At 39.1% G+C, this 1153433-nt stretch overlaps 15 protein-coding genes and 5 long non-coding RNA genes across 55 annotated transcripts; 7 read left to right on the forward strand and 13 right to left on the reverse strand.

Annotated features, from left to right (window-relative positions):
* The first annotated feature begins 2865 nt into the window (after nucleotides 1-2865).
* On the forward strand, nucleotides 2866-327021 carry LOC117230969 (transcription factor SOX-6). 5 transcript variants are annotated; one of them, XM_033489084.1, is made up of 10 exons: nucleotides 2866-2980; nucleotides 182440-182534; nucleotides 276281-277000; nucleotides 284536-284746; nucleotides 318430-318714; nucleotides 319632-320007; nucleotides 321373-321597; nucleotides 321994-322041; nucleotides 322184-322336; nucleotides 322617-323110. In XM_033489084.1, exons 1-10 carry the CDS (start codon nucleotides 2975-2977, stop codon nucleotides 323108-323110), a joined length of 2613 nt encoding a protein of 870 aa, XP_033344975.1. In that variant the 5' UTR covers nucleotides 2866-2974. The 5 variants fall into 5 exon arrangements, with proteins under 5 accessions (XP_033344975.1, XP_033344892.1, XP_033345227.1 ...); XM_033489001.1 differs by lacking the exon at nucleotides 2866-2980 and adding an exon at nucleotides 120754-120795 and having other exon boundaries at nucleotides 322617-327021; XM_033489336.1 differs by lacking the exons at nucleotides 2866-2980; nucleotides 318430-318714 and adding an exon at nucleotides 120754-120795 and having other exon boundaries at nucleotides 322617-327021.
* A 1255-nt stretch (nucleotides 327022-328276) lies between these two features.
* On the reverse strand, nucleotides 328277-330380 carry LOC117236892 (DNA-directed RNA polymerase III subunit RPC3). Its single transcript, XM_033500325.1, has 8 exons — nucleotides 330234-330380; nucleotides 330049-330167; nucleotides 329818-329948; nucleotides 329472-329706; nucleotides 329201-329409; nucleotides 328960-329113; nucleotides 328511-328871; nucleotides 328277-328436 (listed from the first exon to the last, which is right to left on the reverse strand). The coding sequence occupies exons 1-8, from the start codon at nucleotides 330378-330380 to the stop codon at nucleotides 328302-328304; spliced, it is 1491 nt and encodes a 496-aa protein (XP_033356216.1). The 3' UTR covers nucleotides 328277-328301.
* Nucleotides 330381-331206: 826 nt separating this feature from the next.
* Nucleotides 331207-376511, forward strand: LOC117230364 (N-alpha-acetyltransferase 15, NatA auxiliary subunit). Its single transcript, XM_033487752.1, has 11 exons — nucleotides 331207-331399; nucleotides 331671-332018; nucleotides 332159-332293; nucleotides 332419-332563; nucleotides 332655-332912; nucleotides 332985-333295; nucleotides 333375-333656; nucleotides 333732-333945; nucleotides 374213-374406; nucleotides 374483-374591; nucleotides 374744-376511. The coding sequence occupies exons 1-11, from the start codon at nucleotides 331343-331345 to the stop codon at nucleotides 375259-375261; spliced, it is 2571 nt and encodes an 856-aa protein (XP_033343643.1). The 5' UTR covers nucleotides 331207-331342; the 3' UTR covers nucleotides 375262-376511.
* LOC117230348 (adhesive plaque matrix protein) lies at nucleotides 334127-351039 on the reverse strand. Of its 4 annotated transcripts, none has more exons than XM_033487723.1 (2): nucleotides 350508-351039; nucleotides 334127-338165 (listed from the first exon to the last, which is right to left on the reverse strand). In XM_033487723.1, exon 2 carries the CDS (start codon nucleotides 338163-338165, stop codon nucleotides 334992-334994), a length of 3174 nt encoding a protein of 1057 aa, XP_033343614.1. In that variant the 5' UTR covers nucleotides 350508-351039; the 3' UTR covers nucleotides 334127-334991. The 4 variants fall into 4 exon arrangements, with proteins under 4 accessions (XP_033343614.1, XP_033343631.1, XP_033343604.1 ...); XM_033487740.1 differs by lacking the exon at nucleotides 350508-351039 and adding an exon at nucleotides 350298-350316; XM_033487713.1 differs by lacking the exon at nucleotides 350508-351039 and adding an exon at nucleotides 348862-348880.
* Nucleotides 376512-376731: 220 nt separating the features above from the next.
* LOC117230373 (deoxycytidylate deaminase) lies at nucleotides 376732-379736 on the reverse strand. The gene is made up of 5 exons (XM_033487760.1): nucleotides 379560-379736; nucleotides 379237-379478; nucleotides 378923-379136; nucleotides 378551-378658; nucleotides 376732-378320 (listed from the first exon to the last, which is right to left on the reverse strand). Exons 1-4 carry the CDS (start codon nucleotides 379607-379609, stop codon nucleotides 378562-378564), a joined length of 603 nt encoding a protein of 200 aa, XP_033343651.1. The 5' UTR covers nucleotides 379610-379736; the 3' UTR covers nucleotides 376732-378320; nucleotides 378551-378561.
* Nucleotides 379737-382592: 2856 nt separating this feature from the next.
* Nucleotides 382593-412435, forward strand: LOC117230714 (growth arrest-specific protein 2-like). 5 transcript variants are annotated; one of them, XR_004492868.1, is made up of 9 exons: nucleotides 382593-382951; nucleotides 395519-395958; nucleotides 404310-404434; nucleotides 404657-404798; nucleotides 406960-407206; nucleotides 407678-407939; nucleotides 409062-409187; nucleotides 409516-411086; nucleotides 411520-412435. XR_004492868.1 is itself a non-coding variant. In XM_033488452.1 (8 exons), the coding sequence occupies exons 2-8, from the start codon at nucleotides 395739-395741 to the stop codon at nucleotides 409720-409722; spliced, it is 1329 nt and encodes a 442-aa protein (XP_033344343.1). In that variant the 5' UTR covers nucleotides 382593-382951; nucleotides 395519-395738; the 3' UTR covers nucleotides 409723-412435. The 5 variants fall into 5 exon arrangements, 2 of the variants coding, with proteins under 2 accessions (XP_033344343.1, XP_033344421.1); XR_004492873.1 differs by having other exon boundaries at nucleotides 409516-410848; nucleotides 410933-412435; XR_004492875.1 differs by having other exon boundaries at nucleotides 409516-410848.
* LOC117230935 lies at nucleotides 406884-407717 on the reverse strand. The gene is made up of 2 exons (XR_004492889.1): nucleotides 407588-407717; nucleotides 406884-407496 (listed from the first exon to the last, which is right to left on the reverse strand). It is a non-coding gene; the product is annotated as an uncharacterized LOC117230935 (long non-coding RNA).
* A 38-nt stretch (nucleotides 412436-412473) lies between the features above and the next one.
* Nucleotides 412474-414975, reverse strand: LOC117230866 (septin-2). Its single transcript, XM_033488788.1, has 8 exons — nucleotides 414753-414975; nucleotides 414361-414478; nucleotides 413936-414272; nucleotides 413733-413844; nucleotides 413468-413660; nucleotides 413271-413398; nucleotides 413023-413196; nucleotides 412474-412947 (listed from the first exon to the last, which is right to left on the reverse strand). The coding sequence occupies exons 1-8, from the start codon at nucleotides 414780-414782 to the stop codon at nucleotides 412774-412776; spliced, it is 1266 nt and encodes a 421-aa protein (XP_033344679.1). The 5' UTR covers nucleotides 414783-414975; the 3' UTR covers nucleotides 412474-412773.
* A 628-nt stretch (nucleotides 414976-415603) lies between these two features.
* On the forward strand, nucleotides 415604-829445 carry LOC117238402 (neurobeachin). Of its 20 annotated transcripts, none has more exons than XM_033503859.1 (53): nucleotides 415604-415974; nucleotides 681934-682038; nucleotides 724066-724192; nucleotides 724286-724386; nucleotides 724547-724642; nucleotides 726105-726226; nucleotides 726733-726859; nucleotides 727362-727481; nucleotides 727646-727792; nucleotides 728135-728242; nucleotides 729243-729383; nucleotides 729928-730073; nucleotides 730187-730400; nucleotides 732404-732656; nucleotides 732744-732886; nucleotides 733164-733354; nucleotides 733435-733543; nucleotides 733608-733689; nucleotides 733784-734100; nucleotides 734172-734393; nucleotides 734648-736472; nucleotides 736697-736862; nucleotides 737155-737308; nucleotides 737425-737604; nucleotides 738464-738604; nucleotides 738782-738889; nucleotides 739165-739336; nucleotides 741226-741597; nucleotides 742982-743112; nucleotides 744362-744475; nucleotides 745464-745671; nucleotides 746215-746562; nucleotides 747739-747865; nucleotides 747992-748100; nucleotides 748213-748388; nucleotides 748617-748891; nucleotides 749067-749203; nucleotides 806623-806740; nucleotides 810207-810309; nucleotides 813225-813340; nucleotides 817517-817629; nucleotides 817703-817843; nucleotides 819215-819334; nucleotides 819417-819569; nucleotides 819657-819729; nucleotides 820653-820837; nucleotides 821718-821937; nucleotides 822018-822098; nucleotides 822174-822341; nucleotides 822453-822716; nucleotides 822844-823040; nucleotides 823189-823340; nucleotides 823473-829445. In XM_033503859.1, the coding sequence occupies exons 1-53, from the start codon at nucleotides 415816-415818 to the stop codon at nucleotides 823561-823563; spliced, it is 10068 nt and encodes a 3355-aa protein (XP_033359750.1). In that variant the 5' UTR covers nucleotides 415604-415815; the 3' UTR covers nucleotides 823564-829445. The 20 variants fall into 20 exon arrangements, with proteins under 20 accessions (XP_033359750.1, XP_033360332.1, XP_033359515.1 ...); XM_033504441.1 differs by lacking the exon at nucleotides 415604-415974 and adding an exon at nucleotides 592472-595243 and having other exon boundaries at nucleotides 741229-741597; nucleotides 821760-821937; XM_033503624.1 differs by lacking the exon at nucleotides 415604-415974 and adding an exon at nucleotides 592472-595243 and having other exon boundaries at nucleotides 732434-732656.
* On the reverse strand, nucleotides 760652-762113 carry LOC117239423. Its single transcript, XR_004494446.1, has 2 exons — nucleotides 762026-762113; nucleotides 760652-761549 (listed from the first exon to the last, which is right to left on the reverse strand). It is a non-coding gene; the product is annotated as an uncharacterized LOC117239423 (long non-coding RNA).
* Nucleotides 790851-793117, reverse strand: LOC117239285 (protein mab-21). Its single transcript, XM_033504799.1, has one exon. It carries the CDS (start codon nucleotides 792683-792685, stop codon nucleotides 791588-791590), a length of 1098 nt encoding a protein of 365 aa, XP_033360690.1. The 5' UTR covers nucleotides 792686-793117; the 3' UTR covers nucleotides 790851-791587.
* Nucleotides 794716-797110, reverse strand: LOC117239363 (protein mab-21-like). Its single transcript, XM_033504885.1, has one exon. The coding sequence runs from the start codon at nucleotides 796716-796718 to the stop codon at nucleotides 795621-795623; it is 1098 nt and encodes a 365-aa protein (XP_033360776.1). The 5' UTR covers nucleotides 796719-797110; the 3' UTR covers nucleotides 794716-795620.
* A 4056-nt stretch (nucleotides 829446-833501) lies between the features above and the next one.
* LOC117235392 (synaptotagmin-10-like) lies at nucleotides 833502-883255 on the reverse strand. Its single transcript, XM_033497405.1, has 10 exons — nucleotides 883165-883255; nucleotides 842460-842722; nucleotides 841516-841659; nucleotides 841059-841187; nucleotides 837461-837615; nucleotides 837169-837337; nucleotides 836676-836796; nucleotides 835695-835866; nucleotides 835406-835606; nucleotides 833502-833908 (listed from the first exon to the last, which is right to left on the reverse strand). The coding sequence occupies exons 1-10, from the start codon at nucleotides 883253-883255 to the stop codon at nucleotides 833905-833907; spliced, it is 1449 nt and encodes a 482-aa protein (XP_033353296.1). The 3' UTR covers nucleotides 833502-833904.
* Nucleotides 883256-893474: 10219 nt separating this feature from the next.
* On the reverse strand, nucleotides 893475-932292 carry LOC117235455. 6 transcript variants are annotated; one of them, XM_033497530.1, is made up of 5 exons: nucleotides 932099-932292; nucleotides 929468-931303; nucleotides 905144-905377; nucleotides 897837-897902; nucleotides 893475-894105 (listed from the first exon to the last, which is right to left on the reverse strand). In XM_033497530.1, the coding sequence occupies exons 1-5, from the start codon at nucleotides 932246-932248 to the stop codon at nucleotides 893932-893934; spliced, it is 2460 nt and encodes an 819-aa protein (XP_033353421.1). In that variant the 5' UTR covers nucleotides 932249-932292; the 3' UTR covers nucleotides 893475-893931. The 6 variants fall into 6 exon arrangements, with proteins under 6 accessions (XP_033353421.1, XP_033353512.1, XP_033353601.1 ...); XM_033497621.1 differs by having other exon boundaries at nucleotides 929468-931274; nucleotides 932103-932290; XM_033497710.1 differs by having other exon boundaries at nucleotides 929468-931201; nucleotides 932099-932289.
* LOC117235733 lies at nucleotides 912304-915029 on the forward strand. Its single transcript, XR_004493728.1, has 2 exons — nucleotides 912304-913071; nucleotides 913988-915029. It is a non-coding gene; the product is annotated as an uncharacterized LOC117235733 (long non-coding RNA).
* Nucleotides 932293-938867: 6575 nt separating the features above from the next.
* LOC117243200 (guanylate cyclase soluble subunit beta-1) lies at nucleotides 938868-966087 on the reverse strand. Its single transcript, XM_033510483.1, has 14 exons — nucleotides 965954-966087; nucleotides 965621-965694; nucleotides 960363-960463; nucleotides 959218-959336; nucleotides 956653-956808; nucleotides 955957-956110; nucleotides 954988-955142; nucleotides 953138-953266; nucleotides 952788-952870; nucleotides 949261-949431; nucleotides 947744-947981; nucleotides 946273-946413; nucleotides 945284-945441; nucleotides 938868-939074 (listed from the first exon to the last, which is right to left on the reverse strand). The coding sequence occupies exons 1-14, from the start codon at nucleotides 965954-965956 to the stop codon at nucleotides 938945-938947; spliced, it is 1812 nt and encodes a 603-aa protein (XP_033366374.1). The 5' UTR covers nucleotides 965957-966087; the 3' UTR covers nucleotides 938868-938944.
* On the forward strand, nucleotides 939289-942129 carry LOC117243209. Its single transcript, XM_033510492.1, has 2 exons — nucleotides 939289-939675; nucleotides 940738-942129. The coding sequence occupies exons 1-2, from the start codon at nucleotides 939546-939548 to the stop codon at nucleotides 941640-941642; spliced, it is 1035 nt and encodes a 344-aa protein (XP_033366383.1). The 5' UTR covers nucleotides 939289-939545; the 3' UTR covers nucleotides 941643-942129.
* Nucleotides 966088-993099: 27012 nt separating the features above from the next.
* LOC117243170 (head-specific guanylate cyclase) lies at nucleotides 993100-1041394 on the forward strand. The gene is made up of 11 exons (XM_033510423.1): nucleotides 993100-994327; nucleotides 1022043-1022116; nucleotides 1023212-1023294; nucleotides 1036564-1036909; nucleotides 1037976-1038357; nucleotides 1038720-1038899; nucleotides 1039370-1039508; nucleotides 1039625-1039791; nucleotides 1039873-1040016; nucleotides 1040659-1040813; nucleotides 1040932-1041394. Exons 1-11 carry the CDS (start codon nucleotides 994088-994090, stop codon nucleotides 1041128-1041130), a joined length of 2109 nt encoding a protein of 702 aa, XP_033366314.1. The 5' UTR covers nucleotides 993100-994087; the 3' UTR covers nucleotides 1041131-1041394.
* On the reverse strand, nucleotides 1041162-1042431 carry LOC117243222. The gene is made up of 2 exons (XR_004495417.1): nucleotides 1041670-1042431; nucleotides 1041162-1041512 (listed from the first exon to the last, which is right to left on the reverse strand). It is a non-coding gene; the product is annotated as an uncharacterized LOC117243222 (long non-coding RNA).
* Nucleotides 1042432-1045622: 3191 nt separating this feature from the next.
* LOC117243218 lies at nucleotides 1045623-1049540 on the reverse strand. Its single transcript, XR_004495414.1, has 2 exons — nucleotides 1049084-1049540; nucleotides 1045623-1045755 (listed from the first exon to the last, which is right to left on the reverse strand). It is a non-coding gene; the product is annotated as an uncharacterized LOC117243218 (long non-coding RNA).
* Between the last annotated feature and the right edge of the window lie 103893 nt (nucleotides 1049541-1153433).

A 1153433-nucleotide genomic window follows, 5' to 3' on the forward strand; every position in this document is an offset into this window, starting at 1 on the left:
ACGACTGATGGGCGAGATTATAGTAGCGCGCGTAAAGCGTTTGTATCGTTTAATTTTATTTTAGCGTTTGTGGCTACATTTGCTTGAAATTGCACGATTAGTTGAGCCTACATCTTTTTAATTTCGTATTATTCAGATATATTTCAATTTAGCTAGAACGCGAAATGTAAATTTACAGTTTCATACGAAAAGTATGACTGATATGACATACATTCGTTGTAACACGATAAAATTCAATGTAATTCGATTTCTTTGGATTTTATTAAGTATTTTTTCGTTTCTCGTTAATAATGCATAAGCGTTTGTACAATTGAAAAGATAGAATACGACGTAGAAAAAAATTCTGTGATTCTGCTCTCGCGAATGAAACGTATCTGTTCATTCTTCGAAATTGAAGAATTCACAGTTCGCTGACTCGATACCTCTGTTATCTGCTGAAATGAACAGCAAGAAAGCAACGTAAAATACTAACATGTTCGACGGCAATGTTACCTAGAATAGCCATTCAACGCTATTACAGCCTTCCATAAGTCTCTAAAACAAATTCTACGCAGGCATTCCGCGTGCCCTCCCCGTTACACGAGCGATCATTAAATTAACCTAGAGATTACGCGCTAAATTTCACGGAATACGCCGAACGTTCCCGTCGCCTGGCTAATTCATAGTATTATCGCGAATGTATCATCATAAATTTGCATACGCTATTACGACAATCCACGACGTCACGCGAAACGAATTTCCATAGACCATTAAGGCCGTTCTGACACGTTTACGTCCAAAGAAACTGCACCATCTACAACGAGTATAATCTTGAATTCTCTGACACTGTAGGAAATTGCTGAATTAATTTCCATTTTAAGAGACAATGTTTTATGAATAGATTCGTTTGAGAATAAAGTATGAAAAGTTGTCAGGTTCATTAACTCTAAAATATTATTGATGATAATTGTAGAATCTAAGTGGCTACAATTTGATTACAGCACAACTCCAGTTCAAACTAATCAGACCTAAGGAAACGGTTCAGTGAAACTGTATCGTATGAACTGTGTTGCCCTAATGAGACATAATAAATGAAATTCTACTGCAAGTGATTCTACGCTAAAATTCTATAACTGTTATGGATTTCTATCCCATCATTGCGAACAGAATTCAACAATGGACATAACTTCAGTATCCTGCCCATGATATCTCGTCGAAATCATAGAAGCAGAGCCAAATTCTTTCTTTCCTTTCCTGGCTAAGTTAGCCAACTCTTTGGCGTTGTTGCACGCACGTGTGCAAAGGAATCGCCGTGAAACGCTAACGTTATAATAACGGTCGTAACAACGGGCAGAAGTCGTAATTTAAATTGAGTTTCTCGCTTGTCTGGCTGTAATAGCTCTATTGCACGCTACTTGGACGGAAACGCGAAGGAAAGAAGAACGAACAGAAGATCGAGAAGAGGACGGAAAGTGGAAGAAGGACCAGATTAAGCTGAGAAAATGAGACGCTAAAGGCGTGAGGAGGATGACGAGGAGAGAGAAGATGGATCATAGCGGGTGGGTGTGAGTGATATCTGGCGACCCAGGTTGGGGTGCGCTGATCTAATTGATGGCCGTGCTGGGGACAGAGCCAGGATATGACGCGAATCCATTGTGGCCCACATTATTATAATATATATTATATACGTATCCTCTACGATCGGACAACGAGCGAGAATCACGCCACGGGGAAAGAAAAGAGACAGAGTTACGTGGTTGCCCGGTGTAATAATCCGGCGACATTGTTCAACACGACAGTTAGGGAGAGTGGTCAGTAAGTGTCAGACAGATTGCGGGATATATCGGCGATAAGATAAATTGTGGTGTTTCTTCGTAGAGGATGTCGCGAAAATGATTTTTAAAGATTTCGAGGGTGACTGCTCGGGGACTAATAGCGTGAGGTGCTCTTTTGTAGTAAAATGGTTTGTACACTGTATTTATTAATTAAATTGGTACGCGAGATGGTGAGTGGAAAAGATTGAATTCTAAGGTTTGGTATTGCGGTTATGCACATTGCCAAGAAGATATAAAATTCAAATTTTGGATACAGTAATATAGCATCAAAGAGAGTGGTGTCACTTATGAAGATTTATTTCGTGCTGGAAAGATAACGACGACTTTGAAGACACAACGTTCGGTTACTAGCTGAAATGCACGTCTGAGAGAACTTCCAGGGAATTTTAAATTGGAAAAATAAATCGAAGCTTTCTATTAACTTGCCGGAAACTTAAAATAACGGAGTCGGAAGGTGAAATTGAAGAAAGTTCAGTTCTTCGGAACAGAGTGCCGACCCAGCCTGTAACTTTCTTTCACTGTGATACTCCGCCATTACCAAATATTTAAATTACATCAATTACAGAGATACTGTTCGGTAATTTACTTAAGGCAATCTAATCTCACTCCACCAATTTTCCACTCAACTGTAATAGCACGATCTATGAATTACGAGAAGGAGTACGTATCATCGAGACATTTCTACTCAATTTGCGGTGTTAAAACAAGTGCTCAACAAGGCTAGCAAACGAACAAACAAATCAACTACTTCCATTATATACTCGCTATTCAACAATAACATCGCGAGTTGTGAATCATTAAGAGAAAACATTGTGCCAAGATATATTTCCCTTAATCACTTTTTAGAAGAATTTCAGAAAAGGCAGTAGTTTCTGTATCAGTGTTCTCCAGACAATACTTCGGTGTTAAAACAGCAGTGCTCAAAAAGATTCAAAGACAAACAAACACGTCAAGTGCCTCCACCAGGATTCTACTCGCAACATCCGAGGTCCCAGCAGGCTGAGTTGACCCTCGCTGGCGGCAAGATCCCCGGGGGCGGCACGGCGCAGCACGGCGCAGCTGGGTTTCGCGGCGGTAAATCTGAGGACGTGGTGCGCGCCGGTGGTGCGTCTTCAAAGTGGCAACTGCCGATCCCTCGGGCCGGCGATTCGTTAAAAGACATGCCGGTAAGTCGTGCATGCCTCGCGAGCGTGAAGCGAAAATTGAAGCGCAACCACTCGAGAACGAGAGAGCGATGCGCAGTCATGGCCAACCTTTCCAGGGCGAAAGTCTTGCGAGCCACTGGTTCTCGGCAGCGTTACGCCGTTCTGAAACTTATAATGAAGAAAATCCTCGAGACGATCGAGTATAGGAGTGCGCGGTGATACACATAGAGTTACTAAAGCGAGAGCAACCGTGTGCAAGCATCATCCTCCTCGTCCTCCCCCCTTTCGAACGACGCGCACCCTTCTCCGGGTTCTCCACCCTTTTACCAGCCTTCGGATTCAAAGTGTCCTCGTTATAGCTGAGTGGATGTCGCTTGAAGCGAGACTGGCTCGCGCAACGTGCGCTACCATCTAACGTTTAATTGCATCGGACTTTGGCACCGGATATAACTTCACTGCCGGAAATTAACAGGCTTTAACTATTGCCCGTGAGCGGGGACACACGCGTGTAAATTATAGACGCGCCAGCTTCCACAGAGAGATAGAAATAGATATTTGTACCAGGTCTCTGATACGTGGATAAATGTATACATGTGTGTGTACGTATATATATATAGGTCGGTGGTGGAGGTTCACACGTGTGAAATTAGGCTATGGGAATAAGCGTGCACGCGGTGAATTGGTCGAGCTTATAAGCGTGTCCGCCTCTGGACGCCCGTTATTAGAAGATCGAGCGAAACGTCACGGCATGATAATTAATGTCCCGATACGCTAAGGCGAACCGGCCAACCGGGCCGGGGTTATTACCGATTATGCAATATGTTTGCGAACGCAGCCGGGATCGCAGCGAGTCCCGATCTTACTCCTCATCGGTTGCTCGTTTCAATTAGTTTCGCCAGCGCCGATCCCTCGTTCCAGCAATAAGATTTCGGCACCCGTGTGTTTAGTATCGAATTTTGTTGATAAAGCGTTGGTAATAACTGTTGATTTACGACTTTTGATTATTAAGCAATACTCTTGCGTTTTCTTAGATAAAATACTTTTTATTTGTTCACAAAAAGAATTTAGTTTTTGAGATATTTACTTCAACGCTTAACGACTACTATTGTTTAAACCAAATTATATACGTCCCCGCAGTACCTACCTTTTTTTATCGATTTTCAACTTCTTACAACTTCTCCCCATTCCAGTCCTTTAACACCAACTTACGAAAACACTCCTTAACTTACCTACTTTCCGTCATATTCCCTTTAACACTCCATATAGAAGCTCAAACAATCACTAATTCAACCAAATCATTGAACCGTCCAGACAAACCGGTGTATTTCCAACAATTAACAAAAATATTCACGAGTTCGAACCAAGAATAATCACATCCTCTGCGAATATTCATCGAATATCTATTCAAGCTTCACTTGGAACGTTTAATTCTTAATCCGCAACATCCAAGCGTTTCAGCAACGACTAGTCAAGACGCGAGATGAGAATTCTCCTGTAAGAGAATGAAGAATCTAGAATGGGGAGACCCGTGGTAGCACCGCGAGCGGTGGTCTCGGGTTCGAACTTATCGGACACCCGATGGGCACGGCCAGGGCCCGAAATAATTGCCCGCAGTGAAATATAAATGATACCAAGATTGTGGAGCGGTCCGAGGGGATGGGTTACGCGTTTGCCGCTCTACGGTGTCCGTGGCTCCTTGCCACGTGTGCGCGTATGCGTGCGTGGCCCGTCGACTGGCTACTTGGTACGCGAGACGTACGCGCACGTAATTGCGTGCCCGTCCTGAAATTATTCATCTCCCCGACCACGGCTGATCCCAGGCACCGCACGGACCGGCCAGCCACCACCGGAGCCAGCCCCAGCGGTATGATAATGCATAGAAGTGCCAGTCATTATACTTATACGTAGCCGGTGTATCCACTGCCCATCCTACCTACTCGCTACGTAGATTACACCACCTCGAGATCCCTCTTCTCTTTGCCTCGTCCTCCTGATCCTCCTCGATTCTCTATGTTTCTCTCTACCGTTCTTTTACATTCGCTGGTCTCTTCTTCCTTCGTTCTTTATTCTTTACTCCCTTCGTTCACCATCGACGCGCACGTAGACGCGACTATCGCGTGTTTTGCATTGCATTGCATTGACATTTGATTAGTGTGCGTATTTGTGAGAGTATGGTTGTATGGTAAAATTTATGGAAGTACGCAATAGAGAGGGATCCGAGACAAGTGTGCAAATTTTTTGAGTGATATTCGCGATAACCGACAGACGTTAAGAGGGTTTCAAAGCATTTGGGAATAGATATTTCTGGAAGAAGCAAATTGATCGATAGAAGCGGTGAAACCCCTCTATCGAGGTGGTATGTCTAGCTATTAGTCTTAGTTCTCGAAACATTACCTCCGTGAAAGCCTGTTTCACGGAAACCAAATACCAAAATTAGTTCGTCGAACGATCGAAACGACACTCAGTTCGAACCAACACGACGCAGTTAGTTTGAATAATATTTAACGCTTGCTCCCCATTAAGCGTAATTCCTCGATTCCAGGCATTCGTCCAGCGCAGCTAGTTGATCTTGTAATCTCGAGCTGCGCTGGTAACATGCAATTAGGTACACACGCGCGCGTGTGTAACGTTTACGGCGTGACGGGTTGGACGTGTCGCGTTCCGGCACAATGTATCCTCCCTCCTTTCCAGAAACTTCAATTACACGCGAGCGGCAGCGTGCAATTACGCGTGTACGCACTCTCGCGTGTGCGACAAGCGTCGCCCTGTTCTCTTGCGCTCTTCGTTCTCGTTAAGGCGGCCCGGAGAGCCGTGAACGACCCTGGACAACCGTACGATTAACCGAATTTCCGACGAAGTTTCGCGTGTTCTCCGCGGACACGGCCGCGGTGCCACGCTCTGATTTGAGTCATTAAAACTCACTTAGGATAATACCCGGGTGATTCGTTTTTAAACGGAACTCGCTCCCCCGAAGCAATTTATACCGAATTCTCGCGGTGCCCCGTGGCTCCACCGAAATGATATCGTCCGAGGTGGACGCTTCCAGACATGTAGCACCAAGAATAGCAATTTTGGGCCCTGCTCGGCATCGTAAACGAGAGAAAGAAACATTTTATCGCTGGTTCACAGGGATATTCAAACACAGTTCGAGTTAATGGCGAACTGATTGCGAACTGGCTAATCGTATTGTAACACATGGTCCCGGGGTTATTTTCCGAATTCTTCTGTGAGATTGTTTAGATAGTTACGTGGTATTCGAGGATAATGCGAATTCGAAGAAAACCCTCCAGACCTTAATTTTAGTCATCTAGGTCGGACAAAGTTCTTTACTATTTGCCGTGTCAAAGAAACGGATGTTTATCGAAACAGTAGGAATCGCATGTAGGAATCGGAAGGATAGGAAGAGCACATACGCTGCGCGTGTAGAGCGGAAGTTTCGCGGCCGATTCGCGATATCCGACGTTCTATCCCTCTCGCGGCGCCATTGCTGTTCCCCCTGTGGCGTCCTCTTTGTTTCTGGGGGCCCCGAAGATAATGAACACAATTACGGCAAGCTTTTTGTTCTAGAAATTACACAGTAGTGCTCGAATGCATCTCTGCGGCTGATTGCTATGCCCTGCCATCCTTACGGCGATACATCGACGTCCACCGTACTCCTATATACACTCTATTCCCTACGTGCATGTACTCTCGAACGCGACTACACGAACGCGTTTATCCACCAGCACCAGTGAAGAAACGAAGGATTACGGCAGGATACGAGGCTGTGTATGCGAGACTCGAACCACCTCGACGCGAGAAGACGAAGAGGACGAGAAGGGAGAGTCGCGCAAAGGGGCAGGCGGCAGGGGGACAGGGACACGGAGTAAGCTCTAATTGCATTCAATAAAGCAAATAATAGCAAGCTCATTAGAGCAGAGAGAGGAGCTGGCGAGTTGACCGCGGCTCGTATGCCAACCTGCCTACGCTCTCGGACGAAGGAAGAAGAAGAGGACGAGGATGAGGACGAGGAGGATGAGAAGAAGTAGGCTGGGGATGAGGACGACAGTGGGAGTGGAAGCGAGACAGAGATCGGAGCCAGAGAGCAGAGAAACCGGGTAGAAACTGGCGGTCGTGCCGTCGTATCGTCGCGAGAACCACGGTCCAATGTCATTTATTGTCCCTGGTGGACAAGCGCAGTTTGCCAGAGCGCACCCCCCTGGCCTGGCCACGAACAGAAGAGAGAAGCTGAGAGAGGAAAGGAGAGGAGAGACGAGGCGAGCCGATGGCCAGCCGGCCTGGTCTATATGAATGGGCAATAGCCATGCAACCATTCGCGTCCTTCGTTAGCTATTTATCCCCGTTTATTATTATTCGACCGCATCCCATATATACTCGCGATCCCACTCAACACTGTATACCGCGTAATCGATGAGTAGCTATTCCCAGGGAATGTCAGCCCGTTCCCTGGGATCCGGGCATCCACGGCAAGTCTTTTCGTCTCTTTCACAACACCAATCTTGCTCCTTCCCGTCGCTTGGTATATGTCACTTAATAGTTGCTCTTTCGTGGTAGTTGTATTTTGATTCTGCTTTTCGCTGCTTGGTGTTTTCTTGTCGTGGATGAGAAAACAATACGGCATGAGTTTGAAGTTTTGTTGGCGGATGGACTATAGTTCAATTCACTTTTAGTAAAATCTTCTTGTTCTCGTAATACAAAATGCAATTAAATTCAACGCATTCAATGTAAAGTACTAGAAGGATAAAAGTAAATCATAAATGTAGAATACGATTTTCCTGCATGGTAGTTGGCTTTCGAGTTAATTGAATTTGAACATTCGCCCAACACTCGATTAACTCCGGACTTAACCCTCTTCAATTCAATTCTTTTTCTACCTGCAGGCTTTTCAAATCCGGTTATTTTCCTGGGAGACATGCGTTATACTAACAAGCCATTTAAACGTATCATTTACGAATAAGACATCAATAATGAATATTGAAGAGTCGCGTTTATCAGCTGACAAATAGAATTATTCATGCTACGTATAGAACTCTGTATGCTACGTTGCACGGAGCTGTATAAAACACAATTTTCATTTTATTTCATAAAACGAATTGCTCTTCTTAAAATAAACAAACGTTCCTGGTCGCCAGATAATTTGGGACTGAAAGGATTAATATGTAAAATTCATTACACCTCTTCAACTCCTATTTAAACAAAACCGCAAATTGTTCAAATTTGACCAACCCACGTCCCGTATCTTCCCACGCGTCCATTCAGCGCGTAATTACTATCTCTACCCACTAGTCACGCGAACCATACGAAAAACCAAAAAAAGGAAAGTAAAATGCTAGAAAGCTAAACTTGGAGTAACGTCCATGGCGCCATTGACAACCGCGTGAATTCCAGCTCGGAGGCAAATTAATCTACTCGTTTCCCTATAGATGTAACAACGAGACGAAAGGAAGAAAGAAAGGAAGGAAAAGATGTGACGCTAACAGTCGCGCGCGCCTCGCGAACAGCGTCCGTTTTTTCGTCCTCGGCCATAAAGGACAACACCTGAACCGGATCCTATTTCAGCTTAACAGGGAGCGTACAACGAAGACCGCGGTTGTGCCGTGTCGTTCAGGGACGCGAACAATGAACCACGCATGGACAGGAAAGCTCGTTCCGAACAAATCGAAGCCGTCCTTCGTGGAACGGAGAGGCCGAACAACGGACAAAGAAAACGAAGAAGGAGAGAGCGAAAGATCGCGGGTTCCCAGTCGGTGGAACGGAGATAGATGGTAGACGAGAGCGGAGGAGAATCGGCCGCCCCCGACGCGAGTAAACGCCGGTAAGAATGGCGATTCGGCTAATGTATTCCGCGGTTCTGCGCGCTCATTATTCAGCGATAATTAATTGACGGCTATAAATAAGCGGCGCGTCCCGGCACCGCGTAAATAAATGGTTCGCGCGAACCGGAATGGTAATGGTGACTTTGACGGACCGTTTAAACTGGAATAAAGCTGGGATACCTTCGTTCTTCCCCCTGGGGTTTCCGTGCCTCTTCAACGACCCATCCGCGCACTCCACCTAACGAATATAACTCACCTGCCGAGGCACCGCTACCCTGCCTCGACCCGTCTATACGGTGTCGTTCTATACTCTCCTCGTCTAAATGCGTTTGTATACCCCACAACCTCTCGCCACTATCGCCAGGTCCAGGCGAATATTTACTCGTCCGGCCGCTCCCTTAAACGTCGACCACCCTGTCCATCCTCGCTTCGTCCGACGCGACCCTCGAGTTTGCGCGGCAGTTTCGCTCTCGGCTCGTTTTACACCTCCGCGACCTGCGATCGGGTTCCTGCCGAGGACAATGAAACCACGATGTAATCGTTCGCTGTAATTCTTGTGTAGCTTGCTATTAACTGAGGGGAGAACTGGATAGATTAATCGTAAGTGGTTAGGATGAATTATGGGTGTATCGATACTTTGTTAACGTGGGTAATTGTCATTTAAACGTTATTCGACTCCTGTTGAATCTAGAACGCTTGTTTCCAATAGACGTGGTTCTAGTCGTAACTTTAGCAGAATTTTTACATTTTTATGAGTATACTTATAATTCTTCGATTACCGAATATCTAGCTTCTATTTTCGAAACCGGAGTTGCTTAGACGATTTGATTATTTCTATAAAGACGCACACTATTGGACAAATCTAAAACAGAATAGCTCTACTTCTTCCAGAAGTATATCGTAACGAGTAATTGCCTGTTAATCCATTATTTTTTCTGTTATTTATCGTAATTACATAATTACCACTACATACATCGTGCATATTTCCTAAGAAACGAAGACGAAAATAGATAGTAATCGATAGATTTCATCGGAAATCGACGACTGTAATTAGAAACCAGAATTAAAACATTCTTTAATAGCCACATTCCTTTCGATAAATCTTGAAAATTGCTGAAGGTGCATCGAAAAAACAATAATACTTGAAAGAATCTTCCCAACATAGTTTTCTCAATCCATCGCATCGCTAGTATATTCGACGAGTCGCAATTTAGAAAATTGTAGTTATCAAGCCAGTTTCTGGCACTGCAAACAGCGGTTAATTGATCGTTATTATCAACGAATTGCCTCGGGGATGCTGATTACGCCTGGAAACGTTCCATTCAGCCACACTGTTCAGCACGCCGTTGCCTAATTCTATTTGCAACAAGAACGCCAGACAGAGACAGGAATTACGAGTAGCTCGGGGACGAAGAGAGGGACAAGGCAAGCCTCTCATGAAAGCGGTACAAGTTATTATGGCCCCGAGTTCGTAATAACCAGTGGCTTTCCTTCACTTCCTCGTTCACGCCCACTGTTCTAACGTTGGACAGTGCACAATTAATTTCCAACGCAACAGTAACTAATCGCGGCTTAATTCCTCCATCGTGTACGCGGAGAATCGTTTCTTGGCGAGAAGCAATTCAACGATCATCCTTCGTCCGTGAGCATCTGAAAGATGGAGCTTCTACTCGACATGCTTGAATTATGCGAACCGGCCAGTAACCAAATTCGACATGGCGCCTGGTTTCTGCTGAGAATCAATAACGAAGCTGAGTGTTTAGTAAGCTGATATGTAAGGAATTAAGATTTGAAATGTCCATCAAGATTAGTACGTAGTATGTATTTGATAGAATAATAAATTACGAAGCTAACAGTATCTAATTTCACCTTTTTGTTTCGTCAAAAAAATATACCTACTTTTAATATTAACTCTAGAGTAACCACAAGTTAACAAATCTTTTTAATAACTTCGAGCAAATAACGATGAATACAAAATACATTTTATTTAAAATCTCTATCTCCTGTCTGCAGAAATAATTTTCAGTAATTTTCATAAAAATCACTTACGATAATAAACCCTGATCCTTAACCAATAACTTAATTAAATTCACAAGTAAAATTCGCTAATTTAAATTCATTTACGTATCCCTACCCAATATTTTCTGTCCTTGTATCACCGTTCTGAAGACCTAACCAGTCACCTCATTCCTTCCTCCGAATTCACGGAGCAACTTCATCGGTCTACTTCTTACCAGCTTTGCAGGTCGTATCTTACGTACATTGCACGCATCCAAACGAATCGGCTTTCTTTCCAACTTGCTTCCCAGGGTTCTTCTTTATCGGTGGCAAACTGCAACCGGACAGCAACAACGTCAAGAATGTTCGGTGGTCGCTGTTTCCATGCGACTGTATCGTTCCCCAAACGCGATGGCGGACACGGTCCAGCCGCGGGGCGAAAAGGGTACACAGATGCGTATCTGTATCCGCGCGAATCGCCGAAAAAAATAATACAATGAATCGTGGGCCTCTATCGGGCGCGTAATCTCGGGAGGACGCGGAATCCCGCCTAATAACCTTTCCGTCGATCGACATTGTTATGGGCTGGTCATTAGAGCCTCTGCCCCTCGCCCAACCTCCGCTCTCACTCGCTCGATGCTGCTTCTGGCCGCTGCCCTGTTTGGCCAAAAAACGTAGTGCATCGTTTATCGGGCCCTTACGCCGTTGGGTTTCATCGGCGTGCACTTATCTCAAGGGACTTGAAAATCCGGTCGCATTAAGATATCTATCGGAACAACGGATGTGCGCCATTAAACTTTTACTTTATTTAGCGCTCGGAGCGGCGGGCACTCTCCGCGCGAGTCAACGGGAACGGAGAAAGAGACAGGTCGGACAACGGCAACCAGAAAATCGACCGGAGGATGGGAAGATGAAGAGAAGCGAAGAGAAGGATGGCGGGAAGCGAAGAAGAAGAAGATCAGAACACCTACATTATAATTTAGTATTGATATTGATAGTTATACGTTTAACGATGATATATGTAGATTAATTAGTGACACGTTGTAGGTTAGAGATTTCATAATTTTTAGAATCGACTATTTCAAGAATTTATAATTTTACACTGAGTAGGTCGAGCAATTGATTTGTAATTTGTAAGATTGACTTGTTTTATCATTGAAATTGCAATTCGGGAGGATTTACCTGTGACTTGTAAAATTTTCATTAATACTATTTCGATTTTACGTAAAGGCTCGCGTTGGAAGTTACGAAAGACGTAAGGACAAAGAGAAGAAAGGAACGAAAGACGAGCAAAGCAGTGGCGCGTTCATGAGCTTGTATTTCTTCACGTCAAGCGATTGTTCTTAGCCCTCGAACGTGTAATTATTATTTACGTTTACTCCTAATGACCAGGCCTCGCACGACACCATTTAGAATTGCTAATGACCGCGCATCTGCGCGCCTCGGCTACTGTCAATAGATACTAAAACTCATTACCTAGCCCGACAACTAATTGGATACATTTGGATTGACGGAATGCTCGCGTACGATTGGTTATTAAATCGCCAACTCGCCGGGCACCAGCCAAGAGAATCCTTATGTTAATACCACTGCTACCATTACGGAATAGGAGCATGTACACGCGTCGCTCCTGAGTTTCTTTTATGTGAAGAACGCAGAATGGTTTATTAGTCTCTGACAAACGTTTCTTCCTAGGACATCGTACGAAGAAATCATCGGTAAAGAGCAAGTAAAAAATAAGAAGAGCGAAAGAATGTAGGAAGAAAAAGAATCTACGAGAATACGTAATTCATTTCTGAAATAAAAATACTGTTTGATTTATAACTTGTCGTGCCTATCGCTGCTTTGACAAAAGAAACAATCTGCGTATGAATTTTATTAAAGTCTATGTTGTATGTTAGTCAAGTTAGCTAGTACAAAATGTTTTGAATTAAATGATAGTGCACTGGATCTGATCGTTTCATGGCTGATAGCCGCCAAACATATTAAAATTATACCTGTATTCCTTGAAGCTGAAATCTATGACTCCCTTCTACTCCCCAAGAGATCGCCATTTCCACGTCATTGAAGACATTCGGAAGATCGTGAACAATCGTGCAAATACTCAGCTAATATACAACAATTTCATAACCTGACTCCGGAGCCTCGATACTTTTATGAAACAAGTCACTCAGGTATCAAGAGACAAAGATACAATCCAATTAAAGAAATTCAAGAGAAACGAAGAAGCGTTAGAACAAATCGCGTCACAACGCCGGAATAAATTAACACGCACACGCTCAAGAACAGAAGCAGAGTTTTCCATTCGCTTCCATCGGTCACGCTCGCAACAAAACCCCTGAAAACAGAATGAAAACGAACGTCCTGCCGACGTAAACGATTGTTAACCGCTTATCTACTCCGAAGCAGTCGGTTTAACCGGAGAGTTACGAGCCTCGAACTCGTTACGCATGCATAGGCGCGAGCATAAAACACTGGAATTGCGCGCATGCTGCTTGCCTTCGTCCCTAAACAAGAGCTCTTCGTTCTCTTCATTGCCCTCTTCGTCACCCTTTTCCACTCAACAACGACTCGACCCGCGAGATTTTTCCAATTTCTTTCAACATCGAACGCCGACCATTCCGGCCACCATGGAGACTCGTCTTAAACCACGTCCTTAACCGTGCCAGCGAGACACTTAAAAGCATCCAGACGTTTCCTTCTCCGGATGTAGGGGAAAGTTTTTCGCGGAGGTTGTCTCATGGCGAGGCCTTCCGGCGATTCGCGGGCGAGAAGGATGTCGGGCAAGGGCGACGACGGGCGTCGTTACTCGCGCTGATTTAGTTGAAGGCAGCGAATTTACGGATCCACCCTTTTTGCGCGCACGCCGGAGCCGTGCGGAATGGAGCGGAGTCTGCCGCGGCGAGGCCTTTCTCGTTAGCCGCCTACATTATATTACCCATCGAGGGGCATACATCATTCCCTCTTTATGTAAGTATCTATAACAGCCCGAGAAACATTTGCAGCTCGCGCTGCCTCGCGATCCACGGGCCGCAGACGCCGGCCCATGGAGAACGCTCGCGTGGGCAGCCGCGGCTCGCTCGCGGAATTGATGTACTGCGACTCAAGAACAATGCCTCGTACCTGGACGACGGACGCGCGTTGTCTCGGTCCGAGCCCACGTGCCCCTCCCGTCCTTTTCCGCTTCGTCTTCTCGTCCGACACCGAGTCCTCGTCTGCGAGGCTTGAAATTGCTATTCTTTTTTGCCAATTCTTCTTAGGGTTGAAAGCGGTCGCGATAGTATAGAAAGTTGGTGCGATTGATTGATTTATTTAATTTTCATTTTTTTTTACTTTGTTATATAGTTTATTTAATTGTTCATTCCATACAATTCTATATTTTTCTATATTTTATGTTCTTTTACAACGAATACATATTAAAGGTATTCGAATTGGAGACCGTTGCAAAAACAGAGTTATTCGTTAATAAATAATTAAATTGAACAAAAAGAAGAAGAAGGAAAGAAGCAATGGCCAGAACAGTAAAAGAAAATCACATAAATCATTGCACAGAGAAGTGAAGCACAGCACTCTAAAACATTACAGATTCTTAGAGAGCCATAAACGAGCAGAAAATCTACACTACATTTATAAAGTTTTACAGGAAACAAAGAAAAAGATAAATGCTGAACAAATTATGTCTATAAAACCTCTCAACAACCAGTTCATAGATTTTTGTATACTACACTGAATGTATAATACAGTGTATACTACGCATGGAATGGATAATTAAGCGTTAAAGCGGACTACTCTCGCGATTACCCTTTGATTCCATCTCGCGTTGCCGCTAATCGGAAGACTCCTATACAATGTTGTTGCCCCGTGTAATTCTCGATAGAACGATACGTCTCGATGGTATCTCGACGAACGGACATTGTCGTGAATCGTACTAGTCGTCCCGCCTTTGCAGATTACGCAAGAGCTATAATTATTGCCTCACATTGGCAGAAAAAATGATAATTACTTTACATGCTTAATTACGTTCTCTCTCTCTCTTTTCCTTTCTCCTTCTCTGTTCGGAGGCGGTATGCCCAGGGACCGGTAGGCAGCGATAGCGCTTTAATGGCAGAAGAATTAATTATACACTGCACGCGATACGAAGAAAGTACCTCGACTCTTTTTACCCGCGGGAAGATGCCGCATTAGGCGCTTAATTGATCGGACATTGCGTTAACGAAGATCAATGGCAGCTACGCCATCCGCGATCGGCCAACAATCAGATCGAAAATCGAACAAATGCTTCAATTACGCGTCACTACGTATCGTCGAAGGACAAAAATATTTCAAAAATTATATTATATATCGTTCATGACGAATGAGTTTACGCTACACTGGCTCACGAAAATATTTGAACGCTCATCGTAAGAAACTTTTATGTCAAATCATTTTAAAACTTCGCCGGTGTTATAACGAGACACGATAGTCACGATTATGTTAGCTAAATTTGAAACCAATCTGAGAATTTATATAAGAATTATGATGTATTTATTGCAAACATATATCTAGCAGGAAATTTTAGTATACAGCATGAAAATCGCATTTCCCTTCGAAGAACGATCGCAGGTTCGATTTTGTCAACAATTCACCGGATTACCGTAAATTTTCCGCGACATAATAGCCGCGACAGTTGCGTGACGGAGATTTACGCTGGATGCACAGGTAAGATCAGCTTAGCCAGGTTAAGATCCGACGGTGTAGCGTACGTATACCAAATTGGGAGCAATCGTACGTCTCATTAAGTATCGAACGGTTCGGCCGATCCCGGGGGCAGAGACAATTACCGCGTGAGCGACAGCAGGCCCGAGATAATCGGCCGGATAGAAGGCGAAACGTGGACGTATATTTCACGTGGCCGTGGGTTCCTTCGATCCGTTCGTTTCCATCCGCGGCCCGCCGGTGTCTTACAATTCACGACAACGTCACCGGGCCAGATACCATCGCGGCCAGCGAGCAACAATGCACCGGTGCCGATGCATGCGACGTTCCAGCTACGGTAAATGTTTCGTCCGTGCACCTTCCCTTTGCCTTCACGGAGATTTTCTGCGATAGTCTTTTTGCCTCGTTCCTTCGTTTCTGGTTTTTGTTCAAACTGGGTGGACACTGACGAAGGTCAGTTAAGGGGTAATTGCACGAATAGAAAAGTCTTTCCAGGTTTGGGAAAATGAAGGTTTCACACAATGTTGATGTTAAGAGGTATATACTTATTTACTATTATATAGCTAGCCCAGGAATCAAATACAATAGATAAGGAATAGATACGACTTGCAATAAATTTAGACAGTCATGCCCTGGGATAGCTGGCGTGTACGTAGTTAACAAGAACAGTTACTCGCCAGATTGTACGTATTGTCTACCATCGGAAGTCTACGACATGATTCACGAGAGATGTCTATCTTTGAAGAATAATCTCTCGTTCGACTATACCACCCTCTTTCAATTTGAAATTAATTAAACAAAAAATATGAAGAATACTAATTCGCTGCAGAAAAACGTTGCTTAATTGATCACTCTTAATCAATCAACAAAGCTTCTTATGATCAACCTTACGCTAAAATAATTTTCTCCGTACTTCGTGCCATTTCCGCCGAACCAACTCAAACACATTAACCCTGTACATTGCACTGCAACTATTAATGAATATTTGTGAATCGACCAACAACATTTAAGTTGGAATAACTTCTAATTTGAGCGTCTCTAGGGGGAGAAGATATCGTAGAGGAATTCGAAACTGCCCGAAACGCGAGTCGCAAATCAGTGTTGACAGAGAAAGCTGAATATATATTCGCGAAGCGGTAATCCATCGTGAATCGATCCGCAGATATATCGGGCCGTGCGAACTGGAGAACCGTGGCTCGTCGTGTGGCCATGCCACATGCATGTGTAATACTTATATACGTTGCCCGAGTATCGATTCGAGAACCGATGCACGAACCTAGCGTATAATCTGGCGTGCTCGTGACGAGCGCGCAACTTATCTCGTTACACAATCCGAATCTTTCGTACCCGATGAACACGCGCTTGCAAATTAACACGCGTCCTAACAATCGCGAGAACTGGGGCAATGTTTCGCAAATGGGATGTCGTTTGGTTTCTAGCGCATTATTCGAGTAACATTATTCGATGGCATCTTTTGTCGATCGTTGTATTACAAACTTTTTGACAATTATCGCTTCGGTGATTAGCGAGGATTTGTGCCGAGTATTTTCTTTAATAATATTATTTTCATACTCTTTGATGAGTATTATTTAAGAGATAGCTAAGTTGAACATTTATAGTTCTTTCTGAATTATTGCATCAGACGTGTACATATTGGTTTTCGAATCGCGAGACTCGACTTGAAATATGTTACAGGGAATGAAAATTATGATTTAAAAAATGTGAACTGGCTAATAAGTTTCCCCTTTATGATTAGTTTAAAATATGCTTCCGATAGTCAATGTCTTGAGATTGACAGAGATTTAAACGAATTCCTCTAATTTTACATTCTGCAACTGGTAACAAATCGTGCATGGGATTCGTTTCGCAACACAAATTCTCATAATCTTGGTGTAGCCTCGAGCGACCGTTTAACGATTGAATTCTTTGAACAGTTTCCGGGGAAAAGTTGCAGGTAGCGAAGTAAGTCAACAAGATTCGAGTCGCATAAATGCCGATTACGTTCCGTTCTGGTGTTATCATGTTTCTGGGTGATCATCCAAGAAACCTCATTAATTACAGACTTTTTAAATTTTATAAATTCAGAGAGATGTTAAAAATGGCGCCTAGAAATGCATGATTACATTAAGAAGTAGTTTAGTTGAGTAATTTCTAGGATCTATAATAAAAGGATTACATATTTAAATTACATTCTAGAAACAAGACAATGCTCCATAGTACATAAATAATGGGTCAATTATTTTTAACATTGTAATTGTCCGACTAATTGATAGCAGAAAGTCAGTTACAATTTAGCCATTACTAATTATGAAATAGGTTCGTTACCTGTACTGAATTGCTCAATAAAGCAATCTGTCATTGTTACTCAGTTCTTTGAATGTTAAGTAGTAATGTAACTCACCGACAATGAGAAGATGGTGTTGAAATGTTACCTATGACTCACATGTCAACGTCACATTGCAAGAATAACTAAGAAATTGAACAAAAAAATGATAGCAAGTGCATTGATGAAGAAATATGAAGATGTCTGACATCTGACAGCTGATATCGCTATATGCTCGTTTTAGTCAACTAAACCTTGTATGTAGGTACCTAATTGGGTTAACACGCAACGCGCAGCATCACTTGCCGCAATTATTCATTTAAATCAATGATGTTTGCTCCGATATTAATTTATTAAAAAATTAATATTGCACCATATGCTACGCATATGATACACATGCTAGAAACATACATTTGATAGTAAGTTGGAAATTAAAAAAGTTTAATACTTGTATGTAAGTCTTTCATCGGAGAAACTCGAAAATCATACAAAAATTTTGACATTAGGAAACGCTTAAGAATCATTCACAAATAAAATAAAACTTATGTACAATTTCATGAGTACCCTCTGTTCAGAACAACTTTAAAACCATCCAACTAGCCCATAGAAGCAAAGAGATCAACAATACTGAAGGAACAGTACCAGCATACCAACCCACGACATACCACTATCTTCCAATCCCAAACAACTTAGCGCAAAGACACAGAGGAAGAACCAGAAACGCATCTCGGTCTGCATGGGATCCAGCAGAGGATGGTAAATTCCAGCGAGTGGGTCTCGCGAGGATTTTCCCTCGGTCAGGAAGTACAAATCCTGAACAACCATTCGTCGTTCCGATGAAATTAATCACTGAACACGGGACTTGTCTTACCGGGAGAGGCAGAGCCGCGGACGACGACAACAAATAGGTACTTAAGGCCAATGGGATGTTCGGCCAAGGGAACAAGCGTGGATTCTACCGGTTTTTAATAATTGTACTCGGCTCAGCCCTCGTGGAATATACACCCGGTTGCTTATCTGCCGCAAAACATTGGCGAGGGAACGAAGGCTCAAGAGATGCCTGGATAATTCTTGCATATCTTCGCGTTGACGCAATGGCGCCCGGCGGAAACGCGTGGCCGTCAGAGGCGCCGCGCTGAGCTGCGCCGCTCCGCCGCGATGCATTAGCATCGATGCACGAAGGATTCCTTCGGTCCCTTAAACGCGCCGATACCGCGGCGAGGAACCATTAAAAACGGACGTCTCGAATTATTACAAATTCCTCGCGACGCGTTTCGCGCGCTCACTCGTCGTAAATACTCGGTTTTACAGCGCGAGCGGCGCGACCGACGATCGAGCGTTGATCATAAACCGCGATCCTTAATAAACCGACGCTCGAAGCAGCTTTTAACTGGTGGATGAGCGTCAGGTGACGAAATTGTTGGGTAATTTGTATGGTAGTAATTGACCAGTCGTTTTTGTGAGTATTGCGGAGTTAAAGAATGTCCTCGCGTCTCGTTCGAGGTCACACGGGTGGTAAAGCTTGTCAGAAATTTTAGCTACTTTGTTGGTTTATTCTTTGTTCGTATGTAAAATTATGAAAAGATAACGACGAGGTTTTAATTGACCAACCGATTTTCAAAGAAGGATAAGGATTTTTCTGTATATTAACGTTCCACGACTGTCGTTGCAGCAATGTACTTTGTTGGTAATTACAGATTTCCGTAAAAGGAATTCCGCTGAATGAAAGTTCGCGAAATTTCATTCTATGAAATAAAATCCGAATTCAATGTTTTTAATTTACGAAGCTATCGATCTTCTACTTATTCGTATACGTAACGTATATGTTTGTAGACAATTTAATCTTAAGAAGCTTTCAATACTACTGCAATCTTCAACGTTTTCAACAACTTTTTTTCATAGTATAAACCAGTATAAACCAGTTACGCCGTTTTACATAAACCTTCCTAACCATTCCACTTCTTCACATCTATCCGAACTCACACCTGTATGATCGAGGATCGTCCTGCGATCATCAGCATCACAGCAACCACGCAACTGCAGGAACTCGTCCGATCTAACCTGAGAAGGATCACGGAAGAGCGTGACACCGAAAGGAACCGAAAGGAGGGAAGACAAGAGACAAGAGACGAGAGCAAAGGAGTTACGGGAGACTCGAGGTCCGCCTGACAGTGAGGTGTCGGGTGGTCGGGGTCCAGCTCGCTGTCAGCTTGTCAGCCTGTCAGCCCACGCACGTTGGCACCGCGCCAGTCAGCCCCGTGTGGATTCACACCGACTGTTCGCGCGGCGCATGCACACAACCTCACGGCTCTCCGCTCGACACGCATTGTTCCGAGCACGCCGCACGTATATACCTACGCTTAACGCGTAGAGCAGTCTGACGCGTCGGATCCGCGGCTTACACGGCCACGTCATTAGTCGCGGGACCACGGACGTCGTGTCCGTGCCTTCGATCCGCTTTAACGAGCGCTGCTCGAAAATTCCGCGCGCGGTTCTCACCCCTAAAGGTGTTCTTCTTTCGATTCTGGACACGAGCTGTCCTCGCGCGCGATGTGCCGGATTCCTCGCGCTGGACTGCACGCATCGTGCCCAGATTAGCGACCTACGAATCGAGAGGAATCTTTTTTCGAAGATTCAGGCTGATTCGGCTGGCGTTAAATCGGTATTTTACGTGGCAGATCGGTTTGGTATTTTGGGTAACGGGTAACGGTAATTAGAATAGCCTTGGAAGAATTTTTATTTTAATATCTTTGTGGAAGCTAGAATCGTGGAGAATTTATTAAAAAGGGATGAACTTCTTACAAATGTTTTTTGTAGATTGCATAACACGCAATCCTATTCCCATATCTACATCGAATCATTAAATCTACGCTGAATACCCGCTCGACAATTCTCGTCCATGTCGACATTCAGGAAGAAAAAGGAAAGACGTGCGCACGCAAGGATCGACGAAATGCGCGTAACGGATGGAAAGGCGTCCGAGACTGTGGTAATTAAATATAATCGGGATCTACGCGAGGCGGAAAGATGGCTGCTTGATTAATTAAAAGGCAGTAATTGGCTAATTAAATTTTATAGGCTACAAATGTGAACATTATCGAGGCTGGGGTTACCCGCGCGAAATCTGCTTCAATTTGCAGGATATAGGCAACCCAACCACCGATAACACGAATTTATAAACTGCTTGGGTCGTCTGAACTTTACATCGCGTACTGGACATTGTGAAATATAACATTTTAAATGGTATCATTGGAATATTCAAGTTATCGCGTAATTAAGTTCTGCAACTGTTCTTGCGAGATTCTGTAAAAGAATGAAATAACGAAGAATTACGCAGTGAAGTTCGACTGTAATAAATGATAATTAAATAAAGCCAAATAAAGAAACAAATATGTGTTTGTCGGTAACAAACGTGTGTTTTAAGGACTCCTTTCATGTTTAAAAGCATAGTCGATGAAACGCAATTAACGAATAATTTTGTAACGATGTTGTTGCATTATAATCAACAAGAAAAACTATTCGTATCATCTGATAACCAACAGCCACTCGATGGCGACCGGTGCCACGTCGGAATTAATATCACGCTGCTGACTGCGATACCAATCTACGTAACTGTTCGTTTATTGTATCCAGACCAGGTAGTCGTTCCCCTAATCTTTCCTCGTTGACGTCAGAACGCTCTTTTTCAACCAGGTCGATGCAACCGGTTCCTGACTGCTAGCAAAAGAAAAATACACATGGAGTCACGATGAAAAGAAAGAGGTGCGAAAGTAGGCAACCGCTGCGTTGTTCGTGCTACTCGCGGTTAAATTGCACTTTCATCGGAGTTACTTCGCTTGGCAGTACAAGTACGCTATTAATGTTAATTATTATGCGCCACTTTACAATTTATTGAGTCATAAGCTGGGAAATCATTTATGTAGATTAGATGGAAGATCATTTACCTTGATGTTATGGCAGAACAATGTAGAGAATAAGAAGAGTCATTTAAGGGGTTGTTAATTTGGAAAGTCGGTGAAATTTTAGGATATCGGGTTACAGATACTCTCTACGATGATCAGAGTTGCCTACAGTTTTATTCAAATAATACGTGGATATTTATAAATTTAATAATTAAAATGTTAATTTTTGTCTATCTTATTGTATCTGTTCGCTGCGTAAAGTCCAAAATTAATAAGCTACTCGAAACCACTTCCTTCATTTTATACAGTTCCTTCCACCACTTTTACACAGTTTTTAGATTATAAATTAATATACGGAAAATATATATCTGCGGACTTGTATAGCGGTTCTTACACGCTACATTATAAATGTTAATTATATACTTAGATTTCGAGTCGTTGATACATGTATTAAAATCTAATTTTTAAAAGAAATATGATACTGCTGGTTATGACTGATTTATATAGCACATTTACTTATAACGATGTACCCCCAGAATTTTTAAAACCTTCGCACATTTTCACTCTGTACGAAGCATTCAATCATTTTTGCAATATTTATCTCACACCCACTATAAATTTTATATCACGTCGTTACATTAATCGCTATTGCTAGCTCACGCGAAGACGCTCGCGCATCGATGTCACGATCGCCAATTTCGCTCGAAACAATTTGCAACGAGCATCGTAAGTAAGTCTCACCGAGTCTCACCGAGTGAAGTCGATCCGTGACAGTTGCGAAACGGCTGGCAAAAGAAGAACGCGTCCACCCGATAAGAGACCTCGATCGCCGCAGGCGTCTATCAGCTAACTATTGAATTATTTAATTTATAATATAAGAGTCCCGTTTCAAAGTGCGCCGCGACTCGGCTACGCCAATAAGTCACGGCTGGAGATGATTTACAAGCCGATCTACAATGATAATGCACGCGATAATTAATAAAATTCCTGATAATTTACGATCCTACCTCTTGCACGGACACGTCACGCGTAATATACCTATGTACCAACCTTCTCACCGATCCAGCGTCCGGCTTAGAATCGGTCATTGGTTCCGTGATCGAGGATCGTTCGAACCCCGTTGTTCCCGCACGTACTACGAGCTTCCTCAATCTCGAGAGGGCTCACCCCCGAACGTATCATTATCCGGTAAGTCATCTTAATTGACCTAACCCCGAACGATGCGTGGTTAGCTGGTAATCGGCGCGATTAAATCGGCCGATCGCCGACGCAGCCAGCGCATATGATAATTCAGTGGGTAACCAAAGGCGGCGGTCAATGGTCGCGCACCTGTTCTCTAAACTCTCTACCTTCTCTGTTTCTACCACAGCTCGGCTTCGTTCGCCTTCTCTTTTTCTCTTTCATTGCCGCTCGCTGTGGTAGTGTATGCTCTCTCTTTTTCTCTCCCGTGGGTCACGGTACGTCTAGGTTGTTGGGAGGCCGTTTACCCCTTGGCACGGTACACAACACACCCGTCCTTTTCTCTTTCTCCCTTTTTCTCCCTTTCGGTTCTCTCCCTTACCGTTCGCGTTATTTCTTTCTTTTCCTCCGCTTTTTCTACGTCTGCACCATCCCTCGATGGTTACGTTCGTGTACTAACCGCATATATCTAATAATCTCGTTCCATCGAGTCCCGTAGAACCGGGACACCGCGCCGCGCCGGTCCGATCGACGCGGGTTAGCTTTCGACCGGGTATTAAATGCCAGGATGCGTGAAACGCGCGAACACCGACTGGACGGCTCTTCCGGAGATTAATGGCGGCGCGCCGACTCGGTCGCCCCGGAATTTAAATAACTCCGAGTTGATGTTTGCTTTAAGAACTATCAGTATCTGGCTTTTTCTCGTCTTGTGTACTTGGGTACTTGGGAATTTTTTGGTTAGATGAAAATGAAATTTCGAATGAAGATTCGAGAGTGTAGGATTGAATTTCTCTGACAGATTGTTTTCTGTAATCGATATCTATAATACAAACAATTTTTCCGTTGTTCTGAACAAGTAAGTTCATAATCTCTTACTCTTTTTGTTAAGGCAATCGATCATTACTTAAGCAATGCGCGACTATCATTATTTGTTTACTTCAGTCTCGCATAAGAACTATCGCATTAATTATGATTTGCAAGCAAGTTATGATGGAATGTGCATGAAACGTCGACAAATAAAACTTTACGACTTTAACACGAATATGAAAGATACGCAGATTATCGGAGGCAGTAAATGAAACGTAAACGATTGCATCGAGTGCATGGAAAGATTAAGAGAATATATATTCGAACGTAAATAAACAATAAAAGAGAAATAGCAAGGAAACGCAGGCCGGCAAGACGAATTTTTCAAATTGTACATCTTTACGACTTAAAATTCCTTCGAGTCGATAAGACGTATAAATACAGGGGTTTACTGGAAATTTCAATGGAAAAACGTAGAAAATATTAAATACGTTTATCACGAGAACCGATACCTTTCATAAATATTCGTATTCTTACTTCGTTTCGATATTGCAATATTCATTCGATATCGCGGCGATAAATCTCGTTAACAGCACCTTTTTTGATTCAATTGATCCAACTCGGAGTGTCGATCGGATTTAGCCGCGAACGTCACGAAGGACAGCCGTAGCTGGTCGACGGGTGAAAGGTGAATCACTTCAGATGCGGAAACGTGTCGTTGGATTGCAAGGTTCCGGTGCACGATCATCGTGACACAGTCGTCTGCTATCTCCGCGACGGATACCGGTGCCTTTCACTGACCGACGTTCCCGAAGATTTAATAGACAAATAGAAAGACGTTCGCGCGCGTAATATATGATTATCGTTGGATACTTTCCTGCTAAACTGCCGTAATACATGGTTGAATGGTAAATAATTGCGGCGCGCGAATAGAGAAGACAGAAGGAAAAAATACATTGACGGAGAAACCAAGCGATGCAATGTCGCGTATAATAGTTAATAAATATCTGAGTAGGCTATCGCGACCTATCAGAAGTGCGTATCGCTTACGCGAAAGCCAATCTTGTTGTCACGGGGACTGCTCGATTAATTATCTTTGACGAAAGCTTTTCACCGACGCGTCCGACAACTGTTCAGAATTAATTACTTATTCTCTGACCGACTGGTCGACGACAAGGAGTGCAATGTCACCGATGCAAGGTCAACCGTGGACGAGGCAAGTCATCGAACGCTATCTTTCCCGTCTCTCCTCTCTCTCTTCGTCGAACACGAGAATAACGGACAATATATATTTCTCGATTATTCGCCGGTCGAAGCGCAATCGCAAGCACAACCGCGCATCGTAGAAACATAAAACCATTAAAGAGATATCGACGAAGGAAATTAATTTCCTGTGCGAGAGCGTGCTACACACCAGGCGCTGGTTTCTATCGGGCGAAAATAAAAAGGCGGTTTCCACGTTTTATCCGGGAGCCAGAATGCTGCTACGCACTACCAATTTGTAGACGCGTGCATGCGTGGCGCGGACGATTCGCTGGCAGGGGGAGAGATCAAGAAGGAGAGAAAAGAGCCAGAGAGAGAACGATGATTCGACACGGTGGTGGTGCGTACGCACGCGAGAACACCTACACGACAACGTCCGGTTGCGGGTATCCCAGCCCGTTGTAGTCCCGGTTTCTCTCCGCGGCATGCGTTATAATCTCGATATCCCATATATCCACGTACAAGACATGCCTCCCATTTTAAATATACCATCGTGTAATTCATAATAAATGACTTATAAATGCAATGTACTTTTTGTAGCGGAGCATCGCGCGCCCGTTGTGCGAGCAACCACGCCGTGGCTCCTCCTTTTCTTGCAACGCGCGGTATCGCGCATGCGCGCCAGCTTTCACGCATGCGCCTCAGACACGCTCGCAGCACGAACGCATGCGTACCCGCGTGACGCGTTGCTCCTCGCTTTTTGTTTCTCCCATTGCGACGCGCGCGTGTAGCGGCGCATTTTTACCGCCGCGCAGCGCTTCTTCTCGTCCTCTTCTTCTTCTTTTTCCACCGGTTCTTCTCTTCTTTCTCTTCTTTCTTCTGCTTCGGTGATTTAGATGAATTAAAAGTGTATCGCGTAACGCGTCTCTACCTCCGCCTTTCAGTTTTCCCATGGATATCGCGTGCCGTCGTTTCACCGTTCCGCCGGTTTGATTTCGATCCTAGAGCAAATTGAATCTCGTGCGTGGCTACGTTCCGAAGCCATGTTCAGCGTTTGCACTGCTTCTATCGTAGAATATCGTCGCGCAACGATTGCTATAGAAACTCAGACACAATCGTCGCGTTCAGCGTCGACTGTGGTGTTACGTGGGCGGACGGATTAAAACGAGTAATCAGAAACCTAGACGACCACGCGACAGACCGTGCGATTCGAAAAGACGTTGGACAAGAAACGGAACAAAACTGAAACGAAGCAAAAGAAGGGAAACACGCGACAACGGACGAAAAGCCGTCTATCGAGTGATCTATCTCCGGCCGGTTAAACGGTTGTCGCCGATACGAATTACCGAGTAGTCGAGGCCCCGGGATCTTTGTGTTTCTCGTGTATATCCACGGGATCCGAGTGGGACGAGCGGGGCTGCGTGACCGTGCCTCTGGTAAAAGACACGGCAAGATTTATCGAAACCCGATGCGGCAAATGCGCCGATATATGTATGTCGAGGGCCGTTCGAAAACGCTCGAAGAATCGTTCGATACGAAAAATAAAGGATCGTCGCGCCTCGGTCGCCGGGCACGCGGTGTCTGCGCGAGCTCGCCGTACGTACCAGCAGGGGTGCGATTAATCGTCGTAAGCAATCGCTTATATTCTGGAATTTTAATTCGCAGTCAGTTAAGCGAGCTCGTTGCCTACGGGACGAACAAAACGTCTGCGAGTATTGCGAAAAGCGGGATTCAAGCGGCGCGAGAGCGGTCGTGTATCTACTTGAGAGAGCCGTCGAACAGCACGACGCACGCTTGAAATCTAGCCGGCTCGGCTCGACACCTGCGTTGCTCCGCCGGACGAAGCGGTCGTACCGGTCGGAAATACCATCGGGAAGGTGACGATGATATGTGCCGTGTTAACTTCGCAACTACTCTGGGATGAAAATATGTACTTATCAAAGGGAAAGGAACCAATCGAATGTCTGGTAGAGCGGGATTCGATGGTGGATCTTTCGGATTGACCTCCTAACTCAGTTTGCAGGTTCCTCGAGTCTGCCTTTTCTACCTGCTTGAAATTAACTCATTGGCTGTCGTAGTTTTCATTTGGAGATCGTACAGAAAAATTTACGTCGATCGTGCTCTTCAAATTAATACAGATTTACAAAGTATTGACCATATCGATCATAACAAAAAGAATCATTGAACATATAAGGACATATCTAAAGCACCAATGACGGGTTTGAATTTTTTGCGATACTATAAAATATTACCAGCTTTGAGTAGTGTACTGATATATAAATGTTTCGTTACAGTACAGCTTCAAATTTATACGTAAATTTATTTTGATATCGCTGCATCAACTAATTAGAGTTGATCCAAAATTATATACTTTTTTCGATAGTAATCGATGATATTTGAAAAGCAGTTTAATGAAATAAAAAATTTATTACAAATATTATATCAATTACTAGCGATCCAAAAATGATATATAATCCAAAAATGAAATATGTAAGTATACGAAATAAAAGACTAAAAGGTGTACGTATTGTACCTTTAGAAACTCATTTCTAATGACGAAACAAACTACTATACGTAAAACCCCTTTTTATAAAAATGCGCATCGTCTAACATCTTCTTAGGAACTAAACACACGGAGGTCGAGAAATGTCCTCCGGTGGTCGATGGTTCAGCGTCGGATCCCTATATCATTTCGCAGTTTCCTCGTATTCCCGTGTTCGTCTGCATCGTCGGGACGGGCCATGCCTCTTTTTCGCGTGGAACGGTTGGAAAGTACGCAAGGCATGTGTATTACTTATAATAGCCAGCCATACGCCGCTGGTGTACAAAGATGTAAAACGCGAGTTGCGCGCCGGTATCCGGCCAGATTCCACGTCCCCCGCAGCAGGGCGCCGCCGCTAAATAATGCAATAACATAAGAATTATGGCAACTTAATGATACTTTATGTATAATTATACGGCTGCGTTACAGGACCGCGTCGCCTGGCTATTCTGTCTCCAATCGCGGGTGGTGGAACCGCCGCCTATTCCCGTCTTTCCAATAAATCCCGATTCGCTTTGCGTCGTGTGACTTCCCGCCTTGCGGTCATTCCGCCATTTTCGAGCTTAAGAGTCACGCTTTAATCGCCAATTAATTTACCCGTGACTATCATAAATGTATATTCGATAATAGGATGTCCAAGTATTTAATGAGAAGTGTTAAGGAAAATTGAAATCGTGGATACTTGGTATAAATTTTTCATGTCGATATTCCTCGAAGAATTACTCTTTGCAATCGACGATATTCGGTGTTATTCAAATCACTAATCAAAGACGAGACGAAGAGTGACGTAATAATACCACGAATCGAAGCTAAAATCGACGACAGAACTCTACCAAAAGGAACGCAATCTGCATCCTAAAGAAGCATTACACAATTTGCTCTGCAGCCTTTTCTCGCCGATTCCACGAACGCATTAGCATATTCGCTGAACATTCGTCGACGAGGAAAAGAGCACGAATGTCGCTTTTTACTCGTCGTACGTCGTCCTGGCGAATTATTCTCGCATAATACGAACGACATTAAGTTCGCGTTTTCGAAACAAACACTGTCGCCTCGAGTGGAGGAGAAGAAGAGGTGGCCTCATCGCCGTTAGGCACCCCGCGGCGAACATAATCGCGGCAATTTGGTAAGAATCCCTTTCTACTTTGTAAGGCGACAATGTCCGAGCAAGCTTAATGGGCCAATTGGGAAAGTTCGATCGAATATTCAATATTTTTCTCACGCCGAACTCGTGACGGCGCCTGCATTTTGTTTTTCGCTTCGATTAGCGCAAGACGATGTCACGCGAGCGCTTTGACGAGTTCTCCATCGAAGGAGACTTTGTACGGGTTTTCAGTTGGCGAGTTAAAAGCGGCACGGACGGTTCATTTAAAACACGTTATACGCGAGTGGTAATGGCCTGTCGACCATAATTGTCGATCCTCTTAAACATCTCTTCGATGCGTGTTCACGGGTTTCGAGGGAGCGCCGTTTTTTACTTGCATTATTAACTGCAGATACATCGATAAGCGTGCAGCTTCTCGGGTTTTTAGTCGTCTTAACGGAATACGAGCGAGATTCGCGAGAGATGTGCGCCAGTTCACCACCTTCCTTCCAGTCCCGATGGCGCACACCGCGTCAAGTCACTGGTATTGCTTAAAGGTTTTGTCGTCGTGTGAGTTTTTTCGCGAAACGAGATCGTTCCGTTGCTTCCGCGACAATTAGTCCAGTGTCGGAATCCTCGGCTGAGATTGGGATGTCGGTCACGATTTTAATGGTCGGACATGTTGTTCGTCTTTTATTGGATCGATACGTATAAGATATCGTTCTCTTGAATAATACTTTGACCACACGTGCGGTTTCTTCGCCGCATAACGTATTTAATTATATTTTGTACACCTTTTACAATGATTAATTGATTTATTTATTCCGTCCACTTATTTATTTTAATCGATTTATTCGAATGCTGTTTTATGGAGAGAACGATTTATTCGTTAAAGAATTTTTACGGGTACCGAGGAAAATAGACAAATGGTCGTAAGATCAAAGGCAAAATTTTGTAAGCTGATACTTAAAGACTTCCTGTGGACACTTCTCTTATATATGACGCAGGATGTTTACAACACCATCCACGTTAACAAACAACAAAAATCGGAATTACAGTATCACAGTGCAGCAGCTTCTGGGCATTTCCAATCGAACGGAAACCTCAAGGCCCTGGTGTTATCAGAAGGCGATCGAAGGCTCCCAAGATTCCGCAAAAGCGCAAAAAGAGAGGCATCGACGGCAATCAGGTTGTCCCTGGTGTAGTTTACCTAAATTACAGGTCAGCCGTTCGTAACAACACGTTGCTCCTTCTCTCTTTCACCACCGATCTGTAAACATCGATCTAATAGAACGTGGCCGATGTAAACTGCTGCCATGTTGACCGCCGGTGGTCGATCTTTCTTAACGAGGTGTTATTTTCTTAATAGATTTCCACTATTCGTAACGTGTTCGTCACGCTTCGGCGACATGAGAACGAACGACACCATATACGAACAACGCGGACACGAAACAGCAAAATAAGAAAAAGGAACACGTGGAAGAAACGCAAACATTTCCTCGTGAAACTGGTGAAATCTCTCTGATTACTCGTCTACCTGTCCACAGGTAGAACGAGTGGAGAGATAACGAGAGCCGGTACCCTTCGAAACATTTGACGAGTGCGAGCGGTTTCGTGCGGGCAACGATGAGGAGGATGCGGCCCTAAAAAATCAGCCCACGGAACGAGCGGGCACGCGGTGAGGCGCAAGGGACGCGCGAGGAACAGGGCGGGAGGGAGACAAGGAGAAAGAGGGAGAGAGAGAGAAAGACTGGTAATTTATAATGTGTAATATGTAAAGTGGTAATGGACGGCCGGTTGTAGTGGTCGCGTTCGATGCAACCTGGAACTGCAGGTTGAGAGAGTCTCGAGGCAGTCGAGCAGCCACAGCCAGCCAGGCAACTGGCCACGGAGATGTTGCAAGGGGGCACCGTGGGGCGAACGGGGGGACCCCAGGGGCGTCGTATGGGGTACCTGGCCCCGTGAGGGCAACGACGGTGGGGGATGAGGGACGAAACGGAAAGGAGATAGAGTGGAAATCGGACAGTGAGGGAAAGAGAGAGGGAAACGCGCGGCGACCACGGCGGTGGCGGCGGCGGCGGCGGTGTTGGCGGTGGCTATCGAAGGGGGGAGACCACGGGAGAAAGAGAAAGAGAACATCAACCGCCACTGCTTGCGTGTCGAGGCTTAATGAATGCAAACCACGATCCGGAGGCAGCCCGCTCGACCTGTTGTTTTCCAGTCCAGATAGCCTATAATTTTTATTGTCACGGGAGAAATAGCAGCCTGATGGAGGCACGGCTTATCTTGCTCCTCGTTTTGCGTCCCGGCAAAGCATGTTCCATGCGTTTTGTTGCCCACTCTTTAGCCCTCTCCGGCGTCCTCTCATGCTTCCTCCTTCTCTACCCGCCAACACCCTTCTCGTTCGTGCTTTCTCACCACCTTCCCACCTACCAGAACAAACCAACCCCTCGTGATGCTGCTACTCGCTTTCTCGCTTCTGTTCGTCTCGTTTTTCGAAATCGACCAACATCCCACGAAGGAGGATCGCCTCGCGATGCGATTAACTCGAAAGAGATAAACAAGGGAACGAAAGAGAAGGAAACAGAGAGAGAAAATCGAAAGCAGAGTAAAAGAGGAAGCTCTCGATAATGGTGAACCGAAGCTACGACCATCGCAACAGTGCATCACGGTGTTCTGGCCGCAAATCCGGTAACTGGCGCACGAACAATCGTCCATTATCCGAGATATCGATTTCGATGCGGCCGGTCGAAGCTCAGCACGCACGGTAGGCCCAGCTACGATCGCGGATACAGAAGAATTTCGAGCGCGGCTCGGTGCCGCAGGTGCACAGGAACGCGATGATCGCCAGAGAGACCGAGAGTTGGCCGGCAAAGATCGAAGACTCGTAATCGGCTTCGAGGAATCGCATCGGAGTGGAATCGATGAAGACACGTCGGATCGCCAATAACGATTATCCTGGCTACGAGGTATATCGTTCTACCCGCGTGGTATTCAACGAGCCTTGTTATACGCTCGTTGCGGCGGCGCATTGTCGATCGAGCTTCAATGGTTTCGTGGAATCCTACTCGCGGTGGCCGCCGATCGTAACAGCGACGACGCTACTAGCGGAATCGATCGGATACTCGTGTGTGCAACCCGCGAAATCTGTTTCTAGAACGAAGCTTAAATTTGTGGGAAATCGAGCTCTTCGATTCGATTGGGTTCGTTTAACGTTGCCATTAGCGACGATTATCCACGAGAAAGGTCTCTTTTTTAACGGTGCTGTGTAGTCTCTGGACAATAATGTTGAAGCGATTGTTGCGGTCGTTTCAAATCTCAAGAAGATCGAAACTGTTCGAAACTACGAGTAAACGTTGTTTCGATACTTGACAGAATCACATTCAAATGTGCAAAGTCAAATTTTCCTATTCCATTACTAAATTGTCAAAGCAAGAATTCGGACCTAACGTGACAATAGTATGCTACCTATTCCCCCTTTATTGGTTAAAGATTCAGATATATTTACAGTCTTCCGTATCTATTAATAACATCTCGTGTACTCAAGATTTCAACAGAGTTCGGTTAAAAAAACATCTATAGGCCATACAATCAGTACCACTGCGCTTTCTTCAGTCTTCGAAATGGCAACAATAATTTTCATCAAAATATCGTGTATCTAATTATAATTATCACACACGTTGCCCACCATCTTCTGACACACGTATTAATAGAATGTAGAACGTCATCGAAAGAACGGAACTTGTCTACGTGCGTGTAGCCGGTGCTGCGTGTGGAACGGCGTCATCATCATTATCATCGTCATCATCGGTTGAGCCGCGTCTGCAAGAAATTCCACCGGGCGAACGGTATAGCGACCGCAGGGCAATCAGCGTTAACAATGTTTTATTGTTACGTCACGGATCGGATCGGCGTGCACGTAGCAGACGAATGGACAGCCGTGCATTAAGCTTATCATAACGGTTTGCCGTTAAGTCGCCGTCAGGCCGAACTCTCTTCGCACAGGGTAAGATAAAAGAACGAAAGACAGAGGAGTAAGGGGTTGCCAGAGTAAAAAGAAAAAGCGTATCGAAACGATCGCTGCTGGGATTCGTCTGCGCACGGAAATTTCAAACGGAGAAAGTTTGCAGACCGTGAAACGCCTCGACCGAATTTTTTTCCTTCATTTGTTTCGATATGACGAAGTCGCTGAAAACGCGACCGCCCTCGCGTTCACTACCTTTATTCGATAGTATACAGCATATAGATAATCATGCATGATCTCGAATTACGGCAATAGGTATATCACCTCTATTGGTATACCAATAAATGTGATAGGAACATACGAGCTGAAGTGCACTTAATGTAATGACTCCATGAAAGGTTCGAGGTAGAATGCTCAACGATCAGTGGATTGGCCGAAGTGGAGGACTAAAATGACTAGCTCGTTCTTTAGATCCTATCTGTGCTTAGATTACACGCGATGATGCACAGCAAGAAGATCCCGTTTTGTATCAATGACAATTGATATCTGTCGACAGATATCGAGTTAGCATCGATGCTCGCCACATGTCCGTTGCTTTCCCATATTAAAAGAAAATAAAAAATATCAAATTACATACGCCTACGAAATATATTATACCGAAGTGATAAATATATTAGTTTCTCCATATACAATATTCATCGAGTATTGGCTCACGATATTTATTAAGAAGAATAAAACAATATTTAATCAACATAAATTTTAAGATTTATAATCACTAAAATGCTTCTAGTAGAGATACTTGATCAGCTTGAGTTATTTCACGTACTTGACTTATTTGATTTAACCATAATAAATAACATTGAAAATTACGATTAGTTGAAATACGACAATGAGCTCATGTATCCCAGAGAATATAGGTATCTCGAAAGCATATTTGTCGATCCATAATTTACACATGTGAATGTTATATTCGAGTGAAAGGAAGACGCATAAAACATCTCTTGTGAAAGAGGAAATAAAGTTTTATGTGTTTCTATGATTTTTTGTTGATACTAGTAATAACCTCTTGTCACGACACAATATTCTTGTCTTAGATTTCTTTCGTCAATTACGTTTAACATGCACATACGATGTAGCTACAAAATTACATTTTATTTCGGAAAAATTGACTTCGCGTTCTATGTCGGGTAAACCTGTTTTACACTGTTCACTTAGTAACACAAGCTCTTACTTCGTATCATCCTATACAATAAACTTCACAGCAAAAGCTTTACATCTTCGATACGATAAAAAGAAACACCGACGCAACATCTTCGCAAGTTCGATCGTTGCATGATATGGTGTTCCAGAGAAGCTTCGAACGATCAAAAGAAGAAAGCTTCGAAGAATGGAAAGAAAATATTTGACACCCTGTAGATGCTTTGGCGAATGCTTCGTTTCCTTTCCGCGTGCGGCGATCGCAAAAATTGCACGTTGGGGGGAAAAGAAAGTAACACCTTTGGGCGCTTAATGCAACCGAACGTTTCAGTTAACTGTACTCCTATATGATAGGTTGTTCGTTCTCTCTTAGATCGACTAATATATGGCGCATGAAATGAGCAAACCCGTGAGCCGGGATGAACGGTGGGGGAGTGGATGTCGAAGGGGGGTAAAGGTGTAACGGAACCCCGATGATCCACGTATTCATCATGCGCGACCTTAAGCGAGAAAAAAGTGACAACCAATTTATAACCGAGATAATTACAATATCAAGTGGCTGGCTTTTAATATATGCTTAATAACCAATAATGAGCGTGTCGACCAATCGATGCGACCGATCGACCCGCTCTTTCTATTTATGGATTCCCTTTACAGGATCGACGAGGAAACCGTTTCCGCGAAAATTACACCATTATCGCAATTTCTTCTTTAACGAAAATCCCCGTTACCTTCCTTTCCTGCGAAAATTTGGCATTTTTTGGAACAATTAGGAGACGCGATTGCCTCCCATAACAGTAAAGATAGAGAATTTTCGAAATATTTTGACGCAAAGCAATATTTTAAAATTATTGCTGTCTTAATAAAAGGTAATAATTATTCTCTTTCATTATACCTGACAATAGATAATTAAGGTTTCGACCTTCCATTCGTCAACCAGATGTACTGTCATTAGATTTCAATGGCTTCCTGCGATAAATCACTGAACTGTACAGCATGTTTCCAAGCGGTAAGATACAGCTTTGAAATTCGATACAAAGTGTCAGCTTAAAAAATGATTAAAAAAATGTTAACACTAAAATTTACACGATTTATCTGTTTGTTACAGTGAATTATAAAAGATACTCGTAAATTTACCCATAAAAGTATTTAGTACCTTGTTATTAGCAAATTAACGACTACTAAAGTTGTTCCTACCGTTCGTACATAGAATTGTACGCTTTCGCTATGTTAGAAACCAATCCTCCGGCTACTTAATGCTAAACAAACTACATCTACTAGTTTTTCCTAAACACAACGATTCGAAGTAGTTAGATGTAACGACAGTATACATTAGAGAGGTTCAATTGCATCATACGACAAACAACATAATATTCTACGAACACAAAGTGTCTTAGCAGTGACTTTCTAAGAAAATATTTCCAAACCCATACTTACGGTTTTTTCTCGGAATCGCATTTCCTGTCATATTCTATGCAGGCGTCTTTGCGTTTCACGTATTATGCAGCCTGAAGGACGATTATTATGCTACAACTAACATTAAGTCCGTAAAAACATTTTGTTCCCAATGAAAAGGAGATCTAAAGTAGTATATTAAGAATGAACCATGAGAATTGTAAAAAGACTTAAATGATATTCTTTCAATTATTTCTTCGCATCGTGTTCCATAAAACCAATTCTTCTACAAATATATGTAGATAAAGTGTAACTTCAATCAAAATAATATACAACGAACATTAATCAATATTAAATGGACAAAATTGCAATTGAATTACGAGCTCTTATCTTTTTCTCTAGAGGCTTGATCCATTAAAAAGAGAGATTCTTGCTTTCCCCGTCATATTCTCTATTCCAGATTGCACTCAACCTTTTTCAAACAAGCGAACACGCATCCCAAACACAGAACAAAAAGCGCCGTTTCGCGTTTGCCACACTAAATGCGAACAACAGGCAGCCGACGTTTAATGCGTGTCGCAGTACAAGTATGTCATCGAAACGAGCGAATCTCACGGCAGAGGACTAATTGACAAACATTGACGGACCGTCGGTGTAATGCCCGAAGTGGCCTTTGTTGACACGAAGACCTTTACTTCGACAACGATCGTACCGTCTCCCACAAAAGCCCTACACCTTCCAGTCCATTTGCTCGTCGCCTCGTCCACTACTCTCTTGCATCAAACCTGCAATCGCTCAAAACACGGACACGCGATATCTCTTTCCCCTCGCACATAGAAAACAATCCATTACGGAAACGTTCGTGAAATTCGTCACGGAGAAAGATTCGTCGCGTTAATTTCTAACCGCTAACATTAAACTAATGGTGGATGATATCTTGTAAAAAAATGTTCTCCCTTATATTATGCATTCTTCCCTGTACCTTCCGTTTCCATTTCCTTAGTACAAGTTCTACGTTACAGCGATCAGTAGTTTCAGTATCAAGCCTTTCATATTTAATGTCGCTTATATACAATTTTCTTTACAAAAGTATTCCAAAACGTATGTTCTATTAATAATTAGTAAAGAAAGCAATTTTCCGCACAGTCTAAAAACATCCGACCCTGAAGGGATTAAAAAGAAAAGGATCGAATTTCCTCTTGGTTGTTTCCACCTCCATTATAATTTAATCTCACCTTACACCCTGGAATTTGAGTGGAATTCGGGGACTTCCAACGCGATGGGTATCTCGTCGATCATGGGTGATTGGCTCGAGATGATGATACATTGGCGGAACGATGACAAGATAGCTCGAATCGGGTGGGAAATTTGTGGTTACATGACGATCAGATGGGACGAGAGTACCTACGATGTCACACGGAAAGATGTTTATTTGCACGAGACAGAGAAAGGGAGAGGGCAAAAGGATTCCCCGATAATCTGATGCAAATTGTTAAAGTTGAACCATTAGCGGGAACTAATGTTGTTCTCCGTGGATCCGTGCGAAGACGGGTCGAATATAATATTGATGGGTTTGACATGGGGCTTACAGCGTTCGATTGGCCCGATAGAGCGAGGGTTTGAACCCCTCATTATTTATTAAATCATCGCCGCGAAGTCGCAGGCAGCCGCGCCTCTCGGAAATTCGTTTTGCCTGAATAAGGCGAGACCGCTTTAAAGATTGGCCCCGCGTGGGGCGTGCATTATGCAAAATGATCACCACGAGAATAATGGTCGCCGCTTTTAGTCAAGCGCACCTGTCCGCCGTGCGTGCCGTTAGAACATAGGAAAGAGGAAAATAGACAGGAAAAGAAAAAATAACCTGCGTTTATGTATGTACATACATTCTACCGAAGGCATTTATTAATTAAATTTTTGAGGAAATTGCATTTTAATGTATCTTATTGTGTCCATTGTGTCTGTACGAAAAATCTTTCTATAAATATCGAATGTTACCTTTAATTTGACAGTAAGTTTTTGACTCGATATAAGAAAACAAAATTTCTATCAAATTCGATACGATAGTTCTCCAAAAAACGAGGTATTATTTGCTACTCGAATACCGATCAAATGACATGAAATGAAACGTGGAAGTCTGAGACGACCTTGATCCTTGAAACACAGGATGTCGATGCCAGCATCTTACCGATGCAGATCACGTTGTCGAAGCTTAAAAAACGAAACTTTTACAAGAGAGCCTGGCAATCAGGTAAGCATCATCTTCGACTACGCTTCAGTTACGCTTGAATCGCGTGAGCCAGTCGAGCGGTTTATTTTCACCGACTTCCTGCTCTTCTTCGTCGACGTAACCCCGTACGTCACGATGCAGATGTTATCAATCATCCGTTTTAATTGCTAGACAAATGGACGTATTAGGCTACGTCCTGGGAATATAAATAGTATCTTCGTGCAGGGTGCACTTAATATTCTATTAGCTTCGTCGCGTTCTCTATCTCTCTCCCTCCCGGTTTTCCTTCGTTCTCTATCCACCTTGGCAAGCCAGGCTGGTTGTGAGTTTGCCAGTTAGTTTAGAGCCTGAAAGCAACGCGTTCTTGCACAATCTTCGAACACAATAGTTTCGTTGAACCCGTGACGAGAGTAACGCGCCTTTCGTTCCTCCGCTCATCTCCGTTTTTTCCTTGTGTTTCTTCCGTCTCCTTCTAACCTGTACACTCTGCTCGAATCCGGGAATCTTTATGAAAGGCATAAACGGCCATCTTCCGTAACGGTACCGGACCGGGAATGGTATTCATAATTATACAGTTGCGACATACGCATTATTTGTTCAGAATTGTAATGGCCGAGGTCTTCTTTCATTGAATCAAGCCAGCGACCAGTATAAAACGTTAATCGCCGTGCCACGGCACGATGTCCTTTACGACCGATTATAAATCGTCGCTTTCTCACCGCGTTATATTCCACTCGCCTGATAGAATAATCGCATTGGCCGGGCCGGCCTCGGTTAATGGGCGTCAGTCGAATTTCGCTGATTCTTTTCACGATTCTATCGATCTTCACCAAACGAATGTATCGTAACATTCACAGCAATGTATACGATTTGCCACGTTGGAATCTTCCATTCGTACTGGAATCTTGGGTTAAGAGGTGAGGAGAATCGTGTTAATGGTAAGAGCATTCTTTCGATGAGGATGTAATTTTAGAAGATTTCTTTTTATTTTTAAATCGTCGATAATGGAAGATGATTTGATAATACGATCGATTTTCGTTGAATTAAGCGAAGAGTAACGAGAAAATTCGGGAGGATTATTTACGATTATTTACAATTTGGGGAATTGGTAGAATCGGGCAGCTCCTGTACAGCAGAAAATAATAAAGATAACTGTGTTATCGATTATCTGCATTCGAACGTTATTTATAAAATGACGAAAGAAATATTTTTCCGTGAAATTTAACGATACTCGATTCTACGTAGAATGTTTTCCATGATTTTATTCAAAATTTATTTATTCCATAGAATTGTCCATCAACAAACGATATTCAGAGTTTGGAAAGCTACTTGATGATCTCTACATGATTCAATATTATACTTAGAATATTACCTGGTTGCTTGCTGTGTCAAATATAGGCGGAGAAAGGAAAAGAGAAGTCAGCACCTGACACGCGATTCGTGCAACGATTAAAATTAATTAAAAAATCAATACTTTGGTGGTTCGTGTCACGTTTTCAATACCTATGCAGGGATAACAGCTTAACAATAAAGTGCACAAACGCAAGAACGCGGTGAAGTATTATATATACGCGTGTAAACGTTTCAAAGAAATCGCCACGGTGCATCGAAGAACTAATGACAGTGAACGGTTCGTTCCATCTTTTCATCGCCGATACCAGCAAACCAACGTCTTCTGTGTAATCGCGTGCGTGCAAAAATTCGTCCACGTAAATAAAACGAACTCTTTTGAGGCTGTTTCACTCGTGCAGACAATTTCCTTGCCAATCGAAAGCAATTTAATCGTTCCCTCCTGTCGGCCACCACGGGCGAAAACAGTCAACGCGAAACAGTCGCGCTTCTACTCTGCAAATAATGCAGGTTCGTTGGCCAGCCAGCGACGTTTTCTCTTTTCTTCTGTCGCTCGTTCGTTACACCTTCTCTGTTCGTCCATCTCTCTTTCTCTTGCATTCTGTTTCTCGTCCCGTCTCTTTCCGACACACTTCGCGACTTGACTGAAGCGGAGAAGAGCTGAGTTTTTGTCGCCCCATTGTGTTAGTCAGGGTTGCTGCCACTTCTGCTCTCCTATTGTACGCATTCATCAGCGTATTCATTCATTTCGTTCGCATTGTCTCGCCGCTGTCCTCGCCTAAGGTCCTCTCCTCTCGCTGCTTTTCCACCTCATCCTCCTCGGCTCATCGGGTCCGGCATTATGCTCCACGTTAACGATGCCCAAGTCGTGAAAGGACAGCGACGGAGGAGCGTCGAAACAAATTGCGCCGTGCGTGCAAGTTTCCCGCCGAGTGATGGTAGGGTTTCGAAGTTTAGAGAACTTGTTGTGTTCTGTCTACGTGTATATGTAAGTTAGCTTTGTGGAGGAATGCTAGTGACATTATACCGTACATAAATATTATTTCATTTTGAATAATTCTGAAAATTTATATATTTAACGCAACTTTATATTAAAGGACTTCAAAGTCAATTAAAGATCAAGAGCGAAACTACAAACTTTTATCACTCGCTGTCCATTGCAACGATCACATACACCAACTTTGTCAAAGCAACGCTTCACCCTCGACAACATATTTGTACAAGTTCCAGCTAACCCCAACCCATATCTTGACGACATTGTCGCCCGCTCGATAAACAGTTTACATCCCCTTCTTCCGGAATTCAGCTGGTTGCCGGTCGTAGGTGTGTAACAACGTCCGCCAGCGACTTCCTTGGACGAACTTGGCTCCCCCGGTTGTCGCGTTCGCGAGGGTGAAGTAACAATCGCATTTCCCTGACGAGAATTATCGAGCCCATGCAATATCGTTGCGGATATTGTTTCGACTCGGAGCAACACGGTTAGAGGCCCGGTTTGGTATAGAAAACGACAATAGCGTATACCCCATTGCATTGCCTGGTGGGTAGGACGTGGTAAAGGGGAGTTCTGGATCGAAGGCAGAGAGAACGAGACACGGAAAAGAGAAGTTGACGCGGATCGAAGTGGATTAGAGAGAACGAGGAGAAATACAAGCGGGAAACGCGTGGCGTGGGAGGACGTTCATTGTCGTGGCAGCGCGAGCCATTTTCCCATCAGTGGCAGTCAATCAGGTCTCTCTCGGTTTAGTTAGTCAGTCAGTCAGTCAGTCAGTCAGCCAGCCGTGGCTCGAGTAGTCTCTCGCTACTTGCCGACCTACCGAGCATGGAAATACAATTACCACCGGCGGGAACACTATGCCTCGCAGCTCTCCGCCATTACGAAGCGCGGCAGCCGCCTCTCTCGCGCTCCTATTCAGTCCTACCGTCCGTAATGACGTTTGATTGTGCGCCACCGACGGATATTCGATTAAACAAACAATATTAGATTCGCAGTCGGAATTCGCGACATCGTCGCGTTCTCGTTGTCCTGATCTACCGTCCTCGTTATCCCGCCGTAGCGGCTGTTTCTAAGCGCTGGGCTCTCAGCGAGCTCTAAGCCTCTTTGGAACTGAAATAATGACGTGAAAGGATGAGTGGATGGAACGCGTTTATGATGGGTTTATGAAGTGAATGTGATTGGTTTATTACTTCTAGAGATTCGTATTTCTATTCTTCGTTTGACAGTGCGTTTAAGGAACTTATATCTTTGTTCATGAATTAGGTGGATATTATAATTTTAGAGCGAAAAGAAACTTTGATGGGAATTTTAGAATATTATGTAGGAATTGTGTTGAAAAAAGATCCATAGAAATTCGTTCAAATCTTCAAAAGTGAATCGTCCGAGATCGACAACAATTTTGTGAAAAATTATGAATTGATCATTTTGATCATTCTGGTAGATCTAGTCTTAATACAGTAACCGTAATTTGTAGAACGGGGAACAGAAAACTCTGGAAACTCGGGGTCGATCGACCGTCAGGGTAGCAGAAGCTAAGTTGCTCGTTCGTTGCCAACCAGGGGATTACCAGTGGATAGCACTCATCAGTACCGTTACGCTCATTAAATATAATATCGACGTCTAAAAAATATGATGAGTTAATAGTGATGCCGGTTGCCGTGAACGAAGGAAGACTTATGCCTCCGTAGTAACAGGATGCTAGATATAATATCGATGCATGCGCGCCGTTGAAACGCAACGTTCCATCGAAAGGCAATAATTTCGCGATTTATTCGCCGTCCGGATGAAAAGTGTTCATTGTAACCTCCGTGAACGTCTCCCTTCTCGATTACGTGCGACGAGTTTCGTATACGCGATCGTTTGAGAGAAAGGCGGATTCCTCGAGCTCGCAGAGAGAAAACCAGATCGTATAAAGCGGTATAAAGTGGATTATCCATTAAAAAAGTAGTTTGTAATGTGTACCAATTGGGTGGTGGGCGCAAACAGAAAGTATTTAAGCCCGATTTCGAGGGGATCGATAGTCTCGCGCGTCACGAGCAAATTCAAGGCTCAAAGACCGATCCGTTCGACCAGAGCGTATTCGCGTTTCCATCAACTGGTTTTTTATCGCGACGTGGGTTAAATCTCCATTAAACGTATTTACAAATGTTCCTCCTCGAATCTGCCAATTTAGATTTGCAGACAGTTCGAGCGTAGAATTCGTTTAACCGATGATGAAATTAAAAAATTCTCGAGAACCCAGCACGATGATGAAATTCGTTCTAGAAAAATCCACGCGATTCGTCTATCACGTTGAACGCGTTCGTGTGGCATTTCGATAACAACGATTTATTTTCCTGGGCTGCATCGGTCGAGCTAGTTCGATCTATCGATGGAAACAGAAGAAAACTCGGAAACGAGTAATCTTAGTTGGCGAACTCAGGCTGTCCTGGCAATCCCTATGATTGAATACAGAACTCGATTTCACTGGAACGTCACAGCGTTCGCGGAAGTTGCTTCTTTGCTAGATCCACGAGTGTCTGCACGCACCAGTGTTGAACTGATAAGGACGTAAGCGAGGGTAAATTCGTTCCTGAGTCATATCCTGAGCAGAACGCCTGCAGACAAGCGGAAATCTGAAAAATTGCTCTGCCTCTCGGGCAACCACGTTTTTTCCCGGTTGACAAATGCACTTAGCTTCTATTTTTCTTACACCCGCGGTACGTGCATATATCCTATTTTACGATGGAATCGATCATGCATGTTTTTTATTTTTTTAATTTTTTTTTCTTTTTTTGATACAGATAATTGAAGCTGTGGCACACGTTGTACTTAATGCAATGTATGTGTTCACGTGTAACTTAATACTGCAGCGGAGAAAGTGCAACTACAAGTTGACGTGCTTTATTTATATATGAAATATAATTATCCTGCATTTATTTTTATGCAAATTTACTCTGTCGAATATTTTACGTATAACATGTATGCTCAAAAGATAAGCAAAAGTATAATTAATAACTTGCGCTCTTTGTTCCTGGAAATGCTTAAACGTAAGATCGCGTAACAAGCTTCGTATTCCTTATAAGCCATTCGCGTTAATAGATGGGTGCAAACACGTTTGACTTTGTCGATAACTTCGCACAAAAACGCCCCGCACATCTTAATGAGTTTTTATAATATATTCCATGCATGCACTTTACAGGTGTTCTCCTGCACTTACGAACAAAGTAAGGTTGCGCGAAGATGAACCCTGATATGCCATTCAACTTTTTTCTACCTACGATAAAACAGCTACGAATGGCCTTAGCCTCGTTATCTGTCTTCTCTGTGAAAACCCTATACATTATGTATATAATATCTCTTTTCTTTTGCGAGTTGGAAACCTTCCATTCTATATCTAAAAAGTATTTTTTCTTTTCTTCTCTTTTTAGACGAAGAGAACAATACGTTTTCTCGCACTCAGTTTTTACATAGCAATGCCAATCTACGCATTGTATAAAATATGTTATTTAGCACAAAACGTCGTTATTTAATACAAACGTCAAACCTAACTGGTGGCGTAGCTTTAATCTACGCAACTACCCAAAGTTTCCAGGAAACGCGAACGTATTTGAGAGAAGAGCTCAATGTATACCACCCCGATTCATCGATAGATATGCATCGGTATTAAAACTTGTACAATTTATAAAAACCGCTACGAGCTATCGATTTGAGTAAACAACCGAATTACCGGGCTTCGTTAAACACAAGCACGAAATGGAAATAATTTAATAGGAAAGTATTGCACACGATATCGATACGGATACACAAACATGATAGCCGGTCAATTAACATATCGGCCGCGAAAGTATTCCCTCCTTTGTATCGTGTTTACCAATCACCATGGTCTGTATTTTCGTTTAACCCGTAGCCTAAGGACTGCTACGTTATCCGTCCGATATTACCGGCATTTACCGCCGATACTAAGAAGCCCTTAATAATTCACCGTCTACAGCCGAGAGCGTATTATTTGCGCGACCACCGACAAACGTTGCGATTACATTAACTCAGAGTGCGAGAAAACGAAAATCCAGGGAACCCTAATTTACTTGTTCCTCGCGAGCAGATATCGGGCTAGATTACCGTGTGCATGCGAAAAAATTCATTAGACGACTGACTGTTTCACGAAGAGTGGAACGCTGGAACGGTGACGATGGGAGTTATTTCGCCCGAAACAGTGAAATTTGGTGTAATTGATTTTTTATTCAAATACAAATCTCCGATTCTTATTAAGTCGTAATTATTGTTGCTTCGAAAAGTTTTCTAATTTTGCGGGGAAATGAATCTCGATATACCGTAGGCAATATCTAATAATGGAACTTACTTTCGTGCAAAATTAGGAAATTTAAAAATATTTTTCGTGATAAAAAGAATAAAAAGGATTAGGTATCGAGATGGAATTATATCTTCAATGCAAGTTTAATTTGCGTGGCTAATAAAATTGTCAATTACTTTGAAGAACTTCATTCATTATTTAAACTCTGCAATGAGGTTATGATTAAATTATACTTCAGTTTGATGTACAGATTAATAATCTATTCGTACATCAAGTCTAATTACGGGATAGAGTTCCCAATAAATTGCTCAAAGATTGATATGATTGACTTGTGATTTCCGAGGTTGAATACACTGAATTATTATTTGACGAGATATCTAAGCTTAATAAGGAAACGAATCAAAAATGAACAGAGTAGAAAATCAACTAATATACTAATCAAAGATTTAAATAAAACCTAACAGGAACCTAACCCTAGCCTCTCGGTAAATCGATCTAAAATATTTATTTCAGTAAACTTTTTAAGCAATGAAATAGCTAATACAACAGAGTAGGGGTTGAACAGTACAATGAAACAATAATTTGATCGCATTACGTTGCGACCACAAATTTATATCGAATCCTACCGAGTTTTCCTCTCTCCTCCACTTCGACGCATAATTAAGGAGGAAAAGCGTCAAGCAGCGTCAGATTCGGGACAAGAGGTCTAATTATTGCCGACATTATTAGCGCTCGCGGTAACAGAAATCGTTTAGAATGAAGGCTGGCTGAATAGGTGTGTCGGAGGGTAGAAAAGCGATAGATGGGTGACTCCGAGACGCTGCGTCGGCTCGAGGAATACTTGGCGAAGGAAACCAGAAGCTACTGACTATAGAAGAGCATTATGTCTCCTTTCGCCTTGCAACGCACCGTGTGACGTGACGTGAGTGTTCCAGACAACCTAATTACATCACAACATAGCTCCACGGTATGGGCCACCCTCCTCTCCTATATTCTCGTCATTCCACACCTACAAACCGCCTTTCCCTTCAGCCTCCCCTTCCTCCTTACCCCTGCCATCGTCCAACCCTCTTCCATATTACTCGGTTACATACTTTCAGGAACAAGTGCGATATAATTCGTTCTGTCTTTGTATAGTTTGCAATATAATATATCGTATATCGGTCGATTCCTTTGATGATAGTGAGATGTAAAATCGCTGTAGATGTCGCTGATGGGGTACTGCTATTTTCCTTCTAATTTAGATGCGTGAAAGAAAAATCGGACTCTGGTTGCCGGGATTTGAACCCGGGTTCCGAACGTTCGCAACCTAAGGCGCTAACCACTGCGTTGCCGCCTTCCGACACTAGTTAGTGTCGAGTGGTGGTATTTGCTGTTGAGTACCGCCACAATAGTTACAGGCTTCATTCAAGTATGTACTTATATTTTGAAGTTGTTCCCTGATGAGACCATCGATGATCTGCATATCCTCTTTCTATCAAAACCATAGAATAAGATAAGGTTATGTGCAAGTTTTCATTGTTTTTGCAATCGAGAACAGACTATCCTACTTGTTAGTGGCATCCATAATTTATCTACAAAGATAAAATTTGAATTTTAAGATGTTGAAACTTTCCTCATAGTTGACCCAAAATAATCCACTTTACGTTAACTAAAGCAACTCTAGTTACTACAGTGTCCTATCAACAACATATTAAAAACTAGATAACCATATTAATCGATATGCAAAACCAATAATAGAAAATTGAACGCGGACTGAGTATCCACGTGATGCTGAACGCGTGAACCACCCATACAACGGTCATTCATAAAGCGGGCAACGAAAGCGTTTCAGTGTGCCCTTTCGCCGTACTTTCACCGATAGGTAGGCCGAGTCAAGGGCACTTACGGTCACGAAACAGTTAATCGGGCGCGTTCGAGTTAAACATCGTCCGGCAATCTGTCGCGGCTATCGGTCGGCTGCGCTCGACGTGAAAAGCATGGCTGCTCCCGCGGAGACTAATCGTTCGGTATCGCTATCGGCGACGTGCACGCCGCTCGTCGTTTAAACTAGCGGATCGCGACGTACCAATTAACGGACGGGACGTTTCAACAGATTGCACGGGAGGAACGATGCCGAAGTGGTCGTCCGTTAGCAATTTTTCGCGCACGCCTTCCTGCATCCGATAAATCGAAACCCTTTCGTAATCGACTGAAAGCTCGTTTCGTAGATAGCGTCGATGGCTAGAGAGTGCAATGTCGGGGATTAACGACATGTTAAGTGGAACACGACCTCGTAATAATCGACACGAGCTGGATCGCTCGATGGATATGCGTGAGGACGTGGCGCGAATACGTGATGGTTATTTTCTAGGAGCAACGCGATATCGCTCATAGTAGGTAAATTGAAGAAGATGGAAAAAGGAAATTGCATTTTATAACGATTAAAGAATCAAGTTTAGTATGATATCTTCACGATATCACGGTATGCCAAACAGTATACCAAAGATAGAGCAACCGCAAATAAAATTCAACGTATAAAGAAACATGTATCTCCTTCATTAGGAATTTGTTAAAAATACAGAATAATAGCTCACAAATAATCAATTAAGAACGAATTCCAAGTTTATACGTAGTAATTACTTTGCAAAAAACAGAAAATTTCTCATAATTACCCTCATAAGAAGTTACAAACCAACATTTGACTAATTTGATAGTTCTTTTACTGCCACCTTAATAACCATAGATACATCATCGCGCAAATCCAATGGTATCCGTTAGATTTCCCTAGATTTACGACAAGTGATCGAACGGATTTCATCGCCGGTTAATTAACGGAAACAGAGAGTCCGACGGACTTTCCCCGATACGTTTAAACGCGAAGTTGGATGCCGCAGCGATTACGTGTGGCTGAAAGATTAAACTTCCAATGATATAAAGGTTAATGATTGAAAACTGACCAGCCAAGGTGGGTATCAATCATTCGCGTCACGTACACAACGATCAGGCGGGAGTAAAATTACGAGCCGTCGTTCCGCGTGATTTTCTGCTCATTTTTCAGATTGATCCAGGTTTTTCAGGAATCCCCGTCGGCTGTGGCGGCCGAGTGCCTTCGATAGACCCAGCGATTTATCTCGACGGCGTTTAACGTTATTTATGGACTATATGTAATGGCGAATCCTATACCGAGGAATTTTCTCGCTGGGATAAACAAGTTTTATGCGCGCGGAACCGACGTCGCCTTCAAGTTGTTGCAGAAACTCGTATAAACACGTGTCAGTGATCTTCTCCCGTGTTCGTTAGCTCGAACGCACATCCGTGGGATTATTCGGATTGGCTGGAGAACGATTTTATTTGACAAATCGGTGTACGTATCGGATTTTTCAAGCGAGATTTCTCTACTCCTTTGAGAACGAAAATTACGTTAACTTTGCTTACGAGGGGTAATAATTGGTACATAAGTAGAGATGGTAATAGGTAATTTTATTAAATTCATAATAATTCAAATATTCGAAATTGAAATATTTAAAGTTCAAATTTAAACATACAATAGCTATACAACTTTTCGAACGTCCAACTCGATGACAGTCCATAGGTTACCCAAGTATTCGCAAGCATTCCACCGAGCTCGCAAATATTCAAAAATAGCGCTGAGATTCTGAGGAATTCGTTCAGAAACATAACAAGCCGAGTGTTTCTAGAAGACCATCGGCTACGAAATCAATTAAGGGCGTCCGGCTTCCTTCCCCGACGAGTACCATTAACCAATTAGATCTATGCGTACGCTACGCGAAGCATTTTGTATAATTAGAAAGGAAATGCCGGGTAACATCTACGAAGCGCAATTATATTTTCTTCGGTGCCGTACTTTTCCCAAAACGTCTTTGTCGGTAGCCATTACCGTGAAAGCATTGCTGCGGATATTCAGACGCAAAGAAAAAGTGAAGTGGATAAGTAAGGAACTGTGACTAATAATGAACGGTAGCCGCGTTATGTTCACCCGTTAGCGGCTGCCCGACTCCTTATGTAATGCAAATAAACACAACCATTTTATTACAAGCATACAGTAGCATATCTGTTACGTTAAAAAGTGTATTCCTATTACGAAGAATCACAAAGTGATCTCTTGCAATCGTTTCCTAAGCAAATTATAACGTAAGGTAATCTTCCGAAAAATCGTTCGTATACTAATTTGCATTTAAACGCACGTTCCCTGGTGTTTTGCCTACTAATGTTGCACCGTAATTGGGATATATTCTTTTGGAACGAGCCAAAATTTTTCTGTTCTTTGGCTCGATACGAACGAAAGATCCGTCAACAGTGATCGTTTTCTAACATATTCTACATTTGTTGTATACTTTTGTCGACTATTTGTCATTGATCTCTATGACTTAAATCAGATTTCATTAAGAATATCCTCCACCAAGTTCTAGCCTTCTCCTGTAATCTAACGTCTATGATAATCAAAGAGCAATTGCTAGTTATTCGACGAAAAGATAATAATTGACAAAAGGAAGGCTGTATTTTCGCTTGTATAACTTCTAGCCTGAATCATTGCTTACATCAAATAGATATGATCAGTTTCACCTGACTGCCATGAAAATGGTCATTAAAACTAGATCACCCATAAATAACGCGATCATTACGACAAACCTCGAAGGCAACCTCGAACTTCGCTTCGACGGGAAGAAAGAAACGCGAAGATGGAAGAAACCGAACTGTCGTTTCGCTTAGAAAACTCATCGTGGCATTAATATTAATTCCTTGGCGCATAATAGTGGACGGTGCTCGTTCCGCCATTAACTCCCCGTTAGAGACGTTAAACGCGCTAAAAACGATCGCGTGGGAGTGCAGCGAAGTGCAAACGCGCCGTTTCATCGGTCACTTCGACCAGTTCTTGGCACAGCTGGCCACTGACCTTCGAGTAAAAACGAGCCAGGATATACCGGCGCGCGTACTTCAACGAAGGAAGGTTGTCATTAGGCAAACGGAATGAGTCGTAGCCGTGGCTGTGACGCGCTCTCGCGATTCCGCTCGATTCGCGTGGATCTCTCGCGAGAAATTACATCTTTGTCTCGGTTCGGGGAACTGGGATGGCTCGCGGCGAGGACCCGGCAATTTCGTTTTTCCACGTTTCTCGGGACTTCAATCGGAAGGCGGCTCGTTCCCTTGTGCGCTCCGCTTTTTGCTACGTTACGAGAGGAAAGAGTCGGAAAGATGAAGACTATGCGTAAAAATTGCCCCGAGGTATTCGAAAGTAGTTTCAGATAATGTGAAATGTTACGTTAATATGTAGCGCGGTCGTGTTATATGTAAGTTGCTATTGAAAATTTTACACGTTATGAGAAAATATCCCATTGGTATTATTATATTAATCTCCAAAGTTCTTCGTTCTAAATAATATTCACATGAGAAAAAGAAAAAGGAAAATGCGTTCCAAGTACTGTTTTCATAATAATATAATCTAAAGAATAATACAGATGAAATGAAATTAAAAAAATTGATTCGGGCCATCGTAAAACTTTATCCCCTTCTATTACTCATAAATCTATCACTTACGAGGAAAACGCAGGGAACTAGCAACCTGAATATTCCACATGTAAAGGCAATATAGAAAATTTCTAAAATTCCTTGCATTTTTAAGTAAAATTAAAAATTGGAAATCAATAATTCGTCAGCGCTTATCTACTATATACATCATGAAATTCTATCAGGACAGTATAATAATTTTAATAGAGAAGCATGTGAATATAAGGAGTAACGTAGGAAGCAGAATTTAATATGACATTGAAGAAATGATAATGTATAAGCTTACACGTTTTACAGCGACGTGTCTCTGTTCATAAGTCACTGGATATTTCATAAGTTTGAGTGAGATGTTTCCTAGGTTAGGTTCTCCGTGCGATTTTAAAGAAGCGCTTAATAGTTTGATATCTCTTATAATATGAATAATTAATAAGCAATAAATAGGTTTACAATCAAGAAATTTTGCAACTAAAACACGAATATAGCCTTATTCTAGACGTAGCTACGAATCGTAAATATTCGATGAATTATGGACAGCCGTACGTACGTCTAAATCTGATCCTTTAACGTACAATTCTGAGAATACTTAATAACAAAAAAAAAAAAGAAACAAAATATAGAATACTACCCGAAAATAATACGAAGAAAAGAGCAAACGCTTCAATTCTTACATTTTCCACTGCTAATAAATCCAGTCAATTCTCCCTAAATACTCCTCACGTCAGGAAATTAAACAAATATCGTCAAGAGTGAGTTTAGGAACTTGTGAAAAGACAGTTAAGAGTCCATCAACATGACCAATAAAACTCAACGTTGCAGCGATTAGTTACGCGCTCGTCGAACCCGCACCGCATCGTAACAGCGAAACGAAACAATCGTCGGCATAGTAAGTTCGTTCGACGAACGATCGCATAATAACCGCATAAATTTCAGCGAGACGCGCGCAACATACTCGGACGAGCTTGTTCTTCGGCATCGAACTTGGTCACGCAACGGGGCCGTTTGCGTACCACGCAGACCATCGCCAGAGACACGCGAGACGGTCCACGTTCGCGTCACCGGTGTTTGCTTTCAATGGAAAATTTCGAGGGAATCGGGCCAGACGCGCGCCAACAGGCCTCCTTCAGCGTGGCGTGTCCAAAAACGGGCAAGCTGACCGCGATCGAGTGCAGGCACCGATCGATGGATCGATCGATCGCGGCTGTACGTCGCATTCCAGGAGATCCGGCGATCGGTGTGCACGGAATATAATATGTAGTCGAGCGTAGTTAGCCAAGCGAGCCGGACGGCCGCAAGAAACCGCTGCCATTCCTGAATCAGGTCGTGCGGTAGCCGCACGTCCCGACAGCTTGATTAATAGCCTTAATTAAGATATTTAATTGCTTTTATTTTTATTTGCCGTCGGTGCTGTTCGTACGGAACGGCACGACGCGACGTCGCGACAGCGCCGAGAACAGGGTGAGATCGAGGAGGAGGCTCGAGGGGATCCAGACCTCGGTGTTGTAGCTACGTGGACGATGCCAGAAGGAAATCGGGTCTGACAGAGGATAGCGATAATGCAGGTGCAGAGGAGGGTAGAATAGAGTGTTTAACGATTAAAGAAGCAAACGTATGTGAGTGATTCTGCAATTATAGCCGGTTGAATGATAGTTGTGGATTAAGAAAATATCGCGAGAAAAAAGACAGAAATTTTATAAAGGTGGAAAATTAAAAGGTGGTTTATACGCTCGTCGAAACTTTCTATTTCCTTGCGGCTGATGTCTGGATAAATAGATACGTGATATAAAAAAGTCGATCTTCGCCATCAAAGATCTCCTTGGATTTCGTGTACCGAATCGAATGTAGTAAGGACGCAATGTCCAAACAATACTTATGTTTTTATAAGGTAGACAATATAAACGAACGAAATATAAAAAAACCAAACGTTAACTCTATTATTTAACTATAGCAATTTCTCGCTAGAGTTGTTCTCCCCTTTTCGCAAAATTTTTCTCCACGCAAAATTAATCGCCGCGACCTCGATACTGAGTTCTCGTCGCGCGCGCATTGTGAGCGATCCAGCGGTGTGCTCGCGGCACGTCGTACAGAGCGGGGTGTCTTGAAAAGGGAGCGGGCGACAGCGTGATAAACCGTCGGTCCATTGTCCGCCAGCGGCGGCAGACAATACGGGCAATCACGTATGAAGGAATCGGTGATTGTTTCGTTTTCGTCTCGCGCCACGGTTGCAGAGAGGGTTGTTAGGTTAGGCGCGGTCTGCAAACTGCCACGGAAGCCGTGCTATAGACTCGCCACTTCGTGTTCTTCCCATGTATACGTACGACACACCACGGGTGTACGAATCGGACACGGATGGACGTGGTTTTCTCGATGAAGCACGGCGCGAGGCGACGCGACGCTGGTCGTACGTGTGCGCCTCGAGTGTAGAGGAGTCGGGGGATGCCTCTCAGAATGGAACAATCAGGCGAGAATCAAGCGGCCGCTTGTTCCATATGCAGGGACCGCTCGTCGCTCCTCCAAGTGGTCGAACAATACAAACCCGCGACAATTATTGCAATTATCGCCCGAAACTCTGTCAGAGAACGCGCAAGGATTCGCGTGGCGGACGTTAAGTCGCACCATTTCCATGCAAATGCCGCGCCGCGCGTTTCGGCGTAGCTTCGCTTCGTGTCGAACACGAGACGTGTTTCCGTGGTGTAATATTTCGGGAAACTTGTGCCTTTGGACAAACCATGTTGTTGTCTTAGTCGCGTAGATGCAAATTGATCCGATATACGGTCGCTGGCGTGGAACGACATTTGTGGGTACTGCATGGGTTAGAACGCGTCGAACACTCGTTCTCACGGAGAAGTTGATTGAGATTGCAAATGAAGGCGAAGGCTTTAGGTGTCTGACAGCTTGGAATGGAAGACGATTTGGAGACATGGTATCGCGTGAATAATACACAGAGTGTACAACGTATTAATGATAATTCTTCCTCTCGTAAAAATAATATATAATTTCTATTGTACTTGAAGTTGATTTAAGATTCGCCTATGTGGACAGACAAAAATGTAACGGATAAAAATTTACGAATTACACGATCAACAGAGCTCTATTTAGAAGTTACCAGTACAAGTTGAAAATCCAACACATTGGAATGCCCGTCAAAACACGAAGCAGACTCGCCACTCGAAATCTCCCGAAAGGAACGCCAAGAAGAAAGCGGGGGAGCAAAAGCGTCGAACGCCAAGAATCGTCAACGTCGAAACAATGAGCTGCGAGTACGAAAGGGCGGAAAAAGCCATGACCGAGTTCGAAAAAGAGAGTCGACAGCGATCGGTGGCAAATGAACGCGCTCGTTCGTGCGATTCCCTCTAAGCCGATGTAGCGCAGCACGAATACCGGCATTGTCGAGTCGGCATCCACCACGGTCGCCGGTGGAGGGTCACGGAGAAGAGACGACGGCAAGCGCTTTTTTCCGCGACACGCGGATTACACGTCGGCTGGTGTGCGGGGATGCGCACTAACACTGTGGTGGCACGAGGGCCACGAGAGAACCACGACGACGATGTCGACGACGAAAACGATGGCAATGACAACGGACAAAGAGAAGAAAAAGTGCACGGCCAGACAAAGAAACAAATTTCTAAAGAGGACGCCTCGTCGTAGTTGCTGGTTCGTTGCTGGCGACGCTGTCGTAATGTTGTACGCACGCGATCGCGACTAACGATGGTTAGGGATGGCCGTAGAACAACCGAGAGAGGCAGGGACACGCGAGAGACAGAGAGAGGAAAGAACGCGCCTACGGAGAGAAAAAGTCACAAAGGGCGTACACGTATCGCGCATATAAATGACAATGCCGGCTGCCGGTGGAACTGATGAGGTGTCGCGTCTGTGTTTCTCACTCGTCCACCCCTCCAAACAACCACCCACCCCCGTGAGACTTTGTCGTCGTCGAAGGGATGGTGACTTCTCATCCGTCGCCTCGCCCTCACACCTCGACGCCGAGGGTGGCGGCGCGACCCTCCACGAAGGTTATTGTTGCGGTTACCAGAGAAGCCCTCCGACGACGGAGTTAATTGAGCGACGATTGTGCTGCCGCCGTTGCTTTTCCTTTCTCTCCGTGATACACGCGCGCGTTGACCTCTCGCGCCAACGCGACCCTGACCGAAGGGGAACAAAGGTTGCGGATGGGTTTCCGCGCTTCTTTCCAGAACCGAGAAATCACGAACGCGTCGTGAGTTAAGGTTCCTGGTAACGATGCTGTTGTAAGTTGCCGTTGTTTGAGAAAGTTGGAATTTTGAGGTTGGCGAGTGTTTGGTAATGAGGTTGGAAAGGTTTTAAAGTAGTCGTGTAGCGGAAGAAGTAAAAGTCTATTGTTGGAAATCTTTGTATGGCTGGTGTTAAATTCAGATGTGAATTTTTAATGTTTCGAAGCTTTTCTATATGTAATTTTGTTATTAAGAGATTTAAGATATAAAGATTTTTACAAATTGATGTATACATTATGTAATGCAACATCGAACAAAGAGAAAAGAACAGACACTCGAGTTTCGAAACAAAGGACTGTTTTTCTTATTGTATTCCAATTTAATTGGTATAATCTCACGATTAAATAACACACCGCTATAATATTTTCCGAACAATCGAAACTCCTACGCATTGTCCTAGAATTGCAAACACCGATTTAACGACATTAACAATACCTTTTGTATTTGATACCAGCTCGATGGGAACAATATTTATATTTATAGATACATCGTCTGTCACGTAAGAACATCTTAATTAAATATAATCTGCGACTATATAAATATATAGCATTGTTGTTTATCATGAATATCTATCATGATACAAGTCACGATTAAGCTTCATGGAATTCCTATAACGTTAAATGATTCTACTCTTTTTGCGTAAATGTAAAAATGTAGAGGGAAAAGGAAGAATGAATCCCCAATATTTTAACGTGGTCGATATAATTTCCATCGTTCGTACACAGAGCATAGTGGATCGAACAGAAACGAATTGAATTTTTGTCTGACAGTGGAAGTTCTGCAACGGAACTTCTATTACGAGCCATTCAAATCCCCGATATCGCTGAGCCAATAGTCACGTCACGCCGATCAATACTACGCGCCCTTTCATTGATTTCGACGTAATTGCATTTACTTGGGCGTTTTCGCCCAGAAACCTAGTGACATTGACGTTCACCTTCGGGCTATTCATCTATCGCTCACCACGCGCTCCCCGGCACCCTTGTAAGTGAAGTCAATGAAACTGACCTTTCTCATGTAAATGCGTCATGATTGGCAGCGCGCGTCCCGCAACCAGAGAATTAAAGCTTTAAAGATAAGCGAAACGTGAACCGAATATAGCATCGCCGCTCCGGAAGAAAAGCGATGATTAAAGTCGCCATGAAATTTCTCGTTATGGAAACTGGACGGTTAAAGGAGTTTTGACAAAGGTAATAAATATTTACGCTTATAACTACTGCATTACTAAATCTGTCACTAATTCGAAAAAATTCTGTCAGTAATGTAATACGAGTAATAAATTTTAAACTTTCTACATAAATTAAAAGCTATCGCCAGAAGAAACTGTTGACTTTATGATTCAAAGATTTGCACGGTATATGGTGTAACCTAGAAGTATATATGTATAAGAGTGTGACACCAGCAATAAATTTTTTTTCGATAATGAAAACATATATTACCGAGCAACTGACATTTAACGTTGTTTCGTTGTTGTTAACGAAACGAATTATCGAGAAAACTTTTCGTTGATTGGGGTTTAAAAACATCGTACGAAATAATTAATTTAAAATTAATTACCCAACGAATCGGTGGTAGGCGAGCGTTAGCGAACAAACGAGCGCCGGCCGAGCGGTGAAAGCATCGCGCCCGATTTTTCTGCGTATTTCGCCAACGAGCAGGAAGCAATTTCAACGAGGAAATCGTTGATATAATTCCATCGGGAAAAATAATAACGCGAGACAGCCCTGAAACCGTCCGACCGGTAATCGTACAAAACGGCCGGCCGCTGCATTTCCGTAGATTCCTTAATTGCGTTTCGCATTATTCCGTTCAACGGCGAATTCAATTTGATCCGTACCGTCCTCCTTAATTATTCCAATTACAAAACCAGCCGACATGACCGAATCGAAATTATATAATCAACGATAAAACAGAAACGCGTGAGCGCGATTCGTCTTCATTAATTAAACGGACATCGTGCGCGAGTCTTGACTGACGTGACGGCAGCAGAAAAGGAAAAGAGATGGCAGAAAAGTGTTGGAAAGAAAAAGAAACAGAGATAACAACTACTTCCGTTTCGACACAATGCAATTAATCACATTCGCGCATTTACATACGATAAGGATCGGCAGATACAGTTTACTTGACAGGAAAAGAGCGGCCTATTACAGACAGACACCTGTCGCCTCGATATGGCGCGATCAAAAATTCAACCTTCCGCAGGAAAGAATTCCTTTTGTTCCATAGGGTAAGAAAACACATTTTTGGATCGTTTGCTTGGCCACCTTCCGATGGTCCGCAAGATCCTCCATCTGTGTGTATGCATCTGTGCATTCATGCACATACGATGTACATTGTGCATACATATACAATATAGGCACATATACGGTTACACAAAGGGTCGCATACGAGCATGCACAGCGGAGAGCCGATAATACCTATGCGGCACGCAACCAGCACACGGACACCATCCAACGACTGCGCATTGTTCTTCGGGGAGGCGCTCCCGCTAATTGCGCATTGTATACCATTGTTGCTCTCAGCCGGTTAACTCCTATCGACCTGCTATCTTTATATAAAGTAACACAAAACAACGTAATTAATTACCAGTCTTCCAGGCATTGTTAGACGATAAATAACGCGCGCCGGGGCCTACGTCCAATTAAAATATTCAGCAAGACAAACAACAATGGGACGAGACTCGGCCGTGTACTCTTGGCCGCCGCTTCCTCCTGCCGCGCTGGCGAGCGTACTCGTCTCCTTCTTCTTGCGTCCCTTTTTCTGCCAGCGATCGCGTACGATTCCGCTATTCAGTAGCTAGATAACGCTTCTGTGTGTTTTTCGCGGTTGTGGTTAACGGAGGAAAAACTCAGTAGACGTAGGGGTTAGAAATAAAACTGCGCTGATTGGAAAGAATCGGCTTTTCTTTAATTCAAGATTAATTATTTGGCAAGATGCAATGGTCGTCGCCGTTAACAAGTGTTCCCGTGTGTATGTAATCTTTTCACGAGCAATTAACCTCAACACTGTAGTTATGATGTTCGGCTAAGTATATGTTTGTAGAAACTTTATTAATACCAAGCGGTTTGTCACTTATACTTGGCTGATTCGTGAATTTTCATGAGGACTTCAGTTGCCTTTAAATAAATAGCGATCATTTTTTTCAAGTCATACTTTTCAGAAGAATCATTAATTTTTCCGAACTTTATACAGTTTCATATTTCATGACTTTCAACATCTCAAATGTTACTTGTCAATCAAAGTATCAAAGAGGCATAATTCATCTTTATAATTTTCAATTAATTCCAGAAATTAGTACCTTTAATGTAACTACACTACAACATTTCTAAATGCCATACATAAATTTACTAAGAACAACTTGGACTACCCTGTATATCTTATCTTCGTACACAGTCGGAGCGGCATCGAACCTGAGGCGATCGCAGAAGACCGCTTCTGGTCACTGACGATCGGCAACCGTGTTTCGCGGAATACGCGCACAAAGCGAACGCAATCGACGAAACCGATCCGATAGAAGAGATCGTTACGCGTGACTCGTAGAAAGCAATCGAACGACCATTGTGTCCTGAATGGATACAAGTGGAATGGTGGAACATCTCGTAATTTAGATTGCTGGGAACATCGAGAGAGAGAGAGAGAGAGAGACAAAGAGAGAGAGAGAGAGAATTACAGGAATAGCACACACGATGGAAGAATATTGGTACGAGTCGGTGGTGATCGAGCGGTGAGCGGAAACGCGCGAAGGAAGCTGTCTGCAATGACGTTATTGTCGATCGTGGTGATCATTTAATAATGATTGGCTGCCAACTACCGCGGCGGCCGATTCTACTGCAAGTTTATCCACAGACACTTTTCCCGCGGCTCGATATTCACGCGTTCGCGCGACTCCTAGACGTCTTGATTACAGGTTGCCCACCAGTTCCCACTTTCTAATGCAACGTATCGCTATGCTTTTTTCGTTTTCGAGTGAAACTCGTATCGACGAAGCCGATAAGCTCGCGCCCGATCGTCGTGCTTGCGTAACCCTGTTGCCTGTCGTGTTCTCTTGTTTTGATTTGACAGCTGGCACGGCACGTCGCGTTAAGTTATATCGCGCTATGCTACGCTACTTCACGCCGATTGGATCGGCTGATTTCGAGAACGAAAACATATCTTCCGCGCCTTCCGGCTACCGGAGAACGTTTCAGTCGGACGCGACACGGGCTTGGTAGCGCAGGTAGCCACGCGTCTGTCTTTCGAGAGTGACGGCGATATTTCATAACTCACCGGTGACTGATGACCCTATGGAACGCGGTGCAACGGAAATCATGATCTAGTCGAACGGGAACGGCGCGTTGGAGCTTGGCGGGCCGTTTGTAACCGGTGGTGCTTGATCGACGATGACAAATGCCTGCTCCCAAGTAGTAATCGATGGTTGCGATTTTTTCGTTGTTCTTTTTTTTTTTTTGTTTTTGCCAGACAGATGAACGAAGGTGAGAGCGGACCTAATTAAGCGTCTAATTCGTGTCGATGACAGTGAGAAAGTAATTCGGAGCTACGAATTCCTCGCGCTGTGCATCTTCGTATTAGCATACTAAGAAGGCATAGCCAAAGAACAAGTACCTACGATGAGCTCCCTTGATTTTCCCTTATCAGAGACGACCACTCGCGAATGGCCAGAGTAATTGCAGGCAATCGTTCACACGGTTGCGTGGCAATTCGTTTCCCCGGTTGTAACTGGCCGTTGGAAGGAGGAAACGATTTCTTCCAGTATATGTATTCCTTCCAGGATGACCAGGTCGTGTTTCGTACTTCCATCCATCGCGTTCTCGCTTCGGCTCGCGCATGCCGGCGACTTATCAGCAAGAAATTGCCTCGGAGAAAACAAGGCGCTGCATTCTCGCACGCTCTAACGACGCGGCTAACTTTCAGGGGCAGGAGGGAGCGGTCCAGAGAGAAAACCGTTTTCCCCGCGTGTCCAGAGAATGAGATGCCCAGAGAAAGAGGGAAGAACGAGAGAAGAGGGAAGAAAGTGGGAAGGAGTGGCCGTTGAACGTTCGCGTACCACACGTACGCCCATTATTAGACATTAGAAGAAGCTGAGACGGTTCGCGGTTTACCTGCGAATAATGTAAATTCGCTCGGCCATTGTAACGTGGTATAACGTTTACATGTTCACGCAGGCGCGAGTCCGCTTACTCTAACACGCTTCATCTCGCTCGAGCAACGAGTTGCTTCGCAAAGCTCTATCGCTGGTATAATGCGAGCCTCACCTTCATCTGCTATTTTACTTCCCTCCAAGTACAGCTCCCTGTCCGCCCCTGTTCCTCGCATCGGTTCTTCGTCTTCTTTCTCCGGAGTCTCTTCTTTTCATCTTTTCTTCCGCCTGTTCTTCTTCTTCTTCCCGTTGTCCCTCGCTCCGCCTCGTCCCCCGTTCCCCCGACTGGCCGCGTTATTTATTGCCAGCAGCGCAACGGCCGCAAAACTTAAAGCCAGTACACGCGTGTACACTTTCTGCGTACGGTTTTTACACCGTGCATTACAATGCGCGCGCATGTACGCATTATACTGTCCGCGTGATTCATTACCGGCCGATCCTCCGGCTGCTTAAGAAAATACGGAAACTATAATTGCGCGAGACTTATGATGCCCGGCTGTACACCATGGCGACCACTCTCGCTTTGCGAGCGAACGAGTGGATAACCGCCAGATAGGAGAGCGTATGAGGAGTGAAGAAAAGAGAGAGAGAGAGAGAGAGAAAGAGAGGCTCGTACAAGCAGCGAGCGTTTATGATCGCCGAGAAACTTCGCGAGATCATATCGCCGGATCTCTTCATCCGTGGAGCCCCGTTCCCTCCATTGAGTCGTCCATTGTCGCTGATTGTGACAGTGCGTAATCGTTGCTGTTTTATTGGTGGTTGTAAAGTAATCAGTCGGTTGGAATGTTTAGTATTTAATCACGTGGACGATGATGTACACAGGTGTATGACTTTACGTGCACGTGTACGTGTATATATACGTGTGTATATACGTATGTACGTATGCATGTGATGCTTCCGTGAACGTTCATAGACGCGTCGCTGGTATTTTGTAGGAAAGTTCCTGTTGCCACGGAGGATACTCGTTTGGACGGGAAGCGGTGATTATAGATAAATGTGAGTTTAATGGCCGCAATAATTGCGGTTAAACGTAGCCTGTTATTACCGGCAAGAACGTATTTCGGGGCGACAGAAAGAACAGCCGCTCATGCCGCGTCTTTTATCTTTATATGGGCTGATTGGATTTTTTATTTTTCGATCTGCTCCGTTTCTTTCTCTTCCTTTTTTTTTTCATTTTTCAAAGAGAAGAAAGGAGTCTATTAATCGGCTTTGTGGGAAAGAATGTTCGGGCTCGTGGAAACGTGATCGTTGATGGGCGAGTTTTTAATGGCAAGGTACTGGCAAAGAGCGATCTAATTTTGCTTCAATAGTATCTCTAGCGATCGACAAGAAACCAGCGGACGGTATGATCGTTACGCTGATACAGCATCCTCGCCTCGATTGGTCCCTAATGAAGCAAACTCTAACGCTTGCGAAACGTCCACGCGTAATCCTGGCTGGACACAAATCTATCCCTGGAGCCATCTTTGATAGTCGCGATCTTTCACTCTCTTGGTTGCAGTTTCTTAAGAGTCAATGTGAATGCAAGAAGCAGGGTTTGCTGGGAATATTCAACGCGAGTTTGTTCTTATTCTCATTTAATTTTCGTGGGGAAATATTAAATGTGATTTACGTGTACCAATAAGTACAGGAAAATGTTCTACTCGAAAATATATCTACACTTGAAATAGCAAAAATTCTGAAGATTTTAAACCTCGTAATTTATAGATAAGGTCGAATTCCACTGCATCGCTCGATTCTCTCACTCAGCTATTTGACCGCCGACGTGCCTCGATACAAGGACATAGTGTACATATTATTCTGAACAAGACGTAACATTGTCATTAAGAATATTCAAAAGCGTCTAGCAATTATATGACAGATGATGACAGTCCCCTTACCGTTACACAGTGTACATAATACTTAACTCTATCGTACATTTCCACGATGCGTCTATTTATCAACGAGACTCTTACGATACCGTTCGTTTACAATACCAGCGAGTATCAAATTAAGCTTCAACCTAATTGAAAACTATTCTGCGTGGTAGCAGGGGAACGGTAACAGGAGGGCATGGCGCTCGCGGGCCAAACGCGGCCCACGGTGGCGACACAGCCTCATCCGGGCACGATCTAGCCTGCGGATAAGTCGTAAGCAGAGATCTCTCTGTTCTGTTACGTGGCCACGCACACGCACAGGCGCGTATCTGCTCGGCTGTCTGCCCGATTCTTTCTTTCGCTCCATTGCTCTCTTACCATATACCTTTCGCTCGTTCTCTCCTTTTTAAACTCTTACTCCGTCTTTTGCACGCGTACGGCGGTCCCGTCGAGTCATCAGCATTGCAGTCAGGTGCCGCTACTTGCACAACCTGATGAATTCCATCTCTGGAGCCGGATGGAGGAGACCACGGGCCTGAATAGTAGCGGTTTCTATTTTCTGCCATCCCGGTGTGTTCGACCGATTTCATCGGGCCGGCCTCTAGCCTATGTCGATTTATAGTATCATGGCCCATTAGAGATAATTGTTGGGGCAATGGCTCGAGCGGACACGGACCACGCCACGCTCGTTTTTCCTCGTCATCTAGCCACCAATCCGGACTGGACCGCGTCGATGTCTGCGCTGTTCTTGCACGCGTATGGCCACCTAATACAGGTTGGTTTATTACGTGCGAAATTTTTCTTTCAACTATTTTCCACGTGCGTCTGGTGCACGCTTATTTTACGGTGGCGCCGTGGTGCGACGTCAGGTTCGCCATTAGGAATGCAGCTCCGTGCGATTAAACTATTAGAATGATACGCCGCGTCCCGTCCGTCTCGAGAGTTTCAACTTATCGACGCCGATTTCTTATGTGCGGCGGTCGATGAAAGGAATTTGTTTACAGCTCTCCCATATTCAAAGAAGATTAAGTCTTTTATGGTTTTCGATGTGAATTTTTGGGGATCTGTGACTTGGTTTGCTACTCTCCCAATGAGTACAGGATATTCTCAGAATACAGTATATTCTCTATATCTGTGTATGTATATTACAACAGTTTTAAAACTTTCTATTCATTAGATAGTCTTGTTTAATTTATAGATCATAGATCACTAAGAATCACGATAATACCGGAGTATTTGCTATCTTAATAAGCGTTAAAGCAGTTCCAAGCTTATAATGGATGGTACTATGAACGGAGAAAGCCTGGATTTTGACATTTCATTAATATCGCAGCTGGTATTACAATAAGCTCCGAGAGTACTCTAATCTTAGCGTTGCATTGTCATTAATATTTATGGATTGTCATTAATATCTCATTCTGAAATGTTGAATTTTTCCTTGTCGTTTTTAATTGAGATAGACAATTCTCATTTCCCAGCCCTATGCCTAATTGCAAAGTTATAACGGCAATGATCATTAATTTGTACTCTGTCATAAAATAAACTGTTAAATTTGCATTTTTTTCAGAGAGATTTTACATCAATGTTTGCAAGGAAAATGCATATTATGGATTAGACATGGGTAGTAGCAGACAATTAACCGCAGCACTAACCATAGTATTTCATTTTTCTTTTTATACCGCTTTTGTTCGCCAGTTCCGCATTAGGAAGGTCTGAAGAATTTTTACATTCATTATTCTAAAGTTATACTTGAACAAACGTAATGAGGATTTTCCGTAATCACTAAAATGTAATGTTGATTCATTAGACGCGAAACCGAACGCAACAGATTGGATTAATCGATCAACTGTACGTCATATCTCTGCCGACTTTTCTTCTATCCTTATCTTCCGCATTTGTTAAACGTAATAGAACGTCATCAAATGTCTCGATGACTAATTATCTACTTCCTTCTGTCCAACTACGATTCGTTTTTGCTAACATACCAATGGTAGATTTGCTCGACGAATCTTCTTCGTTGAACAATGGAACATAACGTTTAAATTCAAAAGAAATATGTAAGATGGGAACATTAAGATAATTTCAGTAGGCACTAAATTTTATTACTGTCATGCACAGATACTGCAACTATTATACGTGTCATAGCATTTACCTGTCCTAAAAACTAAACTATTTCGTCTTGATTGATGAATTTTCTCTAGTCGAAAGTACGAATGTCAAGCAACCACTTTTTTCATCTATGCAGAGAAAGTTTCCAAGGCTAATTTTCGCCATCAACACTCGCCCACATCCAGTCTCGAAACCCAGACACGCAGAACCTAATACACCAGTAATGATACACACATCTAACAATAATTGAACCTTTCTCAACCATGATGCATCCACTCGAACGAACACTTTAAAATTCAATTTTGCTACTCGATTAACTTTTATATTTTCCAAATAACGCTCTTTACGTACGATTTACTCAACAGAGAAGAAATCAACAGATCTTACATTTTAATCTCGTTTCTTGCCCCTTTTCCACTAACTTTAACTATTTAAGATAACGTCGAACCAGATTGCCAATCGGTAGTCCAGTTACGGCTCGGCTATTAATCTTACGCAATTCATCTCGTTCGGCCTGTCCGGTTTATTAATCCTAGTAACGACGAGGCGATTCGCTTTTCCGAGATTCCGTTCGAGGCTAGTTCCACAGCAGAGCAAAGAAATGACACAGTCCAACGTTCCTTCTGTCGTTCATTTTTCTCATCTTGCGGTTCGCAACGCGTGGCGTTCGTATAAATTCCAGCTGTAATTTAGATAATTTCCCCGACTGGTAATAAACTAATGCAAGGGAAAAAGGAGCACCGTGGCCACAATATTTCGCTGGTGCATATAATGAAAAGTCGGAAGGGGAACGGGCAACGAGAACATTTTATTTCTAATTGTAAGAATCGAATGTATCACACAATAGGTCATCGTTAGATTACGGATGATAACGCAATATTTTTGTTAATATAGGTAATTAAAAAAATGGAATCTAATCAAAGATTTGTATTTTACTTCGGATATTTTCTCAGTACACGTCAGAGAAATTGAAGTGGAGTCAATGAAGAGGGTGGAAGATAAAAAGAAGGAGTAAGAGATTGCAATTATCGTAAAATAAGACTCTTGTATCGCGATCGTCAACGAATTCTCGTTAATTCCGGGGAAACTGTATCGAACGGCCAAACCAATAAACGATAACGAAATAACACGCGCGTTACGACTTCCCGTTATTCACCTTTGAAACCGAAGCGACTCTTACGGGATTCCACGAAGAAGCCGAGTTTCATTGCAAATATACACGCGCGTGTACATACGCACGAAAATTTGTCTTACGTGGCTCTCGTCCAATTGTGACGTTTGCCAGAACAAAATTCGATGAAAGAAAAGAGGGAATAAAGGAAGAGGAGAGGATTATAGCATGGAATGAATTTAAACTCGTGGAAATTAGCAATGTAAACGCGAGGCAACACGTTCTACTTCTACTCTTGCTCACTTTATCGTTTATCAAAGGAATATGCAGATGATGAAAAACGCTGTGTGAAACAGGAAATTGAGACGAATAAATTTACAAATGAAAAAATGTAGAAAAGAAATAGGTAAAATATATAAATAAGTTAACTTTATATCCAATGTGCACTAATATATAATACTTTAGATTGACATTTCTATATCTTAATTTAAACAAATTGTTTCTATCACACTTATATACTAAGCCTGTTATCTTAGTACTCTGAGAAATCAAAAGACACTGTATGAGTATACGTACATCAGTATAATCACGCGCAAAACCGTAGTACGTTTCGATGAAGCAGTTGGCATTGTTGGCTGACAGTAATATTCGAGTGACCATAGAAAGTGCCAGTATGCTTTCCTATTTTCCTCCGTAGCACTTGAAAAGGCGAAACACGGAGTGCAGCTGGAGCGTGCACGCACGCGGCCATGTGGTTACATCCTACTGGTACAACAATTCTCTTAAACCGGCCAGTTTACGTTCCGCGGCAGCCAGCAGCGATGCTTGTAAAGGGGCGACGATTGATTGATATTCCTTCCACGGCTGTCTTTACCCCATACATTTTTACACAGCTTTGTAACGCGGTGCTCCTGGAACAGGGGCGGCTATCAGCCCGAAATGTGCCATCTATTCGGCCGACGAGTGATGCACTCCACGCACCCTCTTCCTCGCTCTTTCTTCCTCTTTCTTTTCTTCGCGCCCATGTGTGCCACCAGCACTTCCGTCTTTCCCTCGTGCATCATGTGACGAAGGAAGATTCTTCGTTCCACGCAGGGAACTTATCCCATCGAGACGAAAGTTCCAAACGAATTCCTCTAATCGGGCCTGGCATCTTCCAGATGACGCTCCTCTTGTCTCGTGACAGATTTAAAATCCGTTTTCGTTGTGGAGACGAGTTCTGGATGTTTCTTAAGCAGTCGTTTCTGGGTTATGGGTGGCATGGGTTTTTGTTTTGGAAATATGGATAAAAATAGAAACGAGAATAGAAGTGGTCAATTGGAGCGCCGATGAATCGACGTTCGAGTTTGAATCGGTTGTTTATCGAGTTACTGTTCTACTGTTTTACCGAATACTTTTGGATTGTTTGTTTGAACGATCAATTGTTTGAGATAATGTACAAATGTACTACAATTAAAGTAGCTCTCATATTTCAGGTTTCATAGCACAGCATTATAAGTTCTACTGTTCGTAACTGTTCGATTGGCTTCCGAAACGAATAAATGCTACCTGAATAGGTTGTATTTGATATACGTAGAGTTGCAACGAAAGATGTAATAAGAGAAGTGTTTATTTCAATGAACATATGATATCGAGAAAAGCCACGGATCATTACTCATATTCTACAATAAAGCCGAGGTAAAATGCAAAAAGCCCTATCTTTCTATTAATTACAAGCAACATCGTACATCCTCGTAAAACAGCGCACACGATCATCGTCCTCGCGAGGAATGTCCTTAGAGGCAATCCACGCGTTCGACTTCCCGCGCTCATTTCTTTTTCTCGTATCGGTTGGATAGAGAAGTTTAGCGCATTAATTACATGGAAATGATATATCGACTGAGAACTTATGCGACAGCCAGGCCAGAAAGGGTTCATTAAATCGGGTGTACCGTGGAAAAAAGCCGTAATTGATTCGCGCGTTTCCCGTGATTTATATGATTTACGCCGTTCATTAAGGAAGCGTCAAATAACTTCACGCGGCCAGTATCACGGCACTACGAACAGCCACGACCAACAAATGCAACACGATCTCTGTCGCTTGAATAGCATTCCGAACGCAACGAGAGAAAGAGAGAAGGCGAGAGTGAGAAAAAGTTTTAGGTCGTTCTGTCGCGCGAAACGTGTTCCCTCGAACGCCGGCATCGCCGCTCGTATACACGGGGATTCACATGCAACGAGGCGAACATTGCATCACCGTGGACTCGCCACGGCCTTATACGTTTCTTTGCTTCCACTGGCTTCCTACATCTCGTGATAACGTGCTTATAAGGCTCGATCTTCGAGAAACCCGGCCCCGACGTAGCGAGCGCGCCGATGCCGAGCAGAATCGAGCTCGCGGGCAAGACGTCGCGCGTCCAGCATCGCTACAATTGTAACTTCCGATTTCTTCGGCCAATAAATTATGGAAACTCAGCTCGTCGTCGAGGGACGAGCCCCAGCGCAAACGAACCGGCCACGTTCGTTCAGACTCAGCCACACGCTTTCGTAAAAGTAAACGTAAGTACTCGCAACACGCACCTGTACAAGCGACAGACGCGGGACAAACCTTAAGCGTACACACGTGCGATCGCGTTTCGCAACCGTGCGCCGTGTTCGCGGATACGGTAATGGGAAGGTGGATTCCTATTCGAATTGCCAACAGTTTCTTGTTTTCGTGTACCTTTGCTAATATTGTTGTTGACTCTAGACCTTTAAGCGTTGCGGCTTGGCAATTTTGTTTTGATGAAAATCAGAAAGATTGCAATGGAACTATTAATAAATTTGATAAATAATCGTTGTTTGATAATTGTGTCTTATAATGCGGGAAAATAGAAAGATTGCCGTGGGATTTTTTACGATTTAAATTTAAGAAATTAAATTGCAAATATGCAGCCTGAGTCGCGTAACGTGTTACGAGTTCGATTTGTTTCTCTTAATTAAATGAGACAGAAAGTATCATATCAGAAACATCGTTACTTTGCTTCATTATTTAACGAGCACACGATACACTATACGATCTCATTATCAATTGTAGAAAGTTTACGAGACCGAAACCATTCTCTAAGTCGTAAGTAGTTTTCAACACTGTGTTTCCGCTATTTAATATCTGTAATTGTTGACTTGCCTATACCGTATTTCTTCACTAATGAAGCTGCATTCTCAAGTACTACAGTTATTTCGTATTTAATTGCAATAGTTAGCATAACGCGTTTCCGTCTTGGCGACATTAGACGTACCTGTGGTACGATTATGTAAACGATTCGGCTCATAGATTTAAAATAAATCATATGCCTATATAGATGGATTATTGGATAAAAGTTTGGAACCACTACGCATTTCGTACGACCTAAGAAGTTAGGAATTAGTAACAAAAAATTTCTAGTAATGCACGTACAACGTTCGAACGACAAAACCTTCAAATCACAGTGTATTCATAAAAAAAAAAAAGAAAATATATATATTGCAATAATAAAAGTTCCACTCCATCGCTCGAAGCGGCGATCACCGGAATCGATGTTATCAGACCAAACATTGCTCATCGAACTTCCTTCGTCGAAAGGTAATAAACCGCCTGAACGCGAATGACAACGCGTTCTTTGTGGACGAAACGGCGGAAAAACGGCGAGAACAGGGAGGACTCGTAGTCACCGCGTCCTGTGGAAGGCCAGCCTTCCGGCGCGCAGAGTTATTTCACTGTCGAGGAGTCGTAAGAGAGTGCGAAGGATATCTGGCAGACACATTTCTACGGTCGGGCCGTAAAGCCGGCTAACAGTGGCGCAGCAAAGTAAATGTTATAACAAACACGGTGAGCAGAGGCCGCGACGCCCCGCTATTTAACATTATTTAGTTTGCTTTGTGGACGTTTAAACAGTGCCTGCCTACTTTTTGTATGGATATTTGATGTGGCTCGGCCGGCCTCGAACCCGGGTGTGTATATAAACGAGGATCGCGTGTTTGTTTTCTAGGAGGCACTGCTCAAGCAAGGATAGCCCTATCGTTCTCTATGCATACGTTACGCTGCGCGTGTATGCGCTACTATGGAAGTCGCGTCTTTGGCATCATCATCGTCGCGAAACGGTGTTTAACACGTTTGGCATCGAGTATGCTTTACCTGGACATTCATTTGCACTTGGCTCGGTATTTTGCATTGAGAAACACAACTTTAGTCCAATTGACATAAATATCATGGATATAACGTAACTGGCACGAATTGTATGGTTTGATTATACGGTACGATTGACATAAATTAATAAATTAATAATTTATGTCGTTAATGTCGTAGATAATCGCTATTTTCTTTCTTTTTTTTAACTAGAATATACGATATAGTTTCAAATATAAGGTGACGTATGTCGACTATGTTAAATTTGGAGTGAGTGAAATATTTCCACGTGTTTAATAAGGCGTGGTCAATACGATTTCTGATTAGATACAGACAAGATATCGATGGTTGTAAAACCGTACGAGATAATATTATCACGTTACGGAAAATTCAAATAGGAAGCGAGGTAAAATGTATTGATCTTTTGGTATATCGTTTTATTTATATTTGCTCGTACTCGATACAGCAAGCATGTTAACAACGCTCAAAGGACTGAGGGACAGAATGTATTTCTTTGTAACTTTATTTTACGTCGGACAATTTCCTTATTTATTCCCAGTTTGATTCTTTTATATTGATAAAATAAGTGTAAATATCACGCATCGACGAAGTAACATTAAGATCTTGATCTTTGAAAATTAGTTTACTGTCAGGCAAGCTATAAATCAGAACTTTCGAACAGCACATATTTTATTATAATTCGCATCGTTAGATACTGCATGTCACTTTCGAAAGTCTATGGTTAACGTGAAACAGCGAAAATCAGTTTGATACTTTCTCTGCCGGATGAAATATCAGTCGCTTTACACCCCCGTAAATACCTATCATTTCCTTTATATTTTTGTTCCTACACTGACAGAACAGATACAAAATCTAATAGTGGTATTTTACACGGCTCGAAAGATCCCTGCGAGTTTCGAAAGTCTCCTGTTCTTTGAATTGAAAGAAACAACGATTGCTAGGTAACGGGATCTTATTTCTAGGCCCACACTTTCTTTTCTTGTACCATCTTCTTCATTTCGTATCGGACAATACATCCATTCGAAGACAACTTGAGTATAATCTGTTTCAAATCAGATAACTCGATTTGTACGAACACAAACTTAAAATCAAGTTACTCGAATTCGCTTGATCGAGTCTGAATTTCACCCCTTATGAACAATTTGGCTATACGTTATCCGTATATTTTTGCATAAACAAAGGATCTCACAGTTATCTATTGAAGTTCCATTTCGTTAGTGAAAATCCAAAATTGTCAAAGAGTTAGTTATTCACCAGACATATTCGCGAACAGTGAGCGTTTGAAGAAGAATCAGAGAACTGCTGGTCTGGGAAAGTAGCGGCTCTTCCGATTCGGAACGATAGCGATATATTTTTCCCCCGATGTAAAGAACGCGGCTGGCCGTGACCGGGGGAAGATTTACACGCGTATTAAATTACCCCGCGACTTCGTGACACGCAAAGCGGCCTTTTCTGGGTGGAGCGGCACGACGAGGCGTGTTTCGTTGTAAGAGTGCCGCGGCTCGTTGTCCGGGAGAGCATAGAAATCAAGATAGAAAGCTCGTGTATACCTGGAGACGCCGGAGACAAATGGTTGTGACGTACGGCGCGGATCCTCTCTCTCTTTCTCCTTCTTTCTCCGGCTCTCCGCTTAAATCACACCCGGAATATTTACGATACGGCGTATCACGTTTCAATATATCTTATTGTAGTCGCGGCCCGCATCCCCCGGAACGAAAAAATCGTTTATGTAACGCGTCATATTCGCTGCTTCCCCCTGAGAAATTAACGGTGTCGTGTAATGATTTTTTATACGCGATTGTAGAGTTTAAAAGTTGAACTAAATAATGAACCATCATCCACCATTTACAATTAGTTTCCGATCTTAAGTTGTTTCTTGGTCGGTATCAAATTGATATGAGGGATAAATAGGAATTCATACAAATTCTCGAAATGTTGAACTACACCGCCGATTCGTAATTTTTCGGAAGAATATCAATATATTTATTTTTGACCGATCTTCGTTTCTTCACTCACTCGATTACTCGATTAACATTATCACAAAAACATTTTAGAAAACAGAAGAAATGATTTTAGAAACGTTTGCAATAACCTTCGCTTAGAAAATATTATTTTAAACAAAAATGTCCTTTTGCAATGTACCAGATAAATAATTATAACAAAGCAGAAATTATACCTGCCACTTTCGTTCACATTGTAACGAAAGCGTTAATCGCAATCGTGAACCGTATAATAAAAAGAATTGTTTATTTCCATTTAATAATACCTGTTAGTTCTGACCACCGCGGTCGGAATGAATACGCGACTAATTTCATTAATTCGATCGAAATGACCATGATATTATATTGGAACAGGGATCGGTATTCGTTATTAACGAAAGGAAAATAGAGCTCTTGTTACGAAACACATCTAAATATGGAAGTGGTGTGTCATGATAGTTGACGTTGTGCAGTACGAGAAATTAACCTTTTGTGGTACTAATTGTACGTTCTTGGGTAGGATTGATTTGGATCGAGGAATTTCAGGTTTCTTGAAATATTGGGTAATGATATAAATTTAATTTCCTTCGGAGTTTAATTGTCACCAAGTAAAAAAGGCACGAAGTTTCTTTATCTGTCATAGTATCAACGATCGATCGTTATTTCAAAATTCAGATCCAAGCAAGTACATATCTACAAAATATAAAAACCCAAGGAATATACCGACGTTACGGAAATCTTTCATAAAGCTTTCGCAACGAAGGTGTCAAATTAATAGCGATTCTAAGCACGAAATACTCGACAAAGAACGTTTCCCTTTTAATTCACCAGTTTCTCGTTACAGACGGTGCTCGTTTAAGAGCAAAACATAAATTCGTATACCCGGTTCCGAAAACGTCAAGAAACGAGCGTCCATTGAACGCAAGGATAGCAGGCGCCCGCGCTCGTTACGCGCAAAGCGTAACTGTCAGGAAAGGAGGCAACGTCTTCCGAATCGGTGAAGTTGCGAACGGCACGGCGGCAAGAAACGCAGTGCCGTCAGTCCACGTTATAGTTGGCGTTCCGCGGTGCTACCGTAACGGGGTGCAGTTCTAGAGACCATTCTCGCGTTACGCAAACCCTCATTAGACATCCTATTCTCGAGCGCGATTTAATCGAACCGCGGCTGCGTACTCGCTCACCGCGTCCGGTCCTTTTAACCTTTTCTTGTAAATGTAGTACAGATATACAGGATGAATCTTAATTTATGGTACAAATAGGATGAAAAAGATTGTCTGACTCGAAATAAGACCAAATCAGGAATAATCAAATTGCGTTGGAAGCTTCGTTTTCGTGAAAAGTGTCGCGTAATACTTGTCTGATCATTGACTACCTATTTCACTGCATGTGTCTGGCTAACAAATTCTTAATAATTTCATTGCACGGTTTTATGGGTCGCAGAAAGCTATGAATTTCTCATTCTAACGAATCTTTTATATCTAGCGTAGTGTTAGGAATTGTAGGAAAAATTGGAAAACATCATTAAATATTGATATACCATCTCAGAAAATGAACCATAAAATAGGAAAAAAAATTGCTTAACGTCTGTACCATGTATAATACATTCTCGTAACTCAACGATTGGACGTGATACATCAGGGAATAGTTAGTTTTGATTTGAGTAAAAGAGCCGAGGAGGGACCTACTTTCTATCGTAGTTAGCCTACTATAACGCTGCTCGAGTATCCGGCAGCGCCCCGGGCGATACTCTCGCTTTGAGACGAGCTCCAGAGAACTCGGACGAAAGCACGATGTTCCTTGTCTACATCGTGTCCATCCGTTGTCGGTTTCCCAATATACGTTGAGTTTACCAGTCTTGCTTTTTCTATAGGCTAGGATAACTTTATTAAGTGTGATGAATATAATTTGCAATAGGTGTGCTGCGATGTTTCTCACCGTGGAAATTTATCGACATGGTGTGAACTCACACTAATGTTCTAAACTGTAAATATTCATGTTTATCAAGATAATTTTCGAAAAGAATGGGACCATCATTTTTCAAATAGAGTTATTAATAGAATTATTCAAGGATGCAATAAATCAATACATCGAAGATCGATCTTCTGAATATACAATAGAACATGAAAAATATTTTTTAGACGTTCAGGAAAAGTAAGATGTCTTTTCATATTCAGTGCTGCGAATAATTGTACGCTCAAATACATTTTTTGTTTTATTTATTTAATATTTCGAAGGAACTGATCATGCTTTGGTATGTTAAATAAAAGTGTTTTCGTAAAGGATAAATTGAACGTTATAGGATATCAGGAGATGTTACGTGGCGAATTATGACCTTTCATTGAATTTTTCATTGAATTCATTTTTCAAAGTCATTTTTCATTGAATTGAATTGAAATGGAAGACAAAAAGACAATCTTTTCAATAAGACGATGCTCCTATTCATACAGCCGCCACTACGCACAAGTGGTTTCAAGATTTCCGAAGAGATTTATTATCATGACCAACAATGAATCCTAATTTGAATCCGATCGAGAATCTATGGTGGATTCTAACGAAAAAAAGTTTACAATCAGGAGAAGTCACCTATAGAGAGTATCGTTGAACTTAAGAAAAAAATTGAAAAAAATCCGATTCAAAACGAAATTTAAATAAGTTAGTGGATAGTATAGCTAAAAATTAATCAAAAACAAAGGAAAATTCACTAAATATTTCATGAAAACGCAACGAAATAACAATGAGTTTATATTTACCAATGGCCAAAGACACGATCTTAAGAGGAAATTTAATTATTAACAAACTTCAAAAGAAGATTTTTGTTTGTTGCACCTTCAGTTTTATTTTATATTCAATATTTCAAATATAACTCAATTTTTGTTTTAATATTATGAAAAATCTAAAAACAGGATTGAGTTTGTAATTCACAGCACTGTACATATTTCAATCGTAACTTTAAAAACCAGTCGAATTATAAGCTTCTCGAATACGGATAAATCGAACTCGATCAGCGAACAAATCACCAAAATCGAGGACGGATGACCTAACGAAGATAATGCCTAGTGGCCAGAGAAACACACGCTGGTTATTTCCGATTCACGGTGCGCACGAGCTTGCCAGTGTCAGATGGTCGCGTCGACGCTGTACCGGCGAACGAGACGGAAAGTTGCGTAACGACTGGCATCCACGTGCTGGAGATCACCGACGACGGTGGATGCCCTTCGTGGAAACCTTGCCAAGGGTTATCGCGAGTACTTCGCTGACTGAATGGTTAATTGTCGACGAATGGAGGTACACGATGCTTGGAAGCGATACGGTGTACAGATTCGGCCCCAGCCACTGTCCCGACTGCTTTTTGGATTGATGCATTTTGCTCGTGAAAGCTTTTGTTCGCACAGAGGAATGCAAACTGCGAATGGAGATGTATCATTTGTGCGGTTTTATATCTACTGTTTTGCATCTGTGTTTGTAGAATGAAGGGAAAATAAAGACAGTGATATACAGGGTGTTCTGTAACTGGCGGTACAACTCGGTAAGGGATGATTCTTCGTGAAAAAGTTAGTCGAAAATGTAGACTGAACTTTTTTCATATATCGCTTAGTTTCCGAGAAAATCGAGTTTGAAAATTTGTCGAGTACACTTAAACTTGGCTAAGTATTGACTAGGTATGAGTAAACAATCAGTAGGAGGTTATTCTACATGGGCAAATAAGTAAGAAATGTAAATTAAATTTTTTCCGTTAAAGGTCTTATGTTGAAGAAAATAAAGTTTAAACATGTTTAGTTAAGAACAAGTCTAGTGTACACGCATGGTACATTTTTAGATTTATGTTTCTCAAAGGTAAAGCGACTTACGAAGAAATTTTAGTTGACATTCTAGTGTCATCAGTGACCGAACACTCAGTATTGTCGTAGACAATGTATATTTTTATACATTGAAGACATTGAAAATTTGAAAATTTCTGATATTAGAACGATCATCCTGTAGACCTAATTGAACATCATTGAGTCATTTAGCGCCATATGTTATGCCAGAGTACACTTACGAGTAGCTGAAAAATTAATGACTTAATCAGAAAAGAAACCTACGAATCACAATACCAGTAGCAATTCCAGTTACGAAACATTCCATCGCTTTACGCAATTTTCTCTGCTAATTAAAACCAAACACCTTTGCAATAACTCCGACTACAAGTATCCTGGGTTTGACAGCTTGCGTAAATCGAAGCGTTTCCACTTGTTCTAGTTGTCTAGCGACGAGGGGAGAGGCGTTGAAAAACAAGAGAAGGGAGGGGAAGGGAAGAACGTTAGAAACGCTATTCGCGAATCGCAGCCTCGATCCGACACCGCTCGCCATTATAACCGGATCAGGCATCGTTTCGTGGCTGAAGTTAATCCAGTTGACGAAACCCGATCCACGGCGCGGCACGGCGTTCCATTTACGCGCAACACCGACAATCGATTTCTGCAACACATCCACAAATTTCAGAATCGGTCGCGTGTCCGATCCTACCTGTTTTTCTGGTTCGTGTCGTTCACTTGTTCCTTCGACTCTACGTGTGTATAAGTAGGTGCTTGTGTACTCGCGTCGTAAATACACTAAGTCTGAGTGGAATTTGCGAACCGAGAAGTATCAACGTGTACCAGGGATACATTAGCTGGATTCAAGTGAAGGGACGAGGGACGAATCCTGAAGAACACGAAGGTGTAAATGGAGTTTTAAGATTGATGTGGGTGTGAGCCACAGAGGATTTCGTCGATATGAATATGCGTATGATGGTTAAGTAGTCATAGAGAAGATTTAGAGTTAAATAGAATAGAATTTTAAAGAGCAACTTTTTTTAAAGAAAAATGATACAGCAGAAGGAGATTATCAAAGAACTAATTCAATAATTAATTTATTCGTAATGATTACATTTTAAATAATAACATAGTAGATGCAGCGTAATCTGTACATTGATTTGTTTGTAGTTATGTTCCGTCTGTGTACTTTGCAATTACGTACTTGAATGGAGTTGAACAGAAAGTCTCACGAGGTGTGTACACTACGTTAACCCTTTGATCCCTGTTCCAGCACATATGTCCCTTGAGATGTTTAGAATGCTCTTACGTAGCATTATCATGCAAATAGTCATGGTATTTAACTATAATAGTAGGTTATAATCAGATTCAAAGGGTTGTCAAAATATTGCCTGAATAGTAACGTTGCTAAATATAATCCTAACAAATACGTGTCCGTCTTCTCGTGTTAATTATTAATTAATATCTATTGATCTATCTATATCAAATTGCTCGCATTTCCTTACAAAAAATTATAGAAGATCAGATTTCTCACAATTCCTATTGAAAAATTATTCTCACTAAAATACAGAATACCGAAATTTTTGGTATTGTATATATTATTTATGTTCATTATCACGAATAAATTACTGTTACTGCTTGTCCGTGACAAAATGTGTCTTAAAATCGACTTTAACCAGAAGGTAGCACTCGTATAGTCACATTGTGCTCCGTTGCATTCCTGGAGGCACAAATGTCGGAATGTCAAGAAGAAAATCACTCGGAGGAAGCTCGGGCGAGGCAACGACAGCGGTAACGCAATGCACGCAGACATCAATGTTAACAGAGTTCAGTTGATGGAAAACCGTTGGTATGCCCGGCAGGCCACAAAAGCCATTTCAACGACCACAATGCTCAGCGCAGGCGTGCGCGAGCACAACGATACGCGTGCAGGCCCGCTCGTCTCGTTTAGATGCGCGCAATATGCGCGCCACCGCAGACTCGCGGAAAAATCCCCGAGGAAAGCAGCGGAGTAACCGCACTTATTAAGACGTCGTGCCTCGGCCGGAATTTAAAGTAGCTGCCAGTGGTCGGGCACGAGCTGATGGTCTGCCCCTAGCGACCTTTTCTACCGTTGCAACCGCGTCTCCCCGCTTTGCTGCTCGCGAAAGGGCTGGAAAACGAAGGGACCGGTTCCGATTTACGCGAAAATTAATGTTCTCATTAGAATCCCAATGATCAGTCGGATGACTCCGAATGTAAGGGGCTGTGAGATCGTTTCGAGGTGACGTTTAATGGTATCCTTTGCTAGCGTTTGCATATCAGCACAGTTGAGAAGAAAGCCTCTGAGGCGTGAGGACGCGTGAGCTCGTGTTGTAATATAGAAGCGCATAAATTTAGTGAAATGTCGACTGATTTAATGTCATTGATGTTACATATACGAAGCATTGGAAGTTACGATTTGTAAATTGTGCGCTGTCAAATTCATTTTGCGTCGTTATATTTTCGATATAACGATGGTGTGAAGGATTCAAAGAAGGAAAAGCAATTCGGAATGTAACATCCTATTCTGTTTCAAAGTATTCTACCTAATAATTGCAAGTATCATTGAAATCGCATTCTCAATTTATTAATCTACATTCAACAAACGCACTTAACTCACTTTTCAAAAAAATCAATTCCAGTCAAAGAATCAGAAAAGAAGCATCCTTCCCTTATTAAGTACACCAAGTACCAGGCAACCAAATCTTCATCAGAGCTCCACAAACTTCTCTCACCCTCTCTCATCAACCATCTCCGAGGCACGTTTACAAAATACAATATCGAAAATAAGAAAGATGCGCCGAGAAAAAATCAGGGAGCGAAAAAGGAGCGAAAGCTGAAACCCTACAAATAAGAGGAGAGAGAATTTAGGAAGCGACGTGTCCATGGCCGAAGCATCGGTGCGGCGATCGGTCAGCAAAAGGGACGAGCAACGGAGGGTCGCCGTTCACGATGGGGTGAGTCGCGAATTTCTGAATTACTGGAAACAAATAGCGGGAGGGAGTGGCGCAACGTCGAAACGATACGAAGCTACGCGTGGACCAACGAATATACACAGAGAGAAAGGGAACAAGGGAGGAAGAGGAAGGGAGAAGAACCCCTTTTTGGTCCGTAGGTGGGTACGTGTCTCGGTTCGCGTAGCCGATGGTGGGAGATTTGGGGCGGTGGAGAAGAGAACGGCTGGGAAACAGGAGGGATTCGAAGACCCGGGTGAAAGAGGGACAGCCCGTGTCGTGTCGAGGAAAGAGAGGTAGAAACCGAGGGACAGAGGGAGCAAGAAGTGCGAGAGAGGAGTACGAGGAATGGGACGGGTTGGAGGAGAGAGGCTGGGACCAAAGCGGCGTACACGGTAGCTCACATCAAAGAGTCGTCTTAATAGAAAGCCTTAGAGGCGTTTGTTCGAGTCTCCTCATCTGACTAAATATTCCTGGCTGACTGAGGAGATATCGGCGGGCCAAGATACACAGAGCGCGCCGCGCAGATCTTACGTATAGAACAAACAGCCGCGCGCGCCCGTGCCCCGGGATTACGGCTTCCGTTCCCCGTGTGCCTCCTGGGTAACGATCGCTCTCTCCCGCATAAGTTTCTCCGAGTTTCTGCAATCTGCGTGTATACATATCGGGAAGCCGGGGCTTCGACGAAATCCCCGATAGCCGTGTTTCGCCGCGGATAGAGAGAAACAGAGACCGCGGATGGGATGAATCTATACATATAAGGCAGCATGGAGCGTGCTAGCGGGAACGCGAGCACACCAACACTCGGGGGATGAGGACCGTCTTTGCTGTCTCTCCCTCCTGCGTGCGACGATATCGCGAAGAATTCAACGGACAGACGTTTCGCCAACAAGCAAACGAGCTCGATTCTCGGCTAATTGATAGCGTTCTGTAAGATCGGTAAACATTCAACGTCGAAGAGTTTGGTTCTTGGTACGGCGAAGAAAGTTTAGATTCGTTTGATATATGATTGTAGAGGAGAGGTAACTCTTGATTGTGTTATGTAGGCTGTTGGAAGGTAAGTGTCTGAGACATTAATGGCTTCTGGTATTTATCGAGGAAAGCAGAAAGTGTGAATTCTGAAATCTATCTTTACGGAGTAAAATTTAAGTTCATGTGTAAATAAATATGTGAAAGAAAATTTAAGAAAAATCGACCACAATTATTGCCAACTATGTTCAAAATGTTTAGATTAGAGAATGGATGTTTACCAAGCTAGGGGATGTTTATTTGTTCGGCTAAAAAAACAAACCAATTTATGCTTGTTGGAACTTGTAAGGTTAAAAAGAGGATAATGGTAATGATAATAATGACAGTAATAATAGTAATAACATAATTTAAACAAATATACGTGTAGTGAATAGAAATATAGTATAATAAGCAAACGTATAAAGTTTCTCCATTTTTACATAGTTAAAAACACAGTACATTTACGATTGATAATGACAGTAATTATTCAACAAATATAGCAAGATATACTCCCAGATAAAAGCAAGTGAATAGCCTTAAATTAAACGTAAAGTTGCAAGAGATGGAAACAGAAATAAAGGCGAAAGTTGTCTTCTTTTGAATGCCAATTCGAATCGACAGACTTGACCTTTCTACCTTCTTCATCGGAAAAATAATCGACTATTAATTTTAATTACACCTAATCAATCTTTGATAGAAATCTTGTAGTCACAATATGTACAATGTCAATATGTACAATTTTTCAATATGCTAATAAGTCACGGTGTATTCTATATTATACACTTAATACACGTGCTCAATTAATTTCTTTAACAAGCGAGAAAAACATTTCCTTTGCTAAAGAAATTATATATTTAAAAATCTTAATGTAGGAATTATAAAGATCTTTTTTCTTATTGTTGCGTGCCATGGTTCTTACCACGCATTAATTACTTACAATCACCTTCGTTAATTCTGTAATTCTAATTTCTAAAGACGATCCTAAAATTAATTCCATAAAAAGTCTATCTAAGCTACATACGTATATGCTAATCAGCCTTTCTCTGCCATTTATAGAGAACTGTTTCAGCGCAAAGACTTTGCCCCAAGAATATTCACATACCTTCCTCGTTCATCTTCCTATCGCCTCAATTTCACAGTACGCGTCCGCTCCCGTTGCACATTGTCGATTAATACCTGCGGATATGCGACCGCATATCCGAACGCGGAGCCGTGTTTGATTGATTTAAATAGCTCCCCTTATCCTCTGACAGATATAAATGAATCGGATGCGTCCGTTACTAAGCGCCATACAGATGTAATCCTTTAAAGGGATATTCGGCCTGTGTTTCGCTTCGGTTAAGCTGTACAAATAGACGTGGGATGTTCGCAATCAGCGTTGGCCTCTCTCCGGACCGGCGGGTTGGGTCGTCGGCTATTTATAAATGAATCGTCGCGCGGGACACACCCCTCGGCGAATCAGCATCCTTCCGTTTATTATTCGAACGGTTCAAGGACTCTTCCCCATTATATCCTTTCCGCACAAGTCTTGTTCCTTTTTCGCCGTGGTTGATACGGTCAAAGCGCGATTCGTCGAAAAGACGTCGAATCTTAACGTCAATGACGACCGATCAAACGGGAGTTGCGTGAACGACTTCGTTCGAAAGAAATTCGACAAAAACTCAATTCACCGTGAAACACCGTGGGGATGGATGAAATACATTGCAACCGAAATCACGAGACTTGTATCGATTTTAAGACAATAAGAAAAAGAGTGTATAGTACGTGTAATGGTATAGTAGTGTGTATGTAGGTCAATTTGATCAGGATACTCGGAGTAATTGTTGCACCCAGGACTAATTACACCAATCTGGCAAACAAGAAGACTCTAAGTCTTTAATTCGAGCATCCGCGGAGGCAGGAACATTACGGTTAACAATTATTCGAGCACGAGCCAAGAGGTTGGCTTGTGAATTTAACAAGATCTATCAGTGCCTTGCTCTTCGTTCGTTGCTATCCCGCCCCTCCCACAAAGCAGGGGCGCACTCCAGTTCTCGCAAAGATCTTACTGCGAATCATCGTGCCAAACGACCTCGTCGGTAACGACGAAGCTTCCGTCGCTTGTTTGTACGCTTACTTTGCTCCTCTTCTCTCTGTGTCTCTGTCTCTGTCTCTTCCTCCCTCGTTCATCTTGTCTACCCTTCCGCTTCTCTCATTCGCTCTCCCGCTTCGAATCTTCCGCCATTGTTTAAATACAATTTTGTCGTTTACTAATTAATGCGCTGTACATCAAAGAAGATGTTTATTGGTTCATGTGATACTAAAGAGACGGTAACGAAGAGGTAACTCGCTAAGGGAGCGGTTGAAGGAGTGACGAAGGGTGGCAGGGGCAGAGGAACAGGTTTGGGGTAGAGGCAAGAAGGCGGGGGGTGGTTCGAGGCAACGAGAGACGCCGTACGCCCATGAAAATATCTATATAGAATGCTGCAAGTGGTGTTCCTTCTCCCACCGGTTGCCGCTCTTGTTTGCAGCTGTCCTTCTTTCTCTCCGTTTCTGTTTCCACCCCCTTGTCCCGGTTCTCCTCTCTGTTCCTCTCTGTTGCTCCATCCTTTTATCCCCGACAAACGACGCCAGCCACCCACAGACTCATCAGCTAACTCTGTTTCAGAGTTACAGGACTTCTGCTGCTTTCCTGCCATCTCTTTCTCGTATCCCGGCCGTGTCTCGCGCTTCACGGACCTCGCCTCTCGCTCGAAACCCGGTATCGTGCCGCCGAATCAGCCGTAGTTACCTACGGTAGTTCTCTCCCACTCTTGCTCTCTCTTTCCCATCCCTTTCTATCCATCGAGTCGTCGACGTCAAACGAAAAGCAGCGAGGTACAAACATCGTCGCAGACGTAGAAGCAAACGCCCGGTAGGCGTTCGTGAGTCGGCGGACGCGGAAACCGACCAACTTGTTTAAGCGTGTAATTTGAACGCGACCTTACTCCCTCTTGTCGCTGTTCAATTCGATAATTCGTCCGCCTCGACTTTTGTTCGTCCTTTGGAATTGGTACAGGGTTGGGAATACGAAAGTAATGGATGATAGCAAAGGAGAGTAGCCAAGCTCCGTGTGAAGTTTGGTTTACAAATCGAAATTAAGGTGTGTTGTTTAAATAAAAATAATACGAACAAACATGCACGTATCAATAAAGTATGGAGCAGACAGAAATGATTACAACTCGCCATAAACGTTCGTCTGAAATTCCAGTTCACACATATTTTTCCAAGAGAATCTGTTCAGTTCGATATCCTGTATACTAGTTAAATGATTCGAACAGAAATACCAACGACCGATGAAATAATCTGTGCAAGATAATCCCTGCTCATAATCCTTCGTCCACGCTCGCGATCGGTGCGCAATGAAGCATGCGCGATCAGCAAGAAATTCCACGCGACATTGAACGTTCCTCGTCGAAGTGGATACAGCGTACTCGCAACATGTCTCGAGAAACGCTTATTAAGCCTATCGGCCCTCGCTACCAATCGACTTTCTTACACGATGATGCAGAACCCAAAGCGGATCGGTTCGCTTCGCGTTCAGATGAACTCGTTCATTGGCGCGACCACCGATCCGACGTCGTTTTTCTTTCACGGTACGCACTGGGATCGCCGTTCGATCGACTTGACGCGGAATACTCTGGAGCGTCATGTAAATTTCTCGCGTGACGGAGCAACTGGATCGTTACACCGGCGCCGCGACGTGTATGATACGTCTCTTGGTTCTTCTCCTTCTTTCTCGTCGAGGAATTCCAAATGGACGAACAGAAGCGTCTCTTTCCGCGCTCCACGCTCTTTCCCTTCCTTTTCACGCTGATCACTATCCCTCCGTTTTAATCTTTCTCTGTCTTTCTCTCTCGTCTCGTTTCGCTCATTAATTTCCCGTTCGCGCAGAGAACAGTGAACCGGGTCAACCGCACAATGCGCAACACCTTGCCTGGCATAATGCAAAGGGGTGGATTAGAAAATGCAATCTTTCCTAATGGATCAGAACGAGGGGGGAAAATGCGGACGAGCGATGATACAGGGCGGGAGGGGAGGACAGAGAGTACAGGGGGGAGGCATAATGAATGCGGGGATCATAGCGGTGGTAACGTGACGATATAAAGGAGGCTTAGAAAGCCCGATGGAACAAAAGCAGCCGGTGATTGATCAGCCCTCTAGATGCAGCCTGTTGATACTACCGTTCGAGAGCCGCCGATCCATAGAATTCCCGCCGGCCTCGAACGGGAACGAGCCGCGGACCGCCGATAAAAGAGGCCCGAAAAAAGGGTAAGAGCGCGAGGGAGGTCGAGAGGAAGAATTGAAATCGAGAGGCAAGTTCGAAGGAGTAGAGCGAAAATAGAGAAAGAAGAGAAGTAACCGAATAAAATCGCATAGTGATATGAGCGATACCTGACTTAATACTGTCTGTTCTTAATTCCATACCCATCAGGTTTACTAAAGTATTGGAAAAATATTAAGACATCTAACATCTGTGTAGAGAAATTAATTTAATAGAACTTCCCAATTGGCCGTAAACTAATTTCCTTCTGACAAAACTAAGTCATAATTTCTCCGTTTCCCACGAAAAATATATAATACAAACCAAAATCGCGCAAAATATAAGAAATATGTCTCGTGAACTGCCTCGATACGGAATAATATGGAAAATCAACGAATCCAGGAATAGCCTTCGGAAAGGAAAAAAGTAAACGGTGAAAGTAGGATGGTGAAAGGGGAAAAAAGGGAAAAGGGGACAAGTACATACGTGGACAGACGTGGCCTGTGATTTCGTGAATCCACGACGCGATAATGTTATGCTCGACGGACCGAACGAAAAACCTAGGGAGCCAGGGGATCGGGCAACGGGACCTATTATGCTGGATGGAAGAGGAGAGCAGCCCGCTGCCCGGGTCTACCCTGCCCTTCCTGTGTCAATAGGCTCGATTTCCCTTTCAAGTTGTCAACTCTTTTTGTGTGCACGGCAAATTGTCGCCGCCGGTACAGAAGCGGCGCAGAGGAGAATCAGGAGAAGCAGGAACGTCGAATGGGGTTGGGTGGGGTTAAATTAACATTATTGTTGTGACAAAGAGAGGGGGCGGCCCTGGGCCACCCAGGACGGCGCGCACCCCGGGGGACTCGTAGCTAGGTAAACAATTCCACTTGATGATCGGCTCGTTTGATGTCGCCTGATTACCCTCCGCAAACAATCGTTGATTCTCCGCGGAAAGGAAGATATCTTTTCGTTCGAACCGAGCCAGGCCCGGCCCAGCTTTCGCTCTCGACCATCTTCGCGAATTGACCGCTCGTTCTGCATCATTTCCGTTTCTTTTTTTTCCTTTTTTTCTTTGCGCTTTTCTGCGCTGCCCTCTGTGTTTTTTTTCGTTTGAAAAGAAATATCGATTCGAAGCATAAAAGGACCGCGAGAGTCAAAGGGAGCTTTTGTGAAAGTTCACCTTTGACTGTGCTCGTATCAGAGAGCGATCCTCGAGGACCAAGAAAGGCAGAAGTGGTTTCGCGTCTCGCCTTTGTTATATCAACGTGGAATTTGATATTCCAAATGTGTTGGATATTGAGATTAATATTGCGAAGTTAGTCCGAGTTAGGAGATTTTAGAATAAACTTCTGAAATTCCTCGTTTGAGTACAAGTTTTAAAAATATATTTATGTCTTTTCAAACATGTTTCTATGTTACAATATAAATTATTTTAATGCCAATTTATATATCGTAGAGTGTAATAAAAAAAAGTATTACCGTTAGAAATAAATTTGAAACATCATCTTAATCACTGACACGAATGGTGTAGTAGCTGTTGCATATTTATTCAGATTATGTATATCTGATAGTCTAAACGATACCGCAACTCGATACGCTTATATTTGAAATATAGTTATTTAACCATTACGTTATGAGTGTAGAATTTAGTAGAATTAATTCTGCGATGCAGACACGCCTAACTGGTTACTCTTGGATCTCTAGCAGACATAATTTCCATAGAATTTCATTTTGTTTTCTAACTTGAGAAAATGTATCCGGTAACATTTTATTTGCATCATAGCATGAATTTATACAATAAAACTGCGTTAATTAAGTAGAATTTACCGTAATCTTATTCATGCTTCTAATTATCTATAAAGTATTCCATTATTTTCAACCTTTCCATTACTAAAAATGCTTGTAGTTATGAAACGTCCAACGTTTACTATAATTCGCAATACTTCGCCACAGCGATAAAAGTTTATTTTTAAAATAACCAACAACATTTTCCAAACTCGGCAATGAAAGCGACACCATCAACGATACTTAACGATATTTCGTCCGACATTTGTCTCGAAGCGATAAATCACCGACATATTCACCATGCTATCTGTCCGTCAACGTTCGCAAAGAAGAGGACAGTTCGATACGACCGATCTTTCCACATTCGTTTTCGACTTGCTGAAAAAGGGTGTTCGTGCACGCTCGATCCCACACGAGACTGACCGTGACGCAAGAACAACCTCGAGGAAGATATATACACCTCCGTACGCTTAAACAGCAACCCTATCCAACGAGCCGTCGCCTACATATCGGAACCTGTTCTTACGGCGATGCTTCGTTGATCAATCTTATTAATTAACACCCGAGACCGTTCACCATCGTATGAAAGGACGCCGCTGGGAATTTCCATCGTGTCCCATCTTTCATTCGTTTGACGGGTTTTACGTGAAAGTAAAGACACACGCGACTTCGATTTTTCCGTCCCCCCATCTACTTACAAGCACAAAGAGAGAAAGAAAGAAGGGAGAGGAAGAAAAAAGGAAACCCGAATACCTTTGCTCGTATATAGGAGCCCTCCGATTGGCCAAGAACCTGAAGAAAGTCGAAGTCAGTCGATGTCGGTCAGAGGCCGCGGTGGCTCATTAATTAACCTTGGTTCGAGTCACGCCGCGCTACCCTTACGTAAGCCCTGTCATGCGGTGACAATGGGCGGCGATTGGCAATCATAAAGAGATTCGCCGTTTTGCGCGAGCGTCGCGCAATCTGAATAAAATATACGATCGAATCGATAGATAAAGGACAATGCTCTTTTCAACGGCGACTGGAAGGAGAGCACCGCGAGCTGCTGCCGGCATGGGACGAGCAGAGGGTGCACGCGCACGAAGAAACGCGGAAAAGAGAGGGAACGATCGAGTGAGGAGCACTCCGACTCTCAGCCAGTCGACAAAGAGGCTCCTTCTATGCAAATTAAATGCTGTTTCCATAACCATTCGTCCGTTCCATTGAGTGAGGTTCGGCTCGCCCGTTCGCCCGGTTCTTTGTCATCAAGGTAAAGGGAACTTTCACAAGGGGCCGCTCTCGCTCGCTCGCTCGTTCGCCCGATCAACCAGCCAACCAACCGACCCAATCCACCCACCCAAACCACCACCCATCCGCCAACTACCCTCTCTCCATTTCAATAACCGAAAACTGAGCTCTCGCTCTTCTATATGCTATTAATCAAAAGAACTTCCCCGACTTTTTTCGCTCTGTCTCCCTGCCACCCTCGCAGCTACCCTGTGTTTTCCTCCCTCGTGCGACCGTTTGTCTCTACTTTACACTACCCAGCATAACTCAGGGAAAACGAACGGCTTGTTCCTGCTTCTCGATCGTACTATCGCGAAAGTTTTGGTGTATCGTTTCAAGCTTCGCGATGAGGTAGATAAAAATTGCATCGAGATTGGACGACCGAAGAGTCGAGATTGGGTCGGTTGTCTCAGATGATCGAATATATCAAAGAATTATCAACTATAATATTGCCTGACGTAGATATTGTTTATTCAAAATTTCACGTGAGATCGGTATTACGGTATCAAATAAAATTTCCGATCCTTGTTTTATTCACCATATATCTTATCTATGGAGATACTTTCACGTATATTACATCCGCCTACCATTATTGCTCCCATTCTTCCGTTATACATTCCCTTGACAGTCGATACTTGAAACAGCAAAATACCCTATTTTTCTACATTTTTTCATATTTCTAGATAGTGTTCTTATTACTTTTAACTATCACATAAACATTGTTAGTAAACGTAATTAAGTATAAAAAGGTATCTATTTTTACCAAGCTCTTGTCGAAAACGTTTCTGTCTAATATATAAACAACATACAAGGAAATTTTTGACAAACGATTTCTGCTAACAGTAACACACATTTTGACAAGCCGTCGCTCGAGAGAAATCGATTTCGGAGCATTTTATTGGCGACATTCATAGACTGCTAGTCTATAGCCATTAAAGAAATCTACGAGCTTAACGATCCACTAAATTATCGTACGTGGTCGTTCGCCACCGTAAGTCGCCCTAGCTCATTGCCATTAAATCCAATGTCCGGATTGTTAGTGCTCATTAACGGCGGGTGTCATAACACCGAGCGCAACGGAGCGGAAGAAAAAATGGAACAGTAGTTGATACTCAAATACGGATAATCGCGCAATACATTCAGCTCTGTATAAACTTCCATGTCTGATTTGCCCCCGCATATGTTCATGTGTTTGCTGTATTCGCCACGTTTAAAATCCTATTTATTACCACGAACAGCGGGTCAACCAGACCAATCATGGACATTTAAAGTGTCACGGATAATACGCCATTTTCTCGTTTTACGACGTTTAATAAACATGAAGCAATAAAGACATGGGAATATGATATGTTATGGAATGGTTTGAGACGACGATAGTCTATGAAATCGAAATTGATGTGAACTTCAACATAAAATGTATCATTTAAATTGAAGTGAGATAAAATTATGGAATTTAATTGAAACTCTTACGAATCCTCTACGACCTAAGAATGCAAATTGAAAGCTGATATTACTCTATCTGACGTTTCAAATTGTGTCTTTCAAAAATTGATTGAAATATCGATATAAAAATTTGGGGTTAAATTTCATAAGAATAAGTAGAAAATGACACCCTGTAGAAGGAACATTCAGAAAGTAAGAAGCGCACAATTCCAGAAACAAGATCACTCAACCTTCGTTCTACCATTTTTCGAAACCTGGAATCACGCGACATGTTAATTCCTGTCACAATGGCGAACACTAACAGCGGCAAAAAAAAAATGAAAAGATTTTCCGCCGGCAGTATATCGGATCGAGACGACCCGCGCTCTTCTGTCCGAGCGAATGCACGCCGATAGCAATGAAATTACGCCCGGTACAAAGAGCGCCGCGGGCGCACCGTCCCGTAATGATGCAGCGCGTTTATGTTAAGAGCACGCCAGTTGCCTCCGAACAGAAGCAGCCACCTCTTACAGCTCATCGGCTCATATACGAGCGTCAGTTCGTAGCACGCGTGCACACACGGGCGATCGTGCGCTTTGCGTGCTAGGCCTATTCTAATTTGCAAATGTCGTGCGGACCCACAGGAAGCTACCGTCAAGATTGATACTATTAGTCTGCCAGAGAGAACTACTACCTTTTGCTTCTAGTACCACATTGTTGATTCGGATTTACCATTCAGGTTTTCCTGTTACCTATACGTTCGGTTGGTTTAGTAATAACGAGATGGGCGGTTTGTTGAGTTAGTATAGACTACGTACGTAGATGGAAAGATAAATAATTTTGCTTTGGAGAAAGGTGAAAGTAATGGAGCATGGTAAGCTTGCGTTTGTAATACGCAATTTTGTAAAAATCAAACGCACTGGAGGAAAAAAAATTTGTCGGCGAAATCATCGATATTGCTACTTAGAAAGCAGACACATTTCAATTAACATTGATTTACCTTCTAAATAATCAATTTGTATTTGTTAAAAGTATCGTGTATCTACGTAAAATATTTAAACGCGAGATAGTAAAATTATTAAAATGAAATGTTTCTTAAATAATCACGTAAATTCATAGTTGATTTAGAATTATTGAAAGCGTGAAAAGTATTTTAATGATAATGGAGATTACAAGATAACACGCGCAAGGAAACTATGTAAATGCTGTCGTAGAGAAGCCTACTCAGTTTAAGTTGCTAAAAATACAAGTATTTATTCGCTGCTTAAAGCAAAATCCACATTATGGCATTGAATAATCGCGAGATATTCTTACACGTCGGGCTCCAAGTATGCTCAGCAATTATTACTACAGTAATGGGAAACTACTAAATGAACTGTAGACTGGACTAGCAAACTGTCAGACGTTGAATTGCGCGCCAGATAAAATCCAAAAACTATTACTAGGTTATCGTAATTCTTGTACCTTTTCTTTTACACCTTGTGAATTTATTAAACGTAACTGAATATTATCAATTTCGTCGGTGATTAATTTATTACTCCTAGTGGCAGTCATAACGCGTTGACGTTGATTATCACTATGCTAATATGGCTATGTGCATTTAGAAGTTCTCCAAATAGTAATTAGATCAGTAATATATGAAATTACGTGTTGGCTGCGTAAATTAAATGGAATAGACAAATTCCCTAACTTCATGATAACCTAATCATTATTTAGGATTAAATCGAATGAAAGGGCAGGGTCTACAAACTGATTACGCAACAAATTAATGAACCATGTTCTATGATAGAAACTAGAATCATACTACAAAAATAAAGTAAGCTGAAACTTCACTGATATTTTCCAATAAGAACATTGCCATGAATTCCTTAATCCATCATCCCCTCGTTCAATTAACGGGACTCCAGTTAACAATACCGTACTGACAACACTTTCAGAAAATTCCATTCCTCTCCATCATTCTTGGCAAGCCTGTACCGAGACAAGACCCATCCGTTGCTCATCGCAAACGTCGATAGGAGACAAGTGGTCGATAATTAATGGCCGATTACCGAAAAAGGTTTGCGAGCGTGAACAAATGGGAAAATGAGAACGGGGGCGCGGGGTTGAGGGAACAGAAGGACGGCTCGTTAAGTTTCTATCAGCTGGCGGGACGGAAGGACGAGCGAGTAACGAGCGTGGAAAAGAAGGAGTAAAACAGAAGAACGCCGAGGGAATGGCGAGGCGTTGCGGAAGGTCCGAACGACGGTGAAGCCTTTAACCTATCACCTGGCACGATGCCTCTGTGATAGTATTTCCGAAGTGGTCGTCGGAGTACCGTACGTCGGTGACGAAAGGTTAACCCGTAATTGGTACGTCCGCGAGGCGAATAATTCGCACGGGCCTCGTTTCGCGCGCGTTCTACCTGCTCTCCACGCGATAAGATGGCTCCATTAAATCAGGAACGCCATGACGTGGAACACGATCGCATGGAAATCGAAGGAAATTACAGAAGCCAGCCGGCCGCGCATGATTTATATTTGTGGGATCGCTGGAGCACGACCCGGCCCATGAGCACCGTTTCCCTATCGCCGCCACTCGGCGAGAGCTTGGCTCTCGTCGTCCGGCTGAATGGCTTCTCCGCAAACTGCGACGGTAACGCGGTTCGAAACGATATTAGACACGCGCCGAGTTGTGTGCTCGTCGAATCGTGGCCGAAGCCACCCGTAACCTTCCGCCGTGACGTTATGGCCACTCAACGAGCAGAATATCGGTTAGTTGGTTCGCTGCTCCCAATCTCTTTAACGTCTAGCATTGTTATAAGCCTCTACTTCTTGTTTCCTGACTACCCCGCTAATTGCTGAGAATGTTATGGTTGATTTAACACGAGAACCAAGCCAGAACTGCTAAAGGCGGTTTTATTCCTATGTGAAATTATTCGATCGACTGATTTATTTTTTCTGTTTTCTTTAAATAATTATACAGTTTTCTTTCAACTTTACTCTCAGAACTATTTCTATAATATTTGAAATTTCATAAAAATGTCTCGTCCGAAAATTGCATAGTGTTTCGGGAACAACATATATACGAATTTTGAAGATTAATTGCTCTGCCTTTTCTTGAATGGAATATATTATATTTTCGGTTTATTAACTTAGTAAAGAAATTATAGAGAAATGAAATTCTGCGTGTAATATTTATTGAATCTTCATGACCACGACAATCCCTTGCATAATCTCTCCTTGCGTTAACCGCATTTGACTACCAGCCGTGTAACCACTAACCAGAAACCGTTTTTACATGGACACCAAATCACCAACTATATACTGCCAGTACCAACAATATATTTACCTATCTAAGCGGTAACCGCGTCTAATTTACCTTCGTTCGAGTACCAGACACGAGACGAGGCTTTCTCAAGGCAGAAACGACCTAGTCTTTTTCTACGCGTAGCCTAATCAACCGCAAATCTATCGTAATAGTGCAAAAAATCGTAACAGCTAAAACGCGTTCGGCTGAGTGATCAGGGATTGTTTCTTCGTCGATAAGAAGAAAACGAGGCCGCGGGCGAGTATGAGTCGAGTTAAAGGAAAAGGCAAAGGAGCTCGCCCGCTCTCTTCCTCGCGTGGCGATCGTCTTACAGCGAGCACACGACCTTGCGCGCAGTCGCGTTCAGCGTTTGGCATCCCTGTTTTTATCGTAGCAGAAAGCTGCTCGTCAACGGACCGCGTCATGTAAATCCAGTTGGATTTAAGACCGACTACGAACTGAAACGCGATCGACAAAAACAGCCATAACAATATCTACGTAAGGCACATATGCTACGACGAATGCTAGTTAGCAAGGCGTTTCATTAGGCAGATAAGGCAGCCAAGAGACCCGCCATCTGACTGGTTAAATTGCGCATGCGCGCCTGCAAACCGACGCGGTCGTATTTATTTCGCGTTCTTAACCTTACCGCGTGTTCTTACATGCTGTTACCATCCTAATAAGTGCACGCTTGCATCTCATATTTCGTTCACGATAATCTTTCATGCTTATTCGAGTTTTGGTTCTTATAAAATTGAGAGCAATTAATGAAATACGAATTGTCAATTGTTATTTAGAGGTTTATGCTTAGAGGATGGTAACCGATTCGCTAAGACAGTGTATAAAATAGGATCGCTAATGACTCGTTAATTAGATCGCTGATAATTCGTTGATAACTGGTTGATAACTGATCGACAACTGACTGTAACTCATTTCCTCGCGATCGCGTCTGCTTATTTATACCGCTGGGGGGAGAGTCGGAAAATTGAAATTCGTCGGAGTCTGTTTATTCTTACGTTACGTGTATCCTAACTTCTTGATACTCCGAGGCAAAACATCAACATGATTTGAATTGATTTCTAACTCATGTGTCGCTACAGTTACATGCAATCACTATGACACTCCATAAGCAATATATTAGAAATAAAACTTGACTTACGATAGGTGAATCGTAGAGCTCAAAAAGATAGATCTCTCGCTTCTCTGAACAAAACCTGAGACTGCAATCACTTTCACCCACTCTTTCTCGCAAACTTTCAAAAACACTTATTCTCACCCACGCCGCGCATTGCTACTGACGTTCGCCATTCGATTTCCTCTATCCGCGCATGCGCAGTTTCGGAACCGCTAACTTTTCTAACATGGCGATTACACTTTAACTTCGAAAAAACGTTATTCTTGCGCGAGTGAAGCAGTAGAATTTCGGTCGTTTATTTGCAGCTTGAAGTCGTATAAGGTTGTGCGAGATAAACCTGTAGAGGATGTATCTTATCAAATATCACGAATAACAGTCTATATGTTTGTGAGCAATTTATTACAGATATTACTTTGACACAAAGCACAAGTCCAGGTATAATAAGTTTTACGAAATAAATACGCGCGTGTCAAGAGACTTCGTATACACGTATGATGTGTCGGTATGCTTATGCTACGGACAGTCGGAAAGTTTGAACTCGATTGCGTTTGACGGTTGAAAGTAACGGCGGCATTGTTTTGCCGGAGTTCATTACTCCTTGTAATACCCGTGACCTAACGGTCATGGTACTCCAAAACAAAACAGCAATAAGATTTGAATCTGTCCTGCTCGCGTGCCGCTACAAACCTGCCCGGCGTTGGCAAATCGGTAGCTGGGTCGGTTATCCCAGTACACGAAGGCACCCCGCGCATCCACGATTGTCCCGATATCTTGAGGTCGGCCCACGTGCGAGACTGGGGAACCGCGGCAGCGTGTTACGCACTTCGAAACGAGCGTGAGCGCGCGCGCACTCTTATGTAGACCGGATATCTCCAACATCCTACGTGAAAAGTTCGACATGCTGTACCATTTGCTCGTACGATGTAGTATACTCGTTCGGTTCGTGCACTTCCGTGACTGTCGTGCGAATGTCCAGTTTGATATGCTGCTAGGAAATAATTAGCTTGCCAGGTTTAAGCGAATACCTATGCTTCGTCAAGGTTTGGTAAGTTAATTTGATTTCAGTACAGTGTTAATTTGATTTCTAATTTGGTAATACTTTTAAACGAATGATACCACGCACGCACACACACACATACCGTTGTTACGTTATGTTTATAAAATATCACAGAAAGTGTGAAAGGAAGAATTGAATTTATTTGAGATTTTTGGTTATCTAACAATCGATCATTTAATATCTTGATATTCTTAGACACTCGATCGTATGAATTTCAAAATTCGATTTCACATTTTAATTGCCATTATGTGAAATAACTATATTTCATTGATGCAGCAACGCTATCATTTTAAATATCTCCAGAACATTTAGTTTCACCTTCCTAACCTCAAAAATTAGAGATACTCGATGCGTTCCGATTAAAAATCAATTTTGCCTCTTACTTCTTCGAGAATCTATTCGTGTTCTTGGCCGTTGATTTACGACGAGCGTCGTAAGTCTACATTAAAATGATCGTTGCAAATACGTAGTCACATCGAATCATCAAACATGTCAATGCGGTAATTGTACCGTTTCACTACGTAACTACCAGCAATTCCGCGCGGCGTCCACCTAGCTTGCACCGACTAATTAGGAAAGTTCGTGCGATTCGAAGCACTGGTCGATCGCGTCGCCGAGTAAATCTTCCGATTGATTACCACCTGTCATTCGAGTATACGCGTCCACGCACCTGCTTCGTGCAACGTTCGATCTCACTGAAATTACTGAAACGTAGTTGAGCGTGAAACGCACCGAGAACCTAAGGTAAGACAAAAAGAAAGAAATGGATACGGAGGTAAACGCTGTTTAAATACCGTATATAGTTCGTATCTTCTTGGCATTGGTATTTTAATCGTGTAAAAACTGAACCAAAAAGAAGTCGTTGGACACAATGTATCTTTGTTAATTTTTCGATCTCGGAATTCAAGTTTTCCTTATAATGTTACTAAATCAAATGGCGTACTTTAAAGAAAGAAAACAGAAGATTACGCATTAAAATTTCAATACTACTAAAACTTAGGCGATACATATTTATAAATTACAAACACAGACGTCAGCTCGCGAGTCGCGAAGTTCAACCAGTAGTAACACGTAACATACAACGAAGTCCGCGCTGTTCAGCGAATCTTGTAACGTGTCACGTCCATTGAGATCGCTAGTCTTCGACGGGACGAGTCGTGGCATGGTCTTTCTAGACTTAATAAAGCGATTCACGCTTTCGACGCTCGTCCAGGCGTAAGGAGCTTGAGCAAACTCGAACAAGCGGCCAAGAAACTCGTACAAGCGTGCACGCACCGGTATCCTCAGCTCATTTGCGCACCGTCAAACCAATCACCTGCCTTTTTCCACGAAACTTGTATCGCGCAGGCTGTTCAGCACACGCATATAATTAGATGCCACGGTTATCATCATTTTTACAGGAAGCAGATATCTTGAACCGATCGTCCGGCTTCTCGATCTCGCGTAATTAAAGCCGCATTACCATGTAGCTCGGAGGCAAATTACGCTCTATAAATTCGGCGAATTCTCCTCCGTGAAATTTCGACACCAATCTTCAGGTTTTCGACTGATCGATTTACCGTGAAACGCGCCGCTTCCATGACTCTCGATAATTGCGGGAAATTAAATGAGTCACGTGCTCTCCCGTATGCGTAGTCTATTGTAGCAAATTCAATTAAATCAGCCGATTCGTATCGCAATCGAGTGAAAGTGTGCGGTTAAAAGGAACGTTTATACGAGATCCATCGAAGTCGGTCGTAGCACGGAACACTTTCTGATAAATTCGGAAATAATATTTTACTTTCTTTTATTATTTTACTATTTTATTAACTGTTAAATACGTAAAAATTTATATCTACCTTTGTTACACCGATACGAAAAAACCCAGGGAACGCAAAATGACAACTCTATTAATAAATTAAAGAATTGCTTTTGTTAGATACAGAAATGATTTATCAATACTTAAATCAGTCTAGCCTTACAGATCGCTATAAATCAAACTACGCTTTAACAATCTAACCCAGAAGCCACGCGCGTTCACCGAAAGCCGAACCTGTCTCGCGAAACCTCAATGCACGTATGTTTATATCCTTATCGAAGTCGTAAGCCTCCAGAAACGTACACGAATCGTACATTCTCCGTGCAGGCCGAATGGAAGGGACGAAGCCGAGCGTGGGCCGCGAAATTTCACAATTATTTCACTTGCGATTGAATCGCAGAGCGCTCGTGACTTCAACTCCGGCGCGAATAATCGCGTTTTCTTTTCGCACCTGACTGCCGTCGCTTCGATCGGTAAATCACGCCTCGCATGATACACACGTGGGCAATTAATGCATATCCATGGACGATTAGGTGCGTTCAGGATTACGAGCGCCTCCGGGAACCATTTGTGGTGGAATTGGTCGCGTGGGCGTGCAAACGAGCGGCCGTGAAGCAACGGAAAAAAACCTGTCGAACGGTGACATTTATCACCCGCGTTATCTTGCTGGATTAAATCGTGCTCCTCTTTAACATTCCGCTCCTGCGTCTTCCACGACGAGTATATTTAACTCGATTATTCTATTTTTCCAGATCGCGATTCGATCAGCTATGAAAAGCAAAGAGGCTTTTTAATCGCTTGCATTCGTAATAGAGCGGCTAGATCGTGGTATTGAAGGTTGTCCGGATTGTGTGTGGTCGAGGTTTCATATCTAAGCGTATTAAGCGAGATCGCTCTGCGATTAGTGTAGTTTTTATCGATTAGCAAGTATTATAGGAATTTCTCTTAAAGTTGCAAAAACTATTTTAAGAGTTGTGATGTTCTATAATATTATACTGCATAGAACTACAACGATATAGTGGTTATCGAAAGTTTGCGATCTTAGCGTAGTTTTATTATACAGTATTTACGTTAATATCATGTAATATAATTTATTATAAAAATTTATGTGGTGACCTATAAGCCACCCTGCATTCATGCGTAACCTGTGCTCAAGGGGTTAATTCCGAGGCTATGAAGAAACGATCAGAGTTCAAAGCTTTCTGGCGATATCGTAGACACTCTCCATGGTAATTTTTATCCATCGATTCTATCAGACAACAAGGTTCACGATCCCAGTGCTCTCCGTAATATCGGCACGTAACATGCACACAGGAACGTTTCCCTTACGTCGGATTACTTTGTCCGGGCGCGCTTCGAACGTCTTCCCGCCGCACATTCCACCGTGCCACGTTTCGTTTAACTATCCGACAAACGTACACATTCACGTGCACACATCGGTTTCGTATCCAAGAATCTCATTGCTCGTTCGCGGCCACATGGGACAGCACAAAGTAAGCGCGCGTATAAAGGCGCGACCTTCCTTCCAGACTTCGTCCCCGACAGCGAGCTCGGCCCACAGACCGCGCACAGTGGTGTGTATTGCGGGAACGCACATATATTTTCTCCTGATCTGGAAAACAATACGCTAAGCGTGGATTTATATGCACCGCGGCCCGAGGCAATAACTTGCGAGGCGAAACACTGTCTCTTCTTTGGCGTTTCCCTGCTTACCCCGGACGTGTCCCTCCTCTAAATAAGGACACGACGGAAATGGCTTCCCATTTCTTTTTCCTCCGCGTCTCCCGCGTCTCTTCGCCTGGGTACGGATAATCCACCGGCGTCGCCTCTCTTCTCGCCGTTCCTGCGGAATTAACCCTCCACGTCGTTGGCTTTTTAGGGAAGATCATCCGCTTCTACACCGAGCATATTCGTTTTAGTCCCTGCTTCCGAAATTCTTTTAAACACGAAATTGTTCGTCTTCAGCGAATAGATTCGTTGAATCTTTCGTGCGGTTTCGGAGTGATTTTTTCGTTAACGAGTTAGTAAAGTTCTTACTGTGGTTTAAAAGAAAGAAAGGGAAAGGGAACGTATCGGGGGAGTGATTTGTCGGAGTATGGATAATTGAATAATGTTAAAATTGTAGCACAATATTGGTAGAATATAAACTACGCTGATTAATACAAATTATCAATTAACAAGAAGCAATTTTTTCTCTTTCAAAAGAGTAGTACTGATGCGATATTTCTAATTTCTCGAACTATTAGTTTTTAACTTAATACTTTTATCCGAAGCAAATATACCAAAAAACGAATAACACCACAATATCAACCAGAAACTATCTCGATCAATTTCCCGGCTACTTCGCCGTATATTATGCGTGTTTCCTGAGACGTGGCATCTATAAAACATAAATTCAGATTATCGGTGATATTTGTGCGATAGATGGCCGGGCAAACGGCACGCGATAAATCGAAGAGGCGCGTGTGTTCCGGGCCACGAAGAATGGAGTTTCCCCGACAAGCGTCGATTTGTCAAGAAGGGCTTCGAATGCCTCTCAATGGCAACAAGCGGAAAGCTCACCCTCTTCGGGGCGCCCATTCCGACCGCCACAATGCCTTCAATGCGTTCTTTATCCCACCGCCAAGTGAAACGCGCGCACCCGCTCGCGGGAGAAAGCGGCGAGTCAGAAAGAAGAATAAATTCGGGCTCTCCTTTCGCCGATCGGGCCGAAGCCTACAAAATTTACTTACCTACGCGAGCCGCTCTTTTTCCTCCGGCATCGGCCCATTCAGCTCGGATAACTGTATTACGTTCCATTGTGCGCCGCGTCCATCGCCCATTGTCGACTTCCCTCGCCATTTCCACGGGAAACGTCGTTCGTTTGCATTTTTGCCAGTGACCCAGTCAGTTCGGCTTTTGCACCTACGCAACTTAGATTTTTTATGAGTGTTGTATTCCTTCGTCTTTTAATCTTTTCCTTTCTTCTCTTTTCTTTCTCTTTTGATGCAGCCTGATGGAACATAAACTTATTATTAGCATCGCGTAATCGTTGTCGAATTTAGAACACGTACGCTAAGCAAAATGAATCTAGTGTTTGCAAATATCTACGTACAGATAAGTTGTATGGGAAATGAGCCTCCAAAATGATAGATTATTTCCTGATGAATGGAAATAAAACTGTGTCGAATCTTGATAAGTCATCTCTTTTCTGGTCTGATACGCGGATAACGACAACACGACGAGGCGAGCAATTATTCAGCCAACGAGCGCGTTCATACTTCGCACATGTTTCCAGATTCCGCGTGCTCAAAAGCACCAGTAATCTCTTTTACCACTTTGTCGCTTGGTTGACACTTCGTCAGAACCTGCTGCATCGAGTCACTGTAAAACAGCAGCGACTATTTTCTCTCCCACGCGTCGCATGTGCGTGGATGTTACAGAGCTTGAACGAGAGAAAGGTGACTTTTCATTTCAAGGATTACATTTTTGTAAGTGACTACTCACCCCTATGCTATGAAGCTTTTTAAAATTCAGAATTTAAATATTTCAGTATTTAATTACCATTATCGTATTTAGTTTGTCATTTAAAAAATTCTAAAGTTTATTTTACCCTGAACTACGAGTAGTTCTATTCGCTTCCTATTTTATGCTAATCGTAACTAATAACTAAAACCTTGACAATAACTTCATCAATACAATAACATTCTTAATAAGCTTTACCTTTCACTAATCGTCTGACGAATCGCGCAACTTCGGCTCGGAGCGAAACACAGTCAATTATTCCGATTCCTGTGAACCGGACACGAAACGCGACCAAACGGATCCATTACCAAGCATTGTTTCAGTCTTAGCTGTCGCCTGACATTTCCGCGTCGATTGTCACGCCAATAGATCGATTCGCGCTCGTTCCCTTTCCCCGAGGAGATTTATATCGTATGCGCCTCGGGATCGCCTATAATAGGTTGAACGACCTCGACTTTATCTCGCCACTTGAACCTGCCAGGTCCGCGAACAATCGATCTCTCCTCCACAAGATCCTCCGCCGTGGCCGCAGAAGGACGGGGACCGTGTTTCACACACGCTTGCGCTTCGTGCGTGCGAAAGGTCACGACTGCGCTCACTGCTCGAGAGTTTTTTCCACTTTCTAATACCTTACCACTCGCTCGCCGTACGGGGTTAACGATAACCACGATTCCCTGCCGCCGTTGGCCATGGGCAACGCGACGACGTCCTCTCTTATTCGCCGCGATTACGTCGATTGCTCGATCCAAGCTACCAGCATTGGCAGCACCACGATTTCGCGGACTTTTCTCTTTGGAATACCGTCAATCACGATAGACAGAAGATGGTGGTATAAGAAGAGGTGAAAAGGGAAAGGTTCGTTATCAAACGAAGAGAATTTGAAAATTTTTAGAGTAGAGTAATCTGAAGTATAAGGAACGATTAAAGGAAGAACTACTGGTACCATGATTTTGTAAGTTTTGATGGAGCACCGTCGGTTAAAGTAGAGACGAATAGAGCGCCGATAAAAGAAGGAAAACACGCGTTTCCAAATGGTGCATTGACAATGAAGGACGTAGGCTATACTAATTAAGAACAATGAAAGACAGAAAAGCCCCGCAGTGATCGAAGTTACTGGCATCGCAATTTCGTAAATCTTTCCCTTTGGAACAGCATCGGTGAGGACAGATCCGGACAGAACGTCAATACACATAAAGGAGAGGCGCGTTATCAAAGCTTCCCTCGACGATTGAAAAGATATACTAATAAAGGACGGTGAAAAGAAGAAGAGTATCATGATACGACGAGGCGATTAATTACGTGACGTTCGCGACGCGAACCGTTCGAGGCGATTCGAATTCACGTTCGAAGGAACAAAGAACGTGGAGGAGGAAGGTGGAGAAAAGAGATGCTCCTTTGTGAACGCTAACAAGCGTCGACAATTTAATGGTATAACTTCGTTACATTGACGGGGAGGCGTTGCGCCGCGATAGAGATATAATAGGACTGGCGCTAATTAATAATTAATAACCCGGATCCGAATTAAATGGCTGTAAGGGTCGAGGGTGGCCGCTGACACGGAGCAATGAATGCCGCAGCGCGCGTGCTGTATCGGAAATGACGTATAGGGTGGTCGGAGAAGGCACGTACACACCTACAAGCATAGACAGGGGGTTGCGAGGGTTGTGAAACGAGACAGGCTGGCAACTCCGGCGTTCCAAGGGTGGCCCGCCAGCTCAGAATCGCACCGAGGGGTGTTGCATTATTTATGGCCGCCATCGATCATCGTCCGGCTAGCAGTATCGCCGCCAACACCCCACTAATCGCCATATGACAACCGTATTTATTTTAAAGTCGCCTACGTCGACCTACGATGCATTAATTCTAATTGTTTGATCCGGCCGCCCGTATACGCGGGTGCCTCCTCATTTTGGGGTGGCTCGTGTTTAAATTCTCGTTATAACCGCGAAACCACCGGCCTTTGCCTAGGGCTTAGGGGATTGTAATTTATTCTTGAGAGTGGATAGAGACAATTTATGAGAAGTAGCGTGTTTGGAATCGGGCATGTTCGGTGATGAACATTTGTCATAAGATGATCGATTCGAGTACCATGTGAAATGTAGCAGATTCTTTATATTAACTTCGTTGCGAATGTGTGTCGATACAACTTGACGTTTCCTGTAAACAGATACAAACCTGTTCGTGATTAGAAAATGTACCTAACCTGGTATCTTACTTATACGTAATTAATTTAGGAGACATTTAAATTTCAGCATTAAGAAGTAATACGGACTACTTTGTATGGAAATTTTAAAATGATATATGATATTTTTATGATATAGAGGATGATAAATGAAACTATATTTTCTAGATAATTAGCATGGCATAGGTTCAACTAAGTAATCTTCTCCTATATGACCTTTATCCGTCCAAGTTGCTAAGAACCTTCTGTAAGAAACTAACATTTTCACTTAATGTTACTTCAATTTTCTTTTATTATATAATGCTGCAAGATCGGATTAGATTTATGTGAAATCTGCTTCGTTCCAACTCTTTTATTTATTGAAATTAATTACAGATTGAATTAGACGTTAAATTTCTATTTAATCACCCTCGATCTTCCATTACTTTGTAATACTAGTTCTTCCAGCGTCTTTTTATCACACGAGAAATACTAATTTTATCCCATCTTCAAAATTAAACCTGTACTCACAGGTTCGCGCCGTGTACGACCTTTCTCAATATTTTGTCGATAGAAGCCGAATAGAATATCTTTCGTTCATCGTCTAATTAAATATTATTCATTCCCAGACAAATCTCTGTTTTTTATACTGTTACTACACTCATATGTGTATCTCCTAGTCAATATGGTTCGTAAGAACAGCCTGTACCGCATAATCAAGTGACACGCTAATGAAACGTCAATACCGATATCTGAATAGATCGTCCGACGCAGAGCGTGCGCTCTTTGACCGTAGTCAGGGTTAGGAGGTAAGACGCGAAGCGAAGGAGGTCGATGATGCGACGTACGCGATGGAGTGTGGAGAAGAGAACCGTATCGTGGGTATTGCCGTAAAATATGCATAGAGAAAGGGCTGACAGAGGGAAGGTGGAGCATGGCGAGGAACTACGAAGAAGAAGGGACGCCCGAGGACGAGAGGTGGTTGAGGTGCGAGAAACTGGATGCTCGGGGGTTGACGGGGAATTACGCTGCATTCGAATCTCAGATGGGTGGATAGGATAGACAAGGAGACTGCTGCACCTCGGCGAACATCGGCGGCTAGAATGCCTGCAACGAGGGTGCGGATGCAAGAGAGTAGAAGATGGTGCGAGCGTTGCTTCCACATGAAAAGGGAGTTGTCGTAGATGTCTGCGAAAGGAAGTAGGAGAAGGGAGGACATTTTATCCCCCCGTGTTACACATTCACGGCGTAGGTCGTCCGTTGACCCCGACCGCCTCGCGTGAACCTGTGACGCGAACTATTATCTCCTGACCGTACAACCGTGTGTTTGGCGTGTACGTCGGAATCGAGTAATAGGCTTTTGGTTAGCGTGATGGGTGTTCTGTTAATGGGTATAAATGTATCGAGGGCGACGTAGGGAGATTTGTAGGGTAGCACGGAAGGGAAGGGTTGATCGGAAAATGTATTCCGTTTTGCATGAAAGTGAGATACAGATTCCTGTATTTCTTTGATATACGGATCGGAGGATGGTAAATAATTTAGTCGAAGTCGTTGAAGATTTCTATTTATGACATCGATATTTCGTTCTGATACTGTTACTATTGTCTCTGAAATTATCTTATCTATTTGGAAGTACTTGTACCTCAGAAAGAGACACTTTCTAAACTTACGGCTACATGACATTTCCTTACGTTTCAAGTAAATTAGCGAAGGCATTTCCGAAGTCTACTTATTTCTGAAACATCTTTATACCTTAATGGTCGCTGCTCAAATTAAGAAGCGGGAACTTTCTCTCTAACTAGTTGCAAGTTGCCAACTAGTTTCCTTTTTAAACACCGTTCGCTACTTTTCCTTTCTCTGCTTCGTCTTTTAACACGGGGAAAGGTGGTTTTATCGTTTAGTAACGTAAGTAACTTAATATCGCTACTAAATTTTAATATATATTCGCCTCGAAGCTTTAAATCGTCTTTTACTTATCAATGGTACAACATTCACTTCTGTTCTTTTTACAATTAATCTGTCATGCAACTCATTAACTGAGTAGGTGAAATAAGAAAATAAGATTATAATAATATATTTAAACGATACGCAGTTCTATAAATTAAATGATATATAAACTGCTATCGTAACACACTCGGCAACTTCATTTAGTTACTGACACACTCACACACACACATATATAGATCCTATTACCAAGCAATTAAATTCTTAAATTTATTTATCCTCTCAAACCTCAAAACCATGAAAAATTCTGACCGTACTACAACCCATCGCACTCAACAGCTCCTATTCACTCATTAATATATACATACACGCAATCAATAATCATCCATCGATATCTCAACTTCATTTACCTATCCACCATAACAAATTCATAAAGGTCTTCAGGAAGTCACGTACCTCTCGCTATTTAAAAAGATAAATTGACTAACGAATCCTCAACATTTCAAGAAGCAGTAATCTAATACTTCCAGCAAGAATCAACTTCTACTACGCCACCCACTACTCGCAATCTTTTCCATTTCCCTGTACAACCTGTTTATCCACGGTGGCTGCAAAGTAGCCGGAGGACATCGGTCGCTACCAGAATGAAATCGATTTCCGTCTCCGCCGGCCGGCGTTTCACGGTCCATCGAGCTTCATCCGCGCGCGATCCTCGAGGAAACAACAAGAAGGAGAAAAGGAGAAGGGAACAACGACCGAAGGGAGACAAAATGTATCCGGCAACGAGAGTAACAAAAAGGACAAGCGAAGAGGTGGCTGTAATACGCGAGGCGAGTCGAAGACGTCCGTGTCTCGCAAGGTTGCTGGCTCGCGAAAGCATGGGTCTCGGCGACTGGCATAACTTGTTCAACACGTTTCTCGCGCGATGGGGTCACCGACGAACGAAAGATGCATCGACCAGCGGGGTCACCACAGGGTTGCGCTGCACACGTGGCAGCCTGCCGCCGGCGATTCGGTTGCCGCCAATACCATCCCGACCGGCAAGATTTTGACCACCGTGGCGTACGCCACTCTCCGTATAAATCACTCGAGATAATCGCGGCCGATGCCCGCTTAATCGTAGGATGTATCACCGGGTCGTGGGGCAATCGTGTGTTCCGCTCAAACGCGATATCGCGCGAGTGGTTCGTGTGTGACTGGCCAAAGTTTTTAAGGTGTGACGGTGACTGTTTGATGAGCTTTTGCTTAGAGTTTGCAATATTAAAACCTTATTTTAGGCCCAGACAGATTACGAAATGTTTACATTAAAGTTATGGTTCTCCTTTTTGGAATACGACATTTAGTCGAAGCTATTGTAAAATATCGGTTCGAGTTCTGTTAAAGTGATTTTTCAAAGATATTATACTTCTCGCAGATATCACTTCACTTTTTATAAATTTCTTTCGTCTGTTCACGACTAACTTTTAAATGGATATCTTTCGAAAATATAACTGTAAGATTCTGGCCAATAGAAGTGATAAACGAAGGTTTCAAGATAGGACTCGATCAGAGAAAAGATATGCGACAAGTTGCGGAAAAGTTCATGAGAGCGTTAGGTTGAGAGCAAGGACAAGATGGCCCCTATCGAACGGCAGGTGTTCGAGGTTGTAATCGGGCATCTTATCCAGCCGAAATCTCGTTAAAAGGGTAAACGATTGTGTTAAGCGAATGGCCACGCAACGGTTCCCTGGTGAATATCATCGACAGGCCCGGATGAAGATCGTACGAAATGGTGATTTATTGGTCGGCGTTGAAAGTAAACAGCCGGCCGGCTGAGAGCGCCAATGACGTTGGAATTGATTCGACGGTTTAAATGGAATTGTCGTTTACTAATGAAACGGACTGGCTCGATAGCATCGACGGCTGAAAATTCATTTATAATTCTTTGCGGCGGAATAGAAACGTTATTTCGAATTCGAGCTTTTATTAGGTAGCTGCGTTAGTTGGATTCATTGATTGAAACATGAGAATTCATTTTTCATTCAGTACGCTTCCTTTTTATTCCTCTTTTTTTTTCTCTTTTTTGATTTAACGTAATACGTAGATGAAATGCGAATGGGTGAGCGGAGTTGAATAAAAACGAAATGAAAGAATTTTCGAACAATCATACACATTTAATTATTTATAATATAAATTGCTTGGTAATACATGCAGTAATACATCCATTTTATTCGCACAATTATACGAACACTCGCCCTATCCGGTTCATGTACATACAGTTCATGTACTTTAATGGATAAATCGAATTTCTAAAAGAACCTCTGCAAAAAACCAAACTGTATACACCGACTCAACAGTATCGACGAATGATCGAACAATGCGTTTTTTCCCCAATTATCGTTCTTCTTGTATCTCGTAATTAAGTCCGGCACGGTCATCAAAGAGCGTAACAAACAGAGAAAACGAAGAAAGAAGAGAGGACAAAGATCTTGAAGCTCGGAGGTGTCAGAGTAATCGAGTTTTCGGAGTTGCTACTTCACGAAGATTCTTTCTAATTTCTCACCGTACTCTCTGTCTCTCTCTTCCCCTCTACTTTGCCCTTGCGAATCCGGATAATATGAGAGCGGCGAAGCTGGAGGGCGGCCACCTCCGTTACTTTTCTAATGACAACGGCGCCAATCGGGCGACCCGCGACAAAAGCAGGGTAATGAGAGCAGAAGTAAATCATGGGCCATTGTGAGGTAATCTCCGGGTATTGTCTGCCGCTACGCGCGTGATGTATTATGTTATTGGGGCTAGCAAAAGACCGTGCCCCGTCACAGAGACGCCACAGACTTCTCTCCGCCGTCCCTCCGTTCTTTCGTTTCTTCCGATATCGGGGTATTTATACGCCTCGTCATTTCCAAATTCATCTCTGCAACGGGACACGTCCGCTACGTGGCTGTTGTGATAGTTACATCACCGATGGTCAAACATCGTTCGATACAAATGACGATAGATGAGAAATATAAGTAAAACGAGAGATATCGTTTCGTAGATCCTACATTCCGACTTTGCTTCGCCGCATGAAGTATATAAATGATGCTTAAAGAAGCGGAAAAGAAAGCAAGAATATCGAACATATTATTATTTGCAACGAAGAATTCCAAACGCTTGTAGAGTTTTTCACAAAAAATAATCTGTATATTCATTATATCAACATTTGCTCCACTTATCTTGCAAATTTCACGCAACTTAACAATCCAACCTCGCGTCATCATAGATACAAGCTCGTTTCATGCTAATGTTATGGCCGACTGAACAGCAGTCGGTACCACATCGTTTTTTCCCCTATCAATCATTCCAACGATTATACAGTGTTCACTATGGTTGTTTTATTCCTATAAAATCAGCGGGGTGTATTCATATAAATGACGAAATCGTACGCGAATAACGCCTCAGCTGCTTTAAACGATCATCAAGGTGACAAGAAGACACGCGAAGCACCTTACACGATTCATCAACTACGACTCCGCGTACTGTACAGAAACCTTGCAGCAAAACGAGAAGCACAAAGTGAATTAGTAAATTTCTAAAGTAACCAACGGCTGTTCGAAGATTACCGGAAGTCGTTTTCTGTGCTGCATTCGGTTATGTCGAAGTTCTCAACCGTCTCGATAGCGTCTATCGATCAGCCAGAGAAACTTAACCTCGCGGCAGCCGATTCTGCTCGTCAGACACCTACGCGAGTCGCGTTTCTTTAAAGGGACGTACGTATGTTCGCACCAGCGATACTGGAGCCACTTCCGTGTCGGGCCGTGGTAAATCGAAAAGACAACGTACGGCCATTATTACCGTACAATTCCGTGCACACGCCTCACTCGAGATTCCCGCGATAAGCATCCTCAACGGCGAGGATTTTTCTGTTTGATGAACCGTGAATTGCACGGGTGAATTCGTAACGCGAGAGACGGGGAGCTTTAATCCCGGCTTTTCCAGGATCTGACTTTACTCTAGTCGCTCTTATAGACGATTGACTGTTATAACACCGCGTCCAAGATGGTCGATCGTATACACAAGAACGATCATAACGGGTTTTCGAATTAACAGGCTGGTTTTTCCGTAATCAGGACTCGCTGCCGAGAGCCTACGTAAAGTATTGGATGTACAAAGTTCTCGAAGATGGCGTGTTAGACGCCGAGTTGTTGGATAAGGATTTTCAGGTTTCCGCGGCTCGATACGGTGTCAATGCGTTCGTTGGCTTCTGAAGAAGTTAAGTGCAATGTGGGCGAAACATTGGACCGCGATTTTAGCAAGATAGGGTTTACTGTTATTGCAAACTGTTCATAGTTCTCGTTGTAAAACTTAGAATGATTCGATTGCGACATTTTAAAAATTTGAATAGGGATTGTGTCGTGTCGATCGATATGTCGGTATATCGAATCTGATTCGGCTTAAGTTGAATATGAAAGGTACGTGGAATGTAATCGAATAGTTTCTGAACGCACAGTTTCGTGGCTTACGTTATCCAGAGAACATTGACCGAAGGAGACGCGGTAGTCGGTTCGACAGTCGCGGCGGCGAGCTAATCTATTACCTCGAGATGCGTATCCCGTTTCGGCCGACTGTTTCTCGAACAATTGACAAGACCGGCATGCGTTCCCGTTAGATCGAATTCACTCGGCTTACAAGCATTATGCTTGCGATCTTTAACGACCGCGAGATAACGATGAGCAATATAACGATCTACGTTCGGGAGATCGAGCAACGCGTGCCTCGATCCCGTTACTGTCCCGGACGAGAGAAGTTTTCTCGAATGATCGGTAAATGGAATGGCACTTGTCTGTTTCTCCTTTATGTGGAACAACGCGTTTTGGTTTAACTTGTGTACATTTTATAGTCGTGGATATATCGACGAGGCGCGTCCGTTATATTTTCCTGAGTCGTCGATTTGTTGCTTTTTTAGACATTTTAGTATTTCTCATGCATGTTGTATCAGAGTTACGATATATGTAACGTCTTACGCAGCAACAATGATCAACAGAACTCCAGCATTCGCCTCGTGAATTCGTCCTATTTGTTCACTTTTCTTATATAGCTCTTCTCCAAAGAATTGAGCGAGGAATTTTTCCTCCTTATCAGGGAAAAGCGCATCGAAGGCAAGGTCGATGATTCCACGCAAATGGATCGATTCTTCGCGCTGTGTTATCCACCTGCAAGCGTGGCCTTAACGAGCCACAAGGACGTCTCGTGTTTGACGAAAAGGGATTCGAATCTTGGTAGGCGATCGAGAGGAAGCGGAACGCGAAAAAGAGGAAGAAGAGACCGACGGTAGACAGTGGAGTCTCGCTTTCCGACTACGAGAGAGAGAGAGAGAGTGAGAGAGAGAAAGAGAAAGAGAGAGAGAGAGAAAGACAGTACAAAGTGTAGGACGCGCCGTTAAAGGAAAGGCAGAAATATATCGTGTCTCATCTCCGCGCGTCCGTTCCGGCTATCTTTCGTTTCTTTATCGCACCCCGGCTCTTTATGCTCTGTGTACTTGGCTGCGTTAATCTAAAAAGTCATACAGGAAATGCAAATAACCCACGTGTCCGTCTTTCGCCCCTTTCTCTGCACCCTCGTGTCCGCTTTTTCTTCATTCGTTCTTTTCTTCCCAGTTTTTCCTTGATATACACAGAAAATGTTGGTCCGCGAGTATACGAGAGCTTATCTCCCGTCGACGTGGTCGGAAAAGGTTGTTGCGATCATCCCATATCCGTCACCAGAGAAATATACAGAGAATCTGGCATCATATATGAATAATTGTTAAATTTGATCAGATAAACAATCGATTAAACTTTCCTGGTTAATAAAACGATTCGCCAGAAGATCAACAAGTCCACTGGCAGGTTCTGGGCATAATTCTTTTGCTTTTCTCTTCAGTTTCTTTCTACCTCTCTTTCCTATCATTACAACGCCACAAGAAGGTCACGAAGGGCTGACCGGTCGAAAATCACTTTATTATATGGTAACGAGTGGCGCTCGAAGGTTTGTCTGGGCCTGACCAGGGCCCATTAATACCTTATTTACCACATGCTGGCCCCCACGGAACGGTCGGTTCATTTTCAGTGGGGAAAATCCAGCTGTGTATTTTACCGTTTATGTAAATCGAGCTGTAGAACGAAGAATGCATGCAACGATGGGAACGAGGCTTGAACGAAGGCGATGGGCCTGAATGGGTGTTTCTACTCGAGGTTTCAGGGATATTTGTGCGATAGCATAAGGGGAATGAGTGATTGAAAAGTTAACAAGCGGTATATTTATGGTGTGTACCGTTATAAACGTTTAATTGGATTTTATTTTCTTTGGAATGGGAGATAGAGATTTGGTATCTCTCGAGCAATAGAAATAAGTACTCGATAATATATCAGTCTAAAATACGGATAACCAATAAATCGATCTGCATAAAATTCCTTAAGAATGATTATCTCTTCGTTCATTTCTTACGTATCTTTAAACAAGTGCAACTATTCGACCCCTTGATTATTTCTAAAGAAACAATAAGATATACTATTCTGCTGGTTGCAGTATATATATATATTGCGTATCTATCCAATAGGCTAAACTCGAAGGAGCAAAATATCACGATTTAGACAGAACACAGTAAACATAGGAAACTATAAAAGTTCACGCCAGTTTGCCACAAGCCGATTGTTTCCGAGATACTGCCTTTCTCCATATTTGGCCAGTACGAGCAATATCCGAGGATAGGATCGTCTCGATTTTCACGAGCTCTCGACCAATGCATATTCGCGTGCGTGTGCACGCACAAACAGGCAGGTAGGAAGGCTGGCCGGTGATCGGGTAAATTTAAACCGATGCGGAGATACCGTTACCGCCACTGTACCAGCGATATAGTCGTTGCTACTGAAACCGCACTCTGTTTCACCGTAGGCTGCGTCCGCGGAGAGCTCGGCTCGCGCTCACGCAGCTTTTTTTCCAGCGGCGCGTATACAGGTCCCCGTTATCGCGCCTCGACTCCTCCGCCACGCGTAATGTTACAATTTGTCTTCGCACGACTCCGTACTCCCACTCGTTCTCGCCTCGCGCGCCCGTTCGACCGCCTCGCGGTATAATTGAGTATCGACGCCAGTTAATAAATCCTTTCAACGTGTTCTTTCAACGCTACTCGCGGGGAAGGGAACGTCCGAGATAGAAGGTTGTCAGAGGTGTTCGCCAACGAAGAGTTACATTGGGTGTCGTTCGATGACAATTGGTAAATTGGAAAATACGTATTAATTGGCGGATAGCGACTACGTTTTACTATAAGGTTACGGAGACTAGTTGAGATGGTTATGACGTTGATGTTAGATGGATACGTCGAAATAGTTTGTGTTGCGGTTATTAGATGTATAAACAGAACTATAAACGCACGCTAGCAGTGTTAACCTATAACTGAAAACCCCGATGCCATCGTCGCCTGTCTACTGTCTATGGTCTGCCTTCGTCCCAGTCTATTGTTTATACGCTGTCGATGGCTTCAGTGCTTGAGAAAACTAAAAAGACCAGATGTAGAGTTTTCTTAAAAGTGGTGACCACTTCAAGAGTTTGGTACTAGAAAGGGATTTCTGATTTTTTGTATAATTGCTGCAGATACGTAGCTACCTCTAACAAGCTTAATATTTATTTTCCTGGGTATAGATACGTGATTATTAGTTCGTTAGTTGGTGCATTGATTGTAATCATTTATATAAGATGCATCTGGGGACACGACAGAGATTGGTAATTCTAGTGCTGTAGAACAAAGTGTATAAAATGCGACAAAGAAGATATAAGAAAGAGATTATCTAAGCAAATCAAAATCATAATCGTTCGGTTTGAAACGTGATAGGGAGGCGGTAAGGGCAGTAAGCGAACGGTAACACGGGAATAGAGAGGAAAGTAGGGAGAAAAGGGAGGTGTAACGAAGATAAGGAAGAGGCGTATCGTGAAAGAGGAGCGCGGGCGAGCAAGCGGCCAGGGATAGAAAACAGCGGAGAGGGCCGAGGCAGGTCGGCAGTCAGGCAGAGGCAGAGAGGCAGGGCAGAGGCACGGCAGACTCGTAACGTGGGCTAAACTACACAGCCTCGGTGGGTATAAGTCGGGCTATTATCGGGCTATGCGCTGAGAGCCCTCCGCTTTCATCCGCTAATGGGCAGCTCTCCGCCCGTCTGCTCCTTTACTGCGTCATTAATACAAGTTGCACATGTCGAGAGTCGGTGCGCTACAATAATTTACATGAATGGAATTGAAAATTTTCTACTCCGCGGAGGAGAAAAAGACACGAAAGAGCGAGAACCGACGTCGAGAGAGAGAAAGAGAGAGAAAGGACGGACAAGAGACGGGGTGAAGGAGGAACGAATCGAGAAAGAAGGAGGAAGACAGTCAGAGAAAACGGACACAGAAGGGAAAAGGAGGAAAAGAGTGCGGGTAGAGAGAAATTCAGGGGGAAGAGAGAAGGCGATCGGAGAGACCGCGAAGTTGTAGGTGGGGAACGGAGGAAAGGAAAGGGCGAAAATCTTCTGGCATTTTATGTCAGTAATTACATGAAAGATGGTATAACCTATCCGACCGACCGACCGCCCGATCCCCTTCTCCCTTCGTTCCGTTCGGAACCAACCAACCAACACGCGACCTCCTCTTTCAGTCGTCGGCCTGAACCCCCTTTAGCCCCCGTTACTCATCTTTCCGACTATGTCTCTCTCCCGCCCTCGCTTTTCTCCCTCTCTTATACCCCCGTCCTCGACTCTCGCGGCCCCCGCAACCGGATGGCAAGGGGTTTTTTTATGCTTTAATTTGTGCATGAAGTGTGTCCGGCTGAGTGGAGGATTTATCTACGCGGTGTACGTCTGAATACCGTTTCTGCCCCTCTTTCAAGACGGAGCTCGTTTCCTACGTGCCGTGGCCGTTCATCCTCGACCCGAGTCCGATTTAACTAAAACGCAGATCGCTACAACCACTCGGCAGTCTTCGTCGACTATTGTTGACCCCGTGCACTTTATTATGCGCAGTGTCATGACTTTACCGCCGCATATAATGTCATCGTAAAGCAATCAACCAACCCTGCGCCATCCCCACGACTCCTACGCGCCAGGATTCTCAACGTCACCGCGTTCGTCGTCGAATCTTCTCTGAGGAGGTCACGCTGCCGCGTGTGCATGTAAGTATTGCCGGTACATCGACGCGGATTGCATATATTACGCATGGCGTGAATTAACACGACGATCCGACTAACCTTCCCGGAATAAATCCGCGATGGCTACGTGTCCCTCCGATTCTTCTAGCACTTAACGATCGCCTGACAAACAACTATTTGAAACCGCGTCTGGCTGGACTCGCGCCTGCTTGAAATGGCACCCAATGCTCGTTGTAGAATCTTAAATTAATTTACCATCTTCCAGTCACACTTTCTAATTGTTACGTTACAATTTCGTAATAACTTCGTGGTACGAGCAATTGGAGCCCCGAGCGTACCAGAACAATCTTTGTCTCTTTGACAAGATTCAAGGAAGTTCTCTAATCTTACTACTCGAAACAGTCTATTCCAAATGTTCGACGAATTAGTCAATAATCTCTGAGATTTCTTCGCAATTCTCACGAAACGCAGCATCAAGGTGTAACCGCGGTATCCTCGGGAAGAAGCGCGTGTCTAGAAACCATAGCTATGCGAGCGGTGCGTTAATCACGGCAGGCGATTGTTGGTTACATTGTAACACAACGACTGCAAGATTACAGAGGCGAATCGAGATCGTTGCACTTGGGTCTAATTTCGCGAAATTACATGGCGAGGCCCATACGCCGACGAATCTGAATAATAACGCGTCGGTCACTCTCTTCGGACGTTATAGAACGATCGAGGATTATTCAGTACACGTGGCCGCGGGCTGTCGAGCGGTTAAAGATCGACACGAGCGAGATCTTGAAAGAAAGAGCTGGGACACGTACTTTGCGTTCTCCCTGTATATGGAAAGTCGTTGCCAAGTACTTCTCCGGCATCAGCAGCGGGCCTCTCGGTAGCTATACCGGCCATACGTCAACGTCCATTACACTTCCACCCTGCTGCTGGCTTTAATGTTTTCGACTCGGCCACTCTTTATCCCACCTTGCAGCTAATTAGCGAGCCGGATACCGGACACGCGCTCTCTCACTGCCTCCCATCCTCTCTTGTTCGTGTGTACATACGTAGCCTGCTCGTGTGTATGCCTACAAAGTCGTCCCCGTACATTCGGTTCTCTTGCCTTACTCTCTCTTTTTCTCTTTTTCGTGCTTTGCCCCTTTTTCTCCTCCGCCTCTATCTCCAGCCCTTTTCCTTCTCCAACCCCGTGGTCACATCTCTGCGCCCGCCTGGTCATTGCGAGGCGAACCAGACTCCGCGATTATTCCAAACTCATTTTAACTCATTACACGGGTCCACTGGCACAGAATGGCGCCCGACAAGTGTGCTCCGCTGCTCACTAGTCTCCGTAAGCTCCTTCCCCCATCCTCGAGACATTGAAACGTGAACCTCGGAAATTCGCATCGCGTGGCCTGACTTGTGGCCCGTGGTTTTTCGCTTAAATTATCCACTGAGCGATTATTCGTCCGGAGAAAATGCCATCGATGAATAGAGATTACGAACCGTGCGATTCCTGGCTGGTTAACGAATAATATTTAGTCGTTCTTCTTTCACATTTCTTGGGCGTCGTTCAGGGTTATCGTTACGAATCGTTATCTATCCGTCAAGGATTCACCAACATATTCTTTCAGTGTTCGGAAGGATTTGAAGAGATCGTTTTCGCGACAGAAAAGTCGCGACGATCCAAACCGTTTAATTTCACGCTTCTGCCAGACTCCGTTAACTACTTTCGCGAAAGGATCTTGAGGAACGATTTCTACGTCAGGCTAAGAAAGGTAGAACTAGGAGAGAAAGAGAGAAATTTCTCTTAGGGGTGTACACGCGGCATCGGGATAAGTTTCGAACTGATCATTAGGTAAGTTTAGAAAAAGGGCCAATCCGAGGAGGTTTCATTAGGAAATGGATGAAACAGTGGATATAGGAGGATTGGAAAGGAGGCGGTTCTGTGTGGAAAGGGAATGAGTAGAGCTTTGAAGCTCTCGCGATGACTCGAACTGATAATCCATTAGGATCCGACTACTTAGAGTATAACATCTATTTGAATGCAAATCAATAGGGAATGGGAAAGGACGGTAGTCAGTAATTGGTCCGGCTTTATTGGAGCTCTCAGTGTCTCAAAGAGCATCTCGTTCGGTCATCTCCTCTGGCTCCGCTTCGGCCTCTCCTACTCCCTTTTCCCCTTTCTCTCTGCACAGAGTCCAGCTCCCATTCTCTCTTTCCCTCTTTCTCGCCGAGTCACTTCGTTTCCTCTTCCTTCAACTTTGCAAACCTCTGTCGTTTCCTCCGTGTTCGGCCTCCTTCTGTAAAATATATACATATAGATGTATATGTATACATAAGACTCGACAGTAATTAACCAAGAACTTGTCCTGTCTGGCCACTTCACTGAAGTGGTAGATGCGTACGAACGACTCAAGAATATTGCGGCTACCGTGATGTAGACCAACTGTGTTGCGCGTTTGTCTCGAAATCGAAAGGAACAAACAGACTGACGCGACACGTCGTAACACCGGAGTACAGCAGCCGTGGCGTACGCTCGTTTATGGCTGCAATTTTTACGCTTCTCGAGCGTAGATACGATCGATGACTTTAGAATCGGTTCTACGAAAGGAAATAATCGGAGGGAGTATAGTTGTGGACAATGGCTATTTGAGATTCTTTCTGCATCATGGATTAAATTTTGTTATTTCTATGGTCGTACTACATTTTGAATAAAACTCGTTACGCGACTGACTTGGGTCAGTTGTTAATGATTTACAAGTTCCGTTTGGTATTTACCACCGGTTGAGCAATCGGATCGCCTCTAACGATATACACCGAACGTTAACGAAGCTCTTGAACAAATTGCCGTTCCCGATGTCTGTCGCAAGAAGAAGGGGCACATGGTAGGTACAGTTTGCCCCGTTGTCTTTGCACCGAGCAATCGGTAATGACTCTTTTCTAAGCAGGTGCAGAACCATTCATCCGCTGTGGTTGCGTGAGCGCTAGCAGCGTAGCAAGAGATGAAATTAATTCCAACCACGTTCATGCCACTCAATGGCTTCTTACTTTTCCGTCTTCGTACTCTTCTAGCCATCGTCACCGTCATCGTCGACGACGCGACGCTTTGCGATCCAGCGTCACGAGTACCCGAGTTCTCGTTCGGTAATGGTTTGTAAGAGGAAACGGGCGAAGATTTATTGGTTGCCAGAACGAAAATGTATGTGAGTCAACAATACGTCGATACAATATAAGGGGCGCGGGACTCTGTGTGGCTAGTGGTGCCGGTGGTGGTACTTACATAGCACACCCGAGAACGCCGACAAAAACGCGTGCACACAATCGACCCAAGCGCGATTTCCAATGGAGTTTCTTTTTGCTCGACCGCATGATTAACGATTGAACGCACTCGACTTCCGATCCGTGCCGGCTCGACATGGCCAGAACGGTAAGGAACGCTTGGCGGTGTCCTCGATCGTGTTCGATTTTTATTTCTCCCCGCGTACCCCCTACCCTGTTCTGTTGCCACTTTTCTTCCTTCGCTCTTTGTCCGTTTCGCGCCTTCCAGTTTCTTGATTTATTGTCGCCCGATGCGATTCGACGCCGCCGCAAAATCTCGCCTTCGAGCTCCGTAAGAGCGACGCCATGACACGAGGTACGGTCGATCGCTCGAATTCTCGCGGACGATGGAAGATCGTTCGCTGTGGTCGGACCGAAGGCACCATACTAACGCAAAGAAGACAGTGAAGTATAAATCGCACGATACCAAATAGAAAAGACTTTTCTGGGGATTGCTCTTGTCTTAGCCGTAAATTAAACTATAATATATCAACGTAACGAGTACGCGACTTTTCTGCGGCGATTGCGTTCAAAGGGTGGGCTATATCGACCAGCAACAGCGCGAAATGAGCTTGAGACATCCTGTTGAGGGTGTTACGCAAGCGATATTAACGGAAGAAGAATGAGATCGCTATTAAAAGCGGCGTTCGAGACCAGGCCTAATGTCTTTATTCTTGGCGTGACGGGCGCGTTCGCCGAGTTTTGCGACGTGTAGCGTATTAGTTATGATATATTAATAGTCCTAGCGACTTCGATGCCGCGATAAAATTAGTATTCCCTTCCGATGAGGCGCACCGAGCGATTCACCGTGCGATTCATCGTGCGTGCCTCCCTGATCTATCCGCTTGTACATGGAGCCAATTCACGATCGTTGCGATCTATCCAACTACGTTTCGTCGATGAATATAGGGGTAACCGGAGAATTGTAAAATAAAATATAATCTTAACGTACGAAAGAGTTTAGAAGAGAAAGTTCAAAATTTTTTGAAGCGGGAACTATTATATATTTCCTATTCTTTCGTCACAAACAGTTGCAAATGCATCACTAAGTAATTACTTGGAGTTTACATCAAACGCTTTCCAACCGTAACAAACTCCAGTTTCACGTGTTTCGCAAGAATCGGTCAATCAGCATACGCGTATCGATCGCGACACGATTGCAGAATGTTAAATGTTTTAAGCACGAGGGGCATAGCGGAGCTTGATTTAAACGAGTAATAAGATATTAATTGGGCCAGGATTTCGATAATTCGAACAAACACGATTTACATAAATGACAGACACGCGAATATCGGCGGGTCGATCGGCGTTCCGAATCCGACGTTAATAGATTGTCAGCCAATGTTGTTTCGTCGTCGTGCAGTTAAGTTACAGCACCGAAATTCGAATCTATCAATGGCTATTGAACGAGACCCATTCGCTCGATAGATCGATCCGCGGAATTTCCGCCGGGGGCTACGCGCGCCACATCCACGCAACTACTCAATGTACAATTTAATCTAACAGTTAAGCGGCTCTTTCTTCCTCTTGCAAAATGTTAAAAAGTTGCACGAGAATCGAATCGACTTGGACGTTTGAAAGGGGAAATCGATTCGATTTGTGACTTAACGAGCGTAATCAGCAAGGAGCTTTGTGAAACAATCACGCTTTATTTGCAATTAATACGAAGAGTTCGGATATCTAAAATTTTCTAATATATAATAGCAATCACTTCTTGCCAGAATTGAATATTTTCACGTAAAATTGAGAAGGCTGGGATGAACCGAAATAATTATTAAATTAATTACTTGTTTTGCTGCATTCCGTATTAAAAACAATACTATTTTGTGTAATATTACTACCGTGTAATATAAATAATTATAATCCTCAAAAATGTAATTGAATGAAGTAACAGCGGTGCGTAATATTCTTACACGACAAAGGTTAATACGATTTCTGCTAGACCGGTGCCATTTATCGCGGTATAAATTACTTTCATAACAGCCGCACGGTTTTTAACAGAATTATTGCGGTTCTACGATCGTAGGCTGGCCAATGAATGCCGGCAAAATTGAGATATTAATTCCGCAGTTCGAGCGTGGCATTTCGCGCGGGAAAACCGACTTTGTCGTAATCTTTAAAAGGTATCGCTTAATCGGTATTCTTCACGAGTAATTAAATACGAAGGTTTCATGGAGTAAGTCATTGACCGCTCGGAAAGTCGGTAAAACATTGAAATTATTCGCCCCGTAAAATAGCATGACGTATAGCCGTGCGTTCGTACAAATGAAACGCCATTCAAATTACACGTCGAACGACAACAGCCCCGGTAAGTGTCTTTAAGGAGACTGCAAAGAGATCGTTACTTCTACCGTATAATTTGCCCGTTACGCAAGCAAACGTAACTACTTGGAAATCTTGTCATCGCCGACTGTATAAATCATTGCGATTGCGTGCCACGCACGTTTTCCTGTTTGTCAAAAAATATACCAATTCGTGTCAAAAAGAGAGAAAAAGGAATGCGGTTGCAATCTTTTGGACACTGACCTTTTCAAGTTTGTAGACCTACTTGGTATTTTATTTTCGTTGCTTTATACTTAATGGAAAATGTTAGGAATAGAATAGCAATTTCTACTGTATATAGGATCGCTCAGATGTAAGAGGTTATACACGCTTCACACACCAGTCCAACTTTGCGTGAGTCTTCCTATAGAAAAAAATAGGATGAAAATAGGTAGGTTCGAAACCATTCACTCCAAAATTGACGAAGGTGATGACATTACATGCTTGGTGATTTGCTTCGATCCGCCTTACGCTTTCAACTATCGTGTCTAAAATCAACGGTAGAAGTGCTGGAGTAAGAAAATATTCCTGATGCAAATAATGAGAAAAGGTTTCTAGTCTAAATCTTAATAAATCACTAAAGTTGAGATAAAATTACCAATAATAAAACATCTAATTTACAATAAGCTATCTACGCTTAGAATATTGAAGATTCTTTACAATTACATTTAATATATGCCTTAATCAAAACGAAATAGAAGAACAGACAAACATTCATCGATCTTATTTCCCACGTACACATTTTACAATGTACAGCAGATAAACTGCAAGTGCCTTCTTTTCCACGGAAATCAACGACAGAAAAGTGAAGGTAAACAATTGGCCAGTAAAGAATCGCGCGTTGCACTCGGACGAGGTTATCTGCTCGTCTGCACTTTGCAGCCTCTCGTAGATTTCCTCGAGCTGTACGCGCTGGTTCGCGCGCTTATTCGCCATCGAAGCCGGTGTACCGCGCGAAGTGAAAGTTCTCGTAGTCCCTCGTATAGTCCCGCGAGCGAGCTATTCTTTTTTCCCCCGATTGTCTCGTCACTGGGCGCATACGCGGCATTATCGCCGCTGACGTGAAGAAGGAAACGCCGAGAGAATGGATGCTGAAACGGCGTCGTTGATCCTGAACGATCTCCGATCCAGTCCCCGCCGAGACAAATTCTCACGCTTCGCGGCCCCCAGCGCATACACCAGTCACCATCATGCAGGTTAATAACGCCCGGCTCCGCATCGTTCGCGATATAAATTAACGCCTGACCCGGACGAAACGATCCTCCGCTCTTTTACGTGCTCTCTAACCGTGTCCTCGATGCCTCGAGCGTTACGCTTTGCATTATCGTTTTATGTTTCTTCTTCGAGGATAAGACTGGTAGATCGAGTTATTGGAATAGGAATAGGAATTCCAGCTTCGTTTAATGTCTAAGATCTGGTTTAGATGTTACTGTCACTAGATGTTTATTCAATTTAATTTATTAAACATAGAGAGGATATTTCGGATTATTCTGCAAGTTTAGTGGTATCTTTATATGTCATTCGTTCGGTAGAATCTGTAAAGGATAGTTAGGACGTGAGGTTTAAAGGAAGAGATTGCTCGCTGTTGAAACCGTCGAATGTATTTAAAATAATAAATTAATATACAGCCGTATACGTGAGTCGTTAATACAAAGTATAAATCGCAAAATAAAATCGCGGAATAAATACTCATTAATGCTCGTCGCGTAACTCGATAAATACTCGCAAGATACTCGCAAATACTCTGTCGTTCGCGATCGCGTTCGTTTATTTATACTGGTCCGTGGGAGACGGAAAATTTGAATTCGTCTTCATTCGATGGTTGCATGTAGCGGCGACATTGTTTTGTCCGAAGTTTGTTTATCATTACATTTCTGCGTCAAGGCTGAGTCAATGTCCTGAGGCAAAACAACAGCATGAATCGCTCTCGACTCGCGTCGTCCTTTGACACCTGTGCCGCTACAAATCTTTGCATGAAGTAAATTGGTAAAGTTGTAGAATTTTTTAAACTGAAAAACGTGGCGTATATACTTGACACAGAATTGTCAATAGGCTTTCTCCATTGAACTTGATCGAGACTTACTGTCAAGTGTAAGCTGTACGAACAATGGATGTGAAATATGTGGACTGGATGAGTGATCATAAATACAAATGAATAATATCGACAAACATCATAAGGTATAACCACTGATTATGGAAAGAATTTGTACACTGTTAAACGAATCTTTCTCTCTCCATCTTTTTCTCGTTTATTAAGTTAATCAATCCATATAGATAATACCTGACATTATATTTCTTACAAATAAAGTATCAAACTATATAATTAAATCAGTCAAACGTGCGTGCCGACCGTACCTAATTCCGACCTGACATTTGGAAATGGTTAGGTAAAATAAAACAAGTCGAGCGTTGATCCCGAGCGTAACCAGTTCGCTGAACGATGTTAGCTTCACTAACGCTAGTTAGTCGAGCAATGCATAATCGAAAGTCGAAAAATGGTAAGACGACGAAGGAAACGTGCGCAGGTCTGGGTCACAGCGGGGCCGATCGAACGCGGTCCGCTAACGATCCACGGCACGCCGATAGATTTTCGTCGAGCGATTTTTAGCTCAGCCGGCAGCTGAGGGGAAGCGAGAATTCTGCAAAACAAGGTTTCGCGAGAGAACAGGTCTCCTCGTTGTGCTCACGGTTCTTACGTGCTTTCTAATGTAAAGTATGCGCCCGGCTAATGGCTCGGAGGAGAACAGATATTGCATCGGGACGCCGCCGGAGCCGTGGTAAGGTGCCACGGCAGGCAATTAATTCCTCCGGCAGACTTCCGTATCGGAAAGAGATAAACGTTGGACGCTCTCGGTCGGGACCCTAGGATCGTATATTACGCCGCTGGTTTTGCGAAGAACTTTTTCCGAGGCGATCCAACCGTGTGCCGGTGAGAGCTGCAACTTCGAACCAAGAGGAAGAAGCCACAGAACTACGCGTCCTCCACCTCGTCGTCTTCGTACTGCTCTCTGGTCCTCCGTGTTCTGTCCTTTCCTTCTTCGACAACGTATAGAACGTGTCGGGATGGTACGCTTGCAGAACGAGTGGACTGGCGCCAAGTAGATGTCGCCACTACCTATTTGGCAACACAAGGACGCGATCTACACGCACGCGAGCGCTGCCCCGCCGTGTCCTCTGTTCCCTATTCCGAACTCCCCTTTAATCGGATGCCTTAGATTCCATTCGACTAATTAACCAAGCGTTATGCTAAATCTTGCTAAATTTAACTCTGGATCGGCGTGCCGGGGCCGGTGCTCGCGACGGTTCATTAATTGCATAGCCATCCTAAACGGAGACACGTCGCCGCGGAAAAATCTTCGGAACTCTTCAGAACTCGTACCGACGCCGTAATTACTCCGGCCGCGTAATATCTTACTTCGCGGTGATCTGAATTACTAATCATACCCGCACCTTGAACGAATCCTGCTCATGCAACGGACAGACGTGAATCTATTAACAACGTGTTGCAATTCCCGTCGAACTTGTAGAAATATTACAATTCTAAGCGATGCTGGAGGTGATATCAACGTTAAAATGGAAAATGCGTATCAAGTTTTTAATTTTTAGTGTGTATGCTCTGACGAAACGCTTATAGTGGATTGAAGACTCATCTTGTTTTTACAATTCGTCTTTATCTTCGGAGTCACAATGTGTCGCTATTTCTCTTATCAATTGAAAGACGTTGTATTTAAGCCTTCCGCTACTACGCCTCACATATATGTGACGCATTCTAAAAGCCGCTTGGATTGTCTACTTATCATTTTCTATTATTGTATATCTAAAGCTATTTGTCGTATTATGCAACATGTTAAAAGTTTGAAATTTTCCCTGCGAACAACGACTTTTACTTAAACTGCGGTAACGAAAGGGCCTTCATATTCTTAGTTCTTATAAATTATTGGCAAATAACATGAGCCTCTGAATTACATTTAAATATACTTCTTAGATTCGTTGCTTTGTACCCTATTAAAAGTAATTTATTCTAGTGAAGTCTATAGTTACCCAATAGAAAACTATAAAAGGCAACGGCGACTTAAGTAAAGTAAGGAAACAGTGATACATCTTTATTAAAACAGCGTAAGCCATACTCGCAATGCCAATAGCAATGATTCACTTACCCTTCTAACAAGAAATCATTTCAATTATCTCAACATCGCAGCGACGCTTGAGCGCGCACTATAATTTCGAATTTTGCCGCTAGAGAGATCGCGGCGCGTCATCTGTCAGTCAACAGACAAATATGGCTGCGTTCGAGTTGTTGCCGCGTGTAGCCGGTCGAAAAAGGTTCGTTTTTCCGTAAATAGTTGTTGTATCGAGCAGAAGTTACGTACACACGACGACCGTATTTCTGAATAACAAGTGCTGATTTACGTGATCGTTATATCGTATGTGATTCGTCGATTACATTCGTTAACAGTCGCATACGAATTTACGCATTTGACCGCGTCGCGTGTGGTTATACGGTAAACAATCGCTGTGACGCACATGCGCGACAACATATTTCTGACATCTACGCTTACATACAGTATTTACAAACTTGACATCTACGAGAGATTTTCTGGCCAATGAACGCAGTACTTCGACGGGCACCGGTAAGTTCCCACATTCTTTTCCCCTCGAATGAACGATCGTTTCAGACGTTCCATCAGATAATAAGCCCGCGGGCTGATTCGTGAAACGTGCAACAACCTCTAACAAAGAAATCAATGGTAAAGGTACGTCGTATCGTCGATATTGACGAGCTGACACGTACGACAGTAGAATGCAGCGATTGTCTCGGAGGTGAGTACGAGCCGACTTTCTATACTTTGTGCCGACTTTAACATAACTCAAGTGCCCCGGACAAAAGTCAAGGGGAATCGTAGAACGTTGGCATTCAGGGACGGCGCGTAGCTTTACCCACGGGGAAAACATTTTCGCGCGGTGCAATGCAGCATCGCGATAGACTATCGTGGCGGAGATCGCGCGATAAACGATTCGCAATGCGAGGAAAGACTGGCGCACGCGTCGATGAATTAGAGAATCGGCGCGGATTTGACGTAGAACGTTGTCGAACCGAATGTCGACTGTCGGTCGAGTCTGTGTACATACGTACATGTGTATATGCGAAAGCTTTGAAAACTCGCGGCAGCATTCGCCTGTGTGATTAACGAGTTGTACACCGCGGGCACGACTGCTTTTCAGTGGCAGTCCTGCTCGTTTCGAGGCTCGCCATTATGTAACGGGAACGGTGTACCCGATGGTGGGGAGAAAAACGGCGCGAATCGCCGCGCGCGCGCTCGAATTATCGCACCTCACCGTACTCACCGTTCGTTGTATATTACCAGATGCGGAGATAAGGGAACGCGCGTTAAATGTTTCATTACCGGCCGGGCTCGCGCAACGTACGCCGGGATTGAATGTCCGGGACGTTGATACAACTTATAGCGTGAATTTCAAGCAGCCTGCGTGTGCACGAGCGAGCTAGCTAACTCGCTGCCGGTGCACCGCGATTCTGCCTCCTTAATAAGCGTGAAAGTTTAGTGTAACCCTTAACTGGCGAGGTGTATTTAACGGGAAAATTGCGATTTTCGATTCTGACAAGTTCTCCGAAGGGGGAACCGTGGAACAGCTCGGTGCGTGTGAGATGTTAAATGAGGTTTGTTGCTTACTTATTAAAGAGAACGTCAGCGTGAAAAATGACGTCGAGTGAGTAAGTGCACCGGTAACTCGACAAAATCATTTATGGTGGCTCAAGGGTCGAATGCACTTACGCATGTTAGATTAGTTTAGTATCGACGTCTCGAAAATTGGGTATTTCGTAGCAGCTAGACATCTGTCAAGAGTTATAAGCAATCTAACGATTATTTTCGATTTATTAAACGTACTTGGTACGCGATACCTTTAACAATACGATAGTAGTTTAAACTCATTATTCTCTTAAGCAACAACCGGTATATGATCACTTCGATGTCTCATTTTTCCAAGGATATAAAGATAACATGTCAGCGTATTTTCCTAATAAACTTGTGTATCCTGTTCATATTGAAATGCATGGAATTAGCACAGGTAAACTAGAAAGAGGCGTCTTGCAACATAGAAGCGATTAATTTGAATTCCAAAGTATAACAATTAAAAGCAAATAATCTAACAACAAGATGCATAATAGGTATGCATAATAGGTATCGGTATTACAATCTATCCATAGTAACGAATTTATGACAATAAAGTATAATAGATTTATGTGCTTCTACACTGTACATTGCCATACATTCGTATAAGATTTATCGACGGTCGGAAAAATTGTCATTAATTAATTTCATTTGCTTTCCAATGAATCTGTCCCTTTTATCCAGTCTGAAAATAGAAATCAAACCTCGTCCTATAACTTGGTGTCGGTAACAATCCGGCGTTGCATAAGTACAATAATAAACACCTGTAATCGGTATGAAACCGGTTCTTTAAAAACAGTTTGAACGCTGCAACAGCGTAAAAACTGGCGGACAGGCGTTTCACGCGGTCGCGGTTAGAGCTGTTGCGCTCGAAGAAGAACGAGCCGTCCTCTCGTGCCATAGTCGATGGTATATTTCGCTTTGTCTTATCCCGCCGGGGTGTAGGGTGTAAAATGCGTGTGGAATACGTGCTAAGACAAGGGTCACCGATACACCTGCCCCGGAGCTTCTAGAGCGCGATAATATAGGATTCTGATCCGACAACTGCGACCGGTATCTTCTTCTTCTCCCCTTCGCATCGTTCCAACCCATCCAAAGAACATAATGCCGTGTAGAGCAGCCGCTCATAACGCTCGGCGAACCTGTTGAGATATAGCCCGGGTAGTGTTTCAATCGCTAGGCCACGGAACGTCGACAATGATACGTACGCGCGCGTATATACCACGTATGCAAAACGTATTACAATATTGGATAGCCGGCCCATGCATCACGATAGTCGAAATAAATCAACCGCGAACAAGCACAGACGTGGCCGGCGGAGTCTTAAATAATTTACTAATTTTTCAATGGGTCGACCCTAAAGGTCGAGTCCGCGTCGAGTACCGCGTAAATCCCTTTGGCTATGCCTCTCCCGGCGAGCCCTTGCGTCTGAGTTCAATCCCAACCCGTTCGAAACTACGCGAGAAGTCTCTACGTACTCGTACTCTCGGATACGGTACGTTCAGCCCGTTGGAAACCGAGGGAAATCGCGCGATTGGTACCGTTGAAAAATCCCTACGAAACGCGTATCCCGTGCGTACTGTACTCTACGAGCTGGCGATAAAGAGTCATAGTTCTCTCTCTGTCTCTCTTTCCTTCCTTCCTTTTCTGAGTCGCGAAATGTTTCCGCAAAGGGACCAACAAAACGACTTGAGTTCGCATCGTTGCCGTGGCTGAACATAATGTAAACATCGGAACGAGCAAAAATCCTTACTTATTACCTTCCACGAGCTTTCCTTCTGGCCCAGGGTCACGACTCTCCATTTCCAAGCAGAGCTAAGCGACATTAGGTGAATTCGTTCCTCGGGATGTTTTATCGTTCTCTGGGTATACGGGAGGCATTCGAATCGCTGGCTGGCAGCGATGCGCAAGATCTTACAAAAGCGAGGGCATCGTCGGACCGGACAATGCCACTTGATCCCTCAGCCAGTGGCTCTGCGTTTCTGGTCTATTCCTCACCCCACGTGTCCTTTTTATTCCATCCCCTTCCCGTCGTCTCTGTTGCTCCGCTTTCGACTCGTATCTCTTTCTCACTCTCGTTATAATGGGCAAACACATAATAAAGAGGGTAAGCGCGGGCCGCGTACGCGATATGTGGGGCGTTTAACAATGGAGCACACCTGAGCACGGGCCGGTGCGTTTGAGATGGCTTTAGGGAGGTGGAGAAAAAGAGAGAAAGGGAGAGAGCGAAGGTACCGCATGGTGCATCGGTATGAAGCGTAGTGGGACGAAAAACGAGCGGTCCGCGGTGTACGGTGCGAGGGGCGCGGAACAATGCTTTCGACCTCTTCTTCTTCTTCCTTCTCCTCCTCCTCTACCTCCTCATCCTCGTCTTCGTCGTTGTTTCGTCGCCGTCGCCGTTGCCGTTGCCGTCGCCGCCGTCGTCGTCGTCGTCGTCATCGTCGTCGTTGTCGTCGTCGTCGTCGTTCGTGGCGGTGTCCCTTTTCCTCCGGCATCTCCTCGCCACCGAGCCAGGGTGCCGGCACGATGCTCTCCCATTTGTTCGCGAAACACCGAACACAGGCAGTCACCTCGTACGCACGTTGTCGTAGCGCAGCTTGGCATTGTCCGCGACGCTCCCTCTGAACCGGCCGCGCATGTGTGCGTCACGTATCTCTTTCAACTGTACCGGCTAAGCTGCTGCGCTGGAAAACTGCCACCTTCGAGTGTCCGGTCTGTACTTCTTTTTTCTTTTCGTTGCTCTCCTTCGGTTTTTCTCTTTAGTTCCTTTTCACTTGTTTTTCTTTTTCTATGAAGATGTTGGCCAAGACGTTAGTACATACCTATATATACTTACGTACGTCTGTCCGGGAAACTGGTGATTCTGAATGATGAATGTTCTTTTCAATTTCTCAGTCTTAATTTTGCTTCCTTTTCCGTTTCTTTTTTGTGGAAAGAATCGGTAAATCGGTAAAGGAAAAGAAAAATTAATAATTACACGCTAATTACACGTAAGAGTAAAGTAATGTTATACGCTGAAATAAAATTATCCTATTAATTATTAATGTCTTTATTGACGTTTTCGTTGAAGTCTCGGTAAAAAAAAACAAATTATGCATATTTAATTTGAATCCAAGAAATTACAAGTAACAAAATATTCCGTACAGAGCATATCTGAGCGTTGTAAAAAAATGTTAATCTCATTCTAAAAATGATTTGCATCGTGCCTGTGCAGATAATTATAAATAAACGTAACGTATATGTAGATATATTTAAATAGCGAAGGAGGAGCAAAAACGGTCATTGCAGATTTATCGAAGTATCATAATATGCAACGCGATGGATTTAAATAAAACGATAATAGATTACCACAAAAAGTAATATCACGACTTCATGGACGAAAGAAGTAAGACAATTTATACATGTCAGAACTTAATTAATCGTTCTAGAAATAGCAAGATTTTTTCGATTAAATCCTTTTTACACGTTCTGTAATTTTTGGTGATAGAATCATATTCGCAATGAGATCTCTCTAATTAAAAGATTCGGAGTTCAGAATACAAAAATATCGCAAAGCTGTTGCAACAGAATTTAAGATTAGTAAAAAGTGAACCTATAAAGACTGAGATTAAAAATAAAATGTAATAGTGGTGGAAAATCAAAGTAGGTCGTTAATCTTTCATTCCGCTTATTGAACCTGTGTCAACAGCAGCACGAATGATCGTTATTGCAAAGCCTGGGACGATAACGCGTAGAAACTAGCGTAGCACGCTTACGTTGCGCTGTGAGCGGGTCGTTAAATACGTTCGTTTACACGACAACGTCTTATTAGTCGCATTCGTTCGTTACGTAACAATGATTCGAATCGTTGGTCGCGTTACACATTAACAGAACGGAATACATCGTCGTGTCGCTCAAAGGGGAGGAATAATGAACGGTTTCGATCTCGAGAACCCATTTTTCTCCACCGTTGCGCGAACTCTCCACCCTTTATTTGCTTTTTCCACGTAAAGTTGTGTAACCAGGTCATCGTATTACCGAAAAAGAATACGCACAATTTGGTATTTGTTGTAGATAACAATAGAACAGATTTTACATTTATCATTTAGGATTCAATTGTTTGAAGCTGTTTGTGATTACGGATAGTAGTATATATATACATATACCAAACAGTTAATCACGAGAACAAGCAACTTAAACTAATACTGTCATCTATACTCATTTTTATTCGCATTAGCGGTAAAACCCCGTTTTTGTTTTTTCCATTTTTTCTTTCGATCAAATATTATTATGCTCGCCTTAGAGAGATATTGGTCGAGAGAACGTCTTCCTTCACAACAACGAGCTGGTTTTCCATACGACTTCTCGCAGTGGTCAACAAATTTTTTTATTGTGACGTTTATTCGAGCGGGAACGCGAGCTTCTGCTCGTTCAACACGTATCTTTAACGACGGATATCGCGGCCCAGGTCGTTTCACGTTCGACAAAACCGGTGACGACGTTAACCGCGTTTTACTTTGATCTGTTGCACCACAGGCACTTTCAGCGTTAATTTTTCTCTCTTTCTCCAGCAAGGGTCCCGCTCTGTCGCGCTCTCCGCTCGTGACGAGAGATCATTAACCGGCTTGCGGACTCGCCGTGCTCGGATATTAGAATTTAAATCGTCGCTGATATAATTACGAGCAAAAGCTGAATATCTCGGCCGCGGAAGAAATTACGACGGCGATCCGCCCGGGCGAAAAATTAATAAGGAGATCCCACAGGGTATTCTACGCGGCCACACTAACGTTGTTATTAACGCGTTCGATCGTCAATCCCGATACACACTAGCTACACGTCTATTTTCAACTACAAAGCCATCTTTCTTCTTTTTCTTCGTTCCTCTGCTCGCTACGCATCTCGCGTATCAGCAGAATAATAATAATAACGATAATAAAACCACTTGCTCGTGAAACAACTCTTAAAATGATCAATCGAGCGTTCGATTTGCGGCATTATAAATCCAGGGCTAATTAAGGTGGATGGTGAAGCTCGACGGGAAGATCGAGACGCGGCTCATCGAGTCGGCAACCCGTTCCACGACCAAACGGAATGTTAACAGGCACGTAGATTCGTATTATCTCCTGGAGCCAGGATTTTCCATGACTGACATTGTATCTGGTGCGTTTAATCGTCGCGGATTCTGCATCCGCGGGTCTCTTTAGTCGTCCCGCCCGAATTACGATAAACGACCGCATAAACTCGCGTACAAACCGCAGGTAATGTCACGAAGACCGAGAGAAGTTTCTTGGCTGAGGGAATCTCGATGGCTCGAGGTATCGTTCGGAATGCGCGTAATCTAACGTCGATTCGAAAGGAGAAGAAGCTGGGCTCGCCGCTCGAGTAACCCATTATCGTGCTAATGAACAAGCTCGACCGAAGATGGAACGCTTCAGAACGGATTCGTGAGCAATGAATCCGATATCGGCTTCGCGGAATATTTCCGTGGACCGAGTATCCGGCGATAGCATCCGACGAATGGGAGAAATCGCCTAGTCATCGTTCGGAATGATCCCCGCCCCCGACTGCCCCTCTCTTCAATGTCCTCGTCGTTCGTACGAACCTCCGGGCGAAAGTATTTTTTTCACGGGAGCCGCGAGAAAGGAGCGGACCCTTAAGTACCGTTCTTTCGTTCCTCGTCGACGCACCGCTCGATTCGTGCACGCTTTCATTGCCGTTGGAATGCGATGGTTACTTCTCTCGCCCGTATGCGCGCCGTAGGATCGCTCAAGGCCGCCGTGGCTCAGGTGAACGGATGAATGGATTTGTCAGATGAATGCTCGGCATATAAGGGCGCATCTTCTTCAATTACCACTCACATGTGTCCAAATACCGTGTTTTCTTTTCGTTCCTACCCATGTTTGCTATCAATAGCAGCTGTGTTATGCTGACACTATCATCGAAAGGTGGTCGGCTACTATTGGTGGTTATTTGGTTAACGGAAGAGATATGTATAGCACTGATTAGTTATAGCATTGTGACAGGACCTTCCTTCGTACAATCTCAAAAATAAGCATAGTTTCATTATTAATTGGAATGATCAAATCTGCAAATCGAGTAATGTAGCAACGTAAGATGAGAATGAGCAAGCTGGTTGTATTCTTTGTCCCTATGCCGATTGTGTATCGGTAGTTAACTCTCCTTGTGCTCCATGTGTCGTGTCCACGTTGAAAGCGATTGTTTGCCGTTCGACGCGGCTAGATGAATCGATTCGTTTCTGCGTGTCGGATTTTTTTTTTTCGATTCGCCGTAGACACGATGAGTCGTGTTTTCCATGGCTGCTTAATAAGTCAGATTAATTCCGCGTAGATCGATATTCATGAAGTTACTCCACGTGTGTGCGCGGTCATTACATACCTTGTTAGCAGTAAATTAGATTCTTCGTGGTGAGAGATACGATGAATTTGAGATATGAGATTCTAATGATATCATGGCTGAATATTGCAATAATTCATTCTAAAGATGCACCGCATTCGTAGGTTTATCTTTCCGATGGCGTTGCTATCTTTCTCTAATTGCATATTCTAATCTAACTGTTCCTCAATCGTTCGCATGTTTTTAACGCTCTATCAAATTGCACACTGCTGCAGTTGTTTTTACGAAATTGTAACTATGGTAGTTACACACTATATCATTCACTAAATTCTGCTACAAGTGTTCTTAAATTATTAATTCTCCGAAATGTTCTAGAAAAATTTTAAAACTGATCCATCATTACAAAGATAGTTAATCTTTACACAGTGTCTATTTCATTCGATTCCCTGTAAACATTTACAATCCCACTGTCGATATGACAAGCAGAAATGTCAATTTACGATCAGCAACGATATCTACAATTACCAAGTACTTAGGTATTTATTGCACAAAGATCTCCATATCTGCGATCTACAACGAGAACGACACGTTTCTAGCAACATAAATTATCCTAATACAAACTCTACAAACATTCTCTCTCCACATTACCAATTCCTCTACATCCATCTCATTTATGCATTCTAATCACCACTTTTAACATTCATTTCAAAAAAAATTCAACTCAAAGTCCACGAAAAAGTTCCACTTGTGTCGTCGAAGGTTCGAAACGACCTCCGTAAACATCTGGTCCTGATAGTGAAAATCGTGAGCAACCTGATCCGAGGGTCGGAGCTGGCCTAGGTCCGCATAATGGAGGCAGTCCGTTAACAATCGCGTAGAAAGACGCCGCGGCGGTCGGTTTTAGATCGAGGAATATTGGGGTATTGTAGGAGCGGCACCTAGCGCGGTGTGTGCGTGTGTTGACAATGGGAAGCCTAGTGGGTGCGTTAATCCCATATGTAAGCTCGCTCTGTGGGAATATTTCGTCAGGCTGTTGGGGGTGGGTGTGCTGACGAAGGGGCGGTAAAGAGGGGAAGGGACAGAAACGGTAGAAGATGCTGGAGATCGGGAAGGCGGGTAAGAGGGACTCTGGGTCTATTGTTGCATCCTGGCGATATAATCTGGGGTACACGCGATGCCTCTGTCGGCGAACCGAGACAGACGGAGGTGACTCGCGCGCTCAAAGGATCGCGCGGTGCGTTCTTCCAGGCTCCTTCGTAATTGCCGCGAACGAACGAACGATCGTAAGAGCGAGCGAACGAACGAACAAATCGCCGGACAGATCTCCGCTCGCGAGCTTATCGGACTTCGCGGCGCGCCTTTGTTCGAAATCGATAAACACGTTGCCGAAGAATCATTTTCCATTTTCACTCGGCGATCGATCGACGGCCGCGAGTACTACGCGCGAGATACTCGAGACCCGATAAGGGTCGCGCGAGTCGAGGGGTTACGCTTAGAGGCGTTTCTCACGCGTCTTTTCTCCGCCGGATAGAAGAGAAATCAAGTGAGGAAGAATCGAATCCTGTTAGGTGAGATGGAACCGTTGTTTCTTGGTAAGGCAACGTGTTCGACGGGTTGGGCCGTGGAATTCGGGAAGTTTGCCTGTGATGTATTTCTCTTATCGTTGTGTAGGAGTGATGCATGATGCTGTCAGAGTATGGTATGTATTAATTATGGTTATTGTCTAATCGGAAAAATTTGAACTGATGGATCGAAGAATAGGAAACATTTCGCGCGAAAATCAAATGATAAATACCCTCTTCGTCTCTCCTCGTATCGTTTCTCGTTAATTTTCTGTTTAAACTGGACAGTAAAACAATTTTCCTAGTTTCTGGGAATAATTCTCTGATACAACGTAAGGCAAATAAACGACTAGATCTCGTGTAAATAAAAACCAGTACGATTATAAAGGGTGGGTTTAAGATGACGGGTTAAAAACGCATTCCGTGTTCCCGTACGTAAGAAAGAAGATGAAGAGCACGAAGACGCTGAAGAGGAAGGGTCGCGGTCCCATTCTGGTAGCAATTTCTGCTTGTCTTTTCCCGTTCTCGAAGGAGCCATGACCGTGCCGTATCTCACCTGCAATTTCATCCTTTCGGTCGAGTGGTTTCGAAATTCCAGCTGTGACGGACGGGCGACGCCAACGACGCCGTTCCGCCCGTAAGAGTTCTGGTTCTAATCTCGAGTCCGGATATCGAGCCAGTGTACGGTGTCGTCGGTGATCGGTCAGGGGATCGGTCTCTCGGAAAAGTGGCTGGCCACTTTTGTAGGCGCACTCTGGCGAACGTGGGAATGATTTTGAGAGAAGGGCAGGCCGCGGCGAGATCAGGACGAACGCTAGACGGAGAGGGAGAATCGAGGAGATAAAGAGGGACAGAGAGAGAAAGCACCTGAACGCCTCTTCGAGCCAGTTCCGTGGCGTCTTGCTTCCAAGTCTGTGTGTGATCCACAGCCTCGTGTATATACGTGTACATAGACGCCAGAAGAGAAAGAGAGAGAAGGATGGAGAGAAGGAGATGGAAGGATGCGGAGGCAACACACGTGTTGTCCCGTGTATGCGCGTTCATGCAGTTTGTAACGCGCGGAACAGGTATTCCCCCATTGAAATAAGGTAACGTCGCGAATATGAAATATACCCCCTTGTACAACTTGATAATCCGTGGTTACCATAAATCCTGAGTGATTATCCGCGTGTCTATTTATAAGCCTCGTGGCGTCGCCCTCGCCTCTCTGCCCACCCCTCGTCTTCGCGCCGTTCGTGTATACCTCCCTCCTTATCCCTCTTCCTCCTTTGTTCGGATATTCATCCACCCTCCCAACCCCCGTCCTGCCGACTCGTTCTCCATCGCTATTCTCTCCTTCTTCAACCACTGGCGAGGATGATCGCGCCCAAAGGACCTCTCGCGCGTTTCTACCTATATGCGTGTCACGGCCTTTCATCCTCCTGTGTGTCAAGCAGAGAGAGAAAGAGAATAACAGGGAGAGAATCCTTTGGAGATACGCTCGATAGGATTAATCGGCTTACGAAGACACGCTCTCTCCGCCTGCCGGTCGCCAAGAGAGAAGAATATGATTTGTTGCCGAACATTCGTCCGCACCTGCGACAAAAATGGCGTTCGCCCGATGACGGGGCTGAGAGAGCTTTCTCCTTCATCGAGGAGAGACGTACTTGTGGTAAACTGTAGATGTTCAATGATCCAAGTTGTCTTTCCAAGTTCTTACAGCAACGAATGTTTCCTGTAAAATTCAGTCTGTCCCTTAATTTTTTATCGACGTAAAAACGTTTAACATCCAATCGTTCCACATTACGAATGATAAACGCGGTAATTCGTCCATATTTCAATTGAATATCGATAACCTCCGAGAAGAAAAAAATAAGAGAGTAATAATAATAAATGACAAACTTCTGTACATAATAATCGTGGTCGTTTTGATCGAGTGGCGCAAGCACGAACGGGACGTGAACGTATACACGCGTGTGATACGTTGCTTAACGTGTGGCGTGGTCCGAGAGCCGGAAACGGTCGAAACGCGAAACACGTCTGTGCACTGTCAGATTAATTGCACCCGATTCGTTCGCCGCTGTATCTGCGCGCTCTCGGGAGGCGATCGTTCGAACCTTAATGCATGGAACGAATTAACAGTTTGCGTTTGAAAAAAAAGGTCGCGATAGCGATCTGTTTCGAGCGAGATCCACTTCTCCGATGTCAAACGGAATTCCACGAGCTCGTGTTACGGTTATGCGAGCAGATGTACGCCTTTCGACGATAACAAGTGCTCTTCCGGTTTCGCCTGGCCGCCCGGAAACCACGTTCGATCCCGTGGCGCTCGCGTCGCACGCCATTCCGTCTATCGTTTCTGTTTCTGTTTTCCTTGCAAAGCTGTTGCTGCCGCGCGCTGGAAATATCGGCGCCGTTTCTCTTTTGTCAAACAGGAAACGCGTTCCACGAGAGTGTATAAAATTATATCTGCTCTCAGACATCTAATCTTCGTATCGCATCTATAATATATCATTCCTGACAGGACCATGCCTCGTTGCGTAATTCCGGGTTTCTTGCGAATGAAATTGCTCGCGATCTTAGCAAACCAGCCCGTTTTCCTACTACCAGACGTAGTTACATACATAGGTACACAGGCTGATTTCTTCATTAACCGCCTTCCTCAAATTCCATTCGTGCTCGATACGATCCTGTAAGGATCGTCTAGATGTTGAATAATCTTATTCTTCGTATCTTCGACTCGACGCGTTAGTTTTGTCATATCGGAGGTTCATAAATTAAGAAAGAATATTATATTTATTGGTTTTGTGAATTTGAAGGTGTGAAAAATGTAGTAACTGTAGCAATAAGAAAGAAATATGTTCGATCGTGTGTATCTTTACATTTCTTTTCGGACGATAAAGCAGCACAGGTTATTTTTCATTTCTATTCTTATAGAGATTAACGGACCGAAGGAATTATAACGTCTTGACAATCTCGATAAATTTTGAAGTTAGCGATGCTCGTAAGTTCGTTTTCATCGTACACCTGGTGCAAGCGAATTAACATATAGCTCGTATCTCATTATGAGATGTATGTTTTTTGATACGACTCGTGCTTTAGTTCCTTTCAGAAGAAGATTTAACAGAATGGCATTTAATGGTACATGCATATTACCTGTCGTTGAAAGTAAGAGCATTTAATTCAAGACTCGATAAATTTTCTTTTGACGAGGGGAGATAGTATTCCATTTTTAAAACGCGATGATGCTATAATTTTAGTTAGTAATTTGTGTTATATTATTTATGTTCGCTTTATCATCTTGATAGTATCGATATCATTATTTCATACTCATCGCTATTTCATCAAACTTTCATTTCCAAAATTAAACTCGGAGAACGAATAAAAGTCGTACCTTTGATATTTCGATTAATATCTTGGGATCAGATAAAGCGTCGATTTGTGTCAGAAAAGTCGAGGAAAAGGGGTTCGTTCGAGCGTCTATGGTTCGCGTGGACTTTGCGTCTACGGGACGATATCGGGGCTATCCTCGAACATCGCCAGAGGCGCTGCGTGTTATGCTGCGGCAAGCTATTAAAAACCCAAGTTATGAATGAAAGCCGAGCTGAAATAGAATGGCACGCCGTGCTCCGCCCACAAGAACAGGTACAAACACCACGAACGATAAGCTTAGCTCAAGTCCAATGTCAGAAGATTCCCTAGAGGCTAGAAACGAATCCTTGTTCGCCAACCCGAGCTGATATTTCACGCGGAAGCGAAAATTATCGGTTTTTTGGTGTTCGGTTAGCGTGGCAAACGGTTTTCGATGATTATGATTTATGTCATTATTTTAAGCTGGAAAGTAATTTGATGAACTCGAGGGACAAGAGAAAGTCGGTTCTGAGAAGATTTTTTAAATTCTGATATTTTGGTAGAAGGCTATGAAAATTATGTATAAAAATGGGGTGCAAAAGACGTTAGATCGATAAAACAAGCTGTCATCGTTAATCGCTTCAACTTATTCGTTTAACAAGAAAAATTCGCTTCCCTTCATGCGACTTGTACAAATGAAAAATTTCTCCAATTTCGTAAACCTTAGCTCCTAATTGCTTAACTTAATTCGTCTTACGTGAACGAAAGAATTCACGGAAGTACCGACAAGGTCACGAGGAAACATCGTTCGATCGTGTAGCGTTGATTTACTCCGGTCGGCGGTGTAAGGGGTTCGCGCGTCGTAAACCCAAATCACGGCGGAGCAAATTATGCGTAAACGAGCTGGACGGAACGACGGGCAATACATCGGAATCGTACGGCGGGTCGCCGGAGGTTCCACGCGGAGGGATCGTGAAAAGGGCACGATGCCCGACTGTCTGTCACATTCTTGATGTCAGCGGGCCGGAGAAGGGCCGGTAGTCGAGCATCCTGACGATTCAATTAGGATTCAGGCATGCAGCAGAGGTCCGGATCTCTCCTCCGTGTGCTGTTCGCCTGGCCCCTCTCACCTCCTTCCTGCGTCAGCTTTCTTTACAGACCCTCCTCGGCTATAATCGATCGTCGATTTCACGAGAGATCCGGCTGGCCGTTCGCGTGGCCATTGATGTACGGGGGCTGATAGAAAAATACTGAGAATTCTCGCGTATGCCGATGAGGATCTTTATAAACATTTGCAATTTTCTCCGAAGCAATTACCGATCGAAGTCGTCTGATATTTTGAAGATCTTCCGTCACATTCGAATCGTTTTAGAAAAACTTTATCATCGAAAACACTTTTATATTCGATGAAATCTGTTTTGATTTCTGAAATAAAGTTTAATTTTATTCCGTGACTTCTTTATCCAAGCTTATCGTTGCTACTGTCAACATTGCTGAAAAGTAGATTGTTAAACGCGTCGAACAATGTCTCCTGTATCTATATCGGGAGAATTCTAGATTTCGATTCACAAATATCATCGACGTAGCTACGAACACCGGAGATTTTACGGAAGTTATCGAATCGTTGGCGGCTAGATGGTCGCGGGTGAGCTTCTTCGAAATTCAATAACTCCCGCGTCCCTGGCTCTATGATTAACGAAGGCTGCGACCGCGTCGATCGATACAGAACTATCCCTTTTACGTATGGAAATATCGTTATAATCGTGTACACAAACGAGTCCGCCGCGGTGAGACTAAGGAAGAGGAAGCAAAGCGTTGAACCAAGGGGTTGAAAGCTTGGACGAGGCCCATCGGCGAGAAGCGTCGCGGGACAATGGAGCAATCAATAGGGTAATGTGAGGACACTTTATCGAATTATCGATGCGGTCGACACTGGCGTACCTACGGTCAATGGACACGGGTACCCTGCTTTTCGAACGAACCCTTTCCCCTTCCCTCCAACACCCCCGCGCGGTCCTCTTGCACTGTCTTTCTCTCTTACTTCTGACCAACCGTTCTCTCGCCTCTGTTAACGTTCCTCCGGCGCTGCTTTCTATCTGCCTATCCGTCTCTCTTTCTCACGGTTTCCCGTCAATGTTCGTTCGCTGATAAAGTGAAGCATCCGTGCCGTAACAAGCTCAGTCGCCCTTGACACTTTGCCCAGTTAATGTCCACCGGGCACGCGATAAATCCGCCCTCGAACGCTTTAATAACCGTGTCGTGTTTGTGTGTGCGTATACGTGAGCATGTGGTAACACGCGAGTGTCTTCCCGTCGCGAAATTCATTATTCGGTTCGCGTTCCGTGACCTCGTTCCTCGATCGTAAATATCGTCTAGAACCCCCTCGAATCTCGAATCTTCCTTTGCCCGTGTCGGTCGACCGATGGAAGTCTTAACGAACTGTCCAAAGACTTGAAATTTGTAAAGTACGATGTTCTTTTCACAGCGGAAATATTAGATCTTTTTGTCGAAGTGGATCGATGGAGGATGGGCAAGAACGTGTTCTCAGATTCTTCTTTTCTCTACGCACGGAGGCGATCGCTCGCACAGGTGGCAGGGATCCTCGCGTGGAGCTCGGTTCTCGTTTCACGGATTCTCGATCCGGAGATCATTAATCACGTCGGTTCTCCCCCCGGACGAGCTGAAATCTCTTGGCTCGCGACGCAAAAGACTGCGAAACGCAGCTAGAGGAAACCCGGTCGCGAGTGGGTTTCGCGGACACTTAACAGGGACGATGGTGGGCCGATGCTTTTTACGCGGACGTGATCGCATATTTCATGTCACTTCGACTCGATCGCTTTTTCGTTTTTTTTTTTTTTTATTCTTCTGTCAGCTCCGCTCTGTTTCTATATGTCGAATATACTTATAGGGTGAGATAAAAGTAACGCAACTGGAAATATTGTATAGAAAATGCTGCGTATCGTGGTTCATTATGCATCGAGAAGTTAGTCTTTGAACAGATTTGTGTACCAAATTCTTGGCTGATTCTAAAGGAGCAAATCCGCCAGAGGTGAGGGCAAGAAATTAGGTAATGTTTTGGAGAATAACGAATTTAGCGATACGTATGAACATGGAGTAATAGTTGGATGGTAAAAATATCAAAGGGGAAGGACTAGTTATATTAAAATCATCGATGGTAAATTGCGCATTGAGTTTGTTTATTAGTCGACTGATAAGCAACTTGAAAAAAATGATAATTCAATTTCGTCGTTCGTATAATTTAGCAAACAGGATAATTGCTTCTATGAGACATAAAACAAAAATTCCCTGCTACGACTATCTCTTAAATCGTTTAACAAGGACAGATACCATAAACTTCTTTTACCATTCCTGATAGTTTCATTGTTAATCATTTTAAAGCTGTGTTACTTTCGCGTCACTCTGTATACGTACATCGTTCGAGCATGGCAAATACACACAGAAGCGTACGCAGTTGTAATTGCCGCGTTCGGTGTTCGGTGTTCTTATCTGGACGGTGTGTCCGCGGCGAGTCGCGTCGGGGCCGTGTCGCCTTGGACTCGGCGTGTCCGATTGACCGCGTGTGAGAACACGATATCGCACGAATGAGTTATGATCCTTATTCGAGGATTTGCATACCGATTCATTATGCGCCGGTAGAAGTCAAAATTGGAACGCGACGTGGCGCAACGGCCGCGCGATCGCGCCACCTCAAGGCTCGCGGAACGCGACCGAACGATAAATCAAACACCTTCCTCCCCATGGCCCGATTTTTTATTTTTGCATCGATCGGTCACCGCACGTACCATCGTCCCTCCTTCTATAATATCGCTGCTGCGTATAATATCAGGATACATAATCAAACGAGGTAAAAGGTAAGCGCTGCAGAGAAAAGACTAAGAAGGAAAGAGTAGGCATGGCGAGACGAGTGTAACGGACTTTTCGAAAACGTCCTTCGGCGGTTTGCCGCGCGGCAGGTTATTATCACGAGTGTGCCTACAAACACGGCCGGCGAAGGCCGTGCGCACAGATGTTCTAAATTGCGCGCAAACAAATCACTTTGGTACCATCGACGCACGCAAATACAGTTGTGCAATGACTCGGCCTGTTAGGTAATTCGATTTATGTAACGGTGCCGCGGCTATTGTTCACGCGTGTCGCTATTTCGCGCGTGATCCGTTCGACAGCCGCTCAGGAGAAAGAGTACTTATCTTCTGGTATTACGTTATACTCGGTTCTTGCCTAGCTGTTACCGCGAGAAATACGTATAACGAAGGAGAGATATTTATTTCCGTTGCACACGTCGCACGGGGTATCGATTCAATTAATTTCGCGGTCCTCCCTGGGTAGAACAGAGGCAAAATAAAAAGAAGAACGAAGCGAGAGCGTCTCAGCTTCTCTCTCGAGAAACAAGACGCGGAGAAACGGATGAACGGATTGTCCGAGATAAGAAGAGATGACAGGTAATTCGGCCGATGGAAACGAGACAGCCGGTTACGGTGCCCTGAACGCGAGCCGATCGCCCTCTCCGCGCGTCTTAATCCTTCTTGCGTTCGATTTGCCCGCTTTTATCGATCCTTCGCCGCGATAAGGCCGACCGGATCTGTCGGAGCTGACGGATTTTTCGCCACGACTAATTGGCCGATGCAGATGTTTCCGAAACTTGTTCGAAAATCGTATACATTACACCGGAACGATAGTCACGATATATCGTCCTCGTATAACACCGTCTGATCGGCTTGGAATCGGTTTCAAGTCGGTTTCGAGCATTTTCACCAGGCACCTGTAACCGAACCAAACTCGTCCGATCAATGAACAGAAAACAGAGGTCGATACGCGTTCTGCTCTCCGGGCTTTACCCCACTTTCATCCCTAGAACAGAAGTTCTAGAAGGTTGGCAAGTCGATGGGCGGAGGGAGGAGAGCGAGATAATACTCGCGCGACTGCCTTAAAGCGTGCGTACTCGCGGCTTAAACAGCAACAGCAGCATCAGCAGCACCGGCAGCACCAGCAACGAAGTACACCCCTCCACCAGGTCCCGCAGGCCGTTTCTTCTCCTCTCGTCTCTTCTCTCTGGTCACTCTCTTCTCTTACCTCGCTAGTGGTTAGTCTTGGCTCCCTCTTTTCTCCCTCTAGCCTTCTCGCTCTCTCCTGTCCACGTACCTTGTCTCTAGCGCTCTCTCCTTCTCCCTCCGCTCTCCCTCCCCCCATCTCACCTGGTTCAACCTGCGAGCCGCGTCTCGGCCCTCTTTCTCCGTCGCTCCGTCACCATCTCGGTTCCGCCACGGCTTCTCCCCGAGTCTCTTTAGTTTTGTGCGCTACCTGCCTGCCTTGTGGCTCGCTCGTATCGTATCGTATCGTATGTAAGTGAGGCGAGGTGCCGTTGGCGGGATGAGGCGAGGCTAGCCTGATGCTGGTCTATACCTGTGTGTGCCGCGGTATGGCGTTGTCTCCTCGCGTGTAGCCGCACACACTGCCCTCTTTCTCTCTTTTGCTTTCTTCCTCTCTCTTCTGTTGCCTTCCCTTCTCCCTTTCGCTTGCTCGCGTGCGCCTGTACGCGAACGCAGGTACGCACCGGCGCAGGTACGCAGCCACGACGACGGCCACGCACACCGGTGCCACGGTGCGAGCCAGAGCGAGAGGCCAAACACGCGAGAGCAAAGACACGCACCACAGAGGAGACGTTCCGTTCTGTTCGCGGCGCGCGTACCTACATACCGGTATGTACGTATGTATGCACGTACTTAAGTCCCACTATGCATGTAGGTAATGCGAATCGACGAATACACGTCCGATACGGTCCCGTCCGCGTGTATATACGTACAGCGAAAGCACGTTAGCCGTGGCGCGCGCGAGAGAGAGCTCACCGATTCCACCGCGAGAGAGTACGCTTCGGGCCTTGTCTGTGTATGGAGTCGAGGCACGCGATTGTGTGTGGCCGGTGCACAAGAGCGTGCTAGCTCCCCTCCCTCCGGAGCCACACTCCACCTCCTCCTACCTCTCTCAGCCTCTACCTCCTTCTTCTACCTGCCGGCCCGGCCGACACACATGTGTATGTGTACCTTGGTCTTCAGTGTAAGATCTGAACCAGCGGAGAACGCACGCTATTGTTATATCATTATCATTGTCATCGTCCGTGGCGATTCGCGCCCGTCCCCACCGTGTCTCGCGGACCGTGTTTTCGCCCGAGTGTCTCCGCGAAAACAGCCGGACCTCCCGAGGAAATTCGACAGCCCGTTCGCCGCAACCTCGCATTTTCCGGGTGCAAGCGAGCCCGCGGAAACCAGAGGAGAAACCGCGCGATCAGGAGAGATCGCGGTGCACGCGCCGCGCGACAGCCGGCGCATCTCTCACGCGCGACAGCCACGCTGCACCTCACCGCTCCTCCCGATCTGTGCACCGGGTCAAAGGATGACGGGACAGACGGCACCTTCGCCGCGCCCTCTGACAGCAAGCCGCGCACGGGGCGGCCCGCCCGTCTGAACACGTGGGAAATCGCTGCCACCGACACAACTCGCCTCCTCTGCTTCCTACTTTGCCGCCCTTTTTCGGCGCGCCGCGTGACCAACTTTCACGATCCACCTGTTCGAAAGTTCCGATTTTCCTAGTGCTTGCTTACCTTCGATCGTTTAGTGTCACGCGTTCAACCACGAAACTTACGATCGATACTCGATCGATCGCGGTCGGAGTAACGTCGTCGAGGAGTCGTCGATTGGATTGTGATTAAAAGAAAAACGTTTGGCTCGATAAAAGAGCAAAAGTGCGGGTATAAATCGACGAGAAAAGCTTGGTCGATTCGTTTCCTGCTAACTCCCGTCCCCGTCCCCGTTGCTAGCCGATTTCTCCGTCCGGGACACAGAGAAAGAAGACGTCGACTGGTCGATTAGAATCGAGGGGACCCGATGACGGGGAGGAAGAGAAGGAGGTCTCGGGACTCGACGAACGAGATGGGCAGGATTGATCGGAAAGAGGCTATGCTTGACGCCTAATTAAATCGATTAGACTTTGGGGTTAATTGTTCTGGAACGTGAGTTCCCTTGCACGCGTCTGTCGCCGCTACCGTTATCGTCGTCGTCCTCGTTATTCCGTGCTTTCAAGTGGTGGTTCGTGTGTACGCGAGACGAACGATCGGTTCGGCCATTCGGTGGACGAGAGGGAGAAATCGACGCGTCGCCGATCGTATCGAAACTATTACGGATCAGATCGGTCGGCCAGTGAGTCTAGGAAGAAATTTCGGTGCTAAGTGACGATTCGTGTTCGACCACGCCGTATATTTGGCATTCGTATCGGCCGAACCGCCGGTGTCACTGCTTTTCACCAGCGTACTCTCCCCCGTTTCTTCTCTTCTTTTTTTCCCGCTCTTCTGCTTCGTTCGTTTTTTTAACGTTGTTGCCCTCCCAATTCCGGTTCTTTTTTTACTCTCGTTTCCCCAGGCAGTTTACTCTCGTTTCTAATCGTTCCTTTTCTACGAGCCCGCCCGGTCGGATTGAACCGTCCACGACACCGGTTGTCATCGGCATGTGAGTCAAAGTGAACAACAGCGTGAACAACGACTGGTGTCCATTGTTGCATTCCGTGGTCAGTGCTCTGTGTCTTGCTATCCTTTCTCGTTGACAAACAGCACGGGTCTTCGTGGCTGTAATCGTGGTTGGCCCGAGTGACAGGCCTGCGTAGACCGGCTTCCAAGAGCCGCTAGAACGCCGCGGCTCCGACCTCGATGATTACTCAATTAGTTCAAAACTCGTGCTCCCATAGTGTAAACTGTGAAACGATTCGACTAGGTTCCAGAGTGACTGGGTGATCGCGTCAGTGTGAACGGGATAGTTCCTTGGAAGCGAAGTTTCGTGTGTCATTCGTTGCTAAATATCGTGATCCGACCTGGGAAATCCGATTATGCGGACAAACAGTCACGGTGATCGATGATCCACGCGATCCTCGACGCTTCTCACTCGCGGAAGCAGCCAGTTGGAACCGACGGTGAGTCTACTAACGAAATTTTCACGATTTTTATGCGGGACTAGCTCTTCGCGAAAACGATAACGCTACGTTAGACGCAAGAAACTTTCCAGTTTCCCCTCGAAAAGGTAACTCCTGTCCGAGGTCTGATTTAAAGTGACAAAAACGTGGCCTGACCGGGAGTGTATCTGTCGAAAGGTATCTCCTAATAAAGCAACGTAGCGATAAGTGAAGAGGAATCGGCACGCCGACACGAGAGCAACGTTCCACTGCGGTGCATCGTGTGGATGCGACGTGTAAGGAGTTCCCTCTGCTTGGATCTGCTTGGTTCGTTTCGCGAGTCGTGAGTCCCGCGAATTCGAGGCGAACGCGACCGGCAAATGGAACGATAAATCCTTCGATTGTCGAACGTCGATAATCGTTTCGCGGCGGCGCTCCGTTGTAGACACGCCGAGTGAACAAACATCGTCGGACCCGACTTGTTATCGGTCGCACGTGATCGGCCCCGGCCGATTTCAACCGGTGAAAATATTGCCCGGCTGTGCTCGGTCACGTTTATAATGTAACGCCGTCGATCGCGACACACAGTTGGGAATCTTTCGGTGAAACTTCATGGCGTGATTATCAGCCCGGAATTCGTCACAAAAATGCTTCGAAAACTTCTTACGTCTTGAGTGGATCGTCGCTTTTCAATTTGGTACTCTTGACGATGGAAGTTTGTGTGTGATTACCTGGAATGGATTACCTGGGCAAGGTTTTGTTCGCTGAATGGAACTTTATTGAGTCGAAGGGTTCGGAGGAAGTATCGTAACTCTTTTAACATGAAGAGTATTGTGAAAATCTTCTATTCGTAGGATATCCATAGAAAAGTGAATAATAGAAAATATCGTATTATGACGCGCGATATCACATAATGCAAAAATATTTATATCTATCGAAAATTCCATAGTAAAGAATTGGAAAGAAACGTAATGTTACCGTAACTGAGTTTAGTTAGAGATAATCTTAATTAAGATACGAAGTATGATTCACGAAACAATTAACAATAGCATCCCCACGTTCTTCGAGAATGAATATCGTTCTGACAACTCTTCCATTTTTATCTACGTATACGGAAGCTGAAGCTGAATCAGCCGCGTCATCATGCAATATGACGAGTAGAAAACTATGCATTTGAGAATCATCGTCGGAGAATTCACAAATATGCAAATATGTTGTGTGTTTTTCTTGACGTTCTACCGGCATTTTTCCAGAAATTTTCTTAAGTTATTGTCTACTACCGAATGTGATGCAAATATGTTATTATCAGAAGGTTAAAATGCATTGACGTTGAAGCAGAAGTTGTTAAAACTTTTTCCTATATGACGAATAGACAGCTTTACCTGTTACATTTTTTGTACTTATTGTTATGACTATTAGGAGAAGATCATAAATTTGCTTAGTATTCATTTCTTCATCAATAAACGTTCCAGTGATTTTTTTCTGAAAGTAACCTTTCGTTTCCTTTAGTTTACCAACAGTACGATGTTTTCTTTGGAAATAGGTTTCCAGCAATTTCTCCGCCTTGCTATATTGGCAATAATCTTTTTGCTTGGTTCAATCTTAAACTCTTTTTTCAATTTCGACGTAATTTGAGTCGTCATTCGTTCCTTGTGTCAATTTGACATGTTATAAACGTAAAAAAGCAATACCCTGCACATCGTTTTATTTTCTTATGGTCGATATTAGCAATCCTGTATCTGGATATGCAAGAATTTCATTCTTTTGTTTTTAATGAAAGTCTTTGCACATGTACGATATTTTACATTATTATGTAAACCTGAAATTATAAAAGACGAATTAAGTGAGAAAAATGAAGGCTAGATGAGGGTTAAAAAAGGTTTTTGTATTAGTTATCGAGAAATGCCACTCGTAATCGAAAACATCTAGCACCGTACACCAATCTAATCTCTGGCTTTTGAGCTATAATTTATACTTCCTCTATACTCTGTTTCGATTTGTATCTTTTTGTTCTCAAACAAGTTTCTTCTTGTAGCTTCGTGAAATATAACGCGACGAAGTGTTCTCGGGCAGAAAGCATTCGTTCCGCGAGACGTGCGTTCCGACCCGTGGAAGTAGTAAATTATTAATCAGTGTTGCTAATTACACGTTTCTATCCTGACTGGAAATTCCCTGATATCATTGCTGCTTGTTATTGATCTCGCAAGACACCGACCTTTTCTAATGCGTTTAATTAATCCGATTGCGTAAGTAAAACGATCGGACCGATGCGTTTTCGAAACAGAAACCCGCCGAGCATAACGATTTGATCTTCCTGCAACAACCTGTATGTTCAGGATGCGAATTAATGCTCTCGTTATTTCTGGATTTTTTGTCAACCTCCAAGGCAAGTTCCCTGTTTTTTCGAACCTAAGCAACTAGCATAAGACAGGTAAAAAAAAATTGAGTATAGTCGCTTGATATTGTCACGAATTTCCTCGAATTCTTCTTAACTTTCCATTCTTCTTGAGAAATAGGAAAATGTCACAGCAGCGTAGATCCAGCCATTTAATGCTGGCTGCGAAATTTCTGAAAGACAATCGCGTCCCATCCCCCGCGATACGAAATGATTTTTACCCGGTTGCACGGTAAACGGTGGCTACGTTTAGTGGCCATATTTCCAACTTAAAAGGAGCTGCTGTCAGCGGTGATTTGGGTGGCGAGTGAAGTGCCGCTTTTATAGTACGCACAGGAGGAGACAGTCCAATTAAGGGCACATTTGTATACTTAAGTGCACCGATATCGATGTATAAATCGGTCCGCGTTGCACGATTTATGGCCGCGCGGCGAACGTCGTAAAACGTCCGGCAGCCAGATATCGGTGAGGAGAGGCCAAGAAAGTCCTGGGGCCTCCACGTTCCTGGAACCATGAACCCACGTCTCGCGAATGTTTGAACGGACGCCACCAGAACCAACTGTCCCCCGTCCTTTCCTTTCCTCGCCTCTCTACTCCAGCCTCCTTCTTTTTCCTCGTTTTAATTGCTGAAAAAGTCCATTCTCGGCGGGCCGGTTGGCCGTCACACTCGTATCATTCCGGTCTCGAGTCGTGAATGAAATATCGAGATGAATCGGAAACGCCGGGGGACACGCGCGACGCTGGCGGCCGTTCCTCGTCGGTTCCATCAGCTCCACGTTTCTCAGCGAACTTTAGCGAGCATCGCGCGCGTTAAACTTCTCACTTTCTCAGACTTTCTCCGTTAATGGTAATATTTTAATTACAAGAAGTGACTGCCTACGTTGTACGTTGACGTTAAACCGCCTAGTGGTACGCTCTTCATTGCGAGTAACTTAATACCGTTTCATTCCTTTTTTCTTTCTCCAACTTCCTCTTCTTCGTCGTCTTCTTCTTCTTTCTTCGCCTCCTCGATCGCGTCTTCGTACTCCTTCGACAGCATTTCACTCGGTCTCCTGCGTGCACGCGCACGTTTCATGCACCTGCGAGCGTTCTAGAGGAGCCAGTCTCGCGGTTACCGTAAGCCGTACGCAACACGGTAATGAGTTTCGAGTCATTCCGGTCTCGAAGAGGCTTGAAAACGGCTCGCCGAGGCCGCCGTTAGAAACTCGCCGGCAATTTGTCGCGCGTAACGCTGAAAAGCACGAGATCCGCCAGCGAGCGGTCACCTGGATTTTCTAATCCGTTCCGTACGATGCCAGGAGAAGCGAAACACAACACTGGTGAAATCATCCTGGACGGCTACATTGTCGATACTTTCTATCTGATCCCGCCACCGGTTTATGCTTGGAAACACCGACTAGATTAAGACAGTCGATTTTAGAAATTTGAATTTTTTCTTTTTTGGTACTTCGTGCTTTAGAAAAATTCTGATTTAAAAAAATCTGGGCACCATTCGTTTTAATGCAATTGGAAGATAATTAGTTCTAGTTCCACTAATTTTTTAAGAAAAACTAAATGGTTTTGTTTATTAGTGTTTACTACTACCGTAGTTTACCTGTTAATATATCTACAAACTTTTGATCCTATACTTATACGCAAATTATTCTCGAGCATATGCATAAATCCAAATCTTTCTCTTTTACTTTCTTCTTTTGCAATTACTCCACTACGATTTACAATAAAGACATAATAATAACGTTACGCGTCCGAAATAAATCGAAAAACGCTCAGTGTTCGCAACGTTCATAATTATGCAAATTTCACAGACCTTCGATTACCACTTCGATACACAGATCCAGGAGACAGACAAAGAAATTATATCCATATTCTTGATTCCTTTCATTCCAGATATCTGAATCGGATAAACCAATGCACAAACTTGTGACGCTTTTGAATACTCGTATCAAAATTACGAACAACCACCAAGAAGTAAATGTTAGAAAAGACAGGACGAAAAGAAGAAATAGAAAAAAAGAAGTCGTGTATCCAGAGACCGTGTCGGTAAAAAGTTTGCGAAGAAGCGTCGTCTGGCGGAATTCGCCGGGTAGAATCGGAGGGTTAAACCCTTTACGCGCTACATCACAAAGGAGAGCGAGTTTGCAGCCCCTGCGACGCACCAGTCGTCCGCACCCCTCTCTCATTCTTCTGCGACGGAATTCTCTGTATGGCAGACAGGCCGGGAAGGTATATATTTCCCTTGTCGTAAATCTTCTTCGCTTGTTTCTCGCGTGCTCTTCAACGATCGCCGTTGAGTTACGCTCGTCTCGGTGACTGCACCCCACCCGGCGCGCCGCGCCGCAACTCCGTGTGTTAGCGACTCGTAAACGCTCAAAATGAAATCCTTTAAACCATGGTATATTCATTTCGTGTCTAGCAATTTGCATACAAATCTGACACGTTCGAGCGCCGGTATTGACGTTTCGCGCACCTCCGTTATCGGTACTCGCGACGTATGCTAATTGACTCCTTGGCGATTATTCTCCTTTCTTTTAACCGTATCCTTCTCTTCTCTGCGTTTAGGGTGACACCGAAGCTAGCGATTGTCCGCGGTTAGGCTGTGTGTTACGTTCCTTAAAATTTCAATACTTTAGAGGTATTGGTACACTGTGTAATATTATTGAGTGATGATTTTATGAAGTGTGGAGTACTTGAGCCTGTCAGTTACGTTTGTTAAAATATACTTCTCCCTCCGTGAATCTGTGATATCTTTTAACGAATATACGATCGATATAGTGAAGTAATTATAGCTTTGACTCTCCCAAACTTCCAGTAATAGTTAAGATTTTCTTTTAATAAGTGCGCGTGTTAATTACGTTTTGATATCTTAAATTGAGTTTGAAGAAGAAGGTTACGGTGTTGGAAAGTTATAGCAGCATATATAGTAAAGTTTCTTCTAGGGATGTAATGTTGTGAGTAAAATATGTACACTCTGTTTGCGTTATTTCTTTAAAATAGAACGCAGAAAAATGAATATTTTATTAGATATTATGAACCGCGTTATATCATCTTCCATGTTGGCAGATCGTTTTACTGAATCCAACGCTTTAATATTCAACAGCGATTGTCAGTGCAACGTATTAATGATTTCGTATTCAAACATGCTGCTTAGACTTCATGACGGAAATAAGATGCAAAAGGCACAGATATATGACTACGTAACTTGTAACAATAAGTTACATAAACAGTATTATAAAAGGTAGTATTTCACCGCTCCAGATCATCGCGTCAAAGTTCCGCGTACCCCGAAAGGATCGTAGAGCACCAATCGGGACGAATATCGACGAGTGGAATCGTCGTTTTTCACGGTGTAAAATGCAAATATTAATTATCTAAGATCGGTGAGGCGCGATCTTGAAAAACGGCCGTGTAGTACCGGGCCTGTACGTCGCGCTCGCATAACTAGTCGCGATAATCAGATCCGTGCCGACACAAAGAGAATGAAAGTTACGTTTCTCGACGAAACAGCGTGTATACGCGGTGTACACGACCGATAGAGGCCGCGCGAGCTCGGATTTGAATATGTTTACATTCTTGTTTTGTTTATCGGGCTACGATCGTCGGTGAGCGAGGCAAAATGCATCGCGGATCGCCGATGGCGTCTGACTTTTGCGAAACAGGTGGTTTTCACCATATAGACTGGACGAACACAATGAGACGTGTCTCCCCGTGGACCATAATCCATCTTGGAAGTCAATCCAGTTTGCCTTGGCATGGAAAATGCCGTGTCTTCGACGAAACTCTCTATTGTTGTTGCCGGCTGTTCGATGTAGAACAACGTACCGACAAGAGTGGGCTGGTTGCCGATCCTGTTGGTTGCGTTTCGAATCGATCGATCAATCCGCGGCTTTACAGCGATCGCAATTTAACCGATTTGGGTTGGTTGCCTCGCTGGATCTCGTTCAGGATGGTGGATCTCTTCGTAATGTTGCTTTATAGAAAGCGTTAAAAAATAAAAGAATATAAGTTTCAAGGTTTGTACGATACACGGAGAGGAATTCAAAAATGTTGGACCGATATCTGGAATGCAAAATTGAGCGTCTTGGAGTCGAATAAAATAGAATTATATCTGTAACTTATCTTCTCTCGTCAAGAATTGAAAAATACGGATTCTAAAAATTGTTAACCCACATGCAAAGCTCGCGTTTAAGCTCTCCTCGCAGTCGCTTTATAGCTTCGTAAATATCTTTTTTTCATCGTCCGATTTTTCGTTTCCTGACTCGGTTGAAAACGCGTTCACTTTTATCCGGGCAAACGCGAAGAGTCGCGCGCGCGTTTATCATTCGCGCCATATGAAACAACACGCGTGTTCCCGGAGTCATCTGACCCGTTCGCCCACTTAAGCTCATCGAATCACGCTTCTACGAAGCAAGTATAAAAGATCAAAGCGTTTCGGGTTTAATGCTCGCGGAGAGGATTCGAGCCGTAAAACGGCCAACAACTGAGAAATAAAGTAAGGCAGAGACGGTTCTGGGCTGCCCAAAGCGATTCCCGTTTTTAATTTCGAAGACAACACGCCCACTAAACTATTTACGAGTAGAAACAGATAGAATCTTGCACGTTGCGCTTTCAGCTTGGATTAAATTAAGCTTCGAATAAATTGTTACTATTAGTTTCCTTCGTTCTTTTAATCAACAGTAGATCGATTTCCATTCGCAGAAACGATATTATTTCGTTAATTATTTCGATCAATCGGAATACGAAAGAGGTTCGCAGAGAAAAAATCAAACAGGTTTATAATAATAAAATCGGAAGAAGGGACCATCGTAACGATAATATCCCAAAATTACACATCCGTGCGTAACGTTGAATCCAAAAGCTGCGGACGAGATGCGTTGCCTTGCTTTGGAATTCTTACGAATTTCCATCTAAAAGCGGAGCACCTACCTGTGAAACCGAATCGTTTACCTGCAGCTGCTTTGCTGCGTCGATGAAGCGGTCATCGACCCGAGGGCCAAACACTTTCGACTTAACAAGTTTACCTCTTAAGGTCTATGGTATGTCTACGAAGGTGTCCGAACTTCGACCGATCCTCCGTTAAGATCTCCGTAGAGAATCTTCCTCTAGGAGATCCTCTTCCTCTAGGATCATGTTCTTCCTTAATTTCCTTGTCGACATCGACAGTGTTCCGAAAATCGCGGCTTCTTCCTTTGACGTAGTTCCACGATCGTAAAAGAAGATTGGGGTAGCGGCAGCACAGAAGCGGAGAAAGAGAAAAACGCGTGGATCGTTTTCGAAAAAGGAAAGGAGGTTCCCGTTTCATCAGGTTCCCGAGTTTCGTTTGTTCGGTTAGTCCCTCGAAACGATGGCTATTCCACGGATGCAGGGCCACGAGCACGACGACAACAACAACGACAACGATTTCTTCAGGAAGAGGCGAATTCCAATGGGTGGGAGGTCGATATCATCGAAGAAGGGTGACGCGACGGTGGAAGCCAGGGGGCGACAACGCGAGAGTGGCTTGTACAGAAAGAGAGAGAAAGGCGGAGGGCAGGGCGGCGGTGGGCCTAATTAGTCAGGGATATATCTGGAATCTCATGGAGGCTGAGTTTTGTAGGCCTCCTTCAGTTTTATGTACGCAGGCGGATTTCTCCGGTGGATTAGCATACAAATCGATTTAAACTCGAGATAAATAGCCACTCAAAGGCTCCTCACACGGAGCCGACTCCGGGCATTATCTTGTCCACCGGTGAGATTAACGCTTAATGCTTTATACTTTACAGCCAACGGAGCTCTGCCTCCCCGCGCTGCCTCCTGCAGTTACCACTATATGTATGCTTAAAGTATACGTACCGTCGTTTTGTTGTTGTATCCGATCGAGAGAAAACCTTTTATCCTCCCCTTAATTCTCCCCTTCTCTCTCTCTCTCTTTTTCTTTCTTTCTTTTCCTTAACTTACCTTTCCTTCCTCGCGAAGTAGCAACGAAGAAGCACCATTCTCGTTCAAACACCGATTCTCCTCTTCCGATTAATCGAAACGTCTGGTTATCGTTGACGCAATATCGAGCCGTCGATGCCCGGATCGTTTACACTTTACACCCCCGATGAATTTCATGGGAGTAGCGTTCGCACAGTGGCGAAGGAGAATCTACTGGCTAAGCGAAAACGATAAAATCTCCATCTTCCTCTTCTGTTCGTTGTACGGCGCGATGATCCCCGAAGCATATCTCTGTCCAGGCCGCTCGTGAACACGTCACAATTAACCGGCGAATCGCCTGGTTGCGAGCTCTCCTTGTCTCCTCCGCGAGAGGGACGCTTATTAAAAGGGCGAGACTCGACGGGAACCAGTCGCGCGGACTTTTCTTTAAATACGTTTATTAGGATTTACGTGGGTTGCTCTTTTTGTGGGATGGGGCAAGCTTTTTGTTTGGCGCACGGGTGTCGTGGATGCGAGAGCTCCTTTTTAGCGTCCTGCTCGTTTACGAGCGCTGGCTCCCGCATGCCGCCGCACACCCCTTCGCGTTTCAACGAATTATTATCGCAAATTTATTCGCGCGTTGATGATCTTTCGCGATGCGATCCGCACTTGCTTCATGTGAAAAGATGCGCTTTCGTTTTTTCGTTTCTTCGAGTTTGACGAGATTGCGAAAATTTTGTGCGTGCGTACGATGGTATATTTTTCGAAGATTCGTTTTTTACGATTGGTATTATCATAAGGTTATTATCATAAGGCATATTGCTAGCGAGAGTAAGAGGAAGAAAGAAACATCATAAAATAATTTCCTCAATGAATATTTAACCTCCCAAGGACGTAATATTAAATGTAAGCATTCTTAGGTGATACGATGGTTAGATTGAGAACGATGTTTTAGTGCGAGATCGCGTGGATTTAATGGCGCCACAACGGCGCCGATAAATACGTACATACATATTTCTTATACAATTCGATAGAGACTTCTAGGAATTAAAAATAGTAGGATGGATATATTAAATAAAAACCACAAAACCGCAAGAGTATATAGAAAAGCAATCGTGAAATATTTAATATCTGTCTGTTAAGACGCTAACTACCTTTTACTATTCTGTCAGATTTTTATCTATCACCGAATATAAGTTTTATTTCCTTTTCAATATTCCAGTTTTTAAGAACGTTTTGCTTTTCGTCCGCGTCTTTCAAATTCACGGTAGCAACAAGGATATCAATTTTCGCGCGAAATCTGCATGTTTCTTACGTTCTTTCGCGGTATTTATGGAACCGTCGAGATTACGAAACATTCACGTTCTCCCGTGTCCCGAGATCCAACGAGCGAACAATTATGACGGGTTGTAAAGCGAAATTTATAGCGTATCTATTGTGTTCCGTTCTTTGAATCGCCGAATCCACCTCGAAGGTTTATGATTCCGTCGGAGCCGCTAATTTATTCTTTCTTCTTTGAATCTTACGATCTATCGCTCGATGAACGATGTCGTCTACTGAATCGCCTAGAGAAAACGAGTTTCGGACGGAGCCTCGTAAATGCACGGCTTTGGTCCCCTCTGTTTTATCGAGATATTTCGATTATTCATGATTGCTCAAGGTCTAACGGGCAGAGCTGAATCCATGGCTTCAGTCATTAAGTATTAAGCATGGAACACGTGGACAACGGGGCGTACGAGTGAAAATCATATACTCCCTTGGAGATTTGTCGTATCGTCTCATAGCGCTCGTTAATCCTCATCGTTTTTATCCTAATTTATCCCGTTATTCGTAGCTTGTCCAGTTTAATTGGCTCTTGCGCAAACATATGAATTAACCATATTGAGCAAGCCTATATTTTTCTCTCTTAATTTTTCTTTTTTTATTCTGCTTAGCTTTGTTCGTTGATATTTGCTTTTATATTCAAGATGAATCGAAAGAAATAATAGAATTATAATTGCGAGAGATGGTTGTGGTTTGGAGAGAAGAATAAAAATCGTCTTCTTGTATCCTTCGAGCGCAAAGTTTATTTGCTATTTATAAGAATTTTCCGTATTTGTAAAATGTTACGCCAATTCACTCTGTAGATAGAGCTAATTTAGAGACCTTTCGTCGAAGAAGTAAAGTTAAACACGCACGTAGTTGCATACACTTATGTTGTTCGCAAGAGAATTCAAATGACCAACGGGAAAAATTATTGACGTGGATTCTGGAGAGATGAAGTTTCGCCGAAGCACGAAACAGATAGGATGTTTGATTAGGGAACGACTATGCTGAACATCGGGCCGCGAGATTGTGTAACTTTATCGACGTGTTTCTGTTTATTGAAAATTTCCTAGATTTTTGTAGTGGAACGAACACTTTCGCTAATGATTGGATCAAATTCAATAAACTACCATTACGATCTTTCGTGTGATTTCGATGCGAGCGGCAATTGCCTTGTAAAATTTCATTGATAATTAGTTCGATTGTGCAAAAAAATACCGATATAAATTTTTAATACATTACACGAAATTTATGCCTAGATCATGCAAATAATAACGAAGAATCGTCGGTGTTTCGTGATAAAAGTATCAAGGTATTGAAAACACGTACAAAACAAAAAAAAGATAAATACAACCCACGATTAATATGAACACGTATCAGGAGTTCCCTATTTATAGGTTCCCAATAAAACGAGTTAAGTCTGTACGACGAATCGTTTGCCACGGCATCCGCGTCTCCATACTTTATCGTAATATTTCATGCAAAAAAACCAATGGAAACGTTTCAGCGCCGGTGTATATAAAGTTATTCGACTGAGGTAAAGAGCCATTAGGACAATTAAACGGCATGCCGTTAAACAAGAAGTATAAAGACACGGTACGGAGGCCATTACCAACAACGGTTCATCTAAATAAACGTTAACGATCGACGATTGTGATACTGGCCCCGACGAGGTTTCACGGGGAGATGAGCGAAGAAGCTGTTGGAACGTTCGTCGAACGAGGCTCTAAATAATTACTATTACGCGAATCGAGAGAGTCGAAGACGCTCGTTACCTTGATCGTTCTATTAAGCGGCGGATTACGTGTACGTGATAAATCGATAGAAGTCAGGCGATTCGAGCGGAAACATCGTTCGGGGACTGGATGAATGAGAATGAACGGAGCGAGGAGGCTGATCTTTTTCGGTCGTTAAAGCCTTGAAAACGCAATAAGAGTACAATGGGCAGCGATCGCGCGCGAGCCCGCTACATACTACGTACGCGTAAGCGGGCATAAAATCGTTGGTCAGATTCGAACGAGCGCGTTTATTTGATAGTTAGCGTTAAAATTGGTGTCTCGGATAATAGTGGCTTCGCTGGAAAATAAGTATGTTATACGCGGCGCGGCAATAATTGCGCGTTTGTATAATACTTCATTTACATTAAGTGAGACATGTACGATGGAACAGAGCTAAGACTCTTTCGCTACACCCCTCCATCTCTCTGGCTGTTTTAGCAATTACCATAATTTAGTTAATTAAGATGCATTATCGGAAACTGAAAAGTAGCTTAAAGGGTATCCACGAACGGAGATGGTATCGTATCACCATGCTTATCCGCCGTAACGATACCACACTCGTTATTAAGCAGTTATCACTCTAATTACGTATATGTTTAGCAAAAGAGAAATTTTCATTAGGCGATACGTGTATACGCACGCTACCGTAGCAGTGCCGCCGCCGGCGATCATCGTTCTTCATTCATTTTTATCACCTGTAATGACATACGGGGAACGTCGATGGTTGGGCCGACTGGTGAATTTGGCCATGAGAAAACACAACGTGGCTACCGGTATCGTGATATTGTTCTCATTAACGCATCCATTAAGAAACCACCGTCAGACGCTACTGCTTTTTTTCTTTTAATTTTTGCGCGCAACCGTACCGCGTCCGATCACACGCACCGCGCATGCGTGTAGCGGGAATATTTCGATTCGAGCTGATGCCATGAGCGTACGCGCTATGATTGGATTTACGTATTATCGAATGATTAAGATCATAGCTCTTTTGAACTGAAAGCTAGGTTGGTTCGAAAGAAAAACGATTCCTATATATGTATATAGTGAAAATATTATTAATCGCAACTGTCCTTATTAATGGCACGATAATTTTAATTGAAGCAAAAGCTGTATAGGAACACCGTTAGCGAAGACGTGAAACCATGAACTTTCATTCGCAATCCTAATACGCTATTCACTCTATTAATTTCGTATGCAGCATCAAGTTTCACATCGAAGGCAATCAACATGCACTTTCATTTATCAAAACTATAACATTAAACATCGTATTAAAATGCAGCGCACTTGCATAATTTGCACGCTTTCTCCTCAGCTCTATTCAAATATCCTTGACCGATGCCCATAATTTAACGAATCGTCTTTCCTTCTTAAATATTTTATTCCGGAGTTGTTTTGACGAAAGGAAAGATCTTTGTACTCGATGTTTTTATAATTCGTCCTGTTTACGCGAAGACGCGAAGATTCGTCGAAGACGCAAAAGCTTCGATTCTGTTTCAATTCCAATATCTCAATCATAAGCATATCCACGAATTCGTTCGCAACGTCGTGCTTGGTTAAGCATGCATACACGCGGCAATAAGATAATAAAGCGAAGGGCGAGATAAAATCACAGCGAAACGATATTTCCCAACAGAGTGTGAGCATAGAGAAAATAATTTGGTCCATTCGTGAGACAGATGAATAGGAGCATCAATGCCAAAACAGGAGAGAGAACAGCAAGTATGAAATGTAGAAAGTGGAAAAATTGGTGGATGAACAACAAGAGACGCAGAGAAAAGGAGGCAGAGGAGAATTCTTGAGCGTTTGGCGAGAGTCTGGACCAGCTGTTGTCGTCGATCTGCCCGGCACTCCGCCAGATCATCTTCTACGTGGCCTATGGACGCGATGAAAACGATGCCACTAAGGTTCTGAAAATTCGGCGAAACTAATTTACGAGCGGATTATTGTTATGCAACGCGGCAACCTGCTGATAGCCTGTTGAATAATTGCGAGCGAAGAAACGTGAAGCTCTGCTTCGAGAATTATGAGCCATAACTGTTCCTTTCCTTAGGCTACGTGCTTACGAAAATTGTTACGTATGGTTCAATGTTCGTAACTGTTCAACTAGGATAACTAACATACGTTAAAAACGTCCAATTTTCGTTTATTCAGCATCTCGAGAACAAATTTATGACTTTATACTCGATAGCTGCTCTTGTTAATCGCTTGTCTTTGAAAGATCCCGTACACGATATTCACGATTAAAGAATTCTCCCTTACTTAAAAATTCTTGGAAGAGGAAACGAAGATAGGGAGCATTCGAGGTTTGCGAATTAACGTTAAGAAGGGGACAGATTCAGAGCAGAGATAACGATACACCTGTCGGATAAATAATTTCGACTGGTTCCGGAGACTGGTTTGGCTCGGTTGATTTCTGGCATCGCGAATCGACTGGATCGACTGCGTATCGCCTTACTCGCGTGTCGGCCGCGGAATCGCGTGTACCAACGATCGAATCGTCGACACTGGCACCGTTGACCCCAACCACGGTGTCTCCTGCGTCCCCGAGGAAGAAGCGCACCAGCCAGACCGGCTACTTTCATACGTTAGCTGTTAGCTCGCCAGCAAACGGAGAATGAATGATCGACCAGCTCGATGTTAAATCGGTAGAAACCGTCCCGGCTAATAAATCTCCGCAGATACATTCCCAGCTGTAATACGCTCCCGGATGAGAGTTATGTACTATTGATAAGGCATCGCACAAAACTGTAATTTACGGCATCGTTTACGCGACGTGTAATTGACTATAAATGAAATCGAAGAGTAGGAGGAATGGCGCCTTTGTGACGAACTCGATGCTCGATTTTCGGGTTTGAGAACGTGAGAGAAGAGCCGAGGGAGAAAGCCTCTATGGGAAGGATTTTACTGAAAATTTCAGATTAATGTGTACAATGAAACTGTATTGACTGAAAGGAAAGTTTACGAACGAAAAATAATAAATAGTGGAGAGATTGAACTTCTATTGTTTGTCCAACGAAGATGTTAGGTAAATAAAATTCTACTGTAATGGATAATTGAAAAATTTAATCTAAAAAATATTATGTAATCTGACAGTTGAATAAAAAGCAAATAATTGGAATAAAAATGCGAGTAATAGAAGCTTGAAAAACATTATTTAGTGCGATTCAAAGTACAGTTGTAGACACGACAAAACGAGTAAGCGAGAATACACTGAAGAATATCACTCTCTGGCGCACAATGTCTAGACTCGAGAAACTGACGCTAACTGGTGTAATGTAATACCTAATCTAGACATAGCATAGACTCAACTTAGATTTATGCTAAATGAAGCGGCCCACAACGTATACGCAAGTATCGCAACGATGAAAAGTCAGCTGAAATTCAGTGCGTAATTGAACATATGTAACGTAACGTAACAATTTACATGTATATAGAGTTAGATCAAACATAGCCATAGTGTTATCTTGTTGCACGTAAAAATAATGCTATACTGTATGGACACGAGAAATTGACGCTTAACTTGTGTAATGTAATACTTGATCCAGACATAACTCAAACCAAGCAACTGATAGCGTAATCATGAGTATCACATAGTGGCGGCACTCTAACCTAGCTAATGTAACTAATAGGAAATTCAGATTCAATTTGAAGTGAAATTTGCAAACTTAAATATGTCATAATGTCGTTCGAACTTATTGTTAGTCGACAGTTATATGTGATTCGAATCGAATAAAACAGGGTAGGATTGGTACGTATATTAATATCCCACAACGTATGCTATGCAAGCTAATTTACACAATCTGATCTACGCAACAAAAATTGGAAAGAATAGTGCAACTATAAAGTACACGTGCGCCATAAAAAAATGAGAAAATATAATTCTTTTTGAATCATTTACATTTCACTCTAAAATTTCTTTCTGATTGCGATCAGGCGAGATCTACAACTCGATCCAGTTGCATGAATCACCCTATATAGCAAAAAAAAGAAACACTTATTTCGTGGATATAAATAACAACGAAGCGAGTTTCGTCAGGAGGCTCGATGCATCCTGTAATAAGTTGAGAAAGGGTTTCACCCTGCAAAGGTAGGCCTAAAAGAAACAGTTCACGAGGGATTTTATATCGAATGGCGGCCCACTCTTCGGTCGCATCTTTCGCGTGATGGAACTTAATTTTAGAATAGCCGTGTCCGAGTCTGGGTCTGCCGCGTATAGGTAATGCGTGACACCGTTGAATCGCTGCTACGCGGCAAGGTGTTGAAGCTAAAGGCTCGTATTTTTGTCGCGGCCAGCACGTCGGCTCGGCAAAATCCTTTCGGCTGTCCTGGCGATAAATCCGTATCTTTATGAAACGACGTCGAGCTTTCCTGCTTATAAGGGCTGGCTCCTTTTGTTCGGCTAAAACGCTCCACAGGACCCACTTTGCTCCCTTCCTCTTTCTCTTCCACACATTGTACTGTCAGTGGGATCAGCGATAGCGAACTCGAAAAGAGTTCCACGTACCAGGTAATTCGGTATAATCGAATTATCCTTGTATTCTTGGGATTTTTTTATCGAATTTCTTCGTGGACAACGAGACATTAATTGGAAGGCTCGTTAGTGAAAAAGTGATACAAGCATGCTTTTCATACGAAATTTTGTTCATCCAAAGAATTGTGTTGTGAATTTTTAAATCTTCGTGACAAATTTTGTCTAGTTTATCATCTATGTTATTATTAGTCTCAACAGATTCTTTCATAAATATCATTTATTAGACAGAAATCTAAAAAGGAGAACTTGTCTGCATACAGTTGTCTTTCTCATAAGAATTCCTTTATTACAACCGGTTGCTTCCAAGCTCCAAGAAGTCAAGTCGATCCACTACAACAAGACAACACCATGGAATCCTCGATGTAACGATATCGAGATTGAAATTGGAACGGGGTCCTATTAGCATCAGCTTTGGGAACCACTGATACGAACCGTTCCCCAGGGAACGGCTTCTCTCGCCAGTCTTAAAACTACATTGACACATATACACACACACGCGCATATCATCAGTATCATTGGTGGATTTGCTTTAATAGATAGGGGTCGATCGTAAATCGAATTTTGAGATACAAGGAAACGTCGACCCTGTCCAGCGAATAAGTACCTCTATTCCTTTGTGAGGCTCTGTTATCCGGTACTTAGGTATCCGGTGTATCCGTGTAAAGGCCCCTGACGATCCAATCTTATCGTGACGAAGGGCCCCGGGACTGCTGCGCGTCCTAGGCCCTCCCCACCTTTTTCGTATAAATTACCGCCACGAATTTCGAAATGCTCCACCTCCTCCGCCTCCCTTTCTTTCTCCTCGTTTTGCGGCTCATTCCCAATGTATCCTCTTAAAAGTGCCGTGGAATTCGACGCATTGTGACTACAACTCGATCGTGGTCACAGCTCAGCTGTAAGCCGAGGAGAAAGTGGGGGTATGACGATGGACAACGATGTTAGTGGTGGGAGAGAGATTGAAAAGGGCTCCTAATCAAAGAATGACGGTAATCACCGAAAGTAATGACCCGACGTTTCGTAGACCTTTAAAGCCTACGTACGCATCGTCTTGTGCAACTACGACGGCCGATGGGCAATAAATTGTTGGCTCCTACGCGCGAAACAAGATTTCCGTCTCTGTCGAGCGCGTACCAGCGAACGGGACGCATCTCCGTCTCCGTGGCCCGACTCGTTTCACTCGTTCCCTTCCGACCGATCACGTTCGAGACACCTTAAGACAATAATAAGGGGGATAGCTTCGTTGTTAATGCGTTTCCTTTCTGTGCAAGACGTTCTGGACCGTGACCAATGAGAATAAATTTATGGTGGTCGGTCGGAGCGCCGAGCGCAGACTCGTTCGCGTCGACTGATTAGGGTAATATTTTGTTTATAAACGCGAGCTACGACCATGTGAACCTCCATTGATTCCCTTCCATTTGTTTCTCCGGATCTTTTGAGGAAGCGCATTTTGTCGGCTGTATAACGTAACGAGTGGACGTTCGAACAGAGGTGTCACTCGTCTGAAAAGACCTTTTCGCGATACTTCCATGGATGGATACTTTGTGAATATTGAAATTTCTATTTGATTATAGAATATTAAGCTATGCTTAAGGATATGATGTAAAAGTTGGGACCAAAAAGTAGACGTAATAATAGTGGAAGTTTTTAAATACGACGAGTAATATACCAGTTATACGTATATTTTCGCACAAAATCTGACATGTATGTATACGATCTTTGGAATGACACCGTTGAAAGGTTCAGAATTAATTCGTGTTCTTTCGTTGACGTGGAAAAACTTGCTACGGTTAAATGAAACGTTCCATATTCGCGGCAAGAAAATTGAATGCTCTCAGCTATATGTTGGCTCCGTGTACTGCAAAGATATATGTATCTGTCAATATTTCAACGACTTTTCGCGAGGAATTTTTTTCTCCGCGACTATTTGAAAACAAGTACCTGCCTATCAGGGAATCTAATAAGATTTATAGTAAAGAAACTGAAAAATCTTACAATTACACGAATAATTCCACTTTCCAAATGTGATTTCTGTAATTATATGCGTACTATCATATTGGGGATTTAATAGATTTATTTCGCCTGTATATAAATTTGTTTCGCAACGAGTTTTTAAAATTAAGGGCATGTTCGAATCAAATATCGTGCATAATTCATTTTCCTGTTTTTACACTAATACGACGTGTAACATATATTCTTGGAGAACACGTGTGTCTGAAAGACGTTTAGTGCACCGATAAATTCGAACAAGCGTAACCTCGTTGCGCCGAACGCGTGAGTTATTGTCGCTCCTAAGCAACTTAGACAATGCGGCTAAAACAGAGTGTATGGCTAGAATTTGAATTTCAATCGGGACGTCCATGTAAAAGTTATTTGTAACTGTCACGACGTTGTTTTCAAGCCGCTCGTTCCCCCCGGTTCGAATTGAGAGCTTTTGCAAATGCCAGCAATTATTCTCGCTTGAGTTTCCGTATTTTCTAACTGACGCGTATTGCCCAATCGACTAAGGACAAAAGGATCAAAGGAGATTCTTATTGAAATAGAAGTGCCTCCTGATGTATTGATATATGTAGATGAAGAAAAGGAAACTTCTTTTCAACCGAGATGTCGTTCGTGCTTTACCTACGTCCGCGGCGTAAAAAGAAACGATGAGAATGAAAATGCTCTATTGTTCGATATTTGGAATAACTGCGTCAAAAGGAATTGAGTCGTAAGTTTTCAACGAGAACTGTTTGTTTGAACATCAAGAAAATTGATGTTGCGTTCGAATTATTACTCGGCCTGTGAAGATGAGACTATCGGTTGAAAGTGATAAATAAAAGAGTCTTTTGCTCGTTTTGTTATTCGTTTCTAAGGCCGTGGACATACAGAGATCAATATGCCGTACGCGGTAAGCGACAAAATTGGCATTTGGAGCATTGGTATTGGTTGTGCCATCACTTGTTTTGCCACCGCTCCGTATTCACACGGCATAAGATTTGTTTAATAGCCAGGTTTAGTCGTTTCATTCACACGTATGAACACGGGAGAAAAGATCGAATTGAATACCTTTTTTTTTTAAATAATACAATCACGATCTGCGTTCGATCGACGTCCATTAAACTTCCAATCGTTCATTATGCAGCGACGACCAAAAATTCTCTCAACCACGAGTTCATCACGCGAAAGCAAACATCGTTTCTCGTCTCTGTGGCTATACGGAGTAGTTTGCTCGTAACCAGGTTCTTTTTCATGGCAATTTCGCGGCAATTAAATATGCTTTACATCGACCAGCAACAGAGCTTCTTGTCATGGTTCAGTGTATATTAATATTCATCTAATACTACCTATTGACCATCCACCGACGACGAAGAGCAGAGAAACTCTTTGCCTCTCTGTTTCTTTCCCTCTTTCTTCTACCACTTTGCATCGCGACCACTTAAGACGCGCAATTATCGAACTCGTTCCCAGCCGCGTTCACCACGGTGGAATCGATAGAAGAATTCGCAAAAGGAATATGGCGAGAGGAACAGAGGGAAAAGGGGCGACGCAGATGCGACCGATACCGTTAGCGGAGCCTGTAATAAAGTAAATAAAGAGCCCGTTCGACAAGTTGACTCGCCGTTCGGTCCGGCCGCACTTTTATTTCCTTCCGCTGGAGTCTCGTGGCGGCGCGCGCACCGAAGAGAAAAAAAAGGGGCAAGATAGCACCCTGGGACCAGTTTCGAAGACGCAACGTGGCCCCGACGCTCGTTATGCACTATCATCCTTGATATCGTTTGTTGATTATGTAATTGACGTGCGCCACGGACCTTGATCTATACTAATTCAACGACACCTGCTGATTTCTTCGTCAGCCTCGCGTGGTCGATTGGATTTCTCCTTATTTCCTTTTTCTTTTCCTTTTCTTCATCTTGAACGTTTTACACGTCGCTTTCAGTCAACAACATATATATGTATATATATAATAAAAGCGATCGCATTCGCATACTTTATAGATACGTCTCCGTGATACGCGGCTTAAATGAGACGATCCAACCGGTCTGATAGTGGCAAGACACGTCCGTCCAAAGGTTGACGTTGTTCAAAATTAAGATGGACCTCGCGAACCGACTGGACGTTCTTTTCGAGCGATCGTTCGCACGCCGATGTAACGCTATCCTTTTTCTTTTTCTTCTCGCGTCCTGTTTGGTAGCCTATGTAAAAATGTCTGAATCTTAAGTGACGTGGTTAATTATAAAAGTAAATACCATCGTCCGATGATAAGGGGAATTCCTCTACGCGCTGTTTCTCAATTGGAGATGTATATGCTGTGACGTAATTAAGTCGAGGTGTCGGTAAATCACGGATGAGCTTCGTTTTCTATGGAATCGACATGTCTGCTTTTCAAATATAGAAATCTCGAAAGAAAATATTGTTCAAAGTTTTAGTGAGAATTCGATTAGGTCAGTGACGTTAAGTGACCGCCATTTGTTAAAGTTTCTATATTACTGTCATTACGGAACCAGGCCCGTAGCCAGCCTCTCCACGTACTCACGACTCGCAATTTACAACCGCGCAACGAATAGTCGCGACGGTTTCCGGGTGAATAAGTCACTCGGATAAATGTCGTTGCACGATATTACAGTCTCTGCTATCATCTTTATTCCATTCGCGTAATTCTGCTTGTTAATGGGAGAAGGTAGATGATCAGTGTTGTACCATCAGGTATATTTTATTCACAGGCAGAAACTCAGTGCTGCGCGATTTTCCAGCGTTAATTAGGACCGTTTCTTCGGTCGATCGACTATCTTTTTTATTCCTCTTTTTGCCCACGACTGTTGGAATCTAATTGGCCAACCACGGATAGAAAACGTGGTCCACGTGTGGAAAACTCGCGCAGGAAGTCGATTGTCTCGTAAACGCTGGAATCTAATTGGTCAACTAATAGATATCAATTTATCGGATGTGGATACGATCTTATTTGATACGTTTTAAAACGTTTCAGATGCTCGACTCAAGAATATCTCCTCTGTTCTGATATCTATCAGATACGACGAACCTGTTCATTACGAGCATCGGCAACGTTCGATGTTTCCGGTGAAAATAGCATCGCTGATGGGGAAACGGCTCGACGCGTTTTATTACCATTCTTTCTCCTTCTGGACTGACAACTTTTCACTCGATTAGCGACGGTTTATGTATATTAAATCTTCGTGCTTTCGCGTGCGAATCGAGCACAATCTCTGGATACGATGTTGCTGCTACGAACGGATTAAAGATTGGATCGTGTTGCTCATAAAGGCAGAAATGGCACTCGATAGCTGAGCCAATGGATACAGGTTTCATGTGCAACATCGAGAAGGTGGTTACTTATTCTGATTAAGGATTCTGATAAGATGCGTTTCCTTGGTAACATCCTATGCGTTAACGTTGGATACAATCAAATTCGTTAAAGGTATTTGCAAAGCGTAAAAATATTTTTGTAAAATGATGTAAGGTATTTGAAAGCTTGCTAAAAGTGCAAGAATTCCATTGCAAAACTTGAATAACCATACTGTACTTCATAGTGTGAATGACCACTGACCACGCATCTTGTATTTATCTTACATCGACAGTGCCACTACTATGTTCCATGTTGGTGGACGATGCGGTTGAAGCCTAATGAACAATGGCGAAACTACTACCTCACAAGTACTGTATCTCGACATAATAGGAGGAAGTTAAATTTACGTCGATGAAAAAGTTGAACTTACAATATATCGAAGAAACGAGGAATGACAACAGCATTGTCATATTATATTTCCCAAAATTAAAATTCAGGTTAATAAGAGATGCGAAGATTGTAAGAGAACTTAATTTAACGGACATACGGATGTATTCAAGTTCGCGTAACGAAAGTAGCAGCTGACTTCGTTCGAAGATGGCATCTAAAATAATTTGTCAATTTTAATTTCCTTTCGGAGTATCCATTAATATATATTATGTTCTAACTCATTACTTCGTTCTATCACATGTCTTAAAGACAAAAATAAAATTTCCTGCGTAGTGCTCGTTTTGATATTCGAGTTAATTCGATCCGTGCTAATTTTTTAGAGGAACGAAAATAATCTTAGTTTCGCTTTCCAGATGATCTCTTGTTTTATAGTTCCTAAATCCCATACATCTTCTACCGCTTCCAACCAACGGTTATAATACAACCTGCAATGACCCTCCGCTTCGTCGAAACGCATACCAAAACCCCCCATAAGTAGGTTCACATTCATCTTCTGGTTCTCAATCAAACGCCGGGTCACCGTCAAAACTCGTATCTCGATTTGCATCGCGAAATAGTCAGATCGTGGAGAATGCTGAGCAATATGTATTTCCGATTGACCAGGTGCACAGCAGCTGTCATCGTGTAATCAGTGCACCGCGTTCCCGATTATTCCCAAGTTGCCGCCACCGCATAGCACCTGTAGGCCGCGCGATGCAGAAACGCGTCCTCAAAAGCTGGCACATTGTGTTCCATTTGGAAATAGGGCACGGAACAAGTGCACGTCTCGGCACGGCCGTGATAATCAGTGGCCTCGGCTGGCCGAGGTCCGCATCTGCATACAAGCAAAGGCAGTGCGCACGGCTTTCGAGCCAGTGACAACGGGTAAGGGAATCAGTCCGTAAATGTAAAGTTGAACGAGCGGTGCAAAAACCGCGAGACACACTCGTGCATCGGGCAAGGGGCCGTTTGTTTGGCTAGAGGCCGGAACGAGCGAGCCTTCTCTCCTCTTCGACCGTGTATATACCCCTGTGTGTTCTTCTGTTACCCGGTGTGCTTTCCGCCGGTTGTGTAGTGTCTTCTCCTCCTCCTCCACCGCCTCCTTTGGCATCTCCTGCTCATCCTCCCCGTCCCGGGCAAGCTGTTCTTGCGCGTACTCTCATCTCCATTCCGTCCACGGTGCCTCTTCTCTTTTTCCTTTGGCCGCGTCCACGATCCCGGAAAACACGCTCGGCTCGGGATCGGCTCGCTTGCTCGTCCGCTCATCCACGCCGCATTATCCTCTCTCGCGTCTACCGAGACTTTCCCTCGGCATCCGCTTTTTCTACCAGCTTTTTCCTGCCCATTTTCTCTCTTATCTTTCCTCTTTCTTTTCACCATGACAAGAGAAAAAAGAAATGCGAACAACCGTATGAAAATAGAGACCTCTGGGCAAGTCGTTTCAGAATGTTTCATCCAAATGTGCATGAGTATGTTCAACGTTCTTTCTCTAGTCTGCGTTGTTGGCAATGGAATATAAAAATGGTCGAAAGAATGGCTGTGTCTTGCGAGTGCTAAGAGAGGATCGAACGTTTTGACGCGCTTCTTAAGCACGCGTGAATAATTACTCCGGATAAGGAGCGGCACTGTTGCCAGCCTTTTCTCTTTACACACTTTATTAACTCGGTAGCCTGAACGTGCGAAGGATCCGAACAGAAGAACGATTGTACGCCGCGACGCCGTTCGGCTCGCGTCGCTTTTTCTGTAGGCGGCAGTTTCCGGTTGCTGGACACGCTGCGGAACTGCGATCGATCTGTCCGACTCGTTTCTCGAGTTCCGAAGTTCCGGGCCGAATATGCTTGTTCTTTGTTAACGTTTATAGTTGTAGTATTATCAAAAAGTATGAAGATATGTAGCTTTTGGGATCGCATACGTATAAAGACCACAGGGAAACATGATAAATTATCGGACGTTTAACAGGGAAGCTACTTTAAAATTCAATTCATTGCCAATCAATCACATATTAAAACTGGTTTTCTACGCGGTTTTAAGATTAAATATCTGTTATAACATTGGGTATGCTCTTGGCTTTTTAGAAGACTTCACAGGTTTATCACTCATTTTTAAAAGACTCGCGTCTTCGACTTGCAAGATTGTTCCCTTTCCAAATATGTCACGTTAATATGCTCCTGTTTAGCTATCAAGCGAATTTACAACCTCTAGGTCAAACAATAAAATGAGATGGGCTTATCTATCATGTTCCTTGCTAATCGAGAACCTTTCCTATTTTTTTACATGTATTACTAAATATCGGAAGTTATAATTTTAACATCGAAGTATTAGCAAATTTCTAAATTTCTCACCTAGATATAATAGGATTTTAATTTTCATGAAGAATTCCAAGATCGTGCATTCTCAATGAAGCTAACTTTGTGAAATCCATTTACGTTCTAGCGCAACCTAAGCCCGTGTTTCTCGTTTATCATATTTACAATTCATTCAATTCGTTCCTCTTTCCTGCTGAATTTTAATCTCAATTCAAATGAATTCCGTTATACGATATTATTTCAAATTATCTTTGTTCTCCCTGCTTGTTAGTAAGAAGATACAAGATACACCGTATTTATACACGACTCGATTCACATTTTTTTCTATAATTGCGCGCATCCTATTCGCAGTTATGCGGAGATTCGAGCCTGCGATTCTGTCTAATTTAGACTCAACCCACACGCGCGTTACCGGGCAAACTAGCCGTAATATTCTTATATACAATTTATCGATGAACACGGTTAATTAATAATAGTGTGCGAACGTTTCGATATCTTTTGCGTTGGTTTACACGATACTGACACTTCGCTAACGAGCTATATGGATATCCTCTTTTTCTTTCGAAACTTATTTCCTGTTTTCTTTTTTTTTTTTTTTTCTTGCTATTCGTGAAGAAATTGATATCTTAGATAAAATCTTTGTACACACACACACATACACACACACACACACCAAGCTTCTTAATATTCAAATTCCCAAAAAAGGCCTTCGTCTTGCGAAAATAAAATATTGATCGAATCTTCCTAAATCGTCGTCGAAATATCTCTGAAGTATCGAAAATGGATACGCGTGCTGCAAAGAAATATTTTAGCTAAGTGAAAGCACTCGTTGTAAAACATTGCTCTTACGAAATTCCCGTTTGATATTCCAACTATGCCATGATTTATAAGCGGACCTTCCACTAAAGCGAATGAAACAAAACTATGCCACATTTTATGCCAAGCTGACCAGTGACGATTATATCTCGCAAAAGAAAGAACCCGGAAGTGTGTCCCGAACTCGACACAAACCTGTCCAAAAATTAAGAATAATATTCCAATTACCATAAACTACAGTCGTTTCATCGGCAGCTTGATATCCTTCCGATATTAATCGCAATTTAATCGAACCACGTAAGAGATCAGGGAGTAATCACCTAATCATCATAAATTGACTTCTCTCGTCGCGTCATGGCCAGTAACGTCGACGATAAATTAACCAATCCACAATCGATCTGGCATAAAATCCTTACATTATGGATTCGTTGAAAGGAGAGAAGCAAAAGTTCGTACAAACGCAAAAACGTTCACCAGGCGAATTCTTTCGCTTTATCGTGCATTGATCCTCCGGCGCGTCGGATCTTCTTCCGTCGAGGAGGCAGCAAAAGGCGATGCGCGATGGTCGGAGAAGGAAGCATTCGGTGAATTGAATTATTTAAAGGCCGCGCAAGAACAGGCGCCTTTTATGAGTGTCCCACACAATGGCGGCTTTGTGGGCTGCGCGTTGGGTACACGTGTTGCGTGCACGCGCTCACGTACAACGGTGGCGGGTGGCGGGTTGCGGTGTGCCACTGCCGCCGCCGCCACCACGTGAATGTGCTAATAATGAAGGTAAATTTGTTCCGAGGAGTCATTAATTAAAGTATTTTGTAACAGAAGGCAGAAATGGCGACGCCACCGGCCGTCACCGTCGACGCGTCCTCTCCCTGTCTGCGCACGAATTTTCCGCATCCAGCGGCGTGTCGCGCCGCGTAATAAACAGCGCCTGGGCGATGTTCGCGACCACTCTCTTTCTATACACACGGTAATCTGGTGTATACGCGTGTGTCGGTGTGCTCTCGCGTACAGAAGACGGACGAATAGAGGAAGACCTGGAGGAAGGCAACGAGCCACGCCACCGCGCCATGCCACGGCAGTCCGTATAAATAAAGGTGGCGATCATAGAATTGCTAATGTTTCAAAGAGAGATATTATTCTTTTCAGAAGATGACAGGGCATGCGACTCGGCGAGAGACCTTTCAGAGGGTCGAACAGAGGGTAGGGGGCGCAAGAAGAAGAGAAGAGGCTGGGAGGACCGAGAGATGCTCGGGGACAGGGAGAAGTTAGTGGTAGCACCGGTGGTGGTTGGTGGTGGATGATGGTTTGTCGAGCTCTGACGGTGGTGGCCGGATAACTCTGGCGCCTTCTCCCTTTCTCTCTGTCTCTCTTCTTTCTCTTCTCGTGTATACAAGCGACTTTGCCAGATTCGCGTGTATAAGTCCATACGAGCGAACCCGGCTGTCTGTCCGTCTCTCTCTTTCTCTCTCTCTCTCTCTCTCTCTCTCTCTCGCCATACTTATATATTACTCGCTGAGACGCGCTCGCCCCCTATACGAACGTCCTACACGCGTCCGTACACAGAACACCCGTGTCCAGGTCTGCGTGAATACGTATACATTATGCGTCTATACAAAACAAGCAGCCAGCAGTAATTCAAAGGCCTCCATTCAAGGCTCCGTCTCTATTCTTGCTCTCTCCTACGGTTTGTAAACCGTTTCGTTCGCCGGTTGCCCCCTGTTCCTCCCTGGCAACGATGCTTCTCCTCGCCCGAGCGAGTATACTAATAACTAATAAGGAACGCGCGGAGCCTCGGACCTTTCGAACTGTTTTCCGTTGCAGTGGCCTCGCCGCGAGAGACTCGCCAGAGTCTCTGAGAGACTGGCCTCATTATCGCGGCCTCATGCCACGCCACAGGGGAGAGAACGCGAATGCGGAAAATAACGGCTTTGATATTGTCTCTCCCGACTCGGTGGCGGAGTAATGGACAATGAAGATCGCATCAAGCGATTCAAAGAACGATCCCGAGGCCACGGCGAGAGATATCAGACGCGCGACTCCGCCGCGCCGCGCCGCACGGACAATGAGCCCGAAATGAAAGCGGAATAATCCGCACGCTGGCTGAATTAATCTTCATTCCTAGCCGCGCGACCGTATAACGCTGCTGGAATATTGGTCAGAATGGTTTCACAATTGACGTTTCCATCTTTCTTCGCTCGCTGTCGGCCTCTGATTGTTTCTTCAACCGTGTTTTCTACCGTGCTTTTCTGGGGGAAGTCGAGGATATTGAAGGGTGGTTCGTGCAAAGGGAACGTAATTTGCTCGATTTCCTTAAGAATCGTTCCTATATGGGCGAAGAAAATACCACTTTGACGTTGAAGCCGTTTCTCCCTTTGAACAAAGTTTGGAGACTTGAGATTCTTTTAATAAAAAACGTAAACGAAGATGATAGAAGTTTTAGAATTATCTAGTTTTATGATTACGATAATTCGAATCGAGGATAATTTTTCGTAGATTTTAACGATTCGCTTAAATGCCACTTTCGTCCGTTTCCTAGAGACGTCGCGCGATAGTACGGTTATCTATTAAAAGTCATCGGAGCCTTGGAAAGCTATAATCAAGCAGCGATAATCATCGACTAATGAATCCATTAGTAAATCGCAATGCCGTGAAAGGTCTTTTTTAATACTCCCTGTAATTTGTCTTGGAATAAATTCGAACCAAGTAAGACTGGGAATATTTAATGAGAAGTGGTCACGAGATTATACCTTATGTAATTTTTATTATCCTTCGTTTTTTGTAGTTTACGATCACAAGATAAGTAAACAGTTCACACGCAACAATTCAATTCGCGTTCTTCGATGATTACAGCTTTCGGTAACAAGATGTTAAAACATCTGACAAAATTTCCTCGGTATCCACGATCGAAGAACGGGGTGCGATACGATCAGTTTGCAATTTTCTTTTGCAAGATAGCAATTTTTTAACTCGAGACGATAATATTTTACGGTATTACGTGGATGGTGTTTGAAATGAAATTTTACGAAATTTTCTGTACACAATTCGTCGTTAAAATCCGCTACCTCTAAAAGTTACAAGTTAAGACACGTGATCGCTATAGCAGATATCAATGAGCAAACATCGTTTATTTCTCGTATACGCCACATGTCACAATTATAAAATCATTCTGTAATATCTGATTCCCGCGCACCATAATTAAGATTAAGTCAAACAACGTAAATCATGCGCATCCTCGCAGGAAGAACTTTTCCTGCTCTTGTTTCCATTCAAGTTCGATCCGAAAATATAAAATCTAAAAAGTTTATCTAACTTCGCAGTTGTAAAATGTGATGTACTATTTCCCTTTACGTGATATGCCTTCCTGTGCAATCAGCAACGCTTAACTGTGAAATTATACATTACGCCAACGATTACCTTAATTGCTAGCTCGATCGAGCATAAATCGCGTTCCTTTAAATTTCCTATCTACCTTAGAATCCACAATTTTCTCCAAATCGAGAAGAGACTAATCATCGACAGATCCAACCCAGTCTCGTCTTGTCTGACCGCTGACCTTACGCGTGTGAACGGAACCACTTTGAAATCAAAGTCGGTACAAACTTCGTAAGACGACAGGTATACTCGCAACTTCTCGGTGGCTGGCAAGGCCAAGGGAAGCCCATCGAGAGTTGTGATCTCTTCGGTAGTGTGAAACGAACGCGGAACAAACAAAAACGTGCACTTGGTTGGTCCCCGCGGCGGAGCAACCCTCATCAAGTTTTACGAGCCGGCGTCTCCACGCGCGGACACGAGCAACCTCGGTGTACTTACGCGTCGAGGAATAAATTTCTTTATTACTTTGTAGCAGAACCCTAATGAAATACTTAATAACAGTATTAAACCGGATCGTTAAGGCGAGTGGAAAACGATCGCGGTCTCGTGGTAAAAAGTTATACGCGCGCGAGTACGCGACCTGGTTTCACAGAACGAAGAAGACGAAAGCTCGTGGAGAAGCTGTAGAACGATCGAGCCTACACTAGCTAGAAAGAAATTAACGAGTAATTAGAGTTGTCTGTTCTGTTGCCGATAGAAGAGGGATTACGGGCCACCCTGTTGATAGTATCGAGGTAAGGATTAACGAGAATCGGTCGCGCAACGTTCGCGCGTGATACACAGGTTTGATTATCGACAGGGGATCGCTTCCACACGTTCGGTATTCGAACGTGTGCTTGATTGATCTGGATCACCGAGTAACGAAAGAAACAAAAAGCGAGAACCGTGCTTCGTTTGGTCATGATACACGGGATTGATTATCAATAGGGATCGTTCTCATTTTCACGCGTTTGATATTCGAACGTCCAAGTAAACGTGTAGTTGAGTTCGATCGATCCAGATCATCGCCTACTGGAAAAAAAAAAAATAGAAGGGGACAAAGGAAAAGAAGGAAGAAACTAGAAAAAGAAGAAAGGAAGGAGCTGAAAGAGAAAAGCACCGAATCATCGAGATAGCACGGGTTACGTCAGCCGAAGACGATCATCGATTCTCTCGAGCTAAACGAGGTGTCCTTGGTGGACACCTGTCAACGAGCCCCAGTCGACAGAACGATTACGGAGTGACGAACGAGTCGACGTTACGGCACGGTCTCGTGCAGGAAGAAGGGATCGAGGTGGCCGTGGAGGGAGAGGGAAGCTAGTCACCCTCGACTTATACACGTTGGAAGGTCGATGGAATTTCAGAGTGTCGGTCGAGAGGAGAAGATCGGCTACTAAATTGGTGAAGGGCGAGCACGCCGGAGGCTTCCATCCTGTTTCCCCCTTAACACGACCAACCCCCTTCTATCCACCCTGACACGAGGACTGCAACGAAACACGAAGCTCTCGATCGGGTTTGACGTCAGACAGAGGAAACGGTTTCGCGCGCTATAGTGATTGTCATTTTCCGGCCTGCATCCGGACCGTGTTGCTTTTTCTCCGTCGCCTCTTCTCCGCGCAGTCTACTTTCAATTATTTTTTACGATCAAGTATCCTATTCCCAGGATAGGCGTCTGTTCGACATCTGTTTTTGTGCTCGCCGTGATTGCGTCTCCTCTTTCGTCCGATCGTCCATCGACGAACAAACGATCGTCCCTAACGGATTCGTCCAGGGACTTAATCGACTTCTAACACGGAGTTTGTCTCTTTTCTTTGATGCCCGACGACGAGTACGATTATGGGCTTCTTGTTGGACTTTCCGTGAGAGTTGTCCTTTAGAATTTCATATTTTAGGGAGTGTGGGATTTCTAGTATTTGGGGTAATTAGTTACGGCGGATAAACATAATCGTGTTTTGTAATATCTATGATGTTTTAACTTAATACTATAAATGTAGGTGAATCATTTTTTATTACTCAAATTATTAGAAATTTTAAGTACTAGATACCGAGAAATCGATACTTTCAAGTGTCAGGGTTTGATATTTTACGAGCTGATTAATTTCTAATGTATCTAGAAATAAAATTTATTATTCCCTTTCTAAAACGAGTTTTGTAATTTCATGCGAAAACAACGCGTTTACGCTTCTGCACATATTCCGTATAGTCGGAGGAATTTTTACAAGACCTGACTACCCAATTCGAAAGAAGTTCACTTCTTACAATAGACGTGACTTTCATCGAGCGGCCGCTCTCTTGCCGACGAGGCGATTCGTTCTTCCTCTGATTACGAGAATGATTCGAAATATTTTCTGACGTGTCATCTTTCTCGCCTCGGTTGTCCGTGCCTCTTTTGCGTAACAGCGTAAGTAGTCAAAGAAGGTGGTCGATCACCGGCATAAACTTCGAAGAAGTACGACGCAGGCGAGTTTATGTGACGTGCATAGTTGGACGTCTCTCTCAATCCCGGTTTCAAGGCTACTTCACATCACAATGGTCACCTAACGGTTAAAACTCCAGGCAGAGCAGACTTCGAGAGCGTTGGAACGTAATAATGGCCGTACCCCTCTATCGATGAGGAAGGATCGAACGTCTCTCTGGCCTTATCGACGAGAGTTAATTATAATCGAAGACCGGTTAGTTGTTTGGTTTCGTTGAAAGCATCCGAAGACTACAAGGAACCCTCTGAACAAGGGCTAGCTCCCCCTTCGTCCGGTTCATTGTAAATTAATTACCTGGAAATGAGAAATCTCCGGTATACGTTCGCTTCCGTAAACGAACGAGCTCAATGGGAGGTAAAAAGTGTTCTTTAAGCGGCTCTTCGATGCGACTGATTGTCTTCCTCGCCCTGTTCGAGCCCTTTCATCGGTATCTCGGCTGATGTATTTATGCGCCACGAATGGGGTTGAAGACTTACTGGGGTAATAGTACGCCGCTGATGAAAGTGAGGCTGTTATCGGCGATTTGAAATAAAAGGAAGCAGTAATCGATCTACAAAGTGTTTGATGTATTAACAAAAATTATTATTATTATTCAAATAGCGCATACGCGTGTATCTATTTTTCGTATACCAGAATTGCCTTTGGGATCGAAAAATATATCTTTACGCACCTGTAACATTACGCAAGAGACAAAAATCTCAAACTCCATCTCTGACAATGTCCTCTTTACCTACGTATATTCTTCATAAAAGAATCGGCGCGACGAGTTAGGCAAACGTTCTTTAACCTATAAAAATAGCAGTCGCGAAGTGGAAAGAAAGAGTGCGGGGACGCGGGTTGGACTACGCCTGAAAGGAACCGAAAATTCGCGAATCCTATCTAATTGAATCAGAAAACAATTGTCACGCGTTCTCGCGATGACACACTCGCGCGCGTAACCCGCTCGCGTCCTCACCTACGCAACCCGTCGTAGTACACTAGAGCGAGAGAATTTTCACCTGCTCAAATAGAGCCCGGCCTCGTCGAGTTAGCCGTGTCATTGTGTTTGCATTATTATGTTAATCACAACGAAGACGGTAACAATGCGTCAACCTCGATTTAGGAAGCGACTCGAAAAAACATATAGCTGAGCAAATATTAACTAAGCAAATCGTTAGTTTGCCCCTCGGTGACTGGCCACCTCTATTCCCCTCTTGCATGTGAAGGAAACGAACAGAGGAGAAGACCTTTTTTATGCCCGGCTCTGTGTATGTATACGTGATGAGCACGACGATCTCTCGCGGTTTTGCCGAGACACGAAGCCGCAACTTGCAAATTGAGCATACCTATTTACGGCGTCACAAGTGTTCTAGCAAACGACCTCGTGATAGCTAATTCGCGGGGGACGTCACGGGATTTTCGACACTGCCGATTCAACGTGTGAATCTTTGTTCGACGCGAGACTTTACCACTTTACCGATAAATATTTGACCACAACTCGTAGATGGTCCTGGTTCCTCGAATTGATTATGTATCGGCGAACGTCGATTTCTTTTTTGATACACGGTATTTTAAGAGGAAATGGTGACAAATGTTTAATTCGCGCAGGAAGAGTCGATTCTGTGACTCGATTAACTGGTCACGGTAGTCGTCCACTAAGTGGAAGATCGAACGATAGATAGCTCTATTTGGAAACTTTGTTTTATCCAATCTTCTTTTTGTGATAGTTTAAATTATACCTATTCACAGGATACAACATCGTCGAGCTATAATTTAGCTCGATCTTCGCAAAAGAGTTTTAATGGTGACAAATTGAACAGCCTACAGGGATTTGCAAAGAATAAAAAGATTTTCAAAACACGAATCACGAAGTTACCGGATAATCGCCTAAGGTCATTCCAGTAAACGTTATTTGAAAGAATGCTAATGTCTTTAATTCCAACTCACGAGATAACGGATTATTATACACATATATTTCAGTGGTTAGCTTCCTCCCATGAAGAGATTAAGAAATTCTTCTAAATTTCACAACGAACGTTTCGAGTACATAATTCAACACAATGCAGCAACCATACAAATCTACAACAAAAACTCTGCTATCAACGCGAAAATCACCTCTCATCCAAGCAACAAGCAAAAACAACAGACTCCCTAGCAAGCGCCTGTAGCGGAGTCGTACTGTGAGAAATCAATCGACTCCGTTGGACCTATTCTTGGAGTCGCGAACAAAGCCTCGATACGAACATATTCGGCCGGGAAATAGCGGCACGCGATAAGCACGGCTCGCTCGAAAGGCGAGAGCGTGCTCGATCGAGGACGCTCGTGGCACTAATAACGTTAGCGTAGCACCGCTCGAGTAGTGGCATCGAGGAGCGGCCGAGTGCTTGGCGTAGACCACTCGTCCGAGCAACCCCCAACGTGCACGGAAGCCGCGACACGACTCTGCCAGTTCCCATCGCCCACGATGCCAGTCATTCGTTCCGGTCCCTTCCACTTACTCCTTTCCCCTCTCAGGCCGACCTGTAACGCAATTACGATTGTTGTTTGAATGAACAATCAAGCGCCCTCGAGGCGCGCGCTCCCAATCATTCAATTTCTGTTCAATCGACTTGGAGCGTCGCCTGGGCCACCCCTTTGCGTCACGACGTCGTCTATCTTTGTCACGAACCGAGAATCGTGGAATAACTCGGTCGAAGGACAAGGATGCGACATTACGAAGGTTTGGCTTGGCTATTAAGGGCGAACGGTGAAGAAACGAAGGACAGGGAAGAGAAAAGTCAACGTGGTTATTGTTGCCGGCTGACAAAGAGGTCGCGTTCGTTCTGCTCTCCTTATTCACTGCCACTGACAGGGCACGCATTACCCCGAGAAAAGAAGCTAATAACAGCCGGTTGGAACAGCCGTCTGTTTATCGGCTACCTGCTTCGACGTGCGCCCCGCAGAAGTTGAACAGCGTAGTGCGGAGGACAGCGTCGTTTTCGGCGCATGGAATCCGGCCCGCGCGGCTTTCTTCGCGCGGACGCGCGTGCACCCGGACACGCCTCGTGAAACCCGGTTATTAGTTCCCCGCGGGAGGGCTGTCCCCCTTCTCTGATTCTTCCCACCTCTCGTGGACGGGTGCCACCGCTTGGAGACGAGGGGTCGTTCACGCGGACAACCGGCCTCCTGTTACTTCACTCGTGACGTCATTCAGCGACGATGAATTTCACTGTACCGTGGAATTTGATCGGTATCCGGCTTAGCTCGTTCACAACAAATCCGTGTATACCCGCGTGAAACGCCACGAAAAACGCTTTCTAATTGGAAAGCTGGATTTCGTGACACCGAACGATGGGATCCAACGATAGCTACTTGATATTTGCATTTGCTGCTTTGTATTTGAGAAGATGAAACGCCAGTGTGGTTCTCGACGATGACGAAGATGAGTTTGCGTCTCCGTTTACGTGCATTTAAGTTTTATGGAAGCATTATCGATAATCCACAATAATCTACCTACGTAACTATCTCTTGGACTATTCGTTAATATGGAAAATGATTCTTCAAGATCTTCGGGTGAATTATTTTATTTCTTTAAATGGTACTATGTATTTGCGATTAGCAAATCATTTGTGGACGTACACATACGAAGGGATGGTTTTTTGAGTACTTTGCTTTTCTTTGAATCATTGGTCGATAGCATGTAAAAGTTCTACAGCTCAGTACCATAAAGACCTATTAATGAAAAGGATGCTCGCATTGGAGATCTGAAAAAATTAATAATGGTGGGAAATATTTCTGGAAAGATGGTGTATTGATAAATTCAAGGACTGTCATTACCTTTTACAAGGAACGCTCATTACTTTTGCTCGATAATGATTTTATTATAGGATTTGTATAGATCATATGTTATTAACAAATAGTGGCATTTAATAACAAAAGGGCAGTGAATACAACACAGATGTAGTATAGAATTAACTTTAGCCGTGGTCACGAGAAACATATGAAGATCGTTCTTTTGTTGGCGGTGAACATGAATCTTACACGGATTTTCCAAGTGTTATGTCGAAATATCTGTTTCTATCGTTGACTGGAATTCCTTTCTATTTACGTACAAACTCTTTCATAATCCACGAAGAAAAATTTTCTACACGATTCGATGAATAATGCTGAATAAAAAGTACCATACATCTAAATGTACCCGAAAGAAACCACTAATCAATGAGACGCTATAATAAAGGTACAAGTATTTCAATTCTCAAATTATCAATCATGCGGATACAACTTTTCTAAAAAGGCCTTTTCTAAGAACTTTCGAAATATTAACCGTTTCATATTTAACATCTCTTCTATCATCGATTGATGCAATATACTTTGATTCTCTCGTTATAAAATACTTTGTATTTCATAATTTTTATTAAATAAAGCACTTTCTCAGTTTCACACGTGAACTCTCTAAAGCAACATTCGATACCTAACGGTACATATAATAATAACACCGACGCTAATAATACCGATCGATCGTTCGATAGTTTCGACGTACACAATCATTGACAATAAACTAATCATCCGAATCATTGGCACTAATCCCCACCGTAGAAACGGTTAGTCGAACGAGTACCGTAGCTTGGATAATATTCATCAGGGACCGTAACACTGAAAAAAAGGCATCGCGCGCGGCCTTTTGCCGAGGCCTGAAATATGACCCGTGCAAGGATTGCCTGCGAATTACGGTGATCGTCCAGTCGCGATATATTGCTGAGAGGCCAGCGGGAAGGCTGAGGAAGCGTTAATGCAAACGAATAGTCGTAGATCGTGCGAAAAGTCTCGCGGGTCGTTATCGTTCACCTATTCGACGATTGATGTGGATTTCGGTTAACGTTTCTGACGTTTACGATCCGACTGAAATTGCCATGTGAAACCAGTTCTGATAGCAAATATCTGAATTCAGTCAGGAGACACATAAACAGAGAGTATTTATTAGCGACACGTAAAGCAATCACTGTCTAGAGGAAATGTTTCATCACACCGAGCAGTTCATGATTCCTTGATGGGGAAGGTTCTTCGGTGTCCCCCTTTGATTTTGATCTACTTTCGTAGAATGTTAGTTGTGTCATTCGCTGTTTGTGGGGTAGGGATGGATTTAGATGTGGAAATGGGAAAGTGCCTCGATCATTTGCATCTTGTCTGGTTTGTGGTGTGACGGAGTTAGTGATAGTTCCAACGGGATTTTTATTTTATTGGGATTTATTCATGGGATTTATTTATGTAATACTTTGATTTAATGTTGTGGAACGATATTTGTTTGCTTTCAAATCTCAATGACCATCGATCGCTTGATTCCCAAAGCTCCAATTCTCTTCCTCTTTACCATGGTAGAACCTGTAAACACGCCTGCAAATCGCAAATATCTCAACTAAGAAGAGGCTATCCAAACTCTACGGTCCCACGATCGAGACATAGGCGTTATCGACAGAAAAAAGATGCGAGCGCGCTTTTTCCGCGCGGCGTAACAGGCCAATTATCGTGTTAACACGAGCACGAGTGCAGCGCGTCGATTCGAGGCAAAGTAAGTACAAATACCGGTGTAACTTACTTAGTTAAGTCGGTGCTGGTGCCGTGCTCGGATCTAGAAGACAGGGAGACAGCCGCCCAATGAAACACTGTGGATGTGGATGAACAAAGAGAGAAACACTACACGAAGAACGGTAGGAGAGAGAAAGCGTGGAAGAAACAGGTGAAGGAGAGGGAAGGGGTAGCCAGGGAGAGCCAGCAGAAGAGAGTCACAAGAGCTTGTGAGAGACGAACGAAGTCGCCTGGAAGAGGTAAGAGGGCCGCGTGATTCGGACGCGAGGGAGAGAGATCCGACGAGAAAAAGAGAGGACAGAGGGAAGCAGGATCAGTGGAAGGAGGGGGAGGGGAGTGGAACGGGTGAACGGGTGAACGGCCTGCCGCGTCCTTGCGAACCACCTGACCACACCGGCCGTGCCGCCACCACTCGGCCTCTCCAGCATCCTTCCAGCGGCTCGGACTCGCCTTCCAACCGGCAAACAGCTCGCCTACCGGGCTCCTACCTGACCGATCGCCTGCCTCGCTCCGGTCCCGATTCGCTTCCTCTCGACCGATTGTTCCTGAATCTTCGAACCGCTACTCCTTTTCTCAGCCCGAGCAAATACATTCTTTAATCAGCTGTTCGTCTGCTGCCGCCGCTACCGCCGCCGCGCCACTCAGCGTGCCGCTCGTTCTGCGGACCAATTGCATGGATCGCTACTCTCGTAGACGTTCGTTCAGACGGTCGTTTTCGAGACTCGGTGGTTTGATGGAGTTTGTGAAGAGGATTCGGAGCTTTTGTTTCGTGGAACCTTTTTGGAACTAAGAAGTTCTTGATATTGACGAGGACGATTTGCTTTTATGGTAGGTTTGTGGTGAAAGAAATGGAAGGGTTCCATGGAAAAGTAGTACAAGTAATGGGAATCCACGTCCCTGATTCCGCTATGAAACTTCTGCATTGTGTACAAGAGTCGCAACAATTTTATTACCGTGTTATCTAGGAGCGCCAAGAAACTTATTGTGTTTCCAACATCCTGCTTTTAGATTGAAATTTATTCTCCAATATACAGCTATACAATGTCCTTTCACGTCCACACATTTCTATTTCTTTCAAACAAACGATACATCCGATTCTATACGATCCATATATTTCGTATCGACTCTCTCGAACATTCTTAATTTATCCAATGAAATTCCGAACGATAGGCCAACTAAAGGAGCTTTGTTACAAGACTTCGGCGAATGTTTCAAACTGGAAACAAGGCTGTTTCTGGGACATCAACCTGTGATGCATATGGTTCTACTAGAAGGTACTGTTCGCAGCAAGGTACTGTTCATAGCAAGATTTCGCGAAGTGTAATGTCACCGGTGCGTTTCGCCCACGCTCAGGAACTACAATAGGAGTAACAATGATGCTATAAATTGCTGCGTGTGTTCTTCGCGCGGTCTAGAAATCGGAGCACACCTAAATTCCTGGGTTAGCAAGCCAATCTGTTTGCCCGTAAATAATGGCGCTTTGTCTAAGCGTTCGCGGTTGCGTTATCCCGGCCATCTGGACACCGGTAACGACCGTTTCGACTGATAACGTTTGTTGCTGACGAAAAGCAAAGAGAAAACAAGGGAGGAGAAAAAATGTTCGCGAGACACGAGGCTAGAAATTTCCTGCGACTCCATCGAGAAGAAACAAGAAACAGCGAAACACTGGTCTATTACGTTTGACCAGATCCAAAAATGGCTGGGTAGGTTGCTGGTCGCACGCTTCCTTATTTCTTAAGAACACCCACGCGTTATTAGCATATTAATGCAATAGCGAAAACTCGAGGTGACCCGGTGTTTCTGGAAGACCTAAATGGCAAAGAACGTTCCTTTCGCGTGGTGTGGATGATGAAAAGAAGAGAAAGAAAGAGGTAGCCGTCTGATTTTGATGCGCCATTACGCTAGGCGTTATCCGGGAATTACAACTTCCTTCTTGTTGCACCGCGCCGGACGGCCAATAAACGCGCGATTGCTGTGCACCAAAAAAGCCGCGGCCTCCGTGAAATATGCTCAGAAAATATGATTCTTCCTGCTGGTAATGGCGCGAACGTTACATTTATCAGGAAATAAGATTCGCCGTACGGTTCTCGAGCAATACGCGGAGAAGAAGAAACGAGAAGGCGGTGCATTATCGTCGGTGCATTCGCAATCGTGCCTCCAACTACCATTACTGCCGTGAGCTTCTGTCGGCGACCCAGCGCAACCGACTCCCATGTCCGACGATTTGCGCGTAATACAAGCCGAGTTTACGTATTTTTCTGTTCGGCCGCGGTATACAGCTCGCTCCCGAACTCTATCCCCCTTTCTCTGTTACTTCGAACGGAACTAATGTTCCAACATCACTTTCTTCGCCGGTCGAAAGTGGCCATTTAGCGCCTTTATGACCGCCTCTTACTACCGCCAGGTGTCGCGCTTCTATGATCATCGATATATCGACTGCCCTATTAACGTGGTTGTACTGACTGCATTCCAAAGATGCAACGAGAATTGTCCGCGGTCCGATGCGATGTTCCTGTTGCAGGTTGTGTTGCATCGACGCGCTTTAATCGGATGTCTTAATCGTGTGCTGAAATACTGGCGAGTTCGAGTTCAAACATAAGGAAGGGAAATGTAGTGTATTAATAAATATACGTAATTCGTAGTAGTGTTTAATACGAACAGCGTCAGATTTAAATTAAAGTGACAGGTATCTTAAATAACGAGTACAAATCGACTACATACATATGCATATCATTCATATTTGTATCCTAAGGTATAGAGCGTTGTACTGTTGTAGCTTAAAAGATATGAACGCTGGAATTTATTTGACGGAACAAGCTCAAATTTAATAGACGATTATACGTTACAAACTATGTATCGTGCAAAACGTACAAGCATTTTCGATAGTAAAACAGGCCTTTTAACGCGAGACCAATGCTCCGCCACTTGGGCTGTTTGTTTTTCTACAAATCGCAGGTATGCGGTGCTCGCTGACTAGGCAGAAGTTACAGAAGGATCCCCAAGGCTAATGATCCATCATCTCCTTATTTCCAAGTCCGAAGTGGCTACTTAACGACTTTACGGCTCCCTGCTAGCCAGGAACGCCCACGTGCCACAGGTACCCCGGTCGCCTCGACTGCGAATTGATCGGTCGCTCTTTTAATAGAGCGAATCGCCACTGCCAGATCGTTGTAGTGGTCGCACGGGAACATGGGAACGCTCAGTTAGGAACGTCGTAGTCGGGACGTGGTTAATGCGCCTCGTATTTCATTGGAAAGTTTCCGTGAAATTCGATGTACGGTGAATCTTGCAAGATATGGAGCGTTTCAGTGATGAACGAATCTCTTGGCCGATTGTTTCAATTAAATTTTACTCACGAAGTACTGTTTCAAAATCGCTCATAGAAATTAATGAAATCAATCAGCATTTTGTATTCGATATCTCTCTCTTGTCCTACTACCTTCTAGACTTGAATCAAATATTTTGTTAACATACAATTAAATACAATTAAATTTCTCTTTCTTACAGCGATTGCGGGTAATCAGATTCGAAGTAGATATATTTACACTATCAGAAGTAGCCTTGTCTCTCTCTCTCTCTCTCTCTTTCTCTAACCAGTGTATCTAAATACCAAAAGAAATGAACAGCGTATACAAATACTTTCTGCATCTCCTTCGGCTGTTTTTTCAAAAAGTCTCTCCCCAAAAAACAACCTCGTCCGCATCTCGACAAAGAATCAGCATTCACCCATTACCATCCGTTTCATCCCGCCTAGTTCGTTTCTTAACAAAAGAGGGAAGAAAAGAAGGAATCCCCCGGCAGTGTGACACAAGTTAGAGAGAAGCACCTGCTGTCGGGGCATCGAGTTCCCATTCTCGTCAGCGGGCACTTTCGTCGGGGCGATCAGTCTCGTCGAGCGATTCGGGAGATTTCGGTCGGCCGTAAATTACGGAAACGGAGAAGAATGTTTAGCGGACATTATATTTCCTCGGGACGGTTCATTTAACATCGTTGGATTCCTCACGGCGGGAGGAATGCCGAGATTTCGAGTCGAAAACCACCTCGCGGCGTCCGATAGTCGGTCGCGCGCGCGCTCCAGACCAGCACAGGATGAGCAGAAGAAAAAGACAGTGACGTAGTGCCCACCTTCGGTGGAATCTCGTGTCATCTACCAGGTACTTCTCTCCTACTACCTCTGAATCATCGTCCTTTGTCTTCGCACAGGATCCTTCGTATCTGTCGGTCGCGACCGCGGGCCAAGACTCCACCGACCTCCATGCAAATCCTACGCGTTCGTCGCTGTGTCGCTGCGTTATCAATTATCGGAAGGTTGGATAATGGAGTCCTACGGGGACACGTTAGTAACGGTTTCTTTTCTTTTTATTGGAGACGATGGCGAGGCTTGGAACCTTTAATTTGTGAAACGTTTGGCGAGGTTTGTTTCTTTCGTTTTTTACCGAGTAAGTTTGCAGGGAGTGGATTCTTTTGGATTCGAACTTTTTAGAGCGGTTAAGCATGAGATACGTTTGATGCAGAAGAAGTGTTAGTGATGTTGATGCGCTATAGAAATTTGATGGATGTTCCCTTACAATTTTCGTCGTATCGTACGAAGTAAGAGAGACGACAAATTTTGTTCTAAATACTTATTTATGAAAGTGAAAGGGATGGTTATGATCTTAATCTATTTATAAAACTATCTATACTAATATGGCGTTAATACTTCTTTACGTAACGATACTTGATTAAAAACAACTATGAATGAGCGTACTACGATTTACGCCAAGCAAAATCCCGTTTCTACTCAAACATGTCTGATCCACCGCAAAATATGTACTCGCTTTGATAACCCTTATCAGCTTTCAAGATATCATAGCAAGAAGGTGTATATATAGTCTACAGCCTACGAAAAACATCTTAATTTTGCAACAATTATAACAATCAGTTTCGAGCGATAAACCTGCGTATCTATCACTTGATATTATACACGGTGACTCACTGAAACAAACTATATTCGTAAAATGATTAGAAATAGGGGAGAATGAATAAATGACAAAGCAAACTGAGAAACCAAATTTTGGAATTTACTAAATTATTTCTGTGTTTAAACACTATTATATTAGAATTATATTTCTTTTCGTAACATAGTGTGACAAACTTTCTTTTCATATTCCGTTCTTCGTGTTCAAGACATTCAACAACCCGTATAGAAACACATTGTATAGGTACACACCTAGATTCTTCTTTACAAATTCACGAATCGTTCCGTCCAACCATAACGTTAAACCGTCTATCACGGATTACTAATAAAACGATTTTCTTCTGCCCGCAGAACGGTGTGCTTCCTGATGTTCGCCGTAATTGTTCGACGGTGGATGGGGTCGTCACGGCCATAAAGCCGATCAGCTGGAAGGAGATTCGAAGCCGGTGAGTCGAGTACCAGCACCTGCTTATTGCGCTTGTTCATTCAGGATGGGCCTGCGTCGAGGCGCCGAGCTCTCTATTCACCTTGAAAAGGCGCGAACGCGTCCCTCGATCCGTGTAAATGCCGTCGTATCGCGATAAACCGAATGAATCAGGATTCTTTGTAACTTGGAGTGGAAAAATTCCCTTCGATCGAAGCTGTCCACTAAAAAATCCTCCGTTAAATCATTCGTTCTTTTACAAAATCGATAATTAAATATTCGAGTGGATAGCTCCGCCTATTCTGACAAATCGAGATTTTACACATTTTTATTTCCATTTTTTATCTTATGCTTGTACTATTTCTCGAGTCGTGGTCGCGTTTCCGCGACAACGCGGAACGGCATCACGCGTTTGATCTAGCTCGATCCTATTCGTAACTATTCATATTACAAATCCATTTTAAGCGGAAGTTCGGATGGCGAACTGTGTGGTGATTTTTCGACTTGATATGCTCGCTCTATGTCTACACTGGCAAAAGGTGAACCGCTGTGAAAAATGGACGAGGTCGCTTGCGGCCGCGTACGAACATGGCGGGGCACGCGCGGACAATTACAGCCGGCCGGACACGATTTTACAATAACTCAATTCATTTCCGAGCGTACGTAAGAACGGGCTGACAAAAAAGCGCGGCTGGATATAGTTATTGCGGCTGTGGTGCACACGTGAACAGGTCAGTCCGGTCGAGCTGCGGAACGACGCCGGGAGGGGGGAGAGGACAGGGATCGAGACAAGGGGACAGAAGGAAAGGTAAAAACGTAGACGGAGAGCGACCGGTGGAATCAGGTGGAAATGAAAGAGAGCGGGATAGATACAGAAAGAATTCTCTTGCGAGTACCACGAGCAACCTGAGCGACAAAGATCACTGTAAAGTCGGTTAAAAAGAGATAATACAGAGAATGAAAGGAGACCGCTGAAGATGACGACAAGGAACGAAGAGACGTTCGAGTGAGATTTTCTATAAACGTAGAATACGTATTGATGCAAGCGTGACAGTCGCAGATCGTTTAGAAATGTGCTTCTTTGATACATCGGAGCACAGTACAATTTCGTTTGTATGAATTTCATTTACCGGAACGAAACCTTACTTAGCGTCTAACTGCTACCGTTTGAAACTACTTATCTGAACGCGAGCTTCTATTATGTGAACGAATCCTATTATATTCTCCTATTATACGAACTGCGACAATTATAGAAATTATTTTAAACTCTCTCTAAAGATTCTTATAAATAAAATTCTACTATACAAACATCTTGTAGCGATATGTCATTTCTGTGTGTAACACTGTGTCCAACTGAAAATGTCTATATATGTAGATGCGTATGTATGTACGTTTAACGCTTATAGGAAATCCTACTTTTAGAATAATCCCACAGTGCAGCGCAGTGTGTTTGCAAAAGAGTCGATATCTAATCGGCAAAATGCTCGTCGAAAAGTAAACCCGAGAAACAGGGTGGAGCACAGGCATGCACCTCTCGTCTCGTTTCGTCGTCTCAACGTTTTCGTTGGCGCGCTCGCTGTACTCCCAAGCGTATGGGACAGTACTACGCACGAGACAGATCCTCTTCGCGGGAATACCTGACAGTACTTGCTTCGTTCCTTTCGTTTGTTTCGTTCGGTGGTTGGTTCGGTTGGTTCGGTGGACCCGGTTCGCGCGTCTACGTTTACATACTCGCGCCGTCGTCGCGTACGCGCGCAGCGTACTGCGCTCTCACACGCACGCGCACGCACACCATATTCCGTGTACACCAGTTCACTGGTATTGTATAATGCAGCCATTGATAGCCGTCCTCTCTTTCACGCACGCGATCTGTTGCAGTCGCTGCAACCCGTGTCCGGTGACAGCGTCCAGTGTCCAGTCTCCCTCCCGGTGAGTGTCCACAAGATTTATTTTCCCATGCGATATACGGGGTGACACCGCGAAAAGTGGACCTGATTCGTCGATTACGGCGAAAAATCACTCGCTATCTTTCTGTTATCATCGTAGTTACAATTGCAACAATATACGTATTAATGAACGCAGTCTTTATCCGTTTCAAGATCTTGTGTTTTACGTGTACTTTATAAACAAGAAACACGCATCCACGTGACGATACATACCATACGCGTGTACGAGTGCATTCGTGTTTGCGTATTCTATGTGTACACCAAAGAAGACGCATAGAAGTTAAAGAGAACGCTTGCTGCGCACCTTTCGCCGATCGGCGAACGCATCGTCCGTATGGATCTCATCGGGTACGTAGTCCATTCGATCGCTCGAATCGATGTCTGAGCGTGTTGCATCGTGTCGCAAACGTTCAGTTGGGACGTCGTCGATCGCGGCGAAGAGGGCTCTGGATCGCGGCCGTAGCTCTCGGATACCTTTTCCGCCATTAATTGCGACCGCGTCACGTTTTATCGTTATTTTCTCGATCTCGATCTCGATCCACGCCGGATTGCTTTCCAGCCTCGTCTCTCCGAGGAGGCTGCTGCGGTACTTAACGAGCAGATCGCTTTCAGTCGGGACGCGAGCCGCGATCAATTTACAAGCGCTTCGAGATCGTACGAAGTTAGCCGATCTCGGTCTCTGATTCCAGAAAGATTTCGAATGCCTGGCTCGAATCGAGTGGATTTTCGTCGATCTAAAATCGATCTTACGTCTGAGCTCCATTTATTAGTCGTGCGAAATATTCGCGAATGTTCGCTAATATAAATTTGCTTCGGTGAAGACGCGATGTGTAAACGAATAAAAAAAAATTGCGAAGGATTGTGGGCGTTTGGGAACGTTTAGAGTAATATTAATATACCAAAGAAAATTTATTGTTCATTGATTTCGTACACGTTCGATCAATTTTTTTATTAGTTGAATCAGCGACGAATATCTGCGATCACTTTCGCTTTCTCCAACTACATATGCGTAGCGCAAATACTCAACAAATGTTTATTATCATTTGCTAGCGCGTTTAATAGATAATCAGTTCTAGACGCGATGCGACATCGTCATGATTCATATTGCTAATGATAAAACGCGTATTGTCGTAGAAAATATAGATTCGCTGAATCGTCCAGCGTCTACGCTGTGAAATCGTAACAGTGTTGTCTTGTTTGTCTGCGTCGAGTCTTGGTTAGTGGACCGATCGCCCTCTCGCGCGGAACACCCGTTGCGTCGCGAGCTTCGCGAATGCGAAACCACGATTCGACAAAATTGCGTAAAGGGAATCGAATTACGCCTGTTCGCGAAGCCCGCAAGATTCGCCCGTTAGGGGAGAATTATCTCAGCTACGGCCACGATTTACGCGTTCTCCGAACCGGTGACTCGTGTCTGTCTGAAGCGTGGCTGCGAATAATGTGATTTTGTTCCCTCGTTCAATGTTAAACTGCGTTCTTCTACTTTAATGGAATTTCTCGATACTCGGTTCTTGGTACGTTTCTTTGATTTTTGCAATTTATTTATGCTTCCTTTATTTTAATATGTAATGTTTCGTTGACTTCATCTTTCTTGTTCTCTTGTCCGAGCTTGTTCGATGTTTGTTGTGTTTTGTTGCGCTTTATTGCATTTGTGTTGTTTTCAATTGTATTACATAATTAATTTAAAGAAACTCTTAAGAAACGATTTCATTGCACGGTTAATTAAAAAATAACAATTATTAAAGAGGCATTGAAATCTTTCAGACATCTATAACTGTCTGAAGAAAACTCGTGTGCACAAACTGTATTAAACTTTCACCACAAAAAGACTCGACATTACAATTTGACCGAACGTCCTTCGATTCCATGACAAGTTCCCAATATTTACCCGAGCTCCTAATCTCCGCGAACTTTACCGGTGGATTATGTGTCCGCAAAATGAAAGCAAACATCTGCGAGATAATTGTACAACCACCTTCAAATTCCAAGATCCAATTACACGCACATACAACTCATCGCGCCTCGGTATTTCCCTCCACAATCGATATCGACCGATCGGAATCGAAAAAAAAAAAAGAAGAATCTAAACATTACATCACTATTTCCAAAGAGGAGTCCTATTGAAATCGCACGTCCCTTTCTACGATCGAAACGTAAAGAACGAGTATTATCTAAAAGCAGATAGCGCGGCCATGAAGAAATCCGCGAACGCATCTCTGACACACGTAATCGACGATTCCCAAAAACCGAGAAAAACTATCGTCAAACTCGTGACTCTATTAGCGCCTCTACTTTGTTTGCTTCGAAGAATATTGTACGATGTGTTACCGAAGAGAAACAAGAAGCTACACTGTTTATCCTTTCAATTCGATCGTACGCTGCCCCACCTACCGGAAGTGGAGGAATGGTGATGTAACGCAAAGCGAAGGAACAGTTTGCACGGGGCTATCGTTTCGAATCGAACGTCGTTGTATTCGTAAAGATATTGACACGTTACGCTACCAACGGGACAGCGCGAGCAAATAACGCGCGGATAAGCTGCGATCCTCGCCTTCGCGCTCGCCTGTCAATAAACCGCGTATCGTTAGCGATAAAACGCGCCGCGAGAACGTGGAACGGTTTAGCGATTTTCGACGGTGGGAAAAGTTCGTACCCTTAATCTTATCTTTGCGCAAACAATCGAACGATGTTCCGCGACCGGTTACTGGTTCCCGTTGTCCGAGCCGCGTTCCATCGATTTCTTTAGAAGGAATCACGCCAGGCAATGAGCGAAAGAGTAGGTTGAAGAGACGAGGAGTTAAATTCGGAGCAAATGGCGAGGAATTGGCGTCGGGGATCCGACGACGCCGTGAAAATTGTGACAAAAGCCTTTGGTTATTTTTTACCGCGCCCGCCGCTCGTAATTCTTTTCGATTCGCGGATCTCTTTGAATATTACGGCGCTTTCGCATTGGAAAAGGGGAACAGGTGCGTAATCCTCTGTTTAACACTTTGCTCCCTGTTTTATGGTTTTCTGAGGAATGATAGAGTGATTTCGAATTTGCCGCAGTCATTGTAATATCGTAAGTTTGATACGAAGTTAACCTTTGAAAATCAACTTCCTTAGGAACAATGAATTTCGCGTTCAACTTTAATTTTTGGGAGCCGATGGAAATTTGAAAGTTATATCGCTATATGTAATATTTGAATGATATAGCAATTCTAATTAAAATTCTACTTGAATTATTAGAAATACAATTGGGAATTTTACTTAATCAAACGTTTCAATCTATTTACAAGTACAACTTGTTTATTTACGTATTTCTTTTCGAAGCACTAGCGAAATGTTTCAAATATCCTACTAAAATTCGAAGGTACTTGCGATACACTTGATCCCATCGCTAATCAGGGGATCCCGTAACGGAATCCGCGCGCGGAATGCAGTCGTAAATAAAGCGCGAGCGACGAACTCTCTCGATGCGCGGCGGCATCGAGAAAATTGAGGATCGAGAAAGAAACGTGGACGAAGAAGAAAGGAACGGGAGAGAAAGGGAGCGCGCTTTTGTCGGTACGTCATTACGACATCCGGTCACCGTACGGTCGTCGCGAACGGTATTTCAAAAATATCGGATAAAATACGAGGATCGAGAGAGAAAGAAAGAACAGAGAGGCTGGCTTCTGCTATTATACTTGGTCGATGTAGCCACGTATTTCATCTTTCGTTGAAAATATCGTTTCGAAGGGTTATTTTTGGATGATTCTATTTTTCTTGACACTTTTGACGCAGGGGAAACGCCGCTGGCAGCGCGCTCATGCTTCGCCACGAAATTCCTTTGGTACCTCGTAGCCCATTGTGGTTGAATATCTTATTGAGAGTTGATTCGTGCATATGCCTTGGTATGCGTGACGTTGAAGCGTACAGATGTTCGTTTATCAATGTTTCACCGTGGCAAGTGCAGTGTGAGATATGGGTGTAATTTTTGGTGCGATGTTTTTGTGAGAAATTCTTGGGAAATTTTTGCATTTGCTGTACAAATGTGAAAATGAGTGCTCTGCTACTTTCTTTCAGTGGAGTTCAAAATTGTAAGTGTATAAAGAAGTCTTCAAATTATATTATTTGGGATATTAGTTCAAATATATCTTGATATTATCTTGTTACTTTAGATATTTTCCATCAGGAACAAATAATGCAACTGTTAGATGTATATATACTTTGTTGCACTCTTCGTGGTCCTTTTCATCATTTTTTCCTAACACTGTTGAGAAAAGAGGAAAAACTCGTTATAAGTTGCGTGGACTACTCTGTACAATAGAAATACAACGTCAGTATAATTAGCGAAAACGTAACTATAAGTGTTTGTCAATAGATTTGTAAATTCTCTTCTGATAATGCGTGTATACTTTGCAAATCAGCATTATATTTGCATTATGTTTCAGGAAAATTGCGTAACAAGAGTCATAATAAAATGGCAAATGCAAAGAAATTACTGCAATTTATGAATATTTATCATTTCATCGTATTTTCTTTAACAATCAGTAGATGTTCTATAGCCATTGTGTTAAAACAGATTCATTTGCCCATTGATTTTTGCCGATAGATTCTGAAAACGTTTCTTTATGTGACGACCATTAACATGTCATATAAAAAAGGCTATCTTAGGAGATGTGGTACATGTAATTATTGCAAAGTAGGGAAAATCGAATACTATTTGTTAGGAATGACATCCCAAATAGCGTTGCTAATCGCTTGCTTTTGAAATCAAAATTTCACATTACAAGACGTTTGCTGGAATCATCATAAGCGCAATAGGATTAATTCAATAACACGATAATTTATACGATATTGGTAATTAATTGTGGGTTTAACGATGATTTATCGCCAATTAAAAAATGAGTTATACGACAATGGAAACGCTGTTTCCTTCAGCAGGAAAACTGTAACGTAGCTATTGTGAATTATATCAAACGAAATTCAAGTAGTTATGACTGTTCAAGAACCTACTTTGAAATTCCTATTATTTCCAAACTTTCTATTTGTAGCGTATATCATTCCAATATTCGCATTCTTATTTTTACCTCGAAACACTTATTTGGACAGATCATAAATCCAAAAATTGTAAACAAATCCAACAGCTCTAAAGTTTAATCAGAATGCGCAATCGCATAAATCACGTATGTCAGGAAGCACAATAAACAATAATTTATTCATCCAAGCGTGCACATGCGCGTGTTGTGGCACCAACAGTCAATGCCTAGCTTCGTCAAATAATCACGGATTACCTAGAGAGGCTCGGTTTCGAGGATTAAAACGGCGGGATTCTATGGATGCTAAAAGCTTGCCTATTTAATTCAAGGATCTCGATTTATGTGGAACTCGCCGGTCGTTGAATGCTGCTCCCCGGTAGGCTCGCGGCCGTGTGCGAGTCGAGAGCCGATCGTGAATCTGTCGTTGACACCGAGCAGCCAGGCTGTTTGACAAAAAAAGTAGGCAGGCATAATCGTAAAGTGCGAATGTTATTCTCTGGACGATGAGCGAACCCAGGGAGAGAAAGAACGAGGGGACACTATAGGCGCACGAACACTAACCAACGCGAATACGTATACACACATTGATACGCGTACACGCACTTGACACCGGTATTATAAGCATTTCTTTTATTCGTCTTTTATTTTGTCGGTTTTTGCTCGAAGCGTATAATGGGACGACGTAAAATAAGAATTCGTAGCGGAGACAGAATTCTTTAACGGTTCCGCGAGCGGCGAATTAGGACGGTTCAATGTTCCCGCGAAAGCGATATAATTGCGTCATTAGCGAATTTCGCCGGACATCAAACCGGTCCTCGCGCGTACTCCGATCGAAAGAACGAGAAACAGCCGGAGAAAAGAGGAATCCTCTTAAGGATCGCGAAATCGTTTTACTGTTCATTCTTAAATCGTTCCGTTGGCCGCCACCCTTTTGTTTCGCGGATATTGCTCGGAGGAATTCGAAAGCGGGACCATAGAAAGATATCGCCACCCTTCGATTTCCATCGAAATGCAAGGAGACAGAGGAGAAGACGGCAATCGCGAACGCGACCGATTCGAGGAACAGAGCAAGAAACAGAGAAGACAGGGCTGGGAGACGGACAGACAGGCAAATTCAGTGGCTCGAAATTGTACAAGCGGATTATACGTTTTCCTTCGTATTAAAATACGGCGGGTCTCAAAGGGAAAATAATGTCTCCCTGATTACTCGCTTCGGTTCAACTCGAGCCACCCCTGTGCGTCGATCTCCGTTGCCCTGTCCCGTGTTCCACCCCCTTTCTATGTCCCTTCGTTTCGCTCCGATCTCTATCTTCGTCTGGCTTAAACGCGTCGACGCGACGGTCGCCCTGTTCACGACCTCTCCATCTTCTCTGCCTACTCCCTGCTACCTTCACCGAAACGGGGATTAAAATGATGTTTGCGTGAAAGCCAAAAGCATTACCGACTTTATCTTCTGAAGTGCGTCGTATTACTCTCCCTTTTATCCGTCCTCTCTTCCACAATATTTGTTTTCTTAATTTCCAAGAACGCCACCTCCGCGATTTCCTTTCCATTTTTCTGTTTCTCTCCCTTTTCGCTTGTTCGTTCGTCGATTCGAATTTTTCCACAGAGCTTAGGAATTTTATTCTTGCTTTTCGTTCATTCCTCGTCCTTTTTTCTTGTTGACAATCGTTAGCATGGCAGAATGCACGTTACTCGTTAGATAATTTGTTTTTCGATCGTAGCTACCGTTTGGCGCAGTGTCAAACGAGTTGCAGCAGCGTTGCAAAAATGTCCGACGTAATGACTCGGGCGTATCGGTCTGCCTGGCCAATTATGATAAACCGGTTCATCGGTGAATGCGAAATGCCACTTTCTAAAGTCGTTGCGCCGCTGAAAGGAAGAAACTCTTGTTCCCTCGGTCCTTTTTGTTCCAACAAACTCGATCGGCTCGCTCGGTTACGTCGGTCTTGACTCCTTACGACTTCATTATCCGCGACGGGGGAAAATCGGTGGCGGATCGTGAATCTCGAAACTCTTGCACTTGAAAGTGCATTTGGCAGCGTGTACTTGGGTTGTGTACGGAGGTATAAAAAGCTTTTGACCTTTGCGAGAAATACAAAATCTACGAACTACTTTATTGCTTCTATCATTATTTGTTAGCAACCCTTACAATCGATCGATTAATTCGAGATTAAATTACTACACGTTAACTACGCCGTAATTATTCTCGAATCTAAGCTACAACAACCGGGAAACATTTACACGCGAAACAAACCGAGGATTGGATTAGGAAAATCAGTGATCGAAAGGGCAGTGGCATCGCGGCACTACGTGGGCGGCTGATCGAAACAGGATGTTGCGAGAAACCCGGTGGCTCCTCGTCCATAATATATGGAGGCCGCGCGAACATAAAATTCTCCAATTGCAAAATTGATGCGTCTTATGTTACTTCCTCTTTCTTTATCTCCCCTATCTATGTCTCTATCTTTCCATCGACACCTTCTTCTCTGTCTCTATCTTTGCTTCACGTTCCCTGTTCACCGGGTACATGGTGGAGCCACGGGTCTCGCGGGTCCCCTGCTCGTTTTACTGTAAAGCAACTCCTCATATTGTACAGGGACGCGTAATTCATTTTTTACCGGACTCGGCTCAATTATTTATAAATTGCTGCTCCCTCGGGTAGGACACAGGCAACCTGTCATCCTCCCTCCCCTTCGCGTCGCCGACCTCCCTCTCGATACTGCTCTCGCAGTTCTCTCTGATGGCACTGCTTCTCCGGTGCGGAATAAAAAGGAGGGAACAGCGAAAGGGAAAGAAAAGGAAAGGAAGACTGTGAAACGGAACGAAGAAGAGCGAAGAAGAGAGAGAGAGAGAATGGGAGGGAGAGAATGGGAGGGAGAGGGGGAGGATGGTAGGAAAGAGCAGCGAGTACTTGACGAGAGCGAAACGTGCACTCCGAGTACGAAGCACTTTGGACGATCGAAGCAGAGGTACAATTTACCGGTTTGCCTCGCTCTGTTTATTTTGTTAGCGTGCTAATGGAATGGTTACGATTCCGAACGGGGCAGCGCTCCCTTTTCCCGTCGATAAGGCGAATTATAAAGATTGTCCAGGAATAAAGTTTGACAGCCACTAATGGTGATTCCCCCGAAACACGTGAATCAATTAAAACGGACGAGAACTAGCAGTGGCAACGTTCGACCGGTTAACAGCGGTCGAACTCAGCTGTCGTTGCTCGTGGTTTTTCATTCGCTTATTCCTCCATCGATACGGTTCACGAAGTCGAGACCAGACGACAAAGGCCTCTGGTTGAGAACGATGATCGTTATTGCACAGTGATAATTTGTAACGAATGCGAGACGTTTCGAGAACGCGGCAAAGAAGTTTATATATGGTGGTTTTTATTGGCCGGGTTATGACGATCGTGTAGGTGATAATGAAGATGGAAGTGTTAAACGCAGATCGCTGGTAGTCAGGTTGGGAAAGGTGATCATTGTCGAGTAATTTCGGAACGACTATGAAAGAATATAAAGGTGATGGCGCGCAGCTTGGGTTGCATCATAAATTTTTTCCTTTGTCGTAATACGCGAGTTGAAGTGATTAAATGCCTGTTCCGCTTAGGTATAATTTAGGTAAATTGGTAGTTGGAAGAATAATGTATTGTGCCTTCTGTATATCCTTCCTAAGATTCTAGTTAGTAGCAGGAATTATTTCCTTCGTTAGCCAGTGTATCTGTTCAAAACCATAACCCTACCTACTCAACGTTTATTCATCGAAATGATTAAAACAGATGCATGTACCTTTATTATACGTGATCTTGCAAATTAATTACACACATCCAATTAAGTTTATCGCTCAGTCGAACCGCAAAGATCCGGTGGCGAAGTCGCGAAGTCGACGACACGCTCAACCTCACGGAAAATCTCGGCGGGTCGAAGCGCGCGAGAAAGCCGCGCGTAATCCGGCGGCGGGGAGGAGTTCGGGATCGTGCGTAATTCGCGATCTTAATGACTCGGCCGGTCTACATAAATTCGCGTGTAATTGGAAGCTTCTTCGTGGCGGCGTATAAATTTAAGGCCAGCGGGATGCGCGCAGACACGCGCGGCCGCCTCGTTTCGCCCGCGCCTCGCGTCTTTGAGGAATTAAAAAATCTCGAAATATCGCGCGACGGCTCACTGCCACGATAACCGGCCATCCGGACGTGTTTCACCTGACGCGTTAAGAGATCGCGACTGTTTTGTGCACGCATGTTATACGCGAATCCGCTTCGCAACTGCGAATGAGCATTAATAAGGGAATGGAAGCAGCAAGATAAATTCTTCTTGCACATAGTTGTATCTATCTGTTACATTTTTTAGCTAGTTTCTGTTTAAATGGGAAGGAACATATTCATTTCATTATGTTTGCTTTGCTTAAGCTAACTCTCGTAAGAAGCAAAAATTTGTACAAGAATGTAAAAAATGTAATGTAAAGAAATGTACAAGAATGGCGAAAAGAAGTAAAGAAGTATCGTTAATTATAATTGTCTTACATAAGACAGTGCGATTTGATAAGTGAAACACGATTCACATAGTTAAGTAGAATGTGTATCTGAGGAGATTCAGACAGATCGACTAGGTATTGTCATATATAGTCGATGCAAGTAGAATGTATCTATGCCCTGCTAGTCGCGAAAACGTATTGTGTTCAGGCTTTGAATAAAATGAAAAAAAAAGTAGAAAATTTGATTCGTCTTTATAACTTTCTCTAATTAATAACTTTCTTCGCTCATTACGCAGTTAATAGCAAATAAGTTTGATCCATTGATATTAAAACAATGCATGACGATAACATTCGTATAATTTTATGTCTTGATGCTCAAAAAGATTTGTATTAGAACAATTTTATGGAGGATTTGGCTTGTATTTGTATTTTTTTTTTTTTTTTTACACAGTCTTTCCCATAAAACTTTGAAATCCGATTTGCAATTATTTTTGTATCACCCTGTAGTTTAACCTTCGTGATTATACCTTTAGCGTATATGGTTAACTAACTGAGCGGTTAAAATTGCTGAACGAGATAATCTGGCGGCTAGCTATCGTGTCTTAATTAGACGTATAATGCATCCTCGATTTATGTAAGTTTTTTTCATTTTGGTTTCGATTAAAACGCGATTAGATTTTTCTGCTAGTTCGTGCAGTCTGCGCACGCAGAGTCCGATAAAACTTTGATAATTAAAGTATGGGATTTTATGGTTCTCTGGCAGAAAATTGTGTGTGTGCGTAAAGCGGGTTTATTACGTTAATTTTAACGAGAATTTGTGGGTAGGTTGAGAATTGGTAAGCGTTTAATCAAAGTTGATCGCTGTGCGTGGAGATTTGCCGGCCTGTGAAGTATTTCAGGGTGTGGATTATGTTTTATGAACTAACTGCGGGGTTTTTTAAGTAAAGTTACTGGCCAATAAAAACGAATTTGGTTCTACTTTTTATTTAAAAAGTAAATTGTTTCTTCTCTTATCTTTAATTTCTTCTTTTTCAAAATATTACTTGAAACGAACAATCAAATGTACAATGGAAGGAAGTACCATTCGTTCTTTTAATTTGTCATAATAAATTATCTATTCGTAATGCTAATAATATTATATGATATAGTATATCATTTCTACAAATAAATACCTATATACTATTCAAAAAATTATAAATAAAATGAATAAGTTCACTGTCTGTTCCCCGTTCAATTAAGATTAATCCGATGACATCGATAACGCCGTCTCTATTTACTCATTATAGCGCATATCTTCGACGACTTAACGCTTATAGTGTGTGTTATGTATGCCATGACTAAACCCATAAACAATTAAAGGTTACACGCGTAAAAATCATGATGCGTTTTATCTCATCTATGTTCAATACGATCAAAATAAAACAAAGGCTATATCCAATTCGCAAATGGCTATTGAATCCTAAAATAAGAATAATACCTATCAAATTAAAAAATTGTAATTCATCAATAATCACCATTTTTCTCGCAAAAGGCAAACAAACAAGAGAAAATCGGAGAATTCCAATTAGAGGTTTTCGGCATAAATCGCATAATTTTCTCAAAAGTCATCAAATAATAGATCAAGCGACTAACGCTTTTCCATGCTGTAGCTATTAATCGAGCTCAAGACCTTCGACCTCGGGGTTGCAGCGGAAACGTAAGCACCAGATATTAATAGGAACAACCTTCCTCCTAGACACACAGTATCCAAGATCAATCGAACGTCTCCTCTTTGTTTTCCCTTATCTAAGATCGCAATCGACGATGCTCGGTGTACTATAATACTCCGGGCCACGTCGGAGAGCATCAGTTTGTTTGATGCTACCGGATCGTCGTGACAAGGGCGACGTTACTTTGACTACTCCCCTGAGAACAAAATCTCCCTTTCCGCTTGCACGGCTGTCCCTCCCTTTCGTCAGTTTCTCTCTTCTTCGCCGTCCATCCTCGTTTTCTCCGCGCCCTTTGAGTTATTCCACTCGATACACGTTCTGGTCTTGTTTGCAAATCGCGTACAATCATCTTAGTTTTTTTCCAGGAAACCGTGTGATTTTTCATCGAAAAACGGAGCATTTTGACCGCGCTTCATGATATAGTTAAATAGTGTGTCGAAAGTTTTTTATATCTTCTGCGCAATGGTAGACAGCAAAGGCGAAGGTTTTCAAAAGCTATGCAATTAACGTGTTTAATTTTTTAATGTATTTTTGAAACGGAAAATATTTTAAAAGAAATGGATTGATGCCTCGAAATTACAGCGCAATGCAGTATTGTCGATTATTAATCCTACGTGCTACACATTCCAACACTTCTAAGCCTACTGTCTTCAAACACTGAAGATTTTATCTGGTAATTATACGGTACAAAACGTGTTAACTGATTCTACGAGCGGTGCTTTTCTCTTTACGCGATCGAACAAATCGTGGATTTTAGAGCGAGAGGTATCTATAATTGATGTCACGTCATCTACATAATTGATGTTGCTCGAGTTTCTGCATGATTACATTCTTCAACGTCTATACGAAACGTGGCTGATGTAAATTCTTCGCTCGAATTGCCATTAATTTGTTCGATAAGATATCGGGTTAAGTGAAGTATACGCCGTTTGCAAGTTACTTAAAGAGCTATGGGAGATGTCGATTAGTGAATTAGAATCAAAGGGTGTGCCGATGAGAAAGGATTTCAGACTCGAATCGAAACATCTAGAACCGTTTCCTTTTTCTTCCTCGTAACATTACCGTCGAGAAGGTTCAGATGTCGTAATTTGTTGGATGTCGTGTGATTTTCTTATACGACGCGATGGAGTTCGTTATCTTAAGTGTGGTGTTGATATATGAGCGTACTTACGCTTCTCAGATGCAATAAAGAAAATCGGAGTATATGTTTCTATTCATTAATTTACCTATTCAATAGAGAAATGGAAACTGGAAAACATTATCGTGCATTTGATATACTTTTCTCTTAAAAATACGTTCTTTAATCAATTACAGCAGAACATTCTCACGTTAGTAGATCTCTGCGTTATAAATTATATATTTCGTTCTATATTATATCAACTTCAGCTTCATGTAATACTATAATTAATATGATTACTTCTAAGCAATATATATGTTGTTATATTATAGAAACAGACAAGTAATCTTAATACCTTGATTATAATTCATCAACATAACCGTGAAAAGATTACAACTTTATTATTATCTAGTAATCCATTGAAGCATCAATGTATTCTTATACCGGCAATAACATTTAACAGAGAATTTATAGAGGCGCGCTGTCATATATGGTCTATCTATTCCTGAAAATATATCCACGCCACGAGTAGTGGCGATACAGACTAAATTTAATGCGAATAATTCATCAGAAGGTAATAAGCGCAGCTGCGGATAAGTCAGAAATAAATTGAACTCCTGACGTAACAATAATACATCTTAAGACTAAACCAATCGATCCTAGACCATCATTACCAAGTTACGTCCAATATAAGTACTGCTTAAAATAATTCAAACGGAGAAATCAATATCTCGTGCATTCAGTGAAGATTCCGTGACACAAAATGTATACTGTGTTTCCTTAATCATTTTATCTTCGAGATTTTCCAATTAGTCATTTAACCATAAGACTTTATCCGAAATTAGCAAATAAGAAAAAGTGATAGAGTCACAGTTTACTAGGTTCATCATATAGCTATTAATTAAAACTCGATTGTTTCCTAATTTAGGTTTATTTACTTAAACAATTTATAAAGTGGAATATAAGTTATCGAATTTCTCGATCGAATTTTCTTACGATAGAACATACATGCATAGATATATATATATATATATATATATATATATATATATATATATATACATATGTGACGTATATCCCTCTTTCGTTTTCATTCCATTACCTATGATAAAATGACAAAGTCGCCTGGACACGTGCAAGTATCGATGTCGAAGTCAAAATCCTTTAGTCGCGGGTTTCGCTAGTGGAGCACGATCCCGCCGACTACCCTTCAAAGAACCTTGATATTAACCAGTCGCGTAGGGGCCATTGTCGGGCCGGCACTATGGACATTGTGCTCTTTGAGCGTGCCACAAAGAGGCGCAGCTCGCACGCTCGGTGTGCGTGCGGCATTCAGCGGGAACGGGCTATCCGTGGCCAAGCCGTAGTTAAATCGCCGCCTAAGAGCCTCGCGCTACCATTGTGCTCTTCAGCCGCCTCTCTCGAAATACACGTAACCGACTAGAAATCGCTCGGGTCGTCTGTATCCGCTGGAAACAACGAAGCGAAAAAAAGGTGTCTCTCCCAACAATATAGAAATCGTAGAGAAACGGACGAGGACGGCCATTTTTCAAGCCGGTCATCCACCCACGCGCGAGGAAAGAGACGAGTGGCGACAATGGACACGAGGAATTTCCTGCGGCGGAGATTAATTGGTCACGAGGATTTCGAGTCGCTCTGAATTCGAAGAGTCGCCTTCGAAGCATCGAGCCGCGTTGAAGGAACAGGATGGAAGAAAAGGAATAGTGAAACGAAGCGAGCAGAGGAGAAGGCAATCGCGACGTTCGCACGAAGCTCGCCCTAATGCCTTAAGCTCCTTGGCCGGTGAACGCGAGCGCGCATGCGTGCAAGAGACTAATGCACCGCCGGTAGCACAATGCCGTCGTCGTGGCCCGCGATGAATGTGAGCATTAAATGATTATAGCCAGGGATTTGTACGAACAAATGGATGACAATGGTAGCGCGTCGGTGCGTGGCCGAGAGCTCGTTTGCCGACGCCGCGGCCTTGGCTTCTTCTTCGCCTTTCCGTTCGTCTTTCCGCTCGATCACTCTGGCCCGATTAAGGGTTAGGAGACGCTGGCTTTAATGATACCTCCGGATCGAGTGTCCAAGCTGAAACGCAGTCGATGAGCAGATTTCCACTTGGTGCAGCTCGAGAAATATTATAAAAAAAAAGCTAAAAAAATATTATAACAAACTGTATCGTCATTGCAACAACTAAGCCTGCGACCAATTGACAAGATATTGCTTGCTATGTTTTTTTTACTACGATTAAATAAAAGATCATCCTTGAAGATTACTGCGAAGCAGGAACAAGGATTTTTATATTCCATTCCATGCTAATATCTCTATCTACCTGAAGATTATCAGTTTAATTACTTTATCAGTTTATAGACATCTCGTCTCATATTTGCTATAAATTCAACTACACATCCTGCGCTTGAAATTAATTCAAACGCAACCAGACCATTTACTGAGATCATCGAACAAAAAGAATATTCCACTTTCCACTTCAGAACATAAGGCTCGACGAATATAGGGACAAATACAATAGATCAGAACAAAAACAGAGAATCGATATCCATACTAAGTGATGCACGTGCATCCAACGTTCGTTTCTTAACATGTACCATGTTTTTCGACCGATAACCAAACGATCGGCATTGGTACCAGGATGATCCGCGCTGGATTCCATCGTGCAAGCGCCTCCCTTCCTCGTTGCTTCCGCGAATAAACACGACGATAACGACCGGTTCGCAGGAGCAAAAGAAGTCGGGGCCCCGTTCGAAGAAAGAGCGGACGTTGGATGGAATCGGTCGGTCCGGTCGGGGCCATCTATCATGCAGCTGTTGCTTCCATTGTGTTGTTAGTCTTACGTTACGAGTCGTAAAGAGAGAAACACGGCTCTGGAGAGACAAGGCACGACGTCTTGGACTGGAGCAGAGGGACAGAGAGGCAGGCCGAGGGTTGTAGAACGAAAGAAGCCAGCAGCTTCCCCAACGACGGCCGAGTGTGCAACATGTGTTTGTCTCCTCTAGATCCATCTTTCCTCCTCCTCCACCGTCGTTCTTCCAATATCTCTCTTTGTCCCTCCCTCTCTACGCCCGTTATAATGTTATTCTTCGGACTAAGCGGCTAAGAATACGCGGTCAAAGGACGCAGAGACGTCGATACAATGGATCCGTCTGTGTTTCGTCCGGCGCGAAAACGCGCTAAAATCGTTGCCTAGCCAAACAATCCAGTCTCTTCATAGTCGTCGTTCGAAGTTAATGACCGCTGTTCCTCTTAATTTCAAGCGGCACGTGTTCTTTGTCGAGCTGTCTACAATTGTCTACGAAACAATCAACCGCGGCAAACGCTATTCACACCGGCACTCTATACATTTGGTTTCGTGATTTTTCATGGTTTTTTCTTCCCACGTTGCTTCCTCTAGTCAGCCACTTTTCAACGCTATTATACAAGAAAGCCTGGTCAAACTGGGATATCGTACGAACGGGGCACGATTTACTGGCGCGCACCCTGGCAGAATGCGCGGCTTCCGGCGGCGTTTCCATCGTCACCGCAAGTATCGTGGTCAAAGAAAGGCGGCGGCGGAGTAATTTACAAATGGTCATTTCTCGGAAGCACCAAAGCCACGCGCTGCACAGGAGGGAAGCACACGGCAAGCAAACCAGAAGGAGCAAGACGGAACGAGCGAGGGAGGAAACGCTGGTAGCCCGGAAGGGAGACGCGGATAGCCGGGTAAAAGACAGGCGAAAGAGAGAGCAAGAGAGAGAACGAGGTCCCCGTTAAAGGCCACGGGAAAGGAAGAAGGAGAGAAAGAGAGGCGAACAGGGAGAAAGATAAGTCTTTGATGTCTAGCGGAGATATGATGATAATCACGATGTAGGCTTCCGCTTGCATGGTACAGCGGAATCCGCGCCTCCTGCCACCTCCCTGGCATCGGCGAACATGCTCGCGCGCGCACGTGCTTTCATGCCAGGTATCTTGTGTTCTCGCAATCAATATAGCGGATGTACCGAGACGTTGATGTATTCGAGACTGACTTCGTGTCCAAACACAGCCGCGAGCTGGGACCGATGAGTCAATTCCGAGGAGCTGGGAAGTCACGTTTGTCGATCGAAACGTTCGTTAGAGAAGTAATCCCGATCGAAGGGAAATAGTGTTCGCGGCGACGTCCTCGTTTACGATGTTTCCTGTCAGGGAAATAAGAGAGAAGCTTCGTAAGTCCTATTATTTAAAGCGACTGGAGGATTTTGAGAAATTGCGTTAAAATGATTTTTGATTTACAAACATTTGACATGACAGAACGAATGTTATTTAATTAAATATTTGGAAAATCGGTAAGAAAGCTTCGAATATCTATAAATAAATACTGAGACCGAAGAGATCAACTTTGCACGACTAAATATTTTAAACACATACATAAAATACTAGACTCGCTACAGAAAGACGAACTTCCACTTATGGACAATCCACGCTCTTCTAAACACCAGAACCACAAACCACACAAAACTTCTGCCCTTGGGAAAGAAGATTTCAAGATTGCACTCCCTATTTCTTAATATATACATTTACCCATCTCCATTAAATATAGAAAGAAAGAGCAGAAGCTCTTGAAGTTAACGATCCCTGCGTCACAAACCACCAGACAACAGCCAGGCTCGAAAATTCGTGTCCCATTAAGAGGCTTGTTTCCGGCTAGAAAAGAAGAGACTCCCAGCTATCGTTTTCGAAGCGGGCGCACGCGATACAGCGAGAATAGAAAGAAAGAAAGACGCACGGAGAGCCGACGAGTTGGCAGCATTATACGGAAGGAGATACTACCGGGAGTCTGCTATCGTGAGCAATAAATTGATCTGTCCTTTTTTCTCATCCCTCAGGCTACTTTTTGCCCCCGTTGTCGTAACGTGGTTGTCCACGTTCACGCGAACACACTTATACGCGCCCATCTATGAACGATATGTTCAGTGGCAGACCGCGGTTGTCTGGTCTAAGATACATACAACGAGAAGCACAATAAACACCGACGATGCCGTGTGCGTGTGCGTGCGTCTGCACACGCGAACGTACGCAAGAAGAAGTGCGTCCTGCTTTCACGACAATCCAATGCGGGCACGAGAAAGTAGTCGGTCCATCCGCCTTTATACATACCAATGGAATAGAAAGCCAGATAAGTTTTATAGTTGATCGAAATCGTAAAACGGCCGGCCAACGAGTAGTTTTAACGAGCGATCCGCCGCGATGTCGCACGAATGCATTGCCATACGTCTGCCGGTTCGTCTTTCGGATGATGCCAGCAGGAATCGAATCGCAGTAGATATCGGATATCGACGTTGTTCGTCCGTGGAGAATGTTAATATATTAAGGGATGTTGGTGGCCCAACGAAGTTCAGTGAAAAAAGAAGAGTCAATTAGATTTAATGAACGCTTTTGTTGCAAACTTGGGGGATGCTTTCGAGGATCTGTTCGATTAACTTTTACATAACTTTGTGTCTTCGACGGGTTATAAGATATATTTTAAGGATATAGAAATAGGAGTGCATTTGTCGGACTCGTTCGACGACATTTTTTAATTATCTGATCGGAATAATCGAAACACTTTATTATACACAATATAATTTACAATTCGTCAGAGTTCTTTAAATGTACACGATATGCAGGTGTGATTTACAGCAAGTTTACACGCAAGGATATCTTGTAGAAAACTAATAATTAATTCTATCTCCTTTCTTCAAAATATTTGGCAAAATCTACCGTCGTAAGATGTTATCTCGTTTGAGAAAGTAACGGAGAAATCAATATCTTCGAATCGACACCACTTACGATATAAATTCTTCTTATCGTACGACGTGTCCTTGTTGTATTATGCTAAATTTACTTCGGAGTAGTTTTATTTTTCTAAATTGCTATAAATTTGGAGAGATTCGAGGTGATAATGGTCCGTATATCGCTATCGATGTTCGGTGAAACCGGCTTGTAGCTAGTGTTCTAAGTTAATAAATTGGAGATCGAGAAATCCAATTTCGTTAGCATAAGTATGTCTGTTTTTTAGCGGATTTTTATTCGTAACATGCATTATTAATCATATTGCTGTTCCTGTCGAGCATCGACCTGTAAGTACGTCGACCCGACACTATTGTCATTAAAAACCATATTTTACACGACAGTCGCTGAAGCTTATCGACGATCAAAAATCAAAAAAATTAATAGTCTATAATTTTTCCTATTGCAATTATTCTTGTGAAATCTCAAAAAATCTGTCTCTTGATCTCCATATACATATTTAGACGATTCTTTTTCTGTCGTATAAGAAACCACGAAACGTATGTCAAAGTCGTATAATTGAATTTTAGAATTCATCAATTATTTACAAAAGAAATTAAGGACCAATCGCGTATTTAACCGGAAAAATTGTCAAGAAAGCGCAGAATGTTATGCCGCAGATCCATTTATTTTAGTCACACCCTGTATAATAAAGACATTTTCCTTGGAATAGCAAACTTGGCGTTTTGAAAAGACGAAAGCAAGCGTCGAGAAGCGCGAAGAATGTCTTCGCTTCTAGGATTCGTCGACCGGTCATCGCGAGTCGCACGCTTTCATCGAATCGATGCCATGTACTCGCTCGTTTGCATATCTATAGATAATGCGTATTTTCAGGCACGAACATGCCGCAAACGCTTTCGCACGCGGGATTATTGAATCGGTTTCCGGTGATTTCACTGGCGCGCACGAGCGCGCGGATTCAGTCCTTCGACGTGTCAATTTTTACGCGCCCGACGCCGTCTCGCTTGTTTTCTCGTACTCGCGGATCTGCGAACGAATTATAGAAAGCGTACTTTCGAGTCTCGGGAGGAAAATCACACTCCGCCGGTCGTTTTCACGCGGGAAAATCTCTCCTCTCGCGAACCGTCTATCACGGTGGACGATGGCCTATCGGTAAGATTCGAGCACGTTGTAGAAAATAAAATCCGTGGAAGTTGGCGTCGATGAAAGTGTTCTTTTTATTCATTGGTCGTGAGAAGCAGTATTCTTTGTGATTGCAAAACGATAGATGAACATTTCATTGATAGCCCCTGGGTCTTTATGGAGCCAGTAATCAGCTTTCTTTTATCCATATCTTCGTTTAATTTTACATAGCGCAGAGATGAAGTTGATCAATTAACTAGTAATAAATATTCGTCTGGAGTTGCAGACTCTTGCTTACGAAACTGTACATATGCCGATAAGATTAGACGAATTGATCGAAATAAATTGTAGAAAGTCGCTTTCCAGCATCGCGAGGATGATGCTTTTGTTAGTTGTGTTCCAGTTATGGAAAAATCTGCTGTTGAATCGTGCTTATTAGCGTAGATCTCGATTGACAAGTGATAACAAATCGATGTATATAATTTCTATTAGATTAATAGAAATATAATTAACGTAACAGTATCTGCATTTAAAAAATTGTTACAATACATTTACGCAAGCAGATACCTGCATTAGCAAAGAAAGTTTCGCAGAGAACATTCCATATGCTTCCATAACAACTTCCATAGAATATAATTTATTTTTGAATAACATTCTTCTTGCCAAATCACAATTTATCGAAGAAAATTCTATCAATGTGATCTAAGAGGAATTTCAACCGTATATATCAGAAAAATAAGGTTAGTTCCACGAAGGGCGGGTACACGTGCGCTGGACGTCGTTATTAAAACATTAGGCGATGCGGATAAATGGCTGCAATAATCCGGCTGTGGGGCTCGCGTTTCGATTGTAGAGTAAAAATCGACGGAAAACGCGGCGCTGCGTCGCCCTTCCCGCCATAAATGATCGCTCTTCTTTCTTGGCAGCGTTTATACTCCACGGGCCGATAAATACGGGTCCGTTATAGGGCGAAGGCGAGACTCGACCACGAATTATAGGCGTTTTAAAAATATTGTTCCATTACTTATTCAGTAGACCGGCTAAGGTATCGCTTTCCAATAGTATCCTTCGATCACAATTTCCCAGCGTCTGTATTATTGAAGCCTGGCCACGAAACTCCGATAGGATAGACGCCGGAGGGGGTGGATCGTCTGTTTAGCTAGGGTAGCTCGACTGGATAAACGGATGAAATATGACTATTGAGAGGCAGAGGAGTCGGTGCTACCTTCGATTGTGTCGCGTTTCAAAAGTGCATTTCCCAGAGTGCATTTCTGGCTTCTTTAGAAATGTTTTCGTTAGGTTTCTGGGAATTTTCTGGTGGCTACGTAATATTTACGAAGAAAGGAAATCGTTTCGTAGAGAGATTTATGTAATCGACAAAGATAGAAGCAAGATGAAATTTATAGCTGTAGGTTATTGTTCTGTGTATCGGAAGATATTTTTGGAGCGTGAGACTATTGTAGAAGTGCACTATCGAAGTGATAAATGAAATTAAAAAATATTTAGAATTGGACAGAGATGTCAAATATGTATTGAATCGAACAAAATATTTAGTGTTTACTTTAATATTTAGTGTTAATATGTAGTATCTTGATAACAAAATTATTCTAGTTGTCTTCACTCAATTTATATGTATAACCGCATATGTAATAGGGAATATGCATATTCGAAAGTTTGAATTATTTCCTTGTACTGGAATATGTATATAATTTTAGCTTTTATTATAGTTTCCTTCTTCAATTTATTATTTCTTTTAGCTTTCAACAATTAACAAATAAAACGACATGTATTATTTATTATCTTAACGCTTCGATGGACACAGAACAAAATGTCGCGTTAAAGAACACTCACATGTCAAACGACTCGATTTTTCTAGCTTCGCATTAATATTAATTCAGCAATATTTCAACTGTAATCGTTTGCGAAACAGATGAATTATTTCTAACATAAACCGTCTGTTGAGTCAGTGCTTTTTGCAAAAGCATCAAATCCGTCATTAAATTTCAGTCCACCGTCTTCCGGCTGTGCAGCGGATTATCCGCTTCTAATCTACCGTGGAACAGGAAGTTTTGATGATTTCATCCGAACTTTGAGATCGCCTCTGAAGCATTCGTGGTCGTCCTCGCATGAGTCGTCAGAAACCACTGCGATGAAAAATTGCGAACAGGTATTAAATTTCTTTTTCCGTGATCATAAACCTGACGCGATCCTTGACGTTTATCGAGTAAAAAATGTCAGGGAAGAAATGGAAGACGATGATCTAATGTATCATTCATTAGAGCGATACGTTGTCGCAACCACGCTTTAAAAACCACTTCTGTGACAAACAGAAAAAAGACTCTTACGACGTTGCAACATTGATTTGTCTTTGTTAGACAAAACTTTCTTTAGGATTCTCTAAAGTTACCAACTAAAAGTGATGAGCATCGCTTTTCTTGAGGATAAAATAATCCGTTACGACTATCGCAAAATCTTTCCAAGTCATTGAAAAGGATTCCAAACGACGGAAGAATGTGTCACGAAACAATCCTACTACCTCTCAGTCATCTACGCTCGAAACATCAAGCAGGCTAGACGCAATTCTGCAACTACTCCAAGCTAAACCGCCTATCTGCTATAGGATTATCGAACATCGGCAGCCTGTTTTATTTGCGTGCTTAAAGAGCGCCGGTACAGGCCGAAGGACAAACCATGAGGTCTATATCGTAGTTCCCCCGGTGCGCGACAGGATCAGCGAAGAAGACCGGTCGTTCGAAGCGCAGTCGCCTCGACGAACTTACACGAACGCCGACTGAACATCCAAACGGACGATCGGTCTCCGAACATACGTACATATACATAAACTTCCATATGTATCTGCACGGAATAGCGTAGTTCGCTCTCTCGATCCAGGCGTTAATGAGCAGAGGCGGTCCGCGGCGGCATCGTGCATACATTAGAAGCACGGCGATCACGGTAACTCGATCGGATCGAGCGACGACGGAGGAGAGAGAAAGGATTGCTAGGGGAGGAAGATCGGCTTCCGTCCGGCGATCGAAGCGCCGCCACTGTCGTACGCGGTAGAGCGGTTCCGATCGTAGCGCGAAGAGCGCGCACAGCCTCTATATAGAGAAAGAGCGGTTGCAGTCGGATGAGAGTGGCTACCGGTGGCATCCGTAGCGGCAGAAGCAGCGGGAGCAGCAATAGCGGCGGCACCAGCCGTCGGGAATGGGAATGAGAAGCTCAAGCGGCGCTTTCAATTATTCCCTTCGAACAATCCCGCCGCTTGTTTCCTTCGGCGATTACATCTCCGAGTATTTATTCGCTGCCTCCCGTTCTCGGCGTCCCACACCTCTTTTCCTCTTCCATCGTTCCCTCGCTATCTATCCGCTCTTGCTCATCCCCTTTTCACCCCTCCGCGCCGCGCCGCTTCACTCGCTGCCTACCGCCGCCGCCACCGCCGTTTCTTCTTCTTCTTCGATTGTTGGCTACCTGGTCGCTACTGACGCTGGCTGCCTACTCGTTCTCGAGTCACTGATCCTTCCATGCGGCCCACGGAATACTCCGGCGAGCTTGCCATCTATCTAATCGGTCCCGAGCCACTCCGGGACTCCCTAGGGGAAACCAGCAGTCTGTCCTGTCGCGAATCAGCCAGGACCGCTTGCTCGCCATGCTACGGGACAGGGAATCGTTTCTTACCGGGCAACGATCGTTATGTTATGTTTCTAATTCTATGGTGCACTGGGGTTTCAAGAAGAATATCGAGTACAGTGGAAGATTTATTGGAACCGAAGGACAAATGATTTCTGTATAATAATAGTCGTCCGTGGTCAGTCCACTGGCAGTATGCATATATTGTCCATTAACAATCTGCAAGCAACGGAACAGAAAATCCAAGTCAAAAGAGTTTATGAACGTTCTGTCGTTAGTCTGTGAAATAGAAAACAAGTGACAGCGCGCGTTGTCACTGAAATAGAAAACAAGAGAAAGTATCTGCCGACAATTGTCTGCGAGTCAGTTGACGAGCGTCTAGGTTAATCTCCGTTAAAATACATTATTCTCGCTTCCTCAACGAGACTTTGCTTTTCGAAGCTATTTTTTGAATCCGAAAGCACTATCCTGCCAAATATATACTCAGAATTTTAATACCTCCCGATTTATCCCTCCGGAGAATGATTTACTTTTGTTGGTTTTGGACAGCGGCACAGCAGTTCGATAGCTGGATCGCGGCCGGTAATCTCGCTAGCAAATAATCAGTCTTATTTATGTAGTCGGCCAGGCAATTTATGGGGTCGTTACGCGAGATTTACGAGATTCGGTAACAATATGCAGCGAGTATTAATTGCTCAGGCTCGCGGTGGCTAACGCGGCGCAGAAACAGCTTAACGAAGTATGCATGCGGTTTGATATTGCGCGTGCAAGGAATTGATGTTCCATTAAACGGCTGGCAATAAAGCAGCTCGAAAGAAGAATACCCCCGCGTCCCGTTCACTTTCAATGCAATCGTTATTCTTTACGCGATTCATTAACGAATTACCCCATGTGTTCTGTCTGCCCACCTACCTCCTTTCTCGTCCTTCCTTGCTTCTTCTCTTCCGATCGTTCCTCGATCGTTCTCCAACAACGACGACCCGATCGCGAGATCCGAACCACCGATAACATGCACGCGAATTATTAAGAGTTAATTGCGAACTTAATTAAGGGGAAAGGTTGACGAATTTCTTAGAACGAGCAGTTTCGTATTCCGAGAAATCTGCGGTAGATCTTTAATTAGAGATTAATGTGTGATGTAGTAGGATCGCTAGTTTTTGGAATTGTTTTTGAAGATGTGTTGCCGTTTTCGCTTAAGTTTCACTTCATATCTTGTACATGCATCTGATAAATGCGATGCTAGTCGAAGATTAATATATCAAGTACCATTCAAAGATTATAAGAATTCTTTCTTGTTTTCTTATTATAGAAGTATAATTACTATATATAATTGTTTAAACAGCATCTCAATTTTTTTTATGTTGTTCTCTCCTAATTTATCACAACCTAATTTATTCAATGATCGTCTTAACTTTTTTCCATGTCATTTAATTTCCCACGCATCAACTCCCTGAAAGGATAGCAGAACGCTTCACCCCGTATGCGTTGCTCAAGGCTGCGTGGAATTCAAGTACCACGTTATTGGACTAATGTTTGCGCTAAATAAATCACAAACGCTAGTGGAAAGAAAAGAATCAAAGCAACGAAGATCGAAGAATGCAAGTGGCGGAAGTGTCGGTACGAGACTCGATTCGGTGGATGGTCGCACGCGTTGATCGAAAAATGGCTTTCACTTATACAGCGTTCGCAAGTCGAGCATTAAGACTGTAGCATAACCGAACGGTAGCTTCGGAGCTGAATCCCCGTCGCGTCTATCTATCTGCGGACCGGCTACGTACGGTCCACACGTGTCTAAATTATTATTGTCTGAAATACGCGCACTGCATGTACAGCGGTGGGCGTCCGCGTGTTGGTGTCGAACGCCGTTTAAAACTGGTTACCTTGCTTCGTGGTAGTCATCCATCTCGTGGTCCAACAACGATGTTCCATTAAATTATGACATCCTCGATTTATATTTCGCGGGAAGAACAACGGAGTGCACGGGAGAGAAAAGTAGACACGCGGTTCTACGCTCAAACCTTAATCACCGACCTCTGATTTTTACCGGAACGAAGGACTCGTCGTTGATTATCGATTAAGTATGGACGATCTTGACCGCTATCATCGTATCGTGTATTTGACTATTAGATATTTGAATTGTTAACTATTATGACGTAAATCGTGCGTATTCATTCGATTAAAGTCGATCTTCGATGGTTTGAAAATTATTTCGTTGCCTGCTGAGATTTTAAACTGAGATTTCTTATCTCAGCTTCAGCAGGGATTCTGGGATTCTCACTTTTCGGAAGGCGACCTTAACCTATCCCCAGCTACCGTGTTCTCTGCAATGCCTAATTTCAAGCAGAACACGTTCTTAGCTGGAAATAGCGAGCAGACTTTGGTAAAGGGAGGGACCTGCAGCACGTCATGGTGTAACAATTAGGCATAAGCGGTTCGTCGACGCGAAAAAGATTCCGTCTTTTGGCACGCAACGGCGGCGTCGATGCACCGGATGTCGAGTGGCCGCGAAAAGGTTCGCAGTATATTTATTGTAGCAACGCTACAACTGCGGGACTAACGCGCGTTTCACGCCGTCAAAGATGCAGACACTCGTCGCGCGTCGTGCACGCGCATCCCGTACATCAAGAACATCGATGCGTCGCATCGTTGCTGCTCTAAATTTATGTCTCTACATTGTGTTGCTGAAGATATCGGATAGTCTCGTCTGAAATTAGGCTGCTTCTCATTGTTGAAGTCCATAGAGCATGAAGTAGCATTGTGCGGACTACAAGTTGCGACAAATCTTGCTCGTTTTTTATTTGGTTCACCAGCTTTACGATGATGGTGTTGTGCCCACTGTACGAATACTCACAAGTAACAATGTCCGTTAAATATGTCATTTGTTCTTGTCGTGAATAATGAGGTGTTCGTACGTGGTAATTTATTATGTTATGTTAAAGTAAATTTAGAGAAATCTGCATACACTTTGGAGAATAATGGAGATTCTTCGAATCGTCTTGCAACCTTGTAATTCTTTTGGAAATACTGTCAGTAGACGAAACAAGAATGAATATGAAAGGAAAGTAATGGGAATGAGGAGAAAGGAGGGAAAAAGGAACAGAAAATAAAAGAGGAGAATGAAAGGGAGGAAGCAAAAAAGAGAAGGAGGAAAGGAGGAGAAGGAAGAAAGGGAAAGCAAGAATGTACATGGTGAAGTATTCAGATACTAATGTAATTCCTAAAGTATTCCATAACAAATTCCATTAACTGATAAATATTAATTAGCCGAAACTCGATCGAAAGTTGATCGGTAACGCTGCGGCGGCGTATCGATGCCGCGATTTATATCGAGGCTCGCGCATCGTTTTCACGCATCGTGCGCCGCGCATCTTAAAACACCGCGACCGAAGTCATTAATAACGAAAGCGTATTTGTATACATAGTTAATAACTCAGGCCACGGTGGTCATACATCATCCTCGTTGCGTCTCAATTGCTTTATTTGCTCATTTCTCGATACCACGGTTCGTTTATACTACCTATACCTTCTCGATATGCTGAACAGTGTGACGTCCTAATAAACATTGCTTGGAGAACAATTAAGGTGCAACTACGCTCTAGCAGTTTTCAATTTTCTTACTGAAACATGTTTTTAATCGTTTTTTCATAGCAAAATTAAATATAATACAAAAAATTGTTCCATAATGTTCATCAATGTCGTTCATAATTGCTCAATTGCTCTGCATCACGTTCTAAATATTTTTTAATTCGAATCTAAAAATTATACTTAACTTGCGTGTCATTCTAACAACTGTTCATCATATCGCTCACGCGCGTCATTAAAATCCTCATCTCTGAAACGGAAATGAAATCGTATCATTGACACTAGTAGCTTTACCGTTACCAATCTGAAAGTTATATCGGTTAATGTCGAGTGTAAACTGAACCGTTAAGCGTTTCGATGGCGCGTCAATTTCCCAATTACGCACGCACGCGTTCCACATCGCGATTATCGAACAACGGTATATATGCGGCAGCAATGAGGAAACGTTGTCCGCACCTCGCGAGCGTCGACTATTACACGGGCCACGCATCTCCGGCTAATGATTTCCGTCAGCGAAGAAATCCTCGCGGACGATTGGTCGAGTTGTGATACTCGACAACGTCTGACACGAGGAAAAACGTCCGAGCGACACGATATCGTGTTCCAGCAGCCGGCGTTCAAGCCAGGAAAGAAAAGGCCGATTGGCATCGGTCGCCTTGATGGATATTCGATCTTGCTACCTTTCCTGCGCCGGATGATTGCTGTTTAATCAATTAACATGGCTGCCAAGCTGACCGGTACTTTCACTCGAACGTTGCACTGTGGAAGGCTTTGTTGGATATCTGTATGATCATTTCCATGATTCAATAGCGTAAAGTTTTACAAAACTAAAGGGATGTATTTATGTACTTATAATTTTGAAGAATTTTCAAAATTTTCCTGGATGTTGAGGTTTGAATAAAATACAAATATCGATAAATCTAAGGATAGCTGTTCTTGAGTTAAGCTGGATTCGTTGTCCTCTTGGAGCACTAGGAGATTGGATTTTGATCGAGGCTTTTAGATCTGCAGAGGGGAAATAACGTTTAACGATTGAAATGAATTCTTCATTTTGGAACGTCAGCTATGTGGCAGGTCCGCATTTAACATGACCATTTACTTCTGAAAACACAGCAAAAATTAAACGATTTCCAAAGAATCACGTAAAACAAAGGATAAGATTTCGTTCATATTTCTCGCGAACAAATGTCCAGAGAGTCATAGTATACAGTCAGCTCTATGAGGATTTTGCTGGTCGCATTCAACGTCGCTCTCAGATTACGAAATGAACAAAAATACAAAGTTGTAAGGAGATAGTCCAAATTCTAGTACCTGAAATTCCAGTATACAAAGACGAAACTAATAGTGTTTGTATAAAATAACACGAATAATACTATAGTAACAAAATCAAGAAGCTTGTAAACCAAGTATCATGAATGCCACCTAATCCTGAAAAACGAGAAGGCTGATGAATCAGCGCGAAGGTGCGAGATTTAGTGACCGTCCCTGACGCCTGTTCACTCTAACGAGCAATCGTCGAATCGAGTGAAACGACACGCGAATCGTTAAACTAGTCGTCGGATGCGCTCCGTTAACTCGCGAACCAGCGAGCGCAGTCGAAGTTTCCGCGCTTCTAGCGCCGATCTCGCTGTCGGTCAATTAGCAACGTACCGCGAGCAACTGCTAACAAATCACGCCGATTCGTTCTACCGTCACAATCCTCCGATTCTATTAATTCAATCTTACCCGAGGAAACGTATAGCAGCTTCGACGATATTTATACGCGATAATGTCGAACGTTTGGTAGTTTGTAAACGCCAGAGAACACGCGACGACCGTTGTCGAATAATGAAGATCGTGAGTTGATTGTCTGAATATCGAAGATCAAACGCAAGCGCGTACTTGAATGCGTTAACCTTGTTCGCATGTACATAATTAGGAGAAATATAAATTTATTGCAACTAACTGACCGTATGTAAATTGACACGTTTCAGAATTCGTTGATTAAAAATTAATTAAAATTATATTTGTCATGTAGAACGTTCGCAGATGTTCGATTATAGAGACACTCTTTAAAAATACTAAAAATACGATTATTTAATTTCTCTACGAGTGCATATCAAACGCATTTAAACATAAATTAACGCATTAACCACAAATTCCGCTCGGATTTTGTACACTTTGAGTCCTCGCTCCTTCTCCCACGAGGTTTCTTTGTGGCGGCAATTAATAGTAGATTACTAGCTCGTAGGTGGCGCAAGAAAGGCAAACGAGATGCATCTAGCGAAATCGCAAATCTAACCCGAGCGGTGTTAGAAAGAGAGAAGAGTAGAATCGAGAAAGGACGACGAGTGTGACGGGGAGTTAGGGAAAGGTCGAAAAAGGGGGTTGGCAAAGGGGCATAGGGAGCAGGGCACAGGGGTAAAGCGGTGGCGGAAAGAGGGGATGAGATTACACACGCCGCCTCGGGGATTACCGCACTCTGATTCTCCGATAAGAATGTCAAAATAAGCTGCCTCTCGCTTCGCCACGTGTAATCCCTCGTGTTCCTGTTCCGCCTCCCACACCCACCCCTCGTCGCTCACGAGCCGCGTAATTACATTGTACGACAATTCCGACGATCGGTCGTCTGATCCGTCGAAACGATCATCGCCAAGTTCTGACGACCACGATGACACGGGTTCTTTCCTCGTCGATAGAGAGTGGAGCGTGCACGCGGCACAAGGAGAGGGATTAAAGCGGTCGTACCGGTGCGTAAATTACGTTTAACGCCGCTTCTGTCGTGCAAATAAGTCGGGACTTTGACCTTGTGGTACGCGCGCGGAATTCGAAATGCACAGTGAGTGAGTTTCGACGTCACCGGGGACCATAAGTGGACGAGGAATTGTGAGTATTGTAGACGATAGGACATGGATTAGGCGATTAGATCATTGGCGGATGGACCTTCTATCGAAATGTACGTACATGTTCTTTTAAGAGAAATGACTTTGGAAAAAGGGTGCGAAAGTGGAGTTTAGAAGAGGATTAAATCATAGGATTAAAAAACGCGATAGAAGCTTCTGGAAAAATTTTGTTTTCGCGTAAGTGAAAAGGGTAATCATCTTTTGTTATAGAATTAGCTTTTTTGAGGATGGTTCATCCGAATCAAGAGAATTATTATGGAGAGAACAAGATAAAAGATTCGTAATACAGAACGATAGATTTCAACATCTGCTGCAAAATCTTCCTCATGCGATCGCGTACCTCCTACACGACTACCTACACAAAAGAATACCTTCCCCTCCGAGCCTAACGACTCAATCACCGTTCTAATTGCAATTCGCGAATCGTCCCATCTCCCGCTACCATTATTCTCTCATCCCCGAAACGTTCTTTTCATGTACACGGTTGTATCTATCGAGGCCGAAGTCGCGGCCCGAACCAACCGCAATGAATACTTATAATCAGAGGACATGTGCATTATAATACCCCGACGTGTGTACGCCGATCTTCACCCCAAATCGCTCGAGGCTTTTACGAGGAAACGATACAATGCTTAGAGAATGACGATTATTCAGCTTGGGGTGGATTATGGGACGCTTATTGAGGCTAGCTGCTGTCCCCAGCGGATCCGAGCGAGCGTTCGCGCGCACACAGAACCGATACACGGACAACAAGAAGCAGGACGATGTTGACATTAGCAGATCTGCTCGCGGATTAAAGCTTTGTGTCGCACAAAGCGTTGTCATAATGGCCGGCCCGTTGGTTGCACGACCTTATGTAGCCCCAACACCCAGTCACCGCGTAATAACTCTGTCGATTTCCTATTAAGGATTCAGACGTACTCCACAACTAGATAGCTATCAATCCCTGCTCCATCGGATCTGAAACGGCTCGCGTTCCTGTCTTGCTCAGAGAATTGCCTCGTGCAAATTGTGCTCCGGGTACCGATGAAATTCTAGTTTATCGTGGCTTTGATTAGCGCTGGAAAATTTAGCAAATTTTCTCCTTATCACTAATATAAACATCGTCGTTTACAAATTTTCGAGTTCCGAATTTTCCAGCAAGTATATACAGAAAACAAATGAAATCTAATCTAAACGGTAAACGCTATTTCCTCAACCTACATTGTACCAAAGCTAAGAGACAGATCGTCCAAATATCCAGCAATCTCCCGAGCTAATTGCTTCCCTTCCACCTATCGCTGAGAGCGCTGCGCCCATTCGGCAATCCACATTATCCGAAAGTACCCAGCCAGGGAGAGTCATAACCTTCCACCCCATCGTTTGCCCGGGTCACGCGTACAAGATGCAACGATCTTTTACAGCGCGGCCGTGGCGTATCACGGCGTTAGCCTTACTTCTATAACTACTAATACTTGTCTCGCGTATCCGCAATGGCCGTTCCCTCTGTATTTTTAGTGTTCTACGAAATGAAGTTGCGAAAAGTGAGATGGTCTAACGTCTGATGCCCGCCGCTGCTAGCGGACCTGCTACGTAATATCTCCGTAAGCTCCGTCTTTTATGACAGGACTAGAGCGCCTCTCAAGGATATTGGTAATCTTCGAGCTGGCTGTAATATTGGCGGCGCAGTGATCTCTCGCCCCGAACACCTCCACAACCCTCTGCCTCCTCTGCTTCCTCTGTCCTCGACATCGTCGTCGTCGTCGTCGTCGTCGTCATCGTCGTCCTCGTCGTCGTCGTCTTCGTTGCTCGCCACCCCGTCTTCTCACGAACCCAAGTCCGTTACCCTCTCTCCCGCTGCCACCCAAGAACCACCCTCAACCAGGCGCTCCTACGCTCGCGCCTCTGCCACCCTCTCGCATCATCCCCCCTTCCCCCTCGCTGTCCCTAGCACAGGCAAGCGTATTGACGCGGCTTTGCAGCCACATTCCGGGCTAAGGACATGGAACGCGGATGTACATCGCCCAGCGCTACTTCCTCCGGATCTTCGATCTTTTATCATACTCTCTTGCAATATAGGAACTGGCGAATCTCTCATTTCCTTGAAAACAATTCCAAATTCTTTAATCTCTATCGTCAAATACCGACACTTACGAAATCTTCACGTCACGCTATTTTTCGTATTCTCCAATCTACATGTAGGGGAAATTTATGATACTTTTTTACCTCATTAAGAAAAAAAAATCTAGATTTTCCTCTTCCGTCAGATTTATTATTTTAATTGTTTGGCCAAAATTATTTCATTGACTTTTTAATCTTAAGTACCAAGTAATACTCCGTTCACGCCACTTGTGGTACGCGCACGCACTCGGCAATTCATTTCGACAAGCTTATTGTAAGCAAGAATTATAGCCTGGTCGTAACGGGGCGTCTATCGGTTCGTTATACGGCTGGCACACCGCAGAAGATAATTGGATAGTACTCGTCGAAGTGCTTGAGCAACAATGGAACCAGGCATAAGAAGACTTACGTTCGTCGTTCTGTTTTTATTATTATCTCGAGCCCAACTACCTAACCATAACGACGATCTTCACTCCGCTGGTATCTCGTGAATATTCGACGTCTGCTTTGAATCGGTCACAGAAGCTGTGAATAGAGGCATGCGCGATGAAACGTTCGAGAAAGAGCGAATAGAAACGTTTAAGAATGTTATTGACAATATATTCAACAAAATAACAGAATGCAAGAAAGAAGAGAGAGAAAGAAGCGCATAGAAATTTTCTACGTGTGAAAAACCATAAGTTAGCATTGAATCCGCGTGAGGCATTCACGGTGGTGGCGACGTTTGTCGAAAAAAATTTCAACGACCCGTATAAAGAACACTTCCTCCCCCTTTAGAATGGCAGAAACAAGTTTCACAACGATAAACGTTCCTGCATATTTGCGACTTTTAAGGCGAAGCGCGAGGAAGATCTAGTTATTCAAATAGTCTTTCGTTAAAGACTCCAGCACGGACATTTATTCGCATTAACGCGTCCTCCTCATGGTTCCGGACAGGTTATAGCGGAGTTACATTATTTAAGCCGCGATTCACCGAACAAGAGGCTTTTTCTACAGCGTCCGTTCGCGGTGACGTGCAGGAAAGCGCGCGAGAACCCGTTGCAACCCTTATTTAGCACGAGACAGGGAGCCGGCGGCCGCTTAATTGCAAAAATTAACGCCGCGCCAACGCGCGGCCACGGCCGTGCCCGCGGCCGATTGTTGAAAACTAATTAGGGCCGAGATTTTATTACACGGGAGCATATAATACGCTTTCCGTTTGATAGCCGCGCTTCATAAAGATCCAACCCGGGAACGGGTGACTGCTTCTCCCTCCCTCTCTCCCTCTCTCTCTCTCTCTCTTCCCTTATCTTCCGTCTTTGCCTCTTTTCTAGATTCGTTCCCGGACATTTTCCTTCTTGCTTCTTTCACGTTTCTCTCTCTTTTCCGCTTTCTTTTCCTCGGTTTCTCTATTTCGCTCTTCCTCGCGGTCTCTTGTGAACAGGCGACAGTGTGTGAGCCGGTAAGCCGGAGCGTAGCGTGCGCGAGATTAACACGAGAGTAAAATAAAGGCTATTGAATCCCCCACGGGTCTCTGAACAAAAATAGCCTCCAATGAGAAAAGGAACCTTACAGTTTCTTTTCAACGCTTTCATAAAAATTTCTGAAAACTAATTTTCCTCTTATACGGACGGCACAGCGGGGTGCTCGTGTATATAAGGAAAGGAAGGAACGGCCTTCGCTCGTTCAACCCCCTCTCCCGTTTTCCTTCTTCTTCGAATACTGCTGCTATTGCCTCTTCTTCTTCTTCTTCTTCTTCTTCTTCTTCTTCTACCTCCTCTTCTTCTATACCGTCTCTCCTCCCACCAAACCGATACCTCTTTGTCGATCGTCCTTTTTTCCTCTCGCTCCTTCGTTCACCCTTTCTCGCCACCTCCATCGACTCTTCTACAACCACCACCCTTCCATCGACAACGCCGCCACCTACCTCCAACCTTCACCGTGTCGCCACCTTTCCCTCGAGTTTCATTCCCGCTACAGTACTTTTATACGAGGTGCTAATCTTCCAGACAAGCCCCCAGCACCCCCTTCTCATCTCATCCTCCTCCTCTCTTTTTCACTTCGTCTCACCCCATTCCATCGTTTTCTCCTTCTCTGTCTTTCTTTGGCTATTGCTCGCTTACCTCACGAGGCAACCTCACCAACGTCGCCTCGCTTCGCCTCGTTCATCCACCCCTTCTTTTATAGCCTCCACTAAAGTCACTGTCGGGATTATAATATAATATTGCGCTTACAGGGGTGAACGCGAGCTCCACACTGGTCGCGTCCTCCGAGAACCGAGGGACCAGCCAATCTGTCGATCGTATCGGATTTGCTAACGTTTCCTTTTGTACTTTGTCACTCTCGTTCCCCTGCGTAGACAGCGCGAAAAAAATGCTCCGCGGCGCGTGAAGGTGTAAAATAAAAAGGAACAAAGCGCGATGAGATTCGCTGATAGCTTGTTACGTTTCTTTTGATGTAACATTTTTGAAAGATGTTTGAATGATTTTGTTAGATCTAGTGGTCGATATAATCTTTATCAAAGATCATCGTTATTATGGCGTTGCTATTATGACGTGCGAATGTTGAAATTTTAGGAGTTTATCTTTGGACTTATATACTTTCATTTAAATCCGATTCTTGTCCATTAGTAAAGCGTTGGCAAAAAATTTTAATCGAAATATCACGAATTGCTATCGGCTCAGAAAATACACGTTGCTGGAGAATCGTCGGAAAAGCTTTTGAATTTTAATGCAAAGAAAAGAGGACACGAACGCCACCATAGAAACGACGTTTCGTCACCCACAAGCGAAATTACACGGGAATTTGTCGGTTCCTTCTGGGCTTGGCAGCGTGACGGTGTTTCGCCGTTTATTATCGGGGTCGGGTCACATAACTCGTCATTGCTTCGACTGTCCCAGGGTCCCACGGGACCTGGCAGGATCCACGTCGGCCATGGGAACAATGTGGCTGCCTCCTGAATTATTCTCTTTGATTGCTAGCTTTCGTCTCGGTTCGCTCGACACGACTCTACGTTCCTTCTTCTCTTCGTGTCTCGTTCCAGACCCCGCGGTAAAAGAGCTTCATCGATACCTCCTGTGAGAACTCCTACATAGTTCGTGAAGTCTATTATTTAGCAAATACACGCATTATTTTTCCAACACGAACATCGTACAAATATTTTATATCAGATAGGGTGAACCAAAAATAATCTAACATCTTAAACTCGAAGTTAGCCATCTTCTATATTAATAAATATAAATTTTGATAATCTAGTGATCAATAGGAAAAAATTCTTTCCCTGCTCTTGGGACGAGTCAACTCTTTATAGATACGTATACGTACAGAGTTTTCAGATAACCACGCATACGATCAGAAATCTTGTAGTAGGTAAGGTTAGTACAATGTCCATGGAAAATTCGAAAAGAATTCTAAGAATTATATTATACTTATACCCAAATATATATTTGCAAGCTGTTCAAAATAAAATTAATATCTGCAACAAATACTTTCGTCTTCTGCACGATTGTGTACCGGTACTGTTCGCCGAACTGTAACGCGAAAGGCCACCGCATCACCAGGAGGCTGTGGCGCAAAGTACGACCTTGTGTCGTCCAGTGAAGAAGATAGGGCTTGAACGGTTGTGGATGGGCAGGATGCAGAGCGGCCATCGAGCGCCCATTAATACGACTAAGTGGACACGAACCTCCGTGCCGCGAGATTTAACCTACGTTTCATTTTTTCGCCAGCTTTTTCCCTTCCTATTTTTCAGCAGCCCGCGTGTACCATGGCTAGACGGTTGTTGCCACTTGCTTTTGATATTGAAGCCGACTTTGATGTCGCGCGCTGTACAAATTTCCTCCTGATGTTGCCGATCGTGTTTCTGCCGATTTTTTCGCTGAAGGCCAAAAGTGGAATCTCGTTGAACGCGTCCGTTGCGAAATGGGCGCACGTTAACGATTATAACTGTGTCTCAAAGGACGATATGTATAGGAGGTAAGTTCTCGTGACGAAATATATTTTCATCGAAAAATTTCGTTCGACTAAACACTGAAGTGTATCGATACGAATGTATCGTTTATTAATACGTAGCGCGTGGAGTATGAGTCGACGACATCGATTAAATCCCGACTGAAACCTGACCACTTCCGTGACGAATTCGTGTGGAACCACCGAGAATCGCGGTGCTCTATCATACCCAGCACAAAAAGACCTTTATTGCTCGACAGTGGAGCCATTATGTTACGCGTACGCGTGATCCATCTCTTCAAGACAGCCGGACAATGGCTCGATAACGCTCGAACGTTTGATCGTGTGACGTTTTAAGCCTCTGGAATTAAAAGGAGGAGGGGAGGATTGACGACGCAGGACGCTTCTCACGAAATTCGCAGGCCTCTTCGAGAAACGTAAAGAAGTAGAATGGGAAACGTGATTAAATGAGATACGATTTGTGAGCATTGCTAAGCTAAAGAATCAATTGACGTTTGAAAGTTAAGAAAGTGCAGTTATAATATACTTTTGACGCAACTTAATAAGCTTGTGTAGAAGTAAAAAATCAGGTCTACCGAGCAAAAGCGAAGCATTCAATGTACATATCCAAATAGATAAAGAAAACTGGGCCTGAAATCTTTACAAACCCACAGTGAAGTTAAGACGCTTTCCTTCGCTTCTCCTTTTCGAACTAATTAGCTGCGACTATAGGAGTCTTACCTCATAATTAACAGATTGTCGGAGATGTTCCACGGTATCGTTATTCTACTTTAATTCCTCCAAAGAATTTCGCTGTTTGCTACACTTTATTCGCGCAATTGACGCTTCAAAACGAAAGATGCTCAAGAAATTTACTTTTTACGTAACATTGCTGCATAAAGTGGAGGAGCCAGCCGAAACTTTTGAAAATGACGAGGGAAATTTTTTAAAGACCTTAACTTCCGTTAAAAAGCAGCAATATCTTATTCTTCGACGAACTTTCTTGCAAAAATTGTGCCACGAAAGGAGAGAAAAAATCGCGGGTCAGATCGAAACCTGTAGCTCGACAGATAAGAAGCTAATGAATAAAAGAGGAATGAGTAAGCTGAAACCGTGCTCGATGAGTCAGCCTTTCGTCGAGCTTCGTGGCGAACATTATTCGCGAGCGCTTCTTTCTCGTTCGTCATTCATTAAGAGAAGATCGCGTGAAATCGGATAGAAAGAAGTCATTTAGCGATTAGATGCCGGAAATGTCTTATAGATTCGACGGCGATCAATGTATCACGAATCGTTTCATACGAGTCTACTCCTAAATCTTAAAGTTTTTACCTCAACCTCATTTCACTGCGTTCTTTTGTGACCCAGATTTTGTAGGTTACGAAAACTTTCGAGTCTCCTGTGGCTCAAACGGGTAGTCGAAACCTGCATAAAAGCCGCGAACCATTGAAAAACCCATTTCTTGCCAAAAATCCCCTTAGGCTGGCCGATTATAGATCTCCCCTTTGAAGCCCGAGACACCTTTCACAATTAACAGGCAAGTCCGCCCGGGCTGAAAAGCTTTTATCCGGGACGCGTCTAATTTCGATGTTACGATAGCGATCGGTCTGAATCGGTTCAAGGGCCCGACGCTCTGAAAGCATTTACGCGATATTTATTGAACGTTGTATTGCCATAGGCGTCGTGATAGTCGGTGAATGGGAAACGAAGCCAGTGGCGCGGAGAAAGATAAAGGTGGCGAAGAACAAGAGAGTCAGAGACACGAGATAGAGGGTTGGAACGTGAACAAGCGAGAAAGAGAGTCGTGCAACGCTGGAAAGAGGGAGGGAAGGAAGGGAGTCGAGTGAAAGCACGGCTTTGGCAGAGCACGAATAGGCGAATCAATCATCCTGCGACTCATTAGCTCCGTCGGTGTGCCCACCTTCCTCACCGACACCATCTCTGTGCTGTCTGCTTCCTTCACACTGTGCCTGTTTCGCCTTTCTTCTTCTTCCTCCTCCTCCTTTTTTTCTTTTTCTCCTTTGCCCCGCTCTCTTTTCCAGGATACCTGGCTTCTTGTATCCGCCGCCTTGTTCCTTCATCGCGGATCCTTCGTGGCCTTTCAGCGACGCCCCCGTTACAGGAACTTGCTCCACGGCACTCGTTATAGCCCGTTTCTATAGTCGCTCTCTCACAATGCGGATCGTGAAGCGAGTGGCGAAACAAAACGATAACACGAACGAGTTGTCTGCGAGAAAATGGCCATTGGGAACGGAACCAGTCATGGAAAAACGAATCTGGACGTCTCGCTAGCCTCCTCGAACGGCGCTTGTTCCCTTTCAAGCGAGAAGCTCGTGCACCGCTGTCCGTAGTCCTTCGGGGGATTATTAAAACGTTAATTAAGGGAAGAGCACAGGGGACGAGAGGAAACGCGACCTTCGGTCATGCAATTAACGCCACGGTGTACGCAGAGGCGTCTGGTGGCGACGCGTTCGGATACGATCCACCTTCCGCTGCGAGAAGAAACGAGTCCCGGCAGGTGATTACACCTGCGTTACATAACACGTTCGTTAGCCACGGCCCGTTATTTGCCGGCGATTTGATCGAGCTAACCGTTTATCGCGAAACCGGTAATCTCGCCATGTTTCATCGTTTTTCACTGTACCATCTTTTGCCGCACTTCGATCGCTTACGCCTCTTTTTTCCGGCTTCCCGATTTCATCCTCGGTGCGTCTACCTTCTTCTCCTTTTCTTTTCTTCTCTCTTTCTTCCTAGATATCGATGTGACTTGAACCAAGTGCGTGGAATTATGTATTTCATGGGGAAATTGCAGTTTAATTTTTGCAAACGTTATCGACGGTCGAGGGAAGTTACGTTCAAAGGAAACGTACTTGCATATCTCTTAAAGATGGGGAAGTTACTAATACTAACAACTATCAAGATCATCATTTCCCTTATGCTCTCTACCGGTCTCTCCATTTTACCAATATCAATTTTCCTACTCTGAAATATCCTCGTAATTGTAGTAGAAGAATTCATCAATCGCGCCAAGGAGAGAACAACGATGGAAAGAATTCGAAACATTCGTTTCTTGAGAAACATCTCGGACACGGGCGGCTGCGAAATCCCGCGACATCGCTTCTCATACAAGACACAGGCTGGGGCCGTTCCATCAATGTCAACAATGACTACTAAAGCATGTCGTTGCATAATACATTCGACGTAGCGCGAGAGAACGATGGACAGAAAGAGAGAAGAGACAGGCACGCGCATCGAAGCTGTTTCTGCTCTCGCGTCGAACTTCCTGCATGGCATACAGGGACCGGACCCATTAGCAGGATATATCGAGTCCCGTAGGATTAGCCTAGTTGCCCCGCAGCGGCTCTCCTATCAACTCAAAGGACAAACATAACTACTTTAGTCCCGGCCGCAAACTCAAGGGTTAAGCGAGCCTCCGTTCCGCTTTACGCGAGTCCTCACGCACCCCTCAGGATATACGAAATCCTTCGAGCCTCGTGCCACGGCCCTCCCTTCGACCTTCGACACCCCTTCGTCCCGACTCCTTTCCTCGCTGCCGGTGTATTCTCGATAGCGTAGCTTCGTTCGTCCCGGGCCAGAGAGTCAGGGATTGATTCCGGTTGAATATTTCATAGCGAGCCGGGACCGAACTTGTTGGCCCCCTCGCAGTTCATTAAGGTCATTATTGTATGATGAATTTATCGTCCATCGGTGCCCCCCGTCGATCTCAGCCATATGGACACGCCGAACTTAACGAGCAATTACTCGCCAACGTTAATGATTGTTGGGGGACGCTTTGCTTCGGAATTCAATTCGAATGGCTGTTCCTCCTTTTTTCCCTTTGACTCGTTCGTTCTCTCTTTTACCTTCTCCTGTTTTTTTTTCTTTTTCTTTATGATTAAGTTTGTTTAAGGAATGACGAGGATAATGTGAAGTGATGGTTAAAAGGTGCGGATTAAAAGTACGTGTTACGCTTTGAAAGTTGTATAACAGAGAGTATTGGGCCAAAGGAGCGTAGGTTATCAAACAATCAACATATTCTTAGTAATAAGAAGAACAAAAAGTCCTCGTCACAATGAACGAGTGAATATTCCATTGCTCGCAATATACGCTCGCCTCAAAGTGTCCGAAGAATTCGCAAAAGCGGCAATCGAACCACGAAACACCGATAAAACGACGTTCCGAAACATAACATGTGCCATTTAACATTCAGCGTTCGGAGTTCGTCAGAAACAGCGGCATGATGGCGAGCAAAATAAACTGGTGCTCCAGGTAAATACTGATTAAATGCATCTGGCCCGACTCGATAGCAGTCGCGGTCACAACGCGAACAACAAAGCGAAACCGACCTGGAAACAAGTCGAAATTCGAATGCGACTGCGTATCGGCCGTAACTCTATGGAAAAGCTCGATTATTTGATATCTGTAAGCTTACTGAACCGTCACGCGGCAATCTAATCAATAGGACAGGAGCCGGTTGCTAGGGCAATGCGGTGCGCATCGCTGCAATATCGTAATTATAATTATTAGCTAAACACAGAGAGTAACATTTCGGTATATACCTATACGTGTGTTGGCGATAGACGTGGCGGGTCCTCTCTTTCTCTCTCTGCAATCCATACCTTTCCACGCTTAGCCGGGGGTTTTACCGTGGTGTGCGACTGCGATATATCCTAGGTATGCATTATGCACGGCATCCTCTCATTGGCTCGTACCGGTGCAGTCGATACTCTCCGCATTCAATAGCTATCTATAGATGAAACGGTCTGGCGGCGCTGTTGCGTTTTGTTGCGATCTATTAAGCGGAAATATTCGGTCCCGATTCGTAGGATTCAACCACGCGCGCTCCAGGAACTAGATTTTATTTGACGTCGATGGGTACCGCGGTTTCCACAACTATCGACCAATCGCGATGTTCTTCTCCGCGTGGGAATTACACACGACGCTTGAAATTACCACGCGACCGCGCCGTTCGTTCTGAATCGTGATCTCGCTTCTTACTGTGTAGAGTGTCTAGACGTGCTCTCGTGTCTGATCTTGTTGGATAGATGACGTTAGCTCATATTGCTAGGAAAAGGTCAAGAATAAATTTCCTTTGGATTAAATGAACTAGGATTAGCACTTCGGTAGCTTGGACGAATGAATCGATTAATAGGTGACAGTACGATTTATCTAGACTCGTCAGTTTATGATAGTTATGAGCTGAAGACGTAATTCCGATTGCGAGGCAAATATATAAGAGCGATTTATAAGAACTTTGGTTTTATAAGGTATTGAACCTTGATGAGACTTAAAAATATATTTACAGGAGAAATTTGTAAAAAAACATGTCAGGCGATTGAATATAAATAAAAAGCTCGCAATGATTAGTTCTACAGATTTTCATTCGTTTATCAGAAATGATTTTTCGATTTAATAATATAAAAACTGGTTGGAATATTTAAATGCGTTAGCATAAATTTTAATAAGAAAACATGGTGAATTAAATCTTCACGTCGTACAAAAACCAATGCTTGGTTCAGACATATTTCATGACACCAACCAGACAGATGCCATTAGTTTGATAGTTGTATATTAATCTTGGAATATATAGTCGGCAATGAAGTCTCCAACAGTGATTGAAACCTATTCTAAAAACATACAAAAAATAACCTATAAGACATTTCGTGGCTTGTTTAAAAAATGTTACAACAATCAATGGCATTCACAGACAATATTATTTTAACCATTAACCTTTAGATAATATTTTACAGATAAATTTCTGCATATGCATTTTCAAGTAAGCTGCATATCATAACTTGAAAATCTCTGAAAAAATCCTCGCTCTTTCAAGTGTCAATCACGAGAGTAGCTAGAGACGGTCAGTGCGATATTGAAACGCATAAAAACTCTTCGCAAGAGGACATTTTTCACTCAATGGTCATTAACTACCTATGCAGTATATATACGAAAACGATAATTTTGACGCATCCAACATTTAACTCGTACCAATATCTATTCGAAGTAAAGTAGAGGTACCATGAAAAAGCCAAAACCTCTAAAAAGTAGCAACTCCGCTCGAAAAACCTCACTCGATCAATCGCCGTATTCAATCAGCCGTGGGAAATTGACCCGACGCCTTGAGCCAACGTAGAATCTTGGAAAATTACAAAACGCGCCGGCAGATTGGAAAAAGGACTCGCCGGGCTGGAAACGTCGTTAAAGCCGCGGCCTCGGTCAATTTTGAAATAAGCAGTCGGTTTCTTGCCCGTCGAAGCTCGTTCGATTCTCGCCGACATCGGCTAAATAGCCGTGCAAGAGCGCCCCAGCCCACGGCCGCGTTTCTCATTAACTTTTTATTTTGAGAACACGAAAAGTCGCTTCTTCGGATGAACTTCGTCCCGGCTCCTTTTTCTTCCCCGTTTCCCCTCTCATCCTACCCTCGTCTGAGCTCTCGTCTCTTCCGCCCGCGTTCTATCCAGCGTTCGCGTCTCCAGACACAGCGATCTCCCTTGGAAAAAATTCGCGAGGTCAGAACGTCTTGCAATACCGGGAGCGTCGAAACAAACGCGCCAGCAGGAGATCAAAGTGCGCCACGGGCTCATTGGACGAAGCTGATTATTTTTATGACGTTACACGACGAGATGGCTGTCCAGAAGATGAGATGCCTCAGACCCTCGATATCTCGAAGAGCCTTTGCCGTGAGCCACCTCAGCCACCCTTCGCTCTGTCTCGTGCTGCTGACAGTGCTACCAACACGGCCTGTCCCGTGACCGGAATACATCCGCGTCTCCTGCTCTGGCTTCCGTCTTTTATTCCGCGTCTTTCTTGCGTTATTACCGACCAGACCTCCATGTCAGCCTGATGAATTAATGGACATCGGGAGCTCAGGGTGGGAACCAAGAAATTGGAAGGGGAGCATTATGTTCTTGGGATCAAAGGGGATTCGTTCACCGGGATCAGGAAAAACTCGAATTGGAATATTGTAGGCGTTGAATAAAAATTGCAAGGAGATGGTTATTGGAAATTCTGATTTTTTAATGGGGTTGCTTCCTGTAACAACTCCTATAGAATCGGTTTTAAATCGTTTCTCTTGAGTAATTACATATCTATGATCATAATCAGTATACTTCTTGTTGACAAATTGGCAAACAGCGATATCTTCGTCAACAACAAAAAGTAACTTTCTGCTTACAACTGGAGTGAGGAATCGTGCAACTTCTCAATGTCAAAATTGATCTTATCCCTCTTACAATTTCGTTGTCCTTAATGATACTCCATGCAATCTACATACATATGTTACACCCGTATAAAACGTGGACATAGAATGTTGATATCCTCTTCCTTAATTAAAACAAGGTGCCTCGACGATGAAAAATTGTTTCCCGATGCGCGAAGATGTCTGCAAGGTTTTTAAAAATGCGAGAAAATCTCCGACCGAGAGAAGCTTATATTAGTCAAGCTGTCAGCCAGTATAACGGCGGTTTTTGCGTCGATAGTATATTCGCTGGCTCGTTACATAATAACGGAACGTCGACCCGACAAAAAAAAGTGGTCGATGTAAAAATGAGGAAGCCGGGTGTATATATATGTATATTGATGAGCGCGATGCGCGCCAACGATGTCATTCCTCGTATTCTTAAGCAAATGAGAGACGACGCGCGACAAACGGAGGCGGTATCTGGTCTGACCGGTGACGGCCCCCGCCTCTGCGAGCGTATCGACGCGAAGTCACTTCAAACGATGTCGCGAGCATACGAGAATAGTGCCATACAAGGTGTTTATGCTATTGATTGCCAGCATTGTTTCCCATAAATAACGGATTTGTAAGGACAATTGAAAAAGAGTACGTTTTGCTATTTTTTTAAATACAATACCACGGTCTAAATAATTCTTGTTAATTTCTCTTACGCTATATAAAAGCGGTTGTTGCGATAAGAGCAACAGTCTGGAATCTAATAATACTCCATATCCGTGAAATAAACAAATAAACAAATTTTTTCCAATGTTTAATGAAATAATTGAACTAGTGTCGAGTGTCTAAAATAAATCGAACTTCGTACTATAAAAATGTGGAAAATATTTATTTCATATTTGTGTGTCAGTAATCTTAAGCTTTATTGTGTCGTAAATTATTAAACCTATTTTAGTACTTGCTTTGCCCTTTTATTTTTTTTTCTTTTTTACAAATCTATTCAATATTACCGATTTGTAAGAAAAACCCTGGAATATTGTTAGTTCCTACTTACTAGCTAATGCTATCGCACGAATACTTTGTATAGGTGCTACGCTGATTAGTTTCGAACAATACGGAATCTCTGAAGATTGACGGCCGTGGTTAAAAAAAAAACCGAGGCCGTCATTGTCGTCCTTTTGTAGCTTCGAACAATCACCGAGAGAATACACGTTTAGAATTTTTAAAATGACACTAAGCATTCTGAAATCAATGTGCAATTTAATACGCGATTTTTTGTTTACGTACGTCACTTTTGAATATCACCTTTAAGTACGTAACAATCATATTGTGTTATCAGCTTTTATGATTATGATAATTACTTCTTTTTATTTTAGAATTTACGATTGTATTGTTGAAATATAGCTTTGAAAACGATTGTATTTTATTACTAGGGTTTTCCCAATCAGGTGATTTTGACGCCAAACATCACTAGGTCGATTACGATACACCTCTTAAGTATTGATTATTAATTATTTTACTTGACTAGATGATTCTGGGACCATTTTCTGCTACACAACTTACAAGCGTTAAAATCAGTAGATTATGAATATTCTTAGACCATAAGTGCATTGGAAAACTGTCGAAGACCAGAACTATTTGATATATAGCTCGATTCGTAAGGTATGAACGCAATTAAAATAACATTTCTGCGTTGATTTTCTTATAAAGTGTCGCTGCGAGTTTATAAAAGCTAAGGTAATTCGTGGAGCAATGAAAAATCGCTGATAAGCAATTTTCATCGCTGCGTAATACATGAATTTCAAACGATTCTCAATCATATCAGCCAATCTCGAACGATCAGATTTTCCTTGAAGAAAAACGCGTAAATGGTGAGCGCACCCTTTCGTCGCGGCACGCTTACGGGGGCGCGCGGAAGACGCACCGAATGACAGACAGACGAACAGCGTAGGTAAAGTTATATACATTAACAAGGGTGCCGTGTCAGCGGGGGCGGAAAGAAATGAATTACGCTTCTCAGCGGTGTGTTTCCAGGCACGATGCCGAATCGCTACGGCTGAGCCGCGTTTATGCTCGAATGTCTGCCGGTATTTCTTCCACGAAAATAACGCGCGGTATTTATAGGCGGGTTTTTATGTGAAAAGCTAAGTGCTAGTCGTAAAGTTACATCAAGAGGCTGTGCACCGCGGGCTGTGTATCAAGCCTCCACGGATTTCGTTTTCTTCGACCATGCAAAATATTCGTCCTCGTCTCTCGCGCCAATTCGCTCGTGTCATTGTAACGAGGGCTCGTTTGTTAATGGAACTTGTGTTTATATACGAGTCTACGTATGCGCATATACGTGAATACCGTTAATTGATAGGATATCGACGCGAATGTCGTTTCATGGATGCAGTTTTTCGAGTTTATTTTGCAAACGCCTATTCATTAACATCTTTGTAAAACTGGTTCCCTGTTATCGTTTTTGTTCATACTGTAAACACTCTGTCATTTGGTGGCGATTTCAGATCATTTTCTCGGCGACGGCAATTAACGGTAAACGGGGAAAACGTATGCTGGACGCGGATAACGACCATCCACATTTTCTGCTCGTTCTCCGGCCGATAAGTGCAACTTCGAGAAATCGACGCGTCGCGAATTGTTATTAAGAGTACCTTGCTCTATTTAGGAAGGAGCACGTTTATCGAAGGGTGTGGCCTGAGTAATGGGCAGAAATATTTCGCGGATTATTTATTATACCGCAAACCGATAATTAAAACGACAAGAATCTTTTAGGAGGGATTTTTAATTGTTCTTGTAAAATTATGGGTATTAACTATATATGTGGCGGATACGTTTATGTCGTACATATCCACGGTACATTATTTCCTTTTTCGATACATAATTCGAAATACGTGCATTTCATTCTCATATTTGTGCATAATCTATATTTATATATTTTTTACACCTGCGGATTTATGGATTCAGTTCAGACTTAATTATTCATACGGTAATTATTCAAAATTCATTCTGAATAATTAAATATCGTTTTATGCTAAATAAATCAGTAAATCATCGCACGATCAATCACTTTAGTGCTTAGTAAAACTGAGAATTTTATCATTGTAAACAAGCCAGTCTGCTTACGATCTACATTTTATAGTAACTTATTACGATATATCATAGTAAAATATCAGACTTCATATCAAACTCGATACTTTATCCTCGCGATATCAAAACTCAATTCTATGACGTCTTATCACCCAATCCATCTGTACCATAAAGTAATTCCTCGCTCGAGCTCTCTCTTGTAAAATTTACATACATTCGGATCAAAAACAAGTCCGAACGCTATTATCACTTACCCTACGAAACGTATTCCAACTTTTACGATATTTGCCACGGATCGTTAGCCGATGCACAGAGAATGGTGCGTGCACGAATCGTAGGCGGTATAATTGAGCCTGGCCACTGGAGTCGATCAGTGTACTCGAGCCCTTTCCCGACCGTCCCATTATTCGCCGATCCCGCTAATACGGACCACGTGTTTTGAATAGCAAGGCTAGAAGACGAAGGGGACGCTTGAGAGTCGAGCACGTGCATCGTTCCAACCTTCGACATCCTTTCACCTACTCCTCCTTCTCTTTTCCTGTTTCCTCTGCCACCTACGGCTGGCCATTAGCCTTTCCACGTCAAACAACAGCCTCGTTGTGTCCGCCACGATTTACATATGCACTTGCTCGACGATTTCGTGCATGCTTGTCTCCTTATGTTCTCGTATGGGGACTTTGCGGTGGGTCTTGTTTACGATACTTCTCCAGGTACGCGTACTTCGGGAAACGGTACTTCTGCATCCTGTTGGTGGTCGTTTTGAGGAGATTCTCAGTTGCAAATGAATCGTGCATGAGTAAATATCTGCGATTGAATGGAACTTTATAACTACGTTGATTAATCATAAAAATATTTTAACAAAAATTTGCTTTTACACGAATAAAGTCAATTTTCAGGAAATTAGAGAAATTCTACTGCTGGAATACACGTACAAAAACTGGTTCGTATCAAAGTTTCTTTAATTCTCTTAGTGTTTGTTACATAATATAGTATAGTATATAGAATAAAACAGCTGGTTTCTAAAGAAAATGATTAAAGTGGGAACTCGAATGACTGAGATCCATCTGTCGAAACTTTCCGGTTGACCTTGTCCGCTTGCCAAGAAATATCGAAAGACGATGGAGCAGTGCCGATGGCGGGATATTTAGAAACCGCCCTATCGCGAACAGTCGCTATTAAACGAGGAGCGACGGCCCGCGTCGACTGGCAATTTCGCGTTTGAAAGGAGTTGAAGAACGCACCGAGGTCGGGAAAAGGGGGTTGGATCGGAGGAAGCAGAAACGGGGTAACGTTGTAACATTGAACCTGTCGGTCGATTTTACAAGAGGGATTTCACATTCGCCGGCCGAACGGCAGCGCATCCTCGACCTTTATCTACGAAAAGTCGAAGACAGCTATAAAGGGAGGGGAGGAAATCATTCCTATAGAAACGTTAATAATAATAATCATAATAATTCTCTTCTCTTTTCACGATGTCTGTTCGACGCGGCCTTTTCATCGGGCCATGAATGGGTCGAACGAGTTGAGCCACATCCTCTTCCAGCTCCCTTTTTCCAACCTCCGGCCTCGCTATCTCCACCATCATCGCCGTTCGTTGCTCCCCCGCCGCCCCTTCGCCAACCCCCTTCTACGATTCTGACAAGGAACATCTACTGTGAGACTGCGAGACCAATTGTACCTGGTCTCGGTACCACCGATCTAGGAGCTCACGTATGAAAAGAGCCACGAGTTTCTCTATGCTTCTTCTCCTTCTTCCACTTTCCACCCTTCTCTGTTTCTCGCTCCCTTTCTACGAGTACCTTCCGCTTTTCTTGGAAATTTCATGCTAGGAGAAATGCACTTTCTCTCGTTCCTTTTTGCCCGAACGCCGCGTCGATCCAATTTTATCGCGATTCCGTCCCGCGCCTTTCAAACGCCGGACTACGAGCCACAACGTTAGCTCGCGCGTGTTTGTTGGTTCTGCGTTACGATTGAAGGTAGGGCGAGGGTTGAAGTCGGGCTTTGCTTAGTGGAAATTGGATGGGAAGATGTGGTAAGATGTTTGGTGTCGTAAGTAGGATTGTTTGACGGGGTATGTAAGAAAATGGAAATGGAACAGAGAATCTGCCGATTAAGGAAACACGACTTGCGCAGTGTCGTAAACGATTTTACCAAAGCAATTCACGATATTCTTTGTACAAGCATATTTCCAAGGCGATGAATGTAATTAATAACTACTCGCGGAATTTAAGAATTTGTTATTAAACGAAAGTCATTTGAAAACTTATGCAAACACGGTGTATCGCAACTTGAGCGAAGAATGTTTGCTGATCTAGATGCATTTACGCGTTAAAAAAAAATCTCTTCAAGGAATACAACCTCCTTAGCTAACAAGTTGACACGTAACAACAGCTTAGACTTGTTTCTATCAACGAACACCGTATAACTACAATTATAGTAACGAACCTAAGGAATCTAGCAACACTACGTCATCAACAAACTCGTCACGTAAGAAAATACTTCGTTATAAAAAATAACAGATGGTTCATCGAATCCCACGTCCAATGTACGTCGAGGTCATAGACACCGAGCAAATCCAAATCCGCCACTACCCGACGAGCCAGCGAATCCAAGGAATCAATCGAATAGTAATAACGTCACCGTCGGGGAACGAAATGCGCGGCGTGGCGGTGGGCACGTGGTTTGATTCACGGCTGAGGGAAAAGAGGCTCGAAAGGGTACATAAGAGGCAGCGATGCGAGCCAGATCCGGAGGAGCGGGAAAGGAGAAAGAGAGAAAAGCCGAGAGCCGGGTATAAAAAGACTCTCTTCTCGAATTCGCCCTCCGCCGACGTTCTCCCTCTTCTCCATCACGTAGCCTCGCGCAATACCGCTGTTGGTTTAGTTGCACGCACGGCAACGCGCACGTTTCTCCTATCCGTGGATACTCACGCGAATATCTGTATCGCGGAACAGAAGAGAGCGCGGGATATCGCGGACTATTATACCAGGGAGAAGCGACTCTATGGGCCCTGGAACGCGGCGCATGCCGGTAATCCGATCAAATGGCAAAGTGGATCGGAACAAAACGAGAAGGGAGGAGAGAAAAAAATGGGGAAAAAAGAGAAAAGGAAAAAGACGATGATCTGTATCGCTGGCCCGTCGAATTTCAATATGGGCCGGCATGCCCGAATAACCACCTATCCCGCGCAGAGGTATTCGTACGTGTTATATGAAAGGCGGATCCGGGGAATCCTTTGCGCCGCGAGACGTGAATACGGTCGCGTGCGCGCGCGCTCGCGTTGCCGCGAGCACGAGCCACCGAGCAGACCTGATACACCAGCCATCCTCTCCAATTGGTCTGCTCCGTCCTATACCGATCGAGTCACATCGACGCGTATAATTATGCCTCCTGATACACCGTTACTCTTTCCACACGAAACTCGGATTTCTTTCTGTCGAGCTTCAAGAGGGACTCCTAATTGCGATCGGTAGGACCGCGATTGTTGACGTTACTACTTTCTGTGAGGCAAGGGATGGATGAATAGTGAAGCGAGGTGTTGTTGGTTGGGATGGATCGGCGTAGTTGCGTATCTGTTATTTTGCCAGCTCGACGGTCCCTTCTTTGATGCGGTTGCGTTTGTTTTGAGATAGATGAAAGATGGATTTTATGAGTGTGGTATAGGTTAGTTCTAAATAGCCTCTGCTACGCTATTTTTATATTTTCAACTTACCTATTGCTGCTAATCGGATTTATTAGAAAGGAAAGGAAAGTTGTAAATGTGTTTGCTTATTTTTAACATTTCGAAGGAAAATTACGAGTTTGTAACAAGAAAGCTTAGTAACGGTAATTATACAACGTCAAGTATTTTTCTATCCACGGCAGATATCGCTAATTAAATAAATTCCTCGTTAGACAAATGTACACGATAGCCACGAAGGCCGCAGATATCCTAAGCGCGCGGGATAACAAATTGATCGAAGAGGCGAGCAAATGAGAAACAAAATGCGTGGAACAGGGCGAGGTAAGAGAGTATTTTCATTAACGAGGCACGATCGTTCATTCTCTCTCCTTGACACCTCGAAACACTGCCCACTTTCTTCGATACGCGGGGTGAGAGAGTCGATTAGCCTGTGCTGGTGGCAATAAAGATTTCAAAGGATTTATCGGGATGTTAATAAAATCGTTACGGTATCGGTAGGATAATTAATCGCCCCGCGCAGAACCATTAATAACTCGGATTATTTCTTCTCGAACGTTTGTTCTCCCCTACCCGAGTCTCCTTCTCTCTCTCTCTTTCTCTCACTCTTGATTTTTTCTCTCACAACCTATCCATGTCTCGTATTTCCTTTAACGAACACCCGTTTCACCGGATCACCGAACGCTCTCCGTCGTATTTCACCGTAGCGGACACTTCATCGTGATAGAGCGATAGCGCGATCCGTTGCGTAACCTCGACCTCGGTCTGGCACGGGAAAACGGTATCGAAAGGTCAGTAACGCAAAGGCAATTAAGTTTCAAGCCTATTCTCCGTATCGCGGCGACCGGTGTCGATACTCTCTTTGAAAATTCTCCGGATCTGTACAGTCTTAACCATAGTAGAATCACGAAGGATTTTCTTTCCTTCGAGCAAATGTCAGTTCGTGCACCTGCTGTTAATCGTTCGAATGTTAATCGGCCAAAGTGTCTCTAGTCGCCGCTGGATTCCAACGATTTGCGCCGTCATAAACGGTCAGCCACGATTTCTCTCCGGTCGATACACGATCCTGTGTAATGTAATAGTTGTAAATGCGTTCCCCTTGATCGAACTCGATTGCACGGTTCGATATTAATCCGACACAGATGATCGCGTGTCGTTTAAGTCGATTCGGCCGATCGAAAACAAGAATCGCAACGAACAGAAGCTCCCAGGAGGTGCGAGTGATTGACACGGATCGAGATTGATAGATCGATATCCCTGTGCTCGATTCCTGGCCGCTCCTAGTGTTACATTAACATGAGAAAGCTTTAGGCGATTTTGCATTTGATTCGAAGGAAAAGCGGGTTTGTCCGCCGATAGCGTAATGTCGGCTGAAAGAGGTCTTTCGATTCAGCGAATCGAGCATTGTTTGGAGAAGGTCGTTTCGAGAGTTCCTGGGCGTATTGTCTGGTGGTGACGTGACTTAGTATGGAAAGGAATTGTCAGATTCAATGGAAATGCGAGAAGAACGTGAATATATTTCGTGTTTGTACATCTTAACGCTTGTGTTTAATGATTTACAATATTACGTGAATTAACTTCTATAAATTATGAGATCACTGTATAAGAGGAACGGTAGTTGTGTTATACACTTTGAAAACGTGTGTGATAAAATTTATACGTTGAGAACAATATTAGCACATGGGGAATCCCCTGTACATTATTACATTAGCACTTGATACAAAATGGAATTAATTTTTCTCTCACGTTTGTTAGTCAATTTTTTTTATTCGACTAAATCAAACTATCAGGTATTACATTCTAGCTAAAAAATGTATCGGAGCATTTATCAATAATTTGATATCTAGCTTATTATCACCAAGAAAACTATCTTCAAAAATATTAATCTTCTGCTTCGAACACCCGATCCTCAATTTCTCAAATCTCCCAAACTTCGCACTCTTCGATATCTCTACGAGAGCATTTATCTCAAGAAATTGTCTCCAATTTCGACGCGACCGCTAAAAGTCCAGGAGACACTTTCACCCACGCAGCGCGGCAAGCAACGACGATGAACCTTCTATTTAGAAACCAATAGCCTGCAGACTCTTCGAGTTCAAAAGATTCGTTGGTCGTTTGGTTGAAAAAAAAAAGGGGAAAGGAAAAAAGGAAACGATAAAGAGCGTCGACTGAGGCACGATAGAGGAATGGGGTGTTCGAGGTGGAAAGAAACAGAGAAAGAGGGTGGAACGGGACACGTAGCACCTTCAGAGGAGCGGGAAGATGCGTTTTTGTCGAGGTCGTTAGAGAAGGGCGAGAAGGCTGTTTTCTCCTCTCCTCTCGTCTCTCCTTTCTTTCGTCGAGGCGGCGCATTTAAGAAAGCCCACCCCTCCCTTTCCCGTTCTTTTCGATCTCTCGTCCCTTTCTTCCCTTTCATCGCGGTAGCCGCGACTTGCCTGTGTCCTCGTCGTTAACGCGATCGAGCAACGCGCGAACCAGAGCGAAGGGTGGTACACTAACGCCGGACGAGAAACGTGTTTGTCAATAGCCTGTTAATGCGTTAAGCCATTAATCATTGCGGGCGCTCGCTCCTGTCACCGCGAAACCTTAACCATCCCCCGTAGCTACCATCGGCCTGGGGAGTGAAGTAGCGTCGCCCTTCACCCCCAACCCCGTCCCAACGCCAGCATCGAACACGTCGAGAGCCGGTCGACGTGTTCTTTCTTCGCGCGAACACCCTACTTTACGACCGCGACGAGCCGCGACGCTCTTTCAAAACGTACCAAAACCAGGATTAAACGCCTCGCGGCTTCGAACCATCCGCTACTGGTAATCAATTATTGCCGGCTACTTTTTCGTGGAACTAGTGGATGCTTGAGTAGAGTTGTTGATAGTGGATGTCGAGGATGGAAGCGATGGTCTTTGTCGAAGATGACAGCTATCTTCAGGAGTGTAGATAAATACAGTGGAGACGCAAAAATGATAGTAAAAGTGTCGTCTTTCTTGAATATATTAAATATCCTATTATTTAGAATCATTTACAGGAGACTAAAAAGAGCAATGGAAATTCTCGTAGCTATGTAATCGATCGTTTAATCCATTCTACGATGGTTGTGGAAAAATCAAAAACAGTGGTGGAAATGCGCACGATAGCATAATAATATCTTGGAAGCACGGGTGCGGAAATTCGCTCTCTGAAATAACCGCGCGTTTGCGGGCGGTTTGCGCGCGCGTGTTGCTCGTGGAGATGATGATCGGACCGCATCTATGACGAGAGACAAAGAGCGAAGTACAGAGCTGTGGAGCAGAAGGGACACAGAGGAAAGTGAGGCAGAGGCACGAGAGAATGAGAGAGGATTCCGCCTATTTATAGCGTTCTATTCGTTTCGGGTGGCTTTCGGTGGCTGCAGGGATCTGGCATGATGGAAGGCATTATTATGGTAAACCAACGGACGGCGCTTCGTTTATTATCTTCGAGTTTATTGTGCTTCCGTGGCCGATTAACTCGTCTAGTCTCGAGATCGGAACCGCTCGTGATCTCGCATACACACGACCTGGCTGTGCGCGTTCTCTAGCCTTTTGATGCTGTCCAGCGTCGCGGTGCGATAGGAGCCGTTTGCCGGATGAAGACGAGATTCCGTGAAAATAATAGAAATAAACAAGTAATGAGAACGACGTCGACTGATTCTTTGGTAGTGGTAGAGTGGCAGAGAAATTAAGATAAAATATGTTTTAAAGAAATAGGAAAACTATTATATAATAGTTGGTTTAATCAGGGGATTTTTTAAAACACACGTAGAAAGTAGGTACGAAATTTAAATAACAGTTTAATAGCAAATGTTTAATAATACGAACTTGTCGTTTTGGAAAGTCATTAATTAATTCCTAATAAGAATTTTCAAGCGGATATCGATTGTTCTCTCATTCTTCCTATAAAATTTCTGTACAACAGCAAACAGACCCATCTGAAACATCTTATTTACTCTAGGTCGAAACGGTATAACAAGATCGTACGATAAATCGAACAAGACAGAAACTACAAACGTTTCGATAATAGAAACATCAACTCGAAAAATTTAGGAACGAGAGAAATAAGAAAACAACATAAATCGACAGCAATGATACTATAATTTACAACCTCACCATGTATCATCGAATTTAAGTATCACGCATTTCCTTCTTTCAAAATGCGCTTCAAACGGTAAACTCAACACTCAGATCTGATCGTGGATTACATGGCTGGTTCTTCAATTTGTCCCGGATGCGTGCAACTTTCGCGGATGGACGATACATGATCGCGAAAGGGACGAGAGCACGTTGCCATCCGTTCGACTACAAACTGCTTATTGTTTTTAAACGTCCGCGTCGGCGTAACGGCGCGCGAGGCTGCAAAGAATGACAGAGGATGAGAACGGAGACGATAATAATAGCCGCGTGCGAGAGAACGGCACAGGCATCGGGTTTGCTTTCGCGGCCGCTACTCGCTCGCGCCGTTTTCTCGGCTCGCCTTTATGAAATATCCTCGCCATTCTTTCCAGCCTGACTCACCGGCACCGGGCTTCATTCATGAACGCAGCCGCGCGGAGAACAGTGATCCGTACTGTGCGGCCACGCCGCTTTAATTGCGCGTGTACACGCGGCCACGCGCGCGTGTCAGTAACGGATACACCGTTTTTATCGTGGCAACGAACCGATCTTCTGTCTTTGTATACACTCACGCGTGGTTGCCTCGGAAAATTTTCTAGAACGATCTTTTTAATCTATTTTTTATGCTACCATACTACGAATGGCATATGAGCTGATACTTGTTGGAAAACATGTACAGTCCCGTACATAGGTATTAAGACATTTGCTGGCGTCGTACAGGACGTGACAGCTAACCTAGATTACCGGACAAATGATTAATTGAACTGAATTTTGTACTAATGCAAGATAACGATGCAATGACAGTTTGTAAAAATGACGAATCGTGAATCTTATTGTTGATTTTCGGAAAGTGCAAAGCGATTAAGAAAAGTTTCAATTTTTCGGATAATCGACTTGAAATAGAAAATACAAAGAAGACGATTATTCGTTACACGACCATTTAGTAAAGAACAAATTTTCTTCTTTTTACGATTCAATTTAATAGTCTGAATTTCGAATTTTGTGTTAAAGGACCGCAAATGTACAATTTGGCTACATACTATATTATCGTCGTCGAATATTGGATCTCGGTTCGCATGAAACATTTATATTTAAACGATGTTTGAATAGATATTGTTTAGATAGCGATACAAAAGTTACATAATTAACATCGAAATGTACTACTGTACCCGCTACTACCATTGCCGCTACCCTCACTACTAGCCTGATTCAAATCTCTTGGATTTCCCTTTGATATCGAGAGTATTGTAAATATTGTTGTAAACCTCCTGAATACAGCATTGAAACAGAATGTCAAATAATTTACAAATATACCTAGAAATTGTAACATATTCGTCATTCATCGTTACGATACACAAGCGATCGAAAAATAAATATAAATATGAGTCGAAATATCGATCGATAAGAAAATCAAATTGTATTAGTTAATTCTATCGTAATTTTCTAACTTCTATGCGTATTTTCAGATTGATTTTTAATTTTTAATTTAATTTTAATTTGCTCGATAATGATAATGATAACAGTCTCGTCAAAGCGTTAATAAAATTTCGATACGTTTCATATAACATATTCGATATTGAGATGACAATTTTCTATCGTAAGTGTTCAAATACCTTCGTGTGCCAGCGTACGAATATCGGCTGAGGAAAGTTACATTTCTCACTAACCTTTCTAGTAGTCACTGTCTCCATCCTCCTGCAAGCGTATGCCACTATCTGGGATGCACGAGCGTCACGGCCAGATAGATACAAGGTTACAAGAGAGCCGAGACTATCGAGATATTGCCGCCGCAGATTCCTTCGACATTCCCGGCCATATTCGCACGCTCAACATCCTTATCGTGATTTCGAATCAGCGCGGGCGAGACGCCATTGTCTGCTGCCACTTTAAACGAAGAACAATTAGACGCGCTCGCGGAATCGAAACCTCGAAGAAGCAGGTTCTTTATGGTCTAAGACTTCGATACCAGTCGTTTGATACAGCTCGAGTGATCGCTCTGTGCTCGAGCATGAGAACGGATGCGGACCGAACAAAGGGTCCAGTCTCCGCTCGATCTGATTTTCTGTAAGCGTTACTCTGTGCCGCTGTTCGCTTCGCGTGTCGCGATTAAACGAGCTATTGAAGAAGGGGAATGCGTGTCGGCGAAACAATGATACGCATCCACTTTACAAGAGACGAGAAAACAGAGGTTCTTTGGTGGCACGTTGCTCGCAGAGTTAGTTTCTGCTTGAACGTTCTCCGGTATCGCCTTTGCCAGCTGAATCGACAAAGAGTGGAAGCAAAGAGAAGCAACTGTATGTCTGTGAATTTGTATTTACAATGCGTTGGATTAAAACTTCGTGGAAGTATAGAAATAAAGTACACGACAGGAATTCAAGCTTACAATCATGCTGTTCTCTTGATGTAATACAATTACTTTTGCTGTGGTTAGTGATTTGGAAAAGTTCCTCGGAAAACTCTTACCAAAAATTTCTTATTCTATCGATCCAGCATCGCACGTAGTCCAATTTCCAAACAAATTCTACGCGACAGTTTATGCCAGGCTTATCTCAAACCAACGCCAAAACACATTTTCTGCGATCGTTTATTAATTTCTGTTCGAACAAATTGCCGAAAGAATGTCGCTCCTAAACCCACACACCTTCACTTCACCTCGATCGATCCACATAATCCACTAACGTGAACAAAAATCCACTGCAATATAAGAAAGAAAAAACTACAGGAAACCCGCTCTTACAAGATACGTACATTCATGTAAATACTCTCTCGCCTAATTGCCCGGACGGAACACGCGCGACACCAGTGAACCGCTTCATTTTACTCCAATTAGTCGGCTCCGCTCCAGATTCCTCGGAGACTGGCCTCGGAGCACCTGGTCAACAGGTATCTTACGAAACTCCTGTCAATCAACCGTTGATCAAATATACGCTACTTCATTTGTCGCTGCACCACGCGGATCTCTGGCGCGCTAATCGGTCATCGACCTTCTAGAGTCTCTTAAACACCTCAACCAGTCTCCTTTCCGCCGTGGATAGCAACGACAATGCGGGCGGCCGCGGTTCGCCGGTTCCCGTTATTTGCTGCGTCGCGATGCACGCCCACGCGCGCTTCCATGCATATGCACGAGGCGGCGCGTGCACTCGCCTATTATGGCCGCGCGGAATACGCTTCGATTTCGATCGCCATCGGACACCTGTCACGCGTACTCGAGCGATCGCGTGGCTTTCTATTTATACGAGCGCGCGTTTACCGATGTGTGAGTTCGGTTGGCGAACGAGTCATCCTTGTAAAAAGTCTTTCAACCTCGCGAAGACAGTGGATGTAGACGCGCGCGCGAGCGCGTAGAGGGTGGAGACAACCACGATGAAACGATAGAGGGCCAAAGAAAAGCGTCCGACAAAGGTTACTATTTATAATCAACGGGACTCGCATCACCGGATGGGCCAGGCGGGGGTGCGCGAAGAAGAACCAGGCAGAAACGGCAGAAGAAGAACACGACGACGAACACGAAGGCGAAGAAGAAGAGGAGCCAAGGTGAAAAAGGAAGATACGGAACGATGCAGAGAGAAGCGGCTGGTCACGCGCAGCAACTGCGATATATTAATAATGGGAGCAACAAAGCGACAAGGAAGAAGCATAAGGGACAGCAGGGGCAAAAGGAAGAGAAAAAGGAGAAGGGGGGCGAACACCGTAGTCGCATCCTCTTCTATTCCCTTTGCTCTCTCGGTTCCTGTTCTAAATTCGTCGCAGGCCTCGTTGCAACCGTTTGGCTTAAGGCTAACGGTCCGTTCGCTCTCTTTCTTCCTCGCTTTCTCCCTGTAGCCCTCTTCGTATCTCCGTTACTCCTGAAGATTCCTCTAAACGCGTCTCCTTCTTCGTCTTGGGGATCGCGGGAGTCGGCGACTCTCATTCATGAGAAGAGCAGCGGAGGACGCTAGAGCACCGAGAGAATCCGGCGAAGGGACGCGGCAAAGCGGTGACCGAACAACGAGACAGAGACGCTAGAGCCGCGCGAGGAGGACCCGAACAAGCGCGAAAGAGAGCGCCGGAAACGGTCGCGAGCCAATGTTCATTCACAAGCGGCCACGACTGCCGGCTGCCCGTCTTCTTGGTCCTCTTCTTCTTCTTCTACCGCTGCCACTGTCGCTTGCCTCTGCGTCCCGTATCGTTCTCCTCCATTTTTTTTTCTTCTCCTCTCTTCGTCCAACAGCGTCGTTGTCGTGCTCGTGGTCGTTGTTGGTCCTGGTCGTCGTCGTCGTCGTCGTAGTCGTCGTCGTCGTCGTCGTCGTCGTCGTCGTCGTCGACGTCCGGAGCAAAACGTGCCGACGCCGCGTCGTTGTCGTCGTCGTGCATAAATCTCGTCCTCTCTGTCACGTGGCTCGCGTCCCTTCTCGCTTCTACACCCACTACCAGAGGCCGGTAAATCCATGGAAAGGAGGATGCAATACACGTACGATACTCATTGTTCTTGTCTGCTCCCGCACTCGGGAGGCCGGTTACCGGAATAGAATGGTATCCCGCGCGGGTTAATACGGTGCAACGTATAACGATGACCCATCTCCTCCTCCGCGACGAAACGAATCGTCGTACGGACGAACATTTCAAATCCTCCGATGCATATGCAGTCTAAACACAAAACAACGAACTCACCGGTTTTGTTTCGATCGCACCGGGGAAATTTAGACCGCGTTTCCGCTTGTCTGATACTCAAGCGACAACTTTGTGTGGCATCTTGTCGCTTTATTGCGACGATAATATCGCCCCGGGGGAATGTCTTTGTCGTTGTAGGAGATGAAGAATAGCTGCTACTGAGAGGATTAAAATGGATTATGAAGGAACGCTTACTTGTTATTCCTATTGGTGGTTTGGTCGAGCGCATCTTAATTTTGAAATCTGAAAGTTTGACTGCAGTTCACGTTTAAAGTTGCTTTTAATTTAAATAATTGTTAGCTGACACGATGCGTGTATTCGTATAACATGGTATAACAAAAATTGCGATAATTTCATGCAATATAGTACTTCAATTACATAGTTCTCATAAAAAATATCAGAGAACACAAATGTCATGTTTCTTTGACTTTTAATTATAAATTTCATATAACACGATTGTAAACAACAAGAAATCATTTAATTTTGAGAAACTTATTAGAAAAACGATTGTTATACTTGGATCTATCCGCTAACGCTGGATGTCTGACTAGAAACTGTACCTAATCTACTTACGATACAGTCTACCGTAACTCTCGACTCTTTCATAAATGCAGCGTAACTTATTTTCAAAACATGAATATATTCTTGGAAAATACGTTATATAATATCCGTTATATCACGAATAGTAACAAACCAACGTTTCATAGGAAGTAAAAAGAAAATCTATTTCCAAGCGTATCGCGATGAAACAGTCCAGCGAATATTGAATATAATAAATAAGATAACCAACATAATATATATAATACATATAATTAATACTTCTTCCTATGGAAGCAACGATGATATAGATTTCCGCATGAAGCACATTCGTATCGTTCGCCAATCTTAATAAAACCTACAATTAGAAACCTTTCGTGCGTTCGAACCGAAAGACGTTCTAAGTCGTAGATCGGTTATCGTGGTATTGTTTTGTAATTAAGTTGGTACTGCTACTCGCTAAACGGCGATACTGCTGTTTTGATAATATTCCACAATAAGGAAACAGCTATGCCGCGATATAAATATAAGTGGAACAAACGGTGATTGTTCTTATGTTGCGATGCACCAGGAAACTCATATTTTCCGCAGTAAGCATGTCCACGTGGAACGATTCGCCGAACGGGACCAAATACGTTGCGAGATCGTTCGTGATTTTACGGCTCTCGCGTCAGGCGCTCAAACACAATTAAAATTTTTAATAGTTAATTAATCAGCGTTCCATGGCCGAGTCGATCTCGAAACACGGAGAAACACGTAGTATACGCGGGTAGTCGGTTCCTCTTTCATCAGAAAACGCGTGTATACGCGTCTCGAGTGCGGCGTTCAGCGTTCTGAATCGAAATAACCTTCGCAAAACGATTCGAGGACCGCATTTTGGGGAGAGGCGTGCACGTAGTGGCCCAAAGAAAAAAGCGCATCGCCGCGTTTTGTGGCCGTCGATAAAAAGGCTGCATCCGCGAAGTGGACGAACTTCGTTGCCTCGCGGTACACGTGTACGAGAGAGCGTGTACACGCGTGTAGGATGGCGCGCGCGCTCTTGAGCGTATGCGTGCACGTGTACGTGTCTGTTCTGTTTAGCTCACCGGTGGGGATGGTAAGGGGCGCAAGTCAAGGGTGCATTGGTGCGGAGGACGAGCAGCAGCCAAGAGAAGAGGGGGAGTGGGTTTTGCGGAGGACATGAAAGGGATGCGCGCCGACGCCATTCTCGTCCATTCCTCTCGCCGCGGTAGGAACAGCGAGGGTGGCACGGGGGGTGCGCGCTACGACCCTCATACAGTGCCAGCGTAAATGTGTACCTGTGCGTGCGCGATGAGGACGAGACAGGATATACTATGTGACACGGCCACGACGAAGGCAAATGCAACCGAGAGATCGAACGCGACTCGGCTGAAACTGAGCGGCGAGAACGAAGGAACCCTCGCCGGTTCGCTCGCTCTGACGCACGTAGGCTTTGAGTTGGCAGATTCTGTGGCCGCGTTTGAATCGTGGACTTCGCAGAATAGACGCGGGAACACGTAAAGTTTTTTCATTTTTTCTTCTCAGAGTAAGAAAGGATCAACTTAATGATATTGTTGATTGTCGATTTTTAGTGTAACCATAGATTTTCATAATCTTCCTTGATATTTCATTATTGTTTTCAGTATCGTCCTAAGTTGTATTAGAATCCTTTCCGCCTTTCCTACGTAGAGCAAACTAAAACTAAATCCCCACAGACTTTTTAAATAGTTTGAGGATTAAAGCGCTGTCTGGTTGCAAAACTGGATAGATTGCCAATTTTTAATTTGATATGTAAAATTTATGTTCGACCAATTAAACCATTAAAGGGTACAAAAATCGTGTTGCAATAAATATCGACGATATCTTTGAATTTCTACAATACGGTCATCCATCTTATCTCTTTAATATCGTTAACAATATCAAAAACCCTCATAGCAAAATCACATAGCGAGGCTCCAGATTCACAAAATGGAGCAATGGCGCAACCGAACACCTGCAGAGATTTCTACCTGACCGAGCTGCAGGGAGCAGAGCCGGGCGGAGGTGGAAGAAACGATCCAGGGATGTGGGCGGACAGCTCGGCGACAACAATAAGCATTGTGATTTGCGCGGGTGTGCCTCGACTCTCATTGGTCGGCTTCCACCACCTCCACGGCTCTGTCGTAGGGCCGTCGCCGGCGGCCGGGGGTTGTGCCGCGACCGCCGCCTCCGACCGAAACAATAGACAATGCGCAGCACCGCCGCCGCCGCACCTGATCCGACGGGATTCGAGCGCCAGTCGAAACGCCGGTCGCGAGCCATTTCATTCGCCAACCCGGAAAATCGAAGGGGACTCGATTAATAGTCGTTTCCCAATGTCGAACCAGCTACATTTATTGGAGGCTGGGTTCGCAATGGGGTTGGAAGAGAGAGTTCATTGTAATCGAATGTTTCGGAATATGAAAGGTTCAAGGATGCACCTTTGGTTGATTATAGAGAATTACGAGATTTAGCGAGGCAGTAAAAATTTACATTAATTTGTTTTATAATTTATGTACGATGCGCACCTACATAAATTTAAGAAGAAGCACCTAATCCTTCATACGTACAGGATATATCTGAAGTATTTGCTACAAAGCAATAACTCCTGGAGTCGCATTTAGAATCCTATCCTATAAACCACTTTGAGTACGTAAGTTACGTTTACCAAGTAGGATAAATAATGTTTGGACCTGTGTCAGGATCGCAAGCTCCGTTAAAAGACACGCGTTACGCCGCCGGCGATCACTGTCTTCGCGTGCCACGTAATACGCGTCGTTCTCTCCGCTTGCCCTATTCATTCGCCGGGAAAGGGAGGAGCGAGAGTTGCTAGGTACAAAGACGATGAAGAAAAAGATAGTCGAGAAGCTAAGAGCTGAGGCAACATCGAACACGGCAGCGCTACAGCGTACGCTGCCCATCCTCGGCGCTACTACTACGCCCAGCTTGGCGTCCGTGGCTCGTGTCCTCAGAAAGGGCTGGCAGAGGGTGGGAGATCTCGTTATACAGACTAGGGAAGGACAACGAACGGGGTAGGGGGGTCATACGGGAAAAGGGATATCGGCGGGCGTGCACAGGTGAACGGAGATCCTCGCGAAAACCCGACGACAACGAGCGTCGACGCAACACGAAGACGACAACGGCAACGACCACTACGACGACGAAGCGTACGTCGACGACAGAGTGGCAGCGCAGAGAAGCCAGAAACGAAGGCGTAGACGAGGACGAGGACGAGGACGCGAACGAGGACGACGCTGACGGGTCGTGGCTGTGCCGCGGTGGTGGTAGTCTGGCAGTGCAGTGTCGGGCAGAACGCGCGCCTTCGCGTGGGTGTCAGAGGAAGAAGGCGGGACGTACGCCCGAAAAGGGGCGTGGCGGGCAAGAGAACCCGCCGCCGCCACCGCCGCCGCGGCCGCGCGTCGGCCCGTCCGCTGCCGAGCGACCGCGATACGAAACGAACGGCCACCGGTGCGACAGAGAAAGGGAAAACCGCTGAAACGAGAAAGAACTAACGAACGTGCCACGCGACGAACAGAGACGACTTGATTCGCGTCGACTAGCGATCGTAGTAGCGTAGAAGAAGGAAGGGGCAGTAACGGCGGAGTGCGAGCAAGCGCGACGAAGAGGAGGCGAGGCGGGTAACAAAAGCAAAAGGAAGAGGGAGCGAGCGCGGGAGATCGAGAGAAAAGACGAACACAGGGAGAACAGTAGCGGGGAGGCGAGAGTGGCGCAGCGCGGGCGCCGAAGCGGCGCGGAGTGGCGCGGAGTGGCGCGGCGCGCCGCGCCGGCCGCCACCAGGCAGCGCCTCCGAATCTCATCCCGTTCGGTCCTCGGGGGCTTCAGTCAGTCAGCCGACGCTCCGAGACGCGGTGATTATTCCCATTGTATGCCCGCTGCTCGAGGGGGGGTTTCTTCCACCACTGACTCTCGTTTCCTCTCTCGCTCTCTCGCCCTCGCGGCCTACTGCTGCTACCGCTACCGCTACTGCTGTTGGCTGCTGTTCTGCTGCTCACCGTTGTCTACGTCGTCGTCGACGCGTTTCAGAGCAGCGCGTTCTCGCGCGTTGCAGGCATCCGCGATAGTGTCGAAAACCGGGAAACGGAGCGTCGGTGTCGATCGTAAATTCGCTCTCGATCCGCGACCAACAGTCGTTCTTAATCTTCTTACTTGTTCTTCTTCCGCTTCTCCTCGTCTTCTTCTGTTGAACAAGGGAAGATCCGGGCCAAAGACACGCGGATCAACCGGATTTCCAGCCGTGCGTGCGTATGTGCGCGCGCGCGCGCTCCCTCCGGAGCTACATCGATCTTCCTGTCTTCCTGCGAGTGAGAGATAGATCGGCTGTTACGTCGCGACGGTACCTCAGCCGTCACCAAGAACCATGACGTAAATACGTGTTTGGGACCAGCCGGCGTTTACGGTCGTCCGAAGACTGGAGTAATCTGCGTACGCAAGAATTCTTACCGGTTATACGTGGCCGACTAGTGAAACGATTATTCTCCGACTTCGCCGCATTGAGTGTTGTTTGACGTCCGATCTGTCGATCCGCGACACAGCCGACACATGCTCGTCTCTGCAGCCTCGGATCGTTGGTTCTCGTTCAAGTGCCGGTTCTGTGCGGGGGTGTAAAGTATACGTATATATTTTGTAATTACGTGACAAGTGCCACGAAGACGTCGAAGGGTAGTCGAAGCTACCAGCGCGCGAGCAGGATGATATGAGCACGCTTGGCAGGTGAGTGAGACGCACGAGCACGTGACCGCGTTGCGAGAACGATACCGGTGTACCGGCGACGGTGTGTATAGTCGTTGCTTCTGTCACTTCCCTTTCTCACTTTCGATACGAATTAACAACCGCCTTTTTAAAATTTATCAGATTGTCATCTACGTATACTCGCTCTCTTTGTCAGCCACTCTTCGGTTTCAAATTAATGCCACATTGCCTACGATCGTTTGGAGCATTATTTACAAATTATTCCAAATGTGTGCGTACTCTCCCTGGAGCACGCCGCTCAGCGTAATCTGTCCAATACTCGAACGATAACGGTAGTGGGGCGCGTGTGTGCGTGGCCAGCGTGTGTTCCTGCCAGACAGCCCGTGTGCACACGCAGGGCCATGTGTTCCCGGCGAAAGAGGAGATCGACAGCGAGAGAGAATTGGGAATACGAAGAAGGGTGGCCGAGAAAGAGAGGGAATCGTGCATCGCATCTGACCCAGTGACCCTCCCTTGACTGTGCCTGTTTCTACCGTTTCCCCTTAATACCGCTACCCTCTTCTTTTGGTTTCTCCGGCTCCTTCCTGCTCTCTATCGTCGTCGTCGTTGTCGTAGCCTGTATCCTACGCGACCCTCCCAAAAATCTCGAGCGATTTCGTCTTTCCTTCTCGGTCGACCACTTGACGCACTCTACAAATCCTCTGTCTCTGCGTTCAACGTGTCTGAACATCTTGTCAAAAGGGGACAGCGAATGATCCCTGGGAAATAAAGTCGACTTCTTCTCTGGAACGTGACCGGCCTTGCTTATTCTGCATCTTAGGAGAAAAACAAAGAGAAAAACGATTCTTTTGCATGGGATAGAGACACGAGTGTCGATGGAATGATTATCACGGTGACAGATATTTAAACGCATTCGAGAAGTGGAGGATTTTCACGGCAGATTTTAAGTTTGCTGTTTCTAATCGTCGAGTGTCATCTCGTGGAAAGCTTCGTTTCAATTTTCCATCTTCCGGTTCATGGATAGGCAGGCTGTAATACGCTCGAGATCGAAAGTACGCGGCCTGAAAACGTGCAACGTGCGAGCTTGCCCCGCGTCGACATCAAAGGGTAAAGTCGCTGGTTTGCATAAACAGCTAAACCGGAGCGCGAGGGGACGTCGATGGGAGCAGGATAAATCTTTCATCGTGTCCTTAATTAAAATCGGTGTAATGGTATTTTTATTGTAGAACCACTCGGGCTACCCTTTGCGTTTGATCGAGTTTCATGACAAATTCACCGTCGAATGGAAACTATTTTCCGATGTTTGATGATTTTGGTATCTTTAAACGTGTCAATGCTTTTGATACGTTAACCATGCCCGTGAATAATAATCCATGAAACAAAGTGTTTGTGAATTATTATCGAGGTTCCATAAATACCACGAAAATCCACGTAGTAATATTTTTATCGGGCTACCATTAAACTTATGTGTTGGATCACGTTTCTGAACGAGTAGATACATCCCCAATTCCGAGCGCAACTCTTTTTGTCACTTGATGATATTAATATATCGATAATCATTGTTACGAATAATAAATCGCGAAACAAGATACGCGAATTATTCCCGGGGCTCCGTAAATATCATGAAATTTCGCGTAGACAACAGACAGGCGTTTGCACAAGCACGAAACTAACATAGGATGCTACAGCGTCGCGAGGTTAGTTGGGCTGACTATCATCCCAAAATAAAACGCGACTGTCAACGTTGCATTGTGTCTACTGAACAGTTGAACACAATATCCGTGGTTGTGTCAAGTAGAGACAAAATTCCGAGAATCAAGCAACATCTCGCTACTCTATCTATCTACTCCCACAGTCTCTACGCTCGTGTGTAGTGATATTAGAATAGAGATGTGGACGAAGTATATCTCGTGCAACGTACACAACGTAAGGAAGCACGAAACAAAAAAGTTTCCAGCACCAAGAACATCCGAAACGGAGCTTCGGGGAACGAGTTATTGGACGTGTCTTACACACCGTAAAATTACTACTGTCGTGCCACTAACTCTTAGCGTTCTTCGTATGGCCCCGTGCAACAATCGCTTTCTTGCGAGAATTCGGCTATTAAAAGGTTTGTTTGGTCTTTGCGAAAGTTGAAAGAGATTAGACGCGATCCGGGATTCATGCGTAATATACATATTGTTTGGATATAAGATTGGAATAGAGGGAGAGAATTATTGTTATTGAGTCTTTGTGTTATTTGATTAGACGTGTAACAGTTGCGCAGTCTACTTATAGAGATGTCGGTTCGCTGATTTAGATATTGAACAGATGCTAGAGTATAGAGGAAGCCGATGAAATTAAGTGGAATTCGAGTTAGGTGTGGGATTTATCGATTGGAAAATTCAGGTGGGACAGTGGTTGACATGTAAAATTTGACAAGTGACAGAGATTGGTTAGCGTTTAGATGAAATCTGAAAATAGCTAGAAGTTGATGCGAATATACCTAATTAAAAAGTACGAAATAAATGTTGCTCGTTCTGCGATACTGTGATTAATTAGGAAACTTAAGGATCATAATTATTTTGATCACAATCGCCAAACTTGATACTGGTGTATTTTCGTACATTATACGATATATTAAATTATATATTTAACACACGAAGTGGTTAAACGATAAAAGTAAAAATAAATAGAATTAGTTATCTTAACGCGGGAGTGTCTTTCATCCTATGACAGTTTTTATTCAAGAACAATCATTGAACTATTCTAACATTCTAAAAACTTACCTTTTAAAATCAAAGAAGAATTTTCAAAATTAAATCTCTTCTTAATTTCTTCTTCAAACTTTCAGTTTTCTTTCACGCAAAATGTTTCTATTCCGCTGTGATTTATCGCGACACTGTACCCTCGCGTTTTACAGTCATCGTCTCTTGGCTCCAATCTGACAGCTTCGACAATCGAAACCGTACAAGACAGAACAAAGAACAAACTACAAGAGCCTCTGAATAATTGAATTCCAGCAAAATCCTGCACTATTCTACGATATTTAGTTTTATCGATCACTCTGAAGCGTCTTAATAATCAATTAGCCAGGTTTCCGAGCAAAGCTCTGTTACCCTCTCCGAGAATAATCCGCGGATTCTAGGTGCGCACTGCCGAGCGTACGCCACGGTTCACGCCAAAAATACCGAATAATCTCGAGAGGAGCGTGATAATTAACAGCGAACGCATGGTGTCGAGGAGCGTTCGTGCAAAACGCCTCGTGCACGCATTGTTGCACGCGCGTTGCATAATTAGGATGTACCGATCGATAGCCAAGCGAAAATGAAGGTGAAAATGAAAAACCCAATCTATCTATACGAATCTCCGCTTTGTCTGTATTTCTCCATTATTCATTGTATTCTACGATATCGACTTTATCGAATCTTGCAAAAGGCTCCGTAGATATCGGTTTATTAGTCCCTGACGAATGAAAGCGTCTCTGGTAGACGATCGAAGAGGTCGAAATAAATGATTTCGATTCCTAATTAGGTCAACATCGGTTTCTGTTGCACTAACTCGAACTCGCTCGAAGGAAGGGTAGCAGACGAAGGTGATGGTATCGGAGGAAGCAAAACGGAGTCATGAAAGATCAGTCCTTTTCTGCGTGCTCGTCTGCAAAGATTCGCAAAGATGCAAAGTGTCTTCAGACACGATACATCATATGTATCTGCTTTCCGATTCTGTCGTTTTTTCTATCCGTTCATCGGACTGAATGAAAAAAAATGCAGAAGGAAAAGGAAAAACAGAAGATAAAGGGAGGAGAAGAAGGCGAAAAAAAACAAAGGCCGGAAGTAAAAAAAAGTGCATGTGAAAAAAAAGAATATAGGCGCGTTTCTTTACGTAACGCCGCGTTCGCAGCAAGTGCGTTCGTTTCTGCATTTTTCCGCGTCGTTCACCAGAGTAAAAAGGCGGGAAAAAATGCGAATGGAAGAGATCAAATGACTACACAGAGACAGACTTTGTTATCGAAACGTTTCTATATCTCTATCCATATTCATCGACCGCCTTTACATTTGTATGACCTCTCAGCGCGCGCCACGCGTAATAAATGCCCGCGTTGCATGGATTATTAGGCCCGGCAGCCTCTTTCTCTCACTGGATATATTATACCTCTGATCAATGACCAGAAACAAGATACCTGTGTGCACGTACGCTTTTGCTGGCCGCGGTAAATAAAATGATGATAACGATGCTGTAAAAACCGCGACTCTAATCGGCTGCGTAATGTTGCAATGGCCACGCGTTTTAGTTTGTCGCGCTCGAAACACTTGAATATCAGTTACGAAGATACGTGAAACGTATAAAAGCCATCTCGTTCATTTTTTTAATTATTTTTCGTTTCGTTTCAAAATATTGCGTGCCTTGATAATGCTTTATAAGAACCATAATCTAATCTCCAACCGCTTACATAATATTAGAATGGCATTATCTTGCGTTCCTCTCAGATACGATTCTTCGAGACGTACACGTAATGTCGAGACTTCCAATAAATTATCGTGCCGTTTAGATTTCCTTTCGAAAACGTAGAACTGAATTTTCTTCGATTATTATTACACTATGGATGTTTATCCATATTCATATTTTCGCGAACGTTTGGCTCGTAACTTGTAAAATGTATTTGTTTTATTGTAATAAGAAACTTGTTATTATTATATTATGTTATTGTTATTATATATTGTTATAAAAGAGAATTTAATGATATTGACAGTCTGTAACAATTGTAAGCGATTTTTGTGTATCTACGTCTGAAATATAGAGCATACGTGATTGGACAATGCTTCGCAAGAAGTACGATTTAATTGACAATTAGTCTCGTGCTGTAATAATATTAATTAGTCTTGCTCTCAAGAATATGCTTATAATTCATTAACGTAACTATAGTTAGCGACTAGAATCGTCTTCGTTCTGTTTGACTTCGAGAAATAGTAGCTTCTTTCCGATTGTAATATCTACGTCTGAAGCACACAAGGGGCCGAGATAAGAACGAGACAAAGGATTTAAAGCATTTATAGCGAGGACACTGATAATTGGAAACTGGATTTGAAAATTGGCAGTACATTTGAAAATGACGAATATAGTATACTTATTTAGAAAAAATCACGATTATTCAGAGTTTCCAGAAAGAACGTAACTCGCATCTTTGTAAAATGTCGGCGTATAATTTTGGTGCTCGTATTTAGTAATACAAAATAAAATATAAGCTTAGTTTCGTTTAAGCGGTTTCATAAACTGCGCATCAAAGATCGCTGAATGCATTACGGTCGAACAAATTTGAATTGCAAAAATCATGTAGGTCATATACTTTGACTTTCGTCTGTAACTTAAAAGTACGTATTATTCTAGTTTTTTTCCTCAATGCGTAACGTAAAGAGCATAATTATACCGATAATTGACAATAATACAACAATCTAATCGCAGATTAGTTGTGTGACGCAATGATTCTGATATTTAAATCTGCTGTATAACGTTTTCAAACTTAAAACTCCATTTTCTTGTCCATTTAATTTAACATGTCATCTATCAGTATAATAACTTTGCAACCAGAGTTGCTACAATGTCCACCGATAAGATCGATTATTATTTCTTAACTTCATATTTGCGTTTAAATTATGTTGCAGCCTATGATTAGATAAATACCGTACAGTATTGTCAAATTTTCTACTATTTATCTGCGTGATAGCTCTTTAGAAGATGACAGACTAACAATCCGAAATCATATCTCTTTGACGTTTTCTTTTTTCCTTCGATATCAATACATTGTCAATTATTCGAATTGTTTGTCTTCGTATTTGTAGAAACAAGTGTAAAAAAGTTAAATAAAGTTTCATGCGTTCGGCATGAAACACGAAGACAAAGTTCATCGTATGTAACCATAAACGTTATGAAACGAAATTTCTTACAATGATATATTACTTGTTACAAACGTTACAATGTGGTAGATTACGTGGAATATCTGCGATGTTGAAGTGACGAATGTTTATTTTCAAGTAGATGATTTTTCTGTTAAAAAGATAAAACAAACTGAAGCACAGCAAATAGGAATATTTCTAAGTTTCGCATTACACGTCGTTATAACGTTATAGGACAATTAAAATCTACTATACTTCATGAAGTACCACTTAAACTATCTGCCAAAGCTTTAAAAATGTATAGTACAATTGATATCAGCAATTGACGAACTATCGATCCTTATTCCAATAAGCTCCAACACTCACGAAAAAACTTAGTTGATGAAACAAGAAGCGAAACTCGAGAAATCATTTTATTTGGCGTGAAATACGTGGACGGGTCTATAATTACGTGTGACACGTCGCGTCGGTCCATACGAATTCAGAAACGTATGCATCGTCTTCACAATGTTTCTCGCGCGGTTGCGTCACTACGAGGCGGACAAAACGTGCGCGCGCGCTATCCCCGAAGTGTCAAAACGTGCGAGCGCGGCCACACTCTTCGTGTATATCTTCGTCATTGGTGAAAGAAAAAAAGTCACGATAACGTGGTCCAGGCAGTATCAACGAAAAGAACACACGAACCGTTGTTGCGCAACCGGCGACTAACAATATGTATAAACACTATACAACGGCAGAGCGTATCTCTCGCGATGATGCTCGCGCGAGCATGAAAATATATTCATGAGATAAGAGGTATTCTTGTCGAGGGAAGAAGTTTAGGAAAATGAAAGAGATTTTATGGGTCAACGGGGGATAATTGTTGAGAATTTCTTGTCGCGTTTAATGTGTATGGTGCTCGAAAAATAGATAATTAAATTTCGAAAAAATGTTCTACTTTATTCGATTTTTTCGACTGCGTCGAACCTAATATGATCCACAGCGATGAATGCCTAATACATTGATGAACAGCGTACGGGCAATCGAAACTTTGCATTAATTCGCACGCCATTTTTTCGCAGATGCTCGTTAATGAATAACCAAGTAGATAATCGAATGATCGTTTTACGTGATATCCTTTTAATCTGAAAACGATATATGTTGGAATGAAAGAAGATACATATACGTGAATGATAATTAGATCTGATAGCGCGTTTGATATTGACATTATGTATGTATCTTGGATAATTATAGAACATATTAATTACAAATTATTTCCTATGAGTTATTGTTTGTTGCTTAAATTGGTTTCCATTTAAATAAATTGTATGCTATTAAAAATTCGAAATTCTGATTCTTGTTTAAATTACAATTTCAGACGATTTTTCTAATCTGATTTCCGTATGATATTTCTCGGCTTAATATGGAAATATAAAATGGTATAAAAATTCTCAGAATATCTATGAGATAACATTTCCAACCTTCAACTTTTCAAAGCCTTTATTTTTTCATAAAAAGTGCAACATTAGTCAAGAATAAAAATGATGTCACATAGTGCAAGCCAATCTAATATAGTCTCTTATATTAACCTGTATTTCTATTACTTCACAGACTTAATCTAGAATAATATTCTGTATTTAACTTCCTCAGACACAGAAATGAAACGTTTTTACAAAAACACGTGCGACGTAGCTTATGCATTTTAACACGAGCATGAGACATCCGTACACAAATATAACGTACAAAGCAAATCCGTCCTCACGCAACTCATGATTTTTCCGTTTTTTCGATCCGAGTTAAGCTTGATCATACCGGTGCCGACGAAAATCTGTCAGCAGTTAAAGGTCTCGTCGCGCGGCTAATTAGCCTGAAAACAACGGCAAACTTCCAAAGCAAAAGAGAAGCCGGGGAAAAGGTCTGTGCTCCAATTACGACGTTTCCATGAGATCGATGGATACGCAACGACCGCTTTTTTACCGTGATCCCAAAGGCAAAAATAAAAAAGAGAAATAAAATAAAAAAGGGGGCAAAAAGAAAGAAAATTTCCAGACTGCACTCACGTTTCCGTTTCTGCTTTCATCGACGCAACGCGTGTGTGTCCTGGTCGTGAGGGCAAATAATCGTCGATCGCTCAGCGGATACGCAATCGTTGATCTGGTTCTCTGTAAAGTTGCGCAGGTAGAGACGTTGCAACGATTTAGAGAGAGAGAGAGAGAGAGAGATCGGGATAGATTAGAGCGAGTAATGAAAATATTCGGAAGCTAAAAAGTATGAGTGAGATGCGTGTTTATTTTTAATATCTCGTGAGTTGAAAAAGAAAGAAAAACGAAACGAAGGCAGATCTTGCGTTTTGATGGATGAAATAAGGAGTTTATTAATTCAGGAGCTATGCCAAACTTTGGATGTACCAAACCGTGCAGTGGTATTTAACTCTCAATCAGTTGAGTCATTGAAGATCACAATAGTACAGGTTATATTTAAGTTGGGTTATTTAATATTAATTGGTATTCTATATCACACGATATGTTGATGCATCCTATCACGTAAAACATGGAACACAAATTAGAATCAGGTATTTTAAAAGCTTGCTCCAATTATACTAATTGAGGAACTTAAGATTAAAAGCTAGACAGGCAGCTAAAGAGAATGGGAATAGCATCGATACCAAGGAGGCTTCTAAATTGCAGAGCAACGAATGGCACGAATTTAGTAGGCAAGCCTAATACAATGATTTTGATCTCGCTTTTGATAATGCTCGTGTATGGGACAATTGCGCATGGGAGCGCAGGATTGTCATCGAGAAATCGTACGACCTTTTCTCGGAAGGTAATGAGGTAAGAGGCCGATTACTCTATAATCGACGTGCTCGTTGTGCCGTTACAACTGAGCATCCGTGGCACAATATGTTAGTGTAACAAAGAAATAGAACGAGATCTGTGTAGGATAGTGATACCATGGTATCAGTGCGCCTTCGAGTCTTTTGTAACGCCGTGGTATCAATGTGTTCTTAGTATCTTTTGTGATACCGGTTAAAGCAATGTTGACGAAATGTTAGAATTAATTTTTTGATAAGTATCATCGTATTGTTTGTGAGCTCTAAATGGTTTTGAACTTAATCTTATATCAACGGCGCAAGAAACAAAATCGTCAATACGAAACTCGTTATCAGTGCATTCATTTGCAATTAATTTTGCAGTAACCACCGTTTCGTTTTCTACATCTGCATCTATAGTTTATCCATAAAATTTGTTCAAATTCCAAGTCACAGAATACGCACATTGGATCTTCTAACTCTAATGATATCGGTACATTATTAAAATTGCAACAATATTTGGAAATTGAGAAATAGCGGCGTAGAATATACGCAAAATAAAGCGTAGAATATAAATATATAGGTATGTACGTAACTTATAGAGAGATATAGAAAATTATAAAACGAAGGTTGGTTACTAAGATAAAATGTTAAATATTAATCCTTTGATTTTGTTTTCATTGAAGTTCCGCTGATGAATCGTACTGCTATTAATAATTCTTCGTTGGAGGATATCTCTGCTCATTTCATGCATATTTAAAAGGGTCTAAATTACAATCTGCCGATACTTCGGTGTCATATTGCGCTGCCACCGCGATTGCTTTCGATTTATCGGTGTAATAACTTTCGAAGACTTCCAAGCAGATATTGATTATTCATACACATGCGATGTTGTACCGCTTCATCGAAGATTGATTTTCGTAATTAATAGAAAACACAGCAAGACTGTTTCTATTTTGCATCTACCACCATCTTCCTCCCCATTGATTTCTTTCTAATGGAAATTCATATTTTTATATAAAACGATCTACACGATCGTGTCTCTGCTTTATTGTAATTATTAATCGTTCGAATTAATAAAATTCCGATAAAAATATGACATTACTGCAATTGTGAAAGCGATAATCACAAAACCAAATGACTACGTAGTCTCTTAATACTTGCCATATTCTTGTACGCTAAATACAACAGTAAACGAAACAACGAGAATTTCCTACAGCTAGAAGTTGCTTATTCAAGTCAGAAATATTCATTCGTGATAAATACAATCTAGCTTCATGAAAAATATCTAGGATCATGTAGAAATTCGTAATAACAGATCCTATTTATTGAAAGGGTAGAAAGATTTGCAAAACCAGATGATAAATTAACCGATAAATTACACGCAACGCGTAAATATCTTTTAACGTGGCTTCTGTTAGTACGTGTCGATCCGATTAAAAGGCTAAGTGTTTCGAAGTTACGACATACCGGGCCGGTTGTGATGTGGAACAACGGATTAGGTTTAAAAATAAACGAAATAATGTACTGCAGCGGGGAAAACAGATGTCGCTTTTCAGCCACCGGAATAGTGACTTTCAAATGCAAGCGGCGAAAGCGACGCGTAAATATCATTTATCGCCGGCTGTTTTACCAAAAGTCATCTAAGACGGAGCTTTTTCACTGTCTCGAGTCCTCTCTCTCTCTCTCTCTCTCTTCTCTCTCGCGAGCAAATCGTCCGTAGCACAGAGAGTTTAAAAATTGCGCAGCCTTGTTCAAATATCGCGTGACAAAGCGTTCGAAGACGTATGCATTAATAAAAAAATATTTTACCGCTGCATTTAAGCGAGAACAGAGAAATGATTATTCGGTGATGTTTTTAGCAGAGTAGTCGAGATAAAGGGAACAGGGAAATATAGAATAAACGCGAAATATCTATTGACAAATATAAAAATTTAACGTCTCCCTCGATAATTTCCGATAATTAATCTCCCCGATTGTCATAGGTAGATATACATAATTCACTTAAACGAAAACATTTGAAAGTCCAAAAAATTCGTAGTTATTTTATCAGCGGGGACAGAATTATAGGAACTAAAACAACATATGGCTCGAAACAAAAAACGACATTCGAGTCGAGTGGAACTATTTCTTAAGATACGCGATAAACTAAAATTTTAATGAAACTAAGAAACAGGAAGTTGCATCTCAATAGCAGCTCCTGAAAAAAACGTTTGAGTCACTGTCTCCACCCCAATCCTTAGCAAGGACAAGGGTACCCACGCCAAGAAGTCCATCAAGGCACACAAGCACACAGTCGTATGTATAGCCAAAGCAGATCGCCTTTCGTATTCCCTCTACTGTAAAGTCAGCTCTATCGAATCTTACTTGGAATAGTAATTTGTGAAATTCTAAGAAACTAATGCATGTTCTAGATGTTTCAACTTCTTCGTGCTATTTAAGATACTTCCATTCAAAGCACTATCGTTCCAAGAAAGTTACTCACTTTTATGATATACGGGGTGGTTGGTAACTGGTGGTACAAGCGGAAAGGGAACGATTCTACGCGAAAAAAGAAGTCGAAAATATGGAATAAAAATTTTTCATTTGAGGCTTTGTTTTCGAGAAAATCGACTTTGAATTTTCGCTCGGTACGCGTGCACTTTATCGCGTCTCGTTATAACGGATTTCACTGTAGATCGTTGTCTCGATGGAACAATTTAAAAAGAAAAAAGAAAAATTAAAAAAAGAAAATTTTTATTCTATATTTTCGACTTCTTTTTTCGCGTAGAATCACCCCCTTTCCGCATGTTCCACCAGTTACCAACCACCCTGTATATTATACGTCTACAAAAGTTTTCAGGATCTTTTTATTCCTATACATAAAGGCACCTTACAAAACATAAAAAAAACCTTCACAAGTATAATCTTCATTTAAATTCCTTTTAATATCAAAATATCAACCTTTATCCGAATTAATTTTCTTACTATATATAAAGTTGCTTTTATGTGACAGAATTTATGACACGAGTATGCATAATATTCGTGCATGCCAACGTCACCGTACTCTCAACATCGTCTCAATTCGTACAGATTAGTTCCACATTCCTTTGACCTCGCAGCATCAACGTTCTAACATTCATCTCACGAAGATAAAAAACCGCATTCTTTGGTTCAAGTAGCGCACGCACGTGGCCGTTTTGATCCGCGACGAATTTTCGTTCCCTTGACTGCGGTCCTTGCCGGGCGGATCCGTATCCGCGCGGGCCGACACGCGCGTGTGCGTGCGACGCAGCCGAATGACGGGGGCGGCTGCCCGGAGAACACTAACGCGTTCCAGATGCTGCCCGCTTTGTTCCCATCGATGCTCTCTTTCTCTCAATGTCTAAAATTTTCTCCGTCTTGCCGTCTACCGAATCATCGACATCCTTCTCCGTTCGCCAGCATGTGCAGTCGTTTCACAACCTTAAGTATTTCCGTTCGATTGTTTTTGTATATTTACTCTCGCCAGGCATGCGCTCGGTTCTTGCCTCGCGCTTTGTTTGGTTATCCGCGCCACGAAGAAAACGTCATCTAATCCTTCTGGAAACGCGGTTCTGCGTTTCCGTGAACGATGAATCGCGACAAAAGTTTCGAGCGACGCGTGCACACGCGTTTAATATAAGCAAGAGTAGAATGAGGTTGTTCGCGGTCGTTTCGAGCGGAGTGTTTGGAGCGCGGAAAGCCGAGCGTGCGAAGCAGGACGAAGCGGAGGACCAGGCTAAGATTCGAGCAACTTGACACTGAACACATGGCCCCACTTCTCGAGCCCACACTCGGCCAGAAGACCCTCCGTTTCTTCTTGCGAGTTTCGCCCTTTGCGCCGCTGTGTCGGTATCCTTCACTTTTGTTCCAACCGATGCCGTTCCTCCTTTCTTTCACCGATTCTTTCGTGCTCTCGCATACCGATGCCCTCCTCAGTTTTTCCATCATCGAGATCTGGGCGTAGGAGAAAGGTCGAATTGAGAGTGTTAGTTTTAGTGACACAGTTTGATATGGTCTTTTTTAGAGCAGAACGAATGAATAGATTTGAAGTCGCTAGGAGATTCGATGGGAATTTGGAGCAAGAATTCTTTTGAATTAATGCGGAAAGAATAACTGTTAGACTGTAGATTTTTATACATTTATGGGGATCTTAAAGATACAGAATTGCGTAGAAAACATCGTACGATGTTTCTTATAATATTTAGCAAGTGAAAAAAATATCTGCTTATGTCCTACATTTTTATTTCTTTTCATAAAGATATAAATGTGTATCGATATTTGTCGCATAATTATTTGTAATGCCGTGTTCTTTTTTGACGTTATGAATATTTTAATAGTATAACATGAAGATCTTCATAATTTCATCGAGGTGTTCCAGTAGTGTTTTTCTAGAATAATAGAGTTGGCATAACAATTTCGGGTTGTCATTACTGATAAAAATGAAACTCCGATAAAAAGAAATTTTTTAGGAATAGTGTGAGAAGAAAATATTGTTTGAAGTTCCATTTCAGAGATGATGTTATTATGTTGCATCGCAAGCTTAGGAAAAAATGCATAGCATGGTAGAAAATTATGGCAATGACGAATCAGTTCTTGTAAACAAGATATGCTATCTGCTACTATTGAAATATCAATCTGTTTCTCGCTACAGATCAAGATCTTGTCATTAATTTTATTTCTTTTATTCACCTTGTTGACAACTATAAACTTCTCGCGACAATGTTGATTCATACCAGTGACGGGTATGATGGTCGTCATTTTTCAGCTTCCCGTTTCTAGTTTGATTCACGATGATCCTTCGTTGCTAAATAATAGCAACAATATATAAATAATAGCACTAGGTAAATTAATTTTAGACCCTTACATATTATCCTAATATACACACGCTATATACACGCGGTAAAAGAAGTCGAACTAATTTTTTAAACTTGTGATTTCCAAATTATGGACATTTACAAACTTGTAATGTTCCAGAAGTAAAAGTTATTATTACGAGAAAAGTATACCAGTGCTACACCAACTATATAAAGAAATAACGCGTTGAAAATCTACTATTTAACACTTCATTTTTATATCTGACCGGAAACACAAGAAATCTTGAGGATAAAGAAATAATTATTCATCAAGTTGTTCATTTCGCTTTCGTGGTTACTTTATTACACAATCAAAGAATGAGAAAAAGCTTCAATAATAAACAACGGAAAAACAGTATTTACATTTTCCGTATCACGTAAAAAATGTCTATTTACTAGATGTTATTGCACAAATTTTCCATGACGTTGCAACTTATCACAAATAATAGGACTATAGTTCCAGCGTATCTCGAGAGCATGTAAATGTCATGAAGCTGCAAGCATCAGCCGCATCAGTCGAGCATAGTCGGATGCCGACAACGAAATATGCTTCCTGCGTTCCGGAAAACAGAAGACAGTTGCATTTCGTTGAGACAAGGGTCGGTGAACTGGTCTTTGTAACATTTCCAAAACGGAAACGTGGATTGCATCGGACGAAATCCGGTTGCCTGTCGCTACAGAAAAGTACAATTTTACGAGAGGTCGAGTCACATGTGGCATCTTGCTATCCATACTATTGATTAGTAACTGATTAGCAACTGTCCGTCGAATTTTTTTTTGGAACGATACGAATGATACAAGTCGCTGTCACAAGCTCACGAAAGTATTCGATCTCTTGTAAACATTTTTTACGAATATGTTATGCGTGTTACAAACACTTCGAAATTCCATTAACATTATATGAGACACGGTTGTCATGATTATGTTGGTTATAACACTTATGGAGATAAAGTTATAATATGTATGGACATTTGGACGTAAGCTATGGGTATACAAATTTTCTATGGTAAGTTCACACAGTAGGTTCGAATACTTTTGTAAGCCAATGCCAGTAATCTTTAAGATTGTCAAAGAAATAAACGAGTAAATTTCAAATGATTATGCATACTTAAACATCGTATGTAGAGAGAAATGTATCCTTATGTACATTCGTAACTCACTCATAATTCACAGATAAAACGTTAAGACACTCGACAAAATGAATTATATCTGGTAAAAATATCAATCTTTAATTATAGGCTAATTATATTAATTTAAAACGATTTGCATTTCAATAATTTAGAACCGCGAAAAACCGATCGTTCAACGAAATCGCTGGACAAACAACGCTCGAAACTTGGACCATCGATCACGAAATCACCCTGCATTCGAATCAACGTTCAAACTCCCTTTCATCCCCGCGATCCTCGTTTCTGTTTGTCGAATCGAGTTAACTCCGATCGACAGTGACGCACAGTGCGACTTCTTAAATGAATAATCTCGTGTCGATGAATCGATCGAAAGGGAGGCGCCATCGTGGGGCTTTCAACGTCGAAGAGAAAACAAAAAATCGAATCAAATCGTATCGTACACTGGGTTATGAATATCCCGCCGAATCACCGCCGAGATAAGGCCGTACGTATTCGTATGTGCATGCGTTGCAACGCGCGTCGTAAAAATGATTTTTACGTAATATCAGCCGCACATGCTAAACCGAGACGCCTGCGTTCTTTCTTCTGTTTCCACCTTTCTCCGTACATTTAATTGACAGATCTTTTGGTCACGCGTTTACCTTCGTATTATTCTTCGCGTTTTCTCGACCAAATGAGGGAACGAGTACGTTGCTGGTGCTCCAATTGTTCGAGAAACAATTTCTTTCGTTTGAAAAGGAGGCGTCGATTTTACTTGTTGCGTTTTCTTCGATTTAGGTTCGGTTTTCTACGGATTCCGTAAATTGTAACTCTTTCTTAGTCTCGTTTGCTTGACGATAATATTTTGTTATAATTGTATTCGTGTGGTAATTTCGTGTATTAAGGCGAGGCAGGGTTAGCCAAAACTTATTAAGAGCTGCAAAAATCGAATCTTTTCTTGTAAATAAAGAGATAAAAATTAGTAGTAGAAATATTAAGAAATATACATACATCAATCTTTGCTTATCGCTTGGAATAAAATTTACAGATGCGATTATTTAAATGAAAGTCTTCTTCTAGTATTGGTTTCTTATAAAACTAATCATAATTCTACTGACATTAATCTATGTAAAGAAAGTTCGTCGTAAACGTGACTTCCTCAGTCGGATTGGCCATTCTTGAGCAACGTGATATATTCTCCTCTTGGCAGAGAGTATTTGTTTTTTCAGTAAGCCTGATCCCGTGCTAGATTTCGGATTTTCGGCAAAATGTAGGAATCAGGTAAAAGCAATATATCATGTAGACGTTTATATAGAACATTCATGCGATCCAGACGTAAAGATGTATGCATGTACGTGTGATTTAGCGTGTAAACATATAAATTCGTGATTGATCGACGTATTTGAGGATCTGCATCGAGTTCACGGAAATTGAAATGTATCGTGAATAAATAAGAAAAGATCTTTTTTTATTGGAATTAATCAACCAGTCACATAGTCGATTACAATTTTTGATTATAATTTCAAATGGCAATTTGGTTAATTTTTAATTGTAATCCTAAAACAATTGCCTCACATCCTTATTGACCTTGTTTTCCTCAATTCTCATTTTATCCGTTTAGTATTGCATTATTGTATTGTGTCATTATTTTAACAATTATTTTAACTATATTACCGACGAACCAAACCTCATTTCGCATATTCCGTACACACATCGTAACACAATGCACGCTTCTAAGCACCCAATTGCCTATTACAATGACAAAAGTTTCGCTCGCTGATCAGCGTAACGAGGCAGGCAAACCGGCTGGCCGCGAATATCGAGAGGCAGCGGCACAAAAGGCGCGGCATGCGTCCAAAGAACCACGACAATAATAGTTGCCGTCCGAAACGTCCAAAGGAATACATCAACTGTCTCACAGATCAACTAAACAAAGAACCCGTCTAATCTATCTAAACGTCTCCTCCAAAACCTGACAATTTTTCAAAATCAACCAACCTACGCATTCTTCTTTCTTCTTCCTTTCGATTATACCATCCGTGTGTTACAAAAAATACAAATAAAGGAAACTGAAGAATGGGAAAGGGTTCGTGCGACGATTCACGGAATTTTTACGAAAAAGCCGATCTACATGACGAAACAGGAAAGAATGACAAAAGATATAAATAAGAAATTTCAGAAGTTAACCAAAGGATCCGGATGGAGACAAAGTTAGTGGAAAATTGGATACAAGGGATGACACAAATAAGCGACTTTACAAGTTAAGAACGGTTCGTGGGAAGCTTCGTGGAATTTACATATCTGAAATTTTCCCAGAGAAAATCGTGTCAGATGCTGGAATGAAGTGGAAAGTGAGAAGAGTAGACAAATAGGAAACGAATAAGCGGAAATTAGGTAAGAGCCACCTCGAAGGGTGGCTCAAAAAGCAACGTGAAAGATATAAAAGACTAGCAAAACATATAAATAAGAAATTTCCAAACCTAGAAAAGCATCACGCATTAATTCGTAGAACTTTTGCGAAGGAGTCGCGGCAGATAACTGCTCGAAGAGTGGAAAACCGTGTGGAAAGGGCTGACGGAGCTCCGCTGATAACGTATTCTCGGTACAGAGAGAAAGACTGACGGAAGATTGCTTTTACAGTGGCCGACAGCAGGCGTGTTGTCGGTTCTCGTGAATGTGGCTGCTCTCGTCGCTTCTGCATTTCTCCGTCGTCGAGTCGTGTCGTCGTGAAAACCGACGAGGATTCGGGCTCGGGCTCGGGACAGCTTCTCGAGGTTGCCTGGCTTGGCTAGCCTCTCTCTGACGATGATAGCGTCGCGACGCGACGACGTGCCTGACGACGCTGTTCACGACGTCCGTATTTGTGTGCGTAGTTCGTGGTTCGGTGTGCGCGGGTGTGGTCCGCGCCCGCTCATACATAAACAAGAGATCGGCCGACGCGGCTTCAAAAGAAGAGACGTTAGCTGGGACTCCATTATGTAGAGCATATCCCACGGCGGTCCTATAAAGAATACTAACGATATGGCTTTCTCTCCTTGCCAAGGTTCCCCCGCTCCTTCGACTTCGGAGAGCGAGCTTGAGAACCCCTGACTTCTGTTCGAAAACACTACCCTTCCGTTAGGAAACATGCTTGTTTTTCTTTTCCTTCTTTACGCGGGTCTTTGTGGTTGATTTTCCTTTAGTTGAGTTTTATTTAAGGGTGTTTCGCCTTGTTCCTTGCGTGGTCGTGACGTATAATGTCGCGTATTAAATACATATCGAACAGTTTAAGATGGGTAAAACGATTGGGAATAGAGATCGAGGGGAGAATCAATCGACTCTCGAGGATCGGGAATGGTCACACGTATCAGACAAACCGAGACATTTCTGATATTTTGGTAGTTTCTTCGTAGAGTTCGTAGATTTATTATTTTATTTGTTAATCTCCTTTATTGAATTTGATGCATTTATCCAGAGTTCTAATCATTCGCAATATTAAAAATTTCCGAACACTCGATCATTGTATCGTATTTCACAAACAGCTTTTCATCGCTCACTCACACGATCTTCTTTACAAGCCAAAGATAAGGCGACAAAATTCGAAAGTGAGAAAAATGAAACTTGTAGTAGCTACCGATACAAGGCTGTCTCAACTTTTCCGCAATTCCCCCAATGAATAATAACTTTTCTCACGACGGAAGATTTCTCCATCGCCTGATCATTCATCATTCTTTCAACGAAGCACGTGTAAACGTTGATTCACGTCGTGTTCGTCCGTATTATTTCTCCACCGCTTCTTTTGCTGCCTTTCCCGCGAATCATCGTGGAAGCAAAAGAAGTAATTGAGATAACGAGAACAGAGAATACGAGAAATACGAGAAAGTAAATTAATGATCTCTTATCGGTATTGTACGCGCGCCTCGAAGGCCCTTGGACTCCGACACCGCGAAATTAGTCAATAGCGCATACCTTCGTTCCTCGTATATCGCGTAATCAGTGCTTGCTTGACTTAATTATAAAGCACTCGGGGTACCAGAGCCGCTTCCATCGGTCCCCGGAATATAATGAATTTAAAATTTAAACCGCGATCGCGCACCTCCGCTTCCATTCTGGAAATTAGTTTGGCGTGTCGAACAATCGCGCATTTATATATTCTTTGTTACATTCTATTGTGTACAGGGTCCGTTCCCTTTTTCTTTACTAATTCGCTAGCAACATCATTTCATGATCGCTAATTTTCTATAGCAAAATTCGCAATACGATTTAGTATAATGAATGAATCATCAAACCGTCATACTTTTGTTCTGCTTTCTTCAGAGTTCACGGTAATTAACAATGTTCATTGAACGCTTCATTCTGCAAGATTTGACTTTTTAATTAACATTTAAATTACCTATAGACGATAGCAATTGGTGTCTTGTCTGAAGTAATCACATTACACGTTGTTTTCTGAAATATAAAGACAACTAGTGATTCCGTATAATCTGTTGATCATGTGTATATCCATGCACGTCGTAAATCACAGTCGTAAAGTATCGATTTCATTTCGTACGATCCCTTAATTTTTTCCCGTGTCGCTCAATTTTCTCTGAAGCAGCTTGGGAACTTCCGTTCCCCGAAGGTCCACTTTTCAAGAAAACGTCAGTGACCGCGCCCCTTATTAGACGTCCGTGTCCCCGAGGACGTCTCGTGTGCATCGCAAGAACAGTGACGGAAGTCGACTCGAGTCACGCAGCCACGCTCGAATCTTTCTTCTCGCTGCCCCCTCTGCACCAACTGGAATACACCATCGCCACCCCTGCGCTGCTACTTGAGCCCGAACAGATGCTGCATCCCCAAAAAACCACACTTCCATTGTGCCACTAATAGAAAGTCAAGCGTCGGCTTACGGCTCTGGCTGGCGGTACGCGCGTTCGAAAAATTTCACTGCCGGTTATGCAGGCCCTTTAATTGGTCTCGACACGATCGAGGGGATCGAGAATCACCGATCGTGTAACGCGATTTTCGCGTCGATTGTTTCCGATTCGTTTTTGTCATCGAAAGAACGGCGCGTCCTTGTGGAAAATTTAGTGAATCGTTTTGTTTTATAATAATCGGTTCTTCGAAGAAACTCTTACACGGTGAATTTCGATTGGTATTCGATAGTGAAGTTTGTGAAGTGTCATCGAAGTTGAGATCGTTGAATGAACAAAGTATTTCAAGTTGTATGTGAATATTAATCTTTCCAGAACAGAAACGCGTTTTTATGGCCTATGACGATAAGAACACACGACTTCTGATAGGTGTGTCCGCAAAGTAATTTAATAAATTCAGAGGTGAATTTTAAATTTCTGAATTGGCATTTCATTCGCGGTAGTCACGAGTTTGTGACAAATGTCGTTGGGATCGAGGCTGTCGAGTAGTAATCGAGGTATTAGTTAGTTTGTAAATGTTTGATTGAATCGTAAATACGTGCGTACGAAGTGGTTTTCTTAGGCTGAAATGAGTTTGACTTATCGATGAAACAACTTTATTAATTACAGTCTTCGCTGTTCGGAGTAAGACACTTCAGCAGAGTTTACGAGGCTTTGAGTTTCGCTTGTACAGATGTCTAGCGACTTGGAAAGCTTTTGATCGTAGAAAGTAGTCTTTCGGAAAATCGTTGAAACGGCGGAAACTCAGATGGTCGATACATTAACGAATCGATGACTTTATTCTCCTTTTACATAAAATCGAACTCTTAATTGCACTTCTTAAAATTCTATTTCAATTTTTATTTTAACGATTCGTTTGTAATTAATTTCTTCACTATGGCGACTCAATTTTTTTCAACTACGCTCCAAATACTAGACAAAGCAGACTAATTCTGTTTTTTTTTCGTACAATATTAAACCGCAAAATTCAAAATTGGAATCTAATCTCAACCGTGCTTCCATTATGGAAATAACTAAAATAATTCATCAAATCGTTAATTTTTACTTTTTTTATTTCCATCCCTGCTTTATTCCATTCAACTACGTCGACCGTTAAATTGCGATTAAACAACATCGTCTCGAAATATAATATTCCAAGTATCCGCGATTCGAGAATAACTGCAACTTCCATCTCTGGAAAAAAACATATTTTCCCACTCTTCTTCTCGTTTCATCATCGATCTTTGAATACATAGAAACTACAATGCAGGGATCACGAGGGAGGCGATAACAATCACGTGTCGTCGCACTCGGAGTGGAAATAGTTAAAGACAGAAACCAAGCTCTCTCTCTCTCTCTCTCCTCTCTCTCCTTCCTTTTTTCTCTCTCTCCCTTTCCCTCTCCCTCTCTGGTGTTTTTCATCTCGAAAAACGTTAGCACAATATCAGAGTAACACTCTGATCGAATCGTACCATTTCCTCGTTCCATTTCGACCAATACAGGAAGCAATGTTCGATCCAGAGCGAACGATAATGAGGCATTACGGTCGCATCTGCCGATGATATGCAAGCACAATTTTAAATGCAGCCATAACATTGGTTCCGATGATAATTTATCTATGTAATAAATGTAACTGGGATGTTCGACCTTTCCTGATAAGTCGAGGAGCATTGTATTCGCTCGTACGTCGAGAACGTAAGATAATTGCGTCTCGATTCTCGATTTACTATACGATCTAGAACCGAGAGCAATTTCATAATGACTCGCCACGATAGTCGTAATAACGCGATTAAACCATAACGCGATCAGTCTCATTTCCAACTGTATCTTCGTCTCGTTCCTTTTTCTCCCTGTTATTTCTCCGACACAACGCGCGTGCAACCGATTCTTTCCTATTAATTACTTCACTTCCCTCCGCTATCTTTTTTTCCTTTTTTTACTTTTTTTATACTCGACTATTGAGAAACTGGGCTCGTTGTTCCGTCGATTACATAGATAACCGCTGAACTTCCAAGAATTTTATATATTGCGGTGTTCGAAAAAGGGAACGACAAAAAAGGAAGAAATAACTCGAGGGAGTAGAATCGTTCTAAGAAACCGATTTCGAGAAAGAAAAAAGAGACGAAAAAGAAGAGGGAAAGGAGAGAAGAAGAAGGTTTATTATCAGCTTTTGTGCAAGTTTCTCTTTCATTGGAACGACCGGAACGAAATAGAACGCTACTGACATTTCCATCGGTGGAATATCGCGAATCGAGAGATAGCTGTTTGACAGGGAAAAAATTACAGAGAGACACGCTGGAAGGGAGAAGCGACCTCCACGCGTGGAAGAAGGAGCAGAAAAAAAATTACTTGTGTAATTGCTCATTTCAGCAAGTTAATGAATCGGTATCTGAATGAATGAAGATTGCATGGCGGCTAGCAAATGAGAGAGAGAGAGAGAGAGGAGAGGGCACTTGTCGAACAGAAAAGGGGAGATCCGCTGATTTATCTCGCGTTCGCAACAGATGAGTCCACGGTTTATCGATGTCGGCCCACTATCAAACTCTTTGCTCTATGGAAGAGCTATGCACGTTCGAAAGCCCGAACTCTGATCTTCAAATTGTGCTTCACTAATTTCTTCGTGCCGATCGAACGAACAAGCAATGAAGTTTATTCGCTTTCGTAACGCAAAGAACACGCGCAATTTTGTCCATTCGATAATCAAATGATATGTTACGATTATTCTTGCAGATTGCGATTGTTTAGTCGTTCCCATAAAATATTCTCCATTTCCTTGCTCCTCGAATTTCAGTAGAAAAACTCTTTGCGTGTACCATTTGCGAAAATACAAACGTACACAATGGGATTCTTCGAGAAGAAGAAATTTGTATGTATTATACATTGGCGACGGGACGCCCTCCTCTTTTTCGCGATTTTCTCGCACGATTTTGGTCCTTGACAGCATCTGGCGGTTAAAAATATTTTTTCCTCGTGTTTTCGTTCCGCCTCCTAGACGGCCTAGGCTTAGATCTGCGTTTCGCGGAGTAATTACGCGGCGCGCGAGACCTCTTCCTCCTCTCGCTCTGTCCGTCCCCCGCGACAGAAATACACTTCTCTTCTATAAGGACGCTAGGCGGGCGTGCGAGCGAACAAGCGAACGAGCAAGAGCGCGTAATACGACGAAAACGTGCCGCGAGAAATCTAGAACGCGCCCTCCGTCACGTTTAGACAATGGAAATGCAGAAACGAGCCGCGGCAACGTGACAATGATAGAAGCACGGTCTCCGCGTGAAATTTATCTCGCGATTTCACGCGGTCTGCACGAGCGCGCACCACCGAGCCGGTTTCCTGCCGCGTCGACTCGCGACAGACGCTGATATTTCGTACGACGAAATTTTTATTACAAAGAACTACATACGTTGTATATTTTAGTGTTATAATAGAAAAATTTGAAGATGTTTTGATTTTATAGAATTATTAGACTTTAGGGAACGATGTTGAATTAGACGAATTTTTGATTTGAAATGTTGTTCTATTGTTCTATCGTTGTTAATTAGTATGTCGTGTCTAGTATCTTTTTATTCTCTAAGGCATGTTAAAATATTAAAAATCTTCTTTGTTTTTTGCCGTTTGAGTAATATTACAAAAATTGTTATGAAATAATGACCAAATAGCTTAAATTGAATGTGAAGAAACAAAGACGGGAGGAAAAGATAATAACGACGAAACAACGTTTCGAAATTTTAGATAGGACGTTTGAAGCAAGGACCACTATTGAACATTTATGACGAAAAATATTTGTCTGAAAGAATCTCTTTACCGAAATTTAAAATTCGATAAAAAGCTGAATAGAAAAATTGTTTCGAATTAAAAATGCTTTGAGGTTCGCAAATTCTTAATTATGTTATTTTTTCTAAAAATATAATGAACGTCAGAAATATTCCCCTTATCCAAACAGTCACATCTGTTGGTTGGAATAATAGAAATTCTATCATGTGGATGATGAAATTGCGTTGTAACATGTAAAGTATCTATTTTCCTTCTTTCAAAACGTCCGAAATAAAAGCATTTCCTGTTCTTAACGAGATAACCTACGCGATTAGAGTATTTGCCGTTGAATCGAAGCATTCTTACTAACGAGTTCATACGCCTTGACTTCTATAAATTTGTAATAGACATTTTCTGTGTATCTTGTTTTATAAAATTGTTTAGATAGTTAATGAAAGTGATAATTTATTGACGATAAGATCCTCTTCCGGCTGAAAGAGTTTTGGTGCAGGCAAAGACCGACTCGATATAAATAGAAGCATTGATTTTGCTACGCTTTCTATCTTACGTTGCATCCAATTTAAAACATTGAACAGCCTACTCGCACTTTTTAGTGCAATGAAATTTTTTTCTTTTTTCAAAGCGTCGTTGCTGGACTTTGAGCTGTTCCGCGGGTTAAAGAGTTTAGCTTTACACAAGCCTGTTCAAATTACTCGGTTTCTCCTTTTAATTAACCGACTAAAACTTGGTTGCCTCTTTTAACCAAAAGACGCAAAGTTTCTGTGTCAAAACTCTGTGCCTTTTTTCTTTTTCCATCTTATTCTTCTTCAAAGATACGGATCCTATTCTCTAGAAATTTTAGTTTCAAGAGAACAAAATTTGTACGTAAACTGTTAAGGATAAGTAATTACTCGACTCGATAAAGTAATTTCCTACTCGATGATTAATAACTTTTCGTTCGTCATCAAATAAAATTGTTAGATTTTTTTATTCAGTTATATTTTACGATTACGATCAATTAAATTGAACTCTAACACTTACCCATGAATGAACTTTTGCTAATTGACGAAGCTTTTCCCACGAATAGATGACGTCGATCAACCATTCCTTCCGTAAAAGTTGAAAGTCCCGGACGTAATAACGCGTCTTTAAATTTCGGCCAATGTCTCTGACGTAGTACTACGTCTTTTGCTACGTATCTTATCTGAAGAGGCAAAGGCTAAGACGAAGGACACTCGAGCTACGAATATGGTTGCTTACAGCTTACGCAATCGATTCTTCACTTTAAAAAGTCTGGCTCTCGACAGTACACGCTGACGAATAAGAATGGCCGTTCGGTTCGTACCGAGAATATTTAGATGTTAAACACTAAAAACGTATAATCTGCGTGAAAATAGCACCTCTCTTATGTCAAACGCCGTAAAAGTATACGAATACAAACGGAGAAGAAATTTGGCATCTGTACCGCGATTATCTCGAGTCCGGGATCAACGAGGACACCCTATGGACTTTTGACCATAGTCTGCTCATCCTAAATTCATCACGCAAGACTATTGACTTTTGGATCAAGCAATTGAAGTGAAAATTCAGAGCATAAATAATTATCCCTATTTTATACGTTTATATTATCCTACTGTGGGTATTGTCAATATTTATTGATGTTTTATATGAAAGATACTTTTTCGTAAAATTCCTCTATTTTAACAACATGCTACTCCAGCCACAATTCTTTCACGCATGGTCGATTCATCGGTGAAGAACTATACTGCTTTATTGAAATCCAGATTTTTCGGGCGAGCTACGAGCGTACCACATGCTGCTTCTCGCGAAGAAGCACGTGTTCACCGCACCCAATCATCGAAGAGACGCGCGCGTGCATTCGTGCACGTGTAGCTTACGCGTTTCTCGCGACCAGCAACGAAAAAACTAGTCTCTTACTCACATATGACGAGGAAGAAAGTTATGTGAAATTCATCGACGCGTCCAGATGTCGATGGATAGAACGTTATCGTCGTGTTGAAGAAATTGGAGAACGCTAGAGAAATAGAATCGTACAGGGGTTGTCCGAAATTGGAGAAATAAGATTTCCTCTACAAACATCGTTCTGTCGGTAATTATCGACTTGAGGATTTATCAATAATTGACAGAACTTGACAATTTGATGATTTTTACTTGGAAGATCGGTCTAACATGAGATACCCACAACGTTCAATTAATAAACGTTTACGCTTTGTTCGTCTGCACGAGGTGGGTACATATTTCTGTTTGTAAAACAGGAAAACTACTTTGTTTCCTCGTAAAAAACAATGATGGAGCACAATTAATTGTATAATTATCTAATTTGTAGTTTTTTTTTAGCTTAAGAAACTGATCCGATCTGAAGTATCATCCCATTTCCGGATTGAACAAGCTCGTAACATTTAAACCGTGACTGCTTCTCAGAATCAGATAATTGTATATTATTTCCCTGGACGAAAGATGGAAACAGCGATGTGATTCATAAGTCGATAGATATCGGTTTGTCTATTTCATAAGTGAAATTAATTCTGCTCTCAGAAACTATTCTACCTGTTAATTACCCTAGAACTAAAGTGTAATATTTTCCTTCTAAGAAGAGAATAAATATACGTTACGTATATTACCTCACGATCATTGTATTTCGATGGAATCTGATTTCAATTCGATTCATCTTTAGATTAAAGTAATACGCACTAAAAATTCTGACGTTTACAGAAATAGTTCTACGAAATATTCCTTCTGGAACTAACGTATATAATGTACGTTATTCCTTCATATTATGAAACACAAACATTCTAGTTTACCAGGAATAATAACCAGGAAAACAATGGGAATCGAAAAAATCTCTTTCTGGTGATTGCCGTGAATGATTCAATTCCTCCTCTGATTTAATTGTTCACGGTATTTATTGAATATCGTTTCTTCTACTACAAGAAAAAAGAAAGATTCCGAAAGAAATTAAATCTAATAGAATCTAATAGAACAATTTTCCTATTTCTAATTAAGTATAAGAGTGAGGAGAACTAATTTTACTGTCAAATGAGGCCTGATTCGAAGATAAAAAGAACAATTTTCTAATTATGGAAAAAATAAAAGTTGTTATCCTTAGACTAAAGATTAATTGGCGTAAAACCTGAACTTTATACTAATGACTCATTTTTCTAAGGAAACAGATAGTTTTGTCATGAAAAAAGCGCGATTCGGTCAAATATAAACATCAAGGGTGACAGTAAGAATAATCGACGGCAAATATTAAAAATATTTATCGTGTTCTGAAATCAAAATCAAGCAACAGTCGATCCGATTAAATTTCTCGAAAAGAATGATCGATTTCAATAGAAGAACACGATTTCGGAATATCGGTTCGTCGGATGATTTTGGAGCTGAAAGAAGTACCGGATCGTTGAGTTGACCTCGCAACCTTCGCTCGTCTTTACCAGAAGCCGAAGATAATCTGCCGACCATTTCCCCCGCCCGCAGGCGCGCCGATTGATGGATAGACCGTGTTACAACACGCGTACACAACAATAATCCATGCTTAATAATCACGCTCGATTATTGCGCCTTATGTTCGATTATGTAATTCTCTACGGAGCATCACGAACTCTCGGCCGGGTCCGATCGATCGCGAGATTTAGATTTAGATTTGGTAATTTGGAGACGGAAATTGGTGGACTAGTCTGGATTAGAGTCCGTTGCTAAATTAGTGACAGATAGAGTTTAGACGATGTATTCGGTGAATAGGTGTAAGGAGGCGATCTCGAGATTTCTACTGCTTGCCTGAAGTTGGTGTATATCTGTCTGTCCTTGAATTGAGTTCAGAGGATGGGTTAGAAGGATGGATTGGTAATAGGGTGCGAGATGTTGGTATAATTGTTTTTGGAACGATGATATATATTTCTTGGTTTATTCGTTAATATTTTACTATTATTTATTATTTATTCATTAATACACGAAAGGATTATTGATCCTAAAATTGTGGTTGAGACTAAGAAACGAAAGTTTGCAATGATGGATGAGAATTTGAGATTCTGTAAAATTATTTTTAAAATGATATCTTGTGTCTTCCGTTCATGGAATTAATTGTACATTTTTTGACTAATCTTTTTATACGAAAAATAAATATTGTAACCACGTATCTTTAAATTAGGTTTGAGAAATGACAGAGGAAGATGCATAGATAATTGGAGATGAAATGTTAGGGAGGTTTAAGTTAATATTCCTTAAATGACCTACGACGATCAAAGTTTCTTATTAATATTTAGAAAGAAGAGAAAGAATTTTGAGTAAAACCTCTTATGCCGCGTAATATTCTGATGACTATGAAAATTACTTGTTGACAGTCTTGCTAGCTATTTTAAGGGATATGAAACAGTGACTGGTAATGTAAAAGACGTCAGAGTAATTTTTTTGTTACTAGTTTCAACATTGTTGCTATAAGCGTGAAGACAAAGATCAATTGATTTGCAATTTAGTCGCAAAGGCAGTGTTCTTCTCCTCTCCTATTGAATCACCAATGAAGAATAGGCTCGCGATCGTCTATCGACGGCATAGTAGCATTAACCGTGACACGTGTCAACGCGTTACATTATGAATTATAATTAGATTCATGAGTACTCATTTAACGCCGACGGAGATAATTCCGATCATTGCGCGACACACTTGCTACTTTGTAGACGTTATGCAACATCATATGTGACACGAGGAAACAAAGTACTAATCGTGCCACGTGATAGAAGAAGAGACAAAAAATGAAGTGTCGATATCGTTCATACCTTTCCGTATATATAACACGTGGCAATTATGCGACACAGAAGCATCTCGAATAATGAGCAAGAAATATACAATTCCTCGTCATCGGATTAGGTTAAAAAATATATCATTTTTTTAGTTATGATACTGGATTGTTCGAGTTATTGAATATCAATGTGTTATAATATATGTATATAGCAATTAACTTGTTATTATATCGTGTGACAGAGCTAAATCCGACACAGAATTCCTATCATCGGAGAACATCGCCGTACAAGCGCATTCATCACCTGACTGCGATAGAATTCCATTTATCTAAATTCATTAGAAGATAAACGATTTATACGTAACTGGAGTTTATATATAGCAGAAGTTCACTGATTCTTCTCGCTATGATTTTCCACACAGCAGGAGTTTACATTCAGATAATTAGATTCGATCGCTTCTTCGGGGGGCTTCTTTACAAAATTACATCGATGCGAAGGATCAAAGAGCTAACCATTTGTGTTTTCGTTTTTCGTTGCAGACTGAGGATGTCCTCAAAGAGGAAGTCACCACCAACGAAGCTATCGGAGGGCGGGGGCGGTACGGGTACAGTGGCAGGCGCCAACGAGGAGGAAGAGGATACGACCTCGTCGGTGACCGGTGGTCCCGGTGGCGAGGTAGCCGTCGGTGAAGAAGGTCCTACCACCCCCGTCGATATCGAGGAGTGTTACCCTCATCAGAGGGGAGGTGACTGCGAGTCGTCCGGCTGTTCGTCGCCGGCGACTACCAGCGAGCCGGATCTCCGAGATTCGCCCTCGCCGTCGTCGAATTCCCTGCAAAGCAAACGACAAAGGATCGTTTTATCCAGCCAGGAGACTCTAGCCTCCTACCATTATCCTCACCACCATCACCATCACCATCATCACCATCACCACACGAACACATCATCGTCGTCGGGTGGTGTCGTGGAACCGGCCAGCTCCTCGGAGTGTGGCTCGCCGCCAACCCCCTTAACCGTCGACCCCTATTACCCGAGCCATCCTCACCACAACAACAACAACAATACTGTCACGCAGAATAATAACAATAACAACGGCGGTAACGCAACAACTGTTACGAGTAAGAGATCCATGGACGACGTTCTCAAGAGGTTAACCTGTAAAATGAACAGCGAGTCGCTGTCGTTGCAGGACGATACCAGTAATAACAGGCGGAACAGTCCGCCACCCTCCTCTACGCCGACCGGACACAACGCGCACTGGTTAGTGTTTTGTTCATGTTCTATTATGAACGACTTCTTGGGGATTTCAGGGGGATGAATCGGGGTGTGTGTGAGATATTTGGAAATGAAATGGTACGAACTTTGTGAATATGAAAGAATTGCTCTTGTTTTATAATATTTTTAACGTGTTTATGAAAGAAATAGCTATGGTAGAATATAATAATTACCGATATAAATAATAATTAATATGGAAAATAATAATTACCATTCGTACCATAAATTTGTGAACATCTCATACAAAGAACATTTAATTTTTCTTACTTGCTTCTAATTTCTTATCAAAGAAATTTCTTTCCATCAGATATAATATCGTAAACTTTCTAAAGCGATCTAAAGGAATCTATATAAATAGGATTTAAAGTTAGCGACAATAATCGAAATTGTCGAGGAAACAAACTTCGATAAAAATTTAAGCGAAAAATTATATTTTTCTTTACGCTCTCTCGATCTAAAAACTAAATGACAGCGAACAATTTTCGTTAAAATGTATCTGTTATCGCGCAGCTACTTTTTGTAATCATTCGGCATTTCAGATATAAAACCTGAAATAACTCTTCTTTGACTATCTTCATTATTCGCGATAACCGCACAATATTTCTCAAATCTCCGAAGAGAGAATTTTCCTTGATATCCCCTCGTGAATTATCTTCCGAAAAAAGAAAACATCATTTAAAGTTCACCATTTTGTAATATAGAATCCAAGGTATCTCGAGTAACTTTACAGACATCGGAGTGTCCATCGTTAGAAAATGGAGTAGCTCCAGCTGTCGCGTATCGGCTATTTACAGTTTTCCTTTCTGTGTTTCTACCACGATAGTGGACGACATTAATTAAACGGCGCCAGGAAGTGGCCAGTCAGCCGGGGGAAATGAGGCCGACTCCATTGGCGAGCGTTCCTTCCTGTTTCCCAGATTCACCGCGCGAGTTCTGACGAGATCCGCCACGGTTTCATGTACGTTGTCGTCCATATTACGCAATCTGTATCTCCTTTTAATTAGCAGATATTGTTTCTGTTCTAACTGCCGCTCGTGGCTGGTGGATTCGTCACGATGTTGCAATCGTCACGCTTTTAATCTGCTGTTGTCTTCCGACCAGCTATCTGCCACTTTTATACACTTTACATAATCCATAAATACAGCGGTTATAAGAAGTATATTTGCACATATAGCACAACTTCGTTTATTTGAATGGAAAAAATTAATGTAGCTTATATAGGAACGATTAAACGAACTCCAATTATACAAGCTACTCTTTTCCCGACAAGTTCGTCCTTCAAATTATACAACATTAAGGCAGAATTTTTAAAAGAAAATCGTCGTGGAACAAATTATTTTTTACATCCATAGTGATGGTAGAATTTCAAACGTTCAAACATTATTTTTCGAATAGATCGTCCAATGTACAAATATTTCAAGTATTTTTTTAGCTGTTTTTTTCAAACACGACCCTTCGAATAGATCGTCCAATATATAAACTTTCCGTTTTGTAACGACGAGCGTAGAACTATCGCTGTTCAAATATAAAAACTGTCATTGGAAACGTTCATCATTGATTTTTACTTTTCAAGCCTGCATACTACGCTAGATCTCTATACAGCTTGAAACTTCATTTCAAGAAGTTGAATAAGGGTAATTTTAAAAAATCTGAACGCGTACTTCAATTTTCTAGGTTCTATATTAACCACACAATCTTAAAATCGATCTGAATCTCAAGTTATAACTTTCTCGCCAGAATATTTAACGCTAACAGAAATATACTTGCGAATGTTCGTTCGATGTGAATTAGAATATTTCTCGAGTCGTAATTCGCGTTCTTCTCGAGACTCTCTTTCGAGATTCAACGTACGCGAGAAAAACCCTAACATCTCCGATAGCAACGTCAAGAGTTACAGCAAAAGTATCGAGCTTCTATTCTGTCCTCTCCTCTGTATCGGCCGCGGAGAATAACAACGCGAACTGCTTAAATTTGGCCCCGCAAGTGGCCCACAAAAGCGTCCATTGTTCGGGGAACGACAAGATCCACAGATTCCAGTCGTAAACTGACTCTTCGTTACCGAACGGAGATCCATCCGTGAAATACAAAGAGGAGCGAGCGTAAAGGAAGTCGTCGAAAGACGGGAGCGAGGGCCGAGGGCAAAAAAACAAAGGGTCCACAGAGAGAGAGCCTGAAAATATCCAACTTCTCGGCTCAGGGACAAAGAAACGCGTCCGAGGAGAGGACGATAAGAAATCGGACGAGTCGACATTTTATCCTGGACTATGCCTTCCTTCGTTTCCATTTCACGCGAACGTTAAAAACGTACAGGAAGATCCGCGAAGTGTTAGGTACTCGTGGATTTTGATGAAACTCCATGAATGGGCTGAAAGTTGGAAAGTGATTATGCTATTATCAATGTAGGCATTCATACTAATTACTTGGAAAATGATTAGAATATACTTATAGGTAATATTGTGTTTCGAGATTGTTAATGTATTTACATTCTTAATTCTAATTTTATGGCACTGGTTAATTTACATTAGCTTACAGTAAACACGGTTTCACAACAGAAACTAGTAACATATTGCAATATTCTAGATAAAAAGTAATATTTTTTTTATGTGCGTTTAGATATGACTTTTATAATGTTGATTCGATCGAAGTTTTATTAAAAAGTAAAGGTAACACCAATCGTGATCTATTAAGATAAAAAGTATGCAATCGACGAGCATTAAAATTTGCAATTTCAAATTGAAAACGAGTTGCAGGATAAACTTGTAAAAAAAAGTGGTTCTAGTAGTTATTCTCGTGTTAACAAGTTTCACTCGACATTGACACATGCCACTTTACGAATGTTGCAAATATTTCATCAAGTCCTGATTGATGTAGAATAAACTAAAGTCAGAGGTATTTTCAAAATCAAAATTTTCATTTTTAATATTATATTTCAGAAAGCACCGTGTTTATCTCGCGAACAGTAACGAATTCTATCTATCTATTAGCTTTCTCTTTCCGTAATCATGATAAAATCATAATAAATTCCGACAAACTCTCGTTAGTGACGAATTAAAAAAGTAACGCACACGAAGAGAAATTTACCTTATTATAAAAAAGCCTAGTGTGGAAAGACGGAAAAAAAGTAAAACGAGCGGGGTTTATCGTGGATACGATAGAGGCGCGTGTGTACGTTATCGCGAAATACGATTAGACTATATTCAAAGTCGATATCGCACGGTCACGTAATAATAATTGCTCCATGTAATCAGGCTCGTGAATGAATTGATTCTTTGTATCGGCGCGATGGGGACGCTTGGAAGTTTTTCCGTTCTCTCTGAACATCTCTCGCACAATGTACAACGTCGAGGATACAGAGTAAAGATTATCCGCACGTGGCTAATTATGGATCACCGTCTCGTTGCGAACTTCTTTTGTACAGGGTGATGAAAGAACTCGACTAATGTCCAGGAACCATACATACATTCACATGTGAGGATAATTTTCTTCTATATTTATTGGAGTATCTCGGTTTGGAACATGTTATTTTGGCTGTGTTGACAAACTACAATATGTCTTAATTTAGAACCATGTATATGTATATATATCTTTAGAAAACTGTGCATATTATTAGAAACACGAAGGTGGAATTAACCTTTGGTAGTAAAAATTGCCATTGAGTAATTTTATCGTCGTGTTATAGAATACTTTGCCTACAATTAGAATTTTAGCTGCGCCGTGCATCTCGAGCATTTTGCGATCCAATTGTCTCGTTATTTTGGTAAAGAAGTTACCTAATTCTGACGTAAGGAACACGAGAAACTTGTTATCACTGTCAGTATGGTAATCATAAAATTGTTGGAAAACAATTAAAACAAGGAGATTTCAAGTTTTATAATAAATTTAAAGAAGGTTTAAAGTTCAACGACGTTTCTAAATATTAAATAGAAAGAAAACGAAAAGCACAGAAATTGCTAAGAAAGTCATGAAAAAATTTCAACGGGATGTGCATGACCTTTCCAACCGAGAATCGGAATCATCTGCCAAATATGCCACAGTGATTCGTCCACGCGTATCTTTCGTTCTATAATTCCCTCGTTTTCCTTTCCGAATCATCGGCCACGAGAAATCTACCAAACATTCCTACCGATGATTGAAACAAAACTGTCGCGCGGAATCTTCTCTGACTGGTAACATCGAGCCTGTTCGAAAAGCAGACGGAACGTGGCAGAATGCAATCCCCGAGGCAGCGTGTAACCATTGAAAGCAAACCGGTGAACTTGGCAAGCACGAACGAGCAGACAGAATCGTGCCAGCCCGCTGCCCACACGCCGCGTGGATATCGGGGCCAAAATTCTTCCAAAATTCAGCCAACTGTACGACAACTCGCACTTACGTGACGTTCACCCGCTTTTTGGATTACATTCAATTCTGGACCCGACCCCGCTCCGATAGAAATACTTGTTTTAACGACCGATCGCGAACTCGAGCAAATTGCGTTTACTTCTGATCGATCGACGTAGGCAGATTTTTACACACATATGTTACTAACGCCGGCAAATTGTTGATATTTTGATTTATTATTTGTTATCGTGGAGATTTTACAATTTCTAACTAGCGACGTAATTTGACAAATTTTGCGCGTAGATTCGACTCAATTTCGAACAATTTTCCATAGGGATTTTGGTAAATTTTATTCCGTATGATCGAACACGTATGTCACTTATTTTCGCAGATGCTATAATTTATAATTTAGCAAGCTAGCCACTGTACACTTTGTTGTAAGAAATATATCACTAGCAATATTTATTAAAGTTCGGATGTTTAGATTTCAAGCTTGATAAAGTAGTTTTACTTCTCAAGCTGATTCAATAAAACCATCTTATTCGAAGCTCGATGACACGGTTGAGCCAAAAACTTAATAAAATCAAAAAGATTTGTCAAGCAGTTTATATCGAAAAGTGGTTTTACCCCGGTGGAAGTATCGGATAAAAATCTGACTTGATAAACAGCAGTTACGATACAGGAAATTTTCGATCAATTAAATCGAAGGTTCAGAAAGAAAATCGTGGATCGTCAATGTTCGTTTGTTCTGCAACAAGAGCGTTGCTATTTTGTAATCATTCTCTGCTTAGATATTCCGCGATGGCTTTTCAAACTAAATCAAACAACACCAGCATTATTCGCTGCTCGAAGCAGATTGCAGCTGCTATACCGTGAATCATTAAACCGTGGAAAGAAGTGGATCGCCAATAGGCAATAAATTTGCCTTATTTCCTTTACAATTTAACTTCTCTTACGCTTGATATCAAAGTCAATGGTAGAAGAAAGACAGAAAGGAAAAGTATTACCATATACAAAGCTTCAATACATAGTCTTTAAAAACCATAAATCAAGAAGGGATTCTACGTTCAGTGGAGAACGACAGAGATTTAAATGGAATAAAACTTGTTAATCGAAAGTATATTAATCCGTATGGTGATGTCTGTAAACGGAGACGCGCGTGGAATTAAAATGGGCGCGTCGCATTTAAAAATCCGTATATTATTATTACACGCTCCACTTTTGATACTAATATCTGCTTGCCAACTTCCACCATGCGTGTCACGCGTGTGCAAGCGTTTAATGATATAAACCGTCGAGTACACGCTGCAGATAAAAGTATCATCAATTTCATAATGAATGTAAGCTTCGACCAAAATTACGTTATAGCATGTCGTGCGATAAAACACATAACCAACAGAGGCGAAAAGTAAAAACAAGGGGAAAAGGAAAAGAGATAATCGAAAGCAGTCGTTATTTACGCGTAATCCAGTTTTATTTGCAAACTTATCGTACGATCGATACACAAACATTTGATGAAACGTTTGTGTCGCGAATCGTTTTATTGGATGTTCGATGATCGAAGATGGAATACCCCATCGACGAAATTAAACTAGTGCGCTTCTTATCGTTCATTCAGCTCCGTAGGTGACCTTATTTTTAACCGCGTGACCGCCGAAAATAACGGTATGTCGCAAAATTGGCGTGACAAAAGAAGCAACACGCGTGACATGGCCTATTTTTGGTCAGCCGGAAAGGCTAAGTCCTACGAACGTACGGCGTCGCCAGCGGGGATGATAATAGCGACAGAATGAGCCTTTTGTTGCCTGATACTGAGGTCAACAGGCGCGAATAGAATCTTGTAGCCGCCCACCGAGCGTTATTATCTTTCGAAAGAAAGCCACGCACAGCAAGGGTCTTTCATCGGTCGCGCAAGGATAAAGGACGTATCTTTTCTCTCGATAGGTAACGGTTTTATGAGGCGCGATTTTTGTGCCGTAGATGAGTCGCGAGGAACGTGTACGATGTGTGCTTTAGGGTCTAATTAAGCTTGCATAGCGTATAGAACTCATCCAACGACTTTCCCTTTCTTCTAAATATTTTTCTTTCTGCTATTTTTTGTAAGGATTATTACATTTGATACCTATAGCTTTCCGTAAATAATCGATACCTTTTTAAGCTACAAATTCCTTAAAAAAGTTCAAAACTATCCCGAAGCTTCGAACAAATACCATGGATCTACCATTGCGACATCGTTCCGTCAAAGAATAGGAAACTATAGCCTTTTTCTTTTGTTGCAAAGTAGATTTCGTAACCATTCGCGCATCACGCGGCAAGAACGCACACCTGAATCATCCAGCGAGGGTCGGTCTTTAAAATTCCAGCGTCCCTTTAACCGTTGACCCCGTAAGAAACGCCATACAGTTCGGGGCGGAACAGTTCCGTATATGTATATTGCCCTAGATTCCAGAAGGCGCGGTTCTTTCAATCCTCGTCCTTATCCTCTGGTTCGACGATGTCCTTCACGATTTCGTATGCTCGCCTCTCGTTGCATAGCCCATCGCGCTGCCGCTGCTCCGGCACAATGCGTCCGTATCACTTATTCGTGGTCCATTTTCCTCGGTATAAAAGAGAGAGGAACGAGAGCTCCGGGCGTAGACCAGGAGGGCACTTTAGAAGGAAGAAACCGCGGTGAAACGAGGAGAAAGGTGCGCGAGAGCGAGCGAAACGACTACTAAAGGCAGAGGAAAGGAAAGAGAGGGAGAATAGGAGGGTGGGTTGGCAGAGAGGGATGGAAGGAAAGAGCGAGGAACACCCCATCACGGGGGCAAACACTCGGGCTACCGTGATTGCGCGGCCGCGACCCTATCTATTATTCACCTGGCTCCCGGCCCTATGTACGCCAACTACTATCCCATTCCAGAGACCGGCAGAGCCACTGGAAACTCTTGCTCGCACGCGAATAGCCTCGTACGTGGCTGATCTACGTACCAGGACTGCTTGTGCAGCTTCCTCTTCTCCCTTCCTCTGTTTCTGTGTCTGTTCATCGCCTTCCCTCTCGCTCTCTTACTTTTTGTCCTTTTCTTTCATGTTGGCTCTCTCGGTTTCTCTCGCCCGTTGTGCACCGTGCCGTGCAAACTACAGGGACGAGAAACGACCTCCCTACGCGTGTACACGTACGTAAAGCGTAATTGACCGTGGTTTGATGGTGTACGTTGCAGCGGAGGCGTCGCCAGCGTGGCGAACAGCGTGCCACCCTCACCCCCGGCCTCTGGCAGGATGCAGAACACGGAAAGTCAGGTCCAGCAGGATAGCGCGTCAGCGTTCCTCTTCACGGAAAGCTTCGCAGAGAAGGAGCGCAGGCTCTCCGAGATGATCCTACAGCTGCAGCTGCTCAGGGAACAATTGCTGCAACAGCAAGATCAGTCGAAGGTAGGAGGACTTGTTGATTTTATTTCAGGTTTCACGGGTAGCTACTGGTGAGGAAGAGAGAATTGCGGATTTTTAAGTGTAAACTAGGTTTTTTGGAAGCTCAGGTTAATTGGTTTTTTGTATAAACTTGTTTCTCTCTGTGAATTTTGGATTAGCTTTTTGACCAACGTCCTTGTGACCGAGATTTTAGAGACTTTCGCAAACAGTTACAATCTACTTTACTATTATTTAGTATAAACGAGTCTCATGACGCGCGATCGTCAATCAAATCGATAATGATATCGTCGATCTGTAATTTTATGCTACCGATCAACCTCAAAATCACGATATCAACGTTATTCTTAACACCCGCGTTTCGTGCTTCCAAAAAATATAGTTTATACCGAGAGTCATTGGACCACGTTAATCACAACACTTTCTATCATGGAATTTCATGGCTTTGTGGATAAGAAAATGGTCAACTAGATCAATTATATTTGTTATCAATGGCAGGAAAGAAAGAATGTTAATAAGCGATACAAAGCACGATATACATGCGAAAGTAAATTAATCGCAAATATTTGCGATTTTCTACTTTCGAATTTTCATAAAATCATCATTGATCGTATCATTAGATGAAGCATTAGGTACCGTATTATTAGGTATCGTCGGAACCTGTTTGAATGGATCGATTTTACGCGGGTTATAGATACCGGCTTAGCTGCTACGATCTAGCAGCGGAATTATTTTCGGCTAATCGAGGCCAGCAGAGAAATTGATTGTCTGAGACACCGTGGTTGGCAAGCTAATATCGCCGATACAAAATTCGAACGTACACGCGACGTGACGAGCTAACGATGCTCGCGTATGACTCGCGAGATTTATCGATCAACCGCAGAAGAGGGACGAGGTTCTAAATTTATATATTAGCGGGCACGAATTTACCGAGATCGGAAAGCGACTATCAATAGCCGATAATTTGTCTTGTACTATTAAGCCGTTTCGTGATCCAACTTGTCTGTGTTATACCGTGACATTTATCTCAGTCTCGCGGGATACGGTAATCCGCTGATCGATCTCGCTTCCAACTTATGTTTCACTTAGCGATTCGACGTATAACTATACCCTAACGGGGATCTAATTAACGCAACTCTGGAACACTGTTATCGACGAAAGTCGAAGATACGAGATTTGTTAGATTAGATCTGCAGCTCGAATAGAGAAAGAAATGTACATAATAAAGTAGGGTTATTTGAGTTATCTCGCTAGGTAAGTCAAATGTGTAGTTCATTTTCGGGCGTAGATGACTTAAAAATTGCTCGTAACCGAATTTGACGAATTACAGGAAAGTTACTTGGCTTGAGTCAAATAACCATATTTTATTTCATCATTAAATCTCACGTATAATCGTAAGTGAAAACTTGTCAATTGTCCAATTCGTAGTTGCTATGAAACATTTGAATTTGAAGAAGACAATTTTTATGCAAGAAGATTATTGACGCGATGACGAAATAAACGAAAAAGTATTAAGGAGGATAATTGCACCTTGTCTAATTTAACTCGGTTCTGTATGAAAAAGTTACTAACTCGATATTAGCCAGCTGTGAGCTTAAACAAATATCGTTGCGTTACAACTGCTCCAATTAAATCTTGCAGCGATCGTATACACAATTAAATTTAATTATCCCCGCTTACTGTTTCGCTAAACGGGATCGTTAGTCTCGGGCGACGCGGAGGGGGTGATACGTTTCAGGGATCCGCTAACGAAAGAACAAACGATAAAGATCGGCCGTGGTATCTTCAATGCTGTTTCGCGTGCAACAATCTAGACTAATCAGCAATTATGCAAACAGTTGCAAAACCGTGGGTGCAAATTTAAACCGCTACTAGCGGACTAGAACCCGCGAGAAAAAGAAAACGAAGACGATCTGATTCTGTGCCTTAATGAATAACGTAAGAACGTTAAACGAACATTTATTATTTATTATTTGTCCTGATAAATATGATAAATATGTAAAAAATGGGAAATCAACGTAGATAGATAAATGTAAATTTAAGTTAATTCGCGATATTTGAAGAAACATTTCTTCCATCGTGTTTCCAATATTTTGAGGAATCGCTCGCATATATGTATTATCTTATTCGAGCAACATGAATGAAATTTTTCTTGTGTACACTAGACGATATTACATTTATTCCATGTGAAAAAAGGATATACTACATTACGTAAACAGACCTAGATAATTTTCATTTCTCTTTAATACCTTTGCGTAAAGTAAAATGAGCATGCAGCTACACTAAAAAGAGCTTCTTTAAATATTGGACGTAAGAGGAACATTCTAGATGCATCACTCCACAGTAAGCTCTTTAACGCGTTTAACGTTATCGATGGACACATCGATTCTTTACGAGGGACCTTATAACCTTCGAAATGTAAAAAAATTCTAAGATATTTGTCTACGTACAAGTATCGTTTTATTTATTATTCTTCGTATATCAAACCCAATTTTAGGCTAACTTATCATAATCATCGTTTAAAAATATTATAAATTCTGGTCCTACGATCGAAATATAAACTGTGGAAATACGCGAACAAACGCAAAAATATTAAGACGTATGTCTCTCGCAACTCTGCGTAACATTGAAACGAATCGAAGCCCATTACAGCATCGTGCACCAGAGAAACTCATTATCCGTGGCAATGCGTGGAAGCGGACACGGCGTTCTCCTCGATGGCACGCGTCTCTCTCGTGCAGGACGTCACGCGCGAGTTCATCGCATTCCTCTCGAATCCTCTGCACGAACCACGGCACATCTCTTACCTCTCTAATTTCCATATTTGTTAAAAGAAAACCTTTACAGGATACGAAACACGCGAACAATGCTGGATTCTCTCTTTTGATTCCTTGAGGCGAGGCGACGTCTCATAGACATGAACGATCGTATCAGCGGCATCGCGATGACTGGATACTCCGCGCGACCTGAAAAACTGCGGGTCATCGCGTGGAAGCGAGGAACGGCTTGCTCGCTCGCGGGAATCGCCGAGAAACCTGTCTGTTCGCAAAAATGCGAACGCGTGCAGATAATACCCGATGTATTACCGTTATTATGCCAGTCATTTACGTGCTGCACACGCGCAACCCCGTCGCCCCGGTCCGCCCCGCTGTCCCGCTAAATTCATCCCGCAGCGAGATTCTGCGAACGCGTTTTAAGCAAACACGCTCGTACTGGCGTGGCCCGCTATACCTGGATGCATGGTCAGCCTCGTGTGCGTCTCAACGCCGTGGGATCATCTGGTAGCTGCGAGCATGTCGGTTTTAGTCGATTGGTAGCGACTATCTCATCGGGTTTGATAGATTTTCAATTGCAGGTTATGGATGAGACGCAGAGATGGAAGGTAGAGACGAGATGCGAGGCTTGTGTGTTAGTCATCGATTATGTTAATTATACTTCATGACGTAGATCGTCTGTAAGTCGGTCTTATCTAGCTAATTTCCACTTTTTCGTTTTGCGTGTCTTATCTGATACTCGACGCATCAGTAATCTTACGTTAGAGTCAATAGTCTTGAGCATAATTGATATGTATAAGATGCGAACATATTACGAAGCAAGAATTAGAAATTCGTTCATGCACGTGGTCGTGGAGTTTCTAGAAATTGACAGATTACTGTAGCGCATTTAATTAACATACACCTTTGCTTTTCAAAATGTTTTTATCGGCAAATGGCGAGATCTTTTTTAACGATTCTTCAAAGTCGATAAAATAAGCAAAGCCATTTCTACGATAACGCGGTACAAATACATATTTCAAATCGAACTATCGCAGACAATAAGCATACAAAATTCCTCTCTAGACTAAATCGCCTTATGCCTTAAAACAAACTATTACAAACAGCATAGAAAATTTTTCTCGCAGACGAGCTACTCGTTCCTTAATAACTCCGCGAAGAAGAAACTCGATGAGACAGGAAACATTGAGGATCCTCGTCGCGAGCGCTTCTCCAGAAACCGCGTTACAAGCCGGGGCGGGTCGGCACTTTGCAATCTCTCCGCAGCGTGTGTCGCCGCTCTTGCAAGGGTGGAGAACGTTTTCTCGTCGGCCATTTCATCGGCACCAAGTGAAAACGCGTTTGTCGGCGGCGTTTGCGCGGCAGCGGCAGCCGCCTCGAGAGTTAGCCGACGTTAAAACGGAAGTGCGACCGTGAAGGAAAGAAGGACAGAGACGGATAAAGCGTTGAAGAAAGACAAGGATAAAAGAGAGAAAGAGAAAGAGAGGGAGAGAGAGAGAGATGGATAGAAGAGAGAGAACGTAGGAGGAAGGCGGTAGTCTGAACGTTCTCCTCCTCTCGGGTCCCGGAGGGCGTATAGTTATGTTCGAGTTGGCAGACTCGGGGTCGAGTGGGGATCTCCCTCTCCTCTGTTCCCCTCTCTTGCTCTCTCCCGCTCTCTTTCCGCCTGTTTCTCTTTCTTTCTTTCACCTTTCCACCTGTTATGCGACTCTGTGCCATGCTGCATTGGCACAGGTGTGCAGCCACGTACTCGTTCTCGAAAGCACACACCACCTTCGAAGGCTACACCTTCGACCTTTTTCTTCCTCCTCTCTCAACGTGCATACGCTACTCTCTTCCCCTATATCCTCTACGGCTCCTTTCCACGCTCCTTCTTTCCTTTCCTTCCGTTCCACTCCTTTTCTTTCCTTTTCCTCTACTCCGCCGTCGTCTCTTTGCTCCTTTCTCTTCCTCTCACGAAAACCCCGTCTCGCTCGTTCTTATATTCTGTCTCATTCGAGGAACGAGCAAAGCGATCGCGTGGGCGGTGAGAGCTCTCTTCGTTCCTCTTCCCTGAGGCGCCTCGGCGAACCTACCTATACCTTTGCTCGTACACCTGTGCAGGAGCATATTGTCACGCCCAGTGGCTCGAGCGTACAGACGAGATGCACCGGCCGACGCGCCGCTCCCGACCATCGCTCCTCTTTTATTTACAGCCCCGGTCCGCTCGCTCGCCAAGTAACGCGTGACCCTTTCCTACGATTGTCTATATCGGACACGACAAAGATGCGGTGAGATCGGCCGATGACAGTCGATGGTGCGCGTTTAAGTTTTCATGATAGAGCAGAAGAGCAGAAGATACGAAGAGGGTGTGACCCGGAGAAACGAAGGGTAGGTGGTTCATGCGGTTCCGTAGTAATGGGAGTAGTACGTTGACACTATTGCGAGAGTTTTCGATATAAGTATTTTGTAACTTGGGGAAGTTGGTCCTAAAATTTGGAAAGATCGTGCGAGCATCGATAAGAGACATTCCTTGATTAAGTGACGATGGAAGCTAAGAGATAAAAGATATTGTAAAGTAGAGAATTGCAATGATTAATTGAGATTTATCTTGGACATCTACTGATGTTCTAAAGGATAGGTTTATTGATCATATAATCCTGCTTAATCAGCTGTGAATATATTAACGATAAATAATGCAAATATTACGAATGTATTGTTAGATGATTTACGATGTATCTATGTTACCAGATCTACCATCGAAAATCCATAATATTACCGCAGCAAAACATTTAAATATACTACTTCTCTGAAAGACACTTGCTATTAGCATCTTGCTGATGAAAATCTTAACCAAATTAATTCAAAGAATGTATATACATTATATATGTTCGTTGTCGTTCTCGAAAATTCGCCACGTTGACTAGGAGAATATTCGATTCTGCAGAGCGCAAGAATTCGATCGATGACGTTTAGAACGCATCCTTGATACCTGGAAAGGAACCTGCGACACGCGATGCAGGTTTATTCATCGATTCTCATTCGCCGGTTTCGCGACTTATCTTCTTACCTGTTCGGACACGTATAACCTTCGTCATATAGATACCGATATTTGATGACTCTCCAGGAAACTGTGGCAGGTGAGCGTGAAATTTCTGCTTGCTATCCAAACGTCTGTGTCGCACATGTTACACCGTCAGCGATTAAAGTTGAATTCTATGAAGTAAACTGCTCCATGTCGCTAAAAATATCGAAACAAGTCTGGATATTAGATATAATTGAGAAATTTGTATTTTATCAAGAGCCACTGCTTTAATTTCGCGTATCGCTATACATATTTATGTTTGTAACTTCATAGGTAAAGTGCGTTTCTACATTTTGATATTGCTTTTAATGAAGTGGAATGATAGAGGAAGATCTGTCTGATTCGGTGCTTGACGTGAGTGTAAGTATTATATCTCGAACTGTTTCGTAATACTTTCAAGCCACTTTAATATCATCGTTTGTTATTTTCATGCTTGTGCGCCGTAATTTATTTTTGACCTAGCGCAAATATTTAGATTGTTTAATTTTATCGTAAAATTGGTAGAAACCGCTCCCAAACAAAGTGTTTTCGTACTTCAAATACAACGACGGATGAAATCGTCAAAATCTAATTTGCGTCTTCTATCTATACGATTTATATTCGTTATTTCAATTCAAAAGATCAAGCATTGAGAACGTTCAAAGACGTCGATGGGATGAATTTCAAAAATGTTTATCGGAAATCTTCCATAATCTATCATATTAATTAAAATTTCGTAACTAGCCACGTGTAACGCGATCGGCATTTTGTCAATTGTGTTGCGTAATATGCAAAGTATTCGTTGCTTCCAGGGTAAATATATCATCGTCGATAGACGTTAAACATTTCAATGCTCTTAGAAAACCTACGTTTCATCATCTTAAAACAAAACTCGAGCACAAATTCGCATTTTGATTTAAACAAAAAAGCTGGGAACCGTCGGACATCACGGCGCATTTCTGCGCGACCGTGCCGTTATTACACGCTAGCGTAATCTACAAAGGCGGGGGGCTCAAAAGCGAGAAAGAGACCCAGAACAAACGCAAAATAGAGAGAGAGAGAGAGAGAGAGAGAGAGAAAGCCTGGTCCGCGATATGCGAGCTGCGAATGCCGGGTTAGAAACGTGGAACAAGAGGGGGAGTGTATGGCGTGCGGTGTTTGGCCGGTGAGCGAGAGAGGCCAGGGGCGCTTGTGCGTATGTCCATACGTTTGTCCATTTGCGTATCGGCCGGCGCTTTATGGGAATTAGCGGCGTATTGTGGGTCGCCGGTGGGCGGTCTGTGTGCACCGGTGCACGAGAAGCGTCCACGGGAACGGCCACCACTCCCGGCCGACGGGAGCGTGAGGGAAGTTGCAGCGGCGCATACACCCGTGGGGGATGATCGGACAAGGATGGCAAGTTGCGAGACCGAGACGCGCAAGACAGGGACAGGGAACGCGTAGACGCGCAGAGAAAGGAAGACAGGGGTAACGGAAGCGTCCGGGAATGGGGATGATTCTCTGTCCCTCTCTTTCCCTGTTTCCCTTTCTCCCATTCTCTCTCTTGTCAATATACGAGCGATATGATCACCAAGTATAATCACCGGCGGACCGGAGAGCGTCGAGCTCTCTGTCAATAGAATGCTACTTTGTGATCCCCGTCCCCGCCCAATCCGACCGCTTATATATTGTATCAAACGTATCCGTGCGTTTTGCTTCTCTCTGCAGAATGCCGCCGCTCGTGAAATCCGTATCGACCGACAATACCCGCGAAACGCGTTGGTCAGCCGCGCAAAAATACTCCCGACCACCCCCTCCCGTCCCACCAACTACGACAGCTCGCCACTGTCCTGGTAATATCGAACAAAACCGCCTCCGGGAGTAGTGCGTTTTTGTTCTTCGCCGATATGGTGATTCGTCCTGCCGTCCTTTATCATCGATACTCCTGTCGGTGTGCACTATTGGCCAGCACGGTGCGCTATCTTCATATTTGCTTTGTTTTACGTTTCAGTAAATGGAGCTAGTGTGGTTCTTTGACGAGAATGCGTTGTGAGGAGAATTGTTGCGTTTGACGTGCACTGGAAACGCGGTGTGTACAATATTTGCGATGTAATGGAGTGAGAATTTACAATTAATTTTGGAAAATACTATAAAATCGCAAAGTCGATATCCGTCGAATAAATCCATACAACGATGAAAGAAATGGTAATCGATTCAAGCCAATGCGATTTATCCTATTCCTTGTCGTGATTTTAAAATATAACACCCTTCTGTAATTCACATACTTCAAACGCCACAAATCAGAAACATCCGTGTAACAAGCATTCGTTGATCGAACAAAGTGACGGTCGCGACTCTCCGGTGGTCAGCGAAGCGTGTACGAACGCGCGATTTCGTATCCTGCAGTCGTCGCAAGAGGCATGCCGCCTAAACGGGGGCTAAATGAACGCGCGCGGCTGTCTTTTTTTCTCTATGTGTGTATCATCCTCCCTTCTTGTTACTTTTTGCCCGCGCGGAACATCAACTTACGCGACCACCTCGCTTATCCGATTCACCGGGTTTTTCTCGACGGATAGGGTACGGTGCGGTGGCTGTTGGAGACGCACGCGCGCGCGCGCGGTGAGGGTGCAATCCAGCAGAGAGGGTTGGCTCGTCGGAGTGTATCTTTTCGAGCGATCAAAGAATTATCGCAGTGGAGCGACAAGCCGACGGTGTTTGTCGTTTGATCGCGAGGCAACGATGCGTGAGTTTGCGCGTTACCTGCCGCGAGAGACGAGCAAACCGCTCGGCTCGGCTCCGCTTCGTTCTGTGTCGTGCGAATGAGCGCGCAGGCACAGTGTACCAGCGTGAACGGCTAACGCGTTAACGCATTTTAGCCAAGCTACACCGTTTCTTCCGCATCTCGTGCTCTTCTTTTTTTCTCTCTTTTCTTGTCTGCTACTCACTCTGCGTATCTCTTTTTCCCCTCTTCGATCCTACCCACCAGCTAGCATCCTGTCCTCTCTTTGTATCTCCTTTACACCGCATCTCGTTCTCTCGTCACGGCTCTCTCCACTCGTCCTCCTGCTCGCGTTCCACCCTCTGGCCACCCTTTTGCCAGGCTCATACATCGAATATCTCTTGCAGAGGACCGAGGTCGGGTCCGCTGCCCTCGTCATGTCGTACTAATGCATGTAATTGCAGCTAACCTCATTAAACCCGCCGACTGATGCCACTCGCTCAAATTGCGTCCCTCTACCCCTTTGCTTCCTATATCCCGAGTCTCTGTCACTATCTCGCTCGTTCCTTTTTTTCACCCCATACTCTTCCTGGCTGTTTCTCTGTTTCGACCGACTCTTCGTTTCGTTATCCCTGTACTGCGTTCTCCACGATTCTCATCCATGTTTTCACCCCTGTCCCCCGTTTTATCCGTCTGCGTTTCAACGTTTCTGTTTGCCTCTCGCTTCGTCCCGCCTTTGGCGGATTCCTCGCCCGGTACCGAAACCCCGCACCGCTGTCCTTGGCTAGTCTCGGTTTGCCACCTATGCGATAAACCCTTCGAATCAACGGTGGTGGTTGAATTTTTTAAATTCTTTTTAGCTTTCCAAGATCAGGATTTATTGGATCGGTCGAGTCTGCATTAGTTTCGATCATTCATATACTTGTTTTAATATTTCAAGTTTTAAGTTGAAGCTATTGATACGTAAACTTTCTGTATAAACGTATTTTAACCTGTTAATCGAGTCGTCTTTTAATCAAAAATTCCATTTGGCAATAGTTTTAGTTGCGCTAGTCTTGGTCTTTGAAAGTGTAAATACGATGTAACGATGAGTTAAAACAACAAAATTCCTCGATAAAGAAATGATTAATTTTAAAATCTAGGCAAGCTGGATGACGAGTTTAATCACTCTTACAATACACATTTCTTAGCTATGATCTCGTATCGCTTACACATCGTTTCTTACGTACATTAATCATATTCAAGCAATGTCAATAACACCATTTTATACAGCCGTCCAAGATTCTAAATATAACGCTGATAACGTTTAACCCTTTTATTCATAATCTTTGGAAGTATTGTAATACAACACTTGTCAACTCCTTTTACAAAAGTGTTATATGTATATACGAAACATTTTGAAATTTCATTAGCGCTATGAACCGATGTGTATGTACGTACCGCGTGGAAGAATTAAGCAATCCTCACACCAAACATTCTACCGTATTCCTGAATGAAGAAACAGGGGTGCCAAAAATTCCAGCATCCTCCGCACCCTCGACCATCGAGGTCCTTGTTCGCCATTTATGTAAATCGAAAGAGGGTGCTCGTACGGACGTTCTGTCCCATTCCACGATTCGCCTATGAATAGCTCACTCCATTAAATAACACCGGTACATATGCCTACAAGCAAACAGTTTGTTGATGATTGAATATCGGAGTAGTATCCGGTGTATTTTAATCGAAACGATACGCGGCTGGGACCTCCTCGCGAAATACACAGTTGCTGCTTGGAAAACGCTGTTCGTATTGATCCAGCGTAAGCCGGCCGGGTATCACTTGTAAAATGCACCGAGTCAATTTCGAACATTACGAAACCCAATATATCGACCGCGATATTGAAACCGATATGTATAATGTATATTGGCCGACAGATTTCGGCCAACTCGCTGAACGCTCGAATTCTCGTCATCGTTTTCTATTCAAAAGGCTCGATCGAATTACTTTTGCGGCTCGTAACTCGTTCATTCTCTGTCCTGGATACGACAGTTCCGAGCAACGGTGCTCGTGGAAAGCTTCTTGCACGCGTGTCGCGTCGACGTTTCCGCTTGGTTCGAGGGCGCTTTGGGCTTTCGACTCACGCAAACGCCGACGTTGCAACCGATGTTCGGTCACGTAGATTCATTTCATTAGTCTCCCCTGTGGTCATTTTTCCTCCTGAATGGTAATAATCCAAGATGTGTGCAACGTGAGTGTGTAATATCTCGAGTATCTATAAGAAAAGTAGAGTTTCTTGGAGATTTTACGAGAAGCTCCGAGGAATTGGTGTCTCTTGATACGATAATTTTTGGACATGGGCAACTTGCGATGCTCTGACTTAGTACGAATTTAAATAGATTTTCTTAGAAATATGGACGACTAAGATTTATTTTGGAAATCAAAGTCTCTGTTGAATTATTTTACAAATATTTTGAGGACGGAAACTTAACTCTGCAAAGTCCTAAGAATTCTATCATAATTCGTGGCGTATCTGAGAAATACTTGAGGTTGACTTCGATCTACGATTCAGTGCCAAGTTTGCATAAAACTTGCACGAACATAGAATATGTTCTTCGAGCTCGTTGACTTAAGTATAACACACGCAACTCGCACAAAGTCCGTGAACAACTCAAATAGACGACACGAATCAACCTCCAATTTACCATTCGAATCGATAAATTCCTGTTAACCATCGCGCGATTAACCAATTTTCTACGATATATCGAGTAACCTGCGAAACGATATATTTCCGAGTGGTCGATGGAATTTCTCGTTTCCCTTTGATACGCACATATACTGTACGGAGTGTTCCTAATCGTAACACGAAGGTAGAGGAACGGTTCTGGCATTGCAGTGTCGTGCGTACGACGTTAATTACAAAACACTTATGTCGAACGGACGTCTTAACACGTAGGAGGACGAGATTTCGCTTGTATTAAGGGTGAAGGCGTCGCCAGTAGTGCATGCACGACGACGTCTGGACCACTTGGCGCTCGCATTACGGACCCCTTTCTACTTGGTACTCTTCCTTCGTTGCCGGCGGGGGCACCAGCACCTCCTTCAATCTCCGCATCCGATTTTCTGGAGGAAGAAAATGAACTCTCATATAATTATTTTCCTCATTAACATTGTGGCCCATTGTTCGCGTCGATGAGAGGCATAGTCTTGCCGCGCGGTATTTTAATTACATTCCTATGTGCAGCCAGGCCTCAACTCAAAGGCGACCGTTCACCATTGTACTCTCTCGCGTCTTTCTTTCTTACTCTCTTTCTCTTAACCAACTGCGGGATCATCCGATAATAATTTTTTGTTGTCTCCGTCAAGGGTGTTCTTGGAGACATCCTTTATTCTCCTGAAGAAAGTTTTTTTTTCTATTATTTTTTTTTTTACCTATATAAAGTATTATTTCTTATGGTGTAACACGCAGTAAACGCGTATAACAAATATGGGGATATTCATAGGGTTGACTTTAGGCTTCAAAATAATGAAACAGGTTCATGTACGAGAATATCATCAGAGCACTATTTTTCGAGTTGCAAGATATTGTATTTTACGATGGAAATATAATCAATGGATCAGCTAACGTTCTTTATATCGCCCTATGTGCACGAGGTTTACAATAATTAAAAACATCGGTTTGGATTACACGAAAGAGTAAATCGCGCCTCAAAATATAAATCATGTATAACTAGACTCGATCGCGTGGTAAAATTCGACGTGTGAAACAAGTCGACGATCAGACGATCTTTGATCAAGATTGCATACCGCCGGTAATGAATTTCTTGATACGTATTAAGCCTTGGGAGTCTGTTAATTTCGACGACTGCACATTCTTCCAAGTACTCCTTAGATCGTTAGCATTCGAACACGCGTCAAAAATAATAACACGGCCTTTAGGCTAAATTACACGTGCTTCCAATTACGAGTATTATTCACGCACGATAACCGCGTCTCTCTCGTTCTCGCTCTCTTTCAAACGAGCGCGGTCCACGAACGCGGCGCCCAAGGATTTTATAATTTTCTCCGGAAAGTATTTCGTCTGTTCCGCTAGACTTAATCATCGACCATCGTGACGAGCGATAAACAAACTATTAACCAACGACACCGGATAGAGACCGCAAGATAAAAAGAGAAGGAGGAGAATCGTCGAAGAACCCAACCTCGTCACCAATTATAGAATTTTTCACGCGCCACGTTTTCTCTCCTTCTATTCTTCTTCTTTTTCTTCGTCTTCTTGCTCTCTCTACACGCATTCTTTTTTTTTATTTCCCAAAGAAGGTCGAAGAAAAAAAAGAAAAAATGACCTCTCATGATCGTCGCATCCGCTCGATGCAAAAGAATAGTACGAAGAGAGTTGGTGAAAAATTGGTACAATGTCTCCGTGCTGCGCCATTACCGCGCCGTTTCCATTATTCTTCTTCCTCTCTCGGTGAACGAACCACCGTTCTTCCTTTTTTCTTTCCATCCGATTGAAAAGAAAAGATTCTCGAAGGGATCCGCGAACGTTGGAGTGCGAGCCTCCGCGGCGTCTCGACGGTCTTATCTAGCGTGGCGTCCCCATGCTCGCTACACGGATTGTTAACTGAATCCGGCAGCCGGCATTGTTTCACCGCCGAGAGTCCCGAGCACAACAGTGCTCCATTGTATTCCCGGTCGCGTTCATTCAGCTTTTTCTTCCTCTTCGTCGCTCGTATTTTTTCGTTGTTTTTTTGCCTCTCTGATCCATCAGTAAGCTCCGTATGCGATTCCTGGTATAGCTGTGGGCTCGAAAATGTTCTACTCTTGTTAAAGAAGAGTGGTGTCGAGTGTCTCGGGCCTTGTGACTGCTGGTCGATCCACGAAATATATCTTTGAAACTGAAACTCCCGAAACTTACCATACCGTACATTCGCCACTCTTCGTATAGCTAATCTTTCAAACTTCGTGTCCTAAACTTGGTATCTTCACAAGCATTATCTAAATTTAACATACTATGCATCTTACTACCAACTTTTCAATTTTCAAGTCTGCAGATTCGTATCCTGACGACTGTAACTTAAACTTACAAATACTAGGTACATCGTTCTTCGTTCATCTAACCATCCAAACCTCAATTTCAAAAATTAATATCCTCGTAGTTTCAAATCTACCACTACTCCACTCGAAGGTCTCCTTTTGCTTTTAAAAAATGGTAACATTTTCCCCTCGATCTGCCTTCGAATTCCTTTACTTTCGCTCAGCAAATCGACCTTGAAGTTAAATTGCCAAATTCAATGGGAGTCTGCCTGTTCACGCGACACGCAACTCTTTCGATTAAGACGAACGCCGATGGTTGTTTCCCGTCTCTTTTCACCAGTTCGGTGGATCGAGTGTTGCACGGCGGATATTTTCGTGCCTGGGCATCGTTTATCGAGGATATCAGTCGGTTTCCTTGGATGATGCGGCTGCGAGCCGCAAGTACACCGTCGTCGTGGCGGCGGCGACGGATAATGTGTGTTTCGGCCGCGGTGCCGAGAATAGTTCAAAGTAAATAGCATGCCGTGAGTGGTGCCCTCTAATCTTCTTCTTCTCCTTACCACGGGGGATATTCTGATTGCATTATGACCTACCACGGCCAGATACCACTTCTCCAAAGGGATATTCAAGCGTGGCTGATGTAACGTACACGCCGTATACTCCGACAGGCTACCAAGAACGATGGTAAGCATTGGTGGAACGAGCATTTGGATCATCTTTGTTGTGTAACAAAACGAGCTTTATGAGATATCGGTTTCGAGTATATGTAGTACAGAGCTGAAACAACCGGCCGGATCGAGATAACGCGTCGGCAAGTTTGAGTTAGTAAAAGCGTTCTTTCCTTTTATTAAAGAGTCGTATAGTTTGTATGTTAGTGATTTTATCGCTTACTCTTTTAACGTAGAGAAGAATGGGGGGTTGATTCGTAACTCTTAGAAATTTGGAATTAAACTGGTTTCGATATTCCATTTGTGTTATATTACTTTCAGTTCTTGTGTCATTTCGTGGTATCTTATCGAAGGTCTAAATATGTCTTGAAAAGGATGAAAGATATAGTTAAGGGAACTAAAAGGAAGTGTTGCTTTGCCCCAACGTTAACTCCGCTAGAATCTTACCATTTTAAAACTCGTATTCTTGGTGCTTATTTTTTGCAAGTGATCGTTCTTTGTATATGGCACAATGTTTTGCGAGGTAAGATCGTACCTACCTAAGTATGATGAAGTTGAAAGGATTTGGAATATTACATGTAGCATAGCGTATATGATAGATGCGCTAATAATAAAACGGATACGAATAGATGATGTTTCTGATGCTCGTCCATTTGCTAATGCTCTCTTTAGACTCTAGCTTGAAATTCTCTATCTAAACTCTCTCTTTAGACTCTCACTCGTCACCCACTGTTCATCCTTAAGAACCTCGCCTGTACACATGAATATTTACAGGCATAATTCACCCATATTGATAGCCCAGCTCGTTCTCGAAATTTTGAATAGATAGAAATTTTCTTATCGTTGTCTCTTGTAACGGTGCACTTTTCACTTTACTTGCTTCCTACAGCGAGAAAATACAATCTACGCGTGTGCCGATTCTGGAGATTTGGGATATCTTTGGATATCAAGCATCCTCGCAAAGTGTTGGTTCGTAAAACTTAATAGAATATTGAAAATGTTTTCGTCTTAATTTCGATAGCTTCGTTAAAAAACTGGAAACAGTTGGAGCTCTATATTTACGCGAGATTTCTAAGCCGACTTTCTAAACCTAAATTTCCAACATGACCGACACCCACGCATAGTTGTCAAGCCACACGAACCACAGAAATATTATCTTTTCGTTTCGATAATCAGGGAAACCGATCTTACCTCGTAAATTTCTTGTGAAACGAAACGAACGAAAATGAGAACCGATATGTAATTAATTATGAAAATTTCATATTCGATGTCCTTATGATTTGTGACGCGAACCGTGAACCACGAAGCTAGACAGTTGTTCACGGAAAGAGATCGAATCCTGTTTGTTAATTAATGCCGGTTGTTTCAGTGTATACAGAGAAATCCAAGTTGAATTTATCGGTTTGTTCGAAGGAAAAATCACCGGTCGACGCATAGTGCGAATACCTTTATTCGTGCGCCTCGGTTTTACAAGATCCGAAAGCAGACATTTCATACGTTACCAGCGGAATAATATATCGCGGCTGGTTGCAAGGTTAACGCGGATGCGATTAAAGTAATCGGCCGTAGAATCGATAAGGCGGGGCTTATTTAGGAAGTGATAATTGCAATATTTATGAGAGGTTGTTGCAGACAACACAGGTCGTTAACGTTGTTCGTTAAATATCACTTAGCTGCTAAACCAGCTCGAGCTTATCTCAACCGATAAGAAAATATTTCCGGCCTCACGGTGTTATTGATTGGAAGAGAAACTGAAATTCACGTTTCATGGAACTCAAACGAATGACAAGAATTGAAGAATATCGACGGAAGAGACAAAGGAACTGATATTGCCGAATACAATTCCGAGCGCAGAATGAACATAAACATATTATTCTATTTCTTGATACTTAAGAAAAACATCTGTATAATACACCTTTCTTTATAAATCCCTATCGAACGTCTGAAGTTCCAGTCTCTCCTGCGAATTAAATTCAAATTTGTACAAATAATATCGAACAAAACTCTTAACATAGAGTATACGACAGCTCACAAATCTCGTGTGAATCGAATTGAAAATTAATCGATCAACAACGATCCTTCCGGCTATTCTTACCTAGAATCTTAAGATACGATTCTCCGCAAGTTCTCTCTAAATTTCCTCCAATGTTTCGCATAGATTGATCTCTTCTCGCGTTATACCACCGATTCGAAAACAGTCTGTATAACTGTATACGCGGTTTGCAAACGTTCCAGAATGAAATGGAAGTAGGTACTGGGCGGGCATTGAGTGCGGTTATACTTGTAACTCTGACGGCGACCCCGGGGGAAACCGCGAGAGCGCGCAGCGCGGTAGTAAGAATTCCAGTGTGCGCGGATGTGAATGAGCCCCGCAGCTGCTACATTCCTGTGTGCCATCGCCGGGGCCTGTGTTTTTCTTTTATTTACGTTCCTCCTTCAATATTTTAGCCGAACGTACACCAGAAGGGTGGAGAGAGAGGCGCGCGCGCGGCCCCCGGCCCCGTCAGATTTTTCCTCGGCCCGCGTCCAAATCTTCCTTCTTCGCCCCTTACTCGTCGCCGTGCAAATTTTTCGTCGGCTTCGTTCTTCTACAACAGTCGTCATCGGGGGAACAACCTGGTAGGCGACTGCCACCACCGCCCCCGCTAATCGTTTTAAGGCCGCGGCTTTATTACGCCCTCGAAACTCTCCGTTTAATAGACGCGTGTTTATTAACGCGGGGATTAATGTCGTCGGCAGCCGGTGACCAGGTTCGAGAACTCTAGTTTCGTTCCGGCAGCAGTTTTGAATGTAGCGAAACGCTAAAATTACCTGCCGCCTTGCGGGATGCTCGTATGGGATAGCAGTTCGCGTGTACGCCACGAGCGCCGCTTTGATTATGAATCGACCAGCCAAATGGAGAAATGCTAATGGACGGCGGGATAGAGAAGCGATAATAATTAGGCAGTTAGTCGGACACTCGAGAGACTGATATGTGATTTAGTAAATAATAATATTAGGGTTTTACAGTTTTGTAATTTCTACATGAATAGAGCAGTTTAGTCAGATCGGAATTTGTAAGATTCATTCGTTTTATTAGCAAACTTGACAGTGCGGGACAATTAACGAGCACGAGTAGTATTCGATCTACGTAGTACGAATATACTGTTCTTCGGCTATTTTTTTTCGTTTATATCTGCTTGTAATTTTCATCGCGGATAGCCGGTAATTAGCCTGATATCAACTAGCCATTAGATAGTTTCTCTTGTTATCTACAACTTTTTCTACGAGTAAAAATTCTATTTTATGACGACGGAATGATCTCTCTTCCTAGGTGATGAAATCGACCTACTTTCTTATCTTTTTCTCTTTTCCGAACTTTTTCCGAAGAAACGTTTAATCAACCGAACTAGGTAGAAATCCCAAGACTACTTACGCCGTCGCCGTTTTAAAAATTTACCTTAAAATTTATTATTGTCCGTGTCATTTTCTTGCGATGGAAGTGCTTTAAAGTCACTTGTTTCTTGAGAATTGAACGTTGATCGTGCAACGAAGCTAAGAAACCGTGGGAAGGTGGACTTGATCAAGCAAGATGAAAGTCAGAAATCACAACCCCATCGAAGCGGAAACGAGGAAAGCGTGGTTAGAGGATGTTGGTTGCGCGGAGCAACGGGTGCAAAAGGTCGATCGGTCTGTTTAGATAATTGAAGTGTAATTCGAGCGGCTCGAGGGGCAATTAACAAGCGCTATTCCAAAACGAGCACGCCGCTGGCCGGTGTTCCCGCCGTTGCGTTGCCAGGATGCGAGTTTCAATTCACGCGTATTTCTGGTTTACCCCGGTTCCCGCGTGTCGTCCGAATCTTTATTTCGGTTCTCACGTTTCGCCGGCGGGACGCGCGAGTGGAGGCGCGTGCGCCGAAATAAATATTGCATATTTCTGTACAGATGCACCGCGCCGGAACGCGACTCATATCAGCTTACGATACATGGCACGCGGCGACGCGACAACTGTTCCACCCGTGGACACACAATGTGGATGAAATCGTTAACGAACCGGAGGGTCGATCTCCTTCGAATTTCTGAAGCGACTCGGCATGTTGGAACGATTTGTTGTCGGATCGTCTGAACACACGTGACGTTTTCACGGTGTTGGAAATAAATTGACGGCGAGCTGTTGGTTCGTCTTTCTCTGCTCTGAAAATATATATTTTTTGATTCAGGATTCCAATACAGGATAATGATGATTTTTCCATGCAAAAATGTTGTGAAAAAGATTGTGAGAAAAAGAGAAACGGATAAAATTTTATTAGTTACACGATGACCTAAGGTTTTAAAAAATTTGTATGACTTCCCTGCGACGAATAAACAACGGATGTTTTTCAGTATTCCGGAAATTGCTATATTAACGACGCCAGAAATATTCTGTTAAAGGTGTTTATGAAATATTCTGTAACTTTACACAATATGGTACAAAAGAAACGCATATCATTCATAATAGTTACGACTCATTTGTAATTCATTTATTCATTTGTTCTACATTCACTAGTTACAGTAAATTCTTTCAGATGTGAAATTCAAGTCTCACTCAATTATTGAAATGTCCTTATCATTTATTAAATATTCTCTTTATCCCGAGTAGGTTATTCGTTATTCATTCACAGTTGTCATTTCATGCCTACTAGCGATACTAGTAGCGATTTACTGACTAAACGGTGATGTATGACAACTAAGAATGCTGAAACACGTGTCAGGTATGCATTCTGCTATATTGTATATTTTACAACACGTTCTAATAGAATCAATCATAATTAAGCTATTGGTCCGTGAACACCATACTAGCCGTATTTAACACATTCGATGTAATCGTATCTTCAAGGGAAACTTTTCTTGTGGAAGCAATATAATTTCAGACGATCAATATCCATAAAAACGTCAATACTCGGATCTCTCGAAGAATTATGTTTATCATTTACATTCATGTTACGTGTAATCTATATGATAATAATACGGAAATATTTTCCAAGTATGAATGAAAATTAAATCGTTTAACGATAAATCTGCCATGTTAAGTCAACAGAACGTATCTGCGATATTCGCTTAGATCAAGTCGTTGCTGCAATATAGCACGAAAATAGCTTATCTATACGTACATTAAATAAGAAAGCTGTATCTGCATTGAAACCGAAGATATAATGGTTTATATTTCGAACGTTTGTGAAACCGATGCCTGGTTGTTAAATACTAAAAGTCATTTTTCTTGAAGCCATCTTTTGACCAGATACGCCTAGTTAAATTAACAAATTAGCAAAAATATTAGTAATGGCTTTGCCAAAGAAAATAATTTCGATACAAACGTTTAAGGCCGCATAAAATGAATTCCAAGACGAGCTACATAGAATTATCTTTCACTAAATCGAAGACCTGTTCATCTAACGCACTTTCACGATCACTTTTACGAGGCCCGATCTCCGCATCTCTCGACCATCATCGCAATTTCATCCTCCTCGAAGACACAACTTCGACATAAAGAAACACATAAAGAAACAATCGCCCATACAGGCTGACTCGACGAACATAGAGCCGATTAAATAAAAGAATCGAGAAAAATCCAGGGAACGCTTAGCGTATCAATTAAGATCGCGCAGCGCGATAGAATTGAGCACAGGAAGAAGCGAGCGCGCTTCTCCACAGCCGATTAACCGATCGCGCGGCTCAATCAGTCGAAGAAGCATCCAAGCTCGAGCATTCCCTCGAAGCAATGTCGCATTCCAGCCGGATGTTGGCTCCTTGCGTGCGCATAATTTCCCAGCGTCCACGAAACGTGCTCGTTCAAACAGCGATTCGATATACGTATCTTCTCTCTTGCCATTTTTCTATGCAAACAGAGCAAACCTGCCGCAATACCACGACTCGAAGGAACGAGCGATAGAAAACCCAGAATGGTCGGCCGCGAACGATTCTCCCCTGAGTTCTCGATGGTAAAAAAAAGTGGCTGGCGTACAAAGAAAAGCGCGAACGTCGCGGAACGATGAATTACAATCGCGGTTTACCAAGGGGAGAGGAAGAGAGTCCACCGTGGCACGTGCATCCTGGGTATTATTCTCCTTCTCGAGTGGCGATCCCCGGAGTTCTCTCTGTTTCTCTGCGCGAGAAACACGAGGCTCGGCTCGAACAACCAACGGAGAATTACCATGAGAGAAAGAAAGACCGTGGAAACGGAGACGCGACTATATATCGAGGGCTGCTGGGAGTTCGAGGGGGCAGAGCCAGAGAATAAAGAGGAGGAACACAGCTCGGTGGTGCCCTGTGACTTCATTCTCGCGGCCGCGTGGCCGCAACACATATAAAATTAATTAAAGTCGGCGGAACCCAAGGGGCTGTTTATTGTACCTCTCCCCTTGGCAAGGAGCTCGAACTAGGGGGAAGGAGGTTGTGGGGTAGTGGTGGTAGTAGCTAGGTGGGCGCTCCGCATTGTAGTGTTTTCTACCGTCTCTCTTTCTGTCTTTTTTCTCTTTCACTACCTTTCCTTTTTTACTCCGTCGTTCTCCACTCGTTCGTCCTTCTCCGATCTCGCGCTACCTCTCAACCCCGTGTGCCGCGGTGGTCGCTCAAGTGGCGAGAGCAAAGCTCGCCTTGTTAGGAATTAATCACTTTCTAGGCGGCGGAGACGAGAGGAAACGACATCTTCCAGCGTTGTTTTAATTGTGAGCGAATTACCAGATGTTGGGTGTCGTTGGATGACGATTTGTAAGGTCGCGCGACGAACCCAATGGTGGTAACGTTACACGATCGAATTTTCGTCGAGAATTTATTCGAAGTCGAATCTGTCGCTTGGTTACGTACTTCTAAGGTTCTAAGAATTCGAATTTACGATCTAGGAGGACGTATGCGTAGTATTCGGATACAGTCAGTGTCGCGCAAGAAAGAACGTCATTGGTCGACCATTGAATAGAACAGAGATGGGAATAGAAACTATTAATACAAAAGTGTTGGTACGATGGTTCATTACTTTTTCATTTTTAAAATACCTTCGATACCTTATAGTTTATAGCGACATTGTCAGTTATTGGAAAACAAGTTCGGTTCTGCTTCTCACGTGATTCGTTCGCAATCGACTATAGTAACACAGAGAAGACGATTGTATCATCACTGGTCGACTGATTAATCTCTTGACAATGTCTTGGTTGTTATTTAAAGAGGCATATACATACGTGATACGCGCGAGTGAAACAATCGACTTGTTCGAGTTGGACGATGAACGTCGGATGGGATGCTGTAGCATCTAAAACAGTACTGTTCGAGCTAAGCTTCGGGGCTTAAGAGGCTTCCTCTACTTTGTCTTCGTTAACGGTGGTGTTAGAACGTTAATGCCCCTTGGTTTCCCGGCTGTAAACGACGTCACGAGTGACCCAATCCGTAGCGATTTCGTTGCGTGGACAGCTGTTTTCAGATGCTATTCAAAGGTGACTGAAGTATTTACAATTAGTAGGGTAGTAGGTAAATGGAAAACAAAAGGATAAGAACTGAGTGAATAGTATTATCTAAATTAAGCTGTTCGCGTTGCGTTACGCTTAGAGATTACGTTATATCGTTAATTTAGCTTGTTCGTCATAATGTAACACGAACGATTTCGGGCTGTTGTTTGATACACGTATAGGATGAAAGAAGAAGTACGAATATGGCAGAATTAATTTATCCAAGTCAGTTTTATAATTTTAAACAACAACACATGCCAGCTTTTGCAATACTGTTACGCCTTTTGTAAAAGTTGTATTTCTACGAGCTTGCGCTTCAAACTCTTAAAACAAATGAACGTGAAAGACAACAAACGAAGCAGTGGAGTAGCCAAATAGTATCGCTAGGTATATTCCTCTTTGGCCTTGGATGATTATTTTAGATTTGAAAGATTATTTTCGACCGGAGAGTATATCACCTGAAACAGCGCTGTCTAAAACTATAGCATAATAATTCTGACTGATGCCAAATTATACGCGAACAATTCATATTCAGCGTATATAACTCTCGCAAAACGAGCAAATTTGCGAATACCTCTTTGACGAATCATCGCCCACAGATAACTCGACAGTTTCCCAACAAAAAAGGAACCAATAAGAAGAGAACCACATATACACACGTCCTCGCTTTCTCTCAGAGCCATCGTTCTCCTCTCGAATAAATATTTTTTCAAATCGAGCGTCACAACAGCGTCGACACTCTCACGAGGAATGCACTCCTCGGCGATACGTCCGTCGTAACGACAACGGAGCACGTCGCCACGTTCCCATAAACCAATCGAGGTGTCGAAGATGGCAGAGCAACGGTGTAGTGGTTGACGGTTGGAAGAAACCGCGTCGACGAGAAGGAGAATCCTCTCGAGAAGAGGCGAAACGTTGACGGCAACAGCGACGATAGGACAAAGACGAAAAAAACGCAAGCTGTGTTCGCGGCTGTCCGTTGAAAAGGGGTTGGGCGCGGAAAAAGAGTCGCTGGTAATACGCGTCTGAGATGGATCGCTGTCGGAGGGAAGAAGGCAGCAGAGCAGAGAAAGAAGCGAAAAAAGGGATCGACGGAAGAGGATAACCAGAGAAAGAAAAGAGAGAAGAGGGGAAAGACTGAGGGAGAGAAAGAGTGGCGACGACAGCGAAGAAAGGAAGAAAAGTCGTGACGAAAAGGAGGTAGCAACGATAGGACTGCTCAGTTGCTCGAAAGGTGACGGGGTTGGTTCAGTCGCGTCCCGACGTCCCCCAGTCCCAAGGGAGCCACGTCCGTCGTTTCACGTACGACGATCCTCGCAGAAAGAGCTCCCCGTCAGAGATAAGAAGCCAAAGACAATAATCCTACTGACAGTCGGGTCATCGTCGCGGCTTATTTCGACCGACGCGCGTCTCTAGCTTTCAGCCGCTAAGAGGAATATTCTCCTCGATATCCGCTGTCAACCGTGCACCATCATCGTACGATCTTTAATGCTGTTAATGCAACTCGCAGTCCCTGGACCATCGGGTATGGAAGCAACTCGATTCAGAGACGTGGCCCGATAAAATAAAAGAAGAATGCTATACGTACAGCGTGTAGAACGTCCAACAGAAATATGTATAATGTGTGTCGTTGTGAACGTGTAGGCTGACGCGCCTTGTCTGATTCTACTTGGAATTTCCTTGCGGTTTGGCGAATGAACGCGTGCTTTTAGCGAATTTGTTTTACATCTATGAGCTAAAGGGAAATCGAATGGAGATTATGAAGGATAGAATATCGAATTATTATAATATATCGTATCTATGTGCTACTTTAAAAGTATAAATAAAGCGAGCATCTGATTAAGAAGGATGAGAATAACCAAAGCAGAGTATGTCTATGGAGTATTCAATATTTTATCATAACGTCACAATTTCGTATAAGTAACCCCATTACCCCTAATTCGGACAGAAAGTTTATTCGCGTAAAAACCTTCAACGGTATACTACTCTAGCGGAGAATTCAGGCGAACTCTTGAAATTTTAATTATTTATATTCTCGTGCTTGATAAATTATCTGAATCGTTGGTAAGTCAGTCTCGTCAAAACACAATTCGACAGTTATATGGTTATGATCAAACCACTATTAAAAAGTTACACGGTTACATAGTTATTGTGGCAAAGTTATTAGACCATTGTGCTCATTGAATACATATGATCGACACGGTCGATGGTCACGTGTTTATATAAATTTGAATGATTACAAGATTATAATCTACTACTTTATTCTCTGTGATTCTGTACTGAATTTACGACTTCTAAATCTCTTTCACCGCCCACCAAAATCACATCGTTGACAAATCGTTTCCTGATCGAAAGTCAAACAGAATCATAATTTCGATTGCATAAACTCGTGTCGACAACCCGTTATCCATTGTTCCATTACACGAGTTCGATTACCACGATGAACGTTTGGTAGGATGTTTACGAGCGGCCGAGCACGCGCTGACAAACATCGTTTCGTGCGCGACGCCGATTTCGAGAGTGCGAACGCCGCTTGAACACGCTCGCTGTCGGCCACGGTATTCGTGTCAGCTCGCATGGACGAGGTGGAACGCGTGGACAGGGAATCGTAAAAGATAAGAGAACGCGGCGTTGGACAGCGAATAAAACGGAGTGCGCGGTTTAAGGCGATGAAACCGGCGCGCTTATAAAGTATTCCCGGCGCTGTTAACGTCAGCCGCGGTGTTTGCCGTACACGCTCAACAGTACTGAACACACGATAACTCTATTCGCCTTACCGTGTGGTCCGTGCTATGCTACGTTCGCGTACTCCTGAGATACGCGGGTTAAAGCGTTCTAACGAGAGCAGCGAGTGCCCCAGAGAAGAGATTTTTGGGGTGGAATTAGGATTCAAGTAACGGTAGTTGTTAAGTTGATCTATCTACTTTGACGTCTAATTCCTGAATACTCGCACACAAATCTTACGATGCGTTCGACGATACATTTACGAGCGTCGATATAACGTATAGTTGCTCGCGAAAGCGTTGGAACATTTGTAGTAATCTTTTATCAATATATATTAGTAGGTATTAATAATAAAAGGATTAAATATTAAGTCAAAATAAAATGATTATCGATTACGTATAATATTACTGTAAGTGAAATTTTTAAGTAGAATGTATGTGTTTGATCTGATTGATTCAATTTTTAAATACAATTTTACAATAAGACGAATGGCACGCTTTTTAAAGGAATTCTACGGTTCATTGATACATTCTGCCGATGAGTTATGAGCTTCGTGCCGTACAGGCGCCGTACGTTTCCGGAAGCATAAATATTATTTCATGCTATGCCGCCTCATTTAGTTCCCGCGTCACCAGTCAGGGGGTTCAGCTTTCGTTTAGAATAAATCGAAGAAAGATTTCCTCTATCCTCCTGAAACTGTTTTGCGTCCACTGTGAAAAATATATATCGATGTCGGCGTTGATGTTGATGTATGTATAATAATTGCAATAAGGAAGTATTATTCATAGAGAGAATTCTCTGAAGTCAAAACAAGCATCCAGCATGTTTTCCGAGACAAACAGTTTTATTGTTAACATTTCACACAAATACATAGTTACAATTTCACCGCATACTTATAACATTTTCTTTTTCATGACAGAGAAACATGACACGTGTATATCGATATCAACAACTCATAGTCATAATATTTATATACAGTTAGTGCACTTGACCCGTAAATCAGCATCGCAAGTTTGATATTACAATCTACTATGTTTTCGTGCCATTTATATGTATAACTAAATAAAAAGAAATTCTACTTACACACGTAGAACGTGGCAGCGTACAGTACAGTCTACAGAATACAATTTTAGAAAACCAATTAATTTATCAAACATCCGTGCGTATTTTACTTCGGTGTATCTACATACAAGAATTTTTGCATAGAACAAGTCGTTCAAGAATATCGATTAAAAGCAATCTCCTATCACATATATCTTTCATATCGAATTGCAAAAATGTTAAAACTCCTAATAAATCTCGAGTTCGTGAATTTAACAAATTGTCTATTCGCTAAGGAAATTATTTGCCAAGAAAAAGGAAGGAGTCGACATGTACAAAACGGCGAACAGACAAGTAAGAACATAGTCAGTCGATCGTACTGTTTGCACGTAACCATATCTAATCCATCCGAAAGATTGGCAAACGCGGTCTGTTCTCCAGACGCGAGCACAATCGGTGAGAAGCGACGTCGCGCCAGATGAAAACGAAACAAAGTCGTCTTTGTGACGTGGTTGAAAGGCTGGTGTGTATATTGGTTGCAGCGGTATGGAAGACGGGTCCGTTTAGTCGGATAATATTGTAGTCGATAGAGCCGCGGCGGTGCAAAGGGAATTATTAATATTACCGCTTTCGAGAAGCTGACCCCGGGAGAAGGTTTCGCAGCACGCCGCGCGGTGATCGTGCAATTTGTTTATCCGCCGATGGGGAATATCAAAAGGATTAGAGGCGGCGGAATAGATAATAAACATCGGCCAATAAAGTCGCCCGAAAATATCTTGGTTGCAGCGTATCGCCGCACTGCCTACCGTCTTCTACGTGTGTGCTTCGCTCTCTCTGTGATCTATGATTATGGATTCCGCGATGTCGATACCAAACGTATAGCCTCTGACGCGTGCTCACGCGTTTCTCGGAACCAGAAGACCGACGGGGAGCCCGCCGTTTGTAGTCAGTCGAACTCCGTTTGCGTCGTTCCTGTGATTCCGCTTAAACAAATTATTCTTTATCGTTGGATGTTGTTCCGTCAAAGGGCGTAGCAACGATGGGTTGGGGTATAGGGACGCGAAATAGCCATTTCATTTTCTGTCCTAAGGGATCTCTCGCCTATAACGAAACGTGGAAAAAAGGTAAAATTTTTGAAACGCTTAAAGTGGGAGGAAATGTCAATGACGATGATAATAGAGGCAAAGCAAGAAGCAAACTTCGTTCAAATTTGATAGAGTTATTGCAAATTGATATTACGATCTGTCGCGACGAGGCAGTTAATGTCTTTCAAACTTGACAGACAATGATATACACTGCTGGCAATCGAGAGAAACGAGAAGTGAGTTATATACGGAAGATAAAGTATAATTTCATGGTAAGAAGCAGTAATGGTAGAATAATTCACTCTGACTAATTGTTGTCTAATGTTACTTTGTACGGATGAATATTCCTGTTTCTAATTCTGAAAGCTTTATATTTTCAACACTTCGAGAATTGCTTATAAAATTGAATAGAATTTTTTCGACGATAAAACGTTGTACATTTCACGAGTATAGAAGTTTCGGTTTCTTTTATCTTATAAAAGTATTTCGGTAATCGATTAAGCTCTAAAATCGATCATATCGAAAATTCTGCCAACAAGTGACAAACTCGATATCAGAAACTTCGTTATCAACGAATCGTGATACCATCGAGTTAAAAAGAAATCCAGTAGAACAAACCCTAAAAGCCAATATAAATGTACAAATAGAATCGCGAAGAGGAATCGCGTGGAGCAAGAATCCAGCAACGATTCTCGTCCCGCGAGCGTCGCCACGGAATCGATGCACGTTGTCGAAGACTTGGATTTTTCATGGTTCCGAGGCAAAGAATCTATCAGGGTGCTGGATGGCCGGTGGGCCTTCCTGGCAAAATAACGCGCTGTTCCCCGGGTGGAAAAGCCCGGCCACGAAAATACCGCTTCCGGTTGCCCTAGATTCCGCATTCACAAGTTTCATTGCAGAAGCGGCCAGCAACGGGAGAAGCGAGCTACCGAGCGAATCCCGTTCAAAGCGGTCCATAATTTATGTATCCCCCAGGCCACCCCTGCGTGTCGTCGAATTCTAGCTTCGCTCTTTTAAAATTCCATTAAGAGTGCAGGCCAACGGCTCCTCTTTGTCGCGTCCGTTCTTTCTCTCTGTTGGCGCTCGTTTGTTTCGCGTTGCATATTTCACGAGGGAATCCGCGTTTCGTTCGAGTTTCGTTTTCCGTCTGGTTCGATCGATTCGCGTGACAGTTTCGGAGGTGGCAGGGGTAAAATGCATAGCGATATGTTTCGAATGCAAAGACAAAAAAACATACATATGTATATACATATAAAGGGATGGAAAAAAAAGATCGGTATATCGTCCGGCAAACATTGTACATATCTTCGATCCAGCTTTTGCTAGGCTTGTATTCAAGCCACTGTGTTGGCTGGCCCGTCGTAATTTTAGACAGTGCCACAGTGACAGTCTTTATAACGCACGTGAAGTATGAACCGCTTCCGGTGGATCTACGTCATCCCTGGTGTGCATGTCCCCTTGCACTCCAGTGGCTCCGATTCTAAATCTAGATTCAAATTTCGTGGCCTTTAGCCTTCGTCTTTCGTTACTAGCTGGCCGCGGCCGCGACGAAAGACCATTTCGCGAACTCCATAACACGCGTTTTTAGTTCGTCAAACTCCGCGTCGTTTGTATGGGAAAAAATTCCGAAACTGATAATGTTATCAGTGGTAAGATGAATGTCAATCCTATTGAAAGACGCGCGGTCAACACTGACCAGGTCAAGCGGCGAACGTTCGTCAAAACTGTGGTTTAAAATTACCATCCCGTTGCGTCGTTTCAATATCTGTCCTGTTCGATCGCCTCGTCTTGACGAGAAATCAAGCTCAACGCTGTCAAAGTAGAATGACACCTCGTGGTTCGACGCATCGCGAATGCATCGATAAATCGGGCGACAGCGGCTGAATACGCGTGGTCCGATCGAAAACAGCGGCGGCAGAGATAACCGGCAGAAGAGCGATTATGGGGGTAGGTATGTTTCAGTAATTGCACGGCTAAGTTTAGGCGGTGCAGTTGGCGTCAATGCGCGGATGCATATTCAGAACGGGGCTCCTCATATTCTTATACTCACTTACTGAAGCGGCGAGCGCGTCGCCTTGTGTGTGGATGTGAATGTGAATGGAACTTGCTGGCACCCCGCCTGTTTATATTTAGCCACTGTGGGCGGTATAGCTGTCATGGATACGTATCATCGGCATAACTGAACTTTGCAAATGAATAATGAAGTTCCATTGGCTGTGGTGCCGGTATGCCGATTATAGCTGAGGCCGTTAGAATGGTTCCTGAAATTGCACAGCCGTTTATTGTCCGACGTCGGGCATTGTTCGCGTTTTCGTGTCGCCGCACCAAACCACGACTAACACGACCGAGACGACGAATCTGTTAATGAACGCACGCAACCGCGTCGTTTCTTAACTCTCTACAACCAGAACTTTGTTTGCTTCCAAGGAAAATAATTATTGTTGTTCTTACTTGGGTCTGAAAAAGCATTAGTTGCTTTAAATATCGTTTGCTAACGATATAACGATGCGAAACTAAAATACGATAAGACTACGAGTTGTTCGATAACTTGTACCTTGAAAGTAATGTTCGATTCGATGTAAAATGTAATACTCTATCGAAAATGGTAATATACGTTTAGACAAAAGATAGCAAACGTAGCAGAATGTAAAATTTTATTCGAGAGTTTGCCAAAGATCGGTACCACGCATCTTCGTTAATCTTCCAGAGAGTCAAGCGTGCCTCTTCCAACTCGTTGCCAGCAAAAATGTTATCCGTTATTATTGGCAATATTGTCGTTACGATCCTGAACATCGGAAATATTCCATAAGCAACAGGACTCGAATGGAAAAAAACCGATTGTCCGGCCGGTTTTTCTCGCGATCTTCACGGTGTTGTTTTTTTACGGCGCACACAACGCGGCAATTAGCGCGGCCGCAAGAATAATTAGTGCTAACGAGTGCATTTCCATACAGAGGCTGTTTAATATGCGGATCCTACCGATAGACGTGAATATCGTACCATCGATGCAGGTAAAACAATGAAGCCTAACTCTCGAAAGATACGTCGATCGATGTACTCGATAAAAGTACCCAACGATCTGCCCAACGATCTTTGTGGGTTGAACGTTGTTTATGAGCGAATGCGGGGATATTTTTATCGTTTTCTTCTTTAATGGCGACCGTATTCGAAGGAATTTGTATCGTCTAGATTTTAAGTAGAAGTAGCAACCATTTCCTTGTTACGGTAGACGAAGATAATGGTACTAGAAAGTTAATGATACTGTAGTTAGATTTACTAGAAATGAATGGTAACGATATTGACGAGGGATTTAATGTTCATTGTTTAGAAAGTATTTCACTACGCATGTAATGTCATGTATATTTAGAATCACTTGGAAGCTTTCTATGAAGCAAATGATTTTTACGCTTAATGATAAGAAAAAGAGTAAGTATAACGAGGACAAAAAAGATTTATTAGGAAAAGACGCCTTCATCGTGACAAGAATGCGCGAATAGTGATATTTCTCGATCGTTTCGCCAGTTTTTCATGGTGGTGATATTTTTGGAGGCGCACTCCCTTATGAAGTGGCCTAGCTCGGTTCATTCAAGAACAGAGCTCGAGAAAACTGGTGACTCGTCTTTCAAGCTCTAACAAATAATCGCTATCGTTCAACACATTTACGACCACGCAACAGATAAATCGATGAATTTTTCGACATTTCGCATTGCTGTTACAAATCGTCATTACACGGAAGCCAAACTGATTTCCATTAAAATAAATCTTTTCGTTTCTGAGAACATAGTCCCCATTCACATACTGTGACATTAAAATTGAGGAATTTGTAAACAGTAAAATTGACCAATTTGACTTCTGCTTCGCTTTTATCAAATATTATAAATAACTCCACGAAACCGTTAACACTTTACATTCTTTTCCTCTCATATCTCGACAACGTGAATCATCAGGTTCCCCTGAAAAAAGTCGAAAGTCACATGGTAACGTTCTTGCAAGGAAAGGCAAACACCGAACACATTGCTCCTTTCCTCCTTCTTTTTTCATCAGAAAGAAAAAAAGAAAAACGACCCTTTGCGAAGAATACAAGCGGTTTATCCAAACGAATCCGTGTGTCCTATGGCGATCGTAAATCATGGCTCGCGATCTTCTACAATCCGCGTCGAGGATTAATAATCGCGCGTCGAAAGGCAACCAAAGAGAGAGAACGAGAAAGAGAGAGAGAGAGAGAGAGAGAAAGGAAGAGAGAGAGAAATAGAAGGATACAGAAACGAATGAAGGAGAGGGAACCTGCTCGCGCGCTTAATATCGTGCATATGTGACGTTTCAGCTGGTGCCCAGGCTGGATGAATAAACGTCTTCCTTATCGTCTAAAATAGACTTTAAACTTCAAGCATATCTGGACCACAGCCAGGTCGTAGGAAAGTACAATGATATTAGCCACGTTGAATTGTTACACCGTGGTGGAAACGGGAGCCGCGTTGAAAACCTGTCTCGTTGAATTAATAGCGGCACCTAGTCGCCTCTGACTAATGGACACCGCTGGAAAAGAAATATTCCATTCGGCCCGGTTTCTACCGGTCCAACCGCGGTCACCTTAACCCTTGGCTATCCACGATGGGCGTGTATTTACGTCCTACTTTCACAGGAAAAGGGTCAACGTTGTACACGCTTTTACTTTGTACTTCTTGAAAAGCATCGGAGGAAAATTGTACTTTCGTTGGAACGCCGAAGCAAATAATCAATTATCTAATTATCGGGTTACGTACAATATTACGTGCGTATCTGGAATATCATTACACCCCGCGGTATGGAAATTTGTACAACTGCACGGGGATGTAAATTTGGATATTGGATTTATTGTATACAATGTGCACTCAAATATTTTGTACGTAGATGATTATGATTAATATTATTTCGCCTTCCATAGAACTATAAATAATCGACTAGTTTAACTAGAAAGATATTATTTCTATTCGTAACGTTGCATTAAAATTACTAGTCTTGTTTTTAAAAATTCCGTATACTTTGAAACACATACTATTCCCAAAGATTAGTCTGCAACACGCATGTTTCGATGCTAAATTAGAACCAGATTTTCCCCAACATTCGTATAACTTTGCTTACTCGCTCCTCTACTTACACCCCCGAATGTTAATATCTCTTGTTTAACATATTAACAACCGCAACATTACGTCAACGACTCCAAATGATATTTGAAGGGAACTCTTCAAGTTGCTATGTTTGTCGTAATTACAGAAATTTGCGGTTTCCTACTTCAGGATTTCCCTAAAATTACCAGCCACGAACGCGTTAATAATAAATCCTGTCCGCATTCCTTGATATTTACATTTAACATTCCCAACGAAACGTTCGACGATTCGCGAAAACTTAAATTAACTCACGAAACACGGCTAGAAGCACGAAAACTCGAGCGTCACACCCACGCAATAAAAGCGCCGAGCAAGCGCCGATCATCCCAGTTTCCCTATTCGGATTATACAACGAATCGTTTGTGCGACAATGACGGAACAATCGAAAATATCGGCCCGATTACGTGTTCAAGATCGCTTGCTGCAGGTTTTCACGGGCATTCAATGCAAATTGCCGGAACAATGAGTCGAATCCGTTCCGAACGATCGTCGCGGCGGTGATCACCAGGGGCGCGTGAAAAAGAAAAGAATGGAAAACAGAAAAAAGATTAAGCGTGGTTACGTTACGCTCGCGAGTGAATTAATAATGCGCATAATACGAAATTTTCATAAGCATAAATAATGCGTTCCGCACTATCTACATTGCATAAGCGGAGTCGGAAGTTTCGTGGGAAATAAACCGTGAATATCACTCGAGCTTGTTATATTTTGCGGAATATTCGATGGATCATCAAACCAGCATTTGCCTGGACGATATCTCGCGATTGACATCGATGTTACACAGCTAAAGTAGGTACGTTTATGTAAGTATGGACGAGAACGATTAAGAACGTTGGTTAAAAGAGAAAATTGGCAGATTCCTTCCTGGTCGCGTTATCACTTCGAGGCAAATAACGTTCGTGTTTCTGTCGCTCTTTTCTCGCTCGAGCTAGCTTCCGTTTTACGCATTCGATAACCAATAATTAAAGTCAATGCCTCGTGTGGTGCGTCGATCGCGTCTTTTATTACGCTTTCTGGGAAAACTTGGACTGGAACTGGTTTCGTGAATCGATGCTTAGATAAAAAAAAAAAAAAAGAAAAATGGAGCTTTAGTCCCGATTTCCGTGGAAAATATAGTCGCGTAGAATAACCTGGTAAAACTAGGTTTATAACGATAGCTGAAACTTTGACGCGATGGAGATTAAATTATAGTTTGAATGTTAAAATATGTATTGCGCTTGCGTTTGCGAAAGCGTATCGACGCTGTCGTTATCGGTGTTACAGAGGAAATTATACGGTAATAAATCGCGTAGCTGCCTTGTCGACGGCAAGTTTGTGGAAAAATATTACTGTCCCTTGCGTAGCTTGTATCATGGTTTTAGATTAGTTTCGACTATATTACAATATCTATGTTTATTTTACATACGTACATGTGCAGTTATTTGTGAGAATCGATGTCAGGTCATTCCATCCAGGTCCAGGTCATCATCTATTTCCACTATCTTTCTAACGAAAAGAATAACGAAATTCGTAAATGTATAGGTATTTTTGAGATTACAAATACACTTTGTGCGATAATAATGCATTTGTAGGATTAACACATTGCGAAGTTTCCTCTTGAACGTGTAAATTGCATATGAATATACTTATGCCTGTCTTCGTTACATTTTATGCCGTGCGTAGTCGAGAAAATTTCTACGACACTCGATCGTGCTTATACGAAATTGTTTAAGAACAGAATTTAATTATCAATTTTCCATTGGAATTTCGAAACGAATCTGAAACAACATCGTTACGCTGCGAGGAAAACGGAATAAAGGGAAATATTGTCGTTCTTCCTCGAAAGATTAAACCACCCGTGAATCTAACAATTTTTCCCACGTTACATTTCCTCGTCCTTGTCGTTCCAACTGAAAAGCAGAAAATGAATACCCGAGCGTAGCGGGCTACGCTGTCTTTCGTTTTCCAGAAAGCAAAGATGGAAGGGAAATTTCATTCTCTGTTTTTTGCCCGCCACAACGTGATTCATCATCCCTCTAATTGCTCGTCCCATGGCTTTGCAGTCGTATCCTGCGCACATGACCGTCGACTCGCAGAAGCAAATCGAGATACAACGGATGCAAACGGAGCACTTGAAGCGGCAGCAAGAGCACATCATGCAGCACAACATCCAGGAGCTACAGGCTCAGATGACAAAGAGCCAGCTGAGCATGTCGGGGCCGCAATCCTTGATGTTCCTACCGTTTCTCGAACAGCTCAGAGGGTTGCCGGTGCAATCGCCTATGCCGCCACCGCCGGCTACGTCGACATCAACCACCACCAACAAACATATCAATTCGATCGCTAACGTACGTAAACCCAGCGCAATCCTAATTTCCCCGCTCATTCCTGCGTTCGACTTTGATCAACGTTTATACCAAGCCTCGTGTACGCGCACCTAACGCGTAGCACCGAGCGTTTAAACTTTAAAGGCGGTTCACCATCCGCTCGATCCGATGAAAAATTCACATAGCATCGTTGCGCGACATAGGTGGCGCCACCGACAAGGAAGTGGGTTGATAAACGGCATAAAAAAAGGAAGTTGGAAACGCGGAAATTCACGGTTCGAGGCGCGTCGATCGACGATCAGCAGGCAGCGCGGTATAAACGTCACATTAACGAGATGGTTTTCTCCCTTGGGAAAAAATTTATTACTAAAAATATGATCTTGGCGGAGGTGGCAGTGATCCGTCGTGGGTAGCAAACAAAGTTGTTCGACCGTTGCGAGAGGTAGATCCGCAAATTACATTGGCAACAGTTAGTATGCGTTTGATTTAGATCGGTATTTTAAGCATTCAGTTACAGTGCTTTGAACTATTCCTATTAATTTACAGACATACTGGGAATACCACGTGCTCTTAAAGCCGACTTTTTCAAGGGGGAGATGTTGTCCATTTTCGATTTATTTTTCCATTAAAAAATCATGTCTTGACGTCTCGATGTTACGAATGTACTTCACGTCTTGTACGATATCATTTGCACGTATTATTTACATCATCCCACAGTATTATCTAAATCGTTTGTCACAAATAAACATTATAAATCATAGCATAAGTCTAGACGCTGCTCTTACGTTATAAAAACATGTGAAAAAATGTAACTATACAGGCTGAACTTGTAGTAGTCGATGCGACGTATAAAACGAGAAAAGAGAGAAAAGGCACAGAAATATTGACATATTGTCAAGATCTTCGTAGAAATAAACGATAGACGATGATTGTTACAGATGATCAGCAGTCACCGGGAAGGACCGAGCTGGGCGACGGCGCATCTCGCGCAAATGACCACGCAGATGGAGAAGGAAGCGTCGCCGACGCCGATCTCGTCCGCCGTAGCACCAACCGCACCTCCTCTGCAGGATCTCGACGCACCTCTCAACCTCACCAAGCCGAAATCCTCGTCGTCGGGAGCCACGGCATCTTCCTCGTCACCTGGTAGCGACTCGCACTCGACAGGGGCCGGAAGTAGCGGTCAACAGGAGCAACCAGTCGCGGCGACCGCGCCGAAACTCTTTCCGCCTGGTCTACCGATGCCACGGAATTATCTCACAACCCTTCCTTATGCAGGTCTGCCACCTCATCTGAGCACCCTCTCCTCGCCAAGTAAGTAACATCTTCCGTTAAATTGAAATAGTTCATCCATACACCGTGAAAAATACAAAATAGACATCTTTTACACACTCGACGTAACTCCCTTAACAATAAAGAGGTCTACTATGTACAAAAATGTGAATCAGAATTACAAACTTATTTTTTCGTACGTCGCGATTTAATTAATAAAAAAATGGTTACTATTACGATGGAAGAACAACTAGCGAAACCATGATAGAATAGCATCCAGTTACGTTCGAAACATCTGTTGCTTTAATCGGATGGCTGCTTTAACGAGGTTCGTATAGATATCACGATGAATTTCATCATTAAAAGTACAAGCGAGTCTGATAGAAATTCCGATCGACCGCACGAAAGTAGAATATCGATGTATCGATTCTCGTCCGATCGGTAAACGCAATTCACTGGTCGTTGGCGTTTATAAACGCGACAAAGTGTACCCTTTTCGGGGGACAGGCGAGGCCGTGGGGGACCAACCGGAAAAAATTCGATCAATACCCCATAGAATACGCGGCGGGATCAGAAACGTACGGTTAATTATCTTCGGGTATGCGCGCGCGTTTACCTGATTGTTCGCGATCGGCTTTTTCTTTTCTTTTGCCCTCAAGTAAACCTGTTCCCTTTCGCGGCCGGTTTTTGCTTTCGGTTTAAAGCACAATCAACGACGCGTAACGCGATTCTAAGATAAGGCTCGGTGCACCGCGTATCCTCGAGGAAAAAGACACGGGCAGGGGAAAACGATGGGATAAAAAGCAGAAGAAGAAACGAGCCTGCGGATTCCACGAGCTGTCACTCGGATATTAGATTGCTGCGTAAATTCTCCTCGTCGGCTTCCTGGTTTGAAAAAACCATCGATATCATATATAGTTTTTGCAACATAGAAATGTTGTTTGAAAGAAGGATCGATATAGTGTATAGTTTTTGCGGCATAAAAATGTTGTTTACCTTTAGTAATTAGCAAAAAGAGCAAGTAAATTAGTATAAAGTACGAAGTATAAATAGCACAGGAACTAGTATGAAACATAAAGAGGAAGCAATATTATTTTAATAATTGGTATAAAAAAGAAAGCTTGAGAGAGATATTTTTCAATTCAGCTAATCAGTTCGTCGCTTGTTTCGATAACTTGAAAATAAACTTTTCCTTTGATATAATCTTACGATATCGAATGTCTCACCCAGTAAAGACCTAACCCAACATCTTAACATCAGAGGAACGGTCGATGGTGCAATCCTCGCGGTATATCGTTGCTTGTTTGTACAATGAGACAAGACGATGACGTTAGCGTGATACGTTGATTTTGCCATAAATGTTTTCCCTCTATCTTTTCTTATCTGGCTTATGACATATCATTACAGTGGGCAAGGTAATGGCCAAAGACGAAGCGGCTGGACCAGGAGGTGCCGTGACTGCCGCCGCGGTTGCCGCCGTCGAAAAGCATTTCGCTATGCGTGGCATTTACGGGATACCACCGAGTGCTGGTGCAATGCCTCCGTCGCCGCAGACTCAACGACCGATCAAGCACTCCGGTTCCCGGGAGGAGGCTGCGCAGGAGGAACAGGATTATCTGTCCACGCCCCACAGTAAATACATTTTCTCATCCTTTGCGCTATATTACTTTCATTATTCTGCTAATTCGAAATAGTATTATTGGTACTGCCTTATCGCCGACCCGAAAAAGTAATGACACAGCTGTGAAATTAAAAGAATTTGAGAGGATATTGTAAATACATCGTTGGTATTTGAAATATTAGATTGTTGGAAAATACGACAAAATGACGTTAAACTATTAGACGTTCTAAATTTTATTAAAATCCGGATTAAAAATAATTTATTTGTAACGATATGATAAATAAACCGTAAAAAGGGATACCCATTCGATGAACGATGTTGCATTCGGATCGCTCCGATGATTTCTCATAATCTGCTCGGAGTTGCTGTTGCAAATTATAACATGCTGCGATATTCTGAAATTACAGTGTGGCGGGAGCCGGGTTACAAGGTACCGGAAGACATAACGGAAAAAGGTAAGCAGTCTTTTGACGAGCCACGAGGCTGACGTTACGCTTTTGTTTCGAGAGCGCCAGGTGATGCTCACGAAATCAGATTCGCTTCTCACGGGAGGAAGCCAAGCGACGTTGACATCTAACACGTCTTCTCTCTGTTCAGCTAAAATGGTGAGACAGCAGAAGAGGGAGGGTGAGAACAAGCCACATATCAAGCGGCCTATGAACGCGTTCATGGTGTGGGCCAAGGACGAGCGTAGGAAAATTTTGAAAGCCTGCCCGGACATGCATAATTCCAACATATCGAAAATACTCGGTAAGAAATTTTCAATCATGATTTTCTTAAATTAAAGATCTCATCGCTTCTGTCGTATTTTTCCCGTGCCCCTCAAATGTGATATAACGCAAACATTGGGATCGATCCTGTGATTCTCGAAATTTTCAATTTCCCAACATTACCATCCCTCGCAGAAACGCTTTTTTAAAACTCCCTTTTATATATAGATATAATAAATAGAATAGACTTTTCTTCCTACATTAGAAAGCCAGTGTCGCTTTCACGATCATCTTCAACGATATTCCTTTTACTTGCACAGGTGCTCGATGGAAAGCGATGTCGAACTCTGAGAAACAACCATATTACGAGGAACAATCACGGCTGTCGAAGTTGCACATGGAGAAACACCCCGACTACAGGTACAGGCCGCGACCAAAGCGCACCTGCATCGTTGATGGGAAGAAGATGCGCATATCCGAGTATAAGTCGCTGATGCGGCAACGACGGCAGGAAATGAGGCAGCTCTGGTGTCGTGACAGCGGGCCAGAGATGAGCTTCCTGTCTCCGGTGGGCTCGGACCTTAGCACGCAACATCATCCGGGAACGGGGGCGGCCGGACCATCGGCAAGGCCTAGCGTGTCGCCGCCGGCTACCATGTTGAACGGCGGTGCGGCTGGTCCCAGTTCCGATCATCCATCGTTCTACTATACGCAAGACAGTTTATCGCCGTCGGATATGATGAACTTCTCGCCGGAGAACTCGGGCTCGATCGGTGGCTACGACGCCAGTCCGCGACATCACGACGAAGATTGAACCGCAGCTCCGGGTCAGCCGCCATGGCCGCCCGGAGCATCATCTTCAGCAGCAGCAGCAGCAGCAGCAGCAGCGTCAACGTCGAGACTCGGCCACGAGTTGTTCTGGTAAAACTTCTGGTGGTTCGCGTGAAAGGAATATATACGCATGAACGCGTGTATCGTCGCGTGAACAGGAACGTGGGAACGATATATGTAGTCGATTGTCGGGGGATAGAAAAACGTTCTCGAAGAGTGACTGAGCGTTTCGAAGCCTCGCTCGAGAGGTTGTGATATATAACGATTCTGTGCCATCGTACGACGCGTGGAGGCCCTCCCGCGGATTCGAGCGGCGATGTGTCCTGCTTCCTTGGATCCGCCGTCGTCGCGTCATCGTATCGCCCAATATGTCGCGCGATTCGTTATGAGATACGTTGCTCGTGCACACATGGCTGAAAGATCGTGCGTAACTCGGACATATGCATCACGACTCGAATCTTTGGGACAGAGTGTCATGATGTAGAGTCACGTGACCGATATCGGCCAACCAACCCTTTCTCGCTATGCGCTACGTATACATGTACGTCGAACGATTCACGGGACACCGGTGAACGTGAGCTCGACGTGGATAACGGCATCGTGCGGAGCTCTGATGGTTTCCTGCTTGCTTATGCTATTACTAAGAGGAATGGGGTGGGGAAAGCAGGCGCGACGGTTGATCCATGCCGACGGGACAATGAACACGACGGCGGCACGAGAGTTTACCAATGGTATATTCCGTTGGTGTAATCAAAACCGCGACCAAGGCGGCGCAAATCTGCGAACGATAAGGTCTAATCGTCGTTAGGTAACGTTCTAGGTAACGAGATATGCGCGTGAGTAGAATTCTCGATCAGGTAACGAACGTCGATTCGCGTGTCAACGTATGTCGGTATCCATCTCGCGGGTGTTTTCCGTACGCGGGAGCGCAGAGTAACATGAACGCTAGAATTATACATAAAAAATAAATGAGGTAAATAAATACAAATATAAAACGATATATATATACACACACATTTTATATATATATATATATATATACACACATACCTGATTTTTCGTAAGACTGCCATGTGTCACATGTGTGCGCGCGCGCCAGAAGGATCGATCCGATGCACTCTCCCGCCGATGCTCGATCGAATTCGTTTCTATCGTGTTTCGTATGAGCCGCGTTTCAACACACCGCGAGACGATCGCGACACGTATTTCTGTGTGTACGTGCGTGAGTGTGTGTACGAAAATACGATGAGCGGCCAAAAAAGTCTTGTTCCTATTCCTTCTAGTGTGTGTGTGTGTGTGTGTGTGTCTGTCTGTCTGTCTGCGTGTGTATGCGCGTGTGCGTGTGCGTGCGCGTCTATAGCGATACGCCATTCCGGTCGGCCGTGTCAATACGTGAGAAACGAAGATAAATAGAAACGACAGAAATAAAAATGAACAAAAGATAAAATGTAAGAAATTGAACGTAAAAAAGAGAAGTAAAAAAGAAAGAGAAAAAAGAAAAAGCTGTGGTCCGTTAGTATCCTGCAGCATCACGCGTTTTCCGAGTATACGCGGCAACACGCGTTATTAGATCGTATAGTTATCCCACGTTCACGGCGGACGGTCCTTTTTTTCATATTCACATGCAATCACTGATATCCGGTGTATCGCACGAGGACCGGGACAGAGGACGAGAAGAAAATGTGGAATTCCACATTCCGTCACGCGATATGAACCCGCTCGAGTCACAGGGGTGTGTGGCCACTTCGTTTCGCGTCTAAAAACACACTTATAGTACTTATAGTATTTTTCGCGATTAATTTATGGACCTAACGTTAAGCGGAGATAGCGTTAAGCGGAGGCAAGATGAAGAGAATTTTTTTTTCTAAATAAAAAAAAACCAAAATCTAAGGAGAAGTAATCGAAGTGTATTATTAGAAGGAAAGGAAGTGTGTATGTATAGGAAGAATGAATAGAGAGAAAGTGAGAGAGGGACACGCGCGGCGTCAATTTTAGTACAATGTTATTGCGTAAAATTACGGACGGGGAAATTAGCGTTATTTATTGTAAACGATGTAAACGAACGAATAATCAAATTCTAATACGACGTTGTGTGTTTTGTTTTTCGATGTTTTCCGGACACACGTTGTTACATTTTTTCTCCGTTTTTCATTTCCTTCGAGTTGTGCGAATTCGTGAAAGCACGATCAACCTGATGGGAGCCGATCGAGAGAATCTAGAGACCGTTGTTTACCGTGATGTTAGTGGATATCATAGAAAAAAAAGGAAGGAAAGGAGGAAAAAACGAGCACCGTCTCGTAACGAGAAAAAACAATATAGAACTATAGGGCGTAAAGTCTCGTATGTAATTCGGGAAAACGAATTGTACCGAAACTGGAAAAATCGGGAGCTCGATGTGATAATACTTATGTGCCAAATAGCGTTTTCGCGGACCGGAGGTTTGTGGCGATATGACGTCCCTTCCGGTTCCCGGGTCGGCAGAGTTGGCTCGACGTGAAAAACTCGATAACTTCTACATCTCTTTTTTCACCGTTTTTTCTTTTCTCTTTTTTTTTTTTTTTTTGTTATTTATAATCAGTGCAATTCTATACAAGGTACCTAATATAATTTTATAAAGAGAGCCAGTATCCTCGATATATCTGTGCCCGCGTTTCGTCGGGTGCTTTTCGAATACCGCGGCCGGCGGCAGATAGGATAGCTTAATGTTGATAATAATTTATTTTATGTATATACATGAATTTGTACAACTGCGTCGGCGGTGTGTTCGTCGATCGAGAAAGAAAGCACGAGAGTGTGAACGGTATTGAGAGGATGAAAAAGAGAGAGAGGGAGAAATCGACCGACGCAAAAAAAGTGTCAATACTATTGAATGTACAGTGTAACTATATTGTGATGTATCTTGCATAGCGCCACATATATGTAATTTACTCGAGAACACGTAGACTTAACGAAATGTTAAAAATGCGATGCATATTCTTATTTTCATTTGGTCATTATTATCTCTATTATTATCCTTAATATTATTATTGTCACATCAGTTTTATTTAGTACTATTATTATTATTGACTATTATTATGATTATTATTAATATTATTATATTATTTCTCTCTCTTTTTTTTTTAAATAATTATCCTTATTACGCATAGCAATAGAAGTTGTACGTGCCAGTTCAGATGACAACGACGACGACAACGGGCGACATGAAGCTCGTCGATCATTTGCGTGCTCGAATACTCAAAAATTTTCGATGTCGTATCGCTCACGCAACAATTAGATGTTTTTTTTACATTTACACTGAAACGTTTTTTTTTTCTTTCTCTTATCACGTCCTGGAAAACCGAAAGGTGCACTTTCGTTAGACATTTCTACGTTTCCTTCGAGCAATTGCATTTCCTCCTTTCTTACTTTTCCATTTCCTTCTTCTTCACCAATTTGACCTCCAAATAACAATAATTTAACCCTATTCATTCTACAAATAACCAATCATTCAATAAATCAATTGATATGTGGAGGATATAAACGCACCCATTGCATGTTATTTCCTATTGTGCCATATATTCGTAATCTTTCAAAATAATTCGCTCTTCTCATTTTTCTACCTTCTTCCGCGATTTCTTCCGCCCTTTTACATTCAAGAACGCATTTTCGGATAGCGTACGTACAATTAAGCTGTTAAGAAATTTTCATCGAATTTGATTATCGCCAGCACGTTGTTTTCTTTATAAAGTTCAATTCTGCATTTCATGGACAGATCAGTTTGTCAGGAACGACACATGCTAAGTACACAATTTTTTCCTCCTTTTATTTTTCTTTCTTTTCGTTTGTATACCTAGAAACGAACGTTTTCACGATAATCTCAATGCACTCGCTGTAAATTCATCGGATTTCAAAAGAAAAAAAAAAAAAAGAAAAGAAATGCAACCAGTGCGAATGCAAACTGTAAGAATAGTAAATTGTAAAACGAATACATTACTAATACTATAGTATATCTAACGTAACGAAGAAAAAAAAGTGAACACTAACATCCAATCTCAATATTCCAAGAATTCACTTCATTTACATGTACGTTGTTGTTAATGGTATGAAAAAAATATAATAAAATAACGCTTTACCGAAATTCAACCTTAGTTTTAGGTATACAACGTTATTTCTAGAAGAAACTTGTATGTACGTGCAATGTACATAGTCTATGCAATACCGTCTAAATGAGAGAAGAACATGAGAGGGGAGAGAGAAAGAAATAGAGAGAGAGAGAGAGAGAGAGGGAGAGAGAGAGAGAGGGTGTGAGTATGTATGCGTGTGTGTATATGTGTCATATGTGTGTGTAAAAGGGAAAAAGGAAAAAGTATAAAATCAGTCAGATGCATGTTTGAATGCGATTACACGTTCACGATCATCTTATCACTACTCGCGACAGATGTAGTACACGTTATTAATTGGTGTCAATAGCGTACAATCAAAATATATATATATTTAAGATCGGTGAATCTCCACTGTTAACACTATCTACTTTGAATTTTTATGATTAATAAATATTTACAACGGAAGAGTCCGTTTTCATCGCGGTAGTGTTGAGATGAACGTATAAAGTATATAATAGGAATTAAGGGAAAATTATACTTGGAAGTAAAACGTACGGTAGTAATGACACACCAAACATAATGGTCTCCAGTCTTTACATACATACCGTAATGGAATTACGTTTTAGCTAATTATAAATAGCATTTGCAGCGTTCGACTTATTTACTGATCCATAAGGCACCTTGAGCTGGCTGTGATTCATAACTCTAATAATTTGTTTCTAATCAACTAACATACATTCATATCGCATAGATGAAAAGGTATAATTACACGAAGTGTTTGTCAATGGTAGAACATTTAACGGTGTGTACTCCAAGATCATTTTCCCTAACAGATAGTGACATCAAATGCACTGTATCACATAGAGAGCAGCACTATTATAAACATAGATATATGATTATATTTATTACAATAATTTGAAAGTTAGGTATTCTTTGTTGTTTGTATTTTACAAGCGTAACCATTATTATACATAAATAAATAACTATATAAATGAATGAAATTTTATGTACTTGTTCCTTCATGAATAGTGAAAATGAGTAGCATCGTTAACATTTATCACAGTTTCACATATTTAAAAAACATGTCTTTATTTAATGGTAACGTAAATACATTGTCAATAGGAACAAAGTATCGTCAATCTGCAATTCGGTAATACCTAATTTCTTAATCCTATTTTGAACTTTTTCTAATTGTTGTTTCTCAGACGGTGTCATCATTTCTGCAATCTGTGAACAATTTGAATGGAGTTAATCTGTTACTGAACAATTACAAAGAATATAATAATGAAAATTATATGCACCTCTGCTAATTGCTCTTCGCTAGCACCGTGTTCTTTCAAATTAGTCGTAAGGGTTTGCATTCGCAATTGTTTATCGATCATCCGCTTATTGCTGCTTGCTTCATACTCTCGTCTTTGCATAATATTGTACAGTGCATGATAACAGTGCTCCACTTCCATATGAACAACCAAATTTAAATCAATATGAAATAGGAAAAATGTTTTTATTGGTGCAGCTGATACTCCAGATTTCTTTATTTCCTGTATTTGTAAATAATTCTCTTGCAAGAGAGTATACGTCAAATGCTTCGCTTCTTTTGCCGGAATCATCGCCAGTTGTTGAATTTGCTCCTGTTCAATGTACTTTCTATTACGCACTAATCTGTATAGTAAAATGAAGATACTTAAGTTAATCAATGTTAAAATCCCAAAATTCCTACCTAAAGTATAATGTTAAAATCCTGAAGTACCTAAAAATTCTGGCTGCTTTTGAACCAAATCGCTCCATTACAATATTTTCTAATGTGGTCCATGTTAATTGTTTAAACGCCTCTTTCATATTAACGCTATATTGACCACCTCCCGAATCCCCAACTCGTTTTAAAAATTGACTAGAATCTTCCTCTGAAACAATACATTTAGCTAAGTATTATGCAATGTTCTTCGGAATATTTAGGCAGTTTAAAAGTACACTTTTTACAATGTTTGTACCAATTAGACGTAAATATTGATCAAGATATTGTATAAGTAATGGACAATCGACTTTTCTAACTGCTTCTTTTATTTCTGTAAGAGGTATTGGATTGGATGTGTCTTCCCATGATGCTGTCCGTAAATACATAAGAATCAATAACTGTCTCATCAACACTCCTGCATTTTCGTCAAGTCGTCTGCTTATAGCTGATATAATAATTTGATCCCTATAGATTACATTGCAAATTTCTCATGTGTTTTATGTACACAATAGTTTTGCAGCTCTTACCTAAAGTCCTGAGTAAAACGATCAAAATTAACTTTCCAATAAATTTTACTATCTCCACAATCAATATCATTTCCTTCTATTCTTTTAGTAATAGCAGCCAAATTCAAATCTGGTAATGTAAAATTACATTTTTCATTTCTCTCTTCAATTGTACCTAAACTGCGCATTAAAAACTGGTTTTTGACAAGTAATTCAAATTTCTCTTTTAAAACTGGAACTGATGGTTGCAGATCAGCTAAAAATACAAGTACATAGTTAATAGAACAAAATTTTTTATCAAAATTATTGTAATATAATATATACAATTATTTTTTAAGTTAAAATTTAAAACTATAAATTTACATACAAGGTGATTGTTCAATCTTTTTATATGTCTTTGCGATTGCTTCTGAAGCTGTCATATATCCATTCATTAATACTTCTTCGAGAATCATCTCGCACTCATTTCCACACATTGATTTTACAAAGAATATATACCTATTAAAATTAAAACATTTAAGTTATATGAATCTTTCTTATTTTCATTTATTTGTAAATTGAAAGCAACAAAATTCGTGTTATATAAATTACATATTACCTTGGGTAACGAAGAATGAGTAAAACATTTTCTACAATTAAAGAATATTCCATCCCCTTTTCTGCTTGATTGTACGTAACAAGACCATGTTTTATTAAAACGCATAATGATTCTTTAATCTAAAAACAACATTAAACATATGTCATAAATGAGAAATAAATTAATTAAAATAAATTAATGTATACCTTTGTTATAGGAAGATGTGTTGTATGACGAATTAATCCTATTGGTCTTGCACCATGTTTAAATAAATCTTCAGCTACAGATTGCACAATCTGACCAAAGTGCTCAAATAAAATAGAAAAGCACAACTTTCTACACATTAATGACATGTCGTTATTCTTTTTATACAAATTTTGCTAACCAAACATTTATAAGCATAAATTACTGTACATAAATCATTTAATTCTAAAAGATATAAAGCCGAGGACATATGTTTTATGAATTAACATCTTTTGTTAAAAGTTCGGCCATATTGTTTTCATAACCTCTTACGAAATTATAATTACGAAATAAACGCGCAACTACAATTCAAATCTACAAAATCAAATCTACAAAAATTATTATCTCCATATATATTTTTTTACAACTATATAGAAATTTTAATACAAATTATACATTTGATTCTTTATGTACAGTACACTAACTAAAGTACACTACATTAGTTCGAACAATTTAAAAGCCTTCTGTTTTGAAGACCATGTGCTTATACAAAATATAAGGTTAATTTCTAAAAGTAGACCAATCATGGAGTAAACAACTTGTAAATTGCACTTAATGTTATAGAAGATTCCAAGGAGTATAAATAATGTTTTTATAACATATTTATAATATATTTACATAATTCATATAGGATGTATTTAAAAAACAACCTTGTTATATGTATACATTAGAAAGCTAAATTTTTCTTTGCGTACGATTCAAACGATATCATATCCTTCATAACCTTTGTAATTTCATAGAAATGCTTCTTAAGTATCATTGGTTATCATTACTTAGAAATTCGTATTTCATGCAATTCCGAAAAAGGTAAAATCACCGAAAGCATTAAAGATAGCGAAATATAAACGCGAACGTACACAAAGAACGTATTATTCTTGTTAATAAATTTCTAAAAGCTATATAATATATTAAAGTGTGCGGCACCGTGGATGTAGAACTTCCGGCGGAACAGCATTGTCGCAGATGATCACGTGATCGAAGATCGACTTCTTCGTTTGTGGCCACGAGGTTTTGTGGTGAAAATTAAGTTTACCGGGTGGAAAAGGCCCTATATTTTTGTATTTATACAAAAATGCCCTCCAGCAATCCCTTGCCACCCAAAGAAAATGCCTTGTTTAAACGAATTCTGGTGAGTAATATGTAATCAAAACGCTCTGTTTTGGACCCCACTCTCCGGTTAATAAGAGTATTCATCATGCTGTAATGATGAAGCACTCTTCGAAAAATTGTGAAAAATTCACTGGCAATCATGGGTCATAAAAATTTTACCGATCTTATGAATGAAAACATGATTTTTTGTTTATCTTTTACGATACTTTATAATGCCAGTTTATTGAAGTACATAGTATTGAAATCATGAAAACGTTTTATCCTATGAAACGTATTTATGTTTCTTGCAGAGGTGTTACGAACACAAACAGTATAAAAATGGGATAAAGTTTGCAAAGCAAATTTTATCAAACCCTAAATTTAGTGAACATGGAGAGACCTTGGCAATGAAAGGTCTCACTCTGAACTGCTTAGGTCGCAAAGAAGAAGCATACGATCATGTCCGGAGAGGTCTTAGGAATGATTTGCAATCTCATGTTTGTTGGCACGTTTATGGACTTTTACAACGCTCGGATAAGAAATACGATGAAGCCATTAAGTGTTATAGAAATGCCCTTAAATGGGACAAGGATAACATTCAAATTCTTAGGGACTTATCGCTGCTTCAAATTCAGATGAGGGATCTGGAGGGCTATAAGGTAAATCCTTTATATGAAGGACCTTATTTCTATTTATTGTATATGTATAATTTGTTTTATTCTTGTTTCTTTTTCATTAATGGCATTATCAACGTAATTTTTATTTAATAGTAGTATTTATTTCCATATTTTTTTTTTAGGACACAAGGTACCAGTTATTTATGTTACGTCCTACACAGCGTGCTTCATGGATTGGTTTCGCTATATCATATCATTTATTAAAGGACTATGAAACAGCACTTAAAATTTTGGACACATTTCGAAATTCCCCAATGGTATGTATTCTAATATTATGTAAAAAGAAAAAATGTTGTATTAAATAATGCAATATCGAATTTATTTTTTTTTAATATTGATAATATTATAATATGTAATATTGAGATATTTTTAATATTTGCAGATTTGTTATGATTATGAGCACAGTGAGTTGCTATTGTACCAAAATATGGTTATCCAGGAATCAGGGGAATGTGAACAAGCATTGAAACATCTTGACAAGTATAGTGATCAAATTTGTGATAAAGTTACTGTAAAAGAAACATATGGTATGTTATAAATTTTTACAACTAAATTATGAAAACTAATTGTAAGTGTTTTACAATAATTTTTTTTAAACTAATTTCCTGTTTTTTGTAGGTAAATTAAGATTACAATTAAAACAATATGCAGAAGCAGCACAGGTTTATAAAGAACTTTTAAATATAAATCCTGAAAATACAACTTATTATGCTAGGCTAGCAGAGGCTGAAAGACACACAAAACCTGAAGAAACATTAGCTATGCTCCAAAGATACGAAGAATTGTTTCCTCGAGCGTTAGCGCCGCGTCGCTTACAACTAAATTATGCATTAGGGGATGAATTTAAATCATTAGTAGATCGGTACTTACGAAGAGGTACGATTTGTTTATTGAAAATATTTTTACAAAGAGTCTAAGTTACTTATTGATATTTTATTTACACCATAGGCCTTCATAAAGGTGTACCACCCCTATTTGTAAATCTTCGTTCTCTATATAACGATCAACAGAAGGTTGATACTATACAGTCTTTGGTTTTGGAATACAAGGAAGCATTAAAAGCTCATGGGCATTTTAGCGACCAAGAGAAAGACAATGCGCGAGAGCCAGCTTCAGCACTGTTATGGACTTATTATTATTTAGCACAACATTACGACCATCTTGGACTTACAGAAAAAGCGCTAAATGAAATTGATGCTGCCATAGAACACACACCTACACTTATAGAACTTTTTGTTACCAAAGGCCGCATTTATAAGGTAAATTCCGTGTTCGGTTTTTGTAATATATATTTATATTTCTTTAATAATGTAATTAATTGTGCATGTACATTCTTAGCATGCTGGTAATGTTCAAGAGGCTTATAAGTGGTTAGACGAAGCGCAAGGATTAGACACAGCAGATCGATATATTAATTCTAAATGTGCCAAGTATATGTTGCGTGCAAATCTCATCAAAGAAGCGGAAGAAACGTGTGGCAAGTTTACTAGGGAAGGGGTTTTAGCCATGGAGAATCTAAATGAAATGCAGTGTATGTGGATTCAGACAGAAGCAGCTAACGCTTACAAACGCCTTGGAAAGTATGGGGAGGCATTAAAGAAATGTCACGAAGTTGACAGGGTAGGTTTTAACATCCTATATTTGCAAGTAATAATTTATTATTAGCCGCTCTCAAACGATTTCTATCAATTATAGCACTTTTCTGAAATCATAGAGGATCAATTCGACTTTCATACCTACTGTATGAGAAAGATGACCTTGAGGTCTTACGTGGGTCTTCTAAGGTTAGAAGACGTGCTACGAGCTCATCCATTTTATTTTAAAGCAGCAAAATGTGCAATGGAGGTTTATTTACGACTACACGATGAACCATTGCCCGATCCGACACAGACGCAAGAAATCGACACCGGTAAGTCTACATTCTTTGCATTGTTTATTTTTATCAATCAGCTACTAACTATCGCCGAGTCGTTTATATTTACTACATATTCGTGAACAATGATCAAGGGTATAGTGCTCATGTGGTTTTACTTATTTTTGCCATGGCTTCTAAGGAAGGGCTCATGAATTTGTGTTTGGAATTTTTTAGATTTAAATATGTATTTATTTTTATGCAACTTTAAACGATCGATTTCTTAAAAATCATTTGTCATTACATTGGAAGTCACGTATTGTTTAAAAAAGATAGTTTACAACCTATTTTAATCCTACAATAATAATATCATCTATTAAGAACGTCACTTATATTCATCGCATATATATTTACAATAAATTCCTCGAATAATACAAAATTCGTAGAGTATCATACAAGAATTAACATAAAATAATACCGATATTATAATCGAATGTGAGCACCATATATGTGATTTTTCTAATAATATGTCATGCTTTTATCAATATTTTGCTTACAAGGAAGGAAACTTTGTCTTTCTAAGCAATGTTTATTTCATGCATGTTCGAATATAATATATTTCGTGTAACACGGTTTATGAAAAATGCACTCGGAGCTCTATAATTGAATCTCTACATCGTCAATCATAACTATATGTACACGGTATGCGTTTACTATCGATCATTAATCACAGACAACGCGCGAGTACATGACGGTCATTCAAAGTACTCGCGCATACCTATCGTCGCACACAAGCGGCGTTACACACAATATCGCATCTGTATCAATCTAAAGCAGGGTTGGGGAGAAGGGGAGAAGTTAGGTCACATAAATTAAGCATTTTATATAGCGTAACTGAGGCGTCGATAACCATCTAACTTAATTGTACATTACGCATACAAGATATATCCGTATATATATTTACACATAGAATAAATATCCTAATAACGGTACACAACGTTCTGACGTTGATTTCCGCGTCGCGTTCCATATGACACGCATTTCCATCGTGCGTCCCCGATGATTGGTATGGCATTGTGCGGCTGCCTCGTCGTGTACCCGTATCACACGTTGTCTGGCCTCCGTCGACGTCTTAGTAGCCTCGTTCCTCTCGACTTTGAGTAGAGGTGACCGGCGTTCTGCTCCGGCCTCTGCGTGATCGCCTGCGGCGTTAGGAAGTAAAAGTGACCCCCATCGCCTGGCAATCTGTACGCGAAATAGGCCTTTGGCTTCTCCGGCTGGTTCTCTTGCACTGGAATCGGGTCGATGAATTCGGCGTCTGGATTTATAGTAGGTCGTGGGTGGCGGTAGTTCACTTTGATATCGTCTTCCAACGATATGGGTAGCTGGGGATACGTGTCGTCTAGCTCTTCCGGAGATTCTACGACCGGTACGTAGTTGGTGGGTGGACCGTTTCTTGGACTCACAAGTGGCTGCGGTGGATAAGCGCGGATCGCTGCCAAGGGTTGGTCATCCCTGTTGGGTATTCTATAATTGGGTGGCTGTTGTTGGTTTGGATCGACCACCGTGATGAATTCACTGTCGGGATTAATAGGAGGCAGAGGTCGCCTGTAGTTGACAAGAATGTCGTCTTTGAGGGAGTATGGTCTCTGAGACTGGTCTCCGTAATGCACTTTAACCTTAGGTGTCTTATACACAGGCGATTCGGGGGTGTCGTAATTCTCCACATAGGTATTCACGTAATCCGGTCTTTCGGTAATACTGTTCGTCTTGGAGTACATGGGAGTCGTGCTCGGTATACCCTTATGCGGTATCTTCTTGCCAAAGATGGTGAAATACTCCTTCGTGACATCATCCAGGAACTTCTCGTCCTGTTGAGTATAATAAGCATGTTGAGGATTGTCCGTGGTACTTATCGCTGAATGCGCTGTCGTCGAAGGATAGATCGGCTGTTGATTCTTATACGGTTGCGGCCTGACTCTCTTCTGAGGCAATGATTCATTCTCATAATCGTATCGATGATTATTATACCTTCCATTGACTTTAACGTTCTGATACTCGTTGAATGCGTTAGTTTGCTCTTGCTCGTACTGCTGCCTTTGATTTCCATGCTTCGAGTAGTCCGCTGCTTCGAAACTGTACTGATAAATCGGCTTTGATTTCGCCTCTTGCCTGTAATAAGCCTGCGGCTTTGAGGTGGTGTAATAGGGCTGCACAGAGACGGCTGGACGAGCAGATATGGCTTGATAGTAAAGAGGCGCGTGATCAAGTAACATTCGTTGACCCTGAGTTCTCGTCGAGCCGCTCTCGTACTTCGGTGAGCTTTGCGTGACTGTCGTGTCACTGTAGCGAATGGGCGCGGAATTTTTCACCGGAGAGCCGATAAACTTGATACTGTAGTCCTTCGATGTTTCTCGCGACGGAATTGCCTCCACGTTGTAATACTGCTTTTTCTTTTCCTCGGCTCGTGGTTGCGTCACAGTTTCATAAAAAGGCGATTCGGTGGTAGTCTTGTAATAAATCGAATTTGGAGTGGTATGAAAAGGTGGTTCGTGAGATTCTTCGTAAAAGTAGTAAGAAGCCTGACTGGGCGATCGTTCCGGGTTGCTAGTGGTAATAATACTCTTTATCGAGGCCGGCGTTACTTCCACAGGTCTTTCCAAGGTGGACTGCGTGGACGTGTAGTACGTCACTATCGGAATCGTTTTACTGGTCACTAGACGCGACCACGCTTCATTCTTCTCCTGTATATTCTCTTGATTGGTTACGTGATTTTGTGCTAACGAACCGATGTTGTAGAATTCTGGGTTATCAAGCGTAGTCGATTTATCCGGCGTCGATGTCGTAATTTCTATATAAGGGACTGTCCTTACGTTGGGCTTGGCGGTAAAATTTTTGTCTGTAAAATTTTTATACCTTGTTCGACCGTACGTCTTTGTAACACCTGACATACCAATGGACGTCCTGGATTTTGTGGTTTGCGTTAGGTTTGGCACTGTAGTGGAACTCTTGTATTGCTTCGTAGTTAATTTCCTAGGTGGTAGATAGGTAGGTCTGGGTCTTGGTACGGGAGTAGTTTCTGGTCGCTTCGTGTACTTCTTCGTCGTGGTCTTCTTGTCCTCGAGAGCAGAGAAGAAGTCCGGCGGTGGTGGGAGTATAATTCCTGGAACCAGAGGACCCGGTGGCACAGCTGTCGTATTATCTTGCTGATATTGAAAACTGTATGGCGGTGGATAGTAAATAGACTGATCTTCTTCGTCATACTCCGACTGATTATTCGGCGGTGGCACGAATACTGCACCAGGTGGAATTGCGTGATAGAAGGGTGGAAAACTGCCAGGTGGTACGGTATCTGTCTTATCGTCCTTACTCTTTATGCTTGAATTTTCTTCCTCCGAAGATGCGTTCTTTGAATTCATATCGGACATTACGATAGTCCCGTTGGCTATAACAGCGAAGAGTGGACCATCCTCCGATAGTAATCCCTTGGTAAATAAAGGATCCTTTCTGTAGTCAACGGTGGCATTGGCGATCTCCTTGGTGCCATTCGGCCCGATGATCTGTATCGGGCCGCCCTCTGTGAGTTGAATGGGAAAGGGCGGCGGTACCTTTGGCTTGGATGGTATCTTGACCTGTCTCCTGGGTGCTTTGTAATTGTCGATCGGTGGCCAGGTCGGCGTGCTGTCTCCGTTGGCTTGCGGCGTCTCATGGCCAGGAAATTTCCCTCCTCTCAACACTAATACGTGATTCTCAGCCAACCAAATTTCATCCTCATCGAGACCACCCAAATTGTCGATCGTGTCCTTTGGTACTTCCGGATTGCCTAAGTAACTGATTATTCCTGGTCGTTTAGGTTGACTTCCGTAGATTTCGTTCTGTATCAGACCGTATTTCCCTTCTTTCACTTGCTGAGAGAGAGTTTTCTTCTCGTCATCCTCGTCTTTACGATTAGCCTTCGTCTCCCTCCCGTTTCCAGCAGACGATAAGAGGATACCGTCATCCCAGAACGTTTCTTGCTTCGCATCCGCTCGCAAGTGGCCTCCAATCAGTTTGTGCGACACTTTCCTTCCGGCTTCCGTAGTTATCTCGTTGTCTCTGCTGGTCGATGACTTGAAACTACGGCCGGCTGGTGTGTGCGTCCTGTCTGCTCCATGACTAGGTTCGTCCGCACCGACATTCCGTCTCTCCCTGCTCGATGATGATGTCACGATTGACAAGCAGGTCGCTAACACTGCTACCAGGAGGAGCTTTCGCACAGGAAATCTTCTCGGCATCATCTGCAACGGAAATTAAGCAACTCTTGACGTTTCGTTCAATATGATGTAAATGGTATTCATTATTTTTACTTCAATATCTATGAAACAGTATCTTCGGTATCTTAATATCTAAATGTTTTCATTTGGCATATTCATATAGCATCGGTATCTTTTTTTCTTAGGATTTATATTTTATTGCATAAATACGATATATTTATGCCTCCCAAGAAAAATCAAAGCGACTGTTTTGGTGTGAATTACTTAATGAGGTTTGACTACGATCACGTGAATTATATCCACAGTCGCGATGTATATCGTACGGTAATTTTGATAATACCGTTCAATCTTGTAATCACATCATGTGTCTTTTAGAGCAGTTCGAGTTGTTCGTCGCAAGGCATACGGTGACTGCCACCTGGCGCAACGAAAGTATAAGTTTATTCTGTGGAGGTGTTTCCGTTCCACGGGAGTAACTTTGCTTTCCCCATTGAAACGGCAACATTTTCTCAACTATTGCATGGAAATAATAATTCCTGTTATTAGAAACTGATATTAAAATACGCGGGAGACTCTTCGGACTGAATGACGAGCTTGAACGAGAATCTACATGTACGAACTTTCGATTTTACATTATACTTCTCCTATACAGTTCCACGAAATCAGTAAAATGATGTAAATTTCGTAAATTTAAAGAATAAGCAACTTTCCCCTAGGATCATCGATAGAATTTCTGAAGAAGAGTTCGATGAAATTAGGAAGATAATATTCTTCGAATCGTGACTAGGATCTCAGTGGAAGAATCGACATTTCTTCCTATCGTTAACGGAATCTCCCCGTCAATTTTCACTTTTCTATTTTCTAAATGTATTTCGATAAAATCAGCAGAATGGAACGCGAGAAATTGAGTAAAGGTTCCCTCATCGAACAGTTACTAAATTTCCGAAGAACGTTGAGACCGCACGGTTGAAATTGGCGAATTCGTCAGGCCCATTTACGTGAATTGCAATAATATGGGAATGTGGGACCGGAGGGGACCACGCCTTTCCCTCGTGAACAGTCGGTGAGCGGTCGACAAACATTCACGGGTCACTGGAGTACTAGCGCTCGTAATCACTTGCAACCGAATAACAAACCTAAACTCACGTTTCTGCATTCGCCCAGCGCACGTTGCATTAGCCACGGCCAACGTCAGAGTCGTCGATATCGCGGAAGTAACTTTGTCGTACCAAGTTTCCGACAAGAAACTGAATTTACTGCCTTTTATTTTTATCCATATCCCTGCGGATCTTTGAATGCGTTCGCGGTAAGCAAAGTCGAAGGATGTTTGAAACGAAGTTAATTGAGCTTTGTGATTTATTGCCATCGGTAAAAAGGATAATGAAGCTGCAGTTTTTGTTCTTATTACGATGAATGATAATGGCAATGTTGGCAATTAGCTGTTTACGGTCCTTTGTAAATGGAATGACGACGATAGTCCTTGAATGAGGTATTAGGAGAGTAATTGATGGCTTGGACATTGTTTGAGGAACGAGTTAGAGAGAAGTTAGTGAGTGTTGAAGAGTTTCGTAATTGGAAAATGTTAATATGGTTGAACATCGACGAAAATAATTTATCTTTTCAAACTGATCCAAGGGAGGAAGAAAGACATTTGGTTTTAAGAAAATCCTTAAGACTATTAAAAAACGTTCGATATCAAAAAATTTGCGACTTATAAAAAATATTTATAAAACGTGTTAAAAAGACACTTGTCTATTAGAAAATATTGAAAAAATACCACCGTCGGTTCAAGATTTCACTGTTCTCCGCGAGACTGTTGTATCGGAAACGTCTTTTTAAACTATCAAATACACTGATAGCATGTTGCGGGGACTAAAAGAGTACCTTTCTCTCGGTTTCCGGAGCGGTCGCGAATCTGGACGATAATCGTTCAGCAGGACGTCGTGAATGGTGTGTAATCGAGTTGCCACACGCAATAATGCGCTTCTTCCGAGGGGAACGTAGGTTTTTCAAACGAAGAACGAGCACACACGCACACGCGATGATACTTTACCACGAGTGCCAGCGATTTCTCTCGGCGAGCGGCTTTTTAATCGAAACGGAACGAAAACGTGACGGAATCGAGGAATTCCTCCGCATGGAAATCGGCTTTGTTTGATTCCGTCTCTGTCTTTAAATCATCTTCTTCGGGAAGCTATTTGACGCTCGAACAGATAACGATTAATCTAATCCGCATGCCGACGATTGCTCGCTTAACGCGTCCCGATCGAGAGCTAACCATCGCGTGTATTTTGCTTTCTCCACCTCGGAAGCAATGACTTTGAGATCGGCTGTCCGGCACGAATGCAGCAGTCCGCTAATTTAAAACGCATTTGCTGTTCTCGCGTCAGCTGTTCGCTTTCCTCGCGACCGCAAGACCTGCTTCTACCACGAGGAAGACTCCTGTCGCCAGAACGCGTCTTTCGAAGGTCAGTCACGTCCCTGGAGACACGATCGTCTAACTTTTCCTTGGGAAACACTTTCAAACGTCTCACCAACTAATACACGACCACTGACAATATTCGTTTCACTCTCCTTTGAGAAAAAAAAGCACGAACGAAGACGTACGTCTGAACCATCTAACGCATTCACGGTATTCTAGGTGTAAAAGTCGAGTAAAACGTTTTCTAATCCTTCTATCGAGCGTTCTGATGTGTTGTCCCGGTTCATAGACACTTTAACAGGACAAACATCGATCAGAAAATCAATGGAACGTGCGACAAGAAGGCGAAGCTGGCGAACAACCGCTCGCGCCGGCATGGTACACGTGACTGGCCGGTTTTCATCACCTTTCCCGGTGCACTGGTTCGCTCAAGGACGTTTGTTCCGAAAGGTGGAGCCATTTCCAAGCGATACGTCTAGCTGGAAAGGAGGAAGTCGTTGCCAGTTAAGATTCGTACGGTTCACGCGATCGCGATCGCCGCCTCTTTGCTGGATGGCGATACCGTCTTGTTCGTCGAACGTTCGCCTCGATCGGGCGGCAGGTAGCATGAATCCACTTGGCTCAGATCGCTATACGAAAAACGATTTCGAAACGTAGGCTTTCACTTTCGTGCACCACGCATTGTCAGCCTTTTTACTCGATAAGGGATTTAAATGACGCAAATCGGGCTACGGGATCAAGCTTTCTTTAGTTCAGGCAACGATGTCTCCGATCGTAGATAAGGCACTCTGATAGTTTCATTCTGATAGATTTACTTAATGTTCTGATTTTTAAATCAGTTTCAATCGAAATGCAAGATGCTTTGTTAAGTGTTTCTTGGAACGTTTTAATCGATGCACGCGGTTTTCACCTTTCAGCGAATTGGACTAAGGAACGTTTTAATACAGTTGTGGCATTAACGAGAAGGGGTTAACTCGTTGTAAGCAGATCTGATTTCTTAATTGGATTCTAAATTAATTTCCTACAGACTTGAGAAATTGCCAGTGGCCGTGTGGACGCTATTCGTTGATATTAATAATTCACTACCTTTGAATAAAATGAGATTCTAAGAACAGAGCGATGAGTTTAATTTCTTGATAGTTTTGCATAGGTCTTTTACATTCTTCTTATGTAATAGATTCGTTCTTAGCAATTTACTTCTCATCTAATTTAATCAGGAATTTCCAGCTGAATTCAAAACACGCTGCTCTGCAAGAACAATGCACAAAATTTAGATTCTTCTCGACTTTAATAATAAATCATAGATTAAACGTGAAGGCTAACTTACTCATATTTTATCTGGAGTTCGGCAACAGGTTAAGCGCAACGTATACGAAATTTCAAACAAATAATTAGCATAACCGCTCAGATACGACATTTCAAATTCACCGTAGAGGTGATTTTAATTTCATCCTACTAGTCACGGACTGAAAGCCCTTCGAGTCAGAAAGAAAAAGTTTCGTTTCTCCCGGTGCTCCATTTCTGGGTGTTCGCAAAGGGCCGACCGATTTGACGAACTATCGTAAAACTGACGAACGTCGTATGCCGGGCGGTTCTACGCGTTCCGCAACGCGGATTGTCGATTTTTCGCGACGTGATGTAAGAAGAACGATCTCTGTGGCGTGGTAAGTGCGGTTACGCTATCGTTGCGACCGAACCTGCTGTAATATCGTTTCTCGAAGCCAGATTTTCTAGTCCTGCCACTGTGCAATTCTTGATCCGAGCGATTTCGTTTCGAATAGCTCGAGGAAAGTCGCGTACTCGGCTAGTAGTAAAGTCACGTTTGTAATTCAGTGTCTAGAGTAACCATAGTATATCATGGTCTTTGTAGATGTAAATAGGTATGGGAATGAATAGCCGAATGTACGTAGTTAATTTTTTTAGTTTGTTTCAATTCTGCGCAGTACTACAGCGCATTTGAAACGATACTGTTATCACAATATTTAGATTGTTAACACATTATTTCACATTGTGTATGGGATCAAGTTCGCGTATAAAACAGCGTATTTATTGAAAATGTTTGGGAAGACTGGGAAATGTAACTCGAATGCACGATGTGTTAATCATTTCGATACGATCACTGACTTTACTCGACAGTCACCGGTTGCTTACGTACTGTCGTGCATTGACTTCGGTGTTATGGCGATTCACGTAAATTCTTGATAAGATATTCGTATAACTTCCTTGGTAGCTTCGATATAACATTCGACGAAGTATAGCGACAACGTCATTATATTTGGAAATGAACCTTGATACGAAAAAATTATACGTGTCCGACTTACGTTTCCAATTTGACCTCATTGAAAATTATGCCGTTAGTTCGATGACATTCTATAGAAATTTTACAGTCAGAAAAATATAAATTTATGAAATTGGATAGGTTCACACTATCGATCTCGTTTTTGGTCGCGGTTTGACGGCGCGCGCTAGCACGTGGCCTTGAATGCAGGTCATCAAAAGCGTGTGCAACGATATGGCATTGAATCGCGGTGAGGGAACGACGCGGCGGCGGTTCGTCAGAGGCGGTGAAAGGCTGTGTGCGGTTCAGGAGCCGATTCCAACAGCGATTTATCCATCAAATATCGTTCGATTGAAACCTCGGAAACGCCATGAGGAGTGAGAAGCCGAGGAATAGAGAAAGAAAGAGCCATACCGAGGCAACACGTTGCATAGCTCGTGTGACGAGCGCGCGTGCCTCGCGTAAGGCTCCCGCGCGCGCGTTATCCAATTCGATTTACGCTTTCAGCTACTTTCCTTTTTGTTTCGCGTCGTGCTCGCTGAGCAGCATTAATTCCTTAACGCCGTGCTAACACCTGCGAGCAACTTTCGGCGCGTCGCTCGTTTAACTATGCTTCCTGTTATGACAGAATGACTTTACCCTCCTTCGTCCACTTTATCACGGAATTAAGCTTGTTAAATTATAGTTATTTTGTACGAGTATTTTGAAGAACTGTTACTCTGATGAATATTTTAGAGCAATCAAACGCGAAGAACACAGAAAAGATAGGATAAAAGTCTATTCTTTCTGATATTCTGCCTATTATGTTACTTGGTGGTTAAAAATATTTCGATATAAGATAAATGAAAAAGTAAATAACCTGATGATGGTAGATTTAAGTTTCGTTTTTTTTATCGTTGTTTCTCAGTGTAAATAATTGGAATTGAAATTAGAGTTTAAGCTAAACTTGGCCACAGACGTAACTTGCTTTTATCGAATCGGAACTACATAATGGTTACAACATGTGTGATTCAATGTTACGCCAACTATTAACATATTACTTATCTATGGTTTCTAAGTCATTGACCCATAAATATATTGTCTGTTACATTGCACTGTCGCACTGATCAAGAACCAGTCTATCACGCCATAAGACAAGATTTGTGATTTCTTTCGTCATCTACCTGTCGATTCTTTTTATGTCATAATTTCTTGACAATCTCACGCCTTTGACATAGAACGTGTTCTCTTTCCTTGCACCAAAGAAACAAAGGTTGTTTTCTTCATTTTGCGATTTTGTTTAGAATTTATTCTCGTTTGGTTTATTTTCATGCTTTTTGTTCTCGAAGCGCACAAGTCACGTATTTTACGATGTACGTTGGACAGAAAGCTTTTTATAATTTTCTTTTTCAACATCGACGTTCGAAGAAATAGGATAACTGTAGGAAATTTCGCAAATTTCCAAATTTTCACACTATTCGCATTATTCGCGACTTTGCATTTATGTAACGAAACGGTGAAAGCTGAATCCAGCGTCGACTTTGACTTATTTTTGTCACGATGTTTAACAGTAAAGTGGAGTATCTGTCTCTCAAATGGATGAATTTAATTTTAGAAAAGAAAAGGGCTTTTTGCAGAAAAACTGTTGCAGATAACCGAATTTTTTTTTTTAAAGATATTTCGATAATTGCGTAATATCTATTTAATGTAAATAATCATCAGGTTTTTGTTTCATGATTTTAGTTTCTTGTAAAAATTGAAAACCCTCCGTGTAAACCGACGTCATTCGCCTTTCGAAATATTTATAGACGTCTCGAAGAATTCCAGATATTTGGCTAATGAGTTTGTATCGCGTATGTATTAAAATTTCTGGAATTAATTACTCGGAAAGAATGTGAACAATTTCAAAAATATTGGTCTGCAGGTACACACGTCGAATCTTCTTCCAAGTTCGATTAATATTCTGCGAAATTACAAATTCAAACCTCCATTCATTTTCTGAAACTTTTTTATGCAAGTTCTGCATCTTTTCTTAATGCTCTTTTCCAAATGCTTAATGCTCGGAGTTTCTTTTCGTTTCGAACTCAATTATTTGACTCCAAGTCGGTCGTTGCTTTGTTTCGAAATTTTCTTGTTATGTAGTCTCTCGAAAAATTTACTATCCTTACACGTCAAGTTGCTTTATCTTCAACTCGAGCGGCTAGCTGGCATACTGCCTCGTTAATTCGCCTTCGCGCGATCCAGACGATCAGTGATTCAAGAACTTATTCGAGGTTGATTTTCGCTTCGAAGTTATCGGTGATGAGGTTGCCGGCTTGAGACTAACAGAGACGAGTATCAGCGACCGTAGTTGTACACCTTGGCATTGACCGGCTTGCACTGCAAGGCAACTCGCTTGCATAATATGCTCGTCTCGTTCATCCCGCGGCTCTACTGGATTATTCTCTTCTCTCCTCGGCACCCGTGGCTCCTTTAACGGTAGTGTGTATTGCACGCGAGAACGCGATGTATCTGCCGCATCTCCGTTTCGATGAACACAGCTATTCGGATATAATGTGTACGTGACTCATCATGTATATAGCATTCTGTTGTTTAGGACTGTAGATTCTGACGAACAGGATTTGCTCGAGGCGCTATTACGGTTGTAAAAAAACAATCAATTTCGATGATTTTTTTGTCGTCGAATATCTTCTATTCTATTGATTGTAAAATATGAAATATGGAAATTAGACAACGTTTATTTCAACACTATCATAGCTTTAATTTATGAATCATTATTTTATATCACAAAATATCTTTAATTTTTTCACATAAACGCTGCAGGATATTTATAAGGAAAGAATTGATTTACCCCCTTTTTTTTTATTTTTCTTCCATAATTACGATGTTTGCATTTTAATGGAGCTTTAATAATATGCGGAATCTTTAATTTACATTCCGCAATTTGTCGTCAGAAAGGAGAGAAATGTTTATGACCGATTTTCTCCATAATATGATTAACCAAAAGGGAGAAATGTCGTTTTTATTAAAGATATTCCGACGCGCATTATACGGAGGCTTATCAGGATGCATATAGCGTATGCGACCAATACCGGTTTACGTTTTTGTTGCGACTGTAAAAGCTGTAGGTACCGGTCAGACAAGGTTAACGGCCCAATTTTTCCACCGCGCGAACATCGTCATTTTTCGTTTTCATTTTTATCCCCCTTTTTGGATTTATTATTGCAAACAAATGACGAAATTTTTCACGGCGCAAGGATATGCAGATTTCTCCTGCCTTGAATTATTCCTGCGATACCTATTCCGATCGTCGATAGAAACGGTGTATTGTTCCAAGTAATTTAAGGAAAGCATTCATACTTTGAAAATTACTCGCGCCATCACGCAGCTATATTTATTCTCCAACTTTTTATCGAAACGAAATAATAATTTGCACATTGTCAATGTCCAATGACATCAAAGCGTCGATTGTAACGTAAAGAGTTGAATTATTTTTAACGTGACTTGGCTTGAGAATAATTTTCGCGCGAATCTCTGCTACTGACAATGAGCCAAGCAATGACAAACTATGGACCTCTGTGACAGTAATTCGTACGATAAACACGGCTTCGCTAATTTCATCAGCACGTACGTGAACAATTTCGCTCTTCGTTCGCTCACCTGTTCGCCTTCGAAATAAACGCAGGGACCGCGAATCGGTACCGTATTTCGAGAAAATAGTCGACTCTGGTGTATGACCTTTCGTCACGTATGAGGTAGATGTCCCGGTTAAAGCGTCCGTTTTAGGCAAAAATCGATCCCAAGGACTGTTATATCCACCAATTAGCCGTTAGTTTCCAATTAGTCACCGATTAGTCGGACTTTCAGTGATTTTTAACATTTAATAAACCTCGTTTCGACCAAGGTCTTCATGCTGCGTAAGTTGAAACGTCCTGTCAATGAGCGTTATAATTCAACTGGTTACGGCTGGAAAACGCAATTATTCGTCACCTGGCCTGTTAACAACTGCGTGGTGCCTAGTAATATATTTTATGCGATCCGACCATAACGTTGCCCATCGTAACAAATCTCTTGACCCAATAAAACAACGCGATAAACCTTGCAAAATTTGCTTACGTAATTTCGATATCTTCTTCATCTTCTTTCGCTTACATAAGTTTTATGGTTGTCGTATAATAATTTGAAATAAATTTTTTAAATGTTTCTTCCCATAGCTTTGCTCTATCGTTATACGCAGTTCATGAAATTTGACTATTCAAAAATTTGATAATAATACAAACGGTTAGTAATATCTTTTAGTCATTAGTTTCTCACTAACTTATAAATTTTAATAACGTTCTTCTATGAATCACAGCCAGATGACGGCGGCTGGGAATCGTTTCTCTGTGATGTGTTCGATCTGTGTTCCGTTTTGCGCGCATTCCCACGTTTCCTCTCGACCCTGTCGAGCTTGTCGTCATATCACGCCCGCGACTCTGATAGCCGCAATTAGGGACCAAGAGGGAAAGCGCGCGACGAAGGTTACGCCAAGGTTCGTGTCACATATTTTTACTCGTCGCGTCTCTCTTTTGCGTTTCTCGTGCTCTCGTACTCCAGATCGCAAGAATTTATCGTCGGCTCGATGCGCTCGTGGTCATTCGCTCTGCAATTTATTACCCAGTCGACTTTTATTCTAGGCATTTTTATCAGATAACACAGTTCTCGCTCGAGTAAAACGCAACACGTAATTTCTTGGAAGAACAGGCTCATTTTATCAAAGCTGTCGTTGTCAAAAGTTGTCAAAGTCAAAGTTGACGTTAATAGAATCGCTTCGAGGTAATTCATCGAAGGGCTTGCTCGCGTTTGTTCCTTCCCAGAAAAGCAAAAGAATTTCATCTTTAACGTCTTTAACGTCAATTATTTTCAATAGAATGTTCATCGTATTATACAATGGCCGTGAATGTATCTGGAATTTTACCTGAAAGGGCTGTATCCGATTAAACATTAAATCGATTTCTCAGTCTAACTTTGAATTCGTTGGGAGACACGTTTCCATCTTATTCCTTGTGATAAACCGTTTAAATCGTGAAACATAATTTACTAAACGCTTTGTCGCTTTCTCTCTGCGGATAGCATTTTTCTTTTACTCGACAGAAAGGGAAATTACGCAAGTTTGATAAATAGTTGCGGTTCCGGTGCTCCGATCAGCGATTCTATTTCATGACGCGTGCACGAGTCTGTCGATCGTCGAACGTAAATAACACTTTTCTTGATCCGGTGGTCTCGGTCTAAATGCGATAACTCGGAGGAACACTCGAAGGAAATTAGATTCCTAGATCGTAATTTGCTCCGCCCCTGTCTAGCGCGAGGCGATCTTAGACCTGCTGAAGAAACAAGGACGCGTTGCTCAACCGATGTTGCTGGAGTTCACGATGCTAATAATCGCGAAACGAGCACGATCGTTTGTTACAATTCTATTTAATTGCTGAACGATAGGCGAATGGACATTGGCTGACACGCTTAATTCGAGGGTACCGAGACGAACGAGCTCCCAATTGAATCCGTGCTACGCCCTCTGATCCGTATTTAGCGATGAATATCGTGTTGGTCACCAGAGGCGATCTTCATTGTTCAATTATTTATTATTAATATATTTCGTAAATGGTTTGGTGATAAAAAACAAATTTATTTCGTTTTCGAATTATCTTTTATCCTGGCAAAGATTTGGGTATTCTGTATTAGCGAATCTGATCTCTATGTTAATCGCTGTTTTATAGCATTCTATGAATTATTTAGGAACTTTTTTTAGAAATACACACACACAGAGTCGAGAAGTACCTAATCGTTTAGAAATAATTTCGTATTATGTAGCACGAATTGTAGCAGGTCTTGTTTTGAAATTAAATAGTCAATTATTTATTTCTTATAATAGAAACGCTATTATAATCCGATAAAAATCTCGTAGAAGGTACATTTACATAAATTCTCTTAATCATTCTTTCAAGCTGAATCTAATCTTGGAGCAAAGTATGCATCCTCCGAATACTTTGTAGCCAACTTACCATTCATCCATGATCCGCCTACTCGCGGTTATAGCTACGTGGTATATTATGCCTTCACAATTTCTCAATAGGACCATCAATCCTTCGATGTGACAAGAAAACAAGAGCGAGCGATAAAAATTTTCACACGTACCAAAGTACGATACAATAGCATTGTAAGTACGTGTCAAAAGATACATTTGGAAAACCATCGAGGAAGAGAGGTGTAACGAAAGTTATAGAAAAATTTAATACAAGGTATCGCGTTACAAATCGCTAAATGTTCCCATATATCTCTCCGTATTATATCCCCAGTCAATTTTTACGCGATCTAGACACGATTTGTCCGCTAGTCCCTCAAAAATATGTCGCCGGTTTTTGCCTTCGTTTTCGTCGTTGCAGTTATGTCAAAGTGAAAGCTACCGGTTAACGGCGAATAGGAAGCACGTCGATCTCCGCTGTGTTAATGACGAATCTACGTTGTAATTAAGCGGACACGTGACGAGGGCCTCGCCGTATACGCGGATCGATCTGCCGGAAATCTTAACTTTCGCGGTGCGTGGAACTGACCGGATACTGTGGACGTCTAATGCGACGTGACTACGTGAGAATCGTTGCAAGCGGAACGAATCGTTTTCCTTTTCTTCGATTTTCCATAGGTGTCGCTATAGATTTTCATGATGAACGATTTCTTTCTCCAGACTGGTCGACAGTCTTCCGCGTTGGGAGATCGGAGAAACGTTTCCCCCTTCTATGAGTCTGCCCTCTTCCAACGAACAATAATAATCCACATCCCGTCGAGCATAATTCCACGCGTTCGAGCGAACCTGTTTCTCGGAAGTGTCACGACATTTTCGTTCGTCCGATAAGAAGAAAGGTACAATAAATTCGATCAACCGGTAGTCGGCGATCGGTAGCCACGGTTTGTTATCGCGCGTGTCTAAATGTCACAAGTTGTACGGGAATATTTTCCGTCGTCGATTTGTGAAAGCACCCCGGCCTGTTTGGAATAATATTAGTCACAGCATCGATCATTCATTACACGCGAGTCTCACGATCCGGTTCTCTCTATCGTCCGTCGTTTCTACGCGTCCGGTCATGCCGACAAACCGATCGCCAACGACTTCGTTCCTCCGGCATGATATTTATCCCCCGCTGACTAACAATTATCGTGTACGTCCGTTCGATAAAACGAAGAAAAAAATGTTGTCGATAAATATTCATGCCGGAAAATGCAAGGACTCCGATCTTTTACCTGACTCGTTGTAGGCTCGCGACACGTGAACCGCTATTCGACGATGATTCACGAGAAGCTATGCCGATCGTGCCCGTTATATAAATTTCCTGAGCAGTATGCAGTCGCAAAGACGCGCCAATTCGAGTACCAGAAGACAGACGCGCGTGTCTTCGTTAGCCTTTCTTTATCGTAATTGTCGTAATATCCGAAGTGCACTTACTTCGAAACGATATTACGTCGTTCTGATTCTCTCGATCGATACCAAAATGCGCGTCAACGATTCTACGTACTTTTATTACGTTGCTTCACAGAAATCTAAACGTTATAAATCAACGATTAAGACGATCAAAGATAACTTTATTTCACTGAGACCTCACACAGTTGTCGCACGAAGTTGACGATGAATTTGAAGGGAAAAAAGCGGACTCACGATCTTCTTCTAAGCTCCGATCCACTGTTCCAGTATATCTCCCTCGATTCGACGCTACTCAGCGCTCATCTACGCGAACCAGTTACACACGCGATATGATATAGTCTTTCCAACTAATTTCAATCGATTAATTTCAACAAATACGAACGAAACGAATAGAATAGAACCGATGTATAGGACTTGTTATCACGGAGATGAGCCCATAACACGGGAAAGCAGCTCGCGGCCGCGCTGTACCACTCACTGTCCTGCTGCACTTGGACGACGATGAAGAAACGAGTAACCTCCCGGCTCGTGTGACCGTAGATCTTTATATCGGTGGATCCTACTGGCCCTGCGCCAGTGTCCCACTCTCCAACGCGCGACACGAGACAACCGGAGGAGGCCCAACGCCGTGTACACCGTGTATATGTGTATATAGTTGTGATACGATCCGCGAATCAGCAAGAGAACGACCGTGTTACTCGCGGCAAAAGGGATACACCAAGTGGATCGTGTGTGTCACGAGGCTCTCCTACGACTGCCGCGCCAGACGCGATCACGTTGTTCCGCTTGCACGCCTCTTCCACCCTTCCTTTTTGCGCCCGATACGCGCCTCTCCCCACGTTCACCACGCTGGAATTGGTCCACGCGGCGGGAATAAACCGCGATCATAGGAAAATCGCCGCGCTTTCCACCTCCTCATCGTCGATGAGTGATTAGAAATTACTCCTACACCGAGGTGGATTTTATGGTTTCAGTGTTCCCGATGATTTGGAAGTGGGACCTTCTATGTTGTTGCGAATGGTAATATAGTAACGTAAGGTTATTTGAAGCAGCTTCGATTTTGAATTTTCTACGGAATAATTAAATTTGTTGCAGATATATTAGGAGAGATCATTAGTCTGGAATGTTGTAACGAAGGAAGGAGAAAATATGGCGTAGCTTAGATCCGACAACAGAAGATATAAGAAACGCGGAAATGATTCGCGTAATTCTATATTAGGATTATTTGAGTCAGGGAAGAGGTATGATATAAACAACAAAATAACTTGCAGGAATAAAGTAATATCGAAGTTTCCTCGAAGAAAAGTCGTAGGATATTGTATTACGTCTAAAGGATTCAGCTGGTGCGTTTTATTTTTGAAAGGACACAAGTTTTGAAGAAAAGTTTAAGAATTAGAGTGACGTATCGTTTTGTTTCAGCTTCGCTGACACTTGGCAGGTAGTCTACGGAATTCGTATTTTTACGTGACAGCCACGATATGTGTTAATAATATTCGAGGTTCTCGAGTGTAAACTGTGTTCTTTTTCACCATGTTTCGTCAACATTGTGATTAGGTTTCCTCCAAGCATGTGAACGCGCCGTTACCAAACTAGATCTTCTATTTACAATTGTAGTTATTCTGATCGCTAATGAAGCTAATTCGTGTTAATGGAACGTTAGAAACTGCTTTCGTAAAGAAACCAGGACACATTTGCCAATTTCAGGATCGTCAAATATTAGAATTTAACATTCTTTCTAGTTTTTTATAAATTATGTAAGCCATCCAGAAGCTTTGACTTATAATTGCGTAAAGTGTAAAAACCAGTTTCACAAATATTTAAGTTCGTCATCGAAGATCTCGAATTTAATCCAGTGATTTCATACGGTCACCAGAATGGAAGGCTTTGTCAATGTTCCGTATCGTACGATCTACTGACAAAAGGTACTAATTGATTATAGAAGAGATTCCTTGATCGACGAAGATGAGTAAGCAATTTACCTTTGAAGAATCGGCACATTAACGATATGACTCTTAATCCTCGATTATCAGTGTTGCCAAACACATTTAATGTTATTCACCTAGGAAATCACGTTCTCAAATTAACTCTTTCACAATCCCTTGATACTCTATGATCGAGCAATATTGTCATACATCGTATCTATCCAATATTTGACAATTTGTCGTGTCTTGATATAATAAATGCTTACGACATTCTCTGTATAGATCTATTCACAATAGCAATGTTAGATCGTAGAGGTTAATCATTAGTAACAATACGACAGAAGTTACTTGGAACAGGATTCTAATCCATTTGAGGCAAGAATTCTCCCGTCGTCGACCAATATTTCCATCAAGTTGTCCAATTAAATAATTTTTTCGTAATACCACTGATGCAACGCGATACGATCGCTTGTTCGCAGTCGTAAACGGAAACGAGCTTGGGAAAACCTGCTTTTTACCGATCGATTCCGCGGTGACTCTATGAAATAGGTATTCGCAACTGGTCTTCTCGTTCGCGTGGCCGTCGAGACGGCGCGCGAGATTTTTGTTCGCGATTCGCGAGTTCGGAAATAACTCTGTTACGTCGCGAGACGCGTGCTGCGCTCCTTTACGTAAATCCTTACGTGTGTCTCGTTAGGCTCTCGCGTTCCTTCGCCCGTGGCGGGTTAATGTCTCAATCGAGCAGCCACGATCTGTCAAAGGACCACGTCGAGATACATAGAATCGCCCAACATTCCACAGTGGACGCTTATTAGGCGACCGATCGTGTCACCGCGGTAACGAGCACGGAAACAGACACTTCGGGTCTATCGACGATCGTGCCACTCAGGAATCACCTCGCGTGAATTGTAAGTCGCGCGTCGGTTGCATGTTAATTGACGTGGCCACTGATCTCGGCTAATAACTGTCGCGTGTTTATTCCCCTTTCTTTCGCTTTTTCTTTTTCCTCCGCGTTTTATTGCCAGGTCTTTTTATAGTGCGAACGTGAAAGCACGGTAACGAGACACAGCAAAGTTGTTGAAGCGTCTCGTACCCTGCAATCGCTGCTTTTGATAATGCCCGAGGTTTCCAGGTCATCGTGTACTTTTTTGGCATAAAGATTATCAAGAAACTTCTGTCGCGGTGTGTGAAAGATGTTTGTACAAAGTAGACGTACGGAACGAAATAATACTCTACCGTATGTAGTAATCATTTCTATACATGATAACCGAGTAATTCGACAATGAATGACGGGTTCTTGCCGGAGCATCAACCAAATATGTCTGACGTGGCAGTCATTACGTTAAAGATTCTCAGGATTGTAAACTCTAAAACTCATAAAAATGTCAAGAAGGGATTGAAAAAATGAATCTTTATTTAGATCGCTAGAAAGGTTAATTTACATTCCGACGAAAACACGCCAACCTTTTTTTAGCACTATCAACACCAAGTGTAAATAATTTCCGTTTACATATAACTCCTGCAACTTCAGATAAATTGTTTTATAATTAGTGATTAAGAGCGACGTGCTTGCAATTCGCGTGACAGTGCAAATTTTCTTTTTTATGGCACGTGCGTGAGTCTATATCAGCGCGCGAAAGAGCGCGCAAAAATGTTCCGTGATGCCGGTCACGTGCAATAAACACGATCGTGCGCGGAAGTTTGGCCCACTTGTCCAATACGCGTCAACGAAATTTCATCGTCATCTTTGATAAGCATCGGCCATGCCGAGTCACGAGCACGATCGATCTATGTATATTATTCCACAAGGTCGGTTCCTTTTTCGTTCGGTCGAATTTCGAGTTTCTCAAATTTATTGTTTCTACATTGTACGGCACGTTTGTATTCTCTTAGGACTCTTTCCCCTAGAAATAAATGATACGAGTAGGAAGAAGAGGAGGAGAAAGTTTAATCTGTTTTTATTACGTTCGTTTAAATAAAAAGTAAATGTGAAAAGAAGCGTCGCAGACGTGAACTTGAAGATCAAACGTATCACGCAAAGTGCGATCTCTGATGATGTTGCAAGTGATTTATCCACTTCCGTTCGTCACATTGTGTAAGGACTAGGAATTATCATTAACGACATGGAATTGTTTTTTTCCTTCTTACCTTCGTTTGTGTGAAACGCGTTTTAGACCCAAGAACAATTTGAGTTTCTTCATATATATTTGCTTTGTATTTCTTAAATTTATTAATACTTTTCGATCTAACATTCTCCGTCTGTTTGTGACTTATATTTTAAATATCTGCAGGAGGAAAATTTTCGAGAGTATTTAAATCGGTGGACTTCTCCGTTTTATTCGTACTTTGTCGTAAATTTGATATAAACCTCGACGATCCAAGTTTAGAACGTTTTTATCGCAAAATTAACTCTGAGAGATAATTCTTTTGATAAATATTCGGCATTTTTATTTATTTACTTAAAATGAATGCTTTTGGTATTGATAGAAGCCTTTCTTTGAAATCTACCGAGTTTTAATATTAAAGAAGTTTTTTTGAGATTATTATGTAAAAATCTTCACTAAATAATTTTTACTATCGATATTCCGATATCTAAGATAATTTACCAGAGTTTTAATATTTCCATAGACAATGAAGCACAAATTTTCGGCATGTTTTCGACACAGTTCCAACAATCTCTTGCTCACGAAGATCGTGAAATTTACGATCATAACAAAGTAAGGCATGCTTTTTTTTTATACTGTTTTGACACGTCGCGAGCAAAATCAAAGGAGAAAAAACTCATTTCTCATGCAACGACCAAAAACTGCATCCCAATCAAACAGACCAGACTTTCGATCCTACGCTCGTACATTTGCATTTCTACTCGCCTCGGATAATTCAGTAACACGAGGATTCGCATTCCCCAATGCCTTATTTAGTATATGCCCGTGCATCGTCCCCAAATAGGATCGAACCAGTCGAATTTCTGCAGCAATCGATCTATCCAAAATTCCAAGCTCCGCTTGTCAGAACCGCTGCATCATTATCGATCTTAGGATCCGATCTCGCTGACCATATTTGGTGGAACGCACGCTGCTCCACTCGATGATCCATCAATTCCTCTCGTGTCGTCACGTCCTGTATGCAATCTTCTATGCCGACGTCGATGACATAGTATTCTCGGTCTCTGACGGCATCGTCGAGCCGCGGATTATGACGAACAATCGAGTGACGCACATCCTGAAACAGTAGCTAGCCAGACTGCAACGGTCAGGAGGTTATTTTTAAGACTTGATCGTTCATTCACGTTTTTCCCAGGAACCTCTTGAGTCAGCACACACGAAACTAAGGACGTTCCGAAGTCGGTTCGATTCCCGCGAGAAGATCGCCGGCCGCATGAGGATGCGTGTTTATTTCGAAGCGGTGTGTCTAGCGTGCGTGAGTCATCGGAAGAGATTCTTGGTATCAAGGTCGCCGATGGTCGTGACCTTCCTCGGCCACGCCGCCGTTACCGATATTCTGGCGCCATGCTGTGCCACCCGAAATATTTCCCAAAATTTTTTTCGTGGTAGAGATAGTATCAAAGATGAACATAGTGGTTGGGAAGGTCGTGGTTTGGAATTTTTGCGATGATCGAGAGAGAACAGACGATACGTTTATTCGGTTGTCAGATTTTTGATAACGTTTATTCGGGACGCCATTAATACAGTCTGCATTAAGGATAGCTATTGCGTTAACACGACCTTTCATTTTCAATTCTTTTTCGGTCTATTTACATTATCGAATTCTGTTTTTTCAACGTTCTGGCTACGAAAATGAATTTCAAAGATTCCCTTGATATTTCCTTTTTCTACTATTTTTTCTACCTATATACTACAATTTTATGAAATTGAAAAAAAAACTGAAGTATTTGTAACGTTACGATAGCCTTAGTCTTTAATGGGTTAAACGGAGTTTCATTGCTTCATTCAGGATACGACCGAACTATTATACAATAATTAAACGTCGCTTAAACGATCCAGATATATCCAATACGGAAGCAGGAAGCTTACCTCGTGTACCTTATCAATTTACTACATTTACTTGTCGCGATCGATCCGCGAATAGCTCTACGTCTACGAATCAACAACACGACCAATATCTCGACGTTATTAAGATTCATATCAGCCTCTCTAATTATGTTTAATTAGTCACTGTGCGTCTCGGAAACGCAGTCAGCGCGCACGAACCGAGAGAGACCAATTTTCAGCATGAATAATACGACACTTCCTGATTTTCTTCTCTCGTCTGAATAATACCCAGGGAAACTCGAGAAATTTTCTTCGTTGTAATTTCATAAGAAACGACCGTGCACCTCGAATCTCTCATTAACACGATCTCGCGCGGTGCTTGATCTACCAGCTTCTGACAAACAGTTGCCGCGATGATTTCGAGACGAGCGGTCCTAACAATGGAACGCGATAAATGTCGACGTTCGCGAGCTCTTAATTAAACCTGTCCAGTATTCCCGTCGTTTCGATAGTTCTTTCTTTTCCCCACGACACGCGCCCATTGTCGTCCAACTCACGAGGTGTCTACGCGCCAGCGTATTTTCCCGCAATTTCGCACAAAAGCCGAGAATGCTGTTTCTCACAGGTGACTTATCGTGGCGTATCTTGAGAACCGGGACGGGCTGGTTAATTTCAAGATCACGGCGAAAAGGTTGTTCCCCGGTGCGTAGCTTGATGTCACGGCCTTTAATCCTGTAGTGGTACGCTCAGCTACAATATACGCCGACGCTTTTGAAAATAATGTTACTTTGTTATTAGACATATTAAACGGTTACTCTTCAGTATCTTCCTATTGTACGCTTCTTGTTTCAAAGCAAACGCTTTTATCGCGCAGCTGAGATTATGAGAGAAATTTGTGTTTAATTCCAGCTCGGGTAAAATTTGTTTCGAAAATAAGTATGAGTAACAATACGATATAATATCTCCTTGGATCTATAGTAATATAATTTCTGAAAAAATTGGTCGCGAGATGTAACAATTCACTGCATAAGTCTCAGCCTTCTTTTTCTCGCCATAAAGTCACCAAGTTAACTGCGTTATCCCTGTTTTTGCTTTTCTCTGTCAATCTGTGACGTAGAAATCTGGGGAGATACCCTGTCGCTTTGTTTTTCCTTTTTCTTTTTTTATTTTTTCGCTTTCTGGAACAGTGTACCGGTGCTTGTACAATCATTCAACACGAACGTGACCGAAATAGGGATGAGCAGTTGCATTCTTTTTCTTGGAATTCTGCTCGTTCGTTCCGGTGATTTGAACGATGGGACAGAAGAGATTCCGAGGTTCTCGTGCTGTTTCTCGCGACAGCAGCGATTGTGTTGCGTAGAATCGTATACAATAACATGTAAACTCCATTAAAGCCCATCTTAGTAGTGGGAATAAGAACAATTTCAGAATTGATTTTTTCTATTTTTGATATACTTATTCGGTTTGGATAAGTGGGAAAGCTATAGATGTAAATTGATCGGTGAAATTGATCGATGTAATCTAACGTGTGCGAATGGTTAGAACGAAAAAATCTTCAGCACAGTAGTCGTTAGGGCGTAGGTTCGTCGAGACGATGATTGTTAGTAGTTGAATAATAACTATGAAACTCGTGGTTCGTTAGTTTGCGATTAGAACTAATCATTTAACGTGACCGTAATTGAGTCAACGACAATGGGACGGCATGGAAGATCTCGATGCGAGCGTAATTTTCTGATTGCGTGCAGTTGAATACACTGTTTCTCTTTAATAATATCTAGCAGTTCTTTTCTCAAACGTTATAAATAAGCCGTATAAAATTTTTATGCGAAGAACGAAGAGCTTCATTCACTTGTGGCGAATAAATCTTCGGAGAACATTGTGATAAAATACGGCTGCTATAAAAACTAGGCTTACAAACACGCGAGTTCGATAACAGAATGATTAAAGCAAACGGATCTCAGCGCAAACGAGAATCTACGAAAACAGTTTTATAGTGTTTGTCCAGTCGTGTTAATGCAAATTTGGAAATTCTTGCGTAAAACAAGCTATAACGAGATAGATCGATACGTCTCATACGTTTAGTGGAACGTGACGTAGAATCTGAATAAAGAAAGGCAACTTGGATACTCGTAAGCTTTTAAAAAATCAAACGGCATTACATACGCCTTGCTGACTTCTCTTTGCCTCAAGTTAACGAAGCAAGGACATTTACTTAATGAATTAGTGTTCACGAGCCGTGCACTGATGAAGGATATAAATTGTATTTGCCATGTATACAAAGCTTACAAAATTGTTCCATCATTGAATAAGTACAGATATTTATTAACGCGTGTCATGTACGGTATAAAAAAGAAAAGTTACAACAGAACGTTCAGATCAAATACAAAAATCATATTGATTAACATTTGATATATGTGTCCGTTGCATACGTCTTGGATCAAAACTGATATAGATATATATATTTTTTTATTACACGACTTTCATTGAATTTAATTTAAAGCAAAAGGGAAATTAGAAAATGTAACTGGTCTTAAAACTATTTAATGTACAGGTAATCGATATTTCGATGCAATACGCGATGCTTCATATACAAGCAATCAATAAGAATTATCATCTGATTTTCTTGTAACTAGGTCACGATTTAATTAAACATCACAAGGAACTATGCGAATCATTCGGTCAAGGCAATATTCTCGATAACTTGAGAACAAATCTCATCTACTCTGATCTGAATGTGCGTGAAAAAGGACGATGCGACGTGTGTCTGCTTTGCGATTCATCGGCATTGCCGGCGGAACTTTCCTCCGACCGATTTTCCCTTTCGCTCGCGGAATTAGAAATTCTACTTAAACGCGGCCGCTCTTGTTCCATCGCTCATTACGAATTCCGTCAGCGTGTTGTCTGTATTTTTACACGTACAATGACCTTCTATAGAAGAAGAAGAGCGACTAGCGAAAGTGTCATTGCTCGCCGCTGCATATTACCGTTAACATCCGTCGCTTTCGCCGCGATTTCGTTGAGATTCGACTCGCGTCCTTTCCTTTTCGGTGTTTTCCGCGCTTGTTCGCACTCGATCTTTACGCTCGAACCGCCCTATTGTCTTCTTGCGAGAGTTGACAAGCTTTCAGGTCTTGTCGCCTGGAAAAGTATCGGAGAAAGGGCTACCTACATTATTAACGCGTATCTTGCTATACGTGTGATCATTGTGAAACCGTTGTCGTTCGGTTGGAGGTTCTTGGAAAATTTGAAGACGCAGGGAGGTTGGAAATGGTAGGAAATTCTCCAAAATGCAGGAAAATCTCTGAAGTTACATGAAATTTTCCAGAGAAAGAATGCAATAGCATCAAGTATTTCATACTATATACATAGGAATTTCTTTTATCTTATAGTTGAGAAACGGACGACATCATTGAGGAACATTTCCCGTGACTAATAATTAAAAATAGAATGTGCATAATTGTGAGAGGAAATATTTTACAGCGAAAATAAATTTATGAAAATAATATTTATAATTCTCACTTTTCTATGCATTTAAATTTATGAAGTTGATAAGTATAGCTTCTGAGAATATTATTTCATATCTCTGTAATATCTGTACAAAGGCCTCTTTCACTTTAAATTCACGACGCTGCAATACCTAAAATAATTTCCAATACTTCGAGCCAATTACCAGTCATCGGATATCGAAATCGTTCGTATCCTATAAAGGTAAATCGTTGTGCTTTCCACGGTAAAAACTTGAATTTATACGAATGCATTTCTTTATGAGAAACGCGAGATATCGGATGCACGTCATAGCTGCATTCGAAGTAAATGTAGAATGAAGGAAGAGAAAAATGTACAACGGCGGCGATTATCGGTGAACGTAACCTTAATTGTTCGTGCGTTTTATGCGTAAAATCTCCGTATTCGTGCGTTCTCATTCGTAGAATTTGCCTATTCACGTCTAGGTATCTATACGTTTTCCATATTAGTCAACCGAAAGAAATCGCGTATTTGCAGTTCGTTCGAATAGCAGGCAACGCCATTAATGCTGTAAAGAGGGAAAAATATCAAGACTTACGAGTCTATACGAGTCGATAAAAAACAGGATATTTAAAGGGATGCAAAATGTGACAATTTTTTAAACAAATGCTATTGAATTTCACGGAAATATAACGCGAAGAATTATCGTTACGGTGAAAGTTTACAAGAAAGCAAAGACCTACTGGAGAAGATTTAAGGCCATTTTCTTTCCCTATTTGCGGTTCTTTCGCGAATTGTAACGCGAATAAGTTTATTTCGTTGTGCTCTCGTAACATACGCGAAATCCTCCACCATTGTTTGACGAGTGAAGAATCGAAGAAACATTACGTCGCTGTTTCTCTGAAATTCACCGTATCCTAAGAATAGCATCGACAGATCGAACCTAGTTCTTACTTCTCGTCAAGAGGAGGAGATTATGAATTAGCGGTATTCGTTCGTATCGTTTCGTAAGGAATTTTATCGCGACGGGACTTTTCGTTCGTGAAACGCTGGAAATAGTTCGGACGAAATGTGTTTTGCATTCTCGTCTGGATTATAATGCATGTTGAGCCACGGGCAATGAACATTAATATTCAGGCGCTGTTTCGTCATTCAATTTCTCGTATTCGCGTTCCTTTGTAGCGAAAATGCCTAAGGAACTGTTACGTGGCGGTAATTCATGGCGCGAGCCATGAATATCGCGATTATATCGCTCGGGACGACTCGTCCGTTTCATGAAGCATTTTCGTTGAGACTTTTGACAAGACCTTCCAAGCTGCTTACTGGGAAATTCAATTCCATTGCTCCCGTAATAAAGGAGTAATATTGGAAGATCTTGGTAATAATGGAAATCATAGTTAGTCACTTATGTTGTAGTTATAACACTCTTCCAGTACAATATACGGTCTACAACAGTTTTATTAAGAATACAGCGGCATTCAGACATATGAGGTGAAAATTGTAGGAAAGAAAGTGTAATACTAAGATTATGCATATTTTATAGCTGCACAGTTAGAAATAGTTTCCACTTATTTTTAAGTAGACTTAAAGGATAGAGATAAATTAATGACTACTTGTCAATTGCTTGTTGCACAATCGCCGGATTGCGGTGATTAACTTATTTCTCTACCGAAACACCACCGATTCGATAAACACGCGTAACCAACGCGATCGTTCTCCAAACGGTTACTTTAGCCAATTCAATTACAAATTTCCTTTTTTTTTGATACTTCTCTCGAGCGTATACAGTATACTTAGAAATAATTGCTGAATAAACGATTAGTATCGTAACATCTCAAGAAACTAAGGATTTACCTCTATAACTTCATTTATTGCAAGGGAATAACATAAACAATCGTAAATTTTCCCATTACAGTATTTAACACATTCTTCTTTATTCCCTGATTATTCACGTAGTCGATCAATTTAGTTTCTGAGCGATTCGTATCTGCTTCTGCGCTGTTCTCAGCCGAAAAAGTTGGATACAATGGAAATGATGGCCAAGTCTGACGCATGATATTCAAACGGACGTAAAGAAAAAGAAAGCAAGGAGGCAGGACAAAGCGCAGGGAAGATCGTCGAAGAACATCCTGCTGATAGAATTTGAAAAAAGGCTTGTCGATGCACTCTCTCAACATGGTCGGGGATCACGACCTTGCCACGGCGAATCCGGGATTCGATCACGCTCGCCTTGCCGCGAGAGACCCGGTCGAAACTGGCCTTTTCTTTTCGTGCGTCGATCACGAAACCCACCATGGGAAGTTAACATTCCGGTGGCGTCGCTCCAGCGGTAACGTTAAGGCCTTTCCAGTCGATATTGCCACGAGAGAGAAAGAGAGAGACCACGGATCCCTTTCTTATTTCTCCTCTATGAGCCACGCCTAGCACTTGCTCCGTGTAAGCATTTGCACACACCCTTCACTACATATAGAACACGAGTGGGAAACGTGGGCGAGTCGTCGGCCACGATATATCTCGGCCGATGATATCGCTGGCAGGTTATCGGGCAAAATCCGCCGATCCCGAAACGAGAGGAAAGCTCTGAAGAAAAATTTCCGATGGAACGCTGGTGAGATCGTTTGCCGAGGTTTCAATCGAAGTTGTAGTTGCGCTATGGTCAGGGGAGGAAAGGTCACGGTGCGGTGGGATTTACTTACTGACTATGGTAGAGATGGAAGGTGAGCTTGATACGGATCATAAATTCGATCGATTGTTAAATCGTAACACGTTTTAGCAATTGATGCTTCGGGCAAAACGGGATCCAAGCGTCAGCGTATTGCAATTGCAGATAAGAATGTGATACGGTTGCGTTTAATTTAAAAGCGGATGGGCTATTCTGACGTACAAGATAGACAAATTTCACTGATTGCACGTTTTAGTTAATAGGTATTTTACTTATTAACGCGCGTGTAGTTTTAAGACAATACTCAATCGCTTAAATTATTATAATAATACATAATATTATTATGTATTATTATAATACATAAATTATTATAATACATCGTTAACTTGTGAAGAGTGAAGATAATAAGAAGTATCGTACTACCTGTTATTTGCCGAGGATATTGCAGTTTGATGACAAGGCTAGCTCAGTGTTTGCGTTCATTCGACAACGATCCTTATATGTATTTTCATCTTACGTCATAACGGCCAAGAATAGAGTAAAAGTAAAACAATTTCAAACAGTCTCAAACAACTCGGAGAGACGAAGACCGATCGATCCACGAAACAGGCATTTCCTCTATGGACCTTGTTCTACTCACTATATCTGGACTTATTGCTTGCTGCTATTTGCAAAATTTGATGCAACGCGCAGACGAGACCGAGGCACTGAAATCACGTTTCGCGTGAAATCTATTTTTCACCGGTTTCGCGCTCGTTATGAAACAAGAGTGGCAGGTCGAAGTGAATCAGTGAGAATCGATGAAGAAAAAGGCGAACGAATCCAGCTCCGATTTGCGTCACAGACCGAAAGGGGATAGTCTACGAGCGGATTGATGCACTTTGATCGCTTCGTGGAAGACGGTACGAAGACAATCCAGTTGATGTTCATGGAAAGGTTCCACTTTTCGCTTCTAAACATGGATCGTCTCCATTAAAAATTTCATGCCAGAAAATAGATCAGCCTGAGAGATTCTATTCTTAAGTGTTTCTCATGCTTAATGGATAGGACGTATAGTAATAAATGGCACAGCTGAGAATGGGGTGAATAGTTTCTGTATCTTCTGAGAATAGATCCTCCATGCGCAATCAAATAGAATGTCTGGAATAAAAGTTTCGATAAATTTCTCAATTTGGCGTACTCTTTATTACGTTTTTATAAATTTTGAATATTTATATGGAGAGCTTTTTAAAGTTCTCGATCGAAACCGGGAACTTTAAAATTGTAAGATCGCTGGCTACGTGTTCTAACTGTTCCAAGTCGACGGAATCGCTTATGGCTATTTGTTCGAGGACAAGCGAACAATTGGCCAGAATGAAAATCACAATAGCACCGAGCCATTGTTGAAATTTGCCTAGCGTTTCTTACATACGTTTCATTCATCTTACGTTCCGAACGTACTTCCTTCTTATTTCGAACAATGTTTCTTATAACGATTTCCTGTATATTTATAAACTATTCCCTGCCATTAGAAAAATCATGTTTCGAATCGTTATATAAACGGAGCAACGACGTCTCTCCTCAAATTTCAATTAAGGACAATAGTATCGCTGTTCCACTCGATGTTTATAGTTAAAGATCGATCGACAGTTATCGAGCTCACAGTGGCTTCTACATCAATTATAAATCATTTAACATCATTGCACCATGATATATCGTATCGAAGCGCGTCGAACGATCGAGCAAAGTCGACGGGAAGGCGCGTGTACGCAAAAACATCGGGAACTGTCCGGATCGATGATGAATCACGGTTCTTGACCGACCCGCGAATGTGAATAATCGATCGCAGCTTTCTCATGGAAGCGAACGAAGCTACGATCGTTTGGGCGTTCGAATGCTCGATACGCTTTGATCGGTCGTTGCTTCGGTTGACAATGCATTCGTCAGTGGTGCGTTCGAATTGTTCACCGTCTCATACACGCCATTACGGTCACGATACTCTTCGAATACGTAATATACCACTGAACCCACTGAATACCAGTCGTGTTCTTCGATCTGCATACAATGACCCGACGAGATACGAAGAACATTGTCGCAATTATTATCAGAACGCGTGCATCGGTTTTGATTTTTAAATATTTCATATCTAGTCGTTCTCTTTCTTCTTTTTTTCTTCTACTTTTTATATACGTACGTTGGCTACACACGCCCGTGGTTCTAGGAGGAATTTAACCTTTCTCCCATTCTTCTCACGAACGTTCGACTTCGTAAAAACGGGGGCATTGGTAACGTATTACGGCGATAAACGAGAATCGTGATTTAGTATAGAAGAGAATCGACACCACGAATTTTAAAATCGAACGAGTTTACTTTTTCATATCGCGCTATTTATTGCTGTTACGATATTCTGGATAATATCTGTAAAAGCACGGTAAAATGGCGATGCCTTTGGTGGTATCGGCAAAAGCGTCAGATACCCTTTTGAAGTTACGTCAACGCGGTAGATCGAATATAAATCTTTGAACGTCATCACGATTATCATCAGACTTTCAGGGGTTAGACTCTTCAGTTACCTGTTTCGGCGTTCATTGTTCCTTTGTGCTTCCCATGGCTTATGTCCTTTTTGTATGCACTGCCATCGCTCTTTTCGAATTCGTTTATATCGTTACGAACATTCTTTTCACTAAAAATCGCGTGGTACTCGTGTATCACTAAAAATATCATGTTTGAATAATTTCTGCAAAAATCTACGTAAAAATTGTCGAATCGGCATGAGTGGAAACATTCGATATTTACACTTGGGAATATTTTCTACCTTTTATATATTTTTATTTAAACGATTGCTTAAGCGTTGCAGTAATCGAGAAAAAACGTTGATATACTCGCAACAACTCTAATAATCCTCAAATTGCAAACTAATACAGTGAGAAACGTTAAGAAATAACATAAAATGACTCACTACGTAAAATATTCGCTTTCAAGTACGAAAAAATTTTCTCTTAAAAATCGTACGAGCCACTGAATGTTTCTAGATATACAAAATTCACTAGCTTTCTACGACCATACAAATCGGTGGAGCATAAAATTGACCTATTCTTTAACCAAGCTGAGCACCAATTAATTTATTTGCACGATAAAAAGATTTACCGATGACAAGCAACATTTGTAAATACCACTTGCGCGAACGTATCGACTCGAGAATTGAGTTAACCCACGATCAGCAGATTAGGATCGCTTATCCCAGCCGGAGAACCGCCTCCCCTAAACGCTTTACATTTCACGTTCTTCGAATAATTCCGTCAGAGACGATCGGACAGTCTCGTAACTCGTAAATATCTACCAACACGGATGAGATAGTACACGAATACCAGAAATGTACTGTTGCCGCTTACATAATGGACATGCGCATAAACAACAAATCTCGCGATTACTCACGGTCGAGCATTTGATTGAAAACGCATCTCTATTCATCTAATAACTCAATAAAGTCGCGACATTGGATAACGTTAATTGAAATTACAAGCGATCCATTTACGTTCCAGCAACTTCGCACGGCGAAAAAGAAACGACGTCATCGAATACACGGTTTTTCCTTCGAGTTTGATTCTCTCTGTAAACGCGTGTTAACGAATCCTCGCTAATTTACACGAATATTTCTGGATGATAATTTGTCCAACGTAACCCCTGCGTGATCCTTTGACATCGATATTTTTTGTTTTTCAGATGAATACGGATAATCATGTTTCAATGATTATTTCTTCAGATTCGTTGAGAAAATGTTCCTATGAGCATCACGTCTATAAATATTAACGTTAGACTGTGAATATTTATGCAATTCGAAAACAAAGGAATAGAAAGATTTTGCATGAATGAATGAACTATGGAACTAGGAGAGGCTCGCGCTATTAAAGACGAACGGCGCTGGTAATTTCATCATAATTTGTCAGACCTTGTAACTACGCTCTACTACGACAAAATGAATAGTCTATATCCATGGTAATGGATTACGAAATGGAAAAAAACATGAGGCGGCACGCGTCGCAACGACGATCATAGGAGACGCGACTTTTTCTTAGCGATTACCGTCATTTTCATGGAGGAGCATTATCGTTCCTCGTTGCGTTCCTTATAATCGTGAAACACACTCGTATAATCGACAATTTCTGCATCGTCTGTTAATGGTGTACTACTTGCTGTCACCGTTTCTTAGTATCGTTCAAGTACTTGGTAGAGAAGAGACATCGATGAGAGTTGTTTCTAGGACGATGTCGTGTGATCTGGAAGATTCTTCTGTAGTCTCTAACCGTCGAGTAATTTTTATTTCAGTTTAACATAACGTTATTGATAGAGATTCATGATGATTCGAGACTGAAGAATTGTCGTATTGCGATTAGGGTTTTTTTGTTAACTGTTTTATTATTTAGTTGAGGCTGATCAATCGCTCGTATATTCTACGATTATATATAGAGCATCGTGATTGTTAAGTTTCTGGATATCGTGTATCATAGAAAGAATGTGATGACGTTGAGGGCGTTGCTTCTAAAATAACATTGCGTAAGCTGAAGAATTCAGTCGTGTGGTTGCCTTTTTTTCTCATTTAAGCGATCTTATGTCAAGTTATAATCTGAACTTCTACATTGATACATTTTTTATTACAAAGTCGTTATTTTAATTTTGAATTTCTATCCCCTTTCGTACCTTCAACTATCCATAGTCGATATGTATTGTCAATTAATGACAATCAACGTAACGTCACGTACTGTTGTCACTACATTTCCTAGTAGCACATGTCATTGAAATCGTATGGAAATGTCTGTGGCTATTGTATCTGACATGGTATTGTGCAGTTCGGGGAACCATTATTATGTCTAATCTTCGACCATTTTTGCTTTCTCCTTGAATTTTAGTCGAACGTACACGTGACCACACATGAGCGATATTTATTTAAAAAATCATTAAAATCTAGATACTACTTTTAAATTTAAATAACATTCTCTTTTGAGTTCAACATTAGGTAATCGATGGTTCTGCTCGTACGTAACGCCTTCCAAGTATTGCAGTTGTATTTATTGTTAAATATTGTACGACAACAATTGTCCAATTTATGTCTAAGATACAATCAGCGTTGTGCAACATAATGGATCTCAAAGTTACATTGTTGTTAGTTTTTTCCTGAATCTGTATTCTTGTGTGATCGATATTGTTTACGATTTTTACAGACACACATTGTTGCGTACCACGATTACGTAGTTCCAATAACTTTCGTTGTTAAGTTTTGTTTTACACCTTTCTCCGCTTTCAATTTCATATAACCGATAATCCTGGTATTGTCTCGTAACGTACAGTAATAAATAATCGGTTCCATTAGATTTCGAGGCGTTGATAACGTTCGAAACACAGGAAATCGCAATGGTCAGTTTGTTCTTGAGTCAAAGAGGTCCAATGCAATTTTATCTGCTCGTATAATAGATTTCTCGTTTTATCTAGAGGCCGTATTTTTCTATTCTAAAGTAAGTTTCAGTAATGTAAGATACGCTTGTTCTCTGGAAAATTCGAAGAAACCAAGTTCGTTCGAAATAAACGTCAACCCGGAACAAAGCTCGATTGTTTCGATGCAAAGTGGTAAAAGTCGCTACGTACAGTTACGAAATCTTTTCATTTTGAATTCACCTGGATTTCTGTCAACCGATTCCCCTCGACACTGACAAGCCTGCCGCATCGTTGCGTGCATTCCGATTGTTGACCGTATGTGCGTTCTTGAACTTCCGCTTGTACCCGTATTCACCACGAAAGTATCCGCACGACTCTACTTAGTGCTGCAGTAGAAATTACGCAACTCGAAACCCCGCATAACTTCAAATTAATAATCTTCTTTTATGTTTTTCAATACTCGATAGAAATATCTCGCGTTCCTACCAAGACAGAGTTATGAATAGCTGAAAGAAAAACTACGCGGCCATTAACCATTGAACGGCAAAGCAAAGTACTTCTTACGTAACGTATTACCTCGATAAATTTAACGTTATTGGACAAGTGGATGAAATGTGTAGTTTGTATGGCGTTAAGTATAGAACTAATTAAGCGCGGATGAGAACAAAGCTTTTCACTGGCCTCCCTTAGATTTAGCTTCCTCTTCTCTTTATAAAAGATATTCTTTATTCGTTTCAGATAAGCTTTCTTCGATATTCATTCAAAATTTCAACGTAGAATGCAATTAAAAAAATAAAAAAAAAAAAGAAATAAATTTAGACTGATATCAATCAGTCTTCAAGGCTATCTCTACTCTCTCTAATATACACAATGTCTGGAAACGATACTTCACGATACTGTTAATTGCCTTTACTCTATGACATCAATTAAAGCTTTATTCTTCGCTCACTCGTTGTAACTTCATCAACGTTATTCCTTTATCGAGTATTGAGCAACAGATTACCAGTATCGTTTATCCATTTCCGCGTTCGACTTTCACCGAACGAAGGAAAACTTCATTGCGACATGATGCGATTATATGCGTGCAAAGGGCGCGAGGAAACGAAGGAAGGCAGCAGCGCGTCTCCCCGCGGCAAAAATCTAATTATTTATTGCCTTCGTTGTCCGTTAGATTGACTGAATACATCGAGGCTAGCGGTACCGCATACTAGACAACGTGCGAATTAATATTCAATGGCCAATACATTTGCGTGGATTTCTTGGAAGCGCAACGATCGATTTCAATCGCTATTAAATTTATTCCTCCGTTTGACATGTTGATATATGTCGATATATTCTATCGTTATTTGATATGCTATTGATCTATTGGTATGTCGGTATCGAACAATTTAATACGAAAGTGTTAAAAATCGAGTCATCTTCTAATCAAAAACTTCTATAACTGTCAAATTTCGAACACTCTAATACGTTCATTAAGAGTGTTCGGATAGAATATACGAAAAGAATAACGTGTCTAAAAGGAAAACGTGTATAACTTCATTGAAAAAGAACTGCAACTAGAGAGTTATATATAGAGTGCATCGTTGCATTAAAAAATAACAAACTACTGCAAATATGGACATTTCGAAACCATTCGACTTTTCTCTTTATTCCGGATACAGTTGAATTTATTGAGTTTTATCGCGGTCCCCTGCAACGTCGATTAGCAAAAGTCGATTCGCACGATAAGCTAGGAAACCGCAGGAAGAAACAAAAATGGCTCGTTGAGGACGCTCGTGGGCGCATGTTTGCGACAGCGTGTGGCTAGTTAAATCGAAATAACAGCTACACTTCTGCGTACTCGATTACGAAGATAAAAGCGTCATTTGAACATTTTTATTCGCCGTTCTCTCGTTGTTTCTCTCCCAGCGTTTTAATGACGGCGATTTAAGCGAGACGCACTGCCTTTTTGTATCCACCAACCTTGCCGCCCCCGTCATTTGCACTACTTGCTTGCAGCGTCTTACCTAACCGTAATTATTTCACCTAGCAAAACTGGATCCGTTGCACGCGTCAGATGCGTTTTATGCAAAACGAAATTCCGACGTCGGTGCACGTATTTTTAAAACGCTGACGAGGACGTTTCGTACGGACGACAAATGGGGGACGTTGAGTTTTGGACAGCGCGTGCCGTTTGGGTTGATCGGTGACCTATTTCTAAGATGGGATTCAGGTTTATCGCTTTATCGAAGTGACCTGATTTAAAAATAATCCAGATACTTGAAGATGGAACTTGTAAAGCGAGGAAGAAAGAAGCGTTGAGATTTTAATTTGCGACGAAAAATAGAGATTATTTTCATTTTGAACTCACATTGGGTAATTGTACTATATATAATTTCAGGTTCAGGTAGAGCTTTTGTACGTATACATATTGCGTGTATTTCTCGCTTGTTCCTGAGTATTTCTCAATATCTTCGCGAAAGGTATAAATAAATATTTCTTTATGAAACTCAACCTGAAAGTTTTGAAAAATATGTAAATATTTTTTATTTGATAAAATGTTTTAAAGAAACAATGTTCGACAAGGATTTTATCGAAATTGATTGTCATTCCTACACTTACTGTAGATATAGAGAATTTTTTAAAGGAAGTTGCAAAACGGAAAAGATGAAAAGTAATGTTAAAGGCTAGGATAAAAATACTCGGCATAGCGCTAAAAATACAAAATACGATCACGTAGGAAACAAAGGGTGTGACGATCCTACACAAGCAAACTCGAAAGAAATTGCCGAACACGAGTTTACTCGCGCTTACTTTCTACCGCTACCAGAATCGTGTGAAATTCGTCAGACGCGATCCAAATAGAAATCATCGATCGTCGAACCGCGAGGGCCAGCATGCGCCATTTGCGTCGGAATTCGACGCGCAATTACGATGCTCCTCTACAACGTCACCACTTTCGTAATGGAAAGAGGGCCTCGTCGATAAAATCGAATTTTCGAGGCGTTGCCCATAGCAGGAAATCGCGATTCGGATCGATTTCCTCGATTAACAAGGCCGTGTCAACGCATATATTTATGAGCCTGTAGGAAGATTAAAAAGTGCAAAGCATTCGTACGCAGAAACGTATGAAATGTCCAAGGTATTGGTTATAATTTAATCGCAGATATCTATGCAAATTGAAATATCTTTACCAATGTAATTTAAAAAATGTAATTTAAGAAAAGAATCTAAGATCTATTTCGCCTACCAAATATTTTAACGAATATTCTTCTTTATAGTTTCGAGTTATTAAATGTGCATTCTATACATTTTTGTACCTTCAAATTTGTATAAATGAATAAAAATCCGCGGTTTATTTTGGAGTTAAGCGAAAATGATTTAGGGTAGCATTTCTTTAGTTGCGTTTGCAAAAATAGGAATTTGCATAAAAATCCACGATCTAATGATCACACTGTGGTAATCGATGGGGATGAGATTTGCATAAACGTCGTTGCGTGCGGGTACCGCCTGTTGCTCCACATTCCGCAACGCGGTCGTAATGCACGCTGGCAAGGTCCCCCTTTGTCAAGGATGAAAAATTCTTCGCCTGTCAGCCGCATACCGGTCCCTAATTGCCGACGATATTTTCCCGCGCCACTCAGACCAATTAAAATCGCTGACCGCTCGATACTAGTCTTTTGAAACGAGTTAGATCTATTGTAGGTATAAGATGATTGATTGTTTGGAATAGAAGTCCGAGGGATAGCCCTTGCGGCGCATTTATGGAATTGCGTAAATCAAATTTGACGCGTGAAGACTTTTTATGTACAGTCTTTATTCTTTGAAGTGATTGATTCGAAGTGATAATATATCGAAGATACAGACAACGATACATGCGAAAGTAATTTTTCTTCTTGTCATTGAAAACCAATGAAAAATGTAAACCTATATGTGTGTATATATATACACATACAAAAATACACATGGAAATGTTGTATATTGTTATAAACATACTCGTTGGAAGAGAATAAAAAATGAGACACGAGTAGAAAATAGTGAGAAAAGAGGGTTAAATTGAGATTTTGTAAGACAGCAATACCACGAATGATGTCCAAACACTAAGAATGACACGCGCTAAGATTTATTCGTCGACTATTTTATGAAGACGAGAGAGAAAAAGAGAGATAAGCACTGATTACGTCAAAGTCTCTAATTATCCTCTGTGTCTCCGTTTTTACCATTGTTTGCACAAATTACGTTATCATTTTGCGTGGTTGTGCAACCTAAGGCTGGAGACGTGATACGTTTCGGATACATTCAATACATCGTCAATGACAACCTTTATTTTTTCACGCTCGATAAATGTGAAATAGGAAATCGAATTACATCCTCAAGATTGAACGGAACAAGATCGAAGAGATCGAACAAAGATGAACAAACCAAACTTCTATCGTGCACGATTATGATCGATCATAACTTCGAGCTCATTTTGATTTTTTTCTCGATTATCTCGTAATATTCGCGTGTTGTCGTGTTCTCGTTGGACGTCATCATCACTGTTTTAACCATTGTTTTCGTAGAATATGTTATCACGGTGTGTGATTGTACAATCTGACGGTGGTGTAATATGTGTGTTTTAAAAACACAGTCAATGATAATCTTTATTTTTACACGCTTAATGAATATAAGGAAGGAAGCCAAATTACATCTTCAAGGTGAAATCGAACAAAATCGTGGAGATCGAGCAAAGGTGAATAAATCAAACATCTATGTATTGTGTACAATTAAGATCGATCGTATACTCTAATTCATCGATTTCTTCCTCGTCTATCTCATAATAATCGCTTGTTATCATGCTCAAAAGACATTAAAAAAAAAAAAAAAAAGAATCAAACGACACATCGTCCCAGAGACAACTGCATAACATATTGTGTAAATATTATTATTTCTATTTTATCACGCGATTGAACTATCGAATATTCTTCGTTTCTACTTGCTTCCAAAATTTCTTTCGTTTCGATATCGTTTGCAAATATAATCAGACCTCGTGATGAAGATGGTTCGATGGCTACAGGAAAAGAACAAGAAATCATACGTGCGTAGTCACGAATTTACGAAGCATAGAGCCAGTCTCTCTTTCTACCGCGTCCAAATAACGCATTGACTGTTCCTTACATAATTGGAAAGCGCGCAAGTGATTTTCGTGTTATAAAACTGCATTAATAGGACGGTAATTAAGCCGTTAATGCCCACTGAGCAAGTTAAGTGTAGGGGAATTAGCGCAATAAACTCGAACCTCCTCGACCGCTTCGAACAGTACTTTCCACGATTAATTATAAATCAGAGTGATCGATGCCGGGACTCGTTGCAAATTTTCATCTAATTAGAAAAGAAAAGTTTTCGTCAGAAGCCTGGCTGTTACGAAGCGCCGATCCTATCGATAAACACGATGTTGCAACCACCTCTTCTAGCATCCTTGTTTGAATATTTTTATTAAAATTATACGTTGCTTGCGTAATTACCTTTCTTTCTTTTTTTTTCACGGAAAAATCGATCTCGAAAAAAGCTTCCTGACACGGGGTCCGTCTTACTCAATTCTTGCACGGTCTGACAAAATTTTACAAGGCACGGTCGCCAACTAATATTTCGTTTTTATAAATGGAGCACTCCTATACTATAAAGTTGAAACTATAAAATCTATTCGGGAAGTTGATCGTGATCACGATCGCGATAGGGACAGGTTCCACCTTTCCCTCCGGTAAGTTACGATCTCTCACGGGTAGTGTCGGCGGGACTGCACGTGACTGCGGTGCACGCGTGACACGTGCACGCATGCCAGACCTACAAACAGCTGTCAGTAGGTCTGACCACGACCAGAGGCGAGGAAAAGTTAGAAAACGTTTTGCGAAACCGACCGGAATCGCTTTTGCCGCGCGACGGAACCGCTTGACCTTGGTTCGACACAGCTCGGGCGAGCTCGCGCCGGTAAAAGTGGTGTGCGTGTCGAAACCGCGTCGAGGACAGTTTCAGCGTTCACGTATTTATCATTGCTGCAATTACGATGATATTACGGTACTTGAAAATTCAGGACAACAGGGGAATTTCTGCTGTTAGACGCAATTTACGTGCGCTCGCTGGAAAAAAGGTACAAGGCGGCTCGTAAACTAGTTATTGAATAAACCGTTGAATAAACGCGTGTTTCCAGCCTTAGGGCAATTGAATGAGTTTAGATCTTTCAATTAGGGTACGATGAATTGGCATTTTGATTCTTTGCCTATGGACAGCAGTGTTGAATTAAGGGAATTCCTAATGAGTGTAATTTCTAAGAATTGATGAAATTCTCTCCAAATGAATTTCCAATGACAAGAATAGTCTTCGACATCGTTGATGTATCATGTAATGACGGCTGCTTATCGAGTTTATCACTGGATTTATATTTCGTTCAATCATAGCAACTCAATTTATCGATAATATTATTACCATCGTAATCGTGCATGTTAATAACTTGTTTTCGTTTTCATTTTATAGAAAATCTAGCGCCATCAGAATTGAAGAAATTGAGAAACAAGCAAAGAAAACAACGTAGAAAGGCTGAACTGGAACGACAACAGGCTGCCCAAGCCCAAGAAAAGAGGGAACAGCACAATAAGTCGCGGCAACAGACCGATCCCGATTTAGAACAGCCTACGCTAGATGAACTTATACCAGAGAAATTGGAAAGGGTCAGTAAATCGCGTAAATCCGACGAGTTAATGTCCTCGAGATGATATGAAATTTGATTCGAGCTATTATTTTCAGGTTGAGGATCCTCTCGAGCAAGCAATCAAATTTTTACAACCACTGCAAGACTTGGCATCGAACAGAATAGAGACGCACCTTATGGCATTTGAAATATACATTCGTAAAGGTACGTAGCAGTATAGCATTGGCGACACAAATCATTTGTAACATTCTTGTTAAAGAAAAAGATTAATAATTATAGTTGCAAATAATCATTCATTTTTAAGGCAATGTATTTTACTATTAGATTTCATTTAGAAAATTAAACGCCTTTTGCAGGTCGTACGTTGTTAATGTTAAGGTCGATAAAACGTGCGCATGATCTAGATCCTAACAATCCGGACCTCCACACGTGCCTGGTACGTTTCATGTTGCATACTAACCGCTCGCCGTCTGAAGGACCAGTAGGCGAGGTAGTAAAGCGACAAACTGCAGGAATCTACTCGACTTCAACGCCCACTCAATTGAACGCGGAATTCCTAAAAAAGAATCGAAACTCACTGCCGCATTTGCTTCAGGGTGCGAGGATGTTGTACGTCCTGGACCCGTCCGCTCAAACAAAAGCTCTCTCCCTCGCCACAAACATTGATGATCTCGAAGGTGTAACACTACAGAATTGTACAAAAGTATTGGAATCGTTGCGCAATGGTGACTTTGGCCATTGCGACTCTACAATCGCCGACTATATGGCGAAATGTCACAAATACTTCCCATACGCGACCGCTTTTCGACCGCCGGAGACAAAGCTGACGGTGACGATCAAGCATCAAGAGAAAGAGAATTCCATCAAGAACTGATCCAGGCACGCGCTATCCAGCGTTAGCGAATCATTGCGTAGTTAGACGACGAGGCAATGGAGGAGGAGTGTGCTGAGATTCGCTCTGATCTACGTTTAAGAAAAAGAACAAAAAAAAAAGAGCAAAGAAACTAACGTTGAATGTAAAAGGCACGCGGACGAATGAACATATGTAGTGAAAGAAGAAGCGAAATTGGCGGATTTAATATTGATAATTATTAAACATGTATTATATACGAACTGTTCCTGGGAAGATTCATGTAGTGTGAACAGTGCTGGGACAGTGCTGAATAAATAATCTTTAATAATAAATTATAACACGATGGGACGCGAGACAAGCGCCTCTGGCACGGTCCCGAATTTTAGGTGAACGAAGAAAAGGATGGCTTTAGCTAAATATTAATTAACAATTGGAACAGAACGAATTAAACGAGCACTCTATCAACAGAGCGGTCACGTTGAAAAGAAGGATTGACAAAGTGTGAAAATGTTTAGTGCATAGATGGGATTGGGGCAGGGCAGGGAGGGATGGGGTGAAGTACAGTGTGTAAAATATATGACGTGCGTAAACTAACACATTGGTACAAAATACAAGACTTGTATACATTCGTATGCGCGTTCTATGAATATTTCTACTTGATGTTAAGGTGTACTATTTTCAGCGATGTCTACATAAATACTCTACTGTGTAGAGTTGAGAAACTAGACGATCATCGAGCACCGATAATTGTACCACGCATGTTCGTCGCTACTTTTTGAGAATAGACTTTGTTCCAAGTCATATACTAACTTCTCCAGTTCACTTCATTCGCAAAAACCGTTCAAACTTGTCAAGTGAACGATCTAATGTTTTTCTTCTAGAAACACGATTTTATTCCTGTGTTTAAAGCCAGGGTAATAATCTACGTTTGGATTGGAGCCCTGATATTCCATCGAGATAGCAGTCAATATGGAAATAGCATCCATTTGCGAAAGTCTCTGTGAAAGTTATTATAAGAACAATAAAAGTGCATATATTGTGTACGCAGATTACCAAAGTATATGATAAATCGAAAACAATAAGTGTCAATAGCAAAACAAGCAAACGAAAAAAATATCATACATCTGTATGTCAACGGATTACAGAAATTTTAATAAAAGGTAATGTTCAAATTTACCGATACAAATCGAACGATGTTATGATTGCCTCGTTTATTTTTTGAAATACCAGTACATACTTATAAGTCGTGAGTTTCCTTGAATGAAAAAAAAGTAAAAGAATTCAATAAGATACAGATACTAAAAACTAGTGATAATGTTTGTATATATTTCACCTACTACTTTAACGATATATATGTATAAATACATATACACACACATTTCCTATCTTATTTAAGTCATAGAGTATAATTTTGCGATTAGTTAATATTATGCCAATGTTGAAAGCTCATTCAAAGTCGACTTAATGGTAATCATAAAAATAAGATATTTGCATCAAGTCATAGTAATGTATATTTAACATTTCAATTCATTCGTAACATACAATGGACAAAAACTCAATACGTACATCCAAAGTTAATCGATGGAATAATCTTCTATCAAAATATAATGAACATAATTGTATTGATTAAACTGATACCTTCTGTAAATGCATGGAATGTTTCTCAGGGCTACATAAATAATGTCGTAACATAAGCGATAATGTAGAAGTTTTACTCATTCACTTTACCATTAGTCATTTAATTATTGTACAATGCAAAGGAAATATGATATGACCACCATGCTAGTCTATCGATATACGAAGTGTTTCTTCTTGTAAAAGACTATCATTAGAAAAATTAATGCATATTATCATACACCATTCGCGTCATACTCAACTTTTCGACCATGCATCTACCGAAGTGTTGCTATCTTTTAATACTATTTTTTTTTATAATACATTATTTACAGTACGCTTAAACTCCTGCATAATTATTACATTTCGAAAAAAAAGATATATATATATACATTATATATATATTAATTGCTCCAATCTTTATCGGAGGTTGTTACCTCAGTATAAAAATTTCTACTCCGCTCATAACTAATTATTAAATCTTTAAGAAATAAACAATGTTGATTAAGGATGGTACATTAATTTTTAGAAGATTCAGTTTAGATTTGCCTTTGAGTCCTTGATTTAATCGTACGAGCAAACGATAAGCATGGGTACCTCAACCCATATCCTCTTCCATCTCCTCATGTAAATGAATTCATCATATAGGCTTCATGCAAAATTTTTCAACGTATACGATTACGAAAGGACATAAAACAGAAAAGAATAAAAATTGGAAAATGAAGTCAATGATTATTTAAATGTGGTTATTACTTTAATCATTGTATTAGTAATATACTGCCATTTGCAATAAGCTGTTATTATATTTTCTGCAACCGCTATTTACAGATTGAATAGTTTATGATTTGTGCAAAAATTGCCCAAATTTTATGGTATTAAAGGATAACGTTTATAGCCAAGTACGCTTTTTACAAATGTTAATATCTGTGTTTATATATAAAATACCCATACATTTTTACAATATTAAATATTTTTCTATATGATGAATTCAATCATCACGTATAATTACTTTCTTTATGTAACTTTTCTTCATTATAGCGGTGTTTACAAACGTGAAGTAATATTTTAAAGACAAGAACATGGATATGTATAGTATGTATATAAACGTATCATTATCGTATGCATCAAAACTCTGTGTTCAATTCCTGTTTGTTGTTACATTAATAACAAGTCAACATGAAAATATTATATCACGTATCAACAATCGCCTCTCCTTCAGTCGTTTTGTAAAAAATGATATTGAAATATTATTTTATCATGGAAATGATACACACTTGTTACATGCCATATTTGATCATACTACTATTTACACTTGTACAGTACATCGTTTGCAATACTGTTGCAGATAATATTACATCTTGATAAAAGTATAGTATCTTTGTATTATTGCTAAATTCTTTCATTTTCTGTACATTGTTTTATTTATTTTCCATATTATATGGATAATGTTAAAACTACAAATAGACCTGTAAAAATTTAAAATAGGGGTATTTCTATTTTCCATTTGTACCTAATTTAGTTTTGCATGTAAATAATGGTAATCAGTCTTTTTACAGTAAAACTGTAATTCATGTTTATGTTAAAGAATTAATATTACAGATTTAAATCTGCAAAATGTCATTAAAAAATGAAATAAATCATGAATATATACACTGGAAAGCTTTTCATTACAGACATTGTCATCTTTGTCACTTACATTATTTTTGTTCAACTACTTCCATTTTCAATATTTATTTCCTTATCTTCAGTAGAGTCAATCTCATCAAAATCAATAATTAACTTTTTGTGCTTAGGAATATATTTGCTAGAAAAAAAGATTTACAATGTTATTAAATAATACTACAACAATAGCGTAATATTATAAATGAATTAATATTAATACAGTTTAGACGTACATTCTGCACATATTGAAACGCATGTATTAAATACTAGAAATTTGAATTTTAATTAATAATTTTAAGGAAATAAATCACGTCAAGTAATACAAGTCTTATGGTTTCTTGCCATAATCTGACACTTATACAAATTTAATAAGAATAAATATATGCAATCTGCATAATTCAAATACCTGTATGTAACGCCTACGGCATCAAACATTCTTTTTGCAGCTTGAATTTTTTTCTTCTTTGCATATTTATCTGACACATATTTGACTGTTTTTATTCCAGACTGTATTATTACTTTAGCACATTCATTACATGGAAATAGAGAAACATATATGGTACAATTTTTAATATTTTTACAGCCCGTATTTAAAATAGCATTAACTTCTGCGTGACATACTGCAAATTCATTATTATCATTGTTACAATACAATATTACATTATATTATATAATACAAATATAATTATGTTGAAAATTAATGAGATGTTATTAGCTCACCATATAAAGTCTTTGTTTCCAATGGATCGACAGACTCTTTAGTCCAAGGAAAGACATCATCGCTACAACCATTGGGCATTCCATTATATCCAATACCTACAACTTGCTTCTGTTCATTTACTATACATGCCCCAACTTGAGTACGAGGATCTTTGCTACGTTTTGCACTTAAAAAGGCGAGAGCCATAAAATAATCCTCCCAATCTATATAGCTTTTTCTTTTATTGCTACTAGGCTGCTCACTATAAAGATACAAAATTCAGGTTACATCAATTAAGTAACTATTTATTTTATTAAAGGTTAGAATATCGTATGTAATATACCTTTCGGAGTTGATTTTTTCGATAATTTTGTTGTCATTTTTTGATGTCATTTTTGTTAAATTTTATAATTATATAACTTTTATAAAGAATTTCTACTTGTAGTTTAATTCAAACTACTTAGTTAATAAATAACAACACGGCATGCTACTGTACACGTTAGAAATTAAGACTAAAATAATATTTTACCAAGGTAGGAAATACACCCTTGAAATAGTCATTAACAAGAAAGGCGTGTTCAAAATTCCGTCATCCAGTTAAACTATTACAAAAGACCGGTTTCATGTTGCAAGCATATATAGAAAACAAAAATCATTGCATCATTTCAATATATACTTAGGATTCAATAACTAATTATTTAAAGTGCCTATATAGTTATTTAAAACACAATTATTCTATTATTTTGGAACTTTGAAATTAAAATTTTAAACTTGTAGTTGCGCTATCTACAGAGTAATAGGTGAACTACAGTAAAGGTGGCGCTATCTACAGAGGAACAGGTGAAATACAGTAAAGGTTGCGCTCTACAAACTGTACAGGGTATATATTTTCAGATATGAGAAAGATTTCTTTACAGCCGGATTATTCATGATAAAGTGTCAAACATATATATAATATCTTATAAAAAATAAAATGACATACCATACAGCATTATTTTAATTTTCTTAAATCTATTGAATTACATTAATGTCAGTTTGGAAGGAAACAATAAATAAAATTAATTTATCAAGATTGCAGAATAATTGATCTTGAAAATAGTAAATCAACAATTACTTTTAAAGTATGATTCATACATGTAATAATCGGTGCATGGTAGAGCTTAGGGCAAGTTTCTTAGACACGACAATGGTAGTTCCTGGTACCGATAAATCATTGTTTTCATTTTAAATTTATTCTTATACTCATCTTCAGCACATTATAAATTAGTACATAGTATATGTTTTAATTTTCTATCTATTATACTTGTATATTATTTTATATTGAAATCGATTTAAAGTATTTATAGATAGTTTCGTCGGAAATAATATTGTATGATATATATACATATTACCATTACAAATTGAACAAGTGGAATACAGATAATAAACAGAGGAGTTACATGCGAATCGCGAAATCGGAAAAAGTGCCAATATTTCATGATATGTTTCGTGAGCCTCGCAATTGAATTTGTGAGATAATGCTTGGTGAGTGGCTTATCGAAACATACATTTACTGATAATTTGTCAGTTTATTATGATAAATTTAAAGAGTGTAATATTTCTTAATTATTCTACTTAATATTAAATGTTAGTTATTGGGGAAGATATTTGTTTTTTATATTTCTATTCTCTTTTTTTTACAATTAAATCACTATGCTTTAAAGATGTATATCTGTATCTAAGTGAGGATATTTGTTTACCATCGATAATAAATGATAAACGAGCTAAATCGTTCGGAATCCCAAGCTGCTGAGGCTTTTTTAAACGCCTGCTACACAAATGAGTATACTTGGGCGCGGCACTGTAGACACGTTTTTCAGGCCTCAAGTATACTTAGCGCTCCCTATAAAAAGGGCTAATAATTCGTGGATTACAACGCCCTTTACATAATCAGGAGGTTGTAATTAGTTTCCGCGTTAAATGAAATTACTTTCTTATAATTGTATGAATTTTAACTAGTAAGTAATCACGAACAATGTGATCTGGTACTTCCCAATATAACTTTCTAATGCTTTACGTATTAAAAGAATAATATTTTTCAATAATAAATAGTTTTATTGAAAACAGTATCTAATATGTAAATCTAAATTTCAACGAGAACTTATACATTATATGCTAAAATATTCTAACTGTACTTTACATCATGAGCAATGAAAATACTGTTTTCAATGCATGCTTATTCTAGTCTCGAACACGCTATAATATTTTACGATACGTCAGTACGAGTAAGAGTGCAGCTACTGAATGAAAAGAGGTTTCTTCCGCCAGGTAACGCGGCTAATAAAGTAATTTGCAGGATCGTGACGCTATTCTTTGGGGAACCATCACACCCTCGGAACTTTCTTCACGCACGTGTATTACCGTTTAATTGTTCCTCACATCCCTGTTGTGCATATTACATCTCCTCTCCTTTATTCACTTTATATTAAATTAATAACCACGCAATCATAATAAAACTCAATTAATCACAGAACTTTCAACTCATTATATTTCTTCCTGCAACTGTATAAATAGAAGAAAACGTTAAAATTATCCATCGATCTTCTAATGCTTTCTTCCATATATTTTCTGTTAATATTTCTTATTTCTCTAGAAGGTAAACAAATAAAGTACTGAAAGCATCGAACTTGAACAACGTACGCACACACGCAAAGAATCGAATTTCTCGGCAGCACGAAGTGATAAGGGGTAGCTCGACGATGCCGAAAGTTGGTCCAGGGAGGAGGATACGAAGGATAGTATTCCTGGCCGGCAGAGAACGGCGAGTATTGATTAAGGGGTTCGTAGGGAGGTATCCTCGTAGTCGAGGGGATTTGCTCTGTGAATGCGCGCGGGGTTAAATGGAGGGGGTAGTCATGGGGTTGAAGAACACCGACACGAGCCGACGGGGGTGTTTGGCCGATGTACTTGTTCGGGGGATTGCACCCAGTGGGTGCGTGTAAAACGCATGCGCGTCGTAACTCCGCTTTCGTACGCATGCACATTTCTGCGTGTATTTACAGTGCACGGTTGCCGAGCCGGTACGCATTGGCGGTTTGCACGTGGCATTCCCGGTGATTGACGGACAAAAGAAAGGGGGTTCGAGCTGCAAAAACTACGAAAGTAAAAAAGAGAAAAGGCAGTCAAAAGAAAGGTAGCTTGTCTCTCGGGCCGTATATATATATATATAATCTTTCGAGCAAGACGTATACATCTTCGTAGCGAGACTCGCGTGTGAACGATCGCCTATCTCTCTTCGACTCACAGTCCGAGAGTAACGAGAGTGATCTCTGTCAAAGTCGCGTCTCGCGTGGCGTTTAGTGTACGCCGGTACATACGTGAAATACGCAATATAGTGGCCGTCAGTTCGGAGCGTGGTCGGTTGGTGAAACAGCGGGAGGTTCGTCCGTCTCGATAACACCTCCTTCTCGCTCTCCTTTTTTTTCGCATCCGTTCGTCTCGCTCTTTCGCCGTCGCTTCCCTCCCTCTTACTCTCACAGCGGCAACAGAACCGGCACTGGCACACCGAAGGGCTGCAGTTGCGATCGGATGATCGACGAGTACGCGTCTGTTGTGCGCACTGTTGTGTGTTCGTCCGGAATGTCAGGTGTCCTCTCGATTCTTCGAGTCTCCTATCCTCGGTGAATTGGAGCGACAGCAGAGCTGAAGCTTTGAATCAAACAACGAGTATGAGCGATGTTCACGAGGATCCGTGAGGTAAGGGAACTCATGTACTTACGTATTTTCCATTCGCGAATTGTAGGTTATACACGATGGTTCCTATAGTGGTTACACCGGTTTAGTCGCTATACAGATTTGTTTCACAGAATTGTTCGATGCGTGCCGAAATGTGCTATTAGTTTACGTTTGTTTCCAAGAAAAGACTCGAACGAGCGAAAATGAGTCAGTAATCGGAGAATGTTATCGAGCTCTTATTGATTATTTTCTTGCTATACCTTCGGCTCTTCTTTTCCGTGTAATCGTGGTCAACGTGATTTAACGTTTTGGACGAGTCTAAAAGTCCTCTCTCGAGGACTATCATGCGTATCAAAGAAGGAATCTGAAGAGAAGAAGTCGGAGCTAAACTGTTGCTTAATATAATTAAAAGTAATGATATCTATAGTAGATTTCGTAGAACGTCAGAACAGGGTCCTTGGGAGAAACTAATAAGTGTCACATACTCGATGTAACAATTAGTCGACGAACTGCGAGATACTCTCGCAATTCTTTCCGACTCGATCGATATTCGCGTCTGAGTAGTGAGTAATTAATCGACTAGTGGTATGATAGCACGAGGTACTTGACGTAGCGAAAGTGGCAGCAATAAGTAAGAGTTATCCCGGCGGTGATAACCCTTTCTATTTGCGCGATAAAATGTTTAGACGCAAATTGAATGCAATTGAGACGAATTGCGAAGAGTTACCAACTGAACGGGGACTAGTGAAAAACCGTTTATACACATATACCACGTTGACCATCTGTATATTTTAATTGACACGATGAACATCGTTGTTCGTGCTTCGCGTTAGTTTATTTATCGTGACTGTTCGACAGTGGTTATACGGGAGCCGAAGCTGTAATCTTGTCCCCACGTGTTTATCCATTATTTCAGTTGAAGCCTCGCTTACACTTTATTAACACTCATTGTTGCCAAGTGTTTACCTCTTTAGATACGAGAATACGCATTGATTGGTAGTAATTGTCATCGACTTGATGCTTATTATCTTCCTTTGTACGACCTGTCGACTTTAAGCAACATAGTAACTACGTTAGATTAACAAAAAAAAAAGCACAATGAACATATGCGATTTAAGATTCAGACAGAAGTTACGGTATGTATATGTTCTAATTTTTTAATCTTTCTGTCCATGGACAGCGAATTTTTATTTATTTACGTGAAAGTACGAAATATCCAAAGAACGATACTTGTCATAATATGTAGTGGATAAAACAAATCGTTGCCTGGACTCTGCTCTTTTGGCATTCGCATAAATATCCACAGCCTACTGGTAATTGGACGTCTACGATTTTTCGTTTATACATATAATAGGAGTTCGTGTTGAAATTCAATCGGTAGGTGTTCATTTAATCAAATACAAAGAAATAATATAAAGAAAATTCTTGGTGTAAAGTAAAATTGGAGAGTGAGGGGTCCAGAAGAAGATTCTCCGAGATACAGATGCGGGATCAAGTTTGTAATTGGAAGGTAACATCCGGTCCGGTTCTCACAGCAGGACGATCGGCTTTCGTTCGGCCGTGAACACGCCGTGGTGGAGGCGACGCAGGATCGTGAAAAGACGCCAGGCGAGAATACGGCCGCGACGAAGCTTAAACGTCGTTTGCTCGTGTGTGCCGCGCACATAAAGTCATTAAAGAATTTCTAAGGCGTCGGACAACGGCCTGCCTCCGCGAGCTTCGTTACACGCCATTGGCGAGCGTACGGTGGACGATGTAACATTTACGCGTATTTCGTCTCCTCCTGGTGATTAGTGGTCGACTTTAACACTCATCCGTTTCTCGTGTCTAATTGACAGGTTGCGACAAACCAGCGAATCGCAGCTAGGGGATTCAGCTCCGTTTGCTTTCCAGCGATCTGAGTAAATCAAAAACAGACCATTCAAAAATCAAGTGTTGGAATACTTTCGTGAATGTGTATATAGGTCAACCTGTGTATATAAGTCGAATCTGGTTTTCGTGACGATGAAAAATTTGATACTGCGTTTGGTTATTCCTTCGCAACCGAATTTTCATTTGCTTACGAGTAAGTAATTGCAGGTGATTATAGTTTTTTATTCTGACGCGAGATGCAAGGATTAATAATTGGTATAGGTAGACTGTTTAATGGCGGAATAAACACACGAGGATAATATAACGAAACAAAAACCCGAAACACGTACATATTACGGTTATAAAAATTTCAAAATACGTATTATGGATACGTCTGCTGTGTTTAATGGTTAAAGGTAAAGGGTTTATAGATAAAACACGTAAAAAAAGAGGTAACGATACTACGAAACTGTTTAAGATTACTGGGTCGATCGGAGAATTTACACGCTAATAGACATCGCGTTTAATAGACATAACTTTCCTGTTGAAATATAGTCGTTGTTACGATAATCAATAGACTGTAAGTCGTGATTCCAGGATATTTTTTACGTTCTTTTGTATTCTCAAATATTTCGATTACTGACATAAGTGAAAAAAAGGAACAAGAGCTCCGAAGAGATTGCCGTGGCAAACTTTTTCTTCTTTCTGTCCACTCATTTAACTCTTTCTTCGTATCTTTCGAAAGCTATTCAGTGGTATTGCATATGCATACAATTGCAGGTTTCGATGATTCACAGCAGTTACATTTTCCTCGACGATAGCGTGTCAACTAAACACAAGATCTTTTGAAATCGATGTTCTCGGAATCGATGTAATTACTCAATCCGAAGCTTTCGATTAATCGATTGCATAATATGTTCCCTGAATCCGTTGACTTTGCCATATAAGCGCAAATCTACGCGGGTGCATCTAAATTGCAAACCAGTCTGGTGAAAGAAATTTTCTCTTTTCCTTCTTGTTTTAAAATATGAACGTGGTTGAAATTTTAGAGGCAAAACGTGTGTTTACAACGAAACTACCATGGTGTAAGTTTAACGAAGTCACGACTTCGAAACCTACGTGTTCCGCGAATGCCTACTGCATACAAAGCACTGTAAATAATAACAAAAACGTTTACGGTGAAAATCGATAAAGCGTTCGATTGTCGAGAATACGGTTTGGTCTTTGTTTAACAGGGAACAATGAAGAAGAAGGCTATTTTCAGATATTTTTAGAGATTCTTAAGGTATTATATACGATAGTTCTAGTTCTGTTTCTTTCATTAACTAGAATGATTCATCGAGCAGAGTAATTAGGATATCATCTACTTAAATCTAATCTTTAGCGAAGTTTAGCAAAGAAAAGTTGGAACGTATTTGTAAGGGTCGGAGTAAAATGGAAGGTAGAGTACAAATGGATATAGTACATACGCTGCACGAGATCTTTGGTATAACAATGGGTACTTATGAGCCTTACGGGTCAATTTTTAACCTCTGAATCACAGGGTTCATATTTAATTGACCTTTCTCTTTCAATTTATAATCACATTTACCTTTGATAAGTACATTGACTTTGATAAAGTTAAATAGGTGTAGGAATGTTGCGCCGTTGATTAATATTATTTCTCTAAAGTTGTATATATCGTATAATTTATATTTCATTTTTTACGATATCACGATCGGTGATTTCATTTTTTTTTTTTTTTTTTTACTTGAAGATGACAAATAAGACACAAATTCTCGTAATAACTCCATGTGCACCGACTTTCTGATTAGTAGAACGTTCTGTAGCACATCGCACGGACATACTTACACGCGCTCACTATGGTCACGCTCCAAAACTGTTACTTATTACTTCAATCTTATTACCGCTAACGGAGCATTACCGCGTTTTAGAATCATATCTCCTCAGGTCCTCTCCAATCTTAGCCAACAGAAAATTTCCTATTCACGAGAAACGTTATTTCTTAATTTTCTCGTTTTGTCTCTACGTTATTTCCCGAATTACTTTCTACCAAATATAAATGATTTCCATTTCCACCATGACGGTTGCGCTTCACAATCAGAATGTTACAAGACGACCTGTTAGACAAAGATTGATAGAACTAATTACGATCAAACGGGTTAAAAGATTTTAATCGACCAACCGGTCTGGTTCTTAACTATAATTTTCTGCCGGTCTGTTTTCTTTGTCCCTTGTCAGGATCGTTGGATGGCGGGTTAAAAGGGCGTCCCATCCCATCTGTTTTATTTCCGCGCAGCATATTCCCGTCAGCGACGAGGTATTCTCGTTCTTCCTCGTCTTTTTTTTCGACAGTATACAGGGACAATCCCAATAACTCGTCAAACGACCAGGAAGAGGCAACACGGTACCTCAAACCACGCAGAAACGTATGGCCTCGTGGAACGGTAATTGGATAGGCACGCTCTGTTTATGCGATTTAATTAGACCCACAGAGCTACGGCGTTTGTAAATGGAATCCTGCGCACGGATTCCTTCCATATCTTTTCTCATTGACTGACATTGAAATAAAAAGTGCACCATGTACGTGTTCTGGAGCGGCGCCGGTAATCACGATGGCTTTCTACGCTCCTGAAATCGAACTCGATCGGAAGTCGATGGCGTGCCTCGGTGAATACGTTCCTCCACTTGGATCGATCAGTCGCCACGCTCGAGAATGATGATTAATTGCTTCGTTCTATCACAGTTATTTAATTTGATGATTTCAATAAGTGAATTTTTAAACCTTCAGAAATTAATATATTCGGTTAGTTTGGTTGATTTAGTTGGACTATCTTAGTAAACGTCACGCTTTACGATTTTATTTGATTTTCATTTCTCGGATATTCCACGATTTCTTCTTCTGTGCCGTGAACAGATTCCCTAGATCTTTAGAAGATGAATATATTAAGAATCGAGCCAGCAACCACTCAATGCGTTTGAAACTCGTACGATCGGATCTTTTATAGGTAATTTTTTTATTATTCAAATCAGAGGCTTTCTCGGGGTTTTTATCACACGCTATGGAGCCGACACATCTCGCTGTCTTGTTATAATTTAGAAAAGTATGTGTCTCGAATTATTTTTAACAATAAACGATCATTGGAATATCGTCGTATGAGAAATAGTAACGAACGTTGTTACCATTCTTGGTCTGCGAAATATTTACAAATTCGAAACGAAGACGTAACTTTTGTACTCGTCTTCGCGTAAGTTTACTTTGTATCGTTCGACGCCTATGCACACGGATTTTCCTGTATGAAAGTCTACACAAAGTCAAGAGAAGTTGTGCGAGGAAACGTTCACGTTGACGCGGTCCAGTTCGCCCGTTGCATTCAACATTCAACGTGTATCTTTTCGCTACCCTTGCGGAGGAGGAAAACCCTTAATTAGAGCAGCCATGTAATTATTCAAGAAGCTTGGCTTTTTAGCCGACAAAAAAGACCGTGTGTAACAAACGATGGAATGAATAAAACTGCGTGTTTGCAGGTTTGTCGGAACTTTGAACGATAATACGTGCCGTGCAACGTTTCCGTTTTCATCATCTGATTCATTTCCCTGGGATCGAAAGTGTCGTTTTTGGATATTGCTATTGGAAATTCGAAAATTCAAATTTAAAATTTAAAACGTTAAAGATCAAGAAGTTTGAATATTTAAAAATTTAGAAATTGAATTCGTATAGTTTATAGTTTGTAGATTTGTACAGTTGAAAATTTACGGAATTCAAGATTTGAATATTTGAAAGTGTGAAAATTTAAAAGTTCGAGAAATTATGTAGATTCGAAGTAAAGATTTCTCTTAGAAGTTCCACGATAAGGATCGTTTTCTCTCTCCTTTTGCTTGGTGCTTCTACCGCGGCAAAGGCTGTTATTATATTCAACCTGACGAAGTTCATCCGGCATCGGAACTATAGCAAAATGCGTCGAGCATGTTTCGACGTTGAAATTCATTCAAAAGGCAAATGGAGTCGCAACGAAATATCCGATGTGGGACGCGGAATAAGATAAATTACATACAGCAGTTTATATTCGCATTTCAAATGAAAATATTCATCACTGCTTGGTAATTGAGGAAAAAATGATCATATAAAACCGAAAATAGCATTACATCGTTACGTAGCAGTCTCATAGTATACAGTCGTTCATTTAAGATACCACTGTTCACGTTACAGACCATTGACCACCCTCAACGAGCTCTTCTAATTGCCTGACCGGTCAATCTCAACAACCGCAACACTTGAGATAGCAAGCATCTCGGATCATTATCGTGTCATTATGCTAAACTAAATGACATCGAAGCGAAAGATTTTTCAGCGCTTCCAGGAACAAACTCTGTGTATTTTAATGACACATAAATCAAGTCGCGTTCAACGATGTACACATAACGACGTGCAAAATTTTATCAAATCGTACTATATTCAAGATTTCTGTCTTCATTCGTTAAAATTTCATTCGCGAGTTCCACTGTTTCTCAAATTTTTCATCTGCCAACAAAGATCCTCAAATTTGTTAGTAACATTCCTCGTAGTTTCCTCGAACAGAACCAGCCAACTCGAACTTTTTCGTTTTATCGTTCGAAACAAAGCTTGACACTTGACCAAAGTCTTTTCCATCAAAAGACTGGCTGAACAAAAAGTTGGTTGTTTTTTGCCCCTGTTTATTCCCAGGCATCTTCCAACTCGACTTGTTTCCCCCCGCGCTCACAGATTGTCTGAATGGAGAACAACAGAAGAAGAAGCGGCGCGCTTCCGGCGGATCCAGTCGTATCGCTTTCATCGCGTTTCTACCGGGGGCCGGGCACGCGACTTTGTCGGCGCCTTTTACGGATCACAACGACGGTATCTTCCAGCGTAATCCGCCACCCACGTGTCCGAGTATTTGCCGCGCGAACGTAAACATCGATCGTGCACACGTGAACGTGTATCCTATCGATTCGATTCGCCTCGTAGTTCCATTGCCTCCGTTCACCACGACGCCTTCGGTTTTCGTTAAAATACACGTGACCTTGTTCTTCGAAATTACGACTCTTGTCCGGATAAAGCGACACGTGGGTCAAATCTCTCGCGGATACTGTTGACGCAGAGTACGCAATGTGCGTCATCGTGAAGCTGCTCTTTCGAAAAACGCACCCGCTACGGGGTTAATGGCGCAGAATTGTCAACACGGTGTCAGTGTGTTACACACGTGGTCTCAAAACGTGGCGTGGCGGATGATCGCTCACGCGTGAGTCTCGTGTACTTACTTACTACGTACCGGACGTGCACACGCCGGCATGGATGAGATTGTTGGTACGGTGTCGTGCGTTTTCGCCGGTTGAACGAGCAGTCGAGTTTTCTGGGAAGCGTCCGGGAAGCCCGACGACCGATCGACGATCCAATTCAGCGATTATCCGAGCCGCGGGTACGATTGTTAGCCGGTCGTTGCTCTCTTCGTACACGCGTGCTTCGATGTGGCTTTCCTACGACTAGCTTATCAGCTGATGAATATCGTTATCAAGGAATAAATGTGTAAAGAATATACTATGCTAATAATGGTGGAGAACGTTGGTGAAAATTAGCAAGTGTTCCTCAACATATGGCGTAATATTTACATAGCAGGCAGTGGTATTTGTCCATGAAGTGGTATTCGCAAGAGAAGGGGAGAGTAAAAATGAATTTGATGAAGTTGCTAATTTTCCATTAACGGGGACTATACTGCGATTTTTCTGTCTGCTGGCAAACAAGCGCATACATGTCGAATCTCATTTTTTCGTGGAAAGAAAGTTGAGTCGCGATGTTATTTGAAATGTTGGTATTAGAGGGCACGGAGAAGTTTAATTTCGAATTCTACTTGAAAGTGATTTTCAACTGCGCGTGCACGATTCGGTGCTTTCGAATGGCGGACTAACATGACCAAAGCATCTGAAACGTATCGCGTTGGAAGTAATTAGGACTAATTTGTCTAAGTACATGCTAAACCGTGTAGCAATTACACGTTAAATTTCATATTTGCTATTAATTGAATTTCTGGTTATTTGTTAAAACACGGTACATCGCAATCACGAGTTATTCAGAGTAATTAGCAGAGAAAAGTTCAAGGATGGAGCTTGTATATCGAAGCAATTTTTATGCACGGAATTTTGCAATCAATCTGTGTATCAATCTGTGAAGCGAATTGAAGTTTTAATTAACGTTTTCCAAACATCAAATTTTTGCCACTTCGATGTATAAAAAGTATCCTCGGTAATCCAATGACAGGTAATTTAAGCATTCCTATCGTTATTTAATTACGAGCTAAAAGAAATTCTTCACCTTCCGAGGAATGTTACTTTTGCGGTTATATCGTACTTATTTGTATTCGTGAAAAGAGCACGTTAGAGGAACTAATGAAGTTAAACTTCATTAATCCTCTTGCATCTTATAAAGACTGGAAAGCAACCGATATGCACTTCGATAAGTTAATTGAAAGAACGCAACCGTAACTTTCTAAAGGATGAACCCCGCTACAAGTTCTTTCACCAAAACAATCTCACGAGAATTTCTACGTAATCATAATATTTACCCGTTTCGTTACATCATTCGCGCGAACGATAGAAAAAGCAAAAAAGCAAAACGAAAAAAGCAAAAGTAAAGCGATGAAACGCCAGTGGAGGAACGCTTGCAGAAACTTTTCCACTTTCCAATACACATGGTGGTACGAGAAAAAACGTTGGATTAGCGTGGTTTTCTTTTTCGATTGAGCGCCACGATTACGTCCGTTCGTGGAATACTTAGGCACGGCAAGCCGCGTTTACAATCGAACACAATTTCGCGCGTGGCGACGTCGCGTTTCGCGCCTGGAGACTTAATTAAAATCGGCATAATTTATTGGGTGCGTGGGTGCCACCACGCTCGCGACGCTGTTCGACGATCGACTCGAATCGAATACCGCGATTATCCCGCGAAACTTGCCATTCGTAAATATACGTTACCACGAGTCGGACAGCTTGTGTCATTCTGTGGGCGATGATCACGTGTTCCGTGTTAAATTGATTGACCACGTCGTAGAAACAAATTGCATCGGGTAATCGGTACGTTTTCATGGACTTCAAATTGCGAGCGATAACATTTCGCGATTATTTTCCTGATCGAATTCACGAATAAGCACTTCAGATGGGCGTTCGATGAGTGTGATCGTGGGTGTCGTGTATTGCGTGTACAAGTACATAGAAACGTAGCGAATGAAAGGATATGTACATAGTTCCGTATGAGATAAGAGTCCCTGTTCTACCGTGATTTTTAAGAAGGTAAGGGAAATTGGAATTACGTGGAATTTGTTAGATTCGAGAAATTATGGATGTGCATTGTAAGAGTATAGAGTATATGCTTTGTTATTGGCGAATTTTTTTAATAAGTAATGTATTTTGGTATTTATATTTATGCATCCACGTATTTATGATATACACGTACGTTTATCATTTTTTAAAAAACATATTGTATCAATGACGGAACGTCTGGTATCTTTGAAATTACTCTTTCGATAGTAATTGCTCGGATCGCGCTATCAAACGACTGACGTCTTCGAAATGTAGTGTATAGGTAAAGCTATATATCAATGACCTTCGAATGGAAGTTAACTGTGAATCGCTTAGAGCGACAATAACACGCAAATTCGTATAACTTCAGAAATAGCTACTATCTTATAGTAATTAGAGAATGCATTTGGTGTCACCATGAACACTAACACTACTTCGCCATATCGAAATTAAAACACTTTTGAACCGTATAATGACTTTCTCAAGTATCTCTGATATCATCAACTATTTCAAAGATTTTATTTAAATGGTACATCCTGTCTCGTTTACACCTTTCATCAGCGTTGCCAGCAGCACGACCGTTGCTCCAGTTACAAAACACAAAACGACGGATGTCCAATTTTCAATTTCTCCAAAGGAACACATAGATACACACGACAGCGAGCGTATGTACGCATAATTAAGAGATATCGGTGGAAAAGCAAACAAGAGCTCGCTCGCTATCTTGGCTCGATTAGGTTGCATCGACGCTTCACCTTGAGGCTAACACACTTGCTTCTCTGCTCCATTTGTCACGATAACGCGAAAATGCTATTAATTGGCCAGCTGTCGCCGGTAATAATCGATCACCAGGGTCGGTTGATTTACGAAAAACCCTATAACGCTCACCCACCGAATATCTGGTAATTACTCAAGAATTCCCTATTTCTCTAAAATAACGACACACGTCGAAACGAGTCGGTTATCCGAACACATATTATCATTTATATTACTTTCCGTTTGTATCTGATTTAGTTTTGTATGCAAAATAATGATAATCGATTCTTGAGTAAATGAATATCCAGTAAAACGGTGAGTCACGTTCATATAAAAAGAAAAAAAAATTGAAGTTAATTACAGACTCGAAAAGAATAAAATACCATTAAAAATGCAACAGATCATCGATATACAATATACATGCATATATGGAAAATCTTTTCACTACAGATATTGTGATTACAGCTGCTTACATTATTTTAGTGCTAATAACTCTGTATTTACTCTTTTAATTCGAAGAAATTAACGCGCCTCCATATCTTAGTTAGAAGAATCGAACTATGAATAACTAATTCTGACCTCGAACCTGTTAACACATTAATAATCGCTAATGTATCATTGCACTTTTCCACGATTAAAGCAAGTCCGTGAGGATCAATTATCAGAAATTTGGAAAAAAAGCGTTTCGATTTCTTATTTTAATTTTTCGCGGTTCTTGTGTTTGAAGATTTCGGTAAAATTCAAATTACCAGTCTCTCGAACATAATAATATGATAATATATGAGATATCGAGATTACACGATCGTTTCTATAACTCTACACTTTGCTATTTGCAATTATCGTGCGACGCACGAAACACCACGTGATCTATCCGCAATTGCGTTAACAAATCATATTTCCAGGCATAAATAGGGGAAAAAAGGAGCGAAAAAAGAAAAGATTAATGTTGCTTGCTCGCATGGTCGAGGGTCCTCACCTGTTTACGACGGATTGCATTACATCGAGCAAATATAGCGACAGCAAGTTAATAGATCGATGTCGAAGGACATACGTAGGTTTGCTCGTCGATCACGAGAATATCATCTGGATTTTCATTTCATCGATTCGAATAGATTCGACTTGATTTTCCTACTTTCAGGATTTTTACCTACATAGACATGTATATGTAAGTTCAAAAACGCAAGACGCGAAAATATCGTTTTACAATTATTTCTCTTTAGAAATATAAACTTTGCCAATCTGCTCCGAAGCAATGAGAAGACCAAGTTTTTACAAAATTGAAATTTGAAATTTTTATTTTAAAGCAAACTACACGTATCCACGTGTGCTAACTCGAACTTCTAAGCGATTTTATAATCTTTCTGTATCTCTTTCGCTAATAGTAAAGCGTATTGAACGCTTACATCAGACAGCGTTCGCCACTAGATTTACGTCACGCGAAGGCGATAGCGTTCTCCGTGGAAGCTTAGAAGGATTTATGAAGATTTCATTTTTTTCACCCATTTATTCTCTTCTGTCCTGCTTTTTTTCCCATTCCCCTCGTTCGATCGTTCGATCGTTCGAATCCCACGCAACGATTCAGTAAAATCGCGAGGTTTCTGCGTGAGACGTCTCGCGTTCCCCGGGGGCTGTCGATGAATGCTAATGGCGTCGAATGTCGTTTAAATACAGAGGCGTTTGTGGACATTGTGAACGCGAGCCTCGTGGAAATTTATGTTCATTCCTTGAACCGCGATCTACCAACGACACGTCGGTGACTATATTTATTATCAGGCTGCGAATATTTATGCAGATTGAAATTTTGTGAACAGAATTGAAGAGATGAAACCTAAACAGAGATTTATTTCATGCATTGGATATTAATCATGACTGAGCCCCTGCATAATAAACCGTGTAACAAGTTTGCAGTATCCACCTCGAGGTCGAGAAGTCTCATTCTGCAGTCTCATCCCTCTCAGGGCTATTACGAAAGATTGTCGACCGGGATATTATAAACAGCTCCGCGTAACATAAAACCCATTCATTCCCGAAAACGCCACTCGAGGCTCGTTTTCCTTGCTGCCAGTCATTCGTGTCAGACTCATCTCTTGGCCAGCGGCCTCTTCATCTCTTGGCCCGTTTATGGTTAACTTATGCCCGTGTCTTCCGGCATGGATCTTGCGTCGTTTATCTATCACATTAACAAGGAAGTTAGAGAACCCGAAAACGAAAAAATATTTAAAACTCCGTAAATACAGCCTTCCGCATTAAAATTAAAACAAGAAAAAGAGAAAGGCAGTTCCACGAAACAGATAGTTTTCGAAATAAAAATCCGTAGATGTATCGCGATTCCATAAAAGTCGGTCGAAATTGCAACATTCAGAGGTCCGTGTTTCTCAACTAAATTCGACCAAAAAGATGACTTATACCTTAAACTCTATAAATTTCACGTGCACCGCAACGTATACCACTTGAAAAATGGCTCTGGTAACTGGTTAGATAAAGCGAATAGATAAAACCCATAACCAGTTAGCGAAGCACTGTTGTATCTCAGCTGGTTGAATCGCGGACGGCTTTTCTGGTATTCGGATCATCAAGATCGCTTCCTTCCTTGCTCGATGGCAAGAAGAAATCGAGGCAACATGATCACGTTAAGACGCTCGATAAGACAGAGAGGGTTTTGGTTTTCAGGCTCGCGTAATCGACAGACGTGCCGCATTGCACGGCGTCGCCGGGACTCTTTAGCAGTCGAGAGGAACCGGTGAGAAATCGGTGGTGCATCCGAAGGAAACCTGCAGACACCAGACGGGCGAAAAGAGGAGGGAAATATTAAATCTGGTCTGGTGGAGGACAAGAGGAAGTGGGGCCGGTGCGGGCCACCGGGACGCTTCTCGGTCCTTTCCGCCTCAGGATGTCGTACGCCAATCGATTCCCGTCTTCGCAGCACACCCGTTATCGTAGCAGCTGGGGACCCTCTTCAGTGACTGTGTTCAATCGCGCCGACGTGCCCAGGCCCTCGCCGGAAGAGGAAGAGTACGCAGAGTTCTATCACGAGCGTCTGCACTCGGCACAAAGCAGACAGTTGCTGCCGCTGCAGGAGGACCTCGCCGATTGGATCAATAAAACGTTGAGTGAGTAGCTGTCTCATTTTATATTGCGAGATTTCGAAGGGAAGTAAGGGGAGGCAGGGTGGAACAGGAATGTGCAAGCTTGCGGGGTTGAGACGTGTTGGCATTGCTGGATGGTAACCAGAGAAACATGTGGGATCAGTGGTAGTACCGATGACATAACATGCTTGTCAGGTGGAATTGTTGTATTGGAGGAATTAGGCGAAGCTAGGATTAGACGTTGATGTGGCTCACAGAGTAATCGCTTGATAAGGAACAGCGAAACCTTTGAAAGGGACTGTTCTTTCTTTGTTTTTGCTTCTTATGGAGGTTTGTTCGCAAACCGTGAATCTTTGCAATTACGTTCCCGGACCGTGAAGAATTAAAAGTAGGAAATACTACTTCAGGATTTGAAGTAATTTTATTCTACTTAAAATGCATACTTTTTATAATTCGATATATAGGGTAGTCTGAATAATTCCTGATTATATCAATTCTTGAATAACATAGTAAATAAGAATTAGATTACCCTATGCATGCCGCTGTGAAATTTTTCGATCGATGAACTAAATTCGTTCATCGTCTTGATTTGCGAGAGGTGACTGGCGCGGAAACTCGTCGTATCCGCTTCCCGTAATCCAAATATATACACTTTTATCTATCGATCGATGTTTCAATCGGTTTGTGAAAGCCTCTCATAAATTCACGTAATATTTATCACGAGTAAAGGATATTTGTCTTTTTAGAAAGAAATCACAACGTGTGAATTTTGTTTACATCCAACGTTTAAAATTTCTATATTTAGAAAAAGCTCTTCGTACTCGAAATCTCATAGTGATTTTCATGGACATTTAGCAAAAGTAAATGTTGAATATTCCAGACCGTGGAAGCATTTTCTTATCGTAACAAGTAAGCTTCTATTTTTACGTGCTTGTGAAAGTTACGAGGTGCAGAAAGGAATCGACATGACGTAACGAGGATCGCAGTTCCGTGCGTGTACTCGGCTGCTTTTTTTCCGTGACCGCGTGTTTTCTTCGCGATGTGGGTTCGCCTTAAAGGGACGGAGGAAAGAGCTCGTCGCTCGGCGGTATACAAGGCGTGCGTACACGGCTTTCGTAGCACACAAAAGGTTCGCATCTGGCGCGACGTGGGAAAGGATATTCGTAACATTTGGCCTTTCGTTCCGTCGCGTTTTTGGCGGATGGTTTCGCGAACGAGAACGTATCCGTATTTCCCGATACGAAGATTTTTCCAATTTAACGATTTGATAGTCGACAATTTTAATAGATCGTTTTGAATGTACAGCAAGAAATGTGGTAAATGCGAATAATAATTGATCGATCAATTTACCGTGCTTTGGAGTTATTAGAAGTAAAGATAATCGGAATATGTTATGCAGAATCGTAGAGGTAATTAATGAAAGCGATGAGATCATAGGAACAAAGATGAGAATAAGAATAATAAGTATGTGGAACATTTATGTAACGTGTATATTGTTAATATAATAAAATGTATACCGGATGATGAACAAAGATGGGGCAAAGTGTTAGAAATATACAGAGGAAATCGAGGCTGCGATTTCCAGACTTTGTAAAAACAAAGCAAGCGATCGTAATTAACAAGGGATTGAAAAATAATTCCATTTTGGATTCGTTGATTATAAATGAATTAATATCGTTGAATTTGATTAATTAATAATGGATGAAATGTGCATCGGTTAACCGGCGTGGATTTATTGCCGAATAATTTGCATCCGTAAAATGGAATCCATTATGACGATGCAAATCCGGCTGCATTGGTTAAGATCCCTGAGCCCATGCATGATTCAAGAAATCCTATAAGGATCGACGATCGATGTCGCATCTTGTAACAGATTTATGTGTTTTGCACAGTGGAACGATAGAGTGATATTTGAGGAATTTTTGAATTGTTAGATATATTAATACGCATGTCTGAGATATTCCTGTAGGATGTATCTTAGTTCCTGATGGATTCTTATTGGGACATTCGACAGAAGTTTGCCTATGATATCGTATAAAGATCAAAGTATTTTCTCGGTTTTAGTGTTGGAATATCGGTACAAAAATGTACAAAAAGTACCGTAAACGATGATTATTATTATTATTAATGCAAATAAAATTCTATTCGTTAGAAATTCAAATAGAACTGGTTTAATTCGCTGTAACTGCCTAATTTAAATGAAGAATTTAAATAGAAATAGGATAATTGATACCTATAATCGTCTAATTTGAATAAAAAGTCTATTTTAGACAGAGGCATGTTCCGATATCTTCGTCTCAGATTCGTTTTTTTCTTCTGGATAGCTTCGTAGATCAAACAGCAACATGGACTAGCCGTCGCATCGACTAAGATAATCCGCGAGATCTCTGGCGCGATACATTAACGAACTTCAAAGTGGGTGAAAGTTCTCTTCATTGACTGGATTACACGCAAAGATCACGAAACGCGCGTTCTCAGAGGCAACGTATAGCTAATACTACGAGAATCTTAAACCCTTTCCGCTCCATTCCATCCGAGAAAACAATTGGTGGGTGAATTCGTAGAATACGTATTCGTTTTCTCGTTCGATCCATTTACCTAGCGTTCGCTTGAAATTGTTACAGTTCCTAATTTCTCTGACGCTTCATACTTTGCCATTGCTTTTACTAAATTACAGAAGAATTGGTTTTTATTTGTAAAAAGATACGGAAGAATTTTTAAGAAGTACGTGAAACGTTGAAAAGGTGGATAAAACAGATACTCTTTCTCTACCACAGAAATGGATGTTCCTGCTTTCTTAGAAACTAATCAGTTCACGGAGAGTCTAGCGCTTTTTTCGTCTCAGGTACCAGTGTGACCGCCTTTCTGAACTACTACTTTCCTAATACGGCGATAATACGAGCCGTTGCGTAAAAGAACCGCCCCGATTCATCGAACATCGCACAAAGTCACCATTCTGAACTTATACTACTTTAAGTAAATAACTTTACCTATTTGATAGCCTACTTTTGCGTTGCAGTTAATAATCTGCCTAGAGGCATCCTCCAAGACTCGTAATTCACAAGACTCGCTTACGTAGAGCTTCTTTTATCGGCGAACTTATTACAAAACTTGATCGATAATCCGCATTCGAGTATTCATCCTGCCGAAGGACTCGATGTCTCGAACTGAAATGGAACAAGCTGCCGTTTCGTTGTTCTTTTTTTTATCTGGTTTACCGGCAACGTTGTTATCGATGTCAAGGAAGGTTGTTTCCGTACGAAATGTCTGTAACATGTTGCCATATATTTTGGTGAACGGAGCGTTCGGACGATCGCGGTTTCATGCGACCTCGAAGAATCCAGCCGCAAGATCTGGACCACCATGAAGGATTACGACACGAGCGGTCTCTCGAAGAAAAACGACTAATACGCGCGCCGACTGGTACCGTGTCGTCTTTCGGGATGCGAACAGATTGCTTTGAATTACGCGAAACGCGGTTGCACGGAATTTATTAACGAAACGACTCGCTGTTACTTTATTAGCTCGCTATGGCGGACGCTTTCGATCTACAAAGTACATTTTGAACGTGGAACGTGGATCTTTCGATTTTATTTCTTATCCGTTTGATAATCTTTCTCTATCTGATTCTATTATCGAAAAGATTTAGAAAGCATCGAATCGATACAATGTGTAGGAAATCGGCACTGATATCGAAAGTAGCTTGATAAATATCTTCGTTCTTACGCGTACATAATACGCTTGTGCACTTATAAGACGTGAAGTACTTTTGAATGCAGACGATAAGAGATATTATTATAAACACGAGAGAAGAATAAATAAAACTAACGCAGAATTAGAAAAGATTAAAAAGAAACTTTCTTTTTCAAACTATCTACTTTGGTAGATACGTGTCGTTTTGAAATTCATACTCTTAATTATCACACGGCCGCATATCGAATGACCAAAACTGCGATAATTAGTACAATAATCTTTCGTTATATCGACGTTGAGCAGTACTTGCGTATCTAATTATATCGCGTGGTAATATCACGTTGGTTTCTCATCGCAGCTTCAAAGCTGCAGCATTCTAGAGAGAAAAAAGAGGAACAACGAGAGAGAAAGATAGGTCGGCAGCCTTTGCTCGCGGAATCGTGTGTGGGTACCTCTGCCGTGTCGTTACTATTCTCGTTCCGCCGGTGCGGTGTACGATTGAAGCGTGCATACCCACACCCACGCCAGCGTTAACGGAGGAGGAGACCGTTTGAAATGCAGCGTGGCGGTCAACTCTCCCGTCTGCATTCAATCGAGGGGGAACTTAATGCGCGAGGGTGAGCCACACGCGGGGTGTTTACGCGGGGAAAGATAACCAGGGGCTTGACGACGTTTCGCTGTTTGAACTGAATTATTTCGAGTGTGTCCACGACTGTCGCTCCAATTAGCGTTTCGCGTGCACAAGGTAAATGAACGCGCAACGCGACTACGCTTCGAAACAGCTTCAATGATTAACGATTATTGACGGTGATATGAATTCTGTAAAACAAAAAAAAAAAAAAACAAAAAAAAGAAAGACTAATCCTCTTGTGGGATATAGATAATATTTTGCCGCGTTGGTTGGATTCTTCGTACTGTGGAACGAATTAGTTCTCTATAAACGAATGCCTTTTTGTTTATGTAATTACAGAGAAGCTTATTTATTTATTGGTTTATTTTTAGAGAAAATAAAATATAAATTAGTAATTGTTATCAATAAGAGATTAAAATATGGATAGTTTATAAGAGGAAATAGAATCGTTGTACACCCACATGTATCCCTAATTCTTTGATTAAATTACATCCTGTCAAAAACGAGCTAGTGTCCAGATACTTGTATGAGGTAGTGCATGTCACGAGGAGTGTCGTAATTGGATGATTGGTGGGGATTGTAGTTTGTTGGAAGGTTGGTGATTTATGGTGATAAAGTGGGTTTGATTAGTGACATTGTCTCTCTTTGTCTAAAATCTAGTTGATTGTCATTTATACAGTAACTTTAACATTTTCTTTTACCACGTGATTAGAAGAGAATTTTCGACCAAAAACGTTGGAAGATTCTAACTTTATTACTTCAATGAAAATCGTGTTTGAAAACATGAATCCGTCACGACTAAAAAATCGATTTCCTATTTGTAGCCTTATTGATAGCGACGACCGCACATATTATAATTGGATTTGTTCAACTAAATCCGGACATCTAAGCCTTCGATGCGGCTCTCGATTTGGTTGTTCAAGGTTAACAACGTGAAAGATTAACAACGTCATTGCAACGAAGGAAGAACTACGTTTTCCATTGGTTCAGGATCTCTACTATACTGTAATATTAACGCGTTTAAATTGCTGGAAACAACCATCGTATTAAACCCACCAATTGGAAATAAGTTATCTTGGAAACAATCAATGTTTATCCCACACGATCTCGCCGACCGAAGTGCCTATTTTCAATCATCTACCGTTTAACACGTGTCAGCCTTCCAGTGAATCATCAAAGACTCATTAAATTCTTGCAAAAAACTTGGCAACTGTGTCACCCACGTCTTCGAATCCGGATTCCAAATGTTTCACTTGTCAAAATGCGTAAGCTTAAAATTGTCTACACTTCTGAAGGATAGTTGAAGAAATGAAATTCACAGGAAATAAAAATCAAAATTCTAAAGTTGAAAGTCCGCCATGACGAATATTTAGAAATAAGGAGAGAAGGATTATACTTACCCATCATCGAATGCCTATTATCATAATCGAAGGAAGGGCTGTCCAGTTTAGGGCAAAACGAAAAATCAGCGAATTTCCTGTGGCGATTATTAAAATAATACGAAAGGACGGGACCTTTCGACCCACACCCTGCGTCTGCGCCGGCTGCAGCAGCGTCTGACTCAACCGGAAGTCTGCCGGGCACCCCTCTTCCTTCGTGCCACTTCTTCTCCCTGCATCGTGGCTACCTGAAGCCGCATTACGCATAATGGGCGTACATACGCATAGCCGACACGCTTACGCGTGTAAAAGGGGCTCGATGGATCGTGGATTTAAAAAGCAGGGGACGTTCGCGAATAGGTTGCTTATTCCGCATGGGTCATGGAGGGCTACCGAACCGTGAATCGCACCGGTGTAGTGAGACCTTCGACCCTGGTGCCGATGGTGTTGCACGAATTCAGTACGAAACCATTATAATCTATCCTTCCAAAAAATCCTTCACAAGTGCGAAATTACGAATAACTTTGTAGACTTTTCCTTCGTACTGTATATTTTGGGGACAAACTGTGTGAGGTCCACGCGATGACGAAATAAAAGCTGTCGTGTTGCCGCGTGTTTTATGGTAACTGGTTATTGCAGTAATGTATCGTACTCGAATTAATGCATCGATCGAACAATGCCAAGGACGATATCGGCGGGATACTCTGAAAAAGGCTCGAGCCGCTGTTTAAAGAGGTCAGACGAACGTTAAAATCGAAGGGTAGCGTACCAAGGATAGTAAGAAAATGGGGGTCACGGTGTACGGTTGTTATCGGCACACGTAATACCACGCTATTAACCCAGTAGAAATTATACTTGTAAAAATTCTGTCATAGATTGCCCGATGTCTCTGAGGGATACAATTATACGAATACTCAAGAAAAAATAGGTAAAGTTACATACTGAAAATGTAGAACGTAATAATCTTACGTTAGACAAATACTAGCTCGGTCGTGCAAAAGATTCGCACGAAAATTCATCGTTTAATTATCGAATACTTGGACTTCGCCCTTTCCCTTAAACGGCGTCGCGTTATCAACTCGCATAGTGTCGAACATAACTACCGCAGTCGGTTCCGGATGACCGAGTTGCTGTTGATCGTCGCGCGGTTCGCACTCAAATACGTTCACGCCCGTGATCTTTCGTAAGATCGAGCAAGGGTTATACATCCTATGAACACAAGTATGAGAGCAGTCGTTATCACGAGCTCGTTGCACTCGGTTTGCCATTGTGTGTCTCCAGGCCATATGCGAACGATACTCGCGTACCAGATCTGACGACGACGTCCGTATGCACGCCGTGTTACCTGTACACGTGTGCGCACACGTACACGTTGCATACACATTGGGCCCACGTGTGTGTCCCACGAAACAACATGTGATGGACTTTACTCCATAAGCCTGCCCGTTAACAATTTTTTTCTCGTTCTGCCCCGGGTGCAACCCTATTGTTAGCAGGTCGAGTCACGAGCCACGACGCTGGTTCTCATTACCATCCGTATCTACGAGGCTTTATCGTTCCGTCAGCCCAACCTAGTTCCCATTTCCCATCGTATCCTGGCTATATCTATATACATGGCACGGATCGTGTCGTGGCCCATCGGGTTTTCCTTAGATTCTCGACCGTCTCCATCTATCCCAGCAGCGTGGGAGAACCGTGGGTGCCTCTGTATTATTTCTTTCCCTCTACGTAGCGTAACTCTGCACGTGTGCGTCCGTAACGCTGCATCGCGATGTCTGCTTCTGGTACAGAACGCGAGGCGTTCGAAAAATCTCGGCCTTGATCCTGTTTACAAGCCAACGAAGCCGGCAAACGAAATTGAAATGATTTCGCGTAGTCACGCACGAATTGGCCTATCGTGAGAGTGTCCTAGCTAGATCGTTTTTCGCTTGACCGAGCACGCCACCGTGAAACGGTTCTGGCGTTCCTAGCAATCAATTTTTCATAGGCTGAGAAATTGACTATCGTGTACTAAATACAAGCGAGGGTGGATGTGGATGTGCGACGAGTTGAGAAGATCGAAGGAAGAGTATGTACGAGGATTGATTCGAACGGAGATTCCTTTAGTAGGTAGAGGTTCTATAGATGAATCTGAAGCAATCCGTTGAATGGTTTCTCACGTTCTCTGGCGGTCGTGTCATCTTAGAGACCTTTGTCGCCTTTGATGAGCCGCGATAGCGCGTCCTATGCATTCGCCAGGGTTAATTCGCTTTCTCCTTCGCGCGATAGCGAAGCGCAGTTGAATAGTTCAACACTCCGATCGATTATGAACTTTTCGCTCTTCAATGTACGAATTTTTGAAGATTTTGTAATTGAAAAGGATCGACAAGATGTGTTATAGTAGAAAGTTGCAAAAGAGCGTAATTACATTTTTATCAACCCCTCGAAAACTCTGAGAAGCTGTAAAGCGAAAGTCACCCTGCTATTGCCGGGAAGAATTTGACTACGATGGAGAGCCCGAGGAGAACTGCCCCATTGTTTCCAACAATGACGCCACTTCGTCGATGCTCTTGGCTGCTTTCGAGAGGCCATTTGCGTAATACGTTGAATCGACACAAAGATGAATCGTCGGCTTGTTAGTAGACTAAAAAGAATAAATTTTATAAGTGGACCGCATTTTTTTTTTATCTCAGACTCGGAAATCGTATCGGGAGACAACTTCTTCGACGCCTTGGACAATGGCGTGGTGGTGTGTCGATTGGCGAGGGTTATCCAGGAAAAGGCGAGGACAGCGATTGATGCTGGAAAAGCGAAAGGGGTGAGTAATCACGCTGTTGAGAGCCTACCCTTAACATTCGTGTAAGATGGACTGTGCGAGCAGTATCGATCAGTTCGCGTATTTCTTGTCAAATGTTTCATTTCCGATTGCTTTTCGTATGTTAATAAAATATAGATCCTGTAGATAAGTCATTTATCGATCTCCTCGTCTTCGCGTAATAAGCATTTTTTCAATGATCGATTCCTCGCGATTCTTTTTCAGCCTATGCCGGTGATAAAGGGCCGCTGCTGGGAAAACGCAGCGCGTCGCAGTTTCTTTTCTCGGGACAACATGGAGAACTTCATACAGTTCTGCAGACGACTAGGCGTACACGAGAATCTTCTGTTCGAGAGCGACGATCTCGGTAAGAAAGTCAAGAGCTAATCAATCTTAATTCGTTGTAATCGACTTGCCTCGTTTATTAGCCGCATTTCACTCGCTATAGCTGCAACTCGACCATAACTGAGCCGATTAAAAGCGAAATCCCGCCAATTATGCCGCGTAGCCGGCTGTGCGTGGCTATGCAAATGCAGAGCTACCACGAAAGGAAGAATAATCGCCGCGAATTAACCGCGTCTCGCGGTGGTAACGATGAAAAAGAGTTGTTTTTCCCTCGTAGCCGACTGACTTTCAATGCAACGACGAAAAACAATGAGCGCTCGTAGCTGATGTAATCTCAGAAGCGAAGAAGCTTCAGAGTTGCGAAAAAGTGATCCACTGGGTCATGCGTTATGGGGATGGTTGTCGTGCAAAATGGCGCTGTCTATTTTTACTTTCGTATAGATACGTACGTATACTGGAATCTTGAAGTACGATAACGGTGAAAGAACAATGGGTCCATAAAGAATAAGTTCCGAAGTTTACTTTCCCCTAACTTTGCCTTTCAGTAACTTCGAACTTCTGTCGTTACTGACCTCTATCCTCCTTTATACTTTGTCTTCCTTTTACGATCGTTTGGTACACATAGCTCTGATATACTGCCGATTCAGAAGTTAAGGGAATGAAAATAATATTGAAAGATCTCGTATCAAAGACGATTGTATTGATCTCAATTACTACTGCAACATCCAATCAGTATCTAATAAAATAACATATGTATTTTTCAAGAATGTTTCGAAAATTGTGTCTGTTATTATTTCATGGTCTAATTGCAGCAGTAATTATTTTTTTAATTCTTTCACTTTTCATTCTCATGTGAGAAGAAAAATCCGATTATAGAAGATTAATATACTTACGTTTCTATTAATAACACGCGTTTCTCAAATATAACACTTTCATCGAATATAACGCGTCACTCTGCTTTGCTTTTGCTACAATATTTCAAATGGAGTGCCACAGACTTTAGATTTAACTTGGATAGGACCGATGTAGACGTTGAAATACTGCTGGCGTTCGAAGCTCGATACAGTGGAACGAAATATAATGGCGGGACTTTTCCTTTTTCCTTTTGTTTCGTTTCACGGTGCTCGTCCCGTTTGAAATTCTTTTTCGTTGGAACGGAAACCTGTGAATGTGGATTTTCGTGTCATGCTCGTCCTCGTGCTACAAAAGTAAAATCATCAGGCACGTAGATTTAACGCGGAACAAAGCTTTTGTCTCTTTACGAATCCGCCGACCATAGGAGAAACGAATAGCTCGAGGAAGCAATTGGCGTAGATTAAAAAGCTCATCTATTATCTAAACAAGGATAAATTTTGTATATTCTTCCGTTGAGAATAGTTATCTTAGTATATGAGGAATTTTTTTTAGTTTGATCGAAGATGCGATATTTTTTTCTGAATTAAGAAGTAGCTACTATTTTATTGCGAATAATATGATGATCATTTCGTTTGGTTAAGACGATCTATTTTAATGAATAAATGAGATGTACCGCGAAATGTAGGCTAAATTGGTCAATTACAATGGTAGTTGAAGAAGGTCGAGGGTGTCATCGCTTACGTTCTGTAAATAGAATCTACATTTTTTTTTTTTTTTTTTTTTTGGTAGCGTGGATGAGACGGTCGTAAAGAGACTGGTTTCTAGGTTGTCTTGTAATTTTCACCATGTGGACTGCGATGTATCACGTAGCCCGATATAGCAATCGGAGAAACTAAAATATCGGAAAGCTTCGAAGCACCTGATAAATTATGAACGTATAAAATCTTCTCATATGTTGTATAAATTCAAGATAGAAAGTTTTCATTAAAATGCAAATCCTTTTAACGTATGTTTCACTTGGCCTTGTCTGAATTCTAACGATTTTTTTGCTCCAATTATTTTTTTCATTATTTATGAATAAATATGTAGTCGGCCACTGTATAAACCATTCTACGGTAAATTGTAAATTAATGTAAACTTGCACGTACGTAATTATGGAACGACCATTTCCAGCGTTTTCTCTGCAACTAGATAAACATGTAACGCAATAAAAAATTGCTAGAGTCTATCGTAATACATACGTATTGGTTTCCTTCAAATTATCTGTATTTCTACTACGTATACATACGACAAATTTTTCATTTTCTTTAATATTTTTAATTTTACAGTCCTACACGGACAGCCACGGAACGTGGTGTTGTGTCTGTTGGAAGTGGCACGATTGGCGTCAAGGTATTCGGTCGAACCGCCGGGACTCGTGCAGCTCGAGAGGGAAATCGCTGCCGAACAAGAGCGAGATCTTCACTGTCTGTCCGATAGTGGCATATCCCATAGCAGCTTGGTTTCTTGGCAGTTTCAATCACCGTCCCCGACCGCAACACCCAGACCTCCGACAGAGAAGATCAAACACAGCAGGTATTGTGCCTTTTGATTTCTCCATTCCCATTTACATCTCCGCTTTTGACGACATCGCTGTCGTACAATTGGTATTTCAAGAAGATATTCTGTTTATAATTAACAACAATTTTCAATTCTTAACAATTCTGTAATCGGTTTGTGTTTGTTGAATCAAACATCAGGGAAGTTTATAATTTTCAAGTGAAGACGCATACTATTGATATTAACTCGAATAAATTTTGATGATCTATATCTTAATGAAAATTTAATGGCGATGAGAAGCACGTGACGCGAATGCAATACAGTATCTGAAAAATCGAAAAATTGGTGATGAAAAAGTTTCTCAAGAATGTCATCGATGTTCTCGATTTGAGAGCATTTAAAGCTTCTAGTACCTACCCACTTAAAATTTAGGTAACAGGACAAAAGAATCCTCTTTTATGTTGAATTTCAATGGCATTTCGACCCAATTTGCACCATATTTTGCAGTTCAGCATCGGAAGTCGCGTTGACGGCGACGCGATGGCTGGATCCAACCACCGGTGTGACGCACGAGCCCGAAATGAGAAGATCGGTGAGCGACAATGGGCCAACGGGTAGCGACGGAGTACCCAGCGATACGACGGAGGACGATTGGTCACGAGGAAGCGCGGAGGACCCGGACGAGCTTCCATCGCCATCGAGTTCACCTTTGCCCTCGCCAGCCGAGCCGCCGGAACACACGGGTCCCATAACGGAACTCGATCGTAAGGTACGCTGATCAAACCGTTTCTACGTCCGATATAAAATTAAATGCTTGGTATTCAAGTTTCTCATTCCCATGCTTTAGACACTTCTCTGACAGAAATTTCTGATCGTTAAATAATTCGGAAGCGAAACCTTGGAAAGTAAGCTTTCGTCGTTTTAATATACATATTTTCTAAAACAGATCTAATTATAAATTGAAACACGGGAATATCTAAAAAAAATATCTTAAGCACTTAATCGTAAATTTAAATTAGAACTTTTCATTTATCGATTTCTCGGCTTATCGGCTAAGCTATTTGGGTCATCACCAATTACTTTACTTTGATTCTGGTATCGGAAGCTACAAATAAAGCAATTTAATTCATCATACGCGCCCCAATTTCAACGATCTCGAAATAAATTTAAACACGGCTTGCTTCATAAATAAAATCAAATGAAAACACACGTTCAACGTTAAAATCATCTACAACATTTTTTTTCTATTTCACTTACGTGCATCCTACAGTAACAAGCATATAAAAGGTATAATGTTGCATTCATCATGAACTCTGAAGTCTACTCAAAAGCTAGTCGCGGAACAAGTGCAAAATTAGAACTGCTTATTATTCAACGAACAATGCGCGTTATTACCTTTTTCTCTTGTTCTCGTTTCATTAACATACGCTACCAATTGCGCCAGAAACAATTTATCTCGTTTCACGAGGGCTCAAGTTGACGCTTCAAGTTTTTTGAAAGATTAATTCCGCTTTTATCCGTAATAAATGCAAGTAATACTGACTAGGAGCGTGCAATTTGCTCGGTAAGTTGCATCGTGTCACGTTCACCACGAACGCGCCCGTTCACGTGGAAGGGAGAAGAAAGAAACAATAGGTACGAACGGGACGCTTTAAGCTTTTTCACGTATGCGTTTACACGTTCGTGGATCCTCGCGTGTCGGATTCCTGCATGCCGCAGAGCGGATGTTCCGAGAGGCCGCTGTAGCAACTTTCCCCGCGACACGTCGAACCGATTTATCTCACGATGAAGGTCGATCACTCTTTGTCCGTCTGAGCATCGTCTGTCATAATGTTATTTGGATTCCGTGGCCAACTTTTACATCGCGATGTGGCCTGTTTACTGCTTTTAGGTGAGAAGAGCCACAGAGGCCGTGCAGAGACTCTGCCAGTGCCCATCCGAAAGATGCTCCAAACTGAAGGTGCGTAAAGTTGGCGAAGGACGGTACCATATCGCTGGACGAAATGTCTTCATCAGAGTATGTATTATCTATCTGATCCTTTATCTCGAATTAAAATTTGAACTATATGTGCGTATAGTATTATTTCGTATCATTGATCTACCTTTCATTATGCGGTAATCAAAACTCGTAAAATTGGGCTTCGTTACAACATCGTTGCGACTTCATATCGGTGGTTCTGTACATTTCTAGAAACGCAATGCAGACATCTTATTATTAGAAACACACCTGCATCAAACAATCCTGGCAGCCTTCAAAAAAAGCTTTTTTACATTGTTAACCTGCCGGGTACAGTTGGAAGTACATCTTCCGTTACTAATGACAATATTACTCGACGTGTTCGCAGCTTTTGAAGGGAAGACACATGATGGTCAGAGTGGGCGGGGGCTGGGACACCTTGGAGCATTTCTTGGCGAGGCACGATCCCTGTCAGGTGAGGACCCTCAACCGCGAGAGCACGCCGCCTTCTCCTCACGGCAACAAGCACACCAACTTTCTTCCTATTCGCGCCAAGTATCGCAGTCCTCCACCGGAATCCGTCTCGGCCCGTTAGCCTAAAAGCACAGTGCCTGTTTACAAGTCCACGCTACTTCACGTTCATGCTGTTGTTGGTCCGTTTCGTACAAGTCAAGAGACAATTCGATAGGGTGGCTTCTTCTGAAAAAGGATGAAACTTCTGTTTCGTCTTTTCATTCGGATCAGACTTTTATTCGATAGAAGCACGAGAAGTTACGAGAGTATCACGCTGATAGATGAACGGCGGGAACGTTACATACTTGAATCTTTATAAAATACACAAAGATCAGTAACGTCCCCGAGAAACGACGTCTTCCTTCTTTCCAACCGCTGTCTATGGCGCGTTGACGATATCGAGGGATTGGATAATTCTATCTCTGTGCTATTCTCGTGATCAAATATAGTAGAACTTGTATTAAATGCACCACTGTCTCTCATATACATATGCATATGTTATACAGGGGATGGCACTATTTTTCTTACATGTCATGTAATATGGCTGGGGAGCACTAATATTACACGTATATCCTGACAAGCGTGTTAATATGCCATCTTACTCTTGAGTAGACTCCCGCGATATTCGCTGATTCTTACCATTTTTACATCCGTACGAATTTTTGACGAATATATTGTATAGATCTATAATATACATTCGCTCGTTATTTTTGTACATTCACATCGAATTATACGTTGTGTTCATGCTACAATGTATGTACTATATGTATATGTATGTACGTATAGAAATGCGACTTGTATTTATTTGTACTTTCCTACATGTTCGCGTAAGTTGTTCGTTTAGAAGAACAAGGACTTGCCTTTCGTATATAGGTATCAACGATTCCATCGGTTTCGATTTACGACCCGTAAACGGTTAAGTGTCACACATTCCACAGATGACAGGCATATTAACGCTTGATTTGGAAATTGTCTAACAGAAATAGACGGGAGGGTAATGCACCTGGTAGAGGTAGTCGTAAGACCGCAATGACCAAAGTTCGTAATGGTGTACGTATGTTGAAACGACCACGGGCAATAAAGGCTTATCGGAATGTCGTTTACATCGAAGATAACGACCAACACAGTGTATCCGCTGCGAACGAGCTGCCTCGGCTTCGAAGTTGACCCATGCGTGTAATTAGAAGAAAGTGCAATTAAGGACTCAGGTAACATTTTAAATCGAGCTTGTCGGGATAAATAGAGCTACAGGAAATTGAACTTACCGATCGAACGACTCCGTCTTTTTGTAGAAATGCAAGCTTTAAAGGTTAGGTAACCGGTTACAAGAGTGCGGGATTATTATTCTGAAAAGGGGATGAAGCAATTAATTATTACTTATTTATACTTGGTCATTGCTGCGGCCCGCACGGGCGAATCTCGTAGTGCACTTAAATATTTCTCGCGGTAAGCAATGTAAGGCACATAGATTGTAACAAATAACAGGGTCGGTTAAATCGATTAATTCTATTTGAAATATTAGATTATTTATTGTTAGATTATTGTATAACAGTGTTAAACGATTGACACGAATGATTATTATTTTCATGCTTCACGTTCAAAGGATATCTTTGAACCTTTCTTATCATTGAGAAGAAAATCTATCTTCTTATATCGTTCTTAGACACATACATGTGTATCTACCGACACCGACCCTGACGATAATTCTTACACTTTGGCACATAATCGATACGTACTAAATTTGCTAACACGCAAAATGCTTCACGATAATTGCCATAATATATGTTTTGTACTTTTATAATAAATACATAGGATAAGGTGTAACAAAGGACGTATCGTAGCGAAATTACAAGGCGACATGTGTTTATTCGGTTCACAGAAATGCAAGGACACAGTGTGCAAAGGAATACCAAAGCAAAGAAATATACGACGAGCAATGTCGGCACGTTGAGGCTATTAACGTTGCCGTTCAAAGCTTTCCTTTTTGTTAGACTTTTTCCTTTCTATCATCTAAATTGATTTTGTATGATAGCGTTGTACGTTTCGTAAATTAGTATTCGACACATAGTACGTAATCTATTTCGTTTTAGATATTTCGCTCGTATACGCAGAATGTATTTATTTGTAAATTATAACGCAATCAGTTCTAAACGTAGTGATCGAAACAGATTTATTTCACGAGTATGTTGAGTGTCATTATTGCTACGCGCGAATGAAATGATTCCGCCATATTATATTATTATCGTAAACGCGTTACAGAATAAGTATGTCTATAGTACGGTTAAGTTGTACGTACCTGCTTAATTAAACGCAGAGTATTCTAGAGTATTTTTCGTTAAACGAAATTTTATAATTGAGAATGATTTCACGCGTTTCGTTTATGTTTGTTCTCGTGTAAATTTATCGTGTGCAATGCTATTTATTCTAGCATCAAATGGATTTTTGTCCTGCAGATTTTTGTTAAGAACTGAAATATCGAATTTATGAGATTTACGAATCAGTTTATAAGTATTCCATTGCACGATGAACATCGTGATATCATTGCAAACATAGTCTGTTTATTTTCTCATGATTTGTAATGTGATATGATTGTGTTGCACATCCTACTTTCATTTTTTACTTAACGTTAGTAATCAAAACATGCTTCTATAAAAGTAGCTCGTAATCAGTTCGTGTATTTCATATAACGTATAAAATATGCCGCTAATAACGTTAGTTTTATTTAAGTACGATACTATTGTGTTAATTGTTATATTTTGTTGAACAATAAAATATTTAATTATAAATCTCTTAGACATCTGTATAGTAATTATAATTGATTGCTAAACGGATGTATTTGTAAGTAACAAATATATCTTTATTTTTCTCAAAGTGCATATGTTAATACAAAAAGTAAGTTAAATTTGGTAAACATCACTTTTTTCATGATAGTCAGTCTGGTATAAAATAACATCTACGAGTAAAGAAATATATAAGAATGCAATATAAATTATAACGTTCGAAAACGTTTGATAATTTAATTTTAATCTCAGTGATCAAATATTATGTGATTAAAGTAACAATATTTATACGTGTATAGAGATATAAAATGGAGCATCGTATTTATTTATTGCAGCATCAATGGTGGACATTTTTACTTCTTTTTACTTTTACCTAGTGTTAACGTATGATGTTGAGGTTGTTGAGCGAATTGAGTTTTTCGCCTATTGAATTCCAAAATATCGTCTTCGAGCTTCTTTCTACTTTCTTCCAACTTTTTCTTTTCCTCTGTGTGATCTTTTTTCAGTTTATCGAATTTGTTATGAAGCTAGATAATACATACAAAAATGAAATTATTATATGGATCTTCTACAGAAACATTAAAAATTATAAATACTATTACCTCTTTCTCTGCCTCCTTCAATTCAGCCTCTTTCTCCTTTACTCGTGCCACGAACATCTGTCGCATTTCATCCTCCTTCTGTTGGAGCTCTTGCAGGTGAATGGATCTTTTCGCTTCGCAGGTTTGTTGGAAACTAACTGGTTTATTTTCACTATCAACATCGCTAAATCCCATCTGAAAATTATAATTATAAATAATTGGATTATGTAAGCCAGATTCAGAAATTTTTATTTTGTGCAATAAACTACCTGTTCTAGTCGCTTCCTACGATATAGCTCATAATGACGACAATGTGTCTTTTCTCTCATGTCTTCCATATTCGTCCTTATTAACATTTCACGTAATTTAACAAAGTCACAATGCGATTCATTCTCCACTATAAAAAGAACAGCATGGTTCAGGATAATTCACATATTTTAATAATAGCAAATAATTGTAATTTTACCTTGTACTGTGCCCCATGGATATTGACGAGAGCGCATCATTTTATTACCAACTCGAACAAAGTCTGTGCTACCAACTACTGCAAAAGGTACATGGGCATTCATACTAGTATTTACTTCTGCAACATTTTCGTCGTCCGTAGGAAATTGATAAATATGAACTCCATTATTTTGTAGTTCAGATATAATTTTAGTCTGGAACAGACAAGAAAGAAAAAAGCTGCAATAGATTAATATATCTATAGATGACTGTAACTTCTGCTATACCTTAAACTTCTGTAATTCCGTTTTAGATATTGTATCAGCTTTGGCAATAATTGGAATAATATTGACTTTCGTATCCAGTTTTTTCATACAGACTAGATCAATTGATTTTAATCTATAATTATACATTTAAATATTAATAAAGACAATGTCAGAATAAAAATGATAAATTTTTCCATAAGAAATATTTTACACCATATATTTACCCATGTCCTGTTGGACAAATAAAATATAGGCAAACATGAATACGACTGTCATGATAAGTTGGCAAAGATCGTTTTATCTTCAATTCCTCTTGTAAATATGCTTCAAATTGGGCATCTATGTAATCAACAACAGCTTTGAAGCTGTCCTCCTTATTAATTTGATCTCCATAACCAACCGTATCGACAATAGTGAGCTTTAACCTAACGTTACTTTCTTGCAATTCATAGGTATGTGCTTTAAGCTTTACAGCAGGGAGATTATGTGGACTTGGCATAGACTCAAAACTTGTATTAAATAAAGAATCCATAAGAGTCGACTTTCCAAGTCCAGTTTCACCTATTAAAAGTACAATTATAAATGTTAACAATCATAAATATTTATAGTACACATATGTATTAAAAACTAACAAACATATTTGTCTTACCGATACAAAGAATATTGAATACAAATCCATTTTGAACGGATTTATTTACCAATTGATCTGGAAGACTGTCGAATCCAACATGACCAGACAATTTTAAATTACGTAGGGTAGATTCCATCTGAAAATATGAAAAGGCCATGATTATTAACAGTTACTAAGTCGGCCGGAAACTAGCAGTACTATCCATATACGGAGAGCTTTATCAAGAATACTGTTGTTATGACAGAATAGAGAACCAACGCCCTTCAAATTATAAATATTACGCGTATAAATCAAGGACTGAATATGTGTTTATACATGAAAACAAAAATTTGTACACGTGGTTCTTCCCAATAGGAATAATCGCTAGGTGTAGCGTAATATAGGTGGAAAATTTAAAAAATGACACTTACCTTAGCACGTTCAACATCCGCCGACGCCATTTTTACTACTAGTGACGCATGTGTTACTCATACCAGTTCATACTCATACCGTAGTTCTCTGTAATACCGTATACATACACATCGTAATTTATTACAATCTATAATATTTATTCATTAAAGGTAAAATCGAGTGAAATCCGTATATATGTCGGATATCTCTGCAGTTATTTCGGTTTGAATAAAAGTGATTCTATAAGCATGTCATATAAATATTCATACATTTTGTATATCTTATCGGTATTAATCGAGATTATCGGGAATAAATCAATAGTATTATTGCCAGAAGTTCATATGTAAGCAGCAAATCAAACAATGCATACGACCAGACATCATTTACAGGTTAATTTAACAAAAATAATTCATAATTATATCGAGTTAAAATTTGTATTTCGCCTTTACGTATGTTATCATCGTGATTATTAACACATTGATTACTGGATGAATTTCGTAATTTCGTATACCTTATTCATTGCTTATTTCACATGCATTGTTATATACATATATGCATGATATATATTCTACTAAAGGAACAAAATTGTTATTATACATTTAGTACGTTATATTGTTATTTCTATGATAAAAATATTACAAATTTTACGAATATAATTTTTCTTTCATTTAAATACATCAATTAATTCCATGGCACAGCGTAGGCATGTTATTGGAACTTTAATATCGAAAAGGTAAATTTAAATTACGAATAAACAAAGCAGCGTGTAATATTTACTGATTCATATGGGTATATAAGCGGTTCGTAAGCCGCGCCCTCCCCCCACCACAGCGGCGTACGCCGCTCAGGTAGGAATTTACGGGCTCAGTTAGTGTTGGTATTGCGACCGCGTCGCTAGGGTGTTTCGCGTTGCCGTACTGGCAGGCTCCTCATAACAGTGTCTACTTTCTAACATGGAAGATCAATTTGTGTTGTATTATCATGTGACGGGGAAAAGCTCTCGTTCATAAGACGGTCTCTGTGTAAACTATCGTATATTTTCCTCGCGAGGGAAACGTGTTACCAGGTTAAATAACCGTCGCGATGGCGGACATGAAAAGTCCACCGTTCAGTGACATTAAACGGCCCGAGGAGGTGGTGGCGATGGCGATGAACGACAGCCTGAAATTCGCCGTGCTGATCGGGCTGATCGAAGTGGGACAGGTGTCGAATCGGGAAGTTGTCAACACCGTGCTTCATCTGGTGAGTAACATTGAAATTCCATAGATTTATCCGGCGTGCCGGCTATCTATTTCACGGTCATTCCCGCCGATTTTGCGACATCCGACCAAATCTGTCAGCCGGAGCTGTCAAACCGTGTTCGCGACAATCGACACGGTGTGCACGACCTTGCATACTGTGAAATATCTCGTCGTTTAATCGAAATTGAAAGTAATACAGCGCGCGTCGTTTCAGAGAGTATACGATACGAAACAATCGCGCTTCTTTCCGTTACGATCACATTCAATGTTTGCCTAAAAATCATCATCAAACGTCATGCTAACTTTATGGTAAACAAGTCCCTGTTCGCACGTTTTTCAGTGAAAACAATTTCCAAAATCGAGCCATATGTCTCGTTATCTTTTATCGTTATTTTTAAGATTCGAATAGATTCTTAGATTAAAATATTAATACTTTTATCGTTTGTTTGCTTAAAGCCATTTATTGATATTTCTTACCGCAATTACGTTCTTAACTCCAGTTTTGTTTTGATTTACTCCTGTAACGACCAATTATTTTTCCGAGGACACAAACAAGGAAAAAAATATATGAAACGCGGCAATCGAAACGTAGTGTAGCCACAAAAAGTTTACGGTCGTGTTTTTATTGCGTTAAATCACGCGTTTCGTAGTCGACATTGCGCTACGAAGCGCTGTTTACTCGTCAACGTGTCGCGTTCACGATATTGTTCTTATTTCCCCGGGGAATTCGGCTCGCGTTTAGGTGTCCGCGCGCCACGTAGAAAAACATGCTTATCAGAGCGATCTTGTCGCGCACACCGTTCCCGCGTGGGATGCGAGTTAAAATTTCCGTCGATCGTGCGCTCCAAACGATCGAATATCATTTTATTTGTCAACTGTCGATCGTATGATTAAACGTTTAGGAAATATTCGTGTTGTATAAATTTCAGGATAATTATGGAAATTTTTTGGCTGGAATTTTAGATTCAGCAATGGAAGCTAATTTTTGCAAACACAAAATTTGTTTACGAAGGTGATAAAAAATGATGATACACATGAAATTTCCAATTAACGTTTGGTCAATGTTGAGAAATACAAAAACAAATGGAATATTTTAAAATTCTTTCGACACGCAATTGTCAACGGAGAACCTTTCTTGTTCTAAATTGGTCAGAAATCGTGATACAGATAAAACTAAGATTTAGATAGGACCGAGAAAGAATTTTATGATATTTAAAATACGATATATCAGATAAAATCCACAAATTCTTTCGTCACGCAAATGTCAGCGAACATTTTAAAATCTTGAAAATTCCTCGGAATAGCTGGAACTCGAATACCGCGTAAAGATTTCGTTCTAACAACCAGGAACCATAGGAACATGTATAGACGGTGGAACGTGGCCGGTTCTCGAACTGGCGAAGACAAATAGGTAGCACGTGGCAGCGATTAATGTCGGCCGTCACGGTTACACGGAGTTACGATCGCGCCGCTTTTCCGATTCTGTCCGTCTCTTCGTTGTTGTTCAAAGAATTAGCCAGGGCTCCGATTTCTGCCGTTTTCCATTGATCTTCTCTCGGAGGTTGCACAATCTAGAGATTCACGAACTCGCCAACATACCGATTGTACGGTTTACTTTGACCCTGAATCGGTTAGCGTCATCGACGATCACGACAGCATCACGATCAATGTACGTACTCATTAGTTGGCTGCTATGATAGATAATGCTGGGACTCTGGAACAGACAGAGTTTTTGCATTCATCTAACAATAAGCGCGAAGGAGGATGGCGTGTGGTTAATTTTCTGGAGAACGATGTTGTAACGGATAGTGAAAGTATGCGTAGGGAGGTGGCTGTGCGTGGCAAGATGAATGGTTATAACGAGGAGTTTTTATGTGGTTTTCGTGATGTAGGAGATTGATTTCGATGATGCGCGAGGTAATTTTCCCATGGTGTGTATAAAAACGAGAGTGGTAGAAAATGGAAAAAGAATGAGGATAGCACAGATATCTAAAATTATTTTTAATATATCAACGAGAGATTTTTTTCTATTCCTTTTTCTCAGAATCCTTCGATTGTGTTATCTTTAAGCACGTAGAAATTCCTTTCCTGAAAAGAAAAGTGTTTCTTATGTTAGAATTGAAAAGGAAAGTGTTTTACCTTTAGACTAGATGTATATGGCTTCAAATTCTTACCTTTGTACTTATTTATCGATTTTGAAGAATATTCGTACATTTTATGTCTTTGTTTCATGAATGGAAGTCTAAATTAGATCCATGACTAAATTCCATTTCGATAGGAACAAGCGTTTATCGTGTTTGGACCGTAGTCCGAATCGCGTGTAATTCATATTATGTGGCTAGGAGCGAAGGTATTCAACATTTTGATTGTGGTTAAAGAGGCTTTGTTAATGGTCACATTTGTGTCAATATATTGTTAATAAATAGTCGCGATTATTAACTCCACTTGTGCGACGATTTAAAATAGCGAAATTTCAAAAATCCGTACAAGATTCTTTTTTCTTGACATCGTTATCATTTGTATTAAGTTCTTTCCATGTTATACGTAACCGTGCTATCTTTAACGGTTAAGAGAAATTTATGGAAACTGTAACTAACTGAATTTAAAAATAAAGCGATATATAAGTATAACCGTCAATTAGTAAAATACGAGAGTATAAGTAAAGTATAAAGTGGCAGTAAAATTAACTATATGCACGCGAAGTTATTTGTAACTAAACGTCAAATATAATTTGATTTTCGAAGGTTCGCTTTTGTGTTGCGAAATGAGGTGAAAAACTTCACTGGTGACGTTATTATCTCGCTCCGTATAGAACATTCAAACCATATAGTAATAAATTCAATCTTAAATTTCACTAAAAATATTCCACCGTGAAAGCGGTTTCAGTTTTCTGTCAGATTTTAATTTAAATTTTATATTATTTCGCGAAGTTAATAAAATATTCCTACACAATTGAGAGAAAAATAGGATAATTTAGGAATATACATTGATAGGAAAAACAGCATTCTGTTGGTAGCAAGCAAAATTGTAAAATCGTCGAATCACAAAATGTGAAAAATTTAAAATAAACGACTAAAAATTAAGAATGTTTAAACGGTATATTATCTCGCTCTTCTAACTTCTACTATTCTACTATTTCTGGTTAGCATAAGTTTGAATTACGTCAGTAATAATGAAGCTTCATGCGCAATAAGTGAGCGGGAAACACAATATTCGATTATTGATAGAACGACTGGATATTTCATCTTTTGGTAATAATAGAAATGACGTCCTTTTAATTCTTTCTCGCTATTCTACGGCGTGAAACTTAAAAAAATTGAGACAATTTAAAAGAGTCATCTTTTCGCATATCTTTTCTCACTATTGTTTTTTTCGAGTTACAAATTTAAACTGGTCGAACCCAGTTTCATCATTGATGGATCAAAGTATCAGAAATTGGTTCTTGCAATAAATATATTTTGCGATATTCTTTCTTCTATTTTTTAATTTTGAATTACACCTATAATTCCTATAGTCTTAATGACTCTAGTTTAAATATTTTCGTAAATCACTGTACAACTTCTACAACTGTCTCGCAGATAAATTTGTTCAAGTAGCTCTCTTATTGTTTAATTATTCTGAAGTGGCGTATTTATACGCAAATAGTAACGCATTAAAAATATTCTTATCCTTGAGCCAACGTGGCCGGAAGCGTCCAATAAGAAATTTTCGCGACATTACGCGTCGTCGACGACTTTATCGACTACGCAGGAACGCGTCGCATTTCGGAGGTGAAGGTCGTACCAACCTTGTTCTGAATGCATGTGTACACCATTTGATGGGCAAATTTGCATAAGTAACTGATAAAGTGGTAGCGGTTTCGAGTTTCTCCGTACCAGGAATTATCCGTTTACTTTTCCTATACGTGACGCAATGAAATTGGCTAATTAGTCCGCCGACTTTTTCGCCTCTTTTTCTCCACACTTTCTGGTTCTTTCTATGCTGCTGTTCTGATTATCGAACCGGGAGTCAGAGGCACCGATGACGCGTTTTCCAAGCGTCCCGAGGTGTCGGAACGAAACGCGTTTTCGTTGGTTGCTAGATATCTGAAGAAGTTTGTCGAGATTAGATTAGATTCTTTGGCTGCCTCGAAGATAATTCGGTTTTCTCTTCGTAGAGTTGTAATCTTGTGCATATTGTCTGTGCACTTGCTACGGCTTTATTGTTTCTCTTTAGAAGGAAGTTTTATTTGAGTTCTGTTTTTGTAGAAAGTAACTTGCGTCTCGTAAGTTTAGTTTAGAGAAGGGAAATGGAAATGCAAGAGTGAAAAAAGTGTCAAAGCACATAGCTTAATTAAAAATCGCAGATAGAAATGGCGATGCTGATCTCGATGTAAGATAACGCGTATTTCTAAAGATTAGATTGTAGATGTAAGGAAGAAAACTGTATTTGCGTAGAAAAATATTAAGAAATATTTAATTTAATTCGAAATTGTCAAATTAGCAATAATTTCATTTTTTATTATTACTGTAGCAATAGGTATATCGTAGAATATCGTTCCACGATAATATTTATTCCCAAAAATTGAAACCGGTAGGTTCATCGATCAATTGAAATATGTATACGTACATAGATGCAACGACTACAGCTGCGCAATACCTTTCGTGATATAATATATCAGTATGTCGTTATGACATACTAATGATACAATTATTGTTAACGAACTGCTAGACGTAGAGATATAATGATAGCATTAGAATCGATAGTTGCTCTTTTACTATGCTAACTTTTTTTATGGTACGTTACACATTTATATTATTAATGTAGACAACACGTTGCGGGTATATTGTAGTATTCTCGTATTAGTAATAGCGTATTATTACTTGTATGTCACCAGTGTTACGTACTAGTTAGCATCATTAAGCTCTAATAGACGTTTTTATTTTGAAACATCTGTATTCATACCTGTATCCCATCGCACTGGTATAGGTATCTTCTGCAGAATTAACTTCCGCGATATCTATTTTGGAATTTTATAAATACGTTTACGAGTAAAAATAATGTTTATTGACGTCAGTATATTTTACCCGCGCTACTTTCCAACGTCACGGTAAATAACATTTTCTTTTAACCCTTTTATGCCAGTAAAAAATCTAAAATTGAGCGCTTAGAAACTTCTACATGTTGTGTAAAATGTATAATGCAGTTACGCTCGTATACCTCTACGGTAGAATAGATATTGAACAATGTTACACATTCGTGTCACTATATCGGTAGAATTACTACACACGTTATACTAAATCCTACACGTTAAACATACATGACCCATTGTACACCATAGTATTTAACACACGATGATGTGCTTTATTCTAAAAGCTAACTGCACAATACGGTAATTTATGCCAATTGTGCTTGGTAAGTCACTCATTAACCTCGTATCACCGTTTGAGTAATCTGGAATAATGGAAAATAAATTGCTAGCGCATTGAAAATTTTAATGTACGATTAGAAAATGCAACATTTATCGAACGTTGTAAAGTAAAGAGTAAACTTTCTATCGGAATGATCTCTATCGAAGTTTATTCAGCTTGGCATTCTCGCGCAATCGTTAGACGAATAAACCTATTTCGATCATTTTATCCGGACCATCGACACCTCCTTTCTTCGTTCGAATTTCGTATCTTTGGAAAAGCATCGTCCATCCAGTTCACACGTATAACACAGGTTGTCATCCATTGCACAGCGCTCGCTTATGCTACCAAGTCGTGCGCCGTTGAATCGGCTTTTGTTACGTCCACGCACAATTAATCATGCGGACAATGCACGTCGAGCGGAGCCGCGGCGATAGAAATGGAGGTAGACGGGGGCTTTTTAGCAATTGATAATTAATGTAAGCGAGAAACACGTTCCTTCGATCTACCCACGCGTATTCGCGTGATAATATCTTTCAACGTGTTCTCGCGTGTAATGCGGCCAATTCTTTTGGTTTCTAGTAGAGCAAAGGCTTGTTCTTTCATATTCTACCAATCGAATTCATTCGCAAAAGACAGAAGACCTTTTAAAAGTCCAAAAGATTCGATAGTTTAATATTTAAAAGAATAGGAATTTTAAATGACCAAAACAATTGAAATTCTTGTAAAAAGTAGGTATGTACCTACTTCTTCTTTTGATCGAAATAGTGCTGTTAACAAAGTTACGGACATTTTATCGTACTCTATGAACTTAACCTACATATATCTATATAATAGAACCCATATTCTATAAAATCGATAGCCGTATTATATGAACCTCTCAGAAGCCAAATTGATCAATTCTACTTTTTATCAAGTTATCAATTTCACATTATCTATGTAGGTACGTAATTAGTATTCAACATGTGAAGAAAGAAATCTTATAATATAGAAGGATGTTCTTTATATTGTAGCGCAATTAGTTTTCATTCAGAAGACGTCATTATTTCTCCAATTTACAATATTACGAAAATCGATCTATGAACCATCGTTCGTTTTTATTTCTCTGTGCCGTGTTCAATACAGCTGATTTTGCAGCCGATATCTATCAGTGAAACGTGTTTCTCGTCGTGTCTCACGATCGTAATTCTTCCTGAATGGGATATTGTTCCTGGATGGAAGTGCAGTCTCGGTGACCGGTCGAACGTGCATTTTAATCAATTTTTCGAAAGGCACCCGTCGAGTTTTATGTTTAGCCGCGATATCGCGAGTTGAAATCTTGAAGTTATTGCGTTACAGTACATGAAAGTTCGCTGTATTTGTAAACTGCCAGGTGATTTTGTGTAGCGACTTGTTTTTGGGACAAGTTTGATTTAACTCCTGTACATTTGGGAACGTGATATTTCCCAGCGCGATGTCATTCGTGCAACGCTTTGGTCGTGATATCTCGCCTCTCTATTTTTCAGTATTTATTATTACATTGTTGTAAGTGTTATAACTATACATTGCACATGTCGTTTCAAAAAAAAAAAAAAAAAAAGAGGATGGAAAAGTTTGCTTTTGGAAGAAGAATGATGTTTAATATTGCGCTCGCTCATTCGCACGAGATGAATGAGATGTCTCGCGAACTGATTTTTCTTTCGAACCTTTGGATGAGATGTCTCACGGTTGAATGAAATAACAGGCGTGATGTCTTGTACGAATGACACAACGCGCGACGTCACGTCTACGAAATGATCGAGTCTGTTGTGAAATTTGGTTTCTAGCTCGAAGAAAAATATCGTTAGAAATAGGATTTTTGTTTGTTAAAAATTTTCGTTGATACAGTATCTTAGAAAAAAATGTATTACCCGGAAATCTGGAACAACAAATAGAATTCTTTCTCTCTTTTTTGATAATTGTGTTACTCTTCCTCGTACTTTTTTCCCTATTCTAGTGTTCTGTGTTTTTATTTTCATTGTTGAACACATTCTTGGCGGTGCCATTGAAATGGTAATCTTGTTTGCCTTTCTGCGACAAGAAGAATCTATTTTAGAACTATCGCCGTGATGTCCGACCTTGTTTAAATGTTTTCATTTTTTAAGGATAATATATGTACAGTTAAAATCAAACATCGAACTAGTTTTCGTTACAAATGCTGAATTTTGGGAGAAGGATTATTAAAAGTATAGACAGAAAGTACAGCCGTATTAATCGTAGAATATACAGTAAAATCAGTACCACGAGTTGGGTATCGTTGTTCAAATAAAGGTCATGAACATTTCAGTGTTCGTTAAATACAATGTAACAGATAGTTTTTAAGCTACGCTGTTGGTATACGGAATTCGTATTGCCAGTTTATATCTAGACAAACTGCATAGAAATAAACAGGCATTGCTTGCTCAGAAGCTTATTGTTATAACTAAAAATACAATTGGAATTTTGCACATGTTTGTACATTTCTGTCTGACCAGAGATTTTATTCGTTAATTCTCTTATTTATTATAACTTTTTCGGAATTTAGTATGATTAGATTTTACAATGGCTCTAAATTAGCCGACTTAGAGTAAGAATAACAAGTTTTACACCACATTAAGTATGTCATATTAAAATTCAATCTGTTAAACATTAAATAACACGAAAAGCATCTTTCTCCTATAATCTTCAGTCATAATTGATCGATCGTTATTTCTTAGTCTTTCTCTCTCTAGTTGATACATAGTATTTAATATGTATTATCCCGATAATTAAATACCATGAATTTTCGATCCAATACTTTCTAAAGAGCATCGTATTTTCTTAGCGCGGCCCCTCTAACTTTGCAAAACTATACACTTGAAATCTCCCTCATTTTGTAACCAGTGAAAATTTTTCTTCATCCACCTTCTCGAAGCGGAAGAAAACTACTCGTTCGAAAGTTGGTCAGTTTCGAAACTAATTTTCAAAGTGCGATTCGTTACATCTGTCGGCCTGACGACTTTACTCTTCCGGCTCACCTGATATCGGAGAATTCCTTATTGCTCTCGGCGTCTTCGTGACAAAACCAGTCAACGAATTCTTGTCGATCTCATCGGGCTCTATAAATAACGTCCACTGTCTCCTTCGTAGAGATCGATCGCCGCTAATTGATTGGACAAACGTGTGATTCCGTAATTTCCATATAAATGGGAATGCAGATTCGGCGTGTTGCAAGATCGACCAGCGGAATTCATGGCCTATTGTCATCGTTCGTTTCTATTCGGCAGGCGTGCTCATCGATCGTCTGGCCGAGCGCTACTGTGAATCGATTGTTTGTCATATTGCTTGGCCACGAAATTTTTAAATTCACGCGACGGTCACGTGAAAAAATACCAAGTTGGAATTTTGCGCGGTTGTTCGGAAACTTTCAAGGTTCGACGAGAGCGTCGGTTAATTGAGAACGCTGTTTTTCTTTCCGTATTTTTGCTTGGAAAATATCTACAAAAGAGCTCGGGATTCTAGAGAATTTCTACTGTGTTCGTTGTTAGAGATTTTGTCCAGAAAATTTTTTTGGATAAAACGATACAATGAAAATTAGGTCTGGAGAAATACAAAGCTTTTTTTGTGTCTTAACGATGTTTCACGAGATGTTGGATGGTATAAGCGTGATTTTGATAAAACTTCGTTAACTAAAAGTACTTAGAAAATGTAATATACATGTTATTAAATAGATGTGATTTCTAGTGACTAAATTACCAGTTTATCGAATTTTCTGCGGACTTTCACCCTGTTAACCTTTACATTTGTATCTTGACACTGTCATGTCTGACTTGCAGATTTGAATATGTCACGGTCTCGAAAATTTAATTTGAATGTGTTAGTCAGTGCTTTATATTTATTTCCTCCAGCCGTAAAAGTGATTCGTTCGGAGATATCTTATCGCACAAGCATATCTTACACGACTAATATTGTTCGAAAATGTATCGGTAAATTATCGATAATTCCAATGGTCGAATCTATAGAACAAACGGATGCTTTCTAGAAAATGTTCTTTTCTCAATAATATCGTTGTCGAAGATCCGATATCTCTAGATTGAAATTTCATGTTAGATAAAAATTCACTTATCACGATTCAATCGAATAGGAATCGAATCGGATAGGAACGAAAATAACAAAAAAGACGGTATTGATTCGAGAGCCCGAATTGGCGCCAGTCAAGGATTTGTCAGTGGTTTAAACTGTCGCTCACGGTATTGACACGTTTTGGCGCGTAATTAGTCAGCGCAATTTCCGTAACTCGAACGACTATCGCGTTGACTGTCATTCGGATCGGTGGAACAATTTTATGGCCGCAACGAGAACAGCAGAGTGGCCAGTAATTAATTCGGCGATCGGATTCGTATTATTTGCTGTTCGTGGCGAAACGAATGGCATTGGTACACGATGGAACGCTGACGAGATCGTTTCGAATGGACGAGGTATTCGGTCAGCGTTCAAGATAATTGTTGCAGGTTGGCAAGACTGATAGCTTGAAGATTGCGTTCTCTTCCGTAATTGTCATGGTAGTTGGTGGAAAAGCGAACGGTGTAATCTGTCTTATCGTTGATTGGACAAATTATTTCACGAAATGCACGGTTTTGAAAGAGCTCAGCCCCTCTGCTGTGCGCATTTCAGAGTAAAGATTTCTTGCTTGTTAAATCGATTTTTAGTATCGTAAATGAAAGTGCCCTAAATATCCATAATATGTCCCTCCTAATCACCGTGTAATCTACCAAATTGATCGTCAATTTCATTAAAAAAATTATAATCACTCTATCCAAATATAAAATATTCAACCACTCGACGACAAGTTCCAACATTTCCGCTTAAAATCAAAGCTACTAATTAAGATCTAACGAGAGATCGCTCTACATTCCGCTGTCAGTCCTGTAACTAATTGGTGATATAAAATTGTCGAGGAAGCTTAGCAGTACGAGTAATCCTCGTAATTGGTTACAACATATCGATTTTCATCCGCACGAACACTGATTTGAAAAAAAAAAAGGAGAGAAAAGGAGGAAGGAAAAAAGAAAGGTAAAGCAAGTCATCTAGTAATATTTTTTTTTAGCTAAATTTACTCCTATATTTATAGGCTTGGTACACGTGGGGGTGTGTACGAGCGTGTTTTTCGCGCACAACACCGCTTCCGATAAGCTGTCAGTCCTTGTGTATTTGATCATCAGGTTTCGGATTCGGCGTTCGTTTCAAAGCATCGAACGCGTGCGTGCCAGTAGGAGTGTTAGGAAAATATTTGCGAATTGTAACACGTGTCGCGAGTCGGGAAAAAAGTAACCAGGTAAATAGAAGTGGAAACGCGGAACGCTTGTCGATTCGGGTTACCATTTACGTTTTATTTTACTCGCGCGATCATTTTTTATCCTTCCTTCTTTCCGTCTCTTTCAATTCTTTTTTATCTCGATCAGAGTAAGGTAGCGAAACTAGATTAGTATACGGAATGGTTTTCAATTTTTCTTACACGGGACGTCTCTATCAGAATAGAACACCGGTAGCTTTAAAAAAAGTAGGCAAAAATTTCATTACTCGTGCAATAAAGTGTGACATTGACGAGAATTTGTATATTAGAAATACTTGGAAATTCGATTTCAACGCGTGGTTGTATTCGAGCGATCGTTAGCACCATGTCGCATAATAAACGATGATTAATTACCGGGCACGTTGTAATAACAATCGTATACCTTAATTCCACCTACTACTAATTAGTCCTCATTGTAATAGCAGCGTGCTTTCATTGTTTGTAACGCAGCGATTCGAATTAAACGGAGGCTGACTGCGGGAATCTTGTTACGTTATACACGTGAAAGTAATTATTATGTGACTGGCTGAAAGACCAAATGAATCGAATACTCTAAAACTAAAGTTCATTTCATTGATATCAGAAAAACGATGAATCGCGGCTCGTTGTCCGCTTGGCTTCTATTTCAGAACGATTTCCGTTAATAGACAATGGGAAATATTTCTAGATTTGGATCTCCAATACACGCAAATGTAATTTACGTTCTAACGAATTCAATCATCACGGTTACTTAGGATCAGTTAATGGTATAAATAAAGAGAAAACGGTAAAATAATCACTTGAAATTTCCATTCATTTCTCGCAATTCAACCTAGTTAACTTCGTATTGAATCAAGATGATGTAATCTATATATAAGCAAGAGTAGGTAAAAAACGTAGATAAAATTTCCTTCTTCAACGCTTCGTTTTCGAGAAAATTGTGTTTGAAATATTTGTCGACGACACTTCGTCGATAGTCAAACATAAAGTTACCTAAGTGCATGTGTACCCAGCAAATCTTCAACCTCGATTTTCTCGAAAAAGCGAGATGTCCAGCCGAAAGCTTTACTCTTTCTTCTCTACATATTTTTGAGCGTAAAAGAACCTGCTGACTTTTCGGATAACCATCCATCCTGAAACACTCTGTATTCATTGCTAATAGGGTTAAGAACTGCAAACAAATTACAAATTCTATCGAACGTTATATCTCTTTCTTCGTGGTCGTACAGTCTCTGTTTCCTTTTTCAATTAGAAAATTATTATCCTCGACTCGTGACGCGACCGTACCGGCTAGACAAGCGAAACGCGGGACGTTTCGTATTTGGTTGAATGTCTGCGACAGCGATGACATAACTGTGTCTTAACTCGATAAATTGGTTGTGGTTGTACAGTAATAGGTTAGAGGAGATTCGCCGATGTTCACTGGTAGAGCATTGATTACACACGCGCACGTACAGCCGGTCGCGTTATCAAATCATATTCGAAGCAATTTAGAGGTCAGCTAGCTTATCAAGATAATATCGCGGCTGGAAACCACGGACAGGATCTGAACGGAAATATACTCTGCTCGCGAATACTCGGGATGGGAGCTATGACACACTGTTTGATAAAGTTTGCGATTTTCCGATGAACGCAAATGGAAATACGACGAAATAAGATGAAACAGGGAAGATCGTGTTTGGCGATAATTAGGAACAGTGGCTGCATAAAGAATTCGACGCTACTATATTTATTATGGCATTTACATGTTAGTTAATTAGGGCCAAGTAAATTTCAATTTAAATTTTGTATCGTATAGTGATACTTTCATAGGTTACTTAAATTTGACATTATGAAAATGAAATGTATAGAATCAGAGAAGAAAATGCATCATTGCAATAAATAAGGATACGTGGCAATAATTTTTCTAGCTATTTGAACATGAAAGGTAAGGTGAAAATCTTTTTGCGCTAGTTTTTTCATCGATACAATTTATTTGACAGTAACTACGTTAAGTTCAATTATGTCGGAGTAATTTTATTAAAGCAATAAAGATTCTGTGCTCGTTCCTACCTTCCATGCGAAATTAATCTACTTGAGTTATTCATAATCGATAATCGACTAAAGAATAGCTTTCGTATGAGTATTTCTTTCTCAATCTACGGAATTCTTAATGAGTTTACCGAACAACTTAAACTAAACTTCTGTGTATAAACAGAAGACAGACACGCAATAGTTAATCAGTGGTTAGAAACTTGGTTGGTAAACACGTTTTTAGACGTGCCTGATTACATCGTATAGAGACATGATGAATACGCTCCGTAGTTTTCGCTTCTTAAATCTCGATCCATCATTATTCCTTATTGTTACTCGACTCGTCATTATCCTGTATTTATTAAAACTTTTTTACACCGACTTTATTGAAATGTCTACTTTTCCGCGCCCGATACGAGCATCGTTTCTGAAGAAAAGCGATATAACAATACGTTAAACTTATCGAAATCCTCATTGAAACGCTATTACATATCTACCTTTATACCTTATTACAATTTCAAACAGAACTTGGCGAACAAAAGCACGGCGATAATAAGCTCCGTTATTGATCGACTAGAATGAATTCTTTTTCGCTTTCCGGTTTTTATATTTCACTCACCGTGGGGTTTCTGATTTTATTTTATTTTTTCTCATTTTTCCACTTTTAATGGAGCTGGCGCTCGCGAAGCGTAGCCTGGCGTTCTCGTATCTTGCGAAGGAAAAAGTTGCCACGATAAGCGAATTTGCTATCGATACGACATGCTTAATCGCGTTAATCTCCTTGTGCAAATAGTACGGTATCTCTTGATTTGTTGCATAGTTAGCTCGCGTTCGAGCCTGATCTCATTAGGCCGTGAATTTTGTCGTACAAGGTTATTCACAGTCATACGCGCGTTTGTGCATCAGCCTGCATCATTCGATTTCTTACATTTTCGTTTTGCTTCTTTTAGTACAAAAATCCTTGGAAAAAGTGAGAATATCCATGGAGCATTCTGACGGGAAGCTTCGCTATATCGTGGGATCACATAGTAACGGAGAATATTCGATATTCTCGCGAAAAATGGTAGTTGAAAGCCAGGAACTTTTTACTGTAAATTATCGCGAAAGTTTCAAAGAACTCCCTGAGGTCTGAGTAAGATACGTCACTGTTGTTTGAAGACATAGGAAAATTGTTGCGACGTAGAAAAGTGCGGAACGATGTAAATAGTTACTTATCGTCAATGTGATACGATCTAACTGACGATAGTGAGTGAGCGGATTGTAATGCAAGCCGTAGAAAAATCCAGTAATTTTATATTACGTGATTGCTTCCATCTTGTAATTAATGAATGTAAAGATGTATATATCTGATAAAATAGTGATAACGAGAAGATGGTGTGAATATTTACAAGGAAAACTGAGAGTCCAGCCGTTTCACTCGTATTGAACTTGATGTTTTAGAATCGACCTGAATATACTTACTCATTTAGAAAGAACGAAGGAGAGAAGAAAATTAAGGAAATGAATATTTCTCTATGGATTTCAGTGATCGAAATGACTGGGTGGAATTGTATATGGTGACAGGTACGCGGAGCAGGTCCGTGGCCGCGAAATTCTTTTTCCAGTTGGCTCGCTGGAGAAGCACCTTGAGTAATAGCGCTATAACGATCGAAATTTTTGGCAACAGTCCACGTGTACTCGGTCCGCGCCCGGGGAATTTTTCTGTCGCTTAAGGGCAACGACTCGGGAGACAAATTTTTCCACCGCATTTTACACCGGTACCAGGATGCACGCTAGAAATACCACTCGAATCCCCGGGAACCGGCTTTATTCCAGCCCCCGAGACTCTCTCCTAGATGAAATTACCTGTTTATATTCGACTGTTCCGCGCGACTTATTGGGGAGTTGTTCGAGGGGCGATGCGCGTTACGCTTTTATTACGAGCACAGAGGTCGATATCGGTGCATCGATAAAAGTAGCTGGCTTTGATCCAACTCAGTGTATACCGCGTGAATGTTTTCTTTTTCCTTTGATAAAATAGCGCAGGAACCTCGCCCTTTGAGATTCCGTCGATTGAAGATTCTTTCCTCTTTTCTTTCTCTTGCTTTTTCGTCGACTTTCTGTAAGTTAGTTGTTGGGGAAGAATTATGTGATCGAGGAAAAGTATAAATGAACCAATAAATGAACTAGCTAGCTATTAAAATTATGTTCGGTTGGTTGCATCTAGTTTAATCTTTTGGATTAATGATAATAATTACACGTTAGCGCGTTTCGAATAGAGGTAGTGGTAATGGATCGAATTAGAAGAGGATTGAGATGTTCTATCGGATAACGTCGTTGGAATTTGTGGAACGAGTTATTCGTTTGTAACACCTCTAGGAGGAAAGAGAAGGAAACAAGGGAAGTTTTATGAGAGATACAGTTGGATAGATTGATGTAATGGTAGTAGACGTAGAACAGGTATTTTAGGTGGAAATTTCCAAGTGTTGAAAAGTTCTTGCACGCTTCTACGCTCGCTAAATGCCGAAAGTGGCAGACTCGACTTTTAAACCACCTGAGACCAGTTCAAAAAGTAATTCCGTTTTCGATACCTTCTGCTTTCAATTTAATCGCATCCTCCTTCACAGAAATAAACGTTAATTCATTATGTCTTATACAAACCTAAAGATCTTACTATATATTTTCTATTCTAATTCTTAATTAAATCCACTAGAACGCTTTCTACGCATCTAAACGAAAAATATTCCCAGTGAGTAATTTCACTGCATGCTCCGATACGTCAACCTGCATCGAGCGAATGTATGAGTCAGCGCGGTTTGTAAGCGCCGCATGTCTAAAATCGATAAGCGCATCGCGGTCGTTAAATTTGATTAAAACTATCGTCGACGTTTATTCCTCGTCGAAACAGTGTTCGCTTGAGAAATTCGCTCGTCGAATTATCGAAGCAGCGGCACAAATTCTCGCCTGTTCCTGTCCCTGTTCTCGGTCTGCCCGCCAAACATTCGTTCCTGGTTGCGTAGATTTTTCTGTCCGGCTGTGCTTTCGGTACACGTTAGAAAAACTCGTTAACTCGAGCAGCATATACGGAGGAGCAAGAGAGAGAGAGAGAGAGAGAGAGAGAGAGAGAGAAAAGAGAGAGAAAGAGATGAAGAGAAGAGAAGGGTTCGTCGTATTAGCGAGAGCTGCAGTGGCTCGGTCAATAGGAGCCGACTCCACTTGTACTGGACTTGTGCTGATGCAGCTTCTCCCCGTCTATATTTTCGTCGCGCATCTTGCGTCGAAAATTCGCTAGCATATGATACGATTTTGTCAAACGTAGAGCCATTACGTCGTCGATTATAGACATTTAAGTTTGTTAATGAGACGCGAAATTCGTTTGTACGAAGCTCGTTGCTAGGCAAGATTCGATGCAGACGAGGGACGCAACGTTGTTGAAATCATAGAATTTGTATCTTCGAGGTGATATCACAGCGCTTTATATCGAGTGTTTTATTTTTTGCGATATAATGCAGACGAGTTTACGGCCCCATTATAAGAGGGCCCTGTGTCGACCAAGAATGTAACGCCGCGTCGCGTCATTGCAATTTATATTTCTGAAATTTTATGACGCGGCGCACTGGAATATGGGGAGATCGTAAGCTTCATATCACCGTGGTGATATCACGGCATTTGCATCAGACCTTATACTTCTATACAACGATGTAATATACATCAGCGGACGACATCATTATCCAAAATATAAGGCCCACTGTAGAACAACGATGCGACCTCGCTGCGATTTGGCACCGGTGTCCCTTTCCGAGTCGACTATTTTGTATTTCTGAAGTTTTACGATGCAGTACATGCGAATACAATTTGATTAAGTGCATCGAATTAACGATAAGATAATAATTAGAAGCAGCAGCTTTTGTCAAGTAACAAAATAGCTCTATCAGATTGGACAATTATTATTGCACATTGCTTTTTAAAAACCAATTCAATTGTGCCGCAATATTCTGTTGTGCGTAATTATGATGGTCGCAAGTAATAAAATTGTTGCAGTATGATTTATCTAATGAAAATACATAGCGTAAAGAATAATCAAGTATCCGGCTACTTTCCAACGCCGATGTACAAAAGATAACAATTTACGTTGCTAATGCAAAGTGACAATGACGTCACAGCGCTATTCTGAACCAGGTTTTGTATCTCTAAAAGTGGGATCGTACCACTCGTACATTGTTAGAAATATATAAACGACATTGTTCCGATTTCCCTGTGACGTTATGCAGTTCGGAAGCTTTATACTTCTAACGATGCAGTGCACACGGACGTGTGATTCCGTTATTGGAGATATAAAGCGATGGAATCGTTGCGCGATTGCGATGGCGTGAAATTACAACGTCGCGTAGCTTGGTTGCACCGGGTCTAATACACAGCTGAAGGGTTTCTATATATGTATGTAGATGTTGGATGTGTCTGCGTTTTTAGCACGCGGATTTGTCTGGAACTTTTAAAACGCGGTCACACGACCGTTGAAATGATGGATGCCTCTATGGACATCGTAACGTTGTAACACGTACGAACAGCTACTAGAACGATGTTCGTCAATTTTGACGTCTGTGCAATGCAACGATGGACAACGCTACGACGTCGACCTAGCAGCATCAGAGTTTCACGTATTCATCTGGCCACATGTACGATCAGTTGTGGTTCGGTCTCGGTGAAATAATTTTTACACGTTCCCGTTTTGAGTTGTCGACTAATTCATCAAACGATGACTAAGATTAATGTGACACTTAGCTCTACGCGATAAGTTATGCAATAAATCTCCATGTAGGAGATTATCCTGATTCCATTTATGTACTTTAGCATTTGATCTTTAGGACTAGATTTGGTCGCGAAATATATCAGAGAACTGCATTTTCTATGTTTACGTATCTTCATCGGTGGGTGGTAATTTTTCAGGTAGCGAATGTGACAGTAATTGCTTAGAAAATACGGATTCTGATAGCGCAGAGCGCTCGTGTAACGATCGTACAGGTACAGGTGGGAAATCTGTTGTTAAGGGTGATTGGAGACTGCACGTTAGGTAGGCTATAGTGAATGTAACGACTGGCGAGGCCATCGAATGCTTTTAGAGCAGACGTTTAAGGCAAGTGTAACGAGGGTGTTCTCGAAAATATTTAGGTCTAAAGAGAGTAATAATTCTATTTAATATTTCACCGTAATCGCATTGTCTGCTCATGTTTGGTACACGTTACGTTAAAAGTAGGAAAATTTGTTACTAGTTTGATTCAAAATCGTTAGCTAATCGCGAAAAATATTAGTAGAATAATATACAAAGAGAATCTCAATATGTACTATGTTTTTTAAATTAATCTTAAGTTCTTGAATAATACCATTTCTCGTTTTCTTATCTTCATCATCCTCATCTTTGGCTGTAATATATATAATCTGAGAATTTTCATTGTCTAAAGATAAATGCAATTTCCTATGATGCTGACCTACATTACACATACCTATGTTCAGTTGAATGAACAAAGATTCAAGTAAAACAAGAGCTGCACATACTGACATTCTTACCTTGTTCTGCAATCTTAAATAATTTATAGAGCAAGATTACCATTTTGTTAGGCAAATATTTAATCCTAAAGCACTTTAAACCGACCGTTGAGCAAACGAAGTACGGTCGTTACAAATAAAAATTTCTATAAAGGGCTACACTGTCTCACAAAGGTATTTGAACACTCACCATAGGAAACTTGCCTGTACAATTTCGAGATATATCGTATATCAACATTATTGTATTCCGCTTATTTATAATATTCAATACATAATTCACAACAGTTTAAAAAAGAAAGAAAAATATATCGGCGCGTTGAACATCACAGCGCGCGAAAATAGACGACACAATTCTCTCTCGAAGCGTGCCATGAATACGACAAATAAACACGTAAAGAGCCGACGTATCACCGCGAATGATAAAGCAGCTTCAGCTGTACGCTTACCGCGGCCAGGGGCAAGTTTTGTTAACAGATAACGAGAGGCTTTCAAACGGCGCACACAGACAACAAGAGGTATGTACACAGGTAGCGAAAGGCGTTATCTAATTTATTCCCGTCACTGCGTGTAATTTTCGGCGAAATTAAAATTCGCAACGTAGCCGTCTTTGTCGCGAAGAGTTTGCAAAGCGATCGTCAAACATTTACCGCCTTTTGTCATGTGCGTCGTTGGGTAGCGACGGTATTACTAATGTAATGCTAAATGAAAGAGGAAGACCTCGAAATTGAATTGCTGAGAATGATTGAAAAGGATTGGTTGTTTCGATTCGTTGTGGATAAAATTTTGTTTCTCTAGCCTCTTTGTAATAATAGTTTACTAAGTAGCCATATTAGCGAATCGACAAGCGACGAGTTGTAAATACACTGCGGAGTTTTATGTATGTAAATTTATATTTTTATGAATACGTCTAAAGAAGTGAAATTTAAATAGCGATGCATTTAGGTATTTTATTTGATAAACGTTCGCGATCTAGTTATAGAAAATCGAAAAAAATACACAGGTACTTTGTTACGTTAATGAGTATAGTCGTTGCAACGCGATCGTTATAATGCCTGTTACACGACGTTCAGATATAGCGATTTTTAATCGTGATCAAAAAATTGCTGGCTCGGCGAGGTAAATGGCATGTACGTTTTATCTAGTTAAGCATGCTGTTTAAACTAATTAGAGGATCGATCAACTATTTAAATAGCTTTATCGCTTGATAAGGTGCTTAAATGCTTTAAAAATTTCCGCTTACCGTATAAATTGAAAGAGATTAGTGTTATGTCATACCACACTGTGATATATAAAAATGCTGTAAAAATTTTCCACCAAATTTCGTTTTGTTCTTTAACACTTCTCCGTTGAGATTTATAAATCTCTAGAAAATATATTTTTCATATGCTTTTCAAATGCTAAAGTCCTCTAGGTATTAAACAATATCGCGATTTAAAAGAAATCCAAGATTAAAGCAGATTCTTTCGTGAAAATCGCGGACGATCGATTTATACTCTTGTATTACGTCTTTCAAACTTCATCGTTTCAATCGCCATAATAAAAGCAAGCATACATTAATCGTTATTGAATTTCAAATCGTCAGTCGATACGTTCTTTGCGAGGTACAGAAAATATTTTCAATCGAAGCATTTCCACCTCTCGCGCGCGCTATTCTCTCGCAAACATTTTTTTCTGTTTTTTTTTAAATAAGCTTCGCTTCGTTTCAATGAACCCTGGTTAATTTTCCACGATATTCAGAACGAACTGTCTGTAACTCGCAGTAGCTTTTTCCATTCATCGGTAAGACAATTCAGAGTTAATTATTGATCGTAGCTGCGAGTAACGTCGGAAGCGAAAGTTGCAGAGAGCCTGTTGTAGTTCCGGCTTTATGCACTTTGGGGAAAGACAGAGAACGAGAGAGAGAGAGAGAGAGAGAGAAACGAAAAAAAAAAATAAAGAAACTTCTTCGCGAGTAATTTATCGTGCGTTGATGACAGGCTGCAACTTTTCCACGCCGATCAACTAAAAATAGGATTACGGTGATTTACGGCGACTCGTAAAACCAATATTTCATACGCTTGTCCAGAACCTAACTTTGACTCGAGCCGGACCGGATATCGAGGATGATCGATTCCTGCGAATGAAAATATATTCCACGTTCTGCGTTCCGCGCGGCGCCGCACGGAACAATTTACATGCGCACAGTGATCCGATAAAAATGGATTACCTTCGCGTTTTCTGTCGCTGGAACGTTGCGAAAGGAGACAGAGAAATTAATAGAGAAGGAGAAGATTACGTCGTTTCCTTGCGTATCGAAGCGTTGATTCTTGTTTTTTAATGCTTTTCCTCTGTTACTGTATTGGAAGTTTATTTCAATATGTACAATGTTTGATCCTATGTACAATTCTGTTAACATTATATTGGAGGACTGTAAGTAATTAATTCCCCCAATGTAATGTGTATAATTTAAACGATAATCTTTCTAAAAATTGATCAATTTTGTAAATTAAGAAGCACAGGAAAGTGACGACCGACATAATTAATTAATGGAACGTGGGGTTTATCTGTTGGACTTCCGAGAGGCTTATATGTAACGTAGTTCGTATAACTTTTGCACTCGCATGTTCAAAAAGGAAGGAAACAAAAACACTTTTAAAGTCTTCATGCATGGTTGAAAATTTAATTAACTTTCGCAATTGGTTCCGGGTTATTAAAGCGTGAATGGAGTAGTGCTATATAAAATGAGTAAAAGATTCAATTTTTCCTAGACTTTTAATTTTACTCACTTTTATAATTATTAAGCTCGATATAAATAGGCAGTGGAATCTTTCAAATAATAGAATTTTTCAATTGAAATTGAGCAGAATTTTCATTCTCGTAACCTTGTTTAATTGAAGACCGCGTCGCGTCGCGTCGTTTGAAATTTTTCACATGTTCGTGTTAATTGATTCGTTTCCCTTGAACGTCCTATCATCAATTTCCCAACAAACGTTCGGAATACGTCTGACGAAACGTGTTTTATCTATGACATCGTTTATTAGCCATTCGTTTTCTGCTAATGACTTTTTTTATAATGCTGGTATATCAGCGAAAGCGCTATCGGCATTGGTACATGGCCAGTCGGCAGTGAATAATTCACTATATTTTTCATACGCGTTCAAACATCAATAGTGAACTATCGGGCGTGCTATATTCACACGGCATAATTACGTACCGTTGTCAAAACTTCCGAAATAATACTTTACAAATAGCACATTATCGAATGTTCACTCCTGTGGGATGATGTGTTTACCGGTAAATTAATAAATTCATGCTGTTATGTCATGCGATGAATAATGCAGAATTTTCCGAAGATAGAAAATATCGACTAATATGTTTGTAAAATGACATAAATTAGTCACGCTATAAGTATGTTTGACAACTATACGTAGAACGTTGGGAAAGAAAATAGCAATTTTTAAGCTTGAATATTTCCGTGGTAGATATTTTTAATTTATTTTATTGCGAATTTAGAAAAAATGATTTTAATGCAAGGTATATCAGGTTGTGACAGGCAAATTTCGCATAGAAATAAAATAAAAGAATTCCAAACATACATTATTTGCTAGCGCTTCGTTTTCCAGATATAACGATGTGGAGTTGTGCGCGATTGTCAAAGAGCGTTGCTCGAAAATTAAACGAATTGGAGCGGTCGTAGGTTTTCAAAGCAAGAGCGACATTTTTGTGTAACAATTATCAAATTATTACGAACGGCCAGTTCAACAAATTTCCCTTGTGAAATCCATTATACCGTATATATAACGCGCAACATTTTTTTTTATCAAAAATATATACTAGTTATGATTTTAAATCGGTAACACGAACCTCACTAAGGACGTTCTATTTTCTTAGTTGTGTCGAGAGCAACGTCGTACATCATCCCCTTAACGTACTAGTAAGTCGTGGGAATGGGTCGTCTGGCTTGTTGACGCGATACGTCGTGGAATGTTTCGCGAAGGAAACGATCACGGAAGCGAACAACATGCGCTTCGCCAGGACGAAACGCAGAGAGTAAGCCGAGCATAAAATTATTGACACACCTGTCGATAACATCGTGTGATAAGGGCAGACTTACCCTCTCTCTATCTATCTGTCTCGTTTCCAAGTCCCTTGGACCTCGTTTAACAACGGCGAGGAAGGGAATTTCGCTTGCGAGATCTCGCGGCTTTAAAGTTTGTCCGAGAAGCAGCCAGCTTGGGATTTAATTTGAGAGGCACGAAGAAGAAGCTGCTGGACGGAGAAGCAGATAAGCTCACCGCGAACTTGGCGCGAACACTATAACGTTTCGAGTCGTGGTCTCTTAATAAGTTCCACCGTATCTGACTAAACTCGATGTAATGTCGAGGCAGGAGCTTAACGAACGAGCACCGTCCCTGTATAATGCACTCGTTCTCCTCTGTTCTTCGTGGTTCGGAAGGCGTTCGTAGGGAAATTGGTTACGTTAGATTTTCAGGATTTTCGCATGTTTAACCTCTTCGAACTTATGCGCTCTTGTTGACAAGGTGAATTAGGGAACTTGGAAATTTAAAAAATTCAAAGGATAAGAAAATTCAAAGCGATGAGGTAGACAAGAAAGGAAGGGAGAAAGAAACGGGAAGGAAGAAAAGGAAAGGTAGGGTTGATTCAACGATTCGATCGTTTATGACTTTATGAGTTTTATAGGGTGGATTATTTCCTGTACTTTCGGCGTGAATGAAGTTCAGATGCTTCGACTATGAATGGGAAAGTTTGAGGAAGAGCGGGAGAGATCGAATAGCTGTTCGGAATATGAAGTTCGATTTTGTGCAAGATATGCGTCTGAATAGTTTCTAGGAATGCTCATAAAGTTTCCTATGTTCCTAAGGACGCTTATATAAATGTATACAAAAAGAATTAATCTTTTAGAATAATTTTAATGATTTTCATTTAGCTAGGTACTTCGATTAAACGTGCAGCTTGCTTTTACCCTTCCTTTTAACGTTATCATTTTCAACGGTTTTCCGTATTACGTAGCTGGTCACGTAACAAGCAAAAACGTGTTACCAAGCAAGAATTCGAACTAGGATTCTTCCCTTGCAATTAATTTAACCAATTACGCTATCCAGCTCGTCCATGAGTTCTTCGTTCCTGAAGCTAATATCCGAAATGGCCGCTAACCACAGACCATAAAGACTGCTATCAATTAGTAGAAATCTCTAACAATACGTCCACTTGGAGTTCCTTTATATCATGCCTCGATCATCGTAGCAGCTACATAAATCATTGTCCCTTTACTTCAACACAAGTGCACTGCTTTCAGATATCGCATTGGAACGTCGATTCTCGGAGACATAGACACACTCTTTCGTAGAATGAAATTGTTCTTTATCTAGAGTTAATGAAATTTTATATAAAGAAAAAAATTGAAACAGCGTTATGAGTTGTTCGTTTAAAGTTTCAATATCTTTTACTCTATAAATATGAATAGAGCGGTAGATTGCGAATAAAAAAAAGTCCATATTATTTCAATCAATGCAATTTGTTACCATTCACGTTTCTGAATAACAGATACAGAGCTTGTTTGCAATTCTATTCTCTTTTAAAATCCACGGTTAAATCATCAAATCCGAACCATTCAATTGTAGTAAAATTTCCTTTGACGTGTTTCTATCTACGCAGACACGAGTTTCATAGAAATTAAACTTTCGCCAAGTCAATTTCTTCGTTGGTTTATTATTCAAGGTTTAATTTTCAATTACATTCTGTATCCGATGTAATCAGATAGAGGTCTTTTTACTTTGAATATCGTCTCAACTTGTCAAACTCTCGATCAATAAGGGAAATCATCCCTCGAAGCGTAAAGCAAAATTGGAAACTGGTATTCGTCGATGAAATATTCACCGGAAATTTAAAGTTTAAGGGTTAACGTAGACAGAACCAAAGTGTCGGAGGGATTAATATCGCATGAAACGTAAGTTCGACGAACGTCATTGTTCGAACTTGAAACTTGGTGAAAAACGAATGTTACGATCTATAGGGTAACGTCGATTATTTTCCAATGTTTCATCGATAACAAAAGAAATATTTGTATCTTAACAGAGGAAGCAATCGGCAGATTCTTCCGAATAGGCGCGTCAATTATAACAGTATCGTCAATTGGTTTCCCAGGAAAACGAACAATTTTGCTGTGTTTTTGATTGATGGACCAGAATCACGAATTAAACGTATCGTTTTTCATCCGACGGAAATGCTACGCAGACAAGAATGCCGGCTGTTTTCAACGAAGGATATTGAGTATTTAAAAACTGCCGGATAGCTCCAGAACTATTAGTTGTAGGCTGTGTGGTTGTCAGATGCCCCGACGAACGAATCCATGATTCAAATTGACGAAGATTTATTTCGATCGTAATAGTCGATTCAACTGTGGTTGCCCGACTTTTCAATGGATCGGATATTTTGAATTGGTAGGATGAACGACTACAGTGAAATCAGTGGCAGAACGTGTCTCGAGAATACTAATTGATGGCACGTATAAACATTTTGTCATATTTCTTAGAAATAAATGGAAAGTAATTGGATTTTATTTGCTTAGAGAACCAAAATGAAATATAAGAACCATTATGTCAAATACAAGAATTTTGTACGTATAGAATATATATACTTATTATTAATACTTTATTAAAAATTCATCGATGAACGAAATTACGTCAGGAGAAGCTTATAAACGAGCGCTCGTTTCGAACGTTTGCGACGAAAGCTTACATTTGTTTGAATAATAAAAATACCTGCAATTTTACATACGTTGTAACGTAACAGAAATGTATTACGCTACACAAGAAATATCGCGAGGTAACATAACGGATAGTTAACAAATTTGAAATGTCTATATGTCAAATCATTCAGAAACAAAGATCAGGTGCAACAATTTACACAAGTGCAAACGCCCATGTTTATTCGGTATCCAGACTCTTTTTTTATCGTCAGGCCACGAAACTCCCACCCGCAATTTGCAACGAACGCTTACTCACGTGTCGTACACACCCAGTGCGCTCGAAAATAAAATTACCACCGCATGAGTCAGAGGAGGGTAAATACGGCGTAACGCGCGCCCTTTCGCTCGCGGAACGTTCGATCGATCGGCGTACTTATACGCGAGCACGTAGCTGCACACGTTCGACACTGGGTTAATGACTCGAATGGTGAATGACAAGACGCGCGCTCCGATCGAGTCATTGTCATGCGGCCGGCCGGGGACACGCCGTTCGAGTCTTTTCACAAGCGGAAACTTCAATTTCACGCCGAGGGAGCACGAATCGCGCGCTATCGTTCTGGAGATCGGCGCCGACCCCGTGTCGTCCCATCTGCGATTTTAAACGACGCCCGATAAAAAGATGTCACTTCGTCGAGACGATTCCAAAAGTTGAACGAGGTTCTCGCTGGCTGTCGAAGGGTCGCTCGATCGTCGTAATAGCGATTGCAGGACAGATTTTAGAAGAAATGGACATTCGTAAGATGGCATTGGACGATCGTGTTAGTGGTCGTTGAATAAATTTTATGGAGAAACGAAGATCTTTTACGATCTTGTTGGATTCTTATGACAGTAATTGTTATATAGGTTTTGGGAAAAAATGAATATTTATACGATGGTGTTGAATAATCGTAGCAACGATTGTTGAACGGATACTGATGGGAAATATATATATATAGAAGGGAAAGCAGTATTGCATTAGACTAGAAACACGAATTGTTTGATAAAAAGACAGATATTTTGTAAATAAATTGCTTAACACGTTTTGCAGAAGATGATCAGGACGATACCAACAAATATTAAAGCATCGAGAGATTAGAATCTTTTAGAATCTTTACAGTATACGTACCGACACTTGCCACTATGCTAACGAAGAAAAAAGATTGGATCACAGTCGCTTAGAAAATCTCGCGTAATTTCTTTCAATAATGTTGGCTGGATTCATCGGAAAAAGGAAAACGCGGAAAAACCATCCGTCATGGAGAATCGAAAAAATTCCGTGCACGTCCGTGTGGAGCACCTTGCCACGGTAGTTCGGTGAAAATAAAGGGACATCACAGCAGCCCGATATGCATATCGAAGAGGCGGTTCGTACGAACGTAATTGTGGCCCGGCTATCGGAAAACGAACTGGTTCGCTTTTTAACAGGGTCCGGTAGTCGCGGCGGAGAGTAGACATTCCAACTGTGCACCAGATGCGCCTTCTGGCAAAAAGCGACCCGCATAATGCGAGGGAACTCGAGGATTTCATTCGAATGAGAAACGCGTGCGTTCTCGCTTCTCGCATTGCGCCCACGATTGCGAAAATATTTTTCCCGCCATCCAACGCTATTCAGATTCTAGACGAACGGTGAATCTTTTTTCATTGCCGTGATCCTTTCCTTTTAGCAGGGTGAATCAGCATCGCTACGATTTTTCCAGGAAATCGGACTTAAACCATCTAGAGCTCAACATTTTAAGGGATAAGTCTATCAAATGATGATTTTATTATAGTGTTTAGAATTTTTTTTAACCGATTGTTTACAGTCGAATCGATTATTAGGTGTAGACTATTAACAATTGGCGATTTAGGATCATAAATCGAGATTTATAATTTTCGGAAAAGATTTAAAAATTTTCGCATTTCTAATTAAAACGTGTACAGCGCGATAAAACTCGTCTGGACTACTTTTTTCAAAGAGAATTGCGTTTTGTTAGTGACGTAGCATATTTAACGCAAAATTTTAACGAATGTAAAGAATTCATTCGACGTATCGTTCTTTGTACCATTTTTAAAATAATTTTTATCTTCGCCCTCCTTTTGATTCTGTATTTTTATCGATATGGCTGCCGGTTTAATCATTTCGTGATAGAATTTCGGTACGCGCGTGATGAAACGCCTCTCCACGGTGGTACATTCCAATTTTGGTTTTGAGGGGGGTAGGCGAATTGGATGCTTTCTATGATTGATAGAAGAGGAAAATGAAAAAAATTATTGCGTATAGATAATGAATAAAAAATATTTTGCAAATTAATATCGAATATTTTCTATTTTAATATTTGTCATTGTCATTGATGTTAAATGTTGAATACTTTTAATGGTAGCAAAAGAGAATGCCAATGAGGAATTTTCTTTATCCCTTCTGTGAAATCCTGCATACACGGTAGGTATATAAGTTTGCTGCATAGGATATGCAGGTGTGCAATGCGGAAACGGTGCACACGTCCCTAAGCTATACAGGAAACCTTTGCAAAGAAGTCAGTCACGTGCTTTGGAAATCTGGCGTCCTCGTGGATTGGCGATACGTCAGTCGCTATTGAGAGCCGAATAGAACCACCAAATTTTCTGCATCTGAGTCAGGGTTTTGAAATTTCTGCAACTAACGCAAACATACGAAGTAAGCTAAAATAAAAGAAGAATTTATAATTTTGTAGCGTATATCCGTAGTATGTTTACTATACGCAATCCTCCTTACGTGTTTTCGTTTCCTTTTTAAGCAATTACAGGATAGAATCTTGTCTATCCGCATTTCGTTTATATAAACAAGTCCTGAGAATCATTTTCTATCGTAGTTGTTAGAAATGCACAATTAGAAGACAATAAATTAGAATGAAAGACTGACCGACAATTTGATTCCATTTGATACATGTATTCATTTGCTTTATAAATGTATATGAATTTTGTAATCGAATGGCTGCATGAACGAGCTTATTATTTAGATTGTGGGTAGATTTCGACGTGTTCTGCGTATTAAACGACGTAATATAGGCAGCTGGGTGGCAGGGAGCGCCGCAAGCCTCTATTGATTTTGTCCGAAACTGGTCAATCAGCGGCGATATATTTCTTCTCAGCCGCGAAATGAACCTTTTTGCTCCTAGCGAGCAGCCCCGTCTGGAGCTGTGATTTCGCTCGAAATTGAAACGAGGCTGCGTATCACGCAAAAATATGGCCACATTTAGGAAGAACACGTATGCGTGTTCGTTGCAATGTGTCGTGCAAGTAAAATATGCGATTGATGCATAGAAATGATTGCTTTTCGGACACATTTCATAGATAGATAAATTTCATGCTATAAATTTCGGTTGCAGAGTTTTGCTTGAAATTTTGATTTTGGAATTGTTAGCAGAATAGAAAGAATGGATAATAAGAACGGGTATCTCTTAAAGTCTTTCACGATCGTTATAGCAGATGCACTTTAAAACTCTTATCTATATCCAATCTTGTTTGACGTTTCACATATCATACAACAAGAAGAAATACTCATTAATTTTAATTACGTCTGTAATAACGATCTTTCTATTATCGAATAACCTTCAGTTTCATAAAATTTGAACAATTCCGCCTGTATATGGTAAATTGCAAGATACTGACGATAGCATAGATGTACGCGGAGATTGGTCGAGTCAAGTGGATACTTACGCAAAATCGTATCCTGTGGCACAGCGTCATAAATTTAAACGTGACATTCTGAAGAAATCGATCCCCAGTATAACCAAGGTGAAGCGTAAGAGGTTACTTCGTCTCTTTATTAGCTGACATTTCATACTTTTATTCGTCGCTATTTTTACGGATCACGCGGGTCAGCGAATTAAACGGACATGTTTCACTGATTTCTCAAGGAACTCGACTGTAGAACTTACTTTTCGTTCATTCCAGTAAATTTTTGATTCAGGTCAAGCTTATGCTGATTCGGATAAATCGAAAAAATCTCGCGGGCCATACATATTGAATGAACAAAACAGGCAAAAGATGAAACATAAATCAGCTTTATTCAGAAGAATGTATAGTTAGTTACGAAATTGATTGAACAGTCGTAGAAATCCTTTATGAATAGGTATATTACGTATACTATATTTCGAAATTGCATTAGCGCAGTAACGAGATTCGACTATGATTTGTATCATTGTGACGAGATTCATGATTTGTATTGCTGTTATCTTTTAACAAATTTGAAAATGTTTGTAAAAACTACAAGATATTTAGTGCAAGTATATATTTCGTAAAGATCACAAAACTTATAGCACGATATACATGTAAAAGATTCCTATGGCAAGTGTCCAAATATTTTCTCGAGCCACCGTATATCAACCATAAAGTTCCATTTTTTAGATTCTTCCTAGATTTTAGATTTCTTCGCGAAAATTCTTACTGTACTTTTCTTTGAAATTCTCGATTTCCTCCAGAGAATTCTTATCTCCACGTAGAAACACACGCTCGTGACTATATTGCTTGGTTAGACTTGTGAGACGTGTTCTTAAGACATTTATTTCTTAACACCACAGTCACATTTCACCTTTACATGGAAGCTCCAACGTGATTGACTATCTTCGTACGAACTTAGGAAAACTTCTTAACTTTACAGTTCCCGATAAGAAGTTCGAATCGTGGAACTTCTTACTCTTTTAACACATTAGTAACAATATCTTGTATTCGTTTCGAAAAGTGGCGGGAATATCATTGGTCAAATTGATGTAACCGTTTAGCATGTAATTAACGAGATATGTATTGTGTGCTCTCCTATTATCCATTTACGCTTGATTTGAAACGTAATTTGTTCTCGTTTAACAAATTACGTTCTATGAATTTGTCAAATAATTTTCTGCTTATTTAACATGTTGTTTCAAAAAGGAGAAGGATAATTTGAAAAGGGTAAAATGATTCCATGAAGCAGTAAATGAAGAATTATGCAAATTTCTTGCCTACATATTTCTGCAAGAAATTATTTCCTAAATTTATGATAAACTCGGTTTAACTCCTTAATTCGAGAATTCTTGCAACTTCGAAGAATTATCTTCCTTTCTAATTTTTCTGTCTTTCAAAAATTCTACCAAATCGAATTTCACGGATTTCCAATAAGCTCGCGAAGAAAAATATCCAGGAAATATCGCGCAAACTCGAGAAAATGAAGGTGCGTCGAGAAACTCGGCAGAGTCGCTTTTCTTTTATGTTCTCGTTGCAGCGTTCAACGAAAAAATAAAAAAAATTGTTTGTCGCTACTATTCTCAACGAGATTAAGGAAAATCTAGAGACTTGGCGCGACACGGTTGGTCCGCGTTTCACGCGAGCCGAAAGATCCGCGGAGCAATGAATGGCTGAATGAATGTGGGTCAGGTCAGGAAATGGTGAATACTAACTCGACCGCATCATCCAAGGTGCCGGGAGGAAAAGGGAATCCAACGAGAAGAATCCGGAGAACAACATCCACGTTTCTCATTTGTTCTCTCTGGTCGTATTACGAATGCATCGCCGATAAAATCTCGATCTCCGTGAAAAGAACAGTTTCTGAACGTTTAAAAGAGCTTCGTCCGGCTCGATCGATTTTTTAACACATCGCAGTTCTAGTAGAACTATCTCATGTTTTATTCCTCCAAAAAAAAAGTAACAATTGCGAGTAATCGTGGATTTTTTAAAAAAATCATCCTCGTGGAGATGGAAAGAAGTCGTGTAAATTGTTGCGAAAGTGTAAATTCATCGTACAACAAATATTAGCACATCGCACTATAGCATTTACAAACTAATTAATTAAGTTTTAGTACATTGGATTTTAGTATATATATAGTAAGTATATCGTTCAGTAGTAACAGCAGATCTACGACAATTTACTATTATGCAAATAAAATGAACCTGATTAAAAAATGCAGGAGGTAAAGGTACCTGCAAATATTCTTTCTAACCTCTATAGATCTGTAAAAGTCCGCATAGTTTTGTGTAGAAACATTTTTTATTTGCATGGGAATTTCGCATGAGTTGCTACACTGGTCAAATGTTTGAATAGAGACTGATTTACTGCGACATGAGTTAGCTTCAATGTCAGAACGATTTGCTCGGCCAGTATAAGTAGTATAATTGTTTGAAGAGAAAATAGAAACTGATAACTATCGCTGTATTTTAAGTACGATCGCGTTCCTGCGAAATTTCAATGCAGGTAAGAACTATTTTAATTTTAAAAAGAAAAATTTTCTGCGGTTAAAGGATTTACAACCAATACAGACATTTAAAGCGAATATATTGTATATTAAACCGAATCGGAAAAATACGTAGTAAATGTTGCATCGTCGATTGCGTATATGTTAATGAAGTTTATTCAGTTAATAACTTTGAATTTCATTATACGTGACAATCTTAAGAATTGTGTACACTTAATTACAGGCAGAAATTGTCGAATTAATGGGGACTTGATTGGTAACTTTTTTAAGTGGTATCATAAAGTGAATTATAATTTTGCGATTAAAATGGCGATAATATCTCTACAACTTTTCTTGGGACAATTTCATGACGTGCTAGGGAAATTCTCGTTAAATTTGCAAAACCGTCCGGTGCGCAATTAACAGGAGTCTGCCGCATTATGCTAATACTACATCGTGCATATTGTATGTGTATTATATCGTAGCATACTGCTATTCAATCGATCATACAGCAAACTTGATTTCTTGCACTGTAATATTGAGTTACATTTGTGACACAGATTAGAGAGCCAATGAAACAAACGCAGGGATTATATTCCCCCTGAAGCTTAATTTCAATTCTAACAAATATGAACAATATTCCTGGCGGAGCTTGACTTTAATCCCAAATTAAATTGTAATTAAATCAAATACAGGATTACCTAGCGCGAGATGCAATATTTCGACGCTTTTCATCTGTCATAATGTTTGAACAGAAAATAGTAGAATCCAGCTCTATGTAAAGTTATTAAAAAAGTTTTGTATTACATAACGAATGAAAATTTAAATTATCTAATTTCAAAGCATTCTCAAAAAACAAATCAGATAATTCAACGACAGCTTTATGATAAATTATATTTAATATGTGTTTTATGTTTAATAATTTATTCAGATATTCCTTCTTCCTAACAAAGAGTCAAGAAATTTGACTCACCGATTTAATTGATGTTTTGAACGCTGATAGATTTTATCATTTTTATCAGTCTTTTTATAAAAGAGCTCCACTACAGATTGGTTGACTGCGGATGTTTCATAATGTAAATTTGTACACATTCATAAAAATATAAAATTGCACAAATATCCGTAGCTTATGGATATAGTTACTCACTCGATACAGTTACTCACTCGATAGCTTAAAAATATTTTGCTAGATATTTTTTCATTCCACAAACATCAATGTATGTTTATGCAGCAATGAAATTTTCATCACGGATATCGATAAAAATATTGCGTATCTGATCCTACAAAGGGTAAACAAAAAGATGTTAGTAAACAAAATAGCAAAATGTAGTAGCGTTTAAATTTCAACCAAGTTGATTATCCAAATCTCTCGTATCGTCCTTGTTTTGCAATTGCGCAGTAGATATCGAATGGCTATCTAGGATGTGAGGTTGGACCTATTTTAGGGGGAACGCGTGTTTGAATAGTTCCTAGGAATGTAAATGGAATTTCGGGCGTAAGGAGGTGCGTGTGGTATGACCTGCGAATATACATACATATAGTGGCTGCGCAACGAGGTTCCCGGGGGGCAGGGGAAGCAAGTTTAGTTGAATTTAGTTCAAGCTGGAATAGAGATGGAATTCAAATACACGTACAATGAAAAGAATTAGAGGGGAAAATTAAGAGTTGAAGAGATAGTACACAATACGTGAAACGCAATGGAAAAAAAACAAACAAGAAAACGTTAATACATGGTAATCCCTAGTGTTCCTAACTCTCGTTCGTTCGTTTGAAGTAGCTCTACCTTCTACGGTTATCCGTTTTTGTAATGCTGCTGCAATAAGGGTACTTACGTTCGTTGTAATATATTTTTGAGGAAAGTTGAGCACTGAAACGAATATTTTAATGCAACGTACGTAACTTTAATGAAGGAGAGAGAGTATTCTAATATAATTTTCAAAGGTCTGCGTAATATATAAAAGTCCATAGAATTATTAGAGTTGTATGTATTATAGAATTTTTAATGCATAGTTGTATATTTTTTGTACATTATACGTAGCGAAAAATATTGATTATGTTTGATTATTTACACTTTAATTTGCCTTTACGTCTGCCTTGCTTAAGCAATGAATTAGAAGGTGTGTTCTCAATTAACGCGAAGCACGGGAGTTACACGCTGCACGAAACGTGTCAACCCAATCTGTCGTGAGGATGCACACTAATTCGAAAATTAGAGCGTCTCTGTACTTTATCAGTATGCGTAGATGCACTTAAGCACATCACTCGAAGGTTGATGAGCCTGCTGGATTGACTCGTAGATCAGTGTTCGCGCGACAGAAATAATGGACGAAGCCTGTCGTTCAACGTGTCAGTTTTAGTAACTTGATTGCATGATCGCGTATCGAAGTTTCCGAGAACGAGTTCACGAGTTTCAGCTCAGCCCGCGGCTTGACTTGGCACCGGTTACGACTCCGACGAAAGGAAGTAAATGGGAAGACCGCTATCATTGTTTAATTCACTTACCTTATCGCTTCATTAATTCTGCGGACACGCCTCTGCGATAGCGACTGTGAAATTTATTGTTGGCGTAACTAGATGAGCAAATTTTAAGATATACCAGGGAATTTTCAAATCCGGATCAAAGCTTTGATTTCGTGGTTCACGAAGGTATTTGAGTCATTGTGTTTACAAGTCACAGAATATTTAGCGAGACCATTACTTTAGCACTACTTTTATGTTTAAGACCACTGTTCTTATTGTTTATTATTTTTTATTATATATGTATATGTGTGTGTGTGTGTGTGTGAACAAATAGTTTCAAATTTTATCAATAAAATGATGACAGTCGTGTCTCATTACAGTATTAATGAGATTTCAAAAAGTTTCGTATAACGCACACGATGTATTCAGACAAATTTTCCATGATGAGCCATTGTGTCCTGTTCGAAAATATAAATTTTAAAGCTCCGTGATCATGCGCTTCAACATTCGCAAAATCCTTCGCTTCCTCTAAAAGATATTTCGCCATGAGACGATGTCATCATGAGTCGTACATGTACATCGTTTTCTGGAAAACTTCGCTGAAGTTTTATCCGGCATGAATGATCTTCTATCGAAAAATTTCAATGTATCCAACTGATTCAATCTCTTAGACCGAAGATATGTTATTCATCCACGTGGGACGTTGTTGCGCGCTAAGATATTTAGTTGACGGGCACCGCGTCCTTGCAACGACGCTATAAATTTCATGAAGCCGACCCGGGGCTCGTAAAGTGGGCTTCTGGGTGACGGTTTCGTTGGTAAATCGAAGAAAACGCAGCACGGCAATCTGCTCGTCGATATTCGCGCCGCTCTCGCCTCCTTCCGATACGATCCTACTACCGGCGGCAACCGAGATTTAAATGGCGACTGGTAATTGCGTTCGGGAACGAGATAGCGCTCGAGCTTTATCGATGAACTTCTCTATGGTTTTAATAACGATCCGAGTGCATCCCCGTGGTTTCCTTCTACGAGTCGGCTCGAGTGTCGTCTTTGCATGTTAACGCGTTCACAGGTAAATGAATTTACGAAGGGACTACTCTGTACGTGATTTGTTCGCTGTGAAAAGATCTCGTGATTTTGAGAGAGAATTTAGAATTTGCTTGATATACCGTAGATACTCTTTTGAATGAGAATACGGCGAAACATTGAGTTAGAAAACGTTAGAATATTAGATAGGATAAAATATAGCTATTCGAGTATCATGAGTTATTATAACTTGTTGATTAATTACTATCATCTGTATAATATATCATATATACGTAATATAATTATATAATATATAAAAAATATTTTTCTTGGTTTAATGCTGATGTTTATCGTATTAAGAGGGCATTTTCCTGTGAATGTTGAATTTGTTTTAAAGTGGCGGTACGTCTAACGTTGTAATTTTTTTTTTTTAGTTCATTTAGTTACTTTTTATACATAATAATTTTGTATACGGTCTTAATAGTTTCTTGGTTTTGTTTTGCCTACAATGAACGCGTGTTTGAAGATCTTATCTCGCTGACGTAGATAACTGGAGTTTTCAGGATGAATTAAGACAATAAAATCAAGAAGATTCTTCATCAGTATGTCTATCGTTCTTTTTTTGTTTATTTAACAATTACCATGAAAGAATGAAATTTCGGAATTTGTAATTTAAGCATTCGCTATTTTGTCATTTTTCAACATGAGCTGTTTAGTTTGGTACGGATGATAACGATAAACATACTGATTAAGTATCTTCTCGATCTTCTTTTGATTTCAGTCTATCCTGAGGGTTTCAGTTGCCTGGCCAGCGGGATACCATTTCTAAACATGCGTTTATCGCGGACGAGATAAAATCCAGAAACAATTAAAGTCCTATAAAAAATTGTTACGTGTAACGAAAAGATAATTAAACGAACTACAGAAAAGATTATTACGTTAGATGTATCATCGCTTGAAACGAAATATCTTATAAAATTTCCACTGTATTACTTTTACTTTGGAATAAACATATTTTGTTTCATATTATTCGAAAAATACAATTTGTGCTTGTTAATTCTATAGTTTTTACGATTACAGACGTGGAAACGATAACATGGTAGCGGATGCTTCCGAGTTCGAACGCGAAAAATATATATCTATAGAATTGGCAGTTTAGCGATATTTCAAAGGCTTAATTTGTGTATGAATTTTCGCAATTTTCAGAGTACCGAAGCACTCAGTGCGTTAATTTACGGTGTGTTGGAATTGGAATTTACAAATTTTTTATTCGTCGAATAGCTACTGTGCAGGACAAAAGGGAATTCGAAAAATTTGTATATTTTCGAGGATTAACATTTAAAAATAATGTCTAGAAAATACTGTCTAAAAATAACGGCGAAGGAAAAATGTATTTTTAAATTTCTAAATGGAGTACTCTCGTATTTTTACATCGTACGTAAGCAACGCTGGATAAAAGCTATTCGACAACAGTCGTTTGACGCAAGAGTGGTTGTCATAAAGCATAAAAAAGGAAAGCGATAAAGAGAAGATTTGCGAATATTACTGTACATCATTCAAAGAAACAAAACAATATTAACGACCTTTCGAAACAGGTATTTTATTAAACACCCAACTTGTTTTTTACAAGTTCTTGGACCGTTATCAGCAACGTATACTTCTCTCATCTTCGTGCAATAGAAAAAACAGATAGTCTGTTATTCAAACGGATATAAAACCATATCTTTATCTCCAAACACTTTATATTTATACTTATATTTTTATAAAATGAATTTATGTAGCATTTATTCACCATGTCGTTTCGATACGTACTCATTGTTCACGCGGAGGTTTGTGAAACACAAGCAGTGTAAAGCTAGGCGTTTGCGTGAACATTGTGGTGAACGCTACTCGGTTATTAAGCAGGAAGGAACACCTGTAGTAACAACGAAGCCGTCGCAGTGCCGCTGGATTTATTACGTTTGTTCATTAGGGATTTCGATGAATTTCGAGTAAATAATTAGAGACGAAGTCGTTGTAAAACTCATGGTGCACGCGTGCGTTCCGCATTGTAACGTAATTATCGCGAATGTTGTTCGTTTGCATCGAAATATTCACGACAGGCACGGAATTGTTCCGTCGCCGAAAATAAACGCTCGCCAACATCTGCGTCCTGCCGTCAATGTTGTTGCTGCGAGTAACGAGATTTTTTCATTTCGTTGCTGAAAGGCTAACATCACAGTGGTTTATGAATGCATGAATCACGAATAAAGGGGCGATTACCTTACGCGCCAAACAACACGTTAATTCGAGGAATATTTCACTTTCCTTAAAGCTCTTTTAATACAGCATTATATAATATAGCAATATACGTTACTTGAGTTTTGTTACTTTCGGTCGTGATGACGACTTGAAACGTGTTTCACGATATTTTAGTTTTCGTATAGTTATAATCGTAAAATTAGAGTTGAAAATAGGAGCAGAGTAATAATTAATTTTAAACCTATTGTAACGGATAACGTGTGAGGTATCCTGCAAAAGTGTGAAATTGGTTCTAATCTAAAACAATTTTTAAGTCTGGAAGGTTAAAGCGGCCGAGAAGGAATCAATTCGTAAGGAATGCTAACTTGTTGAGTTCAGACGAGTAGCACGGGTTCTAGAATTAGAATCGAATCGATTCGAAGAAAGAGTAAACAGTTTAAAGATACTATGCGAGAGATCGTTCAGAGGGAAAGAAGTAGGTTGAAGAAGAAATTAGCACGAAATGGTAAAAGCAGATAGAAGCATATCTGCAATTCGCTGACCAGTAATATTATTCGAAAAATTTAATTAAGGAACCGAGGCCGGGCATAATATTGCAAACCTCGACTCTTCCATCAAATATATCGAATATAATTTCACAAATTCAGAGAGCTCGTGAAAATGTTCGTCCTAAATTCTCCTTCGGAACCGTTCGAAACTCGGTGACATAATCAAGCCGACACGACGATAATTTCGAGCGAAATAAACTCCCTGGAGATCGAGCGAATTCACGAGTGGATTCGTACACTGTTCGATTCGCTTTGGTTATTGCCAGCCTAACGCATCGTCGATCAAACAATACGTCGCGCGCAGAAATGACAGAGTCGGGCAACTAGACCGAACGAAAACGTGATAAGCGGCCATGATGTCCATGTGTTTTTTGTTACTTTTAATCGTCGGCATGTAATCGAGCGTGTACGACCATCGGTGACTGGATCACCGCGGTTAGCGCAAAAGATAGAGCGAAGGACAGTGACAAAGGGGTGAAAAGGAAACGCGAACCGGGGCTGGTTCACTGCGGTTATTTTGTTCGGAGGAGTAGCTTCTCTCCGTCCCTTACACGACATTTCCATTTTCGTTAATGCTAACGGACTACGTAATTCCACGGTTCATCTCGGTGGCTGGCGCGCGTCTGCTTTTTTCCTATTTTTCGGCGAATCGCAACACGACTTCGTTTTGTTCCCAGAAATTAATTCAACCGGATTCACCTGCGGCGCTTAACCACCGACGATTTACGATTCCGTGTGGCAGCTATCCGTGAATATTTCCCTCGTGCATACACCCCACGCACGTCGTATTTTTGCTCGTTCTACTAGAACGCCAGTCGCCCTTTGCCGAGTATGGTAAACGATGTAAGAAAAGTCGAGCGTCTAACGAGGGACACCAGGGGTGATTGTCATTCGTGCTGTGAAATTCAGGCACCGATTTTGTTTTAATGATATGGCCTGTTATATTTGCACGGTGGTTTATGGAAATTTCATTGGGGGAGGGGGGAGGGGGAGATACGTAGCGCCAGAGGACGCTTCGAATTGGAAATTTATGGTTTAATGCGTGCTTTCTTCGTTAGTGTAGTGGGCTTAATCTATTAAGAATCAGACAGTGAAATATTACGCGATAGTTACGTAAACGCGACGTTATTACAGAAACGCAAATCAAGTAAGTTGTTTCGTTAGAAATTTTTGTTGAATTTAGAATTTGGAAAAATTGGTATCGTGATAAATATCGAGTGATTCGGTAATGAAATTTATTCGATAGTGGTAAAGATTCAAAGACAGAAACATTCGACAAATTCGTGTGCCGGTGTCTGCAGGCTATAATAGCCAGCGATTGGTGCGGCTCCATGATAGCCGTACTGGTATTCGTTTCAACAATGTTCGCTCGTAAAATCCTGGAGATAACACTTTCCGACTATTGGTCACTTTTATAACTCTGACAAATGTTATCGTCCAATTTTTCCCAGACAAAGTGGATTTTTTCCAAGTTGCAGCGAATGCGGAAAATCTCCACGTTACGTGATCGTCGATTTTACAACACTATTTTTGGCTGCACTTTTTTTTATAGTCAGAACGTAAAATCTATACTACAACTTGTAAGCCGTTGTAAGCTCTATAAGAAAACGTGTTTCGAAAAGTTTACCAAGTCAAAAGTCACGTATTATTCATTGAGAATTTAACCATTCTTTTTACTTTCTTTGGTATTCTTTTTTACTTTGGCAGATCACGTAGTTTAGAGTTTCGAGACCTGGCCCTTAAACCCACAAACTTGGATTTGAAGTTTAGGTTACGAAACTTTGGATGCTGAGCTTGAGTGGATTTGTTCTGTATTTGTAGGGTTGAGGCTTGGATTCGTGTTTCGAGTTTTGTGATCTAAACTGTGAGATTTATAGCTTACGCTTGACGTCTAAAGTCTGCGAGCTTGTGATCCCATAGTTACTGATTGAAGTAGTTCTGAGAGGATACAGCCTATAGCTCACTTTGGTACATTTTTGATATTCCATATCAAAATCATGGTATTTAATATCTCATCTCTTAGGATAATCTTAGTCTGAGATGCTAATTCTCAATATTCCGCAATTTATTACCGTAAGTAAGCGCTAAGAATTCTCATTGAACTTTGCTTTCATTCTCAACTTTTCGAAATTTGCATGCTACGAATTCTTCCAGCTACTATAATTTTACTTTAGATGATGTACTACAACTTTACTTTAATTGCTAAGTACTTTTAATTATCCACTTTCTATCGCGATTCTGTCATTCCATTACAACGCAGGAAATTTTTGTAAACTCGTTACGTTTCGAAATATCATTGTGATCTCAGCTCTCAGCCACGCTAACTCGGTATCATTGTCCACGCGTTTTGTAATCAGGCTGCGCAACGTGACTGGTTTTCCAGCGGTTACTGCCTCAGCGAGGTTACCACTGCATTGTTTCAACTTATTTTTCTCGCTGGCTCCTTTTGTGTCTTCATCGGCCAGCAAGCGGGATATGACACTTAATTTCGTCCGCGTTCGTTCTTTATCCTTATGGGTCGTTGAAACACACGAGAAGGAACAGCAAGGAAGAGTAAATTCACGCGACTTGACTCGACAAGTTTTTAATAAAAGTCCGACGCGCGAAATACGATCGCAGCTGTGTCGCAAACTGTGTTTGTCTATCGTAGATACTACTTCGATCCTTGCGCTCTGAATCCTCCCCGTGCAAAATTGTTTTTCAATCTACGCTTTTTTCTATTTCGTTACATTGTCCTGTTTATTTTCGATACTGGCTATGTTCGCGCCGAGCTATTCGGATGGAAGAATTGAATAAATGAAAAGTGACGTGTCTCCACGTGCTATACAGTATTGGAGTATTTGAACTATTTTAGGACGCGCAGGCGATTCGAGATTCGTTGGTTTCACCTGCGATTCGATACTTGTTTCTACGAAAATACGAGGAAGAAGCGAAAGATTCGTTTACTGCAGCAAATGGATCGAAAGATCTTTGTTGCTTCCGGAGATGTGGACAAATTTTTGGAAGAGAAATCTGTTGGAGTAGCAAAGTGTTGGTAAGGATATTGAGGAAATCTTATACACGTGTGGTTTTTTAGTGCAAAAATTGAAATGGTTCTTTCTGATGAGAACCTCGTTTCGTGTTACTTACTAGTCTGAGGTTTTTTAATTGCATTTATGTAAATGAAATCACCGAATAAGTTCTTTCCCGGACACTTGATTGCACCATGAGTGGTAATAAAAGCCCCTTGTGTCGCAACGTTAAGTGCTTACTCAGTGAGATGATTATATAATACGTAGCATTAAACGATATATGCACATACTGATTAAGCTAATATTCATCCTTGCACTTTAGTTATACGTTACGTGTGAGTTGCTATCAGTGATCTGCAATGTTTCATACTGCGGTTTATCTTTTAGACTCAACTTAGTGCTATTATTCGACGCTTCATTATTTTACAACGATTTTTCGACTCATTCTCAAAATTATATTAAGAATTCAAATTATTCCATGCTACATTCACTAAATACGTACTTAGATGAAAAAGATATCTATTTATAGCTTTGTTAATGTACAGATATTGAAACTGTCTTGCAATCTAATCTTTCTCTGTCAACATTATATTTGATGTACTACCGGCTTATGAGTAGTCAGATACTTTCAAAGACTATTGCATGCTATTTACATAGTAACAGTGTATGAACATACAAATGAATAAACCAATATTCTATAAACATAAATTACTTATGATATGATATTGTACTACGTACAATTATACTGAAAAGAGATTGTAAACATCTCAAATCCATCCACTCGTTATTCTGGAATTAAATTATATAGTCTACATGATCAATGATATTGATATTCTGTAAATGTTTAAATGACTGAGAAAGGCACATTTAGTCCCAAAATCAAATGCAAAATCGAATTATTTAAGAACGTATTGAACTTTAACAGTTGCTCTTCTAAAAAAAAAAAAAAAAAAAAAGAAAAGGGGGAAAAAAGTGAAGTGCGATTTATTATGTAATCTTCATATAGAATCACTTAGTTTTTTCGCCGAGTTTTATCCCAGGATAACTTTTTTTACGCTTAAACAGCCTCTTAAATCTTCTTCTTCTTTCTTACGTTGAAGCAGCGCCTAAAAGACGTAAGAACGCAGCGGATAAAAATGTATCGTGTCGGTCACTCGAACGATGGCTCCAGCAGGTTCTCGAGCTGCCTCTTTTCTGGAATGAGCAGCACAGGCAGAAGCAAAAACAATATCCGTGAAGCGGCCAGCACGCCGGTAAATGGCGAACGGTCTCGAGTTCCACGGATATCGAGGATAATATAAGATCTCGAAACGTCTCTTGACTGTACGCTCCGTTTGCTCGTCTTGTCTGTTCGTGATTAATAGTTTTGTGTCAGACGATTCCTTGTATCCCGGATTTCCGAGCCGCTTCACAATCTCGATTCGTGCCGTCATGATACAATTAATTCGAACGCCAGAACCTTGCTATGATTGTTTTCATCGATGAAACATAGTTCGCCACAGAAATCAAGGGCTCGTGATTTTCTTTTCAATGGTAAATGGTACGATACGAGTGCCTTTTCATTTTGTTTGCCTTCATTTTATTATATATTTAAGAAAATCATTGTTTTATTTGGGCGATTCTTTAATGACAGATTTTAAACTATAATTGATGAAAATCGCCGTGAGTTATATTAGAAATGCCAAGTTGAAATAATTTTTCTATGCGAAGCATTTGTGGTTTGTTCCACAGAGGTGGATAAAGAGATATGGTTTTTTATTTAGAGACATTGAAAAATTCTGCGCAATGAAACATATTGCTTCTCTTTTTGAGAAGTGAAAGACACAGGGACATAGCACGCTTCTGTTTTTGTTTAGAAGTTTTTCAAATGCGCAGCCAAATATAAATTGCATCTGGTTTGATAATTTTCCATTTATTTTAATTTTCTGATTCTTTTTCTCGGAAAATTTCTCTTTTGCTTGTAATATAAACCGCTGCGCTTTCGCTACCAGTAATCTCTTTGCTCAATGGCAGAGAATCGCTAGTAGATATTGTTTTATTTTCTCGCCATCCGTTTGCTAACGAAATGTATATCTATTAAGAAGACAGACATTTTAGGTTAATAATATATTTTTAAGTTAATAATAAATTAAATCGTATCTCGAACCCTTTCGTGATTCAAGCAGGGAGATTGGAAATACGAATACTCATTAAACCTCGTTACCGTGGATTATTTGAATACTGAATAAATTTATTGCTTTCGGTACTTTTATATTAACGCACTCAGATTAAGCCAGGTTTAATTCAGATTCAAATACAAAAGAGCAATCAACGTTAATTTTGAAGATTAATCTAGTATTACTCCAAAGATATTCCATTTCTCTTTTATATCATTTTTAAACGAAGACACAGACGACGTTTCTTTTCAAGTTACCTACAATTCCTTAAGCTTGCACGTTAAAAGTTGGATAGAAAACAGTACAAGTTTCTACGTAAGTCCCAATTAAACTTCAACTTTTTCTTGACCCGATGCGGGTTCGGCAAAATAAGAGAAGAGAGGGAAATCCGAATGAAAGATCATTGCAAAGGTCATGTCACCAATTTTAATAATTTACAGTTTTATGCGCTTACGTGAGACATTGTTAAATGTCACAGTGAATTTTTCATATTACCATCTTGAAATCTTATACGCTTTCGTGACAAATTGTTCAACACAAAAATGAATTTTTAACCAAACGCCAATCATACTAGGACTTCCTTTTCTAATATAGTTTGTTCTACATATTCTAGGAAATATTTATCAGCTTTTATATTTCATTTTCACTATCAAATTTTTATAATTATACGAAGATACTAATAAATGCAACGAAATTAAATAAACTCGGAACTCATAAACCGGTATGTGAGTGTTGTAACACTGTAATATATACAACGATGTACTATTTATAACCACTGTAGTTTGATCAACAACGACCTATGATATTACCGCAAACACCGGATGAAATTTCCGTTACATTGCTCGAAACTCGAGCGGAATCTCGTATTATCATAAAACAATTTCAACTGATTTTCTTTCATCTTAGAACGAGCCATTCCAAGACCGAAAGCTTTTTATGCAGTGAAAATTTGTTCCCGCGTCGTGTGTATTAAAGCGAGTCCGTGAAAACGTCTGGCCGGAAGATTTATTCTGCTTCTTTCAAGCGAGATGCCGACGAAACTCGCGATGGATTCCATATGAATTTAAATGGATTTGATTCAAGGGGTTGGCTAGCGTGCTCTCCGTCAAATCCTTTGACAGAAACTAAATTTGCTTCGAAGTTTTGAAATCTTTTGCGCACGCTAGCGCGCTTGTGTCACCATGGAAAAAAGGAAAGCGAAGCACGAGATCGAAGCTCTTCTATATTCGAAGCGATAGCCGTAGAAAGCAGGAGAAAAATAACGGTTAAAATGCGGCCTTATGGAACCTGGAAAGTATTGCCTTAGGGTTAGGGAAAGCGTAAAGTATATGCGGAAGGTATACAGAGGCCAGACGGAAGGGTAGCGTTGCGTACGTCAACCCTTACAAGTGGTTCCCGGATATATGTCAGACACCTTATTCTCTCGTATTTCTGATTTTTTTGTTAGTCACGGTTAGTCGCGATTCAATACCATACTCGTGATTATTATTCAAAAATTGCTGCTAGGAATTACCACTGATTAGCCGTTCTTTGAAACGTTTTCAAGTTTATTTGTTTTTCTGACATCAAAAACGTCTTAAATTCGAAAAGAATATGAACGAATCGTTAGGTGCATAGCTTGAACACTTGTAGACGTTACTTATGAATATATGCGTAAGACGGCTATTCACGCTTGTATTAATTTTTACTGCCTGTATATTAATTTTTTACCATTAACAATTTATACCTATGCTTGTATAAAATTTCTTTCTTTATAACAAAATTTCTAGATCCTTTGCGTAAAATTTTTGTCTTTGTAACAAAATTTCTAAATTTTCAATAGAGTTACCGAGAAGAAAGAACGCAACGAACTCGCTAATTGCAGAAAATCATTTTCTTTCACCGATATTCAAGACGTTACTCAGTGTGATACAACGTTATGTAACAAAAAGAACTAATAGAAGTGGCATCCTATGAAATGGCGTTCGGTTTTTCTATCTTAGGATCAAGTTCGTCGTGTAAACTCATTGAACTTGTCGACAGGTTAGACGAAGAAACGTGATATATGATTCGAGCGAGTGTCAAGCATTTTGCAGGCGAGTAGCAAAAACGGATGCCTTAGCTTGGATGTTTTAGTCTTTTTTATAACCGAGTCTAGTAAATCAGAAAGGAAAAAGTGAAAATGATAAACGATTCCGCTCTGGATGCTCGAATATTTTTGTAACCAAAAGAGAAATTCACATTGATAGAAGTTTTTTCAAATAAACATTCGATTTGTTGTTTAATTTCACGTTTGTTACGTGAAAATCGTAATATTGCCTTCGTTAATTAGGTTGTTATCTGATTAGGGAATGTCACCCGTATTTGGAATACACAATAATCGAAATTAATCGATAGTATAGCAAGTTCGGATATTATATTAATTTATTCTCAATACATATGTTACGATAATTATATCATTAAATACGCTGGAATCGTTTATTTACGCGAACAAGATACTTGTACTGTTATAATTATAGAGATGCATCTTTATTTTACGATTTACAAGAAAACAGATAGAAACAGGAAATAAAGATGAGTTTGCTCGTGGAAAGCTAATAGAAATAAAACGTAGAATTCTACACGAACGAATGCTGCGTATTAAATATACGTACAATTTTTGAATTTAAAACGTTACAAATCCCCCCATCTTTTCATTAATATCACTTTATATATATTTTACGAACAAGTGAAAATATGAACAAAGAGGAAATGAAAGAATATAAAGAAGAGAGCGATATCTTCATGTTAAAGCCATATTTTCTTTCCATCATAGCTTCATGTTTCTACCATAATTTCTTCAGAAAATTGCAAAACCTTTATAACTCTTATGGGTTTAAAAATTACAGTAATTTATATAAAATGACGATATTATCGGTTCAATCGCTCGTATACTTCTCTCTGTAAGTCGAACTCCGATACACGATGATGCATCAAACAAAGCACAACACGGTTCAGCGCTTTGTAAACGTCTTAACACATTGTGGAAACGCGTTACTCGTCCGTGTTCGAGGAGACATCGATCGACATAAGGGGTATGTTTTATCAGAGTCCACGCGGATATTTCGCGTTGCATAGAGGCGATTTTGCGCTGAATTATATCTATTCATCTTTGTAAAGATAAAGGGGCTTCCGTTCTTCCCGAGGTAGGTATTTTCTTGTTTGCGTCGTGTTTGTCGTACAGCTTCATCGGAACTCCTCTCAAAACTCCTCTGTATACTCGACCAAAGAAAGATTTTCGGGGAAACACACAAAACCTTTTTCAATTCTTCGCTTTAGTACAATTTTCCACGCTTATTGAGTTTCGGTCGACATGATGGCTTTCACAACGTGTCAGAAATGTCGCATTCGGTTCTTTTTGAAGGGAAAACGTAGCTATCGGAATTTGTTGATTATAAAATTTCGGAAGCTGTGTGTTCAAAAAAGGGAATGTTCGTCAGAGGAATTTTATACGAGCTGTAATGTTGTAAATTGTTGGAAAATCCTGTTGAAAAATTTGTAGGTATATTCCATGAAGTGTTCCGCTTACCTTATGTGCTACTTCACCTTCGTTATGATTAATAGCGTAGAATAGTATGCGAGGAAAGATATTTTAGGTCATCAATTTCATATATTTCAAAGTCTTAAAGTCCACTCCCTTATGACATCGTACAAAGTGCTTGTTTGATATTGAAATATATTTTTGTTATTTTTAAAGGTAGTGGAGTTTAGACTATTACAAGATACAATAGGATTATTAGGTTTGTGGAAACTTATTGACGTCAGGGTATTTTAGTATTCCAAGATCATCTTATATTAGTATATTGTAGTTATCGATAGTAACTTCTTGAGACAAGTTATATTTACGCAGAGTATCTTCCCGTTAAGGAAACTATAATTCAATTAGTATCTACTTGGAGGTCATTGAATGTCCTTGATCTATTCTACTTCGGTAGAAACTTGCGAGAAATTGCAGGAATGCATAAGCAATGTGGGTGATTCAGTTAGAAGGCTTTTAATGGAGGCTATCTCGAACATTTGCCATAAAATCAGTCACTTAAAGTAGTTATACCCCTAAATCAGGATATTCGTGGGACCATATTTTCTTCGAACTTCTTGTTTTTGTATCTGAGTTATAAGGTAGAAGCTGTATAATCTGATCAAAATAATATAATCAAGATAATCAGAGCACAGCTAATATGTTTTCCAATTTGGTTTGTGTTCTTTTAGTCTGTTTTTCACGCTAAACTGTTTTGTTTCAAGAGACGAGAAGATAAAGTTTATCATAGGTCGTTCGGTTCGCATTGATATTGCTGTCTTCTTAGTAATTCATTGATCGAGTTCTAAATAAAATTTATAGCTTGATCGGCGCCATTAACATCAGCCAATGTTGTACACAGCCCCTGCACATTCGTCTAATTGTGTGTCTCTAATTGGCCATTGAATACTTTTCAAGGATGATGACACGAGTTACCAACAAGGGCTTTTTAGTAACAATAGCTTAATTTAATTTGATTCGTACAATCCTTTCAATAGGACAACTCATAACGATATGTAGCACTATTCGAATTTTTTTAATCGCTAATCGAACTTTTTGTATCTTAGATTTTCTTCTTACGATAAGACAGGTTAGCTCTTTTTATCTCCGCATGAATCATTTCACGCTTCATTTCAAAGATTACACATGTACGTAGATGTATAATTAACGACATCAGCCATTAATTACAAGCAATTTGTTGCACATTAAAACTAGACTGGAGCAAATTATCTTTTCACATTTTTCTTTTATTTTTCTATTGTTCTTTCTTCACAAGAGTTAAAACAGTTTGTCTCGAGAGGAGGAGAAAGTAACAGAATTAACCATGCTACACTTTGTGCAAATTTTCTACAATTAAGAACATGTTCAACGTTTCCGTGTTATTACATATATTCTTATGACTCGCATGACAGTTTCTTCCGAGATGTATGCAAAATTCAGGAAACTACAGAAAATATCCCTCGTTAGCGTCTTCGCATCTCCGCTTATGTCTTTCAAGGGTGTCTCGGAAGGAAGGAATTAAGGGATCACGCTCAACGCGCAACAGTAGTTTTTAGAGTGAGAATTATTTAGACTCTGGAATAGGGTTATCTTGAATTGTACTCCATGTCGAGCTTCTATTCGAATTAAGCTCTAGTAGAAGCATGTGATTTAATGAAATATTTAAGATTAAAATGTTGGAACTTTGTCACTGAAATATTTAGGAAGCCTTACTTTGTTTCAATTTCAATAAACATTTTATATTTTAATGGAAATAGTACAACATTGTGCAACAGAGATTTACACTGATTCAGAAAAAACATTGAACATTTTAAATTATGCAGTAATAAGTAACGATATTCACGCGAAGGCTAGAAATAATAAAAATGGCGAACTTACATAACAGGCTGTTTTACCAATCTCTATTCGTCAACACTTGCTGTAACGTATCGTACGTTTTTCAAACTCGTTATCAAACCTATATCACACGAACCTGTCATTCGAGCACGTTGGTATTCCGTTGCAACGTGTCAGTTACATAATTTTCAATGCTGTACGGGTTATATATACGGGTTATATATAGTTTTTTCAGAACTGCCACTGTTAAGTATTCTATACTCTTTCCATGCTATCTAAATATTTAATATTTATAATATTTATAATTTTAATAAGGTATCTTGGCTTTCCATTTTTAATTTTAGAATAAAATCTCGTATAATTTTAATTTAGTTAGTCATAACGCAGAAAACAAACAGAAATCAGAAAATTAATTCTGACATAAACCTGTTAAAAAGTACATCCAGAAAAGGTTCTTCACATTTTTGTAATTTCGTGAGTGAGATTCCTGCAATTACTATACCTCACGCTAGCAAGCTCGACACGTAACAAAAAGGAACGAGAGAAACGCATGACACGAAGAAAACGCAACTCGTTCCCACAGCGAATGTACACACAGTGTACACTTTCTTCGGGAGGCGGGAACAAATCCATGACGCGCCGCGGAAATTCAACATGCATCGCGTGTTGGCTGTTCGAGGCAAGAAATCTTGAGGCGATGTTGGTCGATGGCTCTCCGGCAGCTTCTGCACCCGTGTACCGGAGTGGTAACTATTTGTCGCGCGATTTCGAGTCGTCCCTCCGAGTGGCACGCCACTTATCCGAAAGAAGATAGTATTATAGCGCAGAAGGACGTCTGTGCCTAAAGTTCTCGTCGACGCGACGGAGAAGACGTTTAAGTCGCGAGACGACGTTGATTCGAACGGTGCTTCCCATCCTAACGCGGAAGTCTGCGAAACACTTAGGCCATCGATGTTGTTCCGAGCGAGAACAAACGATAGTTCAAAACCAAAACTATCTCCGACGAACCCGCTCCGTTTTGAAGAACTTTATCCGATTAAAGTCGCATCCCCGCGATGTCATTCCCCTTCGTTCGATGCTCCAGGGTTTTTGATACGGGTTCTCAGCCGGAGATTCCGATGTCGAGAGGCTATGGATCGCTAGATAGCTTCTTGAGTTGTTTTCTGCCGTTTCATGGCTCAAAGTTTCCGTCCTACCGGCGTACGTACTAGATTATTCCGTGTTAAGAAGATTACATAAGATGTAATTTAGCAAGGGAAACGTGTATAAAGTGTTACGGTATAGAAGCATAAAGCTGTATACAGCTACCTACTTACATTTTTAATTGTGTTCTTCTTACTTGCTTTATAAAGCGAGGGAAAGCTTCACGATACTTCGATTATTTGGTTAAAAAATACATTCGATGCCCGTATATTCATCTTAGATCTGTAGATTGTTTTTTCAGAGAGCTCCTCGATTATTGCCGAAATTAAAGTCGTTCTATATTTTATGTTGCTTGAAGATGAAAAAAAAAAATTGTATTTTAAGGTACTATATCACAGAATACAATAGAAATAAAGATTTTCACAATAGAATTAGTAGAATTTACGAGGAAGCGTATCTCTGTTTATACGCTTGTCACTTTTGGGTTGTAGGATGTGTCTGACCCAACACGGTTCGGCGCTTATTCTACTTAAACTCGCGTAACTCGAAGTCACATTGTTTCTTTTGAGAAGTGTACCTTTGTTTGCATATTCTACTATCGTTGTAAGAACGTACATTCTCTATGTTTCTTTTTATCATAATTGGAAAAATTAAGCTATCTGACTAGGAAATAACCTCGACACTATAATACCCCACGAAAGATCGATTTGTACGAGACAGATTTACAACGTAATTTGCGTAAACGCACTCACGAAATCACGTGTTCGCTTATGCTTATGAATTACAAATCGTACGTTGAATTGCCGGTGGATGTTGATGTAACGTTGGTGGAACGCCAAGTTCCGAGGTCAGGGCCGAAAGTATTTCCGTCCAGACGCAGCCGCGAACGCACAAGCTCATCCAGTCGGCACATCAATTATTGCTTCTACCCAGGTGAATTAGCGACGGCTTAATTAAGCCTGCGTATAGAATACCGGTGCGAGACAGCTATTCCTTGCTATGCGATCGCATTGTACTAGCCGTCCAGTTTCACGTAATGGGTTATGTAACGCTTGTCAGATCGACCGGCATACTAGTGTAACATTCGGAATGGATATGCTTGTGGAATGAGTAGCGGTATTTGCGTTGGGTTTTCCCATTGTGTAATTTTTAGCAGACTATGTTGGGGAATTTTTACAAATGAAATGTGGGGAGGGGGAGCGGAAAGGATGATTGGGATGGGAATTTGTTTGGCTCGCTTTTGAAGCATTTGTAACGTAGTGAGATATCTCGTTAAAAATTATTTCTACTTCAAATCATATTCCCAGTTAAATTTGGTCTCGAAACCAATTTCGTAGCATTTTCTTCGGTTAAATTTTGGAGAGACTAGATTACAGAAATTTTGCGAATGAAATGATTTTCTTAGTGGAAGGAGGAATTTGAGTATTTTACGATGACAATTCGCTCAAACACAGATGCAAAGTTCCACGATTGAATGAATTTCAAGTAACTACTAAATCTAGAATTCGAATATTTCTCGTCCTAGTACTTACAATAATGTGTGTTATTCGAATCTTACGGCTGCTCGGAAATAAGTCTAAGAATTCGATATTCCGAATTTCGAAGTACCCTTTTATTAAATCCGATATGCATTACTTTAGAGCTATCAACTTTTATATGACTCACGTTACTGAGCTATCAATGTCATGTCACAGAAAATTGTGTTTCTGTATGTTACGTCGTAAAGTAGGTAAAATGTTGTGGCTTTAATATTATCAAATTACCGAAGTAATAGGGAACCGCGTGAGTATTCACGAACGCGATCGTTGTAGACTCGGTTAGTGTAATTGACGTTGATCGAAGAATTTGGAAATTCAATCTAATGTTCGATGGAACTTTCGATCTCAGATGCTTACGTATATTGGGATTCTTCGGTGGTTTCTGTTTAATTAATTGATGAAGCGAGAGTTTTATATTACCTAGAGTTGGAAACTTTGCAAGTTTGTAACTTTTCAGATTTAACTATTGAACGAGTTGAACAAAAACGTTCGATAGATAATACGAGTCAAACGACGACATTTTGTCTATTTTTATTGTAAAAGTAAAAGATTATAGAAATTCTACACATATACTATTAAATCTGTTTTACACTTTCATTATAAGAATTTCTTTCGAAAGACGCAACATCGCAGAGTAATAACGATCAATAAAAGCTAAGTTACATTATATAAATTTCCACGTCTGTTCGCTTCAAATACAAACATCTTATGATGTTTCATGAAAAAAACCACTTCTTTCTCAATATTTATCCTACAAATCGAGATGCTAATTCACATCCAAACAGCGTTACGAAACCGATCACGACACAACGATAAAATCATTTTAAAAGAGAAAAAGAAGATACCGTTAAAGGGAGACGACCGTATAAAGGCAACGTGGAACGAAACGTAAAACGAAACGTTCACGGGGATCCGCCACTTTTTCCCTCGTTTCTCGCCTTTCGAATGAAGCTAATTACGCCACACGGCACGTTAATTTCTCGGTCGCCCACGCATCGTTTCAAATTAAAGACCGTCAAAGAATATCAGCCTACGGGCGAAAAAAGTTCTGCTTTAGACGTTCCATCTGGAGAATGTTGAGAAAGGATGGAAAAGAAAGAAAAGGAAAATGTTAGAATACGACGAAAGTTCGGAGTTAAAGTTTCGTTGACGAAGATGAAGATTCTCAGACCGTCTCCAATTAGCGTCCCATAATTACGATCCTCGCGAGACACGAGGACCCGGTTGCAATTCTGTCGACAAAGAATTATTTGTTTTCCTCCCGTCTTTTCTCTTCTTTTTTCTAACACACATATATATATACACATGTTTCTCATTGAGAGCGTACATAATTGTTCTATTTTTCTTTCTTTTTCTGTAAATATGTCAATTGTGCTCTCTGAATTTTTCCTCTTTTTTTGCACTTTGTGCAACTCGTTTCATCGATCATTTCGTTTCGGCAATTTTAATTTTGAAAGTTTATTCATCATTTGATCCTTTTGTGTTTGTTTCAGAGTATAGATTTAGATTAAGTTGAATTAGTCGCTTGTTAATGACACGTCCTGTATAGGAGATGTTGGCTGAAAAACAGAGGATATTGTAAAGTAAATCTTTCAGTGTATTTTTTACCGATTGATAGCATTTAATTCACACGGTAATCGATTAAATCCAAAAACATGTTTCATCGCTATGCTATAATTGTCATCGATGCTTCCGACTTTAACAATTTGTCAAGTATAATGATATTCTCTCTGTATTTTGAAAAGTACAGAAAATGTCGTTTCTGTGAAAATTGTAAGTACTCAGCAGATTTTAACCTTCCGAACAGATACAAAGATTTTAATTGGAAAAGTTTTTAAACTGAGAAAGATTTGAAAATAGTTCGTATTGGAAACCCGACGATTGTAAAGCAACGTGCACGGTTAAAATATTCGACTTTTCAAAAACACCAGATGTTTCGCTCATATTGTAGATTTGGTACAGCCCGCTATCCTTGATACACATCCCCGAGAAACCGCGCTTGTTTAATTCTTCCTTCCGTTTTGTATAAAGAGTTAAACGAGCGCATCTTACAACGCTTGTCGAGCTACGCTACGTGAACTTGTCTTCTTAAAACCTTCCTCCAACGTTCATTCGTTACATGTAAGCGCGTGGTATATACCTATAGGGAGAGAAAGAGTATCACAGAAACCGGGAGAGAACCAGAAAGAGATAGGGAAAGAGAGGGAGAGAGAGCGAGAGGGAGGAACAAGACCGCGCGTCCGCGAAATGAACTCGCGAAGTGAATACGCCGCGTCGCGCGTCGGCGCGCGGTTTAATAAATAAACAGCATGACAGTCGATATACTGACTCGAATGCGGCCGACGGAAATCAAGTTGGATGCGTTTCCTGTGAAATGTCAGTAAACGCTTACTACTCTGAAGCGTATAGATTCTATAAAATCAGCAACTGTCCACGGCATCGTGTGTTGCACGCTTGCTACAGATGCGCGCAACTCTGTACGTAATTCCAAGGAAGTTTCGAACACGATTTTGTAGAAATAGCAGCGAAATAATAGCTGCACTCGCTCTTGAGCATTTAAAACATTTCTTGGAAATGAGAATGTTCTGATATCTGCTGATATGTGTATCTGATATATGATCGTTTGAACGTTGTAAAGGGATTAAACGTTATTGGTATAAGCTTTTAGTATGTTACAACGAAATATCGACGATTTACGAGATCCCAATTTTTCGCGCCATAATTTTTCCTTTATGTTAACCTTTGGGAGGAACATGGGTGGAAATATTCCATCGCTCCGAAATTCCATTTTTTATAAATTATGGTTCAGCAGAAATGTGTTCGGTTGGGTATTGAGTTTACCGATATCGATGGAAAAGGAAGGTACACATGGATGCAGAACAATTTCGGGAGAGAGAGAGAGAGAGAAATTTACTGAACCGGGGTGAGAGCGTCGCAGTCAAAGAGTTTCAGTTAGAGTACTACCCATTGGGAAATCAAAATGGCCGGAGATTTACTGGTTGGTCGGTATCAATGAAAAATGACGAACATCTAGATCTTTGTCTCATCACAGTTCGCTGCCCTTCCGTACCGATATTTCCATAAGATTAAATCCATTCCATCGCGATCGATCGGCAAAGGATAAAAATGACGCTTCTCTGTCCTATGCAAATAAGGTTACCCGATACTGATAAGGTCCGATAAACCCGATGTCCCAGATACGATACGTCTGCCATCTGCACTGATAAAAATTGAGATGTTCGACAACCTACATTGCATCACTCGTTCGCTGCATTTAACTTTTTATTTTCTTCTCTCACATTCTTCTCGTAGCCACGTTTTCACACCACCATGTTCCACTCGCTATGTTTTATATTTTCTTTCCAAGCTCAATCTTTTCTTGGTATCTACAATTTCTTGCCATTGTACTCCCCAGTATTTTGTTTCATGCTACTCGGAAGAAGAAGACGACTGTTTATTTAAAAAATGTTTAATATTTTTGGGAGAGAAGATGATTCGTTTGATAAAGTCAACAAAATATTAACAGACTAATATTTTTATTCTCGAGTTATTTTTGTTTAGATATGACAGACTGTTTAAAATAAAATATCTATTCCAAGATAGTGAAAAATTAAATATAATTAGGTATATGATTTAGTTACCTTGTTACTTTATATTTTCACTTCACGTTTGCCCGGTTCTATTGTCTCGGGACCAAGGTACTCTATTTTCCTCTTCCTTTCCTCCTTTTTCCGTTTTCATCTTCTTTACCACTTCCTTCCCTTTATTTTTTCTTGTGTGTATTACATTCGTGAATATACCATGCAGCAATTGTTTGCAGTAGAATAGCTGTGAATAGTTCTGAACCAAAATGAATCATAATTAACATATGTATACTATTTGATGTAAGGCATAACAATAATTTCAATATTCACGCTCGAAACATTTTTCAAGCAGACTTCGCCTCGTCTCACACATTTGATTCCCGTATTGTCCAGAAACCCAGTTTCGTAATTGTTTCGAGCGGTTTATCTCCGGCCGTTTCCCATCCCGGCTTCAACAACATAAACTACAACGAAGCATACGCTCGAACGACGCAATTGCACCGGGCGATATGCATCACCGACGAATTTCCTAGTCCGTTTAACCGGCTAGTAAAAGCCATATTAATCGTGTGTCGCGCGAACGGTTGCTCGCCATTTCGCGCTCGCCATTTCGTGCCGCGTATAAACGATGGACGCGATAGAATCTCAAGGCGGTCTATTCGAATTGCTTCGTTCGAATCACTTGGTTCAGGCACCTCTAATTCATCCTATATCGATACTTTGCCGCGAAATAACCCGTTTCCACTCGCTAGAAAACTTTATACATTCCGTCGCTACTTGATATCGCGAAACTGCATGAGCGGTGCGCTTCTACGATCATTCCACGACGCTAACGTCCTTTTTACGAGTTCTCGATTTCTTTATTGCTTCTTGCACGCGTATTCCCAGACCTGCAAAATGAATATTTATCGGGAACATAGGCGGACGGCCTACATTAGAAAAGAAATAGGAAATTCACGACCCTCCAGCCACGACTTACTAGATATAAACTTACGAATTTACAGTATGACCGACTCACCCTCTACAGGATGGTAGTGTATTGCGAACGAAACCGGAGAGCAGATACCACGAACGTGTTCCGTGTGTGTACGAACCTCGCGTTTCTACCTGAGAAAAACCCATAGCCACATATATCGCCTTCTCTTTTACCGTCCCAGCAGTAGTTTTGCAGTATCTCGAGAGTTCAGCGAATCTGCTATCTGTTTTTCGAGTTACAACGTTCTGGTATCAGCAGACGAACTTCCTTCCTATCTAGAAAGTGACTCGGACGGTTGGTCGGACTGTTATTAATAACTGTAATTTATTTGCCTCGTAAGAGTTGTAATTACGCAGCATATGGAAACGGTGCTGATCACGTTGTCGCGGTTAACCATCTCGTTTAGCGAATATTATTCATTTTCAGTGGATTTTGTGGATTCGAACGACCGCGAGAATCGCACTTTATCGGATTTACGTAAATTATAATGAAACATTTAGGAACCCTAGATGCAGGTAAAATAGTTTTTAGGTTAAGATTATCCAATCGAATACTGATTTTAATCAACGCGTTTCGAGAAATAAGTTGGTCGAGCAGCTGTATCATAAAATTCTCTTCCAAAGGAATGTGTTTTATAGACTGGCAGAAAAGAAAGAGGCAGAGTCGTGTAAAGGTATCACCTGTGAACAGCATTAGTCTACAGGAGTACAAAAGCTTCTTTAGACTTGCTCTGGAGGCTACAATACTATTGTCAACGTAGGAGTGAAGTCTTACGTGGCATTGTCCACTTCTACGCGCTGTGGGTAAATCTGTGGAGAATCGACACTTCTTTCCAGGAAGAAATAATATTTGCTGAATAGTACACTTCTTTCTTGTTTAATATTGCGTCAGTGCCTTCATTCTACGGCACTCGTACACATTTGCAGATCATTTAAACCTGAATCCTTTATCGTTTCCCTTTTCACTTGAATTCTTAAATTCATTCACGTGCACATTCTTAAACTTAATGTTTTAAAATCAATCTTTATCAGAGCCTTTCATCGCTTGGTTGGCGCAATAAAATCTTTTTTCACATCTTATCCAATTTTACAAAACTATACAAAAAAATTCTACTCCCATTTGCTTTATAGACAAATATTTCCATAATCCGCTAACGAATTAATCAAGTGACTTTAAGCGAATGCTCGTGTACAAAACTGCAAAGTTTAAAAAAGCGAAGTGAGCGATGCTGGAACTCGCAGCGTTCAACGATCAATGCTAAAAGGGAACACTTTGGAAAATTACATCATCAAACTTTAGTCTAAAACCGTTTTATGTAGAATGTAAAACGAACTTCCGTTCCGGCTGAAAAATAACTAGATCGTTACGCCGTTAAATTATCCACCTTCGTAGGATTATTTTTCGCTGCCAGAGTCGTCTTCTAAAAGCATCTCTCCGCGAATGCTTTTCCGGATCGGATATTCTTCCGGCACACGAACGTGCCAATGTTTTCCTTACAAGTTTTCCCGGGACAGCCGGGATTTACTTTGCTGTTGGTAGTGCATGCATTTTGCCACGAGCCCTCTCGATGCACCGTCGGCTTTTAATACTTCGCTCTTCAAAGGGCGAGGAGAAATACGATTCCCCTTTACGCTGCCATGCTCTAAGAGGCATTGAACGGCTCCGCTTATACCAATAAGTGGTAGTCCGTTATCAGCCTCCATCTAGAAGCAAGTATATTCCCCATTTTTCGATGAAGAATCGTTACATCAAAGTTCCGTAAAGTTTTCTTTAAGCTAGAATACTTCTTCAAATTCAATCTGCTTTAAGTCAACTGAGAAAGAAATATATTTGCGGGAAAGTATGGTAGTTTGGAATGTATGGGATAGTTTCGTGTTTTATTAGTCGTCCGTGATATTTGGCGAGGGTTGAAGAATTATAGATACATTCTTCGTTGATCGATTATTGCTTCATGAATTGTACATATGCTTTACGTCAGAATACAGAGCTTATAGGCCCAAGGTTTGTTATATTTCTTTCGTAGATCTATTCAGTTCTTGTCAGACCATTATTTAATCCTATTACGGTCTGTGAATTTTTATGCTGAAAACAGGAAGTTAGGAAATTTTGTAGCAATGGAAAAACAGTAATAATAGCGTTATATAAATGTCATTCGACAAATTGGTAGACAAGAGAAGAAGATTGTAAATCTGTAAACAAGTTACTTCGTTATATTTCTTCCGAGAAAAGAAATACATTCGCATTAGGTAGAGGACGAATCGATAGATTTTTGGCGAAGTACTCTTCGTAGAAGTTTACGACTTTCAGAACAATAGACCCGGGATTGGACAGTGTACGGAAAATAGTAGACTCTTCTGAAATCATTTGAACGCGATCAGGAAAATATTGATCAACTCTTTTTTTCTTCGAATGTCTTTCAAGCACGAAGTATATACGCTTGAGAGACTTCAAAATTCTACGCGTTACTACTTTCGCAATAAAAAACCCCAAACATCCTCTTCGCTTCTTACACTCGAACTTTTATTCAGTTATAAAAATGATCTTTCTTCTCTCTGCTAAATTTGAACAGACCCTAGTCAAAAGAAATATCATTAATAAGAAATGTATATATTATTCAATAAAATGTGAATTCTATAAAAATACATTTTCTTCAAATCCGATCTACTCACGTACAAATGTTACTTCATTACAAACTTTTCGAATAATCTGATATGTATTTTTCTTCTCATCCTCTTTCATCCCGCGTCTTAAATCTTGTGTCCAATTTGCGCGAGGATCCACCGCACCCTCGTGAAGTTTTACATCCACCATCAACCCTCTATAAAGTATAAAATCCACTTTTACTGTTTATACTGAAAAATTCCAGCGCCCCTCTCGAAGAGAGAAGTCGAAAGTCGGTATTTATTCCTAACTTATTTCACTACAAATTACCGGCAGCCCGGCGTATTCCGTGTCGACTGGTTCCTGCGGGAGTTCTCCGCGAGAAAGTTTCACAGTTCTCTCCGTCGATGGAGCTCGTTCGTCAGTTATTAGCGCGGACAAACAGACGGCAACGCGACGCAACGACGGGACGAGGTCTGAGCGGAAACGCGTGGCGGTGCGTGCGGCGGCGCATTCTGCGCCAAATTTCCGACAACGACGCGACGGCCAGGCCTTGTGGCCGGAAACCACTGTCTCTGTTTCCCGAGCCGAGAAGCCGGGTTTGGATCAACAGTGGACTCGCAGCATAGAAGGGGTGGTTCGTGGGTCATTTGCACTTGCGTTGGTAGCGAGTATCGATGCACGACGAGATGTTCCGATTGGACCCTCATGCGGTTTCAGCGATGTTGCGGAGGATGGAGTTAAAAGAAGGAAGAACGGACAGGATAGGATAATGGGAAATAAAAGAGTGAGAGAGAAATATATGAGAGAAATTGAAAGGAGATTGTGATGCGAGAATGTCGAGTAAGAGAAAGGAGAATTGAATGCGTATTTTTATGTTTCAAGGGTTGAAATTGGTTTTTTTTAAGCGTATGTATAACATTGAAAAAATAGATGGCTGTTTTCGTATAAGTTAAGAAATTTTTTGAGCAAAAATGATATAATGGTGAAAAATGTATATAACGAAAAGATGAACTTTAGCGAAATCGTTTTATTCGCAGAAAGCAAAGCAGTGTACAAGGCAGTTCTTTTAATTGCAACGTATCGAATTGTCACAAGGATTAAGTTTGAAAATGTTCGCCTGTCGCAGTAAATTTCATTTTGTCAATGCGAACAATATTCAAATAGTTTATTCGTTTTATGCTTGCTGTGACCGTTTCGTTAATGAGGGACGCGATACCTTGAAAATCATATTTCCCAGTTGTTTTCAAATATTGTAGCATTATTTATTACGTAGCCCCTTTTTCATATAAAATCAAGCAAGTATTCCGAAATATTCAAAGGGGCCTTTGAAAGATATAATTTATTCGAGACTTTATTGATTAAATATAATTTTCTTCTCTCTTTTGTATCAACTATAATCAACAATTTTTTTCCTTCTACGTATCATACGAGTCTCGCAGCCGTTTCAAATGACACAGAGAAAGTACATCGAATATCTGAACGAGAAAGCTGGAATACATCACGATTATTAAATATCTTAAATATAAAACGCGAGACAAGGGCGAACACAAACGATAAAGAGGCAAGAATGTTGCAGTTGAAAAAGAGAACACGTAGAAAGGAGTATGAAAAAGGAAAGACAGGAAACTAACTGGAAAATGAAAGCTAGAGAGCAGATGAGATCAGCGGAGAAAGATAAAGCATCAAAAGGAGGACTGATTAAAAAAGAGGAAAGAAAAGGAAAGAGTAGAACGACAGAGAAAAACAAATGAATAAGGACGAAAAATAGAGCATGAAATAGTAAGGGACAGAAAAATGGGAGTGAAAGCGAAAGTGAAAGAAAGAAGAGTAAGCGTACATACAATGATAGAGTCAGGAAGGAAAAGAGAAGATCGGAGATGGAACGGGATAAACAAGAGAAAGAAAGACACGAATAGGAAGGATGAGCAAAGGGGTGGGTGGCCTGTAATAGTATCGCTACTGTGTGCCCGTACTGTTGGTACGTATGAACGGTGGGACAGACAGAGGGTGGCAGAGGGGCTGACAGTACGAGTCGGTCGATACGCGCCCCTTTGGCGACGTAGCGTGGCCCATCCTCATGCTCCCTTCGCCGGGTACAACACCCTCCGAGCATTCTTCCTCTGCTGCATCATCGTCCTCGTCGTTGTCGTCGCCTTTGTCGTCGTCGTCGATGTCATCTTGTTGTTGCCATGAGCATCTACGTGGACACCGTTGTTGTATTCGCTTCCATATTCGCTTCTGTTCCTATCGTTTCCGATTATAGTCATCGAACGAGACACGTCGAAAACGACTTGGTTGTCTAACCGAGTTCACGTGTTTATTTGCATGGGTTTCACAGAGAATTTTATGCTCCAAGAAACTTGGCTAACGAACGAGCAAAGGAAACTACCATTTATTCTGTGGCCACCTAAGAGCCACGCGTATGTTTTGTTGTGGTCGTTTTGACGGATACAACGGAAGTTTGCCTGGTTGTTTGGGATTGTTTCTTTGCGTTGAATGCTGCAACTTACGTAGCGGGGTTGTTATGTAATTGATCAAGCAGAATTTAGGGTTTCGGACGCGTTTAAAGAGGGAGGCGCGGTGGAAGTTTTTAAATTTAACGTCATATTAAATGATATTTTTAATCTTTAACGTTAATCATCTTTTTACCCAGTTGAACGATACAATTCTAATTTTTCAGTCGTTACAATCACGCGCGTCTACGTATTTCTGTCGTATCGATCTGTTGAAATAACTCGTCGAAAAACCAGCGCGGAAATTTTCGCTCGACGATAATCGAACTTTTTTCCCATTTCGTGTAAAACTCGATGGGCGAGTTTCACGTGGAGCATGGCAAGTTTCAAGTAACCGACTGCAATAACCAATTGGTCGTTCTGAAACAGAACACTACGCGTTTCGTATTAACTTGCCCCTGCTCCAAACACTCGGAGCTATAGCGATTACTGTTTCGTAAAAGTATTTTTATTTATACAAGAAAATGTTAATTACGTTGGTCTTCGTGCGAGAAAAGTGTAAAGACAGACGCTGCGTTTCGTAAGTACTTTGAAATCAGTTTGAAATGCGTAGATAAATTTTACTAAAATGGATAAGTTAATAGCAAGGAAATAACTATGAATACCAATATCATTTTTAATTTTCTAGTTAAATTATATTCTGTCGAAGATACTTTTGAGAGATATTATATATCCGCCCACATTTCTGTGTCGTTCTCCGCAATTCCTTCATATCACAGGTGAATGAGAAATGCCATTTACGTTATGCGATGCAGACGCTCATTATTGGTCGACCAATTACTGTGACGGTCTACGTGCAGCAACCTCACTATCGTCTAATAAATTTGAGGAATGTCGTTGTGTACGTGGTTGATAATGAGTAGGATGTCGAATGAATTGAACGTTCAAGATTGCCGGAATTAAGATAGTGTATCGAGTGATATTGTAATAATATAGCACTTGTTAGTGCAAGTGTGAGTTTCCTATTTCACATTTATCTATTCTTTTATTTTCGTATTTTGGTTTGTACTTTAAATTAGAAATGTGTCTACTGTTTGAGTAACGAAGGGTATATTTTTGTCAAATTTTCGCAGAACATTTCACAGACGAATCTGTAACTATAAAAGTTCAGGAAGGCGTGAAAAGTCAATCACTCGTAATTCAGTATCTGAAATCGTAACCAGAAAGCTCGAGTCTTCAAAACTATTCTCCATCTCAAAGTCTGCGTTCGCACAAAATTGAACTGACTCGCTTAGCGGCCAAGAGTTAATCACTTCGCTTTCCAAATCTTCTAATTTACACTTTAGACGAAACGAAGTTTTACCCCGTTGCCGGTAGTGTTTCGTATCGCTAATTCTTGAACTGGATCCAATCTTTAAACTTCCTATCTATCTCCGAGCAAGCAACTACTTTCGAAGTACATTTATCGGCGTAATAAACCTGATTTTCGAGTATCTTATCCAGTCCGTAAAAACATCGGTTTCTCGTTGCTTTCGAGTTTTAGAGACCACTTTTCGTTCAACAGGATCCTATTAAAATACACGACAAATTAGTACGCTGTTAGATTTCGTTTTTAAACAACCGCTGAAAATTATTATCACGGTGTTACAGAATCAATTAATTAAAAATGTGTGGTAAGTACTAGTTCGACGAGCTTGTTCATATTCTTGAGCGACTCCAGATGTTGATACCATTTACATAACCTGTTACATGCAACTGTCTTTTCACGTTGAAATTTATACCGTATTCGTGAAATATTTCGCGCGGCAAATTCACTCTACACGGACGCGACGAAGCCTCGCGATTCCATCATGAAATCGATCGACCGATCGATCCTGACCTTCGTGGTTTCGTCACTGAACCATTGACGATTAACGAGGGCTTTGTTTCGGTGATTGTGCCAGTTTACCGCTCGATGGATTTTAACGCATGATTTTATGGAATCGTTGTGTTTAAACATTGCTATGTTTCATGGGTGGCTAGTTACATGGAGGATATACTGGGTGTTGAGAAAGGAGAGATAAAAATTTATGATTCTTTTTTTTATCACGTGGGATACCCTTGCTATAATTAAAATTTTATAATATTCAAATATTTCTATAATAAACATGTTTCACATAAAAGTTTATAGTATCGCGGATACTATCTCGTGGTAATGTTACTTTCATCCTTTCAAGAAATATCAATAAGATAGTTTCTTATCAAAACTTATACGAATAAAATCTTCTATCTTATTTTGGCTACCATAGAAATTGATATGCTAAAAAATGTAAAAAATAGAAAATGTGACATATAATATTCTTCACATATGTATATTTGTCATTCAGTTCGACGAGTATCATGACTTTTGCAAAAAGTGGATAGATTTCTATTGCCACCATGTATATTATCAAGAAAATTAAGTTCATGTGCTTTGGTGTCCTCCTGAGGCGATAGCGTGGCGTGTATCGATCGTTATCTCGATATGTACTTAACACGATTTCTCCACCTTATCCTCCGAATGGCTTCCTAAATCTTAAGAGATGACGACGCGGGAACGAGATGCGATTTTTATGATATTCGCGGCCACCTTATCCTTTGGAGAGCACGGGAGTTACGAAATGATGATAATAAGACAATGAACGAGGGGCTATCGCGCGATGATTTGCATTTAAAGGATGTCGACTAAGTTTGCGCTGTTCGCGTAACTCTCGCCGTTAAATCTTTTCATTTACGTTTAACGAGATGTGCGACGTATTAACAGTTCATATTTCACTCGTCGCGTTATACAGCGTCTTACCTTCTAAGATAACGATAAAAGCGATAAAAAGAAAAGTAAAATTTTTGCTCGGAAGTACTTTAGGAAGGAATAAAAAATGAACGAATTATTAATTTAATTAATTAATTTCAATTGTGTAATAAATACTATAACATATATACGTAACACATTTTTATGCATTTTTGCACGTCCTAATTTTCTATTGATAAATGCATAAAAATCTGCAGTCTTATGATCTTCCGAATAAAAAGGTTGCTCGATTTGTAAAGATTTGGAAAAGGAGACAAATTCTTTTCTCTTTTATTAATTAACCATCTTAAACGTCGCGTTAAATTTGTATATGTCTGTCATTTAGGACTAGTGAAAATTGAATGAGATGGTAATGGGAAGAATAGAGAAAGGAGATAAAAGAAAAGGGAGGAGTAAAAAGAGAGCAGAAAGGAAAAAAAGGGAAGGAAGTTAATTATTAATTCCATCGTTATAGGGCATAAGAACGTGAATCTTCATCCATCTTTCCTTCAATGTCAGACGATCGACAGTTAGGAATAATGGACAGGCAAGAGAACCGATAAGTTCCTCTTATTTCCTGTCCCCCTATTTACAAAGAATACACTGCCGTCATAAATACACTTACGCGAAAGAATACTCAAATGTTGTTGACTGTTTGCGCAATCAGACTTGTGTAAATTCCAGCTTGAGCGATGGAGTTGATTCGACCTTAGAAGACGAAAGTTGATTGTCAATTGCCTATAATCTGTGTTGGAAACTTCTTCTTAATCGATCGATTCTTCTCGTTGACTAGTCTATAATATTCAAACAGATCAGGAGATATACCAGCAATTAAAGTCCCTTCGATATTCTTATCTAACTTTTTCTAACTAATTTCTTGGAAAAGAAAATTCATTTTAAGATGGAACAGTGATAAATTAAATTAATAGAAACGTTAAAGTCTATATCAGTACTACTCAGGTTAAGCGTCTTAATTTCTTCTTGTAAAATGTCTGGAAAATTTCACGACGACCAATCAAATTATTTCCATTGTCGCGATCGCATAAAGAGCGGATCACGTTCCGAATCCTCGTTCTTGTGTCTCGTACGTATGCAAGTGATATGCGGTTTTACGATGTAATAATACGATGCGAACCGACAAGAAAGAGGAACGTACAAAGGATACAAAAGACACAGTGAGACAGGACACAGGATTCATGCTACTTGCTCATTATAAATGGGAAGCATAATCTTCCTTGAGCGTGCAATAAGATCGCTCGCAGCTGTGCAGGACGACACTCAAACGCGTTTATACTGCTTTCAGCGATGCGTGATTACTAATTAACCACAAACAAGGGACAAACAGTATCTGGTGCTCTCGTTGAAAGAAGAAGAATTAATTCTTCTACAGAATGCTGAATTATTTTGTTGCATTATTTATTATTTTGCATCATGTTCGTTGAGATTTATCGAGATCATTGTCTCCAAACCATGTTTAGAAGCCATGTTAATTAGCTCCAGGAATTAAAATGCAGAGAAAACTGATGAATTCGGCACAAATGACGTTTTGTTATGATATTGATTTTTCGAGAGCAATCGTGTAGCTATTGCATTTATATTTCGTACTCGCACTTTGCACTTGCACTTGGCACTTGCACTTTGCACTTGCACTTTGTGCCAACGTTTCGTAGACATTGCAGGGCAGATCTGAAACTGAAGCTTTCAGGCTTGGCTTTCAGGCACATTTTCTTCGTGTATACGAAACGTTGACGCAAAGTGCAAAGTGCAAGTGCGAAGTATACACGAAGACTGAAGCCAAGACGAAAGCCAAGCCTGACAGCTTCAGTTTCAGGTCTGCCCTGCAATGTCTACGAAACGTTGGCATAAAGTGCAAGTGCAACAGCTATACGATTGATCATCGATCAACATCGATCATCGATTGACATCTTCTTTATTTGCACGAAATAAACAAGAAGTGGTCATTCGTCCAAACTTCATCTACATTCCTGAACTCAGGCAGAACTCATTTGTCTCCTTTCTTTACCCTAATTTCAGTCATGTGACGAATAATTGTAGAATTGCATAGTTTCATTTGAAACGCTATTTCTCTTGCTGTTTCTCGCGGATTAGTTTCAGTAACGTTTCGTGAAACACTATGTCTATGTCATCTTCCGTTCTTGCTGTTCATTCATTTCCTAATGAAAAATTACTAGTCTTGAATTTCTCCAATTACCATTTGACTGTCTTAAATTTTACTTTTTCGAATATTAAATGTACCTAGTAACTTTACTGGTACTTTTCCAATTCCAAACTTAAGTAAGTAAAGCGAAGAAAATTTGAAAATTTTTCCAGAGCACAGTTCGACGAATCGACTGAATTAATCGTGTGATGTATAATCGTTTGCTATTTTCAGTTTCCACGAAGATTCTAGGAGTTGGAAGAAATAGTACGAGATTAAGAGAGGTGAAGCGACCACTGAGCGGCTCTGTGGAAATTCTATTTTATATTCAGATTGCTTGTTTATCTAGCTCTCCTACGGTTGACTTTTAAATAGATTCCGGGTGACCGTAACTTCGTATCGATTCCTTCCTCCACTCTCGTGGCTCTGACGCCCACTTTACTTTCGTCTCGGATTTTTTGTAGCAGCGTCGTCTCCTCTTTCTTAGGTGTAACAGTACAGATTAGAGCCGATCGGTCGATTACTGTATCGAGGGGTTGGGAGCTTCGGCACCCTATAATATCACACACAGCTTAGAGACCAAGTAGACCAGGCTAGTGGCAAGTGTTTAACGTAACGAAGTGATGTAAAGTGTGTATCATCGTATAATTTATCAGTGTGTAACTTTGCTATTACGGCGCTAATGCAGTTAGGGAACTTTCGAGAAATTTCAAAATCGCTTCATCGTAAACCGAAATTATTCTGACGGATTATTTATTCTTTTCCTCATTTTATTGAATAAATTCTTTGTAAATTGTACTTTACATTTATAAGCTTCGTTGTATCTTTCTACTTCATAAATTAAACTTTGCATTTATGTAAGTACACTTTGCTAGTTATTATTTTTCAATAAACTTCATATTTTCAATTATATCGCTATAAAGGATCTCGTTATATTTTCATCTAATAGCTACGTTTCCTTCAAACACGAAAGTAGTTATTAATAAAGACAAATTGATTCACTCTAGTCTTTGAAAATATTACAGTATAATACTTTCATAAAAGCCGGAAGCCGAAGTAAATAAATAATAAGGTGCACAATAATGTAAAAGCGCAAATATCAGCGATACGAAGTTAATTGGCGAGTAACTACTAAATAATTCCATTTGTAATTTCCTGTACGTTTTACCCGTAGCTTACTACATCCCGGCGTCGTCGTACAAAAATCAGCTCTCGTTAAGGATCATTGTTTAACTCTGACTTTCTAGCGAGACACAAGGGATTTTTCTCGGTGACCAGGCTGGTTCGTTAAGCCGTTCGATTCCTTTTATCCAGCATAAATATTTACCCAGCTCTATTCCCGTAGCTCGTTACTTCGTTAACGGGACATCTGTCTCAGACCTCGATCCTCTCTCATACCGTAGCGCAGCTAACGTTTCGACAGCTTCCTTTATCCTTCCTCTTTCCTCTCCCATTAAAACGACGTTGGTAAACGAGTTTTCATGGACGGCGTATCTTCAAATGGATGATAAATTATATTCAGAAAAGATAATGGTTCGTGGATGGTGTCGAAGCGTCGAAGAACTGCGTTTCTCGAGTATCCACTCCGACCATCGGTCTCTTTACCTTCACTAACCCCTTCTGTCATATTGAAACGGGGAAAAAAATTAATTAGTCGAAGCTGGACCGATCGTTACGGTACCAGCTGACATTTTCCCTTTCGATTCTTCGTTTCCCACCGTCTTAACGTCTTTATTTATTCTGTCTCGTGCTTCTTAACGATCTGTTCCCAACCCCCACACCCTCAACTTCGATATTCAACGCGTTCTTCGAGCGAACTTTCCGCCCAGTTATTGCTATATTATGCGCGATACTCGAGCGATAGGTAATCGGCGAGTTAATTAAAAGATTCGAAGCTTTTCGGTGCATTGGTTCGGGTAATCCGATCAACTTTCCGCTCTCGGGATATTCGATCACGGTGACTGCAGCGTTTCATCCTGATGGACCTTTGAAACGGTTTGTAGTCGTACGTGTAATTTTATGTGGTCTATGTTTGGTGTTTAAAGTGGCACTGGGTATTGTCGGATTTGTGTTTTTAATTTCGTGCTTTTAATTTTGAGTTGTAATATTCAAGTGGTAGAGAAGAAGGTAGAAAAGAGAAGGATAGAACGCGTGTGTCGTTCTAGGGATAAATATTTTGTATCTAATAATATTAATATTTGAATATTTTTTATCTTACAAAGAGGTAGAAAACGTTGGTTAATTTGTTAACGAAAGGAAATAGCAAATATGAAGAGGTATTCAGAATATAATGGATACGCCAAGTGGAATAATTAATCGGACATTGAACAAAATGTTTATCAGGCTGCTTATATAATATATGAAGTTATTAATAGGGTTATCATGAAGTTAAGTACTGCAGTGAAGTGGAATTCATTAAGACCTTTGTCAATGTTATATCAGAATAAATCCAAGTTTAAGCGACATTGTAATTTGCGAATTCAAATTTGTTTCCAACTGTATGTTATAAAATATATATTCCAAATACTTCCCTTTATATATATTCGCAATAGATGGCTGCTAAATTATTGGTTTGCTATCCAGCACTATAACGTATAACGCAGTAAATATCACAAAATTTATCGTTACATATATCCATTTGACATTTTTATTCAAATGTTATCCCCTTTCTTCCAACATCTGTCGGCATTCAAATGCTTTTAACAACGATTTAAAGAATTTCGAGGATCTAGATAATAAAAGAACATTTGTTACAAAAGCTTTCATATTTTATAAGCAGAAAATAAAAAGAAAGATAATTTTAAGATTAAAAGAACATTTCGAGGGAAGCATAACGACCTTTTAGTTTCAGGATTTTAATGTAATTACCGGTGCTCAGTAAACAACGTAACAAAGTTACACAATGAAAAGGGCATTGTCCATGTAAAATTTCTTGTGGTAAAGAATATCCTCCGCTTCGTGCAACTCATTAACGCACCATCTGGCTGTTTAAAACTCGAAAACGATCGTCGATTCTCACGGAGGTTTTCCTCGTGGCGGTGAAATTTTCAGTGCCAAAACCTTATATTTTCTGTGTCCTGGGCAGAAATTGAAATTACACCGACGAGAACGCCGTCTGTTTTGTCCGTTACTACGTTTACATTCATTAGTTAAGCGACGACTGTGTCGGTTTTCGCCAGGCAGGCACACCGGAGAACCTTTTATACGACGCATCGCAAGCCGTTTAACGAACAACGAAAAGAACACGAGCCATTACTGCCACGTCTGCCGATTCTTTCTGGTGATGTATTTTTTCCCTCGAATCTCTGAAACGTCCACGTTCGTCCGTCGAAGCGTACATTTAATTCGAATAAAGAATGGAAGGCTTTTTCCTTGCTGCTGTGCGAATCAATGATCGATCGGTGGAACCGAGTAAGAATGGTTTTGTAGATCGTGATTTGTTAAGGTAAATGGACGCGTAGAATGTTTACGCGGAAGCCGTCGGCTTCTATAATAGAACTGCTTTTTTACTTTCGAAGATATGGAGAAAATAAATCTCATATCGGTGAATGTTTTACTCTTCCCGTTTTTCATTTGGTGTGCTTTCTTACTGATTTTTCTATGCGTTTCCTGTGCCTTATTGCGTTCTGATTATGTTGCGTTTACGGAAATATTGATAGAGGTAAGGTCAAAGGTTGATTAATTAATGATCTTGTTTAGTGACATGTTTGAGTAGTTTTGTGTGATATTTAAAAGTCATTCGCGATTACTTAAGATATTTCTGTATCAATTTAAAGTGATTCGAATGGCATTTGAAGACACCTTTGTTATTTGTCAAACGATTCATAGGCACGGGACACGTCTTAGAATTTTTGGATATCAGTTTTCCTTTGTTTAAAATATCAAAGAAATTCTTAGGTATGTAGGTATATCCGTGGAAGTACAAATGTTCCGCGACTTATGGCTTTGTATAGTCTTGTTTGCCTGGCACGATTTATGTTTTAGGCGAATTTATACAACGCTCCGAAGCAAATTCTCTGACTGTGAATACCGGACGTGTAAAAGTAGGTCGATCGATGAAGTATAAGATCTTGATAGGTTTAAGACTTCCGCTGCTTCCGGCCTATAGATTGAGAAATTCTGAAAAGTCTGTTCTTTCAATTTTCGAAAAAGTTATTAGAATCCGTGAGTATCTTTGGCAACCTTGATTTATATTATTCATGCAATTGAAAAGTGTTGTAAGAGACAGAAGTTCATATCCAATGCAAAGATTGATTATCGAACATTTGCAAATTTCAATATTTGATCATTTGACGAAATGGCAGCTATTTAAAAGTCGCACACCAAGCTTTATATCGTAAATATAAAAAATTCATTACGAGCTATTATAATCGTTTATTCAAACTACAATTTTTTATGCAATTTGCTCGAGAAATTATTCTATCCTATATGTCCTTTTTCCTACAAAAACTGCTCGATTTAAATATGTAGTAATTTAATTATACAACATACTACTAATTCAAAGAGAAAGGAATTTTATTCTTTTGAAAATATACTCACGTATATCTCGTACGTCTATTTACCCTTGAAACAACGCCAGAAGGTCTATCGAAATTGTCGCAGAATGGAATGCTTGATCGAATCATCAATAATTTCGAAATTTCTAAATCCGTGTATCAAGGTCTTGAATCTCGGAAAATCCATGAATAATTGAGGAAAATGGTATGGTCAAAGATGGAAACTCGGTAGACGTAGGAACTGTCCGAAAACCACTATTCTACAGCATTGTAAAGGTCATTATTATGTAGAGACCCATCCACATTAATCCTTTCTGCTAAGCTTCTTCATACATCGTGTACGTTACAAAGGTTATTCGTGAATAATTATTTCGCGAGGAACAGACGTTGCCTGACGATAAACTAATTTCACGTATCTCGACGATTTCGCGGGAATTGATCGGTTAATTCGCGTGCAGTCTTACGCAACGATTGTACGAATTGGATGGCAATCGGCAGTGACGTCGGTGAAAAAATGGTAAAGGACCTCGAAAAACGTGGAGATTGGAAGGGTTGAGGGGACTTTGCGGGTGGCACGGTGGTTGGTTTTGATGGAATAAATTGTACAGCACCGACGACTTTTCCATTTCCTTCGCCGCAGGAAATCGAAGAGTTCGGTTAAATGCTATCGATGTGTATCGAATTGCTTGAATATTACGACACCAGTTTTCATGTGGTTCACGATGTCGCGCCGTCTCGACCCCGCTCCTTTTTTCCACCGTGTCCTGAACGAACTGTACGGCTGCCATCATTGTTGAATCGATCTGGAACCTCTCGGACTCGATTATGCGATAGATAAAATAAAACCACTTGATTCGTGTATCGGTATGTATGATTAAAACAAACACAGATTACGTCTGTCGTAGAAGCGACTCTGCTACTGTAGCTTCGATGAAAGAAATAAGAAACTATTTTATGAACTTTAATTTGCAAACTGCAAAAATTTCTCCCGTTCTTGCTACTCTTTTCTTTCCTACGATATAAATCAAGTTCATTATAATCAAGAAATATTTCAATTTTCGCGTTAACATCAAACGAAATGTCTCGATTTTCCAACCAGTTCCGAAGTACATTTTAAAGTTGGATGATGTTTTCGTCTCAACATTTGTCTTTCCTTGAAGAAGAATCCTCGGAGAATTCACCGTCGTATAAAATATTCAATGCAACACCGAGACACTTCTTCATTACGTATTTCTTATTCCGTAAAATATCGTTACATTCATTTTACGACAATTGCACGAAGAAGAATTCTAATAACAAGTTCGTGTTTTCACCAATGCATATACGTGACTATAATTCGAAAACTAAATTATATAATAACGTTCTGGTTTTATCTTCCTATTCTAGGCACAATTATTCATTTCTAATGATTATGAGCAATATGATCCCTTGAGACGTATCATCAATTCCGAATTGACCCTATCTTGCGAATGAAATGCACATAGAAAACGGGCTACATATTCTTTCGACTTCTTCGTACGCCGTTTGCCTATGTAGTAGCGTGCATAGTGGCGTTAGTTTCGCAAGCGATTCGGACAATCGTTGTTTCATGTAAATTTATTGTCTTCGCAAATGGCGAAAATGGCCGAGTTGCTAGATAAAATGGAAAAAGATCAAATTTTCTTTCGTATACAGAGTTATTCGCCAAAGATCTGTGTTTACGATTATTTCTCTTTTTATAGCGTTATTTTATGGAAAATGTTTCAAGCACCGCCAAGAAAATATCGTCGCACTGAGATATAATGGCGTTTCAAATTTCGGTTTTCTAGTAGAGACAAGAGCTATAATGTGATGGTTTCATGTACACGTTATTCCCCTATCGTAAACTACATACGACATCCTGTAATTTGATAATAACGATAAAACAGTGACCGTGCCGGCAGCGTGTGGTTGCCATTAACGAAATGATCACGGGACATGTGTATTTGCTATATTATCTTCGGACAATGATAAAATTTAGAAATCGCGCGCAATTCGTAGTTTATTGTAATCGAATGATTATAGCTTAACTTTCGTATCTTTCTTCTCCTTTTAATCTCTTGAAAGATATTCAGAATTCTCCATGTGAAATGTCTTTTTGTTTTACACTCTTTAGGAAAGTATAATAATTATAATTTCAATCTCTTTAATAGATAAACGAGACTTATTTCCATCCGATGACCTCGAATCGACGATAATATTTCCAAAACTTTATTCTCTCCTTAGAATTCCCCAAAAGATCTCCGAAACAAAGGTTATGAATATTCATAATTAATGTCCACTATGCTTCAGAAATCTACTTACGTTGATGGAAAGTTCCGCTATGTTGTAATTTTCATTCACAGGGAACGAAACACATCGTCTAGGAGGCTTTGTGCGGGCAAAGCGGTTAAGTATACAAGAAACACGGGCACGTGCGCGAATTTCATGAATCCTCTTGGCAAACAGCGCCCTTAGCTCAAATTCAAACAAACGTGGTCGCGGAAACGAGGTTCAACGCGTCATCTTCGTCTGACCGATAGATAGTTTCCAGTTGGCGTTAACGCTCGTAAAAAGTTTATTAAGGCAAAATGAACTCACGATTTTTCTCTGCTCCTTCAACGACGTAAATTATGCATAGCCAGGGCGCGAGATCTTGAATTTCCTGCTTTGTGGGATAAACTCGATGCAAATATGGAGCAAGGGTAGGTTCTTTGCTCCTTTCGGGTTCTGTAATATAGCGGGCAGCTCGTTCGATGCACGCTTCACAGCTGGGAAATGTGATTCTTCGGAGGCCGATAAAATCTCCCCGACATGACGCGGGGAGAGCATGAAAATATTTGCGGGATTTTATCGGACGTCTGGGATCGAGAATCTGTTCGGTGAATTGCGAACCTTCTGCTAGTTTCTTGTTTGTTCCGGGTGAGAATTTTCTGTTACGAAAATTGTGATTTTTAAGTTGCTTATTTGTAAATTAGTGGATAGATATTTTAATGAGTATTTTCTGCATGTTATGTTCTATATTTACGAAATTATAATACGAAAATGTCGTTTAATGCATTATTTCATAGCTATTTTAATGTTTAAAATAATCAAAGAGAAACTTCATACACACGTTAAGTTGGTGAAAGTCTCCTAAAATGTATCATGGAACTAACTTTGCTTCCGAAATTCATAGCGATGATGTATTGTAAAATTTATTTACATTTGTACCAAGTGATGTAGGAAGATGAAATTTGCAAGAATTACGTTATATCTACTTTGACAATGATAGATTAGAAATTCTAACAACCAAGCCATTAATATGTGGCGAGTGATACAGCAAAAGTTAGGGGGTTAAAGTTGGGAACAGTACTTAATATCAGTCGGGATAGTTATCAGTCGGTTCTTATGCCGCTTAATTAATTGGCGGGTACCATTTCGGATACCCGAACTAATTAGTTAGAATTTGCCTCAATTAGAAATAATCAGGATAGCTCAAGAAATGATCAGATTTTACCATTGTGTTCCTGAACTTCAGTGATTGTGCAATGCTTCAAGGAGACAAAGCAATAAATCTTTGTGATATATCGCAGTTTCAACAACTTTATTGTGACATTTATCAAATATACAATGATCTATAATTAATTTAAATGTAACTGATTGCATTTTAATTTATATTTGAAGTATTAATAATATGTGACAATAATTCACAAGTTCTTTCATCGATCACATAACAATGAATCTACATTCAATCATTTCTTCTAATCACATTTCCTTTAAATCCATGTCAGAAACTAAAGGTATATATAAATCAAAGGAATAAGCGATTGAAATGGCAGGAAGTACTTTAACTTTAACTTCAATCTTCCTCGTTTCTTCTGCGAGTTACGCCAGAAATTACATACACTCACTCTAAAGCAACCGTAATACTGGAAACTTGGTCTTTGAAGAATTAGCACTTTCCAAGTACCCGTTCCGTTCGACGCAGTCCGACGATTCCAAAGCGATACAGAATTTCTCATAGTACTTCGAGGCTGTACTAAATTCACCAATCCGCAGGACTTACGATCCGCCAATTTTCTTCCTGTTCGCTACTGCCGCAAACTCCATAATTCCTCTCGATAAAGCCCTCCGAAACAGTTCAAGTAGAATTTCTCTTCAATCTTTAAGAAATTATTCAAGTGTCCCTTTCTCCGAAATTGCCAAGTGACTTCAAATACCATGGCCGTGGCATAAACCGTGTTAACGTGATCGTCGACAGATGGCTTTCATTCAGCGATTCAGAATCGCGGTTGAAGGTTGTCCAGGCCGTGGCAATTTCCCTCGACTTGAGTCGAATTTCTGCCTTCGTAACTTCCTAGGCGAGATTAATGAAAGTTTCCCATTAAAAGAATGCCCTCTGTTCCGGGTAAAAAGCCGGTCCCGGTTATATGGCAGCATTAACGTTGGAAGAGTAATGCGGCAACTCTGAAAAGTCTGCGAGCTTACATTGAATGGCTAGACGGCCGGCACGAGGGTGCTCTTGAACTCTATTCATGCATTTCGCTCTTTTCACCGGCCTTCTCTTCCCTTCCTGACCCTTTCTCTTGCTCTCTTCCTTTCTCTCTAGCCACGTTTACGCGGTTCGTTTCTTTTTGTCTTCCTTCCACGTTTCCTCTGACCCTTATCCATTTCTGGTTATCATAACGCTGCCACCGCGGGGGCGCAAACGTGGTCCGTCTGCGGCCAAGTATCGTAGCGGAGCAGGATTAGCGTGGCTTGATTATTCATAGCCGACGAACAGTAGAACACGTCACGCTGGTCAACCTTGGACCGCGTGTATTCGACGACAGAATTATGCACGATGCGCATTTTTTGGTGCAACACGTTGCTCATCCACCGTTTTGAATCTTGTATGGGACAGAGTCCGTGACCGTGACAATCCTGTGGTTGCTCGCGGGATCCTCCAAGTTTGACCGGATGTGGGAATTTATGGCTCATACAGAGATGTACGTGGTTCCACCTCGATAAGTTAAGAGCGAAACTATGTTGCTAGTTGTATTCAAGTTTTAGAAGGTTTCATTCCAGTTGGTCCGAAATATTCTTTTCCCTATGTTATGTTCCTATGCAAATCTATGTTAGGTTTGGAAATGATGATTTATTATGAACGATAAGGATTGTGACTTTTGTTCTGCAATTTTTGGATAACTATTGTAGCTATGTGGTTACTATTATTTTTCATCTTTCACTCATGAAACATTCAGCGATTTTTGCTTTTAATTATAATATGCTCTTTATAAAACTGCCCAAAGATGGCAGGAAATTGGGTAATTAAAATTTTGAAGAGAACGAAGACTGCCAATATTTTCGTAACCGGTAATTTCTTCGCTTCTTTATAATTAAAAGAGAAGTAAATTTAAGGAATCCTTCTTTAACGAGATATAAATTACAAAATTTGTTTGAAGATATCGTCAGAAGCTTTCGAATAAAATTTTAACCTTTTCCTTACATCTTCATATCTTCATGCTGCTTTCTTACGTCTTTCTGTTACTTCGTAAACTTACGTAATTTATGAGCTACGAACCGGTTGCAAATGTTTGAAATTCGCTTATAATATAGATGCTCGTGTAGGTTTCGAAGAATATTCGACAGAAAAGTTCATGAATTGATTGAGCAATGTTTATAGCGAAAAGAAAGTCAAGGCCTTGGAAGTTACTTTATTCCCACAGAATTTCCACGTTTTCATCGAGCATCGAGTCTCTGTCCTCAATAGCAATTGATGCGAAGCAAAAGCTCCAAAGTACAACATGGGGTAGCATTCAGCAATCCCAAAGGACTTTACTACAATGAGAAACATGAGTGCAATGGTGAATGCTTCGTTCATTAATTTGACTGTTTTATTTCTCTGTTTCTCGAGATGCATCTTCCATTTAGACACACAAATATAAATACTGCAATAATCTAAAATTATTTTTATGTACATCTATACAAGCATAACTCTGCTACTCTTCGAATTTTTACATTTTATATTTGTATTTTCTCGTTGTCATTTTAGCAAACAAAATGAAACCGAATATAAAATTGAAATGAGATAATTTTTTCGTATTTTCTTTCAACTTCAAATACCTTTTAGCATTAAAAAGATACAGTCAAAGCATGAACCCCAGCAGGGTTGAACACTTAACACGCACTCTTTCTATTCAAACAAATAGCTCCTTATCTGAAGTGATAGAGACTCTGATCTATAGACATTCTCGAATACCCGAAAACAAAGACTTCGTACTTATAAATTCTGGCAATTCGAGCAGCAGTAATTACAACGCAATTGATCGGGAACACCTCTAGGATCTTATCGAGCAAACGGCCATCGTCTGCCGAGTGCCTGGCCAGCAAGTTTCTCCATTTCTCGATTCTCCGCCAAAGACTCCCCGTAGTGCTCTTTGGAAAGCGTTGTCCAGCTCGGAAACCGATGCATGATAACTGGAGCCTGTTTGCATTCGCAGATGGTATCGATAACTTCCTTGGAGCCGGGGGTAGAATCGTTCTGGTCGGCTGGAAATTAGCGTGTACATGCCCTGGTCGATAAATTTTCGGCAATCCCTGGCTATTAGCTGGAAACGTTCATCGATATTTGCCTTTCTCGTTCCCTACATCGAGATAATTTTCCTACGTTGTTACTGGACTAAGCGGGATGTAAATAAATCGGGGAAATTCGCGGAGAAAGGGGTGAGATGGAAATTGAAAGAAGACAGAACGAACAAACGAATGCATGAGTGGAAGAAAGAAAGGGAACGGCGCAGAAAGGAAACAGGATGGAAAGAAAAGAAGAAAAGTTGGAACGAAGGGTTGCGTAGTCACTCGGTGGCACCGCCAAAAGCCAATACGATTTCCTGGGTTACAACGGAATGGAAAGCGGCCAAAAAAGGAGATAAAGAGCGAGGGGTGCTAAGTAATCCAGGGTGTTGCCACGGAAAAGGGAGAGAGAGAGAGAGAGAGAGAGAGAGATAAAAAAGACGCGAAGAAACAGTAGCCCTGGCCAAGAGTGAATGGCTGGTCGTATTTAGGATCACAATTGAGTGGAGTCGTGCTGCACCCGTTGTTCGTCAGCCTCGTCACAGTCCACGGGATGAAAACTCTCGTGGCTTAACGTTTTCTAATTCCTTCGGTGTTTTTCAACGGCGTTCTAACGGCACGTCGCGTCGGGGCCAACAATGGCGCCGCTCGCCAACGGGATCTCTAATTGCCACCGGACGAATTATTCCGCCCACGAGTAGCTTAATCGTCCACGTTATTTCACCTGTGAAGGTTAATTGGCCTGATCGCGAAGGAGGGATTTACGTGATGGTTACAAAGAATGCACTGTTGCTTTCACGTGTACGCGACATCGAGTATGGGATGAAAGGACGTCCGGGAATCGAACTCGATGGAATTTTCCTGGGACAGTTGAGTGGTCGAATGAAGTGTTTCGCGAATATAGGTCAAAGAAGAGTTATTGAGTTCTTCTTTTAATTCGTTGCTAGCGCACACGCTGTCGGTAAAATGTATAATTTATACGAAATGCGAGTTTAATGATCGAAATTATTTTCGCGTTATGGACCGTTTCGTAATCGATCTGCAATTTTGCAATCAAGTCGTATTTAGTTAAAGACTTACCGAAAGCTACTTTTAAACGGCAGTGTACTAGCTATGTATGGGATTAAAGAATAAACAAATAGGATTATCTGTTAAAAATAGTTTACAATGGGACAATCTGGTATTACTACCGTATAAATTTTTATCTTGTAGAGAGATTTGTGAAGTGTCGATGAATTGTAAAAATTGGTGATTGAAATAAAAATTGTATATTTATAACGAAAATTCAACAAATTCGATATTGAGTGTGAAGAGTGATTACTTTAATTTTTCAACGATTTGAAGCGTATAGTAACGAGGATGGCCTACATTTTCCGCTGCCAAATCGAACGTAACGTTGTATAGTACATAAAGAGATTTTTACTATTCACTAGATCCGTTTGGTTATTAGTTCAATTGTGAAAGTCCAGGAGCGAACACCACAGTTTTTTACCATCCGTACATTAACTCTGATTTTTCGATCATGCCAATAATCCTTCGAGTTTTTGTTAGCATGTTCATCATAAACAACGCGGATGTGATTCGAATCGCGTGGCCACGTGACGAACGGTCGGTTGAAAAAGCGTTTTGATTGATTCGTTGGCGTTTTTACGAAGAACGTGTATCGTTGGGAACGAAATGAAGCGCTTCATGGACAATGCGCCAGCGTTCGTTTCATTAATCAATGCATTCCCCTGCAGCGCGATAGTTTTGCGGTGAGTTATCAGCCAGCGGGATCTCTGGTCGCGGCAGATTAACTTTCCCGATCCTACGGGCCCCAACTTGACGTGGACCCGTGGCCGTTTTCATCGTTCCAGTCGCGCGTGCAACATTTTGTTATTCACGTTCCGTTGCCTCGATATTGTCGACCATATTCTGTCGTTCTTCGCTGCCTCTATGTACTGTTCTGTCTATCGATGCGCGGATGACATATGCTTTGCTTCCACATTATTTTCTGGCCAATCAGGATGTTTTTTGGGATCACAGAAAAACGTATGCGGATTTTAATCTTTGCTATTTGTTTTTGGCTAAAATTTTCGACCAACAGAGAGACGAATCGTGTTTTTCTATTGTTAAAATTCTCTTTAAGATTGAAGTTCTTTTTCTAAAACGTTAAGAGTATTTTTCTTTAGCGAAACAAAAATGAGATTGAGATAGAAAAATTCAAGGACCATAGCAGCACCGAGTTTATACGAATAGAAGTTTTATATATTTAACACCTTACGTAACCGACTTATGTTGTTGAATGAGCTGTGTTGCTCGCTCATGTCACGTTTCAAAAAGATGGTAAAGCCAGAAGAATAAGAGTAGAAGCGTAGAAGAAACAAACGAAAGTCCAAGATATGCATTTACTTTGCAAGAAAGTCTTACGACACAATTCTAATTTAATATTTCCCAACAAACTAAGCACTTAGCGCATGTTAATAGATAAAGCACCTCTATACGAATTTCTCAGCGGCGCACCATAATCTGGAATGCATTTCCCTAAAGTCCGCCCGTTCTAATTGGTTTGCCGCGTTTCGTTGGTGTTTACTTATTTATCGCGTGTCAAGCCCTCGTCAAGATGGGGTTGTACGAGAGTAGACAGTTCTCCTGGCTCGTAGCCAGTCAAGAAATGACGAGGTTACACCCAAGATAAGCGTGTTCGTGAATTAATCGCGACACAGAAGATACTTTCCCTGGTTGCTGAACATTATTTTCTTGTCCTTATCTTCGATATTTAATTCTAGCTCTATTTTTAGCCGGGTGTTAACGACGTACAGTGACTGAAAAAAGTGTTCCAACACTAGGAACGTTCTATGAATACACCGTGCGAAATATTTAGTAGACATACGATACGGACATAAAAGTTTTTTGTAGTAAATGTTTAACTCGATAACTTTCGTTAACTAGTTTACAACGAGGACATTGAAAATAGAGAAGGAAATTTTCGTGCTACGAACCAGTTTGCTTTCTACGCTTTCCAGTAAGGATAATTTTCACGATGTTGCTTACTTGCGTACGCGATATGAAAAAATTTTCAAAGGCAAAGATGATACGTTTTACTATTATCGTTTCTTCACCTCGCGTTCAGTGCATAAAAGAATTTCGCTGTCGTTACTTTTAATTAGAGGATTCGGTACACCCTCTTTCCTAAACGTTGTTCCAACCGCGAAGTAGAAAATCGCCAGCCATGAATATTAACATCCGCATGAACATTAAACGTCGCACAATGAATTAACTTCGTCGCGGATTGAATTAATTGAATTACGGAGATTAAAATGCAGAAACGTTACTATGGAAATCCGACGAACGAGGATGATGGTCTTTTGGTTGATATACCTCGATGAGCGCTTGTATGTTGCACGGTTAGAACTAAATATTGTCGAGATTAAGTATACGAAGTGTTCGGTTGAAAGATCACCGTGATTCTTTTGCCACTTGTAAGACTTGAGTGGTGAAATGTTATTGAATTGAAGACCTGTGTCGATCGAGTAACATAGAATGATAATTTTTCCCAATACAATGATATTGCTTTTTACGATTAAATATGGAAACGACAGAAGCTAATAATACGGATAGCTTTTCACGCTACTTTCATCGGAAATGTAATTGTAAATCGCCGTATGCTGTCACCGGTGGTATTCTTTTCGTGCTAAACGATATCCATCAATTGACAAACGTTCTCGTGTTCGTGGAGTTGCTAATGTTGCGTCAGATTATAATCAGCTACCATTAGCGGATTATCAGGCTGAACATTAACTCAGCAACACCGATAAATCGATGGGTAATCCTGCCTACGCTTGTAACATCTAGTGTCATATCGAGCCCAATTTTCTGCTGTTTGCACGAAATCCAGTAACGGCTGATCCGCGAATTTTCGTTGCAATTCTGGTGTTTATATTAGACTAAGAAATTTCATAAAATAATTTGTTTTTTGACTAAAAAAATGTACTCGACATTTACAGATCTACAGGTCTTTTTCTCAAACTTTAAACAACTCTTCTACCTTATTACAAAAATTGCTGAATACCTCAACCAAAAATCTTCCCTGCGTAATAATTTGTGGACTAACTAACCAGAATCTATCGTCTCATTTAAAGATCGCCCCTTAATGATTACCCCTATAAATGACTTCAATTCCAGCAAAAGTGGAGCATAAAATCCTTCATATTGTGGCTAACGCCACACGGATGGATATCAATGTCCCAGTTCAATTTTCCTTGCACGGGTGTTAAACCACGGGTAGCTTAATTAATCTCGCCGCTGTACCAATGCCGTTACTAATTGACCGATTGTTTGGCGTCCGGTGGAGGGTTCGTATTGAATCTTAAATGCGAGTTCATGCACTTTCCAACAATAAGATCGATCCTAGCCGCCGTGGCCGTTTCACCGTGGCGGGATTTTCGAATAAAATTGCCGTCAGCCCACAGTGCTAGTTAAAAGCAACAACGCATTGTTTGCATCTCCCCCTTGGTTCTTTTACCGGTCTCTCCGCGAATTACTTGCTGCGAATCGAAAATAGACTATCCGCCGCATGCAAACAGCCGCGTTTCCGTGACATAGTACGCGGAAGGTTGTACCTGCCGGCTGAATTGCAGGGTGAAATTGAATAGCGTTCAATGGTGTAAGGATATCCATTTCTGATATTGAATTTTAAAGGATGGAAATTTTGTGGGTTTCGTGAAGTTTTATTAATTAAAAAGGCAAAACCGTAACTTTTTATTATCACAAAGGTCGAGGGTAGATCTTTAAGTTGATTAAAGTGTTTTTGCTAATTTATATAGTAAGGAAGGATTAAACGCGTTGGGAGGCGTTTTATGGATTCGAAGAACGAAGAATTTTATAGCGGTAGTTCTGTTGTGAAGTGTGACTTTTGTATTTTGGATGTACATTGACTCGAGAAAGTATTCGAATATTTGTAATAGGGAAAAATTGCTAAATGTTAATAAATATTGTGTGTTGCGTAGAACATTTTAAATTTCATTAGCGTCTGTAACGAGGCACGACTATCCTGATAAAGAAATTTTACTAAATATCATTGAAAAAAGAAACGAAAGAAGAAGGATTTTGAAGTTAAAAGTTCTTAAGAATCTTCGTCATAAGTCCCCTCAATCCCCGAGCGTCCGACATTTTATTTCTAAAGGGACGCTTTTGATACTTTCATTCAAGAAAAAGGAAGAAAAGAAGGTCTTTTTATACAAGTACCAAAGAAGAGAATGCCTCAAAGTGACTGAAAAATGTAGCGAAAGAAAATTACAAATCGAGAAAGTAGAAAGTAGAAATTTTCACGAGATAAAGTATTGTAGAATCGGAGGGACCTCGGTGAAGCTACGTTTTAATTCAACTCGGGTAGGTGAGCTAATTGTTAAACTATTTTTCTCGGACGCGATTAAAGTTGGTCGTTGCACGCTGGGAAGATGTTCTCGTAACTCGTTTTATACCAAGTTGCTGCGAGGCTTCTGTGTAATCAGGTTCATTTAAATCTAGTTTACGATAAGGCTAGTTAACACTTAATGCGCCGTATAATGAAAGGCCATTCTTTATTGTAAACGCATTAAGAGTGTTGCCGTTTAGAGAATAAAAGGCGTGGCAGCTTAAATTTTCATTGGGAAAGTGGTTTCGGTAGCTCGAGTATCTTTGTGCTTCGAAGTTGTATCAGAATTATGAAATACGCCATCTCGATTATATTTGTTCGCTGACACATTTTTTTTTTACATTAAATAGCAATGGATTATCGTGTTCAATAAGTAAAACGACTTTGATTTGTTAATATACCAAACAATTATTTAACATATCACACAGTTATCTAATTTACGAACTAATTAGCTTATTTTGAGGAGCAATGAATCGTAAATGTTATCCTAGTTGCCGCGCCTCGTTTGATTGGAAGTTCATATGCACTCAATTATTTCATTAAAGGTAATAATCTATAACATATGTACGTTTTTTTCGATCATTTATACACAAAGGATGTCTTATATGCGCGTTGATGTTAACTTTAAAACGTTCGTAAAATTGGCGAAACTTTCCATACTTTTTCTTCCTTTTTTTTTTTTTTTTGTAGTATGTTATTGTACATTTTACCTTTGTTTATATGTTATTTAATTAATCAATAATGAATTTGTGGCCATGAAAATTAACATTTAAATTGCATGTTTGCAATTTACTGCAGTGTATCGCAGTAATGAATATTTATTTATTAATATATGAGTTAGTAAAAAGTTGTTTTCTTGCTCTTGAACTGTGAAAAAAAAGCTGTGCATAGTTCGACGAGTCCGTTGATGGAAGTGACGAAAACGATCATGAAGCGTCAAACAGCAACTGGAACAAAGTTTAACCGATTGACTTGATCAGTGCAGAACGCAAAAAGCCTGACTCAGTTAAATACTGTCGAGTAGCCGCGTAACTATAGATGTTCTCTGTTCGTCGGTGATTTAATATCATCTAAAAGATACCTTCTGCGCTAGTCCAGCGTACAAAGTTGCAGAGAAAAATGAAAGTAAGCGAACTCTCCGGGGAAACATCGATCGTAGTTGTCCCTCAAGAGAGCTCTAAACCCATAACGCACGCGATAAATTCTCTTAGTGATAAATTTCCACTACATCGACAGTATATAAGTGCTCTACTACAATTAAAAACTCATACACATTCTTCGTTCTTACATACGGAAACTATTATTTTATAATATATTAACTAGCTTTAAGAGGATGCAATTAAGTATTAATAGTTAGCATAAAATTCTAGAATTTCACGAACCATTTTCTTTCAAACCACTGTAGAAATTTCCATGAAATTTTGGCCGAGTATGTCGAGTGAAAATAAAATTTGATAAAACATTTTGTCATGTCGTATAAAAGATGCGTACTATCAATCATACGAATTAGGGCACCTGCTACTATTTCGTATAAATTGAAAGCTTTTCATTATTTTTCTTCTCCGGTTATTTTACTGTATCTGTTATTTCATTTCCATCGTGTCAGAATCTAAACTGATCGACTGATCTACTTTTTGTCCATTTCTCGATTTCATTACGTAAGTACAAACGAATAATCATGATAACCGAGACTCATTATAGTGCTAATGAAATTCCAAAATGTTTCATACGAAATTTCTGTAGGTTTTCGTACATACATTCGTACATATTTCGTTTCATACATCACTCAAGGGTTCGATAAACCATACCGTTACTCAACAACGAACTTCAGAACTTAATCCAAGCCTTGCTACTGCGTCTCACAACCAGCCTTCATAAATATGGCACCATCGTAAAATTTGACTCTCTGCAGACATGTTACAGTTGTCTTCCTTGATAAAATTCAAAACAACAGGTTCCGCGTGTTTTACACGATAACGCGATAACGTTTGCGAGGTCCGATTCAGGCTATCCGTCAGGCCATTTGAAAAAGTCATGCACAGCCGGCGGACTTTTAGAGGTTTGAAAAAGCGGCTTCGAGCCGTTCGCGTTTGTCGTGCTCGCGAGAGATTAGGTTGGCTCGTCTGATGAGAGCAACTCAAACACGTACTTTTTAATGAGGGCCTCGGCTGCGATGCAGCGTGTTCGACGAGAGCGGAAATGGGATCATGCGGAGGATGTTTGATACTTTCGTTTTCCATCCTCCTCCTCCTCCTTCCGTCTTTTCGGTCTTTGCTTTTTGAGCGGAATTACATGGCCGCGCTTTAACAGTTCTACGGCCTCGGTTAAGTTGCGTTCTCGATATTCGACGCGCGAACAGAACAATTCCTCCAAAAGTTATTTCGCGTAATCTATCGAAATACCGAAATGCATCGAATTTCTACGATGCTCATGAACTCCGTCCAATTTCGACAGCGTCGAACATTTCGAATGACTGATCAGGCAATATTCAACGTTTAAAAATTATTTGCTCGCAGTTCGGCGTACTCTTGATCACACCATTAAGCGTTAACGAGTCTTATTGCTCGTTGATTTAACGCGATACATCGCGTTTGTACCGGTACGAGTACACATGGGTGCTTGATACGAAATAAATTGCCGCTTAAAATGCGTATTCTGTGATTTGTATACATACGTTATTGCGGTGATATTTGTATCGATAATTATCGATCATTATTGTTGTCTGCGGAGTAGTTAGATTTTAGGCAATTATTGGTCAGCATATTAATTTTTAAAATTGGTCTTCTATAAAAAGTGGGGAATATGATTTGTCCTGTTTTTCACCTGCGGCCTTCATCCGTTAATAGTAACAAGGAATTTTTATTTATAGTAGCTTTTACAATGGAAATCATGTATTAAATTGGTTCTGTATATTTGAAGCTGAGCCGAATATTTTCACATTTCGATTGGCACAGAAAATAGCGAGTTTAATATTGTTCGTTAGCAGTTAAATTGACAATTTATTGACTTGCGTATTTTCCCAATCAGTGTTAGTTAGTTAAATTCCTGATTTGCGAAATAACCTGTTGTTACAGTAGGCAAATTGTTTGGGCTCCTAAATGTGTAAATGGTAATCTCTGGGATGAAGGGTCTTGGAATAAAGTGAACTAGTAGGAGCTTTGCAGCTGGAGCGCCGTTCCTGTCGGTATCTTTGTCGTTAGGCAGTTGTATTATTCATTAAAAGTACTTAAACTGCGGAAAATCTTTGGTACACGATATCTTTTTTTCTATCGCAATACTATTTATCTTTCATAACATTCTAATTGTCGTTTTGCAACTGTATTTACATGACGAACTAGTCATGTTAATTTATTGTACTTTATCTCAGGAAATGTATCGTTAATAAAACAACGAATGCGTATTCACGAGCGATTTTTTTCTTTTTCATTAAACGAGCGAACTTAAACGTATCACATTTATAATTCTAACGAATCGTAATTCGCAATGATTAAATAGAGAAAATGTGTAGCTTCAATAGACTTCTGTAACTCACAGGAGAACTTTAAAATAGTAAGAAGAAAGTCGGAATCCAAGACATGAAATCTACACTTGAAAATCTGAATGTAAATTTGAATTTTAAGATTCCCCCATATACATAAGTAGATTTCCTCAAAATAGCGGAAGTAACGCGAATATCAACAAAGACAGCATGTTAAGATTGTAGAAGGTGTATGTAAAATTCAGGAAACCATAAAAATATGTTTTATATTAGCGATACCACACTTTTACTTCTGTGATTCTTCATGAATATCCTAAATTGAGTAAATCGGGGTTCGAAAATACTTTTGCTAGAATACCTTGATTTCTCGAATTGACGTATATTATGAATTTCGGTGATACTGTGTAACTATTGAATTTTTACATTTTTTATTATATACAGTTTAGAATTTGAACGTCGTGTTTTAATCAGTCATAGAATTGTACACTTCCTGCATTCACTTTGTGAAGTTGTAATCAATTCAAGTGCCTCAAGTGCTGCAACAAGTATTCGCGAAGCAATAGTCGAATCTTCTGTGCGTATCTTGCGCAGCTAGCTAACTTTGCGCGTATAATTGAGAGGTAATGAATGGACTTATCGTAGCGTAAAGGAGAAAGTTACTTTCATTGTAAAGTTGAAGAAATGTAGAATCTTGGAACTATGTAGAACGAAGAAACAATGGCGTTCGCTACTTCGGTGTCAACTTCGAAACTTGCCTGTTTGCTCGAGCAATGTTATGATTTTAATACTTAAACAAGTTTATAAATAGGGTGGATGAATAATATCAGATACCAGATTTTCTTTAATACTTTAAAAGCTTCTATGAAAAGACAATCTATAATTCCTCCATGAATATTTTCCATTGATTAATAATTTTCACAATTAATTTAACAGCTGATATTCAAAAATAAATTCATTCAATATAGTCGAAGGCGAATTCAAACGTGAAAAAATCAATTTATAAATTAAAACTTTCTCCTAATTTTATTTTATTAATAAAGACTAAAGCTGTTACTATTATACAAGAAAAGTATGGTAACTTATAATATGGTAATTGTAAAATATTTGTCTTAGTAATATTCAACTATATCCAATTGGCCATGAGGGATCTTGAATTGTAATTTTGTGCAAACACAAAGGTATTCGAGAATCCCTGCCGCAAACCAACAGAAGGTTAAATATAAACGCAGACCTTGTTAGCGTAAAATATTCAGAAATTCTTTTCGTGTAGCACATTTATACAAAGACACGTATATCTACATCCTTTCTCCATAGACGATCCTATTTTGAGAACCGGGGAGTCCCTTGCCTCACGGAATCATCGCGCCTTACGAAACACTTTTGCACGCACACTCGCAGGATAATTAAACTGCTACTCGCAGCCAGCATTGTAGAGGGACAAATTAATTAAGTCGAGAAGTTTCCGTCATACCCGGACAATTTAATCCCGTCGTCGAGGGCTGTGGACGATTCACGTTTGTCGCGGTCTCCATCTGCAGGTCGACATTTCTGTGGGCTAATCCTTGGGAAATGTAAAATCGATGCTCGCGCGCCTTGAATAACAATGCGTTGAATCGCGTTTATTACACCGCTATAATTACGATTCGATTCCAATTGAAAATTCGTTCTGCGGCTACCAGTCTGCTTTTTCAATCTTTTTAGCAGGCGGTTTTACTTCTCGTTTCGTTGCATAGTTTACAAGTACATATAGTCTAATGTTGGTTTAGGATAAATTTTTCCTTCGAGAACAACGAATAAAAAACAGTTTTTTATTCGAATGTTTTATCTGTGTGTGTGTATGTTATAGCGATTTAAACTCCTGTTTGTTTATTAGTTATTTGAAAAGGGAATTTATTTATTTATTAGACTATTTACTAGACGTAATTAATATCTTTAATATATGTATTCATATCTTTATATATGTATTCATGAAAACTGTCAAATTGTAAAAGAATTAAAAAGAAAAATAATGTTCCTAACGCCATCACATTTCTTGTACTTCCCAATTTTTGGAGTTGATCAGTGACTTCAGTGTATCACGTTCGATTTTTATCGCAGAGGCAAATAAATTTTTTCAGTATTTTGATTAAAATCGAATGAACAGGTATACTGCGGCGTTCACTATAGTCAAACCTTATAGCTTTGTGTGCAAGCATTATGTTAAATAGACCCTTTAACGAACCCTAAATAGTATGTATGTTCCATAAGCTCAGTTTGGGAGACGTAGGAGATTCATAAATTTCGATTTCACCGTCGGAGAACGTCCATGGGTACACGTGTCTTCAAAGTCACACGCGTAATAGACCCATGAAGTTCGTAATAGCTTCTAGATTGTTACTATCTACGAAATTTCTGCTCGTACAGCATGCACTTAACTAACAAGGTGAAGAACAACTAAAGGCCAAACTTTGCATTTTCAGATGTAGTTAAGGGAAATTTCTACTTCCCAATATCGTTACTCGAACAAAAATGTCACTAAGAGAGGAACGCTTGGTTTCTGTACCTTTCGTGTCCACAAATTTCGAGTATATCGCACACATTTAACACCAAAAGTACTAGACATTTCGAAATGTAAGAAACATAATTATACCATTTTATATCACCATAATAATCTTTATCTCGTTTTACGCTATTACAAATGTACAAAGATATTCCCGGGTTAATATTTTTCCCGGAAAACTATCTGGGCGGTTAAGGGAATCCAGCAAAGAGCCGTATAAACGAGCGTTCTTAAGAATCATTCCATCACGTTCCAAGAAAATCTCCTAAGTGGCACCGTGCAATTCGTTATACCGTGTGACTAGCGATTGTAGCGAGGAACGATCATAGAGACTACCTTCGGCCATCGGAGCAAAAATTAGATGATAAATTTCATTGTCCGAAGTATCGCGACTTGGTGCAAATCGTTTCTATCGATTCCCCTCCAAGTGTCCTGCTGCTTTGCTCGTCTACTATCCGCTTTTAACCATTAAAACGTTGAAATCGGGTCACCGCTCGACCGATATCTCTTTCCCCCTGTTATTTTAATCTCGTGAATTACCTATGTTTTTTTCTTTCTTTTTTCACGTGAAAATATAGATTCGATTTTTAATAATTTAAGCGTGCATGAGAACACCAGTTTGGGATTAGAAAACTTTACCTATTTTCAAGTTGTACGAACAATATCCTACGACTAGCTATACCAGAAATGAATTGTTTTACGAAAGAATGTGTAGGAGTTAACAGCCAATAGCGTAGCATTCAAGTCGTATATTACGTTGATAGAACTGCTTATACCATAGACGTATGTAGTCATGATATAACCTTTATTAATTTTTTAATTATACTTTCTCCAAGTTTTGCTCACATTTCGTCTAAAAGCTTTCGATCGTTGTTGCACAAGAAGTTTTCTAATATTTTATTAAAGTATGTCGTTAGTTCAAAAACAAAACAAAAAAAAAAAAAAAAAGAAAAGGTTCAAAAAGGGAATAAGACATAAAATATCCTCTAATATCTGGAAAAGCTTCAAAGTTGAACCAAATAAACAAAGAAAACTAAATAAGGTGAATAGTATGACAGTAAAGAGCTCGAGATGTGACATTTAATTCGGCGGGGGATGGCGTCTTAAAGAACCGGAAGTCGTTCGTAAATCACCGCCGTTTCATTACCGTCCTCGCCGGTAGCGGAGACAGCGCTTTATTTCAGAGATACCGCGCCAGGTGGAAAATAATTCTATCACTACTGAACAATATCTGGTTGTTGAACTTGTAGTCTGGTTTTGACTTTCAAGTATGTATAGTGCAAGTCGTTATGCAGAAACGTTCCCATGCATTGGCGATACCAACATCCTTCTCTTTTTCTTCCTTCCTTTTTCTTGGTCCTTGGTCTTTTCCTCAACCACTCATCCTTCTATCTTTATCGTACTACGTGACTAACCCTGGAAAATGTTCTTCAATTTTAGCCGCGGCGCGGTTAACAGCGAGAAAAGATAAATAGCCCCTTACGCGGCACGTTCTTTCCAATTCGAAAGAATGATCTATCCCTGTCGTCTTGACGAATGTTAAATATTTCTGATGAATATAATCTTGGAGAAAGGGTGGGTAGAATGTTGTAGTCACGTAGAATATAACGATTGGTATTGTAAAGAGTAATTTTATTTCTTGTGTTACAGTTTATTGCTAAGTTGCTCAAATTTTTGAGACATGTTTCATATTATAATTAGACTGCGAATATTTGTATAGATTTATATTTTTATCAACACGATTAATTTTATCTGTCAAAGTATTATAACTTGTGTTCTACTACTTCTACTTTTTAAATCATATTCGTTATTCAACCGTAACGTTTTTTGACATGTTTCAGGTAAGTCGAAACCAAAGTTTTGCAACGAGGTCATTTGCAGAAGCTCCTACTGCGGTGGTAAGTGCACTTGCATAAAGTTTCAATCGGACGAGAGTTACGAGAGGTATTGTGTCTGTATGGCTATTTAGAATGTTGACCAAGGCTGTTTATTCATGTAGACGAGGCTATTGACATATTGAGATCCTCGATACGTATCCTATTGAGATTCTCGAGCTCATATATAAATTTCATTGTATTGTGAAGCCTGTTACTTGTACTTCAATAAACTGATGACACGAACAGTTAATTAGGAAACATAATTACAAGTTTGGTCGGTTAATTAATGGACAGAGGATTCGGTATTAAAGAGCTTCAATGTTCTGCGCAAATTAAATATTCGGTAGAAATTACCGGTGCACTGGTTATATTAAACATAAATTTGCATTTGTTCCTGTCATCTTGTTCATTTTTATAAACCGTCCGTTCGTAAATGTTTCCTTCTTCTTTGAATTTTTATAACGATCGCACATTTTATGATTTTTGCACAAAGTTTTTAAGATGCGTTCAGTTTCATTTCTATTAACGCGTTTTGTATTAAATTCTTCCTCAGAGGATTTCAAACGAGTTTGTCCAAATTTTTACGATATTTTAAATTCTCTTTTTACGTTCATTTAATTTAATCAATTTTAACAATTTCCAAATTATAATGGATTTTAGCTTGTTACTGATTTTTTCACAAACCGAAAACGCGACAAACGAGAGCGCGACTTCACTGTCTTCAATACTGTCTAAATGCAGGCCATTTGATCACGTGTCGTTACTTTCATTAGTTGACTGAGTGAACGTCATTGCGGATAAACGAGATCATTCAACAGTAAAGTATTGATTATGCTCCACTTAGTTTCATCGTGTTTCAGGTGTCTTTCTCTTTCTATTCTCATTTTTCTCCTTTTTTCGTCCTCGTGTTTCGCCATCAACATAAATCGTCTCGTCGCCGTGTTTCGCGTGCGTTCACATTTTCCCTCGCGGAGAAGTGCATTAATTATTAATTGTACCGCGTGAATTATAAGATTGGCATTAAATGATCGCACGCCAGACACGGGACTGGTCTCGAGCCGGAAAAATCTTTTACTTCGCGACTATTTACAGCGGCCGCAGGACAAGCGAATGAATAAGTGAATCCTGTGAATTAGAATTTTTTGGAATGGCACGATGAAGCCACGGAATTAGCTTTCTTATGATTGTAGTACATTTTAGAAGTATTTTAATTTTGTTAACTGCGAATTTGATCGCTATGCGTTGCGATAGTAGAATGTTGGATGAATTATTAAATAAAATTGAAATTTTGTTCTGATTCTATCAACCTCCAACCTTATTTTAGCTCTTCTACCTTATTTTATTTTGCAGATTTATTTTCCCTGATTATTCGATATCTGTAAATTAGATTTATATGCATATAGTATTAGGAAAGTATGAGCTTTTTAAAATAAAATTCAAATTTTATTTAGTTACCCGCGTATTCAAAATTTTTTTTGATTTAATTATTCGAGAATTTTTTCTGTAATTTTATTGTACACTGAAAATTGTATTAGAAGTATCATACAATCATATTGTACGGCCGTGTAGGAGAAAAATCTTATATGCATTCGTTTTGTTGTCGATTTATAAGTAGCCGTTCTACCTCTTGAACGCCACAGGAAATACTTGTTATGCGTACTTGGCGAGAAATGCATTCATAGTCCATATTCGAAAAGTTCATTCGCTCCTGTACGCTTAACTTGAATACTTCTCCCTTAAATGAGAAATTTGCCCTGGATCATGCAGCGGCGGCTAACTAAAGAGGGCTTCTAGTTTTGTAGTTACTAGATTATTATAGCTGCTTGCCGTTATATGTATGTTGCCTTACAAAAAGACAAGGAGTTTTAAAGCTACACTGTTAATCCTGTTGCAGCCTTTGCCCCGTTTTTAATGCAACGCTATCTTTTCGTCGAAAATATCTTTTTATTAAAGAACATATGCACAAATGGTTGTTAATATATACGTTTTCTCGTGTCTTAATATCTTGTTTGAATTTGTGTTTTTTTTAAAGAAACGATTTTTAAATAAATAAATTTTTAATACATTTTTAAATAATAGAAGGGCGTTATTGTGACAAAAATATTATCAAAATAGTGGCTGGGTTAAATTCATCTAAATTACAGCAACATGTAATGTAAACATTGTTAATATTTAGTAATCAGTTAAAGCAAATCCCTGCTACAACTGTTTTTTAAATAAAAAGAAATCTCGTGCATACATATATTACAAAATTCCATTAAAAAGGTCATCCTCGGGGAATCTCATTTAATTCCTCTAGTACTGTACGGTAGTATCCTGCTGAAGAAATATTATACAATATTCTGGGAATATTACACCACGCAGTTACATTAAAAAGCTCCGCTACTTAGTAATTCACTGTACATTACCTGTTTCACAAACACGTGACCTTAAAACAACAGAACGAAGCTCACGTACCTTTTTAATAGTGCATTAAATATTATAAAATTCTGTCTGCAGAAAATATTATTACGCTTCTATTTCCAACATTGAATATTATAGAAATTTAAACTAAAAGCGCATAACGCTATTACAAATTGCCGAGCTCGAGGTTCGCCATCCTAGTAGATACTGGAAATTCACTAAAAAGAAATCGATCGAGATCAACCGTCGAGGACTGGCGAAAGCTCTCCTCGCGAGCAGTGTAAATATTAGAGCATCCGATGTGGAGAGTACTTCGAGCCGGCAAATCGAGTACCTGGCTCGATTGATATTCGACAATTATCGTCGAACGACTTCGATTCTAGATACGATCGTGCGCGCATTGCCTTCAATTATTGCGATTAGCAGCATATCGCTATTATTCCCTGATGATGCGAATGCTCAGTGAATCTTGTCGATCAGACCCCATGGGTAATTTGGAGGGTTGAGCCGAGACGAATGTCAGGCTGAAATGAATCAACTATGTTAAGGTTACGACGCGACGTGTCTCCGTGTCTCTTGACGCTTGAAACGTGACACGAAATGTACATACAAGATGCTGCAAAATCCTAAAATTTATAGGCGAATATCGTAGCTTCGAATTGAAAATTACAAATTTGACACGTTCATTATCGCCGATGTAAAGTTACGTCTTCCTACTACGCAAGGTGAAATTGTGTTGTTTTACGAGATGGCAAGTTGGATGAAAAAATAAATTCTCTGAAATATCGTCTCGTAAATCATGGCCATTTGGAACGTTTAACAAGCCACATCACTAAACGCTCTAATTAACTGCGCCTAATGTTCCCGTCAATGGTGCGTGATTAATCGTTCCTTCAGAATTTCCCCGTCTCTCCTCGTACAGTTATTGCGTCTGAATAACATCCGCGAGTAAGTTTCCGTTGCCGCGAATCGTCAATTGAAAACACGTCAATGCTCAGTAGGGATTCGTGAAATTGGCTCGCAAATGTGCTCGTGGTTCGCATATTACAGGGGAGCACCCGCGATTTCATTTTCGGCGTATCGGTGATGCGTAGCCATCGGGATTTCCCTCTGGACCAACTTAATACTGCCTCATCGGTATCAACCGCAAGCCATTAAATAGAAATAAAGCTCTCTTACAAGATACCAGTCACTCGACTCAATGTCGGAACACGCTGTTCGTTAATGTATTTCTATATACGCTGCTTTGAGTTGTGCAGTCGTTTGACACAGTGGAATTCTTGTATTTATCTGAATTTCATTTACTACGACGAAATTTTAGTTAGTACGTATTTGATTTAACGTTTTCGTTGCTAGATATGCTTTACCTTGCTTCAATTATTTAAATGGACACAGTGCATGAATATTAAAACAAAAGAGGTGCCTTTTGATGCAACGATACACTTTCATTCGACTATTTTATCGTTCAGGCCAGTCATATATTTATAATTCGCTATGTTATATCTGCTTGTTTTCGATTCGTCGGATGATATTGAAAATGTAGCCAACGAATTTACCGTGCCATTAAATTATTTTGACTTTGAGGTAAAAGTTGTGAATAAAATGGGACGAATTGGGCGAGCGCAGAAGGTAGAAATCGTGGAAATTACCAGAAGCATAATTGGTGTTTGCGCTTGGGCGGTGATCGTTGAAAAGTTCACCGATGTTTCCGATATTACGTTAAACCCGTTTTATTTGCATGTTGCAGTTGTATTCTGTTTCTGCCGCGTAATTAGATATTAAACCGACATTGAAATATTCGCAGAGAACATCGCCGAAAGCTCGTGAAACAAGGGAATCGCGGCAATTTTAATCGTTCCGTGGAACTCGTACATCGTGAATTAACTATTGCTGCGTTCGCGAGATTTTTCCCCATAACTGAAATATCTCCTCTCGTTTTCGTTCGAACTCATCACCTGTGTCTGGAATAATTCGTTTAATTTTGATTACCATATGCCTACGAACTATTCGTTTTTCTAAGAATATTTAATTTTCCCTTCGTTTCTTTTTTTTGTTTTTACGTATTTAAACTATGTCTCTTTCAATTCGTCTTTATAGAATTCGATATACAATTTGTATAGATTCGATAATCGTGTAATTGTTTCTCTATCATCGTTTATTGTCAAAAATGAATGTAACTGAGACGATGAATTGGAAGTATCTATGGACCTATCCGTAACGGCGATTCGAAATTATTAGCTTTGTCAATACGCGATTGATAGCAGAAATCTGGGACACTATTTTTGAATGCCAAATATCGATTAATGTAAACTAGTGTTAAGTGAAGTATAGAAATACTGTAGTCTATATTTAGAACTGGAAGTGAAATAAAACAGGGTCGGTGTCCCGGATCCTCAAAATCAAGTGACTTACCAAATTTGGTTACGAGCAAGATTTAAACGATCTACATATTTTTTTTTGCTGGATCTAACGTACACAATACTTTCCTATTTTTTCGTTATTATATCGGAGATTAATGTCGTCCAGTGTCTCTTAATACGTATACAAGTTTGATTATTTCAAGTGTGCAAAATTTAAGATTGAATATTCAGCTTAACTGGCTCAAACAATTCCACCTTTCTACATTTATATGACATCAAACAAAATATACACGCACACATAAAGGACAAAAATAAAACAGGAAACTTTTATCTTTGCCTAAAGTCACAGTTCACCGGACAACTGACAGCTCAATCAGAGAATGCGACAACATCGAGTGAAAAGCACACTGTGGCGGAAAACAGGTTGAGCCATAGAGACTAACGTTTGTAGCCGTTTGATCTTCGACTCGACAGAACGAGATACACTTCCGGCTGACCTGTCGTCGTTTCATGCGCCATCCACCGTATCATTTCTACTAGCAACCCCTTGCTCTTTGCTCTTCTGAGTTTTTGCGAACGATACAAACGAGGGAATTAACATCGTCGTTGCGGCGTTTCCAATACGAATCGTTTCACGCGATATTGGTTCAGAGTTGGGAGCGCGCGAGTTAAGGGCGAGACGAGCGCGCGAACGAGAGACTCGCAAAAGCCAGGCTTGTTCGTGAGAAACGATGCGAAGTAATTAAAAGTCGATAGAACCTAGTGCCCTGCTCCGCGCACTTTCTTTCACTCCGTCTCCCATTCACTCAGGCCTGTTTCTCGTTGCCTAGTCGCGTGCACGCGCGTGCATTCACGCCCAAATCGTGTCGGATATTCGCGTCTTAAAGAGCATTCGAACTTTCGTGTCGCTTCCTCTGATGTATGGCCATGTGTGTTTTCCAGGTATTAAGTTTATAAGTACGTTTTCAATGGCTGCTTTGTGGGGAATCTGTTGGGTATGATGTTTGTTCGAGAACGATGTTCTGAGCAGAGACGCGTGTTAACACAAATACCGCTGACTAACGTAAGCTAAGCAAGTTTTTCTAGTATAGATAGTAGGATGGTTTCATATAGTTAATAGTAAAAGACAGACTGCGCTATAACGTATTAACGCACCCGTTTTCCTAACTTAAAGTGAAAGAAGAAAGCTAAAGTTCTATCACTTTCGTTCTGCCATCTTCGTTTCACTGCCTTGTTCATTGCGTGCTTTTCATTACTTTCAGCGTCTCGTTATTTTATTTTTTATAAGTCCGTTACTTCACTCACGTCATTCTGCTCTATAATATAAAATACAGAATAGAATAGCACTTATTAAAGCCAACAACCGCGTAACGAGTAGCTGTCTGAATGAACCTATGGCCCGCATTATACATTCGGAACAGCCAATATAAACGAAACTCTCGAATACACAACGATGCGTCTCTCCCTCTCTGTTACCAGTGATTCCTGCAACGCGGAAAATCCTACAAAATTAACTCGTTCCGAATTCTGAAAAATCAACGCGGCTAAAGTGCAACCCCGTAAAAGGACGTCTTTTTTTTTTATTCGTCTCATATTAATAAAAGTTGGCGTGTGGAATGTAGAACAACCGCCACAGTAGCACGGGCTCTATATTTCTGCTTTATTTGTGGCATAAAACGGACAATGGTAGTTCTCTAGCGACGCTAGCGCTGGCCCCTAGCTACCTAGTGAGTTGTCGTTATAAAAAGCGTTCTTCTGCCGCCGCAAAATCGATACTGGCCTGTTTTATATACTTGAATGCTGACTTGCTGTGCCGGAAAACACGAGGGAAACCCGTTGATTCCGGTTATTTTCGTTATTAGAAGGTGGGCCACCGAGTTTTAGCGATCGTTGCAACGTTGCGGGGGGTTGTTTTGGGGCGAGGAGAAACACGGCAGTGTCACGCCCGTCACGTGCATTAATGGATAGGAAAAACGAGGGAGCTGGAGTTTTGGTTTATCAAACGACTAGAACAATTCCATCGAAACTTAAAAGAACATGTCAGTCAGCCGAGTTTCTAGAGATTTTCCTTTTTTATAATATTTTGGTATACATTTTGTGATATTTGATATTTATTTTACTGTATTTATTAGAAGAGAGAAAAAAAGCGTAGATTTCATATTGAAAAGCGCAAAGGCTTTTTTTTTTTATTACGAATATTATTTGACTGTGAATTTATAGCACGTTTCAAAAATTGATTTGGTTTTCATTGGTTTTGAATTGTTTTTTGTTGGCTTTCTCAGATTACTGCAGCTGCCAGCTTTGTCTTCCTAGAAGAAAATTGTTAAAAAGAGTAGAATTAAAAAATGAAGATACAGTTTTAGATAACTTAAAATGTTTCGATATTTTTTTCGTGTTACATACGTGTCTTTACATAGTCTTTGTTATCGTTGTTCAGGATAACGTCTCTCGGATTAAGCTCGGAAGCTTAAAGAGTTGTTCGTATTCTAGGTTAGCTATCATGGAGTACAAATTCTCACTGACGTCACGTTGCACGAGATATGTGTTAGTGAATATGAATACGGTCCCGCGAGTATGTGTTCATTTCGTTCTTTCCGACCGACAACGAGGGGACGAAATCGTACATCAAGGGGCACCAACTACGAATAATATTAGTTTTGATCGTCGTGTCGGACGAAATTTGTTATTTGTAACAACCAAATGCGATATCTGTATAAGCCTAAACTAAACGGCTTGAAATACGAATTTATAATTTGCAGAAATTCGAAGGTCTTCAATTGATATTCGGAAATTATAATTTGGGTAGAAATATAATTTTCAGAAATTGGAGTTGATCGCTTCTTCTTCTGAGTGATACAATTATCCTCCACTGTCTCGTGATCTTTAATTTTCTTCGTATTGTGATCGGTACATTTCTTTTCCTTTTATTCTCGTTATTTCCCAAGTGGATTTTCACACTATTAGCGTATTATTTTGCACGCGTATACACGTACCTTCTTATATCTCGATCTTCGTATCATAGGTGGTATAAAAAGGAGCGAAAAAGGAGCAGCGAAGTGTCGAACGTCACGCTGGAGTTTTTCTCACGATAACCTTGAATATCGAAAACTCGTTCGAGAGCTTCTGCTTTCGTATCATAATACAGCGTGGCAAGGGCTAGCTCACAAATCCAAGAATCTGTAACTATTGAACACCTCGTGTGCCACCCCTATATGGCAATCCTACCCTCGAGAAATACGCGGAGGAAAATGTCACGGTGCCAATAACGCGAGGAAACTTGAAGAAAACAATATTTCACTAGGCGATAAAATTTAAATAATCCTTATTTTTCATTTCTCATTTCTTCCGAGTTCTGAGTTTCTATATTTTTACCTGTATATAAATGCAATATTGACGAAATGTTTAACTAAATAGAACAGTGGAACTTGAATCTACTTATCTCCGAATAATATTATTCCCGTTACGTTTTCCTTTCTCGCGGAAGCGTAATATTAAAAGAAAAAAAAAAAGAAGACAATACATTTTCTCACGTAAACTTAAAGCTACTTCAAGGTTAGATCTAAAAAAAAAAGACTATTCTAGGCAGCGTAGATGAAATTACCTAGCACGACAATTCAGTGTTACGTAAGATTGGAAAATGAGACAAGTTTCTTTCTGGACGAAGATAACAATCCGAATCTGAGAGAAGGAAACGAAGTAACTTCTTCGTGAAGTGGTAGATAGCACGTCATGTTGAGCGACATAATTTCTTGAAATTATTCGACGACCGCTCATCATTCTGGTCGCGCACGGTATCGATTGCAGCGTGTAAAACGTCCAAGGTCCTGCATGTGACTATATACGTCAAAGCAAAGAGGGTCGTAGCGCATAATCGATATTTATTCCCGACGTGCTTAATAGCGTCTAATTACTTTACTGGCGCGTGTCAGCGTCATCGGTCGATACATGGCAACGATGGAGGAAAGCCTGCTGTCCGATTACATATCGCACCATATCTTCTGAATCTGTCTATTATGAAAAAGTATTCTTCGATCGCAATTAGATACTTTTTAATGTTTTCACGATTTAATACGAGAGATTCGGACAAAACGTTGAATTCGACAAGAACATATTTCTTTTTCCTTCTTTCTCGAAGAATATTAAAAACAAAAAAATGAAAATTAGTATTTCCTTTTTAAAAATTTTTCGGTTTAGAAATTTCTAATTCTGCTGTTATGATCTAGGAACTTCTTTCTTTCTATAGATATCACATTTTTGAAAGTTCTGTCAGACGTGTTTCACTTGTAAGAAAATTGGAAATATGAGCGTTGTAATATTTGTGCGAACTGCAGGATGTTTCGATCGTACGAAACGAAATTTATCCAGGAACCGAATCTCTGTCACTCGTACTCCGTTCTCATGGAATTTATTGCCACGTGAAACAGCTTGAACAGATTGAAACAATCGAGCCTGGCGAGATTACTCCACGTTAATGGACCGATCCCGTCGCGATCTTTGAAACGATTCTACCGTCGTTCTAGAAAGCTTCCATATATTCGCAAAGGAAAATTGGGTCTTTCCACTAGGAAGTTTGGAATTTTATTCTGGCGATCTTGCGCGAGTGAGCAAACTGGGTGACAGGGTCACGGGAACGTATGTTAATTTTAGGGACGAAAAAAAGTTTATAGATTCTATTTTGTAATACCATTGTTTCCTTAAAAATATAAACAAAGTTGATAGCGAGATCGAAGAAAAATGAAAACATAACTTATCTTTATAACATCGATATTTATTCCATCTGCTGGAATAACCACCTGATCCTTTCCTTGAAACTTTTCTTTCCCAGTAATGAATTCCTTCAAGTACTCTTTTTTCAGTACGCCTCTTGCATATTTAATTTCTTGTCATTAAAGAAAGTTTCATGAAGACCAGAATAAATAATAGTGGAGTTGCGCTATACCCGATGAATAGAACGGGCAGGGTTGAACATTGCAGCTAAGGCTCAACGTCTTTCGCCTGCGTTCCATCGATACACCAAACTGTCTTTTAACTTAACCTGTCTCATGATATTCTTTCTATTTCTATTTTTAACCATCAGTCCTTGATTTTTCTCTAATTAGTAGATAGTACCTTAATAGTATTAGTAGTAACTATTAGATAGTATCTTAATAAGGTTTCAGTATTTAACGTGAGTTATCGATCAAATGATATTCCTTCGTAGCTTCTGAATATTACTTGATCTTTTCTAGTTTCCAAGTAAATATAACAATCGTTTTACGACTTTGAAGGAGAGCGTAAGTAAAAATGTGTTAAAAATTTTGTCCATCTACTTGGTTCATGCTCTCAATTCGATCTTCGTATGATGAACATCAGCTGTATATCTATGGCGTGACAGTTTCCGTACTAAATAACGTAAAAGGATTTTAGAGACGACGTTCGTGACGCATGACCAGTTTGCACGCTTGAATAAGGTTCGCCTTGCATTTCCCTCAAGGGCGATTTTCGCCCGAAAACACCTCGGAATTGGCTCGTTAGAGTGGTCGGTTATCACGCTAGACGCTTCTCGCGCCAACATCCACTCCACGGAGATAAAGGGCCAGTTCGATTACGTGTGCATCGTATTAGTTTTCACGGGATCAATGATTCCTCCGTGAGTTGAACGACTCTACGATGTTCGATTCGGCTATTTCGTGAAAAGGTTTCGCTTTCCACCAATTTCCATTGACCTCGGTGCCCGGAATTCACTTTGAGATTCATTCGTACTTGGATTTCGATTCGTTTCGTTTCGAGTTGTTTGACATACTCGCTTCAAAGTACAGCTACTTCATACTTGAAATCACACTATTTTTTCTTCACCAACCAAGTGTCTTCGTTTGATACGATATTGCAATAGTTCAATGAATTACGATGCCTCTCCCTCGGGTTTTCGTTGTAACGGAATTTTATTGATTTTCGATATTTTTTTATGTCTAAAATTTATATCGTTGCCTTCTCTATTTGCAGACGAGTTTATAGCATAGATTTTGGTATCGATTTCGAGGGCCGTAAACAAAGATGGAACGAGCGTACCAATTTATTTGCAAGTAATAGTTTTTTCTCGGAAAAAAAGGCACGGTATAACTTTTACTGCATAAACACGACTGGTTGTTCCATCCGTTTTATAAAGTATCGTATCGATCGTACTAATCCCGCTTGTTTTATATTTTCACATTTACGTTTCTTCTTTTCACGCCAAAATAATACGCTTACCTCTTCAATTTCACTCATAAATATCGATCGATATACGTACCTATGTTTATTACGTTTATTATCTGAAATCATAGTCAGAATGTGTATCACAAATTTTTCTATATTTTTTTATTTTTTCTTCTTTTTCTTTGTCTCTGTGTTGCGAATTTATTTTCGCTATGAATCTTTTTTCAACTATCGAAGCTATAAAATTTGTTTTTAAAAAGATTTTAAGAATTTTGCTAATAAATATGGAAGGAAAAGAGAAACACTGGTAAGGAAGTTTACTTTGAAAACGCGTGTACGCGTCTATACAAATAGGGCGAAGAAAGAAAAAGAGCGAGGTCACAGGAAAATAGACCATACCGCTTCGACAAAATAGAAATTACGGCCGTGTCACTAGCGTGACACACCCTGTACAATTAAAAAAACTAGCTCAACGATATATGTATAAACGGACAAGAGAGCCCATTGAATCCCACGAGCAACCTCGTTTACGTTACCGGTTCTATCCGTTTGGCTAGTAGAAATTTTCTGCCAGACAAGCAAACAATCGGACCAGTTGAGACAGTTTAGAAACGATCGAGGAATATTGGCACGAATCGGCGGACCGGAAGTTCTGGCGATGTTAAGCGTTCACCTAATCGGGGATTGTTCCCTTCCTATGCGCAATCGACCCATGAACGACATAATTCGGCTATTAATGCGACGAGTAGCGAGGCGAAGCATCGATTTGCTTGTCCAGCTACCGGTTCGCGTAATGACGCATACGAGTGTATTGCGCCAAGCGCGAATTACATACCGAATAATCTCGTCTGTCCAGGTTCGATTTCTTGGTTTGCACACGGTGCATGGGGGCTGTGAAATCACGGTAGGCTGTTTGAATGAAACACAGGCGCGTTTTCATGAAAGGGATGAAGAGGGCTGACCGATGAAACGATGAATGCCATTTCTACTTTACAAAACTCAATAGCGAGTGCTCGTCGAAGCGAGTAAAGGCGAGCAAAAATTCCACCGAACAGGTCCCTTCAGCTACGCAATATACTTCAAAATTGGCCAACTTTGAAATACCAACTCGTCATACCCGTGATCAAAACTCACCTTTTCGTGCTTTTATTCGTTTCACGTCGCTATATCATATTTTTTCCTGCTTCACGGTACAGGCCTTCTCGACTCGTTGTTTATTCTCTACATTCGTATCGATGTATCACTTTGAGACAACTTCAATATTTGCAATAGTATAAATAAATGAAGTACGAGCATCGAATTGTTTTTTTCTCTCTTTCTTTTCTGGTGATCTACTGACATGGAAGCGCTAGGTGCCGAACGTCGAAGTAGCGTTACGTCAGCTTGCCGCGACATTCGCAAGCGCACGTGGTACGTTGATCCGAATAATTCCCCAAGTTTCTGTTAGATAGTATTGTCGCGATTATCGCGTCCTCTACCCGTGGAAACCAGCTTTATCCCTAATCTAGTGGTAAAGGACCATGTTGGTACGGCAGGAAACCGTTTTCCAGAGAGTCTGAGGGAAAGGAAGTTCTTTATTCGTAGTCGATTTATCGATTTTCTTTCTTTTCTAAATTCTTATATTAGATATCCATTAATTCGTTTTATTGAATGTTGTAACTTTTATTATTATTAACCATTTATTTCATCAAGTACATATATTAATTTTGTAATAAAAAATATTACTATTGTATGGACTGTAGGTAATTCCGAAAAATATTTTACCGGTCGATGGTACAGAACGCTGCTGCTTACCGACTAGTAACTTTTCTGCTTTCTCCATTGGCAGCACTATCCGTAGTACCATCACCGACGAGGAATGCTAGTTACGAACCGGTAGACCGTCGAGATCTACCTTTTCGTGTTCCACGTTTTAGGGGTTACCTGGTTCTCCCATATCATTTTTGTGTCACATGCGACGTTATCGATTCAGTATATTTGTGGTTTGAATTAAAACTAACGTCTTGTTTGAAATTACAAATAAAATATAGGACAGGATATCCTAAGATGCACGTATCCCACGACGTCCTTACGATATCCCACAGCTTCCCACGATACGTTGAGAGTTCAGTCTAGATTACCAGAAAGTTCTGAAAAGAATTTTAGATAGACTAGACCGGATTGTATTAAAGTAGTCTTAACTTGATATCGTTTTTTCAAATAGTAATACTTGGAAATATTAATATTGATACCGTTTCACAAATAGTAATATATTTCTTTTTATAGTATAAATATAGTAATAAATATAGTAATATATTCATGCTAGATTTTGTTTGTTCTAATTCCATAATCAGGATAATAGTTTAAATATCATAGATTAAGTGGTATAAATTAATAGCCTGAAGGTTATTAGTTCATAGCGTAAGTGTCATATACTGATATATGCAGATTTTCTACTGATAAATGTTATCAATTATTATCGTAGACGCTATAAATTAATAGTAGTTTAATTCTTACAGATTAATAGTATAAATGTTATAAATTAATAATTAAATTGTTAAGAAGTAAGTCAAGGTCTTCTTCCTATCTCTACCGTGTGGGAGTTGAAACAAAACTCTTTTTCACTCGAACTTTGCTTTCGCAAATGGAATATCAGTTTCTGATTAAAGACATTTTTAAACAAAATCCTGTAACAATTAGCGCATTGTCGTCCATCAATGAAAGTAGACATTCGCTAATGAATCTAATGAAAACTGGTGCCTCTACCATCCGTCAAAATGAAAAAAGTCATCGCGACTTGACGTCACAACGAATTCCAGGTTATACGGTTACACGTTTGAACGTCGCGTTACCATCGTTTAATCGAAATTCGATGTCGGTTCTTTTACATCTATACAGGGCCAGGGCAATGTAAAGTGACGGTAAAAAGATTTTTCTCGATCATAAGCCCTGCCGTAGTTAGATAATATGTGATATGATTAAAATCAATCGGTTCTAATCCTTCGATAGTGTACGCAATCCAACTTTTTTCCGCTCATTTATCCCCTTTAAATATTAATATGAAAATATCCTGAACACCCGGGGAATCCCTGTAGGTTTCTAATTAACGTGGCTTCCACTGAGGGAATTCGAACAATGCTCTAGCTCGTTTGGTAGCTTTAAATACGTGATGTATTCGGTAAAACGAACCTTTCTGTCGCAATGGCGTGACAGGGATCATTTCTCTTTGCCACCGTTTCTTTCGCATTTCATTCTTTTTTTTCCTTTTTATCCCTATTTTTCTTTTAGTCCGAAGCTGTATTTTTATTTTTTCTTTCTATACGTACGTTGAAGGAATTTTCAGATTTTTTTCTCTTTTCTTATAATTCGCTTTTACTTCTGTCCGTATTCTTTCTTTTTATTTCTTTCGTTTAGTAGTTCGATGCAGTTCGTGTTCATAGAACTTGCTCGGTACCACCGTTGGTTTCGAGATCTCTTTCCGTTACGCCATCCCTGAACCATTGTTTTGAAATTCTTCTGACGTGCCGACGGCGCGGCTGAAACGGCCGAAAGCGAATCTTACTGCAGCGTAAACGCAAGAATTTATTTATGCGGATTCGGTGTAGCGAACAAGAACTATCGCTTTGATTCTCGTAGCAGTATCCTGGCTGTATTGTTACGTTAAGAAAGGCAAGGCAGTTGAAGAGAGATAAATATTAATGGATGGTCGAGAGTTGGTCGACGAGGGATTTCTTATCGGTGGCGCGCGCCGGTTATTTAAAAGTTCGTTCGCCAGCATTCGATGCTTGCTTGTAAAAGTGTTGCACGAAATGCGGTGGTGGTGTGTTCTGAATAATAATAATTTCTGAACTCTATCGATCTTGAGGAACTCTGGAATCTCGTTCATTTGAATAGTCCAGATTCGCGCATATTTCGAAGATTCTTGGAAGATCGGAAGGATAATGGAGATCGGTGAATATTTGCACAAGAAAAAGTAATTTCAACTTCTATTTCGCTTATATGAGAAGATTTGAACTCCTTGCTACTAGATAAACTCTGTGCACAACCAAAAAAAAAAGGCGAGCAGTTACTAATGAACGAAATTAAAGCACTTTGCATGATGGTAGACTTTTCGAGCCTTTTGTAAAATGTAAATTTTTATAAAGGTACACAGACGAGAGCTTGGCACAGAAGACGCCTTTAAACGTTGAAAATTCAAAGTCATCAGATCGACACATTCACGTTTTAAATATGCTTTCGCTGAAAAACTACTGACCTGGATATCAAAAAAGGAATTTGTACAGCCGCGTATACGTCCCTATGCACCAACACTATCAAATTGGAACTAACTTTTTTGGATAAAAATACGTTTACGCCACTTGTTACACAAACTGTTATCGAAAAAGAAAATGAAAAAAGATAAAAACGCGGATGGTGGAAAAAAAACCAAAACTCTCGAAAGAAACGCATCAAATATTAAATACGAGCGTTTTAAGCAGCAGACCACTTAATCCCAGCGATGGTTGTTCCCACGTTTTTGTAATTTTCCTGGCAGACGCGGACTCGGCGAAATAACTGGCGGGGGTGCTGCCGCGTTATTCGGTGCTCCAATTCGCCTCTATGATACCACTTTGTCCTTCTCCTCTGGCCTTTTTACTCTTTCTTCTTTTTCTGTTTTTCTATTTCTCATTTTTTTCTCCATTTTTCCTTCTTTCTCCTTCTTGCTCCCTCTCTCCCTCTCCCCTCCCCTTTTTTTTTACTTTCTTTCGTTCGCCTGCCTGGCTAACGATGCTAATGAGCGACAACCGCCCCGAGAAGTGGCGGCCCATATTAACACACGCCCCCTTTCCGGGCGAAACCAGCGAGCTTCGTAATAATTACATGCAAATACAAACAATTATTCGGCCAACGGAGCGCGAGGATACGGGATCTGCGTACAGAGTGACAAGTGGATGCTCGCGTTACGTGCTTTGGCTTCTCCGTTCTCTCAACCGCCGCCTTCTCTTTCGTTGAGATATCTTCATCACTCTGGTTGAATTTATGCCTCCAAGATGCTATGTATCGTGTGAAACTCTTGGATTCGGCAGAAGTCTCGAAAAGGAAATAGAATATCCTGTTGATGTATTTAATTCTTTGAAGCACCGAATGTTATTACACATTCCGAGAAACAAGAATACAACCGCGTACATTTTATTTTGTCTACCTGAGATTGGACATTTTTTAATAGTCTGCACGTAAGCTCTTGGCGGGAGGAGTCTCCGATTTGTTGGAAAATTCCGCCGGGTTAATTCACGCTTAATAGAGGAATAAAACGAAAGCAAGTTGTTGAATTAAACGGGTGGATCGACGGAGTGCAGACAGAGGAAACAAGAAACGAAGGAGAGGATTTTCTAAAGGTGAATGGAAGTCTTAATTAACACGTGGGAAAAATAATTTGTTTCGCGAACGATATCCTGAATATTTGATGATCTCCGTTGGGAACCGTATTAAACACAGGTCATTAGATTTTAATCCAAAGTCATCGATATTCCTCCGCATTCAAGAAAGTGATAAAAGCGTTTAATCTCGAAATCAAACACAAACAGTTCTGACGATATAACTCTGGTTGACAGCGAATTAAATTTTAAAATTGCTCTCCTGCCAAAATAACTATGACTTATCCATACTCTTCCCCTGTGGTTTTTGAACGAAAAGTCAATTTTTATGATACGAGATTATTCGACGTTAATATTCAGTTTAATGTGTCTAAAATTTAGGATTCGAATGGAAATTAAATTCTCAAATGATAAATCTCTGGTAAATACCATTGTTCGACGTCTGTATAGCTGGATATATTTGGAATCTGTCGACAATATAACGTAACAACGTTACACGTTCGTGTCGAGATGCATTTCCGTGTGCTGCATGCATTTCGAAATATTTTACGAGACGATCGAAAGGTTTGGGTCAAGCGCACTTCCGGCATACCGTATATAACCTTTTTGCAAATAGATTCTTCGCATAGCAGCCATAGGAAAGCCAGGCAGGATTACGTGTTTGCAAGCTCCATCTGAAACGTGCAATTGCACAACTTGGAAATGAGTTCTGTCCAATACGCACAGCGGCTACACACCGTGTTTATTACCGTGTCCCTCTCTCCATCGTTGTTTCTTTGAAATGAAACCGCCCACCCCTGAGGGATTCTCTTCATTTAAATCGTAAAAAAATAAAACGTTTGGCGCGGTGCATCGTCCACGTTCCTGTTACATCCGGGACGCGTTTTGAATATCGAACGAATTGAAGAAGAACCGTGTGAAAGGGCGAGAAAATGGCGCTTAGAAATTCGTTTCGTTGTCACAAACCTGGAAATGATTTGCAGTTTTACGCCAAATTGAGTATTTCATTCTAAGTCGATCGACTCCGCTTTCAGTAAAAATTCCATTATCTGTATCACGATTGACGTGTAATTTCTGGAACATATAGAACTTGTTTTTCGAATTTTGTTTAGTGCAAGAAGATGCATGCACAGTGTTGAAGTACATGGTAAACTTATAAAACCGATACGTGCAATGTCGTCATATTTTTTCTGCTTTTCATTTTTGCAATTGGTCAATACGATCGAGCAACTTATCTGTTCATTCGTTAGATTTCTCTGGAAACGAATGAAAGTAATAAAAAATATAATAATTTTGTGTTGTAATTTAATATAAGTGTTCTAATTTTTTATAATAACATCGCAAAGAAATATTTGTCGTTTTGCAACATTAGAAAATTACAATAAGCAGCGCAGAAGTTATAAGGGAAGGTTAATGCAGTGAATCGGAAATTATATAATTTAATTAAAAGCAGTATAAAATCGTTGTAGTTAGATAGAAAGAGTAAAAGTTTTTTAATTAATACTGTTAAGTGAGCCTCTATTAACTATTTTAGTAGCCTACATTATTTCGATTCTTTTACGAGGGAAATTTTCAACAGGACGTTACGGTGTAATTTTTGATCGAGGTCCGTTCGCGAACGTAAAATTGCTTTTTAACTCATGAATACTAATATATTACTCGCACGTTATGGCGACCGTCATAAATGACTGGTCCGAATTAACCTCGTATACTATCTACGATGGTCAAATTGAGAAACTTTGTCCGGTTATTAAAACGACCATATTTCGAACGTTCAGAATATTATTTGGACACGAGCACAAAAAGCTTTAACAAAACATCAATTGTTTAAAGTTGAAATTCTATAGTTTTTATTCTGTCGATTGCCATTTACGATAAATCGAAACGATAAATCTGTCTGCGACGTTTTTTTACAGGTAAATTTTTACAGGTTTATAACACGTCTCGTTATATTTTCGTAAGCGTACAGTCCTTGCGTGCTGTCCAAAGCGACAAGTATAGCGGCACAATCGAGAATCTAGCGTAGCCGGGAAAAATTGTTTTCATTTGGAAAACGTCGGCAGGCCGTCGCGGCCTGTCGAAATAATCCGACTCTATCGATCAAAGTTTCTGTCAGCGACAATGCGGCGGATCGCCACGCGGAGTTTCAACAATGCGTCGAGTCGCTTGACATTTTCGAATGCACGTTGCAAACCTAACTGTAGATTAGAGATGCACACATTGTTCCCTGATAGCCTATTGTTTAATACGTCAACTCTACTCTGACCGAGCTGTGAACGTTTATCGGCGCGAGCGTAATTAAATGGCCTGATCCGATCGCGCGTTCACACGCGATTTTATAATTTTCATCTGTTTTCATTCGCAATAAAAATTCTGTTCACTCTTCCTGTAGTCTTTGAGAAATCTTGAATTGAATGGTCTCGAGTGTAATGGCCAATCGATGACAATTTACCGATCTTCAAATGACTTTGAATCATGAACCATTTTGTCTTTTGAACGATCTTTCATTTCTATGATCTTACAACAAGGTTACAATCGAATAAGTTCATTTTCGATTCTTCTTCTTCTTACTTCTTCTTTTAGAAGGTGGAGTATCTATAAAAAAATGTATGCTGAAAATTCCTTATGGTAAATAGCTTTTTTCATATGGAAAAGAATATGTACTTTGAATCATACCGATACAGGTGCATGAATTATAACGTTGCACACGTTGAATAAAAATCTGCAATTTCAACGATAGCATTCCTCTTCCGAAGTGAGCGTTTCACTGTAGTTCTTCTACTCCATTTACGTCTTATTTCGATAAGTATATTGTATTTCGATTTCTATTCGAACAATCGCTAGGAAAAAAATTCAATAGAGGTTCGTTAACTCATCTTAGTCAATGATGGTTCTGTACCGATTTACATCTTGAAGGAAATACCCGTAGATCAATTCTGGAATACTATATGGATCCTTTTTATTCGCAAAACAAGCTTATACAACGCCGATAGAAAAGAAAACAAAAAAGTTCACATAGTATCAAGTATTAGCATATTCCTTTCAAGTTCTTCGAAAGATACGTGGCAATAGTCCAGTCGCATTTCGCTGAATCCCAGCTTGAAACCTAATCCGAACCACGGTCAGCATCGGCGTTATTTTCATAGAAATGGAAATCTCGTTCTTTTCGAGGGCGCCGTCGTCGACCAACTTCCGATAGCTATTCGCGGCGAAGGGAAACCCGTTCGTCGAGGATAGCCATCCCTCTATACGCCGCTGCGCTTTTCCTACGTACGTATACGCTTTCAAGCTCAGATAGAATTCTGCCGTTGTGGGTTCCTTCGGGATAAGGTTTCTCCCGACGACGCGTAATTGGAACAAAGGGAACGACGACGCGTGGAAAGCGAACCTAGGTGCGAAAAAACCAGAGAAGGGAAAGAGCATTTCGTATAGAAAAAAGAATGAAGAGAAGAAGAGAGAGAAAGAGTGTGGGAGCAGAAATGCGATAAGAGAAGAGAACGGAGTCGATTTGATTCGAAAGAAGCAGGTTTTTCAGCATGAGACAAGGAGAGGAAAGTCGATTGAAAAAAGAGAGGAAAAGAATGAGAGGATAGAAACGCAGCGTTCGGTTCGGTTGTCGATACCAGATGCACGCTAACTGCAAGTATCGACCTAGTTTAAATATTCTCAACAGCCGCGGTGTCCTCTTCAATAATTCATTTGGAAAACGTCATCGTATCGGCCATTTATAATGAGGCCGGTGAAACTACGCCCGCCTCGAAACCGTGTCAACTATGCCTGGTCCCTGGAATTTCTATCGGCCGACATAGACGCGCGCGTCCCTTCCTCAGCCTGTCCTCCCAAACTTATGCTTCTTAGCATATCTTTCGAATCCCTTATTCGAGCTTCAACTTAAGATCCAGTTATAACACAGCGTTTCCCTCCTCTCTTGTGTTCTCAACAATTATATTATGGTACCATGTTAAGCTCTTTTCCTTATCGTCCAAGTCGTAATCCTTTGTAGAAGTTCTAGGAACATGGAGTTCTGGCATTCTTCAGAGCCAAGTTTTATGGTGTCTCGAGTTGTTCTATTATAATTTTGTGCTTAACTAGAGTTAAGACTGCTAAGGACTGTCGAGACATCTAAAGGGATTAAGTGGAATCCGTGAGGCGTAGAGGAAGATAATGATAGATTTTAAGGGAAACATTGAATTTGACGATTTATTGGGTTGACAACTAAGTAATTGCGGATTTCGTCAATATCGTCTAATGGCAAAATCCAAGTTCAGGGTGGCAACTAAGTAATTGCGGTTTTTGTCAATACCGACTAATCCGTATTCCTTAGTTGCGAACTCATTAAATTGCACATAAAATACATAAAAACCATCAATTTGATAGAGATCATACAAATTTGGCATCTTTGAGGCTGGCAAATTAGTCGGTGCGCCGCTCAGGGTGGCAAATAGGTAAGTGCCAGACTTGAACTTGGATGTTCTAACGTTTGTAGCGCAATGCAGTTAAAAATTGTCAGATTATAGGTTGCGATTTGAGCAAAACCTGGTAAAACATCGATCATGCTATCGTGATAAGTGTTGATAAAATAATTGTTGTTGTGGTGGTCGATCTACATATCTCTGTTTCACGAAGAACTCGACGAGGCCGCGAGGTTCCAGAAGATATATCCGGCTATGGCCAGGAAGTTCACCGGTGGAACGGCCGCTCCCCTTTCATTTTCTGCATGACATCGTTCGGCCGTGAACGATCTCCGTTCTTCAGCGCTCCAAGACCATTCGATTTCTCGACGTCGAGTTTATCGCCAAGTGGACGAAAACAATGACTCGTTCAACGATTTCTCTCATTCGCCCAAGAGATTCGCCCGACAGAGAAACTTCGAGTAGGTCGGGAGAATCGTCGAACGTGGAGAGAAAACGATAGCCGGAGAAACTATTTCTACACCGGTCTTCGTAGTCCGGATTTACAGTCTTAATTACTTTTAATTGTATTTTGCCCGCTAGTGAAACTCGATCGGGTTGCTCTGCTTCTTTTCTCTAGCCAAAGTTTTTTTAAAACTTCCGAATGTTTGCAGAAGCATCTAGCAGAAGGGTATCACAGAATTTTAAGATATCGGTGTGATTAGCAAGCAATTCTTAAAATCCTCGTTCACCAAGTGTTCGTTACGAGTGCTAAATTTTCTGAACACTTAGATGGTTTTTCGGTCCAAATTAATTCGAAAAAATTCAAGTTAATAATTTGGAAGAATGAAGAATACAATCTTACGAAATATTCAAATTAATTGAGGTATTGACGATTTCTTCAAATTGACGATATATTACATGCAAATTTAAAACTGTTATAAAAATAATATATCAACGCGGTGTATGTTTGTACAGCACTTTAGATTGGAAATTGCCAATTAATTGGAGCTTTCGTGTTTTCGTGTGTATATCAAGTGACTGTTAACCTTTTGTTACGACCGTTCGCGGAGAGACGCGGTCGCGAGGAAAACGCGTCAGCGAGAGGCGTAAATTCTCGCTACGATTCGGTTAATCGACGCCGCGAAATAGTCGTTCCCCTGCTTCGATTAAGATAACAGAGGTGGTTAAATGAATATGACACAGTATAGTAAGTTATATTTCACCGTTTATTCTAACAACTTATAACGAAGGCAGTTACGCTGGTGCGTATGTACGAGATGAGTGAGTGACTGATCTACGGGTGTGTATATCCGGTCGAAGGATGTTCACCGTTCGAAGGATGTTAAGTCAGTGATGTTCGGAGACGATGCTGTGGCGGAGGAAAGCTAAGGATGGGTGTGTCTAGCGCACGGGACCATCGGATTTGTTGGTGCCGATTTTAGTTAAGAGAGTGAAGGAAATAGGCTTCGTTGTTAATTGGTTAAACGAAGGGTCTTAACCGCCCTCGAGAGAAAGTGGTTAGTGGGAGGAAAGTTGCATCATACGTGAGAAAAACTAACTTTCCCTTGTCAAGCTGTAGTAGACAATAGTCTTTAGAAATGCTTCGGAAACAGACGTTTGTTTGGTTTGAAGGACCTCTACTAGGAAATTCCTGAGATTTATGGAAGGTACTTGAGACTATTGAGGGTACGCAGTGAGTATCCGAAGACATCTGGTTGCCATCTTGCCCGCGGTATGTGGCCTGGGCTAGGTAGAGTGTTACGCGACGTAACACCTTTCGTTCAGTGTTAAATGTAGAAATGTACTAATTATATAGCGGTTGGTCGAGTAAATTTCAGTGATCTTTAAATAACAAATTTGCGAAAAAGAAACAGAACATACACGAGTGTTGCGACGGTTAAAAATTGAGTTGATCAGATATAACTTGAAATAACGCAATAAAGGAAGGAGCATCTCACGGGAGGTATGAATGATTTGACCTGCAACAATTCGCGCAAGATTGAATTTTACGAAATGAGTTTCGTTTGAAAAAGCAGAGATTTGTGATTGCACGGGCAGAGTTAGTTATTGTTCTTGCCGAAGGAATAGAGATACCTGTGGTGTTGATGTTTATGTGTTTGTTAGAGTATTAATTGTTTGTTGGTAGGGACATGTGTCTTAAGTTTGGACAGTTCGGAGTTTATAGCCGTGCAGAAGGCGTGGCGGTTGGGATTGTGGTCGAACGTTATCTTTGTAGGTTTTGTTGCAATACTTTATGGCTGTAATTTTACGACCAATTTTTCTTTTCAACGAATTATTGAATGCTTAATGCGAATGTTGAAGCTTTCGCAATATTTTATTCGATTCGTAAAATTTTTAAAATTTGTTGGAAATTCCTTGAAGTCTGCTTTTAATGCTAGAACTAAAGATTAAAGGGTTGTTTCTGAAAGTTCGTTACTTTCAAGCAATAATAAAATCTCGGTAAGAAGTTGGTAAAATCTCAGGAATCGCAGCGATACTTGCGAGTAAAAATATAAGAGCAGACACTATTACGTACTAACCGCTAAAAACACAATGTTCAGTTACAACAACTGTATAACAAGTTAGAAACCACATTCTAACAGTTTGATATATTTCGAACAACTCTCTCTCGAAATCGTTAAAAGCACCAGCACTTCCATGTTTTATATACGCTTCAAATGTATGATATTTTAACTGAAACTACATTCTGTCCATTGCATATTGTGTACTTTTTAATTAACAAAATATACGATGTGTAATCTGGTAGTAGAATCCAGTAATACAATGACTTCGTTACTTTTTATTCTGTAAAACAGTTACTTCTCCTGGTTTCATTCGATTCAAGAATTGAACCGTTTCGATTAGTAGAAAACCGTAAAGAGATATTTTCTCAAAGATTTAAACGGTTTAATTTCCTGCCGAATAGATGGTCATTCGTGTTTGTCAGCTATGAGTGATCTGACCGAATCATTCTTTTTCTACTTACAACGTTAAAGTGAATATCTTGTGGAATAGAATAAATTAGCTCCACTTTTTCTAAATTTCTTAACTTTTTTTTGACTGTATACAAGATTAATATTCGGCTTAAGAAAAAAAGGATAATTGACTGACACTTCCATAATTTTATTTATTAAAGTATGATATAAATTATACATTCCAAGGGTTAAATATCAAAGAATATCTGTAACATCATCACTTCTCTCTAGCTTTTAATTTATGAAGTTGATTAGTAAGTATATCTTTTGACGATAAGTAGCTTACGCGTTTGACTTTCTGAGAAATCTTTCTTTTGTAGAAGTTTCCTTAGTGAAAAGATTTTAAACGTTGACTGAATCTGTATCAATGTATATCTTTTTCCATTTAAAAATAAATTCTTCCGTCAACGTTGTTGTATAGCAGCGTGGTTACACGATTGCACGCTGATAAGCGCGAAAATGTATAATTGTTATGGTGAAAAGAAACAGCTCGAGGCTCGATCGCTGCCATTCGATCTTTCATCGCGGCTGTCCTCCCAGTGGAAATCAACCGGCAGTCCTCCTTCGTTCTCTGCCACCGATGATTAGGATAAATTGAAGCTGAGATCCACGGATGCAGAGCCACCTTTATGCTTGCTCAATTTCTCGTTTCCAATATTGTCTGCGACTCCTCGTAAGCTTTTTCATCCCTCTCTTCCAATTATCCGCAAGCTGCCATGCCTGTTCCGTGCTTCTCGATCGAGAATTACGATTGTCGAACACGTGCCACTGTCGACACGAGATTCCATTGTCTCGCATAATCCTAGTAACGATCCTCTTCGCCCCTTTAGATTTCGTTATCTTTCTTTTATTCTTGACACGAAGTCTCATAATTCATGGGTGTTTTTTTCCCATGGTTAGTTGTTGTTTTGTTATATGGTAATCAATTATAAAATGTATTAAGATATAGAAAATAGTTCTGTGCTTTTAGTATTACATATTTTGTTATGTGGAATTTACGTACCTTACAATTGAAATATCTTCTAACGTGTTTATAATATTTAATTTTTGAAATAACACTATAAAGTTAACTATTGTGATTGTGATAGAGTTGAGAAATAGTCGTAAATAAATCAATATATAGTGATAATTAAAAATTTCACGATAGGAATTTGTTGGTGCGGTTTTTTTTTATAAAACCTAAGCAAAAAAAGTTCTTCTCGTAGGAATTTAGTCAAAAGTGTACCCTTGATAATACATTTTTATTTAAATCGATATCTCAATTGGTTCTGAAGCACTATAAAGTGTAACGAATGTATCTAAGTCTACAGAACCATGAATGGCAGTCTGCAGCGGTCCGACCTACATTTTGTCCACGAAATAGTACGCTTAGTAGCATTATAGAAAGTATAGTATAGTAGCAGTATTATAGAAATAGTGAAAAGTCACGGACGCTGTCTGTCATTGATCAGAGCACTATTAAAGAAGTTGGGATTGGTCAGTGACGCGGTGCGGGTGACAATTCTGAGCGTGCTAACGAGATAGAGATAGAGAAATATTGAAAAATTCGGCTCCTTTCAAACGATGGTATCTCAGCAACGGAAAGTCGGATCGAAATAAAACAGAAAGAAGTTTGTACGTGAAGATGTCTCCTCTCTGACGACTTCAACTATATTTGAAGATTTTCATTAGTCTTGAAACAATAGTTGTTTAAATTTAGTAATTTATTATTTAGTAAATTTTAATAATTTAAATAGGCGTTACTCCTATATACTCTGGATAGACAAAAGAAGCATATAATAAAATACACGTTTAACTGTGTATTTTCTTCACATTTTAGTTTAATGAAACTACTGCTCAAGCTCCTGAAACGATTTACGTAAAACCAAGGGTACAAAATCGTTTTTCACTGACTGACTCATATCTTATGCGATAACAACTAAAAAAATCATTTTATTTTTTCATTTCATGTTTTCGATTCATGTTTAACAAGATTTTCGGTGCAGTGACCAACGGCTGCTAATTCTCATTATACAAATCAAAGTTCGTATATCGACCATATTTCCACGGAAAAATATTCACCGGTGTATCCGCATGAATCTAATGAACATTACAAGCGTAATTATTACTCGCTGGATGCTCGAATAATTCTGTGAAGAAGAAATTCATATTTTTCCCTTCCACTGGTATTCAATTCGATACATACGGACATATTCTCTTTCCTTTCTCTCTCATAGAATTTTCTAGCGATGTACTCGGTTATTCCCTTGGAAACGGTTCGGTCCTACGGGCGTTAATTAAGTTTCTGTTACGCGCGCATTCGACTCGCCAGCGTAGCGTATGGAAGAACGAAATTTAATACGGATTCGCGATTAACGGGGCATTATGCGGGAATTTTCATTTCGAAATGAATTCTGCGAATTTTCAACCGGACGTCGAGCCATGATTTCAATTAAAGTTCACCTTGAACCATCAGTTTTCGCGCGTCTCTCGATAGATAATTTGATATCGTTACTTTGTACTCGGACACCATTCAAATATATCTCCAGGCGGCCATGATTACTCTTGCGCTAATGCCTTTTTCGATATTAAATTAAACTGCGACTCGCAATTTTCTAGTTGTCTGCTGGCAGCCAGACGATCCTTTCAATTAAGCATATTTTCGACTTGTTAAAGGATTATATAGTGATTCAAAGCTGAGAAACGTAGTTATGTTTTTCTCGTATTTTATTTGATTCTCGAATGGCGTAGACTGCTCCAATTCCGACTCCTGCAGATATTTCATGTTCATTACTTTGATTATCGCATAGAGATAGAAAGCCTTTTTAGTCGGATCTTTGCTCTGTGGCTATGAAATAAAATATTCGATGCTTGAGACGACGATTTGCGATTAGTTGACGATGTTCTGAATTGCAAAGTTGCTTTCCTGTAAAAAAATAGGAAATTCAACTTATCGTGCTCTTCCCTCTTAATCGATATATTAAAGTCGATAGATAGATTTGTTACTCACCTAACATCGATACCCTTTAATGAAATTCAGAGAGCTTTGTAAATATTTAAATATTTGTCTCTTAGTAACGATCTCGTGACTGTGGCGAAAAGTTGCATTATTAATTTCAGCACGGTTCTGCCTGTTTAGTTCTCTCGAGCTTATGGTTAATGCATTCGTTCGAGCGTCTTGCCAAGCCGCAGAAGACGACACAACAACGAGACAGGGACTACGCCCTTTGAGACGGCACTATCTAATCCTGGGAATCGATTGTACGTTTCGAGCATCTCCAGAAGGTTTTGATGTAAAATTACCCCTAGGAGATGTAATCTGGAGCAACGTAATGGTGATAGTTCAGAAAACGCTGGAGGAGAGAGGTTGAAGAATAGAGGGGTTTCCTTTAGCGTTCAGAATTGGAGAATCTCGTGTGACGTGTACGTGTTTTATGTAATAATTTCGAGACAGAAATCGGAGATACACGTCAGAAGGAGTAAGATTATATCCACGTTTCGCTGGTGTAATTTATGTAATTATGGTTGGTGGAATAAATGTGATTAAGTGATTGAAGTTAACTTTGATGACGTCTTAGATGATTCTTTGGAGATTACGAATCAAGCTTGCAGTGCAGCAGTTTTGAAAAGCATAGGTCACTGACAACGTTACAAGTATCGGGTTTTTTAATTTACCTTAGAATTTACTGTTGTTTATCTCATTTTCTTGCAATAAATCAACTTGTGCAAGTAAATTTGTTTCCTGAGAATCGAAGGTTAATCGTGTATTTATGTAATGAAATTACAAAAATTAACAATGGAGTTGATTCGCCTTCTAAGAAACAAAATTAGTTGAAAATGTTCTGGGTTGGTAGCGATAATTAGTATTCTCCGAGGTCATTGCTATGTCGCGAGTCGAGGAATACAAGGATCATTCACTTTCTCATAGCAACCACAATCTAATTACCGTACTAACCTCGTTCTACGTTAAGTCGACTTACCGTCCCTTCCGTAACTTCGTAAGGCGACTTTCGTTCGCGACTACAGAGAATAATTGATCAGGAACGATAGATTCGAGAATCGTTCTTTGCTTTTCAGGAATGTAATCTTTGATTTCGTTTGCTTAAATTAGAGACCAAATTGGCAATCTTGAAGTTGAGACTTCTAAAAGGATTGCAAAATATTTCCCGAAAACTCGTAGTAATTATTGATTAGAATTATTTGTACAGAAAACTTCAGCACGAAGCTTTTCAACTCTTATTTATTTCAATATGGCTATTGTAGCAGAAAATAGTTCGAGTTTTGTACGTCAATCCATATTGAAATGAAAGTTGAATATTAATAGAGGACGAAGTGATCGTTGAGTGGAAATACGCGTATTTTGAATTCAGCTAGGCGAAGTGAAACGAAGCGTTGGCTAAAAATATAATGGAAATATTGAGAATGGAAAGCTAGAACGGCGTAGTATTTAATCAAGTGTTATCAATTTAGAACTGTGAGTGCGCTGTAAAAAATGTTTTCAAAAATCCTGGAGAGTATAGAAAATACGAAAGATCCTGAACTATACGTTGATAGATCAATTATTCACAAACTAAACATTTATTTTATACATCTGCATTTCTCTTTCATCAGATTACCACTATAACAGATCCAGATATATCCGACGTTCGGAATATTACCCCTTTCTAAATCTAATAACCATAATGTGTACTGTCCACAGTACATTCTCCTATCTAAACACGAATGTTGATACAGGCAATGTAGATCTATTACTCTTGGTAAAATCAATCGAATGACGTCACGTCATATCTATCACGAACACAGAAATGTATCGAGTTTGCAAATTAGAGTAATCAAAGAGACCGTTGAAGTTTGTGATGAAACAATTTTGCAATCCTATAGAAACAAAAAAAAAAAAAAAAATTGGATGAATTTCTTCAAGACTCGATGAAACGATATTAATAATTAGCAGAAGTCTATGGTTTCGAATAGAACAATAAGGCAATAATTAGCGGTGTTTTCAGCGTAATCTGTTCGACGTTCAATGGAACAAGCCACTCGTTCTTCCTTGGCTTGGTAACGCCCCTGAAATTAATTAAGACGTTCGCGAGCGGTTTCGTTCGTAGCTGGTCTATCGTGGCTTGGATCGTTTAGATGAAAGCCTGAGCGCGCAATATACTCGTCGCGTAGCCGGAAGCAGCACCGCTGGAAATCTCGATCCGAATTATTTGGCGCGAGGCGAGAGAAACTAAAGGTAGGTGGATGCGGCAGTAGATCCGGGATTTCTCAAACTCGAGAGTCTTGAGCGGTTCCTCGGGATAATTATCTTGTCGACGATACGCAGCTGGAAACTACGGCCAGTCGACGTAACGTCGATACGCGTAACTCTATCGGAGCTGGTGCCCAGAAATTTATGGAGCCACGTGGAATTCGTGCTGAGCCTGATTTTCAACCACAAGTAGGTTACTTGAGCGTTACAGGTTCTAGCAATAAGAAGACCAATTTTTAAATTGCAGATTGATTTGGTTGGAAAATTGCTATGAAACTTTGTTGTATTCTGTTTATTACATATTTGATCAGGTTTCAAGAGAGTTGCTTATCATGTACCTGAACAATACTACTTCCAGTTGGATATCAAACATTTCAGTAAAAAAAAAATTTCTGGTACTGATCAGTAAAACGAATGTCATTTCTTAAGAAGATGAGGAAACCTTATATTTCGATAGGAAATAAAAGAAGTTGGTTATTCATGAAAATTGTATACCATTGATTCCTATTCTGGTATTTTTACAAAACATTTTTTCATGATAAGGAACTATACTACTATTTACTATACTATCTATTACTTATCCCATTTATATACTATTATATATTATATATTTTTTCCGAAGATTAAAAAAATTACGTTACGTAATTATTTGAAAAGAGATCTGAAATGAGAAAATGTATTGTTAACGGAGAGGATGGAAAAGGTATTTGTAAAATAGAAAATTAAAATATGGAGGACGGAGAAGTGTAAAAGTTTATCGGTAAAGAAAAACTGAAGTACGCAGAAAATACGAAAAGGGAAATTGAAAATACAGGATCCCAAGGAAACTGCCCTAACGCAATCCGACCGAAATATCAAAATTCGTTCGAAACAAAGGAAATGCCACTTCGGTATTCGCGAGGGTGGAAACACGATATCGAGAAACGTCTGTTCAGATCAAATTTATATCTCGTCAACAGCATAAAATTCCTACATGCATTCTCAACCGTAAAATCGAACACGTGCACTGATTTTTCTATCTTTGAGATCTTGCTCTGCCTTGTTCTTCTGAAATCACGATATCGCTATTTCCAACACGCCTTCTGTGCTACGCGGATCGTAACCTGCAACTATTAGATGGAATAAAGATTTTATTAAACAGAGAAAAATGATGAATCATTGAGCATACTATTTATTACTGTGTCAACTATATAGATAGACCATATAGCAAAATATAAAAAAATAAGTGCAACATGTCAGGAATTCGGTACAATCGCAGCTGTCTATTGTGATTTAAATTAAACCCATTATGACTTTAATGCAAAAATGAAACAGTATAAAAAAAAAAATAGACTTTCATTTTTTCCCAGTGAAATCGACAAAACGGTATTTCTCCTTACTTTTCCCCAATTTACGTTACATTAATGCAAATTCTCAAATTTCCTTTATAATTTTACCAATGATATTAATCTTTTCACGGCAGAAGATACGTCAACGTGAATCGTGTATTTGGTATTGCGATGATCGAAGTTTATTCATGCGAACGTGAAGGAGCCATAGCTAAGGTTACCATTATGGCCAGGCAATAACGCGGAAGAACGACATCCATTAATCAATATGACAAGACTGATCATTGACCATGCTTTGGTTCGCTTTTCGATCCACATGTCCGTTCTCATGACGTTCGATAAAACGGACGCCTCCTGTCAAGGAGAATAAACGCGATACGTATTATTTCCTTTTACCTGCATTACTGATTTCTGTTCGTCTCAATGCGTCGTTCTTGTTTTCTTCTTTCTATCTTTTTTTGTTGCGTGGTCGATGTTTTTTCTCTTTTTTTTCTCTGTTTTTAGTACTGGGACAGATGGTAAACGTTGTTTCCACTCGTCAACAGCCTGGTACATTATTCAAATCGCGCGCCACGTCCGCTAATGAACTTCATTAGCGGCCTTTGTAGTCTGGACTAATTACGCGACTACTGGTGAAAACTTTAATCATAGATGAGATGGTTCTTTGGCGTGTCTCATTTAGAAAGAACGTTTCGTTCCTGAAAGAAACTTTCGTTCTGGTGCAATTTCGAGCGTAAATGGTATCGATGATAGTAAATTTCATTGAAGATTAAATGTTCCTTTTTTAAATCAAAGAGCATGAATGAGATATGTTAAGGTAAACTCGATGTTAGAGAAACGTAACCTAATTATAAGTTTTTTTATGATTCAACAGTAGGCATGTCACAGCTTTGAATTTGTCTGCAGATTTCCAATAATGATTTTGATATCGTTTATTTGGAGAACCTTGCGAATCATGGAATTGATTCTGTTACTAAATGCAGTATTTCATTCTTCAATTCTTGATAATGTATCACATAAATTTTATTCATATAATCTTGTCTTCATTTTAGATTTAATTTCTTTGATACGCCATGCATAAAGTGTTAAGCTACAGAAAAACTGTTTCAATTATACGACAGCTGAAAGAGAATAAATAAGGAGTTTATAAAACAATAATGATTTTGTAAAAAGTGGCTGCTCTGCTCCGTCTACAAGCACTGGCCAAAAGAAACAGAAGGAAAGCTCAAGTTTTATCCGGATCAACTGTACTGATGTGTGTCGGGTGCAATTAATCGTAATTAAAATTCGCGACTAATCTCTGAGTGGCGCAGTTTAATTAATTAAACGCATGACGTTCGGGCTTTGTAAAGGCTAAATGGGAACGTTTAATTAACGCGCTTGCTCACGAGAACACACCGTTTTCCTGTTTCTACTCTTTCACCAAGGTAATGTCATTAAAGTCATCGAAGAAGTATTCGTATCTCCCAATTATTAATTTTATGTTACTTTAATATAGTATTTTTCTCCAACATAAAGTTTAATTTATTATTATTATTAATAGCAAGCAATTGAATCAGAATCGTATACACATTGCAAATAAACTAGTAGTGTTTACAGACTTTGGTCATCGGCAAGAAATTCGGAACTTTATGGCTACTACCATGGCACTCTTTAATTCTTCGATATTCCTTATTTTTTTATTTCATCTATAGAGGAATTCAATCTTACAAATCAAAGTCAAAAAGTGACCAAATCGTTTCCAAGTGACCAAAGAGACCACCTTGTATTCGCGTATCTTCGCATATATCCGCATAGCCAACCACACTACACAGAGAATCCATCCAATTTAACAAATTCTCTTACTCCAAATTCCTAATCCGTCATTTGCTGCCTCTCCATGCTGATTATTCGAATTGGTCAATTAGTAGGATCGAAAGTTCCATTTGTCTCCGCGTTAAACGCGTATTGCCGCGTGACTATGTCTGGGATAAATTCGATCGCGAATCGACTGCAACGAAGATTCGCGACAGATAATCAATGCATTGTTTTATGGGAAACGCGGTCGCGATCGAAGCCCCTTTGTCCTTTGGTGTACGAATTTAATTCCAGCCTGACCAGTATCCGATTCATCAGAATTCAAGTGTTCTGAACCGTATATACATTTCATATCCCTGTTAATAAATATGTGTTAGAATATTTCGAGCGAAACGAGATAAACGTGACATATCATTAAAAAATTATTAATGTCGTTTGGAACATTCGACTGCAAGGAACTGATACATAGTACGCTGTAATAAAGATCTTACCAATTTCTTCTATCGTAATCTATCATATTTTGCGTGTGATATATTATATTAACATATAATTGTTAACATTGTTCGTTATTTTGTTCTAAAGTTTCTGCAAATAGTTCTCACAATTGGTTGATGTATGCTTTGGATTGATGTTTTGTGTAGATACAAGATTCGAATCGATTAATTATCGATTGGGATCAATTATGACATTCTGTACAAGATCAGGAGCGTACGTACGTTTGAAACAATCGAAATCCGAGTTACAGTTTGCATGGTACTTTATTGATGTTCGAATTGACCACTCGCCAATTCGCTAATACATATATGACAAACAATCTGTTTATTTGTAATTGGCAATTAGGAACTGTACCTTTGATCAAGAGCCGAAAACAAAGGGTCTTTGAGAACATTAATTTTAGGTGGAATGTTTCGAGAATGGAACTGTTTCTCGCGGAAAAGATTATTCAGCGTGGTTTCCACTGAAAGGGGAACGTGGGACAAAGGTCTTGATTATTGGCGGTGATTGTTGTTCGGAGCTATTCGACTACTCGAACGTTCGAGTAGGTTGAGTGGAGCTCGCGAGTAAAACTCGTTGCGTTCCACTTGAGTGTTCGAATGTTTGAGAAATAATTCCGGGTGAAGGATTCCGGAAAAAGGATTTGAGTAGCCTGGATGGGTTGCACGAGTGAAAGAATTTTCGATAATTTCTTCAAATTTCATATTTGACGAACTTTAATGAATTTCTTTAATGAAGTCTCCGTAAGATTGTAAACAGATACAAAGCGTTATAATACGATTAAAAATTTGAGCTTTCCGAACATAATATATTTCTGAGATAAAATGGATGCAAATAAGTGTACAAAGTGAAATATGCATGATTATATAGCAGCTTAAATGAATAATTATTGTACGTTCTCCATTAGCGATACGCGCGGAATAATATAGCAACGTTAATCCCGGAACACAGTATACTATAATGTACACTTTGAGAGATAGATGATATTAAACTTATCAATAGATAAACGCATTATACAACACAAAAAGTTACGTGGATGCATTCCGAGTATTTTGGAGATAATCTTATGTAAAATGTATATACGTTTACCTTGTTGCCCATATAGTAATTTGATTCCTTTAGTGAAATCTAATCCTATTTTGTTTTTTTTTTAATGAAGTCTATTCGTAGTCGGAACTTGATTGAAGAGAGGGTTTTTGATCGCACTTATTCCAAACAAATTTTAAAAGTTACAGAAAAATCCTATTCTCTACTAAGTGTCAGCACAGTATCTGACGAAATGTAAGGGAGCATAAATGATTTCTACATGATACTTACGAAAAGAATGAGGAGATTGTTTTCAGCATTGGCGCTATTTAAATATCATTGTATGTGCTTAGACAAAGATAGAAATAATGAGCCTGAGAGTAGGGGAAATATTAAGAAAAATTTTATGAACGAACTTTACACCTCTACTCGGATCTGCTGATATCAAGTTTCAGGAAACCTGTACATTATATGCACATTTTTATCTTTGTCCGAAATCCTCATTCGAATTCCGCACTGTGAAACATGAGAGCGCGCTATGCAAATGTACAAACGTTGCCTGCGAATTTTGGTTCTTCTCCCGAATCCTTACTCAAATATCGTACTGTGCATCATTTTGTAATAGAAATGTAGTATAAAACGTTATAAGTGTACTTAAGATCATTTTAGAAATTGCTGAAAATTCTGCCTCAATTCCAAGCAAGAACCCATTTAAACGATTTTTTAAAACCTTGGTGATTTATACATACGTCGATTTGTAACTCAGTGAATTCTTTATGATATTCATTTCACTTGTGTATGACAGTTGTACAAATTTTCACATCCCCATATGGGGTCCATAGTCTAAGAAGCCCTGGTCTAGAGGAAATGCTTTGTATTTTTTAAAATTGTTCTGAGCAGCGCCTGTGTCATAAATTCAGTCACCTTAACAGTTGTGGAATTATTGGGTACAATTCGTAGGACGTAAATTTAATCTCCATGGCGACGGTGAACGTGGCGAGCTTAATTGTTCGTTTGTTAGGAGAACGGTACGCTACCGCAAGCACGACACCGCAGCATGCGGCTCGTAGTAACGGCGCTCGTTAGGCGCGGATTTGCGTTTCACGATTGCTAATTACTTTCTGATTCTTAAGCGGGCTTCCAGCTAGCCTGTTCGGGTACAGCGCCGTTTCGTGCGGATTCGATTCGCTTGGTTTATGAAACGATGGTGCAACATGCGAACCAAATTGATCCTTTGGCTGAGAATTAACCTCGCAACTCTTACTGAATTGTATAGGTATATTTTATTGTATATTGGTATAACGAATTAGTAATCGATCTTCCGATATCAAAATTCAGGAAATTCCTGTTCATGGTGTTGTTTACACGAATAGAAAATTATGCGTACGCGAATCTATATTTTATAAATTTTATTCTATTTGCTAATGATTACCTATTTATCCGGACGATTTCATGCATTTTGAAATCTCATTTTGATTGTAGTAAAACACGATTACATCTCTGCAATTTCTTTTGAACTTAAATTTATAATTGATGGGGTGTTTAGTTAAACAATTTCATCTCCTACGATTATTTGACATATACTACAAAAAAAAAAAAAAAAATAATTTTAAGTTTACGAGAAATAACTACATCTACCGAATAGTACACATACACCGTGGCGTTCACACATATTGAAAAAATTAAAACACTGAATTCTTACTACATTAAACTATTTTTGCTCATTTATTCGAAATCACTTGTTTCCACAGAATCAGAACACGAATCATTTGTTGTTTCATGTTTGCATGTATTTTTTCTGACCTTTTTATTATTCCAATTTTTTATTTTAAGGATATAAAAAAAAATAACTGTAAAATAAACATATTTAAATAGTATATGTTTAACGGAATATGTGATCGTTGAATTAGCATTCACTTGCACCTGGTTCAGATGAGATTTGCTGGAATTATGGTCGATAAAATTTTCCGAGCGCCTATAGACGGTTACATTATCACAAGCGGAAATTTGCTAAGCTCCTTTAGGCGCCAACAAATGATCCTACAGTCGGAAAAATTTAATTTACTATTTCATTACCGTTACATTATTTTGGGAAGCAATTGGGGTTGCATGTAACGTATTAACACCCTGTTTGCCAGTTATTTACAACGATACACGCTCAACAGAGCCTAAAAGAGGAGACGAGGTTTTCGCAGGAACATGGGAAAGCGCTACAGGCGGTTTAGTAATAAATCCTTCCATTTAAATCTACACGGCGCAGCGATAACGTCAAGTTGTTAATGGCGACATAATAAAATTTTACAGCCCATTACGGCGGGACTATCAAATCGCCACGGTTATGGGAAAATTAAGAGGCGTCGGCTAGAGTTTATTAGATTCAATACTGCATCCTCCCGATTCCACCCTCTACATACACGTGCACGACCAGCTAACACGTTTAATCCTGGCCTGCATTATTTTCAGACAAATAACGAACTAGTTCGGTTCTCGTTCAATCGAATTTCCGTGCCAATATTGAAAAAAATATCTCTTAAACTGCAAATATCGCGAGTAATATGCAACAGCCGCCGATTATAATTTCAGTTACGATATTGCCCTTCTGACTGCCACGTAGATCGATTCTGTCAAGTCGAATATCGTTCGATAAATGTTACACTTTGTTGACAGTGGATATTGAACCGCGCACGTCGAATTATGCGAACTGCGTGATACGTGATGAACGAGGACAAAGCGCCTTTGTGATATTTTAAATATTGTATTATTTTAAAACAGATGTATGAAGACGTAAAAAGTGAAAGATCGACAGGATTAATGATTATATTAATTCCGAAAATGTGAATTATAGGATATAAGAATCAAGCTCTGTTCGATGTGAATCTAAAATGTGGAACTAATCCTTCGTTTCTAATTCGTATTTATAAATTTCAAGTTATACAGTTGCAAAATTATTCGAACCACTTGTAAATAGCTTGTACGAATATATTATATGCGTTATCCGAAACGTTTTGAAATTCCATTCATCTTATTAATCTTAATAATTATTAAGCTGATATCTTATTAATAACACCTGATCATTGTGTCAACTGTACGTTGCAGCACCAGACGAAGAACTAGTTATGGATTAAACCACTGATAAGTAGTACAAACAAACGAAATGTACGAAACGGCTAGATAGAAGCACTGTGGAATAATCAAAAGACTAACGATCAGCCGATAAAACTCGAAATCAGGGATTGATCACCGGCTTGTAGTTCCTCTCGGTTCATTAGCCGTTAAGTAACGTCTTTCCATTTACGTCTCGTTCATTTGTTTCTCGACTTCGTTGCCTCGTGCCCGGCGTAGTTAGTTTTGAATATCGACTAAGGCTTAACTTTCATCCGCGGCGCGACTCCAACAAAATGGTAAGGGGCGCCAGCTCGTATTCGTAGTCGTCGTCGTCTTGCTTGCTCGTTTTCGAAGCAAAAATCAGCGACTTTCGCGAATCGACGATGCGACTTTACTATTCATGGGAAAAGTTTTAATTTGCGTGTGGTTGTCGTGCCGCCTGGCATTCAGAATCGTGTTCGCGTGTGCTTCGATGAACTTTCATGGGAATCAACAACCAAGGTCTTCTTCCGCTCGAGAATTGGCTACGACTACGAGTTAAATCGCCGTGACGGCGTTAATTTGCGTGATTAATAGTCTCTTTCGTTGGACGAAAGGGGAACGGGGGAAAGGGGGTCTCAAAACGGGGTTGGTTTAGTTATAGTTGACTGGAAATTAATATTATAGTAGGAAGAGATGTCTTGAGTGGGATATTTTTAAACAATTTTTGCTATACTTTTTTTCATTAATTTGTTAATGGGAATTTAATCATTGGCGAAGGTTCAAATTTTGTAACAATTTTTGATTCATTGGCTATTAGTTTATTTGTGAAAATTTAATATGAAAAAAGATGGAGCTCAGAAATTTATAGTACTCGAGAGATTATAAACTAACTCAGAGATCTCATAGCCGCCAGATCAGAGCGAAATGTTGAAAATAAGGGACACATATACATCAAAATTGAAAAAAATACAGATGTTTGTGAATTCGACAAAAATATGAATTGGATACTAGTTTTACTAGCAGAAATTTTTAACAGAAAGTAGTAGAAGTTGTCGAAAAATTACGCAGTATGTGGGATAACGAAGTATCGAGTATTCATTGATCCTCGTCGTCAGCCGTGCGTACCGGCAGTACTGTTCATTCGATCAAATGAGAAACGAGTTTGGAAAGGCTGCGCGATATTAGTATGCATAGAAAAAGTTTTAATTTCTGGTCAAGGTTTCCGCGGAACGTTTGCGACCGGCATTCAAAATGGGCTGACGATCGATCCGTTGAATCTCCGCGTTACAAAATCTGTCTCATTTTCCCTCGGTCTTAACAGCTTCGAAATTGAACCGCATTTCGACGTTCGCTAGAGCATTTTTTAACGAGGACGAAGAATTTCCACCGTTGATCAAACTCCATCTGGCCACGAATAGAAAATTTAATTATTTAACAATCAATCTATCTACCTAATTAAAATTTCCAAAGATTAGGGAAACGTGAAGTTTCTTTTGTTGAATTTTTTGGTACCATTTTCACGGTTTGACGCGTCTATTGTATTACCTACCTCTCTCAGTTCTATATAATGGTCAGCTATATTTTTCTTCACTTGGTGAAACAATTTCATAATAGCTACGTTTTGTTCGATGTCGCATTCAACGCATTTATCGTGGAACCTATTATAGCGCTTTCTACTTATTTTTAACTTGACGTTGATACGAGTCTTTATTCCAGAGATAAACTTGATATTTCACGGGAAAATTGAAATAATGTATAAATATTAATAACTTTTATTTCATATTTAAAGATCTATTTGTCTGATGGAATGCATTAAATTTTGTGAATAAATAGCTAATCGTTATTTAATTACTGTCATTTTAATCGCCTTTACTTAGCTTAAAATCTAAACAATTAATCAATGAACTTCACGTCATCTTTATCTTGATATATCTCTATCTTTCGCTTTACTTTCTGTTTATTTCTCCGTCTTTCCGTATCTTTCTCCGTATTTCGTGACGTTTAAAAATATTCCACGATACGAAACTTAATATCGCATGGACGAGGTTGTATACTCGCTGGGTAATTACAGACGAGATTACAGGAGACAATAATAATGCAGAGTAATGCACACCAGTCACATACCGGGTGGTCCACTTAATTTCATTGTTTGGAATATCTCGCTTGTTTTTAAAAATACCAAAAAATATTTCAGATAAAAGTTCAATAGCTTCGAGGGGATATAATTTGGCATAATTTTTTTTTTCGTAAGTGAACACGCAGAGGATATATGAAGATCACCGGTGTTCTTTTTTAAATGAAGTCATATATTTTTTAATAATCTCGAAATTTAACTTGTGTCTGAAACGTTTTTTAATATTACCAAAAACAGGCCAGATATTCCAAACGATAAAGTTAGGTAGGTCATTCTGCATAATGAGTACATAATAATAACCGTGGCAGACAGGGTGGCACGAGTTAAAGGGATTTTGCGAATCCTTTCGAAGTTCTGCGTGAAATTCTCACTGAGGCGAAAGTAATTAGAGGAACTGGGAGAAATCGAGACAGTATTAAACGTTTTCCAATTTCACCGACTTTAATTTTCTGTTCGTAACCATCCTTACCTATTGTTTTTATATCTTTAGTCGTATCTTTGCTATTGTTCCAAAAACTGATACGCAAAAATGGTAAAACTGTAATCTTAAAAGAGGATGATTCTGTAGCTATTATTTTCTAGAAACAGCCCATAGTTCGCAGAACATAATAGAACATCAGCCCAGTTCAAATGCTCGACACAGCGAGTCTACCACATTTAACTTCTTCAAGCTAAAAACTACTTTGAACTCGTACAGGTACTTTCTCATGGCGTTCTCGAGCAGAAAGTTTCCCCAACTACGGAATCGATATCAACATCCAATTGCTTGCAACAATTGATCCAATTACAGTCAGGCCTCTTTACCCAGCAGTGTCTTCATAACCCAGCGTGTTGACTTGGCGAATCGACGACAGACGAGAGTCGTTCACCGTTTCTCTAACATAACTTTCTCCTTACCATCGATCCACAAGTAGCTCTTAGCGATCGCTTACAAAATACAACACGGAGAAGAAAAAGCGAATCGAAAAAAGAAAGAAACCAGAAAAAAAGAGAAAAAGAAGAAGACTGATCATGTAGTGGTACTCGATAGTTGCAACTATTGAAGAGCTTCTGCAGCCGGGTTTTTTGTTCGCTGAAACGTCGAACGGAAGCGGCTTGTTAAAGGAGTTAGAAGTACGCGTGGATCACGGGGGAAAAAGCGAGCAGGGCCAGCTCGGGCTGTTGGGTAATGCGCCACTAAAAGTGTTGCACGTCGCATCCGAGGCTGCTTTGAAATTTATGGACGATACACAGGGCTGGGAACGGAAAATCCGCAGACTCTGCAGAGAACGCCAGGCTGGGGCGGGTTTCAAAGCGACTTCACGCATGCCAATGAAGATTAAGCGACGCGCGCCGCATGGAACGACGCGACTCGATTCCAAACCAAAACGCCTTTCCCTCTACTCTGTTTCGGAATTACATTTTCTAATGGGATAATCTAATAATTCGTCGTCGACGAGTTCGTTCTCTGTTTTTCTGCAGACCCATCGCTTACGAAACGTTTCTGTTGTTCGTCACACGATTTCTCAAGTACCTGTTCCCGTGATGCGGGTTGGCGAGTACGGTATAGAACTTCTACTGAAGAAATCGAAGTGGGAGATGTATTAAAAGAATACATAGTGTAAGGAGAGAAACAGGCTTTTATTCTTTCTCTTTTTTTAAAATTATTAGAATTTTTATTATAATTAACTCATTGGTTTGATTGCCTATTTCTTGGACATAATAATCTCTTTTTCTTTAGAGATTCTCTATCTTGTCTGTTGTTTCGTTTCTCTTAAAAAATCAGTTACATTATATTTACATTTGCGAGGGTTAAAATCGGCTTCTTTGCTTTTATTTTTGCACTCTTAATAATCAGAAATTTGTACAGAAATCACATATGTAACACCTCGTCAGCAGAATCCAAACATTCAAATGCAAGTCGTATTATATGTAAAACACTCTGATGTACAAGTTGCATCCAATCTAAACACTCAAATGTGGAATCCAAGCAAATTTCAGGGTACTCAGCTCGTCTAGATGACGAGGGATGCGGTTAACTTTCAGGTCGAGTATGATTTCTCGCATGACTCCTCGACCCCGGGTGATTCGTGTGTCCAGAAATGCGAACTCAACAGCGGCTCGTGGAACAGGATAGGAACGGAAGAGACAGCATGCACGACAATTCAGGATTGTCTGAATGCGACGCCAGAGAGTAATCGAAAGTGACGTAAAGAGCACAGCATTCGCCTACAATGACCATGTCAATTGAACTTTGCGAGCGAGCTGATCTGTCACGAATAGTTTCTCAGCTCGAAAATGTTCTATGAAAGGGGTGAGAGTGTGAAGAGCGATGAAAACATTGTTCGAGCGTGTTACACGAGTATTTCGTGGCATTTGTATTGGAGTTTCAAGTGGATGAATATGTTTAGCTCATAAATGTTGATAGACTATTGTATACGTTTAGGAAATAGGAAGAATTTTAGGATATTGATGTCGAAGTTTATATGACTTTTATTCGAATTTCTGGATATCCGATATCGAAGTTATTTGTAGATTTAACGAGCGTGGAAAAATTTAACGAGTATAAGAAAATAGTAAATTATACAATACAGATTTTTCAGCGAGATCGATATTCGAAAAATAATTCCTGCAGCAATTTTGTTCTGGAAAATGTTATTTGTTACTCGAATCGATTTCTTTTGTAGGGGTGAATTTAAGCCCGCGATACATTCCCTCTCTTCGAATAAATCTTCGATACTGCGTCATCAGCAAATTCCATTTCCTGCGAGGCCATTCTGTTCCCGAATATTACTTACTCTGTTTTCTCTTAATTCTTGGCACGACTTTCTTGATCTTCCAGTTACAGCATCGAACAACGCTATTATTCCATTTTTTGAAACTCTTGGCAGAATCATGAAGGCCGTTGTTCTTGATCTACTTCAAGAATTTGTTCTTTAATGTCACTGAAGATTTTATACTAACAGAGAATGGTTAAGAATTTCTCTCATCGTTGAAAACCTTTTTTATGCTTGCGCGTTTCAATTAATTAGACTTGCTGTAAATTAGATTGCACGAGAATACATTTTATTATTAATCAGAAATAAAGCTATCTTGAAATTTGAAATTTCATACGAAATTATATTCATATTAGTGAAACATCACAATAAATGAATTCACTCGAATTGTGTACCTATTCGTTTATTAAAATTAACTGTGCAGTATAACTAAGCGAGTGTAAAACGAGTAATGTAATTGGTTCTTGTAGCAGACTTTAATTTTCTTTTAACATTTCGATTGCATGCACGTTCTGTAATTAGTTGAAAATAATTTTCATACAAATTGAAATACAACCAACTAATATAAGTTGCAGGTAAATTTTAATTATTGCTCTAATTAATTTAATTATGTTTGTTGATGAAATTCGTCGTTCAAATCTAATCATTAAGTAAAAGTAAAATTAGAGATAAATACGGAACGTTTGTTTTGAAAGTGATGTAGGTCCACCTGTGTCTGTTTTAAAGTTTTTGCGTTTCCAACGATTGAAGAATCCTGATAAGATCTACTTAGTTTGCCCACATCTCTGTGTGTTTAAGTAGATGCAAATTGATTATACTCATAGCTTTTTTTTTTTAGAACTAACTAGACCAATATCTTTTTCTGAGATCATGAATGGACTTACATCACTTTCGAAATTAGTAAATTCCATAATTAATTAAATTTTAATTATATAAAGTTCCTGTTTCATGCTTTAATCTACTCTTGTTTCTGAATTATCTATACGATATTTAAAAATGAACATAAATAGGGATAAATAGGGATTATTGTAACATCATTATGTTAGAATGCTAGATCAGATTCTAATATTAATCCAAAGTTATCCATTGAGAAAAGAAAGCAAGATAAGATATCCAATTTTAGATTTGCACTTTGATATGACTCGACCTAAATGTAATTAATTTAATAATACTTTAGATATAATGATGATTACATTTAATTACAATAATAACAATTTCATTAATGTAGTAATGACTTACGAACATATCAGGTGTCGAATGATATTTAAGCAACTTGTTCACATCCGTACATGAAATATTATGTGAAATATAGAGGGTAGGATCACATTCGCTATCATTTGTTTTTGATTATTGGTGCCTCGACTGTTTGGATAGGGTACAGACTACAAGAAACGGACTTACATTTATTAACAAAATTTCAATTAATTGAAACAAACAAATTGAGAATAAAATTATAAATTGTTCATACACAGGAAATTCACATTAAAGTACATGCAAATTTTTTCTGAGTTTTTCCAAATCTATATTCACAGCACTTTCAAAATAAACGGTCCATGTATGTATGAAAGCATCCAAACAATCCAGTGAACCTTGTACAAATACGGCAAAAGAAAAATACAAGGCGGACGCAATTTCTCGTATTTAAATAATAAAGATACGAATCCCCGTATTTCTAAAATAAACTTCCTTAAATTATTTCTGTCATCGTAAACTCTTGGCTGACCCGTTTTTCGAAACAGACACTTTTACTTATTGTACGTCTCACCAGTTTACCTTATACTTTGTTCATGAATTAAACATATCTATTATTAAGGAGGCTTCGCACTAACTATTCTCTCAAATTTATTTTTACAAATTCTGTAAGAAATTACAAAGCAACCAAACGTTGACCATACCGACAACAACCCTTTCATTGAATTTATCTATTGTACAAAATATTGCTGAGGGTTCTCCTAATGTAACTCCTAATAGTGTACCTCTAGTACCCACTTTCGTTTATTTGCCGACTTTTTTTCGGTCAAACAACGCCGCAGAGCATCTCCTCTCATTTGGCAACTACTATACAGTTATATAGCCTGTTTCATTTTAGAAAAGCCTGCCAATTCAATCCGGGACCGTTTTCCCTTACATTCAATTACTAATGAGGCCGAACGAAGCTGGGAAACGCGAGCAAAAAAGAAAAAAAAAAGAAAAAAGCGAAATCCGAGTACCGGTGAAACACGATATAATGAGCAATAAGCCAAGATAATGGCTCCTCCAAATTTCCAGCTGTGCAACGCGCGCAACTGTATGCAATGATTTTGTCGATAATTTACGAACCAAGCGAGTGAATGTCGTGGCCAGACTATCAGGCCACGCCCATTTATTACCTCACCGACAAATGAAGAACTGTTTCAAACGCGTTTTATACCAGATCGTTCGATTCGGGGTCCGGAGCATTGGTTAAAGGCGAGTTTCCGATTGATCGAGGTGTTTGCACATGGAATTTCGAAATTCTGTTCGATTCGCCTTTGTAAAGTGAATCTACCGTCTGTTATACAGTTGTTACAAAATGGTATTGGTATATCATTGTATTTATTACAGCATTTACGTACTAATTAATTAGTAGTAATGTAGAAAATGGTAAAAACCGATTCATTGGAAAATAAGGGCGCGTGTCAATAGCTTTAATAGCCACTGTAATTAGCTTTCAATATAGTATTGTACAAGTATTAATAAGAAAACCATAACAATCACTCATGAAATGGAATGAAAGAAATAAAAAGATCTCAGTAGATGTAGAAATATGTATAACAAGTGTTACCTGACAGAAGAAAAAATTGTTAGAAATTAATTATGTGAGAAAGTAGAGAGAAAAGGTTGTATTTAAAAAGAAAATTACATAGTCTAAGTCGAGCTGGAAGAGAGGACAAGAATCGAATCAGATAAAGGAGAAAGAGAAGAAAGACTAACGAGAAAGGAAAATCTGAAAGAAAACAGAATCCTTTCGCATTCGTATTTCCTGGGGCGGCACGTGTGCGCTTTCAAAGCTGCACAAAGAGAGATTCTTGGAAGTAAGGAGTCAAAGGAACAGGATACTGAAAGTGTGTAGGAAAAATTAAAAAAAAATGGAAAAGATTTTTCCCAGAGCACACTAGAACACTGATTGCCGTAGTTATTTGAAATGTCACATGCACGTAACAGCATTACACGCGTTTTATTATTAGATTCAAGGAAAAGCGCTCGAATGATGACAATTGATTAATTATCTTGCGAAGTTTATATAATGATTTACATTGTATTGAATCATCAGTCGAAACTTCACTTTTCAGACTTTTCTATCTTGATTACACTAACTAAAGATACAAAATCATTGAACAAAAAATTGTTAGGGAGAAAGAGAATAGTCAATCTCCATTATCGTTGGAAGATCGTACGATCAATCAATTTTATTTTAATCAATGAAATTAAACTTGTAAGAAACATTATCCTGAAACCACGATAGAAAAGGATATTCATGGACGGCCTAAACCGAAGATCTTCGCTCTACTTCAAACAACAGAAATTTCTCGATCTTAAATATTAAAGTATTTGAAGCGATGTCTCGTACCGGATGCCAGCAAAATATAACTCGATCTGTCAAGCATCGACGCTTTCCTGTCATGTCGTCGAAGAAATCTCAAAGCACACTTACCTTGGCTTAATGTACTTAAAGACGTACTCACGGGGAAAACATTTTGAGTACGGTTTCGTGCAAAGAACGGGCTTCATTTGAGGATTTAATGGACGTATTAAATAAAGTATTTGCGAAATTGGCAAAACGCCGATCGAGCATTCCTCGCGGCGCGCCATCGACGTGGATCGTCAAGCCTGACAAAAGCACTCGATCGCTAATGCTTGGTAATTTTCGACGAAGGTCACGTCATTCTGTCGAAGGTGGCTGGTATCGATTCGATTTCGCGATAACCACGCGGCCGTGCGCCGGGAATTGCATCGGTCGACGATCAATCATTCGTTAACGAGTGACGCGACGCGCGCATAATAACGCGATGCACGCGAATCGGTTAACCCATTGAGGCCCGTATTCAATGCTTTGTGCATTCACGTCAACTCTGCTACATTTGTTTTCGTCAACCGAGCGGCTGGTAAAATGCTACAAAAAGGAAAAGCAAGAACTGTCCGCGCGTGAAGTGATAAATTAAAGTATCGAACGATACCCTTAACTTCATTTCATAGGGTTTAATTTAATCTTGTAGGGCTCTTGTTATATTCAAAACTATTAAAAATCTTGTTTTGTAGTTTTAGAAAGATCAGAATAACGCAGATTCTTATTATTTCAGCACCCGCATAGTCGAGTACACATACTACTTCCATTCCGATCAGTTTGAAACTTACATCACTTGTTTGATCGTTTCACCGTGTCTCGCATAAACTTTCCTTTTTGCAATTATTCTCACTCCAGTTTCAATTTCTATATTTCGATTTTTATTCTAAGCATAGATCTCTATGAAAAATTATTACCATTATAAATACGTGTAAATTGATCTACCGATAAATATATTAATAGAAATGTTCAACTAATATGATCGCATTTGGAAACTTTTCTCTCTCCATTCCTACTTTATATATCTGCATTAACAGATAACACTTACCTGTATTACATGTGTTCTTCTAAACGTCTTGTTAATAATTAACAAATAGTACAAGTACAACAAGTACAACCCATTGCTATTTACAAAATTCCAGGACGACCTGTTCTTTAAAACTCTTCTCTGCTGTTTTCACGATCGATACAAGTGACGAGCTACCACCATCGCGGATTTGTCGTCGAACGATTGAATCGCAGGGTGAACTCGAACGCGAGTTTCCGAACTTGAAACTGTTTTCGAACACGCAAAAAACGATGAACATGAGCTGGTCCCATCGATCACGCAGCTTCTCGTCCACGAATTCTCCAGCTCTGTGGAAATCGATCACGAGCGCCAGAGAGTTTCCGATTGGGTGCGTCCGCGATCCCGTGGGGTCGATCTTCTTTGGGACTCGTCTCAAGTTGGAAACTTTCAGCTGCTTTACTGCTGAAAACGGCAATAGTCGCCCGTAGTAAAATAATTTCTGGATATTCCTGAGAAGGACAAGGATTCTTAATAATCCGTATCTTAATGAAATATTTATTTTAGAGAGCGCTGTATTTAATTCAATATTTCATTCTATTTAACGTTCCATATACAAATATTTATATATAATATTCCATGATTAAAGTATTTTATACAATGTAAATATATGCGTATGGAAGCTAATACTAATGAAAATAGTTTAATAGTTGGCTAGCGTCAAGGTTTTGTTTGTTTATTTAAATTCGACTTAACTTTAAATTAAGCTTCGCTTTATTTAACTTTAACTGAAATGAAATTCAATTACGAGTTCGTATCTATCTTTTTCAACAATTTAATGGGAACGTATTTAGTTTTTCTGTGGTTAACACGAGTCGTATGACGCGTCCAGCCGTATCCTAATGTTGCCAGGCAGACCAGGGTTTATGGTTGCTATTACAGGGGCACGTTTATAGTTAGTTCTGCACTCGACATGAACTAGTTCAAACAATTTTAATTTACGGTAATCGTGGAAATGTCTTCAATTTAATTTTGTACAGCTTTAATCTAATTTTCTATTTACCATTAGACGTAAACCGTACTTTGTTATATCGTATTCTAACAGCAGTTGATTGCTTTTTATTCAAGAAGAGAAAAGCAAATTGAAATTATTTTGTAAAGAGCTCAACTGGATAACCCAGAAATTAGAATTTCAATTATTTAACTAAAACTAGAATCATTTAATATCGAAAATTATTAGTTAAAACTAGAATAATTTAATTTTTAATTTTCTGTAAAATCAAGCACGGAAATATACGTGCCCAGCAAAGCTTGAAAATGCTGGAAACGTACTGGTGCACGCAAACTGTTTATTCCCTGTAGTAAAGTTTGCAAACATTTGCATTTCGAAAACAGTAATAACAGTTTAATTGGTGCACTAGCGTGTTCGATATCCTCGATTAATTATTGAATTCGCGAAACTCTTAGAATGTTTCATTTTGTAAATTGATATGTTTAAAGGTTTCTCGTCAATTTATTCCCAGAATGATTATTAATAAATTATTAATGGCTTCGTACCATCGTAAAAAGGAGTACGCTATGTTAGCATGAGATATAGCACGATAATGACTTTTGTTGTAATAGCATTTTAGCGGTGTTTTCAGTTGGCTGAAAATTCGACGCTCCTTCGTCCGTATTTCACAATCAACGATCTAGGCGCAGTTTTATACATTGAGATTTAGTTTCCACCGTTGGATTTATATCACGTCGCGGGCCGCGTAAAATACACAAATTTATAATTCTAGCATTCCCTCCGCCTTGCTTTTCCTTCCTTTTATAACACGCGTAAATATCCGTGCGAACATTATATCACGATTAACATAAAATAATCCCTGCGACTCAAATTCGTAATAACGACCGACGCTAAAATCTCAACGATATTTTAAAAAATATGTGCCGAAATATAAAATTAGAAATTACTGTCACGTTGAAATTATTCGTGTAAATATTCGTTTAAGTATAAGAAATATAAATTTTGACATTATAAAATTATTTTTAAATAAATGACAAAGAGAAAAGCACGTGCTGTTTCCATTAGAAACAAATCAAAATGTAAGTTAAGAATAGTATGAAAAATTAAAATAAAAAAATAAAATTCATATTTTATTAACGCATAAGGATTAGTGCGAATGAAGAATTATTTGAATAAAATTTATCGTATGAGGTACAAGAAGAGATTTATATCTGAGACACTATCATACGCAACGTTTATTTTTTTATACGGTTTGGGAAACATATGTACTAGAAATCCATTCTAATACTCGCAGGTCTCTACCTCTATTCTCTTGAATAAACTCAACCAAGTTCCCTGTACACGACAGATACAAACGAAGAATATTTCTCAAGAGTAAACATCCATTGATTGTATTAGCTCGATGCTTGTGAAATGTTTCTTCTATGTTTGAATTTAACTACCCAATAACGTAGATTATTTGAAAACTTTATATTCTATTGAAAATACATTATCTTCTACGACGATGCAACAATTTGCAGTAAATATAGAATAAAATATAGCAGAATAATAAAGTTAGTCAAGCATTGGGAAAAGTGTTTAGAATCACGTGGTAACTATTTTGATTAAATACATGATATTTTAGTGACTGAACCTGTGTTTTAAGAAATTAAATTTCATATATGCAAATGTATATCAATTTGATATTTTCCACTGTTTACATTATGCACCAAATGCATTATAGTTTATCTTTATTAAACAGGATGTCTCTAAATGATTGTTTGCTGTTTTATTGCAACCAGTGAAAAAGGTTGCCTGCTAAAACGGTTCATTAATAAATCACGAAAACAAAAAGTGTGCCCTTCTGGGTAACAGAATCCCGGTGATCGGAAAATGAACCGTTCGATAAATCGAGGTGGCTCCAAGTCGTTGATAACGTGCATAATTCATTATTTTAATTCTGTCGTTACTTTTTAGTGCAGCTTTATGAATGGGAAAAGTTAAAACGCGGCTGAGCTTTGATCATGATGCATTGAGCGATAACGCATCATCGAAATGTGCCCATTTTGTTCGTGTCTTCGTTTATGGTTTTCATTGGGAGTTGTTTTTGCGTGCAACAGTTGAGCTTTTACCATGGTCTGCATGTTTAATGCGAAGTTTGATTTTCGATCCTGATGATTTTGAAATGAACCAAATGTCGAATTTTTGAATAGGTTCAGAAGTACATATAAAAGCTGCAAAACTATCTGACTGTGCTTGTATTGGATATTTTAAAAAATTAAATATTTGAAACTTCTTACACAATTTATCAACTAATAATAAGAGTAACTTGCCAAAAGCGTTGCAAGTTATAGATTATGAACTTCTTCTCTACAATTCAGATAATCAGATACTTCATAGCTTATGGAATAACTAACTAATCTAGTTCTTACTTAGGGCTCCTGGCATTTGTTATTTCTCGTGCGACTTACTCTGAACATTACTACTACTAGTTAAAACAAAAAGTGTTTAAACCCAACTACTTGCTATGTCAAAATTCTACCATGAAAAGTAAGTTATTTAAACAAAAGTTCCAACCCCCTACGAATTCAACATTAAAAAGCCACCGCCGAATTTCTACCAATCGTGAATTACAAATCCACTCCCAATGAAAAGATTCTACATAGAGTCGTCCAAATGACTCTGCACAAAGCATATAATCCAGAAAGTACAAAGCTATCACCGAAATACCTCTGGCCGGAGCTTAACTTCGCGGCAACCTCCAATTTATGTATTCTCACTTGCTGGTAACCGGCACAACGCCGGTGGTAACAGCTCGCAGCATGGCTCCTTTATTAAATTCTACGCTGAGATTTCGGAATATACGCGAAGGTACGGTAACTGCGTGCTCGCAGGCACAGCCCGAAGGGATGCGCCGACGTAACCGGGGAAGAGGATCGTGGAAACGACCAAGAGCCACGGGGAAAAAGTGCATTCGACGTCGCGAGCGTGGTCTCGCGCGATTGCAGGCCATTGTTCCCGTTTTTAGCCTCTGGTATTTACTAGGTCTTCTTTTTCTTCCTCTTTTCCCCTCTTTCCTTCCCTTTTTCATTCTCGTTTCGTCTTCAATTCCTGGCGCGCACGCTTAACGAGGCCGACAGGCTGATTTTTTCGACGCGAGTTTTTTGTGCTTGACGATCCTGACTTCGACCTTTTTCTATGCCATTCAACGTGATTCCACGTTGGATGGACTTGAATAAGGTATCACGCGGCCACGACACACGCACAAAGCGTCTCTACTACCTTCTGCCGCGTGTGTGCCCCTTATCCTGTGAAAATTCCTCGTGTTTTCTCCGAAGATTTTCTAGCTATCGCTGGAACAACAAACCAACTGAATAGGACAGCGAAACGGATTGCGAGAACGTAGAGAATTCGAGAATCCGCTTCTAGTGAGATTAAGATATTGATCGGTGGTAGTGATTGTTCGAAGAACCATAGTACTCGTAATTCATAGAAATACTCGTAAACGCTCTATTATATAATACAAAAATTCGACTAACAACAAGGATGTTACACCTACGAGAGAATTCAAGAGAAGGTGTTAAATCACAAGACCTTTCGATGAAAACAAACCGATCATTCAACGCTCTCGTCGCTATCTCGGACAAAAGACGTCGTCTCTGGAGGGATACCCTATATAGTATCCACACGAGGCTTTAATATCGACGTTACTCGGGCTAACAAGCAGAAACAGAGATTCAGATTTTCGTGCGGAGAAACATCGTGCGATTTTCCTACGGTATATGTACCATGTGATCGTCACGTACTACTCACCGGATCTTGGCACGCGGCAAGTGCATCCGTGACGAGTAGACGGAAGCGGTATGCATCGATCTCGGTTCTCTCGTGGCGGCACTTTAACAAGGAGCATTGTCGATGCCTCCGTAACCCTCGCCCACTACCCACCATCGCAGCCATCGCCAATACCCAGGCTCTCGCCATTGGGACGTTTTCATCCGGGCTGCTTCGTTCTCGATTAATTTCCATTTATATTCGCTATGCACCTGACGACGTGTTTACAAGAGCCGGTAATTGCGCGAAGCCGCGTATAGATCGATCCGCTGATCGCATTCTACGTTCAGGCAGACGCTAAGTTTTAACCGTATCATGTTATTGTTCGTGTCGAGGAATATAACGTAGGAGAAACCTGTACCAAACTATACATCAGGCAAATATTGTGTTATTTTAGCGAATTAAAACAAATGACGGCCATTTGGCAATTACTTTTGACCATATCGAGGTGTTTGTAAATATAAATTTAGTAGAAATCTACGTTAGTATCTAAGTATTTAGTATGGGATGATTTGTTACAGAGCCCTAACTGCTGCAAATATTGATATTAGTCCTTTGTACGTTTTATCAAACAAGATTTAAGAACTTACAACGATACTCATTGATTTTTCGTTGATCCTATTTTTCTAATTGGAAGGATAATCGAGATATTCCTAAATCCCGCTATTAAACCAAAACCAGCCGTTAGTAAATAAACAAGGACACTTGTAAACGAAATAAGTGGCTGAAATCTCCGTTAATCTCGTGATCTCATGATCCCATATTTACGTTAACGAATTGCATGCAACTACAAAAACCTATTTTCTACACAACGAAGCGTAGTAACGAACATGAGCATTAAATTATTCGCGACGTCCGTTACCGGTGCTAAACCGCGGTCGCGATTTTTATCACTTTCGATGTTGCATCGCGCGATCATTCATTATACCAAACGAGGAAACAAAACCTAGTTGAAACCAACCGGTTCGTATTATTCCCGCGGCGTGCTCGCAAATAATATTTTAGCATGAAACCATGCGTGTACAGGCCGACAACGGTTCGTAGTAATACGATGGCCGCGCCAATTTACGCGTCTAGATAAATGTATTCGTTCGGTAACTGCAACAACTTATTGGGCAAAAGTTTAGACCTTTTACGGCCTTTCTTTCGCTTCGCCTGATTTTTTACGAATATTATGAGATGTAAGTCAGAAAATCGTAACCTTTATCATGGTTTATTCTGTTTCATTAAACGTATTTTATGTAAATACGACCAATAATTCCGCAAAATAAATTTTGCCTACTCGCCATGCATCAATCGCTCTGATCTGGGGATTTCTGCGCGACGTTACTCAACGAACGGGTGTTCCTCGTCGTTGACGTAACCATGCACGTCGTTCCTTTCGTTCGACGGCCGCTTTTCTCCCTTTTTGTTCCCGTCGTGACGCGTGCTTTCACGCAAACGATCGATTGCCGGTATGTGGTAATCCAGCAATGCTCGCGCCCGGGAAAATAGGTTGCATAAGCGTGAGATATAACGCGCAACTATATACCAGGAATGTATGGAAGAAGCGACGGAACATCGGAAAATCAGTCGACTGTTTCATACTGACAATTATGAAAATGTGATTTTTCTGCGAGAAATTGCATGACTATCATTGGAATTTATTGATTGTCAACGGATATATTCCAATCGATATCATTAAAATGTAGATGTAAATATATCTCAGAATATTTGGTTTCAGTATTCGATATAAATTTACTACCATTTCTGTATTCCTCGTCTTCCAAGAAAAAAAGAAGATATCGAGAGAGAGATACAAACGTAAAATAGAGATTCATTAGGGAGTCCACAAGTGAATGTACGAACGTCCGAAGCAAGTAGTAAAACGTAAATCTAACGCGACGTCGTTGAAATTCCGACGATTCGAAACACAACGATTTCGATTCACTTAAGAATTCGAAGTAGCTGAATCGAATTGAAATTTCGTAAGGAAATTCGCGGACAGAGTCGAGTGGAAGTTGATCACTTCATTTCATTTAATGCCTGATTTATTTGCTTATATTGTACTTCCAGCTGACTTTTCAATCTCTTCTCCATGAAACATCGTGGAAGATTAAACTTTTCGTAGCACCAGTATAAAACGAAGTTCGCTGGAATGACCTCGTTAACGATTTCTGAATTTTCGAAATTACGAATGGCTACTTCGAGAATGACAGGTATCGGGGTCTGTGAAATATAAACTTCGGTGCATGAAGTTTTCGTTCAAAGCTCCGAGGATCGAGTTCGATAGAAACTGACTGTGATTCGCGAAGGAATTTCGATAACCTAGAAATTCTGATCCTTTTGAAATTTTGCTGGCTTAGTGGAAAAAGTTAATAGAAACGTCGAGCAGTTTAAACTTTTCAACTGCTTTTTGATATTATGAAGTAACGTAACCGAAGTATTCGAATAGAAATTGAAAACTATTAATGTTGGGAAGATCTTCTTTGGAACATACCCAGTTATTCTATTTTATAGAATTCATGTCTCAAAGATATGTATTAACTAACTATCATAAAAACAACATGGTATAAAGATATTATTTCATACTTAAAAGTTATTAAGAAAAAAATGTTACGATCGATGCCTTCAAACACCACTCTATTTTATAATTTCCGCGAGAAGGTGTTCTTTTAAATCAGCAAACTTCCTTATTGAACAGCGTTGTAAAACAGGAACGAAACCTCCCATTTTTAATTTCATACGTAAACTATTCAACCTGAGAAGATAAGCGTAGCAAGTGAATAAAAAACGACGGAACAACAAATTCGAAGCCATTTTTCGAACATTTTCAGTCAGCCCGTATTTTCCACTCCGAGTCAATGCACTTTATTAAACCAATATTTTTCTGTTCTATAATACCGTGACTGGTTGTGATTCGTAAATAACGTACATTTTTCACGATGAGCAGGAAATTCGCCATTCGAATGATTGCGTATATAGCAAAGGGTAAAAAAGGGACCAAAGTTACTTTGAAAAAGTTATTTTTTAGATGTAGTGGTTTCATTTGAACTTTGGTAACGTTTTGACGAGATAAAAGATCGATTTGTGCTTTACTTATTTTATCTTCTTCTTATAATGATTAAGTGAAAATATAATTGACAAAAAAGATAACAGGTTAGTTTGGTGTTTGTTAACTCTAACTCCAGAGCGTCCAAATAAATGAATAAAATATACTTGTGAAATTCGACATCTTACTATTATGGAAAGTTTTGGAAGTGCAAAGCCTTCGAAATGCTGAAGTTTCAGATTCTATGGCAACGACTTCTACAATCGGTGGCGGAAAAGTTCCACGTTTTACGTCTTCGTGACCATTGGGATCGTATTTTCTGATCTCAGGATAGTTTGCATTATTTTAAATATCTACTGAAATAAATTTCCTTTACTAGTCTCTTCATCAAAATTTTTCCACTATTTATATCTATTATTACGTATATCCTTATCGGACTATATAGGTCATTAAATTATTCCTGACTTCATTATTACACCATAGTGATAAAAATATGTAGTTCTTTTTTGAAATCTAAAAAAATAACAACTTAAGGAAGATATTCCCCCTGTTTTTTTCTTGCATTTTTTACTTTCCATATTATATTCAATGTACTGGTACAGAAATCATATTGTCAGGCCTATCTTTAGGAATTGGAATATGTATGATACAGAATGCTAATTTATTAGCTCTTCTGATAGTCTAAATGATTTATATTATGAATTAGATTTAAATTATGAATAATGTTTAATTTAAACGAATTTCTATGTTCTATTTGAAACGTTAATACATTGTATAATGTGAACAATGGCATGCATTTACTAAGCTTTCAATTTGTAGCGAATAAACATATTCCTGCACAGTTTCCTTGTCGTCTGAACATATTCATACATATATTCATAGACATTTGCAGAACAAGCAAATTCAGAAATCAATACAACGGATCAAAATTAGATTAAATATACGATCATCATTTTAGATCTTACATTCATAATTCAATATAAATATATGAACACAAATTCGTCGCTACTAAAATAACCTTCCGATTCCGCCCATTTCGCTTTCATTGTACAGAAAATTATAACCAATTTCGTATACGCATGAACACTATTTTAATAGAACACTATTTTATGAAAGAGCGGTAAATGGAATTAAAGCAGTATGACTATCAACTAGTCAAATGGGAGTCGCTATACACGAGAAACATCACCCCGTTAGTTGCAATAAACGGCTTGGATACATGAAGGAAATAAATAATCAAAGAAGGAAAACAGCTGGTAAATAATCGAATAAAAATTGAATCCGTTGTAAATCGCATCGGAAATTCGACGCTTCCATTCTGCCATGTTTGTTCGACAACGAGGTATCTACGCGTGTATATTTGCAAAACCCAAATATCTCTCGTTCCAACCGGGAGCCGATGAATGTTTAATTTCTACCATGCTCCTCTGCTGTTATTTTTCCTTTTTTTTATAATAAATCTCTACGTACGCGCGTTTTAATATATTTTATTAAACGATTTCTCGATATGGCTAGAATCGCGTGTTTACGCGGATGCGAGCGAACGAAATGGAGAAACGGGGTTGCAAACAGCTCCCAGGGGCGGCGTTCGTGCCTTGGCTAGGCCTTTTATCAAACAGTTCGCTTTAAGTGCACCATGTGTCTCCGGTTATTTCCTCGGGCGCGTCCAGCGAATGCACCTGAGAATTGTGCAACGCGGCACTCTGCTGCATAACCTCTCCTTCACGAGGCTGAGTCGCGTAATAACGTTCGTAGGTTTGAAACGTGATAACTTCGCATAAACGATGCCGCGAGGAAGATGAAATTGAAACGGGAGAGAACAGGCGGTGAAAGAATTTTTCGTTGCCGAGTTGGAGAATCGTCGAAGCGATGAAACGTGGTGGAAAGGGGTTTTATTTTTCGGCAGTTTACGTGCAGATGTAATCGTGTCTTTGACACCATTGGTTCTGAAATTGGAAGTTAGGTTCTTAGGTCGTTTTCGTGTTTGCTTGACTTTTAATTCTGTTAAAACTTGATTCTGAAGGAATGTTACAAAGTATTAACGAATTTCATTACGATGCACATGAATATCATGTTTATTGTCTTATATTGTATAGGAAATTTTCTGACACTAACCATCTCAAGAATATCATATTTAATATATTATTCAATATAATACTTGCTATATCACTCATATTAATATTAATTATTGAATGAAATACAACGGATAGCCTTCAGAGAAGTAATTTTACCGAAATAAATTTAAATGTTCAAGATTATGAGATAAAAAGTATTTCACTCGTTGAAATTAGAAGCAGGAAGGAAAAAAAGATTAGTAGATGGTATGATAAAATACCATTCCTTTGTTGGAACTCTTACTATTTAAATTAACCAGCTTGTGTAACCAAGAATGAAATTTTCATAAGAGAAACGAGGAAGAATGACCCTATGTAATTAACATGTGATTAAAATAATGTACTTATGTTTTATGGTTATATACAATAGAACTAAAATAAATAAGAATCACAGATATTCTTAAAAGACATTCTTAAAATATTCTGCAGATAAAGAGAAAATCGTTTGATAGAAAAATTAACAAAATTAGATATTATGTGATATTACACATGACTCCATTCACGATTAATTATTGATGTCAGAGTAATACATAGTGAGATTGCGATTTCCGTCCATATAAATGTTTGAAACATCCTGCAAACTGATAAAATTACAATTTCTCTGTCGAGAATCTATCTTCGTACTGCTTGCTGTAATTCACTTTGTGCAAATGCAGGTACTTTTATCGCTCTACTTGTAATATTAAATTGGCATACTTAATGTCGATATTCGAACAGAATATGACTTTTTTCAGCAAAAGAGCAGGGAATATTACGTACAAGAGAGTGAACGACCCGCTCGATTAACTCTCTGGAATAATTCTGAATCTTTGGTTGAACAATCCAGTTAATTAAAGCCAGACCTTCGTTAGTCGTTGGCGTAGCTCGTTTCGCCCGTTCCAACGTGCGGATCGAAGATTGAATGATAAAACAGAATTACTTTAAAACGTTCAGTGTCGCGAGCCGGCGATACAAGTCGAGAACGAAGCTCGGACGCGTGGCTAACAATAAGGCAGATTTAATTTCGTTTGTTCTCGTTCGAATGTTTGTAACTGAACGAATGTACCTATCCAGCACGTGGAAAAGCAATGTTAATAAACAAACTGTAGGAATATTCTTCCAAATTGCCTTTCATCGATCAAGCATAGAAAAATAATATTAATAAGCAAGTTAGTATTGGAAAGGAAGGGTGAAATATCTGCTTAGTGATTTTTGTAGATATTTAATATAAAATTATTTGACATTGCATTCAAATATGTGTGAATAATAAAGAAAATGGTTTACTGTACTGGGTGATGTATCTCAGACAAATTGTTTTAATAATATTCTGTTTATGATGTACACCTTCAACATAGGAAGATCGTTAGAGGAAAATGTCTCTCTGATAACGGAATATTAGTAAATTTTATTAATTTAACATTTCATAAAAATCACGTATCAAGAAGTAAGGAAGTCTAATATGTTCAGCCATAAAAAGAAGCAGTAATTTCTACAATGTATAATCTACTACGCATTAGGTTTGGTTTTGCAAAGCAAAGTAATCACATTTTACCGCCTTTTTGCATTAAGGTGTAAAAAAAAGCTACAAAGAGACTCGTTTTACACTAGATTGCAGTTACGGGCTTTCTCCACAGAGAAGTGGCAATAATTTGCGATGAATCATTGATGTCGAAGAAAACATCGCGCCGCGTCGTAACTTCGGTGCAGGATGCGTTGATATCTCGTTAGAAATATCCATTCAGCGAACCAGCGGATGAAGAGGCGAATATTGAAATTTTTAATTTGAATTTAAAATATGAAACAATAGGAATGTATAAAGAAGAAGGTACTCGGACGATAAAACGACAGAATGTAAATTGTAGAGGGAGAAGGAGAAAAAGAGAACACGAGGATGCTCGTGGAAAAGAAAGGCAAAAGGTAGCGTCCTTGATTTGACACAGACCTCCCAATAGAGTGAAAATTTCAGAGGAAAAGCTTCGTGAAAAGCGTGGCTACCTCGAAAATTGATGAAAACTGACGGAAACTGATGAAATTGAAGAAGCCGAAGCAACCTGGCGTGTATCTTGTAATCGTATGGCTTTAATTGTTGCACTTTTTTAAAAACTATTTTTTAAAACCATCACGACACGAGATCTGTAATTGAAACCTCGCGCGCATTACTCAAAATTGTACGCTGCATGTCACTTAGCCTTTTCCTGTTTCTTTTATCCACAATCACTGATGTTTTGGTTTTTGATACTGGCTTCTCTTTGAGATACTAGTGTAGATACTTCTGATACTAGAAATTACTAATTTGTTATTTTCTTTAAGAAGCAGAAGTTAACTTACAATACTGCATTTTTTGGGATTTGTTTATTTCTTTCTTTTTCTTTTAGATATATTAGATTTGATATCATCTACTAGTACTTTCATATAGCTATAACTATTTGCTGTTATAAAAATGAAACGTAGGATCAGATAGAAAGATGTTTCATTGGAGGATAAGGATATGTACCGATACCCTTTGTAACCATTGTATATCAGTCCATAATCTTTAAAAAAAAAATCTTAGTAATCTGGGATGGTACTGAATGGTACTTGTGAATGTTAGCATACAAGCATGTTGTTTGATTGACGTTTTATGAGAATGGACATGATGTTTTATGGAAATTCACGATCGAGTATAAATCCTGCTTAAATGGTGTTTCGTTATCGTTATACTCGAAATAGACTTAACATGATTTATTACTTGAACTCGGGACAGGATGAAGTTGGAACCTTAGTCAAAGTTTGGGACGCAAGGTGGATTACAGTTCTGGGATTGGGATGGATTCTTCTTGCGTTTGTGGACAATATATGGCACCGAGGAATTCGTGGGAAATTCGAATAATTGGTCCCGTGGTAGTTTAATTATGCATCGTTAATATAGGTACAGAGTGTTTCATAATATGTAGGGACCACTTTAGTGGGGAATTGAGCGATAAAAGCAATGGAAGAAGATTGTATTAACATACGACGTAGATTTTCCCAAATGAATTTTGGCTTAACGAACAGTACGAAATTATTACACCCCTGTTTATTATGTTACGTGCTGATCTCACACAATGCGCGACAAATTTCAGTATCCGTGCAAGGCAAACCTATAGAAATGATGTAAAAGAGTCACAGTATCCACAATTCCTTGATTGTTAGATATTTAGATATTGAATCTGAATATCGAAAATTTTCCCAGTTAAAGATTGCAAACGAATTAACAGTTTTTAAAGGTTTCGATGACTTCCTAATTATTACCCGTGTCATCTAATTTTTTCATCAGTGTCTTATGAGTATAGTTAATAATAGTAATGTATAGGTACGTAATGAAGTAGACGTGTATCAATTTTTAATTATGAAATATCTTGCATGATATTTACGCTTCGAACCACATAAAATGGCTTTTCTCTACCAAAAAGTGTATCTACCGTGTATTTAATTAAAACGTTGATCATATAGAAAAGAACGTTATAACAAACTTTTGATTAACAAAGGGAATTACGATTGAAAGGTAAAACTAATTCGTTTTCTCGAACGTTCCTCCGAAAGAGATATCGGCTTGAAACTCGCAGCCACTGAGCGAAATGTAAATGTAATAAACTCAACCACGAGGCGAATGTAAATAACGTTCGTTCAGAAATTTACTCATGTTTGATGCACACGGATCATCGACTACTTTTTTCATGCGATACGCACGTTTTAAATATTCGTCGTCTAAAATTCAAGGCAACACGCCTCTTTCCACAAAGCGAGCTTTGTTACGCTGCACGCGTGCGCCTCCTTTAAAAGAACACTTTTTAAATTTCACCAGCTATTTAAAGGCACAAAGGGACCCGTTGAAATCAAAGAGAAAATTTATAATTTCCTACGAAAACTAAAACTGGCGAAACATGCCGGCGATGAGAATAAACGAGACAGATTTCATTCTGGAACTGGGGGAAAAATCAAGCATTTCCCTCCACGAAGAGGCAAGTCGTCTCGAAATCACGCAACGACGCTATCTTCTTTCGAACTTTAATTGAAGCCGTCGTCGCTACGATGACTTTATCGTTGAAAAAGAAACACTCGTCGACTCGATCGACGATGCTTTTGTTTAATTAATCTTATTCGACAAACTTCTGCTCTCTTCTTTTCCTTCGTTCATTGTTATCGAACGTTAACTCAAGGAAAACATCTCTCCAGCGTAGAGAAATTCAATGTATACCATTTAGAATGGTCGAGACTTGATTCTTGGACGCTCGAAATTTAAATCGTTACCTTTCGAGTTACTTCAGAAGCGACTTGAAGAAGAAAAGAAATCCTGAATAGGAATGGAGGGAAAAGAAGAATCAAAGATTCCAAGTTTTTCTCTTTATCGCAATCTTTGTATGCTTTTCTGACGTGGTTATGCAAAATCGTCGGATAACTTGGTCGATTTCCTTGAATAATTTCGTTAGTGGCTACTTTAAGCTTTTGCAGTTTTTCAAGTAGCTTGGATGAACCGTTCTTCCTTGAATGATCGGAATTTAAATAATTTTAAATAAATTAAACCGCCTATACCGAGTCTTGGATGGTTCCGATCTACCGTGAGATTCACTCGCTAGTGGAATGAAATGAAATGTGGCCAGGGATCGAACGGTGTTCATGGAAAACTCACTTGCCACGTAATTTTCAATTAGATCCCAATGTGGCGCGGAAACCCGCCAATAAAAGGCGTAAAGTTTTTTAATTAGAGACCTGTCCACCGAGTTTTAAATGAGTCGGTGTCGGTGACGGGTGGCGGACCGGAAGTCGAGGGGAGAAACAGACAAAAGAGGGAAAGAAAAAGAGAGAATACGAGCTTGAGCGAGATTGCGGTTGATAATGAAAGGATTAAAGGTAAAGTAATCTGCAACAACTGGAAAGTGGTTAACGTGACATCACGGTACACAACCGAGATTTTGTCGTTTCGTTATTGTTCTATTCTTTAATTGAAGAAAACACAGAGGAAAAAGAGAACAGCCAGAACGGATGAATCGTATATTTGCTGATAACGTTGATGGTGAATGAATATCTGGATTCTTCTTTTTTTATCTTACGGTGAGAGATTTCCAATAAAGGTTTAATCATTTTTTTCTTTTTTGCTTCTTTCCTTTAAACTTTAAAATTCGTTCAGTGGTATTGCTATTATACAGATATAGGGATAGATTGAATTTTCGTTATGAGTGTATCGATTAATTACAAAGGTATTTTTGCGCATTTGGGGAAATATTTTGTTTTAAAGAAAAATCTACCCAATCCACCTACTGTGCTTTTTTATGTAATTAATCGTGCGTTGATATTAATCCAATGTACGCTTATATAAAAATCATAAATATGAAATTGAAAATCTCCCAAGTCAAAAATAATTTCTTCTCTAGAAAACTCAATCGATTCACAATAAACTGCAAGATATGTCATCCCTGGTGTAATTCTTCTCATGAAATTCGCAGTTCCGTCGCCGTGAACTACTAGAGTCATATCCATTTTTCGCATGGAAATCCCCGCTCCATTTACGCGGTTACGGATATGTGGGACCCGGTCGAAATGTTATTCAGTAGAATTCAGTGGAACTTGGGAATTTCGTCTCTAAAGTCGATCGTCGTTTCTGTTTCCGTACGTCGCAACTCGTCCCGTCGAAGTTGCCGTGCAATTCACGACTTCCCTATTTACATCGCAATCACCGCGTGAATTTTTTAGTTTCAAGATAGGTACTCGATGGAGTTTCCTACGGAAAGATGGAACTTTCTTGGCGATTCTGTCCTCGAGCACGAAAAGACACGTGTCTGATCGTTTCGAGGTTTTGTTCGCCGTAATGCAGGCTTGAAGGAGTCATCTACGAAGAATTGTGATGCAAACTGATAATTAACTATGAAAATGTTCATCATGAACGTTTCTTGAGGTATCTCTCGATAGATATTTTTCTGGAATCCCTAACATTTTTATCTAACGATTTATTTCATACTTAAGATAACTCTTTTTTGTGTGGAATTTTCAAACACCTTACTTACACCACTACCTTTCATTTTTCCATAAATTCTATATGTTACAATTTCTGGACTTTTTGTTTTGTCTAATTAGTCTTTAATTGACGTTCAATTATCTACTAGCTCGACGACTGTATGATGAAACCGAATCGAACAATTCAATAACACTACGATACAGTTCATTACGTGGTAATTTTGTAGGAAACGAAACGACCCGTCCACATTCATATGCCATTAGTGCGCTATCGATGCACACGAAATCAAAATTCGAACAGGAATTGGAATCGGCCGGGTACTATGCGAATAAATTTCCAGGGAAATGTAACTGTAAACGAATTAAACGTCGATTCTCCCTGGATTCGTTCTAAAGTGTGCTGAAATCGACATTAATCAGCTTCGCATAATCTGGACACAGATCTGGTTTCCCAGTTTCATTCGTCTTTTCCGTTTATTTTTCGATTTATCGTTGCGTTAATACGATTCGTATAACGTTTTGATGGTATAAACCGGATATTCTCGCTTTTCGTACGTCTTTCACGTTTTAATAATTTTACGTTTTAAGTAAAACTTAAAATTATAAACGCGAAAAGTATTATACTTCGCGATTTCAAGCAGATATAATTACATTATTATTCACACTTCATGGTGTGAAAATAATTTTGTAAATTATTTCAAAGATTTCTATCTCCGAGTAATACGCAATTCTAATTTCATACAATTCAACGAAATACTCGCTGCAAGTTTTCTTTTGTTCGATAATACAAGAACAAACAAACATTAAATCATAGAAAATGAGAGACGCGGCTGTCGGACATTCGTTGGTAAACGGATTCAAACACACGAGCGATCATTGGAATCGCGGACACAATGATTCAATTTACTGTTGGCCAGCATTGATATCGCTATGCCATCGTATCGTTTGATATTTCACGTGTCCTATCTTATCAGAGTCGCTTTTAGCATAATTTCGTTTTCGATAGTTCAATACGTCCTGTAATAATTTGTATCACGTTGTTATACTAATTTGTGGATGTTTGTGCGCATTCACATCTTTGTAAATATGATTAAGGAAATGCAACCCAGGCAAAGATTCGTTTCACCTATCAAATATTATGACTACCTTATTTCGGATATTCTATGAATTTTTGTTTATTATGTCTATTTTTGAATCTTTGAGTAAACATCCATAATTTACGTATCTCTAACTACTTTTTACTACATACTGAAGTAAGATCTTACCTACCTCCATTCTCTTTCTGTTTCGTTATTGCTTTTCCCTGCAATGAACTACCCCAAACAATGCCCGAAAAGAAAGAAATATCCATTTTTCAAACGATTTTCTAAATTTGATAGATGGTTTAAGCTTACATTTACAACCATTTTGGTATAAAAATATTTCTCCAAACTCGCGTCATAAATTCCAAGTACCACGATTTACGACATCTGTCCATTTAGCGGCAGGTTCGCGACGCTTTTTATCATGGCGAGAGAGCTTGAAAAGAAAGTAGGATGAAAGATGGTGGCGGAAGATCGTAACGTTCCTTCTGCAGCCGCGACAAGAAGGAGCGTAAAAAGGCAGCTGCATTTAACGTTTCACTTAGCGTCACATTTATCGAATGGAAATCCGGCAGGGATACGAAAGAAGCCTCGACCCGTAATTTCTATCGTCGACCAGCTTCACTTGAGTGCGTGTCTCGTTAACGTCGTAAAATACGATATTTGTGTCAGCGTTTCATTAACCGCCCGCGCTGGGTTAAACTCATGGAGCTGGCTATTCGAGAAGCTGCTACAAAAAGGTTGCATGGTGCCGTCTCTTTATGCGTCTGTAAATTGCGGCCGTTAATGCAATCTCAGCCGACCGAGACAAGGTTGCAAGGCAACAACGATGACCTCAGTCCGCGTCGCCTGGCGTAAAATAATGTTGCTAATTTAGGAAATGCTGGTACGTGGCGATAAATTACTCCTCGCTACCTCAGATGTCGTAGATCGTTTCCTGCTCGGCGAATTAGCCCGAGCGAGAAGACGCGCGGCGCTGTTCCGCGTTGATTAACTGATATTTGCCGCTGGTCAACATCTCGTTAGACTTAGACGATCATTCGATAAATCTTTTCCTCCTTCGTTAGTTTCCGTGTGTTGCGTGGTATGGGTCCTTTTATGGCGTAGATTTGTCGTTTCTTTTTATTGGGATTATTATTTTTATTAGTTTTGTTGCGTGGCAATAGCCGACGGTTATGAAACTGAAATGCTTACAGTTATTTTTAGGTTGCTCTGTTTTAGGATCGGCTATGAAATACAGCAGCAACTATTAGAGTTTATTTTCTGATAGAGGAATTTTCGAAGCAATAGTTCTCGATCATTTTTCGACCATTGTTACAGTTATATAAACATTTCACCTCTTTCGCGTCCGAGCTCCTTAACAATGAAATTTCAGTGTTCTGAAGTGAGAAAAAATTAAAGAAGGAAGTGGACTCTCTGCGAATCCTATTAACTCTCTGTTAAAGTCATTAAAAATTGTTGGAACAGAGAGCTTCATTTATTATTCAAAAATTAAAGAAACGCATAAAAATTCGTAAAAGTTGTGGAAATTACCAAACAAAGGATTGCGGTGGAATAAAATGCAGAGAATCTTTTCATGGTCTCTAACGATCGTGTGTAGATAAAACCACATATTCAGTTTGCAAAGCTTCGTGATATAGTAACGGATAACGTCAAAGCCCGACAAAAATGTCACGCGTATTGGTTCGATATGATCCATCGATTGTTAGTCTTTCTGGAAATGTCAAAGGATTCTGTTCGACGAAGTTGTTCGCTCTATACATATATCTTGAATGCATATATCAGTATTTGCTCCGGACAAAGCTCGTTTTGAATGAGATTTCCTTTTCTGTGTGTAACATGTAACTCTGTATTCTCAACAGCGCTGTGAGCTTAAATGTTAATCACAACTCATGAGCGTGTGACAAATGTTTAGAAACTATACTTCTATGAAACGTTTATTCTAAATTTATCTTTGTATTTGTTGTTTATTTATTCATGACGGATCAACTTGATTTGCTTGAATAAAGAAGAATTTTTAGATCTGTCATGTAAATATTTCCTTTTCCACCCTTGGGAGTGATCTTTTTTTCAATTCTCACAACGCTCTCAATACTGCATCTGTGTCGTACTCGTATACATCGCTTTAGGGATTTCGAAGGCGAGCAAAGTTTCTCATACGTGACAGAAAAAGGTAACAGAAAGTTCAAGGGAACCTGATCCCAATCCAGCAAAATATTCCCTTAGGAGGATGTTCTTACTATATAGAATATTTAGTCATTGTTGGAATGTAAATTTCAATGCTACTGTGGTAGAATTAATTTTAAAAGCAGGAAAAGTCAGACACTTATAAATCTATACAGAATTTCATGGAAAATTTGTCTTCTTTATAGGAAAATAATATTATTGCTCTCACAATCGGAACTCTCAGAACCAAAACTGTCCGGCTCTACTTTTTCTTAATTTCATTAAATTATACGGTAAATTCTAAGGTAAATTAAAAAAATAGCATTTGTAGATAAAGTGAATAAGGTTTGACGAACATGGCTCAATTAATGACATTAATAGCCAAGAGTCGATAGCCTTCTTTTACAGATGAACTTTTATATCTCCGACAATTCCTACGTACCATTATCCCAATGACACTACCATTTTTCTATCTTCACTGTCTTCAAGTATCCTACATGTACTCTTACCTCCTAATACCTTCACGTATCAGGATAAGATTCTCGAGGCTTAATCTGAACTTCTGCTCATCGAGATGAAAGAAGAAACAGACAGGCTAAAAGGAACTTGGAAAACGGGGAAGCCGAGGAAGCTTATTCCCGTAGAACTCGGTCGAACAACCCGATTCTTGTTCGACTTAACGCGTCCCAAGGCTGACGGAGGTTGGATCGTGTCATTGCAGCCGGTGCGCGATTCACAGCTATCCCATGGCTGCCCAGGGATTCGTCGTCCGCTCCGCTGGATCCTCCAGGAAGCTCCTCGAAATAGGTTGAGCCGATGCAATCACCGGTTAGTATGGAAGTTAACCATCTTCGAGAAACTTAGTTGTCCACCGGAAGTGCCTATTGCCTTGGGCCACGTACGTTCGGATAAACTTGCCTGACCGAAAGTTGCGGATACGCCGAAGACCAGAGAGCCGTTGCCAGACTTTATGTTTCACGGATCGAGTTAATCGAGCATCGATCAAAAGATCCCTCGTAATCGAGATAAGGTAGCAGCTCGTTGGATCATCGTAATGTGGATTTCTCTTGAACTGAGATCAATGAACTGACCAGCTTCGATGCACCGACGGATTTCCTGGATTAAGCTTAATGAGCTATCGTAAAGAAAGGTGTATAGTCAGTGAAAGAGATAAAGGGAGGTTAGGTAGGTGAAATAGAATATCAGCTCAGGTTTATATATTTTAAGGGTTGAAATAATAAAATTATAATAAATTAAAATATTCTCGGAGGTATGAAGGATCTAAGATTTAATTAAGATTATAGAGTATGAATTTAGAATTTCATTTTTATTAACATGATAGTTATTGGAGTGGAGACTTGTAGTTTTAGTAGAATACTAGGAGCACAATACACTTATGAAGAATATGTAATAGCAGTAACAGTAACGGTATCATTAGTGGTAATAGTAACAGTAACAGTAATAATACTTTAGTTTACAACTTTTCTGAATCTGTTCCTCTAAAATATGCGTCAATGATGGTTTAACGATATTGATAGTGTTACTTTTAATCGAAGCTAAATTACTTGTACTTGAGGTCACTCGCGATATTTCTTCCGCTATCTGTACGTGGTGCGAAATAGAATAAATGATCAGAACCGTGAATGACCGTACTACTGGAATTCCGTTCGAGTTAATAGATTCCCGAGGGTCACGCTATCGGGTTAATCTCTCTATTAACGGGACCCCTTATTGGAATCCGAAGTGTAATTGTCGCCAGCCCGAGGCTCATACACGGAATTTATATTTAGATCGGAACTAATCCGGGAGTATTCAATTCGCCACTTACCACAAGAGACGTTGAACGATCAACGAATCTCGCATTAGATGCAAAGCGTCGACGATCGGGCAGACGACACGAGCCAAGTAATACGACCGGCTTGGGAAGGAACACGTGATATCCTGGTTTTATAGGATTTCGCGGCGTCCTAAGTCGTTGAATCGCGTGAGCTCTCTACATAACAGGTGGTAACGCGCGATTTTCCCTCGAGTTTCTTTCTTTCGTACGCCTTTGGAGACCAAGAATTCTGCGAAATCTGTCTTTGTCCCTCTATTTTTCCCTTTCTCTTTCTGCCTCTTGGGACTCTGGAACAAATCTAATAGGTGTTTTATTCGAAATGGGAGTTCGAACGTTTATGATAGAAAGCGATGGAAATACGGCAGACAAGTTGCGTAAGATATTGTATAGGTTGTTATAAAGCATGTGGTGGAATATGAACGTCTTTCATCGTTCTCATGTCTAGAATCGATCAGATACATATCTCTCACATATTTTGTAACACCCTGAATAGAACGATATGAATAAAAGGACATATGATTAATTTTTTGATGGATAAGTTATACAATATATTGAAGATGTATCGAAGTGTTAATAAAAATTCTATCTTCAACAGAATAATGAAGAAATCGTATAACTTCTTTGCAGAACAAAAAGTATATGGAACGTAAAAACCAACGTACGCATATCGACTACCGCAAAACAATTTTTCAAACTCCGGTAACGAAACTTTTCACGGTGTCGTATTCACCGCTGTCTAGTTTGCACTTTTAAAAGCGCGTGTCACTCGAGCTCTGTAACCTGAAACCTCGGTATTTTCAAACTCGTAATTATATTACAGAAGCCTTAAAATCTTGCAAATTCAATTTCAACTTTTCCCAAATCTTGTATCTTGTATATAATATCAAGAGTATATTTCGAATATAAATATCATCTTTCTCCAATATTCATCTTTCAACATTGTTTAATATCATAACAATTCGTTTCTCTTTTTCTGTTTCAGGTACGTATATGAATCCAATGAGAGCTTCCAGCAAATTTCGCTTGTGATCGTAAGTACAGGTTGTCAAAAACGTTGTCGAGAGGTTCTCTGGTCCCTTCGATATATTACTTCCGGGTGATTTAAGTGTCGTGGAATTTCTACGGATATCCAAGATCGTTCACATCACCCCTCGTTCCTTTATCACTCTTTCTTCCCTTATCAGCGTATTGTGTCTCATCTCTTTCGTACTACTCGCGATGAGATGGCAATTAAAGTGAAGTTACGTATCCGACCTCTGCAGAAGAAGGCTGCATTGTACCTACCCCTCTAAACGTGAAAGGATCCATTCACGTTTTCTTCTAAATAAAAGTAGAGCGAACTGTGAAATTCATCGCGGAGCTAATATCAGAGAGTATTATTTCGCGATAGAATCCTCCTCGCGATGGTACGAGCTTCTCTGGTAGCCATTATACAGAATTTTTATCGTAAATTCTTAAGTTACAGTGGCTTAAGGTTTATGAGAATTTTATTTTCAATTTAATTGGCGATGGGCGTAGTATTTTTAAAATTTAATAAGCGTTTTGTATCCTAAGTAATATGCTGATATTTTCACAAAACGAAGAACGTTTCACATAGTAATATCGAGGCTTTAGAATATCAAATCTGGCCGTGATTCATACAATCTTTTTGTATTTTAATATTTGCTATATTAACAACTGAAAATTTTTATTTTGTAAATAGAAATTATAGAATTTACGAGATCACATCTTCTCATACACCATAATCCTATAACAAACTTCCCTTTTCAAATTCATCCAAAAGCTACTTTTGCAAACAAATTATATTTCAGAAAGCTGCGAATGTTTTGTACTCGCGAAAGAGAAACATTCTTGCAAATGTTATACGTAGCAAGAACAGAAGAAAACGCGTAATAAATTTTTCAGCGCGTGAGAAGGTCATCGAGTCTTAGAACAGTCGCGGAAAATGAGATTTCTTGTGCTTGCAAAATTCAAAAGCCGCATTCCAAGAGGAGATACGTGCGGATGAAAAGGAGAAGCAGTGAGAGAAAGGGCAGTAACCGAAGAAAATCAGTTCCCGCTTAAGAGAAAGGATCGAATAAAGGAAACGAATTTGCACTGTCGTTGTCTCCATTTCTATTCCCAAGGAACATTTCAGGGTCCTGCCCTTGCGTATCTCTTTAACGCCATCGTTTTCTTCGTCTACAGAGGTTAAAATGTTTTTTTAAGGAAGGTGCTTTTTGTCAAGGAGTGGTAATTTGATGGTGGTTTTATTCTGTCTTTCGTGACCGAGTTGGAGAATGTGTGTTTGTTCTTAGGTGGGATCACGTAGTCAGTTTGAGAATGAAACTTGGTTTCTTCAAATTTATATGAACGAGTGGAATTTGTGCAAATACACTGCAACTCGTAATTGAAAACTGGACATGAAAAATTTTCAATGAATTTGGAAGCAACATTCTTTAAAGAAATTTGTAAAGAAGAATTTTTATTCTTTTTTTCATAAATTTGGTCGATATCGAAAGAACGAATAAATCTGGTAGAGCACGTACGCACAAAGATGTACAAGACACGTACGTGCAAAAATGTAAAACGTAACAGGAATAAAATAGAAAGAGAAGTAAGCAAAAGCAATAGTGGCAACGTAGGATAAAGACAATTTTTACCTCACTCGTATTCCGGATCCCAGGCACGTTATCGAAAATGACAGAGCGTCCAATGCAACCACCTCGCTGAATCTCGTTTTGTAGTCAAAGATATGAAACTGGGTATATCGAGAACGATGTACGATTTTGGCAATTTTATATCTCTAAAAAATTAATTTTCTTCAAATCTTAAAACATTTCGTAAAACTTCTTTGAACAAACAATTTCATAAAGTTTTCTAAAATTTTTCTATACTCCTCACAAAAAATTATAAACTGGTTTAAAAGGACCCCAAGTGATCGATTATTTCTCTGCTCCATCCACTTACCCTCCTCATCTTGTTTCCTCCGACACATTTCCTTCCATAATATACACCCCATCCACAACGTTAATCTGCACTCGTGTCGTAAATCATCAATTTCTTACGCACTGTGACTTTGTATACCTACTTAGAAAACGTAGTCTCAATCGGTATGAGAGAGTGTTACGCGAGAAAGTCACGTAAGAATCGATCGATAGTGTGACCAAATAAATGTATACGAACGTGACAAGTTGTCAGAAATTATTGGACAGAAGAGCGACGAGACTGGTATAACATGTCGCGTATCACAAGAGACAGCGTCGACCTGAAAGCTAACGTATTCGTACTTTTCGAGAAGGGGATAAGAAGACTTAATGTCGACGACGATACTGTAGTCAGACAGAAAGAACGTATTTTCTTATGTTGCTCAACAGCCGCATCGATGCGATAAACAAGAAGCAAAAGCGTCAGAACTTCTACCAGATGAACGGAACAAGCCTGGTGTCGGCGCCAGTCCATCCCGTAATTCATCTTATCACTTAGCTAAAGACGTTTAAACAGAGACGCGCCTCTTTTCTACTTTTTCTACCGTTTTGTTTCATTAGCGAAGGCTTTTGGACGATTTTCTTCGATGAGCGATGAGTTTGAATTATAGGAGCTTTTTAAAAAAGTTCTATCACAGAGAAGGTTCATAAATTGTTTTGAAAATTTGATGGATTCGCTTAGAAATTTGATTAGATCGATTGTAAGAAATTTCATTCACGCAATAAATTAGAAAATAATAGGAATAAGAACATAGTTTGTATTTGTATGCTTGATTATACTATGTATATTATGTTGGAAAGTCTGTATTGGAAAAACTTAATGAGGCAAATACTTCGTTCTTCATTAAAATTATTAATCGTTTCATTGTAGCAATTGTTACGTTAATGAACCTACTGAGAGAGAAACTGTAGAAATTAAAGCAGAAATAGTTAGTTTGATTGTAAAGCACTGAACCGAAAGTCATTATCTAGAGCGCATTCCAAGCATCCTATATTAAAATCTTCGAAGGGATTATTATTCAGAGAATTACCCTTTTAAGAAAAGAATTTTATAATTGGTCGTAAACAAAGAGAGATGTATAATCGGTCAGACGAAAATACAGCAACCTCTAAAACTGAACAACCTTTCTAACATTGGTCCAAATGTCTGTTTTCTTTAAGCTTCCGACCAATTGCAATTTTATCAAAAGTTTTCCGGTAAATTAATCTTTTTAACTTCTCAAAAAATTTCAAACTATTTGGTCCAATCTAAAAAAAAGTTATTCTTTTTAAAGGTTGCGCAAATATTCATGTGACCAACTGTAACTACGAACAGGGAATATCATAGAATATTATATTCCTCTCCAACTGCATTCTTCTATTTTAAATGTTGCTTTTCACGTTCAGAAAATGGCAGATTTTTATTTAATACAGTCGCAAAGTAGGACGTTAAATTTTCTTTGGAAACACCATAATCCGTATATCAGTTTACCAACTCATCCTCCTTTCACTTTTACAAGTGGCAGGATAAAATTAAATCGACGTGTAAAATACGTATGCTACACTTTTTCCCGGTATCGTTCCAAAGATTATGCGAATTTCGCAATTTTTTTAAAGTAGTTTCGCGTCGTTCGCCGTAGCTCTGAAAGGAGCACGAATTTCAACGAGGGAACGAGGCTTTCCCCCTTTTCCTTCCTTTTTTCCACGCAAACCTTACAAAGCACCGGTGAAATTTAATTTCGGCGCCAGTAATTGAGTTTGCAGCCGGTCGCCGTGTTTCACGCATGGTAACTTTTTTTCTTTCTTTCCCTTTCTCTCTCTTTCGTTTTTTCTTTTTGTCAACTACGTTGTTTATTTATAAAAGAGGATCCGGTGTATAGATAATTTCACTGTTCTATTTCGCTTCGGTTGAAACGCGCTGTAATTAGGGACGCGTTTGTACAATGCTACGCGGATTGTTTCGAGATTCACAATTGTTTATACCACGATCGATGAATCTGAATTCCAACTAGAAGTCAAGAATGATTTTGTTACGGGAACATAGATCACGTATAAAATACTTTTCAAGTTATGCATTGTAAATCAAAGCGCGTTTTATTATTCGTATAGTACACAATGTTATTTAAAAGTTCCCAGGTTCATTCACAGGTTCCCGCTTATTATTGTTGAAGTGTATATTAGATTTAAAGAATTTATTCTTCCTAACTTTCTGGCCAAATGTCAGATGTGTATATTTATGCTTTTGAAAGTTCTCATGACAGGAGACTATCATGTTTTACATTTTTCTATCATATTTTTATAAATATATACAGAATCAAAATTCAAACTCCATTGAATATAATAACAATTACTCAATCAGACGAATAAACGTGATGGAGTGACAGCGCGCAATCCAAAAATATTATAATCACAATTAAGAACAAAGGAAACCGAAGATTTGGTACTTTTCAGCATTTTTCCAGTTCCCCAATCTCCTTAGTCCCCACGTTATTGTCTTGTTCTAAAAGATTTTCCGCTAGGTTCAACGTCGAGAAGTCTTATACAATTACCATTTGGAATATTCCATAGAATTGAGTCGCAACAGTTCGTTTGAACGCTAAACTTGGTTGACAAAGTACACGGTTTGCCTTTTTCTTTCCCCCTATTCTCACCCTCTGTTAATTACTTCGAGAGGATTCCGTCATAAATTACAAACGGACCAGCTTTCTCCGCGACGCAGAATCTCTTTAAAATTATAACAATCGTTGCCTGGTACCGGTCAACTAGGGCAGAACTACTTTGTCTCTTCGTTTCTTTCCAGTTCGCTCGCCTTCGGATAATTTCTCTAATGAGTTCTATCGTAATTGGAGTCAGAAACGTCGATATTGCAACGTTCTACCTCGTGATCCAGTGAGCTTCGATCGTTTCTGTGATAGAATTTTATGGAACAATGTTAAGCAATGTTATGCGATCTCCTGATAACACTGATAGACACTGAATTATTCATTGCTCACGAGTATGAAGGCATTTACAGAAAATAATAAATTATCAGAGATTATTAAAATTTTGTGAAATTGACATTTCTTTATGTTAGTGGATTCTCCATTGTATTATTTCTCGTTCGTTGGCTCTATATGTATAATATGTCTCGAATGATTCCGCCAGCCAGATTCAGATTTTTAACAGAAATCTCCGAATTTCCGGTTTAACTTGTCTAAAAATGAAAGATTGCGAACATCAATATATAATTACTTTATCTAAATCGTTATTTTGCATGAATACATAATTTTCGGTTATTTATCACGTTTTCTATAAAACCAGCCAACTATGAATAGGAGCGTACGTCGAAGAAGATCGAACGATCTTCTCCTTTCCGTCGATCCTTTCCACGATCCTCCGTATCCGTTCCCTAGGCTGGAATAGTGGTTTAGGGGCGTACGAGTAAATATAGAGAAGAGGGCAGGGATTATAGAGAATGGTTGGGTGGTCTGGAACGGGTACATATTCGGAAGTGAGGAAATTTACAATCCAAGTCTAGCCATATATTAGGGAAAGTTACTTCAAGTCGTAAACGTCGAAATATATCAATAGCAGAGCAGGACGACGTTTCTGTACGGTGATAGTGCTGGTTGTAGCGTGTGTGTGTGTGTATGCTCACGTGCCCAGATGAGTTCGTACGTGTTAAATATCCCACCTCCGGCTGCCAGCCTCCGGTATAGTTATCGATGAAACCGTTTTAGTTAGCGGAACTGACCCCGTTCCCTGACTTTCAATGAATTGGCCAGCTTTAATGCGGTTGACAGTCGGGAATTAACGGGCTTTTTATTTAACCGCGGACCTGTTTTTCTTGCGAGTTCACTCCACGGTTGGATTTACTTTATCGTTAGTCTGCCTTCATCCGCATTTTACTTAATCTTCTAATTCTCATACCTTATAGATTTTTGTAAATCTTTATCTCTATTGCTATAAAATATAATAGGTTTCGAAAGACTAGTTCGAAACATGCCTACAATATTCTCTTATTTTTATTTTTATTACGAAATTTGTTGGACTATATTTCGTTATTTTAGCTGATCCACGCGGCAGAACTTGGTGAGAAAAGCGATCGATCGAGTTACTCCGCCGGGTTTCAGCCGAGTGAACGAGTCACGCAGTTGTTCTTCGAGAATTCGCTGTTTCGCGGAATCCTTAATCGCGCTGGCACTGCGTAAACTGGACGATCCGTGAATGGATTATTTTTATTGGAGCAACTAGAGTCGATGAAAGAAGTCGAGCGGATTTGGGATCGATTAAAACGTTGAATTGTTCATGAAAAATGTTGCAGCACTGGAATACTGCGTGATTATTGTAGCTAGTATTATTAAAATGTATCCACGAAATTTGATAGAATATAATCATCTTTTCTACTTGTCTACAAATATTTTGCTAACAAAAGGATAAATTTTTACACAAAATGGTGCACATTCCTGAAAGAGATTTTCATGTTTCCAGAAACTGTCTCATGTTGTTTAGATGTTTCGATCTTTGAAACGTATAAACTTTATTATTTCCACCCAATATACTACTTGACGATAATCTATAAAGTGTACACATACGAAACAATCGTAGTGAACTTGATTTGTCGCAATCGATAATAATCTCGTGTAATTAATCTCGTAATTTATCAACAAGGAGAAGTCCGAGTACAGAAGATAGTCGAGTTCTTGATCCAAATTAATCAACACCGATTGCGAAATTACTGTACACCAGGAATTGGAGAGCATGCTTGATCAGATCGGTTCTCTCTGTAGTACGCTCGAAACCACTGCAAATCTTTGCCACTTGCCCTCAGCCGTTCTACCGTGTAGTGGCTGCTGAAACTCTGTCGGTTAAACAAGAGAACGAGTTTGTTAAATTCGTTCTGCCCTATCGATTGAAATACTCGCCATCAAACTGAACGTTTCTTAGCCTTTGTGAGTATCGTGCGGAATTCCTATGATTCTCTGCTCGCTTTTCATCGAGAGAAAGCTCATACTCCAATCGTTTTAAAAAGTGGCATCGGTTTCATCGGAAAGTTGTCTCCAGTGTATCGTAAATATGTATCAATCTCGTCTTTCTTGCCTCGCTTTTAAGTTTCAAAGTATTTTGTTTTAAGGAACTTCCGATGCTTCTGATAGCTACTATGAAGTTCTTGATGCTGATTATATTCAGTTGGTTATTGGAGACTTGAAATTAGTTGGATTTTCTTGAAAGGTTGGGAAAATGATATTATGGTTAATTAGATCCGATATTGGAGAAAGTAATTAGGTGGAAGAGGAAATTCTGCACTTTTGTTTTTACAATCTACGATGTTTCAAGTAAAAATATTTCCTGGTATTTTTTAGCAATTGTAAGAATATCGTGGCACATTTAGAAACATTAGAGACGATATTCAAATGATTGTGAATATAATGGAAGCCGGCTGAATGGATATTCAACACCGTGCTTCTATCCTTCATATTTTAATTTAATAAAAATCATGAATTAATAAATAAATTTCTGTAATTATTTCAATTTCAATTTATTGTACAAGCTTTTTCCTTCGAGGCAGATTTTCAAATTCGTTGCATTATGTATCATTCACAGTGGATTATATTTCGCGTAAAATGTGTACTTTTAGTCAAGACAAATAACCCATCACAGTATGCAAATATGTAACATGGGAAAGTAATTTTCACGAAACTGACTAACGAATTTTGTTACGTTTACATGAGTTTAAAGTTTACGTAACCTTACAATATTTCGATCTTCGTCCAAGATAATATATACGAAGTACGCTCTCATAGTAGGAAATTTGTTTCGTTTATCTAAAAATTTAAATATTCAAAGATTCAGATATTGAAAGATTCGAAATTTCAAAGATTTTAAAATTAAAAAATTCAAAGATTCAAAGATTTATGATCTCAGATACTTAAAAATTCGAATCTTCAAATATTCCAAACTTCGAAAATTAAAATTCTAAACATAGAAAATTCAGAGATGTGAAAAGCTTTACCCTCAAACACATACTTCGATATCTCGGAATACCTTCGCAAAAAATATTTAAAATTAAAATTATAGCATGCGCTGCTATTTCTTCGCACTATCCAGGTCAGCTTCGGAACAAAGCGTTGTCATCGCACGCAGAAAGTACACCTATTCTACAAAGGAACTATGCCTGTCGCCGTTACTTCAGTGGAAATTTTTCGCTCGATTAATTCGCTCTCACGACTCGGTAATCCCTGATCGTGTTATTTAACAGTAATTGTTCGTCGATACTGCGTTAAATACATCTTTCAGTACGAATGTCTGGCACGTGTTATATTTCTTCCAAAAAGATGCGAATTCAATTGAAAACTCGCAGATGTTTCTTCATCGGATGTCACAGAACGATCACGAGATTGATTTATTTTTTCCTATTTCAACCATCTTATAAAATCGACAAGTGAACGACAGGAACAAGTAAAAGAGAAATATGTCAGCCGGAGAAGTGATCGAAAAAGTCACAACTTACTTACCCTTGTGCGAATTTCTGAGAAATTTCGAAATAGGAAGAAGAGAGAAGAAGAAATATTTAATGATTGTATTAATAGAAAAATACGAAGAAATTAATTCCTTTGTCTTACGATATTAGGTGACACTCGCGATATAGATAGTAATTTCGATTCATCAAAAATACATTTACATTTGTATTGAACAAAGTTTCATTTGAATTCTAATTTTTATTTCAATTCGTTGGATTGAAAACTAATGAATAAAATTGTATATAATTTTACAACATTTTATATATAATACAGAATCAACCATTATAATCGTTAATTCATTTAAGTAGCTGATAAAAAGACTGTAATGCAAGAGGTTAAGCGGAAGTTGGTAGATTGTATGAGTCTGTCGATGAGACGGTGACCTTATCTGAGTCGAACAGACACCAATTATCGGCTTACCAGGAAGCACTGCTCACACTGCCTACCTGTAATTACCTCGAGCTTACTGTGATTCGAGACCAAGACGGAATCCTTGCATGTGACTAGGCGATGTTACGCCAGCAACCTCTGCTTCAGCATTATGCACGTACTACGTTGTTTCGCGTGACGTTGTGACTGCGTGACTTCATTTATCTGCGTTCCCATGAGAAAATATACCTTGAAAAATCAAGATGAATTACAAATTATTGATAGTTACTTATTTCCAGTCATTTATTGGCAATAAATATATTGGGACTTGACAAAATTCTTACGTAATACAATACAGAAGATAAAATATGCACTAACAATAATCAGCATCGATAAATAGTTAGTCCAATAGTTTCTTCTTTTATTGTTTTATTTATTGCTATATTAGGAATATCAAATGTTTTTATGATGAAATTTATGAAGTTTCATTTTCTACTTAACTGCTTTGCTTTAGCAGAGATTGAAAAACATTTTCTCGTTTGAATGAATTTCTTGTATTTCTAGTTCTCATTTTACTGCTTTACCTTAACGGCGATTTAAAGAATATGCTTGTCTTATCCTTGTCGCAATGGTATTTTACGTTTCATTATCTTTATGTAATTTACAAAAGACGATATAGTAATAATATACGAAGTTTTCACATAATGCACGAAGAAGGCAGTACGCTTTACGAATATAGAAAAAGCAAATACGCCCGAGAAATGTGACAGAATATAAATGGAATTCTACTAATACGATACGTGACGATTTTTTATTATAACAAGGTGGATTCTGGCTTAAATATTATATGAGATTGTCGGAATTCTTTCCACACATTTCGCGTACTTATTTGCTGTATGCTAAGTAGAATAAGATCGAAACATATTTTACATTTTTATTCCTCCATCTTTGGCTTTGTAATCGTGCGTCTTGCGCACGTAAACAAAAAATCAAACGTAAAAGTAAAAAATCAAAAATAATCGTGTATTAACAGAATTTAGGATGAAAAATAGGTATGTCCTTTTTATCCTACTACGAAGAATTATCCTAATATGATTTAAAAACACGAAAGGTATTAAAAACGCCCTTTTTTTTGTTCGACGAATTTCTTATTTGCTTTGAAGAACGCGTCTAAAATGTCAAATATCGTTCGAATTTCGATGTCGCAGGAAATATGTGTAATACCCGTGATTTTAATGGAGTGGGAACTAACCCAACTAGATCCGGAAAGTGCTTTTTCCCTCGTGCCCTACATTTTGTACATAGAAAAGCCTAAAGAGAGTAGGATGATCTAATGTAGGTATTTTCTCTCCTTTCTCTATTTTCTTCTTTTTTGTTTAATCAGTGATTCTATGTTTTATTCGTCAGAAACAGCATGTCATTGATGGATCGATGTGACATGAAAATACCGATATTTAAATAAATCATACTTTCCAAGCCAAGCACGAATTAAGCTTAAAAAAGGTTTCCCAGGGAATTTTGTAATATTTCTATTACTCGCAATATATTTTTTAAAAGTCAAGCAGAAAAGCCAGAAACGTCTCCAACGTTTTCATCAAAGTACAAAAAATGTATCTTTAAATCTTATAGTACAGGAAAAATAGAATAAGAACATTTCAGAATACAATTAGTAGCAGCATTTTTCTATTTCTATGCTCATCGCTGTAGGTTATAGGCTGCGTCTGACACGGTACGATGCTATTCTACTTAAAATCTCAAGATTCGTAAATGGATCGTTCCGTTTGAATAGAATGTTCTTATCTGCATATTCTATTAATAACATAGAAGTTTTCTGATTTCTCTTCACATTACTAAGAAAATTAAACTATTTGATTAAAAAATACTCTCGTTACCTATTTACAATAGAACTATAGTAACCGACAAAAGTAGTCCAATACTTGTCGAAAACTTTTCTAAATATATTACGCGTGTTATGTAAAACGTTTTGATTTCGATGATAAAATTAGAAGCTCTTTCAGCGTTTCCATCAATTTTCTTCAAATCTACCAACCAATAAACACGTCTCTCCGAGTGGTACGTTACAAATTAAGTGATGATCGTTCCCACGTCACTGGCATTGTTTCACATAGCCGGGGCAAAAATCTGATGGCCATTAGGATAATTGAAAAGGAAAGCTCGATGAAGTACGGTCAAACGATCGCTCGCTCTCGGGCTTGTTCTCAATTATACCGAGTAGGACCACTCTCGGAATTAGATTTCCACGAGTAACGTGCAAGCGTTGGTCGTGTGACGCACTGCCCCTTCTGTCGTGCTTTACGGTGTTCCCTTGGTTTGAGGCAAAGGTCGTCTTAATCTTTGAACAGACTTGTCGAGACAGAGGAAGAGAGAGAGAGAGAGAGAGGGCAAAAGTTGGAGAGAGAGACTTTTCTCGGTGACTGGCTAGTTCATTAAAGTGCAATTAAACTCGCGTGAAACTTGCCGGAAACGGTTCGTGCAGCCGTCCGCGAATGCAAATCCTGTATCTTGCGAGACGTTGATTGACTGGTTATTAGAGCTTTGTAGTAATTACTAATTATATTTTTGTTTGTTGGATGCATATTGTCGGCGTTGTTTGATGTAAATTTGTAAAGTAGGGAAAGAGACAGTAATAAAGGAAAAAATATAAAACAAGTTTGTTTTGTTTTAAAAAATGTTTTTCATTTTAATTTAATGCAGAAAGGTAATAAGCTATAGTGCTGGTCTAGAAAGGTCAGTAATACATTAATTAACGTGAGACAAAATGTAGTGAATCTACTAAGCTGTTAAACTTTATGTCAATTTGGTATAAACTGGTTGCTCAACAGATAGTAGCTTTGCCCGGATAAAGCTGGGCAATGATATTGATTTTCGGATTAAGCGTAATACGTATAAGGAACAACGAAGGTTTATTTAATTTCAGAAGGGATCGTAAGAATAAAGGATATCGAGTTTTCAATCCATGGCACTTTATTTATTATTTGTCCATTACTGAATGAAGTAAGGTTTTATTTATCAAATATGTTAACAATATACGCTAAGATATAGTTACTTTATGTACAAATGAATTACTAAGAAAACAAATAAATTTCGAAAAATTATTTATTACACAAGTTCACGTATATTCGGAAGAGAACAAAATTCCTTGCAATACAGATTACATCGAATAATTCCAATTTACGTTCCTTCGAATTACAGACCCAACAACAAGGGATTGAGAATAAAATCCCGGAGAGAGCGGTAGAATCAATACCGCATAAGACGACAAAAAACATAACGCCCAGGAAAAATAAATTGAACCTCTCTTACACGATCTTTTATCCTTGAACGCTAACAAATGCTTCCACCAACGAGTCTCGATCCTCTTACCTACACCTTCCCTACGACCACGTAAACATCCCTTAAACTTCCGTATACATTGTGTCGATACAAGTCCACCGAGTCCTGTACCACTTAAACGCCACGTCGCTTTCTCCATATTCATGATCAGACTACTCTGTGTATCAAGTTTGTTGTTCATGTGAGACCACCCCTAAAATTCGTTTGAAAGGCCATCAATCAGAAAGAAAAAATCCATCTTTTTTAAATTCCATCTAATTACCAATGTGAATGTTAACTATCAGCACACGATATTTATTTGTATATATATTTTTGTATTTATTTGTTTATTTATTACGATAGAATTCTGCTGATTGAATCGCTTATCTAAGCGAACTTATCAAAATAAGCTCCTATTTTGTTAAAAATTTGTGAAATTGTATTATATGATCCAATAATTTTCATATGGATAGAGTGAGTTTCAGTCAAGAAATACACACGGGTCATTAGAAAGTATGTACAGAAACTACGATTACGGTAGTGTTTACTAAATTAATTTTGAAAATCGCGCCTGCGGAATTTTCAGCAAATGACAGAAAGCTGCGTTGCAGAGGAACGTTACGTTGAACGTCGAGTTGGTCGTCACGGAGAAAACAGTAACGAGAACACGATGCGTGAGATTCTGTAGAGATTCCAAGAACCAGAATTCATCTGTCGTGAAATTGTTATACGATGAGAAATGGGATTCTTAGATTGCAGTGCAATCACATCTGGAGAAACCACTCGGTCTTTTGAACCCTTTTCGCAGAAGTCGAGGTTTCGGATTGAGCTTTAAAAATCTTTGCGTAAATTGTCGAAGAAAGAAGGAAAGATTTTTTATTGTATATTGGATAATGTGAATTTTGCTCCTATTTTATATATATGTGTATATTTCATTGCAATATTTGAAATTAATTGGTTATTCTATGTGCTGAGAAACAAACTGTATTGCTTCGCTTAACTTTCAACAACGTTTAACCATCAGAGAAACCTGTACACGACGTATGTAACATAAATTGAAGTAATAAAAGGTGTAATTAGTGTATCTTCGACCTTATTGCTTTTCTTCAACTTTCTAAATGAATAAAAAAAAACTCACAAGAAAAGTATTGAAAATTCTTTCTTCACAAATAGATCAACAATAAGTTAGAATATACTTAGAGTACATTCGTTACTAAGCGACAGTACCGCCATTGTCCGCAAGTGTATAAAGTTATACAACTTTCTAGTTGCCACACTAGTTTACATCGTATTCTACTTATCGTTACACGATTTTCTACTTTGGCTGATACGTTATTAATACGCCGAGTAGCAATACGTAATAGTGAAGACTAGCAACGCAAGAAATGATCGACGAACGTTTATTCGCGATGCTGCATAGCGACGCGAATGTTTGTTCAAAGAAACTGGGACATTACTCGGTATACTTTCTCCCTTAAGTGAAAAAGTAAGAAGTTGAGGCAAACGAAGATGGTAAAGTTCTATTCGTTCAAAAGAAATAGAGGACAAAAGAGAATGTAGTTTGCGAAAACGTCACTTTAAGGTAAATGTTCAATTTCCAATATGAAAATTCATATTTATATTACATCTGAAAAATTCTGAAGTGCTTGAATTCTTTCAATTCAGTCGTACCTCCATTTTGTACCTAACATTAATCAACCTCGTTGTTTTCTTTACTTTCTGCATTAAATATCCAATCAAGCGTAGTATCTATCCGAATTTCTCAAATGTCTTTCTATAAAAGAAATTCGTAGTGAATAATTGCCTTTCGATCTCGCCAAATACACAACGGAGTATATCGACTGTTAAAACTGCTATATATGTGAAATTTAATGATATTGCACGTAATATTATCCAATATAGCAATTTCTCTCAACCGAACCGTAGAAACTTTACTAACTTCACAGACTGTCAAATAAAAAAAAAATTACCTGAGTTACCATCTATTTCTGTCCGAAACGAGGGGCCGCGGTTTTTCACGGGTTCCGTAACAATCGGAATTCCAGCTAGGGGAAGACGAGAAGTTGCTTTTTCGGCGTGAACACTGTGGATAATCGGGGCAGAGAACCTCGGCTTGAAGTGGAAACTTTTTCTCTCCACTGGATTCCGAAAACAATCGTAGTTGCAACTAGAAACGAGTCGCAACTAGTCGCGTTTTTTGCCTCCCGTTCCTGCGGGATCCAAAACAATCGGACACTCCCGATCGAAAATGCGAAATTTTTCCAGAGTGGTGCAGCTTGAAACGTTCACTGTCCTGTGGAACAGAATGAAACAATCGCGTCTTTCGACCGGAAATATCGATCCAACCTTTCCTGGGGCGCGATAAGCTTTGAGCAATATACTTATTTCGTTCCACAACAAAAATCAGTTTCTTTCGCTATTCTGTGTAATGGAATATCAAAAGACATTTTAAATCTATAAGAATCCTCTACTTTAAGATAAATACTTTAGTCCTTTTAACACGATTGCTACTCATTCTACTTATTAAAAAGATTCAAAGATACACGAAAGCGAATATAGAGACGCGTAAACGAGAAGGAAAGCGGCGTCGGTTTTTCATAGATTGCTTCGGTGGTCTTGTTCGCGATCCAAAGAGGACGACGACTGAGGTGGCGTATCGGGTGGATGGAAGAAAAATGGTTAAGAAGCGGAAAGAACGAAACGGGATACTACGGACAAAAGGAAAAGAGAAAAAGTATACGTTCCTCTAGTTGGCTAGCGAGGCATAAGCATGAAAAGCAGAAGGATCCCGAGGAAGCATGAAGCGTAGCCCGAGCGGGACAAAGAACACAAAGGGAAAAACGAGCGGTGACGAGGACCAGCCGATCGAAGCAACGGTGAATAACGCGAGGAATTCGCGAGATGATAGGACTTTCCTATTTTGTAATGGCTGAGCGTGCCGCTAACGTAATATCATGCTTTGTGCTCGCTGAAATTTATAGAAAATGCTTTCTCGTGGTCGCGAACGCTAAAATCTGCGTTGCTGGCATATAACGTGTCTGTTTCGAGTGTGATGTAATTTAAAACGAATAATTTTTTAGGGAAATGCAAAATACCAAATATATGGAAGAATCTTTGAATGTAAAAATCATGCTTCGAATATCTCTTAGTTATATAAAAGTTATATAGAAGCACAGTAGCTTCTTAATACAATGGATAATCGACCGTTTAAATACTCTTGCGATCTCTGCTAAATGCAAGTATTTGAATATTTCCCTGACTTATTGTATATTAAGGAAAGAAAAATATGACGTTCTAGAGAATACCAGACTTAACGTTATTAATTTGGCTGTTTCATACGTTTAATTAAATAACTAGTTGTTGGCTAACTTTAATACTCTTACTACATTTTCATACGTTACGTCAAACATTAATTTTCCCTTTCCTCGCTTTTAAACTTAGCAAAAAACGTTTCTCGTTCCGCAAGTATCGTTTTATCTTCGCATTTCACTTTAAGCTTTATTTTCTTCACGGTTGGTATGCCTTTAATTTGTAATTCGTGAATATGCAATTCCGCATTTACAGTCCTTTATCCTCAAACAGTCTTATTACCTCGACCTTAATGAAGACAGAGAATCCAACGAACAGGTTTTCACCTCCACATCATTTTTTAAAATCCATTTGCCTCCACTGAAAGAAGATAATTTTTTATTCTATTTATTTTACAAGTTTTAACAAATTCTTTGTTAAAAGCTTTTTAAAAATAAATAATTATTACTTTTATTAGAGTGACGGCTAGACATTTTCAGGATTGTCTCTTTTTCACTCTGAAAGATATATAATATAATTGGAAAACGTCACGTGAATACAAAATTATGAACAATACTAATTACATATATAGGATTCTTTTTTAATTTATATAAATTTTTCTTCTTTTCACATTTCAACCTCACAAAGTTGAGAGATTCCTTTTGCTTTTTATAATATATTATATTATAATCAAATTCCAACGAAGCATTTCAACTCGTAAATGTTGAGTTTTAAATAGAAGACTAAATACGAACTTTTTTGTTAGCTTGATATATTTCTAATAAAATATCATTATATTAGATCTTCAATGTCGATTAACATCAACAACATAAATGTCTTTAAATTACTTTCTCTTCAGTATTCTCGTATGAATAATCAGTCGCAATAGAAGCGACCCCTATAAAGACACCATTATACACAAACAATACGAATAATTACCTAAGTGGAAGACAAATGGTCGAAGATGGCCTGATATATGTTCGATCGTGAAGAATAAAGGTTTCATCAAACGAAAGAGGGGATGGACAAAGACTGAGCAAAAAGAAGAAATTTCCGACTGAAATGCGTAGCGTATGTTTATTCTCGAAATACGAAAGGAAAACGCGGGGAAAATAAGAAATTCCGCTACGTCGAGTGCACGGAGTCACGAAAGTTTTAGCGTCTGAAGTAGATATACAGGGTGTTTCAAAAATACAGTTCAATTGAACAGTGAGTGGTGAAAAATATAGTTATGAATAGTGTAATTGCTGAGAATTATATAAAAAATTAAATGAGAAAGAAACTTTCTACATTCAATATAGGATTTGTTTTAGACCGAGCAATAAGGATTAATGCTTCATATAAAAATCATTTTAAAAAATAAGCAAATCAAAGGGAAACTTTTGAATAAAGATTCTATGGAATGTCATAAAATTCCGTATTCAATGAGTAAAGTTAGTAAAATTATATCACTGGTAAACTGGTTTCCAAGATTTCAAGAAAATTTCTAAAAAAAGAAATTGAAATCGTCGTCGCCGTTTTCTGGGCGATTGTAGGAAGAAACGAGGTGAAATTACGAGGAGGAAACGTCAAAGCAATCCTTATATCTTATGATTAACGTAATACCCGAAAATTATTGGAGCACATAATCGAATATCATATGAAACGACGATATACCTAAATGGCGATAACAAAATTTCGAGGGAAGCGAAATTAAACTCGTACAATCAAAGCTCACCATGACTTTGACAAGAATAGCAGTTTGTTAGCGAGCATAGTTGAACGGCGGGAAGAATGTAGTTAGATTCCAGCCAGCGTATACAGTTATTAATCAAGAATGTATTCACTCAACAAGAATGCAGTTAGTCGTTGATAAATAGAGTTAGTCGCCGTAGAAAGTAGTCTTGAATACTGTATACCGATGAAATTCCAATCGAATGTATTCCAGTTGTGAAAAACAACGAAGACAGGGACATTCGCGTTGGTCGATATTGCGACGTGAATATAATGTATAGGAGCGTAATGGTATCGTTCATCGGTGAAAATAAATTCAGGTGTCAGGGAATACAAATACGTACGAGAACAGAGGCAGTCACGAACAGGGATTCTGTCAAATAGTGTAGTCAATACCAACGTCAGCAAGATCGCATTCAGTCGTCAGGGAACGTAGCAAATATAAAAAGGTACAGTCTGCATCAGCAAGAACAGTTGGATGCCATCGAAATTGCGATCAATCATGCATATGTACACGCGCGTATTCAAAACACGCTTGTATGTACAAAGTCGCACTATGGTATCCCGTATTTTGTATGAAAACAGGATACCACTGATTTCCGCAAAGGACAAAAAAGGCTTCTATTCATTAATATCGAATGGAATTCAGAGAAAAATATCGATCGTACGCTTCATAATCATTTCATTTACTATTTTGGGTGTTTTTGCGAATATTAAAAAGTATCGTTTCAATGTTCGCAAGTGGGCAAATCTTAAGGAACTGTTTCAGTTCAGTCGCCTACGAAACTACGAATCTTTACATTAGAACACAAATATAAACAACACGAATCCAAATTCTTCTGAAATTCATCTTCCATCTGGTTATTCGATTTGGTATAATTCCATCATCCGCACGACTATTATTTCCTAGAACTGAAAGATTGCTCCACGAGGCATAAAGACGTCCGTTACACAACTTTCCAGCCAAACATCGTTTCACCGCACCGCAGCCTACACGTCGAACCAGTCCGACGATATTAATTCCTCTCGATGCGAGAGCATCGAACGTCTCGCCGTAGTAGATCGAGCGTAGCACCCGATTCTCGTGCGTGTACCCCTTGCAGAATCGTGAAACAGAGACAGTGGAGCAAGTCTGTGAGAAGAGAAGTAAGGAAAGGAGCCACGAAGGCGGAGAAGAATAAGGCCGACACGCTATCGTCGCTACTTCCAGTCACGAGCGAACGAGAAACAGAGACAAAGAGAAAGGACGGCAGCGGCAAGAAAGACGGACGTACAGAGAGTTGGTGGAAAATGGAGCGGGACAGTGGAAAGTCCGGAAGAGAAAGAGAGACGGCAACAAAGGTGGAAAAGGGAAGGATAGCTAGAACGCGAGAGGCAGAGAGATCGGGAGGGAGTTGGTGGATTTTGCGAGCACAGAGGGGTCGGGGGTGGCGCCGCGGGCCGCGCCGTCGCCCAGCATCCCTCGTTTCCACCCGCCCACCCTCGCGAAGGCGCACCCTCACGCCGAGAGTATCTGCTAGTCATACGCTGGCCCGTTGCGAGCCCGCCGATATACCGCGCCTCTGTCGCTAGCTTTGCTCGCCTACGTGCACGCTTTCCTCGTTATATCGTGATTACTGCGTGTCGCGTTGACCCAGTTAAAGCGCGCGTATGGTTGGTATCGCGGTTGCCTCTCAACGCGTGTGCGTTTCCGCGAAGAATTTCTAGAAAATTATTATCCGAAAAAACAATATCATCATTTAATAATTTATTATCATTTTCCTGATGCAGCGGAAAGAACAGTGGTCGAAGAGTGACTTTGCGTAAGGCGTTTAGCCGAGACTGACGCGGACAGTTGTCGCGTAAGTTTGTCGTGCTCGATCGGCGACCGGTGGAGAACGAGAAACACGAGTGGCTCGTGCACCAGAGGGAAGCGAACGCGAGGGCCATCGGCGCAGCGACACACCAAAGAATTCTCCTCGAGCCACTCTTACCCACATGGTCTGTGTTTTGCTTCACCACCCTCCTCGTCACTCCTACGTGGCTCCCTCTCTACTATTCACACGAGCGAGACTAGCTCGCGTGTGACAAGGACACGCGAACATCACCTGGTCTCCTTCGTTGAGAGAGAGATTGTTGATTGGTCCTGCGGTGTGTATATTTTTCGAGTGCACGAGCCTCATTAAAGGCTGCAGGTGCCTCGAAGTGTGCTGCTGGCACTTCGTTCTACCCACGGGCTAGTGTTATGCGTATCGATGACTGTGCGAAGTTGCCTTCGTTATATATGAGACGCGTATGTCGATGTGGTCACGCTGGAATTATCGAAAACATTGCGCTCCCGGTATCGCCGCGGTAATCGGTTGCTACTATCATCGATAGGACCCTTCAAACGTCGACGTTTGGATCGTAAACACTCATCGTGTTTGTAACGCTCGATTATTACGCGAAGGTACCAAGATCTATTGGTTACGTTTAGCCCGCACGTTTCCAACATCGAAAGTGCATCATAGACGAAGCTGGACCAAGAAAGTGGCACATTGTCAACGAGGCTACTAGTTTCTGATCGTGGCGGATAGTTCACGGGTAACTTACTGGTATGTTGATGTCACAGTTGTAGGTGATTGATAATAGAGGAGAGTTTAGAACAGGACAACGAAGGGTAGAATAGAACAGCAGGATACAGGGGACGTTGATGCGGATACAACAGCATTTCCATTCCCCGGTGGACTAATCTGTTCCGCGTCTCAGAGGAAACGGTAATCGATACGATGGATACGTTCATGATAATAGGTATCTGCTTCCTGTGCTACGAGATGTGTCACTTGATCAGACGTCACGCCATACCGCAAACGCCGGAGCCTCGCCGCTTGAACCAAGCCTCTACAACACGATCCCCGATATTCTCGATTTCCCGCAGGTTGCAGAATCGTCCAGGTGAGCACCAGCATTAAGTCTCAGGATGATCCTTGTCTGTATCTCCTTTCCTTTTACCAAACTCATTATTCGCGTGTGTCACTTGGAAGGAACAGCAACGCGTGAGATAAAAGTAGTGGAAAATCTTGAAGAAAGCGCATAAAATTCAAGAAACAGCGACAACAATCGTAACCTACCTCTTGTTAGAGGTTCGAAGTTATTTAAATAAATTCTTGACATTCGGATGATGGGATATCCTAAACGAACCATTTACAGGAGAAGATTCTGAATCAAAGCAAGAAATATCCCTAACGATTTCAAGTTACGGCCAGTTGTCAGAGAAAATTTAAACAAATTCTCGTGGTTCATATACACGGACATTTACACGGTTCAAGATGGTCGCGTGATCTTAATAAAGCGCAGAGCATTTGTCACGCCCGAACTGTGACGGGTCGTCGTGATCTTGGAGAACGGGGCTAATCCGAACCGAAGGACGGAGCGGAATTCGCGCTCCCCTGACAAATGTACTTGGACATGATGGAGCGCATTCCGCGTTCAATCGATAGAGAGACGACATAAACGTGCGACGATCGTTCTCTGGCTCCGTTTATCGCGATCAATGAGATTCCGATCAATCGAACCGAAGAAACCTTAGTGTCAGCTATCTGTTTGAAGGATCGAAACTCTGTGTGCGGGGTGTCGAATTGCTTGTTAAAATGCGTGCTTGCGCGGAGTCGAATGAAACCTTTGAACCGCATGGACAACGAGAATTCTCTTATTGCGAGTATTTCTCGAACTGACAGAATCCGGATATACCTTCCACGAGAAACAAATTTCATTGGTTTACCGTCGAACGGATATTGTGGAAGGTGGAAGAATTTCGGTTGAGTCACTGAGAACTCGCGATTTCACTGCCTGTCTTCGAGGAGTAAACTCGGAGAAACAACTTCCTTTACGCTAGAATGGGTACTGCTTGGTTGAAGCCGATTATATGAAGATGCAGCACACGTCAACGATCCGTGAAAACATAAGGAATCAGAACCAGAGTTTGGGAAATACGGAATCGAAAATGTTCTACGTTTAGTCGGTCCCGTACTGCGCTGACTTCAAATAGTCGTTTGTTATCGAACGTTTCGATATTGATTGGAAGTTATCAACGATAATGTTAATGTGATCGATTGATCTGTTGAGGATTTCAGAAAATGACAGATTAGTTCGGTTGTATGAAGTTGTATCGATGGTATATACGTATGTCTATAGTTCTGAGTGTATCAGTTACATATTAAGAGAAGAATAATTGTTGAAAGATATTCTGCTGATTGGAGTTTGAAGAGGAGTAAGAGGTTGGAACGTGCTCGTTGACGAGCGGCTGTTGATCAAGTTCAGGTTGAACGAAGAAGACACGTCAGACAGAATCACGAAAATTGAAGAGAGATGGACTCGTTAGAGCGACTGATAAGCTCCGGATCGCACCAGCCAGCCCTGACGGCCGCCACGAGGTCGCAAAACGCCTTCGTGCAGGCCAACCTTTGTTCCGTGATCGGACGGAAGGGTCGTCACTTGACTGGCACGTTTTGCTTAACGGGAGACACGATGGAGGGCATAATACAGTGTCTGGTGTTCCTGAAAGCATTCTCGGTAAGAGGATCTATTGTTTCTCTAGTTTCTCCGTTGTTTAGCGTTGTTTGAATCTTCGTGTAGGAGTAAGATAGTTTTCTACTTGATAGCTTTAAAAATTCAGATATTAAGTCATTGTTTATGTAATTAAAAATTCGAATTTTGTTTATTGGAATTTTGATAATAAGTGTTTTAGATTCGATAGACTATAGTTTGCAATTATTGTGTGTTGAAAATATAATAGATATTAATTATTATTATCGAGAACTACACTGAATATTTTGTGGACTTTTAATCATTAAAGCCCTAGAAACAGTATAGGGTTATAAACAATATTCTACATTCTGTCTGTCAAGAAACTAAAGACAATATTTCAGTCGATTTACATCTTGACAAAAGTCTCCTGTTCGTATAAAATGCGGCAGAGAATGTCAAAAAGTCGAGAAGTCCTTGGAAAGTTTCTGTGATGCGAATAGCTCGGCTTGTTCGAAAGAAAAGGATGTCGATGTGCAGGCAACGTTTGCGGAATACCGAATACTGATACTCCAGAAAGCTAGCTGTCTATTTAACAAGCGTACATGCAGACAAGGAACAATGTCGAAATTGTTTAACCGGATATTCGAGAGACGTCTGCTTGGAGAGAGAGAGAGAGAGAGAGAGAGAGGGAGGGAGAGGGAGAGAGAGAACATGTACGAGTGAAAGCAATAATGACAGCAATACATGCCGCAAACGCGCAGCTGATACACGTATACTACTGCTCAGAAGTATATGGATGTATAGTTGTTTATTTTTAACGCAATTTGAATTAATTAAAAGTTATTCAAAGTCAAAAACTTCCAACATTTATGCAAACAGTGATATTTGAATAACAATATACACAATGGCTACGATAAGTATTGGTACACCATTGAATTTATCATATCGTTTGCATACTAATTATAGGTTCAAATAAAGTAGCTCCAGAAAATGTTTATCATTGAAAACGTTTATATATGTATTGTATGTGTTGTATAAAACAGTTTGAAATTTCATTACCACTATAACGAAAGATGACTGACATGACTGTATTAGTGAGACTTGAATCTAATCTAAAAGTGTATATAGGAGTTTATACATATAGAAATATTGGCCAAAATTTTTATACTCTCACTGGTACTTGGTACTTAGTTATTAGTAACGGTATATGATTTATGTTATATATGTATATGTATATGTACTTTAATTCGAAGAGAGTTTCCAATACTTTGCTACTGGAAAGTAGGATTAAATTTTGGTTCGTTCAAAGAGGCTTTAGTTTGTATCTCTGTTTTAACAGGATTTGTATCTGTTTCTTACAGTAGGATATTATTGCTTTTCTGAATTGGTTGACACTCCTCTTTCATTTTATAAAATTTTCTCACTTTGATTACATCCTTGTGATTTTCAAAATTTTATTAGATTTGATATTATTTCCTAGTATCCCGTTGGTCGAGTGTTTTTTTATATCTTATACGATTTAGCATTTATTACCTAATCTTTAATAATTTTGGGAATCTACAGAAAGGTATCTAAGCTTATAATATTGTACATGGTCCTGAAAAAAGACACAGAAAATACTACGTAAAACACTATACATTCCAAACTCGACTTTGAATGCGTTCCAAATTGAACTTCAAAAATCTGTAAGGCACCGTACCAAAACCTCTTCTCTCTGCAGAAGCAGACTTTCAAAATTGCTGCTCGAAGTCTCATAACAGCGTTCAATGACTTCCAATATGTAATCGTGCTCCTTATTTTCAAACACTACTACCAAACTCAAGCGTATCGCACTAGGATGCACATAACATCACGCTCGGCCGGTTAAATTCAATCGAAGCAGCACCCGGTCTGAACGAACCCCAAAAACGTCCTCGATCTAATACACCCTCAAAGGATGCTTCGATGCACTGTTTCGCACGGAACGTGTGCACACATTCGCCGACAAAGGCGAATCCTCTTCTTCGTACTCTACAAAGATCGACCGGACTTTTCGTTTGCGAGACACTTCAATCTCCTGCCCTTTGAAGGTCTTCCCTCCCAGCGTTTGATATCTCGAAACGACTTACCTCTACTTGCTTCTTACGCGAGGGTAATGTACGGGCGAGCTTCTTTTCGTTGACAAAACCAATTGTCCCCGAAATGGAGACAAATCGAACCTCGAGAACTCGCGATTGATATCCACGAAAAACGCATCGTTTTCCTATCGTCAACGTGCAAACCACTGGAACAAATCGCCGACGTCAAATCGTCGATAATGAGAATTCGGTGGCGCACAGAATTATTCGGGAAAGTCGTGGGAACGACGTTCGATAGGGATAAAGGTGATCCAGGGTGAAAAGAGAAGAACCTGGGCACTAGCGATGGAATTAAACCATTCGCACGCATTTACTTCGTATCTCCTGCAGATAGTCATGTAGATGATAGTCGTGTCTCATTATTAGACTGGGAATTTTTATGCATTTGAAATGTATGAAATATTCACATGGAACAAATTCCTATCTCGATTCCAGTTTTTTTAGTTATATTCATAAAAACATGAAATCGCATGAAGATTCGCGGTCTACTCGTTACACCGCTAATGAAATTTCAAAGTGATTTATATAATACGTATAATATATGCGTAAACATTATGCTACGTGTTCCAATATTTTCATAAGCCACTGTATAATTTTCATTTTTCCAACAGCTCCTCGATTGAAGAGGTGAAACATAAATTCTTACGAGTAGTAATCAAATCTTCCAAAGTGGAACTTTCGTACTAGACTTGAATTTGTGAGTACATATTGAACTTGATCCCATTCCAGTGTTTCCGTTTCTCTACGAAAGAAATTTTCTATTTGCGCTTCCTGTCTCCGATCCAGAACCAACTGGGTCAAAGAATTTTAATCGCTTCGCCCCGATGCAAATTGCGCGCGATCTTTTGCGCGGAATAATTCTCAACCGAAAGCTAGCCGAACTAATTTCATCGGATAACGGGCCAGAACCAGGCTTCTCCTGGGAATCCCTGGTACCGGAAACCGCGCACCGATTCTCGCGTTCTTTCGTTTGCGCTCGCGGCAATTATTTTCGCTCGCGATAAACGGTTGAAGCACTCGCGGGTGAATAGATTTGCAGTTAATTGCTCGATAGTATTTTTGTTAAATTTGAATGTTGTTTGTCGAATTCGTTGGCTTGTATAATGAACAACGAATGAAGAACCAATCCGAATGACGAAGAGAATTAACTGTTGGTTAAGTTAAGTGATTTTGTCGAATGTATAATGTTATTTCTTAGTACTTTCTAGAAAAGGTAGATTTTATGGTTGATAATTAACATATCGTTGACCGACTAAAAGCATACCCATTTTTGTACACAGATCAATTTAATTATTGAAGTATAGAATTGTGGAAATTGTCATTATAACGGTAATGGATAATGTGTGTTAAATGATCTAGAAATTTAATTTTATTATAACGTGATGGCACACGTTAATTTTTGCATAGCATAGATAGTCAGTCATGTATTAGAAATCTAAATTTTGTTAAAGACTCATTGCCACTTAGTTGATTTTTGGAAAGTATCATTGTCTAATATTATTCCGTTTAGTTAAATTACTGATTAATTATCTACTCATTATAAATTATGTATTATTATATAGTCATTATAAATTTAAGAGCATTAGTTTATAGATATTTTATAGTCCTTAGAAATGCATTTAATATTCTATATTTTTACTATTAACCAGTTGTAATTTTACCTATAATCAACGGCCGTATCTATATCACGAATGGTTTAATTGGAGTCGATAGTGATTATTACTTGGATATATTACGAATGAAAATTAGATATCGATCATCAGTCAACGTCACAATAATATCCACATAAATTTCGAGGATTGTAATGTTGCCAATATTATTCTCCGTTAATTTTCTAAATTGTTTGATTTCGATCGAACAGTGATGATTATATATACGCGCGAATCTATAATTCTATATTTTGTGTAGTCAACGATAATATAAATTTAAATAATTTTATTAAATTTCGAAACAAAATAAAAAATGTTATATGTTAAAATATTCTTCATCATAATCAAAAATTCATCTGATCTATACTTGGGATCTTAAAGTGGATACTAAGTCTTTGTGGAAGCAGGAATGTTCAATGGAAGCTTGAAATATGGATATTACAGCTGAGAAGTTTTTAGCGTTAAGTCAAACATATCATAGCAAATTTCTCTTAAAAGGCTGACACGGACGAAAGAGACGTAGAGAGGGACACGATTTTTAAACACTTTCTTCGACCCTCTGGTTCTAACTCGTTAACTTTTCGATTCTCACTTTGCAACGCTTTAAAGTCTGATTGCACACTTCTTGGCTTTTTCACTGCTTTTCATTACTTTACTGTGCAACTATGATAAATATATATGTTGGTCCTTCAAAATTACACGTTACTTCTTGGTTGACGTTATTCACTATATCTTTCCTAGATGGTCGTTGCAATAAATATGAAAGAATATACACATGAACATTGAACTGTTTCGTATAATTAATTATAGTGTAACACACGTAAGTTACTGATTACCCGTTATACATATAAGGGTGTGTAATCGGATGCAAGTGAACAGGAAATAATTCTTTATGCAAAAATAAATTTTTGTGAAATAAATTGTGTGAAATAAATTTTTTCGCTTGATTCTGCGCAATTTCTATCGAAGGAATTCGATGTACTTGATGAGCAAGAATACACTACGTATCAAGACGTATGATGCGAATGAGAAAACATCTCAAAATGACGATAGTCGTGAAACGTATTTGATTTGTATCAAATACTGATAGATATTTTAATTCACATAACCGATACTATATGTAGAAAATTAACTCAATTAATCTGATATCAAATTAACAATCCTATATCTATAATTCCGGAAACACTCGACTAGGATCGCTAAATAATAAAAATAAAGAACCCTGTAAGAATCTATTCGATCTTCGTTCTTCAGTTTCTGAAAAACCTAATCTCAAAGTTCCATTTATCACGAGACCTGACTTACGACGGTGAAGCTTCCTCGGAAGAATCTCCGGTGTTTTCATCGAGGGCCTTTAAACATATAGCCGCGGTACATGTATTTTGTAGTCTATCCATGAGCGACGTCGTTGACGATGGTCGCGTTCCTCCTCGGTCGAGTGGCTGGCATTCTTCGTTTCCTCCGCGCGGCCGTGACGAAGGGTGCGACGAAGGTGACGATAACATCTCGACGAGAGGAGGCTGCCTATGAATTTTTATCCGTTCTGGCCGTAGGCTACGGCCGGCTGAAACGAACGAATCGCGATGGCCCCCTATCAAGAAAAAACCACTTACCCCGGCGAGCTCGTTTGACGATCAAAGTTATTGGCGTGGTGACGTAACGAGGGTCGGATGCGAGTCTCAATGGAGGTTTGAGATGATGCAGCGAAAGTCGAACCTGCATTTTGATGGCAAAACATTTTGTGTTGGGGAAAAATTAACGCGTATATAATCGATGACATTATTAAGTTTTTACGTTAAAATGAAAGCTGAGGGAAAATTAACACACAAAGAGGACAATAAGATTCGTACACAATAATTTACTAACTAATAATGTTACTAAATCGACAAGTTACAAACTAATAATTTGTAAAATTCAATTTATTTTGTTACTAAACTTGCTACTGTTACGTCAAAGAATGATTGCTTGTAATTTGCGATTTGTAATAACATTAGTCAACTGTACAAGAACGTCCTAATCTTTAGCGTTAAATTTCATGTACATTCATACACAGTATCATCTCCTCGTGGATATTTATTACTACGTAGTTTTATGAAAAAATTTTGAAAAACTTTATGAACGTAACTTTGCTTATTTATGGAGAGTTTTTCGATAATTATGGATCACCGATAATCCAGAACGCACTAAATGCATTAAATTACATCCGATCGTAGACTTTCCAAACGAGTATCTCTCGTCAATCAAGGGAGTCCGCCCGCAATATTGAGTTATGAAGTTTCCACCGAACCGAAGTTCTAATATCGTAAAGTAAATTTTTCTTGAAATCCTTCCGTCGCTGCTCTTGTCCTCTCTCTCTCTCTCTCTCTCTTTCTCATCACTCTGTTACGTGCAAGTTCGTATTAATAAAGTTCCCGTTAAAGGGTCGACTGCAGGTGGTTTCGTGGTTTAACGTCGAAGAGGTATTAACGTCCATCTAGATGCAAGATGGATGAATTGTGAAATGGTTTTTGAAATACCGACGTCTGCGAATTTTTTTCGAATTTTGCCGTTATGCTTACGCAATTATTTTCTAGAGACGACATTATCTTCTACACGATTATAGGAAACGTAATAACATGACGGTCATCCTATTCCCTCAATTTTCTCCTTAATAAAGTTTGAATTGGAAACCGGATTAGGCGAAACGGAATTAAGGGAAACAATCGTGGAACTTCCACGTAAACCTCCGCGGAGATAAAGCGTATCCCTCCGTGCGGGTATCAAGAAATAATTCACACGGCTATTATCGAACGACAGCGTAGCCCGCTTTTCCGCAGGAAAATCGAATCACTCACGGGAAAATCCCCCGTTTCGCATGCTCGCTCGTTGTTTATTTAAAATTTCGAGTCGCTCGAAAATATCCTATCGAGCGTCCCTTCAAAATCGCGGTCGACTACCCTCGTCCCACCCCTTCCACCTATTTACATTTGGAAAATCAAATTCGCGTTTCATGGAAATTTAATCATCCGATATCGCGGATTACTACGCGTGACAACGCAAGCATATCCGTGCTAAAGGGATAGCGACGATGATGTTACCGTTCGGGTTGATCGCACGTGGATTGATTCTCGTTTTGGGGATGTTATAAAGGACTCTGCATTTTAATGGCAATTTTTTTGTTTACTCGAAATTTGCCATATATTTTGAGGATTTTTAGGATGGATCCATTTTTCCCTCATTTGTAATTAATTTTAATCTCAAGTGTGGAATGTGCCTTTTCGTTATTTGCGCTAAATTTCTGTTTTGTATTTCTCGATTTTTGTTAAAACGGTAGCTTGGGGATTTTATAACAGACGTTTATCAAAGGAGATAAAAGTCAAATGTTTCAGTGCATTTCATATATGAACTTAAGTGGTCTTAATAGTGGAACTTAAATAGGCGGAAGTTTAAGAAATAATGGGCAGGAAGAGTGATAAGTTGGATCTCTAATGGGGCGGAGAGAAGCGATAGAAAATTCTCTTTAGCAAATGAGGATTATCTCCTTTCTCTATTCTTTGTAAAAAATAGAGATTCGTCATAGGTCATATTTTATGACGAATTGTTGAACTACAACAGCGACTAAAAGTTTGGAAACGTCCCAATTCCACCTGGACATCATATTTCAGGATCTCACAGTATCACTCAAAAATTAATCAAAATCACACCCAATCTCCAATTTCCAGCTCGCAAATTGCTTCAACTTCACCCTTGTACGTACCCTCATAAATTCACGAACTCATAAATCGAACGAAAGAAAGAGGACCACAACGAAGCTCCTACAAGATGAAAATCTCTCTGGTCCGACGATCGAAGAACGTTAATTACCTGATCGCGAGGGTAACTCTGTGAGGTGTCCGTTCAAGATAATTAAAGGAGTCTGCCTTTGTAGCACTCTAGCGGTCTCGCGGTCGGCTCTTTCTTTGAGGAGGGGATAGAATCACTGCCGGTGACGAAACTTCACCGATATTTTAGCCTCTTCGAGAGCAAGGGAGACAGGGGAGATAGTCTACTACTATCCCGCGTCCCCCTACTATACGGCCAAAGAGACGTTATTTCCCGATTCCGGTCGGATGTGCGCATCTGCGACAGCCGTTCGTGTCTCCGAGAGAATACGCTCTCGTGTCTTCGAGGCTTGACCTCGTTCCAGGTGTTCCGCTAGTCTATCTTGCTCCCTGTTACTTCCTCTGTCTCTCTGTCTTGCATGCTCGTATCCTCTGCGGGGCGTTCTCGTAATAATAGATTTATATGCATAGCTTTCCGCGAACGGTACAGGTGGTTCCGTACCTACAGCACCTCGTGCGTGCAAACCGTTTTACGAGTTCGGTAATGCAGCAGTGTAATAATTGTAATTTAAATGGCGACTCGCTTGCGTGTCACGAGGAAATTCTATCGTATTTTTATGTATTCATCGGCTCGGCGCTCTCAAACGAAATTTGATTATCGTAGAAATCACGTAATTCGTAGCTCGGTGTGTCGGCTGTCATAAATGTTGCGATTTAGAGGAGTCTTAGTTGGGAGTTTTGTTGGAACGTTGAAAGGAGACGCGTGTGCAATAGCTATGAAAAGTATTGGCACATCATTGTACGTATTATAGCATTCGCACTATATTTATTGTAGGAAAAATTTATGAACGGAGGAGAATGAAAGTTGAATCAAGGTTTCCAATACCGGAGACTAATGAAACCACTTGAAATCATCCGCCACTGTATTTTGACGTAACACGCCAGGAATGAAACTGAGATTCGAGTCCTTGGCACCCAAGAGTGACGAAAAGCAAATTTTCTAGCTCAGTGACCTATATGATTTTCTCATCATAGGTATGACGGAGGGTTTATGCATTGTTAGAAAACTCCAGTCTTCTAGATGAATAGGTTTATGAGTTTATACGGACTATAATCGGCTTTTTGAAAATCCCCTTGCTACTCCGTAAAAAATTCCTAATTAAACACAATAATTACAAGTTGTCTTTTCTGAAAACAGAGTATCCCAAACCAGTGAGTTTAGTAGCTCTAGTGTTAAAATGAATAGAAGTAAAGAGTGAAGACGAATAGGGACAATAAGAAATAAATAATATTTTTCACAAATTTCTAGAAAGAATTACTTTCCAACTACAGTGCCATTGGTAATACGCTGGAGCACTGTCGTCTCGTTGAAAAGAGGAAAGCTTATCGCGCGAAGCTTCTCCTTGTCGCGAAGCAAGAAGCTTAAACCGTCTCAAGTCCGGGAAAGCTTCGGCTAAAGAGGATGAAAATATCTGGCTGGTTGGTAACTTTGATATTTTGTAAACATCGTGATTACTGAAACGTTTTTCGCGTGACTAGTCCCAACCTCTACTTACACGTAATTGATCGAGACCTTTCGCTGTTGAAGTCTTTTTATGGATTACGTGTCGAGCGTACCGATGACTCGATTCGAACTGGTATCCTCGGCCAGCAGTGGATAGAGCCAACTCACGAAGAAATATACGCGGGTTCGATAGCCTGTTCGATATTCAATATATAATTTAATAACGTAGCTGTATATAGGTCAAACGTTCTTTCTCTAACTTCTTTCCTTCTCTGCCCTTGCATTCCCTGACTTTCGTGTATCACGTATCTTGTCCGAATGTCGGAAACCGTGTGTGCTCGATAAACCGAATATTCCACGGTGTATTTGTTGAGGATGGTAAGAGGAGAATTTGATCGAACGATTTGAATCCCAGCCGTGTTAACTTCTTTGTGTGTGCCCGGGATTAATAAAACGATGGCTGTTCGGATCACGATCTGTGTCACTGTGTCCACTATGATGGATTTGTGGTCTATTTGTGCTGCGTTTCGAGATTTTTTTCTTGCTTTTTCTGTATTCTGGAATGTTGCTCTTGACTACAATTCTTGTAAATTATTCAAGTTTTTAAACATTCAATTTATTTAATTTTCAAATTTTGTAATTTTGAAACGTTACATTTTTATTGACCTTCCTCCAAATCTTCAATCGTGTTCTATTAGCAAAGCGTCCCTGTTATTTCCGGTCATACATCGTCGTACGTTGTTCGTTATCGCTTAGTTCGTATATCGTTTGTTTGTTATAACTCTTTAACAATGCTTCCAGTGACATATATTTGTATGACATTTTTTTTATTTTGACCTATGGGATATACCGTTAACGTTTGGCGGAAAGAAACTAAGACAGCCTGTATAAACGCATACGTAGGTACTACAACAGTCTCTTTCTTTTTCTCTGGTTTTCTTCCATTGTTTACCATACTCCCTTGAACTCTACTTTAAACTCCTCTGTCAGAGCATGCTGACCGCCCCCAGGATACTCGAATCTTTACACGTACTAGCACAAATACGAACATCTGCACAAAAACCCTTCGCTGCCCTTTAGCCATGTTTGACTCACATACGCAACTCACGGATCTTTGCTTTTCAAACATCACAGTCATTTTAAATAGTATAAAGTCTTTGACTTCTATGATACAATGTTTGAGTACATACCTTGAAATCTTTGTTGTCTGCACCACAGAGAAGAAAGAAAAATGAAGAAATATAACGCAATAGCTTTGAAAGACACGCTTTTGCTTTGGATAGAAATACTATAATACATGTAATAATTTATTATAAAATTTAGCTAAAAATATCAATTGATAGGAATAATATACGATTAATTATAACGATTCAATCGCAGAAAATGAAAACATTTCTCATAACACCGAATTCTCTTCATGGAATGATCTTAACTTCACATTTGTCTGATATATCATAAACTTATATTACTGTCACGATTAAACTACGGAGTTTTATGAGTTTCTGAAAAATTTAAATACATTAAATGCATATAATATGTAAAAATATGTAAAGTATCCTAAGTACAGTACTCGTTATAATATTTACTGCGTAAAACACATTTCTGGTTAGATTCCATTTGAATTTGCATAAGTATCCGTAGTATAATCACAACATATGCACTCCTTTACTTTCTTGAGAAATATGCTCAATCATATTTATACGTCTCATTTATGCGATGCCTTCCATTTTATTGTCATTAATCTTCCTCCAGTTCTATCTATGTAGAAAACTAATGTATAGTATTCACGTACTAATTCCTTGTCATTGCAGTACTAATTAAAATCTCTTCAATCATCTCCACTCGTATAAAATTTGTCTGGCCAAACACGTTTGCATGTCACTATGTGGTTTATTCGTTCCATTTTGAATTCAAAATTTCCAAGTCGCAGCGAGACTGTTTAAAAATCGATCGACCGGCATGAATGAAAACGCGGTTGAATCGTGAGGTCGTCGGTGCAAGGCAAATAGAAATGAACGTCGAAATTTCAGGCACCGTGAATGCAGTTCAGGAGCGTGGCGTTGTTTTTACTGGGTAAACGACGACGAACGACATTCACGGTTTCATTTAGCGGATGCGCAAACACCGATCCGCTGCCAATAAACACGGCCGGCTCTTGGTGGCTGGCCACTTATGTATTCAAAGCCTGTTCGAATTCCGCGATGCTTTCAATCCGGCTTGTTCGCAGCTTTGGAATGCTATCTGCTCGCGTTCCGTCGAGAATCCGTCTATCACCAAGTGTGCCATGGATAGATTATGTTAAGCACTTTGTTACATTCTCGACTAAAAAGTCTTGAAACACCTCTTGCTTCCAAATCTAACCAATTGAAACCATCATTTCAATGTGATTGCAGTTAAATTACGAGCGTTGCATATAATTAAATAGATGATAAATGTAATGTCGTTTGAATCTTCATGTACACGGCAATAAATTTGTTTCATTACAAAACGACACAGAAATTAAACCAACTAACGAACTTGCTCAGTATTTTCACTCAGCTCGCTCCGTCGTGTCGCGTCGTCAGTTCTCACACCTACAATAATAAACGCGCCGCTAAAAAAGAAACAAAGAAACAGCGCAGTGCCGATCGTACAGTCGATCAGCGTTCCACAAGCTTGCTCGACGAATCGTGTCACCATACATATCTCAACAACAGCTTAGAACGTTAAAATTCGCCCGCGTAAATTTCAAATGCTAGATCGTCTAAGAAGTCTGATTTTTAATTGGAGGCAAGTTCGATCGCGCACTTAAAGTAGATGCGCGAGCAGTAATTAAAGTTCGACTCGCGATGTAGAACCATGGTCGCGCAGCTGACAGAAACGTAGAGCGACGGAAAGAGATTAAGAGGGATGAAAGGTGCGCGTCTTAATTTCAGCATGCGCAAGTGCGAATCGAGTGCTCATTGCTTTTAGTGAATTCACCGATCGTGGAAAACGCAAACGCCTCGACAGATCTGAATCTAGGTCCCTAAGCTTTTGACGCTCGACGAACCGTATCGGCTTCTTCAGTGCCGAACGTGTTTCACGCTTTTTCGCCCCGGCCCATTTAAGCAAAAGCGAGACCTGTCGAGGAGATACGCGATGGAAATTGCCTCGCGAGATTTAACTTTTAATAATTTTAAACCTGCAACCCGGAAACGCCTTCAATCTGAATCTCTTCTTGGGGGATTTATGAAGCGGTTATTAAATTTGTAGGGTGGTTGTGTCCGCTGTTTTTAGAGTGAATCGGTGTTTAGAATGAAAAAGGCGGCTATCCTTTTTAACGGGACAGTTTGGGTATAAGGAGGATTAAGTAGGAAGAATTACTGTTTAAATTCGGGTAAATTGACTGAACTGAATGAGGATTTAGGTATAAACGCTTTGTCATCTTTTTTTGTAACTTTGCTATGTCTCATTGCCTCCTTTTTCATTGTGAATAATTTTCTAATATCTCGTAATAACTACCTCAATCTATATACATTATTTCGAAATGTCAGATTTGTATAATTCCTGATTTCGATAAATATTTTATCAATCGATAGTTCGTTTTCTTCTTATAACCATCAGTGGTTTTCTAGAAAAATTGCTTCTTCATATCTTTTTTTTTCTAAATGAAGAATGAAGACTCATAAAGTAAAAAATTCTACGCGAATAATAGTAATTTATCTTTCTTGGTATAATTCCCTCCTTTAAATCTGACCTCTTGAAATTTTCATTCACGCTTATTCATATAACCCGCGTCATGTTGCTGTAAAATTTCCACGAGTTGACGCGAGCCGTCACAACGTAATAACATTTAACGAAGTTATAAGTTTGAAAATCTCGAACTTCTAGATTACGTAGTTTTAATAATTTCAGAGTTTGACGCAATTGGTCGGTAAGCTCGATTACTGAAAAAAATGCCCGTGGAAGCTGAGAAAAAATTACAAAAACTTCTTTTCACACGTAATCGTTCTTATTCCATTTGTACCAATGATTTAATAATACGTGATATTACAGAATAATGAAAAAATTCTTAATTAAAAATTAAAGAAAAAATTTCATGTTGTGACCTAATTTTATTATTAAAATTGAACAATGGAGAACCTCGGTATACGAATTTAATAAATATTCACAATATTAATAATATTCGTAACATATTCAAATTCACCACTGAAACAATCGATTGGCTGATAAACCTTTGCACAAACCTGATTAAGCCTTTGCGATTGAGTAATAGCGTCACGCAACAACAATTTTGTTGGAAATTGGTCGACTATATTCGTTACCAGCAATTTATGATACATTTCCACTTTCCTATCCATTGTTTCTGAATAGCTCTGGTATTTGGTAAATTAATTCGTATAATACTATTGCAGTAGCTTCCGTATAAATCCTAATATACATATGTAGATGGTGTCCTCATACATAGATTCATAAAGACTTTATGCACAGCAGTTTGAAAGAACCTTGATCAAAATTGCAAAAAAGAATTCTAATGAAAATAATAGAAATAATGAACAATGAAGAAAATAGGAATAACGGTTCCATTGAAAGAAAAGAAAGAAAAGATTTCTATAAATGAAAATATAAAACATAATTCCAATATTTCGTTAAATTTCCGCCATTAAGCCCACCAACTGTTATATAAAAATTTCTTTTGCATTTTTACTAACTACAGAGATGTACGAACGTAACGTAGATATTTCTAATATTCGTGTATCGAATACTTTGATATGACGGACTACAAATCGAGCAAGAAGAAAGTCGATAGAGAGAAAAAGAGTGAGTTCACGGCAGCAAACTAATCGAATGAAGCTCGCATATTTCGCTTCTATGGGAAATTCCTTTTACCATTCTCGTGGAGATACACCGCAGATTTATTCGTTTCAACGGAGAAAAAAGTTCGGTGCGCCCGTGAAGCTGGACCGATGATTTTTCATCTCGAAAGCGGTTTCGTGTAACGTTCTCTCGGTTCTCGGGAGAACAGCTCGTTTCCGAGCGAGTCGTTGCCCTCTCGCGGTCGGCTGCCACTCGCAGCGAGTGCTTTTCATCTTCGCGGACGCAAACAAACCGCGGGAACCACCGCGTTATTAATCTCCGGATTATCAAGTAGGCCGCTCGAACGTCCGACTCTGAGAATATTTTGACCAAATTTTGCGAGATTCTACGGCAGTTCTATGCTCGGTGCAGAGAAATCCGCTACGATTTGATGAAAAATACTACCATCACCTACTAATTACTTTTTCAAAGCGAAACTTGTTGATCCTACATGACGATGGAGAAGTTTCCGTGCAATAACTGGTAGAGGCGATGAATGAAATCTTTAGATTCAAACTTTTTCCATCTTTAGACGAAAAATTCTCTGATAATTAACTCAACCTATATTGATTAACTGAATTTATTAAATCCAAAGGATAATATTAATAATAGCCTATATGCAAATATATGTAGTTGGTACACAAACCTTGGATCAGAGTACTTGGTACACGAGTTTCGTTATAGATTAGTGGATTTATTAAGCGCATTTCACTCATGTTGATTCAAACGAAAATCACGTGTGCTAGAACGGTAGTATTTATACGATATGAAGATATAGTATTAATGAAGATTAACGAGATAATGGTGTCATTTGAATGCCAATTAATTGATTAATTAAATCTGCCTGTTAGAAACCATTCATTAGAGAGAGGTGTACATACCTATATATGCATATGCACATGTAATCATACTCTTGTGGACATAACAATAGCCATGACTATCCCCTTATAGAAAAGTGTATTACGTACATTTCATACATTTTTACCCTTTGATTTATTCCTCATAAATATCGTACATACAAAAGCTTAGAATACATAACCGCGGATATTTATATAAATTCATATTTTTCATGTATCTTTTATGTAATTGAAAAAATGAAACTTAGAAAATTATTTTATCTGTCAAACATTATAACTTCATATACCTTCATTTGCATTTTTGAACTTTCAAATTTCGAATCTCTCAAAATGCGATGTCACTAAAAAATCTAAAGTTTTCTTTCCCCTTACACGTCAACCATCAAACAAAGGCGCCTTTGTCGCACCCTAAATCGTAGCTGGTTAAATCTCAGTGGCCGTAACGACCCAATTTCGCGATTCCGGCCCTGTCGATCCATTGTTCTCGCCCGTTTCGTGGCTTCTTCGCGCGGTGAGTTTAACCGTCTCTCGTTCATCTCGTGGAAAATTGTGGCTGCTCTGCTCGGAGTCGCAGTGATTATTGTAAACGCGGCTTCAACGAGAGAAACTAGGTCGAACGAAAGAGTGGCATCATCGATGGGATTGGCGGACGACATGGTCGTGGCGCCGCAATGGGAGCTCTGCGTAGATTTCTGTGTCTGGGGGCCAGACTTAATTACGGGAGGCGGCGCGTACAATAACCAGACGAGCTCTCCGATCGCAAATATCGCATGGCCTCCCGCGATTATTAATGCACAATGAAATATGCGTTCATTAGTGAACGTTTTGGAATTGAGTCGCGCGTTCTTCCGGTTAATATCATTTTCGAGCGTGGCGCGCGGTAGGGTTGCATGTTTCGGACGCTTTTGGTATCGGGTAAATGGGGGATTATGGTAAGTGGAATAGTCGAATACTAGGAATTTCGCTACGATAATTTGGTTCCAGGTGGCTGAAAGAAAATGCAGTGGTGAACAGAAACATTGGCAAGTGTTACATTTTCTTATAATATCTCATGTAAATCTGTAAAATTTATGGTTCCTCGGTCAATCTTTTGATGATGATAAATGGTAGTTTTATTGAATGGATAAACAGAATTGAACATTTTAGGTAAAATCCAATATTTGACCTATCAACATTAGATAAACTGTATACATTCTTCCCTTTCGTGATGTGCAAAAAGTTAGATCTGACTTGGTGTGAGAAAAAACCAAGATTGTTACTTTGTTTGGAATGGAAAGAGCTATAAGAAGGTACGATATTTTCATGGAGTTTTTTTCCGAGGAAATAAACACTGATAAGTAACCCTGAGGTATAACGATGTCGTTGTAACCCTCGCAGCGCGCCATTTCTCTCGTTCCTTAGGTCATCTATAGGAAACTCGGTCTGAGGATTTAACTTTTGGGGTGGACTTAATTCATATACATTACGATTTTTTCGAGCAATGGTTGCTTTCTTCCCTCGACTGTCTTTAGTAATAATCGTAAGCTTAAATATGAAATAACTTTTCATCGTCTCCTAGTTCGTACTTTTGTCACGCGTTGGTTAACTTTTGTTAGACACTTTTATTTACACTTTATTCTTCGAGACGAGAAGATTTTTTTGAATTGAGTAGAATTTTTTGCTTTAACAGCTTCATTTTTTATTCATGATGTAAGTAACGAAATGTTTCGTTATTTTCGTGAAAGCTCTTTGGCCTCGTTTATAATGTAGTAGTTTTAATAACAGCTTCTATATAGCTACATTTACGATACAAAATTAAATAGATATTATCTTTGAAATACATGCATACAAAATGGAATTTTTATACAGTTACAAAATATAAATCCTTCCGCCATTATGCACATGAAACGTTATTACTTTTTAAAAAGAGCTATATTCACATGGAATTGATGGAAAATATAGTATTAAAATACGAATGGATTTGGGGATGCATTTGAATGGATATGGAGATATCTTTTCTTCGACAAATTGTTCCAAGCTTAGTGTCAACATATATTAATAAAATGAATAAAATATGAACCAACTCCAAATATCTAATCCACGCATTATATATTAATTTCATCCACATACATTATCAATACAATATCATCTAAACCTCTACGATCTCTTTATAAATGCGTTCTAATCAGGGATGATCGTCAATTGTTATCGTTTTAGCATCGATGGCTAGATCCTTTTTCAACGCGACAAAGGACCTTTTGAATTTTAATATTACTACAAGTATCCGACGGGTAATTGCGTTCATGCTGGCCGCATATTATAACGACGTGCATTATTAACCTGCGTGCAGCCGGTTGATAAACGCGTAATGGCAGTTATTTGTTATGCGGAGAATATGTCCGCGGCAGGATGCAGCCCGCAAACATATCCGCACTGCCGGAACCCGGCGCGGTCGCCCGTTAATAAGTGTGCATTTCGACTTTTGGCGCCACGTGATCCGCTTCGTGAAAACGCGCCCAAATGGCTGATAACAAGCCCCTGCTTCGATTTAATGCCTGACCAGTTCGTGGATTAATTCAATTAGCTTTCAATTTTATGGCGGGACACGCGAATTATAGAACGAAAAATAGAAGTTTGATGTGATTATAAAATTATGATATGATAACATGGTACATTAGATATGAAAATATATTTAACAATAATATTATTACAGAACAGTAATAAAATGGATAGAAAATAAAAGTAGTGAAAAGTATTCAATTTGACGAATTAAGTCTAATAGTTATAGCTAGTAGCGTATAGATGTATTTTGTATATCGATAAGGAGTACTAATTTTTTTAATTTCCTCTTACGATATACGTTAGCTCTCACATTTCGCTCTGTGGCTGTCAAAATCTTGTAACACTATATTTGTTGCCAATTCTCTCAAAATTCGATTCTCCAATAACTCTTTCAACTTTTCAACGATTCCTGAAAAAGGAAAGAAAATTTCAGTATTTCACCATAATCTATATTATTTTCTAGTATTATAAGTAAAAATAGATCTTTATTTCTTTTAGTATCATCATTATTTTATATAGCACTATTTTAGTATCAAGTACTAACGTAGTTGCGTTGTGCTGAAACCATTGATTCTTAAAAGATTATTGATTCTTCCTTCAAATTCACAGGATAACGTTCTTTTTCGTTTACTATGGCATCTAGAGAATTTTTGGAGCGTGTGATTGAATCCTACCATGGTTAAACGAAAAACATTCACAGCGGTACGGACATGCAAAATTATTCGGCCATGTTGGTCCCTATGAGAACGTTTGTTTGTGTTTTCTTGAGCGTATTTACCCACCTGTACGCGACCTCTGTTAATGATGATACTTTGTGAGTGCACGTAAACATCCCGCGCAATGAACGTTTATTTTCTTAGCGTGCTGGAACCTGGAACTGTGTCTTTCATCACTTGAAACACTACCATCGTTTTTCTAAGTGCATAAAAATGGCACTTCTCTCTGGATAACGATTCATTTCGAGAATTTAACTGGTCGAATTAATTATTCAAGAAAGATTAGATTAGATTTTCACGGTTTCATAGTTTTATATTAAATTACAGAGTTTCGGTCTCTAATTTATGAAATGTAGCGCTCAGGCGTAGCAGGACTAATGCTTCCAAGGTATACTACGAATATTCGAAAGATGTGCATTGTTTTAACGAACGTGCGAATCTGGACAGCGAACTTGTGAACGTTGCCTGCGAACGTGGTCTGCGAACCTGGCTTTAAAATGTATTTTCACGTTAGTTCGAGATTTCATATTTGTTTGGAAGTAGTCAGATTTGTAGAGATAATGAAATTATTAATGTGATGGGATTATAAGATATTAATTAATACGAACATTTGCATATAACATTTGTTCATTGCGAAAATATGGTATAAATTATTAAAGCTCGAGTTTGTTTTAGCTGCGCTGTCGTATTGTCAAAACCATCAGTCATCTTCATGCAAATTTAATTACTTTTAAATAATCCGTAGTTAAATATGCAAATAATTTGATAAGTGACAGGAGAATATAATCATTTGCCATATAATATATATATATATATATATATATATATATATATATATATATATATATATATAGAATTATAGATAAAATTATATAACTCAAAGAATAAAATAACTGTAACAAAATATGCAATGAAATAGCTTACAGCTAGAGTTAAAATTATATAATTTAAAAGATGAAGCGAAATAGAGCTATTTTTAAAAACTAATCCTATATAAGGATATAGCTGATCTCTATTCTTTTAGTTGTTCAGATTCTATCGAGTATGACGATATGCGAGATAAATTCCACGGCACACAAAAAAATGTGGTCTAAAAAAAGATTTTCTGTCTATCTACAATAACTATTTTAGTATTGGGATCAGGGTGAGAGAACATACAGTCCGGGTGTCTCAATTTATAAAACGCACGACTAAAAAACGAAAGGTTCCGGGTTCATAGATCGAGTAATCCGAATAAGCTACGAATATTGCGAAGGAAGGTTAAATTTAACCTCAATTTTGTTTGAAAGGCTTAAGGTCGGAGTCTTCGAAGCGAAATATGTCAAACAAGAAAGAGAGAAAGCCTGTGTATATAGGCTGTTACTTAAAGTAATTGTTTTAGTATGCAGGAAGAAGGGTTTTATATGTACAAAAATTTGATGAAATTCCTTTCTGTTAAAAGGCTTTCCGAGGTAATTGAAATTTTTGCATCCTTTTACTTAGGTATATCAGGTCTCTTCTTTTATAACTCTCTTTACTTTCTTCAATTTTATGTAGATAGAGGTGTATAAGTGCACGAGTAAATATGTTAACAGAGTAGCTGAAGTGAAGGAAGTGAAACAAGGGATGAGAATTTGAATTGTCGATTAAATTATTCCTTCGTTAGAAACTTGCTTAAATACGAAATTAAAAGGATACGGGGAAAAATTAATCTTAAACAAATAGATAGATTTCATTTTTAGAAAATTATTAACGATATTTGAAAAAAAGAAACGATTTCCAGAAAGATAAAATATTAAATGTAAAAAGTAAACTAGTGATGAATTAACTTATATGATACTATTTCATTAACATACAATGTTGTCTAATTTATATAGGTATAGATTGCGTATACATTATATACATTATTTGCAATTTTTTTAACTTGCTTACTGATATTATTACGACGAACAAAAGAATATTCATTTGATAAAGAGAGGTCATGCAACGAAAGTATCTTCGCAATTGTTTCCAACATGCACGATGAGTAACAATCAGGTTAGCAACTTCTGCTAACCTTCGCTACAAGAACGTCCCTTATTTCCAAAATACAAATTTCTCTGAATAGCATCCGAAATGGTTCAGGCTGGGATTATTCATCGGAAATAAACATGTCAGGTCCCCGGATACGAACTACTGAAAATTCCTCACGCTTGGATTTCTTGCGAAACAAAGAACACGAAAAAAGAAGAAGAAGAACGCGAACGAACCGGTACAAAACATTGTCAAATAAAGGCGAGACGCCTCCAAGCACCTCGCGAGCCATTTTATTAATGAAAACGGAATGCTCCATTTTATTTCGACGTGTTCGCAACATCGTTCAACGTGGATGACGATGGCCCCTACTCGTTCGGACTATTATTCGTTATACGCCTCACGAAACTGGTACAATGAACACACAAGCGCTGAATCCATCCGGTCCTGATGAAGATGTGCGGCCAATCTCAACCAAATTGCATTGATAAAGCTTACACGACAGATATCAGCTGAAATTGCGTGAGGAATGCGGCTATTCGACCGACGACCGAGATACACCTCCACCGATTCCTGTAGCCTCGCTTATGCCGTGTCTGAGATCAGTATCGCGCGCGGGCCTATTGAGACCCGAAGACATAGCTCGACCTGACAAAGTTATTCTAGGATAAGGTTCCTTTCTTGTGAAACGGGGATAATCGATTGATCAATTCTTGCCTTTTAACTGCCCCTTAGGTTATCTCATAAGCAATTTGATTTTTGTGAGAGCTGGGTTTAAAACAATGGAAGTTGTTACTATGGGAATTTTATGAAATTGAAATGGAAAAAAGTAAAGAATTACACAAAAAAAAAGGGAAATTGATTACTGATCAATAAACTAGAAACAACCTATTAAATACTATTATACGTAGAAAGATAGCTTCAGTGTTGTACAATGTAAAATTGAGCGTATAAAGTGCTGATTTTAGGAACAGGCAAGATAAGCATTCTGAAGTAAATCTTTATGATCGTTGTTACAGTTTCAATGTAAATTTTACTCCTTAATTAATATGTATACTATCCACTCTGCATATTCGTAGTAGTCCATAGCTTCAGTTATCCAATGAACTACCCAGCTTTATCTTTAATGGTGAATTACAATTTTTTTTCTATCATTACCTTCTCTTAATAGTTACTTGTGATACAAACTTACACAGGCTTACGAAAGTATTTGAACATTTACCATAAAAGACTTTTATAGATATATCATCATATAATGAAATTTAACTTAGCTGATAAAATTTTTTAATATTTTGTATAATACACATAATATATTCATAAAAGATTTCTGCATATATTTAAATATTTTCGTGAACCTGAGTATAGCAAGTAGGATAATTTGCAACTGTTCCACGAATTTTCATGGTAGAAATTCAGCTGGCATTGTTTTAGGACGATTATACAAGATCGATGCGTCTGGTTCCGGCCGAGCGGTCGATCCAGGGACTCATCAGCCCCTTAATAACTTCCTTTAAACGCGCCACTTTTAAGAGAGGCTGACCTTATCGTCGAACGAACGAAATTCGAGGGATCTCACCTACAAAGGATCTTGTTTCCCCAACCCCATAGTGGTCTAAATTTAAATGGGTTCACGGGAACGTTGCCATTCGAGAGTGTATTTCGATGGAAACTGTTACACGCAATCGATCGGATAGAAGACGAGCTTTTCGACGAGAGAAAAGATTAACGCGTGCATCGAACGATCCGAGCAGGAAATTTCATTGAGCAGTTCGTTTCAAAGAGACGACTGTTTCGCGGAAAAGACCGTGTTTCATGGAAATTATTTCCCTCTGTTTGTCGAAACCTTTGTGAAACACGGGCGACAAATTATATAGGTATTGTACGATGAAATGAAACGATTCTTTTGGGCATTAAGCGAAATTCATTTCCGAGAACTGAAAGCTGCGAGTCTTTTACCAAACCTTCGATAATTTTGGCTTTCTACTGCTCGGAATACATAACTCGTCGTACAAATTATTCATGAAAAAATTATACTATAAAGAAGGAACGACAGTATGGTTGAAAGAAGTTCCTTTGCTTTTGTTTCATTTTAATATCTGTTATAACTAACATTTTTCTTCTGGAATAATTTGAGGGATTGGGAATGTCTGCGAACATTTGAACGTATTTGATCAGTAGTCGATCGAAACTCGAATTCTTACCACAATGCCAAGTCGAGATATTGGTTGCTTTGCAAGTAGAGTAATTGGAAATTTACAATTAGAAACTTGAGCTTTTAGGTTCCTAACTGTAGTTTGATTGTTATATGCGATTGACCAAAGAGTTTTATTGGATTTGCGATACTTTGCATTGTATATTTAAATCGGGAAAGACTAAATTACTAAACTCTATTATTACTGGACGTAATAAATTTTAGATATGCCAGAATTTGCTCATCTACTTAAATTAATCTGTTATACAAAAGTACACAAACACTCAATCACATTATAGTTTAATTCCAATTCCTATGCAATCGATAATCAATTCTAAATTAAATTCTAATTAAATTTACAAATTTACGTATCAGGTGTATATACTTAGCTATATATACTAAAACTATACTATAGAAGCAATAGAAAATTTATTATTAAAACTTCTAGTTATATTTTTATTTCTTCAACGTTTTACGCTTTAGTATTTTTATTTTCTTGTAATTCTATGACCAGTACCTTCTTTGTTCCTCTCTTTTTGTTGAAAAGATGATCGAAATTCGCACAAAAATCGCTGGAGAGTGGTGTAGTTCTTGTAAGACACGATGTTCAGTCTTTCGAGGAAACACAATAGCCAACATTCGATGCGTGTCATCCGTACAACGAGGGGGATAATGTAAAGGGCATATTTAACACAAAAGCTGCACGCTACGTAGCTACCTTGGATGTTACGAGAATCAGCGTGTAGACGTGTGTAGAACCGTGAACAATGTGCGAGGTAAACAATGAGTTGGACCGTAAAAAAGCGCGGATATTTAACAGCGACATGGATATACGTGTCACTGGTTACTTGAAAATCGATACCTGTCCAACTATTTTCCTATGTTTTTCCTTTTCACCTCTTAACCTAAATACCGCCGAGAAGCTGTCATAGAAAATGTAAACATTCCACGCTGCTCAAAGTACAAGCTAGATAATTAGTTAACCAAGGGCTTTTTATTTTATAATAAATAGATACGTTGTTTATTGGTATTAAGAATTGTAAATATTATAACAAAATACACAAACTGCTTTGTTGGGTATCGATCATTATAGGAAAAGCAAATTGTACAGTGTGATAAAATTCTTTGATATTATATTGAAATTTTATTTAACCCTTAAAAGTTATCATGAACGAAAATCACGTTCCCGCTATTAGGACTGAAATTTTACTATGATAGATTTTTTATAAAGTCAAATGAATAGAACGAAATGTTTTATCATTATTCTGTTAACACTCAACGAAGAAATCCATATAAACGATTTTTTATTTCTTGTACAAACAAAACTTTTAATTGATTAAAGTTTTTCATTCTAATTTAAAGATCACAGAAAACCCGAGGCTCGTACCTGGATCAGTATTTTTCTACAATATCGAATTCAATTTTATATTACACAAACCCGATACGTTTAAGCCAATTGTTACGCTTCTTTCCTCGATCGTCAAACGAACGACAAAATCCGCCTGTTATCTCCTCATTTCTTTCCTTTCCCCGATTTAAATGGAGGTTTTAATTGGTCCACTGTTAACGCTACACTCGTTATACCGGGAATCGATCTGCCGTCGAATATTTCGGCCGGGCACAATGGTGTTCGCGAATTACACAAGCTCGCACGTCGCTCGCGAATTCAGAAGAGAGCGGTGGATCAAGCTTTCATCGAGATTATTTGTAACGCTCCAGTCGACCAGCATTGTATGGAAAAATAATCCCTACTGCTCGAACAATAGAAATGTGCTGCCCGTCACAGAGGAATCTTCAAAACAGGATATTCTTTTTTGTTTTTCAGATCAAAACGTTATTCTTTTGTTCTCAGTTTAAAACAATTCGAAACGCGTTCTTTTTCGTTTCTTTTCTGTTTCCTTTTTGAAATATTTTTAGAATATTTTCGTGTATAAGAAATTATTGGCGCATTTAATGATATCGAGGGGCTGAAGTAAATTTATCAGGTCGCAAACTCGAATATGTCACATCAAGCAACAGTGGACGTTGACAATCAATAAAACATAGCCGTCTAACTAATGGCTTCGATATTTATTCAAATATATATAATTTTCAGGAGAACTCGTTCATGTAGTGCACCATTCCCCTTTCCTTCGAATATCATTGTTCAAATATATTTTTAGCCTTCGGTTAAATGTTCTCTGCTCGATTTCTGTTCTATTTCATGGCGTTTAATTCGTGTAAAACTTGCATTCACGTACTCGTTTTAAATGCACGTGAGGCATGAAAGCATCCTTTGTAGAAGATTTAATTCGTTTCGTAGATCACTTATTTAATCACGCGTTCCTCTGTTACATGATTTTTGATCATAGTAAAATAAGCTTTCGTAATTAATATTATTCGTTTCGCTATAAATACCAATTGTTTTGAGTTTTACTTGTTTTGGATGGCTTAGTTTAAATTAACTTTACGTGAATTCTATTTAGTACACAATATCGAAATATTATCTTTTTTCGCGCATCGCACGTGAACGAACATCAAAGCTATTCAAAACTCGAAATATGAGGGAAATTTTAAGACTGATCAGCAACGATGCAATGTAGCGAGCACAGCCATCATGTTGATTTATTGACGGAAATACAACAGTGACAAGAAAACAACAGAAAACAGAAATCCAAGAGACACGCGAGGAAAGAAGAGGAAAATGGAGTATTTTTTCAAAGATTTAACCAGAGTCGAGTATTTGCTATTGCTGTGGAGAATTTTCAACATTCGGCGTGCGTGCAGTTGGCAAATGGAAGATTCTAGATGGAATCTTACTTATGAAGTTGGATGCTGACAGTAGTGACGCTACTTGGTAGAAGTCGTTCTACTTTCTTTCATTAGTTCGTCTCGATTTTTTCAAATAACGTGTTCGAACGTTGGTTTCTTTTAAGTTCACAAAGAAAACGTTGTCCGAGGAAAGTCATTTGCACCTCTGAAATTTTTAATCTAAAACTATTTTCGTTTATGTTCCTTATATATTTTGGATAAACAATTGAGGAACATTCTAAAAAGAGTCCGTAATATAAACTAGTAAATTGAGCAAAACCAATTCTACTTTTTTTATACTAGCTACATTTGAATTTAGAATCATAATAGTTCCTAAAGAATGTTGTTTTTTCATACTTAGAAAATAAATAAAAATTTCATGATACTTCAACTATTCGACTAATGAAAGAGGCTTACAGATACTTTCTTCAGACCCTGTATAATAACGTATAATAATTCATATCATTTAAGACTTCTCTAAAGAACTTGCAAAGCCTTTGAAACCCATACAAAGTATTTCCAATTGAAATGTGTTTAATTCCTTCAGAAACACCTTGGAAATAGATTTATTTTAATGAGTCGATTGATTATCCCTGCGCGAAAGGCTATAGCCAAACCAAAATATAGTTCGTTCTCGGGTGGCATTAGGACAAATTAGAAGCGTGCCTGGCTCGTGGAATCAATTGTTGGCCGCAATTCCCAGCAGCCAGGCCTGGCCTCTGGTCTGTGTTAGATGTAACGATCGGAACCCGGTGGCTTCGAATCCCTTCGGTCGATCGTACGGACTGCTTAATTGCTCCTCGTCCTACTCGTTGTAATTGGAATCGAAACGCGGACACAGTTAGGTGCGAAAGAAACCGCTGACGAACTGTCGCTGGACGCCCCTTTGTTTCCATTTTCGTTGTCCGATGAAAACAATCTATTCGTGTACGTGAGACGAAAACCAACACCACGGGGTTTGGATTCTTCGGGTTTCGATTCGAAAGTATTGGCGGATGTGAAGGCGGTCACGAAACGCTTAATTGCGTTTCTTATGGTGTTTTTATCGAACGAAGGGGTTAGGGTTGAAGGATATGGGAAAATAAGTGGATCTTGGTTTCAGGAAAAATCCTGATAAATGACGGAGGAAGAGTGAGTTAGGTTAGTAACTATAATACTTTCATTCTGAGAATCTCTTTTTTTTGTTAAGGTTAGATTTGGATTGACGAAACTGAGTAAGATGATAAATTATAATACGGAAGAATCTAAGTATAAATTATTTGTAATCTTGGCAAAATGTACATAGACTTGCACTAAGTATCTTGTAGCTTCTATGTATATTTTCGGACTTGTTTCAAACTTTATCAATATAATTATGATAGTCAAGACTAGCAACGCCAACGAAACTTCAAAGTGTTACGTATTACATGCGCGATGTGTACATAAAAGGTGTCTACTTTCCTGAATTTCTGTACATATACTTCATTGTACCAGTTAAGGGTCGGAGATCCTCTCTCTAAATTCTTTCAATCACCTTCACCCATAATCACCACTAGCCTGGTAGACAGCGTCGATCGCGAATTTTCATATCTTACCAATTCGTCTCTGGCTACCTCGATCGAACATTCCTTTGATCATCTGCGAAAGGGAGAGGCGGATTGTTCTGGGAGCGTAGCCAGTGGCAGGAAATCGGATTCCGTTGCATCATCGATATCGGCTGGCCGCGTTGCGCACGAAGGCCCGTTTCTCTCGAATTTGGTGGCGCAGGGCATGTGGAGAATTCGGCTCGGCTGGTGGCCTCGTTAGGAAGCGGGCAGAGCCCGCGCGCGTCATCGGGCGGGCGCGAGCGTGTTTCAACCCCTGCACGCGACTCCGGCCGCAAATTTTCACGGGCTATGAGCTTGGAAATCGACTCGCGGCCGCAATTACCGGACAAACCTGATATAAACGCCGTTTCCGCCACGATGGAATCGGGACCGACGTGAGTCTCGCGGCCTAGTTTAATCGCTTTATCCTTCACCCGTTACGATTGACACGCTGTTCTAGTTTAGGTTTTAAACTTTTCACATGCGTTAATTCTAGTAGAAGATTCCAAGATCTGCTTGTCACGTTGACTTCGGTGCGTAGATTGTAGAATTTGAGTGTCAGATTTCGTAACTTAACTTGTCTTAACTTATTTCGTGAAGTTGGGAGCCGGGAATGTATCTTTCTTTTACTACATAAGACTATATTTTTACCAGGAATACTTGCATCGTGGAATTGTCAAACGAGACAGTTCTATATACACTGTTTTTCATCCACAATCTCGACCTCTATTTTCTCACCCTCTTTCGATAGATTCATCGTTGCAATGAATGCTTCGTAACCTCTACAAACGTCATTCGCTTTAATTCGAGTTTCATGTATACAATTCGGACAGTCGTATCTTACGGTAGTTAAAACTTTACTCTGAAAACTCGACCCTGATGTATTATTGTTACTTGAACTTTCAATAACATGTATTACTAGAATAGTTGAATTGAGTATACTAGGATAGAATGAACATTTCTCAGAAAATGAGGTCGATCAATTTGATTTTAAATAACTCATTTAAATATACTACTTTTTTGTGTACATAGAGTTACACGTATAAAATATTTCGCCTTTAATACTAAAGGCGGAATCCATTCGCCTTGAAAGGGGAAAATCAGAACGAACTGTGACTAATTAGAAGATAAATCGAACGGATTTTTTCGCGTACAATTTTCCACGTTTTACTGGAACGTACGATACTTCTGCCAATCCAGAGTCGTTGGAGGATAAATTGAACAGGCACCGCGAGAGGCCACGAAATCAATTGTCAGCCACAATTTTCTGCTGGAAACTCCGTTAAACGATTAAGACCCGAGAAGATACGATTCAGGGAACATCGCGGTTACATCGTATCCCTTCGATCGCTTGTAAGGACACCTTAATTGCTCGCTAGTGTCCTCCCGCGCGATTGCAACCCAACTTTACTGCTCTACGTAACGCCACATGATCGTAAATGTTAAACCGTATGTTCCATTCTATCTTTCCTTTGTTCAAAAAATTATCTTTCTGGCAATCCAAGCTATTTCTCAATTTTGGTTCAACTAATTATTAAACATTAAGTAATTACCAGGCATGATATACATACATGATAGACATACCGAACTTAAGAACTGATTATGATGGATTTTTACGTCATTTTTCTGGTTGATGTCGAATTTTCCACGAATGTAACATTTATTTCATCGTTTACATCGAATTCTATAATTTTAGTCGTTCCATATTTATCCAAAACTAATTTAACGTTTAATATCCTTTGTATGCTTTCTACATGGTACTGTACAGAAGATTACTGCAATGTGCTGGCTTTCTATTCGAACAGCTGCAAGTACGATCACATCGTTACTATGGTAACTATAAATCCGTGACGATCACATCACGGTTCACATCACAGAGGAGACAATCTGAGGATCGACTGATAAACTGATCGTTGATTCAACATCTGTCCGGAACATCTATATTGTAATCTCTCAACTGTTGGTGAAAGGCATCAGAGCTCGAAGGATGTTTCTGAGAGAAAGTGAAATGAACGAGAGCATCAGAGACTAGAGAAGGGCAAGAGGGAGTTATGTTTGATGTTTTGCAATAGGAGCCGCTCTATGATGAAAGGAGTATCGATGTGAATTAATATTGATCGATAGACGTGCTTCAAATTTCGAAATTTATGAAGATTTGGAATGCTCTGAAGATACTATATTAACTTAAAAAAAGACCTATTGAGAAATGGAAAATGGAAAATAAAATAAATGTAAACGATAGGAACTTACAAGGAATAGGATCATAAATCTCACGTTTATCATTAATGAACCGTGGTTACTATTATTAACTGTAACAAAAATAAACATTATTTTTATATGATTACATACTGTACAATTCATAACATTCTATGGAATGTTAACTTTCATGTGACAGCAAGTCTCTCAATGAACTACGCAACAAGGAAGTAGTGAAGTACTGAAGTGCTGAATACTAAAGTACGAAAGTACCAACGCACTGAAGTGCTACGAAAATATCAAAGTACCAAAGTACTACTAAAGTACCACCGAAGTACAAAGGGACTACCAAAGTACTACCGAACTACTAAAATACCACCAAAGTACTAATGAGGCACTAAAATACCAACAAAGTACTACCGAAGAACTAAAGTACTTGAAGTTGAAGTTGAAGTTGAAGCTAAAGTTGAAGTTGAAGTTGAAGTTGAAGTACTAACGTACTGAAGTAGTGAAGTGCCGAATACTAAAGTACTAAAGTACTAACGCACTAAAGTACCAAAGTACCGAGGTACTAACAAACTTCTAAGTACTAACAACGATATGCCAGACAAGTAGTATGTACCGCAGAAATGTCTGCCAAGTAATATAACACGAAACTCTATCAGACAAGTAGTAGGTATAAGTTTTTCATGTCTAACCTGAATTGGTTTCCCTAAGCCATTCAGCCGACTGTATGTGACGTCATACGTGACCTCTTCCACAATTTCGATATACTCACTTTTAATTACAAAATTGACACTATAAATTACTATCAATCGATAAACTTAGTTTCCAAATATTCCACGACATATAACTTGGATAAAATTGAAATGACAATCTTTGTCAAACTTTAAACGGTAAAAAAGTTAAAGCAATAAAAAGAAAAACGTCAGAAAGTCGCAAAAAAGAAATTAACGATAATAAATTAGCAAACTATGCAATCTATCAAGCAATCTATCTTCGTCTAATTTTAGTGGAGGGAAGCAACAGTTTGTTCTCGAACGATGATAGCCTAATTACGAGGCGGTCGAGTTCGTGGTCGTCGCTAGATGTCTGATCATAATTCATGAACATATTAGGGCGGTTCTTTTCAATGGGAGTATCGAGACGACCGAGAAACGGTCATAAACGAATAAACGGTGCCTCGACTTGGCTTTGCCTGACAATCTGTCATCGACGACAAGACGCGAGCGTCGAACGTTCGAGGAGGAAGTTGCTGGAAAAGACACTTCAATAAACAGTCCTTTAATTCGTTCTTGTCAATCACATGGGACAAAACTTCATTATAGAATAATATATATAGAATGATGAAGGAATAGGTAGTTTTTTGTTATCCATAATGCTTCTTCTAGCGGAACTTACGAAGATTGAGGGTGCGCGAATATTGACGACGATTTGTGAAAATGGTTTTGAGCTGAATTTATGAGCCTGAGTGATAGTAATGGTGTCAGGTCATTCAACAAGTTTGCCTATGTTTTCTTATGGTTTCGTGACGAAAAATGTTTTATGAAGAATGTGATGAAAAGAATAGAGAATTGGAAATCGAGATGAAATGGGTCTTATATGTAATATATAATATATCTTATCTATAATATCTAATATATATAATATCATACAATATGATAGTGTAATAAAGTAAAGAATTTTGTAGAGAATAATATAATCAATGATAAAACAAATAATCCCAATAATGCCCTACATTTAATCAACATGCAAGTTATACGCAGAACTATCCGTGGTTTATCTAGCAAAACCATTTTTCATTATTTTAAAACAGTAGATTGTTAATTTGGATAGTACTTTCGCTAATGAACTTTCTGCGTATATCTTCTTGTATATCGCATTTTGTGCAATTTTGCATCAGCAACGTAGTCAATACGAAATTATTTATTTTCGTTATTACATCGGCACGATTAAATCCACCCGGGAAAAGTATGGTTATGATGATAACGAAAATTTGGAGGCATTATTTTTTCCATGTAAATGATAGTGCTGCGATTAATGGATTAATTTAAACGTTCGCCAGTGTAATGGACTACAATTTTCATCTCAAGCGAAGTTTTTAATTTTCCTTGAATCCATTATCCTGATACGATCAAAGAGAGACTTTCTCTGAAAAGCACCCACTTGCATGTAACCCCACGTGCGTCATCAGCTGATAAAAATATAAACAGTTAATATGCGTTGTGTTTCAAATGAATATTTTTTGAAATTTTCTTTTCTTGTCTACAATTATTTTTAAAACTGCACAGTCATAATCTCAAAACGACAACAAAAATTCTCAAGTAAGCTTTATTCTACCGTGCTAAAAACTTTGAATCATTCGTAGTTCTTGCCACAAAATTATTTTAGAAACTACGCATCATAATCTTAAAACGACAACAAAAATCCTCCCGTCCCATTTCACATCTAACATTCAGAAATTCGTAATAAATTCTGGATTCGTTTCGTCGCCCCATCTATTCGTCCATTCAGTTGAAACGAAGTAGGTCGTAGTGTGACATGGTGCGAGGCTTGTAAAAACTTATAAGCACGTGCTTGAAAAATAGTTACGTGGTAAATCCGCCGACGGGAATTTATACGACTTATTCACGGAACTTATGCATCAAGGAACGTTGTTCTGGGCGTCGTTGCGAGAGCAGAACCTGGTTCCGCTGTACTGCATAATTTCCTCGTAAAGATAGCGACGAAACGATGCTTTCGGCCGCTTTATGACCACGCTAGTGATAATTCCGTAGCTCCGTCTCATGATCCTGTTGCAACGAGAAATGAAATCTACCTCAGTCCTTTTCTCGTTGCTATCCTGTCCGCAATTAACGTTGTGTTACAACTGATGTCTGTTGTTTGCCAGTCATATTACTGGCAAGATATCGCCAAAACTTTTGTTTCAAACGGATGTCGAATTGTTGTAGTGGAACTATAATGGTGAACATGATTAAAAAGCTTTTTTTAGGTACGTGATCGCCTGAAGGATAATAAAGATAGCGTTCTGAAGTGTTTGTTTCATTGTTTGATTGAGGGTGGCGATGTTTGTTATGACTTTGAGCAAACTGATGGATACCACTGAAAAATAGTAGTTGTTTTATTTTTAACCGATATGTTCGTCATATCTTTATAATCTTTTATCGCATCTTTGTAAAGTCCGATAATTAATAATCGACATCAATGTATCTCATGAAAGTTCAAAAGTAACGTTTACATAAGTATTATAGAAGTAATTTGAGGACTACAGATATCAAAATTTGATTGGTTGCTCTGCGATCCACTTTTTTGGAGATATTAGCCTGCGTTTCTTAAGGTTCAAGCAGAAGGTGCAATTTATTCCACACGAACTTTCCGTAAAAATGATTCTATAAAATCAAGGAGCGAAATTAAGCTTTGATAGCTTATCTATTGTCTCTCCTGAAAAAAGCTTAACTCGATTTTATGGAAGGGTAACTGAAAAAAGCACACGTTACTTCACATTTATTACACTACACGAGTCTGAAAATCAATCCTAATTAAACTCATTTGCCTGTTTCAGGTATGTATACAATAGAAGAACAAGCACGAAGGGCTTGGTAGAAGTGATCCGCGCGAATGTGGTGAGATGTCGCCGAAGCACGTAACAAAGGCTCGGCTAACGCTCTGTAAACGACCGTAGAAATGCAAATAAATCGTTTACCATATCATTCTCTTTCACTCTGTTACACACTATGCTTTCACGAATTTTCGCGTGGCCAACGGTACACTGTAATCGATGATCGACACGATTCGTTTTTCCACTCGTGCAAATTGCTAATTCGGTTAATGGACGTGGAATCGGATCGGTCGTTAGCGCGTTTATTTCAATTAGCCAAACAAAATCCTACGAATTACGTAAACTTGCCTGAAATTTAATGTCTCCTACTTGCTCGAGCTGAGATCTTGTACAGAATGGTACGACGAATCTCGTCCCGTTATTCGGTCGTTATCCTCGTTATCCTCGTTAACAAGTGAGTTGTTAGGTAACTTAATTAACGCATCGGATTCGTAATGGTACATCGATTGCAGCGGACGCTGGCGGCGTTTGCATGGAAAGAATTGTGAACTGATTATGTGTTGACGAAGCAGGTTTCTTTTGCTCTTCTTATGTGTTAATACACGTGTAGGCGGCGGAGGAGCCGTATGGTGAGTTGTAAATTTGTTTTAAAAGTCGGAGGAAATATTGATTTTGACTTAAGAAGGAGTACCTGAAGTATTTAAGTGTTTTAAGCTAGAGATTTTGTTTCTCGCGTTTGATGTATAGTATGAAGAAGAAGATAAATGGAACAAGCTCGAAAGGAAGATAAATGGAACAATGAAGCAGTTAATCTCTTAAATGATAATCGCACAGCCCCTTGGATTTTTCAAGATTTATTTCCACCACTTCTTAAGAACCCTTATGAATCGAATGAGAAATAAAAATTCTAAAAAAAGTAATATTTCATCCTTTAGCGATAACGTTACTTTTGACCATTCCAATCTCTGGTAGTTCTCAGTCTCCAGGGTCTCGTCAATTTAACAGTGCAAAGTCCAACTGGTGTTCGAGATATATAATCCTCCATAACACCATGGGACTTGGGAATTATATATACGTATACACCTATATTCGTACCTCTAACATTTTTATTTACTTATTTCTTCGTTGATCCGACTTATGAATAATATTTTATTGATACGTTATTATACTGGGACCATAGAATCGTTTTATAGCAGCTGTTAGTTCAAATTAATGTAAAAATCTAACGTAGTGTGTTATAAGCTCAAAATTCTTCGATAATTATAGAAAGTTAAAATTATCGTTAATTAGCTATCGAATTTACACCTCACTGTACGCCTCCTCTATCAACAAAACACATTATATAATATGATGATTAAATTGATCACTCATAATGATGCAGATGCTATACAAGATATATACGTGTACTTGCTATTAGAATTATGTGTGAGGATTATAAAATTATTGTTCCTCGAGTATTTATTAGATTGTTATAAAAGTCGCGTATGTAGACGCGTTTAACGTACGTTGATTATGTTTATGGATCAAATAAAACAAAGTTCGATGTACGTACATTTGGCGTTCTGACTCATTCCATCGAAGCCTCTGTTTTCGATACATGTCTGAGCGTTCTAATGACTTTTGGCATTATTATTTCTACGTACATTCGAAATCACGATGAAAAAAAGGTAAGAGCTTCTTTCTTTTGAAGATTTGCTCGACACTTGAAAGCATGGGATGATCGTGGATAAAAATTTGGCGATTACTCAAGTTTGAAACTTCAAAAGTTTGGAAAACTAAATTTTAAAAATGAGATATTTAACTTCGTAATTCATAATTTTAATATTCCGATAGCTCAACTTTCGTTATTCTCATATAAAAATTCAATATTAAAGCGGTCGGTAATCGTAAAATTGTAGGAAAATATTTGATTTTGAAAATTTTTTGCGAGCACTCTGAATAATAATTCAGATCGTTGACACGAAAGTTCAAGTACGTTGGAAATTAAAATCGTTTTATTTTTCCGCGTCATTAATCATTCATTTCTTGCGCACGTAACATTCCCTGCAATGGACGACACGATATTTAAAGTCGATTAACGTTTCACAAGCTAGGTAAGTTCAATTATTCTCATTATTTACAACGATCCTATTCACAGTGAGGCTTTATGCTTTCCACCGCTTCTGTGTCATTCGTTAACGCGACACTGTGTGATTCCGGAATCTTAATGCTAATATTTGCTGGACACTTTGAACATGTACTCGCGCTGGTTGTTTATCCTCGTCAGAATACCGCGTTTCTTCACGAAAAAAGAACACCCGATATAAAACATACATTTCTGTTTCTTTTGACCCATTGAATACGCATTTTCAAACAATTTTCTCTTTCTATCTCGTTGTTTTTGTTTCGAATCAATTAAATAATTTTATGTAAAATTTGAGCTCATTTTTGTAATTTTTGAATCACACGTCGAAGATATTAAAAATCTTTGTATCGGTATCAAAAACGATCAGAAAAGTATATACTTGGATTTCGATATTTCTAATTTCAATCAACTAGGTTAAGATAAAAATGGCGTGGAATTTCGTCGTTTCCGTTAAACAACGTAGGTGCTCCGTGGTGCTACGTACATTTCTTTTGTATAAAATACTGATTTTTACTCCGCGTTTCGTACAACGCGGCGTGAATTTTTGAGAGCCTCGCCTGACTTCCTTTTATGTTTCAACCGGAATACGAGGGATGCGGGGTGGTTTATGTTGACTGTGCCTGCTATGAATAATCGAACGAGCACGACTCTGCGTACAAATTTATTTTCACTACAGCTTGCTATGACGTCAGAATAATAGGATTTTCCTATAAAAAAGGGCAAAGTTTTATGTTTATTTACGATAGAATTTTCTCTATCTGTATCCAAATATTTTTTTAATATTTCCAAAATGAAGAATATGCTTGTCCGACTTAGATATTTTCAATTCGATAGTTTGTTCCGTTTATTTTAAATAATTTATTTAAATGGTTTTGTTGCAGTTACATCGAGTAATTGGTTTTATAATTCATAATCCGAAGTAATTATAATATCGAAGGACAGAAATGCGAATACTCGTAGGTACCCCAATTTATGACGATTATTCACATTACAAGATTCTTTTATTCCTAACCAAGAATTGCTGGTAAATGCTGTGATTTGCGATTATATGAAATCACGTTCTTTGTCTGTCGAGAAAATTATTTTAAATGCGTTCTACTTTCTTAATTATTTATGATCGATTAATTATAGATCTCACATAATTGATAACAATTTCAATCTTAACTGAGATTTCTGACATATTTTTACAATCTGCAATCAATAGAAATTCTATATTTTATACACAAGAACGTGTGCGTAAATTTATTTAAAACACTTGTATTCGTCAACCATTCGCAATTCATCGGACGTTGTCACAGATTTAACGTGTACGATACTTCAAAAAATATCTGGAAATGATGAAAACTCCTGGTTATTTATGATCGATGTATTTTACAAATTCCGAGTATGTACGAACGATAAAAACTGCTTAAATGTTACAGGTTTGTGAACAACTTTTGCGATCGCTTTAAACTGACATACATATTTTTAATGATTTTATTTTTACTAAAACGTATTAATTGACTAGCTACGATCTTCGAAATTACGGCACTCATAATGGAAAAGAATGTTTCAATCTATTGATGATAAAGGTAATTGAAGTGATCTTATTACGCTTACGCCAAATCTCGTTACTAGATTAGAACCAAACAATATCATTGTAATCGTTATCAAAAAATCCAACATCATCATTAATCTACCATGAATTAATTGAACGACATCTATAATAAATTTTTTATAATACTTGAAGAGTTAAATAAATTTCGATTTAGAGAAGAATGTGAATTTGCATTAACATCCACAATCTATTAATCGCCGATAGTTACTAAAATCACAAGCTCCTTTTTCAATCTTCAAAATATGGTTGCCTAGTTTAAAGCGAAGTTCGATGAAAAACGTCCCTTTGTCAGGTGCCTCTGCAACAAGGCTAGAATTTGCTGTGGTTAGGTGCAACAATTTCACGAACGTCTGCCACAGGGATGGAAGTTCGCCATATTTTCACACATACACAGACACAAGACACTGACATAGCGAGAGGGGCGATGTTGGATGAGTTTATCCGATCTACGGTCGTCGTACAAAAGGCGTGCAGCCTTTAGACGAAGCGGAAGACCGGCGTAGGGTGCAGAAAATAGCAAAATGTTCGGACCTTTCGCTGAACCGTGCACGCTCTTTGGATAAATAGAGCGAAGGGCGGTGGAGAATCAAGTGGAAAACAGAGTCTTGGCGATCGAGGGAACGGGGATGAAAAAACGGCGGTTGCTTCGACAGATTTGATTGCCTGGAAAGAACCGTTGTTTCGATACTGTTTCCGAGAAGCTGATCCGGTGGTTGTGTCGATATTGATTATATCTGTTACTTCTGGTTGCTAGTGTTCGTTCCGGCCATTTTGTCTGTCGTAATACGAAAGGAACGTAAATCAGCGAGACAATCGGCTGCTACAGTCTTTTTTACCGGCTTGGCAAGTGTAGGAGGTGTATTAGGAATTGATATATTTTGGTATTTATAAAGTGGTTGTTTCATAGATGTACGTGTGCGATGTATATTATTTAAAAGGTGTACAGTAACCTGTTTCAAATGAAAATAACATATTTTTCTACATCACTCCAAATGTCACTCAATTCCGATTAATAGAATCATATAAATTGCATCGAGTGATTTGGTGGATTATACAAAACTGACAATAAATGACCTGTAAATATTTTCGAATCACGGTAACAAATTTTCAAAGGTACGACGAAATTTTCACACTTTCGGCTATCAAAATATCTAAATAAAAATTAATTAACAGTAACATACGTATTAGATCAAGACCGAAAATACTTGAAATAAGATATGAGTAACAGGTTCCTATTGAAATCTTCCTTAAGATACAGAAATTGAAAATTCCCAAAATGTCTAAACAATAGCTTCATGCATCATACCTGAACCAATAACGATTAAGAAACTCTGCATAATTCATATTTTATCTCTTTCACATTCTCCTGCTTTATATTCCGAATTTCACTGATACTGACATACGATTAAGCATTAAATTTCGTTCTATCTGTAAGAGATTTTTAAGAACCAAGGAACATTGTTTACATCTGTGAAGACAAATGTCAGGTGAACTACGAGAGAGAAAAATTCTTAGCACATCGATAGCTACAGAGATCACGTAATCCGCACCGGGTGCGCTTAATAGCATTCGCTTCGAAAGTTCCCGATCGTTTGATCTCTTTTCTGTCGTTCCATCGTTCCGAGCCAAAGGAGACGATAGCTATAACGTCTTACTCGACGGTTCGATGAATGGTCCCAGCATAAATTCTTCTTTCGAGTTACCAGCGACGCTTGGTTGCTCGTGGAAGGCTTCGTTGTGGTTGAAATGTCTGATTCTTCGCGAATTTTTATGGTTAGGGGTCTCAGAGGTTATTTTGTATGGAACTTTGAATATAACACTTTTTTTTATGGAAGAAACGATCTTTTTCTCGTAATAACTTTTTTATTGTATATTATATTTATTGGAACTTTATCGCCGTCTTTAATTTAAATATTCTATTTGCCATTTCGTAACGTCTAATTCAATTCTGTAGTCGAAAAAGTGTTGAGAAACGATCGATAGTCAAAGGACCGATTCACGCGAAGCGACTTGACTAAGTAGTTTCAAAGCAAATTTCTCGACCTTCCTGGCGTAGATGCTCGCTACTTTGATAAGTAGGAAAGATTAGGATTTAGCGTCTAGTTATAGTTCTTGCAAGTCGCTCTTCGCTTACTACACCAATGAAGCCGAAGATTATAAGTCCATAATGGAAAAACTTTCCTCCTAAAGTATGAAACTGTCGATTCTTTCGTGAAAACTGCTTACGTTCCTTTGCTTATCTTTACAGCCAGTTGAACCTAACAACGAGCATTATTTAGAGAAGAAACGCCTACTGAACTGAATTAAACTGTATTTCTCATATTGTAAACGTTGGAAACCTTACTGGAACACGTTATTGCAACCTAAAGTAGTTACAATATAAAATTACAAATATCAATCAATTCAATACTATTAAAATAATTTTTGGAAGAAGGGATTATGATACTCATGTTATTTTTAAAAAAAACTGAATTTTGAAAACAGTGGAGAATTTTTTTTTTTTTTTTTGACTCGAGGTTTTGACTCGTGAATTCTCAAATCTCGATTATTATCATAGTGGATTTTAATTTCCCCACCGTGTGGTAAAAAATTACCAGTGACAAGTGCTAACAATCTCGATCGCAGCAAATATACGTCGACCATATACTATTAACTAATAGTCACGGCGCTTGCTGAAAGAAGAATAACTCGCGTAGAAAGGGAAAGTACAAACTCCAACCATCGCGATCGACGCGAATGTTATCGAACGACTGATGTTAGTCGATTAAATATCGTTTTCCTCGTTAAACTCGGATTACTATTACGTTAGCCCGGGTTTTATTTTTTCTTTTTTTTTCACTTTTTCACATAGAAACTTCAGCCACAATACGATCAACACTATCTCATTAGCGAGTATAATTCCGAGAAATCGACACTTTCGTATTCATGAATAGATCTCATATTATATTTGACAGAGATATCTTGCCTGTGTTTTTATCAATCAATTTGTGTAATAGAAAAAATATACTCTCATCACCAAATATTTTGTTTATTACATTGAAAATGTAAAAAAAGAATGCATAAAATTTTACGTTCGACGTGAATACACGCTCAAATTTTGCCGTGGTTCTTTGTATCATTAAAAATAAATACGGAGGTACTCCGTTATCAATGTAAAGCAATTAATATTTTTGATAATTTCACGATAAATTTCCATCGATAGGCGATAAAGACGCGCCGCTTAAGCCACGGTCATGTAGATTCTTCAACTCTGATTAATATTCGTTAATCGAGGCGAGCCATGAGAATGCTTTGCTTCCAAACATAACGATTTTTCCAGTTAGACACGGATCTTAAACTCCCTTACGAGTTTCTGTCCTATTTTTGTTATCATATTTTTGATTCGTTTACAATTCGTAAAATGTACTTTTATATATGTAATATAAATGATTAAAAGTTTACGAGATCTGGAAAAGTTTGTCCAGTACGTTCCTTCGCAATTAAGAAGGATTGCTTACTTCGGTTGAGTGTATTATTTTTCTGTTTCTGGAACGATCGGACAAAGTTTCAGACGAAGAAGACGACCCTTGAATGAAAGGACGATCCTCTCGTTAGGCGAAGAAGCAGGCAAGTTAATGTCGTGTTCACAATTTTATTTTCTTCGTCGTTTCTCGAGTTGATACTCTTTTAATGGCGAGCTCGACATAGATTACTATTGTTCGAGATCGAACATTCGTTTGCAATATCTCTTACATCATTAAAATCGTCCCCGTTGGAAGGGCGTAATTTTTCAAGTTCTTTTTTGTGTATAATTATATTCAAATAATGGTTGCATGATAATAAGTTTGACAATTTTTTATTGCAATGAATTTACCATTAAAGTGATTATCGAATTAAAATATTTTTATTGAAATATTTGTTATTGTTATTAATAATATCATTAAAATCTTATCATTATTATATTTGTTATTATGTTATTAATAATATTGCTAATAGAATGGAAATGATACAAGAAAAAGAAACCGATTGTAGGAGTTGCATCTTCGTGAAGGATATCGATATAATCTTCGATTTATTAGCAATTTTATCAGCAGTTTGTCAATAGTATCTTCAGTGAAGCAATTTTCCAATATCAGATCCAAGTTTGAACGTAGGTATTAGAACTCATTACTTGTATATCGGAATCAATAGCCATAGAGATAGGAATCTATCGAGAAGCTTTTCAACGGCAATTGCAAAAAATATCGCGACAGTACTTATTACGTTTCAACTGATTATTCGCTCAAGCTTTTTTATTCTACGATATAAAACCATACAGTATTTTATTAAACCGTCCTATAATTTTATTGCTTTCTCACAAAGTGAAACGAATTCTTCTGAAACATCGTCGCGAGATAAATTACACTGAAGAATTTCTGTATCTACTGCGAAGTGGATAACTTCTGATCGCAATTTCTATTGAAGTAACTCTACTGCCTCAACGCGAATTTCCAGCGCGTAGAATATTTTCCGTGTAAACGAACGCGCATATTTACGCACGCAAATTCTTGGTGCTAGATGTGAGAGCAAAGATCAGGACGATTCTCGCGGAATGAAATCCGGTGTGCTCTTGATTGAAGCGGAATGAAGATGAATTCGCGGCTTTGGCGGATAAACGTTGGAAGCGTTAGAGGAACGATTAATAAGGAGTGATGATGTGCATGTTCATCGATCTTCTTTTATGACCTATTTTTGTTGATACGGAATGAACAAAAACGCCGAATCTTTTATTCGTGAAATTTTTATATAAAAAATGATGAAAATTTTTTACTAATTTTGTGAAAAAATTACTGTTATTTAGGTGATGCAAGTTTGAAAGAATTTCAGTTATTGTACAATATACAGATGGACTAAAAATTATCAAAAGGTTATAATTGTGAATGAATGTGTTTTTAATAACTGCAATATCATACATTTTTACATTTGTTTTCACAGATGTAAATTGTTATCAACGAAGAAAATAAATTTTAATACCGTAAATCAAATATTTACGAGCAGACCATCGATAGAAAGTGACAATTTTGCCGTAACAGCACGAGGGACATAAACGACATTGTGTCTCAATAACGAAATACAGTTAGGACATTAATTATCTGGACTGAATGGAAGCCAAGTTAGCTCAATAAATCAGTGTTACTGTAGTTATTCGATTATTCGAGCCGCAGTTTCAGTATCTCCGTTATGAAAATTTATGATTTGGTACATATTTCCATATTCGACTGCTGAAGGATTAACATCCGACTGACTAATACGGAGATGGACAGTGTCTTTTCAATTATTTTATCCACGAACGATAGATACTGTCAAAAAGTTTCAAAGATTAAAAATTAGAAGTTGTCCAAAGATGAAACGCTTCATCAGTAATTCTTTAACAGCTCGTTCATAACAAGTAGCTGAAATTCAGTTAAAAATTATTTATATAAATTCCAGATTAAGTCCGTGGATTTTCTATTTACAAAACGTGAAGTCTCAGATTGAAGCAGCGCTATATGCATATCTAGACACAGAATTGTTAATTATGCGAAGTTTATAACTTTTAAACGAAAGATTCCGGTCTCCAGTCCAGTCTGCGGAACAAAGAATAATCGGTGCATTTCCTTCGAGACCGATCGTAAATCCCGAATTCGTTCCGATCACCCAGCGAGTTCGTCCCGAACTATAAATTTCAGTATCGAGGATCGCATCGCTCGTAAAACGAAATCGCCACTAAAACCGTATCAGTCAACGAGACCAGCTAACACGGCAATTTTTCTTCGCACGAATTTGGACAAACGGGATTTTGCAACATCTCAAATTAACACTCGCAGAAGATTAAAAAAGAAATTCAACCAATGTTCACATCCTTTTCAATTAAATTTCTCACATCTAATGAATAAAAGAAAAAAAGACGAAAGAACGAAAAATGTGGTACTGTAATTCTAATAATAAATGAGGCAGAAATTACAATAAGAGAGAGAGAGAGAGAAGAAAGAAAAAGTACGAGTCACTGATAAAAAAATTCCAGCTCCATTGGAAAATTCATCTGTTGATCATATTCGAGCTTAGACAAAGGATGGGGCATGTAATCTGTTTGAAAAATAGCCTGATAGGAGTACGAAAGACAAAGGAAGGCTTTTTCATACATATAGACGGTGTGTTGCGAATGGTCGTTGATATTGAGAATCGTTGATCCATTTGGTTGAGACTTTAGAATCTCCACAGTCGACAAAAAGGCGTCTATCGACTTTTTTTATCGTATCAAATGGAAGATTGATTTTTAGCTTATTTTATTCAACATCACTTGTCAAAGCTCGCAATAAATTATTATGTGTTATCCATAATATTCGAAATAGAGAGGTGAAATAGAAATATATACACTGGAAGTTCTTCGAGGAATAGTCCGCGGTGTATGTAACACGCGAGTTCCGTTTTCAAGGCGAGCGTCTTTTAGTTCGCTCAACTGTGCTCCACTGCAATTCGACGGGAACCGGATGTGACATAGCACGTGACGCCGCCTCGCGTCCCTTGAAAGAGTTGCAAGGGGGGAAAAAAGCGTTTCACGACCTCGTTTTGCCGCGACCCTTTCTCTATGCCTGTACAGCAATACGTGCCTCGAATTACACCAGCCTGTTTTCGTTTTGAAGTTTTTGTCGCTATACCGCCCTTTATTCATCCCAGCAACCGATTTTAGAACTTCGGGATAGTGCGAATTGCGAACTGGCGAGGTCCGCAAGACCACCGTATTGTCATTGCTTCAGCGGCGCAACTGACAGCGCGCTCTTTTTTATAGCTCGTTTCACTGAATTTTAAGGGCAATATCAAAAATCCCAGTTCGCAGAATACCAGAACCACATGGTACGGAAAAGTCGTAATTTTCGCAGTGATAGTATCGCGTGGAATCAGATTGAATTTATCTGACTTCGATGGCGTTGCGTTAGGTAGCTGTTATTAGCTCCATGCAATATTTGGATCGAGTAAGCGAATTTTTGTGTACGTTTGTTGTCACGATATAGTCAAGAGAGTAATTTGCCTACAATAGATTTTGTACTGGAATAAGTTGGTGAATTTACTCGATTTTTGAAAACTTCGGATATTATTCTTTTGATTTTTAGCTTGTATTTCGGTTTAATAACAAATTAAAATAATTTTACAATACTTCATTTTCTATATAAAAAAAGAGGAAGATTAGGATACCTTGTGATGATCATTTTCTAAAAATTTCCTTTATACCAAAATAATTAACATAAGAAGATAATAAAAAGTAATTTAACAAATAAGTTTTCACGCGAAAGAGTTAGGTACTGTACAATTAAAAACAACGTAACAGAAATGGTAAATAGCGTTGTACCAGTCAAATGGCTGGGCGGAATCTAATTAAAGGTCGGCTACTGAGTCTGACTAAAGTCGTTCCGTAACTACTGGTTCTGCTTGTGATACTCTTTCACCAAGCAGTTGACTGCAAAGGCACGTGATCACCGGACTGCCTACTGAACTTATACTACTTCGAAGTACATTTTCATTACTTAATGCATTCAGTAACGTGGTTTCAGTAGTGACGTAATCGGGAGTCCTCCATTGAGACCAAATACGTCATCAGTGGTGTATTTGAGTACGTGGATTTTAAGAACGTTTCGTCATGCTCCAGTAGTTTTCATGTGAAATTCTGAACTACGAAATTTCATCGGTATTATTAATTATCACTAATGCTCGACATGATTGTGGGATTATATTTTGTTTTATAGATTTCTATATTTCTCCTCATCTTTGTAGCATACGTAATTTTTTTCGAACGAATGAGGTTGGAGCACGTTTTTCTTCACAATATTCTCATTTAGATTCATATACAGGTAGATAATATATAATTTGATATTTTCAGTTTGTATAAACAGATGTTTTATATATAATGTTATATTTCAAAGATATTTAATAAATTCCCTTTGACGCGCCAAACATATTTCCGATCGAATCTGAGTATTATTAAATGCATTCTATATCGAATATTTTATCAAAATATACTTAACAATACAACTAGTTTCAACGAGTTTTCGAAACACCATCAACCTAATTCATCCAAGGTAAAATACGATCATCGTGACTCGACAGAGGATCTTAAAGATTTAACACCGCAAACAAAATATCCTCTCACGATAAAACGGAATGGAAGCGACTGTAATTTCGCTGGATGCTTGGCGACTACGCGAAAGAAAAGTCATAATGTTGAGTTATAAGTGGAAAAGCAAATGTAGGGGCTAGCCTTTTCCTCGAGAGTCGCGAGGCGCGATATTAAAACTCCGTCTTGTAAAGTTCCGGCACAAAAGCACGAGCGAGATAGCGGCCAACGTAAGATTTTCGTTTCGTAGATTTCTTCACGCCTTCTTTCGGCGTCGTTGCTCGAAGCGTACCACGGAGACTTACGCCAGTTTCCTTCATCTGCACGCCTTTGTCGATGAAAAGCCACAGTTCCTTCATGAGTCGCGTCTAAAATCTTAACCTTTGTTCTTGTCGTGATTTATCTTCTGATATGGACCAGCTTTATGATGAATGAGGGTAAACCGAGCTCGAAACTTCCATGTTGTTTCGCTGCGCGTAAACCTGTCCCATGTAGCAACAGAATGTAGCAGAGAACGTAATTCGCGCCGTGGCACTGTCCTCCATTTTTGGTTGATACATTTAGTAAGTTTGAATTCTGGACGTACGTACACAGACTTACGAAAGAGTTCGGACAGTTGTAAACATTCACGTATATATTATTTGCGTCGAGAGGTCGTAAAATTTCATTAGTGAAGTTATTCGAAGGAGTTAAAAACATTTTGAATAAAATTATATAATTTTTAATATCTGTAAATACCGTTCAGATTGAAATCTACTGTCTTATCAATGAAGAATACTAGTTTGTAAGCAATCTTTTCCAAGAGACAAAAACGATTTATTTCATTTTATAAGAGAACAATCGGTATGATATTACAATATAAATTTCACGCAAATTTCAGATCGAATTATCTCGTACCGATTAACCTGAATATATAAAAAGCGATTATAAGACCCGCTTGCCAACCAGAATTTAATTAAAAATATAAAGGTTGGAGTCTCGTTAAATCGATGCAACTCGTTCAATCATTTCCCTGCGAACGCTTCCAATTCTTTTCTTTTCTAATTAAATGTACACGATAATATCAGCGTTTTCCGAAAAGTTTCTATCGATTTATAATTAATCTTATTACTTGACGTTAGATGTAATGCAGACATATGTCGATTTTTATAAAAACAGCATCAAATTATCAATTGCAGTCTCGTTATTTCTTCTTCGATGAATATGAACATTTAACGTGAATAAAGGTTACATCGTTGGAAACATGCTCGCATTTCCTGCCTTCCCTTGTGCTGTATTTCTTCTGAAATATTTAACTGTATGTGGCATTAACGTAAAAATAATTTTCGCTTGATAAACACTACTTGATCTGTGTAATTATGCTCGAAGTTTAAAAATTCAAACACAAGGTGAATTTCAAATATGTCGAATATAAATTGCAAAGATAAACACTTGGATGGATAATGTATTTGTTTTTCAAACATGTAATTACTTTTCTACCGTATTATATAACGACGCACAGAAAATTATGAACAAAATGTAATTTATTCTTCGTTTGTTTATTCCGGTTCAATATTGATAAAAGTTTATACTGCATTCGTATCGTCTTGTTTACAAAATTAAGGTGAATGTATAAATAATACTTCGACTGAAACGATACATTATTGTTTTGCACTAGTGCTTTATCGCACTATTAACATAACATAACATTAAGTGTATTGTACATTATATTTCGATAATTTAAGGCGATAGAAAAAAAATTACATTCTTCTTAAAACTTCCAAATCGGACCGTTTAAGTCTACATCTAGTTATTGTTCTAAAATAAAAATTCTAAGATACTTACTGAAGCCTTATCCATATTTTCCATAAACCAGCTACAACACAACTCTCACAAATACTCAAATCCTCCATTTCCTTCGTTCCAGAACTTTCGAGTAAAATAAACCAATTCAAATCCACGAACAAAGGTATGTGAAAAACAACCATCTTTTTTCCAGGAAGAAACCAGAACCAATTCTAAAGACTCGGAAGAAACTCTGTTCGTAAATATTGCGTTAATGTGCCGAGCTGTATCGTGGGTTCTGTGTGGAATTTTACGACCTCATAGAAGAAAATCTTGGAAGTTACAACTAGCTAGATAGGCGTAGGATGGCGCAAGTTTATTTGTCGCATCGGGTCCCATTTGAAATTCTGTACAATATAACTGGTAACTTGTGCATCGTCGTGACACAAAGGTGGAGGTTATAGAGAATAGAAGGGGTCGGATCCTCGTGGCAGTGGTGGTTTGCATATATTTCGGTAGCCGCTTGAAAATCTCCGTCGCGAACTACTCCGCACGCCGTTCAGAGTTTACAATTTGCGCGAGCTATGCAATTACTGTCGTTAAGCGCGCCTTGGTTAGTCCATCCGCGTCCAAAGTTCACCGATTATTGTGTCTGGTTGCCTTATCGGCCGTTCGCGGCGTTCCTAGGTAATAACGTTGAGAGATAGTTTCGAATAGAACACGCCCGATTAAAGCGATTGCTATGGACAATGCAAGTTGATGTCGCTAGAGTAATGTTTAGATTAATAGGTTTATATGAAATTGGTTATGCGTCATGTGCGTCATACGAAAAGAAAGGTTATTTTTTAGGATAGTTGATCATCTTAACATTCGTGATACGGGGACTTGGAGCATTTACATTCTTCCTGAAAAGTCTTCGAACATTTCCTATATTTCATAAAACTTCGATATTGAAAAGCATCGCTTCTTCTAAACTTGAAAGAAAAAGAAGAAGAACATAGATAGTAAATAAAATATTTCCTACATTCATGTCAATATTTCTCAAAATATAGTAAGTATTATTCTGGGATGGAACGACTTGCTAGCACCCTTACTCATCCATTGGCAGCAGCTTGCGGCCGCGTCGGAAACTTCTCGACGGGGAAAGGTTTCAAGGGTTGGATAAAAAAGCAGGCTGTGTATCTCTATGTACATACATTTACCGGTAGATGTTGAAAGCGCAGCTGGCAGGCTCTGTTAAAAGAAGGGCTAAGACGGATCGTTCAGTCTTCTATTGGCAGATCGGAGATGGTTAACTTATTTCTCCATTCCCCATAATGGGGAGTTCGTTTCCCAGCTCGAATTTCGCTCTTTTCTACTTTAATAGTTTGCTTCAAATTAAAAGCCTCTGTTTTAATCTAATTTCTTGAACATATGACGATTCTTTTCGGGTAATTATTTCTTCTTGAGAAATATTTACCATGTTGTCATAATTTATCGTCGGTATAGTAGTGTACGGAGATTTACCATTTTATAGTACCACACTCATTATTATGAGTGTAGTTGTAGTATGTGAATGATCGAAACATAAAAAAAGATAAATCAAAGAAATTTTTCTTCGCAAAATTTGTTCAACGTAAGTATAAATGAAAAATACAGCAGTAGTAAGCTATTCTTGATAAAGATACAGAGTTGATTTTTACTTTTAGATATCCAGGAAAATATCTCATAAATTTAAAATCTCGAATGTTTTCACGAGCCTGTGTAGAAATACATATAGAATTACAAATTGATTAAATTCTAGATCCTGTTAAGAAACCCCTTGAGCTCGTAAAATCTTCCTTCTCTGAGCAATATTCTCTTGTTTACGAGAAACTAAGTCCTATACACGCAGAATCTACGTAGCTTGCAATCGAACGGAAGGAAACGGTGTACAGTCCTGGTGAATGTGCGCCAAGGGAAAAGTTCGTTCCCTATTAAAATGTGTTTTACAAAGCATCCAGGGGAGAGACGTATAAAGTGTTCGTGAACAAGATAATGAGCATAGCAGGGTGATATCTGGCTGCTTCCACGAGGGCATTTTCTGTTTGTTGATTTATCAGTTGCGAATCGATTCTAAAGAACAACAGAAATGTTTATATACTGACATTGAGTCATACATTTTCAAGCAGTAAAGATGCATCAGTCGTCGATTAAACTTTCAGATCGTCGTCCCTTTGCTTCCCTCTAATCGTTGATTAAAAAATTTTCCATTTTCCAGGTTGTTACTATTTAATGGATCATTCTGAACAAACGCTTCACATAATGTCGAAATTTCTACATAGGAGATGGATCAAAAACCGGAATTTCTGCAGTTTGAAATTTTTTTGCACATTCATTCCGTTTTAAAATTATCCATTCTCACTTTCAATTTATTATAATGCGTCTTGCAATTATTTCAACGTGCAAAATATCGAAAACACATTCAACATGAAGGCTCGAACTGCTCGTGCTATCATCAAGCCATTAAATATAATTCCATCTTGCCAGAAACGAGTGACACGAATCAACGCTTAAAACAATACAATTCGCTAATCCAGTGCCTATGCTAGATTTTTAAGTGGATCTGCAGTGGCACGGAAACAGGAAGAGAAGGAGCGAAACAACGGCGGCGCATACACGACAACGGAGAGAGCCAGTTAACCTCCTTTCTGCCGTACAATTATGTCCTTTCGCGCCATTTCCGCGCAGCGATACATGAAAAGTTGCAAAAAAATAAGCAGCACGATCCGACAAAGTGGAATTTTCACGGCATTGAAACGGATTGCTGCTTATCGCACCGTGAACGTACATTCCATATTTTTAAGTTTCTGCTATAGCGCCGACAACGTAATCGAAAGAACGCTGAATGGAAGCACGAACAATTGTTCGATACAAGGAATTGTACTCTGTCGTTTGAATTAAGCTCCACGCGATGTAGAGTAATTTCGTGAGTTGAACACTTCCTCGCTCCAGATAGATATGTATAGATTGTACTTTTATCGGTTCTTCCTTCGTTTGGTATCACGGTAGCTTTTTGCAACGACGATACATAGAAACGATAGATCATAGATAGAAACGAGCAATGTAAATGAAATAGTAGAAAAGGTATCTGTGAGTTTAGAGGAAGCGTTTTTTCTTTGGAATAATATTGGCAGTTTGGTATGTAGGTAGCTACGTTTATTTGCTTTAAAAATATATATTCTTTAAAAAAATATATCCCTGATGTTTACTCTTTCTTCATTGCACGAGAAATTGGGACCATGTATACCCTTCGTTGATTGAAAATCGATCTCGCAATAACATTTTCAATATTCTTGAAGCATTTTTGAATTAAATTAATTACATGTATATGTGCTCGAATATTTCTTAATGAATATCTTTTATTCTTATTAAATTTTAAAAAACTGATCTACGTAAATTACGTCTCCTACATTCATACGTGAAGACAATTTTTACCATTTTAGCATAAATGTAAAAAGAAGGAGGTTGAAAGCATCGAAGCCACAAATTTGTTTCATCAAAAACTCGATATTTCAAACCAATTCTTTCCATCCATAATTTTCCACAGTAACGCGATTAAATTATTTACCCGATGTATTTTGGCCAATTTCAAAGCGAAATTTTCGAGCGAATCGTGCGTTTCCGTTGGAACGGGATGGTTTAGCCAGCATTGTAAGTGCATTAATCCTCACCAGAGCGAGGAAATAGATACGCTTAATGAAATGCGCTTTCGTAGGGTGCGCGCGCGCGCGCACTTGCTGCCTAACTCGATTTATACCACTGCGGTAACTGGGCTCTGCAGTGCGTACACCGAGCCGCGATAAACGCGTTACCATATTTCCCACATGATAAACCACGAAAAGCCAACAGTACACCGGCTGCGGCCCGTGGAACTTGCCACGATTCTCGACTGACGACTCTAGATCTTGATTTTTGCTCGGTGACTCGTGTACGCTGCTGTTGCTGCCTACGTCTGTGGCTCTCATAATTCAGTGCATCGTGTATATCGTGTGGATATATTGCATCTGCTCGGATGGTTGTGAAAGATAGGACGTGCGAATGGTAAAAATAAGGGCGGCGTCGTAAAATCTAAGTTGCAAAGATAACGACGTAAGAAATATTACGCCAATCCTTGGAATTTTCTTCTATACTCACTACGTTATAAAATTATAAATAGCAAAATTTCGTAATATAAACTGATCGAAAAAAATTGCAGATGAAATGTTGCATTGGCCGTTACTGAGTTAATTCGAAGAAACAAAAAGTTGAGCTGAAATTGAATTGAACGAAGAAAATAACAATTCGTCTCTTTTATCGCAAAAATTCTAACAAAGAAAAGTCCGTCTCCTCGTAAAACGATTTTCCTTAAGAAGAACTAACTACGTAACTAGAATTTGATTTGCTATTAGTATCCAAGACACAAAGCTGTTTCTGGCCGGGGGAGGGGGGAAGATGGAAATTTCTTGCTCCCGCATATCGGTGATAAAGATGAGGTGGAATCCCCGCGAACCGATAAAACCGTTCGTGTAAATTTTTGCTCGCAAAGAATCGACAGGAAGTCGATGAAAAGCACAAAATCACGAGGCAGAGGTGAAATTTCTCTTTTAGCTATTGGACCAAGAGGAATCGTTGTCTTTTGCATTGGCTGAATCGAACCGAAGAGCGATGAACCTGAGTAAGATGAGAAACTTACAGAGTTAAGAGAAGTGAAAATAAGCGGATAATGGTAATAGTTTCCTTCTCCGCGTAGATTTTCACCGCACTAGATTAGGGGTTGCGGAAAGGATGACGGAGAGGGAATTGTTCCAACTTCTTGAGGGAACTTTGAATACCAGGTAACGACATTCGATCGACTTCTAGCACAATTTCGATCTAAAGTAATTTCAATGTTTATCCGCGGTCTCATTAACACTTGTTAGCAACTCTATGCTGCGTTGCATCGAGCTTTAACTATCTTAATGTGGTTAATGCGGCATCACGTCGACGTTGAATGTGACAATAATTTTGCGAGAGATTCAAAGTTTATCGGTACTGATTCTTACGACAACAGAAATTTGGGTTAGCTGATTAAAACCACAGGATAATCGGTGTTGTCTTCATCGCTTAGGGGAGAATCTTCGATCAGTTGATGATAATTTTAAGAAGTAAAAAAATATCTATTCTTGGAACTATTGATAATGTCAATAAAATTACTCGTTTTCTTAAACTTTTGAGTTTAGTATCTAAAATGAACCATTTTATTAAGCTTATCTTGAAGCTCCGATTAATTATAATAATATGTATATGAAGAGAGCTTTACCAGTAAGAACAGACAGGACCAAAGTAACCAGTATTTGAACAAAATTCAAGACAAGATCCAATTCGTTTTTCCAAAGGAATAACGGAAATACCCAAGAGATCAAATTTACATAGTAAAAATCTATTTACCGTATTATACGGATATTCCGCTCTCCGCACTATATCCAAGACATTCAAATAACCTTGAATCTTCCTCCTTACTGCACTTACACTCTAATCACATTTAATACTTGGAAAGAAAGCGATTTCGAAGCAAGCTTTTCTTTCTCCCATAACATCGTCCAATTCCTAATCTCAAGGATGGAAAAGTTATTACCGACAAGCTTCCAATTGAATTCAACCTCCGTGGACAAAGTATTTCTCTCTTTGCCTTCCTCCTTCTTCGACGAATGTTCGTGTTTCCCATTATGATTCGTCGAGACACGGTCTTCAGACCTCCAAGCTACGTTCCACATAAGAAGAAAGGATAAGTAGCCAGAATGGTGTCGACGCTACTCAAGAGTTTCCTGTGGTATTGTATCGCTCACATACGCGAACAGAGGCAACACAGCTGTCGTGATAGCATCGCCTTCGGGTCGCCATGCCGATTCAGGATATCTCTTGAAAATGGAGAAAGAGAGGTACACTTAGACTTTAACGGCACAGCGTGCGGCCGCTCGTAATACGTCGAGTATACTCGTCGAGCATTTGCTAGACGAGAGGAATATCTGTTTAGGAACCAATTTATCATCCATTTGACAAAGTTCATAAAAATTTGGAATTTTTTGGGCTGGCAAATAAGTCGAGACACTATAATAAGACATTGAGGATTTTGGAAGATTGAATACTTCAAATTATAGAATGAATTACGAGTTAGTGGTAAAATAACACTTTAAGAGACGTAGTCAATAAACGTCTGAATAATTGAGGGGGTAGTTGCAATAAGGAAGCAGTTGAATTCTTCAGTAATTTGAGTAAACCAACAGCAATTAAAAATCAAGTATCTTTTTAAACGTGTTATAAATTTACAGTCAACTAACGCCCATAGAAATGAGCTTCTGTCCATTTAAATGCGAAACCTATACCTTTCTTTCTCTTTCAATCGATAGCTACGACGCCTTTTCCTCATTTATAAATTATTCCACTTAAAAACCTAACATATTGTATATACGAATAAAAAATTAAACGAAAAACCAAAGCTTCAGAAATTCAATACTTAGAACGTAAACTCGCATTACATGTCGCAGGATAGCGAAATGGGCGCATTGCGGCATGAAAAAGGATCGGAAGCAGAGGATCGAACACGCCTCTAAAAATCGGATAATGTCCGAGTTCGATCGCATCTAAGGTCGTCGTTGATATCAACGTCACAGACAGCATTCTTTTAGTAAAAGAGAAAAAAAGAAGCGTAAAAGCGAAGGGTCAAAGAAAACGTGGAACAATAGGTAGCCCGACTATAACGTGCATTCGTATCACGCGCCATCTACTCTCGCTTCTATAGAAAATCCTATGCTCCTGAGTTAACCTGTTTGTTCGTCTTCCTCGACTTTCTACACCTGCAACAAGAGCCTCGAGTAAATCAAGAATACCCTGCCACGTTCCATCGTCTTTCTATCGTTTCTTTATCTGTTTTCTTCGCGTTTTTCCTGGTATTTCGTCTTTCACTCGTATTTTGTCAATATCCCACTCGCCCTCCGTATTGTTCGTACATTCGACTTTTTGGTTGTCCATAAGACATATAGCTTAATTGAAGTAAAGTGAAGTTTTTGAAGTGAAATTACCTGTTATTTATTTTTTAAAAGCGTCATTGGCTTTTTCCTTTCTGTCAATAGATTTTTTCCTTCAATTTTAAAATTCCGAATAGAACGTTCTAACTAAGGAGGGCAATGTACTACGTAGAGATTACGATAGTTAATCTATCAGATATATGGGAAATCTTACTACCAAATTCCAAATACGTCAAATATTTAACTTTTACTATCTGAAAATCTCAGTGACTTAATTTCAAAAAACGATAAACCCCTACGATGATTGTACATCGATATCCATTAATATTTCCTGAACGGTGTTACGATATTGGCATTCAGCATTCGCCTGCGACGACAGATTTTGTCGCGTCGAAAAAAGGGAATCACGAAAATATATGCAATCCGTTTACGTACACGTAAACGCGGCCACGAAGATGAAATATCCGCTGTTCCTGACACAAGCTTTCTTCGGGCTTTTCATGGGCGAGATATGAAAGGGATAGAGATTGAAAAGTGTGTTCCATTTATATGACACACGGTCCCGACATGCAAATGTACGCGTGCACGTTTTCCAAATCTTTCGGATTGGTCCCAGGCTTAAATAGATTCAGCGACTTTTCATCCTTAAGAATTTCTGCTTTTCGCGCCGTTGGAAAGCTTGATCGTGTGGTTTCCGAAGAATTAAACACAGATCGTGTGTTTTAAGACTAAAATTAAGAAATTCTCCAAAAATGCAGCTGATCAGTTTGTTTTTTATGTAACTCGTATAACAATGAAATCGCAAGAATGGCATTTTGTTAAAAAAGAAGAAAAATATTAAAGTAACCTTGAGAAGTTGACTCACACTTGAAGAAAGATTGAAGGTACTCTCCAGCAACGGTTTACCAAACTCTCCCTGTAATATAATCTGTAAGCGGACAATTTCGAAGAACCGTCATAAAGGATCTCATCCAAAGGATTCCGGACTTCTCTGATCACCGAACATCTCGTGGATGGAAAAAGTTGGTACGACGTTGTTCGTCCGATATATACCAGGCAACTGGAAAAGTCAAAAGACATAAGCGTTCCTTAAGAATTTTACAGACGATCAGCCTGTGCTAAATAGAACATAAAATTCGGCGAGCATTTACATTCTTCCGCGTAGCGGGGGAAAAAATTCAAAAATAGAACGCGTTCCAGAGCAACCTTTTATTACGCTTCGGAAAGTTTCACATTCTCCTCAAAGGAAGAACTGCTGCGGACTGGTGATCTATAATTTCAAACGAGAGGAAGTTTCGAGCGAGACTAAGAGAAGACGCGTTTCCTAGAAACTGAAAGCTTTCTATATTTCTCCTGTAAGTAATAAAGATTGAGTTTTTCAAAAAAGATAACGTGAGTATGGTATAGAGTGGGCGGTTTGACGTTTTGAACTTCGATTGAATTATCGGTAATTAAACGAGTATTAGTAATTAAACGAGCTTCGAACCGTGCGCGTTGGAAAGTTTTTCTTTGAAGCGGCTGTTCTGTTTATTTGCCGATACTGAACGTGAAAGGTATGTGGGAGACTGTGAACCCTCAACGAGTGTTTTTACTACGGATTTCTTATGGGAAAAATCTGGGAAATTTCTTTGATACAGGTGCAATTGAAATATGTTTTAATTTATACTCTCTATTATTCTTCACGGACGCAATTATTTTTCAATCAATTCGATAAAATAAACGTTTTCAAAATTTAAAAGAGTTTCGATAGAACATCGAGTGGATTAAATTCACGATGTGTAGGTTGTATTTTCGAGTTCATTTATGGATTATTTAATTCAAGGCAAGAAACGATTTTATTCTAAATATTAATCTGCAGTTTAATAATACAGACGAAAAGAAGAATATTTTTTTTAATCGTGTTACAATAGCTGTGTACTGCATAAATTGGTGTTTTTAAGTATGGTTACGCTCTAGATCATCCAATAACATATTAACGATTCATTACTCGAACAGTTTTATGAATTCATGGATATAATTCGCGTACATCACTGGATACGCGAATAATCTGTCAAATTTATATCTTCAGATATCTTTGAAACGCAATCAACAAATTGATACCATTTTCAAATTCGAAGCACAATGTCCAAGAATACCTAGATACACGAGATGGGAATTGTCAACAAGTCAAATTTAATCAGAGATATCTCGTCGTCGAGAGAAACGTCATTATGAAATTCTACACGTCCTTGTTGTCTTTCCGACGCTATAATTCACGCTCATACTTCTCTCCCCTCCCCCTAATTCTGTTTCTGACCCTTCGTTGAACGAGTAGCTTCTTCGCCAACTGTCTCGCGAGTTCCACGAGTACACAACTAATTACTATTCGTCTCGCGAATACACCCTTCCCTTGGTCGACCTGGTGTAAACAAGTTATTGCAAGGGATACGTGAAAATTCTCAGTTTTATGGTATCGTCGAGGTATTCGCCATTTTACTCGTGTTTCTTAGACAAATACGAAGTTTTGTCTTGTTTCGTACTTAGTTCCGTGTCTTCGAGAAAAATGGTCTTTTTAAATGGAGGTAGTGACAGAAGTACGGTTAAACAAAAACGAGTTAAGGACTTTCAGACACTTTTCGATGTAATTGTACTTTTTCATTGCACTCTTTTTAATATTGCAACTCTTACAAATTATTTCGCTGCTTAGTTCTTAATGGCTTAATATCTGAGATTCAGTTTGTCTGAAAGTATCAGGAATATTTTTCTTCAGTTAAAATAGATACTTGTTCCACTAGTACAGCTGACTTATATTAATAAAATACGTGAAACAGACAACGATACATGAGGTGTTAATGCATGAAAATGGTTGCAAATGGAAGTAAGTTCCAGTATTAGCTGTGAATTATTACTCTAAAATTCTATTTCGGGTTATAAAACGACGAATGTGAAAAAGGAGAGTCTTTTGTTTCGAGTAAATCCATTGAGGCTACTATATTAAATCAAAAAGTATATTAAATCCAAAAATGGTGGTAAGCTAAAAAAGAGCGTATTATAGAAGTTTTAATATATGCATTTAATAAGAAAGATTTAGGCATTTGAAACATTATATTTATATGCCTGAATGAGTACAATAATGACTAAGTATCCCGAAAGCAAAGAAAGTATTACGTTATATTCCTTCATACTTTTAGCTCTGCGCACTCGGTATGTAAGCCCAATACAAAGCTCTACGTTCCAGAGAGGCTTGTAGTAAAATCCATCAAGACAAGGCATAGTCAAGCACGTGCACATGCTACGTGTTGTCTGGCGAGAGCTTCTCAAAGAAAAGAAAATGGACAGAAAGAATTTGAGACTCCAAATCGTGCCAAACATACACAGAATTTCACTTGTCCAGTGTGAAACTTTTTTTGTTTCTTTTTATATGTCGAGAAAAAGTGAATTACGTAGTATTATATACACTTTATATAGTCTTTTAATATAATTTTGTAAAAAGAGATTTTTAGCATAAAACTTGGAAAGAAATTGTTGAAAATTTTACATTTGAGGTAACACACGAACAATTTTGAAATCGTACGTTTTCCCTTTATGGAACTGTTTTTCTGTACAATTTGCTCAACGTACACAATGTCCACTCTATTGTTGAGCAAATATATCTGGTAAAGAAAAGAGGGCTATCAGGATTTCTCAGTACCATTGTAGTCAGATGTATTCGAGCCGACTCCTTAAGTCTTTACATCGAAGGATCTCTCGTTCTCTTAAATCTCTCGACAATGGTCCAAAATGAATCGTAATCGGATATTCTTCCTTTCCGTGGAGTTTTCTTCCATCATTAATAGACGAAAATATTTCAAAGGAAACGAAGAAAAGAGGACATAAATCACAGAATAGGTGACTTTTCGCTCGAACTATCGATCGAATTTCAAACTCTGTTATGTAGGTTACGATCGTTTATAATAATTCATTGCAATATCAATCATACGACAATTTAGTAGAGTCATAAAACTTGAATCAAATTATCAGAGTCTGCGATCATATACGATCGAAACATTTCTTCCAATAAAAAATTTATTACGAATCGGAGGACAATTACTATAAAATGAAAAAGAAAGAATCGCTGCAATATAAAAAATATTCTTTTTAGCTCGCTACTTTAATATTCGTTATATATGACATATAAGTAAATGACGTGATCAAATAATAAGATGAAAATTTAATTACATAAATACTCAATAGGATTGCGATACAAATTCGATATTTAAACAAATCTGTTTACCTAACGCGAAACTCGTCAAAATTATACACGTATAAATGAGTTTCGCTTCTGGTTCGTTCAGAATTGGTGTCGCGTCGATACTGCAACGATTAAGAATCCGGATGAAAGCAAGTGGAACAATTGTCCGAAATATTCGAAACGATTCCATCAAGAATTGTCCGATAAATACCGCATTGCTGTATCACGAGTCGCGCGTTACAATTAAACCTTTTCCCGATAATTTGCGACCAGGCAAAGACGGAAAAGAAATAAATACAACTGGGCAAGAAATTTCGCTCGGATAAAATAGTTGCAGCGCGGCACCGTTCGATGCTCTCATTTATATTGGACTGTCGATAAAACGTAAATAAATTTCCGCTGTTTACCGAAGTTAATGCATCTCATTTCCGCCTCTTTGCATTCTCCCGCGTGTTTAAATGCCATCCGCCTTCCTCTAAACTGTTTCCGCTTTTTCTTGGCCGTAATCACGGACATCTACGAAATGAGATGGATAATTAGTTCTCCACGAAGCTTTGCTTCTTAATAGATGCTAGAGAAAACAGGGTGCGAAACGATGATTTAATCGCACTAAAAGATTACATACGATGTTATGAAGACTATGACCGGAATGATAAATGGAAAGACTTAGAGTCTTTCGGATAAAAGGAGCAGCAATGGTTAAAGAGAAAAATGTGATTTATATCCTCGGAATTGTACAAACAAGACACATAAATATCAGCAGCTTCAATGCCAGATTTTTGGTAATGTCGTTGAGTTTTCTTAGCTTCCTTCAATGACATCGTGAGAAACCCATTCGTTTTCCCACATGCCATATCTGTGTCACCATCTTTTTCAATCTGTTCCGATTTTTCAACTGATTAGTCGTGCTCGACATTCTTCAAATTCCGTTACACCAGTGATGACCAACTATGCAATTTTTTACTTCAATTTTTTACTCGAAATCTTTTACACAATTGAAACCGAACAAGTTTGAATTATCGCACGTATAAACTCTAATACGCAATCATAAATATATGAATCGTTCGATCGTACGGTGCTGGATATCAAAACTTTAATTTGGGAGGAAAATGGATTAATTAATCGCTGATACTAGGAGAGTATATATCAAAAACATTTGAATTGTTTAACGCGACACATTTTTTAAAATCTTCGAATGTACCTTCATAAAAATTTCACAGTCCTGCACTAAAACAAGTTTCATATAGAATTTGTTACGCAGCAATGGCAAATTTCACGATGCGAAGCACGTCAGATAAATTTATCGTTCCGCTTTCGGTGATTCGATTTCGACTAACGCTATTGATCAACGCAATTCCTCTATACGAAATTCACAATCTTGGCACTATGATAAAACGGAACTGCACAAAGCATCGCGCATTAGAAACTTCTCTACGTGATTTGTTAACAAGAGCACTCTATCTGGCACGACTTAACGACGTTGCAGCTTCGTATCTCGTGTCACGATAAAATCAATTTGAATCGAAAGGAGGAACAGCTGCTTGGAACGAATTCCACGATGCTCAAAATTCCACTTCCCCCGTCCTGTACGGTTCTTGTTGTTCTCCGACAGGCATGCTAATTCAATTCGTTCCTTCTTCCGCGACGAACGCCTCTCCTCGTTTGCAAGTCTGTGCTTTTCGCAGCGAAGTTCGCTGCAAATTAGCGGGAGTGTCGACAAGCAATTAATTTTCAGAGTGAGACGGTCGAACACGAACGATTCATTTGATTTCACGAGATACCAAATGCTGGTAATACCAACTGTTTTTTAATTATACGATAAGAGGATTCGATCAACGTAACGTAAGATTGCTCGGAAAGAAATTATGACGAACCTTACCAATGAGTAATGTATATAATTGATGATGATGAAGATAAAGTAGGCTGCAAGAAGATTGAATGAGTTAAAGATTCAAACTTAAGTTTGTTGAACTGAACTGAATGTTAATTTCTTGATGACTGAACTATTGCGAAAAGGTAATTTTGAAGGTAGATGCTTTATGTGGAAATAATAAACCAAAAGTATCGAATAATTTTTTTTAAGATTGATGAGTTAAATAAAATATAAGTTTTTGTTTTATTGCACTTTATTAGAATCAATTTCTCGACGATAAAATGATTCTCCCTTTTGAAAATGAAAATAAAATCAAGTTTTACATGCACATGCAAATTTCATTAGCTAAATATAAATATACTGTGGTATAAAAAGATGTAGTTTACATTTTCAAAGTTTATGTTTTATACATAACTCACCGTGTTTTAAATTTTTTGATATAAAAATTCATACATTCATTTCACTTCTCCAACGTACCAAGTAACCAACCACGGCGAGTAATATCAGAAAGCAAACGATAAAATTCTATCTCGCAGAGCAAAACATGCACGACCTAAAATCTCGTTAAAATTTCGCGTTGCACAAAATCATATGTTTTCGAGAAACACCAGGGTGCATCTGCTAAGAAATTAATTCGCTAATCGTACAATCTTCGCAACGATGGGTACGAAGGGACGAAGATCGCGCATAATAGAATTTACCATGGTTGTCGCGAAGTGGCTGCAACAGAAGATTTTCTTATTAACGCTAATGCAAGGAAGTCGTATTTTCGAAGATTAAGCGGCACGTTACACGGGACACCGAGCGCGCAGGTAGTAGCAAAGTTTTGGGTAAACTCGGAGTTTCGGTATGCGGTCGAGCAACATACGCGTCGAGTCTCGGAATCGAGACTAACGACTTGGAAAATTTCGCCGCAGGAAATTCGGCCCAGAGAACGAAGGAAAGGATCGTATCCATTCTTATGTTCCTTAAAATCTGCGAACATCCATGCGTACAAATTGATATTTTATCTTGGAAAGTTTTTATGTCACACGCACAATCTCATATAAAATGATTGATAAAATTCCGCACTTTACTAATTTCTTAATTTCATTATATAAACATACGATAAATATGTGACTCTCAAGAAACGAATGACTTACTTTTATAAATTCATTCTCATTGTACAAGTGATATTATACAAATCAATCTTCGTATGTTTTTGATCCGCTGAATGATGAGTTAATGAAGTAGAAGTATCCCTCACATATCAGCCATCGCAAAGGCTCTCGATCATCCGCAACGCTACCTAATTTTTCCAACTCGGAGTGATCCATAATGCTTCAGGACAAAAATATTCCGTTATTGTTGCGTGCATATTGGTACAACTCATCTTGATTTTCTGGGTGGTAATAGATCGCATGATATGAGTTTCATGAAGTGGACACGAATTACGGCTTCACTGAAGATAAAGTTTCTCGATGATTTCAGTGCATTTCATCAAGAAGGAAAAATGAAAATAAGAACAGAGAAAGGAAGAAAGCCAAATGAAAACAACTGGAGAATACGAAAAAATTAAAAGAAATAATACAGGTCGAAGGGAAAAATTGCACCAACTTCGAACTTATCGATCGACGCGCCTTACCCCTTCTTTCAAGCACGCCGTAACTCTGATAAACGCAACCGCGGAATTTACTGGCTGATTCAAAGCTCTCGAAGGGTTTATCGAGTTAAGCTTAGGTCAAATCACGATTCACCCCACTGCCTTTTGGCGCACTGTGCTCGGCAACACAGGAAAATGGTAGAGAGGATATATTCTGGTAGAAATATTCGCCAATTCAGGATAGAAAGAGAATTCGGTCCTCTTAGCGAGCCAGCTAAGTTGATAGGTAATGAAGATAAAAGCGCGAGAGAGGACGAAGAGAAAGGACGCGACGAGGAGCGAAACGAAAAGGGGGACAGTACTGCTGGGAATTCCGCAATTAAATCTTGTGCCCCGCCTATTCTTCTCCTTTTCTCGCGATTCATCGTTTCTCTATCCTTTCGTTTGCCTCAAATCCACCGTTCCGTTTTCCCTTCACCCGCACCCTCTTCACCATCTATCCACGTGCTTCCCCTTGTTGCCCACCGCGTTACCGCCTACAACAGAAACTAAATCCTCCTGCTGGAATAGATACCCGCTGGAAGTAATTCCGGATTTGTAAACCGTTTTACGTGAAATCTCCTTTTTTTTATTCAACCCCCTCTTTTTCGTACTTTCAAACTTCTTTCGCTCTTCCACTTTCTAGCCGCGCTGCTGGCTCCAATCTGTCCCTTTTTGCTTTCCCTTTGCCTGTGGCAAAGAGTAAATTACATCGGGCGTATCTCGCTGGTCGAATAAAATAGCCACGCAAGCGTTTCGAAACTCGAGTTAACCGGTCCAAAAAGAATTCTGACGTTCCATTGGAATTCATGGACTCGTCGTGTTGGTTGCGCCTCCGCCAAGCATTTTATGGCAACCTAGATTGCGTTACATTTCCAGATAGTGGGTTTGTGAAGTGTGTTCATGACCCTGTTGCCCAATTTACGCACGTGCCACGAGAGTTTTCGCTGGATGCGTCGTTTAACCTCGCTTGTCAAAGAGATAATGAGGCTGCCGTGTGCCCGGCTGCGTTAACGTTGCGGAATAGACAAGAAATGAGAGTAAGAGGGTTTTGTGCAAAATGTTGGTTTTGCGTAGGTTTGTTGTATATTGTTTCTTGTCTGGTCGAGAAATATGGGAAGAACAGATTGAATATTTCAAATAGAATTTGCGTCGAGAATTTCAGAGAAAATTTTGACGAATAATTTGGAATGAGATTGATGAGGAAATTAGAGGAATGGATAGAATAGGGTCCAAACTTGTTAATATTTCATGGTTGACAAGTTTCATGCATTTCACTTTATTGACTTATATTGCCTTTATAATATCGTGCTAATGTACCCAACAGAAAGTGGTTAAACATATAAGTAATACAGGAAATGGGATGAAATAAATACTAGCGATAAATTAAAATTTTGCTTACAGTTTTCAGCTGGTATCGTTTGATCATAAATGATCGTAATATTTCAAATTAAATTTAAGTCAGATTTACGAACAACAAAATTTATTTAGCATTCTTTATCATATCATAGATACTATGCAATCTCATGTATGTTGAAAATGCGATGTAATTCGTTGTTCTTCGTAAAAAAGACAACGATTTCATTTGAAGAAGTCTGTGAATTCCTGAGGGTAAAACGCTCGGCGAACAAAAGTTTACAAAATGTAACTGTACGGCGCTTAAACCTATATGGTCCTCGACACCGTATGTCCCACGAAGAATTCCGTGTTTTGTTGCACATTCTCGGAATCCACCAGCTCTGACATGCAATAAACCTGGGCTGGCTCGAGTCAAGCTTTCGTTGCCTCTGTACGCAACTTGAAACACGCTTTTGACGTGGTTGACTACAATTTTAGAAAACTACCTTCCATATCAGCTGCGTCGTTTTACTGAAGACATCGTATAAAATTCCCATTGTAAACGTTGCTATAAAGACAACCTGGAACCTTTCATATTCCTTTTTTTCCCTTAATAGCATGTCGTATCCGCCTTATCTGATGGTCGACATGGAAAATAATGGGTTATGTTCTGCTTTAAGGTCCCCATTTCAGTTTTCGTAAAAATATATATTTTTAGAATGCTTCAGTTGTACATCTACTATTTACATTTAATACTGCCACAAGAATCAATTCTAGTCATAGCATCGTCCATAACAACTTGTACTAAAAACGTGAAAAGAGGAACGATCTTTTTCTCAACCTCGACGAGAACAACACACAAAGAACACGTTTCTAACGCAGTGGATTTTTCTACACTGAGCTAAATGTAGAACATTCCCAGTGATAAAATTCCCATGCATACAGTCAGTATAAACGTTCATACTTCTGTCACATCAAAGAGTAAAGCAAAGCATACTACATACAATGAAATAGCAGAATAGTAGAAAACGGAAAAAACAGACAAGAAGTACGTACGACACATGTACGCAACATTGTCAAAGAGATTTGTCACGCGACACGTCTAGCAGCACTTTGCATGTCAGTTAACAATTTATAGGAAAAGAGGAAACGTCGTTTTATCCGTTTTAGTGTCTGTAACGTTAGAAAGGACACCGGGTTCTATTTCAAAGTCTATTACTTGCAACCCGACGCTTTCCTGGAGCTACTATCCGAAATGAAAAACTGCAAGGGTTAACGCCAAGTGCAGTGACACACGGTGTCACAGAAGTTATTTAGAAAATGCGATTATTAACATGGGTCAAAGGACATCCGTGCGACTACCACCGCTAAAAACCTAGCCAGAGGCCGCGCGTTTACCTCTCGAATATTTCTGCAAGAATCCCGGAGAGATTCGCGCGAAAGAATTCGTACGGGAGTGCCCTCACAATTAACGAATTCTTCTGGAAACTTTGTAGTCTCGTTCTTTCTAGCGGTAGGAATTTTTGTTCGATCAAACGGCGTCGAATGAGGAAGTGTTGCGGTAAATTGAGATAGGTTTGTGATAGGGATGCCTGGAAGTGGTCACTTTGAAAATTAATGAAAGTTTTGATATGGACGAGCTGATAAGTGAAAATAAATTTTGATATCTAAGGTTATTGATCTTCGTTTGTGTAAAAATTGTGGTCAATTTTTTTACACGTGCCTCGACCTATAGTCAAATGGTATCTACTATCGCAAAAAAGAGAGTCAAAGGAAAATTCAGAATTAGGAAAGCAACACTGAATAATTCAATTCGGACATACAAGAATGATGTCCTATTTTTAATAGTAAAGAGGGGTTTGTGAATGATAAGTGGCGCCGTGGAACTTAGGTTCCTGACCTTCTCCAAGTTGAATGCGAGGAATAATTTATCTATTGGATAGAATAATTTATCTCTATAATATTAAGATTTTGAGAATAGATCCATGCTCTAAGAGATCCGTAATAATCTTGTTTACGCAGTCGTAAATATACATATCTTTTATGCTTTAGAATGATGGCATTCTAACTATAAGATAGTAGCTCTTATATATTCATATCTTCTATCCTTTAAAGAAGATAAATTTACTAGAATCCATGCTTCTTTGAAAACCAATTTTCACACATCGATAAAAATATTCTCATATATTAATATAAAAATGCGTGTCACGTTATTTTCGATAATTTTTCATAAAAACAGACAGTCTACTATTCCTTATCAGATCCATGACCCATGCAAAGTCAGAATCCAACTTTTTCAAACCATCTTCGTTTAATTCATCGACATTAATTTTCGTCATTCTACGTTTTCCCTGGACGAATCCATCTCTGGAATGGTGGAAATGCGACATTGCCAAAAGAAACCCTGAAACCATCAGTGAGGAAGGGTTTGACTGCAGGAGAAGACGAAAAATGTTGGCGGGGGTAGAAAAGTGGAAAGTGCGGGCAAAGGAGCGGGGTTGCAGCAGCGTGAGGTGCGGAGTAGTGGGTGAGGTAGGGATAGAACGTGATTAATCGATGCTAGCGGGCAGACGAAGCGAAAGAGGGCGCCGTGACAAAGGGCGACTTCGCGATGGCGCCTGTACGCATAGCGCCATTGGATTACCGAGAGGTAACGAGTTAACGACGGAGGCCAACTCCCGTCGACACAACGCAGCCCATTACCCATCACAAATACCGTGACGTTGACTTTTCCTCACTGGTTCGCGCTTACCCCCGCCCCTTATTCTCTACGATCCTTTTATGCCTCGTGATATGCTTCGGTGGTCTAAACGATTCTTCCCAGCGAGCGAAATGAATCTCACCCCTAGCTTGAAATTTTTTTCCCCTGATCCTGACGTGACCAATAACAATTTCAACGATACGACGATCTTTTATACTAGACAGTCTGAATAGGAAGAACACAGCTCTGTTTCCTCTATTATGTATGAGCCTTTTAGAAGTCAAACTGATCAATTCTCTACCTTTTTCAGTGTCATTTTTCAGTTTCATTATTATACCTACGGGATTAATATTCAATTGTGAAGAAACGAACGTGTAACGAATAGCAGCAAATTTGTGGGACCATATTTAACTCTTGCTACATGTTTAAGATAGCTATTCATGATGTGTATTCATTTATTAAATGTAACACCTGTCCAGTAATTAGCTTGACATCGTAAAATTCTACTAATCCCCAATTTTTCACATCTTTCCACCCTTTCCTACAACATTTATAAATTCCTAAAACAGTTTACACAATCCGAAATTGGGCCTAGATAAAAACATTGTCAGTTAAAGTAACAAACATTGAAAATTCGCCGTAGCATCCACGACAGTTGGTTGTCATTGGACGAATCATCGTTAGCCGAGCAAGGGGGCGAGCAGACGTGCATAATTAACGCGAGACTCGTCGCCATGGTCGTTAATCCGCGTCGAGCTAACCCGAGGAGGCCGCGTGCTGAACACGCAATCTCTTTTCATCGGACACAATGGACACTGGATAATAGCGTCGGCTGGCGTGGAGGTCGCACGGAACTTCTCACTGGACGAAAGGAATAGGAGATCCAGCTGAAGGAAAAAAAGTCGAGAAGTAGGCAACGATGTAAACTGAATGGCGTCGTAACGCTGGGCTCTGATTTTACATTATCATCCTGAGAGCACGCAGAACCGAGCGTAATTGAAAATACCGAAGCACGCTTGAAAATGTCGATAAATTTACGACAGGGACACCTTTCCCTTCTTCCTTTTTTACTTCGCGTACCAACGAGTCTTTTTGTGCCGCGAATTTCATTTACTGAATGACGAGAAGCTGAAGGAAGACGAGTGAAGATCGTATTACTTTAAGAATGGTGGAAGTGAAGAGAGGAATGTATGGTCGAAGTCGTGTGGTATATTCGTGAAACTACGGACTACGGTGTTTGGACATTGAGTCGTTTAGAATCAAATTGAAAAGCTACGCTGAATTTAAAAATTGCGTGTGTATGAAACTTGAAAAGTGTGATTTTATCGTGTTTTAACAAGTGATTAACAAAACATTATTTGCAAAGCCATCTTTCGCACGAAGAGCGAAATATCCTATGCACAAACGCATAAAGGGAAATTACACGAAATTTTATTCCGAAAGAGCGTATTTCACAAAGTGAAACCGCAATTCCTGTCACTACGCAGCAATATCGAATCGTAATTACCATGATACAGCAAAAGGTTAAAACATGCGTCAATTGTACTCGCAATATTCCTGAAAATCGCGTAATAAATTATCAGGGCCATCGTGCACGCAAGCGCGCAATTATGTATCCGAATCGACCGGATGACGAGCATTTCTCGGGTTAATAACGAGACGAGCGATCGTGATTAGTGATCGCGTTGAAAAGAGACCCGGTCGTTTCCGTTTATAGAGTCGCGTTCTTGAGCGAACGAACCGCAAACTAACGAAACCGCGAACTATCGAAACGCACAGAGGCTTTCCAAAGAGAGGATGAATAGGAGAAAGTTGGCTTTTGGCTCCTGTGCGCTGACCAGCTTGCATTTCTCATCGCTTGTTCGCCTTGTATCTTGCCAGCAGTAATATAAAATGAGTTGCGGTTAATCGAAATTGCAACACATTAACGGGGCCATTAATCGTATGGGCAACTCTCATTTCGTTCTCTCTCTACTTGATTCCGCAATTCCTCTGCTTTTGGAGGAAAAGCGAGCGAACAAGGGACAGAGTAGAGGAACCGGAGGACAGAGAAAAATCTGCCTGGCTGAGAGACAGAATTGCTATGTTGATCTGAGGAAGCCCTTTCTTCGTTCTATCTTTTTTGCCAGGAATGAACGATCTTTGATTTCTCCTGCTATTGGGGTGTTCTCTTTTGAATCGCTCATCGATGCGCTCCTGGCAAGCTGTTATTTGTAGGTAGGACAAGTGTGAAAGTTGTTTGATGAGTTGAGGTACTCTTTTTAGAACGTAAAACGTAGTTGTGGAGTGTTTAGGTTCGTTTAGAATTTCAGAACTTCTTGTGGTAAATCACGCGAAGTAAAGATAGAAATGTAAATGATTGTTGTGTAAATTCGGTTTGATTTTATTCTATAGTTTTAGTGTTCTATAGCAAGTGTATGAGATTTAAATATATATATCTGGAATACGTAATATCTTCCTTAGTTCCTTTTGCTCTTTCTTGGATAATCTTTTACGTGAAAAGATTGATGATGATTTTCCTAGGTGCTTGAATAAAGGTGCATAACAACGTTGTATATTGAATTCCCTTGAAATATCCATCATCCTGTGATGTCATGTTGCTGTAATTATTTTTAATTTCCACTACATCACTGCTGTTTTTAATACTTCCCTCTTTTCATATCTTATTATATATCATTTATTATATGCCAATGTCCGAACAATGAATTTTCGAAAAATATGTTTTTGTTAACGAAGTTATGGACAATTGTTTTGTCTATTTATGCAACCTTAAAAGCATGGCGTTGCAATATTACAAATTCTATAGGACGTGTGTAAAATTGTTATCTCGTTATTATAACTTAAAATGAATATATATAAACCATAAAACCTGCCAAAAACGTGCCGTCGACATTTAAATCAACGATGTTAAGCAGTACAGAAAAGTAGAAATATTCTTCTTCGCCATAAAGTACGGAAGCATTTACTGCATATACAGGAATGAATAAATTGTGCGATTTGAAATTTATCGAGTAATCGTAAGTAGTAGCGTTTGTGTGTCGCCGCCGGCAGAGTCATTGATCTCTTTCCCTGGGGATTTTCCTATTGCTGCACAGCGAACGCCGACATGCCCGAAATATTTCAAGGTAATAACACAAAGGTGCACGTAAACCACCCTATACAAGGACGCTGCTATTATATCCGAAGACGAAGTTACCCAGCAGAATTTACGACATTTATGTAAGAAATATTTAAATCCTCACGTAAACTAAGTACATTTTCGAGCCATTTAAAATTCGGTAATGTAGTGTCTGTGAAATAACTATCTCGAATAATCAAGTTTAAACTCGATTATTAACTTTATTTAAGACTAAATTGATTTGAAAGGAAGATATTTTCCGAGAATAAAAATATTTGTTATGAATCAATTCAAAAAGGTGTAATGTTCCTAGTTGTTTCCGGTCATAGCACGCACCTTCCTCTTTTGACACGGTTCTCCACTTTTCTGGTTGATGTTGACGCAAGCGACACACTCGTGACATCGTCGTAGTCGACTCTTTTCCTTTCTCTTTTTCCATGTCGAATGGAACAAAACGGAGAGCGTGTACGACACACATGCAACGTGGTATGTAGTTTATTGGAACGCTGGGATTTTGTCTTTCAACATGTACACGACCGAGTTCACCGTACTTTTCGTCGAAATCATGTCCAAATGCGTGTTTCTACGAGGAAACACGCATTTTCCCCCATACTTTGAAAATTGAATTCTTTTGTGGAAAACTCTTTCTTCTCAAAATGTGAAGCAGAAATTTTATATAGAAAGAAAGGAACGTCGTTTTATATACTATTGCAATTCAATTCTTCAATATAGTTTCTCTTCAATACATAGCACCTTAGTTTCCCTTCAGCACTAATGAACTATAAATCACTAGTAGAAGAAAATTAATTTAGTATACATAAAAAGTGATCCGAAATATTCAACCTGGCTTTCGAATTTTACATTGACAAGCAGTACATAATTAACGTCTTAATTAACAGTAATTAACATCACATCGATTAGATTCTCACCAGGCAATGTGCCTAAAAGTGCGTTTACCTACTCATTGTCAGTTTACTCCACTCTACTTCTCCCTCCGCCAGCTACGAATTATTACTTTATACAATTCTAAACCATCGATCTTCCACTCGGTATAACAAATATTTACCAAAAGTTTCCCCTTTGTCTTCAAGAAACAAGTCGCTAAATTCACGAAAACAACCTTACCTCTGCCATTCTCTACAGCCAGCGAGAGAATTAATAAGAAGAGTTTCGCTTTACGCCCTGAAAGACGAAGAGAAATAAAATCCCGTCGGTATTAAAACTTGGAGGATCACATCGGCATCTTTTTTCCTACGCGCGATAAAATGCGAAAAAATGAATGGTAGCAGAGCGACTAGGTGGGACGAGCGGTAGTGCATGGCGACGATAGGAAGGAAGGAAGGAAGGAGCAATTTCTGAGCTGAATGTAACGTTTCAACCCTCGCGTTTCGTTTGATCCTATCTACGGTAGCAAACGTTCGTCCTGAAGCGTTTCTCCGCTTCGCCATCAGCCAAGCTCTGTTCCTATTCTAGCAACTTATCGTCGTGCATTCGTGCTGACGTCTTTTTCTTTCTCTCCCCCCCCCCCTCTCGTCTCGTCAGTTCCATCCTCTGGCATCTTCATCCTCTTAGATGTGTTTTTCCACTATGTTTCTCCCAGTCTTCCTTTTTATCACGCGCTAGCAGTAGACGAATCACTTCCGGTGATGCTGACTCGCTAGAGGGTACTCGCCGAGGTCGTCATATTGTAATCGCACATGCAATACCGAACTGCATTTCTACACAGATCAAGATTAAAACATAGTAAACGTATTTGTAAAGTACTTCTAACACGAATATCGTCCATCTTGCCGATTCTTCTTTCTTTTCTCCATAGCCTCTTTTCGTTCCGTGTTTTATCCTTTTTGTAGATACACAACGGGGAAAGAGAATCGGGAAAAATGGAAACAGAGTTTCCGCCGCTGATTCGCCGAAGCCGGGTTATATCGACCGCGGAACGAATATCTTTAATAGTCGTCGCGCCTGGCCACTTTCCTGTCGCCTCCGGTGTCGTTCGTCCAGATTATTGGTTGCCGATAATATGGAAATCATGTTTGCAGACTTTTAGTACTTTTATATTTGAGAGCTTCCCAGGTGGATTTTCGTACGGAGAATTATTGGAATTAGATTGAAATTTGATGTTGGTGATTAGGGTAGGTGTACGTTTATTTCATAAATGGATTGCGGATGTTTATACATTAATGGAAAATTTAAAGATGCAAGAATACATGAAACGCATATCGTACGCGGAATATGAAAATATATGCAACGAAGATATATTCAAAATTATAATATTTAGTGAGTGAAGCAAATCAAAAACCATTTGTTTAATTGTATCCATCCGCATTCTATTTATAGTATATACTATCGGTAATGGTGATTTTAAATGAATCATAACGCGAAAGAAATGTATACCGGAAAAAGCAGAAGCTTTGTTTGAGAATGCTTCAGGCTTTGAAACATCCTATCACCGATAAAATGATAAATTCTGTGGAAATCTACGAAATTTTCAAAGAATGGAATTATGAAAGAGTCTGTGCATTTCGATATCGGAGGGAAGACGAATTGAGGGATACAAATATTTGTGTTTCGTCTGAGATTTGTCGTTGTTTGATGTCTCTTACGGAATCCTTTAGAAAATTCGTGACGAAGATTTAGTAAATCGAACATCTGTTTTACGTGCTCAGACGTTTTCATTTCCAGATTATATTTCATACAGTGTGGCGCCTTTCATCATCTAGATTTATGAAGAGAAGATCGTAAAAGTGCTTAGAATGGCTGTTTACTACCCTGTTACCCCTTTCCATAGATGGACAAGTCAACGTCCTTGAAAAAAGTTAAACCAAAAGTCACTCGTTAAAGTGTCAGGTAGAAACTCCATAAATTTCACGTCACTCGCATAAAATATACAACAGAAAGATCTGTATAAAAATGTTACAATTTCTGATTGAATTTTTTCGCTGTTATGATTAAAAGCATTGCAATATTTTAACCAATATTAGCTACATACGAAACACGCTCATATCCATCTGTAAACAAGATCAAGTCACGTTAAACACTTTCTACATTCAGCTTCCATTTTCATTCTCTTTGTACATCAAATGCCTCTCTATAGAGCCTATAGGAAACAAATCCCAGAAACCTGTTCGAACTAGTGAACATCACTCCAGTGTACCTTTATACGCGCATTTGTGTATTTATCACGCATTACTCTCATATACACGTTATTTTGTAACGGCGTAAAGGTATCGATCGGGCCGAGCTGCGATCGAGAGATTTTCATCGGTAATAAGCTTGTACTGATCTGACCTGAATTCAAAAGCAAACTGCGAGTGGCCAGAAACTGGCGAGCGATGGAAACGTACCTCGTGATAAGAAGCTTCCATGTAGATTTTCTGTTTGCCAAATCAATCTTTGTGCATGCTATGCATACTATTTCAAAATATCTGCGTATAAAGTTGATAACGTATACTGGCTGACGAAAGTATTTGAACACTTACCATAAAAAATTTTTATATCTACAACGTAAAATACAGCAAAATTCGTGTTACAAGCAAAAAATCTGCTGGTAATTTCTCATGTAGAAGCAAGGTGAAATTTTGAAATAAATTTTTTTCTACTATATGTAGGATATCTTCTCTGACTATGAGCAAATTGTTCTTCTTGTGTTTACAGACATGATTGCGTTTCATATATTCTATCCTTATCATCGTCGTAATTATCAACGAGACACTTTAGAAATTTTTTTGCCAATGATGCTACATGTATCATGGAATATCTGATGTACACATGGTGAACTATTACTCATTCGTTATAACATAGATATACTATCGGACAGAGAATTAATCTCGCCTCGTAACCATGCAAATTAACCCGCTTGATATCGATCATTTTTTCGAGAAACTCCTGTATTACCTTGCGCTGTCTATGTGTTAGTCCCGACTGTCGAAGCCGATTTATTTCTCATACAGCTCGCGTTTATGCTTCGTAGAAACTTCTCTTACGATTTGTAGCTTTTTAGCGAAATGAAATTCTGAATGTAGAGAGCTTTCAATTATCATATTAGAATAAACTAGGAGAATATTTATAAATGAATAAAAGTTTCTGTCACGAGATGTAATTTTATGTAAAATTAAACTTAAAGAACGTTTCGTCAAGAGTTTGTATGAGTGCCTCGATAAATTGCTTTTCCTCGCATCTTCCTGTATAGAAGTGTTTATTCGACCATTCGCGGAGATAATCGACGCCACGAACTGATCGATCCCCTGATTTCTGTTACGATAATAGGGGTGGTTCAATTGAGTTTACACTAAATTAACAGGTATAAATTAATGTTTATTCCAACAACTTTGTAAAGAAGATAATTACACTGATGCGTATGTATAAGTTAAGTAAGTGATTGATTTAAGGATAGAAACCCGGTAATGACATGTTGACTATTCTAACGATGAAGAATAAGTAAAGTAAAGTGACGATTCTGTGTCGGAGGAAAGCTAGCGATGGGTGTGTCTAACACAAGGAACCATCGGATTTGTTGATGACAATTTTGGTTAGGAAAGTGAGGGCAGTAGACATTGCTTCTGATTGGATAAAAGAAGGTTGGTGGACTAGGAAGGGTCTTAGCCGCCTTCGATAGAAAGTTCTTAGTGTGAAGTATCATACGTGAGAAAAATTAACTTTCCTGCGTCTTCCCGTAGTAAACAATAAACTTTAGAAACGATTCAGTAAGAAGATGTTTGTTCGGTCTGAAGGACCTTAGCTAAAAAATTCCTGAGATTTATGATAGGTCCTTAAGACTATTGAGGGTATGCAGTAAGGATGTGCGGACATCCGGTTGCCATCTTGCCCGCGGTGTGTGGCCTGATCTATGTAGAGTTGTCGCCCGCCGTAACAAGAAGATTGAACGTGAGCGAGTATTGCGTACGAACGTGTAATTAAAAATATACGCAATCATACGTAAAACAAGCCATTGTCCAGCTTTTCATTACGACTTCCTGAATCTCTATGTAAATCATTTGTCCTGGTAATATTCAATGAAACAAATGAGGTCTCAATGCTACTGGTCCGCGTTTTACTATAAAGTAGAAAAGGTTAATAATAACGGGTTTTGAATTTCCTCTGAATTTCATATCTGTAAAATTTCTTTCCAAGAAATACAGAGGATTTATTAAAGGAACGATAGGAGCACATAGAAATACATTTTTACCAATAATTCATAATGCAATTTTTTCCCTGAATTATATTTGCTTCTCGCGTGTACAGAAGCAGAGAGAGGAATATAATCAGAAAGCTTTGAGAAATTCCAAAGAGCGCGTAATGGCTGTAGCTTAGCTCTGCACATGGTCTTAAAACGAGATTGCGCGGACACAAAAGGAAGAAAGAACCGTATCCCGCCACTTTAATACAGATTCGTATCTGCTTTTACACGTCACGAAGTTTTATACATAATCGAATGACAGCATCGTCCGCCCCTTTAAATTGATACAAAGACTTTAATTTAAGTTTCTTTAAATTCCATTCACGTTCTTAAATTGTGATCGCGTCCCTTGAAGAATTTCTATTTTTTGACATTTTTAATATTCTTTGATAGTTCTAACGATCATTTTCAATAAAAGATAGTAATTAAAGTTTCCTCCAACATCTCTGTTATAAACTCAGTTGTGTCAACACATAAATCAGATTAGCGACAATTTTATTCCGATTTTCTGTTTTCTTAATAACTAACAATCCCATCGTCCGATTTACCAAAATCAACTGGAACCAATTTCTCATTCAAACCTTCCCTTTACATAAATCAGCAAGTAAACATTCATCGTTCTATAGAACACGTCTACGCTACTGAACGGAAGTTCTCCCCTCTCGAAAAACTAGGAAGACCGAAATAAATCGAACGAACTAACCATCGTTCACTCTGCACGTTATCAATTTTATTTCAATTCCGTCATAGAAAATCGCTCCCGATGCGATTCTCAATTTCTCTCCCCAAGGTAAACAAACTGCAAATGGACGATTTTGAATTCGCATCACAAACACCGCGACTAGATGTATCGACGACGTACAAAGCAATCATTTCATCGACACCATTTTACTTCTGTTACGCTATACGTTCATCTATAAATGATCGTCAATGCTTTATCATTCTCTCTGAATGAAAATGAACGTGTCGATGAAAATATTACCCGTAAAACGACTGTCGGTAATCTCAAGGCATATAACCCGAATCGTATCGCATCGATTCTTCGTCGTATTCGGTTATGCCACGCCACGCGCGATCCCACCCCTTTAATACCTTGATCTCAGTTTGTCAGGGGCGTAGTCGATGTCTAAGCATACGGATTACAAATTACTGGCGCCTGGCCACCGGTGCCCTCGCGTCGCGACGTGAAATTACGAGCCTCCTCTCGTCTCCAATTAAGCCAAGCTTCGCCTCGGTGTCTCCCTCCTAGTTCTGTCTGTCTTTCTCCGTCGTACACACTCGACCTCCCCCGTGGTAAAGCACGACGGGTGTCTCGGTAACACGAAGCTCCTGCCATTCCTCCTCTCGTTCGCCCTTCACATCTCTTTTCGTTCGTGTTGCTACCGGTATATCTCGACAGGGTCAAGTGGCATGCTCCCTGTTGCCACCTTATGTCACGCAGAGATACTCACCGCAGGATACGAATCTGGTTAATTGACCCATTTAATTCTAATGGGCTTCTTTGTGGCTGGACCCGCGACCTTCTTCCACAATTTCCTCTTTCGTTTGAGTTAGGTGAACGCATGGTCATTTGCGAAGGAAGAAACGTCGTTATTCAAGGAAGGACGATTAATCACGTGGTCGTCGTGTGATGTGCAACGCGGTTTTTATTCGTTCGTGCTTTTTCTTCGAGGCTCGGAATAAGTGAAGTTCGCCTGGTTGCCGCCCCGAAGAAATGATTAAAGGGAAAAAGTGTGATTAAGAAGGGTAGTGAGGTTTTATCTTTCGTGCGATTTGGATGGTAGACGGTGAATGCTTGGGTTTCTTGTTTGTTTTTCTTACGTTGGTATTTAAAGTTGGTTTAAAATAGTGGAAAAATTAGGAAATGTTTGTAACGTTTTTGGGATCCGGGTATTAGATTGGATATAGCTTTTACGTTAGAACAGATAGCAACAAGGTTGAAAATTCGTGTTGCATACATGCACTAGACAAACTCACAGGTTACTATACAGAATGGCACTACCGAACAAGGTGTTACTTTACACTCGAAAGTAAATCGAAAATGTAGGAGAGAGTTTTTTCGCTTGGGATCTCGTTTTTGGAAAACATTTGAAATGGAAGTTTGAAACGTCAAGTCTGAAATGGGAGCCGTCGAAACTCCATGCCACATGCCACACTTTGTTTTAGCAGTTAACAATGTACATGTACATTCGACGTATTTTTAAACTCGATTTTATCGTAAAGGAAACGTCAAACGGAAAATTTTCCCGTTTCTCGATACATCTTTGCTTTTAGGATCTCTTCCTGTTCACAACTGTTCTCACTTATTACAAACTGTTTCGGTGTTAACAAATTCTCAAACAAATATGCGTGAATAATATTTCACAGTGTCTTGCTGGTCAGTAAAAATACTTTTGACTAGAAGGAACCGCATCTAACTGGACAGTTAATAGGACGAGACCAGGTGAATTCCCATTCGACCAGAAAGCATTCTGCGTTGCACGAGAGCGCTTCTCTCTGCGATGAATGGTGCTCGTGTACCGGTCCGAGCTAACACGATTGAACACAAACAACCCTGTGGCTGGCCAGTACCTCCAGATTGAACCACTAGATTTCATTGCGTGGAGATGAACCACTCAAAGCACGCTCGCCACGACCAGGCCACTCGTCCCGATTAGAAGTCAGTGGCTCGCGCGACCCGTGTGTTATTATATCCGGCCGCTAACAAGACCCTCTTGCGAGTGAAAAACCCAAGTAACCAGCACAAAGGGATAGAGAGGTTCGATCATCGCGTTTGTTGTTGTCGGACGTAATATCTGGCTCTCGTTTGTATGGGTCAGTGGTATGCTCGTCGATTGGATCGTTTTTTTGGTCCAAGGAGACGGTACTGAATGATAATAAAGAAAAATTAAGTTTTCAGGAATGTAAAACCTCTAAATAAGATTTATGCGTTTATGTAAATGAAACGAAATGTATATGAACCATTAGAAATTTGAGAGAAAATGAACAAATAAATGAGAGGTTTTATTTGGCCACGTATATGTGATTTCATTTCTTTATGTATTTAATGTTGTATTTTATTTTAATACATATAATCTTTCGCCAAATTTAATTGTTTGAACTAAAAAGAGGAACTTGCGCGTTAATTAAAATGTGAAATTTTTTCTATATATTTGTATAAAAACCAATAGCCATAGAGTTATAAAAAATTGTACATAGAACAGTCGGAATCAAATAATTTTCCATTTTTCTCCTCGATGAGAGTCGAACTTTCTAATTCGAAATTAACGCGGAAACGGTTTCCCAAAGCTCGTGGGCCATCTGTTGCCACGCTAATTGCGAATGGTTGTCAGCGCGAAATGTCCACGTGGAATGAAATACGAGCCACGGTTTCAGCGCGGAAAGGCGCGTGTTAATTGTTTTTCGTCAATTATTCATCGACTCAATTATGTACTAGGTCTTTGGTAAATTGAGAGAAACATTCTGTTATTTGTTTTCAATTACAATGATCGACTTACTCCGACTATTCTGTTACAACGAATAAAACTTCCAACATATTTCCCCGGGATTTTCAGGTTTATTAAAATGTAGAAATTTCAATTGTAGAATTTACAAAATGTGTAATACTCTCTCGATATTTTATTTTACATTCTTCATTGCAACGTTGGTGCTTACAGAATCCCCGAAACAATAATTTTTTATGAAATCCAATGATGAATTCAACATTTTAATCAACGATTAAAAATGTCCAACGACTACGAACAGGCGACGATCGATTCTCGTCAATTGTATTTTCATACGCGACATGCTCCCATGTATCAGTGACAGTAACAATCTTTCGCACATTTGTTATTCCGAAGAGGGATGAATTGGCAAACACCGGCTCTGCCATGAAATCCGTGCTTGAATTAATATCAGGAATATCGAATGGCGTTAATGCATTCACTTGCTCACCAACATCTCTATATCGATTGCGTACTGTTATTATTTTTAGAAACGATAAAAGATTTCATTGGTATCGAGCAGTCCTGATTATTCCACTCGATTCCACTTTTACATTCATATTTTCTTTGTCGTGTATTAGCGATTCCTCTGCGAACGAGAAAAATAAGTTGTCTAATATTATTGTGCATAGTATGACTGTTAATAAGCTTGGTAATCGCAATTGCAATGGTTTTTACTTTACACCTTCATCATCTGGAATATTTTTTTAAAGAAACACTGGTTTTCTTCGTTTTCGCTCTTTATCGAATAGATAAACAACGAGTTGTATATCAATTTTTTAAATGAGTAAAAATATGACATCCTGTGCTTTTTATAAACATCATACGATGATTGCGCGAGTATGATACCCAGTAATTAGGAAACAGTCAGGAGTTAGGGGCCGATCGTCACGAAGCCTACTAATTGCGGCCCATTAGAGGCCGACAGCTCAGTTTCGAGTTTACCGATGCTTACAGCTCATCACGCACCACGAAACGGGGTAACTGCGGTGTCAGCTCTCTCTCTCTCTCTCTCTCTATTTTTTCAGCAAACGAATGCCAACGAAGCTTGTTAATCTTAAAACATGTAATTAACACGCGGTGAGTCGATGTAGAAGAATTTTTACTCGAATTCCAATGTTGAAAAAGTTGTAACTTGGTTAATTACACGTTGTAAGAAACACGACAGGATGATATTTTTATCGTCAATTAATTTTAATTTCTAAACTTTGACCGATGGCCAATTACTGAAGAATCAAATTTTTAAGCTAATCTTCGTGCTATATAGACCAAGCTGCAATAATAAAGACGTGTCGTAATAAAAATATCGTTTCATTAGAAAATATGAGTATGTGCAAATGCTTTCTGTATCTAACAGTGCGTTAATAGAGCACAGAACCATTATACTGACTACGAAAAATAACAAAATTTATTAAACATACCCATCTTAAACCGCGTTATCTATCCACATGGACACATACTAATATAGCATTCACAAATACATAGTCTCAAGATAAAAGCGCGTGTTTCACAACAATAATCAGGAAATAATTGCTCGACCAGAGAAATATATTCGGCCTCCGGAAAGACGCAGGACGATAACCCAGAGCAATTTTCGGTCCACGTCCGTGGATTGTTCGATAACAGAGAGAGAGAGGGAGAGAGAGAGAGAGAACGGAGTGAGGAGGATAAGTTAGACCGTTTCGTAAATACGGCGGGTTGGAGGTGGGACGTTTCTCGACACGTGGAAACACAGGCCAGTTGGATTGACCCGGGCTCGAACATTGTTCCGAATGCAAATCGTAGTTTACACCGAGTCTCGGTCGGGACCACCCTATCATACTCCCTGATGCAGCCTCGAGAACGTCAGCCGGCATCTCGATGCCAGAGAGCGAGTATTACTTCCAGTTGGAAACCGGCGGAACGCTTGCGTGGCAGACCCTCGCGGTCCAATTCCGCTCTCAGGGATCCCTTTCCTCGATATCTCGACTCGTCGCGACGCATACGAATCCTGTTTGCGAGCTGGTAATTTCTACGATCGTCTCACTACTCGAGACGAAGTTGGGGAAATGGTGGGTGTCGAGGGTTTCTTTTGGTTGAGGTTGCCGTCCTCTTTACAAAGGACGCGGAATTGAAGTTTCAGGTTGGTTATGTACATCGGATAATGTCAATGTTGGATATGGTTATTTTGAGGGTTCTTACCTTTTTTACCTCTTTTAGAACCCATTGTTGGAGGAATTTGAATTCTTATTGAAATATTATGAGAATGCAAATCATTTCGTAGTTGTATCTGTAGGTATTTCTTAACGAATATTTCAGAAATTTTCATGGAACCATTTAAAATCATTGTAATGAATCTAAGAATTAATAAGTTTGGTTTAATATTCGATTAAAGTTATTCGTATCACACGAGTTCAAAAAATTAATATGATACAGAAAATTTTGAGGAACAACAAGCTGCCGAGAGAAGTCTACTAACGAAGAGACTTACTCGTCGAAAGTGGTTAATGCTCGTTTTTGTATTTTCGATGAAGTTGTTCATCATCGATGCAAGAACTCTGCGTTATACTTCTCTGAAATATTTCAGGCGGGAATTCACTTTACCTCGAACATGAACGTCGATAGGATGATTTTCATTTTCTTCTCCGACGTAGCCGCGCTTAACGACGAAAACCATTAAAAAGCATTCACGCTGAAGCATCGTTGCGCAACGTCGTTAACTCTTGGTGGATACACACCGGGAAAGACGGTTAAAGTGTTCATGCTTTCGAGATCTCATTACCCACTCTGCTTAACAATCACTCAACAAGTTCATGAACGTCTCGGAGGATTATGGTAACACGAATAGTTTGACGTAGTACTCTTAAAGCACTGCCCGCATAATTAATTTAGAATAAAGAATAATTGAAAATGATTTCTACTCAAAGGAATTCGCATCTAAGAAGCATGAAGAAACTTATCTTCGCCAAATGCAAACTTTCGAAAAATATTGAAATTCCAATAATCCGACATCTCGCTCCAATGCGGCCAAACCAAAAATACTTGGCGGTGTGTCGATTAATTGAGAAAGACGTAACGCCTAAAGGGAACAATACGTATTTTTATAATCGATAAGGGAAAAGACGGAAAGTCTGGAATATTCGCTGGCCATTCCCAAGAGAGAAGGACCGAAAGCATGACTTGGCCCGACCAGAACAATGCTTGTGAATTTAGAGCTTGTCAAGATGGCGGCCTAATTAGGAGGAACGCAGCTTAAATATGAATGTCGGTCAGAGAGAGAGGAAGAGAGAGAGAGAGAGAGAGAGAGAAAGGACACGAGGTTTATGAAGAGAAAAAGACGAGCAATGAGAGGCCAAGGGTTGCGTACCATAGCCAATGAGCTCGCTTCGCGTTCCTCTTCTTCATCTTGCTTCTACAAGGGTTAAAAGCCGGGGTTATTCACCTGGTTATGCATAATGCACCGTGTGTGATGGATGATTTATGTTGTGCGTGTGCTTTTGTAATGACGTGCTTTTATATAAAAAATATCGAGCAAAGGGATTTGTCATTCTAGAAACATACCGTGATGCACTTAAAGTAGAGATAAAAGAAAGTATTACTTACTATGGAATTATAAAATTTATATCGTAAAGGAAAATACCTTTACTGTTGATTTTATCATTTGCTACATTATGTAATTTTTTAAAATTACCGATTGTTTATTTGGAATATTTATACGTACATAGGTATGTGCATTTGAAACTTAATAACATTTCATCATCTCATTAGTCTGAATTAGCAGTGATTCCATTTTTCTCTTTTCCTCTCGCATTTTATCTTCCATTATCACAAATTTTAGAAGTGGGTATACATTCAAGCTTTTAAATTTTCCAATAACTTGTTATCGACTGTTCAACGTGTGCTCCAGTGTCTCTTAATTAAATATAAGCTATCAAGACACGTCCAATGAAATGGAGTCAGAGGTGCATGGTCGGGGTTAGCACCGATTTCGCGACGAACACTAATTGCTCTCGAGAATGAAGATTGATCCCGGCCTGACATCTCACGGGTTTCATCAAATTGGTCACCCATCAACCGGCTGGCTAGTGGCTGTCTGCCAATTCGAGGAACGATTAGGGATTAATGCAAGTAAATAGATGCCAATGCTAAGCCATCCTTGCGCCAATCTGAATTATTCATCAAGTACTTTATGTACTCACTACGAATCTATTATTTCTCCTTATTGTTTAATCTTTTAGAGGATTCCTATTATTTCTACGTGTTTGTCGCTTTCTCTTTACATTTGAGAAATTCTTAATGTTTCCTTAGCATTACAATGTTTATGCTTACCAATTTAATATTTCCCTAAGCTCTTCATATATAATGTAACATATATAATTCATTGAAACTGTTTACTATCAATATAAACAGAGCGAAACGAAAAAATGTGGTTTTATTTTACGAGTAAAAAGGAGTCGCTGAAACAAATAGCGAGCCAATTGATGTGGCTTACTGGATAGGCGAAAGGAGAACGAAAAATGCGAATACAGAGAGGGAAAAGGAACGAAAAGAAAGAGAAACGATGACAACAGGCTGCCCCCGCTGAAATTCTGTTTGCAAATGTTCCGTCGAAATAACCTCTGGCGTATAGTCCTGCGGAGAATTTACTTTGGCGGGACGAGGGGTTTCCAGCTATAGAAAAAATTGCTGCTGAAGGTCGATCGAATCGAACCGGATCGAGGAATTATACGGGTAAACCATTTTACTCGACGTGTAACTGGTGGTCTTCTTTTATAGTACGTTATCAGAAAGGATTTAAAGGAAGAATTGAAAATAGGGAAGGTAGGAAATAAAAAATAGAATTTATAATATCAATCACGTACGAGTTAAAAGAAAGTTAAAAACAAATGTAGATGTCCTTACCTTTCTATTTCATTACTAATTATTTAAAATTTTTAATGTGTTTATAATTTATTTTTATTAATAACCGTTTTAATATATTTGTTTAATTTTTAAAAAACGCCAAATCTGTTCGTTTTGTAAATAATTTTTACACTTATCCACGCTTTTGATTTTCTAGTTGACCGTCGATTATTATCTTAACTTGGACCAATTACAATTATATGCATAACAAATATTATAACAAGCGATAGTGAACACCCTTCGATAAATTCAACGAGCTCAATCACACACGCTTATTCCTATAAAATCCAGAATTGCTTACCACAATAACCAGAACGTCACGCACCACAAATTCAAACTACCGTCCGAACTATGCTTCCCGACATTAATTCTCTATAGAATTGACATCCTCAAATACGCTTTCAGATCTTTGCGTCAACGTTAACACTCTATCCGCTCAAAATATCATTCGGCTATCTGATCGCCAAGCGTGATAGTTTACAATGTCATTAAATCGTCATTGTATAAAAAGGATTCCTCGAAACAAGGACGAACTACTTAAAAAAATATCCATATAAATGAAATAGAAATTGTTTTTCAAAATCATCTGTACCAGACAGAAGCCAAGAGATTAGAAAGATTTCCCATTTAAACAATCCAATATGCATATTCCAAAGAGTATCAGCAATTCTCAGAAACCGATCCAAGTTTTAACCACTTCGAGGAGAAAAGAAACAAAGAAATTCGATTGTAAGGTTCTGTCGATAGTTTTTTTTAACACCGTACTCAAAAGCGTTGACAGACTCGACGCGATTTCGTGAGAGTAAACGAAAGCTGTTGTTTTTGTATCACGATTACAACGCTGCAAAAGAAGAAAAAGAAGAAGAAGAGAGAGAGAGAGAAGTCCCCCTCGACATAATACATTCTTAAGAGGCAATTGAAAACCTTTCAAACCGTGCAAACAAGCCTCTGCGAGGGCCTGCGCGTTAACTCGATCAAGATCTTTCACGTGTGAACAGCGTGAACTGGACGAGTCCTTTGGGAACCCAACCGAATATCGTCGAATATATTATCCTGTAACCAGACAAGTCCGCGAACAGCCATCGATTCTCCGACAGAAAATTTACCCGCTCTGGCGAAACGCGGCCGCTAGCTCAGTTTGTAATAAATTATGCCTCGGTAACGTAGCGGAGAACATTCGAAATTAGCTATCGGCTTTCAATAACGACGCGTTATTAACTAAAGTTGGAATAGTTTCACCTAACAATTACATGGTAGGCACTCGCAGTTTGCAGCTGGTTAAGGAAGAGAGTTATAGTATGTACATAGCAGCTGAGAGATTTAACATTTGAAGTTTAGATACCTTTGCTGAGAAATAGGTTGGCTACTTTCCTTAGCTTAGGGTGAAAAGTATTGATCTAGAAGTTGTTTTTAACTAAAAAAAAAATAATAACTTTTAAGAATATATATTTATGTATCACAGATCGCGTATTTGCACACGTTAGTTACAATATTAATAATATTGTAATTACAAACTCCAGTAGTAATCCATAGTCCAATTATTTATAATATTTACTTGTATATATATACTAAATTATTATATATATAATAGATTCTTAACTATACTACAAAATAAATTACTAAAATCCACGTGTAACATTTCGGAATCTTCAACGTTCATCCCGCGATTTAACCATTCGCTTATCTAAGCGTTCATCCTCATATCCAAATCCAAGAGGACCATTTACTGTGTCACTAGTTGATAATTTGTGCCGTATATCGATTCTCCAGTGAAACACAATCGGCACAGTCATCCCGTTGTTCTTATTAGAATTATATCTCGTGGTTCGCAAAATGAGCAAGCCTACTGTTTTCGTTGCCGAATAAGCAAATTTGGCACGTACCGGGAGGCTCGTTGACCGTTTTCCACTGACAGAAACATAGAAGGTGTAAAAGCCAGTGGTGTCCAATTAGCGGTCGGCAATGCTGACCGGCCCTAATTCACCGAATCCCATTCTACCTTCCGTTGAACGCCCATTTTCCCACGAGTTAGTGTGCGGATGCGGTCAAATACGCTTTCAGTCCGCGTACTATCGCGCGGAATCGGGCAATAGCCGAAAATCATAAGTCACGCGAGTCTATATATTTCTTTTCTCTTCTTTCGATTTTGTTGCATGGTTCAACAGAGAAAGAGAGAAAGAGAGAGAAAGAGTAGTTTATTACAGCAAGCGATCCTTTGGTGTGGTGTGTAGACGCGTTGTTTATGGAAATTTCGCTGGCGAGTATTTGCGTAGAAAAACAATTCAATCGATCGAGACTCTGTTTGTTCTGACGCAATCAATTTGATGGGATGCGTTACCATCGAGTGTTGAACCCGGTACGTAGCAGTTGGAACTTTATTTTAAAGAGAGAAATATCTCGTTTGAAGCGACACGGTGTTAAGGATAGAAACGATATTTTTTCTTTATTTGAAATTGTTATCGGCTTGAGAAGGGTTGAAGATAATTTGTCGGGAGTTTCTTTTTCACGGAGACTATGTCTACCCTTTATTGGCGTAACAAAGTTTATTGCTTTAAAACTCCTATCAATCTCTTTTAGATACTAACTCCGACTACTTGTACCGACATATTTGTCACAGCTGATCGAAAATTGTTTTTGTTGTTCAAACTTGAGATGGAAAAATGGATAGACATGTTTAAACGCCTTTTTAGCAAATAGTGATCCTAATTTTGTTTATTAGTACATTCGATTCGAGAAATCTTCTATTGAAGGGTACTATTGACTAAATGATGAATTTCTCGTTGTCTTACTTCTTTCAAAGTTACTACTGTTCAAACAGAAACAGCCTTTATAATTCCATCCACCATAAAAGAGGGCTCAAACTATGCCCTGAAATCGTACTTCGCCTCGTCAAATACTTGGCAAAATCTCGTTTCATCTCGCACATATCAGCAGCATTTTGGCAAACGGTAGAGATCGATATTTCTGGTAACCCTCCTATTTTTCAACGACCTACTAGCATCCCCTTTGATACCAACACTCAGAATTTCAACGAAAGACGCGGATTGTCTGGAAAGATAGCCACGGCGTCGAACGTGAAATCGTCGTAGCGTGGCACTCGTGACAACAACCTCTGGCTTCTTGCCGCGAAATTTATTTTTCTCGGAGGTCGCTCGTGAACGACGACTACGTGACAGTCAAGACAGCAGAGGGAAAACCGTGTGGCAATAACCCCTTCGCGTTTCAAACGAATCGCCCGCAGAACGAGGGTCAATGCCTAATCCTTATTGCGCTCGTCTCTCGTGCGCGATCTTGAGAATTTCATAAAAAGAAATGTTTTTCGCCCGAATGTTTATGTAGCTCAAGGAATTCGCTCGAATAGGATTGAACGTGGTAATGGAAAATGGGTTGACAAATGGAAATCGACGATAACGATATTGCGTTTTTCAACAGTCGAAAACAGAAGGTGAATCAGAGATACAGGGCAGTTATGATAATATCATTAGAAGTTATTTATCGAAGAAGCAATGCAGTTTGTTTTTATCAAAGTTTGAAGGTACGATCATAAAAGTACCAAAAATTTGGCCATTCGCTATTAATTCGTTGTAACATTTTCCGTCATTACTAGATTATGTACGTTTATAGCGCAAAACTGTGTAGGATATCCATTATATGTAAAAATATATAAAATTTCCAAAAAAATTCCCCTTACAATATTTAGTAAGTAAAACAGATCTCTGAGTAGATTCTATTTCTTTAATAATGGTTATAAAATATTTTAAACGCTCTCTGCTGGTTTTCAAATTTTAAGCTACTTTTTTCCAATTTCATACAGATCAGCGTGTTATTCGTGAATTTTTAGAAACTTCGGATCGTAAAAAGTGCTCGTGACCGCGTCTCGTCCACGTAGATATAAGCAATTCATGACCGATTCATCAGGGCTAGTGTTTGGTAGAAGGCACGACAGGGAATAGCGAAGGAAGAGATACTCCACCGGAAATTACGCTCTCCCCATGGAGACAGAGCTTCCGGTTCGGCTGTACATAAGCCATCTCTCTGTAAGAAGACACCAGGAACACAAGTGCACACATATAGGTAGCTTCATAAACTCATAGCCTCGAATTTCCAACGATTCATTATCGCTCCTCTGTGCGATGTATAAGAGAAGGTTAGATAGCATCGAATGCATTTTTGTGGTCTACGATTTAATTTGCTATAGAATTTAAACAGTAGTAGTAGCATCAATGAAAAATAAGTGTCTTTGTAAGTTTAATGTAGATAATTCAATCGTTATGACAATATTCAGTGTCCACGAACAATTATTAAATCATTAAAATCTTGTTGTAACATTGCAAAAATGTTCATTTCATGTAATATTCAGTTTAATTAATAATATTAATATTGATACTACCGTATTATGGGAATGAAGAAGTAAAAATTCGATAATAGTTTGTCTCAGATTCTATAGGATGGAATAAAATAGAATAAATAGAATAATAGAATAAAATAGAATAAAAATAGGGTGGACAAGGGCTATCAACTAAGCCGACTGATCTCTCGTCTGTCCTATTGGCATCTCAGAATCGGCATGGTTAATCTCTCAATCTGTCTAATACGAGGGCGTTAAATGAGCTTCCACAGTGCTTCCGTATCCCTTGTATCTATAGGCAACGATACGTACATAATTCACGCGAAAGCCCGAAATCTTTGCTCATACTACATATAATAAGTTGTCTACCATACCAGCTTATAATTTATTATTTCATATTTTTATTTTAATCTCATGCTTTCAACAGCTTGTTCGAAGTTGTTTTACTTTCTTTTGAAGCTCATATTTAAATCCACGCTGCATGTTGTTTCTGTCGAAAATATTTTCTCCGAAGTCCATCGTATTTTATGTCTTTCGGTATCGATAAGTCATCGTTCCTCCCGACCAATGAGAAAACTCATAAATTTTTTGCACACGAACGACGTGAATGTTTCACGACTGGAAATTCATTGCCAGTGCACGCTCGTTTACTAAATGTGTTGGACCTTCCCGTCGGAAATGTGTATACGGATGTTATATGGCCAAACGCAGTTCGATTCGACAGGCATTACCTCTTTTGCTGCGAGTTTAAATGGATGGGAGGAGGCAAAGTAGCATAAATTCAAACGAAATCGATTTAAATGGAAACATCCCTTGAAATTATGGACGGATAGCGGAATAGACTTCAGGGTAATGGGATCGTCAAATTTGTTGCGATTGATTTTCATTAAATATTGGTTTCAATCTGAGCAAAAATATATTTGAATTAAAAAAGCTAAAATTAGAGTTACGATATTAAGAGGTTCGATAGATATTATTTTAGAAAGAAACATGATTTTTCTGTGCGAAATCTATACTCTACTCGATGAAGGTCTGAAATATGATAGAACATATTGAAACACGCTTCTAATAACGATTTGTTTGTTCTGATTACAGCTGGTGGGAGGCGAATTCGACATGGAACTCAACTTCGTAATTCAGGACGCACAGAATATCAGGCACATGCTGGAACTGCTCGATCATTGCCCGCCCAATCTCCAGGTAAGCATTGGGCGTAACGTTCGCCTCGATCAAACTAATTATCCAAGGGGCTGGGGTGTTATACCACGCCACAAATTTGATTCTACGAAGGAACACACGATCACTGCGATCAATACGTCAAACTTGCTCGTAATTAATTTCTTGCTCGCCCGCTAATATGTAGACCATTTCTTTGTCCCCTAAGAATCCTAATTTTCTCGTGGTTTAAATATTGAAAATGGATAAAAGACACAAAAATAAATCGAAGACGTAGAATAAAATTTTTCTATTCAATCCCGTTAAATCTACCAAAAAATGTAAAATTTACGTAAAGATCCTAATCACGTTCAGGAAAGTTACAGACTGATAAGCTGCGTGCTATATCATGATATACCTTTTTCTCAAACTCGCGGTTGGAAAAAAGGGGAAGTTCAAAACTCTGAACGCGCTCGACGGGAAAAAAGAATTGAAATCCATTACGTCGCAAATTTCGTTCGAGGGAGGAAACGAATGCGCAGAACGCAAATTTTTTTTTTTCACCCACCGTGAAGCCACGGGAATTTATCAACCTCGTCGACGTCGCTTGCATTGCTGTCTCGATTCAGACACGTTACCAGTTTCAAATCGTTACCAGTTTTCTTCCGTGATGGAGAAAAATGGAACTCGCGAAATAGTGATATGATTTGCTGCACGAAAATTGGTATGATTTTATTCGTTACAAACGGTTGCAAATTAATCAAGATCAGACACCAATCGTTTCGAACTGTTTTATTATTCTTTTACTTGTTATAAAAAATATACGACAGTTCGTGCAATTATTCGAAAACTTGTAGAACCTTCTTATAAATATATTATGTGTTATGTATAGAAAATGTTGAAATTTAATAAAAATTTTTGTCGTGTCTGTATACGCTGCTAATGAAATTTCAAGATATTTTATCTAATACATACGATATACAAAATCTTTTCTGTGTTAAGCGTTCAAATACTTTCGTGAGTCCCGTATATACAGAAGGCATAGAATTAACTGTGTAAAATATATACGTACAAAAAGTGAAACCATCAGTTAGTCCACGCAAAACAATGCTCGTCCATAACACACGATGCAAGAAATATCGTTCTCGTTCGAGTTGGGCGTGCAAGAAACGTCGAACTGCTACGTCGCGCCGTTTTCTTCGCAACGTCGATGCATCACGTGTCGAAAACGGTAGTCGTGAAAAACGCAGCACTATTACGGGGCTTCGAAGTCGTTGCATTCCGTCTCGTTAAGGGAGCCATCAGAACGACGAGATACAGGCATAAGGATAAGAAAGTTTCGTAAGTAATAGCCGGTGCTCGGCCGCCGCGTCAAGCGAAGAAAAAGCCATTTACTCTTTCCACCGACGCGACGAGTTGTTAAACTTGCGCGAGCTGCTTGCGTCGTGGCGAGAAACTTTCGATGTAAAAGTAAATAGAAATTTAAACTGTGTACACGGAATAAGTTATAAGAGCCTTGTTCTACCGTTTCTCGCGTCCTTTGATCATAACAGAGGAAAACGTTGTTGTACGGTTCTGAACTTAACAATAGAATCTAATTTGTCGCTTCATTGATGCAAGTTTCACAAACGAACAATTTGTCTCCCATTGTTTTCATCAGTTTTATATACACGTATTGTTATATCATAATCTAATATTTAACCAGTCTGACAAGATGGAATGTATTAAACTCTAGGAACTTTTATTGTTATGTCCGGTGACTCTCTATACAAACTAAGCTCCAAGCCGCAGATAAGATGGTTGCTAGATATCCACACACCCTCATTGCGATAATAATCTTAAGGACCCACCATAAATCTTGACATTTTCATAATTAAGGTCCTTCAGATCAAACAAGCATCTTCTTACTTCAAGTGTTCTTTAAATTTATTGTCTACTCCGGAAAGGTACGATGTCTCCCGCTACCAACTTTTTCTCGGGGGCGGCTAGAACCCTTCCTTGTCCACCAACTTTTTCTTATCCGAACAGAAGCAATAATTATTGCCTTCACTTTCCTAGCCAAAATTGCCATCAACAAATCCAATGGTCCCGTGCGCCAGACACACCCATCAATAGCTTTCCTCCGCCACAGCATCGTCACCGAACTTCATTGGTTTTCCATCTTTAGATCAGTCAACATCTATCTTCGGTTTTTCATGGGTTGACCAGTCAATGTCTTGACTGGTTTATCAGCCTTAGTTCAGTCATCTGTTTAGCTTATATCTATACACACCGAGCGTAACTGTCTATGTCTACAAAGTTGTTGGAATAAAGTGTATATTATAACCTGTCACTTCAGTGTTATAATCAGTTCAACCATCTCTATTATCCTAATCGAAATAGGGGATCGATCATTTCGTGGCATCGATTATCTAATCGTAAAGAGAATTTACGACTCCTGTTGTTCGCGATCGCGTCTCTCTGCGAACGGTCGAACATTTATTTCTGTGGAAATTCCGTAAAATTTTTGAATCTAAGTGGAAGAAATAGTATCGAAAAAGATATTAAACAAATTTTTGAAATTCTCTTCTATAACCATAATGTTGAAAAACAGAAACCGATAACTTAAATTGATTGGAAAGAATCGTAAATGAGATGTTGCGTTCGCGCGACGAATGAAGATGCAAATGTAATGGGAAGTTGATTAATTGGATAATGTAAGTCGAGTGATTAATTTGTTAACCAGAAAACACGTTTTTAAATATTGTAACTTGGATAAAAACAAGGATGGTTTAATTTCAATGCAAGTTAAATCGGAAAGTGAGAACAGCTCCTACTTTTATATTCCATTTCCAAACATATCCCAAGTTCTTTCATTAACGTATGCAATTGAATAATGCTCCCTTTTGCATCATTTGACACGCTTTGGCATTTCAATTTACATAATCGAATAATCGATAACCAGAATATCAGTTTCCATATAATTTGTACATGGTCGCTTAGGTAATTGACGTCCTACAGTACATTAACTGTAGAGTATGTGTATCTTTTAATATCTACGAGGTTACGTTCGTTTTGCTCATCTTCGCGAAATCTTTAATTATTTTGAACATGAAAAAGGTTATAAAACAGACATGTTTCTCGTTTTATCCATCTACGTGTTAACATCAGGGTATTCCAGAATGTTTTATACATCTCAATATTTTTATTAACTGACAATGAGATACGAAACGAACAGGGCATGTAGAAATAAAACAATATACCATCGTGATCAATATATTATGTAATTTCAATGTTATTAAAAGAGAATATAGAATTATTGAAAACAAAGAGGTACCACAGGATACGAATGAAAATCAGTTGTTTGAAACATCGAAAATAGAATGGCAGAAAATATTAAAAGTTATTGAGTGAAATAATAATTCACAGGAAACAATTCTCAAATTAAAATGTTACCTGTAGCAAATTCGATCATGTCTTTGATATCATTTCAGTTGCGCCCAAAACAATTTTTATATCGTCGCAACTATAGAGAACTGTCAAGTGATCCGCTTTAAGTAGTACATCTTATAACATGAAATAGTAATAACTAGAAATAATGATCAAAGCTGTGATATATGTATTCTAAGGCAATTTAGTAAAATTCAATATTTTACTCGTTGTTCGCGATTGATAATAAGCGAATCATCGAGAAATGTGTATTAACGGAGGATAATAGCTCAGTAATACGAATCTACGGTGTGAATTCGCCGTATCATCTTGACAGAATTGCCTGTGGCTGATATAATCTGTTGGGGATCGGTTTCTGGTGTCCTCAGAATCCGGTTCGAGCACGTTCCTGAAATGTTAATACTGTTAAGGGAGTTTCCTCGTTGATGTCTCCAGCTGTACAATGCCAGTTCTCTACATATGAGTGTCTTATATGTACGTATATGTATAGGAAGTGTCCTGAGAAATACATATGCATGTACATAAATACACGTACATAGAAGGCTCCAGTCATTGAAATCTAAGCCAGGCACGATAGAGTATGCAACGTGTTACTTCAACGAACGTTTCGTGTATTCTTGTTGTCGGAATAATTGAAGGAGCACTTGATTTGTAAATCTAGCTTTTTGTAAATGACTTTTTGTAGGGAATATGTAGCATAGTATGGGAATAATTGAAGATTTCCGATATTTATGACTTGTGTGAAAAGAATGTTCTTCCTCTTTAGAGTTCTGTAAGAAAATACAGAAAAGAAGATTTAAAAGGTTAGGAAAGTATTTGGAGAAGCGTAGAAAAGTGTTCAAGTATCAAAAGAGTTTCGTACTGTATCAAACCAAAGTAAATTAGTGTTCATATCTGTACTATTAATTTCGAAGCGATGAAATTTAATAGGAGGTTTAATATTGGTATGATTAAGCAAGTAAATTTCAATGTTGATCTGGTGTACATAGAAACTTTCAAAGTTCCTCTGTTTATCCACTTCAGTCCCTTTTCCAACGTTGAATTTGGAAATAGAAGCAAACGGCTATATGCGAATATTTATTCTTTGAGTCCTACAAACAAACTGACAATAACCAGCGGTGAAACCTTTAAACGAGATCAATAGAAACCAAATTGAACTTCCCGGTACAAAGACCAACCAACAATAAACCGTTTCCGTCCTTGCGCGACTAGCTTGTACTTGAATATCAAGACGAAGAGAAATAACGTTTCAATAATTTCCATCGGAGGTTTTCTCGGCTGGGGTCTTTGTACCAATTTACAGTCAACTGTTATTCACCTCGGAGGCAGAGGTTGACGTTCCTCGAAAGATACCAACTAGATTGAGAAATGCACAATTAAATGCCGACTATGTTTCTTCGTTATTTACCGTGGTAACCTCGTTGCAACGCGGTAAGATCTACAAAGAGGCAATTAAAATGAATGAAACATCGGGTTACGGACTTGAAAGGTACCAGTCAGAGACAAGAAAATGTTGCTGCTCTGTAAAGCCGGTAAAATCAACGAAAACAACAGAAATATTGAATCTTTTCATTAAGCAACGTGCTAGTAATCCGGTAGAATTCCAATCGAATTTGCTGTGTCCATTATCGCATGGTTGAAGGTTCAAAGGCGCGAATCCCTGTAACCGTACGCGACTCGTTATAGAACCTATTCACAGCAGAGTTTTAACATGCATTGCCATTACGCTTTATACCACGTTACGATATAATGAACACGATTCGAATTTTTCTTGTATTAGATTTTCTTCTTTTTCGTTCATCGTTGTTGAACAGCATGGTTGAGATACGTTTTGGAATTGAAGTTTTTAAAGTTCGTTTTAAATTACATTACTTATGTATGCATGTGTTTTGATGTTTACCAACCTGGATGTATTTGCAAGAGAAATTTAGTTAATATGCATATGACAATACATAGCAAATGGTAATTAAATTGTGAATCTTGTGGTATATTGAGATATTAACGTATTTAGTTACCAGCGTAATTCGAATATTCTTTAGAAATTTTCAAACACATATTTATATTCATACGGTCAAGTTCAAATCTAAATATTTAAATAAAAATTCAAATTTTCAAATTTAAATTACAGCGAATTACCATTTCTCTAACATGATTTATGACAACTGAATACTGAACAGAGTTAATTATACGATAGCCAACCTGTTAATTTCATACTTCGGTAAAGTAACGTTTCGTATGCAGGAACCTATCACTGCACTTGAAATCCGAATAAAATCATATCGGCGGACGATTGTTACTGTAGGTGCTAGCTCGGTGATCTCAATTAATTACCAGGTCTGGCAACGTTGATACAGCTGGTGGTTAACCATATTCCGGAGGAAGTACTTCAGATACAACCATTTACCGGTGTCGTATCGATGAAATGTAAATTTGGATAACTGCTTGCAAACGTCATTCATGTCGGTGCAATCTGCACACCGAGCCGTCTATCTCATGCATATGCCTCTGGCAGACTGCGCTATCGCTTTCTCCTGCTATATTCGCTTTTAAGGAATAAATGCGACCCGTGTTTACAAGTCAAGGGACACCGAGGTCGTATTCGTGTAGCGAATTTGCAAGTAAATATCGGACACGCAAATTTCGCAAGTTATGACATGGGTTATGATACCCCAAGAGTCGCGTAAACTGTTTATGAGTGGATCGTAGTTTTATAAGTGGTATCATAGTCGCAATATAGCCGTAAATTATATTCCTAATATACATCTAAAGTATTTAAAATAGCAGTGATGTATTTTCTAATCTAAAAATAAAATTGGATAATGAATTATTCATTAGACACGTAGATAGTAATAACGTGACTATTTTTAAATATTTAATGTCTGTCAGCGTATACATCTTTAATATTAATCTAGCCATGGTAAAACCTGATTTTAATATTAATTTAATCTTCATGTTGCAAAACCGTGAATACCTTCTTTATAGAAATTTCACCAGCTACGATTTACTTTTCCGATAATTCGGTAAACTATGAACTATACCTACTTCAGTGCAAGGTCGGAACCATTTGTCAAGGTGCAAATTACCAGTTAAGTCAGACAAATCGCGACAATGGGAAAACGCAGTCGCGCGGAATAACCGGAAGGCAAGGTATATGCAATCAGTCCGGACTGACGCCGACGCAATCTCGAAGAACAGCAAAAATCTCTTCCTCTCCTTCTCTCAATCTCTCTCTCTCTCTCTCTCTCTGTGTTTTCTAAAAGTGATTGCGAGCAAATTTATACGACAATTATACAATTGGACATCGGTAAACTGTTAAATCCGTTCTAGACAAAGAAACGTTTGAGTTTGAGTCACACTATGCGCTCTTTGTCCGAACAGTTTGACGTAGATGGTTGCACCGAGACAGATTTAACAAGTTCTTCACGGGATTGCGAAGTCAATGAATAACACTCGCGTTTCGCGAACTATAATGATATAGCGACATAACTCGGATATCGCGGGATTACCGGATGACGCTAGCTTTCATAAATTTCAGCCTGAGTTATGGACATAACAATTCCATTCTGCCATGACAGTTGAGCATCGAAAACACGTATACAGCTAGTCGGACATAAATTTGGATTAATTTCGTGATAGATCAACGAGATGGGGAGATGAGATAGTTCGGAATAATATGTTTGGTGTTTTAAATAAACAAGTAAATGTTAAAATTCACGGGAAAATCGTGTAGCACTGATCAAAGTATGGCCTGAATTTGATCGTGCATTAATATGGAATATCGCGTGCATTTTAGCATTATGACAGCAAATACAATTATGCAAACCGAATTCTATTCCGTAAATAATGAATAATGTATAGAGTATAATAAGTATAACAGTTATAACAAAGTAAATTGAATGCGTAAAAATATTAGAAAGTACAATAAAATGAGGTATAGACAACAGTATAAGAATCGCCTAAATTCTAAAATTAAAGGATATTTACTACAGGTGAAATTTAATTAGTCAAAATCCTTCATACGTACAGATACAATTTTATATAACAATAATAATAATATTTTTTCCAAACACCTATGATATTTGTAAAGAATCATACATTTTATGTTATGCGTTTGATAGAGGATTTGTAATTTTTATGTCTTTAATATTTATTCGCATATTCAAAAATGTAAAAAACTATTGAATAAATAATATATCTTTCACGTGCATATACTAACTTTTAATTTCTGTTGCATACAGCATGTTGCTTTGAAAGAGGAAAGCATATTGGAATGAAAAAGGGAAGAAAAAATGGAGATGAGAAGCAGAGGGGAGGATTTACGTTTCATCGAATAACCATTTATCAGAATTTCGAGCTAGACTAACAAAATACAGACGCGGCCTGTAACGCGTTACACAAATCTGCAATGTTGCGGCGCTGTTGAAATTGGACGATCTCCAAACGCTTCCAAACAGCGAAATAAATATGGACGACGTATGAAGTTGCCAGATAAAATTTCCCGATGAATTATTACGCGATCGTGTAAATAATCGGTGGAAATCAAATTGGACAAATAAAATTCGTATGAAATCTTTCTTAAAAATATTTCTTAAAAAAAGATACCTGAGTGACGTTTGATTTTTTTAGAAACATAAGATGATCTACTACCATAATATCTTTTGCGGTCAACATTCTTTTAGAATCGGCAAACTACGAAAATTCGTTTTCACTAACAATTTATTCAACGTCAATAAACTTTAGCGCATGAAATTAATAACGCACAAATAATTCAGCATTCATGGTAAACAACGAAACAACCATTGAACACAATCGTTCGTATGACAGGATAGAATCGATCGAATTACTCCTGCAAATTTCTGCAATGAAGAAACTAACGTATTCGCAGCCACGTCCGATCGTGGGATACGCAGGTGTACGCGCATGCAAATGAAGATCTGTTCCGAAATGAAACGTCGAAGATAAAATCTGTTAGCGTGAAAACGGAGTAACAACACGATTCAACAAAGATTGAAAACCTTATCTTCCACGCGATGCATTAATTTCGGTTTGTAAATTATGTTCTATCGAATGCAACGTGCATTTCATTTACTCCAGCGATAAATTAATAGTACGAGAGTTTAGTTGGACGCCACTGCGATCGCTGGACAGACACGTCGAACATTGTCAATTCAGTGGTGAGAATGCTATGTATCCTACGGTCTGTCAGTATTGCAATGAGCCATGCTGTCGTTAATTTCTGCCCTCTATTTTCCATTTCGAATCCTACGTCGATCGATATCCTAAATTTACCGTAAACAGCTTTGGCGTCAAAATGTCCAACGAATTTAATTTTAAATTTTATTTTTAATTCGAACGATATTCCAACTCTGCGAATTTAATATAAAAATTCAAAGCATTCTGAATAAAAAATTTGAATATTGAACAGATCACATGAAATTCTATAACTGTGATATAAAATACCAGATTTAAATGATTTTTGCCCTAAGAAATTCAATATAGACGGACTTCGATTCAAGAGAATCGATATATCATTCTTGATTTAGGAGACTCGATAGTGACACCTTTCTGGACTCGAAGTAATAGATACAAACGATCTTGGATTCGACACATCAATCTAAACCCAAGGGATCTAATACAGACTACCACAGAGCCAAGAAACTTAATTTAGATCAGTGCTGGTCCCCGGGATTTGGTGTGGATGACCTGGATTCTTGGACGTACGTAGTATATACGCCACCTCAAGGTCCAAGGATCGAGATCGATTCGTTTAGATGTTCAGTAGACTGTCCAGTTTCCTCCAACGTTATTTGTACGGAGTTCCTTCGGTGAAAGTAAGGCTGCCAGCATCGTGTCCCTTTGAGTTAGGGTCACTTGTATCGCTTGTGTCACGTATTATTTGTCCCAACCCCTTTGAGTCAGAATTGACTGTTCTCCATGTCACTCTTTGAGTCAGGATTATCTATCTTTGATCCGAACTTGACTACATTGGTCTCCTTTGATCTGGAGCCGTCTTTAGTAATTCGTTTTGACGCAGAGTTGCAGATCTAGCGCTGCCTTTGAACCAAGCTACCGTTATCCTTCTCTTGTTTCATCTATGACTGCTTTTGTTAACTTCTTTCAATCTAGAGTTATCTATGTTAGACTCTTCCGATTCGAGATCACCTTCCCTCAGTCATTCTAATCCAAACTCGGGTGTGAGAGGTTTCTGTAATACAAAAGTATCCTTTTACGCTATCTTTTTGATTTAAAATTATTTATACCAGATCTTTTCCACTGAAGTTTTTTAAATCGAACGGGAAAATTGGCAGTAACAAACCTTTTATTATCGTAACACTTTCATAGTGTGATCGTTTGATACAATTTCTTGATTTTTAAATATCCAATATGTACAACGAATATCTAATGTCAGAGTTTTATCGAATATAGCTTTTTAAATAAATTTGTATGCTTAAAAGGTAAATCAATTGGTATTAGAAAGTTTCAAAGTTGCATATTCATATTAATTTAATCTTTCCCATTCGGCAAATCTCAAATGCATTCTACCGCAGAATGTTACAACGCAATCTACTTTCCAAGCCACAAGTGGTCAAATCCCTTCACTCTGCCACTTCGCCATAACTCTGCCAAGACATTACAACAAATAATCCATGACCTAGTACCAAAGATAACGAACATTCGAGACCGCGAAACTTCACCCAAGTTCGTTACAAAGTCATTAATCATACAATTTAACAGATGTTGGAGGCGCTTTCAACCCTATATCCTGCATGCACGCCAACGGTACAAAATATTTTACGTGGGCCTGTTAATACCACGCGTCGTCAGCATTATTCGGCCGTATAATGCGAAGCGAGTATAAACAAGCATACATATACTACAAGTTAATACCGCGCTACAGAAGTGAAGCTGAAAGCGCAAACGCGTTTACGAAACGTCGGGTCAAGTTTAATGACTCAACTTCGCTGCGTTTCTCTCAGAAACACGATGAAACATGGATGTTTCCAGTCAACAGGATTCGCCGCGCATCACCGGAAGCAGCGAAACTCTAAGGCTCGTTGCCAGCTTGTGAGCTTTCTAAGCATAGCTATACATTACCATTGTTTTCTTTTCACATTTACTTAATGAATATGTTTGTGTAATTTTTGCGATGATTATGACGCAATCGTTTTTATTCGTCGGATTTCAGAGAGCCTCTTATAGAAATCTTATGGAATGAATGCATATTTGAATGTGTCTATCGGTATTTGTATACATGACAAAATGAGTCGTGAAATATGAAAAGATTCGTATAATTATTGTGAAGCTTCAATGAATGACAAACGAATGAAACGACTAACATAAAAGTCGGTGAACCTGTTAGCGAAGCAACCAGAGCTCGAGAATCGTACTGTCCACACATACAACGCGTAACGTTTGAAATCAAAATTTTCGAATGTTTGTTCTTTTCATAAGTTTTTTAAAATTTCAATAAAATCGCACATCTGTCAAGTATTTATTCATCATCAGGTATTTACTCTTGACTCCAGCACCAAAGAACGGTAAATGCCTCGCAGTTATAGGCTTAATTCGTTGCAAACGCGCATTGATATTTTCCAGCTGTTTCACGATTGTATTCGCACGACGAGTATACATTCGCATAACAGGAATGTCTTTAGTTATTAGCCAGGTCGGGATATTAATCCCGGTTAGTGGCAAGTGGCGCGATAATAACGACACTTGCGTTGCGGTCAGCTCGAATTTATGTCGACCGAGCTCTTGTTGTCGTAGGTTCTGTCGGTCGGAAGCGAGTCATTGTCGAAACATCAGAGCATCGACGATAACCACTCTTCGTCGGCGATGCTCCATGTACCGCAGACAGAGCCGACCAGACACACCAAAAGCGTCGTGTTGCAGTTAATTACTCGCGGATCGAATCGCCGAAACGATGGGGATTATCGGAGAAATTAAAACATCAGATGGTAGCACGATAACATATTTTCTGTTGTTAGCGTAGCCGATCGTTAAAATTTCATACGGCAGCCGGAAAATGTAATCACCAACGGTAAAACGTTCCATCCTCTCACCCGATATTCGAAGCGAAAATTGTGGAAACGCAAGGCGGTAATATTCGCGATATCATCTTGTGGTATTGTGTATATGTATATTACTTTTGAAATTACCATCGGAAACTTCGGGCTTGTTAGTGAAACATTAACGTGATTGCGGGTAATTAGTATATATATTTATATATGTATGGTTAAAATTTAAGATAATATTACAGTTGGTAGGTTGGAAATATTAACTTCCCTGTTTGTTATGTATCTTTAATATTTGAATTTCTGAAAATACCACTCTTCAGTGTGATATCGTGGGAACCAACTTTCAAATTGCTTTCAGTAATCGTATTTTGTTTTTTTTTTTTTTTTATTTACGAGCTACAGATATCCTAAAATCACATAGATTGACCATATCTTTATAAGTAACGTTAGACATTTCAAAAGAATGAGATTGAAAAGATCGTTTTTCGAACTTCGAACTGCAAACTGCATAGAAAGTTATAGAAATTTATTTATATACTTATTCGTTCGTAGGAATCCGCCCATATTGTTACACGTATTCCGAGAGGGAAGGAAATAATTTGCATTGTGAACGCTACGATATCGAGAATACAACATAAAATAACAAGCCTAAACTTTTGAACGACGGTGTACACATAAATGCGTTTAACAGACCGCATCATGTGTTTTCGAGCTTGAAGAAAAATCACGTTAACAAATGTGTAATCCGATGGTGGCGGCTACGAAATCAAAGTTTCCAGCTCGATGCCACTATTTGTGCATAAAATAAACAGCGCGGTTAACGATGGAAGATTTATTGGCGCGCCAGTATCAAATATTTCATTTAACTGTTTGTTTTTTTAATCCGAAACACCCGTTTATATATTTATACGTTCTTTCGCGTCTACACGATATTTATGCGCATGTTCGGGAGTCGCGAGCACGCGAACCAGAGTGAAGAAATTATTACACTCTCCTAACAGCGCTGAAACTTTATTATGAATGTGTGGCAATATACTTTTTTCCACTGAGTAATTTTTTATTCATTTCGAACACACGTAAACCGCAGGAGCATTTTCTCTCTTATATTATTTTTTCGTTTAGTTTGAACGAGAATTTCTTCTCCCTCTTTCTTTCTCTGTGCAAGTCAACTTTGTCGGTTGGTCGAATATTCTTTATTAACGCTTGACTAAAATCAGCCGCAGCAAGTTTTTAAACGGGTCAGAAACTACCGTTGAAATTTTTGGAAACTTACCGATGCTGCATTTATTAACGTACACCATTGTTCATCGAGTGAAGTTTCGTTGAAAATTCGCCGTAAATCAGGCAACCCGAAGGTGTATGTCTTCTCTGAGCACGTAAGGAAATTCTGTTAACCGACTCGGATAAATATGTACTGCATCCGTCATCGTTGAGGTTGATCTACGAAAGCGAGGAGAGAGTAATATTTTAAGAAGCTGCAACGTAAAGAATGACACGTACGTGTGATCGAGTTATAAATATTGTTAACCATGCGTGAAAAGGATAAAGTACCTATACCATCTGAAAGTTCGTGTAGTTTATACACTGATTTACATATAGAGTTTACTACGAAATTTTCTATACTGCATTATGATACTGCTACAATTTTCATTAAATTAACCACAACTACTCACGTATAGTAATTGTTTAAACCGTAATTAAAATTTATATATTCGTTCACTATTATACAATATTAAAATATCCCAAGAAACATAGCGCAATTTTATAAGTTGTTTATCGAGAAAACTGTGACAAAAGCTTCCTCGAATTAGGATAGTAGATAAACGTTTCACTTGTTTAAAGTAGAGATGTCATGTTTTGCCGTAATCTCGCGATGTTTTCTTCTGCTTCAACTACCTCTTTTTTTCTTTCTATAAATGATTCGTCTTACACATATAAAAGACCAGTCATGTTTGTACTGTGTATGTGTGTGACCATTACTATTGTTAATGCCATTAATAAATTGAACAGAAAAGAGCTGTTCTGTCTCGTTATTGTTAATGCCACTGAGAAATTAAATAACAGAAGAATAGCATCGCAATTACACGGTTCCTTTTTTTTTCTTTTTCTTTACCCTACTTCAACAATTTATCTTTAAAATACGGATTATTTCCTGAAACGTTTAACGTTTTGATATCAAATAAAAGACATTAATACAAAAGACATTTCGTAACGCTTATTACAACACATTAAACTTACATACGTCACCTTATGATCATTCTCGAGCGCTTATTCCAATCTCGAGACATTAAGGAATATCTTCGAAGAAAGAATAAAAGGCTGTTATCCTCCGGGAATAAATATACACAAGAATTTCCAGAAAACCGCTGCGTCATGAGCAAAGAAAAGTAATTACGGATGTTCTTAGTCTACGCTATCTTCTCAAACGTTACCAACTAACGAGGCAACCTCATTATTGCGCGGCGGTAATGTTAATCTCTCGCGGCGTCTCAGAATTACGTTTTTAATTAACTTGGCCCTGTGCACCATTGATTAAGAACAGAATACGCGTGATATACAATGCCTTTCTGTGTCCCACGGAAGTACATATCTTTAATCTGACTCTTTTTTATCATTTTTGTGTCACGTGTGACGTTATCGATTCAATATAATAGCGATTTGAATTAAAACGACAGTCTTCTTTGAAGTTACAAATAAAATATAGAATAGAATATTCTGCAATCGCAAACGAAAAATTTAATTCAATATTTCCACATACTTCTGATTCGGAAAATCGCGGAAAAGAGCGAAAAACTAACGAAAGGAGCAAAAAAAAAAAATACCAATGAAAGGAACAAAAAGACCAACGAAAAGAGCAAGAAGATCACCAAGAATCTGTTTCTGTGGATAAAGCATCGATTTTCACATAGATAGTAAAACTAAGACTATATAAAATATTAAATCCAGCGACGCAGCTTTCAATTAAGACTTTAAAAGTATGACTTAAAATTAACGACGCAATTTAAAACGAAGATTTAAATGTAAGACTTAAAAATTAAGAATTGAGAGACTGAAGTTTAAAACTACGATTCAAAACAAAGAATAAGTCCCTTGTTGTCTCATACAAGTGAAATTATTTTTTCTTTAATAAATGAGTCCATCTTTAAACAAAGATTGTAAACAACAAAAAGTTAAACATAGAAAAACATAAATCGATAAGATGATTTAATAATACATAGAAATTGAATTTTTCATTTAATTTCTGATGCTCCAATATTGTATACTATAACAATATGAAATTATTAAATCCACTAGATGACGTAGAGAAAATACTTGTCAACAAGTCTCAAAATAAACGTTACTTGACTTAATTTACTTTCATGATTATCAATACAACTAAAAACATTTCACCTACAGGAGATATTTCAAAACACATTTTCACGAAAATAACATTATTTCCATTCCATTTCCATTCCACTAAATCAAGTTGAGAAGCGAATTAATCTACTTATTACTGTGCAAAGCTGATCCATGTATCTCCGTTATAGCGAGCCGAAACACGAGGAACCAAACGATCCTGCGTTCATCGTACAATCTGCTTTTCCCTTTCGCCGAATCTATGTCGCTAACAATTTCGCAGAACCGCGCGTTGCAACGGGAGTTATCGTGAAGAGGTCTATTCAAACAGCACAAGTCCTCGAGCTGCGGTTGCTTGAACGTTCCTGGGACGTAATCTAGTCGACGGTGCACGATTGTGCGACCATAGAACGGTGCCACGGAAATCGTTCGCGGGACAACGCCCTGGCGCGTCGCGACGCATTCTGTTTGTGTCCCTGCTGAATAATCAGTGGGGATGAAAAGATGGCTGGGAAAAAAGTGTTTCCGGTATCCTGTTTCGCTGAGAAAACAACGTTTCAAGCTATACGAACGTGCTGCATCATTTCACTTCTTTTACGATTTTTGTGTGTAGAATGTATTGTAAATTGCGCGGGTTGATGAACTTACATTCGCTGGAAATTAAATTTCCATTTAGAAAATCGTTAATATCTTTGTAGAGGTGAAAGCGTTTACAAACGATTAGAGGATCAATGTCTAACACGTAACTAATACTATCTGCTTGAATGAATAAATAAATACAATACTTTAATTTCTATTTTTTACCTGATTTTCTCGATTATTTTTTCTTCAAGACGAAACAAAAGTCAACTATTATCATCTGTATCTTTTGTTTTAAATTGAATTACTAGTATTATTTGTACATTTTCATCGAAAAATACTTCCTATAGAATGATTATCGGTGATAAACGAATTTATCGACGAGATTAATTATCGGGAGTAAAGTTAATCGAAAAGTAGAACTGTCATTTGATAGATGCTATCGGTATTCCTGCTTTGTGATTTACGCAAACTCCGATTCTATGTCATGTCAGCATACAAAAGGGTTCATTTATTCGTGACGTTTTCATCACCGATACAGTGATCATTGCAAGTCCGATATTGCCTTTCGGATTAACGAAAAAATGCGCTACCTTTCTTTCGTCCATCCGTCGGGACATCCATTGCTTTCATACGGGAAACATTAGTATGCAAGCCGTATAAACTGACTAATAGCTTTCGCTGGACGTTTCGGTCCCTCGAAATATCCAGCTCGTTCTTCCAAATGTCGAATAAACGAATCGAAGTGTCTCATATATCGATCTCATGATCAAAATTTTCCTCGTGAAGAATCGAATTAAATTGAAGTGTTTTGTCAGAAGTGAAAATATTAATTTGAAACGCAATAGAGTAATAGAATTAAATTAAAATAAAAATATCGAAATCTTAACTTTTCCACTTATCTTGTATTCCATTATAATTAAAATTAGTCTCGTTCTCATTCAACCAACATTTTTCGATTCATCAAATTTTAAATTCACCGTCTCATTGGAGAACTCATGTAAAAGAACCAAATCATGAAGGACGAGCTTCCACGGAAGCGTATTAAGAAAGGAAGAACCGGGTTTTATTAGATACTCCCGACCTATTACAAGAGAAGTAAGACAAATCGTTCTTAATGAGCGACGATTTGTTACGGGATATAGGGAGAAAAGGAAACGTTCTACCAGGCACTGTATCACGGAAAAGCTTTTTGATATCGGTCTACATAGACGATCCAACGGGTTAGTTTTGCCAGGCAAAGGGAAAAACGATAAGAATTGCAGCGTCTCATAAACAACGTTGGTAGACAAACACTGCAGGATTCTGGAGCGGTTTCCGAGCAACATTTCCGATTTAGACAGCCATGCGTTTCTCAAGCAAATAAGAGCAGGAAGCGTGCTGGAAACGAGATCGTAAAGCGTACTCTTGCGGCAGAGGCGATGTTTTATTTGTTTTCCTTTTATTGTACATTAGGACGAGTACTTAGCACGGTCTTTTCGGCTATCTAATGCCGCTTCATTTAATGTAGCCTAATAACGAGAAGGAGTTCATAGAAAAAAAAATGGATAAAAGATTTTTCTTTCAAAAATAAATTTTTCCATATATACCGCAAATGGTTTGGAAGTTCTATTAAAATATTATAAATCGATCAGATTTTTTTATTATAACTTTATTACAACGATATTATAATTTCAGTTTAATAGATTTCTTAATAGCGAATACAATTCACCGGAAAAAGTTTCCGATATTGAAACAACTACATTAAAAATCCGCTAAAAATTGAAATAAACCCAATATTGTAGAATAAAACGTTCAAATCTACAATTTACAAGACCACAGACAATATTCCTATCGTCCTGCCAAGTGCAAACACTCAGCGGCCCCAAAACAGACGTGTTAATTGTCTTTCAGTTCTTAATCGTTTCTTGTGCTCAAACTATCAAGCCCACGTTTAGTTTCTCCAGCCAACAGCATTGGTTTTGTGCATCGATATCATTTGAGACAGCAGAGAGGCGGACGCCTGGTTAATTCTAACTCGCCATTAAACGCGCAGAGCTCTACGCTCTTCCAGTCCGTTGGCTACGGTTCCACGGCCCGACAGAAATTTCTCAGTTATCGAGAATGTGACGTCACGACGGCGTTATCGCTCAGCCGATTTCGGGGGCTCGAAATCGGTGGCTGGTTCCGTAGCAGTTTGTGCCAAAGCCCGACTCCCTTTCAGAGGAATAATTTTCCAGGAGGATGGATTCGCGCGGCCGAGTACACTGGCTCGTGCTGAACGGATCGTCGTTGAGCATAAGACAAAGGAGGAGCAGACAGGGTGGGAAATTCGAAGTATAAGTGCATCAAATGGAAGTGTTGAGATCGAAGGAAAGACAGTCAAGGTTAGGTTTATCTCTTCGCTGAATCTTTATAAACCGTTCATATAGTTCTTTCAAATAAATACATCAATAGATGTGATCTTATAGAAACATCTTCACGTGAAATTTATTTAAATGATGATCGAAATATTGAACGAAAGAAATAAATCGATAGGTGTGATTTTATACAATTGTCATCATATGAAACTAATAATAAACAGTTGAGCTAACAGGAAACTATTGGAATATTTGATGTTTGTCAATAGACAAAGTAAACGTGAAACTGAATTCTCAGTAGTGTATTAACACGATCTCTGGTTCAGCATGGAACGCGATTACCTCCTGAAGGACCTTGATGATCACTTTCGTGACGCGATTTCGACGTACATCATTGTCGTCGTGGGGTTCGTTCGTTTCGAGGAAGCGAACAAATAAGATGAAGTGGAAAAATTTCAAGTAAGATGTCATAGATAACGAAGAAAAGTATCTCAATTGATTAATGAGAGATTTTTCTTGATTCGAGGACTGTGATTGTGTTGTGAGAATGAAGATAGATTTGAAGATAGTGTTCATTGCATTCTAAGAATTTGATGTTTAGTGTAGGAGATGGATACAAGAGATGGAATACTCTGAAATGTTTGTACTATTTTGAAAATTACAGTAAAATGAATAGACGTTGTGATACAATTCCAAGTTACAATTCTATTCTTACATTTCTCATTTTACACCAACTAACTTTAACCGCAAACTAAACTCGTTCTTCGATTTCATTCTATTCGCAAAGCCATCACCATCAAGCCAAACGACTCGTTATATCGGAAACTCCATGTGTTCTCTATCCGTACAATCCATTTAAAGTCGTATCTTGCCTGAAACACTGCCTTCTACGCCAAACAGCAACTTGATCCCATCTATGCTTTCCTAAACACTTGTCATTTACAGGCAGTAGTGCAACGAGACCTTCATTCACATCCAACGTCCGAGAAGTTCACTCTCACCTGCTACAATTGCGAGCATAGGTATACTATACAAGACCAATCCTCCTTTGTGAACTTTTAGTTGCGTTGTTTCGCAATCTGGATTTTATTCCCGTTGCAGTTCCTCTCTTTGTAAATTTGAACAACGATTTCAATGGAGATATCTTTACTGAATTGTTACGTTCTGCTCGATAAAAATTTGCGAAAAAAGGGAGCATTTCATGCCTAAAATATACTATAGCAAGTCACTTTTGTAAGAGAATACCTATGCAGAGAAAGATTTGAAATATGCTGGAAATATATTATACAAGTTGAACTAAAAAATAACATTTTTTGAATGTAATTATTGCCAGCTATTGATGCTTATATTGATGTTATATATATAGTGTTGTAGCGGCACATGAATCAACGGAAGATCCGAATCGGAGAGACTCATATTGTTGTGCCTTGGAGTGCCAATGTTGTTTTGGTTTGCTAGGTTCAAAGGTAAACGAACTCTGGACAAAACATTATCGCTGTTATTTGTAATCGTCAACCGGAGTTACATTCGACCTTTTTGTAACATCACCGACCAATGTAAATAGACGAACGTGCTCTCTAGGACAATCAGTATATTTATTATAGCGAGTCCTACAGTCGAATAGCGAGCGTGGAGTTGAACAGTAGCATTGTGATTTTAATATAACTGACAACTACGAATTCCTCGCTTGTCTCTACAATAAACCAGCCAACACGTATAATAGACCACCTCAGTGTAATAGAATCGTAAATGAAGCTCTCTTCGAAAACTCGTTATATTGATTATACTATAACGCACTAATTAATAACAGTTAACAAAAAGACACTGTCAGACCGCAAAAATAAAAAGCCGCCATTAATGTTTATGTGAATGAAATTTGTTATCGATAAGCTTTCAGGCAAAGTTTATTGTTAATCGTGCATAGTCTGGTTTTCTCACAAATTGATATAACAGTTGTAACGAAAGGATTCCATATCACCACAGGACAACTCAAATAGACAGAATAACAACGAAATATGAGTATAGTATAAAGGCTGAAATTGTTAACAATATTATCCGCTAACAAATCGTTATTTATACCAGCGCAAATACAATGAAACGCAGAAGACGACGATTTAACGTCAGCCTCAGAGACGAAGCAATTAACGTTCAAGAGGCGACGTTTAAGAATCGACGGCTTTGGTTCAGTGACGACAGCGAAATACGCCTCTCATTTACTCGTTGCTCTCGAACGATGTCTTGACTCGGGCCAATCGTGTTTTATTGCCAATCAGGGGCCACGACGAGGAACGGTGCTCGTGAATTCGCAGACCAAACGAGCTAAACGAAAATTTCGCCGAAAACGACTACCCTCTTTTACCTCGAACATTTCGCGAAGAGGGAAACCCACCTCGGGCTATATTCTTTGCATGAATCTTGTTGATTAACAGTCATCGCGACCGACTTTCTCAAAACCTCGTACTATGCAAATCTTTATATTTGAGCAGCTAATAGTACGGACGATTTATCTTCGAATATAAAACGGAATTTCACGGTTTCGTACGTATGTAAAAGAATTTTCTATACTATTTTCGTTGATATATTCTCATAAATCATATCTGCGCGTTGAGTCGAGCCTTTGAAGGAAATTGCTACCTTCGTTGTCTATAAAGGCCGAGTTGTACGATGAAATACGGTAGCCGAGACACGGCCGAGTTCGAGTTAAAAGGATTTTCAAGAGTAAGTTTCTTGTAAGAACGTTGCACAAGTTGATAGCTTTTATGGAGGAGGATAGATGGAAAGTATTGCGAAAATATCGTCAAGTTATTTTTACATTATTTGATGATTCGTGATATTTTTGCTGTTAAACAGCTAAATTACATTGGATATGTAATAATAATTTGAAGACCATAGAAAACATGATGAGTCAATTTCACATTAAAAACTATCTTTTCATTTGATTTTCAGATTAAGTATGCGTGTTTGTCACTTTGTGGATCTATCACCTATTTTCATTAAGTCATATCTTCCAACCTATCAGTTTATTCTCATCTTCGAAATTTTATTAAAATATTCGACCTCAGCTACACAGTGGCATAGAAATCAGAAAATCAAAAGAGAAGAAAGATGTATTCAATGATTCATTCTACCTTAACCGAAGTTCTACTAAACTGTAAATTCTGTAATAGTCCCGAGTTTACATATAAGTTATTGTAGCAGACTCAAATTCGTAGTGAACTGATTCCAAAACTGCTTGTTTCGTGATTTACTTACAGTCTGGAGAACATAGTCAGCGCGTTTAATAATCGTCAGTGTGATCCTATTATTGCATCCTCTCGTCTATTCCCGATGTCGGGTTTAATTACTGTTATTTCAACTTCGCTACAGCCGTCGTATACTGGAAAGTGGTTCGCGCGGCAAACTCGCTAGCTTCTTTAATTTAATGCATTGTCACGACGGGCCGCGGCCTCGGAATAATAATTCATTATCGAATGACCCGAGAACACTATCCTCGTTATGTGTGATGCCTCCTCGGGGATGCCTCGCTAGGAAGAAACTTTTCATTCCTATTTCTCTAGAGATTGCCGTCACTCTCTTTGTTCGCGCGTGGTCTATTCGTTTACGACTGTTTGCCTTTACCAACACAAAACCAGACAATCCGACGAGTTTACGATAACACGACTGGCTTCGGGGAATCTAGACAATTTTGCCTGATATTTTGGAAATCGATGTTTCCCATTTTCATGTTACCAAGCAATGCGTGTGCGTGGTTTATCATGATGTTGCAAAGATGTACATTCAGTTCTTTAAATTTCATACGATTGTAAAATCTAGAAAGAAGCTATAGCGAGGGAAAAGGTATCAGGTGACGTAAATTAATTGCGAAAATTGCAAACGAAATGTTGTGTTAACGCAACGTCGCCCTTTAATGGATTAACAAGAAACAAGGGATGCCCGTAAGCAAAGTGAAGAATGGCTGGAAAAAACGCAGATGGTCGAAAGATCCTGCGTTTATTTAGCATTCACCCTCGCGCTCGTTTATAAAGTTGCATTTCAATTCGCAAAGTGGGAAAGGGAGAACGAGAGAAGGGGGGGGGGCGGAGGAGTAACGTATGCAAGGAAACCGGTATAAAATATCCGTCAACGTGGCTGGAATAGTGAACAGCGTTCAATCTTATTTCAGTTTATCTCCATAAATCCCCGTTAAAATTGAACGCGGCTGAGATCTGTGCTCGACCGATCGCCGCGAAAATTTCCATCTTGTCGAAATTGACTCCGGAGTATAGGGACGCGAAACGTCGGGAAAGAACCAGAGAAAATCTCAGAGAAGGAGCGGAGTCACGTGGAAAGGGGAAATCGCGAGGAAATATTTCGATGTGAAGGAGAGAAGCCGCGAGGGTCGTTACTCTGGCCGCGTTTATGGACAGCTTCTTGATTATAATTTCAAATCAGCTGCTCCTTCAAAACTTCTCTAGAACAAGATTACTACGTTATCGTGTCTCAGCTTTCGTGAGCCACTATCTCACGAAATTATGGATGAACATTACGACACTACGCGTTACCCAAGGGACTCGGGGTACCGTTACGGACTCGGTATTTAGGTAAATGAGATTTGTACCGGGATTCGGCGTTAGCTATGCTAGTTGACGGATACAACGCGAATGGCTAATACTTGTGAGTAAAATTGTCGAAATGCTTTTAAGTGTTCATTCATAAGCATAGATTGTCAGAAGAGACATGTATTACATGTAGAAATTAATTGGATAACTGATAGTTTCAAGTACACGAGTTAAACAAATTAGTATAGCACTTGATAGTGTTCAGTGTTCTCGCGTCGTTCGAGATTCATTCGAAAATCATTATCTCTGTTCACTTAGTTTAATTGTAACTTCTTTGGAACATAATAAACTCGTATTATTTTTGAAAATATTTATATAATGAAAATTTTGAAATAATATTCTTTTTTAATATACAGACGCTAAGAAACGAACAGGTTCAGCCGTACTTCTTTCTGTATTAGCATTCGTTCCTCTTGACCTGTTTGATTAAGCAGCGAGACAGAAAGGATCTCTTCCTCCTTCTTTATGAACTTATCCTTACTGCAGAAAATAGACAGTATGTTTATGCAATTTCCTTTCCTCGGTGTCTACTTCTTTTGCGAGCACTATGATTCGATTTTTGATATTACTCTTTTACATCATATTTATTATTAAAGCAGGATAACTTTTCTCCTATTTATTTCTTCGTTAAGATATATACGGATAATGCGCTATACACAATCAATTCGGAGTATAGGCTGGCAAATTTTTAAATATTTAAAAATTATGTACTTGTTCGATAATTAGCAAATTATAGTTCATAAAATATTACTACATGAAACCCCCTAAAACTCAGATTTGCAATCTTCATAACGGGTTTTCCCGGTGTTAAGTAGGTGAATAAAGTATATGTCGCCTTCGACAATGTTTTACCGATAATTTTTATTTTTACGAGATAATCATAGAATTCAGTGTTAAGGAAATAAAAGAAAATATTTCGAAAGAAATATACGATACTCTTGCCTCTACTCCCAAATGTCCACGAAGACATCTTGCACTTGACCTCCGCTTTCTCAGCCTCGGCCAGGTGAAAAATTGCCCGTTTCAGTTGTTGGAATTTTCCTTTCCACACAGGAAAGTGGAAATTCTTTGCGGCAATCTTACTCGCTATATATCTTCCCTCGAGACAATTAATCTTTCTTTACTGGTAGCGTAGAAAAACGCATTATCTATCCGTAGAAATAGTGCTTCTGCTGTAATTGATATATTTAATCGAATCGGACGGTATTTTATCCCTCGAATTTCGAGTAAAATCGCTAAGCACTTCAGCACATGTTCAGCTTTGACATAACATAAAAGTCGTTTATAGGATAATATCGAAAGATTATTGAGCCGCGAATATTTCGTTGATACGACACAATAGAATTGTTCGTATAAATACTAAACTAATAGTAGCGCGAAACGTGTTGCAGAACGATAGGTGCGCTAGACCTGGAAAATTATTTTATCTGCGAGTGCGACGTTCATGACTGATCGAAGGTGTTTAATTTGTGGTGTTCCATCGATTCCACGAACGAATGCACACGTTCCGATTCAATAGCCTTTTAAAATCGGCTCTTTGTCTGGCCTGGCGAATATTTAGGATTGATCGAACCTAAATTATTTTGCGATATTGTATTACGCCGCTTTGTAATATTCTATTATCCTCGCATTCGTATTATTTTTGACATTTCTCTCTTCCATTTATTCCGCGGTTCTCGATGAAAAAGAATCAACAAATTTTTAGCGAATAATAACTACATTTCTAAAAGTTAAACGCATCTCACTATTTCCATATAAGTAATATCTACTAGACGAAAAGATTCGAATGGTAAAATGCACGAATTTGCATTTCGAATAAATCTCAAGATTATTCTATTCATATCTATGAAGTTGAGAATGATTGGAGTTTCGGAAACTCTGAGGTCTGGGTTCTCTTCGAGGCTTTAAGCTCGAACCACCTAAGCATCTTCCGATCCGAAAATCTCGTTTAACCTTACGACTGGTAAATCGAATCGAAATTCAATCTTTTAACATTATTACCATTATTTTTCAGACAATCGGTCGCAGACCTTCTCAAGTACGGTAACGACGAACAAAAATGCACTCCTGATAGCTTTATTATTAGAAACAATTCCCTCGGTTGCTCTCGATACTCGCAAACCGGAATCCCGATCTACAAAACTGCTAGGATTTCGTTTCTTTCGATCAGGATCAAAAATAAAGAAGGGTCGGGTGCACAAGATTGCCGTGATTCCATGAATCTAAACGTGGATCACCGTATACGTGGCGATACTTTCGACGAGATAGCCACGAACGAAGGTCAAGATACGTAGGAATAAATCCGCCTGATGTATGGAGTCGATAAGGACGTGATGAGGCGATGAAGTTGGAGCTGGCCAACGCTGCGTGTGATAGCCTCTCGCTCCATTGCATTCTGATCGAGCCAATTCCACCTCAGCAAAAAGTCCTCGGAATATTCCGTTCTCTCTTACCTCTTCGCTATCTTATTAAAAAGCGATCACGGTACTTTTACTATGAACTGCTCGTTACACGGTAAATTAATCTCGCGAGAATTGCTGTTTCGATAGAATCGAGAAGCTTGTTTTAAAAGTGCTTAAATATTTGGTATTTTAATGGAAGTTTATAACCTGTAATTTGTAACTTGTCTAAGTAATATTACGTAGTTGGTAAATTATGGTGCAAGGTTAAAACGCGTTCAATTAGTAACAAAGCTAACAAGAAATTACAAAGTTGTTTATTGCATAACGATTATCCAATTGTGATACCTACGATAATTAAAGGAGTTCGTTGTAACTCATAGACATCGAGGAACACGAATCATTTCTCGTATCCGTTTAATTTAACTTCCTTATGCCGAGGCCGGTGACAATCTTCAAGCGAGATGGAGAAAGGGGGTAGTTGCATCGAAATTCAACTCTCGAACGTAATCATGGAAGCGTGTAACGTCACGAAGCTTGAATCCCGAAATTACATCGAAGTCGTTGAAAATCTCGAGCTTGGTTGCTCAATTTCATTTATCTTGTATACTCGCACGAATATTAATTTTCCGGGACGAACGTGTCAAATGCTCCGCGAACTGAGCAAAACAGTTAATCTTCCTAGTCACACTTAACACATATCCACATAGGTGTTATTATCGCGTCGAGTCTATTGTCATGTTACGTGTACGAGAACGCATCGAACGCGTTCGAGGATCTCGTAGTTTCTAATTTCCGTTTCGTATTCCGAATACTCGTGTCGATCCGAATTGCAAAGAGTTCGAGGGGTTTGACGTCGATGAATCAGAAGTTGCGAAGAATACCACACGGCCATCGATAATCCTCGAAATCGTTGATCCCTCGGTGCTTTCGATAAATGCCGGCACAAAAATAGGATTGAATCGGGCGATTGCGTAAAAGCGATCGTTAAATCATCTACGTAAGCGAAAACTTGTTCAGATGTAGGAACCTGAGAAGCGTCACGTTGCGTAATCTTGTTCAGACTGGAGATCGATAGACGATAGTTTAGAGCAAGAAGTTGTATTAGCACAGATAAGATATGGGATAAGATGCGAGATTTATCAACGAAACCTATCAACTGAGTTTCCAACACTTGGATTATGATATCAAGTTCTGTGTCTTGTTTGTGGCTACGTCTCCTAAGAGAGTTGCAAAATGTCCTTTGATGTGTCGTATTACTTTCAGTTCCAATTATTTTTATAGAAAATTTCATCGCGAAGATTACATTAAAATATTAAGGTGGAATGATATTCTAAAAAAAATCTATCTTTGCTATCTTCTCGATATTTTATTTAAAAAATAGAGCTAACGATAATGTGTGATAGAACAGGACATGGTGAAATTGGTTTAAAATTATTAACAAAACGTTATTCACATTCTCTTTCGAGTAAATCTTGTGAACCTATCTCACCATTTCTACCTTAAAGTTAAAGCAAATTACATGTACATGATGACAGTAGCTAAGGAAAGTTGTGCCAACATTCTTGCACCACCTCGAGGAATTGGCAAATACCAATGACAAGGAATTGCTGGAAGCTAACAGTTGCCTTTTCATTGACCTGTTTAGAAAATTCGACGACGTGGAAGGTAGGATGTCAGCTTCTGGTTTACTGCTCCGATGCTTCTGTCGTTTCAGCTTCTTGCTCGCAGCTCACTACTTTATTTTTCGAGTTCTTTTTCGATATATTTTCACGACACATTCACGGACGTCACGATTCTAAGCGCTTTATAAGAATTTTTGTGGTCAGCAGTTTCACTTCGACTTGTTTTATCCACAGTTTGAAAAATTTCTAGAGCATTATACAAGATTGAACAAATTTTACCAAGTTGATAATAACTTTACCATAAGAATAGTAATAATAAAATAAATGAAAAATATGGTAGTGAATAAATTAATTGAACTACATAGATATACAAAGATAATAAAAATACTAAAGTAAACTTGCTCTCTACTGATATTAAAAATCTATCGTTATTACAAATCAAACAGATACGAATAATATTATCTTTTAATATACGAAGATCTCTGAAATTTTCAAAAATTTTTATTTCGTTCCAATAAAAGTTCATATTCATTCAGCTTATAATTCTTTAGAGAAATCTGATCGTTTGCACATCCTCTGAAATCCACCGATGACCTACTGAACGACTGTCGATGACGGCGGGATAGATTTGCGATTGCGTGTAAAACACGATATCGCAATTTTAGGAGACATGTACTTGGAATTACAACGAGGATTCGATCGATTTAGGAAGCAGCCGGCACGGCACAGATCCAATATCTTCCGATCCGAACCGCATCATTAGGTTACGTTCGCACGGTAATTAACAATTCCACGTGCAATTTCCCGTTCGCGTCAATCCACTCCACCTGCGTTATTATCGAACCGTGTGTATCGTATCCTGTTTCGTGGCACTTTTCGCAAATCGTTCTAAATTATTGCAACTGTTCGAAAATAATCTTTTGAATTTTCCTATTGAACCTATTTGAACCTTTCCTATTACAATCTTGTATATATAAATGTGCATTTCTTAACAGATGTAATACCGTGTTAGATGCAAAATATTGAAAAACTATATTTTATATTCGATAAGATTTACTGAAGAATTGAAGTTAAAATTAGAAAATTGATATTTTTTCCTACAGATAAAATCTGTCGAACCATAATTCACAAATATTGAAATTAGTTTTTATACGACGCAGGTGACGAATTATTTTAATCGGACACAAAATAACGTAATTGAATTCTGAAATCTATTTTACCGGGCATTCCTCCGACGCGTATTTCGTATCATCGACAAAAACAAAATTATTGCGTTTTCACCGTGGAAACGTGGCACATTGCTTGACTAATTGGTTTGCTTTTCCACTCGTTGTGCATGTTTAAGCGCACGAACGAAAGGCAAACAGGCAAACTGCGGAAACGTTATTTCAACAGCAATAACTCGAACGAGTTTGCCGATCGTTTTTAAATGCCCCGCCATAACCTGGCGCGCGTGGAAGCTCTTCCGATAACCAGAATCGTGGATTATAATTCGAACAAATCGCTTTCGATCTGTTTTTCTTGGAACTCGAAGTTAACTCGCTCGTAAGCGGATTATAAACGCTCTAACGAGCTGCAACTTCCCGGTTCAATTCGAACTTTTCCGACGATAGCGTTGTTCTTTCACTCAGCCAGTTAAACGCATCTGAAAAGGAAACTTCCACGTCCTTTTGCTAACGCAATTAAAAAGTTAAATAAAAATCGCGCAGTACAATGAAAGTCTCGTTTCATTCAGATTCTAATCTTTTTCAAACTGATACAAGTAGTACAAACTAGCAAACACCTACACTGATTCACGAAAGTATTTGAACACTTACCATGGAAAGCTTTCATATCTCCATTTACGATTTTATCCGATGGTTAAATGACGAAGGAAAATTCAAGTCACACGTTTCGTTCAAAAATCTTGTTTGTTTCCGATTTAGTGTCCGGGGACGCTTTATTTCGCGTTATTTCAAAAGAAAAAGGGATGTACGAAGTGAAGAATAACAAGATACCTTTGTGGAAATCCAAGCCCGAACGAACGCGAATCAAACAACAAGAGATCCTCAAAAATGACGAGTACAATCTGATATCGGACGTCTAGGGAGGATAACCGTAGGTATTGATTGACACGTTCGAATCACTGGGAAAGTAGCGTCATTAATCCGCAGCACGATTCCATTTCCTCTCTCCTTCAGGAGCTTTTCCTCGTTCCATCGTCCTGTCCTTTTTCTCCCTCAATCATCCCTTCAACTATCTTCTGTCTCGCCTTCGTTTTACATGAACGTTGCTGACAGAAGCACAGAGCGTTCTTTTTTCTTTCAAGTTATCTCGTTACCGTCTGACACGGCGGTAATCGTACTCCTGCACGTTTGTACGTGTCTATGGGAAGCACTCTTTCGATTTGCGTAGTCTGCGGAGATCGCGATCGACATTTCTATCAACTTTCGCGAAACACCGACGGAATGCGTCTAAAACGAAGAGAAAACTTCTTTATAGATTTAAACTGATTTAAAGTCGGATAAAGTTTGGTATAGCCCGATGAAAAATTTAAATTAACTGGCGTTTGATAATTTGTGAATATCGTAGTATATTTACATTTCAAGGAATCTTTGTTACTTTTAATTTATTGAATAAGACTCTTATAGTCATATTTTTCCTACTCTTATAGTCATAACTTCGTTCTGTTGACGATCGATTCAACTTTATGAGTTCAATTTTATTACGTCAAAATATAGAAGTGATAAAAGTGTTAAATTAGAAAATATGAAGGGTTTATTTAAGTGTATATACCACGTTAAGCTGTTGGCTTCAGGTACTTACTTCAGACCTCCTCGACTTTTTAATATTTTCTTGTAAACTCTTTTACTGCAGACTCTCGTATTGCTCCCTCTTACGAAAATTCGCCCTCATATTTAACCAGCCCGGGAGAGCTTATTTGAAATCTCGCAAGTGAACACGTTACGTCTAAAATTCCTGTCCTTCGACCATCGTACTCGGACTTCGTTAAAAATTCTTGTTCTTGCACGAATTAATATCAAAGGAAGACAGTATTTTCCTTCATGCATTCTGTGCATAGAAATTTAATTCACAGGAACTAAGATTTAATCCTAAAGGAACAAAAAAGTTCTGCAAATAAATAATGAAATGGTTAATTAAGCTATAGACGAAGCATTAATTGAATGAAACATCCAATACACTTTGACGTTATACTGCTCCGTCAAAAACAAAATTAAATTTTGCACGATTCGTCGAACGAATTATCGATCGTAGAAGCTATTTGAACGCTGAATGATTAATCACTGAATGCTACGTTAAGCTTAAGATTGAATTAAAGATCTTGAGATCAAACTGAACGTGATTCAAGATCCAAGTACGGCATAGCAATACGCGTTAACGAGAAATCAAAGTTCACGTACTTTACAGTTCGATAGTTAGCAATTGTGATTCTTCGAAACTAATTTAAAGCTATTGCTCAGTTTCCATTTCCCCTAAAGTCTAAGGTATTCTTAGAAGATTGTGAATAGCAGTGAGATCGTGAGAGTGCCAATGAAGATCCTCCGAACGGTTCCCTCGATTTTACTTAAGTGCAACTATGCAATGCTACCTTTCGGAAATTAGAATCCCTGTAATCTCTGTTTGAAATCTTGCACTCCGTGAAAATGTGGTAACGTGAATACTATCGAAGAGAGAAAAGAAATTGTAAGTCTGAAACCTTTTCTTCCTAATTGATACGAAGCTTTTTCGATCATAAGAATTAAGCTAAAAGGAACTTCGAAACAAAGGTATGCAAATACATGATTCATCTTCTTTCAACTATTCTTATTAATAATTGTTGAAGTGATCACCACTTCTAAGAAAACTCTACATCTGGTCTTTTTAGTTTTCTCAAGCACTGAATCCATCGACAGCGTATAGACAAAAGACTGGGACGAAGGCAGACCATAAACAGTAGACAGGCGACGTTGGCTTTGGGGTTTTCAGTTATAGGGTAACGCTGCTAGCGTGCGGATCTGAACCAGCTCAAATTATATTCCTACTTGTACTTACACTTCTGTATTAAAATATATTTTCTACCTTACAATTTATCCACGCGTTTGTCTGTTTATACATCTAATAACCTCAACAATAATCAATAATTTCTAATTAATAATTTCTTACCAGAATTAATCACGATATTTTTCTTCTCGAGCAAACAATGGTATCTGATCAAAGGAAATAAAGTCACGCATCTTTCACCCCTTAAATACATAATTCTCTCGAAAGTCCCTATAAAAATTTCATTGTTTACTAAACTTCTCTTACAGTTTCTTACTTAAATACATACACAAATATATCTTCCAAGAAAATAAAAAAAAAATTATGCCGTCGATACACCTATATTCTCATAATACTTTAATCTGCACGAAATAGGTTTATCGATGACGTTCACAAAATTGAACGTGCTGGATACAAAGAGGATAAACGGTAACGATCAGGCAATCATAATTACGAAGCAATTGAACCTCGAATATAACAGGCGTAACCGCGATGAGCGTTTTTCTTTTTTTTTTTTTTTTATCTAACTAAATCAGTGTACGGGCGTGCTTCCAGCCGAGGCTTCAATTTACGAAGATTGGAAATACAGCCGGGAGAAACGAAAATCGTGTATCCAAGGGGGTGTGGAAGTAAGAGGAGGTGTAGGGGAGAAAAACGCAATCCGGACGAAAGGCTCGAGCGCTCGCGTCTCGTCCCGATGAGATAGAATCTAAATTGCGTTCCGGTAAAAGGGAAACGGTCCATGTCCTGCATCCAGCGTCGTCGTCATATTTATCTAGCTCCCGCGACGCTGCTCCATACCCGTGGGCTTAGGCAAATTCCGTATATCGGTTTAGGTAGTTGCGGGACGGCGGAGAGACCAACCACCGAGGTAATTGAAACGTAGCCATCCCATATAGCTCTATTTTCCTCGAGCTGCTAACTGTGAATGAGTGGCTTTCACTATATATCGACGCACACGTCAAGTATCGATCGACAAGCAGATTATGGCTTCGCAATTTAGTCAGAATGTAAAATGTTATGTATAATTAATTATTTTATATCAAGGATCAAGGGTTAACGATTAAAATTTTAAGAGCTGCGGTCTTCCTAGAATATGGCTAGGAGGAATTTTAATTGAATTTCGTGGTATCGTGTATTTGTTTCGATTAAGAATTAAAGCTTGATGACAAAAGAAGCGAGAAGAGAAAGAGAAAATACAAAAGTATCGGAGGATAAAAAACGGAAGAATGTAGTTATATTTTTTGATTTACATATATTATAATTAATAATAAATAGTAGGATTTATTTCCGAATTAAAAATTATTAAAGTTCGTGAGACACGAGAAAGCTACGCATTGCAGCTCAATTCTGTACCTTGTTTGTCTATCTTCGAATCAGTGTGTAGTAATCAGACGCAGTAGTATAACTAAATGATTGAATCGACCAATTCCGTCTTACGACTATATCAAAGAAATTTCGTTACCTTTTAACAGAAAGAAATGTTTCTTTCTTTGCTTAGTTGTTATTCAACACAAAACCTAATTATTTATGAATCAAGCAGAATTACTTTCAATTTTTAGAGACCAAAATTCATTAACTTTCGCAATATATCAATTAGACAACCGTGTTAGTATTCCAGTGCTCTGTTTGTAATACGGTGACGATTATTGGCCATGACAGGAAGAATTTTCGCACGAAGAAAGATCAATGGTTACGAGTCGAATTCGGAGCAAAGTTCTAGTGAGAACGGTGTCGACAGGACGTTCATCAGAACAGACGAACACAGGAATTCACGGCATCCTCAGACCAATTCCCAGTTGTTCCGGAGAATGCCGCAAGCCTTCGTGCTATCGCTAAGTTATGACATCTATAATACCAGTTGGTATTTCATTGTAATCATTTATGAAACGGCCATTCCATTCCTTCTTTCGCAATTAGCGCACGAACAGCTTTTTTTCGCGCAAGCTTCCAAGCAGTTGTGAAATCCATTCCCGTGTCTCTATCTCGTGTCTCGTAATAATATCCTCCGTAATTATTATTATTAAATTATCGTAGTTGTCTATAGAAACAAATGATTATTTTATAAATATTTCATAAGATGTCCGATTATAATTTTTCTGTTATATTTCAAACATTAGTGTAATGAGAATATTAGCTTAATAAACATTTGAAGTTCCATAGTTAGTTATTTTAAAATAGACTCATTCTAATACAATTAAATGTACATAAATCGATGTCCCTGGTATATCGTTAGAAACGAGCGTAATCATAAGTTTACGACTCCGCGAAATTCGAAAACAGCGAATCGCGTTGAGTAGCAAAGATATCTTTTAACATAAATAATCTCCTCGTATTTTTTATTTTCCACGATATTAATATACAGTACAAGAATCTCTTTATGAAAAAAAACTCTTTCTTTATGAAGTACAAGAAATTATACGGATCGACTTCATAAATTTATTATCCTGAGTCTATTTCAATGAGGAATATCAGCAATTTTCCAGGTCATTACACCGACTACCTCATCCTGTACAAAGCTTTTCGCTGTAGCGCATTCCTTTTCCATTGCTTATAGTTCCATTCAATAGTAGACGTTTTACGATGCGATGTCGACGATGCGATGGTACCTAAAAGGAAATATCGATTTCGGGCAGAGCGAACACGAGATCACGGGAGAAGCAAAGCGAGGAACGAGCCGTTACCGTTACGACCGAAAGTAAGGTCATACAGGAAATGCAAATGAAGGCCATGTGCAGCGTGAATGTTTGCCGTCTGCGAGGACTAGGAAACTTATTCTATCCATCGTTCTCTGACCATCACTGGTAATAGTGGCCATCTTGCTTCGATTTAACTTGCAATCTACATAAACACAAACACACGACACCGTGTCACAGTCATTTAGAGCACACAAATTGAATCCCTTTCATTTCACGCTTCAACGAAGTGATTTTGCTCACCTACATACGTTTTCTCTTTATCCTTCCATCGTCGATATTTTCATGTTACACTGTGTCACTATAAAACAGTAAAATTTGAAGAGTATTTACATTAAGAATATATCATGCGATTTGAAAGACAGATAAAAAAATGATGATGCGAGTTATATATATAATTTGCTGTTTTGTTTATTGAATTTCTTATAGATTTTAAGCAGAATTAATGATACTTAAAAGAGGTTAAGAATATTAAGAATATTATCTGGAGAATCCGGATGCTGTATGTTGATTAAGATTTTACAGACTCATAAGTTAATTACGTAGTAAATATAAATGTATTCATGAAATTATTTAACCTGACAACTGTATTTTATTATTAAATTGTTATGTACAATCAGAAATATTATTTATCGGAATATGTTGCTTATGTATAAATATGTTTCAATTTGATGGCAATTTAAAGTTCCAAATGAGATCTGGACATTTTATATTAGAAAATGTATTGTATAATATACCTTTATTTTTCTTTTATAATTATGCGACCGTGTCAGGAATGAAATTCTAATTATTAAAAGAATTTTTAATATCTAATGATGATATAAGAGGATATTTCTTTTAAAATATTTTTAAAATATTTATTTATAATATTTATGTATAATATAATACTTTATTTAAAATTAAACAAGAGAAATCTGTGATAAAAACACTGTTTGCTAATTTTATAATAATAAAACAATATGGTTTTCGTGTTTTGGCAACTTATAATTTTGTATATTTTATATCTATCTTCCATCGTCTCTAATTAATTGGCCAATTAAGGCAATTTAGCAAAAGGTTTCGTAAGGTAGTTTTAATGACTGCATTTTCTTTCGTTGACATGAAGGTAATTGCCGTGTTCATTATTAGAAAAGACAGAGTAAAGCGAACCGATGAAAAATAAATGAGTGCCATTGTTGCTTTGACGTCCTGTTCGCGAAATGAAAGAGAATAGAGGAGAATTATGCCGTCATTATGCTGCTCTTTAAGTCGTTCCTTCTAACGTTCCATTATCTGATAATGTTGCTGTTGGAAAAAACGTGTAAATCGGGTAGCGAATCTTTTTACAAAGAATAGTTCAATAAAGAATATTTAAATTACAAGATTTATTTTAATAAAATGCTCTAATATGAATATTTTAATACGCAAATGGGAGAGTATGATAAACATTCTTCTTTAAATAAAATTATCTCAAAGATCTTCCACTATCAAGAAGAAATATTTCGTAAGGGACCAGATAATACCAGATTATACGGAATATTTGGTTGTTTTGTTTTGTTTTGAAAGCACGAACGTTTTGTACAAGGAAATATTGATGACCTTGCGTATATACCTTCATCAAAGCTCTATAAATCTCTCGATTATATCTCCTTCGTTTTGCTATTATTGACGCAAACAATTATGAACCTTTGCAATTACGAGCTTATCACTGAAGTACCATTGTGTGAGATTCTCATTTACAAGCATCGTTAGGATGTCAGCAACTTCAAACTCACCACCGACGATTAGTAAAATTCGATCTATCGCCGTAAAATTACATTTTGTAACAAATTACAATATAGTTTCAAAGTAAAGTAATTACAAAATAATGACAAAACGATAAAAAGTAAGATAACGAAGTAACTACAGTAGCTCACAAAAGTATTTGAACAGTCATTGAAAAGTATTCATGAAAGGTCTCTGTCCGAATACTTTCACGATACACTGTACGTGACGCAGCGAAATTCATATCGCGCCAACTTGGAGCAGCCAATTGATTTTGGCCATTAAACCGATCCTCCATCTGGAGTGAAACTTTTTACTCGGAAATCTGCCAGGAAAGAAAATTATAAACGCGACGGACGGTATCTTAGCCAAGTCAATTAAAGTCAAAAAGTTGATTAAAAGAAGCATTGTTTGTTTGTTTCTCTAAATGAACTAGCCGTCTCTTCGTTTACCACGCCGCTTGTCATCACACTCCTCGTCGAAAAATTTAACCAGCTCCTGGCAGATCTTTATTTTCTCTTCCCCTTGATGAAAACACGAAGATTCATACATCTATGAAATCTCGCGTGATCTCGCGTAATCGTTTGTTTGCTAGCGCGATATTGCGAACCGAGTGGGTTGAAATCACGCGGACACGCTCGACGGTTCGCTGAAAAACAAAGATCCAAACGACAACACGGTTGCACCGGTGTAGTGTGAGGCAATGCGCAAGAAGATTTAATACAAATGGCACGATTCAGAAATAGATTAAGAAACGAAAGAAAAGCACTCTGAGTTTTTCATTTTATTTATCTGGAATGTTAAGCCACGATTGAATTTTTTTTATATATTCCACATTGGATTTTTTAATAACAGGCAAAGATGTGAATGAAAAATATCATCATATTAGCAACAAGTAATTTTTAAGATATAATGTACCCAATGAAAGAATTCAATTTTTATTTACTTGAGATTCTACTTGAGAATATAAACCAAACATATTTAACAATGTATGATCAATGTTAGACACTAATTAGTCTGTGTGCAGGCTCCCATGAAGATCTAACACAATGTTAACGAAACTCTATAGAGATACATATTTTAGCTTCATCATCGAGTTTCATATTTCACATCCAACATTCTCTATCTCGAGTTTCAAACGTTTTCATAACTAGCCTCAAGCAACGACCATCACATTCGTATTCCAATACTTTTGATTCAAAAGAAAAAGAAAAAGAAAAGAAGTACAAAGCGTTCTCTGTGCAAACTGAAAATATTTTCGTAACTTGTGCAAAGTGATTACTCCGCGGTTCACTTCTCTATTCCGCCGCAAACCACTTCAAACAGTGTGTTCTCGAAAATTGACTGAGTCGAAAACAAATTTGCAAGAAGATTAGTCCGAGGTCAGCCGCAAGGAAGCTTTGTGACTGATAGAATTCGCGAGAGCGATTTTTACTGAGTCTCTCTATGAACCTGTCTACGGAGCGAGAAAAGCTTACTTTCTTCTCTTGCATACGTTTGTACCTGTGTGCAGGCTCGCATTTCCTTTGATGCGAACCCTCATGGCCCTAATCTAAAATATGATGCGGAGGCCAGCTGTGGAGAGTACATTGAACTTGCCAGAAAGGAAGGATATCGTAAAGGCTTCACGGTGTTCACGGTTCGCCAGTACCGAATTTGAATGTTCCTAGCGGAAGTTAATCGTTTATCACGCGAACTGTGAACGATCCGCGGCGCCCTTTGTACCCGGCAAACATTCCAAACATATTTGATTTTGCATCGGGCTACATACCTGCGCTTATCCAATCGATTGTGTTCCCAGGTAGAACGAAGACGATAAAGGGAATAAGTAACTGGGTCAACGTCTCTTTACCGTGAAAAGCTCCTTTGATTAGCGAAGTTAAGCCACACGCTGGTCATTCGTGGCGCTTGGTTAGCTGATTATGTTGCCAGCATAAACGATGGAAGAAAAACAGATCGTTGAGAAAATGTTGATATTGCGGAGATACTTGCCAAGGATAACTTTGAATGAAAAATACATATGACCAATTATTTTTCTGTATTATGTTAAAGTATTCGAATACTTGTAGATATTTTTTATGAATATATTACGTATATTATACGAAACATTTTGAAATTTCAATAGCGCTGTAATAAGACTGGATTATATTCCGCAGAGATTACGAAAGTATTTAAAGTGTCATTTATCCATGATATTAATAAACCTCAATATTCAGTGAGTTTTAGCAATCGAAACTGATAAATATCAAGAAAGGAACAAAGAGTGTAACGAAATAAAGTCTCGTACGCTTCGTGGCTGAAAAGCCCGCAAAATTGGCAGTGACGAATGGAAAGCATTTCGTGGGAGCGATGTCTCGATTATCGGTAAAGAGAAACCAAATATCGAGCTTCCGGGCTATAAGGTATGAAGGAAGAGTGGCGAAGAATGAGATTCAAATAAGATGTCAACGGTATCGTCGGTTACGGTATCGGTTGATTCAATTTATTCACGAAGGGGTAGCAGAGGACAATATCGACGAAGGGATCGAGAAAGAAACGCGAGAGAGGAGAATTTGATTAAACGGGAACCCATGATGGGACTTTGATAAAGGTTGTTAATTGCATAAGGGTTACTGATTTCATAACGATGTAATTAACAACGGGTCGAGAGGGGAGATCGTCTGTGGTTTCGTTTCGCAGCCACGTCGAGAACGCTCCACGGTTCTTCGTCCTCTTTCAGCCGATACTTTCGCGATTTTCATTATCCGATGCAACTACAGCGCCGAGTTATCAACTCGAGCGGCAATACTTAATCAAGAGGCTCTCGGCGTGTTTAAATATGCAAACGACCGAGGTGCACGTCGTACCTAGAATAATTGAAAGTATCCGCAACGACCTAACGATACGAGCGGATTTTTCAACGAGCAGATCTTGAAATAAAGTTTTAAAACGCGAGGTCATTAGTTTCAACGAAACTTCTTGGATCTCCTTCTATTAGAACGTCATTAACGGTTTCTTTGGATCGCAAAGAAAATGCAATCAAGACTGTTTTTCAATTATCACATTCTTCTGGTGAATTTGAAATTCTTTCTGGATCTTCTTAACGAAGAAATATTTCTTACTCTTTTTTCAAACTTTTCACTGGGTCGAGTATCGTATTTTTTTCTGTCTTCAAAGGAACGCTGTAAATGGAGTTCGGATTTTTTGCTCCATCGTTCCGCGATATTGCCGGAAGATTACATCGCCAACGTCACTCCCGTTATCGTAATTCATCCGAAGACGTATTGAGATTAAAATCGTTCAGGAAAAACAGACCACGTTGATATCTTCCTTTGGATTCATGCTATGGAAAAATGTAAGGTCATGAAAGATGGATGATTGCGAAAGATAAACACGGCGTAACGAAATATTTTGTTCCCGATATTGTCTTTTTCCATTAGGACGTCTCAAAGATAATAGACAATGAAAATATGATCCCACGAGGATTAAAATAGTGTGGATATAAAATTGGAAAATTGAGATTCCTTTTTATTCGTTCGGGTATCACAACTGAATCTAAGATACCAGATTCATTGCAAAGTATAAAAATATAGGAGATATAAAAGACGTTGAACTCGCAACGACGTTCAGTGGGTTATCAAGTAAATATTGAAATAAATTAATTCGATGAAATATTACTAACTTCTTATATTAAAATGGACGGAGCAAGTACTAAATTTTGCAAATAGTTTCTAGGACATCGTGTTTAAAATTAAATTGTAATATCACGCTTTTCTCTCAAAATCGTCCATGTTTTACTGATCCATTTTCTTCAAGTTGACCTAATTCCAGTAAACCATTTCAATGCACACGAAGGATCGTGATATAAAACCATATTACATTTACAATATACCATTCACAAAATGGATAGATACTACACGAATTTGATATGAAAGGCCAATAAATCGATCTTACGATCAGAAGAATATACGAATGTAAAAAGAGGCGCTGAAGTGACGTCCATCAAACATGGTAATGTTCGAAAGAATAGCGCTCTTTGGTGTCGCAATCAGCTTTAAAAGCCGTACACGGCTGGTAGCTTTTAGCGTGACACGGTTGTTGAAAAGTGGGTGCCAGTCCCGCAAGTACAGTTTAATGCACCAAGCGAAATGGACGGAGTCCCAGAGACGAAATTGAACGATCCCATGAAAAACATGATTGCGCGAGATCAGCTGGCATCCTCGCGACATATTTTCGCAATATTCATTAGAGCTTGAGACGACAATTCTAGGAGAAGAGGGGAAGAATTTTTTTGTCATGACTGATGAATTGCAGAAGAAAATGCGCGATGAAGAAATATTGTTCTTCTATATATTTTATTTCTATTAGAAATTCATTAAAATGTTGATTATTAATTTTCTATTATTGTATATATTCCATATATGTAAAAAGAAATATATATAATATTTAAAGACCTTATATTCATTAACAGTACATATTTCAATATATATGGAATATGGAATATATGGAATATATATATTGAAATATGTATTGTTAATGAATATATATTTAAATTTTCTATAAATGCATAAATATCCACAGTCGACTAATGAGCAACAGACTTATTCAACCCCTTAACATAGCCCATTGTAAGATGATCGGGCCAAATATAATATATAATATAATATATAATATCTTGTTTACGTTTTTGGGTCCAAAATTCTCGAACGTAAATCGTAGGTTAAGGGGTTAACAGTGGTTAAATTTTCGTCGACATCAATAATACCTACGTGGTTGAATCAATATATCAACACAAATTGGAGAACGACAACACCATCGGTCGATCAAAGGAGAGAAACGTTCTTGTAATAATAACAAGCGTAGCGAGACGAGAGCCGTAGTCTAAATTCTGTCGTGCGATAAGAAAGGTGTGTTAACACAAAGCCGCTGCTACAGGAGAAGCCTGGTTCAATCTTTCCAACAAGTAAGCGTTAAATTTATAGTAATATTACATATATTTGACGGTTTGTTCTGGGGTTTCTCCCTTGTTGTTTTCTGAAAAAATTAATGAAAATTTCACGCGCAGAATTTTACGCGAATTCACGGAGGGAGGGCATCGAAACCATCAAAGAATTTAATTTCATCGAAGCACGTGTAATCGTCTTCGATCGGGCGATATTACCGATTCACACTGAATTCGGTGTTACACGAACGACGCCTCGTTTCGGTTATATTTCATCGTTTACGTGCCCTGATGCGCAATACACTGTCTTCGAAACGCGGTATTGTAACGACATCGTTGTGGAACAATGCCACTGTATTATTACGGAAAGACATTCATTGAATAAATTCGATATCCAAGGTAATAACTTTTACTCGTTACGAATTCTACGCGATGTGTTTCTTAGTAGTTTTCAACATTCCCTCCTATTTTCTATCGAAGACTGTTGGAAACGTATTTTTCACGATTTTAAGCGACGTCAAAAAATTCATGTTCGAAAATAGAATATGTTAAATAATTGATCGTTTTACGTTCATGGAAATGTAAGGATATCGAAATTATTTCAACGTCGGTGATATATTATTGAATAACGTTTATTATATTTATTAAAGATAGAAATAGTTTCGTCATACAACCTATAAATGAACGGTAAAGACAGGAACGGTAGTTTAACTGAACTAAAATTTCTTTCTTTTTAAAAATTGAAGGGGGAAACGAAATGCCAATTTAAAAACTCGATTACACGACTATATCTATATATACCATCCATATTCCTTGTAGAGTACGGAGATGAGTGCTGCGAAGTATTGAACGTAATTTATGATGTAAATTTCTGTGTGTAATTTATACCGGGCCGCAGTACTTTCATTACTTTTAAATTCTTAATTGATAAACTGTTTTAAACGTATGGGATGAAATCGGAGTGGGAGAATTATCACGCGTCTTTGATTGAAAATTAAAGAGAAGAAAAGCTGTACGTTCTCTCACCTTCTTTTTTTTTAAATAGCTATTAAAACACTATATTTTAATTAGTCTGTGTACAGCAAATTTATTAGCGAAGAACAGAAGTATTCCAATAACCTTTGGGAGATATTACTACTCAATGTCTTGGGGTTCTATCTATGAAACTAATTAACTGAAACGTTGAACACTGACATAAAGTTTTGCTGTAAGACGTTAAAATTGCTATTTAAAAGTCAATCAAGCAAACCTGCACCAAACAACGTGTCAAGACTACGTCATTCGTTTTTAATTAACCGACATCATACACGCTACAAAGATTGTCACGTTACTAAAGCTAGAAAATTTTCCCAAAGTTCATTTTGTTTAAATTTCGCTCTTTATTCGCCATAGTTTCTCAACTTAGATTTAATTCATCGTAATTATTCAGTTTATCCTCGCATCGGTATCGATAGAATTGTCACGAATACCCAAAGAGACCAAACCTCGAATGTTCTACACAAAACGTCTTTCCCTCGGGGATTAACTCGAGTTGCGGTTCCCCTTTAATTCCATGCACGTACGAAAAACCACCCTATCGCGTTATCCGATATACATAGGATACCCTTAAACTCTCGTTCGGCGAAACTTCGGAAATTCCAAGCCGGTGAAATTTCCACCGCATTTTCGGGATTTCAACGGTGTCGGCGGTCGCTGGATGCTTTTCAGTTTGGCCTCCTCTTGCTTTCCACGATTATGTCGCTCCGTGACGTCGCTCACGTATTAGTAACGGATTAAAAGCTAGTTCGTTCGTTGGTTGTTGCTTCACTTCTGATCTCTTATCCAATGACTAAGCTTGGATAACTTTAACCAATAGCGCTGTATAATAATTTGGATATTAACTACCACCACTAAAGTAGGCCTTATGGTTGCCGATGCAGCTCGCGTTAATGTATCGTTTAATACTTACGTAACTCGTGATTGGGTATGGGTTTTGGTATTTGTTATAGTTCAGTGGAAGAGGTTGTAAGAACGGGCTCATTTAGATTAACTTGCAGTATGGAAGACCATTTTTTAAGAAACAGCGTGCAGCATTTGTTGTTGTAAAAATTTCATTATATTTTTTCAAGTCACGTACACGTATCGCAGCAGAGAATAAAGTTATAATTATTCTGCTTAATTAATTAGGCTAAAGGAATTATACCTTTAAGAATTTAAAATACCTGAATAAATTTCAAATTCTCCAGATCTTGACTTACACTCGTACGATTTTCAGTCCGTCGTGTGAAATTGCAATCTTTTAAAAATATTTTTACACTTGGAGAATACATTCATGGCAATGAAATGATACTTTTATTTTTCTCATGTTTTGTATCTTTTGTTTGTTACAGGCTGAAATATGGAGCGTGTTCATCGCTATTTTAAGGAAGAGCGTGCGCAACTTACAAGCGTGTACAGACGTAAGCCTCATCGAACACGTGCTGCTTCGGTTGTCCCGCGCTGAAACTGTCGTCGCAGGTAAATCCTTATCAAACGATTCTAATCCTGGTCGCGTCTATAATAGTCCATATGTGCAATTTACACAACAAGCAACGTTCCTCTGTTCGATAGATCTACTGATCGACATGCTTGGAGTGCTGGCCAGTTATAGTATAACGGTGAAGGAGTTAAAACTTTTATTCGGTGCTATGAAAGCTGTAAAAGGGAAATGGGTAAGAAGGTCCAAAAGATATAGAAATACAAATTTTCTTTCGAAAGAGAACTATTCACGTTCAAAGAAACTGACGAAACTTTCCTAAGACTTTTGAGTAGAAGTTTATATCTTGTATGATGTATTGTGTAGAATTTTTATTGTATTCTTGTATGTCACAGCCACGACACTCGGCAAAACTGTTAAACGTTCTTCGTCAGATGCCGCAACGGAACGGACCCGACGTGTTTTTCAGTTTTCCCGGCAGAAAGGGATCGGTAAGTCGATTTTCATCCTTCTCTCAGCCGTTCCTCTCCGGCACCGGATATTCCTGTTACGACCTCGCGGAAGATGCCATTCGATTCTGAACTCTATTAAACTTTCGATAAGAAAATTCGCCTTGTTTCATGGAACTTCCACTCGCGCTTAATCCGTCGAATCAAATGACCTATTGATTCTTCGTCCAGTCGAACTCCATAGACGAACAGCTGGAAAATCATTCGAAATTATGGATGAACCTAAAACTCGATCAAGATTAAACGTATATCTTTTTAAACGTAAAGGATAGAATCCAAGACGTAGTTCGTAATAATTTGAAACAGTTTCCGTACGAGTAAATTTTTCTAAGACTCCTTGAACATTAAGTAGATATATCGGATTTTTTGGATCTTGACACTTGATTCATCTTGCATTTCAAAAATTTCTTATTTCAATTCCCTTTTCTCTAAAAAAGAAATAAAAGCGTTTGATTTATGTAACACAGAATCATCAATGTACGAGGTGCCAAGTTTTGGAATTATGTTCCACTTCTTAAAGCTATAAGAATTATTCCTTTCAAAATTAAACAAAGCTTTTTTCAAGCTTGCACATTGAAGAGAATACTTGAACAAATTTCTCTAGTATTAGAATAAATGTTATTTTAGCATCGACATAGCAATCCATTTCATGATCGAACAAAAAGACGAATGTAGAGCAAGAACATAAAACTCTCTGTGAAAATCCATCGGAACAGATGTCGTCCGGTGCAGACGTTGGTAGCTATTCAATGAGTTTTAGAGACAGAAACTTTCGATATGACAGAAAATGTTAAGGAAAAGAAGTTTCTTATTCGGGGGAACTGTTTCGAGCGTTTCCTTTAATATATAACTTTGAAAGAGTACAAGTCAAAGGGGAAGCGTCTACTACGAAGTTTGAATAAAGTTTTTATGCAGCGAGTACATACTTAAGACAGAAATTTTAATTCATCGAGTAAAAATTCAAAATTTAGCTCATTTTAAACGAGCATTTCGCATATCTTCATGAAGATCGTAAGCTGTAAGTCATTTATTAAAAATTACATAAATATGAGGAAGAAAATGAATATTCGTTAAAAATACACACAACATATTGCCAAAGTTTAGCAGCTTATTTTCCAAATACACCTATACCTAAACCTAATTATCGTGAATATATTATATATATATATATTATAATAATTATTATATTGAAGAATTGCACCATATTGGAAAACTGCACGATCCATCCATGAAAAACCTAATTTCATTAACATAACATCCTCTTCAGACAAGATCACATCAATTATTAAGTAGTTTTTGACGTCTTTCTATGTCAGAAAACCAGGAGGTATAAATAAATAGCTAGAACCAGTATAAATGATAAATGAAGTACCTATCTATAATATAATATAATAAAATTCTAATTCTACTCGAGCTTATTTAATTATTTCTGCAACTTTGTCAGGCGATCGTCCTTCCGCCGCTCGCGAAATGGCCACACGAGAATGGATTCACGTTTACCACGTGGTTCCGTCTGGATCCTATCAACTCCGTTAATATCGAACGAGAAAAGCCGTACCTCTATTGGTAAGTGCTCTTACATCAAGCCCTCTTGCGGGAACACTCTCTCGAATCGAAGTGGCCTGGTTAGTACTGGCTACCTTAAAGAATCGTTTACGTTGCCGTCTTTCACGAACGAGAGAAAGAGAAATACACGGAACTTGGAATAAAACAGAGGAAATTGGGGCCAGGGGAAAAACGCGCCGATCAAATTCCTTCATGTTCGACCGTTCGAATTTGATTAAACGCAGCTCCGTTTGAGTTAGCGCGAAAAAAAGGATTCCTATTCGAACGTTGCATCGTGCAACAATTTGATCGCATTCCGTCACGCGGAAACAATTCGATTCCCATACAATCGACAACTGTTGTTTCCGTTTACAAAGTACATCGTTATTCGGAAGAATAGGAATAAAATACAGAGGATCGAAACCGTGTAGAGCAGAAAGATCGTTGATGAATTTTTATTGACATTCCAGATATTTCTAGTCGGCACCATTTACGTTCACAAAGCTTGTACGTTCCTTTGTTCGCAGTTTTAAAACTAGCAAGGGAGTAGGGTACTCCGCGCATTTCGTAGGGAACTGCTTGGTCCTCACATCTATGAAAGTGAAGGGCAAGGGCTTCCAACATTGTGTCAAATATGAATTCCAACCACGTAAGGTAGGCCACATTTCTATGTTAATTTTGTGGAAATTTATTTAACATATTCGGTGTTAAGATCAAAGTACGATGTAACTCGAAATTTACATTAGAACATTTAATTCTTTCATTCCCAAATTATTTAGATATTACAAACATTTGTGTGTAACTTTCTTACTCGTCGTATGTTTCTATTGATCATATGATCGGTAAAATTTATATGAACATAAACATTATGGTGATAAAAACATTATGGAAACATGGGCAAGGAATATTTTAAGTAGAATAAGATATGTCTGAAGATAGAAGTATTTCATAATTCTAAATGTGTATCGTGCACTTATCATGGGAATGAAAGTGTTAATCGTATAAAACTTCACCACTTTTTGTAACATTTCTTCCGTATGTGTTGTCAGAATATTTAATAAAAATTGCTCCTGTTAAATCTCTTTACAAAACGTTCAACTCAAGGACAGTTTATTCGAAACATTTTCAAGAGAACCAATAACGTTTACTTTCACAGTGGTACATGATCGCCGTAGTGTACATATATAATAGGTGGACGAAGAGTGAAATTAAATGTTTGGTCAATGGTCAATTGGCTTCGAGTACCGAAATGGCGTGGTTCGTTTCGACAAACGACGTAAGTAAATTTACGTATTGAATATAATTTCGCCTATTAATTTTACGTGTTTGCCGACCGCAATTAAAACTGGTCGTTGCTCGAAACGCATTGAAATTGTGGTCTCTGGCTATGAAATGTTGATCGAAAATGAAAGGAGCTATATAGCACGTTCTTCTTTGCAGCCGTTTGACAAATGTTACATCGGAGCTACACCGGAACTGGATGAAGAGCGCGTGTTTTGCGGACAAATGAGCGCGATTTATCTGTTCAGCGAAGCTCTGACGACGCATCAGATATGCGCTATGCATAGACTGGGGCCTGGATATAAGGTACATTGAGTTTAGGAACATAAAACTTTGCATAGATAACAGGCTTGAAAAAAATTCTTCCATTAAACTTTCCTTCTTTGTTCGTAATTATGGATACATGTTCTAGCTAAATATGAATTTCTTTTAAATAGAATTTGCGCTCTAGTAATTCAAAATATAGAGAATTAACATAAAAGCAGATTATAATTGTGAAAGAAATTCCTTTCACATATTTTTTTATGAAGATCTTTAATTTTCTGTGATACTTTCTCCGTGTTCTTCACAAAGGCATCTGGAACTCGGATTTATGTAGATTCATTAGATATTCAACATTCCGTGTTCCCATTCCCGTTCTGTTCACAGAGTCAGTTTCGTTTTGACAACGAGTGTTACCTGAATCTGCCTGACAATCACAAAAGGGTGAGTGATGAGCCGGAGCTCACGAGCATGGTGGACCAAAGTATGCAAACTGTAAGCATTTTTATTTTCTTTTTCTCCCGTTTACATTTGATTTGCACATTGTTTAATCACTCTGTTACTGCGTTCGAGTTTCGTCAGAGGTAATTACCCCGATTATCGACCATCACTACGAATATCTTTTCCCCAGAACGTCACGTTCCGTTGGACGTTACTGCGATTCATAACGTTTGTATCTATCCATTGCATAATTTGCTTCTATTTGTGGATTTTTCTCTTTTTCGTTTATTACACACACGACTCGTTACTCATACGAGCCACAATTTTCTGTTTTGCCTGATGCTTTCTTACGATGTAGGCCTATAGCAAGACCCTGATTAATTTATAGCCTATTAAACAGTTAAGTTTTTTCATAAATCTGTCTGTTTAATCATTTTGCTGTGATGTGTGTATTTTCGTAGTAAAAGATTTTTCATAGGTTGTACGGACGAACATATACTAAGTTATACCTGTCATACTTTAGTTAGTATTTCTTTAATAGGCTGCGGATGTTTATTCATTTATGAGAATTCTAAATATGCAAATATATGTAAAATATCCAAAAGTAAAAGTTAAGGAACAAATCACTGTTTAGGATCAGAATATGAATTTGCATAAAAATCTGCAGTCTAGTTATTAGCAATGGACACTGCGACTAATGGATATCCTGAGTTTGGAAATTGTTTTAAGTCCGTAAGCGTCCCTCTGAAGATTTAACACAGCCTGTCTGACCTAAAATCACGTTCAGTTCGGTTTATGATGTGTGGCACGTTTGTCCATTTAACATGTAGATATTAATTTAAATAGTTATGAAAATTTACTTTGAAAGTCTACTTTTCTACTTTTTAATTTCCAATATTAATCTATAATTGAAAATGACAAATTTCCACAGGTAACCATATTCATTTCTGTTTGGTAGGCTTTCAAAGATAAATTGTGACTTGTTGTAGTGGAATGATTTTACGACATGCAATTAGAAAGACACATCGACGGTATTAACAACGCTATTTTATAGGTGCTTTACGATGGTAAGCTGTCGAATGCGATTGTGTTCATGTACAACCCGGTAGCAACGGATTCTCAACTATGCTTGCAAAGCGCACCGAAAGGCAACGTCTCCTATTTTGTACATACACCACACGCCCTTATGCTGCAGGTATGATATCGAACACGCTATACTTGTAATTAAATAAAAAAAAAAAAAAGATAGGACGCTCGGAAAATGTCATTCATCTAGCAGTCTTTTTTTTTACAAATTTTCATGTAAAAGCATTTTTCGCTGTAAGGCACGACGTTTTTCATATCGTAAACGAATGACACAAAAATTGAATTTTTCCCTATTAAAATGTTTTTAATCTTTTATGTTATTTTATAGTTTAATAGTTTGAAATATTGAAAAGAAAATAACTTCTAGTTAGTAGTTTCTAGTAGAAAGAAAATTGTTTGAAATATTGAAAAAGGAAATAACCCTAGTTTCAAACATTCAACCTGGATACCAATACAAAAAAAAATACTTTATAATTCATAAAAAATAAAAATTCCAGTGATTTACACTCGAATGCAGGCTGTCTCTTTGATACAAAAATTTAAAAGTGTTGCTTTTCTGAGCGTCCCAATTTTTTTGGTCCTTTTTTATTTTGCAACCGAATGTAGAACATCGAACTTGGAAAACATGCGAACATTTTACTGTCTATTTGTAGGATGTTAAAGCTGTCATCACGCATTCCATTCATAGCACGTTAAACTCGATTGGCGGCATTCAAGTGTTGTTCCCTTTGTTCTCGCAACTAGATATGCCTTACGATTGCATAGCGCCCAACGATGTTAAACGAGACCCAACGTTATGGTAAATATCTACCAAAACTCTTCACATCGAAATTTTCGATGGAACAAGTATTCGGCTTGTATCATAGCCGAATCATGTTTCTCGATCATATAACACGACAGCTTGAATTTTAGTTCGAAACTGTTGGGGTTTATTTGCGATTTGGTGGAGAGTTCACAAACCGTTCAACAACACATGGTACAAAACCGTGGCTTTCTAGTGATCAGCTATATGCTGCAGAGAGCGAGCAGAGACCATCTAACTACGGAAGTTCTCGCGTCCTTTTTGGAGCTCACGAAACATCTGGTTACCTGTCTCAGCGCTAACAGCGACTTGTTATTGAAACAGGTATCGATTTAGTCATTAGTTTAGTACTCGTACGAATTAGAATTAAATTAACGTTAAGAGTAATTAGCCATAAGTTGGATGAGAGGTAGAGATCATTGAAGGTAGAATGGAACTTTCGATGGAAATCGGAGTTCAGTTGGGACCAAGTAGATTTACGGAAGTAAGAATGGGCAAGCTTAGTTTGCACGAAAGTAATAAAATACATATAACGTATATCGTAAATGTATTTGTACTAGGCGAATACACATCGTTTATCAAAATTAGCTAAAACAATTCATCTTTGTATCCATTTATAATTTATTCGATAATTTTAGAATAATATTTTCTAATTTGATCTATTGAAGATACAATTTTGTGTAATGAATCATTGATGAAATTTATTTTTTTCATCCTTTTTGACATAATTATTCATTTTTACCCATATTTTATAGGACGAATTATTTTAGCTAACATATCTTAAGAATTCAACATAAATTTTAACTCAATTAAATTGAATTAAAGCATACTACCAAATCTACTACGAGACATATGGTTACTCTCATAATTAGAAAATCACATTGTGTTATTAGGGTTTGTATCTAAATGTAATAGCGTAGGTACATTTAAGCTCCCTAGTAAGTTCATCATTGAAACATTCTAGAGAGTTCTCCCATAAAAATTTCGTATGTTATGATACATTTACGTAACTATTCCTCGTTCTCCATTCTCCTCTTTTTGTTTTACCCACGATACAGTATACAATAGCATGAACGAAAGAACTATCAAACGCAGTTCTAGCGTATTATAATTTACTCTCTCTCTCTGCCTACTCCATATATAATATCTGTTGCAATAGCTTGTACGATAAAAACTGCTCGTAGATGCTCTGTATGTTATATGCTATTTATAACGTATGTGTACATATTTTCGTTCATTCGGGTTTGATCCGTTCACACACAATGCATTACGATTTCAAGCATGTACTATTTATACTTTTTCTCATGGAAACGACATTATGCTACCCGAATCTTTGGATCGCATGCAATCTACCGACTTTTAGGCTTCCTGATTTCATAATATGGCTACGCAAGACTATATATTTTTGTTCACACTAAATATTTGCTTCCATACGAGAATCTATCTACTTCTATTGTTTTTTGCAACGCTGAAGAATATTATTATTCTCTATTTGCTGTCTGACCGATCTGTCTAAGTTTCTATTTCGAAACGGTGCTACATGAGAGCGTACTTACTGACAATTTTGACTTTTCGTTCGAATCTACAATACTTCGCTTCATATTCTTCTATCGAGGATGCCTATCGCCTTCAGGAAAGCTGTTTCATTATTTTCTTTCTATACGCAAAGTTCAAATATTGGGACATCCTTTTCTCGCGGTGAACAGCTAAATCATGAAAGAAAGGAAGACTTCTATCTCAATATTTGCTTATAAAAGTATATTTATATGGTCTGAAATATCAAAAATTAATATTAAAATTTATAATTCATATACGTCCTGTGGAATATTGATTGGTTCTGTGATTTTTATGTAATTTTTCAATTTGTCTCAATATTGCCTTCAGAGCTACCAAATTCTCAATATTGATTTTTCGATGCATGAATGTTTGACATGAATTGTCATCTCTATTCTCCTCAATCTACTTTTCTTTTTAATAATGTGTCGCAAACTCTGTACGATGAATTTATCGGCACTCTCAGTTTCTTTCTTATTTTCAAATTTCCCTCCTATGTATTTTCCATTCTACGGTATACATATATACCCTGCTGCACAGTTCTAAATGTTAAGTTCCTATTTTAAATTCACCATAACGAGGCTGTATGCTCGATATAACGAGCAAAATATTATTATCCGCTGGTACGATTATTTAATTTCCATCCGTATCCATGAAACTGGAGAAATGTATCTAAGAAGCAGGAACAAAAAGACCACGTAAACAAATAAGGAATACATAAAAGTCGGCTAGATTGGTGTGTCCGAAGAACAGGCAGATCCATGGTGATGTAGTTGTTTTACTTTTCATTCCTAACATGGCAGCTATTGGACCACGTACTTTTTAATGCCGCTCTGTGGATTTATACACCGGCGCCGGTGCAAACGCGGCTCTATTCGTACTTGGCCACAGAGTTCCTCAGTGACACCCAAATATATTCAAATGTAAGGAGAGTCTCCACAGTATTACAAACAGTGCACACGCTTAAGTACTATTACTGGGTTGCCAATCCGCGAGCGAAGAGTGGAATCACACCCAAAGGACTTGGTGAGTAATTTTGAATACATGGAAATATGTATTTCCATAGGGTTCGATAAGTTATGGCGGATTTATGACGTTTTCGATTCATTGCAGATGGGCCGCGACCTCAACAGAAGGATATTTTGACAATACGTTCTTATATTTTGTTATTTCTGAAACAACTTATTATGATCGGGAATGGAGTAAAGGATGACGAGTTGCAGAGTATTCTGAATTATCTGACGACAATACACGAGGTATGATGCTCGTAATTGATTGTGTAAAAATGCTTTTGATGACATAAAGTTTAACCTTAACCTTTGATGAAGGATAAGAATAGAAAAATAAAAAGAATTAATTTTGACTTGTCTTTGTTTCTGTATGTCTGTTACTTACGTTTGTTTCTCGTATTGTTTCGAATGTTGAAATAAAGAATATTAAAGTTTGAAAAAAGAAGCTTTTTGTTTCAAATATTATAATAATAAGAGTAAGTTTGTTGATCCCGCCAATAATGTAATTTATATCTTTTCACAGGACGAAAATCTACACGATGTTTTGCAAATGCTTATATCATTAATGTCGGAGCACCCATCGTCGATGGTTCCAGCTTTCGATGCGAAGCAAGGTGTCAGAACGATTTTTAAGTTATTAGCGGCGGAAAGCCAATTAATACGTTTACAAGCTTTGAAGTTATTGGGATTCTTCTTAAGCCGCAGTACACACAAGTAAACAAATTCAATAAATTAATTAAAAAAAAGGAAAGTATTTATTTGATAGCTATTAAGATTCATTTTTTGAATTCCAGACGAAAATATGATGTTATGAGCCCTCATAACTTGTACACATTATTGGCCGAAAGATTGCTATTGAACGAGGAGACATTGTCACTTCCCACCTATAATGTTTTATACGAGGTACTATTTTCAGTAAAAATTTAACTAATCAATTACTATTCTAATTTATACAATATCCTTTCAGATTATGACAGAGCACATTAGCCAACAGATCCTTTATGCCAGACACCCTGAACCAGAGTCCCATTATCGTTTAGAAAATCCAAGTAAATCATCAAATCAGTTAATTTAAAATGATAGGATTATAAATCTATATAAAAGCATATCTCATGATATTAACAATTACATACATAATTGCAGTGATTCTAAAGGTAGTAGCGACGTTAATTCGACAATCAAAGCAAACGGAGCAACTGTTGGAAGTGAAGAAGCTGTTCCTCTCGGATATGACATTGCTGTGCAACAACAATCGAGAAAATCGTCGAACTGTTCTACAGATGTCTGTATGGCAGGAGTGGCTAATAGCCATGGCCTACATTCATCCGAAGAACACGGAAGAGCAAAAGATCTCGGATATGGTGTACTCGTTGTTTCGTATGCTTCTGCATCATGCTATAAAACACGAGTACGGTGGATGGCGAGTGTGGGTAGACACTCTGGCCATCGTGCACTCCAAGGTAAATATTCTAACATTGTGGACAAAATTAAAGACAATTCCTACGGTAAGGTTAACGTTGCACTATTCCAGGTATCCTATGAGGAATTCAAGCTTCAGTTCGCTCAGATGTACGAACATTACGAGAGGCAACGATCAGATAACATTACGGATCCCGAGTTAAGACAGCAAAGGCCAATCAGCACTATCTCCGGTTGGGATCAACAACATTCAGGGAATAATGGATATAGCAAACCATCACCCTGGGGCAATCAACAGAACCACGAAGTGCAACATGTAGAAAGGAATTACAAGGTTGGATATCAAGTTTTTTTAGGATTAAGCTATTTATGGGGCTTACTATGTTAGTTAAACTCGTGTTTGAAGATTCTGCGGTTTAAGAAATGGAAAAAGGGAATAGATATTTACGTGGCCGAGAAAGTAGGAATATTTCATCCTACTATTTTCTGTAGATGACGAACAAATATAAAATACCTTCTTGAAATAAATGATATATAAGCACTAGAACATCAATTGTACTATGTCATGATAACTAACTCTATCTCCAGGAGTTCGATGCAACCGAGAGCAACGACCGTTTGGAAGAGTCCTGCAGCTGCGACTTGAACTCGATAGACAATACTGAAAGCGATGGCAGTCCAGCGATCATCAAATCGCACAGCGAAACCCTGGACACTGCTCAGTCGAGCGAAGCGATATCCCTGGACTCCAGACTGAGTGACAAACCAGAAACACCGACAACAGCGCGTGAACTTCATACGGACACGCCGACAATTCTCGAAGAAGGAAACAGCGATGCTGTCTCTATTCCAACGACTCAGGAGACCAGCGAAGCGATATCAATAGAGAGCTCCAGTGATTTCTATAGCGAGGTTCATAAGATCGAAGGTTCCAGCCCGGATTCCTTGGCGGTGCAGGAAGTCCTGAAGAAGGACGACGATCCTTCAGAACAGAAATCACAGGAGGAAATCGTCTCTCAATTATCTCCCGTTGAAAAGATGGAGGAAAGTGTACAAACTAAACAGGAAGACATTGAACAGATGGAAGAAACAGCATCGGTATCTCAAGACAATACAGATGCGTCTGGTACTGGTGTTTCTAGCGTACAGAAGTCGCAAGATGATGAAACTGAACCTGAAGGTGAGGTTGAAGCTGAAGCTGAAGCAGAAGCCGAGGCGGAGACCGAAGTTGAAGCTGAGGTTAAAGCTGAAACCGAAGTCGAAGCTAAGGTAGAAGCTGAGGTTGATGCTGAAACCGACGTTGAAGCTCCTACAAAACAAGTTGATGAAACGTGTAAAGAAAAATCAAACGTGGAAGATAAAGTCACTCCCAGTGATGAGATTTCTTCTGACGCGGCAGAGGCTTCCGAAAAAATGGAACAGACTAGCAAACAGATAGTAGAGGAAGATTCCACAGACGTTGTTGTTTCAACGGAACAGATTGATTCGGAATCAGTGCTACCTATTTCCTCCAGCGAGACATCAGAGCCATTGACCATCAAAGACATCGAGAAGCTGCAATTGGAGAATGATCGAGAAGTGATCGACAGCGATACCTCAGAAGCGTATTTAACACCGACGGAGAACCAAGACAATTTGGGTGATATAAAGTCGAAGGAGACGGATAAAATTGACGATAATGTTAACGAGGACATTGAACTCACGGAAAAGACAAGCGTCGACATTGAGAATAGCGTTGAAAACGATACCGAGGAAACCGTGAAAGATTCCAATTGCTCAACTAGCGTAATAGAAAATATCGAGACCGGTAAGACGAAGGTAGATGTAGAAGACAAGAAAGTGGAAACAGTAGTGACTAGTGAGTTAAGTAGTGAGAAATGCGCCGTGAACTCTGTAACAGAGGACAAAAGTGCTGTTATTAATGATAACGAGGAGAAGGTAACTGAAAAACATTCAAGGGTGCCGTCCACTATTTCTACTAACGTAAGTGATAATCAGTCAGACATTCCGGTGAGAACTGAAGCCGAGGTAGAAGTAACAGATAGTGTTTGTAGTAATAGCGATATTCAAAGTTCTGTAGATAATGTGACGCAAGTGCCAAATCCTAAACAGCAAATTCCAACAATATCTACGGTCTGTGATGCAAATAAAAATATGCCCGACGGTGTGCCTCAAATCGTTAGTTCTACAGTGGTTGCGAGGGATAATTCGTTATTGAATGATTTAACTCCGGATCACGTAGATGCTCATCGCAGATCCAGCTTACCAGCTGTATCCACCGAGACAACCACCGATGATAATCTAAACAGTAACGAACCTCCTTCTTTACCCGTACCCTTGCGTAAAACATCGTCGCCACAGAAACGACCAAGGAGTGCCTCAACGTCCACGCAAGTGGATCCCAATCATTTCGGTGAGAATTTCCATAACATGTTTATTCTTTGCTTTCTGTTACCTAATTATTAGATCGTGGATGTTTATGAAAATTTATATTTTTGTGAATACAATTAATTATTTTCGATATTGTAGACCTTTGAGTTTCCATAAATACATAAACATTCGCAGTTTACTAATTATTTAATCTATTATATATCATGTATTCAGCACATTATACAAAACTGTTGATATTTATTATAGAATCAAAACGATCGAAGCAAGGTAATCCTTCTACAAGACCAATGTTTAGTCCAGGCCCGACTCGTCCTCCTTTCAGAATACCAGAATTCAAATGGTCTTATATACATCAGAGATTACTCTCGGATGTCCTCTTCTCGTTAGAGACAGACATTCAAGTCTGGAGAAGGTACATAAATATCTAATTCTACCATGTACTATTAGTTGCAGCAATATTTCATTCACGTTTTTTTTAAAAAAAACACGTCACACGTTCATTAGTATGAAATCTTTCGAATCAAGGATTAATTAATTTATTTTATTTCTCTATAGATTTACATCTTTTATCAAAAAATTCAAATAACTGCATGTTTACAATTTTAAAAAAATTTTAAAGACGAACGAATTTATTACTCGACTCAATATAATAATAAACTTGCGATACAATTTATTGCTAAATTCAATATTCCACTGTGTTCCAGTCATTCGACGAAGTCAGTGTTGGACTTTGTAAACAGCAGCGAGAACGCAATATTTGTTGTTAATACTGTTCACCTAATTTCGCAACTAGCTGACAATCTTATAATTGCCTGCGGAGGATTGTTACCGCTTCTAGCATCGGCGACCTCACCAAATGTATGTATAAACATTTTTCCATATTTTTCCGATTTCACATAGAAGAGCATATCCCAGGTGGAAAGTTCATTTTTCACGGATTCCTTTTTTTAATTGGTGCTTGGATATATTCATAGAGCGAATTGGATGTAATTGAACCAACTCAGGGGATGCCAATTGAGGTAGCGGTTTCTTTTCTACAAAGACTAGTCAACATGGCTGATGTACTTATCTTCGCCAGCTCTTTAAATTTCGGTGAACTGGAGGCTGAGAAGAATATGTCTAGTGGCGGTATTCTAAGGCAGTGTTTAAGACTGGTTTGTATTTATCGTCCACGTAGTATTTTTCGTTTCTCAAACAGATACATCGCTATTATACCACACCGTGTAATTCGAATTTCATGAAAAGCTCGTTTTCTGTGACATTTATATATAGTTGAAGAAATTAATTCTTTCTGTGAATATCGTAGAATGTCGATAGAACAAACAAATGGAGTGAGATTATTGAAAAAGACCATATTAAGTGTTTTCGATCCATATTTCTTAGATTCGCTGTTATCAGTGCGCATCCTGATAAACGAAATTCCTTACATACATTATTATATACACAAACACTAATCGATGAACTTCGTCTTTTGGCATTTTAATATATTTCCCCTGAGAGTAAAAATTAAGGTTTTTACACGACTTTTATTATTGATTTTCAATGTATCCCCTCTCATATGAAAGACGAAGTTAATTAAAATTCTATTATAATAGAATAATCATATAGATTGTGCTTCGCATTAATTTTTATCTGTATATACATATTGGTGTTTCATAGTGTCATAACATATAAACTACCTATATAAAAATTTACGTATAAAATTATCACATGTTTCGATCCAAAATCAAAAATATAATTATCTGTTGTAATATACATATTATAATTCTCTTGAATGTTGATATCTGAAAATAGTAAGGAATCATATACTTCGCGTAAAGAAAATTGAAAGCCACACTCACTTTAACACTATCGTAGTCTATATTTTTTATCAATAGAAATAGTTCTTATATCAGCAGTGTTTTAAATAGCCATAATATTTTTAGTTCTCCGTAAATGTATAACATAGAACTTCAACATGTATGTGTACACTATATGTTTTTGTTATATTCATCTGATGAAATGCTTCTATAGGTCTGTACATGTGCCGTTAGAAACTGCTTAGAGTGTAAAGAACGTGGCAGATCGTACAGCATGTTAGGTCGACAGATTGGTTCTAGTAATAAATCACAGCACATACAGTCTCTTATACGTGGAGCTCAAACATCACCCAAGGTATGTTTCATCTGATCGAACTTAATTTATCTAGAGAAATGTGTTATTGTCATCGATATTGACAAGTTACATATCATGTACTTATTCGAAGCCGTATCATATAGAGAATAGCATTCACAGTGATCCGTTAACATCGGTTACCAACGGTCAAGTAAAGTATCGTCTCTATTTTTGTAGAACATAGTGGATAATCTGGCACATCAATTAAGTCCTGTAAAAGATCCAGAGAAATTACTGCAAGATATGGACGTGAATCGCTTAAGAGCTGTGATATACAGAGATGTTGTAAGTATTTAGAATATTTCGCGTGTCATTCATTCTGCTACACTCTTTGTATTATTTCCCATCGAATTATATTTTTTTGTCGTTAAAAAATTGTTTAGATTTAAGAACATAGTTGTTCTTCATTTCAATTATATGTCGAAAATTTTCTTAAAACATTAAATTTTTTCTGACTGTATTCAGACATAAAAAATTCGGTGACTTCAACAGGGTTAATAATAAGAATAGTAATATGTAGATATTATAATAAGAAGCACGTTTTCCTTTCTTTATTTCAGGAGGAAACCAAGCAGGCCCAGTTTCTGTCCCTCGCTATAGTTTACTTCATCTCTGTACTAATGGTATCAAAGTACCGTGATATATTGGAACCACCAATATCACAGCGGCCACCAAGTCCAGTTCAAACAATACAGACTAATGGTGCTAGTTTAAGACCAGGTAGCCCTTCAGGTAAGGTATACACTATTATCTTATTAAACAATCTGTTTACACTAAAATGATACAAGATTTGGAGAAACTTAATTGATAAACGTAAACACATGATGCCTAGTAAAAGAGGAATAAACAATTCTTTAATATTACTTTATCCAGGAGCATTGTTTTCATTGTAGGATTTATTCTATTTAAGCGTTGAAATGCTTAATGCTACATGTAACTAAATTACGCAAAAAATGATCTAATTACAATTTATGAAGGTGACTATAGATCTTGCTATTTGTAGGAACTTTGGACGGATTTTAGAAAAAACGTTAGTAAAGAACATGAAAATCTTTGAAATTAATGTTGACATTAATATATGCGTGTTCTATTTCGAATACGTATGTGTTGCCTCTAACAAATTTTACATAAGAAATACTAATTGTTTGTTTAAAAAAGATTAATAGTAATAGTATCAAATTATTACTTCAAAACTCTTACATGTCAGATATATATTATCGTATTTTCTGATTATTATATTAAATAAGAAAACTTATTTTTTCTACATTTTAAATGTGACATAACATTATGGCATGATTGTTATTGTTAACAACTAAATGAGCATATTTCCCATGATATTCATATTTCGAAAAGAACTATATTTTTTCGAATTTAAATGTAATTTTAATTCAACAAATATAGGATACAAAGAGATACATAAGAAATTATCATTACGATAAAAATAAAATTAAACCAAATCAAAGTAATTGGACAATTGAAAAGTGAAATAATAGATCATTTTGTGAATAACACGAATATATATGCAAATACGTAGATGCTGTGGAACACTATGCACTTTAATTGTGTAGCAGCAAGTCGAACAGCACATTACACTGAATAGAGCGCATGTCGAATTGCACTGTATGAATTATTTTTCTATGTATCTGACAGTGAGAGTTTTGATGTTTGTCGAATGCATTAGCACTCTTTCTGTTCGGTTTAGATATATATATTGTTTAAATGTCGCTATTATTTTATATTATAAAACGAACAATTTATTTGTGTAAAACAAACTCAAAAGATGTTGACCATAAATGATAATGAAACAAGGTAACATACATCAACTACGTCTGTTGAATGTTTCTTTAGAAATAATTGGATGTTTGACGACATATATCATTTAAATGTTCTATTTCGATAATATATGTTATATTTGAATTATGCGATGCTCCTAAAGTTAGTATCTTACACTTTCTTATATAATTCAGTAATTTAATTGTTCTTTAAAAAAACTGCAGAGTTTCACATTGTATTCTTTGCTGAGTTTCACTCTGTATTATTATCTCGTATATATATTTGAATTAAAAATCTTAAACGAGATTTTAAATCTGTATTTGAAAATGATCGATGAAAATTACAACAGCGAGAATCTTGTTTTTATAATAATTGAAAAGTCTCTGTGACAATAAAAATTAGCCTTAATACGATATATTCAATTGAATAAAAAAAATAATGGTAATTGTGAGCAATACGAATGAACTACATATCTGTCTTAATTTTACACCTGTGATATTTATCTTAGATATATATTATAGTTAATATCCGTTTTAGAAAGGATTGATATAGATAACATTTCGAGTACTAAAGTAAAAAGACAAACACTCTAAACAAATTATTAAAAAAAAATTAAAGGAAATCCCAATTAATTATGACCCTATTTAGATGTGAAATATTACTATCTATCTCCCAACGCTAGGGCAATTTGGAAAAATTACACGCTTTTTTAAGAAACAGAGAGAAACCCAGTAGAAGGACTAAGGGATAGTGACACGTTCAGATAATTAAAAAGATCAAACGCATGACAGAAACACGGAGGGCATATGGTCTCGAATCGTGGTAATGTGGTAAATGTGGTTCCTCAGCAGATGGGAATGGTGGTGGAGGAGGGCGGCCCCTGTTTCCACAGTGGTCTCACCACGTGTACCCACAGTTCCTCCCGGGATCTCACCCTAACGCCAATGCGAATGTCAATGCCAATGCCAACCACCATATGAACCAGCACCACCACCAGCACCCGCTACCGGCTGCCAGGCACTCTAATCGCCAGCCCCCCTCCAACTATTATCTCCCGAATCACCACAGTAATCATTACAACCATCATCCGAATAACCATAACTATCATCGGCATCATCATTACCATCATCATAATAACAACAATCACCATCATACGCTTCAAAAGCATATCGATCAGCCCCGAAATCTCTGTCATAGAAACTCCGGTGTTGGTCTGCAAGGTAACTCGATTGCCCGAACGTTGTGTTCCACGGAATGCTCGAGTTTGTTTCTTTATCGCCTGCTCGATATTTTTCTTACCGTCTACTACTGGCCAACGAACGAATTATCGACACTAATTTTCTTTTATCATGCCTCCCTTCAATTACTTATTCTTTTATATTTTCGTATATTCTTCGATTATTCTTCCTAGTTTGTTTTATCGATATCATCGGTGTATCGATATTTTTGTCTGCATGTTTGCCGTTCACTAACCAGTTTGAGCCAACCTAAGGTTTGACTTTTACACATGGACATACACATGCACGTACTTACACACGCAAAAGCATCGTTCTGATTCTTATTATTTGACGAGTCTTTTGTTTGGCAACGAAAAAATATTTGATTGGATATATTTGATTCTAAAGAATTATTTTATAAATTAATTTCAGCTGCCATATTTGTTTTTCCTATTGTTTTGCGACAGGAAAGTAAAATTGAATTGAAATTCTGGATAATTTCGTTCGCAGACGTTGCAATTATATGATGCGTTATACGTTGATTCTCTAATATGGTTTGAAAGCTTGGAGCACAAGCTGCGAATGAAAACTGCACCACTTGCGATTTGCGAGCAATCGAAAAGTTTGCATGTTGCGGATTGCAACTCACAATGCAAGTTTGCGTGATGTTGATTCCATTAAACGCATCCACTATTCTGATCTAACGCAAGACTATTCTTCTTGCTAACATATAAAAGTTAACTTACGAATAAATGATAGTTACCGTTAAGTTTCTTCACCAATGACAGTTGCACGTTTCAGATTATTTTGCCGGCTGAAAATTTGACAAACATGCATAAACTAAAACGATATTTTACGAGAATACTACTATAATTTCTACTGCGATGAAAAGAATCTCTAGAAAGCGTCGACGCGTGCACTATTCTTACGTATTTAAAACATTGGCAATAATTTTCTTGCGTTTATTACAATTATCAAACGTTATTTCATTTGAAAATACGCTTTGAAGAAAAAGGAAATGCAAAATAGTAAGAAAGTAATCGAATAAAATTTCATTATTCTAGGAACTACTTCCTTCTTCTTCAAATTGTTGAACAGGTTTGAATGCTTTGTTTACGTTCCTAATTACGCTTCGTATTTTCCTTTCCGTTTTGAGTTCATGCACTATAATGCATCTCCTCTCCCTACAATGCGATCGACGTCAATAATCCAAAGACATGAAATATGATTAAATGAAATATCAAAGATTTATTAACTAATACAAAGACAATATTTATCATTAATAAAATCGTCGATCGCATGATCGTTCATGTCGGCCTGCTTTGCAAGATGAAATATCCCGATACTTTTAAGTACAGATCATCACAATGGTGAAATATGTTTCCAGGAAGCGGAGGTATAATGAGCCAAGCTGGTTCTCAAGACGACGGTGAATACGAAGTGATAATCGTCGACGAGAACAATTCGTCGATCTTGGCAGATCACGACGTTACGTCGTCAGGCCCTCCATCAACGAAGGTAAGTGACCAATAAATGTCCTCCTTACCCCTTACCTATTCGATAAGATGTTGCTGTACAACTATTGCTGTACTTCGTTTAAAAAACGTGCTACGTAAAAGATCTACCCATACGAAAGATGCATACGTCGGAATTAATTGATCCGTTGTTCCCAGGTAAAAAGCGAAAAATATCTTGTGAATCTCTCCTCAGTGCTGTTTCTACGTGAAAGTATACGAAAATAGCGAAACTTTTTGTTTTGTTTTTTGATTTTTTTGATTCTCTCTCGGTACACATGTATAAAACCATCGATGCTCGAGATGATTTGTGACAACCTTACTTGAGATTGCATGTCTTTGATGAGATACAGTCATGTTTCGTTGTGTATTTCGCCGAATTAAAATCTTAAAAAGATGTAATGGTCGTTTCGGAATCCTGATCTTGATATATATATTTGATACGATTTTTACGACATTTGATATTTCGATGGCGACACGATTCTCTTGCACCTTTCTTGTCACGCACGATCTACTGTTACGATGGAATTGGCACTCTCCAGCCCACGCGATGCGCTTAGCATTTCGTTTACTCGACTTGTCATTTTCCGATTCTTCTACTGTAGATACTTGACTTAACTTAAATCTCTACGTGTCTCTGTTGAAATTTCTGATCCAACGAACAATCTGCATGCATCCCGAGTATTGATAGCCTGATAACAAACAGTAGATCTTTAACAAAACTGTAAAATTAAGAAACAGATCTCAAGGTATGAAATTAATCGATATATCACAGTTTCAATTCTGAAAGTTCTCCTTAGAAGTAGTTCAATTATACCCTGAGTAGCTAACAGTCGTTAATCGATCCCGAAGTAATTCTCTGATCTAAAAACGTAACAGTTCGAGCTACATCCAGCACGTAGTGTTTACTTTAGTGAAATATTTAACGATGTTCTTTCGCACTTACGTAGTCAAAAGTAATTGTACCAGATAATTCCACACATAGTTTCGTTCTCGCACGTGAAGTTCAAAAGTACATTTAAAATTTCCAACGATTGCGATAAAACTATGAAACATGCCCTTCTTTGAAGCTCGATTCGAATGTGTACGTATAAATGTAATCCTCGATTATCCCTGAGGATATTGTATCTCTATTTTGTATCTGTGCAACCTCTGTAATTATTTCGAGCATGCGACACTTTTACTCTTTAATTTTTCTCAACGTTAACTTCCTCTGCTTGCATTGCTATGCGTACTAACTACTGGTTCTGAAGGGAGGTCACAGTGGTGTACCTCGGCCACGGACAATTCTCGAGGATTACACCTCGTCAGAACCAACGCTTGGCTCTTCGACAAGACCTACTGAACCACTGCCACGAAATGTCCAGGTAAAAGTTTGACTTTGAGTACGGACACGGAACAGAAAATCTCATAAACGAAACAGGGAACTTTAACGATGTACTCTGTCAAAGAAACAAGCTAAACAAGCTAAACAATCGTCTCGATATGATCTTTCTTTTTTTTTTTTTTAGAAGGGGATTCGAAAAACTATTTCGATTTTTTTACATAATCGATGCATTTATATTTCTTTTTCTTCTTTTTTCATCTATCGAAAGTAAGAACGAATGCCCGTTTGACGGCTACGCAATTAACGATAGAAAATAGTACGAGACTAAAATCGATTCGTCTTACTGTACGGTGGCTTATCCACGTATATAATCTTCCCATACGTAACTGTATTTTTATTACGTACGATTTTATGGACGTAATCAAGCGTAGCCATTACGATATTACGTTCGCCGTATCGTGGCTTGAGAATCTAGGAAGCTTTTATATTCCTTGTTTACACGTATATTAGATGACTGCGTATTAGTGTTGTTACGATTAACTGCATGTCGTCGAGTAAATGCATAGCACGCGAGACTTAATCAGTAAGCAGAACATGTCGTTTGATTCTCTTCTCAAGTAAACGTTCCTAAGACTTGTTATTATATCATAGGTATTTATGATTAAATAGTGTGTTCAGCGGAAGCTACGCTTTCGTTAGAAATAATACAGTATTCAGTATTAAGTAGCTAAGTAGCCGTAGTGTTGTTTGAAATTGTCTCGATTAAAAGTAATGTTGTTAAATACACTTCTTTCACGATGTATCTATCTTGAGAAATATTCATTCAAAGAATTATATAACATGTCAACAATATGAAACAATATTTTATAGATAAAATAGAATTTTCTTGAAATTCAATATACACACAACCGTGTTAAAACCGATCGATCCTATTTTTTTCGATTTTCTTTAATCTACGTACCTAATAAATATATGTATAACGAGTATATTTTGTAAACACACCGAGATGTTAATGTCGTCCCTTTTAGAGCAACGACTCCAGCGAAGAAACGGTGCATCGTAGCAATATTACCGCGGATGCCAGTCCTTCCGAGGTTGCCACGGATAATGAGAACAAACACAACTCGTCCGAGGAAGCTTGGACCGACGTAAATCTTAACGAAGACGGAGACACGATCCCAATGACGAATCAAAGGGAAGATCCGCGAAATATTCACAACATGGCGCACACTCGCGGTAAGAAATCCATTTGATGTTACGAGAAAAGGAAGGTAGATTGGCAGGGTATTTATCCTTTTATATCCTTTTGTTTCGTTTCTCTATTATCCCTAAACTAAATTTCTACTCTGAGACAACCTTCAACTGTTAAGACCAAAGATAAGAATCTATAAACTACCTGTCTGGCGGCAGTTTTCTCAGAAGATTTGGTTCCAAATTCCAAACTGACGATACCATCGCCAACTCTTTCCCTTTCTACGGCTTAAACAAATTCTGCTCTCGTACTTTTACCTTTTCTCTTTCTTTCTGTTTGTTAATCTTTTTCAATTTGAAATTCTCAATATTGTCTGAATTCCTCTAAACCAAATACGTTGAAATTAGACATTGAAATTAAGAAAAATGCGTTTTTATACAAAAACGTTACTATATCGAATGTGCATTATTTTTCGCCTGCAGTTTGCATGTGAGATGCTTGCTGATACTGAACGTGTTAGTTTAGAAAACTTCAAAATGGAAATGTGGAATGAAAAATGAGAACTGTGATCTTCCCTCCTGATACAGGTGAGATTCAAGATAGCGAAGGAAACGTTCTGGAGCAAGGGATGCTAAGTAACGCGGAACGCGGCGAGAAACCTTCCGGGGAAATCTCAGTGGTTCGCGTATCGGATAGATTGGTGATGACTTCCGCGTCGCCACGTCCGGACGAGTTACCGATCAAGGGACTGGTCGACCATCTTCCAGTTCCAACACCATCGCGCGAGGCGTCGCTCACGCAAAAATTAGAAATGGCATTGGGTTCTGTTTGCCCGCTTTTGCGGGAAATCATGGTGGACTTTGCCCCTTTCCTCTCGAAAACTCTTGTCGGCTCCCACGGACAAGAATTGCTGATGGAAGGCAAAGGTAGGACTCGTAAGTGCAATCTCATCGACTAATCTACTAATATGTGTGTATTGCTTGGTATTAATACGTTTTCATTTTAATACTGCTAAATTTTGTTGTAGAATTTGGTTATGTAAAATAGTTTGAGCTTTTGGTTTTAAATGTGGTAGCGGTTATCTAATGTAGATTATCTTATACGAATTATCATTTAATTTCAAGGTATTTTGTGAGTAAAGATTGTACGTTTATTTATATGTACATGTATCGTTTAACACATTGTGAACGGATTGCGTGTCTTCTCTTTTGAAAAGTACCAATGGACAGTGGTAAAAATTGGTCAGTTTAATCTTTACTTTTTGAAAATGAAATTCAAAAAGAAATATCTGAGAAATGTCTGTTCTTAATGTGTTCGTAGAAAAATGTGACAATATATAGTATTATATATTATATAATATATGTTTTGAAGAAAAATGCATTAGACAAAAGTAGATCATAGCTTCGAGTAACGCAAGTTATCCTTATTTCACAAAAACACTTATTTACTATTCATAAGAAGAATTGAAGCGATAATCCCGTGTAACGATCTTCTCTTCTTAGGCCATAAACTGTGACACATATGTCTCCTTATTTGAACGGAAACTTTTACAGTCATTAAATGAACTTTATCGTGCAACATAGTCGGGAAATTCTAGAGGAAAGTCCAACGTAGTGGATCCTTAAGTCGCTTTGCATCAACACCAGGCTCGTATATTCCTTTCGTTTTATCTGTGTCGATTCATCGCAGCGAATGTATTCAAATTAGTCAGTTTATGGTTCCGCTTAGAAAGATGGAACGCGTATTCCGGGATAATCGTTGAACATTTGTATTCACGTGACGCGGTCGCAGTCCATGGCACTTCGCGGGGATTTTATATTCGTGGAACGTCGCGGATGACGGCCGTGCCACGTATCGATGCACTTTTATTTTTAAACAACAGCTCGAGAAGCGATACGTTCACCGGTCGTTTATAAATCACCCGGCCGTCTATGCCTTTCCTATTTCTTTCTTCCATCCGTGTCCCGCTGCTTCTTCTCTGTATTTTACAACTGAATTTCAAACCCCGCGACTTCTTTTTCCCTATCCATAATCCCATCGTTTTCTCGACCATTCGACTGAACGACCAAACGAGACATTTTTAATGATTCGATCCTCCTGTTCCACGTTAGGACTGACCACCTTCAAAAACAGCAATTCCGTGGTGGAATTGGTGATGCTACTTTGTTCCCAAGAATGGCAGAACTCCTTGCAGAAGCACGCAGGCCTGGCTTTCATCGAGCTCATTAACGAGGGAAGGTAAGAAGGGCTCGTTATACGATGATCGTTAGAACGACAGAGTTATAGTGCGTGCAGTAAACCGCGGCTCGAACTACGCTGGTTCTCGTAACGCAAATCGTAAAAGTTCGCGTTTATACTATGCAGGTTACTGTCTCACGCGATGAAGGATCATATAGTGCGAGTGGCCAACGAGGCTGAGTTTATCCTGAACCGTATGAGAGCGGACGACGTGCTCAAGCATGCCGACTTCGAGGTATCTGTTTTTTACGTATCCTTAATTATATTTCTTGACGTAATTTGCGATTACTGTTTTTTGCATTGGTATATGAAACTTTGTGATAATGATTTTGAAATTTTTGGCTCAGTCGCAATGCGCGCAAACATTGCTCGACCGACGAGAAGAGGAACGAATGTGCGATCACTTAATCACGGCTGCACGGAGACGAGACAATGTTATTGCCAGTAGATTGTTGGAAAAGGTCCGTAATATCCTGTCGAACAAACATGGTGCTTGGGGATATATGGATCCAATGGCTGCAAAGTGAGTCGTCGTATTTCTTTGGAACGTTGTTAGGATGTCGAGAATTGTATTAAATAGTACAGAATTATTTTAAATAAAACAAATATTAAAGATAAATATATGGAGGATTGACTTGCTCAATGTTTTGTTTTATATTATACGGTTCATTGAATTTCTTTAACTTCCATCTATTACTTAAAGATTAAATTTAAAATATACATATTAAAAAAAAATCTTGTTGAAATTCAGATTGGCCGAATACTGGAAGCTAGATGCTTGGGAGGATGATGCACGTAGACGTAAGCGTTTCGTGCACAATCCACTAGGCTCGAGCCATCCCGAAGCTACACTGAAGGCGGCCCTCGAACACGGTGCACCCGAGGATGCGATTCTGCAAGCGCGTGAAGAGTTTCACGCGCATCTCGCAGCCTCGCGTGCACATCAACAGCAATTGCAGTCGGCGGATCTGATGGACGACAGTGAGCTGTTGTCGGACGACAGAGACCTCGATAACGATCTGACAGGTTAGATCTTCCTTCATTTCATTTCATTTTATTTTCTCTTATTTCCTTTGCTTGCATATGTAAGCGAAACGTGACACGTTCTATCGTTTAAATTATGTTACACGTGTATACGTTTATGTATACACATATACATGCGCGGATGTATGTGAGCTAGAACGAGATTGTGTTCTGTCAGGCCCGGTGAACATCAGCACGAAAGGAAAATTGATCGCGCCCGGTATCGTGGCTCCTGGTATTATCTCCGTGACGTCCGCGGAACTGTACTTCGAGGTGGATGAGGACGACCCAGAGTTCAAGAAGATTGACAGTGAGGTAAGTACATACATGAATCTTTTTCTATTGACATTGAAATTATTGGATGCGCTGATACAAAGGGAAAGTTAATGTTCGTACATAAATAATGGAACTTGAATCATATGCAACGATACAATTCCTTTAATCAAGTTGGAATGAATTGCTAAAAAATTGTTTTTCCTGGATCTGACGTACTCTGTGCTTAAGAAAAGTTAAGTTAAATTATGTAAATTACTATATACCGTTATCTAAATTAAAGTAAAATAAAAAATCTTTATTTATTTAATGAAAATTTTATTTATACTAATTAAGATGACCATTTTGTATGACACGAAACATATTGTAGGAATATCAATTACAGAAACGTTCAGTAATTTCGTAACGATACCTCTTAAAGATAAGTGTTTATGTAATTTGCTACTCTTGCTGGTTCTTTGATGTATAAATGGACAAAAGGAAATATTTGAGATCAAAAAGAATTCTAATTGATTCGCTGACTAATCACTCAGTTGTTTTTCGGATTACGACAGAAAATCTGAGATTCGAACAGTCATTATGTTTGTCACTTTTCGCGTTATATATTGCGACTGTATTCCCTTGCTTACATTTATCACTTGTCACACACAATCTTAATGATTAATCATTGTGTCAGTTTGTCCGCGTTAAGATACCGTCTATTACATGCATTTGGAGCAACTTGTTGCGTTTGCGAAGCTATCTCTTTGAAATATGGTTACTGGTCTCCATGCAGATAACGTTCCCTCGCGCTCTGAAATGTAGGGCCACGCAGAGACTCACTTTACTCGCCAGAGAAAATTTTTCTACAACAAATTTATGCGCAAATTTTGCAAATATACAAATTGAGACATAGGTTGTTAATTAGTAATTGGGCAAACAACTCGCTTCATTACGATTCTTCTGATAAACTTCCTCACTTTTTCTAGAGACTTAGAGGTGAAATTTTTATTGAAAATTCTAGGAAATATAACTGGAGCTACATAATATTTCAATAAGATTTATTATAACACGCATAAATCGGTCTTAATCGATAACAATTTAAAAGGAAATACAAATATATTAGTCGCATGATTTGCGTATTTTTTAAATTAAAAATTCTCAGTATGATGTACGAAAAAATTTAAATTCGAGATTGAAGTTCATATCAAAATTAATTATGCAGAATAAGAAAGTTAATCGAAAAACAATGAATAATATTTTGATTAAACGGTATCCCATTTACCAAAGATTCAAACTACTCAAATTTTCTACGCAGTTACCAAAAACGCTATCGACCGTGTTTACGACTCCAGAAATTCTCAGAAGAATTTTACTATAAATAAACTTCGACTCCGAGAAGAATGACGAGGCAGACCACTGGCAGCGTTGGTTCGCGACAAACAGTATTAATCACAGGTCGGAGCAAGGAATTTGAATAAATGCGAATCATAAATGATGAGACGTGGCGAAAGCTTCCACAATAACGTAGTTGGAATTGGTTCGGACGTGTCCCTGTCTATCAGCGTGCATAATGTAGTCACGTCTCGCGACGGTGGTCATCCGACCGAGTGAAAATCAAAAGAGAACGAAAAACGGAATAAAAAAAGACGGGAAGAAAGGAAGTAAATAAAATGGAGATTAAAAGGAGAGAGAAAAGGAGTTAGAGCGATAAGAGAAACGAGAAGAGAAGCGAGAGACTGTGGACCCTGGAGAGAACTAGAGGCCGATTATCATATATCGGTCGTAGATCTCGCGTTTGTATAACTAGGGAATAAAACAAACAGAGGAGGGCCCCATGGGGTCGGCCGATCTTCAGGGTCGGCAATTATGAGCCCCCCGCGGGGCCCGGTATCTACCTTACTCCTCTCGTTTTCTCTCTCTCTTTCTATTTGCTTTCTGCATCGCTCCACCACGTACTAAGCACACATCTGTGGCATAGGTGGGCATACAGATTCTCAGGAATGCACTGGAACTACCACGCTTCCCCTCCTATCTAGTAACTATTGCACGTTTACCGCAGACATCCTGTTTGCGCGATCCTCTTCGCGATCCAATGGGAACCGATGGATCGAGAAGTATCTCTCGTCGATCGAATTCCACCTTGGGTATTTATAGAAGCAACTTGAAAGCTTCGAGTTTTGTAAATGAGAGGCTAGAAATATTGTGCTCTGCTTTGTGTAAGATGTTCGTTTGTATGGTTAATGGACGGTTGGGAAATAGATGAGAGGAACAAACTGGGTTAGGATTGTCCGTGTTACAATACAGAGATGTACCTAATTGAATTCTTATACACTCATTTTAGTATCGGTGAATAACTAGTAGATAAAGAGGAATGATATAAATTGTCGAAACGTTTTGTAATTTTTAGTTGTGTAATACTAACTTTGAAATTTATCTGTATGCAATAATTCGAATGAACATGAATAACGTGATTTTGATGAATCGCGCAATGTTTATTTTGAGAGAGCGAAAAGAGGAGAAGAGACTCCTCGAGCAAATCTTGCTCATCTTCATCGTATTCTATGTTTTGGAATACGTACACGAATGAGTTGGAAACAGATCAGTAAATTAAACCTTATAGAAAGGTATACCTTTTAAAGAAAAGGATGAATAAGATTTCGAAGAAAAGATATATTCGCTGTGAAAAAGTTATCCACTTATTATTATGTCACGCGTTTGAATCAATAGTAATCTTCGTTTTATAAGGAATGAGTAAAATAATAAATAAAAAAGAAGCAGAATTGCAACGCAATATTTCTATCTATTCGTGGAAGAAAAAATGTCACTTTAATCGCTGAATTTCAATCGTTCGAAAACTGGACACAAAAAAGTTAAACACGAAAGTGTCGCGTCTTGGGTCCGATTCCAGGGTCACCAAGAATTCCTACTCTTCCCGACGATTTTGTCATGTCCACCTGTCATCTCCTATATATCTCGACCAGACGAGTCTGTGAATAGGAGCACGGGCTCGTCCCGCCTCTTAATTGGAATCCTGTTTAAACAGAAACACGCTGAACGCACCTGGAAGCGTGGATGACTGGAACGAGTAAAGAACTGAGCGAAAGACGAAGAAAACAAGCCAACCAAACAGACCAAAAGGAAAAAGAAAAAGAAAGAACAAGGAAAGAGGAAGAGCTAAAAGAAAGAAGAGCGAAGGAAGAGTGAAAAGGCCGAGATAGGAGCGGAGGAAGAGAGGCTAGTGGTTCACGATCGAGACACGCTCATTAGTCGAGGATGTCCCGAGGGTAGGCGGGAGGCTTCGTCGAATTCGTAGGCGATGGATCACTCGATAGTCGAGTCGAGACTTAAGCGATCGTAATGCGCGGACGTAGAAGAGAGGAGGCTGCATCGGGAGTGGCCCCAGGGAGGGACTGCATATCGGTGAACTCTCGGTTCACCAGCTTCGGCTGACTGGCCTCACCTTGTTCGCCGATCGCGCCGATTCTCCTCCTCTCCCGGCTCGAGCTTTTATAATGGTCCTGGGCAAACGTATTTATCGTGATTTATTGTTTACACGGGTCTCCTTTCTCTTCGGTTACCTCTATCTTCCTTTATCCTATATCTATGGACTCTCTTTCAACGGGTTCTGCGCTAGAGATAGAGGATGCACACCGTGCGATTACGTCCGATGTAAATTATTGATCGTCCACGAGGAACATTAATATCTAAAACAAATAATGGACCGTTACATCCTGAACCCTTTTGAGTTCTGCGCGCCCTCTCTCTTTCTTTTCGTTCACTCCAACTCCCCATTGATCCGAGTAGATTTTACCGTTTGTTTTATCTTTTGCGATTTTCTAATTGCTTCTCTTTCTTTCTCGATTTGCATCTCTTTTCGTTTCGATCGGTTCGAATCGTTATTTAGTATGGTAATTAATATACATTTTGGTTACGTTGGTGAGGAGTCTGATTCAGGGCAAACGAAGTAGGAGGCAATAGTATCGTGCGCAAAAGTGAACGTGGGTTTCATGAATTCCGAGGAATCGCAATTTAAAGAATCGTTGAAGGATACGAATAGTAGCTCGTGGTGTTTAAAATTCTGCCTTTACACAGTTATTACATCTCTTTACTGTATTTGCACGACGTTGCACGGCTTACGTGCTCTGTAGAAAGTGGCAGCTCGATAATTGCCGTACTTTCAAGCACGCACGGTACTCTCGTTACGCCAGCCTGCCCTCGAGATTCGCTCGTCTTATACAGAATCTTCGTCCTTGCTACATACTCTGCGGTCATTTATATGTGGCGAGAATCTAGAAGACACAAGAATCGTAGAGCGTAAATAAAATTATGGAGATGATCGGAAAGCTTGGGAATAAAAGGAAATTATTTATATAAATATTTATTCTGAATTTCTTTTCGAATTGATAATTTTTATTTTGATTTTTGCTGTGAACCAAGTTTCATCCTCTTCGAAGAATTACCCGAGAATGGAATTGCTTAATGCAAATTAACTAATAAATTAAAGATTTCAAGTACTGTGAATGTGTAATATATTACTCACTAATCTAATCGAAGAGTTGTTACGAGGAAAAGTATGACAAACATAGAACATCACACACATGACTGCTTAGAAATATACCGTTCGATTGTCATCACCATTCAGTCTGCATAACGGATGGATACATTAACCGCTAATCTAGTAAATAAATGTTTCTACAATCCACCATTTAACTTTTTCCTTTATACACAACTCCGTTACATAACATTCAAGAAAATGACCAACAAATTTCCATCTGTCCAATCTTACACGCGATTCAACGTTTCGACTCCAGCACATGTTCGCCATTAAAACCGTTGAAAGGTACCGAGAACGGGTTACAAGAGCAAGCAATCACGGAAAGGAACGCGATGCGAGCTAAATGCCTTTAAACAGGATTCCATTTTCCACGATTCACACTTACTTCGCCATACAAAAGATACAAAAAGCATCTTATTGAGGACAAACAGCCAGGAATGTTCCGAATGTTGAAATTCACAATTGCTAAAAAATATAAAAGAACACTTGTTTGAATATAAATTGCCATATTTTCGTAACAAGGCATGTTTAAACCCTTCATTAGAAAGTACAACGAGGTATCGAATTGCGACGGTACCCTCGTGTCTTAACATATTCAGTGCATAAGTTCCGGATTCGAGCTGATTTCGACGATATGCATATGAACAGTTCAGGAGGGAAAGGATCGTAATTTACTGTTAGACAAAATTGAAATCTTGGCATCACTTTTCAAAGAGGTGTCAAATTAAGAGAACGGAACGGGCATGACTGAAAAGAAAAATTTAAGGGTAAAATTTAATCCTAGGTAAGGACGATCAATGTTAAATTTCTCTAATGGAAAAATGATCACCGTTGCATAAGTAACAAATAATTTTTAAGAATACAATCTAACGGCGATAAAAATGAGAAAAAAGAAGCTTCCATAATAATCCATGGTAATATTAATAAGTATATATCCATAATACATCTATAATGATATCCATAGTAATCCAAATAATATTTCGCGCTGTACAAATAGCTTTCGTCTGTAAGCCATTTTGTATTAGCACATAGAATATGCAACAAAGATTCAGTCGGCAGTAAATGTTAAAGCTCGCGGTATCGTGACTCGTCGGAGCTCGCATTTTTATGGAAACGGAGTGGTTGTGGCGCCTAAAGCTCGCAAAGGCTGCGGTATAGCTATTGCAAACGCATGCTGCGAATATCCCAACGGGATACTTGCATGGTACGCGAAGAATGGAACAGGAGGGGAAAGAAGGGAAACAGACCCACCGGACAGGTGGTCCGTTGGTGTATGTTGGCGCGCACTCATTGCCAAGTGAGATGCCATTAACGGGAGTACAATATCGGGAAAAATCGAAGAAACCATCGGATCGTTTATCAGCGAATGCAAGACGAGCTACGCTGGTCATATATCATGTTGCGGTAAAGATTTTCGATTTATGGATAGGGAATATTGCGGTGTACGGTTGCCAGTCCGTGGAAAAATCGACGGATGGTTCGTGGTAGCGAGCAACAGCGAGGTTTGACGAGGATTGAGGAATCCTGCAAGTTAATGGTTTTATAGGTGTCCATGCTGTGGCTAGGGGATATTAATTATTCGTTTAATTTATGGTCGAAGAATGTTGCGAGTTCGAATTACCACGAAACAGGCAGTCGACGTTTATTGTCGGGAAGTATGTGAGACTCGAGAGGTTTTGTGGATATCTAATCTTTTGTGAAGTGAAATTAATCGTTGGTTGGATCATGAGATTTATGCAATATATGAAATATCGTTGTTTGGAACTGTTGATAACAGGAAGAAATCTATGGTGAAAATTTGTATGAAATATTGGGAGGTTCTTTAAATATATATGAATGCGAAGATTTTTATCGAACGTTATTGTAAAGTGATACTTCATTTCATCTAAGTAACTCTTTCTTCTCCGTAGTAAAAACTTAATAAAGTAAATAATGGGCAAACCGATTCTTCTAAGATTCAAACCGGCTAACTTCCTGATAATAAAGTACAGTAATGAATAAAACATTGAAAATATTTGTCACATGCCTGTAAATTACTTGAAACATGTATAATATTCTTGTGAAAAGCACTAGTCAACCGGTCCCTAATTGTCAATCACGATATCCTTCATATGTTATCAATGAATATGATATCGGAGTACCTTGTTTATTTGGGAAAAGTCGTACGAGTATAATATAGGTTTTGCATTAATGAATAATCGTAGGAACTGGTTAGAATACGCTCGTTAAACATTGGCTATCTAAAAAGATAAATGTCGCAACGCGTATTTTCAATTAACAATTAACCTTGTTCTACGAAAAAACAGTTTTTACGCATGCACAAACAACCGAGCATACTTGCGGTCGATTTGCCATTAACAACAACCGTAAGCTATCTTATTTTCCAATCCGTAAACACAGCAATCTGCACATCTAATAAACAATTAATTTTGTTTTATGCAAAAGAGTTACTGTAGTTTACCATAGTTGTTCGAATTATTTCTTCATTTTTTATATTTTTTCTTACTGAACCTAACGAACGCGATATTTTCTTTCTCCCCTTCCATTATTATATTAGAAACTAATGGTGTCTCACAGTATATAACGATTGTTTCGTACAAATGTCAACACTGGATGTGTAAGACGGTAAAGCTTACCTGACTGGAATACTATTATACTATATCCCGAAACGCAAAAATTAACGATACTATTACGCGAAACGATCTCATAATCGCATCCCGATGTGAGTTCATCGTACGTCGGACACGCGCACGGTTTGCGGGCAAACGAAATACAGACGTAGGAAAGAATGATCGCGGAGGGCGTGCACCACGCGAGGAAAGGTCGAAGAGAAATGGCAGGAAGGCGGGAAAGTAACTGTGAACGAGCGCCGATTTAATGTTATGCGATTATGCCCCTCCGCGGCGATGCATATGCATGAAATCCTGGTGATATATCGTGAATGACGTTGGCAATAATGCAACTATAATTATCCTGTGCTCGATACAGACTGATTTAAAAAGTCGCGTACGCGTTCGAAAGTAAATATACGGCCATCATGAGCGCGACCGTAAGTTTCGTTGCGCTAGTTCGATTATATATTATCTGTCGATCGATGCAGATCAGTTACGTTCGTTTAATAAATAATAGTTAAGTCACATTCACTCGACGCTTGCATTGTGTCGATCGGTATCGGAGTACTTACCGTGAATAGAGGATTATTCGTTGAGTTCGATGTTGAATAGCAATGAACATATGGCATCGTGCCACGATTACCGCGGATCACGAAGTATAGTTACAGTTAATTATTCTGCCTTTGCTTTAAACGATTGTCGCTCAGAACGATTGAGTAATGTGTCCCTTCTTCTTCAGTGGTTATGACCTTTTCCACTTGACCTTTTCTTTCTCTGTTTTATATCTTCACCTTTTTCAATTTATTGTACCTTTCATACTTTTAACTTTATCAAACGATCGATTTCTACGATTTTTATCTGAACGATTATCCACTTATCGTATTATACACTAAGAATGAAAATTTATCCAGTACCTCAAATACATAACAAATCAGAGTTGTACATATGCGTACATGCGTATACATGCACGATGTGAACGTCGTGTTTTAATCCGCGAGGCCAAAGATTTTGATGGAATTCGACGTTATAGTAGCTCACGGCTAGCAGCCAGGCTGCACGACGACCAGGCAGTTAGTTTGGTAAACATCCATCAATTCGTGGGTAGGGCACCGTAAGGCAAAACAGGGTTGAGCTTGAACAACAGGCAGTCTAGAAGGAGAGCGGGCGGATTCATTCTCAACAAGGCAGGGTAATCACTGCTATTAGCGCGGACATTACTCCGGTGGTCCGCCAATCTCCTTAGCACTCCATCATATCGCTACCTTGAGGGCCTTCTCTACTTCAGCGCGTAGAGAATAGATTGTATACTCTTTGCCAAGCAACAAGTCTCCGCTTGTTTATATTTCAGTCGACTAATCATTATGCTTGTCCACTATACTTTTCAACGATATATGAACCAGGTGTGGAATTATTAAACAAAAAAAAAAGAAAAATATATAGAAAATGACAGGACCGGTTAGAAAGATACGTAAGTTAGGAGAATGGAAAGTGAGTTGTCTCGTTGACAGCATTGACAACCGAGAGATCATTCGATGGAACTGGCTATGGCACAGGATTTTTTCGTTCGTACGATATCCTTCGTTGACTATTAGAGGCGTGACTAACGATTATCCTCGAAAGGAGCGATGATGGATATCATAGGCAACTGTCTCGTGCCACATCAGCGCTGTCAGCAGCTGCAGGTAGGCGGAAAGATTGTGGGTGTAGCCGTGTACCGTGGATCCACGGTGCACCGCGTAAAGTCGATGCTCCGAGACGCAGATGTGTGCGAATCCAGTGACGCATTTTGCTCCGATTCACCCCACTTTGAAATGTTCAAGTTAATTTTAGAAATCTATCGAACGAAGTTAAACTCTAATAGAGAGATCTGTATTCTTTTAAACTCTTAGCAAAATTATCCAGATATATACGAATAGCATACATCGTTTTCCGTATTTAATTCATTTTTGACGAAAGAAAAAGAAAAAGAAAAGATATATTTATACCACTTTTCTAATGACTTCCTCATAAATCACAAGTATTGATATCTATTCGTCTCACTCGATTCACTGCTTAAAATTATAATACAACAAAACTGCATCTTCTTGTCACCACGACCACTATCTCGCGCGAGCAGGTAGGCGTTTATGGGAATAAGATACGACGGAGACTACTCGCGTCGATTGAATCGAATCCACGAGCTGGCAATTTGTGTATCACGGGGCGCCTGGTTACCCTTTCGAGACGAGCCTGGTGTGGAAGAATGCTAGTCGGTAAATAGGCGGAGCCGGCCAAGCTGGATCCGATTCAGAGTGTGACGGATGGCGCCCACCTGTGGATTCATTCACTAATCTGCTCGCTAAGCAAACAGCCCGAACACACCCCATCATTATCGCTGACGGCGTAAGTAGCGCCCGATCTCGTCCTTACCCGATATTTATTATGCCCCCCGGTCCTCTCGCTGCCCCCTTTCCTATACCCCTACTTTTATATGCTTTTTAAGGGGCCACGGATCGAACGTTCAGTCTATTTTCGCGTCACCCTGCTCTTGCATTGAGTATCGATGCTGTTCAGCCCCGTGATTATCCGTGGCAAGCTGGTACCAGCGCGTATCGCTGGTTGCGTGTGCCATATGGATCTGCGATCGAACCCGATCCGGTTGTTTGACTAATTGTAACGCAGACTCTTGGCAAAAGATGTTTGTGATTTGTATAGGATGGACGAAATTGCGCAGAATATTTATTTTTGTTGTCTGTTATTTTTGGAAATGATTCATGAGATCGATATTTTACCGAGATTTAAATATAGTGTACGAATGTTCATTCATTTTTGCACAATGGTATATTCTAATAATAATAGTATAGTATATTCTATTATTAGTATATTCTATTGTTCTAGTATATTTAAAATATTCTAATATTGCTACCACTTCGTCGTTCATTCTAAGCGCCATAATCGCAGTATGAATTGCATACAAGGCTTGAAAATTGACATATGAACAGACCGCAAGTGTTAGGAATACGAAAGCCTAGGAATAATAAGAAGGTGCACATAGTGGTTAAGATATTACAGGAAACACACCTGAGTTTACCTATAAGTGCTACAATGTATAGCTCACGCATGACTGGATTACATATGCCTAAGAATATTAGCTGTAGAATATTTACTTGCTCTGTTCACAGTATAGAATACACGTACTTATAAACATTCCAATACAACTTGATACATTTAACATAAACTATCACGAGATAATACTATATCTAAACCTGTCCTGTGAAGACAACATAAACAAGATAATAGATCCAGAAATATAAATACGTTGAAGAAATTGCTACCAACCAGTCGCTGGTGAAAGCAACAGAAGATGGAGCAATCAGAAAATCACAGGACAGAAATTCGCTTTTCCGTATTTATAACGAAGGTAATATCGTAAGCAATAAATGTCTCAGCGAACAAGACGATCTTGAACGGTAGGGCATGCACAGTATAATTATTTTTATCCGCGTGATTATACGGTGGAGGGTTAGAGGCGAGCCGTGTTCGACATTAAGGAGCGCATTCCCGCTGGTTGGTGCTCGTAACGATGGAAAAACGAACGGACGCAGCTGCGACGCTCTAAAACAGCGAATAAACCAGCCGCCAGTAGATAAGGGAAAATCTACCTGCGCCTACCTTTCCCGCCTTTTCTGTCATTAATCATCGGTAGGTTGCGTGCAGACACGCGGCGGTCGAGGCACGTTTTCAAGCATTGCGAAACGGCCACGTGACAACGAGGTCGATTAATATTAATGAACGGACGAGCGCGCGAATCGTCACGCGTATAGGAACGCGTATTTTCGTTGGCTCGTCGCTAAGTGGACATAATGTTAACTGCGTAATTTTCTTTTCGCGTGCGTCATCCATCGGGAAGAGATTCGCAGATATTCATAAAAAAAAGATGGTCAAAAGAAAATTTTTCATGGGACTAATTCCTTTATTTGAGGACTTCCACTTCACAAGAACTAACACAGCATTAAGACGGAAATTAATTTGTCTGTATCAATTTTCAATTCCATGATCAGAATGATTAGGAATTTCTGCTCAAAGGATAACACTAGGTTAACAGATTAAAAGGGAATTCGTAAAAAAGTTTGAAAAATGATTTTTGAGATACTACTTATTAATACAGCAAAATTTGCGAAGAAACTTGTAAAAAAGAAAATCGCTAAGGAAATCGTAAAAGAACTCGTAAAATAACGATAAAGAAAATTGGAAAGTCTCAAGCTATCATAGAATATCGTAAACATTTTTCAGTATAATATATGTGTAGTAATCGAGTTAGATGGCTCATCACATATACAATATTTTAGCTCTATAGCTCTCTTTTCAACAATTTTAAGTAAGCAATTAGTAATTTTTTATTGCTTGGCAATCCATTTCCTGCCAATCTAATGTTTCTACGAAATCGCGAATGTCGATGTTTCATCGAGCGTGACGAGCATCTAGCCGTTTGGATCGGATCGATAAATCCGTGAAACGAGACGCGTCTACGCCTGCTACCGGTGCAAACACCATAAAACCTCGAGAACGTTTACAATTCTAAGTGTGAATCACGGTTCAGCGAATACAACCCATTCGAGCGCTGTTTTTCAAGGCGTGTGGCCAAACAGGAATGTCCAGTCACCGGGAGGAAATTAAAAGTAACAAAGTACACCGAAAAATGAGCATCTCTCGGAGGTTTTACGAGTCGCTGGTCTCGCGGTGTCCTGTAATTTAGCAACCGCGCGAGATTGATTTTATTTTGCCCGCTAGACGTTATCTGTCCTCAACAAAATATAAAATCATACGGCGACGTAATTGCCTGATCAAAAGTACCGCACAATCACGTCAATACCAAGACGGAACGTTTCTTTTACGACTCGTGCTCTTTCTCTTTCTCTTTGCTCGGGGATCATCAGCTCTTGAACGCATGATGTTGTCGTTTAGAAATATACTCGTGTTTTCTCACACTACCTGTCAACGTGTTAGTTATTTTTCTATAGCTGTACGACACACAAATTCACATTTTCAGAATTGTTTTACTATCTCCAATAAATGCATCTAAGAATTAATTTATTCAATCGCGAATTGTCATATATAGTCGGATATTTTTCCTTTTCCCAATCTATTCATCTATCACGGATGCTTTCAAGAAATTCGGCAGTGACTCTCGGTGCGCCAGGAACGTCGCGTCGTCCCGGTTGATGAAAATTAATGGCTTACGTGTCGTCCTCTCCGGGATCTTAGAAACACGAATAAAATAACAATTATATACGTTTGGTCGTTGGTCGATGTTTTCAGGTGAATTTTATTGTCCCATTAATCATCGCGAGCCCCGATAACGTTAGCTAACCAATGTCCCATACAATTTTTGTTCGCGAGTCGAATAATTAATTCTGTGTCGATTTTCATCATACCAGTAACCCAAACGCTGTTTTACCAAAAAGAAAGAAGAAAGAAATGGGGAGAAAGACACAGAACCGAAGCAAGCTGGCAGGTATCGAGAGAAACAAGATGGGCCAAATGGATAGGCAGAAAACGGGAATGTCGGCGAAAGAGCCGGGGGAAGCGGGCTGGTAGTTAAAACTGTACGCATCCCATAATTTAGCGATTATTTTGACAAGGGTATGATCTCTTGACAGGTTGTTGGCCTTACGGCTACGTTCTGAAATATAGCTATTTAAATGGGCACTTAGGCGTTCCGTAATGAATACATACTTTCGAATGCACTGTTGCATAGGAAATTTTGCGGAGAACGTGTGATTTCGCCTCGTTCACTTTCAGTCGTTTGTTTCTCGAAGCTTTCCTCTTCCACGCTACGTAAATTCGAACAAGAGCTGCGATGACTCGGAATCGCGTGTGGACTCTGTTGTGCCACGAAGAGAACATGTGTTGGACGTGGAGTATGATACTCGATGACAAGCAGTCGTTGATTTGAGACATATGAATATGCGACGCACGACATGATGTTTTTTAATTCTGTCCAAAGTCTATAAAATAAAACAGAGTAAAGAATATTACGTAGCTCTAAGCGGTATAGTGAAGAACCACTCTAAACTAGAATAATACGTAAGAAAATGGAATGGAAAACAATTCTAAACCGTGAAGATGAAAATAGACTAAATAATAGATTAAAATCGACGAATGATTTTAAAGAATAAAGTCGTCGAGGCTATCAACGATGCGAGCAATTATCAAGTAGTCTAATAAACCTCTGAATAGCGTTTATACCAAGTGTGCTCTTAAAAAACCTACGAATAATAAAACGCGTTTCGTAATCACACAGCCGCGCTAGATGCTCGTGACAGGTGTTGCTCGGAGCTTGGTCGTATGACGTTAATTATGGTAAATCAGTCGCGACTCGATTATCCGCAATTTTCACGGATCCTCGAGAACGCGCTCGTTTCGTCTAATTACGTTCGTTATGCTAGCCTATTTACCTTGTACTTTATTGCGACAGTACGTAGTCAGGCTACACGATTATCCGTGAGATCAGGTAAAAGGGACGGGGATATGTGGTCGCGTAAGTTACTTTTAAACGAGCCTCAATTTATCGCGAATAACGGTCACGAGACTATATCCTTTCAATTAATTCTCGTTAAAGCTGATAATTTGCAATCGAAATCGATTGTTTATTATATACAAGCACGAGTATTTATCTGGCCATATCTTGTATACGTACGGTTCTTCTTAGACCCTTCTTAGACGGGAAGTAAGTTTTTAAAAGATCGCTCGATGGAGAGGAGGGCAAAGTAACAAGGTTGAAACGCGGTGGATTTGTAGCGGCGTCGTTTAGTGCAGAACTGTGTAAACCGGTGGTCAAAGTTGTTTTGTTGGGCTTTTCGAAGACGCTCAGTTACACGAGGTAGCTTCCAGGTCTCGTCGGTACTATTATCCGGTTGTTAGTTAGGCTCTGAAGTCGATGGTAGGTGGAGCTCCTTCCAATTTCGCTCGCTACATGATAGCGCCCGCGTGATCCGTTTACATTTTCATCCTGTAGGTAGGATAACCACGTTATTTCATGTAAATATCAGGTGATGCTGCCTGGAGGATCTTGGACGGAAGACATATAGCCCTGTCGAGAGATCGAATTTTTGTCTGCGCTCTTCGATTGCTGTTTGCGTTGTATGTCTTATGTCCTCTGTAGTTGGAGCCTGAAATCTAACAGCTGGGGGCTGTTGAAAGTAGCCTTCGCTATATACGGCTTAGTTCCTTTATTCGTTTTGGGGCTTGCTTTTCTACCTTTTATATTTTTTCACTCAAATGATTCTTGGCTTAAAATTGAAATTCCAACCAAGAGAATTTTGAAACGTAAAATTCTATTATACATCTATTGTTACCTCGCGTTTCCATTACCGGAAATTCTAAATATTCTCCTATCACAAATTTGTTAAATAAAGCATAGATGCAATACTTCGGAGAAGAGAAGCGTATGAGAAAAATTCGCATCCACAACCATACGAAACATAATCTTCATATACAATGTCTACAAGTCCGGAACACATCTTATCGATTCATCTCACAAATGGTAATATACATTACCTTCGATCGAAATAAGAGGCTATAAGAAACAATTAACTCGAAGAAAAGCTTTAATAAACAATCACTTTGTTCGACATAAATATTCATGGTGGACAGTTTCCCAAGCAATTATCCGATCTTTATTCGGCCGTGTCCATACAATTTTTCCCTTTAACAACACGCCGCGAAGTAACCTCTCGTAATAGCGCGTCGCGGATAAGCGAATCCGTGAATACACAAATATCTCGTTTGAAAGGAGGTGCGTGTGCATTGAAGAGGAAGGGGAAGGTCTGCCCGCGGCTGGAGGCGCGACGTACCTTGAGTTATGGCGCAGGTTAATTATACAAAACATTCAATTATACCTCCCCGAGAACGCACACAGGGCCGTGGTTGTTTGCACGGACACGGCTACGTAGACGTTCACATACGGTAGAGACAAGCGAACGGTCGACCTGGGAGGATGTTGCAGAGTCGCAAACATGAAATCGGTCGCAAGGATCGAAGAGAACGATCCCGTTTGTTCGAAAAAAACCCGTGCGATATAAGTACTCCAGTAGATTTTTTCAATGGTCCAATGAAACAGATGTTACCAGCTGCAGAATTCGATCGGGCTATGAAGAATCGATCATGGTATACTGACAGGAAACCAGCAGAAGCGTAATTACAACGAAGAACAAATTGAAGAGCGTAAAATATGGAGAAAAAGAATAAGCTGGTGTTTGAATCACGGAAAAAAAGTTGCGAAATTGAAATCGTCTTTTAGATTGAGAACTATTATGAGAACATTTACCTCCCTATATCTATAAAGGTAATGAACGCTGAGAGTTCATGTTATTTGTATAATTAACTATACGAATGCTAAAATCTATAGCTAATTTGTTATAAGCAAAAAGACAGGATATATAAAAACAGAATGATTATACACACTGATTATAACTAAATACACGAAATCTAACACACAAACTTCATTAAATCTACTAAATGCAACAGTTGCTCGAAACATAATCCAAAAGCGTGTCAACAATTCAAGTCCCATTAAAAAAACGATCATAACTTCGTAAAAATACAGAGAAAGACCTCTATCACGATTCACGGGTCGCATCTCGTGCAAGAGAACCGTGAACTTCATAGTCCTTTTGTCATCTCAAAGATCGATCTCTGTCCGGCCAGTTCAAGTTGTCCGGTTCTCTGGAGGCAAATAATCGCGGCGGCTGGTGTGTCACCGCATAGTCGCACGTGAAGTTACCGATCAGGCCCCGTTGGGAAGGGTACCATTTATCACGTCCGAGGGATCCTTGGGATGCCTTCTTAAAACAAAAGCCCGTGGTAGAGGCCGCGCAGAGACGGGGTATTTCGAAGCGGAACAGGGCGAACGATACTGCAAAGGTTGAAGGAAGAAGAGAGAAAGATGAAGGGATAGAGAAGCAGAAGAAGAGGTGGCGGAGATTCCTTGGCGAACGGCGTGGGGCCTGGTATATAGTGGTTGGGGACAGGTGGCGGTGGGAGGCGAGAGGGGTCTCATAAGGCAGAGATTTTACGCGCCGGCGCCGGCGCCCCCCGCGGTCTCAGACGCCGCAACCATAATGCTGAACGAAGCTGAACGCGTACCGGACTATCTCTGGGACTATCACCGCTCGGACCATAGGCCCTTCCTCCGGACGTCTCGAAACGTTTTTATCGATATTCTCGTTACATAACGATCGAATTACGGAAACTTGATTTTCTTCTTTGCGCGAATGTCCAAGACCAACGTGGCTGGATTCTTCTCTCTTCCATACATCCCTTTGCCAGATTGTAAGTTCCCTGGCAGTTACATGTTACCTTCCCTTTTGTATACATACGCACAGTGTCGCAATGTGTAGAAAAGGAACACCGTATACGATCCGGGAAATATCCTCGTGATTAATGGCGATATTTAAGATTATTTTACAACGCGAACCGGTGCCGCGCCGCGGTCGTATAATCGGCGATTCTTCCTTCGTTCGATGTTTGTAACAGCGGCACGTTGTCTTTCGAGGATGAATGATCGGTCGGCGTTCGTTTAAAAGCGGATTCTTCTATATCGATCATGTCGCGGGGACGATCGATCGTCGTGCATCTATCCGACCGCGCAACCACTGCCGCGGTCACGTGATACTTCGTTTTAGAGCGGTCCCGCGATCGGTCATTAATTATCAGAGGGGTTATTAATCGCGGTGGGGGGAGGTAGGTATCATTGCGCGTGGAACGCGATTTAACCGGTTCCCTTCGCTAACCGATTGATTTATTCCCTGACCTTGAACTTTCGTTACACGCTACGAGCAAAAGAAGCGCGGGACAAGCGGATACCGGTGAGTTTGGTCGTTGTTGCCGTGGCTACCGATTGGGATACCCTACCGGAGGATATAACCGCCGGCATGTTGGAAAAGAATAATCGCGTTTTCTTTAGGAGCTATCTCGATAGTTTAGGACAGCAATTTCACGATTTCTAGGTCGTTGGCAATAATTTAACGTAGATATTCAAGTTATGTTAGTGGTAACATGCGTACTTAGAAGGGTGAAAAATACCACTTTTGTCATCAACATAATCTTTCACACTGAGAAGGTGTCTTCTAAAATATTATTTCAGTACGTTCGGTTTTCACTTAAACATCTATTTTCATATATAGGGTTTCTTGGAAATAGTGCAAAAATACTAGTAACCTACATCTATTGCAATATGAGTCGGCGATCATCTTTCTTCCTTTGTGATAGAAATCTGGGAAAACGCAATCTGTGTATCATTGAACCTGGACATCTCATAAAACGCCTTCCGGAGGACCGATATGGCGACACGCATATTCGATCCGCAGTCTGTGTTTTTGCCTCGATTTGCACGCACGTTCTCTCGATTTCGCGGCGAGGCCCATTACCGCTGAAACATCGTCCGCTGTTGGAAACAGGTACAACACGCAAACGTCGTGAAACGAGAGAGAAACAAGAGGAAGAAAAGGCCCTTCCTGCTTGCTGGTTCGTGGCATCTCGGATTTCTGGAGTCCTTGAATGCCTTCGAAAGGCATCCAGGGGCCGTATTATACGCGTTGTCCGAGATCGGGCCGATTTCTTAAGGATCTTCTCACGAATCAACGAGGACTTAACCCCGGAGACACCGTAAACATGATATACCGGTATTCAAGGCAGCGACACAGCCATTGGTTCTATCCGCGGGACGCGTCCCTCCACAGCATTCGAAACCTAACCTATTCATTGTTTTATAGGAGTCGTAAAGATGTCAGGCAATTAAAAGATTCGCTTGATTTGTTGCGTGGGTGTTTAGCAAGCGGTAAGAGAGAGAGAGAGAGAGAGAGAGAGAGGATCGGGTGGGTAATGGGTTGACAAGTCGGTGGAAGACGCTGTGAAACGGCAACGGCAGCATGTGCCCACGTGAAACACCGCGTCGGGGACACCTGACATTGTACCGTCGCTGTCCTACAAAAGGCGCCTTCAGCTATGCTCGTAAACGTCCAAGCACCGCGACCAGAATCGTGATATATAATAAGCTATATATTACACTTGTAACGCGCAATGGTCCCGCCAGGCTTTCACCCGAAACTGCCGTTCGTTTTGTATTTGATATCACCCATCGCCGGATACCTTCTCTTGAGATACATGTTTTCGATTGCCTTCACTTAGTGAGTTCTTTTCTGGTAATGGAACAAGTGTTTAAAGCATTTGATTGATCCTTACACTACTGAAACCGTAATAATACGATCTCCTGAAATACGTATCTATCATACGCTGAACCCCTACAAATTTATCAATGAAAGGGTGAAGGGCTCGAGAAAGTTTGGATGTATTGAATGAAAATTGGAAAGGTTTGGATTGTTGCCAGTCCATAGAGAAATAATAAATTAAGCTCGTAAATACTCCACGAAAGGAAATATACAGTTACATTTTACACGAAAAACATCACTCTTATGTTCTATGTTGATCAGGCATCTTTCATTCCCCTTAATGTTTTTCTCTCAACACCCCGTATAATTTCGCCCCGTGGTCCATAATCCACGGGTGAAATATTTACAATACATTTGCGTTACAAAACGAAAGGGATATCATAAATCGTGGAACTATCCACCGTAGAGGATATTCTCTTTCTATATAATCTCCCATCATTTGTAACGCGGCTAACAATCGCGTACGAGTGATGAATCGGACCGGATGGTTATTTCGTTTACATTAAAGACCATAAAAATGGTAACACGACGCAAGAAGCCAAGTTCGTTCGCGTGAACAGCTCGGCCCGTAAACCCGTATTTAACTGAAAACACGACTCGAGACCTAAATGTGCCTTAGATCCTCACCCGAGGTTTCGCTCGAATTGCCGGTTCGCGGGGCAAAACGAGAAGAAGGAAGCCTTACCGTGTCTGTCTGTACCAACCCGACGACGACAGACGAAGCAACCGCATCGCGTGGCTTCCTTGCCTCTCGAACGACAGCGTGATCAATCTCCGTGGCAAACGGCGGCTCGTATCTTTGCTCGGCACCTATGTTTCTGGCCAAGAAACCGGCGCAACGAGATCGTATCTACCAAGAGAAGAGCTCGCGTTTGCGCCATACAACCGATGAGAGGAACTGTTGCTTGGTCGTAGGTTAGTCACGTCGAAACGGACCATCGGGAACCAGTAATACGACAACGAAAGAGATAGGAAAGAAGGAACGGAGACTTTGCGTGTTCGTTTATGGAAGAAGGAAGGATAAAAGAGGAGAAAAAGGAAAAAGGAGAGAGACTGTTTCGGTGGGAGATTAAAACAATGCGTCCGGCCAGATAACGCGGGTGTGACAGCTCTCCGTATCCAGAGACCGGAGACTCGGCTACGCGGATGGACCTTAACGAGGTCCTCTAATAAATAACCGCCAAGTTTGAGTTCCCCATCCTTCTTTCTCTGTCTGATCGTTAGTTAGACTTTCTTCATCTTTTGGCCTCCTCGTGTTTCAAAAGCCGCACGAGGATGGAAGACCATAGGGATGGACCTAAACAGGCCCGAGCACGAAGATGGATGCGTTGCGAGGCGCCGCCGTCACCTGGCAGCCCTTCCACCAGACTCTACCGATACTTTCCGAGGGAATCGATGTGTAGTGCAGGATCAACCGTGACACTTTGCTCTTTAGAAAATACTGATGATTTTATTGCTATCTGTACTTATTAATTATAAGAGACTAAATATGGAATTGAAATCACAGTCGTTCAAGGGCATTTCTTCGATGACAAGTCAGTGATATCAATGAATGAAAGGTTACGTAATTTTCTTTCTCTTAGTATAAGAAGAATTCATAAGATTCGTAGCGGAGTTATAAAAAAATGGAAAGTAATGTACTTTTCTTGGATTACTTTCTTTATCATGTATTAGTTTCACGAATCCCTTACGGAAAAAATTCATTCCTTCGGTAAGAAGATTACTCTTTGTACAAACTTACATGATCCCTACCACAATCGTAACTTACCTCGAACCGTTCGTTGCAATGACACAAATCTACAACGTCGTTCCCAATCGTTAATGTCTCCTGTCCCGCGCGATGTTGCCTCTTGACAGACAAACTCATTTCGATCGTGGATCGTCAACGAAACATGACTCGTCGGAAAAAAAGGCCAAGCGACTGAACGTAGGGTCACGATGAATAAGACGTTCCACGAGGCAACAAACAACGCGTCACGTACCGATCGAATGATCTGCAATTCAAGCCGCGCTTCGTTCTCCGCGCCGTTCCATGTCGTTTATACGATTCCTCAAGGGCCATATTGATAAGGAGCAAACCTACACCCATGAAGAATTTATCTGGCACATATTTTACGTTCATCCAGGAACCCTGTTTCGCGTCGTCGCGATAAAACAGAAATAAATTCGATCGATTCGACTGAAGATGTTCGAGCGGTCATTAACGATAAAGAGCCGATAAGAGACGTGGATGTCGCATGGTTGAATCGCCAAGAAAATGCAAATGTACAGCTTGCACAACAGGTGCCACGCTATGGCCAACGTTACTGGTGGGTTTGAAGTTTGAAATAGCTTCGTCTCGCTTCTGGAAGCTAGTACGAAAGATTTATTGCGATGGACTTAGAGATGTTTGACGTTTCGATCGTCACTCGGCAATGACGTTCAATATTCTGTGAGTTACTGTTTGCTATTTTGGAACAGGTGTATGGTATGGAAGCTGGCCGATGGATTATGTTGTCATGATAACTATTTGCACGCGTAACGGGCAGGTATAGAAATTTATATTAAAAAAAGATTCTATGTTTTCACAGTTAATATTATTCAGATATCCCAGCACTCTTTATTATAATTTATGTATCGACGACTAATCTTTAAAAGATCGTGTTCTTAAAATAGATTTTGATTAAAAACGATCAGCCAAGTTGGTCAAGACTATACTGTGGAAGCTTGGAATTAAAGATGAAAAGACGTCATTAACATCGACGATTGAAATTATTTCAATTTTTTGAGAATGAAGATATATCTTGTTTACAATAACACAGAATTCTTTTCAACATACACACATATCTAATGCTTCGAGGATTAAATTAAACATCCAGTTAAACGAGGAATTTAACATGCTAACTAGGTTGTTTTTTAATCACAAAGTTCTTTTAGATTCCGAAACTAGACTTTACTCCCAGTTTTTAATATACGACTAATTATGTATTAAGGAAACCGAGAATCTCTATGTAAATAAATTTAAATGTTGGTAATCGAAGTGACGAGTTAACTCTCCTTTCCCATTTAATAGTTTAACATGTTATTGGAGAATTTGTGATTGGGAGCGTGTCCGAGATATACGTTTCTAATCTTTACATAAATTTATGTGACTTATTAGACAGAAAACATTATTTTACTTTAATAGCGATCAAATATTTTTCGATTTCTCATTGCTTTATAATGTTTCATTAGAACCGGTTAGAGCTTATGCAATTTACCATTTCAGTTCAATTTCTTGTCGTTGCGTTATATGAAAATAAAAAACGCGTATTAGTTCATTAATAATTAACCGCGAAATCATAAGTTTCCTAAGAATTTTATAATATACCGTTAAGTTAAACATGTAAGTTTATCATTTGATTTCGATTATAATTTTCTTGCCACATTACGTACCCTGTTTTATAAATATTCAAAAGATACAAAATTCCTGTTATTTGGCACTATTTTTACCAAATCGTCAAAAATAAATGTCTAAGAATTTTCGAAACGTCCAACGAGAGACATATTAATGTGACTTCGTAAAATCTCAATTCTTAAACTTAAAAATTCCAAAAAATCCCAATATAAAACAGGGAACCTCCGAAAAAATGGAAAACTTTTGAAACAGTAAAAAAATGAAACCTTATTCACAAAGCCATCGTTATCGCACCAAAATTCGTGCTTCTTTCCCATTTCCTCATTATTCAAAAATTCAAATCCCCAAATTCGTAGATCGTTATTTATATTTGTGGGTTGACGAGCATGTGTGCGGTGTAGCATCACGATTCCCGGTTCCTGGCTACCGATAATATACGCACTTCAGATTCTATTAGGTCGTCGGTAGATCCTCGATACCTGCTTGACTCGGTAACCCAAGGGTTTCACTTATCGTGCAGCCGATCTTCTTCACGCATATTATACTCTCAGGAAAACAGTGAGGGTAAAAAAAGGGGCGGATAGCAGGAGCAGCAGTCTCGAGCTGGTGAGCTCTGCCGCGCGAATAACAGGATCAGGTTACTCTTTTGGAAAAAGGAAAAGGGACCAACGCTGGTATTTCTCGGAGGATCACCCCCGACCCAGTGGCGGCCTGTTTGAAAAACACGTAACTGGAGGAAGAGAGTGACCGATCTTTTTCCGGCGCATTGCACGCGAGATACGCTTCGTTATTTACTTTTTATCCTTCTCTTTTTTTTTCCGTCGGCTTGAACCTTGTGAATTTCGCGACGCCGCTTCCCGAACGCGGCCATGCGAAACGTTTACCATGATGAAATTTGCTGAAAGATAACTTCACGGTATTTTATTGATCGCGATCGACAAGGAAAATTTAGAGAGATAGCTAGTGATAAAAGGTTTGGAAGACTTCGATTTGCTGGGATATGTTACATGTGATGAGAAACTAGAATCGTTTCGAATATGATTCGGCGGATTACAAATCTTAGTGATATTATGAATGCACGTCCCAACCAATATTCGTTTCAACTAATAATCTTCGTCTGTCTTAAATAATAAGATACGATAGAAACGAATCGTTGCTTCCTCACTATCGCACCCCATGTGACACCTTTGTCTCGCTCAAATTCAAGCATACTATTACACAAAAGTATCGACAGATCTACGGTATAAAACACGTATGCTATATAACAATAATTATATTACTAGTACTCACTCACTCGACATTATTTGCTAACGAATATTCACGCAATAAATATAATTATCAAACTCGAAGATTCCTCTACCGCTCGTACAAAAAGACTAGTTGCAATCAGATCATCTGGATGCACGGGTTCGCGAGGTTATTAAAAATTGTGTCCCTCTGGATGGGCCACCCCGATGTTCGGTGGGAAGCATAAATCTTCGCTGGATCGTATGATTGACGTCTATTTAATAGAAACGCAACTATACATGGATGGCGCGGAATAACATTAACTCGTCCAGGAGTCGAGGGGGCTGGTTTCGCCGCGGCGGGTGGCCATTGTAGCCGGTGGACCCCTGCAAGCCACGGCCTTTCTCCCATTCTCGTGGCTGCCAGCTCCCTCGTAAAGTCAAACGTTGACACTAGCCGCGGGACACCGGCTCCGTGGCCCAGGGACCTTTCTTTCCCTTTCTATCCGCCTCTTTTTCACCTGAAATGGACTTTCTCGTGCGTCGTTATGTTATTATTACCGGCCTCGAATAATAACCGACCGGTCAAGTGGGCGTGGTGTCATCGACCTACCGACTAGAATCAAGGGTTACGGCCTGGCAAAAATCTGGCGAACGCTTGATTGCGTGTTTGATGCGTTTCACGTATGCTTTACGTTGTTTCCTATTTGTTTTTCTTATTTTTCGATTAATTTTTTCAATCCTTAGCAATTAGAGTAATTTAATTTCTCCTAGTGATGAAGAGAGTATGTACATAGTGTGTGAGAAGCGTGGTAAATTTATAAGTATGGACACACGTAAATGAGACCAGAACAACCGTGTTCGTTAAATTAGAAACTTTATGGCCGCATTAGCGAGCCTAACGACCTAATCAGAACGGCACGGCATCAGAGAAGCCGCGATGGATTGACGTAATCGTGCTGACGCGAGCTCGACGCCTCAGGCTCCGACCATTCAGCAAACTGTATACAGTAGAACTCCATTTATCGCAACGAAATTTTGGTTAGTATCTGACTAACTGTACACCAGCCGATTAAATTCACTTATCCGAATGGAAAATCATTGTTTGAATGAAAAATCATGAACAACAAATGATATATGCAATTCATAAACTTCTATTAATTAAATTAACCCCAGTTATATGAACTGTTAGGCTCGCAACAGATTTCTACCATATTTCTAACTTCAGCAATAATTCTTTCGTTCTTCCGTACAACTAACAGTCAAAAAATCGGGATATAAAAACGCAATAAGCAACAAGAAAATGATTGAAATTCGACACGAAATTTTCGAATTTCATTCAACTTCCCACGCTATTCGAACCTTATTGAATTCGAGGAAAAGATCCGAGCGAAAGGCCGGTTCGTGGAACGTGGTAACGCGATAGCAAAGCTGAATCTTCCGAGATCGAGGCTGCGGAGGTTCGCCGGTGACCGGCTGGTGAACTGGTCGTGGGTAGGATCGCGAAGAGGGGGATGGCGAACGGGTCGCGCGCAACAAGATGAACACGAGGCCGTGGAGAAAAGGAAAAAAGGTGGAAGAGGCAGAAGAATGGGCAGCAAAGAAGGTTTGCTTTGCGCTTCGTCGGCGAGATCAAGGTGGCGCCACGCCTCCGGACCGCCTCCTCTAATCATCGGCTCATTACTCATTAGCACTAATGAGCCACGCGCGCCATCTATACCTGTGCTATACAACGATACACAACACCTAGAAAACTGACTGAATACCTGGCCACAATGGCCCCCATCGGACTACCGGTTCTATGTGCTCGTGGTAAAAGTGTGCGCCTCTATGATACTGTGCACGCAACCAGTTGCCAGTCACGTAGATCCTGGTGGAGAGAGGAAGAGAAGGAAAGGGTGGTCGATAAGATTGTTTTAAAGTATATCGTGAAATGGAACCATTTAACGGAAGGTCGGTTGATGATGATTAACGATGCACCAAATGGAGAACGTCTCCAACCGCTCGCGTTTATTAAGGAAGGCCCGTAAGTCTAGACCCCGTGTTTCTTGTAGTTCCTTTGAGTATTGGACTCAGGCATTCGAGCGTAGGCTAGTAGGATACATATATTTTACATATTTTTTCCATTCCATTTGGCTGTAATTAGGTTACGTCGAGATGGGCTTAGAATTAATAAGTTTGCTGGAAAGCTTCCTCCATTTGGCTAATGCACGACGATGAAAATTAGATTGAGTTGTTTTAGATCATAGCGTCATGCTTGGTTTTATCGGCGGATGTAGATCTGGTAATAAATTTGGTGCGTGAGAATATCTTCTTATACTTTAAAGACCTTTATATTACAAGCGATATTTAAGTGAGAGATTTAATTGGATGTGAGCTGAGAATTTTTTATTGATTTTATCGTGCGAAGTTGGGATTTATCAACCCAAGCATCTGAACTTGAAAACATTTGAAAAATTCAGAAAGAACATCAGATGAAACGGATATCTATCTCGATTTTTTATAATTTACTATATTATTTTATATAGTAAAATCATACATATTACATAAAATACAAATTATAATCATATATATTACAAGCTTCGTTGCTACGATGGTAATGAAAGCTGGGAGATCAACATCTGATGTTCCGTTTCTGATTTTCACAGCGGGGCGTTGGTTATCGTATTACTGATTATACAAATTCCTGTTATCGATCGACTATCAGACAGAATTGCGCCCAACCTTCGGAACCACATACTTATGCAATTGAAAATTATTAGTATCTTTATTCAAACGAACGACGAGAATGAAATTACCTTCAACCGACTAATAATTATTCTATGTCTGAAGAGTATCATTAAATAATAAACAATTATATTTCGAATATTCACCATACTGGGATATTTTCTTCTCAATCTCATTAAACGTGCACTAGTTCCTCGGTTCAGCGCCAAAGGGGATGATTTTTGATCTCGCGAACGAAGCATCCACCCCCGTTTCCCATAAAATCAGCCATGACATCGTGCCCAGCGAAGCGACCACGTGTGACGAACGCTCGCACAGAACTGCGTTTCGTTACATCCGTCACAGCCGTCGGTCCGTAAAATTGGCGCCACCTGCCACCCTCCCGAAATCCAGCTTCCCGTTGCTGCGGATTCTGACTCATCCCATCGCCTTCCAGTATTTAATGCATTTATAATACTAGGCTTAATGACCCCTGGCCCATCTTCTCTCGCCTGGAATTTATTACGAATTGAACATTCACCGATACCATTGAGTTTATATAACACAATTGGACGATACGTCAATTTAAGGCAACTCTTAAAATTTCCAGCTGCGGTGGAATGTTTCATTTCATGCCGCATTAATTTGAATATTTTTTACAAAATCCTAGTATCTCAGATATATATAATTGCGGTTTTAAGATGATGAGCAAGTACGGTAGATGAATGTTATTGTCGCTGAATATGTGTTTAATTACACTGAAATTGAATACAACGCGATTAAAGGTCACCCTGTATAATATCCTTGAGTTGAAAATGACTTAATTAATGCATCAAGGGTCCAGCAGTCATTAGTCCTTCCAGCTTAAAGGAATAAAGAATCATTACATTACGTTGGCCCACCCCAAAACAAGGGTGGTATCGTGGAAGGGATAGACAGAGAGCTCGATATACAAAGTATAATGTGATTGTTTCCGAACCAACGGCCCTGCTGGGGCTGCTGTTTCGCTCCACCGGTGATGACTTCATCCCCATCTGATCCCGATTTCCTCTTCGTTTTAGAGACTCCTACAAAACCATCAACATTCGTTCTCAAATAAAACGTCACTTGCCTTCTCCCCTATGGTGTAACTCGAGTGTTCCCAAAAACAAGCTTCAATTGACACGCAGAAAATATGTAGCCATCTCTATTGTACTGAACAAATCGTCGTCCATTATCAGAGTACATCTGACATAAAGTTCGAAATATTTTACTAACTTATTTTACCACTTAATTTTTACCACAGAGTGTCATCTATGTGAGTGTCATAAAAATCTGTCGTGTCACCTATCCGTTATAAATAACAAATCTTTCGCAAAACAACAAAAACGACGTTCCCCTCCTTCTGAAGCGAATAAAAAAATCTATCTCATATTTGCAATGACATCGTAAAAAAGATAATTATGCAGAATCTGTTGTATTACCTTATTACATCATCGTGAATAGACTTACAACCCACAAAGGATATCAGTGAACTTCCTGTTTGCATGAAAAACATGTGGCAGTGCAAAGGTCGTCCGCTTCCTGGTGGATGGGAAGTGGAAGCAACGTTGGGTGGCTGGCAGTAGCTGATCGGAAAGAACAAAGAGCACAGATAGAACCCGGTTGTATTGTCCTGCGGGCTGTTTGCGTCCGTTTCTGCTCTGGTGTACAGGAACGACCGACTCTTTGTGCCTCTGGGTGTTTTCGCCATCGTGCACCATCGGGTGCTCCCGCCAACTGCGGCCAAGGGATTACCAGTGAAATCCTTTAATGGCATTGTTGGCATTTGAATAACACGAAATACGATACGAGATCAGAACCTAGTCGTCCTCTCTCCACCACCCTTTCTTGTTGGCTTCATCTTTAAGCTCGAACTTAGGGGGGTCCTCTACGATATAGAGTTACGGTCCCGTTCCACGCCGTTGTCCGTCCGGATTAATTGTTGGCAGTTCGTCGATGTACGTTCGAGATACCACCGAAAAATATTCCCTTTTTCTTCCTTTTCCTGTTTCTTCCTTTTTCGCAAACTTTCTCGCTGACAAACTGGTCATAGTATTGGCGACAATTGAATTTCAAAATTCGCATTTATTAATGTTGCTACATTTTCATTGCTCGGGATTATGAGAGGCGTTTGCATGAATATTAAGATATCGAAACACGGTTATTGGCATTTTTAGATTGTCGCTGTAAAAATTTGTTGTGTCGTTATTTACATAATTATCTTGGACATGAACTTCTGTTTCCAAGAATTCTTTAAATTAATTTATGACTTGAAATCTTATATCTATTTTATTATAGCTCGTAAATCGTTATTGTCGTTCGACCATAGCTCAAAAAGTATTTACCCAGGATTGATATCCGCGACAGCGACATTGTAGTCTTTTCTATTTCCACAGAGGATATTCTCCCTCGTGAATTCGTGACAACGGGATATTATTCGTAAATCGTTTGGCTGTTCCGCAATTGATCCGACACAGAGGTAAACGGGCGCCGCGAGCAACGCCGAGAAGCAAGGAAGGTTTCGTGCGAGGTAGCATTTGAGACGCTAAGAAAAACGCGAATCACGCGGAGTTAGGTTCTCGTTGAAGAGGAGGAGAGGCAAATGAAAAGGGACGCGGGGCTATAAAGCACCCGGTGGCTTGGCGAAGTGAAAGGACTAGCACGAAACCGGCGAGAGACAATCTACACGAGGGCGAGAACGTTTGAAAAATCGAATGCCTAAAACGTAGTAAGTTATTACACCGGAGAATCAACTTGTTAACGTCATTTCGCGCGTGAGCGACTACCGGTCACCTCGCTGCGTTGCGCTGTGACTGCTATTTTTTCCGAGAAACGTCCATAAACCGGGCACTTTAGACGTACAACGACTGCACTACGATCTATTTAGCATTCACGTCGCCACGTCGTGTCTCGACGACCAACGAATACCTTGCTTCGGCTTCTCTCGCCCTCTTTCTCTCTCTTTCTGCTCGCTTGTCACCCGTTGTCGCGACCATAAAGTTTATTTTTACCAGTTTAACCAGCGGAATCGATGAGATAACGCTACGACGCGCGAGCGGTTCCTATGAAAAAGAAACGGACGAAAGTTGTTAACGCCGGTCTGATACGCGACTCGAATTTGCTAATGCGACACGGAAATGCATTCACCTATATTAACGTAATCGCAGGTATATTACCGATACGCGTCATTAATAATCCTCCATGTATATGTTTATTTATATGCACGATAACTACTCGTATTTATGCAATCTGTTATTTTTGAGACTGCTTTTGAGATCGTTGTGGTGGTTTTTATTCTGTTAGGTTTGGGATTCGGGGAAATAAGTTGGAATTGAAATATTTTGATACAAGCAAATTAATGAGATTATTATCTTATATTAAATCTACGTCGTGTAACAATAACGACACGAACCAATTTTTTTAGGACACCTAAAACGCTCAAAGTACTGATTCGATTTGTATCATTTTCATAAGTTCATGCATTATAGTTTGATAAGTTCATGTAGTGGAAAACTACTTCAGCGATAGCATTAACGCTGCCTCTTTATCACTAACGATACACAAATAAACCCAGCATAGTCGCATTCTTTTCAATTCTTCATACACTTCCCTGTCGCGAAATCCTCTTCACCCAGTTTAACCCTCTTTGTTCTTATTTTGATTTCAGGTGAGTAATCGACGAACTTTCAGTTTCTTGCAACAATTTGCCACGATCACGAGCAAGGTCGGTAGTTCAGTCGATGTCGGTGAGTAAATCACATTGTTTATCCTAAAACGGTGGATGACGTGCCAAATTAGACTACGAGAAAGCTATCGTGCGTTCGCTTAAATCCACTCGCAGAAATGAGCTCCGGATAAAGTAGCTTTATGGTCGTGGCCACGAAGTTACGACTGTAAATAACCAATATAGACGACGATTCGTGAGAATTAAGGAAGATCGAGTACGACTGCAAAGTTTCGTTGTGGATGTTTCTCGAGTTGAAGGGCTGTTTGTGAAAACAGCCTAAAAGAGCAATAGGAAAACCGATGAAGTTAAGATGTGGAGAGTGGGAAAAAAAGGAGGGAAGGAATGGCAGGACTCGGTAATAATTCAAGCAAAAGGACGCATCAATCCTGATGGCCCTCTGCCCCTCTTGTTCTTCGAGGATGGCTCGGCCAGAAATAGAGCGATGCCCGTAACGTTGTTTTACGCTGTCCTCCTTCCGTCACTGTTCCCACAAGCTCATCCGTGCACTCCCCAGGGAAAAGCTAGATGACTACCGATTTTCCCTTATTGCCGCTTGCCACGCGACACCCCCGCCCATAGCCTCGCACTTTTGACACATAAATCTCCGCTCGTTCGGACGTAGCTAGCGCCGCCTCCGGAACTAATCGAATTTTCGGCCGAACTCGGACCGGTTTACAATCGAAAAACGTGTCATGTGAAACGAATCGATGTTGGTTTCGCTAAATGAATCTGTTCTTGGTTTTTGATACAAAACAATCGGCCGTAGACAGATCTTTTACGAACAATAGGAAAATATTTTGTGAGAATCGTTTATGAAGCTTTTGGGATAATTATACATATACAATTGGGTTGATTATTAGACTGTGGATTTTTATATACTTGTGGTAAATGATTGTGAGTAAATGATTGTGGTAAATGATTTCTTGGGAGAATAATTAGAGTGAGAATTGCAAGAGTGATAAGTTTTGAAAACAAAAGTTGTGCTTAGCAAGCGAGGAATTATCGCTTCTGTTTGTTTGTCTCATCGGTGACAAATTATATTTGGACAGCACTTAGCTCGTCCGCTACCCCTTTCTCTGGTAACGATGTTACAGAGGTTGTCGCTGGGAGGATGATTCAATTTACTTACCCCTTTCAACGTAAAGAATTGAAATTGTGTGTACGAAAGTAATTCACCGATGTCATATGGATTTTCTTGTCTTTTCCTATTTATTCTTCGATAGAAGAAGTTATTGATTTTTCTTATCCATCATAAAATTACAGCGAGTCTTGTAGACCATCGTAATTCATCGATCGAACAGCTAACGGGAGCAACAACCATTTATATCAATTCACACAATCCGTCGCCGTGAAATATAACTCCCACGAGCCAACTTTCTCTCAAGATGGCGTTCAAAAAGTAATGCGGACACGTGGCCCGCTGCGAAACTTTAATAACCAAAAGTGTTTCTCGTCATAAAAGAAACTCCTATACTCTCGTCTTTATTTTCTCTGCCGCTGAATTATTCAATCAACCCCCTCCCAACGTTCTTCGGCGATCACACGACCAATTTTTAATTAAAAAATTTCACTTCATCTACATTCTGTCGTCTCTTTGTCTGCAATACTTTACTTTCTAGATTTTAGGAGCTTTTAAAATAAACTCACATTCTGCCCCTACAAAAGTTTAGAAAAAAGTAGGATTGAAACCTATACTTGCAAAGGTAATGTTTATCAGCTACATTATCCCAGATTTTTAGTAAAAGATGTTAAAAGTTACGTAAGAAACTCCATCGATAAACGTTTCTTTCCACAATACGAGTATTAAAATTCTCGTCGTCCAGAAGACTGAGATAGAACATTTTCACCCAGCATATGTTCGAGTTTTAATTAAAGACTCTTTCACAAGTATCTACTTACAGCTTCTTCCCTCCTATTTTATTCTTTTTTATAACACATGAATGTGTGAATACGAGGCTTCCGTCACTTAAAAGCTCTCAGTCGCGCTACGTCGACGATTTAAGAGGGTAGTTACACTCTCGACGCGAAGCGAGCGTCGCTGGCCGGAAGATCGGTGCTGTGATTTATCGGGGCGCGTTTTCAACGCATTCAGCCTAATACGTCTCACAGTGGACGCGTAGGAGGAGCAGCGCATCAGCAAGGAGCGGTGTTTAGACGCGGCGAGAACAAAGGGAGCCGTCTGCTCAGCGGCGGAGCCGAACATTAGCCAGATCACCGGATGCCCGTGACACTTTTCTCACCCACTCGGCCCGTCGTTATCTGTGCCGTAAAACCAGCCTCCCTTTCTCGTGCATCTCGTTTCTTATTAAAAAGTCGCCCGTTAATTTCGCATCTGCCGGTGCGTGGCAAAAAACTAAAAGACCCAAGAATCTTCCGATTATCTCGGACGAGATTGTCGAAAAGCATTCGGGAATTGCTTTTGGTGGAACTTGCAAATAAGTCGAAATGATGCGGACTATCCGGTGCTGGTATCGTAAGGACAACATTAATTGTAGATACTTTGTGCTCCAGTATATTTAACCGGTCGAATGGACCTGTTGGACTTGTTGAACGATACCCAAATCGCGACTCGATCGTTCGCTAAGGTGATAACAACTCGTTCACGGACTTCATAAACGAAAGATTACCTAACTGGTTACCTTATTAAGTATTGATACACGTTTAGTCAGTCCATTTACGGTCGTATTCATATCGACCGATTAAACATCTGAGATAAATCCTTCGACTCTGAACAGCGTGGCAACTGAGACTGTGGCGACTATTAAAGTAGGACTTTTTTTAAACATCAGGCATGTACTTACATATGGCGGCGGGTATGCGATACTTGAAATATGCTTATTAATAGATTGCGGATTGTTATGAATTTATAAGAACTTTGAACGTGAAAAAATATAGAAGATGCGCGTGGTTTATAAAAATAAGAAAGAATCTTCAAAATTGAAGTACTTGTTGTAATATGTAACGGATGAAATAAGTCTTTGTATAGGTTTCATGTCTTTAGTTATATTAATAAAAATATGAAATTCTATATAGATCCACAATTCGCTTATTAGGAAATCCCATTTTTACAAAGTACAAAGAAGATAAATTGAACGTAGATATCGTGGCAATAAGAACGTAGATTCGCAATGGCATTATAGAAATTCTCTTCGAGATCTTTTTGTCGGAGTGTCTGCTAGAACTGGTAGAGGAATAAACGTAAAAACGTTAGATAGGAGATGAGCATCTCGTTGATCTCGTAGAGTAGACATTGCGTGACAATGATCCCTCAACGAAGGTCGCTATTAATATTGCTGCAGCAGCTTTTTGTTCGATCAGAGACCACAGTTCGTGGTCGATCCGGTTCGAAGGATTTCGCGTGACACAATATTTTCATGAGTCCAAGACGCAGCGTATCACCCCGACCTCGACTTCATCAATGTTTCATACGCATGCGATGACCCCAACCTCTTGCGCCAGCGATACACTAAGTGGTTTTGCTCATAAAGCTGTGACGGTTCGTAGGATAATGTCGCTGGTAAGTGGTCTCGAGTAGTGGGTCGGCTAACATGTTGGCGAAAGCGCACATGTGACCAAGGAAGTGTCGCTTGAGAGAAATGTTTTCCTATTTTGAGGGAGTTTTAATGATCTCCTTCCGTTATTGATCAGAATGTTCTATAGCTTTTATTCTTTTAAGGTGAGAAAAAAGAAATTAATTTATAAAGCGAAGTTTTTATTATTTACTACTACTACTCCTGCTTATCCTCCCATCTGGCAATTAACGACATTCAGCAACATAAATTGTTAGTTTTTGCATAAAATAGTCGGCCAACAGTGTATTAAAAGCTAAATTTGTTTTTTTTTTTTTTTGTTTTTTGTGACAGTGTAAGTTTCAAACTATTACGATGAAAACCAATTTATAGTTTTCGCTTTAAATTATTATATAACGTTCAAAGTTTTTAGTGCCCATTATGTAGCTTAGTGTTAAAACAAGTAACAGAAATTCTTGTTTAGATGGTAATTCGTTGATGATATCTATATCTCTATATTACCATTGAAGAAAAGTGGTTTCTACGAGAGCCACGATGACAGTATTTATTTCGACATTCCAGTTTTATCAGAACCAGCTACGCTACCGTGACGTCGATTCTTTCAAACATCTAGTACCAAAGAAGCTGGCTAATATTAATATCGATTGCTATTAAAATCTCGCTATCTTAGAAGTACATGTAAGTACGTAAATATCAAGTAGGGTCCAGTATTTGTATAGTGCATATTCGAAAACATTCTCAGAATAAAACTATTTCAATAACTTACGTTGAGAAGATACATTTACTACGCCGCTTAACTAACGTAATAAATGAATAAGAATCAAAACCAGCCTGCATTTGCATTGAAAAGAAATAAATTACGCTACAACGTATACGAATAGGTACATTTATTCTATTGAATATACAGTTGACATGGTTGCATGTTGCAATGGCTGTCTTTCATAGTAAAACGGCCAGACACTTCTTACAAAACACGGATATGCACGTTTTTCAATTGCGTTCCCGGAATTTGTTCAGCTTCATGAATTTCAATAACAAATCAGCTTTTTGCGTGATTATCCTTCTGTATGTAAAAATTCTATCTATCTATTGGCTCGTAATTTTTTCTTTCACTCGCAGCTTTATGTCACACTACGCTGTGATTAATCTTTTCACTCCAAGTATCCTCCATCTTACTAATTAGCCTACATAAAAGTACTATCCCTCTATTTCCAACAGCCAATCAGCTTAGACGGCCGCCTTTTATACTCAGTTGGAACGAAACCACCAGACTGCACAAGATTAAGAACTGCATAAATTCTGTCTCCTTAACTTTGAGTTCAACCATTTTCGTTTAAAATCACACGGAGTCGCTATACGCTATGCATATAATTCTATGGAATAGCTAATGAAACGATCTAGGAAATACAAAATACGATTTCATGCGCACGATCAGGCAAGTTAATTCATCGAGCATCTTTGAATTTTCAAGTAGAACTATCATATTCCTTATTAAAACGCCAGCATTCTAATACGAATCACTAGAACGTGTAAAAATATGAATAGCACATGTTACGTCTGTCTTCACACCATTTCTTTAATTAACTTTATAAACACCGAATTTTATGGCATAAATATCCGCAGTCTAACAACAATCAATATATAGACATCGATCCGTATGGTAAACGTATTTGCAAACAAAAATTCCCAAAAATTAGCGAATATTTATCAACGCGCAATATAGAACCTGCAAAACCTGATTCATCTGCAATCCTGCATCCGCCCCATCGTACTTATATTCCCCCTCTGAAACAGTGCACTCTAAAAAAGTTTCGAATTTCAAAGCCTATATTTTCCCCCTGTTTTCGACATGATTTGAAGCCGCGACATGGGAACGGGGGTGCGAGCGGGGACACCCGCGTTATTTTTACAATCTCGTTTTGCCGGCTCGAAGGCTCGAGCGGTCTCAGCGTGTCGCTGCTCGGTCTTACGCGCGTGCATCACAGGAGAAAAAGGAATCGTTCGTGGGGTATCGCGTTACCGATCGGTAGGTAAGGCCCTTGTCTCTTCTCTTTTTCTCCTCTTTGGCCGGCAGGGCCGAAAAGGGGTGAAACGTGTGTGCGAGCGCGCGAGGGAGCACGACCGCGTTCCCGGGACCGCCAATAAAACTCGGGGATGTCGAGGATGCGACATGTTGGACAATGAAATGAATGGACGGGTCCCGTTGAAATAATTATGCCACCGATCTGAAAAATATTTTCTGGATCCCTTTTCACGGAATCTGCCGTTTCGTCGATCGAATGCCATTTGTTGCTGCGGTTACTATGGTCGAAAATGTTGAAATTTAAAAGTTCATGATAATTTATAAGTCTACGATCATTTTGATCTCGGAACGTTGGACCGCTTTTCGGAAAGTGCCTTTCGCTTTTTCTATAATCATCGATATAGTATGTTGACGAAGTAGATTTTTGTTCTGATGGTTTATTTGCAGAGGTAAAAAGTTTTAAGTATAGGATACCTAATTTTAATCTGTGTCCTACATTTTACAATAGTTAGCGATAAATATTATGGTGACTTTTATCGCGTAAAACAACTAAGTATATAATTTAACCTAAATTCTTATCGGCGCCTTGCGATCCAATTGAGGGTTAACAAAATTTTAAGTACGATAACGAAACTGACGCATGTCCTTTGAATGATCAGCCTGTCGATCTTCTTTTTACGCCCACACACACTCGTCAACGAACGTCAGCACATATGCACGAAGATTGACGTACATGGCAGGTTGGCTGCGATCCGTACGATCGATCGAAGCTGTCGATGAAGCGGAGAGAGGCAGTTTAATGAGAGCCAGAGCCTCTAAGATAAGCATAGCTCTACCTACAGCCTCTGCAATGTGGCGTATTCATCCGTGCATTCCTGTCTGGTTATCTTCTTTTCTGTTCGCGCACCCGTCGTACCCTTTCGATCAGTTTGCTGTCTTCGATACTCCCCTATGTTGGACGCGTGTTTTGACTTTCTCAAAATTTCTCAATGTTAGCTCTATCCTCGTTTGTTTTTATAATTTCCTACTTCGTAAAGTAAAACACTGATTAGTACGTCAGAGAAAAGCATTTTTTAGCGTTAGCGACGAATCCAAACATTCTCTCCGAAATGAATCGAAAAATAATTACATTGAATGAAAAAAACAACCATCAAATAAATAAGAAATTGAATGAACAAATAATGGATATCTTATTTTATAAAATTCTGTTCTTCGTTCAAACGAAAATTTATTCGAATAATATCGAACACCGCTTTCTTCTCTTGGCTTCCTTCCCTCCTTGTTCGTTCCTCCGTCCTTGTCGGTCGGTCCCTGGATTCGCGAGTCCTGGCCCTTTACTTGTTCCTCCGCGTCGTCCACCCCCGGCTTTTGTCTTATTATTTGGTCGGCGGCCGCACGCGGGCAGGTATATCTTTCCTTCTACACGGCACTCCTCTCGCTGCGATCCACGCATATAAACATCGCGGCTTTATCTGAGCGTTTTATAGCGGTGGAGGTCTCGGCAGCCGTGTGGACCAGCCGCGAAGAACCGGAGGACGAGCCGCGACCGCGGCCTCTCTGCCTACGCTCTTCTTCTTGCGTTTTCTGTTCCTCTGTGCTCTGCTTCTTCTTTGTGTCCCGTATATATTCTCTTCTGTCTCTTTTCTCTTTTACATTTAAAAGATATTTCCTGGATAGAGTTTCCTCGCGTTCGCGAGTTGTTTCGTTCATTTTTTTCTGTTCCGTTGACTTTGAAAACCTGTATTATAATCTTGCTCTTAGTTAAGATGTCCTATCTACCATCTCAGAAGTGAAAAAAAAAGAAACTAACGATTTCCCACTTTCTCGTTTTCCTTCGATTAGTTTAGAATATTCAGTAATTATCTCGTAACAGCTTGTATAATTGTGGCTTTCCTTATAAACTAAAAGGAAGAGTAACTTGAAATATTTCAACATTACTTGAAAAGTAAAAGAATATTAAGCAGAACGTTTTAAGTAAGAAAATATCGAGTTGCATGTTTTTCCTTGAATGCGCAGGTATTATCGACTAGTTCCTTCCAATGTAGATAAATAAAAGTTTAGTGGAGTGCGATTTGGTGGAAACGATCATGATAGCGCTAATGCGTATCCTCGATTTGCGCAGAGAAAATGGATGGATAAATTATTGCCAACATATACTGTTCGTGTTCCTGCAATTGGCATTCTAGTTATATATGGCGAGCTTATTTGCAATTTACCTAAGATTACAAAATGGCCAAGTATGTAATTAGCCGATGATCAGCAAAAAAATCTCTTATTAACTTCTTTTTATCCCTACTTTCCCTTAACCCTCTGTAACTGGATGTTTCCTTGTTTGTAAAACAAGTAAATTACAGTATATTATAATTTTCAATTTTGATGGGAAAGATAAGAATTAATAACTAGCTGAAACGGATGGCTCGTTAAAACTGTAATAATAAAAGGTTAAAATAAATGCATACAATAATAACAAGAAAACTAAGAACATAGATACACATGCATATAACGTTTAAATCGCACGTTGTTAAAAATGGACGACTCCTATTTTTAGTGTCATGATTGCTTGGACTTTATCAACATTGATAAAAAAAAAAACAGGTAGACAAATAGATTGTCAGTAAATAATCGCCACTGCAGAATTTGTTAACGATTTCCTGAGTATCGAAGTGTTTCGCCTAGATAAAAATTAGGTAGGATATTAGAACACGGTATTCTATACCTAGATAAGGAAAAGGAGAACATTACTGCGCGTACAACTACAAACAGCTTTTGAAAGTAGTTTACTATACACGAACCAGTTCGCACCACTTAAACTAAGATATAACATGTAGAATGCAACTCAAATTCCAAAGAATTAAGATGAATTAATACCGTAAAACATCGTTCGATTCTAATATTGTGACATTCGTGTAAGCTTTCGTAATTCAAATTTGCTTTTAATTGTAGTCTCTTTTCGTTTCGAAAATTCTTCGAGCGAACGAGAGAGAAATAAAGAGGATGACTCGTGAACGTCCATCCCAAGAAAAGAAGCAGACGTTCATCCACCACATGTTGTCTTGTCTCAGTTTCTCTTCGATTATCTTTAAGGATCGATACCGCCAATCAAGAAACCCGTTTCCGCGGATCTTGAGACAGTGTTTTCACGGGGGTCCACGGCTAAGATCGATCTCGAGATCGCCCATCGTGGACCGTGAGAGGCGGCTCGACGCGTCGAATCTGTTGCGGGCTTCGCAAAGAACATCGCGGCAAAAACAAGGAAAACGGCTGGCTTCATTAGCATACCGTGTCTGGATCTTTCCTCTTCCTTTCCTTTTACTTTTTCTTTCATTTTTTCTGTTTTTTTTTTCTTTTCCTTTTTACGTGGGGACCTCATCGTTCCTCCGCGATTCTCGCCACTTTGATAATTTCGACGGCTTCGCGGCCATAATTTTTTCCCCGCTTCCTTCTTGGCGAGTACGCCGAATTTCGTAATGTGCTTTACTCACCGCGAGAAACTGGCTTCGAAAAGGAGGACGCGTGTTCTGGAGTCTTGTGGGGGAGGTACGTAGGAGGTACTTGAAGGCACTCGATCGTAGAGAAGGGATAAAAGATTATATTATATTATATTAAAAGAAAGAAAGTATTAATACGATTGGGATGCGGTAGAAAACGTTATTTGGCCTGGGTCACTTTATTTTTAAATCATTTGTTGGGACGTAAAAATAGTCAAATACATCTTAACATTCTTCACGAGATACGATGGAGAAGAATATATACATATAACTTCTTACGAAAGAAATATCTACGATCTTGAGAGGATTCGAAAAATACGATAACATCTTCTGATGAATTAGATTTGAGTTAATTTGGAATAATTTGAACAATTTGAATTTCAATAGGTATACGATTTGAATCATCGTGTCAATACTATTTCCCGCTCGATAAACTGAATCTTGCATACATTGAATTTCAAAAACCAAAATAATTTTGTATTCTGCATCTGCATTCAATAATTCTGCACAATCCAGACATAACATGAGTTCAGAAAATACATTTCTTTTTTCTTTCGGGGGAAAATGGAAAAATTCCTTAACGGTGATCTAACGTATTTTTTTTTTTTTTTAGATCGGAAAAGATTTATTAATAAAATTGCACTCGAATTGTGGTATGCTTATAGAGTTTCTTCGTTGTTCACTGAAGGCTTTTTCGACGAACTTACCAGTCAACTTTTGTTTTCCTTCTACTGAAAGTCGTGGTATTAACTAGATAAATATGTAAATTTATTCACCGTGGTAATTTGTCGCACGCATGACTGCTTAATATTTAATCCACGAACGCAACCACGGACCGGCGATAATGTTCACGCTACGAAATTGTAAATTTGGCAAAGGAGCTTGTTAATATTGTCGCGTGCGTCGCTTGTTTTCGTCCTTAATTTAAATTATGTATTTTCCATTTCTATTTCATCATTTTCTTCTCGTTTCATGCTTAGAGATTGACGAAATCGTCGCATGGTTGCTTATTCTTCGAACAATCGCGTTCTATTCGTTCGTTAGTTGACTAGAATGCCACCGATCGCGAGATTAGCGTTGAACTAAAGACCAACGACACGCGAATTTTTCATGAAAATCTAACACGCGATAAATATTTTCTATTTCTATATTTGTACAAGAAAAAAATTTCTTTCGGAAAATAGAATGTTAAAGAGAAACTGTCTAGTTCGCATTCTAAAACGCATAAAAGTCTACTAGTAGCATATAATATACCTAAAAAATGTTTATGATATTATAAATTGGTAATTAAGAAAGTGCGACGTAATATTCAAACCATGCACTTCCAACGTGAAAAATGGTTTTCAACGAAAAAATCACTTAATTCTCTTCTAATTACCCTAAGCATCCACTATGAAACTAATTTAATATAAGATTAGAACAAATTAAAGCAATTTCCCATTCTTAACAAGTAGTGGTCACGTTTAGATTTTTATAAACAACTCGAAAATAATATGGAAACGAATCAACGAGTAACTTGACTAAATACAACGATAATTTCAAAACATGGACGCGGTTTTGCTCTAATTTTACTTATTTTATTCGGAACTCGGCGAACACTTATGTAACAGTCGCGAGCCATGATTAATCAGGTCTGTTTGCATATTAGACAGAAATATTAATTAATATACTATGACTGTGACTATTTCTTGATCGATAACCGATATGATTTCATTGGACGTTTACACTTACGGACGCTTACAGCTTATGGTGGATTTTGCGAACGTATAAATTAAACGCGTAACAAACGACTATTTGAAATTTTCTTGATGCACGCACTGTAAACACGGATATTAGCGATTTTTGTTTGAATTGTTGCCAGTTTTCCGCTGCTTCACATCACTCACGCGGACGTTCGCATCCGCAAATCGATTACACGCGTACATCCGCTTCGTACATTCTACGATCCTAATTTTTGCTAATCCGACGATTACTAAGCTAACGAACAGGTTGTATTTAAAGTGTCGTTGCATACTCATCCCTATATCTTCTTGTAATTGACACGAACGAAAATTAGGAAAAACATAATGTAAAATAACAGAACGGTAATTGGCTAATAGATAACATTTTTTTCGTTCGTTTTCATCATTTTTGCTTATTATGCATATATATATATATATGTATGTACATTGCATATGTGTCATATGCAAGACTATTCGAATAGTTAGTTTTATTTCTAGTTTTATCGTGAGTGATAATGTAAAAATTTCATAGTGAAAATTTTTACATAGTTTAACATATTCTCTACTCGTACAGAAGAATGTATTTTGTGAGAATTTCAGATTTCACGATACAAAAGAATACTTTCAAGATATTAAATCGGTGAAACATATCACTTAATTGAATCTCTCAGTTCGAATATTAGGCACTCTGTAACAATTAAAATATGGTACTTTTCTATGGAGTTTCAAATTTTAGTATTAGCTTAAGTTCCATTTTTCCTCTTCATCTTAATGTAGCTTTTAAAATTTATCAAGAACCATAGCTGGGACGTTACATAATCCCCAAAGAATTTCAATGCAACATTTCTTTCACAGAACAAAATTCGTTATTCACAGAACTAATAAAAATTACATGTAACAAGTGTAGTTTTCGTGCCTGATGACAAACATGGTTAACTGTGTATAAGTTCAGAAACTAGTATAACCCGGTTATATAAATAACGAATGAGTCCCCCGTCCTGTTAAGGTGCAATTTGCCTATCAGCAAACTAAACCGGGCAGGAAAAAACAAGAACAATAATACGACACTGGCAATAACGTGAGAAGTAGTAACTCACGTTTATAATCCATATCATCACGACTAGAAGCTTCTTTTCTCTCACTGCAAACTTTATTTCTATTCAATTTTATATAGTAAAGACAAATGGAAGATTGCTGTGGCGACAGCAATCTGTTTAAAGCGAAGACTAAACACAACAAAAAAATACACTTGCCTGAATACTTTATCGAAATATCCACTGAACAGCAGCTGAATCGAACGACGAGAGATTCTATTTAATTTTAAGTTCCGTTTCTCCGGCGGTGAAAAAGCGCGAAAACAAAATTTACGAGAGCTAACCAACGACATTAACGTACGCGAACCATTTAATGATACGTCCAAAGAATATTTACGCAAGTTCGATTCTCGTGTAAATTTCGAGTAGGTAAGGAGTGGGTGTTCTGCTCTTGACAGACGAAAATGACGACTTTGGATACGGTTCCATATAAATAGCATTGTATTTCACATACCTCGTGTACACTTTCAATAAATATCTTTCAAATAGTATGTACATAATGACAGGAGAAAAGGGACAGTTCGATCAGAGAAGGAAATTAAGCATAACCCGTAACCGATGACTCTGCCGTAATTTTTCATTCGTAACTTCATTTATAATCATAAATAATTTTAGATTTACGTCGAATCACTTGTGTCTTCCTCGAATGTTCGACGGTGCCTTTAACATATTTTAATTAAAACGAAACGATATAACAACGGAATGGAGCAACAAATCGAGTAACACCGGTTAAGAGTTAGGTATCGTTCGAGTATCGTAATTCAACATAGCTGCCGTCGGCGCGGCGACTCGAAACTAAAACGGAGACTCTCGACGTCGGCGTATTTATGGCACTGGTTCGATCGTCCTCGGGCTTCGTGAATCACAAAATCACACACGCGTATTTTCTCTTTCGAGCACACACAGCGCAACTTGCAAACGAGATTCAAACTCTCTATAATGGCCGAGCAGCTTCTTGAAAATTCTTCCGGCGGTGTCCAGAAGTTTAGGTTTCCATTTCAACTCGCGTTTCCAATATATAAGATCGCTGAATGGAAAACGATCTTCTTTGATCTCAGCGTTTCATTCGATCGCTCCTTTGATTAATTCATAGAGCTCGAAATAGCAAATACTCCCTCGCTCTTGGTGATCCATACACATCAGAATTTTTCTTCGCTACAGCTTTTCCAGAGCTCGACTATTCGTTAATAGTTCCCTGGTGAGTCTCCACACTTGCTTCGCCGCGTTCTCTAAACCACTAGGCGACTTGCCCTTAAATAGATCCAAGTTTGGCAAAAAATAATGTGGGCATCTGCGACACTGCAGACAGGAGATCAGTTGCAAAAGAATGCCATTAATTCGATCTGCTATGCACGTTTCGTCCCATTCTGCTTCGTGCGGATGTTTCTCGCACTCGTACAATAATAATGTTTTCATATGATAGCTGGTAACCGGGTTCCCAGGTAGATCGAGATGTCTGTCCCTGAGAGTTTTCAAAATGCTTAAACAACGCTTTCTACTGCCACCCTGAAGCAAACGATTCTCCGCGTCTATGAACGATAACGCCCAGGCGTCGCCCTCCATAGCGGACTGTTTCCCTTGCAAACCAATGCACTCCTTCGACAACATGTCGAAGCCTTCTGTCTTCACTTCAGCCACGATATTAGGATGTGGCCAAGGTATATGTGCGATGGGCCAGTGAGAAGCTGACCTGGGCCACAGACCAGCGCATTTGAACGCTGGCGTAATTTGTACCACGTACCGCTCTCTGATTCGAAGTTTCACTTCTGTTGTATCTGCTATCATTTTTACCGAGTCCCTGTAGGCACACTTATCACAAGCCTGTGCTACCAGAGTTTGAAATCTCGAACGGATTTTCCGGGCGGACAGGTAGCCGGACGCGGTGATGAACTCCACCCAGAGGGACATGGATCGCTTTCGACCGTCGCTGAGCTTCAACACCGCGCATCCCGGCAATGTTCCATCGTCTACGAAATTCAGTACCCCCATTTGATTTAGGTAGATCACGATCTCGAATTCCGTCGGAGATATCACGTCCAGACCGTCGAAGCGACCATTGTAGTCGGTCAAAGAGGAGATGAACCTCGGCTCCTGTACCTCGACTTCCTTCAGAACGTCTTGAACCACGCGACACACTTCTTGAATCGTCTTCATCACCTGACTCTTTCTAGTCATCACGCGTTCTCCGAAGTACTTGTTGATTTGGTACACCATCTTGGATTGGGCCGACAGCATATCAGCCGGCAACAGCATCGCTGCGGCGGCCTGAAGCCTTCGAAGGCTTCTCTGTCGCGGTTGCTATTTTCTTTTACCGCATTCTGCCTCAAAACTTTCCAAACGATGAATTTTCTTGCGATTTTAATCGAAAGTTCTTCTTCGCTCCCTTTCCATTTGCTCCTCCGTCTTCCTCCTATATCACTAGCTTTGCGTTTCAAGTCCAACTACTCGATACCTGAGAAACGAATCGAGAATTGACCCCGTTGGTTCTTGAAAAAAAAATGACGATGTTCCTCGCGCGTCGCGTCGCTTAAGGACGCCGGTCCTTGCGGCGGAGACACGAACGAGTAGCGAGAGGAAAAGGTGTACGAGCGACTCCGTGCCGGAGCAGATAGTCGACTGCGCTGTCGTTCACCTCCTCCGCGCCACCCGCTCTTCGAGTCGTACGAAGACGTGCGGTGGCCTAGGTGGTCCCTCCGACAGGCTACGCCTTATACCGCGCGGTTCGACCAATCCCGTGACGCACTAACCGCGCAGGCGTGGCCTGTCGTGGTGCGCCGACCGGATCGATCCGCACGAACCGTTCTATCTATATGTTACAAACGCCTCGCCGAAGGACGAACGGAGCGGCGGCGGCGGCGGCTAACCCCAAACGCAAACCCCTTTTTCCCCCATGAATTATGCAGATCCGACTCGTTTTATTTCGTGCTCATAGATACCATGGGGCTCGGCCATTCCTCCGCAACCCCTTCGAACCCCCAAATTTTCGTCATGGTGGAAGATTCGCCGATCACGCTTCGTTACTTAAGCGAAGAAACCTAGTCGTAGTCGTGGCGGATTTTTAGTTGTTTCTGGTTTGTCGATTCCCGATTTTCGTTCGGTCGGATAAGGTTTTCGTGGTTTCCTCGAACGATACTACTCTGTCGCTATCTATATGGTCCCGGTAACATTTCGCGAAAAGGTGCTTTGACTTGAAATAAGAAATTCGCGCGCGACGCTGACGCGGTCGGTTGAGTTATCGAAGATGGGGGACAGTTTCGTTTACGAGCGTTTTTATTGAGGACCGGACGCACGCGGCGAAAAAAGCTCCGTATAAAATGTACATTTAACGACGACAACGATAACTCTCCCATTAAGGCTTGTAAATCGCGAGGCAACTGCCCGATACGGCGCGCGTAAAGTGTTGCCGCTCGCGAGCGCGAGCTCTCCGATTCCAACGTTTTCCTCTCACTTTGTTTTTACGGGCCAATAATAATAACGTAAATTCCCAAACGATCGGCGTGCAGAGAGTGAGTGGCAGCGGTTAACGAATGTCATTGCGCTGGGAAGATAAGGATGGAAGTTTCTGGGAAGAATTAAGATAAGGGACACGGCTCGCGCCTTGTAGGCGTATAATGACCATGAAACTCGGTAGCGATGCCTTTGACGAGGTCGTTTCGGCATCCTGCGCACGAGTGTTAATATCGTAGATAATAATTACGCCGTGATGGTTTTTATGTTCTCGTTTAGAACTGGCTACGATTGAAATCGGACGACTGTACGAAATTTCGGATCTCGTTATTTGGAATGCAAATTTTATGTTTGATAGAAAGATTGTTAAGGGAGGATAGTTGTGAAAGAGATTTGAATTAAGCGACAGTCTTTTATTAACTTCAGTCTAGCTGTAGAGGATCGTCGTCAGAATTGTTAATATTCACTGATTCTTCTAATGCATCGTTAGATTTGTTTTGAAAGTTACATAAAATACACGCCACTATTGGACTAAAGTTACTTTGGTGGGAGAAACAATTGTTGAGAAACAATTCAGTTACCGGTTTATTGAAATTCTCCGTTTTCCAATTGATTTATACGATGAAAGAAAATTATTTGGATAGTTCTTAAGAATGAAGGAAAAGTTTAGGGATGTTTTTGAAGACATATGATTTATTAATTCAAACAATTAATTTCCATCTTTTTCGATTTAAAATATTTATGATGTTAAAAATTCAAGTTTTAATAATCTCATATTAATCACAGTAACTCGAAGCAAAGGTTTCAAATCAATTACATGCATTCTTATTATGAGACGAAATGCATTTATTAGTTTATATTTACATTATGTGTTCGAACAGCGATTCTCTTGAGAAATAAATATCGTTTAAATAATATAAAGAATTATGTACATACAACAATATGGTGGCCAAGCTACCGTCGGCAGCTCGATTGCTAACCGATCATAAACATTAGATTAATTTAACGATAACGGATCACACGACAATTCACATTAGCCATTAGATGAATAAGAGTAGCTAACCGAGTATCTATTTAATCTCTCGCATACTGCAACGCTACGTAGAAAAATCGTTCGAGCTGCGTTAATAAGCAGGAGATTCCGCTCCAAGCGAAAGCTTCAGTCGTATAAAAAACGCAGTAATACTAATATCTTCCAAACTAGTACGTATTTCTAATGATCGGTGGACACCTCGATTAACATTCGATTCAGTCTACAAAATTTAACGTGCCCATTTCGAAACGAAATATTCGATTTATACAAAATCAACGTAGAACCTAGCAACAATTGCTTTCGTACGAAACAGGACACTGGCTGTACGATATTGCACTGGAACGTTGCACTGAACAACGTTTGACTCGCATTATTCGTACCATGGTTTAAAAACTATTAAATAATAGAAAAAGAGAAGAAAGGAAGAGGAAAGGGATAACCGTAATGAAACTTGTTACACCATCCCTATACCCTGGTACGCTGCAGCGTGTGCAAGAAGATAGCGAGTGAAAGTAGGCTTCCCACGTTTACGAGGGTAAAAAGCAGGCAAAGAACTGTCGCGAAAGCAGCATCCTGAAAATCGTGATTCACGCGAGTCACCGAATCCTTCAACGTTCCTCCAACGTTCCTCCAACTTTCGCTTGTCTCTGTCTTTCTCTTTATTATATTCCTCAATTTGGAACTTCAAAAGCGAAATTCCCGGTTCAGCTAAAGTTTCTCCAGTGCACGACTGTTGGTTAGTAATTCTCTCGTCAGTCTCCACACTTGTTTAGCCGCGTTTTCCAAGCCGCTTGGCGACTTTCCTTTGAACAAATCCAGATTAGGCAGGAAATAATGAGGACATCTTCGACACTGAAGGCAGGATATCAGCTGCAGGAAGATTCCGTTAATGCGATCTGCCAAACATCCTTCGTCCCACTCGGTCTCCAAGGGATGTTTCTCGCATTCGTACAGCAACAACGTCTTCATATGATAACTGGTCACTGGATTTCCCGGAAGATCCAGGTGTCTGTCCCTCAAAGTCTTCAAGATGCTTAAGCATCGTCTACGACAGCCACCTTGCAACAATCTCGTTTCTGCCTCCGTGAATGAGAGAACCCAGGCGTCACCCTCCATGGCCGACTGTTTTCCTTGAAGCGCCACGCTCTCTTTTGACAGCAGGTCGAATCCTTCCGTCTTAACCTCCGCCACAAGGTTCGGATGCGGCCACGGTATATGAGGAATCGGCCAGTGCGCCGCCGATCTTGGCCACACGCCGGAACATTTAAACGCCGGCGTGATCTGCACCACGTATCTCTCTCTGATACGAAGCTTTACCTCCGTGGTGTCCGCTATCATCTTCACGGAGTCCCTGTAGGCACACTTATCGCAAGCTTGTGCCACCAGTGTTTGAAATCTCGAACGAATCTTCCTTGCGGACAGGTAGCCGGAGGCGGTGATGAACTCCACCCAGAGCGACATGGACCTCTTCCGACCGTCGCTGAGTTTCAACACCGCGCAACCCGGCAGGGTGCCGTCGTCGACGAAGTTGAATACCCCCATCTGGTTCAGGTAGAGGACCACCTCGAATTCGCCGGGTGAGATAACCTCGAGGCCCTCGTAGCGGCCGTTGCACTCGGTCAAGGAGGAGATAAACCGTGGTTCTTGAACCTCGACCTCCTTCAAAACCTCCTGCACCACCTTGCACACTTCCCGGATAGTCTTTTGTACTTGGCCCATTCGAGCCTGCACCCGCTCGCCATAATACTTGTTCATCTGATACAGCATCTTCGACTGGGCTGCCATCATATCTTGAGGTAGCAACATCTTGCCTCAATATCCTTTAATCGATATCAACGAAGATTCTTTGCAGTCGCTTCTCTGGAACCGGCGAGTCTCATTCTTTCGCGTGGACGCGCGTTTCTTCGATTAATTTGCTTTTACGATCCATGATACCGAGCTTTTTTCGGTCCAGGTATCTTTCTCCCTAAAATGGTCTGATCGATCGATTACGACGATGACAAATAGGGTTAGCACTTTCGAGAAGGAGTCACAGGCAAGAGGACGAACAAAGCGTGCACGAATGTACGGCGATCGGCGGCGGCAGGTGTTGTTCGTGGAACGAGCGCGACTCGAGGTGCTCCGCGCGCGCGACGACAGAGAGAGCACCGGCGACCACCAGCCCGTTCTACTGCCCTTGTAATTGTGTGCCGGCTCCCGAAGTCCCGCCTTCCGGAACGACAGGGTCACGTGGAGTGTGCGCGGTTTTGCCACGCCTCCTGTCGTTTCTTCTCTCTCTCTCTCTCTCTCTCTATCTCTCTCTCTGTCTCGACCCGGTGCCGACCGACCGCGCACACCAAACCGTCACGGCCTCTCGCCCTTTCGATCCGTCGAATTCTTCATCCCGCTTTAGTTATTTACGCGGTTTCTTTCGTCGTTAACGAGGGACATGACACAGGATCTCTAGGGTGGTCTAAGGGGATAGGTAATGCGGTACATAGTCCGGATAGAATTTTGTGGACAGTGAACGAAATGTATCGATTACACGGGAGTTATTGTATAGTTTCAAAATATCGAGTGGAATTTGGGGAGGATTTGGCTGGGTTACGATACGTTTAAAGATCCGATTGGTTAAAGTTGACCGGTTTTGAGTAGCTAGTAGAGAGATCTTCTTCTCTTCTTTAAGATGGTCTACTATTTCGAAAGAATTGAACATCCTTTTAGTCAGAAATATTTTGTTAATTCTTTCATTAAATATAACTTTATTCGGTTTAAAGTGCATTTGCACGTTATATATTCTATTTAAGATATTTGTAGAACCCATAAAGCGTATTTAATTCAGCTTTCACCTGAAACTCCGTCGCTATTTAGCCATGAACTATCACAATGTAAAAAGTGTACGTAAGAAACGCATAAAGCGCACATCGAGAACGTTGGTATACATACAATTGTCCCGTCAAACAGCAGGACGCATAAACATAGTAGAAAAAAAAGACAATAATGCCTTGGCACTTGTTCTTCCATTCCTAATGTCAAGGAGACATCGACGCTTTTCTGCGATGTATCAATCCATCGACTGTCCCTGGAAATAAATTCCTAGGGTAAAAACAAGTTGCGAAAGAACGCATTGTTCGGGCTATGAGATCGCGAGAGGATTCCACGCACGATCATTCGAGCCGATAATTCCATCGTGAGGGTCATTTGAATGTTCGACGTCCGAATAAGAAGCAGATCTGTGTTCGTTTTCTTGTTTGCTCGCGAATAACAAAAACAGCCCCCGCGGTCCGCAATATGGCAGCGGTGCGCTGGCAGATGTTTTTGAATAAGAGTAGCGATCCGCCAACGTGAAATGCACCGCTTTCCTTTTATGCGTTGATCGTAAAAACTCGTGACGCGAATACCTGCGTCCAAAAATACCGATAACCCGCCGAGATATCCCATACGTCGAACGTCCCATAAGATTCCGGAGATTACAGTTTTCGTATGACGAGGTAAGATTCGGAGATTCTCTTCTTTGACCTCCTTAACCCTTTTGTTATCGGAAAATCTAGAGACACGTTGTTGGAGACGGTGTTTTATTTGATGAATGGTGGGGTTGTTGAATGTTTGGTGCTGTTGAAAAGGGTGCTCTTAGTTGGAGGGTGGTGTTAAAAAGGTTTAGCGCCTGTGGATGTACCTACGTTCTGGTTTAGAAGTTCTTGAATAGGACACCGTTTTTAATAAAACTTCTGTATTCGGGGTAGGTCACAAACTATATATTTTAGTAAAATTGTTAATTATAAGCGTATTAGCACTTATCTTTTTTATGGTATAAACTATCGAAAGAAATATTTTTTTTGTGTATTTTAAGGATTCATATTACTAATAATTATCTAAATGTACCCGTTTTAAGATTTTTGTGTATTTCACATGAATTCTTTTAATTCGAATGCTGTAATTTTATAGGACGTTAACTTCTAAAATTCTTACGTGGAAGTTTGCTTCCCTCGATCTTGATATTATCAACCAGAAAGTCTCCAATCTCGAAAATATTCAACATCATATTAACAATCGAATCAACGACCAAGAATCTTTTCGCGAATCTTACTCTATTACTAGTGATTACTTTCCACGCACGAAGATGCACAGGACTAGTATTCTAACAATAGTCGGAGGAAACCTTCAACGACGCGTTTCTATCCGCTTCGCTTCCAGATAATCGAATAAAGTTCAGAAATCCAATCTACTCGAAGTTGGAGTGGTAGATTGGTACCTACCAGGCCTGCTATGCCTTCGCTAATGCGACTTGATTCATGAGTCAAGCACGTGTATCTCTTTCTCCCTTTCGATCTCACCCTGTCTTTTACCCTGGCGCTGTTTTCGCGCGAGACGAGGGGTCAAACGTTCTGCTACATCAGCCCTCGCATTAATGCAGAACCCGGCGTCTCGTTGTGCCCTAAACGTGCCTTTCATCATCTCGTTTCGACGTAATTCGTTTATAATCTGAATTATTTGTACACCAACAAGATAACTCGGGTTCAGTTTCGAAATGATGCCTTCGTGTCTTTCATTCGATGATGTTTTGCTAGTGGAGAGAGCTTTTCGGGTGGTTGAAAGAAAATTGTAGAAAAATATGCTGTGAGAGTAACATGTTGTATTCTTCATATTGGAGTTCTCGATTTTTATTTGACATAAAATTTCCAAAGGTTTTTATTATATTGAACCGCTATTAGGCTAAAGGATAAATTTCAATGTGTAATAAACTTTTTTTAAGAGAATTCTTGTCTTTTTCTGAAACTTGTCAGTATTTGAATGTTTTGATTGTAATATGATTTGTCACTAGTTGGGGATTCATAAATCATAGAGTGCCTTATGTCAGCAATGAACAATATTACATTTTGTGTGGATTTTCAATAAAGTTTCTAGAAACTTCTATCATCATATGTTAATTTTGTTTTTTAAATCCGAAGTAGAGAGCATATTAGTAGAGAGAAAATAGGTATATTACCTAATCACAATCAATCTGAAAATCTAAATTTCATATTCTGATTAATATTCGTCCAAAAGACATACATATATATTTGCAATTGTATTGCTATTACGCATTACATAAATAATTCCTATTAGATATCAATTACTGTACAACGTAACCAGAACAAAATAACATATTAAATATGTATAATCATGTTATTACTCTTTTTGCCATAGCGTATTGAAATAGACATACATAATCGATGTTTCTACAATTTCAATGTCATTTTCATACTAATAACTCGTATTTGACGTAATAAAGATCATTGTTATTAACCGATCTTCATGTTTAAACACGTACTTTATTCGCGAACTTATATGAATCTTTAAAGATCAAATTATAAGTAACAAGGTGAATGATATATATAAAAATACCTATATGCTTGTACAAACAGTTACTATTTTAACATCTTCATTAAATCCCTATGTTTTAGAGTTCTAGAATATTTCCAACACTACAAAATGCCTTCGGTATTCGCGAAACTTCCAAGTAAAATTTTCGAGGATCGTTTCCAGCGACTGCACTATTCACTGGACTATATCTAATGTCCCGATCGCGCCCAAAAAGATCGAAGTTCCAAAAGAGCAATCCTAGTTGAATGCAGTTTGCCAAAACATACTACTACGAAGGCTCGTTTTACACGACAGGTATAAGAGTCTCGAACAGTCTCTTATTACGTGGCGTCTCATTGTATAAGATTTTCGTGTAGAAACGACGACAAGTCCCTTTTCGCAAGAGGCAGCCAGCCGAATTGAAGTATACGCAGACGGCAGCCTTGTAAATCAGCTCGGATGAACATCCTCGCGTAATCCTCGAATAATCCTGAGCTCAGTCGTCGAGCTCCAACAGCCGGCAATATTGGAGAGCTCCATCGTGTATTTTACGGTCTCCTTGGTTAATGACACGTGAACCAACACCGATCTCTCGATTCGATCTGCACGAACGGAACAATGACCGCGAATTGCGAAATTCCTTGCGCAGATAACACATTGAATACAAGTGTACAGTTAAGTGCTTGAAATCACCGCGACGAGGAAGTGAAACTCTGTATGATTTTGACAGAGGCTTGTGGTGGAAATTATGATTATTATTACCTATAATTTTCATTTGGGATTTCGACAAATTCTAATTGGTTTAGTTAATGCTTGGAATAGATTTTCTTGGATTTCTATAAAATTGAATTAAATTGATAGTATTCTGCGCTGACACTTTTGAAATTGCATATTTTGGAGATTTTGATTATAATTATAGATTCATTTCTTGTAAGTAGATGAGTAGTAGTAATACATCGCGTTAGCGCTTGAATATATTTTTCTATGAAATCTTAGTATTATTTCGCCATCAAACGAAATCCATTATCAAAGTTGAAACACAGCTGCAAACTTACTTAAACTATCGACCTTCCACAAGAAAAATTACCATTTTTCCACCAAGCCGATTAAAATACTACTCTTAAAAAATCTTAAAATACTACTTAAAATAAATTAGTTGCAACTAATACAATTTTACGCGGAATCGAATCTCTACGAAAAAATTTAAGTTAATAAACGTGTAATGATCGAATAAAGATCGTGTAGACCAGATTATCGATACGTGAATGGTTCATGGTTCAGTAACGGAAGTACTGGTCCAAATCGAGTGACGGTCTACTCGCATCTGTCGGTCGAAGTGAATCGCGTTATGCGTTGTTTTGTAATATCCCCACACTCCGATATGGGTTCATCAAAGGAAGAAATGTCGTCGTTCGGCATGTACCGAGCGCCATTAGCTCGGCTCGTTCTGTCCAATTACTTTCATCGAGGCTGACGACAAGACAGGAATCCGCATTCCAAGTCGGGTACTTGAAAGTATTCCGTTCACGAATCAACCTTCTTCGACGATAAATTGTCGACAGATATTGGAAAATGAATATATTTTCTCGGAAAATAATTAACTACTGTATTACTTTGTGCGTGATGCTGGTACATCGTTTGAAACCAGTTTTTTTTATTATGAATAACGGCAGTGATGTTCTTTATTCCTATAATTTAAAATTTTCAAGGTAAAATATATTTTTAATTCTTCTTAAGCCAGTGTAAAATATAATAACTTCGCGATTCGAAAATAAGCGACAGATCACAGAAAGCAATAAATGAAGTACATAGCAGAGAAATTATAAGATATATAACACTTTCAAGAAGTCTTCGTATAAACTATGCTTTTTAATGCATCTATGCAAAAATTCAAAAGGAACGTCTCTTATTCAAGAGTTGGATTCACGGTGAATGTCGGTTGAGACACTGCTTTGTCTCTCTGGTAGCAATTCTACGTTTATTAGGGGCAACAGGACTAGCTGCATCACCGGGACCTTTGTGCGCCGGATGCCGCGATACGTTATCTCGTGCGAGATACGGTAATAAAGGTATGAGAACACGCAGGTGGCACGTATAACTCATTGCCGCAGTGGATGGTCTTGATGGTTCTCGAACGTTTTCGACGCATCAGCCGACGCGTTCACGAAACGAGGGTCGTTAGAATGGAGTAGACACAACCTTTCTTGGAAATTTGACGACTGACGTTGCGTTTGTCACGTTACTATGGCTACCGTGTTCGTCATACAAGAGAAAGAAATAAAAGATTTTAATCTTACGCTTATATAGTGTCCAAAATAACGCTACTTCGATAAAACAAACGAAGTTAAAGTTGATTTTACTTTCTCGCATCCACCTTTCCCACGCAAAACTCATTAGGAAAACAAATACAATCTCAATGAATTCCTCTATATTCTCAAAAAAAATTTTCTTCTCTCTCTCGAAAAAAAAATGCCTATGCACATCTCTCAAGTGCTAACTTTCCAGAAGAGCCGAAAACACAAAACTCTGGAGCCTCATCCCCGTTGTTGCTGCGTATAATTAATGATCAGGCCACTTCAGGCATATACACCGAATCGAATAAACCACCATCCTCTCCGCCTCCCATGTTTTGTTCGAGCTATCGTGATTTCGAGTGGTTCGCGCGCCACGAGAACGATCAAGAGGGTGTTCGAGAACCTATGCAGCCGAAGAGAGACGGGGGGTCTATTATTGTCCGGTGCTTAATCTGTTTGTTGTATACCGGGCTGCTAAGTGGTACCCGTGGTTCTATGGTGCCCTATGGTGTACATAGAAGCGAGCAGCGAGGGGCCCTTGTGAACGCGACACATGTTGTTACATCACGACGCCCATTGTCGAAGCACGCTGCTGCGCAGCCACGATTTCGCTTCGTTGAGAGATGAACGCCGCACGGGGAACACTAATCGCGCACCACTTGACACTCTGCCAGAGACGCAGCTCTTTTTGACCACCGTCCTTTTTTGTTTTTCATCTTCTCTCTTCCCTTTTTCTCTCTCTCTCTCCGTGGACGCTTCATCGAACGTGTAAACATATTAGTCGCGCGAGACTGCTGGCACCCCGTGATACGCCGGAACAGGGGTGTCCCTGTTATTTTAACGACTCACTTTTCGGTCGCGTTGCTGCCGTGGAAGAGTGTGTTTTGGGTGAATGATGGTGGCGAAGTGTTTTCTGGATAATCTTTGTTTTCTTGTTTTATGGGGTAAGTTTGTTTAGTGGCGCGCGTTATGGAAACTATACATATACCTGTGTATGTTTGTTTTACGCGTAATTCTTCGTGACATTGATGAGTTTTGTGAAACGGTGAGATTTTAGCTGGCGAGATTTCGAGATTAAATCAGTACAGATTTTATTACCGATTATTTGTGCGTTTTGTAGTAGCCAAGAGATGCAATCTTTAGTGACATCGCCATGAGACGAAAGGTTCTGTACGTTTTGAAAACATTGCTTTTCTAAAGAACATAAATATTAGGAAAATGATCTCAGGAGATAACATAGAATGCACGCGTGTCATATCTGCAGCCAGATTGCAACCATCCAAATAATGAATTCCGTATCACGGCGCGTTCTTATCAGTTACTGGCAATGTTTGCGAAGAGCTTGCGCATTCGTTCTTAGGGGTTGGCTCTGTGCAGCCACCCCCGACTTCTCTTACAATCTCGCGCATGGAATCCACTGGATTCCGCTATGAAATATTTTTACACATTTATAACGCTCTACATATTTAACTTAATATTTGTTCGAATTATCATTTATAACTGCATATAATAATCTTCTGTTATTTTCTAAAAATTCTCACGATAGATGACAATAATTAACCCTTCCTGACAATATTATAAAGTTCTTTAATGAGTTATTAATACAAGCAGCACGCGTTCTACTTAATCTTCACGAGTTGACGCGACATTTATTGTCCCTGGAGATTTCGAACCGCTTATGTGCTAATAATTAGATTTCCATGTGCGTGCGTTGCACCCTAAAGTCGTCTCCCGTGTTTATTTGATCTCCTGCGTCTCGTAGGGAGCACTCTTCTCTGCTCTTCATGGAAACTTACCTATTTGTGTGTCGGATATCCTTTGTTGTTTTGCGTTACGCTCATTAGACGTCTATCTTTGTTACTACCGAATATAAGGGTAGCTTAACTTTTTAACTTTGTTTTTGGATACGAAGTCTGAATAGAATTCAGTAAAGTCTATGAAACTTTTGAATAACTTCTATTTGTATATATTCATTGGCAGACCCTTTTTCATGAACGCATTAGCAATTTGCGAAACACGTAGCACAATCGTACCGCGAGAAAACGTAGAATTCTACAACTTGGAACTTCAAAGTTAAGCAAATACTTAGCGATAAAAAAAAAAAAAAAAAAGAAAAAGAAAAACTCCTGACGCTACCAACGTCTTAATTCTTCTATGATTAATATTTTTGTACAAGTACTTTAACTCCTCCCTAATTTCACGCTTCTGTACCAACGATTCTCTCTTAGTTACTTAACAAATATCTGCTGCATTCCACCTAATGGAACGTTGCTTTTAATACCTATACTCTTCTGGCATTGCCGACGAAGCACCCCAGGGAGTACAAAACACATCAAAATCCTCGGCCATCAAATAACTTTTCCCGCTCTCGTCCAACTACCAAGCTATCCAGTCGTGGCATTAATTTCAATGACTGCTTGGTAACACCCATCGCTCGGTCAAGTTCTCGTTATACCACCGAAGAACAAGAAATTCGACGAGCGTCGAATCATCAAACAGATACGATCTCGATGTTGGGGACACGGGTTGACCGCGCTCATTCCGCGTTATATCGAGGATAATTTCATTTGGCGCGCACGAGGACATCGCGACGGCGGCGCTCGTTAAGCGGGAAAAATTGAAAGGCCTGTTAGCCGCGTCCCGGTAAATTGCTTCCTCTCCGTCCTCGTACGGACCCGCCGCCGTCAGCCTCGTCCTTTTTCTACCCTCCCCCTTTTTCGCCCACGAGTTGTTCACGACTCGTTCGAGAGCGCAAGCCCGCGAAGTCCTGGGATCGATTCCCGGCTCAGCAGGAGGCTCCTCCTACCATGACGGCCATCTTGCGACCGGCACCGGTCTCACTATATCACATCACACTTCACTGAATACAGCTTGCATACTTACGGTCAGCCATGCGATCGCCACCCCGACTTTTGTCCCTCTTTCGATATGAATCCGATCATTCCATCCGGGTGGTGGTTATGGATCGAGGCTTAGATAGCTTTCGGCTTCGTTTGAAAAATTTCTGTCTGTGAGTACGTTAACACAGAGACGAAAGGAAGCAGCTTTGCACAGGAGCAAGGGAAATCGTGTTCTCTGTCGCTCAGCGTCACGCAACGTTACGTTGTTTTGCTCGTACATGTCACACGTTCGACCAATACGCGCGTTTATCTTTACGATCGCGCTAAGTTTTAAAAACAAGGAATCGGCACCGCATTCCTTCCAGAGAACCGCTTTCCATCTCAGCACAGTGGAATAGGTACATTTAGGTACATTAGGCTTACACTTTTTGGGGGTGGACGTCGGTGGTTTTGAACGAGGCCAAGGTTTTAATTAATGTTTCGTGGTGTTTGGAGAAGGATTTTGTAAGGAGTTCGGGGTAAGTTTTGCACAGGGATGAAATGTTTGCATAGAAACGAACTGGGATTTTGTTGATCTTTGATTGGCGAAGAAAGTGGTAAATTCACCCTCTGAACGAATATTACTATTTATGAAGGAAATCTGTGAAGATCAACAGTAACATTCTTGTAATTTTTTACTCGTATATACCGTACACGAAAGAATTTTGAGAGTTTGAACATTATTTTCTTAAGAGTATGAAAGGAAAATTGCAGAAGAACATGATTTATTTGAATCGCTATTCCGGATTCGCGGTTGAGGTGATGCCATGAAGGATGGTTTCCTAAAGCAAGAATTTTTTGTGCAAGATAGGCACTGAAATGTGAACCTGAATGTTATTATTCCCATAAATCGTAACATGGATTTATTACTTCTTCACTTTCAGCTTCTTAACAAGGTTTACGGATTTAATGAAGACATTCGAAGACGTATAAAAATATTTTTATCGTGATAAATAATCATGAATTATGCGATGTTTTATCTGAATCATTTGAGAGGAAAAGTAATTTAGATGAATTTTGCACGTTTGCTTAATAATTTTTCAGTCGAAATTATGTTTGGTTATAGTTTTAATAAGCGAGCTTCTAGTGTTTTATATTCTCCTATACTATGTGTATAATTAATATAATAAATAATGAACTATATGTATAATTAACACAATATTCATCGACATTAAAGGAAAGAAAAATATTTTTTAATTTTGTTTCTCGTTTCAGGTGCTCAAGTACTGCGACCATTTGCACGGGAAATGGTACTTCTCGGAGGTGCGCGCGATATTCTCGCGCCGTTATCTGCTCCAGAACGTCGCCATCGAGATCTTCTTGGCCAGCCGAAGTAAGTCGTGCTTGATTCGTCTCGTTCGTTTTCAAAGGGGGCGGCGGGCCTTTTTCGAAAGGACGCGCATTCCGTTTCTTGCTCGGTCGCCTGCGTTATTTCACACGGTGTGATCTAATCTGGCAAAATGGAAACGGAATTTCGAGCTCGCCGCGAGGTGTGCACCCCCGTTTACTTTTTACGCAATAAATATCTTCGCCCGCATTACGGTATCCGCTTTTTCGATGCCGATTTATCAACCAATTCCAGTTACACCTGCTGCGCTTCTTGCTTTTAAATATGCATAACATTTGAATGCATTTAGTTTAGTGCATTTGGTTTTGTTTCGTGGCCATGGAGATACGAACTTTCGAGGAAGCTGTGTAAATTAAAGATGTTCAAAATTAGTTGGAAAATTCGCGATAATTTTCGGCATGTTAGGTTAGGTCGAAATAACAGTCGAAAACTTTGAAAATAACCAGACTTTTTTAAATACGCACATTGCGGTCGAATGTCCTAATCAATATACATAAATTGAATATGAGATATTAAAATCATACAAACTTTGATACTCTTAATAACTGAAACGGTATGGACGTATTAATTAGTGTTAGGAATATCACAAACAATTTACATATTTTATGAATATTACGCAAAAGCAGCATTAACACGTATCAAATGCAGTAATTGCACTCACAGTAATTAATATTATAGTTGTTCATTATGTTTATTACTTACTCTTCATTTATATTGTTAATCGCAAATGGATCTCGATCAGATTCTGAAATTCCGACTATCTTTCTTACTTAATCTTGAACTAATTTCTTGAATTATAGGACTGCGGCGTACACCATGAATATCACAGTTTTACATCAAATGTACTCGAACGATTTAATTCTGTCCTTGCTCATAAGTATTTTAATAATTACCCCTAATTATTGCTATTGCATAGGAAACGTCATAAAATCCATCATCTTCAAGTTCGTTTATCACACTTTCTACAAATGTAGATAAATATTACGTATCGATATTTTCACAATGACAATCTTCGATACACTCGTTATTTCACATTCCACGCATTTAATAATATTTCTCGAATTTCAATTCACAATATCTCCACATTCTCACTGGTAATAATTTTCTCTTATTCGATCATTAACATCTTCTAGCCATCCCTTTCTCGCGACACACGTACAAAGAGAAAACCTTTCATCCTCGAAGAGACTAACAGAAAGTAAAGAAAAATTACGACAGTACCAAATAGGAGAAATAAGCGGAGCCGTCGTTATCTCGGTTTCGTAAGGAGGTGTTAAAACATTCCTAGAGGACGGCGAAGCATCGGGATACGTAGCGTTTCACTTGAAATATAGTTGTCGTTCTTTCGAACGTCGGTTCGTCGGTGGTGCGCGCATTTCGAACAAACGCGCCGTAGGAATTACCGGTATACCTGCGAGCTCCGTTGGACCCGCAATCCCGCTGATTATTTCTCTCTTGGCCGCAGATAAATTTCACGTTTGGACGTTCCTCGATTCTAATCTGATATCCCCCAGACTTTCGATGAACCGGGGGAATGTCATCCGCGCGTGTTCGTCGTTCGTTATAAAAATTAGTAGAAACGGACACGCATACATTGGCGTTCTCGTTAACCGATGCGCGGTTGGATCATATTTATCGTTTTGTGATAAATCTTTGGACGATTAGAAAGGAAATACGAGCGAGTTACGTTATGGTAAAATAGTTTCGTGGAACTTTCACGGATATTTAAAAGATGTAATCTGGACAAAATGATTGGGGAAATATCATCTTGCGGTTTCCTTAGGTAGAAAGTGTCTGTGGTCTTTGATATTGAATACAGGTTTAAAGTCAATTTTTCCGATTTAGGGCAGGCGAGATTATCTTGATGTAATATGCTTGTTTTATCATGACGTGTTCAGTGGATTTGATAATTAGATAAGTGTTCTCAGAATTGTGAATCTATTTATTATATTCTTTATACGATAAATACGATGAATAACAGTAAATACATAGAATATGGATATTATTTTGTATGTTTTAAGATTTAATTATAGAAAAATATGAAATCGACAGAAGGAAACATTCATCTCTTCCAGGATTTAATTTAAATACAAAATGAATTACTCAATTCACAGATTGTTTTCTTCTCTAACACCATTATTATGAATGAGTCATATATAACCAAATGAAAGTTATCTTATCTAAAACCATGACCGACTATTAATCAACCTTCAACACGTTCAACTTCTCAAGGCATAAATCTTTCATACAACGTGTATTCTGGATAACAATTATCAAATAAGTTTTGCCTTATTCAATGTTTTCATGTTTTTCACAGAAGAGATGTATGCTATAAGATGTATTCAGTAAGGTTCGCTATTCACACGGCGAAGAAATGAGGTCAAGAAATTTTTTGATTCCCGCGCCTTTTACTATCCTTCTTCGTTGATTAAGACCGACTCGTATATTCCAACCCTGTATTCGAAGTTACATAAATTACCGGCAAGTATTTATGGTAACTGTCTCTTTGCACGCTACTCTTTGAACTCACGAGACTGCTTCAGCGATGCTATTAAAGCCGTGAAATTAAGTCCATCGTATACTCCCTTTTCATATTTCCACGTTTAACCAACTACTAAATTCGTTCTAAATGCCTTTACCATGCGTGTCCAAGCACGAGGTACATTTTGATGAATCATTTCCTTTGGTTTAGCAGAAATATGTATCTAAACTTCTCGTAGTAATTTATAGTATAATGGAACAATGATATTATTGCATGAAACAGGAAACAATTTACGCTGTTAGTGGTTTAAATATTTCTATTACTTTCAAAGAATTTTTGTTTGTTCGGAAGGAAATTTGAATGCGATACCCAATTACAAGGAACTTTAAAATTTACACAGCTTTCTGTATATGTTATAACGAAAATAAGAATCAATTAACGGAACATATGAACAATACGTATGCATAATAGACACGAGTTTTACACTTCACCCGTTTGATCTTCATATTTGGTATGTAGAACAGAAATATTTAAGATTAAAATTCAATTAATCGGCAGATGAGTACAAGCTCTTTCTAAATTCATTTTACAGTATCTAAATCCTTAAATTTAAAATACAAAGTTTCACGATTCCCTCTTTTTCAAATACTTCTTCTCAATTTCAATCGGTTTGCCATCCTTGCGTTCCTCGTTTAACATTCACCCTTACCTCCACGCACCTTCCAAAAATTATCACTTTATTTCTCTCCCGAACCAGACCATGCATCATCCTAGCCTAATTCCTAGAGGCCAGTAACACTCGAGACAATTCCGTATGAGGTACCTTCCTGACAGAGGAACCGACCGCCAAGGCAATGCGAGTAAGAAACGCATCCTCGCTTGCCATCCTTCCTCGAATGATTGACACACGGCCTGTCTGCTGGATTGGCTTCGCTTATAATCCGCACTTTAACGCCTTTTTGTCCACAGCCTCGATCCTGTTCGCGTTCCCGGACCAGATGACGGTGAAAAAGGTGATCAAGGCGCTACCGCGAGTCGGCGTGGGCATCAAATACGGGATTCCGCAGACTAGGTAAGGAACCACCGAATCCCTTTCGCCGCCATCTGAATCCGAGGGATCTAGAGGTCTCGAGAAACACGCTCGTCGCATTCCTCCTCTCTTTTCTTTGTCCCCTTCTGTGGGATTCCGCTCGCGATCGGCTCCGGATCTTCGGCCCTTTCTTGTTCGAGCCCGAACGTTAAGATGAATCGAACGATAGAGTTCGATGTTGGAATTATATTGAGAAATACATACTTCGAAGACTAGATGTCGATCGTACCGATGTCCTGATCGCCGTGTCGATAGTTTTGTTGGTTTATTTCGAACTTTATACGATTAAACGATTGGGAGAGTCGTCTTTGTTTTGTCGTGGAAGTTATCTTATTGTTAGGATTCGCGGTTGTTACAGCTGATGTAGGAATTAAGTGTGAGCGTTTTTGAGATAAAAGAAGGACAATTACGGGATGTAGAAACCAATTTATCTGAACTCGTTGGGAAACAAGCAGTTGTTTCAGGTATTTCTAGCAAATTATTCTACATGTAAAATTCAGTCGGAAGAAAAGAATAAAACAAGGGAGTGTGTCCTCTTCTACGATACTTTGTGTAACTGCCATTCATACAATACAACCTGATTGACTCCTCGTACTGTCCATGATTTCTCCTTCGAATAATACGAATTCACGTTTGGATAAGTAGATCCAGTTCAACTAATCAGACATTAACTAAGATTTTACTGCAATAAATGCAGTTGTACTGTATTATAATGGTCACTTCAGACAACGAATTAATATGGAGAAACGAGAGGCAGGTCGATTCGTCGAAACGGTTGCGAAGATCCCTGCGCTTTCATCGCGGTCGAGCTTCGGGACAAGGATCCTATCTCGATACCAATACTCCTGTAGCTTGGACGAGGACAGGCGGCGAGAACAGAGGTTCGCGTATCCGCGTTTCGATCCATCCATTAAAGCTCTCTTATACATGGGACCGAGAGAAGGAGAAAGAAAGAGAACCGACGAGAAGGATACGCCGGCCATAAATATACGGAGGCCGAGTCGGACGTCTGATCCAAGGGAGATTCCTGGCCAACAAAAATAATCCGCCGGTATATAAGACGTGCATCCGCGTCGTGACGCTCTGTAGCACGCTCGCGTCGCGGGAAAAATAAATCCGCCTTCGTATCGAAGCGCTGTATTGCCTTTAATATGAGTTGATAAGATAATTGGCAATGATTTGCGATTTTTCTTGGAAATCAGGAATTTTGTTTTTGTAAAAAATGACTTTTCCATTCAGGATTAGTCATTCGTGCATTTGGAATAGATATCTGCGTTTCTCAGTTCTGAATTCAAAAACATCTATAACACGTTGACCCGTTAGTTGATACATTTCTTAACCAAAAGATTCTAAAACTATAGGATTGAAAGCTAATAGAGAGAAGTCAGTTCCAGCCGAGACGATTCTACTCTCTGCAAAATTAAATATATTTAAATTTAGTTTAAGAATTTCGAACTTCCCAAATTGCAATTTTTCAGAATTGAATCTATGTGACTCGTCAGACTTCAGTTTGAAAATAGGATCGTTTTATTTTTCTTTGTGAAATAATCATCTTACATCTCTGATGTTTCCTGAAGCGACTCGTCTTTATTACTTCACATTGGATGGAAAATTTTCATAGTTCCGCAAGATTTGTTATTAATGTACGCAACGCCAGAATTTATACATCCGGCTGCAGTCGGATGCTTCTCTCCTTTAATGTCGTCCACCGCGTACCGTCTATTAAAGTCTCTCGTATAAATCCTAAATCAGTGATACTCGCGTTCGTAAAACGCACTTGCTGAATTTTATAGCATTAATATACAACACCAAACTGTATCTTCAGGAAACGAGACCGACTGTTCTTGCGGATAATTACCTTGTGAAACTTTTTTCTCGAGTAATTATGTTCAATGATTTTCAATTTACCTCTATGTCTATTTTGCTATTCTTCGCTACTTTATACTATTTTTCGTATTAGATGCTTTCTCGTTCACGACGATTTATAGCCATCTATAAGCACTGAATAATAAATAATGATATGCATAAAAATAAAAATCAGATTAGAGTAGGTACATACGTATAAGGTTTCCTTTATACAGACATATCGATCTATGTTCTTGGATAGAGCCTCTTCAGAATTAATCGACAGCTCAGTTTTAGTTAGAAGGTTTCATTATTCAATTGCTTCGTTCTTTTGCTGTTTGAATTGCTGGAGATTGTAAGAGGTAGGAAAATAAAGTAAAAGACAAAAAAGTAAGAGAATTAAAAGATAAATTCGTGGAAACTGAGAAAATACGAATGCTGTCATGATTGGGGTTAGAAGCAAAATTGTTAGAAATATTGATATCTAAAAAATCAATCTTAGATGAAACTAATTCTTGTCCAGATGCGTATATACACGGTGGACCATTAATTTATTACGTAAACAATATGAAAAAATTATATCTATCATGGCAGTAGCCTATTCAGAAGAATTCATTATCAATTTCGCAATACTGATTTCAAATAAATTTATCATTAAGTCAGTCTCGCATAACAACATACCTATGTATAAGTCCACGTAGATAACTTTTCATAAAGTCGTATTAACCGATAGCAATCGTACAGTTGCAGTTTCGATGGATCAATGATAGTGTAAATTTAGTTAGACAGGTATTAATTCATCTATCGTATGTAACATAGTGTGTATCAAACGCTACAATCGTGAATAAGTTGTTACACCGGTTTTGACATCATTTGCAACGATGGATAAAGGATAATCAATTCTAGGATAATAATAATCTATGTCATCGGTAATACCTCCTCTCAATACGAACTTGTTATTAATGATATTAATCTTAGAAACGTATCGTGTTCGACATTTTGATCGATGAGTTCTCTAACAGGAATATTTAGAATTCGTCCTATTTTTGCAGGAGAGCGTCGATGATGTCACCTCGGCAACTAATGAGAAGCTCTAATATGACGCAAAAGTGGCAGCGCAGAGAAATATCCAACTTCGAATATCTCATGTTTTTGAATACCATTGCTGGTAAGTAGAAATTTATACGAAACTTCATTTTTCAGCTTCTGTTCGCTCATATATTATAAAGTTACACTGATTAGTTTCGCAAGTATGGAAATCGATTATAATCGTAAAAATCTTCATAAAAATATGATATGGATCCAATTATAGGAAAAAAGAAAATAAAGCAAAACCTAAAAGTAGCCGTCCACACACGTGATATCTCATTTGATATTAAATGTACATCAAAAAACGGTATCAACGAAACCCTCTAAGCACTTCACCACGTAAAAACCAATACAATAACCGTGATAAAAGGGGAGTTGTTCAACGGCTAAAAAATCATATCGGCTTACGGGTTGCGGAAAGAAAATGCGACGTCTGCGGATGGTCGATAGTTGTTCGATCACGTCGCCACGGTTCAGATAAGATGGAACGAGAGAAATCATAGTAGAGTATGAGTTGGAAAAAGATGGAGAGTCTATGGCTGCACACGGCCGGATGGAATCTGTCGCGGTGTATTAGGGATGTTCTCAATCAGCTCCGTGTTCCGTTAACCACCCCATACGAGTAATCCCCGGCTCGTGGGCCCTGGTAATCCTCTCCCGAGGGACCGGTGTTCTCCGCTTCCCTACGCAGAGTGGAAGCCGCGCCTTTGTTTCTCCGTCGGTTTAATATCGGCTGCCCCTTTTGTGCGTTCGCGTCGTAATCTAAATCACGAAACTCGAGACGTTGGTCCCTTTACCTTTTTTACCGAATCACATTGATCAGCCGTCTCGACAAGTAGCAAACATCCGCAGCGTACTTGTCACGAGAAACGTAGCGTGGTGTCTGATGAAGTGATGGGAAAGCTTAATAACGTGACGTTCGATAGTGGAATCATCCGAGGATAATGTATTCACAGGAGGAACGATGTTTATAATTAGAAATTAGAATGTTCTTCTATTTTTAGCGAGCATAAAGCGGAAGATAGGGTTCAAAGGATTCGAGCGTTTGGAAAGTGTCGATGGCAGAACATTTCTTCCAAACTCATAATAATTACAACAATCTACTACCAGCAAATTTCCAAATTCTTTTATTTCCAAATTTCCATAAGCATATCCGCTATAAAAGAAGTACTGGTATATCAAATACTATCGATGGATTTTCAAATCCCTATATTTCTAAATTTGCAAAAACTTCGGTTCATAAAATTTTAATTATACAAAACTCGAGTCCCAATCTTATCTACTTGTGGGAAAACTGATCGTAAAGAAAGTGATAGCACATGCAATCGCGAATTATGTAAACGTAAATTTTACGGTTGCTCACGCGCACGCGCACTGGAATCACCTGTCTAATGACGAGGATCATCGTGGACGCGTAATTATTTGTACATCGAAGAGAAACGCCGCTAGACGCCGGAGGGTGACCGTGTATTTACGAGCGTTATATATTAATTGTGCGAATAAATAGTCCAACAGGGTAAAGAGGGGTGAAGAAGAGGAGGAGGAGGAGGAGGCGGCGGAGGGCGCGCGCGATCGCGAGCGCAATGCAATTGGGCAAAGCCCGGCGGGAGAACACGTTGCGAAAACGAACCGGTCCTGCGGCCAGGCTCCCGCATACGATCCATTCCTGTTTTTTATTTGCTTTTGTTCGCATCGGTTTATTAAAAATTAATGATAGTAGGGCCGATGTAAATATGATAGGCTGCATGTCCCGATGCAAGCTGGTTCGCGTGGGTGTACACACCGCCGGCTACGCCGCCACCGGTCCATCGGCGTTCTTCCTGTTGATGTTCGCCGGGGAGAATTTCTTTAATTAATTGTTCGCTTGAAAATGTTTTGAACTTCTTTTTAATCGTACGAGTATATGTGTGTCTGGAAAGGGAGAGTTAATAAGAGCGTTGAATAACGTGAATGTGGTTTCTGCTGGAACTATCGTGAAGATTTTTAAATACGCGTATACAGCAAGGAGAAATATATATGGTTACATGTGCTAAGATATATACAAACATTTAGATAAATAATACAGTCCGAACAAAATAAAACGGAATTTCTAGTATAGACTATATCACACACGTCGCGTTGCTTGGTTCTGTACTTGTAGTATTTGCGGTCGAACAATAGGTACTTATGGATTGTATCGTTCAAATTTTGCATTGGAAGTACTTAAGAAAGGAGTGTTCACGGTGGAATGCTTATACTGGGTTTCAGGTTTCCTGTGAATTGTACTTTCCGCTTATACCACTCTAGATCGCGATGCCTATCTTGTTTTAATCGACGAGCCGTTCTTAAGTGAAAAACTTTTCTTTGAATGATCTCAATATATCTAGTCTATATATAAGTAATTATGTGTTCTATAAGTAATTATGTGTTCTTAATAACAGTACGTTATCGGACTTAGAAAAGCAGATACACGAGGATATTTGATCGATAATTTATTTCATTTAATTTGATCGAAACCAAAACGCTATCACCGATAGTCACAATGTTAAAGACCAACATCAACTTTCTTGCTTGCAGAAAAGAAAACATCAATATTTAATTAACAATCATTTTAAATAGTTTCTCAAAATATATTCTTCAAGCAAATGGGAGACAAGTAGCGTAACGAGGCGAATAGTCGTCGAGTTGAAACCATTTCGCAGGACTTCCTGCCAATTTTTCTACGTAGACCTGTGTCCCTTTAAATCTCGGCAAGTGGTGAGTTAAAAACGAGCCTCTCGTCGCGGCTAGCACTTATTATAACGTTGTTCTGTGAGGGACGAGGGTGGCGGAGTTGGAGTTAGGTAAAAAGTAAAGGGCAAAGGGAGGCGAAGGCGAGAGGGGACGCGCGTGTCGCGGGCATTCCAGTGTCGGGAAGCGTTCTGAGAGCGCTCACTCACCGCGACGCTACCATTAATAATCACTTTGATGCATAACGCGGCCTTACTATTATTTACGTCCGACCGGCGGTCGTGCAGCGTCACGATTTACGATGCATTGTGGCCGAGTCTTGTGCACACACTTGCCGACTCTTGCCGCCGAGTCTTTCCTTTCCTCTCTTTTCGCTTCTCTCCTGTTGCTTTTGTTACAAGCCGAATTGAGTACTTCATGCAGTTCTTAGAGACGAATCAGCGGATTCTTCAGAGACTTCGTGATTATTTTTGTGTCTCTATGTGTGATGGGAGTTGTAACTTTTCCTTTCCTAATTCCTAATATATTGGAATTAGGTTTCCTTTAGTCGATTCACGAAAGTTTGTAATCTTCGTCTTCGCATCCCCTATAAATTATCCTCTGCATTTTCATTCCGCCATTAACACCATATTGTTATCTATCTGACTATGATTTCACTTCGACATAAACACACATACATTAAGTGAAAAAAGTCGAGAAACAAAGGAAAATAATAAAAAGAATGCCTCGCTATTCGTTGAAGAAGATATACACTGCTCAAGAGCTGTTGACGGATCGGTAGATCAAGCAGAACGAAATAAGAAGTACGAATTAAACGCTCGCGTAAACGATCCGACGCGAAGGTCTAAGAGGGTGGGAGGATAGGCTTCGCCTGACAAACTTGCTGACGGGTTTTAATTAGCAACAGGGGAGGAGATTAGACGAAGTCAGGTTCTCTTGCAGCCGCGCTGCCGTCACTAATGCATCTTGGAATGGGATTTCGGGGGTGGAAGAGTGAGACCTCCAGAAGTGACAATTTCAGGAACGATTAGCCGTCACGCTCTGAGTTATGCGCTTACTAAACGGAGCACCTCGCACCCTACGGAACTGTGGCATGCATTTCGTAAAAATAGAATTAGAGGGTCTACGAGTATGCATCCATTCTCTCTCTCTTCCTCTTTTTGTCATTCGTTCTAGTGCGAGGGTGGCGCAAGAAAGAAGAGTGACCGCGGCTGAGCACAACAAAAAATTAGGCCGGTGATTATGCGCATTAAAAGGAATACACCAATGATAGCTTATTTATTTTTGGCCTCGTTTAAACGAGAATTTTTGGTATATGGGACGAGTCCCATACATAGATACATCGTAAATGATATTTAAGTCATTTCTTCGACCTTCGAGTTTTGTATAGCTTTCCATTAGATATTGTGATAGGCGAAAGGAAGAAAAATGACGGTTTAATATTTTAAATGTTAAGCCATCTAATCAAACGAGTGAATAGAAAGATATATCTAATAATTTTTATAGAAATTTTATGGCGATAGATTAAGTGTAAGTTATATTTTAGGTCGAACTTACAATGATCTGAACCAGTATCCTGTGTTCCCTTGGGTGTTGACTAATTACGAGACGAAAGAACTCGATCTCAGTCTGCCTAGCAACTATCGTGATTTATCAAAGGTATAAAACACGTATATATTACGAATGTAAATGATGCTTCGTGTGGTGCTTAAATTTTGCTATATCTGTTCAGCCAATCGGAGCGTTAAACCCAAGTAGAAGAGCTTACTTCGAGGAACGCTTTCAAAGTTGGGAGCATGACAGTATACCGCCGTTCCACTATGGCACACATTACTCCACAGCTGCTTTTGTTTTGAACTGGATGATACGTGTGGTAAGTGTTTAATACCTATTTTTAATACGACTAAGAAAATTCTATTTATCATAAGTTTACCACTCGTCTAAATAAAATGCTTCCTTAATTCGATATTTTGTAAATAGATTTCAATCTTACGCGATGTATTCCCAATTTATCAACGAACGCTTCTAAAACAACGCGGAATATCTGGACGAAATCGTCGATTTTCCAGCTGACTATTTTAGAAACCTGTCCACCTTGAGCCATAAATTTTGTCGCATTCGGTAGTACATATCTACACACTAATTTGGAGGCGTCGAAACGCCCTAGAGGCAACGAAGCTCGCCTTCCCGTTAAATGTGTACATTTCTTTTCTGCTGCATTTCCTCAGATTCTCCCTCTTCTTCCATTCCAAGGATACACGTAAAAGTACACCTCTCACCGCTTATCGCTATAATTTTTATTACTTCATCGATTAGATACATTAATTTTATTATTATTAGCGTGCCGAGTAAGTGGTGAGAAAATGAAGACAAGAAAAAAATAGCATTTACGTTCATGACTCGGTTTATCGCTGCTTCTAGTATAATCCATTGCACGTTCAATGATAGTTATTGCGCATACACGCGCGCGACACGTTCGATAGCGATTGAATCTCATGTAAATGGTGAAGCTTGAACGAGCAAGCATAATTTCCACGCATTTACATACAAATCGTCAATAAGCGGTTTTACTGTTGTTTCACTGGCGAGACGCCCTGGTGTTCCTTGTAAGGATATACTGCATCGTAAACAATTTATTGCTTTATAACTGCACCGCTTCTTGTCTCTTTGGGCCCGTTTCCATGAGCACCCTCGACGCCCTGGTCGCGATCGACCTGTGGTGCGGCGAGATAGTTCCAGTCTCAAACTGCTCGTTTCTTGGATCATTGTAAACGTTCCAGGCACATCTTGTCGAAAATCTCGTTCGCCGACAGGGCTGTAAATCACGGCTGTATCTTCGACGCCTACGCGTGAAACTCTCGCCGATCACAGGGGGTCCTCTGTTAACATTCATCAGCCTGTCAGTGAAATGAACGACGGATAGGACTTTAAGCGCGAAACCATATAACAAAGTAGCGTTTCAGTGGTCTTTCCGCATGATGGTTTAAGGACTTTTTGCTAGTGGTCGTGGGAGAATGCGTGACTCTAAAACTTTTAGAGAATTCGATGCTGATTCATTATACGATGGAGGATTTTAAAGAGTGACGTTGTTCCGATAAAATGATTAAAATTAACGCACAGTATCAGAAGGAAGAAAAAATCATGCGACTTTAATCAATTATTGAATGCCAAAATAATTTCAAATTTGGACGTACGAAGAATTTGGATGTCAAATTATTTATCACGATAAAATTTGGTATTTCAGGAGCCCATGACAACGATGTTCTTGGCTCTACAAGGTGGCAAATTCGATCATCCGAATCGGCTGTTCTCCTCGATCGCTCTATCTTGGAAGAATTGCCAACGCGACACTTCGGATGTCAAGGTTTGTTCCATGCTTCATTTTTTAAAGTCGCTCACTAATTTTTATCATCTATTGTCTATTATAATAAATTATTCGTTAACAGGAATTAATTCCGGAGTTCTTCTTCCTACCGGAAATGTTGGTGAACAGTAATCGCTATCGCTTAGGTAGGCAAGAAGATGGTAGTGTAGTTGGTGACGTTGAATTACCTCCGTGGGCATCATCCCCGGAAGAATTTATACGAATCAATCGAATGGTATGTTCAAGAAATTCAATTCAATTAAAATGCATATATTTTAACACGTATCGGGCAAACTATATTTTATTACTTTAATTGCTACAGGCTCTAGAGTCAGAATTCGTGTCCTGTCAATTACACCAGTGGATTGATTTAATATTTGGCTACAAGCAGAAAGGTGAGACCAATCTATATTACAATGTTAATCTGATTACCCTTCTTTAAAAGAATTATGTAAAAGGAAATATAGCCAACAAAACATAAAATTTCACAAAAAATATTCCTCAATATCTACTTTGTTGTAAATACAAATACTTCAAATCAGAAAAGAGCTACAAAAATAAAGTTATTAAAAAAGAAGAAAGACAATTCGAATCCATAAAAAGTATTACAAAATCTCATTAATTTTTCCGCGTAAATTTTTCGAAGGAATCAACGCGATATCCGTGCAATGGTGCGAGTAGTAGGCTAGACCGGGTGTTGGGACACGCGTGGTCGAGTCAAATTAGATTTCCACCGGTGGTAATTGCCGGTGGCGCCTCTATATCCGGCGCTTCCCCGAAGATGTTGACGCCAAGGAGGCAGCGGGTGCCGGCGCTCACCGCGCGTATGGAAGGAATTAGTTTTTAGTTAGCTTCCTCCCGGTCTTGTCCCAACCAATTAGGCACGTGTGCCGGCCGCGACAATGCGCGCCACCCCTAATACGCAACACGTTTACAGTTGGTTGCACGAGAGTACAGGCAACCGGATATACCGGCCACGAGCAATCGGTAGCGGCTTGAAAGATATGCAACGCGAAAATATATAGATTTTTTGGTGTTAAAATTAAATTTAATGGTTCGGGAACACGAAAGATGTATTTTCAAGCGGTCATCAGATTTATTTAGTGCTGAATCACAAGGAGATAATATGGTCGCAACTCTTTGTAGAATAAACAAATATTTGCTCTGTAAAAACTGTGACGACAACAATTATAGGTGGCTGATTAACTTGTATTTAAATGAAAATTTGTTTAAGTTAATTCGTGTTAGAAATATAAATGTTTTATTGGAAACTAAAATTTGCCTTCCTTAAAAATGTTTTCCGCGAATTTTCTTTTAGGTCCGGAAGCTGTTCGAGCAACGAACGTTTTCTACTATTTAACGTACGAAGGTAGCGTGGATCTAGATACGATAACCGATCCAGTTATGAGAGAAGCCATAGAAAATCAAATTCGAAACTTCGGTCAAACACCCTCGCAACTTTTAATGGAACCGCATCCTCCGAGAAGCTCGGCGATGCATTTGGTAAACAATGTTCATTTCATAATATGTCATGCTTCTCAATAGTCAAATCATTGTTTAGCATCGTAGAACTATGCAATAAGAAGAGTGTGCAATGTATCGTAAGTAATATGTCTAGAAAAAGGAGCAAAAGATCTCTGTGAACTAGACTAACAAATCAATAGGTTCCAATAAGGATGTGAAGTCTTAAAAGTATTCTGTTAGTTTTAGAATAGTAGTACTAATCTCTAGAAGAATTCATAAATTTATTGAGTTAGTTTAGAGTTTGATAGTTTAGATCTATCATTTAAATTTTATCATGCGGTACCTTTGTGGTTTTTGTTAGATAGTGTCCTTAGCGTCAAAGCATACTCTTTCCCTTCGAAGTATCTATGTTCTAAAACAAAATTATTACGCAAGGAAGTGTCTAAAATTTTAATGCAATTTTCATTTGTGCTTCAATGTGATTTAAATATGCTATTTTTCATTATATCATAACAAACTTCATGTGTCCTACTAAAACAAATGATCAATTAACGAATTTTAAACGAAAAGGAACAATTTTTATGATGTGAATATTTCCAAAGATACGATCTTTTCAATATTAGAAATTAACTTGTTATTTTAAAGAAGCCTTATAATTTATTTCGTACGATCAATATTAAAGAAATTTCGTAGCTAAAAATTACACTAGATTTATATCATTTTAAAGCCGCACCGAACGTATGATAAAACTTAGAAAAATGCAACATCTAGCATACTTAACAGAATACTAAATTGCATCTTCTACATCTCTAACCAAGCCACCCTCGAATCATGCAACAACGAGTCACTATATATATATCTACCTACAGAAGCGTACAATGCACGCTTTTCTTTCTGTTCAATCGTCCCGAACGAGAAGAGTACCGCGATGTTTGACAAGACGTTGCCAACCGTGTTGCAGTCGCCGATGATGTTTTCGAGTATCCCAGACGATGTGTGTATGACCATCAAATTCCCATCGAACTCGCCGATCTGTCATATTTCGGCTAACACGTATCCTCAATTACCTTTACCATCCGTTGTAACAGTCACTACTGGTCAGCAATTTGCTGTCAACAGATGGAACACCAACTACGCAGGTATTTATTTTAATTTTATTTGTCATTTTATCATCCTTAAAAATCCTTAAAAATTTATTAACATGTGAAATAATTTATAGCATCTGTGCAATCGCCAAGTTACGCAGATACTCCACAAGCACAAGCTGCTAATCAACCATTGTCTATGGATCCTGTTCTGTGTAAGTATAACGAAGAATAGTAAGAAATATTCCGTGGAAAGAGTAATATAAAAATTCCTACAATATATTTCATAGCTCAAGCAGCGAATAGTCCGAATCCCACGTTACGTCGTCACTTGGGTGACAATTTCAGTCAGAAGTTGAAGATAAGGAGTAACTGCTTCGTCACTACAGTGGATAGTAGATTCTTGGTTGCGTGTGGTTTCTGGGATAATAGCTTCCGCGTATTTTCTACTGAAACTGGTAATAAGGCTTATAGATATGTATTTGTGTTGAAATACGAACAAAGCGGAACCTCAGTTTGGAGAAAGGGAAACAGGAGATCTTCTCTAACATAATTATTCCTATTTTCAGCAAAAATCGTACAAATAGTGTTCGGTCACTATGGAGTTGTTACATGTTTGTCACGTAGTGAGTGCAATATCACTTCTGATTGCTACATAGCATCTGGAAGTGCCGATTGCACGGTCTTGTTGTGGCATTGGAATGCCAGAACACAGACGATTGTAGGTGAGGGTGAAGCACCAGCACCTAGAGCAACCCTTACGGGACACGAGCAACCAGTGACTGCTGTTGTCATTTCGGCTGAACTGGGCTTGGTCGTTTCTGGATCTTATTGTACGTAATTAACCAATGTTTGAAGTTTTCATTGTTGGTTGAATTTTGGTGTATTAATCAAGACATAAGCTTATAAAACAGTCTCAATAATGAGAACGGAATTTAATGAACTGTGTACTATTTGCAGACGGACCAGTTCTTGTACACACAACTTTCGGTGATCTTTTAAGATCATTGGAAGCACCAAATGGATTTTCTTCGCCTGAAAATATTTCAATGTCGCGAGAGGGTGTCATCGTTGTAAATTACGAACGTGGACATATAGCAGCTTTCACTATAAATGGAAAACGGCTTCGTCACGAGTCTCATAATGATAATCTTCAGGTAATTCATATTAGTCTCAACAACGTGATAGTATTTCATTCCTTCTTTTATCGTCATAGAATTATGCTGCTGCTGAGACAAGTACCGGTATTTTTTAGGCTCGATAAGAAATCAATTATTGTGTTACAAACAATTTTCGTTCTTCCAGTGTCTACTCCTCAGTAGAGATGGCGAGTACTTAATGACAGGTGGTGATAAACGAATTGTAGAGGTGTGGAGGACGTTCAATCTAGCTCTTCTCTATGCATTCCCAGCTTGTGAAAGTAGCGTACGTTCTCTGGCACTTTCGCATGACCAAAAGTAAGTGTAGCTAAATTTCATATCATTCATATAATTCAACATTTTTTCATCTCTTTTCCGATTATCATAGGTTGAGAGAAAGAAATTTATTACAACTGCAAATCCACAATTGCAATTTATTTAACGTTTTAGGTTTCTTCTAGCTGGTCTGGCCAACGGGTCGATCGTGATCTTCCATATCGACTTTAATAGATGGCATCACGAGTTCCAGCAACGCTACTGAGACTGTTTCGCGTACGTCTAGCAAAGTCGAACGAGACACGAACGTAGTTCATCTGTCGTTCGTCTTCCTTGTACAACATCGACAGATTTCTCTCAGTCATGTATGAGTAGGAACGGTAACATCCACTCAAAAGTCAGTTTCGCAACATCCGATCGTGTGTGCAATTCCATTCGAACAGATCTACGATTTGATCGCAACGTATCGAATTTGAAGAAAAGGAAACCGCATCGTGCAATAACGCGAGGATTGGACAAAGCGTTCATCGACTATCTCAATCGTTCAAAGTAAAAAAAGAAAAAGGAAAAAAAAGGAAAAAACGATTTCGAGCATGGTGAACGAACTCTGATCCTCTAGTGTTTACAGATAGGAGCAACGAGCAACGACGCTTTCGTAATCGTTTATTACAATCAAGTAGTGGGCGCAGAGAACAGTAGTCGCCGAGCAGCAGATATACTTATGATATTCAGCGTTTTAGCAATAAACAAAAGAAAAAAAATAATATTCGCTTTCTCGCGATTCTATGGGAGAATATTCGAGTGCTTCCGTGAGATGACGCGTGCGAACCGATTGACCATGCGTAAGTGCACTAAGGTTGAAGCGAAGTATCGAGCACGGGGGAACTGGCCAGGCTCGAGCACGCGTTATTCTACGATTTCGATTGGTATCGATACTTGCCTCGAGATTTCTAGCCATGCAAAAACCGAGAGAGAGAAAGAAAGAAAGTATCCACGAGGACTCAACAAAGAAAAGAGAAATAGATACGAACCGCATCATTCCCTCTCTCTCGAACCGCTAGTCAATTACGAATACATTCAAATTTATCTGTACGCTTGCGAATACTCGAAGGCCGATTCTCTCGACTCACACCGTTCGAGGGTGCGTGGCGCAATGATGTAATCGTGATCAGATCCTCGGACAGTAAACTCGCAACGACGTAATCGCGAGTATCTCTGTGTGGCATGCCGTAACCACGTTATGTTTCTATTTCTCGTACGAAAGGAACATGAGCGTGGTTATGGTCCTCCGGTGACACATGTCTAGTGCTAGAGTAACGTCCCGTGTAAATACGATTATCTCTACGGCGTATAAATATACATAAAATATATTATATATTATATATTATATACGTACACGGATAATTTCGTGTTAAGGTGTCGAGCGAATGAGCGACAGATGAGGGAGAGAATTGTATTTCTGCGCTGATGTCGTAATTGCTGCTCGTGATAATGAGACACTTTTTGGCTAAGCACTTAGTGAGTTCAGTTTTACGAGACATAGGACCGTAAACGACACACGTACACGTGTACTTAAAACACAATTCCCCCTATAGATCCCTTCACAAAAGACACATCTTCAAATCTTTACACGTTTGCACAAAAAGGCACTTTCGCAGGGACGATCCACGCTTTTTTCGCAGAGCCGTGCACTGGGTTGCCCCAATCTCGAGGAATACCCACTCATACACACAAGCACATACACACATACAATATAATACTATTCACCGTAATCGTTACTATCATCCCGCAAACACTTCCTATTCCCCAATATTCACGTCCTTCGAAAGAGATCCTAATTTTTTATCAAAGCCGTCCAGCTTAACTTTTTGCGAGGATATTTCTTGGTATTTTCGCACGCGATGTATAATTAATCAGCAGAGACGAAGAATTATTAATAGGCTTTAAAACGAGCGAGTCTGAATCACGTGGATTTACCCGAATTCGTTGACGTCGATCCTATAGTGATTGCTAGAGATCGACGTCGTTCGTGTGTGAGCGTGTCGCCCGTATGACGATTCGAATGGGACAGAAAAAGGCTAGGATTGCACCTCGTGAACAATTGCAAGATCAAAGAACGAAAGAAACAAAGATAAATGTGTAAATGCAAAGATCGGTCAAATTGGATTGGATCATCGAAGAAGTAGGAGGAAAATGTAGGACGAATTTTTCGAGAAATAACAATATCGCGAATGATCCATGCGACTCTCGTCTACTCGTCGTTTCGCTGTATCACGAATGCTAGTCACTCTTTCTTGGATAAAAATCGGTGTTCATCACTGAACTAAAGAAAACGCGTGTGTGCACAGCTTTTATTGTTTACGATTGATATTCGATCGGCATAAAATGTCGTTCACTTTCTATGGTATAGTATGCTAGCGAATCGCTTTTATCCAATGGATCAATGATTGTTCTTTTTACACGCACGCTTGTTAGTCATCTCGGTAGATCGGAATGTATTTCTCTTCGGTAACGATCAGTGACGTGATATTAAAGTCAGACGGTATTCGTAAACGAAGGAATGAAAAGTCAGGGGCAAGAGTGGCGAAGAAACGGTGGACAAAGTGTGTGAGGGCGCGAAAAGAGGTTGGCGTGAAAGGAAAGGTGGCGTAAGTGAGAATAATCCGGAACGTGAGTTTTGTGGCCACGTCGGTAATCGTCGCGACGTGATATCTCGCGAGTCTACACAGTGGCGTTCGATAGGATAGAGACTTAATTTCGATACGATTCTGTGCGATTACCACGCGGAAAGTACTTAATATTAAAGAAAGACAAATTAATCACGATGGATTACGAGAATGTATTCTTAAAATAGAAAAATTGTCCTGAATTACGATATAAGATGTAAACGTCTCAGGATGCATCTAGTCAAGATTCGCGACGAGAAACGTGGCGGATTACCGATGGATCCCGAATTTCTTAGATGTCGATACACTTAAAAAAAAAAAATAATCATATTACAGTACCGTCTACATGGTAGATCTAAAGTAAGTGCATGGTGCCGTCGTTTTAGCGATCAATCACTCTTGAGCTTGCGAAACAAACAAACAAAGAAGAAAAAAAAAGATGTCACGATGTAAAGTTGTAATAACGATTTATCATAAAAGTTTTAGTGTTGGTTCTTGTATCATGCACCCGGTTCGCTGCCGGTCTCGTTAATCGTACAATTTATACACGCATAGGACAATGTTACGTGTGCAACAACGTGTTAAACAATGGTATTATCGCTACTATTCGTTATGGGCGTGCTTATTGCATGATTGTTCGTGTTGTTTTGTTCACGTGGGGAAAGAGAAAGAGAGAATGTGTATGAGAAAGCTTGCTAGCTAAACAGAGGGAGAAAAAGGAGAAATGAAAGAAATAGGAGGAATAAATGCGCACGTTTGCTGTATGCGTGTGTGTGCATGTGTGCGAGAAAGGGAATCGTGTCTGGTGCTTTGGATAATGTTAATTTCTCGCGTACACGTGGTGATAGCTTGTCACGCGTGCAACTGTTCACACATTGTACTTAATGTACAGTCCGCGTATTATCGACACCTTATTTTCGCTACAATGGAATTAGGAATGGGCAAAGGGAAATATGAAAATGGGTAAAAAAAGAGAGAAAAAGAAGACAGAAAAGAAGAAACATACGTGTCATTCTGGCTGTATTCTCTGCTTCTCACATAGTGTTTTTCAATCGAATTTAAATCTCTTCGAAGGTCGAGAAAAAGGAGATTTGAACAAGTTCTTTCGAACTTCCCAAATTTGAAAGATTTGTGAGAAATTAACACGTCTGCACAAAAATAAACATTTAACAAGTGCGAAGCAGCGTAATCAGTGAGAATGTACCGTGATAAACGAAACCAAGAACTTAAAAAAGGAGGATAAGGAAAACAAAATGATATGAGAGAACGAGTGAAAAAACAAAACAAAAAAAGAACAAAAAGATTTTAAAAAGAGGACTTTTTATATTTGTTTATAGGTGTGTGAGAATGCTACACTTTTCGAGCAAGTTGTTAGTAAATTCCCTCCATATTGCTATATATATATATATATAACATTATATATATATATATTAAAAAATATATATAAAGGAAGTTAACAAAAAAAAATAAATTTTCTGTCCGTACTCGAACTTCGGTACACGTAAGAGTAACGCTACTATTTTAAATAACGCTAAGTACAACGGTACAACAAAGGTTTGCCTATATAATTATTATTACAACTACACTTTATTCTCATTATTAATTCATATGGTTATTATTAATTACCATTACTATGATTACGAGGTATAATTGATTAGTGTTCTTGACATCACACGCGTTTGTGAATGCATTTTGACATGTATACTTATTAAGAAATATTATAATAATTGAATCGGTAGACGCGAACGATACAAAAGAAAAAGCGAGCACGAAGAAGGTAAAATAAAAAAAAAGAAACAAAGATTTGTACAATTCGAGAACGAGTTAGGGTTCGTCCGATGGTTTCCAAATCGAGCCAAGAAAAGACGATGTTTGCGTTATTTACCGTGAATCATCAAGAAAGTGCGAGGTAATTACGAACCACATGCAAGATGTTAGGAGAAAAATTACGCAAAAAGGTAAGAATACAAAAAAGGAAGAGAAAAATGTAAAGGAAGAAATAGGTGGAAGAAAATAAATACACAAGAAGATTAAACGGTTCGTTTACATACGGAACTGCCCGTAGAAGTACTTACGTATGGATTTAACCAAACGTTCTAAGCGTAATCACGGGCGGATGAGAGGGACAAGCGCATAAATGTCACGGGATAACACTTACTCGGACGCTTAGTCGTTAGAATCGTAACCTCTTCAGTATTTAACTGCGCCGCGGTTGAAGAAAATCGTGACGACGACGTGGAATCGATTCGATAGCGAGGAAGATCGAAACGTGTATCCGTGCAATTTGGATTCGAAATCCTTGGCGATTGTTTCGTGAAAGGGGAAACTGTACCGTCGTTGCGAGCTTCTTCTCGAACGCGAAATAATTTTCCAATCAATCGATAAAAGTCAATATATGCGAGATTGTAGAGAGAAAACTAAAACTAATAATAATGCAAACAGAGAAAAATACGATGATGAAGAAGAAACACATACACACAGAGAATAATAAGGACATGTAGCGAAATCATGTAGAACTGCGATTGTTTAAACGTGATCATCGAGTTCATCTGCGTCAAGTAGTGTTTTATAATCGTGAGTCCGTTTCTTATGGTAAGCGATACGATTTAAATAATTGTACAGCATTTGTAATGCTACACGAGCCATCCGCTCTGGATTAAGCTTAAGCCCATCCGGTTCACAACACAAATAAACCAATTTAATCACTGCAGTTACATTTCTTCAAAGACTGAACATCGTTCCGCGGCATATTGTTTTCTATGTATGCATAATGTATATTTCACCACCACGTTACGCCATGTCCATTGTTAATCGTAATTTCAAGCCAGCATTTAGAATCCTAATATTCACTCTGAGGATGTTCGATTAGCAAATTGGGGGTGAAGTGTGGCAAAAAGGATAAAAGGAAAAATTATTAGGAAAAGGATTAAAGGAAAGGGGAAGTAGAGAAAAGAAATGCAAACAAGAAAAATAATCGAGATACGAAGAAAGATAATAATATGGCCTAACTTTTTCACAACTTACGACGCGATGTAGATGATACGTAGAACGTCATAAAATGAAACAAAAAGAAAAAAATATTAAAATAATAATAATAATAATAATAAAAACAAAGATGGATCGATGTTCGATCGACGAATAAATGACTGCAAAATTAATTACAGTTTTAAATGAAACCTCGATGCTTGTCTAAATATGATTTCCGATCGAAAGCCAAAATTGTAACTGCGACATCATACGTCGGTCAGTCTCGTCGAAGACACGGGCGACGCAGGTTAATTCCCGGCACTTTTAACAGAGTACTATTAAGTAGAGGTACTTAAGTCATTGCTACATACCAATATAAGCTCTATTGCTTATTTTATACTTAGTATTATCGTAACGTTTCGATTAGAGGTAACATAATGGGAAAGTTGTATCTTAGCATAAGGTAGACTAATCTGTAAAGATAAGTAGTCAAATAAATGAAAAGTACATTTGATGTTGCAGATGGTTTTTCATTTACTTTCACTTTCACTGTTGTATTAGATACTCTAATGATTAAAATCTACATTGATTGATGGGCACTCACTAACCTTGAAGCGGCCTTCAGTGCCATTTACATGACCTCGATGACCATGAGCAAGATTTCAAGGTATTTATTTTAATTTTGTTTAAAAATAATCGACAAAAAATCATTGGAATAGGTTTTCAAGAAACATAGTTCTATATGGTACCGATTTATTTATTTCATTCACAATCACAAGAGGACACTGGCGTGCCCGGATATACAATATAGATTATACACACTCGTTAGAAAATAGGTACATGTTACCAGCGGTACCGGGTTACTCTCTCCATTCGAAAATCACTTGTCCAGTGAAATATGTAAATACTCGTCAGCCCGTTCGTTCGTCTCGTGATATGATATGCATGCGCATCCCACACATATCGATCATCCACGATCGATATTTCATCGGTTTGACAAATCCAATGGAACGATGCGAAGTGAAACGACATCGTATCGTTCGACGTTACTCGAAAAATCCGATTACGGTACAAAAAAAGTAACCCGCTAACTCGAACACTGACGCACAATAATAGTATACAGGAACGAATAGAAAAATGCCAGATTGAAAAGAATTCATATACTGACGATGAGTATCACGCAGGTCGACGACTTCACTTACATCGGGCGTCGCTAACTTTTAACTAATTCTCGTATTCAATGTTATAATAATAGCTACCAGCATCGGTTGCTGAAAGGATATTACTCGACTTAAAATTAATACTGTCTCAATCCTTTACCTGGACTTGTTTGAGAAACCAGGACGCTAATTTTACTCACTAATAGGAGAACATGAAATATAGTTGGCTATTGTTAAAGAAATTATAAGTAGAAAATGAACAAGAAAGTATTGAAGAGGAAAATACGGAAGGGAGCACGGGATTGGAAAATATCGGCGAGGTTGAAATCCTACTGCAAAGCAATTAGGGATATACTGCAGTATAGCAAAGCCATATGAAAGATGTTACATGTAATCAGACAGCACTGATCGTAAATTTTAATGGTATCTGTTGCTGTAGCTCGGTTCCTCTTTTTTCGCAATATTATATTCCTCTTCATAGTTCCCCATGTCTATAAGAACACGTTTTCTGTGACTACTTTTCTGTTAGTAGCACTTATATCTAGTAACACTTATCCCTCAGTAACCTTCACTAGTGAATACTGCTGACCTTAGCTACAGTATTATGATATTACAGATCTATTATACCATGTATCTATTCCTTGCATATACATAGAAAAGAACATTCTTCAGTCTCAGTACGTTTGAACGGCTACTCCAATTGCAAAACGATGCAGGCATCGCGATAATTACGTTCACCGTATGAAATTGTTCGGATAAGTTCAGTCTGTAGTACAATGCTTGTAATTCGTACGAAAGAATATAATAGTTATGTTAATTTTGTCTGCCGTGTAACCAACGATGGGCGTCGCTGGAATCTCAAAGGACGATCTCGAAAAACTCACCGGCAGCTAAACTATCAAATTGACTGGATACGCGTATTAGTACAACGATCATACAAATATACGTATATATGCGTGTATATGCTCCGAGGATTAACCACTAAAAGCTTATGACGTTCTGCGCTACTTTCTACGATACTACACTATTTTGCGGCTTGGCACATTTTTATCGTGTCTCTACTGTACTTATGTTATCACCATTTTCTTTTGCAATTAGTTCAAAAAATTATCGTTCTATAGTACCTCTTGCACAGTAATCTATGTTTCGATACAGGTTAGATATACTTTCAACTACATGGAACACAGAGTGTCTTTACAAACGAAACCTCATACCTTAATAATTAAGCAGGCAATTATTTTGTCTTACGTATACATTGATTGCTCGCTTCTCGACGATCCTCCTCATCCGTCTGTCTTCCAAAGACGCCCATGTACATGTAAGAATGCAGTTTCTGTACTTTTCATGGCTGATCGATCGTTAACCGACATAAAGTACGAGCCATCGCGATCGATCGAGGTATCAATAGACGCGTGACAATTGGTACCATTTTACGCGCGCTCCTCTTTCACTTTCCTCTCCCCGTGTTCTTCAATTTTATACTTGGTTATTATACCTGTTATACATGTTTCTTACGATACATCATAATGTCGCTTGTATACGTGTCATATACACGCTCCGCATCGTTCGCGTTGATTCATTTCTTTACGACGCAGCCCTTCGCACGTGCATGCAACGTTACCGAGTAGATACACATGTATTACAATAAAGTTCGATAAATGTTCCTAAATAAATTATCCATGCCTCTACGAGACGCTCCTTTAACTTTTCTTTATTAACTTAGAACGTCTCTATTTCTTTCTCTCTCTCTCTCTCTCTCTCTTTTTCTCATACTAGTCGATTTCACGACTTTTCCACAATTTTGTATTTTTTGAATTACCATTAAGAACGCTTACCTTCTAAATCTCCTAAATCTATAAGATTCCCAAGAAATCCTCTCCTTCCTTCCTTTTCCGAGAAAAGGATAGCTGAGGTAGACAGGCGCCATAATAGAAATTACCTACAACGGCCTTCACTGATACAAACTCTTAAACGTAATGATATCATTGTCATTACATTACACACTTTCCTTGAAAGGACTGTACTCGCTCGTTTCTGTATGTGTGTTTATTTGTTCGTTTCATATGAATGCACGTACCTCCGGGCGCGTTATCACAAACAGTGCCCTTCGACGAGCCTCATACCGAAACACGTATCGCGTTAAATAAGAACATTTGCGCGAAATTGGCGTAGGAGCGTGAATTAGTAAACGTCGCTTTCGCTACATCTATTTTTATCTTGTTTTTTCGTCTATATTATCCTGCTCTTCGTTTGGTTGCTTCCCGCTGTGTTCGTGTCACACGATTCACATAGAACAACGATTAGTAACGTTCACGGATACGTTTACGTTTAGGAAATATTGCTCTATTCGAAGTCTACAGGATTTATCTGGTTAAATCGGTTATTGTCCTTAGAATATTTCCTCGTGGCATCATGCATAGATTAATCGACAGAAAGAGTTAACTTCGGAAGCACGAAAGAGGTGCTTTGATTACACGATAGGATCCATCCGGTGGATTTCACGAAGATCACTATCTGAAGCGATTATTGTATGTATCGTGTTGTTTATTTCGTATATTGTATAGCAAGCCAACGAGTGCAGCATAATTGCTGTGCAATAGTGTCACGTACATAAGTAATATGCAACCATATATGTTTCACATTGTATAACTAACAAACTTTATGCGTTGTTTACATCGTATTTGTAGATCTCAGCGAGTTTAAATATTTACGATACTCATACATAGGCATGCAGAGATAAATGATCCGACTGAATCGGAGCTTATAGCAGAATATTTCTGTTTCGTAAAATACAAATTATTTGTAACAATATTTTTGAACAGCAAAGGATACTAATATCCAAATGAAAGAAGATTTACAATTCAGGTACAGTTAAGGAAGCAAAGATAATGCTATACAAATAAATTTTAAATCGCCGACGAGTATTACCTTTCGTTCCTTTTGTTCTTACCGATTATTTCGAAGTGCTGTGTATATAGCAAAGCTTATTTTCTCTATTCACAATTCTACTATTCTTTATATTCCGCCAGACAATTATTTTCCAATATTGTCTGTAGAAATTTCACGTGTCTATAGGGATCCCAATCGTTATCCTGGTATCTTGGTCGTATTGTTCGATTGAAAAAAAGGTGTTTGTGAAAGTATCGAGTAGCGAACAATTCGCGCGTTCCTTTATTTTGGATCATCATAAAATTTTGCTCCATTCTCAACCATCTACTGGGTCAATGAATCTCTTTTCTCTTGATGATAAAATATATATGCTCGTGGTATAGTTGTTAAACTATATTTCGTATTCGTGTGTACGCTTGAATACAGGACCAGCCTGGATTCGTTCTCAAAAAATAAACTATTCTATCTTTTATTTCTATCTTGCTCTCTTACTCTCTTTCTTAATATTGTTTTTTTTATACTTATATATATGTATATTTTTTCGTTACTTTTTTTGCAAAGATAGTTTGAGCAACCTGGCCATCCATCAACTCCGCTATCATATTACGCTTTTACAAACATTCTACTACGATCTACTGTTTGTTTACTATTTCACGCTCGCCACGCTTGATTATATTCCAAAAAGCACAGAGTGTGTTATGTCTTTTTTCTGATTTTTTTTACATTTTTGCTTTTTTTTATTTTTGGTTTGGTTTGTTTTGTTTCTTTCGTGTTTCTTTCTCGAGCCCTCCTTTTTTAAGATAGGAATTGTACTTAAGTCAGTCAAGCGGTGTGCATTAAATGACGACAGAAGGAAACAACGCCCAAGCCGACGTCCGACAAGAACTGCGACTTCCCGCGATACTTATTCCAGCCGTGCTGTTTTCATCTGCAAAAGATTCGCGCTATTCCATATCGATGTTTCACTTCTACGTACGTCCGCTCTTAATCGCCCAATATTTCAATCAAAGTAAGTTGAGATTGCTTAATTCTTCTCTTTAATCTTGTAATCTAAGGTTTGTCCCAAAATGATAGAATCATCCTAGTAAATGATACTTCTCATTGTACGATACCCTATGTGTTAAACAAAATTATAATAATATGTAACGTGGTACACTACTTGCTTCATTAGGCATGTTGTTAACAACGGAGAGTATTCAATTAACAAAATTGCAAGAGGACACGCATTAACAGAAGTTGCAAAAGGTCAGATTATCGAAATGTTTAGAAATAATCGTTCTATTAAGGGAAACTGCAAGAAGGATGAAACGTTCGCGGCATATAATTTCGGATTTTTTTTAATTTGACGATGCATATGGTGATTAACCCAGGTGATGCATATGTACATTAACAACTTATCAAAAAAGGAGAATTCTAAGAGAAATGAGCAATTCCACAATAAGTGTTCAGCAAGTGACCAGGAATTGAAGCCGTAAAATCAACAGTACGAAGATGTTACCACATCGGGTCAAGGACAAGTTGAATGTGAGCGTATGAAAACGCAACCATCTCTAATGCAAACAAATAAAACAAACCGGTTGAACTGGACCACATTATACATATGGCTTGGAAAAGCAAATGAGAAAATGTCATCTGGAGTGAGAAAAAGAAATTCAATTTAGACGGTCCAGATGTCTGAAGAAACTATTGTCATAATATTCACAAAGGAGAAAGAACATTTTCAAAACGCTAATAAGGTAGTGGAAGTGCGACAACGTGGAATGCATTTTACGGTGTTATTAGAGCAGATCTTATTAGATCTTACTTCAAGTAATATCAAAGCTAAAGGTTGTCGAAACATATTTCAGAATAATCTATTAACATTGACACAATTAACAAACTATTAGAAATATTATAAAGTGACTGTATCATTTTGAGACACATTGTTTTTTCTTTTTCTGTTTTGTATTAAAAAACGTTTTATTTTTATTTTATTTATGTATATATTATATAAGTAAAGAAAAAACATTCCTGTAACGTGATATTTCAATTTTTCTTCCAACATGCAGCGGTCTTTCAGAACAGATACTTTCAATGATGATCCTGTCATGTTGGGACTTAATTCTCCCTCACCTTCGCGTAATATTCTTTTCATTACATGACTCAAATTTGTTCTCCAAATCTTGAAAATCGTCTTTAAAGACTTTCTTAGTCAAAATATCTTTCCAATTTTACTATTTAAAGAAAAAAAAATTGAAAGAAGAATCAAAATGCCAAAATCTCATTACTAGTATGGAACTTCTTTTTTAGTTAAATATCTTAATTTGATCCTATTTTAAAATATCAAATATACAAAGAGTCTTTATTTCTACTCAAAGCTAAACATGTTAACCAACTCCCAATTAAAATTACTTTGACAAGTTCAAAAAGCTATTCATTCACTTACCTGCTGTTCAAGCAGCTCAGACTCACTGGAAGAGGTTCCGAACTCACAGCTGGAATATGGCCAGGAACCGTTTCCATCAGTGGATACCATTGCGTCACCGGTTTCCTTGGATTCTCCAGCATTTTTAGCCATTGTTCGCGTCCAATACCAATGAAATCAGCGCCAATCGCTGTGCAGCCCATTAATTCGTTCGAACCGATTCTACGAAGGAAATCAGGTCGTAGCCGATCGTTGATTGATCTGCGATCGAAACTGCGTTTCACGAAAAACGCATTTCTGTACCGCTTACCTGTCGTAATCGATTACTTTTACTATGAGACTGACGTCCTCGATGTTTTCCGCCGGTACGTCGAACACCAAGATCTCGTTGTACACGGGAAACAACGTGTTCTTTTTCACAGAGGTCTTCTTCTTTTTGATTCGTCTGTCCTGGCACAGCAGGTACACCTTCACGTATGGGTCTAAAAATGTCGCACGTTAGGTATTTTCTGCATGTTATTGCAGGAATAGAGAGAGAATGGTTGTTGGAATATTGATTCTCTGTGCGTTTTCTTTTTTTTTTTTTTTTTATAATGGCATGGGACGTGAGAATGGTGCTGGTTAAGACGTGAAGTGTAGTTTTTAGGAGAATATGTTAAGTGATGTACTATAGCGAACTTTATGATAGAGGAACATCGTGTTGAGAGAGTGTGTGGTTCTCTTTTTTATGTGAGTCACTGTTGGTTCACGATAAAAGTTTAACTTATGAAACAAACGACAATATTCTTTGTAATTCTTTCGTTCGAGTTGTTAGCAAAATAGTGGAAGTGTTACTTTTCTCTAATGAGAGAGTATAATGTAAATTTCTCATTCGGATTAGCGAACGTTCTTCTGAAACATTTGTCGGAGCACGTATTAATAATTTAAGATAAGTGAAATGTTTAATTTTATGACATTTTCCATCGCGACGAGAATGCATACATTTTTGAACATTTTATAAATCTTGTATTCTCATGTCGTTCATCACTTCCTCTTATATTGAATGCAATTTTGTACTATATGTATATATAATATGCTATAATTCTATTTATATAACCCGAGGGTATCAAATTATTTTTAAACAGGCAAATCACATTACATACTCAGTCATATAAGGATAAAAATTGTGGCTTGTTGCCTAAAATAAACAATTTAATATATAACGTAGTCGCACTTATCGACGCAAAAAATTTCACGTCACGCATTTTACCGCTTATCGACGATCGCGAGGGAACAGTTCCAAGCAAATTACCTGACGATCCTGTTATATCCATAGCTTTCAAGTTTCTCGCTTTAATTACAGTCACTGTTAGCCGGCCAGCAGTCGGTAGGTAGCAGAGCGACAGCATCAATTTTCCCAAGTCCACTTTGTCCTAAAGGAACGTGCAAAAACCGGTTCAGTTTCTAAAGTACAGGAGGCTAAGATGATGTCCAAAGTCGAGGTCAAAGTATAGACCTCGTGAATTTTTTGCCGCAACTAGGACAGATATTACTCTGCTATCTTCTACTTTTCGTGTATCTTTCTTTTTCTTTAAATACATTTTTAGATACTAAAGCAAAGAGCGTGAGTTCTATTTTCATTTAATTTAGATTCATATCCATTCTTTCTTCTCTTTATAGAAATATTATCGTACTCTAAGTGAAACTATGAAATTTTAAAACGCGCTGAAATACTGAAACACGCGGTCAAAGTATTTCAATAAAATCAAATGATAAAAAACACGTTTCAGTGACATATTCGCTACCTGCATGGCGCACAGAATGTCCATCGTATACTCAATCTCTTGTTCGAGGTCGGTGCAGTCCAGCAGTTCCTTCCATACCACTTGCCCGATTAAATCGTTCCGAGAAAATCGATCGAAGTCGTAAACGGAAAACTGAAGATACTGCTCCCTCAGTTCTTCATACGATACACTGATGGCAGATAATTGTATTGGTATCATGAAAAGTCCACATGTAAGATGATAATTTATTTTTTAAATGATAATTTTCTTTTAATACAATTATTTTAAAATTTGTTCGATCGCGTGTGCTAACCTGAATATAAAAGTTTCGTTGAATACGGGATTTAGATTCTTTCGATGCACTTTCGTCTGATACTTCTTCTTTCGGTCTGGTAAAAGATACACTTTAACATAAGGATCGCTGCTACCTGTCACATCCTTCACTGGTAATTCTCGAGCTTCTAGAATCTGTAAGGGATATTATATTTTTGGATTACAGTGATTGCTTAAAATATTTCCAAACGTTCTTTCCTTTGATACGTATATCTTAATTAACTCGGTTGAAACGTATCGAAAGAACTGTCAATAAAGGGAACTGGTATCAAATGATCGAGCATGTCGATCTGATTTAAAAGATCCCATTAAAAAACGTACATGTATGCAAATGATTTTTTGTTCTTCATAGGTATAATATGATGGTGATTTGAATTGTCTTTTGGATAATAAAGTAACGAATAAGAATCTAATTTGAAACGACTTGCAAAAGTAGGTATTGAATATAGTGTGTAACGGAAACTTATATAAATATATTTCGATGTAATATTGGGAGACTGGTCATCTGTTCCATCTGTCTGGAATTGTGAAGCTACTTGGTATGCAGAAAACTGTGAAACCGATCCGTTTGAAGGGAAGTGTATTGTATGTATGGAAATGTGCAAGATTGATGTCAGCTGTGTCTCGAATAAAAATTTAAGTAGATTGAGTTGATATCTCTGTATATCTGCTGCTACTTATTAAGCTACTGAGAAGACATTAACTTAAGGCAATGGTTATTAAATGTTATACATTCAAAGGGATTCGCTTAAATTTGTATCTAGGACCTGAAAAATACAAGTTCCCGTTCCGAAAATTAAACAAAAGAAATAAAAGATTCGCAGCACATAAAAAGTATTAAAGATTGTAAAACTTTTAACTTTTAAAGATAGTAAAAAACTGAATTTTGAACAAAAAGCCGATAGAATAAATTCTTTACAATACTTGACAATTTCTCGAATAATAAATGGATGCATAATGCGACAGTGTTCCTAATTCCCATCTTATTCAACCTAATGCCATTTAATCTGGAATATTATTACAACCGCGCAGCGATGGAAGGGTTGACGAAAAGGAGGGAAATAAAAAAATTCAGGTCCCGGTGGGTTTTGCCAGCGTTCCTTTATACTTTCGTCCTCGACTAAATTTATGAATGAGACCGATTACGTGGCATGCATACATCCAGTCGCGTTTACATTTCTGTGCCACGAAACGTGGGTTCCGCCCTGTTTAGAACGAATTCAATCACCTTCAATTCCATTTTGTGAACTCTAACACGTCGACACGTTATTTATTAGTCAAACAGCGACGACAGAGTTACGATAGCATCGGGTGCTAATCTAACCAAGAACACTGTCCATCATAGTACCATCACGTAGATACTTTATTATCATTATCGAATAGCTCACACTAAATATGGCGACCAGGTAATTAGCTCGCTCGAGTGCAATTGCGAGTTGAATTTACCTACACACGTATAGCATCACGAAAACGTTCTCATTCTGACAGTCTCTGTAATAGAATCGGTGTCCTCACATTGACGATCTATTTTCAGCGTTCGCCACAATGGTGGTTGTTCGAACGAGTGGGTCAATTATGCACCGTGGAATAGTGTAATTGTCGTTTCCATTACTTGGAATATTACTTTTATTTCTTGGAAGCTTCAAAGTTTTTCGCAATAATCTGATTTTTACACGAGAGTAATTTTTGGTTTCAAACAGTACGTGTTGAAGGTATGGGGATAGAGTTTAATACTTCTACTTCTTCCTACTTCTTCCCCTTTTAAAGGGTGGATGATTTAAAGATAACCTGAATGTCCTTATCAATGTTCATATTTCCTCAAGGTTTTTAAAATTGATCATATTTATTAAGATAAAAGTATTCTTTAGAGTTGCACCGATTAGGGTTTTGGCCGACTAGTCGTCTCTGTCGATCATTTTCAAACATCGCTCCAAAACGTGTCAAGTTTATAATATAAGGAACCTAAGAAAAAGATTTTTTAACATTATTCGTTAGATTTATTTTATTACGTCTTGTTTCGTCTTTTAGGAGGGTTTTTTAATTAAGAAATTAAAATTAAGAAATAATGGGCAATGCTTCTAGTTAATTGGTACTTATTTAGTTTCTCTCAATGAATACTAATTATTATTTTTAATCTTTTATGTTACGTACAAATATCTATCCATAAGGAAGTATACTACATATTAAAAACAATTAAAATTATGTTAATAACATAAAGAAACATTGTATTTTGATTTCTATGCTTCATCAAATTATTAGTAAAATCAAAAATTTAAGACCGATCAATCAGCCTTTTTCGCCGACGATTAGTCACCGATTAATTGCAGACTACAAAAATAACCGACTATCCGGTAACAAGTCGGTATATCCCTAGTATTCTGTTACATTTAGTTTGCATTGTTAATTCATGTATTCACTACTCATTTACTCTACACTCGATATTCCAGAAGCTATTTTACTAATAATATGTTAACAACATCTACTACCGATAACCTACAAATATCCGCTTAAGTTCCATAATTGATTTCAGTACAGATTCTCTATTGGAAAACCAGTTCTTAGGTAATACCACTCTCGGCTATGAATATTCAGTGCAGGATTAGTACCTAGATTCGAGAAGGAATTATGTATTGAGAAGAGCGGTGATCGTTCTTTGACATAAATCATCGATGAAGGACACGAATCGTTCGCGTAAGGATGAATACCAAATGAATTTTGATTCGATCGGATTATGCATCATCGATTCGTTTATGCATCCCCGTCTTTATCTATCTTGAAAATTTTTTCTCGGACGCGTCACGACCTGGGACGAATGTGCAGTTTAATTGAAGCGGCTGCACGTGATCGAACGTATCCTAAATCGAGAACAATATGATTTTGAAACAAACGATGAAACTAGAGCGCGCATGTCGGTCATCGTGCCAATAAAAAGAATTTTCTGTGTTCTACGTTGATTTCGCGAGGTACGTGCGTCGCTTTGGAAAAAAGCTCGGCACCAGCTTCCGTCGATAGAGACACTCGATATAAAGGAATAAGAGCGTGACTACCAGGCACGTACAACGGTTTTCGATACGCCGATAACTGTGTTCGTGGTCGGATCACTGCTGCGTCGCGTCGCGGCACGATAGTTTAATTTCGTGCCTCGTGCCTTGCCTTCAAGAATTAATGGCTTAAAAGGTGTTTTAATTTTGAGTTCGGGTGCTTATACTTTTGTTAGTAGTGAATTAGCAGATCTGAGGTTGAAACGATGAAGAAGGGAAGCAAAGATGGGGAGAAATTCCTTGAGATCAATAACTCTACAAATATTAATCAGTCATTCAGAGGGGCGTGGTTTATCTGTCAGTAATTATAATTACTCCAATATTTCTCTCTGTGAAGTTAATACAGCCAACGACGTGAATCGAAATACTCTTCGCTTGTCTCAAGAGGTAGACCGCGGAAAGTTAGATCTTAATCCTCGGGGCATAACTTAAGCAACACTAACAATGACAACTCCAGTTGTACCTGGAATGCTTTCATGATATATACGAATGACTGCAAACAAAATATAGGTCCAGTTGGAATATCGTAAAACTCACTTTGACCACAAGACCCTCCATCTCCTTGTCATAGCGTAAAGCAAAATGTAGCTTGCCAGCGTATTCCATCTCCGTGGTACTGCAACTATCCGCGTCCTCTTGTCCCAGCTCCTTTTTGTAAAGTTCCGGCTGCAAATGCGGAGACGCACGTTTAAAACTTCCATGAAACTGAATTTGCTAGTTTGTTTCATTTGTCTGCACGTCGCTTCGTTGGTACATTGTCTAGTCTGTGTCAAATTCTTTCGGAAGATCGTTCGAAGAAAAAACTTCTATTAAATCGTTTAAATTTTTTGACGCTACTATTGTTTATATTGTTGTTACTATTGTTGTATTGCTTTTAGTTTCTTCGTTTAAAATCAAATTTTTCCTTTAGAATTCTGTGATAGATTTTCTGATTAACTGTATTTCACTTCTATAAAAGTAAGAAATAAAAGGGATTTACTAATGCTAAGCGTACCTTGATTAAGCCAAGGCTGGAATCGCTACGATTCTCCAGACTGCAAATGCTAAACTTAATCGGTAGATCGAGACGATGGGAGAGTTGTCTTTGAAAACTCTGGTGTCTCATCGGTACAATGGGTAGGGTCGTCTGGCGCAATACCTATAAACAAGCCACAGCGTAACATGTTCATTGCGTCTTAATATCTCAGGAGTTTATCCTGAAAGTCGACCGCCTCTTCGTTAGCTGCTCAATTAACAACTTTCTTCGGTAATGTTTCGCTACTTGAAATTTCCATTTACGCGTTTCGGTATTGTTACAAGCAAACTTTGCGCGGTAAACAAACTAGACAGTGGAATAATCTTTTTAATATAATTTTCGTATATAATACCTACAAGGAAGAAAGATGGTTACTTGAATTTCTAAATTTTACTTTCTTAAGAAAATAATTTTGCTGAAATTGAATTGAAGCTTGAGTGCTAAGAAAAGTAATACTCAAGCGATATTCGAAAGTATCTTCGAGTTTCGTAAAAACCTGTCTATTAATTTTCTTTTAAGTTCAGTACTTTTTATTCTTATTAACGGCTTCATAACTTCGCCGTAGTTCCTAGTGTTTTTGCTGTAGGATATTAATGATGGATAGTAGATGAGATCAACTGACGTTATCAAGTGAAAAATAAGATTGCTATCCCTGTAGAGTGTTCGATTTGCGTATTACGTCGTAATCTTCGTTATCTTTAAATAAAGCGAATATCGACATACAAAGATGCGGAAGTTTTCTATATTCTTTGATTTTGAATGTATATTTAAAATTCTTCGAATATTCTTAAACATTATTCGCACTACTCTCTTCTAGACTAATAAATTCATATTCATAATCGGTACACACGAAGCGTATTCATAGTACACAAAGAAAAGAAGAAAGCAGCTCGTTTCTACTGTACACATATTATCGCTCATACCTTTTTGCTATCTTTTTGCTCTTGGACGTACTCGTGAGTGATTGGCTCTGATTGGAGATCCGGCAGAGAATGACTGATACGTATAGCGTTTTGTTGCGATAGGTCGCTCTCAGCGTCTTGCTCCTTCATGTGCCGTCTCACCCTCATTAACCATCGCCAGGTAGAAGAACATTGGAAGCTCACGGCGGCTAACAGTAATAGAGCCATCAACGCTACTCCCGTTCCAACCAGCAGCTGATACGGAAACGTTTCCGTCCATTCTTCTGCGAGAAAATTCACAGGACATTAACACGGAACAATTTCTTCTAAAGAAAACGCAACAATCCCTCTCATATGTTCTTTTTTTCTTCTTTATTCGTTAGATTTCGCTTTCAATTAAACCACCATGATTCACTGACGGACGGTTAATAGAAAAGACTTTGAGGTAATATAACGAAATTCAACGTTAATTACCAGACATAGACACGTTCAAAGGCCTAAGCTCGTAGTTAATTAAATTAGACAAGAGACAGCGAGATAAGGCGCCTAACGGAGCTAAAAATTTTAATCAAGGGAAGGAATGTCTTTTCGTCTAGAGATTAGCAAAGCACGCGAGGAACTCACGAAATTAGTATACCAGTTAAATCGAATAAGCTGTTACATGGTACCGATCGATAGTGGAAGATAGACACCATCCAGATCCTTAATTGCGCAACTTTGGATAATTTCGAGTTGTGTGAAACAGTGTTTAGAACGGTTTCTCGATAAGATAATTACATTTTTTGAAGAATTGAGAGAATTCTAATGAAATGAGTAGCACGGCAAATAAAGAATATTTTCCAGTATCGATTTAAATCTGGAAGATAAATACAGTGAACACGATCAAACATTTTAATTCGTATGGATCAACAATAGATACACTTCAATACGGTTGAAGATCTACCTAATGACGAAAGAATAAAATTACATTGTTCTATCTTCCAATTTTAAGATAGTTGATCATTTCGATATAAATGAACGTCACGAATTTCATGTTTCTCTGTTATGTAATTAATTAAAAATACAAATCCACCAAGAAAAAGAAGTAGGAACATTCTTTGATAAATCGCGACATAATAAAACATTCCCAAAGTTGCTCGTTTTGCCTAACAAGCGCCTTCACTCACGGCAAAGAAAGGAACGAAAAAAGAAACAGAAAAGAGGTAAAATGTTTATTGTCCATGCCTTTTAAGCCTACAATATGTCACACGGTGAGTCATTTAAAGTCCGACGGCAAAAAGTCATAGATGATTTTCGCAACGTCGGCAGAAGTTGATGCAGATGAAGAATAACGCTTCGTTTAAAGCACATGCACAGTGATTAATGTAACATATAGCGTTGCGAGTCGCCCACGAGAAAATGAGAGCCAGATGGATTTTCGCACGCGCTAAAACATGGACTACGTTTCTATTTTGGGGAATTTGATATTGATACATAAAATGTAACAAAAATTTACTCAAAAATTAAAGCTGGTTCTGTAGGATGTATTTAGGTAAAATTGATGAAAATTGGAAGAGAATGTGCGCTTTAAAAGTAGATATATTTTACTATAGCTGGGATGAATAATTATATTATATTTATTATAATTACAATCAATAATTAGATCCAAGACAGCTGTGAATTTGTCAGATTTAATATACAGAGTTCCACACACATACATACACACACGCTTAGTAGTTTTTCCATCACAATATACGGTCATGAGCTGCTCATGCCTGCGTTAGACACATCTTCACATAAACGAGTCTCGAGTAGAAGAGCGTTTTGTTCTGCCGTCTTTATTAATCGTGTCTTCAACGCCCATAATGACAGGAACTCGTCGCAACCACCTGGATCGTATAATAATACAACGAGCGCCTCGAATAATGCAAATAGAATGAGTTTCCAACGGGTAGGATGCTTCATTAGGCGTTCGCGTGTCCGCATCGTTTTGACGAACAATGATTTTCCCACTACATCAGCGGATGTCGACGCCTTCAGGTTTTAAACTTGGTTCCCTACTTCTGAGAATTTGTATCCTCTACTTTAGGTTTTTGCATTGTGATTACTGGGATCCTGTGAGTGACTCATCAGCGTAGTAGGTATTTAATCGTAGGCTTATTCGACACTTCGAAAGAGATTATATAATTATAATTGTTAAAAAATTAAATATTTAAATATTTTACATTTATTTACCTACGTGGTTAGGGTATTTAGTTTCAATCTAGTTAGCGTCGGTGAGACTATGTGTAAGTACGGTATTGCCGAGTTGGGTAACAAAAAAAGAAGTATTGGTAATAGTTAAGTGATTTGCTATATTTATTTCTTGTTGTTCCAAGACAAGACAATGTTTCAAGGATAGGGTTGCTTCAAGCTTGTTACCGAAGGTAAAATACGATACAGATTTATTAAGTGAACATCGGGATTCAGTGATGTTTTAAAAGTAATTATTATTTAATTTTTAAATAAGATGTTAATTTGTATTAATTTTGCTCTTATTAATGTTTTGCTAACGTGTTATGTAATTTATTGATCCAAACCATTTTCTACAGTAATCAATTAGAGATAACTGTCATGACCTTGTCTAATATAAGCCTCTAATCCTGATTGAGGGACATCTTTTGGATGCATTATGTTTAATACCAAGCTATTCGGGGCACCTAATTTACTAATATAGAATGGCCTCGAACAATCTTAATTAAGCTATTTTATGATATGTAGGAAGAGATGTTTGAAAAATTTTACTTCCTAAAAGATTAAACGTAATCAGAATAAAATGGAAACCTATCTAACTTGATAACTAAGAAACTCATTAACGGAAGAGACCGTAACGCGCTTCACACGGAATGGCAACTCTCATCTTCTGTGAACCGTAGGAGGATTAACAAGCGATCGAGTATATTAAAAATGACTATAACTTGATACTTAAATCTGATTCCTTCTATATATTCTTTTTTAACTAGTAAAGCTAAATACAATTGTTACGGGCAATGGTTAACGGGAAAATCTGCAGAGAGGTTGAAGTACGACTAATCGGATTAATACAATCAAATCGATTTTCCAACTCGTCGATTTTCTTTATTATCCAGATTTGTTTTAATTAGCCGTCTTCATTATTCGAAAGACTTGTATCAATCAGCGATATTGATCAATATAAAGTCTGTTAGTTAATTATAAAAAGTAGAGATTTGAGAAATGGAGAAAAGGAGAAATAGAAATGGAGAGAAATATTAGAGAATATTTCGAGGTTTAAATAAATTTGAATGCTTAGGAGTTTAGAGAAATTCTATAATTAGAGCATTCAGCTTCTTTGAAGTTAATCTACCCTGTGTAACAAACTTTTTCCTTAATATTAATTTAGGAAACGTATATATAGTCATGAAATTTCAGTAGCTTTTTAAAAATAAATCTTAATTGTTTCAAATAAAGAATTCATTACATTTCAGTATGGATGATTTGTGCGAATCAGAATTTATTCTATTCTATACAATTTTTTGCGTCGAACTCTCTATGACACGATATCTGCATTTTTATAAATTTCATTGCGCTTTTACATAAATCCTCAGGTTATACGCATGTCAATACAAAAATGTATTCGATGCTCGTATATCATATATGCAGCCATTTTAAAATAAAATATCGATTCCGCGGCAAGACAAAAGCAACGCGTACAACCATCACACAAATATTGTTTTTGGAATCGGTGAGGATGCTACCGTATGATTGATTGGATTAGAACGATTGAGCCGATATATGAGCCTGGATTTTTCGTTTGTTGGATGTACCTTTTATCGGACTAAACAATCCGGATTATCAACTCTACAATTTTTATATAAATACGGCTGTTTCAGTGATTTATTTAATATACGAGAATCGTTTCGTATGTAAACTTAAAATTTAAAAACTTAAAATCATTCCTAAAAATTGCGGCTAGAAAAGGAGTGGCCGACCAACCGAGTAGATAGTACTTCGAGCCCTAAATTTGAAGGACAATTTAAAACAACGTATGAACAGTTCATATTTTTTGATTGATAAATATATATTTATCGTTTGTTAATAAATTCATCTTTAGTGGATTTGGAGTTCAAATTAGAATTACTATGTAACTATAATAGGTACAATTATCTCGATTAAAACCATATGAGTACCTTGCATATTACGATATAATTTTCATACAATATACTACATCCTAATTAAAATGAAAATTTAATTTATTGTCCTGTTTAAATTTAATAATTGACTCAAATATTTGGATCTCGCACAAGAAACAAACTGTATCGGATACACAGATTTCTAATGCAAGGTTAAGTAGCATGTAACACTTGCGAAACATAAATTGCCCTATTTAAATAAACAATCCTTTAATTACATAGTCCGACACGACTAAAAATAATTACAACCTATTCGATCCGATATTGTTACGAATTACGTGCGACCATGTTGTTCCCTGTATTCATAATGATTGTAAATTTGTGTGTCACTGAATGTATAAATACACGAAGATTTGCAATCACCGCATTTACACAGGCCCGTTATAGGCGGTCATAGGTAGTCCATGTAGCAAGGACTATTTCCAAGAATATACTACGATAAACCAGAATATCATCCATCAAACGGCACTTTCGCTTTTCTTTCCAATTCCTACGACTTTTTACGATAAATCTACGCTTTTAGACTGCACTTGGAAATTAAAAAAAAGAACGTACATACAATTGTTTATTTATCCAAAGGAAATTTTAGGTTGATGATTCGATGAAACACTCCCAGTTTGGGAATCATAATGCATAAAATTTACGGTGTATATATATAACTTTTTATGATTTCTAGATAGGAATCATAACAGTAAATGGGTTAAGTTATCGTTCGTAATAAAATCGAATATCGATAAAGCCGTATCGGTATTCCGGGAATCAGTGTTCCACTCTCTCTCGCGTCTTCAATAAGTTTCCTACACCCTTCTGACTTCCACTGGTTTGTTTTTCACCCTATCGTAACGAATCGGTAATCGCGAAGTCACGCACCAGAAGGTCGTAAAAAGCTTGAACAGCTGAGTTCTACCAAGGTCTCTTCATTCTTCTTATCTAGTGGAGCAAGGTAGCGATGATCGCATGACGAAGGTGATAATGTGCGTAAGTTTGGGCGTAAACTCGATTTACGGCCCATTCGTTCGAGAATCGCGGTCTCGAATGCCATAGCATCTCTGCGTGCACGCCTAAGTGATTGATGCTAGCGAATTACGTCTTTACTCGCCTCTTAATATTCGTTTGCAACAGGGTGAACACGGTCCAGCCTGCATTTTTTAGTAGTAGCAAAGCTCTCCGAGGCCATTTTCTGACCCATCCCCGCCCACCATCTTGATGTATATCGCTCGGTGTGCGGTGCAACAGTTACGAGAGTTACGAGTCGTTTCGCAAGAGAATATTTTATTTTCGTCGACTAAGAGGGAATAGTTGAGAGGAAAAAGCTCGAGTTACTTTTACAGTCGATGTAGGTGCCAGCTATTTCAACGTGGAAATCGTTGAGACGCAGTCGAGGGATACGTAACTGGTGCAAAGGTAAAGCTAAATAGTTCAATAGTTCTAAATTATTTTCTGCTCTCTTTGTATCATTACGTAACGTATCAACTTGAGTTGCTTGTAATTGCATCTCTTCTTATAACTGAGTTTGACTGAGTTCGAAATTTAATTATTATATTATGGGAAGATTTCAACTACAATATATGCAATTAACACATTCTATACTGAAGTTACAAAGCTTGAACATTCCTAGGTGTTCTTACCAAAAATGCTGTAAAGGATAAGGCTCTTACACAAGACCACTAACGAGATCATAAGCAAAGTCAGTTTATAAAATTAGTTTATGTCCATTTAATTTTTAATTTCTTTTATGAAATCCATCCGTCCTATTAAAATACTTTGTACACGATAACAATCTTGACACCTTACAATACACGATACCTCTGTCTCACATACAGACTGGCTCTTTAAAATGGTATCCGTCAGCGATAAATTTCCGTGCAATACCCTTTACAGTTGTTCTTTCCACAGGACGTTACAGTATATCTCCACTTTAGATTTATTGGGTGCTGAAATTCTTCACTTAACTCGCGAAATTAAAAAAGAAAAGGAGAGTTGGAAAGAGTATAAAATTCGTAACGCATGATTTTTCTTAAACTAGGTCGCTATTTTAATAAAGTTTCATATTCAGTCATATCCGGTATCAATGGAGTCCCTATTGAGTTGGAATATTATGACAAAGCATTGGAAACATCGAGTCTCGGAAGTCATTACATGCTCGGAAAACGTGCTGCATGGCTTTCCAGTGATATTTCAAATTGCCTAGTCATATGGTCCACCTTCCATTTGCGCAAATTCCCCGCCATACAGCCGTTCAATTATCGATTATCCTAGCTTTTTTCATCTTCCGCGTGGATTACATGCCAGCCTTGACCCTCGCATCCCGGTTGCGTAGGTGGCAAGGTTATATGGGCTGGTTTGTGCGTTGCACAGACACCTTACCATGGTAACGCGCAAATTTTTACCCTCTGCACCTAGTTCCAATTAAGCGGAACTTCACGAAGTATTTATGATAAACGTCCAGATTAAAGAGATATATTATATGTAAAGAGAGTTCAAGTAGATACAATAAAATGATCGAGTTTCACGGTACTGATGCAGGTTGGAATTCCGTTAATTTCTGTGTTATAGTTTAAGGTAATTTATTTTCTATTAATTTTTCTATTACAGTTCTCGAAACAATTGCTTGATCATCTATCACCCTTGTTTAATTTTTATAAAAATATCTTAGTCAATGAAATTTTTGATAAATTTCTTCATCTTGTCGAATGAAAAATATTCTGTCGATATAAAATTTAAGTCAATATTTGCAAATTTCACAAATATAGGATTTCATCTCTTTCGTGACTGAACTGTTTTTTAATCAAATTACGACTCTAAAATTCAGCTACAGTGGTTATGAAGAAACGAAATTGGAACGATCCCTTTTTGATAGAAAACTCGTGATAAGACGATATTGGCCAATCGATCGAGAAATACAAAATACAAGCTATGTTTGAATTGGATATTTCAAATAGATTTTCATGACCATGACACGTGACGCACTGATCACTGTGTGACGAAATGTTCACGACCCTGACCTTACCTTTCTAACGTGCGCTGTAATCTACAAGAGGTTAGCTGGACTGTCACGTTTCACTTGCATCATCTGGGACATCGGACAATTTGATCGGCGACCTTTCGACCTACTATATTTCGTTTGTTCTTCGTCACGATTTTTCTGAGACCTTTAGGGACGATAATAAAAGTAGATTCGATGTAATTCGATTGATTCGATTTAATCTGATATCTTGGATTTTATTTAGATAGCTTGAAGAAGAATATTTTACAATATGTCAAATATTATCCATATTATCTATATTTATATTATATGTACGTATATATATATATATTGTTATACCGACAAAGTTTGGAAAGCGTAATTCTTCAACTTAATTAACTGGTAGCTTAATTGGAAGAAGCAATTTATGAAATAGCGAATTTGGATATTAATTATTGTGTGCGAGAATTTATGAAGTGAATATAATTTAATTCCGTTGTCTTTGTAACACGACATGAATATGTAATGAGTTGTTAAACGAATAATAAGTCTTTGCCTTTGTAAATAGTAGTGGATGATATATTGTAAAAAAAGAAAAGACGAATTCGTATAAAATTAATCAGCGATGTATAGTGAGAAAAACAATCATATTTTATTGTTAAAAAATATTTGTTTTTCGTTATACTTTGTATCATAATCAAAATATTGATTTTTATTACTTAAATTGTTTGCAATATCGAGAAGTATATTAAACAATAGATAAATGATTTAAAAGAAAAACTACGAAGTGCTATTTATCTTCCATTGAAAGACAATTTTAGAAAGTTACATAAAATATTAGATATGATAATGCAGTCATTAAAACTTGAGAAAGAAATTACTTGAAATTTCTCATGAAGCATTATCGTTAATCGAAAACCAATAACGAACAGTAAAATACCATTTATTATTTTCAGGTTATATATTTCACATTGAGAGGCAATTTCAAAAAGATAGAAGTACTAAATATTGCAATACAATCAATAAAATTTGATAAAAGATAACTTGGAATTTCTCATAAAATATTCCTGTTAACTGACAATCAACAATAAACTCCAAAATGTTATTTATCATTCCCTCGTATATATTTTTCATCAGAAAGCAATTTAACAAAAATTATATAAGACATTAAAAAGTATTAATTAATATTACGAAAGTATAGTATTTCTAAATGTTCTCAAACTGAAATCTATCATTCGCTCTATTACAATTTATATTCGTTTGAAATTTCACTTGCATGCGATATTGGACACGATTCGAAAGCATCAACGGCGCGAAGTCGTGCGTGTAATCGAGCCAATTAAAATTCAAACGTGGGTCACGCGACAGATTTGTACCTTTTCGTCCGCACGAGAAACGATAATCACAGAGATGAAGAAGATTTCAATGTCGTATGCGGATGATGTTAACAATGTCAACTTATCGTCGAAGAATAATCCAGGAACACTCCGAATATCCAAGAACGACTCTGCGGAGGAGGAACCTGTCGAGTCGAGTTTCAAACCGTGGCGCGTGTTTATCAATCATGTTGACAGCTATCACGGCAGAAAACTGGTCGATGTAAGCGTGAAAAGTTCACATTTGAACTTTATCAAAAGTTTTCATTCAAAAAAATTTATGGGGTCACTGTAATTTTACCAAAGATTTAATGTTAGTACAGCATTTAGATAGAATAATTTTGATACAGGTTATTACGAATGAGGTTATTATGATTTTGCTAACGATGAGATAAAAGTAATTTTTGTACGAGATATACACGTGAAACAAAATTTTTTCAAGCCACGTGCAGTTTTTTTTCAGAAAAACTCTTTATATTTTGATAAAATGCAAATCGAATTTTCATTTGAAAATAATTTTGTATTTGAACTCCACTCGCGATCCTTTAAAATTTAATTCAGTTCCAAGAAATATTAATCCGGCGATAAAAGTGTTAAATATCTGATAAAAAGCTTTCATTTCATCATAAAAAGGTGTGACTATAATGATGTGGAAAGCGTGCTATAAACTAGCACATAAATAAAAAATATGCTATAAAAATATACATGTTATAAAATATACATACTTCTTCCTACATAAAAACTCATATATATCGTTTTGCATACATTCTGGTTGATGGTTGCATGCATTTATATAATATACCGGGTGTTCCGCTTAATCTCGATAGTCATGAAATATTTCAATTTAATAGTACAGTAAGGAATAAGCTCAAAGAAGTTTTAGAATGATAAATAATATCTTAAGATTCGTTTCAGAATTTTAATGTCAATTTTTTAAATATACAATACAAAACCTATATCGTTTTCCATTCCATAAAAACATGGAACAGATCATAATAAAATAAACTCAACGACATTCCATAATGTATCGTTTTATTATAAACTTTTAAAGCAAAACATTTAGTTCCTCTTCAAATCGTAGAGACCATAAGAATTAAACTAAAAACACACATTTTAACATGTACTGGTATTGATTAATCATTCGAAATAAAAACACAAAGAAAAATATTATGAATTGAGGGTTCGAAAGATATGCAACTATCGAAGGTCGAAAGAAGACAAGGTGGAGAACTAAGGTGAAAAAGTAAGGTCTCAGACTTTCTTTCATAACACCCCATATGCATGTCTCATGGTATCGATTTCGAATTAGTTCTAGCATATCCTCTTTAAACATCCTCCAGGTAGAATCTTTTTTTAACAACCGAGTGCAACGTTGGTTCCCCTTTGCCGGATAAGTGCTTGCAAATTACAGGCAAATTGTGTGTCAGTGAATTTGCGGTCGCGAATTGATCGATAGTCGTCGGTAACATCTAAGCGACTAGAGCTTACTTTCTCCGCGGTGCGTTCAAGCAATTAAGTAGAAAATGCAAATAATTCTCGTGACTGTGTACCTGGGACAAGGTGCGATATGACTTGGACAGATACGGTATAATTTAACGTAACCTCGAATAAGTATTTCACATGCATTTTAGATCAAATGGTGTTTCCCACAAGATATGGGTTTGCGGTCCTTTATTGGACATCCTGGTACAAGCTGTGCGTAAATATTCCATCAGGAGACCGTAAATTATTGAGCAAATTTGAGCATCGTGTGTTCAAAATTTAAGGAAGAAGGAATTGAAATACCGAGCGATTTTAGAGAAACGAACTAAGTTGAAATTAGATATAAGTCATACAGTGGAAAATTATTATAAAGTATTCTGAAAACATTGTTTTCTATATAGTGGTATGGTATCATGGTATTCTATATAGAATTTAGTCCAATTTTATTCGAATATTGTTCGGGTATTACGCTAAGTTAATTATCAATTACCAACGTAATGCGGGATTTCATTCTACATTTTCATTAAATCTATGAAATTGTTTATGAAATTAAAATATCAACAGTGGGAGTTTGAGGAATTTGTTAATATTTTAATACCTGCGTGAAATAATTATGTAGTTGGGATCGTGGTAGTTCGCGAAAGATGGATTATTCATGTACCGTGCATACGTGACTGTTGTGCAGAATCTCGTGAATGGTGAATGAATTTTCAATCGACAATACTGTTCGTTTAACAGGAAACGGAGTTGAGATAAAGGAAGGACACCATTTTGCTTCCTATGCCCTAATTTTTCTCTATTCTTTAGGGAGACAAATTAATTGGTGTGTCCGTATGTGATTCACCGATCTTTAAATTCACTCAAATGACAAAAGATTTATATTTTGATACCAAAACTTTCAGACCTATTATAATATATATGTAAATGAACAAAACATAAAGAGTTTTGAGCAAATTTTCTAGAGAAAAGTTTATCGCTCTTATTATAATCCAGCAATGGATATATTTTATCCCCATACTTTGTTTCGTACTCATAAAAAACGACGGAAACATAAAAGTCGTCGATACAGACGCAATATCCATAATGAAGCTATTATCCGCATTAAAGAGGCTACGATTCCACATTCTAAACAAGATCGTTCTACGCTGCCTGCTAAAAATAAACCAATCAATTATCTCATACATATAGATCGCATCAAAACGTACTATAATTATTTTTAATGTAGGAAGCAACAAAAAGAATGTTCCCATTCAATTAATTTAGTACAAGCAGGAAGTATACTGAGTTTCACAGCGAACCGCTTAATTGTAGCGCGCGCGTGAGCATACCTATACAATCAAATTTCCATGCGAACTACTCTTCCTAGAATAAATTACGCATCTCTTTTAAAGGTAACAATCGATAGGTCATTATTCTTGTATCCATTCGTGCCCCCTGGCCATGATATAATTCGATTCTCGATTGGTGACCCGTCAAAAAGTCGAACGAGAGAAACTACAAATCGAATTTCTTGCGCCATAAACTTGGGGAACACGATCGAAAAAGGTCAGTTTCAGAGCCAAATACCGTTAATTAAATGGCCTTTTGACCGATTAGATTTAATCGGGAATCCCGTCGGAAACTGCTAACTACGCTCATTTTAAACGGAAATCGCTCTTTTTGCTGCGTCATTGATACACCGGATGCAATAATCGTCTTTCTATCAGCGTAGCGCAATAAAGTTCTTTGATGAAAGGTCCTTTCCCGAAACTGAAGTGAAAGATCGATACATAAGATAACGCCGAACTGGTGATACGAAACGGAGAGATTTATGAAGAAAAGAACGTGAATCCGTAGAATGAAGTTTTTTTTATCAAGATTTGTCGTTTTTACTGTTGAGATTGGAAATTTATGCATCCTATGCTTTAAACATATTATTATGTATATTGTGCGCCAATTATATACAAAATTTGAAAGCTGAGTGGTTAAACCAATTATTTTCACCTCCTCTTAGCTTAGCGGGTATTATCATACATAATCGAAACCCCGTGGGAAGAGAAGATGCATGACGAATTACTCGTCGCCGGATGCTCTGAATTTACATCCTCCAGGCAATACTATTAAAACACTAAGATGTGGATGATATATATGTTTGTTGGATAAAAAATATTTCTTCCGTCATTCCATATTATTTCATACTTCACTCCTTAAACAGATGGAAAAGAATACAAATGGAAGAAAGAGAACAAAATTTAATATGGAAAAAATATCACTCTATATCTTCTAGTTATTTTTTCATACAGAATCACTTGCTATCGTATCATGCTTTCAGTTTAGTAACATTATGCGGATCGACGCCCGTACACACGTAGCATCTTTCTTTTCAACATCGCTAGCAATTAAATTCTTCTTTCTCAGCTCTTATCGGATCGTGTATACGTTAATCCACAAGGGGAAGATTTGGGAGAGGAGGAGGAAGAAGAACTGGGAGTAGAGGAGGAGGAGCAAGAGCGAAAAGAAAGGTTGGAACAAACTATGAATCTTGTTGCAGGGGATGTAAAGCTTCAAGATTTAGCGGACTCGCCGAGAAAGTATGAAGTGATTGGAACAATTTCGTCTCCAGAGGTAAACGACACTCGCAACCCCCTTTTAGCGCGATTAACGCTTGACTGCTTTCCCCCCATGCTGCGCCACCATCTACAGTTCCCAAAGACTGGGATTTTTCGGTAAATTTATTTTTCTACACCGTCGCGACAGTCGGGGAAAGTGTTTCTATCGACCCCTTATTCCGCGCAATCATTTCTCGCGGTAGGTACGAAACGATATTAAACGACCAATTTCGCGATATTCTTTTCGTTCGCTTTCTGCTCATACAAATTCAATGTTCCACTCCCTCGCCAAGTCTCTGGAAGACGCTTTTCTTGTGACCCCCCTCGGTTGGTTATTTGTCAAGTTTTCTTTCGAGTTTCCTTTTAACTCCATTCTAACACTTAAAAATGGTAGGAGAAACCCTCCTGTATATTTCAATTCGTTTTTATTGCGTGGAATTTCTTCCTTTCTGCCCTTTCAGCATTCTGCGCCAGAGGACGTGGTTATGATTATAAAAGACGCGAGGAATAGGGATGCGCTTCTGCAGGAGCTGATGAAGTGCGGCATCGTGATATACGATATCACTCAGGATCAGGGACAGGTCGAAGAGACTCGATGGGCACTGAAATGTTAGTAGTCGCGAGAAGTGTCGGTTGAATTTCACGTATTAATCGTATCGAGCTCGCAAACGGCCAGCAATGGCGCGAAAGCTCCGCCCAGATTGTAACACGAGTCGTTATTCCGCGAGGAAATTTCAATTCGAATCTGATTTTAAATTCTGCAACGATCCTCTATTTGCCTGGATAATTATTCGTGTAACTACTGAAGAGAGAATCTTGGGTCTGCAGAGAATATATTACCTCACCCTGGAGATAAGCGAACGCTTGATATAAGTAAGAGAACAATGAAGGGAGATGAATACCTGAATTATAATTTCTTCTAAAAACAAAGAGGAAATAAAAAGAGAACGTACGGGCCTTAAAAGACCCCGTGTTAAAAGCCGCAGATGTTCCACCGCGATGCGATTGCTTCGCGTTGACGGTCGTTTTATCCTTGAACCCGTTCCTGTTTCTCGTCACTATATCGGGGATGATATTCGTTTTATTGAGTCTGTGTGCGTGGACATGTATAGGTGCTATCATAATGCGTGGACATGATGATAATGGTAGATCCAGGACGCATAAAGTGTCATATCTATGTTATGGCGTTGAAAGGTCCATTCTCGAAGGTCGAGCCTTCTCTGATATTACCAAGGTAAAAGATCTAATGTTTAACAATGTTTAAGCTACAAGGGTTTCGAGTTACATAGTCTGGATTGTATGGAACTGATAAAAGTTTTTATGAAACTTAAGGCGAGTGTTCTTAATAGATTTCCTATACATACTTTTTTTTCAATTCTTCCGACTGGTTTCAAAATAATAATTGAGGTATTAATGATTAGTATATATTAATACATATTAAAAATTATAATTGATCAGAATTCTGTATAATTAACAATTGAAACAATTTAATATTAAAATATGTAAAAATTTGCTTACCATGTAATAAGATATAATTTTCTACTATAAAATTTCTTTAACAGACCTATTTTGTTATTATTTAAAATCGATATAAATAATACATCTCAAGTACTCACCCTTTTTACTATAACTTCGCCTCTAATATCCTGCTTACACACTTTAATAAACTTCCAAGACAAACAAAAAGTCATCAAAGTTCTCAATTTCTCATTTTATCCGCTTCTTTTAGACATCGTTCAGCAACTAGAAAAGATGGAGCAAATATCGCCAAAGGCTTTCAAACGTAACAACGAAGTACGAAACTTCATCCTGATATCTACTTTGATGACTTGGGCCAATACAAAACCATTGAATCCGGATGAGCCGGACTTACCATTCACGGAAGAAGACTATAGGAAGAGGAAGCCTCATCCAAACTTTAAGGAGCACATTCAGTGTGAAAAGGAAGTTGTGATAGTAAAAAAGAAAATCAAACTTAAAGACAAGTTGAAAACATTAGTGATTTGTTGCGGAGTGACTTATGGCGACGAGCAGGGTCCTTTGCATCATTTATTCAAGATGGCATGGCAGAACGCACCGTTTCTGCCGATCATTGGAAAAGGAAATAATAATATTCCATTACTGCATATTCGTGACCTATCCAAGTGAGCATGACGATTCATATACATATAATTTCGTGGAATGGTGTACATTAATAGCTCGATAATTCTAATTCCAGTTAAGCATTGAATGAAGTTCATGTTTGCTAGGATTTAACAAATCGCAGGATTAACACGACACCGATATTATGCATCGTTTCCGTATATGTACCTCCAATCTAATTATAATATTTCAGTCATTTTGCGTGTTTTCTGCTATATTTCTTCATAAAATATTAAAAAAAGAAGAGTGATATATTAAATGATTAAATTTTGTATTGGTATACAGTGTAGTGCTGGATGTTTTACAAAATTGGCCTCCATTACGGTATATCGTAGCTGCGGAACAAGAGCCGACTTCACAGAGCGCTATTGTCAAGGTATTGTGGCGAAATCTCTTTTGTCGTGTATACTCGATTTATATATTTCTCGCGCTCTGTCATCTGAACTTGCTTTCTACAAATCTTCGAAGTCCCTTGACAGTTCTCTTTTCACCTACTTTTACATTATTTTACGCGATACTTCATTTTCCTTCTATCTCCTTTCTTGTAGGTTTGAAGTTTTTCACGAGGGTTTCTCGTTTTGATACACTTTTATTATATGAACGATTACATCTTTGTTTCCTGCATAAATTCTAACTGGTTCAATGGTAGAAAATTAGAAGAGGAATTAATTAGTATTTTCAACAAATGTTCTCCATCTGATTCGCACCTATTAACATTGGAAATTATCTCGAATATCTCTTCCATTATTTTTTGATTATCGAAATTTATACTTTCACGTTGTCCGGGAAAATTTCGATTCTTTTATCAAAATTTAAAAATAAGAAAAACATAAGAAACAAAAAGAGGTTTGATAAATGTATGTTCAATAACTGACAGTCTGAGAAGTGTTCAAGTTTTTAGTTCGCAAGTTAATAGTCCATCACGTGATCGTATACGGTATAAGATGACGGATAGCTTGAGAGTTCAACGCGTCAACAGGTAACAGATGATCTCGGAATGGATATGTCTTGTTACAAATTAGTTCTACTCACAGTTTGAGTAGCGGCATCGTTTCGAGCAATTGCAACAGAAAAGGTGTTGCGTGTTTTATGACATGTTTGTAATGTTAGGAATAACTTGTAAATTAAAAAACTGAATAACTTTGTATTTCAAAAATATGTTTATTAAGACCTCTTTAACTCTTCTTCCGACTTTCGTTTATTTCTTGAATCTATCCTCAATAAAAGAGGAATTATGTCTTACAATCAGATATTGTATAAAAGTCATTTTCAATTTTGTAGAAATACACGTCTTTCGATCACCTTCCCGATAAAAATAATAATGCGATGTTCAAAATTGTAAACCGTTCTTTCATCGTGATATTCGGTATTTGTCTTATATTTCACCTAATAAAAAAGTAGAAAAAGTTCGAAGTATATTTTTGCTGCAATGTATCATCGAGGCATATATAAAACTGTTTCGTAGAAAATAAGCAGCGCACTAACTACCGGCAAGGTGAAAAAGATCGCGCAGGAGGAAGCTTTCTTACTGCCGGAAATCACGCAACGAACTTACGATCTGATGACGATGAATCTAATAGTCGACCCCGTATATATCACAGACAGAATATCTTGGCATCTTGATACACCGTTTTCCGATAGTATCAATGCCATTGTCAGAGAATATAAAGCAGCGCGAAATCTGAATCCCATAAAAATAATAGTCCTCGGTCCACCAGCTTCTGGAAAATCGAAGGTCGCGCGTTATCTCGCCGATCATTACGAGATTCATTACATTCATGTGAAATCATTGATCGCGGATACGATTGAAAATTTGGTTAGTACAGATGATTTATAAAAATATATTACACTAATGTTGAAATAACTTTGGATTACATTCAAATTTTTCTTAGACTACTTTTAGTTCTTGATTAATTTTAACTTAAAAATATCAAAAATTAAGTATTCGACTTTATCGATTATAAGAAAATGATCTAACGTTCCAAACAGTCAAACGAGGTCGAGGAGGCCACGACTGCAGTAGAACAGGACGAAGCGGAGCAGACGCTCGAAGACGCGGACGAGGAAGACGAGGACGTAGAAGAGGATAGAGCCACTAAAGTCGAAGAAATGCAGGAACTGTTGGACGAAATAGAGCGAAACATGCAAAGAACCAATGGTCGTCTCGACGAGCCCCTTTTGAACAAGTTAGTGAAATACCTAAAAAAATATTCGTTGCAAATTGTTTTGAGGGTTCTCAAATTTTCATAGACGTTTGTCATTATTTTGTGCAACAAACGCATACGGATACAGGCTTGCTCGAACTTTGATCGTGTGATGTGGCCGCGAATGCAACTGATGTATGTACATCATGTTATACGTATCGATCGTGCGCATTTGCCACCGCCTAGTGGCAAATAATACGCTAAACGAATTGGACGTTAAACCAAATACATATTCAGAAGGCCGCGTTCATTTAGTTAACTGCTTCGCCCGTCTCTTGTCGTGGCCTATGTGGCAGCAATCGTTCGTCCACACGCAATTTGATTTATGGAGTTGAGATAATCGCGTCATAGATCGAACCACGAGCTTGCTTTAAAGGTTGCTTTTAATGATCGGTATTTCTGTGCAAGAAATTCAATTTCAAGAGAATCTTGTTTCTCGTAGACGAGTATACAGCGTTCACCATATCATAAGACAATGTTTTTCTATGTACGTGATGAATTTATGGGAAGAATACATTTAATATTTTTAAAATTGGCAATAATTTTTGTAATAAGAGGATGCGATCATGAGTTTTTTACGTTACACATTGTTCAAGATCACATAAAACAATTTCAACACTCTGCAACACTTTGTCTCATTTCGATGAGGCTAAGTATCAGTTCATATACACGGACAATAAAAAAATAAGGAATACTCGCTTATTATATTACTATTTCATATTTTAAAACAAAATAAAGTTCTTAAAGGGGATACAACTAATCGAAATGTGTTCTAACTGTGTAATGTCATAAAAAGACAATGAAACATTTTCTTCTTTCACTTTCGTCATATTTTCACCATTTACGAGAAGAAACGTTGGATAATAACAACGCAAACTCCCTGTACGTGATATCTGTGTTAACAAGATCACGCTATTGACCTATTCACCGTCCTCTTAAAGGCGTGTTTTCACCTGTATAACGCGCTCCATGGAGCAAACGACGAAGGCACGCGACTTGTTTCGGGCCAATTTCGCGTTCCTAGCGCAAAATGTGTGTTGCATGTTTCTTCGAAGAAATGCGTGCTTGCATTGTGTAACACGTTATGTACAATAGTCTTTCAACCCATATAGCTTGAATTTTAGGTCAAAATTGTTAATAAACATTGCCACGTCTGCATCAAATTGGATTAAGCCGTATTAGCATAATACATGATGGCAAGCACATTGTATATTATTGTGTTTCTATCGCAATATAATATAATGGAGTGATATCCAGACGAATTACGTATATTATGTACAGATTGCATCTTCCTGTTATACAATTTATAACAAGGACTATGAGACGACATTCTGCCTCTAAAATTCATGACTTCTCTTAATCTTCACTTTTGCTTGCATATAATAAAAGATATTATAATTCATTGCATCTGTATCTCTTTGATTAGAATAACAGAAGCTTCTCATTGTAAATTGACATTTGGACGTTACTTTGATAATGTACTATTCGTTTAATAATTAATCTTTAATAGAAGCATAAATAGAACGTTACGCTTCCTGGAATTAGAGAATTCCTGAAATCAACGACGCATAGAATATCGCTCAAGGACAACGTTTGATGACGTTCCTCTCCAATGTAGGACATGATCGTAGACGTTTGCGTTATAATCGCATTTCTATGTGCAATGCACACCACGTTGTTTCTCTGAATGCATTCAAGCAAGTACGATGGCATTTGTATGTGCTTTGTGGTGGTCCTTCAGCATTTGAATGTAACCTACTTCATTGAAAATGCCTCTTCTTTTACCACTTTACGATATCATGTTTTATGTAACATGATTTATGAGTCCATAGAACTTACTACGTTAGAAAAAATATACGACCGTCTCGGATGCTAAACTGACAACTGCACTTCCTGTCAATCTCTCTACTTCACTTTCCTGTCTTTGCAATTAATATTCAATTTCTCAAGGAATAAATGACTCACTGTCGTAGCCTTGTTTATTGCAAGCGGATGCCATAAATAACTGAATATTTAAAAACAAATTTTAAAAGATATTTCTCTTTTAACAAATATTTATCTCTTTAAATTTATGAAATTGATCGGAGTAGCTTTTGGACAATCGTTATTGGAATTTTACTCCAAATACGGTAAAGATTGATCGATCCCTGGAGCACGCAGTATTTTATCGGAAATAATGTTGTAAAATGATTTGGGGCCGCTATGTTATATCATTAAGTCTCGTAGAAATGCAATTTCCTAGCAAATTCAACGTCATCCTGCTCACTCAACTTGCACTAGAACTGCTCCGTAGTCATCCCTAAGCAAACTGAACTTCTGAGATTAGGAAACCCCCTACCCATTATCCTAGTACAGAAATATTGGTTATCGAACTACGCTGTCAGCGAATGTAATTGCTTCCCACGAGAAGTGTCGATAAGTGTTTTCCCATAGCCAATAATAACATACAGTAAAAGAACATCCAGTACAACATCCTGCAACAATCTTCCGCTATACCTGCGTTCTATATTACGCGGATAAAAACGGGTCTCAATAAACGGCTAGGCTCTACTGGGTGAGATGCAATAAGCTTCCGAAGGAGACCGTAATAATCGAAAGTAGAAAATATATTGTATGAAATAAAAAGGTAAAGTTAATAAAGAAAGGAACAGGACCGTATGGATTAAAGAGAAGACGATGTTTATTAATTTCACGGAATCTTTGAGAATTCACGAATCATTTCGAGCTGTTTATTGTATATGCGCATGTAACCGTAGGATAACCGAAAATGTTTCGCGAGCTGACGGTGCCACGCTGAAAGCGTTACGATACGATCGGTGGCGGCGTAACGGGAATGGCAGGCTGTCATGACTTTGTCAGCATTTTCAACAAGACTGTCTTCCTCTTCTTCTATCGACAGATTTAACTGATCTACAAATCGACGAACGTAGAAACGGTTATCCAATCCTGGACTCGACAAGGTTCGAGCAACGCGCAAACAGTTGCAGGAACGATGCTAAAAAAGACAGACGTTTTTCATTGAGAAATCCTCTTCTTTTTTGTTGCTTTGTCTTACGGGTTTAACTAGTCTGGGAATCGAACAGCGATAGTCGCGTGTTTTTATGCTTCGCTCGACGTACAGACAGTCGCAAGAGCGACGTCAACAAAAAAGAGCGTAGTTGCTTTGAAACCGACTAAAGAACTTGAGCAGTTTAAGCGCGAACGACTGGGGGGAAAAAGATGGCTATTCGTGATAAACGTTTGACCAGCAAATTAGATACTGACGCGGGAGCTTCGAGGAAGAGCTATTTGGGACAAAAGGGGGAGCTGTGCATGCTGGAAAACAGATTAAATATTAAAAATAAAACGGGGATGGGTTCCGTACGCGAGAAGATTAGTCGTGCTTTATTTCTATTAAGTTCTAGGGGTAAAGTTCAAACGTTTGACTGTTCAATGTCGCATCTTCAAACGTCGAAAAGATAAAAATACTTTTTCATCTTTTAATCCTATTATTCTTGTAGCTTGAACTTTTATGCTGTACTTATTTTGTTCCTTTCTTCTTTTTATATCGCAGAGATTTACTGCACATCGTCTGTAAGGATTAATGTTATCGACTGTGTTGTATTTCTGATTTCATTATTGTTTCATGTTTATTTTGATTTCTTTCGATGTTACATAAAATCCCAGTCTTGGCGAAAGGAAAACAAGAATATCAAAGATATTACATAATATATGTTTTTCAGAGAAAACACGTGGTAAGCTGCTTGTCCTTTCTGATGCAAAACAACCAAACAACAAAATAAATTAAAGTATATCTTTCTCGATGAAATTTTCTCTAAAAATAATCCCAACTAACAGGAATCACGTTTATCTCCTACAAACCATTGCACAATTTCTTTTAAGGGATCGTGATCCATGATTCCAAGTTAGATTTGTGTGTACTATGAATCATCTATTTCTTTCTCGATTCACATCCACGATAATCGAGCCATGAACGATCTAAAGTTGCATTTCATTTACTGAACGACGTTTTTTTTTTTAAGCTAAACGTACCTACTGATAGCAGTTATTAAGCAAAGCTGAAGCTAAGAAGGTTATATTATAATTGCAATTGGTTCCTTTTACGAATGTCGCATTCATCGATCGGCTCACGTAAAATTAACTATTACGTATTATTATCATGGAACTGCTGAATGAACAATTAAATCACGTTTAATCCTTTCGTAGATTATTCCTGAGGAAGTTACGCTCGAAGGAATGCTTGAACCAAGGCTACGTTATGGACGGCCATCCGAAGACGCTGGAACAAGCGAAAACATTGTTCGGCGGAGAAAGTTTAACTGAATTCGACGAAGAATTGGGAGAAGATGCCGAGACAGATACGATGCAGTCGATTATGCCTGAGTTGGTGGTTTCGTTGGAAGCCAGCGACGAGTTTCTGAAGGAAAGAATTATTCAACGACCCGAGAAAGAGATCCAGGGCACCCATTACACGGAGGAACATATGATGCGCCGTTTGAAGGAATACAGGTAATCGTATGCGAGTACATCGCCGAATCCGGTTCGAATTGCGTCGATAATGTATGGCCACAGAGCTAACAGGAGGTTAATTAAACATGAGTCCCACGGCAAAATTACCGTGGTGGTTTCATAAAATTCTAAGAATTATATAGATGGAATCCAGTTAATAAAATCTTGACGGCGCAACGGCCAGATGCTTTGTAAGAATCTCGATGCTTCGTGAAATTATGTCGCGGTATTTCACCACAGTAAAGTTTTCTTGCTTATATTTGTGCTGTTTTATTTATGTCAGATTAATTATAAAATATTCAATATATTGCCTGTTGTGATTATTTAAAAGAAATTTGTTAATATTACCTGAAAAAGGAGAAATCTTTTTAAAAAATGGATTTCAATGGGAAAGTAGCACATGTAGATTTTTGTCCAAAAACGAAGTATAGGAAACGATATATTGAATCTGTATTTGTTCAAGTGAAAAATGGCATAAATGGTTTTTCATGAAAGAATAAAACATATTTTTGTTCCCTACTTTTTAATAGGTCTGTTATTTTAAAAAGAACGATGGTTGTGAAATTTTTTCAAAATAGGTGCAATAACAATTGGCAACGTTATTCGACGCAGCGGAGGCAATAAAAAATATTATCAAATCACGCGGTAACTGATGACACGGATTGTTATTAAATCAGAAAACTCGTTGCTATCCGGCCAATGTTTATTACGCGAAATATCAAAATTATTGCGTTGCAGTCCGTAATTTTCCATTTTTCCAGAGCTACCAAGACCAGATAAAGCTAAAAAATACTTCACTTTCATCGCTTTTTTCAGAAAGAGAAACACCGACGATAATACACCGTTGAATTTTTTCGATGAAATTGAAATTCATCCGCTCATCATCGACGTAGAGGACGATGTATGCCCCGATATGTTCCCCACGATTTATCAATGTCTCCAGAGAGTCGGCCCGCCGAGAAACTACGGTAAGATATGCCTTTGACATCGCCAAATTTGTCGTTTATCATCTGGTTGAGTAGACGGTTTTTCTTCGTTGTCAAGAAAAAGTATGTATATTAGGGTAACTTTTCTTACAGAATCTCTACCAAGTTTTCGTAAAATTCTGACATTGGATATATTAATCTCATCGGCGTTTATATGCACGAGCCGTTTATTAATTCCATTTACACAGATCACAGCAAACTGTAATTTGTGGAACTTGGAAAACAAGATCTGCATACTTTACATTTAGAAACTTATGTACGTTAATTCGTTTTTTACTTCGGTCGTTAAATTCCTTTCTTAAACATTCAATTTCATTTTCGTCGTGTTCGACGTAAATTTTTTACTTATTTTTCAGTAACACATTAGCATAATTTTCTATTGCATCTTCTACTTCATTAGGATTAACCGCTGAGGAAACGAGGGATGCGCGAGAGCGCGCTGAGGCGGAAGCGCGTGCAACGGAAGCTGCCGTGAAACTACAACAAGAAAGAGAATTCTTAGAACGCAAACGTCTACGCGAGGAGAAGATGGAGGAATGGGTTAGAGTTTATTGTTTCGAATTGATGATGAAAATCGATTACTTAGATAGCAAGAAATTAAATCCCTTGTTAATCATTCATTTTATGCTCTATAATATTATTTGTGCTGAAACCTTGAATAATTAAAGTGCACTGACATTAAAGATATCATTACGTTACGGTCTCGTCGTAACATGCTCTGTGTATTAAATAAATAGGAAGAAAGGCAAATCGTAACAAATAACAAAATGTTTTTAAAAACGATTATTTTGAAGATCAGCTCTAATAATATTAGCTTGTATTAAGCGCACGCAAAATGTTTAAGGCGTTTAAATTAAAAAAAATGACACAGGGACATTTTTGTATTTCTGCAACTTTTCGAAAGCTATCCAACGAAAGAGTAAAGAGTGTTTGACCTGGGGAAGTGATAATCTGTCGCTATCAAATCTGGAGGGTACGCTGCTTGCGGAAGAACTTCCTAAGTTAACCCTAAATTAAGGATAGTGATTGGACTCACACGCGATCGAACGACTTGTCGTCGCTCACCATGCTCATTGTTGTTCTGTGAGGTTATCGTCACCAATCGATCATAAAGTTGGCATTTCACTTAGATCAATGCCAAGCCGACAATTGCACGAAAAGTCGGGAAATTATATCGGCTAAAAGTAATTATACATGAACGCTTGGGAAAGAAACTAAAGCTTTTGCGTACACCTAATATATTTACGTCTTAAACGATAATTAACCTGGATTTATCGGTAGCGAAGAAATAAAGATCAATTTGGAAGTATCAGTAAACCAAGTCTTTAGTGGATAGTTAGAAACTCAGAATTCAGTTGGCCAAGTTTCATCTAGCAACACATAACACACCTATTGAAATTTGCGGTCGATTAAAGTATCATACTTCATTTCGTTGGACGGCTTCTAGGAGGAAACAAACTCTGTTGATGGATATGCGAAGTGGTACTTTGACTTTCTTCGACGATTCCTATCTTACTCCTGCCATATTGAACGATTGTTCGACTAACTTTCATCGAATATTCATTATGCAATATATCAATTTTATAAACTTCCAACCATAATCAATTTTTATTTATTCTACCTAATCTTCCAATTAAACGTGTAACTTTTACCATTAATTAAATGGATATTTTATTTTATTTATTTTATTTATTCAAAGATCAGTCGTTACAATCGTCACATATTTACACAAACAAAATAATCCTTCATCTGCGATATTAGCACAAGCTTTGTTGGACTATTCTGATGCAAATGAATTAATGAATGATTTGTCGTCAAAAGAAAAGCCATTCAAAACATTCATGTAACCAATTACATACGACACGATTTTTTGAAACCTCCCAGCGCTTCCTTGTTTCGCTTTTGTTTCTCTATTTACAAATGTACATCCTTTCATTGTGTAGTTGGAAGGACACAGAGATCGTTGTGTTTCACGAGAACAGAGAGGCAATTCAATAATCTTGAATTAAAATGAACAAAAAAATGAAGAACTGGTTACAATAGATGAAATAGAATCGTGTTTATATCGATCCTTTGCCTCGTGTTGTTTTCTATTAAGCAGACGAGTTGTGGTATGTACGATATGAAATCTGATTCTAGTAGCGGTTCCTTTACAATGGTATTGTTTTAACGTCAAAAATAAAGTTTTTCTTCAATTTCATTTGCTTTAAACGCTTTGGTAACAAGGTATCCCTTCTTTCACGAACGATATTTGTATTTTTTATTCATCAGTTGTTTATCCTCAAATACGTAATTTCCATCTCAGATTTAATATTATGATAGCTAGAATGTTTATTTATAAATTCATTTGTTGTAGTTCAAACCACGATTTCTTGCTTCAAAACTAAGTCTCGAATAAAGCTATTTAAGTTTAAAATTATTATGTCTTAAACTAAAAATAAATTTGAAGTCGTGTTATAATGACAAACGAAGCGGCAGAGCCATACGCTGTTTATCTATAATTTTAAACTACCTTCTATAATATATTTTAACTTTTTTCATTATGCTCGTTATGTGGTAAATATACAGGGTGGCTTGTAAGTGGTGGTACAAGCGGAAAGGGGGAGATTCTACGCGAAAAAAGAAGTCAAAAATATAGAATAAAAATTAAAAAAAAATTTTTTTTTATCTTTCCATCGAGATAACGATCTACAGTGAGATCCGTTATAAAGAGACGTGATAAAGTGCACGCGTACCGAGCGAAAATTCAAAGTCGATTCTCTCGAAAACAAAGCCTCAAACGAAAAATTTTTATTCTATATTTTCGACTTCTTTTTTCGCGTAGAATCACCCCCCTTTCCGCTTGTACTACCAGTTACCAACGACCCTGTATATAGACATAATCAATGCAAATGATAAAAAGTGGGTTACTAATTATATACTTATTATTTCTTTTTACAAGTCGTGCGTTTTGATGGTAATACACCCACATACATATATACATATATAATATTAATGAGAATAACAATAATGAATTTTACTTTATCAATTTGCAGTTTTCATTTTGCCATATATCGTACCGTATCGCGGTATTGTCGGTAACCGATGGTTTTTGCTATCTTGTACGACGTATACAGATTCGCGGCATCTTTTGTGCAACAAATCAAAAGGCTTTTCGTAGGTATGTGTGTTCGTTTCAGTTTCGTGGATTTATGTTATCGTTCCGCGACTCATGAAACTTTCAGCATTCGCAAAGTTACTTTCAGCCGTGATAAAGTAGCTCGCGACAACGAATTTTGGAATCCGGTCGGAGGAACCGATAGATCCTATTTGTAATTCTAATTCGGTCTTCCTTCGTTTCTGTTAAAATATTATGATAAGTAACGTCTGTTGCGTAGAATGTGATCGAACATGTTTTTTGTGTAGCTTTTTGTATAAAAGTATTCTTCATTGATGCTCGATTAATTCGACATCGTTGGATTTCGCGCTGACCTTTTCAGCCAAGGTTTAGCGTTCCTTGGCCTGTTAAATGTTTCTCTTTCGTTTGTCATTAATAACGACGCGTGATTTCATATGCGAACGAAAGGATATTATGCATGTAAAAAAAAATTGCTTTTAAACAGAAAAGTCGATAGCGAGATGGTATTTTCTTCGGATCATCAGTCGCGAAAATTGAGAAGTTGTTATCGAGTAAACCTGTAATAACAGTTGGAATTCTGTTCAGAAATGGAACACGTAACCTTGTACTTCATCATTGACATTTCCTAAAAATGTTCCATGTAAAAGAATAATAAAGAAAGAGATTGTTCATTTCTGAGAATGGTGTTCTTTCTAGTTTATTACTTTAATTATACGTTATATAATATAGTAAAGGTGATCCCCATCGCAATATCGGCACTATATTTCTTACCAGAGATAGGTGTTTAAAAATTAATATCTTCTATTTTATCGGAATCCTTTTAGTGTCTATAATAAAATTAACAAAATAGCTCCATTACAAATCGTAAAAGATAATTTACGATCCTATTATCGCAAAAAATAATTTTTCTTCGAATAATAAATTTTTCTGTCCATAGACGAATTTGATGGAGAAGTTGAAGGAAGAGCAAGAAGAAAGACTCTGTCTAGCTGGCTTGCCTCTACGCCACTATTTGATGAAGTACGTGTTTCCAACGTTGACGCAGGGACTCATCGAAGTTGCAAATTTACGTCCCGACGATCCTGTAGACTTTCTCGTGAGTCGAAACTTCTACCAATCGTCTTGTCACTTAAACGCGCGTTTGATGTTCCGTCGTAATTATCTTGGAAAGTTCTGTCCTTCCTGTACTCTCTTTTTGACGCAACTCATTTTCCTCTCGGTGGTTTAAGCGATATGAAATGAACGTTACTTGTCGAAAAAAAGCAGCATCGTGCTTAGTAGAACTTCAAACCGATTAATTGGAGAGCATAAATGTTCAGCCGTGATGTTTAAAATTCGTACAGTTTCAGTATGAAATTTTGTACATAATTTTAAATTACACATGTTTATTAGATGTAAAATATTTATTGAGAGGAAGGATGAACTGTTTTACATACAATGTATTTTTCTTTTATTTATCAAGTTGCAAATTAACATAATTAAGCAGATTATTTAACAAATTTATTTCGGATTGTTTAACGAATTAAAGCTGTAAATTCAATTTTTTCGATACGTAAAATATGTACCTTGACTTCTATTGTAAAATTTTAGTAGAACGAAAAAAATGATATAAAAACGTACCTACAATGTATTCCATCAGTTCTTTCTCCGTTTGAATAACCTAACCAAACTTTTTCACCTCTTTTCAAGACCCCATTACGTATAAAAAATTCCCCACTGAATGTATTAATCAAGGGAGAGAGCTTTTTCACAAAGTACGTTCCCTGGTTTTCAATCAATTTCAAATATTTGTAAAAGTCACTATTCTCTTCTTATTACGTAGCTTTATTTTTTACAAATAATGAACCATAAAATAAAAGATGATAAAAAATTGAATCCTACATATGTAGACAAATGGCAGTCCAAATATATTATATTACATTCATTCGAACATTTCTACCATTTTTATAGTACGTTAACAAGTCGATAAAAAAATCTAAAATCGTTTATCACGATGGATCACGCGTGTATTAAAGCAATTTCCGTTTCATCGGATTTATCGGGAATATTCAAAAATAATCGTCGATTGTTGATAAGCATGAAATGAAACTAATCGTCAGGGGGGCTGGATTAAAACGGATATTTTTTAGGCAACGTATCGATCCGCGCTGGTAAACTGAGACGCTATTGCCTATCCAGAAGGGGATATTGAATTTCAACTAGTGGAATGGCCACTGATACCACATGGATGCCTCGCTTCAAAAACAGAATTCTCGTTGAATTTTGGTACTCCCTATCGTACTTCACGCATATTGATCGATAAAGTTGCCGTTTGCTTCCATTTGATCGAAATTATCTTTCATATGATATATGTAGTTATGTTCTTTATTCCTCAATTTCAAATTTCACGACCAATAATATTCTTTATCCAATATTTATCATTTAAAAAATTGATTTCTAGTGTCAGGGTCTAAATTTAAATGTCTATATATATAAATAAGCTTGTCAATTTTCTCTTTGTCTAAAGATTAACAAATAATTAGCATGATCGACCAGATACTAATATCATTTAGTTTCCACGGTCCACAAATATCTCGCAACATCAGAAATTCGTTAATTTTCTGTGAATTAACGTTTCTCTATTTAATCTTCAGCAATATCTACTTCAGCAACCTCATTTAACATTTTCACACTAGAATGCTGCTGGAACAATAACTGGCTATCACATCTCTAACTTTGACGTATCGACATCAGCAGATCCGCCTCTCACGATCAGTCAACGATCCACGTCGAGACATCGGCGATGGGAACGAGAGCGTGACGAGGTTCAGATTAAACTAGCGGTCGACCACCCTACTGTAACCCCTTTCGTCGTTAATTCTCGGTTCGAAGAACTTCGGAGCTTCGACTCCGAGGTCGAAGCACGACACGCGTATCCATCAAATGTTTGCATTGAAAGACATCGTCCTATCGATCAGCTTTTTTCTTTTATGTAAGGTGAATCGGGATACGACGAGGGACGCGGTCAAAGGGAAGGAAGAGTGAAATATCGACGAAGTAAATTCTTATTACCTTCACCGTTTTCCCGACGGGCTTCCAACGACTCGTGTCTCGCACTTTGGTTTGTGGTACGTCCTTCGACCGTCTCCTGTTTAAGGGGTTGCTCTGTGTATCGAGTCCTCGTTACGCGAACCGTTACTCCCCTGTACGTTCCGCGTTTTATGAGCACGTGCACTGAAACATGTCCTCGATTTCGTTGCCTGTTCGTTGCTGAGACACCAGCCTCGTTTCCAACCTTGGTGATCCTTACCAAGGTTATTTAGTAATAACAGAATTAGGTCAGTTTTTCGTACAATTTTCGCGAGATACAATAACGTTTACGAAGCTCACGATTTGAAATTAAGGATAGACTGTCTAAGACTTTGTATATACAGGAGCTTGTATTATTCACGATATTGGTTAATCTTGAAATCGAATTATTATTTTTTGTAAGTTTGTTAGGGAAAAGTGATAGGGAATTTTTATGCTTTTCGTCATCATTATTTCGACGAATAATAATAGTTGGAAGTTTTGCATTTCTCAAAGGACAAAGGAAGAAAATTTAGAAACGAGGAAACATAGAATTGGCAAACGTCTTATTATTCACTTTGAAGAGAGTGAATATCCACGATTAATAGAACACAGCTCCCTCGCACAAGAATTCGTCAATTAATAATATTAGTGTAGACAAGTTATAAATTTGAATCCATTTCACCGTATACTATCTAATATAACTATGTCCTGCCAATATTGAGTAACCAATATTGAGTTCCAACATCAGGTTCGATATGTTTTTTTAGAGCACGAGTGAGTTTCATTTCCAGCAAAACTTTGGGACTTCTGGACAGTAAAAGTCCAATGGCTTGACTCTCTCGACCCGTCCCGGCTGTCTGTCGTTTTAGCGACAATTTTCACGCTATAGCAGACCGTCCGTTGCATCATCAAACGTAAAAGCGTCAGTTGAATTGGCGAGAGAAGTTGCATGTAACGTGCGCGCGCGCGTGGTTCAATGTACTACGCTCTGCCGCGTGGAATTTTACGATATCGTCGCTCGGTAACGTGGTGAAAGTTTTCGCGGTCGTTACAACCGCGTGAACGTAAATGTAATACGCCGGGCGACGAACGGTGCTTTCGCGTCCCAGGTGTTTATACCTGGTGAATAATCGACGCAATATTGCGGCGAGCGTTTATTATGATTTACCGGCAACGATGGCGGGCTTCGTTGTACGCGATTGCAAATAGTCGAATCGCTTAGTTGTGTAATTATTCGATGGATAAATGGAAGCTGTGCAAAGTAAAAAGAGGAAAAGCACTTATTATACCTTCGCATTTTATTGCTTTTCCATTTTAATTTCTATATGGCCTCAGGTTTTGTAAATTTCTCTTATTTCGTACTTGTGCAGGACAATGTACAACTTTGCTTTTCTGCGTTGTCAGATAAAAAGTTAAAAGGTTTTACTGAAAACAGAAGTCACGCGTGTTTGAAAGAGAATGTTGGAAGTGACGCCTCGTTAGAATTCGAAAGTTGATGCATTTGAATGTATTCTTTTTGAAATATTATATGTTCAGTTGAAATATTCTTTCCCCATTAGCTAATTTCATTATTCCATTTCTTGAAAATGCTGCTTCCACAGTTTTTTCGGTCCGGAATAATTTACTCGTTCGAAAATTGTCGATGTGTGAAAAAATGAAACTCTCTGGGTGCAAGATCAGGTATATAGGAAAAGTTTCATATTCTCCTCTCTGAAATTTTTAGTCTGATTATTTGCAACTTCACCTGATATTGCGTTATTCATTTCCTTTGGTCCTACTGATGGAGTCAAAAGAAGGATTTGGAACGCTTTAGATACCTTTCTCTGATCGTTGGATGTTATTTCCAGCAATATATTGTGCGATCTTAGTGTCGATTATATTTTCCGGGTTTCCCCTTGGTTCATTTTCCAATGAAATATCACCAGTCTCAAGTTTCATAAACCAACCAACCAATGTCGAGCTGCCTTCACATTTACGGAATCTTCTTCGAATGTTAAATTTATGTTTTCGGCAACTTCCGTAGCGTGATTCCCAAGTTTAAGTCTGTATAATAATGTCATGCGAATATTTTGACTATTCATGACAGTTGATAATGACATTGTAATATTTTTATCGTATATTCCACTTTCGGTTGATATATGTCAGAATAAATTTCTTTTTTCCTATTTAATGATAGGATAAAATTTGATGGGTGATACTGACTGTCCCGTTAAATTTAAGCTTGGAGAAACCGTCATTTCATATGCATTAACCTAATATGTATTTCGAGAAAAATGGGCAAGGTAAGAAGATCTAAAGAATGCATTTTTTTTTAACTTTTATGTGAACATTTCTTTTGATGGAGTTAGCTAATATTTAAGCAGCGCGATGTTAGCATTAACGATTCCGGTAAGTTGGAATTAATTTGAGTACCGGTAAAAGCAGTGTAATATGGGATTAAAAAATGCGAAGATGTAATTTGAAAATTTAACATAACGATATATTATTTATCAAGATTCATTTATAAAACGTTAAAGTAGAACAGGAGGAAATGTAAATTCTATATTTTCTAATTATAATTATAAGGTTCATGAAAAATTATAAAATTATTAAAAATATCATTTTTAAAGATCAAGCAATATGTTATAATGATATTAATAATAATACTTTAGTACTTTACGATATGGAACAACTAACCTAATATTTCGTAAATTAATCGGTCAAAAAATGTTACCACGATTAACAGGTAATATGTAACATTTTGAGAACAATACACCGTGTCGCCAATTTCTAATACAAGGCGCAATCTTGTCTGAAACGCACAATAAACGACATACTTGCGAACTGACTTTACTGTACAATATGTGTCATCCTTTGTTACGTCCTATGCAGAGTAACGTATAATACAAGTTGTGTCTATCTTACAAAAAGAAAAAAGAAGTTGATCAGATTATAGCCGAGACAAACAATAAGCCGAGGCTCAACCCATATTCTTCACAGATGACTGATTTGACCAATTAATCCATCTAGTTTGTCGACAAACTTTTCTTTTCAAAATTCACCATAAAAGCAGCTAATGCGTCCCTGTGGTGTCTGACAAATGCGGCGATTTTCAATCTCGAATTCCGTGTGAAATTGGTGTATTAGAAACGGTATTAAAAGGTGTCTCAATGCGTTGCTGTAACCATTAGGGATTATTTCTCACTGTTTATTTCTCACTATTCACAATGGCTCACGTCTATAGCGGAGTTTCTTAGTTACCTACAGATTAATTTTCTTAATTGGTCTAATGGATCAGTTTACAAACCGATCTCGAAATGTTCACTGCAATGCAGCGATTTGTATTGTAGTTAGACTAGGAATAGTTTCGATATTGAAATTTAGATGAAGGGTTTCGTGGTTAAACTTTCTAAGACTGATAAGTAATTCGTGTATTACTTTATAGTATGTCATCTTATATTCTTCAAATTTCAAACATTATCATTATCTTTCTTTCGAATACCAATGAAATTACAGATTTATAATAAAATAAGTAGAAAATAGAAACAATGAAATTCCTTTTGTACGAAATATCGAAAAACGTCCTAATACTTGTGGCAGCAAATGAATATCAAACTAATCATTAAAATCACATCTAATTAATATCAAATTCAGATTACGTATATCCTCAAGGGAGCTCTTTTGAATCATCTCAATACTTCGTCGCGAAGTTCCGAACTAGTTGAACGACATATTACGACAAGTTAAATAAATATCAGAGAAATTTCAAAGCAGCGGTAGGTATCACTACCAAGAGACAACAGCCGTATTTCGCAATAACGACGATAGTATACACGACACTACGTCGTTGTTACTTGGTGAGCTTTAATAAACAAACTTCTGTCATTCACCATAAACCAGACTCGAATTTACCCCCTGTAACGGGGATGTAAATTAATGATGAGCTGTGCACTGATTGCCTGGATGACATGCGACGTAAATTCAAATTACAAAACTAGACGTAACAATGCAACGTGACAGCCATTGAATCTCTGAATATCAATCTTCTTCTAAAATCTTCTTCGAGATTGTATCAATGCGGGAACTGAACTACTTAAAAAATATCGAGCACCCTTTCCTCGATAAAATATTACGTAAGGGTTCGTTAATGTTTGTTCCGTGTGATTCGACTGAATGTTATATCCGTCTATTTGGGTACACGCGTATGCTTTTGTTCATAAATATGCTGCACGACCGTTGCTTTATACAGAACGCGTTAATTGTAATTATTTTATAAGACAATCATGACGAGTTGCTAAAATATCGTGTTCATTCAAAATAACGATCATGGACATACTGCAAAGATCTTCAAAAAAAGGTAAATTTAACGTGGAAGAAGTGAATTTGTACGAATTACAGAAAGATTACGGATTAATAAATACCTACATATTTGCCTCCACAATTCTCTCATCTACAAATTTCATAGGGGAGAATTTGAGCTCGGAAATTTCGAAAAAATTTACGTAAAACAGTCTTCTATAAATTGTATTGTATTTAGTAATTATGAATGGGGATGTTTGTAAGTTAATGTTACGTTAATTGAATTAACGTGCACCGAAATCATTGGTTCGTTGTAACTACTTCATATAATAGAACAACAGGTCGAGACTGAAACGTATCTGTGCTTTCATACGCAATCAGGCTTCCGAGGTTGGCAGACATTATAATTCGCTTGCTCGTTCAATTACGCGAACCAACGAGATTGGAGTTCGAATGAGGAGATATACTCTTTTAATGAGGAAATTGATTTATAGGATCTAGTAGATTCTCCGGTTTGATGGTAATAGCTTCTTCGGTAAAATTTTATTGAATATCAGAGTTCGAGATACAGACTACTTCAGCAGAAAAGGAAGTGTTCCAAGTATACCATTATTCGAGACTTCGGTTAATTTGTGGTAATAGCTGATAGCAGTATCACCTTGTTGCGTGATCAATATATTACGAATGTAAGTTGCTCACGGTTTATAGTTCAATAGTTAAGCAGTAATTCGTGAATCTTAATACTGAAAGCGAGGAATTTATACTTAACGATTTAGAGAGAAATAAATTATTTTTTTATCATAATATTCTATCATACGCAATGAAGAATAAAATTATTATATTTTTGTCATCTATGATATTTAAATTAAATTGTATTCTGGCAAGGGTAAGTAAGTGTTGAGAATACGTTTCAGCGTTAACACGCGCAGTAATAATCTTTACGAAGTAACCTTGACTGAGCTTTAATTGTGAATCATTTTAGCGGAACATTTCCTACGTCCCTTTTAACAACCTTTAAACGTCTCCTTCGGCGAATTTCTTCTTTGAATTATCTCGACGTATTTCTGAGGAACGCAAAAAATATCACGAAAGTAAGTCTAGCATAAAACGGTTAGGTACTAAATGAAAACTTAGAAGAAATCGTTGATGCATCTCTCTTTTATTTACGCAGTTACTTCTAAATTAGAGTTTAAAAAGAATGAGAGGCTAAATTAATCTAACCGTAACCACTTCCGAAAGTTATTTAAAAGAAGTTAACTCTTTAGGCGGACGGTTTGCAAATTTCTATGAATAAACTGCGAACACTATTTGTCGTGCATATCGATTCTTCTCTGTTCAAACAACTCTCCTATTCCCTTGCAACCTTGAATTGTTCAAAGGTCTTGACATTCTGATTTATCTAATTTCTTTTCCTTTTCAATATGTTCATGAAATTAAAAAAATGCAACAACATAATCTTATCTTTGTAACTAAAAGAAGCAAAACAATGAATTTTTTATATAATTTGGAGAGCCTAAATAAAAAAAATAGCAGGTTCTAAATAAAAATTTAGCAGAAAATATCACTGTATTTTTCCCTTATCTCTTGCCTTCCATTAATTATTTAGTACAGCACTTATCTCAATACGTGAATGTTCATTCATAAATAAAAATGGGCTATCTCGTATAATTTTTCGTGTAACGCGAACACAACATCGACTTGTGGAATGGGCAGAACATTTCAAAAGGTAGCTGTTTCTCTTTTCTTTTTTTAAGGAGAAAATTTTGTTGGTAAAATAAATATGTACTTGCAATTCGTTAAGTTGAGTTATTTTTCTAAAAATCTAGACGATACATTTTCTTATGAAGATTGAATAAATTTGTTTATAAGTGGTAACAAAATAGAAAGCAAAGCTGTCAAAGAATAGAGGCAATATAAATAATAATTATTTAATAAATGGATTCCCATTAAATATAAAGGTAATTTTTCTCGAACGTAATTAACGGAAACAAATGACCGAGTCGCTTAAACTCGGTTTAAATTTCATTCGATACACACATACGCGTTACTTTGCAACCTGAACACGCAAGCCAACCTCTCAACGATTAACAGATACTTGATTTAAAAAGCGTATCTACATTTCACACCTCAATTTTAAATTACATCACTGCAAATTATAATAAAAGGAACTAGATTACAACCCTTCTTATATCGATTTATAGAAAATCAGCATAATTTTTCTAAATAAAAATTATATCCCACAAATTTGAACGTTTATCGCCATAAAAGAACTGTTAACCGATAAAGTAGGAGATAAAAAACAATCCGTCTGAGGATAAAAACAATAATATCTCGGAATTTCAACGACCGTATCCATTTCATCGAGTCTATTCTCAGCGGAACAAATTCGAATAACTTTCGCGATTTGCCACTGAAAGTACCGACGGTCACTTGTGCGATTCTCTATTTCCGGAACTGAGGTCGTACTTTTTATTCCTCCTTTCCCTTTTTATTCGCCTCGATCCCGACGCGGAAACGTCGAGAAACAGGAAATGTGTTGACGAGCGTCGGAAGTTGTTCGTTGAAAAGTGAACACAATGTAACAAGGCCGGGGTAAGAGTGGGAGAAACGGGTCAGGGAGTTAGAAAACGGGAGGCGACCCATTTTTTAAAAGGACCACGTGCACGTATCATGCCAGTGCATCAATGCTTCCGGAAAGAATATCGAAAGATATTCCATTATTCCGATTGCATGCGTGTTATTTTCGTTACACGTCTCCATTTATTTCGCTAGATATAAAATGAGATACTAAGGATCGTGTTATTTATGGGGCGTTACTACTAGTTTTAGGGAATATATATTTACATAGGTTTTTCGTGAATAGAATAGTAGAGGAAGATTTCGTGGAGAAAGAAAGTCAAGCAGGATAATATCTGTAAATTTCTGTAGTATTTTCTTCAAAGAGCTTGGGATACCATCATCTATTTGCGGTCTTTTATTGGGCTTAATGGTCTGTAATACTTATTGGTGTTTATTTATTATTATTACTTTCAGTAATAGAAGTGATCGACACCAAGTCTTCACTACTGGCATATTAACTTTTATCGTCTCAGTTATAGTATTGAGCATCGTTGTCACGGAATCATCACAGTAAACAGTAGTTAACTATCTTCACAGACAATTCGATCTTTCATTCTACATCGAAATAACATGGTTGTTGGTTTCATCCACTTTCTAATCCTTTCCTAATTCAACTCTCTTCCAGGCTGAATATTTATTCAAAGAAAATCCAGAGGGGAAAATGTTCGAGCCAGAATACACAAACGCGATGGCCTCGGTTCTGGAAATGATCGACAAGTATGGCAGCTTCGTTCTCCCCGAAGAAGAAATCAGCGACAAAATGTCTGAATTTTTGAAACGGGAGCGCAGCAAGTCGGAAGAAGTGATGGATAGTAGCGATATAGACGTGTGCACGAGTCGGAAGACCTGTATCACACCTTGTTTCACGTATGAAGACACGGACACGTACGAGGGAGAAGGAGAAACCGAACGGACAATCTCCGAGCAAATCTATGATAAGGAAGATTGACGAAGTTCGGACGAGCCAGACAGTTCTTCCCGAAGGACCTGGACGTTAGGTCGAATCGCATGGCAATTAATTAGTCTACACGCGGTACGACAATGACAATATTTGACTGCCATCGTCACCCGAAGTTCCTGTAATCTGTTGAGCTCTGCATACTAATACCTTACGTCTCTCTTCAATGTGTTTAAGAAGACATTTATATAGTGTGATGGCTGGACTGTGGATGTTTATGCATTCATAGGAAATTTGAATATTTGAAAATATACAGGATACACGTAAATATACAGAATATTTAAAGCAAAGAATTTCACCACGTTCAGATGACGAAATAAATATTTAGTTTGGTTTTATTCATATAGCTGTCTTCCTAAAGATATTAATTTGCATAAATATCTGCAGTTTAGCGATCGGAATATTTGTTTACAATGTATTACTATATTTGTTTACAATGCTAATTACTATAAGTGAGAGCAAGAATGAGTTTTATGTTGTGATTGTGTCATGACTCAAAGTACATTTTGATGTAAGTATAGAAATTGTCGATGCAGCAGATACGTAATATTTTACCAACACTCAAATTTACGCACCTATAGCAATATAAATAAACATTTGTTTCGAAGTCTGTTATATTGATTTCATTCTGACAGCAACAGATATGTTTTATTAGTTTAATATTGATATCTTAAGAAAGGGTTTATGTGACTATCTCTTTTAAACCTTTTTGGCGACCAACAGATGTCTGTTTAACAATATTGTTCAACCGATGGAAGAAACCGTGGGCTGAGTTACATCCTCCATAGATCAGGCAATTGGTTCCAATATTTAAAAATAAAAAGTACTCTGATCTTTCTCTTTCATAAATATAAAGATATTCTTGCAAAATGCAATTACTTTTATAGACTTGAATAATCCTTTCTTGGACATTACATGTATAGTATGTTGGAATAAGGCGGACACTTTGCGAGACATTTAATCCAACAAGATTATTTAAAAGATGAAGTGCCCATTTCTTAATGCGAGAGACTTAAAAGAAACGAAACAAAGTAAATTACTTAGAACTATGTATGATTACCGTAATGGTAAAAACAATTTAGCATAATATGTTCATTCCGTTCCAATTAAATGAACCCACACATTTTGCAAAAGTGAAAAGACTTTTAAACCACTTATTATATACCGATTGCCTACATCATTAATTATACTACACCCACGTACGACATATTTGCACGGTAAAAATAGAAAAATTCCTTTGAGCCATTTCACATATTCAACATGTAAGATTTTTTCGTTCTAATTACCTTTATATACCTAATTCCAACAAAAAAGCTTTTATATTTCAAAAGATATAAACAAAATATTATTTCCCAATTTTTTGTATGCCTTTATACAAAAGCTTTTGCTAAAAGAAATATCTCCAAAAAATTGTATATGTACTATCGAAATATTCTACGTTGTAAATGCATTAGAACTTCGTATTCCGAATTATCCTATCTTTCCAAACTAAAACACAGTAACCACGATCCAGCATCCTTATGAAAAGAAAACAATCTAACTACACAAATGCTATTTAAATATTATTAATCTATTTCCCAATAGTATCATATGTTGCACAGCGCACGAAGTAGAATGTACCGTTCGAGTCAGACGTAGCCTGTTGAACATCTGTCACCAGAAGGATGAAGCGACAGAAACCGTTCATATATAACCACAATTTACATATTTATAATTAAATTTAACAAACAGAGACAGTTCACGAGAAAATGTAAAAGTATGTGAGAAAGAATAAGTTATGCAGAAACGTAGAAATATAGAAATAAAGATATGAAATGTAAAAATATTCGAGAGTTCTACGTGTTCTACGTTAGAACCAAAGGACGAATCGTTGAATCGAATTTCTTTGACAAGATACAGAATAGGAAACGCGTACGTTTCGAGTTCATCAGTCAAATGTTACAGACCTTGACCGACTCGCGGTCGCAGATCGGAGACAGAAAAATCTACCGTGAGAATAATTCGTCTGTCGCAAATTGCACTTCAAAGAGCCAATTTGACCCTTCCTCTGTGTATGCCGCTGAACGTAACAGAAAACCAATTATCGTAGAATCTTTTTCAGAATAAAAGCATTATATTATAGCCGTAGGATACAGGAAGACCAGCAGCATATTGCTGCATAGAGGAAAAGTCAAAAAGTGCTCGTCGACTGTAGCCAATAGCGTTGTTTAGATTCGTTTCGGATTCGATGAACGCGATTCCAATGCGATTATTCGTTCGGAGCACAATTACCGTTAATCTGGTTCGAAACGAAGATACATATAAAGTGGTTACATCGAAATGCAATAAAGAAACGAATGAAAAGTTGTTGCAATGAATCGCGAAAGCGTACGTTTGAATTATAAATTTATTTTATTGTACGCGTTTGTTGATCAAATGTATTTTTACGTGAGACTCGTTATGTTGAGTGGAAAATCTTGTTGTATTAATAAAGAAGAAAAAAGAGAAAAGGAATAAATGAAACAGAAAAAAATGAAAAGGAGAAATGTAGAGAGATGATGAAAAGGGAAACACTGACATTTCCGCAAATGCAATATTTAAGCGGATCAAAAATCCCTGGTAATGGAGTACGTTGATTATCAGTTGGATGACACATTAATATTTCCCTGTGAAAACGCGCTCGTGAGCTTAAAATTCGTATCCAGAAGACTGTGAGCTCTATATCGAGCCGTAGGCGGTCTCGCGGGGCCAAGGACGATGCACATTGTTCCGCGTCTTTAATATGACGTAGGTTTGCTCCTTTCGCCGTGAGCGCTCGTAGTATCGCGGTTTACCTTTTTCGTGTTTCCTTTCAAAACAAGCGGTAAATTGTTTCACAACGTAACGGCCGGACAACGAATAGAAACACGCTTGTACTCCAACTTTCCATTTCCTTTATTGGTGTCGTAATATACGCATTTGGAAATGTTCCGTTAACGAACATCTATAAATATCGCGTGTATACTACGAATAATCGAGTAGTGCAATAAATCACAGAATTTACGTTGTCATTTTTATCATTCTGCTATTTTTGCAGCGTTCATCGTGCTGTTGTTTTTTCTTGCTCCCTTCCTTAATTTTTTATCGGACGGTTAAGAGAAGTTATTACTTTTAAACTTGACAACGAACCATTATCGATTCCCCGTAAACATAAATAGAATCAATGCGTGCCAAGATAGGAATGAACACAACGCCTACACGATCGTCCCGTATCGGCTGAAAATATGTAATGATAATAAATCACGATAGGCGAACGTTCCAAAGAACGCAAAAACTTTTCATAGGCAAACGAAGTTTAACTAAACTGTGGGGATATCGATGTGGCAGGAATCTGAGCAAGTACGTAGGAGGATGTCGCACAAATTAGTTTGACGTCAAACTTTGACCAACATTCCTTAAACCGAAGCCCTATATCTCGAGTTAACAAGAACATAAAAATAAAACAAGAAAATATCGATACGATTGGCTTTAACAAAATACTCGTTCCTCATTTTCACAAAGTAGTTGTAAGAATTTTCAATTACGTGCTCGAACGATTGAGAATTTAATGCTGGGAACTCTATAGTACTGTGCTTCAACAGGTAAACGTTCCAACGACTCAGTTAGTTTCTCAGACAGCTCGCTTTGATCGGCTTTTAAATCAGAAATATCGATCGGCGATGATGGTTAAAAACAAAGGTACTTTTCATACAGGAGCATCCTTCGTTCGAACGTTGCCGACGTCGAATAATAGGACGATGGGTCTATTTAATGGGTCTTTGCGAAGCCGCAAAGCGCTAATTGGCCCTAAATCTTTGATTTTCCAGGGGAAGAAAGCATGCGAAGGGTTCGTAGGATCGAAAGGAATGCTGAATAATTTCGCAGGAACAAAGTCGTTCCGACGCGACGACGCCTCGTACGCCGTGAGCGTATATAGACGAAGCGCAGTCAGTATATCTGTATCTTCAAACACCTGTTAGCAACTCGTGTGGGCGGCTCGCCACATCGCCTTTAAATTCTCGCCACGATTAAGCACGAAAAGCCGCTTCCTCTCGTCGTTTGTTCACGATCCAACCGAATAGTAATATTCCGTTACGATTTAACGTACGCATGCCGGACACGCGTTTTCCTTTTTGTCTCCAACGCGTCGTTTACACTTCACCAACCGTACAATAATATACCACTTACGATACGAACATGAAGTCGTACTATACGTAAACACACTCGCCGAACATAGAAGAAATAAAAATTAAAATAGTAATGAAATAAAATATAAAAACTTACCGGCGTGGCCTTGCACGGAATAATTTGCTTCCTCGCTAGGAACGATAGTTTCCTCGAGGACGCTCTCAGAAGCGGTCTTAACGACGCCCATATCCGATCCTATTTCTTTGACTTCGCTGTGACGGTGCGTACAGTCAGCGTGGTACACACTCTAAGTGGATGCGACGAAGTGAGGTTGTTCGATGACGATTAACTCGGCTTGATCGTGCCGCGTTGTCTGCCGCTGCCGGAATGCGCGGCGCCGTTTCGTCAACTTATTGCGTCTGCGTCCGCGCCTGCGTCCTCCGCCTCTCCCTTGAGCCCTCTATCCTGCTCCTCTTCCCTCCTTGACCCTCACACCGGTATATCCTACCCCTCTATTCTTCCTACCTCTCCGCATCCTTGTTCCTTGGCCAGCAACGCGTCACGGGATGGGGAGCAAGGCAATCCCTAGGCCAGGGTGAACACGCAGCCAAGAACGCAGGAGCGGGAAAGGGAAGAGAACGGTACGTATATGGTGGTGATGGTATACTAGCGATGGTTTGCCGGTGGTGGTACGTCAGTGATAGTGTGCCGGACTAGGCTGCCGTGGCTCGACGCGTCCGATAGCTACGGTAGGGGGTTGCTTTGGCTGCTTCTGCCGCCGTCAACACGCTCTCGCGCGAGATCTCGCGGCAGCGGCAGGGTCGGGCGGGGTGCGCCAGTGCCATGGCACACAGGGGCAATGTCGACCAACTGGGTCTCGGTGAAGGTCTCGGCTAGCACAGCTACTCGTGTTCGATAATGCATCCTTCTACCTCGCCGTTTTTCTTCTTTCGATCTGCGTTTTAACGTTCCTTCTCGTTCTTTCTCGATCCCTCCTCTCTTTCTATGATTTCACCGTCGACGAATCGGTGTTTGCGCCTCTTGCTCCGTAGCAACGTTGGCACTTCTATGCCTTAAGACGTCACATTTTATGTTTTATATATTATCATTACCGAGCAAGTCCATTCTATGGTCCCCAGAGGGTTGAAATTACAATATCTCTCTATCTACCTAAAATTAATATATACGCAGAAAGTATCTACAAATTATTGAGAGTATGCGCGGAAGATGTCTTTACCTGCGTAATCCTGCTCTAGAACATTTTGTGCTTCCCTTACGAGTAGGACTATCGGATCTAACATGTTTGCAGCACGTGCACGTCCTTGAAAACGTGCGCCGCTATAGATAGACGCGCGGGTGCATGAACCACGCGCACTCTCAAATCTAATTGTTGTGTTTTATTCGCACGGTCCCAATCTTCGCCTCGTACGAAATTACCCGATATTGTACCTTTAAGCCCTACATTGACGTTCACCGACAAACTATCTCTTCCCTTCTAGCACGTGTTGCGTGATTGCGAATCAAGCTTTATATAACGTAGTTCTTATTGGAAGTAGATAGATCAACGTAAGCCTGTGTTCCCTAAGAATTTACGAGCCTCCTAATCCTCGCAGCGATTAATGGAATCCCAACAGGAGCTTCCAGCATTTTCTTCGGTGCTCCTTAAAGAATAACCATGAAGAATTTATAAGCATCATCAAGTACTCTACCAAGGATCGTGTAAATAGCAGTCCAAGGATAGAAAGGCGGATAGATTTATTAATCGAGGCATTTCTCGCGAGACCCACCCCTTCCTCTTCTTTATTTCTCTAAAGCCCTCGGTATCCTGCGTCGATCCCGACATTTCATCCTCATTATCTACGCTATCTCATTGAATTTCGTCCCTGCCATATGGACGTCACGTGGCGCGAGGTCATGTGCTCCCTCGTTTAATCCTGCCGCGAGACTTGTTGCACGCAACCAACCCAGCCAGCTGAGCAAACGAGCGAAGAAGTCAGGCGAGCAAACATAAACTTAGCCTTTTCATGGGGAAAACCTCTATCTTACTTATTTCGCGTCCAATCCCTCTAATTGATGTCTAATCGACGTCGGCACGTGGACTTGATATCCGATAAGGATGCAAGGATTTCAAGGACCTCTTCGATCGCGGTTCATCCAAGGTCAACGCGTTCCTTTGCCTAGTTCTGGTTGACTGCTTTTATTTGTCACGAACACGAAAGAGAGAGAGAGAGAGACAAAGAGAGAGAGAAAGAGAGAGAGACAGACAGACAGACAGACAGACGGAAAGAGAGAGAGAAAATGCCCCTCTGATTTTCGACACCGCCACCACCATCGCTACACCTTCGTTCCACTTTCTCTGTTCCACAGCTTTCCCTAACATTGTCCTCCACCCCCCAGCATCACCGTTTGCCGTTCTCTGGCTGCCACCGGTTACCATCGATCGAGCGATCCCGTTGTAGCGCCCAGATTTGTGCGTGGTTTGCATCGCTCTATCCGTGTGTGTTTGTGTGTGTATATGTTGCCATACACATACCATGAGACGCGTGCATCGGCGCAACTGGTGTAGTAACGATCGATTTGAGTTCATTGTATGCCGTGGCGTTGCATCCGCGACTTTTTCCCCTGGGTTGTCTGGGACAACGCGAATATACATATATGTGCACGCGCTTCTGCGTCTTCAGGCACGTGTCCTAGGGCCGGTGCGCAGCCTGGAAAACGTCGTGCCGTGACAAGAGTCAAGGTGACGACGCTAATGCAAAATTCGTGGCAGGGTTAGACTGTTTCGCTGAATTTTGAATTTCGGGATAATTATTATCCCGAGGACTGGGTATGACCTCAAACCATTTTAGGGTTAAATCATGATAATCATTGGCTAGACGTCTGCCCTTGTTTTAAATTTAATTACTCTTAAATATGCAGTTAAGGCTCATCGATACTTGAGTCTAGCTTCGCGATATGCTTCTTAGTGCTGATTTTTGTGCAATGTTTTTTGAGTACGAGGGTTTTGTATTCCAATTATGTATTTGGCTGCCTGGATAATGCGAAGATTGCGGTAGTTAGATACTTTAGAATGTGAAAATTGGAACGAGATGTTTTTTTACGTTCGAAATTCAGAAATGAACGGTCCTCTTCAGAAATTGATCCTCTCTTTTCTGATATCTAATGAAATTCACTGAACTGTATTTTCTTTACTAATGGACTTAGGTATTAGAACAGAAGCCTTTTAAATTTTTGTATCATTGCTTGTTCCTTTTAAACATCAAATGTGAGTTGTATTTAAAGATTTCATATTTGTACACTGTTTCATATCTTCAAATACAATACCGCTTGATAACCGCGCGTTTATGTCGAGACACATAGTAGAATATTGCCCTGCCAGTAAACGACAAAGGATTGAACTGCATAAAAACAGCTTTAAAAATTCAGAGGACTGTGCAGGAATGCAATAACAGTTTCTTCGATACAAGGTTATTTCAACAATATGTTCGTCTTAGTATATCCTTTTGCAGGCGACCGCTTTCACTTAACTCATTTAAAGGGTAACTCATTTAAAGGTTTAAATGCCAAACAAATAAGGAAAAACGCACAGTGTTCTTGACAGCTTGTCGCATGTAATTGCCTGATAGATATGAAATTCATTTTCGCAGTTTGATTACTAAAATCCCGTGTTTTCATAAAATACTAGAAAATTACATTCATTCTCGGCTTATTACTAGATCTAAACTAAATACAAGTGAATAAACCGCTAGAAATTAATGCGTTCATTATTACAGAACATGCGAAATGTTGAGGGTATGTAGATATGTAAAGATCGTGCGGTATCGTTATTTTCTGTTCTACAAAAAATTACAAACTAGCTGATGAACAATTACCTTGGACTAAATAATTTTCCCAAGAAAATTTTAGTGTCACGCTATGCAATCGTTTACCCAGAATGGCGAGTGCATTCGTACTGTCCAGTCTAGGAGGTTACGACATTCTTGTCACTTAATAGACGGTTTCAGGGAAATGCTGTAAATGTCGCGGTAAATTGTCGATAATAGGGTGTCATGGAAATAGATGAAAGTTTTTAATAGAATCAGGGAAAGGCCAGCACTCGCCTAATAGTTCTAGCTTGTCACGTGGATGAGAGTGACTAAAATTGTTTAATGGTCAAGAATATCAATCGATATCTACAATATGAACATGAATTTAAAGCAAATTACTGTTGCGTTAAATTTTAAAGCCATCCTCGTCAAGTCGAACATTAATAGTAATTTTGTAATAATGTATAAAGTGTTACTAAAATAATGATATGCTTAATTCGAAAAATAATTATACTATGTTAACGAGTATATTTAAAATGTTAGGTAATATTTCGCCATATGAAACTTGATTCAAAAGTTTACGTAGCTTATATTTAGATATAATTCGTTATATTGATCGAAAATATTACATAAAACCATCGCATTCTTTTGAAACCAGATTAGCGTTTCTATAATTCAAGTTGCACGGGAACACTACTATTATTTCTCGGGGGAAAGAATGAATATTATAATATATTCCTAAACCTATTTATTCAAAACTTTGGTGGTAGCGTGTTCACCGTGACGAAAGCTTATTTCTTTCAACAATATAGTAAAAAGTGAATAACAGAAGAACAGAACCTGTTGCTTAAAAATTATCTTATATTAAAATAAAAATTACTGAAAACGATTCTTATCTATCAGCTAATCTATCCTAATCAATCGTGCCATGCTTTAATGATCGATATACATATACTCGACGAAATTCCGCCAGCTATTCATTCAAATATGAAATTTCTCGCGAATAAATATTTCTCTTTATTTTCTATATTTTCACCGTAATATTGCCGTTCAGTGAGTTATACCACTGATTCGGTAATATTATATAGAATTATAGAATTTGGTCGTTCGATCATCCATTTTCGATGCCGAGAGTGGCTGTTGTGAACAGAGACGTTTTAAAAACGTGTTGTGCACGTTTTAAAAATATAATTGTCGTTTATTTTTACGCCTCTGTCACGGATATACACCGGTCGGTCTGGATTAAAAGTTCATAGGGTGTTGTTCGCTCGATGCATGCAACGCTGTACGTGACGTTCTATTGACAACGAGAATGTGTGCCAACATAACGAAGCCAGCCTTCAATCTGGCACTGTTAATACACGGAATTTAAATAGAACAGTTGATCCGTCACTAACGAACTTACATAACTGACACCACTTCCAATGGATCAGGTTTGACCATCAAACGACGATTTTTGTTCTCCAAATGCGTTTGTTTATGCTTTATGGGGCCAGTCGTATGTAAGTGAACACGCTTAACTCTTAAGAGCATACGGTGAAAGTACATCCCACATTTTCATTTTCATTTTAAATTCAAACATCAGTTTATGGCAAAATAAGTATAGGAGAAATTCTAAAACAGTTTCAGGATCTTGCAAAGAAATATTTCGTTTTTTCTCAGACGTTTGGAAAAGTAAAAGGAGACCCTGATGTTTTAGGAAATAAAGTGTCTACAAGCGTTTGAAGGTTACAGGCAGGTTTTATGGCGGTTTCCAGCAGACATGTATAAGATTGAGGATTTTCTAGGTCGAATGAAGAGCTTTAGTGGAGTTTAAAAGAGAATTTAGAAGGATGGTTTGACAAGGGTGGAATATATCCGACGCTAACAAATTTATATTATACTGGTGCATATTATTAAATTTAAATCACGTTTTATTTACGTTCACGGTTCAAAGACGATTTACGTAATTTCTATTATAAAATATTCGTTTATTTTTACGCGTAAATGTGATGAACATCTACCGCGAAGCTTGAGGTTTATGTTATGTTTATTTTTGCTATTACAATATCAAGAAGGGCTAATCAATATTCTACGAACACGTGTACCAGACAGCAGGGTAAACAAATGCTCAATTAACATAGATTTTGAAACCAACTCTGTCGAAGTAAATCGCAATTGTTTCGATATTGCGACTGACTAGCCAGTTTCCATGCGGAATTCGTCGCGCGCGAATAAAAGGGATCAGAGACAATTTGTTATTTTCCACGTTGCTCTTCTCTGTGATCACAAAGGCTGTACATATAAGATAATAATGCGATAAACACAAATCTGGCTGCTGGATGATTTTTGATACGAAACCGTTTCAGTTAGCGGATTTAATATACTCGCAGTTATTGCGAGATCAGAATAAAGGATTGCAATTTACTCCGAAGAGTTCATAGATTTTATGTTAATCAAGCGTTTGTTTCACTTCCTGCTGCTAAATACTCTTGCATGTTCGTGCATCACGTGAAACGCTTCAAAGCGTTTAACAAATACCGGTTCTAGATTGTTTTGAAACTAAACCAAATTTCGCTAATGTAAGACGGATAAGTACTTCTCGTGTATTTTCCATAGCAATAGTTTTAATAGGTTCCGAGTTAAATTTCGAATAAATTATAATAATCCCTAAACACATTAAAATGTTGAAATTAAAATGAACGAAGCACGATATATAATTTAATAAATCATTCTTTTAAAGTAACTTACTCTATTCAATTTTTTCGAAGTATAAGAAGAAGTATATTACCGTTTGCAAATAAAATGAAACGGACCGATATGAAATATTTGTCGTATCGATACGATCGATTTTTAAATTAGGCAAATCGAATTTTGTTGCTATAGAAATACACGGTTCAATGGGAGGGCTCGTGTATTGCAGTTCGATAGTTAGCACTCTGTCGTAAATCACTATTGTCGCAACACTAATAGTAGTTAATTGTTGCCCATGCATAGTAAATGCACTTTCTGACCCGCACAGAACGCTGGATATCGACGTGACTTGTTGCGTATGCAATCAATAGCGCCTCCATCGCGGTGACACGCGACCGTGTTAAACGTTAAAACGATTACCAGTTTCTGCCACGATAATTAAACCTTCGTTATCACGTACAACAATAGAAAAATAATCGTATGAAAATATTCATTAGCGCTTTATTCAACCGTTTTATCTCTTTTGCGATTGAAAATGTAAATGTGGTACACGTAAGATTGCGTGTCTGCTTAATGTAGACCTACTCTACTAGCAACACTAGGAGGCTTACTACAGTATAAGGTAGTAGCTCTGGTGATTATAAAAGTGGCATAAATTTGTTATCTTTTGCTTGGAGGTAACTGTAATTGTGTAACTTTGTATTTATGCATGAAAAATGCTTTTTCGATTTGCCATTTGCGGCTAAACTTTCGAGTACTTTCTAAAAATAATTTTACATCGTTATATCGTAATGTTGATACAGTCTTTTCTTTTCAGTCTTTTGTGTTCGCATTAAAAAAAGCCGGCTTTCAATGTCGTTATGTATCGTAGTTCGTAATTTCAAGTATTTTCTTAAATATCCAAATAAATACGTATTACTAGTTTCTGAAAATTGCGACCTTCAATCTTAAAATATAGAACCTATCAATCTAAGCTTTCTGCATGAAGAGAAACATTAATAAACTGGAATAAAATATAATCTTGGAAAAATGGACCTCGCCAAGCACGATTGGCCATTTGTAAAAATACGACTGATCCTCGGATTTTCCAATATATCTCGTAGAATGTTTGTAGGGACGAGCCAAACAAGCCCTTCTCTGGCATTTCGTCGTATAAATACGTGAAAATATCCATTGGAAGAAGACTCGACTCCCACGCTACGCGTATCCCGTATGTACACGATAAGCTTCACACGCGTGAAAGAATCGTGAATATCTAACACGCCATTATGTCGCGGGTTCCGCAATTAAAAGCGGCAAGTCAACGAACAGGAAGTACGTCTTTCCTGGACGTTAGCGGCGACAATCCTTCATAGAACGTTCTGCGTCCTATATTTTTTTCAGGACGCCCTGACAAAACCTACTTTATGCCTCGCGATTCAGCCTTCGCAATTAAATGCAGCCGAGTATAAAACCATTGTTCCGTTGTTGTATCATACTTTTTATTTTTCCTCTTTTTTTTCCTGTGGGGATAACCTTCGAAACCTTCTTTTCTTTGAGGAACGGGACTGAATAATCGTGAACCAGTTCTCTCGCAGGCTGTTGCTCTAAAAAATACTCGGTCATCGGAGATCACTCGAAAACAAAGCGATTTACTTCAGAATCAAGGTCATAAAAACATTTTTTGTACATTAATTTTCTTCGATGGTTTATTTATGGAAATATTCTCCTTGGAACTTCTTTTTTTATTGTATCGTTTTTAATGTTCGATTTTCGCTTAACAGGCGGCGTAAATATTCTTTAGGCGAAGGACAACGCTGTCGTACATTAACAAGTGCTTTTACAAAAATTCTAGGAAGTACGCTGACCAAGATGTTAGTATTTCAAGAAATTCTCAAATATTAAAGTTATCTTTGACTGTTTGCATTGCCACTTTGTCGGGATCTCATTAGAAAAACTAATAAAAATTTCTTATACCTGTTTAAAGTTGCTCAACTTCCTTAATTAGTTTTAGATCTTGATAAAGAACAAGTTTTAATCATCACTAATTGTATGAGTAACTGTATCTATCAAATACAAAGATATGCAAGTTATGTTTTTCCTGAATGTAGGTATAATTAAAATGATATGGTGCATAAAATCATAATATAAGATGGCGAGAGCAGAGGTTTAATTAAACTGAAATTTTCTATCTGATATTGTTTTTCCCTTAATAACCAAGTAAGATAGGAGATCAATTAATGCATTACTCACGTATTTAATCTACGATACTCGATATACTTTATATTTTGCTTCTCTGTTTCTCAAATATCGAAATAAATATTAAATGCGATATTAAGAGCATGTATTAAAGGACAAATTATACTTAAAAGGTATTAGTTTTTCAGAACAAATTTTGATCAGAAATCAGTATTTAGGATACAAATATTTCAGAAATCAATAGAAACAAATATTTGTATTTTACAATTTATTGTAATATAAAATTATCACATGACATTGAAAATACATTCTATCTTTAGTGTATTAAAACAGTGGTACAAAATTAAACCAGGTAGCCGACGCTGCAGGAACGGATTATCAATGGAAATGGAAGCTGTATCGATTAAGCAACTGCGACACTGACTTGTGGATGACACAAAGTTTACCCCGACACCGCGGATTAAGCGAGTTTGTAACCCACTGAACTTAGGGCGACCAGTTTAAAGGGTGGCTCGTTAAAGGAAGCTCCAACGTGAATTCCGGTGCTACAGAATCAGTCTCGCAGTTATAGTTTCCGTCGTTAATTACGTCGGCCGGCTTTAATGCATCCCTTTTTCTTTAAAGTACCTTGTCTGTACGTTGCAAAGTAATCCGTATTTATAGTTTCAGCGCTTGTCAATAAATTGCATATGATTAAGTATACAAGATGATTTATCTAATTCGATAACTTCGAACTATTTGTAAATTGTTCATGCCACGAAGAAATTCCTGGTACAAAGTTTATGCAATTTTCAAAGGAAAATATTTGCAATTAAACCTCTAACATTGTTTATATAATTATTGTACCATATTTTCAATGTTACATTTTAATTTCAAATTACGCGAATTATCCTGTATATTATTTCGAATTTGCATCGATTCACTTAATTTAATTTTGATATTAAATATATAAATTATTGTATTTATGTTTTTAGCCGAGATCCATTAATTGTAATTGGAAATTGGAAATACGGTAGCTACAGTGTTAAAGGAAATCGCGAATGTATTATTGGGAGAATTCAGGATTCGTGGAAAAGTCATCTCGTAATAAGTTATTGGATCTCGAGGAGCGTACAAGAAAGATTCGAATCTCGATCTGTAACGAATTAAACATGGCTCGTCTAGCATTAATTGCGTAGCTTCCTTGCGTGATAATCAGATCATGTATAAAACGAAAGTGTGCCAATTATTCTGCGTGACACCTGTGTTCCTATTACCGTTATACAAATAACCAAAGAAACCAATCAATGTGAATGTGTCTGGTTTTTCATGGAATTTAAATTTGTTTCGATGGAAAATAAACACCTGCTTTGTTTCAGAAATGAGTAGTTCAAATTGTTAGATACATATGTAAATGCATTTATAGTGGTGGACCGTCGGTCCTTAACTGAATGCTAACCTAACACTATACCCAATGTATTAATGGCGAGACGTACAAATTTGGGAGAGTATGTGCTCGTTTATTACGAGTATTATTTCATTTTCAAATTGCGGTTATGAACAGAGCTTAAATATGCTTGAAACAGCTGGAATTTGAAATGGGGGAGGAAGTGGTCAAGGATATTTGGTAGTGTAACATGGGCGCTGTTTAACATAAAATATCAGTTTTAGACGAGACGGAGAGAAGTAAATGATAATTCCAAGGAATTGGAAAATAAATATTTCGTGGAGAAATATGCAGAATAAAAATATACAACTCGAGTCGCAAAATTCACAGGAAAAGGGAAAGAAACGGGACTGCAATAAAATACGAAGAGACAAATACACGAGTTGCATGTTACAAAACATTAGATAAGCTTTATTAGTCGATATTTTACAGTTCACGTGCACGGTCTCGCGATCAGCGTCTGCGAATCGTGCTCGGTATTCAAGATCGAGCGTGCCGGCGCCGTTTTATCTCGAATTTCCATGAGTGCTTCCCATAAATCATATCTAATGCCACGAAGCTCTTCGTGTGAATGGAACGGAAGTGAATGAAAAAATTCAAGTCGAGACAGCGCTTACACGGCGATCGTTTGATATGCGACTGATCGTACAATAGATCTGTTCGTTGTTCGCGACACGACAGCAAGAACTTCTCCATAACGTGTTTAACATGCAATATACTTCTTGTAGCACCTTAGTCTTAGATAGGGGAACGTGTAACGCTAGCGATTCGATGCCAGTATCGGGGATACGATGTCGTTTCGAGCACGTGCTCGCCGTTTTCTTCTTCCGTTTTGATGCCTCAGCAATGGGGACAGCGAATCAGACCGTTCACATCGCATTTCGCGCACTTCAGGGCGACGAATTCCGCGGTGAAGTCGTTACGATGAACAGACCTCTTGCTGCCATTGCAAACCGGGCACAGCTGCCATTGGTAACCGCCGCAGAATAGACACACTGTGCACGCGTCTTCGCTCTGAAATAAAAGTCAACGGTGTAGAGATGAGTAACTATTTCTTTTCCTTTTCTACCTCTTTTTTCTGTGGATAGTGGTATGAATGAACTTTTGCATTTGGGAAGCCTTAGATTGAAGTTATGACTGGGTACATGAGATGAAATGTTTGTATATTTGATTACACGATGCGTTAATGGCGACTAAAAATGAAGAAGCTTGTTGAAGGAAATATAATACATATAGTAAATTTTACAATAGTGTTTCAATGTCTATTAGTATTCCAATATAGTACTCATCTTCTCATATCCTATTATACTATTCTTGTTTAATCGTTGTTAGAGGAAAAGAGCTATTCTAGACTCGTAATAACGATGTCTAGACAATTAGAAAGAAGTCAATAGCCCTATTGAGAAATATAATCGTCGTGAATACTCTGAGTATTTCCGGTAGTAAAACAATGGTAGACTAACAATAGCTGTATAATTATGGGAGGAAAGTATTTTGAATGTAACCATATTACAGTAGCTGGAAATTATCTTTCATAAACACCCAGATCACACCTCCTATGAGGGGATTTGATGATTAATTGCATCACGCTGTTCAGATTGAAACGTGTGTCTGAATGAATTCTAAATGCAGAGCGTGTACGTGAGACAAGTTCAAGAATGTGTTTAAAGCGAAGAAGGAATTTTAATTAAGCTTTGATCTAAGTAGAAAACTCGCACAGTAGAAAAATACTCGGCAGATTTAGAATTAGAATTAAAGAGTGGAGAGTTGCGCAATCAAGCATATTTTAACATTAATATCTTCGTATCAAATGTGTATCTGGCTTAATGTTCCGAATTATCGATCGTGTTTCTGATTTGATCATCCGTAGCAATTCCATTCACATTACCTAATGCTCGAATAATTGCTGGACTCTATCATTCAACGATTATAAAAGAAGCGTGACGATTCTTATTTCTGCATTAGTTTTCAGCGCACGTGGTGTGTTCGGCGATGTTGCCCAACATCGCTTTCACTTTTACTCATTTTCAATTGCATTCTTCGCAAAAACGACGAATATACATCAACCTGAGAGTGGACGATGTGAGAAACGAAATTGTTTGTTTAACTTCCTTGACTTCAACGCTCTCGATTTCGAAACACGTCGGAATTTCAGTATTTTTACTTTAATCCTTTTTGTCGTGTGTTTAACACGCGCTTTGATGACAAATTAAAATGTTCCTACCTTTTCACAATATTATATAATGTATCACAATCGAAGAATTAAACATATAATATATATAAAAGATGGAAGAGAAGTCAGTGTCCAATCTCTGCGGCTATACTTTCCGAATCCAATAAAATATCGTCCAACAATAGGTAGACTTCATTATAATATCGATGTAACACGGCAGCCTTGTAAATGACAAGACGTGGTTGATATTCAACGTGTTAATGAAATAAATCTTATTACACGTTACACGCATAAGCTACATGCTTATCGTACGGAGGAAGATTAGAATAACGATGATAGATTATGCAAGTATTGCGTAAAGAGACAGGGGGGAAATGAGTATATCGTGGGCGTCGTTTAATTACGCGTCTTTCTGACACACCACATGAGTCGGTAATTAACTTTCATTCAAAGAAAAATATACGATATTATTGTTTTTCTCACAACTCACTCTCTTAATTTCTGGGAGGCAATCCGCAATGTTTTCTTGAAATTGTAATTGTTATATAAAGTTTATTCAATCATTAATGACTTGATTTAACATCAACGTGATAACGATCATATATCTAATTAGACAAAGTTATATATATTATCCAACATTTTAAATCTTTTCTTTAGAAGACTAATAATTTCATCTCAATAATATATTAATATAGAATATATCATTAGTATTAACATCTAACACTTTGAAATGTATAGATTTTTATACGCAATTTTTAGATTAATTACTCGATTTATGCGTTAACATGATCGCACACGGAATTACATAATGCGCATCCTTCATCCACCATTTCTTCCAACTAAACTAGCCCTTATTCCAACCAGTTACATAATAACTACTCACCTCTTCAATCTCATTCTTATTGCAGGATAATCAGAAACACATTTACCTTACACAAATCGTAGACACTAATCGTGTCTCGATTTTTATACTAAAGTGTATTTTACTATCTGCGGAAAATTTCTTTCAGTGGAGACATATAGCCTTACGGACAACAAGCAACCGCAAACTATCGCAAGCGTTTGAGAATGTTTGAAGTCACAACAGTAAATCAGAGAAAATTCGCTATTACATTTCTATGGATCGACGAACGTACATGAAAAAACGTTTTAATTTGGTTTTGACGCAAACTTTTGCAAACAATTACAAGCATTTGCCAACTTTGGATAGGGTTTTATGGATACTGAACGAAATAATCGAATGTAACGATCAAGTAGCAATTTTTAAATACGTGAAGGTATTAATTTTCGAAGGATTCGTTGAAAAATTTATAGACCTTGCATGGAGGGGAAAAATGTCCTTGTGCTGGCATGAATCCAAAGGACGACCACAAGGTTTAAGGGCCGACAGCACGGAAAGAATATCAGGAAAGTGATAGTGGTAGCGACAGCGTAAACGACCTTTATTCGCTGCAAGGTAAACTTCAATTGCACGACATCGAAATTTATGATCGCGATGGAAAAGGAAGGTGGAGGCAGATATCGTCGGATAAAAGTGAAAGGATTGTACAACCTTGTATTCGCGACGGATTACGCGCGCGCACGATCGTCCGCCAACACGCAGTTATGTGTATAATGCCTGGCACAGCTGTTCCATTCTACTACACGGTATAAATATTCCACAGACATGGAACATAGTTACGTAGCGAATTCTCGGAACCGTCACGGAATTCTTAAAGGGTCAAATAATTCTCCGGCGTGAGGAACATTGGCAGAATTCTCTGTAATTCTTCCTCAGAATTACACGGTGACAAAAGATTGTGGTAAAATCCGCGTGTTCAGAATTCGATACGCTAATGGAACTGAATTCTTTGGCGAATTGAATCGAATTGTAAGAATATCGAATTCGTGGTATGTATTCAGTTTGATAATAGAGGAATTACGTGCAGGAATAATATGATGTCATTAGATGCTGATACGATTTATTATTATTGACGTGATATTGGAATTTGTAATTCTGTTACAATATTGGATCCGAACGAAGTTACGAAGTTGTGAACTGCACACTACATTAGCTGTATACCTTACGTATGAGAGATGATCAATTGCTTTCTACCAATCTTTAGAAAATTTTTCTCTGCTACACTTTTTTTCTCACAATTTTCTCAGTTTTATTAAAAGCAGATTTTTTAAAGTAAAAGCTGAGTTTAAATTATAAAAATAGTTTTAACACCAAGGTCAATCGACCAGCTATTTTTATAAAACTAATTATAACATTGAAATTTTCTTTGCGCAGAAGTTTATAATAAGATAAACAAGAAATCTTCAATCAACATTATTTTAGGCTAGCAGCAACTTTTATATATTTATAGTAACGTATATAAAAGAATCAATCACGTGGTGAGATGCTCTTTAAATCCTTGCAAATCGATACTGATTTTACAAAAATTGATCACTGTCCGTCAAACATTTTAAAGGAAAGGAAATATATAACCACCAATAGTCAATTAATTACTCAAATAGCCACCGACAAAAAGTATCTGTTGCAAGTGTTAATGAAAATGCTGATTTGTAAAATGGAACTTTTAATTACCTGGTAAGGCTTAAGCATTTCTCTCAGCTCTCCAGATTCGTTGAGTCGCTCTACGGTGTCGAATCCCTGCAAGAAGAAGCAACTTTTAGTGACACGAACATCGTCCACAACTTCGTATTAATGGAACTTAATAATCAAAGCTAACAAGAACACGCAGAATTTCTGGGCATTTTCTCTTTGTTTTTCGTAGGAGTTTGTTTCATTCGCAAAAGGCGCAGTCGGACAAGACGATTTTAATTTCAAATATGCGATAATCACTGGCGATTACAAAGCGTTTCATTGCACAGAGACGGTGGAAGGTCGCGTAAGCTTATATACGAAGAAACGCGTATTAAAATATTTATGACCAAGTAAAAGCCGCTATAATCGCTTTGGTTTTGCTGTCAAACGTTTTCTCTATTTTCACGGTATTTTATCACCGATCGTTTAGCGGTACCGCGTTATCACACACGCGTGACAACAGCTGTTGGTAATGAACATTTTATGAAACTTCGCTGTTTAAACAGTTACGTACTCCAATGATTTTTAATAGTGCCTGTTTATCCATTACCTCGCATGTCTTTTATTACTTTCCAGTGTTTCTTTTATTTTTATGGGACAGGATAGCGGTTTGGTTTCCAGTGAAAGGAATTGGCAAATAAAGTATAGGTGATCTGTAAAAACGTGTCTCAATTTTTAACTCGGTCCGTGGAAATGTTTCGACATTAAAGCGTGAGACACAAACCGGTATTAAATGGAAACTACTGTTGAAGGTTTTCACTACGACTCGCTATTGATAACAGTTTTACTCAAATTTGGAATTGTAAAGTGACTAGTCATTTCAGCAATTCAAATTCCAAATATTCGTATCATATTCGTAAATATTCGTATTGTTATCTTTCGTTAATAGATAAAACCGCGTCTCTCACCATTACCAAATCTCCTCAACCGAACAATGAATTCGTTATCGATCAATTGGTAATTTCCATCAATAATACATACAATTAATTCATTCGTTCAAATCCTAAACCCAACCCATTCCCTTTTCAAATACCAAACCTGGAACGTGCCTCAAGGGAACATCCAACGATATTATTCTACTTTCGATATCCACGCACGTCTGTCGTAACCTATTACGAAAAAACGAACGATCGATGCCTTTCACCAATTCCAATTCGTCACCCATGTCGCGACAAGACGAATTCATAAAAACAGTCTCAAACGAAGAATCATGCAAACGATACGAATGCCGCATTGGCCATCTATTTTGTAGGTTTTTCGAAGCTAGTAGTGTATCCGTACACTATCACGTGGCGCGGTCGATGAGGAATGCGGTTGGAACGCGGTGTGTTTCGTTTATACACGCTCGACAGGGACCACAGGGGACCGCGGTGCCTTATACACAATCCACTTCACCTTTCGTTCTCTCTTTCGCGCTTTTTCTCTGTTCTCCTCTCTTTCTCTCTCGATAGACCTTGGATCGAGCGGTTTGACATTTCGCGTTTATCCGCTCGACGATTATCGCGAGTGACCAAAGTGACGATGCAACCGTGCGTTCAATCAACAAGATCTCTGATATCCAGAGCCGCGACGCGACTAGACACTCGGTGAAATTGGGCAATTGCGATGGCGTTGATGGGAGATACGCTCCCTCGATACGTGTTCAGAGAACCAAATGATATTATATATTCGTGGTTTGTTCCGAAGAACTGAAATTGATTGCGAACGCGACAGAATTCGGCTGAAATTGTGAAATCGAAGCTTTCGTGTTTTGTGTCTTGATGTCTTGTGATTGATAGATTCTTGGTGGAGAAGTATATTGTTTGGTGTGTTCGAAAAGAATAATTGCTTAATGATTTTTTAGTATATTATTAAAAATTAGATTGAAGTATTTTCATCTCATAATATTATATTATTCTTTTATTTTAAAAATATCTCAACCTTCTTCCTTTATATTTTTCTAACGTATATAATATTCCTTTGACATATTTCCAATCATGTAACAGCAGAGAATGGAAAAGGATCACAAGAGTAAGAAATACAAGAATTAAATTTGAAAGTTGATAAAAGAGCGCGAGAAAGCGAAGGGAAACATTAAGAATTGTTTCTAAGGAAAGCTATTCGCATTAATGGAAAGCCTTAACGATGATTACGTTTAATAACTTCTTTCTATTTCTAACTATAGCACGGTGAAATGATACAAAATGTGAAATGAGTAGCAAAATGTCACAGTGTTGAAAAGGTGAGGGCCAACTTAGCTGTTATTAAACCCGAAGTAATTTCGTTTTATGATTCCTAAGCTGCATTCCATTTTCGCTTTCACTTTCTTCGCTTTCTTAAGAAATAACTGAAAAAATGCTACTTATGTGGATATTGTAAATAGATGAGCAGAAGAGCATTTATAATATAAGAGTTATTAATAACATACAAATTAGAAATCTTAATATGTATTTACATCCAAAAAATTATTTATAAATTCATGTTACCCTACATTGTATACATATATTTATATTACGTACATATTAAAATTAATTTAGGATATGGGAAAAACTACATGATTCTCAGCGGTGATGGCAAACAATAATGAGAAGAGAATCGTGAGAAGGTGTCCTTAAATCTTTATTAAAACGAGCAGTCTCATAAACAAAAAGATATTTCGTAATATATTTATGTGCACTTCCCTATCACAAAAATCTTTCACATTAATAAAACTGTTAACTTCCGGAAGCACATAATTATATCATTAAACCTTTTTTCTTCCTCTCTCAATCACTGGACTTTTACTACTCAAATATAATTCGTACAAGGAGTTTGTACTTCAAACTTCGGAAATTTTATCGCTAGAAACGCTCGAAAGTGAAATATACAACTCGAAAGTGGATTTTTAGCGGTAACGAAGAGAACGTCTTGAAGAGCAAAATAAATTCGCCAGTTTTACAACAATGCTGTGAATCTGTTATCGTAAAATATTTGCTGCGAATGCATACATACCTCGCGTCGATCTGGGAAATCTCTAACGCTCAATTTTCCCTGAAATTGCGTAATTTTTCGGCCGCAGTTCGTTCACGAGCGATCGGAATTTCTCCAGCCTCCCAATGATGCAATTTATTAGTCGGCGTGTTGCGACGTAATTGCGCACCGCGCCACTATCGGAGCGTGCGTCTAATTACACGGCATGTAATTGCACGTTTGTTTGTTCCATTTCGACTGGCATTAAGCGCTACGAGAACTTGTTTCACGACACCAGCACAAAATGTGCTTTTGTTTTATCAGTTTAAGTAAGAGGAAATTGGTGAAGTTAGGAAACAAGGTCACGGTGTTTTGTTATCATAATTTCTACTTCTACTCCTTAATCTTCGCCAACTAGGTTGTACTTGACGGTCAATGCGTTTAATACAGACATGCTCTCTAATATCTCTATCTTCCTAGAAGTTTTTTCATTCTATCTTAAACGATAATTTTTTAAGCAATAATAGATATACTTATTATTAGTAGGTAAGCGAGAGGTTGTAGGTTACATAATTTTACTGCATGGACAGATTTTACATCTAATAATGTTGTGATAAGTAGGACAATCGGTTGGCTCGAAATTTACAAAATTCATTTGTAGTTGTTGTTTGGTTCAAGTTAATTACTGAGATGTACGTGTGATTCGAAAGTGTACTAAAACTTCTACGAATCAGATACAATGATCGTAGTGGGACGATTCAACTATATTAAAGAATATTTCTTAATAACATTATGGTAATCATACTGTAACCTGAGATAATAATGGTTTTTGTTTAGAGTTATTTAAATCGATTTTATCTTAAGTCCAACTCAGCATGTGAATGTAAAATTCAATTCCTTTGTCTTCCCTGACAAGGTTTATTCTATCCATGAGATATTGAATGATGAATACTTATTATTTTTGTAAAAATGACGATCCTTCGGATTCCAGTATTACATGATTGACGTTATAAGGCGTCTACTTACATGTATCCATACAGAAATCTTCAAGAATATCTCTGTACATTGGTGTAGCACTTTTTAGTTTTAATCCTCTACATATAGAAGTACAACTTCGCAAGAAACATGAAAATGGCATATATAGTAGAAGATCTTTAATTAAAACTATGCCTGAGTGTGCCTTTTATCAAAATTTTTCCTCCCTAGCTCCCTATTTGATACTCAGTGAACTAAAACTTTAAACGTTCCTCTCTCAGGCCATAAAATCCGAATAAATTCAAGGAACTAGATTCCCTTCCACCGATCCTACCCTTTTTTATGATTGTTTCTCAATCTAGTAAAGGATGCCGGTGCGACGGGCAGATTTGATTTTGAAGTCGAAAAACAATATCAGAAGCATCATCTTCTGCATGAACAATCAAAGCGTAAATAGAGGCAGAACCTGACACCATACGAAACTTTCTTCGTGCATTCGACTGGTAAAACGAGTAAAAGTATCGCCGTAAACGTAGCAGAAAAGCAGTGTGCGACGCGTGTAATAACCGAGAGTCGCGAGAAACACGATCATCACGAACGCGCTGCAAGAAAAATAACAAACACAAAATCATCTGTTCCGCTGGACGCAACACCGAAACCGAAAACCTACTCCCGTGATATTCGCGTCATTCAGAAATTCCATTACGGTTTTATTTTTGTTTTTACATGTCAACGTTGAATTGCGAAACTACACCGTGAGCTTCCACTGGGAAATAACGATCTTTAAGCCCTATAAGTGAAAATTGCATTTTTATCTTCAACCTTTGTTTTTAGCTGTTTGAACAGGCTTCGGTCCCTTCCTTGGAATTTATTGAAGGAAATAAACACAAATGTGAAACTAAGTTCTATTAAATATTTCTAATGAGGTAGAATGTTTGAAATTATATGAAAATACATAAGGAATATAAAAATTGCAGATGAATATTGTGAAAAGATTTAGTAGATATAACGTAATTGGATTGTTATGTAATATAGAATTATTTCGTATATTTGTATATGTCATTGGTAAAATTTTAGTTTCAATTTCTTTGGAATATTGCAATACAACAGTTACCACGAAATCTTCTCGAAGTTTCGATGAATCGCGAAAACCATGGAACAGCGCGCTACTGCAGAACAATTTCTGACGCAGCAAGAAAGAAATCACTAATGTGGAACCGTTGCAAATCGGCGCGGCGCGATTGTAAAGCAATGTCCGCATAACTAATTTGAAACTTCTTGAAATCTTATGATCGATGAACGACCGTTAAAACGTGTGCAGATGCGGCATACAAAGGACTTTCTCGTGTATCAATTGCGTAACTGTGCGTTGTGTCTACCACAGATTTCCGGTTTGCGAGCCTATTCAAAGCGACGGCGCTCGTCTGTCATCTTTGACATTTTCAGTTGATTTCTCCTGGTCGCGTCCTCTCAGCTTTCTCAAACGCGCGGACACTAGTTGTGCAATACGACATCGGCCTTGCGAGAAATTCACGCGAAAACCAACGAGACCACAAATATGTGCTGTTGCATATTATTATTATCGACCAATCGTAGGTGACTCGGTCGGCGAAAGATTACAAATTATTAGGTGGTCAAAATTGATGATTAAATTTGACGATTCAAAAATTATTAGCACCGAAGGTACAGTAAATTTATTGGCTGATCGAATTTCATATCGTGCGATGCATCGCGAAACCCAATGCAGACGGGGGATTCAATATCGCTATAATTTCGCTGTGCAATTCGGCGAATTTACACTTTTAATAATGCAACGCACACGGTCGTGGGATCCCGCTATTGAATGTACATTAAGGCTCAATGCACACTATCGATGCGATGTAATTTGCTAGATTTATGTTTTTAACAGTGCTGCATTGAGCTTTAGATTTCTAACAGCGTTGCACTAACAAAAGTTTTATATTTCTAATATCGTTCTTCATATTTCCAATAACGCTACATTGAGCTTTATATCTATTTCCAACAGCAATATATTTATATCTATTTCCATAATCACACGCTCATAAACCTATCGAATCGCTCAACATTACCACAGCGTTACCAGATTCCAACGACATTGCGCTACTCATTTTCAATAAAATGTATCCCTAAGTAGAATGTGTCGATGCGATACAGACCAAATCTACTTGTTCGTGCGTCCCTCACACGTCATCCATATAGCCGTGATTGGCGCGCCACACTGGTTCGAACTACGCACATAGAAGCTCGTATCTTCTCTTAAACTTAATGCAAATGTATTCGCCGAGGAGCAAGTCTTTAGTGAGTAACGGCACTTATGGGAGAAAGGGATGCCGTGTGCTTGGAAAGAAACGATTACATTTTCCCGTAGGCGAGAAAATCGATGACGACGAAGAGACCTGTTTGACGAGCGTCGAACACAGTATGTCGAAACGTTCACCAGCAGATGCTCACGTTTCATTATTCAACATCGTTCTCGTTGATAATCGTGGAATGTAAACCTTAGTGCGAACACGTGGAACACGTGCCGGCGAGGACCAATTTCCCTCTAACGCTCGTTCAAGTTTTATGCTAAGAAATACACCGATATATTAGTTGCGCGTTCTAATAATGACCTCGATAAACAGCGATAATTATCTACCACGGTATTAACAAGAGTACTCAGTAAATAGATTTAACCTTGCTGCTGTGTTAGCATACGATCATTCGGCTAGAAACTATTCGCTTGCACATAATTTGAAGAGTATTAGGTCTGCGTGGAAAATTGTACGGAATTTTGGACATTTTCAAAAGATTCGTTTTTATCGAGAATGTGGATTTGAGATTTTATGGTTTTGTATTAGTAGAAAATATGTAAAATGGAAAGATAAACTTTTGTAATTATTTGACATGCACCATTACAAAATTTATTAGCCATTTAAAATTGAAATTTATTATTATATTATTATATTATATTATATGCAATGACATATTATTGAATTTTATTAGTTTAATCTACGATATATCATAAAATATTAGTGTAATAGTGAAAACAAACTTCACCGTATCCGATACGTTTGACCTAATCTTTTTACATCGATCATTTGTGTTTTTATGAAAGATATTGGCAAAAGATTACTAAGAAACTTCACTCTATTTTTTAATGCCATTTATAATGGTAGCAGTAACATTTTGCATCACACAAAAATTTTCTATTTACATGAGAGTACAAAAATTCGCTATCATTACAATATGAAATAAGAGTAAAAATAATCAACCAAGATCAAATCTCAAGTTTCAGATCTTTTTCTGTTTTTTAAACAATGTCCTCGTGAATAATCATGAATCAATAATTACTTGTGCCAGCAAGAAGAACTAATTTATATGTATATTATAAATCTACATACCCCGATGTGTTGTCCATCAATGAAAAGCTGCGGCAACTGTATCACCGTGGAGCCCAAACGATCTCTCAATTCGGTCTGCAACTCTGCGTCGCCAAACAGGTCCAACTCGTCGTATTTGACCATATGCGTCCTCAGAATTTGCTTCACCTTCTTGCAGTTGTAGAACGTTTTCCTCACGATACCAGAGGTCGTTGTGTACACCACCACTTTACCCAGTTCCTTCTTTATATACGCCTGTAAACAGACGTAATGTCTCTTATTAAAAATCATGACATCGTGAAACGTATCTTTCGTGATCAATACCTTCCTATATCGTGTACGCGCTTAAATATTAGCTACGTCGCGATTCGACCGTCGTCCTCGACATTTCGCAATTATGATTATGATCTATGCCGCGCATGGAAACCCTTATAGTTTAATATCGAGTTACGGTTGCACTCGGCACGTTCTGCTTTGCAACTTTTGACTGAATCATATCACCTCAAAGTACATCGCATTACAGTACGGTTTCGATGACTTTATGCTCCACGCAGGGATAGAAAATGAAATATGAAATTACGACGTACTTTCGAAGACTTCGTATGATGGAGACATAGATAAATGATTGGTCTCTGCGATGAATTTGATCGGAGCATTCAGAGGTGGATTTTATTTTTTTTAATTTATCTCTTGTCTTTGTCCCGCAATTATTTCAACTTTGATTTCATCTAAGAAGATTCTTTTCTTTTTTACTTTATTGTAGAACGAGAATATTAATTTGTGTTGCATTATGTTTGAATGCCAGGAAGAATGAATCAGGACTTAGAGTTGCAACCAGTTTTATGTTGATAAAGATTATAGGATATTTTTTTTTCGTGAACAATTTTTATATTTCTCGGTTTCATGATTTTCTGCTCTTCGTCCGTGCAACGAAGATACAGATCAATTTCTGAAGATTCCTATGTTTAAAACAAGTAACAGGACGGATCGAACATCAAGCGAAGAGATAAACGATAATGCAACGAAGTAACTAAACCTAATAACATGGCAGAGTTTATTCCTTAAGGTTTCCTGCGCTAACCCTCACTTTAAACCAGCTTCGTTGTACGTATATGCTTACTGCAACTTCTTGCATCGTAAATATCAAGTGTCACTCGGTGCAGTATACTTTTACAAATTTTCAAGCTAATTTAACGCTGTCTCGATTTATTTTTAATTTGTATAAATTGCCAAATTCATTTTCATAAATATTCAAGCAAATAAATACGTGCGTAAATATGTAATTCACATTTTACGAAAACGTTTCAATAATGCCTATGCGATGTATACACATGAGAGAAATATCTTTTAATGACGAAGCGCGAGCATATTATAATTCAAATTTTCGCCCGCGCACCGATTCATATTTCACATGCATTTACTGATTATTGACGATCTTAAGGACGATCGTGGTTGCGTAGGTGGTCTATTGCACCGTAAAATTCATCTCATTAACCCGTAAACGCTAACAGTGTTGCGCGTTCCGTTCTACAACCTTGTCGGCAATCGTGTAGCTACTCTATTTACATATACTGCATTCACAATGCCTGATCGGGTGAAGGTAATAGACTTCACGTAGGTATACAGTGGGAAACGTGGGTGTTACGAGATAATGACACTCAACACGATATATGTATGTACAGAATCAGAAAGGGGATTGAAATATGTATATGAACACGCGCGGGCATAACTGGCATATTATGTAAGGGGAATAAAAGACCTTCTTTAACGAGCAGACAGGTGGCCGATTTATGGAAAATCGTGAAAAAATATAGTATTCTTAGAAATTGTTATATGTCGGATAATTTTGTTACGCTCTTTTAATGGTGAAAATAATGAGAATGGCATCAATATTATTTCTTGTAGACGTAATAAAACCTGATGCTTTTCAAGAATGTTTTTTTCAAGAAACAGTGATAAAATTAAATCCTGTCTTTGTTTTAGTTAGTAGTTACGTTATCGGATTTTTCCTAGTTTTGGAAAAATGAAAATAAAAGTGATATGGAAGGATAAATCTTTAGCGAAGTAAGAATGTAGTGGTAAAAAAACTAACAAAATTCAATGACCATAAATAGCAAAGACTGGAGTATCAGTAGTTAATAAACGTATTTATTCGCAACGGAGATTAAGGACGTAGCAAGAACTCACAAATGTTTTGATGAACGAACACGATAACCATTTATCAGCGTCCATTTTTTATTCATATTTAAATCGAAACTGTCTTCCCAGTACCCAGGAATAAAAACTCGAATTATAGACATCAGTATCCAGAGATGTGTAGTTAGAATTTATGCATTCCGCGTTTCCAACATTATTTACCTACAAATAAAATCAAGATAAATAAAGAAATGAAAGATACTAAAATTTGATATTTGTTATTGCCCGCACCGAAACTTTCATTTCTATTATTTTTTCACGTTACTTTAACTCGCTAATGACGATGAAAAAAAGAAGAGGTCGGCAACGTTTTGAGGAGAGAAAAACACGGGGCCCGTGATATTGTTAAATTACCTTTCACTCGGCAAAACGACGAGAAAATTGGTCGTGGCACGTAATGCATATAATTCAACCGTATGTGTGATGTTATTTGCGATTCTAAAGTACACTACGAGAAACAATTTTCAACGTCCTTCGAAGTTACATACAACATTAGAGCACAAGTGGAATCATGTTGAGCATTCTTGACGCGAAGTGTGAAACGTTTATGTACTAATGGTAATATTTTCTAATAATATAATACTGTAAACATCAGTATAACAACATTCTTATAAGTTTATTAGGAAGTGACTGATTTTTATAGAATTGTATATAAAACAAATTTAAAATTTCAAATATTTCCTAAGCACATTTGTACTGCTGAAATTCTTAACTCTGTTTTAATTATTTTTAGAAATATTGTAATAATAGGTTGCTGTATTATTGTAAGAAAGAAAAGATTATATGTATTTGTATTCAATAATATTCTACCAACGTATAGGATATTCATTCGATATTCTTGTTAAAAAATAATTAAGATAATGACGATTGACAAAATCGTATTACTAAATTACCGCAAATCACTCTATATCAATTTCCTCTATTATTTCAATTTTCCCTGAATCCATTTTCTAGGAAACTTCAGAAATCGATTTACCTAACAAACAAGTAATTGCAGTACGAAACCGGTTGGCCGTACCATAATTCGTAATACAGTTACTATCCTGTTCCATTGCGAGATAAACCAATCCAAGAATTTGCCATGTAGATATTTTGAATATCGTCCCGTGAAAATATGTCAGTTTTACATAAAGCATAGCGGGACATCGAGATTGCAGTTACGCGCGCCAGTTTACACGCGTAGAACGACCAGGTAGTTTGCATTCGCGGACCATTTTTCGTGAAATTTTCGATTCGTTACTGAAAAATTGCTTCAAACGGATTCACGAATCCACTCGTAGGTCGCTCAAAGCAATCATTGTAGTCAGAAACTTTATTTTCTTTTGTTAGGGAAAAAAGTAGTTTTCCATCCTAGTTTAAAAATATGGGGATTTGTTAGGCTATACAATTAGTTGCACTGCTTTAAAAAAATCCATCGTATTAAGTTTCCTCCAAACTGTATTAAATAGTAATATTATGATCGGAAGGCCACGAAGATGAAGCTGTCGTATTTTTTCATAAGTCTTTAATTAAAAACAAATATTGCTGCTATTTCTACACAACAACAGATAAATAAAATAAAACATAATGCCGATATATCGAAATCCATGTAACGTTGAAATGACATGGCGTTATGGAGAATTAATTATTAACAATCACGAGAATGTGTAAACCAATGCTATCACAACGTTCGGCCGTTTCATTGGAAAATAACGAAATAATTCAATCGGAATTCTCGCGATTTGCGCGGGTACACGTTCACCTGTGTGTATGTTCCTCATATTATCGCCGACTGTTCTTAACACAAGCAAGTCGATCATGTCCGTGGAATATTATAGATCCTCGTGTAGCCACTTTCAACGGGATCGCTAATGAACACGCATTACGCATTCGTTGCTCGGTGTAAAACCGGATCCCTCGATCCAGGTGTATGATCAACACGATAAAAGGAAACTATAATTGCATAGGAATGCTCGGAGTACGATCCTGCCATCGAAGCTCGTTTCTTTTTTCTACGATCACTGGCTACAACCCACGATTGCGCCACGACATTTGAATCGCGAGCCTCTCTAATTATATGATTTAGTGTCGACGAATCGTTAGGACGCGTTAAGACAGCAAATAACATTTTGTATAATTCCAACGTGTGTGATGATGCATTCAAGCACTCATGATGTTCGGAGATTTATAACTTGGGCAATGCACGGTAAACAACGAAAGAAAGTTAAGAGGAAAGAGGCGTATTTATATTATGACATTATTAGTTTGTGTTGTGAAGAATTTAATAACGAAGGGAAAGCTTCAAGACCAAGAAAGTCTTCGTAATTCTTTTTATGGTATATCTAAGGGAGAAATAATTAGATTTTGAGAACAGGAAGGACTTTGTAGTTGATTTATAGTATATGGCAGAAGGATTAACTATACTGTATGATAGTCAATGATGTTAGTAAAAAATGTCATCAGAAATATTCCAAACATATATTAAATAATATCCGTTAAATGAAAATGTTAATTGAACCACGATAATTAGCACGCAATATTCCAAGAGCGACAAGTTATTTATTCAAATAATAAATACACGGCAGTATGATGCAGCATGAATGTTTTTAGTCGTAACGCAAACAGAAATCACGAAGAACGTGTGATTATATGGGCGCGTTGTTTCTCGTCGATGTTTGTCTTTCTAATTGCTTACAATCGAGCGTTGTGTAAATGAAATAAATATACGGCTATGATAATTATAAAAATAAAAATATACGGCTAATAAATTAACGGATCAAAGGTTCGTAGTGAAAGAACCGACCAGAGAGAAAATTTGTTAGACAACTTGGTAGTCGAACAGGTTATCGATATCCACTTCCACCTGTTTGAAATTCGCGCGCGTTCGCTCGAAGAAAGCGGCTGAAACGTAGCCGTGTCCATGCTGAATATAGAATTATAAAAGACGTAGAATGGCAATCGCGGCAACCTTCGAGGCAACCTCTCTACTCTCCCACTATTAATGTCGATGAACCGCATCCACTGGAATGCGCGAAAATATCCGCAAGGATATCTTTCTCTTCTCTGTCGTTTGCGACCGATTCATCAACCCATTAATAGAAGTTCGTGTAGTTCTACAAAAACAGAACTCGAAGTTTATTTTTAAAGTAACATGGAAGAAATTTCAAAATCTAGACCGCAGAAAAATCTCAAACACGGTTATGAATTATGAAATATGTAGCCATGGCGTATTGAGGTTTTTTGTTCAATGACATTGATAGGATGCTGTAAGCTGATCGAATAAATTAATTTTTCAAGCGCCCTTCTGGTTTTTCTTTCACGTGATTTACGATGAAATAACAAAAAAACTCGTCCCGAGGCTAGTTGGTAAATTGAACGCGAGCTGCGTAATTTGGCCATTATTCTTCCGCGGTTCTTCTTTTTCTCTGAAGAGTGAAGTGCCCACGTGATTCTTGGACTCTTTATAGGGATTACATCTCTTTATACGAGTATAAAAATAATAGCCTAAGAGTGGTATCGTGTATTTAACCTTCTACAACCGAATCTTTTTACGATTAATTACAGATACTTACTTCGGCATGAGAAACAGGAACTAATAATTGTTACAATTACTCTATTTGGTGGTAGTACAATGATACAATACAACGATATAAGGTAATATATAAACAGAAAAAATAAGTTTTGAAAGGTATAGATACACGGTTATGTAACTTTGAAGTTACATTGTCTATTGAAGATTTAAACCATCTATTTGTATCCTCATTTATCTGAATGCAGATCTTGTCTATTCATACAGTGGGACTCAAAAGTGTATCCACGAGTATAAAGTTTGTGTCACGAGTTTTGCAATGAATCATCGAGATGAAGTAAGTAATATATTTCAATAATATAAATATAATTCGACGAATATTTAGAATAATTTGAATAATTTAGCATTCGGTATGGGTAAAGGGCTGACAATTTTGTGTTATAAATGAAACATTGCACATTTTTTGTACGTTCATAATTTTGTAAAATTTTCAAAAATATATCAAGTTTAGAATTTGTGCGAATTAAATTCCACATTTATACAATATAAATGCACTTTTGACTTCGAGTGTACACGCAAGTATCTACGAAGAATTAAATGGATACGAATCAACCGCATCTTTGACTTCGCCGCGATAAATCGAAGAAACGAATAAAAGCAGCTACGTCTTCTTGTTCTCATGAGAATAATACGGCGGTAGTACAAAGCCAGTTTCTACCACGGAACGGAACGAAGATCGCAGGATCGGCAATTAATTATGCGGCGAACGATTGCCGATGCTTCAACGGCGGACAAATGACATCAGCGACGATTTCTCCTCAAGTGGGATATAAACGCTTATTCGCCGAGATCGAGCGGTAACGGGAATTTTCTATGAAGAAGCCACGACGATTGCGATTCGCGTACAGGTTTAATGGATCGAGCTTCGACTATTGCCATGCACAGCACGCGGTCTCGGTCGTTTTCATATTTTAGAAAGGGGAAAAAATACGCTTCGTGGATGGCTGGGAATCGATGTCGATGGTGGCTGAATGGTAACAATCGTACAATTGCATGGCCGACGTTCCCTCGCTTCAATTATGTATGACGATATCGTTTGGTCAACTTTAATTGAAAATCGAATGAAATGTATATCTGGTTTGTTTTGTGAAAAGCGATGAATTGAAATTCTTCGATCATCTCAACCACGAGAATGTAATTTAAAAAGACCGGATTGCAAAAGTGCATCAATCTATTAGGTTTATTTCTTTTACGGAATTTATTGGTCTAGAATTTTAATTTCGATTCTTGTAATACCAGCTACCACAATAAATTAGAATAGAAATGTTTATTCGAGTATCGCGTTAAACTCGCACGCGTCAGGCAAATATTAAATTAATTATCTCACAAAAAGTGTAATTAATTTACATAACACCAAGTACAAAAGACACTCTAGTAAACAGAACAGCTAAAAGTACCGGTTTTCTCTGCTCCCAACTGGCGTTTCTTTTTTCCAGCTGACAGAACCGTGCGACACAGTCCGTTGGACGGAAACGCACATCAGGATCTCATAATTTAATGCGGTGCAGCCAGCGTGCATCGCGCTCGGGGAATACTGTCATTTCTCTAATAACGATTTAACGTTGCGCGACTTTCGCCTGGCGCAAAGTGAAAAGTTCTTGTTCGCGAAAGAGCAACACCGTTGTTCCAAAAATGAGCGTGCACGAGTCGCGGAGAATTCGGGCTAGAATCTCGATCCATTAAATAATTCATTTGAAAATGTTCCATCGAGCGCTCGTTGACAAATTGATAACGTTCCCGGTATTTGGTGACAGGAATATTCTTTTGCAAAAGAAAAGGCATTACCGTTTCGCCAAACGATTGGTGATAGATAAAACTTAATTCGGATTAGTCAAATTAATTGAATCTAAATCGTTTGAATTTAAGTAACTTGAAATATTGAATTATATTTTCAAATCGAGAAATAGATCAAAGAATCTGTATTTTATTTAAAATTTACAACGATATTTTTAAGTGAATAACAGTTTCTTATTGGAAAAGAAGTTTCGAGTTGCTTAAATTCAAGTCACTTGACTGTAGTAACCGGAACGAGGTTTCCCGAGAGAGGAGGAAAACAGTGTTTCAACTATAAAATGACAGGGGATTTTGTTAGTGCAAAACCACTGGAGGAAGAAATACGAGGAAATAAAGTGCAGAAACGCTGCTAAAAATTGGAAAATCGTGATAGCGACGACAGGGATTTCAGGTAAACCGAGTCCAAAACTTTTATTCCCGTCGTTGAACTAGTAGCGAATGGCTGAGAGCTTTCCCCATATAAGCACGAATGTTTTTATAGAGTGAACGCGAATTGTAGTACCTATCAGATATTTTATCGTTGAGATTACTAATAAAATTTTGGTGACAAGAAATAAAAAGATAGGTGTAACTCGATAATTAATATCATATTCGTTTCAGTAGAAGAGGAAAATCAAATTAATTCATAAGGTATTCAAGTATCTATTGAAATAATTTCGAATAAATGTCATATTTCTCTTTGACAAATAATTATTATCGTTAGCTCAATAACGAATTTGAAATTCAAAGGATTGAATTAATACATAACATACTGAAACAGTAAATGCGTAGATTAAATTTTCTCTTAAATTTTATAAAATCTACCAAACCATGACATATAAGATTTTTCGAATACAGATATCTGTGTAATACATTTCACTCGTTTTAATGTCTAAATTTAATTTATAGAATATTGCTATACATTACAGGAAATTCTACTTAAATAAGCGATTTCATTTAGATTAACAATATACGTTTATGTATACAGATATTTATTAGAGTTGCTACACATTAGTCGCGTGATAAACGTTACACCATGTGTGTTTAGCGCAATAGACAGCAATAATTAAAACTGAAACCAACAGGAAATATATTCTCTTATTTTCATCGATAAATACACATTTCCGTTGCCCTGAATATTCGAAACGCGCGAGCGCTTAATCAATTATATCCCTCGATTCAACATTTCATTTCAATTATCATCCTTTTCATATTGATCGACTACTGTCAATACGTTGTGACGTTCGTATATACAATATCTACTAAATTTAAAAAATTCGATTAGCTATTATCGGTAAATTTATAATTAATCTAACTATATGTTCCAGTTTTACAGACCTTCTTTGTGAATTCACGAATAGAATATGAGTGCCGACTGATCGTGGGACCAAGCTGAGAAAAAAATGGAACAGAATAGTTGAAAAGAAACTCGAATAACATCTCACCATTTGCCGGCTTAATTTCTTAGCTGCGACACACAGGGTTAGGCGTACGCTCAATGAAGATTAGTTTTTTCGCGTCCCCTGAGAAAGGACTTGTTCCCATCTTTACCCAGCGCCGTTAGAAAGTTTCCAGACGTCGCAATAACGTGCATTCCTTTACGATTCATAAAGTGTCGTTATTTCTATTTGCGGACGGGGAATTTTACATTTCGCGTGATCAGCGACATCACTAACTCGACATCTATGTTCGCTTGTTGTCATCAAATGGATTTCAGAATTAAATTGAAATCTGCCAGTAATTATGTCATGTAATCCGATGGTTTTGGCAGTTTTGAAAAAAGATAATATGAAGCTGAAAAGCTTAGCAGCTTATTTATGGAGATACTTCAAATAAATGGTAGTATACGATGTATGATGTGGTTTAACGGTACATTTGAGTTAAGCTATTTCAGATACGACGTAATATATGAACATGTAGATGTCGTTTTTAATGATCGTTTGCTGATTTAAGAATAAAATGCAATTATAATTGTAATTGTTGTTTATAATTGTTGATGCAATTAGTTATTTGATGATATGTACAATTAATGCAAAGAATATATGGAACGCCTACTTGAATGAAACTTATAAATATGTGGATAGCAATTTTTATGCATTTAAAGGAATTTTGAAAGTGCAAAATTGCATAGAATGCGCATAATATGAAAAGATATATAAAGCATTCAAAGCATAGTGCGTTTTACAATACTTGCAAGGTAAAGTCATTTTCTATCAAAGCTTTACGTTTTTAATTATATTCTCAAAAATATGAATTTGCATAAAAATCCGCAGTATCATATCTTACATCTTATGAAATGATATACTGTCCTCTTAAGTCAAAGGGACGTATCTGTATCTTTCGCTTAAATAAAGTCATTACTGCCAGGTATCATAAAAATAATTTATTTATATGTATATTAAATAAGAAAGTCGAAACTGAAAATATAACGGTTCATATTTCGAATTTACGTGAAATCGATGTCTGATTCTTTAAATACTAAAAGTCATCTTTCTCAAAACAACGTTTTTACCAGACGCGCCTATTAATTTAAATAATTAACACAGCAGTATACCTGTATACAGGAAACACAATATCCATATTGGTTTCAGCTAATTTACCAAATTCGTTGATTCAGAAAACTTCCTGACAGGTCTTGTTTATGGAAAAGTTTTGTTCTTATCGAAACAAAATTTTATGTTAAATGATACACTGCCGGAAGCTCCGGGTGATTTATAGTACCAGTACGTGAACTTTACCAAAGCAAATACAAATCAATGACCAATGAATAACTGCAAACGATATTTACTATCTTATGAAATTAGCAAACAGAACATTGTAATTGAATTGTACTTCGTCCAGAACAAGCAAATATCCAAATCGATAAATTATTCTAAATAAATTGTCATGCGACTTAAAGCACAGTTCCATTGAACTTTGCAAGTGTCGCTCGATTAACGATTCCGTCGCCGCTACGACTCGATACCTATTTCACTTACATCGAATTAATATACATGAAGCCGATCTTTCCGAGGCGTTTCGCTTAACGAAGCCTGCCTTGTTTTGATAAATTTCCAACGACAGGCTTTCACTGCTCATTATTCTCGTCGTAGATGGCCACGCAGTCGCCGTGCTAATTCCCGAATCGGTCAGAAACATCGATTTCTCAGATCGTGCGCCTATTCGATGCTCGACCAGTGTAAAGTTCATTGACGTTGAACCGCGATTCCATACGCGAAAGCTAACGAACCGGTGTAATTAAAAACATTGCATTTTCTGCTTCAAGTAATTGAAGAAAATCAGCCAAATATAACTCTCGTTGCGAATTATGTATTCGCATAATATTCTAGAAAGTGCTTGTACGATGTCCGTAAGCGTATTTATTGGAGATACTACTTCGTCGTACGACTTTATTCTAAAAAAGGTGACGTAATCCAGACAGTTGAAGGTAATAGGAGTAAGAATTACGGCAGATTCTTGGAATTCACAGCCAGAGTTGTTATTTCTCTTTTTATGAAGATATTACTGGAAAGTATTTTTATATTATTAAGAAAATTGATTGATGGGGTCGAAGAATCATAGAAATGTAATAAGAAAATAAGATAAATCGAAATATTAACATTTAATTTCAATGGGAAGAAATGAGAAATTGAATTAGCGATTTTAGATAGAGCAAGTATTATTGGCTGGTTTGTATGGAAAAAGTCTTATGTAGATAATAAAAAGAGTACTTGATATTTCCAGTTAAACTGTATTGGAAGTTCTAGAATTAGTTTTCATAGAATTCATAAATATATATAAAATAGCAAAATATATTATAACTAATTGGAAAGTGAATATCAAATGATAATAGTCGCACAGTCAATAACAATACTTTGTTCATCTACCGTACGAGTAAAAGTAAATTAAAGTACTTTATGTAATTAAATACAGTAATCTGTTAATTGATACTTCAATGAAACCCACATTCATACCGCAATAGGAGAAAGTCAATTATATGAGTATTGCAATAAATTGCAAAAATCACGCTATAACGAAGTATATTATAGAATTTCTATTTCTTCTTTGAATTTTTTCAAAAAGAAATTTATCAACGAAAATGAAATTGAGCTTACATATATATCATATACCAGTAAATCGTTAATTGGATGCGTTGTCATCGGAATGCCGAATTCCAAGAAGAAAGTACGCTTTCGTGGATGCGGTTAATTATCCATGCTCGATCGGTGACAACGAATAGTGTGCCGCAGAAATGTCAACGACGAATGTCGCGAATGGAAAGTACCAACATAGTCTATTGTCGACGCACAACGCAGTACGGCGATATATTGTTTCTCACGAGCCTCACGAACTACGTCGCTTCTTCCACGCGAGCGTACGCGAACATAAATCGTTGTAGACAAAAGAGGTGAATTTTTAGAGTACTACCAACTTGTCACATTTAGATACACTAACTATCATTGATAATTATGATTAAAATGGTAGGACGAAAATAAAAGTACAGGCCTTTTGGTTTTTTTTTTTAAGGAAAGCGTAAGACTAAGATATCAGACCGCGTCGTATTTAGCTCTAAAGTCTTATAAGGAAAGTGCACAAAATTCTATATCGATCGACGTTCTTGCTTTAATGCATAATATGGAAAAAAATCAGGATATTGGGTTTCCCTCTTTCTATCCTGAATATGGTATTCAGACTTTTTCTTTCTTTCGTGAAATTTCGAGTCGCAATTGACCGAGCAGCGACTACAGGCGGCTGCCTACCGCGGGAATTCTAATTAATCGTCGAACGAATTTGCATTCGCACTAAAGTCACGGTCTCGTGGGAAACGACTGCGGAGCGCACTATAGTTCTTAGAAATGACGTAAGGATAATGATGTAGCGCGCTCTCGTCTGAAGAAGTGCTTCGTTAGCCGCGCGTTAAAAGAACCGAGAAGTCGCGAGGCCTTTCTCAAAACATCGACCGATCCACTGGAAAGATTCACGACGTGGTTGATCTTGAGTAGGTTTTGTCGACAAACAGAAAGATTCTAGATAAGTTTCATCGAGGAGAGTTTCCTAGGTATCCATGATGATCGACAAAGACCCTTTCTGTGTGTAAAATATCTTGGGAATAAGTGATATTGAGAAACGTGTGACGCCATACGATGAATATGCAGATATTGATGACACAGAAGATATTATTGTTCGGTTTACTGCTTCTGAGAAATTGTAAGCAACTGAGAATGTCTTCGGTAGCAATAACAAATTTTCGACAGATGTATGAACACCTCTCTATCGCTCAGGAATGATTCATTTTTCTCGAATAGACGGTTTATACACATTAAATATTACATTTATAGCATACACTATCGTGTGTCGTACACATAATGTCCTGTATGTCTAAATTTTACAGAATATTCATGCTTACAAACTATCTATCGGCACAAACAAGCCATCCATGCAGGTACACGTCTCTAGACAATATCTCTAAGTAGGTCTCACATGCCTTAAGGGCAGATTGTAGATGAAACGACTCTTGAACATATATATACTGTACATATTATGCATACATAGTCTCTGCATAATTGCGGTCTTTCAACGATATTATAGTTAAACTCGTCATAGATTAAATATATGATTGAATTCGATTCATTAAGTGCTCTCATATTCATAGATTTTACGGTTTCCACATAACTGCTAATATATATGATCTTTTGTAATTAATAAAAAAACTTATAAGTAATACGAGTCAAATACAATAACAATTAAGAAAGAAACAATTCTTAAATATTCACAATGTAAAAATGATTTAAAGTAAACACTACTCACTTCGATAATACTCAATTCACGGTTTCATCGTAACTGTAACGTCATAAATATTATTAATAGCTAACCTAGACTACAGGGCCATGAAAGGCTCGTTCGTAACGCAGCATCCAAGCAAGATATTATATTTAGAATTTCTTCTGTCTTAAACGTACAGTCAGATTTATAGCCGTTTACTTTTAAAAGCGAATACAGGCACGTGTGCGTATGCAACGGAGTGCCCCAAGGAAAAGCGTGCGCCTTGAAAACGGAATCTCGCGAGCCGCGAGTCGCAAGAGAGTGAAAAACGAGCGTCGACCATCTAGTTACGGTCTAGAAATTTACTACTTTTTTTTCTCTTATTTCCCACTTCTCCATTGCAGTATTTGAATATTATATATACACCATTTAACCTTCCATTATTTCACCATTCTTTCATGTATCATTTATCACACGCAACATCCACCATTCGCATCTGCTACTTTATTCCCTCGATACGCAAACAGCTATAAACAGCTATAAAATCTGCTTTATCTTTTCTTCTGCTTCCGAACGATCGTTGTTCGAACGCTTCTATAACTCGCGTAAAACGAGCGCGACCCATATACCTATGCTCGACACGAGATTTATACGAACGTTCGCGGGAAGATTTCGCGCGACCTGAGCTCGTAGCCGTGGATAACTTACGAATTACAGGTTTACGAGCTCGGTACTCTTGTATTTCCTCGAGCAAGTCACTCAGTCGAGTTTACTCGCCTCTCGAATGATCGTCTCGGTGTTCCCGTTACGACTTTTCGAATCTCCGACGTTTCCGTTATAGATTTGATAAACCGGTTCCTCGTGACTCCAGCCAAATTCCCGAAATTTTGGGTTACCAGTGCGACGCACACACACATTATGTAAAGTTCGTCATTGGTTAACGGTATATGGGAACGAATCGCGGCTTACTTTCACGCGAACCCCGGCTCTTATCGAAGATAAACGCTATCGAAGCTGATTTTATGCACGCTACATCATGTGGTATTCGCTGAATAGAAGCTAAAGAATCATGTACCGAATCAATGAGATCAATATCGGATCAACAACGTTAAAATTAGACATAGATGAGCGACATGATATTGTTGCGATTTTGTAACCGATATGATATTTTCCAATAGCAAGGTATACGCTATTGTGCACAGGAGTGTGTTGCGTCGTTAGAAATATGAAGAAATTGAAGAATCGGATGACGCCACGATTGTGAGATTTCAGCAACGTCACATGACACAGTTTTACTCAATTTAGATTATCCGAAAATTTTTAATACGGTATTGCTATAACATACTTATGTTATAGACGGAAAGTGCTATAAACCGATCTTTAGAGAACACTTCTCTTCGCTAAGTTACAACATTATAAGTTTGCAAACCTTCATGAACGTATACACGTTACAACATATATTCTTTAGTGATGATACATTTGAACGTTTAGAGATTTCTCTAACAGAATTTAACCTTATCCGCCTTCACCATTCCTCTCCTGAATTCTCCATTAAAAATCCATAAATAATACGTCGACGTTGGTCCTCGGTATGAGCGAAGACCTTAACGCGACAGGTGATAATCGAAATCGCGATTACGCCTCCATCGCGCGTTCTTCCGCCTCTCTACATGGATCCCTGGATTACCGTTACGCTCAGAGACTTCGAAACGAAGCGCTTTTTGCTTGGCGCGGTTATGGCGCTTGATGCACTGCTGGGTACTTTTACGCCAGCTGTTCTGCGAAAGGTTCTGCGGCACCATCGCGAAGACAGCGAACGAGGTTTTTGAAGCGCACAGTTTGGATCTTGCAGACAAATGGATGGACGTTGACGTACGTGATAGGTAAGAATGTGATCGATATCGATCGGTTCGAGGTGTGGTATCGATGAATGGTTTTGTTTTCGATCGAGAACGTGGGCATGTGGTTTAAAACAGTTATTGTATTATCAAGCATTTCTAACTTATTATTTTTCATGATCTTCTGCTTCTATTATATATTACCTTTCTACTTTGGTTTAGTTATATATAGTATCAAATGTATAAAATGTACGTTTCTAATGTGTATAATAAATGCATCAGTGTGCAAGCTCGTTAGTACATGACTCGAGTGGAAAGTTAGGCGAAAACGGCACGGAACGTGTTAAACTGATATTATTCTGACAGCTCGTTATATGATTTATTAGAACATGCGTAATGTATAATGCACTACATTTTGATATGAATGTATGAGAGAAATTTCGAGAAGTCTATGTATCGAAATTTTTTAATAGCGATACCTGACTATATTGTGGATAGATAGTAACTCTAGCGCGAAAGAAACCATGCTGGCGGATTTTCTATCGGACATTTAAAGTTTGTAAACCTACCCATTTTCACTTATACAATTTCTAATCTAGTTTCTCAAATTTATCATGGTATATAATGTGTTTTAAAGTGACAAACACATAGTGAATTAGTCCGTGGAGTTTACAATGGAACAAAGGCATCTTAATGAACCCACATTCGTTCCGGAGATATAAAGATTTCTTTTGTACGAAAAGATGTTTTTAACTATGCACATGTTATTCTAATGCGCTTCTACGTTCAAAGATCTCTGGAATTTTTCATCTTACTCGGTATTCATCAGTTCATTTAAGTTCTTCCATATCCACAGAGAGAAGTCTGAATAGGAATTCACGCCTCGTTCTACAAGAATACCCATTTTTAAATAATGCTATTGCTAGCAAGAACACGTTTAAAACGGCTTAATGCAAATGACTTTGCGACACGAATCGTTATAAGTTCTTCAAATTCGATATTTCTACAATCGCTACAAAAAGTATTAGAGTTTTAATATCATACACAAATTTCATTTTTGTAATATCAAATTTTCATATTCGTACGAAAGTATTACTAAAAATTAATTCGTATGTAAATGCTATGATAAATGCCACGGTGTGCAAATACTCTTTATAATCATAGTACTTCCAATTCTCACAAACTCTCCCATACTTCCCACATTTTTATCCTTTCCTTTTACCATTTAACCAACTATCTAAATTCATACTCACAATTTTAAAATATCTTTCGCGTTCAGAACTTGCATTCGAATTTTCCAAGAAACCCTTCTATAAGTTTAACATGGCGCGACGATGTTCAACAATGGCAAACTCACGGAGGACTTTGATAGCTCTCGATGCACTAGGAGGGACACCGAGACTCGGCGAACGAAACAAGAGGAAATAAGGAGACCGGAGAGAAGGTTGAACGGATCGAAGAGGAGGTTAAACCTGGTGGTCGCTGTTGCTGTCGCCATGGTGGCCTCTTTGACCCGCTTTCTCTTTTCCCACTCGATTTGTCTCGTGGACATGCCTGCCGCGTTTTCTTTAACCGGGAAATTCACGATGCCGGCCTCGCCACCTGCCGTGCCATGCTCGGCCGTGCTAACGTCCTCCACCGGAGAAGCCGCGCAAGAACGAAAAACCGGAAGTCGAGAACCGGCCAGTCCAAGTGGGTCGAACAAGTGGGCACACACTCGCGCGAATTCCGATTATCAGCTAGGCTTGCGCGAGCGGTTCGTTCAACCTTTACGCATTACATCGCGCTGAGCACTTTCGAAAATTGCTCGACAAGTGGACGCGATCGATTCTGCGATATTGTGGTGTGATGGGTAAAGAGAAGGGGACATTCCGCGTACAAGAGTTCGATTCAAATTTAAGAATCGGATAAGTGTGTCGTTTAGGTATTGATAGTCGTGGTGAGTAAGTTATGCGATTCCTCTTGTGATCTAACGATCGATTGTTTCGGCAGGAATGTAGATATTCGAGAAGTTGGAGACAGGAATTATAGTATCTATGTTTCGAAAGTTGAAGAACTGAAATTGTTGGAATGTATTTCTTTGTTGTGACTATATGTATAATCATTTATTTTTAGTGGAAATCTGGGTTCTGAAAAATGTAGAGTTTCGATAAAGATCACTGTATCTAATTAAAGTTTTCGAATCTTAAAATTAATGTGTGAACGATAAAAAACGATGTTTTATTTTCACAACATGAATTACCCTGAAAATTTTTTTAAAAAGAAGTAATTAGAAATCGTCTAACTATCCTCAGAAAACACGGTGTTTTGTAAGACACGAAGTTATCTTGAGAAATCTACCTTGGGTAAACTGTTTTGACCGTGACTTATTTGGAGAATATGTTTCTACTCGTGATTTCTTCTTCTTAAAAATATGTTTCGCTGTAAGTTACGTTAAATGTAAAGAATTAGAAATTTCAAATTTTCAAATAAATTTTACGATAAAAAATTCATGTATACATGTATGTATAAAGGAATACAAGATACTTTTTACTTCAATAAATTTTTGTCGTAATAGTATGAATTATAATGTCTCGCAATTTATGTAATCCGTTATATATGGACGTTCTTACAAATGGCACTAATTTTTGTTGGAAATATTTCCTGATTTTGATTTATTTTCCCATTACGCGTATAAACTACTTCAACGAATAATACATATTTAAAAACAACATTAAAAATGTAGCTGTCGAGAAGATTAATAATATTGTATGGAATATTTTCTAGTTCTGACCTACTTTTAACCTATAATCAACATAAAGAACTATTTATTCTATCTATATTCCAGGATAGATGTCATTTACATGTTATATCATTCACTTTACGCTAACAAGATGGATCGCTTAAAATAGAACTTAATTACACATTACTCTTTAAAGTAAAGATTCGTTTCTTTCTCTCCAAAAAAAGAGATTTATTATCATATGGTATAGGTAAAAGTAATCAGCAATCAATAATTCATGTATCATTTAAATGAAAGCATAAGTTCCAAGACAGTCGGGATTAAATCGCATCTGCAATCCTCGCATCATCAATTTGATATCTCACGATATCTATTTATGTAAAACAGCTGATATTGCTCAAGAATAATTCGAAAACAACCTAAAGGAATTGAAATTATGCCGGCTGTAGTTCAATTACGATTTTCATCGACCTGATTTCTTGAATTTCCAGTGGAGTCAATGCTGGCCGTGGAGATCATTTGAATGTTTATTTGCGTGCAGGCCAAATAAGCATCGCGAATAAATAGAACATGAAGCGTGACATGCCGCCTGACCATAAGTGTCGATTTCGAGCAACACGAAGCCGGCGAACAGATCGGAAAGAAAGTCGGCGACGCTGAACGATGAAGTGGGTCGTACTTCTGCCGCGTTTATCATCGATCATTTCACCTTCTTCGTCAGAAGGTCTTCAGGATCGGCGAAGTGGGTTGCCCGGCTCTTCTCATATCCGTGCGAATTAGTTTTACAAAAATTTATGTCGCGTGCATGAAACATGTTGTCGATTAAAATCGACGCTCTGACGTGCGATGTTCAACGTGCATCTTTTGTACTCAATAACTTTCATCGTGGAAGAAACGTACATTGAAGAGAAAATCTCTTTATTTCTATGAAATCGTGATATTAAAAGAATTAAAAAAAAATTTGCTATGGCGTGCACCCACATATAGTGTTCTATCCTAATTACCTCTCATAATTATGATTCTGTACTTTCCAATATCAGTCTATGAATTCATATAAGTTTTAATATTTACTATTCGCCAGCAAGTACACTTAATGATCTTATTCTTCCTCAGTTATCATGGAAAATTTCAGTATTAATATTCCTTAAACACTTGCTTGCCTTCTTTATCGGATCAGCTTCGTATCGGATTATATCATTCTACTTATGGATTTTTCAATTGTCTGACATATTTATTATAACAGATAAGTAAATAAATGAAATATACGCTCGATATACCGTTTTTACCGATTCAGCTCAACTACGTAAATCACTTGATCTGTTTTTGCAGGTTTTCTACAGATCGCGAAAATGATATCGCGCGGCTCGGCGGTCTGTACACCGATCGAAACGCAAGATTTAATCGATAATTAATCGCGAAACGCGCACGCCGATTCAGGGGACTGTTGCAGCTTCTACTGTCAATTACGTTGCGTTACAAATTACGTTTAATTGGCGTGCGTTCACGATACAGCTCGATACGATCGAATAGGGCATTTTTTCTTCCATCGACAGTAACATTTCTGTCGCTAAAACGAGCTGACTCGTGTTCGCGTTTCGTGTACCGTAAATTGGAATTAATCTAATTAATTTAGTGGACGCATTCCGAAACTGAATTATTTGTTGGACAAAATTCTGAAGTTTTAATTGCACGTCTAGTGCTGCTTGTCCGGTTGAAAAATACGATACAGCCACGTGTGTGTTTCGAGATATTAGATTGCGTTTACGTTTCATCGTGTCCACCTGCTGCTACATATTTCTTGTTGAACCTTCGACGTGTAACGTGAACCATGTCGGGTTACATAACTAAGCCAGAGTAAGGTTAACTTGGATTGAAAAAACAATGCAATTTATATTTTTGTGTAGAGTGTCAGTTGGAAAGCTGCTTAAATGGTATTGGCACATATATTTGGATTACACAGGATGTTAAAAGGAGAGAAACATAGGGATTAGGTAATACGTTTGCGCTTGGTAAATAAAATATGGTATGTAAATTTCGGATATTTACTTTCGGCTTGATTTGATGAAAAAACAAGGAAACCCGTAAGTTCATAAGTTCCTGCCACTTCTCAGTAGTTTATCCATGTTTTAGACCAATTACTTGTGTAATATTAATATCAATTAAAATCCACGAACCGTATAAAAATATTTATTGCGCTAAATGCAACAGCAGGTTTTTATCTTTGCGCAATAACCATGAAGCCAATTATTCAATTATCAACCATCTAACAACTGTAACTAAATTAACTGTAATTAAATAAATCATGAAAATAAGATGTTAATATAAATGATAAGCACGATTAGTAAATCGTTTTGAAAGAGCGCAAACGACCTGAAAAAAGCAATTTCGCTGCAGCCTACTGGTCTTGAATAACCTCGACGACTTTCTAGACTCAATAAGATCGCGTGAAGCTTGCCATAAAGGCAAGGATTACGCGAGAATCATAATGAATGCAGCATCGACATTACGTGAACGATAATACACCGATAACGTTTGATACAAGGCAGTGAGGAATTGAAAAGAATCCCTTTTCATCAATGCATCTTGATGCACAACACCGCTTCGTATATACCAGGAAATTACAACAGCGCTTTCCGTTCGTTTGTGTTCTGTTATGTCAGCGGCGCTGTGCGATATCTAACGTTAGTTTCATATTGTTAACTATGCGGAAGTAGCCACGTGACTTCCTATTCTGCGTTTTCTCATCGCGCGTCGCGGCACTCCGAGCAACAAGCGGAATCTCTTGTTCTTGAAATTCATTAAGACTGAGAATTGTATGAACAAATCAACAAGTATATAAGAATTGCATAGACAAGTCATCGAAGTTTGAGATTTCTTGGTAGTAATTTCTTACATTTATGTAATATATAAATTTGCATAAAAATTCAAGCAACCTTTGTATTGGAACTTTGTATTCGAGTTAGCTGCACACGTCTAACGTAAAGCAAATAAACCCTCCGTTATAAAAATAGGAGACAATATATACGGTACGTATACAGCGAGATAAAAGTGGTATTTTCTTGTATATTTTTTTCCATTAAAAAAGGTAATAAATATTTACACATATTCTTCAAGATCTTAATAAGGACACTTTCAATTTTGAAAATTTTAGATCTATTATTTTGTTCGCGAGGTATACACTTTTTTTTTGTAAAGCAATCTTTGTCTCACTGTGCATCACGTCTCACTGTGATCTACTCTCTCTTACTCGTACCACTTCACTTATAAAAACTAGAGAAACAAGAAACAGGCTAATGAAATCCCTGCTTCAAATTATATCTAAACGTTGCAATCAAAGAAGACCAGACACACCAGACACATAAATCAAAGTGGAACATTCGATAATAGAGACATTTAACACCAAGACTCCAGTATTGTTAGGATCGCCGACTACTCACATAATTAATATACCATCTACACATGATTCATTCTTAATAGGACCATAACAGAGCAAATCAACCTGTATGGTTGGTTTTCAAGCTAACCGTGACATATTTTCGTGTGCCAACTGATGAAATGAGTTGCATACCCGCCGATCTTATTTCTCTACAGCGAGAAAAACAGTACACAGTTACGACAGAGCCAGCCGCAGATTACCTCTCAACGAATGTTCTCTCTAATCTTTGCTTCACGAGAGATTCAGTCTCCGGGCGGTCGTTATGTCAGAACATTGACCGTAACGCGGTGTTCCCTTTTTTTTTCTCCTCTGCTTCTAATGAAACGCGTTAAGAAACCAAGGAAAATTGTCACTAAGTAAATGACTCCCGTAAATGTACCTGTTGCAAAGAGGCTTTAAGAAACGCGTTGCGAAACGCGGCCATTACGTTGCTTTAGTGGCAAATATTGTACGAGGCGTTCTCTCTTGCATCAAAGGTTCAACCATTTCCACAATACGTGCCATGGTATATGTAAACTTCAGCAAATAATCAAATTAATTAAAGTTACGACGGTGGAATCAGTAATGTTGAATTTTAAACCTCTCCTTTATGGCTATACATATATGAGCATCTCGTTAAATTAAACGGTCATTTTAAGGTCTCTAGATGTTTCTTTCTAGTTTAGAACTGAACAGAAGTATCTATAACCTTGGATTATTACCATTATTATTGTTTTGTTACGTAAGTTTGTGGTATAGTACGAAACTATTAAGAACAAAGCAAAAGTAGCACACAAAAAGAAGGTTTCTATGATTTCTAATGTTTCCCGTGGAAGGACGATAAATGAAATAGGGAAAGTAGCACGGTGGAGTAGTAACGTTGATAATAATAATTAATAACGGAACGAAATGGAAGAATTAATTCTATTTCAATTCATTTTGTCAATTAAATCGCCACTGTTGTATATTTTACATTTATTCAAAATAGGATAAAAGTTAAAATTGGTTCATCTGATGCTGTAAATAAACTCTCGCAGCGGAAAGAAAGTAGAACATCGAGTCTTGCATTGAATATTCCCAACCGACTTTATGTTCGATTGTTTTCATCCCGGTGGTATCGAACGATGTGCAATCGATTCAATAAATATCATACTTGTGCGTAATTCTTGTACGATCAGAAGATCCGTGTATAATTTCCATGAAACCTGCATAGCATAGAAAGATCATAAAGCAGAGACATCGATTTCGAACAACCCATTTGAAGTAAATTCAACGCGAAAATCAAGTCCCACATCGAAATCTTTCCGCAAATATGTATTATTTGCAAAGCATATACAATATCGAATTTTTATAAAACGAAAGCTCGTGCTCGTTATTCGAAGCATGAAACTCACTCTTGCGTTTTACATTCTATAAGCAGAGTTTGCATGATTTACTAACGTATAAATTAAAATAAAAGTTTCTGATTATATTACACAGAATTGTCTAAATCCAACCGCAAATAAACCCCTTTAAGAGTGACCATACATAATACACTCGTTTTTATCGGATCAATACAAAGAATCTTCGATAACAGTTTTTTGACTCGCCCTGTGATCGAGCTATAAGCCACGAACGAGCCAGGCACGTTCACGTGAAACGCGTTGATGGAAGCAATATGCGAAATCCCTAGGGACAGCGAGCTGTAGTGAATGCGTGATTACTCGGCAGCCTGTTGCAAGAAGAGGCGCGTGCAATTCGGTCTCTTCTCTGTAATTTCGCGAAATAGACCGCGCGACCACACGCGTATCGATAAGGGCGCGCAGCACGCGGGCGCAAATATCGACGTAATCGCACGTGTACAGTAAAGCAGAAAACTCGATGCAAACGGAGAACACGTAACGAGGACACTGTCTAGGGTGGTTGTCGAAGAGGAAGAAAAAGATAGTGGCAAACAGTGGAGGAAGACCGGTTTTCAAATAGGGACAACTAGGGAGCGTGATCCCCTACGCGTTGTCGTAAGATCGTTTTATCGGATCTACCGTTATGTCGATTCGTTCTGCATCGACGCCGTGAACGATTCTCTTCTCTGTTCGACGCCGACGTCTTATGCACGATACTCGCATGGCAACACCGGAAACCTTGCAGTAGGACCACATGGGACGCCGTCTACGTCATCGATCGATGCCAGTCAACTGGTCGATCCAAACTGGTCAGCCAGAGAGAGGTGATCTAACTGTAAATCTAACGCTTTTCGCTCGGCAACCCGTCGCTGACCGGTAGCCGTCGTCGTCGTCGACGCGAATCAAGTGTATCACGCGAGTGGCGTAAATAGATAGCTACCGTGGCCGACAACAGCTCGAACTTGCCATTCGATACCGTTCGATTGGACCGTGTCGAAACGTTCGTGTCGAGCGATCGCGGTGTCAGCGACTGATTTGCATAACAAATCGACGCGACGTTTACGAGGACTGCTAGACAATGCAGGCTATAGGGAGTCGATATTTAAAGCACGTCAACGAGATACATACGGGACAATAAATGACATCGTTTCACGTTTCATTTTGATACCTTTGATGAGATTTTTACTCACGAACGCGTCGATGACAGCGAAAGCCAACTATTCGCGCGCGAATGCGGTCACAGAAGTCATCGTTCCATGTGCCGCGGTATTTGGTGAAATCAAAACCAACGATTCGCAAATTTTTTCGATATCCTGTCCCTTTGACCTTTGAACACTCCTTTCACCTTTTAAGGTCGAGAAGTCTATCGAGTGATTTCACGAAGTCGAAAAGTAACCATCATTTTCTAGCGGGTCCTTTGAACTTTACCGGAAGCTATGTACTTTTATTTCTCGTACTTTGTGGAGAAACACGTTTTCTTTTTCGCGCTTGCTACGTGGATAACGTTCCGCAAACATCGCCGCCTCTGGCGCCGATAAACATCGCTTAATTTAAACTTTTCATTCGTTTCCCTGGGTACCTGTTTAACATTCCTTTTGCTAACTAGGATCGGCCGTTAATTGGCACGCAACAGAAATTCCTTCGAGCTCTGAGGAACATACTGTATGTGATATATACTTAGATAGAATAGGAAATTTAATGGTACGAACCTGAGAGGATGGTTTTTGAAGGAATGTCGCGATTCCTGCGCGCACCCTGTTTTTGACACCACGGACAGTTCCCTTGGCACTGCGTATGGCTTCCTTCTCGAGGATCTTGTAACCAGCGAAACATTCATCGGTGTCCTTATCGCCTAACACCACTCCCCTGCTAGTGTCTTTATTGTTGCCCTTCAATTCGTTCACGTGAAACTTGTAGAACCTGTCGTACTCGTACACGTACTTCTTCCCAGTCAGAGGATTGATGCTGGTGTCGATGTCGTTGGCAACCGACTCCTGCTCTAACCTCTCCTGTTCCTGCTTCCTCTCCTCGTAAGTGCATTCTTTCACCACTGGCGACGATAACCTGCCATTTTGTTCTATGTTCGGATCAGGGCTTCTGATCCTTGGAGTGGAAGAGGCTTTTGATAAAGAGGAAGTACCAGAAGGTGAAGGAGAAACGCTAGGAGAAGCTCTGGACGAGCAAGAATTCGAGTGGACTTCCGGAGTCGATGCAGTTGGCGTGGATTCTTCGTTCGTTCGTTCTTCCTGACCGTTCGACAGGTGTAGTCTGTTTAGACTCACGATAGTGTCGTTCGTGTCTCTATATTTTTGACGATCCACTCCGTTCTTCACACGATCATTCTCCGAGTGTTCTTGGAATTCTAAGGATGCTCGATCAGCCTCGACACCATTTCCATTGATACCGCCATCGATTATTCTGTCGCTCAACTCGCCACCGTTTAAAGAATCGCAGCTAATACTGCTCTCGTTGTCGTCACTATCAACTTCTGCTCCACTGCTGGTCAGACTACCCGTACGATTGTGTTGATCACTCGCCAGGATAACCGTGCTGGCGTTCTTTTTCTTAGGAAGAGGCGGCGGTGTACCATCCAGGTCGCTACAGGTCCCGCTGTCCAAGGTGTCACTCGGTGAACACTGTCCACTGGACATCACCATCCCGTTCAACTGGCTGGGATACGAATTATAGTAAAAGCAAGAGCCCGAACGATTGTTCGGAGAGGACGTATTCAAAGGCTCCGATGTTTCACGATGAACCATCTCTTTCTCCGAGCTGTCGTCGTTCCGATTACGCTTATCCTTGTTGTTATTGTTGCGTTCGAAGGCGTTCGAGCCAACACTGATCCTCACACAGCCGTCACCGGCACCGACACTTCCACAACGCCGCTCGTTCACCAGATTCGTCGCACTCACGACCACACCACCGTCACGCTTGCTCGAACGTTCGCACGCGATCCCGTTCTCCTGCTCGGCTTCGTGGGCGATGTTCTCGTCCAGCGTCAATCGTACGGTCGATATCACCCTTCCGTTCTTATCACCATCCGGGTTGATCTTGATCTTCACCACATGAGCCGCCTGCTGCTGTTGATGGTATTGCTGTTGCCCGTGGTGCAGTTGTTGCTGGTTCTGCGTGCTCTGAACAGACTTCACGCTGCTCTGCTTACCGTAGCCGTTCGCGGCTTGCACTTCCGGGATTCTTCTCCTACAGGCTGCCGCGGAATCGACGTCAGGAGCGGCCAGTCCGACAAATACCGTTGCTCCGGCCCCTGTACTCAAAGGAGCTGTGGGGGGACTGGAAACAGTCCGGATTGACACAGTCTGTCGGGCAACTTGACTCGCGTCCCGGGGCTGAGTCTTCGCCGGCAGTGTCGGTGGAACGGTCATCTCGGCGATCTCGTCCATATACACATTCGAAGGCACTGTCACTTCGTCGACGAGGTACACCTGGTTATCAACCAAACGATCCTTTGCTTTCTCTTCTCTCTGTTTTCGCTTGTTCCTCTCTTTCGCTCCCTTTCTTCGGGGAAAATTACTATTTTCTAATTTCTTTACAGAAATAGAAGTTTGTGTTAGGCTACTGTTGTGATCACGTTTCTTTAAGAATGAGTAGTTTTCGATTGTGTGTAAGCAAGTGTCTGGAACGTGCAATAATTTGATTCGAATTTTCAGTCGGTATTTTATGTACACGCGCAACAAGTTGTTGCCACGGATAGCTAATTGGAATTAGTAAAATGAAATAACTTTCATTGGACTTAATACGCGATGAACCTGTTTTATGAATGACGTGACGTTCAGTGTCACTGATCGGAATTTCACATCGAGGAACTCAACATATGGCGCGACATATTGCAAGCTCCGGTAGTACTGTAAACGAAATCTTTGAGAAGTGTCAATTTGTCTATTCTAAGTTCTATCGTAAAATCTTACTTTAGCCCGAGTAGAATTTAATTCACCACGTTGTTCCACCAAATTGTTGCACAAAATGTGTCAGACATAACTCTCAACCAATACGCCTGGTCGTTAGTCGATCGAAAATCGTGACAATCGATGACACTGCATTTCGTCCAAGATCGTTATCCCGTCGTTGTATGATCGATTGATCGCGATTACGACACTCGAGGGACTTCTTTAAATATAACTCTTTGCGCGAAATACAAAACAGCCGCGAACATTCGGCGTCGCGATGACGTCGCAGAAAATCTGTCTGCCTGGGAAGCAGTTTGAACAACGAAGACAGAGGAGAACAAGTCTAGTGGAACGAAAGCGTGGATTGTGAGGAAGCAAAGAAACAGAAAGAGAGAGAGAGAGAAAGAGAGAGAGAGAGTAGTAGCCGCCACTTACTAACCGCATACGTTTATCAAGAGCAGCGCATGGTAGAATCCAACTTTGTTCGACGACGACACGACGACACGGTGACAACGGTCGACGACGGCGATCGTTCACGGTACGGGCCGTCAGTAACTGTACTGAGTGCCTCTGACACTTACTCATGCAGTTTCGTTCGCTAGGTGGGGACCAAGTTGGGCCTCGCGACGGGGCACGGCGAGACACCCGGAGTGGGAACATCGACTGGTTCTTCGGGGAGTGGGGAGAGGGCTTGGGCCAGACTTGAGCGTGTGCACGCACACACAAACCTACATACTAGCGCACATACATAAAGCAACGTAAAGAGGAGGTGAGAAAGAAGGATCGAGAACGAGTAAAGCGTAAAGACCGAGGGAGAGAACGAACGCGCCACATGAAGGGAACCTCAAGCACAAGTGAATGAGCGAGCGAGTGAAAGACGAATATTCGAATGTGTGGATAGATAAATAAGCAGTCAGGTGGGACGCGCGAGTGAACAAGCGAACGCGTTAGCAAACGATCGAGCGAGCGAAAGGACGAGCGTATGTGTCGATGAATAAGCGAGAAAGAGAGTTGTTCAGGTTAGGAGGAGAAGGGTCTTGGAAGTTGTCTGGCACGTAAGCACTTGCTCGAGAAGGACGTGGCGTCCTCTACCGAGCCAGGTAGAATCGACTATCCGGTTTTTCATTTAAATACCTGTTCTTTACCGTTCACCGGCTTTCTCGTATATGTATGCTTGTGTTTATACGAGCTTCGTGTAAGAATGTGCGTGAATGTACCTGATCGAATGAATACACCTGCCAAAATTTTGTCGATACGTTCTCTAACGTTGTCGAATATTCTCTAGAATGTAATGGTAAATCATTCAGTGAATTTATTTCGCGAAAGTTACGTCACGGAAGGATCGTATGAATAGAAAGTGACAATAAAAACGATGAGGATGGCAATTAGTAAATTCTCTCTGTGCACACGTGGAAATCTCATAACGATATAATGTATCGAACATATTGGATAATTATTCGTTTCTTTTATTTGAGCTTCTGTTTCGTCATATTGACCGTAAGCAAGCGGCCATGTAATTACCCTTGCACGAAAACAGAACGATTGTAATTCTTTAATAACTCGCGTTTCGTTGAGAGCAATGAATGGATCTGTCAGGATGGGAGGCGGCGGCGTTTTATCAACCAAATGGCCAGACTATGTGGAGACGATCGATTTTTTTTATCTGCGCTGTAACACGAGATCGATCTCTTATCGTGCCTCGGATATTTATCTGTGTAGCCACAATAACGCCGTGGCATTAATAAAGATGATTACACTCATCCGATTATCGATGTTCACTCGTTAGTTTATGAGTGATATCGTTGGCATGGATTGTGATTCAGACATAATACAATTATGCAACACGATATCGTGGGAGCACAATGTTTTCTAAAAAGTGTGTTGTATTAAATAATGTTATCTTGTATGTATTCTAATATGTATTTATAGCTAAATGTTACAAGTCTTTATAACACTTACTGAATAACATAGAATCAAAAGTCAATTTCTTTCCTCCGTTCGCAAGGACTATTTGATGTGTCATCCTTCCATTGGAATATAGCAATTCATGTGCGAATGGCAAATTATGAAACATTGTATGTAATATATTCAAATATTCTTGCCTTGTTCTCCATTGTCTGATATGTATGCACTTTCCATTTACACTTTAATTCAAGATAAATTAAGCTCGTTAACCGTGCTCAGAAGATACGAAAATACATTTCACATTGAGAACTCTGAAATTACTGATCAAATTCTGGCGAATACTATATGCCCTTAAAATCTCGGATATCTTATTCTCAATATACTGTAATACTTTTCTTCTTAATTAAATCCATGTCCTATAAAAATCAGAATGAATTTCAAGGATAATATGTTGAATTTTAAAAGATAGAAATAATATCGTGGATAGATTCGCGGTACATTTCAGAAATATTTGCTTCGTCTGAAGCTTTGTTTTACTTTGTTCTTGTTTTAGCATTTGAACAGGTGGCTGCGTGAGAGCTCTAAACTGCTGGCAACCACGTCGACAGTGTTCTCGAGTCGGGATGAAAAAGGAGCAGGTTAATAAGGAGTTCGGTCCGCTACGGCGAAACAACCTGCACGCTGAGCCAGAAGGCTCGATTTAAAGTACAAACAGGAAGGAAAAAATTTAAATAAGAAAGATGGCGTGTACGTCTACGGATATAATTGATGCATAATCAGAAGATGCTATTTAACCAGATTCTCTTATTAGCTTCGTTAAATAACTAGTTACACATTAACGTATTCCAGGTTGCTCATCTTATTTCAGATTTCTTGCAAATCGTTCTTTCGTTACACACGCATTTGCGCCAGATTGTTCATATTTGGATCTTTTTATAGGAAACTTGTTTTACAAATACATATGTCTCTGTTACTTTTATGTACTGCAGAAGTTTATTACGAAGAAGAATACCTATACACGTTGTTGGATGTTTATATATAGTGTTGGATAATTATTTATCGAAGTGGTTGTAAATTATTAATATTACTTTATTGCGTTTAAGTGTATTTTCTATTATTTTAAGTTTATCACAAAACTTTCCCACAAACAGGAACAGTTATCTAGATCGTTAAATGATCAGCCAACCGAACTGTTTGGCAATTGGTACTGTTGTTTTATTACAGTTAAGCTAATTTATTAGAACTTTTGAGCACTTGGTACGCGCGACATGATCAACCATCATTTTCAACTTTATTGCAGTGCCATTTAGCGAGAACCACGAGTACCTTGTGGAAAGAGATTGTTAGGAGGTTCAACGCATTTAATCTCATTTACGGAGACCTGCCTAGCATAATGAATGAGGATCCTGGTTATTAACATTTAATCTCATTTATTACGAACTTTGTTAGACTAAAGCATCGGTTTGTTTCCATGAAAGTTCGTTTACCCGAGTAAATTGATCGATATTTTCTACTCATCGAACAAACTGTCAACTTACGTGTTATATAACTGATATTTCGTACGTTTACTTATCTTTTAATTACAAAATTTTTATCTGGCCGGCTTTATGTGCACTTTATATTAAAATCTAGTACAACTTGCTATACACGTTCTGAATGTGTTCCTGTTATAAAAATGGTAAAATGTCGAAATGGTACACCTTTCACTACCCACTGAAGAAAATAACATTTTATAGTCAATAATTTATTGCAATAAAATATTTTATCGCAATCGAAAGGAAGATAAAGCAGCATTTAGCTTGACGATTATGCATTTCATTGATCTCCATTCAATACACATATTCTCCGACTTTCACAAACTAAATTTTATATTAATAAAATTACGAAGCCAAAATTCTGCATGTCTGACTTTTTAGAAAGTGTTAAAACTTTCGCTTGTAAGATCATTGACAAATGAATACGCGAACGTTGAACAGTTAGAATGTGGTAATTTTTCACCAGAAAAATCAATCGAAGAGTGTCCATTAAAATAACAATTACTGTAAGAAAAGAAGCAGAGATGTCATCATTTGTTGATAACAAATTTAATACCGTAACCCACACTTATCCCGATACCGTTATTATTATCTAGGTTAATTTCATACATTATTATGTTCTCGATCTTTCTCCCTCTTATTTCACTCCAACTCGTTTTCTCGTATTCTTAGAGGGTATCATTCCACAATTTATCTGTCTCTCCACCCGTTTCACCCGATAAGTAACAGTTACCTGAAAGCAAAGTAATGTGACGCTAATTCACCTCGCGTGCCTATAAGCGAACACGGATATCTTTATTCAAATAAGTAGAAATCGATCGGGGAACTGTCGCTTTTCGAGGAAGGAAGAGTATCTTCTTCGGATAGACACGGAATTCGAATATCGCAACTCTAAAAGGGTACACGCGTACATTCGAAATCACAGGCGATAGTAGAAGAGTACCGTGCTCCAAATATCCATATCACGGTTACATATCGACTGTCGATATTTAACCCTTAAAAGTTATCATGGGTGAAAGTTCACCGGAGCATAGTTAATTTCAATTAAAGAGTTGATAAAGTTAATCAAGCGGAATTAAATGTTTGTCCAATGCTAGATGAAGCGCAGGAAAATTACCGTTTGTAATATTTCAGTAAATGTACCAAATAATTATGGTGGTACAATAAAATTCACACGAAATGTAATTTCATTCGTGATAGGTTTTAAGAGTTGAAATTTCTGTTATACGAAGATTTAGCCGAATTTACTATTAACGCGCACAATTTAACGTTTTTACAGTGGCGTGGAAAATTTATGACGGCTGTACGTTCACCGGAATGACAGAAGAAAAAGGGAACGGCTGATTTGTGGTTTAGAAAATTCCCAGTACCGTAAATTTCAATGTCCTTTTTTCACTTAAATTACGATTTCGTGCGAATGCCGGCTATTGGTATCGATCGGTTAGTCACATAGCGTCAGATGTTTCTTTTATTCTTTATTATTTGGCCTTATTTTCCACATACCTCACCTGGTAAACCAGTTGAGTCGCGTTCGCCTTTCTTTCCGCGCTATGAAACCTGTATTCTGCATACCACTTACCGCGGTATGCGATTGACTAAGCAACTTTATAAACAGTTAAAACAACATGCAACCGGCGTGTCTAGGAAAGCATAATACGCTCTAGAATTCTCCATTTTACTCTTTAATCTTATTTCATCTTACTCCTTGATCCCTGTCTGATTGTGAGTTTGCACGAAGGTCCGCAACGTGTGATATCTTACGAACGTGGTTTAGTAAGAAACGAGTTTTATGTGTGAACTTCAATATGCATTTGCAAATTTAAGTTGGTTTCTAGGATAGAAATCAGAAATCTTCAAAATTGAGACAAACTACTTTCTGTCGTGTTTAGTAGATATTCTATATGCTTGGATTAATGTTATTGGTACCACTTTTGAAATTATTAAACAAAATTTCTCTACAAATAGTTTGCTTAACACAAGAAAGAAAGATTGTCGTATTTAATAATTTAATTTTCTTTCTGGTTCGTATAATAGATAATACTCGTTACGTACCTACCCTACCACTTGCACGAAGCAGCATTAATCAAGCTGAGTAAAACATATTGCCCAATAAATATCAAGTTTAGTTGTAGTTACGTGTTTACAAGTTATTATTAGAATGTAATAATCATAATGTAACCAGTTATTTTACAGAAATATCTTTATGATAATAAGTACGTACAGGCATTCTTAACTTCACAGAGTTGTACCATAATTATTATCACTCATCACATAAATATTGTAACGCAATTTACAAACCTTATTAAGTGGACGTTGAAACATAAAGATCGAGTTTAAACCGACTAAGTTCCGTGTACATACAGAACCGACTCAAATTTTCAATAACACGATAAATATAATAATTACGCACGTAATTTCGAACCGGATTTACACACGCGTAACTAATAAACAACAAATCACAGAATCAATTAAATATATTGCGATCCATTAGTTTAATTAGAATTTATATGGAAGTTGTAGAAAATCATGTTTTCCAGCGAACGATATGCAACGAAACCACCAACTTGAGAAATGTCAGTCGTCGAAAAGTATGAAATAGAATAAAATACCTGGTATACGCGTGCACATGATGTAAAAGATACAAAAGAACCAGGACTGTCGGTTAATTCTTAACAAGCGTGGCATATTACTTTCGCAAGATGAAGCGTTTTATTGAGATATTCTTTGTAGGAAAGAGGGAAAAATGATCGTTGGAATCTGTGCCGCATCGACGACGATCGTGTTGTGCACGAGGTTTCGATGTATTGACCTTGCGACGTGCGTGGGACGTGTTGGGGAGTAGAACAGGTTCCGTTACACCTTCCAAGTTCGAAGCATTCCATCGAAGCAAGAGGCTGTCTCTACTCGTTTCTCTTTTTTTTTTTTTTTTTTGTTTAAGGGTGAGGTCATTTTACGCTGGCGACCTCTGACGTGGCTCCTCGACGATTGGCCAACCTGTATGGCGTGAAACGGGAAAAGAAATTTCGCATACTATCGGTGGACACGCTACCCAATATCGGTGACATTTATATTTGATTGCCTCTTACATTTACAAGTGGTAAACACTGGTCGTTAAGTTGGCAAATGCACGTAGAGATTCGAGATCGCCGTATGGACGATAATATATATTAACAAGGAACCATTTTTAGTACGACCTAAGCCTAGGAGGACTTCTGAATAATATAATAGGTTGTCCTGTTGTGCTTGTAACTTGATAACTTGAGAATTGTTTTCGTGACATGGTACTATTGACTTGATAAATATTCCATAGAGTAACGACGTTGACAAATGCAAATAATAAATTTTGTAACCGAAGAATCAAGCATTACCTAACGAAGTGACATTCGCTGGTAGAAAACGTTCTCCGTTTGATTTTGTTGCTTTAAGGGGTATATCTCATGGAAATTTCCATCTTCCTCTCGCAATATTCGCTAAAGCGTACGATTACTTTTATCGTGTGATTTACTCATGTATCGTGACGGTCGCTGCGGTTTCTCTTCTGCAATTTCAAATCGATACATTGGCTTAACTTGATAATTCAAACTTATCTATTAAAAATGAAATCATCGAGGGACTTGGTTAAGCGTTGAATCTAATGGAAGTCATCCTAGAATTAAATATCGTACCGTACAAAAAAATTTTCTACAGTTTGTGTTTTGTGTGATAGTTGAAGAACGCTCGTTTATAGAGTATTAGAACCGTAAAAATTGTATTTTTCTATATAATGCGCTAAATGAATTGAGAGCTCGAGCTGAGTAGTAAAAATATTGCTACGATGGCGGTCGCCACAGCGATTGCAAATTTACGCAGGTAGCTCCCTTTCTCTGGACAGGAACCACACGTTCATGGGTTCCGACTTGCCCTTCATAGACACAGGCCCTCTGTACTCCAGCAAAAATTGGGGATCCTGATTCTCCGGCATGCACAGATATCTGTAATGATAATAAAATAGTTCGTCTTCAAAACAACATTAAAATATTCATCTTAGGCCTACATTTATAAAGAAAGTATGTTGCGTATCACAATTTTGAGAAACGTCATCTAATCAATTATATAGTCAAATTATAAACTCACTTGATATCAAAAATCTTTAATTACCAGAACCTAACGCTCACGCATAATTACGTACGCCCCCACACCGGCAAACAAAGTTGAAACCTTTATCCTACGAACCTACTCGTTGTCCCCTTCGTAGTTGAACAGGGGAAGCCCTTGGAATATACTTATTTAACGTCTAATCGAATTATCCCTCTCTCGTTTCCACGGTTGTTCCTTGTATCAGCCATTATTCAGAAGTGAACAATGGTCGTGATAGTTTGCTAGCACGTTTTAAACCGTTCTTGTTGACACAGGATCAGTGCGTGTCGTCCTTTAAGCTTTCCCATCGGGCATAGAAAGAAAATATGGAGGTACTGATCGACTGTTACTTCGACAAGCTGTTCGCTGAAATGGAACGCAGTTGCTTGGCCTCTCGATACAAACGTCGCGAGATGGTTGGCTATTTTTCAGATGTGATAAATAGCTGTTCGGCAGGTACATTCTGAACATTCTTCGTTGTTTTCAAAGCGGTCGAGACGAGTTAGAAAATCATAGGTCGTTTTAATAGGATTTCGACTGACGATTTACCGTAATGCCTAACGGGGGTTTAAAAAGAATCGATTCAAATCGGTCGCGGAGCGTGTCAACGTACTTCGATGAACGTTTCCGATTCACTGATCGCAGGATTCGTCCAGCAACCTGCTAGAAACTATATTGTGTGACCATGAAAGTGGCTCGATCGAGGATACCGGAAAGAAAGTGGTCCTACGTAATGTTATATGCGGGAGAAACTTTTGCATCGTTCGCTTCCATATGATTTTACTTTCCTCGAAAAATTATGCAAACCGACCACTCGAAGCGACGCGAATGGAATTACTTATCCGTGAAAAGAGAGTTTCGCAAGTTGTGTTGTTCGATCATTCGCACGGTGAATTGGAAGAACCACGTATATCGGTTGGAGAAATACAGAGAATGAAATTTGGTTAATATAGAAATAGTAAGAACTATCTTTGATGAAAAGTACTATTAATTGTTGCGATATACTTATCTTAATTAGATATGAGTTTGAAGTATTTCATAGTATAGAAGAAAATTTTTAGAGGACTAAGTATATTTCTTGAAATATTGATCATTTGTTGTCTTTATCTAGGGATTAATAGTTTAGAACATGTTATAAAAAGATCTTACATTTCTAAGGAAGTGAAACATTGCGCAGTCATCGTGAAATATTGTGAAACAATAACATTACTATTAAGTTCCTGCTTTCACCCCGATAACCGTCATACGTAACCATTCTCGTAGCAATCGTTAATTAATAGAAACAATGAACATAAATATCTTTCGAGCGACTCTCCGGTTACCTACCTAGATTCTATCATACACGAACCTAGCCTAGGTCCCACTAAGCACAGCCTCCTGTTCAATACAGAATTCCCTCCCGCAATAAAAATCACGGTTCTCGATCCTCGATAACCAATGAACTACAGCATCTCTGATTAAAATTTTAACAAAACTTTCCTCGCCAGAAGAGAATCTAATTATTTTTCAAACTTGCAGCAGAAAACCTAGATAAGCAAGACGTCTGCGAGAGGATAGTAATGTCTGCCCTTCGCTATCACAACATCGCAATGATGGAAAATGGCTATGTGTGCCTCCTCGGCAAGTTCCACAACGTGCTCTATGTGGCAGCGAAACTTTGTTTCGACTGGAACCTGAACAACAATGAGATCGTCTCCAGACTACTCAATGACATATTCTACTGCGAGAAAACGTTCGAGCGTATTTTGGTGGGGGCCATATTCGGTACACGAGTGACTCACTTCCTGTCCGGTTGGAAAAGCGACTTCGAGGATCGCGAAGAGAATCTTCGAGCTCTAATGTATTTCTTGCATCACGCTACAGTCGGAAGACTCGAGTATCGTTGCGCGTCTTCGCCCGATAAACGACGATTCATTGACGTTCCTATGGAATCTTATGGGCAGGCGTTGCCCTTGAGAGTGGCCATTCAACACGGCTCTCCGGATATTCTTTTGATCATGCTCCGTTACGGGGCCTCGGTCGAGTCTGACAAATTGGCTCCCTCTCCGCTCGAGATGCTCTTGAACAAGCTGAGCGAGTACGACGCTCAACCTGGCCAAGATCAGATCGTGTTCCCAGAACACTTGCTACTTTGCTTGAAACTCGTGCTGAGAACCGTGACGACTGCCTTCGTGAAGACGCCTGGACACATAGCCGAGCAGAGCGGCATTTTCAGCGTTTCCATTTACGAACAGTACCCAACTCTGGTCGAGCAGAAGTTGGTGCCGCCGGAGAGAAGTGGCATGAGTCCGCCGGAACTGAGGCATCTTTGTCGTTGTCGCATCCGAGAGACTTTGTTCGAGAACTGGGCGTTGCCGCATGGGATTCAGAAGCTTCAAATCCCGGAGTCGCTGAGGAATTACTTGGACCTTCTCGGTGATTGAGAATACTGTGCAGATGTGGTTACCCCTCATGGCTGAATGGGCTTAGACTTTAATCATTGGATTTCCGAATCTTTCGAAAGAAGATCTCGTATTTCGGAAGATAGGCTTTTTGGAAATTGATCTGTTTCGTGCGAAAATGGATTTAGTAAGTTTCAACGAATTTTCGAACTCTTACGATCGGGGCCTTATAATATGCGCATAATGATTGTTTTTTTAACTTCAGCTTTTCAAGTTACTCAAAGTGTATTTGAACCTTTCCGAATTATCCGTGTACGTGCTGTATGTGTTGTGTGTGTTGCATAGATATAAGTTAGGACATTTTTAGCTACGTATAAAGTGACCTTAAGATATTTGAAAATCCAAGTATTACGTGTATTCTATGCGATAATGTGTTTGTCTGGAATAAAATAAATTCAAAAATTTATCAAATATAGTTTAAGGTATCAAAGTTTAAATTTCATGTGTACAAATTACAGAACTCGTAATATTTTCCTTCGTGCATTTTTCTCTTTTCCTTCTATTTTGTAAATATAATATTTTCCGTCTACTCATATTCTCTGGTCACCTTCAAAAGAAAGATACAAGAAATAAACGCATTTACAGAACAAAATGGGTCACTCGATACACAATTGTGAGACTCACAGTTAGACAGTTTCTATGAACGCGTCTGAAGTTGTTCGAGCAGGATGAAATCGAACTGGTACACGATCTAACAGAAGTGTGTTTCGAAGAGTTTGATTCGTAAAATGCATACGTTGCCTGTTCGCTAAAATGCTTTAAACCTGTTCCTAACTTTCGATGCAATTTCTTTCAAACGGTGCCTGGACCGTTGTATACCTATATCGAACTTCCTGATCGAACTGCCGTCATATAATAACAGGTTGACCGTATAAATTTCGATTCTGGTGGATCGACTTTTCCATTTTATACGGGATATTTTACCTTAAACTCGCAATATGATAAAATACGTACACAACAGTGACATGGCGTTTCTCATTCAAACGATCAAACTCTATCAATATGGAAGAGAAAAGTGTGACAGATATATAACGTACAAAATGCTTTCACTGAGCATGATTCAAGGTTTAGAAAAACGGTATTCTATACATTTTTTATTTATTAGTGGCCAATATTTTTATTTCAGTGTAAACTTAGTTTGAGAAATAAAATTTAGTACCTTACGAATTTTTTGAAACTGCGCGGTATTAACTACTTAACGATTATAGGTATTCGGTTATTGGAAAAGTTTGTAACGCTTCTTACAAACGATATTAAGATAGTTAAGATAAATACTTGGCTCAAGTGGAAGGAAATTATTTATTACGAACTTCTGCCAAATAATAAAATGCTGACTTTGAAAAAGTACTGTTCTAACTTAGACGTTTAATGCGGCAATTAAGGAGAAAAGTCTAGGATCAGCCGATAAAAAGCATGTCATTCTTCAGCGACACGATATTTGCTTTCGCGGGTCGATAAAAAGTAGACAAAAAAACTGGACAACTAAGAATGTTCAATCTGATCTCTGCTTTGTTCATTAAATATCGCATAGTCGCACCATAATTTATTCCTGTTTTTTCTAAAACTTTCTTCAATGGCAATAAATCTGCTTGCAAAAATTATATCAAAGAAAATGCGATAAGTTTTTTGGAATAACAACGATAAAGAAATATTTATTAAAGAATAGTGGAACACAACGAGTGAAATTCAAAACATTAAATTCCAATGATTCCAAGTAAACGGATCGAAGCAATTTCAATGTCGATTGAAGCAAGGTTTTCACTCAGATGTGATAGACAGAACACAAGTCGTGGCAGGTTAAGGGAAAGTTAGGTTCAATAGGTCTACGATAATTATACATGATAATATCCTGAGGTTAATGAATGCAAAGAATAAGAGAAATTATATACCAACTACGATCACTCGAGACATCGTTCGTTTTCATAAAATGTTTTCCCCTTTTTGCGAAATGCTTGGCACGAAAGAAAACTCAATTTATAAATTCCGCACTTTGATGCAACCACAAATATGTACGCTATGTTGCGACTGAAAGTTGAGTTTGCCAGTGGATTACATTTTTCGTAAAACTCTTACCTATTGTTGGTATTGCGCCATCAGAGTTTACGATCATTATGAAATATTGCGACGAAGTCGAGTGCACTGTGTTAACCAAAATAGATTAAAGCGTTTTAACGAAGAACAAACTAGGAATAAATTATCTCTGTGTAAATTTCGGTGCAAGAGTGACAAAATTGTTGCTGTATAATTTATACGAATCGCTGTTTTCATGACGTTAACGTGTCCATCAAGTATGGTTAATGTCTCGGCGAACAGCAGTGATATTGAAATTTAAAATACCCTGGAGATCAGTTGACAGATATGTAACTGTTTCAACTGGCGTTTTGCATTAAATTTTATCCCTCTGCGTCCAATGTATTTCCCACGGGGATGATAGCTCAACAGCCCTCCTAGATTTTCTCGAATTCGTATAATTGAATTACCTTCTCCCTAAATAATTCGTTTGAGCATAATGTTGCTGGACACGGTTAACTATCGTTTACCAACTATTCGAGTTTCGATAATTCAAGATAATGTAAGAGAGTATCGTACAAAAGTTCCAAGGTTTTTATCGTAACATATTCTATGAAGCTGTGATATAAGTATTTAGCTAAAGGTGCTATAATGCACTGTATAATGTTTGAGTTGTTACCACAACACGAACTGAAGCACCAGCAACAAAGTGATTAACTTCCAAAGCAATTTTAGTATAATGTGCGAAGTTACTGTTTACGTATTTGATAAATGCACAAATTGGCGTCTCATGGTGGTGATATATTGTTAATAATAGACATAGTTCGAAAGGCACACAACAATTCACTATTGTTCGTTTGAGGCAACATATTAATTTGAGCATTCATTAATATAAATAACAAGTTTAAACATTATCGTAATATCGCTTCGAGGGATTGTTCCAGGTCAATTCAATATATTTGAATATTTTCTACAAGATGCTACAGCAAACACTATATAGTTACTTTCATAAAAAACAGAACAATGATTATACAAAATTCGAAAGAAGATAACTATCTTATGACATATAATAAGATGAATATAAAGAAATTTCTTTTTCACGATATCTCTTTTGTAAAATCATTTGAATTCGATCTCAAACATTGTCTATATTATTGGAGATAAAAGAGATATTTTAATTATTGATTACAACGGAAAACCTCATATAAATTTTCAATCAGATATGTTCCATATTCTGTGAAATTGCAAAACCTTTTAATCAAATTACGAATAACTGCAGTTCTACTATTTCAAACGCGTTACGATTGAAAATATTTCGTCATCGCTTTAATCTGTAAAGAGCAACTCTGAAACAAACAAAATTGCTAGTACTTTGCAAATTACTCTAACAAGCCCCTTAACTTTCCTTCCTTCTTTAATAAAAGGCCGAATTCCCAAGCGAAATCCCAACGGTAAAAGCTTCAAAAATAAACCGCTTACGATTCGAAAGGAAACATTACGGTTGCGCGTTTCACGAATTCGGCCAAATTCAGCACCGACTTTTTCCAATGCCAGCAAGCCTCGAAAATAGTCTGTAATTACCATAAATCCGTAAATTTAATATGGCTTCGTACCTGTATGCGTCCTCGGAGACGTTTATTTTACCCGGTTCCCCGGTGGTCTCAGTTCGACTGGTGAGGTTCACCGTATTTCCAAACAGGCAGTAACGAGGCATACGGTGTCCAATTACCCCGGTCACAACCTCTCCGCTGTGGATGCCGATGGTGATTTTCTGCAAAACATTTCGCACGTTTATTAAACGGGTCTTCTTTATATACAACGATGTGAATTCGCGTCACGTCGACAACGTAAACGTTACCGGCGGAAGCTTTCGCGTAGGAACAGGAAGAGCACATTCAGGAAGGAGAACAAGAGTCTTTCTACGGATAATCGAATGCAAGAGATCTCTCGCGTACCTGTCTCCGTACTGCGCTCCACGAAACGCAATTGAAAAGTCAAGTCGGGGAACGTTTAACTCGTTTAGAAGTATTTTCTGTTATTTCGTTGTTTTGCTGACAGGAATAAATACATTAGCCAAGTACTTGGAGACAAAGTGAATTCCGATTGATAATTCTGCGATGCGTTTACCACGAGGAATTTGAATTTAAAAAATGGAAAGAATTATTTGAAAAATTGAAATATCAATTGTAGCGGGAATTGATCAAATTCCAAACATATTGCCTGTAAATTAATGAAAAAGTGTTCGAGCGAAAAAGTTACAATAGAGAGTTCATAGATCGGATAAATTTCAAATTCATTACGCGTTAACTAAAAATTAAAGTTTTTAAGTTCAAAAACTCGCGTTTAATAATATAATTTCATCATTCAGAATTATTCCCCGAATTATTATACGAAACGATATTTACGAGCTATTGGAGAAAGAAAATTAATCATTGGATTTTCGAATTCAGAAATATTTCGGTGATATCGTTGGTGGTAAAGTGGTAACAGAGAGATGATAAATGTTTCCCCGAGGATCGATGTTATCATTCGAAGAGATCCTACCCGCAAACATAAAAATTGAAGGCCGCAAAACGAACGCATAAAAAAATATGGGGCTTACCACAGGCTCGCCATCGATCTGCACTTCGTCCGCGGCTAGATCCATCATATCCAATGCGAGACGAGCGATGCACCGTGCATGGCAACGACATGGTTCCGGTAATCCGCTCACGGCCATGTATTTGTCACCAACAGTTTCGACCTAGTCCGACCAAAGTGGATCAGTGCTAACAAGCCTTCTCGTAAATTCAAATATATTCGTTGTCAGCTGTATAATGGTTATACGCGAATCCTCGTTTTAGCTTTCTAACGATATTCTCGTCGAAAGTAAAATCGATAACAATGTGTATTTCCTTTCGAAAAGCGAAGAAGAAGATATATATTGATGGCCGTATTTTGTTTTAGGTGGAGTTACAGGTACTTATAATTATTTATAATTAATTAAAAGTGCATTGAAATTATGTAATAATAAATAAACTTAAAAAGTATTTAGAAAATATTGTTACGATGATCAGTAGTTAATAATCGTTCTTTTAACCGCGTTATGTTTCTTTAAATTTGCTACTATAATTGTAAGTATAAACGTTGCAATATAGGGAACTATTTTGAAAGGGAATTCGTAGCTGGTTTCATAAAAGAAAGAAAAAAGGGAGATTATATCTAGTACTTATTCTACGTATAAAGCATCATCTGCATATTACAATGGACTTCGTACAAGTTGCAAACCCGACTATGGCACTTCACATGAAAGGAAGTCCTAGGGGACAAAAAAGTTTCTCCTAGTCGGTATTATTATTTAAAATAGCCAGTATTCCTAACGGCTGTCGTTCATGTTTCCTACGGAGTTGCTCACAACCATCCATTAATGCATTTTAAACGGCACGGGTTACGAGAAAACTTTCTTTCCAACGCGAAAGTGCCTTTCAAAAATATATGTTGCGACGCCATGAACGCTTTATGTTACACCATGCAGGCGCACTTTCCATATTACTACCATTCGCGATCTAAGTTACGTTCCAAGTTCCATTCCGATGGAACTACAAACGTTCAATTTTTTTTTCATTTGCATTTGAACCCTTTAATTATTCTTCCAGCGTATCAGTCACTTTCGAATCTTCAAATTATACATTATCTTGCGTAATCGAATATACATCCTGTTGCAATCTTCTCTGTTATTCCTTATAACACCTTCAATGTTTTTTTATCCGACTTAATTTAACTTAACTTCATTCGTTTAGTATTAAATATTAAAATATTCTATAATAAATACTCAAATATCTAGTAAATATTCTACAATAAATATCTCGATATTTTAATATCTAAATGAATTACCAATTGCGTGAATATCGGATAGAATATAAAGTCATTTCAAGTCTATTTTATCAAATACATCTTGCAATGTAAAATTTCCTAAATCGTTGAAAATACAAAAAAACACACTAAAAAGTACTACTTTTACTTAGCCTCAGTACGGAATTATCCAGAAAATCTAGTTCGACTCGACACAGATTCTCAACGAAGTAAACGCTTACCTTGTACACATTTGGGTTCTTCTTCGGATCGGTGAGCACATCGAACGCTGTGTACAGCTGATTGAGCATGTTGACGATTTTCATCGCACCACTGGAGTCCGTGTGAGCGGCGCAGTAAGCTCCGAAACCAACGATCCCGGAGAACAATAAGGTCACGCAGTCATACTTCTTCGCAGGAACCGGCCTCGAGTGCCTCAGCTCGTTCGCCACGGAAATGGGCAGCACAGAGTACAACAACCTACGGACACGTACAACTTTTAATGCAGCTCCCTTCAACCACAACCCACCGTGCCACGAATTGCTAATTCCGTTGGCATCTTCTAAATCGTGAAAATAGGAACTATAAATCGAACAAGCCTCCGCATTTTCCTCCCTTTTCTATAATAAGATGGAAGTTATTTTTACGAAGTTTTGATTCTGATCTCGCTGTGTGTCAAACGAGATTAAATTAGCTTAAAATGCGAAAGTCAAAGGAAAATGTAAAGATTGTTATTTTATTTAATTGAAATTTTGATGAATCTTTCATGCTGAATTAATGTATTGGAAGCCATTGTCTGCGACAATATTTGCTGGAATTGATGTTTCTGTATCTCTGAAATAAATTAGAGTAATATAATTTATTTGCTATGTAAAATCAACATTTTATATCTCGCGCTTAATAGTTGTTTATTAATATTAAATGGAAAGAATGTTACACATAAATTTATAAACTGCCAAAAATTGTTGAAATTTCTTTTTTATATCACCCGAAAGGCAATTTTTCTGACGGTTTAAACATTTTTTATCCAATTACATAGCACATTTATCCCATCCCGATTCAAAAAATTCTTTGTGCGATACGACCTACTTTCATGTATGCAATGCATACGAGGGCAACAGGTGGAAAATGTAGCTATAATTCTCATAAAAAATAAATATTAATATCTTTTATGAAAGTATTTATAACATTTTTTAATATGTCCTTTCTGACTGGAACGCAAATATACTCAATATCGAACGTATTACTACAATGACGATGAAAATATATCCTGCGTCATACCGAATATAAAGTCTTCTCTACATGTGTTTATAAATACACTGCTAAAATATTTAATCTCTTTATTGAAACAAGTCTATTTCGATTAAAACATCTAAACGTGTTCAGTGCAATCAAAATTGAAATATTCCATTGAAACTAAAGTCGGTCCGTTTCATTTAGTACTTTCACAAATTTAATCATTCTTTAAATTCATCGTGCACATCATCCAAACTAAATTTATTTCAAGACGCTTCGTTGTCACGGTCATGTCGTTGACGTTTTACAACGACGTAATAGACGTAGTTTAAAAAATACCTCCCGACGAAGGTGAGAAAAAAATCACGATCCAATTTCCGGTAGGAGAGAGTATTCTGTCAAGAAAGAAACTGTAACGACGCTGGAGAGAAGTCGATTCCGGCAGAATTGCGTCAGGATAAATGGCAAACGAGACCAATGGGGATTTCCTTAATCAGAAAATTACGCGGACGGAAATCCTTACCTGTCGGTTTTCTGCTTCTCGCCGTCGAGCTCACGATACGTCTGTTGCAATTTATCGGTAAGCAATTCCAAGTTTCTCGTTAATTTGTAATCAGCCTCGAATTGCTCTGACATCAGCACGAGATCTCTGGTGGCGTCGTGAAGGGGGATGTCGCTCAGATACAAACCTCGCCTGACAATCAAAAATACATGAACGTAAACAATAGAACATTCGATCACATTAACGTACATATTTGTAAGGAGAAACGAGTGTTGAAACGAGGTATGTGACGATGATTACAAGATTGCAAAGTAATTTCAACTTTTCTAAATTTTCGAACGACGGTCATTGGTAGCTGGTGGTACAAGAGGAAACGGGGTGATTCTACGCGAAAAAAGAAGTCGAAAATATAGAATAAAAAAATTTTTTTTTCTTTAAATTTTTTTTAAAATCTACAGTGAGATTTTATTTTTATAAGTTATAACGAGATGTGATAAGTGCACGCGTACCGAGCGAAAATTCAAAGTCGATTTTCTCGAAAACAAAGTCTCAAACGAAAAATTTTTATTCTATATTTTCGACTTCTTTTTTCGCGTAGAATCACCCCCTTTCCGCTTGTACCACCAGTTACCAATGACCCTGTATACAACTCTTCGATCCAATGCTGTTCAACTATGTTTACAATCTATTGTTCATTCAAGGATAACAAGAAGTCTCAAACATCTCGATGCAAATGGAGATACCTCGAAACTTTAATAATTTAAAAAGTAATAACCGATACGACAATAAACGATGCATTATTCCGTATACGTCACGTAAAACGATATTTATGACTTTCCATGGAAACCGCGGCTTCAAATCCGCTGCAATTTATCTCCGACACTTCTAATCGTTCTCATTTGAGATTCAGCATTCAATCATATCCGATGTATAATTCATCTCTCTGCTCTCGCTTGCTGACGGTAAAGACTACCCAATGACGCGGCGCAAAAATGCACCCTTGAGGTTCGTTAAAATGGAGGACCATCCTTACTCACGACACTCAAACAACTTCGTCATTTCTCTCAAAGAAAATTTATTCCCCTAGACGAACCGTAATTTTTTTCCATACTGAAACGAGGTAATCTATCCGGTGAGCGTAATTCTCGCCTAATCTAATGCTCCAAGAGTTATCGCTACTGGGTTCTCGTTACAAAAGGAAGTTAACGCGGTAAACAGGCGGAGTAATGGGCGACAACTCGATTAAGCTTTAAATTTATCTGCTAACTACCTTGACGCTTCTGCTCGACTAAATCCTAGTCAACTCAAACTATTGGAGGAATTATCTTGACGTTAATCGTCGAGAGATTCATGAGAATCTAGAGAACGGCGTGTATATAATTTCGCATGAAAATGATCTATATATCGTGTAAAAGTGTATTTTCACTGATGCGTCCTCAACAGTTCCTCGTTTATTTGTCATTTTTTCATTTCCATCCTGTTCATAAATATGTTCGCGAAACATAATCCTTCGAAGCATCTGAACCAAATAGAACAATTTTGAGAAAATATTTTGTAAAGTGGTCAGGAAACATCAGCGAACATTTTGCAAGCACTGTGTATGAACATGTTTTGCCGGTATGTACGTGCCTTGACGTGTCAATTACGCGACTGAATTTTCTCCGTGAGACATTCGATTTCCGGAGAACTCGGTCAGAAAACAGATCGGAAGGGATCCGGGTCAGAATGTATGATAGAATGCGGATAAACGCGATGTTTCGTACATTTTTCCCTGTTACTGGAGCACAAAATAGAGGAAATGAGAAGCAAAAGTTGACATGGACGAAGAAGAGAATGGTCGACTGTAAGGGAGAAGGAAAATTACGAGAATAGCAAGGGCGAAGATTATTCGAACGAGGGCAATTCGGTAGAGGCTTGACGGAAATTTATGTTCATAGTGGAGTACGGACAGACACTCGAATAGCTGTAATTATACAAGCCATCGCTTCAGTATTTATTGAATGGCCAGTGTACCCGTTATTTTACTCGGAGACAAATATTTTCTGCGCAAAGACAAAGTAATGGGCTACGATGAATTAATAGGAAAAGTCCACTAGACAGCCATCGAACACGTTGCGTCTATTTACGATAACGACCTAAATACCGTTGTGTCCGATAGTTGTAAGATCGGCTGAGTTAAGCTTTGTATACGGATTTTGTGCTACTTGAAAGAAGATACTTCTATTGTCTTGTTCTTACTGTATAACAAGAGCTTCTTTGTACATACTCATATTTCTCCACGAGATTTTCTTTCGGTTCGATCCTGTACTTTATATCGACATTGTATGCCAGTCCTCTACTGAGAAATTAAAGTACATAAGTAGTTTTGGCTAAATGAAAATTGGTTAATGGTTCGTAATCATCAAACCTTACGATGAGATATCTTTTACTGATTTTTATGGGATGAATATTCCAGACTTTTTCTTATAAAAGACAAAGAAATAGTTGATCTAATTAATTAAAATCTTTGATAATCTAGCGTTTGTGAAAAGAGAAACTTGGACAAGGTACGGTCGTTTACGGCAAGGCGAAAAATCTTGATTGAGTTGTGACGAAGCAGATTTAGCATCTGATAATGAGGAAGTAGAGTATAAAGATGCTACGTTAACCAGGCTCTTTCCATTTTTGGAATGCTTCCTTTCTTCCTATTTTTCTCCTATTTTCTTCGAATGCTCATTTTTTTCCTTCCCTTAGTGTTTCTCTTTTTATTCCTTTTTTCTCCCATTCCTCTCTGCCTCTTTCACAACTTCCTTTTTCTTGCTTCGGAGAACAGTTACTTATATAATATTTATGATATATGATAGAATTTTAATACGCGATATAGCCATAAACGTCGAAACCGAAACGTCGGTTTCTGTGCACCGAAGTGGAAAATCGCTTTTCCAGCGGAAAATCACGTTGCATTTTTCTTGACAGCCATTTATTTCGTCGCTACTTACGCATGCAGACGTCGTAGTCATTTTTATAGAATTCAGAACGTTTGTCACCAAACCTAACAACGATGAATGCGTTCTCGTCCCGTTATTGATCATAGTCGTACGGCCGCGCTATTTGGTTTGATTGAAATTCAATTTAGGAACTATTCGATAATTGCGCCGCGGTATGGATCAACGTAAACGCACGAATAACGATATCAGTCGGCGTGATATAATTACCGTAACGATAGAGACGGCAAATTTTCGAATCATGGGATGTGAACGATCGTGCTCTTCGATTTCTAACAAATCGAGGTCGCGCTAACATGCTCAGGAGAAACGTGAGTCGTTAATCAACGCGACTTTGATACGTTAATCGGATGAAATCAAGTCCTGAATAGTGGTATTTTGACGTTTGAATTCGGAATTTGATTGAATTTAGATTAACCTTTGATCGCTTATCCAATTTATCTCGTCTAATTTCCTTGTTAATCGTAGTTTATGTGTTCATTTTCAACCAACCAGAATGTAATTTCTCTTTGTCATAGAGCGAATCAGTTTGAATTAATGATTATACTTCATGTAAATTCTTACCTGGTTAAGTCATCCAAGTTGATAACGCTAGGATAACAGAGAAAGGTGACGAGGTCTGACTCAGGTATGTACAACATTTGCCCCTGGAAAAGTAATAATCCTGCACGTGACAACGAAATATAGTTCATCTTCTTCCACTTACGATTTAAATATTATTTACTAATTACAAGGAATATAATGGTAAATATTATAAATATAAATATTCAATCATTCATAAGCATTGGTAATAAAGATTCTTTAAACCTCACTAAAAAAAAAATATATAATTTGATCGATTTTACTGTATTATAAAAATCCTAGAACCAACAAATGATTTTAGACAATTCTAATATTCTAAAAAATATACTAACTTTCAAACGTAGGTACGAATATTCTTCGGAAGAATCCACTTGCATTACACCCTTTTTCGTTCGTAACACGTAAACCGTGTTGATGTGTGACAATATGTTCTCGAATGTTAACTCTAAATGTGGTCTCACCTAGGACAACAAAGCTAGGGATTTATTTCGCAACATCAAAGACATATAAAATACATTTAAGATTATACTGTGATCAGAAAACGTACATACATAGTTATTCTCAACCTTTATCGAATTGTACTTCCTGATACTTTATTGCAATCCGTAATAAGTCATAAATTCGTAAGTTAGTATGATATTACGTTTATCGTTGTGAACGTGTATAAATATGTATCTAGATCAACGACAAGAATTTTGATCAATTATCGATTGACTTTATTCCATACATCTATGCACGTGCAATGGGATTCTGTTTCGATTTCTGAAGGCAGCAGCGTCATGAAATATCAACGACGATCGAGGGCTAATAATGAATGGATAATGGATCACAGACGTGGATGTAGGTGCGAGCACGGATGCAAATGAAGTTAAACGGTACCGTTCCAATAGCTCGTGTCATGTCGCTTGAAACAAACCGTATTTGAAAGATATACGATTATGCGTGCATGAATCCATGCGAATTATCATTGGTGGCCAATGCGCGGCTCACAGTAACGCAATTTCGTGGTCCGTGCTAACTAATGTGCTGTTTCGGGAATAAAACATTTTTCGCTAATGCCTTGTGCATCGATCATTACAGAATTCCGATTGAATCGATATTTTGTACCGCGTTTTACAAACTATGAATAGCCCAAAGTAATTTTGAGAAAAATTGTATATGCTAATGATACGATGGAATTGAATAAATAAGTTTATATCACATCGTAAAAAACATACATCTGTAAAAGGATAAAAAATAATTTTGAATCTTTTTTTTTAATAACTACAATATTTTTCATATGAAGGCAATGATACTTATTTCAGAAGTTGTCTTTCGAATTATCTTTGATATCTTTGAGGTACATGTGTTTCCAGATTGAAGAAACAAACACAATTACGTCGATATTACATTGTGAATCGATTCTGTTATCTATTATTGACATAGTACCAAAAAGAGTAAAAAGAAGAGGAAGCTTACCTACAAATCTGATAGCCCAAGACGTGGATCTTTCTATTACGTCAGATTTCTTTTAGATCTATTACTCTAGATTAGTCTAGATGGAAGAAATTGTTATTGATCAATTGCAGAATCTGTAATGTCTGTCTTTCTTCGCGTGTTTTTATTAAATCGCGATTCTAGATAGTGCTTCACATGACACATTTCTTTTCTCGAGTTTATATCGCTCCTCCATGAATAACATCTAGATATTTATGAAATGAGATACGTAGACTATAAAGCAAGGTTCCGAAAAATAATTAATGGCTTTGTCATGGTTACAAGAGTCATATCGTTTGAAGTAAATAACATATTTTCAGACAAAATAAGTTCCAAATTTCCACAATGGCATTCTTTCTTTTTTTTAAATAAAATACTTTATAGTTAATAATTGATAGTAAGATAGTTATTGTTTGCCACTAAAATCAGCAGAATGATAGTGTTCATTAAACGCTGACAAAATGTTATAATAGATGTTCAACACGCTTCCCACCAGTATTCAAATATTTATGTATTATAGATTACACAGATTGTTAAACCAAAGTTAACGTCAACCTTAAAATTTGTGTTTATGGATGTTATCCTACAGGATGATTATAAACATCGCAGTTTATGCAAGATTTGCAAAATGTACGTGGCTGGAATAGCATGGATATCGATAGTACTTCATGCATCGTCCATATAAGTTATAATTGTGGGAACTTACAGTCAGAAGGATGTCGTTCAACTTGCAATTACCAGAGCACACTTGAGGGATAACTCGAGTTATAGTGCATCCAGTCTGAACTATGGTAAGGTCCCGGTTGAACATCAGATGGAATGGAAAAACTCGGCAAAAGGTCATAGGGCTCACTTTTGGTTCTACGGCATATATTTCATAACATTTTTAGTAAATCTGTCCTTATCACTTTCAGTGCTTTGCTGGTTTTAGAGATATCTAATCTTAATAAAAAAAGAGCACACAAAATATGCTAACATCTGCTTTATTCTCAATATTATCAGACATTAAATCAAGTATGTCTATATGGAATTAATCTTTTACTCTTCTAAAAAATTATTCTTTTCCAGATATATCATTGACTTTATGGAACAAGGACACAGCAAAAACTAGGATTAACATGCCTATAAATACTTTAGTAAAAGGTTGTAACATAAATACAAAAGGCAAAGTTAAATCCTGCACCCATGCTTTAGTATCAAAGAGTTTCATATACTAATCCACAGGAACTTGATACCATTGAATTTATTACAGACTAAACTTCGTTGTATGCAATATTGATTTTCTCGATTAATTTCATATTGCAAACTTCTCCTTTTAAAGCTCCGTCGTGTAAGCTCAAAAAAATTACCTGAGGGACCGAGAGATCTCCCTCGACTAACTTACTGTTGGAGGTAGCGTTCGTTAAGCTAATTTTTTACTTTTCATGCATAACGGGTTGGATAAAACCAAGAAGAAGAGTTTTATATTCTTATGACAACCTTTTAATAAAGCGTTTATGGACTTTGTATTACCTGACACTAGCAACATAACAAAATTCCTATTTAATCTTATTTTTAGACGTTTTAATTTCTGAAATATCCTTTGCTCGTAGCAAGATATGTCTTTGTGATATATAAAGTAGAATGCCGTCTATTTTTATAAATAGAAGATTGACGTATCAAAAGCATTACTCACCGACAGATAAGGTTTCAAGTTCCGCGATCATGGGATTTGAAACGACCCCAGGACCGGACGTGTTCGTGATCAAAAACTGCACGTGGTCGCATTCGTTTTTCGTCTTCAATATCCGCATTTCTATATCCGTGCCGTGAAGCTTCTTCGCCACGGTCTAAGATCGATAAAATTTATAACCGATTTAATAACCGTTTGCTTTTATCTGAATGAATTTTAGGGTGGAAATTAAATATTACAGGTTGGTTAATTGACACAGTCGTTCTCTCTAAAATACGCGCAATTCAAAATTCAGGATCTTATGGCGGAAAATTAGATTTGGATAAATAGAGCACGAGATCTTCGTGCTATGGAAGTTACTGCCACTCTCTATTATTTCCCATCCTTTTCAATCTCTATAATTGCTGTTTGTGCTCGTATTTAATATCATTAAAGAAATAGGATATGGATCGAGATTTCTTTCATTAATTTTATTTCAATTTCGACACTTCCTACAGTCTTGCACGTTATACGCATTCTGTCCATTTTTGCACATCTGAATTTTCTATGAACTCATAAACATTCGCAGTCTACTTCGTAATTTAAAAAACTTCAAATTGCAAAAATGTAAGACCATAAAGGAAGAACATTGCATTTTTAAGTATTAACAAGCTTCGATGCTCAATTTTCACCCGATATATCTTTGAACGATAAAAATACCTTGACGATGCCAATCACAATGTGTTCCAAACCAGGTCGATCGGAGTAATAATGTAATATGAGCGCTCCATCCCCTGGTCTCTCGGTGCACCGAAAAGAGGGCGCCCTCATTCCCGGATACAAAGTGCCTAAATGATCGTGAAGGGCGTCCAAGTTCTGTAATTAAAGGTTACACGGCCCCCTGTCAATCTATCTGTGCTCTCGCCATTATCGAACATCGCGTTCCGCCTAACTAAAACATTCCTATGTCCCTAATTTATTTTCGATTGCCACTTTGCGTTTCAACCAGCCATGGTGATCAATGCACGCCATTTCATCGTGCAATACTCGTTATGCGTTTCCAATTCAATTTCTGCCATTAATTTCGATCGCGCCTATATTCGTGGAATCCAAGCGACGAGGAAATATAAGAAACGCGAAATTTTCCAAGTTCGTACAACGGAACGAGAACTAACTGTTCGTACGTGACGGTCTCGAGCCAAGAAATAAGCGGAAATGGAACCTCGCGATGGAAAAACGATAATAATTCTGATCCGCGGTCACATTACTTACATTCCACTTGCTAATCGCGTCGCGCACATTCATCGTGAACGAAATTTCTTACGTAGCGCAAATGGGCTTATTCGAAATATAGTATGGTAAGAATCGCGACAGAATCATATGTAGGGCGGTTGTTAATTTTGATTCAACAAATATTACTATAAGCTTACCTCCGTGTGAAATTTGAATTTTGAAATCTCATTTCATTATAGTAATCTAGCGAGGAATTTTGATACATTTCAACATTTGAGTTGGAAAAATTTTAATAAACGAATATATTTCATTATATAAATTTAAACCTTTTTAATTGTCGTAACACAAGAATTTAATGAATGAAACGAATAACCTAAGGAACTACATATCTGTGGTAATGACACAAATACGTCTACAGTTAAATACTACAATCGCAGAACTGTCTTGCAACAAGATTTCATTTCGAAACACGTTTGCTCTGAAGACAAGATATGCATACGATTATATTTAGAGTTTGTATCTTTCGCCGGTAACTACGTAATGTATGTCTTTCATAATTATACGAAAACAAAACCGTATGTTCAACGTGCCGGAGGTACTGGTTTGGATGTGAATGACTAAACACCGCGGAGATATTAAACAGAATTCATGAATCTGTAATTAATTCAAACACCACAGCCGTGCGTAATATTTCCTCTCTGAATGAATAAATATTAAACATATAAATAATAACTATGCGTTTTCTTTCATACATTTTATACATTGACGCTATTCCAGTAATATCGCAAATTATGAAATAACCTAGATTCTATATTTTGTCAAATCTACGCTCGATGATCTTTCAGAATTCATTATTTAACAGACAATGTTCTATGTAAAAAAAAAAAAAAATCAAAATAAAGAAGAAGAACTAATGAGGTATAATCTTTTATTTTTTTGTTTTTTTCGCTTTTACCCAAAGAATCCATTTCCATTCACAGCGTTGCTATCATTACTGCTCCGTTCCATATACTTAACCTCGCTGGATTCTATCTGACATATTTCGAAGAGAAACATGCCAATGATTCAGTCGTTGGAACGCCGTAAAGAAATCACAATAATGCATCGGCTAGGCGCGACAAAAACATTTTACAGTGCGCGTCGCAATAATCCTGCGTTCGTATTCTAACCATGTGAACGGGTTTACGCGCTTTTTGTTTGATTACTCAGCCGTAGGTTGCCGCAATTGCTGGACTGGCGCGACGCATTTTTCCCGAACAAATCGTGCGTCGAGTTCCGAACAACGGGCATATACGTTGTAAACGCTACGTGCCTGATACAAGGATCGAAATTGTCGGATACGCGCATGAACAATAACGAGGACAGAAATAAACAAAAAGAGACGATGCTCTCTTGAATCAGCTATAGATAGCTATAGATCGTAGGAAATATGAAAATTGTATATCGATCTGATAACTTGTGAAAGAATACGGTTAATTTATTGGCTTAAAATATTTCTTTGCTATAGACAAGGTTCTGATCTCTATGCTTTTCCTAACATTCCAATACATTTCCTAACATTGCAATAAAATACCATAGATTAAGTGTTATTCACCATTAGATAATATTTTGTCTCCTTTATTTTTGAAATGATAACATCATGTAGATGTACTTTCTCATTTCGTTAACATACCTATTCGAGGCCTTGTATCGTTAAGTTAATCGTGTAGCCTAAATGATTCCATCTTTTTGAAACTTTTGAAAACGAAAGAATCGAAAGAAGAAGTTACGATGAACCTAGTTGAATCATACGCGAGCATTCGATAAGTTTCTCTTTGTCCCCACGTTTCTATCCAATTTTTTGCGCAATCCTATCGCATTGCGTAACAGAACATCTATGGCCTTCGTACATAACACTAAGGGGAATGACGATCTACCTACGTGTCATTTTTTCAGGAAACTTTCACCGCGATCCGCATGGAATCGCGAGAATCCCGGGCACGGTCTACCGGTGCAATCTTATTCCGCAGGAAAGTGAATGGCGGCAAACTAGCGTGTCGAAGCGCTATTTACCTGCAAAAAGTCCCTGGGCGTAGCCCCAAGCACCTGGAGAATCTTGTCGTAGCCGGAATCCTGGCAGAACTCGAAGAACATCCTGCCGAACAGCTCGAGGATTTCGTCCGCTGGAATGTCTGCAAGATTTCCCGTAATATCCTCGATACCATCGATGTTCCATGGAATTTGATTTTCCGAGTTTAACGCTGTTTAACGTATTAAACGGGAACCACCGATACCGACGTCGACGTCGTTCGGCCGTCGATCAAGGATAATATTACAATGTTCCAGAAACACCTTGCGCTACATATTCGAGCAGGAATGTCGATTTTCTTGTACAGAAAAGAGATTAGCTACGACTTCGATATCTCGCGACAAATTGCTCGTCGAGGGAGATTATAGAGGTGAAGGTTCCAAGGGACTGGTTCTTTCTTTTTTCTCGTTTCTGCCGAGGATTTATGGTTCAATGTGGGGAATGTAATACTATCGTTATCACTAGTATTTCGTTTTCAATTGAGAAGGGAAGTAAAATTTTTCATTGAAGTTTAAATTGATTAGAATAAGAATGTAATTTTGGATAAGAATGTATGTTCAACGAAGCGTATAATGATATTATAGTTATGTTGCAAATAAAAAAATAGTTTTACGCGATAAAAGGTGTTAAAGAAATATTTTGCTTTAATTTACTATTCAAGAATCATGTATCAAAGGAAACGTAATTATCCTTGTGAAAAGGATAATGGACGCGAATGTTAGAGTGATTCAAGAACCTTAATCAAGTTACACGTTGCACAAAAATTTAAATAACAGCGATAAGGTAAAAATGTTTGGAAATCCCTGAACATCTTGATAGGATTAAATATTGTTGAAAATTTAATTGAGGAAGCAGAAATATTGAAACCAAGGGATAAAAGCAATTATTTGAATGCGAGTCAAGAATCTTAATAGGATTAGACGCTAAAGAGATCTCTGTTAAAAGATCCAGTATCGTATGAGAGATTGTTATTATATCAAGCTTTCGTGTTTCTTTTACGTAATCGAATTATTTAACTTTCCTTAATGGTATCTTTTGTAACGATACTACGAAATTTTCATCCAGAATATGCTCTTTTAGCGACACAATAATGTAATTAAAGATTCACAATTCAAAGAAGAATACGTACTGAGCCGATTGACAGCTGCCGATATGATGTTATATGTAATTTCATCATCGTATATCTGACGAACCAGGAACTGTCCTTCCATGTTAACCGCGGCATCTTTCCTGCGTGAACAAGATATAAATAAACATTAATCTTTATATTATAATTATATTATAATTATCACAATACTAATACGACTTTTAAGGATGCATGCATGATAACGGGTCAAAACTTATAGCGATGTATCCCATAACATCATCCCATAACATTGAAAGTTACATAATTAATTAACGTATCTATATCTGTATTATCTGCCTCGGTACGTTTTCAGGATTTAAGAAAATGTAACAGATTTTTTTGAAAACCGACAGTGTATTGACCTGCACCACAATGATTTTCATTGATATCTCTATAAACTTTTCTAAATTTCTAACTCTTATTATATTATTATAAATATTCTATTATATCAAATTGTTATAAAGATACACAGTAAAATGAAAACTTTCGTTCCCTCGATAAATTTCCATGCAGAGATACTTTTCCTGCTACGTATATTAAAAACTTGGCAATGTAATGCAATACTAATTGCCAGTTCCGAGCTAAAACACCGTAGCGACCTAGCATCGATTTTATTAAAGTTTCGAAAGGACGGCTAACACGTCGTTTTATTTTCTATCGGCAGAGGATAGAAATCTGGGAAAATTGAAAGTGTCGTTGTATAATCTGGCAAAGGTTCGTTTCTTTCCTTTTCACGTCGTGTCGCATCATGATGGTTCGCCTTGGCGGTAGAAGATGTAAGAGGAAATTAATTAGTTTCGCGTATCGGATAAAGTAAATACTTCTTAGCAGCTAAAAGCCAAGCATTTTAACAGGTTACCAGATGCTCGGTTTCCATTAAATTTACAAAGTGCAGTCTAAAGGCACTTCACCGTTTGACATGGATATGAGCTGTCACTCCAAGCTCGCCGCAGCATTTTCGCATAACTTCCCGAAGGCTCTTAGCGATCGACAAAAGACCATAATACAATCTTAAATGAACCGCAAAAATAATATTGGCGTTTCCATTCACCAAGATTATTTCGCTTTGACGCCTGTGGAGTGTACTATAACAGGCTTGAGGACTTTAAGGTGTTTAGATATACATAAAGTTAAAATCTTTGAAGGGTATTTTATGTGTATTTATAATAAATTTTCAGGTCATAAACAATTGGAAATATCAAGTAATATCTTATTGCCTCAGATTATTATATAAGGGAAAATAAAATATTTGGTAATTACGGATAATCTAAATATATTTAAAAAATGAACAACATGCTGTATGTTTTTAAATAGATATAATAAATTTGATATATTCTACATCTAATTATCATTCATTTATTTTAATATAGTAATATTTTGTGACAATAAAAGACATACAAACATATATAGAATATAGGAACAAAAAAAGGATATTACAATATCTGTAGAGATCATCTTTCAGATTTAATTTAATCCTCTACAAAGCGCAAGAGAATCTTTGTTTCAAATCCACGTTCAAATATATTACATTAATTACAAAATGGGTTTTAACGATCGCGACTAGCACAGGATTACTTCACAGCTTCTACCCACAGCTGCAACCGAATTACAATGTCGATAATTATGTCAAAAAGAGATAAAAAATAACTTTCAAAGACCTGTGTATCTTTTCGTAGCAAAAAATCTTTCCAACTTTCATCGAATGCATTCTTTGATGTCACTGATAATTGCACCCACGCCTGTGTATGGATTTACGAAAATAGGGCACTCCGCAAGCGACAAGCACCGTCATATTTTCTACGCGAAGCGAGCTGCGTCAGTAAGATCTCGGAAATTACATCACGCAGTTTACAAACACGGCGGTGACGATGGGATGTGATTTAGGACGGTTAAAGTGACCCTTTTTCCCGGATCTTTCAAGAGTCATTGTGGTATCTTACACCGAGGGTAACCCACATTTTCGTACCTCCCACTCATATATTTCCAACAAACAACATTGCTCTCCTGGGACTTTGTCACAACCACTTCTTTCATTTAAGAGAAAAGCTAGTATTGATTCTACCCGCATTACCTACATCGTATGATTTGTATCAAAATCACTGATGTCACATCGAAATAAGAAGTGTGTGTTATCGTCTTAAAGTACTATACATATATTTATATTTACCAAAATTAATTTCTCTATCTTTAATCCTCCATTAGCTTTAATTTATCGAGATTGCATTTAACGATATCTTTGGTTGTGTTAATGTAGAACGTGCATTCATTACGTGATCAATAACGCATGACTATTATAACAATGTATTAATATTGTTAAATTCGTTGTTGTGTATGTTGTTAAATAACAAAGACAATATTATTTTTCCAATCAGCCGGAATTAACCAAGAACAGATAAGTTATTAAACACAGTTATTTAAACGTCTACTTAAATGAGTTTTATTCGCTTATCGTCATCCTCGATTATAAATACCGATAAAATGAAATAAATTTGAAATGAGATTTTAAACAAAAATACACGAAAGCAACGAATGTTAACAAACAAGTCACACACACCAATTTCCGCTAATAATAATTATCCTGGCAACAGCTTATGTCTCACTAATAAACAGGTTCATTTCCATCAAAACACAGGAAATCAGACTTTCATAAAACGTTGCATAATCAACCAATAATCTTGGCCGAACCGGCTCTACAATAAATTCTTGTACATTAAGTTGCCAACCAGTTTCAATTAAATCTCAGCGAATCGCGAAACGCATAGTTGACCGACCGTGCCGCATTGGCCGAGCAATAACTCTTCGTGTATTCAAAGAAACGCAAACCGTGAAGCAACACGAGTATTACGCAGTCAAGGCCATACGAAATTTTAAATTTTGCTAGATTAACTTAAATGGTTCTCAGGAGTTTAAAGACGAAAGCATACGTGTATGCAAATGACAATAAATTTTACAATAGAGATATTGGAATTTTGTTATTAGTCGCTGTGATAATTAATATTAAATTTTCGATCTTGCATTCACGAATATTCACTATTTAGAACTCTTACAAAACTTCTTAATATCATAAATAAGTATCTTCGAAGTTAGATCGTTGAAAAGTAACATTTAAAGGATTTCTGAACTGTAGAAAATTGTTTCTTGTAAATTTAAAATATTGAAAGAGATATATGAAATATCGTGTAGAAATTATTTAAACATAAAGTTGCTGCACGAAGTTTTATCCGAAGAAACGACATGTCACGTATACCAACGTAATAACTACGTGAACTTGTTGAAACTTCGAAAGACGCGCGGTCCACGTTGTCACCTTTGAAGACCGCAAAAGAAGGTTACATTTCCGGAGCGCTTGGGAATTTCGCGCGTGACTTTATCGAGTCACGTTCGCATATTCGCGCATAAACCCGTCTTAGCATCCTTTTGCTCTCTTTCGGTCTTTCCTTACTTTTCTCACCACATAAATTTCGCCAGGCAACCCGCAGAAACGTTCTTTTACGAGAAGATAAAAAAGGGGGCCTGGTAAGAAGACCAGTTTTTCGTTTAAGAATACGATCAGGAAAAGGAATTCCACCGCTGCGAACGTAAAAAGTTTTCCTCGGCGTGAATTACACGATTCTTTTTATATTCTAACACGGTCGACAAACTTTCGGCAAGCCGTAGTTGTTGGTTCAAAAGAAAGGAGCGTCGTTTAATCCTGGTAAATAAGTAGGCGCATCAAACGATTCCCAGGGGACCGTTTGATCGGTAAATAGCGAAACATTCATACGGTGTGCTCGATCAAGCATTTAAGGATTCGCCTGTGGTCCGCGGCGACCGCTCGGTAAACAGCAAAACGCGTGCCAATATTTCGTGGGCTGTATCGTTGAATCAATAGACCCTGAGCATCGGGTAAACAAAAGTTTATTACACGAACTTGTTGATCCAATGAAAAGGATGGAAGAAGTCACCGAGGTTCGACGTCCTTTTCTGTTTCACAGTTAGACGAACTGAATATATGAATGTGTCCATACGTGTGCGTTTTGTACTATATTTCGCTTTTTACGGGAGAGGGTGGAATTCTTTAGGGTATAATATATGAGAGCTTAGTTTTAGAGGTGGGGTTTATTCTGAGAGTGAATAGGGTGTTTAAGGGCAATAAAAGAAGTTTATGTAAGTACAGGTGCGAATGTAGCTTGTGGGTGTGATTGATACACTGGAAGAGTAAAAATGGTGGCGTTGAGTGCATTTGAATGGACGAAAGAGAGATGGGGTAGAATGTAGGGTGACATTCGAGTGTTCTTAATGGCGGTTAGAGCGTGGCGATGGTACAATATGTCAAAGAATAGCAAAATCGTTTGTGGGTGGAACAAAAGCGCTAGTAGCTGTATAAATATATCGGATTTCATGGTTTTAGACGCTTTTGTGTTCGGTCAGCTTCAGTTTCTTTATGTTCGTGACAGGTATTCGAAAAGTCCATTGTGTATTTAAACGCAAATTCACAAACGATTATATTAATTTGAGATACAAAACGTGTACTTTTCCGTATATAATATGTATAAATATGCGATGCAATATTTATAAGGATACCAATAAAGGGATGCAGAAAGTATTTAATATTTCAAAATACAAGCATCAATTTTCATATATTCAAGCAAGACATAAGGAATAAAAGTGTGGTTCATTATATTCGCGTCTCCATGAGAAATTCAAGGAAAAGATGAGAAAGAGTGACGTTCAAACCGCCGCAAAGAAATTTATCGACGAAATTCATTTTCGTCGCGTTTATTCTTCAAGTCGAATTGGAAGTTCAATCATTTCACCGATTTGTATGGAATCACATTGGCCAGAAGATTCAATATAAATTCCGGCTAGTACTGCAATGGGCGAGGAAAAAGAAATATCTTCTTGAGGCAGCGAATTTCCAATTAAAGAATGCGAGGGATTCGGGTCACGGATGCACCGAACCCCGCTACAGATACGTCTATATACATCGGAATGCTAGAGCAAAATAAAGCTGGGCAAGCATGGAGTCCATACCACGTGGCCTGGCAAAGCGTCTTCTCGCTATCAACTTGTAGCCTTCTCGACAGATGTCGACTAACATCCGTGAAATCGAACGGACAACACCGCGAATATTTAAGATTGTGCACGAATAGGAAGAAAAATGTGAACGATGGATCATGCAAGCACGGTGTACACAGCAAACGAGACACCAAAGACAGCGATAGAGGGACGAAGAGAAAGAAAGAGAATGAGAGCGAGTCGGGCGCCCACGTTTTACCTACTTTATCGCCTCCCACGTCTCGCTGTCAAAGGTCTTCACAACCAGCAGCTCGAGGGCGTAATTCACAAATCCGTACTGCACATAAGACAGAAAGAAGAAGAACCGATAGTTTAGCGCGTGATCGTGTGAACGAACATTGGTAAACGTCAACTATTAACATGACTGTGTATGATTTACGAGCGAACGGATCGGTTTAGTCACTGGTACACGCGATTATAATTGACATCCATCGACTGTCAACATGTCCTATCGGTCGTCTGCCAGTCACAGTCCGTTCAGCCGTCGATTTTCCGTCCCAGATAGTCTTTCCGGTTTCTCTTTTACCGCAACGTACCATGATGATCAGAGAGAAACGGTCTAGTTAAGGCTTTTCCACGTATCATTCCATTCTAATTGCCATGGGAGCCATGTTTACCTCGTGCACACGAGCCGCGTACTGGAAAGTCGGCCTGCTGTTCGTCGGAGACGATAAGTATCGATTTTCTGCTCTCGCAGCTGCGCCATCTAGATACAACCCTGTTACCCGTCTTCAGCTCGCTCTCCACGCGCCTCCTACACCCTTCCGCTGCCAATCCGCTTTGTCCCTATCGTCGGTTTGCCATCAACGTTATTATTCGTTGGATGAATACTTAGAAGACTTGGAAGACGCGCAGAGACTAATGCGGAGAAAACTCGTGTTTCTTCTTGGAATTAAACATCCATATTTTTTACTTTCTTCTTATGTTCGATTCTATATGCTGCACGTCTATTTTGAAATTGAAGTAAGGGGTCATCCGGTGGTTATTGCATGCTCAATTCTGTAAGGTATCAAGGATATGGAGAAACGCTATTTTAGAAAGTAGAATGGACGACGAGGAATATTCTTTCGTAGTTTTCGTTATTTTATATTTGCTTTCTTCGTAGCGTGAAGACGTAGGTTGCTATAAAAAGCAGAAAGATTGATGCATTCGGACATATTTGCAATTTATAATGGATATTATAATTTATAATAAGAGACAACAGGATGTGTAATAAATTTTCGTTTTTAGAGCTAAAAAGATCTAGAACCCCTAACTTTTTGCAACCATATAAAGTTTCCATCCGTCATCATTTCCTAAACACTATCTATTTCCATCAATCTTAGTCGTCATCTGGGGGCCATCATCTCAAACGATCAAGTGAAAATCGACCGAATCGAGCGAACTAACAAACGAGTGAAGGATATGCCTGATCCATCTCTACTTATAATTTGTTTCCCAACTATTCACACAAAGAATAGTCGATCGAGGAATAATCGTACGCATTAAACGAGAAAGGTCACCACCTACTGATTTCAATTTTTGGCTAAATTCGAAGATTTTCAGAACTATGAGAATTTCCTGGACAAAGCTTCTTGTTCGCCAGAAACTTCCTTTAGCTAACCCATTAACGTGCTTTCTGGAAACAGTGTATCAGGCGTTTCCAGGAATTTCAGATGAAACATCTGACGTCAGGAATACATTAAACGACTAGCACCCGGCTACGTTCCATCGTAAAAAAAAAAAAAAAATAACAGCAGACATTTAAAGACAACAGCAGTCGGGGCAACAGGTTCAAACGGACTAAGTTCGTATTAACGTAGGATGCAGGAAATTGGAGTACGATATAATATTCTGGTCGGACGATCCGCGCTGAGAAACGGCGACTTTGGGACGACGCGACGGCGGGGGATAAGCTCACGGCTTAAATCGTAATTAGAAACGAAGGCAGGAATTCGTAGCGCTTCAGTTACTTCCAGCGCAGAGCTTCCGTTGAAACGTCTCAAACGGATGAATTTTACTTTCGCGACGTGCGACTATACCGACGTCGGATCCGAAGAAACCGGAAATTACCGGTGCCTTGCCTAGGTGCAGTACGGCTTCGTTAGGGCAATCACCGGTGTTATCGCGGATCGTGCTCTCGAGATATAAAAGGGCACTAATCTTCGAGACGAATGTGATTCTTTCGTTTGGCTTGGATTAGATGCTGATTGGGTTAGGATCAAGTTAATTTCTAGAATTGTTAAGTTCGTTTCAGAAACGTATTTTATGAAATGGAACACGATCAAAGGATACAAAATGTTCGTATATTAATTTTGAAATATCTCTCATTGCAGATATGCTCTGGAGTATTTTATACCGTTTGTAGTTTTTCAGTAAGTAATAATTTCAATTGATAAATTGGACAGTGTATTCTGTGATATTGAATATTGCTTTTAAAGTTACATTTATTACAAAGTCTTTGTTTCGCATTATAACTGTCCTACATTCATTTGAAAAAATTTCTGTACTAACTTGTCTACCGATACCAGGAACGATTCATAAATACCCAGCTCAATTATGTAATTTTTCCGTCAAGTTTATCTTGCAGTGGTCGCAAGGGATTAAGGCAATATACATTATATTTCCCTTTCTCGTACATTCAGAACGCCCTGTATATCCGCGGAATCCCCCACAAATTATACTAGTACAATTATACGTATAAAGGATCGTAAAAGTAGCTTAATTGGTGTTCAAGCACTAACATATGTGTGCACGATAACTATATGATCTATCTAATACTATCGAGTAATCTAATATCATTTTATATATTGTTTTTATAATCATATTTAATTCGCCATTCGATATTCCAGAAAATTTGTCCAGTCAAATCAAGACACGAGACTCGATTCTTCTTACAGTTACAGAAACAAAATTCGCGTTGCCGTGAACTAGAAGTAACCAGACTAATCATAAAGACAAAGGATCACGCGATACGAACATTCATCCAAAATTCCCTTGGCTTCCATGAAACAAGCGTTTTTAATTAATTTACGCGTTGTTCGCCCTCCATCGACTCGCATGTAATCCCTAGGAGAATGCGAGCAATTTCGAGCTGAAAGACGACAAAGAGTATACTTCCGGCGTTGGGAATCAATTGCAGAAAGATCATTAGGGCAAATGAAAGTTTAACGGGGCGCTTCGTACGAATTCCTTTTCTCGGAGACGAAGGAGAACTTGAAAATTTCAGCGCGACTGAGGATACTGGCAGCGTATAAATATTTAAGATCCTGTGGAGATCTAGTCAAAGTTGGCCAAGAACTTGATGGCCCGAATCGGGCGTCGACTGTTTAACGTTGACCTCTTTTCTATAGTCTTCTGAAAGTTCTCGGCGATGTTCGATGGAGGAAAAGCCTCCAATAACCATTTTCAACGTTCCTCGAGTAGAAACGCTGACCTCGAGTTTGGTTAACGGCGGTGTTACGCGTCTGTTCTTCTTATAATTTTACTGCTAAATTTTCCATCGTTTTTCCTTCGACCATTGTTTTCGAGCAATTGGCCTGATATCGACGCAACATCGACACACTTTTACGCCAAAACTGCCAAATATTTACTCTCGCAGCTGACGCGCGACTTCAAAGATGAACACGCTATATGGAACTCGCAATATCGGTATATAGGGCAGCCGAGGGAATCGCGAAGACCTCGTCCCCATTGTGAAAGGCCAAAAGGACATGGTGCAGCTTCGACTCCGTGTGATTTCCAAATTAAAGCTTTTTTCAATTGTTGATGGTATTCTAGCACGTGAAAATCATCCATACGATTCAGAGATAGTAATCATTTCTCAGCGAAAAGATATAATAAACTCGAATTTTAGGAAAAATTGATATCGTTATTGTACAGTTGCAATAATGATTGGAGATGTTTTTTAATTGCTCTTTGAGAATACAGAGAATTATCGTGGAGAGCCTGGGTTTTGAGAAGTTAGAGTGGGAAATGGAGGAAATTGTGTCCCACCTTTTGCGCTTCATACGAGCTCAACGTTTATCGTACAGAGTTGTGTTACTCCCAAGGGGTAACATGAGATAAGGGAAATATTTCTTGACCCGATAAAGAAAGTTAACACATTTACAACCTTTGGTATAAAGTGATGTTTCCGATATTTGCGAAACATTTCTATCGTGTATGCGTTTAGAGTATACAACTATTATTTATTCGAATATTCTATAAAATCCTCTCTATCTGCAAAATCAGATATCAGAACCTTAACTTGGAGAAACAATAATGATAAATAATGATAAAGAAGAAGATTCTTGAAAACTGAAAAATAATGCTATATTGATTTTAATTATAATAACATTGTTGATAATTCTTTTACCATAGTATAATAATACTCCTCAAATTTATTGAATCTAGGAATAAGGAGATCGAGGAATATATTAAGGATTACATCTGAATCATCTTGACTAATGAAACTTCATGAACCACCAGTACTCCAAATGCTGGTCTCTATGGACTACAACATGATGTCTGCCGCGATCTTTCCCATCGAATAGAAACACGTTGGCATGTTGAACGGTCGAGGCATACTCGGAATCGATGCAACCGGCAAGATTTACGATGCTTGCGACCGGATGGGTTATGAGCTAAGATGTAGTTCTATTGGTGCCAGTGTTTGCTCGTAAATGCATGAAAATAATGGTCGTTATATAATTGTTGGAACATTTACGATCGGTAAAGGTTTACGAGTTATATGTGTCGCTGTGAGCAGAAGCAATCGTATCGGCTGTCAAACGAAATGCATGGGCATCGACCGTCAGGGATTAAATGGCTCCGAGTGATTCAGGACAGTGGTAGAGGGCGATAATCAACGTCGACGACAACCAAGGGTTTTCCACCTCCTCCACTTGTGCACAATGAAGAATTACCCTCCGATTTCGAGTGTTTGAGATCGTAGAAAAAGATCCCCCTTGTAGACTGTAATATGTCACGATATCGTGGAAAGAAGATAGGTTTGATCGTCGCAAAAACGCAGCCAGGATGGATCTTCGATCTGTCGTAGCATCGTCGAACGTCTCGTTAGCAACGTTCGTCGAAACTTGGAAAAGATGCCCGGCCTTGCACCTTTATTGCTGGAAGTGAATCTTTGATGATGAAATATCGTGATAAGAAGTAAATGAGAAGGAACTCTGATTGGATTTTTATGTAGATCTTGGATTAAACAGTTGGTATCGATTTACGATTTTGATGTGTTGGTGATATATATGAATTTTCATAAAATTACTGTATCAATATCGCATCTTCTGAAACAATTTGTATAGGTCAGGTTAAAAGAAATTCTTGATAACAATTGGAAACGGACTATAGAAATCCTTTGTTACACCGCTCTATACAATGTTAATGTCTCATAGAAGTTATATTTACTTACGACAATCTCAAATTTGATAAATCTCAAACCAACTCAAGTGACGATAATTAATTCAATATCAATCTCGCGAGTCTTAAGCTTACGTGTTCGTCAACAAATACTCCGAATCGGATCGATTTACCAATTATTTTTAACTAATTATTGTAGTTTCCTACGACCGCACTACAAATAATTCAGATGCAAAATCCACGAACGTGGTCAATAGCGATCTCGCGTTAGACTTAAGCTAGCGGACGATGGATACGGAATCAAACACGATACGAGTGGATAAGCAGTTTCGCAGCATTATCCTCTTCATAAAGCATCGATGTGCAAATATTGGACGAACCATTGCAACCAGTTACAAGGGTCCCCCACGCGGCTCTATCACTCTGTCATGTTACGAGGTGATTTATTTACGAAAGAGTTTCGTCCCTGTCGTAAAAGCATCGCTCCACGTTTTAGAATCGAACGTTTCTTCCGGCTCCATGCAAATTTACCTGCCACTTAGTGCACGCACTTGCTACGGGCAATGGTTATATGTGATACACCGGCTCCTTTCAGAACCCCCGTATGGAAATTTAATATTTTTAGGCTGCTATGAGTGACGTTCACAGGAGGTAACTAGAATGTGTGGGAAAATATAAACGGCACCACGCACGGAATTTGGAGGAAACGAGTTTTATTATATCCTGTATGAAGGTTTATGGGTTTCAGTAGAATAGGGCTGATCCTAGTCAGACTATACGCGTACACAATTTTCAAAGGTTTCCGCTTCACTTAAATTGAAATTTATGTTTTCTGTACTTTTTAGATGGAATCTGCTTCGTTTTTCATAGAAATTTCTGTTTTGAAGTTAATTGCATTATTTCGATAACTGTACTGGAAACTGTGATGAAACAAAAGAAGAATATAAATGGTGAACATAGAAAACAAGTTCTATAAATATATAAATTTTAGAAAATAATGATGAAAGATGTAAGTGTGGAAATATTCGTCGGAAGCAATTTAAAAGATTTGTAAACACAGGCCTGCAGATTTTACTGCTGGTCAAATGTGAGTAAAATTTCCAATACGCTACGTCAGACGATAAAACATAATTGTTCATTGTATTTTCTACTTTTACGTGTCTCTTCTAAAAGCTTCTTTACTACAGTAATATTATTTACCTTTTTGTACTTTAAATATCAGGGAAAATAGCTTGAGCTTTACTATACGTACATAGCTCCATATCATATGTTATAATAATAGATTGAACTAAAGATAATCTGTACAATAAACTGTTTTTTCTATTTCAAGATGACTTATAGTGTATTTGAGATAATAATTCGATGGATTTATTATATTATATTCACCATATATTTTCCTACATTTCAATTACAGTTCAATATTTGCCTTGAAAATACTTTTTACTCCTAAGAAGTTGATTCAAGAATCTACACTGATTGCATTTCGTTCGTACACCTCATCAAACTCTGTAAACGAATTCTCCAACTTATTTTCAACACCCTTCACGCCTACACACACCATTTTTCCAATCAAATCCAAATCACCGATTTCATTCGACTCGCACAACTACGTTGTCGCGTATTTCCACGCAAACACCTGAAGCGTCTTGGTAACAAGATAATCAATAAAAGCGAGGTACTCGTTAAGTGGACATTACAGTCGGGAAGTTGGAAGAATGGTCGAGAATGGATGATAACAAATGGGGACGACTGCTTTACATCGTGAATCTGACGGAAAACTTGAAATTGAAAAGCCGTGTCGCAGCGTGCTTTCATGAATCGATTCGTTTCAAGTACGAAACAAAATTATCCGCCTCCTTTGCACCCTCCCCCTTGAAAATTAATTAGTCAAGGACGTCCTCGTAATTTGGGTCCTCCCGCCCTCTTCCGAGGCGATGATGAATAGCGTTCCGAAGTTAATTAAAAATACCATCACGCATCGAATATCGATGATTCCGTGGACGTGCCCGTCCCGTTGTCCGTCTCCGTACGCTTTCGTTTCGTTTGAACGCTAGCATAGAGACCTGGCCTGCACACGGGCCGGAACGTTCGGGATAATAACGCAGAAATGACCGACGTCATTCGATGTGATGCATACCAATGTATCATAGTCTACCTTCCAAAGGATAGTCTGATCAGGCAGTGAAGTTAGGTTGGAAGAACAATATTTTGCAGGAAATTGAAATATATTTTTTTTTCGATACAAAAATCGAATAAGAATGTAAAAATATTTCTACGTGGAAATAACTAAAACTCAATAACAAACGTATTAAAAAAATATATAAGAAGGATATAAAATGTAGATTTTATTTTAAAAAATCCAGAATACTAATATGAGATTGTGTTTCATTATTACAGTAGAATAACTGATATTCCATTTTACTGATTTCAATTAATTTCATTTTTTATTAAAGAATTATAGATAGTTGCCGCTATAGATTCTACTTCTCAACGGATCAATATTGATAATAGTACGAATAAGCTGCTTAAAGACTTACGTTTAACTCTGCCCTTTAGTACTATAGGATTTTCATTATTTTTAGCATGTGGTAAAGATAATTGTGGCATTCAAAGGTCACAGGAAATGTAGAGAAGAGTGATGATATTACGAACACGATTTTAAATTTACCTTAGGATCGTGTTGCGCTGAACGAACTTATGGAAGTAAGTTATTGGTTTCTTGAAAATTGAACTTTAATCGTGCGCTTGTGTAATGAAATTGAGAAATTCATAAAAAATAGCTTTAGTTTCCGAGAGATTCGATAGCAAGAATCATTTATATAAAATCTAATGAAGTGAATTGTTTGATCTTGGAAAGCTTAAACGAGATGCCTATAAATATTGATTTTATATAAGGAGGAGGCTAGATTCCGACTAGTCCCTTGTCAATTTTTATAATGAAACGACGTCACTCCATCGGTGGAACGTGATCATGTTAGGCTATCCCACGACGACCATCAATTTTCCTCTCCTATGATCTCGTTCGACGGTGAAGATTAATGTCGACTTTCGCGGCTTTTTCGATCCTTTCTGGCCAGCCGAGCGTTCCCATTACGTTTCCCGATCTACTGCTTTGCCTGAGACGATTAGACTCGCAACTCGATTGAAGTTCGATGTAAGTGGATCAATCGACATCGGTTTAACGCTGTTGTTTGGCAGGCTCGTTTCACCGCAGTCGAACGTTTTATTTCCGCTCAATCGAAAACCGAGTTCCCAGGATCAACGAAAGAATTCATGGCTCTTACTACGGTATCTCTTCGTAAATAGAAAATTAATTCGTTCTGTTATCTTTGAAACTTTTACGTGAATTTATAAGATATTCGCATACGAGGAAAGTTATTAACGGATAGCAAACATTGGCTGTCAATCGATATCGTATATTATTGGCATTTACTGGAATTTTTCGTCTTTTATCTAAAATCAAGGAGGTATTAACTAATACTCCGCTACAAAACACGTAAATATAAATATCTCATAAATCACGATATCCAATGGAAATGGCAATTAAGCGAGATTTCCCGATAATCGCACAAAACTCTCGACATCGCTGCATCGCGAATTAATATTCGCCACTTTCAACGTTTCCGCATAAAGTTGCGATATATTATGATACAATCGTGCGATAACGTCTAAATAAAATGATACATAAAATGATTCGGAAAATTTACCCCGTCGCCTGCCGTTGATTCGAGTAGAAATGTTTAGGGATTGTCTATCACGAGAAATATTTTTCATGGATCGAGACATACATATTTATTTCGTGAAACCGACCATATCGAAGCTTTTATTTCCACTCGATAAGAATCGAACGACGAAAATTTCGAATCGTAGAATCCTATCTTGGTTGCAGCAGTTTCATCCGAATGATCGGGACTAGCTTTCCTTGAATATCGTCCGCTCGTAGAGAAAACCAGATTCTGGGAATCTAATAATTGTCCTGCTGTAGGAAATGTGAACATGTATCCCGGTCGATACTTCGATAGAAATGAAAGGGTGGTTGGGGTGCATCGTGTGCTAACTCGTGGTTAATTAATAAGAAAACGAGACGCTAATTATCAAGGGAGTGCAGCTATGAGCCACTTCTTCCGTTTACGCCTCGTTGGGTGCAGCGTCCTCGATTGGAATTGCAAGGGAATAAGCTTAGAAATATTTTAATATATTCCATTAATGGAATGAAACAAAAAAGAGTAGAGAGAAATACTAAGTGTACATGAAACGCGTACAATGTCGAGGAAAGTGTGTCGAGATGAGAAATGCTTTTTTTCATTTCTGCATGCTCGTAAAACTATGTTGAGTTTAGTAATGCAGTAATAAAACATATTACTGAAAGCGCAGGCATCGCATAATTGCAACGTATAAAGCTGGAAGATAAAAAAACACGAACATCGAAGCGATAAGACCCCAACACGCTTTATAAAAGTTCCATGTAGCTAGTGTTTTTATCAAAAAGATCCATTCCCCCGTTGTTATGCATTCACAACATGTATCTTCGAAATATGATTTACGACCCCGTAACCCTTTCCTTCTTTAATGTCATAGATCGTAGTGGAACGACCGAATGAAACACCACCAATATCAACTTATCATAGCGCCAAGACGCGAATCATATTTTCGCGATACGTTGTCGTTGGGTAAGCGAATCACGCGATTTCCGTGATCGATATCCGCCGCCAAGCAGAAGCGGCGGGACAAGAATGCGAAACACCGTGCCATTTGCACGCGACGAAATTGTTTCGTGAAATATGAAAGTCTGATGCGGAGAAAAATTGCAGACAGTTGTTTCGAGTAATGTTATATGAACGTTTTCTACTTCGTAATATTTTCTGTGTTACAAAAGGACGGAATGTAATACGTTACACGGTACTACATGATCTCGCGCATGAAATCTCCTGGCAAAGCTGGTAGAAAGTGAACTGCATTGTGTACTAGTTTTTAATGCGTGTTTTGTCTTTTTATGTCGAGGCAAGAGGAAATAAAGTGTAACTCCGCTGACATATAAGTTTTTAACGTGAGAAATAGCATTTATCGGCTTTGTTTTCTCTTTTGCCATTAAAGAGGAAGATATACACGTGTATTTATGCATGTAAAATGCATAAAATGTATGATGAAGATGTGCAAGATGTTTACGAAACTATAGGAATTGCAATTTTATTGTGATCATAATAGGAAGAAGAGAAAGTACCGAAGGATAATAATTTATCATGACGTGTAAATATATTCATAATTTTTATTACATACATTCGTAATTTTAGTTATACCTAATACTTTCCACTATATTAAGCAAAATTTAAAATTATTCTAAATTGTATGCCATTAAAAGTAGAATTTCTATCGTTTTATAAACATGGTATCATGATTTTGATCATGGTGATTTGAGTTTTGTTTCACGTTTAGTATATCATGTTCTATTTTGTATTAAACATTTATACGATTCCGCGTTTATAAATGAGTCGGATGAATATGTCATGTAGTTTCTACCGTGCACCAATTTTTCGCAAGTATGTTTTAATCGCAATATTTTATCGCCTTGACACTGGTATTTTCGATAAAGCGGTCAGAGGAATTTTACTATATATTTTTTTCACAAGCAACCAACAGTTACTGGACGTAAATTCAGAATTTAGTAAAATATAGCATAATTCAGATTATTATAAAATGGCTTGGTCGACGCTTCGTTGAATATCTTTCAACGCGGACACTCGGGGTATGAGTTCGTGTCGTTTATTTATTTGCGTTATGGTAAAGCCGATACAGCTTTTGATAATGTCAAGGAGCTCAAGAAGTTGATGGTAGCAGGAAATAAACGCTGCGGCGACTTTTGCTAAACCTCTGTTATCCAATGGGAAATCTTGCACGTTCTACTATAACTCTTTCTCACTCCTCCATAGGGAAACATCTTTCAATACTGTCTCCCGTGGATGCTCGTGCGATTCCATGGCCTGAAAGAATCGTTCGACAAAATATCCCTTGTGCTTCTGCCTGTTCCAATCGTGCTGTGTATTGGCAATATCGTCAATACATAGCTGCCATTTAAACGATTGGCGTGAGATTTTGTAGAGACGTTGTAAAACACGCAGTTACCAGTGAAACTTTGTTAAGAAAAGGATAGTTCTGGATTTATAAATTTGTAACGTGCAATGAATTTGTCAGAGTAAAATACTCCTATAGAAATTCTATGAATGTCAAAAACTTCATTTATATAAGAAATTATAAAATTGAACAAATTTTAGATTGTAACACGAGGTTAGAGTATTGCACAATACTATACCCTACATTATTAGATGATTGATTGGATGATTGAGGATCATTACAAAATAATGGACAATATTAACAAATAAATTCTCCATAATCAGACGATAAACAGAGGCATAACATCTAAAATATTCATTACTTAAAACAATAACTATTTAGCATATTGCTTATTGATCTCGTAATCGCAGAATTTCCGAGTTGAGGTTGCAGTGGCCGGGAGAATGTTCTGTAAGCACAGTATCTATCATAAACCGCTGTATAACCGCGGAACTCACTTTGGATCATCCCGTAGGAGTGATGCTCTTTTCGAAACTATGTAACCAACCTTGAACTATCCGTAGCTTTCGAAATCGATTCTGGAAAATCCATCCTGCGTCTTGGTAGAAATAGTTATTTCCTGCCACAAAGAACTGTGCTCATTCTTTTCATTTATTTCAGTCTTTGAACTAGAGATATACACAAGTAGCACCGAATTTATCAACAAAGGATTGCATAGCAAACACAATTCTAGAATGTCTTTGCCTAACTATCCGATTTATACAAATACATAATTTGACGTAGCTTTCGCTAATCTGGCATTTCATTTAATGATCTCGTGGTAAAAAGCTTTCGCTTCTCCCTATAATTGTGCATATCATACAAATCTGAATTTCTCGCTTATTGTCGAATGCCACTAGCGTCCTCACTCGTAACTTGGTTTCCAAACTCGGCTGTCTCTGTGGTTGCTGCGGTTCGTTTCGCTATCCATCGAAATGCACGTGGCTGTTCCCACACAAGGCGAAGACACTTCCGGTTTAACATCGTTTATGAACTTCATGTGGCGAAGTCGTGTCCGGAGATACTCATCGTGATAAGCGTAGGAGTTAGAGATTACATTAATGCGGGATTAAAACCTTCGATATACGCAAAGATTACTACCAAATCCCTTGGATTCAACATGCATCGGAGAATTACAGACAGAGCAGCTTTTTCCAACAAATTAGTTCGGAAAACAAAAAGCTAAATATAGAGAGGGAAAAATTCAAAACAAAATACAAGGGAGATTTAATAGCTCAAACGATCAATCCACTGCTACTAAAATATGGTTAGTTCTCCACAGGAGTTCTATATCTTTTTAGTCAGACATATTCTTAATTTATCTAAAAATATTTACCCCAACCTCGTTGCTTACAGTTCTGTTCATTTGTTCATCTCTAGAACCTAGCAATTAAGAGGACATAATTAAGCAAAAGCAACAGTATGTCAGTTACGAGTATGTTAATCGATCGATAAGGTACACTTCGATCAAATACGTTTAATTTTCCATTTCGTAGATGCATGCATTTCTATATCCGAAACAGCGTTCTGCGCAATTGAAGTATTTCACGTCACTAATGCAGATTCAGTTGCCTGTCTAACGCCATCTGAATCTACTACAGCTGTCACTGAAGTCACGAGGTAGATGGAAGCAATCTTAACATATTGAAACTCATTTCAAGTCCTATTCTTTGAGATTCACGGTGAAACGATTGCAATATCTATTACAGTATAAAACATCTATTTTATTTATATTCGAAGACTCGTAATAACTCGCGTCGATTCCATTTCAACTGAAATTAGCCTGTTTCCAACTATTCTCTGTCAGTGTTCAATTGTTCCAATCGTATTCGTCGTGGTCCCTGGACACGGTTCATTGTAAAAAGATCGGATTGTTCTCGTTGCAGCAACGCTGACTCGTTTTCAAACTTCTTTGCGAATGATAGTCTTGCATAATTAGATTTATGCTTGAAAAAGGTGAATTTTTTGCAATTACGACATTCTACAGTCATTCTTCTCGTCCGTATAAAATTTTATTAATTCGCATAACTTCGCGAATAAGAGCACGTAAACTGCTGAGATATGTCGAACTTTGTGATTGGATTTCGCGGCACGCCGACAGCGATTAAATTTTCCTCTACTTTGACTAGGTTTGAGTAAGGTTGCTCAATTTATTGTATGTGGTTTTCTTGTACTAATTACAAACAATTCAGGAACTTTATATACGAAGGACTCGTAAGATAAAACTCTGAATTGCAGTTCGCGCGTATGTGTGTCAATAGAAAATTATAACGGCTTTTGAAGAACTTTGTCTTTTTTATATTTATAACTAGAAGGCTGATAAAAGTTTGATAGTAATTCAACTACTTGAAAAAAATATGTGCGCGTAGTCGGTACAACTTTGGCAGAAAGAAGCGGACGATTTAAAATTTAAGTGGAAGTCAAACGAATTAAAGGGATTCGAATAAGACGAACGAAACAGAAGGCACGTTTGTTTGAGTCGGGAAAGATCTATGTAAGTCAAGCTAAGCTTGGAGTGGCTCGGATAAAGCAGGTGTCTGAACAGGGTCGAGCAAATCAGATTAATTCAAAGAAGTTCTGCGAAAAAAAAAGAAGGAACGAAGCTAGAATGTAACGGAAGGTCCAAGATAGGAGAGAAGACGAATTAAAAGGTATCGGGAAAAGTTCGAAGAAGTCAGTAGACTGGACTATGTGAAAGCACGTCGAATAACATCTAAGTGAATGAGAAGAAAGTGGAAAAACTTTGCCAGTACCAGTGTGTGTATGTGTGTGTGTGTGTATTTCTAAAGAAACAAATAAATTTCCTTTGCTCAGTGATTTATTAATGGTGTTTTACCTTCGTCATTCATAGATACATGTCTATTGTACTTTCTCTAATTAAATTTATATAAAAAAAATTGTTTAACTACTTTGAATTACTCAAATTGATGTTTGGAAACAACTTTTCCGTATGATATAACGAGAGTTTTATTATGTATCGATGAATCGATTTATGAATTTCTTAGATTTGTTTTATTCTATTTCTTACGCCTAAAAGAGGCATGTAAAGATAGTAACATAAAATAATACTTACAACTATCTACATGAAAGTGATTATTAAGTTCCTTTGGACGTCATCTGTAGCTTTCAAGTCTCTCGAAACTCGTTTGTAGACATTTCTCAAAGCGATAATTACAATCCTTGGAGTTATGAACGAAATGAAGGAAATTTGTGAAACGTGACTATTGTAACAGAGGGCGTAGAGACTGCCAGTTATTTGGCATGATGAAAAACGAATATTTGATGGAAAATAGATAGTATTTTTACATAGAATGCAAGATCAGAAAAATATATATCAACTATTAAACGTGTATTTTAAAAAAAATTGACACAAAAATCTCTTTCACGATATTACATTCTAACCCGTAAAAAAGTATTCGTATGCGCATACACTGACGACAAAATCGAAACGAACGAAAATTAAACATCATCCAATATTTTTTCTCGTTGTATCCAATTACGTTCACTGTTTTGACACTTCAATTAAAGTAAACCGCAACAAATACAAGTCTGCAAATATAAGCTCGGACGAAATTCGAGGAACTAGTCCAACGGCCGCAAATGGTGAGTAATTCGAGTTGATACAAGCGTTAAAGCGTTCCGATAATTTACCTCTTCGGCCAAAGTCCTGATAAAGCGAAAAAGTGAGAGAGAGAGAGACAGACAGACAGATAGACAGACAGAGACAAAGAGAGACAGAGAGAGACAGAGACAGAGATTCGAACTTGGTTCAGATTTATCAGAGATCGGTTCCACAAGGTCGAAGCCAATCAGTGCAGGTCTCACAAGTACATAGGTGGAGGTTAGACTAGTAGAAAGTTGTCGGAATCGTTCCAGATGAATCAGGGTGAACCGAAATAGTTCGAGGTGTGTCCAGCCAAGTCAACGAGGGTCTAGGTTGATCGGAGGAATTCAGATAAGTCGCACCCAGTTCTACTTGATAAATAAACATGCGTGGCAAGATAAGACTATTTGTTAAACGAAAGGGCGCAATCACTTAAATTGAAAAGCTCGTGTCCTTCTTGCGTGGGATTTCTTAGGTGTTAGCTACTCAACTGTAAAACATTGAAGTTAAAAGTTTCTATTTTTATAAAGCAAGGTTAAAATCTTAAATAGAAAAGGATGTTGAAAGGATTTCTTCGAAATCAAAAGCTTCCAGCAGATGTTACGAAGGTCCTATAGTTTCGCAAGTGTTCCTCTTTAAGATATTGAGATAGGTATTAGGAAAATGTTACTTGAACTGATCATAAGATGAAGATCGTTCGGAAATTATTTTTAAGTCACCAAAGACTATCTAAAGCACATTTGGAGATCGTCCAAAATGTCGTTAAAATCATTATATTATATCGTAAGGTAATGTTACAGGCATTAAAGGGGAGTTGAATGTCGTCAAAACTGTGCCTCGGTCATTGTAACGCTGTTGAAACTTATTTGAAGGATACTTCAGATTGTTTCAAAGACATGTCAAGTTCTCCCGAGACCTTGTCATTAGTCAGTCACTTATGGTTGTCCTAATATGACGAAAAATGCTTTCTTCCCTTGAGATTTCTACGTTTTCATCACAGCCAGACTCGTTTGAGAATCATTTTACTCGAAAATCAATCGGTTGTAGAAAAATATTATTTTTACCTTCATCGGTATTATTACAATTACTAATAACCGTATACCGTAACCGTATACATATAATAATTTCACAGTCCAGCTTCAAAATGTAAGAGAGAATAGAAGTCAATAAACGTCTTTTTATTTAAACTGTTCCACTTGACGTCCATTAATTCTTCCAAAACGTTTTCATGCCACAACCTGTCCACATTCGACCAAAATGCACAGCCTCTTTTAAATATTTCACACTTGCTTCACATACACTTACATCCACTCGTGTACCTTTAAAAACTCGTGCATATAAATGTAATACACGGGTATAAATGAAAGAGGAAAAGATAAATCACGGTTGAGATTGAAAAGTGTTCAAGCTTGTGATACAGTCAAGACATTTGCCCAACGTTACTTATGCTAGAAAAACGAACTATTAACGAGAGGAATGTAAAATTGTATTCATTTGATTCAAACCCTTTTCACCGGCACAATACCTAGCCTCGCCAATTGTTCCATTGTATACCGGAATTGTTTAATTCGGACGAATAATCCTCGACTCTCCAGTTATTAGACGTTCGATAGGAATCTAAGGAGCCGAAAATCGAACATCCCTCGCCCCATCCTTTGGAGCATCGCCAACTATTGTCCATGATTTAAGTTTCTCGCTAGCCTTAGGCGAGATTTGATTCATTGTCGGATGAAACTGTCGTTGAAGTTCCATACGAGTGTACGCGTGTAGTCGAAACGCAACGATTCCATTGTCGAGTGTCATGGGCAGGACTCGTGCAGAGTTTCGTCGGCTCTTGCAGTCCAATCAAATTCAAAGTTCCGACGCGTTACGACCGTTCGAACGAAGTATAGTCGAAAGTTTCTCTCTCTCTCCCTATCTATCTATCTATCTATCTATCTATCTATCTATCTGCATCTTTGTGTGTATGTGTCTGTGTATCTGTCACAAAGCATCCGAAATGTGAAGGCGTTCGTATATAAACGCCCCAAGACCATCGTTCTAGTTGAAAGAAACAACCTGACTACCGGAAATGGAGCTCTTACGGCACGTGCCTGTTCGGAATGTAGCCGATTGCAGTTTCTAGCTTTCCTCGTGTAACGCAACGAGTTAATTTCCAGGGCAGGAACGGGGCATGGAAAAGCTGCAATTTCTTGCACCAGCTGAATATTCTGGAGCTTTCGAGTCCAACTGAAACGAAGCGGGATCCTTTCAGCCTATACTCACTCGTCAATATCACTCGATAATTTTCAAGCATTGTTTTGGCAGTTCGTATAGAAATTGAATACTTTAAACGCTTCTTTCACGATGTAAAGAGTAATTTTAATTACTTCTGTATTCTGCCTTTTTAGAGTTTCGTTTTGTCTGTGTGAAACCAGTGAAATACACTATGTTATAATGATCTACATTACTTCCCATAAATTTAATGATATCTGCGAAAATTGTAATGCAACGTGAAGTTTCGAACTGAATTATACATTCAAATAAGTAACAAGAGTATAGAAAATTTCAGAGAATCAAGGAGATACGTAATATAAATTATAATATCGCGCGACACAATGATTTAGTTTGGGCTACGTTAAAAATCATATAGTTGGATTCAGAGGGCAGTTCGATTTAACTCGAGATGGAAATTAAAACGCATAGTGCGTTCCATTTGACGAGGTGTAATTGCCGGTGTGGAATGTGTACACGTGCATGTATCAAAATCGATATTTCTTCTTGACAGCCGTTATTGCGACAAGTTCCTGTTGCAAATTTCATTAACCGTTATATCTGACACGGGATATACCTACAACGCGATGGTGGAAAGCTACACCGATTTCCCACGTAATTTCTATCATTTGTACCCATTACAATTTGGAAATTTGCCGTTACACGCATGAAGACTGGACGTCGCTGCTTGGCATTTTTACGCATGAACTACCGACTTGAATGTTTATTTTTTATCGCGCTGAGCGTTGAAGAGTTAGAGCCTCAATTTATTACTCCGCTAGAAATGTCAGAACCATCTGATATAGAACAGAGTCGTTTCTCTGTTTTACATTCCTATAACCTATTTTTATTTATGGAAATTATATGCCTTTGTCCAATGAAATGAATATTTTTATGAAAAATGTGCTTATTTAAATGTAGAATTAAAACAATCAAAGAATAGAAGATACATAGCTAAAATATTGCTCAATTTCCTAAATAAACGTTTCTTTAGGTAAATCGATATGTCTACTATTATTCCTGTGTTTGTTTTGAACCAATTTTAATATCACTTTCCTAAAAGAGAATCATCTTCTGAATAATAAATATGATACCTGGAATTTGTTAAGTTCACTATGAAATCTTTAACGATATACTGTCAAAAATTTATTTGCCAAATCTTCATTATCTCGTTTATTATTATAATTGTCTATACGATACAGACTAACAATAAAGCTATTATATGTTTCGTTCTTTAATTCATTATCCATAATATCTCTAAACATGCAAGAACATTATGATCTCTCGGTTCAAATTTGTTTAAAATTTATTCGTTTACGTGCCGCCGGTTCGCATGTATCGCCTCAATTTTCAAATCAGTTATCGAATCGTACCTTGCCCCGTATTTACCAAATGCAAAGTAAATAGGCAAGTAGACGAATCACGTACTGCCATTTTGATAACAGCGTTTGGGAGCGAACTTACGAGGACCTCGTGCACGCTGTTCAAACGTTCCCAGGACATTTGCTTCCTGTATTCCCATTTCTCTGCGTCACGTAGTGGTCGAGTTTGAGGATCCGTGCAATGGCTAATAATTCTCTTGGGTAATGTTCCCCTGTACATTTCGCCACGTCTCTCTCCGACTTCCAAGAACGATTTTTGAACACGAATCCCACGAGGACTACATATTTTATAATTCCTGCCCTCGTTGATCTTCACGAACAAGATAAAGTTCCGAAACTTTCTATAAGATATTTTATCGATTCCTGTAGAGACTTATACAAAGTGTCCTTCAATAACGGGAAAAACAGAGAAAACAGCTTATATAAATAGGTACACATGCATTACATTTCCGAATTATGAACTATGACTTCCGTACTGTAAACTACTATAACTGATTTCACTAACAAAACTCATTGCATGTGCGTTTTATACGTTAATATTTTATATGTTAAATAAATACCGTAGAATTTCCTAAATACACAGGAGGATAAGCATTAACAATAGAAATTCTCCAATTTCCTCCTTTACCTGTAATTCTCGAATAAATATGCAGATAGTTAGGAACCACATTCGGATAATTGGATTGGAATTTAGTTTGCCTCATCTACTATTACAATTGCAAGCGTTCGTATAATTAAAATAACAATCATCATTGTCTAATTTAGATAAAAAATTCCACACGAGAGTTTAAGAAATTCGGCATTGTGTAAAATATTCTTTCAACAAATCGATTCGTATTTCTGACCTTTGAAAAACTGCACCACTCTGTGACACAAACACTGCAGTCTTGAGTTCATGTTAAAGATAACGGTCATTTTCGTCTGTTATCTACAAAGTAAGCAGCTGCAACTTATAGGAGCAGAAAAACAATTTTACTTTGAGAACACAGTCGAGTACGATATTTTCGTGTGAAACAGTTATATGTGAAATGTTCACATTGCTTTTGCATTGGTCGATCGTCACTGAAGTACCCTGCATACGCGATTTCAAGAGTAAAACGAGCAACCCTGTTTGAAGCACGAGCCAGTTTATAGAGTTCGTGAAAAGGATTTCTATTACAGACACGAGGGCTATGCAATTAAATCTTCGAGCTCGTATGTCGCCATTTAGTTGGCCGCAAATTTCTGCATTTACCTTCTGCCTGCCACGCTCCTACTATCCCATTCTGCTGAGAGATTATTGCGCCGGTTTGTATTTGCTGCCTGCATTATGCTTCGCGCTTTCCATTCGCGTATCTCGTAAAATATTAACTTCTTAATGAAAGTAATACCAACTTCATCCTGCATGCAACGCAGCCGTCCATTGTACTTGGGAAAAATTAAGCATCACTAACCTAGCTTTGCACGAGAGCGCTGAATTAATTCCACCACTGCACCATCCTGACCCTTTTGACGCGATTGAAGGAATTGAAACGTGAGACCTGGAACAAAGATGATATTTTTGATAATTACTATTTTCAGCGTCTTCTCGAATGTATTTTTAATGATAAATGAAACAGTAGAACTTTAGTATTCGAATTAATACAAGAATGTAACCGTTTCATAGAAGAATCATTGAACAGCTGAGCATCTGTCTTTTCTTGTATTTTAAATTATTTTACATTCTAGAAAAAGTAGTATTACTTAAATGTAATATTATTCCTAAGTGGTACTAACTTTTTATATGAGTCGTTTAATGCAAAAGTGGTGTAAGTCAAAAAAGTTGATTACTGTATAATGAGGGATAAAGTAAAACTTCTGTAAAGGGTCGAGTGGGCGATTCTCACTTATTCTGCTATCCACCGAGAAACTAATGAAGATATACTTACACCGCGTTTGCACAAAACAAAATGAAAGTTACGCTTCCGAGATGTGGTGTTAAATCAAATAGGCAAAAAATCGAGTCACACCACTTTTGCATTAAATGGTTCATATATCCCATTTCGTTTTATATTTTTAAATCGAGTTAACTTATACTGGAATTTGATTTAAACGTATACTGTTTTAGTGTACTTTAAATACAAGGTGGCGGAAAAATTATGTTTTGAATCGAACATCGGATTCCGAATTGAAAATTTAATTCCGAAATAATCCGATTCGACCCATCCTGATCGCTACCTCACCCAACCCGGACCTCTGGCATGCGTCATTTCGGGTACCCGCACATTCTTTGTATTCGCATAACGGAGATTCTACTATAGGTGTTTATTACCTTCATGTATTGCAAATATGACCTACGAACATTATTTGTATTATAAACTATATATGTATATTGCTATTATCAGATTCACCGGAGAGTCATTATTGTGAATTGATTTATTTGCCAAATACATTTAAACTAAATCAGGATTAGTATTGCTAGATGTGTAGTACTTAATGACAGTGTTTTATAAATTGCTAAATGAGACGGTTGTAGTAAATTACAACATAAATACATGTTTTAATTGCGATGGTTTGGTGTAATATAAACTACATTGGGTTTAATCATGTGGTCTGCTAAAATTTATTCTAGTCAACTTAGTAATCAATTGTTATAACCATCAATATTAAAGGATATAGTTTCTGCAATTTAACGTTTACGTAAATTAACTGTTTACGTTATAACAAAAATTATATTACACCGCTTTTTTAATATTTTATTCGAGATGACGTCGATAAACACATTTTGTTCAAAAGTAACAAGTATTTCTATTGACATAAGAATAACAGGGTATACTCGACAGAAATATATATCTGAAACTTTCAGTATTGTTTTCTCTACCTAAAGTTTCAAGTATTTCTATCGTTGTTTACGTATCCCGTGTGGCAGAAGTCGCCCACATTAATTTAACGTCTCGCCACGACATTGTAACAATCTAGAAAAAGTATCCTCTGTTACTTTTAATCTCTTCGAGACTTCACGATTCTCTGACACTCTTTCTCATATTAATCGCATGGAGGCACTATTATCCTCGATGTTAAGGATAACATAATAATTTTTCAACAATAGCAATACGCCGATGTCTTTCCCTTATTTTCTATTTTAGCCCATTTCTTTATTGATAGGAATGGCTCCCAAAAAGATATAAATCCAAGGATTCGACAGTTTCCAAAAGTTCACGTTAAAAACATTAAAAAACCAATGATCTCCTTTTTACACTGAAATGTAAATTTTTGTAACGCAGAAAATGTAACTGTGCACGCGATTTGCACCAATTTCGATTCTGATCACAAATGTAGTAATAAAATTTCCATACAACACGATGCATACATAACTATAACAAATTCGCATCAAACTTGGAACGCCATTCAAAATTCCATTAACATCGACGTACGGTCAGCCCTGTGGAATAAACTCGCTGACATTAATCTAATATCGCAGCGAAACCACGAACGACGAGCTATAAAAACTTTAGCCTTTGTTGTCACACTGTCATTCGATTCTTCCATCTCTCGACTACGCTTCTTCTTTCCATTATACATCGAGATACAAGGTTTCCTCCTTCACCACGATATACCAACTAATCACATTAGTGAATTGACAAATTACAAGTTGTACATTAAGAACTTCTATAACACACACACACACAGTTCACCAATTTTACTGCTGACTTATAATTGAAAAATTTATCTATGTAGAACTTTATCATCAAACTTTTCACTTTACAAAAGAATGAAAAACATGATAAAAACTAGAACTACTTACACTAAAATACTAAAACTATGATATGAAATTTGTAAGAAGGAAAGCAAAATGAGAATTACGGGGAGAAGGCACTTACTATTAGAAAGGAAAAGCAAGCATTATCCATATAATTTGCAAAATTCATTCAAATTCGCAAAAATGTAGAAAATTTATTAAATTTCAATAAAAAGATATGTGTTAATTAATTCGAACACTCTGGTAATTTTAATTATTAATTACATTAATTCCACGAATAATATCAATTTAATTACGCAAGAGGATCCAGGATAAAACTAAATTGCACAGCATCTTACCTACTCGAAGCTAGAGAGAGGAAGAGAGAGATAGTGGGACAAAAAAATTAGTGACCGCTAATTAGGCTACATCGATCTGGCTGTGCGCGGTCTCAAGTAGTCCAAGCGTTCGTATATAGCGACATACGTGACACAGAAACACGGTAGAGATGTCACGCTGTGTTGCTAGAGAATTCTCGTAGCGATTTTAAAAGTTTGTTTGTTTCGATCGTAACAAACCTCGTTGTTTCCAAGCACGTGCGTCGTTTACGGAGTTTCAGAAATTACTCCCTTCTGATAAGACAATGAATCCGATCTGAATCTATTTGTAGCTACAAAGGAGACCCGTCACGTTTGTCTTTCTTGTACTCTGTTACGTGTTTCTTCGGATTTTACTGTTTACTGTTATAGATACATTTTATGCATAGGAAATTTCCAGTCGAGTTTGTCTAAGAGCTGCTACTTCCAGAAAACGCGTTTATTTATTTCTACTTCTCTTCTTTTCGAAAAAGGGTTTGTCTACGTGTTGCGAATTGTTTAGTCTGCTACCCCGTAGGTTTGTAGAAGGGAAATGTTTTGTTTTTTAATGGACCGCTAATGAAGTTGAAAAAGTTAAAGTAATCTCTAAAAGTTATTTTTCGATGAATTCAAAGTTTGTAATAATGAATCATATCGTAATTTTTGTAAACTAAAATTGTTTTATTAATCGCATTAATAATTCTTCGATGTAGTTCTCTATGAACGCAAGGTTGAAATATTCTTACAAGTAGTAATCTGCATGATTCCAGTCAGACATGCGTATATTTTTCAAATATAATTTATATTTACAAAATATTTCTGACTAATTGGTTTATCATGCTAACAGAGCAATAGAATTTTGAATATGTAGTTCTAATTATTTTGATATCTGAAAAGAGATCTCGTTTAAAATTGTTGAATACCGCCTGCCATCTGAAAATCACACAGTAAATTTAGTTCTGTACGAACGATATACTTGCAAATAGGAGAATATTGCGAAAAATTTACGGAACTTCGCAAACAATCTAGTCATGCAATTTCCGTAATGAATAATAGCAAATTAAATACTGTAGAGAATGTGACGTGCACGCTGGCTACGTTTCGCTGCGTGTTATTGAATATTGTTTGACCATCAGAGAATTCCATTAGAGGTACTGAAGCATTAGATACACCTACTTTGCAAGGTATTTTATTTTCTCATTCTCGCCAACAGGATTCCTCTAACAATATTCAGAAACGTTGGTTTCAATTACACACGTTCAGGCATTTTTCCCGTGAAATTACCTTGGAAGTACGAACCTCCACTACTAATCAAACGGAATGAGAACAATGATGATAGAACTTTTTTGGTGGAATATAAAGAAAAGTTAGGAGAAAAGAGATAACGAAAGGCAAAGCACATATTTGGCAACGACAGGGTAGAATTCATGCTGTGAGCGATGTTTTTGTGATTTAAAGAAACGTACATAAAGTTTGAAAATGTCTTCTATCTTGCATGAAAGTGTTATTATAGTATCACAACGTCCTTTTTTAATTTCTCTAGTATACTGACTCAAAGATTAGAACATTTCATCGACAGTCTGATCCTTTGACGATTAATATTCTTGGAAACTTTCAAAGCTTTGCAACTGATCATCGTTAAAACAATGATATCAAATTTTGCAATATCATAATGAGCGAACTAATGCAAAATATACAGTGCAAAATGTACTTTATTTGAAAGGAATGACGATATTAATTTATGAATTACTCGTCGATTATTCAATTGAATTTAACCACATGTTCGCGTTTAATCATATGTTCGAATTTAATCACAATTCCTCATTTACCTATCGCAACGTAGAGTTTTTCTCTGTTAATAAATATCACTGAATAGAAGCTGGAAAGTTTATATAAAGCGACGAGAATGTTTATCGTACGCTGAAATGTCAAATAGCTATTACTTCTACTACGTAGTGAAAGTTACGAACTAATTAGGCTCTGACAATAAACTTTTGATTATTACACCCGTAACAACCGAGTTCGGCTCGTAGTATGTTTAATTTTTGACTTTTCCTGAAATCAGTTAGCTAATTTACACTGTAACAGAATTATGTTGCAAAGTTCTCCGCAAATCAGCCAGTCAAGTTGCTCTGTAACAAATGCGTTTATTTTTATTCGGAGAAACGCGTTTATTTTACTTCTATCTCGCTACGTCTCTCCCGAGACTTAATGTTAAGAGTCTCGAACACAAAGACGGTGAAGCGTTTCTCCTTCGGATAAAGGTTCGTCCCGCCTGCAGGCAGAACAGAGTTATTGGAGTTACAAAAGAATCTGTCGTTTTAAGACATTGCTTTCAGGCAAAATGAACTAACCGCTCGCGAATTCGCTTCGTCATTAAGTGTACAATGCAAAGAAAGTACGTGTACTTGAAGATGCTAAGAAAGGCTCTCGAAACAGGGAAAACCATCGAGGTCCGAAAAGATAGAGGAGTAGAGGATGGAAGTTATTACTTTTGGTTTGTTTTGTGGCTTTCGACTCATTCTTTCATAACAATTTTCGAGCCATTTGACAAGAACTTCGATAATCAATGGCTACTCGAGAGATTATTTCTGAACAAAGGAAAGTGGTTAATTCGTACCGAGACCAATTCGGTAATTACTACTGCTAATAATTTCCTCAGAAGCGTAATAGTTCACAACGAAATCGTTGAAGCTAATTTTATGATGTTAAGAATAAAATAATTCTTCTAATGTATTTCCGATTTGTACTATATATTGCTACCATTAGATGATGATATCCGAGTTCTACTTACTTCTGTTTTCTCTTCCATCTTTTGATATATGATATGATATGTCAGTGGAAAATTTTTGATATACAGACATAATTTTCTAGTGAAATTTTATAAATATATTCTCATCTGTTAAGAGTAACATCTCAAACACGACACCATCGAGGGGATATTTTTAAAATATCTGATAATTATCGAGGCAGAAATTATTAGCCTTAAACTGTGGTAATCCTTATCCCTGTCTCTTCGTCAATGTTATTATAAGTTTTACTACCGCTAAAAGGAAGTCGATAGGAGGAAATTTTAAGGAATGACTCGAATATGGTCGCTACCCTCGGTGTCCGTGTAACTCTATAATGGACCAGAATATTAAAACTTATGGAAGCGCAGTGACCTACATTTCCAAGAACAGTCACTACTTTCACATATATTATATTCTCTAAGATTCCTCATAGAGAGTGAAAAGTCTTAAAAGAAGATGAAAGAGAGGAGGACGGTAAAAGAGAAAGGTTGCTGGGCGTGTGTATTTCTCTTCTATTCAACGACCCCTCAACGTTTGTTAAATAAACCTCCCACTGACATTCTCGCTACGTGAAATATAGGAAAGCTGGAAGCAAATATACATCTGCGAATTCTTCCCTCTTTCGCCCTACATGCACGACCGTAGCTCGCGGGTCAATTTTCTCAAGTCCTTTGTTATATGCCTCGCACCCAACAAACTCGACCCCCTCTTGCATATTCCTATTCGTCTCTCAAGTATACACACATATACACCGTGTGCCTTTGTACATAGCTAGAAAATAATTAGGGTCTGCCATTTTTAGATAATGCTGAAACAGAATATCAAATATTATAGTCGATATAGAAAAGTTTTGCATTCTTACGGTAAGTGTCGTTGAATTAAGTATTTGTTCTAGAAAGAGTGGAGAAAGACTTAAAAAATGCATAGAAGATTATTGCATGATATAAATAAATATTGGAATAAATATTGTACTCTGAATTTTATTCCAGATATAGGCTTTATGAAAGGTTTGTTCCAAATATATTAAATATATAAGATTAAAAAGATTTGCAATTTTCATACGTGAAATATAATATTAATAAAAGCGTGCAAAAGAAGATGAAACATTTCTTTCGTGCAATTGCCCTGAGCCTGTTTTATATGAATCTTCTTTTACTGCGTCAGTAATAAAACTTTAAACACGTGAGCATAATGAGAATATTAAAGATAAAATTTATATTCATATAAAGATTTTTATTAGAAGTAAGCTTCGAGCATTGGTTTTTGTAATGCAAATATTAGAAAATGAAGCTCGGCATTCCTATAGCGTTTATTATTGAAATCGAGCCACAGGAACGACCCGGAGCAGCGTTTGATTATGCTCGCCTGAAATTGCAATTTACATTTAAAAATTCAATTCCTTGCTCAGCAACAAAACCATTTATTCACGCGCCGCTGTATCAGATTACAGGATTAAGCAGATTCTCTTAAAACCGAGACTGCAAACTGCAATTCCAAACAAAATTCGTTCCCTAACCTGAATATCTTCTCCACATCCCAGACCAGCTGGCGATAAATTTCCCGATACTGCGATACTAGCCTCGAGCGTTAAGCTTGCACTGTTTATCAGAGAAGCTCTCTGCTGCTAACAAAGTTCCATCCAAAGGAGCACAAACGGGCTAACACGCTTTCTATTCGACGTATACGTCTGTTAAGACGTCGTGTGCACACGGCATTCTACGGAATTGTAGAAACGTAGAAGGCCCAGGCCAAATTTCATCGACAGTCGAGAGTCGTAGCTGTCAATCGGCTGTTTCGAACTCGCGTCGACGAAACGGGGCCACGAAAAGAGTTGGACGGGGAAGATCTCCGTAAATTCTGGTTGGTAGAACGAGCAGAAGGGATCGAGAGATACCGGTGACGGGAAAAGCTGGCAGACAGGCAGGCAAGTAGGGCAGAGGGAGCAGGTTTTCGTTTGCGGTTGAAAGAGCTACCAGTAAAGAGAAAAAGCCATTCTCTCTCTCTCTCTTTCTCTCTTGTTCGGTAGGTCGAGAGGGGCTGAATATTCGCGCAGGCGTTTCTACCACCGTCCATCGTGGCGCCTTGACGCTCCTCGCAGCTCCGCGTCCCGACGCTCACCCCGCCAATCGTTTCCACTCCACCCCGTCTGCCGCTTACCCCCAAGCAACCAACACTCGGCGCTGCTCGTTGCGCCTCGGTCAATCCGCGACTAGTATGGCGCTACGCGCTCCGACACGCCACCGTACGTAGCGTGCTTTCGCAATCGACGACAGATCGTGCACCGTGATACACGTTGAAAAACGGTGAAACACGCGCGAATTATTTTACTCGACGAACAATCAAGTAGTCTGACTGAAAAGTCGGCGGAGGAACGAGTTTCCTCGCTTCTTTGAAGGAAAGAAAGAAAGAAAAGAAAATATACGAGAAGAAGTTGACTATCCGTCGCGAGAATTCAATTATTGTTTCGCTAGTGTTCGTCCAGACTTGACAGATAAGAATCGAGTGATTGATAGGAAGATAGGGAGAGAAGCGTGAGCGGCCACTGACCAAGGGGTTGAGAGCGGCTATTTAGGGGTTGCTACTATGTAACCGCGTGCACCAACGCTTATCCGGTAGTAGCTCGCAGAGAACGCCGCGTGTTAAGTGCTGATTGCATTGCGGTGACACGAACTGCGATAAGCGGTCGCCAGCAACTGGTAATAAGTGAATTTCGTTTACAATTAGAGAAATGATAGCGTTGTTAAACGTGGTCTGGTGCACGAGGCCGGACGGAAGTCGCGGCAGGTGTCTGACCCGGCACGAGCTCTAGGGCAACGATGCGAGTAGATCGGTTGACACGAAAACCAGACAGGACAGAGACGAGCAAATACTGGACACGCGCGTTGTTTCGTTGAAACGTTTGTAAAGGGAAGATACCGCTTCGTTGCCGAGACGAAGTACGAGCAACGTCAAAAACGAGAGAAGAAAGAGTGGAGGAAGTGCTATCAACTGCACAGTTGATCGCTGATAAACATGAGAGTACCGCGTAACACGCTAGTGTTCATTTAATGCGACCTAACGATCGAACGATTCACACCGCGCGCTAGAGTTCCCGTAGCCCGCATCGCTGACAGCGATCTCCACGACGGTTCATCGATAAACAACATGGCATGTCCTTTTTCACGGGATCTCTTGAAGGCAGGCCGCGACAAGCAGACCGTCAGAAGCGACAACGATCGCTCGAGTATCGCCAGATTGGGACAGAATGGCGGTAGCAAGTCTAGACAATCGTCCTTTGAAGTCACGTCGTTGCTGATGAGAGAGGAAACCGAAGATGCAGAGGATATGCAGACCTTGAACCTGAAGCATTTGAGAGCCGCTGTACTCGTGCTGACAAATCCATCGGTATCGTCTTCATCTATTTCTATGTCACAATTAATTTCACGACTTTTTTCATAAGAGTACAGTAGAAAACCGAATTTTTGAAGTAGATACAAAGCTACCGTTATTAAGCGAGATATTCGCGCGCGAAAGTCAAGCTATTGCTTTCTTGGATTAGCGAGTTGAGAAATCACACGCTTGAGAAAGTTGAACGCAGAACCAAGTTTAGGTAAGACGAAGGCAGGGGAAAGGAATTTATGCGACTTCCCGCTTGTCGAGTTTGTCGCCTTTCGATAAATTTTTCATGAAACTTGGAAATTCAATTTTCCCGGGTTTCTTCTCTTCATCTTTCGGTTCCCCACGCAATTATTACATTCAAGGCGAGCGATTCAGGATGGGGAGGTGTAATAAGTAGAATGTTTGGAAGTTGTAGGTACATGTGTGATTTGTAGGGTGATAGAATTCAGTAATCGAAGCGTAGAATTCTTGATAAATACGCGGTGCGGTTATAATACGAGTCTCTGGAAAGAGAAGCCTTGGTTTTTGTTCTTCCAGAGGGAAATTGAAACGAACTTTGCAAAGTATGAGTTATTCATGGATTTCTTTTACTTCAGTTTCCTTGAATTTCCATTCACGTTGCATCGAATCTTTTTATTTCCTTTTTCTTCGTAAAATATATCTATAAAGTTCGCATGAATTGAAAATTTAATTAATACGTATGAATATGTATATGTATATTCTCGTTAGTAAAATATTTATTTAAAGAAAAATAACAATCATTTAAAGTTAACAGTGAAATAAGTTATTGCTGTAACTTTCTATACATATGTTTGTACAAAATTGTATTTGGAAACAATTCCAGTTTAAAATTAGTGTTTGTTTTGTTGATAATTTGATGACATTGTTGTATAATATTTATTGAGACATTTTTGTATTATGGTTTCTTCAAACTCAGTTTATTACAGTTTGCTATCTATCTTTTATCATTTGAAAAAAGAGTATGATGTCATAAAGCTTTTACACAGATACAACACATCAAGACAGAATCTGTAGCAGATGTCACCATTATCTTTGATTTGTATCACTTTCCGATGTTATCCTACATGAGCTAGCAGTTTAACCGTTTCTGTCCAAGGTACAAATTGAAAGCAAATTATTCGCAAATATAGACATTACTGCATGTTCCAAATGTAACAGTTTTCATATATTCAATTTTTTTGTCATAAATTATCCTTTGTACGATGGTGGATAATTGATGTTTTAAGTGATAGATGTTCATTTAAACGTACGCATTTTTTAATTAAATTTCATATAAAATTAAGTTCCTTTTACTACAGTAAAATAGTACAGTAAAAAAGATAGTGAAAATTATACAGATGGAATCTCGCTAAAAAACTGCACTGAACATCTTGTCAAAGTCAATATCAATTAATTTACCGTTTTACTGAAGCAGATTTCATCGCTTTTAAGTCATTAATATTTGAAAGTCAAAACTAACTGAAGCAGAAATTCAGAAAAATAAAATTTATAATACAGGATGTAAGAAAGTAACAATTGTCATCAAAAGCAATCCATTGTTTGTTGATTCATAAGAAGAGGGCGCCAACGTCTGATCATAAATTTTAATACTATTTTCGAAACATGTATCGAACTTCTTCCTCTCTACAAATCACTCACCACATAATACCAGATACTCAAAACTTTTCAAGTTATTTACTTTCAAAGTTTTCTACGTGCCTCAAGTGCAAGTTACATCATTCGCCTATATGTAATTGTCATATAATAACCATGCTTCGTATCATGTCGCCACTGGAATCTCCGTCACTTCTTCCAAAACTGGAAAACATATCTTTTCACCAAAGAAACAAAATTTCTTGCACTATCGACGCTATCATCGTTCATCCGAATGAAATTCGTATTTCATCGGAACAGAAAAACGGTAAAGAAATGCATTTGTTGTTTTATAAGTGCGAGATCATCTGGTAACAGAAAACGGGAAAACGAGGAAGAAAACGATTTGTTGATCGTTCTCGGAAGCGTTTCATTATCAAAGATAAAATCATCGAGATCGTTCGCAAAGAAACAAGAGCAACATGCCCGCTTGTAGTACAAATTAGAATTCTGACCTCGGGAATTGGGTCGGAAATGTGCAATAAACGTATACGGAGGGCTCCCCTGTTTTGCTGCCAGCTACAAAAACACGGTGGAAAATTTTCTGTCGTATGGCGAAACCTATTCCCCGTTTACCGGAGGCCAAGCGGTGTTCCAGAACTCGCAGAAACCTTTTCGCGCCATCGCACTCGATAAAAACCAACGCGTAATTCCGATCGCTTATCAGCCCTCGAATGATCGACGAGTCCAACGTTCGACGGATTTCGCTAACTTTTTCCGTTTCTGCGATTTGCGCTATGTGTCTTACTGAATTAATTTGAAAACCGTTTTAATTAACGTATGAAAGATCGTTTTCGCGATACAGAATTGATGTGTGGTGAAATTAAAAGAAGTTTATTGCGCGCAAGATATTGAAATTTGGAAGAATTGTTAACCACAGAATAGCAAATAGCAATTGGTAAAACTGAGTCTACGTGTTTGTGTCATTGTTTTATTGTATTTTATCTTTTAAGGCAATTTCGTACATAAATTTTATTTTGCAATTAAGTAAAGGTAGGAAGATAAGAAATTACGGTCACGATCTTCGTACAACGATTATCGCGTCCGCATCGCAATTCTATATAAATTATGAAGCTATGTATGAGAAAAGTACTCGTATATTAAATGATAAAATGTTTAGAACTATAAAGTACATTATAAAACAGTTATGAAAACTATACTGTGTAACAAAATTATGGATACTATAGAACTAGCGAAACTAAATTGGGAATCACGAAATCGATCGTCATTATTAACGTAATTTTTTCTTTGAAGCACCAGAGCGTATTATATGGAATAATAGGGTTGCAGTTCTTTGTGTCGAATAAGCCAATCATAGTCGTTCAGTAACATTTGAATGATAGCAAAGCCTTTTCACGATATTTGATTACTCCGCGCCTTAGACACCTGAATTACGCTGTCTTTTCATAACTTAATTATTCTTCTATATAGAATTAATAGAATTAATATTTGGAAAGAAATGAAAATTTGTATAATACCGAAGTATTAGTTATTACGTTAATTTTCTAACTTGTTCTTCGAATATCCAGCCTCTGTTTATATTAATTACATTGCTCCGGATAACCTTTTTAATAGGTTCATTTTGTAGTTATCCCGATTTCGCTATTCTACTTCATCATCTCGATAAAAGTATCATTACAACTGGAACAGTATCGAAAAAATGGGCCTATGAAGCGACGCACAACAAACTTCGATTCTAAGTCACATTTTAATGTAGTATTCAAATATCTATTACAAGATCAAAAATCTTATCAATATAATTCCATAAAAACAACTTAATCTTTGTTAATAATCGATGTATTGTAGATATTTATGAAAATTCATATTTCTACAAACGTAATTAAAAAGTGAGACGTTAATGGAAACTTATTTCACTTGCTAGATATTCTAAAGATACTTTACTTTGGATATTTTTTATATTTTTAAATATTATATGCATTCTGTGTATTTTTGGATACTGAAATTTCCAATAAAAAAAGTGAATAAACTTGTTCGATCTAATGATCGCGGTCAAGAGAAGAAAAATTTAATTGTTGGAAAATTTATTATAAAATAGGTGAGAGTTTTAACGAGAACATCGTTCAAAGCGGAACGAAATCGCCACTCAGTAAGAATGTAAGAAGAAAGCTGTGGTCATTCGAGACGAACCTCCGTGTTTTTTCTCCCTCTGTTCGTGCCATGGAACTCCCATTAGTCTCTAGCGCATCAATCGAGAAGAATCGATTCACTGTTCGCTAGAGAAAATCTTGGATAAAAAGGATCTCCCAAACTATTGTGAAATATCCGTGGCGAATATTTCTCGACAATAGATTCGCAGCATTATATTATAACATAATAAACATAGCGATTCATGTGCTATTTCACACTAACAAGAAAAGTCCACGTTACAAATACACGATATCACGTCTTTGCGATTTGAAAAATAGAAATCGTAAAAAATATCGATGCCAAAAGTGAATATTTTCAGTCGCGACATGTGATATGTGCGATTTTTTACTAGAAATTTACTATTGAAAATACATATAAAGGCCAATGCAGGCAACCGATGCAACGTCGTTGCGATCTTGCGATCTCTATATTTCCAATAGGGGGATTGAACGCTTGTATGCAATGCATCATTAAAAATATAAAGCTTCCGAGTCACCTAGAATCGTTATTGCAAAATTACGACATAGCATCGTTCATCTGCGTGTAATCCGCGAATTTCTAGACATTTTCCTCCATGATGAATTTACTTCGCTCTTTTAAGCATGTTCTTTTCTACCGTTACAAATTCGCAGAACAATAATTAAGTATTTGATTCGACAGATAAACGTGACATATTTGCGAGTAAAATTTTGCATTTCAGTATAAACATACAGCGAAATCTCGTTGTCACTGCCGATACTTCGAATATTTCGCGTTGGTCTATCCGAGGAATTCTTAACGCGGCAACGTTCAACATTCGCGAAACAATCGGCGTTTCAATAATTCGTCTCTGTTTAGCTGCGAAAGGAGAACGAGAGAGAGAGTGTGAGTAATGCGAGCTAACACGTAATATGAATTTCAAATCAGAGGCGTCCTGTTTGCTAAAATCGCGCATATTGCCCTACATGTTTCAGGCTACGAGCACTTAATTCGAATTTGATACTTCGAACTTCACTTCGGGTCGATTTCCATATCCAATGTCGGACAAGTTTTCAATGGCTAACCACCAAGGATTCATATTCATGCTTCCCCTTTTACCGTGCGGCATCATTCCCAAATTTTTGCCGAGGTCACTGTGTTTCATTTGGAAAATATTAACGTGTATCCTGATTATAGCTATTACTGATTTACGTTTCACGAACAGTTCGTCGCATCATCTGTTCGTTATTGTTATATCATATTATTTATTTGCGTACTGTCCACAAATATATTCGCGAGACATGGTGTTATCATGTACGGTAGACAAAGTATATGCAAATTGCAGGCAGGAAACATGATAGACAATTTTAAAATTCAATAACGCATTAATTCATTTCATATTACCAAAACGTCCCTTCGCTTGTTTGTAATATCAAATATGTATTTTTACATCTTATTGGACATTTAAAAAATGATTCAGTATTTGATTCCAAATTTCATGGATTTATCACCTATCTTCAAGAAATTTATATCTACGAATCTAACAAATTGTAAGACGTTAAGATAGTAATAAAAATAAGCTTAACATTTACAAAAATGAAAAAGTGAATTGTTCGCCAGTAAGCACATGCCTTCACCCAATTGTAACATCGAGTCGTCGCACGAGCGGAAGATCTTAACGTCGCGTCGCGTCCTCTAGAACTGGGACGACGCACAATGCGACAGTTAAGTGAGGATTCGGGACGAAAATTAAAATTCCCATGCCACATTCACAGACCACGTTTGCAGACAATATTTGCACGATAGCAGATTAGGTTCGAACATTCGCAGTCCACGTTCACACTTTTGCACGTTCTCACGTTTCACAATGTGAAATTTAAATGGCAGTTTGGAACAAAGATCAAAAAATACATATAATGTGCAGCTCTGCTGAAACTTGATATCAGGCGTGAGTAAAAGTCCGTTCGTTAAATCTTTTTTAATATTTTTCCTACTTTCTTGTTCGTGGAAAATATCTTAAATATTTATTTCTTTATCTAACCGCATACAGTGACGTATAAGTAAATAGTACCGATACTGGGAACAATCTTTCTATTTTTTATTATTTTCATGTATCCTCGCTTCCGTTTGGTTAAACACCTCGCTGACACTTAATAAAAAGCGGAGTCTTTATATAACTTTGAACATTTTCTTGAAATAAGTGTGGTCAGAGATTCACTTCTCGACCATGTGGCGATTACGAATGAGTTTCACTAAAAAGATAAAGAATATCCAGTGTAGCAGTTTGTAGCAGAAAAAAATTATATATCAATGTAATATAATAGATACCTTCTTGACATAGAACAATCAGAGTTACAGGATGGTGTGAACCGTTTTCTTTTAATTGTTCTTTAAAAAAAGAAAGAGATTTTTTAATTGGAAACTGAGATTATACGCATCTTTGCTCAAATTTTCTACATTTTCGGAGTAATAAACACTATTTCACAAGAATCGGTAAACACGAATGTATAATGAATGAGTGGGCTAATTTTCAAATGATTAGATTATGACGTACAAACGACTTTTACTAATCGTCTATTCTGGCGGCAATTACCGTTTACATTTATGTTACTTACAGGCCGATGATATATCATCGAATAATAAGAACAAAACAATGATTACATATTTCGGTTCTTGTCCACTGTATGCTAAATTGTGCAACGTCTCAGAATTGATACTCTGTTGAAAATAATTAGCTGATCGCTTGTAATTTGAGCTACTTGACTCTTCTATCGCATCGCGTCACGATCCTCTGAAAGCATCAGCTAGCTGCACGCTGTAATTCTTTACACGACCGGTCGTTTAACTCGGTTTACGGGGGCGATATTCGCGTTTTGAAGTTGTTATGCAAATGCGGGTGTAAAAGAAGGAGCGTGGAATCACGTCGTTGAATGGGATTGTTGCTCACTCGTGTATTCAATGATTTAATGGACGAGAGGGGTTGTACGAAGTACTTCTGCTCAATTCCATTATATTTACTTCAATTGTGGTTCATGAACAAATTGTATGGTGAAGTGCCTGGCTTTTGGAGGAACGACGTGATATTTAGTTTAATTAATTCTTTTATCGAAGAAAGTTTAAAACAACTGGAGGAAATAAATACGAGTTATACCGTTTTAAGTGGAGCAACGCAGAAATTAATTAAACGATATGAACCCTTAATGGTGTATTTCATATTTCATACTATTTAGTATTAATAGTAAATTTCACACTTTGATTCGCCAACAATTTTGCAGTAGCAGAAAACCATATATCTGCATTATATTAGCGTTCTACAAAAGACCTAATGAAATGACTTGACGAAGAATTAAGCAAATTTTTTAAAATTAAAAAATATATTGAAGAGATAGTTTGAGCTGGATATTATTGAACGCGTTGGCTTATTAATTAAAGAGACGAGTGATAAATAGTTATTGTAATAGTTAATTATATTAAAATCACTTTAAGTACAAGTGTAGAGATAGTGTATGCTGGTCTTAATCGTCGCTCGCTATATTGACTAACTACAATGACTGTTCTAGAGAGCACGCTCGCCTATTTATATCGACAGGTGTTATTATAAAAAGTTCAAATGTAACTCCATTACAAATAACGGCGATAACGTTTTGTCCGGAGTTCGTTTACCTTTGAACCTAGCACAATACCGTGGTACAATAATATGAGTCTCTCCCGTTTCAAATCTTTCGTTGACTCATATGCCGCTACAATTTTAACCAAGAATATAAATATATCGCAAGCAAAAATTTTGATAGGAAATGAACTGCTTCTTTAAACACTTTTAAATTAAAATCTCCCATACGATATTTGATCTAGAGCGAAAAATTCACACAATCGTCAATGCAATACACAGGATACATCAATGGAAAAAGAGCAATATCAAGTATGTATTCCCATTTCAGTACGAACTCGCTAGCATCCGTAATCGAGTCGCGAGCTCCGTAACAAAATCTATTTCGACGAGATGAAGTTCAAAGAAATCCGATCGGAGGAAACGAAAATTGATTGTCGTTTAATAGCGATTCATAGGCATAACCTGTTGAGTCGACGTCTCCTCGGTATAAGTATCGATAAAATCGAGAAACGGTGTCGACGAAAGAGACGGAGATCCTTGACTTTCGTTTTTTAGGCGGCTTTTACATTCTACCTTGGAGTCAAGTGGTTCGACGAGCCGGGTTGTTTAATCTTAATCGGACGGATAATACAGCTGTGTGCGAGACTGTTCGGTTGCGGTTCTCAGTCGAAGCAACCGCAGCTTCAAGGCAATGCGGCGCTGTGACAACCCGATGTGCGTGATAATTGCATTGCCATTTTGTGGAAACGGGGCCATTAGTCGATTGATTCGTTCGCGTTTCGTTCGGTCAATTTAACGTACGCTATGTAACACGCGGTACGTGTAAAAGATATCGGTAGATATCGCAAACGAAAGTTTAAAGTCAATTTTATTTCGCTGATTCTATCAGTAGAAAATGGTTACTGATGTTATGTACGATCACGTTGAGGTTTGAAATTGGTAGACGAGCGCTATTTAAAATGAGATTTAAACGGACGATATCAGACAAATGTAAGCGAATAGTTCTAAATTTCTATGTTCTATTTATAGTTCTTTTTTAGAATTTACTGAAGTAAAAATGACGATCTATGAGCGTGACAAGATTTTGTGAATCAAGTGAATAATATTGGAAACAGAGCAATATATATGTATATGAATGATGAATACTTGCTCCTTGTACAGTCAATGGTGTAAAGGATAAGTATTTGAACCAAGTGCATAGGATCACCGTATAAGCAAAGGCTGCACACTCTCCAAAGCTTTAGATGGATGTGCTTGAATGTAGGGAACTTAGGGAATGTTCCTGCATCGAGTGAAAGGGATAGAGAAATAGAGAATGTTTGAATGCAAGTTCGAATGGTTGTAAAGCATGTATATTCGAATTAGTTTAGAATTTCAGATTTTTAAGGAAATAAGGCGTAACGCACACAACTTTTGATGATTCGAACGTAATGTAAAGATGGCAAACAAGGAATATAGAAATCTCTCACAATCAGTATCTCCATCTTTCTTTTCCTTCGATATTATTAGACAAAACTCATTTCATATGTATATGCAAAAACATACGTTTTCTCAAGTATGTTAACATCGTAAAATGAAAACAAGAACATGCCCTATCACATGTTACATCTCAATATCAAATCTTTACATAAACGTATCATATACTCAAACTCTGAAACGTAGGTGCACAATCTGATCTTTAGCAAATTCCAGATTTTCTTCGTTGAAATTGGTTACTTCATCATTGTCGATCTTTGTTGAATGTGACACCTCAATATGAAACTTCCTAAACTATCGATAGATGTTAACATGCAGAGTACATTAATCAAGCGGCACTTTGCGGAATCTATTAAATCATATCAAAGTCAAAAGACGTAAAGTGTGCGATGTCACGGATTACATTACTGACTAACCTAAGATACTTCGTCCAGGTGACATATGAATAAAGATATTTTCCCTTGATATCACCAGATTTCTATCGTCATACCTATTTGTCTGAAAAGTCTCTTCAATAAAACAGAACTATTCCTTCGTCCTCTATGTTACAAAATTGACAAATAATTGTCCTCTACAATACTCTACTTTTTACTAATACCATAGTAGGCTTGGATCTATTTTGATCACTCAAAATCTTTAAATAAATTTTTAAATGTACTGAAAATATTCAGGACTACCTGTTAACGTTTGCGTTTTAGTATCCAGTATATTTTTTAATTGATCGTTAAAAGGTTTTTTTTAATAAAAATTGAAATTCAAGCGCTTAAATTGAGTGTGAAAATTCGCTCGACCTTGTATTCAAAAGGGAAAAAGTGGTACCACGAAAGGTTAATGCATCGCCAAACAGAGTTTCACTCCGCATCTATTCACCGAATTTATTCACAGGAACTTTCCATTCTTATCGATGAAACCACGACAAATAGCTGTATTTTATTAGCTGCTAATTAAGTAGGGGGTCTACGAAGTTTGTAGCGGAAAATTGGAATCGATAACGGCCATAATATCTGACCGCTATCAGATGGTCGGTTCGCGAACTTTAAATTCCCCGGAAACGAAATTCAGCTCGTAATATTTTCATTAGCGTCACTTTCTGTCCTGTTTTACTAACTCGCTTTCATCTCGTAGTTGATATTCGACCCTGATGCCGCACGCGCAATGCATTTCCTGGTAGTAACCAAACTTCGTCAGTATTCGACAGCAAACAGCCACGTACCGCTGACGAAAGTGGGAAAGAACACGTTGCACTTTAATTTCTGCCAGGTAAATAAAGAGCGCCGTGCTTTTAACTGCACCAAGTGAACATCTAGCGACAGCAGAGAGATTCACACGTCGTTGATTCCAAATGTTGACAGTTGCAGATAGATCGAGCAACCCGATTGAATTTATCGGAAAGGATTTACGAAATTTAATGTTGAAATTTACGTACGATTAAGATATCTAATGATATTTAACACAAAATTTTATATTCTGTTTGTATCATTATAAATCCGTTCACTCGCATCATATGTGTCTTATAAATAAAAAATAGACTTTATAATGTTCATCAATAAATGTAGAAGATCCTCTTATATTTACGCCCAACAATTTCTATATCCAAATAGAAATTACAATAATCACTGACAGGTTTGAAACTTCTGATTTTAAATTCTAAATTGAACGTCCCAAAAGAAAATAGAATAAAACTTTTGCAGAATCTTCATGGAAACGAAACTAATAAATAAGAGATACTTTTCTCTGGCACACAATTTTAAATTAACCAAAAACACAGATAACACAATCCAAGAAGTAATAACGTGGTACATGTAATGTGAATCTCTTTGATAATGGAATAATTTAAGTAAAGCAATTGTTCCATTTGCATTTACATTTTCTGCAACGTTCTCTCTTGCCCCGGTCTATCCAAACGCTTCCTCGGAAATCTCTTGATGCTCTCTTCGCTCAACGTTCTAACTATACGACTCTCATACTGCACTGGACCCGCGTAGAACACTCTCACCTTCCTGTACATATACATATATGTACTTTCAACCATTAGTTAATCGATCTGAAGCACATATCGCTCGTACATTTTTTTCCTACGCTCTAGTCACTTTGTTACCTTGAACAACTTTTTAACATGTACACTGATAGCTAACACAAAGTGTAAATCCACAAAATAGTTTTCCACTATACACATAATTTTATAGCCTTTCATAATTTACTTACTGCAAAGAAAGTCGTACAATTGTATAAACAGGGTTGAAATAGGATTGAATATTACTGTCCAGATATTGCTAATCTATATTTCACCTGGCTAAATTATCCTCTTGATAAACGATAATTGTAAGAAAATTTTACTTTGTATAGGTTTTCAATTTTAGAAACATACAGCACATGCAGAAATATAGATTGGTCAAGTATTACATAATAAGAGTTAGTAAAGTAAACAGCTTTTATTTAATAAACATGTGCTCAATCTCTATTTTTCTATAACAAAGCTTCAAGACGTCTACGTACATTGTAATAAGATTTCAACGCGGTTGGTGTAAGACGAAATGCTCGTCGTTAGGTTACTTAGAATTACATCCTTAAAGCAGTGTTACTGGATTAAGTGAAATCGAAGACATGTTACTATATATACAACATATGCTTCTTTGATCATTCTTTATCGCTTCCTTCTTGATTAATCTATAACTTTACAATATATTTAGTCGCTCAGTAATTAAATAATATAATAGTTATTAGTATTTCGAACAATTAATTTAGTTATTAACAGAAATTATGTTAATAGAACGTTAATAGAAAGTATAAAAGTAAAGGCGTCCAGCTAGAAACTCTTCAGAAGGATACTACAAATAGATTTGATCACACGATTACACTAAATCTGTTACGGCTTGTCAGTAATTCACGTGGAAACAGCGCCATAGGGAATATCGATTGCAACGTATTTATTTTCTTTGTGAAAATTCTTCGAACCGAGCGGAGAATTATCGAACGTTTTTAAAGAGGAACACTAGAATAGGTTGATTCGACCAAAAAGGGTCGAGAGCAATTAACCTAGGAAGTGGCACGGTCAGTGAGATATTATTTTTGCGCTACACCAGTTCCACTTTTAATTTCATCGCGCCATGAAATGTCGTATTCTTTTCCACTTTGCCGTTTAATTCACCGGATTTACGGAGCGTTAATTTAATCAGGTTACCCGCTTTCGTCAAAAAAAAATTATGACGATTCCGCCTGTGACCAAACCTTGTTCTTCAGTTTCTCGACGCAATTTTTTGGCCTAGCCTCGGACAATTCTTCATACGTTCGCTCAGTTCGGTGTCGCTCTAACGATAGAATATTACAGAATATTCGTATACTTTATCTTTCCATTAAATACTCTAAATAAATTTTTCCACCATAATTCGTAAATGATTGTTAGATTTGACAAATTTTTTTACTATTAAGGACACTTTAAATTTTGTTTAATCACGCTATGTCTAACAACAGTTGTATATGTTAATTACGTAAAAATTATACTTTAAAACAAATGACAAAATCCATAGAAGTCCTTGTTTCCGAGATCTGAATATTTGTTTCAGAAAGTGAATGTTCAAACGTTCCTTTCTTTGTATTGAGAATATTATAAGCTGAATTAAAAATTCAAAGTATAAAGTAGAATCCAATAACTAACAATTTTCTTGGAAAAACATTCCAAAAGGAAAGCAACGGTTTAGAACGAAAACCAACATCGTGCGAAACATTTGTACTACTTTTATATTACTTGCTTGGTATTTATCCTTAAAAGATACATTCATATTACACGAGACACGCCGCCATCTGTTTCATATTCCATTATTCCGAGCGGTACAAACGAAAAAATGGTGAAAGAAGGTAATGCATCACTTGCGGCGTTTATTATGCAATTCTTTGGAGAGCGGCACGTGTTAAAAATTAACGACATCGAGGGAAGTACCCGCGTTGTGACGGAAGAGAATGCAACATCCGGGCTCGGTAACAGGAAACTTCGACTCGTCGCGCGTTGGTTGGGGAACATCGCCGGATGTAGCATTTCGGATGACGCGTTCAATTTTTTAAACGGCTGTCGTTCGTCGAGTTTCTCTTGTGCGAGTTTCCTCGTGAACGAGAATTAAAGGGATTAAGCCTCCTAATGCTGAAAGCGCGGCAAATTAAAGCGAGTAGCTTTCACATCGTCTACTTAAGTTCCACAGCTGCTAAAGTTCGCTTCGTTCGCTCGTTTAATCGCTAATGGCTACCCCGTGCAAATGCAGTCGGAAACGATGATAGAATTTGACGTTGCCTCGTCTTTTTTCTGAACTTCCACGAAAATTTGAATTGGTTCTGAATCTAAGTGAAAATAATAATCTTCTATATCTTTGTTATCAAGTCAGTTGTCGAATCTTCCCAGAGTACACGTCTGATGTATACTGGTACATATTTCTTTTAGATCATCTTTAATATATGTTTCGTGACGTATTATAGAACACCCTATATATTAATGATCAGATGCTGTTCAAATTAGACCTCGAGCTTACACAACTACCTCTACAGTATGTTCACAATCATGGTATAGGGCAATAGATAATGCAACATCATAAGTGATAAGCACGTACTAGTGAACATGATTGCCATCGTACGTGTTGATTACTCATATAAAGGGACAAAACCATGTAAAAAATTCCATTTGTGGACAATGATGATACGAATGGCATCTAATGTTGATATAAATTTCACACTAAATTTCAGGCAAGAGTTGTGTAGAGTGCTCTCGAAAGAAATCTTTGTTTTGTACGAATTTTTAGGAATTACTTCATAAAAATAATTTCTTATTATTGTGGCCCAATAATTATTGGTAAAATATTGGAGGAATATATGGAAATTGCACAACAACAGTTAATAGTCGAATATAATACGAGTATTGTATTCTAATAACTGTTTCATTAGGGACATGGTTAATGGGACATTCAGCCATGAATTCCCAACAAATCTAGAGACAGAAACGTCTCTTGGGGGAGATCGCTATAACCAGGAGTTATGATGAACAGTTGATTATTATCTAACTAATGGACAATTGATTGTCGTTTCAGAAGATACGAACACATACACGTTCAAGAATTAACGTTTGGCAAACAGGCAGTGTTTCAAGTGTTCAACTTCAAGTATAGTGTGTCTCAATAACTTGCGTAGAGAGACTCGAACAACTAAAGCGCAATCTCTCGATATCCCGTTCTACGGTCATAAACGTGCCTTTTCTCGATACTTATTGCATCAAATAAAATAACTAAGCCTGCAAATTGCCGGTGATTCGCTAATGAAGGAATAGTCACGTCGTTTATCTGTCTTTACATTTCACGAAACCGAAGCCAACGCAATGATTGTTTCGCGGAATCTTCAAGCGCTGCCGACTCATCGTGCTTTTCGGGAAAACAGAGGGCAGGATAGAAAACGGATTGACACAGCAAAATCGCAAATCGTTTGTTTTCCCGCTGTTGCAGACGAACCGACGCGGCGCGTACCCAGTCGGAAAACGAATCAGAGAAAAACCAGGTTCGCGTTCAATTAATAAACGGCGAACAAATAAATAGAACGGTGGCATTAGATTCATCCGTTAAACAAGATAACCGTGGAAGGCGAATCGGGCACCAGAGAATCTTCTATTATTTCGACCGCGTTAAATTGAATTTTACAATCCATTTGATACGCATAAAAGAACGATGCCGACTACCGGAGGATTAAACCAGTCGCTAATCGCGAAGTAGTCGAATGGTTAGCTTTCTGATCATCGCGTCTCGGGATTTCCACCCGAGACCTAATAAAATTCTTCGCCTTTTTGAAAAGAAGAAATCCCATGGAGTTCGTTCAGAGAATATTTTTTCTTTTGCGCAATTTACTTTTTATCTACGAATATAAAAGCAAAAATAATATGGTATCCATAAATAGGAAAAACTTCATAGCATTCGTTAAATGGTTCTACGTGGACACGTAAACAAATTTACAACGTATGACGAACAATTTTCCAAAGGTTATATATAGATATAATAGCGGTGGAAGGGTTAATACCTAGAGAGAACGTTGGTCGTTGTTTAATTCGATAAAGGGGAACTTAACACGGTTGAAGGAGTCACGATAAATAACTTGAGCGAGGCCTGCTCGCCGGTTTCCGGCCGAGATACGAAAACGAGTTTCGACGTCGCGTCACCCTAAAATATTGTGGCCCTGATTTTGTGCTGCATCGAAGTCTCGCCGAGGTGCAAATGGAAAATACACGCGATACACTCGATCGATACGTACCTTCTCTCACTCCCTCCCTCTCATTCTCTCTATTTCGCAGCTTTTACGGTGCTTCAACGTCTCAAAATAATCGCCTGACTGGTGGATGCGTTCCGAACCAGATACCAGGGTAACTATTGCGGCCCCGTGGCGAGCCTGTGGAAACGTCGTGATCGATTCGGTGTTACAGGCCACGGCGAGGGCGAAGGAATAACGACCGCGACCGATATTCAAATTCGCTCGACGAACATGCTGGTTCCATTAAAAAGACTTGAGGTTTCGAGCTGCGTTTACGCCAGAAGAACCAAATATTTAGTTAGAGGAGCTGGGAGAAGAAAAATTTCAGGTCACGAATTTCGAAACAGCACGAACCCACCTTTTGATTTTATTCAGATTTTTCGGTTCACTCGTATTTCTCTTTTCATTATTATTTTAGAAACATAAGATGTAAAATCGAATGATTTTTAAAATAGCAGTTCACGATTATATAAATCGTTTTATAAAAACAATTGGTCTGACAGTAGGTAGAATGAAATTGTATGTGTAAGTAATAATCGAGAGATTAATCGGAGATTAACGGAAAACCAAAAAAAGATGAAAAAATACTTGTTTTATTTTAAATGTTGGAATTTCTGTTACATGCATAATATACGTATGTATAAGGTATCGTAATTTAGCAAAAAAAGTATTTCTCCTTTTGTTAACAGATATTGAAAGTAAACAGACATGAAGCGAGTAATAATATCTGTAATAGGATATAATTTGAAAGGGAGATATTTTGCATGAACAAATAAGTGAAATATTTCAAATATTTTTTCGTTCAAAGAAATACATTTTCAAAATTCGTGGAATAGCTTTTCCATTTCACGAGTATCGCAATATAACGAGTTTCGCAATGCAATTACTGAATTCGTGGCCTTATTTGCTGGAAAAAAGCTACATACGTTCTCGCGAAACGTTTATAACATTCTGCAATACCTTTTGTAATTTACATTCATAACAGTTTGTAACAATAATAATAATTGATTAATTTCCACTTATCCTAAACGAAAAAATTTTAACTGAATTGTGTTTATTCGAGTTTATGGACGAATAGATATGTATATATTCAGTGCGTCAATAATTACTAATTCATTTTGCCACATTTGTTGTTATTCGAAGTGTTTGCAAGGTACATATTGATAAATACATTCACATTTATGAAACTTCTATAATCAATTTTTTCTTCGATTTGATTGGTGCTTCTAAATTAAGCATCACGGTCAAAACTTAACAAGATCTGTTTCTTTACGAAAAACATACAGCTTAAAAGGCAACGAAAACTACATAATAGGTTTATCGTTACAAAAGAGTGATAACATTTCAAACTCTATTTCTCTTCCTGCATTGTAACAAATTTTACTACATACTCTTTTTCTGGAATGCCATCGTTTGCCACAACGTAGTCGTTGTAAACACCGTTTGACGGCTTTTCGTCGCCGAATTTGCGGTTTCGTATTGTTTCGGATTCTTCGTGTATCGTTTTTCAATCGGAACGTTCCATCCGCTTTGTACGATCCCTGTTATCGCTACTCTATCGTGTCACATATATATTTCCAATATTACTTCCCTCTTTTATTTACCATGTTTCCTATTTTTTTTTCTTGTATCTAGCTCGAGTCGATTAATTCCCTTGAAACAAGAATGCAATTTCTCGAATGAACGAGTTTTTACATAGACATGCTCATAATCCTCTGTATATATGGCGGAATGTATCAGGCAAAGACGTAAGTTTTATTGAGTCGCGAAACCCAAAGCGCGTTTTCAACGCGCGAAGACCCAAATATGCGTACGGTATACAAAAACATAAACGTTATTGTCGAAAGAAGTGTAAGTACAGATGTGGCAAAGGCACGAAACTTCGTTCCATGGAGATTAAATGAAGCTAATGGAACGGCAATTTCGGTATTTGCAATCTTATAACGCATTTTACCCGAAGAATAATGGAACGCTCATCGACCGGGAGGGAATTACGTAAACTTTTAGTGGTACAACACGTTGTTTCAATTTTTCGCCCGGTTTCTTCGAAACTCCAAACCAGTTCGCCGCTTTATCGTCGAGCTTTTCACTTGTGTATCCATCATCGACTATAAACACTGCTTTTCAGCAACTTCTGTGAACAATTATGTGTTCGTTATGATCTTAATTTCTGCTCTATTTAACTCGAGCAAAGCATTTTAAATAAAATAAAATGATGTTTGTGTATACTCACGTATTTTGTGCTAACAAAATTATATCACGGTGCAAAGAGATTGTGGTATACAATGATAAATATAAAATATGAGTGAGAAAACATCTCTATCTTAATTTTCGTAATTGGATTTTAAATTTCATTGCTTCGTGTTCAAAGAATGATTGCTCCGACCTATGTTCTTCCATTCCCGAACTACAGCAAGATTATTTTCTTCTTAAAAGTGCGATGCTTCAGAGAAATAGCCAATATTCGCCTTTGGCCGCATTCTTACCTTCACAAAAAGAAGTAGAAAGAATAGAGAGCTATCTTTGTTCTTAAAAGTTCACTATCTATGTGTTAGAAGTTTCATATTATCAAGAAATTGCAATGCTATAAACTTACGATTTTAAATATAGTAAATAATATAGGATCATTTGCGAGGCAGAAATACTTTTCGAAGGTAGAGCTTGAGTAAATTATATAAACCTAGTTAGTAGCACGGAGGCGAAGAAGTGACACAATACTGTTCTCATCTCTCTGTGAATAGATATAATTCCTGCTGCTGTTTCGTGTTCGAGTAAGACAAGAAGGTTGCCTGTTCTTGCCGACCAACAATATCAGTTCACTAGAAATTCAAATTAAAACGTTTCTGAATTTGTGCATAAATAAATACAGTGGCTACAAAATATATCTACACGTCCCCTTATTTTCCAATGAAGAGCCTTTTTTATCAGATTCTGTATGTATTTCGTTTACATAATATTAAATTATTACAGTCATATGAAAATGTTACTAGACGATATGAAATTATACACTTACATAAATGTATATAATAATAAACTTAGTATAAAAATATTAAACTAAAAATTAAACGATAATGAAACGACGAAAATGAAAAGTAAGCTAATTGATAATTGCTAAAATTGATAATAATAAAACAATTGATAAAACAAGCGAAAAACTAAATTTTATCCCGCTATCGATATTTCCCTTCTTAGACATTTAAATATTGCATCTCGGACGCTTCGTCTTATCGTGTTTCTGCTCATCTATTTTCTGCATTCCGAATGTCTCAGTTCCAAAATTCAATTCCATCATTTGCATCTTCCATAACGTAACATTGTGACAATAAGATCAACGATATCTTACGCTTTCATAAATTGTTAGCGTGCATCCTCCCGGGTTGACAGATAAAAGCAGCGGGAAATCGATGTTCGAACGAAGAATCGTCGCGTTATTGCATTCAGCCTGCGTCTACCCTCGACAGATCTCGTTATTTTTCGTATAGTACAGTTTCAATTGCATTTATCCACGGAGAAGCGCCGCAAGCAACGCTCCCGTTTCTATTCTGCGCTCGGAACCGTCTTCCTTTCGCTGTGTTTCACGTAGACCGCGTAATTTCTTCGCACAGCTGCGCGTCACGGTGCCTAAACGAATAATCGACGAGACAACATGACAATCGAGAGACGAATTTCAATGACGTAAGAGAAGGGTCGAGTTGAGAACGCAGGTGATCGGTCCAGTCAGTGATAAGTTCTAAAGAAATCAGTGTTTAATCCCTTTAGATCGAATTTATCGAAGTACAAAAAAAATGACAGAAACAAAAAAAGAAAGAAACAATCGATGGCCTGAAATTAATTCTGCTACGAAGAAGGATTATTTCAATTCGAATCTTTTCATATTTCGTTCGAATTTCAAATATTCTTTGATGTTAAGAAAATATAACCGAGTCGAAAATAACCGAAAAAACGTGACATGGTAAAATACAACTATTCGTTATAGATTTTATACACTCTGGAATATTTATTTGCAACAGTGCTTATTGTATGTTTTAAAATCGTGTTTGAATTAAAGAAAAATTAAACTAGCACAAATTACATACGGTCTACCTACGCCTTTTCAGAATTACGTTATTACGAAATTTTAATTATACGATATAACGTTTAAATATGTTACGGCTAGCCGTCATTAACATAATTTGAATCCAGTAAATCTGGTAACTAGATGGATATGATATTCGTTAATTAATCCTCAAATTGCACATATTAAATATTATATAATATTCGTAATTCATCGTTCAGAAATATAAAATTTATGAGACCATGTAATATGGCGTTGTACGAATAGAAATGGAAGGAAAGAACCATAGATCGGATAAATATGTATTATCTGGCTTGACGTACAAACGGTATCCCTTTCCATCGTAATTCTATCATCTCGACCTCATTTCGCTCACGTCTACTTGCTTTTTCAGCTATTCGCCTTCAAAACGTAATTAACCGTCACGGGTATTCGATATGAAAAACAAAACTTATATTCCGATTTGAGACAATAATGGTAAGTGTATAAATAACTAAGTAAATTAATACCAAATGCAAAATACATCGCGAACATGAAAGAAACACAAAATATCTTGCGTACTGCGATTTTAATAACGATCTCCGGTGTCAAAGGATCTCCTATGTGTTACAGTAGAACCTTGATTATCCAAACTAATCATGAATCACGGTGTACGGGTAATCGAATAACTTTGGTTTCACACAAGAGCTGATTATAGGTCTATCTGAAACTATTTTATCAATATTAATATTAAACAGAAACAAGAATTTTCCTTCTTATTTTCTTGCAAAGAACTATTTCTACCTCTTCTCCCATCTTCTTTTCTTTCTTACAGATTTTACAGATACAAATTTTCGAGATTCGATAAACCGAATGACAAAATCAGGCATTTGTACGTGTTCACGCTTCGAGTGAAAATGCTGTCTTTATTAAACCGCTTCTTCTAACACCAGAAACAAATCTTCGCCGCAGATCAGCTTTAACGAGCAACAAAGTACAGGCTCACAATGCTTTGCCTCTTGGCAATTGTAATCCCACATTGTTCTTCTACTGTTGTAGCCGCTTTCCGTGATTGCATCGGGAATCAACACATCGTTTGAACCGCGTCTTTCGCCTAGGTCAGTTTCGTTTGATTTTCATACAGGGTTCATACAAGGATTTCCGTAGCGCACGAGTTCAGTTCGATTTCCGATTATGTACACACTGTGTATATTAAAATTTTCAATCTTCGTCCGATCATATCAATATTTGCAAGTACGAATGAAATCCGAATACGAGAAAACCACGTGAGAAGCGATTTCGTTTAAAAATATTAATTCCAAGCTGTGTCGTAGTATCCGGGATTATTATACAATTCATATGCTGTTTAGATATTGTATTCAAGTGCACAATACAATTTCTTTTCGTTTTTTATCATTGAACACAAACTAGACCTTTGTCTTAATTGTATTATTATTTTTTTTTCGTTTTAGAAAATCATTATCCTCTAAAGTAAAAAATGTCAAAGTTAAATATTTCTAGATCGATGATCAGTTATTTCAGCACGAAGCATTTGTGTTTTAAAGTAGAATTAGTTGTCAAGAGAAATTTAATTCTAGCGAAGGTACTTGTTTTGAAGGCGCTTTGTGAAGAAGGTCCAAAAGTTTCGAGAAAATCTGGAGCTCACCGAAACTTTTCTTGGTGTTTGAGCAACACTGTTCGTCAATGTTGGAAGCAGCTCGAAATTAGGTTCGTTCAAATTCTACTGTCATTTCTTCTACTGTCATTTGTCCTACGATTTATGCTTCGTTAATCTGTCTTTCTTACAAGATGTACATATTTTTAGCCGAAGATACAGGAAAGATAACAAATGAGAAATAAAAGAAAAAAAATAGAAAATTCGAAGTTAATAAACTTAAATTTTCCTTTAAATAATTTGAATCATAATATATATTTTTCTAAACGTTTATCATATGCCTTTTCATCAGAGTTAAAAGATGTAGGTAATGTTTAATGTTAAATCTGATGTTGATGACGCTATAATTAATTCAGCAAGATAACGCCGTATGTATTTATATTTCAGACCATCCATTAACGTAATATACAGTGTTACAAGACTTTAAAAGTAGGAGAGGAGATCTAAAAGTTTACGAAGAACATCGCTATAAGAAGATTTAATAACATTAATAAAACAATGATTTCGGTTCTTAAAACTTAAACAGATTCCAACCTCGGGTCTTTGCGAAAAGTTAAGGAAAATTAATAGTTCAAGACAGATTATCCAACTAAAGTTTGGTCATTAAAATTTTCGTTTCTAAACATAACTTAATATAGTCCATAGATTACTTATAAAATGCATAAATCTATACGATCTTTAGTTTCTGATATAACAAGGAGAATGAATATGTTATGTCGCGTTACAAAAGAAATTTCGAGAAGTTTTGTATAACGCGCATAATATATTCATGGAACTTTTTATGGTATGTGTTCACGTACTTGAATCGGTGCAATTTATCAAAATGAATTGCAACCCATACGCGGACAATCTTAACTATATGTTACCTCAATGTAAAAGAGAAACTCGTTATTGTCACGGTAACCTCGAGAAAGTGTTCAAGTATAGCAGCATGGCAGAGATACAACGAATAAATCCAATACTCGTGTCGACTAAAATTACTCGACCGTATTGATAAGAGATGAAATTGGCTGTTTTCCGCGTGACAACCTTCGTTCTAATGTCGTTTCACGGCGAACGTGAATGCGTTTTCGGCGCGATTTCGTAAGTGCACGCGCGTGGAAAACTTGATTCCCGCCAATTTGACTAAGTAACGAAGTTTCAAGCCTCTGGCCGTTCAATTCGTCAAAATGGAACGGAACTCGACCAATTTAAGCGTCGTCCCCGGGCTTCACCAAGTGTGTTTCTGTCTCCGTGTCAGTCATCGGCAGGGAAACAATTAATTTCGCGTTACCTGTCAGACCCTGTTTCTAGGATTCACGATAACGTCCCTTGACGTATTTTTCAATGCGACCTGAATTCAAGCATTGCGTTGAAAAATTCAATCCCGTCGGCGATGCTTCGCATTCGCGCCAAGTTGAAACAGACTCGCAGCTGCTGCTATGGATTTTGCATTTCGTCGCACGTACGGCGTATATAGAGTGCAGAATGTAATTTTCATGTTGTCTTCGTTTTAACGCGATGTTACAATAATTAGATGCTTTCAGTTATGCACCGGCACATGAAAGTATTCGAATACTTGTGAAAATTTTTTCTGAATATACTATATGTATCATACAAAACTTATTATGAAAGATTATGGTATTATCTTCATTACGAGCAACGTAAAAAGATATTTAGTACAGGTTTCAGTAATGAACGCCTGCATTCAGTTATATCGCGTTTAACTGTACGCGTTGTGTTCAAAAATATGTAGGAATTTTATTGTGCTCATTTTGAATCTAAAAATGTACATTTGGGAAATTGGATGCGAAACTTAATTAGAAAAACGTTTGTACGGATTATATTTTCGACAAATTACGTTGTTCGTAAAATTTCATGGGAGACAGTAAACCATGCAATTCTCAGAGATGCAAAATTCTTTAGAATAATAACAACTATACCCTTAAATTGTACAGATTATATTCATAACGTAATTAAATCTGCGTAGAATTGAATTTGCTACAAAATGGAAAACTCGTTGCTGCAAGATTGAGGAAACCTTGGATGTTGATTAAAAATTTAAAATATTGTGATTTCGTTACGTTATAAAAAAGCAATTCACTTTGCTACACGGTATTCGTTACGTGGTGCACGATATCCAGATTTGTATGCAGTATAAAAATCGTATGGCTCACAGCTTTCAACGCATTAATAAGCTTGAGGCTAAGAAAGAAGTGCAAAAAGCCCTGATGCATATTCAAAACGAGAAGGTAGAAGAGGTATATAAAGAGCGGGGCGTCCGAGTGTATCGTATAATACCTTTAAAGCTCGCTGAAAATCTTGACGAAACTTTGTCCGGAGCTTTCAACGTGTTGTCGCGTACCAATGAAAAGCAGAGAAAGGAAAGAAACAAAGAGAAATGTGGAAAAATTTCGAGAAATCTTATCGACCATAAATACCAATTCGTAATTAAACGTGTGTTCTTCATGAGTAGTTTGAGCGACCTTCCGCTTTTATTCCAGAAAATGCTCTATCGATTTTGGCCCCAATTGGAGCACCGCTATCTAGACATTGTGTACCCGGAAGATCTTTACTTCTGCCAAATTCTGTTCAACATATTACACTCAGCGTAACATGGGACGCATCAGCTAATCGCGCCAGAATTCCCATGAAATACTGAAACTCGTTTCTCACTTTCGTTGATTACACACACCCGTTCACTTCTATCGTGTCCAATATTCTAACCAACGAGTTCACGTAACTTTGGAAAATTACTGGCCCTCGAGGGAGAGGGAGAAAGAGAGAGAGAAAGAGAGAGCGCGCAATTTCCAATCGGATTATTCGCGCAAGTGTGTATACGGCGAGTTATTACATTATTTAGCCGATCGATGTCTCGGATTAAGCCCACCGTCTAAATCCTCATCGATCGAATCTTATCTGTGTGCCCAACCATGTGAATTAATTACGATCACGATCGCGTTTGATTTCGAGACATTCATAACACGACTCAGCAACTATGGAAATTCTAATAATTCTTTTTAATAGATCTCCGTATGCGTGGCGACTGTACGGACATAGGTGCGCGCCTAACGCATCGATAGGAGAACGGCTGTCATCAATCATATGCGAAAACGGTTACGAATGGTATCGAAAAACTGTCACGTCCCTCGAGAAGGTGTAAAAGGTGTCGTCGAGTGTGGAGTATAATAAATTCGATAACTGTTCGATATATTAGGTTGGCAGACAGGCAGAAATAGGTTGCCTATAAGAGAACAAAGATCGACTAATAAAATTTGGTAAATAAATGTTCGGTGTTATGCTGATCATAGGGCTTCTTATTAGCATGGAAAAAAATGGTATTTTAACTTCACGAAAACACTGACGAACCACGCATTTAATTGTAATATGTATATTACTAATAATTTGAATAGATAGTCCAAATAAAAATCTGTATAATGATCGATACTTTCAATTACTCGATGAAAATCTTCCTTTTCTCGATTGTTGTGAACATATTATCGAAAATACGCTCGGGATCTTTCCATAGTTCTCTGCGGACTAAAAATTCTGTGTCGCGAGACCGGAGCTATTGTTTGATCAGGAAGAAGTTTGACTGGGAATTCGATTGGAGCACGCCGCTCTTAGCTGGTCGAGCTTTTTGAAACCGAAGTAGCAGGAAATAAAATTCTCGTCCATTTGCCTACTTCTTCAAACGTTTACTTTCCTTTTTAAGAGTTCCGCCAGTGATAAAGAAATTTAATCAACTCGACATTGGCGAACGCTTCTACGTCCTATCTTTTAAATCGAGAAACTTTTCATGAAACGCGGCCGTACTGACGCCAAACAGAAGTAACGGATTCCGGACGACAATGGAGATTATGTTATCGATCGAGACGAGTGTTTCTTCCACTCGCCTCCTGCTCCCTGTCACCGTTTCAGACTAAAAACTCGCATTTCCATGTAAGATCTCGACGAAGTCGGTGCACAAAGAGACGTTCGATCTGCTTTTACAAGATGTCAAACGCGTTTGCACGTAGCCACTTGCAGCCTTTTCTTCGGCATGATACATCTTTCTGAAGTTGGTAGCTTGTTGACTGAAATCTCTCCATTCGCAATTCTGGGAACTTTGCCATAAAGTGCTCGTTAGCCAACACCGCCATTTTAAAACGGTGAGCGGTTCCAATTTCATAAGAATTAAGCGCTACTGTTCTCGAAGTTGTCCCTATTCTTTGCTTGATATATTTCGATAATAAATATCATTAAGGATTCCAGTACCAGCAATAACTGTTAAATTTCATTTTCTGCCGAAACTGTTTCAGATAAACGATCTTCGCCATTTTTATTTTTATTTTTTTTTTTGTCATTCGTGATTTATACATGTCGAGACCTTACGGTACTTTCCAGTACGAGTAACAGGCATATGGAATTTACGAACCAGTGCTATCGGATTAGAAATTTATTCTGTGTCCTGAAAAATATATCCTATGCAAAAACTTTTCCGGTGTATATAAAAATCCATGAAGCAGTAGAAACGTCTTTGTATAGTTTTGCATTGACGTACGTAAACTTTTAAAATAAAGAAAAAGACTGTAATAGCTTCTAAAATTTTGTAATATTACCGTCAAGAAAATCTCATGGTAATTTATATATATAATGTCCTAATAATACATAACAACATAAGATGTAAAAGTCATATAATCTCGAACAGAGGGATTGACTCCATTACAGAATCCTCGCATGCAAAAACTTAATTTAGACTCTTAATCTAATGAGAGTATGTACTAGTAGCTGACATCTTAGCTATTATCTTAGTCCAGAAGCTGCTCCTCCGGTAGCAAGAAACTCATTGATATCACTACAATTATCCTCCCAACAAACATTATGCTACTATTATCACCATAATCGAGAGCAATTACATAAACGATTCACTGAGAATTTATCATCAATTGGCAAAAAGCAAATATGTTTTACAGGGATATTATCCACCTATTTTTTTTTTATTGACAAACTGCACTCCCATTTGACAATCCCACATCTGGGCACAAATAATTTATACATATTATTCCCATCAAGGGATCGACACGGATAAAAAGGGATCGTAAATAACGAGGGAAGTTAGAAAGCATTCGACTGTAACCTTAATCGTAAATAGAAGTTAGTTTACGAGGTAACGGGTTGTCAAGGCACGCGTTCACATCCAAATTAGGGGGAGAATTCTTGTCGGTGGGCAAAGAGGAAAATGCAAATCGTAATTCAATGTGATTCAACGTCGAGAACCGGTCAGAGAGCGATTTTGCGTTCAACCCTGGCAACGAAGGTCGCGTAGGCATAGTAATGCCCTACATAACTGCTTCGAGAGTAGAAATTCTCGCTCCTTCCCTCTCTGTTTCCCCCGTTCCCTTCGGAACATAGTTAACCGTGGCGGAATACCAAGTGGAACGATAAATTCTGGCGCAAAGTGCTCGTCATAATTTACGATTAAAAGCTGGATCGGTTCGCGAGCGACCTCTATCAAATTATCTCAAGTGATTATTAATTCCGTCGTAACCTACGCGTGCATCGTAAAAGAAAACTTTATATTTCGGGAAGTTATAGTGTAGGTGAAAAAAAGTCGTGAAGAAAGTAGGAAAAAAGGTAATCGTTCAGTCGTAATCGTTCCTGACAGTAAGATCGTTTTATGGGTTCACTAGAAGGATAGAAGCATGGTCGCGTTTCTTATGGTCCCCAGTGACAGATGTGGTTTATGCGAAGTTCTCGAAAAATTCGTCACGCGAAACGTTCTTACTGCAGCGACTATATTGGTTTCTTCCAATTACTAAAAATATAAGTTACTGAAACAGGTTACGAGAAATCGACACGTTGTTAAACTTATTAAGTTAATTGAAGGTTTTGTCGGAGATTAAGGCTCGCTGGATATCTTTAGAACATTTGAGGACATCTTGGATATAAAAGTAAAGTGTCTGCTTGATGTTTCGATACCGTTAATTCGACGCGTTTCAATAAAAGATTGAAAATTAACTAACTTATATTTAAGTAACATTTAATTTAGATCTACCTAAAATTTATACTTTTATTCCAAACATAGCAATTTTTACGTACGAAATGAAGTTCGAGACACTTGAAATTCCTTTTCGAAATATAAATAATTACATCTCGGGAATCCGATTTCCAGTGCGCGCTGTTTAAATGTCAGACAGCTGAGTACGCAATGACACTCACACGTCTGTAGAAAATACACGTAGGTTCAGATAGTATTTACCAAGTAAGTACAGGAAGTATTCTAATATGTCTCTGGATTCAAATATTGACATTTTATATGAAATTGAAAGATAAGAAGCTTCTAACCTACCTTTACATTACGTCGATATATTTCTTCTTACCGCTAATATCATGTGGTAAATATTTAATTGAAAGCTCTTTTCCCAATAATTTTTATCTTCAGTAAAGATCACCACCATTATATGTAAAAGATGTTCTCATCAAATTTATATTCAATGTATAAATAGAAAATCACTCATTGAAAATATAAATAAATACGATATAAAATCTACTTTGACAGTTATGAAAAACATACAAGTTATAATATTCTGCACAAAGCACTTGAAACTCAGCTGTAAATCACAAAGAACATATCGTAAAATTTGTTGAAAGTAGAAGTAACTTTTTATCCTGATACGAGCCATTAAATCTACTAACGCCGGACTGTACATCATACATAAAGTGTCAGCCAAGAGAGCAAACACTCGAAACGGAACAAAAGTTTCCGAAGCATCCTAGGATAAGTGTTGCAATTTCTGTAATCGCTATAATTCTCACTGACAATTTCCCAACAGAATCGTCAGTATGTGTGCGTAAATTCTGTACACAGCACACGTCGTATTCGACGAAAGATATCTTCTTCCACGGCTATACATCTCTACTTTCGCTTTTATTGCAGAACGAGGTGGTTGCCGTGGCTCTGAGAGTTCTCTTAAGCAAAGAGGAGGAATCGTATCCAACCACGAGGTATCTGTAAGTATTTCATTTTGCAAATATATCCCCTCGAAGATCGTTCGAAGCAAACTTACGTCGGCAAATATCACCTAAAATAGAGGACAAATGGGAAAGGTTGGTCGAAGCTTTTAATGAAATTTTCCTGTCGCCGAGCAAAACGAAGCGTGAAAGAGAGAATCGATATGTATTTAGAAATTCTCACTTCATGAGTTCATCATCGAAGGAATAAATTCGCGATAAATGTTAAAACCATATTCCACGAAGTACAATACGTGTCATGAGCTGAATTTGTCATCGATTTCCAAATTCATTCAAAATCGTCGCGTCGGGCTAATCGCAAATATTATTGAATCATTGAACTGCAAACACAAAAGCTTTTAAATATTTCTATAAATGGAAATTTATAATAGACACTACTTAAGTTAATTAAACAATTCTTGGAAAAGAACCGCTTCCAGGTATACGTTAACACATCAAGCTGCGAAATTTAATAACTTATGTAGGCTTTTGACGATGCAGAAATAAATCAAATACACAAATTATATACGGCATTCCCAGCTAAATATTTGTACGCAATTTTCCATGAGAATATATTTCCTCTTTAATTTGCGTTTTATTTTCGACGTTGAAAAGGATAAAAGGATAACTTTTTTACATATCGACATATAAAACTCATTCAAAAACTTTGATCAACCGTTTTCATACAGTCTATCCGTATTATACTATATTTCATCCCTCTTCAAAACCATGCGAATACTAATAAATATTTCTATGCAGAGTTTTCCCCCATTCTTTATTTCGACGATCGACACAGTGAATTACGAACTCGTTTGATTAACGAGATTACCAATAAAAATAAGAGCTATCGTTCTATGAACCGCTCTGATCCGTGCTAACTGAATTTCATCGAAACCGAATGGTACGTCGCGTCGCTGAATGCTCGTAACTGTTTTGTTTACGTGCGCGATTTCACGTTACGAATCACGTTTCTCGAAAAGCGAGTGCCAAAGAAACGCGTTCCGGAATCAATCCGTCGTTAAAGATGCGCGGCGAGAGTTTCTAATTGAAGTTCCTACCTCTCTTAACCGCAAGCTGTTTTGCTCGATATTTCAGCGAGAAGCTGTTCCGCAATGTCGACGCCGAGGAGAACTATAACTTACTGGAGGACATTTACGAGACGCTAAGTTATCACTACGGTAAGATGCTATTGCTAACAGGATGTGTATGTGTATTTGCGCGTATTCAGAATGGTGTGCATGTTTACTTTAACAATTTGCTTCAAGGTACAAAGGAATGAAGAACAGAAATTCAAAGAATTATCTGTGAACGTAATAATACATTATTACAACTTTCTTCTTTAATTTTAAATTTTTATACAGTTTCGATTATTCGAATTAAAATCATGGTACATACTGTTCAAATACTCGAAAATTTCAATGATCGATTCTTTGGATAATCGAGATTCTACTGTACTCGTAAAACAGAACCAAATATCGTTTTTGTCGTCCTTAGTTTACTTTCTAAAAAATTCTAAAGAGCTATCTAATGTCAACTCGAACTATAGTTCTAGCTATGTCAACGCGATGATGTTGCATTTTTAGTAATAAAATTTTACAAATGCGGGAATTGTGCTCATTTGTTAACGAACAATTCGTCATACGTTAACCGTTCCATGGAATGCCTGCAAAATTTCAAGTTTCTGTTTGCGAGAGGATGATGAAAGCAATACGTTTTACTTAACAAACATGCATAAAATTATAGCATTTGTGCGCATCTGACAAGCGACCATTAATCTTTTTATTCCTGTGATTTTCGAATTTCACATTTTATATATCCCGTATTTTAGCAAAATTTCGGATCAATAATTGCACCTTGTTTAATATTCTTTTCGCATTTCGACCTTATTAATGACTAATATCAATAGCTAGTAAATTGTGCAGCATAGTTTGCAACATTTTGGACGTAACTAGAAATCGTAGTAATATTAATTGAAACGATATTAATTATATTAAAATCCATTATAATTTTGTTTTACAGTACGCTGCATTTTGTGATTGCCGTAATGTAATAACTACTGCAATTACTGAAAACAATGAAATGGACGTTTAAAAGAATATTACGATTAATATTAACGATAAATTGGTATAAATTTTTACGATTAAAACTTGCACGAAGAAAACAATATAGACACTGTGTTATCATAACATGCAATACTCCATTCGTTGAAATTTCCAAGAAAAGGTTATAGCTTGTTCATCGATCGATTTAAATCCTGTATTTTTTAAAGATGTTCAATTATTTTTATTCGTCGTATAAAACTTTGCAAATCTAACAGGTACTCACTACATAAAAAACATTCTATCCCTATTTCTATTATTATTTTATTATTCTTTGGTAACTTAACTTATAATTTAAAAGCACTATCTATCTAGTATTCTATCTTTCTAGTCATACGAGGCATCCTCGCGCGACAGAATAAGAACGAGTCTATGATTATTGTATTGATGAGTATTGGCGTTTTGTCGTTTTCCGAAGCCGTACCCGACAAATCTTCCCTCGAATCTCTAGAGACGAAAAGTTATGCCATACTTCGCAGGTTTCGTGTACCACATACGAAGGTAGCAAGACACTGTCCATTTATGGATTGCTCGTGCTGTTGCTCGTATTTTTCATGGCGAAAGCTTAGGTTACATATTGCATCGGTTGCACGAATAGATGAATATACTTAAGTAACATAGATTTCAGAATCACAGTGGTGTAAGTCAATTCATTGTAATTCTTTGTAAAATAATGTACTACAATTTTTATTATACAATATTCTATATATTTTTCAAAGTCATGAAAACGTAATAAAGAATAAAGTTATAACATAATTGGTTATAAAATTGAAGGGAAGATACGTTTAAGAGTTGAAATATGTAGTCCAGCGAATAATGTAAAACGTTACGAAAACCTTAGCATCACATCGAATATATCGTTTCGAGACATTCGTAGGTATTGCCTTTCATCTCCTCTCGAAAACTTCGCTATTGCTTGTCTTCGACAAGGAAACGAATCTGTTTGTTATCTCCGTGAACGTGTTGAGACATCGAGCAAAAGAAATCCACGCAACCGTGTCTTTGTTGTCATTCCACGTTGCAAACAAGACTGGTACGGATATCAATTTCGCGAGAATTTCTTCAAAGAAGACACTTTATAGCGTCGAATTACGGGCAGACGAGCACGGGTCGTAAAATAAAATCGATGCCCTCTATAAACGCGTTTCACGATCGCATCCATGGGGACATTTTCATTTTTTTGACGGTTACGATAAATGGACGGCAATTTGCGTGCTCTATGCAGTTTACTTGGCGCCGGACGTCGAACAATTCTTTTTCGAGATGGTACTCGGTCGAATGCCGTCGTTCGACGCTGTGGCGACTTTTTAATGGAAGAAGAAAGATAAAAAGAACAAAAATGAAAAGGATTGCGAGTGAAGAGAGGAAAGAGAAAATAGAAAAGAAGAAGAAAAAGAAAAATTGGAGTCCGATGAATGGAGAACGTCGGGCGTATCTATTCATACAGAGAATCCGGGACTAATTTCGTTGAGCTTTTCTATTCCCCGCGATTCTCTTTTAAACGTCTTCGGCCGTTTTCCTCTCTCTCACACGGCCGTTGATAACGCGTCACTCGTTAATACAGGCTTGACCGAGTTTTTAATTGAATGACCGCGGAATGGCGCGAAAACCAATCGATATGTAGCCCGGCGGATATAAAATATTCAAAGGCGTTCCATCTTGGTAACAGGGGCACAATTTGTAATCCCCTTTTATCCGATCCGCTCGTTTTCGCGCGTCTTCATCAGAGAATCGATGCGTCACTTTGAAATACAGTCTTTCCTCCGTGAAAATTAAACACGACGCGGTTTCTGGTTTTGTCGAACGTCGACGTGACGCGTATCGTACAGAGACAGGAAACGATATTGAAAACGATAATCTCACAGATGATGACGCAAATAGCGAAGAGATGTATTGGCAGAAATTTTTCACTAATGATGTGAACAAATGTAGATTATGATAAAAATCACGAAATTAGATTTATTATAAATCGTGCGGATTATTTATGTTTAAATGATGTATACGAAATAGTGCGCGTAAAATTTCGGAGATAAATTAAAAAATTTGCCCGAAGTTGTAAATTCAATGCAACAGTAATTTGTAATTTGATGCAGCTTTCAATTTTCCAACCACGCTTATAATCAAAATCTAAATACTTTTTCCTCAATAATAACTCGCATTTTTTCCTACTTCGAACATTATTCTATCAAAAAGTATTCACGATCACGTTCAGGCCTCACGAATAGCGTGATCGAAGTCGCTTCTTAACGCAATCCCCGAGGAACGTACGTAAATATCACATGTTTGCAGAGCGGTAAAGTTGAATCGTAGACGAATTAATTCGTTATTCCCTAACTGTGAAGTCGGTAAACAATCATGAACGGTGTGTAAATTTTATAATCTCTATTTAATACACTCCTACAACAAGAACCGGGCAAAATTGATAACTGAACATTACCTACTGTACATAGTATTGAATTATCAGACACATCAGTGAACCACTCAATCCCTGGAAGAACTGGTTGCAATGTTAGACGAAAATCGAAATAAAATTCTTAATGTTTAATGGCTTTACAACCAAAACTCTTATTCAATGGAAAAAAATAATTTTTTTTTCGAAATTTGATCATTAATAGTGTATTTATTATTATTAATTATAATGACATTGTGAAAATGATAAAAAGTAAAGTTGATCAGTTTGGTTTCTGCGAGGCTCATTTATGACTGGCAATGTATGTGTGCACATTCTTAAAAATAAAAACACACAACATTAATTACTGAACATCCTACGATATCCGGATTGCGAAAGTCTTAAATTCGTGATTAACGTGTAAGATTTCGATTAATATATCTGCGATGAAACATGCGTTGGCACTGTTACAGCGCATGTAATGGTACTGACATGTATCGCTCGTATGCACGCGGTCTTAAACATGTAATACATGCGCACGTGTCGTCGAAAACGGCTCGAATCTTGATTTTCTTGCAATGCGAATTGGAATCGTAGCTACCTAGCCCCGTAATTACCCGTAGAAATGCAAATTCGTGATACGAGCAGAATACCCGAGTAACTATGCCAGTCACGCTCATGACGTTATCTTGATGATACAGTTCTAACAAGATCGCCGTTGCAAGGCGTGCAACAAACGATCCCATATGCGAAGTTTTCACGTCGATGCAATAACGCCGTACGATATGCATGTAATTTCTAATCTGAAAGATTAATTAACCTGATACTTGACCTGAACCAATAATGAACCTGACGAGCGTGGTCCAAGAAAATTGCATTCGTGTCCACTATGATCATGTTTCCGGCGATAGTGCTTATGACGTGGATCACATTTTCCGGAGTCAAGCTTGGTACGTTTAATGGAACATACTTGGATGTGTCGTTTATCTAGTTGGCCCTCTCACATTCAAACGGTTCGTAATTTTTTAATTGTGGATAATTCTTATCGTAGATGTTTTTTACATAGATTTTGCTACATCATTTCAAAGATGCGTACCGAGTTCCACTGGCCTCTAAGATATTCCTTCTCGAGATTGAAACTAGTGTATCCTTGGACGAGATGTGGGAGGAACGAGCGTTTAGCTGAATATTCTATCAACGAAACACCAAAAGCAAAAGATGAAAGTACGTTTAATAAATCAAGTTCGACCACATTTTTTATTCCCTTCTGAAACTTCTGAATGTTATTAGACTGAAGAACGTGATAAGTTATACTACAAGGATTATGAAATATACACGTAAAAGAAGGATCTTAATAAATGGGTAAATTTATTGAATAAATGTATGTACATAAAATTTATACGTCGTATATAAAGTAGGAAAGATTTACCGTATAAGGATGGAATTCTTTAGTACGTACATGTGTATATATTTAAAGCATACATATATGGTCGAATTTCCAGGAAGTATAGGTTATACATAACAGATTTTTGGTCAAAGTGCATATTGTCATTCGTCTAACACGTGGTAAATCTAAACCAACCCATAATAGGACGCATATACGGTTACTCTGAAGTGACCTGACACATATGTGACCCAATAAAGACAATATGGACCACACTGGACTCAACAGAGACGATATTGGGAACGTGGGTTCCGTTAGAGACGTTATTGAATACATAGGGCCCAACGAGGATGTTACTAGATACATTGACTTGATACAGAGGATACCAAAAATGCAAGTTAATAATACCTATAGTATACATATACAAATTATACAGGGCGGGTTGAAAATTATAGTACAACCAACCATAATACAACAGAAAATTTTTCATATGACGGCTCGTTTCTGAGAAAACCGAGTCTGAAAATTGGATTGTCAGAAATGATTGTTTAATTATTATTGCGAAACTGAAAATTCCAAAGGATTCAAAAAGTCCACGTATTGAGGAACACAAAAACCAAAAGATTATTAATTCAAAAACACAAAAATCCAAAAGTTCAAAGTGTACAAAACCCCAAGGATCTAAAAGAGCAAGAGATCACTACTTCAGGAACCCAAAAGTTCAAGAGTTTAAGGTTCCCAAAATCCAAGAATCCAAGAACCCAGAAAGTAAGGAGACCAAAAATTCGAAGATTTAGACGCTCATAAATCGAAAAGCCCAGAAGATTGGAGGGAAATCCAGACGCAGAGAATCTGGAAAGGTCTGGGAATCCTAGGGATTTGACTTACGTTGTTTTCTTCTATGAGATTTTGGTATTCAGTTGTTTGTGTCGTATTACATTGTATGCATGTATGTTCTCAGTAATTGCGCGTATGTTATGTCATGAGAAATAGATATTATTTTAATACGTTATCGTATTGATTAGACATGTAGCCGCGTTTACTAAAATTTGTATCACTTATACGATGTTCACTGATTTCGAATTTATATATGCTTTGCAGACATCTACAGAAAACTTTTCGTATTATTTAAAATGTTTATGAAGTTTCAATCCTCGTAAAAAGCAGATTCACTGTCCATACTAAAACATTGTTGCTATTCTGTTCTTTAAAACTTGGTGTGAAATAACTACTTTCAGTTCAAACAATTAACTTTATTATTCTCTTCATCACAAGCAATAACAAATTGTATTATATGTTCGTTTATAAACACAGTTTACGAGTTTATTGCATTTATAAATATTCGTAAAACGCGTGAAAAGACTGTAAATATTTTTTTCATGACAGTACGTCATATCATATGCGCGTATGTCATTAATATTCAATGATCTATGAAAGCGCTAATTCAGGGGGTAGAACAGCCAATTTAAAAACGAGCCGACATTGTTCGGGCACTTGTTGGGGCACTTACAGAGTAGTTACTGTAATTATCTTCACCCAGTTAACCGTGATAAACATTTGTTGTATTCGATGATGATTATAAGTTGCGCACACAGAACTTTTAAAGGTGTAACTGTATGTATACGGATCGTTAACCGCTGCGTTGCTACGATCTAACTTACCATTCATATGTAAACTTATTACATAGATCCATAATGGAAATCAGGGTTGTAATGGAGTGGCCCAATTCTTGCTTTTTGTCCTGCTTAATGAAAGTATCGACCATACAGGTGTATGGAAGAAGCCTCGTTTCGATGCCTTTGCATTGAAAATGTGCTATTTAAAGGAATAGTCCTCGATATTTCAAAGCTATGAATGTAGATAGACAACATGTACAATGTATATTTTTGGAACATACTCAACCTGCTCAACATGCTCTTATTTATAGCAAATATTTAGCCTGTGGCTCGATACAGTAGAATTCCATAATTGCCTATTATTATCATAAAACAGAAAATCAAATAATAGGAGTTCACATTCAGATAAAAGAAATTAATGAAATTCGGATAAAGGTCTATCATATTCTAAAATTTTCTGTACAAACTTCATTTACTGGCGAAGTTTTTCTCTATGTGAAATCACTACTAAGCTTGTATTCGCCGGAAACTTTACCATACCATGTATAAGAGTCTTTAGATGAGAGAATTTTTCTAAAGGAACAGGATAATTAATTAGTTTATTGGAAGTTCTCATCGCAAACCGGTACAACCGATAATACAAATTAATTGTTTTAAGAAGCTAATTTCTCAAGAATAATTCCACCTCGGTGAAACAATAATTTTCCCACTTAATAAAGTCACTTCGACAAAAGAAGATCCTAGCAGTCCGTGAATAATGGTTCTCCATCGATGGATCTTAATGATGCACCGAGAATTCCGACTAGCATGTTCGATGAGATGCAATATATGTTGTCAGGTGGTTCAGGCACGATCCTTCATCTTCGAGGGCATGTTAACCTAATTTGCATTCGGTTGTCAAGTACTGTAGTTATAGTACAGCATGCTTCGTGAACGTCTCATTAATCATCATGGACAATCAATATGCAGAGCAACGTATTCAAATTCGACTATTCTGTCGGAACTTTATCAACGATTTCCGGCAGCGGTCTTTCGAAATCAGAAAGTCTAATCGTCGATGGCGTGACACTCGCGTGCATTTCGCAACATTTGAACGTTTTACAATAATTCCTTTCGCCATGATCACATCAAGCAATATACATGAAAGTATCTGAACACTTAGAGGATAAGATTCCAAAGAATAAAGAATAAGTGAAGAGAAGCAAAGAATAAGAATTGCGTTTGAGATTTCGCTTGTTGAAGATGGAGTACAATATGTACAGCGAGGGGAAGCTCAGACGATAAGAATTTATTACTCATTAGCGCGACATGCTCTGCGATAATGCAATAACATAGCTCGACCCTTTGTAACCACGTTGCGGTGTACGGCACAGCTTGCGCCCTCGCAATTAGGATGGAAAACCCTTTTACCAACCGTGAAAGATTCATCTCCGACCGAGTTTAATATAATTTCCCTGTTTAAACGCATTATTATTGCTAGATATTATTACTGCGTGAAAACTCCAGAGACATCTGTGAGATCGGTTTTACTCCGTAAAATTAACATCGATGGTTTTCCAAAGAACAGGTTTCTCGCGGTACGGTCTATCTTCTAGGTGTAGAAGCGTGTTCCTCTGACGTTACCGATAACAATGCAACAAGAGCGAAAGAAAAAGCGAAGGCTGAGGAGAGAATAAGCGAGGGAAAGAGAAAAAATAAAAGATAACAAGAGGGAGAGTAGCACGAGATCGTTCTTTGGAGTTGGCCAAGCGCAAAAAGGATTTCTCGTGCGATCGTGATGGAGCCTTGGAGAGTGGCTCGAGACGCTTCGCCTTGAAAAGGCGTATCCCGTATTAGACCTTTTCTCCTATTGACTCGCGTGGAAACGCTGCACACAATCACGATCGATACACCACCGCTTGCTAGCCGAAGAAAGGGACTAGTCGAAGTAAAATGCATCCTTTTTAAGGAGGCACGACTTTTTTGAGAGTCCTAAATTCTATATCTGTTTTTATAACCTAATTCCAGCTAGTTTTCTATAACTTGTCGCGTATCATGGTCCACGAATCGTCGATACGAAACATGCACCAAAGTGCTCGACGCTGCAAAAGCGTACACAAACGTATGTAACGGTTGGTATTCAATCAGCCGTGAATATCAACATCCCCTCAAAGGGAGTACACCCTGCTTCGTCGAAATCGAGTCACGAATAAACGCGGTTGAGAACTGTTACGCCGCGCGCCAATGTCGAATGCGGGTTCAAAGCGAACTGGGAAGAAGCCTGTGATATTTCGTTAGACGGCATTGTTGCTCTAACGTTGTTTTGGTAATGGAACACATGGGACCTTTCATGAATTGAAAAGAGCATGTCACTGCACAAAGGATCACTGTTCAGATTTTTTACGACAAAGACATAGTTACTGTGATTTCATAATTGAGGGTAGTTCCTGTAAGGTTCAAGAATATCGATTCGAGGATTTGTTCGGTGACTCTGTACTAGGGCATTTCCTCCTACACGGTGTTGCGTGTTCCTTTACTCGAACCTTCGTGTTCCACGACACTAGATTGTAACACAGGAAAATAGAGGAAATATCGAGAGGGCAGAACTTCTCGAACGTTTTCTGGACTATGTGCTTCCTCAGAACCACATTTTCGTTGACTTCCTAGCAATCTTTGCAATTCACTATCTACATATATCGCACCAGTGTCACAAATTCACTGAGAAGTAGAAAACTATTCGTAAATTAAATTTTCAAGATTCAAACGAGTTTGATATTGAAGCATAACGAACCACACTACCAAAAAGAAGTTTCTAAACTTTTCATGGAACTGGTATTCTTGATTTTTCCTCTACACACTTTTGTTCTATTCCCAAGAAAAGCCATCTTTTACTTTCCTAAACTTGATCAGCCGTTATTTTCTAGAAAACGAGAACACAAACTAAAATTCGCAAACCAGATTTTGTCCATAGCTTATATTTTCTCTCTAAAATACGTAACCTTAAAAGAAGCGTAAGAATTCAAGTCACATTGCGGTATATAAGCAGTATCTAACTGAACAGCATTCAATCGATAACATCGTAACGACTCGGTATACCTGTGCAAAACTCTAGCTTCAGCAAACAACTCTCTTCCAAGTCAGTAGAGTACAAACAATTCGTAAATTCTTCTATAAATATACGACATATTAAGTGGAATCATTCAATATACATTTTCATAAACATTATTGTAATGTCTTTGTTGTTGCATCCAATATTATTTATTATTAAATGATTGAAAACATTCTGTTCTAGTGCATGGTATATGTGACCTTTCCATGTTTGTTTTTCAACTATTATTAATGTCATGTTACCTTTATTGAAATTATTGGATTGAAGTATGAAGTGGTGGTTGAATTAATTATGTTAATAAGTACATATATATGGAACTATAATATTTGATCAAAGATGTTTTTATAAAAGTTAATGTAAATATAGTAAGAATTCTTTCGGATGAAAAACTTGTTAAATAAGTGATTGAATCGTATTTTATCCTGCGTAAAATTCGGAAAGAGATATGTCGTATAAATTCGGATTTATAACACCATAAATTCGATGTCCACGGGAGGGACATTTATGACATTGCCTGGTAAGGTTCAGAATCGACGTCGAGTTGATTCAGGTTAGGTTTCGAAACCAATTGAGGGACTCTGTGGGAAATGATACAAGTACATTTTTTCCCAGAAACATGATGAGTACAGGAAATAACACAAAAGATCTGTATTTATCTAGAAAATTTCGCTATAAATTTCCAATCCCTTACGATATTGTTATAACGTTTTATAAAAATATTATACACGTATATTAATTGTCTAACGTTTAGAAGAAGTTCAAAGATTCGCTTAATACTTTTCTCATTGCTATTTCTCGTCCACTTAGATTCCGCGATTTTGTAAAATTTAAAGAAATTCAAATATTTGTAACATTATAATAAACTATGTTGTTTGATCCTCCTAATATGTTCAATATTTCGTCATTTATATCACTTACTCCTCCGAGTATCTTAATTCATATATACTAAGCTAATAGGTTAATCTTAGTTCTTTGCTCCCCCTGTATCCTGAACATGTTTACCTCTTATAGAAGTTTTGTTGTAGTCGACGACAGGCTACGAACTCAGACTGCCAAGGAGCCATCGATTTGTCAAGCTTAGCTGGACGATTTGGCAGGCTGTCACAAAAGCATCACGCGATGTTCCAGACGATTGGCCATACGTATTATATAGGCGGTCGGTGACCGCTATTGATTATCGCGCGCTGCCAGTGACATTCGGTGGGAAATAATACGCGCGGCCATTAGAACTAACCGGGCCAGGTCGCTTCGATTTCCGGATTTGCAAGGGAGCTAACCGCCGCTTTATCACGGGAACTCGATTCTATCGGTCGTTTATCGACCGCACGACCTCGAGGTCGACGCGTAAATTTTTCCCACCTCCTCAACGTTTAGCCTGCACGCCGCTGATTTCCTTCTAGGAACTTACATTTTTCAATCGAGCCGCAATGGAAGATAGAAACTGCGATCGTAGAGTTTTCTACAGAGTATGTGGAGAATGAACTATGGAATGGAATGAACTATGTTCGAAATTTTATACTAGCATTGTAATTCGAAGATGATTTTAATTGGAAAAAAGACTTGAGACTTCGGTTCGATCATTCTGATATGCGTTGTTGAGTTGCATTTGTTTCATGTTACTTCAATATCATCGTGTTTGAAACAAGCTTTAGTAATAATTCAGCTGAGTGAGTTTCTTCTTCGTCACTGTTAGAGGTAAAAAACATTCGAATCTCGCAATTCAGCTATTCGATCGATCGATTCTCTTTGTCGATATAATAAAACCCAAACGCAAAAACGGATCTGTGCTGAATCTGGATATTGGCAAAGTTCAGTACTCTTGAAATGCAAAAAACAGTCCTTAAGCACCCCTATAATTAACGCAAGAACCATCATTCCTGAAGTGATCCAGAAATTTGAGATTGGTAATTATTTACTCAGAGAAAAACACGTACATGTATAGTAGCATAAATCGCAGATTTTGTCCAATTTACATCAATCTATCTTCTTTAAAATCTTCTTCTTAATCCCTTGAAAACTTCTGAAAAATTCAGTCAAGCTGGAAAATTCTAGAGACGAGAATTACAATAACGGAAGGTGCATTCGGCAAATCGAAATCGTCCGATTATCATCAGATTAAAAACCCTCAGCGTGTAACGATCGGAATTTTTATTTGTTTCCTCCATTTTGCTTGGTCTTTATCACAGGGATAGGGAGATTCGAGTAATTCGTCGCTGGTCGTCTCGTCAGCGAAATTACGGCCGCATTCAGTCTGCTGTGACGAATATCTCCCTGGAACGAGAGATCCAACCTCTCTGTTCTGATTTTCTTGTTGTTTTTTTTAATTGCTCCATCCATCGGGAAACATCGAACTTGCCGGACATGAAAGATATTAAACCTTCTGCTAGCTACTGGTATTTAAAACGTATAGGTATGTCGTATAAAGCACATTTCCTACGACTTTGGAATTGAAAAACAACGATGTGCTCGGGTGCGGTTAACCGATTATAAACGTGAAACATCGTAAACGTAAAACGACAATGTTGTAAACTTTGAAAAATCCTGACTTTCAGGATGTTCAAACGGTCAATACTAAATACGCAGCATTAAAAGTCGCGAAGAAAAAACGTGATCTGCTTGTTGAAATTTCTATAAGACTACGTCTGCTCACTGTCCTCGTGCGAAAGAGACCTTACGCATTCCATTGAAACGCTCGAGAAATAGCTAAGTAATTAATGAAATCAGGTTAACTGATGCGAGAGAAAATGTGAGAAAATCGCAGAGAATTTGAAGAGACAAATGGGCTTTTCGAAAAAGAATTACAGCGATGTTCGGGAAACTTGTTAAGTATCGTAAATTCAGCTGAATAATGTTCCAACGATGGAGTGTGGGACTTTCGTTTCCACGAAAGAAGTAATTGCTGAAGTATTTGATTGGTGATAAACGAGGATATCGATAAACCAAGAGTTGATTGTTTGCTGCATGCAGTTTTTGTTACTGGCGAGTATTTATATGGAGGAAGTTTCTACAAATACGGTTGGTAGCTCAACGAGATTTTTAACGAACGCGTTGTCCCAGACTTTCTACCGAATCTCTTGGAGTTAAATCTAACATTGTGCGCTAGAAAACCACATTCGAATAAACGACACGTAAAAAATAAAAGTCATATCGTAGGAGATATCGTTTCATTCATAATTAACTGCACTACACGCAAGTAAAACAAGTGAATTTACATAATTAACAGCGGTTTATTAATACTTTTCGTTGAAAAAGGAATGTGTGTTCATTTATCGAGTAATACTATCAGCAATTAACGACCTGCCATTTTCCACGCAGATACCTTGAAAAAAATATTCGAACAAACGTATAAGAAAGCAATCAAAAAACCGAATAATTATCCGTAAAACATTTCGTGTAATTTTCTGTCGCATTTGACAGTAGGTACATTTAAATTTCTGATACAATAAACCCCCGAGCATTTCCCAATCATGCACTTTCCAATCTAGTTTCAAATACTTCTTTTTTAGCTTTCTTTGCCTATTTTCTGCATGTTGAAACTTTTATATTATTCGAATCCTATAAAATCCACGATTTCCAAAGTTCGAGAACATATTAAAACGATCGATTCACCTTCCGAAAAATGCCAATTATTCCTACTTCGATTCAGCATCTATCGAAGGAACATCTAACGGTAAGTATATACCGTAGGTCACTCCTGACCCACATACACGAAACTTGTTCGAACGTAAAGCACCTAGGTCAGCGTTCGAGTTATCTGAACAAGCGGTTCGCGTTACTCTTCGCCCCCAGTTGCGAAAGGTCCATTCTACTAGGACTACGTCTAAATGACTACGTCGACTAAGTTGAAGCTAATTCAGCGAACCTTTTCCAGATGTGGACGTGAACATATTTTTCGATCAGCTTGGCCAGGAGCTGATTTATACTGCTTGCGTGGGTCTACTTGAAAGAGCGTTCCGTTGCCTCGGGAACGATCTGACGGCTTTCCTGACCACCCTCGATGGCGTGAACGATGTCGTGCAACACCAGTCCGGATCCGAGACGGAAGCAGAGTTCGTATGCATTGCCACGCCGGAAGCGATCGAGCTTCATTTTACGACTGACCACCCGTCTGTCGCGTATCTATTAGTCGGTAGCCTAAAGGGCATCGCCAGACAATTTTATAACGATGATGCCAATGTACATATTCTACCCGATCCATACAACACCAAATTTTTTAGGTAAGTAGTTTTCGATAATGCATTTACATTCTTTTTATTTTGTTTTTTGTTTTTATTTCCTCTACAATGAAAAATCTCGTACATGCTTGTTTACAGAACGAATTTTTTTATAGTTCATTTTGCGCTTAGTTACAATCTCCAGCGAATGAAATAACTGTAGCAACGGCATATTTGAATATAAAAATTTTAATAAAGTTGGTACGCAGAGGCGAAAACATAGTCACACACGCGCAGAAAGAGGGTTGGCAGAATTTAATCCAGAAAGCGGCTCCTCAACTGCTTTTTATTCTGCTTCCATGTACCGTTATAGATTTAAGCTGAGAATATGTATTTGAAATCTGGTACGTCCAACGGCCAACTTGCGATTTATTGATCGTCGGAGCACTCGAAACGAATAATACGCACCGATGTACGATAGTTCTGTGTAACATTCAAAAGAACAATATTTAGTATTTGCTCGTTCGATCGGTAGCCGCTGTGCGTGTAGACATCGTATCGCTCGATTTACACCTATACCGAAAGAGTTCTAGAAATTGCGCCACTATAAAGTGGTCAAATATTGATCGCCGATGTTTGCAGACATTTAAACCAGGAACATACGGACAGCCTGCCGATTTCAAGAACTTCATTATACATTCGCCATAGGAAACGAATTCGTTAAATAGTAAATCTGCTTCCAATTACTTCTAAGAAAAAGACACCGTCCAAATAGTTCGAGCCCAGTTCCGTAATTAGTTCGAATTAGCTCCTTAGCTTTGATTAAGGCACCTTGTAAGGAAAATCGATTCGCACAATGTATGATAGAATGAATTTAAAAAGTAATTAGCAATCTAATAAGTAGATAAGAAATTGGGATTGCTTTTGTGCATCTCTATGAAATTTGATTTGAAAAGTTATGAAGTTTGGCGATTTGAATATCTGGAGATTGAATACTTTTTGAAAATTGAAGTATTTGAAAGTCTGAAATTCAGAATTTGATCTAACCTATAACATGGTTCGACTTTGTACACTAACCCGAGGCACTCCATCCTACAAGCGTAATGACGTTCACTGAACTGCTTCGCAGGTATCGTATCACTCCAGAGCGCTATAGCGAGCATTTGGTGGTCGATCCGGAGATCGACGATAATCTCGACACGGTTACGTCCCCGTTCCGTCCACTGTCGACCGAAGCCACGGACCTACGTATGGGGGTAGCAAGCTTCTGCAAAGCCTTCCCATGGCACTTTGTGGTTGATCGACAATTAGAGCTGGTGCAGCTCGGAGTCGGATTTATGAGGATTTTCGGGCATCATCTTAACCGATTAGGAAGAGAAATATCGACGTACTTCGCTTTTACACGACCACGCGGAGTTACTTTGATCTTTCATGAGATACTGAAGCGCGCGAATACACCTTTCGTGCTCACCCTACAAAGACCGCAGGGCGTCGATAAATATCCCGCGGAGGTATCTGAATATACAATGTTATTCTTATGCAAATCGATAAAATTATTACACGTACAACGATCAGACCTTTGCCGAATTGCATATCGATGCACGAAATCAAAGATTTAACTTTTACCGTGACAGGGATCGAGATTAATCTCTGATTAAATTTTGTCACGGTTGCTGAAAGTTTGAAGGAATAATACGAGATGAAACTAAATTAGCCTTTATGAAGATCGACGCAAATATAATTCGATCGAAAATTGTATTACGTTATACGTATTTTTAGGATATTTCTGTAAAATGTTGAAGCATCGAATATATTATCCATATCGAATAGAGTTACAAAAATTTTACTACTAATAGGATTTCAATCATTCCAGGGTTTGGAGATGAAAGGTCAGATGGTCCATTGTCCTGAATCGGATTCCATTCTATTTGTGAGTTCGCCATTCTTGAACGGTCTAGAAGGATTAACTGGTCGAGGACTTTTTATATCTGATATTCCATTACACGACGCCACGAGAGACGTTATCTTGGTTGGGGAACAGGCCAGGGCACAGGTATAATAAAATTCACATTTTATCCTCTCTCCGGTATCGTTACATTTATATTTATAGAATTCATATGAGCGACAATATTATACATTCCATTAAGCGATGCGTTATGTTATGAGCAATGTAAAAGAGAATTTCAACTTGCAATTCTATCCGTCGATGAAAATTTCATCAATGAATAGATCTTTTGAAGTATTCATTAGGATTTTCAATTGGGTAGAATGATGTTCAGATTGTAATACATCTTTAAAGGACGCGTCTGTTTGAAAAGATTTTGATTCCTCAGGATAGAGGGCAACAGCGTACAGAGCGTTACGTTCTAGATGGCGACACTATCCAGTACAGTGGATGGAATCAAACATGTGCTGATAAAGTCGTTCTCTTTATAAATCCATTATTTAAATTCTCTTTTTTTTTGAAAATTATATAATCATACGGAAGAATAATTTTAATTAAAAATTAATTTTCTGATGCAGGATGGTTTGAGGAGACGGATGGATAAATTGAAAAGCTCTATAGAAGAAGCAAACCTAGCTGTGTCTGCGGAAAGAGAAAAGAATGTCAGCTTGCTTCATCTTATATTTCCTCCAGATATAGCAAAGCGTTTATGGTTGGGTAAATATTTCAATTACGGTTAAACCAATAGAAAAATCCTAGTATTTTAACTTTCGTTTCTTATTTGATCTTGAATTGTAATTTTATCTGAATTCAATTGCATATTTTTCTTTCAGGGGAGACAATCGAGGCAAAAACTTATCCTGAGGTGACGATGCTTTTCAGTGATATTGTCGGTTTTACAGAAATTTGTTCTACCGCGACACCAATGATGGTTATCAACATGCTTCAAAACCTTTATGAACAGTTTGACTCATTTTGTGGCCAGTTAGACATTTATAAAGTGCGAATTTTACGCAAATGAGTGTATTATCTTCTAAGACTTATTATGAAGATATTAATTAAGTTAAAATCAAAATTTCAGGTGGAAACAATTGGAGATGCCTACTGCGTTGCATGTGGCCTTCATCGTAACACTCACATTCATGCACAACAAATAGCTTGGATGGCTCTAAAAATGATACAAGCATGTTCTCACCATTTAACTCACAAGGGTAAACCAATAAGGGTGAGGAAATATTTACGTGTCCTTAATGTATTTTACTATTGGGTTTGTATCCCATTGAAGATAGATACATTTTAGTTGGGAAATTTTTTTAATAAATCTTATATCAATTAAAAATGTCTCCGACAATGTTAAAATTCTAATCAAATACTATACACGCATGTAGAAATGACTAATATTCCACGTTATACACATATTTCAAGGATATGGTATTTAATTGTTTACTATTTCTATTTATGAGACTATTAAAACTTTTCCCATTTAAAGTATCCCTTGCTTGCGATGACAGAAAGGATGATAAGTAAGGTGACTGCGCTACTGCATTAACTTTCAAAGTAGGTTACGCCAGATTTAATGCGATACAGGCTATAGTTCACTACAGTTAATAATTTATTACTTTGTAATTTACGTCGGTATAATTAAATATTGTATTCTTACGATTTTAAAATTCATTTATCATGTTTGTGATATTTCGAAATTTTCATATGATAATAACACGAAATAAATGTTACATATATTATTCCTTCCTAAAATTTTTTAATTTGAAGACTATAAACTGCAAATGTCTTCTTCTAATTGATAGAATTCCAAATTTTACTTCAATTTTTAATAAGGGAAATATTCATAATGAAAATAATATTTTAGATGCGCATTGGCATTCACACTGGAATGGTACTAGCAGGAGTTGTTGGAAAAAAGATGCCGAGGTACTGTCTTTTCGGACACAATGTTACCTTAGCTAATAAGTTTGAATCTTTAAGTGAACCTCTTCGTATCCACATTAGTCCAACGACGTATGTGTAAGTATTTTCCACTTATAACATTAAGGATATCAAATCGATAATATAGCAGTGTACTACGTATATATATTCTTACAGTAAGTCTCATGTCACTTACATTGTGATTTGTTTATGGCAGCTTATTGAAATATCCTATATCAGGATTTGATCTGGAACCACGACAAAAGGAATTCTTACCAAAGGAATTTCCAGCTAACATAGAAGGAACGTCTTACTTTCTGAATGGCTACAAACACAAGGACGTTGACGTCACTTTCCCGTTGGATTTACATATTCAGAGCGCGATCAGGGAATACGGGCTCGGGAGCAGCGTGTAGATACTTAAATAATAAAAACCATTCCAACGAATATACGTCGTTCATGAATGTCGCTATACCAACGCTACTCTGTCCATACTAACAACACTTTCTCGGTAAACGTCTGTTTCTAATGAGTTCACAAACTGGCACCGTGTAACAACGCTGATTCTAACCAGCCTAAACGGCCAATTCCCGGGCCGATAATATTTATACGCAGAGTATTAGGTTACAATTATTATATACTTATGACCATGTGAGCAAATAAATCTGTATCATAAATCATCTGATTTATTTAATTTGTCGACATTCCACCGATATCTACTCTGTCACGAATGCCACATTCCTTCATTAGCGGCCAGATATTAACGCTGCGTAACTTTATCATCCGACATTGATCGATCTACAAATTTGTGAGAGATAAAAAGACAGTTATCATTTAATTAACTTTATCATATTACGATCTAAATAATAAATAGCCTGCAGTCGAGTTTTACCAACAAACATTCTATTTCCCAAGCGTATACAACTGCGAGAATATCAATATCTCGAATGCTTACCGCGAGTCGATATAGCGCCATTCTTTCATTCCGTTCCTTACTAACCACTATCCCTTTGAAACCGACCAGTTGGTTTTATTTTTGATAAGACTTGTTCCAGATTCGAATCTTTTACAACGTGATTCTTTGTTCGTGGAAATAATAGAACAATTTGTATTCTTTACCGAAGAAGCCGGTTATCGTTACAGGCTGCTCCGTGGCGCGTTGTCGGACCAGTTCTTTCTTTCCTTCCTTCCCTTCGACCTGATACTCTATCGGTGCACTTTCCCCCGCGACATTACTTATTTACCATGGTACGTTACGTTCCCGTGATCGCGTCCGTTCCGGTTTCCTCCTCGCCGCCACTGTTTCCCTTGATTTCTACCATTTAGCCGCGACGTTAATGTCTCGAATGTCGTTTCATTTGCACGAAACCCATTGTCCAAGGAAAAGAAATGTGATCGTAAAGGAAGACGAGTGGAGTACCTATGTTTAGTCGTGCTGAGATTTAAATCCTACCAACGTCTCTGACTTCCAGATCGATTTCTAAATTAGTATAGCTCTCTGTTAGTAAATACTAAATATTCTTTTAATTCTACACAGATTTTTTATTGATCGTTAAATTTCTTTATGGCTACTATCATCGCAGGCTTCAATTGCATTTTATGATATATTCTCTTAGATAAATGTCATTTTACGAATAGAAATATGTTGTTCATATTTATAGTTCACCAAACACCTTGATGTTCGCTATGTTGACTCATAGATATTAATTTAACTTAAATGCTACACATTATATCGAGACTCGTCAATTTCAAAATGTATAGAATAGACTGTGCAAATAATCGCTCTTCTTCGAACATCGTAATTGTTTTTTCGGCTTTATTTTGCAAGGTCTTTGCATGACCGTTTTCATGATTTCAACATGTGAATCGAATTTATCTTTCGTTCCAGAAAATAATCATAATCTATTAATAAGCATTGTAAACAAACATATTGAACAATTAAATCCATACAATGCAATTGATTGTATTAAGAATTAAAGTGTATATTACGGATAATTGTAAATATTACATGTATTAAACGTATAATGAAATAATGACGTTCAATATGTCGGTATTATATAAATATAACGTAGCAATTCCAAAAAAAATTGCACAATTTTCCAATAAATGTTACAGGTATTAAATTAATGCAGCAAGAAACTGTAATATTTCAAGGACAACTAATTAGAACGTAGCACGAAGAAGATTTTTTAAATTGGTTATGAATTTCGTTATTATCGAATTTTATTTTCAACTTCATTGGAAATCGGTTTTTGAATAACCATGACTGGGCTGGCCAGTTCAACATGTAATAAGACAATGGTAGTATTACACTTTCACAGATCGATACTCGACTGAACTTTACTTTCAGCTTCGGCTAAAATCTACAGATAATCATAGCACAATCTGATACAGTAGAACTCTCTTTATTGGAATGAAATTTTAGTTAGTGCCGGATTAAATGAAACTCCTGTGAGATTGAATCCACTTATCTAAATGTGAATTCCTATTATTTGAATGAGGAATCGTACGTAGTGAACGGAATTAGGAAACCACTATTACATGAACTATCTGTCATATGGCAAGTTCTAATAAATGGACTATTAGCTTTAATTAAATACTAATTTTTCTTCTATTTTGTTATAACCACACTTTATAATCACTATACGATTTCATATTTCCTTATAAAAACAGCTGACAACTAGACATGAAACAGATATTTCCTAAGTTACTGAAAAAACATGCTTTCACTTTCCGATTATTAAAAATTTGAAACCCCGTTATCAGGGAATTACAACCTTTACGCTAGACTGATTTCATACCTTTTGTACAAACTATATTGTATCATTAGTGCAACCGTGTCATAGGTAGAAAGCAGGATCGATAAATTTTTCCAATATTAACTTCGGTTGTATGAATTATTTGTTCCCTGATAGTAGCTCGAGATAAATGAAGTTCTGCCATTCGGTAATGGTTTCCGGTATTGCAAAAATAGCCAATCACGCGTTTGTTCGAAGGGTCCCTGTACTGGTTCGTACTATGTCGACACTCATAATTCCGGAGTATACACGCGTTATTTTACCGAGTTGTCACAAAAGAAATCGGGGGAATAGCGTAAAACTAAAAAGCCGGCAAGAAAGGAATTACAAAAGAACCGGCAATGTCCTGGTTGCCTGGTTGCGCGGCCGCACACATAATACCGGCGTATCTGACCGCGTGCTTTTTCGCGTTCCTTGCCTGTGTAAACGTACCTTTACTATTTCTTATGCTGCCATTCATCGCAACGAAACCCGAGGCCGTGCAAAGAGAAAGAAATTAAACATTGGACCTTCCGGCTATGCCGCGTAATCAAACGCCGCTGAAACTAACGAAGCAGTCCGCGGAATGAGACAGACAGAGCCTGATATCAAAATACAAGAAACGAGCCGGATACAGAAAAAGAGAGAGAGAAAGAAAAAAGGAAATAGCACGCGCGAGAGTAGGCATAGGGGAATAATAACTTAGATGACGTGCAATGAAAAGTACACGTATAGAGAGAGAGAGAGAGAGAGAGAGGCCAGCGGAAGAAGGAGAGAAATGAGAATATCTTCCGTTTGCGAGAACGAGCATCATGAGCATCATAGCCATACAGTATTATGTCTCTTCTCTTCAAAGTATGACTATGGTGGAACGAAATTACACGTAATGGTAGAAAATGACGAAGGGAAAGTGGTGAACAGATGAGAAAGGACGGTCGTATTGATGAACATTTATAGAGGAAAAAGCAGCTAAAGGTCGACCGTAAGAAACTACGGCGACTTCTGAAAGAAAAGTTACTTGGATTACGCTGATCGAGATGGCAATTTGGGTAATCTCTCTCAAGCTTTGTTCGATAATACTCATTTGGAGCATCCGATAGAGATATTTTAGAAGATATTCCGGTCAATTTATTATTCATTGCGTGAACAGATTAATATAATAATACGAGAGTAATTTGGAAAGTTTAAAGGTTAATCCACAGATAATAGGAATATTTGAAATATTTGGCATGATAAAACCGACCATTCATGTCATAAACGATCTTAAAGTTTAATAATTGAAAGAATATATTGAAAAATGAAAGAAACTTGAAACCCAAAGTCGTATATTATCATTATCGGATCACGTGAATTTTTTAAGTAATCCTGGTGAAAAAGAAGTGATTGCTCAATTTCGAGAACATTCGTCTAATAATGACGTCCATTCATCCGTCAGTCTGTCCGTCTGACAATGGGTGCAAATTAAGCTTGACTGAACGGAGCATCCTAAGCAAGAGATAATTTCTTTCTTCCACTAGCTGATTCATAATAATTCGAATTCGGTAAATATATTGTGTGTTGAAGTTTACAGTATCTCCGCTTTACACTCGAAATGTACATTATTCCATCCGAATGAGTACATTGTTCCCGTGCCAGGGATCCTCCTTGCAATAGATTGCTCATTGTACGCTAATGCACCGAAGTAATCGATTAGCGAGCACTTCTGTGCATTTAGAGAATCATCGGACGTGTATGTCAGACTATTAATTAGGTGACGCATCTGGGCTTGCGGACACCGTACGAAATTTCACAAGTTTCAAATCCGTTTTAATTGGAAACGCGAGTATCATCGATCGAACAAAACGCGACAACTCACCGTAATATCTGTTGAATGAAACGTAATCGATGCTAATGAAAGTATGAAAGTATTTTGCGCAATATTCCGTGTCACTGAAAATAATTTGAACGAAGTTCATTTCCTTCAATTTAACGCGTTTCTACATTTTTGTCTTTACGCATTTAATTAGTTATGGTAAAATACAAAAAAGAAAAAGGGATGAAATTGAGAGAAGTTAACTCGAAGGATAATAACTTACAAGCGAGTTAACTTTCATTTTTACATAGCTACGTAAATACTTTAATAAGATACTCACGTGGTTAAACGCTGATGGTAGGATATTTCAACTATCCCAAGTTTAATATACGCGGCATTATCTACATTCTCAGCTTAATTACATTCTCTTAATAGTTTGTAACAGCTCCAAGTAAACTGATACTGAGGTATCCTGAAATTAAGAAATCATTTTATTATGCGAAAGAATCGAAGTTCAGTGAATTATTCGAATTATTTGCTACTAATGATTTACGTCTATGTTTTTGATATTTAAAGATATGTAAAATTATCCACGGAAAACTGTTGAAAGATAAAAAGTATTCGCAAAAATGTTCGCGACTAAAGTATAGTACAAACAAAAGAACAGAACACGAGGAAAAGTTGTGCATCATGGAGTTCTATACTTATACAAGCAGGTTAATGAGTGAAAAAACTTGGATGGACATTGTATTTAACTGAAGTAATGAAAGTTTACCAATTACCAGAGGAACAATGTTTGTTAGATACTTTGTATATTTTTCACGCCTTATGATTAACTAATCGTGTTGAAAAATGTCACGAATTGATTTAAGCTTAGGGTTGCGTTATATCGTGCAACTGGAACAACTTGAAAATTGCGGAATATGTAGATACTTCGAAAACTTTATTAATTTCCGTTGAATTTCCATTCATAGGATTTTAAGAATTGCTTTTTTAGAATTTTTTAAAAATATCACAATAAAAATAATTCTTTGACATTTGTATAGAATTAAATAATCGATAATTAAATAAATAAGGAATATCTAATAACACTTATTACTTCGTCACAGCTATAACTGATTTTATTAGCAAGTTTTAATTTTACGCTCAGTTTTTGCTAGAGAACATAAACATTTTTCATTCTTCACGTTTTAGTCCCTGCTCATCCTCTTCCCATGGCGAACAGGACAAGTATGAGACAATGAGACAGGCTTGAAAAATTACCGCAGTACTGTCTACTGCAAAAGTTTCATTAAGAAACACTTGGTAATTTATTTTCGCACCTACAACCGTGTAAGTCCTCTCTTTTTATTCAAATCTTAGTAAACAGAATGAAACAAGTCTGCTACAGAGGTTCTTAACAAAAAAAGATTAGAAGTTCTTAAAAGAAAGAATCCTTAGAGAAAGGAGATAATGATTTAACATCTGCGGGTAAAATCGGTATAAATATGTATCAACAATATTTCTACTTTGTGACGGTATCGATCTTCTTTCATCTTTGAAAGACTGCCATAAAAGCTGCATAAACTGGAAGAAAATGCAATAAAGTCGAAACTACTTCGTTATCAATTAGAACATCTTAATGGAATGCTTTCGACGGAATATGTCATATACAACACGATTTCCGATTCATACCTGTTCTCCCATATCTATTCTCATAATGCGAGCACGAATGCACGATATTGAGATACGCGTGTATTCTTTGTGCCGTTTCATTCAACTGTCTCTCTGATCGATTCGCTTATTCGATTAAACTGCAATGACTTCCGGCTTTTGGAAACGATCCGAATATTAAATATTTAGCGAATACCTCGCTGCGCAGTCGTTTATACGTACCAAAATGTCTTCTTCCCTCTTGTTGACAAAAAAATATTCGAGTATAAACATGGCGCGGTCGAAATTGTTATACACGCGGACAGAAGATTATTCTTTATGAAAGAGCAAATCAAACGAGCAGAATAAAATTTGTTCGCCCGAGGCAGTTTTCGAGGCATACATACACATTTATATAGGTAATATAAAATACGGTCCATTGATTACTATAATGCTCCTTATAGTTAACTATGTATGTATATAATATATATATATTTTTGAAAGTAAACCTTGAATGACACTAACCTTTGTTTATTTCTGCGTAAGAAATCATTTTCTGTTTCTCATTATAAAATATTTTTGACCGCACCCCGAACATATGCATACGAGAAAGAAGGAGAGCAAAAAGAAAGGAAGGTACATATACAAGCACAAGTTAAAATTATTGGCATTACGAAACCAAAAATTTATCGCGGATACGAAAGCTTACATCTCGTTTCCGACTAACGTACTGAATTTTCAAACGCGCAACACCAAACCCTTTAACCATAATAATTCTACATTGTATACGTATCGTCAATATCGTACGCAATTCACTACGGAAAAATATTTCATGGACAATTTATCCTACGATCGGAATAACGGGACGTTATCTGGTATTTCTCGGAGTTGCACGAAATCATGGTTGATTCGGTTAATCTGTTCACGCGCGGGAAGAGATCATATAAAAAACTATTCTACGCGAGATATTATTAGCGTAAAAAGATATTTTGTCATGAATGGGATGAGGTCGAGAGACGATGCATGAAATACACGAACGAGGGGACTATGGTGAATGGAACGTAATTTATTCAATTGCTACTAATAAATGGTGTACTCCCGAACAGCACGGTAGATACGCGCGACTAAAAATTCGCCCGCCATTGCCACTCCCTCTGCATTCTGATTTAACGTTGATCAATCGTAACTTCGGCGTTCGAACACTAACATACACGAAGAGAAAACGAACGATCCATTTCCACGACTGATTCGTTCCACAATGGCTATTGTCTCTGACGCGTTTATTTACGCTTGGCAGCCTTGCCGACTAACATTTCACGAGCTTAAAAACGCCGAATACAAAGCTGTCGCTAACGATTTAAGTCGCAATAAATACAATTATCCAATTGCAAAGGTAACGTTATAACCTACATATCGAACGATGGTTACGTACAATTCATCCACGATAGTTCGTATTGAATAGTGACCACGAAGCGAGAATATCGGCAACACGATGCGTTCTCGCGTATAGATTAAAAGGAATTCCCATGATCGAATCGATAGAAGCGAAGCGTGCTCGATCTATGAATTCTAAAGTTTGCGCCGGAACTATTGGATTTAAATTACACTCATCGAACATTTACACCTGTACAATAGAAAAATATAGTCGACCATACGTCCATCATGTCGCGCGTAGATTTGACTCTGTTTCGAGATAACTCGTGCCACGTGCTCGCCAAATGCGTATACACTATACATGCGTCTTCGTATGTATTCACAGTCCAAAAGAGATTGTTTACCGCGACCCGCGTACCGTCGTGTGAATGTCGACCGTGTTTACCGAGGGGGCTTGGGAACTTCTTCGTAGAAGTGAGGTAAGAGCGATAAACAAACTAACCTCGAAGTTTAGTGGTTACATGCTAGACTGACAGTTAGATATATTATACATATACATACTTGTGACTTACGATGAACTTAAATTATACCTCTGCTCTGGTGGCAGTTTGAGGTACTTCAATAAAAGATTTGACTTTGATCTTATAGATTTCAATTCATAGTTAAATAACTAATCTAAAAAATCTACGAAACATCGGGCACTTCTTATGAGATACAAATTTTAGCCTATAAAAGATGACTTGAAACGATATATTGAAGAAGTGGATAATGCATTTAGAATGAATGATTCTTACCATTGAACGTGATCACGACGCATAAAATGTACAACGTCGTACCAGGATCGCTGTCTCGTTATATTTACAAAAATCGTGATTGTTATTTTCGGATGGTATTTCTGCATCGGTGAATCGCGAAGGATTTGATTTAGGATGTGCAGAACCCGTACGAGAAACGTACACTCGAGTTTCTAAGGAATCGAAATACAGAGAGACCGGCCAAAGACGCGTGACGCTGTAGGTCGGGTATCGGCCGCCAGGAGCGCAGCAATCGCGTACGCTAGCCTCAAGACTTTCTCGACACTCAGTCTGCCGGAGTCTGCAGCGCGCGAAAGTTGTATGTGCGACGCATAGCGTGTGTTATATCGGGCTCGTACAGGATTTCGTTCGCGCGTCAGTGCTCTGCGATCGACAGTTTCTTTATCTTTGTGCAACGTAATGTGACAATCGGGACGCACGCCTCAGTTCGTGATCGATATCGATTCTCGCGGTATCGAACGTGGATAAATAGATCGCAAGTGTCGCTGTTGTCGTTTTTCGTTTCTGTAACTCGTCGAACGCGTTACCACGTGATTTTTCTCTAGAAAGTTTGTAACGCGGAGGCAACCGTGTTTTTCGTGCGGCGACTTACAGTGAGTGTTTTGATCATTTCCGGAGTGTGATTAATTTGCGAGTCGTTCCGTGAGCCTTCGATGTATATCGATATATACACGATGTACGCGTTGCGGTGAAAACGGAGGGAAAAAGAATTTAAGCGGGAGTGGCGTTGGTAGTTTCGTTCGTTTCGTTTCGTGGATCAGCCACTCTCTGTCTTTGTGTGTGTCGCAGCTGCGGCGTCTCTCGCAACTGGCCAAAAGAAACAGAGAAGGAAAAGGAGCAAGGTTGCTGGTGGCGGCTCCGATTGACGGATAGGATCGTTCCAGCTTCCAGCAGCGGGCAGAGCGTCCACCTTGTATGGCAGTAAGTGTTGATATTTTTTTTTCTTTCCTCGACCGGACTATATTATTCTCTTTCTCCGCGCGCGTCTTTGACTATGACCTTCTTGGGATGTACACGAATAAGAGTAGTCGATCTCTTACCTTACTAACCCCCTCCCTCCGTGGCACACGAGGCAGACGGTACATTCGAACACGCTCTTTTCTTCGAGTAACCTGGACTCGCTCGGAATGGAATCTTGCCTTGGGAACACGAACCACCACTATACGAGGAACTTGAACGTTCATCTCTTTTCTCTCTAGACCTTTCGTTGCTTGAACTTCGGTGAGCAACCGGCAAGAAATGATCGTCGTGCCCTGATCGTTCGATTTACAATGTTTTCGCGTCCTCGACAGTACTTAAAAGCCGTGCACCATAAAGTTATAGTGATTCTTTCCGAAACGAAGTACCATCGCGTTGTCGTTCGAAAGTTCAGAACACCGAACCTGTAGTTGGCAGGTATTTGGGAGCAAGTCGACCAATCAAAAAACAGTGCCGATCCTACGCGGTCGTTCCCTAACCGTTACAAAATGCCCTGATTGTGTTTAGTCCTTTCGAATTAACACGCTCTCTAACGTCGCCTTTCAAAGGTGTTCCAACGTGTACCGTAGATTATGCGTTAGAATAAATCACTGTTTCTTTTATCGATTCCTTCAGTTGTGTTTCTAGGTTTTCATGTTGTAAACGTTTTACGTTATAAACGGTTATTTAGGTCTTAAGTATACTATGTATAGGTTAAAGGCATCTCTATACTTTCAGCGAATTTCATTGATACACGCTATAAAGGAATAATACATATATGCGTTCTACTTAATAGTTCTTATGTGTTATATTTGAAGAAAACAGAAAATGTTTCTGTTTTACATAATTAAACTCAGTGATTTAAGTATAAGTGTAACATCTAGGTAATATTTTGTGCTCGTGGTGATAATCGTAGTAAATTGTATGTTATCTATAGGAAATATTCTTATATAAAATACATAGTACTTGCAGGGATAATGGTACCTTTTAGTGCGAATTTTTTAATAGATATATATCTCATTTATATAAATTCCTATATAAAATCTGAAATTTAGTAAATTTCGTGATTTGACATTAAGTCTTTTAAAATTTATAAAAAATCCAGATATTTAAGTTAACCTACTTACTGTGCTATTTTTTATATAATCCTCAACATACTTTCTAATTTCCCTCAAAGCTACTATAGTGCAGGGTCCTTAATGAAATTAATGATCCTTTAAAGAGATACCAGAAATGTTTCATTGATTAAATTCCATTCACTGCTTCTGAGATAATGCACCCTTTCTACTTAAGTGCATTTAAACCTCCAGTTTAAAAAACGCTCTTGCTTTGAGTAGTATGCATTTTAAGTAGTCTTCTGTGTAATTTACACTATATAGGTACAATATTTCTATGAAAATTATTTGTTAACAAATAATCGTGTTATCATGTTTTTCCATCGCTATAGTTTTCTGATTTCAAAAAAAATATGAAAGAATTGTCATTTCAATTTATCGTCGGGTTTTTTTCACAATATTAAAGGTATTTTTGTTTGTTAAAACAAAAAGGAAATAAAAATTTGAGAAGTGAAACAGTGTTAAAATTCGTTGAAAGCGGACCACTGTCATCGCTGTGTCACTCGCGTTTCTAAAAAAGAATCTAAAAAAGAATGAATCAAACCTGGGGCTACTCGACCGTAACATTCTCCGCATTCTCTGCTACCACTAGACGCTGCTAACCGACTGCGCGAATTCATTCGGTTGCGAGACATCCTGAAATCGAAGACGCATCACGTATCGCGTAACACGTATCTCGGTACAAAAATTCCTCACGTCGGCAATGTTTTCGGTGGCTGTCTGCTACGACACCATGACGCGTGAATCCGCGTAAGATAGAAAATCCCGCTTATCCTGGAGAGGAGCTATATGCCCGGTTACACGGGAACGCGACCGGTAAATGGTGACACCAAGAAAGGGCCCCCAGGTGACACGATACACGCGTCTCTGTACGCATTTCGTGCAGAAGTATCTCGAGCGACATTTGTGAGACAAAAGAGGAGAAAAAGAGAAGAAACCAAATAAAAAGAAATATAAAGAAATAAGAAAAAAAAGAAAACATGTTGGAATTTTCTTTATAATTGCTTAAAAGTTTAAACATTCGATAGCAGATAAACGCGTATTAGCGAACAAAAACAAAGAAAACAAAAATAAAATGAAAAAAGAGCGAGAAACGAAAAACAAATCCAAAAGCCAGGGTGCCAGGGTGCGTAACGCATTGGGGTCGCTGGGTTTCCGAGTTTGCTAGCCACGCACGTAAATCTGCCGGAGAGTCGTTAGTCATGCTTTATTTCGCTTTAGTTTTCCGTACACGCTGAAATAGCATCAACTTTCCAGGAAGGGGCTGACTCACGCGCTTTTGAAATCCATTCAGAAAGTGACGAATGCCCATGCATGCCACGCACTACCGCCGGCTGGCCGCGCGCCACATGTGTGCCGGCTAATGGCTCGTCTTTCGTTTTATTGCCGCATATGCTGACAATGAAACGTTCCATGGATTTCGTTTTAGCCCCGGTTATCTCTACGACTCTAGAAATTGAATACCGATCGAAGAAGATCTCGATTCGGTTTCTCCGCTGCTGGGTAACCCAGGCCAACATGTGGTATACTTTCGTTCTTATGGATCTGAATATCTGTTACTTAGCACATTGCCGATAGGTAATGGGAATTCTCGTTTTCGTATAACATATGTCGACGATTGGAAGTGAAACTGACAATGAGAAATTTCGTTTTGGAACATTTGGGTTATTTCTCCAGTGTTTTTCAAATAATGATAGCTTTTTTTCTTCGAGCTGGCGACCTTTTCAGGTTATGATAGAAATTGAGTATTTTGAACTTGACTAGAAATTATTTTCTGTTATTAACATATTCTAAAGGTAAATATTTTAGTAGAGGAAATAATACATTTATGATGAATAGGGAAAGATTTTTCTACTTCACAGTTAGCGTTTCACAGTTAATGTACTGGTGACCTAATTTAAACGAAGGTATTATCTTCCGCGTACATTTCAAATTGCTTACTCTTAATTAAGCTGTAGAGTATATCACCTTTCATATAAGAATTCTGTAACCCAGTCTAATTGTTTGTAGGGAAGCAGAACGTTATGTCAGGTTGCAAGGGCTTTATTCGCATCTTTGGAAGTAGGATATCGATGTAATTTAATTATCATAAGTTTTCAGAAACTTGTTATTATTAATGAAGTATTTAAGACGCTTTACGAACCTTTTGTAGATCCATTTACTTGTGAAAGCACGAATTATACATCGATTAAAGAAAATTTTCTTAGAATTATCAAATAATATATTAATTTAAGCTACATTACCGTCTTATGTTACTTAGAAAACGTGAGTTTAATTTATCATAAGTAACACTTTTGGAACGTGTTGCCGGAATTGACGGAAATTTTTCCTTATTTTAATTTAATGTTTGACGGGGATAACATTTAATGCGAAATTAAATGCGAAAATAAATAGTTTTGATAAATGACTTTAAAAATCCATGCAACTGTCACATAACGTGTTCACTCGGTTTTTACTTTTTATACACTGCTGATTGCGTTCTACGTACACAATACAGCACGATTTCCAAGCCATATTGTTGTTCAGCGAAAATTAGTTTGGCTCTGGAGCATGTGTATGAGAACGTTTTGCTTCCAAAAAATTGAATGAAAAAGGTATTTTCACGATTGTATCGTAGCCTCGTAATTTGTAACAATTTGTAACGTTTTAGAAATCGTGTCGGTAATAATAGATAAATAGGTTACTAGAAAGAAAGGCTCGCAATATTTATATGCTTCGACAAAATGTAAAGGAAATGTGTCGAACAATACAGCAAGGAAAGTAAACAACATAGAACAAATGATGAAATTATCTAATTGAAATTCAGGCAATTTTTTACGGTACAAATATATACCACTTGATACTTAACGTAGTTCTGAATATCAAGGGAGATACTCGTGTAACGTTAAGTGCACGATGATAATATTGAACAGGTTGGGATTATAAAACTGGTGATAATTACATAAGAAATCGTGCGGTATAGCATCCAGTATTCTCGTGCACTTGGAGGCACTTATGCTTATTAAGTCCATAGTCTCCCTGTGCATCATGTGATAAGGGGTAATGAGATATGGAGAGCAGAGAATAGCTTCTTGAATAGAATGGTCCGAGCATATAATGCTGGTTCCGTTCGGAAATTAATTACAATGTTGTACGAGCAGACCGTGACAATCTGATTGAAATTCGGATTAATTCGCTGGGTGTTTTCGTTTCAAAACTGTCAAAGAATATCCAGAAATGTCAATCTTCGGAGGAGTCTCATTGTTTAAATTCATAATTAAATTATCTCCTTGAAACGGCTATTATCAAAATATGTATGTGTTATATGGTTGCCATGTGGTTTGTTAAATCCGACATCTGACCATTAGGTAAAAATTATTACGTTAATTGATAGGATCGAACATGGTCTCCATAAAATATACCCTAAATGGTAATGTCTCGTACGTGGAGGCTAGCAAGGTAATAAATGTAAGCTTTTGGTAATGTATTGTAGCTTTAAAGTGTGCCAGCATTGGCGTGAACAGGTCAAGAAAAGTTATTTCAAGCGGGCAGATACAGGTCGAAGTGAAAGGGCCATTGATTTTGTCGCGAAGACAGGTAAAAAAAAATGACAGAGTCAAAATCGAGAATCACATCCTTGAAAAATTAACCAACTTTAAAATGTCATGGTCGATCGGAATGAGAATAACCGGTACATACCGCGCGCGTGTGACTTTGTAACCGAATGCGACATACAAAAAAAAAAAAAAAAAAAAAATATGAAACGAAAAGCTTTAAAAATGTTCGTATCACGAAGTAATTCTGTTTCGGAATAGAAATCACTTTTGTAGTAATCTCCATCACACACAACGTAAATTCATCGATTTTTACACGTTTGATATATCATGCGCGATCTCGCTATTTGTAAACATTTCCGTCTGATATCTCGTGAATCATTTCGGCTCATGTTTATCAACAACAGCTTAACGTGTTACGACTTGTAATCGCATGTTTGGATACAAAGGAATATTCGATTCGACACAAAAGAATATCCAACTCAAAATCAAGTTAGATGTACGATTAAACATTTATGCAAAGTTTTTCTTATCATTCTCGCCTATCAAACTCGTGTATATGCTGTATAGATTTGAAATTAAAAAGAAAGTTATTCATCAATCTTTCAGAGTGAAATCTGTACTGCGATAATGTTGCGAGGAAAAGAAATACTTGACGCTATAAAATCGCGTGAAGTACGTGTATGTTTAGTTTCAATTGTGTTACAGTGTCTAAAGGCCGACTTTTTTACCTGTGAAATTTCAATTGTCATATCATAATTCCGATATCTCTACTTTTTATCTTCTTTACTATTTACAAACCAGTGAAATTTCACTAAATATCTGTATGACTAATAAATTGTAGTCCTACTTTAGTAACATCGTACAAGTCATTTATTTTTTCCTTGAAAGGAGAAAAAAATAATCTTTATACTAGTAATAAATATATTAATGCTAAACCGAGACTAATATTGAAATATATATATGTACATACAAATCTCTACTTAGCAATAAATATAGGTGCCGACGTGAAACAACATTTTGTCTAATTGAAGAATATCATTCTTCGTATCAATCAATGTATTCACGTGTGAATATCTAAATCTGTAAGAGAAGCAAAAAAGAAGTAGTATTTAAATTCGCATATCAATGTTATCCGTCGCGACTTCAAGAGTTTGTAATATTAGAGACGACTACATTTCTCACTGCTACCACAACTTCTTAACATTCGAACATAGTTTAAAGAACAAGTCGAGTATTTTATTGTTCCTGAAGGGACGTCTATACGCGCGACTCGCATTTTCCTGCATTCTGACTTTGCCAGGCAAGAAAATGCGCGCGGTAATCTGATTTGAGATTTACCTTAAGTGTAACAGTTCGTTGACTCTAGCGCGGGATGTAAGTGTGGCACGCAACAGCGATCCACATGCTTGATAAAGGAAACTAGAAATTTTTCGTGTCACGAAAAATGTATTATTTTTTACAGAAATTGCTCGGTTCTTACGGTAGAAAAGAATGGGCTATTACCAGCTCGACTGATCCAACCACGGTTACGTCACACATTCTTTCCTTTCCTCGTATCTTTCTTTTTATTTTTCTTCTTCAGACAAGAATTGTATCGTGTGTTCACCGATTGTTGATATACATTCAGGAGCAGGACGTTTATCTTCCTTCGATAATTCGAGAAAACTGTCAAGAAACAATGTTGATACCCATTTTTTTCGAGCGTAATTTCGTTTCCTCTCGTTATCGGTGTTTTTAATTTTCTGCGCGTCTACGCTGGAACTTGCTTTATTGAGCGTGGACCAAAGACGGATCGAGGCGGATGACAGCTGGGAAAAAGAACGAGTGAACGAGAAGGCTCGTTCGAGAAGACTTCCGAAAAACCACGGCTATAAAGATGTCGACCACGATAGGATCACCGATGGCAATATCCAATATTGTCACGTTCGAATCATTATGCTCTGTCAACACGATTTACACTTTCACCCTGTGCATACGTAATACGAAGAATTACGAGCACTCACCGTGGCTGGCATAATAATGATTCCCCTCTCGTATAAAAATGTCGGTGACTTTGGATTTTTCCTTCGAATGCATTATAAATTATAGTTCGTCGACTAAAATATCGGTATTACGTGTGAAAATATTTCGGAAATAATTTATAGTTTTCTTCTCTGTGAAATGCTTTCCGTTCATTGTAATAGAGTTTACGAGACCTCTGACTTCTTTTTTCCATAGAACATTTAAATTGGCTTGGTTGAAAATAATTCGATTGTTGATTAAAACAATTGGTAGACCATCTATATATTGTTCGATTTGATATATTTTTCCTTTCAAATTTCAACATCGTTTTTTCGAACGGAGATTCAGTTACGTCAAGAGAGTCAATTCGCCTAGCCCCAACGGCAAACATTGTATATACTGAAAATAAATTGCTTCCTTTGGAATGTCGAATCATGATTCTAACATTATTCTGTATATGTATATCGCGTTGGTAAACTAAAGCAGTTCAGGACCATGACAAACGCTGATAATTAAATTTATGGAGAGGAACAGTCAGTCAAAATCGCTAATCGTCACGATATTAAAATATTATTTAACGTTGATTACAATCGAGGATCGGCATCGGCGTCGGTTCCTTTGGGGATCGGGTTTAATAGCTGCTAACAATCTTGCTCGCGCGTCGATATGCATCACATTTGAATAAATTAAAGTCATATAATGAGTGCAATTATGCTCCAAATGGCCTGTCATGTGTGCTGGTATTTATTTGTTATTTTTCCTGATAACATCCCAGCCGACTCGTGAATATTAATCAAATTTACTGTAGCCATCGCTGCGACAAATCCTACGGTTGTTCTCAATTGTGGTTTATTTTCGTTTAATTAATGCATTTGTCGTCATTTTTTTTTCGTCTTTAATCATCTTTTTATTGATCAAAAACGTCTTATTTTTCTCTCCAAAATGCGATTCTATGTATTATATCCTCGATATATTTACGTTTGTTTTTATGTTACATTCTTGCTTGTAAATTCAACATTTGTACTAATATACCAATGAACAGGATTAATTAACATTTAATGCATTTATACTTACGATTACTGGATTGTATCTATTAGGGTAAATCCATTAATTTAACAGAAGCGGCCTCTGTTATTTTTGGCATTTAACTCGAAGAAAGGAAAGGAATATTCGTTATTTAAGCAAGCAGATAGTGACTCGTTGTTTGGTAATTACTGGAATATATTTTCTTTCGCTTGTTGTTATTCTCCACAATATCATCTTTCTTCGAAAAGACGAAGAAAATCTTAAAATAATCTCTTCTATTCGCCGGATAGCAATTAACATTTTCCTGTTGATCAAAGTTATAGGTAATTCAATCTTTGTTCGTTTTATTTTTCTCTGACGCATGTCTCGATTTCAACATTCAACGATTCATGTGGATCTCCTTATTTGCCCATTGAAGGCTTTTGAATATGCAATATTGACCGTAACCGGCGCCAGAGATTCTACCCGCGCAATTCGATTTGATCTTGGATAATACACGCGAACGTTCTTAATCATCGAACCTACGGCTTTAGAAAAAATCGTGGCGTGCGTGTCCGTAGTGGGTCGACCGGCCTCTGTCTCAGGTTTTCCCACATGTAGCGACCTTCGGGCAAGCTACAGCCTTTTATATCGATGGCCTTGCAGTTGAATATGCGTTCTCGTAGCAAGTGCGTTGTCTGTTTGCATCCTGGCGTACGTTTCCTTTTTCCTTACCTCCACGAGAATACCTACAACGTGGGTGGCCGTTCACGCTCCTGGACACGTGTTTCACGTTACTATTTCCAATGAAAATTCACGATCGAATTTACTACGAGTTTCGATTTTCAATACGTTTCCGGTTCGATTGATGCAACAGGAGTAACTATAGGTAAAACTAACAGATGGTGTAGAAAGCATAAATCATTCGTAGTATGCATAAAATATTGAGGCTTTACTATGCCTATTAAATATAGATATACATACGCTATAATATGCGGTATAACGTGATGTATAATATATAATGTATAATATTCTCATTACTTCCAGGAATTAACGTTATATCCACACGTAATGCACAGTGATAAAATAATTTTGTAGAAGGATATGAATAAGATTGTTTTATCCTGATATTGCAACAATCTTTGTATTTTGATTTCTGTCCTCCTTTCCTGGAAATAATCATTTTACCATTTTTATATAATCTTCTTGTGAACATCATGTTGTTGAGCTCCTTATGCTATCAATACATCCTGCTGTTACTGAAATGCTGAGCACCTTGTCCAATTTGCTCGTAGAACGTTCAAACATCGTCAATGTGTATAAAATGAGGTCGTTGTACATCCAGTGGAGATCTTGCGATAAAATTATAGAAATTAAATTTTTTGTTTTGTGTGTTATGCCTATGCTTATGTGAATCTATTGCTTTCCTTTTTTAATATTGAATATGTAGGGAAAATGTACGTTGCATGTTGTGTAAGTTCTATTACATATTATATAGAAAGCAAGATATGATTTATAAAATACTAACAGTTTGTGTAGAATACTTTCTCTAAAAATAACTATCTTTTCCGTAATGGTTATTCCCTATAATAATGTTAACGTTGCAATTACCTGTTTTTACTTGAATGATAAGCGAAAATCATACGAAAAATAATTTCTAAATTATTCATAGAAAATTAAAAAAGAAACGCATCCTAGCAGGTTGCGTATCAATCATTTCTTTAAAGTTTTACATCTCACCCGGCTATTGTAATACACTTCATAAGTCATGGTTAAACTTGCAAAGTATCCAAAGTTTGAGCTTCATAGAACAATAGACGGCTAAACAAGTAGTCCACTGATCATTCCAGTTAACACGTTCTTTCTTCAGTTCGTGTTAGTGTAACAATTGAGCGTTGATTACACCAGGAAAAGTGTATTGTATCCGAAGGGGTGAAACGTGTAATTTATACGAATTTGTACAAGAATTGGTGGAAATTAGCTTACCATGGGAGGGGGCACGGTGTTTGTGAAGTGAAGCACATTTCCATTTGTATGACACGTCGTAGTGCAAGAGAAACCGCTTGCTTGCATTGTAATCTGATCTATAATCTGTTTTATTCTCAATCAAATTCAGAATCCTGCCTAATTAGAAATTAAATCACATTCAAGCGGCATTTCATAGCTTTTAATTGAACCAGATCATCTTTCAGCCAGATGGTTTTCGTTTCCGCTCTCTTCTGTCGAATAGTCAAAGGTCGAGCGCCAAATTAAATCTACCTCTGTTTGCAACTTTATGAAAGGACACAGGTAATGGAAAAATAAATTTATGCTGTTGTCGTTAACAAAGAAATTGTTTAAGTAAACTCTGTTTGATCGACTCGTATGTATTCTATAGTCGGTTAACTTCACAATGCTGATTATAAGATTTTTAAGCGCGATGAAAATGGCTAAATAATAATTTGTATCTTTAATCTCTATAGCTCGTTAAACTAATTTCATTAATTTCTACGATAAAAATTATTTTCTTGGAAAACCAGTTCTCTACGATAATACATTGTTAAAAAGAACGACCTATTGGACGAAAAAAGTAGAAAATCGCTGATGAAAATCTGTTACGTGATGGTCTCAAAATTTCAAAAATTTCCCTGGGTTTGACGCGTGTCGTACATGCACTAGCTTAACGAAATACGTCAAGGATATATTATATCGAGGCGTACGCATTTTGCCGAAGCAGTATGATCACGATTACATGAGGCAGCTTCTCGTCCTCGGTAACCTGGTAACATGAAACTTTTCTTCAACCACGGCTTCTCTCGAGTCGCTCCGATATTGGAAATATATCGGCCGTTACTTCGACAGCCTCTAATATGAAAATGATTAAAATATGAAGAAGTCCGCGGGAAAGTTAAATTAAAGATGAACTAAAGTTCGAGCAAAGCTTTTCCCCTCTGCCCTCGATAGAGAGAAGTTGCATTTTACCGAGTCTAGCTGTTTTGTCGACTGCTTCGGAAAGATAGCCGCTACTCTCGCGAAATTTATTGGCCGACCGGCGTGGATTTCTTAAGGTTTCCATCAGCGGTCGTATTCTTCGGTTTAATTGCCTCTGAGTGATAATCTAGAAGTAATTGTCGCGTTGGGTCCATTTATAAGGTTGGTTTAGTTGTTAGTTTCGAGAAATTTTAGAAGACACAGAAATTTTGAAAACATTCAAAATTGATATAATTCGATCGTGTCGAAATGTAAATCGTTTAAGTATAATTTGTGTTTCTTGTTCCACATTATTGGAATTTTTATTTGAGGTTCCTATAGATTTGTTTTATTAAGAAATCAAGCGATTCATTGTTACTGGCGTATAGGCTATTTTTTGTCTTGGACTGATTTTGCATTATATCATGCTATATACATAGTTGTGTTGTTTCTCGTTTCAGATATATTAAATATATTTTCAGTTATATGAAACTATAAATATACAAGTCGTATTGCATAGTTATACAGAGTAGAGTAAATCTACACGATTTCTGTTGCGTATGCAGTAACGCTGAAATTCAGTACTCGCCTTTTTTTAGTAAATGAACACGCGAAAAAATCTTATTTGAACTTCCACGTTTCCGATTTTTACGAAATATACGACTATTTTTGTACAGCATTTTATATTCGTTTGTTCGTCGAATTTTTCATTTTTCCTGGCGGAGTGAAGTAAAGAATTTGTTTAAAGTAAAAAATTAATGTTATCAATTCACTCGTCATTCGCCAGTCTCTACACCACACTGAATTCGATTATACAAGACAAATGTCTCCAATGACACAAAATCAGAGCTTTTGGTGTCTTGCGTCAGTCCAAGAATTATCAAAGACAATTTATAACAACGTTCGCTCCCTTTCATCGTGATAACACAGCGAAACTCGTAGAAAAATGTGCTCCGTTTCGGGTCTTTGTCCGAGACCAAAATTACTATCGCGAAGACAAATGTCCACCGAAACATGTCCAACGAGAAAACACATTAAACGTTTTCTGTACACACCTAGATCCATCCGTTATGAAAAAAGTAACATTATACACACGGAGAGCCGACTAAAATAAGTTTCATCAGATCAATATCGAGGAATTAAAGTTGTGAAAGATCGTGCTCGTGCAACATCGAAGAATCTCTTGAAAATGCGCGACAAGGAATTACTTACCTCTCAATAGGACGTGTATGGGAACAAACAGTAAGGAGACACACTGAAAAGGATCCGATCTACTTGACGAAAGAACGTGATGAACAGGTACGAGTCTTTGATCACATAGTAGTCAAGTGCTGAACTTCGAACGAAGATTGAGAACGTTCCTACGCGAGAATAGTAGAGTTACAAGAACTATACACCTACTGACTCGTGCTGTCATTCTTTGAATATTTCTCAAAGCTATTCGGTGTTAGAAATAATTTTTTAAACGCTGGCTTCCTCCGGATGGCTTTGCGGTAAAACACGGAAGGAGTAACAAATATCTAGTATAAAAATAAACTTTCCCTAAATGCGAGGAGTTTCTTTGCTTCTATTTACTAAGAATCCTGGCCTACATCGATATCGTTTTTTCTAACGTTCTAGTCCCCAGGAAAGCCTATTGACTACCAAACCCTCTATCCTTTATCTCCTCTTAACTACTATCACTTGTAGTACTCCCTAATCATACTATCTGCTTACTTTCCCGGAAGTATAAATGGACGTAACAGCAATTCTAGCAATCGTAATTTAATGATAATTTAAAATCACCGCTGAATGAAAAAGGAAAAACAATTCCACTGTACAAAATAACTGGAAAGGAGAAATGTAATAGATTCGATTAATTTACTGGCGAATAATCTGGTTAATTGAGAACTGTATAATGGTAATATACCTAAAATAGGAATAAATTTATATCGCGGTGGTATCGATTCTACGAGATATGGAGTTGACTTGTGCTAGCAGGGACTTAATTCGGTGATCGGGTTATGAGAGTGTTTTGCAGCCTGCTCTTGGATTCGAGTCACGTTCTTAATAATCGATTGGCATTGAAGTTTTGTTTCATGAACTGCTTCCAATTTTCTGTATTCCCGAACAGGAAGACCAGATTTATTTGAGCCACGAAACGGTTAATCTCTCCATTTCCTGGCGTATTTCAGGGACCTTTCTTTCCTTGGATCTCTCTCTCTCTCTCTCTCCTCTCCTCTCCCCCCTCTCTCTCTTTGTCCACCACGAGCCGTTTGTAGCTGCATTAAATCGGGGCCGCTTTGTCGGCGCTACGATCCGCATACGGACGAGGTTACCTAGGGAGAATTATGAAGTGGCAACGATAAACATTTAACGTGCAGAAATGCAGGATTGCGCGGTCTGGGAGGATTGCCGCATCTGCTTGAAATTCAAGGCGATGTATGCGCCCGCGGCTTTCTACACACAGCAAGAAAGACCTTTTCGGCTTAACCTATTTACCGCCGAACGTACGGGTTAATGGGTTAAAAGGGTACGTATATGTGTTCTAGCGCGCCCTTTCGCCGCTTTTCTTCGTCGTGTCATCTTCGCCATCCTCGTCATCGTCGACGCTGTCGTTATTGAGGACAGGTCGCAATGAATAGTAGATAAGATACGGTTGTTTCAGGCAAGCTAGGTAATTCGTCAAATTCAGCTATGGACAATCTTTAAACCACATATATCTAAAAATAGGTTCTTTGATTCGTTACTAGTGGCACAATAAAGAGTGAAGTGTTCAGGACAAAATTTCCAACAACGATATACACCGGCTCACAGAAGTATCTGTTTCAACACTTACTGGAGGAAATTTTATATTTATATTGTACGTGTTCTCTAAAACATTTTGCAATTTCATTAACACTGTGACGAGACTCTAGTATCGTGATTATATTATGTCTCTTAAGTGAGCAATTTTATGTACGTGTTACATGTAACATAGTTATACGAGAAAAAAGAGAATGGTGTAATTATATAATTATAGAGGAATGAAAATTGAATTTTATTCTAGTGACGAATTAGCCTAAAAGGGGAACAGGCATGCATCAAAGTGAAAGAACAAGCGGAGTAGAAAATTATTTAGCTGGAATGTGAGTAACTATTTCGGGAATTAGTGTAGCGATTTTTCGTCAGGTGGATAGCTTCGATTACCAAGCGGGGGTATCAGCGATATTCGCGAACGGTCAAAGGATTGGAATACTGGCAGAACAAGAATTTTCTTCCGGTTTTATTTTAATAGTAACTCATGTGCAAGAGGTATTTGAATTCATTCATTTCGGCTGACTAAACAAGAAAACGTTATTGAAGCGTTACTCCCACCTGCACACTCGCTTTCTAAATATTTGCCTCGAGTCGAATGAAAACGAATGCGAACTTTGTTCGTGAAGAGAAATGCCTGTTTAGCGTGATCGTTCTGCTTGCTTCAGGTAAATTTTTTTTGAAGTACGACGATGAAACGAGAAAAACGCGGAACAAACACGCGTAACAATGTGATTATAAGATCAAAGTATACACCATACGTTTCAATGGTGTTATATAATGTAGATAACGTAATATAGAATCGTTTTATCGAAATTATGGAACTTATTTGTCCAAAGTGGCTTTTCATAATCTTCCAAATTGTATCATGAGATTGAAATGTAGATCGTAGATAGTAGCCGATATTTTTCTAATCTGAATGAAGATTGGCTGTGATGAAGGTTTTTATTTAATCTACGCGTGACAAACCCCAGAAGAAAATACGTTTGCCTTATCCACCAATAACTATTTTAAAAATGAACAATTACTTTTTATCAAGATTAGACACGAACTCTCATTGAAACGCGAAATAAAACTAAACTTTGCTAGCAGAAGCAAATTTCATATTCGGCACAAGATAGTAGAAGAGCGAGTGCATAGAAGAAGTAGTTGGCGGGGGTGTCGCGTTGTTTAGGCATGGCCGATGTTAAAGATGCATCTTCTAAAATATTCATCGTTCATGGGAGTCGTCCGATGAGACGACGACGTTACTCGTGCTGTTAGCCTTGCGTTGAAATCCACTTAAGATCCAGGATATCGAACAAAGCCGTCCTTTGGAAATTCACTGAAGGACCCGGTTAATCTCGAGTATCGGCAAGTTTCGCTACCGATTCTGGTCCTAGCGAGATAACCATTTTGTATACAGGGTAAATTCGCGTATGAACCGCTAAAACGTAGTAGCCTATACTGTCCAAGCCTTCCTAAGATCCAAATTGTTGAAACACATCGTTGTTTAATGGAACGTTCGAGTGTGTTTATATCGCAGGACGATTGTAGTCTACGATTGTAGAAAATTGTTGGCGGACTTTCTTTTGGAAACAACAATTCCTTGATACCTTAGGATCCAAAGAGTAGATTAATCCAGCTTTGCATCTTGTTTCTCGTTACCTGGAAATTAGAAGGAGCGCTGTTTTACGTAATTTACCACTTGTCACAGTTTGTTTGCAGTACCCTTTATTCACAATTTATTCGTTTCTGTATGGCTGTCAACGTTGTTGCCTAAACCATCAGCCGTTGACAGTTTATTTGTAGTTTCGCTTTGAAAGATTGTAGGTGCCTCGTAAACGGAACGTTAACACGTTTCTCGTCGAATAGGTCACTAGTGACCCGTAATATTTACCAGAAACTGAGTTAGAATTGTATAGCTAAGAATATTCCTCGGTTTAATATCGTAGTGAAACCAGAGTATGAGAAAGGGAACCGAGCAAACAACTTGACATGGTGATTGTGATAAACTCCTGAACTTTGTTTTAATATTCCCGGAATGTTAAAGTTTGTTTAGTACTAAAAGTGCAAAATTACGTAGTTGCTTGGGATTAGTTACGAAAATTGGTGACAAATTAAAATCGAGACAAGGTTCTGCTTTTTGGTTATAGTATTTAATTTAATATTTGTACGAAAGAATGTTTTTCCTGTATTGTAATCTGTAGTATCTTCGAGAACGTTACATTGAAGTCAGTGTAGTGATGCAAAAACTATCGGTGGTTATCGTTTTCGTGCAACGATCCTTTGTCAGTAGTCCTGTATTTCATATCCTTCTTTTGCTTGAAATCGATAAATGCCTGCAATGAACTACATGTAGATGTAACTATAATCATTTACTTACATTTTCCGTTCTATACTTTGCTTCTCTTCTACTTTTTTTGAAAAATTATAATGGAACATTAAATCAAATTATACCTGCGACCGTGTGAAGCTATATGCAGCGTATATCCTCGTAGCGAGTTCTAATCTGTTCTGCTGAAAATTTATATTCACAAAAAGATAATATGCCTCACATGATTTAATGTTTATCCCATCAGTTAACATTGAATTTAATTACATAATAAAAAGATTTAGCGGAGTTATGTGGAATTGTATGACACATTTCCATAAATTACCTTGAATAATATTATACCGTTCATTAATCATCCCCTTTAAGTACAGTAATTAGAGAGAAAGGCACGTGTTTCGATAATTTGAAGGAAACGTAGAAAACGCGAAGCAGTGCATTAAATACAATTCCTTAAAATCAGTGTTTTCTCGGGACAATGATCCCTTCATTTTCGTTCAGTAATTTCGTTTCTCTTCGATGGAAGGAAGGAAATACGTGATATATCTTTACGAGTAATTGGATTTACGTGGTATTTCCCTTTGTACGAGTCGCAACCAATCGCATGCATAACATTAAATTAACTTATTCGATCACACGGCGGCATTACACGCTACGGAAAACATCGTTCCTCTGTGAAATATTATACATTTAAACAGATATTTAAATCTGGCTTTCTCTGACTCGCTGTGAATTCACTTGTAAAAGTGTTTAACAGCGGTGATTGCTCTGTGGGACGTTAATTTCATTTTAATACGTATTCGACTAAAATAATTCATTTACGAATGACTAAATTGCTGGAAAATAAATGGCGTTAACCAACAGAAGGCCAATCACGTGGCAAAGAACGGTAAAGTAAAACCGTGATATGTGCGGCTGGCGATGTGTTAGATTTTATTAGGTATATCGGAATTTCAAATTGAGGCTTGTTCGAAAGATCGCGATTCGCATATGTTGTTTTATCTCGTGCATATTACCCGCGTTACCTTGTTTATCATTATTTATCGCTTTACATTTCTCGATTATAATTTATAATGCGTTAATTGTTACAAAAATGTACGTGTAATTATTAAAGCCTTCGTTCACTTGATTTTCACGCAAATATTTATTACCAGCGATCGTTCGAGTACCGTTAGGCATTGAAATTGGAAAAATGAAGTACCCATACTTTATTTCATCATTAAAAAGTTATTTTAATTGGATAGCTTAAATTTCCAGATGATTTCGTATTATATGAATAATATTTAATTATGGAAAATGGAAAAACGCCGGGGAAATATAAAACGAACAGAAATATTGCTTTATCTGCTTTTCGAACATAGTGCTTGAAGATAACTGTATCGTAAATACATAGTATAGGGGGAAATGATAACTGTAGATATTGATCTTGCGTATTTTCATTTTTGCAAATAATATCGCATTTTCTTTAAATACTGACATGCACTTTTAGGATATTATTACCGTTATGGAATTTCTTGAAATATCATTGCATATTTATAAGATTAATCCGACACAGCACAAACACTTTTAGAAAATATTTCGATTGAAGAAAGAAACGAAGCCTGTCAGATACCTCGTCAATATTTAAGCTTTGAACATCATCGATCTTTACAAGTAATATTACTAAAGTCGTAATTTCGTCCCATATTCAATTCTACTCTATTTTATTACATCCCGGTACAATAACAGATCACCTACGCTATATCAGATATTAAAGTTGAAAGTAATAGCAAACAGTTTCTAAAGCAATATCCGCGCGTCTAGCTATCGTACTAGCTGGCGACAGCTAGGTACGGATTGCTGCGTTCAAATACTTCTAACGAGGCCAGACACGTTGAAAGAGGAAGTTATGAGAGGGATAAAATATCGGAACCGTATTTTACGCGACGTAGCATCAGGTGATTATAGAGAAATAAATCTCGCTCGATTCACCCGCTGACAGTTTCGAATAGACTTTTCAGATTGCAATGATTGTTGCTCGCGTCGTATTTATTATTTGCCTTACACTTTATCCGAACGAAACATAACCCTGAAACGTGTGAATTATCGCGACGGCCGCGTCACCGGTGTGTCGAAAGATTTTTAGGCGATTGCGATATGCTTCTCCAAAGAATTATGATAATACGATGCAACATTTCTCATACGTTAACATTTGACGTAAAGAAACATAAAAAACATGACACGTGATTGTACGAAATATTTCACCCGAAAATTGACGATTACTACTTAATCTGTATTTTTCATGTTTCGAATGATCGATGGATGTTGATTTGACAAAGTGTTGGAAAATTTTGGTGTAGGTGATTAGTCCTTAGGTATTGATATCAGTATGCTCTAACGCTCCTACATTCCATTCGAAAGAGGAAAACCCTTCCATTTTCCGTCTTATTTTTATACGTGGAACAATTTTTTGTTTGAATGTCCGCGTCACTTCTCCTTGCACACTCTCTATGAATAAGTAGAGATTACGAGTATTCGTTTATCACATGCTAGAAGGTATAGATTAATTACGTGCTACTTTCCTAATGCAATTACTGCCTTTATATTTCTATGTATTTTCTTTTCTACATATCTACATGAAGCTCACAAGCGAAAAACGTGATAAATCACATTTCCCCTTTTTCATAGAAGTACAATCTTAAAAATCAACGTAAAAAGAAAATTTCAAACAGACTATCTCAAGTACACAACATAATACCAAAGAAATCACTCTTCATAAATCTTATCTACGTCTTATCTCCAAAAGCAAAATACTCAAGGTTGATCATGTCGAATCGTTCGATAAACATAAAAACATCGTCGAACGCGAGAATCTAGAGCTTGCTCATTACACGTTACACGTGGACGTGTAGATACCATTTCAGGAATGCCAATATGACGAATTTCCCCAGGGAGAACCTGGAGCTTCGTCGCAGCGTGTTGCGGAGGAATCGCGACCGGTGCCATCGACACGATAGAGAGTCGTTACGTCGGCTAACGTTAACACACGCACACAATGGTGGCCGCATCGACGATAGAGAAGCAACACAGCTCGAATTAGATACTGTTGTTCTAGGCATTCACTTAATGCCCACCTTTGGGACCTGTCTTGGTAACTCTGCGGTGGGTAGCATGGTGAATGACCTAGAAATTCGTGCGGCCGGCTCTATGCAGAGAGCCAGAACCGTGCAATTTTACCTTGGCGTGCAATCACCTGACACGGGATTCGGTAGAAGAAACAAAAACACGTTCCATAAGCTATCCCATTCCGGCGCTTTGCTGGCTATACGAGTTGCAAGTGCCAATAATATCGCGAGTCGACATGCTACAACGTGTATTAAAGCGACTATTTGATAAGAAAAAAGTTGCAATTTTTATCATTGTCTATTACCTGATTTTTTTTCTTTTGTAAGTTCCTAAATCCCTAAAAGTATTTTATATTGTACATTTTATAGAGGAAGGTGAATATCGAAGTTTTACAATAGGAAGATTACGAAAATTTGATGACGCTTCTAAATATATATGTGTTTCGTAAGAGAATGATTATATACATATATATAAATCAAATAGTTACGTAAATGCTAGACAGTCATTTTAAGACGGCGAGTTTTTAATTTTCGAATACACGTCTGCTGCCAATCACTATCGATCAGGTTAAGGTGTCAATGATGCGATTCGGTACGGATAAATTGGAACGTAACATGCGGAAAATTTTGTAACGTTATATGATGGTGAAAGGTGACTGATGGTAACGCAGGGCGGATGCTGCATGTTTTTTAATTATGTATTGTTGAGGTTATTTGATGTGTAAACAGAGAAAACTCGTCGATAAATTGTAAGGCAGAAAATATATTTAAATAGAAGTGTAATTATACGTAAGAATACAATTTGAGCTGGTCCAGATCCGCACGCTAGCTGTGTTACCCAATAACAGAAAACCCCGAAGCCAACGTCGCCTATGTACTGTTTATCGTCTGTCTTCGTCGCAGTCTTTTGTCTATACGCTGTCGATGGCTTTAGTGTTTGAGAAAACTAAAAAGACCAGATGTAGAGTTTTCTTAGAAGTGGTAGCCACTTCAACATGTATCAATGCGAATTTCTTGCATGGAAGCGAAACGATAAGCGCGAAGTTTTTATTTTATCGATCGTTTCAAAAAAAAAAAGAAGGTCGAGTTGCAGTAGCGTGAACAGAGGAAGCGGAGCGTTACGAGGTGAAGTATTGTAAAATAATAATTACCGAAGGAAGTAGGCGAAGAGAGAAAGCCAGGACTAAAATCCATGAAAAATAATACGTTTATTTAAAATTGAAAGCGAGTATTTCATTTCCGTTGCAGCTTAACACGCCAAGCGTATTAATGTATTTTATTTGCCATCGTTAAATTCGATGCTGCAATAACCCGAGCTAAAAAAACTTCAAATTCAATTTCTGTTATTAACTCTCCTTTCAGTCTTTCAAGGCTCTCGGATTTTCTATGGTTTTGATCGTTTTGTTAAACTATCTAATGGGCTCTTACACATACACGTTCTTGTTCCCTAGTGTGTTCAAATTAGTGTAGAATTTATTCTTTTAAAATGTGATTTTTTTTTTTTACTATACTTTACTATAATCTCATACAATCTATAAAATATTAGAACCTTCATGATATTTATAGCGTATTTATTGATGTTCAAATTTAGTTAAACCAAAAGCTTCACGAATTTCTTGATATTTATCAACAATCTCCAATAACAGCGACACTTTACCACAAATAGTGTAATTCGCGAAAAATGAAGTCGATCCACCGATCAATCATCAATTTCAATTTAACAAACTACGAATAAAGCGAGAGATGATAAAGTCGGAGGCATCGTTGGTTAACGGTTCGTGAAATTGTGTAATCAGATGTTCGCAACTATTATTCGTGCGGCTCGTTGTTCACGAAATATATTCGCATCGTTTATCGAGATAGATATCCTTATTGCGTGGATTTTTATCCGCTGGCCAGAAACCACTGGATATATTTTCCCGAATCCACTAGAATTTTTTAATTTGTCATGAAACTACCACAGGCATGCAACAGTCACACGCGATATTAATCTATTGGATTCGTTCGTGTATTCAATGCAAACGCAGCAATTTCGTTGAAATTTGGAAATTCTGTAAGATCGCGGCTTCGTTAATTATTTTCGATCCAACCAACGGGGCTGAATATTTCATGCGATTTCACGCAATTTCACGCGTCACAAAGGCGGACGTGAAACGTGCACAGCCGTGGAAAATTGTGCGCCGGTTATTCCGAGAAATCGACGCAATTGATTAGTCGTACGTGATTCAGGGGCTCTCTCCTACCCGTTTGTAAACGTGACGTACGATGAATTTTCGAGGTTCGACAGCCGTATGCGTATAAATTCCCGAGGGTTTGTTCGAAATTTTCAGAGTCGTCGTGTTTGGTGCACATACACGACAGCTCGGCTTTCGGACGTATCAGATATCGAAACTCTGATAAACACGTGTATTACGCATGCCTGCATTTTTATCGAGTTAGATGTTTCGTCTTGGCAAACAGGAAATCCAACTGTGTTCTGGTAATTCTTCTTGTAGGTGAGGAAGATTACGCGTTGCTACACTCGCTCTGTTGTAGTACATTTCCATACCACTTACATATTTTCTGTCCGAAGGAAGAAAGAAACGATTGAATGGTAGAATCTCGTTCGTAATTTATGAATTTGCGGACATGTGAATTAGAATGGAAAGTTACAGAATCCTAATATGCGAGTTGGAGTTGGAGGCAGCATATACGTAGTTACATTTGTACAGTATAAAAGACAAAAATTCATTATCTAGAAATATAATTTGTATTCAATTTCTCAAAAAAAAAAAAAAAAAAAAAAATCAAAATGGTCTTATGTTTCTATATTTTTCAATTTATAAAGTTGATCAATATAGTTTCTATACGAGTAGAATCAGTAATTTTGTTTCACACTTAAGAAGCTATAAGGAATGACTATAGTCTATGAAAGATTAATCGAGATCTATAAATAACTCTAAAGAAGTTCTAAAAAATTCTTGAATCTTAGATGCGTCTCGAATAATCTTATTGCACTGATCATAAGAACATGTAATTCGAGGATACCGTGGCGTAGGTGTTTTGCGTTTCAAGAAACCGAGCCAACCTCTTCAAGACTATCATTTGCGTGGGCATACGATACTCTTTATCGATCATGAGAAACCGGAAGAAACATAAAGTTTTAGTTAGAATTCTGTTTTTTCCATTTATAAATGTATACACTACGTATAGGGGACAAAGTATAAAGCCGTATAAGTCCTGGAACATCTGAAAGTTTCCTATGCGAACTAGTTTACGATACAACGAGAATTCAATTTTATTTTTCAGATTGAAGGAATTAAAGTTCGGATAGTGTGCATTATAAATTCATTTTACGACTATAACTTTAAACGCAAGGTGTAAGATACCAAGAATCGGCTTTCCAGGTAAAAAAAAAAAACGTTTTTAGATTAGCGTATCGTGCGAGGTGTATGTAAAATTCGGAGAACGAAGAAGCCTCATTAGTGTCTTACGTTTCTTTCCCTATAGCTCGCTAAGAATGCCCTAGAAAAAGAAAATCAAAGCTTAAGAGGCCTTGGATCAGCCTTTTTACTTCGGATACATTTTACATTCCAATGAACAAACTTTTTAAACTATCGCTCTCTTCAACTTTACAATCTTCGATCTCTCAGAACTCCTCGAACTCTTGTATTATAATTCTGTAGGCCGTAGAATTCAACAAAAACTTATATTTTCAATTATATGAAAGTCCGAAGCGTTCACGAATCGGCGGCAAACTTCATGGAAAACTCATTTGTATTACTATCTTTCATAAATGAAATTGCATACAGTAAATCTAGACTGTTTCAGACGTAGATAGTACCCGAGCTTCGAGTTTCGATTGCAGGCAAAGTTTCTTCATTGTAGATAGCTTTGCGTGAATTACTTTGTACCTTCGGCTATGGTCTAATTGTCGTCTTTAGCAAACGCATTATGTTACAGTGATCCTTAATCTATGTCAGTGTCTCCCAACCTTTCTCGAGTCACGACCCCTTTTTGTGATAGTTATGTAGTCTAAGAGGACATTTTTACCAGAATAGCGATCCCTACTTGTAAAGCGCTATGTGTGAAGTAAATAAGCGCTGAAAATCTTCGTGGGGAAATTTCCTACAAAAATAATCGACGCTCCCCGGAAAACACTTAAGTGCTTCGGGAATATATCGCCAACCTAATCGCGGATTCGTGTACTTTACGTGTGATCTGTACTTTTCATCAATTCTTTAATATCTTAAAAAACTTATTTACGCCTTTAAAATTTCGTAACGTTTCAAGTACAATCATATAGAGAAATGTTACTAGACGACTACTGCAATGTTTTTCCTTTTTTTATCTTCCGTTACATATGATGCAATTTAGCTGTTCGCATCTACAATTACAAAATCTGGTATTCTTTGGTAACGTTGATTAAGTCGGACAAGATCCACTAAAAGACGCAAGTATCATTCATCTACTTATGACGTGGCACGCAACGGGTTAAACAGAAGCAGCACGTGTTGTTATAGTGTACAACCCACAAATTATAGGTGAAAATGCACTCAAGACCCATTAGACACTACAAATTAGCATAGTGAGGCTTGTAAGCCCCAGGTGGCAGGATGCATATGCACGAAGTGACCGTCGTATTTTTACTACTCGAGTAATTTCCTGTAATTCGTAGCGGGAAGAATTCTCGATTAAATAGCCGAAGAATACAGGGTTCTTGTCATCGATATTCGTTGCCGTTTAGACGCTCGTTTTGCATAGGTAAGCGTGCAGCAATTCAGTGTGCAGCAGTGCAGCATGCAGCTACACCGATTCTTCTGAAACAGATTTCATTCGCTGGCCGTGGGGGTGAAACGGCGAAAAGTCGTTCTCTTGTCCGTTTCTTTTTGCTCGATTTTACATGCATACCATCGGTTTATTGCATGCTGTTCTCCGATATACGGGGCGTTAATCGTCCTTCGAATTAGCCAATTCCGCTCGACCAATATTCTTTTATCGACTTTTTCCACGACCGAATGGTTCACGGGGACGCGTTTCAATCGGCGCTTGTTAGCGTTTCCTTCATTCTTGCCACTGTGATTTCTGCCAGTTGTACGTGATGGTGATTATAAAGCTGGTGTAAATAAAATGTGCAGGGAATTGAATTCGCCATTTAATTCGTGTTATATCGATTTACAGCAGGCTTCGATAATCCGTGACTGACTACGTTCTTTTGTGCTCCAGGTAAATTTTATTCTAGCGTCAACATTGAAATAAATTCGCAATAATTAAACGATTGCAAATGAAAGACGTTTCGTTAATATTATGAATAACTTCGAGTATTTATAAAGATACATAAATAGTATAAATAACGTATAAATGATGACGAACGAAATGTATAAATAGATAAATATGAATATTATGCACTACTAGTTAACGCCTATATGCGCTACTGCCGAGTTACTAATCATCATACTATTAATGTAGTTTAACGAAGCTCTGTTTCTTACGTAGTATACCGAAAGGATTATCCTCTTTCGATTTAATAAATCAAGGAATCACTTCATGTCTAATAAAATGTCTAATAATCATCATGATCATACTCTGTACAACTCGAGTCACTTTTATAATCATCGGTACTTCTATCCGTACAGTCACTATTAGAATAACGTCAGCGAATAAACTTGATGATCGTCTACTTAGCCATTCTACGAGATCTCTAAAATGGAATTGCTTCCTGTCTCGCGATTTCTTGTTTACGTAACATGTCGTTTTGTAGGTAACGCTGAGTGATACATGCAGTATTAATGCATTTGCAATACGGCCGATTTAATGTCGTAATTGCAATCCTCTTCCGCGTGCAGAGGTTGCAACGCTGATTCGCGTGGTTGATTGTACGAGAAATTAAATCTGCGACGGTCGCGGTCGATGCAAGCATGAATGCGTTTCGCCATTGCTTTGCTTTTCGCCCGTTTTGCCGGTTGTTGAACATCGTGATTAGCATATGTGACATACTGTCGAAATTCGGATATTTTTGGGAACATAACATTTATGAAACGGAAGATTTGAATATGCTAATATAATTTTCATGAAAAAAATAAAAAAAGTGTTGAAGAATATTTCGTTTCAGAGAATTCCACGGAGAAGTCCACATAGAATAGATTTAAAGATTCGTATCAGTTATGTCACTATATTACATACCTACTCGCGTTAAATTCCTGACTCAAAATATTTCCGTAGAAGCTTCTCGTGGGTAAATTATATTTTTGAAATAACATTTTCATCATTTAATAAGATAACATCATACTATCAGGAATATGAAATTATTATTGTTAACGAGGAACCACCTTAAAATATACCCATAAATAAGCAAGACAACGTAAAAAAAGCATAATTAATACGGTAATAAGCAAAAAACCTATGTAAACAGATTATGGTAAAACAAATCATGTTTTGCATACGATGGCAAAAATTTACAAAAATCTCTTCTTTAAGCTGATTCATTTTGCATTAATTCCTCTCAGAAAACACGTCGACTGATTTCAACGTTGGTACACTTCCACTTTGTATGTATGTATATCGTTCGAGCATTTAATTACACTGGCTTTCTGCGCGCGGACTGTGAGCAGAAATTCGTAGATACGTAGCAATTTATCGAAGCAGTAAATTGAGAGATAACAACGCGGTTCCGCGTACTTAAAACACTCAAGGCGATTACGAGATGCTATGATTTTATTTTCGTAATTATCCTGCTGCAAGTCGTAGACCCTCGGCTTATATTTTTAACAAGAATACGGTCCGCGATACGTTTTTGAAACGATATAAATCAAGGGTCACGGGCATCGTGACTTTCCAATAATCTACACATGTGTCATATTTCTACGATCCAAAGCTCTAACTGGCAAGGAATTGCCACACGATCTCGATAATTGTTGCATCTTCGAACAACTCTACAATTTATCATGACAATTACTCCAAATTGTTGCGCATACATTATACGTTATTTACGAGGCTTGGAATTGTTTGCTCAATTTGTTACATTAACGATTTTTATCGCAAGACAGCATATATATATACGTTTTATTTAATATGTTTAATATAATTACAAATTGTATATAATTAAATATTCAATTTTATTAATTTTATTAATTTATATTTCGTGAATTTCTATATCTCCTATGCAGGAATTAGCACCGCAGTTTAAATCAAAGTCACCGTGTCTCCCAGATACACCGTGACCTATGGATTAAATCTGTCCAACTATTAAAGCATGTAAAATTCATGCATCGCGGAGTGTTAATTATACCAATGAAATTGGGAACTTCAGGTACGCTGAACATAGAATTTCCCCGGCTTAAAATGAAATTTGGCGAAAGGTTAGAAGCGATTGCTTCGAATTTATGCGTGGTCTACCCTTCAACATTCAGCACGTCGGAAACTGACCGTTTATCAAATAGGAGTCGACGTGCGTGCAGTAATGCGCTTCGTATTATACAACTATATATGTATATGTATATTCCACGCATGGTCCTTTGAGGTCGGATGTTCTGAAAATTTTGTTTCGGATAAAGCGCCTTGCTGATTCCAACCTTCGGCGCACGTCATTAAACTTTTGCCAAGTCGTTACTTATTCCTGACTATGTGAGTATATTTCGCCAGCGACTGCATGATTCTCTGTGTACCGAAATGTCGAATTTCCTTACCGTGTCGATAAACTTGCCGGAAACTTTCGAATCAGATACATAGATTTGGATGCAGGATCCGGATATCCTTGGGGAACTGGTACCTGGTTAACTTCCTATTACGCGAATTGTATGTGAACAGATTTTCTGCTCTTTTTCTCTTTCTTATTTACTCAAGAAATTAATAAAATTGGATTTTCTCGGTTCCAAGCAAACTAATTGGATAGACGCCGTTTTTACAGGAACATTTTAATTTCAATTTTTTCAAAACTTTCTCAAAACTCTTGAATTTGATACTTGTCTGAATTTCGTGATACGAAGGTATTTAATTTACATTAGTATTTGGACAATTGAAATATCATAAATAACAGAAGATTCCAGGTAAATTGAAGATAGCGTTCGTAACAGTAGTTTTCTTTACTTTTAACTTATGGAGTTGATCAATATGTTTGCTGAACCGCTCTTCTAATACCTTTTTAAAAATTTATGTAAAAATTGTTTGACTCATGATATCGTGATTCACCTCTTACATTAAATCGCGGGATCACGGAGTCGGACCATTTATGGAACGTGGGACATCGAAATTCATAACTCGCGAGTCATAGGACTTGACTCAGACCTTATCTTGAACATGGAGCCTCGAATGCTATAAATATTGAATCCGGATAGTGAACCTGAAACCATGGAATTACGTTTGGGTCTAAAAACCAAACACGAGAATTCCTGATCCGTAGTCTGTGGTTCAAGGGCTGTGGTTATAGTATTCATGATACCTCGTCTCAGGTGATCCATATAGGGTCTTACGATTCCGGAATTGTGGAGTTCAAAGTCTCATATTGCAGGAGTAGTCTGGCAGTGGTCCACTGCTCGATGATTATGGAGGTTGTACTTATTTCTATAGCTAGCTAGTACTTCTGCCTTTTACGATTATGTATTCTACGATACCATATTTTTACGATAGAGAACTAAGTTTTTAATGATACAGTAGAATGTTATTGAAGGAATATAGTTTATATGGAAAGTAGTACTGATATTGAGGAATACTGAATTGAGGATATCGAGGATCGTATATATTAACTCTCTATAAAAATTTTGATTTTTAATAAAGTGCAAAAAATTCATCCGTTTCTTTTAAGAATATAACAATATCACTATCAATACCACTTTTTAGACAAACCATTGGATTCATTTTCAATCCACATTCGTTAATATTTATTTCGTCGATATTTGCATTAATGATCAGACCAGATAAAATAAAAATTTCAAACGACAAATTATTTAACACTGCATGCATGAAAATCCGTCGAAAAAGTAGATTTATGTATAGAGTAACCGCGGCTTCTTCGTATAAATTATTTTTCGCGATATTATTACCGAGATATTTTTCGCATCACGACACAGGATAGATGTCAAATTTTCTATACGGCAAACTTTCTCATAATCTAATTATACATCGAACGAGCCCTCGTGTCCTCTGTCCTGATGGTCGATGCATTAATACTTGGTGTACGAGCGCCGAACTCGCTACGTGTCCTGCACAACTATAGTCTGGATTCCATCTCTAGCCGGAGAAACTTTCTTGAAACTAGTTTACTCGTGATCTGGATGTAACTTGTACGAAGGTTATATTAAGCAGTCGCTAAATCTTGCAACAAGACGTACAGCGAAACCGATAGGCTATATCTGCGGTGGCTGTTAACGTAGCGTCGACTACCTTCATCAGAGCTGAGGATATTATTTATGTCCCGTGTTAAGAAGTTAACTCGAGATTCGCTGTGTTCATCTTGATCTCACATATTCAAACCTACGTTCGTAGTATGCCGTTTACGCGCTTTGAAACGAATAATCGGTCGTTAAACTCTCCTGTTGTATCGAGATTGATTTATAGAAGATAAAAGAGGGTTGCTGAAGAAACCGCTCTGCTACGAATGATAAAATCTTTGATTTAAAGAACGTTATGGATAAAGTCAACTGCCAAAGATATACTTCAATAGTGAATATTCTCTCTATAAAATTAATCTTCTGCTGTACATGTCTCTGCCCTACAGCCTTATCAAAGTTTAGTTGAATGTTGCTGCTCTGCCCTTTGGGATGTCGGCGATTAATGTTCCAGCATATTCGACTGCATCCTGATAAATGCTCCTACAAACTGTATCGCGATCAAATGCATTCGATAATGTATTTAATCAGCTTTTTCAGATGTTAGAAGATTTTCTCAATCAGTGATTGAAATATCCTGATTTGTCAGACAAAGCATGAAAAGTTTAAAGTATCAAAGAGAGATGCGTATAGTTAATTAATATCATTTTTGGCAATCGAAAGTTGCAAGAATAATCTCCCTATCAAAAATTCTATCAAATATTCCTTAATGTACAACAAAAAATACAACATTCTTGCATTATTTACCGAATTAATGCGCTTTACGGAAATGAATCTGATGGGTGGATGAAGACAAGCGGATTACAAGAGGTTGTAACACTAATCCAGCGGTTGAGCGGTGGATTCGTGGGTCAAACGACGACCAGTAGCCCGTGGTGATTAGAAGCTTATTTCACCCTAAGAATTCCAATACCTCGTGAGCCTGTAAGCGCTTGACCACCAACTAAAGTAACCTATCGGGTGTTTCGTTGCCTGTGTACACAGGACCTGCCATAAACCTTAGACGAGAAAATAAATATGCACTCCAAAGAGTAATTGAGTCATTTGCCTTTATTATCAGCGATAATTCATTTAATAGAAAACTCTACAGTCCTTTTTAACTTCAATTACTAACTTTTATTGCGTTTCCTGCGTAACGGAATTTTTTCGAGTGTTGTTTGCTTATTTCTTAACGCGTTCAAGTGGTATTTCCTGCTCGATATGGTTGACACGAGGAAAGTAAAGATGATAGACAGAGTCTATATTATTTTGTAATTTTTCGTAGAAAACCGATTCTATAGAGGAAGTTAGTATGGAAAGGGTTGAAAGCGGGTTAAAGTGTAAGAGAGTAGAACGCTTGTCAAACATTGATAACGAGATAACGTCAAGATCGAGCAATGTGAACTCTTTTGTACATTCGCTTCTACTCTCGGTAACTGGAGACAAAATAATATAATGGAATAATCTGTGTCAATAGGATTTAGAAAATTAGAAAATATAGCATAAGTTAGCTATATTTTCATAACTGATACCTGAACTGTAATACAAAAAGTATCTGTGTTTCTTATTCTAAAAAATGGAAGGAACGTCAAGTTCAACTCTCGAAATAGAATCACCGACGATTACAATGCATCTCAAGTTATGAGAGTGATGAATTGCTAGTTTCATTCTCTAAAACTCAATTCCATCTAAAACGATTTGTGTCCCGGACATTCGTGACCCGAACACTTTGTCTGGAATTCCGCGCGAATATTAATATTTGTCGTTCGCGGTTGGCAAGTATCATCCGCGAGGTATAAGTCGAACGCGAACTAAATCCGATAAGTTCGCGGAATCAATTCGTCGCACGTAGCCGGCCTGTGTATATTTATCTTTCCACACAGAGACCAAGCAATATGTACCCTACCAGATAAAAGCTGCACCGCGGGTTTTGAAACGTGTGCACCGATATGCTGCTCGTATATCTGTATAGAGGGTAAGATAGTTTTTCGTTCGAGAAAATTTCTTACAGCCGTCAATCAATAAACGTTATGTCATCCACGAGCCGAAGGGTGACTCGTTGATGTCTATCGTAAATTAAACAACGCTCTCGCGCTGTCTATCAGCATATATATTTTGTTTGTCCAGATTAAATAATATATATATATATATACATATATATATATAAGCGTCGTGACATATTTTCTCGTACTCCGGGAAATGTTTTTTCTGTTACGATACCCGCTCTTCTCCATGGTTGTTCCAACTAATCTAGACAAATATTTTCATTCTAAGTGATATAGAGATTTAGAACGATCAGCCTTCACTTTAGCCGCTGCTTATGTGAATAGCTGTTTATTCAGGTTTAAATTATTAGTTACAGTTTTTATGTACAGTTGTACTTTTTAACGGGGAATTAGTGTTTTACAATCGAATACCACTTCTTTTAAAAACGTAGATTTAGTTTAGATTTTCCACGAATGCGCTGCAACTTCAATATGAAGTGAAATTTCAGAGTCCATAAATTAATAAAGATCGTATTACTTTGTTAATCTTCTCTTCTTTTTTTTCACAATACTGCATCATTTAAATGTATAATGAAGTGGTAATGAATACATTATAAATAGATCACGACAATCGCAACTTTCATTAAAAAGTTTGGTGCCCCGTTTTCTACAAAGTATAAAATATCTTCGGGATAATTACCTATTATCTTAAGCATTGAATATTCCATATTGATATTTTCACTGGACGAAAGTTACGATATGATAGTTATAATTCCGATGCGTATTAGTCTCCAAGAAATCACATTTCGATGACGTAATAAAATATCATCGTCTTTATGAAAGCTAAAGACTTTTATCTCCTCGACTTAAAGACTTCAAGAACTTTGAAGCTCCAGTAAAAGTTACTGCAATATTTCCTCTTTTAATAATAACCGGAATTACTTAAATTATGAACTATAAAATTCCCTCATACGCAAACGACGATCAAAGCGATTATAGCTACGGAAGTGATCGAAATAACGTAACTCGAGGAAAGAAGTAGCTTGACTTTACTCGGTGGAAAGTGGCGAACGTAATAGAATGGTCGCTTACGGTTACACTGAGAAATAGGCAAGCAACGAGTGCGTAACGCGGCGGTTCCTTTGAAGTGTTGTTAACAATGAAACGAGATCCGCATTTGGATCGAGCCGCGACGTTAAACGAACAAAGAGTTACGGATGAATCGAACTGGAAAAAGAGGTAGCATTGTTGCTTCACATCTATTCATGCCAATAACGTTGCACACTATGCTAAGTCTGATTGCGTTGTAGTTTGATAGCGTAATCCGGAAATAATATTTGCTGTTGTAACGTGTAACGTGAAAATCGAATTTCGTCGGTTGAATGCATCACAGTTCCACCAGTCACCGTTTGTCAACAAATAAATTCCTAGTGGAATAGGAAACAAATTATACCATATAATATTCATAGTTCGATACGAAGGGTTTTATATTATAAATGTACCAAAATTATATAATAGAGCTAAACCGATGTGTCAATGTTACACCTGTGTTTATGCTGTGTTGTGCACACTTTGTGTCTTGATAATATTTAGCATAGTCAGCGTTTATAACATGCGAAAAATTGTCTAGCAGGCTAAACTTACTATGTACTCGTATATTCTTGTATTCTGTATTATACTCTTACATTCTGCATCGGTTTCAACGTGACTCGGTATCCAACATTGTTTCATCGCTAATTAATGTATATATTACTACAGGAATTATGTATTACAGGTATTTTTATTCTCGTGTCGCGCTCCTCAGTCAGTTGTAGGATTATATAACTATAGGTGATCTAGTTACTCGAAGAATTTTTTCCTCCTGCGTTCGAATAATGTAATTTCATGGAAAATTTCTCATTGGAGCTTGCGAGTATAAATTTTAAAAGAAACTAGAATATCGCATTATCTGTCAGCTCCTTTGAAGCAACCTCTACATTCTAGTCCGTCGTAAGACACGTCCTATCAGTCCTAGATTTCTGAAAGAACGATGGCGCGAAAACTAAACTGGTGAGAACCTTTCGTCCGGAACAAGACAATGCACTTCCAGCTTCGTTCTTCGCATTATCCTCCCGCTTCGTAAGTTTCCTCGCTATTATAGCGCTTACTAAATCGGTTTTGCATAATCCTGCTTGGAACTGGCGTTACCTGCAGTCTCTATTCCTCGATGAATCGTACGTTCGAATTTACTTTCACACACGAGACGTCCAGACTTATGCCATTGGAGATTGCGAAGATGTGACACCACTACCGCCGAGTGCATCTGAATTTCAGAAATTTTTTTCTCTGTAACGTTCCATGAAAAGTCTTTTGAGAACAAACGGAGGATAGATCATCTATCTTTCTTTAAATATTTAATTATTTTTTATTTAAATATAAAATATATTTTTTTATTTAAATATAATATAAAGTTACACGAACAGGTTTTAGCTTGTCGATAGAAAATTTAAAAATGTTTCTCACAAAAATGTACTTACTTGTAACTCAACTTAATTTAGAAGAAAAATCCTATTGTTTTGACTATGAAAGAAACGGGAACACAACTGTAAATTATTTTCTTAGAAACGTCTATTACTAGGGATAGGAAATTATACCGTGACAGCTGTCAAAACGTCGTCAAGTGACAATAATCCATAAACAAGCGGCGTCGTTGATGGCAATTCGGTATTATCGGATTTGCAAACCTGGTTCCGTTTGCTATGGCCGGCAGTAAACTCATTGATGGCTAGGAACGATTCCGCTATCGTTTCCATAATCACGTAGGTACCCGAGGACGCGTGCAAGTAAATTCTGAGAGAATATTTGAAATTCTAGTCATCCCTAATTATAGTTTCAATATTTTGTTATTATTCAATTTCCTGTTCAAAAGATATTTATATTTTGAAATGGAACAAGACTATAGTGGTCTAGTTACAACAGAGCACAATAGTATTGTAACAGACCCGTATCGATGTAAACCTAATATCTTCAGCTAACATTAGGCATTTGCGCCCCGTAACTTCGAGTGTAAACTAGTGCAAGCTCTGTAGAAATTAAATATAAGGTAATTATGATATTTCAGAACAGACTATACTTAGGTCGATAGGTATACATAGATATACTGAAAATTACGTTTAATTGAAAAAAAATAAAGAAAACGAAGACTGTCGTATCTCTTTCTCAAACCGTGCAAAGAAACACATATTATGACCCAGAAATTCCTTTACACAGGCCAGTCGTAATTAGCTATAAATTCTCCTCATTAAAATAAATATAGCAATATTATGTTCAAACTTCAACGAGCATATCTACTCGTTCAGCAAGTCCGTTAGATCTTGATTTCTTCCTCAATTCGTTCCTCGAACCATCTAATGATTCTGGAATCTCTCGTTTCAAGGTAGATCATTAGAATCTACGGGTAGTTACTACAAGTTAGTAACATGATCGACGTTCGAAGAAATTCACCGATAACTCCTCTCGTCGGGTTATAAATTAGACACAAAACGCACTGGAAAAGTGCAATTACCGATAGTGATTCACGGTATTACAAGAAAAGGAAGAAAAACTGTATCGTCCTGAGAGGAACGTGAAAAACAGAAAAACGGAAGAGCCCTAATTTATTAGCCAAATCGAACGAGGCGAAAAGGCTCGTGATCGCCCAATTGCTAACATGCCCAGCTGCTGTGCATCCTTGTGAACTTGATAGAGTATAATATGAAAAGCTCTTGACTTATTCGTAATTGGTGGTGCGTATGGAATTTCAGTTGAGGGCGATGCAACTCCCGCTGGCTGAAATTACATAGCGGTCTCTCGCGTTCGTGCACTTCGAGCCTCTATCGAGCGCAAGATTAGATACACCGATCTCCGCGTGTGCCTGGATAAAATTACCCTTGCAGTTACGTTCCTTGTTCGAGATCTCTTCCACCTCTACTCGTCGCCTTTTTCAGTTCCGCTGTTGAAAAGTGTGCGTGCATGTACGCGGGCGTCACGTAACTCACGAACAACTCGCGAAATTGAAAATTATAATTTCCACGCCTTAGAGACGAAGTTCGAGAACGGTGTATGCGATTGTGCGCTGCAAGCTGGGAAAGTTTCGCGCGACCGGTATGCGAAGCATCTATTAGCCGATCGATAACTGGTTCGTATTTCGTACGTTGTTTGGGAACTTCGATTCTCGCGGCCAGCTGCCAAATTTCCGGTGCGGTCACGTGCCGCTCTCGAAAAACCCGAGAAACCTCCGGGTAAACTATCAACCACTCGAGTTTTCTTAAAGTGATTTTGAACGTATCTACGACTTGTTTTCGGATATTTGTGTATATTATTGCAAGAGGAAGTAGTCAATTATTTCTATACAGCTAGCTTTTATTCATAGTGGTATATTCGAGAGACATCGTTCAAGAAACTTCGACATTAGGGAATTTTGCAGTGAATGTTCCATTGGATCGTTTACTTGTATTAAGTACGAGTTACAAGGTATTTCTCAGAAGATAAAAACCTTTTATATTTATTTAACGAAATCAATATATTTAGTTTTCTTATTATAACGATACCGTAGTTATTGATATATTTTATCTCGTGCTTCGGCGAATCGTGTTTCGATTTAAATATTGTTCTTCTTTCTTGATCATTTTGTATCTATCAAAGGATGTAATGCGATAAAAAGATTGTTTATACGCTAAATAACAAATTTGTTTGAACAATGTCCAATAAAATGTACATACGCGTTTTCTTCCTAATTAAGGAAGTTAATACATCCTTTAGCAAATCTTGGAAAATACAGCCGGTAGAAAATAGCTCAAAGGAATCGGTCTAAAGCAACTCCTGCAACAAGCTGCACCGACGGCAATTACACTACGTAACACTCTAATGCCGTCGCCGGAGACGTAGCTGTGTGTACACCTTATACTGATTAATTACAGAAGCTCGAGTTAACGCGTAACCTGTAGATTACTGTCATCTGTGTAACATCAGTTATGCAAGCAGAAATCCACCCTTAACAAATTCCATCGTATTTTACCAGTTTCACCATGTGCTTCATTTGAAATATGAAGAATCGAGACGTTGGAATTTTTTCATTCGGATATTGTTCTTTGCAGTAATCGCAAATAGTACATCTAATATGTTTTCCATTTTTCTATAAAATAAAAATTCTAGATTATTATATGAAAACTTGATCTTTAGTTGTTATAGCCTATATAGATACTTCGTAACATCTAATTTCGATCTGCCAATATAACATTCCTATTACATATTGCTTGCCGTTTATCTCTTAAACTAACGGAACCAGCGTGGCCATCATTTGCGTTCGCATTTCGAACTGGCGAACTAGAGTACTGAAGTTCGCGTGGTAACCCGAGGGATTTACCGACAAACTTTCGGCTGTCTGTGATTTGCACTGCAGTTATTTGTATTATATCGATTTACCGGAATCATGAGATTCGGTTCACCAGGCGATTTACTCGATTCGACAACGTCGAAATTCAGAAATGTCAGCGTCCAAGTTCCTACGGTTCCCTACCTATATCTTCGATCTCTCTAGCGCCGTATCTCGTTGCTAGAACGATCGAATTCGAGGATACCCACTGATACACGAGCATCGAGGCAAGACGAGCTGCGATAAAAAAATTTTTACGATCTCTCCTTCCTTACCACTCGGCCTTCCTATCGTTTCGAGCCGTTCGAATGTCAAAAGATCGATAGTTCGCCGACCCTTGCCCATGGAACTTCCTACATACATATGTATTTTACGAACTTCATGCTCCTCTTCCGAGGGAATTGGCTCGCGTGTCGCCGGTAATACATTTTGCTGAGTTTCGATGTTCGTAGACGCGGCTGAATTACAGATCCGCTTGATCTTGATCCGTCCTGGCCTTGTTGCGGCTCGAGTCGCGAACAGATGAGGATAATTCTCGATCGTGTTGCGGCTTTCATGTTAGAACTCACGGTACAGCTGATTCGGGAGAATAAGGTTACGGTAGGAGGAGAATTATATGAATGATACGTGCATCATATATTTCTTTTATATAATCCAGTTTTGCGTTTACTATTTATTATGATTAGAAACGGAAAAGCAAAAGAACGTAGAAGTATATTAAATGAGAAAAGTAGAAATGAATTTGTAGAATAGAATTTGTACGATATACGAGATCCGACGCTAGTATAAAATCTAATTTTCATCATAAAATTGTAGAAATAACTGACTTAAGTTATGGCCTCTGAGAGACTGATTTTATTCTTTACAAGGTACTTCTTCATCGAGCTATGATCGAATAGCGAAATGACTAATTGGTCGTTGCCACACATCGATATATTTCTAATAAAAATTATCAAACGAAGAAAGGAAAGACTCGATAATACGTTCTCTGCAGAAAAAATAATCGCACTTCATCAGATTTCCTTCAGTCGCATTTCAAATTTACTTCGTAACAGACCTGCTCCCGGACTATACCTAAATCACCGCGAAAAACGCGACTGTAATTGGACATAAAGACAGGAAATGCGAGAAAGTGTTGTGTAAGCTGTACCTAGGTACGATCATCTCGCTTAAGACTTAAGATATAGATTGAAAGAACCACTAGGGTCAGCGATGAGAAGCTATGGGAATGTGTATACACGTTCCACGAGCGTGGCGGAGTTAGAAACTAGATGGGAGTCGTGATTTCGGTCTTGACCGAGGTGGGAGCCATTTTCTCGCTTCTTGTATCCCACCTCTATTCCCCTTGTCCCTTTTACGGCTCGGAAGACACGCGAAGCACGTTCGAATCGACCAGCTGGATGCTTTCGTATACGCGAGCCCGGATATGTGAGCGAGGAAATTGAAGAAACGGAAAATATGTGCAACTGGCCAAATGATCACTGTGGTGGACTCGAGAAACCATGATCTACGAGAACGATACGAACCCAACGCGAGCACAAATGGAGACACACGTTAGTCAAGGATGATTTATGTTAGTGGAACGAAGCGTGCGCGAGATTTTGACAGAAATAAAATGTCGCGTTAACTTTTCGTTGTTTCACAAAATGTTCGTAAAATCTACCGCATTCCCGAATTTTTTCCTGGTCTCTTAAACATTTTTGACTTAAAAACTAATCCAATGACGTAGCAAATTCTTTAACGAGTATCCTAGAAGTTTTCCCGATTTTTCGAAAGCTTAGAGAAATAGAGAATTAAGAGTGGACGTAAACGACTCGGTGTGAAAATATGCTCATCCACGGAAATTTTCTAAATAAGGAAATCCTAGATTGATCCTGAATGAATCCTAAGTATTCTTAAATTCTCGAGATTCCTGCAATACGCCATGATTTAAAATTGTTGGCCGGTAGTGCAAGTACGTATACGCGTGTGCTGGTTAGCGTTCAAGAGTGCTTTGTCTGCTCGCCTTTGCTCCATTGAGATCGTTTCTCGGTGGCTTTATGGCGGCTGGGTCTCGAAAACTAGGCTATCTCGGAGAAAGGCGTAAACCCTTGACCTTTGACGTGAACCTTCGTGCCTTGGAAAAATCGGTTTCGTGATCGGCGTGAGAGATTGAGGGCTTATTGAATGAAGAAATGGATTGTTTCGTGGAAAATAGGAAGATTCCAATTTTGTATTTGTACAGTTACAACGGTGTACTTTCAAATGTACTAGATAGGAATTGTTCCTGGATAAATGTCACGTATTATATCACGAAAATTCGAGGTTGTAAACTATTTTTTGGAAAAGGTACTCGGAATATTTTTCCCCTGGTTGGTCATTCCCAAAGTAATAAAGAATGATATAAATGATACATTTGAGGCATTTTATATTCTTTGAACGATTATATATACATGTTGACATGACATAATAATCAATATGATTAAAAGTATATTCAGGCAAATGTTTCTAGAAACTCGTGAACGAAACTAACGAAGTACCTTAAATTCGAATGATTGAAGATGTTGCGAACATTTTAACATAATACGGACACGTATAATTAGTTGCTCTTCGTATCAAACGTTACTATAGAATTCTCATTCACTATCTATTCTCCATAAATGTATAAGTACGCGATCATATTTGTATCGACAGCCAATATTCAATCGCTTTGAAGTACCTCATTCAAAATTTATTACTAAGTCCCTGAGAAAGAGAAAAATGAAGAGAAAAAAAGTTAATCTATTTGCTCCACCATATCCCTATCGTTTTTCAATACAACTGAAATATAACCCAGTATCACCCAAACGTTCTGCAGTTCAGCTCGAATCAGGCTTAAACGGTGCCCTTTGAACGCTTATAAAGCGTTTCTCGCCCTCCGGGGCCAAAGATCTACTATCCTTTCGTAGTCGACGTGCGGTACCGAAGGGGTCGCCGAGTAAAAAACGTCGAAGAATGGCGATATCCTGCGCGCGCTTAAACCTACCCGATAAAGAACGATTTTACCTCGACTTGTCGACGCGGCAGGGATTCGAAAGTCGATAAGATAACCGTGACAAAGTCGCGATACGGTGTTTGTTGGTCGATCGAACGCGTCAGGAGTCAACAAATTTAAGCCGTGCAACCTTAGTTTCGCACGCAAGCCCGAAATTGCCAATTAGTTTGGCTACCCCGTCTTCGCGTCGGTACCGTGGCAACACGGAAGTGGTCCCGGATAAATAATTGCCAATTCCACGGCTGGGGATCGCTGGAGATGGTCACGACACACAGGTGGCAGGTCATTTTCTCCCATTTACGTGGTCGCGGAGAGCAAGGTCCGGTCCAATGTTCGTTGCCCGATACTAGTGAGCCGCATGCGTGTTAACCTGCCCGCCTGTTACTTCATCGTTCTCCGTGTATACATGGTATTAGCGGGTTTTGTTGGTAATTTCGTGGTACTTTCGAAAAAGGTTTGAAACTACAGTTCTTTGGTGCAAGGTTCCTACAGGTTGTGCGCCAACGTTGCATGTAACTGTGCAAAATAGTATCTGCTCCGTTAAGCATACGGTGTATAGTGTGCGTACGTGCAGTATTCAACGAAATAACGAACTCGCGAAAGTATTCAATTTACCATAGGAAATTTTAAAGAATGTGTTATGTATGTGTGTATGCTATACGAAACTTGAAATACTTTCGTGAGTCACCGTACGTTAGAGAGAAAGAGGAAGGGAGAAGGGAAAAGCAAAGATAATACTTCGATACCCGTATCCGAGTGTTCGAGCGAAGGTTTCGAGGGTAAACAAAGAATGGCGAATGACACGTTCGTAGGAACGCGCGTCTCGTGACGCGTTTAAACGGAATTCTCAAGAGTAAGGTTAAGTGGATTCGTCAAGTAAGTGCGTAAAAATTTACGACCGTTTATGTATTCCGTGAGCAACCTGTCAATGTCCCGAGCGTCATGTTACGTCAGTGAATTTCGCGCACACTTTAAGCCGTATCCAAGTTACCACGTTGGAAACGGACAATGGCTTTCGGTAATGACCGCACTCATTCGTTAATAATTTTTTCCTCGTTTCGATTTTTTTAATCTTGGAATCTTAATTCATTTTCCTGACTTTTTTCTGTTTCAGGGTAAGATAGTTCGTCTCCATCTGGCGAAGTAGATAGCGAAATATCGTTCGGAAGACGGTTCTTTTGACTTGCCTTCGCGTTCTTGGTACCAGACGTAAGCATTTATCAGTATATCTAATTCTGTTGATTGATTTTTATATTTAATTGTCGAATTTATTATACGTAGTATTATTGCGGTATTATTTGTGCGATGCTAGAAATGTTATCTAAATATATGTAGCTTACAAATATAGGGATATTTATATGAATTATAGAGTTCAGAAAGAAAGACATCGTTGACAGTTTAAGTAGCTTACTGGCAAATCTGAATTTTAATAATCCTATTGATTAATTCCCCTCCTCTCGTGGATTCCATTTATTTTCATAAGAAACGAAGGAAATTATGTGTCTATATTTACACCTCTAAAAAATTTCGAAAATTTAAATAAAATGATGCTTACATATTACAAATTTCTCGTTTACACAATATAAATGGCAATTGAACAACGGTATAGAATACAAAATACTTCAGTACAATCGACATAATAACTCAGCATTTAATAACTTCAAGAGTACGTGGGAAAGATCATAACACACAGTTTCTCACCGCGTTATCAAATTTCAACAAATGTTTACGTAACTCCCTTTCCCTGCCCTAAATAAACAAAGATAGTTCCAAACTTCCAATCCAACCAAAAGTCTGCTTACGAAGCGTAACTATCACAGAGATACGAATACATACTTAGAATTACCAATTTGTTTCTTGGCATTAGTACACGTACAAACTAAACAAAAATCAATTTTGTTTCTATTGTTGAACTAAAACAGCATACTCTTACCCTTATTAGTCTCACTACCCGTCAGCAAAAAGCGATGAAGTTTAACAATTATAAAATTAGCTAATCTATCTAATCGTACAGCAGTGCGTAAACGCATATAATATGACGGAGAAATGGATCCATGTTATAAAAACCTTATTTATCTTTAACTCTTTGATCGATAATCACGCGGAAATTGCGTTCCAACTGTTCTATAAAATTCCGCAAGCAACGTCGCATTTTGCACCGATGCAATCTATATATATATATATATATATATATATATATATATATATATATATATATATATATATATATATAAATATATTTTAGATGCAAATAACAAATAAGATTAGTCTTCAATTTTGCTCAGAAAAATTTCCTACTGTTAGTGTTAGAAGAGCAAATTTCTAAACTGTCTCTCCTACAAATCTTTATAATTACGTCATTTATATAATATTTTTCTAATTATGTCATTACCATTGACAAGTAGGTGTTTTAGTAATTCACATTAATCGGCACAAGAGTCATATCAGATCTACCTAGTGAATCAAATTTAATCGAACGCGCTAAACACACATTTATACGAACGTACATTCGCCTCGTGCGTGTTATGCAGAGTGACAATCACCGGAATGGTCTCTCCTGCCGCGATGCCATGCCGCAGCATTGAATCGTATCAGCCAGGACGCGTTTAATTTCATTCCCGTGGTGTATCGATCATCGGGCAAAGGCGGGTAATATCAGTTTCGAGGTTCCGACTACATCTCACCTTGAGCCTTGCCGGTTCGACCACGCTTATACAACCCGATTTCAATTTAGTTTTCGCAGTCTCTCGAGAATTCCCCAATCGTACCGATTGAATAGCCCGGTTTCGGTCTCGCTCCGTACTTACCTGATCAAGGTACCGACCTTCTCCAGGGCGGGCTCCATTTTCGACGTTACTACACGTTCCACAGAACTTTGCCCGCCATCCCGCGTGTTCTACACGCTACACCAAACGGATACGTATACCTATAATACAAAACATCAGACGCCTATGAGAAGCGGATCGCACCATGGTATGGGGTCCCTTTGAACGTTTAGTTGAACCATGCGTCGTCAGCTATGTGCGTAAACTCCTGCGGTATTTGGGGAGTTAAATATCGTACGATGGCGGTGACGGGTGAACGTGACAGTGTAGGAGGTTCATTGTCAATCAAATCACCTGGTTTCATATAGTGGAAGGTTGAGTGATAGAGAAATTAATTTTGCAAGTTGGTAATTGATTGAAATAGATTCTGAAATATTGACGAAAATGGTATGGTCTTGAGAGATTGTAATAATGATCCTTTAAATTATTTTACACTACGTTATCTTTTACTTTTCTTTCTGGCAAAAGCGGGACAAATTTATTTTTAAAATATTGTCAATCAAATCGTTTAATTCGTTTAATTCGATGGAATAGTGGAGAAATTAATTTCGAAAGTCGATTGTACTCAATTTTGACAAATTTATGAAAATTCATTACACTGCTACGATAATATTGATATACGGAAATACTTTATAATTGTCTTTCCTGTTGCTGTTTAGAAGCAGTTAATATAAAATAAAAGGTGAGATAAATTTGTCTACTTTTTCAAATATTACCAAGCTCTGTTACATTCTGTCAATAGTGCTTCAGTTCTAGTGCTTTTAGTGCTTCCTTCTTTTGACTCGCGATCGATCTATACCTCTCATACTCTCATTCCAAACACAATTTACCCGATCGTATTTCGTAAACTCCACACGAGCGAGAGCAACCATAAACTTCACCTATGCAGACTTTTCGAGTGTATCCGCCAAAACTGAAAGCACTCTGCAGGAGATAGAGAAGTGCTCCATGCCTTAATGAAGAGATACTCTATATTACAAGCTTCTGTTAAAGTATTCATAACCGACAGGCCACCTTTGAACAGATTTGGTATTTCTCGACAAACTGCATTCATGCATGCATTGAATTTCACGAAGGACACCTCTAACCTTCTATCCTCTCGGTTCTTTGATCCAGGTTCGAACTTTATACTCGTATAACTCGCTTTCATCCCTGTTCCGATAACATAGAACGAGTATAGACTCAAAAAGTCTTATTTGTTCATGAAACGTTTTGTAAGATCGTAGCCTCTTAGATACGCCGGCGTTAGCGCGGAAACGCTTTGGCAACCTTCTTCTTCCTTTTTCTCTCCAGGATTTCGTTCGTTTGGCTGGAAGACGGCTAGACGGCTTATACGATACGTTACGTTCCATTGTTCCCCAGAATCGTGCAGCTGGTTCCTATATTCCCGCATATGCGCTTCTACGTGTTCCGTGCGATTACACGCACATTCTGCCTCACCGACATGCGTCTCAACAAGCGCAGCGGTGTCATGTCACGACTTGTAAGCGGCTGGGTCGCTTGAATAGGCGAACCTGGTTGACTATAGAAAAAGATACGCCGGATCTTTCGAAGGCCTGATCTCGGCAATGGTGTGAGGGGTTGACGTGAAGTGGTGGTTTTGTTATTGGAAAGCGCTGGCCAGAGATGTCGAAAGTGAGAACCATTGGATACACTTTGATGCGCGAGTGGGGCTATTGAAATTCGTTAAACGAGGTTAACAGCTTGAAAATCCGAAAGCTGATATATTTTATTGATGGAAATCACCGAGTGTCCTCTCCAAATCGAAGTACCCAAATCTTGACTTTGTTTTTCATTCTGTAGGAAAGTGTTTGCGACGTAATGTAAATAATGTTTCCAAGAACTTTTCTGTTTTTTTCTTCCTTTTTTTTTTATTTAATCACCAGAGGTATTCGATATGCAGAGAGTTAAATATCGAGATAAAAGGAATGCATCAAATTGAATCAAATTGTAGCACGAATGTAGAGAAGTAAAACTCGTGCAAGGCAGTTATTAAGAGTTTCCAAGGAACTAGCAACAACTTAAACTCAGAAGCACGATACGTTTACGTTTCCGTTTTAATTGTCACTTGTACCAGTAGATCTTATTGGAGCGTTTGATAGCATGCAACATTCATTGTTCTAAAAAAGTCAACTGGGTTAAAATTTCATCATAATGCCTCGGTGGAGAAGGAATAATGAGTGGTACGTAGTGCAAATTGTTGGGAATGGAGGAAGCTATTTTGCCAGATTGCCAAGCCGCAATCTTCTTTGGATGATTCTCGCGTAGAACGAAGGAAGCGTCCAGAAGGAAATATTTCCGTGAATTGACGCGATATACCAAAGATGGCCTTATTTCGTCGATTCGGGCCAGTGATCACAATTTGACGTGAATTCGAAAAATGTCACGGTTAAACCGTGCACGAGCTCTATATCCACGATGCAAGATCGTCGAAGATAATCAGCACTCAATTTTATTGGAGAGCGAATCGCGCGGGCGGAGCCGAGAGAAGCATTGTCCGCTGGAAGCACTCGGGACTCGTCTTCTCGTCGTACGTCACTTTTAGCGACGCTTTCCTGAAATTTATGTCACGCCACGATAGATCGAAAAATTGTCTGCCTTCTGTATCGCTGTTATACAGATAAGAATATAGAATGAGCGAATTGAATTAACCATCGAGAACTAGCGTAGCAGTGAAAACGCTTGGTTTGTAATTTCTTTGAAAAACGCCACGAATTTACGACGACGTTCTTTCTGAATTCTGCTAGAATTTTCAGCGGAAAAATATGAATAGAGCCTTTTTTCTCTCGTATTTTTTAGAAGACTGTAATTTAGACTACTGTGATTGAAATGGGTATATATGTACACCGATTTCAAAAGAACGTTATGCAATACTTAATGGGGTATTTATATCCGCAAAAACGTAAATGAAAAGGATTATTAAAAAAGGCAAGGAAGATATGAAAATTTCCCTATGTGTATCACGTTTCATAACATTAATGCGAGTATCACGGATTGTTCTACCGTTCAACAAGGGAGATCCTTTCAAGTTGAGAGAGCGAGTCGAACGAATGTAATTTTACCATATTTGCGATGTCGGTGTTATAGAATCGACGATGGAAACAGTATTTCACAAGTGGGAAATTAAATAACTCCCACCCATGATAGAAAAGTCGCGATGTATCTTTGAATCCAGTATTAATGGAGAACATTTTTTTATTTTAAGTCTGTAGCGAAAAAAGGAGGAATAAAAAGAAAAGGATGGTAAAAAGCGACGGTTGACTCACTAAACATTCAATGAATATCAAAATGAAAACGTGATCGAGACAGAAAAAATACACTCCTGTGTTACTTTCATCCATGCAATTTGCAAACCATCAATTATTCCATATTATGACATAGGAATTGGAAACACTAACGAAAAATTCGCGTTGACTCTCGATCAATTTCGTTTTCCGGTCGATCAATTTTCAGACGTCCGAATCAACGAGCGATATTCCGTTTCGCGCACGCAAATATAATTTCCAGAATACATGTATGGAGATGTTTAGCGTTTGTCGTTATTATACATGCTGCAATATTACGTTCTTTAACACTTGTTCCTGCTCAGTGGTTGTTTACTACGAGCATCGAGCAATATTCGAAACATAATTAACATCCGGTCGGACGAATCGAAAAATAAAAATTATAATCTCCGGTCGTTTGTAAAGTAATTATTAATAATTTCGATGTCAGCTTCGGCCACACGAGAAATACAATATCGCGTTCCCGACTACTCGAAATCAATTTATCCAACTGTTTTCGATTTCGCCGATCGGTTTTGGATAGAAGCTGGTGAATAATATAACGTTGGCAATTTTTGGAAGCTTTTGCACGAGTCACCGCATGTTTGCCTCGGTTATAACGTTTCAACTACCGCGCCACTGCAACTGCTGCGTATTGTTCATCACGCTTATTGACGTTTGATTGCTCATTGAAGTTTTTATTAATATTTCGGATTATGACGACAAACGAGCCGAAAATTGCACGAATTTCGGTAATATTCTATTATTCCGCGTAAATCAGAGTCGTGTTCGACCACACGTTTACCAACCTCTCTTTTCATTGTTGTTATTATTCTTTTTATTTCATATGCGCGTTGTTTGTATTATAAAATTGAAAACCGATGACAGCAAAACGGAAGGCAGTTCTATGACGATAGATCAATTAATTCGAAAATGCCAATTATGGATTAATACACAATATCCCGAATACATAACGTTTGTTTCGATAACACACGCGTGAACTCTTTAGATTCTAGTAACCTCCGTAACCAAACTTTATCTATAGCCTAAAATATCTATAATCATTTCTTGTATCAAATTACTGAGAAAGAGGAAACTCCTGAAATAGACAAGACACGAATAAATTAAAGATACACCGAATCACTTCCTGTAATCGATTATAGAAATTATACCAATCGTTACTTCGTTTCCCAGATATTATTCGAAACTTGACCCTCCAACTTTACTCCACGCTCAAAGTTCCACAGAAGACCTAATGGTGTTCACATAAACTAATAACCCTGTCCGTTCGAGAAGTTGGCCTACGAGGTTGTAAGCTTTTGCATACAACCGCCGTCATGGTTCGTTCACTTTCCAGAGTGAGTGTTTCGTTGAAACGCGATAATCAACGTTCACTCCGATGAAAATCTTTAGATCGTCATGTTAAAATCACTGTTGAGAATCGACTTGGTGACAAGAGAAGGAACCGCAAGGGGACATGGAGGTGACGGCTCGTTATATTTCTTCGTCGACGCGAGTGAATTTATGCGTCGTATCTCGGGAACGCATGGGGAAACGTTTCAACGATTGTTTATAGCAGCCAGACTACTTTCTTTCCTCGCGGTCGTATCTTTCGTTCTTCTATGCATCTCGCATCCACATGGATAAACAACTGAGCAGCTTTCTACCGCGAAACGGACCCATTGTTTATCGAGTTTATTTCCTGCGTTTCTTTGCGACGCAACCGATCCCAGTTACACCCCCATGGGAGACGGTTCGTTTTTTGAAGTTACGATTTCTCGTAGCGCGTGCTTTACGTTCTGCGTTCACAGCGAAAAAAACGAACCGACTCTGTTTTCTACGTGAGTTATGCAAACAGCAACGAAGAAAATGTGAAAAAAAAGAGGGAATTTTTCTCTCCGACTCTTTCGAATAGTTGCACAAAGTACAAAGTCTTGTACAAAGATCGAAAAAAAAAAAGAATGAAGAGATACAACGGTGATTAAATCTGCAGGAATTCATTGGATGGTTTTCGACTGAATGGAGAATGGCAAAGAACGTAGAGGAAATTTTTAGTCACGTCGGAGCTCGTTGAGTCCTTCCAACTAGTCGTCGTTCTTTCGTTTGAAAGATCTCGTGAAAGACTTGTCTGTGCGGTGACAATACCACGTCCCGTGTCGAAGTTCCTGTATAGCGTCTCGAACGCGTCGGAAACGTTCGTTCATCGGTTTCCGCGAGGTGAATCCAGCAATTGGACTTGGTTACGCGTCCTACATACTATTTGGTTAAAGTACAGAGAAAAAGATAAACGGATTGAATATGAAATATACAAGTACATCATGACGAATATCACTGTTCTTATTTGAAAATTTAAAGTGGTAGATGTCGTGTGTGCCATGAATGAAGGTTTTTAATATGAAAAAGGATATTTGTGCATAATTTTGATACATCGTTTGTCACATAATACCGTGTATTTTCAGTGTTTATCACCTTTATGCATTTAAACGAGAATTAAAAATTTGAGAGGATTATACGTAGTTATATCATTACCACGAGGAATATCATATAGCACCATGGGTTTTACCCATAGCAATTATCGCTACCTTAGTTCTCAGATCAAAATGAAAGACTATAATCTACTGTAATTCTGTTTCTCACGAACAATTTCAGGATACAAAATTCTGGTTATAAGGGCATATATTTTTCACTATCTTTATTTCACCAAATCTGCAATAATTTCTACCACCACGTATTCCATGACTACACCATTTTTTTAAAGTAGATGTATCTCTTAAGAAATCTTTATTTTCCAAGTAATTCAGTGTATATTCATATCCAGTGCGAAACGAATTGCCTTTCTCCCACTTTATGGAAACGGCACCTAAGGAACTTGGATCTTCTTTCATTCACTTTTTTTTTTTAATTTCCGACGAAGACCTGCATGATTCGTCTCGTGACTCAGTTTATGTGGCGCAAGGAAATATATCGCGGTCTCGTAATCTTCTTACCGCGTTTCCTCTCGTAAATAAAACTTAATTATACAGACCGGTTAAAACGACTTTTGGAACGTTTATTCGAGGGATAGCTTTCACCCAAGAGTAAGACGGAATGTGTTTCGTGACAAACGTGGACAGCAATGTAATTTTATTGTCTTTAAAAATACAAAACGACGCCTTCTTTGACGCAACTTCGGAGAAGAACGCGCGAGAGAAAACACGGTTATTCGCGGGACCATCGGTTCGAATGGCCAGCAAAGAATGTCAAAGGGGACGCTGATTCCTAACGTTTTTCAATTTTTCCCGGTTGATGTACAATTTCCTCTGATAGAAAGTCGCGCGTTCGCTTTGCATAACTCCGACTGAAACTCGAACGAACGCATTTTCATGGCGAAACGACGCAACCAGGTATAGCGTTCATTCCCATTTTTTTTCGTCTCTTTTTTCGACTGCTCTTTGTCCATAAAAATTCTGGCCTCCCTGATATTTTTGCCTACAAACGACCAACTCACGTCGTGATGTTTCGTACGACTCGTTATCTACTGTATCCATCGTTCTTCCGTTAAAGATTCAGCGTAAAAGTCGATCTGACGTTCAACGATCCTTCGGACATATCTAACGAAAATTGACAAATACATCCTTGATAGAGATATCATAGTGATTTTTTAATATTAGTCAAGAATCTTAGATTTTAAAAATATTAGAAAAAAGAAGAAAAAAGAAAGAAATTTACATAGTCAAATACTTAAATGAGCAAAATGATAGAAACTTGAAAGAGTCAAGATAGTTAATAACTTCTATTATGCTCGGATATGGTAAACGATGCTCGTAAATAATAATATAGTAGACTAATTTAGAGTATTTTGTGCTAATTATGATAAATTTTAATTCGAGTAGATAATAGAGACTCCCAAATGAAATTCTGCCTTTGAACAAAGCTCTATTGTATTCTATATATCTGAGCTCCCCTTTTCGACGGAATGAAATGTTCAGAAGCAAAAAGAATCGACGTAAAAGTATACGTTTGATGTTTCTCGCTCCATTGTGTCCTATTTCTGGCCTACGTTGCTGTTTCTATGGAACCTGTGGTTTCTGCTCTCGCAGATTGCCTCGGCTCTGGTGGGGATGCTTTTGCCTTTCGTACGATCACAGGTTATTCGCGTTTGACTCACTGCCTATTGAAAAACATGGGACGTTATGCGCGACCTTGGATGTCACTGCGTCGATCGATCACTCCGCCTCTTCGATTTAAGACCGAGATGAAAAAAAAGGGATGTCATACCAGATCTGTTAATCTTTCTCTCTGTACTCTTTTTTATACACCAACAACGCATGGAGAAGGATAAAAACATATGAAGTGAAATTCATTTGTAGTCAATATTGCTTTGATAGGTGTTGTGTCTTATTGAACGAAAATATCAAAATTACTTTGCAATTGATTTTTCAAATCCTACCATCAAATTTTATCAATCCTGACTGCACTTGTACTAGGAACATATTCATAGTAATAGTCCTTTTACATTTTCATCTGTTTCTCTTTAATCTGATTGGCTACAACTACAAATATCTCACTTCAAAATTGGTTGATCGATAGTTGCAGACAACTTACAAATCTCTCTTTGTGAAAAATTTTACTTTTGCTCAGGCAAATTATACATGAAGTTGAACAGGGCTCCGTTACTATATCTTCAAATATAGCCATTATTCGATCTATCAAACGATCAATAACAACCAAAGAATCGTCAATCAACGATACCCAACAATAAAAGTTTCCTATATTATTCCCCTGACTATACGAGCGCGTGCAGATACGCAAAGAAAATGACTGCGTGGCGTAGAAAATGCGTGCACGGAACTACTTATACCGTGGGGCGCATCGAATCGAATCTTGCACCATCACGTGTCGGAAGATATTTCGAATGATTTATTTGGTAGACAAGGCTGGTCGAGCCGTAACGACCCGTGGCAGGCTGACATTATGCGAGGGCGTATATGACTCCGAAGTTTCACGAGGATTCCGATATTTACTGCCTCGCGTGTTCTTCCTTTATGCCGATTTTACGGAGCAGATGTTGTGTCGCCGTTTGCGACTGCCAAACTCATGAGTTTCTGCTCTTTTCCAAAAATATAGAGCACCTTGAATCGCGTCCGCGACAACGAGTAAATCTCTTTTAGCTGACAATCGTAGAATTGTGTCTAAAATTTAAATGGTGCTTTCTTACGAACATACAGGGGTTGAAATTCATGGAGGACGTGAATATTTCACGTCGCGTTTTATACCGAAGGTTTTAGAATAGTCCGAAAAATAACAGAGGGTTGAGTTTAATGGTTTGTTTATGTATGATGACTTTAGAGGTGTTGTGTTTTTAAGAGTGAAAGAAGAAATGTGTAAATACGGGTTTGAAGCTTAGTCTCTTTTTAAACAAAGGGATGGTAAATGTATAGGTGAAGAATTAAGATATAAATATGTCGAATGAATGTTAGACATTTTAGAATGCTTATATAGAAATATTGAATACAGATATAATTAGATTGATTAGATTAGATTGGAGATTGGAAATTGAGGTATAATAGATTAAAAGTGCTTGTACGTATGAGAATATTATTACCATTGATATCAAAGCCAGATTGTTGAGAAATATATTCGGTATAACATCAAGGAAAATCATGGAAGAAACTATTTTCCATAGTATCTCCTACGCGGCGTGAATTTCCATATTAACGAAAGCATCCTCTATTTTTGGACGAAAGCGAAATTTCGTGAACGTCCTATTTATGCAAAACGTGGATGCCCTGTCACGAATTCGGCGACACTGTTTCCTCGAACAAAGTCACGCCATCATTTTGCTTGTTCATCGTGTACGTCATATCCACGGGACGAGCAGAAGCGGTGGTCCTCGCGATGACACGACAAATTCACCGAAGGTAATTACTATTACTTGCCAGATCCCTGGTTATTTCCAGCTGAATATACCGAACCACACTTTTTATCGACAGACCGTGACTCAATTTCGTTTCTTTGTTTATATTGACTCCGTAACTGTGTGGTAATCGAAACGAGTGTAGGAAATTGCTAATTATGTTCGAGTTTAGGTTCGTTCCTTGATGGAAATCCAAGAAATCCGATAAAACGGGGATCCCATTAAACGGGAACTTTTTAATTCCACTTGGCTTGCTCTCGTTGGATTTCCAACAGTGTGTAACGCGCGGGAACGGTTTTATCGGTTGGATATATTCGGTCGGTTAACAGGTAATTTGCAGAAATCGTTAGTTCCTTGCGGTTTGGGTTCTAATGGTGAAACGATTAAATGTGATTAATTCTGGACGTTTGATTAAGAAAAGTAACGGAAAGATGTATTTACATTATCACGCATGACGTGTTTTAGAGCCATTTGGTTTTTAATTGCGTATGCGTAAATGAAATTTTGAGAGCGAAACGTGCAACTGTGTAGAATAATTAAACCTGCACGAATCTCTTTATATACGTACACGTAGATACATGCTTCATAATACGATAATTCCCAAATTGGGCAACAAAAATATCCAGTATAATAATAGAAGATCCAAGTGACTCGTACCAAGCCTGTGCTTGGTTCCTGAAACTAACGAATAAACCCGAAAACACCTACGCAATAATGATAATAATAACAGTTTTACTATGGCAACAGCTAGCAAGCAATTACATAAGGAAAGAGAAGAGAAATGCAAAATAAAATACCAAACAGAGGAAACGCACGGGAGAAGAAGAGAATGGTGTAAAAACAGAAGCGCAGGAAGCAAAACTCAACAGAATTTCGCCACTATGAAATTTAACACGATAAAATTCTCTATGTATGCTATCACGTTATTATAGTATTATTATTTTGAATTGCTAGACGAAGTGCTGAAACACACCGCTTGATATCGTGCAATGTTTGCTAGAATGATCGTCGATTTACGAATGAGCAGGCTATGCGGACTATTTAAGACTGTCGGCTTAGGTGAACCTTGCCTGTATTTTACGAAGAAAAACGATCGTTCGTGCTCTTTTCTCCTATGATTTATTTCGAAGAAACGTTCCAACGGAAAAGCTGGCTTCCGAGAGCACGTATCACAATAGCACGCAGTTTCGCACCTATCTTCTTCAATTTTTCCCTTGGAACATGTGATATCATCTTAGCTTTTCTGTCAGACGTGTAATGCGCAATTTGCCGCTCGAGCCTCTTCACCTTTGTAAACCGCGCTATCTCGTTGAAATGACGAATTACATTAATCGATCCTCTTATTCCCCTTTTAATCCTTTTACAAACGAAATACATCGGTTCTAGCTTTGTCAGAAAGCAAAGGTATAAATGTCATTAAGCGAATACGTACGACTGTACTAAAATCATGATAAATCGTAAAAGAATAATTTCTCATTTAGTACTATTAATTTAATATCATCTTAATCATATCTTTGATTGTCGCCTTGGCTAAATCATCCACCGTAAACATTCCACTCAAATTTCCATTCTCTGCATTTTTAACAGCAGCAGCATTCTCACGAATGAAACTCCCAACACAAACGAGACTACCTAATCGGCATAAAGTAAAAGCCCGCTCCCGTTAGTCATCCACTTTATCAGTTTTCCAGCGGAGAACAATTTTCTCGCCGTGATCTGAATGGTAGACAAAACAGTAATAAACACGGTCGCGAGCGAACCAGCGACAATCGCGTCACTCTACAAAGAGTTAAGAGAGCTCCACTAACATCAAAGCATCCGGCCAGACACTCGGAAACGGACGAGACGCGAAGGTATCTATCTCTTCTCTCTGTTGGGCATAATTTTATTTGGTGTCGCGCGTTGTCACGCGTCTCGTCACGTTGGAATCTTCGCTCTTTTCCAGCGGCGTGTGGCGTGTACGCACGCAGTCATGGTCTTTTTATTTTCCACGCGTTAATGGACAGCGTGGGCACGTTCTCTGGATAATGGCATGTGTCGTGCGCGTCATTAGGCGTCGGTGAATAGCGTGGTAGAGAACCTTGTTTCGCCTTTTCTCTGTTTCCCTATTTTGCTGGCGAGACGAAAATTATCACGATAATTGGCGCTCGTCGATCGTGCCGCTCCTTCATCCTTCTTTCTTCTTCCTTTTCCTCTCTTTTCATTCTATTTCTCTTCCTCTTTCGTCAGACTCGACCATTCAACTTCCACGTTGTCACGTAGCGCGGTAAAAATGTGAAACGACCGCTAACTTCATTGCACGTAAGTGGTGGCGTGGGAAAGTGTCGGCGGTCTTTACGATCCATCCTGAGATCTTGGAATATCTTGGTGGAGAATGGACCATTCCTGATGAGAATTACAGCCCCCGGCTGTCTGCAAAGACCATTCGGTAGTCCCGCCTTCTCCGCGCGCCCTTGCGATTGTTCTAACGTGAATTTTCGTCAATTAATCGCGGCCCGCTCTGTCTTCCCTACTTTCACTGTTCCGAGGGCCGTGTCACTTCACACGAACCTCCCCCTCGTTGAAATCGCGAGTCGAGATGAGAATGGAAATCCACTTAACCATCCAACAGTTTGAATCGTCTGAAAGATTCGGCGCGAGTGTGCCATGGTTCGTTCCGTGATTTGTTTCGTCGCTCTGAAAAGAATAAAGAGACGTCTGGTGAATGGTGTTTAGTGTTGAATGCGTCACGATGATTCATGGTGTATAATATACGAGCTTGAATCATAACTGAGAAATTTGGTTGTTAGTTGTTATTAAATTCAAAGAGAAGTAGAATAAGTCGAATTATTTTATAATAAAGTAGACGATTGATAGTGAGATTTTTATCGCGTGAAGTGAAAATTGGATGAGTTACGATAGTTGTTGTATCCATAGACGTGAAGCATAAAAGGTTTCTGTAAAACACATACGATCACGGATTAGTTTCAAACTTAACTCCCATTTTGCATAAAACATTTTTCTTGCGTTATAATCTGAAACGTTTTAACTGCTTTCCTCCAAGAGAAACTGTTAACTGAACAAGCACAAACGCGAACTACTCGGTCTGTTTAAACTCGATCTGCTTGTTAATGCTTCTTCTCAAAACTCTGTCTCTAGATTTTCTCACGTCTCGCACCGATCCCATCTTTCGTCTTTAAGAACTCTCTTCCCCACAAATATTCAGTTTCGTACACAACGCTCTTCGCTTAACGATACTATGCTTCGTATACATTCCAAGACAGCTCGTCTTTCAAATATTCATGAAACTTTCAGTAAATTCGCATACGTATTTAAAAACTATATCATTCATAACTATACCTGAAAGAAGTGAATTGTTTGTTCGATCGTTACATGCAAAAACTGAGTCTTCAATTGGTCGAAATTCAGTAGAAGAATTTATTTATTTGAAAATGTAAGTGTATAGAAAGTTCTTCATAGAATTTCTTATTTCTTAAAATTTCTTGGCAGCTTTACAAAACATTCCTCGGAAGATAATTTCATGCAATTTAATTGGGAATATCTATATTTTCTCAGATTTTATCGTTCAAAGCAAAACGATGTCACCGTACTTACAAGCATCGGTACATACAAATATGTTTAGTCGGCGTTGGAATATGTGCCAAAGGGTGCAAGTTTATTGAATCCGACGTTTATATAGAGACTGGCTTAGATTTTGTACATCGGTTCTATTTACGCTGTCGCCCCGTATCTTGGGATTACGTCTTAGGGCTATGATTCGGTCCAAAGCGTACGCTTCGAAATGGGCGTTCCTTCGACGTAAGAAAGTAACTGGAACACATATATTTACCAGTAACTACCCCTTGACCTTTAAGAATCAATCCTTTATGCTAATAACTCGGTTCCTTTTTATCGAAGAATTTAATCGACTTGTAGTTATCTTCGCTAAATAAAAACAGATAAAAGAAAACTCCAATTACCAAACGTTAAGAAAATTGTCCTTCTTAAGATCTAGAAAGAGCGTTTCAAGCGAATAAGTTTTCATCTGCATCTTCATCTGCGTTACGTAGAATATGGCATACGACCGAAATTGCCGAATATATTATCAGCTATACAGTTCGGTAATGATTTTGCGGAAATCGATAGAGATCGTTTAAGATTGCAAAGTTTCTATTCACTAGCTGAGAATCAGGAACAGAGAAGTTTGTACTTACCTCGATATATCAAACGCCTTCGGACCCCTTAATGGTCCTTGTATTCCCAAAAGAGACGTTTCGGCCTCTCAATATTGTTCGTTCGAATTGCGTAATATAATTCTACTTCGAACGCGTGAGAATCAAGCCTCTGGCATTTTATTCGTATTGATTGTTAGCGAGATAGTGCTGTTTAAAATGTTAAATATATTTAACGCACATTCGAGGCAAGTTACAGCTGATACAAAGCGAGGCACTGCGTCTTTTCGCCTGAAAAATATTCCAGCTTCTCACTACTATAAAGCAAGGTGCTCGTAAAAGATAGAGAAATTGAGCTAGCCAAAAATGCAACTACGGCGAAATTTTGGGTTCGAGAATTACTTCGAGATTTCGTCGTGATGGATCGTTGAACTGGCTCGATGCAAATTATATCATTACGCGATAGAATTACGTTTTGGGCGTGGATATTTGAAGATTGGAAAAGTGAAATTTAATTATTTAGCTAGATATTATCCCATCTAAATGTGGGATACTTTAATCGGAAAATGTGGAATGGAATATTTTCAATTGCACCATATTAATTCACACAATTAATAAACACACCACTAATTCGAACAAATATAACATAATATAATGTAATATAATATAATAATTAGAATTAGAACAATATTTGCAACTAAAAAAATCTGCGTCTTGTATTACATATTAAAAGATCAACGGTACTAATATCGTTTACTCAATCACTAGTGTTTATATCTTACCTATTTTAATTACGAGCGATGCTCTCTCAAGAGTTAGAAGAAAGTACCAGCCGTATTATACATTCTATCGTATTTTAATTAAAACGGTGTCGATATCCCCAAGGAGTTCAAAGAACGCGAGTGTCTTCGAACTCTCGATGAATACGACTCCAGAAATAGCTCCTCTCCTTATCTTCGCATCGTCCCCCTTCCCACTATCAGCAGCAAATTAATACATTTTTTACACGGTAATAACATTCACTACACATTGTACGGCGCGCTAATATCGACATTCAAAAACAAAGAGCCAAAGCAAAACCTCGATAAAAGAAACTCTCAAGCGACCAAGATAAATAATTGCTCGTTTATAACGAATCCAAAATAATGGTGGTAAAATTCTAATTCGAACTCGAACCAGCTCCTTTGTTCTCGGAGGGTCGGCGAAACGATCCAACGCCATTATCACCGACTATACCTATGAATAGATAGTTCCGTGAGAGAAATTACGCGGCGCGCCGGCTTCCGGTTTATCGCTTAGCCATTACAAACGGCATCATGTTCGAGTCATAAATCATGAGCGGCTGTACTACAGGGCGGCTACTATTTTTCACCTATATCTTCCATTAACTTGTATCCTGGCTATGTTCTCGACGCACGTACATCGGATCTGTAACATGTGCAAACTATCGAACCACCAAGTTTTCTTTTTGCCACACACCATATTCCTCACGCCATCCAAGTAACACTCTTTGTACATTGACTAGTATACATCATGGTCCTCGATTCATGATAGAAGCAAGCAGAATCAAGGGAGATTTTATGGCTAGAAGTAAAATGGAAACCAAGAATAACAAAATCGCGTTGGATGCTACATTCGCGAGAAAATCGGGTTTGAAAACTTGTCAAGTATACATGAATTTGCCTAATTTCCCGTTTACGTAGGAATAGATAAACGGCATCCTAAAAGTGAAAATAAGTTAAAATGTGAAATAAAACAGTGCCTAGTCTCATTTCCGAGAGAAACGGATTTAGAAATTTGTCTAATATACACATACCGGATTAATTTTTGAGTAAAATATTCGATATTAAAAGTATTGTAAATATCGAATAAATATATTAGTGCGAGTGGACGATTAACAACGTAAGAAAGGTTCTTCGTATGTGTACGTGAAGCTAAAACCACATTAACTATTTAACGATTTAATATTATTGCCGGCTGACATTTTTTCGAACGTGGCAGGAATGTTTAACAAGGATTCTAGGAATGCTTATGGCTGAGCGTGTGTGCTTGCACGCTGTGTATTATTCCGAAGAGAGTAACGTGTAGAAAATGGCTGAACGATATTAACATAAGATTTTCATCTTGCCGAGGCGCGGAAAAAATTGTTGTATTCTTTTTTCTATCTTCTTAATTTCTTTACTCTAATATCTATCTTTGAAAATTCTCTGGAGGTTCGTTATCAAGAGATCGTCAATAATTTATTTTCGTCGATCTTCCGATACTCGGATATCACTTTTCCTCCAGCCAAGTGGTCCTGCAGTAAGTGTTATTGAATCGTGTGTGTTCACCGGACTCGAGACCTGAAGTCGCCACTAGTGACTCGAGGCTACGGGTCACGCTGTTTATTGCATGTCGATGGGTTCGTTGCACGGGCAATCGGGCATTCGCCGTTGTTTTTTGCTCGCGGTATGAGCGACAGTGCGAATCGCGAAGGTGGAGAAGGAGCGACGAACGGAAAGAGAAAGGCTCTGGTAGCGGGCAACAGAGAAAGGGAAAGGAAAGAAAAGATCGTGGTGGACGCGGTTTGAAATTTTCAACGAGCCGTCCGTGGTTCCACACAGTGGCCGGTCGCGAATTATAATTGCTAATCGAAGCTATCGTTATTTGCCGGCATGGATTGAATTCGACCACCGTATATTAGCTCGAAAAGCAAGGCGATTCCATCCGCTTCATCTTCTCTTTTTCCCCCTCTGGTTGTTCAATTTTCCGCCCCGTCCAACATGGGAAGAAGAAGAAGGTCGGATGAGATAAACAGGGACAAAAACAACCGACGAGGGAAAACCGAAGCCAGTTGTTGCATATTCATGAACAATTCGTTGGATCCCTAATACGTAAAACTTGAAATTGGTGGATCAATCGGGGGGAGGCTCTGTGTCTTCTCTTGTTGATGGAAAAATTCGAGCGACTGGATGTCGATGTAAAGCACGTTTAATGGTATCCTGATTTTTTGTTGGGAAATGTAAACAACAGAGATTGATGTACAATACGTGAAAGAATATTAGGCTGCTACAAAATAAATGTATATTTGTTTATATAATATTGCTTGGAAATTTTGTGTGTGTGTTATTTTAATACTATTTTACATTATGACTAGCTTCTCAAATGTTGCATATTACGGCACGACATATTTAAAATTCCTCTTTCTACCACTTTACGCCACCTAAAGTTAATATTTTACGATATCGCGACATAAAACGTTGGTATACTGCTGAATTATTCGACGAATACGCGCTGTACGGAATTTCTTCTTTTATTTCAATGTATAACTTTAGCAATTTCACGCGGGAAAGCTAGCTAAACTTACTCAAATATCAAACAGTATCTTATTAAAAGATGATATTCGTATGCTGTTTTTCCATTGAACAATTCTTTCTCCGACAATTCAACCTCAAATTTTCGAATCTCTTTCTGTGTAAGGTTATTTAAGAAAACGTTTGCTCTCCATTAAAATTTAATCACAACGTTCCAACGTTTAAAAGATCATCGAAATAATAAATTCGGCAAACTTTGTAACTTTATGTCGTCATTTATTTAGATATCTTTTCGTCACTTTTAGAGCACCTTTTCCAGAAGTGGGTGCGATGATACCTAAATTAACTTGGATAAGACGGTGGTCGAAACTTCAACCAGGAGAAGATTCCCTCTTTGATCGCCCCACTGTTGTCATTAATCTTTAATTTATCCTTTGGAAACTTCTGCTTTACAGCATGTCTGTGAATTATAACAGACGAGGGAAATAAATTTCTAGCAGCTCTTATTAATCAAGCCTAGCCTCCCTCTACAGTAACGAAACGTACTGGAAAATCTTTAGGGAATTATTAAAACTTCAAAGAATTATTATTTTGCTTGGAATTTTGGGTTACAGGTAATTCATGTTATCAAAAATATTTCCACAATTTTGATCTAAATTTTGCAGACACCTCACCGAGTTTCCTATCCAAATCGTATCAAGTTTGTCTAATAGGGTTTTGATTGGAGAATTATGAACGCGCAATTGTCTCTTTACAAATTTTTCTCACGTATTTTGTATCGTTACTCCGCATGAATATAAAATTCTATTCAATTAATCGGTTCTCTGATAATCCGAATCGATTATAACGCTTCACAGATATTCTACCCATGTACCGAATATTTTTTGAATAGTTTGCAACATTGAAATAATCTATTATACAATTGATATATATAATACCTACTAAAAGTGAAAAATAGTATTTAATCTGATATTTATTACAGGAAGTATTTCATAATTGAAGGACTTAACATCGTATCTTTCATGTTCCAACCGGATATTCCAACCGGAATATCGTTCCACTACGTGTACCATAAAAATCAGGAATACGTATCGAATCTAAAGTCTCGATTGTTTGCCTTTTTTCCGTGTCGTTCTTCAGGGACGTTGAAGAGATAGCGACACGATCAGTTTGGTGGTCGAAATGTTTACCCTTGAACCACATCCCCTTATGTGCGCGTGTAGCTCGTGCGGATTTGTCATGAAAACGCTACAGTCGCCAAAGATGGGGGAAACTAGTCCCGAGGATAGTAAATTCTTCGAGGCGACTGCACGTGCTGTATCGTGAATTCGTGATGTGTCAATCGTTACGATGGTGAAAGGACTGAAATTCTGTAACTTCGTGCTGTTATTCGGTATAGAAGAGTATTTCAATTATACAATTTTTAATGCGAATCGAGAACTTTTGGAAATATTTTCCCAAGATTTTACATTATGAATTTGGCTTCAAATATTTCAAATATATAAAATATTAAACAGAAAATAAAAATTCAAAAAAAAAGGAAATATTCTTAATTCTCCTTTAGAACATGAAATGCCATAAAATGTAAATTGCCAGTGTAAAATATAGATATCAGATCAAAGAAACTTTAATGGATATGTCTGTGACAAAGATCAAGTTTCAGACGGTTTCCTCTTTCTGAAAGACATGTCGCTATTTAGTAAGATCTAATTAGTAAATCTCTCGCATTGTGCTCGCTAATAACTACATCGGTGCAGTTGATGTAACCTTAAGTATCCGCTCGTTATTCCACCTTTGTTGCATTAAATCGTATCTTAATTAAAAATAATGTCACCATCAGAAAACTATTAATTTTTACCAAAACATGGAGAGAGCAGCATGTCTGACGAATTGTATCATAACGATCAAAACATATTTGAACGATTCCACGCTACGATACACAGGTACCGCACGAAGTTCAAAGGTTAAATCAATTTGACGAATTCGTAAAGCGGACACATACAAAGCAAAAACGGACACTCTAGTATCAAAAAAAAAAAATAAAGCGGCTGGAATAGAAACAGTAGAAACTGGCGAGAGCTTTCGAAAATAACTTCCATACAGTGTTATTTCGATGTCGGAGAGAAAGGGAGAGGGCAGATCGTTCCATTGGATATGATATTAATTCACGCTGGCGGGAAAGTGGCAGCGTTTTGGTCACGTCGCAAAGCCAATCTTGACGAGATACTAACGCTGTTCAGAGCCTTCCGCCAAGTTCCATTGAAACTGTAAATATCTTGCAGTGCATTTGCCGATGGAGCTTTGCAAAAGTAAATACGTCGGTTGACATAAATGTAATAGGGGCTTATGCGTATGGTTCCTTTGAAGTAGAAAGCCCTTGGAGCAAATTGTGCCGGTCGTTGGCTATGTCAAAAGTTCGCCAGCATGTCCACACCGACAAGCAAAGAGAGACTGAGAGGAAGAGAAAGCAAGGAAGAGAGAGAGCGAGAGAGAGAAACTGCATACATACGTACGATAGAGCGTTGCTCGCAAGTGGAAACATCGAGTGTGGTCACGGCAATGCGGAACATTCGAGTGGAAACTGAACTTGATTCGATCGTGAAACGTGAAACAATGGCTCGCATGCTCGATAGTTGCAGTGGCTCAGGGATCGAAAGTACGTCTGCTGTCGATACCAAATTACCGCATTTTCTAACGTGTGCGCGAACGCGTAGTCCCAATCTACGACAACTCGTGCATGCCCCGAAAGCTCGTCTCACGGTTTTCAGGAACTGCAGCATTAAACTTTACAGGCGAATGAACGCTATAATCGATAAACGTTTGGTGATTAGTATGAGCGACTCATTGTGTAATTGAACGTTTATTTTAATTATACATACGTTCCTTCTTGTATGATAGGATAACATCAATTTAAAAAAGAACGAAAGCTATATGATGTTATTGATAAAAATAAAACGAGATCGCAAAATAATTCCTCAAATAGTAGTGTCGATCGATGTCTATGGGTATCTATATGTAGAAATGATCACTTTAAACGAATCTGTCAATCTTACGATGGTATTTTGCGAATCAATACTTACGATATCGATCAACTATTGGAAACTTGTCAAAATAATAACATATCTAGCAGATCTATAACAGTCAAACTTACGACCATTCCGCTATCAGTCATTCCTTTCTATTCCTCGGCATGTCCATCGGATTTCCGCGACACTGATTAAGCAAAGCGAAGTAACAATCACGGTTCAGGCATTAGCCGGAGATAATCTCGAGCGGATGCGCGTAATTAGTGAGATTTGAAGGGTGATATAGGTATTGGGCGCGCTGCCCGTACGTGTCAAAACAGATTTGCGCGGACGCGGTTTGTGCCGGCCGGAAGCACGGCCTCGGCCGCTTTTGGCGGCCACCTCTGCCAACTATCACATTGATAATCCGGCTAATGCCGAAGGAATAATTCAGCGACATCGTGGTGCACACGGTCGTGCACGCGCGACCGGGCTACAACTTCCTATCAGGGTTCTGCCCTGTCCGTTCTGGTTTCGACGTGAGCCGAACTGTTGTTAAGCTACGCGTCGGTGTTCCACGTTGACCGAGCCGCAAGCTTGATAGAATAACTAAGCATTGACTTTCAACGACAAACAGTTACTCGGAAGTCAATTATTAGCCAGCGGCGTGGTAATACGCTGTAGCAACGCCCACAGTTCGTCGCGAGGCTTTCTCGCGTCTGTGTTAGTTTTTCTCTGTGTATGCGTGAGATGCTAAAATTTTTAAATCCGCGAAATTGCGCCTGCACGTCACTGTCCCCGGGTAATCACGCTCATTACGCGATAATAACGCACGCGTCTCGTGTTCGACTACCTTGTATCCTGTGTGTATATATGTTTTTCTTTGTACTACTCCAGGGAGGATAAGATAAACGAAACGAGCATGTAATTAGGTGTACTTGATACGCGGGTTAAATCCAATTGCGATTTACGGCTGGCGAAATGAGCAGAGACCTCCATAGTCATGGTGTGCTGCTTTTTGCCAGCCATGGTAATAGGTTGTTTGAATGTTCGTTTCCAATTAGCGTAATTTTTTAGGTGTGGATGTGGAAAGTTAAGTAAATTTATCGTCGCCCTGGTATTCGTTGGACGCTCGTTGAAGAATTCATGATTTTTACCTCCTTTGCGAGTAGCTTACAATGTCGTGGCTATGTTTTCTGATTCAAGAATCTCCTTCTTTTGCAAGTAACAATGACGATATTAATTTCTGTGACATTTTTAAGGAATTTACGATAGTTGGTTGAGAATATAAAATGAATTCTCCCTTTTTTATTAAAGTTTGTATTTAACTTCTTGTTATTATTTTTCCATGTGGAAATCGTCGAGAAAAAAAAAACAGAAGTGTATTTTTCTTCGACATAAATTCTCACATTTTTATACGGCTTATTTTGAAGGCAAACAATATCTGGTAGAAATATTTGCTCATATTTTATAGAGAGCGAAGAGCGGAACGAAAGAAGATAAGAAAACAAGAACTCGTGCAGCGATAACTAACTTTGCTTTGAATATCAGATGTTCGAAATAATGCTGGGTATGTATGAACGCTAACGCAATGAGCACTTCATAACGTAATTTTTCATTCAGAATTTAATGGACGGTGTTTACTACTGTCTATTCTGGATATTTTCATAAATTTCACAAAATTTTCTTCATAAAATGTACGAAAACCGGAGGAACTTGAAGTGTTTAAAACAAGTCAGATATGCCATAAAAAAGTTTCGACGATAGTTAAAACAATTTAAAACATAAGAGAGTATTTGTCAATAAAAAATTTCCAAACTCGTCCGTTTGAAACGATCATAACAGAATCCATTCTTTAAAGTTGTGATCCGACATAAATCTATTTCATAAAATAAACAAAAAGCACAGGACTCCCTAAAACTTCATACTACACACATATATTTATTGCACGACGAAAGAAAATTGCATATCGTAAACCGCAAATTTTATAGTACAAGTTTTGCAGTAAAAATTTAAGACTTAGTCGCTACATAATAAAATACTTCTTCACTATCTCTTGCTCAATAACAGTACCTTTTAACTTAACTAGTCATAGCAGACTATTCCCATGCAATAACTTCAACGTTTAATTCTCGTATACCACGTCTTCCTATCTTTTCGTGCGTCAGTGTTGAACCACAATGAATTTCACGATGCAAAGACAATCTGGCAGACGTTATCTGAGAAAATGCAAATAGTATCGGCGCGACAGTGATTTTTGACGGTACTTAAGAGACTCGTGGGTATCGCGCCGCACCGCATCATTTGGCTATCTAGGCAGTGTCTGCGTTCTTTCAATCTGGTCGATGAGCCCAATTGAATCGACGTTTCGAGCGTAATCCAGCTTTATTGGCGAGAGACGACAAAGCAAAGCTGGCTCGTGTGCGCGCCTTAATCCCCACAGGCGTCAATGGCGTGAAAACTTGAACAGTTCGAGGCCGTGGCAGCCAGTGACGACGGCCACTCGATCTATGGAGGGGCTCGCGGCCATTCAGTAGTCGCTTTTAACGCTGAAAGCGCCCCAAAGAAGAAAAGCGACTACCCTCCCTCCCCACCCTTTCCATGCCTCTTCTTTCTTCTCCTCAGTTCGTTGGTTCGTAAAAGTGAGGCATGCCATCGGAAAGTGGACACTTCTCGCAAAGACTTCGAGAACATCAAGCGTCAAAGTGCTTGGACACATTTTAGGAGCTAACCATCGGAAAATCTTTGAAAGTAGCGTCTACTCCGTATATTTCTCGGTGCTGCTCGAGGGTGGCCGACTGTATCGATACTCGATTCATTGGACACGCTTGACCGACGATATTTTAAAACGTTGCGTTGGTTCAACCAGACAGTGCGAGATGGGTTGTTCCGAATGTCAAAGTAAATTTGTGGTTGTAGGAGATTGAAGATTTCGTGCGCCATCTAAAATATTTAGCGAGTTTATGAGTTTGTTGAGCTATCGTTTATTCTTTGAGTAGGCTCGATCTTCGTCATATTGAATTAAGAAGGTACTAAAAAGAAAAGGCAAAGCGTTCTGTTATAAAATCTTCTTATCTTCAAACAGACAAATATAAATTCCATCAACTTCCAAAACTTGCCAAGCTGTTTATTCATATTTTCCATCTACCTTGCTGTTCTTTTACTACGATATTCCTAAGAGAATAACCTGAGAAAGAATAAGGAATTCTATCGAATCGACGATAATGGCGGTAAGTAGATTAATCGGTTATTCTTGGAAAACAGAGGACCAGAGATATTTTTCCGTCTCGAAACATTGGGTTGCCCTTGCAGTAGGCGCTGATAATTTCCTATTCTCAAAGTAATAGGGCACCAAACGATCAGCACTTTCAACCGGGCTCCGGTAAGCTCCTTTTCTCCTGCAGCTTGTTCTCTAATCCTTCACCCTCTTTCTCTTCGCACTCTATTCAACTTCCACGAAATTCTTTCAGCAAAGCCTGCTCCCCTTTATCTCTTTCGACGATGTGCTCGACGTTTAAATACTTTGAGCATAGTTCTCTCTCGTATGGAGGGAGCCTCGAAGCGTGACTCTTTATCCTCCTCTTGTCTTTCACGTAAATGCTGCAACCGTGATTTTTAGTCGCGCCGCTGTTGGCTGTACAGTTCAGCTCGCTGCGACGCTGTTCCAGCGTTAATTTGCCGCGTCGAAAGAAACGTATAGAATTTCCACGTCCGAAAATGCGAGAGATCCGTGAAAATTAGGCACAGAAAAAGTTTTCTCGTGTGATAGCGGATGGCGTGTGAAATGTATAGAATAAAGGTTTTTCGTCAAGGACTTTATTTTTGAAGGAGTCAACCAACGACGTTACGCTTTAAGTAATTATATGTATACGCACGTTGACTTTTCCAAATTAAGAAGTATTGCACTATTGATAAGTGTGACTTCATCGCGATACAAACAATGTTCAAGAGCATTCAATTAAATTGCAAAGATTGCGATAATATTACAAAAGGCTATATTCGAGAGAAATAAAATAGAAGTTAGGATTCTTACAAAATACAGAATTAGAAAATATCGACCGGAAAATCTTGTATAATACTAATATTTATATAATCATATATTTGATGGATTTACTGAACTTCCTTTCTATTGGGGCATACGTTAGAGTCGCACGTAGCTCACGGCGTTCCTCGAAGGCGGCTGCCGACTTTCTAATTTGCCTTCCTCCTTTCTGGCCTCGTTGTTTCGCGAGTTTACACCTTAAAATCTCCCTCGTGCCTCTTGCGACGAAACCATTTTCGTAGCCTGACAGCTCCCTTGGACATAATACATCCGTTGAAAGTTTCACGCCAACCACGTTACTCTTTTTTTTTTATATCGTTGAAAAACACGATACTTACGGTAGAGTAGAAATTGCGTAGCCAGCTGAACGCAACTTAGAAAACTTCTACAATTTTGGAAAAATTTTCAAAGAAAATTGCGTTACAATGAACCCGGAATTTCTCGTTTAGGGTACGATACACTGTAAATGAGTAGTTCTACAAAGTATAAATATGATTTTAGCGTAAAATTTTCGAAAGAAATAAGATTAAGGAAAAGAGTCAAAAATAAATATTTCGAAATACAAATTTTTAGCTATTCGGGTTTTCAATCACGCAAAATATTCTTTCTTTAGGAAGAGCGTATTTAGATTACTAACTTTAATTAATTAATGGTAATTAATTTCATTTCCGTTCTTACTAATGTATTAAATCCAATTCAAATCCGCATCATATAGTCTCTTTGGACAGGTATAAAGAATTTCGTGTGTTGTAGATAGCTAAAATAACGTTGGCGTGATACGACAATAAAAAAGGATGAATAAGTAAATTAGGTCGTGCATTACACTGAAATCTTTTAAATCTTTCTTAAAAAATGCAGAAAATGTATCACTTTTAATTAGTGAGCTGATAAAATTCAGATCGTTTATCATTATCGAATAATAATTCGACAGAGCTCCAATTGCTGTGGAAGGAAAAATTTTCGGACAAAATATTGGCTAATTTTGTTCGAAGAATTATTTTTACATTAACGAGGATTGTTTCATTGGCAAGCACGTCACATTGCAAACGCAATCGCGTTATGGATGGACTCTCGAACAGTGTCGATAATACCATCGTGTATCGTGCTCCCCGTATTTCGGACAGCAAGTAGTTATAATCCTCATTTCGCATATCGAATGAAGTTTTTAGTTCCGCGCTGATGCACGTCCTGTGATGAATAAACTCGTTTAATTAAATTATGCACGAACAGACTTCGTTTCTTTCCAACGTGGTGGCTTTTTTTTTAACGAAATCGTATTAAACGTTGAATTACGTTTCGGTTTGCACTGGCTGTTCCATCATCCGGTACAATGCGTTTTGTACTTTTAATGAAATATTCGAAATCCTAGTATCCCGAGAATTTAAAAATTGCCCGTTCTTTGCAATAAATCGATATTTCCAAGCATTTATATAATTTTACAGATATATTTTCATCTGTATGTGTGGCCGTTTTTGCGACGAATATGTAATAAGAATCGAGCACTTATATGCATGTTTTAGGAAAAGGTTAAGTAAATAGTTAAATAGAATGAATGACTTGAATGGCAGATTTTAGAATATTGAAGTATTACCAGGTATAAGAAAGATTTTTTTAAATTGCTTTTAATTGCAGTTGTGTCATTATTTCATTGTTTGTAAAATAGAGTGTCCGTTTTTCGAAGTACTTTTCGAAAAAATGTTACTTTTTATTTCTGTATCTACAAATAGAAATCTTAAAGTAAGATCTTCCAACGATAATGCAATAATACAATAAAATTCAATAATTTGATAAATTTGGTAAACTATATATTTAGGAATTTATAAGTTATAATAGGATGTTCTCTATGCACTAATTATTCAGTGGATTAGGGTATAGATGTGGTTCAACATAACTCATCAAATAAATTATGAAATTCATGACTGAAAGAAACGACAGAATGAGTAATCAGGTAAAGGTAACATTAGATTTGCGGAAAATTCGATGTATAATCCTCGAATATTCTGAAAGTTGCGCAGGTCAACGGCCGAGGTTGAGTTCGAGAGTCAATTTTAACGAGCATGGAGAATCGGTCGAGTTTTAACTGCCGAATCCAACGTTGGTTATAATGTTACGACACGATTTTATATAAACGTCTTACGTTCCCATAACACGAATTCGTTCTCTGTTTTTCATTCTGGCTATAGGTGATCCTGTGAAACGTTTATTGTCCAGTTAGAAAAGTCTGGCAACGATTATTCGACAGATTTTATGATACTTTTGGTCCCGATTTCTTGCAAAGTGGCTTAAAGGAAAGAATAGGCTTTTAAAATCGTTAAATTCGATGTGTTCATATTGTTCAAATTATGATAAAGAGAAAAATCTTTATTCTGCAATTTAATTTAATCATTATATAAATCTGATATTTTAGCAATAACGCTATTTTGTCGTTTCCGTATTTTTCTGAGTTATGTATTCTAAAATCTATATTTGGTGAAAATGAGAGGTGTTCCGAAGCTTTTTCGCTTTTCGTCTCTTTCATTTCATCCAGCTATATTTAACGCCCGTTTTTTCTTTCTGCTCTTCGATCGTCTGCGCAGCTTCACGCTATGCAATCAACGTACAATCACTATGGCTTCTATTAGTAATACATGCACTTCTTATACAATCAAAGTTCGCATTAAAGAGGGCAGAATTTACAACAACACGTTTAAATGAAATTTTATTCGTAGTATTAAAAGAGCAATGAAAATTAACTTCGAAATATTTAGTTTCAGTATGTATATTATTTATATATTTATCACACAATAATATTTCAAATAATTATAAATACATACCTACGTATATAAAATATATAAATATGAATCGTAGAAAAATATTATATACGTCAGAGTATATCAAACGAACAACTTTAAAATCATTGGTATGCAAAGAGAGCGAGATGTAGAGATTCCGTGATCGTAAAGGATGCTGCTTTAAAACCTAACTTCAATATATTACATCGCCCAGAAATGCATCATTTCTGTACCTGCCGCAGCGCGTAGATACGTGACATAACTTGGCAATCATAATCTGCGAACGAAATTAAAACAGATGGCCTCTACATCAGCATATCCATCCACTTACTCCCAATTCTCGTTTTCTCTCACTGAACGCAAACTCTTTTTTCCCCACGAACACATCTTACCGTGTCGTCTTCCGTCAGGACAAAACGTCGCACACACATTCAAAGAGATTTGCCCGTGTCGTTAGTTCCGCTTAATTAGAAATCTTTGGTAATGGAACATCGAGATCGCGGAGATTGCATGCCGGGGAGGAACGAAATGAAAGGAAGAAAAAAAGAAATAAACGTGTACGTAGGACGTGCGTGCTGTCATCATTTTCCTCGCGGTAATTAATTGTCATCTCCGGCAGGCGGAAAAAAAGAAAGGGCGAGCACCACCTGTCGCGACGAGACGGCGAAAGCTTTATATTTCCAATATTATCTCGTCCGTAATTTCTCGCTGACAGTCTGCCCAGCTCGTAATGTTCTTCGAGCTTAATCCTTTTTGCGAAATTATGATCTCCTGAGTCACATTTAACCGCGGCCAATAGTTTCGTTCCGGAACGAGGAGACGACTATCGCCAGGTGTAGCTTATTTCCAGCAGACTTTATCAGCGGTTCGAAGCCGTGCCGACTCGACAAGATAAATCTGAGAATGGAATCGGCTGTATGGGCTTGTGCTGACTGTGGTCGGGTAACGCGAAAGGAAAGCTGTTTTGGATAGTTTTGGTAGGCAAGAGATAAGTATTTATACATGGAGATGGATATGCATGATAAAATTAGTATTGAGAAAAGGAAATGGAAATTGCCGTCTAACTATAACGAAAGTTTAATCCAAATATTTTTTATGAAAATACCTTGGAAATATAAAATTGTTTTCTTCATAAGAATATTAAGGATATGTATATTATATTTTATTATTCAAGACAGAGTAAATACTACATTGAAGTAATAAGAGATTAAAAGAATATTTCACACGTTTTGGTTAAGGAACTTGGCAAAGCTTCCTCACATCCAGAGACACATCGAAAACACGAGAATGTGATTCAACAAATCTCTGGTGGAAATTTCTTGGCATCTTTCCCAATATCTCAATAATTGTAATCGTCACGCCATATGCGCTTCTCGTACCACTTTACTTTCATAACCCCTATTACGGAACAGCGTAACAATCGAAAATTGTTTCGACGAATCTCGATTAAATTTTTAATTAAAAACTGTTGCAATTTTGAAGCTCGATTTCATAGAAGTAACCTTGAAAAATCCTATTTCACAACGGTACTCAAAGCTAGTACTATCATTAGTAAAAATATTGCAAATCAATTCTTCCTTGATGGACCTCCAATTCCTAAAACTCGATTGTTTGCGTCGATCAATCTAGTTTACGATAGATCTGTCTGTCCAGCTATTTTTATCCGAAACAGCAATTCCGAGTATCAGCATCATAAATCCCAGCTCTTGTCTAAAGCGTTGTCGCCGGGTGCAAACATTTGTTCGTCGCGCATCCGCGAGGATCGTAAAAATGTTCGTTTGTCCGAGTAGTCGTTTCCTCGGACCCCTGAAACGACGCGTATACTCGAGAACCAGAATCGTCGATAATCTCGGAATGGCGGAAATAGTCCGTCGTAATTTTCCAACGACCAGTTAACGGATCGAGACACATAGAATCGGAGCAGCCGGCGTTCAAACCATCATCCTTAATCCCTCGTTTCTTTTTCGAATAACCGGAAGCTAGAAGTTAGCCGAGGGAATTTCCGCTTGTGTCACGCGAGACCTTCAGCCCCCCCCCCCCCGAAGATTCTCTCCAAGAGTAATCCGTTGTAAGAAACGAAAATCAGTTCTTTAGTCCTATATAGAAGGTATAGAGTAAGTATTACAGCTGTAACTCAGACGAATGTAATTCTACGTGAGTTATGCTGAAGACCAGTCGTTTTAGAATTTTGTTTAAAAAAATATTTAGTACCTCGTTAATGTGACTTGCCAATCCAACGTTGAAATATTTCATATATACATATTTTCGTTTCTACTGACAAAGCAAAATTGTTATTCTTTCCCTAATGTCCTTGTTAGAATTTTCATTTTTCGTAATAATTACAATCATAAAGGTTTTTCAAATAAAGATCTCATCTGACGGTACTTATTATGAACTCTGTCAAAAACGTACTCGTCTATCTACACACTTCTCAGTTATTTTACTCTCGGATTCAATAGTAAATCTAATTTTGCTGAAAGATATAACCGGGGAGAAAAAAATTCCACTCCCACATATTCGGTTTGTCTTTGCGCAGAGCGTACCATCTTCTCAGTTGCACCAAACCGGATACTAAGTATACGTATACATAAACGCGTGCTCTTTCTTGGTCTACGCCGGGGGCACAGGCTGGAGCACAAGAACGCGCACACGATCTAGCAAGGAATGCCGGGGCCACGTAACCCCATTCCTCCTATATCCAGTTGGTGGAGCTTTAAAAATGGTAGAGCCGCCTTGGGCTAAAAGCTGCTCGCGATACGTGCCCACCTCTCTGTGTTCCTCCGTGATACTAAGTTGGGATATTCACGACGGCTTAATAGTCGGCGCTGGCACGCAGTGTGCCATGATCCGACGTGTTTGGCTAAATGCAGACGTGCGCGTGTGAACGAGCAACACGGACCAGCAATGACGTGACAGAGAGCGAAAGGAATAAGGGAGGAGGGAAGAGGACGATATGAGCGACGATGACGAGAAGACGCTGCCAATTTTGCGAGACGTTTACACGAAGGGTATGTGACGTGCGAGAGCCCCACCGTGACGAATGATCTGTCAGGTGGTTACTTGGCGCTGGTGTAGCGGTCGGCTAGACGGAACGAGGGAATGCTGGATCCTCGATCGTGCTGTCCGCTCTTTTGAGATCGTGCCAAAAATCCTGGCCCGTGAATGAAACGCCGGAATCGCTGCAAATCGTTCCGGCATTCTGCTCGCCTCGATAATTCACGCGCGGCTGCGATACAAGCGGAACCGCGAGTTTTCGTCGAAAGTTGCAATTTCGGTGACTCGTAATAAAAGTTACATCGGGTGCGGGACTTGTCGCGTCACGGCCACGAGAGAAGGGTGCGGGGAAGGCATCAGACAAGAGGGAAATATAAAATTGTTTATTCGCGCTTCTGCGGAGCAAACAACGCGTTTTTTAACGCTTTCATAACACCAGGCCGTGTAACGAAAAATTTATTTCGGCGAAAATATTAGATCGACGTTATTTGCCCCGAAACGGCTCGGTCGAACGGTGTTGTTTCGCCCGATCTGTTGAGTGAGTCATCGATCAATTTTTTAAACATCGCTCTGGTCTATTATGCACCGCCGACAAACACATTTTGGATATTTGCATTGAAAATGAGGATAAATATCGCATGGGTATTTTTCACAATTGATTCTGTAGATTTTATATAGATACTCAGATTTATAATTGATGGCGTGATGATAAAATTTTAGACGTGGATGCTTGAAACTGGACGTGAAAGGAAATTGACGTAAATTATTAAATCGCTTTGTTATAAACCTGGAACTTGAAACTTTCGAAACTGCTGTCTTCCTGCCGAAATTTTTCACTTCTGCTGATTAGTTCTGAATACATGTATTTTAAATTATACGAATTTCAGAACAATAAGGTTACGAACAGCGTATTTTGTAGAAATTATGCATATTGTATAACGTATGTATCGAGCCTTCGCTTCTAGTTGGCTAAACTATACACAGAAATTGTATTATACCTTGTATTCTTTTTCCAACTGGATCAGTTGCAGCGACAGGTGCACGCTCATAGAAACGACGAAAATTACTCGAATGCGGAATGTCAGCTCGTTGCTGACCACCACTCTGGTCTTCCAGTGGTATTCTCCTCACGTACATCAGAGAGATACGATATTGTTAGACGAATTCGTTTCATCTTCAGAATCCTCCGGCTTCCTTCTTGGCTTTGTTCTTTACGTTTCCTATTCTTCCCGCCAATGGAGTAAATTGCACCAGGGACTTTACTGACGACGAGTGATACGCTGAATTATTGCGGCAAATCCTTCTTAGGAAATCAAAATTTCGACAAGCAGATTTATCAATGCAGGCAAACCTAGTTCGGTTATGTAGCTGAATCGGAAAATAGACCGTCACGTTGTAGAAACAAATCCTTGTACAGAACACATCCAAACTTCATACACCTTTCCTACAAATTTCATTTTAATATCTAATCAAATATCTTAATTCTTTATTAATCCTCTTTACGACTTCTACGTCTAACTAATAATTATTTGGTAGACATTATATATTTCATATCATAACTTAGAGAATTCAGGATCAAGAAGGTAGTGCAATTTTAAAGCAGTATACCATAATAATTGACAGTTATTACATTCACGCTATTATATGCGGGAACATTGAGAAATTCGTAAGTTACTTTAATATAAAAGACGTAATATGACTTACCAAGTTTAGCACAGACGATATTTTTCGCCAAGATGCCTCGTTTGCTCATTCGAGAGATAATCCTGTCGATTAGTGCCGATGATTGACATTTCCTTAGTCAAACATTCCAGATCGAAGCGTTGTTATATACCCCCACGTTCAATCGCTAATTGACTGAATTCTTGTTCGACACACGATTTGTCATTGCTGTTGACGCGATAACCTGCCGTCATCGATCGTCCGCGTGTACTTATTTAAGCAGTCTGCGGCTTGAATGGAAGTTTGGTTCACTTGTTTGTAGATAATACGTAATGTGTGTACACGATGATATTAGCAACGATTATGAGTAACCACTCAAGCATATTTTGAATTTCTTAATTATTTTCTATTTTTGCGCAACTCAATACACGTTTCTATAGATTCGAAAACATTTTAATGAAGATATTTTTGTCCCAAGCATACCTTTTTCTCTAGTAACTTTGAGAATTTTACGCCTGACAATTGAATATTTTGTTCGTTTTTATAGCGTTGTTATCGTTACAGAAATTTAATAAATTTTATAATTTTCCTTCTTGCAGGTACGTACATTGAAAGCATGTTGAAGTTTTAAAGCGTAAAATCCTCTATGGAATGGAGCCCTCACATGTATGTATAACATTAAATCATATTTCTTAATGAAGATCCCACGAGTCAGACCTACGTGTCAAGATTGATTTCAAAGAATCTCATAATTTTAAAAGTTCTCCTCGCTCGTGAAAGGGTAGGTTTAAAGAAATTAAATATTCTTTTGACCGGTAATTTCTCGACACACACCGCCGATATTTCGCAAGTGTTTCAGTGAACTTTATCACGGATTTCGAGGATGCACCGAAACGTGCTTTCCATTGACCAACTGGCCAAGGATTTTAGGTAGCCAACTGTTTAATAAAAAATTTAGAGAAATATGCTCTGGTTCATATTCCAACTTTGCATGCGCCGAGGAACTAGGTCTTTGGTACGCCTTCTACATTAGTTTCTTCTATCAATATTTTACGTCATAGTTTCTCGTGTCTCGTGCTCTTTTCGTTTTCAACTCTGCTCCTTCTTCTGCAAAAAATTATGCCGGCATTTCGTTAGCGTTTTAATGAACCTCGTCTAGAGTTCAAAGATCAATCGTAATGTATTTTCTCCTGCTTAACAACTAACTTGCACGAGTCGACTACTGAATCGAAGAGTTAAATGAAAATTGCTCGTTCCAACTGAAACAGCGCTGAGTTACGCGTTTCTCTAAACGCAGCTTTTTACTGTATTAAGTTAGTCTGCCCAAGCAACGCTTAGTGGTTGAGATAGCAAAGTTTCCAGCTATGTTTAAGTATGTTTAAAATAATTAAGAGCAAGAGTTTTTGAAGTTAGATTAAGTAAACGTAATTTTTCTGGGAACTTATGTGTTAATCTTACCGTTCTCCTCGCTTCTTTTTTAATTTTTGTATCTCTTCAGATATCTATTTTTATATCATGCTATTACGCCATGATCCTATTACATTTGCCAAAACCCAAGACTCACCATCCACCTCTTCTGCTGATATTCTCGGTTCAAGCGATCTTTGTGTTCGATAAATAAATCTCGGCGGTAGGGTAGCAACAATTTGTTGACAAGCCCATGTCGCACGGCGTGGCAATAAATTTTCATGTTCATACTTAATGTGCCGCTGAAGGCTAGTAGATGTTTCGAACGCATGACTGCAGCGGCGGTTTCCACTTTTCTCGCGGTGCGTTTATGGCAGCAGCTCCGGCGTCGACTGGAGGGACGTTCGTAAATTGTTTGTGGTTTACCAAGCCGTATATAGGACGACCAATATCAACTCCGTCCCTCTGTATGCGATATTCCTTTTTCACAAGAGCAGGGGCTCGCGAGCTCTTGCCCGCTCGCGCACACGCTGTAAGAGAACCAATATCTCGCCAGGCATACGGCGAAACTCCTTTTCACCGTATTCCGTCCCATTTTCAACTTGAAATGCCGAAATGAATTTTTCTCTGGCCTGTTTCAAAACATTTTCTCTCTATCCGGCCGAGTTTTCCCGGATGCCGGCTCTATCCATCCCTAGCCAGGTCTAGCGTGCTCTCTCAAACACCAAGTTAACAGGCTTCGGGTCGGATCTCTCTGTGTTACGAATAACTTCGAACTGGCTGCGTGTCAGTTGTGCGCAAGCCGCACCTGTACCAGTCTACGTGTATACACGTTTATTCAGGGCGTGCCAGAAACTAATAGCCGAATTTCGTCGATATATCCTACGGGTATAATCAAGTAAAAAAATGTATATAGGTCATTTAAAGGTTCGTTAAAAATTAGAGTAAAAGTACGAAATACAAAGAATATGCAATATCGCTTCGAATTTCAACATCATTATATTGTATCTTCTATGTTTCGATAACTTTATATAAAGGAGATACAACGAACAAATACTACTACCTGTGTGATATATATATGCTTCGAGCGTTCAGTTTTCAGTTTCGGTTGAAAGGTCAAAGTTAACAACCAGCAGCTGCCTCGCTATCATACATGCGACTAGGAAGAGAAACGCTCGAACGATTTTTCTACTTCTTCATTCCCTTCCTTCGTGTTCTTCTCTTGATCTTGATCGTACTTCGTCTTGCCGTTCCTTCGTATTTGCATTCCCTTGGATCGAATCGTCTTCCATGATTACACACTAAGGAAGAAGAATAAAGGAAGGAGATTTCTTCTTGCCAGGCCGAGTTCGATTCGACTCGACTGGATACGACGAGGTATGTGTGTGCTCTGTCGCGTATCAAGCAGCGGATCATACAGCGGATCAAGAGCGTGCGCGGATCGACGCGTGTTTTACGAGAAGTATTTATTCGAAACGTCGCGCGAAAGGGTATCGCTGCGTATCGTGCAACTCTGCCGTGCACTCTAGTTTATTACTTCGCCGGCGTAATTTACTTGCGCTTCTACTTGCACGGGCCGCGAAATCGAATCCCCTGTGTCCCGGCGACGAGAGCCGGGAAACGAGACTGACGTCAAGTGCCATGCGAGTAAATAACGCGACAGGGCCCGCCTCTCATCCTCTCTTTCTCTAGATTCTTTCGTTGCTCTTTTTTATCCGCTCCTGCTTCCTTTTCGTTTTCTCTACGCGATTGTTGTTTGCTCGTTCTTGCACTTTGCAGCTCTGTGCCACTGTCACGAAACTTTTTCGAATACTAAATTCCTGAGTTCAGGATAATTTGAGTTCAGGAGTCTTTGAGATCGATATTTTACGTAAGATACTCAAACGGATGTGTCGCGGTATTCGCGGACAATTTTACTTCCCTGAATCGGCATATTTGTTTAAAAAAATGCGGTCATTGATTATCACAATTATTGAAAAGTATCGAAAAATGAACGTATTAAGGAATAAGAAGGTATTGAAATAAACGAATTCAGGTTCGTGATTCAAGCGGCGGAAATTTCATTTTCGAGATAATTCACGTCAAACGTCTAAGTAGATCAGATCAAAAGCATAATCTTATTAACAGTCATCAAACCGCCGACATTTATTAGACGAGACAAGGCACCGAACGCATTTCAAAGACGCGCTATTTCAAAGTTGGACGAAACCGAACAGCCGTGCAAGTATCACAGTTATGAAACGACTGGATTCATCTCGCTCCGCTTCTCGGTCCCTGCGAACCGGTTTCGCTTCCGGAAAGTTTTACGAATTACAGACTACCCTCGAATAACGCAATTAATAATTAGTTTCATGTTTCAAGAATAATTAATTATTCATGATTTGTGTAATTCGTACAAATGTAATGATCATTTTCCGCGTTAGTCATAATTCTATTATTCAATATCCTACATTTGTAAATAAATGGATGTATAATTTCAAACATCTATTTAAAAAAATTATATAAGGAGATATAGGAATTTTCGTCCGATCGCTGGAGAACCGAGCGAAGACTAACAAATTTTGGTAACAATCGCGGACTCCTCAACTTGCGAAGATTTCGCGGCTAGGTTTACAAGCGGTCGTGATTTCGAGCGGAATGAAAGTAAACCTCGAGCGAGTTGGCGAGTTTACAAAATTACTAGTTCGTCGGTTCTAAATTTCCGAGTTACAAGGTATCGAATAGTTGGAAAGTTGAAGAGAGCGAGATGGTAGTCGAGGAAGTTTGGTCATTGGCCGATGCGTTTGCCATTAAAAGCTGATTTAAAGCAACCTCCGGCATTCCGCTTTCTCTTCTTTCGGGATATTCCATCGGAGCTTATGAAGATCGTACACCAGAAGAACGTGAAAATTTACCCCGGAACTTTCCACATACTTGGAACAAACTCCACGGTTACTTACGTGGTTCACATTTTCAAATACTTCCTTGGTCTCGTGGAATGTATGTCTAACCCCACGTGCGTTATTCCTTCTATTTTCATCGATCGATCGTACGACGATAGATCGTCTTTGCTGGCGCTTTGCATAACCGAAGGTCTACCATGGCAAAGAAGATTTCAACACGGAAGAGGGCGAGCGTGCAAGAGAGGAAATTCAGAAGGGAAAGAGGGTGGAAATAGGAGGAACTTCAAAGAATCGGCGTCGCGCTGCCGGTAGCGACGAGACTGTTAGCATATTTTTGACTGGGTTCCTAGTTTCCACAGTTCTTTTTTGACGTGTCCCATATGTTTTCGGTAATCTTGGTGAAATAGGGGCATGGTCAGACCTTTGAAGGTATTTCATCTGACGGTGGCGCACGAAGTCGCTGGCAGAGAGGCTTATACATTCTGCACACGCGATTAAATGTTGTCAGAAATTCCTTTCTTTCGCTTACTTTAATTAAGTTCCAGGGGATCGGAATTCGTCCCACCGAGCCGAGTTAGAACGCGTTAACGTATCACGCTCCGCTCGTCGCGGTACCAGATAAACCACGGTTTCAAAATTCTTTCTTCCCGTTCCAGCCCGTCGCGCTTCGTTGCTTTAATTAATTCTTGACTCACCTTTTCATACTTTACGTCCTTGGTTGATTATGTTTATTTGATTGTTATTTTTATGAACTCAATAAATTGAATAATGTATTGTTAGTGCTGAAGATCACTTGATTACGTTACATCATCGAAGTTGAGCTATCGTTGATTGTCATTTGTAGGTTAAGAAAGATCATATTACTCAGAACTTATGAAAACAAATTTACACGATCGATCAATGGTGTCAATTTCGTAACAGATGACTAAATCAGACCGTAACCTTCCGCGTTGTTTCTTATTTCCTCTAGTTGTGTTGACGGTAGATTAAAAACTCGTTCCATGGTCTTGAAAATTGAACAAAGTCAAAACCGCTTAATAATAAATCATAGAAAGTCCGAAGTAATTAGAAAATTTGGCAAATAATTACTTTATCTTGAAATGAAGGAAATTTCAGAGCAATTATAACTTCAATCAACATCGGAAGTGGATTTGAAGAACATAATGGAATCTTTCTTAACCAATAAAATTGCGCGATTAGACAGATGATAAGAACTCTCGTAAATCACGAAGGAGTACGAAGTTCGACGACCTACAGGAAGTTCTGGTTATTGTCTTCGATTTATTTTGGTGGCCTGGAGAAGATTGAAGACCATCGACAGACAGGAGTGGCTCGAGCTCGATCGCTGTTATCGAGCCACTTTGGCTTTGCTAAATTTAGTAATCTTTCTGAACATCGCATTCATCCAGCGACGAAAATTGTGCGCAACTTTAATCATTTTTTAGCAACGAAAACGAAATATCTTCCTACTTTCAACATGTTCTTACATAGGCGATCGTGAAGATTACGCAGAATGGGATTTGTTTCCAATAAGATTCTTCAGGTATAAGATGGAATATTAGAGACGCTTTAAAATTTGATTTTCGAACGAGATCGCTTGCAGAATTGAAGATTTCATGCCAGATATAGATAGAATTAATTCTACTTCTCTTAGTAAATGATATTAATGCACGACAGATAGTATTTACCGTTGGGAATGATTAAATATTTTTGTAATATATAATATAGTTGTAATATATTTACATACATATATATATATATATATATATATATATATGTTTATTAATATATTTGAAAGTTCAATAATTCAAAGAAGCAGCCTGCCAAGTGAAATATCGACTGCGTTTAATATGTGATGAAATGCAATATCAATATCGAGCGGTTAACATTTACCCCCAAATAATATGTTTTCTATTTTCATATCTATCTTCGTATTTATTATTTAGAATAATGACCTGAATATTGACGATTGTTCTTTTACGAATGACGAGATTTATGTATGTTTATAGGTTTCAAGTGACTCGAAGAGAGATTTCAAAGTAAGTTTATGGTTAAAAAAATATGATTTCCATGCCTCTGTCATTTTGTTTGTACACAAGCGGAAAACTTCAAACGGAAGTGGCTTCTTTTATCCTCACAACCGTTTTCAGCTTCCTCCGCTTCTTCATTTGTAAAATTAATAACAAATGGTTCACTTCACTGCTCATTGAATATTCAAAACTTTTCGTAGATAATATTCACCAATGGTCAGGCAACAGAAACTTTAATATAAAATTTGAAATGGAAATCGTACAAAAAATATTTTATAGCGTTTCATTTTAGTTGATTTTGCAATTTGTAGATTGCGAATTTTCTAAAGATTAAAATTCTGTACAATTAAAAAGAAAACATCAAAAAGAATTCTAAAATATAGTTCTATGTAACGCAAAATAAAGTGAGGCAACACGCAATATCTTTCTCTCGCTTTAAGCAAATTTTCTCTTCGCTCTTCTTCCATATTCTAATTTCGTACGCTCGATTCTTACGCACATTTCTAACAGTAGAAACATAGTCACTCATAAATAAATAATCACGCTAATTTCCGTGATATTCGAAACAAAATTTTTACTTATCTCGAGGAATAAGATCATGGTAAACCATTATTTTATACGAGTCACGTCGCGCTTATTTGACAACGCATTCGAAGCGAAATAGAATCGATATCCGCCGCATCGATAACATAATATCATCCGAGGTGAGCAAGATAAGACGTAATCTCGCTGTAAGCAAACCCGCTACTTTCATCTTCTCGTCGATCCGAAAAATGCTGTAGGTTGCTCGGTCTTGCGACTTCAGACCTATATATTTTGTCCTGTGTTCGAGCAGAAATTCGATTCCGATTCAACCCCGGCCAGAGAAACTTTCCGCTTGAAATTTTAATGTCATCTCGTTCTTCGTAAGAAGATCGATCGCCATCGAGTCTCTTTCGGCCTCGATTAAGCGGTTTTCGTGGAAAAATCTGAAAAGTCACCAAAGTCCAGGAGAATTGCAACGATCGCCGTTGGTTTTTCATACGCCAGTGGATTTTCGAGTTCGATGCGAACGGAATATGAAAAGTTTCGTGGCCGGAAGCTCGCAGAGAAGCGCAATTTCCGTGTGATTGACGCGCGCATACATGTGAGTGGCGTTGCCAACGACAACTTCCATGCTCCATAGGTAATGTTAATTGAATTCGTGTTGTTACTACGGTCGGTGTTTTTTTTATTTTCCTTTTTTTTTATCATTTTTCGTTTCGTTCGTTTTTCACGTGTAAAATGTTGTTACGTCAAATTCTTCGGTGGAATTTTTGGTGAAAAATCGCTAGAACGATATCCGCTTCTGGCATTCGCCAACAATTGTTTCGTTCACGGTTTGTAACAGGGTAATTCCGGCATCTCGTCGAGAACTGAACGAAATGATCGATAAACCGTTGTTTTGCTAGTTCGAGATTAGGTATTAAGTCAGCCGGAAAGTTTGGTTCATTTGTAATGCCGTTAAATTATGGAAGTTCTACATGTACTAGCAGAAAGTTCTGTCAGAATGCTTATAGGTAAGAACCAACTTCTTGACGTATGCAGTTCGAAACTAATATTCGATGCCTGATCCTTTATCTCTGCTGTTCGTTACTCTGTTATGGATCCACTGGAAAATGCATTTAATCCTATATTTATTTAATAATATCGCGATCATTTTTTTGTCATTTTTCAACGTAGAATATTTTATTCAACAGAGAAACAGAATAAAAACGTGATAGAAATGATATAACGTAACGTATAATATAGTATAAAGGTATAAAAAATGTTTTTATCTAGTATGGTTATAGTATACATTAGGTGAACAAATATCCCTGAAATTAAACAGCTACTGAAAAGATTTAAAATTTACAAGATTCCCTTATACATTCATAGACAATATGGTATACAGGTAATTTCGAAATTTCATATTGTACCCACACTGTTATAAATTTATACAACGATCTGCGAAATATTAACGAGACTGTCTAGAAATTTAACGTTAAACTTTGTCAGTGTGTTCTATAAGTAAAAATAAGACTAAAATGTGGCATGCAAGAGAAATTCCAAAAATACTTAATTAGAAAGTTAGAACGAAAGTATGAAATATACGTCGATACTCTTTTCTTCTCTAAATTTAGTACAGGATAAGATAAGATAAATTGTTCATGATACGTGTTGTTATGAGGTATACATGTTTACTGTTTATGTACGTGCATGATTCTATTTTACGACGACAAACTTACGCTGTTTCGTTTCATTTTTGTCCTGAGTTGTAAACTGATCGCAACAATCAAAATTGCATGCGAAAGAATGAGACAAAATCGCTATGAAATTCGGTCTGTAATAAATTCAATACTATACCAATGCGAATCAATATAAAGCCACAACACTTCGAAATGGATACATAAGTATGTATAGCTTTACGTTCGATACTTTTGTTATAACTTCTTGATAAAACATTTATGAACTTCTCATTATGTGACATTTTAGTCTTATTTTTACCTATATAACACACTGATAAGGTTCGAACACAAAACCTCTGAACATTCTGTATAAATTTTACACGGTCTATGAGATTGCAAACAGTGTTTAAATATTCAGTTGAACGAAAATAAAACGTACACCGACACTATAACGTCTGAAAGCTCATTCAATTATTACACAGATAAGAATTTCACCAATTTTTTCACGGCTATATGCATACGTATCGCTGAAAAGATTCATATTTCTAGCAAATGTCATTTTGTCAGTACAGGAGTGCGAAGACATTTTTAATAAAAACGAACCACCAGATAACGGTAACGGGAAGATTCGTCCGAAACTTGGACTCGAGAAATTTCCAATATCATTGATCTCATCTATAAACCCACACATTTTCTTCTAGAAATGCTGTGGCATACTTTACCTTTGCTGAAGCCAGATTTCAGCCGGATACATTACTTCCTGTCAGAGATTATCCGTCGCCGTCTGCCACGACGTCTTTTACGTGAATCCTCCAGCTTCGTCCGGTGTCTGAAATAAAAGTAACGGAGCTGAGATTTTCCTGTCGGAATTCGTTTCTTCACGTTGATCACGTCAAGTGTAATTGCGTTCCCTTTGCTCGCAAAAGGATGTCCGCTATGTTTTCAGAAACCGATATACGCTGGATCATCCGGGGAAGAATTAGACTGCGAATCTACTTAAACTACTAATTTAAATATGTACAAACGTACAGAATGCAGATAAGTAAAGAAAGCATACAAAATATCCAAAATAAAGTATTTTTTGTAATATTTAGAGTGTGACACATATTCCTATTTTTTTTTTCTTTTTTTTAGTTGTGTTCAGTAGAAAATGTGAATTTGCGGAATATTATTACGTTTGGTGTCTTCAAAGATTCGTCGAAGTACAATTCTATTTCATTTAACTTTTTCTAAAATATTCAGAATTTCTCGAAGAATTTGAAGACCTACTTTTGGTATTTGTAGATAAAGATCACAGTCGCTAGTATAACGTAATATAATCTTGAAATCTATGTTAATTTTATTAATTAAATTTAAATTTACCATAGTGGGTCAAGGGAAGAGTATCATAGGTACTTACCATCTCAAGATTTTTACGTTCTTAAAATTCTTCACTTTATGGAATACTATCGTAAAAGGCAGCTGTTCCATTTAAGAGGATAAAGTTGTCCTTATAATCTCCTCCACCTCTGACTCCATAACAAAGTTTATTACCATCTTATTACATGTTCCTCAAAATCATAAACTCTGTATCGTTAACTTCTTCCTATTTAGAATAACAAAGATGTTTCTGATATATAGCTGGGGTCAGTGATCTATTCCCTCTTCGATCAAGCGCGAACTTTTTCCCAAAGAATATCAACCACCCCAATAATTCCAGAAATAGAACAGCTATGTAAAAAAAACTTCCCTTCGTATCCTCTATCTCTTTATTTATTTCTTTATCCCCATACGTCACTTTAATTTCCTATTTAAAAAGACGTTCTGTCATCATTTACTTCCTCAATCAATGTCGGCTGGTATATTTAGCTATCTATATTTAGCTATATTTACAAAGCTATATTTAAAAATAGGATAGCACTAGAAGTAAAATAGGGTCAGAAATAACTTCGGGTCATGCCCTGAGGCAATTAATTTTTGTATGATTGACAAGTTAAATTATAACTATTTAAATTATATCTATTGTTTACATGTAAGTCTGAATAAAAACATATTTATTATTTACGATAGTTTTCTCTCTACGAAAATAACAAAGAGATACGTCCTTAAGAAATATTCCGATCAGAAACCACGATATCACCACCTCCATAAAGGCACAGATCATCCAATAGTAACATACCAATATCGTAATAATGAAAGAATTCACCTTAAAAAATAAAAATTAGATTGAACAGAAATGACAAAGAAATGATATAGGATTTAATCACTTATAGTAAACAATCTCTTAACTTCGTTTTAAAAACGCACTGAAAAAAGGATAGCTTAGAAGAAAAATTATTAAGCCAGCCTAAGTCACTTGCCGCTATGACAATTGCCGATTTTCTTGTTCGACACATTCCAAGACCAATAGAGAATCTTACTGTTGGTTGGTTCGATAGAAACCATTCGACAATTTGTCGTCGCGAACTGTCGCAATCGGATCGTCAGGTTTCGGCTCCTCTTCCTGCGGATTTAGAAACTTCCGGCATAACGTTTCAACCGTGGAAAGTTTCAATAAGATTGCCACGGGTCCCGCGTAAAGTGGTCGAGGGTTTTCTCGCGACCAACTCTGGATACGGAAACTCCTTGTTCGCGCGGAAACTCGCACACGATCGTCGAATCGAATTTTCGATCTCGTGGCCCGCGACGTCGACTGTAACCGGCGTCGTGATCTAACACCCCACGTCACTGGTCGTCACCTTTACCAGCACCTTTATTCTCCCGGGTCACGTTCGACTCTAGCTATCCAGTAGATTTATAGGCGTCTCTGCCCGCTCGTATATCGATATACCGACCGTGGTAAAAATAGCGAAACGTGGGAATCCCGGGTTGATCCTTCGTCACAGGAATGAGGTAAAATTGCGCGAAAAGACGCGCACCAAAGAGATCGAATTTTGTATGCGTCTTGGAGAGCTGGATACTCCAAGTATATAACTTGAAACTGTGACATGTAAAAAAAAAGGTGACAATTTGGGAGAAGAGGAATGAAATTGATATATATTTGAATCTTTTGAATGTTTTGGGTGCTTTTATATATATTCAGTAATTTGGATCTGGTCAATTTTTAGTGGAAAGAAAAATTTCAGTTAAATCAATCCTGCATGGATAAACTGAATTGTTGACCCATATGGAATGTTGGTAAGAAATGATTAATTCCGAATTGTACTGTTATCCCAAGTATAGTGATTTCTTATTATACGTATGTAATATATTTGTAAGTATGTATATATATTTGTAGTATGTAATATATTTATATGCAAGAGAATAATACATATGCAGCATTATTTTGTTTTTCTACATTTGCTACCTTATAGGTGATATCTTCTCTTGTCAAAAATGTTTCGTACGCATTCAGGATAGAGCACAGTTCTATTTATAATACTCTCTGCTATACCTTTCCATCTCAATAACTCGACACGATCTGACAACTGAGTAAAACACAAAAATTGATGAAAACGAATAGCTCTAACGGTCTGTGCTTGAAAGCACAAGCTTGAATAAAAATGTTCTATTTTGCTTGCATTTTATTTCCCAACTGTTTATTTTAAAAAGGTATGTAAACTATAAATCCATAGGTTTCTCTTCTTTTTCTATTTCAAGCATATTTGAAAACAATTAAAATATTGAAAAATTGTATATAGAAGATTGCTTGTCATATCGTTTCTAATTTTGTTCTCTTTTTCGTTTCTTTAGACAACCTATTTTCAAATATTTTAACAAATGTTGCTACAATGAATTCTCTTGTTCACAAGCTCTGGTGTAAAATATATAGACTCTGCTGAGTGGCAATTAACTGGCTGTAGAAGGAATGTAAGGAGAGGGGGAGTTAAAAAATGAGATAGATGATTGGATACTAATCAAAATTTGCAGGAGGAGAAGATAGGATTGGAAGACGCTTGTAAACTAAAGAGATGTGAGAAAAAAGAGAGTAAGGGAAAGAAGGATACTGAAAATGAGCCCGGGGCTGTTTGTTTGATTTATTGCGGTGTGGCTCGTTTATGTTGCTAGAAGTAGTTTGAAATTTAAGTTAGGCTGGTCTATTGCTTCGTAACGCCTCGTTGTTTGGTTCAGTTGCGGTGTGTATTTATTCATAGAACTTCTAAAAATACTTCCTAAAAAATTTAAATTTTCTTTAAATTCAAAGTTAGATAATCTTTAACCACTTGAAATCTTCTGATCAATTATCGTAATTTTTGTCGTAAAATATTTAATTCTGGCTACCTAATGTTATATAGATAACTTTTTTTGCATGAATATGATGATAGGGAACAAGCGAAGTTCCAGCAAAGCATTGTGCTTCGGTCTATGTTGAAAGAAAATAATTGAGACAGGCTTGAAATAGAATATGGAATATTTTCCAGTATGCATAATACATGGCGTATTGTGAACAACGAATCGATTAAATTTTGAATATGATTGATCTGTTTGCACAAAGTTTTCAGCGGTGATTTTGACTTTCTTTAGTGATTAATGGAAGCGTTTGTACGAGTAGAAGAAAGATTGGGTGTGGTTGAAACATGATTGATTGTTGGAATTTGAAGTTAGAAAAAGTCATAGGAAGGGCGTAGTTCCTTGAAAGAATTTAAACTCTAAACGATCAGAAAATGACTGGGTCATTTTTGATTCACCGCTTATTCAATACATATGTCCGTTAATTATTCGCGAAGAAATGAATGAACGGTTCTAAAATCAAAGCGAGGTACTCTTTCGCGAAGCAACAATTTGTTTGACAGAAAGAGTAAAGCCAAGAGCAATCTTTGTATGCGAAGAAGCTGGACGAGATGAAAGGAATCGTCGCGGAAATTTAAAGACGAGGACGCCTAATTATTTGGTCTCGGAGTCGAGAAGAAAATAAGACAAAGGCAGGAACAAAAAGAAAAACCAGAAATTCTCGCATGAAAAAAGAAGAAAGCGACTTGGAGAAAACAGCCGAGCCTGGCAATTATCTCGAAAATGTCAAAAAACGTTTCATTCGGCGTTATTTACACGTCGTGTAGAAAGGAAATGGCCTCTGTCGCGATGCTTTGCGTTATATTTGGTACAAACTTGCTAGTTTAATTTAATGTAAATATTATAGAAGATGAGCCTAATGAGGAACGTTCGAAGCCGACGACAAATCGAGAAACGCCGTTTGCTAGAGTTTACGAAGCTCGTTCTTTTTCTCTCTATTTTTCTCTTTTCTTCCTTTTTTTCTATTTTTAGTTATTTCGCCCTACCCGCGCGTCGCAGCTTCCCCGTTTCCTCTACATCCTCGCCGCCTGCGCGCTTCCCTGGGCTTTTCCGCTTTATTCCACGGACCTCTAATGACGTTCTCGTTCAGTGGTCTGTTTCATGCGCTTTCCTCCCCTCTGTCCTTCTTCTTCCTCTATACAGGCACCTAGTCTTCCCCTTTCTCTTCCTTCTTCCGACTCTTTATTCCTTTCTCACCTTTGTTCTTTCCTTTTTCTCGTTTCGTCGATGACGTGGCCGCTGTGTTCTTTTAACCCTTTGAAGCTGTCCTTTCAATTAATCTTTGCGAAGAAGATAATACGAATGCTGGTTAAGATCCACACAAAAATCATGTCCACGCATGTTTACTTGGTAAAGCGATTCGCGATTGTGTCTTCCAGTTTCGTTCTATCTATGTTGGCTAGAGATTCGATGTAGCAAATAATTCACACTTCGGTGCTTTGCTCCAATTGTTGATATTGGCATCGAGAGGATTAATCGTAGGAGATGTTCCTTTGCTTTTGCTAAACATCATATTCGCAAAGGCTCAAACCCTTTTTCGATCAAATTCAAATCCCACACTGAATGGATATACAACAGCGTTCGACTATGGTCAAATATCGCAGCCTAAAGGTTAAACCTTAATTTTAGACCCTCTTTTCCTCTTTCCTTTCTCTGCAGCGCCGTTTCTCTTCCTCGCGCTGCCCTTTGCACTCTTTGTGATAAATTTCATCGTTGAAAAAGCGCTGACCCGCGCGCAACGAGAAAGCCGCCGAGTAATCCGTAATGTCGCGCGGCTTAGGAACGGCCGCGTGATTAAGGCAGACGCTAAATACACGCGCTCATTAAACGCGCAACAGTGGCGTTGCTCGTTTCGCAGACACACGATCTCAAAGGAACTCGTCCTGTGTAGCCGTGTAACCAACAGTTCGTATCCACGACTACGGAAAGTAGATCCAGAAGCCATGGAATTTTTCCATTTAGCCGGAAGCGTCGTGAAGTTCGTGGCATGCGGATTACGCGACTTCCTCTAACATTCGGTGTCGTGTTACCTCCTTGCGCTAATATCCTGTGTTTTCTTAACTGATAGCTCGTCGACGATAAGTACGCTCTACCACTGTAAAGTGCGGGTAATCCTTGTCTGGATTCTACGTGGATTCCGACAATTTTAAACGTTGTACGGGTAAATGCTACATAGTACCTACTTGGTCTGTGTGACGTAAACTTTGTAATATGTTTGGGACAGCTGAACGTGCGTTGCAACTGTATATGGACTTTTAAAGTCATAGAAATGAAATTTGTGAATTTATTTCCAAGTATTTGCGGTTATATTTTCTAGCTAGTTGCACGCAGTTTCTTCTTCTTTTTTTTTTTTAATTCTAAGCTTCGAATAAGAAGTGGTAAACCAATCTATAGTTTCAGGGTTAGTTTATGCAGTATTTATTTGGCTATTTTAGAAAGATCGTGTAATAAAACCGTGTAAATTGTTTCGGCATTATCCAACACGAAATGAATTTCAATTTTACGGAAATTAATTGGCCACTCACAGCCACTTGTTCAACTTTAAACGACGTCGTCGGTAACTCTTTCATTAAAAATAGAGAGCGTGTACTTGCACGGTCCGTCCTTAAAACAAACAGTAGGGAGAACAAACTCATAATGAAGAGACAAGAGACAAAGCGATAGGGTTACTAAAGGTTCTTTGTTGATTTCAAAATGTCCTTAGGTCGGTCAATTGACTTTAGACGAGATATATACTTGTACTTATAGAACGAAGGTCCCATCTATCGACGTACGTCATTAGCAACTCCCTACAGAGAAAAATTATAATTATCTGGAATACGCTTCGCAAACAAATATATAATTTCTTAATGAAGCTTCTTAAATTCGTGTTTTCGTTTGTCGATATAAATACAATCATTAATTGCACAGCTGTTAGTCGCCTATCGTTAAAAGGATAACAGTAGAAAGCTCGACGAATATATAAAATTAAAATGTAGCTCGCATCGATACCATGAAAAATCAAGCGAAAAATTCCTCTCAAAGGATCTTTCGAAAACAGCAGCGAAAAATATTACCACGGTGCAATTCGTTTATTTTCAATTTATCCTCGACACTTGCCGCGCATCAGTCTTTTTCCCTATCGACGACGAATACAAAAATTTACGACCGTGGAAAGGTCGTAATAGTCAATTAGAAAAATGGCAACGCGTTCGATCAAAACACGATGCGGTGGAAAATTTGAATTTTCGCGTCGAATTTTAATCACGACATTTCGTTATTTTGATATTCATAAAGGAACGGCGGACATTTGGCCGATACTGCCATCCGGACCATTCTGAATGTTCGTGTCCCGCGTAGTTATTATCCAAAAGGGGAAAAAATCGATACTCGATAAAACGATGACGTTAACAGATGGGGATGCTTGGCATTTTTTATTCTATCCTACTCTTTCACTAGCTCGTCGAAGCTTCGAAGTCAATGGCGTCACGTCGTGACAACTTACTATCAGTCTTTCGGATCTCGAATCAGTCTCCTTGAGATCTTAAAAGCGGTAATTTGCATTTTAAAGCTGCCAAATTTCAGTTGAAGCGCGTTACAATGGAATTTTCTTGTCCAGAAAATCGTTTCTTTCGTAGCGAGAGATACTTTAACTGTTTTACCCTACGTTCCTTTACTTAGTCTGTCAATTTGCGCCTTGCGTAAGTAGTTGAAACAATTTGACGTCAACCCCGGTAACTTCGAACTCTTCTTTCTAAACTTCTTGAAGTAGCTTATCTTCGTTTTAACGACAAATCTTCATTCTGATCCTAAAATGTGCATACCAATGTTAGTAGACTAGTAGAGACCAATTTAAAACACGTATCCAGCGTATCTTCTGGGATTATCCTTTCCTTTTTGTAAGCTGTTCTACTAGAAAATCTGTTTCTTTTCACCCTAAAGCCGCAAAGATTTAAGAGGGAACTCAATCTCTTGCATAGTATTGTGAGGAATTTCCGGAGTGTGACAAAGCGCGGGTTTGCCTACAATATCGTGCAGCTTCCGCAGCTATTGGTAAAGTGAGGATTCTTACAATGTAGTTGAAAAGCTGGATAAGTCTCGTTTTCGATCAAATTTTCTGCTGTTCTAATTTTGGACTAACTTAATCGATATTTGGAAAAAATTATTCTTGTAAAAAATGTCTTCCTTAAATTTGTTTCAAAATTTTCCAATATATATACTTTTTTTGATACCCTCTGCGTACTACGTTCTCCATTAGACATTATCACGATTATCTAATCCCAAACATAGAATTTTGGACGACCCTCGAACTACCAAAGTTTCCAGATGGCTATCCATCTTGGACGGTCGTTCAGACTAATCGCGCCCGACGTGGCTCAAACTTCGGTGATTAGACGTGAGATGGTGCATTCTATGCATGCGTTAGCTGAGTTGCTACCGCCTTTTCCACAACCACGTAACTGTGTAGCTCGCAAGTAACATACGACAGTTAAAGACTTGCCTGGTCCAATCAGAAAACAACGAATCGAAGGATCACTTCTACTTTCTTATTGTTCTCCACCCGGCGAAACCATAAGCACTTTACTCTTCTCGTTCAGAAATATATATGCGTCATATCGCGATTACCAGAAGAAAACGGAAGAATGGATGAAGAAGAACGAAGTTTATAAAACTATTTAGATAGTCTGTTAATGTTTCGATCTCACCGTTCACGTGTGTGCTTTTATGTTATACTTTTTTGTACCTAATAAATCTACTAACTTTTGTACCTGACGCTCCACAATCTCTAGAAACGTAATAATTAATATTTCAAATATATTTGAATATTTTTTAACAATGAAAATTCCTTATCTGATTGACCTATAGTTTTGAAACATTTTGTTGTTCCTAATGGAGTGAAATTCAAAGAATATGTTGATTTAATTTTAATAGATAGAGATTCGTGGGTTGGGTTCTTACTAGTGATGCTACTTAACATCTCCGGCTATGAGTCGTGTTTCTTTGTTCAGATAACGAATCAACATCGGTGCGTCCTTTAAATCCTTAGTGAGATGCTTGGTCCAAATACTTTCACGAAAGCGCATGATTTCAAATAGCGTCAACTCGAAAAGGCTGACAAGAAGCAAAAGGTTGTTAGGGCGTTGTTTTATGAAGGTAATTAAACTACAAATCAAACGACCCAGCTTGCTTTTAAGACCAAAGCGCATTCAGTGCCCCTATTGAAGTAGTTAACGAGATAATGTAGAACCACGTCAACATTATCTTCAACTATGTAGAATATATTAATGTAAAGATCTAATATAAATTGCGAAGCATACAATCGCAAGTTATTGGTAATTTAATGTGATAAAAATACGTATTAGGCAATCATTTCTAATGGAAACTACAAAGTCTGTGAGAGGTCATTCCTGCGATTCTTATTTTTAATATCTGTAGTATTTCAAGCGCGTCTGACGCCATTTTTCATCAAAAATGAAAACTTCGCAAATATAATTCAATCTTTATTTCAGAATGTAAAGAATAAAATGAAAGAATAACGTGACCAGTATTTTAACTTTATATGAAAAATAAGAAAAGATATAAAAATCCTAAATACTCTGTTTATATATCTATACGCTTTAATAATTAATACTCTTCATTACATTTGAATAGACATCCGAACAGACATCTGAACAATCAAAATAGCCATTTATATTCTATTACGATATCTTAGAATAATAGGTTTCCCAGTCTATTTAACAACGTCGTGTTAATGCTGACGTTATAATTAATAACAAAGTGCTGTAAGAGGGTATTATACACGTGTACCGTTGCTCGTCCAGTAGAATCCCAGAGCTCGATCTTGACTATACACGCAGAAACAAACAAGCATAGTATCTAGCTCATTGTCTGTGAGTCCATGGCTATCTCGAATCAGACATCAATTCTCAGCTCACCTGAGGGTAGTACGGAACCAACAGGATGGTCTTTGAACCGAGAATGTGCGTTCACCAATGCGTCCAGGAAACCTTTACGTCGGAGGATCATCATCTGTGGTGAAAGCGAATTCCTTTTGCCAAAGCAGCTCGGGATCAGTTTATAGCCAATCTAAAGGGTTTCGCTTGACAAATGAAGTTACCGCGGTCGGACTACCGATTTCTGCGGTGGAAGCATTCGATGGAATTGGCAAGATAACAAGGTTCGATTTAACTAAACTTCAATTAAAGCAAATAAAATTATTTTATATTTTAAGATCACAGAAGGGAAACAAGATAAGTGCATCTTCGCTGGTTTTCTGATTTTAATGTTACTGTACGATTAATCGAGGAGATTCTAATATGACAATAATTAAATAAAAATAATTTTGATATCGTTATTCTTTTCGTTAAAAAATTTTCTTCGCGATAAAAGATTCAGTTCAATAAATGACATAAAAATGCATGGAGAGTAACATTTTGCTAGCAAGCCCCAGAACTTTCGGAAAAATGGCATTATGCGGCTTCCGGATAAATATCATAGCATGTTACAAAACGTAAAATATTGTGCGTCAATTATTTATTAATAAAGCTAAAAAGCTTAATGGACACAATATTTTGAAAATTGTGAAGAGGATAAAAAAAGAGGTGAATTTAAAAACTCTTTCCCTGAAAAGGAATAAAAAATGTCAATTATTATGTTCGTCTCCTACAGTATTTATTTAAATGAAATTGTTTTTCGAATCTTTTGCAGATTACTAATAAAATCAAGTTGAAGTTGCTTTTATAATCATCTTAATATACAAATTTCCTGTTTAATTTCTAGCTAATTTAAGCTGTAAACAAACTTCAAAATGGTGAAGTTTTTCAAAGTAGCTTAAAACCAGTAATTCTTTCCGGCAAATTCGCTCTCTCTTCTGGGCACGAAGCAATGTCAAACTTTTGACCAACATCATACATCTCCTTACATTTTTAATGTCCTAACGAAATATCATCATCGAGTTTCTGTCTTTTTCCAAGCACTACGTGGCATCTTGATAACAGATTAGAAAGCCTCGTCCAGTGGAATTTTGGTGCTAGCACACTCAATAAACGTGAAACACTGATAATACCCTTCTCAGAACATCAACTGCAACGATCCAAAATTGCACGAGACAAGCATCGAAATGAGCAGTTAGTATCCTGTCGATTGGTCACTGTTACTGTGTTTGACACAGCCTACTAACGTCTCACAGAACATCAAAAGTATCCATTTACATAAAATGTATTTGATACTCTTATTCGACGTATTTAGAATGTACTTTATCGATATACTTTTTCTATACTTTATCCCATCCGTATACCTTTTTTTTTAAATATTCGTCTCGGTTATTAATTAACGAGATTTCTTTTTCATTCAATTTCAATTAAAAGGTAGAACCAGAATGGATCGATATTTCAATACTCGTAGAGTCTAATTTAATTAAGCCCACTTAATTGCGCATCAAACCATCAGCAGAGAACCATACGAAAATAGAAGACGCTTTTTCAAGCGTGTATTATATTTTATAGATGATAAACGTAAACTCGGCGCAAAAAATTGAAGCTTTATAAAACAAATTTATCGTCATAAAGGCCATTTTTGTCGCATCAACAAAAAAATTACTGGTGTCACGGTAATTCGCACTTTCTTCCAGTTTACTATAAGCCCGCGCCAACGTCATAACCAACTTTTCTAATTCGACATATCGATCGAACGAATCGGTGCTCCGGCTTTTTCATTTTTTTTTTCTTTTTTTTCTTTTTTCGATTTTGAACGCGTCGCGTCGCCAGACAGAATGGAAATTACCACTTTCGGCCCTTTCGCCAACAATACCGCGACGGGTAGAATACAAAGAGCGCGAGAAGCACGAAATGGCGCGTTTGACGCGTTTAAAGGAGTTCAATTGATTCTACCACGCTTCTGAGAGAGAGTGCACAAACGTCGATGCGTCATTGCGGTTCTGAAACGAGATGTATTCTCTCTGTCTCTCCTGTCTCTTTCTCTGTGCCTCTCAGCTCGCCAGTTCCACGTCTCAATTTGTGAATGAAAGCGCGACCACTCTTGCGTATCGCCCGCAGAATTAACAACGAACGTTCACGGCTGAAATTGTATTAAGCTGCACTAATAGCCGAAATTACGTGTTACTAATAACAGCTGATTATGTTACTAATAACACAGTAAGAAGAATCAGTGTCGTTTTCTTCCGCGAATTCCGACGACTTCTTTAACAAATATATACTTATACGATGAACTGCGATGACTTTTATCGTTGTTTGAGTGGGATGTGCAGAGGAAAAAATGTAACGCAGTCCCGTTTTTTATCCGAAAGATGGATGCAACGCTTTGAATTCCCCTTGATACGCAATTAAGCTTAACGATATCCCGTTAACTCTTACCGTACTGCCGCTTCTCTGTGCTCCCTTAATTAAGCTCCTAAGCAAAACAGTCGTTACTTTTGTCCGTCTGGGAACGCTCAGCTACCAGCTTCGAGACGAATAATTTCCTTTCATACGCTATATACACGGCTCATACGCTATTTCTCCTCGAATAAAATACGTACGTACGGTAACTGACAGACGTATAGAAGTAAGCTCGTTTTACAACACGAAACGAACTTTAAAACGGCACCGTTCATACAAAGAACGTTTTATGTGGTCTTGTCCCACTTTGGCCCAATCCTCGAGGAATCAACAGATTCTCCTTGCACAGCAATCGCATCTGCTAATAGGTATTTCTCGTATATAATGCAGAATCCGCCAGCAACGTTTCTGCTTCACAGAAACGGTGATTGAATGAGAAAAGTTCCCTAAGTTCACCAGCTTAGGTTGGACAGCATTGCTTTGAGAAACAATCTCTTTTCCTTATCGATAATTTAACGTTTGCTTATAAGGAGGATGATAATTTACCTTTTATCTTCAACTTTCATACGGTGAAATAATCTTCCATATGTAACTTTTGTCTTTCATAAATATTGTAAAAATAATCAGTCTCCGTACGAAGTTCTTTGATATTCAATATTTTCCTTTGACAGACTGTTATCATAGTTCTGTTGTTGTTACCCTTTTCCAATTTTCTCATGCATATTACATATCATAATACGTGCTTCAGTTATCCACAGGTTCCATTTATATTCTAAGATAGTATTCGAATCTTTCATGTAATTTAATCCGTTGATTTACAAATATTTTTTTCGTCCTGCATACAATGAATAGATTGGGAATTTTTATATTATTTATATTTTTACAAACGCAATTAAAAAAATCAAGGGATTCATTAAATACATTAAATATTATACATTAAATATTATAACAAATACTTTACTTTTAATATTTTATATACTTTAAATTTTGAGTAAATGTATAAAAATCTGCAGTGTAGCTATGAATCTTTTTTCAATTGCAGCAATTAATTTTATTCTAAGAAATTCAAACATCTTGTATTCTATTTAGAAATGATGTAAAATGACAATGATGGTTTAAAATGTCTGTGTTATATGTACCTAAGACTGCCAAGAGTTGTATAGACTGTCATATGATACTGACGGGTGTATAAAAATTCTATTTCTATCTCGGTCATATGCTTCAGGCGCATTACCTCTCGAAAAAGTTTATCGCTCTTATATCACCGATTATCATGGAAGAAAAATGAGATCATAAAACCAGTAAAAGTAGTTATATTTTGGTCATCGAAACGAAAGATATAGTTATGGAGATTCGAAGATTTCAGACCTCATTCAAAACCAAGCGAGGTATATTTAGCAAAGTTTCAATTTCGTTCCAAGATTTGCAAGTTGAATGAAAGACTTCGCAGAATCGTATATAGACCATAAGTCAACTTTTACTTACCTCTGTTTTACGCTATACACTGACGTACATATGACTGCATTATGTGTGATAGTATCTGAAAAATTTACGAGAAGAAGAAGATATAGTCAAATATGAGTTTCTTGAAAATAGGTGACAAATCTATAAAATTTTCTAAACAATTAAGTAAGAATCGGTTTTTGGAATGATCGACAAGGTACAAAAGTGCATATTTAATTCCACAATCGACTAAAAGGACAGTTTCAGTAATATGAAATCGATTATTGAATTTAAAAATTACGTATCATATTTTTCGCCTATGGTCTTCACTTAAGGTATGAAATTCTTTTACTACATTATATTTACTCTATTTTATAAATATTTACATTCATACAATATTACATATTTCACGTGCTACACTCTGAAAAGGTTAATTCATAATTTTCCCAATTTCTTTCGCCGCTGGTACACTCGATTAAACTACAATACATAGATCGATGAAAAATCGTATAGGACGCATATTCGAGCTATGAACGCGTCGTTTAAAATTCCACCCTCGATTCGTAACGCGCCTACGTATGTCCCATTCAAAGGGCAGGATTATAAATCGCACAAACGGTGATTTTTGGAAAAAATATTCGCGCCTGAAAATATTTTAAAGCAACCAGATTCAGTTTTGACGAAAACTATCGAGTGACTTCGACAGGGAAGCGTTCCCGATACCCCAGCAGCAGTTCGTGGAATTGCTTCCTGAAATTTGATTACCACAGTGCCCCGTGGCTTTACTTGCAAGACTCTAGCGGCACTCGACACGAATTCCTGTGATATAGAAGGTAATTACCAGGCCGAGGTTGCACCTCGAAACATAGGAATCCAGGAAGACGGTTCTTGCATTTTAACAACCTATATGTTGCTGCATTCGACGTTTCAGAGTTACCGATGCATATCGCCATGCTATCCTCCGCTGCCAGTAGTTTCGCCGCCGATCATCGATCCTTTCCAATAGATCGCTTTGTCGATACAGACGTCTCTAATATTAACGTTGTGACCATTTTGTTCGATGCATTGCTGTACTCTCTCACGCAATGATAATTGTGCGTGACAGAGACGAATTTGAGGTGAATGCTCCGATTAGATACTATTGCACGTACAGGGATTCCATTGTATTCATGCTTCTGGTATTTGTGATATGGATCATCGATTGCATTTCTGTGAATCCTGAGTGTTTCTATACTCTGTCAGTAGAGATGCTTCTTAAGTGGTTTTGTTACGTATAGTTAGTCGAGAATCTATCGATTGCTCAAGACCATTGAGGGATGAACTGCTACTTAGATTCTCCATCTATTATCGGCGGCGCCTTTTTCTTTCGTCTGATTTTCTTCGATTTTTGGATTTGGTGATTTGAAAGTGGAGAAATTGAAGGTTGTGTGCATATAGCGTATCGTTCTTTTATTAAATTCAACTTCCTACATCCGGATATAAGTCTAATATTCAAGAATACTTTTAGCAATTTACGTTGAAACTTGCAATCTTGACTATTCCAGGCAACTAATTCTGATTCATATCCGAGAATAAACGTCTGTGCCAAATAAGTGCTACGAGAGTTTAATAAAATTAAACCGCGAAAAGTAATCCGATTTCCAAAGCTTGGTTTGGGTCGATATGACATAAATTCTCGATTTAAATCTAGGACGTCCTTATATCCAAAGCGCAGAGTTTACTAAGTAGTCTTGCCGACGAACTCGACTACGACAGGTTTGAAACGAAGTGTACCTTCTCTATTCCTTCTTGTTAATCACACATGACAATTAATTTATTTAATATTTTATATTGAGTAATTATGTTCTTAAGCTTAATAGAGTTGAATTGAGATTATTGTAGTTCGACTGATCGAGATATTAGAAAATAATTAAACTATACAACGGTTTAATAATTACTTTAACCATTTATGATCCTAGTTATTTGCTATTTACTATTGTAATCCAAAGTTCATCAACTTTTATTATAATCCAAAGTTTTTCAACTTTTCTAAGTTACGTACGTATCACTGGGAAAATAAAGTAGAAAAGAAGAAAAATGTTATTGTGGAGTGGCAACATTAGGTATTACCTATCACGAATAAAAAGGGATTTACTATGCTTACGTTTTTCTGCAAATCATTTAATGAATCTCGTAGATGCTCCTTGGGATATTGCGTATTCTACTCCGTTTTATTATAGGTGAATAAAGAAAATGTAGCAGTGCAAAGTATAAAAGAAGTTTTCAGGAGCGAATGTACAGTTTCAATTTCTTTTTAATTTCTATGTATTCTAAATGCTCCGTTTCTTCAAAATAAAATTTTTAAATCGTTGTGAAATAGAACCATAGTAGAATAAATTAATTTATCAATTCTTCTCTTTCTAGTTACATTCAGTGACGTTGAATGTGCAAACGTTAGCCACTTTCTTAGCACGAATGAATTTGTCGTCTTAAATTGTTCAGTTGGTTGGAACAATCTGGTCCAGTAAATCTCTAATTCTAACAGCAGTTCCGCAATCTCGGCTGACATGAAACGTTCTTTTTATTATCACGGTATACTCAGAGGCATTGTATTTTGTGCTTCAGAGTTAATTCCTAATTTATATAGAATACTTTACGGCAGAATACTTTCATTCGCATCGACTACAAAGCATGATTGTTCGCATTTAGCACAACTATTTTAATGTAAAGAAAGATTCTGATCTAAAGAGTCAGAAAGGTCGAAACTATTTTCCACACTGTGTGTATCTCCCAAGCATATAATAAGACGACGTTGAACGCGATTCACGATAATGTTCACTTGAATTTAACAAATGTATCTAGACTGCTTATCTAAAGGACTTCTCTTCAGACTCTGTTAAAAGAAGAAAACACGAAGTTGAAGATTTACTTACGCTTTTCAATTTAAAATTCATGAGGTTTAGTAATCCTATCACATTCAGGAAAAATTTTTTCTAGTCACAGAGAAGACTACGCTGATTAAAATCTGAACTATTTACCATTAATGTTCTAATTCATTATCAAGAAGACTATTATGCTAACCCGCTAGTTGACAGCATGAACAAGACCGAATAATCTCGAAGTCGAAAGGTAATCGTTAAACGGAAAACTAATATAAATATTTAACAGCTAGTCGAATAGCTCCTTCAGGAATAATAGAGAGTTTGCAATGGAAGTAGATTCCAGAGAAAAACGCTAATTAGCGAGCTGCGATAGCGAGCGCCATAAGGTGCCAAAAATTGGGGTCAAGGTGCTGCCAGCTTTCATACAGCTGCAAAATTAATTTTAAGTTCGAGAAATTGTCTTCCATGCACCAACCTCCTGAATATCGTAATGAATTAATATCGTCATTTGCCGAGACGTGAAACTTCTAATTTTCCAAACAGATACGCGAAACCTCTCGAAACAAAATTCACACTTTCATCTTTTCTATTGTCTATCCACTCGATTGCCTTACCTTCTTCGCGTTCTACTTGTGCCTATTCCAGTTCGCTGACACGAACGAGTGTACTTAAATGCATACTTGCTCTCGAACAAGTTTTATCGGTATAAAGAAACTTATATATAATAATTCTTACATTTTGACATTATTGTTATGTTTCAAAATAATTGGAGATAATTAATTATTCAACGGGCTTTCCGCAGATAACGAAGATTAAACAAGCAATAGGTTGTTGTTACAATAAATTTGCAGTTAAACGAATTCATTATGTGTGAAATGGCGCTCGTTTAATTGCGGTTTGTTTAAAATCAATTAACAACACAAGATTATTGCATAATAAATTACCATTTCCATTACTTGACGGAGCCTCCCTATTACTCAACGATTGGTTTAATCAAATGTGCTCGAAAACAATCGATGGAATTAATCGAAACAGAAACTATAAAGAAAGAGTAAAGAAGTATATTTTTTGTATGCAGCTAAAGAGATTTATTTTTAACAATTTTTATTTTAAAAAGATTTATAACTACCTTTTAAATTAAAAATTTACCACTCCTGATTTTAGCCCCATCCGACTCACGAGCGAATCAACGAGCGTCTGACTACTGCAGACCCATTCGGATCAAATTAGATTCACGACTTACTTAACATACTGAGTACGCCGGCCGTACGCGTTAAAATTAAAATTGCGATATCACAATATCAACCAGTGTCCAAATGGTCGTACGTATTCCCTAAATCAGAGTTTTCAATTTTGTTTCACATCAACCATCCTTTGGATCATACGAAAGGAACCGACCAGCATCGATCGATCACAAGTTTCATAATGTGCCCCGCCGATACTGACACTATTATTTACGTGGCCGTGACACAATGCACGTTGTTGCGTGCAATGCGGTCGGGGAAAACTTCGCCAATTTACTAGAGATATAAAAATGAATCATACACGGAGCCAGCGTGGCATGATCGTATACAACTCGTACGCGATAGTTCACGCGCTAACGTGATATATGTCCGGGGCAATGTATTAATTACGCCTTTCAGTCAACGGCCCACGCGGTAGGTAATATCCAAACGAATATTTCAAACGTTTCCTCGTTGTACACCGATCGCGCGTTACGCTTGCACGAGTATACACAATACACACGCATAGGCTATCTATCGAAAGTGTGCACCATGAAACGAGCCAGCGGAAATTTAAGGCAGCCTCTGCTCCGGTTCCTATTCACGCGACACAATCGACCGCTTGCCCCGGAGACGTGAATCGAAATGGCCAGAGTTATCAAGGATTGCACGCTTCCTTGCTGCCCGTTCAAAGGAGAAACACGCACCAGGTAAGGCTATTTTCGTGAGTCCTGCAGACAGATCGCTGCAAGTGATGTGAAGATACAAGAAAGAAGGGAAGAATAGTAGCGATAGGTTTACTATTGGATGAAAGATGGATCGATAGGTGGTGGAGTTTATTCTTGGTTGCAAATGGTTGACAATGGGTGATGTCTGTGCTAAGGTATAGTCAGGCGTTTGAGACGTAGGATGCTTGGAAAAGAAGATTTTCTGTAAGATTGATCTTTGGTTTTGAAGGAAATGGGTCGAATTCAATGGTGGTTTAGTTACAAATGGTATAAACATGTTTCGACGCATTCGGCGAGAAGACGCAGTAAGAGCGTGAATTACGTTCTCTGTTTTACGCTTAATGTTACATATTTGTGACATTGTACTTTTTTTTAGTACATTGACTATCGCTATTAGTTTGTTATTACCTAAGTAAATGATGAAGGTATTCGTTGTCGGTGAAACTGACTTCAAATTTTAGCTTCAATATTACGTTTTTTTTAACAAAAACATTACAAAGAAAGTTTCTATTACTGATAATTGACAAAATAAGATTTTCTCTACAGATTTTTGTTCTTGAAAGACTTGCAGCGAACTTAGGAAAGAGAAATAGAATGATGGTTGTTATAAATGATCTACATTTTGTGCACTTTACAAATTGTTTTAAATTTTGATTTACGTCTGTTTATATTTTATTGTAGTAATAATTATATGTAAATGCTTTTCGCTTTTCGTGTATGAGGATGTGCAAATGATGTCTTCAGGGATATCAGATTTAAAAGTCAAGTTCGTTATATCGTGCTACGATTTCAACAGGGAAGGTACGACGAAATAAAAATTTCCAAAAGTACTACACTTTATCTCACGCGTTATGCACCGGCTTGCCTATTAAATACAAAGCTATTTTTATATCCTCTTTTTGTTTTCCAGAATGTAACGCAAAAATTAAAATCGACTGTACGTCGTCATGGTATTTTTCCACCGGTGGAAAACCACGCGAATACGAAATCAGGGAATTTGGCAAGTGCGAATAATTAAAGTGATGGCACGTTTTTAATAGGATATTTTGTTTCAAACATCAACTTTTCCTGCGAGTTCGTCCCTGTGTACTTACATGAGACATATTTTGCCAACGTATTTCCGTTTCCCATCTGTTCGTTTTTCTGTTTCTCGGTCTCTGCCGCCCAGTAATCTGTCATGTCTTGTTACACCCTTTCTCGTTGCTTCTTGCCGTTTTAATAACACTGGTTCGAGTACTAACTTTATAAAAATCTACAGCCTTACACGTTCCAGAGACAGAATTTGTGACCATGTAAATGAAAAGTTAGTACGAATTTATCTTTATTAATGTTATTTATTTTATTTGTAGTCGCGTTGACCATTAAAATTTATCATTATATATATTCGGTGAAGTCTATCTTACAAAAATCGAAATAATCGTTGTAGTATTACTTTATCGTTAACTAATCCATTTACAGCAGACACTAGTCTCTTTCATTCTTCGATTAGAACAGTAATCGATATCGTAAAATATTATTAATGTATCATTAGAGATTTTAATATGATGTGATTTTACGTGTTATAGAAACATATTTATATACGTATACCTGCGTTCTTCTTTTTTTCATTTTTACGTTTAAACAAAAAACCTTATGTGTCATCGTGAAGAATATTTTATTACTTATAAAAATTTACACAGCATAAAAAGGATGTTTAAACGAGTTCATAAAAATTTATCAAAGAAATAAAATTTTACAAGTGAAACATAAAAGGTCTTGGTTCATTCTGAGAAATTTGTCGCGGCATTTAAACGAGTCCCAGGAATTCAAACTTGCCAAATGCATTTTCCGTGATTCTCCCATTTTATGTGTATAGTGCGTAGTCGTAATTTCGCGTCCCATAAGTTCTTTACACCGTGGCGACTTTCACACGAAGCAACACGGTTGACACAGTGTCAGAGAAACCGCGTGAAAATTTTGTACGGAAAGCTCGTGAAAGCGTGAATGACGAATTAGGAAAAGTATTTTAGGAAGGCAACCTTCATTGCCGCTCGTTTCGCGTCGTAACTCAGTTCCAGCGTTTCTCCGTCGCGCTTTCAGTCTGCAAATTACTCCTAATTCATTATATCATAACGCAACAAACGCGCCACTACCTCTCGCCTTCGTCGACGTTAGGAATATTTTTTTTGTGTTTGTGCTTTACGTTTGCCGAAATGCGTGTACGAACTGTAAATCTTTTACATTTCCGCTGGATTCCATTGTGGGGAAGAGTTAAGGCAGCATAATGCAGCTTTATGTCGGACTCAAGGTAATAGTAACCCTTTCAACGTTGTTCGTCCTTGCACGTGTCATCAAAAGAGTGTCACGAACGATAGAACGCCCATTGATGTTCACGACGATGAATGGAAACGTTAATTTGCCACCAGAATTCTGTTACGATACAGATTATTCTACTACTTTCTAATATCCTTCATTGACGCAAATAAAGCATAGAGATCTGCTAGTGTCATTTTTCAGCAATTAATTGGAGATTAAGGTTAAAGTTCTTTCTTTGTAAGATATAGTATACTGATTTATACCAGTGTTTCTAATAATAAGAGATTCACGTGTTGATTTGTTAAGTCAACGATAATGACTAGAGTCTAGGAGAATTACTAAAAAATAGAGATAATTTTTAATTTACAAACAATGTTTCGTCTATGTTATAAAAGATAGAATGCAAATTTGTTGTCCTTAATACCAAATATTAAGAAAATTCATAAAGAGACAACGATTTATGATCTCATTGAAATCGTACAAAAGTACTTTGACGTTAATTTCGTTTCGCGATTATTTCTTTAATAATTATCGTGCAAATTTTACGAAACAACCTGTCAATAAATCATTCGCGACAATGGCAGTACGAAATTCACGTGAATATCTGGCAACGACTTGAAATGGCGTCTGCTTCCACTCGGACATAATTGTATCAATTGTTTTCGACGTTTATAATCTTTTTATAGGCCACGACCATACGCTTGGTTGTCAGGACGGTCGATATTCGCCGGAACACACCCTGTACACGTCCTAAGAAGCTGTCGTTGTTTTTACAAAGTTTATCGACCCGGCGACCAGAAACAATTTGGAGCGTGCATAATAAATTGTGTGCGAGCATGTGATCGATACGGTTGATATCGCCGTGCCAGCTTAAGAGGACCAATAAATAAACAATGTAAGAGGAGCGCTAAAAATTCTCCGTGCGACGCGAACTCCACATCCATTCCCAGCTCGATCAAACTTTAAACCCTGCTGGAACGGATGCTCGAAATGAGTCACCGGCTGGTTTCAAAGCGTCGTAGATATTGAAACTTTGCAATATTGATGATTCGCGTTATCTTTTAGAGAAACGGCTGAAATGTTGGAATGTAAGATATTAATCGCTAATTTTTGATACTATTATTGGCTTCATTGATGGTTAGAGATTTTTAGAAGTTCGAGTTATGGTTCGCGTTTTACGGACGAGGTTTTGTTAGTCTTCTAAAGTATATTTGTTATTAGCGTGTGCCAATGTAAACGAGGTTCCGCGAGTTTCTACGTAATTTTAACTTAAGCATAGTTTGCGAGTTGTGTACCGGAGAATAGTGAATTTAAGTTCGAAGATAAAGGGCAGCGAACGTAGTTCATCTTTCATCCATCAAGGATCAAGCAGCGGTTCATCAGAA

The sequence above is a fragment of the Bombus vosnesenskii genome, unplaced genomic scaffold (genome assembly GCF_011952255.1).
Source record: "Bombus vosnesenskii isolate JDL3184/JDL3185 unplaced genomic scaffold, Bvos_JDL3184-5_v1.1 scf7180000013262, whole genome shotgun sequence".
NCBI lineage: Eukaryota > Metazoa > Arthropoda > Insecta > Hymenoptera > Apidae > Bombus > Bombus vosnesenskii.

Excerpts from the sequence above, each read along its gene's own strand:
- LOC117230866 (XM_033488788.1), bottom strand. The coding sequence starts at position 414,782 with ATGGCGTCGGCGGATGTTGAACGTGCTAAG. Across the intron at positions 414,479-414,752 it reads CGGATGTTGAACGTGCTAAG|ATGGAATCTACCCTACGTAA; the intron begins GTAAGTGTCATT and ends TCATATTTTCAG. Across the intron at positions 413,197-413,270 it reads GTAGGAAGCGACTAGAACAG|ATGGGATTTAGCGATGTTGA; the intron begins GTAGTTTATTGC and ends TATAATTTTCAG.
- LOC117230714 (XM_033488452.1), top strand. The coding sequence starts at position 395,739 with ATGTCGTACGCCAATCGATTCCCGTCTTCGCAGCACACCCGTTATCGT. Across the intron at positions 407,207-407,677 it reads GAGAAGATCAAACACAGCAG|TTCAGCATCGGAAGTCGCGT; the intron begins GTATTGTGCCTT and ends CATATTTTGCAG. Across the intron at positions 407,940-409,061 it reads TAACGGAACTCGATCGTAAG|GTGAGAAGAGCCACAGAGGC; the intron begins GTACGCTGATCA and ends TACTGCTTTTAG.
- LOC117243200 (XM_033510483.1), bottom strand. Across the intron at positions 947,982-949,260 it reads GAGAAGCAGAAAACCGACAG|GTTGTTGTACTCTGTGCTGC; the intron begins GTAAGGATTTCC and ends ACGTGTCCGTAG. Across the intron at positions 946,414-947,743 it reads AGAACCCAAATGTGTACAAG|GTCGAAACTGTTGGTGACAA; the intron begins GTAAGCGTTTAC and ends TGGTCGGACTAG.
- LOC117243209 (XM_033510492.1), top strand. The coding sequence starts at position 939,546 with ATGGAGGTACTGATCGACTGTTACTTCGACAAGCTGTTCGCTGAAATG. Across the intron at positions 939,676-940,737 it reads GATAAATAGCTGTTCGGCAG|CAGAAAACCTAGATAAGCAA; the intron begins GTACATTCTGAA and ends TCAAACTTGCAG.
- LOC117235455 (XM_033497530.1), bottom strand. The coding sequence starts at position 932,248 with ATGAGTAAGTGTCAGAGGCACTCAGTACAGTTACTGACGGCCCGTACC. Across the intron at positions 931,304-932,098 it reads TTGATAAACGTATGCGGTTA|AAATTAGAAAATAGTAATTT; the intron begins GTAAGTGGCGGC and ends ATTTCTGTAAAG. Across the intron at positions 897,903-905,143 it reads TTGATGGACAACACATCGGG|GGATTCGACACCGTAGAGCG; the intron begins GTATGTAGATTT and ends TTCTTCTTGCAG.
- LOC117236892 (XM_033500325.1), bottom strand. The coding sequence starts at position 330,380 with ATGTCATTAATGTGTAGAAAGTTGTGCTTTTCTATTTTATTTGAGCAC. Across the intron at positions 329,410-329,471 it reads CGTTTTACTCAGGACTTTAG|GGATCAAATTATTATATCAG; the intron begins GTAAGAGCTGCA and ends TGTAATCTATAG. Across the intron at positions 328,872-328,959 it reads AAAGCAGCCAGAATTTTTAG|ATTAGTGCGTAATAGAAAGT; the intron begins GTACTTCAGGAT and ends TTTACTATACAG.
- LOC117243170 (XM_033510423.1), top strand. The coding sequence starts at position 994,088 with ATGGCATGTCCTTTTTCACGGGATCTCTTGAAGGCAGGCCGCGACAAG. Across the intron at positions 994,328-1,022,042 it reads TCGTGCTGACAAATCCATCG|AACGAGGTGGTTGCCGTGGC; the intron begins GTATCGTCTTCA and ends CTTTTATTGCAG. Across the intron at positions 1,038,358-1,038,719 it reads TCGATAAATATCCCGCGGAG|GGTTTGGAGATGAAAGGTCA; the intron begins GTATCTGAATAT and ends CAATCATTCCAG.
- LOC117235392 (XM_033497405.1), bottom strand. The coding sequence starts at position 883,255 with ATGGGCGTCGTTAAGACCGCTTCTGAGAGCGTCCTCGAGGAAACTATC. Across the intron at positions 841,188-841,515 it reads CCAGCCTTGGCTTAATCAAG|CCGGAACTTTACAAAAAGGA; the intron begins GTACGCTTAGCA and ends CCGCATTTGCAG. Across the intron at positions 836,797-837,168 it reads ACATTCTGTGCGCCATGCAG|GACAAAGTGGACTTGGGAAA; the intron begins GTAGCGAATATG and ends ACGTTCCTTTAG.
- LOC117239363 (XM_033504885.1), bottom strand. The coding sequence starts at position 796,718 with ATGTTGCTACCTCAAGATATGATGGCAGCCCAGTCGAAGATGCTGTAT.
- LOC117239285 (XM_033504799.1), bottom strand. The coding sequence starts at position 792,685 with ATGCTGTTGCCGGCTGATATGCTGTCGGCCCAATCCAAGATGGTGTAC.
- LOC117238402 (XM_033503316.1), top strand. The coding sequence starts at position 595,040 with ATGGACTCGTTAGAGCGACTGATAAGCTCCGGATCGCACCAGCCAGCC. Across the intron at positions 732,657-732,743 it reads AATCACACCCAAAGGACTTG|ATGGGCCGCGACCTCAACAG; the intron begins GTGAGTAATTTT and ends GATTCATTGCAG. Across the intron at positions 806,741-810,206 it reads GATCTTCTTGGCCAGCCGAA|CCTCGATCCTGTTCGCGTTC; the intron begins GTAAGTCGTGCT and ends TTTTGTCCACAG.
- LOC117230969 (XM_033489001.1), top strand. The coding sequence starts at position 120,769 with ATGAACGCAGTACTTCGACGGGCACCG. Across the intron at positions 320,008-321,372 it reads GAGCACCCTCTCCTCGCCAA|TGGGCAAGGTAATGGCCAAA; the intron begins GTAAGTAACATC and ends ATATCATTACAG. Across the intron at positions 322,337-322,616 it reads CAACATATCGAAAATACTCG|GTGCTCGATGGAAAGCGATG; the intron begins GTAAGAAATTTT and ends TTACTTGCACAG.
- LOC117230373 (XM_033487760.1), bottom strand. The coding sequence starts at position 379,609 with ATGACATCAAAAAATGACAACAAAATTATCGAAAAAATCAACTCCGAA. Across the intron at positions 379,137-379,236 it reads GGAAACAAAGACTTTATATG|TATGTCACGCAGAAGTTAAT; the intron begins GTGAGCTAATAA and ends ATGAATTTGCAG. Across the intron at positions 378,659-378,922 it reads GCCGTAGGCGTTACATACAG|CAAATATATTCCTAAGCACA; the intron begins GTATTTGAATTA and ends CTTTTTTTCTAG.
- LOC117230364 (XM_033487752.1), top strand. The coding sequence starts at position 331,343 with ATGCCCTCCAGCAATCCCTTGCCACCCAAAGAAAATGCCTTGTTTAAA. Across the intron at positions 331,400-331,670 it reads CCTTGTTTAAACGAATTCTG|AGGTGTTACGAACACAAACA; the intron begins GTGAGTAATATG and ends TGTTTCTTGCAG. Across the intron at positions 374,592-374,743 it reads TGAAATATACATTCGTAAAG|GTCGTACGTTGTTAATGTTA; the intron begins GTACGTAGCAGT and ends CGCCTTTTGCAG.